The sequence below is a fragment of the Schistocerca nitens genome, chromosome 4, assembly GCF_023898315.1.
Source record: "Schistocerca nitens isolate TAMUIC-IGC-003100 chromosome 4, iqSchNite1.1, whole genome shotgun sequence".
Lineage (NCBI taxonomy): Eukaryota > Metazoa > Arthropoda > Insecta > Orthoptera > Acrididae > Schistocerca > Schistocerca nitens.
The window spans coordinates 27,888,326-29,041,758 of record NC_064617.1 but is presented as its reverse complement, the minus strand read 5'-3'; the positions used below and the strand labels follow the sequence as shown (position 1 = coordinate 29,041,758).

Here is a 1,153,433-nt window from a genome sequence, read left to right as displayed (position 1 = left end):
TTCTAGAGCACACTGGGTGGCACGGGATACATGCGGACGTGCATTGTCCTGTTGGAACAGCAAGTTCCCTTGCCGGTCTAGGAATGGTAGAACGATGGGTTCGATGACGGTTTAGATGTACCGTGCACTATTCAGTGTCCCCTCGACGATCACCAGTGGTGTACGGCCAGTGTAGGAGATCGCTCCCCACACCATGATGCCGGGTGTTGGCCCTGTGTGACTCGGTCGTATGCAGTCCTGATTGTGGCGCTCACCTGCACGGCGCCAAATACGCATACGACCATCATTGGCACCAAGGCAGAAGCGACTCTCATCGCTGAAGACGACACGTCTCCATTCGTCCCTCCATTCACGCCTGTCGCGACACCACTGGAGGCGGGCTGCACGATGTTGGGGCGTGAGCGGAAGACGGCCTAACGGTGTGCGGGACCGTAGCCCAGCTTCATGGAGACGGTTGCGAATGGTCCTCGCCGATACCCCAGGAGCAACAGTGTCCCTAATTTGCTGGGAAGTGGCGGTGCGGTCCCCTACGGCACTGCGTAGGATCCTACGGCCTTGGCGTGCATCCGTGCGTCGCTGCGGTCCGGTCCCAGGTCGACGGGCACGTGCACCTTCCGCCGACCACTGGCGACAACATCGATGTACTGTGGAGACCTCACGCCCCACGTGTTGAGCAATTCGGGGGTACGTCCACCCGGCCTCCCGCATGCCCACTATACGCCCTCGCTCAAAGTCCGTCAACTGCACATACGGTTCACGTCCACGCTGTCGCGGCATGCTACCAATGTTAAAGACTGCGATGGAGCTCCGTATGCCACGGCAAACTGGCTGACACTGACGGCGGCGGTGCACAAATGCTGCGCAGCTAGCGCCATTCGACGGCCAACACCGCGGTTGCTGGTGTGTCCGCTGTGCCGTGCGTGTGATCATTGCTTGTACAGCCCTCTCGCAGTGTCCGGAGCAAGTATGGTGGGTCTGACACACCGGTGTCAATGTGTTCTTTTTTCCATTTCCAGGAGTGTATTTTGTAGGGATGCAGAATACGCATGAACGAACAGTGAACGATGTTCGCTTTTGATTACGTGCATAACAAAGGGAAGTCGTCGGTTCCCAGTTTCATTCTCACACATTCACTTGCCATTCTTTCTCTACCAATGCTACCAGTACTACTGGTAATCCCACCATTTACTATGTCGTTCACGTATTATACCAAAATGACCGAATCCTAGTTTTGATAGTTTTGTGTTAGCTCACGGAGGCTGGCGTGAGGAGGGAAGAACTATACTGACGTGAGGTCTGGAACATGACAAAGAATGAGAATTCTGAAAGCGGACGTAAGTAGATTGATACTTAACTTTAATCCATTAATGATGAACGTCGCTCTTGATGGTACATGATTCACAATATTATCTGTTCAGAATACATTCTTGAATATAGTAATTATAGTACCTGAATATAGTGCCTTGCTAGGTCGTAGCAAATGACGTAGCTGAAGGCTATGCTAAACTGTCGTCTCTGCAAATGAGAGCGTATGTAGACAGTGAACCATCGCTAGCAAAGTCGGCTGTACAACTGGGGCGAGTGCTAGGGAGTCTCTCTAGACTAGACCTGCCGTGTGGCGGCGCTCGGTCTGCAATCAATGATAGTGGCGACACGCGGGTCCGACGTATACTAACGGACCGCGGCCGATTTAAAGGCTACCACCCAGCAAGTGTGGTGTCTGGCGGTGACACCACAGATAGAGCGCAACCGTAAGCATGAGACGAGCTGAAGGCGCACTGTTCGTACAGTTGAGTTTGACGAAGATGTGTTACATCGTACAGAGCAAGACACAGGGATGAGTACCAGACGACTCGGTCATGAACTTGGCGTGCGTTGGCGTCACATCTGCAAGGGAAGGTCGTTTATGAGAATGGTCTACATCCTTTCCTGCGACGAAAGGTACAACCTGTGGTTCTGGACGACTTCTCTGTGCGTCTGGAATTCGGGAACCCTCATACAACGTACGCTGCTGGTCATCAAGAGCGATTCGGTGTGTACATGCGAGCAGGAAACGTGAGTGACTAGCTCATTAGCCCTTACATGTCGAATGCTCACTCATACCTTGTGATTTTGCGACATGTATTGCTTGCGCTCCTGGAGGAGATACCGCTTCGAGTGAGGCAGAACCTTTGTTTCCAACCACGGCGCCACTCGTAATTTCACACATGTTGTCCGGAATTACATAACCAGGATATTTGCTAACAGATGGATCAGACGTGGTGGACCAACGCTTTGGCTTCCACGTTTGCCAGACTTGAAATCACTGTAATTTTTTGCTCTGGGGTACCACGAAAGACAGCGCGTATGCCACACCAGTTGAGGATGAACGGGACTTGATGTGTCTCATTATGGCAGCAGCAGAAGTGACTCAGAGTACTCCTGGTGTATTTCAGAGAACGCGCCAGCGTGAAAACGGTGGTCAGTCTGAACATTCGCTACGACATACGCATGTTGAGTAGTGGGAAGTCTATGTACAAGAGCATACTTATTTTTCTTTTACTTTGACTTTTATAGGCATGGGTGTTGTGTGATGTCCTTAGGTTGGTTAGGTTTAAGTAGTTCTAAGCTCTAGGGGACTGATGACCTCCGACGTTAAGTCCCATAGTGCTCAGAGCCATTTGAACCTTTATAGGACATGAAACAGGGAATCGTGATTGTTATCATTTCTAAAATAGTACTGAATGGTAAGTCAGCTATGTAGTACATACGTGTCTGTAGTACTTTAAGTGTTTCTTCTTCTCATTGTGACGATTAGTTAACCCAAACACTTTCTTTACGTACACATTCCTTGTGAATTTCTTTTCATTTTGAGTAAAGGCGTCCATATGTCAAATTTCAGTTACCGCATTGACCAGAAAATAAGCCGCTCTTTTTCTCCAAATTTTCAATGGTAAAATTTGTCGTTTTACATACCCTTGCTGTACAAAAAATTAAGCCCTTTTGCAATAACACAACTACGGTCTGTAGCCGAAACTGGCGACAAGGTATTTTATTACACAACAATTACTGGTATTTGATTGGCGTTAACATTGTGTGATTGCACCAGTATTTTTTAGTTAGCTTATAATTCAGTTTCAGTTGAATACTGTTCATAAAGTGTGATTTATGACGATATGTACGACCATTTAGAGCGAAAATCATCATCAAGCCAAAAAAAGCAAGCTCCAAACTTAAGAGCTGTGCGTTATGGGAAAACTACAAGCAACAGTGTGGACTGGACGAATCTAATGTACTAATGTGTATGAGGTAACCAAAATCTGCTTGCATAAAATGAAACATCTTAAAATTTATAATGTGGATGTTAGTTCACAACCTTTTTCTGAGTACTAAGTAATTGCTGGTCAGAATGAAATTGACCTACAACAAGCTGAAGAGCATAATCTGAACATCTCTCTGTAGGAAATGAAATCAGTGTCATTTTTAGGAAATCAGCCCATACGATTTAACGTCGAAATTGGGAAGCAGATGGTAGGGCACTGTCATACGTTTAAATTTTTAGGGTACAATATTACAAATACTTCAAATAATGAATACAAAATATGTTAGATTTCTTTAAATATTTCTGTGGAATTATACGCAGGAAGTTGGGAAAGGAAGTCAAGTCTAGTGAAGTTCTATACGGCTGTGGCAATATCTAATCTGCTCTGTGCGTGCGAAAAATCTCTGAGTAGGGAGATGAAAAGAGATCAGAAGCATATGAGATCAACTTCGTCAGATACATGGATGGGTACACTGTGATGGATGAAAGGAGAAATTTTGACATTCGAACTGAAAAAATGGTTCAAATGGCTCTGAGCATTATGGGACTTAACATCTGAGGTCACCTGTCCCCTAGAACTTAGAACTACTTAAACCTAACTAACCTAAGGACAGCACACACATCCCTGCCCGAGGCAGTATTCGAACCTGCGACCGTAGCAGTCGCGCGGTTCCGGACTGAAGCACCTAGAACCGCTCGGCCACCGCGGGCCGGCTATTCGAACTGAGCTCAATAGACAAATCATAACTGACAAAATGAAACAATATCACGTAAACACCTAAACCGTATACCAGGTTGGAAATCAGTAAAATAATAAAACAGTATAAACCAAGAGACAAATGATTATTAGGAAGGCCAATGAAGTGATGGCTTGACCAGTTTTGAAGGAGACTGAACGGCCCAAACGCTCAAGAACCCCTCATGTAGATGATGCTGATGGTAATGATGTTCTCTTCTAACAGTCGCCGGCCGTGGTTGTCTCGCGGTTCCAGGCGCTTCAGTCCGGAACCGCGCGACTGCTACGGTCGCAGGTTCGAATCCTGCCTCGGGCATGGGTGTGTGTGATGTCCTTAGGTTAGTTAGGTTTGAGTAGTTCTAAGTTCTAGGGGACTGATGTCCCATAGTGCTCAGAGCCATTATTTTTCTAACAGTTACGCCCGAGTACACGCGAGTAATGTAGACTAAAATGTGGTATGTGTAACGGGAGAAAGCGGGAAGGTGGAAGGAGGAAGGCCTTATGTACTGTTTCAGTCGCACTCTCGTCTCTGGCAATATAGCCGGGTTCCAGAGGGAAAGCGAAGTCATCAGTGCTTTTCAATGTAGCATTGTATTCATACGAGCGTGTGTAATCTGCTGTCGAACACCGAAGGAAAAAAAAAGAAGGAGAGAAGAGTGCTCGGAAAGGCTTTTCGTGCAGACGGACGACGTAGCTGCCTCAGGGGGACTTTGACAAACGCGAGTGCGCTCTCCGGCTCGCGCTATCGTGAAATAATGACCGCCGGATCCCGTGTCTCGCCGGAGCGGCCCGCGATGGCAGACTCATTACGGGGGACGGCGCGCCTGCCTAACGATTCCCGGGGCAGCCGGGCCGCCGTCGCCGGCGCCGTTCGCCACTGTGCGTCCACTGCGATGGCACGCGTGGCCAAGCCTGCCGAGGCTCGTCCAGCCTTTTTGTTCTGGCCGTACTGATCATTTTCCGCTGTACAGTCGTTGTTGCTGTGCCCCTTTTTGTACCACGTCTGTCTACACACTGATCACCCAAAATAGTATGACCAGTGTCCACAGCACCGTTGGCTGCCGCCTTGTGGCGTTGCGGGCACGTGACGCGGAGCAGACACGGACTGGAGATAACCCTAGCGAAGATATCAGCTGCAACTGGGGAAATCCATTGAGATAAGCAGCTATGACAAAGGGCAGGTTATTAATACGCAGAGCCGGTGGAATGCTCATGTGCTACTGTCATGAGTATCTATGGAGAGAGGCAGGAGGACAGTGAAACTTCCAACAGACAGTAATTTTATCCATTGTTTTTCAGTTTTTCGTCCGCGACTGTTTTATTTTCGTAAAATGAAGAACAAACCGCATTCAGTCACAAGTTGCGTTTATTTACTGCACTATGCATTTAGAGCGCTGGAGGCTCATCGTCAGGTGTTTTTTAGTGATTTACATCAGGTTAAACTGCAAACCACTAAAACACATTATGTAAATCACTAAAAAGCACCTGAAGATGAGCCTCGAGGACTCGAAATGCATAGTGCAGTAAATAAATGCAACTTGTAACTGAAGGCGGTTTGTTCTTCATTTTAAGACAATAATTGGTTGGACGCCCTCGGCTCGTCACAGAACGTCGCGTTCGGGGGCTTGCTGGTCTGTAAAGTAGCATAGATTGTGATCTGCAGCACATCTGCCGAAAGAGCATTATGCTGGTGCACGCATAAGTGTTTCACAGTACACCGTTCATGGTTCATTGTCGAACGTGGAACTCCTCAGCAGGCCAATGCTACGTTCAAAAATGGTTCAAATGGCTCTGAGCACTATGGGACTCAACTTCTGTGGTCATAAGTCCCCTAGAACTTAGAACTACTTAAACCTAACTAACCTAAGGACAGCACACAACACCCAGCCATCGCGAGGCAGAGAAAATCCCTGACCCCGCCGGGAATCGAACCCGGGAACCCGGGCGTGGGAAGCGAGAACGCTACCGCACGACCACGAGATGCGGGCTCCAATGCTACGTGTTCACATGTTGACCCAACGGCACCATCAGCTGTGATTGTAGTGGGCACGGGACCATCGGGATTCGACCGTCGATGAATGGAAGCGTGTCGGCTCTTCGGGTGAATCACGCTTTTGCTACACTAATTGGATGCTCGTCTCCACAAACGCCGTCATAGACGGGAGCGGCGGCTCGAAACGTGCAGCGCGGCAAGGATGCCGGCTGGTGGGAGCAGTATTATGCTATGCGAGACATTCCCCTGCTCTTGCATGGGAGTTGTGGTAGTAATGGAAGTCACGCTGACAGCGGCGAACCACCCGTATCGCTTCACGGTTGATGTCTCCGCCGACGGCGATGTCACGTCTCAGCAGTATAATTGTCCGTGTCTCGGAGCCAGAACCGTGCTACAGTGGTTTGAGGAGCAATGTAGTGAACTCACGTTGATGTCTCGGCGACCAGATTCGACTGATGTAAGCCCTCTGGAACACACCGGGGCCACTATTTGGTGCCATCACCACGCAGGCAAATCAGCAGCCCGTTACTTACGCGTATTATATGACTTGTATGTACACGTCTAACGCCATACACCTCCTCAAACGTACCGACAAACTGTCTGATGTCTGATACGCAGAATCAGCGGCAGACGGACAAAGAAGCTATTAAGCTGGTAGTCATAATGTTTTGGCTTATCTTTGTCCTATATTCTTTTTTTCATTGATCCTTTTGCAAGGCCGAAAAATGAGTCTGGAACGGATCATAGCAACATTAATTCATGAACTCAAAACGTCATCACTAAGCATTAACACTCGGAAATGCTCAGCACATAATATGAGATCACTTAACAGTAGTAATTAAGCTAGAAGAGAACTGCGAGTATTTTCATGTCTAGGGAGACATTGAAACACACGATGTGAGTTAAATAATAACAGTAATTTAGTTTAAACTCCTGCCTGCCAGCAGAATTAAATTCATGGTACACGTCTGCTAAACACGTATAGTCACAAAGGATTCTGCTGTAAAACATCGCCGGCCGCGGTGGCCGAGCGTTTCTAGGCGCTTCAGTACGGAACCGCGCGACTGCTACGGTCGCAGGTTCGAATCCTGCCTCGGGCATGGATGTGTGTGATGTACTTAGGTTAGTTAGGTTTAAGTAGTTCTAAGTTCTAGGGGACTGATGACCTCAGCTGTGTAGTCCCATAGTGCTCAGAGCCATTTGAACAATTTTTTTTTTGTAAACCATCACAAAATATGTTAGGCATCATTAAATACTTGTATGAAACTTTTTCGCTTTCCAAAATGCGTTATATCGGAGTTCAAACTCTTTCCAGATTAACACCATCTTCGTCGTCAGGTGACTATCTGCCAGGAGCCAAGCCTGCGTTCTTCAAGTTTGTCACTGGTTGGGTGACGTCGCTTGGAATTCCAACTTCTAAAATAGACACTGACGCTGCAGTCTGAGTAATCCTCGGAGGCGAGCACTTGAGACGGTTCGTCTTCGAACAAATGTAAACAAAAATAGCACTTCTTAAAGGCGTAGCTGATGGTGGTTGTGGTGTGCGTTTCCCTTGCACTCCCCAGTCGCGTCCCGGCGGGGTAGAGGGGTGGGGGAGAATACTGCACCTTGCCGGTTTCCTGTGTTAGCGCGTGCGAATTTCGCCCTGCAGGTCACTTACCATCACATTAGATGGTGGAATTACAAGTGATGGCACAGACCACGGTCACAGTTGAGCACCACTATAAAGGAAGCAGACTTTGCTGCCGGTGGCCAGTTATCTCCTGACGAAAAAGGTGGTGGCAACCTTGGAAAGCTCGAGTTTTTGTAACTTAGATTTGACACGATCTAAACACGGAGAAAATTTTGTACAAGTGTGTCGCCGCTAAGAACTTCATGTCATAATTAGCTACTAACAGTTACTTAGACTAATCCTCCCGTCACTCTTATTGTGGCTCCAAACGGCGTATCATCTCCTAATGCTGTCCACTGCTGGCACACGTGCTACAGTACCCACAATCCAAGCAAGCGGGGGACTGCCGGCCTCTCCGGAGGCACCTCTGGAAGCAGACTGTGGCTGCCAGCACTTCGACCTGTGACAGCTCAGCCTTAAAGTTCGGACAATCCGAGTTCCCAAAATCCCCAACCACCAGACAGGCTCCCTACTCTTAATTAACATTCAGTTTTCTTCCTGTATGTATGCAATCGGCTCGCTATACACTGAGACAAGTTCAGGTAGATTCATTTCATTTGTAGGCCGCCCACCAAGCAAAGTATTTACAACAACATAGTCGCCCTCTCAGCGCCAAGTTTTGTTCCAACGCGTTTCTCTGTTATTTCAAACCACGCCACTCGGGGGGCGGCGATCGCTGTCTCGGAAACCGAGAAGCGTCCCTCCCACTCCCGCTGGGGTATTTTGGCGCTGCGAGCTTCCCAGCGGTGAAACTTAACATCATAAACCGTCACCGGTCGTGCAGCGTACAGAAAGCTCCCCCCTGACCAACAAGATGCATGAAATCATACAGTCTACGTTGTAAGCTTACAAGTCGTCACCTATCCGAGAGTAATCAGTGCAGTTAATCCCCGTAAACCGGAACATTGCTCGTACTAGATTACGAGTGAGAACTAGATCTACAACTGAACTGTTACTCATAAGCTACTTCTCTGTGCTGCAGCCAGGTGGTACCCGGTTTACACTAGTGCTCAGTAACTATGCATAGTTTGTGCTAAATAAGTATTTCACAATTAATTGATTTAATCATTCGCGTTTCCAAAATTCAACAAACACTTAATCTACTTCTGTTTCCAAAGTACACTTGTTATAGCGACAACAACGATACGTCATCAGAAATACCTTTACACTTCAATGTAATTTCTAACTGACCACTAGATGTAAAGAGAGGTGGATTCACTACTATTCAGGGGGAAGCTACATTAGACGGCTGTTTGACACTGAGATTTTGAGATTTCTTTGGGTGGGAAGAATTAATTAGAATTTCATCAAATTTCGGCATCGTTTCATTCATATTTCGAACAGTTTTTATGATTTTTTAAAAATAATTTCAGTCAAAAATAACAAAGTTACGCTGTGATGTCCGCTGAATGTTGTGAGTATAGTACTCCAATTGCGTGCAGTGTAGCCATTCCGAATTTCATATGAAATCAAAGAAGTTTTGGTTTTCCATTAAAAACTTATTTTCTAAGAGTATAAACCTCAATTCAGGTGAAAATAATGAAAATTAAGAATTTTGCAGGCTTTGGAACAATTTACTTCGATCTTCACGGTTTTTTTCTCTAATTATGCAAGGAAAAATATCCTTAAAATCATGATATCATCTCACAAGTTGGTTCATAATATTCGTACTTTTATAAAGACTCATCCTAAAAGTTTTCATACTGATCGGTTCTACACTTTCTAAGTTAGACTACACGCAAATGTGAAAAAAGTCCTTTCGAGACAAAAGCGTTTGAAAAATAAATTCTCGGAAACTAGAAATTCAAGGACGTTAACAATAACGTAAAATGCTTACCGATTAATCTGCGATTCCACCACCATATAGTAATCCTTAATCCTTCTTCCTGATAGGCTTCGTTTTGCGCTTGCAGCAGTGCTTTCCGAGCTTTCTGGCCTCCCTTCGATTTCAATGAACTACGTCGATTCTGCCGGCTCATGCGCTGTTTATCCATTTGTTCGGCATAATTGAAGCCTTGCGTGCCTACTACAATTACTGCCTCGTTCATGACCATCAGAAAGGATGAATTTCCTTCATTGAATAAGCCCGCTGCTAAAGACGATGCCAGTTCGACGACTTTTAGTCCGGAGTGCAAGTCTTTACGAGCTAATCGCCAAACAGTGGAATTTAAACTTACGTTCGCATTTTGTGTGTGGCCACCTAAACATCTTTCCAGTAATTCATCCCTTGATAAAGCTTCATATATTGGAAGAATTTCCTTCTGTACGTCGAGGTGCAATGGAGTATTGTGCGGTTCATGTTCCATTCTAAGGGCTGTACGTTTCTGCCAGTCGCACCAGCTGACTTCTCCCTCTGGGCAATACTCGTGTCGAGGAGTTTCATCCGTAGAAATCGTATGATAGTATGACGCAATAATTGCTTTCTTCATGTCTTCCACACTATCTATATGTCTTCGAATCGCTACTCTATAATAAATGCTGAGCTTTTTCACTAATGGCTCTGTGAGTTTGCTTTTTCCACCAAGATTTTTAGTTTTTCGAATGTTTCGGAGTCGAGTCCTCATTCCATTCTACACGTGACCTACTCATTCGCTTTTTAAAACTTGATGATCATAACGTCCAAACGAATGCAAATTTCACTCTGAGATTTTGCCAGCGTATTCTTGAATAGTTAAGCTAACGAATTATGCAATAAAAAATCGTATTTTTTGAACGTCCTAATGTGGTCTCTCCCCTTAAAGAAGACAAGGAATACTTTGTTGTCAGTGGAGAGGGAGAGAGTTCATCCACTTTCAAGTTGCCCGACTTGCTGTTGGTTTTGTGTTTGTGAAGTCGAATGAACAACCACAGCTAAACCGAGACCAGGTAGAGCTCATGTCCTGACGCGCAGGGATTGTCGAGCATCGCGAAGGGTCGTTGTAACGAATTTCGGGAAATCAGCGGAAGGAAGCACTGGTGAGTCCGAAAGTGCTACTCCGAGCCCAGCCTGCACAATTACAAAAAAGAAAAACAGCCGTAGCGAATTAGCCACAATTAAACAGTAGCCAAGAGACATGTAGCATAGAATAAAAGTAAATTAGAAATGCCCGTAGTGGATAAATAGCAGTAGTACTAACATACTTGTAGTATTAATAAATTAAGCTGCAGTAACTGTAATACAAATGTAAATTTAGGACCCAGTAATGTAGTGAGTTGATATGTATTACTGTAATTATTCTGAATAAAGAATTTATAAAAAAATACTGTGCGTACTGAGTTAAAAAGAACGGACTGCAGTGGTCGGGCAGCTAGCTCCTCATCAGGCACGCATTTCTGTACAGTCAGTGCTAAGCGATGCGTGAGATGTGTGTGTAGAGAATCAACGCACCCTGCCACAAAGCAAAGCAGCATATCTGAGTCAATGGTTTCTGGACAACGTTCTCGATTTTTTTTAAATGCGTGGAGTCGGTTTCTTCGAAAGAACAGACATCATGCAGACCCTGCAGCTGTGGAACATCATTTGTAAATTGAAGGTCGATCACTGCTATCAGCTGCAGCGGAACATTAAGCGGAATCAGTGGCGACGAGCGAAAATGTCTACTGGACCACGGTCGATCCCGAGATTCCGTGCTTAATAGGCAGGTGCCATAGCCACTGGGGCGTCCAGATGGGGACTGTGGACAGGGGCTGCGGGTAGGTGGCGCTCGGTGAGAGTGTGGGTCGGCCGTGAGGCGTGCCGAGATAGTCCGTGCAGTTGCGACAATGCTGAGTCCCGTATGACGATGATGTTTGGTTTGTGGGGCGCTCAACTGCGCGGTCATCACCGCCCATACAAAGTTCCAATTTTTACACAGTCAAATTTTTACACAGTCCAATCTAGCGACTGTCACGAATGATGATGATGATGATGATGATGATGATGTTGAAATGATGAAGACAACAGAAACACCCAGTCCCCGGTCAGAGAAAAATCCTAGCCCGGTCCGGAATCGAACCATGGAGCAACGCTAGCCACTATACCACGAGCTGCGGACGAGGTTCAGAGGTTACCACACCTGCCTAGTAAGCAGGAAATCCCGGGTTCGATTCCCGGCCCGGCACACATTTTCGTCCATTGCTGCTGATTCCGCTTAATGTCCCGCAGCAGCTAACAGCCATGATCGCTCTTCAGTTTACATACAATTCTTGAACCTGACTGGCGTGTCCAGAGCTGCGAACCAAACCCAGTGAAATACTTTTGCAATGGGTCAGAATGCCGACTTTGTTCCATACCCCAGCGTGAGTCAGTCATACCTTCTCTGGTTTCCGCTTATGAGGAAGAATGGGCTGCCATTCTTCCACATTGACTGAGTCACGTCACAGGAAGTAGATTTCAAGCGGCCACAAGCGTGAATGGTGGACACTTCCCCTACTATTCCGTCCACTAATAGGTGCGCACGTCATCCATTGCGCTGGCCTTGTCAGCAGCCGAGTGTTGTGCCCCGGTGTGGCTAATCAGTTGCCCCACCAACTTGATCGACGTCCAGTTGAACCACATTACGCCGTTAATAACTGGGACCATGCGACCAACACCTCTGGTGAGCAACATCTGTCCACCCGCAATCCGCAGAAGCGAGGCCTTGCTTAGGGAATACCGCAAGCTGCAGGAGAACTTGGAATTACTCCTACAGAAAGACATACCAAGTAATGAACGAAATAGACTCAGTTCAAGAAACCCACCATCACGGCAAGCAGAACAGCTAGATGCCAGTAATACCGGGGTGAGAGACTTGTGGGACCAGAGCTGTCAACGTAACTCCTGAAGAGCGTGAGTGGTTTCGAAAGTATACTTGTGATACTGCTGACACACAACTCGACAGGAAACGGTGGGTCAAACTGGACAGAGGTCGCACCGGGCATCGACCATGCGCAGACTCCGGGGTGCTACAGAGTCTCCGGTTTGTGACTGTGGGGCTCCAAACCAGACAATCAAGCACATTAGAGATGAATGCCCTTTGCGTTACTACCAGGGGAGTTGGGGCGACCTCATGTAAGCTGATGTTATGGCACTTATGTGGAATAGGAACTCCGATATTTACATTTAGTTACTTTTATATGTAGTTTAGTATTTTCATATTCCTGTTATATATAAAATTACTACTTACATTTTACACAGCAGATATGTAATTCTTAGTTGTAATGTAATTAAGTGCTCCAATAAAATATTTGTTCTGGTGATGTGAAACAACTCTCTAACTTTCCGAAATTTCATAATACGAATAAAAAAATCTAATTTGCTTAATAGAACATTCGAATGTGAAAGAATGCCAAATACACATTTGGCTATTTCATTAAACTTGCTTATAAAACATAAATATTGGACAAGAGCGAGTAGATCTCACGCTGTGAGGTTTCCGTGTATACTTACTTATGTATCTGTGTAATAACATTAACAATAACGTCAGTAATAATATTGGACGCCACATCCACGACTTGCATGTCCCTAATATAAACATCATATTTCTAGCTTACTCGTGGAACTACATTTACAGACATCTTTTCTACCACTTTTTAAATAGAAATTCGTCAATTTCGCGACATGTCAGACATTCTATGGTACTGGGCCAATAATCAAAGATTTCCGTTCCTTCATGTTCAACTCCTTTCTGAGCCACTGGTTATTTTAAGAATGTCTAATAAAGGTCATTTCTCCATGTTCTGCTGTAAATATGGAGATCACCGTTTTTCTCATATTGATATGGATTATTTATAATCAATTTCATTAGCGAATATATGTATTGTGACACAGCAGTAGAAATGCCTTGCTCCTTGAAGATGTGTATACATGACGTCCGTGGGTGAACACCACAGAGTATTCTTACTGATTGCTTTTGTGCAGTCGGTACTTTCTTTCTAAGTGGTGAGTTACCCCAGAGAATTATTGCATAAGACATTATTGATTGGAAATAAGAAAAATACGTCAGGAGCTTAATTCGTTTGTTTCTAGGCTAGCGAGCATACGAAGAGGAAAAGTAGCTGAACTTAACCTTTTGAGAAGCGAAGTACTGTTCTTCTTTCAGTTCAAGTTGTCATCAATATGTACATCCAAAAATTAGACCATCCCACCCTTCACATCTCACCATGTGCCGTTTCAGTTGTTGGTATAACTCTGTTTCTAAAGAACTGAAAATAGTGTTTCTTTTCAAAATTTACCTTGAGTCCATTTCCTGAGAATCACGTTATAATTCTTTCGAAAATGTCATTCACAATCCCTTCTCTTGCTTTCTCTATAATGAAATTTGTTATAACACTCGCTGTTGTTGTTGCTGTTGTGGTCATGGAGACTGGTTTGATGCAGATCTTCGCGCTGCTCTATGCTCTATAAGCCTCTTCGAGTCCGAATAACTACCGCAACTAACGTCCTTAGGAACCTGCTTACTGTATTCATCGCTTGGTCTCCCTCTACAATTTTTGCCCCTCACACTTCCCTTCAGTACTAAACTCGTGATTGCTTTATGTCCCACAATGTGTCCTATCAAGGGATCCCTTCCTGTTGTCATGTCATGTCATGTCACAAACTCCTTTTCTCCACAATTCTGTTCATTACCTCGCCATTAGCTACATGATTGTCTACTTAATTTTCAACATTCTTCTATAGCACCACATTTCAAAAGCTTGTACTTTCTTCTTATGTAAACTGTTCATATGTTCATGTTTCAGTTTCATGCATGGCTACACTCCATACTTTTAGAAAAGACTTCCTAACACTTAAATTTATGTTCTATGTTAATAAATGTGTCTTATACAGAAGCGCTGTACTTGCCAACACCAGTCTACTATTCATATCCTCCCTGCTTTGACATTCATCAACTATTTTGCTGACCAAAGTAACAAAAATTCATCAACCACTTTAAGTGTCTCGTTTCCTAATCTTATTCCCACAGTATTAACTCGACTACATTCCTTTAGCTTTGTTTTGTTTTATTCATGCTTATCTTATACCCTCTTTCAAGAAACTGTCCATTCCGTTCAACTGCTCTTTCAAGTCCTTTGCAATTTCTGACAGAATTACTATGTCATCAGTTAGCTCCTACTGCATATTTTTCTTTTGTTTCCATTACTGCTTGTTCAATTTACAAACTGAACAACATCGGTGATAGCCTACAACCGCGTCTCACTCTATTCTCAACCACTGCTTCCCTTTCATGCCCCTCGTCTCTTATAACTGCCGTCTTGTTTCTGTACAAGTTATAAACAGCCTATGTTCCCTCTGTTGACCCCTTCAGAATTTGAAAAAGGGTGTTCCAGTCAACGTTGTCAAAAGATTTCTCTAAGTCTACAGAAGCTTTAAACGTAAGTTTGCTTTTTCTTAACCTATTTTCTAAGAGACGTGTTAGGGCTAGTATTGCCTCACGTGTTCCTAGATTTCTCTTGAATCCAAACTGATCTTCTTCGATGTGGGATTCTACCAGTTTTTCCATTCTTCCTTACAGAATTCTTGTTAATATTTTGCAACCATGACTTATTAAACTGATAATTCGGTAATACCACATATTTCAGCACCTGCTTTCTTTGAAATTCGAATTACTTCATCTTTCTTAAAGTCTGAGGGCATTTCGCCTGTCTTATTCGTCTTGAACACCAGATGGAAGAGTTTTGTCGTGGATGGCTCTCCAAAGGGTATCAGTAGTTCTGGCGGAATGTCGTCTCCTCCCGGGGCCCTGTTTCGACTTAAGTCTATCAGTGCTCTGTCAAATTCTTCTCGCAATATCACACCTCCCACTTCATCTGGTTCTTCCTGCTTAGCCATTTTGCAGTTCTTGCCAGTCTCATTCTTTAGACGTTTGCAGTCGCTTTCGACTGGTGCATGTTCATGTTTTGTCCTTTCATCAGTTAAATTCAGTATTTCCTGTGTTATCTGAGGATTTATGCTAGGCCTTGCATTTTTTACTTATTTGATCCTCTGCTGCCTTCGCTATTTCATCTTTCAAAACTACACATTCGTATTCTACTCCATTTATTTCCCTATTTTTGTCAACCGTTGCCTCATACTCCCTCTGAAACTCTCAACAACCTCTGGTTCTTTCAACCGATCCAGGTCCCATATCCCATATTTACTACCTTTTTGCAATTTCTTTAGTTGTAATCTACGGTTCATAATCAATAAATTGTGATCAGAGTTCACGTCTGCCCTGGAAATGTTTTACAATCTGAAATCTGGTTCCGAAATCTCTGTCTTATATTATGTAATCAGTCTGAAACCTTCCGCTGTCTCCTCGTCTTTTCCACATATGCGATCTTCTTTCTAAGTCTCAAACCAAGTGCTAACGATGATTAAATTATGCTCTGTGCAAAATTCTACTAAGCGGCTCCCTCTTTTATTCCTTTCCCCCAGTGTATATCCACCTAATATTTTTCCTTATCATCCTTTCCCTACTATCGAATTTCAGTCCCAGTGTCTATTAAATTTTTGTCTCCCTTAACTATCTGAATAATTTCTTTTCTCTCATTATACGTTTCTTCAATATCTTCACCATCTGCGGAGCTAGTTGGCATATAAACTTGTACTACTGTGTACGTGTGAGCTTCGTGTCCATCTTGGCCAAAATAATGCGGCTTATCTTCTTTCCTGTTTTTTAATTCATTATTAAACCTACTAGTGCATTACCCCTATTTGATTTTGTTTTTATGACCCTGTATTCACCTGCCCAGAAGTTCTATTCCTCCTGCCACTGAACTCCACTTACTCCCACTATATCTAACTTTAACCTACCCATTTTGCTTTTTAAATTTTCTAGCATACTTACCCGACTAGGTATGTGACCCGTGCGGTCTAACGCACGGCTTTCCGGGCGGGAAGGAGCGCCTGGTCCCCGGCACGAATCCGCCCGGCGGATTTGTGTCGAGGTCCGGTGAACCGGCCAGTCTGTGGATGGTTTTTAGGCGGTTTTCCATCTGCCTCGGCGAATGCGGGCTGGTTCCCATTATTCCGCCTCAGTTACACTATGTCGGCGATTGCTGCGCAAACAAGTTCTCCACGTACGCGTACACCACCATTACTCTACCACGCAAACATAGAGGCTACACTCGTCTGATGTGAGACGTTCCCTGGGAGGGGGGGTCCACCGGGGCTCGAACCGCACAATAACCCTGGGTTCGGTGTGGGGCGGCGGAGGGGTGAAGTGGGCTGCGGTAGTCGTCGGGGGTTGTGGACCACTGTGGCTGCGGCGGGGCGGAGTCTCTCCGTCGTTTCTAGGTCCCCGGTTAACATACAATACAATACAAGGTATGTGACATTACACGCTCCGATAAGTAGATCACCTGTTTTATTTCTCTGTTCGTTAACAGAAAGGGGGATTATTTTACCTCCGGGATATGTTACCCAAGTGGATGCCATCATCATTGAACCGTACAGAAGAGCTGCATGCCCCTGGGAAGAATTACCGCTGTAGCTTCCCGTAGCAGTCAGCTGTTCACCATACCAGCACAGCAAGGCCGCATTGGTTGACATCTGAAAAAAATACCAGTTCTGCAAGTCAAATATTAAGAGGAAGATGATTCACATATATAGCGAATAGGAATGGCCACAAAGTGACCCCTGTGGGACTCTATGGGGTGTCACAGCCAGACTTAAGGAATTTCCTCGAATCAAGCATAATACTTATTAAATGACAGCGTCTAGTTCATTTGAGTTAAATAATATTTTTTTCGGCACAACCATCCCAGTAATGCTGTGATGGATGACCTTTGTAACTATTACCGAGATAAAAGAAATACACAAAGATAAGAATTTTAAAAGACTATATAAAGTCGTGTATTAATGCAGAAAGATCTTTTGTTGTTTTGTTCTCTTACGCTCTTGTATTCTTACTATTCCTCTTATGCTATTGTTTCTTTTATCATTGCTTGTACGGGATTGTCGTTATGCTGTATTAACTCATGTAAGTGTCGTAAAAGTTGGTTCACATTGAAAAAAATATAGACTACGTTATTTAATGACCTTTCAGTGAAACGTATACTGAAAAGATCTACGTGGGTAAAAGTGAAATACGTAAATACGGAGATTTTTCGTTTGGATCGCGATCTCTTTAAGCGCTATTTCGTGCGTAATTAAAATGTAATTGTTAGATTCGGCAAAACGAGCAATCATGTATATTTTCCTAAGGGAAAGCATTATCTCTGTTCGCAGTTCAAATAAAGAACAGCCAAACAAAGCCCTTTTCAGGAATCTAGAAAAAAAGTGATAGTATTGGTAATTATTACTGTCTCTTATGCAAATCAATTATGGTAAGTGAAAGAGAAATAGTTCCATTGTTTGGCTACAGTTCTTCATACAACGTTGCTGTCAAAGATAGAATTTTCAATCAGTGGTTTACATAGCTTCAAATTTTAAGGACATTTGATTTAATAGCTAAATTGGAGGTTTATTTCCAATTAGAGGTGGTAATTTCTCCCAGTGGCTAAAATTTTCTACTTTTCCAACTCTGAGTTATTCAGCACAATGTTTTGTATTCTGTTTATTAAGTATAATTCCAACCAGCTGTGTGGTGAACAAATGGTGAACAGCTTTGCTGAATCATCTTGTATACATACGTGCACGATGCAGTCAGTTTATATAAAAATGAGACACGGAAGCTACGTAAGGTCTATCAGCGATTTGTCATAGCAGTCTCATCAATGCTGAGGGCCAGTTCTAAAGTACTGAGGTAGACGCTGTCGGCACGTAGCCTAATGCAGAGGAACTCGATATAGTCAGCACGAACCCTAGCGGTAGAGTTGTCTCTTTCCCTCTTGTAGCTGTAAGATATTTGTCAGACAGCATGTCTTGCATTTGGTGGGACTGCTTGTGTTGTCTGCCTGTCTGGCGATTCGAGCTATTTCTTACGATGGTCATCGGGTTAGGCGGTGTCCTTCTGTCCACTCTATACTTTTTGATAAACCATTCCGCCATACAATTGCCTTACAGTGAAAATTCGTTTCGCTTTTGTCTTTCCCCAAAGTCCACACACGCAGTCTGGGACGCAGGTCATAAACATCAGAGCTTACGCTTTTAGCGCCGGACTGCGTGCGCTTGGTGCCTGCTATTTCCTCCCTTGTCTTCGCCAACAACAAACAACTGTCAAGTCCTTTATCAGGAACACCGCTGACCATTAAGCCGGACCAAGGCTTCATTGCCTGGCAAGATTCTATTTCTTCTGGCTTTCAAATCCCTCTCTCCCACATTCCAATAATGAGACTTGGAAAGAGCAAACTGATAATCCTTACTGGTGTTATTTTATTGTATGCGCCAGTATAGGGTAGGTGTTTTACTATTTACTTTTTGTGATACTTGACGTGTCAATAAAAATCGACTTCTAGCAGGACGGGTATTTTTATATATATCGATCTCGTCTTGTCATTCTTATTTCTCTTCCCACGTTAGCTCCGCTACCGATTCACACGCCAAAGGTGATCAGATTCAAACAGTTATCCTTGCGTGCTTTTCAACAACACACTGACTTCGCTGGCTACCAAATTTCAATTTTCAGTCTTAATTTCTGTTCTTTATTCTAACTTTTTTCTAGATTCTATCAATCTTTTTCCATCTTATATGCAGCCCGAAAAGTGTCATAAAGACATCCAGAATACATAAATTCCATCAGTTAATCCAGATATTACTATCACGATCTTTCATTTATAATTCTTAATCTCAGAGTCACTCCTGAATTGCTGTTACCCTCCTTCAAGATAACCTGGACTCTGTCGAGTCTCGCTTTCTTCACTCTGTTTGTTTCTCCGTATCGCTATTTTGCTTTTCAGTTATTCAGTATATCCCCCTCTACAAAGTTGTCATCCTGCATATCTGATGCACCCTACGTGCATGTCAACCTATTTACAGTAATCAAACTGTATAGTTTCCACGCCGATACTTACTTCCATTAGCATGCCAGCTATTCCTTAACTCTTTAAAATAGGCCCAAACAGATTTGCTACAGTTCCTCATCGTTCTAGCCTTCTAATCTTCAGCATTATGCTGCAGCACCATATTTGAAAAGTTTCTATTCTCTTCCTATCACTGTCATTTAATGTGTACGTTCCGCTTCCATGCAGACCTTAACTAAAACAAAATACTAGCGGAAGAGGCTTCCTAACAATTAAATATTTTAATTCCGTATTACCAAATTACTCTTTTCTTCTTTTGCTGTTCCGGTCCCGGCCGGGAGAGCGGTGTGCTGACCACTTGCACCTCCATATCCGCATCCAGTGACGCCTATGTTCTCAGGATGACACAGCGGCCGGTCGGTACCTGTTCGGGAGGAGTTTAGTTTAGTTTAGTACTGTATCCTTCTCTCATCTTCAGCCTTCTCATCCTTCTTAATAATGTCCTCAATCTCATTTCCTTTGTATTGCCCTTCTATACATCCATTCGAAAGTTTTGCTTTCCATACATTGCTTAGTACTGGATCGTCATCTAAACTCTTCGGTTTCATACGTCTGCTTCTCTTTCCTCCAAATGTTGCTTTGATTTTCATTTACGTGGCATCTATCTTCTCCGTAGCCACGGATGCTTTAACAACTTTGAATTTCTTGCTGCTTTGTCAGTTTGCACTTTCTATCACTCTCATTTTTTCGAATTTCTAATTTTCTCTCCTTCGTTTGCTCAACCTCTTCTTTATTTTCTTCTCTAAAAAACGAAATTTAATATGAACTGGGTTATCCCACGGTTCATAGTGGACTTTGGTATTTAGCCCCTCACTTGTCTTTACTGTTTCATATGCTTTTTACGCTATAGATAATTTTTCGATATGGCGTAAGAAATTTATCGTACTGTACGACATTCCGAGTATCTAATTTCTTCTGTTGGCTGATTCAATTTTATAGACATGTATAGGAACTGAGTTACTAGCTTATAATCCGTGGAACTGTCTTTAACATAATAATGTTTCATATAATAACTAACTAACATCTATGCCGCAGTAGGGTATTCCTTGATCTAACATATTCAGACGGCAGAATGAAATTTTCCCAGCCTTCCCCACTGATCTCCTTTTCCATTTACATTACACTGTCAAACAGATGCCGGCTGCTCTTTGTAAAGACTTGTAGTGTGTTTAAGACCATCTATTCGTGACGGACATTATGCTTACAAGCAACTGTTGTTCTTGTTATAACATCATTCTTTTCATTTCTACGAAACTGTGCAAATAATCTGCTCGTCCTTCAGCCATCTATTTCGGTACAGCTTCTATTTTTTGATTTGATGCCGCTATTTTGCTTCTTAGACCATTGCGTCGTCCTGCTTATCATATAGAGCAGAAAAACTTATAGGCCAGAATTTTTGGAGTAATACTCTGCACCATTAGAAACAGGAAGATTCAACACCAAGCATTAGTTCAAATGGCTCTGAGCACTATGGGACTTAACTGCTGTGGTCATCAGTCCCCTAGAACTTAGAACTACTTAAACCTAACTAACCTAAGGACATCACACACATCCATGCCCGAGGCAGAATTCCAACCTGCGACCGTAGCTGTCGCGCGGTTCCAAACTGAAGCGCCCAGAACCGCTCGGCCACCCCGGCCGGCTGGTTTAAGACACAGACTGGTTATGTTGACATACTGTCGGCGCCACGGTATTATCAAACATTATACGTTTCCTCTGATCATGGAAAGTTCACAGAAGGTGGGATAGGGGTAATTAATTTGCAAAAATGTTGAGTGTGTAATGATGTCTACAGCTGCATTCGTACTCAGAAAATCACTGTGAAGTGCATTCCATTGTAAAAATTATGAGGGCTTCTGCACTTTTTCCATAGACTGCTCGGAAAACAGTATTGTGTCGATTCAACCAGTCGTTGCTTGCATTGAAATTCCTAGAGCAGAAACAAATTTAAGAACTTTTTTTGGTGGCATCCGTCCACTAACAGAGAGTCCTTTGGCACGTGCTCTATTAAATCACTCTAAAACAGCACTATTAAAGTCTTCAAATAGTTGCCACCATCCTTTCTTTGAATTTTTGTTGACGTTTTCTTTCTATTACCTTACGTACCTGCCGTGATTTGCTATTGTATTCTGTATTTGACATTAAACTCCCTCTCTAGCTGAAGCTGAGATTTTACTTTTTCACTCTCTCTAATAATAGAAACTTACTGTTCTAGTGAAAGAACACAAAGTTTTCTTTTATTTGGCTGTTCACTGCACAAGAAAAGTGATAGCTGGCGTTAGAAGTAGGAATGACAATGAAATTGTAGAGACTGTTCTGTCACATTGCCGACGAGAAACCTTACAGCGATACAAAATCGTAATTCCCTTTTCTACCATTGATTGTGACCATCTTAAAACCAGGACATTGTAAAAGAGTGGTCGTTGGACGGGAGAAGGGGTGGTCCCCTTGAACGGGATACAGATGCATTGGTCTCTTCTATTTTTATTTCCGTTTCTTAAAAATGTAGTCTCTTAGAGAGGAAGTCGGCGTACGGTGATAGCGTTCTCGACAGCTTTCACTGTACATTGATCACCCAGAACATTATGACCATCTACTTAATAGCCAGTGTGTCCATCTTTTGCAGGGATAACAGCGGCGCCGGCCGGTGTGGCCGAGCGTTTCTAGGCGCTTCAGTCTGGAACCGCGCTACCGCTACGGTCGCAGGTTCAAATCCTGTCTTGGGCATGGATGTGTGTGATGTCCTTAGGTTGGTTAGGTTTAAGTAGTTCTAAGTTCTAGGGGACTGATGACCTCAGATGTTAAGTCCCATAGTGCTCAGAGCCATTTGAACCATTTGATAACAGCGGCGACGCGTACTGGCATGGAAGCTACGAAGCCTTGCTAGGTCGCTGGACGGAGTTGGCACCACATCTGCACACACTTCACGTAATTCACATAAATTTCGGCGAGCGGGCGATGAGCCCTGACACCACGTTCAGTCACATCCCAGATGTGTTCGGTCGGGTTCAGATCTGGCGAGTTGGGTGGCCACGACATCAACTGAAACTCTCCACTGTGTTCCTCGAACAATTCCATCACATTAGTGGCCTTGTGACATGGCGCATTGTCTTGTTGGAAAATGCCACTGCCGTCGGGAACCATGACCGTCATGAAGAGGTCCACGTGGTGTGCAACCAGTGTACGGTCCTCCTTGGACGGCATGGTGCCTATCACGAGCTCCACTGGAAGAAGGTATACCCACGAGAATGTTCCGCAGAGAACAGTGGAGCCACCGCCAGCTTTTCTCGGTCCCACAGTAGAGCTGTCATGAAGCTGGTCTGGAAGACGACGGATTCGCGCCCTCGCATTGGCACAATGAAGAACGTATCGGAGTTCATCCGACAGTGCAACATTGTGCCACTGCGACAACGTCCAGTGCCGAATGTCACGTGCCCTTTTCAGTCCTAGTTACCGATGTCGAAGCGTTAACGTCGGTAAATGCACGGGTCGTTGGCTGCGGAGGACAATCATTAAAAGTGTTCGGCGCCCTGTATGTTTAGTCACGCTTGTACTCTTCCCAGAATTAGAGTCTGATGTTACTTCCGGCACAGTTCACCGCCTGTCCTCTTTTACTAGTCTGCCCAGTCTACGACATCCGACATGTGTAATGAGGTGTGGCCGCCCAACCCCACAACGTCTGGACGTGGTTTCACCTCGGTTTCGCCACGTGTCGAAGACACCTACCACAGCACTCTTCGAACTCTCGACAAGTCGTGCAATTTCCGAAATGCTCGTGCCGAGCCTCCAGGCCATCACGATCTGGACTCGATCAGAGTCAGATAGATCACTCGCCTTCCCCATTCTACACACGCACAGCACGCTCACTGGTGCTACACGCACCGTGCGTATGTCTGACTAGCAGTCTCTCCTCGCCAGGTGACGCTGCTATCGCTTGGATCGGTTTATATCGATAGTAGCTGGGCCGTCACTACGTTCTGGCTGATCAGTGTACATTCTGTACATATGATATTAATTTCTTCGTTTCGTGAACTGGCAGTTTTAAATTTCTTACATTTAACGCAAGCTTGCATTCTTTTCATCACTTTGAAACCATATGGAGACTAAACTGAATATTCGCGAAGCTTTCCTCGGATAGTATTTCTTCATAGATAACCGATTTCCTCGAAGACAGTTACGCACAGCGTGTCCGCTAGCGCGACGTGGACGTAAGCCGGACCCGTATCGAATCTGCACGGCAGACTATCGGCCGTGGCTGGCGAGCTCTTTCAGGCAGTGCTGGGCAGGTCAACACTGACCGCTCCAGAAAACACGATAAGCAAACAGTTACAACACGATGACACACACAGAACAGAGCTTACAGACTGCCGGCGCACTTGGCTTCCTGCGTGTTGCTATTAGGTAATTCAAGACGGTGGCCAGAGGGAGGGCGCCTCTCCAAAAAAAAAAAAAAAAAAAAAAAATCCTTGAATACACCCGAGAGAATATTGATACGTGTTATACGCTAGCAAAATAAAAGAAATTTCAACAGTGGATAACCTCATTAGATACAAAAAGTCTGAAGTAACAATTAATATTGTCTATTCTATCGCTTGAACCTTGTCCCGCAGGGTCAGCCATCGTTAATCGGGTTTGGCATGTTAGTGTTCAAGGGGTGGCAGGATGCCCTTCCTGCCGCCACCCCGTACCCCCTGCGACGGAATTAGTGCACCCCAACTGTCTGCGTCGAGTGTAATGTGTTCAGATGTCTGCGAACCGTGTAACTGAGGCGGAATATGCGGACCAGGCCGGCGTTTACATAGTGGGATGTGGAAAACCGCCTAAAAACCACATCCAGGTGGGCCGACACATCGGCCTTCGTCGTTAATCCGCCGGGCTGATTCGATCCGTGGCCGGCGCGCCTACCCGAGTCCAGGAAGCAGCGTGTTATCGCTCTCGGCTACCCTGGCAAGTTAACCGTTAATATTGTCTGCAAGGTCATAAATACACTGATCAGCCACAACATTAATGAAGTCCGGCCTAATTTTGATATGAACTCATCCAGGCGATAGGAATGTCACCTGGTGAGGAGTGACTGCTACAGACAGACAGACGGTGCATGTAGTACCAGTGAGCGTTCTGTCAGCTTGAAAAATGTGGAAGGCCTGTGGTGATCTATGGACGGCAGATTGTGATGGCCCAGAGGCTCGGTACGAGCATTTCGGGAACTGCTCCACCTGCCGGGTGCGTGTGGAGTGCTGTGGTGAACGCCTTCAAATATTCAACACGTGGCTGTGAAACAAAGGTGAAACGACGTGCAGATGTCGTGGCTTTGGGCGCCCACTGCTCCATACAGATGTCGGACGTCGTAGGCTGGACAGACTGGTAAAAGAGGACAGGCGGCGAACTGTGGCGAAACTAACATCAGACCTTAAGACTGGGCGGAGCACAAAAATCTGTTTGAACACACGATGCACCCATCACCCAATGCATGTGCCAATATTAACTCTACCACATCGACAACTTCGACTGAACCGGGCACGTGACCATCGTCACTGGACGTTGGCGCAGAGGCAGACCATTGCAGGGTCTAATGACTCCCAGTACCTTCTTCGCCATGCTGACGGGACGGCGCGAATCCGTCGTCTTCCAGTGGAACAGCTTCTTGACACCTGTACTACTGGGCGGAAATGTGGTGGCGGCGCCGGCCAGTGTGGCCGAGCGGTTCTAGGCGCTTCAGTCTGGAACCGCGCGACCTCTACGTCGCAGGTTGGAATCCTGCTTCGGGCATGGATGTGTGTGATGTCCTTAGGTTAGTTAGGTAGTTCTAAGTTCTAGGGGACTGATGACCTCAGATGTTAAGTCCCATAGTGATCAGAGCCATTTGAACCGTTTTTTTGTGGTGGCGGCGGCGGTCCCATTGTGCTTTGGGGAACATCCGCATGTACGTACATACATGGTTCCAGTGGAGCTCGTGCTAGGCACCATGACGGCCAAGGAGTATCGTACACAGGTTGCAGACCACGTACACCTGTTCATGTTTCCCGAGAGCAGTGGCCTTTTTCAACAAGACAATGCGCCAAGTGACACGGCCAGGAGTGTGATGGAGTGGTTCATGAACGACAGTGGCAAGTTCCAATTGGTGTGGTGGCATCCCAACTCGCCGGATCTAACGCGATCGTGCACGTCTGGAATGTGATTGAACGTGGCGTCAGACCTCACGGGCCCCTCCTCGGAATTTACGAGACTTAGGTCCCTTGTGTGTGCAGATGTGGTGCCAACTCTCTCCAGCGACTTACCAAGCCATCGTTGCTTCCCGGCCACGACGCGTCGCCGCTGCGATCCGCGCCAAAGGTGGACGTACCGGCTATTAGTTAGGTGATCGTAATGTTCTTTCTGGTCTGAACCCGAAGGTCCCAACACATTTCCCCGGTGTACAACGGAAGTTACAACTACATTTTTCGACGACTCTCCATCCAAGATAAAAGGCTGCGTCTTCCCTACTATACTGGGACTTCGCTTCGTAGCTGTTGTCTTTTCATTGTTCGATATAGAGTGGCACGTAAATGGCACTTTACATCTTAAAGTCGTCAAGTTTCTGGCATGAAATCCTTTGGTCAGGACGGGTGGTGGCTAGAAATGGAGGGAATGACCGCAGAGTGTGCGGAGAACGGCAAAACAATAGCCGCGATCGGGCACCATTGTGCGCCCCACAGCAGTAATTAGACCCGGCTAAATTGCTTGGATGCCGCGTCAGCGCGGTCGCTTCCTGCTGCTATTACAGGTTATAATGTCGTTGCAGGTGCCAGGCGCCATAGTCACAGCCAGAGCGGGCAACAGTGCGAGCTTCCGCGACGGCTGCGCATCGCCCGTGATAACTCGGACTGTGGCAGCGACCGGAGCACCTCCGCCGATAATTCACTTGTGTCGATGCAGCTGCCCGCCGTTAGGTGTTAGGAGGCGACGAGGTGATTGAGAACGTGCTGGAGATCTGCTCAGTACTCCCGTTACAGCCTGTTGAAGCATTACCAGTATCCGACTAATATCTACTTATTTATTTATTCGGTTTTTGGCCTTTGGTAGATTACAGTGTACGAATCTTCACTTCCATCACGTCGCCTAGATTAGGTCCCCCTACGTAGACGTACATGCGGTGGCCTCTTCGAGATAGTGACATGTTCCGACATTATTATACTAGATAGTGAAAGAAAACTTGTTCTACGACATATTTCGTTATCTTACCTATTTTTCTTCGTAGTCGCCGTTCAGATTTAAATATTTGTCACAGCAATTCACAGGAATTCTTGCGCCTTCTGCATACACGCGAGGAAAGCAGGTGACCTAGAACGCTCCGAACCACTCGAATATGTGTTCGCAATGTAAATCAGTCATCCGGAAAACTGTGGTATGGGTTATTCTCATGGAAAGCCGCGCGTCTTAACATGAGACATATTTGAATGATCACGTATTGAATGTCTGAGAGAGGAACTGTGGGAACGGAAATAAACAACGTATCAGTATTGGCCTAACAGAACCAAAAGCTCACGTTTCGAACCCGTCACTTAACGCTATATTTTTCTGTACCTAAAAACTCACGTAATCTGAACAACAATTTATTTTCTGCTGGCCTAATACTCTTGGAAGCGTAAGTAAAAATTTTCATGAAATTCTTAAGCGGAGATTGTACCATCGTAGGGGGAAAAATATAAAAAAAATTTCTTTTGCTCATAATCATTCCTTTGGTGTATTTTACTGGACAGTTATGTTTTCTAAGGGCATTTTAGCTACTAAAGGCTTTAAATATTCATTTATTTTAAGGGCAGCACATGTTACCACGCACCCCTTTTGCCTTCTATCAACTTCTTTAACTTCAAAAACCTAATTTGGTGATTTGTAAAAATATTTCGTCTTGGCTGTCCCGTTGCGCGCTACATTCACTTGTTCCTTGTCCTTCCAGAACGCAAATTAATCATTTAATAGTGTCATAAGGTCTAGAATTTCCAGAGCAGTATATTTAGGTAGGGATACATTGAATTGGGATGTTTATGATGCAGTTCTTTCATTTAATTATGACAAAGTGGGGAGAGTTAGGCTGTTTCTAAAGTTAGGCATACAAGCTGGGAAAAATATGGTGTTGGCATGTTGCGAATTCGGTGCTGTGCGTGTCAGGAAAGCAAATTATGAAGTGATTACGATAGCTAGGATGGCAAGAATGCACTTAAGGAATGAAGAAAATGCAGATGAGCCAGGAAATGGTGCAGGGATGTTATAAGGTCAGTAACAAACTATGTTCATGTTCAAAGCCGGATTCTTCAGAATTTATTTCTTTACTGATTGGGTGCATTTTTTCAGGAACTTACCATCATAGAAAAGTGAAACAGATGGAACTTATTGAAACTGGGCTGAACATCAACTATGAAGTTTTAAAAGAAGTTCAGATTAATACTGTAGAAAATATTAATTAATAAATCTTAAATATTTGGAAAAAATTTTACTATTTGCAAAAATATCTCTAAAAATAGATTGTGTAGGCGACTTATTTACAAAAATAGGTCAATGGAGAGAGACGCTTCCTCCACCAGCCACTAAAATTTTATAACATTATCATGAACCGTTCACGAGATAAATGTACCTAAAATTGACAACTTTAACATAGTAAATATATAAGGTACAATCTGCCCTTGAAGCAAAGTGAATCGCAACAAAACGAACATCAGGCTAAAGCTACTTTTTCACATTCAACAATACGTCTCCAGTCTAGCAGTCTAATATCAAACGCCATACCAATTACGTTTTCAAACGTGGCCTGTTTGGTATGAGCGATTTATATTCTGAGCACATATACGTGCAGTTCTGAGGGTTTGAGGTCACGCAGTTCCCATGGCAGTTGCCGCGAACTTGTTGAACCAGACGCTAACGTCCTCTTTCAGTCCTTTGTGATTTCCCCTCTGCTTTTCGCGCAAAAAATATCTGTCGTTTCGGGCAAAAGATATTAATCACTTGGGGACAAGTCGGGGCTTAATGCGAATGCTGGAAGACTTTCCACTTAAATTGCTGGAGCAAATGCTTCGCGAACACAGCAGAAAGCAGCTGTGTGCTATAATGGTGGAGAAGCACAACGCCGCCAGGACACCATTTCGATCCAATATCACTGTGGCCGTGACTTATTTGGAGCTCAGGATTTGATTGGCTTTCTTTTTTTCGGGGGGGTGGGGGGGGGGCGGGGGTATCGTAAACGACGTCACTCCTTTGACTGGCACCTTGTTTCAGGACTTTCATGCGAAATCCGGGCCTCGCTGCTAGCGCTAGTGTAGCTCAAAATGTCGCCGCGGTCTTTGTCGTACCGAGTGATGCTGCAATTTTTTGTTTCTTGTGTTCATCTATCAAATGCTGAGAAACACACCACGCACGTACTGTTACATAGCCCTAATCACCACTATCAGTTTGATGAAGAGCTGGTACAGTATTTATGGGAAAGTGCAAGCTCCGTCCGTCGGTTGTGTAACGTGTATCCTGTTGAATATTTTTCGAAAATATTTAAGTTCATCAGTCAGAATTGAATGTCAGACTGATCGTTCTTCATCATGAATATTCGCACGGCCGCCATCAACGATGATGCATAATTTTAAAACTAAAGCTTGATCAGCATATTTCCATAAATTTTTATTATCTGCCTCCAAATTTCCATAGGACGGACTTAATGCGCATTCAGAAACCATATCCCAGTACGAAACCAACACCTGCCGGGATCGTTAAATTTGTGGCGCATTTAATATATCACAAATAAACAGGAGACGCACCTCGCAGGGCGCGCTGTTAGTGTCGCGCAGGCGGCGACGATCGGTGAATCTTCGGCGCTCTTTGGTCGTTGTCCTCGGTCGTTATCCATGAAACTGTATCGTTCGTGACTTTGCGGCCGGATCGGAATAAAAAAGCATTCCTGAATATGTCTACGCGGCTGTGGACGAAATGTTAGGAACGGTCAGAGTCGTTGCAAGATTCATTAGCAACTAAGATAGCCGACTGCGAAGGACTTCATTGTTTGATCAGCCACGCTTACGCCACAGAGCGCACGCTTCGCGATGGAAGGAGCCACTGTGCGCGGACAGGGGGAACCCTTTCGCATTTGGCGACTGAAACCACCCCGGAGGTCTCGCAACTATTATTCCATACGGTGCTTTTTTTTGGTCTTAGTAGATTCCTCTATAACTGACTGAGTAACGTAGTTCGAAGATCAGAGGACGATGAAGACGGAACACCTTCAATAGGATCATTACTAGTACACAGGAACCTCATCCGGACTAGGTGGGACAGAATGTAATCCGGATTATCTTAAATCCGGATAATTCAGAAACGTTGTACAAAATTCAAAACTTCTAGTAAGTACTGCAATTTACAAACATTTAGTGTGGAACCAACAAAAAAGCTCAGTTTTTTAGCACTTGAGCTCAATAGTTACCTTAGTCTACTGACCTTTATTTACTGAAACACTGTGTAGTTTTGTTTTGCCTCAAACGTGTGTGACGTTTGAGACCAGCATGATCGCGTACACGTTTCACCAACATCAGACCGACTGCATTTGCTTCCGGCTGACGTTCTGGGTAAACCATTAGATTTACAAGCTGTGCCGTTGCCTCCACATGAAGCATTGTTTATTCCCGTGAAACGACACACGTCGATCATTGTCGTCCTATGCAGCACAACAGGCGCGACTATACGTTTCGTCTTCTGTCATCATGCCGTAACTAACAGCACTGTCATTCTGCAACCATGCGTCTGTATCACTGTCGTCTATATTCGTATAGCCAGAGATGTTTGCTAACATTTGAAGGAACTTAGAAGTGTTGGCGACTTCACAGACTTTAGCGGTGGAATTACAAATAACATGCCACACTGTCTTCCATACCTTTAGAATCGACAGCACCAACAGCAGATCGATGCGGCGGACTGGTTACAACCGTGCTACCTGTGGTGGCAGCCAAACAACTGTACACGTACCCTACCGCAACGACTGTATACTGCGCATTTCAGGGCTCCGAAAACGGAAAAGAAAACAAAGGATGAATCTGGAGAAACCGGAAATCCGAATTAATGAAAGCCAGATAAAAGGGTTTCTTGTGATCAAACCAGTGTTCAGAGCAACCAACGGGTTCAGGACGGTTTTATCTTACTTAATATGTAGTGCAACATGAATTCACTTAGATGCCGTTGTTAAACTTCGTTATGAGTAAGATGATAGACCAAATCTAAACAAAATCCATCAAGTTTCTTTACTACCATATTTTTATAAAAACTGGCGAAAGTGATACACTGAGCAATATTTCCACGCTTAAATAGAAGCAATTTACTTAGTTCATCACAGCCCGCAATCCAGATTGATTCCAGAGTGTTCTGTGTAGGAATACTGCATACTCGTTTCGCTACACAATCAGTCAAACCACTCGTATTAATGAGTCTTATTACAACAAGACAAATACTTAACTTTGATCTGAGAATTCTTGTAGTGCCGGCCGCGGTGGCGAGATGTTATCGGCGCTTCAGTCCGGAACCGCGCGACTGCTACGGTCGCAAGTTCGAATCCTGCATCGGGCATCGATGTCTGTGATGTCTTAGGTTAGTTAGGTTTAAGTAGTTCTACTTTCTAGGGGACTGATGACCTCAGATGTTAGGTGCCATAGTGCTCAGAGCCATTTCAACCATTTGAATTCTTGTAGTGTTTCATAGATGAGCATCTATAAGTGCAATTAAACAGATGTGTCGCAAGCAAAGGGTGACACAGAAAATAATCAGTCTACTTCAGAATAGATAAATACAAGTAATACTTCTGGTCCTAATGACCGCTACTATCAACTGAAATGCTGTGACTACTGATCTCCAACTGCGCTATGAAGAGGCTGCGATGCGTCGGCTAACGAAGCGGCTGACGCTGAAGCTGCTATCAAAGTGAGTCGCCACCAGTCGGGCGCGGCGCTTATGTCTTCTTCACCTACGGTCCGCCCCTGTCGCGTTGTCGTCCTGGAGGGAGGTCCGGTCAGGGTGCGACAGGCTGACCTCTTCTCACAGCCTTCTTTCCCCTGTCGTTCCCGACTGATGTTCCAGCGCTGATTTTACGCCGTAACATACAGCGCAGAATTCCTTGGGTTAAATTTTATTTATTTATTTATTTATTATTATATCCAGATTAGGACCATTATGGTCTCTGTTATGTCGTCTACATATTTTGCGTTACATCATTAGGACATATTCGAAGAAGTGTTAGATTTAATATGGGATAATACCATAGAAATAACATTAACATAAATAGAATATCGAACTAGCTATAGCAAAACAAAACCGTAATTGATATTAGTACATGAAAAGAAGAACAATAATGATTACAGCCAGGAAGAAATAAAAACTGGCAGGGGCAGCAAGTGCCGAGACGGACAGTGAAACGAAAAGAGAAATAACAGAAATAGGGAGAAAATTGAAGAATTCGCTTTGCTGATTGATAGACCGAAAACTAGCCAAATATACTAACTTTTCGTGGAAAAGTTATGTGCTGTGCGCAGAATGCAGGGCAGTTTGTACTAGAAACTACAGAGGAGGAGGTTGCGAATGTTTCTGTTCTGCGGATGGGCATAGTTAGGATGTTATACACCTTTAAACTTTCATTTCTAATGTAATTCCCTCAGAATCACCTGACTGAAGTCGACTACAATGGACTATCTTTGCTCTGCCTTTGGTAATAGTCATGTTATAAACATTTCTCAAGACACTACCCATTCCGTTCAACCCACCTTGCGCGTCCTTTGCCGTCTCTCGAAGAACTAAGATGCCATCGTGAAGCCGTAAAGTTTCTGTTCATTCCCTCTGCACTTCAATTCCCTTTCAAAAATTTCTCTTTGTTTTCCTTTACTGCTTGCTTAACGCATTGCTGGAATAAATGTGTTCGTAGATTTACCTGAAGTCCATTTCCAGTCAGCAATATCAAAATCGTTCTCTAAGTCTACAGATACGGTAGAATAGCTTTTGCCTTTTTAAAAACTATTTTTAATATGAATATGTGGAAGAAGAGAAAAGATCAAATATATTTAAGAAGTTGTTGTGTTGTTGTTGTGTACGAGCTTTTCAGAGTATTGCACATGAGAGGAAGTAGTGACTGGCCATAAGAAACATGTAGTAAGACTGTCATTGATCGCATTTTCCACCTCCCTCCCAAAACCTCTTCATTCTTCCTCTCCTTCTCCCCTCTCTACTCCCTAGATCTTCATCATCCTCTTGTCTTACCTGCTCCAATGAGGCTCCCTGTCCTTTTGCCATATCCTCTCTAGTCGATCTCTGCAGTATCGGTTGCTTTATACTTATTTCTCCAATTTTCCTCTCCCTCCGTCTTCACCCCAGTTCGAACCTCTACTTCTGGATTTTTTTGTTTGGCCATCATTTCACTGAAGGTCTTGGGAACCGCGGCCGTTCACTATTGTAAGAAAATGAGCGCCTACAGCCGTCCTTGTGATCTCATTTATTGTGCAGCTACCAGTTTCGGCGCTTCAATGTGCCATCTACAGGACTTTGTTGATACTGCTGGGGTTATCACGATCCATATATACGCTGAATCAGTGGACAACATAACTGGTTTACGCAGACTGTCTGTAACTGTGATGTCAGCACACCAACCACCAACTGCCAATAGTTGAGGGTTCACAGTTGATGGTTGGAGTGCTGACGTCACAGTTACAAAATGGTTCAAATGGCTCTGAGCACTATTGGACTTAACATCTGAGGTCATCAGTCCCCTAGAACTTAGAACTACTTAAACCTAACTAACCTAAGGACATCATACACATCCATGCTCGAGGCAGGATTCGAACCTACGACCGTAGCGGTCGCGCGGTTCCAGACTGAAGCGCCTAGAACCGCTCGGCCACTGCGGCTTGCCCTCCAGTATCAACTAAGGTCTGAATATGGCACACCGAAGCGACGAAACTGGTAGCTGCACAATAAATAAGATCATAAGGACCGCTGTAGGCGTTTCATTTTCTTACAACTCCTTCCGGAGTTCAATAATTGACTTGTTTCCCATACTCTTTCCGTCATCCTATCCAGTTTCATCCGTCGTACCTCTCCGGCAAACGTTTCTCTTGTCGTCATACCCCGGCATAGTTCTTCCCTGTATCTTCGCACGAATCTCTCAACACGTCTTTACTGCCTAGTATCCCCTCCCTTCACCCTCACCGCCACCATCGCGAAAAAGGGGACCAGTATTTCAGATTGATATTTGCACGGAGATCACTGCCCGCGAATGCAGACACAGGAGGTCGGAGGCTGATGTAGAAAATCGGCTTACGGTGCCACAGAGGCGGTCCGCCAGCAGAGCGGCGCGGTTGCTCGCAGAGCTGGCGGCAGCAGGGGCGACTGAGAGGCTGTGGTGGCCATCAGAGGGCAGACAGAGACAGAAAGGGCGGGGCGACGCGTCGCAGGCAGAGGTCGCCCGCCCCGGATAACGAGGCTGCGTCCGCCTTCCGGTCCGTCGCGGGATTAATCGGCCGGCGTCCGCTGTGGAATGTGGCCGACCTGCGAGCGGCTGGAAAGGGAATACCCGATGGGGAACAAAAGTGGATCTGTTCTGCTGCGTTGCCTGCAGTCGGACAGTGAGGATGGAAGGCAGCTATGACACAGTTAATTAAAGGCTACACAATTACCTGTTGTCCTGTAGGCTGCAAACTAAACTGTACAGTATTTTACAGGGCAAAGTGTGGCCGGCTTCGAGACAGGCAGAACAGCTGTAGCCTCTTCTGGTCTGTTAATAGATGACGGATGGCAGGGACACGTATTATGTTCGAGTATAATGACTTTTCTCGAGACTAGAAATCTACTCTGTGGGATTCAGCATGGGTTTCGAAAAAGACGATCGCGTGCAACCCAGCTCGCGCTATTCGTCTACGGGACTCAGAGAGCCATAGACACGGGTTCCCAGGTAGATGCCGTGTTTCTTGACTTCCGCAAGGCGTTCGATACAGTTCCTCACAGTCGTTTAATGTACAAAGCAACAGCATACGGACTATCAGACCAATTGTGTGATTGGATTGAAGAGTTCCTAGATAACAGAACGCAGCTTGTCATTCTCAATGGAGAGAAGTCTTCCGAAGTAAGAGTGATTTCGGGTGTGCCGCAGGGTAGTGTCGTAGGACCGTTGCTATTCACAATATACATAAATGACCTTGTGGATGACATCGGAAGTTGACTGAGGCTCTTTGCGGATGATGCTGTGGTATATCGAGAGGTTGTAACAATGGAAAATTGTACTGAAATGCAGGAGGATCTGCAGCGAATTGACGCATGGTGCAGGGAATGGCAATTGAATCTCAATGTAGACAGGTGTAATGTGCTGCGAATACATAGAAAGGAAGATCCCTTATCATTTAGCTACAATATAGCAGGTCAGCAAGTGGAAGCAGTTAATTCCATAAATTATCTGGAAGTACGCATTAGGAGTGATTTAAAATGGAATGATCATATAAAATTGATCGTCGGTAAGGCAGGTGCCAGAGTGAGATTCATTGGAAGAATCCTAAGGAAATGCAATCCGAAAACAAAGGAAGTAGGTTACAGTACGCTTGTTCGCCCACTGCTTGAATACTGCTCAGCTGTGTGGGATCCGTATCAAATAGGGTTGATAGAAGAGATAGAGGGGATCCAACCGAGAGCAGCGCGTTTCGTTACAGGATCATTTAGTAATCGCTAAAGCGTTGCGGAGATTTTGGTGTCACCGCCAGACACCACACTTGCTAGGTGGTAGCTTAAATCGGCCGCGGTCCATTAGTACATGTCGGACCCGCGTGTCGCCACTGTCAGGATCGCAGACCGAGCGCCACCACAAGGCAGGTCTCGAGAGACGTACTAGCACTCGCCCCAGTTGTACGACGACGTTGCTAGCGACAACACTGACGAAGCCTTTCTCTCATTTGCCGAGAGTTAGAATAGCCTTCAGCTAAGTCCATGGCTACGACCTAGCAAGGCGCCATTTGTAACATTGCATGTATCTCAAGATAGTCTCACTTGTACCATCAAGAATGCTGTATACAAATAAGGATTAAAAGTTAGGTATATTCCATAGCTACGTTCTTTTCTTTATTGCATTCATTACGAATCCTGTTCCAGACTTCGCGCCGGTCGGCGTGTGTGTACGTGTGCCCTTTCGGCTACCCGTCACTGTGGACTGTCTGCCTTGTCAGTACACTTGTTCGCCCACTGCTTGAATACTGCTTAGCAGTGTGGGATCCGTACCAGATAGGGTTGGTAGAAGAGATAGAGAAGATCCTACGGAGAGCAGCGCGCTTCGTTACAGGATCATTTAGTAATCGCGAAAGCGTTACGGAGATGATAGATAAACTCCAATGGAAGACTCTGCAGGAGAGACGCTGAGTAGCTCGGTACGGGATTTTGTTGAAGTTTCGAGAACATACCTTCACTGAGGAGTCAAGCAGTATATTGCTCCCTCCTACGTATATCTCGCGAAGAGACCGTGAGGATAAAATCAGAGAGATTAGAGCCCACACAGAGGCATACTGACAATCCTTCTTTCCACGAACAATACGAGACTGGAATAGAAGAGAGAACCGATAGTGGTACTCAACGTACCCTCCGCCACACACCGTCAGGTGGCTTGCGGAGTATGGATGTTGATCTAGACGTGACTTGTCATATATCATTGGAAAGCTGAGAAAACGATCTATTTAGTCGTGTACAACACACTCGATTATCTTTAATATTTTTCGGGTTATAAGCACACGTTTCCAGGTTTTATTATGATTATCCTCCTCTCCTCCAACCCCATCAAAAAAACACCCTCCAGAAATTGTCTAGTGCGGAAAGCAAGGAAGAAGAAAAGCGATACACATTTTGAGTGTGAGAAATATCTAGTGGCGTAGCAGATGGTTATATTTTTCCAGGTATACCGCACCATTAAAAACTTATAAAACACTTTTATCTTCACCTCTGATCACGTCAATGAGTAGTAAGAATAGATTTATAAAGAATTCCTATCAATAAATTACATCATTTTTGGAAAACTGTGTGAGTCAAGCTATAATGATTTTCGTAAAATTAAATAGCAAGTATGGGATCGAATGTGGGTAAAAATATTAGTAAGTCAGTGGTTTAAATAATAAAAGTAGCAGGACTAAATTATATGGACAGATATTTTACATACAAGTTGCGAGAAAGGTAGACAGCAGTCACAAGTTGAAAATGAGGTAGTGTTTGACAGGAAAGGCATTATTTGAGAAGATGTTTATTTAACATGGCGATATTATGGCCGTCATACCCTCTCTTCCAACTTTCTTTTTTTTCTTTTTATTTGTTATTTCATCTGGCTCGCCCCATACTCTCAGCGGATACAATATGCCGCTCCCCAGTCAGGTGAGAGTAATACCATTAAACCATAGTGTAAGAACTGGACATGGCGGTTGACGAAAATGAATGGTTACACAATAAAAAGACAGATTATTGGTTGCGTAAGCAAAAACAACAGAGTCTGATTTGTTGATCAGTTAAAATATTGACGTTGGAGAATGAAAAATGCTTGTTTCACATGCATACATACATACATACATACATGAGTGATCAGTCCATGTAGACTGCCAGGGGGAGGGGTGTTATCCGAACGCAGCATTCGGGACAGTGTCTCGGAGGGTGTTCGTGTGGGCAGATGTTTGGAGGAGGGATTTGGGAGAGTGAAGAGGACAGCGGTTTCTAGCCAAGATTTACGAAGTGGGTGGAGAGCAGTGAAGAGGGAGGGAATTTTTTTGGAAATTTGTGGTAAGTTCCTATGGGACAAAACTGCTGAAGTCGTCGGTCCCTAAGGCTTACACGCTACGTAATCTAACTAAAACTAATTTACGCTAGGGGTAACACACACACCCATGCCCGAGGGAGGTCTCGAGCCTCCGACGGTGTGAGCCGCGCGGTTCGTGGCAAGGCGCCACAGGCCGCGAGGCTGGGAGAGGAAGAGAGCCCAGACAAGGGGACCGGGGACAAGTGGCATTTCTTAGATTTGGTGGGACGGGTGTTCATCACGGCGGATTTCATGGTCGGGTAAGAAAAGGCATTTAAAGTTTTGTTGGAAAAGGACGTGGAGGGTGTGGAGGTGTAGTGTTGGCGTAATGTGGTGGTAGTGGTGTGTCAGAGTACCTGGATCAGTGAGCAGGGGGGGAAGCTAGTGTGTGGTTAGTGTCGTTTCATGGCTAACGTCGGGTACTTGCAGGTGTTCTAGATGGGAGAGTAGGATGTGGAATTTTGTAAGTTGGTAAAGAATGTAGGTGGGGGAGGGTAAGTGAATCCGAAAGGCTAGGCGGAGTGCATGGCATTCGAGGATTTGGGGGCGTCATCAAAGGAGGGAGTAGTGGACGCTCACGCTAAATTTACATAGCACAAGATGGGTCGTATTAGGGCTTTATATGTGTGGAGGATTGTGGAAGTGTGCAATCCCCATGTTCCGTTGGTTAGGAGTTTTAGTAATTCTAGTCTGTTGTAAGCTTCCATGTTAGTCGTCGATCAAGTGTTTAGCGTGTTAGTTAACTGAATAGCGCGGTCGTAAATAGCAATGTAGAAGTTTTGGGGGCGTGTAATTATTGCTTGGATTTTGGAAGGGTCAGTTTTTAAGAGCATCAGTAGACGAAGTGATTGAAATGGGGCTGGAGGATGGCTGGAACTGCTGAAGGGTAGGTTAGGGGGCGAGAGGAAGGCCGTGTCATCCGCATGCTGGAGGAGATGAATAGGAGGGGGCTTTGGCACAGCGGAGTGTAGCGAACATAGGGCACATCTATAGGTGGATGGGCGATACGGGATTTGGCATCGTTCGTGATGACATAAGATGCGTGGTTAGAGAGAAAGGAAACGATGAGGCGGACATAATTTATGGGAAGCACATAGGTACGGAGCTTCATTAGTAGGCTGGAATGCTATACACGGTCACACGCTTTTTCTAGATCAAGGGATTCAAAAATGGCAGATTTGCATTGTTAATTTGTTGGGATTGGAGGTGGTACAGGAGTCGATCATCGGAGGAGAAATTGGGACGGAAGCCACATAGATGGACAGTAATGGCTGGGTGTTTCTCTTACATCTGACGAAGCATATGGGTATACATGCTGTTAATCAAAGTCCCCTGCCCGGGTTTCCAAATTATTATTGTATATGATCTGAGAGATTTTGATACGGTCTTCAGTAATACATAAACTCATTCTGGAGTGTTGTTTGTGCACATAATTTATGACTGTTAAGCAATGCCGTTTGGAATGGCACATTTCGGGAATGTTGGGGACTACTAGGTGGTCGGCTGAAGAGGAGGCAGTATCTGGCGGGAAAAACAGTAAAACAAAGAGCCGCTGCAGCTCAGACAGCAGCGAAGCTGGGGAAGAATCCGTGCAGGACCCGGCAGTCTGGAGATTAAACATGTGTCCTGAAAACAAGTGGTCGCGACATCGAACCTCAGCTGTAGAACAGAAATTTTCTTTCTACCTTTTATTTTAACTGTAATGTCTAATCGACATTAATGGTTCGGGTTCCACGTTAAACTTAATGTCCCCTTTCTCCAGTTGGATAACGGGGGTAGGTTAGGGACACGCAACTCGCCGAAATGGCCTCGTGCACCAGGACATCGAGCCAGATAGACTTATTATTATATGTCTCTGGGGTCTTATGGCCCCTGCACCCACCATCTTCAACCGGTGTTGAGCTATTTATCCCACATGCTGTTCGTGCTCGTCTGTAGTTGCATGGTGAAACCGCAACCCACTTCGAACAGCTTGCTCTCGAATCTCTTTATCAGACATTCCCCGAAAGTTCGCCGGATCGTTCACTTGACCCGAACCCACTTATTTCTTCCTGTGGAATCATTAAAATGTGTGGTCTACTACAAGCCTGTCCAGATTTAATATCTTATTCTGGCAAGAACTAACGCTGCCTGTGGTTCGAACCCGTCTGCAGCCATCCATGATTTCCCTAAATCGATTCAGGCAAGTGTCGGGATGGTTCCTTTGAAAGGGCGCCGCCGATTTCCTTCCCATCCTCCCTTAATCAGAGCTTGTGCTCCCCCTCTAGCGACCTCGATGTCGACGGGACGTTTAACACTAATCTCTTTCTCCTCCACAACATAAAACTGTCCCTGAAAATATGTCGTGTGCCTTAAGAGAGGCAACCGAACTTACAAGATGCTTCCCAGGGGTGGAAGATGTAAGTTGGGTTGCCTGGACGTTGTCCACTGCGTAATTATCTGTAAACTAGACAACAGTTCAGTTAAGTAAAGATGACGAAGAGAAATGACGTGTCGTTTTGTTGAAAGAATTCCTGTGAGGTCGTTTGGAATTCCTTTCGGAAGACGACATAATTCCTAAATTACTACGATAACATGCAAAATATAATAGATTTTTCTTTATCACCATCTTCACTTATCTGTCACAGCAATATAGTCTTACTGTGTTCGGTCGCATTGACTGTAGTGAGTTTCGCAACGTCTTGTAAAAATAACGTCAACGACTGTCTGAATTCCAACTGAATGATTGGTTTCATATTTCAGGGTAAGAGCTGCTAAATTTATTTGTACCCCACATCTGCAAAACGCTGAACAGTGTATGTCGACGACATAAGGTGTACCAAAATGATTTACCCTCCTTCCATTTGCGGAATAAATAATTTTCAGCACCTCGCTATTCCAAGTGTATTGCAGTGAGGTGTATTAGTTTACGTTTAAATGCTGCCAATGCTCATTTGGATGTTTTGTAGAATGCTACAAGCAATGTGTAAATTAGTTTGAGAATGATAGTATCGGTATCCTGAATAGACTTGCGATGACTCGAGAAGTAGCGTCCAAGATATTTTTGGTAAACAACTACAAGCTACAAAAAAAAAAGACATGTAACAGGCGGAGGTTGGTGAGCAGATTGGACACACAACAGAATAGTTACTCAGGTCAGGATCCACAAGGGACTGTCAAGACTCGAAATATTTCTCAAACGTTCATAAACCCTTCTACAAACGTATAATAGAAAAGAAGCAGTAGCACGTATGTGGGATTTGGTTACTTACCTTTAGCTGTTGACTTTTAACATTTTACTTCACTATATAACTACAAGTTATGTTGAACATTTGCTTTGCTACAAATATCTTTTGATTGTAATTTGAGCAAAAGTGGAACGTTGGTTGGTTGGTTGTTTGGGGGAAGAGACCAAACAGCGAGGTCATCGGTCTCATCGGATTAGGGAAGGATGCGGAAGGAAGTCGGCCGTGCCCTTTCAAAGGAACCATCCCGGCATTTGCCTGGAGAGCTTTAGGGAAATCACGGAAAACCTAAATCAGGACGCGGGATTGAACCGTCGTCCTCCCAAATAAAAGTGGAACGTAATAAAGTACCACTTGCGCGTTAAACTATGTAGATCGAAGAGGACATGCCTGTATCTAAATAAATGAAGTACATTACACTTTTTAAGGACTTGGGTGTGTAGTAGTTTTAGAGTTCCTTGACGCGTGCGTTTTTCATTCACTTGTTTATATCACCCACAATATTAAACAAATGTCTTTCGAAATGGATGGGAAATTGCTGCTCATGATATTCTTTTGAAAGCTTGCGCTACAGTACTTCTACAGCAAGAGTATGGCCGACTGTATGGCTTTAGCACAATCGATAAGAAGTGCCAGTTGTACACGATATTAAATAGGACGCAAGATAAGTAAAGTGAATAGCAAGGACACTATCAATAAAACATTTGAACTGCAATAGAAGTTATATATGATCTCAGATAAATACAGAGATCGTTGAGAAGTTAAGAGAATGGCAAAGACACTACATATAAAATATGTAGAAATTAAATAGGATGCCAGATAAAGTTTAGAGATTGTTGCAGTACAAGAAAAACTCTTAGCACCTTATCTTTCACGGTTGACAACGCCACAATATCTGACATTTCCCAAACGACTTACTCGATATAATCGGCTTCTCTGTGAGAAAACGCTACTGTTACAGTTAATGAATAATGCAGGCAAGTTTTTCTTTCTAGCCACACCGAATGCGGTAAAAGCATTGCAGCGACGGTATCTGAGAGTGATATGGCGTTGCAGTAAGGGAGAACTTATTACGTGGAGGACAGTATATGTGAGAACACACACGGTGTATACTGCACAGTGTATCAGTGTGGTGTGACTTATTCTGCGACCACACGGTGGAACCCGCAGCAGGAGCCGTCTCCGGCATTTTCTATTGTTTACGTTGTTGTGAGACGTGATGTGGTTTTTGCAACGTTTGTAAATTTTACGAGTTCTACATACTTACGTGCTCTCTAATACATTAAAACTATCTGGAGGATATTGCCATTGCTTCAGTTACAGAGTTTTATGGTGAGTAAAATTCAGCATATTTTTGAAGTAAGTTACATAACGTGTGGACTATTAAGCTGTACACCTTCGGTCGTGCACCGTCTTGTACCTTGAAATGGAAGGACGTGACACCTGCAAATTACATGGGTTTCATTCATATCTTAAAATTTTACCTGCCTTGAAAAGAGAAATTTGTTTTGCTTGCCAACAGCTTTTGTTACAAAATTTTTTTAACGTGTAATTGGTTTTTGGTAATACTTCTTTTTAATTTGATTTCCCTTGCTAGTTATCGGTGTGTAGTAGATTAATAATGTACACATAGACTATTAAATACAGCATTATCAACTGAAGACATAAAGTCTGAAAATGAGTCAGTGATCACATTTTTGGCACTTTATCTTACAGCTCCGTCTTGATGACAGACTTTTACCTACCACTATGACCGGTTACTGCTACTGCTATCTTCAGATCTGTTACAAACAAAAATACCATGTAGCTAAGTTCAGTTTTGGTTTATAGATTTAGCGTCAGCAAACTTAACTCAGTTAGTTACATATTATTTTTGTTTGTAACAGATCGAAGATGGCAGTAGCCGAAACCGGTAATAGTGATAGGTAAAAGTGTGTGTGATCAAGACGGACCTGTAAAGTAAAATACAGCATTGACAAGATTTTCTCGATTTAAGTACCTTTAAATTCGAATAGAATAATTGTTGCAGGTACATGACTATATTGTTCTATGGAAAACATTACTTCTGCGGAGAAATTTTTGTGATTTCAGAAAAAAATGCACCACACATAAAGTGAACTCTATCATTTCAAATTGGAATAAGTAAATACGTTGGACTTGCTTTACAGATCTGGCTACAAGCGAATGTCTGCAAAATATTCCATTGTGCGCCGGCCGGGTTGGGCGAGCGGTTCTAGGCGGCTACAGTCTGGAACCACGCGACCGCTACGGTCGCAGGTTCGAATCCTGCCTCGGGCATGGATGTGTGTGACTTCCTTAGGTTGGTTAGGTTTATGTACTTGTAAGTTCAAGGGGACTGATGACCTCAGCAGTTAAGTCCAATAGTGCTCAGAGCCATTTGAACCATATTCCATTGTGCTACAGTCTGTCCTGCTCCGTTCTCTCTGGCTAATATGTCGCTACCCTCATCACTCTTAAACATTGGCGCGACTACTAGAAGTGATGTAAGACTCTGCGACCAGGTGATATTTATGGACATTTGGGAAATACGAGAGTTCAGTCATTATGACGGTTCTAGAGAGTGTTATCCATTCTGATAACGACAATACATGAAGTACATTCTTGACTATCTGGTGCACTGGTCGTTTCCTTGTTACCTTAATTAAATTGCAGTTACTGAAGAACTGATCAATTTAAAACACAAGCTGACGAGGTATGTAGAAGGCTAAAATGTTTGTTAAAATTTCTGAGACTGTCCTTTGCATTTAAAGGACAGTCTAAGGGTCAGACTAACATTGCCAGATAGAGATGTACATGAAGCTATAGGTACATACTGCTGTAATTCATTCCCTTATGACGAACATACAAATCTGCTAATTTAGTTCCAAACTTTTTTGGTAAAGGGTGATCCACTATTAGTAAGTACGCTATGAAACTCAGGAGGTACAGACACACTGACACAATGAAAGCGCAAATGCATATAATTGTAAATTAGACGTAAAAAATACTTGTGAAAACTTAATTACAAAGAGATTGTTAATTTGCACAATTTAGTTACATCAAACAAAATTCAGTCGACAGAAACATAATGGTGATGTAAACGTAGCTGCAGTGTGCCAGTGGAAGATGAACGAAAGCGCGGAACGTGCCCGTGCTCACGTGAAGCTTAAAAACTGACTCGTTGGTGTATTTATACAATTAATCTAGCAGTTGCAAAGTAATCCAAGTCTTCTGCGTCTGTTGATTTTTACATGTAACATTAAATAAATCCGTAAACCTTTTCACATTTTCTCGTTCCGCATCTTGGTATAATGCAAGAGACCAGCTCTTCTGACAATGACAGGTATTTTTCAAAACGTCTTAGAGAAGCGACGTCACGAAGTTCCGCAATTTGAGTAAGAAAGAAATATCTTCAATGGAGAAGCACGTCTCACTAAAGCCCTTTTACTGCCTACGCTCGTAGTTTACAAAGTGCCCTAGGATTCATGAATAATTACGGGAGTTTTCCACTGGCTTTTACGCGAAGTTTACGAGTTTACGAAGTGGAGTAGATAAATAAAAGCCACTCGAACAGTTGAGGGTTAGGAGCAATCGAGGAATTCCGCTTAACACCGATTCATAAGGCTAATTATGTAGCCGTTAGTGTGGTTCTCCAATGTACTCAATAAATATCGTAGCCAGTCATTAAATGTAACGTCCATTATCGCTACGCAGGATTCATCTTCATGTACGAATATCTCCAGTTTCCTTTAGTTCTCCGTTTGCACCGTATTTCATCCTAGAACCAGCTTTAACGAACGGAGAAAAGTTAAGCACTTATAGAGAGGGAGTACAGGTGAAGTAAAACACGAAAACTGCCCGGTTCGTGATACGGCTGGTAAAATTGTCGTTATTCAGGTAGGACCCCTTGATCACAAATTCTTAGTTTGTGTCTTGTGGAGAATCAAAGTCTGAGACCTACTGGGATGTGATGATGGGTCAGCGTTTGATATTTTGTTAAGGAATGCTAAAAGAGCATGGCAGAGCGCAGAAAATTACAAAAGCTCCTCAGAATTTGCAGATTCATCGCACCTAGAGAAGGTACATCGGCTATTTTGAGACTGACCGCACGCAAGCAGAGCAGTGATCTCTTCCTGGTCAGCTGTAGAGAAGGCTCAACGACCTCATCCGAAATTGCTCCAGCCCATACACGAATGCAGAAACAGTGCAGGCTACTTCTAAAAGCTTGCCTACGTTCCTGTTTCATCCGTTGGAATTTAATTGCTGTACGGCCTTACATAACCGCCTAGAGTGAACGTGCTTTTACCGATGAAAAACAACAAATCTTGTGACTGGATTTTGCGCCTCTATTAATGTCATCCTGCAGACAATATTTGTCGTTGGTAGTCTTCTACTATCGTACCCTGGAGGGTTGATGTTAATATCGTGTACGGCAACACTCCACAAGATAGCATGAAAACATTGAAGCCACTTGCTAAATGCTGGTGGGCGGTTCACTCTCAAAGGTAACAGGTCTAACTGGTCATCAATTTCTGCAACATAACAGCAGACTGCCATATAACAAAGCTGATACAGTGTTCAAAGTGCCTACAGTTTATACAGCAAATATATGATTACCACTCAGTAGATGAGAATGTTGTACCCAGACGGTTACGTACCTAGGAAGACATGTTGTTTTTTTGATCGGTTCTTCTGTCTAGTGAGTGACTGTAGAATCACATGAAGGAATGCACATGCGCAACAGAGACCTCCTTCACCGGTCTCTGCCATTTTGTACGCTTTTTGTTGTTTCTAGACATGACGTTGTTTATGTTTTGAGCAGCGTTGCGAGTTTTATACATTTGAGTTTTCTATGGTATATTAAATCTATGTGGAATATACTGGAAATTCTTCAGTTACAGAATTCTGTGGCAAGTAAAGTCCTGTATATTTAAAAAACTACTTGTATAGCGTGTGGACGGTGTAGCCATACTTCTTCAGTTGGGCATCGTCTTGTACCTTAAAAAAACAGGAAGAAAACTGTATTTTACCATGGTACATGTGATATTTTCAAATTATCTGAGTTTTGTTAATGTGTTAACAATTAGACCAGTCTTGAAAGTCAACATTTATGTTAGTTTCCAATAGCTTCTATTACAAAACGTAACTGGTTTTTGATATCACTTCACTTTCTTATTATTGGTGTGGAGTAGAGTAGTAATGGACAGATTGACAATGAAAGACAGTACTAATAAGATCTTGTCTACTACAACACTTCTGAATATGTTTGAATATTTTTTCCTAGACATACTACAATGTTATACCTTGGAACACGATTTTACATTTGCAGAAACCGTATTTTTCAGTAGCACTTTTTTTTAATTACAGAAAATGAGTACAGCGCATAAAAAGTGAATGCTACCATTTAAAAATGGAATAAGAAATTCTGATACAGAACTGGCTAGAGTCGGAAGTCTGTAAAGTGTCTGAAGGTCCAACACTCTCCCCTATTACTGGGCGCAAAGTAAAATGTGGCAAACAACTGAGGACAAATTGTGTGCGAATACGCGCTACAGTTTTAAAAAACCTCGACGCGGAAAATACGCAACCAACTTGCAACTTTCTAGAATCTTTTACTTCTCTCTCAACTGCTCCAAACGTCGAATGAGGCGGAGTATTTCAATTGGGAAAGCTTTCTACGTATAATCGCGTAACGGCTCTGCTACTGACAGCTCGATGGCCCCAAGCAAACAGTAAATCATCTCTTTCTTACTTGTGAACTCGTACAACTCTTACTACTGTCGACAGCGTCACCACACAGGACACAACACAGCTGCCTAATTATGACGAGGGCAAGGGGCTGTGGTAAGAAGCAGCGCATACACTTGTAGGCTGATAGGAGCAATCAGTGCAGAGACTAATGGCTAATGGGTTCAGTAACTAATTCCAATTACAAAAAGAACCGGAAGAAACTACGACGTCACCGTTCTCAGGGCCACAAGGAATGTACTTCCAGGCACTTTTTCTCCTTTAAAAGTAACAAGTATGCCGTCACGGCCAACATACTGTACTACGTTGTTTTTCTCCGTAACGCTTCATACTAAGAGGATGCTGATGGTGGTTTCGTGTTTAGAACACTAAATACGACAATCATGGCCGTCCTAAATGATATAAAAGGGCTGTAAAGCCGTATTCGTCTCAGTCATCTTCAGCTAAATAGACGTATCAACTCCGTACCCTTACCTTATCCTTCATGTGCTGTTAGAGACAATGAATGCCTACTTTGGTCTTTTTCTCCTTTACTGAAGGTGCCAGTGGGTCATATTTCTTTAAGAATATGATGTATATTATGATGGCTGTAGTTAGTACGTTGTCCGTAATTAACAATAATATAGCTAAGACCTCCGGCTGAGAATTGAGAGTCTTCTTCTTTTCCTTGCCCTTTGTCCCACAGTTTCGCAGGGTCGGCATGGATATGGTTGTATTTGGCAAGGTTAATGTAAGGGGTGCCCGGATGCCCTCCCTGTCGCCACCCCGGTGGATGAGATGATGATGAAGACAACACAACACGACGACGAGGATGAGGACAACACAACACGACGACGAGGATGAGGACAACACAACACGACGACGAGGATGAGGACAACACAACACGACGACGAGGATGAGGACAACACAACACGATGACGAGGATGAGGACAACACAACACGACGACGAGGATGAGGACAACACAACACGACGACGAGGATGAGGACAACACAACACGATGACGAGGATGAGGACAACACAACACGACGACGAGGATGAGGACAACACAACACCCAGTCCCTGAGCGGAGAAAAATCCCCGACCCAGCCCGGAATCGAACCCGGGCCCCTTTTCGCACCATTCCGGCGCGCTGACCACACAGCTATCGGGTCGGACGGTTTGTGTGTTTACAGTGTTCATGAGAAAGTGTTTTAACTTTTTCGCTTAACGCTTAACAGTATGACATTAGATTCCGAAGCATAAAACTACTTTTTTTTCAATTCTTCATCTACATCTACATTTATACTCCGCAGGCCACCCGACGGTGTTTACTTACATTGTAACCACCTCAGCGTTGGCCACGGATCGATGCAAAGCTGGGATCTGTCATTCGCTATCTGATTCATTTCCAAAGTCGACTCTGTCTTACTGAATACGAGATAAAGTGTATAAAGGCAAATACTGAGGCCGAGTCTCTTCTATACGTGTAAGATTACCTTTGGATATTTTATATGACCGTGACAAACCCCTTCACCTTACCTTTGACGCGCCGAGCCGTTAAAGCATGCACGTATTCGCCAACACTGGGTGTTTCCCTGAGTGGTATACTTTGGTCAAAAAACAAAAACAAAAAAAAGTTCAAATGTGTGTGAAATCTTATGGAACTTAAGTGCTAAGGTCATCAGTCCCTAACCTTACACACTACTTAACCTAAATTATCCTAAGGACAAAGACACACACCCATGCCCGAGGGAGGACTCGAACCTCCGCCGGGATTAGCCGCACAGGCCATGACTGCAGCGCCTTAAACCGCTCGGCTAATCCCGCGCGGCATACTTTGGTCAGATCAGGGGAAACCGTCACCATTAGTTCCGTACAGCCTACGAAAGGAGTAACCCCCCGCCCCAATCACCCGTTCCCTGCACAATTTTAAAAGTATTTTGAAAAATATGGACGATACTTTTATTCGTCTTGATGTCTCTCGGCACTTATCCCACTAAAATCATTCTCTGTACTGAAATGTACATCGAACTAATCATTGTTACGACTATACGCTGCTACCGGCTCGAAAAACATCCTTCGCGTGGTCATCATTCTCGGAGCAGCTTAAGACCACACTACCATACGTTCAAGCATCAACAAAGACTGGCAGTTGTTGTTTAAGGCGAGGCTGCCCACCAACTTCGCCGAAGGGGAGTAGTGTCCTAGCACTAGCGACCCCGCCTAGTCCATTTCGTATGTGCTGCGTTGGTCCCTTTGTATACCCGTTCTGTTTCTCCTTTCCTGAAGAACATCCTAGGTTTAGCTGCAATCACAAAATGTCACGAAAAAATGTTGTGTACGCGAGTAAAGAGGCCAATCACAGAAAGCTTACATATAAATGCTTCCAGAATGAGATTTTCACTCTGCAGAGGAGTGTGCGCTGACATGAAACTTCCTGGCAGATTAAAACTGTGTGCCGGACCGAGACTCGAACTCGGGACCTTTGCCTTTCGCGGGCAAATGCTCTACCTACTGAGCTACCCAAGCACGACTTACGCCCCGTCCTCACAGCTTTAGTTCTGCAAGGTTCGCAGGACAGCTTCTGTATTGTTTGGAAGGTATGAAACGAGGTACTGGTAGAAGTAAAGCTGTGAGGACGGGGCGTAAGTCGTGCTTGGGTAGCTCAGTAGGTAGAGCATTTGCCCGCGAAAGGCAAAGGTCCCGAGTTCGAGTCTCGGTCCGGCACACAGTTTTAATCTGCCAGGAAGTTTCATATAAATGGCATACAAATCGCAGTACAACACAAGACATCAGAGTGGAAATTCAAGTATTCGTAAACTACAATCCTGCTGATGGACGCTTAACTCTCATCTTGTATTTATATTATGTAAAATGATTGGTTTTTCACGAATATCATTCTTCCTTTCTATCAAGCCAGAAGTGAAAACATTTCAGTGGCTGTATTTTACTATCCTTTAGCACATCAGGTTGTCTGATGCCGTTATTGGAAACATATTTTTTTCCATTTGCTGTTAGAAACATTTAATGGTCATTTCTGTCTCTCTGTCCTGTATCACGTAATGGAGTTGTGATGTTTGTAAACAAATGAACAAACCCGTTTACATTGTACTGACACTAGATAAATTTTTAAAAAAAGGGCCAATTGAAAACAATATTGCCATGTTCAAGCTGGATTAAGTATTCTGAATAAATACCAAAATTAGCAAAATCACAGAGAGAGACAAAGTAAGAAGTAAAACGCTATCAGTCATGAATATTGTACGGTGTTAAAACAGGATTCGGTAGTAAGTAAAGTAAACTGTGTTTCAATGCAGGCCGCGACTGAAACGTGAAGCTGGCTTCCCCCTCAATGCGTCCTAGTTGGTAGAATAGCTGCCACCTCGTACTGATCCTAACGAACAGTTGTACGAGCGACAGCTGATGTCTTGGAGAAATATCGATACTTGACGCCATAACGAGTGAAACCGTCTGACATGTAATGCACCATATTGGCTATGCAATGAGAAACTGTACAAACCGACAGCGTGGAAGTCGAGCCTGCGGTGGGAGGAACGCACCCTGACGTTTGCGTCAGAAGCAACACCTTCCTATCAGAACATTTTTATTAAAAGCTTTTATATCTGGATCAAGTCGCTTTTGACACAGCCGAACGAGTCATTTTAAAGCCGCATAGAGGACGACAGCACGGATATATGACGATAGAAAGGAAATAGTTCATTTGGTTAAGGGAGACGATGGAGTGTAGTGAAATTAAGTCGCGTGATGTTGAAGGAATTGGGTTAGGAAATGAGACACTAAAAATGGTTGGTGAATTTTGCTATTTGGGTAGTAAAACAGCTGGTAACGGCAGAACAGAAAGTTGTAGCACGAAAACGGTGTCTGAAAAAGAGGGATTTGTTAACGTCTAATAAAATTTAAGCCCAGACAAAGAGGGATTAACATTAGCTGCCAGTGGGCATTGCTTTAAATCAGTGGGGAAGCTGAAAATTTGTGCAACACCAGGAATTGAACCCGGGTCTCCTGCTTACAATTTTATGTTTATTATTTTATTTTTTTTACTTTTTTTGCCGGGTGGTGTGGCCGAGCGGTTCTAGGCGCTACAGTCTGGAACCGCGCGACCGCTACGGTCGCAGGTTCGACTCCTGCTTGGGGCACGGATGTGTCTGATGTTCTTGGGTTAGTTAGGTTTAAGTAGTTCTAAGTTCTAGGGGACTGATGACCTCAGAAGTTAAGTCCCATAGTGCTCAGAGCCATTTGAACAATATTTTTGTTAAGTCCCATAGTGCTCAGGGCCATTTGAACCATTTTTTACATTTTTCAACAAAGTCGCTACCCCTCTGTTTTCTCCCTACACCTGTTCCACTTGAGGCGTTGGCCCCTATCACCCATACTGCCCCCAAAAACCTATCTGACCTAAAACGAAAAACAGAGCTTATGCCACCGCCACTTTCACCCTTATACGGTTGTGTGTCACCACTTCAGGCTCCGACCAAGAACAAAAATTAAATATGCCTCTGATTGAAAAAAGAAAAGTGAAAAGGAAAGGATGCAATACTTTTATTATATCCTATTTGTTTCATTTTTTATATACACTCCTGGAAATTGAAATAAGCGTGAATTCATTGTCCCAGGAAGGGGAAACTTTATTGACACATTCCTGGGGTCAGATACATCACATGATCACACTGACAGAACCACAGGCACATACACACAGGCAACAGAGCATGCACAATGTCGGCACTAGTACAGTGTATATCCACCTTTCGCAGCAATGCAGGCTGCTATTCTCCCATGGAGACGATCGTAGAGATGCTGGATGTAGTCCTGTGGAACGGCTTGCCATGCCATTTCCACCTGGCGCCTCAGTTGGACCAGCGTTCGTGCTGGACGTGCAGACCGCGTGAGACGACGCTTCATCCAGTCCCAAACATGCTCAATGGGGGACAGATCCGGAGATCTTGCTGGCCAGGGTAGTTGACTTACCTTCTAGAGCACGTTGGGTGGCACGGGATACATGCGGACGTGCATTGTCCTGTTGGAACAGCAAGTTCCCTTGCCGGTCTAGGAATGGTAGAACGATGGGTTCGATGACGGTTTGGATGTACCGTGCACTATTCAGTGTCCCCTCGACGATCACCAGTGGTGTACGGCCAGTGTAGGAGATCGCTCCCCACACCATGATGCCGGGTGTTGGCCCTGTGTGCCTCGGTCGTATGCAGTCCTGATTGTGGCGCTCACCTGCACGGCGCCAAACACGCATACGACCATCATTGGCACCAAGGCAGAAGCGACTCTCATCGCTGAAGACGACACGTCTCCATTCGTCCCTCCATTCACGCCTGTCGCGACACCACTGGAGGCGGGCTGCACGATGTTGGGGCGTGAGCGGAAGACGGCCTAACGGTGTGCGGGACCGTAGCCCAGCTTCATGGAGACGGTTGCGAATGGTCCTCGCCGATACCCCAGGAGCAACAGTGTCCCTAATTTGCTGGGAAGTGGCGGTGCGGTCCCCTACGGCACTGCGTAGGATCCTACGGTCTTGGCGTGCATCCGTGCGTCGCTGCGGTCCGGTCCCAGGTCGACGGGCACGTGCACTTTCCGCCGACCACTGGCGACAACATCGATGTACTGTGGAGACCTCACGCCCCACGTGTTGAGCAATTCGGCGGTACGTCCACCCGGCCTCCCGCATGCCCACTATACGCCCTCGCTCAAAGTCCGTCAACTGCACATACGGTTCACGTCCACGCTGTCGCGGCATGCTACCAGTGTTAAAGACTGCCACGGCAAACTGGCTGACACTGACGGCGGCGGTGCACAAATGCTGCGCAGCTAGCGCCATTCGACGGCCAACACCGCGGTTCCTGGTGTGTCCGCTGTGCCGTGCGTGTGATCATTGCTTGTACAGCCCTCTCGCAGTGTCCGGAGGAAGTATGGTGGGTCTGACACACCGGTGTCAATTTGTTCTTTTTTCCATTTCCAGGAGTGTATATATAATCTTCTTCCGAGTGTATCAACATCAGCCATACGGCGGGATGTCCAGGTCATCTTCGCGTTCAGCGAGGGTTAAACACCCTATAGTTACCACCAAGTGCTTTATCGTCAATCTCTTCTCACACCCGGTACACCCCAATGGTAATTCGTTAAAAGCGAACCATACGACACCTCGTGCCGTAAAACCGTGTAGTTGCTCGATAAACAGTGCGAAAAATCTAACAACCTGCAACTCCCTCACTAAGAAAGTATGATAGTGCCATACCCTTAATCGACAGCGTGGCGTTGTGACGAGTACCAAGGCAGTAATCGACGTCGGGACTGATCAGTTGGGTGGGCTCTACGGACTGAGGCGTCCGTCGCAGTGACAGTGCCAACATGTGCCGTGTGAGGAACCAGCGGTGGGCAGCCGTATCACTAAGGAAATGGAGCCTGTCGGTGTCGACAGCGGCCAATCTGGGGGAGAGAGGGTCATCGGCAAGATCTGTAGTGCATAAACGTTCTCGGGTGGGGAATTTTTCAGTCCTTATCACATACCACAGCGCCCTCACCGCGGTGGAAAGGAATGGCGAGTTACTCCACACCTGCTTCCAACCAACCGCCGTATGTCGGCTTACAGGCAGTGTCCGTTGAAAGTAACGGTAGAAGTCCTTGGTACCAGGAGCCCGCGTGGTCGGTGGGACATCCAACAGCTAACTCATGTCGACCAGATTGGTGTGAGTGTGACAAAGTGCTGACGCGATTTGTCCAACAGGAATCGGCGGCCGGAGAGACTGAGACGCCACCTCCTCAGTCAGCGTGCGAGGGATGGTCTCCTTGTCCAAAGTACGTAGACGAGGCATCGTTCGCAGGAAGACAGCGCGTGCCCTACCGTGCAAATTTATCATCCCAGTGGCGCCTGCACGTGTGGGCGACGTTAGTTGCTTGTAACGGGTCTTGAACACTCTACAGCTCTGACGAAATGACCTGAGGCCACTTGGAGCTTGTCAGCCACCGTAGCGGCCTTTCGGAGAACGTGTGTGTAGTGATTAAATTTTGGGAGCGAGGTAGGCACTGACAAAATGCAGGTATGGAGATGAACTTGAGTGAGGATGACATTAATTAGTCTGCAATACTTAGTTGCTGCTGTACCCTGCACGTTCCCGCGGAATCTCACTCCCAATCATTTCATTGCCGGCATCTTGGTAACGAGTCCTCTGCCCGTATCCACGTAGTGCGACTTCCGCAGGTTGATACGGCTTCTGGCCACCTCCACGTATCGCTGAAGCCAGGCGATCGCCGTACAGATATTTTCTGCCGACCTCGGCAAGAAGACTACACCGTCTGCGAAGGCACAGCATTTAAAATGGACACTGTGGAGGCGAATGCACTCCAGACGCTGCCCTAGACCATGAAGTGCAGGCTCGAGGGCGACGGCGAAGTGAGAGGCTGACGGAGGGCATCCTTGTCGCACTGAGCGCTCAGTAGTGAACGGTGGCGAGCGGTGGCCATTGACCAGCACTGTGGTGGAAGGGGCTGCGTGGCTGAGACGGAGAACCGCACCTGCGGACATTTGGGACAGTTCCATCTTTTCTAAAACAGCCTGCAAGAAATGGTACTCAACTGGGTGAAATGCCTGATTTAGGTCAACTACCACGAGGACGCCTTCTAAGAGACATGCCAACATGAGCGCCACCACATCTCTGTAAGAGTTTAACGCCATAAGTATATTACTGCCACCTCCCAGATATGTTCGGTCAGTAAAATGTAAATGCTGTGTGACCAGGGCCTCCCGTCGGGTAGACCGTTCGCCTGGTGCAAGTCTTTCGAGTTGACACCACTTCGGTCACTTGCGTGTCGATGGGGATGAAATGATGATGGTAAGGACAGCACAACACCCAGTCCCTGAGCGGAGAAAATCTCCGACCCAACCGGGAATCGAACTCTGGCCGTTAGGTATGACATTCCGTCATGCAGACCACTCAGCTACCAGGGGCGGACTTCGGTCAGTATAAACGGCATCTTTGACACTAGCGAAGAGGCGAGCACGAAATATGGGGCAAACAGCTTGTAATCTGAATTCACTAATGTCAACGCCGGAAATCTTGCGGTCTGCACCCCCCGTTTGGTTTTGGCACAGGGATAATCGTTCACTCCAAAATTATTGGCGGGGGGGGGGGGGCGGGGAGGGGGGACGCGAAAGTCTGGATCGAGGAGTTCGCAGCACACCTGCCGCCAAACTCCTTACCAGGCAGATGCGCTGACCAGTGCGCGATCCAGACGCAGTGGTCATCCCAACTCCAAGGATTACCCTAGCACGCCTCCCGTCAGACCACATTCTCTACTTATACCACACACTACTGATGTAGTGCTCCTTGCCCTTTATCCTCATTACTCAGAGCATTTGTGTTCGAGTTTCGTGTGCACCCGCATTTTCGTGATCATGGACCGTCCTCGCCTTATTTATAGAGTGGTCCATTGATAGTGACCGGGCCAAATATCTTACGAAATAAGCGTCAAACGAAAAAACTACAAAGAACGAAACTCGTCTTGCTTGAAGGGGGAAACCAGATGGCACTATGGTGGGCCCGCTAGATGGCGCTGCTATAGGTCAAACGGATATAAAATGCTTTTTTTAAAACAGGAACCCCCATTTTTTATTACATGTTCGTGTAGTACGTAAAGAAATATGACTGTTTTAGTTGGACCCCTTTTTTTCGCATTGTGATAGATGGCGCTGTAATAGTCACAAACGTATAAGTACGTGGTCTTACGTAACATTCCGCCAGTGCGGACGGTATTTGCTTCGTGATACATTATCCGCGTTAAAATGGACCGTTTACCAATTGCGAGAAAGGTCGATATCGTGTTGAAGTATGGATATTGTGATCAAAATGCCCAACGGTCGTGTGCTATGTATACTGCTTGGTATCCTGGACGGCATCACCCAAGTATTCGGACCGTTCGCCGGATAGTTACGTTATTTAAGGAAACAGGAAGTGTTCAGCCACATCTGAAACGTCAGTCACGACCTGCAACAAATGATGAGGCCCAGGTAGGTGTTTAGCTGCTCTCGCGGCTAATCCGCACATCAGTAATAGACAAATCGCGCGAGAATCGATAATCTCAAAGACGTCGGTGTTGAGAATGCTACATCAACATCGACTGCACCCGCTCCATATTTCTATCCACCAGGAATATGCATGGAGACGACTTTGAACGTCGTGTACAGTTCTGCCACTGGGCACAAGAGAAATTACGGGACGAAGCGTCATTCACCAACAGCGGTAACGTAAACCGGGCACTATTGGGCGACGGAAAACACACGATGGCTGCGACAAGTGGAACATCAGCGACTTTGGCGGATTAATGTATGGTGCGGAATTATAGGAGGATGGATAATTGGCCCCCTTTTTATCGATGGGAATCGAAATGGTGCAATGTATGCTGATTTCCTAAGTAATGTTCGACCGATGTTACTACAAGATGTTTCACTGCATCACAGAATGGCGATGTGATTCCAACATGATGGATGTCCGGCACATAGTTCGCTTGCGGATGAAGCGGCATTGAACAGCATATTTCATGACAGGTGGATTGATCGTCGAAGCACCATACCATGGCCCGCACGTTCACCTGTTCTGACGTACCCGGATTTCTTTCTGTGCGGAAAGTTGAAGGACATTTGCTATCGTGATCCACCGACAACGCCTGACAACATGCGTCAGCGCATTGTCAATGCATGTGCGAATATTACGGAAGGCGAACTACTCGCTGTTGAGAGGAATGTCGTTACACATATTGCCAAATGCACTGAGGTTGACGGACATCATTTTGAGCATTTATTCCATTAATGTGGTATTTACAGGTAATCACGCTGTAACAGCATGCGTTCTCAGAAATAATAAGTTGACAAAGGTACATGTATCACATTGGAACAACCGAAATAAAACGTTCAAACGTACCTACGTTCTGTATTTTAATTTAAAAAACCTACCTGTTACCAACTGTTCGTCTAAAATTGTGAGCCATGTGTTTGTGACTATTAAAGCGCCATCTATCATAAAGCGATAAAGTGGTCCAACTAAACATTCATTTTTCTTTACGTACTACACGAATATGTAACAAAAAATGGGGGTTCCTATTTTTTAAAAAAACTCAGTTGATATCCGCTTGACCAATGGCAGCGGCACTAGCGGGCCAACCATAGCGCCATCTGGTTTCCCCCTTCAAGCTAGACAAGTTTTATTCTTTTTAGTTTTTTCGTTTGATGCTCATTTCGTGAGATATTTGGCCCGGTCACGATCAATGGACCACCCTGTATATGTCGTGTCTGTTCTTCCGGACAAGTCTGGAAGAACAGACACAACATATCGCGTTCCGGAAGAACAATGACACAACTGCGAATATCAGCAAATCAAGGTTATTGCACCAGTCATCTCAGAAAAAGGTAGCGCATGCAGTGAAAGATCGTCAGAACTATAGTTATACATAGTGCCGCTAGAGGGTAGTTGCGTCTTTGTGGAAATATCAATTGTTGTGACGTGGGTTGGGAAGAACATTGTCGTAATTGTCAGTTCAGTGTTTCAGTTTGGTGAGTGTAGTAACGATGTTCTTCTGGAACGGCGATATGTAATTCAGGTGAGGATGTGTCCGAAATACATATAGTCAAGGTGAGGACCGTAAATAATCACATCAGGGTGGGTCCTCAATATGCTCGATACATTATGGGAATCGGCTAAATGCTGCGAGTAATGAGGATAAGAGCAAGGAGCACTACATCAGTGGTGTGTGGATAAAACAAGAATTTTATCCAGCAGGAGGCGAGCTATGGAAGATCATGACTACTGTGTCCAGATGGTGCTGTTGTCGGTGCATCTGGGTAGTAATCAGGAGACCCGTGTTCGAATCTACATCTACATCTACATTTATACTCCGCAAGCCACCCAACGGTGTGTGGCGGAGGGCACCTTACGTGCCACTGTCATTACCTCCCATTCCTGTTCCAGTCGCGTATGGTTCGCGGGAAGAACGACTGTCTGAAAGCCTCCGTGCGCGCTCTAATCTCTCAAATTTTACATTCGTGATCTCCTCGGGAGGTATAAGTAGGGGGAAGCAATATATTCGATACCTCATCCAGAAACGCGCCCTCTCGAAACCTGGACAGTAAGCTACACCGCGATGCAGAGCGCCTCTCTTGCAGAGTCTGCCACTTGAGTTTATTAAACATATCCGTAACGCTATCACGGTTACCAAATAACCCTGTGACGAAACGCGCCGCTCTTCTTTGGATCTTCTCTACCTCCTCCGTCAACCCGATCTGGTACGGATCCCACACTGATGAGCAATACTCAAGTATAGGTCGAACGAGTGTTTTGTAAGCCACCTCCTTTGTTGATGGACTACATTTTCTAAGCACTCTCCCAATGAATCTCAACCTGGTACCCGCCTTACCAACAATTAATTTTATATGATCATTCCACTTCAAATCGTTCCGCACGCATACTCCCAGATATTTTAGGGAAGTAACTGCTAACAGTGTTTGTTCCGCTATCATATAATCATACAATAAAGGATCCTTCTTTCTACGTATTCGCAATACGTTACATTTGTCTACGTTAAGGGTCAGCTGCCACTCCCTGCACCAAGTGCCTATCCGCTGCAGATCTTCCTGCATTTCACTACAATTTTCTAATGCTGCAACTTCTCTGTATACTACAGCATCATCCGCGAAAAGCCGCATGGAACTTCCGACACTATCTACTAGGTCATTTATATATATTGTGAAAAGCAATGGTCCCATAACACTCCCCTGTGGCACTCCAGAGGTTACTTTAGCGTCTGTAGATGTCTCTCCATTGATAACAACATGCTGTGTTCTGTTTGCTAAAAACTCTTCAATCCAGCCACACAGCTGGTCTGATATTCCGTAGGCTCTTACTTTGTTTATCAGGCGACAGTGCGGAACTGTATCGAATGCCTTCCGGAAGTCAAGAAAAATAGCATCTACCTGGGAGCCTGGTCTAACACAAATTTTCAACTTCACACTCTGATTTAAATCAATGCCAACTCGCAGCTGATGTCATTCATTCCTTTTCGGATCAAAATGGTGTCTCTTCTTTTGGACATGTCCAGAAAAACAGGCACCACGTGTATATAAATTAAAGTGTTGGGAAGACTCTTATGAAGGTATCAAACAACACCATTCTTGTGCGTCATTTGTGAACAAAAACAGAATGTTGATCTGACAAGAAAAATATAATGTTGAACTATGAATGTGACGCCACAGAGTTAAATCGGTTGAACAGTGCAACATCGCAGTTTCAGCAAAACACTTTTAATGGTGCGTGCATTGTACACCGCTACAGATTGCTCTATTATTCCGCCTATCGGCCAGAGAGAACAGATTATTTAGTATCACTGACGGACAATAGCTTAAGCAATAATAGAGGCAGTTTGCAACCTTACTAGAAACCAGGAACTTATGGTGTGACACCTACTACAAGGACACGATGAACAGGCAAATTAGGTACGGCATCCATAAAAAGGACTTCATTGTATCGGAAACAACATACCTTGCTATCAGGGCATTTGCTGCAACAAGACGGAGGGTGTCCGTTGCCTGTGACACCTCATCACCGAGCACGTGCGGGCACTGTGACTCGGTGTTACTGTCTCGAGTGTGTACCGTCATGTTAAAGACAGAGGTTGCTGTCGATTTTTGAGAATCGTAATTACTCTGAAATTCAGTACGTTACATCCCCTACTGGTGAGCAGTCGTACCATCCAGAGGCGCTTCGTTGCCAAGGTGTACAGACGCCAGTGAGGCAAAAGTGTACCTCAGCCCATCGCACGGCACAGGCCGCAGAGATCAGCACGTGAATAGGTGTACGATCGCTGGACTTGATGCACGGGAGAGATGGTCACCTGGACCAATCTGTCTTGGTAAACATCTTCAGTTCACATCAGTACCAGGGCACAAGTACAGAGTGGGCGAAATTAACGTTGTCTGTAAAATATATTATTCTCTTTAAGACAGTCAGCCCAACATACGTCATCTGGATCCAGGGCAGAAAATATTTCACGCATCTTCATATAGGCAGCCAGACTTACATCATCCGTATCTAGCGCAGATGATGAAGCTGGGTTGTGTATTTTAAGATGCATGAAGTAGCTGCAAGGTCCAGTTTTATTTCGAGCACCCGATACATGCAAAATCAGTCCGGGGAAGTCTCACACAGGCCAACAGGGCGCGTACAATGCGGCTGTTTGGAGATATTCTCGTGTTGAGGAAGACTACATCAAACAAATCAAGGCCACTTAAGGAAATCTTCCACCATGTCTCGCAACTGGGCGATGCAGGAACCTGAGGATGGATAACAGGCATCAGCTTGCTCGTGTACCCATTCGATATTATGGTCTGCTGACATATCTCTGGAACTAGCAGCGAAAACAGAATTAGCTGCTTAGGTCGCTTCGTTGTCAGCGCGATTTTCTCTGCAGAGCGAATGCGAGCACTACCGTATCTCGTAATCTCGTCATTCACACCAAGTTTCAGGTCTACAGCCAAATCAATGTCCGTCAATAATACTCAATATTCGTTTACCACTTTAATTTTGGTTACACATAATCATAGTCTGCTGTTGTGAAAATAGTTGTGGAATCTCAGGTTCAAATGGCTCTGAGCACTATGGGACTTAACATCTGAGGTCATCAGTCCCCTAGAACTTAGAACTACTTAAACCTAACTAACCTAAGGACATTACACACATCCATGCCCGAGGCAGGATTCGAACCTGCGACCGTAGCGGTCACGCGGTTCCAAACTGTAGCACTTAGAACCGCACGGCCACACCGGAATCTCAGGGATAGGGCATACTGTTTCTCGGTATAAACCATGGTAACTCCACAGCTAAAGCGAAATTCTAATTCTTTATGCGAGGCTGTTAGCACCACTGCGTTATAGCTTAGCACTTGAAAAGATTCTTACATTGAAATTATGTTATTGCCTTCTTCTTCCATTCACAGATTAGGCCTATCGACTTGTTCTGACCCCATTCCCAACCTTCAAGTAGCCACCCCATGTCCTTCTTTTATTTGGGTTTCTATTGTAAAGACATCTTTGGCACCTCCTTTTCTGTCATTCGTTTCAAGATGTTCCTACCAGTTTTGCTTCTGTTCTTCTGTTTTGTCATTTATCGCCCGAGTACTCAGTTCTTCTCTTACATTTTCATTAGGAATGCTGTCCAATTTATTGCAACCTTTGACTGCTCATAAAAATTTCATTTTAGCCGCCTGAACGTGACTAGAATCTTTTCCCTTTATAGTCCAGGTTTCATTGCTATACAGTAGAACAGCTACGGCACAAACTTATAAAATTTCATTTTTGTGATTCTTCGTGGTTTTTTTTTTTTTAAACACCCACAGTGATATCTCTGTAATTTAACATCAGCATCCTTTTCTTTCTTAAAACTGATATAGCACAACTGAAGTGTTGAATTTGTCCCAAAATATTATCTTCAGTTACAATTTTGTTTCGTGATGGGTATTTCCCATGGATTGCCGTTGCCTTAATATTACGTAGTGCGATCTTAAAATTACAGTGCTTTCCAATAAAGTTACAAAGATGAGAAGATTTTTGTAGACCATTAATATAGTGTCACCAGCTTTTAATAGTATATTAACGTATTTATTCTTGTTTGCATGAATCCCTGCTGGAGCTCTTTCTATCCATTTTCGGATGGCGTCATCTTCATAAATATTAAAAAGAGTAAGAAATATCTCCCCTGTATAATACGTAATACAGTTATAATTTTGACAACGGACCCAGCTGAAGTCGTAAAGATCCATCATTATGTTCTTCAGTTTATTTGTCGAAATTTCTCAACGTACCTAACCAGCGGTTTGCGCTTGTCCAAGCCTAGTTATCGATAATGTGTACATAGTTTCGTAGCATAAAGTTATGCAACACAACACAGACAGTAAAATGTGTGAATCCACTGTATTCTCCTTCTTTTGAAATGACGCAAGTTAGAACTCATGCGAGCATTTGTTCGCACTTCATTTCGCTGGGACTGTGCCGAGTGAAGGGGGCTACCTCGCCGCTCCCAACAGCAGCAATAGTGGCACGCCTTGTACGCGAGGCGGTTTGAGAAGGCAACTGCCACGCAGGTGCAGCAAGCGACCTGCACACAGCTGGAAAAAGCAGGCGAGACACACGCGCAGTCTAATGGGGCAGCGCATAAAACACTGGCGTGGCGTAACCGCGTCGGATGGCAATCCACATTGCTTCCATGTACCCGTCGCTCGACTAAAGATCGGTGCCCAAAGACAGGAAAGCTGCACAGGCCACATCAGTGTTCAAGAATGGCAACAGGAGCAGTCCGTTACATTTCAAACCCGTATCATTAATGTCTATAAGCAGTATGATTTTGGAACATAATATTGTGTTGGAAAATTATTAATTACTTAGAAGAGAACGTTCTATTGACAAACAGTCAACACGGATTTAGAAAACATCGTCATTGTGAAACACAACTCACATGAAGTGATGAGTGCTATCGACAAGGGATTTCAAATAGATTCCGTATTTTTAGATTTCGAGAAGGCTTTCAACACCGTAACTTACAAGTGGCGTGTAATCAAATTGCGTGGTTACGGAGTATCGTCTGAGTTATGCGACTGGATTCGTGATTTCCTATCACAGAGGTCACAGTTCGTAATAACTGACGTAAAGTCATCGAGTAAAACTGAATTGATTTCTGGCGTTCCACAAGGTAATGTTAGAGACCCACTGTTCTTCCTTGTGTGTATAAACGATTTAGGAGACAGCCGTCTTAGACTGTTTGCAGATAATGTTGTCGGTTATCGCCTAGTAAAATCATCAGAAGATCAAAACAAATTGCAAAATGATTTAGAAGAGATACGTCTATCGTGTGAATATTCACAATTGACCACAAATAATGAAAAGTGTGAAGTCATCCACATGAGTGCTAATATGAATCAATTAAACTTCGGTTACACGATAAGTCAGTCTAATCTAAAGACGGTAAATTCGACTAAATACCTACGAATTACAATTACAAACAACTGAAATAGAAAAGAACACGTAGAAAATATTGTGGGGAAGTCAAAAGGCAAACCAAACACTCCAGTTTATTGGCAGAACACGTAGAAAATATAACAGATGTACTAAAGAGACTGCCTACACCACGCTTGTCCGTTCTTTTTCAGGGAACAACTGCACGGTGCGGGATCCATACCAGATAGGATTAACAGAGTACATCGAGAAATTTCAGAGAAGGGCAGCATATTTCGTGTTATCGAGAGGTAGGGTACACAGTGTCACGGAGATGATACAGGATTTGGGGGTGGACATCATTGACACAACGGCGTTTCTCGTTGCGACGAGACCTCACGAAATTTCAATATCTAACTTTTTTCCCCGAAAGGGAAATATTTTGTTGACTCCTCCCTACATAGCGAGAAACGATCAAAACAATAATATCAGGGAAATCAAAGCTCACACGGAAAAATATAGATGTTCGTTTTATCCGCGATCTATTCGAAAGTGAAATAGTAGAGAATTATTGTAAAGGTGGTACTATGAACCCTCTGCCAGGCACTTACGTATGATATCCAGAGTATCCATGTATGTTCATGTGGCTGAACGTCGCGTGCTGCAGTTTAGCACTCTACACGTCTGTGCTACATAATGACAATTTACGACACTTTCTCGGTTTGTTTTGCGTTTGTCTCTGTACATCAGTGTCTTCTAGTACACTGGGCCTCGAGTGTTTCGCTGGAGGCAGTTCGTACTCACTTTGACTGGACTGTTCCTGTTGCTCTGGAGACGAACATCTCGTACTGCTTGACCAGCCACCTTCAGCGTCAGGCTCTTCATGTTCTTCAAAATCTGTGTATCGATCCAGCGTAACAACACGTGTTTCTGCGTCATCCCCGTTATGCTTCTGAGATATTATCTACATAATATGTCTGTGAACTCCCTATCCTCATCCCCGGTTTCATTTCCATATTCAGCACCTCGAAAATTTGTCCCTATTGTTTGGATCAAATTCGTGGTATTAATTATCTTCACGATATCATTGTACACAGTTTATACAATAACCCGCTTCAGTCTGGAACCGCGCGACTGTTACGGTCGCAGGTTCGAATCCTGCGTCGGGCATGGATGTGTGTGATGTCCTTAGGTTAGTTAGGTTGAAGTACTTCTAATTTCTAGGGGACTGATGACCTCAGATGTTAACTCACATAGTGCTCAGAGCCATTTGCCAGTAACCCTCGTGCGAACAGTCCAAGAGCCACATTGCTACTTCAGCTGTACCATTCGCGCAAATAGAGCACTTGTTAGTCCAGCAACAACATGCCACCATTTAATGGTGTTAGCAGACAAGTGCTGAGTTTTGCACGGAAATGACACAGGCCACTGTTGTTCATATGCTCAAGTGTTAGTATAAGCATGGTTTCGTGCGTTTCCAAGCGTTCGGGGTCAAAGGTCTCCCCCATCAGTGTGGGAAGCAATGCCTCATAGTCTTCTCTCATATGCCTTGTTTTTAGCAGATTTGAAAAAAACGTATTTGACCCCACTATACGCGGATGATGTCTGCATGTACACGTCAGCTACCAGCCTGCAGTTTTGTTGCTCATGGACGAATAATGTCGCTGATTTAATGTCCAAATGGCTTCTGAAGAACGGTCTCAATTTGTCACAACAAAATCTTCTGTAATTTTGTTTACAAGAAAACATCGAACATCCCCAGTGAATACTATAAGCCTGAGACCTTTTAGATTTAATGTATGAACATCAGCAAAGTTAATGGGGTTTCTTCTGAACAGCAGACTAAGCTGGAGGGAACGAAAAGAGACAAACGTTTGAATGTCTTATGTGCTGTAAGTAGTGCGCCGTGCGGAGCCCAAACAGTCTTACTACTCTACTCACCCTGTACTACGAATTAATGCGTTCTGTACGGGATTACGGAAGTTTTCTGTTTGAAGAAACCTCACAAAATGTATTAGAAAAACTACATCGTGTACTTCTGTTTCGAGCTATTAGGCAGTCCCCAGTAACAATGAAGTCGTCACCAACTAATGCCCTTCTAACAGAAGCCAAACAAATGTCACTTGACATCCGTCGAGAACCACTTGCTTAAAGTTTCTGCTTCAGCTATCCACAGTAATTAATCATCCGTCATAGCTAAAGCTAAGCGAGGCATACAATCGATGGCAAACATCGCAGCAGAGAAAGGCCTTTTCGTTCGCTTTAGTCCAGTGCAATATACCAAACAAAACCATGGACAGTCAGGAAAATCTCCCTAGGATATATGCTACATCAGTTAGTAGAATAAGGTTGGGACATGCAAGTTTCATCACACCTCTATAGGAATGGAGTGACAGACTCTCCCAGACGTAGTGAACATCCGGAAGACTGCGGAGATCTTGACCATATCATTTTGGGATGCTCCATACCAAAATAAAGTGCTGAAAAACCATACAAAAATGAAGATTTCCTCACCAAGCCGATTAAAATATTAGTGTGTGAGAACAACCGCAAAATTAATAGTTTAATAGTATGTTACCAACAAGAGACGGAGATAAAGCACTAACATACAAAACACTGTATTTGTAATTGTAATTTTGTAATTTTGTTTGTGTATAAAGCTGATGTATACTTAAAATTAACTGAACTAACAAACCTAAGTAATTGTAATGGCTGTTCTGTTTGCTACAAGAAGGCAACAGAAGTAATTACAAAGTATGCTCTGGTGCCTGCGCTTTTACCAGTCCCCGTGACAGTTCTGCAACTCGGACTTCGCTTAGTTTTTAGGTCTTTGAGCATGCGTTTTTTAATATCATCTATGGTTGTAAAATGACAGTCGCTTATGGTTTTATTTACGTTTGAGAACAAAGAAACTCACAGTATCTAGGGAATATGGCAGCAGGGGCATCACAGCAGTGTTATTTTTGACAAAAAATTCACGAAAAAGCTATGCATTTCGTGGGGCAAAAGCCATGAAGTGTTTCGCCACAAATCCGGGTATTTTTCTTCGAACTGATTCACGAAAGCGGCGTTGAAATTCCAAGTGGTATTCCTTACAGACCATTGACCCTGTGGCAACAATTCACGCTGCAGTATGCCGCTGAAATAAAAAAAAAAAAAACTACACCTTACATAAGAGTCACACTCGACCCCATTTGTTGATATTTTTCTCGCTTCGGTTGTCCAGTGTTTTTCCACTGGGACGGTTAGGCCGTAGATATGACGTCGTATTCGTATTTCCATATTTCTCCTGCTCTTATGACGCGTTTCAGTTGTTCTACATCGTTGTTCACTTCACATAGCGACTGTTTAGCAATTTGCATCAGACGGAGTTTTCAGTTTTCCTGTCACACGAAAGACATTTGAAAAAGCTTCATGGTATGAGCCAATTGATATTTTAGCATTTTAATCGACTTCTCTAGTCCGCAGCTCGTGGTCCTGCGGTAGCGTTCTCGCTTCCCACGCCCGGGTTCCCGGGTTCGATTCCCGGCGGGGTCAGGGATTTTCTCTACCTCGTGATGACTGGGTGTTGTGTGATGTCCTTAGGTTAGTTAGGTTTAAGTAGTTCTAAGTTCTAGGGGACTGATGACCATAGATGTAAAGTCCCATAGTGCTCAGAGCCAGCCAATCGACTTCTCTGATTGTGATTCGGCGATCGTTCATAATAATTTCTTTCCTTTTTTCCACAGGTATGTCGGTGATGACGTTCTGGGGCGTCCTGGGCATTGGAAGTCTGACTTTATGGCCTCCTAAACTCTTATACAACTGGTAAACGTGTACTTTGCTTTTAGTAGACTCATCAAAAACAACATTTAACATTTCTAAAATTTTCCTGCAATATTTTCCATGCATGCAGCAAAATTTATTACCAAATCTCATATGCTTTTTGATACAAAATAGATACTCGGCGCCACTACCAAATTATATGCAACAGCTGATAACAGGTAAAATATCCTGACATTTGACGGGTGGTTTTCACACATTTTTAGCAACAAAACAACGAAAAATAGCGTGTATCGGACTACTATAACACGCGCAACTACAAAAATGTCCGTTACTTTTTGAGCATCCCACGTATAAGCGTTACAAAACACATGCATGTTTTGCAGATGTTACGCCTGTAATATGTGTTCCTCAAAAATCAATATGATGTTATTCCTGACTGAAGATTTTCGGAAGAACGGAACTTATACCACAACCAAGATACGGAAATTGTAGATCTTCCTTTGATTCGAGGCAAACGGTTCCGTCGAACAGCTAATTCCCTCAGTTACTGTTTCCTCGCGTGCCCCGAGTGTTGGAATTTCGTCAGGAAGGTGACAGCGAAGGTCGAGTTCTGGAGCGTGAAATCAATAACTTCAGCTATGGCTCAGCTGGAATGTCTGGCGGAGCAGAAACTGTGCGTCCGGCGCAAAGCCGCCTCCATCTGGTAATGGCTGCCGGAAAATTTGATTCTCTTGTCTACAAGCATTAAAACCCCGAGATGTAAGAAATTGTGGCGCTGACCAGCTGTAAGGTGCCGACGTCCCCTATCGACTATGGTTAATTCTAACTTATCCAAGTTTCTCAACACTGACAATATGAACGACGCGTTTCAGTGATTAATACAGTGCCATTAACTAATATCACTCAAAAATTATGTCAAAATATGCCTATTATCAACAGCAGCCTCACCATCAAACGTACTTTACTCATTTTAAGTTTTGGTCTAACCACCTTTCCTTCGATTATACAGCCATTTCTTCTGTGTTTTACGTCCCAATGGAACACTTGAAGACGTGGAAGAAGTTATGAAACCCGTTATTAATTATCACTTTCTGTCAGATTCTTTGTGTTGATAAGGCATTGTTCCGTACTAATAACCCTTCAGCAACAAGGTCATGAGTCAACCTATGTTTTTATACTGAAGATCCGCATGTCGATTAGACTCCGTAGCACTATGAGAAATTTATAACAGAATGAGGATTTTCTCAAGGAGACACTTTAATAGGAGAATTTTTCTCAGCGGCTCTGATGATGTTTTCAGAAAAACCAAACAGGAGTACACCTTAATACAGTATATGAACCACTTATAATTTGCTGATGATATTGTACTGTTCGCAACGAGAGTGAATAAAAGTCAACAGCGCATTGTAGAACTCAATTGAGTGATTTTGGGAGTGGAACTTAAAAGCAATTATAGTTACACTAAAAAAATTTTAAATGAGTAAATGAAAAAAGAGAATACTACTAATTAAGTATGAAGTCATAAGCCCAGTTGATTAGAATATACAGTTTGGGCAGTTGGAGTTAACGACTGGATATACACTCCTGGAAATGGAAAAAAGAACACATTGACACCGGTGTGTCAGACCCACCATACTTGCTCCGGACACTGCGAGAGGGCTGTACAAGCAATGATCACACGCACGGCACAGCGGACACACCAGGAACCGCGGTGTTGGCCGTCGAATGGCGCTAGCTGCGCAGCATTTGTGCACCGCCGCCGTCAGTGTCAGCCAGTTTGCCGTGGCATACGGAGCTCCATCGCAGTCTTTAACACTGGTAGCATGCCGCGACAGCGTGGACGTGAACCGTATGTGCAGTTGACGGACTTTGAGCGAGGGCGTATAGTGGGCATGCGGGAGGCCGGGTGGACGTACCGCCGAATTGCTCAACACGTGGGACGTGAGGTCTCCACAGTACATCGATGTTGTCGCCGGTGGTCGGCGGAAGGTGCACGTGCCCGTCGACCTGGGACCGGACCGCAGCGACGCACGGATGCACGCCAAGACCGTAGGATCCTACGCAGTGCCGTAGGGGACCGCACCGCCACTTCCCAGCAAATTAGGGACACTGTTGCTCCTGGGGTATCGGCGAGGACCATTCGCAACCGTCTCCATGAAGCTGGGCTACGGTCCCGCACACCGTTAGGCCGTCTTCCGCTCACGCCCCAACATCGTGCAGCCCGCCTCCAGTGGTGTCGCGACAGGCGTGAATGGAGGGACGAATGGAGACGTGTCGTCTTCAGCGATGAGAGTCGCTTCTGCCTTGGTGCCAATGATGGTCGTATGCGTGTTTGGCGCCGTGCAGGTGAGCGCCACAATCAGGACTGCATACGACCGAGGCACACAGGGCCAACACCCGGCATCATGGTGTGGGGAGCGATCTCCTACACTGGCCATACACCACTGGTGATCGTCGAGGGGACACTGAATAGTGCACGGTACATCCAAACCGTCATCGAACCCATCGTTCTACCATTCCTAGACCGGCAAGGGAACTTGCTGTTCCAACAGGACAATGCACGTCCGCATGTATCCCGTGCCACCCAACGTGCTCTAGAAGGTGTAAGTCAACTACCCTGGCCAGCAAGATCTCCGGATCTGTCCCCCATTGAGCATATTTGGGACTGGATGAAGCGTCGTCTCACGCGGTCTGCACGTCCAGCACGAACGCTGGTCCAACTGAGGCGCCAGGTGGAAATGGCATGGCAAGCCGTTCCACAGAACTACATCCAGCATCTCTACGATCGTCTCCATGGGAGAATAGCAGCCTGCATTGCTGCGAAAGGTGGATATACACTGTACTAGTGCCGACATTGTGCATGCTCTGTTGCCTGTGTCTATGTGCCTGTGGTTCTGTCAGTGTGATCATGTGATGTATCTGACCCCATGAATGTGTCAATAAAGTTTCCCCTTCCTGGGACAATGAATTCACGGTGTTCTTATTTCAATTTCCAGGAGTGTAGGTATGTCGTGCTTGTGCTTAACTAGAGAAAGTTTTCGAAACCGAACTTCCAGAATGCCTGAAATGGAATGTTCATATTTTGACTTCCGGCAGCGATAAATCAACATTTGACACGAACACGTTTCGAAAATTTAGTGCTGATAAGCGAACAACGGATACACGTATGAGGGTTGCGAACAACAACGAGAGGCGGGAAAATAAGCGAGTCTTAGTGGAGAGAAGGAAGTAATACTGACTTGTAGTGGAAATGAATTGATGTAGGTTGGCAGATGAATGTGAGATGACCCAAGAAAGTTCTATGCTCTGTACACAGTATAACATTTTTCTGGTTCCTTTAGAGGATAATTTGCAATATGGGTGCATGTCGCTGGAGACGGTAACGCATGGACGAGTCTTCAATGGGTTCAAATGGCTCTGAGCACTATGGGACTTAACATCTGAGGCCATCAGTCCCCTAGACTTAGAACTACTTAAACCTAACTAACCTAAGGACGTCACAAACCTCCATGCCCGAGGCAGAATTTGAGCCTGCGACCGTAGCGATCGCGCGGTTCCGGACTGTAGCGCCTAGAACCGCTCGGTCACATGGCCGGCAAACGAGTCTTGAAGAGACCTTAATCGAGCGCTGGGTACGAGATAGCTGATGACAAAGGTACATAAAATCCGAACCAAGTAGCTTTCATAGTAGTTTGAAAACGTGATAATTTGTAAGTGTTATTTTCTGCTGTTGCATGGGTTTCGCCTATGAATTCGTGACACAACATTCGGACAGAGCCTAGTGTCACTGAGGTCACTGCAGTGGGTTAAGCGGACATTGTAAGTGCAGGTGGTGCACAGTGAACTTCCTCTCCAAAACTGCAACGAGGAACGACGTGACACCACAAGCCTTGTAACAGCTTTTCACGGATGTTTTCATGTTTCTACAGTAAGCAGTCCCAGTGGCAGCCGCTTCTTCGTGTTTTTCTTCCTTTATACGCAGTGCAAACGTCTGTACAAGAGATGCTTTATCCTGTAACGTCTCCTTAGAAAAATTATAAATGACTGTGCTGATAAACCCCTTACGTTATTTGATTTTGAAACACCTGAGCGCAACTTGAACGTACTCAGACATTTCTCTCTTTACTTATTCTGATCATCACTAAACTGACACACAATACTTTTTTTAGCGCAACGCAATCTGACTTTGAATAATCCCTACAAAGCAATGGCCGTGACTAACAATAACCTATACCTTTCATGAATCACTTACCTCACAAAAATCTTCGTTACTCGAACTACTGGAATACAGCGAGCGCCAATACTGCCAGCTAAATGAAAGATTCTAACTACTGAAGGCACTAACTACTGATTGGCCTAGTTAGCAAATGAAGGATTTTGATAGAGAATAAACAATGTATTTACCTTAATAGTGTTCAAGAGTCATAATATGCAGCATGCGGTCGTGCATTATCCTGCTGAAATGTAGGGTTTCGCAGGGATCGAATGAAGGGTAGAGCCACGGGTCGTAGCACATCTGAAATGTAACGTCCACTGACGGACACACGTCCAGATCGTCCGCTCTCAAAACTCTCCCATCTCTCTCCCCACATCCACCACTGCTGGCGGCTCACCTCCAACTGCTCAACGCTACGCGCTGTTCACATCCAACTGACCAACAGAACAATAGCGAATATTCCAACAATGCAAACCAGTCACAGACTGCACACAGCACACTCACTGATTTTCATACAGAGCGCTACGTGCCGTTACCAACATAAAAACCTAAACAGCCTAGTTACAATCTTGTAGTGGGTCGGGGTTTAGTGACTCGAGATACTGAGCGTCATTGCCAGAGGAGAGCAAAGGTATTTTGTCAGGGATGGCGGGAAGGAAGCGACGTTTTGTGGGCGTTGGAGTGGGCTCTTTCCTTGGCTCAGTGGGCGAGTTGTGAATGAAACATTGGTGGTTCCACTAACAGTCATTTATTGAGACACAAGACCCTTTAAACAAACAGACTAATGCATTGTGTTTTAGCTCGCTCAATTCCTCGCGGCTGAGGAGCGGCAAAGTAGCGTGCAGATTCGGGTGACCTCTGTTGCGGCGACGGTTCGTGTTGCAGCGGCATGCCGACGGCGTATTCTTCTCTCCAGTGACTCAGTGCGGCGGCGGCTCGGCCTTCCCCTTGTTCGACTGCTTCCGCTTCCGAATACGCTTATCGCGGCAAAGACTAAAATATTCACTAACCCATAATAAGTCTTTATGTATTTTTCTGGTTTGAGCAATCATAAATAACACATAATTATTATACACAATTATTAGACACAATTATTACACACTCTACATTCTGTACTAACAGCTTGTTTCATGTGTATCGAAGTACAAATAGTGTACTCCATTTCAGAAGCCATAAAAAAAAGCAACAGTAGACGATAGCTCCTTCAATGTTAAGCTATGTCAGACGGTAAAAATCAAGTAGAGAATTCGACTAACGGTTTTGATGTGGTTTACAATAAGTTCTGTTAGAGTTAGTGTGTTAACAGAGTTGGATAACGATAGTGAAAAAGGAGCGTGGAGGGAGAGGGAGTAGAGGTGTTGAAACCTTCCCGTCTCCTCTATCTCTCTCTTTTTTTTTTCACGCAACTTTCCATTCTACAATAACCTATGAAACCTTTCCTTAGGATTTCTATCACTTGCTTAGTAATAACAAATGATATCTTCCCTTTGAAATTTATTCTCTTTCTCAACCTTCGCATACGAATTTAATTGCTGCTTATTAAAAGTGATTTTCTGATTATTTAGACGAAACATAGAATGTGTCGTCGTCGTGGCCCTCAGTCATTATCTGCAATAACCCAAAACTGTTCCTTACCTTTTTTACTGTTACTGGGTTGCCATCTGACTGGTACATCGAACTGCGACATGAATATACTTACTCTGGTTTACTATATTAGCTGTTGGTGGGCTGTCATAATAAGTGGCTGTATTTATTACCAAAGCTGACGTTATTCTTTAACAGCAAAGCTGACGTTATTCTTTAGTTAATTTGACGGAAGTTACACTTTTTCATGACAACAATAAAATTTTTGCAAAGCTTTACGTTGATGGTTTTTGGGATGGATTATAATCAGTAATGCAACAGTGCTGGCAAAAATTAATTATATTCTGAAAACTTTTCTTCAAATATATACTGCTGGTAATGAAATGATTTTACAAACGTTCAAATGGGACTTACTTTTTACAATAATCTTACAACTAGCATTGCGCCAACATACCTTCAGTAGTATTGAGTTTCGCAAAGAAAATAATTCATTAATATTAGTTTCTCTTATGATAATAGTTAGCTGATGTTTCTGTACAGCCGTTTATAATCTCTTGTAAATCATAGCTGGGGGCTGGCAGGCACACAGCTCCTCTCAACCTCTCGCTTCAGACCTGCTACCAACTCGCTTCACATCTCGCTTACTACTGACTTCCTACGAACGCTAAGTGCGGTCTCTCCTGCCAACAATGCTTTCTGGTGTAGACAATCGCTGCTACAATTACAAAATGTATCAATGCGTGGTCTTTCCCGCTCTTTTCTTAAAATATATCCATACGCGGCGTCTCCTGCCTTTTTAAAATTATAGCAATGTGCGGTCTCTCTTCCCAACAATACTTTGGTGCAGACATTCCCTGCTACCACAATTATTTCCAACATGACAAATATTAATTATTCCTACTTAATCCTATTAACAAAATATAAACATCTTTCATAAATTGTGGTTTTACAATAGACAATAGAAATATACACGTCTTACAGTGTTAGACTGCGACACGGTTTTACCACTTACCCCATTTAGTTTACGTGAGCCATCAAACACTCACAGCCGGCCGAAGTGGCCGTGCGGTTAAAGGCGCTGCAGTCTGGAACCGCAAGACCGCTACGGTCGCAGGTTCGAATCCTGCCTCGGGCATGGATGTTTGTGATGTCCTTAGGTTAGTTAGGTTTAACTAGTTCTAAGTTCTAGGGGACTAATGACCTCAGTAGTTGAGTCCCATAGTGCTCAGAGCCATTTTTTGAAACACTCACATTGGATGGCTGGCCCTATATTTCAGTCTCGCCGTTCCACAATATCAGGACTGTATCTTCTGCATTAGGTTTTACTCTAATGAGAGGGTAATCTTTTCTCCAATGGATAAACTCCAAGAAATTGTAGTTTATATCGATACTCTGAAGTAAATTTCTTGGCAATTTGAAGTGCTACAGTGTGAGAAAATTAGCACAGCTCTCTTAAAAGTGATCTGAGCTTTAGAAAGAAGCTACTAGCCGCGACTGCAAAGTAGGTTAGCCGTTAAATTCGCGTTCAGGAAGAGCCAGCGTGCTCTCAATAACATCGCAAGGACCGTATGTGGCAAGGTGCGCAGGCGCGCGGCTGGCTGCAGGGCTGGCAGGCTGGTCGGACTGATTGACGGCGTCATGTAGCCGTCTCTCTGCTTCTACCGTAGAAAAAAAAAAAGGGTAAAACGCCGCTGCCTCGCGGCACGCTTTCGCTCTCGACTTCGTTACGTTCGGGTAACGGTGATGGAAGTTTAATTCCGCCACACAGATTACCGCGCCCCAGTTGTTTCTGGCACTGATTTTAAGAACACAAGTAAAATTGTTTTCAGATTTTGTTTCACGATTAATTTATCAAATAACTGGTGCATAAACCCTCCGCCAGTGGCACTTTCCTTGGAAATTATTCTGGTAATTTATGTCGGATTATATTGTCACGTTATAGCAGTACAGTAAAATATGTACAGTGATGTGCAAAAGTAAAGGACGAAAGTAACTTTCGCATAATGAGCCACTGCGAAGTAACGTAGCTTGATGACCCTTGAACCATACGTAGAAAGAATTGCCGCAGTATAAAACCGAAGGTAATTAAAAGAAGTATGCAATGAGGCCAAACGAAAAGCCACTTTTGTCCACAGGTGATAACTACAGTGAAGTGATTTGTGATAGTCTCCTGGGCACTATACACTGAAGCACCAAAGAAACTAGTAAAGGCATGCATATTCAAATGCAGGAATATGTAAACAGGCGGAATACGGCACTTGGTAGGCAACATGTATTTTTATAATGTCTAATGCAGTTGTTAGACCGGTTACTGTTGCTGCAATGCGAGGTTATCAAGATTGAAATGAGTTTCAACGTGGTGTTATAGTCGGCGCACGAGCAATGGGAGACAGCATCTCCGACGTATCGATGAAATGGGGATTTTCCCGTACAACCATTACACGAGAGTGCCGTGAACATCAGGAATCCGGTAAAACATTAAATCTGCGGCATCGCTGGAGGCCGGAAAAAGATCCTGCAGGAACGGGACCAACGACGACTGAAGAGAATAGTTCAACGTTACAGAAGTGCAGCTCTTCAGCAAATTGCTGCAGATTTCAATGCGGGGGCATCATCAAGTGTCAGCATGCGAACCATTCAACGAAACATCATCGATATGGGCTTTCGGGGACGAAGGTCCACTCGTGTACCGTTGGTGACTGTACGACACTAAGCTTTACGCCTCGCCTGGGCCCTTCAGCACAGATAAATAAATGGTTCAAATCGCTCTGAGCACTATGAGACTTAACTGCTGAGGTCATCAGTCCCCTAGAGCTGAGAACTACTTAAACCTAACCAACCTAAGGACATCACACACACCCATGCCCGAGGCAGGATTCGAACCTGCGACCGTAGCAGTCGCGCGGTTCCGGACTGAAGCGCCTAGAACCGCTCGGACACCGCAGCACAGATATTCGACTATTTATGAATGGAAACATGTTGCCGGGTCGGACGAGTCTCGTTTTAATATGTATCGAGCGGATGCGCGTATACGTGTATGGAGACAACCTCATGAATCCGTGGACCCCGCATCCCAGCAGGGGAATGTTATAGCACGTGGAGACTCTGTAATGTTGTAGGCCGTGTGCTGTTGAAGTGATATGGGACAAGTGATTCGTCTATATACGACTCTGACAGGTGACACGTACGTAAGCATCCTGTCTGATCACCTGCATCCATTCGTATCCATTGCGCATTCCGACGGACTTGGGCAATTCCAGCAGGGCAATGGGACACCCCACACGTCCGAAATTGCTACATAGTGTCTCCAGGAACACACTTCAGAGTTTAAACACTTCCGCTGGCCATCAAACTCCTCAGACATGAACATTATTGAGGATATCTGGGATGCCTTGCAACTTCCTGTTCAGAGGAGGTCGCCACTCCCTCGTACTTTTACGGATTTGTGGACAGCCATGCAGGATTCTTGATGTCAACTTCTTCCAGCACTACTTCAGACATTAATCGAGTCCAAGCCACGTCGTGTTGCGACAGTTCTGCGTGCTAGCAGGCGCCCTAGACGATATTGGGCAGGTATACCAGTTTCTTTGGTTCTTCAGTGTAAAAGGCAGCAGGTGGTTCTTAATAGGGTGTCAGGAACGCACGCTCTGCAATGTACTCCCATGCTAGCCACAAGTTTGATGAGGGATTCTCGTGGTACGGCGTTAACTTCTGGCACAGAGCGGCTCACAGCTGCTGGATGGTCATTGGTGCCCGTGGACCTGCCGCAGTACGCCTCCTCAACTTGTCCCACACGTGCTCCCTAGCATTTAAACGGGCAGGGCAGTACATTCGCCGAACATCCTCTCGTTCCGAGAGCTCCTCCAACTGTGCTGCTCCCTATAAATGAAGCGAGGGGCGAGCTCACCCATGAAAATGCGCAGTTCAGGAAGGAATACAGTGTCGTAGTAAAGTTGACCAGTGAGTGTGGCGAGTTCGAAGACATGGAGTTCAGTACGCCCATGCAACATGTGGCCTTCCCACATTGTGACAACTGGACCACCAGAACCATCTTGTTCTGCTATGTTCTTGGGTGCATTGCGTGTTACCACCTCCCGCCATATAAAGGTCGGACTGAATCTGCTGTCATCGGAGATCATCACGGGGCCCCACTTCTTGTTGGTCCAGCTAGCCCCTGTGCTTGTGACAGTAAACAGTACCGCGAATGTGCGGGTGTTAACGGAACACAGTCGTCGAGCAAACACACTCCCCCGTGCAGTCGGCGTGCGACTGTGGGACGTGAGGCCGCGCACCCTGCAGTCCGATTACATGTGGTTGCAATTTCACCCGATATACTGCGTGAGTCCCTTATTGCCTGTTGCACGATGTAGGCCTACCGTTCATTTGCTGCTGTAGTTGACCGTGACAGACCAGTTCGCCTCCTTCGGGCAGCAGGCTGTGGTTCGGAACGCTCCCCATGTACGTGAAACAATGCTGCAAGAATACCTTGTGCTACATTCGTCTGGCTTTGTCTTTCTGCGTTTTCGATTGTTCATCCCTGTGTGAGGTCGTACAAGTGTTGTTTCGGAGATATTTTTTAACGAAGAACACCGCGACAGGCCACTCTCTGATTTAGCCACGCCGTCTTTTCCTGTTTCTATGACCTGCCCTCTGTTGCGGGGGCAGCCACACTTGGCGCTACAGTCGTGCTGACCTCACGTCGCCTGACGTCCAACTTTCGGCCCACTTCTGAGAGACCCTGGCAACAGGCTCTCGCAGTTTAATTCATTGCCACAGGCAGTGAGTATGTTATGTTATATTACCTATCTCGTACTAAAGCTGTAGTATAATAGCATTGGAAAAAAACTGTACCACTTGTGTACTTTCTGTGTCCAGCTCCAAATAAGGGACCTGCTGGTAGGTGACAACATTACATGATGGTTTAATAAGCACGGTTCCAAAATAATGCCGCATTTCGCTTAACAAAGAGCCGAAAAACTGGCAACAGCTGATCCCGGGAATGCAAAGCTTGGCTTCCGGAGAAATGTAGGACCACGACCCGCGTGACGTTACTGACCCAACAATTTGTTGTAGAAGATAGACTGAAGAAAGGTAAACTTACGTCTATAACATTTGTAGATTTCGAGAATACGCTCTTTCATATCATGAAATACAGGGACGAAAACGTTATCACTAACTTCTACAGAAATCATACGGCAGGAGCCGAAGTACGTGTCGAGGAAGCAGTGGTTGAGAAGGAGTTTCAGCATATCCCCGATGTTATTCTTTCTATGTACTGAGCAAGCAGGAAACTGAGAGAAACTTCCGTAGTTGATTGAAATTCAAGAAGAAGTAAAACGTTCATGTTTGTTAATAACATTGTAATTCTGCAAGAGATAGCGAAGGACCTGGAAGAACAATTCAGCACGAAGGCTTGTGTTTTGCAAAGAGGGTACAAGATCAATACCAACAAATGCTAAACGAAGATAACAGAATGAAATCGAATTAAATCAGGTGATGCTGAAACGAATAAAATTAGGAAATGAGACACTGAAAGTACTTGACCGGTTTTGGCAGCAAAATAAGTAATGACAACAGAAGCGAAGTAGATATGAAATGCAGATTGACAATAACAAGAAAGGCCGCTACTGTCGCAGGTTCGAATCCTGCCTCGGGCATGGGTGTGTGTGCTGTCCTTAGGCTAGTTAGGTTTAAGTAGTTCTAAGTTCTAGGGGACTGATGACCTCTGATGTTAACTCCCATAGTGCTCAGAGCCATTTGAACAATTGTGAACAAGAAAAGCGTTTCTGAAAAAATAAACTTGTTAATATCAAATATAAATTTAAATTTCGATTAATTGACGTAATCAGTCCTATAGGAGTCGATATGTAATTGTAAATGCCGAAGTCCTCTTTTACGAACACTTCATTTGCCAAGGTCGCATGACTAGTTTTGGCAAATCTGAAATCCCGTTATCAAATCTGAACATGCGTGAGTAATAAGTTACAGGTGAATATTCGACTTCAATATCTAATATATGTTCTAACCCAGAAACAAGTAAAACAATTACATGTCACATTAGTACAAGCAGTAGCGTGTATAACGACCATTGCAGGTAGACGCTTTGTCGTAAATGATGATAATGTTACTGTAAGGTAAAATTAGTCATGATATAAAAATATTATAAGGTATATTCGAAACTGATGTCCCTCACACTGCAGGTAATACTATGTAACGTTGCATGCCAATTAGAGGAAAAAACCGTAAATCATATATTACAAGTCATTGATAGTAAGTAAATTTAGCCAGTATCATAATAGGTAACAGGTCCATGTTAATAGTCGGAGGAAGACAGTTCCAGTTCTGTTTTTACTTATAGAGAGAAGAAAGCTGTCAAGGTCATGAACTTTTCTCTTCCACATTTACTGTCCCAAATCTAGACACATAAACCCAATAAATCAGTACATCCTATTGCTGATAACAGCACTTCTACAAATGAAACAAGCTACTGACTAAGAAGTTAAAAGAAGCTTCACCTTTAAAATTCCAACGAATGATAAAATGGCTATGATTTTAGACAGTTTTTCACTGTATTAGCGATTCCAGACACGCTTCATTTGATAGAAAAAAATCTGTATACGAATGTTCCCGTTCCGTATTGTACAGAAATTATCAAAGAAACCATAATTTCATTCAAAAACCTCATTATAGGCGAAATAGCTGAGCTGGTAAACTGTTAGAAATATCATGAACTTACAATTACATTGAATTCAACAACAAAATATATTATCAGGCAGGTGGTTTCAAAATGGCTCTGAGCACTATGGGACTTAACTGCTGTGGTCATCAGGCCCCTAGAAATTAGAACTACTTAAACCTAACTAACCTAAGGACATCACACACATCCATGCCCGAAGCAGGATTCGAACCTGCGACTGCAGCGGTCGCGCGGTTCCAGACTGCGCCTAGAACCGCTCGGCCACTCCGGCTGGCTGCAGGAAGTTTAGCAATTGGCAATAGTTTGGCAGGTGTATCAGCGGAAATTTTCGCCATTAGCTTGGAAAATAAATTTTTCCTGGATCACGAAGACAGAAAACCCAAACCGACACATAGATGCCGTGCTAGCCCTTTAAATGATAACGAAACAAATATCAAAAACTAAGTGTCATCAGTAAATGAGATGTTTCTGTATCACATTTTTAAGAACAGCGCTCTTTGTTGTCATAAAATTATTTAAAAAGTCTTTATCGCAGTCTATGTTAGTTTCTGACCGGTTTCTGCCTTTTAATTACGGGCCTTCTTATTACGGACTTCCTTTCCGGTCGTTATTCTCAACTTGTCACGCGCTAGTATCGTCCGCTGTCCATTCGCATACTTGCTCGCAATGGGTCCTTTATTCCTGAAGAGGCTCGGAGCCTGTTGTGGATCCGCACTGAAGTTATCATGACAGTCAGAGCTATCACTGAAGAGCCAAAGAAACTGGTACACCTGCCTAATATCGTATAGGGCCCCAGCGAGCACGCATAAGGGCCGCAGCACAACGTGGCATGAACTCGACTAATGTCTGAAGGAGTGCTGGAGGGAACTGACAGAATGAACCGTGCAGGGCTGTCCATAAATCCGTAAGAATACGACACGGTGGAGATCTCTTCTGAACAGCACGCTGCAAGGCATCCCAGATATGCTCAATAATGTTCATGTCTGGGGCGTCTCGTGGCCAGCGGAAGTGTTTAATCACAGAAGAGTGGCCCTGGAGCCACTCTGTAGCAATTCTGGTTGTGTGAGGTGCGCATTCGTCCTGCTGGAATCGTCAGAGTCCGTCGGAAAGCAAAATGGACATGAATGGGTGCAGGTGATCAGACAGGATGCTTAGTAAGTGTGACCTGTCAGAGTCGTATCTAGACGTATCAGGGGTCCCATATCACTCCAGCTGCACACGCCCCACACCATCACAGAACCTCCACCAGCTCGAACAGTCCCCTGCTGACATGCAGGGTCCATGGCTTCATGAGGTTGTCTCCATACCCGTACACGTCCGTCTACTCAATACAATTTGAAACGAGACTCGTCCGACCAGGCAACATGTTTCCTTCCAGTCAACAAAAGTCCAATGTCTGTGATGACCGGCTCAGGTGCGGCGTGAAGTTTTGTGTAGTGCAGCCACGAAGGATACACGAGTGGGCCTTCCGCTCCAAAAGCCCATATGCATGATATTTCGTTGAATGGTTCGCAGGCTAACACTAGTAGATGACCTACCATTGAAATCTGCGGCATTTTGTGGAAGGTTTGCGTTTCTGTCATGTTGATCGAGTCTCTTCAGTCGTCGTTGGTCCCGTTCTCGCAGCATCTTTTTCCGTCCGCGGCGATGTCGGAGATTTGATGTTGTAGCGTATTCCTGATATTCACGGCACACTAGTAAAATGGCCGTACAGGAAGATCCTCACTTCACCAGTACCTAGGAGATGCTGTGTCCCGTCACTCGAGTGCCGACTATAGTACCACGCTCAAACTCGCCTACATCTTGATAACTCGCATTGTAGCAGCAGTAACCGACCCAACAAATGCGCCAGACACTTGTGTTATATGGGCGTTGCCGACCGCAGCTCCGTATTCTGCCTGTTTGTATGTGTGTTTGAATACGCATACCTTTCTTTGGCGTTTCAGTATATATATATTGTGTGTGTGTGTGTGCGTGATTGTGTGTGTGTGTGTGTGTGACAGAACAGACATCACACATCTAAATATGAAATTACTGTACCAAGCAGAGCCGAAATTATCGATAGAAATATTAAGTACCCACTGGGAAACGATACTTTTTTGACATTATGTAGTACAATGCAATAGGTGTACATTTCCTCTACACTCAGTATGTACATTTCAGGATCAAATGTGTTCTGTGGTTGTTCAAGAGGTTGTCATTCAATCTCTTGATGTACATAATTTGATTGATATTCATCCAGTTATGTCGAGTCGGCTAGTTCTCACAGTGAATAAGACATTCGAAAATACTAAGAACTGACAATGAACAGTAAATGTTTTGTTACATGTTTCTTGATTGAAAGTTGCTCTTAAGCGTTGTTTTCGGGGATTAGTTATCACAAAACTTTCCGTGCTAGAGCCTGCATCACAGGTTCAGCCTAGTGGTCTGCAGATCCTACGTACTGCCCTCCATGTATCACTATGGGATTTTAAACTCTGTTTCCGTGATTGTAGAAAGAAATAGCGACTAAATGAGGGCCGGAATTCTTGCAAGAACGCAACTTTTTTGTTTTGTTTAATCGCCAAGCATGTTTCACCACGATTATATCATCTTCAGTAGGTTGTTCCTTTTATTGTTCACGAAATATTTCAGAAAGACTCCCTCTAATTCATTATACAGCCTTGTATATTGTTATTTAATCGTGTGTCCGTCGAATCCCTCACGTGTTGCATTTTACAGACTTTGATAGTAATGACGGAAGTTAAAGTTCTTGGGTTGGTGGGGGGGGGGGGGGGGGAAGAAGTGGGCGGTGTTGTTGCTGTGCCGCGCTGTTAGAGGGCCAGTTTGTCGCGTTAAGCGACGCGGCTCGCCTACCGGGTGGTTCTGTTTTGCTTTGTCTGTGGCCCCGTCCGTGCCAGAGGGGTTGAATGGGGGTGGGGGGGAGGGGAGACTTCCGAGTGGGCGCGGACTCGCCGCGGCTGCTTTTATTGTTATGACTGCGGCTCCGGTTGCATGTACGAAGACATAAAGGAAAGAAAAAGAGCGAGGGAGAGGAGAAAAAAGAGAGAGGGAGGGAAATAATTTCGCGCCCGCCTGCCTTGCCTTTTACTCGGGCGCACAATGAAATGGTAACGGCGAGAGCGGGTCGTAACACTTAGCCGCCTGCTGCCGCCCGCGGCGTCGCTCGGTGGCCGCTTGGCGGCGCTGCGGTCGCTGAGCAGTTGCCTCGCCGTTGCGGACCGGTTCCTGCTCCACAGCGTCTAATTACTCCGTCAGCTGAAGCCCGCGCCCTCCGCCTCGCAAGTGCTCTTCCTTCCGACGTAAGAAGCTCTTAGGCAAGACGACTAGCAGATTTTCTCGCGGGAGAAATTTTCCAGATACAGATGAGAGCCGGCGAGGAGAGATGCGAAACGCAGCAGCTAACAGCGCCGCAATACCTGCAAGTTAGGTGTTATATTCACGCTCTCCTCGCCACATGGAACTCTTATTACGTCCTTTCATTGTCAGAGACATACGCAGGGTGGTGGTACCGATGTCTCGGTCTCCGACTGAGGATACTTTACTGTCCACGACTCATTGATTGCTTATGTTACTGTTTCAGTTTGTCTGTACTGTTTTTGTTAGAATATACGACCGCATTGCCTCTGCCTGTATATTTCAGGCTGCGAAAAAACCATATGTGGTGCATTTCTGCGCACACTAATTTCCAACCAGAGCACGCCACAGTTTATATCCGTGATTCACCTTTCCACTGTATAAAGGCTGCAATCGTTCTCTGTCCACACTGCACTCGATTACAACTGGAAGTATTGACTACGTAGGTAGCAAAGCTAGTTCTGTGTAACATACTACAGAAGCAAAGATGTGTGTTGTCGAAGTCCACAAAAATCAAATCACGTTGGCCGGGAAGCCCGATTCGGGGAAGTTCGGCCGAGGTGTGCAGGCCTTATTTCGAGTGACGCCACATCGGACGACTTGCGCTTTGGTGATGATGAGGACAGCATAGCATCCAGTCCACGGACGGAGAAAATCTCCAGTCAGCCGGGCAATCGAACCCGGGCCTGCAGCACAGTAGACAAACTTTTCTTTTTTTTGCTGATCTCATTTTGTTCGTCAATGTTCGTTGCATTTATCCGTGTCGGGCGTCCCATGACACCTGTTCGGGTTCATCGTTGATCCGTTCACTTATTTTTTTATTACACAGGGCAGCTAACCCTCTGACCGAATGTGATGTGCCACTGTGATGGCACCTTTCAGCTAAGCAGTCGGTCTCGGCGGCCACGAACACAAAAATACACTCGCCCACATTCTGAAAATTCTTCAATGGGAATAAACAGATGCATTTTACATTTAATAACCGTAAATAGTATCTGAAACAACTAATGATTGGTCATTACTTTATAAGTATCTTATGAATATTTTTGCAATCTAATAGCGGAGAGCCCTGTAGCCTGGAACACGTTTGGTGTCAAAGCAGTCGTGCAACAGAAGATTTTCTTTTTCCTATTCCATTCTGAATTGATAGCTTTCACTTTATGTGTGCTACAGTCCTTTTCTGAAATTGCACAAATTACTACAGTAAGGTGAGGTCTTTTCCAAGTGTGGAAAACTGGTCCAAGGTATAACACGGTAATTTTCCTAGAAACAAATATTCTTTTCTCATTTAAGTGTGTTACACCAAGAAAATCTCGTTAACACTTCTTTAAATCGTCTGTCTTTTACGTCATTACTCTACTACACACATATAAACAGTAACTATTTGCAAAACCTAACTGGGTTAGGAGCTGTTGACAGCTAACACTAATTATAAGTTTCAGGACAGAAAAAATTGTTGGGACATTAGAGAAACTCAGTTCATTTGCAGGTATCATGTGTTCCATTCTAGAAGACCTTGTTATATGTCAAAGCAGACAATGCTGCATGAGTGATGATGAAGTACGGCTTAACCGTCCACAAGTTACGTAACAAGTTTTAAATATGTACATAATTCAACTCACCACAAAACTCAGTGACTGAATAATTAACAGTATCCTTCAACTAGGTTTAATGTATTCTACAGCCTTTAAATATGTAGAACTCATAATATTGACAAGCGCTGCACGTACAACCACCTCATGTTTCATAACTACAAAAACAGTGGAAAATGACGAATATTGCATACTGAAGTTCCTAGTGCGCATTGATTCATGATTCTCAAATCAGTCCTGATACTGAAACATGGATCAGGAAATACCACGTGTTCCTAGGTATGCTATCGTCTTGGTACATTCTCCGCACCTACTGCAATGAAACTCACAACTACTGGCATCGTACTGTCAGTAAACACATGTATACACGTGAAGCACAGTTCTGTTCAGTAGTGTTAGTGAAGTTCTCAGAGAGTCAGTCGTAAATATCTCGATAATAATCTCCGAGTGTATATAAGCACCGTGAGCCAACAACATCTCGCATTGGCTAGCGAATACAGTAGACTTCTATAAAAATACTTTCGTGCGATTCTTCACAGTCAGACGACATTCCAGCGAAGGATTAGTCGAAACATTAGCACTTCCTGCACAGTGGGACGTGCTTTACGGCACGGCGCTGACCGAGCAGCTGGCGGCCGTGACCAGCTTCGGCGACAGTGCCCCGAAACAGGCCACCCGAATGTTCAAATACGGTGTTCAGTGTGATGATAGTACGCTCACACTTCGTGCGAAGTGGCTTATGTGGCAAGTTGGCGTACCTCCATAAATTACGATCGCTAGATTAATGTAACTCATCGATTCTTCTGGAAGAAGAATGCATACGCTCTGGATCCATGTTACCTGCAGAGCTGCATAGCAACATTGCGACCGCGTAACACTCCACAGCTACAAGATTGGAGGGAGCTAGACTTGGCCACTGTTTCTATGTTTCGATACAGTGTATCGATACGTGGAACTGGTTCAGTGTTTCGAAACGGCTGTGGTTCACTGTTTCGGAACAGTGGTGTTTCATTCCGACCCTGTCTCGGATAACCGGACCAGATTCGATCTCGAGCCAGACACAGAAACTGTATCGTTGTTTCAAAATAAGGCTGTTTCAGTCCACCTGTGCTTGGAACGGACTAATTGTATCGAAACAGTGATGTTTCATTCCGCTCTGTGTCGGATGAGATTCGTGCTCGGCACAGGTACTGGAACACAACATACCACTTCATGAAACACTTTCAAGAGTGTCGTAATCTTTTTGACAAGCAATAGCATGAAGCTTAAGATACCCGAAAATAAAGCTTCGTTTCTAGCTGACTGTCCTATTCCGAAATGGCGTAACATCTGCTTTATAAACACTAACCAAACAATAAAACAACGCATACTATTGACATTCAAAGTAATAAATATGTGAAAATCATTCAGTTAAATTACACTTTTCTTACAACATACGCTTCTCTGTTCATGTACAGTAATCATATTAAGAAATGCAAGTAAGCCTACAACATTTTGAATAAAAAAAAGGCGTAGAGTGACAGTTATTAGACATATACATAAATTTTATGTAGATATAATTGCAAGCAATCTGTTTGACATATCACTGATAGTCTAATGGTGAACTGGAAGGGCTGAGAAGCATGGTGAATTTATAGTAACGGTTCGAAACATCTTGAAGACAAAATGTTTTTCTGTTATATTTTGTTATTTATTCGAATTATTTGGCGTTATTTGTGAATCTGTAGTCACTGTGCCTGTTATCCAGAATGATTCCCTTTGTGTGCATGGAAATTAGCAGGATGGGTATAGTACCCATACTAACGGAATGTGGGAATCCCAGTAGCATATCGGTTGTTTCTGCAGTTTGCTCCCGTCTCCAGATCCGTTCGTGGTGGTTCTTCAGTCTTCAACTATGACTGTCCTCAGCCAATTGAAAAGTATGAAAGTCACACGACACGAAAGCAGCGCATTTGCTGCAGGAAATACGAAACTGCCAAGACGCCTAAGTGATAGTTTCATACTTTCTGCGATATGATTAGCGCTCTCGCACCTCATTTGTGTTTATATGAACATACTTATACAGTAGACATTCAAGATGATAAAATGTGTAGGTTTATAAGATTACAAAACACAAACTGTTTCACTGTTTCGAAACAGCGTATCGAAACATTACATTTTACTGTTTCATTAGTTTCGAAACAGTTACGTGTTCCAGTTTGCCCATCTCTAGAGGGAGCTGCAACACAATTACTTGAACTAGTCGTAAAAAATTACCTACCAGTACAACAATGCTAGGAATAATTACGAATTTTCTGAACGACTTGCAGTGGACAAACTATGTTGATAAGGCGGTGAGGGGGCGTAGAAATCAACGAAACAACTGCGCCACACACATGTCCTAAAGATATCGACGTGATTACTAATTTCATTTTATCTTTTCTCTTTTTCCACAGTACATCATTATTGTCCACACGCAAGACACATTGTTCACGAAACTGTTGAGGCATTATTGACCACTTCACGCCTGTTGACATCTGTGTAGGCGATCTTCGGTCGACGTTAGTCTAACTACACTGGTGTCGAAAATTAAAGCAATAAACCGCTGTTTCCCCGTCTTGTGTGTAATTCACGTATAATGATACAAATTGTCAGCAGATGTCCGTACAGCCTTGCGCAGAAGGTGGCATTCCACTGTACGGACAATCATGCCAACGATGACGTCTGGGCACATATCAAACAGGGTAGTGTGCGCCGGGTAGTCCCACATTTACAATCGCTATGTACACATCTACATCTACATGGATACTCTGCAAGTCACATTTAAGTGCCTCGCAGAGGGATCATCGAACCACCTTCACAATTCCGGCTGAGCTTAACTGTAACAGACGGGCCGACGGCGCAGAGTAGGCGTCTACCAGGCTCTCTGCGGTGGAGGGCCGTAAGAAGAATGGAAGCGAGGCAGTCACACACTGTTGTGGACCGACGGTTTGATGTCGATCGTTGTGCTGTTCCTCGGTAGAGGCAACAATTTTTAGAGACCGAATCTGTATCCCGAGGACCAGGGCAGGGGCGACCATGTGTAAGAGAGGAATGTTATTTGGCAGTAAGGGCACGAGAGTACGGCCTTAGTGCTGCACGGGAACTGGCAGGTGAGCTCGCAGCATCCACTGTACGTGTCGTATCGAGGCAAACGGTGTACACAGGGCTTCGGCAGAGTGCCCTTCATTTTCCGACACTTGCTGTATGTGCACCTCTGATGAATTTTCACAGAAGGCAACGTCTAGAGCGGAGTCATCAACATACAACCTGGACGTCGAACGGTGGGCCAATGTTCCTCCCAGAGATGAGTGCGGATTTGGTCTGGAGAGTGATTCTCGATTCACATCCCGAAGGAACATGGAACAAACTGGTGTCAGGTATCGAGAAGAGATCTTTGAACTTCATTTGCGTATATTGCGAGGTGCTGTGGACCCGGAATTCGTACTGATGCATGATAAATCGATCTCGCAGACAACGAATGGTTTATGTTATCTTGGAAACGGAAAATGTTGCACCCATGGCGGGCCCTTTTCGCTCTCGCGATTTGAATCCCATAGAGCATGTCTGGAATGCATTAGCGAGACTGGTTGCATCTCGTCACCATCCACCAGCAACTCCCCACGACTTGCGAACTGCTGTGCAGGTAGAATGTGTGTTATTGCGTCAACATAAGTTTGATGACATCATTCACAGCGTTGCCAGTCGTTGTTGGGCCTTTATTGCTGCCAGAGGTGGTCACACCGCATACTGAGCACATTAATAAGTGTCGGAAAGTGTATTCAAATCCGTTATTTTGGAAAAAAGGAAAGGACACTTTTGTCTACCGTTATGCATGTAGCAGTTATTTATGTTCTGTGTTCTTTACATTGTTTCTACTTTACTATCACCTGTTTATATTGTTTCGTAACCTTGAAAAAATTTCCGTTTGTTGCTTTAATTTTGGACACCACTGTATTTTCCCGATGTTTCGCCAACACGAGTGGCTAGCATTGTGAAAGCTTCAATTTCCATCGCTGGTGGCCACCAGTGCTGATGAAACGTCAGGAATATTGGTAAACAAACGTCGGTTCTAGGCGCTACAGTGTGGCACCGCGCGACCGCTACGGTCGCAGGTTCGATTCCTGCCTCGGGCATGGATGTGTGTGATGTCCTTAGGTTAGTTAGGTTTAATTAGTTCTAAGTTCTAGGGGACTGATGACCTCAGAAGTTAAGTCCCATAGTGCTCAGAGCCATTTGAACCAAACCAACGTCGGCCGCAGATCCTGAAAGATGTCAATAGGCGTTGCGTCAGATTCTTGTTTTTAGAGAAGAAAGTGTCATATGTTGTACATCGGCTTATATTATTTATTGTGATGATATTATAAACCACAATGGCGCTTGCCATTTCAACATAAAATTATGTTGAATACGTGATTTGATGATAGCCTGGCAAAATTGCACTTGCTTGTTATGTTGAGGCCCTACTGGATGAAGTGTTCCAAACATAGAACGTTGAAGTACAGTTCATATTTACAAGTTATGTACTTTTTCCGCTGTTATAAATTGACCAAGAACATAGGTGAAGAAGAAAACCATAGTATTTCATGGATACTTAACGTATTTTGTCCTACTCTCCACTTAGATCTGCGGATTATGTGTGTGAATTCCTATGGCTCCAAACTGCCTAGACTTACACACTACTTAATCTAGCTTATGCTAAGAACAACACAAACACCGATGCTCGAGAGAGGACTCGAACCTTCGGCGGGCGGCGCCGCGCAATCCGTGACATGGCGCGTCTAACCGCGCTACCATTCCGCGTCCACTTACGTCAGCTTCGCTATTTGAACGCACAGTTTGCGAACTTTCGATAACTTTTATGAACTGTTTCTAACAAGTTTTCGTATGACACACCTGTTAATGTCTTCGGTATTCTTCTCTTCTCCTTTTGCTTGCTTCATTGTTTAAAAAAAAACTGTAGCCGTTTATTGGCTCTCGAGCTACTCTGCTTTGCTGCAGATCACTATAATGGCCACCAGAACGGTCTCATTGTCCTGAATACCAGCTCTAACGACGAGTGACAGTCGTGTATCTGTTAGGCTATCCTCTCGTACGTACCAAATTCGAGTTCAAATATGACATAGTAAATGTTTTGATATTACGACCGGAAGTCAAATTCGCGCTGAAATTGCAAATTCTGTTTTACTATATGGAACGTTACCTCGTCATGTCCATAACGAAAACGTAACAGCTCATGCAGTGAGAGTGCAGTTCTCTTGTACTGTTTAATGCTGTTAGTCTGAACACCTTCAGATGTTCCTGCAGAACTCCTTAGTGCACTGGCTGCCAGATGACATACGTGGAAGACATTATTTTTCCTGCACTGTCCCAGCGAGAAAGAATGTAGAATTCTTAGCGTCTCTGTAGATCTCTGCAGACCACTGTTAAGTGCGTGGCAGAGGTACTTCTCATTGTATCACGAATCAGGGTTTCTTTTCTCTATGTTCCCGCGTAAAGTGTAGGAATAATGATTGCCTGAATGATGAGTCTAAATTTGTTTCCTCGAGCCCGGAGACGTGGGTACGTAGGGAGCTGAAGTATACTGTTAGAGTTTTCACTTAACATTTGCCGGGGATCGTAAGCAGTCTTCTGTGTAGCCTGATTGCACTCTCCCAATGTCTTTACCAATGAACGGAAATCAGCAGCTGCCTTAACTAGGATTCACCCTACTTGATCGTCCCATTTCATGTCCTCAGAAATTGCTGCACCTGGGTGTTTGTGTGAGTCGACTGTTTCCACAGGTATTGTTGTCATAAGCTACAACGTTTTTGGTTTATGAGGACCACAGTTTTACATTAATGAACATTTAAAGCAACGTGCCAGTAAATGAACCACTTTATAATCCTATCGACACTTAATACTTGTGCCGCTTTTTGAAATAATACTTTATAATATTTAACTGCTGCATATCAGAAAAAATTTAATGTTACTGTCAATATTTTCCTCAGGTCGTTAACATAAAACGCAAGTATCAAAGGTCCCAGCGCACTTCCTGTGACACTTTTGAAATAACTTCTAAATCTGTAAGTGACTCTCCACCCAAGATGAAAAGCTGTTACCTCGTTACCAAGAAATCTTGAATCCACTCACGAGTTTCCTTTGATACCCTATGTATTGATATTTTCTTTTAACCAACTACGGGTTTCCGCAGAAGTATCTGTGGGAGGGAGTAGACACTGATTTGTTAATATGCTGGTACCTTGCTTTCTCGCCCGTTAAGCGCGCCATAATACATTCAGTGCCTCAGATACACATTCCAAAACTTGCTGAAAGTTTTTTTTTACATTTTCTAAAGGACATCATATTCGCCCCCCCCCCCCTCCCCCCATGAACCATGGACCTTGCCGTTGATGGGAGGCTTGCATGCCTCAACGATACAGATAGCCATACCGTAGGTGCAACCACAACGGAGGGGTATCTGTTGAGAGGCCAGACAAACGTGTTGTTCCTGAAGAGGGGCAGCAGCCTTTTCAGTAGTTGCTGGGGCAACAGTCTGGATGATTGACTGATCTGGCCCTGTAACACTGACCAAAACAGCCTTGCTGTTGTGGTACTGCGAACGGCTGAAAGCAAGGGGAAACTACAGCCGTAATTTTTCACGAGGGCATGCAGCTTTACTGTATGATTAAAATGATGATGGCGTCCTCTTGGGTAAAATATTCCGGAGATAAAATAGTCCCCCATTCGGATCTCCGGGCGGGGACTACTCAAGAGGACGTCGTTATGAAGAGAAAGAAAACTGGCGTTCTACGGATCGGAGCGTGCAATGTCAGATCCCTTTATCGCGCAGGTAGGAGAGAAAATTTAAAAAGGGAAATGGATAGGTTAAAGTTAGATATAGTGGGAATTAGTGAAGTTCGGTGGCAGGAGGAACAAGACTTTTGGTCAGGTGAATACAGGGTTATAAATAAAAAATCAAATAGGGGTGATGCAGGAGTAGGTTTAATAATGAATAAAAATATAGGAGTCCGGGTAAGCTACTACAAACAGCATAGTGAACGTATTATAGTGGCCAAGATAGACACGAAGCCCATGCCTACTACAGTAGTACAAGTTTATATGCCAACTAGCTCTGCAGATGATCAAGAAATTGATGAAATGTATGACGAGATAAAAGAAATTATTCAGGTAGTGAAGGGAGACGAAAATTTAATAGTCATGGGTGACTGGAATTCGACTGTAGGAAAAGGAAGAGAAGGAAACGTAGTAGGTGAATATGGATTGGGGCTTAAGAAATGAAAGAGGAAGTCGTCTGGTAGAATTCTGCACCGAGCATAACTTAATCATAGCTAACACTTGGTTCAAGAATCATGAAAGAAGGTTGTATACGTGGAAGAAGATACTAGAAGGTATCAGATAGAATATATAATGGTAAGACAGAGATTTAGGAACCAGATTTTAAATTGTAAGACATTTCCAGGGGCAGATGTGGACTCTGACCACAATCTATTGGTTATGAACTGCAGATTAAAACTGAAGAAACTGCAAAAAGGTGGGAATTTAAGGAGGTCGGACCTGGATAAACTGAAAGAACCAGAGGTTGTACAGAGTGTCAGGGAGAGCATAAGGGAAGAATTGACAGAAATGGGGGAAAGAAATGCAGTAGGAGAAGAATGGGTAGCTTTGAGGAATGAAATAGTGAAGGCAGCAGAGGATCAAGTAGGTAAAAAGACGAGGGCTAGTAGAAATCCTTGGGTAACAGAAGAGATACTGAATTTAATTGATGAAAGGAGAAAATAAAAAAATGCAGTAAGTGAAGCAGGCAAAAAGGAATGCAAACGTCTCAAAAATGGGATCGACAGGAAGTGCAAAATGGCTAAGCAGGCATGGGTAGAGGACAAATGTAAGGATGTAGAGGCTTATCTCACGAGGGGTAAGATAGATACTGCCTACAGGAAAATTAAAGAAACCTTTGGAGAAAAGAGAACCACTTGCATGAATATCAAGAGCTCAGATGGAAACCCAGTTCTAAGCAAAGAAGGGAAAGCAGAAAGGTGGAAGGAGTATATAGAGGGTCTATACAGGGGCGATGTTCTTGAGGACAATATTATGGAAATGGAAGAGGAGGTAGATGAATATGAAATGGGAGATATGATAATGCGTGAAGAGTTTGACAGAGCACTGAAAGGCCTAAGTCGAAACAAGGCCCCGGGAGTAGACAATATTCCATTAACACTACTGACAGCCTTGGGAGAGCCAGGCCAAGCAAAACTCTAGCATCGGGTCAGTAAGATGTTTGAGACAGGCGAAATACCCTCAGACTTCAAGAAGAATATAGCAATTCCATTTCCAAAGAAAGCAGGTGTTGACGGATGTGAAAATTACCGAACTATCAATGTAATAAGTCACAGCTGCAAAATACTTACGCGAATTCTTTACAGACGAATGGAAAAACTGGTAGAAGCTGACCTCGGGGAAGATCAGTTTGGATTCCGTAGAAACGTTGGAACACGTGAGGCAATACTGACCCTACGAGTTATCTTAGAAGAAAGACTTATCTTAGAAGAAAGATTAAGAAAAGGCAAACCTACGTTTCTAGCATTTGTAGACTTAGAGAAAGCTTTTGACAATGTTGACTGGAATACTCTCTTTCAAATTCTAAAGGTGGCGGGGGTAAAATACAGGGAGCGAAAGGCTATTTACAATTTGTACAGAAAGCAGATGGCAGTTATAAGAGTCGAGGGGCATGAAAGGGAAGCATTGGTTGGGAAGGGAGTGAGAGAGGGTTGTAGCCTCTCCCCGATCCTATTCAATCTGTATATTGAGCAAGCAATAAAGGAAACAAAAGAAAAGTTCGGAGTAGGTATTAAAATCCATAGAGAAGAAATAAAAAGTTTGTGGTTTGCCGATGACATTGTAATTCTGTCAGAGACAGCAAAGGACTTGGAAGAGCAGTTGAACGGAATGGACAGTGTCTTGAAAGGAGAGTATAAGACGAACATCAACAAAAGCAAAACGAGGATAGTGGAATGTAGTCGAATTAAGTCGGGTGATGCTGAGGGATCAGATTAGGAAATGAGACGATTAAAGTAGTAAGGGAGTTTTGCTATTTGGGGAGCAAAATAACTGATGATGGTTGAAGTAGAGAGGATATCAGATGTAGACTGGCTATGGCAAGGAAAGCGTTTCTGAAGAAGAGAAATTTGTTAACATCGAGTATAGATTTAAGTGTCAGGAAGTCGTTTCTCAAATTATTTGTATGGAGTGTAGCCATGTATGGAAGTGAAACGTGGACGATAAATAGTTTAGACAAGAAGAGAATAGAAGCTTTCGAAATGTGGTGCTACAGAAGAATGCTGAAGATTAGATGGGTAGATCATATAACTAATGAGGAAGTATTGAATAGGATTGGGGAGAAGAGAAGTTTGTGGCACAACTTGACTAGAAGAAGGGATCGGTTTTGTAGGACATGTTCTGAAGCATCAAGGGATCACCAATTTGGTGCTGGAGGGCAGTGTGGAGGGTAGAAATCGTAGAGAGAGACCAAGAGCTGAATACACTAGCAGATTCAGAAGGATGTAGGTTGCAGTAGGTACTGGGAGATGAAGAAACTTGCACAGGATAGAGTAGCATGGAGAGCTGCATCAAACCAGTCTTAGGACTGAAGACCACAACAAGAACAACATCATATTCTGCGTCGACTGCAGGAATTATTTATTTGCCAATCGCAAGTTCGATCATTGGGTACCGCAAAATATTATTTTTGAGTTTATGTGAGACTTTAAAATACTCCGATATGTATACATGTAATCGTGAAAAATAAGCATCTTCACTGTAGATATACAGTAACATCGGACGACTGCGAAGCTTCGTATATTGTGAAATTATGTAAATTACATGAAATTTTACCAATGATTTGCAGCGATTTACTTGAAAAGTGGTAACATTGAGCGTAATTTACATTGTTTCACGACGTACAGAGCTTCACACTTGTCTGATGCTGCTGTGTTTCTACTCTGAAAAAGCCTGTTTTTGGCGATGTCATATATACATATAGGATGATTTTTAAATCTGGCATGTGCTGAAGCAAACAGTTTCCAGTGGAACTTGAAATTATCCCTAAGGCCGAAACTTGAACTGTGAAATAAATAATTCCTACAGTCAACGACGAATATGATGTCTTTTAAGGAATACCACATGACTGTGAACCCCGACCATGCGATGTTAATTTCTGACTTGAAGATGGCCTAAGAGGCCGGAAGCCGGTTCGGGCCAAATAAACATAATTTTCCGGAATATTGGGAAGTGTTTCCTGTTTAACATTATAATCGTGATCTGCCAAGCACCGACGGAAAATTCAGTCAATATTAAAACACTAAGTATGATCTGTAAAAAAACTACAGGTTTCCTCATTATCTAGGCTGTGAATGAGAACATTTCGATCTGGCGACTTAAAAAAGAGGGAACTTGATACGAAAATGTTTAAATTTTGACTTTTATAATTGTCATTGGACCATTGATGAATTGGAAATGTCCTCGTCTTTTTTTTCTTTTTTGTGGCTTTCGACTCAGTCGTTTCTGAACGTCAAACTAATACATTTGCCAAATTTCCACTGCTCTTGCAAGTTTGAATCATCGCCACTGAAACATCCCGTATAAACCCACAGAGAGGTCAGAATACGCGGTTTCCGTCAATTACGCATTTCCACAGTTCACTGCCATGAGACACATGCCTGAGTTCCAACACCATCACTCCAATCTCTACTCCTTTCTTTATGCACTACGTCTTTAGTCCCCGAGATATAACGTCGAATGAACAACTTCCTGGTCTTTGTCACAGCTCGATTGCGAGTAAAGTCCCGCACATATTAGTACGCGGCAATGGGGTCTGCTGGTTCAATCACTTACTGTTCATCGAAGAAGCTGAGCTCAGGGCCACTTCCGTATAGTAAACTGCAGTTTATTGCAAACCACAATCTGCTTACTATTCAACTAGCCTATCGCCCGCTGTTTCTCTCGCGCAGGCTACATGGTCGGCAGAGGTCTGTTGTTTTTATTTAACCGAATTTTTATGCTGTTCACAAACAGCAACGCCTTTTAAGCTTCCCACGCTAATTAAGACCATATAAGCATCGCCTTTTGCAAATGGACTTCTGACCAAAAAGCGATTCTGGTAGCAGGAGACCAAAGTTTTTGTTAATCATCCCTTTTGCGATCTTGTGGAGATGTTTCCATATCAGTTTTCATCCCCTAACAAATATTCCTTTATATCTAAACGAGAAGTGAAATACAGATTTACGCAAATGTAGGTATAATTTTTTTTAATACAACGAAATATTTTCTTACAAATTTTCATCCCCTATTGCAATCCCTTAGTGGTTGAATTTCCAGAAATGGTGAAATACGTTTTTTTTAATTTTTTTATTTTCTGATTGACAAACCAAATACCAGTTTTCGTAGTTGTAGCTTCAAAATTTCCTTAATAGCGACATACTTTCAAAAAGCTCTTCATCCCTCGTTCACTCCCTTAGGAGTGGAATTTCGGACAATCCTTTCTTAAACGATGCCTACAGTATAAGACCCACAGCCTTTCCAATTCAAAATTTCCACAATAGCGATATGTAAAAAGCGGTTTGGGCTGGGCAACGGTGAGTCAGTGAATCAGTCACCCCCTTAGGGGTTTAATTTCCAAACACAGTCAAACACGTATTTTTCATCTCCAGCCGAGAAGCCAAACACCAATTTTCAAAGAGATGATTTAAAAATACTTCCGCAATGAAATATTTTCTTAAAACGTTTCACCCCGTATTTGACACCCTTAAGGGCTGAATTTCCAAGAGCAATGACATGCGTATGTTTTATTTCTGACAGCGAAGTCAAATACAAATGTTTATACAGTTAGCTCAAAAATGCTTGAACAATGAAATACTATTTCCATAAATCTTTCAACTTTCATCTTCCATTTCACCTCCACAGTGGTTGAATTTACAGTAAAACACGTATTTCTTTAATTTCGGAGAAGACAAATTTAAATTTTTCATATCCTCCATTTTACGCCTATAGGGGTCGAGTTTACAAAAACACCGAAACACGTATTTTTTATTTGTAATCTAGACGTCAAATACTAATGTTCAGAGATGCAGCTTTAAAAATACTTTAGTAGTTCTTTAATAAACATATATTTTCAAGGAAATCTTTCACCCACTATTTCACCGGCGCAAGGTTAACTTTCTATAAATACTGAAACACGTATTTCTTTATTTCTGACCGAGAAACCACATACCAATTTTCGTAGGTCTAGCTTCAAAATTTCCACAATAGCGATATGTAAAAAGAGCCCCTCCACCTTGTATTTCATCCTCTTAGGAGTGGAATTTCAGACAATCCCTATTTAAAGCTCCACACCTTCTCCCAATTTGAAGTTTCTGTCCTCAGCGGCTTGGGCTGGGCCCATGATGAGTCAAACAGGACCTTACCAAGCTTTAACCCTCCAGGTAAGTCAAATCCACTTCGTAATGGATGATGTGCGTGGATTTTGATATGATTTTTTTAAAAAAATTCTCATGTTCGAATTGTAGACGTATGATCTCCTCCATTTTAACTGCTACAGTAGCCTAAGTGTTTTCTGTGTTAAACAACACTAATATTCATAGATTGACTAAACAACACGAAAACAACGACGTGGTGTGTAATACAACCAAAGAGTCAAATGCATGCCATGGCACGATTAAAATATGAGAAAACAATTCAAACTAAAATGAAGTTGAAGAATATTCCAATAAATATCCGTGTACGTCTTGTGCTATGTAATAGTGTTGTTGAAATAGCTGTCCTTACTTATACGTCATCACAGAACAGATTATAAAAATTTCCACAAAAATGATGGCCAAGTTGCTATCCATAACTAGGTCGTATATTTGTTTGTATACTTCGCTGTTAACTTGAAAATTGTGTGAAACTGGTAGTCATAATACAGGGTACGGCTAAAGCATTTGTACAAAAGGCTATTTGCCTATGTATTCGGCATTGTTGTTATTTTGAATGATTGTAACAAATAGCATATTCGGTCAAATTTCTTACAAAATACCTGTCATTTTTATGCAACTGGCGGTTAAAGATTGCTAAATTTCAAGATCTGATCACGTGATCGAAAACGGTCTGTTATTGTCTGACGCTATGCTGACGTCACAGGCTGGGATTATGACGAAGCTATACGTGTGTTACAGGAGTGTTAGCCGAAATAAGTAGTATTTTCCCGTACTTACCTTGCAAACAGATGTAAAATGCATTTACAACTTTTAATTAACAATAGAAGAGAATTTTGTGAAGGCTGATAGCAGAAACGCAACGAATGCTAATGCTTCTCTTCGTTATAGAGAAACAACCAGATTTTTTTGGTTCCGGAAATAAGAAACGTGAAATCTGCACTGTATGGCGACTGGGATGGAAGCACTGTGACTCAGCAGTAAGTCGCAGAATTGTCTGAAAACCGCCGGCCGCGGGCCGAGCGGTTCTTGGCGCTTCAGTCCGGAACTGCGCGACTGCTACGGTCGCAGGTTCGAATCATGCCTGCATGGATGTGTGTGATGTCCTTAGGTTAGTTAGGTTTAAGTAGTTCTAAGTTCTAGGGACTGATGACCTCAGATGTCAAGTTCCATAGTGCTCAGAGCCATTTTTTTTTTTTTTTTTGTCTGAAAACCGAGGGAATCCGGAACCAGTCTATTAGCTCGGTCCATGCTCTAAAGGATTTCCAGGGCAACTTGTGACAGCCTGCACAATAAAGCGCACTGGAGACTTTGTCATTCAGAAAATAATTCTGATTGTTAATTGCTGTGTTTCTTGCAGGAACTATTACTGTTTTAGAAATAGCTCTTTTCTCAGTTTTAGAAGTTTCAGAGAGCGTAATAACACTCGTGGGGAAACTGCAGCTCATCACCCTGTTTGCCTTTACAGCTTTACGCGCTACAGTTTTTCTGTTCCACCAGGTCCTGAAGTTAAACAACCGTAAAATTTATGTGTATAAAAATGCAGTTGAGGCACCAAAACGTTAAAGTACCACCTTTCATTTTGTGGTAATGCCTCGGTCCTACAAATATATTTGCTCAAAGGTGTCGTGTTCAATTTCTCTCTTTGTCTAAGCCATACAACTTTACATCAGACTCACTGGAGACGCCGGAAGTGGCAAATTGTCTTCAACGACATGTGCGGGAAGAATAATGTTGTCGAGAATTGTTAAATGGTTTCTCAGATTCTTCAGAATATGAATGACATCAGGTATGAAATACAGATTCTTATCTTCCACCTTGTGCTTCATCTCAAATTGATCGGACGTAACATGAAGCTAATAAATGAAAATACATATTAAAATATAACATGATACAGAATGGGAAGCTTTTACATGATTTTATTACGAATAAAGTAAACTTTAGAAGACAGTAGAGACAGTAGTATTAAACAAAGTGAACAAGCCAAAAGGAAAAAAAAAGTCGCTGCGATTGAGGAATTATTTTTCGTACATTGGATTAGAAATTCAGCAGCTCAGCACGCTACCTATTCCGCTACAAGCGACAACGTGTTCAGGATCTTTACAGAAGTGAACACACGCTGTGGCCACTGTCTCACTTGGAGCGAGTTTCAACCACATTTATCGCATTTTCTCATTTCTTGGAACACTAACAAACAACTTTTCGGCAAATTTTATAGATGAATTTGTTCAATGTGGTGCTACACTCAATTTGCAATGCCTTTCCCTAAACGTAAATACCAAAACAAGGTTACACTGTGAATCAGTTTTACGACACTAGGACGCCACAGGCACTATATGAATGAAATAGAATGTTTTAACCGTCTTCCAAATTACATTGTTTGGATTTCAATTCGCTATACACCGAAATTCATGTGAAAAAAACCTTTTATGGGCATAAAATGACATGATTACCCATTTCATCTTAAGACTGTTTCCAGAAAGCATTGAAATCTCCTATTATCAATATTTACTTAACAAATACCATACAGCTTATAAATTTGTGGTTTAAGTCATATGAATGAATAGATCACCAAGTTCTCGTTATGATGTCAATCATCTTCAACATACGCGCCGTTTGTTCGTGGAAGAACGTCTAATTGATATTCGATTCCACACCATGCGTTTAGCAATATTCCTCGTGTAACACCAGCGAAAGCATCTGTTATTTTTCTTCTTAATCTATCTATGGCAGGTACCTGTGTAGCACAAACCCTGTTCTTTATGTGGCCTCACGAAAAGAAATCTAAGGGCGGACATCTGGTGATCTTGTAGGCCAGGCAATCGGACAATCAAACTCAGTCCACCTGTTATGAAATGTTTCACTAACGGAGTTTCTGACATGTAATCCCCAGTGCGGTGGTGCGCCATCTTGCTGGAAAATTACATCAGGCTACAAGTCTCTCATCTGGGATTCTGCAGACTGTTCTAGCACATCCAGGTTGATGTCAGTTGTTACAGATTTATCCACAAAAAAAGGAAGCACCAAACCGCACTACACAATCATATTACGGGTACTCCTAACGTGGTGTAACGCAACTTGAGGACTGTCCGAACTCCACATCTTCACACTTTGCTTCTTAGCTTGAGATGTGGAAAGTAGCCTCATCTGAAAAATATATTCGTTGAAAATACTCATTGTTGGTGTCGATTCGAGTACCTACTGATGTCTCAGTCGCAAAAACTGCTCGACAAGTTCCATCGCCTTGTTGTATCGTGCGTTTTATCTGGACCTTGTATTCACGTAGGTGCCCTCTACTGTGGGGAATTTTTCGCGCTCTGGACTTAGCAATTCCCAAAAAAATGTTTCAAATGGCTCTGAGCACTATGGGACTTCTGAGGTCATCAGTCCCCTAGAACTTAGAACTACTTAAACCTAACTAACCTAAGGACATCACACAGATCCATGCCCGAGGCAGGATTCGAACCTGCGACCGTAGCGGTCTCACGGTTCCAGACAGTAGCGCCTAGAACCGCTTGGCCACCCAAGCCGGCAGCTATTTCCAGTACACGGGACACGCGTCTAGTAGATTTCCGATGACCCTTGTTACACTGCTCCGACACTTTGTTAACTGACCGAAGGCCGCTCTGTTCGTGGAAGATTCAATACACTGCCGATCTGTTCGAACTATGCAGCCGTGGTGCTTGTATCAGGTGCTTCTCTTCCCTATTCTCTTCGAAAACTTCGCTGCACAGTGATTGGAAATTTTGCCTCGTGATACTACAGAACACACTGCGCTTTCTTTCATCATTCCATTTTACAACACCAACGACTGCAGTGCTCTCTACAACAAACATGCGCAAACGAACTTGATGATTCATTATTTCATTTTTCACAAACCGCAAATTTTTAAGTTCTGTAGTTCTTGTAAAATAAATATTGGTATTGGTACAAAGACTTTAGGCCAACACTGTATTTCTACAAATTCTGAAACCCATCCTTGCTTCAAATTCTCTTTTCATTTCTGTTCTCAAGGAGGTTTCTGACGATGTTATTTGTGGTCTCTTCAAGTGTGTTTGTATTGCATGTTAGTAACGAATTTTAACATAGTTGAAGCCATTTTTTTTAATTTTTGGCCAACAGGCTTTTAAATTCTTGGCATACTTATTAGCTGGACTATTACTTCAATCTGTAGCAGTTTCTATGGTACACTGTGGTTAAGAATTTTTTGGTTGTGACCTATAAGGGAATTGTGTTGAGTTCTTCAATTTTAATCTTTGCAGTCGGTAGTGTATCTATTGACTATCTTTTACGATCTTCTTGTAATTTTACTTTGAGATCACGTGGATTTCAGAAACACAGCTATTAGCAAAAGAAGAAGGACAGGGTTCTGTGCGTCTGTTCTCGCTAAATTATACAGGCTGACAATTATTGAACTGTATAAAAAAACGTAAACTAGTTACAAACTACGGCGCGCGCACACTTTATTCAAGATGTAAACATCACAATAGGTATTCGGATTTATGACATGTTCGATATGCCTGCCATCATTGGCTATGATGTGGCGCAGACGAATACCGAAATTCTGCATGACCCGCTGAAGTGTCGGAACGTCGGTGCTGTCGGTGACCTCCTGAACGGCTGTATTCAGCTCAGCAATGGTTTTGGGGGTTATTGCTGTGCACCTTGCCTTTAATATAGCCCTAGAAAAAGGAGTCGCATATGTTCAGATCGGGAGAATACGGCGGCCAATCGAAGCCCATGCCCGTGGCCTCTGGGTACCCCAGAGCCAGAATGCGGTCCCCGAAGTGCTTCTCCAGAACATGAAACATCTCCTGCTTCGGTGGGGTCGAGCTCCGTCTTGCATGAACTGCATCTTGTCGAAATCAGGGTCGCTTTGTGTAAATGGGATGGAATCACCTTCCAAACCCTTCACGCACCGTTCGGTAGCCAACGTGCCATGAAGGATCATTCCGTGACTGGACACTCCACACCACACGGTCACCCACTGATGGTGAAGAGACTTCTCGATCGCTAAATGCGGACTCTCAGGCACCCAAATGCGACAATATTGCTTATGGCTTCGTCGCTAAACCAAACCATATTCACATCAAAGTCCTGTTCGTTGATTCTGTGGACAAATGTGTTGGCGAAACACAACCGCTGTTCCCTGGAATTGGGGCTTAATGGCTTAAGCGTTTGAATTTTGTGTGGAAAGAGATACAGGTCTTCAACGACATTTGTCTCAGTGTGTCCCGGTTGATTTTTACCTGTTGTGCAGCTTGTCAGAAACACAGCGCGTGTTTTCTCGATATTTTCAGGCGTTTTCACCATTTTCGGACGACCGACATTGCCAACGCTACCTGTCCTCTCAAACTTGCGAATCAAAGTCTTGGTTGCTAGCACACTTGACCGGTTGTCTTCAGAGTGAACTCGGTCGCAAGCTTCCTTGAGCTGCACTTGGGCTGTTATTGGTTCAAATGGCTCTGAGCACTATGGGACTTAACATCTATGGTCATCAGTCCCATAGAACTTAGAACTACTTAAACCTAACTAACCTAAGGACACCACACAACACCCAGTCATCACGAGGCGGAGAAAATCCGTGATCCCGCCGGGAATCGAACCCGGGAACCCGGGTGCGGGAAGCGATAACGCTACCGCACGACCACGGGGCTGTTATTGTTCGCACAGTATGTCTCCACAAGGACTATATGGCCAGGCACGCTGTACCATGGCATTTCACATGCAAATGGCCGACAACAAGAAGAAGCGTTCGCATGTGCATAGTAATTCCCATCACGCCCCGTGGCCAACCGTGCAGTTTGTACGTCCTAACGCAAATCGTTCATAAGGTATGACGATTTTATTTCGTATAGTTCAATGATTGTTACCCTGTATGACTTGTAACTGCTAGTCTGGCCCAAGCCTTTCGATGTGATACCATTTGGATAAGGCTTTACTTTCACTTATGCAACTTCATGTTTGGTTAATCCATCTCAGGATTGCCGGATCAGCAGCCAACGCTGACAGGCACTAGATCACGCAACTAGCCTTCAGTAGCAGTGAAATATAATGAGTACAACATTGTCGTTCTCAAGAAGTCGTGTTTGAATCTGAATCTGTGTGTCACATAATTACTGAAACAAAAAAGTATTCTGTGAATCTAGTAGACAAGCGTCTGCAAGTAGCCTTAGCTGGTCACTGTCCATACGTAGGCTAGCATGTTCTATATGTCATCTATTGGTGAGGAAGTACTGTGAATAATATCTAATCGAGTTCACAACTCTCTCTTAGCGTCAAATTTTTCTTCTAGCTCAAACCTTAAACGTTGTTCCAACTTAGAATACACTTGAAATACTGGTAAACGATTTCCAATTATTTTGAAGTATCGTCTGTTCGAAGTGTGAGTACTTGATCATATACACACGATGACTTGTGTCGTAAGCGAAAGGGTCAGTGATCTCCTGCAGAACGGAGTACGAGTCTTGGTACAAAGCTGGTACAGGGGAAGTGAATATCCGAAAAGGAACACCTTGAGTGCGGGTCACAAGTTCAATCTTTAACAAGGCTCATTTGAAAGGGTTGTCTCAACAATTATGAGAGGAAAAATATTAGCTGCTGTCGAATCGTCATGTGCATCAGGCCGGTGACAGAAAATGAGTGGGCAGGAGGTGCAGAAATCATTCCGTCATGGGATATATGTATTAAGTTTCACGAGATGGACATCCCCGACGTTCAAGATATGTTTAAAAAAAGCTATTAATTGACACCATTAACACTGTATGAAAAATGACGCGCCACAGTGATCACAAAGATTCGCAGCATCAAGATTGAAGGAGAACGCCTTGGGAGTTACAAACCTTGCGGCACGTTCAGTTACAAATCCACTCTTAAAGAATGCATATCGAATGATATTGGTGTAACGAGATGATGAAAAGCGATGTAATGTGATGGTACGCAACCGAATGTGAAATGATCTGCCGTGGAGCTTATCGTGAAACTGGCTATCCTCTATGGCGTAGCTGCGGATAGTGCGATAATATTTTATAGGCACGAAGCAAGCAAACATTCAGAGTTTGGATTTGTCCAATGATTGCAGATGGTATGAACTGAAATGTCACACACTTTCCAGGAGGGACAGTTTGTTCTAGAAGAGTATTGTTTTTATACTCAGACCAAAAGCCAAGCAAAACCAAGTTATATTGACCAGTTGTAGGCCAAAAGCAGCGCTCATACCATTGTTATAGTTCTCTCAAGACCATTTTCTCACTCTTGACTGCTCTGATCTAAATGTTCCCTACTGCCCTCGGAAGATCATTCACACTAGAAAGAACCCTAGGGGTCTGAGCACCTCCCAGCTTCTCTCAGGGCAACAAATAACTTTCCAGCCAATGTGCCATCCAGACTGACAGCTTGCATAATTCCGTACAAAGGCGTTGGTGTTAGTTATCTTGATACAATTCACTTGGTACCTCAAAATTTCAGTTTTCCTTTCATAGGCATTTCCTCTTGAAATCCCGACTGGTCGGTGTTGAAAACAAATTCCTTACTGAACGGTGCGGTAAGTTTGTTTATCTCATCTACAAATTGTCGGGCCTATTCCGCAGTTAGCTGTGCGTCAAGTTGACGTTTTGTTTGACATTTAGTTAACTTACGTCTTCCAGTTCCGTAACACTGTTTCAAACCATGCAACCATCCACTGCTTCCCTCGCAATCACTGTACTCTATGTCGTGCATAATTTTATGTGCATAACTTATTACATCACTGTCATGCACATCCTGTAAATTATATCGTGCATCCCTGAAAAGCACGCACCAGCTTTTGTAACAAGTTCCCGTCGTCCTCCCTTGAATATTCGTAGTGTTTCTTATGCACTACACGCTCATACTGCATGTGACTTATTCCAAATCTGTTCACATTTTTTTTACTGTGCACCGGATGATTCCATGCTTCCATGAACGTAATTATGTTTAGTATCCGGCCCTTGGACAGCGATTGTCCTTTACTACGTTTCACTGGAAGCGGGATTCGTTGCTCTCCGTCCAACAACGATGGTGAACTACGTGCTCGACACCTACTTCACTATCACTTTGACTTGTTAAGCACATATTGTTATCATTGTACTAATGATGTACATTGTTCGCACAGTCGAGCGTGTACGACACCACACATTCAAAATAGTTCAAATGGCTCTGAGCACTATGCGACTTAACATCTGAGGTCATCAGTCCCCTTAAACCTAACTAACCGAAGGACATCACACACATCCATGCCCGAGGCAGGATTCGAACTTGTGACTGTAGTGGTCGCGCGGTTCCAGATTGAAGTGCCTAGAACCGCTCGGCCACATCGGCCGGCACCACACATTCCACTGACTCATCTTGCAGAAACGCTAATATTTCGTCTGCCACTTCTTGCTCACTCTACGAAATTCCTTTTGTTTCTTTCTGATGAAATAGGAACGTCTGTAACTGTTGTTTAAGATATAATGCAATGTTTGCTTTGTTCATTGTTGCCATTGATTTACTTTGTATCAAACCCACTAGCACTGTAACAGTGTTGTGAGTTACTCGTCGACTAAGCAGGTCAACCACGCTTCGTAGCCTCATGCTGCGTTCGCCACTGAATACCTCCAGTTCTATCTCTCTGTTGCCATTAACAGACAATTTTGTGGCTGCATGGTGGACAGTAGGTGGAGCGTCGAATGTCGCAAACATAATTGGTGTGAGAGCGGAGGGTGAACAGCGGCAGACTTGTCGAAAAGATTCCAGGCGTTCTCAGAGGAAATGGCGCAGGAAGTGTCTCACAAATGCAGCAACGCGGTTGCATTTCTCCTTTACTGTCCTTGCACACTTACAACACGAGGCTTAACTTTGAAAGGTCTCTGTTGGATTCCTTTCATGTTAATTTCTCAAAACTGTTGTCATTTACGGCATGCATTCCACTTCTAAATTTACTGTGGTGTTTCTGATTCTATCTTGGAGGAGACTGAGCAGTGGAACGCGCTACTTTTACACATTATCAAGAACGATCTGTCACACTACTACTCTTTAAAACACAGTTTATATGTAATTCATGTCACACAGTCTCATACGAAACCTACATCCGCTTTCTTTTATATACTGTATATGATAAGATACTGTCATCCCCCTTCTGTGTGAAAGGATGAATGAGCAAATGTATTTCTAGTTGCATGCTTGATGGTAGCAGTCAAGCCTGTCTGCTAGAGAACAGTAGGACCAACGTCGGAGCAGGTAGCTACGCTTTCTAAAAGCAAAGAGGTTTCCATTCTTAGTATGGTCCTGTCCGTCCCTTGTCATGTTGGTATAGGAAGCTGCCTCTCTGGTCACTTCCGTTTTGCATCTGGAAGCACCCTTGGTAGGGGCCCAGGGCAGTCTGTCTGCGGCGAGCGTCCGAAGTGGTAAGATGTCCGGCTCTGCTAAGTCCGTAGGACAATGGATTTCTCAAGTTCAGCCTAACTGAAATTTTAATCACCTTTATTTCAGGTTTAGATCTAAAATATCTAATGTTATCTTCCGGTAGGTGCTTTGTCACTACTTTGTCAGTAAAGTGGAACCACGTGTTGATCAGTAACTCTAACTAAGATCATCAATCTTAAATGCGAATGTGCGTGAGATTATAACGTCTCGTCTTGACAATATTTTTCGATATAGCAACTTTTCTTTATGTTCAACCCACTTGGGGTGTACTTTGTGAGACCAGTACCACGTGCTGACCCATCAGGTTAATAGTAAGACGATAGTAACCAGTTCGAGGTTTTTCTTTGGTAATTTGTGTTTCGATGTAATTTATTTTAATTGTCAAAATTATTGTGGAGTTACACTCTTTGTGTAATCATCAAAGTAGCTCTCAGCTATTTTTTTCAGGAAGATTTCACAGGGTGTTAGTATGAGTTTAGTATACCAGTGTGTGGTAATTTCATGACGGACAGGATTGCGCTACGAATGTAACTTCTTTTGGTAAAAATTGAATCGGTTGGTTGTGGTTAATTTCCCCTTGCATATGTTTCAACGTTCTTCGTGTGTTACTTTACGAATGCAGTCTCCCAATCTTGGCTCCATATTTGATGTGTTCCGTAAGATTACAAACTCACATTTACACTATCCTAAAAAGGCACCAGTTTTGTTATGAATCAAATATAATATGCTGAAATTTTAACTGAACAATGATCAATGTTAAAATAAATGTCCAACTATAAACTGATGTATTTCTTTTTATTTAAATTCTCTTTATATATATATATATATATATATATATATATATATATATATATATATATATATATATATATATATCACCGGTTGTCGTAAGATGACTATTAATAGATTATAATTAATGTTAGTCTGGTTGGGAATTTGGTAAGCTAGACTGGATACCTGGTGAAACAGTTGCTCAGTAATGCAAGGTTAACTTCCCCAGATAGCTCGCAGTTTTTAACCCACTTTTATTGTCTTGAATATCAGCACCGCTTTCAGAACAAATTAATGCATCAAGATTACAACTTTTTATCCTGCAAGCTACACAAGAGGGCAGTGAACGTTGGCTGCAGCGAACAAGCGTTCAATTGTGGGTTCCGGACAATACCCGCTATAATAAGACAGAGACTTCTCTGTCCAGGCTGCTGTGTCAGCCATGTCTCGCGTCACAAGCCACGCCTGTCGTGTGTGTAGTACTGCTTGGGTCCTCACTCTTCTGACTGGTTTGATACGACCTTCTCACCTGTGCCAAATTCTTCGTCTCACGTGCCACTGTTATTTATTGGATATATTCCAGTCTCTCTCTGCCCAAATAGTTTGCAGTTGCTGTGTGTCCCTCCACCTATTCGCTGCAGACATAACACACGTCGTACCAGTCGAATTATCCTGTCTCCTCTTTTAATCGGTATCTTTGTACCATGTAAGCTATTTCCTGATGTCCTATACTCATGTCCCTTCTTTTACTCAGGGTATTCTTAGCATAACCGGTCCAAAACGCAATCAAAGAACCCACAGTTATGGCCAAAAGAAGTACTTTCGTCTGGTCACAACAAATGCTGAAAGACTTTTTCCCAAATATAATTTTTTTATTTTCTTGTAAGTAATTTAAAAGATGTAAGGTGTTGCCTACATTTGTAGTAAATAAAATTCCACTTATTTATCTCAGTACCTGTATTATCACAAAAGATACACAACTGAAATAAAATCTTGATGAGATGAGCAGCATACTTCTGTGGAGTCAGAGTACCTTCTTAATTTTATAAATACAATTAACTTATGTACAAAAAGAGATACGTTCTTTTTTTATAATGTATTTCGCACAAAAACTGAAATGCAATTAACGTTCTTATAAACTGTATAACCATTCTTTGTAATGATAAAACTTTGGAAAATATTCCACCACGAAGATTTAATTTTGAAGAACAAAAAACCTTTGTTATCTCAGAATTAAGGACGCTTTCATGCCACATCCATACATGTGTGATAAGGCTGGTTCCTCAGACACCGTATTTGTAAAACAACCTGCACACAGTGCACTGTCAGAGTATTTTAAACATATGTAACTAAAATATCTAAGTGTTCAATATTGTTCTAATTATTTATTTTACTTACTTATGTTTTATGTTTCAGATTGATTTTTACATTTCAAGTTCTTTTTTTAGTTTACTGTTTTATGTAGTTGTATTTTGTTAATTGAAAATAATAATTAACTCATTATGGTTACAGAATCATTACAGTAATCATAATACACTCCTGGAAATGGAAAAAAGAACACATTGACACCGGTGTGTCAGACCCACCATACTTGCTCCGGACACTGCGAGAGGGCTGTACAAGCAATGATCACACGCACGGCACAGCGGACACACCAGGACCCGCGGTGTTGGCCGTCGAATGGCGCTAGCTGCGCAGCATTTGTGCACCGCCGCCGTCAGTGTCAGCCAGTTTGCCGTGGCATACGGAGCTCCATCGCAGTCTTTAACACTGGTAGCATGCCGCGACAGCGTGGAAGTGAACCGTATGTGCAGTTGACGGACTTTGTGCGAGGGCGTATAAAGGGCATGCGGGAGGCCGGGTGGACGTACCGCCGAATTGCTCAACACGTGGGGCGTGAGGTCTCCACAGTACATCGATGTTGTCTCCAGTGGTCGGCGGAAGGTGCACGTGCCCGTCGACCTGGGACCGGACCGCAGCGACGCACGGATGCACGCCAAGACCGTAGGATCCTACGCAGTGCCGTAGGGGACCGCACCGCCACTTCCCAGCAAATTAGGGACACTGTTGCTCCTGGGGTATCGGCGAGGACCATTCGCAACCGTCTCCATGAAGCTGGGCTACGGTCCCGCACACCGTTAGGCCGTCTTCCGCTCACGCCCCAACATCGTGCAGCCCGCCTCCAGTGGTCTCGCGACAGGCGTGAATGGAGGGACGAATGGAGACGTGTCGTCTTCAGCGATGAGAGTCGCTTCTGCCTTGGTGCCAATGATGGTCGTATGCGTGTTTGGCGCCGTGCAGGTGAGCGCCACAATCAGGACTGCATACGACCGAGGCACACAGGGCCAACACCCGGCATCATGGTGTGGGGAGCGATCTCCTACACTGGCCGTACACCACTGGTGATCGTCGAGGGGACACTGAATAGTGCACGGTACATCCAAACCGTCATCGAACCCATCGTTCTACCATTCCTAGACCGGCAAGGGAACTTGCTGTTCCAACAGGACAATGCACGTCCGCATGTATCCCGTGCCACCCAACGTGCTCTAGAAGGTGTAAGTCAACTACCCTGGCCAGCAAGATCTCCGGATCTGTCCCCCATTGAGCATGTTTGGGACTGGATGAAGCGTCGTCTCACGCGGTCTGCACGTGCAGCACGAACGCTGGTGCAACTGAGGCGCCAGGTGGAAATGGCATGGCAAGCCGTTCCACAGGACTACATCCAGCATCTCTACGATCGTCTCCATGGGAGAATAGCAGCCTGCATTGCTGCGAAAGGTGGATGTACACTGTACTAGTGCCGACATTGTGCATGCTCTGTTGCCTGTGTCTATGTGCCTGTGGTTCTGTCAGTGTGATCATGCGATGTATCTGACCCCAGGAATGTGTCAATAAAGTTTCCCCTTCCTGGGACAATGAATTCACGGTGTTCTTATTTCAATTTCCAGGAGTGTATATAAAGGAATGCTTATAACATGACTTTCTTTTTCACACCAAGCACAATGAATGAACGAAATCTCTTCACATAACACATGCCATGAACAACAAAATTTAAAACAAATTCGGCAGGATTTCAAATCGTGGCAGGTGATTATCTAAATATCCTGTGTTGTACCACACGTATTTCTGTATATTGGAAAACACTGGGATAGAGATATGATTATGCCGCTTGATATTATTGTTTCTCAAGTCAAGACTGACATCATAATCACTCAACAGAATTATATCTTAGAATCTACTCACAAATTTGCTCCAATATCGAATGCTGTATACACGCAGTGGTTCTATCTTTCCTGTCGAACGTTTTGGGATCACCAGATGAACCTTGTCCTCACGTACAACCCTGAAAACGGTTCTTTTACACTGACCACTCCCTTTGCACACTTTTAGAAGAAATCAATGGAGAGTTTGGACCGAGTGTCCGAGAATATCACTTTGAATCCCAAAAAGGTCTTGTGACGGCACCGAAACATGGCAGACTAACGTCTGACCACATCAAAAGATATTTTACAGAAGTTTACTTTCCCAGTGCAGAAGAAAACTCTGTTCTATTGTTACGTTCTTGGGGTGGTCAGTGTGAAAGAACCGTTTTGAGCGTCGTATCTGAGGACAAGGGACTTCTTCATCTGGTGATCCCAAAAGGCTCCAAGGGACAGGTATGGCCTTTGGACGTATGTGGTTTTCGATATTTGAAGAACAATTACATAATCCAGTCTCTTCACCTACATTTTCCAATCTACTGAATACGAGTGGTTCAAATCAAGATATTTATAGTTTCACCCGCCTCAAATTGAAATCCTGCCGAATTTTATTTTATATTTTGTTGCCCGCCGCGTGTGAACAAATTTCGTTCATTCAGTGTGCTTGGTGTGAAAAAGAATGCCATGTTAAAAGCATTTCTGTATACTTTATCATTACTGTAATGATTCTGCGTCGTAATAAGGAGTTACTTCTTATTTTCTGTTGAAAAAATATGCCTACGTAAAACGGTAAACTAAAAAAAAAAATAGAAAAAGAAACAGTTCAAAACGTAAGATAATCTCTGAAACATAAATAAAAAATAAGTAAAATAAATAATTAGAATAGTATTGAGAGTTTAGGTATTTTAATTACATGTGTTGAAAAACTGACAGCGTACTGTGAACAGGTTATTTTCTAAAACTCGTATTTCAGGATCGAGATTTATTCCACATGCAAGGATGTGATGTGAATGCCTCTTCAATTGGTGTTATAGCAAATGTTTACACTTTCCAAAATTAGTTAATGGTGGTTGGATAATCTGACAAATTTCAAATTATTGCCAAAATTGATTACAGAGTTTTCAAGAACGTTAATTACATTTCAACTTTTATATCAAACACTTCTTTTATGTTTCATAGCTTCGCAGATATCCCCTCTAATTCTAATATGCCACATTACCTCTCGGTGTGTGTTTTATACCTTGAAAGTGAAACTGGGCAGAAACGAAAGAATACGAATTGCATTAGTTTGACCCCTCCACATATATGCCATGTTTCATTAAGCTCGTTTATTTCCACCTCGGAATGTTCCCTTGACAGAACGTTCGACAGTACCGCTCTTCAAATAATTACCTCTGACATAAGGACCGATAAGTTACGGAGAAAATTACAGGATCAATCGAGGTCTGAAGCTTTGAACTTTGTATCTGATAGCCACAGTGCCACACTGACGATTGCATATCCCGTACATAGCAACATTTTTCCTCGCAAGAGTTTTCGAGCAGTCATCAGGCGTCGATTAAATGCATCTCGCACTTCCCTACGTCGATTAAATGCATCTCGCACTTCCCTAAAGATTTTCGTTCGATTTCAGTTGTCTTAAATTACATAATGCCATATCATAACGCTATATCAGGTAATACGGTATCGTTAATTGCATTTTAATTACAATCATTTCCTTTTAAGCTACTTAGAGGAGGTTATTTATTCCATCTGCGACCATTTCCCTCGTACAAGGGGTAACAAGCTCTGTGTTAGGAACAAAACTATATGCCTGACATATCTTCGGTTACCTTATGTGTAATCACGTGAACTCGTATCTTATAGCCCTTAGCAGCTGACACGCGAACTGTAACTTGAGCCCAATCTTATAATATCACTGTTTTCCTATAGGAGCTCCTTTCACAGGGTAATTCGTCCGATGCGAAGCATTTCACACAATAAAACACTAACGTTAGGCGTTCAAACTGCCACACCCTTGAGATAACTCTTGCTTCTGTTATAGAGGTCACCCCATTAGCCAGTAGAAGCTTAAATATAGACAGAAAATATATAAAGCCACCAGTCATTCCATCAGATTGGTAGCTTATTGCAACTGAAGTGCCTATGTGCTTTCTGATACTTAATTGCAAACTTCATGTTTATATTGCACTCAGCTAATGCGGCGGTATTACAAAATGATAACTTCATGGCATTGAAGAGCAAGTAATTCGCAGTGACTGTCTGATAAAGGCAAGAAGAAACTGGTTACAAGCAGTCATTCTTTTACTGTTTACTTCAATACTGTATTGTTTTATGTCAAAATGATTCCAGTCGACTGGATTACTTCTAATACCGAAATATACATTTCATGATCACTTTCAAATATTTCTATGTCACAAGAGAACCAGCGTTACGATGAAGCGATACTGGAATGTCATTGTTACAGATTACTAAATTCAAACGAATGGGCAGAGAAAAATCTGTGTTATTCCTAGCCCACATCACAGAATTGTCCGTTAAAAGTAAGCATAGTAGTATAAGAACAGTTACTCCTTGGTAATTCAATGTCTGATATATCGCTTAAAAGTAACCATTCTCTTACACACCCTTTATTGGAAAGTGAATGTACCCCTCCCTTCTTTTTTGTTGCTACTCTCCACTTTACTATAGTGTTCTCAGCAGATTCGAGAGAAATAAGATTTACAATAAACTTTTAACTTATATTTTCTGGCACAATTGGCTCCAGATCTTCATGTCTAGGGGACTGAATCTTGAAAATGAAATTCTCACCTTTTAGGTTCTCATGGATCAATTGATCTACACAGTTTTGAAGGTTGTGGTTGCAGAATATTTGTTTTTACGATAGTTAATTGTCTCACTTTTTACTATATTACACTGTCACTAGATTTTCACATTAACAAAGCTAAAATTACATTGTTCATCCAAAACACAAAAAAACGTCCGACCACATCAGAGGTATGCCTAATTCTGCAATAACAACAGTATTCCAAATGGTTTACATTATTTTATAAATTAATCCAGATATATACATAACAAAGAGTACTAGCTTGCGTACTTAATAATAGAAATTTTAAGTGTGCCAAATATTTCGTAATTTCAAATTTTTCTACAAAAACAATTTTAACTGTACATTCAGAGCTAGTACATATCGGTTGCAACAACGAAAGTAAAGTAATTTCTTTACATAAATGTTAGCTTGAAATATAATATATTGTGTATAAAATTATATGAAACTTTTCAGAAAAACAACTGAGATAATATTGACCCGTCCAAAATTCGATTAATATTACTGATATCGACAACTACTGCCGAGCAAAAGTAATGCTAGAGGAGGATGCCCTTTTACAAGAGGAAAACGGTGGTTTCAATAAATGCGTTTTTTAAACCATCAGTCGATAAATGTCCGGCAGAATTCCGTTTGCGCAGCAGATAGCATCTCACAAATCATCAAAACTGGGTATAATATATAAATTTCATGCTAAGAATTGAACTGCAGGGTATATGTGTAATAATCAAAACTAAGTTCTAAATTTTGGACGCGTTTCCTAGCTCCCTGCGTGCAGAATATAACTCCATAATTCTCAGACAGTGTAGGCTGATGTTTATCCTAATGAAGCAGTCGCATGTTATGTAACTGGGAAGATGGAACTTAAGAAATGCTACTGCTGAAATTTTGCTTACACGTAAAAAGAAAATACGACTCTATTTACACAGTAGTAGAAGTACCTGGCACATTCAGCACAGGTATACATGGCTTTTTTAGATACCAGCTCTGAGATAATGAGCGAAAGCAGAAATTTCTCTATCGGACTGCGGAAGAAATATTTGCGCAAATATTAAATCTGGCTCTCGATTAACCCATAAGGCACGCGATCGCGTGCAGCACCTATTTATTTCTTTCAGATAAAGACGAATTCCAATTGTTATGGCTACTTGATATACCGATGAACTGTTGATATCACAAAGTGCATGCAACGTTCTGACAGATGCCTTTCACATGAACATAAATTTATTCCGCAAGACCGTCAGGCCGTTGACCTTCCACACTAACTTGCTACAGTCGTCGTTGGTACTGATGCCTAAACTTTAGAACAAACGCGATTATTTCTATTGCTTCTTCTGTGTACTAGACGTTCTCACATTCATAGTTTAGATCCAAGAATAATTTATTCTGTGGTTAGTACACCCTTTATTGTTGCAACAGAACGTATAGAGTACATGAAATGATTACGTTTACAGATCGCCAGCACAAGCGGTTCTGAGGTACGAGGTAGATCGCACAGGTGGCGAACACAGTCCTGGGATTCGTTACACCACACGTGCTCGAACTGTTGGCATAGTTCTGAAAGAGACAAGGCACACGAGTCACCTCTCGACCCATCATGTCCCACACGTGTTCAGTTGGAGATCGTTCTGCCACAGAAGTTGCCACACAACTTGCAGAGCACGTTGAGTTTCACGGGCAGTGTGTAGGCAAGCATTAATTTGTTGGGATCTGCTTTCGTTGCTGAAGACCACGCCGCGCCATTCTATCCGGTTGTAGGAATGTTCACATAACCAATGTTACCAGCATCGTTGGACAACTGACGGAGCACTTCCAACTTGTGTGACAATTCTACGAAAGAACCATACCGCCTCTCGGAAGCCACAGTTTAGCTCTTTCAGACTCGCTCAGCTCCTAACAAGAATCACGAGTGCGTCTCCGTGTCATTGTTCCTACTTCCTTCCCGCTTTTTGTACAACACTGCGCCTTCTTACTGCGACAATTCCCTGTTAAAGGGTAGGCACATATTGTGCTCTGGTAGTTATGGCTCTACGCTATCTGTTGGCGGACGACGCTGAAACCATTATCGATACATCTACTGTCTCTCTAAGGTGGCATATGCTGTCATCTGATTAAAGTCGACGTCGTTTTTCAAGTGTACTAATTCTTTTTCCCGATAGTATATATAAGAAACTGGCACACCTTCCTAAAATAGTGTAAGGCCCCCGCGAGAACGCAGAAGTGCCGCAACACGACGTTGCATGGACTCGAATAATGCATGAAGTAGTGGTGGAGGGAACTGACACCGTGAATCCTGCAGGACTGTCCACAAATCAGAGTAAGAGGGGGTTGAGATGTCTTCTGAACAGTACGTCACAAGGCATCCCAGATATGCTCAATAATGTTCATGTCTGGGTAGTTTGGTGGTCAGTTTAAGTGTTTAAGCTCAGAAGAGTGTTCCTGGAGCCACTCTGTTGCAATTCTGTGTGGCGTTGCGTTGCCCTGCTGGAAATGCCCAAATCTGTCGGAATGAACAATGGAAATGAATGGTTGCAGCTGACCAGACTGGATGCTTGAGTATATGTCCCTGTCAGAGTCGTATCTACACGTATCACAGGTCCCATTTCACTCCAACTACACACGCCTCACACCATTACAGAGCCTCCACCAGCTTGAAGTTCCCCTGCTGACGTGCAGGGTTCATGGATTCATGAGGTTGTCTCCACACACGTACCCGTCCATCAGCTCGATACATTTTAAAGCGAGATTCGTCCGACCGGGCAACATTTTTCCAGTCATCAACAGTCGAATGTCGGTGTTGACGGTCCCAGGCGAGGCGTAAAGTTTTGTGTCGTGCAGTCATCAAGGGTATACGAGTAGACCTTCGGCTCCAAAAGCCCATACCGATGATGTTTCGTTGAATAGTTCACATTCTGACGGCCCAGCACTGAAATCTGCAGCAATTTGCGGAAGTATTGCATTTCTCTCACGTTAAGCGATTCTCTTCAGTCGTAGTTTATATAAAATTATTTGAGGCGTTTAGTTCCGCAGGGCCCAACTGTGGAGAAAATCCTCATGGTCATGGAACGAGTCACCATCTGAAATTAACACAAAATGCCACGAGAAAACTCTTCAGTTTGGACTTGAAAGTCAGTGGATTATCGCTAAGACTTTTTAATGCTTGTGGCAGCTTACTGAAAATGGATGCCATAAAATATTGTACACCTTTTTGCACAAGAGTCAATGGAGTGCAATCCAAGTGCAAATTTGATAACAGCATAGTATTAGCCGACTGCTAGCTGCTACTTCGTACGAATAGGCTCGTGTTAGTAACAAAAGACGGCATTAAAGGAAATCTATGTCGACAGGCCAATGTCAGAATTCTCAGACTCATGAACCCAGGTCGACAGTCAGTAACAGGAACAGTTGCTACGTATTACGTACTGAGCAGACACATCTTTCACGAGTGACCGCACGGTTTTAATTTCGTCCTGAGAATTATCTACTCTATTTGCACAGCATATGCTCTCTGCCCTCGTAATAAATTTTTTCTGCGCCTTTCAGCAGTGTTTGTCGTGTGCTACTGCTGTTCGAATGTGGCTGTTTCTAACGTTTTTATACAATTCCCACTTCAATCTAGAAGATATGCTTATCACATTAGCCAGCCATCCAAGTTTCCTGTTACTGTTAGTACCCTTGTTTGAACTTCCTAATGGGAAGCAAATTTCGAAGAGTTCTATAAACAACTGTCCACTTTTGTTGTTTAATGAGGTTTAAAAATCCTCTATTGCCACTGGATTAACGTTTCTAAACAGTTTCTTATTACATTGAACTTGTGAGTGTGCGCAAAATTCTATTATTTTTAAAATTTATACATCATAGTCTGAAAGGCAACTCAACCTTTTACTATTGGAATGCCCCTCCAGGAATGAAAACGGGACATTGTCTATTGTTGTGCTACAGTTCGCCGCGCGAGATTAGCCGAGCGGTCTTAGGCACTGTAGTCATGGACTGTGCGGCTAATTCCGGCGAAGGTTCGAGTCGTCCCTCGGGCATGGGTGTGAGTGTTTGTCATTAGGATGATTTAGGTTACGTAGTGTCTAAGCTTAGGGACTAATGACCTTAGCAGTTAAGTCCCATAAGATTTCACACACATTTGAACATTTTTTTTTTCCTACAGTTCCTCTGCACACTGTTTGGGTAGAGTACAGTCTATATCAGATGATACGAATTTAGATCTTCCAACTAACTTTTTCTTGCACAGTCACTTATTAAGATAACATTAAAGTTACAACATACAACTAATTTGTGATACTTTCTGTAAAGTGAACCAAGAACACTCCACCTTGAACAGAAATGTCCTAAAATGAGAATTTCTTTAAATGCAGTTGCTCCTGCAGGTCATTCAAGGACCTATTCAGTACAGTGCCTTGATACGTCAACTGACTCAAAAGCAATACAGTTTTTCTCATACATGCCCACCAACCACCTACGCATAGAGCTCCTAGAAAATATAGCCAGCAAATTGTTATACCCTTGAGTGAAACCAAGTCTGAATTGCACTAGTAACAACAACACGGGCAATTGTTAAGGCGTTGTTAATAACAGAATTGATAAACTATAAAGAAGCAACAGTAATGTATTTAGGCGTGGCGAGAGGAGCCACAGACCCGGAAGTGGGCTGGCTAGCCGGCGCCAGACACAGGGCAGCCGTGTTGACAGCACGCTCAACGCTGTAAGCCATAGTGGCACAAGGAGGGCTCTGCAACGGGACCTTGAGAAGGACTGGAATTAAATATGCAAACAGCACTAATAGTTAGAGAGAGTGGGACAAGAGGGAGAAAGAGAGATGGCCTTCTGGTGGGGACAGCACTACGTCATGATAAGTAAAATACGGCGCTTCAGACACAGTGTTATGACCATATTAAGAGAAGCATCTCAGCCCCTCCCGCCAGCCGGTGAACAACCACTGCCGAATAGTGCACAATAACAGCCACTAAGGAGGCAAGTAGCCCTCGACATTACTTCATGGCAATAGCCGGCAAGGACGAAGGGAAAGTGATATAAAAATCGGCAGGAAGACGCTCCGAGAAAAAAGTGGACAGAGTTAGAGAGACAGGGAGTTAGTCGGAAGAGGCAGTTGATGTGCGAGGCCGTCAGTAGATAGTCTGCAGGCGTCGTTAAGCATGCAGCTGTGGTACTCTGATTTTAGTGTGGATCGCATTCTCAGAGTAGACGGAACGGCAGTGTCACTACGCCGTCTCTCTATCAGACTTGGCCGCTCATAGGACACGTCTCCACCAGAGCTGTAGGGTTCAGTCTGTACATTTGCTAGTAAACGTCAGACTGTTGAACGTCCTGGAGAGTTGTGTAATTATCTCCGAACATTTTGTTACCTTCACATCATTTATCATCACTTCTTAGTCAGGTAAAGGTCTCCCTCTTACCAAGGCCAAACAGCTAAGTTACCAACCGTGTCGCTCAATCTCAGGCAAAACCCACACTTGGGACGTGACAAAATGCGGATTCCCGTATAGGAAGCCTCTCAATCGTCACTGTGTTTGAGTGGTGCTCTGAAACTGCAGTAGTGCCAGAGTCAACAGCTATAAGGACTTCAATAACTTTTTCTCCAATACCTCATTCATTTTGATGAAATATACTGATTTCTTCATTACTTAGCTACCTGGCCCTTGTTAGAGGGAGTTCCTTTAAGTAGAGATACTTATCAGCTGACTTTAGTATAAAAAACCAACGGCAGCTACTACAGAAATTTTCCCATGAGTGATTCCATCACCTCCCATTACACTGTCCCCTACCTTTTGAGATGCAGTCCATGGCCAGTGAAACCCACTCTATCGATGGACTACGTTGGCATCACTGCAATGCGAGCCAGACCCTCAACCATCAGCCCCTTTTGAAGTCTCATGTTAACACGCCTAACAGCTGTATTAAGATGAGGTCGATCATGAGGCTGAAACAGCTGCACGACTTGCACGTTCGTGCCAACACTTTGAGTAGCTGTCTTTTCCAGGTCACCACCTGCGTCATTCCTCCCGTCTCTATCAAGGGTATTCACAACACCACCCACTACCACTAACTGATCCTCTTTTGTGCCCGCCCCGTTAGCTGAGTGGTCAGCCTGACAGATTGCCGCCCTACGGGCCCGGGTTCGATTCCCGGCTGTGTCGGGGATTTTCTCCGCTCAGGGACTGGGTGTTCTCTTTATCATCATTTCATCCCCATGCGGAGCGCAGGTCGCCTAGTGTGGCGTCGGATGTAATAAGACGTGCGCCAAGACGACCTGCCCCACACGGGGCTTCCCGGCCACTGAAGCCAAATGCTCATTTCCATTCCATCCTCTTTTGTAAGAATCCTACATAGGCCGCTTGTGTTAACAGTCACCTGAGCCAACCCTGAACTGGTATTCACACTGCTGGTGACCTAGTACTCAGTCCCCAACACTTCCGTAACTGTCGACCTACACTAACACTCCTGCCGGCCATGTGAAACACCAAACTGATTTAGACTCTTCAGCTGTTAAGATCAGCTGTGTGTTTGCTACACCTATAGCTGTCCACTAAACTGTGACAGTTGGTCAAGTCTATTGGTGATAAGCCAAGTGCAGCTGTCTTCTCCTAGCAGCCTTCTTACCAACCGCCAGTTCCCATTCCCCAGCCCTCTTCTCACTCCTTATGCTCTCTACATCCTCTTTGGCCTTTTCCTAATGAGACATGAGGAACACTGATCTCATTCTCCTGCTCCTCTGTTAACCTATTTTTGCTACGTATCATGCAGTTCCAGGAGAGAATCTCACTAGAACTGCCACTGGATTCCCCACAGCATCCCACCCATGAAATTACTTGGTAAAACCCTCAAACCTCAGCCTTCTACTTACAAATTTACGACAGAGGGCACACTTCTCCCCCAAGGTAAAAATCTTACTGTTATTGAAAAAACTAAGCGTGTACGTTACCTAAGTTGCGTTATTGCAGTAGAACGATGTTAAGAACTAACAACAATGAACTCAAGTTTTACTGTCTACAAAGAAAATAAGTACTACTGTAACCAGGGCGGGGTTAAGGGCCAAGCCACACAAGTCGCTACAACTCTATGATTTAACATACAGAACGTAAAAGAATTAGCAGCAACCGCTTTGGGCACCCAAGTGCAAATCTGTATGCAGTGTGTCTCACAATTAGCAGCAAAACCTGACACGGGTAAAAGTGTACGAGAGAAAAGGGGGTGGCAAATGACTAAAACACAACTAATCCACCGTCGATACTACTACCACAAATACTTAACACAACTGCTTGTCCAAAACAAAAAATTCTCGCGTCCACTGATACATTGAGCGAAACTAAACACAGTAAACGAACGGTTCCGAGAGTTTCTCTACAGTTATTTCACCATCTACAGTAAAAACACCGGCTGTAAACAAATAAATTTAATAACTGACTGCAATACACAATACCTTTATCGGTACCTGTCTTTCATGATTGCTCCAGCTGCAACTTCTCGCCACGAAATTCAGACACGCAGCTGAGATACTTTAAAGGACAACTTAAACACGCTCACTACAGTCTGTCGCAGGTTCGAATCCTGCCTCGGGTATGGATGTGTGTGATGTCTTTAGGTTACTTAGGTTTAAGCAGTTCTAGGTTTTAGGGGATTGATGACCTCAGAAGTTATGTCCCATAGTGCTCAGAGACACTTTGAACCACGCTCATGGATAATAGTCCCTTCGAGGCACTAATAGCACAAAGAAGGCTGAGATCAATAATAATCCACTAAAAAATTACGTTTAGAGGAAACGTTGTCGCAAACAACCGCCAGAAAAAGTATTTTAAACTTCAAACCATGCAAAAACTGGACAGCGCTTTGAGTAGCGGTCCTGAACCTGTGACGTCATCTCAAAGATTCCGAAAGTCTCTGTAAGATTTGCATGTAATATTCATGCTCTGTATAGCAAGTCACTGTGACCACTGTTGCCTCAAAGAAGGTGATGGACGAATTCGTGAATTTTATTTATTCCACACGCAGAGAGCTACAAAGGCAGTATCCAATAATAATACACAGTAGTACGTCTTCTAACATTGATGCAGGCCTGTATACGTCGTGAAATACTATCCACAAGTTCATCAAGGCACTGTTGGTCCAGATTGTCCCACTCCTCAACAGTGATTCGGCGTATATCCCTCAGACTGGTTGGTGGGACACGTCGTCCACGAACAGTCCTTTTCATTCTATCCCAGGCATGGTCGATAGGGTTTTCATGTGTGGAGAACATGCTGGCCATTCTAATATGGCGATGTCGTTATTCTGAAGGAAGTAATTAACAAGATGTGCACGATGGAGACGTAAATTGTCGTCCATGAAGACGAATGCCTCGCCAATGCGATGCCGATATGGTTGCACTATCGGCCCGATGATGGCATTCACGTATCGTACAGCCATTACGACGCCTTCCATGACCATCAGCGACGTACGTCGACCCCACACAATGCCACCCCAAAACAGCAGGGAATCTCCTGCTTGCTGCACACACTGGACCGTGTGTCTAAGACGTTCAGCCTGACCGTTTTGCCCCAGACACGTCTCCGACGATTGCCTGGTTAAAGGCATATGCTACTCTCATTGGTGAAGAGAACGTGATGCTAATCTTGAGCTGTCCATTCGGCATGTTGTTGGGCCCATCTGTGCCGCGCTGCATGGTGTCGTGGTTGCAAAGATGGACCTCGCCATGGACGTCGGGAGTGATGTACAGCCGTTACGGCGCCTTCCATGAACATCAGCGGAGCATCATGCAGCCTATTGCGCACAGTTTGAGTCTTAACACGAAGTCCTGTAGCTGCGCGAAAACCTTTATTCAACATGGTGGCGTTGCTGTCAGGTTTTGAAAATATCATTTCTGTGAAATATAACTAACTCCTTATTCACATGAAGTGTTGAGTGCTATTGACAATGGATTTCAGATCGATTCCATATTTCTGGATATCCAAAAGCTTTTAACACTGTACCAGACAAGCGGCTTGTAGTGAAATTGCGTGCTTATGGAATATCGTCTCAGTTATGTGACTGGATTTGTGAGTTCCTGTGAGAGAGGTCACAGTTCGTAGTGGCGAAAAGTCATAGAGTAAAACAGAAGTGATTTCTGGCGTTCCCCAAGATAGTGTTACGGGCCCTTTGCTGTTCCTTATCTATATAAACTATCTGGGAGACAATCTGAGCAGCCGTCTTAGGTTGTTTGCAGATGACGCTTTCGTTTATCGACTAATAAAGTCATAAGAAGATCAAAACAAATTGCGAAAATATTTAGAAAAGATATCTGAATGGTGCGAAAATTGGCAGTTGACCCTGAATAATGGAAAGTGTGAGGTCACCCATATGAGTGATAAATGGAATTCGTTAAACTTCGGTTACAGATAAATCAGTCTAAAAGCCGTAAATTCAACTAAATACCTATTTATTATAATTACGAACAAGTTAAATTGGAAGGAACATATAGGAAATGTTGTGGGGAAGGCTAACCAAAGACTGTGTTTTATTGGCAGGACACTTAGAAAATATAACAGATCTACTAAGGAGATTGCCTAAACTACGCTTGTCTGTCCTCTTTTCGAATAATCTACATCTACATACATACTCCGCTATCCACCATACGGTGCGTGGAGGAGGGTACCTCGTATCACAACTAGAATCTTCTCTCCCTGTTCCACTCCCAAACAGAACGAGGGAAAAATGACTGCCTACATGCCTCTATACGAGCCCTAATCTCTCTTATCTTATCTTTGTGGTCTTTCCGCGAAATGTACGTTGGGGGCACTAAAATTGTACTGCAGTCAGCCTCAAATGCTGGTTCTCTAAATTTCCTTAGTAGCAATTCACGAAAAGAACGCCTCCTTTCCTCCAGAGACTCCCACCCGAGTTCCTAAAGCATTTGCGTAACACTCGCGTGATGATCAAACTTACCAGTAACAAATCTAGCAGCCCGCCTCTGAATTGCTTCTAGGTCCTCCCTCAATCCGACCTGATAGGGATCCCAAACGGTCGAGCAGTACTCAAGAATAGGTCGTCTTAGTGTTTTATAAGCGGTCTCCTTTACAGATGAACCACATCTTCCCAAAATTCTACCAATGAACCGAAGACGACTATTCGCCTTCCCCACAACTGCCGTTACATGCTTGTCCCACTTCATATCGCTCTGCAATGTTACGCCCAAATATTTAATCGACGTGACTGTCAAGCGCTACACTACTAATGGAGTATTCAAATATTACGGCATTCTTTTTCCTATTCATCTGCATTAATGCGGCGCAGTGTGGGATCCTTACCAGATACGACTGACGGAGTACATCGAAAAAGTTCAAAGAAGGGCAGCACGTTTTGTATTATCGCACAATATGGGAGAGAGTGTCACAGAAATGATACAGCATTTGGGCTGGACGTCTTTAAAAGAAAGGAGTTTTTCGTTGCGACGGAGACTTCTCACGAAAATCCAATCACCAACTGTCTCCTCCGAATGCGAAAATATTTTGTTGACACCGACCTACGTAGGGAGAAAAGATCAACACGATAAAATAAGGGAAATCAGAGCTCGTACGGAAAGATACAGGTGTTCGTTGTTTTCCGCGCGCTATTCGAGATTGAAACAATAGAGAATTGTGAAGGCGGTTCGATGAAACCTCTGCCAGGCACTTAAATGTGGTTTGCAGAGTATCCGTGTAGATGTGGATGTAGAATGAATGGAACTGATAGGCTGTTGACCCCCCCCCCCCCCGTGTAATAGGCGCTGCTTATGCATGGTTGTTTACATCGTTGGGAGGGTTTTGTGACATTTTAGGACAGTCAAAGGGTCTGTGTCTGTGATACAACATCCACAGTCAACGTCTATCTTCAAGAGTTCTGGGATCCGGGGTGATGCAAAACATTTTTTTAATGTGTGTATGATACAAGATCGCAGTGAGAGGTCACCATTAGCAGTACGTCACGTTGCACTGTGATTGTGAACATGTCTACCTCTCTCTTCATGTAATTGGTAGCTCTTACCCGTGCACCACAAAAATTGTCGGGTTTGTTTCTGGCAGCAGCAGTTACATTCAGCCTGCGAATGGGTGATTTTCCAGACTGGAACCTCTTCTGCAATGTACCGGGTGATCAAAAAGTCAGTATAAATTTGAAAACTGAATAAATCACGGAATAATGTAGATAGAGAGGTACAAATTGACACGCATGCTTGAAATGACATTTATTAGAACCAAAAAAATACAAAAGTTCATATAATGTCCGATAGATGGCGTTTCATCTGATCAGAATAGCAATAATTAGCATAACAAGGTAAGACAAAGCAAAGATGATGTTCTTTACAGGAAATGCTCAATATTTTCACTATAATTCCTCAACAATAGCTGTAGTCGAGGAATTATGCTGTGAACAGCACTGTAAAGCAAGTCCGGAGTTATGGTGAGGCATTGGCGTCGGATGTTGCTTTCAGTATCCCTAGAGATGTCGGTCGATCACGATACACTTGCGACTTCAGGTAACCCCAAAGTCAATAATCGCACGGACTGAGGTCTGGGGACCTGGGAGGCCAAGCATGACGAATGTGGCGGCTGAGCACACGATCATCACCAAACGACGCGCGCAAGAGATCTTTCACGCGTCTAGCAGTATGGGATGGAGCGCCTGGTTCTAATAAAACCCCATGTCATTCCAATCATGTGTGTTAATTTTTACCTCTCTATCTACATTATTCCGTGGTTTATTAAGTTTTCAAATTTGTACTGACTTTTTGACCACCCGGTATTTCGTTTACGGTTTCGGTCTAGCCTAGTCTTACAGCTAAAGCCCATCATACAACAACATTTTCTAATTTAGTGTCGCCCATAATTTTGTGTTATTGTGTCAGGTACGAGAACTGCTCTGTGATGAAATTATGCCAAATGTAGCAGAGACAAAGCAAGTTCTACACCGCCGTTTTGTTTGGTGAAAGTCGCTCATGTACAGTGCGATGGGTACGGAACTTGAAAAGTACAAGAGCACACAAGAACAGTTTCTCCATCGTAAAGTAGACAAATTATTAAATAAAAATAAAAACAACAACTATTATGGGTCCCTTCTAGTCACACTAAAGGGAGACATAATACGTGTTAGATGCCGAATGTGCTACGACATCATATTGTAAGGTGTATATATCATGAGAAACGGCAGTTTGCTTGGAATTTATGTCACTACGAGCGTATTTGGATATCTGATACGCACTCTTTGGTTTCGAGAGGTTGTATTACTAGTAGAGAATGGGCGAATGAGTGAGGAGGCCTCAGAGAGAGAGGGTCTTGAGTCGACACTGAGTGCGGAGCTATGATGGCGGACGCGCCCAGTACAGAGCGAACTTTTATTTGTACTGCTCCTTGGTGTGACTGAGTATACAGAATGATTTTTGAGATGAGTTTATAGAGAGAGGCGGCTCGTTTGAGAAAAGGTAATATGGCGTGAGTTTAGGTGGTTGCAAGCACTAACCGCGAAGTATTGTAGGATAACGATTACAGTGTGTTTAACATGATCTATATTTTGGTATCCAGAGCTAATTATCAGTCACATCTTCAAAAGCTTAATTATTATTTCTCACTCTCCTCTTTCATTTGAAAAGTGAAGAGTTGATTTTACGTATCATAAATATTGTTTGTCGGAATTATTTTTCTTGGTGTTCACCGATGCTATGGAAAGATCACAGTTTCATGACATGTCATTAAAAGGATCCGAATATCATTTTTAATTCAAAATAACCTTCTATTCATTTACAAATACAGGGTGGAGAAAATAAAAGTGTTCCATAGGACGGATTTCCACGGTATAAAGAAACACTGCAGAGGAAAGGAGAAACAGTACTAATCTGAGTTTATTAAAAGTGAAAAGTGACATCCATTCATCTCATGGCACTTTGGGGCGTGGTCAACGAATTGCTGAAAGAGGGCCGAGGCTGGATTGGTGGAATTCCTGCAGTCTCGTCCGAAATGATCTGCTGCAGGGTTGTTGCGATACACGCTGGACTTGAGAGCTCTCCACACAAAGTAATCGCACACTGACAGATCAGGTGAGCCTGGTGGCCAGCTAGGGCCGCGATCAGACTGACGTCTGCCAACAACTCGGTCAAGCGTGAAAATTGTATAAATGTGCTCCAAGGTTCGGTCGGCTGTATGGGCAGTTGCTCCATCCTGTTGGAGTCACCGTGGGTCTCTTCGTCCTCCGTCAATGCTGCCACAAATGGTTTCAACGCGCTGGTAATGTAACACGCCGAAGTCAGCGTCTGATGAAAGAAGATGAGACCAATAATGAGGCGTGCAGACACTGCCGTGTTGAGGTTGCGATGGGAAGCGTGGTGGTTTCTTATACTTCACGTCAGGCACCAAACACTTATATATGTTGCCACCTGAACACTCTTTTTGTATATAACGAACACTGCTTATGGAATATTCGGCCGTTCTGCTAGTCTGTGCCCTGAATATGTGTGCCTTCTTCCTCCAACTTGGCACGGACTTCGCCTCCGTACAGACTGCAGATAAATCTGCAGAAAATTAACTTCTCTTTCTCATTCACTACACCACATAAATAAGAAATGAGACTCAATTCACCTTCTTACATTATCTTCAAATTACAGCTCAATACATGATAAACGAGGTCACCTACCAATTGGTATACTGCCTCTCTGTACTACGTACATAATATATCTGATATTCAACTTGATAATTAATAATTACAATATATTTATTATCTTCAGCGTTTGGCGTTTTTAGATTTCATGGAGCTGTTTCTTCTGCACCACCCACTCCACGGAACTCCTGTCTCCGCCAAATGAGGCAGGGTTGTCTGACTGCTACCCACTTCCGTAAGTCACTTGGTCGTTAGCTCTGGTATCAGCACCTACGACATAAAACACGTCCCAACAGTGGGATGCTCGCCACTTGTTGACTACTCTCAGTCAAAGACATCTTTTCTCTGATATATGTGTTTAAAGACGTGGTACATCTCATTCACGAAAAAGGGATGTATCACCACAACACTGAACACCAAACTCCAACCTTCTGATCATGCAGTTCTGTTTCGTGGAAGTTACGCGGATTACTGGCTGCCCAGAACGTGTGATTCTGTGAGTTTCCATAACCATTCAGGTGAAACCAGATTTCTTCAGACATAACTAACAGATCCATGCCCGAGCAATTCATTGTTACATCAGTGAACATCCACTCACAAAACTGGAGGCGCCTAGGAGTTTCTGCTGGTTTAATGTATCAACAACGAGCGCTCGCTAGTAATGCATGTGGAGGTCCGGGTAGAGTATTCGTCTGCAAGATGGACGTGATATGCCGGTCTCTTGCGACAGGCGGCTGGTTGATTTGGTAGGGCTCTGAAGCATTTTTTGGTGAACTGCAGCACATTTTCTGGTGTGCGGTCACATTTCAGAACATTTTTTGACTTGTTGACAACAGAACGTATCTGACGCCATTTCCGGACTAAGAATTGCTTTGCACTCTTCGCTGGCACTTTGACACCATTAAAATTCTCGGCAAATAACTGAGCACACAGTCTGCACGACTTTGTTGTCACGTAGCTTTCCACAACGAGCACTACCCACTGTGAGTACCCTCGTGCCGTTCGCACCGCTCCACCGACACTGACGCAGCCCACACTACGGCCGTGGATCACGCGGCGGACGAGCACGTGGGGTCCGCGTCACGGAATGTGGTTACATCCACACTTTCACGTCTAATGGTATCCGCCCGTCCGGGCCAGTTTTATTTGCCCCACCATGTACTTCAATTAAACTTACCCTCACAGCTCGAATGAAAATTGTAATATTATTTCACTGTGACCTTTGGCAACACTGTGTTAACAGCGAGTTGCGTTTTTGGAAAGATAGCAAAATTCTCATATGTCAAAGCAGTCTAAAGCAAATAATACAGAAATTATCCGTGCAGTGTCTCTGCTTCAGGGTCCTGCAATTCAGAATTTCATATTACAACATTATGCGCTGTAAAAGAATAAATTGTAGAGCCTAAACGTACAGTGTGAGATGAAACTAGGCACAGTATTCGTTCGCAAAATTTTCATATGATTGAGCGGCTGCATTTTCGAAACTAGTACAGTTCCAGTACGCAGTAGTTAGCCACTGTGTGTGATCGTTCGAGCCCGCATCTCGTGGTCGTGTGGTAGCGTTATCGCTTCCCACGCCCGGGTTCGATTCCCGGCGGGGTCAGGGATTTTCTCTGCCTCGTGATGGCTGGGTGTTGTGTGCTGTCCTTAGGTTAGTTAGGTTTAAGTAGTTCTAAGTTCTAGGGGACTTATGACCACAGAAGTTGAGTCCCATAGTGCTCAGAGCCATTTGAACCATTTTTTTTTTTTTTGATCGTTCGATGACGTAGCCATTCTGTCTGCTGCACAGATAATCAGAATCAGTTTGGAGTATTTAGTAACAAACACATTGAAAGTAATTTAAGCAGTTAGTGTTCGTGTTCAAAAGTAGATTAGTAAAGGCGAGCCGGCCGGTGTGGCCAAGCGGATCTAGGCGCTTCGGTCTGGAACCGCGCGACTGCTACGGTCGCAGGTTCGAATCCCGCATCGAGCATGGATGTGTATGATGTCCTTAGGTTAGTTAGGTTTAACTAGTTATAAGTTCTAGGGGATTGATGACCTCAGATGTAAAGTCCCATTAGTGCTCAGAGCCAGTAAAGGCGATTCTAGATCAGAATAGGCGAATACGGGCGACTATGTAATGCAAATTTATAAGTCTTACAGTTTTTAATTACAAGGTTTTTAGATGTCAAGTTTCAGAGTTTAGTTTCAACATTACAAGCTTTCTCATAATATTTAAACTCAATGTCAGAACAAAAAACTCGTAATCAGTATGTAGAGTCATTAGTCTCGATTGAGTAGCTAAACCGTCCAGCGGAAACTGTACAGGTGTAGTTCTCGGTTCAGATTCCCACAACAACAACATAGAAACGGTTGTATAAAAAGCTGTGATTAAACCGGGACTTGCGTTTCTCGATATGATATTGTAAGTGGCGTAGGTAAAGGGTCGCTATGTGTAGATGACTTGCGCTTACGTGGTGTTTATGAAATGAGTAGAGCCCTGAGCTATATCCAGGTGGCTAAAAGAGCCACACGCAAATGGAAATGCTATCTGACATTAAAATCAAAGTAAAAGATTGCGTCTGCATCAACTCTAGCCACACGACAAATAAGAGGTTCGACTGAGTTGGAGAATTAATTAATTTAGTCATAAGAAAAGTCTCATATAAGAACATTCATTGTAAAGTCAGTCATAAAGAATGGGATGTAATTTATTAATATGATTCAGGAACTGTTCACATGAAATAAATATTAAAATAAAGTAAAAAGTGTGTGAACACTGTGCGTAAGAGCAGCTTGCAGCATCGTTCCTGAAAACAAGTTCTATTCTAAAGAATTAGTTTTAAATAAAAATGGAACACTAATTATTGGACCTGCGTGCATGGAAACGCTATGGATGGGCTTGCAAGGAAACTACAAGGTAAATGGCGTAGGTAAAGGAGACTTAATATCGGTATACTGGATAAGACTTGAAACAAAATTTCTTAAGACATTGATATCAGACATCTACCTGGTAACTACTTACGATTGCTTGTCAAACGCTACACGATTCACCACAAAATCTCTTAATTTAGAATCGCGGTAGTAATTAGAGGGGACGGGAAGGGTTTAACACTCGCATTCAGACCCACGTTCGCTCAAAGAACAGCAAGGACGGCCCCAACATGCAACGAAGCGAGGAGGTTTGTTCCGCTGTGCTGAGAAATGATTAAATAAAAAAGTAAATCTGAACATCACGTTTGCATTTAAAATTGAACCTCGGTTTGGAGGAACAGCCCCGACGAGGGCCACACATACTTCCTTACGCGCTTAACGTGAAATCACAAACCCTAAATGCAATTGTATAATCCGGACAGGATATATGTAGTATTCCAAAATCAGAGCAATAAGTAAATTCGAGGACAGAGGCAGGGGGCCATAGGAAAGATAGGTTCACAGTTAACCCGTGTGCCCATGTGGTTCGCGGAGACACAATTTCTATATACCGTGGCCAAATTTTAGCAACATTAAACCACGCAGCCGCGAACAGTTAACATTTTACAGAGGACACATTTGAATAGACAAAGGTAGACAATTGGTAATGGCAGAGGGCCAACAAACTCTAATATTAACCCACGTGGATGGTTTCCAACGGACGTATAGTAATGAAACAAAGGAAATTCACAAAGAGGAAAATTATTAAGATTCGGAAAAGATTAGAAAGTATACACGCGCTGTCGCAGGCACACAAACATTCACGCTGAACCAAGGGCGCACTTCCTACGTGAGATCGCTTCAACATATGCAACGTCTTTGTGCTAAGTTCCTCTTACGCACCATAGTCTGCATTAAGAATCAAACTGAAAGTCTGCAAAAGCCTTGCATTCCTTCCTCCGACAAGGTGCAAGTTCAGTGAGACTGAATTACAAAAAGCTCCCTTCTCGCTTTGAGACAAAGCGCCACGCCGTTAAATCACCCTACTTCGAAGAGACCTCGGTTGCAGACCCTTGCAGATCTGGAAGCAGACTGCCTAAGTCACATTAAAACTTCTCCCATGCAACCCCGTGGCTAGGAAAACCCAGAGATGAGGCTTCAAATGGTTCAAATGGCTTTGATCACTATTGGACTTAACATCTAAGGTGATCAGTCCCCTAGAACTTAGAACTACTTAAAACTGACTGACCTAAGGACATCACACACATCCATGCCCGACGCACGATTCGAACCGGGGACCGTAGCGGTCGCGCGGTTCCAGACTGTAGCGCCTAGAACCGCTCGGCCACACCGGCCGACGATGACGCTTCCGCCACCACCCTAACACCGGTAACATTCCCATGAAGGGAACAAGCCTCTTAGCCTACCTGAAAACTGCAAGCGTTGGCCATTCTGTAAGACTACCACTGATTCTCTGCAGCAGACTGAACCACCGTACAGCAAAATGAAACACGCCCACATTCATTCACTCACGCATGTCAGAGAGTTTTGGAATAGGAGAACAAGGGATAAATATTTTGGGGAATCATAGTCGTTAGTTGGGTTGCATACAAATAACAACCACATGATGCTTGCAAATCGTAGAAAGAAATAAGCTACGGCCAGATAGAATCATAGCTGAGTTTTCTCTGTTACGTAATTTAGCAACACCCTAATTGATCTGTGAGATGCCATGTGCACTGCAATCAAACAAAATGATAACGAAATGGGACTACAGGACCCTTTGAGTATTCGTTGCAGTAATTCGCCCACTCACTCTCCGTTACTTCTATAGAACGAGACGTAAACAAGTGTAACCTCCCATACTTTTATTGAGACTACAGAAAAAATATCTAGAGGCCTCACAAGTGAGATATAGTGAGTGAGCGCTGTTAGATACGGGGCAGAACAAGTTTCCATTCTCCTCCACTGAGATATCTGCTAGATCTTCAACTCTTAAAACCGATTGTTTGAAGTCAATGCGATGTGCCTATGTCTTGCGTCGCAACTGACGTGTGTGTGCAGAATTCACGGCACGGAATCATGACGCAAACCCGCCTCTGTTCTCAAAGATCAAGGTCTGATAGTAAATACATCAGACGGCAAACGATCGTACGCGACTCCAATGCATCTCTACGAACGCTCTGGGTCCTTAAGCAGCCTTATCTCCCGGGCGTAACAGCACAGATACTATAAAACTGTGTAACTCTGAAAAAACATATTTACCTTTGAATTTTATGTTTCCCTGTATAGAAATCGTCGGGGATTCCTTGCCCTCCAACCAAACAGCCCCGTCCGTTCTCGTAAAATACTTACTCTTGCGTCATTATGCATTTAGAGATAGTCTGCCTTTCTACTGAACCACAAATGTAACAACGAACGCTATTAACTTTTAATGTATGACTAAAGTCAGTGAACTGAGATACATTTCCATTTTCTGTTAATTATATTCTGACACCTGACATTTTCAGTTGTAGTACTAACTGTTTCTTAGACTATAGACAACCACTTCATGGATTTAATTTTCTGAATTTACTCATGTTCTACATCGTTACTTCTTCGCATGTACACTGTGATGCATCAGGAAATACATTGAAATTTATAAAAAGATTAAAGAACGCTACAAATTAGTTGAGTCAGGTGAGGCTGTTATAACTGAATCCAAACAAACCTCTAAATACAAATAATTTTACTGGTGAATTCCATTATACAACCCTGATAATTTACAGGATAAGTGAGTAGGGTACGCGCTGACCTCCAGTGCGGTTATTTGTTACACGTAACTCAGTCTCGCCAAATAACTAAATCCCCCTGCAGGCAACGAAAGAGTTGACGGGTCAGGCAATGAGAAAGATCTGACCTAGAAGCTCTGCACTTGCACCTCTCCACCCACTCTCGGTTACCATTCCTTTGGCGAAAGGGTACGCACATTTGTAGTTGTTGACGCTGTTACTCAAATCACAGACATGTCTCAAATCAACTAATTTATTTATTCATTTATTTTCTTATTCTGCATTAAAGCCTACTCCTTAGTATCTCCTGCGTACAATTATGTTTCTACATTCAGTTTCGGTTAACTAAAAATGACACTGCTGGCAAAATTAAAGGAAAATATTACTATTACTGCTAATATGACTAGCGCTAGTAACACGACTGTTACTACGTCACCATACACATTACAACTACTAATACATTGACGTATGTCTACCTCCACATGCCGTCGTTAATTCATTTGGGCCTTAACCAATACCGACTCAAAGGAAGGCCTCGGCGCTTGTTGGTGACGTCACGCCAGCTAGGCACGGCGAACGCCAGGTCTGTTGCAGGCAGAAACGCCTGGCGTGATTATCACTATAAATCTCTTATTTTTGGACAAAATGTTTGGTGTTGTTTTGGATTCTGCACTTTTATTTAGATGAAAGATTTTCTTACTATCGTAAAGCTATAAATGAAGATCATAGTTCTGTATTACTGAATCCTGTCGAAACAAACGTAGATCAATATGAGAAGATGCTTTGCCCCATTGCAAGCTTCGGAAATTCTACGTTCAAGTAATTATATTTACTTGATCCATTTTGTTATCGAAACTTAGCCCAACCCCCTTACAATTAACTCGTTTCTTTTATTTATTTATTTATTTTCGTTTGACACCGTCACTGGAAATGTGAACTGATTCACATGTGTAAATGTCCAACTGTTGCCAGTCATTAGATTACAGTCGTTTTCAACGAAAGGATTTTTAAACAGGAAACAAAATAGCTTCATACATCGAAAATACTGCTGAGCTTAAACTTTTTTAAACATGCACATTAGAAAAGATAAATATTCCCCTCTTGCAACTGAAAGGAGAAACTTTATAAGTTAAAAAAATTTTATTTGATAAAACAAGTATCTCTCTTTTGCCTCTTCTTCTGTTCTCCACCCCGTCCCCCAACGTGTACAAGATATTTCATTAACATTCAGTGCTCCTCACCCCATAGTCAACCAAGATACCTAAAGAATAGCACCAATATGTTCACAGTTTCTTGTAAATGCAACCCAGTACAAACGTAACTTCCTGAGATTTACAAATAAGGTAAAGAAGCACGAATTCTGTTGCTGCTGGACCACGAAGTTCTTTTTGTATGCCAATCCTTAAAACAGGTGGAAATTTAAGTTCAGGAGTACACTATTTGTTAAGAAGTGTAATGAATTGCACAATTAATTGATTGCATAAATCTCTCAGAACAATGTGTGTTGGTCAACTACCGCCAATAGTTTCACATTTTCCTGTGCCAGAGAGGGAGACACCACCATTATGAGTATGCCTGCAACAGACCTGGCGTTCGCCGTGCCTAGCTGACGTGACGTCACGAACAAGCGCCGAGGCCTTCTTTTGATTCGGTGTTGCCTTAACCGGTTGGAATGTTTGGTCTCACAACCTACGATTCTTTAGTTAAGTGCGAATGAGTGAAACCTCCTCGGCGCCAGCACCTACTCTGCACGGGGAACAGTATTTCAGCGACTTTTGGTGACTATGATGGAGAGTGACCTGTTTTACTGAACAGCGATATTGTGAAGCCGAAAGACAGGCTCCTGTAAGCGCTATAGTACAAGTGCCTAGGGAAAGCCGAACTTTGCAAACTTAGCCCTCCCACTCTTTATATTGCTACGAGGCCTGTAGCATATCTGCACTAGTTACGGAACCACAGCAGCTCTGGGAGATTTGAGGCAATTCGTGAACAACAGCCGGATGTGCACTAATCAGCCAGACCGTTCTGACCACCGACCTACTATCGATATAAGCCCGTCCATACGATAGCAGCCTTTCCTGGCGACGGATTACTGCTAATCAGACACACGCACGGTGCGCGTCGTATCACTGAGCGTTCTGCGCTGAGTGCGACCGAGGACAGACTGTGATGTCCCATAGGATCGGCACAAGCATTTCGTAAACTGCGCTACTTGTCGGCTGTTCGAGTAGTCGTGTGGCGACACCAAGATGAAACCACGTCCAGACGTCGTCGAGTTGGACGGCCATCCATCAGTACAGATGTCGGACGTCGTAGGCAGGACAGTTTGGACAGGTGGCCAAGTGTGGCGGAACTAACATAAGTCCTTACTGCAGGGCACAGTACAGGTGCGTCTGAATAAACAGTGCACTGAACACTGGACGTTGGCGCAGTGCCAGAGCGCTGCACGGTCAGATGAATCTCGATACCTTTTCCATCATGCTGAAGAGAGGGCGCGAACCCGTCGTCTTCCAGGGGAACAGCTCCTTGACAGCTGCATTAAGGGACGGCGGCGGCTCCGTTATCCCTGTGGAACATTCACGTGCGCATCCTTGGGTCCAGTGGAGCTCGTCTAAGGCACAATGACGGTCAGCGAGTATCGTAGACAGCTTGCAGTCCACATACACCACTTCATGACGGCCACGGTTCCCGACGGCAGTGGCATTTTTCAACAAGATAATGCGCCGTGTCACAAGGCTTGGAGTCTGATGGGGTGGTTCGGGAACACAGCGGCGACGTCCAGTTGATGTGCTTGTCTCTCAGGTCGCCAGATCTGAACCCGAGCGAACAAATGTGGAATGTGATTGAACGTGGTGTCAGAGTTCATCGTCCAACTCCCCGGAATTTAATGGAAAAGTGTGGTGAGTGCAGATGTGGTGCCAACTCCCTCCAGCGAAATAGCAAGGCCTCATTGCTTCCATGCCACGATGCGTCGCCGCTGTTATCCGTAAGTTGGACACACTGGCTATTACGTATGTGTTCGTAATGTTCTGGCTGATCAGTATTTCTGGAAAAGTAATATCCGTGATTTTGCGAACGACAGTTGTGAGAGGAAATTCTTCTGGGAGGACCTAGCAGGGCGGTCGTGTAGAGCACGGGGAGTGACCAGTGCGAGCTTAGTTTTATTGATGTTTATGAGGCAAACAAATGCAGCAGAGAAAGTTCACAGAGTGCGTGAAGGTAGGAGGGGAGCACATATGGAGCGCCAGCAGGAGGCGTTGGCCGGTGTGGGCAGTCAGTGTGTGGGTGGCGAGTGCTGACCCCGGCAGTGTGTGGGAGGTTCAGAGCGTTAGCGACTTGAAGGAAGAACTCGGCATTGCTACCAGGGGAGCCGGAAAAGCGGAGATCTCTGCAGCGCAATGCACAGTGGCAGATGCAAGTCACTGCAGTTAATTTAATGTTGGGAGGCGAGAGCAATGTCGGTAAAACGCTGGACGGAACACGTTCTGCTACCGCGATTAGTTTTGAGGAAGGGCAGTAAGTCGATGCGGACGTTACTCGGATTCAGATAAACTTTGTCCATGAATGTAAATAAAGGTGGAGAGTCGGAAATAGTGCTGATTATTTCAAGGTTTTCAATTTTATTCAAGTGGTTCAAATGGCTCTGAGCACAGTGAGACTTAACATCTGAGGTCATCAGTCCCCTAGAACTTAGAACAACTTAAAGCTAACTAACCTAAGGACATCACACACGTCCATGCCCGAGGCAGGATTCGAACCTGCGACCGTAGCGGTCGCGCGATTCCGGACTGAAGCGCATAGAACCGCTCGGCCACATAGGGCGGCTCAATTTTATTTTACCGTGACGTTGTTAGCAGTTACACTTCTCCATTTTCGTGTGTTTTCAGGTATTTTTTGTTGAAGCTATGTTCCAGTGTGTGCCGTAGTCTTGTGCGGCACTTTTGAGCTAACGGAAGACGCCTGGCTTACCATCCTGTGTTGGTGACTGATTGTGTTAGCCGCTAACAGCCTTTCTGCAGGTCACCGGTGGTACCCTGAAGGACCGCACCACGAGAAAACCGCAGCATTGTTCGAGTGGCTCTCGTGAACACACGGATGGCAACAGCTGGGATCGGAAGCGTGCTTGAGATCCCGAGTTGCCCTGCGCCTCTTACCACTGACGCCATTTCGTAGACAACAGAGACACTCACTTGCATTGCAAGAGACACCCGGGACGCTGGCCGACGTCATGTCGTATTCAGCTGCGAATTCCGTTTGCATCTGTGGCGAGAAGACTAATGGCAAGGCGTTCGCAGACGACCTGGTGGAAGGTCACAGAGAAGCAGAGGTTCTGGAGACCCACACCTCGGCAACCCCTGCACCGCGCTGTACGGATCTGTTGGATGTGACAGCAGGTCTGGTTTCATAATTGTTGAAGGGGTGCTGAATGCTCGCCAGTGGCAAGAATGACAAAACCTTTCATCGTACCTTTCGCAACCAAGCTGCCAGGTGGCGTAGTCGAGCAAGACTCCCCACTGCAACTCACACCACAAACGCCGTGAGGAATGTACGGTTCCTTGAGTGAACGTCTCTGGGATCCGATGAGAAGACACCCTCCAGCCAGTAAGCTTCATGCACTGAAACAACATGTGTGTCAGGCGTTACGAAAAATCAGTCAAGACGAGTTTTGGACACTATTTCCTCCGTGCTACAACGAATGCAGCAATGTATTGAGCTCATAGGGCTCCTTATGCTGATGATGGACATCAGTGCCGAATACAATGAAACTTGCGTGATGGAAGTCTCCACAAATTATGACATAGGTCGGACTGGTGCGTTGTGAGCGAATACGTTTGGATCGACACTGATCATCACCAGTCAAGTGCCATGCTCCTTTGTTCGAGTGACCTACTGTAGCCTGACGTTAGCGGAGGTGCTCACTTCCTCCACACGTCCAGTTGAGCACACGAACACAGTACGATGGCCGTCCCTCTATCACTCTGTCAGAGCTGCAAATTACGCTGTAGGGATAACTGCAAGCTGCCACGAGTTTTCTTGAAATGATTTTCGGGTCTGAGCCCTTCGCCAGATGGTAACGTGACTCCTTTCCAAGTTTTACAGCCGGCCGGAGTAACCGAGCGGTTCTAGGCGCTTCAGTCTGGAACCGCGCGACCGCTACGGTCGCAGGTTCGAATCCTGCCTCGGGCATGGATATTTGTGATGTCCTTAGGTTAGTTAGGTTTAAGTAGTTCTAAATTCTAGGGGACTGATGACCTCAGATGTTGTCCCATAGTGCTCAGAGCCATTTTAACCATTTGAACCATACAAGTTTTACATTTGTATCTTCCTGAAAAGCACTGCTTTACATATTACAGAACAGAGGTTTGATTTTCTTTTGCAGTCTGTACTGACTGCCAAAGAAAATCGAACCTCTGCCGTATAATATGTAAAGGAGGGCTTTTCAGAAAGGCACAAATGCAAAACCTGCAAAGAGTCACGCTTCCATCTGACGATGGGATCAGGCCTGAAACGAGTAACGGTGTAATAAAACCATTCCAAGAAAACTTGTAGCTGTTTGCAGTATTCCCTACACTGTAATTTACGAAAACAGATGTTGTGTTCTCCAACCGAAATCGCTAAAATAACATCAGAGTTTTCTTACTATCAGTCATCATCACATCTGTGTGCCGATCGAGTACAGGAACTGCGTTGTGGTTTTCTCCGGGATATTTAATTTCGGAAAACAGTTTGTAGTATTCCGATCTCAAATTTTACATTTTCTGTTTGGGTGCTATTTTTATCAGGGAACATTAAGACACATGGCTTTCTCCCAATTTTACGTGGGACCTAAGCTTTCAAATACGTTTTAGACAGTTAGGAGTGTTATTCAATACTTAAAAGGACGAATAGCTGTACAGTGAAAAGTATTTGTTATTCGTAAATAAATTATAAACTTATTTTCTGTTTTTCACGGAATCGCCAACAACTTTAGTTTCATATCAACTTTAGTTTAGTTGTTCCATCTTCTTACGACTCTTATTACCACCCAAAGCAAAGAATTCTTTATCTTGGAGTTAGTTTTGTGCCTTTTTCTTTACATCCTCGTTGTGGTTCAACTTGATGTCATGCTGCCGGCTGGTGTGGCCGTGCGGTTCTAGGCGCTTCAGTCTGGAACCGCGCTGCTGCTACGGTCGCAGGTTCGAATCCTGCCTCGGGTATGGACGTGTGTGAGGTCCTTAGGTTAGTTAGGTTTAAGTAGTTCTAAGTTCTAGGGGACTGATGACCTTAGATGTTGAGTCCCATAGTGCTCAGAGCCATTTTTGATGTCATGCAAAGCTACTTTCATCAGACCGTACAGACAAATATTCGAAGAGACAATCTCAGGGCTCTGAGGAGGATGGCGTAGGAGCCCCCAACCTACTTTCCTAATACTTCCCAGCATCAGTTGTACGTATATGGTCGAGCATTTGTTCAAAATAAGAAACTCGCGTTTGCTCTGCAGTTCAACACGTGTGCTCTTCAGTGCCAGCTTGACTCCAATCTCTGTCATACATGAGTAATATGGGCTGTTGACAGTGCGTTGCTTCACCAAAAAATTACGGAACATCTGACAATGGGTACTCCAAAAAAGTAGTTAACAGATGGTTGTGTTTTGAATATCTCACGACTAGGCGATGCAGGCTTTGACATTTGGACTCTGGCTGAAATTGCAAGTTTCATCTTCATCTTGAACTCGATGCAAATGGTAAACCTCTGGTCTTTGTAATAAATGCCGGCCGCTGTGGCCGAGTGGTTCTAGGGGCTACAGTCCGGCGCCACGCGGCTGCTACGGTCGCAGGTTCGAATCCCGCCTCGGGCATGAATGTGTGTGACGTCCTTAAGTTAGTCAGATTTACGTAGTTCTAATTCTAGGTGACTGATGACCTCAGATGTAAGTCCCATAGTACTTAGAGCCATTTTTTTCTTGTAATGAATGGTTCAAATGGCTCTGAGCACTATGGGACTTAACTTCTGAGGTCATCAGTTCCCTAGAACTTAGAATTACTTAAACCTAACGACATCACACACATCCATACCCGAGGAAGGATTCGAACCTGCGACCGTAGCGGTCGCGCAGTTCCAGACTGTAGCGCCTAGAACCGCTCGGCCACCCCGGCCGGCTGTGATGAATAATATGCTTTTTGGTAACCTACATTCCATAAGTCTTACAGTTGTTTCTTTGGTTTTGAATGAAGGAATGCGATATAGCTACAGGTAATCGACATTTTTCAGTAATTTGTTCAACTGAAAGCCGTCGGTCCTCTTGGATAACTGAATCGACACGACCTTCCAACGCCGAGGATGATACTGTTGTCGGACCTCTGAAGCGTTGCTCTTGGGTTATGCTTCTGCTGCCACTTTTAAAATATGCCACTCGCGCGTAAAAACACGCACCGATTTGTTTGTTCATCCGAGAGAATATTTCCGATGGCTGCACATTTTTCGAAAATAAAAAAACTCTCAGAGCGCTGTTTCCCAAAAGTAACTTCTTCCAGCCAACAAGCATCGTAAACCGGACCGTAGACTTTATGTTTACGTGAATATTAATCTAACCATTCGCTACAGATCATACAACACAGACATTGCAAATCGTATCAGTACTTAAAAAAGTTTGGATTGCCTGTCTCTGTCGTTGCGTCATTATGTACGAGTGTCTAATTACTGAATGGAGCTCGTAGATTTGTGGCTTTTATCACGGGAGTGCAAGCAAGCGGGCGCCGACATTTCGCCGTTATTGGAAGTCCGCCGGATCTGGAATCGACGACACAATTATCGCGGTCGTGCCGCCGGTTCAGAGATTTTGCAGCACTAGAGGAAGACAATAGAGACTGCTGGTCTGTGATAGGCGAGTCAGAGAAAAATGCTCCGGAATGACAAGATTACCCCAGTGTGTTCGCAATACAGCGTCCATTGCCCTGTACGTCGGAGCGCGCGTATTCGGCTCTAGGTGGGTTTCATTACACGCCGAGCCCTTTACGTCCGCGATATTCTCGTCAGGATTATAGCGACGTCGCCCGGGGCTGCAGGAAGCAGTTTCATCAGCGAACAATAACAGCAGTTATATCGCTCGTATTCCGGCCACTACTAATTACAGGCAGCGAAGAGGACGTTAAATAACTACACTGTGTTGATGTTCGGCTAATACGTGTCCGTGGCTCAAACTGTGCAAAAACGCGCGCTGCTGGCAATTTGCTCTTCGTGTACACCTCTAAACCAGCTGCTGCTTTAACTGTATATTATGTGCAGTGCCCCTGAGCGGTTCATCTGAATATCACAGAGGAGGCCGGCAGTTAAAATCTCCTGTGTAAAAGGAAAAGAAAAACAAAAATGAAACGTAATTTGGTACTTTCAGGATTCAGTAAACGAATGATAGTTTCATAACATTCATTAATGCCATTCATATATTTTTGTGCACTTCCCTTACTAGTAAGGTAAATTAAACTTTTACAGTTAAAATTATTTTCGTTCGACAGACACGCAGTGCGGATACAAGGACGTTGAACAAGTCGTGGGAATAAATACATAGTCCGCATTTACAAGAGAAGAGTTATCGTTTTCTTCTGGATGTATCTTTCTCTGCAATTTGTACCCTCTACAGCTGCCTCTAGTTCGATGACAGCTATTCTGTGATGTCTTAACAGTTGTCCTACAACGCTGTCCCTTCTTCTTGTCAGTATTTCCATATACTACTTTCCTCGCCGATTCTCCGTAGAACCTCCGCTTACAGATTCTAAATGAAATGGTCCTCGAGGCTGTGAAATTAGTAGAAAACTTAAAATACGTTTTCATTTAAATGTTGATACCAAACTTGTAATAAGTAAGTGTATGTGTGACACTCAAGCTCATAAAATAATTGTTACCTATAGCGGTGATATTTCATCATTTACCCTTTCTAAAACTGAAATCTCATTGTTGTTGTTTTTGTTGTTGTTGCGGGCTTAGGTCAGAAGACTGGTTTGATCCAGCCCTCGGCGCTAGTCTGTCCTGTGCAAGCGTCTTCATCTCTCATGACTACTGTGACGCATATACACTGGCGCCTGCTCACTGTATTCAAGTCCGGTTCTCCTTCTACAGTGTTTATTCCACATTATTTCCACCCTCCCGTACAGAAGTAACAATTCTTTGATGACTCACGATATGTCATATCAACTTATCCTTTCTTTTAGTTATCCTCCCCCTCTACCCCTGTAATCTTCAACCTTATTCTGCAGCACACTTCAAAAATTCCTATTCTCTCTTTGTCTCAAATGTTTGTCGTCTGTATTTTATTTCAGTGCAACGCCAGACTTCAGTCAATTAGCTCAGAAAAGACTTGCAAACACTTAAGTGTTTTTCAAAAGTTATTTCCTAATAATTGCGAATTTACATTTTAAATCTTCTCCACTTCGACCATCGTCAGTTATTTTGCACCCCAAACACCAAAATTAATCTTCTACCTTTAGTGTCTCATTTGCTCACCTTCATCATCGCCTGATTAGCTTTGACTACATGCAATTAACCTCGATTTACTTTCGTTGATATTCGTCTTATAATATATTTACTAAATCCTATCCGGTCAGATCATTTTCTCTTTCAAGTCCTTTGTCGCCAGAGAGAGCATTGCAATATCATCGATAAACACTAAAATATTCATTCCTTCTCCATGAGTTTTAATTCCCTTTCCAAATTTCTCCTTCGTTTTCCAGCAGTGTTTGCTCACTCTACACATTGCGTAACATCTTGGATGGACTACAACCCTAATTCGATGCCTTCTCAGCCGCTGATCCTCTTCCATGGCCTTCGACTCTCATAACAGCAGTCTGGTACCTGTAGAACTTGTAGATAACCTTTCGCCACCTGTATTTTGAACCTGCTATCTTTAGAATTTCGGAGAGTGTATTTAAGTAAGTATTGTAAAACAATTTCTCTGAATCTACAAATACTATAATTGGAAGTTTGCCTATTTTTCAAGAGGCTCATCAGTCTTCTGACTGGTTTGATGCGGCCCGCAACGAACTCCACTTCTGTGCCAACCTCTTCACCTCAGACTAGGAGTCCGTACTATTTCTTGATGGATTTGTACCTCCGCGCTCCCCTACAGTTGTTACCAAATTACATCTACACCTACAGCTTCCCTTAACTAACATGTTAACACTGCGCACATCTCTGAACGTGCGCTTTTGGAATTTCAACAACGGTGATACAAAAAGCCGCTTTCTCTCTTGTAGGTACTATCACTGGAGTTTATTGAGCATATGCGTAACACTCTCGCACTCACTCAAAACAACAAGATCGTTCCTATGACGTTAGTTATATGGTTACATGAAGCAGACTCTTCAGGTCCTATAACAGCACAACTTTTCTGATCATCAAGCTGAAATGATAGCAAATTGGAATTAAGAACCTTTAAGTATTTTCAAGAATAGTACTGTAGTTCATTAAGAAAGATTAAGCAAGTTCAAGAAATGTTTGTCTACCACTGCAAGTGCAAAATGATACGCCCTTATGAAGCTGACTGTCTCCCCAGATTTCATGTGAGTCCGTAACACAGAGCATAAACATGAACTGATCCTATACTGAAAGGGTTTCCACATCACCAACGTTTAAGTTCGGCCGTTCTAAATAAAGCGCTTTTTTGAACTCTTTAATCACTTTAAGCAGCATGAGGAGTACTTTTAAAAAATTATGATTCACTGGTTCAGCGCAAACGAGAATTCTAGCACCAGTGCCCACAGAATCAGCAAGAAGTAAAATCGTTACTTTTTCCGGGTAAAGGAATGTCCAGCATTACACACATGAACTTGAAACACTGGAAATCGTACGTAACACCAAATGATAATTTAACTTCACGGAACTTGTGCTGCAAAAGTCGTTTGCAACCAGAAAACCGAGAGAGTAACGTGGGAACACGTGCCGTAGTAATATACTTGTAACTAGTACATAACGCATTTACTATATAAAACTTATAATACAGACCACTGAAGATCCTTCATAAATGAAAAAAGCGAAACCTTTACGGTAAAAAACCAAATTGCCTTTCATTTAGTTACAAAGATGGAACATCCCACAAAGAAGAAGTAAAATGTTTCCCACAGAGTGGACATTTCCCTTTTAGCCCTGTATCTCCTGACGCAACAATCAAAGTAATTTTGGCACTCAGTATCACTTCAAGATTGTGAAGGAGAATATCCTACTGGTTCTCGTAACAGTATCATTCAAGGAACTCGATTACGGTGGACAAAGTAATATCAGTGCCGTTCATCAGTCTGAAACGAAAGAGAGAATTTTCGTAGAAAAATAGTCAAGACGAAAGATAAACAAGAACGGACTCTTGGAAGTCGAAGACGAGTTAAGGATCAGTTCACCAATTTACTTCATCACAATGTCTTTAGTCAAGACTTCTTTAGCATATCTTCCATGTGCGATCTGAATAAAAACTCAAGGTTTTAGATGATTGTCTCCAAAATCTATATCAGAATGACTAACTATAGTTGTTCACTTCAGTTAATGTGACCTTCACACACCTCGCTGTCCAGGGATGTCCTTCTCTCCCTGTCTAAGTCTTTCAGGCCTGCTGCAGCGCCAGCCCCTCCTCTGTTCCTTTTTTCTCCCACGTCTTTCTTGGCTGGTGTCGTCCTTTCTTGCCTCGTGCCTCCACCTCGTAACCATGTGATGGGCGTGTCCACACCTCTTCAACATTTGATGTTTCACGGTTTCCTCCAGAGGATTTGAATTTAAATTTTGTGAACGACTGTGTTCCAGATAATGTCGTTCCTAGTCTAGTTTCCGATTTTACCAGCTTCGGCATAATGAATCTATTTTCGAGTGCTTTACACTGCAAGGTGCCAAACGCAAGAAAACGCCGATGAATTCACACGACGTGCTATGGGTCGTGACATTTTACATGTTACACTGTATGTGGTGGTCTGAAAGATACACCATAGGCATATCTTTCTTCTGCCTCAAGAACGGCGACTATCCTTAAACCTAAAGGACAGTACTTTTCGCGGTGGGACAGGAACTACACCAAACGCCTACCTGGGAAGCAAGGTTTTTGACTGAGCCCCACGGGATGGTAAGCAGCAGACGAATTAAAGTGCGGCTGTGGACTGAAACATGTAATTCTTTCCTGACTGTCGGTCGCTGTTCCAAAAGGTATTTTGTCGGGAATATGTGATAGGACATTACCTGCCATTTTCATGCGTGGGACGTGCTGTTCTGAGTGAAGCACCACACGGGTGCTGGACTCTCGTCTCTGTGTACACGACGGCAGGCTCGTTGTCCGCAGATTGATGTCCCCTCCATCGATCGCCATGTTCCAGACAATGAAAATATTGAAACCCTTCTGCCAGTGAATAAATGGTTCAAATGGCTCTGAGCACTATGGGACTTAACATCAGAGGTCATCAGTCCCCTAGAACTTAGAACTACTTAAACCTAACTAACCTAAGGACATCACACACATCCATGCCCGAGGCAGGATTCGATCCTGCGACCGTAGCGGTCGCGCGGTTCGAAAATGAAGCGCCTAGAACCGCTTGGCCACAGCGGCCGGCTGCAAGTGAATAACGATTATTTACCATTTCTGATGGAATCATATTTTCCGGGGACATATGGGTCTTAACTGTATCTTCCTATAAGGATTGAAGCAGAACCAATGAATTACGATTTGTGTCACAGCCGGGAACCCAAACTAGGTTTCCATTTTAGTAAGCAGATTTCCCAGTCGTTTCATCAGCGTAGCATTCTGGCTGCCACAGTTGCACAGGAAGCACTGGGCGTGCAGCTCTGATAGCCAAAGCGCTACGTTGGTGTAACTGCTAACACATCTGTGTGTGTGTGTGTGGTTTGAGGTTTTCGGGCGCTAAACACTAACACATCTGCCTACTTAGCAGGAGACCTGGTTTCGAGTCCCAGCCGTGGCACAAATCTTAATTCACTGCTTCGGATTCTCTCCTTATCGAATTTACCATGTCTGATTATAAACGTTATATCGAGAGTGGTACCCCCACCATAACCCCCTCCCTCCCCCCATGAACCATGGACCTTGCCTTTGGTGGGGATGCCTGCGGGCCACAGCGATACAGATAACCATGCCTTAGGTACAACCACAGCGGAGGGGTATCTCTTGAGAGGCCAGACAAACGTGTGGTTCCTGAAGAGGGGCAGCAGCCTTTTCAGTAGATGTTGGGGCAACAGCCTGGATCACTGACTGATCTGGCCTTGTAACGCTAACCAAAACGGTCTTGCTGTGCTGGTACTGCAAACGGCTGAAAGCAAGAGGAAACTACAGCCGTAATTTTTCCCGAAGGCACGTAGCTTTACTGTATCGTTAATTGATGATGGCGCCATCTTGCGTAAAATATTCCGGAGGTAAAATAGTCTCCCATTCGGATCATCGGATAAGCACGACTCAGGAGGACGTCGTTACCAGAAGAAAGAAAACTGGCGTTATATGGATCGGGGCGTGAAATGTCAGGTCCCTTAATCGGGCAGGTAGGTTAGAAAATTTAAAAAGGGAAATGGATAGGTTAAAGTTAGATATAGTGGAAATTACTGAAGTTCGGTGGCAGGAGGAACAAGACTTCCGGTCAGGTGAATACACAGTTATAAATATTAAATAAAAACTAGATAATGCAGGAGTAGGTTTAATAATGAATAAAAAATAGCTGCGTGAGTAACGTATTACGAAGAACATAGTCAACGCGTTATTGTAGCCAAGACATACACGAAGCCCACACCTGCCACAGTAGTACGAGATTATATGCCAACTAGCTCCTCAGACGATGAAGAGGTGGAAGAAATGTATGATGCGATAAAAGAAATCATTCAGATAGTGAAGTGAGACGAAAATTTAACAGTCATGGGTGACTTAATTCGATAGCAGAATGCTGGTTGGTTGGGTGGTTGATTTGGGGGAGGGGACCAACAGCGAGGTCATCGATCGCATCGGATTCTAGAACCGAACTCTGGTTCTCCGCCTAGTACGCATCCACGGTGACAATTAAGCTACCGAAGAGGACTGACTGTCTACCTCCTAAAGGCAACTGATACGCAATCGCGACACTGTTTCGCAGTCCTTTACACTATGAGCCAAACCATTATGTCCACATGCTTAACAGTTTGTTCATCCGTCTCTGGAACGAGACACATCAGGGATCCGACAGTTTGATAGTAGATTTGTGGAGGTTATTATTATATGTCTAAGACCAAGTTAGGTAACTCGCGTTTATAACGGGCCTCTAATTTGCGTATGCGGTGATGGCGTCCGATGTTCACCAAAAAAATGGTTCAAATGGCTCTGAGCACTATGGGACTTAACATCTATGGTCATCAGTCTGTTCACCAAGATACGTTGTTGTTGTTGTTGTGGTCTTCAGTCCTGAGACGTTTGATGCAGCTCTCCATGCTACTCTATCCTGTGCAAGCTTCTTCATCTCCCACTACCTACTGCAACCTACATCCTTCTGAATCTGTTTAGTGTATTCATCTCTTGGTCTCCCTCTACGATTTTTACCCTCCACGCTGCCCTCCAATGCTAAATTTGTGATCCCTTGATGCCTCAAAACATGTCCTACCAACCGATCCCTTCTTCTAGTCAAGTTGTGCCACAAACTTCTCTTCTCCCCAATCCTATTCAATACCTCCTCATTAGTTACGTGATCTACCCACCTTATCTTCAGCATTCTTCTGTAGCACCACATTTCGAAAGCTTCTATTCTCTTCTTGTCCGAACTGGTTATCGTCCATGTTTCACTTCCATACATGGCTACACTCCATACAAATACTTTCAGAAACGACTTCCTGACACTTAAATCTATACTCGATGTTAACAAATTTCTCTTCTTCAGAAACGATTTCCTTGCCATTGCCAGTCTACATTTTATATCCTCTCTACTTCGACCATCATCAGTTATTTTACTCCCTAAATAGCAAAACTCCTTTACTACTTTAAGTGTCTCATTTCCTAATCTAATCCCCTCAGCATCACCCGATTTAATTTGACTACATTCCATTATCCTCGTTTTGCTTTTGTTGATGTTCATCTTATATCCTTCTTTCAAGACACTGTCCATTCCGTTCAACTGCTCTTCCAAGTCCTTTGCTGTCTCTGACAGAATTGCAATGTCATCGGTGAACCTCAAAGTTTTTACTTCTTCTCCATGGATTTTAATACCTACTCCGAATTTTTCTGTTGTTTCCTTTACTGCTTGCTCAATATACAGATTGAATAACATCGGGGAGAGGCTACAACCCTGTCTCACTCCTTTCCCAACCACTGCTTCCCTTTCATGCCCCTCGACTCTTATAACTGCCATCTGGTTTCTGTACAAATTGTAAATAGCCTTTCGCTCCCTGTATTTTACCCCTGCCACCTTCAGAATTTGAAGGAGGGTATTCCAGTTAACGTTGTCAAAAGCTTTCTCTAAGTCTACAAATGCTAGAAACCAATATACGTTCCACAGGATTTTCTTCACACGAATTTGGTCGCCGAGACTTCAACATGAGTTCACTATAATGCTCCTCAGACCACTGCAGCCCGGTTCTGGCTCCGAGATAAGGACATTTATGTTGCTGAAAAATGGCATCGCCGTTGGTGAAGACATCGAACACAAAGTGATGCAAATTGCTCAAGCTGTCAGCGAGTCTTCGATTGCCACCACAGGTCCCATGCAAGCGCAGCAAAATGTCTCCCATAGCTTAATAGTGTTCGCACCAGCTATGAGCGTGTGGGTGCTATTCTGTCATTCTGCGCAACGGATTAATCTGAGATGTACCCTTTACCATGTGGCTCCTGCAGTATGCAATTTCCACACCCGCACTACTACAGAAGTCAGACGCTTCTAACGTTCTAAAGAGAAATGCCTCAAAAACTTTCAGCAATAAATACCTTCTGCATTCGTCCGCTGTAAGGAAATGACACAAAAATTCATAAAATTTCTTATGTAACTAGTGCGATACTTGGGTACTGGAATAGTGCTAGTTAGTGTAAGAAAAACATGAAACTAACAAAAATTATTTTTTTTCAAAAATTCTGAGAAATCATAATGGCACTTTTAGTTGTGAACTGAACAAGTTATTTCCGGGTTCTTTTCGGAATGTGAAGTTACCTCTTGAGGATAGGATTCGCTAATGAAATTTCTATACAAAGTTTAAGATTGTTATTGACTTGTCAGAATGGCTGAGAGCCCCACCTACTCAACTTGAATAATTATCCGTGAGAATGTTGCTAGGTACGGTTGAGGCTGTCGCGTGTGAAATGCATTGAAGTGTACTGTTGTGGAGGAAATATGGGGCTCGCAATAGCTGTAGCGCACAATACCGTAAGCTGCGATGACTGCTGTCTGCGGCGCTCGCTGCTGACAGATAAGATAACTCTCGTTCTATCTGGATTGACCTTTGCCAATCAAACTCTCCCTACGCCTTGATGAAGTCAAGGACTCCTATTCGCCCCTAGTCTAACTATTGGCGTGGTACACCGTTCAGATAAGCAGTCCACCGCGATGCCACTCAAAAATTCGCTCACAGGCGTTTAACTATAACACTATCCGTTCACACTGCCCAATAAGTGTGGCAGCCAACACAGTGAACAACGCTTAATCGCAAGGACTCAATATAGAGTCGCTCTCCGATTCACTCTCGACATAGGTGCTATCCCAGTGAAGTGCTGAGGAGAGACTTGTTCCTTGCTCTTTGAGTACACGTACGAGCGCACACGCTCTCGTTACGTGTTCTCGCTCCAAGAGCGACAATGGAACAGCCCCTCTCCACGCCAGATGTGAAGTGGTATATCTTTCGGTATCTTCCATTACACTTTCAGCTCAAAGCGCCAGGAATATCAGCATTGCTCTTCTAAAACGGGAGAATGACGTTTCGTTTAAGGCGACCAATCCGGAAATTTGTAGCATCGACGTTTGACGTTTGCTGTCTCCCTGTGGAAACCTCTGAAACTGCGTGCTATGTTTGTAAAGAATGCGTAGGCTGGGTGCTCCCACACAATGTAGCGGAATTTGCTTTTAAGGCAGAACACGGGGGCGTTCTGGCTTTCACTCGGGCAAAGGCTGCCTGCTCTACGGGTGGTCGCCTCAGCGTTTGGCATTGACTCGTCCTCTGAAGGGACCGGCCCCCCCGTCATGCGGTTTTCCTCACTCGAACTAAAAGCCCCTGCGACCGTCGTGTCTTGAGTGTGTGTGTGTACGCCAGCCTGGAGTATTTCAATCTCGGTGCGCACTTGCGATTTACTAGTTATTTGCATATCGTTTACACGAATTGATACAACATTGGCTTTATCTTATCGAGTTTGGGTTCGAATGAAGCGTCTTGATGTGCGGAATATGATTGTGAGGGCGGAATATGTAAGCAATGAAGGTCAGGAGACCACGACGTCTTACAAAGCCTGCGTCCGTGGCGCGCTGCTCGTTTCGAGGCGCCGTGCACCACGATGACAGCATTTCTGGAGAGGACCATCGACCTAGTGCAGCAAGAATGTGATTCACACGAAGAGCCGACATGTTTCGATTGATCGACGGTCGAATTCCGATGATCCCGTGCCTACTGCAATCGTAATTGACAATGTCGTTGGGTCAACATATGAATACGTACGGGTGGTCTGCTGCGGATCTCCACGTCCAACGATATACGATGAACGTTGTGCTCCGAAACGCTTGTTCGTGCTCGAACATTGCGCTCTTTCGGCAGAGATGCCAGAGATCACCAGCTGAGCTACTTTACAGAGCAGACAGACCTCCGTACCCCACGTTCTGTGAAGAACTTCGACCATTTAGCGGGTAGTGGTAGTTTCACTATCCTTCTACCAGCTTCGCCGCTTTCGAGATATTCGTTCACATGTTCCGCGGAATAATAATCTGCTCTTCGCTTGGACGATCCCCCGTGCTTGTCTACTCCGCTTACTTACTTTTGTTACTGTGACACGTATCCTTGAGTGCCACCAGGCGGCACCCAACGTAGTGATGCCCCGTGTTCCTAATATGAGTGTAACTGCCACCTTGTACGAGTATTCGTGTGGATCAAAGTAGATCACATGTAGCAACGATAAGTGCAGACAGTTTGTCTTAAAAGTCTATGACTGAACCTTTTGAAGGAAATAAAATGCCGCATTTGAGTGGCAACATGAATGTTAGTGTGCAGTGCATCTCTTCAGATATTAAGTATGTAAAAATGTATTTTATTTTTGATTAAAATGTAACTGCAGTCGAACTTTTAAAATCGGTTTACATTCAACTATTTCATGCACTGTTCAAAGGTAATATTTGGCGATAGTGGCGTGTCTGAGTAAACTACATCGGCTTTGTTCAAGAGGCGTCGGCACTGTTCACAGCACCTCATTTTACGAATCAAACGAACCTAAAGTCTGTCTAACGCAGTACCTAATTTACGCGTTTCTGCTACAGCTCATGCATTCTTTTGCACATGTCTTTTTCACAACAACGGAATGTTTGGGAAACTCATAAGCAGTGTAGAAACAATTTTCTGATCAGGCCACGAGCATCGGGATGACACTAGACTTCTGAAATACGACAGCAGAATTATCACGTTCCGATTGCAATAGTCTTGAAACCATCGTGCTCTCCTCCGGAAATCTGGAATATCCGATCTAATTGTCTCATGTGATTGCAGACTTGGAAAGTGCTGTATGGGCAAGATTCGAACAATGACAATTTTTTGCCCGACACTCTAAGACAGCAAGAGTTCGGCGAGCGTGTTAGATGGAGATCGGTTAGATGAAGACTCTATAATGGCTTTTTAAATTGAAAGTGGTAGCGTAACTAAGAGGAGTTCGTAGAGATGTGAAAGCGCATTCCGAGCTGCGAGGTTTGCAAACGAACACTCACCGCCCTTCTCGCTGTTCTATTCGAGAACCGACTTCGTTTCCCACTACTCACGTGATTTCACGTCATACTCGAGTACACCGGTACTGATGGCAGATAAAGGATGGAAGAAAGTGCACAACTTTGTTTTGATAAGGCCCAATTAAATACGGATATTTAGATGAAAGGTAAGAAAATGCATTACTAATGAAGCTCATATGATTGAACCAGTTAAAAAGGAAAGCAAATATGAGGAGAAAGTGCAAGGGTACCGTACGACATGGCTACTACTGGAGGGGAGAAACTGCTCGGTCAATCAAGTAAAAACAAACACGTAAGTAATTGGAGGAGACATAAAAAATGAAGAACTAAACCACGTAACTGAGCGAGTGCAACAGAGAGATACTGTTTAATGACGTCAAATGGCACCAGAGAGCAGCACAGTTCCGTAGGGACAGCACGGAAGCGCCGGTGCTCCTGATGCAATCATAGTTATGAGTTGCCATCGTAACTGCGGATGATCTGTTGCTGGAAACTAACGAGCAACAAGATCATTACCCTGTCAGCCAGAACATTATGACCACCGACCTGCTAGTTATGTAAACCGTGCAGGCGATAGCAGCGTCACCTGACGAGGAATGGATGCTAGTAAAGACACGCGTTGTGTATGTCTAGAGTTGGTGAACGTGCTGTCCATGTGTAGAGTGGGGAAGACTCGCGATCTACCTGGGCTTCACCGAGGCAGGTTGTGATGGCCCGGAGGCTCGACCCGAGCATTTGGGATACTGTGAGTGCTGACAGGTGTTCGAGAAGTGCTGTAGTGAGCGCCTTCAACACGTGGCGAGACCCAGGTAAACCACGTCCAGACGTCGTCGGGTAGGGCAGCGAGTCCTCATTACAGATTTCGGACATCGCAGGCTGGGCAGACTGCTAAAAACGGGACAGGCGGCGAACTGTAACGGAACTAACATCAGAATTTAATGCTGTGCAGAGTAAAAGTGTGACTGAACGCACAGTGCACCGAAAACTTCTAACGGTACGCATACGCAGCCGACGGCCCATGCATGTATTGTAAGTAGGCTTTTTAGGTTTTTATGTTGGTAACGCCATGTAGCGCTCTATATGAAAATCACTGACTGTGCTGTGTGCTATCTGTGGCTGGTTTGCATTGTTGGAGTATATGCTATTGTAGTGTTGGGCAGCTGGCTGTTAAGAGCGCGTAACGTTGCACAGTTGGAGGTGAGCCGCCAGCAGTGGTGGATGTGGGGAAGTGAGATGGCGGAGTTTTGAGAGCGGATGATCTGGACAGAGACAGTAAATGTGTAAGACTGGATGTCACGAACTATATATATATATATATATATATATTATGACTTTTCAACACTATTAAGGTAAATACATTGTTTGTTCTCTATCAAAATCTTTCATCTGCTAAGTATGCCTATCAGTAGTTAGCCCCTTTAGTAGTTTGAATCTTTTATTTAGCTGGCAGTAGTGGCGCTCGCTGTATTGCAGTAGTTTGAGTAACGAAGATTTTTGTGAGGTAAGTGATTCATGAAAGGTATAGGTTATTGTTAGTCAGGGCCATTCTTTTGTAGCGATTTTTGAAAATCAGATTGCGTTGCGCTAAAAAAAATATTGTGTGTCAGTTTACTGTTGATCAGAATAAGTAAAGAGCGAAGTGTCTGAGTACGTTCAGTTCTGCTCAGCTGTTTGAAAATCAAATAACGTAAGGGGTTTACCAGCACAGTAATTCAATAATTTTTCTAAGGGGACGTTTCATAATATCAATGTTAACGCCATGACATCAGCAACCGTGACTGAAATGGGCACGTGACCATCAGCTCTTAACGTTGGCGCAGTGGCAGAGCAACGTCTGGTCTGATGAATCGCGATACTTCCCTCACCATGCCGATGAGAGGGGGCGAATGCGTCGTCTTGCAGCTGTACTACGGGACGGAGACAAGCTGGCGACGGCTCCATCATGCTCTGGGGAACACCACGTTGGCATCCAACGGTCCAGTGCAGCTCGTGCAAGGCACCGTCGTGGCCGAGGTGTATCGTACATTGATTGCAGAGCCGGCCGGAGTAGCCGAGCGGTACTAGGCATTACAGTCTGGAACCGCGCGACCGCTACGGTCGCAGGTTCGAATCCCGCCTCGGGCATGGATGTGTGTGATGTCCTTAGGTTAGTTACGTTTAAGTAGTTCTAAGTTCTAGGGGACTGATGGCCACAGCAGCTAAGTCCCATAGTGCTCATAGCCATTTGATTGCAGACCACATATACTCCTTCATGACGATCATGTTTCCAGACGTAAGTGGCATTTTTCAAGATATGCGCCATGTCATAAGGGCAGGATTCGGGGAACACAGTGGCCAGCTCCAATTTATGTGCTGTTCTCCCAGCTCGCCAGATGAACCTGATCGAACACATCTGGGATGTGACTGAACGTGGCGTCAGAGCTCATCGCTGCTTTCCTCAGAATTTACGGGAATTTGGTGGCTTGTGTGTGCAGATGATGTGTCAGCCACTTAGCAAGGCCTCACTGCTGCCATATCACGATGCACGCTGCTGTTACCTGTGCCAATGGTGGACATACCAGTCATTATTTTCTGGCTGATCAGTCTAAATGTGTATAGATTACCCTTATGCTAATACATCTACATCTACATACATACTCCGCAATCCACCATACGGTGCGTGGTGGAGAACGCCTCCTTTCCTCCAGAGTCTCCCACCCGAGTTCCTGAAGCACTTCCGTAACACTCGCGTGATGATCAAACCTACCAGTAACAAATCTAGCAGCCCGCCTCTGAATTGCTTCTATGTCCTCCCTCAATCCGGCCTGATAGGGATCCCAAACGCTCGAGCAGTACTCAAGAATAGGTCGTATTAGTGTTTTATAAGCTGTGTCGTTTACAGATGAACCACATCTTTCCAAAATTCTACCAATGAACCGAAGACGACTATCCGCCTTCCCCACAACTGCCATTACGTGCTTGTCCCGCCTCATATCGCTCTGCAATATTACGCTCAAATATGTAATTGATGTGACTGTGTCCAGCGCTACACTACTAAAGGAGTATTCAGACATTACAAGATTCTTTTTTCTATTCATCTGCATTAATTTACATTTATCTATATTTAGAGTTAGCTGCCATTCTTTACGCCAATCATAAATCCTGTCCAAGTCATCTTGTATCCTCCTACAGTCACTCAACGACGACACCTTCCCGTACACTACAGCATCATCAGCAAACAGCCGCACATTGCTATCCACCCTTTCCAAAAGATCATTTATGTAGATAGAAAACAAGAGCGGACCTACCACACTTCCCTGATGACACCCTCACCTGCGATGAACACTCACCATCGAGGACAACGTACTGGGTCCTATTACTTAAGAAGTAATAATTTTCAACGGGCGCGAACGTCGGGCAGGTGATGTGGTAACGCTGCTGCAGTGCTGTCATTCGCCCTGCGGCGTCGGTGAAACCTCAGTATCTGGAATATAATTTGTTTACTGCGAAAAGTGTGCAGAGCTTTCCTGGTGCGGAAGCACAAGCGTCGCGTAGAAGTACCGATGGCACGTCAGAAAGTCGTGACACCGCTACCACAGCTGCGTGCTGGGCTGGCTGGTGGCGTAGGCGGTGTCCGCCGGGCTGGGGGCGTGGGCGGTGCCCGCACATATGTTCCGCAGTCACGTGGTGCATAGGCAGCGACGGTGGCTGTGCCGGCTCAGACGTACCGCGAACACCCGGAGGCGTGGGCGGCGAGGGAGGCGCTGCCCTCCCACACGTTCCGCGCCTTTCTCCTTAGCGTTGTCATAGGAGCACGTGCACCTGGGCGTGTGCGGGCAGCAGTCCACAGACGGCGGCCGTCGTGAAGGCACCCACATTGGCGACAGAGAGATAGATACAGGGAGGCGGTACTCCGGTGTCACGCACAAGAGCGTACAAGCGGAAGTTCGCAGTCATCCGCAAAGGTCCTTTACCACGTGAAAGCCCAGACTCACCCAAATGCACCGGGTGATCAAAAAGTCAGTATAAATTTAAAAATAAACCACGGAATAATATAGAAAGAGAGGTAAAAATTGACACACATGCTTGTAATGACATGGGGTTTTATTAGACAAAAAAAAAAAGTATTGCTAGACGCGTGAAAGATCTCTTGCGCCCGTCGTTTGGTGATGATCGTTTGCTCAGCCGCCACATCCGTCATGCTTGGCCTCCCAGGATCCCAGACCTCAGTCCGTGCGATTATTGGCTTTGGGGTTACATGAAGTCGCAAGTGTATCGTGATCTCTAGGGATGCTGAAAGACAACATCCGACGCCAATGCCTCACCATAACTCCGGACATGCTTTACAGTGCTGTTCACAGCATAATTCCTCGACTACAGCTATTGTTGAGGAATTATGGTGAAAATATTGAGCATTTCCTGTAAAGAACATCATCTTTGCTTTGTCTTACTTCGTTATGCTAATTATTGCTATTCTGATCAGATGCAGCGCCATCTGTCGGACATTTTTTGAACTTTTGTATTTTTTTGGTTCTAATAAAACCCCATGTCATTCCAAGCATGTGTGTCAATTTGTACCTCTCTATCTACATTATTCCGTGATTTATTCAGTTTTCAAATTTATACTGACTTTTTGATCACCCGGTACTTCAATAGCTGTAGCGGCCAGACAGCAAGGCTACGTCCCACCACTGCTGCCTGGCTGTGGTCTCCGAGGCGAAGTCTCGTTTCAGCTGCTGGCAACACATCACGATTGTGTAACTGGCGATATTGTCGTTCCGTCGGAACAGAGACAGGATGGCCAGACAGTGAGTCTGAGTGAGACTTGCGACATGGTCGTGTTTGAAGCTGTACACAATGCCATCACGGCCCGAGACGTGGTCGTTGCCATCATTATCTGGAGGTGTCCGCAGAACTTGTCCCCACTGTGTTGTTTCAGTTACTGCCCACTCCCCTTGCCTTCGCACTTTCCTTGCGTGACATGACGTTGTGGAGCATCTGAGCAAGAGGTTATATACTGACTAGCAAGAACGTTACGGCCCCGTGCTTAACAGCTTGTTTATCTATGTTTGGAACGAAATACATTACTGATTCTTCGTATAGAGGATCCAATAGCCGGCCGCGGTGGCCGAGCGGTTCTAGGCGCTTCAGTCCGGAACCGCGCGACTGCTACTGTCGCAGGTTCGACTCCTGCCTCGGGAAAGGATGTGTGACATGTTCTTAGGTTAATTAGGTTTAAGTTCAAAAATGGTTGAAATGGCTCTGAGCACTATGGGACTTAGCTGCTGTGGGCATCAGTCCCCTAGAACTTAGAACTACTAAAACCTAACTAACCTAAGGACATCGCACACATCCATGCCCGGGGCAGGATTCGAACCTGCGACCGTAGCGGTCGCGCGGTTCTAGACTGTAGCAACTAGAACCGCTCGGCTACCCCGGCCGGCCATGGTGTTAACTTTGGCACATGCATGAGTCATCGGTTGCGGAGGTCCATCGTTAGGAGTGTCAGGTATAGTGTACGTTCCGATATACTTGCACTCTTCCTACCATTAAAGTCTGATGTTAGTTCCACCACGGTTTGGCACTTGCCCTGTTTTATCAGTCTGCTCAGGATACAACGCCCGTCATCTGTAATGATTACTGGCCGCCCAACGTCATGACGTCTGGACGTGGTTCAACCATGGTTTCGCGACGTGTTGTAGACTCTTACCACAGTACTCGTCGAACATCCGACAAGTCGTGCAGTTTCCGCAATTCTCGAGCCGAACCTCCGGGCCATCAGAACCTGCCCTTTGTAAAACTCAGATAGATTTTGTGCCTTCCCCATTCTAAACACGGGCAGCACGCTCCTGATACTAGGAGGATTGCCCAGAAAGTAATGCACCGCATTTCTTTCTTCAACAGTTCTTCAATGATCATAATGAGAATTGCACACACGAAAGAATGGTGTTTTATCTACACACCCTATTTTTTCAGGTTGTCTCCATCCCGCTCTATGACCTTCCTCCAGCGCGAAACAAGGACGTATATATGCCCTGTCGCTGCCAGTCCTTGTCCTGGTGGCGGGGCCAATGCTTCACTGCATAAATCACCTCCCCATCGTCCTCAAAATTTCTTCCACGAATGGCATCATTTAACGTCGAATGGCAACATGAGCTCGCTGCAACATGTCAGGTGTGACAGCCGTGAAGCTGCGCCAAACCGCCTTCTCATGACCTCACCGTCCGTGGTCCCCAGCGACTAGCTGTACTTCTATCGACAGCAGATGCTCCATAGACTTTGCATAAGCGTTTGTGAATCTTTCCCAGAGTTTCTTTCTCTGCAGTGAGAAATTCAATGACAGCACGTTGCTTGTAACGTACATCACTTCAAAAATGGTTCAAATGGCTCTGAGCACTATGGGACTTAACTTCTGAGGTCATCAGTCCCCTAGAACTTAGAACTACTTAAACCTAACTAAGCTGAGGACATCACGCACATCCATGCCCGAGGCAGGATTCGAACCTGCGACCGTAGCGGTCGCGCGGTTCCAGACTGTAGCGCCTAGAGCCGCTCGGCCACTCCGGCGGGCCGTACATCACTTACAGACGCCATTTTGAAACTGTCCTTCACTTACGCTATCTGTCGGAATGGACGGAAACTTTTCGCGTTCGCCGGAGTGGCCGTGCGGTTCTAGGCGCTACAGTCCGGAACCGAGCGACCGCTACGGTCGCAGGTTCGAATCCTGCCTCGGGCATGGACGTGTGTGATGTCCTTGGATTAGTTAGGTTTAATTAGTTCTAAGTTCTAGGCGACTGATGACCTAAGAAGTTAAGTCGCATAGTGCTCAGAGCCATTTTTTTTTTCGCGTTCACTCAGCAGACTTAAAATGATACATACATAACTCTTCCCATACGTGGCGATGTTTTCGGCTGAGGAAAAATTGCGGTGCATAACTCTCTGGGCAACCCTCGTACATACACCGTGTTGGAGGGCCCTTTACGTGTCACTGTCATTACCTCCCTTTCCTGTTGCAGTCGCGTATGGTTCGCGGGAAAGAACGACTGCCGGAAAGCCTCAGTGCGAGCTCGAATCTCTCTAATTTTACATTCGTGATCTCCTCGGGAGGTAAAAGTAGGGGGAAGCCATGTATTCGATACCTCATCCAGAAACGCGCCCTCTCGAAACCTGGACAGTAAGCTACACCGCGATGCAGAGCGCCTCTCTTGCAGGGTCTGCCACTTGAGTTTGCTAAACATCTCCGTAACGCTATCACGCTTACCAAAACATCCCCGTGACGAAACGCGCCGCTCTTCTTGGGATCTTTTCTATCACCTCTGTGAACGACCTGGTTGGGATCCCACACTGATGAGCAATACTCAAGTGTAGGTCGAACGAGTGTTTTGTAAGCCACCTCCTGTGTCGATGGACTACATTTTCTAAGGACTCCCCCAATGAATCTTAACCTGGCACCCGCCTTACCAACTATTAATTTTATATGATCATTCCACTTCAAATCGTTCCGCACTCATACTCCCAGATATTTTACAGAAGTAACTGCTACCAGTGCTTGTTCCGCTATCCTATAATCATACAGTAAAGGACCCTCCTTTCTATGTATTCGCAATACATTACATTTGTCTATGTTAAGGGTCAGTTGCCAATCCCTGCACCAAGTGCCTGTCCGCTGCAGATCTTCCTGCATTTCGCTACAATTTTCTAATGCTGCAACTTCTCTGTATACTACAGCATCATCCGCGAAAAGCCGCATGGAACTTCCGACGCTATCTACTAGGTCATTTATATTTTGAAAAGCAATGGTCCCATAACACTCCCCTGTGGCATGCCAGAGGTTACTTTAACGTCTGTAGATGTCTCTCCAATGACAACAACATGCTGTGTTCTGTTTGCTAAAAACTCTTCAATCCAGCCACAAAGCTGCTCTGATATTCCGTAGGCTCTGACTTTGTTTTTCAGGCGACAGCGCGGAACTGTATCAAACGCCTTCCGGAAGTCAAGAAAAATATCTAATACATTCTGGGTCTCATGAACAAATAAAGCGAGTTGGGTCTCACACGGTCGCTGTTTCCGGAATCCATGTTGATTCCTATAGATTAGATTCTGCGTTTCCAGAAACGATTTGATACGCGAGCAAAAACATTTTCTAAAATTCTACAACAGATCGATGTCAGAGATATAGGTCTATAGTTTTGCGCATGTGCTCGACGACCCTCCTTGGAGACTGGGACTACCTGCGCTCTTTTCCAATCATTTGGAACCTTCCGTTCGGAATGTGACTGAACTGTTGGCTGACCATTTTCTGTGCCAAAGTGGGGAAAGACGACACCTTTTAAAGCATTTATGGCCGGGACGCAGACTGTGAAGAAGGTGAACAAACCTCAGTTTAATAGCAACAGTTTTGGCAAGGGGGCCGCAGGGGGTCGTGCTTCCGAGCAGAACGGCAGCCACCGCAGCGCTGACGCCGCGGGATCTTTTACGGGGAACGCAGACGCGTGATTTACTGCTGCGGTGGAGCGGCCAGGCGTGAGTATCTGCGCAGATAGGCGCCCCTTCCTTCCCCCTACATTGCCGGCCGCTTTTACGGCGCGCCGGCGGCGGCAGCGGCGCACCTGCAGGTGTGCCACCGGCTGGCCGCCGCGACGGTCCGCGGCCCGCATCGCCGGAGCGAATATCGATTGCCGCAGCCCCGGTCGACCCGACGCGTAAATTACGCACGGGCCACGTCCGTCCGGCGAGGCAGCGCGTCCGGCGCCGGACAAGTGGGCAGCCGTCGGTCGCCGCGGAGGGCGTGAGTCGCGCCTCGCCTCTCTCTCGGCCAGCACTGACCGAGTCCACAACAGGAGCGCTCAGTCGTTCGTCGCAGAATGAGTTTCCTGCAACGGTGTATTCCAAGTGGCCAGAATACTCAAATACGCTACGATCACTGACCGGCATCTCATTCAAGGAGCCTTCTACAATAAACACGTTGATTATCTCGCCAAGAAAGCAACAACAGTAGCCACCTCACCACTCCACTGAGAGACTGTACAACGTCGGTCGTAGAAAAACTAAAAAATGTCGCAAACAATGCTGGCACTCTCCTACGTTTGCCAAATGTACACTATTTCGTTCGACCTATACTTGAGTATTGTTCATCAGTATGGGATTCGTACCGGTCGGGTTGACAGAGGAGATAGAGAAGGTCCAAAGAAGAGCGGCGCGTTTCGTCACAGGGTTATTTGGTAAGCGTGATGGCGTTACGGAGATGTTTAGCAAACTCAAGTGGCAGACTCTGCAAGAGAGGCGCTCTGCATCGCGGTGTAGCTTGCTGTCCAGGTTTCGAGAGGGTGTGTTTCTGGATGAGGTATCGAATATATTGCTTCCCATTACTTATACCCCCCGAGGATATCACGAATGTAAAATTAGAGAGATTCGAGCTCGCACTGAGGCTTTCCGGCAGTCGTTCTTACCGCGAACCATTCGCGACTGGAACAGGAAAGGGAGGTAATGACAGTGGCACGTAAAGTGCCCTCCGCCACACACCGTTGGGTGGCTTGCGGAGTATAAATGTAGATGTAGATCTGAGAAAAAATATCCGGACGCCTACCTGTGGATCATAATATGGGTTGTGTCCTCCCTTTCGCCTTTATGACGGAATGAATTTTGTTGTGGACAGCTTCAGTGAAGTGTCTCGGTGTCTATGGAGTAATTGCAGTCCGTTATTCGACAAGAGGCGAAACCGGACAGGTTTGTGATGCTGCACGCTCTGGTCTGAAGTGAAGTGCACCTTTTGACTCATCCCAAATGTAGGGCACTGGGTTCAGGCCGGAACTCTGGGCATGCCAGTCCATTTCAGGAACGTTTTTGCCCATACACGTCACAGGTGCATTGTCTTGCTGACATAAACAATGTTCGTCTCCGAACTGTTCCTCTACTACTTGTATACGCAGTACACAATGCTGTGTGCATTCATATGCTTTCCCATAAACTGCAGTAAGGAGAGCGTATCCCACTAACGAAAACACATGCCGTAACCCACGTCGTCCCTACTTTACTGTTCGCTTTACGCATGATGGGTCGACAGGCATTAGCCCGACCCTAAACCTTGTGTTGCCACAGTGTACAGCGTGAATCATAACTAAACATCACTCGTTTCCAGTTAGTGCCCAATAGCGTCCCTCTTTACACCGCCTCACGTGTCTCTCAAGTGGCCACATAAATATGTGGCTCACCATGAGCTGCTCGATTACTGTAGCACATTCTTTTCAGATCCCTACGCACAATTATTGAGCTAGCTGACCTGCTGATAGCTATATTAAACACAAGAGTGATTCTTCCACCGATTTCATGCTGTTTTACGCTGTCACATCACCAGCAGTTCAGTTGGTCACTCCTAGAGGTGATGGGTTTGTTAGTCACGTGACTAGAATGATGAGCCCCAGTTCGAAATCCCCGAACTCTCCTGACCATCTGTTACAGCTTCTCTGCTAACAACTTTTGTACTTTCGGGTGTTCACCTCGTCACACCTAGTGGTCAATACCGCATTACACAACGTTCGTCAGATAGTGAAGATATGAGGAAATCATAAGCTGCCCGACGCTTCCCGCAGTGTACGCACTAGGAATTTCAAGAGCAAACTACTCCGTCCCGCACAGCGCCTGACTTGTTAAACTTTTCAGCGGAGTTTGTCGAGTATCTGCGTACCTCTCTTGCGAGAAAACGTCGAAATGCGCCGTTCTTCGTTCGATCCCTGCTGTTCACCAGGCAAGGGTCCCGAACAGGAGCAACGAACATGTATCAGTCGAACAAATGTTTCCTAAGGCAACACTCCCGTGAATGACTTGCATTTCCTTAAGATTCTTCCAGAGAATATCAGCCTGGAATTTGCTTTTCCCATAATTACACTGATTAGCCAAAACATTATGACCACCTGCTTAATAGCTTGTTCATCCATCTTTAGAAGGAAATATATCAATGATTCTGCGTATCAAGAATGCAGTGGTTTGTTAGTAGGTTTGTGGAGGTATGTGGCATTAGATTTCTACGCACAGGTCACGTAACTCGCGTAAATAACGGGCCGCTGATTTGGGCACGCTATGATGGCACCCGATAGCGTCCCAGATGGGTTCCATAGGATTTACATCAGGCAAATTCGGTCGCCGAGACATCAACGTCAGTTCACGATAATGCCCCTCAAACCACCGTAGCAGGGCTCTCATTCCGATGCCCGGGGAATTATTCTGCTGAAGTATGACATCGCCCGAGCGGAAGATCTCGAGCATGAAGGGGTGCAGGTGGTTCGACGCTGTCAACGTGTGTTCGATTACGACCACTGGTTCCATGCAAGCGCAAGGAGAATGTTTCCAACGTGATTGTTCCGAAGGGCCGACGCGTTTCCATTGAGCGACGGCCGAATCCCGACGGGCTCCTGCCCACTTCAGTCGTAATTGACGATGTCCTCCGGTCAACATGTGAACACGTAGGGGTGGTCTGCTGCGGAGCCAGCATTGTACTGATTCACAACAGACACCACAGGTCACTATCCGTTCTCGTTTACAGAACGGACAAGCCTCAGAACCCCACGTGCTGTCAAGAGTAAATGACGTCCAAACATTTAGTGCCTAGTAGTAGCTTCACAGTCCTTCTACCTCTTTCCGTAGATGCTCACTAGAGTAACACGTGAACATTCGCCGTTTTAGCGATACCCGTTCACAGGCTCTGTGTAATAATAATCTACCCATTGTCAAAGTTACCAACCTCAGTGGACCGCCCCACTTGCAACCCATATCTTCGCTAGGACGATCTCCTGTCTGCGTCTGCTCCTCTTACATACTTTTGTTAGCGCTTCACGTTCCCCCAACGCCACGATGCGCCATCCAACGGCGCTGTCGCCACTGGTCATAATGTTTTGGCTTATCAGTTTATTTTTATGAGGTCGTTCCTCTTGAGGTCTCTCTGCCTACCTGTTTTAAGGCAGTTTGTGTTTTTAGTGATTTGCTGTGAACGCTGTAACGGTAGCGAAGGGCACCTCCTCCGCAGTACGCTACACGTGTTTAGGTGGAGCTCCAGTTTCCAGACCCGGCACCCGTCGTGTTCCCTCACGTGTTAGCGGCCTTGTGTGCTGGTAGTCTTAGGCACACAACAGCGTCGTCTGCAGACGGCGTCATGCAGCTGACGACTGGCATGCCGTCGTAGACAGAGAGGCGGCCAGCACGCTCGCTTGGGGTACTCCTGTCGAGCTCTGCCTGGTAGGATGTTCTGAGTTCAATCACTGACGTGTTCCGTTTCTCTCTGTTCTAACGTGGGGCGTTACAGAACCCAATCGACCTGTAACTAACTCTGAATTTAGTGTTTGTCCGATGATGCTATCGGTTGTGTTTTCCAGTACGCCACATGCTTGTTCCAAGTAGTCTCATATGTAATGCTGGAAACGGTTTTCCACTATGAAATTGTTTTCTCTTATTATACTTATGTCCTTGTCTTTGAATTTGATCAAACATACACCATGTGATCAATAGTACTGAAAGGTCTCTTTTGGATTCCTGTCATGGTAATTTCTTAAATCTGTTGTCATTTACGGCATACATTCCACTTCTAAATCTACTGTGCTGTTTCTGACTCTATATGGGAGGAGACTGGGCAGTGGAACGTGTTACTTTTACACATAATCAAGAACGATCTGTCACACTACTACACTTTAAAACACAGTTTATATGTAATTCATGTCACACAGTCTCATAGGGAACCCACATCTGCTTTCTTTTATATACTGTATATCATAAGATACTGTCATCCCCCTTCCCTTCGGTGTGAAAGGATGAATGAGTAAATGTATTTCTAGTTGCATACTTGATGGTAGCAGACAAGCCTGTCTGCTAGAGAACAGTAGGACCAACGTTGGAACAGGAAGCTTCGCTTTCTAAGAGCAAAGAGGTTTCTATTCTTGGTATGGTCCTGTCCGTCCCTTGTCATGTTCGTATAGGAAGCTGCCTCTCTGGTCACTTCCGTTGGTATCTGTTAAGCACGCTCGGTAGGAGCCCAGGTCAGTCTGTCTGCGGCGAGGGTCTGAAGTGGTAAGATCTCCAGCTAAGCGTGTGTCTGCTAAGTTCGTACGACAATGGATTTCTTAAGTTCAGCCTAACTGAAAATTTAATCACCTTTATTTCAGGTTTAGATCTAAAAGATCTTATGGTATCTTTAAATTGCAACGCAGTATAATTCTAGTGTGAAGTTCAGAATATCCACCAGTAGTCGCTTCGCAATACTTTGTAAGTAAAGTGGAACCACATGTTGATGAACCGTAACTCTAACTAAGATCATCAATCTTAAATGCGAATGTGCGTGAGATTATAACGTCTCGTCTTGACAATATTTTTCCATAAAGCAAATTTTCTTTCCGTTCAACCCACGTGGGGTGTACTTTGTGAGACCAGTACCACGTGCTTATACAATTGTTTGGTCCATCAGATTAATAGTAAGACGATAGTAACCAGTTCGAGGTTTTTCTTTTGTAAATTACGTTTCGATGTAATTTATTTTAAGTATCAAAATTATTGTAGAGTTACACTCTTTGTGTAAACCAAGTTGAACACGTGAAGCATGTGGCGAAATCATCAAAGTAGCCCTCAGCTATTCTTTTCGGGAAGATTTCACAGAGAGTTAGTATGAATTTAGTATATCAGTGTGTGGTAATTACATGACGGACAGGATTGCGCTACGAACGTAACTTCTTTGGGTGAAAATTGAATCGGTTGGTTGTGCTTAATTTCCTCTTGCATATGTTTCAACGTTCTTCGTGTGTTGTTTTATGAATGCAGTGTTGTATGCAGTCTCCCAATCTTGGCTCCATATTTGATGTGTTCCGTAAGATTACAAACTCACATTTTCACAATCCTAAATAAGGCACCAGTTTAGTTATGAATCAAGTTTAATATGCTGAAATTTCAATGATCAATGTTAAAATAAATTTCCAAATATAAACTGATTTATTTCTTTTTATTTAAATTCTCTTTATATATATATCACCGGTTGTCGTATGACGATTAAAAAATTATAATTAATGTTGGTCTGGTTGGGAATTTGGTAAGCTAGACTGGATACCTGGTGAAACAGTTGCTCAGTAATGCAAGGTTAACTTCCCCAGATAGCTCACAGCTTTTAACCTGCTTTTATTGTCTATCAGCACCGCTTTCAGAACAACTTAATGCATCCGGACACACCGTTGTAATGAAGAACTGACCACTATATGTGTCGGGACGCGGACGTGCGACTACAGAAATAGGTGTGGAGTTCCGTGTGGCCAGCAGAGAGACAGTAACGACAGAATGTATCACTCCGGAGCGCCCCGTCACTTCGAACGTGGGCTAGCCATTGGACGTCAGCTGAATAACAAATCTATTGAGGATACTTCAAGCATTCTGAAAGAGCTCAAGTGGGCTGTTGGTGGTGTGACTGTAAACCGCAAGTAAAGGCAATACCTGTACTGATGAAGAGGGATGGTCAAATATTGCAGAGCGTAGCTGTAAAATGTCTCATGAAATCAGCGGAAGGAATCATGGCGAGCTCAACACCGCTACCGACAGTCCAGTTACCGCAATGAACGAGCGTAGGGATTTAAGAAGAATGGGCTTCCGTGTTCTTGCTGTTCCTCATATGCCACACACTCCTCTACTCAGCGCTAAAGAGCAGTTGACGTGGTGTAAAGAGCGAAGAAACTGGACTGTGGATGACAGCAGGCGAGTTATTTGGAGTGATGGCTGAAGAACGTTGTAGCGGTCGGAGTTTTTACAGTACGCACTGACGGAAAAAATCGCAGCACCAAAAAATAATTAATGTGGAGTAATGAAATTCCAGGAATACACTTGTCTAGGTAACATATGTAAGTGATTAACATTGCAACACTACAAGTTAATGTAAGGCGAAAGAAGCCGTTCCAGATGTGAGATGCTGGTGCAGAGATGACCGATGCAACCTCCAGAGTGTTGAATGCAGACGTGCACGCATTGTGCAGGACGCCAGTTTGTGGGATGGAGTTCCATGCCCGTTGCACTTGGTCGGTCAATAGAGGAACGATTAATGCAGTTTGTGGTTAGTGCTGGAGTGGTCGTCCGATGATGACCCATATGTGCTGGACTGGAGACAGATTTGGTGATCTAGCAGGTCAAGGCAACAGGCAAACAGACTATAGAGCTTCTTGAGTACAACAGTGCTTTGTAGGCGAGCATCAGCCTGCTGGAAAACATCCCTTGGAATGCTGTTCATGAATCTACATCTACATCTACATCCATACTCCGCAAGCCACCTGACGCTGTGTGGAGGACGGTACTTTGAGTACCTCTATCCGTTCTCTTTTCTATTCCAGTCTCGTATTGTTCGTGGAAAGAAAGATTGTCGGTATGCCTCTGTGTGGGCTCTAATCTCTCTGATTTAATCCTCACGGTCTCTTCGGGAGATGCACATAGGAGGGAGCAATATACTGCATGGCTCTTCGGTCAAGGTATGTTCTCGACAGTTCAAGAAAAGCCCGTGCCGAGCTACTGAGCGTCTATCCTGCAAAGTCTTTCATTGGAGTTTATGTATCATCTCCGTAACGCTCTCGCGATTACTAAATGATCCTATAACGAAGCGCGCTGCTCTCCGTTGGATCTTCTCTATCTCTCCTATCAACCCTATCTGGTACGGATCCCACACTGCTGAGCAGTATTCAAGTAGTGGGCGAACAAGTGTGCTGTAACCTACTTCCTTTGTTTTCGGATTGCATTTCCTTAGGATTCTTCCAATGAATCTCAGTCTGGCACCTGCTTTACCAACGATCAATTTTATATGATCATTCCATTTTAAATCACTCCTAATGCCTACTCCCAGATAATTTATGGAAGTAACTGCTTCCGCTTGCTGACCTGCTATATTGTAGCTAAATGATAAAGGATCTTTTTTTCTATGTATTCGCAGCACATTACGCTTGTCTACATTGAGATTCAATTGCCATTCCCTGCACCATGCGTCAATTGCTGCAGATCCTCCGGCATTTCAGTACAATTTTCCATTGTTACAACCTGTCGATACACCACTGCATCATCTGCAAAATGCCTCAGTGAACGTCCGATGTCATCCACAAGGTCATTTATGTATATTGTGAATAGCAACGTTCCTATGACACTCCCCTGCGGCACACCTGAAATCACTCTTACTTCGGAACACTTCTCTCCATTGAGAATGGCATGCTGCGTTCTGTTATCTAGGAACTCTTCAATCCAATCACACAATTGGTCTGATAGTCCATATGCCCTTACTTTGTACATTAAACGACTGTGGGGAACTGTATCGAACGCCTTGCGGAAGTCAAGAAACACGGCATCTACCTGGGAACCCGTGTCTGTGGCCCTCTGAGTCTCGTGGACAAATAGCGTGAGCTGGGTTTCACACGATCGTCTTTTTCGAAACCCATGCTGGTTCCTACAGAATAGATTTCCAGTCTCCAGAAAAGTCATTATACTCGAACATACTACGTGTTCCAAAATTCTACAACAAATCGACGTTAGAGATGTAGGTCTATAGTTCTGCACATCTGTTCGACGTGCCTTCTTGAAAACGGGGATGAACTGTGCCCTTTTCCAATCCTTTGGAACACTACGCTCTTCTAGAGACCTACGGTACACTGCTGGAAGAAGGGGGGCAAGTTCCTTCGCGTACTCTGTGTAAAAACGAAATGGTATCCCATCAGGTCCAGCGGCCTTTCCTCTTTTGAGCGATTTTAATTGTTTTTCTATTCCTCTGTCCTCTATTTCGAATGTATCGCAGTACAATAGATCGAATTATCAGATTGACGTTCAAATTTGCAGTCAGAGCGCATGGGATAATCTTGAGAGTGCTCCTGCAGTCATACGAAATCGCACCCAAGAGTTCAAAACTCCAGGTGGACGCCCAGTGTGTGTAACCTGGCAGACAGGTTGCTTGCAGGCCATCAACTGCCCTCCTTATAACCAACACAAGGTCACCACTGTCACTGAAGCAGAACCAGCTTTCGTAGGAAAACACAAAAGACCTTCACCCTTCCCTCCAGTGAGCTCACTTTTGACACCACTGAAGTCACAAATGACTGTGGTATGTGTTACGTCTGTCACAGATGGGCCCTGCCAGACAGACTACACTCACGACACCCCTGTGTACCACATAACATACTCAAGCACTTGCAGGCGCAACCAAGAGGAAAACAATTCTTCAAAATAAACAGAACTTGCTAGAGATTAATGCGAACCTTTTTCTGCAGAGGTCGCCTCACAGACACAGGGAAGTTGGAGTACTCCGCCGACCGCCGCCGGCTTTATAAGGCCAGCGCAGCAGCAGTACAGCCCACCCCCGCCCGCTGCCGCGCCTGTATTCTCACGTCCCACCTGGTCTCCATCTCTCCACCCTCCTTACCCTCTCCCAAGGTGGCTTCCGCCAGCTCCCCCTCCCTGATGATGTCCTCCTCCCCTCCATCTACCCCTCCTATCAACTTTGACCCTGCCCCACCCCCCACTTCCGGTGTCCTTTCCCTTAGGCACCCTCCCTCCCTTCTCTTCCCTTCCCTTCTCTTTCCTTTTCCCCTGTCCCCTCCCTCCACCCCTCTTCCCCCGGGCTTCCCCTCCCCCTTCCTCCCTCCCCCCTTTCTCCCCTGCCCGTGGCATCTCTGCTCTCCCCTCTCGCTCTCCCACTCCCCTTCCTCCTCCTCCTCTCTTGGCAGGTCCCCGGACTCGCACACGCATAGTGAACATTCGCGCGTCGGAGATCATCGCCATCAGTGTCTAGTGTGTGTGCTTCGTTTTGTGTTTCGTGCAGTTACAACTCCACTGTTCACATGTGCCGTCGCCGTTCTCCGTGTTTTGTGCGCTGTGTCTACAAGTGTTAGTGTTTTTATCGTCCAACGTGAACGGCTTCTTGTTTCTTGTTTTTTGTATCTCCATTTTTTGCCTGCCATTTTTTTTTGTATTGTCTGTCTCACCTCTCTGTCATGTTATTGTTCCACTTAAGGCTGAAGGGCAGCGTACTAGGCTGCTGACAGCCCGCCTGTATAGGTGATTAAAATTACAATAAAGGAAAAAAAAAAAAGCAGTACAGCTATTTCCTCGCCGAGCTAGGACCAGCTCCGACGGACTTCACCGACGCTCTTGATGAATAGTTGTCTACATGTTATTTGTTTTCTTTGTGTGTATATAGTGATTGTTCGAGAAGGGTAGTTCAGTTTCAATAAACGACATTATACTGAGTGTTCAACAATACTGAGTATTCTTCAGTATGGGTCCCTGGAATGCGCGCTATAGGGGGTCTAGGTCGAAAGTGTCCTCGAACTAACTGCGGTGCTAGCAGCTGCTCCAGTTGCTGCTGCAGACCCAGTACGATGCACCAGAACTTCATGCCTAGGACGACGGATGATCTTTCCTTTCGTCAGTCCCACGTGGCCATCCGGACTTCGGTGTTCTTGAGACCGTACTTTCCCGCGGCCACTGCCGCCAGCAGTCATGTACAATGGCCACATTCCTGCCAAGTCTTTCTCCAGTATTTCACAAGGAACATCCAGATTCTCGCAGCCCTATTACACGACCTCGTTCAAACTTAGTGACGTGTTGATAATGGCATCTGTGTCACTCTAAAGGCATTCTTGATTAACATCAACTCATTTCACTCCACTCTTATGCAGCTTGAGTGGGCCAATTGCAAATTACATGGAAGGATATTCATCATTTGGAGTTCAGCTCTTGTATTTTTCGTGTTTGCAGTTAAACATGTACCCAAACTCATTTGAGAACTAGTTCCCATAGACGACCAAATAAGTTTTCTCACAATAACTTTTCAGAATCTAGCTAAGCAGCTGTTAAAAAGTTATTGTGAGAAAAGTGATTTGGTAGTCTATGGCAACTACCTTCTCAAATACGTTCGGGAACATGTTAAGGAAGAAGATATACACTCAACCATAAATGCAACCGTTTGAACAGAATTTCATTAAAGAAGAGAATATTATGACAAGTTACCAGTACGAAATAACCGTGGAAACCGGATGCAATAAAACGGAAGCCTACTGATGATGGCACAGAGGTGTTGAAACATGTTTGGAAACTTTTGAAAAAACCGTGTCTTGCATAACTGGCGGAACTTACATACAACAATTATATGGAAGGAATAGGAATTCCAACCACGAAAATGTAAATACGTTGGTCATGAATATTTATTTTCAGAAACAAAATGCCTTTGGGCCACTGCTATTAAAATGCAATTTACAAGTTAGCTTTACTCAGGAAGCAGAAAATAATAATTGTCATTAATAAAAATGTTGAAATGGCTCTGAGCACTATGGGACTCAACATCTGAGGTCATCAGTCCCCTAGAACTTAGAACTACTTAAACATAACTAACCTAAGGACATCACACACATCCATGTCAGAGGCATGATTCTAACCTGCGACCGTAGCGGCGTTTTTGTTTGCACTCAGCGCGCACATACGAAGTGGACGAACTGAAGCCGTGGCGAAGAGCCGACAAGGCAATCGCCCCGAACCGACTGGTCATCGATCGCTCAAGCTTCAGTGTTGACACTAGCGTAGCTGCACGTGTGTCGTGGTACGTCGTGCCTGTATCTAGTCAGTGACATAACACTGCATTTTGAAGCCGTATTCTTCTCAAAATGACTAAGAAAAATAAGTACTACCGGTAGTCCAAAGAATACTTGACATATATCACCTTGGCAACGAATGAGCAAGTACCGTTGTTCGTCTTTCGTAAAAAGTCGTTTTAAAATGAAGCTGCGAGGCTATCTCTGCCTGTCATTACCTTGGAAAGTACTATTCTCCAGCTGAACCGTCAAAGCTCGATGACAAACGCTCCTGTTTCCAACATTCGTTTTCTTGCGTCGAATACGGCCAACTCAGAAAGACGTACGACTGTTACTCAGAGTAGATGTTCTTTTGGAATAAAGTTCATCTTTTTACTTTCCCAGCACTTTTTCAGTTTTTGTTCCTCGGTGAAAATTCTTCCTTATTTCCCTTCTTTTTCATGAGGACTCTTGAAATTTTTCTTGGTTTTCGTGTAAATTATTCTCTGTATTGAGTGTCTTCTTCAGTTATGTTCATCTCTTCTAACTCTATTTCACTACCTTTGATCGACTGATTTTCTGCCCTTTATTATGAAAATACTGGAATGTTCTTTTCGTTAACCTAAATCTATCTCCAAAGAAATTTCCCCGAGCTGCGCCTGGAGTTAAGCAATTGTTTGACACAGTTATTTCTTGCCATTTTAATTCGAAGTTCCCATATTCGTTTACCTCAGCCCACCTCCACCTGATGGACGTGTCTTGCCGCGGTCGGGTGGCTTGAGCGCCCTGAAGAATGCAGATAACCGTTCTGTAGGTGCAACCACGATGGAAAGATATGAAAAGAGACCAGACTAACTCATGGTTTGTGAAGAGGGAGCAGAAGCGACAACCTGCGTGTGTGACTGAACCTGCTTTTAACATCAGCCATCGTAGCCTCGCTGCCCTGCTGTTGCGAATGGCTGAATGCAATCGAAATATCCTGGACGTAAATTAGTACTCCATTTTGATCTCGGGGCGGGAACTACTCAGGAGTATGTCATGATCAGGAAAATCAAATGTGTCGTTTTACAGATCGGAGGGTGAATGTTATATCCTATAACCGATTAGGCAGGTTACAGAAATTAATAAGCGAAGCGGACAGGCTGAAGCTAGACATAGTGACAATCGTTGAAATGCAGTGGCAGGAAAGCAAAACTTCTGATCAGGTCTGTACAGGATTATCAGCACAGCAGGCCAGTGTGGCCGCGCGGTTCTAGGCGCTTCAGTCTGGAACCGCGTGACCGCTACAGTCGCAGGTTCGAATCCTGCCTCGGGCACGGATGTGTGTGATGTCCTTAGGTTAGTTAGTAGTTAGTTAGTTAGTTAGTAGTTCTAAGTTCTAGGGGACTGATGACCTCAGATGTTACGTCCCATAATGCTCAGAGCCATTTGAACCATTTTTTTTTATCAGCACAATATAAAGTAGCGATAATGAAAGAGTAATGAATAGGAAAATATGGTAGTGAATAAATTACTTCGAACAGCAAGGCAGATACGAAACAAACACTCACCACAACAGTACGAGATTATAAGCCAACTAATTCCGCAGATGATGATAAGAGTGAAGAAAATAATGAGATAAATGAAATTATTCCGGTAGTTGGGAAAGGGAGGGGAGACGAATATTTATTAATGATGGTTCACAGGAATTGACCTGTACAAAAAGCAAGAAAAGGGCAAACAGTAGAAAGACATGGGCTTACTAAAAGGTATAAAAAGGAAATTCATCCAGTTGAATTTTGTAAACAGCATAATTAACCATTGCTAACATTCTGTTTAAGAGTCATGAAAGAACGCTGTAGTATATGTGAAAGATATCTGGGGACACTGGAAGGGTTGGTTATATGATGATCAAACAGAAACTTTGAAACAAGATATTAAACTGTAAGCTATATCCATGAGGCAGATGTGGACTCTGACCATAATTTATTAGGCATTAAATGCTGATTAAAACTCACGAAATTTCGAAAAGGTAGGATTTTAAGGAGATGGGACCTAGATGAAAAATAAGGAAGCTGAGTTATTGAGAGTTTCAGAGGGAACATTAGGCAACGTTGGAACGAAACAGTGGGAAGTAACGCAATACAAGGCGAATGGGTAGCTTTGAGAGAAGAAACTGCCTATTGGCTTCTATCTCGGGTTCTTCGGCCGAAGGTTCATCTGATGATTTTACTGACGTTTCGCCAGCACGAGTAGCTGTCATTGTCAAAGTTTCACACTCCATTGCAGTTGGTGAACTGGAGCCGAGCTCGCGGCCGCAGACTATATGTACCTGGCGCACCAACATTCGAGGGCTTCTCTGCTGTCATTTCCAGTGCGGTTCTCCTCTTATTACCTGCGACGGTCGTTCGCTGCAGTACGGGAAGCCAGGATCCGTTTACTTTCAGGGGGGTTATGAAGTCAAATGGGCCGACTTGGAGCAGGAGAGACACCACAGGACATTTTAATTTCCACTGTCTATACTTTTACAAATAAATTCATAAAACTTTGAAATCATGATCAGGAAGGATTCAGGATTCATACTCATAGTAGTGGAAGCTCAAAATACATTTTTTTACATGTGAAATTTCATCATTTTTTCACTTACTACTGGCTGCATTGTTGCTATGGGTACACTTTTCTTCCTAAGTAAGAGAGATTCTTCGATGAATTTTGCACAGCATACAAACTACAGTTACATATGTATGAAACTCTAGAGTTTATTTAATTTATAAAAAAATGAATGAACTGTTACATTTTAAACTTCTTGAGTTTCTAATAGATTTGGAAAATTCTAGAGTTTCATAAACCTGTCAGTACTGCTTGTATGCTGTCCAAAATTCATCGAAGAATCTCTCTTACTTAGGAAGAAAAGCGTACCTACAGAAACAAATGCAGCCAGTAGTAAAGTGAAAAAATGACGAAATTTCACATGTAAAAAAAAGATATTTTGCTACGATTCTGAACTTCTACTGTTATGACTGTGAGTCCTCAATCCTTCCTGGTCATGCTGACAAAGTCTTAAGAATTTATTTGTAAAAGTATAGACAGTAGAAATTAAAATGTCCTGTGGTGCTTATCCTGCTCCAAATCGGACATTTTGACGTCCTATCCCCCTTAAGGCTTTCCTCTTTCTTGTTGAAGTTGTTCGCGTGTGTTTGTATTTCTACAGCTTCTCTGAACAAGTAGGTGTGATAGTGCTTCTCTACAGCGAGAACTTCTGTGTCGGCGAATTTTATTACGTGGTCGGTCTCACTTAGTGCGTGCTCTGTCTGCCACGGCCGATTTCTCTACCTGACATAGCCTGCAATGTCGCATATGTTCTTTGATCCTGGTGTTGATTGATTGTCCAGTCATTCCGACATAAACTTTTCTGCATGTGCATCGTATACGGTACGTTCCCGACATTGCAAGTGGGTCCCTTTTCTCCTTTGTCGATCTAAGACATTCTTTGATCTTCCTTGTCGGTTTGAAAATCGTCTTTACGCCGTGTTTGTCAACAAGTGGCCACGAAAGCCTCAACAATTTTGAGAGAAGAAATAGGAAGGCAGAAGATGACGTATGTAAAAAGACAATACCTGGTAGAAATCCTTGATAACCTAGACACTGAATTTGATTCACAACAGAATAAAACACAAAATTGCAGCAAATGACGAAGGCGAGAGAGATAATACACGTTAAAAAATGAGGCATAAAATGAAAAATAACTAAAGAGGAGGGGCAGAGGGGAAAGTGTAAGACTTTAGGAAGATGCATTACTATGGAAAAGTAGACGTTACGTACGAGGAAATTAAAGAGACCTTTGCAGGCAAGAGAAGCAGCTGCATGAATATGAACAGCTCTGAAGACAAGCGAGTTCTAAACAAAGAATGCAAAGCTGGAAGGTAGAAGCAGTATATAGAGTGTCTACGTATATAACGGAAGTAAACTTGAGAACAACATTATAGAAAAAGAAGAGAAATGGGAACTACGAAAGTGAAAAATTTGACAGAGCACTGAAAGGCGTAAGTAGAAACTAAGCGCCATGGAGTTGACGAAATTCCCACAGAATTATTGAGACGCTAGGGGGAGCCAGTGTGACAGATCTTTTGCACGTGTAATGCAAAGCATACGGAACTGGGAAAACACCCCTAGAAGTCATGGGGTCGCCCGTTGTGGCCGAGCGGTTCTAGACGCTTCAGTCATGAACCGCACTGCTGCTACTGTCGCAGGTTCGAATGTTGCCTTGGGCATGGTTGTTTGTGATGTCCTTACTTTAGTTAGGTTTAAGTAGTTCTAAGTCTAGGGGATTGATGACCTCAGATATTAAGTCCCATAGTGTTCAGAGCTATTTGAATCATTTTTAGAAATCATGGACTTTGAGATTTATCGGTAACAAGACGGCAAAAGTCTTGGAAGAACAGTTAAACAGAATGGATAATGTCTTGACAAGAGATTATAAGACAAACATCATAAAATAATTTGTACAGTGTAGTCGAATTAAATCTGTCGATACTGCGAGAATTAGATTACGAATGAAGAGTATCAGATAGGTTTTGCTATTTGAGCAGAAAAAAGAAACTAATATGGTAGAAGTAGAGAGGATATGAAACACCAACTGGCTATAGCAAGAAAAGCAATTTTGAAAGAAGTGTAATACAACATATAATATGAATTTAAGTATTACTTTTTGAAGGGATTTGTTTGGAGTATAGGCTTGTACGGAAGTGAAACTTGGACGGTAAAATGTTCAGACAAGAGGAGAATAGAAGCTTTGGGAAGGTAATTATGTAGAAGAATGCTGGAGATTAGATGGCTAGATTGAATAACTGATGGTGAGGAACGAAATCCTATGGAAGAAGAAAGGAATTTTTGTATGTTCAACCCTGTGGCTGGAGGTCAGGGGGACTACAGCCGTTCACTAATGTAAGAAAATGAACCGACATCACCGACATCCGTCCTTGTGATCTAGCTTATTGTGTAGCTACCAGTTTCGGTGCTTCAGTGCACCATCTTCAGACCTTAGTTGATGCTGAAGTGGTTATCACGATCCATATATACGCTTCATCAGTGGTCAATATAACCGGTTTACGCAGACTACCTCTAAGTGTGAAGTTGCCTCTCCAACCATCAACTGTTAACGCAGCTAATTGTTGGAGAGATGATATGACAGTTACAGCTAGTCTGCGTAAACCGGTTATTTTGGCCACTGATGCATCGTATGTATGGACCGTAACAACCACTTAACCATCAACTAAGGCCTGAAGATGGTGCATACAAGCAAGGAAACTGGTAGCTACACAGTAAATTATATCTTAAGGACGGCTGTAGGTCTTTAATTTTCTTCGAAAAGAAACTTTTTTTACAACTGACTAAAGAAAGGGATAAATTGAGAGGACACATCGAGGGAAGCAACAAATAGTGTATTTGGTTAATGGCTGGGAGCGTAGTGGTAGTCAAAAGTTATAGAAGCAGAGATAGTCACGAGTAGAGCAAGCGGATTGCAATAGACGTCGGTTGCAGTTGTTATTCAGAGATGAAGAGACTTGCACAAAATAGAGTGGAGAACTACCTCAAATCAATCTTGGATCTGAAGATAAGAAGAACAAATTCTTCGTTTATGATGAGAACAACGACATTTTCGAGTATGTTAAGACCTACAATTTTTCGAAGGATTCTCGTCACTTTTTCCTGTCCATTTTTTTCTCTTTCCTTAATTCTGGGAATACAATCCACTGTATAGACCACATTTGGTTTTGTAACTATCGTAGGTTCTAATTTTCGCATACATACTGATTAATTTTTTATTATAGTTATTCTTGGAGAGATGTTACGCCGTCTCTTTCTTTGTTTGCTTCTTTGGTGAGTCCATGCGTTTGAATGATTACTTCGACGTATATAAACGTCAGGACATCGTAAAATTTTCCAGAATCTGGTTTCGACAATTTGTCGACACCTTCGATAGTCGTCATGCTTTCTGCTCAAGATATGGATATTTGTAGGTACGTTTTCTCTGATAATCCACCGGGAAGGTCAGTTTGCGTGATAACTGACCCTATATTTTTGGAAATGAATGTAAAGTAATCCCGAAAGTTCAGTCATTGATTTTAATTCCTACGTGTTCCGCTCGTAATTTTATTTGTTGAGTTCCTCCAGGTTCTTTCGCATAGTGAACTTTTCACATTTAGTAATGATTTTTTTTTCAATACGCAGTGAAGGAGAACAGGGAGAAAATGGAAATGAGTGTACGGCATTGCCGGCCGGGACTCCCCCATTCGGTAAAGTCTGGCCGCCGAGGGCAGGTACTAATTGCATTCGACGCCACATTGGGGGACTTGCGCGTCGGAGATGGCGATGAAATTATGATGAGGACCACACAACACTCAATCCCTGAGCGGAGATAATCTCCTGCCCCAGCTGGGAATCGAACCCGGGCCCCTTGTGGTGGCATTCCGCCGCGCTGACCACTCAGCTAACGGGCGCGGACAGAACAGCGAAGAGTTCATCCTCTTGCGAAATTTCTGTTCCGATTTTAAAAGTTCAGTAATTTTTGCCTCGAAATTTAAATTTAAATGTTTTGTTCGTCAGGGAGATCTTTATGAAATTAAGTGTTTTCTGTCCACTGCAAATTCTAGTGTAGGGAAGAAGACTGATCTGTCGATATAATCGTAAGCTTTTTTAAAATAAGGTTGTGACGTCGTATTGCCGCGTCATCCTGTAATACCTTATTGAATTTTGATTGATTTGTTACACACTAAACACATTATTGATTGGAAATCGACATCATCTACATCTACATCTACATCCATACTCCGCAAGCCACCTGACGGTGTGTAGCGGAGGGTACCTTGAGTACCTGTATCGGTTCTCCCATCTATTTCAGTCTCGTATTGTTCGTGGAAAGAAGGATTGTCGGTATGCCTCTGTGTGGGCTCTAATCTCTCTGATTTTATCCTCATGGTCTCTTCGCGAGATATACGTAGGAGGGAGCAATATACTGCTTGACTCTTCGGGGAAGGTATGTTCTCGAAACTTCAACAAAAGCCCGTACCGACCTACAGAGCGTCTCTCCTGCAGAGTCTTCCACTGGAGTTTATCTATCATCTCCGTAACGCTTTAGCGATTACTATATGATCCTATAACGAAGCGCGCTGCTCTCCGTTGGATCTTCTCTATCTCTTCTACCAACCCTATCCGGTACGGATCCCACACTGCTAAGCAGTATTCAAGCAGTGGGCGAACAAGTGTACTGTAACCTACTTCCTTTGTTTTCGCTTTGCATTTCCTTAAGATTCTTCCAATGAATCTCAGTCTGGCATCTGCTTTACCGACGATCAACTTTATATGATCATTCCATTTTAAATCACTCCTAATGCGTACTCCCAGATAGTTTATGGAACTAACTGCGTCCAGTTGCTGATCTGCTGTATTGTAGCTAAATGATAAGGGATCTTTCTTTCTATGTATTCGCAGCACATTACATTGAGATTGAATTGCCATTCCCTGCACCATGCGTCAATTCGTTGCAGATCCTGCTGCATGTCAGTACAATTTTCCATTGTTACAACCTCTCGATATACCACAGCATCATCCGCAAAAAGCCTCAGTGAACGTCCGATGTTATCCACAAGGTGATTTATGTATACTGTGAATAGCAACGGTCGTGCGACACTCTCCTGCAGCACACCTGAAATCACTCTTACTCCGGAAGACTTCTTTTCATTGAGAATGACATGCTGCGTTCTGTTATCTAGGAACTCTTCAATCCAATCACACAATTGGTCTGATAGTCCATATGCCCTTACTTTGTACATTAAACGACTGTGGGGAGCCCTTACTTTGTACATTAAACGACTGTGGGGAACTGTATCGAACGCCTTGCGGAAGTCAAGAAACACGGCATCTACCTGGGAACCCGTGTTTGTGGCCCTCTGAGTCTCGTGGACAAATAGCGCGAGCTGGGTTTTACACGATCGTCTTTTTCGAAACCCATGCTGATTCCTACAGACTAGATTTCTAGTCTCCAGAAAAGTCATTATACTCGAACATAATATTGACGAATCTGTTGTATTACCGCTGTTAGAGAAACTGTCAGCATACGTTAGGATCTGACACGATTGCCGTGTTGAAATCTATTCCAAAAGAGGTGGTGCTTCTCGTCAGAGCGTGGCGGCGGGCTGGGGAGCAGCCCGGGGCGTGCGCACTCCGCAGCCACCGGCGTGGCGCCACGCGCCGGCCATCCAGTTTTATGCGTCGCCCGCTGCCGTTCGTTCCTCCTCCTCCACCACGTGCCGCCAGACGCCGTCCCCCGCTTGATTTCCTTGGGGTCGCCGCTTCGAGAGGTTTCTTCCGTGCCTTCTCTTTTTTTTCCCTCGAATACGGCGGAAACTGCTCAGCGGGGAGTATTGCTATCGGACAACATTACGATGTGGACTACGGCTTCAACGTGTGACGTACTTCTCCAGATAATTTTCGACCAACTTACGGGAATTCAGCCAGATAATATTTTCAGCCTGGCTGAATTCCCGTAAGTTGCTCGAAAATTGTATACGCCAGGAGGAACTCAAATCTGATCCTGATAATGTTCAGTAAATGGAAAAAGTCGGAGCAGTTTAGAACCAATACATGGAAAAGCACCGATAAATACGTAAGGTGTCCACCAAAGCACTTTGAGTCTCAGATACAAAAACACACCATTTCTTTCAAAAAGCTTTCTTCTTCCTGTTTGATTGTCTTACTCGTGCGTTCTGGAGAACATTAGTTTCTTGAAACGTCTCTGTGAACTCGTTTCATAAGACGCTTGTCGAATTCGGTACAACTTATTCACTTTACTACCTGGTTTTGGCTCAATTCATGAACTCTTCCAGATAGACTGAGCACTCAAATAAGGCCTGTTGAATATTATATGTGTCTTTTAATGTGGGGTTTCGGTTTTGTTTTGTGGGAAACGCTGAGTTGGTCATCGTCTGCTGGGAACAGACAATGTTGCTTCTCGTTCGAAGGAGGGCACAGGATGACCAACTTCGGTTTCCAGTACCTGAAGAGAGAGGTTTACCCATCTTAGTCGAAGGCTGTTTTTGTATATGACGTTGGTGACGGAGGGCCACCCCTCTGGTAGCTTCCGCTGCACGGGGAGCTAGGTAATCTCGAAAGAGAAAGCGGCATTCTTCGGTGAACGCTTGGTCAGTACGTATCGTAGCTCTTAAGGCGGGTTTCAGGTGATGGGAAGTAGGTTGAGTTAGGACTTCGTTATGTTTAGCTGTTGAAACACTTAATAACTTGACCTTAACTGAAGCGTGTGAAGCGAGTTACTTTTTCGAATGTGCCACAATTATATTGTTTAAATAGGCGATTTTTGGGTGTTTCAGTTAAAAGTGTGGACGTTACTTTGTTCATTTTGAACAACTATGAAGTAGAATTTCAAACGGTAAATCTGATTAGGAAAAGCTGGTTAGGATCACTTCAACAGTACTTGAGTGTAATACTGTGTCGAAGCGAGTATGATTTTTAATGATATTTAATCTTATATTTTGTGGAAGCTGCTTTTGTGTTTGTGTGTCTATTTTGTGCCACGTGTTTGGTAATCACTGACACTTTTGGTCCACCACGGCACTGCAATAGGCTTTAATTTAACAGTTTGCTTGTTTAATGAGCTATAATTTCTGCAGGAATATCTCTTCTTTCGTGCGCTTTCTACAAAGAAGCACAAGAGTTTGATTCGGAGTGCACCACGTGCTTTAGTTCGGCGGTTTGCAAGCAGCAGGCGCAGTTAGTATGTTGAATAATTATCGCACAACCTCGTGCATTGGTTGAACCTCTGTCCAGAATAGTGCATGCGTAGAATCGTAATGCGATTCTCACTGAGATATTTTTATCGTATGAATGCAAAGGAGACGACAGTATCATTGTCTCCCACCCCCGTTTTCTGTGTTTCTCCTTACTGTAGTTAAATTGTGCTCTGTTTCATTCTCACGTAATTCTTCCTTCTTACTGTAGTTAAATTGTGCTCTGTTTCATTCTCACGTAATTCTTCCTTAAATATTTCTAGTCAGGCACCAGTTATGTTGAGAGGCACCCACATACCTTGCTCATACTGTGGCATCAAGCAGTCAGGCCTGCAAGATGAGTGGTCTGCCAAGCGAGTGGATTCATTCTTATTTATCGAGTAACATGAACTCTAGTACTCACACTTAAGTTACAAGTTATCCTCCTATATGATTAATACGCAACGGAAACACGCATCTGACTATCAGTAATTTACAGAACTCTGACTGTACACTACGCACTGGCAATACCACATTTTCTTTTTGTCTTTTATTTAACGGCTTTTGTCAACACGTGGCCACCGCACTGAATATGAATGGCGCACACATTATAAATTCGGGACATTATGACAACATACAATTCGAAGGAAAAGTCCACCAATCTTTTTCTTTTCACTATCTCATTTATTCCGATAAATTCTCTAACCTAAACACACAAATTCTATAATCTACAACAATAACACATGAGAAATTCCGCCCAGTGGGCATGGCTTTACATTGGTGAATCTCTATATTATGGTCTCGTAATTATTTAACGCTACAGTGCACTTTCTGGATAGGATGGTGGATCTTTTATTATTTCTCACACTTCGACTCTCACAATCATCATCACGAAACTATCCTCCAGACCGACCAGTACAAAAGGAACACGCATAACCCACTACCTCTGAAACTACCTTGCTACTCTCCCATGCAAACCACACATACTTCAATTACATGACATACACCATACTACAACATGAAATACAACACAGGGAATAGTCACAACATTATCACTTTCAGCTTTCCCACTTCAATTAATATTTATCCCGGTTTCACACGACACTGCCCCACTATGTAATTCTACTTTCCTACTATGAACTCTGGAGATATATGCACGTCTTCCTGTGCAATGCAAGCCAAGTGGCGTTGCTGGATAGACGGCTGCCTCACTTTGCTTCTCTGTCAGAGTATTATAGTTTGAATCAAGCGTCACACGGAAACATATCTCGCAAAGTAATATTAAGAACATATTCATCACACACGCGAGTCCTCAACTGATACCATGGACGAGTACTTCTCTTTATCTTTTGTCTCATACACAGTTTGAGACTCACACAGTACTCACCATGTGGAAGTACTCGCCTCTAATTTCAAGTCCTGCACACGCCATTTCTTAAATATTTCAACTTATGGTACACACGCTATTTCTTAAATATTTCAACTTATTGTACACACGCTAGTAATTTAGCTTAACTTAAGCACACGGAAGTATTTCAACTTATTGTTACACGTGGTTTCAATGTGACCGTTGGTCACTTCCGAAGATTACTACAATCCCATTAATATTACCTGCCTGACATTTAATTCTCCCCACAAAAGTTCCTGAAATAGAGAAATTATTATTTCAAACTACTCTTAAATATTCCACATGCATACCATGTCTCCACTCTTTTGTCTTTACGGAGCACAACTAAGACAGGTCTTAACAGCACAAGATCCAGCGGCAGAGTGCTGAAACATGGCCGTTCTTCAGGTCCTCTCGCACCTCTGCCGAAGTGGGGGGAGCACCTTCTTACCGTATTGGTCAGCCACATTTCAGGCGCTCAAAGCTCTGGTAAATTTCATCTCTTTGGTCCCACCAAAGGTGGCCAAAGGATCGACTCAAAGATGATCATATATCCACATTCACTATCTGCGGTTAGCAGACGACCATACATTCATTCATTTCACAGATCTCACCAAACTGGATGTAGGGATTTATTTTGTGGGAGTGCACATGTGATCAATTAAATAAATAAATTGTCATTCTGTCCCACACTGGTATCCGGCTTCGCTGTATTAATTGAAATTGAGTTATTTTACAAAAAAAATGTGTTGTTCTGACAAAAATAATGAAGTGTGTTGTACCTATTTTCAATGTCGGGCGGTACTGTACCCTTTCAATGTGTAGTTAGGATATGCAACCAAATATTTAGATACAATAAAAAATGTACGTGAGAGATAAATTCTGTGGTGTTGATATTACCCACTTACTCCGATTCCCAATCCTGAATTAATCAAGTTGCTTAATGCACGATAAGGAGTGCTATTTATCTGACTACTTAAACAAATTTGCATACTTGTAATTAAATTATTAATGTAATTAAACTAGTAATATTCCAGCTCCGTTTTTTTTTCTAAATGGCTTGGGCTGGTGGCAACCCTGAATTTCTGAATTTTTATCATTATTTGTGTGAGAGAAGCAAATAGAAATTCGAGATAACGTATATGGCTCAATGAGAAACGTCGTAAAGATAGTAATACGTTACAGGCTCTTTCGTAACTGATACTTGAAAAAAATGTATGAATAACGTTAGTATTTTTACATATTTCACTTACACTGATAAGCCAAAATACTATGAACACCGCGACATTGCACGCAGCCTGGTGGCGTTGCGGCCAGATTACGCGGTAACAAAAATATGTAAGCTGAGCAGACACGGATGGGTTGTCACCCTAGCGAAAATATGGGCTTCAAGTGAGGCATTTCACTGAGATGAGCAACTTTCACAAAGGCCAGACTACTATTACTCAGAGCCTGTGAACGAGTATCCCGAAAACGGGGAAGCTGGTCGAATGTTCACAGGCTGCTGTTGTGTGCATCTACGAGAAAGGTAGAAGAACAGTGAAACTACTACTAGGCACTAAATGGTTGGACGTCTACGACTCTCCACAGAATGTGGGATTCAGCGATTTGTTTGCTCTGTACAGAAGAATCTCTGCTGAAAGAACACAATACTGGTGCATGCGCAGTTTACACTGTACTATGACATGAAACAGTGATTCAGTCATTCACCTTCGTGATAGCTAGAAACACAATTTTGCCGTACTGAGTTCATCAGAGTATTCTCTGACAGACTCTCGATATATTCTATCATGTGTGAGACTGGTTCTGATCTATCTTCCACCACAGTTGCGCAAGGACGCTCTGTTAGTGTTTTAGGAATATGATGTTGTACCTATGGCCTGCAAGGTAGGAAGATACCATCTGATGCATGCAGAGTTCAGAAGAGTGCGGCAGTACAGACAGTGACGTAATCAGACAATGATCTCAATGTTAGTTCCACTACGCTCTCTGTAAAGGAAACACTATCACTAACAGAAATTAAAGTACGGGTTCAGGCTTAACTATATGTTAGCAAAAACGAAAATCTTAGGTTTTCGATTTTAAGGTTTATTTTTCCTCTAAGTATTGCTTCATGACATACCAATATTAGCAAAATTAAGTACAGGATGGTAAAATATTGGTACTAGCTGTTCACAAGGGTGAAGCGAAATTCATAACTATTTTTTATTTATTTTATTTACTTAGCGTATGCCTGATACAGACATATCATAAAATTAAATTGAAAAAAAAAAAAACTGTTTCTGCTGTTTAGTTGATATGTCATTTCCAGGAGATCCTACGGATAGTCTGGCTGGCTGGAATCACTGTTGCTCAATTAGCACCACCCAGGAGGCACGTGTAGGGTATTTTAAGGTTAAATCTGCGGACGTGAGCAACTATTATAAGGTTTTTAATGGTAAGGTGGTTGATGACCATGTCGAGGGGTCGATAAAAATACAAAAAAATTAAATACAATTGGGGCCAGTGATATCAATTACGCTAAAATGCACAATGAAAATACCCAAAATAGAATGGGGTCTGTATATAGGGTGCATAAATATAACTGCAAAGATAATTGCACAATTAAAACAGTACAATAATGTCAGAGTATAAAGCACTCTGCCGCCACTGACCGCTCCTTTTTGTTAGACCAGATATCTCCCATTTCTGCTTCAATTAACGTGAATATGTTGAAAGGGTACAGTACCGCCCGACATTGAAAATAGGTACAACATTCTTCGTTATTCTTGTCAGAACAACATATTTTTTGTAATGATAACTCAATTTCACTTAATACACCGAAGCCGGATACCAGTGTAGGAAAGAATGACAATTTATTTATTTAATTGACACATGTGCACTCCCACAAAATATATCCCTACATCCAATTTGGAGAGATCTGCGATATGAATGAATGTATAGTCGTTTGCTAACCGCAGGCAGTGAATGTTCAATATATGATCATCTTTGAGACGGTCCTTTCGTCACCTTTGGTGGAACCAAAGAGATGAAATTTACCTGAGCTTTGATTGCCTGAAATGTGGCTGACCAATGGGTAGCATGGTCTTCCCCCACCTCGACCTAGGTGCGAGATGACCTGAAGAACGGCCATCTTTTCAGCACTCTGCCGCTGGATCTAGTGTTGGTAAGACCTGTCTTAGGTGTGCTTCGTAAAAACAAAAGAGTGGATAGAATGATATTGTAACAACTTTAACGGCTTCTGATACGAAATGTAACAGTTGTGTTACTAAATGTGACACTTCTGTCACTAAATGTAACTGGGTTTTCTCTTTTGATGCTGTCAATTGTCAGGATGAGCATTCTAAAGCATTCTGTCAGGGTGAAAATATTAAATAATTTAACTTTTCTCTCTTAACAACATGTGGGCAGGGTGGGTTCTTCCTTGGCTCGGGTATGAGGTCGAATGAAACATCATTTTTACATAAGATAACTTTTATTGAAGATTTGTACAACTGTATCTTACGGGATGTTCTGGTTCGGAGAGCGGCAGCTGTGTCGTTTGTGAAGTCTTCTGCTGCGGCAGCGGCGGCGGCGGCGGCGTCGTCGTCGTCTGATTACGCGTAGCGGTGTGTATCTCGTGTCGCTGTCTCGCCCCAGCTGACTGGAGAAGCGCAGCGTGAGGTGGCCCGTTTAATTATTGCGAGCGAAGTCGTGCATCGGATGATACCTTGGGTGTGGCGTCCCAGTGTTTCTCTTCTCTATGCGGCCGCGTGTGTTGTGCGTCGACCAGCGGAGCGGCGCGGCGGGGGAAGGCCAGTGTCCCGGACTCGAACCACGGACTCCCGCTTGCCAGTCTTCGGCTGTCAGGTCTTCATCCCAGCTCACAGGTGACTACTGATGTGAGGCCGTCTCCTTCCCGTCCTCACGAGTCACCCGGGTATGTAAAAACCAGACTTCAAATACCTTTTAACTTCTGTCTTCTGGCGCTACGGCGGCTGCTTGCTATTCCATTACAGCGGCGGACTTGGTTCGTCTGTGCATGACGCAGACTCTTCCTGCATGACGGTCTTCAGCACCGAAACTGACTGAAAACTACTGCTACTCTTCTTTTCTTCCTTCGTCTCTCGTCTTCGTCTTCGTCTCTGCCTCCGTCTCCGTCTTCATCTGACTTCATCCGCATCTGTCTGGCCCACTGCGTCTCGCGTATTTATTCACTTCAGTTTACTGGAGGTGAACGACTTCACGGTCATTGCCTCGTCTATCACGTTGAAAAGCTTCTCGAAGAATCTTCTTAACGTCGGTCGTTGGCTCTTGGAATGTAGGTGAGGGCCTTTGATCACATGTGACGACTGAGAAACACGTGAGCCGGTCATTGCCTCTTCTGTCACGCTGAAAAGCTTCTCGAAGAATCTTCTTAACGTCGGTCATTGGCTCTTGGGATGTAGGCGAGGGCCTTTGCTCACATACGACAACTGAGAAACACGTGAGCCGGTCGGGCGATGCCCTGACGGCTGAATCGACAGCGCCCGCTTATGTGGAAGTTGCTGACTTCATGGTCATTGTTTCTTCTGTTCTGCTGTTCGGCCCGCTGTTTGCGAGTATGTAACTCTCTAAACTAAACCAAGTTTTTCATTTATATTCTAATTTCTAGTTCACTTTGATTTCACTAATTTATTTACTTAAGTACCACTCAACATTCCTCCACCCTTCGGAGAAATTCGCCCTCGAATTTACCACTCAACATTCCTCCACTCTTCACACGGCAAAAGCACTAACATAAGCAATGAAAACTCTCGACTTAGAAGATTACACACGCTTCACATTAAGTATGTTGAGAATACTTTATCACTTTACTAAAGCACTGTACGCTCATAAATCACATAGTTCACACATAAATGGTTGTAATAAGTGTAACAAATCTTTATGACAATGAATGAACAAAAATAGATTATTCACTTAGAAAGTAACATAGCAACACCTGTTTTATGTACCCTATACTAATGCAAGAATATCTATTCTACAGTATTGTTTATTTTAACATGAGACTGTTTAATAAAGAATGAAGTACAATAAACAAAATTAATACACTAGTGCTGAAAAGTAACTACTGAAGTACACCAGTTAAGAGTGTGGTATCCAGGTAACAGGGATTTGATGAAGTGGTATATTATTATTGGGCTTCTTTTTTCGTCTTAGATAAAAGAAAACTGTACAAAGTAGAAACACCAACACAAAGGTTCCAGATATACCCGTTCCTAGCATTATAATTTTCGTTTTGCGTTCACCTTTTAATTTTAGGACATGTTGCATCATAACATTGGCATCAATTTTGCCTTGCTGTGAGTTTATGAACGTATCTAATGACTTCAGAAGGGAACTGTCAAGGGAGTCATTGAGGTAGGACAGGTTTTGTGTAGGAAATGCTTGCATGGCGTTTTCTGAAAAAGCAAACAACATGGTTATGGACCTACCAACCTAGTAAAAACAAAAACAAAGAAAAGAAGGAATACATTGTTAACTACAAGATCTACATGTTTCTACGTTCAACTTTTCTTTCTTAAAAAAGAAACCATTATCATTTATTAATTATTTACATTTGTATATTATCCACAGTCTACTAAGATTCAACTAGGATATTCGCACTCTTGGTCGAAGATTGTATGGTGCCATGTCTGTATGTTGTGCTTGCGTGGCCACTCTTTTTCCTTTACGGGAACTTCCTCCACCCTTCGGAAAAGCAGACACAATTGTTGAAGGAATTACATCTGGAGCGCCCTTCAAAGGTTTTAAACGACTTGCATGCACAATGGTAGTTCGGGTGGGCAGTTGCAATTTAACGTTGACTGGTGACGTGATCTCAATAATTTGGTAAGGACCTCTGTAGTTTGTTACAAATTTCTTCGTTTTTCCTTTAGCAATGTAAGGAGTCGAAACCATAACCCACTGACCGATTTTGTAATTTGGATATTTAGCTTGGGTATTACCTAATCTTTCCTGTCGTTCCAAAGCCTTTGTATTAGATTTTTGAACCTTTTTCCATACATCCTTCATCATTCGACTGAAATCTCTTACTGTTTCTCCGACTTTTCCGTTTTTCTGCCTGATTACATCAAAAGGGGATGGCATTTTTCTGCCATAGACCACTTCATAAGGTGACATGCCAGTTGCTTCATGCGTTTTGGCGTTGTATACCGACACGATTATTGGTAAATACGTATCCCAATTAGAATGTTGTTCGTTAATATAATAACTAAGCATCTTGCCAATTGTCCGATGAACTCTTTCTGTGCGCCCGTTGCACTGAGGGTGTAACGGAGTTGTGCGTAATTTACGTATTTTTAGTAAGTGGCATAGCTGTTTCATTAGTTCAGACATAAAATTAGATCCCTGATCTGTGATAATAGCTTCAGGTACGCCAAATTTAAGTATCCAGTTGTTAACTAAAGCTTGGGCAACTGTATTTGCTTGCTGATCTGGGAGACTCACCATAGCTAGATAGCGTGAAAAGTGATCTATAATTGTAAGGACATACTTATTACCAGCAGGTGTTTTATGAAATGGCCCGTAGAGATCCACTCCGCAGATTTGATATGGACATGAAGCCTCGGGGAGCCTCTGTAAGGGTATTTTTGAACGAGAAAGTTCTGCTCGTTGTGCGCACGCAATGCAATTACGAACGTACTGCGCAACATCCTGCTTTCTGGTTTGCCACCAAAATCGCTCTGCTACACGTCTTTCGGTTGTCCGCTGTCCACCGTGTCCTGAAAGGATATGATCGTGGGCCTCTGCCATTATTTCTTGTCTAAGGTGTTGGGGAACAACAATTCGCGGTCCAAGTTTTGTTTTACGGCATAATACACCATCTTCAAAGCAAAATTGTTTTTGAGTTGCGTATTTTTTGCATTCTGTATCCTCATCTTGTGCCTTTCTCCAGTCCTCAGTATCTCGGCCTGTTGCTTCCAAAAGTGCTATTTTCCGACTTAGACAATCTGCATTCGTGTGTTTTTTGCCTGGTTTATGGATAACTTCGAAATCCATTTCGGAAAGACATAGGGCCCAACGCGTGAGACGACTAGATGGATCCTTTAATCCAAGCAACCATTTTAAAGCTGCGTGGTCTGTAATAACCTTGAATTTCCTTCCATACAAGTAGCATTTAAAGTATTTGATACCATAAATAACACTTAACAATTCTTTCTCCGTTGTGGAATAATTTCTTTCTGCTGTTGTTAGTTGTCTCGAAGCGTAGGCTATGGGGTGTTCCGCGCCATTAATATTCTGACTCAAAACAACTCCTACTGAATGACCACTTGCGTCACAGGATAAAATAAATTCTTTATTATAATCTGGGTAGGCTAATACTGGACTGTGTGTTAACTTATCTTTAAGGGTTTCAAATGCTGATTCACAATCTTCAGACCAATGAAATTTTGCACCCTTTTTCAATAATTGGGTTAAGGGTCGGGCAATTTCAGCAAAATTTTGAACGTATTTCCGGTAGTACGATGCGAGACCAATGAAACTTTGTACTTCCATAACGCGTTGTGGTGTTGGGAAGTCCTTAACTGCCGAAATTAATCGAGGATCTGTTTTAATTCCTTTTTCACTAATGACATGCCCTAGGTATGTAACCTCTGTCAATGCAAAAGTACATTTTTCCATATTTAATGTTAATTTAGCTTTTCTAAGTCTCTGAAAAACATTACGCAGACGCACAGCATGTTCATTAATGTCTTTGGAGAATACAATAATATCGTCTAGATATACACAACATTGCTGAGTTTTGAGACCTCGCAATACTCCATCGAGTAGTCTTTGAAAAGTTGCTGGTGCATTTTTCAAACCGAAAGGCATTCTTTTAAATTGCCAGTGGCCTCCAGGGGTAGAAAATGCTGTTTTATGCCTATATTCAGGTGCAACTTCCAATTGATGATATCCGCTACGTAGATCGATTGTTGAAAAGTATTTACTGTTACCCAAACTGTCAATGATGTCTGTAATGTTTGGAAGAGGATAAACATCTGAGATAGTTTGTTTGTTAAGGTGTCTGTAGTCACAACAAAATCTATATCGTTTCGTACCGTCGGGAGACTTCTTTGGAATAATTACAATATTTGAATTATAAGGCGAATCAGAATATTCTATAATTCCATCTTTTAGATGCTGTTCTATAAATTCATCCAGTACTGGCTGTAAGTGATGCGCAACTCTATAAGGCTTCCTATAAACTGGGGGGCTATTTCCTGTTGGGATCCTATGCTGTGTGATATCTGTTGCTGGCAGTGGACCTTCTGCATTAAATAAATCTTGAAACTCAACTAAAACTGCTTCTATCGTGTCTCTATCATTTCCTTTCAAATGCTCAATCTTCTGGCGTAATGCGGTTTTATAGGCGTCTGGTTTCTGACCATCGTTAATATCTGACCAAATGAAATCTTCTTCTTCAAAAGTACTGACTGTAGCTACTAATATTCCCTTATGCAACTCTTTGTCCTCCACTCCGAAATTGTCAATATGTACCGGTACTTTTCTTTCTCCCTCAACGTCTTGAACCCGTACAACACTTCTACGTACAAAACAATGTGATACATCTAATTCCTCATTTTCCTCTAAAGGCTCTATTAGACACACTGTACCTGTAGGTACTTCGGGGTCAACTGTCATCCAGAAAAGTTTTCCTGAGCCAGATGGTATCTGATCCCGCGAATCAACCTTCAAGGACGTTGCACGCAGTATAGTCGATTTCGCCTTCCGGTTAGGGAAATCTTGCGGCAGCGGGCCCTTTGCAGCGGTGTCACCTAGCTGAAACACTATTCCGCTAAGTTCGACAGTTTGCTGTCTGAGGTCGATTTTAGCGTGATGTTTATTCAGGAAATCCAGTCCTAGGATCGCGTCGTACCCGTCAGTTACCTTTGTTACCACTTCTACATCTTCTTGAAATTGTACACCGTGAATATAGAAAATCAGTGATGTACATCCTAATGACTTCACTGTACCTCCTCCTACTCCACTCAATCTATACCTTGGAGGGTCATATTTCTTTTCTCCAATACATTCATTACTTACTATTGATACGTTTGCACCTGTATCCACTAGTATCCTTGCCTCCTTATCCTGTATGGTAGCAGATAACCAGCATTCCGCCTTCACATTCGCCTTAATGGCATGAAATTTTATTGGGAACGCCTGGCGGCGGCTCCGGCATTCCCGTTTGAGTTTAACTGATTTCTATTTCCAAAAACTTTCTTAGACCTGCATTCCTTGAATGTGTGACCTATTCTTTGACAATTAGTGCATTTAGGTTGTCTGCAATTTTTTGCTATATGGCCCTGTCGATCGCACCTAAAACATCGTACTCCTGCTGAAAATACATTTCGCTTCTCCTTGTATCTGGTGGCAATGTCTATTTCTTCAAAAGCCGTCGCCACAGATACAGCTTCTGCTAAATTTTTAGGAAACTCTGCCCTGACACGACGGGACGTTTCAGGAGGCAACCCACGTAAAAATGTATCCAGAGCTCTATTTTCTGCCTCTTGTAAAATAACTTTATTTGCTTCATCACTAGTTGTCAACTGATAGGTGTTAATATTAACTTTTCTAATCCTATCTACAAAGCTTTCTAACGACTCGTTTTGCCTCTGAGTGATAGTGTTTAACTGTTCCCTATAAAATCTACAACTGTTCTGTTTTTGAAAACGTTTAAGCAATCCTTTCTTCAATTCCTCAAATGTTGGAGCATTCCGTAATTCTTCATGGTATAATACGTGTGCTTTAGCCTCTCCTGTCAATCTTAACTTTGTCATTTGTAAGAGCTGTTCATCTGACCATGATCCTAACTTTGCAGCTGCTACTAAATCATCAAAAAATGCTGTTATGTCTTCGCCAGGTTTGCCTGAAAAAGGAGTTACTAAGGCTGCTGCTGAGGAATCTAGGGTGGGAGGGATTGAACTGGTTTGCCTAACCTCACTCAACTGTTTAAATAATATATTATTATCATTTTTAAGCTGTGCTATTTGATTAACTAAGCTCTGAATAGCTTCCTCAGTAGAAACCGCTTGTGGTGCTGACTCTGACTTTGTACGATTTCGTGTCATCATTTTACAAACTATTAGTTACACAATATTACCACACTGAATTCAAAAGATGTTTAAACATTTTCGACAAACTCTTAAATCATGAGAGAAAATACACTTCTAAATAAAGAAAATATTACGACTGCTATGCGCACCTCTATCCTTACACACATTAACAATACTAACTGTGGACCATTAGTGACTGTCACTCACACCTCATATTGAGCCAAGGGGTTTTTCTCTGACACCAAATGTAACAACTTAACGGCTTCTGATACGAAATGTAACAGTTGTGTTACTAAATGTGACACTTCTGTCACTAAATGTAACTGGGTTTTCTCTTTTGATGCTGTCAATTGTCAGGATGAGCATTCTAAAGCATTCTGTCAGGGTGAAAATATTAAATAATTTAACTTTTCTCTCTTAACAACATGTGGGCAGGGTGGGTTCTTCCTTGGCTCGGGTATGAGGTCGAATGAAACATCATTTTTACATAAGATAACTTTTATTGAAGATTTGTACAACTGTATCTTACGGGATGTTCTGGTTCGGAGAGCGGCAGCTGTGTCGTTTGTGAAGTCTTCTGCTGCGGCAGCGGCGGCGGCGGCGGCGTCGTCGTCGTCTGATTACGCGTAGCGGTGTGTATCTCGTGTCGCTGTCTCGCCCCAGCTGACTGGAGAAGCGCAGCGTGAGGTGGCCCGTTTAATTATTGCGAGCGAAGTCGTGCATCGGATGATACCTTGGGTGTGGCGTCCCAGTGTTTCTCTTCTCTATGCGGCCGCGTGTGTTGTGCGTCGACCAGCGGAGCGGCGCGGCGGGGGAAGGCCAGTGTCCCGGACTCGAACCACGGACTCCCGCTTGCCAGTCTTCGGCTGTCAGGTCTTCATCCCAGCTCACAGGTGACTACTGATGTGAGGCCGTCTCCTTCCCGTCCTCACGAGTCACCCGGGTATGTAAAAACCAGACTTCAAATACCTTTTAACTTCTGTCTTCTGGCGCTACGGCGGCTGCTTGCTATTCCATTACAGCGGCGGACTTGGTTCGTCTGTGCATGACGCAGACTCTTCCTGCATGACGGTCTTCAGCACCGAAACTGACTGAAAACTACTGCTACTCTTCTTTTCTTCCTTCGTCTCTCGTCTTCGTCTTCGTCTCTGCCTCCGTCTCCGTCTTCATCTGACTTCATCCGCATCTGTCTGGCCCACTGCGTCTCGCGTATTTATTCACTTCAGTTTACTGGAGGTGAACGACTTCACGGTCATTGCCTCGTCTATCACGTTGAAAAGCTTCTCGAAGAATCTTCTTAACGTCGGTCGTTGGCTCTTGGAATGTAGGTGAGGGCCTTTGATCACATGTGACGACTGAGAAACACGTGAGCCGGTCATTGCCTCTTCTGTCACGCTGAAAAGCTTCTCGAAGAATCTTCTTAACGTCGGTCATTGGCTCTTGGGATGTAGGCGAGGGCCTTTGCTCACATACGACAACTGAGAAACACGTGAGCCGGTCGGGCGATGCCCTGACGGCTGAATCGACAGCGCCCGCTTATGTGGAAGTTGCTGACTTCATGGTCATTGTTTCTTCTGTTCTGCTGTTCGGCCCGCTGTTTGCGAGTATGTAACTCTCTAAACTAAACCAAGTTTTTCATTTATATTCTAATTTCTAGTTCACTTTGATTTCACTAATTTATTTACTTAAGTACCACTCAACAATATGCATGTGGAATACTTAGGAGTAGTTTGGAGTAATAATTTCTCTATTTCAGGAACATTTGTAGGGAGAATTAAATGGCAGGCAGGTAATATTAACGGGATCGTAGTAATCTTCGGAAGTGACCAACGGCCACAATGAAACCACGTGTAGCAATCAGTTGAAATACTTCCGAGTGCTTAAGTTAAGCTGAATTACTAGCGTGTGTACTATAAGTTGGAAATATTTAAGAAATGGCGTGTGTATGACTTGAAATGATAGACGAGTACTTCCACGTGGTGAGTACTGTGTGAGTCTCAATCTGTGTACGAGACAAAGGATAAAGAGAAGTACTCGTCCATGGTATCAGTTGAGGACTCGCGTGTGTGATGAATATGTTCTTAATATTACTTAGCGTGTTATGTTCCGTGTGACGCTTGATTCAAACTATAATACTCTGAGAGTGAAGCAAGGTGAGTCAGCCGTCTATCCAGCAACGCCACTTGGCTTGCATTGCACAGGAAGACGTGCATATATCCTCCAGAGTTCATAATAGGAAAGAAAAGTTACGAAGTGGGGCTGTGTCGTGTGAAACTGGGATGAATACTAATTGAAGTGGGAAAGCTGAAAGTGATGTGATTATAACGTTGTGACAGTTCCTTGTGTTGTATTCCATGTTGCCGTGTGGTGTATTTCATGTAATTTAAGTATGTGTGGTTTGCATGGGAGAGTTGCAAGATAGGTTCAGAGGCAGTGGGTTATGCATGTTCCTTTTGTACCGCTCGGTCTGGAGGAAATTTTCGTGATGATGGGTGTGAGAATCGAAGTGTGAGATATAGCAAAAGATCCACCATCCTACACAGAAAGTGCATTGTAGTGTGAGATAATTACGAGACTATAAGATAGAGAATCACCAATGTAAAGCCATGCCCTCTGGGCGGAGTTTCTCATGTGTAATTGTTGTAATGGTGTGTTTAGGTTATAGAATTTATCGGAATAAAAAAGATAGTGAAAAGAAAAAGATTGGTGGCCTTTTCCTTCGAATAGTATGTTGTCATGATATCAGAATTTATAATGTGTGCGCCATTCATATTCAGTGCGATGGCCACGTGTTGATCAAAGCCGTTGGGTAAGAAAGAAAATGTGGTATTGCCAGTGCGTAGTGAACAGTCAGAGTTCTGTAAATTACTAATAGTCAGATGTGCGTTATCCGTTGTGTAATATTCAAACCGGAGAATAATTTGTGACTTAATTGTGAGTACTAGAGCTCATGTTACCTGATAAATAAGAATGAATCCACTCGCTTGGCAGACTACTCATCTTGCAGGCCTGACTGCCTGATGCTACAGTATGAGCAAGGCATGTGGGGGCCTCTCAGTGTTTAACTACAGCTCATGGTTGAACGTAGAAAGGAGAGATGAAGACGACCGCAGTTCTGGGTGTCAATTGCTGGCGTAGCGCGAGGGCGCGTGTTTACCTCTGATTGGCAGCAGCAGTGGCAGCTGTCGGCGTGAGCTGTGCACCTGAGAATCTATTCTAAAGTCTCTCGACTGTTAAAGAACAGTTGGGTACATTTCCTACATCTTCAGTGAAGCAGAGACTCCCAGTTATTCCCTAGCTAAGTTAATTGGAATGTTGCACGCTATTTGGCTGGAATAGCACATATATCGTTACCCTGAAATCACTCACAAACGTTAACCACCAGTGCTTGGTGCGATTCTCTGTACTAGGAGACTTTGCAGTTTAACTCCTTATGAGTTAAGATGAGTGAGTCTGCGAAAAAGTGTTCCCGTAATGACTCTCGCAGTTATCTCAGCGTGGCGCGAGTCGTCTTGCTCAAGAGAGGAGGCAAATTACTCTGCAATTTGCCTGCATCAAAGCTGGTGTCCACACATTTTCCTTCTGGACAATTAGAGCGTTTATACTTGTTATAGCTCCATCCACTAGACTTTTGCAGGCTATCACAGGCGTCGTTTGTTTCATAGGGCAGAGTTTGACTTTTACTACGTCAATACTGAGATAAACAACTTTTTCTTTCATGCAAGTTTGCTACAGTGAGTCACCAATGTTTTGAGTTGGGTTTCTCCGAACGTTTATTTTCCATCTCCGGCCATGTTCCTGTAGAAAAACTCTCCAAAGGGTCGTCGTTAAAAGCAGGGGCAAGGGGCAGCTTTTGCTGATGGCCTGGCGTCTCATTGTATGAGGGCAAGTCAGTTATTATCATCAATTCAATTATATTTTGGTAGTACTGTCGTTTTACGATGATGACGCATGCTTTGTTTATTTGTTGTTACATCTTTGCAACTTTCAAGCTGATAGGTTAGTTTCGTTATAGCTGCCATGCGGTTAATCATGGCTGCTCCGCTGTCTACATAAACCAAAGAAGAGCAACATTCAGCGATTCGATTTTTGTGGTTGGAAGGCGTATCAGGGGCCGAAAATCATCGAAGACTTTCGGTACAGTATGGGAACAGTGTTTCGCCACAATTGAATGTCAACGAATGGATTGAAAAATTCCGAAATGGTCGCACAAGTGTTACGTATGATGAACCTGCCGGACGACCATTTACTGCCACAAATGAAGGAACCATTGAGCGTTCACGTGAAATGTTTCTCTTAGAGAGAATATTAACTGTTGGAAAACTAGCACATCGTCTGCAAATTAGTCACCATTCTGTCTATGAAATCATCCACAACAGACTTGAGTCTTATAAATTTTGTGCAAGATGGGTCCCAAAACAACTCACACAGTTCCATGCGCTTAGACATCTGCAAAAAACATTTGGATAGCTATGGTAACGAAGAGGACAACTTCTTAGACAGGATCATTACTGGTGACGGAACATGGTTTTTTTTTTGGACGCACAAGGTCCAGTACTGAAACAATGCGGGGAAGGCACAACAATAAACAGTGTACATTGCAGCGAAACGCTTACTGCCAGGCTAAAGCCTGCAATTCGAAGCAAACGCCGAGGATTGCTGTCAAAAGGTGCTGTGTTGTTGCACGACAATGCCAGTCCGTAGACTCCTGCTCACACTGCTGAAACGCTCCAGAAACTCAAATTTGAAGTACTGGATCGCCGGCATCTGTGGCAGAGGGGTTCTATGCGCTTCAGTCCGGAACCGCGCTGCTGCGGTCGCAGGTTCGAATCCTGCCTTGGGCATGGCTGTGTGTGATGTCCTTAGGTTAGTTAGGCTTAAGTAGTTCTAATTCTATGGGGCTGATGACCTCAGATGTTAAGTCCCATAGTGCTTAGAGCCATTTACACCATTTCTAAGTAGTGGATCATCCTCCATATAGTCCCGATCTTTCCCCTTCTGGCTATCACTTGTTTGGTCCACTAAAACAAGCATTAAGGGGCCGTAGATTTGCCTCGGACGAAGCAGTGATAGAAGCGGTTTATTCGTGGTTCGCACCTCAACCGGGAACTTCCTTTTAGGAGGGCATCAGGAAGCTTGTACAACGATGGACCAAGTGCGGTGAAACGGAAGGAGACTACGTAGAAAAATGATCTTGTAAGTTTCCTATTTGATTACAATAAAATTTTATAACTACTTTGCGGATAATAATTGACTTACCCTCGTATCTGCTAGGTCCTGCTGTGAATGTTTCCAGCCTAACGCAGGATGGTTGTGCCATTGTAAAATTCTCATTTCCTCAGAACTGCGTCTCATAGCCCTGGTAGGGGAAATTACTTATGTGCAATTACTAGTGTGAGTGTTAGCTGATTACATTCACGAAACGCTGGCTTATTTATTAGATCTGCATGTCATTAAAATTCGTACATGTTCATGTGTCTGTGTCGTGTGACATATCTATTTAACCAGAATTGTCTCAGGAATTCAATGTAAGGTGTGTTATTTATTCGACACCTTACAGTATAAGTCTTCAGGCTTTCGTAGTCATTTGTTATCCACTTACAAGTAGTCTCCTAGATGTAGATACGACATTACTCACTGCTGACATGAGTTTTCACTACGTTTCTCTGAGATCAGGTTAACTACTGTTTATTTTCGATCCAGAATGTTGTCTTTTCTCTCTACTTTCATTTTGCTTCAGGGTGTTGATTTCTGATGCCTTTGCAACAGCTATTGTCCCAAAAGTTTTTTTTTCCAGAGCGTACTGCAGGCTTACAAGTATTTAGACACGTTGTAGCATCGTCACCCAATGCAGAAGGAGCCACCACTTAGCACTGCCTTCACTTTGCTTCTGAAACAGTGGAAACGACAGCCAAGAATCTGCCAGATCGGTTTCCATCCAGCGGGGGCACACTTTAAAGCACGCACGCCGCCAGCCACGCCATAGCGTCTCCTACAAACTGAGGGTGTTGCCACAAAAGGTTACACCACTGCCACTGACATACTAGTGTCCCGTCTCTGGAGCTCCAGTAGAAGGTGTACTTAATAAGTTCGATCATCCATGCAGGGCCCATTATATGGCTTGAGGATCTCATAACGGTCAGGGTTCGTCACCTACGGAATAGTCATTGTACTGAAGACTGTCCAAATTTCAAACCTTTGTATCGGTTTATATACTGTCAGGCAGGCCATTATCAGCACCAACCTACTGTATTATGAAGCGTCATTACAAAGCATCCAGACAATAGCAGCGTCGCCTAGAGAGGAATGACTGCTAGTCAGGCACGTGCGCCGTGTATGTAGTATCTGTGAGCATACTGTCCATGCCTAGAATGGGGAAGGCACTCGATCTGTCTGATTTTCACTGAGGGAAGATTGTGGTGACCCAGGCGCTCAGCACGAGAATTTCGGGAGCTGCACGGATTCGTATTCGAGGAATGCTGTAGTGAGTGTCTTCAACACGCTCCGAAACCAACGTGAAACAATGTCCAGGCATTGTGGCGTTGAACGGCCACTCCTCATTACAGATTTCGGATGTCGTAGGCTGGGCAGACTGGTAAAACAGGACAGGCAGCCACCTGTGGCCAAACTATCATCATACTAAAGCTGGGCAGTGTACAGGTTTGTCTGAATACACAGTGCACTGTATGCTCCTAACGATGGGCCTCTGCAGCCGTCGACCCGTGCATGTACCACTGTCAACACCGCGACATCGGCAGCTGCGACTGAAATACGTGACCATCGACACCGGACAAAGGCACAGTGCCAGAGCATTGTGTCATGTCATGAATCTCGATACCTTGTCCATCTACTGACAGGAAGGAACGAATACGTCGCCTTCCTGGGGAACAGCTCCTTGACACCTATACAGCGGGACGGAGGCAGCCTGGAGGCAGCGCCATTATCCTCTGGAGAACATTTGTGTGGCCATCCACTGGAGCTCGTGCACGACGCCACGACGGCCAAGGAGCGTTGTAGGCTGGTTGCAGACCACGTACATCCGGTCGTGTTTCCGGATGGCAGTGGCATTTTTGAACACGATAATGCGATGTCCCAAAGTCATGAGTGTGATGGAATGGTTAGAGGAACACAGCGCCGATCTCCAATTGATGTGCTGCTCCCCGAGCTAGGCCGATCTGAACCCGGTCGAATACATCTGGGATGTGATTGAATGTGGCGTCAGAGCTCATCCATCGCTCCCCCCCCCCCCTCCTCCACCCGGAATCTACTGGAATCACGTGACTTTTGTGTGCAGATGTGGTGTCATTTCCCTCCAGCGACCTGCCCGGGCCTCACTGCTTCCATGCCACAATGCGTCTCCGGTGTTACCCGTGCCAGAGGTGAAAATAACAGGCTGTTATGTAGGTGGTCATTATGTTCTGGTTAGTCAATGTATTTCAACATTCAAATTCACTGTTAGCAACGGAGCTGTCGCTACAGCAAACTAAGTTATGTACTACTTTTACTATTTGATATTGAACGTAGAATTAATTAATATCTCATTTCTTTCTCCGAGAACCGCGTCTGTTCCTCACTTTTGCATCGGTTGAAGAACCACAAAGCGTGCAAAGAAAGTGAAACCGAATCATTGATGACTTTCTTAAGGGAAGCACTGGTGATGATGGTCAACGTTTGTTTTCTCATAGAGATCGTCTTCAAATGACGTTTTAGTAATGCTGATAAGGAGAACGGGCAACCTCCTTCTCACTCGGCAACTGACTGCTTATTAACAGAGTAATTGACAAACAATCAAATTATTTCCTCCTTGGCGTGAGTTGCGTTGGGCAGAACGTTTTATTGTCTTCGATGTGCAATTGTTTCTTCAGACTGCTGACGTCGAGAAAGAGGGCCGTTTCCGCTTTATGGTCGTGGAAGCTGCAGCACTCCATTGGATTAGACGACAGCTGCAGTTGCAGTGAGTGCGAATGTCTGGGAATCGAGTCCACACAAGTGTCGAATACTGTATCACAAACGCCCCAAAAGAAATGCATTGGTTATAGGGCTGGCCAGTGAACAGGACTTCAAGATTTCAGTCACGGTTTTTCGACGTTGGTCACTCACAGTTGTCTTTACCCATGGCCCTATGCGCCAGGGTATACGTAAGGTTTTCATTTCGATGGCAGTTTCTGATTTGTTAATAATTTCCATGATTCTTTCCTTGGGTGGTCTTGGAAACTATTGCATGTTGTTTCACTGTGCCTTACTACATACGTTATGTAACTAGAAATTAGCTAAGTTACGGTTCTCACTTTCACGCACGGAGAGGCTCAATTGTCTTAAGTAAATCAGGTTCCTGTTCATTCAGGAGATTTGCACAACGCTGTTTTCTCTAGTTCCATGCGTCTGTGCTATTCGAACACCCAGTGATTCTGTGAATTGCGGTGTCTTGTCATACGGAGGTACTGACAGTATGAGTTGTGCTCTGGGTCGATGCTGTGCCATCGCTCGGCGGTGGGTAAAAGATCGTTGACGAAGCTGCGAACGCCCACATCTATACATTGGCCAGAGAGATTTTCGCAAGTAGTCTTCCAATGCACATGCAGTACCTTCGATTGGCTGTGTCGTGTGTCTACATAACTTCTTTACTTAAAGCTAGCAACACTGCTTGGATCACAACAACTGCCACAATGAGAGAACGAGGAATTACAACCAGTAATGATATGAAACTTCCTGGCAGATTAAAACTGTGTGCCGGACCAAGACTCGAACTTGGGACCTTTGCCTCTCGCGGGCAAGTGCTCTACCAACTGAGCTACCCAAGCACGACTCACGCCCCGTCCTCACAGCTTTACTTCTGCCAGTACCTCGTCTCCGACTTTCCAAACTTTACCTACCCAAGCACGAAATCAGCAGGTGGATGAAAAGGTTGCCAGTTTCGGCCGTTAGGAGGAAGAACACCGCACAGTCCCAGCACAATACTCCTCCGCTGCCTTCGGAGCTACTTGAGCACCTGTTTCCAACTGCAGGTGTTGCTCGACGTTGGCTTAGGTAGGAATCTGTATAAGGTCGTTCGTTCAGATCGCCAGAGATTGAGCTTTTATCTGGAACCACGTGGTGGGGTCTTTGTTCAACGGAAAATTTCGACAGCGAGGCTACATCGCCGCCAAACTCCCGTTGTCCTCTCTCAGTTTTTCGCAGTTTTCAGTTGAGGTACGTGGCCGCCTGCGGCTCGTCTCTGTACTCACCAGTTCGTCGACAAGTGGCCGTTTCCATGAGGTGAGCCATTCCGACATTACTCTCCCTCGAGGCGTACTGCAGCATTTTCCCTCGGTTAGGCCTTTTTTAAAGTCATTCAATCATAGGGAGACTTGCTGCAGAAGGCTAGTTTGCTGCATCTAGCTTTTCTTGTACAATGTGTGTGTGTGTGTGTGTGTGTGTGTGTGTGTTTGTATTGTTTCATTCACATTCAGGGTGCCCATTCCCAACAGCTAGGTGCTATCGTGAAAATACTGAACATGGTTCTGTAGTCCGTACACTTTGCTGAACTCTGTAACAAACTTGTGTTACGGAAGAGTCTTGTACCTAGGAACACATTCCATACTTTCGTCGTGTCATTAACGTTAATATATTTTCTTATTCCATATCGAAACGATAGCTTTCACTTTCTGTGTGCTGCAATCTTTTTCTGAAAATACAAAAATTACACTGGAGAAGTAAGTGTTTTCCAAATGTGAAAATCTGTTGCAAGGTAGAGCAGCTTATGGAACAAATATTCTGTTCAGTTTTGAAATACTTCAATGGAGGAAGTCTTGCCCGCACTGCATTCAATAGTCTATGTGTTACATTAATACTCTACTACACACTAGTAGTGCGTAAATAAAATCAAATTAAGATTAAGATCAGTTACAAGTTGAAAAGGTTATGGGACAGAACTTGTTGCCAGCTAAAACAAAATTCCATTTTTGAGACAGGAAAAATGTTAAGCCTTTAAAGAAACTCAGTTCATTTGCAAGTATGATGTATTCTATGGCAAAGGGACATTCTACTTCAAGGTACAAGACGGTGCACACGTATCGACGCTAGGTTAACTATCCTCACATTATGCAGTTAGTTTTGAAAATATGCGGAATTTTACTCACCATAACTGTCATTTTTCCCGAGCACATGCAGCTTTACTGTATGATTAAATGATGATGGCGTCCTCTTGGGTAAAATATTCCGGAGGTAAAATAGTCTCCCATTCGGATCTCCGGGCGGGGACTACTCAAGAGGACGTTGTTATCAGGAGAAAGAAAACTGGCGTTCTACGGATCGGAGCGTGGAATGTCAGATCCCTTAATCGGGCAGGTAGGTTAGAAAATTTAAAAAGGGAAATGGATAGGTTAAAGTTAGATATATTGGGAATTAGTGAAGTTCGGTGGCAGAAGGAACAAGACTTCTGGTCAGGTGAATACAGGGTTATAAATACAAAATCCAATAGGGGTAATGCAGGAGTGGGTTTAATAATGAATAAAAAAATAGGTGTACGTGTAAGCTACTACAAACAACATAGTGAACGCATTATTGTGGCCAAGATAGATACGAAGCCCACACCTGCTACAGTAGTAAAAGTTTATATGCCAACTAGCTCTGCAGATGACGATGAAATTGATGAAATGTATGATGAGATAAAAGAAATTTTTCAGGTAGTGAAGGGAGACAAAAATTTAATAGTCATGGGTGACTGGAATTCATCAGTAGTAAAAGGGAGAGAAGGAAACATAGTAGGTGAATATGGCTTGGGGCTAAGAAATGAAAGAGGAAGTCGCCTGGTAGAATTTTGCGCAGAGCATAACTTAATCATAGCTGATACTTGGTTTAAGAATCATAAAAGAAGATTGTATACATGGAAGAACCCTGGAGATACTAAAAGGTATCAAATAGATTATATAATGGTAAGACAGAGATTTAGGAACCAGGTTTTAAATTGTAAGACATTTCCACGGGCAGATGTGGACTCTGACCACAATCTATTGGTTATGAACTGTAGATTAAAACTGAAGAAATTGCAAAAAGGTGGGAATTTAAGGAGATGGGACCTGGATAAACTGAAAGAACCAGAGATTGTACAGAGTTTCAGGGAGAGCATAAGGGAACAATTGACAGGAATGGGGGAACGAAATACAGTAGAAGAAGAATGGGTAGCCTTGAGGGATGAAACAGTGAAGGCAGCAGAGGATCTAGTAGGTAAAAAGACGAGGGCTGGTACAAACCCTTGTGTAACAGAAGAAATATTGAATTTAATTGATGAAAGGAGAAAATATAAAAATGCAGTAAATGAAGCAGGCAAAAAGGATTACAAACGTCTCAAAAATGAGATCGACATGAAGTGCAAAATGACTAAGCAGGGATGACTAGAGAACAAATGTAAGGATGTAGAGGCTTATCTCACTAGGGGTAAGATAGATACCGCCTACAGGAAAATTAAAGAGACCTTTGGAGAAAGGAGAACCACTTGCATGAATATCAAGAGCTTTGATGGAAACCCAGTTCTAAGCAAAGAAGGGAAAGCAGAAAGGTGGAAGGAGTATATAGAGGGCCTATGCAAGGGCGATGTACTTGAGGACAATGTTTTGGAAATGGAAGAGGATGTAGATGAAAATGAAATGGGAGATATGATATTGCGTGAAGAGTTTGACAGAGTACTGAAAGACCTGAGTCGAAACAAGGCCCCGGGAGTAGACAACATTCCATTAGAACTACTGACAACGTTGGGAGAGCCAGTCCTGACAAAACTCTAGCATCTGGTGAGCAAGATGTATGAGACAGGCGAAATACCCTCAGACTTCAAGAAGAATATAATAATCCCAATCCCAAAGAAAGCAGGTGTTGACAGATGTGAAAATTACCGAACCATCAGTTTAATAAGTCACAGCTGCAAAATACTAACGCGAATTCTTTACAGACGAATGGAAAAACTGATAGAAGCCTTCCTCGAGGAAGATCAGTTTGGATTCCGTAGAAATGTTGGAACACGTGAGGCAATACTGACCCTACGACTTATCTTAGAAGAAAGATTAAGGAAAGCCAAACCTACGTTTCTAGCATTTGTAGACTTAGACAAAGCTTTTGACAATGTTGATTGGAATACTCTCTTTCAAATTCTGAAGGTGGCAGGGATAAAATACAGAGAGCGAAAGGCTATTTACAATTTGTACAGAAAACAGATGGCAGTTGTAAGACTCGTGGAGTATGAAAGGGAAGCAGTGGTTGGGAAGGGAGTGAGACAGGGTTGTAGCCTATCCCCGGTGTTATTCAATCTGTATATTGAGCAAGCAATAAAGGAAGCAAAAGAAAATTTCGGAGTAGGTATTAAAATCCATGGAGAAGAAATAAAAACTTTGAGGTTCGCCGATGACATTGTAATTCTGTCAGAGACAGCAAAGGACGTGGAAGAGCAGTTGAACGCAATGGACAGTGTCTTGAAAGGAGGGTATAAGATGAACATCAACAAAAGCAAAACGAGGATAATGGAATGTAGTCGAATTAAGTCGGGTGATGCTGAGGGAATTAGATTAGGAAATGACACACTTAAAGTAGTAAAGGATTTTTGCTATTTGGGGAGCAAAATAACTGATGATGGTCGAAGTAGAGAGGATATAAAATGCAGACTGGCAATGGCAAGGAAAGCGTTTCTTAAGAAGAGAAATTTGTTAACATCAAGTATTGATTTAAGTGCCAGGAAGTCGTTTCTCAAAGTATTTGTATGGCATGTAGCCATGTATGGAAGTGAAACGTGGACGATAAATAGCTTAGACAAGAAGAGAAGAGAAGCTTTCGAAATGTGGTGCTACAGAAGAATGCTGAAGATTAGATGGGTTGATCACATAACTAATGAGGAGGTATTGAATAGAATTGGGGAGAAGAGGATCTTGTGGCACAACTTGACTAGAAGAAGGGATCGGTTGGTAGGACATGTTCTGAGACATCGAGGGATCACCAATTTAGTATTGGAGGGCAGCGTGGAGGGTAAAAATCGTAGAGGGAGACCAAGAGATGAATACACTAAGCAGATTCAGAAGGATGTAGGCTGCAGTAAGTACTGGGAGATGAAGAAGCTTGCACAGGGTAGAGTAGCATGGAGAGCTGCATCAAACCAATCTCAGGACTGAAGACCACAACAACAACAACAACAACTGTCTACCAGCACAATTAACAATATCCTCAAAATAGTATATTGTATACAGAACTCGTAATACTCTTGACAACGTAATTAAATGACCATTTGTTCGAAGGATGGCCAAGGAAAAGATTTCGGACGCACCGCCACTAAGAATCAACATGACAAGGTCACAAGGTGTGGCATAAAGTCGTCAATGAAATCATCCCTTTTCTGTGGGGCAGTTATTTCTGCCCATTTCGCTGTCGAAAATTATAGTTCTTAGTTCAATGAGCACCGGACAATGTTTCGACAACCTTTGATACTGCTGACATCCCTGGACTTGTCGAACCCACTCTAAGGACACTGTGGAGCTGCGTCCTCACTGAACGTGGTGGCATCTCTTTGGACTGGAGCTCGAAAGCAATTTCTGCTCTCGTATACAAGTTAGAATCACTATGGACCATTCAAAATCCTTTGCACGAAATTTGAACATGATCCGAAGCAGCCAATGGGGCTTATGCCTTTTCAGTGCTCCTGCTTCACACCCTTTTATGGTATGATCAAGGAGGGGTGCAACATTGATGTATGCGTGAATACAATGGCAAAAGAATGTCTCTAAATCCCCCTGGTTCAGAAATACCATCGATTGCACCTGCCTCAGAGTTACCGAGAGTTTTAAAAGTGTGACTTTTACAGAGAAAAACTGCATAGTAGCCGTAGCGCCTACATGTAGGCAACTGCTTGATACACCTGCGATGCTGGTTGAAGCACCAGCGAGCGCAAGCGTCATGTTGCAAAACGCCATGCTTCTGCACCGTTAGAGAGGATTTTTGTATTTTCTTTTGACTCAAATTCCAACTTATTCATCATAATGGGAGACAATTACAGGGTTTTAAGAAATTGGCCCTTTGTGTTGTAGAATTTATTTACAAATGCCGCACAAGATGTCATGTCTCACAACAACAAAAACAGTAGAAAATTCCAGAAAGTACTTACTGTGTCCTCTTGTGCCTGTTCCTTCACGTCTTCCTAAAAGTGTCCATTACACTGAAAAAGCGAGCTGGAAGTATCATACTTTCCTAGGTATACTATTCTTGAGTTACTAGACTCTCCCGGATTTCAGTGTCAAATACCCTTATTACTGTGTTGTCTTGTGTCTTTAGGGAGGACTTACCTCATCCCTTGGAAGCCACAGTCACTACCTGTAAAATTATATGACATGATTCTCTTCTGAAAGTAGCAAAAGGAATCCGAATTGCCTCGTGTTAGTTCATCATCTCAGTTGCATGTGAAAAAATTTCAAATTCTCTTTAACTTAAGCCTTCTCTTGATCTTTATTAAATTTTGGTCAGAGTTTATACTTGTTGCCGGCCGGTGTGGCCGAGCGGTTCTAGGCGCTTCAGTCTGGAACCGCCCGACCGCTACGGTCGCAGGTTCGAATCCTGCCTCGGGCATGGATGTGTGTGAAGTCCTTAGGTTAGTTAGGTTTAAGTGGTTCTAAGTTCTAGAGGACTGATGACCTCAGCTGTTAAGTCGCACAGTGCTCAGAGACATTTGAACCATTTTCTATACTTGTTCCTGGGTATTCCTTACAATTCAGTCAATTCAGTAGCCTATCTGATCGTCACAACTTACTGACTATAAAACCGCCGTGATGTTAAACCGACAGCGTCACTCGTGATGTGCTACTGCTTGGTCTCGGACCGTTGTGGTGGAGGTCCGGCGTTAGCGAGGGAGGAATGCGTCCCCCGTCACCGGGTCCCGCCTCCACCCCCGCCCCCTCCCGCGGCTCGTTGGCCGACATTAGCTACGGCGGCGCCACGGGCCACCTCCGCGTCTCCGCCGGCTTACAGCCCGACGCCCTGGGGGCTGGGCGAGCCTGCGGCCCATCCTCGCGGGAGGCTCCATCTCACGCACCGGCGCGCCTCAGCACCAACCACGCGGCTGCTGGCCCGGCGCCTGTCTCCGTAAACTTTATTACTTTCCCTCCAGTCAACACTCACAAGGCAAGTAGCCTACAACAGCTCCAATGGCTTAAATAGAATAAAAATTATTTAAAAAGACGTAAATGTGTCTGTACTGCTGTAATATAAGAGGCGACAGTGTCGTTTACACATCAGAGTTGTAGCAACGTCTGCTGCAACATGTGTACTGTGGGAAATTTCGCCAAGAACGTCCCGACTGGAGAACAATTTGATTTAGAAAAAACAAGTGCCAAGACAAATCATCCACAACGAAACGGTCCTACCTGACTGAACCCACATAAGATTTGACTGTGTGTTTCGAATGTGAAATTGGAAATTGGTACAAAAAACAAAAACAGCATTTGAATAAGGGTGTGTCGAAACGGGAGTTGTAAATATGGTAAGAATCCTGACCAGAGTGTATGGATTCCGGTGATGCGATGATCTAAACACAAATAAGGTGAATTTTATAGCAATTATTTATTTTATACCAATTGCATGAATTTTGTGACAGTTTTAATTAGTATAATTTAAATGGCAAATAAAAACCACTGGCCATTACAATTGCTACACCACGAAGATGACGTGCTACAGACGCAAAATTTAACCGAAAGGAAGAAGATGCTCTGATACACAAATGATTAGCTTTTCAGAGCATTCACACAAGGTTGGCGTCGGTGGCGACACCTACAACGTGCTGACATGAGGAAAGATTCCAACCGATTTCTCATACACAAACAGCAGTTGACCGCCTTTGCCTGGTGAAATGTTGTTGTGATGCGTTGTGTAAGAAGGAGAAATGCGTACCATCACGTTTCCGACTTTGATAAAGGTCGGATTGTACGCTATCACGACTGCGGCTCATCGTATCGCGACATTGCTGCTCGCGTTGGTCGAGATCCAATGACTGTTAGCAGAATATGGAATCGGTGGGTTCAGGTGGGTAATACGGAACGCCGTGCTGGATCCCAACGGCCTCGTATCACTAGCAGTAGAGATGACAGTCATCTTATCCGCATGGCTGTAACGGATCGTGCAGCCACGTCTCGATCCCTGAGTCAGCAGATGGGGACGTTTGCAAGACAACAACCATCTGCACGAACAGTTCGACGACGTTTGCAGCAGCGTGGACTATCAGCTCGGAGACCATGGCTGCGGTTACCCTTGACGCTGCATCACAGATAGGAGCGTCTGCGATGGTGTACTCAACGACGAACCTGGGTGCACGAATGGCATAACGTCATTTTTCTGATGAATGCAGGTTCTGTTTTCAGCATCATGATGGTCGCATCCGTGTACGGCGACATCGCGTTGAACGCACATTGGAAGCGTGTATTCGTCATCGCCATACTGGCGTATCAGCCGGCGTGATGGTATGGGGTGCCATTGGTTACACGTCTCGGTCACCTCTAGTTCGCATTGACGGCACTTTGAACAGTGGACGTTACATTTCAGATATGTTACGACCCGTGGCTCTACCCTTCATTCGATCCCTGCGAAACCCTACATTTCAGCAGGATAATGCACGACCGCATGTTGCAGGTCCTGTACGGGCCTTTCTGGATACAGAAAATGTTGGACTCATGCCGTGGCCAGCACGTTCTCCAGATCTATCACCAATTGAAAACGTCTGGTCAATGGTGTCTGAGCAACTGGCTGTACCTGTACACGCCATCCAAGCTCTGTTAGACAGAATGCCCAGGCGTATCCAGGCCGTTATTACGGCCAGAGGTGATTGTCCTGGGTACTGATTTCTCAGGATCTATGCACCCAAATTACGTGAAAATGTAATCACATGTCAGTTCTAGTATAATATATTTGTCCAATGAATACCCGTTTATCACCTGCATTCTTCTTGGTGTAGCAATTTTAATGGCCAGAATTGTATATGACTGTTTGCGAGCAATTGTGTTTGGCCGCAGATAGAGTTTTGACTGGGGTAGTTGTCACGTGACTCGTGGAGCTCAGAGCAGGCAGGGCTTTTTTCCAGGTGTTTTGTCGGTGGGCGTCTCTCTTGCAAGGTCGCTTGGGTGGTGAAGTGCCGCTTGGGTATGTGAGCTGAGTACGGGATTTTGGAAGTCTGTTTTGACTTTAGAATAGAAATATATATTCCAGTGCTTCTGAAATATCAGTAGCCAGTTGTCTTTTGAGCACTACGTAACACCCTTTTTTGGATTTCGCATTTACGTAATTTGCTTGCAGACTGCTTTCCATGCACTGGCAGACACGTGAACAGTTCAGTTGGTACTTGGAATAATACCCTATTGATCAATCTTCGAATGTGAACTATCGTCATTAAATCAAGTGTTTTCAAAAATTTTAATGTGTTTTTGATAATTCATTGACAGAGATTCATTGTCCACTTGATAAAAGTGCAACATGCACATAAGGGCGTAAATGCTTCGGTGGACAACCGCCCCTTTAGTAGACGAGCCATATGCTAATTTCAGGTTGTTCACTTGCTCTGGTGCCTGTTGTTGCAGTTTGATAGGCTCGACATGTGTTTATCAGTGCACGCTGCTTCCCTGGTGAGTTGCACTGCGACCCACCGATTCCTTTTACCGATGACGCTCTAAATTTGTGAATGATGTGCGAGATATGTCCAGAAATTAATATTCCCCATTTAAAAAAAGAAAAAAAAACTAAAAACATAGGCGAAAACTTTGTTGACAAAAGTTGTTGCTAATTTTCGACATAATCACTGCTGTCGGCAGAGAATAGAAATGACACGTGCAAAGATTATACTCAGGACTTCTGCTAGGTGGAGGAACCGTCCGACGACAAGAGAGTTGATACGGAAGATACAGGGTATGCAGCACTAGAGTTTTGGAAGACTTGCGATGAAATGAAGGAGAATTTCTGAAATAATTGAGGAAGTGTTATCCAGTTCTTCAAGTTCGTGTACACAGCCTACCAGATTTGCGCAAAAATATTGTCAACATAATTCCAAACTTAACACGGGGAGATAAGCCGGAGAAGTATCGCACTGCTCATGTATCAGATTCCTAACTAGGATAATGTACAGAAGAGTGGAGAAGGAAGGTGAGGGGCTTTTAGATGAGGAGCAAATGTAAAGGCACCAAAGAGACAGGTCTGACACTGCACTTCATAGTCGTATCAAGAGTTCCTCACAGGAAATGTTAAACAAAAAAAAGGGTTCGACTATGTAAAATATTGCTACATTTTCTTCGAAAAAGCGGTGAACACTATAAAGAAAGGCGGATAATACAATTTGTACGAGAACCAGGAAGATACTGTTGTTGTTGTAGCCTTCAGTCCAAAGACTGCTTTGATGAAGCTCTCCATGCTATTCTATCCCGTGCAAGCTTCTTCGTCTCCGAGTAACTACTGCAACCTACAGCCTTCTGAATCTGTTCAGTGTATTCATGCCTTGTCTTCCCCGACGATTTTTCACCTCTGCGCTTCCCTCCAATTCTAAATTGATGATCCCTCGATGCCTCAGAACGTTTCCTACCAACCGATCCCTTCTTCTAATCAAGTCGTGCCACAAATTCCTCTTCTCCCCACTTATATTCAGTACGTCCTCATTAGTTACGTGAACAACCCATCTAATGTTCAACATTCTTCTGTAGGACCACATTTCGAAAGATTCTGTTCTCGTTCAAACTATTTATCGTCCAAGTTTTAGTTTCATACATGGCTACACTCCATACAAATACTTTCAGAAAATACTTCCAGACACTTAAGTCTATACTCGATGTTAACAAATTCTTCTTCTTCAGAAACGCTCTCCTTGCCATTGCCAGTCTACATTTTACATCCTCTCTATTTCGACTATCAGCAGTTATTTTGCTCCCCAAAGAGCAAAACTCATCCACTACTTTAAGTGTCTCATTTCGTAATCTAATTCCCTCAGCATCACCTGATTTAATTCGACTACATTCCATTCTCCTCGTTTTGTTTTGTTGGTGTTCATCTTATATCTTTGTTTCAAGACACTGTCCATTCCGTTCAGCTGCTCTTCCAGATCCTTTGCTCTATCCTACAGAATTACAATGTCAACGGCAAACCTCAAACTGTTTATTTCTTATCCATGGATTTAAATTCCTGCTCCGAATTTTTCTTTTGTTTCTATTACTGCTTGGTCAATATGCAGACTGAAAAACATCGAGGATAGGCTACGACCATGTCTCACTCCTTTCTCAGCCACTGCTTCCCTTTCGTGCACGGAGATACAATAAGAATGATAGAAAAGGGTGAAACGCAGGAATGTAGTCTTTCATCCCCACTGTTCAGTCTGCATATCGAACAAACAATGGGGGAAACAAAATGAAGGATCATGTGTGGGATTAAAATTCAGTGTGAAAGGATATCAGTGATCAGATTCGCTGATGATATTAGCCTCATGAGTGAATGTCAGGAAAAGTTACAGGACGTGTTAAATGGAATAAAGTCTAATGAGTACAAAAACTACATTAAGGATAAAATGAACAAACAAGGAAGCAATGAAGTGCAACGGAAATGACGATAGCGATAACCTTAGCATCAAAACTGGCGACCAAGAAGAAATGAAGTGAAGGAGCTGCGTAACCTTGGAACATGGTGGATGAAGGATGAAGGACGTAAAAAACAGACTAGCGTATACCAATAAAAAGGTTCCCCGCAGTATTGGTCAGGAAAACAACACACGAACGCCGTCGACAAGAAGAAGGGCAGGATAATAGAATATGTGTTGCACATCAAGGAACAGTCTCCTTGGTAGTGAGGGCAAAAATTGTAGTGGAAAAGAGAAATTCGAATACAACCAACAAATAATTCAGGGTGTAGGAATAGGTGCTGATATGAAATGAGGAGACTGGCACAGGAGGGAGAATTTTATCATGTCTCATGTCATATCGGAGACTCAGCTTTTATGTTCCTGTATTGTGCGAGGGGCTTTCCTGGTGCCTATATGCAATATAGCATGACTTTGCGCGGTTAGTTATGAAATTGGTGTGGCATTCATGTCTTTCTGACTCGCGAGCGGTGAATGGAGAATGATGAACCATGGCGAAGTAATTACCATGTGCGTGCAAACAAACTGGACCAAAGTGCAGTTATTCTTTTCTTGGCTGCCTAAGTACGAGCACCACTAGACATCCGTCAAGAATGAAGAGTGTGTCTGAGGCACCAAGCCTGTTGTAAGCCTTCGTTGTGGAACTGTGCGCCACGTTCCGTGCTGGTAGCGATCCGACGCAGGACCCAAGTCACGTGAGGCACACACTGGCGCCCGCCTCTCCCCACGCGACTTGAAAAGGCCTCGAAGGCTCGATGACCAATGGCGAACGTGCAGCAGGCAGTTACGGGTTTCTTATGCAGCAGGTCACGCCTTTTTACCAAACGGGTATCTTCAACCAGACGTGTTGGAGCAATGATTGCCTGAGCGCTCAGAGCTGAATGCCAAGTCTACCACTTGGGAAAGGAAAGAGTGTGTGACAGTTTCTTCAGCTCTCTCTCACTGTGAAAATGATGACCGGGATACGGCAGTATCTTGAGGTGCAAGAAAAAATGTGAGTAGCTGTGACGAATATCTGGACTGTGTGATAAAGCAGCTCCCCGCTGATCTCCTTCAGAGCAGTTGCTACGCCCCAAGCCGCGTCTAGACAGCGCATTCCTCGCCTCCGGTCTTGAATGGCGCTTCGCAATTTCCGCAGAGTATCAGAGCGAACGTTCATTGTTTCCTGCCTGGGCTGGAAGTCCGCGAGCAGAATGCCGCTCCTGTTCCAGGTCACCTTGCCACGTCGCTCTCTGCACCGACACGACCTCTTTGAACTTCGACTTGACGGGACATGCGCTCTGACGCCACTGAATGGACTCCTGCTCCGTCCAGTGAGCAACACACGTCTCATCATGGCCCTTGACCATTCTGTTGAGATACTTGTCACCGTTATCGTGTTAGAGATGCAGGCATGGCGCTACTCGTACTGAGGGACATATTTTATGTCGGGATGTGAGGTTTCTCGGTCCCCATCTGGCGCACACTTTCCTCAACAGCGGTTGCTTAGCGATAATTTCTTGCAAGAAGAATCACTGTATTGGAGAGGTATTCATGCAAGACATCTTTCTACTTTAGTTTTCATGCAGACACATGTCAGTACTTTTTGTGCTATCTCCAGGTGCACAGAACCTCCAAGAGCACTGGAAAGTAATAGCTCACGGTCAACATTTCGAGATCACCTAACAGCACAGTATCACCACCCAACCAACACAGACACATACTTCAAAAGCCTTAAAATTAATAACGGCCAGCACCAGAAATTAACAACAGAAGGAAACCATCACAGCCAAAAATCAATAGCCCATGTAAAGGAAGTACTGAACGAATACACATTACTGTGCAATAAAACCTCTTTTCCACAATGGATGACCTTTATGAATATCAACTACCCCAGAACTACATACGATAGACTTCTAAAATCAAATTCCTCTCTCCCTACATGGCCGAGCGGTTCTAGGCGCTACAGTCTGGAACAGCGCGACTGTTACGGTCTCAGGTTCGAATCCTGCCTCGGGCATGGCTGTGTGTGATGTCCTTAGGTTAGTTAGGTTTAAGTAGTTCTAAGTTCTAGGGGACTGATGACCTCAGAAATTAAGCCCCATAGGGCTCAGAGCCATTTGAACCATTTTTTTGTCTCCCCACACTGCACACAATCACAGTAGATGCCAATACGTCCCTGTCTCTCTCTTGATCTAGGAAACACACACACACACACACACACACACACACACACTAACTAAACGCCACAATCGTCAACATCTCTTCAAATACGCGCGCCACATCACGAACAAAGATGCCACTCAGCGACAACAAAACGTAATGGCGGCGAAAGCTCTGTGCTTGGCAGGGAATCGTGTCAGATGAATGTGTAACGTGAACAATTTAAGAAACATGCGTGTTATCTCGACACAAAGAATAGAAACACCGCAGCGCCAAACAAAATAATGCATAATAAATTTCGGTCGCAAAAGCATGATAAACAGAAAAATAAAATAATGTTCTGCTGTGTGCAGATGACAAGCTGTAGATTGCATAGTAGACTTGAACCTAGTACCATAAATATCCAGTAGTTTCATGTGAAGTATGTAAACAAATGCATACATCCACTTTATTTCCAAATGTACTATAAAACTAGAAATTTTTGAGATATCGTAAATAAACAGTATATAATGTCAAACTCAGTGATATATGTCTAGCTCTGTACTACAAGCAAAAGATGTAATAACATTTGACAGTAATCGCTCATTTTACAAATGTATGTATATTGTACCAAAGTATCTTCAAAGGTTAACATGTAACAATTTTGCAGAAGAAAAATAAACAAACGCAGTAAAGATAGCACAAAATGTGCTGAACACATCTCGGCGAAAACAAAACTACAAAGGTGTCTTGCATAAGGTGGAATTCCTCTCCAATTTCCTTATAAGGCACAGAACCAAGAAGAACTGCAACATTCACGACAGGTACCGCGGTATCCGCCGAAGCTGGCTGCAGAGGTCCCTCCCCATTCGTAGAGCGAAGGTTCTTCACCGCGCAACAGCTCCACGAGAGCGTCACTGGCGACGGACTACCTGCGACTCGTCATTTGTTTGCTCATGACAAGACACATCCGACGATGAATTTAGATGGGCACAGTGTTGTGTCTATTAAGAAATTCCAGCCCAACTGGTGGGAGAAACAGTAAAGAGCTACCGTTCTCAGTGACTGTGAACTGCTGAGACTACTCCAGGCGTCATACCCTTGTTATGCTCTCGCGCTGTATTTACGGCTAAATACGTTTCCTAAAAGAAATAGGGAAATTCAATTTCTGGATGATCCCCGTATTGTTCGAGGCTAAGAATCTAACTGAGTGGTGACCATCAGATTCACAGGGTCCTGAACGAGACATTGTTAGGCAAAAAGCTAAACATTCGCTTCAAACGAAGTTGAAAATGCCGCACTTACAGACATACCAGCTTCAACGTTAGCCACTTCATTAGCCGACGTTTCATAGCCTCTGTCATTAGCAAACACTACGTATGACGGACTTGTGTTTGTCTATTTTGAAGAAGACTGGTTATTTTGTGTGTCGCCCTTTCCTTACGGCACGTCTATCAAAGTTAAGTATTTGTACTTGTCTTGTTGTAACAACACTCATTAATACGAGTTGACTGTTTGTCTAGCGAACCGAGTATGCAGGATTCGTAGACATAACAGTGATCGTGGAAATTCTTCATCAAAGAGCAAACGTCGAGTTGCAGTGAAGTGATTGAAACCCAACGGAATGGTGTAGCAGGAGCACTTGCGGTCATACTACATCAATCTACATCTGCATCAACGTTTACATCCACACTCTAGAAACCACTGTGAAGTGCACCGCAGACGTTACGCTCCGTTGTATCAGTTATTCGGGCTTATTGTCCTTGCAGTCACGTATGTTTCGCAGGGAGAATGATTGCCGGAATGTCCCTGCGGGAGTGATATGAAGGGAGTTGTAGTATATCCCTACACTCATCACTTAATGCTTCTTCTTGAATGTTATTAAGAAGGCTTGCGCGGGATGGATTGTGTCTATCTTCAGGCGTCTTCCAGTTAATTTTTCTCTACTTTTTTTTCTGCCAAATAAACCTATGACCTCACGTGCTAGCCTTCTTTGCATATGATCAGTGTCCCTTGTTAGTCCTGTTTGGTACGTGTACCACACACTTAAGCAATATTCTAGGATGATCTGTAAGCAACCTACTTTGTCGACAAACAGCATTCTCCTAGAATTGCTATCGCTGTCTGCTTCACCTACCATTCAGCTCATGCGATCGTTCCACTTCATATCTCTACAAAGTGTTAAACACAGATATTTGCATGTGTTGACCGAGTCCATCTGTTACTCGCTGATACTTCGGTTATAGCATACTACTCTTTCCCATGACGTGAAAAGTATTATGTTTCTCTACGTTTAAAGCAACTTTCCAATGTAGCACCACGCTAAAATTTCGCTGAGATCAGACTGAAATGTCGTGAAGCATTTTTCAGAAGATACTACTTCGTTATAGATTACTGCAGCATCAGCGAGAGGTCTGATGTTACTATGTATTTGGATGTATTTCTACTAGAATAGTCCAATATTGAAAGACACGGTGATCACATTATCCAAATTCTTGACACGAGCTGTTTCATTTTGCTGTGTTTTAATTACTTCATTGTTCAAATGTGTGTGAATTCCTGAGAGACCAAACTCCTCAAAAAATGGTTCAAATGGCTCTGAGCACTATGGGACTTAACAGCTATGGTCATCAGTCCCCTAGAACTTAGAACTACTTAAACCTAACTAACCTAAGGACAACACACACACCCAGTCATCACGAGGCAGAGACAAACTCCTCAGATCATCGGTCACTAGACTTACACACTGCTTAAACTAACTTATGCTAAGGACAATACACACACCCATGTCCGAGGAAGAACTAGAACCTCCGGCGGAAGGGGCCGTGCAATCCGTGACATAGCGCCTCAAACCGGGCGGCCACTTCGCGCGGCTTACTTCATTAAAACACAACAACCGCATTTCATGGCGAATGAGGAACAACACAGCAGCATCTGTTTTGGGAAATATGTCACTGTACGTACTGCATGTTCGGATATACAGGGTGATTCAAAAAGTTTGCGAACAGAATGAAGCAACTGATAAAGGAGCCTAAATGCAACTTTAGAATCAGAACTTATTGTCTGGGGAGTAGTCCCAATCCAGTGAGAGCTTCATGCGATCACTTTGGAAAAGACATGAGCTGTTTCCTTCCCTCTTCTTTCCTCATCCCAACTTTTACCCCGTCTCCCATGAACCCATCGTCATCCTCCTCTTTTTTCTCCTTTACTTAGAACACGTCAATGTAACTAAAAAAGGAACATTCTTTTAACTGAGCGTAGTATATCTGCCTAAGATCAGTGGGGTGTCGGAGCTGTTTAATGAACTTGCAGCAAAGCTAATTGGAAATTCAAGTCTCAGAACTGACTGCGTCACAGACACGCTGTACAATTGCTGTAAACTTTGCCGTTATCACACAAGGTTTCTTCGTCTGGGTTACGAAATTAAACTACCAAAGAAACCTAATAAATAGTTATATGTTCGAAACGATATCCCTGCCCCTTTGGTTAGCTCTTTATTTGGCGCAAATGTGGATACACACCGTGAAACTTGTTTTCCTGATCTTTTTTGTAACTGTCTAATTGTGATGTCACCCATAGCTTCCTGTTGAGGACGGCATCGAAAGTTAACATTCATATAATGGAGTTTTCTGTCTGGCATATGCTTATACAATTCCTGGTCGTGCTACGCGAAGAAAAATAACACTAGGGTAATGCAAAAATGTCTAAGTATATCAGGTGATGCTGTGGAAATTGCGCTGGTGCATAAAATTAAAGCAATAAACCTCTGGTACCCCGTCCTGTGTCTAATTCACGATATAATCGTAAAAACTGTCAACAGACGTCTGTACGACCGTGTTCTGCACGGAAGATGACATTCCTCTAGACGAGCCATCACCCCAACGATGGCGTCGTGACACCTATCGAACGGTTTAGTGTTTGTGGGTAGACTTATGTCCACAATCGCTGTGTACACAGTCGTAGACGATGCACTATGGCACAGAGAAGACACCTACCAGACACTCTGCGGTGGAGGGGCCAAGGAAGAATGTAAACTCATGTGGCCCAGTGACTTAATGTGAGGCGTCCTGTTGTTTCTCAAATGTGGCGACAATTTGAGAGACCAAAACTGTTCGCAGAGAACCAGGACAGGCCCGACCACGTGCGACTTCAGAAACAGAGTACCGCCTTAGTACCCTTGAAGGCTTCTGTGTTCCAGTGCATAAACCAGCTGGAGGCACATGGTATTAACAAGACCACGCTGTCACCCTCCTCAATTGTGATTTCAAGATCTTCACCAGAACCTTGATGATGTACCTAATGTGAATATTGCGCCCCGATCTCATTAGGCGGGACAAGCCAGAGCGGTTGCCAACAACATAAGAAAGGTCTCCAGGGTGTCGAGTATTGTGCGGACGTTGTACGGAACGCCCAGAGATAAATAGCACCGCCAGAATCGCTCGCAGCGGCTGAGAACGGCGTAGGGAACACGAGACACCGCCCAGGCGTACAAATGGGACACGGTCAGCTTGCCGAGCTGCCGCAGAAAACATCTGACGAAGACGCCGAGTCGCGTTGTCGAAACATTGTGCTGGTAAGACGCAGACCACCGAAGGTACACCCCTTCCACGAGATGACCTCATCTATGTTATCTGCTACCCAATAGTGACATACGAATATTTATGCCAGACCGGGACTCGAAGCCTGAGTCCAAGTAAAGTTGCGAGTATTACGTGATGACTGTAGTGGACTGCGGTATAAGGATGTACACAGTGTGGCATTGGGAAGTTTCGGTCTTTCCGTTGGGTGTCGGAGCTGTTTATGTCGTCGTCACGACCCGCGCTCTCGAGGTGTTTACGTGCTTCAGCGGGATTCACGATTTTGCGAGACGATGTGAAGCACCCGTGTTCTGATCTTGTTGAGACCCAACTCTCTAATATGAGCAGCGTGTTCTACGTTACATTAGTAGCTGATGTTGCATGCGACGCGGTTTTTGAGAAGACGAAAGACGGGCTCAAGTACCGGCATTTGGGCGGCGACATTGGTCTGGCGACTGAGGATCATGTGGGACTCGACCTCAGGACGATCCACATATTCGAACTCCCTGCAGTATCAGTCGTCATCCGGTCGGCCGCATTTTCAAATACTCGCGCCACCAGTTACACCGCAGCGTTTGCTACAACCATCACCGCAGGATGCCTGGCACAAACGATTACGCCGCTGCCAATGAGATGCAAGCATCCCCTCTTCGGAGCTCCAGCGGTGGGTCTGTGCGGGATCGACATTCATGGACTGGCGCCAGTTTGTGCGTTTGCCTGTTGAATATCATGCAGACTTTCATAATGGCCAGTGCTCGACGTCTTCAGAATAGACATCACTTTGAAGACTGTCTAAACTACAACACATTTGTACGAGGTGTGGCTAGAAAAAAACCGGACTAGTACTGGTGAAACAATAAAACGAATGCAATAAGGCTGAAAGTCGCGTGGCCTGTCACGTGACTCTCGCTCCGCCTACTGCTCGAGTTTCATCTGCCTCCTGCACTCAGTCTGCAGGTGGCGTCTGTTTTAAGTAGTTGACGTTTTGTCTGTGCGTCGGAAAATGTTGAGTGTACAGAAAGAACAGCGTGTTAACATCAAATTTTGTTTCAAACTAGGAAAATCTGCAAGTGAAACGTTTGTAATGTTACAACAAGTGTACGGCGATGATTGTTTATCGCGAACACAAGCGTTTGAGTGGTTTAAACGATTTAAAGATGGCCGCGAAGACACCAGTGATGACACTCGCACTGGCAGACCATTGTCAGCAAAAACTGACATCAAAGGAATTGTGCACATTGATTGGGTACCGCCCGCATCTCGTGGTCGTGCGGTAGCGTTCTCGCTTCCCACGCCCGGGTTCCCGGGTTCGATTCCCGGCGGGGTCAGGGATTTTCTCTGCCTCGTGATGGCTGGGTGTTGTGTGCTGTCCTTAGGTTAGTTAGGTTTAAGTAGTTCTAAGTTCTAGGGGACTTATGACCACAGCAGTTGAGTCCCATAGTGCTCAGAGCCATTTGAACCATTTTTTTGATTGGGTACCAGAGGGACAAACAGTGAATCAGCATTACTACATTAGCGTCCTGGCTACCCTACGTGAGCGAGTACGGAGAAAACGGAACGATTTGTGGAGAAAAAAGTCATGGATCCTTCACCAACACAATGCCCCAGCTCACAGTGCGTTGTCAGTGAAGACGTTTTTGGCAAAACACAACATTCCCATCTTAGATCATCCACCCTACTCACCTGATTTGGCCCCCTGTGATTTTTTCTTTTCCCTAAAGTCAAGTCAGCTTTGAAAGGAACTAGATTTGAGACTGTTGAAGCAGTAAAAGAAAAAGCGACGGAAGTAATGTATGGACTTACCGAAAATGGCTGGTTCAAATGGTTCAAATGGCTCTGAGCACTATGGGACTTAACAGCTATGGTCATCAGTCCCCTAGAACTTAGAACTACTTAAACCTAACTAACCTAAGGACATCACACAACACCCAGCCATCACGAGGCAGAGAAAATCCCTGACCCCGCCGGGAATCGAACCCGGGAACCCGGGCGTGGGAAGCGAGAACGCTACCGCACGACCACGAGATGCGGGCTACCGAAAATGGTCTGCAGCATTGCTATGAACAGTGGAAAATTCGTATGGAGCGGTGTAGAGACCGAGGAGGAGAGTACATTGAAGGAGATAACATGAAATTGTAAATAATTGTAAATAAATGTTTTTTCCAGCATCAGTCCGGTTTTTTTCTAGCCGCACCTCGTATAGATATGTATTTCAGCATTCAAGTCTACTTTTAGCAACTCACGCAGCAAATTCATCACCGAAGTTATGCATTATTGTCACTATCTGGTATTAGATGTAGACTAAATTAATATCTGAATTTTGTGTTCATGAACGGCTACAGTTCCTCGTTTCTGTGTCTGCTAAATAACTACACAGCGTGCAAAGAAGACATAACACTCCCATTCGAAGTGCTGATGGACGAGGTGGCGTCTGCATTCAGGCACTATGGAACGAATGAGAGATATATCCCGGAGAAAAGGGCACAATTCGCCACATACCGTGTGCTGAGTGGAGGGCAGCAGGTACACTTTGCCCTCAGCAGGGATCTTCCACCCTCCCTCTACATTGGGAGATGCAGAGTGATCATCACACATGAAGACAGCTGAAGACCTACTCAGGTTGCGGAAAAGAGGGTCATGTTTGCTCAGAGTGTCTACAACGACAGATTACGCTGCTCCGACCTAACGTTCTGATGCATCCAACCTCCCTGACATTTTTACCTCCCACGTATATAGCGGCGCTCTGAATGAATCCCAGACTGATGCATGAACCTGACAACCCATGGGATCTTTCACAAATGGCAATGTCAAATCGGGATGAGGAGGGTTGGCCGACGCTTAACACTATTCCCCTTCCCGTTTCGCCAGTTCTAGAAGGAGGTGAGGAGAAGCCCCATGGCGGGATGGAGCTTCATAAGATGGCTCAGTCCATGGCTGCCTTTTAACCTGCACGTTACAGCTTGAGAGGTGGCTCAGATACAACGAACAGGCTCTATTAAGTGTGGTAGTTGGTTACAGCAAGGAAAGAGCACCCTGGCGCTGGAAAACGGTAGACCTATATTATGCGCTTCACCGAGAACTTATGACGCTCCCAACGTCCCTCGATCACCAGCTGGAGATTCTCACCCCTATTTACCATAGGCTGGAAGGCGTGGTGGTGAGAATGAGATTCAAGGACAGCACATTATTTCTGAACGATGTCTGATGAACCAGGCATGTCGAAGTTGATGATCCAGGCACAAATTGCACATGCATTCTTCGACCACTATCACTAACTATATCAGGAGGTGCCCGTGTGCCGTGATGGTGTGGCCTTTGCACCAATCCCCCGGACCCTCACTGGTCATGCCTGATGGTACAGTATGGTTATCACTTTTGGAGGGGATCACGAGCAATGACGTTGTGGATATCCTTATCAAGGGGGCACGCAACGTACCACTGGGTACTGATGGTTTTCTGTTGAAACTCTACTGGATCTTTAAGGATCTGATGGGCCCACAGCGGGAGGAGGTGTACCAAGAGCTTCTGTCACTAATGGTCCCGATACCACCGGGTTTCGTGGAGGGTCTCTACGTTCCAGTGCATAAAACAGCTGGAGGCACATGGTGTGAAAAGTACTAGCAGGTCATCCTCCTCAACTGTCATTTCAAGATCTTCACGAGAACCTTGGCGATGTGTCTTACGCGAATATTGCGCCAAGTTATTTCATATGAAGAAACGTCTTTGGATGGAGGGGGGTGGGGGAGGGATCGTAATATCCAGATGGAACTTGATGACTATCGAGATGTCATCATGCGTGTGTCGGCCTGTGAGGTTGAGCTGGTCTCAGTGGACATCGATTGCACGTTTGATAAAGTGAGCCATTCTTTCCTGACTGCTGTGATGAGTCGTGGGGCTTCCCTGTCGCCTTTACGAGTGTGATCCTGGACATTTTCCATGGAGTCTAGTTAAGGGTGATGATTAATGGTAGAGTGGAAGGATAAATGGCTCTGAGCACTATGGGGCTTAAGTGGAAGGATACATTCCCATCTTACGTTCAGTCCAACAGGACACCCCGCTCCCAGTGGTCTTCTACACAACAGGAAGAGAGCCCATCGGTGTGACCTGAACGACATCTTTTGGAGATCACTCTGAGAGAACACGATTTCCAAGGCTGCACTGCAGACATGATCTAGTCTTTTTCGCCCATTCTGAAGAGGAGATCCAGCTGGTACTAGGAACGATTGTGCGGTATGGGAACGCGCCAGGAGGCAACATAACCATGGTCAAGACACATACCACGGAAATCGGCAGAGGGTTCCGGGAGGGGAGTGTGGCGCCACTGTGGACAGTGGATACACCTCAGGGCCAAAATGGTCGTCCTCACTAACACCCACATGGCGTCGCCCTGTTGTACTCGCTCATATTGCGCCTGCACTCTCCCACATCAAAACCTTCTTCCTCGATCTCATCCATGTACACACGAATTTCCCCGTGCCAGCTCACCTACGGAACATGATGTGTACCGCCTGTTGATGACGAATCACCCTGAGAATGTGGTTGAAGGACGCTATCCAGAGGTAGCGTGGCCTACGGTAAGGTTAGTGATTAACTAAAAATGTTTCACCATAAAGATCCGCGCCACCTGGTACCCTGTGGTCAACGAAAAGTTCGCTACAAGACGTACACTGCACGACATTGCTTTAACTGACTCTCCGACGTGCATGCGGTGTCGTGGGACCACTAAGGACGACCATTGTATGGATGTGGACCTTCCACAGATGAGCGGTTTCTAATTCAGAAGATACTTGCCTTCTATCTCCGAGTGTTTCTCCACATGATCGAACCCAAAATGTTCCTTCACCCGTTTAAGACCTACTTACCCAACCAAAGGCACATGTGATGAACTGTATCAAAGGACTTTTTGCGTACTATCTTTCTCAGGGCGCCAACGAAGCTTTGTTTGACTTCTGGAGTTTCTTGCAGAAACGACAGGATCAACAGCCTGCTGACCCGATATCGTCTGACTTTTCGTCAGACTTTGCTAATTACTGAAAGAGTGTGTTCAAGGATTTCCTCCTCTCCCCCCCTCCCCGATAATCCCCACCCCCGCTGCTGGACATTACTGGCTAAGAGAAGTTGATTGTGGTGGTCGCAGATTTGATTCTCGCAATGGAGCATTGAATGAAACTTTACTTCAAGAAGACGTACCCACTTCTCTGCTGTGGAGAGTTGGGAGCGGACACCATTTATTTTCTGATGTTTTCGAATGGTCATCATTATTATGTTGTGCTCCAGGAAGGATTCCCTCAGTTTGGTTGTACTGCTTTACGCTGTTTACTATTAAAATATAACGCTGTCACACAGGTTTCATTTTGTATTGTAATTTTATTTTGATCACTATTGTTAGGAACATGTAAGTACATTAACATACTTAAAAAAATATGTTCATGCCCCAAGTGGAAAAATTACATCGACATTTTCTTGTTCAAAATGCTCATCACATTTTCCACTTCGTCATTATTACAGATTTTTTGTATTTCTGATTTAAAATACTAAATAAATGGAAATAAAAGATATTTGTGTCGCAAGAGTAAAGGTAACAGTGACGTTTCCGTGTAACAAGACGTCGTCAAGGCGACCAGCCGCGATAACCGTGAGTACCACTCCGACACAAAGTTTCATGTTCGCTATTGCGTAGTAGCTGTGCACCTGATGTAGCTGACGTCAAGGTATTCGGAGTCGACGAATTACTTACGAAGTAAATAACAAGCTTAAAAATATTAACATAACTACACTGAATATGATGGATCAATTTAATCAAATGCAATAGCTTTTGCTTGAGTCCCTTGGTGTGGAGCGTGTGGCACCCCAACTCCAGGGTTTTACCCGCCTGCCTCCCTGGTTGCTCCAGAGGCCCAGCATCCTTTTAGACTTGTCGGAGTACCGGAGGAGCTGCACTCCTGCGTTTGTTTTTACCTCCTTATTTTCCGATATTTTACACCAGCATCCCGACCATGTACCAGTATTTACGGATGGCTCTAAACAGGGGGACTCTGTTGGTTGTGCTGTTGTTTTCCCTGATCGAGTCGTCAAGTTACGGCTTCCTGCGGCGTTTACCATCTTTGATGCCGAATTGTTTGCCATCTTGCGGGCATTGGAGCAGATGAGATGTGTTCCCAGTCTTAAGTTTCTCATGTGTTCTGACTCCCTGAGTGCCCTTCAGACCATTCAACACTTGTAACCAGCGGATGCGGTCGTCCAGGACATCCATGATGCCCTACTCCAGCTGCAACGGCAGGGGAAGGAGGTTTCTTTCTGCTGGGTGCCGGGGCACGTGGGTATTAGGGGAAACGAACTGGCGGATGTGGCTGCCAAAGATGCGTGTTCACTCACTCACGTTGTTGCATGTGCCGTCCCCCTCCATGCTGTTACCTCCATCCTGCGTTTTCGTGTTATGCGTCAATGGGAAGAGGAGTGTCTGGCAGTCGGTGAAAATAAGCTGCGTCTGGTCAAGGCCACCACGCGGCCATGGCGTACGTCCTACCAGTCGTGTAGGCGGGATGAGGTTCTCCTCACTCGCCTGCGCATCGGGCACAGTCCCTTAACGCATGGTTTTTTACTCCGGCGGTAGGACCCCCCAATCTGCAGTGCTTGTGGCGTCCAGATTACTGTCCGCCACATTTTACTTGACTGTCTTTTATTCTCTGACCAGAGGGCGGTGGTTTCCTTGCCACCGGATTTGGCCTTTATTTTGCAAGACGACGCAACGACTGTGGTTAAGGTCTTACGGTTTTGTGTCCTGTCGAATTTTTTGCCTCGGATTTTAGGGAGAGGGTTTTAATGTGCTGCTGGGTGACTGGCTCACCCAGGTTTTAGGTAAGAGGTCCGCCAGTCACGATTACCTACTTGTTTCACTTCGATTTCTGTTCTCTTTTCCTTGTGTTTCGTTTCCTTTTTTAGTGCGTTTCTTCTCCTCTTGTTTTGCCTCTGTATGTGAGGATTTGGAACTGCGTCAGGTCTGTGTCTTTTAGCCGTTCTCCTTGTTCGCTGTCCGTCTTCGTCCCTTCACCGCATGTGTTCCTGTTCTATGCGTTTGGGCGCTGATGACCACGCTGTTTAGCGCCCGAAAACATCAAACCACACACACACACACACACACACACACACACACGTTTATAGCTTCTATTCGTGACGTTTGATTGTGACACAGAAACTGGACTTAACGTCGCCCACGTTTTGTCCACAGTTCCAGAGAGACAGACGCCCAGCCTGAGCTGCACCCTCGGGGTCTGAGGCGGGGCTGGTGCGATCGCCAGCGCGGCGCCATGTTTTTAATGAACGACTTCTGAACTCCGTTAATTAGAAATTGCTCCGCGGCGGCGGCGGTCGCTCTGCAAATTCTGCGGCTGCGCTGCTCGCCGCGCGAGAACTGAAACCGAGCGCTAAATTATTTCCAGCGGTCAAGCGATGTTTTAAAAACAGGATCAATTAAAAACGCGAATTGCCTTTTGGAAATAACGACGAAATATATGTGGCACAAACCACAAACACTTTACAAATGCTGCCGACTCGGTGGGGCAGTAGTTCCTGTGATGCATCCATTCATTTTCTGCAATGACGCGTTTTTTTGAGGACGCACACATTGAATGGGGGCACAGAGCGCAGCACATATACACGTCTAATATGCTCTTTGAAGTGAGTCGCCAATGGTGCATTGATGAGCCAAGTGGCTTTGTTTTCCGTCTTTGAAAAGAAACACATCACTGATTTTGCGTATCATGGATCAGACAAAAATGGTTCAAATGGAGCACTATGGGACTTAACATCTGAGGTCATCAGTCCCCTAGAACTTAGAGCTACTCAAACGTAACGAACCTAAGGACATCACACACATCCATGCCCGAGGCAGGATTCGAACCTGCGACCGTAGCAGTCGCGTGGTTCCAGAGTGAAGCGCCTAGAACCGCTCGGTCACTCCGGCCGGCATGAATCAGACAGTGTGTTGGTAGGTTTGAGGAAGAATCTGCATTAAGACGTCTATGCTCAGGTGATGTAAATCGCGTGAGTAGCGACTTGCTGATTTGCGTAGTCGGTGTTGTCGGACAATAGCGAGTCAGGTGGGTTGGATAGGATTTACAACAAGCGACTTTGGTCGCTGAGACATAAACGTGAGTTCATTACAATGCTCCTCAAACTGCTGTAAGACGTTTCTGGCTCCGAGACACCGACAATTATACTGCTGATAGATGACATCGCCTTCGGGGAAGACACGAAGCATTAACAGAAGCAGGTGAGCTCCGCCGTTCCCCTCGGTCACCGCGTTTGTGGAGAGGACCGTCGACCTAATACAGCAAAAATGTGTTTCACCTGGTGAGCCGACACGTTTCCATTGATCGACGGTCGAATCCCGGAGGACCCGTGCCAATTGCAATGGTAAATGACACTGTCGTTGGGTCAACGTGTGAACACAGTGGTCTGCTGCGTAGCCCCGTGTTCAACAATCTACAATGAACGGTGTGTTCCGAAACACTTGTGTGTGCGCCAGCAGTGTGCTCTTTCGGCACAGATGCCGCAGATCACCATCCATCTACTTTACAGAGCAGACATGCCTACTTACGTGGCTTTCCGTGGGTAGTCGCGTACTTCCAACTTTCCAACCATTTAGCGCATTGTAGCAGTTTCACTGTCCTTATACGCCTTTCCGTAGATGCTCACGACAGGAGTATCTGAACGTTTGACCAGCTTCGCCGTTTTCGAGATACTCGTTCATAGGCTCTTAGTAATAATAATCTGCCCTTTGTCAATGGAACTCCCCATTCGCAGCACTTACCTTCTCTAGGGTGTTCCCCGTCCGTGTCTGCTCGGCTTACATACTTTTCTTACTGTGTCACGTGCCCGGATCACCGCCAGGCGGCATCCAATGTCGCTCTGGGCGGTGGTCATAACATTTTGGCCTATCAGTGTATATTACCAGTAATGGTTGCAAAAAATGTAAATGTCATGATAAATCACAGTTTTTGCTGGTGTGATTGGCACTGGGTGTACGTTTGAAAGTGAATGTCAAGAGAAGTATTGTCGGTCAGTGTGTGTGTGTGTGTGTGTGTGTGTGTGTGTGTGTGTGTGTGTGTGTGTGTATGTGTGTGTGTGTCTGATACACACACACACACACACACACACACAGAGAGAGAGAGAGAGAGAGAGTTGTGTCGTGACACAGTGTGGAGGCTGGGGAACTGCATTATTGCATGCCACATTACGAATGAAGGGTTATTTGAGATGTTCCATGTGTAATTTGAGAATAAAGGAGGATTTGAGATGATTTTATAAAGAGGTGGCTCATTTCGAAAAAGGTTACCAGCATCAGCTTTATTTACTTCAAGCATTAGTTCAATAATTATTGTAATGTAAAGATTTTATCATGTTTAGTAATACCTACATGCTGGTATCCAGGCTGAATTATCATTAATGTGTTCACTATTCTAATTAATTTGCCCCATCAGATTTAACTTAAAGATATTTCGTTAGGAATCTAAGAGAGAAAATATGACGTAATCTAAATTTTGCGTTGAAACAAAATTTATCGTTTATCACACTGCTGAGAGAGGTAATACTGAGAAAGTATAATTGTTCAAGTTAGTTAGAGTTTCTTTCCTATTCATTTTTAAATACTTCATGAAGCTTACCCCTATTATTAAATGGAAAGATAGATTTAGCAAAATCTACATCATCATTACTGCGTTGAGATATTTCCTGAAATGAAACAGAAGTTTAATCTGCCAAATGCAGCCTCAAAGTTAAAAAGGCAGACTGCGGCGCACTGATTATTACAGCTCTTCATTCAGCTCACCATTTCTTGCATTACAGATAGAGCAGAGTCGAACTGCCGTTCCAATGTAAGAATCTATTGCAGGTCCTAAATGAACCTTTTCAGAGAGTACCATCAGCTGTGCCCGCCCGGTTGACCTGTGCGGTCTAACGCACGGCTTTCCGGGAGGGAAGGAGCGCCTGGTCCCCGCCACGAATCCGCCCGGCGGACTTGTGTCTAGGTCCGGTGAACCGGCCAGTCTGTGGATGGGTTTTAGGCGGTTTTCCATCTGCCTCGGCGAATGCGGGCTGGTTCCACTTATTCCACCTCAGTTACACTATGTCCTTAGGTTAGTTAGGTTTAAGTAGTTCTAACTTCTAGGGGACTGATGACCACAGATGTTAAGTCCCATAGTGCTCAGAACCATTTGAACCATTTAGTTACACTATCTCGGCGATTGCTGCGCAAACAAGTTTTCCACGTACGCGGACCATTACTCTTCCACGCAAACATATGGAGCAACACTCGTCTGGTGTGAGACGTTCCCTGGGGGTCCACCGGGGCCGAACCGCACAATAACCCTGGGTTCGGTGTGGGGCGGCGGAGGGGTGAAGTGGACTGCGGTAGTCGTCGTGGGGTTGTGGACCACTGCGGCTGCGGCGGGGACGGAGCCTCTCCGTCGTTCCTAGGTCCCCGGTTAACATACAATACGATACAACATCAGCTTTTATTAACAAAATTTGATTTAAATTCAATAGATATGTTCTTATGATAGGGCACATTTTCGTTCGGCAACTGTTGGCCTCTGTACTTCTGTTTCATGACAAAGCCGTTCTGAATGTTATTGATAACCATTTTTTATTTTCAGTTTATTTTGCAGTCAGATGCGTTTCATTAATTTGCATAAATAAGCTCGTCTTCAAAAGCAGGGTAGCTACGTCGTTTCTAGATCAGACACTTTACTCTGAATTTAAAAGTACCTGGTTTCACATTGCTAGAAGCTACCAATTGCTAAAACCAAAAGCGAATTAGTTTCAAGTTTTTACCCTCTGTAGCTTCTTCTAGTACCATGCGTGCTATCATCCTGTTTCTTCTTTTTTCAGTGTTTTCCATATACTCCTTTCTTCGCCCACTCTGCAAGGAACCTCATTCCTTATGTTTTCAGACCACCTAGTTCTCAACACTGTTCTATAGCACAACGTCTCAGTCATTTCTACTCTGTTCTTTTCCGGCTTTCCCACAGTCCATCTTTCACTATCATACAATGCTGTGTTCCAAACACACATTCTCAGAAATTTCTCCCTCAGATTAGGGAACAGACTTATGGGTTGCTTGTGTTAATCTGTTTTTCGCGCTCTCCTTGCTTCATTCGTCATGCTTCATATTGCTTTCAAGGTAGCATAATTTCTTCCTCCGTCTACTTCGTAGCCCCCAGTTATGGTTTTAAATCTATTGGTAAGCTCGTTTCTCCTCATTACTTTCGTATTTCTTCGGTTTACTCTCAATAGGTAATGTGTGTGCCGTAGACAATCCATTTCATTCAACCAGTTCTATAACTCTACTTCACTTTCTCTGAGGATTCCAATACCTTCAGAGAATCTTATCACTGACATCTTTTCACTTTGAATAGTAGCTCCTCTCTTGAACATTTTTTTTCTTTCCATTATCACTTCTTAGATGATATTTTATAGGTGGGACGAAAGACTAAACCCCTGTCATATACCCTTTCTAATGGGAGATCTTCATTCTTGGTCTTTTATTCTTTTTGTAACCCTTTGGTACGTGGACATATGGTTCGTCTTTCCCCATAGCTTACTCATATTTTTCTCAGAATTTCGTGTATCTGACACAATTATATAATTTCAATCGGTTTTTCTAGTTCGACGTCTCCTGTGAGAGTGTCTTAAATTTACTTAAGTGTTCCGTCGACTGTTAATGGGAACGTCAGAACAGCGTCTTTGATGCTATCGAAAGCCAAAATAATCGATGGAATTTAAAATGGGTGTAATTTCCAGTTAAATGGTAGGGAGGTCGTGATGACCGCAATTTTGCAGGCCTACATAAACGAATGTAGAACGAGAGAAAAAATAAAGCTTGCAGGTCTCGGAATGTGGCCTGATCACTTTTATCTCCCTCATGGTCCCTACGCAGGACATACGATTTTAACAGCAGACATGCATCGCCTTCCTTCCTAGAATACCAGTCTTCTGAAGCTGCCCATCTGGGTTCCGTGAGAACAACATTACCTCCCTGCCCACTTTGTGATTTAAGATTCTTCGTCATTTCTCTTACAATGTCACATGAACTGCGAAAACGTATTACGATTCTACCGACTCGTCTGTCGATTGATTCGACGTTCTCGTAGCACCTGCTTCATAAGGACTCAGAAGTGTTCGAAAAAGACCAAAAGTAGCGTCTAATCCGTAGCTTTTATAGTTGCCAGGTAGAGTAGTAGAGGTTGATATGTCATTTTAAGTCTGAATTTAGTTAAATAAGAGGCGTAACTCACTAGAATCTTCGTGAAGTAGTTAGAAATGAATAGAACACAGGCTATTTGTAGAAACTAATAGAGTAATAAACTATTTCCCAATGGTTTACGTTCTGTGAAATCATTGAAGTTTCTTCTCGAACCAGTCATCGCCATTAGGGATAAACATCGGCAACAGGGCTATAGAGAAAAGCAGTTCAGAGAAGGAAAGACTCCTTAAGATAATCAATTTATGGAAGGTGTATATTCCTCAGATGAAGAAACCTAAGAAACCTACACAAATTAAAATCTCAGAAGATGCCACAGCAAGGTCCTGTAGACTTTAGGGCAATAGTCACTATGAGAGAAATACAACAAGAAAATCCACGGGAAAGATCAGAAAGCAAGAAACGAGATTTGTAAAGATAAGGAGACCACTTAACAAATCTGAAAGGGTGCTTTCAATCGTCAGAATGAATATTGAAGAATAGGAGATAAACATAATCTCCCACTAGACTACACAGACACATCAGAAAGACAAGAATAGTTTCGAAATGATGATAAAAGTTGAATTTGGAAGTTTTCCGTAGAGTTCTAGGATGACAGAGAGTGATTAACCGGTTGACTCGTGGAGGTGAGGGTAATTACTTACAAAGTAAGTGGATAAATGGGTGACGTTATTCATAGTACGGAGCAGTGTTGTTTCAGTAATTATCAAGCATACCGTGAGTACTTACAGCGCGATAGTTTAAATTGAAAAAAACAAGACATCAGTGTAAAAGTGGAACTAAATTTACCTGCTAAAGCGAGCATGCTTGTGTCTGGCAGTTGATAGGAAGTGTGTAACTTACGAACTAAATAAACGCCTGATAAAAATGGTGAAGCACCCAGAACACTTGGTTGGATGTCAGTGTAACTGCTATCCATTAAAGCAAACCTTTTTCACTGAGAACTGAAGGAACTTTAACATTCGTAACTTAAAGAGACACGTTATGTTTTAAATGAGACCATCAGGTTTAGAAAAAAGCGTGTCTTTTCTGGTAACCATCCGTTACCCCTGTCCGATCGCCGCACGGAATATGTTTCGATCAAGAGTCAACAAAATACGGCGGACGGATGTTAGAGTTACATGCTCAACTACCCACGAGACGCGATGAGACGTCGGTAAATTTATAGATGGCAGCCAGAACGTACGAACATTACCGATCCTCGGTATCAATCGTGCTGCCGCTAGCGTAACGTGAAAACGTTTTAATGCCTCGTTCCAGGTAATCGTCGGTCTCTCTCTCTCTCTCTCGTTATGGTTTTCTGCTTCTTGCTTGTAAGTTACTCTCCATTCAGTTACACGAAAATGTCTGCAAAATTTTCGTTCTACAGTAAAGGGAAGTCTACCGGTTCATATTGTACAGCAATTTGATCCTTTCAGACTATGCTTATATATGAGTAATAGCTTCGTAATTAACAAATACAACCGCTCACTCGACGAAATTTCCTTAATTAAGACCGTAAAGTTGCACAGGTACACCAATACTCAAGAAAGGAAACACAAGTAATGCCGACTTGCAATTGGATTTTCGAACATAAAATGTGTTCCATCAGTAAGAATGACCTCGAGGAAAATGATCTCTTAACACACAGTCAGCATGGATTCAGAAAATATCGCTCTCCTTAAACACAACTAGCTCTTTACTCTGACGAAGTAATGAGTCTATCGACAAGGGACTCAAATTCATTCCATATTTCTATACTTCCAGAAGGCTTTTGATCCCGTTCGTAACAAGGGACTTTTAATCAAATCGGAGTATCGTCTCAGTTATTTGAATCGGATTCGTGATTTCCTGTCGATAATATCACAGTTCGCAGTAAGTGAAGAAAGTCGACGTGTATAACACAAGTGATATCTGGCGTTCCCCAAGAAGGGTTATAGCTCTCTGCTATTCCTAATGTACAATGATGAGTCAAAACATTATGACCACCTGCTTATCAGCTTGTTTGTCTGTCTTTGGAAAGAAATACATCACCGATTCTGTCTGAAAGTGGCCTCATTGTGTGTCCTCGTTTGGCCGGCAGGCCCAATGGTTCAGTATCCATATTTGTGGACCTTTTGTATGTGACAGACACCCGATGTTGGACTGCATGGAAATATGACGGGAGGCATACTGGTCGTCAGGTTTCCGCTCGATCTCGTCTGACCACGAGTATGGAGGATCACCTTAGTGCGCATAGAGCACGTCGCAGCATGTTAACACTTGTGACTGCCATCCGCGAGCAAGTAATGCGCTCCTTGCAACGTTGTGTTTCGTGCTGCACCATCGGTAGGAGAACAGCAGCCAGACTTGGGAATTACCGATGCACGTGTAGGCTGCCGGTAGCACCGAGACACAAACCGTGCACTCCTAAAGCACCGACTGCACACCGACCAGCACCGCGCCGCGAAACGGCATCAAGAAGGCGCTGACACACCCGCCAGTGGAAAGAGAGAGGGGGGGGGGGGGGGGGCACACCTGAGCTCGAGCGCCCCCTGTCAACGCTCACTTAACCAGCCGCCCGTTGCTGGTCCGGCCCAGTTCGGTCCCACACTTCGAAAGCATCAGTCCTGAGTAATACGAAGTCTGCATTCTGCGAGCAGTAATAGACTGTCAGTGTAACTGCGTTTAGGAGGCACAAGAAGCACAGTAAGTTAAGTATTGTTTCTTCCCTTAAGAGTAATAAACTTTTTTATGAATTTGAAAGTGCTTTGTACAGATCATTTTGGATTCCTTGACTGACGATACTTTGTTTTCAATGGTGACACTCGATTCTGGATTGCCGCAAGTGACTGTCGTTGGGTATGACGGTGATTTTAGAAGAGGTGCCCTTCTTCCTGTGTTTTGGAGGCGTGTTACCTTCTTCGGCATGGTGAGGGGAACCATTGAATATGATTTCATGTGATGGCTGGTAAGAAATGAGGCAACTCGGACGTTCCAAAGGATCGTCACGTGCAGCCAGCGTCCTTCCACGTCACCTCTCTCTCGCAGTACCGTGGTGCCACTTGTCAACAGGGGCAGCGGCGAAACTTGGCGGGTTGAGGGACTTTGCGATGAAGAGTCAGATTTACAAAGAACTTGGCAGTATGAAATCTTTTTAACAGCAACCCCTCGACACGTGGCATCTGTCTGTACTAGAGATTGGTAGTTCACGAACGAACCGGTGCAAAGGAACGGTTCACCAAGATGAACGAAAGGACCGAGGAACGAATTCCAAGGAACGATCGGTTCATAGTTCACTTCGGTCGCAGCGGTCTACTTATAGTTGTCGGGAACGAGCAACGATCGGTTTATAGTTCATTAGTTCACTTTAGTCGCGGCGGTCACTCCGACAGATCGTTCCAGCCTCGGTCGCGTGCTCGGTCTCCCTCGGCCGCACTCGTCGTTCTTCGCATGACCACCTGTCTCAGTTCCACTGCCGACTGCTCCTAGTTAGTTCAGTATCCAGTTGTTCGTTTCGTTCACTGCGCTCGCCTATTTTACATGTGTTCCAAACTGTTCTTGCACTTGGGTCTGGCTGTTCAGCGTCCACGACCGGTAATCAAAAAGTATTTTATAGTTACGCAAATTACATAAAAATTACGTTGTATGTAATAGGTACGTCTTTTCAGGTAACAAAAGGGAATATCAGCTCACTTCATTATATCGATGAACAGCAGAAGACATACTTATAACAGGGCAAGTTTTTTTTTTTTTGTTATTCATATAACTTTTGGTTTCATCAACTTGATTTAGCAACTAACTTTCAATAATTTCCTTAATTTTTAGTGTAAGAAAATTCATATAAAACGATTTTCGTGTATCTTTCATATAAAAAAAACAGTACATTTAGGAAGGCTCTAATTATTTTTAAGTTTCGTTGTTTCCAATTTGCATTACCTGCTAGTTTGGTTTCTTTGAAAAAAAAAAGTGGGTTGTGTGGGTCATTTTGGCTCAGTAGGAATAGCGGTGCCTCTCCATTTGAAAAGACAAAGATAGCCATAAAATCGTATTTACTTATTATCTCAAAAACATTTGTTCAGGAGGAGCTTTCAAACCAAAAACTTTATCACTGCGAACTTAATTATTATTATTATTGCTGCATTAACTTTAATAATGCAACATGAGAACCTAATTTTTACTAAGCGTGTGACGCAAGTATGATGAGAAAACCACATTTTATTTTATGCTTCCATAAAGTCTACTTCGCCTACGAACTCAGAAACAACGTGAAGTATACATAGGGTGTAAACGATTATTGTTTACAACGTAGCATAGCTATGTAGTGGAAGTCGAAACGAAGAATTTTATACAAGACACTTGTGGTCTATTAAGGGGAGCCGGAGGTGCCTATGCTGCCCATGTTAAAATCACTAAGTTTGAGGAACATTTATGAATAAACTACCAAATAGAAAAATTTGAATTTTTTTTACATATAGAGTGGTTTAGTATTGCAGTTATGACAGAGGGATTTTGGAGTATCTTTTCTAGTTTCCTTCCAATTATTTTTTTTATTAATGACCCAATTTTTTTTTTACAAATAATTGCTTTATAATTAAACTGAAATGAAACTACAGAACATATTGCCAAATGGCTGTGTTACAATGTATAAAAATTTCATCTCTCTAGCTTGAGTGGATTTTGAGAAAATGTTCCTTATATTCGAAAAATTCTAATTTATGGGAAATGGCTATCAAAGTTTCTCAATACATTCCTGCACTATAGGATGGATTATCAGGTCTTCTTCTTCATCCTCAAAAAGCTTCCTCTTCTGTCTTCTTTTCTGGCCTGTTGTTCCATCGTACTTCATATGCCTTTCTCTTCTTTCTGCTCCTCTTATCCTTTCTCTGTCAATATTTCTTAGTGCTCGTACCGTGTTCACCCCAGCTGTAAATCCTAATGCCTTCAGAACTTCACACTTCACACTGTTCCCTTGGTTGTAGGTTGCTATTGCATCATAAATGCCAAAATGCAGTGTTTTTGTGCTTACAAACACCCTTTTAGGAATTACTTTCCAAATCAAATTGTTTACGCTCTCATTAGGATTCTGCGTCTTTCCGTGTAGACATTTGTGTAACAATTTTGGCTGTGCTAAGTCATGAAAAATAGGTTTTATTGCATTTATCACAGCTGCTGGCAAACCATGTTTGTGATCATAGTCCTTTTTTGCATTGTATTTGCACCAGGAATCTTTTGGGCACAGGCTGTGTTGAGGGTATTCATTGGAAGAGGCAGTATGAAGGAACAATTCCCACACTGCTTTTCGCATGTCACTAACATTACTAGTATTTTGCCTTATAGCATACCCATAGTATCTCTGTAGACGTTCAATCACCTCATCAGTAAGCCTGCCTCTCCCTCCTATTGTCTTTCCATCACTGAGCTTACTTTAACCCAAAGTTTGTTTGAGCCTTTGAAGCCGTGCACCCATACGCTTTTGCACATGCCCAATGCATTCCAACTTTTCAACTACAAATTCATTTTCATATGGTTTCAGTTCCTCTATAGTTTTGAAACCTTTGGAGTCACCATCCCCAAGGTAGTATTTGTACCTAACGTTGTATCTGGGAACTGAACGTTCAAAAATTTGTTTCACTCCATCCACTTCCATTGCTCCACTTGATCCACTAAAATTTGCCTCACAGGTTCCACTGTGCTCTCCTTTGATTTTATTTTTGCACCTACAGTGTATTGATAATATTGCAACATCTATCACTTTTGCACTATCACCACAAGTAGCAGTTACAACCCCATTCAGGGATTTATTACCCCCCTTTTGCCAGGAACCATCTAATGCCACTACCAAATCCCTTGGACCACCGTTCATTTCTACAGATTCCTCCACTGCTTCCTTCATGGTTTTCAAAGCCACATCTTCAACAGAGGATCCCAGCAGTTCACAGTAGTACCCAAATTTGCTTGGAGGCGATGGAAAGTTCATAATACCACAAAACAATTTACCAGCAGCAGACCCTTTTCCAATGGATCGAAGACCATACACAAGTGGAACATTCACATGAAACACTCTAGATCGTCCATTTTCACCAAAGAGACTGGCATGTGAATTGTAGAAAGTCACATGATACTTGCAACATGCACAGATTATCTTCATCTCACAAGCTAAACCAAAGTGCTTTGTTATCTCTAGTCCCACTCCTACACTTGAACACATTTTGCACAGAACACTTTCTTTCAGCACAGAAGATAATAATCCAATATTCAGTACTTCGTTAATATCATCACTGTCACTAACATATTCATGAAATCTGTCACTTCCACCAGTCAGCTTCTTGCTAGAAGATGTCACAGGGCTATGGCCGGCCATGTGTTGCTTAGCAGAAGAACGCACTGTTTCAGTAATTGTAGTATCGCAACTTGGTATTAGTGTTAATTTTCTTTTCCCTACGTTCTTCCTCTTCTTATATACACGGTTACTAAAACGTGGCATCATAACAAGAGCAACACTTTACACAAGAAGTATAATACTACCAACAACAGGCGCAACACTGAACTAATTCTAAACGGTAAACAGCAAAGAGACGATGTTCCGCGCTCTTAGCGCTTCATTTGTCACAGAAAACAATGTAGCCAACCCTTGCACACTCGCTGTATGCGTAACATAAGGCGCTGTATGCGTAACAAGCCGAGAAAATCCCAAGCAGTTCGCCAGGAAGTCACGAGAGGGTGTTAGATGCATTCAGCGGCCGCCCATTTCCTCTGCAGGCGTGGGGGAAAATGGTAATAACTCCACGCGAGTAGAACAATAATTCAAAGTTTACATTAAAATGTTCCAATTAATTTTCGGTAGCAAAAATAAAATCGCAATTTTTTGGATTTGACCAGCTCCGGCTCCCCTTAAGTTGGGCAACAGCCACCAACAGGTTTACAAGACTACATGTGCTACAGCCCATGCGCGTCGCATAAGATTTTCATGTTCTCTTCTCCAGCTCTCTACACATCGTCATCGATTGTTTCACCATTGTTGCTTGCATTAGCTTGTTATTTCTTCACTGCATAATTATTACATGTTTGTCTGTTTGTTGTAGCTGCTCGTAACGGACAACAGATCGTCTGTAATCGGCGAGTAGACTGTACTCGGGGCCGGTTTTCCGTGTGCCACCTTATTTATTTCCCTGCGATCAGCCACACAACGCTACAGTTAGCTAAACGAGAGGTCCTGCAGAATCGCAGAAATTACTTCTCAAAGTGTGTAAGAATTCTGTAATGAATAGAAACTGTATACTCCAGGGGGGAAGCAAGTGCCCCCTCTTGGTGCCCTCCACCCTTCAGTCACCTACACTACTAGTTTTCAGTTTTTCATAAGAACCATATACCAAGCACAAATGAACGGTGAACGAGTAAAAATGAAAGATTCCCAAAAAAGAACGATCAGCAGTGAACTAGTTCCCAAGGATGAACGAGTTTGCCCATCTCTAGTCCGTGTGAGCTGTCTGAGCGACGTTGAGGTACTCCTGCGACCAACAAGACCCCCAGATATGCCTCTGATAAAAGGTGAGGTACAAGCTCGAACGTCGGTACCCGGGGTACCAGGGAGCAGTTGCAACAAGTGTCGGCCATATTGCCACAAGAGAGGATACAACGGCTTCATGGCGCCGTTCGCAGCTGAATTACTGCATGCATCGAGGACAGAGGTGGTGCTACGCCGTACATATAAATGGGTTAATAGTGTCGAGCGATTCTAAATTTCACTCGTTGTTGTAATCATTGCAATAACAACACATAGTGCCCCAACCCGTGAAGTTTCATTTCGTTTCCTCCTCCAGTTCTGGGCACTTCGAAATTCTTTGGCAAGCAGGGTAGAGCTGAGGACCGAAACAGAGTGTCAACCTGAAGTGTAGCAACAAAATTTCAGAGGCTCTTCAGTGATATTACGTGAAAATTTTGTTTGCAAGATCCCGTGGTGTTTCTAGTGGCTCGTTACAGAATACTAAAGGAACTACGATTTATTCTCTCTGTTGCCCAATTCCTTCTCTGCTTTTGTGAAAATATCTTCACAGCAGTGGAAAAGTGATATGCAGTCACGGAAGGATCCGGTTTCTTGTACTCACCTATGTACGGAAGCGAAACAGATGTGACGCGGCAGCCTCGCTGCTTAGAGCCCTTGTGTGGCTCTTACACTGCATTCTGCCAGTCCTACACGAGGTGCACGGCGACCACCTCTTCTCCAGTAAGCCTACTCACAGTACTGCTGTCACTGCTAAGGTGCGTCTAACACTGCCGGAGAAAGGCCGGCACAGAACAGGGCGCTACTGAATGTCAGTTGGGGTGGGGTGGGGGGTCGGCAACGAACAGCAAAGCGGGCGTAACTGTAATCAACACAGGTTGCTGTGAGTGAACGGAACCAGTTTGTTAACATCTGCCCTTTAGCAGGTATTCTCAATGCAACCCCGACGGAGAAACCTGTGGTAAAAATTAACGCAGTGCAATTAGTCTGTGACAAGCCGTTGGAAACCACGCGTCCCTTAGATCAAAGTAGTCACAAAATGTTCCTGAAGAGCCACAGAAATTTTTATGCGGAGCTCGTTTTGAACTCTTATATAACTCAATTGACTCGCGGGATTAGCCGAGCGGTCTAAGGCACTGCTGTCATGGACTGTGCGGCTGGTCCCGGCGGAAGTTCGAGTCCTCCCTCGGGCTTGGGTGTGTGTGTTTGTCCTTAGGATAATTTAGGTTAAGTAGTGTGTAAGCTTAGGGACTTATGACTTTAGCAGTTGAGTCCCATAAAATTTGACACAATTTGAACATTCGAACATATACCTCAATCACGCCACACGCCGCTGAAAGCCCTACCAATAGGAAAAGAAATCTCAAGATCTGGATCACGAATCTGACAGGAAATTTTGTGACAGGTCCCATCTTCAGCTGTGGTCGTGGCACACACGAGGCTATGTTTTGTCTGAAGAGAGAGAGCATTTGTGCAGTAACTGTGCACAACGTATGGTTTGCCAATACCAACTTTTTCTGGGGCTGATATAGCAATTTAGATCTTCGGTTTCTTTTCAAGAGAGACATTTAATATTCAGCTAATATCTTTTATTATCCGTGAAGGATACGTTACGTCACCGGCTATTAACGCGGTGGTGCGCGGTTCGATTCTCGATCATCAGAGTTTGCTGTCGTGAAACGGTCTGGAACGAGCACCACTGGGGCCAAGTTAGAAGCGGCCGCGAGAACACACGTACTACCGAAATGTCGTCAAGTAGCAGAGATAGCAACACGCAGGTACGATAGTTCAAATAAAAACTTTTCTGAAGAATTATTTCTTGCCAACTAGTACCCAAACAACACGAGATCTAAAGAAACTTTAAATTGTACTTGAATAACACAGTAGACGTTTTTCAGACTCGTAGGACCTCTATAGCTCGAGATACTAGAAATATTAACAGTCGGCAGCTAAAAGAGACTCACTGCAAAATGAGCGACGGTATATCTTTAATATGGACAACTATACTGTCTTATTCAACTGGGAGTACCCAAGAAAGCACCAGTAGAACTACTCCGTGTTGGAAAACACAAGCAACAAACTTTCGCCGGTTCTCGATTCCATTACATCATTCGCCCTTCAATTTTTAACCGTGTTTACGGAGCTTTCAGAACGTTCTGCCACATTTAACCGTGACCACGGCGTCGATATTTCCAGTGACGCGGCGTGCTGGTGTACGGACTAATTTATAGTATTTGATCTGCTGTCAACTGACGCGTGTAAAGTATTTTCCTGACAGTCGATATGAGAGCGCAAAGTGAATAATTAAAGAGTTTTATATAATATTTGCTGGTGTTTTGCGCCACCATATTACTCATTGACAATGTATGCCATTAATATTCAAATACGTCGAAAATGTAAAGGCATGCACCCCACCGCTTGCCGATACTTTTATTCTGCTTCCCCCTCTCCTCAGTTCTCTCTGTCGCTCTCTCTCTCTCTCTCTCTCTCTCTCTCTCTCACACACACACACACACACACACACACACACACACACACACACCACACTCATTCAAATCGTTAATGCGTTAACATTAATTAGACCGAGAATCAGTGGCGGAGGAAGATCGAGAAAGTGAGAAGATAAGCATCTCCCAAAACATCTCTAACATTAGCTTTTGGTCTCGCTTGGTGCGGGCGACGTGGCACTAAACTGCCCAAGTAACGTCGGCCATGGTAGCGAACTTTTAGGAACTTTACTTTCCTTTTCCTTTTCAACGTTTATACGACGAGGCCGGTGCTCTGCCGCATATACATGGCATCTTAAAAGTCAGGCCACTCGCGTGTCTATGGGCGAGTAAACAAAGTTGCTCCAGGGACGCCGCGTGCCATTATCATAAAATGTAAATTTGTCCACGGAGCAAGCGAGGATCTCCGCACCTGACGGAAGTTACGTCACGCTGTCTGATAGCCACAGACGTCCGCGCGCCTCATTAGGTGGACTCCGCACGGTAGTCGTTCAGGAAGGATGCGAACGTCCTTGCACCTAACCGGTCAGTAAATTTAGGTCGAATGCACCGTAGACGATCACATCGTTACAGACTAAGCAGTCGGTGTACCTAGATACGTTCAGCAGTATTACACTGGTGCGTAAAGCTTGAGGACGAAACTAACTTTTATATGGTACCGTGTGTGACTGCCGAAAACATAACTTCTTGAAACGGGGACTTTACATATAAAGAAACGCTGCAGTACACAACGGAACGTAACTGAAAGAAGCAAGCAATAAGACTAACAGGGTGATACTTTTATTCGAAGACAATAATTACACAGAAGGCACATCGATTTACGTCGCTTCCCAGGTTCAAAATGGTTCAAATGGCTCTGAGCACTATGGTACTTAACATCTGAGGTCATCAGTCCCCTAGAACTACTTAAACCTAAGGACATGACACACATCCATGTCCGAGGCGGGATTCGAACCTGCGACCGTAGCGGACGCGCTGTTCTACACTGAAGCGCCTAGAACCGCTCGGTCACACAGACCGGCGCTCCCCTGGTTCCCCGTGTTCATCACGGACGCCAATCCGTACTCGCCACCGTGCTCCTATGCTGCCCACAAGGTCGGTAAGGTTTTCTTGTGGCAGGACATTCCATTCCTAAACCAGTGCAATTGAGATTGGTCATTGTTACCGTGACACTATACTCCTTCCTTACGTGCGTCTTTCCACTTCTGACAATGCGTTACCGCACTGAACAGAGCAGATGGAGGAACTCTTAGAACGAGGAGATACTCGGCGAATTGGATGGCCCACCCCTCTCCCTCCCCCCCCCTCCCCCCCTGGCTTAAATCCCATCGAGAATGTGTGACATGCGTTGCCTGGCATACTGGACCATGGCTACACGCTCCAGCGACCACCCAGCATTTGTCCACGACGCTTGTGGATGAATAGAATGCCCGGTCACGAGAACTCCTTACTAGCTTCGTGGCCAGTGTGAATGCATGTTGCGGGACATGTATTGCGGTAATCACACACTCTGTTAAGAACCATGTCCCGCCTTTTGTAACGTCCAGAGAACCATCAGAAACATCGATGACTACGGTGCACTTATTGTCTTTGAACAATAGTCTCATTTCTCTTCCTCATATGGTACTTCTTGTGGTGTCACCGCCAGACACCACACTTGCTAGGTGGTAGCCTTTAAATCGGCCGCGGTCCGTTAGTATACGTCGGACCCGCGTGTCGCCACTGTCAGTGATTGCAGACCGAGCGCCGCCACACGGCAGGTCTAGAGAGATTTCCTAGCACTCGCCCCAGTTGTACAGCCGACTTTGCTAGCGATGGTTCACTGACAAATTACGCTCTCATTTGCCGAGGCGATAGTTAGCATAGCCTTCAGCTACGTCATTTGCTACGACCTAGCAAGGCGCCATTATCATTTGCTATTTATCTTGTGATGCATGTACCGTCGGACCGATGTTCACCAATTATGGATTAAAGTTAAGTATTCCAGAAGCTCTGTACTTTTTTTACTAGACTCAATTCCTTTAACTGTTCCAGACCTCACGCCAGCCTGCGTGAGCTTAAACGCGTGCCTTTCGGTTATCTCCTTGTGGCTTCGCTGTCCTGCCAAGTCGCAACACTTCTTTCAGTCACCTTCTAGACTGTAGCAGTTCCTTCCCTGTGTAGTTCAAGTCTCATGGAGCAATGTTACTTGACAGTGACACATCATGCGAAATTTACTTTTTTCCCAAAATTTGTTCACCAATGTACTCCGATCACCCAAAACATTATGAGCGCCCACCTGACAGTCGGTAGGTCCACCTTTGGTAACAATAACAGCTTCGCTGTCTCTCTGCTTTGTTTTTATTACTCGCGTAACAACCAATATATGAGATAAAATATGTTGCTACGAAAATAGCCCTGAAATACTTTTTAGGGATGCCGTGCTGTGACATTCTTTGGATCATTAATTTCCAACAAATCAAAATATATTCTTATTATTCTGGATCTGGTTTTCTATTAAAGGAACATTGTTTCGTTACTGTAACTCGCTATAAAGTTCAACATATCTTCCTTACTTTACAGTTATTGAAAAGGTTACTGAAAATTATTTCGTTGTCAATACTGATGTTACAGTACGCAATGTTTGTTCAACATCAAAATTTTGCAGTGGATTTTTTTTTTGTTAACAGTAAAACACCAATAAGTACCACGACTAACACGAGAACATGAGACTATTATCAGAGCAAAAGATGTTTTTACTATAATGTTTGCCAGACCAGAACTACGCACAGCAACATTTCTTTTATGTTATGAAGGTAAATTATCTTTTTGCACTGTTAATAATATATCATCCGCAGCCCGCGTCCACCTGTAACACATCATAAAATCTGCTGCTCGGCCCTGCAATTCCGAAAGCTGAAAGAAATAATTTTAGTTCACTATTACCAGTCCGCTTCTTTGCGGTATGATTGGTTTCATGTAATGGAGTTTGAATGCGCCGTGGCAGCGGCTCGTTCGTTTGTAGCGCAGCTCTGCACCACGAATGATATTTAGATAGCTGAAAACTTCTTAAAAGGATGGAATAAAATACCAGGCAAGCTTATTACAAATCATAATGCAAGTGTTCACTAAGTAACTCTATTCAAAACATTTAAACAGATTAAATTACTACACACCTTTATAAATCAGTACCTAATGGCGTACGTCTCTCAATCTTGACAAAAGAATGCTACACAAGCGTACAATATAATGTCACAGGCACTTCCTACTCACGTAACTCCAAGAAGACGACAGAGAAATTAATGTTCGGTCACTACTATTTATACTCATTCTGACATATTCTCATCTTTGTTTGATATTTAATAATTGTCGTCCGTGGTGGTTTCAGTACTCGCCGACGCAGATATTATCTTTAAAAAACTCGGTACATAACTCTATAAAAGTATAAAACATGACACATAATGGTTTCTCTCTATTACATAAAGTTCACACAGTCATCATCATCATTTAAGACTGATTATGCCTTTCAGCGTTCAGGTCATTGTCCACGCAATTACAATCAACCAGTTCAATTATTCTTTTCTCCTTTTTTACCGTATAGAATGTGTGTTTTGGCAGGAGACGTTACAGCACCCACCTACTAGTCAGTACGTCCACCTTTGGTAACAATAACAGCGCCGGCGCGTCGTGGTATGGAAGCAAAGAGACCATGGTACGGCATTGTAGCGAGTTGACACAACATTTGCACACACAAGACATCTAATTCCCTTAAATTCCGGGGAGGGGGCGATGAGCTCAGACGTCACGTTCAGTCACATTACAGATGTGTCCTATTGGGCTAAGATCTGGCGAGTTGGGGGCCCAGCACATCACCTGAAAGTCGCCACTGTGTCCCACGAACGACTCCATTACAGTCTTGGCCTTTTGGCATGGCGCATTATCTTGTTGAAAAATGCCTCTGCCATCAGGGAACATGATCGTCATGAAGGGGTGTAAGTGATCTGTAACCAGAACACGATAAACCTTCTCCGTTACTGTGCCTTGTACGAGCTCCACTCGACATGTAGATACCGACGTGAGTGTTCCCCAGAGCGTAACGGAGTCGCCGACAGCTTGTCTCCGTCCCGCAGTACAGGTATCAGACAGCTGTTCCCCTGGAAGACGACGGATTCGCACCCTCGCATCGGCATGATGAAGAAGGTATCGGGATTCATCAGACTGTGCAACGCTTTATGTCCACTGACGATGGTCCCGTGCCCATTTCAAAATGGTTCAAATGGCTCTAAGCACTATGGGACTTAACATCTGAGGGCATCATTCCCCTAGAACTTAGAACTACTTGAACCTAACTAACCTAATGACATCACACACATCCATGCCCGGGGCAGGATTCGAACTTGCGACCGTAGCAGCAGCGTGGTTGCAGACTGAAGCTCCTAGAACCGCTCGGTCACAGAGGCCGGCCCGTGCCCATTTCAGCCGTGGTTCTCGATGTCCTGGTGTTAACATTGACACATGCATGATTCGTTGGCTACGGAGACCCATCGTTATGGGTGTTCGATGCAGTGTGTGTTCAGACACACGTGTACTCTGCCCAGCATTAAAGTCTGATGTTAATTCCGCCATAGTTCACCGCCTGTCCTGTCCTCCAGTCAGCACAGCCTACGGCGTCTGACATCTGTAATAAAGTATGGCCGCCCAACGCCACGGAGTCTGGACGTGGTCTCATCCTGGTTGCGCCACGTCTCGAAGACGTCAACACAGCAGTCTTCCAACACCCGAAAGTCGTGCAGCTTGTGAAATGGTCGTGCCGAGCCTCTTGGCCATCACAATCTGCTTTCGGTCAAACTCAGACAAATCGCGTGCCTTCCCCGTTCTACACACTGATGCTACATGCACCGTGCGAGTGTCATTCCTCGCAGGGTGACGCTGCTATTGCGTGGACAGGTTGGCTGATCAGTGTGTATAGAGTTCCTTTGTGTTTATTCACTACTCATCATACCAAGCCAAGGAGACTTCGCAGTCAAGATCGTAATGCACGTCTGTGCTTTGGCGGTAGACCCGCATCGACAGCCTGTTCGAATCTTGGTGATCGAATGTTTTCATTGGCAGTATGGCGTCGGTAAGAGTCAAAAGGTGATGACGTAAAGTTCTTGATCACAACTCTTTTCACCAATTTCCTCGGTTAAATTGCGAACCTCTTCTCAGTGTCTCATTTACTGAGAGCCCGTGACACAGTTGATGATGAGTGACACAGTTGATGATGATTCGTCCGTAGGATAGGGACTTTATAAACTCGAGAGGAGTCGCCCATCTGCTGGCACGCTTTCTCTTCCCCTCATCCACGAAATCACAAACACTGCACTGCCCTGTACGTACTTGCTTCTGAAACCAGATACACACAGGAAGCCGTTTTGATAACTTTGGAGCTATGTAATGACGAGATGAAAAACTGACCGAGGAGAAAACTTTTTATTTACATAACCAAAATTTAGTCTTAGTTATTAAGTCATAACATTTTTATCAAATAGGACTGGTACCGTGACCAGGTCGTACGTACTCTTCCAGCGAATCGGAATTATGTGTTTGAATATAATGCTCTGCCGGTTTTTTCGTGTATTTCAAATTCTACTGCATGTCATCGACATTATGCGAAACAAACAACAGTAAACTGTCTTGGAAAAGAATACAGATCTAAGACTAGGGAGCTGTGGATCATGTAGCTCTCCTACGTAATTTGTTGTTCAAATGGTTCAAATGGCTCTGAGCACTATGGGACTCAACGTCTGAGGTCATCAGTCCCCTAGAACTTAGAAGTACTTAAACCTAACTAACCTAAGGACATCACACACATCCATGACCGAGGCAGGATTCGAACCTGCGACCGTAGCGGTCGCGCGGTTCCAGACTGTAGCGCCTAGAACCACTCGGCCACCCCGGCCGGCCGTAATTTGTTGTCTTTTTCTCTTTGTCAACATCTCGTTACTGATTGGCAGGGACTGGAGCATCCACACTAAGCCGCACTGGACGTTACATCAGCGCAACGGTTCGTCCAATCCACATTGCAAGTTGTCTAACGACTTCCATCGGCAACGAAAATTTAATTTTCAATATTTGATAAAATTATTGACCGAGATTAAAATTTAAAATGTTGTCACAATCTACTCATTAACATATGAAAGATTTAACGCAGTAAGTGAAGTGTTAAAAACTGTGTATATGTTTTGAGACAATGTTACTCAATGTGTATTAATCCAGTATCTTAACGATTTCTAATGATTATTTCAAACCCATCCTTTTTCTCGTTGAAACATACTCACAATAAACGAGAAGAAATTCGATTATCGCCCACTATAAACTCGTTGTTTATGCAGTAAACCTAGAGCAGCAGGCACGATGTTTTAGTTTGTTACTTCTTTACAGTCAACACTATTCGCAGCACAGTCTTCAGACAGTACCCTCGTGTACCACTACATGTACTCGAAAACTTATGTCACTGTAAAACAAATCGTTCAGGAGATATGACATCATAAATATTGAGATGCTTGAAAAATTACCGTGTCTTAAAAAATTCCTTAAGCTGTCCAGAAGGTGGTACTACTGGTATATGTTGTGTGCTGTCGGTTGTGCTCGTGGCATAAGATGCACAATATCAAATTCTGGTGCCTAACAGAATGGGTAAGCACCGAAAATGATCATCTAAATCAACTAAAAACAAGGATGAAATGATATGATCGTATGGCATTGTTGTTTGGGAGGCCGCCATGTTGCAAGTACTTTTTTTAGTTGACGCCACTTCAGCGACTTGCGGGTCAATCATTATGAAAATGATAATGAAGGACAAACAACACCCGTACAGCTGGGGAAAGGAAAACGTCTTAGTTAGTTAGTTACATGTTTCATGGATCGTTTTGCACGACGGATCGTAGTGAGCCGGCCGGAGTGGCCGAGCGGTTCTATGCGCTACAGCCTGGAGCCGCGCGACCCTACGGTCGCAGGTTCGAATCCTGCCTCGGGCATGGATGCCCTTAGGTTAGTTCGGCTTAAGTAGTTCTAAGTTCTAGGGGACTGATGACCTCAGAAGTTAAGTCCCATAGTGCTCAGAGCCATTTGAAACATTTTTGATCGTAGTGATTTGGGACGACTCATTTTACGTTCACATCGCAGATTAATTTGTACATACGGTAATATTCTGAACATTTCTAACATTTTTTATTTTATTTACCTTTTTACAAAAAGAGAAAATGGTATACAGATGAGAGTTAGTAATTCCTACTCACCATCATTTACACAATACACTAATAGAAGTTCATCTACGGAATACAGGGAGTTGTCAAGCAGAAAATTTCTCAGTTTATTACCAAATTTTAATTTGCTCTTTGTGAGACATTTTATATAATTTTGTAAGTAATCAAAACTTTTTGTTGCAGCATTCTGCACCCCATTTTGCGTTTAAAACAGCCATAATGTGGAGTAATAAATGTCATTTTTCCTTCTGGCATTGGAATTAGGTACTGCAGTAATTTACGATAAACTAACAAACTAACTACATGAGGGAATACACAAACGTGAAGCACTAGTCGAATGCCCGACTCCTGAAACAGATGCCTACATGGTTATGGTGGTGAGCACCACACATTATTCTTAAAGCTCGTTTTTGCTCAATGAAGCCTTTCTTTCTTAAAGATGGATTACCCCAGAACATTATTGAATGAAAATATGCAAAATATGTCAACTTAATGATTTGTCTCTCCTCAAGATTTGAAAATGATTATATGAATATTAATAGGAGTGGCTCTACTAAGCATGAAACAAATGGGTGTCACTCACACAGATACATTAATTGGAAAAGGGACTTTGTAGCTAGAAATGGAAAGAAACGGACACCGTAACAGTTAAACTGAAATGAAAGTTGGCCACTGACATCTTAAAAAGATTTATTAACAATTGGAAAATGGAATACAACTCAACGTATAACTATGACACTGGTGTGTGCTGGGGATGAAACGGAGACAACGTTAATGATTCGCGAACACGGCCAGAGACTGCCAAAGTTGTTAGTTAAAAGCAGTAAGTACACAGAAAGGTAAGAGCAAACGCTGTAGTATGGACAAAAATGCGCATTGAGAGCAACAGGCTGGATGCATGACTTAAAAGGTCGTGTACCCAGCCACTGAAGGAGGTGTGTGAACGGTGTTGGCGGGAGCGACGATTACCAGCGCGCACGCAGCGTGGCCGAGGCTAGCTGGCGGCAGCAGCGGCTGGAGAATGTCACTTTCGCAGTCCCTTTGTACTTAGTGCTCAAGTACAGAAACTGTTCCAGCGGCAGCGAGGCATGTCTCATCAGTCAACTCTCCTGTCTGAACCTGAAGCCTTTATAAAATCCTGAAAAGACGTGCTTACTTCTCAAAACCCTAAAACCAAATAATTACTGTACGGAAGCCTAACACAGAGTGAGTTCCCTAAGAGCTGTCTGAAACGTGCTGCCGGAACTGGAAGTCGCCACCCAGTAATCCCAGAGGGTCCGAGCTCCGGCAAATGAGAAATACGTACGGCGTCGAACGACCTCGTACTCTTTTCTGTCTCATTGTACTTCAACCAGTCGCTCAGAGGCAGGCAGATGGAGCCAGTAGACTTCCCTCACTCCACGACATGATTCGGAAATCGAAGGATGAGAAACTCTGCACGTAGATACAGCGCGAAAGCACGAGATCTCCCCAAAACAACATCGTGACCCAATCAGAAGGCTGTACTGTAAAAGTTGAACACGATAATGCAGTGCCTATATTCTCAAAAAGAACAAAGCAATGTTCCTTCGGATGTGCACACGTGGTTGTGACACGAGAACGGTTACATACGGAAGTTCGACCTTCAACAAAAAAATGGCTCTGAGCACTTTGGGACTTAACAGCTGAGGTCATCAGTCCCCTAGAAGTTTGAACTACTTAAACCTAACTAACCTAAGGACATCACACACATCCATGCCCGAGGCAGGATTCGAACCTGCGACCGTAGCGGTCGCGTGGTTCCAGACTGAAGCGCCTAGAACCACTCGGCCACACCGGCCGGCGTTCGACCTTCGCCGTTCGTCGAGCGCTTATAGCCAAAGCGGTTAAGGCGACCGCTCGCGTAAAGCAGAAAACCCTGGTTCGAGTCCCTGCCTGACACAAATATTCATTGGTCGTTCGTTATTCTCATTCACAACTGCGAATACATTTCAAGTGAAACTAAAAGTGGAAACCCAGTATTGCTCCGAAGCATCGCAATGAACATTCACACACCCTGACGGAAGCCATACATGCACAGAGGTTCCTTATCTGGGTGAAAGACTTTTTGCGAAGAATTCGACATTTACTTTGACAGAGGAATGCGTTTTCCGTAACGCTCCTGGGTGGTGACCCTTGGGAAAGAGAAGGCCAACCCCGCTACCTGCGACGGGCGCCTGCCGAGAGTACAACTGATGTATAGAGGCCAATTCCTGTTAATAGCACCCTTAACTGGTGCATCCAACTTTTAGAGTTTCAGTTCTTCTTAGCTGAGTGACACTTGGCCAAGGGACTTTGCAGAACATCCTCTGACGTATGTTAGTGGGCGGTTACAGAGAAATAGACCACGTTACAATATACATTCTGAGATTATGAACAATTCGTCATACAGATGTAGAAGAGATAGAGAAGGTTCAACCAAGAATGGTCCACTTCGTCACGTGACCGTTTAGTAACCACAAGAACGTTATGGAGGTACTCAGGAACCTTCGGTAGCAAACGCAACTGCAGAAGGCGTTGCGTGTCACAGAGTATTTTATGTGAAATACCGATAACGTATCTTTGACGATCAGCTGGGGAACGTACGAGGGCAGTTCAGTAAGTAATGCAACACATTTTTTTTCTCGGCCAATTTTGGTTGAAAAAAACCGGAAATTTCTTGTAGAATATTTTCAAACATTCCCGCTTCGTCTCGTATAGTTTCACTGACTTCCGACAGATGGCAGCCCTGTACGGAGCTGTTAAAATGGCGTCTGTAACGGATGTGCGTTGCAAACAACGGGCAGTGATCGAGTTTCTTTTGGCGGAAAACCAGGGCATCTCAGATATTCATAGGCGCTTGCAGAATGTCTACGGTGATCTGGCAGTGGACAAAAGCACGGTGAGTCGTTGGGCAAAGCGTGTGTCATCATCGCTGCAAGGTCAAGCAAGACTGTCTGATCTCCCGCGTGCGGGCCGGCCGTGCACAGCTGTGACTCCTGCAGTGGCGGAGCGTGCAAACACACTCGTTTGAGATGATCGACGGATCACCATCAAACAACTCAGTGCTCAGCTTGACATCTCTGTTGGTAGTGCTGTCACAATTGTTCACCAGTTGGGATTTTCGAAGGTTTGTTCCCGCTGGGTCCCTCGTTGTCTAACCGAACACCATAAAGAGCAAAGGAGAACCATCTGTGCGGAATTGCTTGCTCATCATGTGGCTGAGGGTGACAATTTATTGTCAAAGATTGTTACAGGCGATGAAACATGGGTTCATCACTTCGAACCTGAAACAAAACGGCAATCAATGGAGTGGCGCCACACCCACTCCCCTACCAAGAAAAAGTTTAAAGCCATACCCTCAGCCGGTAAAGTCATGGTTACAGTCTTCTGGGACGCTGAAGGGGTTATTCTGTTCGATGTCCTTCCCCATGGTCAAACGATGAACTCTGAAGTGTATTGTGCTACTCTTCAGAAATTGAAGAAACGACTTCAGCGTGTTCGTAGGCACAAAAGTCAGAACGAACTTCTCCTTCTTCATGACAACGCAAGACCTCACACAAGTCTTCGCACCCGAGAGGAGCTCACAAAACTTCAGTGGACTGTTCTTCCTCATGCACCCTACAGCCCCGATCTCGCACCGTCGGATTTCCATATGTTTGGCCCAATGAAGGACGCAATCAGTGGGACGCACTACGCGGATGATGAAGATGTTATTGATGCAGTACGACGTTGGCTCCGACATCGACCAGTGGAATGGTACCGTGCAGGCATACAGGTCCTCATTTCAAGGTGGCGTAAGGCCGTAGCATTGAATGGAGATTACGTTGAAAAATAGTGTTGTGTAGCTAAAAGATTGGGGAATAACCTGGTGTATTTCAATGCTGAATAAAACAACCCCTGTTTCAGAAAAAAATGTGTTGCATTACTTATTGAACTGCCCTCGTATTACGTTTTCATACACATGTCTTGTGAAACGTAAAAATAAAAGATTCTGAGCTCATATTGAGGTTTACCAACAACCATTTCCCCAGTCGGTGACGCAAAAGGAAAAGCAAATTTGATAAAACCAGTGAACATATCTTTACTGCGTCATCTCACACGTTTTCATTGCGAGCACATAGCTAAGTACAGCAACTGCCAAACTTAGAACAAACTGTACACCGTACAAAGCTATGTTGTAATATTACAGGCATGTGGTCTTAATTCCTTCGGGAAAGCAGCTGGTATAAGCTCAGGCAAGGAACTCTGCAGTAACGACAGACAGTTCGTTGCTCTGAAGAAATAATTCGTCACATAGCAGAACGAAAACACGTGACAACGTGTACAAAAGTAGAAGAACGCAGCCACATTTGTTTAGACCAATGGCTGCCAACCATTCGAAGACCATTGCCCTGAATGATATCATATGGAGACCAGTACATGCAACAGAGTGTAGTATCTAAGTGAAGTGTGGATGGGAAAAAATTGTTTGAAAATCACTATTTTTAAAAATACAGGAAAATTCATAAAAGTGCCTGGCAGAGGGTTCATCGAACCACCTTCACAATTCTGTATTATTCCAATCTTCTATAGCACTCTGAAAAAACGAACACCTATATCTTTCCGTGCGAGCTCTGATTTCCCTTATTTTATTATGGTGATCGTTTCTCCCTATGTAGGTCGGCGTCAACAAAATATTTTCGCATTCGGAGGAGAAAGGTGGCGATTGGAATTTCGTGAGAAGCTTCCGTCGCAACGAAAAACGCCTTTCTTTTAATCCTGTATCATTTCTGTGACACTCTCTTCCATATTTCGCGTTACACAAAACGTGCTGCCCTTCTTTGAACTTTTTCGATGTACTCCGTCAGTCCTACCTGGTAAGGATCCCATACCGCGCAGCAGTATTCTAAAAGGGGACGGACAAGCGTGGTGTAGGCAGACTCTTTTTCTAAGTGTCATGCCAATGAAAGTCAGTCTTTGGTTAGCCTTCCCTACAAGATTTGCTGTGTGTTCTTTCCAATTTAAGTTGTTCATACTAGTAATTCCTAGTTATTTGGCTGAATTTACGGCCTTAGATTTGACTGATTTATCGTGTAACCGAAGTTTAAGGAATTCCGTTTAGCACTCCTGTGGATGACCTCACACTTTTCATTATTTAGGGTCAATTGCCAATTGTGGCACCTACAACTTGTGATGAATGTTTGGTTTGATGATAATAGATTGTGGTCGCCAATCGTACTCCGAAATATTGCTACCTCTGTTTTACGCGGGCGCTAAAGACTACACTGTTGAGCGCCCATAACACCATATCCATCCATCCATCCATCTGTTTTACGGAAATATATTTTCTTTGTGTTGGCTACACGTAGACCAAGAAAATCTGCTTTGGCTTGAATTTCACAATATAAAAATATTCCTTCATTCACTGAAACCGATCTTAAAGCTAGGTATTACTTCTGGAGTCTCCATCTCAGGGAAGTAGTTACTTATTGAATTAATTACTGATGATAAGTGCTGATTTATTCCACGTTCGGTCGAGCATTTTTCACTGTCAGCGTCGAGCATCACAATCAGTTCATGCAACATGGAAATATCTTGAACATCAGACGTGCGATGCTAAAGTTCCAGTCTGCGAAGAGCTGGCAACGCGTATCTTGTGCTGTCAAAATATTCACCTCATTTCTCTGCAAGCCGAAGTTAGCCATATTTAGTTCTGCAAACAAATCCGCAAGATAGGCTGCTTTGGAAATAAATGGCGTCTAAGTCTTTCTCCTTTTCCATCCATGCCCTTTCCGGAAACAAAGCGTTCGCTGTGAAAGCTTGAACACTCTCTTGTGCATTAAGAACAATGCTACAGCCCGGCAATTGGCAAAATTTGAACGCCTGAACAGGAGAGTGCAACAAAATCATGACACTCGCTAGGTTGTAAATTTGAGTGACAGAACACTGGATGAAGCCACCCTGAAGGTTCTTGGCAGGGGCCTAAATTTCGCTGTCACTCCTAGGGATCTACCGGTAGCCAATTTCATCAGCTCTGTGGAACAAGTCGTCAACACACTACCCTCAAGCACGGCTGAAGAGATTCGGAGAGAGATGTGCAGAGCCCTTACCAGAGCCAGGCTGCCGAAGTCTAACATCTCAAGAGATGAGAGGATGACCATCAGGAGATTACGAGAAGATGACGACATGGTGGTATTACCAGCAGACAAAGGGAACTCCACAGTCATACTGCAGAAAGGTGACTATGACCTGAAGATCCGGCGGCTTCTGGAGGACCCGGCTTACAAACCACTAGAGCAGGATCCAACTGACAGGGTGGACAGAAAAACCAAGTCTCTGCTGAAGTAAACTGGCTGTCCTGAGAAAGTTATCAAACAACTGAAATCCAAGGCACCAGTACCAGCCAGACTCTATGGACTACATAAAATCCACAAAGAGGGTGTACCACTACGACCCATTGTGAGCAATATTGGGGCAGCCACCTACCCAGCTGCAACATATCTCAAGAAAATGTTGGCACCATATGTGGGGAAGTGTGCACACCACATCCGCAACTCTAAGGACTTTGTGGAACGTCTTAAAAACCTACGTTTCTCAGATGCAGACTTAATGGTCAGTTTTGACGTGGTGTCCCTGTTCACCAGAGTGCCCCTTAAGGACACGCTTGACTTAATCAGTGAGAAGTTTGATGGAGCTGTGCTGGATCTGTTTAAGCATATTCTAACATCGACCTACTTCCTATGTGGAGGTCAATTCTATGAACAGACTGAAGGGGTGACGATGGGTGGCCCCTTGTCACCAGTAGTGGCCAACCTGTTCATGGAGAAGTTCGAGGACGAGGCTCTTACAACTGCCACTTACCAGCCAACATGCTTCCTGAGATACGTCGATGACACATTTGTCATTTGGCCCCACGGTCGCGAAAAACTGGAAGACTTCCTGGACCACCTGAACTCAAGGCATCCGAATATTAAATTCACCACGGAGCTAGAAAAGGATGGTCAGCTTCCGTTTCTGGATGTCCTGGTGAAGAAGAAGGCGGATGGCACCTTCAGCCACAGTGTGTACCGAAAGCCAACACACACAGACTTATATCTACAGGCCGACAGCTGCCACCACCCAGCACAAAAGACTGGGGTGCTTAGAACACTCGTACACCGAGCCAAGACACTGTCTGACTCTGACAGCCTGGCAGGGGAACTTGAACATCTTCAAAAAGTGTTTGCTAACAACGGATTCTCATCCAGGGACATCCGCAGAGCTCTACATCCCGCCAGACGTCAGGATACACCGGAGAACGAGCAAGAAGAAGAAATCAAGAAGCTGGCATTTTTACCGTATGCCGGGCCTGTTTCTGCCAAGATCAGCAGAATACTAATGAACATAACATCAAGACTGACTTCTGCCCACCTAGCAAAATCAGGGATTTACTTGGAACAGTCAAAGATGACCTGGGATTAAGAAAGCCTGGCATTTACAATATTCCTTGTGAATGCGGTATGTCCTACATTGGCCAAACGACTAGAACGGTGGAAATCAGATGTAAGGAACACCAGCGACATACCAGGCTAAGGCAGGCCACAAAATCAGCAATAGCTGAACACTGCCTAGAGTTGGAACACTCCATGGATTATGAGAACACCAAGGTCATGGTCCAGACCCCCAGGTTCTGGGATAGTGTCATCACTGAATCTATAAACATGGCACAAAACCTGATTAACCGGGAAGCAGGATACCAGCTTAGCACTGCATGGAACCCGGCATTTGAACTGCTGAAGCAATACCGGAGAAAATATGTTTCCAACACCAACAACGAGCCACAGACATCCGCACACTGCGGGCACGAACCAAGAAGGGATCACCAGGAAGCCTCAGCCGCAGTCGGAGGCGGCCAGAGCGGGCGCGGACGGATTACGGAACGTCCACTTCGCTTCGCTTCTACTTTACGAGCTGTCCTTTGCTCGCGTAGGAGCAGGGTAAACAATGTTTTGTTGTTCCTGCTATGCCTGTGGTTTTGGTTGTGGTGCCTGCTTTATTGGTCCGGCCTATGTGGATGCAGTTGCATCCTGCCTGCTTAGGGTTGTTAGTCCCTCAGTAGGTCAGGCCAACGTGTGGTTGGCCTGTGGTGTATGTTTTGGCCCAGATCCTGTATGAGCCGGTTTTCTGAATTCTCGGCCTTGCCGTAGAACAGTCGTGCAGACTGTCAGAAGCGGTTCCGCAGTTGCAGGATGCCGGTCTGTTCATGTAGCAGAGTGGAGGTATATCTTCTTGGAAGGCGCAGGGCGAGCTTTAGGGCTTGTTCTGCACCCTCTGCAGCGTGCCTATATGCGTGTCGGCTGCCGTGCCCCACACCACGGCTGCGTACTCCAGTACTGGTCGGACCAGCGCTAGGTACAGGGTGATGCCGTGCTGGGGGGCCAGCGTCGACGTGGGGTTAAGCAGGGGGTGCAAGGTGTGAAGTCGCCCTATAGCCCTGCTCCTTACGTCCTGGACGTGTGGTCTCCGGGTAAGCCTCTGGTCGAGTGTGACCCCGAGGCATTTGCCGGTTTTACTCCACGTCACGGGGCTTCCCGTGATAGTAACCGGCGGCAAATCGGGAGGCAGCAGTCTTCTAGTGAAGACTACTGCCTGGCTCTTTGCGGCGTTCTGCTTGAGCCGCCACTTGGTTGACCAGGGTGTCGCAGCCAATCTGGAGGAGGCGTCGCATTTCCCTCGCGTTCATGCTCCGCACGAATAGCCCGGTGTCCTCAGCGTAAAGTGCTAACTTCACCGGCGCCAACTCGTGGGGCATCTGCGGTGGAAATGGAGTACAGCAGGGGGCCGAGGACGGAACCCTGTGGTACTCCTGGTCGTATCGGCCTGTGGGTCGAGGAGCCATCATCTAGTCGGACGCGGAAGGTCCGGTCGGCCAGGTAGGAGCAGATGAGGACTCCGTGTGATGTCGGTACCCCGTGCACAAAGAGTTTGTACACGAGGCCGTCGTGCCACACGGAGTGAAGGCTCTGGAGACGTCAAGGAACACCGCCCCAAGGTATTCCCTGGTCTCCAGGGCGCGCATGGCTTCTTCCACCAGCCGCAGAAGCTGGTGGGTGTTGGAATGACCGCTCCTGAATCCGAACTGTTCATCCGGGATGATGCCCTCGACCGTCACATGTCGGAGCAGCCTCTTGGCGTACAGACGCTCGAACACCTTGGAGAGGGACGGGAGAAGGCTGATTGGCCTGTAGTTTTCAGCCTGCCGGGCATCCTTATTCGCTTTGGGTATGGCTACCACCTCCGCGTGTTTCGACTCATAGGGGTAGATCTCAGAGCGGACGACCTGGTCGAAGATGCCTGTAAGGAGCTAGTAGGCCCCTTCCGGCAAGATCTTCAGCAGGTGATTGTTGACGCCGTCGGCGCCTACCGCCCTTTTGGTGTTGAGCGTCTGTATCTGTTCTGCCACTTCCTCCTCTGAGATGGGGTCGATCCTGTCCCCTTCTTCTCTCGCTGCTAGGAAGATGGGGAGCTCTTCCTCCACTGTCGGCCAACAATCCTGCTTTCCCATCTGGACTGCAGACGACCATCTGCCCAGCCTGCAGCGGTGGGACTCGCTGCCGCCGGCGCAGGAAGGACTTGACGACTCGCCAAGCACTGCCGTCCCGTGTGTTGAGGGTGGCGACTGGGTCGGCCCAGTCGCGGTTTCTATATTTTGGCTGAGGAAAATGGCCGTAACAAGCTTGTTATTGTGTGTTTCTATTTTCTGTATAGGGAGCTAATGTTCCTCAACCGCCGCCTTGATCCCCCTCCTCATCCTGTTTAGGAGGCGTTTGGTGGCAGGTTGTCGCGTGAGTTGCCATTCACGGAACACTCTGTTCTTCTCCCGTATAGTCTCTCGTACGTGCATCGGGAGGCTACGGGCGAAATCCTTTGGCTGGCGCGGGGGAGGAGGTGATGCTTCTTCAGCTGCAAGTAGCAGCTGTCGGTTGAAGTACCGTAGTACGTTGTCTACCCCCACTTCCGTGGGGTCTGGAGCATCCGAAAGAAGTTCCAGGACGTTCTCCTGAAACCTCTCGCTGTCCATTCGGTGGTAGTTCCTACGGCGGGCTGGGAGGGTGGCCCCATTTACGTCGATGTCGTAGACCACTGGTAGGTGGTCTGACGACAGTGCACACCGGGTAGTGGCGGTCGTGTGGTTCCCAATGCCCTTGATAAGGGCGATATCGAGAACATCTGACTGCCCTCGGTGTGGATAGATGGTGTGGTCCTGGGGTCCGAGCGCGATAGCGCCGTTGCGGAGGGCGGCACGGAGGAGTCGAAGACCGCTGACGTTGGTAAGACGGAAGTTCCACTCCGTGTGCTTAGCGTTAAAGTCGCCAGCCAGGAAAACCCGTCCCCCAATCGTCAGTAGCGTGTCAGCCTCCAAGAGATTACCTCGTGGCGGCCTGTAGGCGGCCACGAAGGTGATCTGTCGCACCATGGAGGAGACACTGACCCCTGTGGCTTCAAGGGTTGCCAGGGCTGGGAGATGGATCTGGTGGTGTCGTAAGGGAACGTCCAGAGCGGCAGGGGAGCGCCACTCGCGGGCGCGGACCGAAAAGGGAACACCAGGAGGCCACCACCGCAGATGGAGGCGGCCAGAGCGGGCGCGGACGGAATAGGGAACGTCCAGAGGGGCAGGGGAACGCCTCTCACGGGCGCGGACCGAGAAGGCAACACCAGGAGGCCACGACCGCAGTTGGAGGCGGCCAGAGCGGGCGCGGATGGAATAGGGAACACCTAGAGCGGCAGGATAGCGAGACTCGCGGGCGCGGACCGAATAGGGAACGGCAAACAGAACACCAGGCACCGGGCAGGCATAAATATGCGACCCGGTCCAGCAAGCAGCCAGTCTCAGGTCACACCTGATGAAGACGTCAAGTAATGACGTCGAAATATTGTGTTTTGAAGACGCTGAAATCCGGCAGAAAACCCGATTTCCACGAGATGTCATCAAATCGCCGGGAAAGTCTAAGAAATTAGGTTTTCTGACATTTTTATTTCGAAATAATCCTTCATGTGCTGTTACAGAAATTTGGCCTTTACACCACAATACTGGGGTATTTCATTTCGTAATTAAATCCGAGACAGTGCTATTAGACAAGCGACTCGCTCGGTTGCTTTAGTCATGTGTGTGGCGGATGTTGTTTACACATCTCCTCGACTGTCCTATGAGAGACTGCCCCGCGTCACAGTTGCCACATTCACGAGGAATACTGTAACGCATAGCTTCCGGAGCCCTTGATCGTCTTTTGCATCACCATTTGTTTAAGGGAGCAAATGCACTGGACGTTGTGTTTCCCAAGTAGTCTACGGATCTTGCCACATATTGGGCAATCATGAGGCAGGTAGGCGATTCTCGGCTTCTTTTTCTGAGTCTCAGACTCTTTCTTAGGTGTTCTTCATTCTGACTGCTACACCTGCTCAATTACACGACTTTTGTACCGATTTCTTCGGAACACTGTTCATAGGTATGGTAGCTCTTCGGCGAGAGTATTCCTGTCTGAAAGCTTTCGTGATTGGACAAGAGTATTTTTACCACTGAACGTCTTTGTGACGGATGGTGATGATGAACTTAGCGTGTTCTAGATGCTTTGCTTCGGAGTGTTTCATGCATAGGTTCGGCATGACAGGCGAATGCGGACTACACATCGCCACAACACCAGCTTGCTAATAATACTTTCCGTCGAACAGGAAACGGGCTTAAGCTAACATCGAAACGTGCCTAAAACGTTTAATAAAGCAGTCGTATAACTTGTCAGATATTAATTCCAAGGTTTTAGAGATTTTGAGTCTCTCATAAAGAGGGAAACTGCGTCGAAGTTTACCATACACTGTATCTGACGACGCAGCTGACATAGCTGATGTACAAAGGGAGCGGAGTTGCCTGTGGGGTGCTCATGCTTCCCCACCTATCCACTGAGTGGGGCCGGTTTAAGGCTCAAGTGACAGAAGCGTCCCCTTGAGGTGCCAAGCTTGCAGCGGTACCAGAGACGCTCAAGTGCAAAATTTGTACGGCGGTTGTATTACAATTAGTAGTGAAAACAGTCTGTTTTCAGATTCATTCTTGGTTTTATTTTTAAATGTATTACCAAAACCCCCAGGAAAGGTAAGTAATGTGTGAGGGAACGAAAGAAGGACACGGGGGCACCAAATGATATGTCGCTTGTGTGGAAAAATGTTCTCCATCCGGCCCTGTCGCTGAAAATGCGTTTCCGTATTTTTCCGGCTGGTCTGTAAGTGCGTCAGTATTAGTGTGGGCCTACGAGGAATGCCGCTTTTATGTACGTAAGTCCCAGGAGAAATTCTAAGTATTCAGTGATATGACAGGAAAGACCATACGAAGCAAAAATATCTCGTAAACATGGGCTTTGAAGTGTGGACCTTGATAGCTATGACCGCTGTTACCGCGGCTACTACACAATTCTTCCATTCAATCCTAATCGAAACCTTACTGTTTTTACGTCCCATATAATTCCATTTTACCCTCAGAGAGTCATTATGCCGAGGCTGGGAGCCACAAGTTTAGACCCAGAATAGAGAAAGCTTTTGAGCCCAGCGAGACATTATTGCCATAGACCTCTCCCTTCACGTTGTCATTTCCAAGCTAAAGTTATAAGCTATGACCTGTTATTTGTTTAAAGAAGTTTTTGAAAAAATGTGTATGAGTGGATATCAAACTGATACTTGACTCATCATCATCTACAAACATAATCCTCAAGCCACCGTACGGTGCATGGCAGAGGGTGTCTTGCATCAGAGCTAGTCATTCTCTTTCATGTTCCGCTCGCTACTGAAGCGTGGAAAATAGACTGTATGTATGCTTCCGTACGAGCCATAAATTTTCGTACCTTGTCTCTGCGGTCCTTCGCTAGGTGTACGTTTCTGGTGGTAGAATCGTTCCGCAGTCATCCGCAAATGCCAGGTCTCTCAGCTTAGTGTTTCGCGAAAAGAACGTCGTCTCCCCTTCAGGGATTTCCATTCGAGTTCACGAAGCATTTCCATAGTATTCACATCTTGAGCGGATGTGCGGTAACAAATCCAGATCCGCCCCTCTCAATTGCTTCGATGTCTCCCTTTGTTCCGACTTGATCACGATTCACGGATCTTTCGCACATGTGTTACGAATGCGATATGCTTTATAGGCGCCCTACACTTTTCTGCAGTACTCACAATAAATTGAAGTCCACCATTCGTCTTTCCTGCTACTATCCTTAGGTGCATATTCCATACTGCCTCTACATCTACATCTGCATTTACATACGTACTCCGCAAGTCACCTTACGGTGCTTGGCGGAGATTACCCTGCACCACTGCTAGTTATTTCCTTTCCCGTTCCACTCACTAATAGGGAAAAGCCTGTCTATATGCCTCCTTAGGAGCCCTAATTTCTCTAAGCTTATCTTCGTAGTCCTTACGCCAAATGTATGTTGGCGGCAGTAAAATCGTTCAACAATGAGTCTCAAATGTCGGTTCTCTAAATTTTCTCAATAGTGCTACTCGAAAATAATTTCTCCTGAACTCCAATAATTCCCACTTAAGTTCCCGAAGCATCTCCGTAATACTTGCGTGTTGTTTGAACCCACCGGTAGCAGCCCGCCCCTGCATTGCTTCGATATCTTCCTTTAATCCTACTTAGTACAGATACCACATACTCGAACAGTACTCAACAATGGATCACAGGAGTATCCTATATATGGTGTCTTTTAGAGATGAACCGCACTTTCGAAAATACTCCCAATCAACCGATTTGGACCATTCGCCTTCCCTAATATAATCCTTACATCCTCATTCTATTTCATTTTGCCTTGCAGCATTACTCGTAGATATTAAATGGACGTGACTGTGTCAAGCACTACAATACCAATACTCTACTCCAACATTATGGGTTCGTATTTCCTACTAATCTGCATCAACTTACATTTGTCTACTTCTGGAACTAATTGCCATTCATCACATACACAGAAATTTTGTCTAAGTCATCTTATATCCTCCTACAGTCGCCCAACGACACCTTTCCACACACCAGAGCATCATCAGCAAACAGCCGCAGGTGGCTGTTTACCCGCTCCGGCAGATGATTTATGTATATGGAAAATAACAGCGGTTCCGTCACAATTCCCTGGGACACTCCTGACGATACTTTCGTCTGTGATGAACACTCACCACCGAGGACGACATATTAGGTTGTGTGCAACATTATTCTATCGATGTGACTTTGTCAAACAGCACACCAGTAATACTGTATTCAAACATTAGACGATTGTTTTTCCTACTCATCTGCATTAATGTATATTTTTTCACGTTTAGAGCCAGCTCGCAATCATCACATAAAATGGCGATTCCGCTCAGATCAATTTACAGCTGTAAAATAGCAAAACGAACACTGTAAAGTGGTTTCCCTTGCTTTCTGAAGTTTGGCTATGATTTCGATGCCACACCAATCATCATACATGCGATCTACCCTGGTGATCAGAAACATTATGTTCACCTGCTTAATAGCTTGTTTGCCCTTCTTTGGAACTAAATACGTCATTGATTCTGCGTAACAGGGATCCGACGGTTGTTTGGTGGGTCTGTGGAGGTATGTAGCAGTAGATGTCTACGCACGGCTGATGTAATGCGCGTAAATAACGGGCAGCTGATTTGAGCACGTGGTGATGGCATCCTTTACCGATCAACATGGGCTCCATAGGATTTACGTGATGTGAATCTGGTCGCCGAGACGTCAACCTGAGTTTAGTATAATGCTCCTCAAAACGGTTCTGGTTCCGAGACACGGACAATTGTACTGCTGAAACATGTCACCGCCGTCGGGGAAGATATCAAGCATGAAGGGATGGTGGTGATCCACAGCTGTCAGCGTATCTTCGGTTACTACCGCAGGTCCCGTGCAGGCCCAGGTGAATGTCTCCCATAGCGTACTACTGCTCCCACCAGTCTGCGTCCGTGGCGCGCTGCACGTTTCGGGCCGTCGTTCACCTCGATGACGGCGTTTGCGGAGAAGACCCTGAATCTAGTGCAGCAAAAATGTGATTCACCCGAAGAGCTGACACGTCCCCATTGGTCGACGGCAGAATCTGGGTGGTCCCGTTCCCACTGCAACCGTAACTGACGATGTTGTTGGGTGAATATGTGAAAACGCAGGGGTGGTCTGCAGCGGAGCTGTTCAACAATCTACGATGAACGGTGTGCTCTGAAACACTTGTGCGTGTACCGGGACTGTGCTCTATAGACAGAGCTGCCACTAAGCAAACAACCCTCCGAACCTCACGTTCTGTGTAAAGTCGTGGACGTCCGACCATTTAGCGCCTATTAGTAGTTTCACTGTCCTACGTCTTTCTGTGGATGCTCACGACTGTAGCACGTGAACATTCGACCAGCTTCATGTTTTCGAGATACTCGTTCACAGGCTTTGCACGGTAATAATCTGCCATATGTCAGAGTTGGTTATCTCCATGGAGTTGCCTTTTGCAGCCCATATCTTCGCTAGAGTGATCCCTCGTCCATGGCTACTCCGCCTACATACCTTCGTTACCGCGTCACGTGACGGCAACCCCTACAGGTGGCATCCAAAGTCGCGGTGAGCGGTGGTCATAATGTTTTGGCGTGTCAGTGTAGAACAAAGACTGAGTCCAGAGTCTTTCGACCGCTTGCCGGAAAACGTCTTGCAACATTACTGATCCATAACGCTACTCACACATCAATGAAGTTAGTGCACCTGGTCGAAGAACGATATTATTTTTTGCCGTACACTTGAACGAGTTGGATATCAGTTAAGCCGCAGTACATGCTTTATGTGGGGATGTGCGAGATGATGGCAGCCGTGAAAAACGGACTACGCTGTTCACACTTTAAGAGAATATCTTTTGTACATGGCTGTGTATGGGGGGAATGTAAGGCATTTCGCTACTGTTCCGTCCTGCGCCATGGTTTCCCATTGTACCAGTGTTATAAGGGACTGTCAAAATAAACGGGACTGACGGAAAAAAGTAAGTAAACTGTTTATTATTTCACAGGTAATCTCTGTAACTGTTAACAGTTTTATCCCACTGTGAGACAAGACCGTCAATGTCTTCGTGGAAAACTGTTTGCTGTTCCTTACAGAACCGTGATTGTAATTAGACGAGTACATCTTCTTCCGAAGCAAACCGATGGCCACGAATATCTTTCGTCAGGGCACCAGAAATTTGGATATCGTCTGCGCGGAAGTCGAGACTGCAGGATGTGGAGGGGTATAAGGGCTTCCCAGTGAAACTTCTGCAGTGTACTCGAAACAACCTGGGCAGCATGCGTGCTTCGGACGAAGGAGTGGACTCCTGGGTTCAATCGTTTTTCTGTAGGCAACCGTGAACATTTTAGTAGTAGTAGCAGCAGCAGTAGTAGTAGCTTTACTCATACGTCGATCTCTTTTTACAGGGGCATACATATGTCAAACTATTTACAAGTTTAGACCAATTTAAAATAAGCTAATTCGCATACAGACTTCTAGTTAGAGACAATCGTTATATTTGCTCCTCGTATACAATACTTTTTTTACAAACAACCTATTAAACAATGCAATGCCACATTGTTCACTGATATTTCACTATCAGTCACTGCACACACTAAACACACAAACACAGACACATTGATGATCTCTGGGCCATTTTCTGTACCGCAACTTCAGATTTGCTATCCTGAAAAACTGAGTCAGCAACCCTCTATAATGAGTGAGATGTTGAGCTCAGAAAGAGGAAGAGGTGTTAGTATTGTGTTATGCATAGCTTGGGGGTAAGTTTTTCTAGAAAAGGAAAAAAGAAGAAAAAATATATAGTGTGAAGCTGGAATGTTGGATGTTTTATAATTATTATTATTATTATTTATTTGCATAACATTTTTTTAGCAAACCCCTACTCTGTTTTATCTAAGTAAGCCTTCAATGTATAAAATGTATTGCATAACAGGTACTTTTTTCTGCATTTTTAAATAAGTGAATTTTTGCAATTTTTTAAATCTCTTTTGGTAATTTATTGTACAGTTTATTCCTTGGTAGATAAGCTGTTTTGAGTTTTATGTTTATTTTTTCTTGGTAAATGTAAGTTGAATCGAACTCTTCTTCCATGGTCATGGACAAAGCTGTTTGTGCACTAATTACCAATGTTATTTTTGGTGTGTACCACGGACTGGGGATTTTAACTGCTACAGTGTTTCGAACAGATCTTTACAATGATTTCGACTACTGTTTTTGGTTATTATTCTTATGGCTCTTTTCTGGAGTTTGAAAATTGTGTTAATAATTGGTGCCTTTGTTCCCCAAAAAAGAATGTCATAGCTAATATTTGAGTGTACATATAAATAGTATGTAACTAAGAGACACTGCATGTCACACGCTGATGATAGGCTTCTAGGGGCATAACATGCTGATGACGTTCTGTTTGCAAGTACCTTTGTGTGTTCACACCACTTCAAATGAGAATCAATATGCATTCATAGAAATTTCGTATTTGTTACACAGACTATAGACGTGCCATCTACATTTAATTTAACATCGTCAGTTTCCCTCTTCAAACTGAAATTCATGGTATTAGTTTTCTTTATGTTCAATGTCACTTTGTTGCTTGTTGACCAATCGTAAACTTCCTTGAGAGTTTCATATGATTTCTCTGCTAGGAGTTCTGTTGTTTTCTTAGTGACTATAATATTTCTGTCATCAACAAAGAGAAGTTTTTCACCATGAGTAATACTACTGGGGAAGTCATTGGTGTATACCAGGAATATTATTGGTCCTAATATGCTACCTTGCGGTACACCTATATTAATGTATTTTGGTTCTGATAAGTGGTTTACTAAATGTGTAAATGTATTTGAAGTATGTGTTATGTCTGCTCTTTGTACGCTACTTGCTAGGTATGATCGAAACCAGTCATTAGCTACCCCTCTTATTCCTATTACATCTAATTCATTTAATAGAATTTTGTGGTCGACTATATCAAAGGCCTTAGACAGCTCCAAAAATATACCTGTGACACACTGATCTTTGTCAAGAGCATCAGGTACAATTTTAGTGAATTCTACTGTCGCTGACTCCGTATTTTTGCTACTTCGGAAACCAAACTGTGATTCGCGTAAAGGTTTGTATTTATGCAGGTATTCATTAATCTGTCTTTCGTAATTGCTTCTGTTAGTTTTGAGAATGGTGACAATTTATGCAGGTATTCATTAATCTGTCTTTCATAATTGCTTCTGTTAGTTTTGAGAATGGTGACAACAATGAAATGGGCCTGTAATTTTCTGTCTTGTCCATCACATTTCTTAAGCAAAGGTACAACTGTTCCCCGTTTTAACTGCTCTTGAAATGTCCCTGATGTGAAGGATTCATTTATTATATTAAGGGGCCTTGTATAATCTCTATGCATTGTTTGTGTAAACACATTGGTACTTCATCTAAGCCTACTGAATTTTTATTTTTTAGTTTTTGAACAGTTTTATTGACTAGAAGGCCTGTTGTTGGAAGTAACATCATTGTATTTAGTGTAACACTATTTACAGATGTTATATTTGTTTTGGGGAAATTTTGCTCTACCTTTTCTCTGCAGTACTTGAAAAATGCTCGTTTACATAGTTTGCTAAGAGTTGTGGATCATTTATTACCTTATCCCCCTCTCTTAGCAGTACGTTATTCTGCATTTGTTTGCCTCTCCCCGTTTTCTTTTTTATAGCATCCCAGACTGCTTTTATTCTCTGCATTATATTATATATTATATTGTCATTAAATTAATTTTTTGCAGCAGTCAGCACCTTCCTATAGATATTTTTGTATCTATGATAGAAATTTAAGGATTCTAGATCATTGCGACTATTTTTCATGGAACTGAAGCACTTAAGTATTTATGAGGACTTCTTAATACCTGCTGTTATCCATCTGTTTTAGTGAGATGTGGATACAGACATGCATACTTTTGGAAATGTCAAGTTCAATTTAAATAATGTGGAGAATTAAGTGAACTTCATATTCACATGGGTTTCCTTATACACTTCATCCCAGCTTTGTTTTGCTAGTTCTTTTGAAAAATCTTTTATTTTGATTTCTGATAGATGTCCTTTGTAGGCTTGTAGTTTAGAGAATGATTCGATGCCTGATTTTACTGTTGTTATTTGACAGAGATAGACTGATAGAGATCTTTTACAGCTACATCACATTTTCCCCTGTCCATATTTGTGGCCACATGGTCAATTACTGATGCAGCTATTGTAGTAACCCTCGTTGTTCTGTTGACCAATAGGGATATGCCAAAACATTGTAGGATATTTCTGATCGTGCTGCTGGATACATTTGTGATATTAGTGTTCATGTTAAAGTCCCCACACTGAATTATGTTGACCTTTGTACTGAAGACTTTATTTAGAACTACTGTTAATTTATTGAGAAAAGTGTCCACACTACAACTGGGAGGTCTATACACACACAAAATGATTAACTTCTTGGTGATATCAAGCCCTCTTAATTCAATAGCTGATATTCCAACGTGTTTGTCTACACTTACGGTACTGAAGTCATGTCATGATTTGAACTGTGTTCCTTCTCTGATATAAATGCACGATACTCCAACCCTTGAAGCAGTTCTGCAGTAAGAGTTTGTCCTTTCATACAGTGATAATACTACATGTTGGATTTCTGTGTCTCTACTCCAGTACTAAGTGCAGTTCAAAGATTGGAGCTCAACTTCTAATAGTTGAATTTTATTTTTTATTAATATCATGTTTTGATGGAGGATTCTTAAGGCTGTGAAATGCCCCATGTTACTCTTTCCAATGGTTTGTTCTTCTTTGTGACATCTGGTATGTGTAATATTTGGAGTGTTAAAATGTGGTATGTGTAATATTTGGAGTGTTAAAATCTGTTTTGTGAGTGATTGTTCCAGTATTTTTTAAACTTATGGAGAGACTCTTTAGGCAGGGAAACCTATTGTCTGGATTTATCCTAAAAAAGACTTATTTTTCCTACCCATGACATGTGTGACCCGACATCCACTCCCTATACTTTCATGAATCAGCTGTACCAATCTTCCCTTCCCAGTCCTGTTTAGGTGTAGGCCACGCCTAGTGAAACCCCATCAGTTGATAGTCCCAACAGGCACCAGAGAAACATGAGCAAAGTCGGCTACCCCACATTGATTCGCCTCAGGTGTGGTCGATCATGACACCGGAACAGCCCAACGAAGTGTATGTGGTGCCATGACTCAGGAAAGCTATCTTGTGCATGTCACCACCTACGTCACATGCCCCATCTCTGTCGCCGGCCGTGGTGACCGAGCGGTTCTAGGCGCTACAGTCTGGAACCGCGCGACCGATACGGTCGCAGTTTCGAATCCTGCCTCGGGCATGGATGTGTGTGATGTGATTAGGTTAGTTAGGTTTAAGTTGTTCTAAGTTCTAGTGGACTGATGTCTCAGAAGTTAAGTCCCATAGTGCTCAGAGCCATTTGAACCAAGCCATCCCTGTCCAAACTGTTTCCCATCCCACCCACTATCACTACATGGTATTCTTACATGAAGACCCTAAGTTCTCTATCACATGACTTAGCGCTGTATTTGGCTTGAAGATACTGGTGACTTGGTATACTGCCCCCAAACTTTTCTGTAACTGCGGGCCGACAACTCGCCACTGTGTACATTCCTAGGCTTTTTGGCCTCGGTTGAAGTGTGCTGTACATTTCCTGCTGCTCGTTCTACCTGCAGCTCTTCTCCACTTAACCTATTTTTGGTGTTTATGATAAAATTGTCAGGTCGCGTTCTGTTTCTTCCTATCCTCGTACCAGCTGCCAATTCCCAACCACCGTCCTCCCCCCTATCTCCATTGATCCTTATCAGTTCCTTTCTTGCTTCCTCCAACTGTTCCTGAACGGGACAGATTTTCCTATCCTGTTCCACAAACAAAATGAAGGCACTCATCGTCTTGCCTCACAGTGGTATAATGTATTAATAGTTATCTTGATTGATTTTGAAATAGTAAATAGCTTGCTTACTTTTTTCCATTTGTGTCCCCCTTATACTAACTGCAATGAAAATTACATCAGACAACGAACGAATTTTGATCTTCCTACATAATCAGTTACGACTCTTATGAAAGAAACGTCTCTTCAGTAACGCCGCAATGCTGAAAGGGAGCTTTTCTGGAACGGCAGCAGCTTCTCCATTCACTCCAGTTTTGGCGGCAGCGGAAGCGCCGAAATTCGTGTAACACTCTCGGAGGAACATGGTTGTTCGACGACAGTTCGCGGCAGTTTTTCACGGCGTAACAAAAACACTGCTAATGGTTTCCTATTACTTTTATTGCGCCGCGTAAAGTGTTTTTATGATCCATAAATATTTAACAAGCAGCGCGCTAAAAATTCAAATTTATGTGGAGCGGAGGCCGTTTTGGCGTGCGGCCCGGGGCGACCTCACCCGTCTCTCGGAAACATCCCTCTGTAAAGGGGTGGGGGTGGGCGGAGGTCGCGGTGGTGGGGGTGGGGGTGGACCACGGAGGAGTGAAGGGAGGGGCGGCGGTCGCGTCTGCTTACTCAGTACGGCGGTCGCTGGGTCAGCGGCACCGCGGGGACATTCAGTCTAACCTCTACTTCTCCAACCTGTGAGGAGAGTCGCAAGGAACGACACGCGGTTCGGATTCCACGTCGAGCCGTCCCCGGTTTGATAATTCGGGAAGATCAGGGACGCGCAATTCGCTAAGTGGCGTGCAACTGAAAGAATTGCTCCCGGCCATTGAGCCACACGAAATTAAAGCTCGAATCTTTGTATTTCTGCCTTAATAGTCTTTGCGCCCACCACGAACCACGAAGGTTCCCGAGGTGGTGTGGCTCGTATGCCTCAGCGATACGGAGTGCCGCATCGTAGGTGAAACCACAACAGAGACGCCAGACTAACCTGTAGACCCTGAAGAGACGCACAAGCCTTTTTCAGAAGTTGCAGGAGCATACATCTAGATGACAGGCCTTATAACATTAGCCAACAAAGCGACAGCTTAAGCCAGCACAATGCATACCCTTGGGAAGATAATTACAGTGGCAGTTTACTGTTGCTTTCACCCATTCGCAGTGCTAGCAGAGCTGTCTGCTGGCTTAAGCTGTCGCCAGCACACCGGTCGGCAAAGATGTAGCAAGAAGATCGATATTACGCGGTGGATCAGGCGCATCTGTCAGGAGAGAGACCAAAGACAGACTGGCAAGGATAAGCCGCCAACGCCCTCTTGACCACAAGTATTTAAACCGCTGACTGGAGGGCCTCAGTCACATTATCAGTCACTAGTCTCAGTCGCTCAGTCACTAGCTCAGTCACTGATGCACCAATAGTTCTCCACCTAGCGTCTGTCATTCATCGCATAGCAGGACTTGTACTTCACCAGCAGTGAGGCTAACACGGACTATTGCAGAAGAGCTTGTACCACAACACATGGACTATACTGAAGATAAGAAGCTTCCTGTGTATATATATATAAAGAACCCTGTTAATACATGCGTGCAGTCGTGTTGTACAAAGAGGATACCGGCTAAGAAACAACAACCTCTCCCTTCCTTCCTTGGTACAAGATTCTACAGTGGCAGTGAGGACGCAACATGCATCTCTACTTTACGGATTGATAATCATGGCAAACGTGTGGGTAAAATATTCTGGAGTTAAAACAGTCCCACATTCGGATCTCCAAGTGCATGACAGAGTATCTTATCGTTAGGAATATTCTGGAGTTAAAATAGTCCCACATTCGGATCTCCAAGTACATGACAGAGTATCTTATCGTTAGGAAAATGAAAATTGGTATTCTTTGGCGCGGGGCGGGCTATAGATCTCTTAATCGGCTAGGTATATTAGAGAATTTAAAAAGGAAAATAAAAAGTTTAAAGTTGATATTCTGCAAATTAGTGAAGTACTTTTGCAGGAGAAACAGAGCTTCTTGTCATGTGAGTACAGGCACATAAACGCAAAACCAAACAGGGATACTGCAGGAGTGGAGCTAACACGAATAAGAATATTGGAATACAGTTAAGCTACTACGAACAGCATAGTGAACACATTATTGCACCCAAGGCAGACACAAAGTCCATCCACACGAAAATTTATATGCTAACTAGCCCATCATATGAAGAAACGGAAAGAATGTATGATGGGGCAAAGAAATGATAGTTGAGGGAAACGAAAATTCTGATGGGTGGCTGGAATTCGGTAGTAGGAAAAGGAAGAGAAGGGAAAACAGTAGGACAACGTGAAGCTGGGGAAAGAAATTAAAGACGAAGCCGCCTGGCACAATTTTTCACACAGCATAATTTAATCATAACATTTCGTTTAAGAATCATACTTGGAAGAGACCGATAAGATGTTTCCAGAGGCAGATGTTGACACTGTCAAAAATTTACCGGATGTGCTGAAGAAATTGCTAAAAGATATGGTATTTAGGAGTTGGTACCTGTTTATAAAGAAGTAACTAGAGTGTGCTGAGAGTTTCAACAAAAGCAGTAAGAAATATTCGACTCAGACAAGGGAAAGAATGCAACTCAACAAATGGGCAGCTTTGAGAGATGAAGTAGTGAAGGTTCGAGTAGCAATGGATTAAATGTTCAGAAACACAAGGCCCAATGGAAATCCGTGAATAACAAAACAGATATTGGATTGCACTGACGAAAGGGAGAAGTACAGAAGAGTAGTAAATGAAACAGCTGAAAGGTAACATAAACTTCTAAATAATGAGATTGAGAGGAAGTGTACAGTGGCAGACGGGAAATGCAAGGACGTAGAGTCGGGCATGGTTATGGGAAACTTAGATGCCACATACAGGAAAATTAAAGGGCCTAGGATATATGGAGAATGTACACAAAGGATACAAATGTAACCACAGTATTATAGAAACAGAATACGAATTAAATTAAGATAAGGAGTATTTAATACAACACTGAAAAACTTAAGTCGAAATAAGGCGTCTGGAGTAGATGAGTTTGTCTTGGAATTATTGAGATCACGGGGAGAGTGATCCGTAGCAAAACTACTCCACTCTTTATGGAAGATCTATGAGACAGGCGAAATACCCACATACAGCTGTGGGCCACTATTTTAATAAGTCATGGCTGCAATACAAACGATTTAATTACACTACTGGGCCATTAAAATATGATACACCAAGAAGAAATGCAGATGATAAACGGATATTCATTTGACAAATATGTTATACTAGAATTGACATGTGATTACATTTTCACGCAATTTGGGTGCAGAGATCCTGAGAAATCAGTACCCAGAACAACCACCTCTGGCCGTAATAACTGCCTTGATACGCATGGGCATTGAGTCAAGCAGAGCTTGGATGACGTGTACAGGTACAGCTGCCCATGCAGCTTCGACACGATACCACAGTTCATCAAGTGTAGTGACTGGCGTATTGTGACGAGCCAGTTGCTCGGCCACCATTGACCAGACGTTTTAAATTGGTGAGAGATCTGGAGAATGTGCTGGCCAGGGCAGCAGTCGAACATTTTCTGTATCCAGAGAGGCCCGTACAGGACCTGCAACATGCGGTCGTGCATTATCCTGCTGAAATGTAGGGTCTTGCAGGGATCGAATAAAGGGTAGAGCCACGGGTCCTAGGACATCTGAAATGTAACGTTCACTGTTAATAGTGCCGTCAATGCGAACAAAAGGTGACCGAGACGTGTAACCAGTGCCACCCAATACCATCACGCCGGGTGATACGCCAGTATGGCGCTGACGAATACACGCTTCCAATGTGCGTTGACCGCGATGTCGCCAAACACGAATGCACCATCATGATGCTGTAAACAGACCCTGGATTCGTCCGAAAAAATGACGTTTTGCCATTCGTGCACCCAGGTTCGTCGTTGAGTACATCATCGCAGGCGCTCCTGTCTGTGATTCAGCGTCAAGGGTAACCGCAGCCATGGTCTCCGAGCTGATAGTCCATGCTGCTGCAAAGGTCGTCGAACTGTTCGTGCAGATGGTTGTTGTCTTGCAAACGTCTCCATCTGTTGACTCAGGGACTGAGACGTGGCTGCACGATCCGTTACAGCCATGTGGATAAGATGCCTGTCATCTCGACTGGTAGTGATACGAGGCCGTTGGATCCAGCACGGCGTTCCGTATTACCCTCCTGAACCAACCGATTCCATATTTTGCTAACAGTCATTGGATCTCGACCAACGCGAGCAGCAATGTCACGATACGATAAACCGCAATCGCGATAGGCTACAATCCGAACTTTATCAAAGTCGGAAACGTGATGGTACGCATTTCTCCTCCTTACACGAGGCATCACAACAACGTTTCACCAGGCAACGCCGGTCAACTGCTGTTTGTGTATGAGAAATCGGGTGGAACTTTCCTCATGTCAGCACCTTGTAGGTATCGCCACCGGCGCCAACCTTGTGTGAATGCTCTGAATAGCTAATCAACTGCATATCACAGCATCTTCTTCCTGACGGTTAAATTTCGCCTCTGTAGCACGTCATCTTTGTGGTGTAACATTTTTAATGGCCAGTAGTGTATTTACATGAAAGTGTGAAAACTGTTAGAAGCCAACAACGGGGAAGGCCAGGCTGCGTTGCACAGAAGTGTAGAAACACGGGCTGCAGTAATGATCGTACGACTTAGAAGATGGGTTGGAGAATGGGTAATCTATGTGTGTAGCATTTGTAGATTTAGAGAAGCCTTTTGATAATACAGTTTGTACGGAAATGAGACTGCAGTCATGAGTTGAAGTAATGGTCCAGAATGGAGTGAGAAAGGGTTTTACCGTCTCCCTGATGTTATTCAGCCAGAACAATGAGTAATCTGCGGAGAAAACCAAGGAGAACTTTCGAAATGGAATTAAAGTTCACGGAGAAGAAATAAAACTTTCGACGTTTGCCAATGAGACTATAATTCTGTCAGAGACGACTAAGGACTTAGAAGAGCAGTTGAACGGAATGAATAGCATCTTGAAAAAGCTTCTAAGATAAACAGCAGCATAAAAACAACGACAAGACAATGTAATCGAATTAAATGGGAAAATGGCGAGGGAATGAGATCAGGACATGAGACACTCACGGGAAGGGATTGTTGGGGTTCAGTTCCCCGTCCGGCAATCTAGATTTCGTTTTCCCGTGGTTTCTGAAAATCGCTTGTCAAATTCCTGGACCGTTCTGGGAGAAGCACGACGAGGCCGTGGCAGCAGCACAGTCGCGTTCGTGCCTTGACACTCGCCATCGTTCCCTGCAAGATAATTTCGAAATGATATGTCAGATGAATGATGAATGGAATAAATAAATAGTTAAAGTTACTGTACCCCTGGTTTCGAATTCCTTATTATCATAATTTGTGTACTCCAAAGTGCGTTACGTACTAGAAGATTTCATTGATATGTCGTCTGCTGCTGTGGTGTGTGCCAAGAAGTTACGAAATTACAACCCCTCCGCCACAACAACCTTTAATCGTTGCTTTACAACTACCGACCACTCCAGTGTATCGTATACAATTAAACTGATTCTGCCTGCAGCCTTGTATTCATGTGTATCATGTACAGTATTAACGCACACTAATTTCTTGAACGAAGCTGGCATAAGGCAGCTAAGAGTAGCTTTTACTGAGAGCAGACAGCAAGCGTGTTGTTGCATCCGAGCTAACATGTAATTGATATGTAGCAGGTTCTGCGGCGAGGCAAAAGTCGTATAGTCACCGGCCATAGGTCTCAGAGAAATATTTACGAAATGCACAAGGAAATAATGTTCCAGACCTTATCAAGTTATAAGGATGTTCGCGTTATAGTTACAGGTGTAGGCACTATGATATTCATGTGATAGAAATGGGCCAACATCGAATCAAAAGGAGTAGAGCGGTTCCACTATTGATTACGCTAGCTGAAACTGTTACAGCTGAATAATATGATCTCGGACAGTTCAGCTGACTTCCAGCTGATTGGTCGGTTGATTTGTGGGAAGGGACCAAACAGCGAGGTCGTCAAATGGTTCAAATGGCTCTGAGCACTATGGGACTTGACATCTCAGGTCATCAGTCTCCTAGAACTTGGAACTGCTTAAACCTAACTGACCTAAGAACATCACAGACATCCATGCCCGGGGCAGGATTCGAACCTGCCAGTGTAGAAGTGAAGCGCCTAGAACCGCTCGGCCACAGCGGCCGGCGCGAGGCCATCGGTCCTACCTCATTAGGGAAGCATGGGGAAGGAAGCCAGACATGCCAGTCATCCCGGCACTTGCATGAAGCGACTTAAGGAAATCACGGAAAACCTAAATCACGATAGCCGGAGGCAGGTTTTAACCCTTGTCCTCCCGAATGCGAGTCCTGTGTGCTAACCACTGCGCCACTTTGCTTTCAGCTGAGATAAGACTATAGCTGCATTCTGTACACAGCTGCACAGTTACGGGAAATTTTCTTCCATCGATGGGCGCCAGCAGAAGTGGCGACACGTTGGCGTATGCTGTCTCGGCACAGGCCGTGTTTCTCTCCTACGCGCTCCACGGTTTGATACTGTAAGCAGTGAATTTCTTATTATTCCATAAGGAAAAAGTAACGAAGAGCAACGCCCCGCATTTGTCTTTGGAATAGATGGTGAATGGTAGGCGCCTTCTCAGCTTTGCATGATTTTGTTTTAAGTAAATATTACCTACTGTACATACATAGACAATTATTGCACACTAAACTCATCGCAGAATTCGTAACAAGCGGTTTTCCTTTCTAATCTACAGACTTCCCACTAATACTCACCCTTAACTTGTATCCGACAGCGAGGTACGAACCCCTGTTTTCCATGTCCCTGATGTTAAGAGGCACCTCCTCGTCGTTCCATTAGGACCGAGGCCGATAGAATCTTTTTGCGTATTCGGATTAGTACCGGCATACGGCCGCTAGTATACGATAAGTGAACATTTCGTGGAATACCTTGTGAGATACGAGCTGCAGGTGGTCGTAATTGTGAAAGGCTACGACTTACTGTGGAAGTTAGGGAAAGCAGTGTGTGGCACAAATGTACCGCAAATGAAAACGCAGCACTTCCGGGATGAGAAGGCGTGAAGAGGGCGAGCCGCCCTTTGTGTGTGTGTGATCACGCGCGCGCGCACGCTCTTCAGGCTGTGATGGCGTGGCGCGCAAAGGATCTCGTAACGGCGATCTCAAGTAGCTGGTGGCGCCTTGCCTATCGCTGAACCACGTGGGAGTTGGGCCGTCAGGCGCTGCGAACGACGGCCGTCTCAAATCGTGACCGCCAGCCGCCTGGCCGTTCCATGCGCTCCTACAGGGTGTCCACATGAAGCTTCTGTGATTTCTACACTGAAGCTCCCAAAAAACTGGTATAGGCATGAGTATTCAAGTACAAAAAGGAATGGAAATTTGTGCCAAGTACCTATTGGACGAACTGCTGAGGTCATCGGTCCCTAGGCTTAGACACTACTTAATCTAACCTAAATTAAGTTTCTGTAAGGACAACACACACACCCATGCTCGAGGGAGGACTCGAACATCCGACGGGGGGGGGGGGGGGAGGGGGGAGCCGTGGGAACCGTGGCAAGGCGTCTCATATGGCGCGGCTATTCAAACACAGAGATACGTAACCAGCCAGAATACGGCCCTGTGGTAGACAGCGCCTATATAAGGCAGCAAATGTCTGAAGCAGTTGCTAGATCGGTTACTGCTGCTACAATTGCAGTTATCAACATTTGAACGTGGTGTTACAGTCTGCGCACGAGAGAAGCACAGTGAGCCGGAGGTAGCTATGAAACGATGATTTTCCCGTACGACCATTTCACGAGTGTACCATGAATATCAGAAATTCGGCAAAACATAAGATCTCCGTCATCGGTGTCGCCGGAAAAATATCCTGCAAGAACGGGGCCAACGACGACTGAAGAGAATCGTTCGACGTGACAGAAGTGCAACCCTTCCAGAAATGGCTGCAGATTTCAACGTAGGGAAAGTCAGCAGGTGTGAACGTGCGAACCGTTCAAGGACATATCATGGATATGGGCTTTTGCAGGCTAAAGTCCACTCGTGTACCCTTTATGTCTGCACGACACAAAGCTTTACGTCTTGCCTGGGCCCGTCAACACCGACATTGGGCTGTTGATGAGTGGAAACATGCTGCCTGATCGGCCGAGTCTTGTTTCAAATATTGTATCGAGCGGATAGACGTGTACGGCTAGGGAGACCTCATGAGTTTATGGACCCTGCGTGTCAGCAGGGGACTGTTCAAGCTGGTGGAGCCTCTGTAATGAGGTGGAGTGGGTGCGGTTGGAGTGATATAGGACCCCCGATACCTCCGCATACTCGAACGCCTCTGACAGGTGACACGTACTTAAGCATCCTGTCTGAACACCTGCATCCATTCATATCCATTGAGCATTCCTACAGATTAAGAAGGACAATACACCCCAGTCCAGAATTGCTACAGAGTGGCTCCAGGAATTCTCTTTTGAATTTCAACACTTCCACGGGCCACTGAACTCCCCAGACAAGAATATTATTGAGCATATCTGGGATTCTTTGCAACGTGCTGTTCAGGAGAGATCTCCACCCCCACGTACTCTTATGGATTTTTGTACAGCTCTGCAGGATTCATGGTGTCAGTTCCCTTCAGCAGTACTTCAGACATTAGTTGAGTCCATGCCACGTCGTGTTGCGTCACTTCTGCGTGCTCGCTGGGGACCTACACAATATTAGGTAGGTGTACCAGTTTGTTTGGCTCTTCAGTATATATGCAATTAAAAAAAGGAACTCTGACTCACGGGTGCTTGGGGCATCATGTAAAGCAATTCAAAAAGTTCTTTGTACATCGTTTCACTATGCTATTCTCTTCCTGTTCTTTCAGGTGTTACATAATTACCACAAGCGACTATGCATCCAACAGAGCCCAATGCCTGAAGTGGTATCCGAAAACAAAATCGGACATGACTGACCAAAAAATTTGCAACGTGAATTTCAGAGGAATCTACCAGACGTTAAGGCTTCATATGACAAGTTCCTAGCCACCGGAAGTGTAAACACACACCTTTATTCTGGCGGTAAACGTACATATGATGAAATGACGGGGAGGAGATTAGTTTCAACGTCCCGTCGCCAACGAGGTCATTAGACACGGAGAACAAGCTCGGATTAGGGAAGGACGGAGAAGGAAATCCGTCGTGCCCATTCAAAGGAACCATTCGGACATTTGGCTGAAGCGATTTAGGGAAATCACGGAAAACCTAAATTAGAATTGCCGGACGCAGGTATGAACCATCGTCCTCCCGAAAGTGAGTCTAGTTCTAATGAAATTACAGGGGATATCAGAGAGACCTTTCAAATAATCCCAATGAAACCAGCGGTTCATAAGGTGTTGCATAAACAATTTAGATGGCACGCACACAAAGTTCAAACTGCATGAGCTTTGAAAGAAAACGACTCACAGGCTGGCAACGAATTTTCTGTTACCGTGTGGGACCAGATCGAACAGAATCCCAATTATGTAGGTTATGTGGTTTTCTCTGACGAAGAATCTTCCACACATACGGGAAAGGTAATCGGCGCAACATTTGCATTTGGGGTTCAGAAAGGGTTCACATTTTTCGTGAAAGCATCCGAGATTGTGAAAATGTGAATGTGAGCAGTGTGTTCATGAAAGACAGCGTACGAGGATGATTTTTCCTCATGGAGTAGACAATAAAGGGAACCGTCGGTCTGGACATGACTGAGCAATTTCTGTCCCTCAGATTCTTCTGATCTTCGAGCATGATGGTGCACCATCGCGCTATAGTTCACATATTCGCGACTTCATGGACCTAGCATTTCCACAGTGATAGGACGCGATCCATCAAGCAAGTGGCCAACACAGTTTCCGGACATGGCTTCTCTCGATATCTTTCCGGCGGTTGTTCGCTTCAGTTGTCTATGACTTTGGCGATCTATGCAGAACGATTGTGGATGCAGTATCCTCCATGACGGTCAAAATATTTTACAGATTACAGAACGAGCCCACGTAGAGGTATATTAATTTCTTGTACAAAACATTTTAAGTTGTTTCAAATGATGCGGCAAGCATCTATGTATCGTGGTTTTCTTTGTTGTATTTTGAAGGCAGGGTATTTCCATTTATATACAGTATGTAGAAAGTTGTGTAGAACGGCAAACCAGACAGATAGAAGAAAGATTGTACTCCAAACGTTCCGGTTGTCTACGTCGACGTGAGTAGACGTGCTCACGCGGCTGCACTGGACCGGTGTAAGAGAAAATTACTGGCCGCAACTTTTTGAAGCAACCATTAAAGAAGAACGAAAATGACATATCATTTCAGCAATTACCGGATTTTCCTTTCTCCTTTTCCCTGAATCAATAGCTGTGGAGAAGTAACGTTGCGACATGGTCGTCAGTCCAGTTTATGATCTGCAGATGGTTTTTCGTTAACTGAATGAAAGAAAAATTACGAACAAAACATAACAATTGTGGCGCAAAAAATTAAAACAGTGGCTTTTACACGTAAACACCAAACTCGGACAAAGATAGTCGTTAAAATCAAACAATACAACTAGTCAAACATTCTGGATATCTTGGCAGTGATACGGGAGTTGGACAGAAATAGGGACACACCGCGAAGAATACATGCTTGAATATAAATAGAGATGCTGGCCAGGCCTGCAGGTGGCGCTGTTGTATTTCACCACTAACAGCACCTGTGGATTGTCCTAAGTGCGTTTCACGTGTCAGCCGTGGTCAGAAAAGTGCTCTGTGTAGTTGTGAGTGCTTTGCGTCGGACTTCGAACGTGGGCCGATAATTGGTGCTCGTATGGTGGGTGAATTCGCAACCAAGTTAGCTGAAGTGTTTGGTCTTTCAAGTGGTACCATATCGAAGATTTATAGCACCTAAAGGGGAAGCGGAAAACACATTATTGCTATGCCAGAAAGCGGGCTAAAGTATTCGTCGAGTGATCCTGAAGGAAAACAAGAGGGCGGCAGTTGCAAAAGTCACTGCAGAAGCGGAAGTCGCACTCTTCAACCCTGTCAGCACCAAAACACCACGAAAGGAGCACCGTAAGGAGGGAACTGCAAGGCAACCTGGGATCCCAAAACAACACATCACGCCGTTAACGGAAACCGTGGTGCTGAAGCCATTATACCTGGGCAATGGAGCAATAGAACAAAATGCAAATCCTTTGGTCGAATGAGTCTTGCTGCACACTGTTCCCAAAAGGCGAGGGTACGGTGATGACTGCGGTAGACATATCGTGGTGTTCTATGGGCCCCAGGGGTACTCTGCAAGGTCACGTTACTGTCAAGAATTATGTGATCATATTGACTGGTAAGATCTATCTCATGCAACAATGTTTGTTCCGCAAAAGTGATGCTATGTTCCAAGACGACAACGCCCCTGCTCACACGCTTCACGTCGCCGAGGATTGTGAGCACGAGGGGGAACTTTCACGTCTTCCCTGGCCACCACAGTTACCACGTCTCAACACTGTTGAGCATTTCTGATCTACCGTGGAGAGACGGGTGCGTCATTGCTATCCACCTCCATTATCTTGCAGGAAGAATGGTACAAGAATCTCGTAATAAGCATACGGCACCTGTGTTTACCCATTCCGAGGCGAGTGGTAGCTGTTTTGGATGCCAACGGTTTTCCTACACCGTATTAGGCACGGTAATGTGTTGTGGTTTTGGTGTTTCCATATTTTCGCTCATCCCCTATATATAATGTATGGTTAGGTAAAGAAATAGAAAACACAGGCTGCGACGTAGCTGCGATTCGAGAAAATGATCCAAAAAGTACAACATTTGTTTTTGTAAAGCCAGTAAATGATCCCAAATAACTGTTGTCAGATTACGAATAGGACTTCCACAGTAAGGGTTCCGTGCAGATTCAGTTATGTGTAGACAGTTCATCCATCCCGGGAATCAATGATCTCGATAATTTTTCCCTGTTATCGATATTGATACTGGCAACATGTCGGTTCCAGGGATTCCAATACTTTCGAGAATATTTTAATTTCAGGTTTGAAGTCCGATAACAAATAACATAAAATATATTTTTTTCATGTGATAGTTACAAATTAAAAATTTTCAGAATTTTTCTTTTGATTGTAGTGCGAAGCCTTGCTTCTTGCGAAATTTCATGATTCTAGGTCAACGGGAAATGAAGACCTTTCGCACGCGCTTGGGTTCCAGCTTCCTTCCAGATCTTCTCGGTCACAGTAGAACGTAAGCGTAACTTCGGCCGAGCGAAAGGGTGGTGGCTTATGTCTCCCCAGGGGCGAATGCGTTTTAAACTCTATGCCAAAAAATGCATTTACCTGGGTAGTGTGACACTTTGTAGCTTTTACTGCAGAGGAAGACCTCCGGATTTAGATGAGTCACTCCACCACATCAGTCAGTTTCTGAGAGCCGTGGGAATATCTGTAGCAAATATTCTCAAAAATTCCTTAGTTTGCGCTACTGCCTTAGTGTTAGTGGAATTGTGACATAAAGCTGTAATATATTTTCAGAAGCTGGTGTCAAACTGCTCGTAAACATTTGAAGAAAGTCCTCATTTCCGTCAAGAGCTGCTGATGAACTTTATTTTTGTCCACGGACCATCGCCATGTTCCTGTAAACCAGTTGCAATAACATATAAAGAGAATTAGAAACTTAAACTGTCACTATCCTGCTAACTAATGTGAGTGTTAACGAAAAACGTCATGTAAATATTTCATATGGTCACAGAAAAAACATTTGTAGCATCGTATTAGGCGATATAAAGTCAGTGACGTCACATAACAAAATCACGAATTCGTCACTGGAAATAAAAGTTCAAAACATAGAATAACGTAATGATAACAAAGCATATCATGAAAAACGTAGATACATCGCTTTTATAAAGGATTACCAATTGTCAGGTCGTAAACGGTGAGGAACTAAGCAAGAGACATGTTGTTTTTTGTGGTTGTGGTCTTCAGTCCGAAGACGTATGCCAGCGTCTTCCCCTGCCTAACTACTGCAACCTACTCGTGGTCTCCCTCTGCAATTTCTGTCCCCCACACACCCTCCCAGTACTAAACTGATGGTGTGTTGATGTCCCAGAAAGCGTCACGTTGTGGCATAAATTTCTTTTCTCCGGAATTCGATTCAGTACCTCCTTATTAGTTACTCGATCTACCCATCTAATTATCAGCATTCCTCTGTACCACCACATTTTAAAAGTTACTATTCTGTCCTTCTTTGGAATCATCCATGATTGACTTCCGTTCAGTGTTACACTCCAGACAAATGTCTTCAGAATAGACGTATCATAGATGCTAACAAATTATTTTTCTTCTGTAACCATCCTGCATGTTATATTCTGTCCAACTCGATTGCTCCAAAATACAAAAACTCATGTGCTGCGTTCAGCGTTTCGTTTCCTAAGCTAATTCCTTCAGCATTGTCTGGTTTAATTCGACTACATTCCATTTCCATTATTTTGCTTTTGTTGTGGTTTATCTTAAAACTTCTCACAACACTCATCATTTCGTTGAATTGCTTCTCCAAGCCCTTTGGTGACAGAATTACAATGTCATCGGCAAACTTAAAGTTTTTATTTTTTCTTCCTGAGCTTTAATATCTTCCTCAAGTTTTTCTTCGCTTTCCTTTTCTACTTTCTCAATGTGCAGCTTGAATAACATCGGGGATAGCTTACAACCCCGTCTCTCTTACTTCTGAATTAGTTCCATGCCGTTCGGCTCTTATAACTGCAGGCACGTTGCCGTTCAGGTTGTAAATAACCTTTCGCTCCCTGAATTGTGGCTCTAAGGAGATCAAAGATAACCCCCGTACGGCGGTTGATGGTAAATGCAATGGATGCAGAGCAGTTTCTGGGGATTCTTAAATCATCGTAGGCATTGATTCGGAGTAATCACTAAAATAACTTCAAAGCGATCAATCCTAGAGTCGGGAAGATTTGAAATATACAGCCTATTGAAATTAGTTACATTGGGTTTGCTAATTTAAAGCATATGTACTAGTTTAAGTAATTCTAAGCAATAATAGAACATACGTGCTTGACGATCTTTTTGAAACGATGTATGTGATTTGCAAGATTAGAGCTGAACATACGGGCTCTTTTGTGCAGGTCACAAGCGGGAGGTTTCAGCTGAAAATTTTTCCGCCTTTGAGTATAGTCTTAAATCAAGAAGAAACCTAGGATCAGAACGTTTCTTACGAGGAAATATGTGCCGGACTAGTTTTTCAGTAACGTCTATGCCAAGAACTTTTTTTATCGGTTTAAGGCCGGTAGCATATTAAAAGAATTTCGTTACGCCTCCAGTTTTGTAGTTTTAAGGGGAATTTTCGTTACAAAAGTTAGTTATTAATCGAATTAGCACAGGAAGATACTAGTTTTGAAGATGATGTGGGTTTCATGTATCAAATGCATTTCAGGACTGCGTTTCGCAGTATTAAATTGTCAGGAGCGAAAACCCTGTTCTGCCGGCCGTTGTGGCCGAGCGGTTCTAGGCGCTTCAGTCCGGAACCACGCTGCTGCTACGGTCGCAGGTTCGATTCATGCCTCGGGCATGAATGTGTGTGATGTCCTTAGGTTAGTCAGGTTTAAGTAGTTCTAAGTCTAGGGGAGTGATGACCTCACATGTTAAGTCCCATAGTGCTTCGAGCCATTTAGACCCTGTTCTACTTAAACTCGTGCTTATTTCGTTTCAAAATGCATTCACTTGTTTCTGTCACTTAAGCTTCTTACACCACTGGCAACTGTTCATCGTGCTTGACAGTCCACGGTGAACTGTATGTGCCCATTAATTGTCTGCATAAGCCAGTGCAAAGCGCAGTGGTGTTTATTGTGGTACACAAAATAAATTAAATTACATAGTATTTTAATTGCAGTTGGAGCTCTTGAAAAATAGCTGTGCGACCTTTTGACAGTTGCCATCACTCTGTCGTCAACCGTTCACTATTGGAAGCAGCCCGCGGTGGAGAAGAAAATGGCTCTTGCGCTTTGTTCTTATACCGCTTTGCTACCGGGAAAGTGCACTGCGAGCGGATGTTCGGGATACAGTGGGATTAAAAGCAATCGTCGGTTAATGGTTCACGCCTCGGAGCTGTGTTGCCCCAGTAAGCGCTTGCGAGGTGACGCATGCCTCTGCCTATAGGGAACAACAAAGCGGCAGCCGCTGCCAGCACTCTGTAACAAGTGAGCTTCGCTCAACAGCTGGAGCGCCGGGTCGCGGCCCGCGGTCTGTTTGCACAACGCCGACCGTGGCCGGCGGGCGACAGCGCGTTCTGCCGCCACAGCCGCACACCGTTTTGACCCAGCCTGAACAGAGAGGCGGGTGCTGGCCGCGTGTTTGGCGAAGCTCCGCTGGCACGCCACGGAGGCGAAGTGGCAAATAACTGTAGCCAGCCAGCTACAGGCAGGCATCTGAGCGGCAAAACCACAAATGCGGAAATCTCCGCCGGCAACTGAATCGTGCCGCCTACTACAGTATTCAAAAGGCCATCTCTTTAAATTTCTAAGTTTACTGATTCGTGTTTTTTTTTTTTTTAGTTTTTACACATAGTGGGTGCTCTATACTGTGGACGCTGTGACATGTAACTGCCACTGGCGCTCTTTTGCTGGCGTAAGTTCAAATTTTTACAATGAAATGAACACCCTTAGCTGCTTACAGGCGTTCACATACGTCAACGGGGACAGATGAAAATGTCTGCCCCGACCGGGACCCGAACCCGGGATCTCCTGCTTACATGGCAGACGCTCTATCCATCTAAACCACCGAGGATACAGAGGATAGTGCGACTGCAGGATTTATCTCTGGCACGCCTCCCGCGAAACCCACATTCTCAACGTATTGCCCCGCCCATTATACTCATTACTCGCGGCGCGTTGCCGATTCCCGTAAGAGTTCGGGCACTGTTTGTGCATTCGCTCAGAAGAAGAAGATGGTCAAGTGGCCGGTGAGCCTTAACTATATATATATACTAAGATGGTATCTGTTCTTTCGGACATGTCCGAAAGATCAGATACCATCTTAGTATATATATGTTCAAATTTTTAGCAAGAAGGCCCCTTATGGCTAGGGGAATGAAAATTTTTTTAAGTTTATGGATTCTTACTACGCATCCTGTAACATATAGCTGCCACTGGCGCTTATGCGCAGATGAAATTCTATGTTTTTACCAAAAAGGTTTATTATTATCAGGAAGTGTGATTTTTAATTTTGATTCTTGCTATCGGGTTCTGCAGTGAGGGATCTCAGTGTTTTGCTTGTGCGCCATATAGTTAACACTGGCAGTTTTTAACATTGCTATGTCTTCTTCTTCTTCTTCTTGCGTTACGGCCTCTGTAGGGCCACGGGTAGCCCCTTCGTAGACTGCATTTTCCTCTTCTTCTCCCAGAACCTCTTAATTCTTTCTTTTCTTCTCTCTCCCTGTTCTTCCGAGATCTTCAGTTTCCGTTTCTCCTGTCGGCTCCACTGGTGTCACTAATCTTTCCCTGTATTCTTCTCTGTCATTGATCTCCGGCATATTTGTCGGTGTATAGTTGTTCCTCCAATTTTCCTTTCCTTCGACACAATTTCAACCAGTCCTTCCGAAGTTTGTCCATCTGATTGCTGGAATTCCCCAAGGCGGGTGCATGGGTTTGCCCATGTATTTCTCTTACGTTTTCTTGCTGTGTCTGTGTAGTATACAAGTACTTTATGTTAATGTCTGCTTTTATAGTGTCCTACTTAAGTGTGTTTTATGATTTCGTAGAGGGAGGCCAAGAGATGAGTACACTAAACAGATACAGAAGGATGTAAGATGAACTTCACAAAAGAAAAACGAGGATAATGGAATGTAGTCGCATTAAGTCGGGTGATGCTGAGGGAATTAGATTAGGAGCCGGCCGAAGTGGTCGTGCGGTTAAAGGCGCTGCAGCATGGAACCGCAAGACCGCTACGGTCGCAGGTTCGAATCCTGCCTCGGGCATGGATGTTTGTGATGTCCTTAGGTTAGTTAGGTTTAACTAGTTCTAAGTTCTAGGGGACTAATAACCTCAGCAGTTGAGTCCCATAGTGCTCAGAGCCCTTTGAACCAATTAGATTAGGAAATGAGACACTTAAAGTAGTAAAGGAGTTTTGCTCTTAGGGGAGCAAAATAACTGATGATGGTCGAAGTAGAGAGGATATAAATTGTAGACTGGCAATGGCAAGGAAAGCATTTCTGAAGAACAGAAATGTGTTAACATCGAGTATAGATTGAAGTGTCAGGAAGTCGTTTCTGAAAGTATTTGTACGGAGTATGGAAGTGAAACATGGACGATAACTAGTTTGGACAAGAAGAGAATAGAAGCTTTCGAAATGTGGTGCTACAGAATAATGCTGAAGATTAGATGGGTAGATCATGTAACTAATGAGGAGGTATTGAATAGTATTGGGGAGAAGAGAAGTTTATGGCACAACTTGACTAAAGGAAGGGATCGGTTGGTAGGACATGTTCTGAGGCATCAAGGGATCACCAATTTGGTATTGGAGGGCAGCGTGGAGGGTAAAAATCGTAGAGGGAGACCAAGAGATGAATACACTAAACAGATACAGAAGGATGTAGGTTGCAGTAGGTACTTGGAGATGAAGAAGCTTGCACAGGATAGAGTAGCATGGAGAGCTGCATCAAACCAGTCTCAGGACTGAAGACCACAACAACAACAACAACATCACATGATTAAGATACCGCACATTCTCGGCATCCGGACACAATATTGACAGTAAGTCAGTAGTGACAGGTCTCGTGCTTTGGGTGGAGGAGGAGAGATCCGCGTATGTACAATGTTGTTATTAGCTATAATACCACTTGGGACACTCAAATATGGTATTCTTAGCTCCCCTACGTACTTTTATGCTTCCCCTTATAGCAATGTATTTATGTATACTTTACTTTTCAATTCGCCCTGATTATTCCAGCTATTAATATATGCATTTTTTTACCAATTGTTTAGAACACCAGTCATCTGTAATACCTGTCATGGTTTTTGCTCTGATAGGATTTAGCAGCTGTACACTTTCGTACCTCAAAGCCAGGAGACGCCACCTGCCGAGAGCTGCGTGCACCAGTCTTAGGGGCTTTAATTGTTTTCGTATGTGTGGTGTGTGCAACCAGAATATGCACCAACCTCCGACGTGTTTTTGGTGCAATGTTTCACTGTAGGACTAATTCCGTTTGGTTTGCATTGGATTGCGCCACACGTTGTAATAATGTAATCTACTGCTCCTTTCTTATTTCCAGTGTAGGCTCTGAATTTAGGAACAAAGCAGGTTACGTACATTTAAAACAAAAATACTTTCCGGTCGTCCTCTTTTTTCTGTTTTGTAGGACACCGCGCATGTTTTTAAAGCTTTGGCAAGGAATATTTCCCTGCTCGAATATGGGCGGTATCCCATGCAACCATCGCTCCCAAATATCAGTATGTTATTTAATGGTGATCTTCACTAAATGGAGTGCCAACCTACGAACTTGCACCTACGCCGTGGCATCGTAGCTATTGATACCACACATATTGTATTCAGGAACGAGTTTTTTCCCCACATATCGAGGAAGGAAAATTTTTTGTTTGCCTCTAGTGCATGCGTCGTGACCAAGGCATCTGGCTGGGAGGAGGGAATATGTTTTCGACTCCCAAGAACATTCATTTTTGATTTGTATTTCTTCCGTTTCGAAATTGTTAGAAATAGGAAAGTTAATAAAGTACGTAAATCAGTAAGGAGTGCTCAGAAGGTAGGCAAACAAATATCTCAAACGACATGGATTACTATAAAATTAGAAATGTAATCCTGGTCCTTTTAGAACGGCTCTTCCAGTCACTCTGTTACATGTCCTCTAAACGACATGGATTGCTAAGGACTGAAATCCTGGTCGCTTTACAGCGCTGTTTCACGTCCTCGATCTGTTTCGAACAACTAGATTGATGGTACGTTCATACAAAAATTCGAAGAAAATCATCTCGCCGCACCAAGGAAGTCTAATTAATCCAATCTTCGCGCAATTATATAGTTCCTCTCGATGGTTCAGTGCGTAAAAGACTTGGTTTACGTTTTGAAATATTTATTTTTCTGGAATTAATTTTGATGCCAACAACACATACAGTGACATTTCCCGAGTAATCGGTTCTGAAAATGGATCATTGAATCATTATTCCATCCGCGGCGTTGTGCAATTGACGCTGGGTTTCCAGAAGCTGATTACAATTTTGAAGCCTCGAAAAAAAACTTTTAACTTGGTGGTAAGAACAAACATCACACGGCAGGCTCACAGATGCGGTATTACTTCCACCGTGCAAATGGGTTCACCCTCGTAGTCCATAAACATACTGCTACACAAGGCGTTATTGGTTTGTCCACCGCAGGAATCTGCTATCAGACAAAACTTCTTATCAGCAACGTAAGGTTTTAAAGTATTCCCGAAATAAGTTTTGAAAATTTTGTTTGTCAATTCACCAGGTTTGGAGCAAATGATGTAAACATTTCTTAACGAGGCGATTACAGGATTCACCTCTCCTATACCGCGAGGACCAGATTAATCGTTAATTTCTTACGAGCAAAGGAAAGTTTTAGGTAACAATTATCCAGGCGCAGTACCGTTTCGTTTACGAATGCGTCATTATGCTACCAACTGCAAGAAAGGTTCACTTTTCTCCCTTATGCGATAAACTGTCCTCGAATGCTCGTCTTCTCAGCACTCTACTCGCAGCTGTTTTCGTGAAACGGAGATCAAAATTTTAATTCTTTACTGATGCAGCTCATTTGAGAAATTTGTTTCCCCACATCGTTTTCATTTCTTACTGATTTACTTACCTTATTATATCTCCCATTCCTATCAATTTCTAAATGGAAAAAGTGCAAACGGAAAAAAAACCTTCGTATAGCAATCGAACATGGGTTATCCGCTCCACACATGCATGTCTTAGCAGCTGCTCCAGCGTTCACCTTGTGGATAAACAAGTGGCATTCAGAAAAATTTTCTTCTTCGAGTTCTAGGAAAGTCCGCGTTCGCGGCCCCCATGTATGATATTTTCAATTGTTTGTCGGTCTTGTCAATTTTGAGTCGATTGCATATCGTGAAATTTAGGAGCGGTTTTCTCAGAAAGGGGCAGGGGGGAGGGCTGTTGAGCTGAAACATCCTAGTCTTTCATTTTAAGCTGTACACAAGCTACCTGCCAAATATGATCCTAATTCTCTGGCCGTGTATGGAGCCTTCCTGTGTGAGGGGAGAACTGTCGTCAGCGAATATCGTCGTCGATATCCTTCCATCCTCAGTTTTAACTGCCTCTCCTGAACTTTTATTTCCGTCGTTGTTTCGCCGTTTCACAGGGAGGAAGGAAAGAAGGAAGCACTTGCGAAAAGAAAAGTAAGGAACACGGCCCAAATGAGGCTCTAGAACCAACAGGAAAATACTCGAACGTAAGCTCGGAACACGCACACTTGCCTGAGCTGTTTAGCAAAATTAAATTCCAGAATGAGAATTTCACTCAGCAGCGGAGTGTGCGCTGATATGAAACTTTCTGGCAGATCAAAACTGTGTGCACACAGTTTTGATCTGCCAGGAAGTTTCAAAATTAAATTCACCGTTTTTATGCACCTACTTTTTAAAGAGCGAAACTCACGGATGAGGAGAAATGAAAGGAATAAAATTGTAAGTGATCATAAAATATCATTGTAGTATTTTCCGGCCAGCGAAGTTACTGTTAAACAAAAAGTCGTCGCTCGTCATCCAGTTTCCTAAAAACATCATGTTGCTGCAACTGGCCACTTAATTAATGTCCTACAAAGAAGAACCTTTTGGAAACTAAGATAAAGAATACCGTAGATTATAAAATGATTCTAAATCTAGTTTTTCGCTCATTATTTGTTCTGTTAAACAAGTTGTATCATTCAGAATTCAGTAAAATATGACAAGCTGATGGTTGGGTGTATCTGGCGAAACATAACTGGGCTGAAAGATTTCGTTGTTTGCATTGCCACGAAGAACGAAAAATTAAATGATATTGATTAGCTACGTCTCCACAACCTCCGAGAATGGCTCCAGTAGTGGAGACGAAAGGCTAGGCAGAAAAATATTCCCAGAAAAGCGTCGACCCAAGGATATGGGCACCGGTCACGAAAGACTGCATTTCAAGTCTCAGACAGCCTTCATCGACCATCTCCTGAGCGAAAATTTTAATCATTTCTTGTACTGTTTTCTTTCAGTACCCCAATGCCCAAACGGTGCTTCTACTTCACACCACCGGCCGTTGTGGCCAAGCGGTTCTAGGCGCTTCAGTCCGGAACCGCTCTGCTGCTACGGTCGCAAGTTCGAATCCTGCCTCGGGCATGGATGTGTGTGATGTCCTTAGGTTAGTTGGGTTTAAGTAGTTCTAAGTTCTAGGGGACTGATGACCTCCGATGTTAAGTCTAGAGGACTGATGACCTCAGATGTTAAGTCCTATAGTGCTTAGAGCCATTTGGACCATCTACTTCACGTCATTTGCTGTGTGATTCTTCATTCAAAACTAGTGTTTTTGAATTCTGTCTGCCTTACTGAGGATCGAAAGGGAGGTGCTGCTATTTTTTTTTCTGCTGTCTTCTAAAGACCAGTCCCAATTTCTTCTCTTGTGCGAAGCACCTCATCTGCCAAAAACACTTGTACCCTACGCCCTCAGCTATTTGTGGGGTGTGTTCCAGTCTCCGTCTTGCACTATAGCCTTTACACTCTACAGTCCCCTCTACTACCAGCACAGTAACACCCTGGCGTCTTAACACATGTCCTATCATCTTGTCAGGGTTATTATCTTGTCTGTATTTTCCTTGTGTGTCTCCTCTCCTTCACCCCACATAATTTTCAAAACCCTGTCATAGCAAGACGTCTCGAACACTTACATGATCTTCTCTTCTTGTTTTCCCGTAGACAATGATTCACTAAGACACACTTTTGTACTCCATAAGTAAATTCTTGGAAATTTCTTCCTCAGATTAAGGCCGATGTTTAATACTAGTGGACATCTCTTGGCCGGGAATGCCCTCTTCGCCTTTGATTGTTTTTACGTCCTCTTTGCTCGGTCCGTCAGATTTTACTTCCAAAATATCAGCATTCCTTAACTTCGTCTACTTCGTGATGCACACTTTTGCTGCTAAGTTTATCGGTACTCTCATTTCTGCTGCTCCTCTTTACTCCCGTCTTTCTATTGCTGGTCTACGTCACGTACGCATTAGAGTGTTCATTCCACTGAACACGTCCTGAGCTCCTCGTACCTCAGTACATTTTCACTAATAGTAGAAGCTGAACTTCAGGTTGTAAAATGAAAGTGATACGGCAATTTTGCAGTTTTCTGTGAATGATGGGTATGTGCAGTGGGATGTCACTTTCGCTGAGGCGCACTTGTATTCTTTATACTCTAAAGCACATACATTATTCGTTAATTAGTATTCCTTCGGGTAATGGTAGACGTATTTGAAGTACCGTATTTGTCAAATCGTCGTTACACAGGCTGCGACGTGGTCGCGTATGGAACAGTGACCCGAATATAGAATAAATTTCCTTTACTAATCGTCTACGGTATCAAATTTTTTGTCATTAGAATCCCGGTTTCGGCCTATAATGACCGTCTTCATATCTGTTTTATAAAAACATATTTTTGTAAAACAGATCTGAAGATGGTCATTGTAGACCCAAACGGGTAGTTTGATGACAAAAAACTTTGTGACCATCGACGTGTAGTAAAAGAATTCTAAATCGTCGTTATGTAAAATGCGTTATCTGCGTATTCATCGTCGTTTTCTCTCCGTATTTTGCAATCTACAGACTAGCAACGCACTGCTTACTACAATTTAGCCCCGACTGGCGCGCGCCACATTCCTGGCGCCAGGCAGTTGGCGAGTTTCCAACAGCGGTCTTGTCTTCCTGGTGATTGGGTTAGGCCGCTGCGTGTTGGGCAGGCCGTGTTAACAGCCAGCAGTAAGGAAGGAAACCCCTGCGCAGCCCTACTCTCTCCGCAGTAGATGGTTCGGCCATGTTTACGAACTTTGTACCTACCGATACATGTTGCTGGTGCAGAAATTTTGCCTACATTTCGTTCTACATGTAATGGCCAGTGTACTAAATAACAAAAGCAGCTGTTTGACTGGCTACTAAAACAGAATTAGTGAACATACCGAAATCTACCATTTTCAGAGGTAGAACATTTAGCAAGGGAACCACCTGTGCAGACAAGCTCAATAGACAAGCTGGCTGTAGAAGTAGTCTCCAAAACGATGAGCAGATACCATAATGCTTCTGTCTAAAATACTCGAATATTTAGTTGCAATAATATGCATAGCCATCAACAATTTTCTGGTTCACAGCGTTCTGGCACACTGGCTGTCATTTACTGTTTTAAACATCCCTTTACTTTGCACTGAAGACTGCACAGTTTCTTCTGTGTAACCAATTTCAAGAGAGTGCATAGTTCAACACATCAAATGGACATACTTGTCCGACAGTCGCAATTACCATCAAGCCACACGATGGTGAAACATGTTTGGGAGATAACTAGACTTCACAATAGGTAGAGTTGCAGCATACTCTCACTCGTGCGTGATATCCTGAGTCCCTGCTATGGAGGAAACTCACGAAGTCGTGTGTTTAATGGTAAATTCCAGCAAACCCCAAAGGTTTATACCATTGTCCGACATAATGAACGTCTCCTACGGCCTGTGTTTCAGTAGTTCGAGATGAGAGGGATACAGGCCGTGGTATGCCAAAAGATGTACCGTGTCCCTAGCGGGATCGGAGAACAGAGAGTAAAGGTGCCGGCCCTTATGAGTAGTGCCGGGAGACTCTGCCACGTACTTATCCTACAATTTTTTAAGTGGAGTTTATTGAAGATCATAACACTAGTTATGTGGTGGGCACTCTCAGTACTTCCGTCTTTTAGCCAGTGTGAAGCAGCAGTGCAGCTTACAGCGATGTCTACCGGGCACATTCCCAAGAACCAGCTGCAGGGTGTAGTAGTAGGAATGAGGTATTGAGGGATATGACAGGAACGATCATTCAAAGCAGAAACGTACAGTATACACAGACTCTAAAATGCATACCTTAACGGTTACTGTCAAACAAATTTCTTGTGTTAGAGGCTCTTTGCTTTCCGTATTTCGAGACGTGCTAGACGCCTACCAAAAGTCATTTTTCAGTAGGCGTGCGCTGTAAACCGGATTTCTTAAGAGCTATGAGCACCTTCTTCCCCCATGAACCATGGACCTTGCCGTTGGTGGGGAGGCTTCTGTGCCTCAGCGATACAGATGGCCGTACCGTAGGTGCAACCACAACGGAGGGGTATCTGTTGAGAGGCCAGACAAACATGTGGTTCCTGAAGAGGGGCAGCAGCCTTTTCAGTAGTTGCAGGGGCAACAGTCTGGATGATTGACTGATCTGGCCTTGTAACATTAACCAAAACGGCCTTGCTGTGCTGGTACTGCGAACGGCTGAAAGCAAGGGGAAACTACAGCCGTAATTTTTCCCGAGGACATGCAGCTTTACTGTATGATTAAATGATGATGGCGTCCTCTTGGGTAAAATATTCCGGAGGTAAAATAATCCCCCATTCGGATCTCCGGGCGGGGACTACTCAAGAGGACGTCGTTATCAGGAGAAAGAAAACTGGCATTCTACGGATCGGAGCGTGGAATGTCAGATCAATTAATCGGGCAGGTAGGTTAGAAAATTTAAAAAGGGAAATGGATAGGTTAAAGTTAGATACAGTGGGAATTAGTGAAGTTCGGTGGCAGGAAGAACAAGACTTTTGGTCAGGTGATTACAGATTTATAAATACAAAATCAAATAGGGGTAATGCAGGAGTAGGTTTAATAATGAATAAAAAAATAGGAGTGCGGGTTAGCTACTACAAACAGCATAGTGAACGCATTATTGTGGCCAAGATAGACACAAAGCCCATGCCTACTACAGTAGTACAAGTTTATATGCCAACTAGCTCTGCAGATGATGAAGAAATTGATGAAATGTATGACGAGGTAAAAGAAATTATTCACGTAGTGAAGGGAGACGAAAATTTAATAGTCATGGGTGACTGGAATTCGTCAGTAGGAAAAGGGAGAGAAGGAAACATAGTAGGTGAATATGGATTGGGGGGAAGAAATGAAAGAGGAAGCCGACTTGTAGAATTTTGCACAGAGCATAACTTAATCATAGCTAACACTTGGTTCAAGAATCATAAACGAAGGTTGTATACCTGGAAGAATCCTGGAGATACTAAAAGGTATCAGATAGATTATATAATGGTAAGACAGAGATTTAGGAACCAGGTTTTAAATTGTAAGACATTTCCAGGAGCAGATGTGGATTCTGACCACAATCTATTGGTTATGAACTGCAGATTGAAACTGAAGAAACTGCAAAAAGGTGGGAATTTAAGGAGATGGGACCTGGATAAACTGAAAGAACCAGAGGTTGTAGAGAGTTTCAGGGAGAGAATAAGGGAACAATTGACAGGAATGGGGGAAAGAAATACAGTAGAAGAAGAATGGGTAGCTCTGAGGGATGAAGTAGTGAAGGCAGCAGAGGATCAAGTAGGTAAAAAGACGAGGGCTAATAGAAATCCTTGGGTAACAGAAGAAATATTGAATTTAATTGATGAAAGGAGAAAATAAAAAATGCAGTAAATGAAGCAGGCAAAAAGGAATACAAACGTCTCAAAAATGAGATCGACAGGAAGTGCAAAATGGCTAAGCAGGGATGGCTAGAGGACAAATGTAAGGATGTGGAGGCTTGTCTCACTAGGGGTAAGATAGACACTGCCTACAGGAAAATTAAAGAGACCTTTGGAGAGAAGAGAACCACTTGTATGAATATCAAGAGCTCAGATGGCAACCCAGTTCTAAGCAAAGAAGGAAAGGCAGAAAGGTGGAAGGAGTATATAGAGGGTTTATACAAGGGCGATGTACTTGAGGACAATATTATGGAAATGGAAGAGGATGTAGGTGAAGATGAAATGGGAGATAAGATACTGCGTGAAGAGTTTGACAGAGCACTGAAAGACCTAAGTCGAAACAAGACCCCGGGAGTAGACAACATTCCATTACAACTACTGATGGCCTTGGGAGCGCCAGTCATGACAAAACTCTACCATCTGGTGAGCAAGATTTATGAGACAGGCGAAATACCCACAGACTTCAAGAAGAATATAATAATTCCAATCCCAAAGAAAGCAGGTGTTGACAGATGTGAAAATTACCGAACTATCAGTTTAATAAGTCACAGCTGCAAAATACTAACGCGAATTCTTTACAGACGAATGGAAAAACTGATAGAAGCCTTCCTCGAAGAAGATCAGTTTGGATTCCGTAGAAATGTTGGAACACGTGAGGCAATACTGACCCTACGACTTACCTTAGAAGAAAGATTAAGGAAAGGCAAACCTACGTTTCTAGCATTTGTAGACTTAGAGAAAGCTTTTGACAATGTTAACTGGAATACTCTCTTTCAAATTCTGAAGGTGGCAGGGGTAAAATACAGGGAGCGAAAGGCTATTTACGATTTGTACAGACACCAGATGGCAGTTATAAGAGTCGAGGGGCATGAAAGGGAAGCAGTGGTTGGGAAAGGAGTGAGACAGGGTTGTAGCCTTTTCCCGATGTTATTCAATCTGTATATTGAGCAAGCAGTAAAGGAAACAAAAGAAAAATTCGGAGTAGGTATTAAAATCCATGGAGAAGAAATAAAAACTTTGAGGTTCGCCGATGACATTGTAATTCTGTCAGAGACAGCAAAGGACTTGGAAGAGCAGTTGAACGGAATGGACAGTGTCTTGGAAGGAGGATATAAGATGAACATCAACAAAAGCAAAACGAGGATAATGGAATGTAGTCAAATTAAATCGGGTGATGCTGAGGGGATTAGATTAGGAAATGAGACACTTAAAGTAGTAAAGGAGTTTTGCTATTTAGGGAGCAAAATAACTGATGATGGTCGAAGTAGAGAGGATATAAAATGTAGACTGGCAATGGCAAGGAAAGCGTTTCTGAAGAAGAGAAATTTGTTAACATCGAGTATAGATTTAAGTGTCAGGAACTCGTTTCTGAAAGTATTTGTATGGAGTGTAGCCATGTATGGAAGTGAAACGTGGACGATAAATAGTTTAGACAAGAAGAGAATAGAAGCTTTCGAAATGTGGTGCTACAGAAGAATGCTGAAGATTAGATGGGTAGATCACGTAACTAATGAGGAGGTATTGAATAGGATTGGGGAGAAGAGAAGTTTGTGGCACAACTTGACTAGAGAAAGGGATCGGTTGGTAAGACATGTTTTGATGCATCAAGGGATCACAAATTTAGCATAGGAGGGCAGCGTGGAGGGTAAAAATCGTAGAGGGAGACCAAGAGATCAATACACTAAGCAGATTCAGAATGATGTAGGTTGCAGTAGGTACTGGGAGATGAAGAAGCTTGCACAGGATAGAGTAGCATGGAGAGCTGCATCAAACCAGTCTCAGGACTGAAGACCACAACAATAACAATAATGAGCACCTTTTCTGTTGTGGAACACATTTCGTGTACTGAACAAGCGTTCGTAGCTCTTAAAGTATACATTTTAGAGGCCGTCTGTGCTAGTCAAATGGTTTTTGTTTCGGTCCGTACCAGCTCCTGTGAAAACATAGAAAGCAAAGAGCTTGCAGTAGAAGAAATTTGTCACACATCATTAAAGATGAAGTGTGCGTTTTGGAGCTCATGTTTATTAGACTCGTTTGCTTTGAGTAATCGTTCCTGTCATATCCCTCAATACTGACTATTCCTCGTGGGGCATCTTGTGTAACGACTCGACTGAAGTGGGTGGAAACGACCCAGGTATTCTCACTAGCACTTCATACTGTCGAGGCACAACTGGTCTGCATTGAGCGACACGCAAGCGCTGACTCCAGAAGTAAATATAGCTGCGAATACGACACTTCGGTACGCTCTCGTCACTGAATTTTGTACCTCCTGTGCTTCTTAGTATGTTCAGTATTATGGATGCCTTATTCACTACTGCTGATATGTGGTCTCTGTAACTACGATGTTCTTGTACACGTTTTCTTAGGTAACTACAGGTCGCGGAAAACCACATAAAGCTATGAAATCGATTAGGCTGCCGTATCGGAATTCACAATGATCGCTGAGACGAGCTACGAGAATTTCACGCATAGCCTGTCCCGTACTGGGGAACGGAACGTTATTACGCCCGTGCGAGCTCGGCGCGCCGTAACGTTGAATGCTTACGTAATAGCGGTACGGAGAGGCGCACCGGACACTTGCCCAGGCGGCGCAACCGATGCGGAGGCCGTTAATAGCAATTAGCGCAGAGCCCGGCGGCGGCCAGCGACAAAGCCCCGGGGGCGGCGGCGCGTAATCGCCGTATTGCCCACCCCCGGCCGCCCCGCCGCCGCCCCCGCCGTGTAGGAGAACAGCGCCCCTAATAGAGGCGGCCGGTGGGGGCGGACTCGTGCCACAGACAGGCTAGGTACTGACCGCGTAACCTGCAACACCACAGGGACTCGAATACAGTCGAAGGGAAACCTGAAAAAAAGAAAAACACTGGAGATACAATAACCGAGCGACGTAGTCCATCTTTTTTAACTCCTTAAGGCGAATTTCTGTAAGATTCCCTTCAGAAGGCCAATCCGGTTACCTCCCTCATTCTTTCCTCATCCGAGAGAATGCTTCGTCTGTAATGACGTCGTCGTGGATGGGGAACTAAATCCTAGTCTCCGACTCCCTCCTTCGGGAACCACTAGATGCAAAACTGCAGCGCAGAAAGTGGAGTTTGTCAATGGATTGCTGTAGGCGCACAGAAGCTGGTGGCCGCGCGCTAGTTTCGTGTGCCCTCCGAATGTGGAACATTAGGCCAGGCGGCTTTCTGTTACAATCCGGGAGCCCCGTAGCGCTGTTCCTGCTCCCAAGCCGGCCTCTCTGCCCTTACAAGACAGTCTGCCAGGCCAGTTCTGTAATCTAGGGCTGTTTTTTGAGCGGCCAGACCCAGTCGTGGCACGAGGCATGACACATTCCAAATATTTACTATTAAAAACAATCACAAATTATTTATCAAGGTGACCGGTTTCGTCCACTGCTGTGGTCATCTTCAGACCATTGAGTATGAACCTCTTCCTCCAATAGAAATAGGTTCCTACTCAATGGTCTGAAGATGACCACAGCAGTGGTCGAAACTGGTCACCTTGATAAATAAATCGTAAAGACTGTTTTTAATAGTAAATATTTGTAACACATTGACCACTCCCACTCCTATAATGTATTCAAAAGTAATGACACATTCCAGTTGCCAAGAGCTGCTTCTTTGTTTCTTTTCCTTTCTTCCCAAGGAGCTGTACCAGACTCGGCACCTCTCATCGCCCTTCGCCCCCCCCCCCCCCCCCCCCCGATCCTCGAGAGGAGGCAAACTGAAAGAAGAGAGAACTCTTAGCAAGAGACTAAGCTAACTCCAATTACGAATTGTTGGTTAGCCCGGTGAGTGATATGAGTAGTAAGAAGTTTTAAAAAAGATATCGTGTTACAGCTATCTATAGTTACATTTTTCACAAATGCGTCAAACACACAAGAAGAAATGAACAAAAAATTATTACAGACTTTGACTTACAGGTTTGGTATCAAGACTCCAAATTTAGAATGCTGTTCAGAGTTTGCAATTTTTTTTTTTTTGCTGTTCCAACCGCATTATATTTTTAGGACATAATTAGTTTCGAAATGATCTACATCTACATACATACTTCTCAATCCACCATACGGTGCTTGGCGGAGGGTACCTCGTACCACAACTAGCATCCCTGTTCCACTCCCAAACAGAACGAGGGAAAAATGCCTATATGCCTCTGAACGAGCTCTAATCTCTCTTATCTTATCTTAGTGGTATTTCCGCGAAATATAAGTTGGCGGCAGTGAAATTGTACTGCAGTCAGCCTCAAATGCTGGTTCTCTAAGTTTCCTCACTAGCGATTCACGAAAAGAACGCCTCCTTTGCTCCAGAGACTCCCACTCGAGTTCCTGAAGCATTTCCATAATGCGTGACGATCAAACCTACCAGTAACAAATCTAGCAGTCCGCTTCTGAATTTCTTCTATGTCCTCCCTTAATCCGACCTGATAGGGATCCCTAAACCTCCAGCAGTACTCAAGAATAGGTCGTATTAGTGTTTTATAAGCGGTCTCCTTTACAGATGAACCACATCTTCCCAAAATGCTACCAATGAACCGAAGACGACTATTCGCCTTCCCCACAACTGCCATTACATGCTTGTATCGCTCTGCAATGTTACGCCCAAATATTTAATCGACGTGACTGTGTCAAGCGCTACACTACTAATGGAGTATTCAAACATTGTGATATTCTTTTTCCTATTCATCTGCATTAATTTACATTTATCTATATTTAGGGTTAGCTTACATTCTTTACACCAATCACAAATCCTGTCCAAGTCATCTTGTATCCTCCCACAGCCACTCAACGACGACACCTTACCGTATACCACAGCATCATCAGCAAACAGCCGCGCATTGCTATCCACCCTGTCCAAAAGATCATTTATGTAGATATAAAACAACAACGCAACTTCCACACTTCCCTGGGGCACTCCAGATGATATCCTCACCTCCGATGAACACTCACCATCGAGGACAACGTACTGGGTTCTATTACTTGATCATCTTTAGATCTTAACATAAAACAATATTTAAAAAAATAAGGAACTAAAAGTAACGGAAGTCATCCAACATTGGCAGAGAATCTGATGGATATGGACCACAGAGCAACAGACATGAATACAGACGTAAATATCCTTAAATGCAACAATAGCACTCCATAGAAACTCAGAATAGTAGAAAATTTTTATATACGCTGCATAATAAAAAAGGAATAAATGAAGAAGATTACTATGTACGAAAAGATGTAATATAAGAGGCGATCATGAAGTTTCCGTTCGAAGGCGGTACAGTCCAGAATCGGTAAGTCCAGAATCGGTATGCCAATCAGGAAAAATCGCCGTGACCACGGAGGCAATAATCTCACCGACACACCAGGTTGATGATACCTGTTTGGTAAACCACCGTGAAGTAGTCAGTAACTGCATGGTGCACATGCTCGTCCGATGGGAATCGTCGAACATTGAAGGGCCATATTTTAGGGACCGAAGGCGTGATAGTCGGGTGGCACGAGATGAGAGCTACAGGGAGGGTGCTCGAATGTTTCCGTTTTGAGTTGGCGCAAGTTTCTCATTACGACATCGACCGGGTCTCCCATCGAATGGCGACCAGCGCGGGATTTGGGGACACCACTCCGTAACGGTGGTCTGCTACAGACGTGCTTCCCCACACACTTCAGTGTCCACCTGTGTTCGTCCTTCGGCGGTCAAGACAAGAATATCAGCTCCTTGGTTATCTATATGCACACACTTCGTAATGACGTCGCCATGGTTCACGTTTCCTCGTTTACGGCACACACGAGGGAAAGACACGAATGCCACACTAATTCTTCGCCTAGATGTTGGTGTTTTCATATTCCCACTGGAGTCGCAGCATGTTCAATATACGCTTCTGCAGCGTCCTCAAACGGGAATTTTTTTATCGCTCCTTGCAGCAGAAAAAGAAATAATTTATGAATGCGCTGCACTCTCGAATGGAGCCCTGTTCTCAGTTCTAAAAGCACTGCCAGAACATTAACCCACATAACACACACACACACACACACACACACACACACACACACACACACACACACACATTTCTGATAACTGTTACTTAAATCTAACAAACGAAGGTTACAGAACAAAATAACAAGTGTTGACAGGCGAATATAATATGATGGCAGTACTCTAATTACAGGGGACGTAACATGTCATTTACAGTTAAATCTATTTTCTGCTGCCATTTCATCTTTAGATCTGTAGAACATAAATGATCAGCTTTAATGGAAACTAGTCATGTCATAAAAAGTCAGTCCTGGCAGTTTCTGGAGCTCTATGTGATCGCCGTAAGCTTAGTGACAACAGTGCATCCCAATTTAAGTTATACAATATAGCACTGAAGATGTTCACTCAGTGACAGAAAATCGATTTTGCAATAGTAAAAAATATACGACCAATGCTGTCTCTTTTTTTCATGCAGTGAAATACGCCCAACAATTTGGAAATTTGGGGTAAGATCCTTTGCGACCAAACTGCTGAGGTCATTGGTCCCCAAGAGTACGCTAAGGACAAAACACACACACACACACTCATGCCCCAGGGAGGCCTCGAACCTCCGACCGAAGAGCCACGTGTACCGTGTCATAGCGTCCCAGACCCCAGCAATTTGATCAAAGCTGTACAGCGTGACTGATGCTGATAATGCAGGGAAGCTGTTGACTCTGACCTAAGGCAACCACGCCCAGGCATTCGAGGAACTCACTCACAGCAGTCGCATGATTTCCCCTCGTAAGTCGGATGTTTCGCATTTACTTAATGCTTCAAGATTTTTTTTTTAAGTACGCTACTGGAAGGTTCTAAAACCTAGAACATGTTGGCATTTGCAGTTGCAAGGAGAATAGAAGGGAATGGCTTAATAGTTTAAGTATGTATAATTGGGGTAGCTCTTGCAGTTCTTCAGTGTGCAGAACATGTTCTGACTTTTTTGACGTGTGTATTGTGGTATAGGGCGTGAGTTCAGTTCAGAAACATCATAGGTTTTTGTGAAGGGCAACAGAAGCTAAGAGGAGCAGTTCCACCTCACCTTACCCCTCGTTCCGTGTGCCCTTGCGTATCGCTAACTCACCGAACTCACACGATGGGCTAAAAGGTTTATGGCCTTTAACAACAAAAATCCATTTGAATGCTTTTGAAAAGCTTGCAATTTTCACCAATTAAAAAAAAATTCATAAATTGATAAATGAACGAAGTGTTTTCCAAAACATAGCTGTATTTGAAGTAGGCCTAGTTTCTTATGTATTCTGATGTCTCCTCGTTTTGTTCTATGTCTTTACTTTGGTTGGAGTTCCTTTTTCTGCTGGACTGTACTTGTCTAATAGTAGCTTGATTTAACAGATCTTTCATGCTGGCTGTTTAATATATACCTAAAAACGATGGTGTCAAGTATTTTACCTGCGGATATTGTAAATAAGTGGGCATTATTTAACCATAAAGCCCAAGGAGAGGCAGTTGATGTCTGAAAGGAGAGGCAGTTGATGTCTGAAAGGAGAGAGCGGAGGGAGAACCAAATTATACGTCGCTTTTGTGGTACTGTGGTGTCACCGCCAGACACCACACTTGCTAGGTGGTAGCCTTTAAATCGGCCGCGGTCCGTTAGTATACGTCGGACCCGCGTGTCGCCACTGTCAGTGATTGCAGACCGAGCGCCGCCACACGGCAGGTCTAGTCTAGAGAGACTCCCTAGCACTCGTCCGACTTGTACAGCCGACTTTGCTAGCAATGGTTCACTGACAAATTACGCTCTCATTTGCCGAGACGATAGCATAGCCTTCAGCTACGTCATTTGCTACGACCTAGCAAGGCGCCATTATCATTTGTTATTTATCTTGGGATGCATGTACAGTCAGACCGATGTTCACCAATAATGGATTAAAGTTAAGTATTCCAGAAGCTACGTACTTTATTTGCTAGTATTCATTACTTGACCTGTTCCAGACCTCACGCCAGCCTGCGTGAGCTTAAACGCGTGCCTTTCGGCTTCCTCCAAACCCCGTGAATTGGCTCCTGCCAATTCACAACAGGTACAACGGCGTAGAAACGGTCCTGTTTGTTGCTTGTAATGTTATGTGACCATTTTCTCCAACCCATAACTGATATAAACAAGAGTTAAAAAGATCTGTCAATTTGAAATAATTAATCCACTCCAAAAATGAAATGTGTGTCGCTACCAGTGAGTGCCAGTACTCAATTAATGTAGTTTGCATTTTTATACTTAACTCTGTGGTTCACTTAATTCACTTAAATAAGACACCAGTCAGGAAAAGCATTAAGTTGAGCTACAAGTAAATCGGTGCAAAGTGGATTAGGTTTCCTGCACAGGGAGCCCACCCCTGGAGGATTCTCAGAAGCCATTACCTCGCAGATGCACGGGTCAATGCCACTGAGTCAGTGGGCTTCTATTTGTGGAGCCGCCGCTGGACGCAGACATTGGACCAACAATGCAGGTACGACCCCCCCCTAGTGTAGGGCCACCAGCAGAGGCTGTTTAGAACTTGGTTGGAATACACTGCCCCCTGCAGATAAGATAAAAAAAGTGGAGGTGGAACCCAAAAGTTAGGCCACCTCTGATGATATGAGGCGCCACCATACTCAACACTAGAAAAACAAAATGGTTGACGCAGTGAGAGATCAGCAAAGACTGACTAGCATAAATAATATAAAAGTTAGCGAGGTCCAACCTCACTGACTGTAGACAAAGACCGAAAGAGAACAGGACACAGTATTTAGCACCATGTGTTATGGGGTGTACTAAAGGTGATCAACCAAAAAAAAGTGTCAGGGAAGAGGACAAGTTTCTGCTAAGGCATTTTGTCAATGGTCGCCGCTTGTAGTATCTGTAGGTTAGTCAATAGAACTGACGCGACGAGTGAAAACGCGAAAATACGAGACTCCCTTTTAAGAAGCAGTTGGTACAAAATCAGTTCACAGCCAGGGCTATTTAACACCAGCGTCCTTCTCTGCCAGACTTCTGCTCCACACTTCATCAGCCGAGTAGCTGAGTGCGTCTCAGTGCAGATGACCCAAGGACTTTGAAAGATTTTCAGCTGAGTTGAACTTAGTAGCAGACGCGACCACTGGCTCATTTCGCATCTACTTAAGCTTCCACCTACAAATTAAGATGATGAGACATAGCTGCAGCAGTGAGATGAGACATAGGTACAGTCAAATCATTTTTACTGAGTTTCGTTAACTTTGAGCTTCATTCGGAACACTTTTTATGGACTATATGCTTTCAACTTCAGCCAGAGATACAAATGTATACCATTCTGTTCTGCTAGCTGACTTTTAATACCAACATCCCTGCAATCACGATATGCCTTCACGAATATAATTGTCGTGTAGTGCTACGTTTTTGTTAGAATCGGACCCCTTTCCGTTTATTCAGCACTGCCGAGGTATTAGTTCTGATTTGTCAATGTTTGTCAGGTGCTTCAATACGTACTTGAAGTCAATAAAGAGAATTAATTGTGATTCTTGTTTAATTTCGCAGCTTACGACTTCCTTACTCATCATTTTGAGGGAGAATAGTTAATTGGACCGAGTCAACACGGCCACTTTACGTATCCCTCGGCAAAACACTCCACGTGTACACTTGCAGTGTGAACAGCAGGAAAAGTAAAAAGTGATAAAACCAAATCAAATCAGGGATGCAGACTGGTCGTTGTGCAACCAGAGACCGAGTGCTGGTTGCCACTGGCGACTTGATCCGCAGCCGTCAGCATCCGCCACCTCCACTGAACTGGCCCCTTGCAGTTGCAGGCTAGGCTGTGCTGGACTAGACTGGACTCAACTCCAGTATGTGGGCAGCAGCCCTTTTCTGTACGGTCCAGTCGATTTGGCGGTCAGTGACCACACGCAGTGGTGTGGTTACTGCAACTGCGACTCCGTGCAATTCCATAAGGCATTCGGCTTGAGTCAGTGTGGCATCAGAGTTCCCGAGGTCGGCTCGTGCCGTGTTGCCATCTCTCCACTTGCCAGGCAATCGCAGGCAATTGACCACAGCTGCAGGCATGTTCACTCGACAACTGCGCACATGACACGGCGCACTGCAGTGGGCGCAGCGCCCCATGTCCAAAGCGGCCAACTGGCGCAACTTCCAGACACGCTATTCCCATTACTGATTTCGAAAAACGTGTGTACAGTGAATAGTGTTGGTCGTATCAGTGCGAATGGTGGGAGAAAATGAAAGCGTAAGTACATTCAGGTGCAGAGGGATGGCTGTAGTTCTTTCATGGGCTTCATATACAGCTGCTGTTCCTCTACCAAATTATGGGCCTCCTTCCTGCTCGGTTGGCGCCCCCCGCCTTCACCCCCCCCCCCCCCTAAAGATGCTGTCGGGCATTTCAGAAGGGTTCGGCTTGTCCCGCAGATTACGTTGGTACATGGGGTGGAAACATATTTCCTTGAGCTGCCTGGCTACCTTCGTTACTCTTGTCTTCCACATAACAGTACCATCCACACCATGTCCACATGATTCCCACCTGCAATGCATGCATTATAACATTTATGAACTCACTTCCCACTTGGATGCTTCCTGTTGATTCTTCAATAAAACATAATCACTCATCCAAAATTAATAATCACTCAATATTTCTAAAATAACAAATTGATTCCACAACCGAAGCACACTGAAGGAACGGCCTTACCGACGTCTCACCATCTCTCAGTACATCATCATCAGTTTCTGCTATATTAGCAGGTCCTTTGCCTCTCCATTTTCTGCGATCCATTGCTTCCTTCTTAAGGCTGCTGAATGTTGTACCGTCCATCATGTCATCCAGTATCTGGAGTCTCTTCCTTGCTCATTCCTTTTCCCTTCTACATAACCTTCTAAAACTGCTTTTATCAGTCCGTCATTCTTTCTTAATAAATGCCCAATCGAATTTCTTTTTCTTCTCTTTATTACATTTAGTAACTGTCTTTTCTCTCCCATTCTTCTCAGTACCTCTTCATATTTATTCTGTCCGTCCAACTTATTCTTTCCATCCTCCGCCATGTCCAGATCTTAAAAACCTCCAGTCTGTCTCTGTCTTTCTTCCTCATAGTCCATGTTTCAGCGCCATACAGAAGAACACTCCACACAAGACATTTTATGAGTCTCTTCCTGACCGCTGTAGAAAATTCTCCTTTACTTATAAAACGCCTCTTTTGCCATTGCTATCCTTGTTTGAATTTCTGTTGTGCACTTCCAGTCGGTGTCTATCCTCCTTCCAAGATACTTAAAATTTTGCACCTGTTCTAGTATTTCTCCATTCAGCATAATTTTTATTTCCTTATTTCCTCCTAGTGTCAATACTTTTGTTTTATTTTTGTTAATTTTCATCCCATATTTTTTTCCGTTAGTTTCAATGGTGTCCACCAAATCCTGTAATTATTTTTCCCCTGTGGCTACAAGGACCATGTCATCAGCAAACCTCAAACATCCCACTCTTCTTCCTCCAATTTCTACGCCTTTGTCATCTAATGAGCATTGGTCAATCATATTTACCAAGTAGAGGTTGAAAAGGCATTTCACAGTGTGGTTTGGGACAAGTTGGCGACTATAATGAGGGAAAAGAGAGTGGACTGGAAAACCAGAAGACTTGTAAACTCATTACATCTTAATCAAAAAGTTTCAATTAAAGTGAGAGGAGAAAGTACAAACTGGATCGAACTAGGAAAAGGAGTAAGACAAGGATGCTGTCTCTATCACCTACTCTTTTCAACCTCTACTCTCAGTACAGTAGACGAAAAATCGGCAGGTGGACCGATCGTTAATAGGTCTCAGTTGCGTACAGAATAGCAAATTCGGCTACCGAACCGAAAATGTCGTCACTACCGAGGCTGTCCTACGCAACCGAACGGTGCAGACGATACAGTGTAGGGTTAGAGGCGGGCCCAGCGCCGCCGCCCTGTTACGGAAGACGGAACCCGTTACTCTGCCGCGCGGCAGCGCCTCTATTGATGCAATCCCATTTTCTTTCAGGAGATTGCCGTGGATTAGGCTCTCTTAAAAACTGGGCCGCACCGCGAAGCTGCAGTGCTGCCAGCCTTATTGCCAATAAGAGGGCGGCACGGCACTGCGCCTAAGCAGCAAACAGCTCTAACGACACCGCAGGGGTGTGGCGCAGCGCGGAGCGGTTCGGCTCGCCTGCGTTTTAGTATTCAGAGATCCACTGCACGGGCCCGACCTGACTGAGAACTGCCGCTTTCAGTGGCGTAGCATGGCTATCCTACTCCTCTTGTGTCCCTCGATTTTCTTGTTTTTACTTTCCGCTCTCTCTCTTTTATGCTCGCACACACACACACACACACACACACACACACACAAGCGTAGGACCAAAGAGACGACATGAAACGTCTGTTTTCAAAGAATGTCACATATCCTGACATGTTCGTATCTTCATACTGATCAGCTACGATCACTTAACAAGTTATTCTTCTTTCTTTATTGTTTCCTACTTTTCTATGACCCCTCCATCGTGTATCCATGCGGTCGCTCCCTTTACTTCGTCAGCATTGTTCCCGATTTCGTATTCCTTGTGGCTTGAAAGCTTTCAATTCTTTCTTAAAAAACGACTTTTTATGTTATTTCCGTTTCTTACTGTAGTTTCGTGCTAGTTCTTTTCTTCTTTTTGTGTACAACACTATTGTCTCTTGTTTCCTAGAAACGCGATACTATTTTTTTCGTTAGTCCGTACTCAGTCACTCAGAGTTATCCATAAAAGGTCAGTCTTCGCTTTCCTAATACTTGTAACTCTGTTTTTGCAAATTTTCATAGATCTCCTCATTACTTCTCATTTTGTAATCATCTGTAGTTTGTCTTGCACATGTTATTTTTTTAATACTCCATCTTTCAAGCACCTGTGCTCTGTCCAGCGTTCGCATAAATAGAAACATTCTCGTCTTCTATACAATTTTAGTTTTCTTTTTCTAGATGGTATGCATTTCTTCCAAATATTTTTTGTCAAAGAATATGCTCTTCCCATTTATTAACTCTCATACCACTTACTAATTTTTCTAGTCCATTCTGTCACATGAATTCTTCAAATCATTTAATATACCTAAATTGAATTACTCGCCGGCCGTTGCAGCCGAGCGGTTCTAGGCGCTTCAGTCTGGAACGGCGCGACCGCTACGGTCGCAGGTTCGAATCCTGCCTCGGGCATGGATGTGTGTGATGTCCTTAGGGTAGTTAGGTTTAAGTAGTTCTAAGTTCTAGGGGACTGATGACCTCTGATGTTAAGTCCGATAGTGCTCAGAGCCATTTGAACCATTCGAAACTTACCACGTTGAAGATGTGCGGGAATTAACAAATACGATAGATTTTAGCAAGTAATGTCTGTGATCACTTTCCATTACACAACTGCAGGCAACTTGGTTACCTCACGCACCCGTAGCGGTTGTCCAACTTGGTTTCTTCTACGTGGGTCACGAGCTCTGACGTTTGTGCCATAAACAGCGCAAAAAAATGTGGCAAGTGGCTAGGATTAGATGCTAAGCGTAATAAGGATAGAAAATGCTAGGATTCGAATTAATTTTGTTTCATTTCATTATTCGCAAAATTAGTAAAACGATTTGTAGACACATTCTATCGTTAATATTCATAATGAGATTCTCGGTTATTAATAATTAGTTCCCGAGCACCCCAAAACTCACAAAAATGCTTCACACGGTCTTATAATCAACACGAGAACGGCTAAATATATTTTCCGAGACTACTATAACAATTACTCTCGTCTTTATGTGACCTGCAGTTCACACACTAGTTCGCGCATTGCCATCTCCAAAACCATCATAGAATGCTTCGAATTTACACACCATCGCACAAGTACGTCATCCGAGGTAATTTCTCAACAAACTGTTCCGTCGTTAAACGAGATCATATTTCATACACGGATTCGTCGGAAACCGATCGTGGAGCAATCGTGAGTTAGTTGTTTGTCACCTGCACTCTTCAGTAAGCACCGACAATAACTAAAATTTGTAACTAACAGCCGGCCGCGGTGGTCTAGCGGTTCTAGGCGCGCAGTCCTGAACCGCGCGACTGCTACGGTCGCAGGTTCGAATCCTACCTCGGGCATGGATGTGTGTGATGTCCTTAGGTTAGTTAGGTTTTAGTAGTTCTAAGTTCTAGGGGACTGATGACCACAGATGTTGAGTCCCATAGTGCTCAGAGCCATTTGAACCATTTTTTGTAACTAACATTTCCTGATGAACTGAATGATACTGAAATTGTTTTAACTAGTTGTCACTACAAGTAACGTCATCAGCATGGTTAAGGCCGTATATTAATATTTTAACAGTAAATGTAAATAACAAAAAATTCGGTGCTTGGTTCCCACAATTGTAGGTGAAAACCCACTGTCTCTGCTCCAGTGAGATATCGCTCTTATTCGCCCGGCCTTTCCCACGCTGTGTCACCGTGTGGCGCATCAGTTGATGCGATTCTATCTGGTCGCTAGTCTCCTATAACACAAAGTTTATAAAAAAAATGGCTCTGAGCACTATGGGACTTAACATCTGTGGTCATCAGTCCCCTAGAACTGAGAACTACCTAAACCTAACTAACCTAAGGACATCACACACATCCATGACCGAGGCAGGATTCGAACCTGCGACCGCAGCGGTCACGCGGTTCCAGACTGAAGCGCCTAGAACCGCTCGGCTACACAAAGTTTATATACTGTACTCTAAAACATAGTGACAAAAATGCAGGAAACGTGGGCAGGGATGTGGCATTAATGCCACAATCTTCTTAGTGAAATTATGGTAGTGATAAAAGTTCTCGTCACAGTTCCCATGCCTACATCAGAGGCGGACTGGCGTTTTTCAACAATAAGGAAAGGAATAAAACCTTTGTTAAGAAGTACTTTGCACTCGGAAAAGTTGAAGGCGCTTGCAATAATTTCTCTGGACAAAGGCATCCTCAGTCGTCATCCAGAGGTCGAGGAGAAAATTTTTCATCTTTCTGCACAGATAAAAAGAATTGATTTCGTTTTTAAATGACGAGATCAAGCTTGAACTCTAGCAGTTTATGCTAAATTAAGTAACAAATATTCTATGTTGCCATGTTACGATTTTGTCAAGTAGATGAATAAATTTTCTTTTTTGTGTCATTTAACACAATTTTAAATCAAGACTAATAGTTTTTTTCAAGCAGTACCCACACTACTATCCGTTAAGAGTCGCCACTGGAACATATGCTGCTTCTGTCGATAAATACTTTCCGGTCCGCTCACCAAATGCTCGAAGAAAACTACAGCTACTGTTATTGAGGCGCCAACACAGAAAGTTTCAGCGGCAGAATCTCGTTGCGCTTCGTGGTACACCAATGCTGTCGTTTTTTTCTTACTACATTACCACGCGCCGGCGAGCCACAGCACACTGCTGTTATCTACATACGTCTGCGCAGTCTTACCCACTATCAGTCCTGTTTCCGAACATAAACGCCCGAAATTTGTGTGACTTCGCAGAGGGATAGGGAAACGACTAATTCATACTGTGTCGTGTATTAACTGACATTTTCATCTGCCGTTTCCCAGATCTCAGTATTGTTAGTTATTTCACATGTCCGGTCCGTTGTCTCTACATATTTTATGAACTCCATCAGCCTGTCTGTTCGTCAGTAATGAAGATAAAACGTAATTGCTCGTACTGACTGATGACCCTTGGAGACTGATTAAACAGGCCATTTGACTTATCAGCTATAATAACTCCAGACAGCATGACTGACACCATTCAGTACCAGACCTCGGGATAAAATTCCTCCCACATTGAACAGACAGTAATGGCTGCAGGCTTCACATCTGGTCTGTTTAACCAGATGGCCGAAACGGTCACCTAGGGCCTGGTGACTGTGTCAACGTTTCAGTCATCTGGTAAAAGAGACCCGCTGTGAAGTCTGCAACCATTAATGTCTGTTCAATGTGGGAGGAATTTTATCCCGAGGTCTAATGAACATGTTGTAACTTCAGTTTTCAAACAACCAAATAGATCGGTAGAAGCTGCCCATAAACTTCAACCATGACACAACGATGACAATATTAAAAACGACTTAAATATGAACCAATAACAAAAAAGTGGATACTGTAGAATATTTTGAAATGTTGTGCAAGAAAATTACTCAACTTCATCATGTAATTAATGGAAAATTTTTCTAAGGATCTGACGGTGCGAGATGCCGGGGCTAGCAGTGCATTTACCACTAAATTCTTCTCGAATCTTCATATGGAAATGATGCTCTAAGGCCCCCCCCCCCCCTTTTCTAACTGCGACTTCTACTGTTGCACATGGATTACGAAGAAACGTGAACTGACTGTAATCGACCCTGCAAGTGGAGTAGAAAAGAGTTTGGCACCTGCAATAATTTAATTTGACAGAAATTAATTTGATAAAGGAAAGTTTCATTAACGTGGTGAGAAATGAAAGGGTTGCTCTACCGATCTACAGAATGAAAGTTCTGTCCAAAATAACAATTTTATTTATTATGACAAAACTCAAAATAATAAACAAAACACATGAAACATTTACAATACGTCAAATTGGATACTCAAATAAATATTGTGAAGGTGAAGTTGTCCATAAACTAGCTTGTGACATTTATGACCAAGTGGTATGTGGAGCCAATTTCTTGCAACTCATATCTTAAGAGGAATACCCAGCCAACCCAACATTAATTGCTGCTACAGTAGGGAGAACTCAGACAATGAACACCCAAGACAGAACAAAGTTAGAAAAGTCGAACAGGCGTGCTCTGCTGAGCTCTGATTATCACCTAGCAAAATTCCCTAATCTGCAGGTGCTGCGGACATACATTACCAAAATGTCTTCTTAACTGCAAGGACATGATCTGGCATACCGGAGGCGATGGCTGGTTGCTTCGATGATAATGTCGTGAGAATAGCCCGAAACAAATTACCCTGGTCTGGTTGTTCCAGACTAAGACTAGCAACACAAATGCGCCTCTGAGGGAGACGAAGAAGGCTCGCTACACAATCACTGACGGTACAGTGAGTGATTTTAACAAGCGAAGTCACACAGTAACTCCGATATAGTCAACTTTAGCCAAAACTGCTCAAGATGGACAACATAGGCCACTTATACGCAGAATGCTCAATTGCCAACTGTACTTGGAAAGTTACGTTGAAACTTTAGCAACTTCGTCAAACAGTTACAATTAAATGAAAGTATATTAGACAGCCAACGGAAGGCAGCCTGTCCAGAGCAGCAAGAGCTCAGTCTTGTAACCAACTCCGACCGAAAGGCGAGAGCCGACTCTCTCAAGAGCACAAACCGAACACAGAACATTCCCGCCCCCATGACTCTGGCTGTGGTTAAACGTTCCAATCAGCAACTCGAAAACTGTAGGAAAATTCAGCTCTATTGCCGACGCACTACTATTCCACCAATGGAGATACTTGGCTCCAATTTCTTCGCCGATTTTGCTACGTCATGGAGCTATCCTCTGAGCAAGCCAATCACAGTTATGATTTTGCAGAAAACACGGGAATGTGCCCGCCAAGACTGCCTGGGAACACAAGTCATTTCCACGCCTCACTGGTAGCCCAGCAGAAAGTGTTTTCACTAAGTTTCTGCGAAGTAACGAAATCTCTAGCCTAGCCGCTCCGTCAGGCCACTGTGGGCGTGTCGCCCCCACTCTTATGACAATGTCGGCGTCTGTAAAGCATCCACTCGACTCCCTCACACCCATTTGGCTTAACCCTCTGAAGATCACCAGAACCCGCCTGTCAGCAGACCGCCCGGGTGACGAGAGACGCTGCGTGGGAAGTCCGCGCGTGAAGGAATAGCAACTTTTCACCGCATGCAATTAGAGGGGAAAATCGAATTACTCAGAGTGAGAAAGAAATATGAGAGGGGGCTCATGCCACCTCTCAACGAAAGTAAACGATTGTCCATATTGTACCTTAACTACATGTACACAAACAGGGTGATTCCATGATGATGTTACAGACTTTCAGAGGTGACGGAGAATGATAAATGTATCAATTCGGAATAAGGTACGCTGGTTCGGAAACGACCGACCGAGTCGAAAGTTACAAGCGAATATCGTTCTAATACCTCTGACTGAGAAGTAGATGTAACGGTACTGTTGTTACTAAGACTTTAGGGTAGGCAATCCCAATCGTTAATCACCAACGGAAGTTATTCTAACATGATGGAGCTCCACCTAACTTTTCACGAGTGTTCATGAGCCCATTGATCAAACACTTCCTGAAAATGGATAGCCAGAAAAGGTGGCCAGCAGGTTCACCTGATCTCACTCCACGTAATTTCTTCTTGTGTGACCGTGTGAAAATTGATACGACGATGCCGTGCCTGCATTGACACTGGGTGGCGCCCGCCTTGTGAAACTTGTGCATGTAAACGGAATTCATTATTACGATATCGTAGACTCACGACTTTTGGTATTTATGACATCAAGTTACGTGCGCTGCTACTTGTCCATCAGCAGGGAAAATTGTCCGGATTACAAAAACAATTCTTTACGGCATGGTCATTGCTCGGATGTTCGGGTCTTTAGTTTGATTGCTGCGTGAGGCTAAGGCAAAACCTGAGTAGGTTTTCGCTTATATCTTTTTACTCCACCGTTTCCGGACCATGGTCACTTAGCTCAAGTTGATAGATTTCGCCCTTCCGCATCGTCCCTGAAAGTTTGTTACACCATCACGAAAGCACTCTCTATGCTCCACAGAGAAGCAGCAACAGCCTTAGTCGTGCATAGAAACAGGGTTTGTTGCTGAAATGCAACCGAGAAATTAGCTGAGTCATCCGTCATCTGACGAAATCAGCGTGTGGTTCAGTCACAGACATCGACATAATCTCCGGTAGCGTATGGAAGTTCCATGACTTCGTGACGTCTCCATGACACAATTCCGCCAACTAAAGTACTTGACAGCCTCATGAACTGTCTCCTGACGATGACGATGGAAGGGATCGTTAAAACTCGAGACACATCTGACACGACAGGATGTCAGTGAAGCATTTACTTAAGAACAAGAGAACCTGGTAGTGCTTCACAATTTCTAAATATGTATGGCAGTTAGGCGTATGTACTTAACTCCTTCCCCCCCCCCCCCCTATCGTTTCCCATGTCCTCCTCCGCCTCACATTGTCCATCTCCTCAATGTGTTACTGGAGTCACTCCAAACAAATACTGCTAGTGACGTCTTTTATACGACGACCAGGGTCCACGGAATCCGTTGTTTTGTTTCCCGTTACGGACAAAAAAGCGCAGTTTTAAGTGCCAATTTGATAGAGCAGTCTAAAAGTAGTCTAGTGCAATATTCGTTGTATCTACCAGTATTAAGAGGGACGTTTAAACATGAAGAACAATCAGCTCTCCAGCAGCGACTGAGCGCCGTCCTGGCCCTCCTTGGCCGCCATGATGTCCTGCACTAACTCCACAGCACCCATCGATGCCCACGTGAATGTTCGCCAAAGGCTAGTGGAGCCGCCGACAGCTTGAGTCCGTCCCGCAGTACAGGTGTCAAGGAGCTGTTGCCCTAGAGGGCGACGGATTCGCACCCTCCCATCAACACAGTGAAGAAGGTATCGGGATTCATCAGACAATGCACCCCTCTGCCACACCATCAACGTCCATTGCCGATTGTCACGTACGCATTCCAGTCGTATTTGCCGATGCCGTGGTGTTAACATTGGCACATGCATGGGTAATCGGCTGCAGAGGGCGACCGTTACGAGCGTTCGGTGCACTGTGTATTCAGTCATACTTGTACTCTGCTCAGTATTACAGTCGTGTGTTAGTTAGACCACAGTTCACCGCCTTGACTGTTTTACCAGTCTGTCCAGCCTACGACCTTCGACACCTGTAATGAGGGGTAGCCGCCCAACTCCAAGACTTCTCGACATTGTTCTACCTTGGTTTCGCCAAGTGTTGGAGGCACTCCTCGAATACGCGACAAGTCGTGCCGAGCCGCCGAGCCTCCTGGACATCACAATCCGCCCTCTGTCAGACTCTCATAGATGGCGCGCTTCTCCCATTCTAGACACGGACAGCACGCTCACTGATCCTACGTGCACCTTGCGTGTGTTTGACCGGCAGTCATTCTTCGGTAGATGACGCTGCTACTGCCTGGACTGGTTTATGTCCACAAGAGGTCGATGGTCGTCATGTTCTGGCTGATCAGTGTATACGAAATTGTGGACTCTTACCAGTGTAACAAATGGCAGTTGTTGGGCCTCTAATCACATGTGTCAACACGCTGCAAAGTACTGCGCCAGTAGTGTCACAGCTTCAAGGGTGACGATGTTGTGTTGGAAATTAAGGTCTACATAGAATTGACTAGGGCAAATAATTAACTCTATTGATTGTTAAGCAGTAGCAATTTAATATTAGATCTACGTGTATTCTGGAAATCAGTGACATACGACGAGAACAAAATGATGTTCCTTAAGTACAGAGATATTTCTCCGCCAGTTTTCAAGCCACTAAATAGAATGATCGTATGGTGTTATTAGCAGGGATGTTGGGATGCCTCGTGCCAGTCTTTCTGTTTGACGTTTCTAGGTAACTTGTACGTCGCTGATGATGAGATGGAATGATGAAGATAACACAAACATTCAGATCCTAAGAGGGGAAAATCCTCGACGCGCCCGGAAATCGAACCCGGGACCCTGGGATCAAGAGGCAGCTACGCTAACGACCGGGTCGCCAGATGGGAATTTTATGACATATTAACTAATTCAGTTAACAGGCTGCAAATTATCACCGAGGTGGCAGTTCTCCGTAAGATATTTTATTCGTGGGCAAGAGACTATTATCCCGTGAAACTACCCACGTGTTAGAAAGGTTGCAAGAGTTGTTGTTTCAAAATTTGCTACATACATCCACTCAGCTGTCACATAGAAAGTAGTGCCAGTCTGATCACGTAACTGTTTTCCTCCTTCCACTAGCTTTGAAACAAAAGGTAGAAGGAACAACCGTCCTCACCTTTAAGCTGGACTTAAAAAGCAGCAGCACGTGTGTCCACAGTCAGTGTTGTTAGCCAGCAGACCATATGGATTAACAGTTTAGACGTCAAGTTGGTAACAGTTCACCCGAGTGTCGAAGCATCACAAGATTAGGGAAGGCACGGCGAGCTGTAATTTCTGTTGTGGAGTTACTCGCTGAGACATGGTAGCTCGTTGGCTAATTTAGCGATGGCAGCACGAATTTACGATCGAGTCACGAGACCATCACCGCTAGCGCCCATCTCACAGAAAAGTTCTGCTTTTGTTGTAGACTATTTGACAATACCTTTCTCTCAGGCGTGTCATTATCTAAGGCTTGTATTTACCTGTGATTTCCATTACCCATTTATCTGTGCAGTAGTGGTTGGATATATTCTTGTATTGAAGTTCTTCGAAGTAGGCACCCTTTGGCAGCCATTGCACAGCAACCGAGCTGTTCAACTGACGTGCTTTCTTTTGTATCTGCCTTAAAAATAACTGCAAATAATATTTATTAGAGATTCTGTACAACTCCCTTCTGACTAGTGTTTCAAGCACTCACTCTGTCCTACAGCATCTGTTGTGACTTGGCAAGACAGCCAAGCCACTAGGAGATAGCCGAAAGGCACGCGTTTAAGCTCACGCAGGCTGGCTTGAGGTCGGGAACAGTTAAAGGAGATGAGTCTAGTAAAAACAGTACGTAGCTTCTGGAATACTTAACTTTAATCCATAATTGGTGAACATCGGTCTGACGGTACATGCATCACAAGATAAATAGCAAATGATAATGGCGGCTTGCTAGGTCGTAGCAAATGACGTAGCTGAAGGCTATGCTAACTATCGTCTCGGCAAATGAGAGCGTAATTTTTCAGTGAACCATCGCTAGCAAAGTCGGCTGTACAACTGGGGCGAGTGCTAGGAAGTCTCTCTAGACCTGCCGTGTGGCGGCGCTCGGTCTGCAATCACTGACAGTGGCGACACGCGGGTCCGACGTATACTAACGGACCGCGGCCGATTTAAAGGCTACCACCTAGCAAGTGTGGTGTCTGGCGGTGACACCACAGCATCAATCATGTCACTTGTGCCCGAGCTTAGTTTCAGTCTGCCAGTAGAATGACATCTGTTGGTTAGGTCATGGCGAGGGCTGCATAAGGATCGTGAATCATTGAAAATTGTATTATGTACTATTCTTATCATTTTATAAGCTTATTGTTTAGATTCTCTACATATCCTTTGGAGATAATTACGCAGCAACAGCCGGTTAGGCCGTATCCAACAGTAAAAAATAATATTTAACAGCTGACAATGGATTGTGAATTATTGTTATTGTCATGCCGAAGATTGCAGTTTCGTATCCTGTCACGGTCGCCAAATATAGCACTGACATCAATATCTTTGTGGCAGTTTTACAGCTCCACGCTGTGATACGGATTCCCGTTTTTAGCACCAGAGAGAGAACTGCAGCTATTCCACGAAAGCGCCGACTGCCGTTTTCTGGGAACATATGCCACGATGTGACACTCGTCTTTGACATGTCACGCAAACACTCGGCACGGAGGAGAATTGTTGGTTTAGGAAGAGGCAGAGGTCCCCTTTTGATCGCCGGCAGGTCGATGAAGACGAGCGACCCCGGCGGCAAATGAAGAGCCAGCACCTGGCTCCAGTTCTCGGCGGATAATGGCTGCCGGCGAGTTGAGGCGAGCTGAGCTGAGCTGAGGCGGGGCGGGGCGCGCGCTAATACCCGCAGCCTCCCGGGACAATCGCGCCTTTATTCCCGGCGGGGCGGACGACAGCTGCTTCCTACAAGAGGACTTCACTCCTCTGCTTGCCAAAGTCGATTGCGACTTAGAATCGCAACCCGGAAGATTCAGACTCTTGATTCACATCGCGTTCCGTCGCCTTTGACTGTTCTTCCCTTCCTGCTCCCTTGGAGAACAGCAGCAACTGCTTATACCATTCCATTTTTTTTCATTTACTGCAAAATTAAGGACCTCTCACTCGATGTCTTAAAACAAGTAGTACAGGTTACAGTTTTCGTTTGTCATATTTCTTGTACTGTTTTTGTTTTGTTCTCATCTGCAAAATTTGACACAGAATAATAATTTTTCAAAATAACAGAAATTTAAGGTTGAAATATCAACAAAAATTTGGTTGTTTTAAGAAGGATATACAAAGACGTAGGACAGAGCAAAATTTATTAGTGCCATCACCGATTGTGATTGGAATGGTTTCTTCGAGCTGTTGACCACCTGTCACAACAAAAAAGTTTGATTAGCGGTAGGCAAAATGTATTACTAATGCTAAGCATTAACATTAGGTGCTCATCTACGTGCAACATTGGGCGCTTTCTTGGCTGGATCACCAGTACCTTACACTCATTTACTGTTACATCTCATGTTCTTCCTCCTCCTGTTCCTCCTCATTGTCACGGTTTTCCCTGTCCTTCTGAGTATCACCATCCACCCTCTGGAGGTTGTTGTTACGGTGCATTTAGGTGTGTCTGTAGTGGTTTTTGCAGGTACTCTTCATGTACTGTTTTTGAAATATTGTTTTTCAATGCATTTAACTGTGACCATTGTTCTTGGTCTCTTATTGCTTTTTACATATGTATGTCTGTTTCTGTGTAGTCTAAGTGTATGCCTGTTGTTCTCGTATTGCCCGCAGAAGAAGAGAGTCTGTATGGGGAATCTCCTTCCCCGCTTTAATTGCGTGGAATAAGGTCCATGTCCAGTTAAGAAATGTACCGCAGCTGGGATCGATGTATTTCATTGTCAACCGTTCCTTACGTCATGGAATAAGCCGTGCAGTGTACTCCCTCATGACTTGCATCCCACTCACCTCGCCATATATCTAAATACCAACTCTTAAAGTAACTTGTTGTCTTTATCGGTACACCAGTTACTGCGTGCGCTTTATTTAGTCTCCCCACCTTTAACTAGTACCTTACAGCTCTGTTTTTGATAGTGGTACCTGTGCGGCATATTCCAAGCACCACACACAGTGCAACCATTGAGGTGGTGCCGAAGGCTCCAGAGAGCTTCTTCTCTACCCTCGTCTGACTGATGCTTTGTAGGTGATCGGGTTCAGTCGGTATGCCCACGTGCTACTTGCGAAGCTGAGTGCTGTTTCGAAGAGCGCGCAGTGGTACGTCCGTATGACTGGTAGAAGTAGTCTATACTCGGTCTTTCACCATTTGCACGTTGTATGTCGCGTGTTCGGTAAATATGTGCGCCCCGTTACTTTGGCGACTTCACATTCCCGCACAGGTGTCCTTAGCGTCCACTTCCACCGTCCACGTCGTTATTAGCTCAAATAATGTTCAAAGTATAAACTACTAATAACATTAGCCATCGTTGTTGCTCAAACATGGGCGTGCCATTAGAAAAATAGCGCGCTCTGAAGCACGTGTGCTTACTCGCGCCAGTACTGCATCGACAGAGATGGAGCTATCACTTCATCGAGTGCTGAAAGGAAGCAATAGTTGCTTTCATTACACTGTCGGTAGGGCACATTTCCGCAGAAGGCAAAAGTCCCAGGATGGTGTCCCGGTCCAGCACGCAGTTTTAATCTGCCACGAAGCTTCAGAGCAACGCAAACCCCACTCTAGAGTCAAATTTCATTCAAGGTATATAATTTTTATTCTGGTGATTACGAAATCGATCGAAATTTACCGACAACTTGGCCGTAGGACCCCAATTACCAGTACGACGTTGCACTCCTTCCGGCCCGGAATCGTGCACTGATACGGTTGGGAAGGGTGTCATAAAGCAGTTGTATCTTCTCCTGAGGGAAACTGGTCCACAATTGTTGCAACTAGTCCCTGAATGGGATTAAGTTACGTCGAGCACATCCCGAGCATATTGGGGTAAGATCTGCAGAACTCACAGCCACAGGTTTACCTCAACATCACGCAGACTCTTCATAGACACACGTTTCATGAGTGTCCTGTAGAAAAATGGCAACACCATACTGTCGCATGAGGCTGCACAGGAGGACGCAGGAGGTCCGCGGCTCACCGTTGACCCATCAGAGCTCCCTCAGTCACTGTCAGTGTGCACGATAGGTCCTCACACCGTCACACCAGAAATAACATCGATGTGCCTCTCCAGAACGTTAGTGCCCTGGGATCTCTCCTCTGATCGCCACCATGCTCACTGATGACGCCATTCCTCGGCAGCCAGTGCTTCACGGCCACAGCACTGCTCAGAACACAGCCGTTTTGTTATGGCGGTAACGGCAGCCTACGCAAGTGATGGAAATTCCATAGTCGGGCTGCTGCTGGCATCCGACCAATGGTGTGGGATTACACGGGACGTTGCATTACCTGTTTTCAGATGATAGGCTCAGATGTGATACGCCTACGACATGCATGGTACAGAATATGGCAATGCTCCCTTGTGTTGATCAGACGTTGTCTCCCGGAACTTAGACGCAACTGTACGTTCCCTTATGTTCCCATGAAGAGGAAAATCAGGGTACTGTCACATCAGAATACCCCACAACTAGCGATATTGCACGATTCGACTAGCCGACGAGATGGACACCCACGATGAGGTCATATTCAAACTCCGTCAGATGCTGATAACGCCGCCTTAAACGGGTACGTGGAATGTACGTGCCGTCCACAGTCACGACTCAACATATGAAGCTGTTCACGCCCTTATCTGCCACACCAGGCCTCGTAACAACACCAACCCAGAACAACACTAAGGCACTCCGGTGGTTATTCATCTGTCACACTGCTCAAATACGTAGTTGCCGATGGTGTGTACGTATATGAAGTTACATCGGCATCAGATCACGTCTCCTGGTGCGTCACTTTTTTTGTCAACTATTGCACTTGTGCAGTGCGACCATTGCCAGACGTTTCCCACCAAAAATTCCTCTTAGGTGTGGACTTTGTATTCCATTTACGTCACATTTACAGGAAGCTCACATCCAGTTCCCCTCCCTGCAGTCGACGCCACGAACGCGCGCCTGTGTGGTGGCACTCGACTTCTAGATACCTGGTTCGAATCATGGTGGTGGAAGAAATTTCACGGCCAGCATTTGACCGGGAAGGGGCGGGGGGAAGGGGAAGGTGTTAAGTTTCCGACCATCACCCCTCCTCCAGCGTTCTGGATTAAGTTCCAAACCTTTCCACAGTGTCTCATGGAGCGAAGGAATGCGACACTATAGTGACTGCCTGTCAGGTGGAGACGTTAAAACTGGCGGCGCCCTTGGTGCTACTCGAGCATTCTGTTTGCTGGCTCTGTATTGCTCTCTCTGCCTTCCATTGATTCACATCATCAGAAACACAGCACTGTACTGTACAAGCTCTCATCATTGTCAACCACACGACAAATCGTGTACTTTATAAGAAGCCGGAGGAAGGCAACAGCGAAACATCTCCATCAAAGAGGACGGATAAGTTGATTGTCATTTTCGTCTTCCCAGTGACGATACTTCCCAGCTTATAACTACCATCTACCTGAACGGTTTTAGTGTACACCTCACCGTACTTGATGAATCGTTTATGTTTAAGGGGCACTCAAATGAAAATGAGACAAATGGAAATAAAAATAAGTAGACTTTTTAATATTCAAAAAGTAATCGTCATGAGTATGAGCGTATTGACATGTTGGCAAGACTGCTTCGACTATGCTGCAGAAGTTTTGTTGAGAAGCCATTAAATGTGCTCCTCCACACAGTCCCGATCTGTCCCCGTGCGATTTCCTTATTAACATTAGGACCGTCAGTTCGCTTCGGACGAAGAATCATGGTTTCCTAGGCAACCTCAAATACTTTTTCGTGAAGGCATTGACCGTTTTCTGCACAGCAGGATATGTTATGGTGATTAGTTCAGAAGTAATAAACAGGTTACACATTTCTTTTTCCTGCTGTCTCGTTTTCATTTAGCTCTCCCTTACAAATCATGCTGCCTTTTCACAGTTTCTTCCCGTACACTGGACGTTAGTTTCGTTTCTGTTGAGTATATTCACCGACTAAAATGTACTGAATTAGCCTGATACCAATTACTTATCATTGTGCAAATAGCAGCAAATACATAACTATTCAAATATTAAAGTTAACGAAATTCAAACTTAATAAATATGGAACCAAATCTGTGACTGGTTTCTGCACTTTCTGGCAGAGAGAACTCAACGAGGCGTTGTTGACGGGTCGAGCTCAACAGATGTATACATTATGTCGGGAGTACACCTAGGATGTGTCACAGCGCCGCAACTTTTCAAAATATATACGATATGTATGCTGAAAAGTAATGCCTCCGAATTTTTTAGGTCAAGACTCTTAAAGCTTTATAAATTAAACAAACGTAATTAACAAAATAATTTTCAAATGTGTGTGAAATCTTATGGGACTTAACTGCTAAGGTCATCAGTCCCTAAGCTTAAACACTACTTAACCTAAATTATCCTAAGGACAAAAACACACACACACCCATGCCCGAGGGAGGACTCGAACCTCCGCAAGGATCAGCCGCACAGTCCATGACTACAGCCCCTTAGACTGCTCGGCTAATCCCGCGCGGCCGTAATTAACATACTACATCTTCATTCTTCATGTGTACGTATCTGCAGCCTCCTGCCGCTAGTGGGCTCCGAAATGTTTCGTATAACATGGCAGTGTGTAACGTAACTATACTGGTGTGTGAGAAACAGCGTGCTGTAACCGAGTTTCGAAATGGAAGAGTTCGTCCACACATGCAGCAAACCTCTTCTTCAGCATACCATTGCCAGCACACACACGAGTGCTGCAACAATGCGACACACTGGGTGTCATCCATCTCCATCCGTACCATCCAGATTTGGCCCCAATCGTTTTCCGTCTGTTTCCGAATCTTGAAGAACACCTTCGGGGACTTCAGTTTCAGTTTGGATGATGCAATATAAACAGAGCTGAGGCTGTGGCCCCTTCAAAAAAGACAAACATTCTACATTTACGGTATCAACAAACTGGTCCCTCGTTGGGAGCAATTTTGCAATAGTATTTTGGAACGAATACTGTCTTCCAACATTCTGAATTACCTCGAAGAAAAGGATTTATTGAGAAATAGTCAGCATAGAATCAGAAAATATCGTTCTTGTGAAACACAATCAGCTTTTTATTCTCACGAGGCAATGAGTACTATTGACGAGGATGTCAAACTGGTTCTATATTTTTAGATTCTTGACAGCGTTCCTCACAAGCGACTTCTAATCAGATTGCGTGGCTATGGAGTGTCACCTCAGTTGTGTGTCAGAGAGTAACTGACGGGAAGTAATCGAGTACAACAGAAATAAAATCTGGCGTTCCCCAAGAAAGTGTTGTAGGCCCTCTGCTGTTCCAGGTCTACATAAACAATGTAGGAGGCAATCTGAGCAGCCCACTTAGATTGTTTGAAGGTGATGGTGTCATTTACCGTCCAAAGTCATCATACGATCAAAACTAACTGTAAAATGATTCAGACACGATATTTGTATGGTGCAGAAATGGCAGTCGATTCAAATTAATCAAAACCGTGAAATCATCCAAATCAGTACTAAAAGAAGTCCGCCAGATTCGAGTTACACGATAAATCGTACAAATCTAAAGGCAGTGAATTCAACAAAACACTAGAAATGACAATTACGAATAACTTAATTTGGAACGATCACATAGGTAGTTTTGTGGGTAAAGCAAACCAAAGATTACGATTTACTGGACGAACACTAAGAATATGGAACAGTAATTCTAAAGAGGCTGCCTACGCTGCCTCGCCTCTGGAGTACTGCGCGGTGTAGGATCCGCATCAGATAGGATTGACGGAGGACAACGAAAATGTTCAGAGAAGGGCATCTCGTTTTGTACTATCGTGAAGTAGGAGAGCACCATGGATATGATAAGTGAATTGGGGTGGCCCTAAAAGAAAGGCGTTTTTTGTTGCGGCTGGATCTTGCTCCGATTGGGAAAATGTTGTGTTGGCGCCTACCTACGCAGGGAGAAATGATGAGTATGATAAAATAAGATAAATCAGAGCTCGCACGGAAAAATTTAAGTGCTCGATATTCCCGCGCGCCGTTCGAGAGTGGAACGGCAGAAAAATAGCTTGAAGGTGGTACGAGGAACCCTCTGCCAGGCACTTAATTGTGAATTGCAAAGTAATCATGTAGATGTAGATGCATTCGTCGCCAATGCCATTCTGCTGAGAAATATATCTGGAGATGTCAGGAATAAAGATGTACAATGTTAATAACGTTTGCTTTCTTGAAAAAGCCTTAAGAGTTCTGATATTAAAAATTCGGAGTCATCACTTTTCATCACCCTGCAGTGACAGTCAAACTTTTTCACATAGCGATCACTTTTGTATATCTGCTAGCAGTAACATTTTCTGATCCCCCACCGGTGATGATGATTGATGATACAGAGAAGTAATTTTACTCTATAAAATTTATGAAGCAGAATTACGACAACAGGAAGCATATAATAACAATTACTTACCAAATACTTTAGATAAAAATTTTATAAAGACCTGATGAAAATGTTTTTCAAACACTTGCTGCCTACCGCCCACCACGAAAGGTGCAAGGCCGTCTAGTGTGTGGTATGGACCCCGTTCAGTACCACTGATCTAGTGGACGATACCGGAAGCGCAGACGCTTCCTTACTGTCGCTCAGCAGTCAAGAACCCCTACGAAACTGGACTCGTACAAGAGACGGAGGAGATTGCAAGAGACGCGCGTCGTGTCGTCTCGATGCCGTTATGGAAGCGCGTCAGCTGGCCAGCAACCACCGTAGGGTACTCCGCAAGACGGGCATTGTGCGTCATGCAGACATTCCGAGAGCGTAGGCCTATGTTTCTACAGGAGCTGGGAACATTTCAATTTCTACCACATTGTTGGTGCTGCCGTTGTTTTTGTTATGGTTTGTGTGGTCTTCAATTCGAAGAGTGGTTTGATGCGGCTCTCCAACGTAGACTGTGCTGTGCATACCGCTTCAACTCTGCATAATTGCTGTGACCCACATGCATTGGGACCTGCTAACTGAATTCCAGCACAGGTCATCGTCTGCAATTTTTATCCCCCACACTTCCTTTTCACTACCAACTTCAGAATTCCTTAATGCTTCAGGCAGTGTCCTATCACTCGAGTGTGCCGTAGTTTTGTTTGAACTGCCTTATCGTCAAAGATTCACCACTGTACAAGGCGACATCTGAAATTCCTTGCTAAAATGCTTCTCAACATTCAAATTTAAGTTAGAAGTTAGCAAATTCATCTTTTTCAGGAATGCTTTTCTTGCTGTTGCCAGTCTGCGCTTCATATCCTCTCTAATTCGGCCATCGCCAGTTTTTTTGTTGTCCAAGTAGCAAAACTTATTGAGCAATATAACTGCGTAGGTTTCCGCCGCCAGAGTCAGTCGACATAAAAGTTTTCTGGTTGTGGTACTGCGTCCTGATGTACAAAATTACTCTTACTGGAGAAAAAATCACCGTATCGGCCACGGTCGCAGCGGTCTTCTTCTGGGTCTGCTCAGCAACGTTAGTGCCTCATTTCTCAATCTAATTGCCTCAGTACAGTCTAATTTAACTTGAGTACATTCTACTACCGCTGTTTTGCTTTTGTTAATCTTCATCATGTGACTTCTTTACAAAACCTATCCATTCCATTCAAGTGCACTTCCAAACGACTTACAATCTCTGACAGGATAACCATGTTCTAAGGTAACCTTAACGTTTTTATTTCTTCTCTCTGAACTTGAATTCCCTTTGCAAATTTGTCGTTGGTTTCGTTCACAGCTAGCTCATTGTAAAGACTGAAATACGTAGAGGATAGGCTACAACCCTTCCTCGGCCCCTTCTTAATCGTGGATTGCCTTTAATGCGCGTCCAGTATTGGAGGGTGTTTCATAATTCATTCTACATATGTCTAGAGGTCGAAGAGGGGGACTTAATACATCAAGTTTTACGTAGGAACCCACGACCGCAAACGTCATCCATTGAAGCCACAGACCATAGAAGTTAGAGACGCCGGCGGCTGTAAATTTACTGTATCTACATGCAGGCTGATTCTGTGATAATGTTACAAAATTTCTACGGTGATGCAGAAGGATAAACTTATCAACTTGAGGTAAGAGTTCTTGTATCGGAAACATACGAGTCGAAAGTTATAAGCAAAAGCTGTTCTGATTATCTGACAGTGGACTGCATGAACTGGTACTCTTGTAGGTAGGCAACTTTCAGAGGTGATAGTATGAACCCAAACAATGAAGAAGTATCCAGTAAACATCAGCTCTTAAATGCATACATGAGGAGCTATGAACACTTGTTCATCTTCGCTACTATGAAGCACATCTCCTCTATTGAACAGGTGCTCATGGTTGATAAGGTATGCATCTTCAAGCCTACGTTTACCACACATTTTTTTCTTGTTCTGGTCCATACTACTACCTCTGAAAGTTCTCTACCCTACAGTCTTAGCAACAACAGTACTAGTAAGTGTATTAGACTGTCAAAGGCATCATAGGAGTTTTCGGTTTTACTGTCGACCATTTCGTTTCCTGTAGAGGGACCCTTAGCTCAAATTTATGGATTTATCCTTCTCCATCGTTCTAAAAAGACTGTAGCATCATCACGGTATCACGGCGCATTTACAGGCGCTGGCGCCTACAACTTTGGCATTCTGTAACGTACTTGGATGACGTTTCCGTTCATGGGTTCCTATGTAAAACTTGATCTACGAAGTCTTATCTACAACATCTAGAAGTGTGTAATGTTAACTATGAAACACTATGTATAACTGCAGTCTGATTTCTCCCACATACATCTCGTATTGTGTTGGTGTAAGCTGTCCCCAGCAGAGATGAAGCGAAGATCGATTAGTGGGCCCCTGGATCAAGTCAGAGACCTGAGACACACCGATAAGCAACAGGCCGCCAATGCCCTCTCGACAGCAAGTGTTTATGCAGCCGCCGCCGACTGGAGGGCCTCACTGATTCACCCACCAGTTGGCGCCTGTCAGTTCACCGCAGAGCCGGCTCAGTTCACGTCACAGGCTATGACAGTACACAGCGACCAGATTAGTCCCTATAGCGGAGGTTAAAGTTTGTAATAGCGAGTTTTCCGATACTGTCTGCAAGAGGAGTATTGCTGATGAGCTACAGAAACGTATTAATCCATGTGTGCATTTTTGTTGTAGAAACAGGGTAGTGAGCACCCAAACAGCATGCTCTCTCTTGTTTCCTTACGGTACAAGACTCTTCAGTGGCGACGAGGATGAGATACTACGTGTATACTGGCCAAGAGGAGAAACTCAAATAACTTAAAACTCAAACGGAGGTTTATGGACTTTAGTACTTGCCAAGCACCTCCAGAAATTAAACATTGAAGTAGGAGTTGCAGTGATATCACAAGATCCAGCTTGCCTGCATTGAAGAGATATAGATCTATAAGTTTTAGAACAACGTGCTGCTATTTTAGTCGTCACAGAGCCGATCGTGACACGACTGTCTTTGCAGTATCATACGTGAGAATGCAACTACACAAAAGAGCTAAATAAAGTGGTGCCTGGTGCACCTGCCTAATATCGTGTAGGGCCCCCACGAGCACGCAGAAGTGCCGCAGCACGACGTACCATGGACTCGACTAATTTCTGAAGGAGTGCTGGAGGGAACTGACACCATGAAGCCTGCAGGGCTGTCCGTAAATCCGCAAGAGTACAAGGGGTGGAGATCTCTTCTCAAGAGCACATTGCAAGACATCCCAGAAACGCTAAATAACATTCGTGTCTGGGGAGTTTGGTGGCCAGCGGAAGTGTTCAAACTCAGCAGAGTGTTCTTACAGCCACTGTGTAGCAATTCTGAACGTGCGGTGTATCGCCTTGTCCTGCTGGAATTTCGCAAGTCCGCCAGAATGCACGATGGTCACGAATGGTTGCAGGTCATCAGACAGGATGCTTACGTATGTGTCATCTGTCAGAGTCGTATCTTGACGTATCAGGGGTTCCATGTTCGTCCAACACCACACGCCCCACACCATTACAAAGTCTCCATCAACTTGAACAGTCCCCTCCTGACAGGCAGGTTCCACGGATTCATGAGGTTGTCTCCATAACCGTACACGTCTAATCAAATGGCTCTAAGCACTATGGGACTTCTGAGGTCATCAATTCCCTAGAACTAAGAACTACTTAAACCTAACTAACCTAAGGACATCACACACATCCATTCCCGAGGCAGCATTCGAACATCCGACCGTAGCGGTCGCGCGGTTCCAGACTGTAGCGCCTAGAACCGCTCGGCCACCACGGCCGGCATACGTCTAATCGCTCGATGCAATTTGAAAGGAGATTCGTCCGATCAGGCAACACGTTCCAGTCAGCAACAGTCCAATCACGTAGTTGACGGGCCCAGGCGAGCTGTAAAGTTTTGAGTCGTGCAGTAATGAAGGGTTCGCGAGTGGGCCTTCGGCTCGGAAAGCCCATATCGATGATGCTTCGTTGAATGGTTCGCACGCTGACACGTGTTGATAGGCCAGCATTGAAATCTGCAGCTGTTTTCGGAAGGGTTGCACTCCTGTCACGTTGAACGATTCTCTACAGTCGTCGTTGCTTCCATTCATGCTGGATCTTTTTCCGGCCGTAGCAATATGGGCGATGTTTTACCGGATTCCTAATTTCACAGTACACTCGTGAATTGGTCGTACAGGAGAATCCCCAATTCATCGCTACCTCGGAGATGCTGTGTCCCATCGCTCGTGCGGCGACCATAACACCACGTTCAAACTCACTCAGATCTTGATTAACTGCCATTGCAGCAGTAGTAACCGATCTAACAACTGCACCAGGTACTTGTTGTGTAATGTAGGTGTTGCCGAGCGTAGTGCCGTCTTCTGCCTGTTTACATACAGCAGAGCGTCGATTATCCGAACGTGGGTCAACCGAACGACCGCTTAACCGAACTGTGTACTCGCTCGCCTCGCACCTGTTACTCTCCCACCCTACCGTCCATCATCCCCCTCACTCCCAAACCAAGTTTTCCCACAGTAGTCGCCGCACTGAGCCACTGCTGGAGGAACATTGCTTCTAATGGGGCCTTCACAAGGCGCTGCTGACCGGCCGAACCGCCAGTCGCTGTGTTTCAACAATCAGCACACTTCTGTCTGCTTGGCACTGGAAGCCGAAGTAGCGGCAGTATCAAAGCTGTTCACAGCAACAGCTGCGCCAGCTTAGAGTTGAGGCGTGCAGCTCCTCGCAGTTTGAAGGATTGCGCGCCCCCAAGAAGAGCTTCTCACGGTGCAAACAGTCACCTTCTGTTCTCTGTTAAGACCACTTGTGTGCTGCTGCGTGAAGATGTGTACTTGACGATACAGAATGCTTAAACGTAAACGTGTTGTCCTTTCTATGAGGGGGCAGTACAAGAGTATTAAAAGGTTAGAAGAAGGTGAATCTGCAACCAGTTTATACAATGAGTACAAGGTGGGGAAGTCGACAATTACGGATATAAAAAAACAAAAGACGAGCATAGCAAATTTTATAGCTATGCTTGCTTCTACTGATGGATCAACGAGCCGTAAAACTATGAAGCTCGCCACTAACACAGATGTAGATGATGCTGTTTACAAGTGGTTTACACAAAAGAGATCGGAAGGAGAACCTATCTCAGGTCCCACTCTGTGAGAAGGCAATGCAGTTCAACGAAAAACTTAGAGGGCCTTCGAACTTTATAGCGAGCACGGGCTGGTTAAAACGCTTCAAGTCATGACACGGCATTCGTGAGCTTACAATACATGGAGAAAAACTGTCGGCTGATTCTTCAGCATCTGATTCTTTCAAAGTCAAACTAAGGGACGTATTAAGGGAAGAAGATTATGCTCTCGAAAACGTTTACAATGCTGACGAAACTGGACTTAACTGGAAAGCTTCACCGAGAAAAACTCTTGTTTCACGTCATGAATTTGCAGCACCTGGTCCTAAAACAAGCAAGGACCGTATTACAGCTTTGGCTTGTGCTAATGCTACTGGAAGTCACCGACTGCCTATGTTCGTCATTGGTAAAGTAAAAGACCGCGTTGTTTCAAGCACATTAATATGTCAGTCCCGCCTGCTGTGTACACCTCACAAAGGAGTGCCTGGATGGATAGTACGATTTTTATGAAGTGGTTTCTGGACGTTTTCGTGCCCTCTATAAAAGCTCATCAGCTAAAGAATGGGAAGAGGGAGAAATACTACTTCTCCTTGACAAAGCACCAACTCATCCGTCATGTGATATTTTAAACGAAAAAGACGAGTTCATAAAGGTAATATTTCTACCACCTAACGTAACCTCCTTATTACAGGTCATGGATCAATGCGTTATTGAGACTTTCAAACGATATTACATTAAAGAATTGTTGCGTAAGTTATTGTTAGAAAGAGAAAGGATGGAGAAGAAAGTCTCTTAAGAAATCATAAGAATATTGACTTGAAAGACGCGTCCTACATGATCAGCGCAGCATGGAATAGTGTAAAGGAAGAGAATTTGAAGAAAGCCTGGAATAAAATTTTGGACACGGAAGAAAATTCACAAGGTGTGATTGAAAATGACGAACAGAATGATATGTCCGAAATTCTCGGTATGCTAAAAGAAATAGATTGCCACGAATGTGATGAAGAAGACGTTCATGAATGGATGAATATCGATGATGCAGATCCAGGACACCAAATCATGCAGGACAGCGAGATTGTGAACGTCGTCACTGCTCCAGAAAGTGAAGATGAAAGTATACCAACAGCTTCTGAGGCGTTCACTTGTTTGGATACTGCCTTGCGATGGTTTGAAGCACAAGATGAAAGTGACCAGTTTCAGATATCTGTAATGAAAGAAGTACGTGTCTTAGCTGCTCTTAAGCGTGTAGGCTTGCTTAGACAGATCAAAATAAAGGATCCTACTGAAGTTGCTTTTGTATGTTACTTTGTAATACTAAAAGAGATGCGTGTTTTTATGAATAAATTTACTGTACAGTACTTCGTTTTGGCAAATAAACACGTACAGTTCGATTATCGGAACAAACCAGTTTTCCGAACACCCATGTCCCCCAATTACTTTTATAATCGACGCTCTACTGTATCTCTGTATTTGAATACGCATGCCCGTACGAGTTACTTCGGTGTACAAGGCGGAGCCACCGCAGCAACGTAGCTGCCAGGTGTGGCGGAGCGCCCGCCGATGGCGGGAACAATTGCGTGGGATCGGCAGCCAGCCGCGAGATGAGATGCCGGCCTCCCTTCTCCTTTCCAGTTCCAAAGCGCGGCTGCGGCGCGACAGGTGCCGGGCCGTCTCCGCCTCGCAGGCTTTCTGTCCTCGCAGGCTTTCTGTCGTGCGGGCTCCAGCGCTCCGTCGTAACCGGGAATTAATTTTCCACGCATCGTCGGACGTGGGCGTCTCTCACACGGTGCGGCCGTGTATCAGAAAGCCATTTTCCGAGAAGCCGCCTGCTGAATGGAACCGCTGCTCGGGCGCGTCGGAAGGAGAGATCAGTGTGAAAGGCGTCGCTGCAGGCTCGCCCACAACAAACGGCTGCTGGCGTCTTGTCAGGGGGGGGTGGCAGGTGGTCGGCAGCCAGGGGCTGAGGATCAGGTAACGGCCAGACCGAGCGGCAGTCGTGATTCCAGCAATAAAACACCTGTTCCTCTAATTCCGTTCACACGCTGGATGAACTTCTGAAGGAATTATACGACGTTGAAGGTCTTCCGTCGTCTTCAAAATTGACTTAAATGTCTAAATAAAATTTCGAAACAAGTTTTACCTTGATTGCAGCCAGTTTCTGTACAAGTTTATGAACGATTAGTGCTGGTGCATTAATGAATAGACGTGTAATCGACATCACGCTGTAAACGGAACTGGAGCAAGGCAAATGCGTTTCCTATTTGTACGATCTAAAAGTGAGGAACGAGGGCAAAAGCTTCTGAATTATGATGAATAATGGAGAAATTTATGTAATGAGACCGATGTTATGACGTCGCTGCTCCGACCTGCGAACATCAGCAGATCGCAGCACGTCGATGTAGCTGGGAGCTGTCAAGTTTGACCAAAGACAGCAGACGAGCGCTTAACGAGGTAAGGCGGGTGCGTTTCTCATTGAAGGAGAACCGTTATGTCGTGAGGAAACCCACAACAGATGCAAATATATAAAACTACGTTTGTATGCGTCAAACAAAGAAAACCCTTCAATTCAATGAAAACAGAAACGCAGAATTTGGTAGAAATATAGTGTAACGTTCAAAACCGTCACTTACAGGACATACAATTCCATCTGGGCGCCTGCACCAAATCATGTATTGTACTTATTTAAGAAGATTAAAAAATAATACAGTGCCAGCATTTTTACGGCTTGTCGTCGAGAGACAGAGTTTCAATGCCGCCGCCGGCCGAAGTGACCGAGCGGTTCTAGGCGCTACAGCCTGGAACCGCACGCCCGCTACGGTCACAGGTTCGAATCCTGCCTCTGGCATGGATGTGGGTGATTAGGTTAGTTAGGTTTAAGTAGTTGTGAGTTCTAGGGGACTGATGACCTCAGAAGTTAACTCCCATAGTGCTCAGAGCCTTTTGAACCATTTTTTTCAATGCCGCCGGCGCTCACGGGTGTGTTAATTACAGCTGGATACCTCCATTTACTAGGCCACATACACTGACGACCCAAAACATGATAATCTACTTAGTAGCTTAATTGCCCGTCCTTGGAACGAAATAGATCACTCATTCAGCCTATCAGGAATCCCAGATACTGTTGGTAAGTTTGGGAGGTATGTGGCATTAGATGTCTACACACAGGTCATGTAATTCGCGTATTAAACAGGCCGCTGATTTGCGAACGTGGTGATGGTGTCCGATTGCGACTCAGGTGTTTTCAATAGGATTAACATCAAATTTGGTCATCGAAAAATTAACGCGTTCACAACAATGCTCCTCAAACGACAGTGGCACAGTTCTGGCTCCGAGACGTGCGCAGTTATACTACTGAAAGATGAAGTCGTCATCGGGGAGAACATCAAGCTGGAAGGGATGCTGGTGGTTCGCAGCTGCCACCGTGTTGCCGATTAGTACTAAACGTCCCACGAAAACGCAGGAGAATGTCTCCCAAAGCGTACCACTGCTCCCACCAGCCTGCAGCCGTGGCGCGCTCAACGCAATCGACCGAGTAAAGCAGAAACATGAAGAGCCAACACGAGCACCGACATTGCGCTCCTTCTCATGGATGCCACAGAGCACCATCCATCCTACTTTACAGAGCCGATATGCCTCGGACCACCACGTAGTGTGAAGAGCCGCGGACGTCCAACCATTTAGCGCCTAGTCGTAGCTTCGCTGTCCTGCTACCTCATTCTGTGGATCCTCACAACAGTAGGAGATGAACATTCGACCAGCGTCATTCACAGGCTATGCGTAATAATAGTCTGTCCTTTGAAAAAATCGCCTGTCTCAGTGGATTTCGCCGTTTGCAGCCAATATCGTCACAAGGGTGATACGCCGTCCGTGTCTGCTCCGCTTAGATACTTTTGATACCATGTCAGGTGTCCACAACGCCACCAGGTGGCGATCAATTTCGCAGTGGGCAGTGGTCATAATATTTTGTCTCATCAGTGTATAAGAGGCTGCATGTTGGAATTGCAGATCTGAATTCTCGTCCGACAGTACGAAAACTACCGTCAGGACAGCAGTAATAGGGAAACGTGGGTTCTCAAACAGTTTGTTAGCGCTGGTTGCAGACATTCAGGGGCAAGCATACATTATGGGGTAAATCTACTGTTTTGGTAATAGATTTACGACCCTCAGGGAGTTGATATATATGACTTCTGAGGGAAAATCCATCGTTCTGAGAAACCGCCTACCCATTCCCCTCTCACTCCACACACCCCTCTGGGAAATCCCCAACCCTTTCGGCTAACCATTGCCAATACAAGCACACTTTTGATATCAAATTGATTGACTAACAAATTAAATTGATCGATTAATTACTCCTCCCCTCCTGGGAAATCCCAGAGTCCTCCCTTACACTCCCCCACTCATCTGTCCCACATCTAGAAATAGGTAGGAAAGAGACATGCCTTGTGCTGAGCTGCTGCAAAGGAGTGACAAAGGGTACTTTATTGACAGGAGAAACTCAGTCCTCACTTCCATCCCTGACTCACCCTTACCCCTCTTTCCCCACTGATACGAGGGCACTTTCTGAATTTTGCCCGCTTTTGTAATGGGTTTCTGGTGTACTTTCTATGTCCATCCCCTTAAGCTATTATTCTTTTCCATGTCACCACATTTGATATCAAATTAATGAAATAATTAATTAGTTTAAGTGAAAGAATTGATGGGAAATAGCTTAATTAGACACTCCTCTCCCCGTACCAACTGTGCTGATTATAGTATTCTTTCGTTGAACACGAAGTTCTTCAAGGCACTAGTGACTTATTCGAGCAACCCCACTCTCACTGTATCAATTTGGTTGACTAATTAAATCGATATTTTTTAACTGGATAAGTTGTCCTTGGTATATTCGGTCCCTTCTAGAAACATTGATTGATAGGTGGGTAATCGATTGTGGTGTGTGGAATATCGCTTATTTAAATAGCTTACAGGATGCAGTGTGTGGAATATTTAAACAATTGCGGTGCTTTTTTTTATTCTGATCACTTAAAAAATATTGTCGTGAAGCACTCATAACATGTAATTACGCTGTTACAGATCACGCTAAATATATCTGGCGATTGCCAGGCTGCACCACGCGCTATTTTGCAAGCCGGCCAAGAGGATGCACTGCGCATCAGCCACTGGATGCCGAGCATGCTCAGGCCAGAGAAACTGCACTACATTGCAAGGAATGCTGGCAGTCTATTGTTAAGCGCACATCTACTGGTATTATCACGTTGACCATACAGAGACTCTCAATAAATTTTGAAATTACACTTTGCATACTCAGCACAAAGCGAGATCCGCTCTCGATGACATTTTTTTGTGACTAACCTACAGGCGGGTCACCCCACAGCCACAGTCCCATTTGTTCATGATGGGGAATTCACACCTCAAGTGACTACTACTTCTGGTTGCAGCTGCTTCACAATCTGCTTCCAAACACACTCCTTCCACACCAGATCAGTGGAAGCAGCAGCTCTCTGTGCTCACCCTGCTGTGCAGATACTGACTGAGTTAGTTCACAATAACACAGGTAGAGGATGCTAGAAGAAGCAGCCTCCCCACCACTCACAGAAAGAGAGAGAGGGGGGGGGGAGAGAGAGCACGAGAGAGAGAGAGAGAGAGAGAGAGAGGGAGGGAGAGAGTGAGAGAGAGCATGTGTTTTGACAGGTATTTCTCAGGTATCAATACCCAAGATTTGCCACCACCTGACAGGAAGCAGCTGCAGGAGTGAGGGGATGGGGAGGATGTCTGTGATTAGAGGGATTAGTGGTGGGAGCGTCTCTTGCAAATGGTGTTGTGAACCAAGTCAGTATCTGCATAGCAGAGGGAGCACATACAGCAGCTACTTGCACTGATCTGGTGCAGAAGGTCTGTATTTGGAAGCAGATTGTGCAGGTGATGCAACTGGAAGTGGCTTTTTGGGGTGGGAATTCCACAGCAAAGGACACCACCGTGACAAATGAAATTGTGGCCATGAGGTGACCTGGCTCCCAGACAGTAAAATAAATAAATAAATAAAAAAGCTTGCATCCACGGTCATGGGCAGTAGATTTCTTTGCATGCTGAGTATACATCATGTAATTTCAATATTGATCAACATGCTCTGTATGGTCAACGTAGTAATACCAGGAGATGTGTGATTAACGGTAGATAGCGAGCAACGCTGAAGGTGTGTTTGGTGATTTGGGCCCGGGCAGGCCGCAGCTTACAGTGGCCAGGGCATAGTGCAGCCTCGTTGCTGGGGCTCAGACGCTGGCACATGGTGCAGCTCTGCAATCGATGGACATACTTACTACGATCTGTGACAGTGTAATTACATTTGGTGAGTGCTTCACGAAGGTATTTCTTACATGATCAGAAAAAAGAAGCGCTGCATTTGTATAAGTATTCCACACACACTGTATCCCATAAGTTGTTTAAATAAACAATCTTCCACACACTGCAACCGACTTCCCACCAATCAGCCAATATTTCCAGAAGGGGACTGTATCCACCAAGAATAACAGTCCCACAAAAAAAGATATCGATTAAATTTAGTAATCAATCAAATTGATGGAGTGGGAGTGAGGCTATTCAAATAACTCAGGCCTGACCTGAAGCAGCTCGTGTCTACAGACGGAATACCAAAAGTGGCACAATAGGTTAATTGGAGGATGGGTACCTGAAATGAGCTATTTGCTACCAACTACTTTCGCTCAATTTAATTGATTAATGAATTAATTTGATAACGAAAGTGGTGACATGGAACAGAATAATAGGTTCAGGCGGAATGACAAAGAAAGTAAACCAGAAACCTGTTTCAAAAGCGCTCGAAATTAAAAAAGTGCACTTGAAACGTCCCCTTAGAAAAATTTTTGAATTACTTTGCTGGTAAACCTCTTACATTATTTGAATTTCAAACAGCTGACCAGAACTGAACGTACTCAGACATTTCGCTCTTTACCTATTCTGATCAACACTAAACTGACAGCCAATATTTTTAGCGCAACGCAATCCGACTTTCAATAATCCCTTCAAGAAAATGGCCCTGACTAACATTAACCGCACCGAGCGAGGTGGCGCAGTGGCTAGACACTGGACTCGCATTCGGGAGGACGACGGTTCAATCCCGCGTCCGGCCATCCTGATTTAGGTTTTCCGTGATTTCCCTAAATCGCTCCAGGCAAATGCCGGGATGGTTCCTTTCAAAGGGCACGGCCGACTTCCTTCCCTAATCCGATGAGACCGATGACCTCGCTGTCTGGTCTCCTTCCCCAACACAACCAACTAACATTAACCTATACGTTTCACAAATCACTTACCTCACAAAAATCTTCGTTACTCGAACTACTGCAATACAGCGAGCGCCACTACTGCCAGCTAAATAAAAGATTCAAGCTACTGAAGGCACTAACTACTGATAGGCATATTTAGCAAATGAAAGATTTTGATAGAGTACAAACAATGTATTTACCTTAATAGTGTTCAAAAGTCATAATATATATCGGAGTTCATGATATCCAATATTACAAATTTACTCTTTCTGATGGACACACGTCCAGATCGTCCGCTCTCAAAATTCCGCCATCTCTCTCCCCACATCCACCACTGCTGGCGGCTCACCTGCAACTGCGCAACCCTACGCGCTGTTAACAGCCAGCTGCCCAACACTACAATAGCATATACTCCAACAATGCAAACCAACCACAGCCTTCACACAGCACAGTCAGTGATTTTCGTATAGAGCGCTACGTGGCGTTACCAATATAAAAACCTAAACAGCCTACTCGCGCACTCATATGAGCATGGTGAGAGAGGGAGCGGGAGGAGGGGAGGGCGATAACGAGAGACGGGATTGGAGGGCAGAGGCTGAGGTTATCCTTCCAATTACCAACAGGTTAGAACCCAAAATAAAAGCAAATAAACCAGCCTTTGTCCTTCCTCTCCAGTAGCTCAGCAGAAACTACTGAGTCTTCGCATAGGTTTCTGGGTGATGGAGGATAGAGTTGAGGATGGGAGGTTTGGGGATTTCCCAGGAGGGGGAGAGGCTAATTAACTGATCAATTTAATTCTGAATCAGTTTGATATCAAAAGTGTTCTTGTATCGGTGAGGAGGAGGATGGAGATTTTGGGATTTCCCAGAGGAGAGGGGGAAGAGGAGGGAGAGGGGGAGGGGTGGGGTGTTCGTCAGAGGGATGGATTATCCCCAGAGGGTAATAAATCAACTACCATAACAATAGGCTTGCCCCTGAATGTTTGGTTGCTTCTAAATGTACACAGCCTGCATAAACAAAATGCACCTGCGCCCCTGTTGGCCTGCTACTTCTGCTGATACCTCTTGTCCTACACTGGGACCTTCACAAAATTTCTCCAGCATACCTTGCTGTATATTGTGGAGATGTGGCTTTACCACAAGCTAGAGCCCCGTTTCTCACCACTTTTTCCTTTTGGAGCACATTTCAAAAACGCTTGACGCATCTGTATATAATTTTTGTCCTAGATACAAAAACGCAAAGGCACAAAACACATTCAGTAGATTTTTTATTGTTATACTTATAATAACGTACCGTGGTTGACGATTTCCTGAAAATTGGGCTACTCCAAGAAAATATATGGCGAAAAATTCATTATCTTCTACATATTTTATGTGCTGAAGATTAAAACAGATTAAAAATCTCGGGACGTTCATGGCATCTATTCGCGACGCTTCAGTGTGTCAGGACACGTTGGTTGTGAAAGGGAAAGTTAGGGGATGGTTTCCAAAATAAATTTTGACTGCAGCGGAGTGTGTACTGATTTAATCTTCGTGGCGGAATAAAACTGTTTTATTCTGTTACGAAGACGGTTGACAGCTGTCTGAAGTGGCGACCTTTGATTGCAAAAAACACCGTCTAACCACCGAGCCATCTTGTTCAGTTGGATGGAAAAGTATCTGGTCATTTTAACAGCTACTTTATCATATTGCTTCGTATTGATATTATTGTATCATACTTTAGTGAGAATATACGCAGACTAAGTGTCTCACAGCAGCCACGCTGGACCAGTAGTGACAAATATGAGGGGCGTTGAATAAGCAATGCAACACAATTTTTTTCTCGGCTAATTTCGTTTGAAAAAAATTCGGAATTTCTTGTGGTACATCGTGGAATATCCAAAATTTCATGAAGTACTGATAGCCGGCGGCGCCAGACGTAGCCTTCAAAATGGCGTCTGTAACGGAGATGTGTTCCAAGCACAGAGGTGTCATTGAGTTGCCTTTGGCGGGAAATCAGAGTTTGGGGATAGTCATAGGCTCTTGCAGAATGTCCACGACGACCTGGCAGTGGACAAAAGCACGGAGAGTCGTTGGGCATGCCAGCCTGCCGCACACAGTTGTGACTCCTGCAACGCTGGGACGTGCGGACACTCTCACTCTAGGAGATCGACGGAACACAGTCACACATCTCCTGTTCAGCTGGACGTCTTCGTTGGTAGTGGTGACACACTCGTCCACCTGCTGGGGTACTCAAAAATTTGTGCCCTCTGGGTCCCACACCGCCTAACAGAGACCATAAAGAGCAACGACGGGCCATCTGTGGGGAACTGCTTGCGTGTTACGAGGCTGATCGTGACAGAACGGCAATCCATGGAGTGGCGCCATGCCACCTCTCCTCGGAAGAAATAGTTCAAAGCCGCACCCTCGGCTGGTAAAATCATGGCGACGGTCCTCTGAGACTAGGAAGGGGTCATTCTCTTCGGTGTCTCCTTCCTTGTGCAACGATCAACGCTGAAGTGTGTTTTGCTACCCCCAGGAAATTCGAGAAGCGACTTAATTTTTATTGTAATAAGTACGAGGGAAGTTCAATAAGTAATGGAACACTTTTTTCTGAAAGCAGGTTGGTTTTATATAGGATTCGAAAACACCATATTATTACCCACATCTTTGGCTACAAAACCCTATTTTTCGTCATATTCACCGTTCAGTGCGACGGCATTACGAGAGCTTACTGGGAGTCCTATACACCCCTATCGTACTATTCTAGTGGCCGACGTCAAGCCAACGTAATGCTGCATCAATAATCTCCGCATTACGCACGTTCTACTTCTAGGTGAGCGCATCCTTCATTGGGAGAAACAGATGGAAGTCGGAAAGGACCAGATTCAGACTGTAGAGTGGACCAGGAAGAAAATTCCAGCGAACTTTTCTGAGCTCCTCTCGGGTACACAGACTTGTGTGAAGCCATGCGTTGTCATGAAGAGGTTCGTTTACATTTTTGTGACGATGGACATTGGGCAGTTGTATCTGTGTGTCATGTTGTCCAGTTGAAAGAGTGATATTAGTCCTGGATCATTTCCAACTTGTCATATGGTTAGCGCCAGTTAGTCTTTGAAGTATGTTGTCGGATAAGTTATATTTTTGGCATAGATGGGGAACGAGTAGTCAGATCATAAGTAAAATTTATTTGTTCTGTTAGTGTTACTGAGGCCTTATACCACGCCGTTTTATTTTTACTTCTGTGTATCTTGAATGGTTCAAATGGCTCTGAGCGCTATGGGACTTAACAGCTTAGGTTATCTGTTCCTTAGAACTTAGAACTACTTAAACCTAACTAACCTAAGGACATCACACACATCAATGCCCGAGGCAGGATTCGAACTTGCGACTGTAGCGGTCGCGCGGTTCCACACTGAAGCGCCTAGAACCGCTCGGCCACACTGGCCGGCTGTGTATGTTGAGACTTACGTTTCATTCATCATTTTGATTTGCAGTTCCTATGTTGGCCGTGTTTGTAGTTAAAATTGTTGGATGTAAGGTCTGCCAATTATGCAAAACACCGTTTCTTCCAGGACCCAAACATGTTTCGGCACCACTGTGCCATCATCAGTGGGTTTTCGTTTTTATTTATTCTGTAATGTGAACATTTTTGTTAAACGGTTATAAAATTGTGTGGATGTTTAGTTGAAACAATAGATCGTTTCTTTTTGTAAATACCTTTACATTTGGTGTGCATGAATTTTCCGGGTCACTTGTGTGTTAATTACTACAGGTAGCTTTTCATCTGCAACCAAACCAATCACTTCACCTCGATGTGGAGAATGAATGTGCTTGCCACACGAAAACGTAAGTAAAATCAAATATAGGCGCGAAAACATCACGACAAATTAAAATACGTTCCAGAAGATAGGTTAAGTCCAAACAAAAAACTTTCTCATCAATATCGTTTGGTTGATGGCACATTGGTGTCGAAAAATGTTTGGGTACTGAGAGTAAACGGTGTTTTGCATAACTGGCTGACCTTACACACAACTTTCTTACGTTTTCTCCATGCAGTTTCCTCTTCAGTCCCATTCTTTATTTCGTTGTTCTGCATATCCTTAATTCTCTCCTAAGTTGTTGCACTGAGCTGGAGATAACCTATTTCTGTATAATAAACTCTGACATGCATAGCATGTAATGAATCCTTCCCACGTCTGCAGGGGCCATCAATCTTCTGCAGCAGTAGCACGAAGCACTATTCAGTGGTGCTCTGTTCATTGTCCTTTAAAGGATCATTAATTCACGTAGTGTACAGGGACGAGCGTGAACGTTTGTGTCTGATGTTCACGAATCAGAGACCCTTTTTGGTTACTTTTCTGTTTTACTCTTGCTTCGTTCTAGGTCGTAGGCTTCTTAGCTGTGTATTTTCTCTTCTTTTGGAATGTGCATCTTTTACACTCCTTGAACCCCTCAAGTAGTTTCATTCTCCTCTGTACTTCACTCTCTGTGTTGTAGTAGCCCTGATAATTTCCCAGTGGGTACTATAAAATTCTGTTGGTAAGTCAGCGGGCCCTGCTGATACGTTTGACCCCAATCTGGTGTCGAGATCGTATACCTGCTTATTACTAAAATAGAGAGAAGACGAATATTCTCTTCTGCAATTAGCTATGCAGCTACTCCAGTTAGTTCTTCCCCAATCGCAGTTTTGTGTGTTTATAACTGTGAATAGGGCCTTTCAATGTACTTATATGTTTCCTGCATGATCACCATTTGTTTTGTTAATGTACTTGCGCTATTCGATTCAAGTTTCCCTACATGAATTCTTTTTCTAGTCTTTCTGCAATTTTTAGGTGACAGAATGATGTCGTATCTTTTGTGACAATAGTTCCAGATTTTTCTTTCATCTTCAGTTCTAATTGTTGCTGTTTATTGCATTTCTGCTTTGATCTTTTCTATTTCTTGCAGGGATGTGTGCACTCTATTGTCATGACTTTTCAAGTACCTTAAAATGGCATAATAAAATTCCACTGTATTTTTAGTGCCCCAGAATTTTATTTTGTAGTAAATGCTGAGAGTGTTTTGTCAGTTGGCTACCGTAGTCCAGCAGTTCAACTCAGAATTAAGCCCTTTTCGAATTCGTAAATTTTTCCAACGCCCTCGTTCACTTTAGAATCTTTTAATAAGGCTACATTTATGTACCATATGTTCCTATATATATTTCTTGGCTATTCTCATAGATTTAATGTAGCAGTAGCAGCACAACGGTTATTTCACCACCGAATTGCTTGGGCCTGAGTTCGAACCCCTCGCAACTCCTCCCGCAGTCGGATGTGTCTGGCTGGATAGCGTTCCGTTTCTTATGAAAAACTGAGGCCCCGCAGGAAATGAATAAATGATCAAGATTAAGTGTTGTGAACAGTGTAATTGATCAAGATAAGGCCATTGTGCCATAGATGGTGAAAATCTTTTTCAGTATCCAGGAATACTGTCGCTGTCCACTCTCTCTTTGCCCTGACCAGATCGGATGTTCTTAGGCAGGGATTGATGGATGGTGGAAAGTATGCAGTTCGGTGTCTCTTCCACCAATTTAAGCCCTTTCATACGTTGGCAACAACTTCCCATAATTCCTCTCTTCCGCCTGACTTGTGGTGGGCAGGGCCAGTGTGGTGGACAGGTGCTCCTTCTCTTCCACAGTGCTCAAATGCTGCAGTACAGCAATGCGTTGGTGAGGTGTATGTTATATCGCCGACGGCCCGTCCTATCATTTACACATATCGATAATGGCAGTCGATACTAGGAGCAGAGTTTGATCCTAATAGCGTAGCTCTCTCTTGATCTTGCCCTCTTTAAAGAGAAGAGTTGCTTCACAGAAAAGAAACAACCCTGCTTCTATCATCAAACACGGTTAATTACGTTGAAACATTTTTTGAGTAAGAAATCGACCAAATCTGGTACAATAATGTTTTTATTAATTCCGAAACGGTGTTGCGTGAAGGATGAACATCATCTAATAACATGACACTATGCGTAATGAAAGAATCGCATATACTACTCTTTATAAGCCTAAAAACAATTTGTCTATGTTGATTTAAGTGTGTCCCATGATGTGAGACAACATAAACAATCGGAAAGACTGCATCACTTATTCAACCTACTACGAAAAATCCCTTTAGATAAGGTGGCAGAGACACATTGGACGAGGTTGCATTTGAAAAAAATGGCTCTGAGCACTATGGGACTTAACATCTGAGGTCATCAGTCCCCTACAACTCAGAGCTACTTAAAACTAACTAACCTAAGGACATCACACACATCCATGCCCGAGGATTCGAACCTGCGACCGTAGCAGTCGCGTGGTTCCGGACTGAAACGCCTAGAAACGCTCAGCAACACCGGCCAGAGGTTGCACTTGAAATTTAATCTCACCAAGACTACATCAAAGGTGTAAAATCACGCCATTAAACGCAATATTCGTGAACGTGGATTCCTGGATATCATCACAATATAGTGAAACTGATAGCAGACAGTACTGTTGTGATTGCTGTCATCACTCCGAAAACTGATTTCATGCAGCTCTCAATACTACTCTATCCGGTGCAAGGGTCTTCATCTCAGAATAACTACTGCAACCTACATCCTTCTGAAACTGCTTAATATATTCCTCTCTTTGTCTCCTAAAATTTTTACCCGCCACACAATAAACAGTAAACTGATGCTCCCTTCATGTCTCAAAATGTGTCCTATCAACTGACACCTTCTATTCGCACTGCACTGCAAATTTCTTTTCTCCCCAGTTCTGTTCACTATCTTCTCATTAGTTACGTGATCTACCCATCTAATCTTCAATATTCTTCTGTAGCACCACATTTGAAAAGCTTCTATTTTCTTCTTGTCCCAATTACTTATAATCCATCATTCACTCCCCCACATGCGTGCACTCCACACAAATGCTTTCAGAAAAGACTTCCTAACACTTAACTCTATATTCGTTGTTAACAAATTTCTCTTCTTTAGAAACGTTTTTCTTGCCATTGCCAGTTCACATTTTATATCGTCCCTGTTTCCGTCATTATCAGTTAATTTTCTGCCGAAATAACAAAACGCATGTACTACTTTAAGTGCCTGATTTCCTAATCTAATTCCCTCAGCATCACCTGATTTAATTTGACTACTTTCCATTCTCCTCGTTTTGATTTTGTTAATGTCAATTATCCTCCTTCAAAACCCTGTCCATCCCTTTCCATTGCACTTTCAAGTCCTCTGCTGTCTCTGACAGAATTACAATGTCATCGGTAAACCTCAATTTTTCTTATTACCTTCACTCTGAAATTTAATTCCAAATTGTTCTTTGGTTTCCTTTACTATTTTCTCCGTGCACAGACTGAATAAGATCGGCGATAGGTTACAGCCCTGTCTCATTCCCCCCTCAAACACTGCTACGAAACAGCGTCTACAACCGGGGCCTTGTTTCGACTTGAGTCATTCAGTACTCTGTCAAATTGTCGTCGCGATGTCATATCTCCTTTCTCACCTCCATCGGCGTCCTCTTCCATTTCTGTAACAGAGCCTTCAAGTACATTTCCGTTGTATGGACCCCTAATAAACTCCTCGCACCTTTCAGCTTTTCGTTCTTTGCTGAGGACTGGTTTTCCATCTGAGCTCCTGATATTCATACAGTTGCTTCTATTTGCTCCAAAGGCGTCTTCAGTTTTCCTGTAGGCGGTATCTACTGTATTTTTCCCATTGTTGTATTGTGTGTTGTACCGGAGACCTAGAAACAACGGGGAGTCTTCGTCCCGTCGTAGCATCTTTCGCACAGTCTTATATGATTCCAACTCTTTATATTTATAGCTTATGCATTTTGCAGTCGCTTCAATCTCATTTTCTTAAACGTTTGTATTACGTTTCACCTACTTCAATTGTATTCGAACAAAAATAACATAAACCAGTTACTTTTCATAATGAAATTTTTACCCGACGAGAAATATTGTATACTATGTTGTAGGCAACTGAGAGTACGAAATGTTTGGAAGCTATGTCAGTTTACAATCGTTATGGGCTCTCTGTTCAAAAATGATGCCGTTATGTGCAGTAGTTGATGATTTACTGGACATCTTACATAACGTATATGTAGTAATATTTGTTTACGTATTTGTGTTTACTGACTGCTATTAAATCGTCGTCTGCACTACATGTCACGGCAGTCACCATCTGTAAAGTGGGGATAGCTGCTACGTCTGACAAACTGAAGTTCGGTCCAAGTGTTCGACACAGTCGAGTATGGCTGGACCTGTTACCAAACAATCGACTGTGTCGTTCGGGATGAAACTCTATATTCTGTCTAATGTTCTCCTAACTTGGTGCCGGCCGGAGTGGCCGAGCGGTGCTAGGCGCTACAGTCTGGAACCGCGCGACCGCTACGGTCGTAGGTTCGAATCCTGCCTCGGGCATGGATGTGTGTGATGTCCTTAGGTTAGTTAGGTTTAAGTAGTTCTAAGTTATACGGGGTCTGATGACCTCAGCAGTTAAGTCCCGTAGTGCTCAGAGTCATTTGAACCTATCTCGGTGCGCTTCACTGTTGCATAGTATGTGACTGGCTTAATGCGGCGTTCCCTAGTGAAGGCCGAAAATAATTCGTCTAGTTTCGCTGAAATATATACACCACCTGTGATCTTCGCACAGTCTGTCCCGCGATTTCCTTATTTCTTTGAAAATTCTAACTGAAAGCAATTTGCTTCTTTTAATGTAGGAGTTCCCTCGGTTAATCTGTTCCGAGCCGCGTATACATTTTTACTATTGTTGGTTCACACTCAGAGATATGTTGTCCAGCAATCATTTAGTCGCCTGAAGGCTCAGGAACGATGCGTGTGGTCAGCAAAGCTCACCACTACAAGGGTATTCCGCAGTGCGCGGACAGGCGGCAAATCCAGTGAGGGAGAATGGCTCCAGCTGGACGAAAGGAGGCAGAGCGCGACCGTGGAACTGGTTTGTGCTCAGCTGTGAGGAGGCGGTCTCCAGCTGGACCCCACAGCGGCAGCGGCGACGCCTGAGGCCCGGCCTGACCTTGGACTTCCTAGCTGGCTGAGGGGGACGGTGAACGAGAGCGTTGTGCCCACCGCGACCTCGGAAACGGCACTGAACCACGCTGCTGCCTCCTTCCCTTGTTTTCCTCAGTCTTCTGTGACGTCATTCTCCTTTCGTATTATACAGGGTGTTACAAAAAGGTACGGCAAACTTTCAGGAAACATTCCTCGCACACAAATAAAGAAAACATGTTATGTGGACATGTGTCTGGAAACGCTTAATTTCCATGTTAGACCTCATTTTAGTTTCGTCAGTATGTACTGTACTTCCTCGATTCACCGCCAGTTGGCCCAATTGAAGGAAGGTAATGTCGACTTCGATGCTTGTGTTGACATGCGACTCATTGTTCTACACTGGCATCAAGCACATAAGTACGAAGCATCAACAGGTTAGTGTTCATCACGAACATGGTTTTGCAGTCAGTGCAATGTTTACAAACGCGGAGTTGGCAGGTGCCCATTTGATGTATGGATTAGCACGGGGCAATAGCCGTGGCGCGGTACGTTTGTATCGAGACAGATTTCCAGAACGAAGGTGTTCCGACAGGAAGACGTTCGAAGCACTTGATCGGCGTCTTAGGGAGCACGGAACATTCCAGCCTATGATTCGCGACTGGGGAAGACCTACAACGACGAGGACACCTGCAATGGACGAGGCAATTCTTCGTGCAGTCGACGATAACCCTAATGTCAGCGTCAGAGAAGTTGCTGCTGTACAAGGTAACGTTGACCACGTCACTGTATGAAGAGTGCTACGGGAGAACCAGTTGTTTCCGTACCATGTACAGCGTGTGCAGCCACTACCAGCAGCTGATTGGCCTCCACGGGTACACTTCTGCGAATGGTTCATCCAACAATGTGTCAATCCTCATTTCAGTGCAAATGTTCTCTTTACGGATGAGGCTTAATTCCAACGTGATCAAATTGTAAATTTTCACAATCAACATGTGTGGGCTGACGAGAATCAGCACGGAATTGTGCAATCACGTCATCAACGCAGATTTTCTGTGAACATTTGGGCAGGCATTGTTGGTGATGTCTTGATTGGGCCCCATGTTCTTCCACCTACGCTAAATGGAGCAAGTTATCATGATTTCATACGGGATACTCTACCTGTGCTGCTAGAACACGTGGCTTTACAAGTACGACACAACACGTGGTTCATGCACGATGGAGCTCCTGCCCATTTCAGTTGAAGTTTTCGTACACTTCTCAACAACAGATTCGGTGACCGATGGATTGGTAGAGGCGGACCAATTCCATGGCCTCCACGCTCTCCTGACCTCAACCCTCTTGACTCTCATTTGTGGGGGCATTTGAAAGCTCTTGTCTAGGCAACCCCGGTACCAAATGTAGAGACTCTTCGTGCTCGTATTGTGGACGACTGTGATACAATACGCCATTTTCCAGGGCTGCGTCAGCGCATCAGGGATTCCATGCGACGGAGGGTGGATGCATGGATCCTCCCTAACGGAAGACATTTTGAACATTTCCTGTAACAAAGTGTTTGAAGTGACGCTGGTACGTTCTGTTGCTGTGTGTTTCCATTCCATGATTAATGTGATTTGAAGAGAAGTAATAAAATGAGCTCTAACATGGAAAGTAAGCGTTTCTGGACACATGTCCACATAACATATTTTCTTTATTTGTGTGTGAGGAATGTTTCCTGAAAGTTTGGCCGTACCTTTTTGTAACACCCTGTATTTCCTTACTTCTACCGGTAATCTTTTGGACTCCATTATTTGTACAAGTTCTTTCCACTGTCCATTATCTTCATGCCAGTTTCCCCACTTTGTTACACTGTATGTGCTTAGCTCATTTCTCAGTTCTGATATAGTCTCGTCCCTTGACATTTCTTAGAAACATCATCTCCGTACGCTCGATACGAATTTCTTGCCGCTTGTGAAACATGCATTATTCTCTTCCGTCGAATAATGATGGTAGAACAACATTCTTATTAACCTTTAATCGCGTGCGACTGACAGCTTTGTTTTCCAGATACCTGTTGATTGTTCAGCAAATTTTGTTAAATTTATTCACTTTACCTTGTACGTCCGTATCTCACTACATTTCATATCTGAGGTATTTGATGTGTTTATTGTTAACCGAAAGATAGGTCGAATTGAGCATTTACTAATGAACGCTACGCTTTTGGTTTTTATGCGTTGAAATATTCAGGTTACATTCGTAACATACTTTATTCAAGTCATTCAGCAGGCGATTGTATGATTTTGAAATTAATATAAGGTCGTCGCTTCAGCATAATACTGAGCTGCATCCCAGAATTTACTTTAAAATTCTGTCTGCTAACAGTATCTTCGATTACGATATTACTTTAACTTTCTTCTACTAATAAGTAACATCAACCAACCATCCATTGACGCTGCACCAAGAGTGTGTAAGAGAACAGCAAGTGGAGCTCAGTCAATTGGCAGAGTCATCAACCACACTGAAATAAGACGCAGTGATACAGAATAGCCAACAAATATTTATAGAAAATGTGAAATGCGACCTTTGCATAATACGATAACGCTAAGCGGCCTAGTTATCGAATAATCCTTACAAGCCACAGAACATTCCACAGAAGGGTGAGTTTACGCGCTGTGGTCTGTGACTCAGTGGTGAGTGTAGTGACGCATTCACTTGTTGCACCTCTCGAAACGCTGTCTTTAAATGAAGAAGATAAAGTTCCACGGTGACTCGCCGTTCTCGTTCAAGAGTCAATACCCGGCAACTGACTCGTTAAGTGGAAAGCAACGCAAGGGCATCTTAGATCCCATACGAACATAACTGATAAATCACTGTGGGGTTCAAACCAAGCGAAAGCTTCTTCAAATATTTTTTAACAGTTGCTTAAGGATTTTTAACTATTTTGAAAATGTTGTAGTTTGATGAGTAACAATGAAGATTTCTTAGATGATGTACGAAGAATAATTACGAGAAGTGCCACCATAGCTATAGAACAAAACCGATAATTCTTTCGTTGCCACTTGTTGACAAACTGACAGTTGGCTTCTGTCTCAGATCCTTCGGCCGGCGTTTTCTCTTAAATCCTAAACCAATTTGGCCGTTTTCGAATTAACAAGTACATTTAAGAAATGTTTGAAACACGGATTGTATAAGCGACTGCAGCACACCGAAATATGCCAAAGATAATTTTTTATTTGTACCACCATCATACAGAACCATCTTTACTCCAGTCGTTGGAAATCAATTGCTTTGCCTGTTGACCGTGTAACTATATATATTAAGGGAATACACTGGGGTCCTGGTGAGTACAGTCAAGACGCTCCAAGGAAACAGGAATTGGCTCACAATTATATATCCCTACCATTGCATCTCCTCATCAAAAGTGGCAGCAGATTTTTATTTAGAAAATTCACGAAAGAGGGTACCCTGATCCTGAAGTTACAAGAAGAAGCCTTATATAAGCAGGAAGGGAAAATGTTATGGTGCCAGTGAATTTTAATGGGTAAGTGTCTTGTAGTAACATTCATTTTTCGATAAAGTGTTAAAATCCATTTAACCATGTTTTTTAAAGCTCATTGCTAACTTTCATATCGTAAATACTAACAAATTTGAATGAAATTTTTGCGGGAATTGGTCTTGATTTGTTTGCACACTCCTACACTGGAAACACTTTATTAATATTTAAGAACCTTCAACATCGCAGCGCGTCAGCAATCGTAGGTTCATATATTAAAAACTAAAAACCCGCCTCGATAGCGAAAAATGCACCTAGTGCTAAGTGTTAACCCCAGGTTTCGGCGTAGGTAACTACACCTTCTTCAGAACAACAATAAAACCCACAAGTGCCAAGAAGACCTTTGTCAATGATTAAAAGAACACCATAGCTATACATTTATAAACTAAAAAGAAAAGGAAAACGCAAACAGTACAAACATACAAAGTCAAAACCACTACTTAACTTAATGGTGTACGCTCCACCTCACACCGGCCTATGTTCGATGGGCCATGACCCGCCATAAACTGGCAGTCGTGGGTTTATTGTTGTTCTGAAGAAGGTGTAGTTATCTACGCCAAAACCTGGGTTAACACTTAACACTAGGTGCTTTTTTCGCAATCGAGGTGGGTTTTTAGTTTTTAATTTATTAATATTTCACATGAAATGAATACAGAGAACCGCTGCAATATGTCGTGTGGATGTGCCTATAAAATCTGGCATATGAACCCATGGCGTGAGTACCAAAAGTTGGTTTTCAAGAATACCGTTAAAATCATTACTAAAAATTCACAATTCGAAAACCATTGAAGTTATGGACTTAAAAACTAGGGTGTTGCTACATGTTTACATAATGGATACGATTTTTAAATTTGATTGCCATCGGCAAAGTAGAAGAAGAGTTAAATATTTTAGTGGTCTCTTCTCTTAGCCAATCGCCATATGTACTATATATTCGCATCTAAGACAACGCCAAACATGTTTATCGTCACTCCTCTAAAGGCAGCACACTGTTTTCAGTTCTGCTACGCTTCCGTGCTGCGCTACGTAACGACGCCTTACCGTTGGCCACCCCATTTGACTGCCAGCGCTCACAACACAGGTGGCGAGCGAGTGTTGGTGTTCTTGACCGCCTAGCTGCATCCTCAACAGGCCTGCAGTAGTCTAGGACGATGATTACATTCAACTACTTTTAAGAATTTACAAATTTCTCAGTGAATGACGTTTCCTTCGTCATGGTAGCGTCTGTGCGTAGGCCACACAAGAGAGACAAGATTTTAATTTACCATCATTTTGGAGTTTATTTAAAACCTTCGCTACCATTTCGTCAGTGTTCATTACTGACTCTTTTTTTTTCTTTTCCCATCAAAGTTTGAAATTAGTCAGTCAATCTAGTGGACGAGGTACTCTGCATCCTCTCGAAAATTTTTCACATATGACTAAACATTCGGATGAACTTTTGTTATTAATGTAATTATTCTTCGGTTCCATCCTTGTGAGACATTATTAGTACAATGGCTCCTTCTGCTGCATTTTCAAACCTCTCTTGTGTACGTTCCTTATCAAGCCACGGTCCAAAAAACTAGTCATAAAAGAAAAGTCCTGAAGATTTTGGTTTCCAGGACGTGCTCTCCTGAACATACAGCCAACCATCGTAAAACATTTCCAATGAAGATGTGCTAGAGCTGAACACAGCATAATTCCTCGTTTTCCTTATAGGCTGCAATAAGGTCGCCGCAATGAACTTGTTTCCGCAAACAATGATTAAAACGATATTTGCAAACTGTAGTCTCTGTTCCAGGAAACAAACTGTTAGCTGCTTGGACGAAAGCAATTTCGAAGTCCATCATCACAGATGCAGGGTTCCATCCAGGCACGCTAGTTATAATAGCTTTAAAAACGTTTATATGTTCCTCGCTTTTTATTTGGAAACAAAGCGTAAACAACTGGAATCGTGTTTGGCGCCCCCCCCCCCCCCCCCTCGCCCCGAGAACTAGTAAGGTCGGCGAGGAATATAAACAACTTTCCCTTTTCACTGGCAAACGCCAGTTTTGTCATTCGGTCCCCTGCTGTTATCAGCAAGTAAAACAATTTGTACCATCATTCATCAGTAAGTTATTTTCTTGGAAGAAATTTCCTCCAGAATCGGTGGGATCTTGTGTAGTTCCCATGTATTTTCGCCTAACGCAATGTATCGCTTGTTTCGAACTTCTGCGTGATGGTAATGATGTTACGAGTCGTAGCCTCGATTGAAGAGCTGGCCTAGTTCTTTAAATACAAACCGATGAAACTACAATGTCTGTTTCATATGCCTTCCTCTTTGCGCTGACAAAATGTTTGCACACTTCATCTCGAATACAAACGTACCTACCCTAAAATTTATTATTTCTTGTGGATAGTCGTTCTTTGATATTCGTTAAATTTACACACCTCCGTGAACTCACTTCATGTTTGTTTGTCTAGTCCACTACATACTGATGCATGTTGTAAATCAACAAAGACTGCCCTCTGCTGGTCTCGGTGAACTCAGCTATCTAAGCATTAAAACACGGAAGACTGCTTGCCAGAGGTCAACTGCAGTACTGAACTCTGGGAGAAAACCACGCACACTACGAACTGGTGCGGGGACAGGGAACTTTGGCAGCAAATGGGCTTCGGTCTCCTCCAGAATACGTCCGTCGCAGGTATCGGCGGACAGGTCGGTGTGTCCTACTTCTGGAACGCCCTGTCTGCTGCCTACACTGTCCTCGGTCCCGTGCAAATGAGAACACATTCCCCCTTCGTACAAGTGTCACTCCTCGCAAGTATCACAAACTCGCAGGCAATTACTGTTGCTGGAAGCAAGGGGAGAATCGCAGCGGCAACCACCACAGATACCCTCTCGGACGTTGGGAGTGCCAAGTATGTGTAATGTTTGGCCACGAGCTCGAATCCAGTCCACCGCCAGTTATGGAGGGTGATGCTTTGACAACGCCAGTCACTCGTCCTGGTGAAATGTCGGAAAAATCATCAACAAAACAGGTATACTGTTGCAGCACTCCTGAAACGCTCGATAATGAAAGTGACGAAGTCGTAAAGAACGTGGGGAAAGGTAATAAAGCAATGCATTGGCATTTTCAAAGACTGTGTACGTGTGCACGGAAAACATTTCTATACTTATGGGATGCAGATAGGAACGGAATTGTGTGAGTTGGGGTTTACTCTTCAGTCACAAACCAGATTCACGGAAAACCTTATGAAGAGGCAAGGACTGGAGCGTGACCGCAGCGCGCGCTGTAGCCGGAATTAAATGCGTGTTTCCGATTGCGTTCTTTTAATTAACTGCTGCTAATTGCGGTGATAATTCCAGAATTTCGCATTCAGTCCAAACGAGAGCTTTTAATTTTATCACGACTCGGTTCGCTCTCTGGACTGGCGAAATATTTTTCACTCTTCTGCAGATTAACATGAGTTTATCCCTTATCCCATATTTACTGTAGCTTTTTGTACGATTAAATGTGAAAAAAATGTTGCACAATTTTGGAGATATGTGGCAATGTATTTTAATACTTCTCAGCCGCAGGACCATGTGCCAAAATATCGCTGTCCTTGTTACATAAAATCATCCACTCATTACCTCGCCCTTTTTTCTGCCCCAGTTTCTGTGTATGAAAGGAAAGGATCTCTTTAGATGGACAGTTACAGCAGCGACGTATAAAAACAATGAGTATACATCATTTAAAGCCGGCCGGAGTGGCCGTGCGGTTCTAGGCGCTACAGTCTGGAGCCGAGCGACCGCTACGGTCGCTGGTTCGAATCCTGCCTCGGGCATGGATGTGTGTGATGTCCTTAGGTTAGCTGGGTTTAATTAGTTCTAAGTTGTAGGCGACTGATGACCTCAGAAGTTAAGTCGCATAGTGCTCAGAGCCATTTGAACCATTTGAACCATCATTTAAAATATCAGCCACGGCAACGAATTTCCCTGCCTACATTTGCACTAATGTCATGTTCGATGGAGATTGTGTCTCCCACATAAAGAACGTCTTGTGCACCTACAAAAAAGGTTTGGTAACAGCATCCTTTATCCCACAGCAGCAAATTGGAGTTTTACAATGTGAATTAGAGCTTATAAATCTCTAAAAAAATTTTTGGGACACGAAAAAATGTTCGATTTTCACGTCAGAACATCGCACGTTACTCCGCCAGTTATAGTTACACATGCAGTTCCTGGTACCCTAACATACAGATTCCTAGTTGTCACAGAATATTTTCTCGGAGGAATGACTAAGACCCTGAAGTCTTTCAGCCCTCTCGCCTGCTCTTTCCAGTGGCTTTCCGGCTGTCATTTGTCGAACAAATTTTTCCTGACATTCACAAAGTTTGATAATTCTATCAGCTGCACAATATGACGACTGACGTAGTGATCCCGGTGAGGTTGTTCGATCTATTGACTTTACGGGCTGTACTTACGTTAGAAGTGTCGAAACGAATGCATTGATAGTATATTCCACGACAGCCACATCTTCTGAAGTGCTATTGTTTTCAGCGCATAGTAAAGGGTACAGCGTTTACAAGTATGATGCACAATTTGTTTTATAGTAAAAAGAAAGTTAGCGTTCAGTGTGTGTTGCCGGTAGTGTTAGTAGAGATGGAACACAATTCTGTTTTTTTTTTTATCTTTCTTTTCAAGAAAATGAATGAAATGGGTCATGGTGTACTTCCATGAATTCTCCGTCTATCCACCCTGAAAGATTTTGAGAAGCCATTATAAGTTATCAACTTCTGCCGTAAACGCGTCTTTCTTATTTCAATAACTCTGAAACCACTGCACTTTTACCGAGGTACATGTAACTGCTTATCCAGTGCATGAAAATTATTTGTAAAGCAGCACGTTGTAAAATAAAAACGAAAACTATGTAGGTAATTTAGCTCGTTCAGGGGATGATTTTCGGCCCTGGAATCTTGCTGCGTGAGTAAGAAACAAATAAAAACATTAGAGAAACTTAATGGCAAATTAAAACTGTGTGCCGGAACGAGACTCGAACTCGGGACCTTTGTCTTTCGCGGGCAAGTCCTCTACGACTATATAAACACAAAGCTATACTTCGTCGATAATACACGGATGCCGACGCCCCATTTTCATGGCACGTCTTCTTGTAACGTAGGTACCGTTATCTGTTCAACTCCTTGTGGGAATGTATCAAATTTATCTCCTTCGATGAAGAATCTAACTACGGGGATGAGAATGGTAGATGCGGGGCAAGAAGTTCGAAAATTATTGACTGTATTTAGGGTTCTTCGCAATAGCAGAATGACGGCCGTTTAAATAGTTCCAAAAATCCATGAGTTCTATGACACCACCTCCAAATAAACCAACTGAGCCACCCAAGCGCGACTCACAACCGGTCCTCAGAGCTATAATTCCGCCAGTACCTCGTTTCATATCACCGCACACTCCTCTGCAGAGTGAAAATATTCTAAAATCATTACTGCTTCACATGACTTCAGACGTTTGTCACCAGATCGTCAGAGCACCGACAGCTGAGCAGTACAATATACTCCGCCTGACTAAAGCAAAACGCCGCTGGGCCATGCGATCACAGCCGCGAACATATTTATAATCCTTCAACAATTTCATTTCAGACGTTCATAAAAATTATCACCACAATTAGTTTATCGTGTTCAAATACTAACATAACGAACCTCATGTGACGGATTATTTAAAATTTTCGTCTACATTTGTTAACATTAGTTTCTTATATAAATCTGACCTCTCTATTACAAGACAGTGTATTTAATTTCACAATTAAAAGAAAATATTTCTTGATTATTTTTGCGAAATATGTATTATCACGCAAACACTGAAACGACATGTTATAGGATCAAAAATGGTTCAAATGGCTCTGAGCACTATGGGACTCAACTTCTGAGGTCATTAGTCCCCTAGAACTTAGAACTAGTTAAACCTAACTAACCTAAGGACATCACAAACATCCATGCCCGAGGCAGGATTTGAACCTGCGACCGTAGCGGTCTTGCGGTTCCAGACTGCAGCGCCTTTAACCGCACGGCCACTTCGGCCGGCTATAGGATCAAAATATACGAATGCATCGAGTTCTTTATCAAACATTATAAGCTATCTAAAATATATATCACGATACAGAAAGTAATTCACGATGGTCGCGCTGCGCTCACTCGATTTCAGGACAACTGGAAGTCATATCTCCCTCCTAAAACGCTGACCTAGCGTTTACATGTGGCCATTTTCCCTGGGTCATTTCATGCGAATGCTGGGTTGCGAAACAGCGGTCGATTCCTTTCGTCATCTTGTCCAAGTTGTACCTGTGCTCCGTCATTTAATGAACTACACGTAGACGGAATGTTAAGCTCCAAAATTTTTAAATCGACTTTACGGAGTACAGCTACCGAGATGTGGAGTTTCTGTGGATGTGTTACGTGTGTGTTATGTGCGAATGGTTCCTTTAACAACACCGCGACCTACCCTCGTCCTTTATCTTTGTCGTCTGGAGATCAAACGCTGACCTTCGTGCTTTCCTTTTTAATGCGGTGTTTCTCCTTTGCTACCGTATCGTCTCAATGATTGAAACAGAAAAACTAATCATCTGATTTAAGTCGTGGCGGTGACTGTTTCATTAAGTCTGGGCAGCTGCCTACTGAGCGATTTCGTTCGGTTGCCTACAAGTTCGAGATTTCCATTCCGTGAAGGGCAAACGATTCGCTTTGTCCGTGACGACTTTGTGGGTTTCTTTGCGCTTCGGGGCCGTGATCAGCTGGCGGGCTTTGATGTCTCTGTCCATTATCCGGCGACCTGCTGACTCACCCGTCTCGTCTGCCGTGGAAATCCAAGATAAGCTGTGTCGTGACGAGGGACGGGACGGTGTGCCCCAGAACAGCGTGTGACGCGAATTAACAAAGAAATTCAATTTCCGAGGGATTCTTACCCCTACTTTTATTAAAAACGAGGATACATCTCTCTAAACTTCTCGATGTAACGTTTTCCCCTCCTTCGTGTTTCTCTTTGTGGCTGAATCCATAACGGTTTACTAACGAAAGACAATTAGAGGTAACAATTACGTTCATTTTGTTGAAAAATATCGGGCGTCTCTCCTAAGAGTCGTCCGGTTCTTGTTCTATGGAGTTTCGGAATAAAGGCTGCGTTATTCGGGATTAGGTTTCCGTCAATAATGAGATAACTAGAAAGAGAATCCAACTTCGTACTGGGTAGGTGTGGAAGGAAGCTGACACATCTTTTTCAAAGAAACAGTTCCAACAGATTCGCTATATAGATGTTTGTTGTTGTGGTCTTCAGTCCTGAGACTGGTTTGATGCAGCTCTCCATGCTACTCTATCCTGTGCAAGCTTCTTCATCTCCCAGTACCTACTGCAACCTACATCCTTCTGAATCTGCTTAGTGTATTGATCTCTTGGTCTCCCTCTACGATTTTTACCCTCCACGCTGCCCTCCAATGCTAAATTTGTGATCCCTTGATGCCTCAAAACATGTCCTACCAACCGATCCCTTCTTCTAGTCAAGTTGTGCCACAAACTTCTCTTCTCCCCAATCCTATTCAATACCTCCTCATTAGTTACGTGATCTACCCACCTTATCTTCAGCATTCTTCTGTAGCACCACATTTCGAAAGCTTCTATTCTCTTCTTGTCCAAACTAGTTATCGTCCATGTCTCACTTCCATACATGGCTACACTCCATACAAATACTTTCAGAAACGACTTCCTGACACCTAAATCTATACTCGATGTTAACAAATTTCTCTTCTTGAGAAACGCTTTCCTTGCCATTGCCAGTCTACATTTTATATCCTCTCTACTTCGACCATCATCGGTTATTTTACTCCCTAAATAGCAAAACTCCTTTACTACTTTAAGTGTCTCATTTCCTAATCTAATTCCCTCAGCATCACCCGACTTAATTTGACTACATTCCATTATCCTCGTTTTGCTTTTGTTGATGTTCATCTTATATCCTCCTTTCAAGACACTGTCCATTCCGTTCAACTGCTCTTCCAAGTCCTTTGCTGTCTCTGACAGAATTACAATGTCATCGGCGAACCTCAAAGTTTTTACTTCTTCTCCATGGATTTTAATACCTACTCCGAATTATTCTTTTGTTTCTGTTACTGCTTGCTCAATATACAGATTGAATAACATCGGGGAGAGGCTACAACCCTGTCTCACTCCTTTCCCAACCACTGCTTCCCTTTCATGCCCCTCGACTCTTATAACTGCCATCTGGTTTCTGTACAAATTGTAAATAGCCTTTCGCTCCCTGTATTTTACCCCTGCCACCTTCAGAATTTGAAAGAGAGTATTCCAGTCAACATTGTCAAAAGCTTTCTCTAAGTCTACAAATGCTAGAAACGTAGGTTTGCCTTTTCTTAATCTTTCTTCCAAGATAAGTCGTAAGGCCAGTATTGCCTCACGTCTTCCAACATTTCTACGGAATCCAAACTGATCTTCCCCGAGGTCGGCTTCTACCAGTTTTTCCATTCGTCTGTAAAGAATTCGCGTTAGTATTTTGCAGCTGTGACTTATTAAACTGATAGTTCGGTAATTTTCACATCTGTCAACACCTGCTTTCTTTGGGATTGGAATTATTATATTCTTCTTGAAGTCTGAGGGTATTTCGCCTGTCTCATACATCTTACTCACCAGATGGTAGAGTTTTGTCATGACTGGCTCTCCCGAGGCCATCAGTAGTTCTAGTGGAATGTTGTCTACTCCCGGGGCCTTGTTTCGACTCAGGTCTTTCAGTGCTCTGTCAAACTCTTCACGCAGTATCTTATCTCCCATTTCGTCTTCATCTACATCCTCTTCCATTTCCATAATATTGTCCTCAAGTACATCTCCCTTGTATAAACCCTCTATATACTCCTTCCACCTTTCTGCCTTCCCTTCTTTGCTTAGAACTGGGTTTCCATCTGAGCTCTTGATACTCATACAAGTGGTTCTCTTCTCTCCAAAGGTCTCTTTAATTTTCCTGTAGGCAGTATCTATCTTACCCCTAGTGAGACAAGCCTCTACATCCTTACATTTGTCCTCTAGCCACCCCTGCTTAGCCATTTTGCACTTCCTGTCGATTTCATTTTTGAGACGTTTGTATTCATTTTTGCCTGCTTCATTTACTGCATTTTTATATTTTCTCCTTTCATCAATTAAATTCAATATTTCTTCTGTTACCCAAGGATTTCTATTAGCCCTCGTCTTTTTACCTACTTGATCGTCTGCTGCCTTCACCACTTCATCGCTCAGAGCTACCCATTCTTCTTCTACTGTATTTCTTTCCCTCATTCCTGTCAATTGTTCCCTTATGCTCTCCCTGAAACTCTCTACAACCTCTGGTTCTTTCAGTTTATCCAGGTCCCATCTCCTTAAATTCCCACCTTTTTGCAGTTTCTTCAGTTTCAATCTGCAGTTCATAACCAGTAGATTGTGGTCAGAATCCACATCTGCCCCTGGAAATGTCTTACAATTTAAAACCTGGTTCCTAAATCTCTGTCTTACCATTATATAACCTATCTGAAACCTGTCAGTATCTCCTGGCTTCTTCCATGTATACAGCCTCCTTTCATGATTCTTGAACCAAGTGTTAGCTATGATTAAGTTATGCTCTGTGCAAAATTCTACAAGGCGGCTTCCTCTTTCATTCCTTCCCCCCAATCCATATTCACCTACTATGTTTCCTTCTCTCCCTTTTCCTACTGACGAATTCCAGTCACCCATGACTATTAAATTTTCGTCTCCCTTCACTACCTGAATAATTTCTTTTATCTCGTCATACATTTCATCTATTTCTTCATCACCTGCAGAGCTAGTTGGCATATAAACTTGTAGTACTGTAGTAGGCATGGACTTTGTGTCTATCTTGGCCACAATAATGCGTTCACTATGCTGTTTGTAGTAGCTAACCCGCACTCCTATTTGTTTATTCATTATTAAACCTACTCCTGCATTACCCCTATTTGATTTTGTATTTATAACCCTGTAATCACCTGACCAAAAGTCTTGTTCCTCCTGCCACCGAACTTCGCTAATTCCCACTATATCTAACTTTAACCTATCCATTTCCCTTTTCAAATTTTCTAACCTACCTGCCCGATTAAGTGATCTGACATTCCACGCTCCGATCCGTAGAACGCCAGTTTTCTTTCTCCTGATAACGACGTCCTCTTGAGTTGTCCCCGCCCGGAGATCCGAATGGGGGACTATTTTACCTCCGGAATATTTTACCCAAGAGGACGCCATCATCATTTAATCATACAGTAGAGCTGCATGTCCTCGGGAAAAATTACGGCTGTAGTTTCCCCTTGCTTTCAGCCGTTCGCAGTACCAGCACAGCAAGGCCGTTTTGGTTAATGTTACAAGGCCAGATCAGTCAATCATCCCGACTGTTGCCCCTGCAACTACTGAAAAGGCTGCTGCCCCTCTTCAGGAACCACATGTTTGTCTGGCCTCTCAACAGATACTCCTCCGTTGTGGTTGCACCTACGGTACGGCCACCTGTATCGCTGAGGCACGCAAGCCTCCCCACCAACGGCAAGGTCCATGGTTCATGGGGGGGCTATATAGATATTTATAATTATTTATTTATTGCCGGACACACTAGTGAGAGAGTATTTCAGCCCTTTATTTTTCATATTGCAAGCATAAGGATGTTTTAACGTAATGAGCGTAAAAAATAAAATGATGTGGCATGATTTTTGTATAAACCGACCACTAAGAAAGGTAAAGCTGACTTTTTTACTGCTTATTTTGTAGCTCTTCTAAGCACGTTCAACATTTCGTAGCTGTCTCGGAAAGTCTTCAGTACTTGCGACTCCGTTGTCATATATACATTACGTAAGTAGCTAGACTAAAAAGTTTAATCTGGTCGGTGCTCACTGCTTGTTACGTATCTCGGCATAGCTCCTGCATAAGTTTTTACCGATTGCTCCTATTCTAATTCTAACACAAAAAAACATACATAAATACAGTAGAGCGTCGATTATCCGAAGTAATTGGGGGACATGGGTGTTCGGAAAACTGGTTTGTTCGGATAATCGAACTGTACATGTTTATTTGCCAAAAAGAAGTACTGTACAGTAAATTTATTCATAAAAACAGGCATCTCTTTTAGTATTACAAATGTAACATACAAAGGCAACTTCAGTAGGAATATATAGTATGTGGAACAGTTTATTAAACAAAAATATATACATATTACATACGCATTTTGCATGAACAATACACACAGTACACAAAATCAACGTTTTAAAAAATTCTTTATTTTGGTCTGTCTAAGCAAGCCTACACGCTTACGAGCAGCTAAGTCACGTACTTCTTTCATTACAGATATCTGAAACTGGTCACTTTCATCTTGGGCTTCAAACCATCCGAAGGCAGTATCTAAACAAGTGAACGCCTCAGAAGCTGTTGGTATACTTTCATCTTCACTTTCTGGTGCATGAGATGCTGGCGGCGTCGTCTTTATCAGTGACGAAGCTTACAATCTCGCTGTCCTGCATGATTTGGTGTCCTGGATCTGCATCATCGACATCCATCCATTGATGAACGTCTTCTTGAACGACATTCGTGGCAATCTATTTCTTTTATCATACCTTGAATTTCCGTGTTTTTGCCATGGGCAGTAATACATGACATGATAGAGTGTCGGTAAACCATCGGCGGTATTCGTTTTCTCTCCCGCCGGAAAAAGCAAAAATATAGTTCATCGCCAAGCGTTGCGACGAACGCATTAAAAACAGAAATTATCGTCAAATCAAAGAATTACCATTTATTTAATTTCTATAAATTCATGATGTAATTGATGTTGTATTGCTTCAATTCATACAAATTCAATGAAGGATTAGGTTGGATGAATCCCTTCTGTACCAAGTGACTGACTGACAGACGGACAACGCACAGCTTAAAACCACTGGAAATGTAGACAATAACCACTTTCTGTTAAACCGGCTATGAGAAAGGACGCTCTAAACTCTACAGTGAAAACGTACGGCTTTCTTTCCTTTCCCGAAGTAAAAACGGAAAGTTGTGTTTCAAATGTGTGTGTGAATGCATAAGCGACCAAACGGCTGAGATTGTCGGTCCCTAGACTTACACACTACTTAAACGAACCTATGCTAAGAATATCATACACACCTGTGCTCGAGGGAGGACTCAACCTCCGGCGGGAGGGTCCGCGCAACCCGTTACATGGCGCCTCGAACCGTTCGGCAACTTCCCGCGGCAAAGTTGTGTTTATGGCTAACTTTATAACCCTGGCTACTCATAGATTAAAAACCATGCGAAATACTGTTTTTAAAGCTACTCTCCTCATTGATACAGCATCTGGAAAAAACTCTCCCATACTGCACGTACTAATGATTCCAAACGATTTACCCATTTCATTTTGTTTTCTGTTCCCAGTCAAGGCTCCGTTTGCAAAAAGGTGGTAGGAGGAGATTGACAGAGAATGGGGAACGAGATGGATGTAGAGAAGGGCAAGGAGGATATGGACAGTGAGATAGGAAGGAGGAGGTGGTTGGAGAGAGTGTTGGATGAGAGATGTACAGAGAGTGGGGGCAAGGTTATGGACAGAGATAGGAGGTGAGAGGAGGAGGAGGACAAAAGGAGGAAGGAGGAGGAGAGGGAAAGAGAGAGCGTGGGGAGGGGAGGTAGAAAGCAGATTAGGACTATATCCAGTTTCCATGTATATTTAGCAATTGCGAAGAATAGGCCAGTTTGCTAGTTTAAATATGAACACAGTATAAGGTACATAATTGGAAATCGGTTGAAATAGGACGTTGGGCATCTCTGTTTCCGAAACTCGGTGTGCACTTGTGTCTTCTCATGAACGTACAGTAGTCGTAGTTCCCTTAGAAGCAAACACAGATCCTCAGAGGAAGCTTGCCTCGTTACGCGTTTCGTACACGGACAAACTAATTCTGCACACTGTGGATTTATGAGCTGTACACAGTCACACACTTCCGTGTTCCAATTTTATATCTGCAGCGTGTATTATCTACAGAAATAATATTACGTGTAGCTTGTCATTGTTGTCGACAGATCCGATTAATCGCGCCTGTCGATCGCAGTTGTCGTACTCCCTCTGAACGTCCTGCAACATCGACACTTTGGAACACACACATGGCAGACGTCCTTCCTACCAACATACTCCTCATCAAAGTCAAAGCAATATCACCAAAGCTCAAAGTACTGTTATCTCTAAAAGGGTTTTAAGCTAACCCCCTACCGTTCCCTTCAACTCTCCGAAGTCGCCACAACTGCAGATCTGACACGCGGTACATTTGCGCAATCGCGGCACGGAGCGGAGAAGCTCACTTTCATATGCGGATCGTTTCGTACGATGCTTGGGTAAAAAATGCAACTCCTATCTGCTGTGCTGTTGTACAGCAGAAGAGCAGCGTGGCCTAGTCACAGCCTTCGTCTTTTTCTTGGCTTATCTGCTAAACGTTCTCCGTTTCTGGAGAGATAAAGAATGGACGGTACACCATTCCCATAGGAATCCGGCAGCGGACGTCATCCACGAGACCGTCAGCTGTTCCAAATTGCTACAGAGTGTGGCTCCGTGAACCAGAGGTGAACCAATGGTTTTTTATTGCGCTTGGTATCAGGAATCATACTCACACTGCCGAAATAAAATTTTGTCATCTCATGAGGAAATCATGTCTTCGGCTGTGTTTAAAGACGTATGGGATGTGCAGGTATCTTACATAATGTTAAAAACCTGCCTAGTCGGCAAATATCGGGTGTCCAGGAAACCTGCTTTCACGGATCGCTAGACAACAGTCAAACAAATAGTATTAATGAGTTTTATTACAAAAAGTAAATGACAAAACTTTGAATATTACACAGATGTGTCGCGAGCAAAGGGTGACAGACAAAATAAGCAAGGCTCTTCATTATATAAATTCCTAAGTGCCGGCCGTTGTGGCCGAGCGGTTCTAGGCGCTTCAGTCTGGAACTGCTCGACCGCTACGGTCGCAGGTTCGAATCCTGCCTCGGGCATGGGTGTGTGTGATGTCCTCAGGTTAGTTAGGTTTAAGTAGTTCTAAGTTCTAGGGGACTGATGACCTCAGATGTTAAGTCCCATAGTGCTCAGAGCCATTTGAACAGTTCCTAAGTCGCTGCTATACAAGTGCCCAATCTTGATGCTGCTGTTCAACTGGGCCGCGACCAGTCGGGCGCTGCGCTTACGTCATCTTCGCATAGAGGCCGCTGGTGGCGCGTTGTTGTCCTGGAGAGGGGTCGGTCAGCGTGCGATTGGCTGACGTCTTTTGTCAGAGCCATCTCTGCTCCGTCTTTCCCTACTGGCGTGCCGCCGCTGGACTACGCGGTAACACATAACAAATCCAGGCACTCAATGTAAAATCTTTGGATGCTGCTAGGAATTTTACTATGACTTATCCCTCCATTAATTTCTGACAATTTTCAGTTTATATAAGTGGGAAAAAAAAGCAAAAACCAACCCTGCCTAGGTGCGAGTAGGTCTCGCGTCCTGCCAGCTGTTGAAACTTAATTACACACATAGGCAGTTCATCCGTCCCTGGAATCGGGAATCTCGACGATTTATGCGTGTTATCGACATTGTTAATGGCATGATATCTGTGGCGAGAATTCAAAGACGTCGGAGAATATTTTCATTTTAAGTCTGACGTCGGATAACGAATGATAAAAGAAATATTTTTTTTAATGCTGTTATTCTAAATTAACCATTTTCGCAGTTTTTTCGTTTCTTGTAAGGTGAAACCTTTCATCTTACAAATTTAATGATTCTTGGTCAACGGGAAGTACCCCACAGGTTTTAACAAGTGATAATGCGAGGGTCAAAATATGTGACATAAATTGCCGTATTTTTTGACTGCATTGACTTACAAGTACCAGCATTTTGTACCGTAGAATATAGTAGGTGACGTCAGTTTCAACCTGATACGTCATTCTGTTCTCGAGAAAAAGGTTTTCTAACAGTCTGGCAGACAGACACACAGACGGAGAACAAAGTGATCGTACAAGGGTCGGTATTTACCCTTTAGGTCCCTCAATGACAGCTGGACTGTATGGAAGCCGGAGAAGAAGGGAACGGAAGGGTTTGAGATGCAGTGCTATAGAAGGATGTTGAAGATTAGGTGGGATGATAAGACAACGAGGTAGGAGCCTCTCTGTGATTTCTCAGAAATGGGGAATATGTGGAAAACGTTGACATGAAGAAGGCACAGACTGATAGGGTATGCCTTAAAACATCAAGGAATAACTTCCATGGAACTAGACGAGGCTTCAGGAGCTGAAAATGGTAGAGGAAGGTAGAGATTGGGAAACATCCAGAAAATAGCTGAAGATATTGGTCGAGAGTCCTTCTCTGAGATGAAGAGGTCGTTGTTGGGAAGGAAGTCCTGGTGGACCGCATCAGACCAGTCAGGTGACTCGTGACTGAAAAATAACGGCTGCATAATTTATTTTATGAAGAGACATGGCAGTTGTATCGACACGAAGATGTTACCGCAGTTCACTGTATAGTTTCTAAGCATAACCCTATTGCAATTAATGTCCGTCTCCGTAGCGAAGTGGTAGCGTTACAACCTACACACAGGGCCCGGGTTCGATTCCCGGCAGGGAACTGGGTGTTGTGTGTCCTTCATCATTTTTATCATTGACTCGCAAGGCGCCGATGTGGCGTCACCTAAAATGGACTCTGAATACGGTGGCCAAACCCCCCCGAATGGGGCCTCGCAGCCAAAAATGCCATACGATCATTCCCGCTTTTTTTTTTTTTTTTTGCAAGGTAATGTGCCCTTAGTTCTCTACTTCTACATACACTGAACCCAAAGAAACAGTCGTGTCATGGACTCGATTGATGTCTGAAGTAGTGCAGGAGGGAACTGACACCATGAATCCTGCAGGGCTTTCTATAAATCCGTAAGAGTACAAGGGCGGGTGGTGGGGGGGAATATCTTCTGACCAGCACGTTGTAAGGCATCCCAGATATTCTCAATAATGCTCATGTCTGGAGAGTTTGGTGTCCAGCGGCAGTGTTTAAACTCAGAAGAGTGTTCCTGGAGCCACTGTAGCAGTTCGGGACATTTGGGGTGTCGCATTGTCGTGGTGGAATTTCCCAAGTCCATCGGAATGCACAATGGACATGAATGGCTGCAGGTGATCAGAAAGGATGCTTACGTCCGTGTCACCTGTAAGAGGCGTATCTGGATGTATTAGGGGACCCATATCACTACAGATGCACACACCCCACGCCATTACAGAGCCTCCATCAGCTTGAAAAGTCCCCTGCTGGCATGCAGCGTCCATGGGTTCAAGAGGTTGTCACCATACCCGTACTCGTCCATCCGCCCGACACAATTTAAAAGGAAACTCTTGCGACCAGGCAGCATGTTTCCACTCATCATCAGTCCAATGTCGGTGTTGGCGGGTCCACACGAGGCATAAAGCTTTGTGTCATGCAGTCATCAAGAGTACATGCGTGGGCCTTCGCTCCCAAATCCCTTATCGATGATGTTTCGTTGAATGGTTCGCTCGCTGACTCTTGTTGATGGCTCAGCACTGAAATCTGCAGCAATTAGCGGAAGGGTTGCACGTTTGTTACGTTGAACGATTCTCTTCAGTCATCGTTGGTCCCGTTCTTGAAGGATCTTTTTCCGGTCACAGCGACGTCGGAGATTTGAGGTCTCACCGGATTCCTGATATTGACGTTACAGTCGTGAAATGATGGTACGGGAGAATCCCATCATCGCTACCTAGGAGACGCTGTGGCCCATAGCTCGTGCGCCAACTATAACACCTAGTTCAAACTCATTTGACTTTTCATAACCTGCCATTGTAGCAGCAATAACCGATGTAACAACTCCACCAGACACTTGTTGTGTTATATAATCGTTGCCGACCGCAGTGCCGTATTCTGCCTGTTTCCATATCCCTGCATTTGATTACACAAGCCTATAACAGTTTATATATGAAGATGGCATCTGTTCTTTCGGACATGTCCGAAAGAACATATACCATCGGTGACCATGTTAGAATGAAATTACAGTGAAATGAATACCCTTAGCTGCAGATAGGCGTTGACATCAGTCGACGGCGACAGTTGAAAATGTGTGCACCGACCGGGACTCGAACCAGGGATCTCCTGCTTACATGGCAGACGCTCTATCCATCTGAGTCACCGAGGACACAGAGGATAGTGCGACTGCAGGGACTTACCTCTGTAACGTCTCCTGTGAGACCTACTTTCGGAACTTACATTGTCCCGCACTATAGTCATAGTGCCCCTGCCCATTATAGTCATTACGCGCGGCTTCACTGCCGATTCCCGTAAGAGTTCGGGCACTGCTTCTGCATCCGCACAGAAGAAGATGGTCAATGCCCGGTGAGCCTTAACTATATATATTACAAGTAGGCTGTTTAGGTTTTTTTTATTGGTAACGCCACCTCTGTATGAAAATCACTGGCTGTGCTGTGTGCAGTCTGTGGCTGCTTTGCATTGTTGTAATACTCGCCATTGTAGTGTTAGGCAGCTTGATGCGAACAGCGCGTAGCGTTGCGCAGTTGGAGGTCAGCCGCCAGCAGTGGTGGATGTGGGGAGAGAGATGGCGGAGTTTTGTAATTTGTCATGAACTGCTATATATATTATGACTATTAAGGTAAATACATTGTTTGTTCTCTATTAATATCTTTCATTTGCTAACTATCCCTATCAGTAGTTAGTGCCTTCAGTAGTTTGAATCTTTTATTTAGCTGGCAGTAGTGGCGCTCGCTGTATTGCAGTAGTTCCAGTAACGAAGATTTTTGTGAGGTAAGTGATTTGTGAAAGGTATTGGTTAATGTTACTCAGGGCCATTCTTTTGTAGGGATTTTTGAAAGTCAGATTGCGTTGCGCTAAAAATATTGTAGCGAAATATTGTGTGTCAGTTTAAGCACAGTCATGTATAATTGTTCTAAGGGGACGTTTCAATATATATGAAGATGGTATCCGTTCTTTCTCTTACTTTCACGACTAAAGAAAGGCAAAATCTCAATGTTAAAAATGAAGATTTCAACGCTGCATCGAAGGGTGCGCTGTTGTGATTCTTCCTGGAAGATTAAAAGTTGTTGTACCGGACTGGAACCGGACACACGCCTTTGGGGGAAATGCGACTACCGCCTAAAGGTCTCTTCACGGTAGCTTCAGTTCTGCTAGTACCTGTGACCTTCTCTGCAGACGGCCAGTCCACAGCCCGCAGTTGGTAAAGACCTGTGTTCGAGTGCCCGACCTTCACACAATTTCAATCCCTCACAAAATTTTACTCCGGTAGGACAGCCTGCGCAGAGGGGAAGTCAGACGTAAATTTAGAGAAAATAATAAGCGCTGGCTTGCAGGTAGCAAGTGACATCATGCCACAGAAAAGACAAAGAATATTTTGCTGGTTGTGACGAGCAGAAGTTTTCGAATCCTCACCTGGATAACGTGATTCTAGTTTTTCGTGTTTTGCTGAAATAGTCCATCCTATGTAAGTCTTATGTTTTCTGCCTGATACTGGAAACTGCTTAGTCGAGTCAATCGTTCGTCTTCCTCAACAGTTACTGTTTCGCCCGCATCCCTCCACTGAGGAACTGAATCGCTTCTTTCAGTCCATTTGTGCCATAAATTTCTTTTCTCCCCGAACAGGGTCAGTATTTCTTCGTTTCTTATTCGACCTAGTCATCTAACCACTAAGAACATTCTTCTGAAGAACCAAATTTCAGAGAATTCGATCGTCTATCTCCCACTCCTGTGTAACGCTAAGCCGGCTGAGAGTGGCCGAGCGGTTCTAGGCGCTACAGTCTGGAACCGCGCGACCGCTACGGTCGCAGGTTCAAATCCTGCTTCGGGCATGGATGTGTGTGATGTCCTTAGGTTAGTTAGGTTTAAGCAGTTCTAAGTTCTAGGGGACTGATGACAGAAGTTCAGTCCCATACTGCTCAGAGCCATTTGAACCATTTTTTGTAACGCTAAAATCCTGACATTCTGTATTAGATGTTAATTTTTTGTCTTTTATTAGCCGGTATTGACCCTTGAAGTCGTCTCTGACAGAGTTACAGGCCGTCGGGTAACCCCAAATTTTCCATTTTATCTCACTGATCACTAATTCCCTTTCCAAATTTGTCCTTGTTTTTCTTTGCCGCCTGCTCAGTGTACAGAATGGCTGACACGTGGGAAGACAACAACCCTGCATGAATCCCTTCTTAACTACAACCTGCTTTTCATGCCCTTTAATTCTCATAATCTCAGTGTGCTTTCTGCACAAGTTGGAGAAAACTTTTCACTCCTTGTATTTTCTCCCTGCTACCTTTATAATTTTGAATGAATATTTCATAGTCAACAGCGTGTAAAGCTTACTCTAAATGTACGGCTGCAGTTAAAGTATGGTTTATTTTTTAATCATGTTCTAAGCAATGTTTATAGCTTCAGTGTTGCATCGGTATGGGTATCAAAAAACGGGACAGCTGGCCTTCTGGTCTACCCGTTTCCCTGGGGAGTGTTCCATTCGAGATCACAATTTGGTACTGAATAAACGTATGTTCTTCACCTGCGAGTGTTAAACGGTACACCGTTACGAACAGATACACATGTCCCATCGCAAAAAACGATTATATATCGTACGCGTCAGTGTAAAGCTTCCACGTCCACCACATTTCGTGCACCCTACGAAAGTGTCCGCTGTCGTCGTTGATAAAAAGCCAGATCCTTACTGCCTCGTCTGGGAACAAGATATCTACTTTCATGGAAAATAATGTGCTTCTAACAAGTTTATTGTCTTCCACCATGGCGAAGTTTCTTATCTCCTCATATTCCATAAAGCCTACGACGCTTTTCGAAAGCCAAGCTTTGTCGGGCCCGTGTTACACCGGTGGACGTGCCTCGTTGTAACACACGAGCGAGATAAAGGATGTAAGTAACGGGCGGGCCGGTACCCCGTGTTGAAACCTGCCAGCCCGGTTCCTCCGTGGTATAGGAAGGACCCGGTGCGCTGCGTGTCGCCTTAATTCGTTTCAGGGAGTGACAACGCTGGTCTGCTGGAGTGGGTCGGAGTAGCGTGGGTGGGCCGGGAGGACTCAGGGCGGGGTGAAGACGTGGCGAGATGTGGCGACGGCGGATGAAGACGTCTGCGCTCGGCTGAGCGCAGCGCAGCCGACCGCCTGTGTATAGTCTCGGAGATCCCCTAAGGCACTCCGTCTGGAGATGTAATTAAAGCGGCCGCCTGTGTTGTTGTGGGGGGGAAGGAGGGGCCATCGCGTGAGCCGGGTCAGGGGCGGCGTGGCTGTCCTGCGGAGACCACACAGGCCGCTGGTACTAGGGTGAAGCCCGATGCTGGCGCAGACGAGCGCAAACAGTAAACACGCCGGCCGGCCTCTGCTGCGAGGGGAAGCAGAGTGTGAGTCAAGTGGGCCGCGAGTAGGCAGACAATGCCGGCAACAGCTGCCTCCGCACAAACGCGTCTCCAGATCCTCCCAGGTGAAGCACACAGTAGATTATTTCTTTTCAAATAAATTGTCAGAGAGCTCCAAAACACACTGGTGAGCCAGAATATTGTGACCACCGAACTACTATCGCTGTGCGGACATTTTCCACGCCGGACATTTGCCACGCCGGACTTTTGCCACGATTTTACCTGCTCTGAAGGGTTGGATCCCTTGTCTCCCCCTCCTCCTCCTCATCGCTGTCGCGCAGTAAAGGTACTTACTGAGCCTTTCCACTGGTTTATTTAACATAGGACCAGAATCTCTTTGGATTTTCTGCCACATTTCTAGAGAGACCTTTGTTGTGGAAACTATTAAATGCATCTCGCATTGAAATCTGCACCAAATTTCGAGCCGCAGTAAAACTTCGCCAATCTTGGAGATTTTGCGTTCGTCTAAAGTGTACGTGCCTTTTTCGGTGCTCCTGCAGCAGCTTTCTGTCGTGTTTTGTGTACCATGGGGGATCAGTTCCGTCTCTTATTAATTTATTTGGTATGAATCTCTCGAGTGCTGTTTATACTATTTCTTTGAACTTAAGCCACATATGGTCTTCATTTACATAATTCGGAAGGATTCGAGACTATCTCTTAGAAATACGTCACCCGAATTTTTAGCTGCTTTTATAAATAGATATATTTCGCGTTTAGTTTTGGTGAATTTCTTTGTTACGGAATTGAGCCTCGCTACGACTGTGTGCTCACTAATCCCTGTATCCGTCGTGATGCTGAGGATTATTTGTGGCTAAGAGCTCAAGTGTGTTTTAGTGACCATTTAGAATTTGAATTGCCTCGTGAACTAATTGTTAAAATAGTTTTAAAAAAAGCATTTAGAACAGTTACGGAAGTTGTTTTCTATCTACAATAGAGTCTGAAAATATATTTTTGTCAACATACGGAAGGTAGACTGAAGTCACTGCCGACTATAACTATATGAGTAGGGTACCTATTTGTGATGAGACTCAAGTTTTCTTTGAACTATTCAGCAACTGTTTTATCTGAGACCGGGGGTCGGTAAAAGTAGCCAGTTATTAATTTGGTTCAAATGGCTCTGAGCATTATGGGACTTAACATCTATGGTTATCAGTCCCCTAGAACTTAGAACTACTTAAGCCTAACTAACCTAAGGACATCACAGAACACCCAGTCACCACGAGGCAGAGAAAATCCCTGATCCGCCCCCCCCCCCCCCCGGGCATCGAACCCGGGCGTGGGAACCGAGAAGGCTACCGCGCGACCACGAGCTGCGGACAGTTATTAATTTATTCCGGTTGTCGAGTATAACCTCTGCCCATACTCACAGGAACTATCTGCTTCAATGTCGCTTGTGAGCTGAAGCACACATTACACTATTTTTCTTGAAGTCGTGCTTCTTTTTTCTGTTGTAGTGCATATCATTACAATTACGGCTTTTCCCTCCAAAACCTAGGATGCTTTCTCTGTGACCCTGTAAATACCAGAGCTAAACAATGTCGAACAACAACGTACGTTACAAGCATTGCATTCTGTAATACTTCATTTCCTTATTTCTGACATTTTAAAATTGTACGTCAACTTTAGATGACATGTCAATCATAGATGTTCTTATCTATATTTAGTGAACGTATTTTCAGTCATGTTTTGAACATTGTCCCGCTACACTTTACTAACTAATGTTTCGCCGCAAGGGATATCGGATTTTAGAGAGGAAATTAATATGGAGTATGTCCTTCTTCTTTTCAAACATTCACATACACATTTCTTCTTTCCTTATTGTCTTTTGGGTATGCAGTTGTAGTAATTAAAGTAGGCACAAATGCAGTGATCAAAAAGAAACGATTGGCGTACATTCGCATTCTCTTTACTTCTTTCCTTTTTTGTTGCTCCCATGCCGATGGACTGTTTCTATCGCAATCAGTAAACGTGAAAGGAAGCTACCCTACAGGCAGAGGAATCTATATTTATACTTGGCAGAACTAATTACATACTGACATAGTCGTCGGTATTGCTTTCGTTTCCCAAAAGTTATAAATATTTCGATTCGGAGAAGAAGCTCTGTATTTCGCCAAGATGTCGAAGTAGAAGGTCCCTTACGTACAGGTTGTATCGAGTAAGATGTGGAGACGGGGCTTTGAAAGCGGACAGAGTTAGTACGGGGAAGGGCGTCCCTTACCTGAGGGATCGCTACTCAAGCTACCTGGCGAAGGGGCAAGTGTGGCAAATGTCCGGCGTGGCAAATGTCCGGCATTCCTAGTATCGACGTAAACTCGATAAGTGAGTGTGCTGTCGGTGTGTGGAAATTGGAAGCTGCACGATTTACCTGAGCTTGACCGAGGGCTGATTATGATGGCCTGGAGGCTCGGCACGGGTATTTCGGAAACTTCACGACTTGGCGGGTGTTCGAGGAGTGCTGTGTTGAGTGTATTGAACACCTGGTCAGACCAACGTGAAACCACGTTCAGACGTCATAGGACTCATTACATATATCGGACGTCGTAGGCTGGGCAGACTGGTAAAACAGGACAGGCGGCGAACTGTGGCGGAGCTAACAGCAGACTTTAATGCTGGGCAGACTACAAATGTGTCTGACTACACAGAGAGAACCAAACACTCCTAGCGATGGACCCCTGTAGCCGATGACATCGGCAAATACGACTGAAATGGGCACGTGACAGTCGGCAGTGGCAGAGCGTTGCATGGCCTGATAAACCCTTCTTCATCATGTCGACGGAAGGTCGCGAATGCGTTGTCTTCCAGGGGAACAGCTCCTTGACACCTCTACTGCGGACGGAAACAAACAGGCGGGGACGCCAATATGTCCTGTGTAACATTCACGTAGGCATCCGTGCCAGCCGCGGTAGCCGAGCGGTTCTATGTGCGAAGTCCGGAACCGCGTGAATGCTACGGTCGCAGGATCGAATGCTGCCTCGGGCATGTAGTTTGTGATGTCCTTAGGTTATTTAGGTTATCTGATAACCTCAGATGTTAAGTCCCATAGTGCTCAGAGCCATTCGTAGGCATCCATGGGTATAGCGGAGCTCGTGCTAGGCATCATGACGGCCGAGAAGTATGGTACACTGGTTGCAGACCACGTTCACACCTTCATGACAGTCATGTATCTCGCAGTTGCGAATACCAATAACCAACAGCTGTATAAAGCAACGACAACAGTGGAAACCGGTGCCGAACCGGGACTCGAACCTCGATTTGCCGCCAGTCGCCTTAACGACTTCGGCCATCCGTGCACGACTCACTCCCATATGTCGTGGTTCCTGAGTAACAAGCTGTACTTGTACACATTTTATGTAATTTCCGTATAGGAGAGGACATTTTTAATTAAAAGTGTCTGCCTAGTATCGGCGGATAAATACGATACTGGAGTCAATGTTACTTCTCGAAAACACAGACTCTGCACGTCATAAGTACCGAAACCATACCGTAGATATTAGAGTCGAAGGGCGTCAAAAGGAAACAGGGCGTCAAGAGGAAACAGTGGTTGACAAAAGACCGAGACAGGCTGCAGCGGATCCCCCATGTCTTATAGTGTGTGTATTGAACAAGCACTTAACGAAACGAAGAAAAACTTTGGAGAATCAGTCTAAACTAAAAGAAACGAAAACCAAAACCAGAACAGCCTCCATGCCAACATAATATTTCCAATGGGAGTAGAAAAGGACAAAAAACTGCCATTTCTAGATGTGCTGGTTACAAGGCATGGCGAAAACGTGGCACACGGCGTGTATCGGAAACCGACACACGGACCGATACCTGCACAAACTATCAAACCACCACCCGAGCCAGAAAAGAGGCATGATTAATACGCTCGTAACGAGAGTAGGACAAATATGTGAGCCGTAGCACCTCAGACGGGAAATGCAACACCTGCAAAGTGTCCTGAGGAGCAATGGGTACTGCACAAATTATATTAGAAGTTTAACAGAGCTAAACACTCGGCGAAGTAAGAAATCATAAAAAGAAATGTCGGGTACGGCCTATCTGCCATACATTCCCAGAGTGACGGACAGAATCGGCCGTATATTGCTCAAACACGGCGTAAAGACGATTTTCACACGGACAGGGAAGATCAAAGAGTGTCTTAGGTCGACAAAGGAGAAAAGGGACCCACTTACAATGTCGGGAATATACAGCACACCGTGCACATGCGGAAAAGTTTATGTCGGAATGAGTGAACGATCAATCAACACCAGAATCAAAGAACATAAGCGACATTGCAGGTTGGGGCAGGTGGAGAAATCGGCCGTGGCAGAGCACGCACTGAGTGAGACCGACCACGTAACAAAATTCTCCGACACGGAAGTTCTGGCTGTAGAGAAGCACTATCACACGCGCTTGTTCAGAGAAGCTGTAGAAATACAAAAACACGCCAACAGTTTCATCAAGAAAGAGGAAAGCATTAAGGTAAACGGATCCTGGCTTACCGTACTGCAGCGAATGAACGTCTCAGGTAGCAAGAGGAGAACCGCACCGGAAATGACCGCGGAGAAGCCCTCGGGCATTGGCGCGCCAGGTACATATAGTCTGCGCCCGCGAGCTCGGCTACAATTCACGAATGCCTGACATTTGCCACGCCGGACATTTGCCACGCTTGCCCCTTCGCCAGGTAGCGATCCCTCAGGTAAGGGACGCCCTTCCCCATACTACTTCGATCCGCTTTCAAACCGCCGTCGCCACATCTCACTCGATACAACCAGTACGTACGGGACCTTCTTCTTCGACATCTTGGCCAAATACAGAGCTTCTTTTCCGAAATCGTTATATTTATAACTTTTGGGAAACGAAAGCAATACCGACGATTATGTCAGCATGTAATTACTTCTGCCAAGTATAAATATAGATTCCTCTGTCTGTACGGTAGCTTCCTTTGACGCTTACTGATTGCGATAGAAACAGTCCATCGGCATGGGAGCAACAAGAAAGGAACGATGTAACGAGAATGCGAATGTACGCTAATCATTTCTTTTTGATCACTGCATTTGTACCTACTTTAATTACTACAACTGCATACCCAAAAGACAATAGGGAAACAATAAATGGGTATGTGAATGTTTGAAAACAAGAACGACATAGTCCATATTAATTTACTCTCTAAATACATTAGTTAATAAAGTGTAGCGGGGCAATGTTCAAAACATAACTGAAAACACGTTCACTAAATAGAGATAAGAACATCTGTGATTGACATGGCATCTAAAGTCGACTTACAATTTTAAAATGTTAGAAATAAGGAAATGAAGTATTACAGAATGCTATGCTTGTAACGTACGTTGTTGTTCTACATTGTTTAGCTCTGGTATTTACAGGGTCACAGAGAAAGCATCTTAGGTTCTGGAGGAAAAAGCCGTAATTGTATCTGGTCTACAACAGAACAAGATGGACAACTTAAGGAAAAATAATGTAAGCTGACAATCGACTTTGAAGCAGATAGTTCCTGTGACTTAGTATGGGCAGAGGTTATATTCGACAACCGGAATAAATTAATAACTGTCCGCAGCTCGTGGTCGCGCGGTAGCGTTCTCGCTTCCCACGCCCGGGTTCCCGGGTTCGATGCCCGGAAGGGGGGGTCAGGGATTTTCTCTGCCTCGTGATGACTGGGTGTTCTGTGATGTCCTTAGGTTAGTTAGGTTTAAGTAGTTCTAAGTTCTAGGAGACTGATAACCATAGATGTTAAGTCCCATAGTCTTTTACCGACCCCCGGCCTCAGATGAAACTGTTGCTGAACTTGAGTCTCATCACCCAACTCATACAATTATATTTGGCAGTTACTTCAGTCTACTTTCCACATGTTGACAAAAATACATTTTCATACCCTACTGTAAATAGAAAACAACTTCCGTTATTGTTCTAAATGCTTTTTTTAAAAATTATTTTGAACAATTAGTTCACAAGGCCATTCAAATTCTAAATGGTTACGAAATCACACTTGACCTCTTAGCCACAAATAATCCTGAGCATCACGACGGATACAGGGATTAGTGAACACGCATTTGTAGCGAGGCTCACTTCCGTAACAAAGAAATTCACCAAAACTAAACGCGAAATATATCTACTTATAAAAGCAGCTAAAAATTCGGGTGACGTATTTCTAAGAGATAGTCTCGAATCCTTCCGAATTATGTAAATGAAGACCATATGTGGCTTAAGTTCAAAGAAATAGTATCAACAGCACTCGAGATATTCATACCAAATAAATTGATAAGAGATGGAACTGATCCCCCATGGTACACAAAACACGACAGAAAGCTGTTGCAGGAGCACCGGAAAAGGGACGTATAGTTTAGACGAACGCAAAATCTCCAAGATTGGTGAAGTTTTACTGAGGCTCGGAATTTGGTGCGGATTTCAATGCGAGATGCATTTAATAGCTTCCACAACGAAACTCGCTCTAGAAACGTGGCGGAAAATCCAAAGAGATACTGGTCCCATGTTAAACAAACCAGCGGAAAGGCTCAGTAAGTACCTGTACTGCGCGACAGCGACGGTAATGTTACTGTAGACAGTGCCACTACGGTGGAATTAGTAAATGCATTTCTGAAATTCCTCCACCAAAGAAGACGAAGTAAATATTCCAGAATTCGAAATGAGAACAGCTGCAAACATAATTTAGAAGTAGATATCCCTGGTGTTGCAAAGCAACTGAAATTACACTGACAGAGGAAATGATCAAATATCTTTTCAAAAAATCTCTAATGTATAAGAAAAGTGGGTCTAATACATTTCTTTCTGATGTTCTTTAGCAACAATTAATGTTCAGTAGTAAGTTCCTTGCTTTTACTGACCTATTTAAAGATAATCAACAATTTAGTAAGAAATTTTAATTTTAGAGGACTATATCTAAATGTACTTACGTAGATTTACATCTACTATAAATATTTGCAGCTAAACTTAAATTAAAAATATTTGAGGTGCCAAAATTGTCAACCTTAAGATCAGATCAGTTTTGGGATAATTTTAGGTGCAATTAAAAGGTTCAGTTCCCATTTTCTTTTACAAAACCGTATACTATCAGTTTAATAAACCATGATATTTCAGGTAATAGTTGCGATTCTGAAGCTTCAGAAAATTATTTTAGAAATTACAATTATTTAATACTATGGCCATAATATTGGAAGGTAGAAAAAAGTTATCTTAACGTGACAACAATAGGGATGCTTTGGTGAGGCTTGAAACACTTTTTAATTTTTACATTAAAGGCTGACTCGCATCACACTTTGCACAGGCTTTGGACCGTGAAAATGATAAATGACGATCTACCATTCTAGCCTGTGTAAAATCAGGCTAAACACGCTGAACTAATGTACACTCTATTTATAATTACAACTTAATATTAGCTCCTATAATGCTGCTTCAGTGTTTTAATAATTTTATCTCAGTAATCTGCGAGGACTCAGTGGTCCTCATAGTTTTTAATACATTATGTTTAAAGTATTTTAGTCCAGTTTCTGAATATGGGCAATGGCTTTCAAGCAAGGCTTAATGTTTCCAGTCTCTTCATAATTCATTACGATTCTCTCTATCTTGTCGTCCAGCTTCAAGTACTTCTTCTTCCTCTTCTTACCTTCAAGATTCATTTCCATTTCATGTACATGCAGTTTGTAAGCTCTGCATTCTTTTTCAAGCACTCCACCAAATAGTTGATTCTAGGGTTTGGGTTTCTAATAATACTGTTTATTTTATTGTGCCACCCTTCAACAGCATTCGTCGTTCGGTGCCTTTTTCCGTAACAGTCCCACATTTTTACTGCGATATCCTCATTCTCTAGCTTGTTATCCACAAAGTAGTCAAAAAATTGAGAGAACCTTCCGTTATCAGGAGCTTCTGCATGAATCTCAATCCATCCATTGCTTACGTCCTCCGGTTTTACAACTGCCAGCTCTGCACACATGCTGACGTGGTCTTAAATCCTGGTTCTAGCGGTACTCCTCAGTTAGACCGAGAACTCGAATTCTTCTCCATAAAGTCTTCTTCATATGGAAATACAATACATTTATTTCAGTTGTGCGAAAAACTTGACGAATGGCCAATATCGCAGCTGCCTCAAAGTCCACCTTTACTTGTTTAGGACACCACTCAGAGACTGCCTGTTTTATCAGATGAAACAGACGAACATATGGGTCTTTCTTCTTATTAGGGAGCAGTGCAAATACAATAGGAAGAATGTTTGTTTCTTTAATTGGGTCTCCTAAGTCTACGTGTATGGTGTAGATCTGTGAAAACTGCTTGCTGCATCTCTTAAATGTTCCATCCATAAAAAAATGGGAACATGTTTTTAAACTTTCTTTTCCTTTGCTTCCACTAAAAGTCATTATTCTCACCTCTAATCTATCGTCTTCCAGAAGAAAACTACTGCCATCTCCCATTTTTAATAGATCTTCATGAAGATCAGTTTCATAATAGTTCTTAGGCTCTTGTTGGTTCCCCTGCTCTTGACTCCATCGACGACGAATGGTTCTCTTCATAGATTCTGAATTAGGCATCGCTGTAACAAAGTCATAAACTTTATTATGTAGATTTCCCATTTCATCCGCGTATATCTCCGATAACTGTGTAGTTTCTTCTTCTCTTCGCCCTTTCCACTTGCTTTCTCACTCCCAGAGCCGGATCGCGAGGTGGTCCACAGAGATGTTCTAATACGTGCAACACTTCTCCGTTCCTCGACAGCAGCTTTCCCTTGCAATGATCCGCTTTTCGGCGTAAGCACATCCACGTAACAACACCTTCTTTAGATTCCCTCTGTTTAAGATACGCGTAACCATTGTAATGAGCAGGAGGCCTGCCCTTGTTCGTTATAATAACGTCCATACTGATGGTCACGTTAGGAACTTCGAAAGCAAACTGGGTGGGCGGGTGGGGAGGAGGAGGAGGAGGAGGGGAGACAAGAGACCCGACCCTTTGGAGCAGGTAAAACCGTGGCAAATGTCCGGCGTGGCAGATGTCCGGCGTGGCAACTGACCAGACACCACAATTCACCACCGGCAATGGAGGGTGAACCTTTGACAATGCCAGCCAGTCGTGCTCACGAAACGTCAGTAAAATCGTCAGACGAACGTCGGCTGAAGAACCCGAGACGGAAGCCAATAGGCAGTTTGTTTACCCATTAAATTGTAATTCTGTTAGAGACAACAAAAAATCGAAGAGCAGTTGGGGGTAAGGGATAGTGCCTTGAGAGAAAGGTTGTAAGGTAATTATCAACAAAAATAAAATAATGGTTATCGAATGTAGTTGGATTAAATTTGGTGAAAGCAAGGGATTTATAAAAGGAAACGCTAAAAGTAGTTTACAAGGTTCGCGTGTAGGGAACAAAATAACTGACGATCGTAGAAGAAAGACAATGTAAGATGTAGGGTGGCAACAACAACAAAATCCTGCCTAAATAAATGGGAAATGTTTTAAGATCTAACGTAAATGTGCTAGCGAGTCCTTACTGAAAGTACCTAAATTAAAACCTTATATGAGGGCGAAAAATTGGGTAAATAACAGTTCAGACGAGAACAGATAGAAGCGTTTGCAATGTTGATTGCAGAGGTGTGCTGAAGATAGGATGAGTAGGTCAAGTAGCCTCTGAACCGAACGGGGAAGGGAAGAGCTTCGCGGCACATCCTGCCTAAAGGGAAGGGTAGGTAGACCGGAGGCAACAAACTGGCAGTTGACGGAATTGTGGCTAGTACAAATTTTACAGGTTGATCAAGACTTCAATAGTGTAAGGAGGTTCAGATATAAGCAGGAGTGAATATATTTGCATAGGTGAGACTAGCGTAGAACTGCATCAACACGGGTTTAAGGACCGTGTCAGTAACAAGAGTGGAAGAAACTGTAGATTGATATCAGTATTTCATCAGTTTCATGAGTGACAGCAGAATCCAAATTGAGACAGTCAGAGTAACATCAACATGGCATCTATTGTCAAAGCAGCCGCATGCTACCTGAAACAACGACGATTTTCATCGCCCTTATTGCGTAACCTAGCTGAAGCATCGTCTCTAATGACGCTGACTTCGACTGACATTAAAGTGAAAGCCTACATCTTTTCTTTTCTACAACCTACCTGAGGGTTCCCACCGTTTATTTTGGAACATACTTCGCTTATGACGTGACGCCCGCTACGGGATAGCGGATTCGATCCTTATGGTGGTGGAAGAAGTATCCGCTAGCAAAGGAGATGTAGTGGAACAGGGTTTCACAGTTAAACACACCGAAAGACGTAATTCTAGCGCCTATCAAATGAACAAAATCCGTCCAGGGCGGGCGTAGAGAGCCTTTACGACCTACGTGGCTGAACCCTTCCCTAGTGGTTATCTCAGTGAGTAATACCGTACATCTATCATTTATTTATATTAAGCTGGGTAAGAAGCCTGTAGTGTCAGGGAGTCAAGAATATTGCAAATGCGTTAAATCACAAGATACTTAACTTTATTCTGGACAAGGAGAAAGAGTTTTCATAGAGATGATCTTAGATATAGGCTAATTGTTGGTTATGAGTTTAATATTTGAAAAGTAACGTCTTAAATAAATAGAAATTATGTTATGTGCTTTGATGACCAAACATTATGACCACCCGCTCAACAGTTTGTTTGTCCGTCTTTCAAACAAAATACATCACTTATTCTGCATATCAGACATCCGAAAATCTTTTTGGCAGGCCGCTAATATGCGTAGGCGGTGATCATGCCCGATAGGGACCCTGCTGTGTTTCATAGGAATTATATCATGCGAATGTGGTGGCCGAGACATCAACGTGAGGTCACTATAATGCTGCTCAAACAAATGTAGCACGGTTCAGGCTCAGAGAGACGGACAATTGTGCTGCTGAAAGACGACATAGTCGTCGGAGATGACACCGCATGAATAAATACATGTGGCTCGCAGCTGTCAGTGGGTCTTCGAATACTTCCGCACGTCCCGCGCAAGCGGAGGAGAATGTCTGCCGTGATAAAATAACTACGTTTATAGCATTTGTAGACTTAGAGAAAGCTTTTCACAATGTTGACTGGAATACTCTCTTTCAAATTCTGAAGGTGGCAGGGGTAAAATATAGGGAGCGAAAGACTACTTACAATTTGTACAGAAACCAAATGGTAGTTATAAGAGTCGAGGGGCACGAAATAGAAGCAGTGGTTGGGAAGGGAGAGAGAGACAGCGTTGTAGCCTCTACCCAATGTTATTCGATCTGTATATTGAGCAAGCAGTAAAGGAAACAAAAGAAAAATTGAGAGTCGGTATTAAAATCCATGGAGAAGAAATAAAAACTTTGAGTTTCGCCGATAACATTGTAATTCTGTCAGAGACAGCAAAGGACTTGGAAGAGTAGTTGAACGGAATGGACAGGGCATGAAAGGAGAATATAAGGTGAACATCAACAAAAGCAAAACGAGGATAATGGAATGTAGTCGAATTAAGTCGGGTGATGCTGAGGGAATTAGGAAATGAGACACTTAAAGTAGTAAAGGAGTTTTGCTATTTGGGGTCGAAGTAGAGAGGATATAAAATGCCGACTGGCAATGGCAAGGAAAGCGTTTCTGAAGAAGAGAAATTTGTTAACATCGAGTATTGATTTAAGTGTCAGGAAGTCGTTTCTGAAAGTATTTGTATGGAGTGTAGCCATGTATGGAAGTGAAACATAGACGGTAAATAGTTTGGACAGGAAGACAATAGAAGATTTCGATATGTGGTGCTACAGAAGAATGCTGTGGATTAAATGGGTTACTGAATAGAATTGGGGAGAAGAGGAGTTTGTGGCACAACTTGACCAGAAGAAGGGATCGGTTGGTAGGACATGTTCTGAGGCATCAACGGATCACCAATTTAGTATTGGAGGGCAGCGTGGAGGGTAAAAATCGTAGAGGGAGACCGAGAGATGAATACACTAAGCAGATTCAGAAGGATGTAGGCTGCAGTACGTACTGGGAGATGAAGCAGCTTGCACAGGATAGAGTAGTATGGAGAGCTGCATCAAACCAGTCTCAGGACTGAAGACCACAACAACAACCACGTAACACCACCTATCCAATATTACAGGACAGACAACTCTCCGAACCCCACGTTCTGTGGAGAGCCGTGGACGTCCAACCATTTAGCGCCTGGTGGTAGTCTCACTCTCCTTCCTAACTCTTTTCGTAGAATGCTCACGACACTAACACGTGACCATTCGATCAGCTTCGCCATTTTCGAGATATTCATAGACAGGTTCTGCGCAGTAATAATCTGATCTTTGTCAAAGTCGCCTTTTTCGATGGATTTCGCCAGTTTCAGCCCATATCTTCGTTAGGGTGATCCCCCGTCCGTGTCTGCTCCGCCTACAAACCTTGGCTACCGCGTCTCGTTCCCGGAGTGCCACCAGACGGGTTCCAACGTCGCTTACCAGCCTTGTCTACAACGTCGAATCAGTAGAAGGCAAAATCTAAATGGGTTAGTAAAAATTATGTTTGCATGTTATCGTGTTCTTCGTGCCCCGAAAATGTAGAAATTTACAGAGCAGCAGAAGACTGAAATGACTGGCTAGGTGTCAGGTACCAGCTGAGCCTTTACCGGATATTAGCCGTGATACGTAACGCTTCGGACTGAGGAGCGGTGTGACTGTCGGCAACGAACGCGGGCGACTACTTGTTCTGCAGGACACCTCGGATGGCAGGGGACAACGTCCGTACCGAGCGGCTACGCAACACCTTCGTGGGAAGCACCCCGCCAGCCGCTCACCTCGCTGGACACGGCCGTTCGTGATGCCACAACAGTGCAGACGTTGGACGTGGGCAGCGATAGCAGAGCGGCGGTCGCTGCCGCACACTGAGCCAGCCGCACAGCTTTTTTGTGCCGTCCTGTCTCTTAACGAGCGCCTATGTTACGACAGAGCTCTGGGTTTTTCTCTTTTTCTTTTTTCTTCGGACCATTTGCGGTCTGAGTTCATAGCTGAGGAGACTGCTGCACATTTTAGCGCCGTTTGGAGTCTATACAAAGCCGGCCGGGGTGGCCGAGCGGTTCTAGGCGCTACAGTCTGGAGCCGCACGACCGCTACGGTCACAGGTTCGAATCCTGCCTCGGGCAATGATGTGTGTGATGTCCTTAGATTAGTTAGGTTTAAGTAGAACTACTAAGTTCTAGGCAACTGATGACGTCAGACGTTAAGTTCAAAAGGTTCAAATGGCTATGAGCACTATGGGACTTAACTTCTGAGGTCATCAGTCCCCTAGAACTTAGAACTACTTAAACCTAACTAACCTAAGGACATCACACTCATCCATGCCCGAGGCAGGATTCGAATCTGCGACCGTAGTGGTCGCTCGGTTCCAGACTGTAGCGCCTAGAACCGCTCGACCACCCCGGCCGGCTCAGACGTTAAGTCCCATAGTGCTCAGAGCCATTTGAGACTACATAAAGAGTTTTGCGTTACCTATGACGGACTAGAGCAGCAGGCTCTAGAAACGATACCACAGCGTATGCCATATGTCCGAAAAGTGACATTTCGGTGGTGAATACAATGCTCTGCGAAGACTCCGGAATAACAGCGTTGACCAACATCTGCTCAAGCTCTGAGGCGGGGCCGCGACAAGCGATCGGTAAAAATATATGTTTTGGTAAATCAGCAGGCCTGTAGAAAAATCCCACTTGTATTTACATAATGAGAGTCCGCTTTTTTATAATTGTCGATATCGAGTCATGTTTTTGTTGTGAGTAGAAGAAAATACCTTCGTCCTGTCGTAACTGTGGTTTTTGATTACCTGGGAGAAGGCTCATCAAATTGGAAGACATGAAATATTAGTTCACTGTAGTACGTAACCGAATAAAAGAGGTACTTAAATTTGACAGACTTATTTACCACGGGATAACTGGATAATTTACAACTGTCATTGACTGTGACAGAATCACTTGTGCACTAATTAACAAACTGTTCTCTTGAGGTAAAATGTGTGGTGTCACCGCCAGACACCACACTTGCTAGGCGGTAGCCTTTAAATCGTCCGTGGTCCGTTAGTATACGTCGGACCCGCGTGTCGCCACTATCAGTGATTGCAGACCGAGCGCCGCCACACGGCAGGTCTAGTCTAGAGAGACTCCCTAGCACTCGCCACAGTTGTACAGCCGACTTTGCTAGCGATGGCTCACTGCCTACATACGCTCCCATTTGCAGAGACGACAGTTTAGCATAGCCTTCAGCTACGTCATTTGCTACGACCTAGCAAGGCGCCATATTCAGTTACTATAATTACTTCAAGAATGTATTCTGAACAGATAATATTGTGAATCATGTACCGTCAAGAGCGACTTTCGTCATTAATGGGTTAAAGTTAAGTATCAAACTAATTACGTCAGCTTTCTGAATTCTCATTCCTTGTCATGTTCTAGACCTCACGTCAGTGTAGTTCTTCCCTCCTCACGTCAGCATGAGTGCGCTTCTATACTGAGAGCGGCTGTCTTCTGTGGTGTCCCTCATTGGTTGTTGCGACTCAGAGTGAGCTCACGTAATGTCTGTGGTATCGAATAACGTTGCTGACGTTGGTGTGGCACTGGGATCTCTGCACGATACCACAGTTTTTAAAGTGGGTAGCAGGTAGTCTTCAGGCGTTGTGTTGAAATGCCGGTTATTGGCAGAGATTTGGGGCGTGGCTGCTATGAAGTAGCGCCCATACGGGCATCCAGTTCTGTAGCGCTCGCGAAGCTGAGCCCCAGGGAGTCGTACGAATCTCCACATGACATTCATGTTCTTCTGCTCATAGTGAAGGAGAGCTGTCGCGGAAAGGTAACACAAAATTCCCTCTTCCTGTATTTTTCTATTATACTGTTGCCCATTGTTTAATTTTAACGATTTTAACTGAGAAATGGCCTGATACCACTTATGATTACTAGACACGCAGATCTTTATATGCGACCACTTGGATTCTACAGTGCCTCTCATGGGACAAACATGGTGCTCATTATGTCTGGGAATGAAAGAATTTATGTTCGTTAATACACAAATAAAGACATACATCTGCAAGTTGTACATGTAATTATGGGCGATGAACGTATGTTTGCTTGTTTACAGCAGAACAACACCCATTTCTTACTGCGAGATTAGAAACTCTGCACTTCAAAAGTTTTGAGAAGAAATGTTGCCAACAGTGGCAGTGTGCATGTCCCTGTTACTCGTTACATCCTGCGATGTCAGTCATTACCTGTCGATAGCTCAAAGGAAACGCAAGTGTGTTTGTATACAATGGTACGTACAGGTAAAAACAGCACTTTTGAACAGAGGAACTTAGTAATATCCCACCACGAAAAGCGAAGAACAAGCCGAGAAATAACAACGTTACTGAATATGAAGAAAAGTACTGTAGGGAACATCGTCTGTCGATATAAATATGAAGATAGGATAGAAAATCAGCCACAGACAGGCCGTCCAAGGGTATTTGTGAGGACAGAAACATCCACGAATCACAGCTGCAGGAATTGCCAGTTATGCTGAGGAAGAGTTTGGGAAGAAGGCCAGTCCTAGCACAATCGGACGGGGTACTGTACAGAGAAAATTACCATGGGCGAACTGCAAGAACGAAGCCTTACATCAGTCCTGCCAATAGGAAGAAGAAGCTCTTATTTACAAGGGAACACATAAACAAGAACATGGAGTTGCAGAATCAATATTTCTTTCGGATGAATTAAAATTTAACATATCAGGACCGAATGGATGAATAATGGTGTGGCCGCAGCCCAACGAACAGCTGGTAGAAAAGAAATATGGAAGCTACAGTGAAACATGGCAGGGGTCGTGTTATGGTTTGGGGTTGTATGTCGGCCCGGGGAGTGGGTATGATGGTCTTCATTGACAAAACTATGGATAAAAATGTAAATCTGCAGAGTCTAAGGAACAATTTGGAGAAGAGCGCAGTAAATATGGGGACTGGAGAGTGTTTCAAATTTCATTAGGACAACGACACCAAACATACCGCCTACATTGTACGGTTAAGGCTCCTGTAAAACTGTGCGAAAGTTGTCAATGCCCCTCGACAAAGACCGCACAGGAACACCACAGAGAATTTATGGGATCCGTTAGAAAGAAATACTCGAAAAGTCCCCATACAGTCCAAACAAGACGTCAGGAGAACAATGGGAAAATCTAAGCATTTCGTACTCACAGAAGCTTGTATGCCAAAAGGGTTGACACAAGGGTTAAAACGGTGCGGTAGAAGTACAAAGCACTAATTCCTCATTATTTCCTAGTTTTGGTTTATTTCTGCACTTTGTCCCAAAACTTCTGCAAAGGCAAATCTATGTTATTTCAGATAAACATGAAAATTATTTGTATTTTGTGAGTCATTAAAAGAAGTAAAATGTTCCGTTTATTGCTCTGTGAGTATCAATCTGTCTGTTGGAATAACAAACATAATACGAGTAGTTTTTTATCTTTTATTTCTCAAAGTAAGTAAAAAAAACTTTTCTGTTTGTCCCAAAATCTACGAAAGGCATTGTAATTCAGTAGTTCGCTCACATTTAACAAAACTGCGAGAGGCCTGGCAATCGAGACGTTTGCGTCGAAATCCTCACGGCAGCCAAGTCTGCTACCACTGCTTGCTAGCCAATGAGTTTGTATTTTATGAGATGCAAAGGTGAGATTCTCAAACAAAGGCCCTCTACAGTGTGTCACGAAAAAAAAGAAGAAGAAATTGCTGGTAATGAAAGAAACGAATGGAAAATGCGTCACACGAACTCGATAAAATGCAAGGAACATGTGTTTTTTATATGCAAATAAACGCTGAATGACGTGGCTGAATTCCAGCACTTTGATCTGAGGGAAGGTCACGCTTCTGGAGGCAGGGCTTGGTGCCTGTCAGTGAGCGGTCCTCCTTGTGTGTTCCAAGCAGCTTCCTCTGACCGAAAACTCGTCACGGAAGCAGAGAACGGAATGTGCGAAACACTTCAATTTCGTACATCTTTGCCAGCATTATAAGTTTATAAGTTTGGTCATGAAAACTTTTTAAACTGTGACGAATAATTTGATGAAACCACGGCAACATCAAAATAAACTCACTGTCGGAATTTTCATTTTCGGTTTTTCAGTTTTCCTCAGTGTTCCTTGACAATTAATAACAATTATGTTTTTTTGAGTAGGTTGTGAATTGTTAATTAAGCTCAGACCCTCTCCGAAATCATTTTTAAGAGAATCATTTTCAAATTTTTAATTTTGAAGTAGTTAAAGACTTTTAACGATAAATTTAAACAGTGTGATACAAAGTTAATACTTATAAGTTATTGCCGTCACCAAGTTTACTGCCGGCCGTAGTGGCCGTGCGGTTCTAGGCGCTACAGTCTGGAGCCGAGCGACCGCTACGGTCGCAGGTTCGAATCCTGCCCCGGGCATGGATGTGTGTGATGTCCTCAGGTTAGTTAGGTTTAATTAGTTCTAAGTTCTAGGCGACTGATGACCTCAGAAGTTAAGTCGCATAGTGCTCAGAGCCATTTGAACCATTTGAACCTAGTTTACTCGGGAAATACGCAGCTAACAGCTGCTAAATTTAAACTTGCTCTCCTGAGCAAGTGGAATTTTGTACATACAGCACCCGCCCACGTGTCTTTAGTTTCAATTAATAACAAGTTTATTCCTTGCTAATGGAGTTTGCTTGATAAAGTGAGCTGTTCGAACCAGTTTTTACTGCCGCTGCTTTATGTGCAACTTGGCGGTTTTCTCTTACACGCGTGTTTTAGATGGAACTGATAAAAATCTGTATTTTCCGACATAATTGAAGGGGACAAAAATTTTTGTAGTATTCCTCGGATCTCGCAGCCGTCCCAGTATGGAAAACGCAAGCAGTGTGCGATGCTTCCCGTAGCGTATCTCCTCCCACCTGTCATCAACGCGTTCATTGATCACCTAACAAGGCACCACGCTGTCCCTAACTTCTGACACTGCGGACGCAATTTTAGCGACACCCGTCAGCACTGCAATTAATTCCAAATGTCTGGTAACTCGTAGCACGCTGTATACAAAGCAATCTGTTATCGTGGGGAAAAAAGTATTGCTTCTTGCACAGTGCAGTCCTGTTTGCCATTTTTCTAATTTAGCTCCTGCGAAATAATTCGCTGTTGACACCGCTGAATACTCAACGTACTCTCGTCGCAGTGCGCCCACAGGAGCCCGTTTTCAAAGGACGGCACGCGAGCAAAAGTGCCAGCGGCCGACGCAACGCCTACTCTTGTTTTGAGACCCCTGGTCCCTTATTTCCTCTCCCTTCATCTTCCTCATTCTTTTTCTTCCCGTACAGGTCGTTAGATCGCTTCCAAAAAAAGATGGACTGGTAATGATATTCGAGCTGCTATTATATACATTGACTGACGTGAAATTAATTTTCCGGTGCACTGAAAAATGGTTGTGGTTCTCATCGGAGGAACACTTGAAGAGCTCTCTGCTTTAAGGTTCCCTCAGGGCTCAAATGAATTGAGGACGTGTCTATACTTTTCTGTTTCCATCCGTAGCAGTTCTACCTGTTGTGAAAAGCAAGCGGTCAGGTGTTCTCTAGGAGATATCAAGTAGAAGAGCCATTAAATAGATAGGTGATGCACTCATCGGTATTGTAGTAGACGGTCCTGTTAAACTGTTTGAACTGATATCAAAGCAACAGTTCAACAGGACCGTCTACTACAACACCGATAAGTAAATCACCTATCTATTTAATGGCACATTGTGAGTGAACCCAGAGATGAAAAAATATTTAGAAAAATAATCAAAGATAAACATTTTTCAGGTACAATATTTTTTACTGATTCGGCCTAGAGAGGCCCACATGAAGCGAGTTACGATTCATTTCTGTTCTCCTTGCTGTCTTTGTTCTCTTCTGTCTTCTGTCCCCATGGCGCCCTTCTTTTTCTTTGTTTCCTCTCGGAAACACCAGAAACTTTTTAATGTTGCTCTTAAATTTTCCCTCTTTCCTATTTCTTGCTCCGTTATTTTCATTTCACTGATTTTTTTAAATTTATGCCAAGAAGTAAATTTTTTTGTTGTTGTTTCCTCATTTAACATTTTTAGGTGTCCACAGAATACATCGCTTGTCATCCTCATTGTATCTGATATTCGAGCTATTCTTTTGTAAATTTCTGCGTTACTACTTAATTTTCTTCCACCATTTTCGTATTCTGATCCCAAAGTTTTGCAGACTATTTCGGTTTCTCTCTTTTCCATTTCATCTAATTGTTTGGCTGTATGTAACGAAAGCCATTCAGGTGCGTAAAGAGAGTCTGGGGTAGTGACAGTGTTGTAGTATCGCAGCCGTGCGTATACAAATAAAGATTTCCTATTGTATACACTTTTACTGAGACAGCTACTGCTCCGAAACATTTGGCAGCATAGATATTTAAACTTTGTAGCGTTTGTGATACACCCATAGTTTCCATCTGCCTCCTTCCCATCTGTCATACACTGTTTTTCAAAAGGTATAAGAATTTTTTCAAAACATACAGTTTACGTAGGCCTGCTTTTGAAGCTGTCTCTTGTAGAAGATTTATCTGCATCGTAGGACGCTCTATAGATCAGATAATATGGCAAAATCGTCTGCAAAAGTCAATGTTAGTAAATTATCCACTTTTCTCCCAATTACTCCTTTTTTATGCTTCTGTTTATTGATGTGTAAAAATCACTATCCATACGTTTTATGGCTACATTTAATGGCACAAGAAGTTCATAGGTCATAGATAAATAGGGGCAAAGCGACATTAATTACATGTTTTTCTCCGTCAAGTAATGAACTGCTAGACGCTTTGTGCGACAGCTGTCATTGTCTTGGTGAGCGATGACGCCATGCTGTCCACTGTTTTTCCGATTTCATCGATGACTTGAGGCAAATAAAATTGTCGTTTACTATTCAGAAATAGCTATGTTTTGATCATCGGAAGTAATAGTTGTGATATGTCGAATGTAAGCAAAGAAACAAGCGATTCGTGTCTCGCAAGTGCTTCGCGAAGGAAAAACTTGTGTTTATGCTCGTTGGCATTGGAACAACGAAACAATGGCCTGCTACTTAGCCCCCGGCTCGTAAGAATATTCATCAAAGTTTAGTGCTTGTGTAACGTATACATGTTTTGTGCTTTCTAAGTGGAATACTTTGATCATTTCGTTACAACGCTTGACAGTATTCTGTTTTTGCGCTTCGATTCCATTGTTGGGAATGCACTGGTACCAAATCTTCCTCACAGCTAGGTATCCACGCAATATGAGATGTACTGCAGTCTTCTATATGCCTGAGGTTATCGTCATCTCACGATGGTTAGTGACTCGCCAAGCCTCTTCAATGACGTTCAGAGCAGTATGACAACAATAAAATCTTTGCAAACCAATGGTAAACAGTGTCTTCTGGGGGTGATTGATTACCAAAAGCAGACTGAAAATGCTTGCGGCACTATTGTAGTGAAAGGGATTTTCCGAAAATCATAAAACATGGAAATTAGCGTACGGCATTGTGGGCCGCGCGCTGCATGTATGTCTGCTGTACCCCACTTTGCAAACTCGTGAGGAGGAGTTAAGTGATCAGGACAATACAAACAGTCTCCGACCGGAGGAAATCATCGATCGAAAAGCTCCATTTCTGTAAACAAAATATTCGGCTAGTTTGTGAGCTCCAATTATTTTTAGAGTAACTAGTGAAAAATTTTGAAATTTTGAAAGCAGCAGGGACAAATTATAGGGAGGAGACGTTTATTTGCAACTTGTACGGAAACATGACTGTACCTACAAGAGTCGAAGGTCATGAAATGGATGTAGTTATTGAGAAGGCAGTGAGACAGTGTTTATATCCCCGATGCAGTTCTCTATGTACCTCGAGCAGCTAGTGAAGGAAACCGAGTAGAAATTGAGGAAGAGAATTAAAGTTTAAAACAGAAGAAATATAAACTTTCAGGTGTCCCGATGACATTGTAGATCTGTCAGAGCCAGCAAGGGACTTGGAAGAGCCGTTGAACCGAATGGATCGCGTTTCACAAAGAGGTTACAAGACAAACACAAACAAAGGAGAAACAACGGTAATTGAAAGTAGACCAGTAAATGAAGTGACGATGTTTGAGAAAGACACTAACGGTAGTCGATAGATTTGGGTGCTGGGCGGAAAAATTACTGATGATAGCCAAAGAAAACGAGACGAAGCAGAGCGCAAACAACAAGAAAAGTGTTATGTATGAGGCAGAACTATGGGCCTCATGGAGAAAGGGTGGCCTGGCTGAGTCACGCAATTTGGCTCTTAGTCTCATCACAAGGGGTGGCCGTTATTGCGTGCGTTGATCACGTAGGCCGACGTGAGGATCAATGAACTGTACTTGACGGGATGTATCTGGAACGTGTTAGGTGATTAGAAGTTAGTAGACAGGAATACAATTAAATACTTAGCTTTAATTCGGCATCAGCGATGAACGTCGAACTTTGTACAATAATATTTACAAGTGCAGTTATAGACTGAACTCCGAATACTTCTTTAAAATTCTGATTGCTTCACACTTACAGATCAATTGTCAATGCATAAACTGTATGTGGCGCCTGGCTGGGTCGTAGCTACTGACTTAGCTGAAGGCTAAGCTAACTAGCGTCTCTGCAAATCAGATCTCTGAAGCTATAACGAGTGAACCTTTCCTACTCAAGTTGGCTGTAGAGCGGGCCAGTGCGCTAGCTCGTCTCGTAAGACCGGCCGAGTGGCGGCGCTCGGTCTGCTAGCGTCGACAGAGGCGACTCGCAGGTCCGATGTGTACTGACGGACCGCTGCCGATTTGAAGCCTACAACCCAGCAAGTATGGTGCCTTGCGGTGACACCACAAAAAGTATTTCCGAAAAAGTGGAAGTTGTTAACATCTGACGTAAATTTAACTGTTAGGGAATCCTTCCTGAAAGTAGGAGTGTATCCCTGTATACAAGAGAAACATAGCCAATATTCAGCTCAGAAATAAAGAAATAGAAACTTTTGAAATGTGTTGCAATAGAATAATGGTGGTGATCGTGTAACTGATGACGAGGTTCTGAAACGAACTGGGGAGAAAAGAAATTTATGGCGCAAGTTAAATACAAGAAGACATCGGCAGATGGAACACGTCCTAAGGCATTAAAGGATATTCAGTTTGTTAATGGAGGGAAATCTGCGCGGGTAAAAATGTAGACGGGGAGTACAGAAAGCAGTTGAACTGGATGTAGGTTGCAGTAGCTACGCATAGATCGAGAGGCCTTCACAGGATGGACTAGAGTGGGGACCTTTCATGGGACTTCTGACCACAATAACAGTGAGAAACAGGAAAACAATACGAACGGCCGATCTCAACAGTGCAATCTGGTACGGTCTAATTAGCGTTGCCAGATTAGTAACCATTTCTTTGTGTGTGTGTGTGTGTGTGTGTGTGTGTGTGTGTGTCAGTGTGCGATTTGCAGGGGGGGATGGGGGGGATTTCCCCCCTCTGCATCAGACCATCCCCTCCTCTGGATTTAGTTTATGCATCCCAACCTGGGATGTTTATTTGCCACGCACTGGAGTAAAACTTTACATATAATTTAAATTTGTGGAGCCGAACACTGAAAGTTTTTAGTAAGTCTTACTATTAATATGTTTCCGTTTTCTAACATCAGAATAACTACAGCTTTTCACAAATGTGACTCTACTTTTTGAATTCCTCTCGTATATCTGTATGTAGATGATTTTGTAAATAAGCTTTACCTATAATGTACTTTTAAAGATATAACAAGGGATGGCTTTTCTGGTAGTGCATACGCGTGAATAGTGAGTTTCGGCATTAACATATATTTATAAATAGCTGTTTAAACATGCGTAACGCCACGGTCCAAGCTAGCAACATATATAATTCTACTAACCCCCTAAGACATCCCCCCCCCCCCCACTGGTAAAAGCACAAATCGCACCCTGGTGTGTGTGTGTGTGTGTGTATCAATCCATTAACGTAGAGGGACAAGACTTGGAGTGCGCTGTAATACAGCTTACCAAACCATACGTTCCTCTGAGAAGTGGTGCAACCCAGGCCGGTTCGGGAACATTTTCCAGTCATGACCTATATCATTGACGTCGGTTTGCAGTAGGGTTTTGGAGCATATACTGTATTCAAACATTATGAATCACCTCCAAGGGAACGATCTATTGATACGTAATTAGCATGGTTTCAGAAAACATCGTTCTTGTGCAACGCAGCTAACTCTTTATTCGCACGAAGTAATGGCCGCTATCGACAGGGGATCTCAAGTTGATTCCGTATTTCTAGATTTCCGGAAAGCTTTTGACACCGTTCCTCACAAGCGACTTCTAATCAAGCTGCGGGCCTATGGCATATCGTCTCAGTTGTGCGACTGGATTCGTAATTTTTTCCTGTCAGGAATGTCGCAGTTCTTAGTAAAAGACGGCAAATCATAGAGTAAAACTGAAGTGATATCAGGTGTTCCCCAGGGAAGCGTCCTGGGACCTCTGCTGTTCCTGATCTATATAAATGACCTGGGTGACAATCTGAGCAGTTCTCTTAGGTTGTTCGCAGATGATGCTGTAATTTACCGTCTAGTAAGGTCATCAGAAGACTAGTATCAGGTGCAAAGCGATTTAGAAAAGATTGCTGTATGGTGTGGCAGGTGGCAGTTGACGCTAAATAACGAAAAGTGTGAGGTGATCCACATGAGTTCCAAAAGAAATCCGTTGGAATTCGATTACTCGATAAATAGTACTGTAACCTCCCCTTCACTTATCGACCTTAATGACAGTGAAAAATTAAACCGCGTGTACCTAATGGAAATTTGGGAAAAGCAATCGTCACCGAAGTTAATCTGTCGGTACAGGGGGAGGAAAGGGTTTCATCTGAATGAAAGGGAAAATGCAAATGAAACTGGTGGAAATTAATTTTGAAAAGGGGTAAAGTTAATAAAGAAAGTAAATGTGCGGCCGTTACGTTAACAATTAACTAGCGGTATTTAGATATTTGAGATTTGGGGGAAATTACGGTCGCCAGTCCTATGGACAATTACTATAGTAACTGAAAAAGAAAGGTTATTACACATATAATTAGCACTAGAAGCGTATCAACTGAAGGTTGACACGTGTAGTGTGAAAAAAAATGGTTCTAATGGCTCTGAGCACTATGGGACTTAACATCTATGGTCATCAGTCCCCTAGAACTTAGAACTACTTAAACCTAACTAACCTAAGGACATCACACAACACCCAGCCATCACGAGGCAGAGAAAATCCCTGACCCCGCCGGGAATCGAACCCGGGAACCCGGGCGTGGGAAGCGAGAACGCTACCGCACGACCACGAGATGCGGGCAGTGTGAAAACTGAAAGTTTGTCAGAAGTAATAAATTTCGCTACACTCCGACTTAATTTAGCAAAAGAATTAATAAAACCGGAAAATTGAAAGTTAATTTAGTGACTGAAATTAATAGTGAGCTTTGTTTCTGAAGCACATCGAAATTCAGTAAAATACGGTTAGTCTCGGGCTACCTCAACAATCATTTCAAAAGCTACTTGAATCTACGCAATTTAGAAATAAAAGATCTAACTTTGAACTTGAATTAAATGATTCTGAACAATTAACAATAGTAAAATTTAGTACGTACCAAGCTGAGCTGCAGTCACAGGTAAGCTAAAATACGGTAACAAAACTCACACTCTTAATCTGTGCTTGTGTAATCTATGCTATGAATACCTTAACTGAACTTTGAAATTAAAGCAGCGAAATGGAATGATATTACTTCAACGCTGGCGTCTGAATTTCAACGGTACTCGGGTTCATTTCGTAAAAGGAAGGGACCCTGCTTGGTAATGCAATTGCGACAATGAGCAACAAAGGTTCATGCTAAGTTGCTGTAATTCTGTGATGCAACAATTTTAAAAGCTGAGGTCTGCCGTACAGTTCTAAAACTTTACGTGCTTCCAGTCTTCCTTGTTGGTTGATTGAATGTTTGCAGTCGTCGGTCAAGCAGGTGACGACAGTCACTCATTGTCGGCCGTCGCTGTTGCAGAAGCTGGATGTTGGCGCGCCTTCTTCTCGACACGGTCACCAGGCGAAACGAGCTCTTGATGTGCGCCAGCTAATGCTTCCCCTCCGCGACACCGTGTCAGAAACTATCACAGCAATTCGAGCGCAATTACATGCTGCCTACCCCGAAAGCGCGGCAACTCGCGGGAGCGTCACACAACACACCCGCTCCACTGCACTCCTACAGCCAGACTCTCTCTGCCCGCGCTCCACGCGACAGAGTTAATACTATCAAAGATCCTAAACTCTTTGGTTCTCCACACGACCTATCGATGTATTCGTTCGATAGCATAGTTTTCCCTAGGCCAGACCCAGCGTAAAAATACAAATAATATTTACAAAACAACCAATTATACATCGACATAAATGCATATATATACAAATAGTAAAACAATTACAATATATAAAGACACAGAAATGTTATATCTTCAGGTAACAAAATAAAGAAAAAAATTTGTAGTGGAATATATGGAAATAGGAGGATATGCATTTCCGGCGTTACAGTACAATTATCAAAGCTGTCAATTCAACTAAGTACCTGGGTGTTTACGAACAGCTTCAGTTGGAAAGGCCACATAGATAATATTGTGGGGAAGGCGAGCCAAAGGTTGCGTTTCATTGGCAGGACACTTAGAAGATACAACAAGTCCACTAAAGAGACAGCTTACACTACACTCGTTCGTCCTCTGTTAGAACATTGCTGTGCGGTGTGGGATCCTTACCAGGTGGGATTGACGGAGGACATCGAAAGGGTGCAAAAAAGGGCAGCTCGTTTTGTATTATCACGTAATAGGGGAGAGAGTGTGGCAGATATGATACGCGAGTTGGGATGGAAGTCATTAAAGGAAAGACGTTTTTCGTCGCGGCGAGATGTATTTACGAAATTTCAGTCACCAACTTTCTCTTCCGAATGCGAAAATATTTTGTTGAGCCCAACCTACATAGGTAGGAATGATCATCAAAATAAAAGAAGAGAAATCAGAGCTCGAACAGAAAGGTTTAGGTGTTCGTTTTTCCCGCACGCTGTTCGGGAGTGGAATGGTAGAGAGATAGTATGATTGTGGTTCGATGAACCCTCTGCCAAGCACTTAAATGTGAATGTCAGAGTAATCATGTAGATGTAGATGCGACTTGTCGTTCGGCGCCCCCTCCCCCCCAGCCATCACCATTTTACCTCGTACACGTATACCAGTGCGTTTTCTCTACTAATTGTGATACGCGTTCTACATAAACCTCGGATTTGGTCACCTTTGTCGGCCACCGCTGTCAACATGGCGCACCAAGCGGCCGCTGCTGATCCACGCCCCTTACAGAAGTGTCGCACCTGTGGCGCCTTACGCCCTGGGTGTGACGTCACGTTCGCCGGTTACTCGGATGTTCCACAGCGAAAGGTGACGTCCTACGGACGGCCGCGTTCAGAGGTCGCGTATTCCTGGCGTTGAGCGGCGCGCAAGACAAATTATGCCAATCCGTAGATAGCGACTTGTGTTGAGCAGTAGACTAGGATACATATCCTGTTTAACGAATGTTCTGATTCCAATCTTTTTGACTACGTTTTTTGCGAATTTTCCGGATCTTAAGTTCATGAAGGGAGCGTTCGGGATATATTTGTTGTTTGGAGACGTTTATTTGAAATTTCTTTCCTCTTTGTACATTTGTTCTACCATAGTTTGAAATTCATTTCTTTCATTTTTTCGATTTTTAAGAACGTTAAGTATCCTATGATATTCCAAGTGTTTCTTTCAACAGTAGCTCCACGCTTATAAATCTAGATTCTTAAATAATTAAAACCTCATTATAAAATTACTTCTAAGAAATTCGACTTTACAAAAATTGTTTCTTTTCAGAACGTCGATTTCGTTGTAATCGTTAACATAGGCTTACAGTAAAAATCATTGCCGACCCTTTGGTCAAAGGGTTGTGATATCTTTGTTTGATTTTGGTAGTAAGAGTCTGTTTGAAGCAGTATTGGTGAACGAATGTTGGAAGGAAGGATTGGGACATGCCTTTACATAAGACGAACCGAAATTTTTTCTTGTGTATTGAGTGTCATCAGTACAGCATGTAACATAAATGTCAACTTTGGTCAATTATCATTTTTGTGGGGAACTACAAATTCATCAGTCGATATTTTGAAAGTGATCTTTTATATCCAGTCTGTCGTACGTTTATAATGAGAAGTGGGTGTTACACCTGGAAAAATCTAATGTGGTGGCAGTAGGAGTGGCAGAGCGGTTCTCGGCGTTAGAGTCTGGAACCGCGAGACCAGTACGGTCGCAGGTTCGAATCCTGCCTCGGGCATGGATGTGTGTGACGTCCTTAGGTTACTTAGGTTTAAGTAGTTCTAAGTTCTAGGGGACTGATGACCTCAGATGGTAAGTCCCATAGTGCTCAGAGCCATTTGAACCATTTTTTCTACTGTGGTAACTTATTTTGAACAAATTAACATCTTCTCGGAAACGTAAAAAAGCCTGGGTCGTATCACGAAATATCTTCTAAAATTTACTGGACAACGAGCTGAGCCACGTATTTCATCGAATATTCCGGGCCAGTACTTTCACTGTCTTCTAAGATAACAACTAACTTTGAAACAAATTCTACGGTACCGTCATCCAACACATGCTTACTAACATTTACGTATTGGTTAATTACATGAAGAAATGTTACTGTGAAAATTAAATTTCATACTTTCGTATTATTTGAAGTGAGGGACGGAGCTGATTTGACGGACGCGGACTAACTGCCTGCATTGTTAAACTTGTGAAATCAGTCCAAAGGAGCGAGATGTGCGTCGCTTCGACCCGCGAGACAGGCTTAAACCCACTGTTCCACAGCCGGCAGGTGAAGGATCTGCAGTTCTTTAATTACTCTCGTCGCTAACAGTTCAGCTACCTCTACGCAGCTACCGGTAATAACTTCCGCAATAAAATAAAACAAGAGTAGCCTTACAATACAGTCGATACAGGAAAAGTCACAAAATACACGACAGTCATTTCCACAGAAATGAATTAAATTTATTTATTGGTTTCAATGAAAACCTTGGGAAGTAGGTCTTGTCGCTTATTGATATTGCAGTACATAAGTGGGCTTCAACCGCATGTGTTACCTCATTGTTCCGCGCTATCTTCCTGATCACACAGGTCCTCAACACGACCTACGATGTCTCGATCGTCTAGGGCGTTTATACTACTATGTTTTATAAGCAGGTAGGTACTATTCTTTCTGAACCAAAGTGTGTACAGTGGCATTTGTGTGTTGGATGCTGTCCTAGGCTTTTGGACCTGTTAACGTCTCGTGTAACCCTGCATTGCGCATCACAGGAAACAACTAGTTTAATGCGCATCACAGGAAACAACAAGTTTAATGCACATCTACATCTACATACATACTCCGCAAGCGGTTCTTCTAACGAGAGAAACACAACTCTCTATACGCTTCCGGTCGAGCTCTGATTTCCGCTTCCTTGGCATCGCGGTCCTTATGCGAAAGGTACACTGAAGAGGCAACGAAACTGGTAAACCAGCCTAATATCGTGTAGGATCCCCGCGAGCACGCAGAAGTGCCGCAACACGACGTGGCGTGGACTCGACTAATGTCTAAGCAGTGCTGGAGGGAATTGACACCATTAGTTCTGCAGAGCTGTCCATTAATCCGCAAAAGTACGACCGGGTGGAGATCTCTTCTGAAGAGCACGTTGCAAGGCACCCAAGATATGCTCAATACTGTTCATGTCTGGGAAGTGTGGTGGGCAGCGTACGTGTTTCAGTTCAGAAGAGTATTCCTGAAGCCACTCTGAAGCAGTTATAGGAATGTGCGGTGTCGCATTCTGCTGCTGCAAAAGCCCAAGTCCGTCGGAATGTACAATGGACATGGATGAATGCTGGTGATTAGACAGGATGCTTACGCACGTGTCATCTGTCGTAGGTAGACATACCAGGGTCCCATATGACTCCAGCTGCACACGCCCCACAGAATTACAGAGCCTCCACCAGCTTGAACAGTACCCTGCTGTCATGCAGGGTCCATAGATTCATGGGGCTACGTCCATACGCGTACACATCCATCCGCTCGGTACAGATTGAAACGAGACTCTTCGGACCTGGCAACATGTTTGCAGTGACACTCCAATGTCAGTGTTGATAGGCCCAGGCGAGGCATAAAGCTTTGTATCGCGCTCATATTACGATACTTGGTTGAATGGTTCGTACGCTGACACTTATTGATGGCCTAGCATTGATATCTGCAGAAATTTGCGGAAGGGTTGCACTTCTACCACGTTGAACGATTCTCTTTAATCGTCGTTGGTCTCGTTCTTGCAGGATCTTTCTCCGGACTCAGCCATGTCGGATGTCTGATGTTTTACCTGATCCCTGATATACACGGTACACTCGTAAAATGGTTGTACGTGAAAATCCACACTTCATCGCTACCTCAAAGATGCTGTGTCCTATCGCTCGCGCGCCGACTGTAACACCACGTTCAAACTCACTCAGATCTTGATAACCAGTCATTCTAGCAGCAGTACCGATTTAACAACTGCGGCAGACACTTTTTGTCTTATATAAGTCTTGCATCGCAGCGCCGTCTTCTGCCTGTTTGCATATATCTGTATTTGGATATGCATGCCTATACAAGTTTCTTTGGCTCTTCAGGCTATGGCGGTGCCAGTAGATTCTTCCTTTAGTACGTTGCAAATGCCTGTTATCTAAACTTTCTCGATAGCGTTTCGAGAAAAGCTAGTCATCTTCAGTCTGAAGATTTCCACTTGAATTGATCTAGTATTTCCGTAATACACGCGTATTTATCGAACCTTCCGGTAACAAATGTGTAAGTTCGCCTCTGAATTGTTTCTATGCTACCCTTCGATCCTTTTTGGTGGAATCACGAACACTCGAGCAATAGTCGAGGACCCGTCGCGTAGTGTCCCAGACGTGGTCTCCTTTATAGATGCTTCCCTAGATTTCTCACAACAAAATGTAGTCGGCCATTAGGCCTCCCTACTGCCTTCACAACCTGCGACATCCTCGTGAAGAAAACAGTGACCCGTATATGTAATAAGTTTCCTTTAATTAACGTCTTTGGTCACAAACTTTTTTGTTAACAGATTACCGGTTTCGGTCTTTAATGACGATCATCAGATCTGTTTAATGTGCATGTGATGTTATTTATATGTATTTGACGATGCTGGTGCTGATTCCGCATGTAACATTTGACGATGCCACTACGACTGCAGTACATTACGACTTTGTTTTTATGAAACAGATGTGATGATGGTCATTAAAGACCGAAACCGGTAATCTGTTAACAAATAGTTTGTGACCATAGACGTAAATTAAAGGAAACTTACTCCCCACTGCCGTCCTTACTTTCTCGTTCCTTTGCAATGTTCCGGCCAAATGTTTAACCTAAGTGTCCGAGTGAAGCAGCACACCAGTAACAATGTATTCACACATTACGTGATTACTTTCCCTACTCACCTGTCTTTCCTTATTCTTGCCCTCGTTCATAACAAGCTCCCATTGCTCGCCCGAAATAAGTAATCCTGCATGCTCCTATAGCCGCTTGAAGACGACACTTTCCCAGACACTACAGCTTCATCAGCAAACAGTCGCAGATAACTGCTCGCCCTGTGCGTCAGATCGTTTGTGAATAAGACAAGATGGCGGCCACTGAGTGACGCGCGTTTCTTCGGCTCGCGAGTTTTTCCGCTCATTGAAGGTGTTACAGAGAAGTGCGGCAGTCCAAAACCTGTGCATCCGACTAAACAAGTGTTACTTGCCGTGGTGTGTTGTTCTCCGTTGATTACCACAAGTGGTAAGTGATAAGTGAGTGAAAAATGGGAAGAGCACGAGTAAGCGTCAGCAGGCGAGGCTACAGGGGCGCAGGCAGCGCGGGCGCCCGGTCCCCGGCGGCAGGTGAGGCCTCGCTTGCCCACATCGGGGAGCTCGTCCGGTCCCAGGTGAGTGCGGCGCTGCACAGCAAAGACACGCTAGACGTAATCGTGCAATCCATCACGGACTCTGTCACGGCCGCGGTCATGGACAAACTACAAGAGTCTGTCGGGCGCAACAGCACCGAAATCCAGTCTCTTAAAAAGTCACTGGCCGCACAAGAGAAAAAAGCCGCCGACCTAGAAGCTAAACTGTCTGCGACCACCGATGAAATTGAGCAGTATCAGCGAAGGAACAGCTTGCGCTTGTTCGCGGTAGCTGAAAACGATCGTGAAAACACCGACGACCTGGCCATTAGCCTCGTGCGTGGAAAACTTGGCGTGCGGATCGACGTGGCCGATACTGACAGAAGCCACCGTGTTGGGCGCAGGATACCAGGTGTCATGAAACCCAGGCCCATCATAATTAAATTTGTGTCATACCGGAAAAGAGCTGAAGTGTTTGCTCAGAAAATAAAACTCGCCAAGAGTGGGGTTACCCTGAGGGAAGATCTGACGCGCGAAAGACTAAAAGTTTTGAACGCTGCTATTACACAGTTCGGCCTTCAAAATGTATGGACCCAGGATGGCAGGATCGTAGTCAAGACGGAAGGAGGGAGGAAAACGGTGACGAACATGTCCGAACTGAAAGACTGAGCGAAATCTCGCGAGACACAAAGTCTCATATTGTACTCTGTCTAATATAAGTTAATTTTTATTCTTTCTTTTCATTTTTTTACGTAAATATTGCTTCGTTATTTCTATAAGTACCATAAGTAATCTATTTAAAATCAGTCAATTGTTTCACATAAATATTGCTTCTTTATTTGTCTATCATAAGTGCTCATGTATATTCATATTGTCAGTCAAACGGGAATTAACATTCTCCATTAACAGCAATCTCCTTAAAACCGCCTCTCTATACCTGTTATTTTCATCCTCGTCACTACCACTACTACTACTATTATCTTTTTCGTAACCACTACTGCCACTTTCCATCTTTCTTTTAGCTCCCTTCTCCTATACCTCCAGCTTGTCTTTCACCTTAAGCCCACAGACGCTTGAGTCAGTCACGACCTTGGACACACCTGTAAATATGTCTTCCCCCGCGAAATCCAGCTTTTGTCCCTCTTCCGGCCAGCAGGTAAACGGAGCGCGCTCGGTCCTACAGGCGGCCACAATGGGACGGACCGGTTCCGCCGGCGGGCTCTTTGTGGCCCACGCGAACGCTCAGTCGCTAACGGCTCACTTCGACGAGTTCTGTGACCTGTTCTGCCAGTCGCTGTTCCATATTATCCTCGTCTCTGAAACTTGATTGAAACCAAACATTTCTTCCGACGCTATCCGAATCACTTGTTACTCTCTCCTAAGGGCAGATCGTGAAACACGACGCGGGGGTGGTGTGGGTGCCTATGTTCGCTCTGATCTGAGACCTACTATACTATGCACATCGGATGCAAAGGGCGAAGCAGAGTTCTTGTTTTTCCAAATAAATTCATCAAATCAGAAACTGCTAATTGGAGTAATCTATAAACCTCTAAACGTCGGTGCTATGTCCTCCTTTCAGTCTGCCCTGTTCTCGCTCGTGACACTGTATGAACACATAATCATTATGGGCGACACAAACATCGACTTACAGTTAAAATCTCCCTCTGCAGAGAAACTAAGGAGACTGTTCCACTCCAATGATATGAGTTTAACACCGCTGGACCCAACTCATCACACGCCACACAGCCATACACTCATAGATACAATAGCAACAAAGCAACCAGATAAAATAATTCGCGCCAATCAGTCATCCGCTCCGGGACTCTCTGCTCATGACGTGATATTCTTAAATTACTCAGTGCTTACTACCAAAGAAAAACCTCACCTGGTAACCTACAGAAACCTAAAAAATGTTAACCATGACGCTCTTCAAAAGGATTGCTCAGACATCCCTTGGCATGATATAAGCAATGAACCGACTCTAGACCCAAAAATTCGGGAATTATGTCGCAAAATTATTGCACTGTATGATAAACATGCTCCTCAACGCACTGTCAAGGTAAAGAGAGCTCCCGCTCCCTGGCTCACCACTGCATTACGCCAGTTAATGAATAAACGTGATGCTGCACATAGGGCCTTCAAGCGTAACCCAACTCCCGAGGCGTACGAAGCTTATAGGAAACTCCGAAATAGAACCAAGCAAAGCGTGAGGAATGCCAAAATCAGACATGCCCGCTCTGTCGTATGCGGCATATCAAAACCTGCTGCACTGTGGAAAAAGCTGCGCAGTTTCGGTATAGGGAAGCGAAGATCTGACGCAGTTTGTCAAGCGTCTGCAGAAGAATTAAATGATTTCTTCTCAACAGCTGTAAACTGCCACGCAGCGACAAGTTACCAGCCCCAAGATATCAATCTCTCGAGAGACAAGTTTTTCCTAAAACATGTCACTACCGGCACAGTACACAAGGCAATTATGAGAATCTCTTCCGAGGCAGAAGGAAATGATGGAGTGAGCATTGGCATGATTAAGAACGTCGTAGACACTATTACTCCAGTTATCACAGACATCTTCAACCTGTCTCTTGTCAGTAGTACATATCCTACTGAGTGGAAGCAAAGTTTAATTCAACCTATACGCAAGACTGACAACCCTAAGTTGCCAGGTGACTACAGGCCGATCAGCATACTACTTGCAATATCTAAAGCCCTAGAATACATCGTCCATGAACAGCTGACGGATTACCTCAAAACTCATAACATCCGCGACAGCCGGCCGAAGTGGCCGTGCGGTTAAAGGCGCTGCAGTCTGGAACCGCAAGACCGCTACGGTCGCAGGTTCGAATCCTGCCTCGGGCATGGATGTTTGTGATGTCCTTAGGTTAGTTAGGTTTAACTAGTTCTAAGTTCTAGGGGACTAATGACCTCAGCAGTTGAGTCCCATAGTGCTCAGAGCCATTTGAACCATCCGCGACAAATATCAGTCAGGCTTTCGAAAGCACCATAGTACAGCAACTACATTAATCAAAGTAACTGATGACATTAAACATGCTATGGACAGACGTGAAGCTACCATCCAAACGCTGCTTGACTTTAGCAAGGCTTTTGATGTAGTTGACTTTGAGATATTACTAATTAAAATGAAGGAGCTGAATTTCTCAAACAGCGCAATACACTGGTTCGACAGCTACCTCAAAAACAGAAGTCAACAAGTCATTTGTGGGTCGGAAAAGTCATCATGGAAAAACGTGCGCTCTGGAGTTCCCCAAGGCTCCGTCCTTGGTCCATTACTCTTCTCACTGTACATTAACGATATTTCTTCAGTTATTCACTCCTGCAACTACCATCTGTGGTGTCACCGCCAGACACCACACTTGCTAGGTGGTAGCTTAAATCGGCCGCGGTCCATTAGTACATGTCGGACCCGCGTGTCGCCACTGTCAGGATCGCAGATCGAGCGCCACCACACGGCAGGTCTCGAGAGACGTACTAGCACTCGCCCCAGTTGTACGGACGACATTGCTAGCGACTACACGTACGAAGCCTTTCTCTCATTTGCCGAGAGACAGTTAGAATAGCCTTCAGCTAAGTTAATGGCTACGACCTAGCAAGGCGCCATTTGTACCATTGCATGTATCTCAAGATAGTCTCACTTGTCTCATCAAGATTGCTGTATACCAAAGGACGATATAAAAGTTAAGTGTTCTAGTAGCTACGTTCTTTTCTTTATCACATTCATTACGAATCCTGTTCCAGACTTCGCGCCAGTCGGCGTGTGTGTACGCGTGCCCTTTCGGCTACCCGTCTCTGTGGACTGGCTGCCTTGTCAGTCCACTACACCATCTATATGCCGACGACATCCAACTGTACATAAGTGCAAGCCCCAAGAACATTGCTGACGCAGTAGCGAGTATGAACGCAAATCTTTGCTCTGTTTCTCGATGGGCACAGAACCTAGGTCTGAAACTAAACCCCAAGAAATTCCAGGTCATACTTATATCTCATCCAAAGTTAATCAGCCGGTACTTTCGCGAAACAGTCCCTCAAATACTCCTCAATGGTACGCAACTACCATACCAAAAAACAGTAAAAGACCTTGGAATAATCTTGGATGAACACCTAAACTGGGAAGAACAAAGAGTCACAGCTTGCCGGAAATCGCTCTCCTCCCTACATGCAATTCAAAAATTTAGAAAAACATTTCCAACCCATGTTAAACAAAAATTAGTCCAAACATTAGTCTTGCCTAATCTTTTCTACTGTGATGTAGTTCAACACGGCACAAATAGTGAAAATTCGAGATGCCTCGAGCTAGTGATGAATGCTTGCGTTAGATACGTGTGCAATATTCGGCTGTATGATCATATCAGTCCTTTATACTCTCAGCTAGGTAGGATACGCCCACATAAGGCACGCGATCTCCACACGATGTGCTTACTTCATCGACTTCTTAGCCACTGGTGCCCCCAATACTTATCTTCTCACATTAAACACTTACCATCATTCCACAACCGCAATACCAGATCGGATACGTCTAGCATCTTGGCTGTACCTTTACATAACACAAAATCTTTCTCCGTGTCATTCTCCATCTCAGCCATACGACTATGGAACGCGCTCCCCTGTGATCTGCGTCTTATCCAGAACCACTCAACATTCAAGAGGGAACTCAAGACTTACATATTAGGGACGGTATAGCCACCATTGTTGTGCCCCTCTCATCTCTTTCTTTCTCCTCTCCATCATAGCTTCGAATTTTTACCATTCTATTTCTCTTCCTCTAACCTACTACCTCTTCTATATCTCTTTCACCCCATTCTATCGTCTTATGTCTCTGCTTGATGAGAATAACTCACAAGCTGCAAGAATATATAACGAGAAAATTCCCAACTAGCAATAGGACTGACATTCATAAAAGAAAAAATATGTTTACTTTCATATACATAGTAATTACTATTATTATTATTATTATTCTTGATTGTTATAATTATTTTTTGATTGCTATAATTATCATTGTACTACTTTTATAATCTCTATTTTTTTTCTTAACATTAATACTGCATAACATGTTATATGTCCTTAATGTTCTGTAGAAACTGAAATTTGTTGAATCTGAGTATGCCTGGTTAGGTGTAAGAGAGGGCCTGAAGGCCCTAATCTTGCCAGGTAAAATAAATGCATAAATAAATAAATATACAGAGAACAGGAGCGCTGTCTCCACACTTCCATGGGGCACTCCTAGCGATACATTTTGCCCGCTAAGAATATTCCTCATCCAAATCACTATATTCTGTTACTCGAGAAGTCTTCGAGGCACTAATGTTTCTGAAAATCTAGTCCGTACGCTCGGACCTCCGTTAACAGTCCACAACGTGTGATAACGTAGATTTTCCCGGCGTATCAAATACTGATGATTTTCACGGGTTTGCAGCCGGGTTCCATCGTCCTGACGACAACACGATTTTTCGGCGGACCATCTGGCCGCCATCTTCAGGTCAGATTGCGTGCACAATCACGCCGGAACTGAAGAGACCTCAGATTCGGTGGCTCCTTTATACCGCGGGTACTGGCCGTTGCGCGCGCGCTAGCGACGGAAGAGCTGCCCTCTGTGAGACGGAGAATTGCAGCAGCGCCAGCGGTGAAAACTGTCAAAAGCTTCCTCATCTATACCTTGCTTACGAAGCGAATCACTTTTAGCGTCCACTGCGCCAAACGCGTGTCCAGAGGCACTGCTGCGACGCGCGTTAGGCCTTTGGCCCCAGTGTCTCTGTAGTTACTGCAACGAGGGCTGGAATTCAGTGACAGACAGCGTCACGAGACTGACTGATAAGAAGGAATTAGCCGTGCAGTACACCTCACGCCACTCCACCGACGACATTCCTTGCTGCCTCTGGGCTTCACGCCAGTCTTGTAATCGACCAGCTGCACCTCACCGTGAGCTAGCGGGACCTGCTACAGGCGCGGCGGCAGAGGTCGAGACCTGACTTTAAATACGCTCTCAGAGCGCGGATAACGAACAGGAAGGAGTCTCCGAGTCCCTCGGTGGTCGCGATATTGCCACTGGCTTACAGAAGTAAGGGATAAGTCGGAAGGAGCAATTTGTTATCAGCCTTTGAGAGAAAGTATCGAGAAAGATCCGCGGCCTTTTTCTGTGATGAAATCTGCGAAAACGGCGGCAAGCGCGCGCTAATCCTGTGGTCGGGCCGCGAAGTTTGTTGCACAAGTGTCGTTAGGCCCCTCTGGGAAGTTTCGGCGCCAGTCGCCCACCCTCAGCTTCCACGGGGCAAAGCTTTCCGTTCAACTTGTGTCTGTGACTACATTCCTCCACTTGCTCTCAGAAGCGAGCGCTTTTTTCTCGACATACTAATACGATAAGCTGCACTAAAATGCGAAAACCTTCCTTATGTATCCAATTAGACACTTTAGTAGAACGCCTGAAGTATCTTTTTGTAAACAAACCCTAAGATAATGTTTCGAGATTCGCCATACGATTTGTAACATTTCTTTTCACCGCCTGAATCACAATGGGTTCTTTACTTATTACGACTGGTTTTCATTCTCTTCAAAAACCATTGGAGATTTACAGCAGATAAAAATAAGGCAGAAAGCATTCAGACAATTTTAGGTAACTTATCTCACATAAATCACAATCAACACTAAAATATGCCTGTCGCAATTTCCTCACCAGCCCTTGTGCTGCCAGTCCGATGCGTTGAACTACAACGTTTAGTACTGCTAATATTTGTAACGATAATTCCTCAGTTGCTTTTTCAGTTACGTTTACCATGTAGATAAGAGTAGTTCTGGCTCGACTGTTATTTTGTTTCTAACCAAATGTGTTTGACCTATTCATACTAGTAACATCAGTCGTCTATAACACAAGAAAGAAATTATTTAACTATACATATTTTGATAGGAGGTTGTAGTGTTTCCTGGCAGTACACTGAAATTAGCTAACTTTTTACTAATGTATAGTTGTGCTTCCATTGCAATATTCTCAAAGTTGCAAATATTATTTTTTTAATTCGGACATTTGTGAAGTATCGTACGAAGGCGTGGTGAAAAACAATGCCTCCGAAATTTTTATATGAAAACAATTAACACTTTTTTAAAATTAAACAGACCTTTTCAACAATCTACACCTTTATTTGCAAGCCTCGGACAGCACTGTACCGTGTATAAGGGCCAGTAACTTAATAATAACATAGCTGCGAGATTATGAAACAGAGTAATAAACCGTATACAGTATAGGAAATGTATAATCAAAAAGTCCCGGCGGAGGTTCGAGTCCTCCCTCGGGCATGGGTGTGTGTGTTTGTCCTTAGCAAAATTTAGGTTAAGTAGTGTGTAAGCTTACGGACTGATGGTCTTAGCGGTCAAGTCCCATAAGATTTCACACACATTTGAACATTTTTTTATAATCAAAATTTCTGTCGTTACTTTATTTATCCATGAAACTAAGCTTCAGACTGAAGAACCAGAGCGATTAGCGGCAAAGGTGGGTTGCACATTTGTTTTGAGAAAACGGAAAAGATATGCCCACCTTCCCAGCTGACACACCCCATATTATACAGCACAACGCTCAAAAAATTAAGGTGGTAAATGATATTATTACTTGGAATGCCCATGAAGGAGCTCAATAGATGGTAGAACATCAAAACTACAACGAGTACAGAGAACTAAGTGGCCAAGTTACAAGAAACAATCTCTTTCAATAAATTCTTAACTTCGACATTATTCCTCTGTCGTTAAACCGGAGTCTACGAAGCAAGTGAAGCATTATATGAACTAAACACTCAAGCGACAACTGAAAAATTGTAGAAAGTCGATAGAAGGTTGCTCAGAAAGACTATCAATTAAAAAAAAAACATCAAGTTAATTGTCAGTGGAGACTCCTACCCAATTTGGTGGTTTACCGAGAAAGTGGTTCCAATGTTGATACAGTGCGAAAAGGGAGGGTTGCTTTTTATGGCCACTTTTCTCGTTACCGGATACTAGTCTCCAAAAACACCTTTTTTAGAACTTTTGGAACAGTAAGACAAAAAAATGGTTTAAAGAAGTGCGAAGGGACCAGATGTAAGTTTCCCTTGGGCTCCCCAAACTAAGTCACGTGAGATAAATGTCGGAGTGGTTCTTTTGAAATGCATATTGCAGATTTCCTTCCCCAATCCGAATTTGTGCTGTGTGCATAAAAACGTAGTTGTTGGGCGGTTTAACTCTAATCTTCCTTTTTCCCATCTGATTGATCATCCATGGCATTCTACACTGAAGGCAAGGACTTTAGGTCCATGTTTGGTAATAGGAGTAAAGGGAACTGAATAAGTTCAATAATATTGTCAAACTGTCAACATTCTGACCGTATTGCCTTTACCAGAAATATTGACGAGCTGTATTGATGTCAAATGAGGACGATTATTGAGTGTTAGTAATCACAGTATTCACCATTCGGTTGTTGACAGAGCTTCATGGACTAGCCACGCCGCGTTAGCGTGCAGTGTTTATGTATTCAGTTCGTCTTTCTTCCTTTTAGTAGATGCCCACAGTTCCCTTCTTTACGCCGGCCGGAGTGGCCTTGCGGTTCTAGTCGTTACAGTCTGGAACCGCACGACCGCTACGGTTGCAGGTTCGAATCCTGCCTCGGGCGTGGATGTGTGTGATGTCCTTAGGTTAGTTAGGTTTAATTAGTTCTAAGTTCTAGGCGACTGATGACCTCAGAAGTTAAGTCGCATAGTGCTCAGAGCCATTTGAGCCATTTTTGAACCCTTCTTTGCTTTCCAAAACAAACAAAGAAATACTGTTCCAGTTAATAGAGTGATACACACAAAAATGGTCAGTGTGAAATGAGTTTTCAAGGGAATACACGGACAAAAAAATTCCAACTATGAAGAATTAATGAACACACACACACACACAAAACACTTTTATAGGTCTATATAGGTGCAGACGTGGTGTTTGGGATTTTGGAATGGTCACTAGAGAATTCACTGAGGCACTGGTTTCTTTATTACTTTCAAAATATAGTATTAGGTTATTGAATTACACACCAGTGAGGAAAAATGGTTGTAATTAGAAAGATGTGTAACGAATAGTCAGGTGTCTGTGAAACGTGTGCTACTCTGATAAGCTTATAACAGAACATAAGAAATAATATTTTACGTCAATTACATGAATTATCCTTGCAGAGAAGATAAAATTGCTTAAAAGGCTTCCGTAACTGGAGATCGCGGGTTCGAATTCAGATTGGACCACGATAATTTTCAGCCTGTCTTTAATTTTACCTTAGCCTTTCAATAATGTGAGGACGCACCAGGAACACAGTTCTGATTCCACGTTAAACATTAGTTACTGGTCACCCGCGTTAGTAACTGCGGTGGGATGGACTTGCACCGCGCCATTATTATTGTTAGAGGCTTCCACAAACGTTCTCCTAATCCTGTTCGCTGACATTACAACACTACACTTGACGCAGTGGACTGACCAGCCTGTCGCCAGTAATTGAGTGTCACAGCCAGTCTCTAGTCGACAAACGCTGTCTCGCTAATTAAAGTCTTTTGCTAGTATATTTTGTGCCATATTAACATTAACAATCCGTCTTACGATATAATATTCATCCGAAAAGAGTATTAGAAATTTTTCAGGTCCGTCGTTCTCATTTTGGTCAGTAAATTAACATGCGAAACGTCCGTTCGCAATTTCTGCCACTATCGCACCCATTTCCTCTTTTTCGTTGTTTTCTGCTGTTTCTTGGCAACTATAGCGCTCCGTAAAAATGAGTGAAATCCTTGCGAGGCACAGCCGACCTCGGGAAAATCCGTAGGGGTTCCGAAAAAATGTAGGAACACGCGACGGAAATGACTCTACGATTTACCCGGCCGCGCTGGGCGAGCGGTTCTAGGCGCTACGGTCTGGAACCGCGCGACCGATACGGTCGCAGGTTCGAATCCTGCCTCTGGCATGGATGTGTGTGATGTCCTTAGGTTAGTTAGGTTTAATTAGTTCTAAGTTCTAGGGGACTGATGACCTCAGAAGTTAAGTCCCATAGTGCTCAGAGCCACTTGAACCATTTGACTCTACGATTTACCTGTGAAGGAAGGCTGAAGAAATACAAACTTACATTTACAGCAATTGTAAGTTTAGCGAAAGCTTCTGACGTCGATGGCAGAAGTATACTCTTTGAAACTTTGAAATTGGGAGGGATACATTACAGGAAGCGAAAAGCTGTATACCATTTACATAGTGTTATAAGTATCGAAAAACATGAAAGTGAGATAGTAGTTGCGAAGCGAAGGAGCAATTTGGAGAGGGAATTAAAGTTTAGGGAGAAGAAATAAAAACTTCGAGGTTTGTTGATGACACTGTAATAGTGTCACAAATGGGGAAAGGACCTGGAAGAGCATTTGGGTGGAATGTGTAGTATATTGGTACATATTATAAAATGAACACCAACAGAAGTAAAACAACAGTAACGGAATGCAATCGATCTAATTAATCTTGTGACGCTAATAGAATTTCATTACGAAGGGAGCACTAAAAGTATTCGATGAGTTTTGGTATTTGGACAGCAAAATAATTGATGATGACGGAATTAGAGAAGTTATAAAATGTGCTGTGTCAATAGCAAGAAAAGTGTTTGTGAAACAGTGAAATTTGCTTACATTGAAATTAAATTTAGATGTTGGGAAGTATGGAGTGTAGCCTTGTATGGAAGTGGAAACCTAGGCAATAAACAGTTAAGATGAGAAGTAGATAGAAGTCTTTGAAGTGTGACGCCACAGAAGAATACTGAAGAGCAGATGCTTAGACTGAATAATTAAGAGGCACTGAACCGAATTAGGGAAAAAAGGAATTCGTGGTAAAGGAAGGAATTGGTTGACAAGACAAATCCTGATGCACCAAGAAATATTCATTTTGGCAATTGTGGGAAATGTGGAGAATAAAAATTGTAGATGATTGCCAATGCATGGAGAAAGTAAGCAGGTTCCAAAGGATGTAGGTTGCCGTAGTTGTGCGGACATGAGGACACTTACACAGGATACACCATCGTGGAGAGTTCCATTAAACCGGTCTGCGGAATGGAAACAGCAACAAAAATGAAGTTCGTATTTGTGCTCTATGTCTAACAACCTTGTTGTGTCGGGACCGTAAATGTCTAATCTTCGTTTCTCCGAACTGGTTGATCATCTGTGCAGTGTGACGCTGAAGAGAAGCACTCAACGCCGAAGTTTGGTTAGAGGCGTAACCATTCACGCGTTGAAATTACACTGATAAGCCAAACCATTATGATCACAGTCCACTGCGACGCTGGATGCTGCCTGATGGCGTTACGGACACGTGACGCGGTAGCAATACTATGTAAGCGAAGGTATGGACTGAAGATGCGGGAATCCATTGAGATAAGCGACGTTGGTAAAGGGCAGATCATTGTTACGCAGACCCTGTGGACGAGTATCTCGAAAACGTCGAAGCTGGTCGAATTTTCACGTGCTGCTTTCGTGATCTTCTATAGAAAGATGTAGAAGGAAGGGAAACTACCACAAGGCGCCAAATGTTTGGACGTCCACGACTCTTCACAGAACGTGTTCTGTAGAGCAGGACAGATGGGGATCTGTGGCATCTATGCCGAAAGAGCACAATGCTGGTGCACGCACAAGTGTTTCGTAGTACATCGTTCGTCGTACAATGTTGAACATGAAGCTCCCAGCAGACCACCCTCACCTGTTCACACACACATCAAAAGAAGTTTTACTTCACCCTGGTTCCAAGAACGTCTGAAGATAGACGTTGACTGTGGATGTACCACAGACACAGTCCCTTCGGCTGTTTAGAGATATCACTAAACTCGCCCAAAGATGTAAAAAACCATGCATGAGCAGAGCCTGTTAGACGGAGGGGTCCGACAGCCAGTCATTCCACCAGGAAGGAGGTACACGGCTCGTGTTGTCTGTAGTTAACCGTGCCTAGACGGTCAATGCCGCGGTTCGATCTCATCCGCATTTGCTTTTGTGCCAGGAAGGGCTCTCAACAAGACAAGTTACCAGGCGTCTCGTAGTGAGCCAAAGCGATGTTGTTCGGACGTGAAGGAGATACAGAGAGACAGGAACTGTCGATGACATGCCTCGCTCAGGCCGCCCAACTGTTACTGCTGCGTTGTATGACCGCTACCTACGGATTATGGCTCGGAGGAACCCTGACAGCAACGCCACCATGTTGAATAATGCTGTTCGTGGAGCCACAGGACTCAAACTGCGCGCAAAAGGCTGCATGATGCACACCTTCACTCCCGTCGTTCATGGCGAGGTCCATCTTTGCAACCACGACACCATGCAGCGCGGTACATATGGGCCTTACAACATGCCGAATGGACCGTTCAGGATTGGCATCACGTTCTCTTCACCGATGAGTGACGCATATGTCTTCAACCAGACAATCGTCGGAGGCGTGTTTGGAGGCAACCCGGTCAGGGTGAGTGCACTGTCCAGCGAGTGCAGCAAGGTGGAGGTTCCCTGATGTTTTGGGGAGGGGGGGTGGGGGGGGGGGGCGTTATGTTAGGCCCACGTAGGGAGATGATGGTCATGGAAGGCGCCGCAACGTCTGTACGATGTGTGAATGCCATCCTCCGACCGATAGTGCAACCATATCGGCAGCATATTGGCGAGTCATTCGTCTTCGTGGACGACAGTTCGCGCCGCCATCGTGCACATCTTGTGAATGACTTCTTTCAGGATTGCGACATCGCTCGACTAGAAAGACCGCGTGTTCTTCAGACGTGAACCCTATCGAAAGTGCCGGGGATAGATTGAAAAGGGCGGTTAACGGACGACACGACCCAAAACCACTCTGAAGGATCTACGCCGAATCGCCGTTGAGGAGTGGGACAATATGGACCAACAGTGCCTCGATGAACTTGTGGATAGTATGCCACGACGAATACAGGCATGTATCAGCGCAAGAGGACGTGCTACTGGGTATTAGAAGTACCGGTGTGTAGACACTCTGAACCACCACCTCTCAAGCCCTGGCTGTATGTGGTTTTCATGAGAAATAAAATGGGCGGAAATGATTTTTATATCGATCCATTTTCCAATTTTCTGTACAGGTTCCGGAACTCTCGGAACCGATGTGATTCAAATCTTTATTTGACGTGTGTATGATGACAAAACGACATTGTCAGTTACGACCGTAGTGGACAAGAAACCATCGGGACTCCACCGTCGATCAATGGAAACGGGTCGGTTCTTCTGGTAAATCACATTTTTGATACGCTAGGTCAACAATCGCATCCACAAACGCCGTCATCGAGGTGAACGGCGCCTCGAAACCTGCAGCACGCCACGGACGCAGGACGGAGGGAGCAGTGTTATGCTCTGGGAGACATTCTCCTGCGCTCGCATGGGACCTGTGGTACTAACCCAAGACTCGGTGGCAGCTGCGAGCCACTTGCATCCCTCCACGTTTGCTGTCTTCCCTGACGGCGATGTCACCTCTCAGCAGTATAATTGTCCGAGTCTCGGAGCCAGAACCGTGCTACAGTGGTTTGAGGAACATTAAAATGAACTTGCGTTGATGTCTCGGCGACCAAATTCGCCTTCTGTAAATCGTATGGAACCATTTCGGACGCTATCGGGTGCCATAACGCAAATTAGCGGCCCGTTCTTTACGCCATTACCTGTAGATAGACATCTAATGCCACAAACCTCCACAAGGCTTCCAGCTAACTATCGGATTCCTGATACGCAGAATCTGTGCCGCATTTCATTGCAAAGACATACAAACAAGCTATTAAGCAGGTGGTGATCATGCTTTGTCTCACTAGTGTATGCCACTGCTGCTACGTGTACACCTTCCGTTTTTTTAAATAGTTCAGTATCAGTGACTACACAGAAGGCCACGTCCATCGCTTAACACCACTGCTAGCTGCTGGCAGGCTTAACGAGACTGACTTTCTGAGGTCGTACACGGGAGGGCTCGGTGCCAGCCCTCTTGCCGTGCTGGGCCGCAGGCTGGGTTCCCGCGCCCCCGGTAACCCCTGGAGGCCGTAAATCTGCGCCCTTCAGCGCCAGCAGGCGGTGCCAATTAGGCGGGCTCCTTATTGACCCGTTATTAGCCTCCGGCGCCATCCATCTCGCGACCCGTCCACTCCCATTATGTAAATGCCAGCCGGCCGGCCAGCAACAGGTTAACGCTCGCATCATGGAATCACTCTTCTATAGGGGCGGAGGAGACCGCGCGTCAACCACTCTGCAGGCAGGTACCACGGCTAGAGCGGCTAACACCGAACAAAAGTCATTTACAAATGTGGACATGCGCCCGTTGTACCACCCATCGCGATTGTTTATGTGTAAAACTCTGCTTTTGTGTGCAGTACATTTTTCGAACATTAAAGAATCTTAAGGACTACAAAAGCAGAAACTGCTAAGGATGCAGTAGAACAGACAACTAAGATCAGCAGACTGACAAGAATCATAACTGAGGCATTATTTGTTAAGATGCTGTACATTTCCCGAAACAATATGAGTTAGAGTGTGCAGTACTTACGCAGTCGCACATCTCAAGATAAACTATTACACTAAGGTTAATGTAATATAGGAGAGCACCCGTCGTTACTGGTTGTTCTGTGGCAAACCGTATGACTGGAAAACGAGAGTTCAACTGATCGAATCCCAGCCGGATTGTGGAGTTTTCAATTTAAGTTTCAACCTAGCTTTCACTTCTCAGCTAAGTGGAGATTCGCCAGAAACGACAGACCCAGTTAGGATTCTAGTTTAAGCTTTACGCCTCATCGCCCCAGTTGGATAACTGAGGAAGGCTACGTAAGTGCACCTCGCTGAAGTGTAGTCCAATTAAAAGACTTGCGCCAGGCCACTGAAAAATTATTTTCGAGGCATTTCATATAGTCTTCCACTGTCGTTTAGCAAACGAAAGTCGAAGTTATTGAGTATCGAAGCAGGACTTACTTCCACTTAGAAATCAACACATCGCTCTTAACGCAACGAAATCGTCAGATGTAAGCTAATTTCAGGACCACCTCAAGGAAGCGAGACAAGCCAGTTACTGTTTAAAATGTGTACAGATCATCTACTGGAAGACGTTTGGAGCGCTATCACGATATATTCCTAGACGACTCAGTTGTTTATAACAAGGTGGCAAGGCCAGAAGATTGAACCCAATCACAGGAAGACCTGCAGGGCACAGTAGACAGATGCAGGGACTGGCCTGGACCCTAAATGTGACACACTGCGCGTAAATGAGCGAAGAGACTCGCTGACGTACGATTGCATTGTTTGTAACACATAACAACAAATAGCAACTACTGTAAAACACCTACAAGTATCCATTCAGACCGACATGAAGAAGAATGATCACACAAAGCCAATTGTAGTTTGTGACTAATAAGGAGAATCTTAACGAAATACAATTCATAAAGATGTGGCCTACAAAACACTCGTTCGGCAGATCCTTGGCCATTACTCGTCAGTCTGGTTGGATAATAAGAGATTCAGACAGGTTCCAACCAAGAGCAACGCGTTTCATCCTGCGACCGTTTAGTCGGCGCGAGAACGTTGTTGAGATCGTCAACGAACTCCAGTGGGAGACACTACAAATCAGGTGTTCAGCGTCATTGACAAGATTTCCGTTCAAATTCGGCGGGAGTACGTCGCAGGAAGAGCGGGGCAACACTTCAGTCCTTCCTGCCTTGTACGTTTCATGAAATGACCACTGCGGGAAATTATGAGAAATCAGAGCTAATTCTCGCGTTCACAGTCCTTACCGTGCGTCATTAGCGTGTGAACTAAGAAGCGGTAAAGTTGTGATGCCAGACGTACCCTCATCTAAGCACCGTATCGTGATTTTCCATATATACACTGACGGAAAAAAATGCAATACCAGAAATAATGAATGTAGAGCAATGAAATTTCCGGAATACATTTGTCTCGGTAACATCTTTAAGTGATTAACATTGCAACATCTTAGGAATATGTAAGCACGAGATACGCCACTGCAAATGAGAAATGACGTTACATTAGTAAACGGTGTAATAGCCACAATGTTGAATGCAAGCATACAAACTAGCATGTTGTACAGATGTTGTTGTTGTGGTATTCAGTCCTGAGACTGGTTTGATGCAGCTCTCCCTGCTACTCTATCCTGTGCAAGCTTCTTCATCTCCCAGTACCTACTGCAACCTACATCCTTCTGAATCTGTTTAGTGTATTCATCTATTGGTCTTCCTCTACGATTTTTACCCTCCACGCTGTCCTCCAGTACTAAATTGATGATTCCTTGATGCCTCAGAATATGTCCTACCAACCGATCCCTTCTTCTGGTCAAGTTGTGCCACAAATTTCTCTTCTCTCCAATTCTATTCAATACCTCCTCGTTAGTTGTGTTATCTACCCATCTAATCTTCAGCATTCTTCTGTAGCACCACCTTTCGAAAGATTCTATTCTCTTCTTGTCTAAACTATTTATCGTCAACGTTTCACTTCCATACATGGCTACACTCCATACAAATAATTTCAGAAACGACTTCCTGACACTTAAACCTATACTCGATGTTAACAAATTTCTCTTCTTCAGAAACGCTTTCCTTGCCATTGCCTGTCTACATTTTATATCCTCTCTACTTCGACCATCATCAGTTATTTTGCTCCCCAAATAGCAAAAGTCATTTACTACTTTAAGTGTCTCATCTCTTAATCTAATTCGCTCAGAATCGCCCGATTTAATTCGACTACATTCCACTATCCTCGTTTTGCTTTTGTTGATGTTCATCTTATATCCTCATTTGAAAAGACTGTCCATTCTGTTGTACAGACTCTGGATATCAATTTGTGGGCTGGAGTTGCATGCCTGTTGTTCTTGGTCCGTCAATACACGGACGCTTAATGTTGGTTGTGAAAGACATCGGAGTCACCGTCCGACGATGTTCTGTCTGCACCTGCTCGATTGGAGACAGACCTTGTGACCGAGTAGACCAGGGCAACGTGTCGACACTCTGTAGAGCATTTTGGGATACAGCAAGTGTATGTGGTCGAGCGTTATCCTGTGGGGAAACACCCCCTGGAATACTGTTCATTAATGACAGTACAACGCGTCCGATCAACAAACTGACGTACAAATTTGTCGCCAGGGATAAACATCAGAGTGCTCCTGCTGTCATACAAAGTCATATCCCAGAACATTGCCTCAGGTGTGGGTTCAGTATGGTTTGGACGCAGACAGCTGGGTGCACTTCCTCAAATGGTCCCTTTCTAAAGAAAACATGGACATCAGTGGTACCGAGGCAGAACCAACTTGCATCAGAGAAGACAACAGACCTCCACCCTGCCGTCCAATGAGCTCTCACTTGACAACACGGAAGTCGCAAAGGACGGTAGTTTGTGTCGGTAGAATACACGTTAAAGGGCATCTGGCTCGGGGCTGTCGTCGAAGTAATCGATTTGTAATAGTTCGCTGTGCCACTGTGGTGCCAGTTGTTGATCCAATTGCTGCTGCAGATGCGCCGAAGCCATATGGCTGGCACAGTGTTCTTCCCTCTCGGTAGTGCCACGTGGCCCTCCAAAGTCCGGTCTTCTTGCCACCGTACATTCTCGACATCAGCGCTGCCAACAGTCGTGTACAGTGGGTACATTCCTGCCAAACTTCTCAGCAATATCGCAGAAGGAAATTCCCCCCACAATGAAGATCCATCTTCTCGTAGCCATGTTACACGACCTCGTCGAAACTCAGTGAAGTTTTGATGATGGCATCTTTGTCGCATTAAAGGCATTCTTGACTAACATCAGCTCACCATCTCCAATCTCAAAGGTAATTAACGCTCACGGCCGTTACAGCGTGTGTTTAAAGCAAACCTGGTTTGCATCTTCATAATGGAGCTACTAGCGACAATCATATGCGGCTGGCGCGGCATTTGATAAGACATCATCTTTCAGTGTAGAAACACGCCTATAGCTTTCGTTTATGTAGCACAACTCCTTCTTGGTGTTTCCATTTGTAGATGCTGATGTAGACAGGAGTGCCTATGCCGTAGGACGTTTTTCTCTCAATCGTCAACTAACTGTAAGTGCGGACTTGCATTGAAGTGATTAAAACACTGCGGAATATGACTGTACGCACACGTGTCGAGGGAAACATGTGTGGGTTCTGCATAATGGACTAACATCAAAATCCACAGTGACGCTCTTTCATAGATCTTTGCCTAGACCGATTCAATTCTGCGGTGCTTTAATCATTTTACTGAAACGTTTAAGCCATGTCTCCGCAATATCCTTTCTTTCAGGAGTGCTAGTTCTGCAAGGTTCGCAGGAGAGCTTCTGTAAAGTTTGGAAGGTAGGAGATGAGATACTGGCAGAAGTAAAGCTGTGAGGACGGGGCGTGAGTCGTGCTTGGGTAGCTCAGTTGGTAGAGCACTTGCCCGCGAAAGGCAAAGGTCCCGAGTTCGAGTCTCGGTCCGGCACACAGTTTTAATCTGCAAGGAGTTTCAACAAAACGCTAAATTTAACACCATTCTACTGGGAGGGTGAGTATTCAACCAGCATCAAATTTCTTCTGCTGCCAATTTTTCGTCATAGAGTAGGAAACACATGAAAAAGTGAATACAAAAAAAAAGAGATATAGCAATCTGAAGGTGAGTGAGACAAATGTCAGATATTGGCTTCACACTCTCTATTCGAAAATGTACGGATTTATAGGGTTTCTCGCCGTTTTGATTCAATACGGTAAAACAAAAATTTTTTTCGAATTATTCACTCAGGGGTTAGTCAAATGTTCCATTAGAAGCTACACATAATTGACTTCATGGGTCTGAGTCTAAGAAACGCTTTAATGGCAACCTAATCGTCCGCTGCAAACGAGGTGACTGTGTTACATGGCACAGAGATCAATATCAACAAATATGCACACAATGCCACAGCGTTTAGTGCTTTAGAAGTGCGAATAGTCTGGCCTAGTTTGTGTCCTGATAGTACTAGTGTACTATGTTTATGGCTGACGTTATCAGTACTGTGTAAGGTAACGTTTAACGGTGCTCAAGTTTTCGTGTTGTGTGCGATTCAACTGGGCACAAAGGTTGCAGATAAATAAATTTCCATCCGTGCATTTTTCTAAGCAGACTTGCTGAATAATTGTATCAAAGTAACTGCTGCGAAAAAGTGACGTGAAATAAAATGAGAACGATACAAAAGAAGTATCAAGGTTTCTTTTTAGTGATGAATATGCGCGGAAGACAGCGTTGGCGAATTGTTTGTGCACCCTGTTTCTTTTTGGTGAGCTCAGATTACCAGCAGTTACACACCGCAAGGAGGCACTTGACGGCGAAAGAGTTGGGTGCAGCACAGTGCGCATTACATATTCATCAGGAGGAGATAGTGTGGTTTCACAGTCTCCGGCTGTGGCAAACTGCTGCCGCCACATTACTATTACGTTAATTACACACAGGGACCGTTCTGGCGGCTACGTTGCTCCCCTATATAAACCACAGCACTGCACGTCAACCGACTAACGGCAACAGGGCAATCGCACGGCCAATAGGAGTGCGTGGCGACAAGTTGCCGTAGTTTAAAAATGGTGCGTTGTCGACCTACACAACATTAATAATTTTAGTTCCTACTGACATCAGCTATCCAGCGTTAAAATTTCGTGACACAATTTATATATATAATTTTGCTTACATTTTAATGAAAATATACTTTAGAGAGAAGCATATAAGCTACCACTTATAATTAAACAATATAAAACAATATCTGTGCCTAGCCACGAATTGTTAATCATATACTTTTTACAATTTTGAATACCATTATTTTGAAAATAATTCAAGGTAACATCAAGTACGCTGAAATCACAAAATCGTTTTTTTTTTCTTATATTAAGTTCCGCAAACTTTCTTAATACATCTTTTAAACTTATTTGGTCAGCAATTTCATGGTCAGTTGCCAGAATGCTCAAATAATTGAGACAATTGTCTGTAGTCGAACTGAAAAAGTCTTTAATTAATTTTAATTTAGAGTAACTCCTTCGCCACTTGGTACAGTTACTGGTGTCGTTAGCAGTTTTCTTAAAAGACTAGCAAGATTCCGGATAAAATTTATGTTTGTAATTAAACTCAGTCACATTGCTTATGCTTTCTTTTCTGCCCAAAACCTCACGTACTGCTGAAATTTCCACTGCTAAATCTACCCTATTTATGCGAACAGAACCACCATCAGTTGAAATACGATCCAAAAGCTTACAGCATTTTAGTAGCATTTCTTTGGGCATTGTGTTTAAATCATATATATTGTGTAAGAATTGAACATATTTACTATGGTTACTAACTTGTTCAAATCTACGGGTATCACCTAGTGCATTTACGAGATCCACTGTAAAATTTAAAAAAAATATGTATTTTATGTTGATCTTTCGGGTCTTTGATGGTTCGTGTGAGAAGTTCCCTTTTATTGTCGTATGCGAATGGTGCACGGCTGCTGCTCGACTTACCGCGAGCCACACAACACTTAAGTCACACAACAGCGACGATGGTGTCCCGCAGAGTGGACGGAAATCAGACGGTCTCGATCGCGCAGCAACAGGACGAGCAGTCAGAGACGTCACCATAATAACGAAAACTTAGGTAACCTACGCAAAGTAAGGCACTCGTATGACTGCAACTTAGATTTTATATTTGCCTGTAGTAATATTTTTCTATTGCTGAATATTTAACACCCCAATATTTTTCGCACACCTACAGCTGAAGTGGCGGCCCTACATTTTGGCGCCCCGGACAAATGTCCGTCTCGCTCGCCTCTACATTGGGCCCTCATCAGAGATTAACAATTTTCTGAGCGTAGCAATGATAGACCTATATGAAATGATTAATGTTGGCTTATTTTGATTGGTGATATTACGGGTGTTGTCAGAGCGGACGACAGATGCCAAATAGACAATAACGATGCTCTAGAATAGAGATACCGTCCATAATTTTTTCTCGTGGTAATTGGAATTACGTTAGTGATTTTGACCAGTACCGTGTAATCCGTTGTAAGGGGGCCCCTTGTAGTGAGCTTGAACGCTTCTTGACACACGAATAGATAAGAGAAGCGTCAGAGAAGGGATTCTGGCTATCCGAAGAAGCCAGCGTCGGAACAGCCTGACTTATCGCAGCAGGTCTGCACTGTTAGGTTGGCCGTTTGCGCACTCTCCCGTTCTATTGGAAACCCTCGCTTCTGCCCTACTGGGATCCAGTTCCTCCGCCGTCAAGACACGTCTCCGTGTCTGGTGCAGTCAGTCTCCATGCCACGCCATGCAGCTGTTCAGGCGCCATTCTGAGACAGGTTAAGGACTACAGGTACCATAAGGTCGATGTAAGATTGCCGGTTAGTCAGAGAAATATTTAACGATCCTGTTGCTCGCCGACCAAATGGCCTGGAATTACGATGCTAACTCGTAACTGCGAACGCATCTGGACGACGCTGCTAAGGCAATCTTACACTTTCTGCTGTCGTGTGCCACCATTAGATTCTACCTCTCTATCGCTTGCGCTCAATTACGTGTCTTATTTCTTTATTTTGCTCACGCCCTCTCGTAACGCATGTTTGTGATTTTCTCGACTTGTACAGCGTTTTCTGCAGCTCCAGTAATAAAGGCCTCGTATCCAGGAACTTTGACCAACAGTTGCACTGCCTTTTCATCTTATTCAATCGTGCGAGTTTCGTTCTTAGAGTATTTCTGAGTCTTTTAACAGGACATACATATGTAATTGTCTGTGAATCAAGCTTCCTGAAGTAGAGTTGCGCTGTCCCGATCCGTATTTAACCTCTTATCATGCCAGCTCAACTCCACTGCGCGTGTCGAGAAACGGTTCAATCATACCCTAGCAGAAAATGAATTCGATGTTCTAGGCAGGGTCAGGGTAGAGAGTGAGGTAGTGGATGCTAAGTTCAGAGAAATACGGCTGGGAACCCAGTTTTCCTTTTAGCAATATAACCACCCACCAAGAGGTAACTAGTGAGAGAGAAAAGAAAGGGAAGTTGCCGATTAGCCAGAAACAATAAGCCCTCACCTTGTGCATTAAGAAAAGTGAACCGTGTGGGCAGTTGGCGAGACGGATATACAGGGGTACCTGTACTTACTTGGGAATGGTTTATTAATAAGAGGCTGGACCCCATTTGCGCAAAACACAGCTGCAATTCTTCTTGGAATACTGGCATAAAGTGATTTTGTAGTTTCCATTGGAATGTTACGCCACTCTTCGATCAGAAAATCTTCTAGCTCGTGTAGTGACGAGGGAGGCGGAAATCTTCTCCGGAATCTGCGCTCCAATACCACCCAAAAGGTTTCGATAATATTAAAGTCCGAGTACTGAGATGGCCAGGGAAGAAGCTGTCATCTAGTTTCGTGCTTCTCATACCACAAATGTACTGTACTGGCTGTATGAATGAGTGCATTATCGTCCTGAAATATTGCTTCATTGTTGGGGAACAACATTTGAATGATGGGGTACAACTGATCACCTAAAATTTTCACATAATCGTTGGCTGTAAACGGCCTTTGAGAGTAATGATGGGACCAGCAGATATGGCTGTCCACACCATCACACTTCCACCTCCATGCTTAACCGTTGGAATCGATCAATCAGGATTGTAGGCTTCTTTCGGCGTTCTCCAGATGCAAACCCGGCCCGATGTTGGAAATGACGAACATGTTTACTCTTCGGACCATATGACGTGTTTCCACTGATCAGCGGTCCAGGACTTATGCTCCTGACAACACATATTACGCTTCTTTGCGTTGGTTGCCTCACTAATGGTTTCGGTATAGCAACTCGTCCACGAATATTCGCTTTGTGGAGATCTCGACGGACAGTGTCGATAGATACGGGGTTTCGAAGATGGCTATTGATCTCTGCAATCACTTTAGCCGCCGTAATTTTGTGTTGTTTTGACACAGTTCGTGTTACCGTACGACGATCTCTGTCGTTTAGTTCTGGTTTGCGCCCACTATTACGTTTACACGATGATGTCTTCCCAAGTTTTGTGTAGGTTGTCATGACTGTTGAGACAGTTACTCTTGAAACATTCAATAAGTTGGCTGTCTCGGTTACTGACGCTCCTACCAATCGGGACCCTACAAGCTCCTCTCTGGAACCCTGTCACGTCTCTCATTGCACGTCGACCTCGTCCTCTGAATGCAAATACGAAGTGTGCGCCACTCGTAAACAACCTGCACTGATGCCTACTCCGTACTGAACACGCACAGTCCAGCGCGACACGTGCCTTACCTGCGTTGTTGACCGTCAAACACCGCCATCCCATTACTACCGGTGTTCACGTTATTTTGCCTGTCCCCTGTACGTCTGCTACAGTGACAGAGCTGTGGCACTTCCACTTGCCGGTACGCAGCGCGGCGGCTGCGACGTATAGCTGCGTCCAGTGGTGCAGTATCGGAGCGAGCGCCGGCTGAGCTGATAGCGCGTGTCGCAGATGCGGGTCGTGTCGAAGGCGATACAGACTCGTCACATGCTGGTGGGGCCGCGCCGCCGCGCCCGCATGCATTATGGAGGCTGCCGTGCCCATTGTGGCGGCCGGCCGCGCCGCTATCAGATTTCATGGATCGTGCAGGCCGCGGCCGGCTCGATGCGAGCTGCGAACGCTCCGCGGTATTCCAAGGATGTGGCGAGAAACAATGAGATCTCCAGCATCTGATCTCCACTGACAAGGACATGTCGGCGTCAAGGAACAGAAAAAAAAACAGTAAGGGAAAAGGCGAGCAGCTACTCCAACACCACATAAAAGCCGCCCGTCTTATTCAGCGAAACGGATGCGTTCGTGACTAGCTATTAAGATCTACAACTGTACGATGGCCACGTACACTTTAGTGTACGTCGCTCACAACAATTCCCTGTCGTAAGGAAAGGACTGAAGTCGAAATTGTAGGTTTACTCTAACCACTCCATATTTGTTTTACTTCCGTTACACGTTTCAGAGATTTCAACCTACATCATCAGGTACATACACTGAAGCGCCAAAGAAAGTTGTATAGGCATGCGTATTCAAATACAGAGATATGTAGACAGGCAGAAAACGGCGCTGCGCCTCGTACGACAACAAGTGTCTGGCGCAGTCTTTAGATCGGTTACTGCTGCCACAATGGCAGGTGATCAACAATAAAGTGAGTTTGAATGTGGCGTTATAGTCAGCGCAGGAGCGATAGGACACAGAATTTCCGATGTAGCGAGTGTACCGTGAATATCAAAAATCCGTTAAAACATCAGATCTCCGTCTGGGAACGGAGAAAGATCCTGCAAGAACGGGTCCATCGACGACTGAAGAGAATCGTTCAACGTGACAGAAGGTCAACACTTCTGCCAACTGCTACAGATTTCAGTGTAGGGCCATCAATAAGTGAAGGGCTTCTTTCAATAGTGCTACAAGTCCATTACCTCCACTTTTCTGTCTATAATGCTTCTGAAATTAATGTGCCAAACAAGGAGAAAGAAAGGTTCATCTCTAGGAACAAGCCATATGCTTGAATATTTCTGGTATCTCGACTGCAGATTTTTCAGCGCTCATTTAACGTTAGAGCTCTGTATCTCAATATGAACAAAAATGGACTTGTACCAGTATTGAAATAAGCTCTTCAAATGTCAGTGTACTAACCATTCATAGAAACATGGGCTTTCGGAGCCGAAGTCTCTGTCGTGTACCCTTGATGACTGCGCGACACAAAGCTTTACGCCTCACCTGGGTCCATCAACACAGACACTGGACTGTTGACGACTGGAAATATGTTGACTGGTCGAACAAATCTCGTTTCAAGTTGTATCGAGCGGATAGACGTGTACGGGTATGGTGACAACCTCATGAATCCATGGACCCTGCATGTAAGCAGAGGGCTGTTCAAGCTGGTCGTCTCTGTAATGGTGTGGAGCGTGTGCAGTTGGAGTGATGTGGGACACCTGATACGTCTAGACACGACTCTGGCAGGTGACACTTACGTAAGAGTCCTCTTTGATGGATGACCTGCATCCATTCATGTCCATTGTGCATTCCGACAGACTTGGGCAATTCCAGCAGGACAGTGCGACACCCTACACGTCGAGAATTGCTACAAAGTGGCTCCAGGAACCCTTCTGCTGGCCACCAAACTCCCCAGAAATGAACATTATTGAGCATATCTGGGATGCCTTGCAACGTGCTGTTCAGAAGAAATCTCCACCTACTCGTATTTTTTCGGATTTATGGACAGCCCTCCAGGATTCATGGTGTCAGTTCCCTCCACCACTACTTCAGACTTTAGTCGAGTCAGTGCCTTGCCATGTCTTGTTGCGGTACTTCTGCGTGCCATGGGAGCCCTACACGATATTAGGCAGGTGTACCAGTTTCTTTGGGTCTTCAGTGTACATGTGAATTAATTATTAAAACACCTATGTGTTATGTGTACGACGTTGAGGTAACCAGTAGTACTGTTTCTAATAGTCAGAGGGTCCTTTCCCTCCCGCGTAAATCTTGTAAACACCTCTTCCAATCTGCAAAAATTTCACATTTTCACGTTCGTAGCAGAAGGTAACTGGTTAATGAAGTTCCATTTGGCACTAAGGTACCTAGTTCGAAACCTGTAGTCAATGGAATACGCTTTTATACCGGTATCTCAACAAGCTGAATGTTCCTGAGGAATAAGCTATACTACGAAAACAGATCTTTTAACGTATCTTTTCTATTAAAATCACCTAGGACACAACGTTAGTCTGTATGCACATGATTCTGTCAGTTAACGTGAAGTCTTTGGAAGATCGAAATTAATTTCAAAATGATTTACACTAAAAATCTCTATGGAGGAAAAAATGGCAACTGACTCTAAATAATGGAAAGTCTGAGTTCAGCCACATGAGTACCACAAGGAGGACGTTTAATTCCGGTTACACATATCTAAACTGTGTCAGATCAATCTAATACCTGTGATAGCAATTACGAACAACTTAAACTGTAAGGATCACATTAATAATGTTGTAGGCGAATCAAAGAGTGCATTATAATGGCAGAACACTTACAAGATGCAACAAATCCACAAAAGGAGCCTACTTACACTAAACTTGTCCCTCCTTCTCTGGAGTATTGCTGCATCGCATGGGATCCTTACCAGATCAGATTATCGGACAACATAAAAAAAAGTTCAAAGAAAGGTAGCTCGTTTTGTATTATCGGGAATGGGGGAGAAAGTGTCGCGGTTATGGTACGTGAGTTCGCGTGGCAAGGATTAAAACAGGACATTCCTCGTCGTCGCGACACATTTTCACAAAAGGTAAATCTCCAACGTTCTCCCCCAAATGCGGAAATGTGTTGATGACTCTTATTTACACATGGAGAGATGATTATTTGTTGGTTGGTTGTTTGATTTGGGAGAGGGAACCAGATAGCGAGGTCATCGGTCCTATAGGATTAGGAAAGAATGGGGAGGGAAATCGACCCTGCCCTTTCAAGGGAACCATCCCGGCATTTGCCTGAAGAGATTTACGGAAATCACGGAAGACCTAAATCAGGATGGTCGGACGCGAGTTTCAGCAGTCGTCCTCCCTAACGCGAGTCCAGCTCTGAGCTACGTGTGACTGGTATTGTTCATCGGAGGCCAATCAAACGGCTAAGCTCGGCCGCGTCATTCTTGCCTGCGAGATTTAATGGAAAGAGTCAGACGAACTGTGGCAGTAAGATTTAGCCCTTCGGAATCCGTTTTATTGCAAAGAAACGAAAACACGATTTATGAAACCTTAACTTCCCGCTTGTCTCAGCCAACCATTGACTTATAAATTAATAAATGTTTGTCAGTATTCAGTTACATCACACAGTTGAAAAGAAAAGGTCAAAGAAAGTGTCTTATGGCGTTGTTGTTGTAGTGACTTCGACGAGTAGTTCAACTGGTTAGTTGGAACGGATTTTCGCCCTACCACTCCTCGCAACGTGTAAGAGACGTGTCTTGAGTGTTCCTCCTGAGTGGAGCTGAGTGTAATGGATGTGTGCATAATGCGGTACTATGTTTGTGTTGTATGTGCGGATGAGAGAAGGGAGGCGGTGAAACCCGGTGTCGCCTCAGCCCACTCCTCTGGAACAGCACCAAAGGGGCCGCCGGACTTAAGAGTTCCAGTCAGGCGGACGCATCCCCACAAGTGTCACATGCCCTCACTACGGAGAGGGTTGCAATTGATTCCAGGACACTGATGCAACCTTCAGCGATCACGAGCTTTACACCATAATCTCTCTCACCATTGCCAGTCAAATACTGACTGTTAAAATTTCTTCCACCACCCCACAGTCGTCGACGCATTCCCGTTAAAAGGAAATTGGAATATCCGTGTTATTATCCAGCTAAAACGGTTAGCTGGTCACCGGTATCAGTTGCAGGTTGCCTGTCTAACAGCATCTAGGTGCAGCAAAAATTTTATTTGCAGCATTTCACAAATTTATTAATCGAATGTAAAAACTTAAAATGCTGCCACAATCTACTCATTAAGAAGTACAGTCTTAATCTAAAGTCTGTACAGAGTAAGTCAAGCTACACACTGTGACCGAGCGAGGTGGCGCAGTGGTTAGCACACTGGACTCGCATTCGGGAGGACGACGGTTCAATCCCGTCTCTGGCCATCCTGATTTAGGTTTTCCGTGATTTCCCTAAATCGTTTCAGGCAAATGGCGGGATGGTTCCTTTGAAAGGGCACGGCCGATTTACTTCCCAATCCTTCCCTAACCCGAGCTTGCGCTCCGTCTCTAATGACCTCGTTGTCGACGGGACGTTAAACACTAACCATCACCTACACACTGTGTGTACATGTCCTCAGGTTGGCCGGGGTGGCCGAGCGATTCTAGGCGCTGCAGTCTGGAAACGCGCGATCGCTACGGTCGCAGGTTCGAATCGTGCCTCGGGCATGGGTATGTGTGATGTCCTTAGATTAGTTAGGTTTAAGTAAGTCTAAGTTCTAGGGGACTGATGACCTCAGAAGTTATGTCCCATTGCGGGCAGAGCCATTTGAACCATTTGAACATGTCATGAGGAAGCCCAACTCACGGTGCGCAAATCACCCAGACTGTATGAGAGCACTTGGCGACTTCCACTTCCATAAAACTGTAAACATAACTTCAAAACATTTTTAATGTTTTCTCGGTTTCGGTTTTGTATTTTTTAGTAGTCTGTGGGTGAATAATCTGAAATCATAAAAACGAGGTAATTATTGTTTTGCGTCGTCAAAAATAAATGTTTCACATGCTTACCGTCAAATATTTAATACACAATACTCCCTTGTAATGTAATTAGACGTTTGAAGCTGTTTTATGCATACGAATTCGATTCTTTGAAGAATAGACAATTGGGGAGTGGGGGCTCTGGTACGGAGCTAATTAGCTGAGAAGACTGAATGTGTAAAGCGATATTGCAGTTCCTGTGTTGTTCCTGCGGCGACCACAGCCGTTACGAAACATGTCATATGAATCCACAATTGCTGAGAATGACTACTATCAGCTGTAGAACGGAGTGACGACAGTGGTCGTAGCCGCGTGGTTGACGACGTATGGCAGTCTGCGTCTGGCCGTGAGTCGTGCACGGATAGCCGAATGGTACGGCGGCAGGTCGCGATAAGCGGGAAACCCTTGTTCGAGTCCCGGTCCGGCACAAATTTTCACTGTCGTCATTGCATTCTACAGCTGATGGTAGTCATTATTCGCAATTGCGAATTCATCTGATTGTCTAAAGAATTTTGAGAAATCAAGCGGCTGATCGCGAACCGCCCTGAATAGAGGAGGTCTGGTATAAGGATGCAATCAGCCACAAGTGCTAATATCGCCTGTGTTAGAGGATAGCCCTTTCCCGTAAGAAAGTTAAAAGCACCATGAAGGATAACTAAAAGTCAGTCTGTCGCTAAGAATTCCAGAGTAGCGTGCGGCGATTTAAGTAGATTCTATGGCTGTGCATTTGTTCCTCATGATAGATTTGTTACGTAGAGTGAATACCGTGCAGTGACAGCGCATTTAATGGAAAATAAAATCCGTTATGCAGTCCTGCTCACAGCTTCACCACTGATTAAGCAGAAGCGTCTGCATGAGCTCGTGAAGCGGCCTTTGGGTGCTCCTTGCGGAACATTAGGGCAGGAGGGGGTGAGGAGTCGCCCACTCGCTCTTCAGTTTATAGAGAGACTGTTTCAGGACGGTGAGTGTTGTCGGCACGCAGACTGACTTCGTGTCTGAAGACGGCATAATTCGACAAAAGTCGGTCTTTCGAATTACTATCTCCTGCAGACAATGCGAGACACAGCCCAACAGAAGAAGCTCGAGCTGCCCACGTCTCAAGGGCAGCGTACTGAGGACGACGCTCCAAACCAGGCCGGACTCGACTAGGACCACTTTACGCTCCCACACCAAGTCACACAGATAGTTCCCAAGTGGGAACGTGGGTATAATCAGACAAGTTAGTTGTTGGTCAGTACCTCAACCATAGTGTCTAGATACTCGTCAACAGTCGCTGTCAGCAGAGGCAAACTGTACTTTGTACAAGTCATGGTAGTTGTTGTTCATTTCATTTAGGAATATGCCAGATTTCAAGACAGGACAGTTTTTAGTCTAAATTGCAACATCCCTTCTTCATACTCCAGTTAGGTATGGGAAAGTTCCTATCAATAAATAATTGTAAATTGTTGCTAACCTAAATTGTCATCTACAGATTCTAATAAAAAGAGCAGCATCCAAAAGATTCTCACCGATCCACTGCAGACTGTGTGGGTACGTTTCATGCAGTCAGCCAGGCCCATTATTGCTATTCCAGGATTGGCTGCTCACTCGGAGAGCGTGGGTGGGTTCGTGACGTCACGCCCATCGGTTGACATACACTGATCAGCCACAACACAATCACTGCCTACCTAATAGACGGTATGTTTACCTTGGGCACAGATGACAGCGGCGACGCGTCCGGGAATGGTAGGTCGCTGGAGGCAGTTGGCACCACATCTGCACACACAGGCCACCTAACTCCCGTGAATTCCAGGAGGGCCGATGTGCTGTGACGCCACGTTCAATCACATCCTAAATGTGTTCGATCGGTTCAGATCTGGCGAGTTGGGGGGCCTGCACATCAACTGGGACTCTCCACTGTGTTTACCGAACCAGGCCACGACACTCCTGTCCTTGTGCCATCGCGCACTATCTTGCTGAAAAACGGCACTGCCGTCGGGTAACGTGATCATTACGAAGGGCTGTACGTGGTCTGGAACCAGTGTACGGCACTCCTTGGCCGTCGCGGGGCTCTACGCGAGCTCCACCGGACCCTCGAATGCTCACGAGAATGTTCCCCAGAGCACAGTAGAGCCGCCGTCACCTTGTCTCCGTCCCATAGCACAGTTGTCAAGTAGCTGTTCCCCTGGAAGGTGACGGATTCTCGCTCTCACATCTACGTGACGAAGAAGGTCTCTGAATTGATCAGAGCATGTAACGCTCTCCCACTGCGCCAATGTTCAGTGTCAATGATCACGTGCCCATTTCAGTTGTAGTTGCCGATATCGTGGCGTTAAAATTGGCACATGCATGGGTCGTCGGCTGCGGAGGTCCATCCGGTTCACAATGTGTTGAGACAGATTTGTACTCTGCCCAGCATTAAAGTCTGATGTTTAGTTCCGTCACAGCTCGCCACCTGTTCTGTTTTACAGTCTGTCCAGCCTACGACGTGCGATATCTATAATGGGATGTGGCCGCCCAACCTCACTTCCTGTGGACGAGCTTTCACCTTGGTTTTGCCACGCATTGAAGACTCCTAGAACGCCTGACAAGTCGGGCAGTTTTAGAAATGGTCGTGCCGAGTCTGGGGGCCATCACATAGATCGCTAGCCTGCCCCATTCTACATCTATGTCTACGTCATACGCCACAAGCCACCTAATGGTATGTGGCGGACTGTACTTTCGGTACCACTATCTGATCCTTCCAACCCTGTTCCATTCGCGAATAGTGCGAGGGAAGAATGATTGCCGGTAGGCCTCTGTACCAGCTCTACTTTCTCGAATCTCTACACCGAGCGAGGTGGCGCAGTGGTTAGCACACTGGACTCGCATTCGGGAGGACGACGGTTCAATCCCGCGTCCGGCCATCCTGATTTAGGTTTTCCGTGATTTCCCTAGATCACTCCAGGCAAATGCCGGGATGGTTGCTTTCAAAGGGCACGGCCGACTTCCTTCCCCATCCTTCCCTAATCCGAGCTTGTGCTCCGTCTCTAATGACCTCGTTGTCGACGGGACGTTAAACACCAATATCCTCCTCCTCTCGAATCTCTACACACGGACGGCTCGCTCACAGACACAGCGTGCACCGTACGCGTATCTGCTCAGGTTTAAATCGATAGTAGGTCGGTGGTCATAGGGATCTGACTGATCAGTGTAAGACGGATTCATATAGCAAGTACGGCAGCGGGCACCATGACTGGAGCATCACCTGAACGTGCGCTGTGCGCTGGCCACACAGCCTGGCTAGACGACTTCACGAGTCGACGTTTCGTGACAGTGCAGGAAGCTGGATGCTCCTGTCGCTGTATTCCGCCCCGTACTATTCGTACGGTTCAAATGGTTCAAATGGCTCTCAGCACTATGGGACTTAACTTCTTTGGCCATCAGTCCCCTTGAACTTAGAACTACTTAAACCTAACTAACCTAAGGACATCACACACATCCGTGCCAGAGGCAGGATTCGAACCTGCGACCGTAGCGGTCGCGCGGTGCCAGACTGTAGCGCCCAGAACCGGACGGCCACTGCGGCCGGCTCATTCGTACGGACACCGTTACCTGTTATTGGCGACAATGAATACAGAAAGGCATGCATGAGCAACGTGTAGCATCTGCATATCTGACAACAGGGAGCACGGATGGATTGTCTGCAGGGGATCGCATGACGCAGCGTTCGCCACTTGCTGATAGTTCCGGCGCTTGCCACTCACCTCCCCGCGGCGCGGTGTCCCGCCCGACTCGGATAGGTGGCGCCCTGCAGACTGCCAGTGGCTCGCTATTGGGACGAGTCGCGGTTATGCATCGGAGGCGACGACCACCGGGTCCGTGGCTGGAGGTATTGGGACAGCGGCACGAAGACCGGCTAGACGTCTCCCGTCACTCGTCCCGGCAACTTGGTGTGGTGGGGTAGGGATGAATATCTCACTGTGCTCATCCGCCGGGGTGTGTTCTTAACGGGCCCCGTGACAGCCGCACGATACACAGATGACGAGCTGCGACCAGCAGCCCTGTTGTTCGTGAATGTCCACGCCCGTGCTCCATTTCGATAGGACAACCTCGTACGGCTGCCACCCGACCGGTCCTTGCGGCAGAGGATACTCTGCCATGGCTTTCGGCGTCGCCGATCCCTCCCGGATCGAAAATGTGTGGTGTGTCACGGTGCCTGCCGTCAGGACTCCAACTCCAGCCACTGGTCTGTGGGATCTGCGGGCTCAGGTACAAGCGCCACGAGACACTACCGCAGGACTCCATCCCAGATCTGTACAACTACAACGTTTGGACGCTTACATGTTGGTCAATAACAGTTTGTAATAATTTTGTACGTGTGGCACCATCTGCTGCCTGCCAACATCGCAATCCGGGTTATCCTCCTGGGTGCAGGTCTTTTTATCACAGTGAGTGTACTTTGCCGTAACTGATGCCCACTCCTATTTTGACCCGAGACAAAGCTGTACAGCTACTGCGCACTGCGGTATTTGTGGCGACCCAGTCGAACGCACTTTCAAATATGGGCCGCGAACTATGCAGCCACCGCGGTACGAGATCTCTGCCACGAACCATTACACCGCTGTCAATGAGATGGAAGTCCCGCCTGTCGCGAACTCTTAATAGTGAAATATGCAGCTAAATTGTATGAAACTGAAATATGGAAATGGAAATGATAAAAAGTGTGCAACTAAGTGGAAAACTGTCAGCACAGCGTAATGATGCTTCATCTTCCTGCAAGTACAGGTATATTTTCAAGAAATTCCCCCCTGCCACTTACAATCGTTCCATTTGTATGGGTTTAGTCACCAGCAAATAATTTTTTTGTATTTATTCAGTGATCTCCAGCAGTATAAACATGTACATTAATGTATAAACACCTGAGGATGGGCACAAGCCCGAAACCGGTCGTGTGAGAAATAAATAGCCTTTTATTGTGACTGGGAGCGGGAATTTTTCTATACCCTATAAGGGAACAGTCACGTAGTTCAACAGCATCCACTACGGATAAAACTCACTATAAATCTCTTGTATCTGTATGTATTCCCACATTCAGATCTAGTGTTAGCAACTGACGCTGCAAACACAGCAAAAAAGTTATGTACTATTATTATTATTTGATATTAGATGTAGAATAAATTAATATCTGAATTCTCTGTTCATGAACAGTATCTGTTTCTCTTTCCTGTATTCACTAAAGAATATAACACGCACAAGCAAGCCACATCATAGGAGCAACTGCTTTCGGTGGTTGGAGATTCCGTTCACAACATATTCATACGTTTCACAAGGCCATTTGGTGAATACAACATCAATAAACGTATTATCTAGGCTGTGCTTTCTTCATAGCATTGCCGAAGCAGAACGTATGCTGTCAATTTTAATACGACGCATACAGATATCTATGGGGTGAGAACATTTTATTGCCTAACTGAATCATGGGAGGCAATGAATCACACGCTTCTGGCGAGATTTGTAGCCGCTGGGAAGCACAGTGGCTGAAGACGAAAGACCGCCGTCCGTGCGGTATTAACGCGGTTTGTTCCGGCGTTGGGGTCTCTGGGTAGAGGGAGAGCGAGGCTCGGACGTGGTTAGCCACTTTGCGGCCGGCGGGGCGAGGGCCTCCGTGGCAGAACTGGCGGCCGGACCAGCCCTGGACTCGCTCCATCGAGCAGCACACCGCCCCACCCCCGCCTCCACACGGCTCGCTGTCTGCGCCACACGTGGAGCAGTGCAGGGGGGGGGGGGGGGGGGAGGAGGAGCGATCTGAGCTCCAGCAGCTGCCGAGGCCTGTGCGTGGTGAGTGGAGTTCCCATCACCACAGCACCGTGCCACTGCTTGCTGACACCCATAATGGTCCCATCCGATGGACTTGCTGGCGACAGGAGGCGCCCAACACACCTTTACTGAGGGAGGTGACCGATAAGCATATGTACACGAATCAGCGTAGTTTTAGAAAGCATCGCTTGTGGAAAGCTCAGCGTGCCCTTTTCTCTCATCACACATTGTGAACTATGGAAAAGGGCAACAGACAGAGTCCATATTTCTGGATTTCCGGAGAACATTTGACACGATGCTCCATAGCAGGCTGTTAAACAATTTACCAGCATTTGGAATAGGTTCACAGGTATTTGAATGGGTCAAAAACGTTCTTTTCGAGGAACACTACTCAGAAAATTTGGAGAAGCTCATTTGAAGCTGACTGCAGAACGATTCTGTTAACTCCATCAAACATTGCCCGTAAGGACCACGAAGATAAGAGAAACTAGGACTCATACAGAGGCATATAGACAGTCGTCTTCCCCTCGTTCTACTTCGCGAGTAAAACAGGAAAGGAACCCAGTATCTTACCCTCGACGGCGAATGTTCATCAGAGGCGAGGGTATCGTCAGGAGTGCCAAACCGAACTGTCTTGCTTGACACAGTTACATCAATTATATACCTGAGCATAACGCTGCAAAGCGATATGAAATGGAACTAGCATGTGAGAATTGAATTACGAAAGGCGAAGGGTCGACTTCGGTCTATTGGGAGAATTCTAGGAAAGTGTGGTTCACCTGTGGAGGAGCCTGTGTATAGGAAGTTATTGCAACTTATTCTTGAGTACTGCTGGAGTGTTTGGGATCCTTATCAGATCGGATTAAAGGAAGACGTCGAAGGGATTCAGAGGCAGGCTGCTAGATTTCTTTCTGGTTAGTTTGAACAACAAATGTTATGGAGATGCTTCGGGAACTGAAATAGGAATCCCCGGAGGGAAGGCGACGTTCTTTTCGAGGAACACTGTTGAGAAAATTTAGAGAAGGTGACTGCAGAACGATTCTGCTTAACTCTAGCATTCACTGCAAGTAAGGACCACGAAGATAAGTGAAACTAGGACTCATACAGAGGCATACAGACAGTCATTTTCCTCTCGTTCTACTTTGCGAGTGAAACAGGAAAGGAAACGACTACCAGTGGTACAGAGTACGTGTAGATGTAACTGTAGATGTAGAATCTACTACAGTTACAGAGTGATCCGCAGACGGCAAACCTTGCAGGGGAAGACAGGGATTTGAGTGTACCCAGAAAATAACTGAAGCGTGTGTCTATAACTCTCTAAGGCACAAGTCGCTAATTCACAAAAACAGGAGGAAAAGGCCTAGTTCCGAAAAATAAAGATAAAAGCAGTAGTTTAGCAAAAGGAAACTTTGCTTTTTTTCTTCTTAGGTTTTGTACGATCACAGTCATTTACATCACACGCTCAGCTGATTTCCGGTGTGCGCTTCCTCGCAAACGTAATAATTCTAGGTAGTGACTGAATTTGAATGTATATGTTGTACACTGACGAGGCAAAACATTATGATCACCTGATTAATAGCTATTTGTTCATCTTTGGAACGAAATATATCGCTTATTCTGCGTGTCAGGGTTCCGACAGTTTCCTGGTAGGTTTGTGAAGGTATGTGGCATTGAATGTCTACGTATAAGTCACGTAATTTGGGTAAATAACGGGCCGCTGATTTGCGTACGCGGTGGTGGCTTCCGACATCAGGCCATCAGGCGAATGTGGTCGCCGAGACATCAACGTGAGTTCACTTTAACACAGTAGCCCGGTTCTGACTCAGAGAAACGGACAGCTGTACTGCTGAAAGACGACATCGCTGTCGGGAAAGACATCAAGCATGAAGAGAGGCAGGTGGTTCGCAGCTGTCAGCGTGTCTTCGATTACTACCACAGGATCTAAGCAAGCGCAGTAGAATCTCTCCCACAGCGTAATACTGCTCGCACCAGCCTGCATCCGTGGCGCGCTGCGCGTCTAGAGCCACCGTTCACCTCGATGACGGCGTTTGTCGGAACCACCGTCGACGTAGGATAGCAAAAACGTGATTCACCCAAAGAGCCGACACGTTTGCTTTGATCGACGGTCGAATCCGGTTGATCCGTGCCCACTGCAACCGCAATGCACGATGTCGCTGCGTCAGCATGTGAACACGTAGGAGTGGTCTTCTGCGGAGCTCCATATTGAACAGCGTGCTTCGAAACACTTGTGCGTGCACTAACACTGAGCTCTTTCGGTAGAGATGCCACGCATCCGTCCTACATTACAGAGCAGACAAACCTCCGAACCTCACGTGCTGTGAAGAATCGTGGAGCTTTGCCGTTTGGCAGATACTCTTTCACAAGATCTGCCTAATAATAATCAGCTCTTTGTCACAGTAGCGTATCTCATTGTATACCCCCATTTACAGCCCATACCTAAGGTGATTCCCCGTTCGCGTCATCTCCGCTTACAAACTGCTACTTCCGCGTCACGTGCCCGCAATCCCACCACGTGGCGTCCAACGTCGCGATGGGCAGTGGTCATAATGTACACCTATTATTTAAGTACGTTTCTGTTTTCACTTATGCGAGGGGCTCATCTTACAAAAGGCCGTGCATTCGAGGAACTTCAGTGGTAAACTTGATACGGGGTATCAAGACTGTGTTTCTAACGGAACTGTATAATCTTTTGCTGCAAGGATAGCAGGTATTGATTAAACATATTCAGGAATATAGCTCTTTTGTACGTCTAACACGAAATCAGGAAGCAAAAATACACCGAAAGGGCACAAAAAGATTTCGCCTGAAGAAAATGTATTCGACGTTAGGCTGCGACCAACGAAACTGCGAAAGCTGCAGTTCTTGGACTTGCTGCCCGCCTCGCCTGTGGTACATTAGACAGTCACCACACATTGGTAACTGTGGGCAAAGGCTGTACTTAGCCGATGCTCTTTACTGTCCCACAAATAATGCTAGACGTGTATAAGAGTGTACATTATCTAGAGCGGATAAATGGAGACGTTTCTCAGTGTTTGGGCTACACTTTATACTTTCTTTCAGTTCTCAGGAGTGTGGAGAATTTGCCATGCGACTTTTGTCAAGAGCATACCCTACGTATTTTGTTTTGGTCAATGATGTTTTCGCGGTGCAGTGACCACATGTGGAGCTAAGTGTGTTGGCGCGAAAACACATTTACTAAAGATACTGCGTGAGCCTTATTTGTGATAGATTATTATAACGATGGTAACATTGACAATTCAGCACATATTTAACAACATTTTACGATGTAATAAGTGTCGTATTTGTGGTGTCACCGCCCGACACCACACTTGCTAGGTGGTAGCTTAAATCGGCCGCGGTCCATTAGTACATGCCGGATCCGCGTGTCGCCACTGTCAGGATCACAGACCGAGCGCCACCCCACGGCAGGTCTCGAGAGACGTACTAGCACTCGCCCCAGTTGTACGACGACGTTGCTAGCGACTACACTGACGAAGCCTTTCTCTCATTTGCCGAGAGACAGTTAGAATAGCCTTCAGCTAAGTTAATGGCTACGACCTAGCAAGGCGCCATTAACCATTTGTAACGTTGCATGTACCTCAAGATAGAGTCTCACTTGTAACATCCAGAATGCTATATACCAAAGGACAATATAAAAGTTAAGTGTTCTAGTAGCTACGTTCTTTTCTTTATCACATTCATTACGAATCCTGTTCCAGACTTAACGCCAGACGGCGTGAGTTGACGCGTGCCCTTTCGGCTACTTCACTGTGGACTGGCTGCCTTAACAGTCCACTACAGTATTCATCTTGTGGGACTCTCGCATTCAAAAGGCTGGATTTTGAGGACGACACGTACTCATGTCAGATAGTCTCATATTCCGACAGAATGTAACTTTTGCAGTGTTACTTGAAAATTGCCCTAAGGCCGAAATTGCAATCGTAATAACAAATATTTCATACATTCAACGGCGACTATGGTGTCTTTTAAGAATAGCGTCTTTTTCAAAGTGAGATTAAACTGAAGAACTTCGTGTGAACGTGTACGGGTTTGTTTGACAAATCCGCGCGTTTGACGAACAAGTTTGCTCATTTACGGGGGCCTTAACGGCTGGACTGCTCGACAGCACCAGTTGAAGCCGCTAGTCTTACAGGCTCAGTACTGACGCACAGGTCGCCTGCGTGCCGCACGGTTTGACTGCGCAGCCGGCGCTGTGCTCTGTTCACTCCGTAGAGAGCCGGGGTGCGGCGTCTGCCCGCTGGCCGCTGGCCGCTGGCCGCCCTCGTCGTGCCTTGCGATTCTCCACAGCGCAAAGTGTCTGGCACGCCGAGGAGCGCGGCAAAGTGGACGGGGCGGGATGCCTGCGCACGCGCAGCGCGCAGTCCGGCGCCAGCGAGTCGCCAATCCGTCTTCGAGCTGTCCAGACGTCCTCGCAGTGGACGGGACGTGTTTGTCATCGCGAAGCGTGCCGGGCGTGCTGCGCGTCGCGGTTGCCGCGCGTTCTGGAACGACCTGCCACACGTAAGGCGTCGACACGCGGACCGTGCTTTCCGCCGTCGACGCTGAGCGTGCCGAGGCTGTGTGATTTACGCAGCGCACTGTAAGCAGCAGAATGGTGTGGTATTCACGTCGGCAACAAGCCGAGGTGGTGTTTGTGTACGGCCACGCAGGTGGAAACAGCCGAGACGCAGAACCCGGTCCTCCAAGTGAGGCGTGCTGACAGTCCGCTGCTTCCCTGCACGTTTGTCTGTCTTAAAGGACCTACGATCGTAGAAACGCCCAAGAAAGGCTTGAATTGCTCTGTGATCTGGATCGTTCTGCGAGGATACTTGTTTTCGTATAGCCCTGCCGTCTCTCGACCGTTTCCGTCTGCTTGACCGTAAACAAACACCACCTCGGCTTCTTCCCAACATGGACACAGGGCCATTCTGCTGCTCACAGTACGGAACGTCAATCACACAGCCTGCAATGCACGACGAACGCACGGCACGAAGTCAAAGCGACTATCATTCTCAGCGGCATCTTCCGTGGTAACGATGCATTTCCGCAAAAATGTTCGGCCGGTCGGGGTGGCAGAGCGGTTCTAGGCGCTACGGTCTGGAACCGCGCGACCGCTACGGTCGCAGGTTCGAATCCTCCCTCGGGCATGGATATGTGTGACGTCCTTAGTTAGGTTTAAGTAGTTCTAAGTTCTAGGGGACTGATGGCCTCAGAAGTTAAGTCCCATAGTGCTCAGAGTCATTTGAGCCAAAAATGTTAATGGCACGTTTTTCCTTCACTTCCAGTCAGTTGTCGGTTTTATTAATGTTCACCCTATATATTTCACACAAAGTTCCATAATTTGAAAGACTTCTAATGTGTTACTTGTGTATAGTTTTTGAAGTAGTCTGACAGGTAAGTTTTCTGGCCACTGGGGAAACATTCCAGTCGTTGGCCTTTGTAACAAGAATTGCAGCAAATAGATTATTTATAAGAAATAATGTCGACCACTAATGTTGATACTTCAATTAAAAATGAGAAAGGCTCAGAATCTCTTAGAAAATAAAAGGTGAAAACTGTGGTGTCACCGCCAGACACCACACTTGCTAGGTGGCAGCTTTTAAATCGGCCGCGGTCCATTAGTATACGTCGGACCCGCGTGTCGCCACTGTCAGTAATTGCAGACCGAGCGCCACCACACGGCAGGTCTAGAGAGACGTCCTGTCACTCGCCCCGAGTTGTACAGCCGACTTCGCAAGGAATGGTTCACTGACAAATACGCTCTCATTTGCCGAGACGATAGTTAGCATAGCCTTCAGCTACATTTGCTACGACCTAGCAAGGCGCCGTATTCAATTGATATTGAGATTCTATTAATGTGTCATCAAGAGCGATGTTCTACAAATGTGGATTAAAGTTAAGTATTCCAGATGCTACGTACTTTTCTTTATAGCATTCTTTACGTATCCTGTTTCAGACCTCACGCCAGCCTGCGTGAGTTTAAGCGCATGCCTTTCGGCTTCCTCTCATTGTGTCTAGGCTGTCTAGACACAACAAAAACATTTGGAAGGAAGTGGATATGAAGCTACTGCCATTCTCTTCACGGCTCACGTCGTTGTCAACACTGCAGCGAGGTATACTTTGTCTAAAGACTGTACGTGCCGGCAGTAGTGGCCGAGCGGTTCTAGGCGCTACAGTCTGGAACCGCGCGACCGCTACGGTCGCAGGTTCCAACCATGCCTGGGGCATGGATGTGTGTGATGTCCTTAGGTTAGTTACGTTTAAGTACTTCTAAATTCTAGGGGACTGATGACCTCAGAAGTTAAGTCCCATAGTGCTCAGAGCCATTTGAGCCATTTGAAACTTACCAGGTTGAAGATGTGCAGGAATTAACAAATACGGTAGATTATAGCAAGAAATGTCTGGATCACTTTCCACTGCACAATTGCAGGCATTTGAGCCATTTGAATGTACCTAGAAATGTCATTGTTTTATGTTTACCTACGACTAATTGTATCAAGACGATAGACAGTCATTCTGATTTACCATATAACCTGTATACTTTCACTGTACGCAAGTTATTACATTGAAAACAACAAAAGCCTTTATTTACCTATGTGTAGTCTCCTGTCATTTTATCACAACAAAGCGTTAGCTAAAACGGCACGTTTTTGTGGGATCCTCAATTTGCTGATGCTTTGAAAGAGCTTATATTCTCACCGCGTACCCTGTGGTCGGGAAAACTCAAGTTGAACGCAATACAATGAGGCTCCTAAGTTCTGCTTGTGACCTAGAAACGATGTTGCATCTCAGCGGTCCTCTCAAGAAGGTAAATACCTGACGTGCCAGATTCTTTGTTTCACTCTTCGCCGTGAAGTGGAACGCGGAATTCCACGCTGAGGCGCCACCAGCGCCCCGATCACTTGAGTTTTCACGTCCCGTGTGAGGACGGCTTCAGCGGTCGGGATGCAGCGCGGCTGCCTTTTACGTCACGCCGCACACCGCAATTACCGCACCGACCGGCGCGATCGCCGGAATTTCAATGGCCGCGACTATTTCGTTTCGGACTGGTGAACACTCTACACTGTGCCCTGCGATTTTCCACACATCATCTGTTCCCACAGCACAGCCTCTTCTTCCCGCTCACAGTGGAACGATCATTCGACACGAACGTCTTTCGATACGGTTTCCACAAACGTCTTCATCTTGCACCGGAGAATGTTCTGATGTGTTCGGTATTGTATAGTCTTCTCTCTCTCCCTCCCTCCCTCTCTCTCGTCTCTCTTTCTTTCTTTCTTTCTCTCACCTGCTCTATGACCTTCTCTCACTCTCTCTTTCTCTCCCTCCCCCGCTTTCTTTCTGCCCTCTCTCACACTCTGATTCTCTCTCTCTCTGTCTCTGTGTGTCTCTGCCCCGTTATGCCTCGTAATACTCCGCCCGAAATTCTGAAGGTAGCATGGACAAAACACAGCTAGCGAAAGGCTGTCGGTATTTTATACAAAAACCAGATTGCAGGTACAATAGCCGAAGGATATTAAATGAAAACAGTAATTTAGAAGACAGTTAGGCAGGGTTGTGGCTGTGCCGGGGCTTGTTCATTTCTTCCACTCTCCTACAACTACTTTGCCCAAACAAGTTCAAGTTTTAATTTCAGTGCAGAAAATTGTCCACCTATCTCGATAGGTTTCTTGGCCCACATCTTCTTCACTCAGTGAGTATGGACATCAAGATCCTTTCCAAAAATGATCATGAGAAAGAAATCAGGTGAGTGTGGCTGTTTAACAGATAAATGCCGTCCTAAAAGATTCAAGTGCATTTACTTTTTTAAATGGAACACAAAATTGATCCATGACTTTTTACAAGAAACAATCATGTGTATGAATGTAAACCAAACATGTAAATAGTCCTCATGTGATAAAGGTGTTGGCAAGGACCAGTGCAAACGACAGCGCGTGGAATTTTGTGCCCTTCTCTACTACAAGATGTGGAGCAAATAGAGCAACTGAAATGTATAAATAATACCGATAAACAATGGGTAATTGGATGCAGTACCTTGGTGTCGAATGGTTCAAATGGCTCTAAGCACTACGGGACTTAACATCTGAGGTCATCAGTCCCCTAGAAGTTCCTAACTAACCTAAGGACATCACAGACATCCATGCCCAAGGCAGGATTCGAACCTGCGACCGTAGCAGCAGCGCGGTTCCGGACTGAAACACCCAGAACCGCTCGGCCACAGCGGCCGGCCCTTGGTATCACTGAAGGAAGCAAAGTACTTCTACGGACGCAACCATTGAGAAACCTCAGTTCGAATTCTGGGCTGCTGAAAAATTAGCTGAAACCCGACAGGCCGGAGCTATGTGCATGACCGACTCACGTCGCGAAGCGGCGAGCTGATGACGACTGCTACTCGTGGTCAGGTCCACTGTACGGAGGTGGGTTTCACTTTGGAGGCCGATCGAAGATCTTGCACGAAAAAACTGTCAGTGTTTGTTTTGGTGACCAGTCAAGTGAAACTGAATTAAATTACTTCGCAGCAAGGGCGGCAAAGTACCAGAAGTTTCGGGAACTAACAACACCTCAAATATCTTTCTACCCTGCAGCAACAGAGCGATTGCTCGGCTGCTCCAAAACTCGGACAATCGTGATTGATTACCAAATCTTTCACCAATTGTGCCCCTACAACAAATCCGCCTACACTCCCAGTACCATACCTTGTCAACCTATGCATCAATACCATTCCTTGCCACCAGTCCCCGATGGCGACTGCAAATGTGTGGTGATGAGACAGTCGAACTGCCTATCACAGCCCCCACCAGTACTTTACGCGAGAGGTTTTCCAGCGACCAGCACCAACGGAATGTGATAACTGGAATCCTACGTGTGACACCACACTGTTGGGACTCCCGTGGAGCGCGGAGACCGTTCCTCTGAAACGTCCTAAACAACAGCAGAGCCTCGGCGCCGAGCTAGCGCTTCCCTGCTCGAAACATGAGGATTTCACGAGAAAACTGCCCTCAGCCATTGTAAAAATAGCGAGCGTTTATAGGTCTGCGTCCTGAAATCCGACGTCGAAAGAGAAAGCCGTCAGCCATGACATCAGACTCCTCCGGAATGCCCAGCGACTGAATGCCCGCCCCCCCCCCCCCCCCGCCCCCCATTTCATCGTTCTCTGCTATTGTGAAATTAATAGACTTCTGACATACGTCTTACTAACAATCATTTACATTCTGGTACAAAGGATCCTATAACCTACTTTGCATGCCAGTGTATACGGTTGCGAAATAATATTAATGTGCATGTACGCAAATTCACATTATAGAAATGCAAGAGACGATGGTTTTAAGGGGCCTTAATAAATATATGAAGAGGATAGAGGGCCTGAAGTCTTGCATTACTCCACCGCTCAAACTAAATTTACATGCAATGTGTCTGCCTCAGTTCAGAGATGGGATAGTGTGCCAAAACACCAAGCGAAAAATCATACGTAACTCGAACGTTTCACTACCCTTTGAGGCGGCTGCCAACTGAGCGTTTCATTCCCTAATTAGAAGCATAAATCCACGCAAGAAACGCATGATTCTCATTAGGTGATAAATTGAACTCCAGTAAGAAAGGCTCTTGGTCTAAAGTGCTAATGGTAATCACCAAACCACAGTAGGATCATAGAGAGTAAGCACGAAAGAAAGCTGTAGTTACAACGCCGAATCTAAACAAAAACACAAAACAAAATCAAAACCATCCCCTGATATAAGATATTACACCATTTTGCTCCTACCTCTCATTCTGGCTGCTGCTATACAAAGCATTCGGACGGGAACATTCGTGGCATACAGTGGAGACTGTTGTACTGTGTCACGATTTCACACTTTCACCGACCTGTAATAGAAATTTAACTTATCTTTTTTTTCATTTTTAAATGATGCCTTTCACTTTTTTCCGCTTTAGTCCTTTTCCGAAATTACTCCGGAAAATTGAGGTTTCTCGAAATGTGAAAGAATGGTCCTGGGTACGAAATGGTCGTGTTCCACTGCAATCGAGGAAATCTTGTCAGTACTGTATTTAATCATATGTCTGTTAGATTATTACTCAACCACACAGCAATAATTAGTAAGTGAAATCAGATTGGGTAAAAGTATTAACAAAACCCATTTGCAAGTTATATACACTCTGAAATTTAATCTGTTGGAAACCGACACAAATTTCCATTTCCAACACAGACAGAACTGTTAACATTGACGATCTCAGCTGATTTGCGAAGACCATATGTTATGTCGTAAAAGGACTCATTTTGGCTCAAGGTGCAAGGTGATGCACAACCAACGAAGTGAGGCTTAACTGTACATACGGTGTATAACTAGTTTAAAAATGTACAGAATTTTACTTCAGTAAATTAAGGATTGAAAACATATCCCATATACCATTGATATAATATAAAGTACTTAAATACGTGGAATTAGAAACATTTACAAATTATATAGAAAGGCGAATCTCATGTCCAAAACAACAGAAACTCTAGAAAGTGGCAAAAATTCTTATGGCGATCTGTAGTGAGCACTCCTTTATGCGATTCTAGATCAGTCACTAGACTGAAGTTCCGACCAAATCCCCGTGTGTGTTCCTAGCTACACTATTCTCCAGGTACATCACCCTCCACTGGCTCACGATTGCACGAAATTTTCCCACGCATACTTTTATACAATTTCCAATGAAATAAACATTCCACTTCAGGTGTGCCCTCTACACATTATGTCACTCTTCCCGAAAGTCTCACACAATAAAGTTAAACTAAACAATAATTTTGAAATTATTTAATTTACGTCAACACATTATTGTAGTCAAAACCACAAAAAATCATAGATAAGCAATTGCTACAGCATGTTACCGTAAGGCCGTGCAAAAATTTAACAGGACATAGAGGATGCTTCACTGAACAATTTGATGTAGGGAACCTGAGGACGGAGAAGCCAGCTTAAGGAAATAACAGAAATGAAATCAGATTACTGTAAATGAAACAGTAGTTAACTGCAAATACTATCGTTGACACAATGAACGTACCATTTGTACTGTATTTTACGAAATGTGCTGAAACTGACAGCCATAAACCTCAATGCAAGCATGACATCGGCGAACAAGGTTATGACGCACCCTGACAAATATCCCTTGCATGTTTCGAATCACGTCACAGGCAGCTACAATTCTGCCAACTAATACCATCACCACGTCCGCTCCATGGAATAGGACCTTCTCTTCCAATCCTGCCACCAGGAAATATTGTACCTGTACTACTCCATTGTACGAGGTGCATTCAAGTACTAAGGCCTCCGATTTTTTTTCTCCGGACTGGAAAGAGATAGAAACATGCGCATTGTTTTAAAATGAGGCCGCGTTCATTGTCAATACGTCCCAGAGATGGCAGCACTGTACGGCAGATGGAATTTTACCGACAGCGGCGAGAATGAGAACTGTTTTAAATACTTAAAATGGCGACGTTTTCCTTACTTGAACAGCGTGCAATCATTCGTTTTCTGAATTTGCGTGGTGTGAAACCAATTGAAATTCATCGACAGTTGAAGGAGACATGTGGTGATGGAGTTATGGATGTGTCGAAACTGTGTTCGTGGGTGCAGCAGTTTAATAAAGGCAGAACATCGTGTGACAACAAACCGAAACAATCTCGGGCTCGCACAAGCCGGTCTGACGACATGATCGAGAAAGTGTAGAGAATTGTTTTGGGGGATCGCCGAATGACTGTTGAACAGATCGCCTCCAGAGTTGGCATTTCTGTGGGTTCTGTGCACACAATCCTGCATGACGACCTGAAAATGCGAAAAGTGTCATCCAGGTGGGTGCCACGAATGCTGACGGACGACCACATGGCTGCCTGTGTGGCATGTTGCCAAGCAATGTTGACACACAACGACAGCATGAATGGGACTTTCTTTTCGTCGGTTGTGACAATGGATGAGACGTGGATGCCATTTTTCAATCCATAAACAAAGCGCCAGTCAGCTCAATGGAAGCACACAGATTCACCGCCACCAAAAAAATTTCGGGTAACCGCCAGTGCTGAAAAAATGATGATGTTCTGGGACAGCGAGGGCGTAATCCTTACCCATTGCGTTCCAAAGGGCACTACGGTAACAGGTGCATCTTACGAAAATGTTTTGAAGAACAAATTCCTTCCTGCACTGTAACAAAAACGTCCGGGAAGGGCTGCGCGTGTGCTGTTTCACCGAGACAACGCACCCGCACATCGAGTTAACGTTACGCAACAGTTTCTTCGTGATAACAACTTTGATGTGATTCCTCATGCTCCCTACTCACCTGACCTGGCTCCTAGTGACTTTTGGCTTTTTCCAACAATGAAAGACACTCTCCGTGGCCGCACATTCACCAGCCGTGCTGCTATTGCCTCAGCGATTTTCCAGTGGTCAAAACTGTTACTTTTTTGCACGCTCTTACGGAAACACCTCATATAAATTCATGTTCTAATCATAGCTTAAGATGGCAATCCTTAACTCTGTTTCGCATTACAAGAGAATTTGTTATGTTTTTTTTAAATATTTCTGCCGCCCGTTGTGGATGAGCGTTACTAGGCGCTTCAGTCCGGAAACGCGCTACTGCTACGGTCGCAGGTTCGAATCCTGCCTCGGGCATGGATGTGTGTGATGTCGTTAGGTTTAAGTAGTGCTAAGTCTAGGGGACTGATGACCACAGATGTTAAGTCCCATAGGGCTCAGAGTCATTTGAACCATTTTTTAAATATTTCTGAAAGTATCATGGCTAATGGCATGAAATTCTTACAGTATATTTTTACAAGCAACGCAAGACTTTATGTGAAGTATTAAATAAACTGGATAAAGGTTAATAATACTGCTTCAGATTCATAGCGAGTGTGAATCGCACGCTCCCATGCCGAGGCTTCGACACTCGCTCCCGGCTGCAGGAGACGACATGCTCTAAGATCGCGTAAATACCTCATGGCTGAAAGTAATGATGACACAGAAAACGTTACGAAGCCTGTCCCGATATACATGAAGCAATTTGAGGAGGATACGGTAGTAGATATTTGGAATGGGAAGTGAAGTTCATGGGTAACGATCCAAACTTTCAGATTTGCAAGTGACACTGTAAATACGCCCGTGACGCCAAAGGAATTTGAAGACCACCAGAAAAAAATAGTGTCTCGAAAACAGGTTATAAAATGAATATCAACAAAAGTAAACCAGGGGCACTTTGGTACAGTCGAAGTATATCGAAGGATGCAAAGGGAACTACAGAGGGAATGAGACACTAAAATGTAGTGTATACAAGTAATCTTTATTATTAGGGTGGCAAACCCCTAACGATGGCCGAGGCAGAGAGGATATCAAATGCACACTGGCATTTGGCATTTCTGAAAAAGCGAAATTTATTAACATCGGGTATAAACTGAAAAGTTCGTCTTTCCATAAGCTATTCATCTGGAGTGTAATCTCTTACGGAAGTTTAACGTGGCCTGCAAATGGATCAGACGATAAAAGAAAAGAAGCTTGTGAAGAGTTCTGTTGCTGGAGAATGCTCGAGATTGGATGAGTAGATGGAATAATAGATGAGGAGATACTGTCTCTAACTGGAGTAAAAAGAAATTTGTGGCACAACTCGACCCATCTTTAAGCACCAAGGCACCGTCAGTGCGGCTAATGTAGGGAGAACTGGGCGTAAACACCCTAGAGCGGGACCAGCGCCTGACCGCAGTAAAGCCGTGGGCACACGGATCGTGCTATCGAACGTGAACGTTGAGCGTGAATAGTTCAAGGTGTTACCGAACGCTCAGAGACGATGCGTCATGTGAATGCGGCACTTGTGCCTCAACGTTATGCACGCGATCGCAACGTGCTCCAGCGGCAGTTGTAGGCTGTATCTGGTTCGCAGATCTGTTTATGAAATGGACGGGCGTAAAGTTCCCATGTTAGCTCTATTAAAACGTACTTTTCTCCCTTGTCCATATGCAAGGAAGGTTGTTCTGCATGTGTTGTTGTTGTTGTTGTGGTCTTCAGTCCTGAGAATGGTTTGATGCAGCTCTCCATGCTACTCTATCCTGTGCAAGCTTCTTCGTCTCCCAGTACCTACTGCAGCCTACACCCTTCTGAATCTGCTTAGTGTATTCATCTCTTGGTCTCCCTCTTCGATTTTTACCCTCCACGCTGCCCTCCAGTACTAAATTGGTGATCCCTTGATGCCTCAAAACATGTCCTACCAACCGATCCCTTCTTCTAGTCAAGTTGTGCCACAAGCTCCTCTTCTCCCCAGTTCTGTTCAATACCTCCTCATTAGTTATTTGATCTACCCATCTAACCTTCAGAATTCTTCTGTAGCACCACATTTCGAAAGCTTCTATTGTCTTCTTGTCTAAACTATTTATCGTCCACGTTTCACTTCCACACGTGGCTACACACCATACAAACACTTTCAGAAATGACTTCCTGTCATTTAAATCTATACTCGATGTTTACAAATTTTTCTTCTTCAGAAACGCTTTCCTTGCTATTGCCACTCTATATTTTATATCCTCTCTACTTCGACCATCATCAGTTATTTTGCTCCACAAATAGCAAAACTCCTTTACTACTTTAAGTGTCTCATTTCCTAATCTAATTCCCGCAGCATCACTCGACTTAATTCAACTACATACCGTTAACCTCGTTTTGCTTTTGTGCATGTTCATTTTATACCCTCCTTAAGACACTGTCCATTCCGTTCAACTGCTCTTCCAAGTCCTTTGCTGTCTCTGACAGAATTACAATGTCATCGGCGAACCTCAAAGTTTTTATTTCTTCTCCATGGATTTTAATACCTACTCCGAACTTTTCTTTTGTTTCCTTTATTGCTTGCTCAATATACAGATTGAATAACATCGGGGATAGGCTACAACCCTGTCTCACTCCCTTCCCAACCACTGAATCCCGTTCATACTCCTCGACTCTTATAACTGCCATCTCCTTTCTGTACAAATTGTAAATAGCCTTTCGCTCCCTGTATTTTACCCCTGCCACGTTCAGAATTTGAAAGAGAGTATTTCAATAAACATTGTCAAAAGCTTTCTCTAAGTCTACAAATGCTAGAAACGTAGGTTTGCCTTTCCTTAATCTTTCTTCTAAGATAAGTCGTAGGGTCAGTATTGCCTCACGTGTTCCAACATTTCTACGGAATCCTAAGTGATCTTCCCCGAGGTCGGCTTCTATCAGTTTTTCCATTCGTCTGTAAAGAATTCGCGTTAGTATTTTGCAGCTGTGACTTATTAAACTGATAGTTAGGTAATTTTCGCATCTGTAAGCACCTCCTTTCTTTGGGATTGGAATTATTATATTCTTCTTGAAGTCTGAGGGAATTTCGCCTCTCTCAGGTAGAGTTTTGTCAGGACTGGCTCTCCCAAGGCTGTCAGTAGTTCTAATGCAATGTTGTCTACTCCTGGGGCCTTGTTTCGTCTCAGGTCTTTCAGTGCTCTGTAAAACTCTTCACGCAGTATCGTATTTCGCATTTGATCTTCATCTAAGTTCTTCTCCATTTCCATAATATTATCCTCAAGTATATCGCCCTTGTATAGACCCTCTATATACTCCTTCCACCTTTCTGCTTTCCCTTCTTTGCTTGGAACTGGGTTTCCATCTGAGCTCTTGATATTCATACAAGTGGTTCTCTTTTCTCCAAAGGTCCCTTTAATTTTCCTGTAGGCAGTATCTACGAGGGCAGTGCAATAAGTAATGTAACACATTTTTTTTTTCTCGGCCAATTTTGGTTGAAAAATCCGGAAATTTCTTGTGGAATATTTTCAAACATTCCCGCTTCGTCTCGTATAGTTTCATTGACTTCCGACAGGTGGCAGCGCTGTACGGAGCTGTTAAAATGGCGTCTGTAACGGATGTGCGTTGCAAACAACGGGCAGTGATCGAGTTTCTTTTGGCGGAAAACCAGGGCATCTCAGATATTCATAGGCGCTTGCAGAATGTCTACGGTGATCTGGCAGTGGACAAAAGCACGGTGAGTCGTTGGGCAAAGCGTGTGTCATCATCGCCGCAAGGTCAAGCAAGACTGTCTGATCTCCCGCGTGCGGGCCGGCCGTGCGCAGCTGTGACTCCTGCAATGGCGGAGCATGCGAACACACTCGTTCGAGATGATCGACGGATCACCATCAAACAACTCAGTGCTCAACTTGACATCTCTGTTGGTAGTGCTGTCACAATTGTTCACCAGTTGTGATATTCAAAGGTTTGTTCCCGCTGGGTCCCTCGTTGTCTAACCGAACACCATAAAGAGCAAAGGAGTACCATCTGTGCGGAATTGCTTGCTCGTCATGTGGCTGAGGGTGACAATTTCTTGTCAAAGATTGTTACAGGCGATGAAACATGGGTTCGTCACTTCGAACCTGAAACAAAACGGCAATCAATGGAGTGGCGCCACACCCACTCCCCTACCAAGAAAAAGTTTAAAGCCATACCCTCAGCCGGTAAAGTCATGGTTACAGTCTTCTGGGACGCTGAAGGGGTTATTCTGTTCGATGTCCTTCCCCATGGTCAAACGATCTCTGAAGTGTATTGTGCTACTCTTCAGAAATCGAAGAAACGACTTCAGCGTGTTCGTAGGCACAAAAATCTGAACGAACTTCTCCTTCTTCATGACAACGCAAGACCTCACACAAGTCTTCGCACCCGAGAGGAGCTCACAAAACTTCAGTGGACTGTTCTTCCTCATGCACCCTACAGCCCCGATCTCGCACCGTCGGATTTCCATATGTTTGGCCCAATGAAGGACGCAATCCGTGGGACGCACTACGCGGATGATGAAGAAGTTATTGATGCAGTACGACGTTGGCTCCGACATCGACCAGTGGAATGGTACCGTGCAGGCATACAGGCCCTCATTTGAAGGTGGCGTAAGGCCGCAGCATTGAATGGAGATTACGTTGAAAAATAGTGTTGTGTAGCTAAAAGATTGGGGAATAACCTGGTGTATTTCAGTGCTGAATAAAACAACCCCTGTTTCAGAAAAAAAATGTGTTGCATTACTTATTGAACTGCCCTCGTATCTTACCCCTAGTGAGATAAGCCTCTACGTCCTTACATTTGTCCTCTAGCCATCCCTGCTTAGCCATTTTGCACTTCCTGTCGATCTCATTTTTGAGACGTTTGTATTCGTTTTTGGCTGCTTCATTTACTGCGTTTTTATATTTTCTCCTTCCACCAATTAAATTCAATATTTCTTCTGTTACTCAAAGGTTTCTACTAGCCCTCGTCTTTTTACCTATTTGATCATCTGCTGCCTTCACTATTTAATCCCTCAAAGCTACCCATTCTTCTTCTACTGTATTTGTTTCCCCCATTCCTGTCAATCATTCCCTAATGCTCTCCGTGAAACCCTGTACAACCTCTGGTTCTTTCAATTTACCCAGGTCCCATTTCCTTAAATTCCCACCTTTCTGCATGTAGTGTACATAAATAAAAACTTCAACATCCCTCAAAATATTATAAGGCGAAAAGTAAAGTGCCATGTCCAGTCAGTGATGAAATTGGTTTATAAATGTTCCATTACAAATAGTCCATTAAAAACCTACACTAGTTCTCCACATAAGGTAAAAGTTATTTCATCATTCTCACTTTTTAGTATAACCCTTAAGTCTATCTTACTCGATCACTATTCCTATTCAGTAGCAGAGTCTCTGCATCTGAATTACAAAACTTAAGAAAGAAGGGCAAAATGTCTTACTGCAAGTGGGGCAACGTGTCCTGCTGATTAAACCAATCGATTAAACTCAAGCCTGTTATCCTGCTACGCTGCTCAGTGCGCTACCGCGCTCATGCGTGCTAAGAGTCAGTATCTAGTTTGGTACACAGTCCTGAAATCTTTAAAAGAAAAATGCGTTTATAATGGATTCTCAATATGTTGTTGATTTCAAATGGCATAAAAAATGGTTCAAATGGCTGAGCACTGTGGTTATCAGTCCCCTAGAACTTAGAACTACTTAAATCTAACTAACCTAAGGACATCACACACATCCCTGCCCGAGGCAGGATTCGAACCTGCGACCCTAGCGGTTACGCGGTTCCAGACTGAAGCGCCTAGAACCGCACGGCCACACCGGCCGGCGTCAAATGGCATACTCAAGTTACAATAATTCTTTTAACACGAATATGACGTTTCTTGTCATTTTATTTCAACCAGGGTTTTCGAGAGCACCCTAATTTCATGATGCTCAGAAACGTCATATACAGGGTGGTCCATTTATAGTGACCGGGCCAAATATCTCACGAAATAAGCATCAAACGAAAAAACTACAAAGAACGAAACTCGCCTAGCTTGAAGGCGCTACGGTTGGCCCGCTAGATGGCGCTCCGTAGGTCAAGCGGGTATTAACTGCGTTTTTTTTTTTTTTAAATAGGAACTTCCATTATTATTACATATTCGTTTAGTACGTAAAGAAATATGAAGGTTTTAGTTGGCCCACTTTTTTCGCTTTGTGATAGATGGCGCTGTAATAGTCACAAACGTATAAGTACGTGGTATCACGTAACATTCCGCCAGTGCGGACGGTATTTGCTTCGTGATACATTACCGTGTTAAAATTGACCGTTTACAATTGCAGAAAAGGTCTATATCGTGTTGATGTATGGATATTGTGATAAAAATGCCCAACGGTCGTGTGCTGTGTATGCTGCTCTGTATCCTGGACATCATCCAAGTTGCCGGACCGTTCGCCGGATAGTTACATTATTTAAGGAAACGGGAAGTGTTCAGCCACATGTGGAAAGTCAGCCACGACCTGCAACAAATGATGATGCCCAAGTAGGTGTCAGTAGCAGAATCGGGAATCTCAAAAACGTCGGTTTTGAGAATGCTATATCAACATCGATTGCACCCATACCAATCTCCATGCACCAGAAATTGCATGGCGACGACTTTGAATGTCGTGTACAGTTCCGCCACTGGGCACAAGAGAAATTACGGGACGATCATAGAGTTTTTGCACGCGTTCTATTTATCGACGAAGCGTCATTCACCAACAGCGGTAACGTAAACCGTCATTAAATGAAACAACAAGTTTACTGTTACCAGTCACCGTTTTATTTATTTCCACGACTCGTTTCGAAGGTTTGAACCTCCATCATCGGTGCCACATGCGGCAGTATACATGTTTCGTGTTACGACAGCAAAAGGAACCTGTGACCACTGGAGGCAGTGCCACAAGTTCCTCCAAAAATCGTAACACAACACACACACAAATGTAATACTAACTAATGTAAATCCACCCGATGATGGAGGTTAAACCTTCGAAACGCGTCGTGGAAATAAATAAAACGGTGACTGGTAACAGTAAACTTGTTATTTCATTTAACCTAAAAATGTTCGCATTTAAAGTAAACCGGCTTAATATGCATTATTGCGCAAAGGCAAATCCACGATGGCAGCGAAAAGCGGAACATCACCGACCTTGGCGGCTTAATGTATGGTGCGGAATTACGGGAGGAAGGATAATTGGCCCCCATTTTATCGATGGCAATCTAAATGGCGCAATGTCTGCATATTTCCTACGTAACGTTCTACCGATGTTACTACAAAATGTTTCACGGCAAGACAGAATGGCGATGTGCTTCCAGCATGATTTATGTCCGGCACATAGCTCGCGTGCGGTTGAATTGGTATTGAATAGCATATTTCATGACAATTGGATTGGTCGTCGAAGCACTATACCACGGCCCGGATGTTCACCGGATCTGACGTCCCCGGATTACTTTCTGTGGGAAAAGTTGAAGGATATTTGCTATCGTGATCCACCGACAACGCCTGACAACATGCATCAGCGCATTGTCAATGCGTGTGAGAACATTACGGAAGGTGAACAATTCGCTGTTGAGAAGAATGTCGTTACACGTATTGCCAAATGCATTGAGGTTGACGGACATCATTTTGAGCATTTATTGCGTTAATGTGGTATTACAGATAATCACGCTGTAACAGCATGCGTTCTCAGAAATGATAAGTTCACAAAGGTACGTGTAACACATTGGAAGAACCGAAATAAAATGTTCAAACGTACCTACGTTCTGTATTTTAATTTAAAAAACCGACCTGTTACCAACTGTTCGTCTAAAATTGTGAGCCATATGTTTGTGATCACAAAGCGAAAAAAGTGGTCCAACTAAAACATTCATATTTCTTTACGTACTACTCGAATACGTAATGAAAATGGGGGTTCCTATTTAAAAAAGCGTAGTTGATATCCGTTTGACCTATGGGAGCGCCATCTAGCGGGCCAACCATAGCGCCATCTGGTTTCTCCCTTCAAGCTAGACAAGTTTTGTTCTTTGTAGTTTTTTCGTTTGACGCTTATTTCGTGAGATATTTGGCCCGGTCATGATCAATGGACCACCCTGTGTACATACTGGCTTCAATTAGAAGCCAATATGGCGCCCCACAATTCAGCACCTAAGAGTGATAGCGTGCATGTGACGTAAGTGGCGTTCTTCCATCTCATTGGTCAACGTTCAAACGCACATTCAGAATACCTGACGTGCTAGATATTGCTCTGCACGTCCGCAAAGATCCCACAACGTGTCGTTCCACGCTATGACGTCAGAAACTCGGCACATTCAACACAGCACGGACTTTGGCATCGAAGCAGTTCGTACTGAAGACCACACCAACATCGTAACCACACTTTTCGGCTGTCTGAAAGTTTCATGGATCTACATTTGCATTCATATTTACGACTCAACTATATTGTGGGGTCCAAGATTCCCAGAAATATTTCCGGTAACATCCAGCATAACATTATATAGCGTTATTTTACTTAAGCAGCACGACGCAATCATGTCGGAGGAGTTTGACTTAAGAGTAAATCTGTTCCACAGAATTGTCGGAAACAATGAGGTAGCAAATAGCGATACACGACGCAATGTTTCAGTTTCACTTGCGTACCTAGTTTCTGTAAGTTGCACTCCAGCACAGGAAAACAGCACAAATAATGCCATTTACACTGAAGGGCCGAAGAAAGTGGTATACCTGTCTAATGCCGTGTAGGGCCCCCGCGAGCACGCGGAAGTGTCGCAACAAGACGTGGCATGGACTCGACAAATATCTGATGAAGTGGTGCTGGAGCGAACTGACACCGTGAATCTTGCAGGGCTGACCATATATCCGTAAGAGTTCGAGGCGAAACAGATCCCTCCTGAACAGCACGTTGCAAGGCTTCCCAGATTTGGTGACCAGCGGAAGTGTTTGAATTCAGAAGAGTGTTCCTGGAACCACTCTGTAGCATTCTCCTGCTGGAATTGTCCAAGTCCATCGGAATGCATAATGGACATGAATGGACGCAGATGATCAGACAGGATACTTACGTACGTATCACATTTCAGAGTCGTATCCAGACATATCAGAGGTTCCATATCACTCCAACTGCACACGCCCCACCGGCCGGTGTGGCCAAGCGGTTGTAGGCGCTTCAGTCCGGAACCGCACGACTGCTACGGTCGCAGGTTCGATTCCTGCCTCGGGAGTGGATGTGTATGATGTCCTTAGGTTAGTTAGGTTTAAGTAGTTCTCAGTTCTAGGGGACTGATGACCTCAGATGTTAAGTCCCATAGTGCTCAGAGCCATTTTTTTGCACACGCCCGACACCATTACAGAGCCTCCACCAGCTTGAACAGTCAAATGGTTCAAATCGCTCTGAGCACTATGGGACTTAATATCTATGGTCATCAGTCCCCTAGAACTTAGAACTACTTAAACCTAACCAACCTAAGGACAGCACACAACACCCAGTCATCACGAGGCAGAGAAAATCCCTGACCCCCGGGAATCGAACCCGGGAAACCGGGCGCGGGAAGCGAGAACGCTACCGCACGACCACGAGCTGCGGACAGCTTTAACAGTCCCCTGCTGACATGCAGGGTCCACAGATTCATGAGGTTGTCTCCATAGGCGTACACGTCTATCCAATTGATACAATTTGAAACGAAAGTCGTCCGACCAGGCTACATGTTTCCAGACATCAACAGTCCAATGTCGGTGTTGACGGGTCCAGGCGAAACGTAAAGCTTTGTGTCGTGCAGTCATCAAGTGTGCACGAGTGGGCCTTCTGTTCCGAAAGCTCATATCCACGATGTTTCATAGAATAGTTTACACATTGACACATGTTGATGGCTCGGCATTAAAATCTGCAGCAATTTGCGGAAGGGTTTTACTTCTGTGACGTTGAACGATTGTCTTCAGTCGTCGTTGGTCCCGTTCTTGCAGGATCATTTTCCGGCTGGAGCCATGTCGAAGATTTGAGTTGTTTTACCTGATTCCTGATATTCACGGTACTCTCGTGAAATGGTCGTACGGGATAATCCCCACTTCATCTCTACCTTGTCCGCCCCCGGTAGCTGAGTGGTCAGCGCGACAGACTGTCAATCCAAAGGGCCGGGTTCGATTCCCGGCTGAGTCGGAGATTTTCTCCGCTCAGGGACTGGGTGTTGTGTTGTCCTAATCATCATCATTTCATCCCCATCGACGCGCAAGTCGCCGAAATGGCGTCAAATCGAAAGACTTGCACCAGGCGAACGGTCTACCCGACGGGAGGCCCTCGTCACACGACATTTCATTTCATTTCATCTCTACCTTACAGATGCTGTGTCCCATCGCCCGTGCGCCGACTATAACACCACGTTTAAACTCAACTAAATCTTGACAATCTGCCATTCTGGCAGGAGTAACCGATCTAACAATTGTGCCAGACACTTGTTGTCTTATGTAGGCGTTGTCGACCGCAGAACCGTATTCTGCCTGTTTACAGATCTCTGTAGCTGAACACACATGCCTATACCTGTTTCTGTTGTGCTTCAGTGTAGGTACGTGAAGTTTGATACTGCTTCGGTATCCACGTCTACCGATAACTTTTTTCTGCTGCTGTTTTAGCGTTAATGACTGTTATCCGAGTTCGTGATAAGTTTTTGTGGGAAGTGTAAGTTATAAACCGTATTTAATTTTATTTCTTATGGTCAATGTTTGCACTTCGAACCACATTTGCACATAATATTATATTCTTGAAGTCCAGATTTTCCAGGCTGATTAAACTGTTAGTTAAAACCCTACTTTCCAGGTATTCCAGTTAAGTTTTTCTTCTGGTATCTTTTTGTAAGTGACTCCGCAGAAATTATTTCTGTAACAACTACCGTAGAACTTATTGTTCACAAATCGAATGGAAAGAAATAATGACGTACTTTGTGCGCGTTGCGCTAAATAACAAAAGCCGGCCGGGGTGGCTGAGCGGTTCTAGGCGCTACAGTCTGGAACCGCGCGACCGCTAAGGTCGCAGGTTCGAATCCTGCCTTGGACATGGATATGTGTGATATCCTTAGGTTAGTTAGGTTTAAGTAATTCTAAGTTCTACGGGACTGATGACTTAAGACGTTAAGTCCCATAGTGCTCAGAGCCATTTGAATTTAAGTAAGAAAATACCTACTTTCTGCACATCTCAAAGATAAGCCACAAAAGATTCCGGAGGATGCACATTCTAACTATTTATAATTACAATTCGGCACCTGAAAGTTCTGGTACAACACCCTTTACTAATTTTAATCACTTTTTGGTTAGGACTTTGTTGTAACAAAAAATATATGTTTGGTAATTGCAATTTTAATACTGCAAGACAGAAGTGGTTATGGTTTAAGCATATTTGATATCACCGGTTGAAAATTGTAGGCCTTACGTTCCTTCACGTTACAACTTTTTGAGTTTCTTTTTAATAACAGATTTTTCATAGAAACTAATTATTTTATTTCGTTCAGCTAATGAATACCTACATTTTTGAATAACACAGTTGTATCTGGAATATTGTTTCAATTAAATGTCTGCTACTTCGAAATTTGCACATTACTTATTGCATATTTAGGAGAGAGTGTGAAACAAAAGTACAGCGTGAAATAGTTAAATATAACTCTGTCATTGCTACTAATGATCTTTCGGTTTTAAATGAAAATGAGTGAGCGACGTTACTTTAGAAATACTATGTTTGGGTGTTCTGTAAAATCATTACTGAAAGGAATGGTCACGTTAATTACTGATAAGATAAAATAGAGGTTCATTGTGCATTAGCCCAAACGTATCTCATAGTTCATCTGTAAACATGTGCCTAGAGCTACTAATCGATGCTTGCATCATTACAACTTGCAGTCGGTATTTAGCGTATTGCTGACGCGCTACAGTATGTAGATGAAGCTGCAAATGTGCAAGTGGTTTTTTAAGCTGCAGCATGCTTCATTGTGGCCGCTGCGGAATTTGATTCTGCTCGTTCCATTAAGAGTCCGGTGTTTTCCGCAACGTCATGCAGCAAGATATTGCTCGTAAACTCCGGTCGTGCTCGAGTGGCCATGCAGAACAGCGCTTGGTCTCACGATGGTGAGTAGTGCAGCGTTTTTCGACCGTCACTCCGCACCCAGCGCCGTTCTTTGGTCTGCTGAGGTGAGGTGCTGCAGCCGCTCGTGGGGAACAAGTCTGCCCCTCGCCCTCTCGCCCTTGCCCCCCCCCCCCCCCCCCACGGCCCTAGGACACTTGCAGACACGCCTCGTGGCAGCGAAACCGGCAATTATTAGCAGTCGCTGCCGCCCCTATTACGAGGCCTGCCTAACCGCCGTGTCCGCTTAGCGTGCTCGCGCTCGTACCTGCACAATAGTTCACCGAGATTTATTTTTATTCCCCCCGGCAGCCTCCTTATTAGAAGCCCTACTCATTGAAAGATAATACTTCTCTTATTTATTAGTTCACCTTAACGCCACGGCATTCCAGAGGTCTGCTCACACAACAATATTTATGGGCCTGCCGAAGGCGCACGCAACAGCAAATTCTCCCACCCCCCCCTCCCCCCCTTCCTCAACCATCAATTGCATTTAATCATTGTGTGTCGGACCGGAAAAATAGTGTTACCAGGCACTTGGGAGCGTTATTTATTCTTGAAGTTCATCAACAGTTTTTCGATTTCTGTATATTTTATGAAAAATAGTGATCAGTAAATGAACAGGGGTCTCAGTAGTTTAAAAATATATATGGCCACTGAATGTTTCCTGTCAGCTCTCGAAGTAAACCGGAGAATAAAAGTTACAGAATAGCAATTTTTGGTACCTGCGAAAAGGGGGCGGTTGAATTTAAGAATTTTATAAATGAAACCACCACACAGTATATACCCACTGATAAGTGTGCAATTACTATGCTTGCAGCGATGCCGTTAGTCTTACAAATACACAAAAAAAGTGGACTATTCCTCACTGACAGCATAGAATACTCCATCACTAACAGAAGTGCAAAAGAGGCACAATGTTTAGCTTAAATGTCGTGAAATTATGACCGAGGGAAACCTTAATAATCATTTAAAAGTTGACTGTCACCTAACTGTAGTAGCTGAATGGCGAATGTACACATTGGTGGCTTTAAACAACTGCCGTGTTGCATGCTGTGCACATGCATTTACATCAGTAGTAATAATCTTGTGGGGTGCATGTTAATCTTGACTGTAGTTCCCTCGGCACAGAAGGCAGCTGCAGTCATTGTGAATAACTAGAATTTGTCACTGACTTTTCACTTTGCGTTCACTACATCTACATCTACATGATGACTCTGCAATTCACAGTTACATGCCTGACAGAGGGTTCATCGAACCACCTTCAAGCTCTTTCTGTACCGTTCCACCCTCGATGAGCGCGCGAGAAAAATATATCCGTGCGATCTCTGACCTTATTTTATTATGATGATCATTTTTCTCTCTGTAGGTGAGCGCCGATGAAGTACTTTCACATTCACAGCTGGACGTTGGTGACTGAAGCATCCTGCTGCAACGACAAACGCCTTTGTGTAATGAGCACCACCCCATTCGTGTATAATGTCCGTGGGACGCTCTCCCGTATTTCGCGACAGTACAAAACAAGCAGATTTTCTGTGAACTTTATCGATGTCCTCCGTCAATTCTCCCTGATGCGGATCACACTCCACACAGGGCAAACAAGAGAAGTGTAAGGACAGTACAAAACAAGCAGATATTCTGTGAACTTTATCGATGTCCTCCGTCAATTCTCCCTGATGCGGATCACACTCCACACAGGGCAAACAAGAGAAGTGTAAGGACAGTACAAAACAAGCAGATATTCTGTGAACTTTATCGATGTCCTCCGTCAATTCTCCCTGATGCGGATCACACTCCACACAGGGCAAACAAGAGAAGTCTAAGGACAGTACAAAACAAGCAGATATTCTGTGAACTTTATCGATGTCCTCCGTCAATTCTCCCTGATGCGGATCACACTCCACACAGGGCAAACAAGAGAAGTGTAAGGACAGTACAAAACAAGCAGATATTCTGTGAACTTTATCGATGTCCTCCGTCAATTCTCCTTGATGCGGATCACACTCCACACAGGGCAAACAAGAGAAGTCTAAGGACAGTACAAAACAAGCAGATATTCTGTGAACTTTATCGATGTCCTCCGTCAATTCTCCCTGATGCGGATCACACTCTACAAAGGGCAAACAAGAGAAGTGTAAGGACAGTACAAAACAAGCAGATATTCTGTGAACTTTATCGATGTCCTCCGTCAATTCTCCCTGATGCGGATCACACTCCACACAGGGCAAACAAGAGAAGTGTAAGGACTCTCTTTAGTAGACCTGTTGCATTTTCTGAGTGTTCTGCCAACAAATCGCAGACTTTTGTTCTCTTTCCACGCAACAGTATCTATGTAATCGTTGCAAATTAAGTTATTCGTGATTGTATTCTCTAAGTATATAGTTGAATCTACAGCTTGGAGATTTGTGTCATTTATCCTGTAGCCGAAATTTAGCGGACTCCTTTTAGTACTCATGACTTGACACTTTTCATTACATAGAGTCAATAACAACTTTTAGCACCCTACAGAAATCTTATCTAAATCACTTTTCAAATGATTTTGAGCATCTGATGACTTAACAAGACGGTAAATGACAGCATCATGTGCAAGCAGTCTAATAGGCTGCTCAGATTGTCTCCTAAGTTGTTTATATATAAAGGATAGATGAGGAACAGCAGAGGTCATACAGCACTTCCTTGGGGAACGTCAGATATTACTTCTATCTTACTCGATGACTTTACATCGGTTACTACAAACTGTGCCCTTTCTAACAGGAAATCACGACTCCAGTCGCACAATTGATACGGTAACGTCTAGGCACGCAGTCCGGTTAGACGTCATCTTGTGAATGTTGCAGTTCCATCATTCATATAATCAATCCAATCCCTCCACGACTCACAAAAAGACCAGTTTCAGATATTTACTACACAGATTAAACAAAACTCCTATGAACAAACATGACTATACAGAAGAACTAAACACAATAAAACAAATTGCACAGGAGAGTGATTATGATGCAAAGACAATAGATAAAATAAACAAAAAAATACAAAAAGAGGCAACACATGGTCAAGAAACACACTCACACACAGCTCACAACGAATCAGCACACAGTAAGCAACAAATGGCAGATAATGACTTACAACAACGAAGTCACACAAAGGTGTGAGCTGTACTGGTAAGACAAGGACTCAGTACAGCATACAGAACCAACAACACACTACAGAACAGACCTGGAAGAAATGCCACCAACATTGACAAAAATGGCCAGTCCGGTGTATATCAACAAATTTGGAACTGCTGCCAGTCTGCATCTGTTGGAATAACATGTAGGAATTTTAGAATCAAGTACACAGAACATCTCACAGCACTGAAAAGTAATAGCTCACACACAACAATTGCAGATCACCTAATAGCACAAAATCACCACTCAGCCAATACAGAAATTGATTTAATGATTCTAAATACTAGTAACATCCAATACCAAACATTAACAATAGAAAAAAGCAATCACATCCAAAAAATCAGAAGCTCAAGGAAAGAAACTACTAAATGAATACACATCACTGTGCAATAAAACCCTCTTTGCCACAATAGAAGAACAATATAAATGAGTTCTGCTCCAAAACTTCATATGACTACCCTCTAAATTTAAATTCTCCGCTCCCCATCTCCACACCATTCTGTCTGCCTGCCTATCAACAAGCGTACTAAATGTACGGAAAATTAGAAAGCCAGACGCGCCTCCCCCATAAACATATCTGGCCCACCTCTCTCCCTCTCTTTCTCTCTCTGTCTTGGACACACCCACACACCCACTCACCCACCCACCCACCCACAGAGAGAGAGAGAGAGAGGGAGAGAGAGAGATAGAGAGAGAGAGAGAAGCTGTACATCACAAACGTCAAAAACTTTCAACGAATGTCGATTTCTGCTGTAGCTATGAGAATAGTGCGCATTTTTTCCGGCGCAGTCAGGAATATTTCGAAAGAATGTGCCACCACTAGCAACAGTACTCTGAACAGTCTGATCCGAGATAATGTCGCATTTTTTTCACAAACACAGATGACACGCATAAGCGCTAGATATCAAGTATACATTGCTTACTTTACTTCAGATAGGGGTTCGAGTTGCTGTTAATACTTGTAGGCTGACAAAACACTTTTGTTTGTGTCATATTAAAAGAAGTTACCATTTCAGTCAATCACATTCTTCCATGAAAGGAAAATCGTACTTCTGCAAAGAAGGCACCAAGAGATCAACTAGTTGAGTTATGACAGCAATATCAACATCTTGTTGGAAAAAGAACAAAAATATAAAGCAGTTAGCAGCAGAGCAAGTTAAGCTTATTTGCGAGTTGATATAGCTTAATATCACCTGTTTGGTATGACATAAACTATGAATAATAAATTGACCTATGTATCGTTGTAATTGACACTGTGCAGATGAAACTGGAAATGGGTCTACTTAACCATTTTTTTCTTGTTACTTGGTAGAAATTAGATGTTACATATTCTGAATATCAGTGCACATGATATATTAGTTAGCTTAAAATGGTTAATGATTGTTTATAGACGGACTTGTGGTGCGCTGCAATCAGTTTCATTTGTTACACGAAAGTGAAGGTTATGACAACCATGAACTCACAGAAACAGAGATTTTTATACTATTTGTCACTTAACCCTAATAAGAAAGTAAAAAATTAATTTGCGGCACGTACTAATAAAAAATTGTAAAGTTGTTACAGGATACTTGTTTCGTTATCAGAATTTACATCAAAAAACTACGAAATAGACGATACGCAGAACACTAATGCGAGTGCTGTATGTTGCAGGACCGGGAAGACGATGACATCGACGGCAGCGGCCGCGGTGGTCCACCACTGCCGCCTCCGCCGCCTCCCAACCCACACGGTAAGCTGCTGCCTTAGTCACTCACACTGACTTAGTGCACACCAACAAGTAGCTCGTACTGGAAAATGAAGCCAGCATACCAGCTGTGTACACTCGGTTGACTTACAAACGTGCACTTATGTTTATGAAGGAGAAGCGTCTGCTCTTCCAGCTTTCTGTAATGTAGTGCGCTTGTCTTTTATTCGCAAGCTTTTTCATACAAATGATAACATTTGAGCTGAATTCCTGAAAACAGGTTGCAAGACGAATTTCAGTAAAAGTGAAAACATGGGTAGTTCACAGTAGCCGAATAAGTCAAGCGCTAAGGAATATCATTACATTCAGGAATGAAACACTAAAAATAATAGATTAGCTTTGATATTTGGGTATAAAGATAATTGTCGACGGTCGAAGTAGACATGACATGATACGCAGACCGGCAAGAAAAGTGTTTCTGGAAACGAGAAATATTTCAACATCACATATAAATTCAACTGTTAGAATCTTTTTTCTGAAACTATTGGTGTGGTTTGTAGCCTTATATGGAAGTGAAACGTTGAGAATAAACAGTACGCGTAAGAAGAAATTTTTAAGCTTTTGAAGCTGGTGCTGCAGAAGAAGGGTAAAAAATTTGATGGATAGGTTGGGTAACTAATGCAGAGGTACTGAATGGGACTGGGGAGAGAAGTAATTTGTGGCACAATTTCACTAAAAAAGAATCGGCTTCAACGAACAGTCAACTGATTGAAGCAGGAAAGTCTGGGTTTCGGTTGGGGGTGTAGTTGTGACGCGAGATTGTAGTAATCAGGTTAGCAAGAGAATGAAAGGGTGTAGCAGTAACGCGGAGATCAGAAAGGCTGCACAGGTAGACTGGAGTAGGGGGCTGCGCAAACAAGCTGAAACTGTCCTTCACGTATATCATATTTCCCGAAGGCTTGCATCTCAACTGTACTGCTTAATGATGGAGTCACCCTTTTGGATAGAATATTTCAGTCGTAAAATAGCCATCGGTTCCGATCTCCAGATGGGGACCACTCACGAGCTTTTTGTCATGAGAAACAAAACAGGTCATACAGCGCAATGTTAGCTCCATCAACTGGATAGCTAGTTTAGAGAACTTAGGAACTGAGACGGGTGGGTTGAAGTTAAATGTAGTGCGAATTAGTAAAGCTCAGTGTTTTTGAATAACAAGAGTTTTGCTCACATCAGGATATGGTTATGAACACAAAATCAAGTAGAGATAATGAGGAGATCTGACTGTGAACAAGAAAGAAGTAACAGACAAGATAAATATAAAGCCAATACCAACTACAGCACTGCATGTTTAAATGCCAGCTACCTCCGCATATGGTGAAGTCATTAGGAGAACATATCATCAGATGAAATAAATTATATAGTTAAGGAGGACGAAAATGTAATTGTAATGCGGAACTGCAATTTGATTATGGGAGAAGGATGTCAAGGGAAAGTAGTAGGAGAAGATGGACTGAGAAAAGAGTGAAAGAGGAGACCGTCTGAGAAAGCCAGCTACCCTGTGGCGTCCATCTATCCCGTCAATGCCTGATTACCAAACTTCAAGTGTTAGTAAAGAATCTAAAGGTATTCTTTAGACCTACGAATCCCACCCGTAGCTCTGTCTGTCGTGACCGTGCGGGCGTTAACCCCAAACCTCGATTCAGTTTATGTGAGCCAGTGAGCACATATTACAACCCTAGAAACCCTTTCTACAACTACTGCAATACGTTTCTCGTATTGTTACAAAATTTTCTTAGCAGCGGAAACGACCTGAAGATTTGCTTCGAAAGCCCTCTGCCTTTGCACCATTGTAGTAACGTCCCCGTGCCGACATTTTGCATCAGCTTTCTGCTTGATTTCGTGCGTTCTCCGCAATTTTCACTACTGCACGAAACTCTTAATCTCGGAGTGGCACTTACGACCAAATCCTCTGCTACTTGCCGTATATATTCAGTGTTTCCCTTACGGTACAGTTTTTCTTCACTCCTTCTGGCGCCACGATGTTATCCCATCATGTATTACCAAGTGTGTCTTCACCATGTCCTCTCCTCTAGCCACTGTCTTCACATGTTCCTCTCATCGACGATTCTGCTCTGCTGTATCCTCCTCGATAGCACAACCATAATGTTATAGAAGTGTACAATGGAACTCACATAACTGTTAATACTGAGGATAAGTTGAGGGCTTGTAAGCGCTTCAGTGTATATCGTGAATACTACTTAGGCATAAAAGAAAATTATATTAAAATTAAATCGTGTAAAAATTTGGAGTACTGAATTGAGTGACTTGTTAGTGTATTGTTGCGCAAGAATGGTAAATTATACATAGTTAAAGATATCGATATACGCTTTTCGAAACATGCCAGTCTTTAAAATAACTGACGATCGCCAGAGGAAAGATACTACCAATCTGAGACTGGCAGTATCTAGAAAAGCACATATGTAAAAGCGAAATTTAATTTACGCACTACACATTATAATGTTACGGAGATTTTCTGAAGCTACTGGTCTGGACTGGAGGCTTGTACGGGAGTGAAACAGGGACAATGAATAGTTAAGGCATGAATAGAATAGAAGCTTTTGAAATGTGGAGCTACAGAAGAATGATAAACATTAAAAATTTTTACGGCCCAAGTTGTCTGAAAGAAGAGACTGGCGAACAAGGCGCATCTCGATTGATCAAGGAATTTTCAGTTCGGTAGTGGATGGAAATGCAGGGGCTATAAAACATAGAGAGAGATCAAATCTCGACTATACTAACCAGGTTCAAATGCATGTAAGTTGCAAAGATGAAGAGGCCAGCCCAGGATACACTATAGCGCGGATAACTGCATCAAACTAGTATTCGAGCTGAAGATCATAGCACTTGTAATTATGTTGTTAGTATTAACAACAGACAGCTCGGAATTATTAACCAGTAGGTCGATGAAGAGAGATGCCCCAGGAAAACTTGTCAGGATCAGTAAGGAGCCACGGTTGCTCTACAGGTATCTGCCGTTACAGTGATGACGGTGCTGATTAATAAAGCTTTTGTGTAACACTCTATTGTGTCACTATGTATTCTATTTAAACAAAGCAGTGTTTCTCTTTGTAGTCGGAGGAGTGAAGGGGCTGATTTAGAGCGGTGGATCGGTGATATGTAAGCGCTCCCCAGTGGGAGCATTTGCAGCAAACAACTAGCAGAGCAGACGCACTGGTATGACTGCTCCTTCGAAGACTAGTGGCATTACTGACATCCAGGATGCTTCCACAGCGTTGCAGCAAGGAGTCTACATAACAGAAGGGGCATCTGCACCCAAACCTGGTGCGCACAGCCACGCCACCCAGCATGCAAGTCGGATCGAATCGGCGACTGCTGTGGAGCAGGTTAGCACCATGAGGCCGTGGAGACATCGTCGTTTAGCCACTATCCGCTGGGGTAGGCATCTCCGTTCGCCATCCTATGCGACCGACTGCCTAGCAGAAATCAGAAGTGACCTAGATAATACCACCTTAAACTTATCAGAGGGTCGTCTTACGTTATCTGAAAACTCGCTGTCTCCATACACTTGGAGACACGACTCGTAAGTCTCTCCCACTACACATTTAACCATGAACTCATCGCTAGAGTCTTGCCATGTACAGGTGGACTCTACCAGCATAGTAAGGGGAACGGCTACATGAACCCACATGTATAATTGAGGACTTGCAGTACTGCTGCTACGCCGCGCGGGATTAGCCGAGCTGTCTGAGGCGCTGCAGTCACGGACTGTGCGGCTGGTCCCTGCGGAGGTCCGAGTCCTCCCTCGGGAACGGGTGTGTGTGTTTGTCCTTAGGATAATTTAGGTTAAGTAGTGTGTAAGCTTAGGGACTGATGACCTTGGCAGTTAGGTCCCATAAGATTTCACACAAATTTCAACATTGCTTCTACGTTAGTAAAATGCTGAGCATCACGATTATTAAATTTAATAGTCATGGGTGACTGGGATTCGATAGTAGGAAAAGGAAGAGAAGGAAACGTAGTAGGTGAATATGGATTGGGGGTAAGAAATGAAAGAGGAAGCCGCCTCGTAGAATTTTGCACACAGCACAACTTAATCATAGCTAAAACTTGGTTCAAGAGTCATGAAAGAAGGTCCTATACATGGAAGAGGCCTGGAGATACTAGAAGGTTTCAGATGCATTATATAATCGTAAGACAGAGATTTAGGAACAAGGTTTTAAATTGCAAGACATTTCCAGGGGCAGATGTGGACTCTGACCACAATCTATTGGTTATGAACTGCAGAATAAAACTGAAGCAACTGCAAAAAGGTGGGAATTTAAGGAGATGGGATCTGGATAAAATGACAGAACCAGAGGTTGTAGAGTTTCGGGGAGAGCATTACGGAACGATTGACAGGAATGGGGGAAAGAAATACAGTAGAAAAAGAATGGGTAGCTTTGAGGGATGAAGTAGAGAAGGCAGAAGAGGATCAAGTAGGTAAAAAGGTGAGGGCTAGTAGAAATCCTTGGATAACAGAAGAGATATTGAATTTAATTGATGAAAGGAGAAAATATAAAAATGGAGAAAATGAAGCAGGCAAAAAGGAATACAACGTCTCAAAAATGAGATCGACAGGAACTGCAAAATGGCTAAGCAGGGATGGCTAGAGGACAAATGTAAGGATGTAGAGGCATATCTCACTAGGGGAAGATAGATACTGCCTACAGAAAAGTTAAAGAGACTTTTCGAGATACGAGAATCACTTGTATGAATATCAAGAGCTCAGATGGAAACCCAGTTCTAAGCAAAGAAGAGAAAGCAGAAAGGTGGAAGGAGTACATAGAGGGTCTGTACTACAACAACTACAGCTATTAGCAGTAGTATATTTTTAGGTTGGGTAGTACCTCCAAGTATATGGTTCAAGAGCAAGCAGTTAGACATTACTTTCCTCTGGGCAGCAGATCGGTTTTACAAACGACGACACGCGGACTCAAAACCTATTGTCTATACTGACATGCGTGGTCCACTTAGTGTAGCAACTATAGCCATGCAGTGAACATCAGGTGAAAGGGTACAGTACCGCCCAACATTGAAAATAGGTACGAAATTCTTGTCAGAACAACACATTTTTTGTGTAAAAGTAACTCAATTTCAATTAATACAGCGAAGCCGGATACCAGTGTGGGAAAGAATGACAATTTATTTATTTAATTGATCACATGTGCACTCCCTCAAAATAAATCCCTACATCCAGTTTGGTGAGATCTGTGAACTGAATGAATGTATGGTCGTCTGCTAACCACAGATAGTGAATGGGAATATATGATCATCTTTGAGTCGATCCTTTCGCCACCTTTGGTGGGACCAAAGAGATGGAAGTTACCAGAGCTTTGAGCGTCTGAAATGTGGCTGACCAATAAGGTAGCAAGGTGCTTCTCCCACTTCGACAGAGGTGCGAGAGAACCGGAATACGGCCATGTTTCGGCATTCTGCCGCTGGACCTTCTGCTGTAAAGACCTGTTTTTTTTGTTGTGCTCCATAATGAAAGAGTGGAGGCATGGTATGGATGTGGAATATTTAAGAGTAGTTAGAATTAATCATTTCTCTTTCCCAGGAACTTTTGTGGGGAGAATTAAACGTGAGGCAGGTAATTTTAAGGGGATTGTAGTAAACCAACGGTCACAATGAGACCACGTGTAGTTATAAGTTGAGATACTTCCGTGTGCTTAAGTTAAGCTGAACTACTAGCGAGTGTACAATAAGCTGAAATATTTAAGAAATAGCGTGTGCATCATAAGTTGAAGTATTTAAGAAATATCATTCCGTGTGACGCTAAATTTAAACTCTGAGAGAGAATCAAGGTGAGTCGGCCGTTTTTCCAGCAACGCCACTTGGGTTGCATTGCACAGGAAGACGTGAGTTTATCTCCAGAGTTCACAGTAGGAAAGTAGACTTACAAAGTGGGGCAGTGTCGTGTGAAACTGGGATAAATATTGATTGAAGTGGGAAAGCGGAAAGTGATGATGTTGTAACAGTTCTTTGTGTAATATCTCATATTGTTGTGTTGTGTATGTCTTGTAATTTGGGTATGTGTGTTTTGCATGGGAGTAGCAAGGTAGTTTCGAAAGATTTGTGTGTTATGCTTGTTCCTTCTGTATCGCTCGATCTGGAGGAAAGTTTCGTGAGGATGATTGTGAGAGTCGAAGTGTGAGGTATAATAAAAGATCCACCATCCAACCCAGAATGTGCACTGTTGCGGTAAACAGATTACGAGACCATAGTATAGAGATTCACTAATGCAAAGCCATGCCCACTGGGCGGAATTTCTCATGTGATATTGTTGTAGGTTGTAGAATTTGTGTGATTAGGAATAAATCAGATAGTGAATAGAAAGAGATTGGTGGCCTTTTTCATTAAATTGTATGTTGTCGTAATGTCCCGAATTTATATAAAAGCCGTTAAATCAAAGACAAAAAGTAAATGTGGTATTGCCAGTGCGTAGTGTACAGTCAGAGTTCTATAAATCACTGATAGTCAGATGCGTGTTTCCGTTGCGTATTATTCATACAGGAGGATAATTTGTAACTAAATAGTAAGATACGAGAATTCATGTTGCTCGATAAATTAAGGAAGAATCCACTCGCTTGGCAAACCACTCATCTTGCAGGCCTGACTGCTTGATGCCACAGTATGAGAAAGGCAAGTGGGTGCCTCTCACAGGTAGTAAATTAATGTGACGTGTTTCTGGGAAGACTGTCCGATGCAGAAAAAAATGGAATCAACATACACACTGATGTGTGTACATATTAAGGTACCATATATACGGGGTGTTACGAAAAGGTACGGCCAAACTTTCAGGAAACATTCCTTACACACAAAGAAAGAAAATATGTTACGTGGACATGTGTCCGGAAACGCTTACTTTCCATGTTAGAGCTCATTTTATTACTTCTTTTCAAATCACATTAATCATGGAATGGAAACACACAGCAACAGAACGTACCGGCGTGACTTCAAACACTTTGTTACAGGAAATGTTCAAAATGTCCTCCGTTAGCGAGGATACATGCATCAACCCTCCGTCGCATGGAATCCCTGATGCGCTGATGCAGCCCTGGAGAATGGCGTATTGTATCACAGCCGACCACAATACGAGCACGAAGAGTCTCTACATTGGGTACCGGGGTCGCGTAGACAAGAGCTTTCAAATGCCCCCATAAATGAAAGTCAAGAGGGTTGAGGTCAGGAGAGCGTGGAGGCCATAGAATTGGTCCGCCTCTACCAATCCATCGGTCACCGAATCTGTTGTTGAGAAGCGTACGAACACTTCGACTGAAATGTGCAGGAGGTCCATCGTGCATGAACTACATGTTGTGTCGTAGTTGTAAAGGCACATGTTCTAGCAGCACAGGTAGAGTATCCCGTATGAAATCATGATAACGTGCTCCATTGAGCGTAGGTGGAAGAACATGGGGTCCAATCAAGACATCACCAACAATGCCTGCCCAAACGTTCACAGAAAATCTGCGTTGATGACGTGATTGCACAATTCCGTGCGGATTCTCGTCAGCCAACACATGTTGATTGTGAAAATTTACAATTTGATCACGTTGGAATGAAGCCACATCCGTAAAGAGAACATTTGCACTGAAATGAGGATTGACACATTGTTGGATGAACCATTCGCAGAAGTGTACCCGTGGAAGCCAATCAGCTGCTGATAGTGCCTGCACACGCTGTACATGGTACGGAAACAACTGGTTCTCCCGTAGCACTCTCCATACAGTGACGTGGTCAACATTACCTTGAACAGCAGCAACTTCTCTGATGCTGACATTAGGGTTATCGTCAACTGCACGAAGAATTGCCTCGTCCATTGCAGGTGTCCTCGTCGTTCTAGGTCTTCCCCAGCCGCGAGTCATAGGCTGGAATGTTCCGTGATCCCTAAGACGCCGATCAGTTTCTTCGAACGTCTTCCTGTCGGGACACCTTCGTTCTGGAAATCTTTCTCCATACAAACGTACCGCGCCACGGCTATTGCCCCGTGCTAATCCATACATCAAATGGGCATCTGCCAACTCCGCATTTGTAAACATTGCACTGACTGCAAAACCACGTTCGTGATGAACACTAACCTGTTGATGGTACGTACCGATGTGCTTGATGCTAGTACCGTAGAGCAATGAGTCGAATGTCAACACAAGCACCGAAGTCAACATTACCTTCCTTCAGTTGGGCCAACTGGCGGTGAATCGAGGAAGTACAGTACATACTGACGAAACTTAAATGAGCTCTAACATGGAAATTAAGCGTTTCCAGACACATGTCCACATCACCTCTTTTCTTTATTTGTGTGTGAGGAATGTTTCCTGAAAGTTTGGCCGTACCTTTTTGTAACACCCTGTATAAATATCTACAGTTATACCTATTACACCATATGTAGTAACCAAAACCAACTGCGGGAACGCCTTGGGCTGCAGATCGGAGCCACCAGCCGGGAAAGCCGCCGGCGGTGGAGCGCGCACCACCGGGTAAACACAGGAAGAGTCGGGCGACAGACCAACGACAACTGACAACAACCAACCACGACCTACTATGACCGACACAACAAGGAAGAGATAAACAACAGAGGCTTGTGGAAACCACAACACCAAACACCAACAGTAAATCCACTCGGAACCAGAGCCAGGCAAATGTCAACAACGAGAAACGACCAGAACGCAGTACCGCCGAGATAGAAACGAAATCCAGAGCGAGTACTAGACTGACTGGACTAGGTTTTTTTTTTCTTTATTGTGATTTCATTCCCCTGCCCCATATGGGCAGGGGAGGGCTGTCAGCGGCACAATCCGCCGCTCTTCATCCGAGTGACACTACAACTAAAAAAAGAATAAAATGATACATACATAAGGAGATAAAAAAGGGGAACATAAAACAGAGTAAGGGGAGAAAATGGAGGTAAAATATACACTGACATGGAGACGTTCATGGGGGAGAGTTAAAAAAGTCACCAGAAAGTTAAAAACACAGTTGGCGATTCTTAAAACACAGAGAAGACACTGAATGCGCAGGCACAGGTTAAAAGTCGGCCACAGTAGTAAAAACACTCCGGAACCCACTTTTAACCCACTTGGAGCACACCCGACGAAGAATAAAACTGCCAGGTGGGACCTGCCGAGGGAAAAGGTCAGAGAGGATGGAAAAGGAGGGGAGAGCATGGGGCAGCTGAGGAAGCGGCGGGATGAAGAGAGGAGGGGCAACCATGGGTTCACGAAGAGGCAGGAGACACGTGGGGCGGGAGAGGAAAAGGGAAGACAGGGCAGGAGGGAGCGCAGAGACACTGAAAGAAGGCACAAGAGATGGAGGGGAAGTAGGAGGGGAAAGCCGCTCAGGAGGAGGGAGGGGGAGGAGAGGGAGCCCTAAGGAGGAGGCAGGAAGAGTGGGTTAGAGTTGGTAGGAAGGGTAGATGTCAGGACGAAGCTCATCATCCGGGAGGGACAGACAGTGGAAGTTGTGTTGGGAAAGGAGATGGAGGGTGTGGAGATGGAGAGAGGGAGAGACACAACGGTAAAGGCGCGGCAAATGGTTGGGAGTGGAGAGGAAGGGAGATACCTGGGGGTGAGGGGTATCAAGGCAGCGGACAATATATAAAGTGTGCGGATGTGTTCAAGGAAAAGGAGAAGGTGGGGGAAGGGGATGAGGTCGTAGAGGATGCACATGGAAGGCGGATGCGGAAGGCGAGGCGGAGTGCATGGCGTTCGAGGATTTGGAGGGCTGTATAGAACCGGGGAGGAGCGGAAATCCAAGCGATGCTGGCATAACAAAGGATGGGGTGGATCATGGATTTGTGAAGGATGGTGGAAGGATGCAGACCACACGTCCGGCCGTCGAGGAGTTTCAGGAGGCAGAGGCGGTTGTGAGCTTTGTTTTGGATGGTAAGGAGATGGGGAGTCCAGGTGAGGTGGCGGTCGAGTATGAGGGTAGGAGTGAGGTGGATAGGACGGCCGTAAATGGTGAGGTAGAAATCAGGGAGGCGGAAGGAGCGGGTGGTGCGGCCTATGATGATCGCCTGGGTTTTGGAGGGATTAACACGGAGGAACCACTGGTTGCACCAAGCGGTGAATTGGTCAAGGTGGGTTTGGAGAGTACGTTGGGACCGTTGAAGGGTAGGATAAAGGGCTAGGAAGGCGGTGTCATCAGCGAACTGGAGAAGATGAACAGGAGGGGGAGGTTTGGGCATATCAGCAGTGTACAGGAGATAGAGGAGAGGGGAAAGGACAGAACCTTGGGGCACGCCGGCAGAGGGGTAGAAAGTACGGGAGTTGGAATTGTGGATAGTCACATAGGAGGGACGATGGGAGAGGAAGGAAGCAACGAGACGGACGAAGTTGATGGGGAGAGCATAGGTCTGGAGTTTGAAGAGGAGCCCGGGATGCCAGACACAGTCATAGGCGTTCTGGAGATCAAGGGAAACAAAGATAGCAGAGCGACGGGAGTTAAGTTGGAGGGAGAGAAGATTGGTAAGGTTAAGGAGCTGGTCGTCGGCAGAGAAGGAAGGCCGGAAGCCACAATGGGTAATAGGAAGGAGGCGGTGCTGGTTAAGGTGGCGGTGAATACGGCGAGAGAGGATGGCCTCAAAGACCTTACTGAACACGGAGGTGAGGCAGATGGGACGATAGGAAGAGGTAGCAGAGGGGGGTTTGTTAGGCTTAGGGAACAGCAAGACACGGGAAGTCTTCCACAGGTCAGGGTAAAATCCATCGGAGAGGAGGACATTGTACAGGGTAGCAAGGACAGACAGGAAGGATGGAGGGGATTCCTTGAAGTGACGGTAGGTGACGCCATCATGACCAGGGGCGGTGTTGCGTTTGGAGCGGAGGACGAGTGTGATGTCTTGCGTGGTGATGGGAGTGTTGATGTCTGAGTGGGGTAACCGATCCAAGTACTGGAAGCTAGGAGCGAGCGGGGGGACAGAACAGAGGTGTCAGTGCGGTCAAGGACGGTGGGGAAGAGGGAGTAATCAAAATGGGGATCGTCAGGAATGGAGAAGACCTCGGATAGGTGGGAAGCAAAATTGTTAGCGTTACTGAGGTTGTCAGGAAAGGGTCGATCGTCATGGAGGATGGGGTAATGCGGGGTGGGATGGCTACCAGTAAGGCGGTGGAAGGCTGACCAGTACTTGGAGGAGTTGACAGGGAGGGTGGAGTTGAGGCGTGTGCATGTCTGACGCCAGTCCCGGCGTTTCTTTGTCGAGTACGCGCTGAGCTCAGCTATTTCAAGCCTTCTGAGGTGACATTGCGCATGCGCTGCTCAGCGTGCGCGTTCATAACTGCTCCGGGCGCTGCGCCTCACGCCCTCCACGGTGAAAGCCTGGCGTATCGGTGTCAGGTCGATTTTCATCTTTATGCAGATAACTACGTCGACTACGAAGTTTCTCTGTAACAGGATTCCAAGCAGAGTTCAGCTGATAACCGCTATCTCGATTGATGAGAGTCTCGTTGTCAGATAATCTTATTTCCACAGATTCATTGATAATCGAGCTCCAAAAGTTTGATGTATGGGCCAAAATTTTTGTGTCGTTGTAATTCATGGAATGGTCTGTGGAAATACAATGTTCGGCGATTGCGGACTTGGTGGGTTGGAGAAGGCGAGTATGCCGTTGGTGTTCCACAATGCGTTCCTGCACAGTTCGTGTTGTTTGCCCTATATATGATTTGCCGAATTCATATGGAATTTTTAAACACCTGGTTTATCCGTTAAAGACGACCTGGGCCTGCGTAAACCAGGTGTTTACAAAATTCCATGTGAATGCGGCAAATCATATATAGGGCAAACAACACGAACTGTGCAGGAACGCATTGTGGAACACCAACGGCATACTCGCCTTCTCCAACCCACCAAGTCCGCAATCGCCGAACATTGTATTTCCACAGACCATTCCATGAATTACAACGACACAAAAATTTTGGCCTATACATCAAACTTTTGGAGCTCGATTATCAATGAATCTGTGGAAATAAGATTGTCTGACAACGAGACTCTCATCAATCGAGATAGCGGTTATCAGCTGAACTCTGCTTGGAATCCTGTTACAGAGAAACTTCGTAGTCGACGTAGTTATCTGCATAAAGATGGAAATCGACCTGACACCGATACGCCAGGCTTTCACAGTGGAGGGCGCGAGGCGCAGCGCACGGAGCAGTTATGAACGCGCGCGCTGAGCAGCGCATGCGCAATGTCACCTCAGAAGGCTTTAAATAGCGGAGCTCAGCGCGTACTCGCTAGTACTACTACAGTGGCATTCACCTGAAGATGGCCAGAACACTCTTCGCCGAAATATCGTGGCAGGAAGTTACTTATATCCGGCAGTTCTCACGTGTTTTTATGGAATTATCTATGTGGTCTTTCCAACTGAAGTTGTTCGTAATTTGAACACCCAGGTACTAAGTTGAATTGACAGCCTTGAGAATTGTACTGTTTATCGAGTAATCGAATTCCAACGGATTTCTTTTGGAACTCATGTGGATCACCTCACACTCATCGTTGTTTAGCGTCAACTGCCACCTGCCACACCATACAGCAGTCTTTTCTAAATCGCTTTGCAACTGATACTGGTCTTCGGATGACCTTATTAGACGGTAAATTACATCATCATCTGCGAACAACCTTAGAGAACTGCTCAGATTGTCACCCAGGTCATTTATATAGATCAGGAACAGCAGAGGTCCCAGGACGCTTCCCTGGGGAACACCTGATATCACTTCAGTTTTACTCGATGATTTGCCGTCTATTACTACGAACTGCGACCTTACTGACAGGAAATCACGAATCCAGTCGCACAACTGAGACGATACCCCATAGGCCCGCAGCTTCATTAGAAGTCGCTTGTGAGGAACGGTGTCAAAAGCTGATACTGCTATCCTTAGCGAAGGTGAATAAGGCAGAATGTGTTGACTGGAATGAACAGTCAAATTCGTACACAATATGGATTGACAATAAACCGTAGAAAGGTGAAAGTAATCAGAAGTAGCAGAAATGAGAACAGCGAGAAACTTAATATCGTAATTGTTGATCACGTCTGCAGCGGAAGGAATTTGCAAGGATGCTAAAACGGAATGGCTACATGAAAGATGTGAAGAACTTGAAAAAGAAATGAGTACTGGATGGACTGACTCAGTATATACAAAACTCATCAAAGGAAAGTGCGGCAACAGTAAGAGTGCAATGGGAAATCCACTGCTGAATGCAATGGAGGGAGTTGGAATTCTGCTACCTAGGCAGCAAAATAACGCATGAAGGTCGGAGCAAGAAAACAAAAAAGCAGTCTAGCACCGGCCAAAAGGGAATTACAGACCAATAGATGTCTACTGGTATCAAACATTCATTTGAGGAAGAAACTTTCGAGTAGGTCGTTTGGAGCATAGCATTGTGTGGCAGTCGGACACTGACTGTCCGGAAACTGGAATACAAGAGAATAGAAGCATTTGAGATGTGAGATGTAGTATGTGAAATTAGGTGGACTGATAAGGTAAGGAATGAGGCGGTTCTCTTCAGAATCGTCGAGGAAAGGCATGTGTGGAAGAAGGGACAGGATGATAGGAGATTTGTTAAGACATCAGGGAAAACGTCTATGGTACTAGAGGGAGTACTAAAGGGTGAAAACTGTAGAGGAGGACAGAGATTGGAATACATCCAGCGAATAGTTGAGGACGTAGGTTTCAGCTGCTACTTTGAGACGAAATTGTTGGTACGGAAGAGAAGGCGGGCCGCATCAAACCAGTCAGAAGAATAACGACAAACACTCACACACACAAAAGAAAAACAAATCTATCTGAACCTGACTGGATTTGTTGACGCATACTCAAAAAAGAGAACCCAGAGCCCCTACAAATATAACGCACATTAGCGTTTTAGTCCTACCTTTCACATTAATGATAGAATTTTAGAAAAATGTGTCGAGTGCATTGATCTGAGACCCGTCAGGGATCGATGACATATAAAAAGGACGTTATGCTTCCTCGACAACTTTTCACTACACTTTCAAAACATTTTGTCTATTTAGTGCAGGACGTGTCACAACAAACATTAATCTTTATCAGTGTATTACTCTATTCTGTTGAAAATTGTTCACTCTACATCATCAACATCGTCAGCCATTTCACATATGCTTTTGGATACAAACTTCCTCTAAACTTTTGCCCTGCTGTCTTGAGTTGTATGCAAGTATTCTACTTTCATAAATCTACCTGCTATTAAGTCATCGTCTCGATAGTTCCTTATCTCTTTCAAAGCATCAAATAACTTTCTCGCTCTATCTACCATTCACTCTCCTAACAACTATTTTATTTTCACTACGATGGTAGCTGCGTCTTCCGACCCTGGCTATACCCAGATCCATTTGGTTGTTTCCGTGCCTCTCTTGCTAATTCTGAGAAATAACCTTTCCAGCCTCACACTGAGCGGCATGGAGTAGTTATTTGGCACCGGACTTGTATTTAGGAGGACTGTAGTCAAATACCCATCTGGCCAGTTTCAATTTGGCTTCCACTGATTTCTCGAATTGTCTTAAGGCGAATGTCGGGATGGCTCCTTTAAAAGGACACTGTCGATTTCCTCTCTCACCCTTCCATGATCCGAGTCCTGTGCTTTGTCTCTAACGACCTCGTTGTCGACAGGAGCTAAAATGCTATTTTCCTTACCCCCTTTCGATGTTCGCAGAGTAGTTCTCAGTTCTTCTGAAGAAATCCACGTTTAGTACCTTTGGTGACTCACAGTGTTTCATAGTTTTCCATTCCAAACACATCATGGGCATAGTTTTAAAACCCCACTTCGTTTACCAAAAAGACCTAATACCATTTTTACTATTCTCTTTACTTCTTTTCCTGTCTGCCGAGTAGTTCTCTTCAACTTCCCCAAGTGTTAAAATACGTGCACTTATTCGAGGACATTATTGTTAGTTTGTATCAATATCTCTTTGACGTGTGGGTTTTCCATAATTTAGTCTTCTTGTGATAGATTTTAAATCCAGCTTTCAAACCGTCCACTACATTGTCCCATGCATTGCTCAGCTTTTTCTGTGTGATAGGCGAACAACACAATGTAAGATATGTTCTACTGACACATTCCTGGCATTCCTGTTAAAGATCCTGAAAACTTCCTCTGTGACTGTGGCCAATAATTTTTGGGTTATGGAGTCGCCTTATCTGATACCTGTTTCAATACTGAATTTATCTATAATATGGGTACTTTCAGTGTCGCCTTTGTTGTTAGACTTTGAAGTGGCTTTTACTGATATCAATTGCAACTACTAGTCGACTGTTACCACTCACAATTTATCTTATTTTCACTTCTATGAACTAAATAGTTGCTGGTAACAATAAACTTGTACTTTCAGTTGACTATTGTGATGAGTTTTAGTGAGAGCTATAGCACTGATGTGTAGATTAGTTAAACTAATACACTGCTGAACAAAACTGAAGGAAGATAGGTAGAGTAACATAATAAATTAACTACCCAGTGGAAATGAACTAAACTGCAGTAGTATGTCGCCAGAGGTCTCCCAGTCGTGCACACGAATCTAGGCGTTACATTATTGAGGTCAGGGTGATTATGGCGCCAAGTGGGGATGGTCCCAGAACACGAGGCAGTTGAAAAAACTGGAGATGATAGTTTGTGTCAATCATTAATCATTTAGGGTGCACAATGGTGGTCTTCTTTATAATGAAATGATCCACAGACAACATCTGGATGATTTCACATGGGGATGAGTCATCGGGAAAGTGGAAAAGAACGAAATAACAGAAATGTAGCCCAATGAATTGGTATTGCCCACAGCATTGCTACACATGCTTGGAGATCATTCTGAACCACCGGCACTGCTCCACAAAAGACAGGAGGTGGCCGAACACAGTCAACCAGGGTAGCATTTAATCCCCACATTTCGCAACAGGCAATAAAGACATCAAGCCAAAAACCACATTTAGCTGCACTTAGCTTACAGTACCGAGTAAATTTGACTTGTCACCTGAAGCAGGAGGAGAAAACCCTCATCCAGCTGTAGATCACAGTGAGATGAAGCAAGCTTCTAGCAGAGGAACTCAATGTGGGTCGGTAACAGAAGAGTGTAGGACTAAAAGAGTGTTGCTACTAGGTAATAGCCATGGGAGGGGTGTTGCTACATTTGGGAGAAGGGGATATACTAGATGTGGTCTACACCTGAATAGGAGAGGGAAAAATTGGTTGGCTCAGCCACTGTCTCACTATTTAGGGTTAGTCTTTAAAGTTGATTTTACTCCCAAGACATCATTTTTGTGAAATGACAGTAAGTTATCAACATGAGCCTACTCTGATAGGAACATGTGCATTGTTCGTGAAATCTTCTCGGGTGATCAGCCGAGTAAAGGCGTCGTCTTCTCGCAACGTTTCGAAGGGTTTCGTACCCATCATCTTCAAGCGAAGTGTCGAGATGCTGTGTTGCGCGGTCCTATAAAGGCTCCTGGACCAGTGACTGATTCCGGGCGCCGACCAATCAGGTACCTGCGGAATCGGCCGCCGCGCCAGTGGTGGGGGGTTCGCGGCGCGGACCGGGCGTCGAGTCCCTGCCGGTTCCTAAAACGTCTGTGGCCGCTACCGTCTTCGTGCCGGAGCGTTCTCTTCTAATTTTAGTTATTGCGGGATTCCACGCTGTACTAAGTTGGAAACCAGTGTCTCGATTGATCAGGTTGCTGTTCAACCGAATTTCTACAGCCTCTTTGAAAACTGAATCCCAAAATCCTTTAGCGTCACACAGCTTCTTCGTACCCTCAAAGAGGAAGGTGTGTCCTTCGTTAAGGCTATGTTCCGCTACCGCCGATTTTTCTGTCTGACCAAGGCGTACATTTCTAATGTGTTCCGAGCGCCTCTGCGTGATGCAGCGCTGCGTTTGTCCGATGTATTTCGTACCACATTCACATTCAATACTGTATACGCCCGGAGTCTGCAGTCCTAGGTGGTCTTTGACTGAGCCAGGTATGTCCTTAATTTTACTTGGGGCATGAAAAATTGTCTTAATGTTGTGTTTCTCCAGAATGCGGGCAATCTTGGCTGTTGGCGGTCCCGCGTATGGTAGAAATGCCAGGCATCTGGTCTCATCTTCTTCTTCTGGTGTGTCTACCTTCCTGCTCTTGTGTAGGGCGCGCGAGATTTGCGTCTCATTATAACCGTTCCTGCGGAAGGTCTTCCTTAGGTGTTGTAACTCTGCAGGTAGGCTGTCATCATCACAGATAGACTTGGCCCTGTGCACAAGTGTGTTAAGCACTGAGTTGCGTTGTGCTGGGTGGTGGCAACTCTGTGCATGAAGGTATAAATCCGTATGTGTCTTCTTCCTATACACAGCGTGACCCAAGGTGCCATCAGGGTGCCTCTTGATTAGAATGTCAAGGAAGGGCAAGCTTCCGTTTTCTTCCACCTCCATGGTGAATTGTATGTTGCTGTGTATGCTGTTGAGATGTCGCAGGAAGTCTTGCAGGTTCTCTCTGCCATGTGGCCACACGACAAAAGTGTCATCCACATATCTGTAAAAGGCTTTAGGTTTCAATGGGGCGGTGTCCAGGGCTATGTCTTCAAAGTGCTCCATGTAAAGATTAGCGATGCATGGAGCTAAGGGGGACCCCATGGCTACACCATCCACTTGTTCATAAAATTTGCCTCCACACTTGAAGTAGGTGTTTGTTAACACATGCCGGAACAGCTTTATTGTGTCCTCACTAAAGCGTGTTTCGAGCAGCGCTAGGGAGTCTTCCAGCGGTACTCGTGTGAAGAGTGAGGTGACGTCAAAGCTGACAAGAAGATCTTCTTTATCCAGGCGAAAGCCTTGTAGTACCTTCACAAACTCCGCCGAGTTCTTGACATGGTGCTCACAGTGACCCACGATCGGTTTGAGCAGTTGTGCTAGGTACTTGGCTAAACCATATGTCGGTGAGTTGATGGTGCTCACTATGGGTCGCAATGGAACTCCGTCTTTGTGGATCTTAGGGAGCCCATATAGCCGTGGTGGTGCCGGTGCTCTGGGGTACAGCTTCCTGATGACGTCCTTTTCCAGTCCAGAGTCATTGAGCAAGGCGATGGTCTTACGAGTCACGGAAGCTGTCGTGTCCTTGTCCAGTTGCTTGTAGGCAGTATCTTGTAGCAGTGAGTTTATCTTCTGCCAATAATCTTCTTTCCTCAGTATCACCGTGGCATTGCCTTTGTCAGCAGCTAGAACGACAGTGTCCTCATCCTCACGTAGGGCCTTAAGAGCCTTCCATTCAGCAGACGTTATGTTGTTCTTGGTCATTTTTGCCTTCTCCAGGACCCTACGGAGGCAACGGAGGAAGTTAGGAGAGAGACGTGCAGGGTCCTGGAGAAGGCAAAAATGCCCAAGAACAACATAACGTCTGCTGAATGGAAGGGTCTTAAGGCCCTACGTGAGGATGAGGACACTGTCGTTCTAGCTGCTGACAAAGGCAATGCCACGGTGATACTGAGGAAAGAAGATTATTGGCAGAAGATAAACTCACTGCTACAAGATACTGCCTACAAGCAACTGGACAAGGACACGACAGCTTCCGTGACTCGTAAGACCATCGCCATGCTCAATGACTCTGGACTGGAAAAGGACGTCATCAGGAAGCTGTACCCCAGAGCACCGGCACCACCACGGCTATATGGGCTCCCTAAGATCCACAAAGACGGAGTTCCATTGCGACCCATAGTGAGCACCATCAACTCACCGACATATGGTTTAGCCAAGTACCTAGCACAACTGCTCAAACCGATCGTGGGTCACTGTGAGCACCATGTCAAGAACTCGGCGGAGTTTGTGAAGGTACTACAAGGCTTTCGCCTGGATAAAGAAGATCTTCTTGTCAGCTTTGACGTCACCTCACTCTTCACACGAGTACCGCTGGAAGACTCCCTAGCGCTGCTCGAAACACGCTTTAGTGAGGACACAATAAAGCTGTTCCGGCATGTGTTAACAAACACCTACTTCAAGTGTGGAGGCAAATTTTATGAACAAGTGGATGGTGTAGCCATGGGGTCCCCCTTAGCTCCAGGCATCGCTAATCTTTACATGGAGCACTTTGAAGACATAGCCCTGGACACCGCCCCATTGAAACCTAAAGCTTTTTACAGATATGTGGATGACACTTTTGTCGTGTGGCCACATGGCAGAGAGAACCTGCAAGACTTCCTGCGACATCTCAACAGCATACACAGCAACATACAATTCACCATGGAGGTGGAAGAAAACGGAAGCTTGCCCTTCCTTGACATTCTAATCAAGAGGCACCCTGATGGCACCTTGGGTCACGCTGTGTATAGGAAGAAGACACATACGGATTTATACCTTCATGCACAGAGTTGCCACCACCCAGCACAACGCAACTCAGTGCTTAACACACTTGTGCACAGGGCCAAGTCTATCTGTGATGATGACAGCCTACCTGCAGAGTTACAACACCTAAGGAAGACCTTCCGCAGGAACGGTTATAATGAGACGCAAATCTCGCGCGCCCTACACAAGAGCAGGAAGGTAGACACACCAGAAGAAGAAGATGAGACCAGATGCCTGGCATTTCTACCATACGCGGGACCGCCAACAGCCAAGATTGCCCGCATTCTGGAGAAACACAACATTAAGACAATTTTTCATGCCCCAAGTAAAATTAAGGACATACCTGGCTCAGTCAAAGACCACCTAGGACTGCAGACTCCGGGCGTATACAGTATTGAATGTGAATGTGGTACGAAATACATCGGACAAACGCAGCGCTGCATCACGCAGAGGCGCTCGGAACACATTAGAAATGTACGCCTTGGTCAGACAGAAAAATCGGCGGTAGCGGAACATAGCCTTAACGAAGGACACACCTTCCTCTTTGAGGGTACGAAGAAGCTGTGTGACGCTAAAGGATTTTGGGATTCAGTTTTCAAAGAGGCTGTAGAAATTCGGTTGAACAGCAACCTGATCAATCGAGACACTGGTTTCCAACTTAGTACAGCGTGGAATCCCGCAATAACTAAAATTAGAAGAGAACGCTCCGGCACGAAGACGGTAGCGGCCACAGACGTTTTAGGAACTGGCAGGGACTCGACGCCCGGTCCGCGCCGCGAACCCCCCACCACTGGCGCGGCGGCCGATTCCGCAGGTACCTGATTGGTCGGCGCCCGGAATCAGTCACTGGTCCAGGAGCCTTTATAGGACCGCGCAACACAGCATCTCGACACTTCGCTTGAAGATGATGGGTACGAAACCCTTCGAAACGTTGCGAGAAGACGACGCCTTTACTCGGCTGATCACCCGAGAAGATTTCACGAATGGAATACGCCGAGAAAGTCTCAAATCACATGTGCATTGTTAATGCATGCAGGATTTTTATGGTGCCTTTACTTCGAATAGTATTTTCTTGTGTTGAGAACAAGAAGGCAGTTTGGTCATTTAACAGTAGGTCTTTCAGTGGACGGCTGGGGCTTAGAAGCCATACCAGGGACAGAATGTTGGTCCCAAGAATTTCTCGCATCACTGCGGAGACAATGCCTTTGACGGAAGAGGTGGAAATACTGGCTACCTGGACCTGCGTGTTAGCCACCTCTAACCACGGCAGTGGCAGTGGCACGAGAGAGACTTAAGACGCGAGGCCAAGGCGTTTTGACAGTATCGTAAACGCCCTTTCTGAACAGGGATGGTGGACATGAAAATTCGTGAGATTCCAGGTTCATTGTGGACCACACACTATCAAGGGAGCTGTCAGGTGGTGTCGTCCCTTTGCCAGCTGAGTTGTTGGGAAGCCTCAGTCTTCAAGAGAATTTTAGAATGGAGCACAACATTTATGGTGGCTCTAAAACGGTCTACGTTGGGACACAAAAGTACTTCTCTTCGTTTAGCTGATGTCCCTGGTCAGACATACTCTAACGCTCAGCCTGACCAGATAATGATCTCTGTGATAAATATGATGTTCATTTTAGGGCTAAGCAGAGACTCAGAACATGCTGCCTAAACTGGTCACAGGAAAAAGAAGTTGGAAGCACTGTCTTCTCCTGCCTCTATGGGAATTTATGAGTCAGGGATTGGCTGCTTCCAAAGAAAAGATAAGAATGTTGTCAACTTTGATTAGGATTGGGTGATGGGTAGAGCAGACAAGATAGAGGGGAACACGGAGCTCATGGAGTCTAATGATTGGCATGAAACCCTAGTAGGGGCGGTTATGTGAGCGTTTTGATGAAGTTTACCAAAGTTTGATGGAAAGTGGGGAGAGGAGAAACTTCTGATTGAGACTCCGGTCTGGAGAGGATTCTGGGCTTGACTCTTGTTATGAGTGGGCTGCAGCTGGGACAGTTGTCCTGAGCGTGACTTGCATTGGTCTTCACTGGAGAGCCTGTGGTGGGGATGTAGCCTCATTCATATTGGACAACTCGCTGTGCAAAGGCTACCTTACTAGTGTCAGGTCAGTGGCCTTGACGACTTATCTCCTTGCGCGCACTGCCGTGTAAATGAGTCAAATTGGTCCATGGTGTGACTGGTGAACAGATGTGTCACACGCTGAAATCTACAGAGATTTCAGGGATCCAGTAGAAAGTAATTGCGATCCATTTAACAGATCGTCAGCCATGACTTTGTATACTTCGTGCCCATGATAACGAATTACAGGCGCTACACACGGCTGCTATGCAGTTGTTTGAACCACCACCATCACCTGAGACAGCACTACACACCGAAAAAGGGGTACAGTATTGCGGCTCTGGCTTGTTGGGGTAAATAGAATCACAGTCTCGCCACTTGTTCTCAGCTGCACCGACGTAGTATTCTGTGTAGAATAAATCCATCAAAGTTTATTCAGCGTTAGATAATTTCAGATTGTGTTATCCATGTTTTCAGCCAGAGTTTCATCAAGCAAACTTTACTCATTGCGAAGTAACTGTCACCCTGTGGAGTAGTAAATATTTGTTGATCTGTTTGTGTTGCAAATAGATTATGACTTATGTGTCATCACACTTAAATTGTATTTTTTGTCCTATTTTATGATCAATAAACCTGTGCCGTAATTTTTATAAGTGATGAATCCCATGTTGATAAATTAATCACCCATCAAATGGTTCAAATGACTCTGAGCACTGTGGGACTTAACAATCTGAGGTCATCAGTCCCCTAGAACTTAGAACTACTTAAACCTAACTAACCTAAGGACATCACACACATCCATGCCCGAGGCAGGATTCGAACCTGCGACCGTAGCAGTCGCGCAGTTCCGGACTGAAGCGCCTAGAACCGCTCGGCCAAAGCGGCCGGTTAATCACCCATCAACAAATGACCACAATAATGATAGGGTCTCCATTTCACTAAATTATTTCAGCGGTCAAGATTATTTAGATTTGATAAAAGTGATAAGCTTAAATAAAGACTAACGACAACAACCACAGCCAAAGCGCAAAATCAGTTTGGCAGATGCATGGTCAAGGTAAGTAAGTGGGAGGCTTGCTAGCTAAAGTGACTGCTGTCAGGACGTAAACTCTTAGTCACCTGTAGCCTTTGAAATCATACCGCAAGGCCAGTGTAGTCTTTCGTGGTTACTGGTGTTAAAGAGGCACTTTTTTGGATTAGAATCAGGATTTACGCATCCTGTTCCGAAAGAAGCCAGAATAACAGAAGAGCACCAAAAATGCTTAAGAATGCACAGAAAAGTAAGGTTAGCTTATTTCATCAAAATACAGGTATTAAGAGGGCTAAGTGTCTTGTCTGTTTGGGAAAGAGATACATCCTGTGCCTATGTGATCACCACATGACTACAAGGTTACATATGTTTCATATAAAAAATTACATATTTATAGCTTATTTTTGGAGAACTAATATGTTAAACGTAACAATGAGACAAGCAGATTTTGCAATGCTCAGCACATAGAACTGTGTACTTGTGAATTAAAAATGAAAAGTAGTTCACTTTTAATTGTAACTGTATATAGCTCCCCACTGGGAAACTGTGAACTGCTTATGAGAAATCTGGGTTCCTTACTGTGCTATCTGTCGGACAACAGCAAGAAGTTAATAGTCTGCGGCGAAATCAGTGTAGTTTTCCTAAAGGAATTTAGTAGGTAAAATTATCTGGAAACCTTATTTAAATTCTATAATTTGATCTCAGTAATTAACTTTCTACCACATGTGGATGAAGACAATAGGAACCTAACAGGTAATGTTTTCCTGCTGAGGCACAAAGGAAAAGTAATAACTGTTTACGGCGTAACATGCACTCTCTGATCACGATAAACTTTTAGTTAGGGCAAATAAAACAATGGCTTGCAATGTGGATACTCCTCGGTGGATCAGTTAGAATCATTAATGACTTCAGGGCAAATGTTTTTAAGATGGCTAAAAAATGGTTCAAATGGCTCTGAGCACTATGGGACTCAACTGCTGAGGTCATTAGTCCCCTAGAACTTAGAACTAGTTAAACCTAACTAACCTAAGGACATCACAAACATCCATGCCCGAGGCAGGATTCGAACCTGCGACCGTAGCGGTCTCGCGGTTCCAGACTGCAGCGCCTTTAACCGCACGACCACTTCGGCCGGCACATGTTTTTAAGAATAGAATGAAATTTTCACTCTCCAGTGGAGTGAGTGCTGATATGAAACTTTTCATTTATAAGAAGAGTTTGCAAGATATGACCTGCACTGAAATTTATTTTGAACCAAAAGCTAAAGTAAAATTTAATCTACCTCATGATAATTCATAGCATTATTTGAGAATAGTTTTATACAGGAGCTAGTTAGATGGGGCAGTAAACAACGATGTAAAAAACCGGTGGGTCACTTGAGGGATTAAGGTACCTCATAAAAGGAAGAGGGATATGTAACTGTTGGAAAAAACAAATACACATTCTCCATGGTTGGAAATTACAAAAACTACTCAAAATTACTAAGAAAGGTTATTAAAAATCAAGGGACATTTACATAATGTCAGAAATCGTTAATTCTGACAACAGACTTGTGGCTATATGGGATGTAGTGAAACGAGAGAGAGGACAGCCAGCCACATAACAGGAGAACATCACTACTGAACTGCATGGAAAAGCTATACATGGTGAATCACAGGTAGCAACTCTATTCAAAAATCATTTCCGTGATATAGTAGAAAGTGTAAGGACAAATAGTTCAAAAGAAAAATCACAGCAGCATGCTGAAAAAGTAACTCTCACGAAATTCAAGGCCATGAATAATGTAGCACTAACTTATCCTTCTGAAATTAGGAAACTTACACAGTCTCTGAAAAATAAAAGCTCATCTGGTTTTGATGGTGCTTAAAATAGAGTACTAAAGATTAGTTCCCTTATAATAACCCAAGTCGTATGTAATGCATCACTGACTCAAGTAAGTTTCCCGGAGAGACTCAAATATGCCTTTTAAGAAAGGTGATAAGAGAGAGATTTCAGTAAGTACAAACCCACTTCAGTGCCGTCATAATTTTCAAAAAGTTTTGAGATGATGTATCCTGGAGTAGTATCTCACCTTAGCAACAATAAAATCCTCTTCAAACCACAATTTGGGTTTCAGAATAGTTGCTCTAACAAGTATGACATTTACTTGCTCACTCACCAAATTTTACAAGTGCTAAATAATAAAATAGCGCCGGTTGATATTTTGTGCGACCTATCTAAGTCATTTGACTGTGTGAATCGTAGTATTATCGTGGATAAATTGATGTCTTATGGGGCTGGTGATACAGCAAATGAAAGGATAGTGTCATATCTAACAGAAACACTGCAGAAAGTTGTACTTAGTAATTCAACACCTGTAATCCAGGGACGTAGTTCTAACTGGGGAGAATTCACATATGGGGTTCCCCTAGGCCCAACTTCTTCTTTTTGCAGATGACGCTATTATTGTAATTAGTATAAGCACACATACAGAAACAGCAGAAATTGTAACCAGTGTTCTTAAAACAATCAATCACTGGTTTTCTGCGAATGGTGGCACTCTCAGTTTTAAAGGGACACAAAATGCTCAGTTCTGCACATCTGTGGCTGCTACAACAATGATCAGTGTAAGACACGGTGAGGAAATAATAAATAGGTATGGAAACTTCAGAATTCTTAACTATAACAATGGCGTGTGACTAGGGCCTCCCGTCGGGTAGACCGCTCGCCTGGAGCAAGTCTTTCGATTTGACGCCACTTTGGCGACTTGCGCGTCGATAGGGATGAAATCATGATGATTAGGACAACACAACAACCAGCTCCTGAGCGGAGAAAATCTCCGACCCAACCGGGAATCAAACCCGGGCCCTTAGGATTGAGAGTCTGTCGCGCTGACTACTTTTTAATTTTTTTTTATAAAGAATGGACAATGAATGAAAATGCATTAAAAATCAAAATTATTATCCACCAGCAGACAGGTGTTCTCATGATAGAGCTTGATAATACATAATGGAAACTTTAGTGCCAGGCCAGCAGCATTCGAACCCATTCACGCGCAATATGTGGAGATGTTGAGGAATCTGCAGTTTTGAACAAACAACAAATTGTAGTACAGCTGTATTGTCACGAAGGGATCAAATTCCGCGTTAAGGGCGGTCTGAGTTACATTCCAAGTTCAGAACCAATTTTATCGACATGCAGAAGCTCAAATAAAAGATGGAAAAGGGTCCTGTGACCCTACATAGCGTTTGTTTCGTCACTAGAAATAAATAACTAGTATAAGAAAGGTTACTGGCGATAGAGTTCCCACATTTAGCCACTCCTGACTTTATTGTGGTTCAACCTTACGTCTACTTGGTAGAGAAGGAATATCAGGTTTAATGTGAATTTCAGACCACTATGCCATTATACTTTCTTCACTTGGCGTAGCCACAAGATATTAGAATCTGTCCCTCCCTATTAAAAATCCTCGGCAGAAGTTGGAATCGAACCCAGACCACCATCATTTTTTTTACCACAATGCCATTATACCTTCTTCACTTGGCGTAAGCAGAAGAGAATAGGATCTGTCTCGCCCTATCAAAAATCATCGACAGAAGTTGGAATCGAACCCAGACCATGAGTATATGAATCTATCAGCAATCCAGCTTTTTTTATTTTCTTTATATAGGTGCAGACGCTCTATCTATCTTTTTTTAGCAGCGCGTTAGCGCGCTTTTTTTTTTCGACCGGCTCCTTGCGCCCGATCCACCGGTCGGTTGGGGATAAACGTCGTTTAACCAGTCGCGTACTGAGTTACGCCAGTTTTTTTTTTTTTTTTTTTTTTTTTTTTTTTTTTTTTTTTGTCAGGGCGTGGTACACGCCGCACTAGCAGTCGAATCTCTTCACGGCACTGCCAGTGCGTTGAGGCCCAAACCCCTCCCACCCCTTTTTTAATGTCCCCTGTTGGGTCATAGCACTAAGTGCGCAGAAATCTTAACACAAAACTCCCATTCTCCGATGTAAGAAAGACAAAGAATCCTCTTCTCTGAGTAGAAACTGAACACTGATAAAACTTAACAATTCTTCTTGAATCACCAAAAAACTTTGGAAGTCGAACACGAGTAATTCTGAACAAGATGTTTTGAAAAAACTCTTCGTATAACATAGAAGTTCCGGAAGCAAGGTAATAGTAAATAATAATAAGAACACAAGTGACTTTTAATTTTCTTCTGTTCGTTCTCGTTCAAGGTGTTTTAGTGGTTCCACGTATTTAACCGACACCCATTCTTTCAAAAATGATCTTCAGCATGTTGCCGTAGTGCTTCTTGAGGTTGGGATACGTGCTGATTTTTGCATATTCGCACTTCATATAAACGCGGAATTCTATCTCGTTGTCCGACCCAAGTTTGTTGATGACAGAACTAACGTAATTTCCCAGTAAACAGCTAATGGCGTTGGTTTTTAATGTCGGAAAGTATGTCAGGTCTCGTATCAGGAGGAGCGATGGCGTTATATATTCCGTCGGGGATCTGGTGAGAAAGGCGATTTGTTGCCTGATCCAATTCCAGTTATTCACAGTGCCGCCACAGGTGAATCTGTGGATGAGTGTATCCATCAGATTGCATTTTCCACAAAGGTGTGTTTGGTTTAAACCGATCCCATATAGTCTCTCGTTGGTGCTGATGACATTGTTAACTGTTTTGTACCATGCGGAAATAGCGTCTGTAGATAGCCCGGCGTAGTTGATGTTCCGCCATACAGCTTTCCAGTGACAATTAGGGAATTTCGTTTCATTTAACTTCCTTTCAAGTATGATGTCGCGCGCTGTGATACATGTGTTGCTTCTGATTTCTTCACTAAGATAGCTTAGTTCGAGGAAAAAGTTCCTCATATACTACTGACGGGCATTAATCCTTCGCACATCAATCGGTGCTTGCAGGCTATGGGCGGTCACAGCCTCAAAGAGCTTTGCGGTTATACATTGTGGAAGTTCTTTGAGTATATGGAAAGTCCGTCTGAGGAACAGAGCAGACGCTTTATTCCGAATATCCACCAAAACTAGGCCCCCGAATCTGACATCCAGTATAACGGTAGTCGCACCAACCCTGAACATGTCTCCTCGCCATAAATAATTGGTAACAGTGGACATGATCCCTTTCGCTACTAGTTTAGGGATTGGAAATACCTGCGCAGTGAAATACGCTTTAGACAAAACGCAGGAGTTGATGAATTCGACTTTTTGCACCAGGTCCATAGTTCGATGGATGTTCTCCATTACAGCACCATGAATTTTCCTCCTAGTTTCCGTCCAGTTAAGAGCAGCCCTCCTCATCGGACATGCCATGAAGGTTATTCCCAAAGTTTTATGTTTGTTGTCTTGTTTTGCCCATGCCAGTCGGAGGTGATCTATACCCCGTAGATTCAATATTTTACTTTTGTTCTCATTTGTTGTCGCTCCCGACGCTAGACAATACTTTCGGATTTCTCTTTCCAGTGTAACTGTATCCTCCTTATTCCTCATTACAATACCGAGCGACGTGGCGCAGTGGTTAGCATACTGGACTCGCATTCGGGAGGACGACGGTTCAATCCCGCGTCCGGCCATCCTGATTTAGGTTTTCCGTGATTTCCCTAAATCGCTTCAGGCAAATGCCGGGATGGTTCCTTAGAAAGGGCACGGCCGATTTCCTTGCCCATCCTTCCCTAATCCGAGCTTGTGCTCCGTCTCTAATGACCTCGTTGTCGACGGGACGTTAAACAGTAATCTCCTCCTCCTCCTCCTTATTACAACACCCACGTCATCAGCATAAGCTCGTATGATAGTTTTCTCACCACTCAATGTTATGCCTGTTAATCGTGCGTGGACAGTGCGGAGAAAGGGCTCTAAAGATACGGAAAATAAAAACATAAGGGACTGCCCTGTGGAACCCCTTGCCTTATCTGTATGGGTTTAGATGTTTGGCCATTGATTGCTATTTTCGCAAAATGGTTCAAAATGGTTCAAATGGCTCTGAGCACTATGGGACTTAACATCTGTGGTCATCAGTCCCCTAGAACTTAGAACTACTTAAACCTAACTAACCTAAGGACATCACACACATCCATGCCCGAGGCAGGATTCGAACCTGCGACCGTAGCAGTCGCGCGGTTCCGGACTGAGCGCCTAGAACCGCTAGACCACCGCGGCCGGCTTTCGCATTTATACCTGTTACAATATTTCTTAGCATGTTGACAATCTGAGGGTGGAAAGCCATTCTTGACAGCGTCGCAAAGAGGTATCTACGACTAATGCGGTCAAAAGCTTTGTTGAAATCTATAAAGATTAAAGCACATTTTATAGTTGTCACTAAGGCAATTGCAATGACGTCTCTGTATGCAGATAGACTTTCGAATATCGTTCTGGTCGGAGAACAAGACTGATAAGGACTCAATATTTTGTTGGGAAAGGCAGAGAGTCTTTTGTTGATAATACGCGAAAGTACTTTATAATCAAAATTTAGTAGCGAAAGAGGCCGAAAATTGTTTAAGTTGGTTTTGCCTTTACTCTTAGTAATCAGTACTATTTTACTTTCCTTAAACTCTGCAGGGACGGTTTTTCCGTTCAGGACCTCATTCGCCATGGAAGTGATCTTGTCCCCAATTATAGACCAGTAGCGGGCATAAAACTCCACAGGGAGGCCATCAAGTCCCGGATATTTTTTGAGAGGTGAATTACGCACTGCCTCAAGCACTTCATCTTTAGTAATAGTTGACAGGATGTCAGCGTTGTCTGTTCCCGACAATTGTGGGCCTAATATAGTGAGAAAGTCCTTGAGAGCTTCATCTTCCACTGTGGTAGGGGCATATAAGGTTTCATAGTACCTGTGGACTTCGTCCAGTATTTCTTTCTGGCATGTGAGCCTTGTACCAGTATGCGTCTGGACTTCATCAATAAAAGTTTGACGTCTGTTTCTAGCATGCCGCACCAAGTGATACAGAGAAGCTGTTTCATCTGCTACGACTGATGTGGCTTTCGATTTAATTTTTAGTGCCTCTATCTGTTTCCGTTTAATGCTTAATAACTTGGCTTTTATTTTTGTAATAGCATTCAGACGAAACTTTATAATAAAACTCCATTGTATTCCTCAACTCCCTGTGCCTCGCTGCACTAAACTGCATCACAACTTTCCGCAGCCTTGGTTTAGCCCTCCTACTCCACCAGTCAATGACTGATGGGTGCTTGTATGCTGTGCGGAGGCACATAGTCCACGTTACTCTTATTTCCTGTTCCAGTTCTTCGTCAGTTAAAACAGAGATATTCAAATTCCATTGGCCTCTGAATCGACGGGTTGGCTGTACACTTAAATTAAAGCAAGTTAAAAGTGTACTGTGATCGCTAAAATACACGGGAATAGTTTCAACGTTTAATAAAAAATTTTGCAAATTTGGTGACACGTAAATTCTATCTAGTCTGCTGCGGTTATATACGTGAACCCGACTGACGTCGGGTGCTGAAGTTCCCACACATCCTTAAGTTGTAGATCACTTACTAACTTTTTTAACTGTGGCGAGTAGTTGAAATTGGGTTGTTGATCTTTCTGGTTTAAAACACAGTTAAAATCTCCACCTAGTATAAGAGAAAACGGATTTTTCCTCAATAAATAAATCAGGTCATCTTGAAAAACCTTCGCACGATCCAATTTATGGGAATTTCCTGATGGGGCGTAAAGGTTAAGCACGGTCACATCGAATATTTTTATGCCTATGGCTCTTCCTGATTCTAGTCGTTCGATTTCATTCACCGGAATGCCGTCCCTTATAAGAATGGCTGTACCGATATTAGCTTCCGTAGAAACATTAACAAAAAAGCCTGGGATCCGAAATTCTGTTATCGCAACTTCTTGTAGCAACGCGATATCTGTCCCAGACTGGTACAAGAACTCTTTTAGTGCTGCCAATTTCAAGGGTGACTGTAGTTTATTAATGTTAATAGTAGTAATGTTATAAGATTGCATCACAGACATACCAGAAGAAGCTATTTTGGATGAGGATCGGTATGATTATAGTAGCAACGTGCTTCTCTACAAGTCACGATCTTTACAAGCTGTGTGGCCATTACATGTACTAACGTCCTAGAAAATTTCTTTACTGATTTTAAACAAACTGCTTGAGAAGAAAATTATTCTGAAATCCTGACAACGCATTGCTATAAGTCACTGTGGTCTTTCTCTTTCTAAAAAAATGGTTCAAATGGCTCTGAGCACTATGGAACTTAACATCTTAGGTCATCAGTCCCCTAGAACGTAGAACTACTTAAACCTAACTAACCTAAGGACATCACACACATCCATGCCCGAGGCAGGATTCGAACCTGCGACCGTAGCAGCGCCTAGACCCGCACGGCCACCTCGTCAGTGTTGGCCCTGATGACTACATATTTAATATTCGTTTTCTTGATGTCTTTCTTCTCTGGTGTGGCTTTCGCTTGATGGCGCGTGACAGCAAAACCTGGTTTCGGTCGCTACCTCCGACGGTGGCCGTCTGGCGCAACCGTGGTGGCTTGCGAGTCGTCAATATTTGGCTCCGGCGTGTTGTCTGTTGTGTTGTCTTGCTGGCGAGGCGGTGATGCTTGTTTATTTCCTCCTTCGGCGCGGTGTTGCGGTTCGGAGTCAGCAGGTTGTTTACTTGGTACTTCCTCGCACTGTATGGGCTGTGCAGTTGATGCGGTTATTGCAGCTGTGCCCTCAAGATCAGGATCACATTTCCGTGAAAGGTTACTACCAGCTGCGTCACTATCTGTTCGCGGCGGTAGAATTCCTTGTGAGGGAGTGGGAGTCACATCGACCTGCATTCCTTTTTCCACTTCCAACAGATCTTCAGGACTGGGCTTCGGCTTCCTGGCAACAGGTGTTTCACAGGAAGAGTCCTCATCAACATTTTTTTCAGTGTCCTCTAGAGGACGCTTTTTAGTGGGAATCTCGCTGTCACGGGACGGAATTTCAGCAGTTAATGCAGATTTTAAAGACGGAAATTCATTAACATTAAGTGCAACATTTTCAGAGGCAGTAACAGGATCCACGACAGCCGCCGGCTCTGTTGTATTACTGGCTGGCAACAAATCCTTGAGTGTTAATTTCCGGCGTTGCGTAAGGTTTTTTTTTTTTTTTAGCACAAAAACACGGCGAGGGCAGTCCTGACGGAGGTGACCAGAGTTGTTACTTACATGACATGTAGGGGCTTGCCCTGAGTAAATAACATGCGCCTTGTGCCCGTCAAAAAAGATGTGGGAGGGAATGTTTGCCTTCACTTCCATCTCCACGGAGCGAATGCCGTTAAAGCACTGCAGCTTGAAATGCGAAGCCCACCTTTCGTTGACTATTTGCCTGACTTTGAAAGGACACCTTTAATTTTCGAGTTGTCTACTTCTCTGGGAATATTCAAAACCCTAACATTTCTAATTACAGACTCGGAATTCCGGAGTTTCGCAGTACTTTTAGTACCATCACTGTGTATAAATTCCGTTTCATAACCAAATTTTTCCAGAAAGCGGTCTACACTCACGGAATCGTTAAACTTTACAAAAATGCAGTATTCATCAGAGTCTAGCTGCTTGGTATGAACAGATTCAGAATGAAAGCCAATTACCTCGGTAATCCAGTCGTGTATTTCAAGTGCAGAGGACTGTACTCGACGGGTGTACTTGTCGAAGGTGAAAATCACGGTTTTTTTTCTCACGGAGTTTGCCATGGTGTTCTGCAGCGAAGAAATTTCAGACAACGCCGAAATCCCAAGGGCAGTACGTAGAAAGACGACACGAACGAAGACCAGTAGCTCAATTTATAACGCTTAATTCACGTGCAAACCGCCAATAAACAATCACGAAACACGAAAACACTGGCGTAAACACTGAACGTTCACGGAGCAAACTTGAGGAGCGTGCGACCGCGGCGACAGCTAAAGCCAGACTGGAAAATCACGTTTTGGAAACTGATAAAACACCATAGTTCAGCCACAATTGTACTTCTAATCATTGCAACTCTTGAGAATAGGCAAAGCAGTAGCTCTTCTTTACGAAAAGAAAGCTTCGTTGCTCAAGAACAAGCTGTAAGAATAATATGTGGTGCTCAACCACGATCATCTTGTACACATCTGCTTAAGGTGTTGGGCAGTCTGACCACCGTTTTGTAGTATATTTATTACTTCATGAAATTTGTTGTAAATGATATAGTTCAAACGGAACAATGATGTACGTAAATAGAATATCAGAAGCAAAAATGAGATTTATTACTGCACATTAAGGTTGTCTTTAGCACCAAAACTGGTACAAAATGCGGCGATAAAAATTTTTGATCGCTTACCGAGGGATATAAAATGTCTGACAGACAGCAAAGTAAAATTTAAAAACAAACGGGAAAAGCCTCTACTCGAGGACTCTTTCTATTCTGCACAAGAATTACTATTATTTTTATGTTTGGAAGACGGTGGGCAAGAATTCCTAACTCAGGCTGCATATTAAAAAAATAAAATAACAAAACTGCAAACATAAAATAAAAAACTTATAAATTTTCAGTACATAAAAACATTCACAAATTAATTTGAAATGGAATGTAAAATGACTCGTTCCACATCATTACTTTTTTCGTGAAGAATTATCTATTGAACATTAAACTAACTAAACAACTAACTGCTAGGCACGCTACTTCACGCTTTGCCGTGCCGCGGTGACTGCATGGAGATCGTCTTTTTCCCCGACGACCTGTACGTTGTGTTCCGGTAACACCCACAGGTCGGCGGTACAGTCTGCGATTGTGTCGAAATCACCGGGCTGGACCAACGAGGAACTGGATAGCGAGCTATTCTCGGACGATCCCGGACGTAGCCTTATAGGGTAAGAAGTGGGAACAGGTGATAGAGCCAGGAACATTGTCGAACATGATCGTTTCGGTGGCCCAGGTGTTGTGGTGTAGTGAGGCATAACGCTGGATGGGCGCAGTGACCTGCATTATATTTGAACGCGGTTCGATCATTTGTCAACGTTACCGTGACGCTATGCAACTTCTGCAAGTCCGTCTTTTCAGTGGTGCAGTCGTCCCTCACTTCATTTTTATGGATGATGATATTCGACCGCATCGAACTGCGCATATGTTGGAGCTCTCGGAACGAGAGGATATTCGGCGAATGGAATGTCTTGTCCGTTCAACCGACTTAGTTAATATTGAATTCCCGAGCTTTTGGTCAGTGTGGTAGCGCATTGGAGAGCATGGATTACTGTCCGTCGGTATTCACACACGCTGTTAAGAAACATGTCCAGCCTTTTGTAATGTTCTGGTGACCATCATAAATCGCGGTGACTTTAGTATAATTACGTATACTCTTTGAATGAAAGCGTCATTTCGTCTCATTGCGTATTTTTTCACTTATCTTCTATACTTCGCTCTAGCACTTCTCCCTGTGTATGCTCAAAATTTCATGGAGCTAAGTTTGTTGGCAGTGACACACCATGGAAAAGTTACTTTCGTCCTTGAGTTTTGCCCACCACTGTACATAAAATGATGGACAGTAAGGACACCAATTAAAAAATATAGGAGACGCATTCATAAATTAACCTCCGATTGGTTACAAGGAAGAAGAACATAAAGATTTATATATTTTTTATATAAAATCTGTAATAGAGTGTTAACATTACTGCTCCTCATAGTAACCACCAAAAATCCAACATTCCTCGTATCGTGACACCAGGTTCTTTGACCCTTCATCAAAGAACGGTTCACCTGGTGCTTTAGCCAGATGTTGACGGCATCATTGAGATTATGGTGGGTCGTGAAGTGCTAAGTACCCAGCAATACTTCCCTCTTGGGGAAGAAACAAAACTCGTTTGTTTAAAAGTCCGGACTACAGGTACGATGTCGAAACATGTACCAGGGAAAAAGTCTGCATTTTTCCTTCTATCACAGTATGGAGTCGCACACTATCCTCAAGGAGAATCATTCCTTCCACAATCATTCTACGGCGTTCCTTTTGGACTGGTCATTGGAGTTTCACCAGAGTCTCACAATAAACCTGTCATGTCACAGTAATCTTAGGCGCCACTCTCATGAAAGCTGTTGCCAAAATCCTTTGCGATATTAAAATGAAATGCATTATCATCATTTTACGGTATGACAGCATCCTTTATTTTTTTGAGAATTTTGAGGTAAAGCATTCATTGTGTGGACTGTTTCTCAGCTTGATGGCTCACGCTCTGCACCGATGTCTCGCTCCCGGTCAAGGTTCTATTCATAAATTCCTCCCTCTCTTCATGGCACCGCTGAAGGAATGTCAACGCCGAACTCATTCTTTCAATTTTATGGACATCGGTCACACACTTTGCTACCCACAGCGCACTCTCTAACAATGTTAAAGAAAGTGAGTTCGGCCTTGACATTCCTTCAGTGGTGCTATGAAGAGAGGGAGGAATTTATCAACAGAATGGTGGCTGGGAACGAGACATGGGTGTAGAGCATGGCCCTGTAGCTACGAAATAGCCCAAACAATGAATGCACACACTTTTTCTCAATAAGCCAAAATAAATCTGAGACATATATTCATTAAGTTCGGAAATTGTGAACCGACGACTCCCACGCACAATTCTGTCAACGTATCTCATCAGTCACATCTTAGTGTGTTCCTCAACCACTTTCATCATGCACATCTGTGCGGCCAGCCTTGAATTTGCTGAACCACTGCCTCACTGCAACATCGTTCATAACTCCCCCCCTCCCCCCCCCCCCCACACACATACACACAAACGCACTGGACAAAATCGACGATGAATTTCGGCTGCGTAGAGTCCTCGTGCTTCCAGGGAGTGGAAGAAGGAACGTACTGCTCGTGGTACTCATGTGCTGCGAATACATAGAAAGATAGATCCCTTATCATTTAGCTACAAAATAGCAGGTCAGCAACTGGAAGCAGTTAATTCCATAAATTATCTGGGAGTACGCATTAGGAGTGATTTAAAATGGAATGATCATATAAAGTTGATCGTCGGTAAAGCAGATGCCAGACTGAAATTCATTGGAAGAATCCTAAGGAAATGCAATCCGAAAACAAAGGAAGTAGGTTACAGTAAGCTTGTTCGCCCACTGCTTGAATACTGCTCAGCGGTGTGGGATCCGTACCAGATAGGGTTGATAGACGAGATAGAGAAGATCCAACGGATAGCAGCGCGCTTCGTTACAGGATCATTTAGTAATCGCGAAAGCGTTACGGAGATGATAGATAAACTCCAGTGGAAGACTCTGCAGGAGAGACGCTCAGTAGCTCGGTACGGGCTTTTGTTAAAGTTTCGAGAACATACCTTCACCGACGAGTCCAGCAGTATATTGCTCCCTCCTACATATATCTCGCGAAGAGACCATGAGGATAAAATCAGAGAGCTTAGAGCCCACACAGAAGCATACAGACAATCCTTCTTTCCACGAACAATACGAGACTGGAATAGAATGGAGAACCGATAGAGGTACTCAGGGTACCCTCCGCCACACACCGTCAGGTGGCTTGCGGAGTACGGATGTAGATGTAGATGTAGATGTAGATGTGGTGGGTGACACAGTAACACCGTATATTTGAGTCGCATACTACCTACATACTGACTACTGAAACAGACAGCTGACAGAGGTAACGTGATGTGCAGTGTCTTCTTTCCCAACTATGCAACTACCAAGAAGCTACAAGAATTTCTAATTTGTGAATTACGTTTTTAATTTACTGACTACGTTTTTAATTTATGAATGGTCTTCGTATATATATGTACATTAATGCCTGGCCATTAAGATTTCAACACCAAGATGGGTAGAAAGTACCGAAATTTTATTTTTTGTGGGTGGTCAGGGATAGTATCAGATACCTTGGTTAGTTTGTAGGCGCTTTAGTGGCCAGCAGCTTATTTGGCGTTGGACTGAGCACTAATGACGCCAAACCTGGCAGCAGAGATGTAGAAGTATGAGGCAGTCAGTTAGCACTTGACAGTGGTTGACGAGAACATGGCGGAAAGCTCGGGATAATTTACCACTGACATGGTTGGAAACCCAAGGAAATGTTACTAGTTTCGAGTAAAGTACATTACTAAAAAATGTTAGTTATGGACCGTGTTATCGTGAAAAATAATGCGTCATAAAAGGTGACGCTTTTACGAATATCTGAGCTGGTGAATGAGGTATACTTTAAGTGTTATCGAGGACTGACAACAGGATTTGATGCTTTATTCCCATCTTATCGCAGCTATCATTACACCAAGATTATAATCTGTGTACCACAGAGGCATTTTCTTTATGCTAGTTGTTCCCAGGGATTTCACAAACTTATTTTCTATCCCTTTTCTGCACCAGTACAATCAGTCCAAGCTTTCCATGGTGGCTATCATTTGAAGGCATTAATGTATGGGTGCTGCAACTGCTGAGAAATTTAAAAAAAGGTTCAATGACGTGGTGAATAACACACACACACACACACACACACACACACACTTTGGCCTCTTATGTTAACAAACAGAACAGATCTCTAGTAAATAGGAACACACACACACACACACACACACACACACACACACAGTTCTTGGCACATGTGTAAGCAACCAGTCTGATTCTCCTCTGTATAATGGGCAGCCAAAGTTGATATTTTGACGTCCCGAATCTTCCAACTGCCGATATGGCGATAGTATGATGTGGAGTTTCTAGAGGTGTCGGTAGCAGCCCTAGATAAATGCTGGTGTATTGCCTGTACCAGGTTCCACTGCGCAGATCCTCGGTCTCTCACGCCTTGTTCCATTCCGTTTTGGCCATATCTGTAACTCCAACACTGAGATTGTTTGCTGGAATGCATTTTTCTGCCAGAACATCGTTGCGTCCTTAGCTAATTGGTGAGCTTTCCCATTCCCCACAATCCCAACATGGCTCTTGATCCACAAAAATGATACCTCCATACCGATTCCGCGCAGCTTTCATACGGCTTCAGCTATTCGACAAGTCAGATCCGTTAGGTAGCTACTCCCTTTGTCGTTACCAACTGATGTCAGACTCTGAACCGTGGATCGCGGGTCCTTGAGTGTTAACGATATGGTCGTGCCTTACCTTAGCGCCCATTGAATCGCTAGGAGTTCAGCCATGTGAAATGACACCTCTTTCGGTAGGCGAAATAGTTCACTCTTGCTATTTTTAACGCGTATCTGGAGACAACCGACGAAATACTTGTGTTTTGACCCATCGCTATACATACAAATAAGACGTGCCTATTGGTTGAGAAAGCTTTCTAAATTGCTGTTATCGATTACTGGGTTCTCAATGTAGTCCAGAGTTCTGAGTTTGTTTAGTACGTGGTTGTTATGTTTGTGCTCTTGCTTGAGGTGGAGTAGGTGTCGCGTTCGTCGAAGGAGATTCCGGTACTTGCTTAGCTTTGAAAATGCATCCACAAGTGCTGATGTTGCTTTACGGGTTCAGTAACAGTTGGCGTAGCATCTCACTGTAAGGTCTCAATTTTTGTTTGTCATCTCAACCCCAAAGCGTTGTTGTTGTTTCAGAATAAATTTTATGCTGTGTGAGATGTTTTCTACTTAATGAGAAGGGGGTCTCCATTGGTTTCCAATGTTGCGGCTAACAGCGTGCTTGTCGGGCTAAATCCGAGAGCTGCTATGCACAGTCTTAAATCTTTGCGTTAATACCTCTCGAGTGTTTGCAGCAGGTGCCTGCAGGCTGTGCCATACAATACGCAGGCGCAGTCGAGGTGAGGTCGCAGCAGAGTTCGATACCTATGTAAAGTTATTACGTTATCCATACCCCATGTCTTTTCCACCTTGGCACAAAGTAAGTCCCGATCGGTTTCACACTTAGCTCTGAGGTAGGCTGTGTGCTTGGACCACCGGAGCTGCATTCAGTTTGAATTTGCTTCTTGAGTAAACGTTGTCCTTCGACTTAGTAAGTATAATGTTAAATCCGTTCTTCTGTAACCAGTATCCGAAGTGATGTATTGTTTCGTTAAAGTTAACTGTAACGACCTCCAAAGAATCACCAGTAATATACACGCACAGAACCTTTGGTTAACGAAGTATGTTAATTCTGTCTGACAGAATATATTGATGCTCAGTGCTTGAAATGCTAAACAACAAGGGCGAGAAACTGACCCTTGTGGCAGCTCCGTACAGGTCGTCCTCGGTCCTACAGTGTCCTGATCCGAAAATATTACTAACCCTCTTTTCCTGAAACAGTTACAGAAGGCTGTAAACGAAACTGTGGTAGCTGCAAGTGTCTGAGTTTTTGAGCCAGGATAGATAACAGGACTTTGTTATAAACAAGACTTAAATCCGTATAGAATGCCATTAAATATTTATTCATGGATGTCCATTATTAGGTGCGCTAACATGTGTGTCGTCCCCTGTTCAAGTCGAAAATTTATTTCAAAACTGTATGTAAGTTCTCTTTACTATTTAAACTGACTGAAATTCCAAAATTGTATGCACACAAGATAACAATAATGTGAGTCTATCGTGTTATGTCTTTCCCTTTCTTTAAAATCTGTGTCAGCGATCGTAATTAAACCTCTGCATACTTTGGTTGAAATGCGTAATAACGTCTGTATGCTCCGTGAGGACAAGAACTTAATGATGGGATAGCAGATACTATCCAGTCTGTGGGCTCTACTTTTGGATGATACGACCGGCATTTATAGCTCAGTTAATATGAAAGTTTGCATAGGTTGACGGTCATCGTTTTCGGATTGGTTGGTGTCAATCACACTCTTTGTCATTGACGGAGTTAGTCAGTATGTCTTCCATCACTAGGCAGGTCGTCAGTGTGTTCAGTATGGGACTGTCAAATTTGCTCCTGGATTACCGCTGTTGGACTGTGATAATCTGACTCATTACTGCCCAGTTGCAAGTTCTGTAGTTTAAGTTTTCTTTTCCCTTGTGCGTGACATGCTTTAAGCGGAATGAAGCGTTCCTCAATTCTCGCCTTCTGGTGAGGTTGTAGCGCTCATTTAGTTTATGAAACCTCCGCTTGGCATTTCTCATCCCAGCATTGGACTGCCTTTCTTTCGTTAATGCCGCTGAATCCTTTGTAATCGTCTTCGGAGATAATGTGTGAGAAGAAAGCTCCTATTTTTGTATCGTACTACACTCCTGGAAATTGAAATAAGAACACCGTGAATTCATTGTCCCAGGAAGGGGAAACTTTATTGACACATTCCTGGGGTCAGATACATCACATGATCACACTGACAGAACCACAGGCACATAGACACAGGCAACAGAGCATGCACAATGTCGGCACTAGTACAGTGTATATCCACATTTCGCAGCAATGCAGGCTGCTATTCTCCCATGGAGACGATCGTAGAGATGCTGGATGTAGTCCTGTGTAACGGCTTGCCATGCCATTTCCACCTGGCGCCTCAGTTGGACCAGCGTTCGTGCCGGACGTGCAGACCGCGTGAGACGACGCTTCATCCAGTCCCAAACATGCTCAATGGGGGACAGATCCGGAGATCTTGCTGGCCAGGGTAGTTGACTTACACCTTCTAGAGCACGTTGGGTGGCACGGGATACATGCGGACGTGCATTGTCCTGTTGGAACAGCAAGTTCCCTTGCCGGTCTAGGAATGGTAGAACGATGGGTTCGATGACGGTTTGGATGTACCGTGCACTATTCAGTGTCCCCTCGACGATCACCAGTGGTGTACGGCCAGTGTAGGAGATCGCTCCCCACACCACGATGCCGGGTGTTGGCCCTGTGTGCCTCGGTCGTATGCAGTCCTGATTGTGGCGCTCATCTGCACGGCGCCAAACACGCATACGACCATCATTGGCACCAAGGCAGAAGCGACTCTCATCGCTGAAGACGACACGTCTCCATTCGTCCCTCCATTCACGCCTGTCGCGACACCACTGGAGGCGGGCTGCACGATGTTGCGGCGTGAGCTGAAGACGGCCTAACGGTGTGCGGGACCGTAGCCCAGCTTCATGGAGACGGTTGCGAATGGTCCTCGCCGATACCCCTGGAGTAACAGTGTCCCTAATTTGCTGGGAAGTGGCGGTGCGGTCCCCTACGGCACTGCGTAGGATCCTACGGTCTTGGCGTGCATCCGTGCGTCGCTGCGGTCCGGTCCCAGGTCGACGGGCACGTGCACCTTCCGCCGACCACTGGCGACAACATCGATGTACTGTGGAGACCTCACGCCCCACGTGTTGAGCAATTCGGCGGTACGTCCACCCGGCCTCCCGCATGCCCACTATACGCCCTCGCTCAAAGTCCGTCAACTGCACATACGGTTCACGTCCACGTTGTTGCGGCATGCTACCAGTGTTAAAGACTGCGATGGAGCTCCGTATGCCACGGCAAACTGGCTGTCACTGACGGCGGCGGTGCACAAATGCTGCGCAGCTAGCGCCATTCGACGGCCAACACCGCGGTCTGGTGTGTCCGCTGTGCCGTGCGTGTGATCATTGCTTGTACAGCCCTCTCGCAGTGTCCGGAGCAAGTATGGTGGGTCTGACACACCGGTGTCAATGTGTTCTTTTTTCATTTCCAGGAGTGTATATTCCCCAGTTGCCTTTCTATATATATCAACCATATGGACTGTCATTGACAGTAATTACCACCATTGTCATACCGAATATGTATCAGAAAGTGAGCCAAACCACCCAGTGCCTTTCAGAGCCTCCTATATGTCAGAAGATGTCAACTGAGGGAACGCTAGAACTACATCTACCGCCGACTGGAATTCGCCTGCTCTTAGTATTCTAGTGATGGACCCGTCATTCAGAATCACCAAGTTAGTATCGTGCACTGCACCAAACACAAGTGCACCCACCTAGCCCATTCTGAAGCTTAACCATGCTGTGCCATAGTCACTGAAATTTCCCATGATAACGGTCGTGTAGGTGACCTTACCCAACAAATGATGGAAGACGTGACACCTTTTCATGGAGCTCAGCATATTAGTAGAACTAATGTTTCAATGTTTTTTTTTCATGTCGTAATAGCACAGTATTTACGATATCCATAGACAGCTGGTTAAGTTCCGCCACTTTTTTTTTTTATTAGAACAGCAGCTCCTCCAAATCCGCCATCTCTGTCTTCATGGGGCATGTTATATCTTGGCACATAGAACTCCTCATTCCATGACCAGGTTTCTTCAAAGTCCACAAAATGAATTTTCTGATTCTTCAAGAAATAACAGAAATTTTCTCTGTAAGGAAAGGCCACCTGATGTTTCAAAACAGAAAAAGTAACTTTCCAGACGATGGCTACTTTGTATAAGATTAACGGACTGTGAATCAAACGCTCTGTCAACACGTTTTTCTCAACTCTTTTGAGACTGTATCTGAATGAACCATGGACATACAAATTCCGTATAAATTGTCAATAAGGTCTGCACTAACAAAGACAAATCCGGTTATCATGCAATCTGTACTGTCTGGGATGTAGGGATATGTGGAGGGCTCTGGGGGTTCAGAACGACTCACAGTGTCTGCTGATTCTAATTTGTGAGTTTTTGGATGCTTTCTGCATCTAATGCTGGCTGCTGTTTAGCTGGGTGGACTATGGGACCACCCCAGTGCGTGGTGACTGTGGTACAGGGCAGGGGCTGGAGTAGGAACAGGCGCACTGGACGGGTAGGGGCTTTCCTGTCTGCGGTGACTGCAGTATGGGGCAGATACTGGAAGAGGGGCAGGCATGTGGGGGGTGGGGGTCCTCCCAATAAGTGGTAACTTCAGCACAGGTCAGGTGCTGGAGTAGAAGCAGGCGCAGTTTCCAGTCCTGGGTAACTGTGGTAGAGGGCAGGAGATGGAGTAGGAACAAGTGCAGTGGTGGGAGGGTTGCGACTTTCTATAGTCAGGAGGCTGTGTTAATCCCAAACTGCTCCTCTACCTCTCCTTCTTGCACTTCTAGAGGTTCCTCTGGGATTGGCACACTGGATTTGCATAGGAGGGGAGCAGGGTTTAAAATCCTTGCTGTGGTTGGCTGTTTGAATAGGACACTCTAGATTTACTTCTCCATTGTTCAGTCCGGACAACAAAACTGGTTATAATGACCTAATGTTTCTTTGGCTATGAATCTAAACTGACTGACAGATTAGAACAATGTGGGGTCAGTGATATTCAAAATGGATGAGTCAGTTATAGATTAGGTGTCTCACAATGTACAAAGCTAAGCCTGGAGAGAAAAAAAAAAGAGAGAGAGAGAGAGAGAGAGAGAGAGAGAGAGAGAGAGAGTATTTCCTGTATTTTACGAGGCTTAAAGTCACAAAATACAAAACTGAACTCAGTCTCTATGGCGTCATGGTTCCGTGGTGAAGGTAAATAATATACAAGCTGGTCTAATTTATCTAATTATTATTTTCTGTACATCAACTGCCTACGTTGCATAACAGTTTTTGACAGTAAAGTGTAAAAAATTGAGTTTTTTGCTGTAATGTTTAATCAGTCTGATTGGTTGCCTTGGTTGTTGGCCTATTAGACCATTGTTAAGTAACAATTCCGTCGATAAAGACAGCAGTGCACAAGATTTAAAACTGAAAAGTATACTGTTACCAGCTGTGCATAATATTTGGACATCATGCAAGGTAGGAACTCCCATATCGAAAGCTCGTAATTCATGCTATGTTCCAAACATGATAGTATAAATTAGTGGCTTCTAATTACTATTTGGTTATACATCTGCATTGAGAAAAATATTACCTTTTGATGTTGGGGGAGTTGTTTCAGTACAAATACTACAGGGTCTCTAAATTCTGATACAAAGATCATGTCGTCAGAAGATTATTGTTGTTTGTCTTCTTACATTATGAAAAGGGGGTGAGGGAGACCACTGTTTGAAGACACAACAGCATTGGCCTTGAGTTTACACAATGAGTGATAATAAACCAGTTGAAAGTGAATATCTTCTGTATTAACCCTACCAATACGAAAGCATTGTTCATTAATGTGTCCTACCAAGGGAGGTGGGGGTGGGAGACGGGGTGGGGGATAGGGGAAACTTCATGCCAACAACAAAAAAATCAAAACAAGTGAATGTGTGATGTCTGTCCTTTCGGACACGTCCAAAAGAACAGATACCACACCTTCAGATAACTGATTCGTCTAGATGGGCAATGGATCCACCTTTTTCAATGTGGATGCACAAGTGCGTTCGATCTGCTGTCGGAGTCCCAGAGTAGCTACTATGTGAGAAATGGACAAGGACAGCGGACAGGTAGCGCTGCGTGGGAATGTGGGTCGGCCGCCAGGCGTGCCCAGACAGTCCGCACAGCTGCGCTAACACTGTGTCCCGGATGGTGCAGTGGTTAACGCACATGCTGAATAAATAGGAGATCCCGGTTTTGAATCTTTATCCGCTACATGTTTTCACTCGTCACTGCTGATTCTATATAATGTCCCAATGCAGCTGACGCTAGAAACATAAATATTTTTTCATAATTTTAAAATGGAAAATACATGACTAGATTACAATATTTTCAAACTGTGTATGTGACTTACTTACCCTGCCCCTCACCCCTGATATTGCGAGGGTTAAGGAAATAAGGTTGAGAGATTGTAGTACAGAGAAAATGTGGAATTTGAGTGAAGGGGAGAAGATATAAAATGTACATCAATACAAAGCGTAAATGACCGCAAAATTATAGTACAAGTTTGTACTCTGTGAAGACGAATATGTATCATTTGAGATGGGTTAAGTGTATATGTAGCAGTAAAGGAAACAAAAGAAAAATTCGGAGTAGGTATTAAAGTCCATGGAGAAGAAATAAAAACTTTAAGGTTCGCCGATGACATTGTAATTCTGTCAGAGACAGCAAAGGACTTGGAAGAGGAGTTGAACGGAATGGACAGTGTCTTGAAAGGAGGATATAAGATGAACATCAACAAAAGCAAAACGAGGATAATGGAATGTAGTCGAGTTAACTCGGGTGATGCTGAGGGAATTAGATTAGGAAATGAGACACTTAAAGTAATAAAGGAGTTTTGCTATTTGGGGAGCAAAATAACTGATGATGGTCGAAGTAGAGAGGATATAAAATGTAGACTGGCAATGACAAGGAAAGCGTTTCTGAAGAAGAGGAAATTGTTAACATCGAGTATAGATTTAAGTGTGAGGAAGTCGTTTCTGAAAGTATTTGTATGGAGTGTAGTCGTGTATGGAAGTGAAACATGGACGATAAATAGTTTGGACAAGAATAGAGTAGAAGCTTTCGAAATGTGGTGCTACAGAAGAATGCTGAAGTTAAGGGGGGTAGATCACGTAACTAATGAGGAGGTATTGAATAGGATTGGGGATAAGAAAAGTTTGTGGCACAACTTGACTAGAAGAAGGGATCGGTTGGTAGAACATGTTCTGTTGCATCAAGGGATCACCAATTTAGTACTGGAGGGCAGCGTGGAGGGTAAAAATCGTAGAGGGAGACCAAGAGATGAATACACTAAGCAGATTCAGAAGGATGTAGGCTGCCGTACCTACTGGGAGATGAAGGAGGTTGCACAAGATAGAGTAGCAGGGAGAGCTGCATCAAACCAGTCTCAGGACTGAAGACCACAACAACAACAACAAGTCTATGTGTATGTGTGTGTGTGTGTGTGAGAGAGAGAGTGAGTGAGTGAGTGAGTCATCGGTTGATTAGGTCAGGTAAAGCTTGAGAGAAGGCATGTGATCAACTGCAACTGTAGAAGTAGATGGAGTTTGGAGGCGAGAATGAAAACTTTATTACCATCCCTCGAACTAATCACTACTAATTTTCGAGGGGCATGTATCACTTGTGCTTAGAATTTTTCTTAATACGTCTGGTATTTCCTGGCATAGAAGAAAAGATACTGGTAAATCAAGGTGTTCGCCTTTAGTACATCGTTTCTTAGGTTTTCTATTTAAGTGAGAGATTTCTCTGAATGTTTCTAAGGGCTTCTTTTAGACCTGTTTGCAGAATTTTTATAGACACTCCTTAAATTTTCCGAGATTCCGAAAGCCGTTTAAACAAGTTTACAGGTTTCCTGGAACAGGAAACCGTTGAAGGAAATTCATAAGGAATCATATTACTTGTTTCGATATCTTTTAATGCACCAAGTTTCAGGCATCACGTTGTAAACACATACATTAGAAATCAGGCATTTAGGTCTGTCATTAGTATTTATGGAAATAAAAGCAAACCCATGTTACAGAAACGTTTCGTTATATTTCGTCTTTTTTGCTGAGAAGGCGCAATGTTGAAGTTTTATCTATCTGCACACACGTCTTATACATCGACGGTCCCGGTACTGCACAATCTGTGGCTACAACGCTCTCTCCTGTCTTTTCTTCGAGAAATTTAACCTCGTATCTGTTACTAAGAATCTACTGTTGACTACGTTGGGATCGAAACAATTCGAGCCGACACTTCGTCACCATTTACTCGATAGTTTCTCACTCTGCCCTCCGAATCGTGGTAGGTACACAGGATTGCGTTATCATCGTGCGGCTTACTTCTTAGCAGATTCATGCCGTGACTGGCTGAGCAGCTTGCTAGTTCACCGAACAATGCGTATCACCAGCTGTTACTAACAGTTTCTGCACTATCTCAAAACAGCTAGTCGGTAGGCCCAATTCTTGGAGCCTGATGGGGGGGGGGGGGGGGGTCCCAACACCCCACCACTTAAACGTTAGCACAGTTATGGAAATAGTTTTTTCTTCCTTATCTTTGAGTGACCCCAAAAAGCATTCATTTCTGGAAGACCTGCCATCGATCCGTTTCCTGTTTTGAGTTAATCAACGGAGAGAAGTAAGTGAGTTGTAGTGGGGATGGTTGTAGAAGCCTGGGGATCTCATAAGCGAGATTTTACAGCAGGTATGACGTCTAGGAGAAAATTTATCGGACTGGCAGAAAAACACACTGCGCTTACTTTGAATGGTAAAAGGGATTGGACAAAAATAAGGAACATGTATGCAAATTGTAGCCAATCCTGCAGGTTGTGCCGTTGTATTCGACTACGAACGGCACCCGTGCAATGTCCGTATCGACGTTGCAAGTGTCGGTCGCGGTCGGATCAGTTTTGTGTCTAATAGTGAGTGCATTCGAACGTGGTCCAATTGTTTGTGCTCCTGTGGTGGGTGCTTCCGTAGTGTGTGCCCAATGTTTTGACTCGAAGCACTCTCTCTCTTTTTTTCACTTACTTTGCCCGTAATACTTGCTTATCGTATGTCGGTTACCGATTTACGTGTTTACAATTTTACACCCTCTTCTGGCCTGGATGCTAGAGTAGCCCTTGGGTCTGAGGTCGGGTGGATGTTAACCTATTCTACGAAACCTCTTCAGGCGTCTAATCCTCTGGTTGAGATACAGGGAAAGAGGTGCTTACAACCCGATAGTAATGGAGACGTGTTCTCTGCTGCTAAAAGGAGATTCTCTTTGCTATGTAAGATTCCATTGTGGATTTCTGCATCTCTTGTAAGTCACGCACGTCACATAATAGAAAAAAGGATTGCCCTAAAAGGCCTACTATCACCACACTGTAGTCCATAGCATATTGTGCCTTAAATATAATGGGACTTCATCATTTCATATACACTGAACAGCCAAAGAATCTGGTATCGCATAGGGCCCCCGCAAGCACGCAGAACTGCCGCAACACGACGTGGCATGGACTCGAATAATGTCTGAAGTAGTGCTGGAGGGAACTGTCACCATTAGTTCTGCAGGGCTGTCCATAAATAAGTAAGAGTACGAGGGAGTGGAGATCTCTTCTGAAGATCACTTGCAAGGCATCAGAGATATGCTAAATAATGTTCGTGTCTGGGGGGTCTGTTGGTTAGCGGAAGTGTTTAAACTCAGATGAGTGTACCTGGAGCCACTCTGTAGCAGTTCTGGACGTGTGGGGTGTCGCATTGTCCTGGTGGAATTGCCCAAGTCTGTCGGAACGCAAAATGGACATGAATGGATGCAGGTGATTAGATAGGCTGCTTACAAACATGTCACGGTTCAGATTCCTATCTAGACGTCCCATATCACTGCAACTGCACACGTCACACTCCTTGAACAGTACCTTGCTGATAAGCAGGGTCCATAGGTTCATGAGGTTGTCTTCATACCCTTATACGTCCATGTTGTTGTTGTTGTGGTCTTCAGTCCTGAGACTGGTTTGATGCAGCTCTCCATGCAACTCTATCCTGTGCAAGTTTCTTCATCTCCCAGTACATACGGCAGCCTACATCCTTCTGAATCTGCTTAGTGTATTGATCTCTTGGTCTCCCTCTACGATTTTTACCCCCCACACCGCTCTCCAGTGCTAAATTTGTGATCCCTTGATGCCTCAAATCATGTCAAACGATCCCTTCTTCTAGTCAAGTTGTGCCACATACTTCTCCCCAATCCTATTCAATACCTCCTCATTAGTTACGTGATCTACCCACCTTATCTTCAGCATTCTTCTCTAGCACCACACTTCAAAAGCTTCTATTCTCTTCTTGTCCAAACTGGTTATCGTCCATGTTTCACTTCCATACATGGCTACACTCCATACAAATACTTTCGGAAACGACTTCCTGACACTTAAATCTATACTCCATGTCAACAAATTTCTCTTCTTCAGAAACGATTTCCTTGCCATTACCAGTCTACATTTTATATCCTCTCTACTTCGACCATCATCAGTTATTTTGCTCCCTAAATAGCAAAACTCCTTTACTACTTTAAGTGTCTCATTTCCTAATCTAATCCCCTCAGCATCAGCCGATTTAATTTGACTACATTCCATTATCCTCGTTTTGCTTTTGTTGATGTTCATCTTATATCCTCCTTTCAAGACACTGTCCATTCCGTTCAACTGCTCTTCCAAGTCCTTTGCTGTCTCTGACAGAATTACAATGTCATCGGCGAACCTCAAAGTTTTTACTTCTTCTCCATGAATTTTAATACCTACTCCGAATTTTTCTTTTGTTTCCTTTACTGCTTGCTCAATATACAGATTGAATAACATCGGGGAGATGCTACAACCCTGTCTCACTCCTTTCCCAACCACTGCTTCCCTTTCATGCCCCTCGACTCTTATAACTGCCATCTGGTTTCTGTACAAATTGTAAATAGCCTTTCGCTCCCTGTATTTTACCCCTGCCACCTTCAGAATTTGAAAGAGAGTATTCCAGTTAACGTTGTCAAAAGCTTTCTCTAAGTCTACAAATGCTAGAAACGTAGGTTTGCCTTTTCTTAATCTTTCTTCTAAGATAAGTCGTAAGGTTGGTATTGCCTCACGTGTTCCAACATTTCTACGGAATCCAAACTGATCTTCCCCGAGGTCCGCTTCTACCAGTTTTTCCATTCGTCTGTAAAGAATTCGCGTTAGTATTTTGCAGCTGTGACTTATTAAACTGATAGTTCGGTAATTTTCACATCTGGCAACACCTGTTTTCTTTGGGATTGGAATTATTATATTCTTCTTGAAGTCTGTTGGTATTTCGCCTGTCTCATACATCTTGCTCACCAGATGGTGGAGTTTTGTCATGACTGGCTCTCCCAAGGCCATCAGTAGTTCTAATGGAATGTTGTCTAATCCTGGGGCCTTGTTTCGACTCAGGTCTTTCAGTGCTCTGTCAAACTCTTCACGCAGTATCTTATCTCCCATTTCATCTTCATCTACATCCTCTCCCATTTCCATAATATTGTCCTCAAGTACATCGCCCTTGTATAAACACTCTATATACTCATTCCATCTTTCTGCCTTTCCTTCTTTGCTTAGAACTGGGTTGCCATCTGAGCTCTTGATATTCATACAAGTGGTTCTCTTCTCTCCAAAGGTCTCTTTAATTTTCCTGTAGGCAGTATCTACCTTACCCCTAGTGAGACAAGCCTCTACATCCTTACATTTGTCCTCTAGCCATCCCTGCTCAGCCATTTTGCACTCTCTGTCGATCTCATTTTTGAGACGTTTGTATTCCTTTTTGCCTGCTTCATTTACTGCATTTTTTATTTTCTCCTTTCATCAATTAAATTCAATATTTCTTCTGTTACCCAAGGATTTCTATTAGCCCTCGTCTTTTTACCTACTTGATCCTCTGCTGCCTTCACTACTTCATACCTCAGAGCTACCCATTCTTCTTCTACTGTATTTCTTTCCCCCATTCCTGTCAATTGTTCCCTTATGCTCTCCCTGAAACTCTCTACAACCTCTGGTTGTTTCAGTTTATCTAGGTCCCATCTCCTTAAATTCCCAACTTTTTGCAGTTTCTTCAGTTTCAATCTGCATTTCATAACCAATAGATTGTGGTCAGAATCCACATCTGCCCCTGGATTGTCTTACAATTTAAAACCTGGTTCCTAAATCTCTGTCTTACCATTATATAATCTATCTGATACCTTTTAGTATCTCCAGGATTCTTCCAGGTATACAACCTTCTTTTATGATTCTTGAACCAAGTGTTAGCTATGATTAAGTTATGCTCTGTGCAAAATTCTACAAGGCGGCTTTCTCTTTCATTTCTTCCCCCCAATCCATATTCACCTACTATACGTCCATCCACTCGATAAAATTTGAAACGAGACTTTTCCGAGCACGCAACATGTTTCCAGTCATTAACACTCAAGTGTCGGTGTTGACGGGCCCTGGGGGGGAATGTAGCTTTGTGTCGTGCAGTCATCAAGAGTACACGACTGGCCTTCGGCTCTGGAAGCCCATATCGATGTTTCGTTGAATGGTTCGCACCCTGACACTTTTTGATGGCCGGCATTGAAATCTGCAGCTATTTCCGGTAGGGTTGCATTTATGTCTCGCAGAAGGATTGGTTCCGTTCTTGCAGGATCTTTTTTCGACGGCAGCTATGTCGGAGATTTGATCTTTCACCCGATTCCTTGTATTCACGGTACACTCGTGAAATGCTCGTACGGAAAAATCCCCACCATCGCTACCTCGGAGATGCTGTCTCCCATCGCTCGTGCGCCGACTATAACACCACGTTCAAATTCGCTTAAATCTTGATAACCTGCCATTGGAGCAGCAGTATCCGATCTAACAACTGTGCCAGACGCTTGTTGTCTTATATACGAAATGTTGACCGCAGCGCCGTATTCTGCCTGTTTACATATCTCTGTATCTGAATACGGATGCCTATATCAGTGTCTTTGGCGCTTCAGTAAATTAAAAAAAAAAAATGGTTCAAATGGCTCTGAGCACTATGGGACTCAACTGCTGTGGTCATCAGTCCCCTAGAACTTAGAACTACTTAAACCTAACTAACCTAAGGACATCACACACATCCATGCCCGAGGCAGGATTCGAACCTGCGACCGTAGCAGTCGCACGGTTCCGGACTGCGCGCCTAGAACCGCGAGACCACCGCGGCCGGCTCAGTAAATTTCATTTTTTTGTATTGGATTGCATACGCTTAAGCCAGTTAATCAAATTATTATAAGTAGTAGCTATTAATATTGGAGCAAGTCTTATCCAGTCGCCTTACTTCCAATGACTTTTTAATTTTTATCTCACGAATCATTTGCCGTGTCAATTTCGTTGGAGGCAGAGATGGAGTTCCTGCTGTTACCTTTCTCACGTGGTGTCAGTGACAGCTATACAGATCGACAGTCACATTCGTGGCTTCGCCAACTCTTAACCAGTCCGTCTGTCACCTTCCAATCCAACATAGACCTCAGCCTAAGCTATAGGTCTGTGGCCACAAGCAGGTTGTTTTGCTTTCACATTCGTTGGCTTCGCTAAATCGTAACCAAACTGCCACATATCAGCCTAACATAGACCTCGTCTGATTGTGAGCATAACAGCTTGAAATTAGTAAATTCAAAATAAACTGTCTTATAAAATGACTTATCGCAGTTTTTCCAACTGTTCAACAGATATTGAAACTAACTCCAGGTAACACGTGTGCTACGTTGTACAATTTGTTAGTGTGCTTGTGTGCTACCAGAAAAAAGCCGCCTATTCGTGCAAGAGACTCTCGCTCCTCAGAGATTAAACTATTTTCGCGGAAGTGTGTCTCCGGGAAAACTTCCGAACTCCGCTTTTCTGGGCGTCTCTCGTTCTACGGGCTGTGCCCGCATGGCCCCTTCAGCTACACAACAGGAAAATACTTTATGTTTGGTGAACATTAATTAAGAAAAATTTGGATTCAAGTTCTTGCGCCTAGTTAGGCACCCTTCACAATTCAAAATTGTTGCTGCTGAGTCGTAATTAAATGTTCTATTTTATGGAGGTATACAGTCCCGATCCGAAACCGATGATTTTTCTTTTCTCTACACAAAAGAAAACAGCCTGCAACAGCATACTTCCGTGATCCAGGCAGGGGATCCGCACCAATCTGTGAGTCAGGCGGCTTGCTATGACGTAATCACATATGCCGTTACCATTGTTCCGTACAATTTTCCTGGGTTTTGTTTCCACACTTATTTATTGCGTATTCGCTACACAATCGCATTAATGCAATTTCATCTTTCAGTTTCAATATATATGTTGTTGATGGAAATTTAAGCCGACCGGAGTGGCCGAGCGGTTCTAGGAGCTACAGTCTGGAACCGCACGACCGCTACGGTCGCAGGTTAGAATCCTGCCTCGTGCATGGATGTGTGTGATGTCCTTAGGTTGGTTAAGTTTAAGTAGTTCTAAGTTCTAGGGGAATGATGACCTCAGAAGTTAAGTCCCATAGGCTCTGAGCCGTTTGAACCATTTGTAAATTTAATGAAGTACACATTCTGCGTGAATGAGGCTTTTGAGAAGAGAAACTAAGAGGTGTCTCGTATGAGAAGGTGTAAAGGAATTAGACAGAAATTAGGTCTTAAAATCATGCATGAACGGATCAAGGATTATGGAAATAAATGGTGAAATTATTTCACAAAAAGAATCGAAATGGAACGCCTAAAACAATAATTAGCTATCGAACGATAGGGAGAAGAACGATAAGCAGAGATCAAACAGAAACTAACGTCAGACAACAGGAGCACTGAAGAAGAGGTCGTACCTGGTAAGTGCCTAACACAGAGTATGGAAAGAGGAAAGAGAAGGAGAAATTATTAAATTAGTTACTATAAACTATAAAACTGAAAGGAAAAACTGTTGAATCAAGTGGAAAGTTTACTGAACTAGGCCAAGCACCATGATTCCACGTCTATTTGCATTGTGCAAATCTCAGTGTATCATTATTGTATGATGTTAGTACTACTGACTCACAGGCCTAGTGTCTTTTTCAGTGTTTAATGCATTAGATTTATGTTGTTCTTTGTGCTCTGTGGCGCTTTTCAGTTAGGAAACTTTTCTGCCTGTTCGCATAATATGACCATACATGCTAGGTGGTTACAATTTAAGTGCAGCTATTCATGGAAGTCCAGCGTTGGCGGTAATCTTCGTATTGAAGGGAAATTTAGTGGATATGGTGATGAGCTAATGCGAAAACGGATTTACGCTGTTAACAAAAATCCTATTTTGGCTCTGGGTGTAAATCTAGCGCTGTGCCCGTTTGTATCATGGTATGACATCCACGCTGTCGTTTGACAAGCCATAGCGTGGGCGAACAGTATGGTTGCCTAAAAGTGAGACGGTGCGCTGTTAGTGCAACTGTTGTATATGAACGTCAGCAATTAAGTGCTTCATTCAGACAGTATCGCCGACTCAGAGTCTGAGGAGACATCTGACTCATTAAATGGTGTAAAGAACATGGTAATGAAATTCGAAAACACGGGTGAACTTGGTGTACCACGTGGAAGAGGATCCGCCCTGTGCCGGTAAAAGCTACTGAGGAGGTTGCTGTTGCGCGGCTGACCCTGTCTAGGTGGCCCGGGTAGTGCTAGAGCACGTGCAGTGTCGCGACAATTAGCAGTCCCATTGTCAGTAGTACGGGAAGCTTTGCAGTCTATTGTACACTGTCATCTGTGCTTCACCCAGTGTGCAGCAACTGATACCTCACGATACGCAGCAACGTTCTGAATTTTCTCTTAGGTTTCTGGCACGAGTAGAGATTGACGACTTGTGGCCGGGCTTTATTCTGTGGATTGGCAAGTCACATTTTACACTACAGGGTGCAGTGAATACACAGGACACCTGTTGTGGACGAAGAGCCATTGTTTTCCCCGTTGTGACTGTGTGGTTTGGATTCTCATTCCGGTCTTCTTTGCAGAGAATACGCCCAGCGGACCCGCCAGGTGTACTGTGGCGTCTGCACGTTATCAAGGCCTCACTGTACACCACGTGATTCCTGCTGTGGAAGAGCGCAGTTGTGTGGTGACCACTGTTTTCATGCAACACAGGGCAACACCTCACGTCACACGCCCAGTGAGAGATCTCCTTAATGCAACCTTCCAAGAATGTCTTACCTCCACAAGTTTTCCAGATGCACAGCCTGCAAGATCACTTGATCTGAATCCATGCCACTTTTGGCTCTGAGAACACTTAACAGAACGTGTTTACCAGGGTCGCGTTCGCTCCCTACCTGACATACAGGAACACGTTGATCAGGTTCCAGCAGAACTCCTGCGAGTAACTGTTGATCATACCGTTTTACGGATGCAGCATCTTGTAGATGTCTCCTGTGCTCACATTGAACAAATTGTGTTACCGACGTCTTATAACAAAATCAATATTACCTAATTCTCAGCTATTTGGCATGTTCTGCCCACGTCCCGTTAGAAATCCATTACGTATGGAAACATTTCTGTTCGTCTTCCTTGCATTCGCAACCTCAGATTTGCACCTGGTGGCCAAAAATTGGAACTAACTTTTTCTAGCTTAAATCGATTCCGCATTAATGCTTTAGCATATCTACCAAGTTTGGTTGCCATACCATAATTGCAGCCCACACTGGATCACTGCATTTTAATTATAACCACCTAGTATAAAAATGTGATTCGGACAGGGAGCGTCTCTATATCAATGTACACAGTGCATGTAACCCACCAAATACTTTTCATTATTCTTGTACTCTGCGTAGACGTATTAAGTGACACTGCACCAAACAACCTTCTCTGTGTTTCAGGCTTCCCGTTATCGGGACCAAAGGGCGAGAAGGGGGACCCTGGCTCTCCGGTAAGTAAAATGATTTTTATAGGTTTTGTACAGCTGTTCAACAGCAACAGTAGTATAGCTACTTTGCCTCTACACACGATTTTAAAATGTAAACTCCAAAACGAGTTACTTTAGAAAACTCGTGGAGAAATACTTGAATGATAAGAACGCACATAAGGAAAATTAATGCAGTGACGATAGAGAACGTGTGAACACGCACCTGCTCCTTTTCTCCCGCGCTAACCGGTGGTCTCTACTGCTGGTCGTTATGGCAGTCAGCTGGCAACGCATCGCCCGCTGGCCAATAGAGGTAGTTCATAGTCAACGAAACGTCATCAATATGGGCTTTCGGACCCACTCTTGAACTCTTGATTGCACGCAAGCATCAGCATCGACATTGAACTGTTGATGACTGGAAACATGTTGCCTGGTCGGAGGAGTCTCGTTTTAAATTGTATCGAGCGAATGGACGTTTACGGGTATGGGGGCAAGCTCATGAATCCACGGACCCTGCATATCAGCAGGGGAATGTTCAAGCCGTTGAAGGCTCTGTAATGGTGTGGGGAGTGTCCAGTTGACATATGGGACCCTTGATACGTCTAGATACGACCCTGACAGTGACACACTTTCAAGCACCCTGACTGATCACCTACATCCATTCACGTACACTGTACATTCCGACAGGCAATTCCAGCAGGACAACGCGATACCCCACGCGTCCAGAATTGCTACAGAGTGCCTCCAGAAACACACTCTTCTGAGTTGAAACACCTCCGCTGGCCACCAGTCTCCCGAGACATTAACATTATTGAGCATATCTGGGATGCCTTGCAACGTGCTGTTCAGACGAGATCTCCACCCCCTCGTACTCTTACGGATTTGATGGACAGATTTGCAAGTTTCATGATGTCAGTTCTCTCCAGCACTACTTCAGACATTAATCGAGTTCATGTCACGTCGTGTTGCGGCAGTTCTGCGTGCTCGCGGGGGCGCTACACGATATTGAGAATGTGTGACAGTCTCTTTGGCTCTTCAATAGCGATCTAGGGAGTAAGAAATCAAACGATACGTTATTACTCTGTAATGAGCCGCCGGAAACCGGGTGTGCATTGCAGCAAAATACTCGAAAAATAGCCCTTGACAAATTTTGCAATTTTTTCGCTGGAGTTCTGATTCAGCCTGTGTACATGCATAAAGGCTTTTTCGTTAGAATGACAAAGCATCGTATATATATTACATGTACCCTATGCTGAGGCGAGGGTATAGGTCAGATTTTATTTTAAAGCATGCTTTGGCGATTAGAAGGGTACGTTTTTTATAACCCGTGTTTGTAATTCGGTTTTAAAGTTTTCAGCTCTCTTTTTCCTGACAATCTTGCCGTAATCAGAAAAAAAAGAAAAAATACTAGATTCGACAGAAAAAAAAACATAATCACTTTCAATCGTAAAATTTTTGCGTTACCACTTGTGCTCGATCATCTGCAGCCCTCGTCACCAGCATATCACATTCTAGGGGTAGGTTGCCGGCCCCGGCCTCTTCTCTGTGCTGTGCAAGCCGCAGAGTTGGGGCGTGGGGGTTAGTGGGTCCTTGATCGACATTTTCTGGGTGCAGAAGTCACTGTGTCCACTGTACAGGACGCTGTACACATCTCTTCTGCCCGCAACAGTATAGCGGTGGTTCTGTGGGGCGGCGGGTAGGGAAAATATGTTGCTGGTATATAAATATTTGTAGAATGTAGAAACACTTCCCGGCCGATGCTCCATATGTGGGGCGGCGGGTAGGGAAAATATGTTGCTGTTATATAAATATTTGTAGAATGTAGAAACACTTCCTGGCCGATTAACCATATGTGGGGCGGCGGGTAGGGAAAATATGTTGCTGTTATATAAATATTTGTAGAATGTTGAAACACTTCCCGGCCGATTATCCATATGTGGGGCGGCAGGTGGAATAATGTTGTTTATATAAATGTTTGTAGAATGTAGAAACACTGCATTTCCTATTATTTTTGCTGTTGTTTGCCGTTCTCAACACTGGCTCTCTAACTACAATATTGGCTACCAGAAAGTGATTAACAAAACGTGAAGCCTGTAGTTAGAATTCCTAGTGCCCACTTCATCTGAGAATACACTTATAGTTACAGCTTATAGCTCTGAGGAATTAGGAGATTGTCTGGGATTTATAATCAAAAACGGTCGTAAAAAAAAAACGTTCTGTATTCAGAAAGTCACAGATGAAAACAAAAGAATCCACACAATCTAACTAACAGAGCAGTTCAGAGTCTAATGCGCTGATGCCACTATAACTGTCCAAGTAAAATATTTAAATGAATGCTCGCCATAATTTGATGATTAGGTTCATCAAACGCCACGCTAAATAATGGTAGAATGTTTGTCCCGCGGCGGCACGTGAAAATACGACAATACGCAAACTGAAAATCGATAATTAAAGTCATCCCAGAATTAACACTTCACTCGAAAATGATTTCATGGTTACGCGTATTCCGAGTAACTTAATACGGCATCCGAGGCTGTTTGTAGCAATGATACCGAAGCGACGCGACTCCCGACACAGATGGCGTGCTATTCAGCGTCTGGAGAGAACCGGGGCCTTTCTTCCTCGCGCAGCGTTCTTATATATAAAGCCGCGGTGCGGACGGCTAAGGGAACGCCTGATCAAATCGGCTCTCCCGACTAGCCGCTGGGCTAGTAATGCACCACATTAAGTTATTGAATAAATCATAGCTTCTTTTGCTGATGGCCGATGAAGCTCTCAATTTAAATGTGTATTCAACACACAGGTAAGTAATCATAATAAAAGTTTGACGTGGCTAAGTTAAATATTTTGGGCGAGAGAATTAATTTAATTACACTGCACGCAGTAGACGAGCTCTGAACTTGCCCTTTGGAGATACGCTATCGCTATAGTTTTATAGGTATTCAAATGAAACTTCTCACATCCTTATGGTGATAGCGGATCTCCATTCTACTTAAATATAAACATTCTAGCCTTATTTATTAGCCTACGTAATCTATCTTGCTTCCTTAAGTTTTAAGACGAAAACCAGAAAATCATGAATTTCCACTAAAATCTTAATTTGTGAAATCCAAAGTACTGTTTTTATTAAATAATTATGAAAAATGAATCTAATTATAAAATTTTAATTCTCTAGCTCTTTTCTGTTGCGCCAATGATTTTTACAGAAAAACGTCCAAATTTCGAAAATGGCTAAAGTTATCGAACTGATATTCAACACACATTAATTTAGGATTACTCCTGACATGCTAGAAATGTTTTAGGTTATTTGCTTGATTTTTAAAGCATTGCGCAATATTTATGAAGTCAGAGCTAGTTACAGCAGACTGGCTGGCACACAATGGAAAGACATGTGAATTTACTACAGCGTGAGTAGGCTGCTTCCCTACAGTTCGTGTGCTCAATCTGAAATAATGGCATGCTGTCGCAATTAAAAGTGCACTACTGGCCATTAAAATTGCTACACCACGAAGATGACGTGCTACAGACGCGAAATTTAACCGACACGAAGAAGAAGTTGTGATATGCAAATGATTAGCTTTTCAGAGCATTCACACAAGGTTGGCGCTGGTGGCGACACCTACAACGTACTGACATGAGGAAAGTTCCCAACCGATTTCTCATAGACAAACAGCAATTGACCGGCGTTGCCTGGTGAAACGTTGTTTTGATGCCTCGAGTAAAGAGGAGAAATGCGTACCATCACGCTTCCGACTTTGATAAAGGTAGGATTGTAGCCTATCGCGATGGCGGTTTATCGTATCGCGACATTGCTGCTCGCGCTGGTCGAGATCAAATGACTGTTAGCAGAATATGGAAATATGGAATGAGTGGGTTCAGGAGGGTAATACGGAACGCCGTGCTGGATCCCAACGGCCTCGTATCACTAGCAGTCGAGATGACAGGCATCTTATCCGCATGGCTGTAACGATCCCTGAGTCAACAGATGGGGACGTTTGCAAGACAACAACCATCTGCATGAACAGTTCGACGACGTTTGCAGCACCATGGACTATCAGCACGGAGACCATGGCTGCGGTTACCCTTGACGCTGCATCACAGACAGGAGCGCCTGCGATGGTGTACTCCTCGATGAACCTGGGTGCACGAATGGCAAAACGTCATTTTTTCGGATGAATCCAGGTTCTGTTTACAGCGTCATGATCGTTGCATCCGTGTTTATTGACATCGCGGTGAACGCACGTTGGAAGCGTGTATTCGTCGTCGCCATACTGGCGTATCATCCAGCGTGATGGTATGTGCTGCCATTGGTTACACGTCTCGGTCACCTCTTGTTCGCATTGACGGTACTTTGAACAGTGGACGTTACATTTCAGATGTGTTACAACCCGTGGCTCTACCCTTCATTCGATCCCTGCGAAACGCTACATTTCAGCAGGATAATGGACGTCCGCATGTTGCAGGTCCTGTACGGGCCTTTCTGGATACAGAAAATGTTCGACTGCTGCCCTGGCCAGCACATTCTACACATCTCTCACCAATTGAAAACGTCTGGTCAATGATGGCCGAGCAACTGGCAAGTCATAATACACCAGTCACTACTCTTGATGAACTGTGGTATCGTGTTGAAGCTGCATGGGCAGCTGTACCTGTGCACGCCATCCAAGCTCTGTTTGACTCAATGCCCAGGCGTATCACGGCCGTTATCACGACCAGAGGTGGTTGTTCTGGGTACTGATTTCTCAGGATCTATACACCCAAATTGCGAGGAATTGTAATCACATGTCAGTTCTAGTATAATATATTTGTCCAATGAATACCCGTTTATCATCTGCATATCTTCTTGGTGTAGCAATTATAATGGCCAGCAGTGTAACTCCGAGATAGAAGTAAACGCTCGTTATTTTAGCACGGCAGTCAGCTATTATAGTAAACCATTACATTGTTGTTTCAAAGTATATAGCCTATCTACCTCTAAATGTGTGTTCGAGTATGATTTACAAATTTGAAGTAAGTCAGACGAGAATTTTTAGTGACATTCGCCAACGAATTTTGTTAACTAAATTATCGTGCAAAAATCTGAAGTAAATCGGTCAAGAACTCTTCTAAATTTTTATTAACGACGTTTTTCCTATACATATAAAACCTATGACCACCTGAATGTTTATCACAGTATCGTGTAAAAACTTGACGTAAATCAGACAAGAATGATTCGATATTTTTGGAAACAACGTTTTGTTTTTATACGGTAGTAAAATGGTGGAAGATGTTCGAAATTCTGAGAAAAATAGGCGTAAGCTCTAGGGAGAGACGGGTAATACACAATATGTACAAGAGACAAGACCGAATATTAAGATTGGCGACCAAGAACGAAGTGTTCGGATTAAAAAGGGTGTAAGACAGGGATGTAATGTTTTGCTCCTACTGTTCAATTTGTACATCGGAGAAGCAATGATGGAAATAAAAGAAAGGTTCAGGAGTGGAAATAAAATTCAGGGTGAAAGCATATCTGTCAGTGATACGATTCGCTGATGGCATTACTATCCTGAATGAAAGTGAAGAAGAATTACGTGATCTTTCGAGTGGAATGAACAATCTAATGAGTACAGAATATGGATTAAGAGTAAATTGAAGAAAGACGAAAGTAATGAGAAGTATCAGAAATGAGAACAGTGAGAAACATGACATCAGGATTTATTGATACGATGTAGATGAAGTCAAGCAATTCTGCTACCTAGGCAGTAAAATAACGAATGACGGGCGGAGTAATGAGGACATCAAGAGCAGACTAGCAATGGCAAAAAGGGCGTTCCTGGCTAAGAGAAGTCTACTAGTATCAATCATAGGCCTTAATTTGAGGAAGAAATTTCTAAGAATGTACGTCTGGAGTATAACTTTGTATGGTACTGAAACACGGACTGGGGAAAACGGTAACAGAAGAGAATCGAAGCATTTGAGATGTGGTGGTGCAGACGAATGTTGAAAATTAGGTGGACTGGTAAGGTAAGGAATGAGGAGATTCTGCGAAGAATCGGAGACGAAACTAATATGTGGAAGACACTGGTTAGGAGACGGGGGAAGGATGATAGGACGTCTGTTAATACATGAGGGAATGACTTCCGTGGTACTAGAGGGAGCTGTAGAGGGCAAAAACTGTAGAGGAGGACAGAGATTGGAATACGTCAAGCAAATAATTGAGGGCGTAGGTTGCAAGTGCTACTCTGAGGTGAAGAGGTTAGCACAGGAGAGACTTCCGTAGCGGGCCGCGTTAAACCACTCAGAAGACCCCCCCCCCCATCCCAAAAAAAAAAGCTAGTATACATTAGTTAGGTGTGCTCGTTTCTTAGTATTTATTTCGTTCTAAAGCAGTCCATGTAGATTTAAACGTACCTTTGTCCGCAGAACTGGATACGAAAAGGTATTTCGGGAATACTAATTAGAAGGGACATAACGATAGAACAGAATGTTAAGGCAATAGGCAATAGTGACCGTGGAACTAGAGGGAGTCGTATAGGCCAACAATTGTGGAAGGAGACAGAGATTGGCGTATATTCAATAAATATTTGCTTATTACCAAATAGAAAATATTAGCTTATTCCCAAGAATAAGCAAGTTTCACTCGGTTGATATATGAAACGTCTCCCTAGAAAAATTAATGAATTACTGTGCTGGTAAGCCCATTACGTTATTTGATTTTCAAACAGCTGAGCAGAGCTGAATGTACTCAGGCATTTCACTCTTTACTTACTCTGATCAACACTAAACTGACACACAGTATTTTTAGCGCAACGCAGTCTGACTTTCAATAATCCCTACAAAAGAATGGCCCTAACAATAACCTATACCTTTCATGAATCACTTACCTCACAAAAATCTTCGTTACTCGAACTACTGCAATACAGCGAGTGTCAATACTGCCAGCTAAATAAAAGATTCTAGCTACTGAAGGCACTAACTACTGATAGGCAAAGTTAGCAAATGAAAGATTTTGATAGAGAACAAACAATGTATTTATCTTATTAGTGTTCAAAAGTCATAATATATATCAGTTCAAGACATTCAGTCTTACAAATGTACTGTCTCTGGTGGACATCCGCTCTCAAAACTCTGCCATCTCACTCCCCACATCGACCACTGCTGGCGGCTCACCTCCAACTGCGCAACTCTACGCGCTGTTCACATCCAACTGCCCAACACTACAATAGCGAATATTACAACAATGCCAACCAGCCACAGACTGCATACAGCACAGCCAGTGATTTTCATACAGAGCGCTACGTGGCGTTACTAATATAAAAACCTAAACAGCCTACTTACAAATACTCGACAGAAATCAAATCTGCATTTGGATCGGACTTCATTAACTCTTGTGGAGTAAGGTGTGCAGTATACTGCTGCATCCATTTTCAATAAGCTACCACTCGAATTCAAAAATCTTAGCCATAATCCACGTGCTTTCAAATCGAAACTGATGAGTTTCCTCATGGGTCATTCCTTCTGTTCTATTGAGGAGTTTCTTAAAAAATTAAGCTGGTTTCTTGTTGTATTATTGATTGCGTTTAAACAAACTTACAGCTTGACTTTTTTCGGTTCATAAACATTTTAAATTTATCTGTTATTACTTTTATGTTGTAATTTCATGTACCGACACGTTCCATGTCCTTGGAGATTTGCTCCTCAAAGTGGTCCTACGGAACTTGACGTATAAATAAAATAAGTAAAAATACCTCAAGACGTTCGGTGTAACTGATACTCTGAGGTGAAGAAGTTGTTACCCGACCAGACCGGCTACACGACTCATGACAAGCAAAAAAGTGTGTTTCTCGTGCAGAAATTCCGTCCTTTTGTTTTATGCGTATTGTCCAATGCTTTTTGAAACTATACTCTGCATGAAACTAAAGGAAATTGTAAAATTAGTGACGGTGGATGACTGTTGTGTATGTACTGTTCGTGTAGTTTCATTTGGGCCACTAGAGGAGGAGCTGTAATGTTCCGTTTGTCTTGTTCCAGGGTCCTCCTGGAGACAGTGTAGAGGGTCCGCCAGGCCTCCCGGGTCCTCAGGGACCACCTGGACCGCCTGGGGAGCCTCTGGCCATCCATCCAGACGACCCGAAGTACCAGGTGAGTGTTCCCGACGTATACCTCACACATGCTACAAGCGCATAGTGCAAGACAACAAGACGGAGAAACAGTAAGGCGGAATCGACAGGGAATATTCATGGGCTCAGTCTTAGAGACTCTCCACATGTGAAACCAGTTTGTCAGTGACGGTTCATTAGTGGATGGCGATTTCTCACAGTGTCCAGTGGTCCAACGATATGTACATGGAAGAAAATGAAACGCCTACCGCCCCCCTTATGACATTATTTACTGTGTAGCTAGCAGTTTTGGCGCTTCAGTGCCCCATCTTCAGCCCTTGATTGATGCTGAAGGGGTTATCACGAACCATATATACACTGCATTAATGGACAACGTAACTGGTTTACGTAGACTGTCTGTAACCTCAATTAGTTAGCAGTTGATGGTTGGTGGGTTAACATCAGGGCTACAGAGAGTACGTATAAACCAGATATGTTTCCTACTGATGCAGCGTATATATGGTTCGTGATAACCCGTTCAGCATTACCTAAGGCTTGAAGACGGCCCACTGAAGCGCCAAAACTGGTAGCTACACAACAAATAAGTTTGTGAGAAGGGCTGCAGGAATTTCATTTTCTTACAACAGTGAATGGCTGTGGTCCACGAGACCTCCAGCAAAAAGGATGGACGTACAAAACATATAAGTACTTGTGTTTAATTTCAAAGAATATTTCACTTCTGATGTAGTTTAAAATGGGTATTTCCAGCATTGTCAACCCACCATCATAATCATGCTCGTCATCAACTCATCATCACCTGAGTTTGTAGGTCTGTGGTAGTCGAGGCGCTTCTCGCTTATTTGTTACTCTCAGACATTTCCGTACTTTCATGGAGCGTCTACTGGTATTCGTTCTACCGATTAAAACATTTTCCTTCAGCAACGAATGTTAAACTCACCACCGTAACCGAGCTTGTCTGATCATCGGTTTTGCTCTGTTTTGCTGTTGAACATCATACCTAAAGCACTAAGGTGGATACATTGTCTTTCACTTGAAACATATAATTATCATTTTATAAAGTTCCATGTGTGGTTGATCAAGTATTGATGTTTTGTACTGAATATATAGACTATAACAACCTAATGTAAACAACTTGGGGGGATTGTGTAGGGTGTCTCGAAGAATAAATGGGAGGTAGGAACTCGTGTTGAAGCAAAGCGTTGACGCTATGAAGACAAGCACTTGCAGGTAGGCCTCCTCCCAAGTAATGTACCTGAATTTGTCTGCTGACGTCACCGAAGCGCAACTCATGGCCCTGGCCCTGACAGCCTTCAGGAAGTCCTAGGAACGCAGCCACACCTGCCACGTTTAGCATCGCTGACGGACTGCAGGCGTACCGACTCACGCTTGCTGCCGACAGGCTTCATCCCCACAGTTTCAGCTCTCCTTAGTGTGCTGCGCAATAGAATTTGGGGATCACTTCTCGAATCCCCGTAACTGTCTCCCATTGCGACGCCTAGGTTTTAAATTTGACTCCAAGGTACCTACAACCGTCTTCTGCAACGGTGTGAAAGCGTGGCGCTCTGCGACCTCACTTAGGGGCTCTGCACTTAAATAAGCTATAATGCTACAACAGTGTTGTTTACGAAATATTAGTCATGCAGAGTGCACTGGTCGTAATACTTTGATGCAGAACATATATGCCCAGCATCTGACATACAGCCAACCTGCAAATTTTCTATACCAGTCACTTTGGTGACAGACTAACATGTGAAAACTGTTTCCTTCTACACCAAAAGAAAAAACATACATTCTTTGTGATACATACACAATATTGCTTTCTGGAGGTCTAAACTGAAAACAGTTCACAACGAACTACATTTCACAAATCAAACTGTTGTGACTATGCAAGACAGTCAAGTCGCAATGAGAGGAAGCCGAAAGGTACGCGCTTAAACTCACGCAGGCTGGCGTGAGGTCTGAAACAGGATACGTAATGAATGCTATAAAGAAAAGTACGAAAATTTTGTAATACTTAACTTTTAATCCGTAATCGATGTACATCGCTCTTGTACAGATATAATCTCCATTTTTATATACTGGAAATGGCGCGTTGCTAGGTCGTAGCCAATGTAGCTGAAGGCTATGCTAACTATCGTCTCGGCAAATGAGAGGGTAATTGTCAGTAATCCATCTCTGGCAAAGTCGGCTGTACAACTGGGGCGAGTGCCAGGACGTCTCTCTAGACCTGCCGTGTGGTGGCGCTCGGTCTGCTGTCACTGACAGTGGCGACACGCGGGTCCGACGTATACTAACGGACCGCGGCCGATTTAAAGGCTACCACCTAGCAAGTGTGGTGTCTGGCGGTGACACCACACAAACTGTGCTCGCATCAGTCCTGTAAAATGATCGTCAATGGAAAATATCTCCTTCACGGAATCAGACAAATGCATAGCAGCGTTGTTTGACTTGTGAAATTACAGGCCTTGCAGCACTAACCAAATAAAGAGGACAACAGTCGAGGCAATGGATGCATAGGGTTTGGAGTACCTCACAAACATTTTTCAGTAACTTAGAATCACTGCAGTTATGAACCTGAAGACTCTGTTTATGTCCAAGATTGGGCAGAGAAATGGAGTACTTCGCATACATTTTGGTTTGTCTAGAGGAGGATACCGAAACAGGTTTCCCATCGGTTTGATAGATATAATTCATCAAACATGCGCTGGAAGTTCTGGCTGACTGTGGTATGGAGACATTTGCCATTAATGACTGAAGGTAGATGGCACTCTTAAGTCACACACAGAAAAGAGCAATGTATACGAATCGATCGCAGGTTATGCCACACATCTGATAAAATATGGTAAAATACGTGATAAATGATCTGCAGCTACATCTCCCTCCCTGTAGAATGTGTCGTCAGTCTATCATTAACTCATACCTCGCTAAACGCCTGTCAACCGATCACTCCATCTGCTTTCTACCATTCTTTAACGCAGATCCACGTCAATGTAGAGGCAGATGGTTTTCCTTTCCAGGAAAGCGTCGAAGACAGCAACCTGCTTCCATGTATCACTATTACCTCAATAGACAGGCAGTTGAATTTTGTTGAAAAACTATGTAGATACTGTTCTGTGTAGTATTTGGTAGCTAACAACGCATGGCTGTGGTTGGTGGAGAGTGCAGAGCAGTCTGTTGGAAATACTGTCTTTTAGGGCTTGAAACACCTATACAGTCTTCCACAGGGTCAAACACGCGATCCATTCTGTAATTATATACTGTAGTCCTCCAGTTGGTTCAAATGGCTCTGAGCACTAAGGGCTTAACATCTGAGGTCATCAGTCCCCTAGAACTTAGAACTACTTAAACCTAACTAACCTAAGGACATCACATACATGCATGCCTAAGGCAGGTTTGAACCTGCGACAATAGCGGTCGCGCGGTTCCTGACTCAAGCACCTAGAACCGATCGTCCACAGTGGCCGGCTCCAGTTGGTAATATAACGTTCTTTAGCTAAGGACACTTTATAAAAACCTAGAAGTTGATTGCTGATAACTTTTGGGTCAAACCTGGACTTGTGATCCGACATATATAAATTTGTTACTCTTCCACTTGATGATCATGCACTTAAAACATTCTGTTCCCGCCGTCTTATAGCTGTCGACGGAAAATGGTTATTTCGCTGGTTCCCGGTGTCACCATGACAACTTTCTCTCGTATTCCTCTTGCAGTGAGATACTCGTCCACATGTACAAGAATTTTTCCACACCAAGCTGAAGACATTCAGGTACTCTCTCATTTACGCTCAGTTTACCCGCAGTTTGGCGTATTTTCCCTTAATTTATACTTGTTTTCCGTCAATTTTCGTAATTTTATCGATTGTATGTCACTTCTGCCCAAGCGCAGGTGACATCACTATTATAAAAGGAGTCCACTTTGAAACCTTATCCCTGTCGTGGCGTATTATGGATCTGCATCCAAACATCGCACCGGATATAACACGTTTTAGTCCACACTCGAACACTAACTTAGATCCAGTCTTTCTCATGGGAGCCATCCATGTACACACACAAACACAGACAGACAGAAAACAGAGAAAATGCATTGTAGCAGTAGAATATGAGGTTGGAAGTGACTGGATGCATTTCAGTAGAGTGCTATGCTGTACAATCTGACCAGAAAAATAGTGCATTTGCGCAGGAGTTGAGAACTGTACTACATCTACAAGCAATTTTAGAATGTGCCAGGAAGTTGCGGGATCGAATACTGCCACATAATCCAGTCCTATAATGCAAGGAAAAACTGCCTGGACACAAAGGGTATTGATATACTCAATTAATTAGTCAATCAGTCTGATAGAATGAGGAAATATTTCCGAAGGCCGTACAGCTGTGAATTTACCAGGTATCTACTACTTTGTTCAGGACAAAGAAGTGGTTAGTGTGGTACACGACAGACGCTCACTGGGCAGTAAGCTGCCACATTGGAGAGAGAGAGAGAGGGGGGGGGAGGGGGGGCGAAGCGTATGTTTCATGCTGATTTTTGCTGGATAAGGATAGGAGCGAACTGGCTGGAGGAGAAGTGGGGGATTGTTTCTTCCAGCATCCTCTATCTGTGTTATTGTGAGCTAACTCAGTCAGTATCTGCACAGCGGGGCGAGCACATAGAACAGCTGCTTCTACTGACCTGGTCTGGAAGGTGTGTATTTGGGAGCAGATCGTGCAGGTGCTGCAGCCAGAAATAGTCACATGAGGTGCCAATGGAAACACTGTGAACAAAGGATACTGTGCTTGTGGGGGTGGCATGGCTGCCGGACTATCAGAGAAAATGATCTCAGTATCCTCAGACACTGTGGTCTGCCGATTTGGACAGGTTTGTCGAAATTATCCCAAGCAGTGGCATGCAAGAGGACATCAGCAGTTGAGACTTAAAGAGAGAGAGAGAGAGAGAGAGAGAGAGAGAGGAATTTCTCAGGTATCAGTATCAAATGGTAGTCACCACCTAAAGCTTTGTTTGGGGATTAGCATGACTTCTGGTTGTCACGCCACTCGAGTCGGTTGGCATTGGGGCAGCCGACAGCATATACAGAGCCCAAGCAGTTGTAGTGAGGTCTCTTGGGCACTGGTGAGCAGTGCAGCCATGTAAAGCAGCTGGGGCACTAGCGCAGTCAGTGCGAAAATTTTTAATGGTGTGATTCCGTGCAGTGTGTTATGTTGATGTCAGTTTCATTTCAGTATTCCTCGAGCAATCAGAGAAAAAAGCGACCGATTTAATTACGTCTTTTCACTGTATTTTACAGGACCTGCATCTTCCAATACAGCAGAGATTGATCAGCAATAGAGATCCTACCCCTGTGAGTTGAATTTTATAGATAAACAGTTCATCCTTTGCTATGTATTTGAATTTCCTGCCATTAGATCCTTCTTCTCCAGTACAGACTGAGTCCTTTCCTCACCAGTTTACAGATGCGGAGGGTAGGTGGAGGGTGGGGGGTTCCCAGGAGGGAAAGGTGTTCATTAATTTATCGATGTAATTAACTAGTCAATTAATATATTAAAGGTGTGCTTGTATCAGCAAGTTGGAGGGGGGAAGGTTGGAAGTTTCCAGTGTGGTGGGGGACATGCAGGGGGAGGGGGAGGAGGAGGGATAGGGTTGTGGGGTTTCTCAGAAGGACAGATTATTTCCAGGGGGTCATAAAGCAATCACCTGAGATTCATAAATCAATTAACAGAACAATAGTTTAAGGGGAGTAGGGGGCCTACAACAATAAAGTTTGCCCCTGAATCTATGTTTACCCCTGATGTACTCAATCCACGCTGACAAAGTGCCTCACAACATAGCTTGTCTTTCTACTGTCAAGTGTAGTGTCTGCACTGAAGGGATGAATTATGTGTGTAGTGTCTGTTCTTTCAGTCATGTTCGAATCCTAGTCCGGAACAATTTTTCAACTTTCCACATTGATATGAATCAGTGCCCATTCACAGGTACATGTCGTAATTCCCTCGTATCTTGCCACTACAATTGTTTATTAGATGTGGTAGGTGTCGGCTCTTTTCCATAATTATCTGAAATTTCTCCTTTTCAGTGTCGTCTTATAGATTTTTGTAGTCAACACTTGCTAGACATGCACCTCAGTCGTTCTTGAAACATTCTGATGAAATTGCATTTCCATCAAACGTTTCAAAACTGTTTCCTATCTATCATTTTACTCCACAACGTAGTGATGACCTGTCTTTCGCCACTCTGGACATTATCAGGCTTCTATCGGCATTATCGTACTACGTATCTCAGATATGAAACACATGTGTCAAAACGAATAAATACTGTTAAGATCGTTTATATGCACTGCATTTGATTTTAAGACAATTACCATGTCGTATATTTTTGCACTGAATGATGGCACGTGGAAGAAATTCACAAATGAGTAGAACTGATTCCTTTTTACATATGGATTTAACTTAATAATGGCAAAAGAAATGACTCAATGATAAAGTGGTTATTTCAAAATGAAACAGCATACTCAGGAAAATCAGTTCCCTGGAAAAATACTAGCAAGATCCTACAGGTGCGTTAGCCTAGCAACCATCACATACACACAAATAATGGTATCTCAGTTGTAATACCTGTATGAAGTGCGGAGGGCAAATAAATCATCCATAGTCTACGTTATTTAAAGTGTGGTAATATCAGTTTCTAAACGACGTACAAAAACTGTTAGTTATACCTTGAATTATGTCACACGAAGCGGTAAATCCGTTGCACCTAATACACAGTGCCGTCAGTTCTAACCCAGTAGCGGCCGGTTTACTTTACCGTGCTATTCCGTCAATAATCATCTCAATCTTCCGTCCTTCCACCAGAAACACACACATGTGCCATTAGATATTGTTTGCCAACCAAAACCTTGTTGAAGAACAAATACTTTGATAGATCATTAAAAAAAAGACACACATAAATACAATACAGTCACGTTCACAGCAGCAAAATATGAATAAAAAATGTGATTATTAAATACTGGTCATTCAACTCTTGCGTTAATTCTCTTCGATATTCTGACCTTTAGACGGTTTTCGCAGTTGCCTTCGATGGGAGAGTAAGTAACTAAGTAAGAGAATCACGAACATATAAATGACCCATCACTGTTGCACATAATATTGCATTGGTTCTATCTTACATCATTCTGCTATAAAGCAAATGATGAGTCCACTGGATCTGCATTCATTTTAGCTAACCTTACTGGAGGTTTATCAGGTTATTTACTACTGGTTTGACCAATTAAAATGTTGGATTTCTACTTGTAGATGCGAAAGTTCTTTTCAAATGGATCTGGCATCAGAAACCAAGTAGATACGGTCACTCACATAGTTCACAGCTGTTACTATTACCAATTCTAAAAGGTTTACGGATAAACACAAAATCCTGCTGATGTTCGATTGTATTTTACATCAAAAAGAACATTATAATATTTTGTTGAAGTTTTCCACTACATTCAATTGCAGAATGTTTCCATCGTAGGTTAATCAAAATTTTGCATATATGATAAACTAATGCTCAGCAAACTTATACTTACATGGTACTCTTTGTTATTGTTGTACACTTCATTCATTAATCAAATTGCTTTTTACAGTACTATATCTCTTTTATGGGACCCCTACATGTCTTCTACCAGTGCATTTATCACAGAGGGAGTTCATTGGGAGTCTTTCTCTACCCAAACAGTCACGTAAGTTATACAAACCTACATATTTCCTTCCATCCTCATTTCTACTCGTAAAATGGTCCAATCTACTTAGAAACTTGATTCCTTGGATCTGTATTCTATTCTCGTGTTGTCTTCTTGTCACACATGCTTCATTTCCATACGAAAGGGTTGTTACTGCTATGGCTGATAAAACTTCAGCTGGGTTTCTTTTCTGGCTCTGTTCTGCGTACTTGTTACAATTTTTTCAGCTAGGCAAGAGAAGTTATTCAATTTTTGGTGCACGTCATGTTTGTATTCAAATGTGATGACAATTTGTAGATATTCAAAATGTTTTACTTGCTCCAAGAGTTTATTGTTCAAGACCACGTTTGATCTTACTGGTTGTATATCCGTAAATGTCATCAGTTTCATTTTATCTACAAACGCTTTTAGATTGTATTCTGAGTCTGTCCGATGCAGCTTATAAACTCACTTTTGGAGGTCATCTTCATTCTCGGTACTACATCTTAGGTCATCCGCATTGAGAACTGCATTTTTTCTGATGCCACTATATAAAATACATTTTATTGAAGAGTGCCGGAGAAATACACCATCCTTGTCTGACCTCTTTGCTTGTGTTCGCTGGCTGTGAGATTCTATTGTCCATGCCTACAACAATTCATATTTTTGTGTATAGTTTCTTGATTCTATGTATGGAATGAAATGTTTGAACTCCTTCAGTCATTCCATTCAATAGAATTTCTTTGTTTACAATATCAAAAGTTTTTTCCAAAATCTATACATGCACAGCAACGTTTTTATGAATTTACTGATTCCCAACTGATTTCCAACATCCAAAAAAGTCAAGGTTTGTCCCTGCAGCACCAATGCGGCGTAACTATCACGCCTATCTGGAACACGTTCTGTTATAACATTTTCAGTGTCACAATAGCTATATAAAGCTCTCTAGATAATTCGTAGAGTACCGTTACCTTCTGTCTTTTAGCTAGACTTTCTTCCTCTCTTGTGATCACGTTTCACTGTGCCTTTTAATTATATTTCTCACTATGGCAGGAGTGAGTGCGTTATTACCATACTTGTGCCGTTCATTCGCCGCTCTTTTCGACGGTAGGTACGCCTTATCGCTAATTCTGGTGTTTCTATGAGCCTTCTCATTCATTTCAATGCAGTCTTGTTTAAATTCTCAAAACATTTAAGAAAATATGTCTGTTTGAAGTTTCGTATTTTATTTTCTTTCTAGCACGGGAAATACCGATCGATCTTCCGACTGCCTTGCTTCTGTTACGTTTCCATGCTCGTCGTCATATATGTGGTGTCTAGGAAGCCTGATTACTCGATTCGATACACAAACATTCAAACTCAAGACGTATTAATGAGTTTTATTACAAAATGAAATAACAATACTTAACTTTGACAGTTACACAGATGTTTCGCAACCTAAGGGCGACACGCAAATTAAGCAATCTTCTTCAGTATAGACAATAGAGAGTTCAAGCGAAGTAACTAGAGTTACGTTGCTATTGAGCTGGGCGTCGGCAGTTGCTCGCGGCGCTTATACCCTCTTCACACAATGCCCGCTGCTGTCGTGTTGTCGTCCTGGGGGGAGGTCCGGTCAGCGTGCGATTGGCTGACTTCTTCTCAACAGCCTTTTCTTCTCCGTCGTTCCCGGCTGGCGTACCAGCTCTTGACTTTACGCCGTAACAGATTCTGTTGATCTTTTCCTATCTTGCGTATGTTTTTTAATCTCAATGGAACTAGTCAGTATCCTCTGATCTCGTCTTTGTCTGCTGCTAGAGTGTCTCGCCTTCTCCCTCCAGCGACACAATACAGCACCTATTCTTGTTACAGCTTCTTCATGTTATGCATTAAATATCAGCACTTTATGGCAGCACCAGTTTCAAGTTTCTTTTGCGCTTACTGCATTCGTGTAGACACTAGTGGTAGCTTGACAAGATCATGAACCGCCAGCCTGTAATAAGCTCAGGGTGGAGCACTTCCCCGTGAGCTGCTCTACAGTGCCTCTACATCCAGTAGAGACCATCGTGGGAAGCGTGTTTGGTACTAATATACCTCCTGATAAAAAAAGAGATGCACCTACAAGACATGCTCACATGCCAGTGTAACTTCGTGCTGACACGCACCATCCGGAGGTGTGTAAATGATCACAGCTGCAGTTCTCTGTGACAGGTCGAGTGGCCACCACAATGCGATAGTGACGTTCGCGTTCAGTGTTGTTACCAGGCCTGGTGGGGCGTCATGGATGATGACATCGATGTGTCGGGGGTTTCTCCCACCCCCACCCCCACCCCCTTCCCTGCCCAACGATGGCCAATTATGAAAAGGCGAGAAATTCAAAATTTTTGTTGGATGTTCAAGAAATAGCGCAACTGGGCTAGTGTGCTTCCACTGGAACAAGGATTGTTATCCTAAGTTTAAAGTGGCAGGAAATCCAAACCGACGCATTGTAATGCTGGCTGACTTGGACTACTGGGACAGGCTCTATGGCCGGCCGGTGTGGCCGAGCGGTTCTAGGCGCTTCAGTCTGGAACCGCGCGACCACTACGGTCGCCGGTACGAATCCTGCCTCGGGCATGGATGTGTGTGATGTCCTTATGTTAGTTAGGTTGAAGTAGTTCTAAGTTCTGTGTCGTCAGAATCCAAAACTTGGAGCACTGTAACAGGCTCCGTGACGTCGAAATCCACGATGGCTGACCAGGAATACAAGATAGCGATCGAAGATGACATGGAGGGGGAGGGGGGGGGCATACTGGTGCAGCTCTACAGTCCAGTTCAGACGCGTAGAATTGTGGCACACTGGCCCAGACGTGTGATACTGAGACAGGTTCTAAGAAGTCAGAATTCAAGTAACGGAAGACTGCCACTACGATGACTGGGACAAGGTCCAGGCCTATTTGCCAACCTACCTGACACGTTCTACCCAGAAACTGTTCTCTCAGAGGAGCATCATCGCAGCTTCTCCTAATTCTCAGATTGGATCTCTCCACTTGCGTCTTTATTTAAACAAAAGTTGAGCAAAAGGATGCCGTGAGTCGTAGCGCTGTCGCGCTATGCACCTTTAGGGACTTGGACACCACATCATACAGTGAGAAATGCACGCCAACATTTTCACCCTATATGATCCATGAACCGTGCCAGAAACAGCGCGCTCGAAATTGCTGCCCTCCTGCACGCTCTCTGAGTATGAACAATACCGTACGCTGCCATAAATACACAATAGTGTTATACGATTAATCCTGCTTGGCGAGGTTCTGTCTGTAGCGTAGTCAGTTCCCCACTAACAATAACGGCAGTATACGATACAGTCTATACGCGCTGCATAAAGACTTGCAGAATACAATGACATCAGACGTTTCCACTGTATTCCACGTCGGACGTTGAAATAACGATAGCAAGCCGGGATAACTTCTACGGAAGTCATAAAGCGTATGAGACTTTCAGTCATGTCTTGGAAAATCAGTCAGTTCAATCCACCCGCGTTTTACGGTGCATAAATAATATCAAACCTCTTCATAGGATTTCTAAATGACGTTACGTGACTTACATACAGCAAATCATTTAATTTTGACGTCAATTGTATGATGAAATCAACGCATTACGTGTCGAAAACCACGAAATTTACACTTAAAGAAGATGTAGTCTTACGGATTTGTGCTCGTGTTGTAAAATATCGGAACTGTATTTAACATGTTTAAATCAGCGATATACTACAGAATGATGAATTTTGCACATAAATCTGAAAATTTCCGCGTCAGATTTACCTCTCCGCAATCGTTGGAAATAAACACCGAAAAATCAAATTTAATTATCTACCCAGAAAATGACGCGTGACAGCAACCACGTAATAGAATTTCACATCTAGGAGGCCCATCTCATTATTCTGTGTCTCACGGACAAACGAAGTGACTTGAGTTGTGCACACGATCAGTGTCTATGGACTGATGTTATTCTGTCCCCAGATAGAGCAAAAGACGTGTTCCAACCGATTTGTTGAAGCTGTATAATGTTCAGTTATGTGCTTCAGTTCGATGACAGTTCTTCAAAAATGGGAATATCTTCTTGCTAGCGTGCTAATTTAACGCTTCTTGGTTTGGAATATTGAGACAGGCTCTATGATGTCATACTCGAAGATGGCGATGCAAGAGGGCTCTTCTGGAATACTGGCTCTGCGACATTGGAATCCAGGAGATGGGATACTGCGACAGGGTCTATGACATCAGAATACGACATGGCTACCGAACATGGCGACCGCGGCATAGTGCCGAAATTCTCTGACGTCAGACTCCATGACTTGGAATACTGACACTGGCTCTATGACGTCACAATCCAGTTCCGATCTGTCAGGTTATTTGTAACAATGTAAAATCCCGGAATACTCGCCCCTCAGAGGTGTAAGGTTCCTGCATACTGCTTCTTGTAACTGTTAAGTTTTGATCACTCGCCCAGTGCCTGCTCGCTTCTCCCACCGCAAGTTCACTCGTGCTATGCTCCTGCAGCCCTCTACACGCCCTCCGATATTAGAGGTTAAACGGTTTACCCCTCCACAACTGCTACCTTGAGTTGAAATTGTGAGAAAATCCACTTACCCCAACTTTAAAATGATGGGAAGTCTGCTGGCTGTCAAACTGTAGAGCACTCACTTTAAAACTGAATAGCCCACTGGTGTAGTCCATTTGGATCATGCACGTCGACGGCCGCAAAACCAAGCATCGTAACCAAAACTGCGTCATCACATGTGTGTGACAGCTTGAGTGAACTAATGTGTGTGCATAGCTGAGGGTATAATGTTGCGCAAGGTGTGCCAGTAAATGAGCAACCTAACGTCAGCACAGACACCAGGGAGGAGGAGGAACAGCGTTTTTGTGGTAAGCGTAGCGTGGGCAACGTGACCAGCAGCGTCCAAGTTTCTGTAAGGAGCCGAGGTCAGGAGGACAGCGCGTGATGGCGTGGGAGGCGCGTCATGCGAGCCGATACAGGGTGAGTCACCTAACATTACCGCTGGATATATTTCGTAAACCACATCAAATACTGACGAATCGATTCCACAGACCGAAAGTGAGGAGAGGGGCTAGTGTAATTGGTTAATACAAACCATAAAAAAATGCACGGAAGTATGTTTTTTTAACACAAACCTACCTTTTTTTAAATGGAACCCCGTTAGTTTTGTTAGCACATCTGAACCTATAAACAAATACGTAATCAGTGGCGTTTGTTGCATTGTAAAATGTTAATTACATCCGGAGATAATGTAACCCATAGTTGACGCTTGAGTACCACTCCTCCACTGTTCCATCGTGTGTATCGGAGAGCACTGCAACATACATCGCGTTTCTACAGAATGATCTGCCAACGTTGTTCGAAAATGTCCCACTGGAAACGCGTCGACGTATGTGGTATCAGCATGATGGTGCACCTGCACATTCCGCAATTAACACTAGGCTGACCCTTGACAGGATGTTAGACGGGCGTTTCATAGTACGTGGAGGACGCATATATTGGCCAGCCCGTTCTCCTGATCTTACACCTCTGGACTTCTTTCTGTGGGGTACGTTAAAGGATAATGTGTTCCGTGATGTGCCTACAACCCCAGAGGATATGAAACAACGTATTGTGGCAGCCTGCGGCGACATTACACCAGATGTACTGCGGCGTGTACGACATTCATTACGCCAGAGATTGCATTTGTGTGCAGCAAATGATGGCCACCACATTGAACATCTATTGGCCTGACATGTCGGGACACACTCTATTCCACTCCGTAATTGAAAACGGAAACCACGTGTGTACGTGTACCTCACCCTTCATGGTAATGTACATGTGCGTCAGTGAAAAAGACCAATAAAAAGGTGTTAGCATGTGGACGCAATGTGCTGTCCCAGTCTCTTCTGTACCTAAGGTCCATCACCGTTCCGTTTGGATCCCTACGTAATTCGGTGCTCTCCGATACACACGATCGAACAGCGGAGTAGTGGTACTCAAGCGTCAACTTTAGGTTACAATATCTCCGGATGTAATTAACATTTTACAATACAACAAACGGCACTGATTACGTATTTGTTTATATGTTGAGATGTGCTAACAAAACTAACGGGGTTCCATTTAAAAAAATGTAGGTTTGTGTTAAAAAACATACTTCCGTGCATTTTTGTATGGTTTGTATTAACCAATTACACTAGCCCCTCTCCTCACGTTCGGTCTGTGGAATCGATTCGTCAGTATTTGATGTGGTTTACGAAATATATCCAGCGGTAACGTTAGGTGACTCACCCTGTATAACGGCGCCGTTGGTGCTGCTGGAAGGATCCGATTCCGATCTCCCTCTGACTGAGACGCTGGACCTGCGCTACTCTTCCCACGGGACGAAACTTTGTTCCTCGTGGCTCTTAGATGCACAGGGTTCATTCAGAATTGCACTGCATAGTCAATGTGCCCTGTAGGATTCGGCATTAATTTCCGGCCCTACTTCGTTTTTCGGTCTCGGTTATTATTTAGAGTCCCTCGTCATTTTCTCACCGACTTGCCTTACTTGACAATGTTCCAGCTTGTATTCTCAGACACCAGGCGTATGAGATGGACGAGCCACTTCACAACTGGAGATAGCGTCAGCTCCCGTCCTGATCGGTTAGCAGGACGCTATAGGCCGCTAGTTACGCCCTCTCCTCTAGTGCACGAGACAGAGGCATGCTCAGATATTTCCGCACCATCCGAAGAATAAAGCACGTACCGTAGTCACATTCCAAATCCGTGTCTATCATTCCGCGAGAGCTGTAGGCGATCTCTTTCACAGAAACGGTCGTGTGCAGGACAGAAGAGTTTGACATCTTAACACTGTACTGTAGTAATGTTGAGAACAAGAACAGAACAGAACACCAGATCACCACAATATCTCACACAAGCACAATAATTTCAAGTAAATAACGTGAGTAACGTATGCGTAGAACAGGCAGAATCTCAACAAAACTATAATTTTTTGCCTTATACATAGGAATTCCAACATATGCAGCAGATTTCTTGTGGCACTGTATTCTCAGTGTGACGATGGTGACTTAACGCCATCCAACACCCATTAGATCCATATCTTGAAGTAGAATCAATAGAGCAGTACTGCATTGGTCTGCAGGACACACCGAGCTTCAGACCCAAAACTTACTGGAACATCTCTCGTATATAGTTGTTTGACAAACCCTTTCAGAGTGGGGCATTCCCTGCAAGTAGACCTTGATCACATCACGACACACCAGCGGCGCTGAGGTGCTGATCGCACAGATACCGTGCTATCAGCAACCCCAGGTCACAGCAGTGCAGGCAGCTGTCTCAGGCAACCATGCTAGAAAGTGCAACTGTGTGGATTGGAAAGTATCGATATTTGATCCATCGTCTGTCGTGGGACTTGTATTTGTCATTTACCGTTTCTTACGATTCGGGAAATGTTTGTTTGTGTAGAGGCTAAAAATCATACCCGAATGCCATCCCTTTCTTTAATCAGGCACTTTGTAAATTCGGTAAACTGGCCATAGGGTCATAAATAGTATCGAACGTTGTGTATATGAGTCCATGTAGCCGACTTGCAAGTTGACCACTATGTCAAACGAATTGCTGTTAAATACTGTTACTGCCGGCCGCGGTGGTCTAGCGGTTCTAGGCGCGCAGTCCGGAACCGCGCGACTGCTACGGTCGCAGGTTCGAATCCTGCCTCGGGCATGGATGTGTGTGATGTCCTTTGGTTAGGTTTAAGTAGTTCTAAGTTCTAGGGGACTGATGACCACAGATGTTAAGTCCCATAGTGCTCAGAGCCATTTGAACCATTTTAAATACTGTTACTCCATCAATTTTAAAACTCCACAAACTGCTTCCCAGCTTCTAGGTACGCATTGTGATCTTATAAACCAGCAGGCTAGTCACTGAACGTTAGTCGGGAGACAAGGAGGTCATTAGTGCAGGTTCCGTACATAAGGGCAGGTATGCACTCAAGGCAAACCTATATTGACCTCCTATGATTGACAGGTACTTAACCTATTGTTCTCCTGAAAGGATACTTTCTCTTGATTGACAGCTACTTAACCTACTGTTCTGAAAAGGATCCTTCCTTTTGATTGACAGGTTCTTAATCTATTGTTTCCACAACCTCTCCCCCTTCCACCCCCCCTCCCCCATCGCTGCTAGAGGTAAACCACAGGTCTGAGTTACTGGAACAGCCCCTCTCTTATCAATTTCACTGACTATTTAATTACATTGATCACTTAATTGATGAAATTAGGTCGGAACTCATCAAATACAGTGGAATGTCAAGTCTTAAATGGCTACACAGGATAATTGAAATGGCCTGCGAGTCGGGACAGGTTCCATCAGACTGGACAAAAGCAGTAATCACACCAATCTTTAAACATGGAAACAGAAAAGATTGTAACAACTACAGAGGTATCTCTTTAATCAGCGTTGTTGGTAAAATCTTCTCAGGTATTGTTGAAAAGAAAGTGCGAGTATTAGTTGAGGACCAATTGGATGAAAATCAGTGTGGGTTTAGGCCTCTTAGAGGTTGTCAGGACCAGCCTTTAGCTTACGGCAAATAATGGAGAAATGTTATGAGTGGAACAGGGAATTGTATCTATGCTTTATAGATCTGGAAAAGGCATATGACTGGGTTCCTAGGAGGAAGTTATTGTCTGTTCTACGAGATTATGGAATAGGAGGCAAACTTTTGCAAGCAATTAAAGGTCTTTACATGGATAGTCAGGCAGCAGTTAGAGTTGATGGTAAATTGAGTTCATGGTTCAGAGTAGTTTCAGGGGTAAGACAAGGCTGCAACCTGTCTCCACTGTTGTTCATATTATTTATGGATCATGAAAACAATAGACTGGCCGGGTAAGATTAAGATATGTGAACACAAAACAAGCAGTCTTGCATATGCGGATGACTTAGTTGTGATGGCAGATTCGATTGAAAGTTTGCAAAGTAATATTTCAGAGCTAGATCAGAAATGTAAGGAATATGGTATGAAGATTAGCATCTCCAAAACGAAAGTAATGTCAGTGGGAAAGAAATATAAACGGATTGAGTGCCAAATAGGAGGAACAAAGTTAGAACAGGTGGACGGTTTCAAGTACTTAGGATGCATATTCTCACAGGATGGTAACATAGTGAAAGAACTGGAAGCGAGGTGTAGCAAAGCTAATGCAGTGAGCGCTCAGCTACGATCTACTCTCTTCTGCAAGAAGGAAGTCAGTACCAAGACGAAGTTATCTGTGCACCGTTCAATCTTTCGACCAACTTTGTTGTTGTTGTTGTGGTCTTCAGTCCTGAGACTACTACAGTAGTACAAGTTTATATGCCAACTAGCTCTGCAGATGATGAAGAAATTGAAGAAATGTATGACGGTATAAAAGAAATTATTCAGGTGGTGAAGGGAGACGAAAATTTAATAGTCATGGCTGACTGGAATTCGTCAGTAGGAAAAGGGAGAGAAGGAAACATAGTAGGTGAATATGGATTGGGGGGAAGAAATGAAAGAGGAAGCCGCCTTGTAGAATTTTGCACAGAGCATAACTTAATCATAGCTAACACTTGGTTCAAGAATCATAAAAGAAGGTTGTATACCTGGAAGAATCCTGGAGATACTAAAAGGTATCAGATAGATTATATAATGGTAAGACAGAGATTTAGGAACCAGGTTTGAAATTGTAAGACATTTCCAGGGGCAGATGTGGATTCTGACCACAATCTATTGGTTATGAACTGCAGATTGAAACTGAAGAAACTGCAAAAAGGTGGGAATTTAAGGAGATGGGACCTGGATAAACTGAAAGAACCAGAGGTTGTACAGAGTTTCAGGGAGAGCATAAGGAAACAATTGACAGATGTGAAAATTACCGAACTATCAGTTTAATAAGTCACAGCTGCAAAATACTAACGCGAATTCTTTACAGACGAATGGAAAAATTGGTAGAAGCGGACCTCGGCACCTCGGGGAAGATCAGTTTGGATTCCGTAGAAATGTTGGAACACGTGAGGCAATACTAACCATACGACTTATCTTAGAAGAAAGATTAAGAAAAGGCAAACCTACGTTTCTAGCATTTGTAGACTTAGAGAAAGCTTTTGACAATGTTAACTGGAATACTAACTTTCAAATTCTGAAGGTGGCAGGGGTAAAATACAGGGAGCGAAAGGCTATTTACAATTTGTACAGAAACCAGATGGCAGTTATGAGAGTCGAGGGACATGAAAGGGAAGCAGTGGTTGGAAAGGAGTGAGACAGGGTTGTAGCCTCTCCCCGATGTTATTCAGTCTGTATATTGAGCAAGCAGTAAAGGAAACAAAAGAAAAATTCGGAGTAGGTATTAAAATTCATGGAGAAGAAGTAAAAACTTTGAGGTTTGCCGATGACATTATAATTCTGTCAGAGACAGCAAAGGACTTGGAAGAGCAGTTGAACGGAATGGACAGTGTCTTGAAAGAAGGATATAAGATGAACACCAACAAAAGCAAAACGAGGATAATGGAATGTAGTCAAATTAAATCGGGTGATGCTGAGGGAATTAGATTAGGAAATGAGACACTTAAAGTAGTAAAGGAGTTTTGCTATTTAGGGAGTAAAATAACTGATGATGGTCGAAGTAGAGAGAATATAAAATGTAGACTGGCAATGGCAAGGAAATCGTTTCTGAAGAAGAGAAATTTGTTAACATCGGGTATAGATTTAAGTGTCAGGAAGTCGTTTCTGAAAGTATTTGTATGGAGTGTAGCCATGTATGGAAGTGAAACATGGACGACAACCAGTTTGGACAAGAAGAGAATAGAAGCTTTCGAAATGTGGTGCTACAGAAGAATGCTGAAGATGAGGTGGGTAGATCACGTAAATAATGAGGAGGTATTGAATAGGATTGGGGAGAAGAGAAGTTTGTGGCACAACTTGACTAGAAGAAGGGATCGGTTGGTAGGACATGTTTTGAGGGATCAAGGTATTACAAATTTAGCATTGGAGGGCAGCGTGGAGGGTAAAAATCGTAGAGGGAGACCAAGAGATGAATACACTAAGCAGATTCAGAAGGATGTAGGTTGCAGTAGGTACTGGGAGATGAAGAAGCTTGCACAGGATAGAGTAGCATGGAGAGCTGCATCAAACCAGTCTCAGGACTGAAGACCACAACAACAACAACTCACTATCGATAGAACAACAATGAAAAAGTGAGAGCATACTTAGGTGTGTCAATGAGGGGACGATTTGTTACAGCTGTATTGCCCGTCCTGTTTGTACACTATGGTAGGTCCAATTGAACACTTGCATTGCTATATGGTGCAGCTGCTTACGAAATGAATCTGGCACCACTTACGTTTGGATATACTACTCACTGCATTGATATCGCAATTCACCGCGTCCACTCTAGCCGTCCATTACGACTAGACATACGCAACCTTTTTTGTTTTTATGTGAATAGGTATTTGACTTATTCCCACCAACATGTCGGAACATAAGCCATGGTACCTTCATATTCAAGCAGCAGTATAACGTTTAGGACTATCAATTATAGGTATATAAAAAACTCATGATATGTCCACACTTTCACCAGCTGGATGTCCTTTCTCGCACAGCAAAAAAGCCTCGCTACATATCGTCAAATACGGAAAGACCCTTACTCAATTACACTGCTATCCCACTGAGGACAGGTGATTGAATATTAGACTGTGAAACCGATTTCCAACCCAGCAGTATATCACCACCTACCGTGTCGATGTAGTAAACATACAATTCGTATCTTAAGACATACAAAATCACACCTCTTACATAATTCGTACATAAACCCCGAAGGCAGACAGCATAAGCACATGCACCGTAGGCACAGGATATTTGCTGCGAGGTCGGGTGGTCATCCACTGCCAATGGGTAAGCAGAGTGCCCTCAGTGGATGGAAGTCACTCTCAGAACTGTTCTGCTAAGATGGGCTCGTTTCCCTCATGGCAAAAATGTGTTGCTGTTTCTCGTCGGGACCTGATTGATTGCTTGCTTTTCTACACCCACCTCCAGACTATTACTGGGATTACAAGAACATATGAAATTTCGCATGGTTTGCTAGAATATCATACAATTTTCGTAGTTCTTATCGATATCAAGCACATAGCAACGTCGCTTGCATAGTAGTATTGCTTGGGTGACATGATTCCGAAGATATAGACTGGAAATTATGTCCCTAGAAACCCAAAACTTTAGGTAGGTGGAGCGTGCTGTAAACCATAGAGTAACTAGAAACTTATCCCTTCTGCAAAGCCATTTACGTGAAAACTCGAAAAAAGAAAACAGGGCAATCTGATATTTCCACTTCCGAATACCGATGTAGGTGATGTAACTGATTACGAATAATCCCTATAATTTACAAAGGCAAATAAGGTGTTTCTCATAAGTAGAGAACTGGTAAACGTGTCTTCCACCACCTAGATGTACGCAGCACTGTCCATTTCCTCTCAACTAAACAAAGAAGTCAAATGCGAAGAAGCAGTCAATGGAACATTTTACATGGGAGGGAATAATGGCTTAGTGCCAATACACGTCCACATTCAATCTTGTCAAATTTCCACTTGATCACGAAAGCTGTCCAACACATAACAAGTTCGCTATTCGGCCCTCTAGAGGACTACACAGTTCAGCAAACTACACTCCCGCATTGCAATAGCCCTCTCCATTAGGGTGGACCATGCCATTCGCAGGAAACGTAAATCATTCCCACCACTGGCCATGCATAGACAAAATCATCCTACAAAATCGGTTACATATATATATTATCACCATACTTACAATTAAATGTTAGGATTGTGGTTTTAGTGGAATGACATTCGAAGATGAGCGAAGTATCGTAAATGCACCCTGCTGAAAGCAATGGCTCTGGAAATAGAAATATCTGTACCATTCTTATGTACCATTCTTATATATTTCAAACTCATGACATACATCTTTCTTCCCGGTTTCTCTGCGATAACCTATATTATCGAACCGTAAAATTAAAAGAACTACTTCCTTAAAACATTGGCTCTGTGTGATAAGAGCACAATATAACTTTCCAGAGATATATAGCGTCCACTGTTGACAACCAATCACAGTTCAGGAATTAAACAGTGCCTGCATCATCCCTATACAAAATGATCGTTAGTAACGGGGAATACCTCTTACAAGGAAACAGTTAAATGCATAGCAGCAGCGTACAACATGTGAAAGTTACAAGTCATTCCACCACTAACTCTGTAAACAGCACATCTGTCAGCAAATGTATACATGGGGACTACAGTGCCACACAAGCACCTATCGCTAACTTAGTTATGAAGCTGAAGTCTTGATTTTATACCGAAGAAGCGACCGGGGGATGGAGTACATCGCATAAATCATAGTTCGTTTAGGGGAATGTGTCACGTTTCATCACACATGAGATGGAAGACCTCTGATGATCGACAGGTTTACCGTTAATGATCGCAAGTAAACAGTGCTTTAAATCACATCCAAAACAGATAGCTGTATACGAGTCGAATGCAGGCTAGTCATGCGACTGATGCATCCTGACAGAACAGTGGAAATATTGACCTGCAGCAACTTCTCCCTCTCTTGAATGCATTATAAGTCTACCATTAAATCGTACCTCCTTACAGCTCCATCTCATCGATCACCCAGCCCACACTCTGTTATCCTTTAACGCAGATGCATCTAAGTGTAGAGGCAGATCGTTGTCTTCCAGAAAAGTGTCAAATACAGTAGTCAACTCGCGTGTATCGCTGATACCTCAGTAGACATACAGTATAATGCTGCCTCAACGGGAAAAAAATTGACTGCTTATCTGATACCCTTCACTTCCATGTCGATGTTTTCTCAGATTATACTTCCTGCCGCACAATAGTTCCCATGTACAAATTGTTCTGCGCAAACCAGGAGATACGGAAGTATTTCCTCAATTTCCCTGCATTTTGGTGTATATTTGGTCAGTTTATACCTATTCCCTTGTCATTTTTCGCAATTCTATCAATTTTATGCCAGTTCTCTGCATGCAATCAAGACATAAACTCTCGTTCTGTGTTCTTAAATTGCTTGTAAATGTAGTACAGCTGCCAACACCTAGCCCAAATGCACTGATCGGGAGGTGTAGTATAGCATTCTAGAGAGGGATAAATTGCAGTAGGTCAATTTTTCCAGTGTTCTGTCGGATGCATCAGTCGCGTGACGTAGCGTGCATTCTACTCGTATACAGTCACGTGTTCTGTGTGTGGTTTAAAGCACTGTCTACTTGCGGTCGTTAACAGTGAACCTGTCGGCCTTCAGAGGACATCCATCTCATGTGCGATGAAATGTGACACATTCCTCTAAACGAACTGTGATTTATGCAATGTACTCCATCCCCCCTTTCACTTGTTGGGTGTAAAATCGATACTTCAGCGTTATAACTTAGTTAGCGATAGGTACAATCCCTGTGTACACATTTGCCTTACAGGTGAGCTGTTTAAAGAGATGGTGATGGAACGACTTGCAATTTCCACATGTTGAACACTGCAGCTATGCGTTTATTTACTGTTACTATCCATCATTTTATATAGGGGTGATGCAGGCATAGTGTAGTTTCCGAACTGTGATCGAATGTGAGCAGTGGGCACTATACATCTCTGGAAAGCTATATTGTATTCATATCACACCGAGCCAATGTTTTAAGGAAGTGCCGGTCGGAGTGGCCGTGCGGTTCTAGGCGCTGTAGTCTGGAGCCGAGCGACCGCTACGGTCGCAGGTTCGAATCCTGCCTCGGGCATGGATGTGGGTGATGTCCTTAGGTTAGTTAGGTTTAATTAGTTCTAAGTTGTAGACGACTGATGACCACAGAAGTTAAGTCGCATAGTGCTCAGAGCCATTTTTAAGGAAGTAGTTTTTTTTCATTTTACGTTTCGATAACATAGTTTATCGTAGAGAAACCGGGAAGAAAGATGTATGTCATAGCATTAAATATATTTCTTACATTGGAATATTAACAGCGCTACATTCCATACGACTGAAGCTATAGTCCATTTCAAATGTTGGATTTTGTAGCCTTAGGAGTGCATGTATGTTCTCTCTTACCAATATCTTCCATGTACTGAACATAGACTCTGGAATAATACTTTAAAATTGATAGCTTGGTTGATTTACGTAAAAATGTTTGGAGCTCCATCGGTCTGTAGCTCCATCACACATAAGAATCAGCCGTTTCTTGTTCTCCTTAATCGTCTGCTATTACTCCACAACACTTTCAGCTCTATTACTATACATCGGTAAGGGGGGCTAACCGCCTCGACGTAGGCGCATCTCGAGAAATCTTGTTCTCTTGGATGGGGAAGGACTCGGGAAACTCCATTCATTCACGAGACGTGGAATGTAGCGGTCTACTTCTGGTCGGTTGCAGATTAAATCAGTAACGGTGCTGCAGGGCGGGTTGGTCAATGACAGTGCGAGGGGGTCTTTCAGTCTCTAATTTTATCCTAAGTCTCCGAGAATGCTCTGTGACTCCCATCAGCATAGAGACAGATCGTAAATTAAGCACTATGCTCAAGGCGTTAGAAATATGTAGAGCACTGTCTACATTCGCAATGATACTCGCAAAATGGAGAACGGTTGGTTTAGCTGTGATACTGAATTTGGGGAAACATGCGATCACATCATTGGTTGGTGTTGAAATTACTGTAAAATTGCTAAAATTGTTCCCACTATCAACTGTAATACTTATTATTTCAGTACATCGACGGTGTCATTTTCATCCCATCCATTCACTGGCACGTGGTTGGTTACTATATATTGAGTGACTGACAAGGCTTGTTTGAGTTGGAGAAAGATTTTCGTGGAGGGGTGACACCTTCTGGGGATGGCTAGCACTCAAACAGTGATCGTGTACATGACTGCAGTATGAGGGATCAGTCGAAATGGAATGCAGAGCCATCAGCTACTCCGTCACTCTGACTGATAAGTTTAAATGTAGAGCTCTTCAATCACCTTTGGACTGTAGTTTGGAAACCCCATACAACACCACAAAACTCTTCCAATTTCGTTATGTTGTGATTCACTTTTATTTAAAATCATCCAGTGTGTGTGGTGTATTATGGTAACAGCAGTAACAACATGGTTTGTACCACGCGACATCTAGTTTTCTGCGAGATATAGTGGATAAGAACGTGCTAATGTCAGTTAAGAATGTGACACATACCTCGAAAAAGTGGCAGAAAAACAAAATGTTTGGCAGTGTATAAGACATGTTAGAGCAGAAAAAAACAAAGTTTCAAACAACGAGATAGTGTCACAGGGCACGTCTCTTGTGATTTACAGTATACAGTATACTGTCATCCTCCTACAGCACCGGTGATGAAATTTTAAACTTCTCTGTACAATTTAGCAATACCTGTATATTTAATAGGATGGTGCTATGTGCTCGATGCCTGCATGCACATGGTATTTGTTTTCGATATATGGGAAGAGAGAGTTGAGGTAAAAATCTTATCGAGTTCTCTATCGGATGAAGTCAGTGGAGCTGTTATACACTCCTGGAAATGGAAAAAAGAACACATTGACACCGGTGTGTCAGACCCACCATACTTGCTCCGGACACTGCGAGAGGGCTGTACAAGCAATGATCACACGCACGGCACAGCGGACACACCAGGAACCGCGGTGTTGGCCGTCGAATGGCGCTAGCTGCGCAGCATTTGTGCACCGCCGCCGTCAGTGTCAGCCAGTTTGCCGTGGCATACGGAGCTGCATCGCAGTCTTTAACACTGGTAGCATGCCGCGACAGCGTGGACGTGAACCGTATGTGCAGTTGACGGACTTTGAGCGAGGGCGTGTAGTGGGCATGCGGGAGGCCGGGTGGACGTACCGCCGAATTGCTCAACACGTGGGGCGTGAGGTCTCCACAGTACATCGATGTTGTCGCCAGTGGTCGGCGGAAGGTGCACGTGCCCGTCGACCTGGGACCGGACCGCAGCGACGCACGGATGCACGCCAAGACCGTAGGATCCTACGCAGTGCCGTAGGGGACCGCACCGCCACTTCCCAGCAAATTAGGGACACTGTTGCTCCTGGGGTATCGGCGAGGACCATTCGCAACCGTCTCCATGAAGCTGGGCTACGGTCCCGCACACCGTTAGGCCGTCTTCCGCTCACGCCCCAACATCGTGCAGCCCGCCTCCAGTGGTGTCGCGACAGGCGTGAATGGAGGGACGAATGGAGACGTGTCGTCTTCAGCAGTGAGAGTCGCTTCTGCCTTGGTGCCAATGATGGTCGTATGCGTGTTTGGCGCCGTGCAGGTGAGCGCCACAATCAGGACTGCATACGACCGAGGCACACAGGGCCAACACCCGGCATCATGGTGTGGGGAGCGATCTCCTACACTGGCCGTACACCACTGGTGATCGTCGAGGAGACACTCAATAGTGCACGGTACATCCAAACCGTCATCGAACCCATCGTTCTACCATTCCTAGACCGGCAAGGGAACTTGCTGTTCCAACAGGACAATGCACGTCCGCATGTATCCCGTGCCACCCAACGTGCTCTAGAAGGTGTAAGTCAACTACCCTGGCCAGCAAGATCTCCGGATCTGTCCCCCATTGAGCATGTTTGGGACTGGATGAAGCGTCGTCTCACGCGGTCTGCACGTCCAGCACGAACGCTGGTCCAACTGAGGCGCCAGGTGGAAATGGCATGGCAAGCCGTTCCACAGGACTACATCCAGCATCTCTACGATCGTCTCCATGGGAGAATAGCAGCCTGCATTGCTGCGAAAGGTGGATATACACTGTACTAGTGCCGACATTGTGCATGCTCTGTTCCTGTGTCTATGTGCCTGTGGTTCTGTCAGTGTGATCATGTGATGTATCTGACCCCAGGAATGTGTCAATAAAGTTTCCCCTTCCTGGGACAATGAATTCACGGTGTTCTTATTTCAATTTCCAGGAGTGTAGTTCGTAATTTTTCTCTGTTACATGGTACTGAATATCGAAGTTAGCATGTTGGGAAGATAGGTGTGAATGGATGCGGATCTTTAGTACTTGTATGTAGTATGGGGAAGCACCACCGCGCAGTAGCAAAAATCCTTGTCCTTCTCCCAGTTCCCATTTCCATCGAATGGTCAAAACACAGTCCTGTGCAAGTAACGCAACTTAGTCTGTTTCTACATGGGTTGCCGAAGGTGGTATATATATTTTCCTCCTACTCATACTCAGTTCCAACTTAAACTAAAACGATCACATACGTAGAGCTAGAGCAATGGCAGCACTTGCAAGATGCATGGGGGCTACCTAAAATTAGATTGGAAATTTACTGTAGCAGATACATTCGAGAAAGGTGACTCAAGATATCAGAGTGCCAGAAATATATTTCAGTAGTGGCTGTAATCAATAAAGGACTTCCCCACAGGATCCAACGAAGGTGTGTGCTTGAATGGAAGGACTTGGTTGCAAATCCCAGACAGCACTTTTGGCGAATAGTGTAGCACTAGAGATATGAAAACCTAGTGTACATTTCCTACGACCTCAATCAGCACACAATCTACTACTGTTTGGGACCCTTTTCAGTCAAGCATCGCCCACAGCCCAGTTGATATATCACCGAGCGTCTGACATTGCATCGAGACGGAGTGCGTCACAGATTCTGGAGAAACATCTATCGGCGGTCATGTGAGGGAGTTGCAAATACCAGTTTCATACCATGTTTCTTAGCCTATCACTTTCTAAATTGAGTAATTTTGTTATGAAGTTGCACCATCGATGACGTGTAAGCACACTGTTGGTGTGATACTATATACGCCAGCGATCACCGTTTATATTCAGTGTTACAGTATTTGTCTGGACAAGAAACCATCTCATTCAGAGGTAATGTCATGCCTCGATATATAAAGTAGGTATAGATTTAACATGGACACTTGTATGCACCTGTACAAGCAAGACCGCTTGTGATGGTAATATGTTTGTGTTTTTTAACATGTCGCTGTTTGTAAGACGATTATGCCTCTTTTTCTAGGACACAGTGGTACAGCTCGCAAGAAAACTCATTAGACATGTCCACGAATCGTTGATTTTCGGTCAGTACTTTTAATATCGCTGGCTATCACTTAGTAGTGATAGGCTCATCTTGAGCATCGGGCTTATAAAGTATGTGCCTGTTTTCAGAGGTAAGGAAGGTGTGGATTTGACATGGAATTCTATAATGGCGAGGAGAAGCGTATGTCAACTCATCAGAATGTAGACATTTCTATTTCCAGTGTCACAGCCGTCAGCAGGGTGTATTTCCAATACTTCGCTCATTGTCGAATGTCATTCAACTAAAACCGCAGTCCTAATATTTAATTGTAAGTATAGCGATTTTTTATATATATATATATATATATATATATATATATATATATATATATATATATATATATATATATATATATATATATAGGGTGTCCCAGCTGTCTTGTCCACCCAAAATATCTCTGGAACAATAACAGCTATTGGGAAACGACTTTCACCGTTATCAATGTAGGGCTGGGGCCCATGAATGTACATATTTGGAAACATTCTAAAACGACAGCATATGTGTTTTTTAACACAAACTTATGTTTTTTTTAAATGGACCTCCTATATTTTTTCTTCAGCAATCCATAGCATGACAAAGCACATACACAATGGCGTTGATTGCATCGCAATATTCCCATTACATCCCGAGATATTGAGACTCGAAGTTGACGCTTGAAACACCCGACATGCGCTGCTAGCGCACGTCCTGAGGCTCAGGCGTGAACCCCATGCTGCCCGTAATCGCGATGTGATTGACATGTGTAATCACACCTCCATACTTATCAAGAGGTCCGAAACGAATAATACGGTCTGCTGCCATTAACTCTCATAAGCACATAATGGTTTCCCTCTTGCACGTTTTACGTATCTACGTACACAATATGAACCAGTACCGATCGGTGTACACCCGTCAGGTTGTCTTATTTATCCTGCACACCCAAAATAAGGTTTATCTAATGCGTTATATGACCCATTGTGCCTGTCGCGCAGGGCCTGGCTCTACCTAGTCAAGTGTCCAACGTAGTTCCCACTACTGCCACAGTTACCACTTCGCCTTGTTTATGATTTGTGACCCATGCAAACTCCTGTACTCCACCACCCTCCGAGCATCCCATTTGTTGTTGCTTTGGCGTGCAGTACACCGCTTGCCAGTGTAGTTGTGCATCAGAGTAATCTAGTGAGGGCACGGAGGTAGTACACATTGTGAATAAACGTTGTGTTGTGGAATTTATACTGTACAGTATAATGTACACACATGAAGATATGGTAGTAATGCTGCTGATCTATGGAGAATGTACGTTGACGGGAAATACGTTATGAGATTGCTTGTTTGTTGATAGTACTGTTAGCGAACATTATGATTATTAAGTTAATATGTCTGTTTTCTACCCTACTCTACATACCTGTACTGTACCCTGTTGTAGGTGGACGAAATGCTGTTCAGGCAGAACGACTGTACAGAAGACGATTCCCTGACAAGCCATCGCCTTCGCGCCGGATATTTGGTCGTCTCACATCTCGTCTACGTGAAACGGGAAGCTTAAATCCAAGACCTCTACATCGTTCTAGAACACGCACAGATGAACGTGCTGAAGTTGCTGTGCTCGCTACCATAGCTGTGAATACTAAAATCAGCACACGTCAAATTGAACGTGAAGTTGGTGTGTCGAAATCAAGTGCACAGCGTATTCTTAAACGTCATAAATTTCATCCTTACCATGTTCATTTACACCAGGATCTTCATGGAAATGACTTCCGCAATAGGGTAACATTTTGTCGGTGGGCTCAGCAAAAACTTCTAACTAATCCAAATTGATTTGCAGATGTTCTCTTTATCGACGAGGCATCATTCTCTAACAAAGGAATTGTCAATATGAGGAATATGCATTATTGGTCCGCAGACAATCCAAAATGGCTCCGTCAGGTAGAGCATCAACGTCCGTGGAAAGTTAATGTTTGGTGTGGGATTATTGGAGCTACCATTATCGGGCCTTTCTTTATAAATTGCATCCAAAATGGCAGACAATACTCCAGATTTCTCTTGAACACCGTACCTCTGAACCGGAGAATGGTCATGTGGTATCAGCATGACGAATGCCCTGCACATAACGCCTTACGAGCACGACGACTTCTTAACCGTAAGTTCCCTGGTAGGTGGATTGGACGAGGTGGCCCAGTTAGGTGGCCTGCCCGATCTCCGGACCTTACACCGCTGGATTATTTTCTTTGGGGAGCAGTGAAGGATGCTGTTTACCAACATGAACCAACAACACCAGAGGACATGAAGCAACGCATTATTGATGCTTGTACAGCCATCGAAGAGGAAACAGTAGCACGAAGTAGGGCATCCTTCATCCGCAGAGTGACCCTATGTATGCAAGCCATTGGGCATCAGTTTGAGCATGAGATGTGAACGCTATGTTTGGTATGTAGTGCTAGTATCACAATGGAAGTTTCTACAAAGGGCCATTTTACCCAGTGATGTTAAGAAACATTTGTTTGCAACAATTTGTCATTTAACGCATTAGATAAACATAACATTGATAATTATGTGATAATAAAACTAATTGGTTAAACATGTTTACATTCATCTTATATGTCCTACCTGAACTTCTCAAATCAAAACTTTTTACCTAAACAACGGTAAAACTTTTAGTCCACTTGCTCGTTTCACTAAAACCATCAACATGAATTTTACTATTACGAGTGAATGATTAACTGTCACTTGCGCTAGATCTACAGTAAAGTAAAGTTTTAACGCTGAACGGCATTACCTTTTTAGTAACGGATTAACGATAAGCGAAGTTAACTTTGTGACTAACGTTGCGCTACACAGATATGTTACAGAACCGCATCACCCCTAGCCTATGGGATAAATACCTGCTGGAATGTACGACGTTAATGCAGGATGGCAGCAGACCGTATTATTTGTTTCGGACCTCTTGATAAGTATGGAAGTGTGATTACACATGTCAATCACATCGCGATTACGGGCAGCATGGGGTTCACGCCTGAGCCTCAGGACGTGCGCTAGCAGCGCATGTCGGGTGTTTCAAGCGTCAACTTCGCATCTTAATATCTCGGGATTTAATGGGAATATTGCGATGAAATCAACGCCATTGTGTATGTGCTTTGTCATGCTATGGATTGCTGAAGAAAAAATATAGGAGGTCCATTTAAAAAAAACATAAGTTTGTGTTAAAAACACATATGCTTTCGTTTTAGAATGTTTCCAAATATGTACATTCATGGGCCTCAGCCCTACATTGATGCCGGTGAAAGTCGTTTTCCAATAGCTGTTATTGTTCCAGAGATACTTTGGGTGGACAAGATAGCTGGGACACCCTATATATTACCTTGATAGTGACCGGGCCAAATATCTCACGAAATAAGCATCAAACGAAAAAATTACAAAGAACGAAACTCGTCTAGCTCGAAGGGTGAAACCAGATGGCGGTATGGTTGGCCCGCTAGATAGCGCTGCCATAGGTCAAACGGACATCAACTGCGTTTTTTTAAAAGGAACCACTGTTTTTTATTACATATTCGTGTAGTCCGTAAAGAAATGTGAATGTTTTAGTTGGAACACTTTTTTCGCTTTGTGATAGATGGCACTGTAAAAACGTATAAGTACTTCGTATCACGTAACATTCCTCCAGTGCGGGCGGTATTTGCTTCGTGAAACATTACCCGTGTTAAAATGGACCAATTTACCAATTGCAGAAAAGGTCGATATCGTGTTGATGTATGGCTATTGTGATCAAAATGCCAAACGGGCGTGTGCTATGTATGCTGCTCGGTGTCCTGGACGACATCATCCAAGTGTCCGGACCATTCGCCGCATAGTTATTTAAGGAAACAGGAAGTGTTCAGCCACCTGTAAAACGTCAACCACGACCTGCAACAAGTGATAAGGCTCAAGTAGATGGTTTAGCTGCTGCCGCGGCTAATCTGCACATCAGCAGCAGACAAATTGCGCGAGAAGTGGGAATCCCATAAACGTCGGTGTTGAGAATGCTACATCAATATCGATTGCACCCGTTCCCTATTTCTATGCACCAGGAATTGCATGGCAACGACTTTGAACGTCGTGTACAGTTCTGCCACTGGGCACAAGAGAAATTACGGGACGATGACGGATTTTTTGCACACTTTCTATTTAGCGACGAAGCGTCATTCACCAACAGCGGTAACGTAAACCGGCATAATATGCACTATTGGGCAACGGAAAATCAACGATGGCTGCGACAAGTGAAACATCAGAGACCTTGGCGGGCTAATGTATGGTGCGGCATTATGGGAGGAAGGATAATTGCCCCTCATATTATAGATGGCAATCTAACTGGTGCAGTGTATACTGAATTCCTACGTAATGTTCTATCGATGTTACTACTAGATGTTTCACTGCATGGCAGAATGGCGATGAACTTCCAACATGATGGATGTCCAGCACATAGTTCGCGTGGGTTCGAAGTGGTATGGAATAGCTTATTTCATGACAGGTGGATTGGTCGTCGAAGCACCATACCATACCCTCACGTTCACCGGATCTGACGTCCCCGGATTTCTTCCTGTGGGGAAAGTTGAAGGATATTTGCTATCGTGATCCACCGACAATGCCTGACAACATGCGTCAGCATATTGTCAATGCATGTGCGAATTTTACGGAATGCGAACTACTCACTGTTGAGGGGAATGTCGTTACAAGTATTGCCAAATGCATTTAGGTTAACGGACATCATTTTGAGCATTTATTGCATTAATGTGGTATTTACAGGTAATCACCCTGTAACAGCATCCGTTCTCAGAAATGATAAGTTAACAAACGTGCATGTATGACATTGGAACAACCGAAATGAAATCTTCAAACGTACCTACGTTCTGTATTTTAATTTAAAAATCCTACACGTAACCATCTGTTCATCTAAAATTGTGAGCCGTATGTTTGTGACTATTACAGTGCCATCTATCCCAAAGCGAAAAAAATGGTCCAACTAAAACATTCATATTTCTTTACGTACTACAGGAATATGTAATAAAAAATGGGGGTTCCTATTTAAAAAAACGCAGTTGATATCCGTTTGACCTATGGGAGCGCCATCTAACGGGCCAACCATAGCGCCATCTGGTTTCTCCCTTCAAGCTAGACAAGTTTTGTTCTTTGTAGTTTTTTCGTATGACGCATATTTCGTGAGATATTTGGCCCATTAACGATCAATGTACCACCCTGTATATGTGACCGATTTCGTCTGATGATTTTGTCTATGTGTTGCCTGTGGTCGGATGATTCACATTTGCCACTAATGGCATGGACTATCCGAATGGAGAGGGCTTTTGCAATGCGGGAATGTAGTGGACTTAACCATGTAGTCCTCTAGACGGCCGAATAGCGAAGCTGGACTTATATGTTGGACAACTTCCGATCAAGTGGAAATTTGACAAGATTGAATATGGACGTTTGGTTGCGCTGTGCCATTATTCCCTCGCATGTAAATTGTTCTGTTGACTGCTTCTTCGCATTTGACTTCTTTATTTAGTTGAGAGGAAATCGATTGTGCTGCATGCATCCAGCTGGTGGAAGACATGTTTGCCAGTTCTCTAGATATGAGAAACACCATATTTGACTTTGTAAATTATAGCGATGATTCGGAATCAGTTACATCACCTACATCGGTATTCACGAGTGGAAGTATCAAATTGCTCTGTTTTATTTTTTCGAGTTTTCACATATAGGTCTTTGCAGACGGTATAAGTTTCTACTTACTCTATGGTTTACAGCCCGCTCCACCTAAATAAAGTTTGGGGTTTCTAGAGAAATTGTTTCCAGCCTATATCTTCGGAATTACGTCGCGCAAGCGATACTGCTGTGCAAGAAATATTGCTATGTGCTTGATATAGAGAAGTACTGCAAAAATTGTATGATGTTCTAGCAAACCATGCGAAATTACATATGTTCTTGTAATCCCAGTAATAGTCTGGAGATGGGTGTGGAAAAGCAATCAAGCAAAGCAGGTCCCGACAAGAAACAGTAACACACTATTGCCATGAGGTAAACGAGCCCATCTTTGCAGAACAGTTCTGAGAGGGACTTCCATTCACTGAGGGCACTCTGGTCATCCGATGGGAGTGGATGACCACCCGACCTCACAGCAAATATCCTGTACCTACGGTGCATGTGCTTATGCCGTCTGTCTTCGGAGTTTATGTACGAATTATGTAAGAGGTGTGATTTTGTACGGCGCAAAATACGAATTGTATGTTTACTACATCGACACGGTAGGTGGTGATATACTGCTGGGTTGGAAATCGGTTTCACAGTCTAATATTCAAGCTCCTGTCCTCAGTGGGATAGCAGTGTAATTGAGTAAGAGTGTTTCCGTATTTGACGATATGCTGTGAGGCTTTTTCGCAGTGTGAAATATGACATACCGCTGGTGCAAGTGTGGACGTATCATAATTTTTTATACACCTATAATTGATAGTAATAAATGTTATGCTGCTTCTTAAACGTCAAGGTACTGTGGCATATGTTCTGACATGTTGGTGGGAAGTAATCAAATTACTATTCATATAAAAACAAAAAAGGTTGCATATGTCTAGTCATAATGGAAGGATAGATTGGACATGGTGAATTGTGATTTCAGTGCAGTGAGAAGTATATTCAAACATAAGTGGTGCCAGATTCATTTCGTAAACAGCTGCACCATATAGCAATGCAAGTGTTCAACTGGACCTACCATAGTGTATAAACAGGACGGGCAATACAGCTGTAACAATATGTCCCCTCTTTGACACCCCTAAGTATGCTCTCACTTTTTCATTGTTGTTGTATCGATAGTGATGTTTATTGCAGTACACGAACTCACGTCGGTGATGTCTTTCCAAGCATTACGTCCGCAGGTGCGCTATACTACCAGACGCCTGTCCTTCATAACACTTGTTTTAGAGAATTTTGGCAGGATCCAGCACCTTCCAGAAGCACTAATTCGAAGACTTTGTCAGATGATTTCCTAGGGCTGAGGAGAATCGTGACATAGCCGGTGTTACTGTAGGCATACCATAATTTTTCCAGGCGCTGCACAGCTATAAAAGATACCTTCACTGTTTGTTTGAAATGTGTATACATTGCTGTGTAAAGCTACTGTGGCTTATGTTGTAGTATGACCAGAGAAGATGACTGTGTGCACTATCGTGAGGGACATGTAGATCCAGAACATTGATAACCATGAGGGTATGAGAGAGATTTTAATGTCGAAAATTATGTGTGCTATAAATACTGAGATACGTTCCAGAACCACTGCTGTCAAGTGGAGACAATATCTGTACATTAATTGGTGTCAAAGTGCAGCAGCAATCGTAATATTTAATTCTAGTTACACTGGTAAATATGATCCTGGCTCCCAATATTCTTGTGTGTCTTGTATGTGTTTGATGAACTGTAGGCAACTTTCGCGGAGTTTAACTGTCAGTGCAATGTAGCGATTTGGTCAAATAATTTTGCTGCTGAAAGTCTCATCTGCAGAAAACAATGGTGGGCGGTGCTCCTACACTGGCACCAGCAGGAGTTTGATGCATAAATTCAGTTCAAATGGTTCAAATGGCTCTGAGAACTATGGGACTCAACTGCTGTGGTCATCAGTCCCCTAGAACTTAGAACTACTTAAACCTAACTAACCTAAGGACATCACACACAGCCATGCCCGAGGCAGGATTCGAACCTGCGACCGTAGCAGTCGCACGGTTCCGGACTGCGCGCCTAGAACCGCGAGACCACCGCGGCCGGCCCATAAATTCAGTGACAAATGGGCTGTCCCATAAAGATTTCTAGGAACAATGTACCTTGTGCCATTCTGGTAAACATTTGAACATGTCTCTTGGTGCTGGACGAACACCGCAGTTTTGTGTCATTGCGCCAGCAACTGTGCCTAGGTGCACACACTTCGACAGAAATTTCTCATGTGTCAAGTATGGAATTGTTGCTGCTGCCTCATCCTTGTGGTACCTGAACTGCCACCAACATGTTGCTTGGCAGCTGGTGACCCTGTCGTCATTTCGTGGGGACCGCCAGTGCATCCCGACACCTGGAGATGTGTGCGGAGTCGGCGGCATCGGCGTCGGGCGCCGAGTGGCGGGATGTGTTTTTTACTGGCGATCCTTTTTTTAAAACTATATTCCATCGATTTGTCCGACCAATAGGATGCCGTGAATTAAAAAAAAAATACCCCATACATGTTAAGAATATCGATTTAATTGATTTGCATAAATTTTTTATATCAGTGTGGTTTTAGTGGTACAATAGTTGAGGGAAGACTATACATGAGTAGATGACATGGAGGAGAACAGCAGGTTAAGTGCAGAACACTACGTTAACTTGCATAATTTTTATGTAAAACACAGTACAATAGTTTTAGGGGGGTGGGTGACAAAGAAGAATGCGCCAGAAATTGCATTCAAAACCATTTGTAGTTCTATAAGTCTACCAAAAAATGGTGGGAGAACATAACTGATTACTTAATTTTGTATAAGGCTGTGCAATAGTTTAAGGAAATGGGGGTGACATGGAAAACCACTTAACAGATCAATAGGTATAGTGCCAACAAAGACCCAAACATTAGGTTAAGACACCCAGAGTACAGTGCCAAAAATTAGGTTATGCAACATGTTTGCCCAGTGTAACTGCTTTTTACAAGATCTACATGTTTCCAAACAGCAGAGAATGATGAGCAAGATAAATCCAACCCCCCACAAACTGAATTTTTTATAACGAAACAGTATACCCTTATGTTTCATGTTATGAGTTCTTTCCTCTCCACCAATTTCAATATATTCCATACACTGCCTTGCATCCTCTAAATTGTTGAAATAAACATCAATAGTTAGAGATATACTTCATCTTGCAACTGTCAGTTCGTTTGTTGTCGTTAATAATTCGTAAAATCACAAGTAACTTACTTGAATGGGGGTAAAATGGGAGCGTCAGCGGGATGCCGAACTGGTACAATGGAGCAGGACGTGCAGAACTGTATCCAGTCTTAGCTTTGCCGAAGCATTCTGTTTCTAGTCCACACTCCTCTATTCACTCACTATGTTCTCTAATTCGCAGTTAAAAAGTAGGGATGATAAACCATCATCTCTTACTCCGGATTTTATTTCGAAACGTTTTGACAGTTTCCCAATAATACTACTTTTGATGTTGTGTTTGTTAAAGTTTCTTTAATCATTTCTGTTCTTTATTGTCGAGTCCGAATTCCTTTAAAATGTTGATTAGTGCAATTTCGTAAATTGAGTCGTATGCCCTTTTAAATTCTACCAAACTTATTACGTATTTAACGTTTACGACTCCCCTCATTTCAGTTTTGTTCTTTAGATTTGGTGTTTGCTCTGTGCAATACCTGCACATTTCTAAATCCTGCTTGATACTCTCCTAGTTGTGGTTCGAGTATTACTTCAGCTCCCATTGAAAGTGCCATGGAATATATCTTACAATTGTTACGATCAGTTTTCGTTCCTTTTTTATAAAGGTAATGTGGTAATGCCAATGTCTGTTCTGATAGTATGCTGTTTTTTGTCCAAATTTCATTAATGATTTCTGTTAGACTTGGAATTATGTTATCACTTGAGTGTTTCAAAAATTAGGCAACGATGTTACCTTGTCCTGATGCTTTATCTTTGTTTTATGATTTCTCTGAATTCCTCTATTGTTGGTGGCTTTGAGTCTGGTTGTATTTGGATTAAATTATCACATTCAAATTCTTATTTTTGTAGATTGCAGTTATATGGTTCTCTGGAGTAGTCCGCAAGTATTCTGCAATTCTCACTGTTATTGTATGCAATCTTTTGCGTTTTTGGATCTACAAATTGTGTACTTGGTGGCTGCATTTCTTTAAATTAATTTTGAATGCTTTGTGAAAGTTACTTGTGCGGTTCTGCTTAAATATGACTCAGTTGACTTTAGTTGATGTTTCATATGTTGTACTCTGATCCTTTTGATATCTTTTGATGCATGTTTCCTTGTTTCCATAAAATTTTTCCCGTTCTTATCATTTTTATTTGCGTTCCAGATATTGCAAGCTCTTTGTCTCTTTACATCTAACTCATCACAATCATCATTCTACCAAGCATGTTTCCATTTCATTTTGGGAGTATTATCTTCTGTAGTCTCGATAAAGTCATTTTGTAGTTACTTCCAAAATTTTGGAATTCACTTTTCCAACTGCATTTTGTAATAATTTTCTCTATATGCGGTACCTGATGTATGTCAACGTTCTGCGCTGGTATTGGTTCTTCTTTCTAAATGAAGCTCTAACCTTGAATTTAATTTATCTAATCCGGCTCTCTTGGCGGATTTTACATAGTGTACCTCCATGGAGGAGCATCTGCTTATAGCTACGTGATCTAGTTGTTTTTCATCACAGATCGGATTTGGTGACACCCACGTAGTTTGTTGTCTAGGAAGTTTTTTGATGAATGTAGATATCATTAATATGTTATGCTGCCTGCACAGGATTAAGGGTTTTTCTGTGGATGCATTGATTCTTTTATGTGCAGGGAATTTTCCTAATGTTGATCTGTACTGACGTTCTTTGCCAATTTGTGCATTACAGTCTTCAGACAGTAAAAACATTTTGTTACACTGAATTTGATGTAGAGTGCTTGACAGATTTTGCCAAAAATTTCCTGTTTGCCCTTTCTGTATCTGTCTTACTCATTTGTTTCTCTGTGTGTATGTAAAATCAAATTTTGTTTGATGATTTAAATGTTAGTGTGGAAAATCGTTCAGTAATTGACATAAATTCTATTACTGAATATAACTTGTTTTTGTTTAGCAAAACGTGTTCCAAATTGGAGTACGTTTCCCTCAAATATTGTGAATTCCTCTGAATCGAAATTATGTTCATCAGCAAATTTTGTTTCTTGCAGTTCTGTTATCATTATTTTTTTTTCTCTTTAGAGAGTATAACACCACAGTCCACTACTGCTATACCATAACCTTAAAGTTGGAAGCAGGTCGTGAAGTAAAACTATCTTGTTAAAGCAATTATGGTATAAAGCAACAGAGCAGTATTACCCTCTGAGAGGTTTTTGTTTCAAAATGTTTAACTTTAAAGCTGCTCTTCATTGATAGCAGTCCAAAATGTTTGTTGCACATAAACGCACTAACCTATTCAGAACCTATCTTTAATCATCACTGCTGTGTTTTAAAACAAGGCAGTCCAAAACTAAGTTATTTCAAAAAACCTAGTATGAAAACATCTAGATCCATTTGAATAAGAATTCATGTATATTTTATAATAACGTTTCACTGACTTCAATAGGAATAGTCAGTTCATAACATATTGACCAATAGACCTAAATTACTTCACTGATTGCCTCAGCACTAGCAGTCCATGTTACACATTCTGCCCATTATTGGTTTGGCAGTCTTTGTATGTAAACATTTATGCATAAAAACACAATTTAGATTAAGAACACTAAAAGACACATTTTTAAATTAATACACTGCCCCATCCTCTAGGTTTGGCAGTTGGTGACCACTTATCAGCTTCTTGCCCCACAATTTCAAGTCCTTTGGCTACTGCTCACACAGCATATTTGGTAGCCCTCAACTTCAGGACCACAGCATTTTTATTCTTTTGTCTCGTTTTGCTGCCCAACAACATAATTTTGAGCAGTTTATTGTAGTCTCTCCAAGTTTTTTCCATCATTATGTCATATTTTTTGTACAATTTGCATTAACGGTATAAAACATAAAACCTGTAACTTTGAAACAGCAATTAGACACTGGTAATATTAAATTTTTCTTTACACCATGACAAAATCAGGTAATATACACGTCATTAATCGAGTAAATTTTAAATGACATTTTTGGTATAGTGACAATGTTCAGGAGTTATTTGAGAGTCCCAGATTTGTGGTTTTTCTGCCCACTTTCTCACTCAGTAATATTTCTTTATCACATATATCAAGATCAGGACAATAATTTTATATACTAGTGCTAGTGATTTCTGCCACCTTTTTGTGGCACAAGACATATATCTATCTTACACACATTAGTCAGGTTAATCTCCTCAGTTTTTAACACACAGGTTTTCAACATCATATTTATCCCTATTTTCAAAAAACACATTCACATTCAGTCATATTATAGTGTTCATTTACCTTGTTTTCAAATATTCATACCTTTCCTCATCCATATTTCTCTTTCCAATTACTTTTCCATTACATTTTTCCTTTATAATACCCACTATACTTTCATTATTCTTGGTCATTTTTTAGTGTACCCAATTTAATTATTCATTTACTTGTCCACAAACAATACACAGTATCTTACATTATTTCTACACTATTCAGTTTACTTTGATAGAGAAGAAGGAAAGAAGATAGTAGAAGTTCTGAATGATGGAGAGGAAGGTTGGCAACACGAAAAGAAACGGAAGTGGTGCTGCCAACGGCTGAGGTACCTAGTGCTCGTCAGACACTTGACAATGCAAAGAGTGCATGTCCCCTGAGGCTACAACCACCCTCATCTGAGGACATTTACATTTAAGTAAACAAACGTACTGCAAACATAAGCCCTTTCTGATTTTTAACTATATTAGACATTAATTATTGTCTTGGGGAATTCTTTTCACTTTTGTAAAGTTACCATAAGCATCATTATTCATAAAGTTTTCATGTTTGTTACATTAAATGGCCCTCTCTTCATAATTAGACTGGCAACAATAAGTATTCAATTGAAAATAAACAGTTCCTAAGCAAAGTAAATAATAAAATAAACAACAACCTGCCCCAGGTCTCAAGATCAATAATTCACTTTCAGGTAACACTCAGATACAATAATTATAAAGTCATGCCTTATATTAACAATATATATATACATACATCCTGCCCCCTGTCTCTTTATTAACCAGGCAGCCTTTTATGGTTCATTAAACAGTTACTTAAATCTGGTAGCCTTTTAGGCCTCTTATTTTCTACATCTTTCACTAAGCTATTCAGATCTTGCCAACGTTTTGTTTCATCAGGTGGCTTTTTAGACTTTGTAATTTCCAAGTCTTTAGCAAGGTACATCATCTCATGTTCTGCTCTTATTTTATCAGGTGGTTCTTTCTGTTCCTGTAATACACATCCTTTCAAAACATCTGTTAAGGCTTGCCCCAGCATAGTATCATCTGGAGGTTCCTGAAAATGATGCCCCTGTGTTACATTACTAAATAATTCCTTCGGTTTTGGCCCAACTTTCTGTATCTTGCTTTCGAAAAATGTCACTAATTTTCTCATACCCTTTTTCAGTAAAAGTGTATTCACTTTCGTTTACACCTGAAAATTCATCTTCACTAGAGTTGTCACTACTTCCTTCCTCACCATCAGATTCACTTAAATACGCGACTTTTGAACAATAGGGAAGGTTAGTATATTCATTCTTATCTGTATTCATATACCCTTTATCATATGAACTACCACTGATTTCATTTTCGTCATCAGATTCGAGCAGGAAAGCAACTTTTAGACAGTGGAGCAGATCATCACTATATGTTTCAGCCACTTCGTTTTTCGACACATTTTCTACACACTGCACATCGTTTGGACACTCAGGTGTATCACTTTGAACGATTTCAGCTTTAACTTCATACTTAGTATAATCGTCATATACTTCGATAACCTTCATTTCATTTTCGTCCATGCTATCATTCTCAGACAATCGTGCGAAATTCCTATTAGACCCTTCTGCATCAGAACCACAAAACACCTTTCCATCAGCAATAATTTCATCTGCATTGCTTATAATGTCACGCTTACCAACGTCCTTTTTTACATCACTTCAACCTATTATTAATTGTGCACACGTCTTTTGCGTGGCATGTTTAACCTTCCTTTCCCCTTTATTCACCATAACCTCCCCTACATCTACGACTTTTACCTCATACACATCATTAAAAGTACAAATATTCCCCTTTTCACTCGCCTTTTCTGGCTCCCTTTCATTCTTTAATAATGTCTTTTCGCACGATTCCGATATTGAGTTATCCTTATCATATGACATATTAACTTTATTTTCAGTTTTACATTCGTCTATTATTGAAACCGGCCAACGGAAGTGTCCGATCCCGCCTCTTCTGTTTCTCTCTACGGCAGCCATCTTGTTTTGACCTCGGCCATTTGTGTGTGTTGCCAAGTGCAATCTACGTTGCTCCGGCAAGCGCTGTGCCGAGCAGAAACGGTCACGTGACTTCACACTAGGCTCGCCACTATGTATCATTCCGCGCACGTCTTCCATAGGCGCGTCCTTAACCTTCCTGCCTCGAATTTTACATTTTTCCTTCTCAAATTTATTTATTTGACATCTTTTCTTTGGGCCCAAAACCGGTTTCCGCGTGAATCCGGCCTGTAACACATGCGGTTTTCAGTTTTCCATATCGTCTCTTGTTTGGAAATTCCGCGCCATGTATCCTCTGCCGCGCGTCGCATAATTTCCCATACCTCTTGCGCGAGCTCTTTGAATCGTGTTTACACGAAATCTATCGTTTTCAGGTCGTTCGCAAGTAATTGTTGTTATTGTGGGGACGGGACTCGCGATTTCTTCGCCAGTGGTCTTCATCCTCTACCCTTTCCAAAAACGCAGAAAAACTTCTATGGGTACTCCCAACATATCGTTTAGAATCCCGAGGCAGTTTCTGCCAAAGAACCCAAACGATCTCGGCTTGAGTCCTCCTAGTCTTCAGATGTATCAACTTTCTGTACCATGATTCTCAAAACTCTTTCATGGTTTGCCTGCCTCTGATATCATACAACCTGGCCATTAGAAACTCACGCCACAACTGGTCTTGTTTTTGTTCTGACCTGTACTCGTCAATAAATTTTTGTTTAAAGCTTTCAAAAGACATCTGGTTTGTATCCAGATTCAACCCCCACCTTTTTGCTTCTCCCGTTAATGCACTGATCACAACATTGATTTTTTTCTGGTCAGCCAAATATTCAGGAAAATTTCTTTCGCAATTCTTTACAAAATCAAGAGGGTGCCATCCATTATGTCTCTTTGCGGGGTCGAATTTTTCCTCGCCCTCTAATATTTTACTGAAAGGCATTTTTTCAGTAAAATGTGTAGGTCCTGATTGTATTTTTCTTTCCAAGTCATACATTTTGCCTTGGATTTGTGAAGTGTTATGGTCACACTTCTTTTCGCAAGTAACAATCTGTTTGGTTAGTTCTCTGCTTGCTTCTCTTACAGATTGTTTAATATGTGCAAATTCCGCGTTACATTCTGTTTGTATTTCGGATTTAATACCGAATACCTTTTCGTCCACTTTATTGATGACTAAGGGTTCTATTTGAGTTTGACTTCTAATTACTTCAGTGTCAAATCTTTTGTTAATGTCATCAATTTGTCCTTGTACATTGGCAATATTGCCATTGATGACAGTAATTTCGCTTTTAATACTTTTGATTTCATTACTCACTGTTCCTACCCTTGAGTTGACTTCTTCAATTTGTTTACTAAGTCCGGTACCTTGCATTTCAATTTGTTTACTTTGTGCTGCATTTTGTTGCACCAGTGCTGCGATTTGTGCATTAATATTGTCATTTTGCACAGCATTTTGTTGTCCCTGTGCTGCAATTTGTGTATTAATATTGTCATTGAGTGCTGCAATTTGTGTTGAAAATTGCGCAGACAACATCCTGAACAAATCTGTCACATCTGGTGTCTTTTCACTTTTGGTTTCTACCGCATTTTCGTGTTCGAGTCCTACTTCCCTTTCAGTTTCTGGTGATTCGAACATATCCCGCGATTCATTAACATAGCCACTGTCTTCCACAACATCACTCATATTGTCTTGCTTAGTACGAACGAATTTCATAGCTTCTATCTGTTTATTGACGTCGCCGTGGTATTGTACGTAATTTAACTCGCGCATAGTGCCATCTGTTGGTGTGCTGCCTGAGCTGTTCTCGATTGCATTCTGTTCTCGCGTATCTAGATTCATTTCTAGTTTCCTGTCCATTTTAGTTGCTATTAAGTATTGACACCTTTAATTTTAATTTTAAGTTGAACTTTCACTACCCGTTCTGCCAAATAATGTACAGGTTCGTGCCATTGGACGTTTTATGTTCACTCTATCTTTCTAAAATGCTAACTACTTATAATTTTTTCCGTCTGTAGGTGCAAACTGAACAACGTATAACACTACAGTCCACTACTGCTATACCATAACCTTAAAGTTGGAAGCAGGTCGTGAAATAAAACTATCTTGTTAAAGCAATTATGGTATAAAGCAAAAGAGCAGTATTACCCTCTGAGAGGAACTTTGTTATGTTGACCGTGTTGTACCTAATGGAGGTGGCTTATCGGAAAATGAAAGTCAGAATTACGTAAATATTCGAACAGTAACAAACAATATTTTTGCCTATCTACATTGTTTAAAGAAAAGGGAAAACGGTCGCCAGCCTAATTAGGCAAGAGAAAGATTAACGTTCTCGTTTAAGAAAGTAGGTATGCGTAACTTTAACGGACAAACACAACCTGGAGTTGGCCACACGCGAGTGCAATGAAATCTGACACCTGCATATGTTGACGTTAAGGTTGGAACAAACAGCTAGAGCAGCACAAACTATTTGCATAAATATAACAAATAACGAAACACACTATTACTTTCAGTGATTATTCATACTGAATGGACTTTATAACGTTATTATTACTATTCAATGCAGAATCATTAATTGGGCATAGGTTAAGTCTCTCTCAGTTAAATACTTTACTATTTAAAATGAAAGTTAATTGGAATCCACTAACAGGTGACTTCTCACTATCTTTTGAATAAAGAAATTATGGTTTTCATAAATAATGGTAAAGGATAACCTGTGGATTTTATTACACTATTAGTATGCACTTTCAATACCCAAGAGAGACAAACACTTAGCAATCATGAACATATAATTTTCTACTATTGCAGTTTTCCACTTTTACTACAGTGAAACACAATGTTGACAAAATTGCAAGAAACTGACTCACCTTTTAAAATTTACTACAGGTAGCACTATGATCATTAACTAAGCCAAACTTTATAAGCCTCAATTTCAAGATCTTTAATTTATAAAAGGAACAGCAAATTTTACTTTCAAGTAAATGATTAAATAGGTGACTTTGAAACTTCACAAAACTTCATTTACTGCTTCCAACAATTTCACTAAATCCACAGTAAATCTGAATATGCCCTTCTCATCAAAGATCAAATAACATTATGTAATTAACTGTCTAACTTTGAGGCTTTCATTTTTTCCACAAAATAGGACACTCGGTAATCATAGTTCAAGTGGAGAGGAACCTGAGAGGTGTTGTGATAGGGAAAAAATCAAGGTAGGTACATAAATTCAGTTATACGTTACCTTATATTTGGGTCAGGGATTTTCTCTGCCTCGTGATGACTGGGTGTTGTGTGATGTCCTTAGGTTAGTTAGGTTTAAGTAGTTCTAAGTTCTAGGGGACTGATGACCATAGATGTTAAGTCCCATAGTGCTCAGAGCCATTTGAACCATTTACCTTATATTTGTGCACACTAAATCACCCAATAAGCTGATCCTTCACTGTACATCATTATAGTACTCCTTTATCGTGATTGCGCAATGTGGTGACAAATGCATGTTGGTAGGCGGATTTGCAGACACAATTGCTGGGCTTCTTGGTGGCGATGATGAATACCAATTCCAGAATCGTTCCAGCTATTTATCCATCCATCCTTGGCGTTGGAAAGTAGCAGAAAAAGCCTCTCTCGGAACCAGCACAATAAGCAACATTTACATGGCAGGGCACAGTTTGGTAGTTCGTCCCCGACTGACTCTTGTTCCACCTTTTCTACCTAGGCCAACCACAATTTGCGCGCGCTACACAGTTCCGTTCCCGAGGGGAACCACACTATCTTCTCTATACTAAAGAACTAAGAACCCTAAGTGAAGGTCAGCAGTTTACATAACAGCAAACAATCATTTTATAGAAAACAGAACATTTGCACATATGGGTATTTCTACAAAAACTTATTTAAACAGAATTATTCAATCTCAGAGATAACCATAGACATTAAGTCAAACTTCGCACATTCTAAACGACATCAAAGTTTATAACAGAGAAAAGAATAAACACTCTCATGGTATGTATTCAGTCCAACAACATTTACAGAAACTCAACGATGTAACATTAAATGAAACAAAAGCGACATAAATCAGTAGAGCATTAGAGCTATGGTGTTACAAGAGTTTTTAAAGATTTTCAGTTTTCCTGTTTTTAAGAGCGAATTTACGTTAAAATTGGCGGTCATTTACGTTTCTGTGTTTGATTTTATAGTTGTGTTGTTTAAAGCAGGATTCAGAACGCCCCGACTCATCCTTTCAACGGTGTAGTAGGCCCCAGAATCCGAATGGGAGGTTGGTGTTCCCTGGAGTAGTACCCTCACAAAATGCGTCTGCATTGTTAATTGCCTGTTGAGTAAGAGGAAGGAGACCCCTAAAGTTACTACTCAGTATTATTAGCTCTCAGGAATATGTTTCAGGCGCATATCTGGTGAAAAGCCGCTGACCACTGGGCTGCTTGTTGCAAATCAGACCCACGTTACATCTTTTCTCTTGTATTGCTTCTTTCTCTAGTTCCGCCTATCGGAGATACGTTCTTTCCGCCTTCACTACCGCTTTTCACCTTAATCCTAGCACTGAGCCCTTACCGGGTGCTATCATCTGAGCCACGTGGGATCTGGTTCTTTTTCTCCTCCCCCTCCTACTTCCTGATCACTAGCACGACGATGCACCGAGCTTGGGACCGCATAGCGGGAAGATGCAACTGAATATATAACTCTTAGACTTTTCACGTCGTGACAGCACATATACCGAGGCGATTTCTGGTATCGAAATATGTAAAGATTTGTTTCTACAGCGTTACAATACCCACACGTTAGACTACTACTGATCTTCCAGCATAAAGTGTACTTTTCGTTGACTAATTTAAGCTGTCCTTACAGTGTAGACTATGATGAAACATGTTAGTACCTGTATGGTAACGTCATTTAAATACCATTACTCCAGTACGAGGGATACTGTGCTACATTCCAGGTGAGTAAAAAACGTGTTTGTAGACATTAAACTGTATTGTGGGGGAGCAGGGCAGCTGTACACATCTACATCTACATCTACGTGATTACTCTGCTTTCACAATAAAGTGCCTGGCAGAGGGTTCAATGAACCACCCTCAATCTGTCTCCCTACCGTTCCTCTTTCGAACGGTGGGTGGGAAAACTTTTCTGTGCGACTCCTGATTTCTTTTATTTCATCGTGATGATGCCAACAGACTATTTTCGCAATTCGAAGGAGAAAACTGGCGATTGAAATTTCATGAGAAGATCCCGTCACAAAGAAAAACGCCTTTGTTTTAATGATTGACGCTCCAACTCACGTATCATGTCTGTGGCACTATCTTCCCTATTTCGCGATAATACAAAACGAGCTGCCCTTATTTGCACTTTTTCGATGCCATCTGTCAGCCTCATCTGTTGAGGATTCCCACATCGCGCAGCAATACTCCAAAATAGGACGGAAAAGCGTGGTGTAGGCAGTCTCTTTAGTAGACGTGTTGGGTCTTCCAAGTTTGGGTTGTTTTGGGGAAGGAGACCAGACAGCGAGGTCATCGGTCTCATCGGGTTAGGGAAGGACGGGGAAGGAAGTCGGCCGTGCCCTTTGAAAGGAACCATCCCGGCATTTGCCTGGAGCGATTTAGGGAAATCACGGAAAACCTAAATCAGGATGGCCGGACGCGGGATTGAACCGTCGTCCTCCCGAATGCGAGTCCAGTGTCTAACCACTGCGCCACCTCGCTCGGTGGATCTTCCAAGTGTTCTGCCAATGAATCGCAGTCTTTGGTTTGCTCTACCCACAACATTATGTATGTGATCATTCCAATTTAGGTTATTTGTAATAGTATTCCCTAAGTATATAGTTGAATTTATAGCCTTCAGATTTGTGTGACCTATCGCGTAATCGAAATTTAGTGGATTTCTTTCAGTACTAATGTGAATAACTTCACACTTTTCCTTATTCGTGGTCAATTTTCACTTTTCGCACCATACAGATATCGTATTTAAATCATTTTGCAACTCGTTTTGGCCATCTGAAGGCTTTACAAGGCGGTAAATGACAGAATCATCTGCAAGCAATCTAAAATGGCAACTCAGATTTTCTCCTCTGCCGTTAATGTACATCAGTATCATTAATGCGCCTATAACATTTCCTTGGGGAACGCCGGATCTTTCTGCTGTTCTACTCGATGACTTTCCGTCTGTTACTACGAATTGTGACCTTCCTGACAGGAAATCACGAATCCAGTCGCACAGCGGAGGCGGTATTCCATAGGCATGCAGTTTGGTTAGAAGACGCTTGTGAAGAACGGTGTCTAAAGCCTTCTGGAAATCTAAAAATATCGAATCACTTTTGACATCCCTCGTTGATAGCATCCATTACTTCATGATTATAAAGAGCTAGTTGTGTTTCACAAGAACAATATTTTACGAATCCGTGCTGAATATGTGTCAATAAATCGTTTTTTTCGAAGTACTTCATAATACAGTATACATTCCAAAACCCTACTGCAAATCGACATTAGTGATATGGGCCTGTAATTCAGCGTGTAGTGGACTGACAAGGCAGCCAGTCCACAGTGAAGTAGCCGAAAGGGCACGCGTCAACTCACGCCGTCTGGCGTTAAGTCTCGAACAGGATTCGTAGTGAATGTGATAAAGAAAAGAACGTAGCTACTAGAACACTTAACTTTTATATCGTCCTTTGGTATACAGCATTCTTGATGATACAAGTGAGACTATCTTGAGATACATGCAATGGTACAAATGGCGCCTTGCTAGGTCGTAGCCATTAACTTAGCTGAAGGCTATTCTGTCTCTCGGCAAATGAGAGAAAGGCTTCGTCAGTGTAGTCGCTAGCAACGTCGTCGTACAACTGGGGCGAGTGCTAGTCAGTCTCTCTAGACCTGCCGTGTGGTGGCGCTCGGTCTACGATCACACAGTGGCGACAAGCGGGTCCGACATGTACTAATGGACCGCGGCCGATTTAAGCTACCACCTAGCAAGTGTGGTGTCTGGCGGTGACACCACACAGCGGATTACTCCTACTTCCCTTTTTGGGTATTGGTGTGACTTGATCAATTTTCCAGTCCTTAGGTACGAATCTTTCTGTGAGCGAGCGGATGTATATAATTGCTAAATTTGGAGCTATTGTATGAGCATAATCTAAGAGGAACCTGACCGGTGCACAATCTGGACCGGAGACCTTGGCTTTATTAAGTGACTGAAGCTCTTTTGTTACACCGAGAATATCTACTTCTATGTTTCTCATCTCGGCAGTGGTTCTTGGTTGGAATTCAGGATTATTTATTTCGTCTTCTTTGCTGAAGAAGTTTCGGAAAACCGTGTTATTAAACTCTGCTTTAGTGCCACTGCCTTCAGTGACTTCGCCGTTGTTACCGCGTCTTGCCACTGGTGTGCTTTATGTATGACCAGACTCTCTTTGGGTATTCTGTCAGATTTCGAAACAGAATTTCGTTGTGGACTTTATTAAAAGCATCTTGCTTGAAGTACGCGCTGTATTTCGAACTTCTGCAAACCTTTGCGTCTTGGGATTTTGTGTTCTTTTAAATTGGGCCTGCTTTTTTCGCTGCTTCTGCAACAGCGATCTGACTCTTTTCGTGTACCATGGGGAATCAGTACCATCACTTATTGATTTATGTTGTATACATCAATTGCTGTCGATACTATCTCTTTGAAATCATTCTACTCTTACATGATCACAACGGAAGGAGTCAACTGTCTCTTAAAAAGGCGTTAATAGCATTTTTATCAGCTTTCTTAAATAGATATACTTTGATGGTTGTAGGTGTTACGGTATTCAGCCTAGTAGCAACTGCCTTGTTGTCGCTAAGTCCTGTATTCGTCACGATACTCACTACTTGTCCAGGATTATTTGTTGCTAAGAGGTCAAGTATGCTTTCGCAACCATTTACGCTTCGAGTGGGCTCATGAACTACACTCCTGGAAATTGAAATAAGAACACCGTGAATTCATTGTCCCAGGAAGGGGAAACTTTATTGATACATTCCTGGGGTCAGATACATCACATGATCACACTGACAGTACCACAGGCACATAGACACAGGCAACAGAGCATGCACAATGTCGGCACTAGTACAGTGTATATCCACCTTTCGCAGCAATGCAGGCTGCTATTCTCCCATGGAGACGATCGTAGAGATGCTGGATGTAGTCCTGTGGAACGGCTTGCCATGCCATTTCCACCTGGCGCCTCAGTTGGACCAGCGTTCGTGCTGGACGTGCAGACCGCGTGAGACGACGCTTCATCCAGTCCCAAACATGCTCAATGGGGGACAGATCCGGAGATCTTGCTGGCCAGGGTAGTTGACTTACACCTTCTAGAGCACGTTGGGTGGCACGGGATACATGCGGACGTGCATTGTCCTGTTGGAACAGCAGGTTCCCTTGCCGGTCTAGGAATGGTAGAACGATGGGTTCGATGACGGTTTGGATGTACCGTGCACTATTCAGTGTCCCCTCGACGATCACCAGTGGTGTACGGCCAGTGTAGGAGATCGCTCCCCACACGATGATGCCGGGTGTTGGCCCTGTGTGCCTCGGTCGTATGCAGTCATTGTGGCGCTCACCTGCACGGCGCCAAACACGCATACGACCATCATTGGCACCAAGGCAGAAGCGACTCTCATCGCTGAAGACGACACGTCTCCATTCGTCCCTCCATTCACGCCTGTCGCGACACCACTGGAGGCGGGCTGCACGATGTTGGGGCGTGAGCGGAAGACGGCCTAACGGTGTGCGGGACCGTAGCCCAGCTTCATGCAGACGGTTGCGAATGGTCCTCGCCGATACCCCAGGAGCAACAGTGTCCCTAATTTGCTGGGAAGTGGCGGTGCGGTCCCCTACGGCACTGCGTAGGATCCTACGGTCTTGGCGTGCATCCGTGTGTCGCTGCGGTCCGGTCCCAGGTCGACGGGCACGTGCACCTTCCGCCGACCACTGGCGACAACATCGATGTACTGTGGAGACCTCACGCCCCACGTGTTGAGCAATTCGGCGGTACGTCCACCCGGCCTCCCGCATGCCCACTATACGCCCTCGCTCAAAGTCCGTCAAGTGCACATACGGTTCACGTCCACGCTGTCGCGGCATGCTACCAGTGTTAAAGACTGCGATGGAGCTCCGTATGCCACGGCAAACTGGCTGACACTGACGGCGGCGGTGCACAAATGCTGCGCAGCTAGCGCCATTCGACGGCCAACACCGCGGTTCCTGGTGTGTCCGCTGTGCCGTGCGTGTGATCATTGCTTGTACAGCCCTCTCGCAGTGTCCGGAGCAAGTATGGTGGGTCTGACACACCGGTGTCAATGTGTTCTTTTTTCCATTTCCAGGAGTGTATTTGTTCAAAATAATTTTCCGAGAACAATTTCTGATGAAGTTGGATACCTGCCGCCGGCTTTAAACGTATAATTTTTCCAGCATATCGAGGGTAGATTGAAGTATGAGTGTGGTACCTATGTGATATTAGACTCAAGTTTTCTTTGAACTATTCAGCAACTATGTCTTCTGAGTCGGGAGAGTCGGTAAAACCATCCAATTAATGGTTTAGTCCGCTTGTCAGGTATAACCTCTACCCATACTATTTCGCAGAAACCATCTACTACAATTTCACTACAAGGCAAACACTTTCTGACAGCAACAAATACTCCACTACCAACTGTATTTAATCTATCGTTTGTAAACACTGTTAGATCGTTTAGCCATCTTTCTGTACCTATAAGTCAGCGCTTTCTATTAGGGCTTGGAGCCCTGGTTCTTTCCCAATATAGCTACGACAATTTACAGCTACAATACCGATCGTTTCTACAACCACCTTACCCTGTTTTACCTGTACCCTTTTAGACGGACGCCCTTTCCACGGTTCCATGAGACCCTCTAGCCTAAAAAACCGCCCAGTCCCTTCCAGACAGTCCCCGCTACGCTACCCGTGTATCCGCCTCCTGTGTGTATTGGACTCCTGACCTATTAAGCGGAACACGGGAACCCACCACCCGATGGCGCAAGTCAAGGAATCTGCAGCCCACACGGTCACAGAACTTCCTGAGCCTCTGATTCAGACCCTCCACTCAGCTCTGGACCTAAGGACCATTGTCGATTCTATCGACGATGCTGCAGATCGTGAGCTCCGCCTTAATCTCGGAAGCAAGACTGGCAGCCTTTACCATTTCCGCTAGCCTCCCAAAACCAGTGAGGATCTCCTCCGATACAAAGCGACACAAGTCATTGGTATCGACATCAGTCGCCACCTGAAGTTGGGTGCACCTTGTACTCTTCATGACATCGGGAAGCACCCTTTCCACATCCAGAATGACTCCCCCCGGTATGCTCACAGAGTGCACACTGGCTTCTTTCCCCTCCTTGGCAGCCATGTTCCTAAGGTGCCCCATTACGTCCCTAACAGTCGAGCTCCCAACTACCAGCAAACCCACCCACTGTGAATGCCTAGACGTGGGCCGAGAAGCTTCCTTTGTAACAGGGTGGGCGAATGCATCCATGTAAAATACATCGCCAGACACAGATAACGGCCGAATCCACTTCGTCAGACGAACTGGGGAGGCCCTACGATCACCCACTCGTAAAGTTTTTCGCTGATTGCCAGACTTTGGAATGATACCCCACTAGCCGGCCTTTGTGACCGAGTGGTTCTAGGCGCATCAGTCCGGAACCGATCTGCTGCTACGGTCGCAGGTTCGAATCCTGCCTCGGGCATGGATGTGTGTGATGTCTGTAGGTTAGTTAGGTTTAAGTAGTTCTAAGTCTAGGGGACTGATGACCTCAGATGTTAAGTCCCACAGTGCTCTGAGCTATTTGAACCATTTTTTTGATCTCCCGCTCGACCACGGGTGAGGGGTCAATCTCAGTGCAGGCAGTACACGGGACGGCCACAGTAGTGGACCAATGGGGGGACCCGTGGGACGTGCTTGATGCCCCTCGCATCCCCGCGTCCGCCCCTACAGTGATGCCTCTTTGCCGCAGCCTCAAGCTGTGTAACAGAAGCCAACGCTGAAGCTGTGAGCGAAGGGTCGCCAACTCAGCTTGCATCTGTACACAGCAAACAAAGTTGCTATTCATTACTGCAGTCGCTCCTGTTTGAAGCCCGTAAAAATGTATAACAAATGAACCGTGTGCTTGGCATATTAGCAGCAGGAATTCGAAGTGCTCTCTCACTTACACGAGGGTCGATAATAACAGCGGTACTGTATGCTACGCTGTTATTAAAATGAAAGTTCGTGCCTAGTAAGCACCCAACACACAGGAAATTACAAAAATAATCTAGTAACTACACCGGTATCTTTGAATAAGTCGCTCCTGTTGGAAACTCGTAAAAATGTATAACAAACGAACGGTGTACTCGCCTTATTAGCAGCAGGAACACGAGGTGCTCTGTCTCTGACGGTCTACCCTGTGGCAGAAGGATTGTACTACTGGTTTAGACATGGTCATGCAGGTCACTACATGTAAAATAATGATATAGGGGAGTGCTGTATTGGTATGGAGGAGTGTAGGCTAGAAATAGAATGTTTGATCAAAGTGAAATCTGAAAACAATTCTACAAGTCCTCTTCCAGTGTATCATAGAACTTGCCACAGACAAGTTCTGCATCCCGCTGATGCTGCATCCAGTGTGTTGATTTCAGATTTGTAGTTACTATTCCTATTTTACAAGCCTCGGGAACTATGAATATTCCCGTAACACTATATATGGTACCTCTATCAGTTTCTAGTATCTTTCAGTTTCAATTACGTTTTAAAAATAAAGACGCAAGTGGAGATCCAGATTCAGAGAGTAAGGAGAAGCAGTGACGATACATATCTGAGTGAATTGCGTGTGGGGATAACGTGTCAAGTAGGTCAGCAGACAGGCTGCGACTGTCACAACTATCTTCTGTCTAGACGTCGTGGTGGCATTATTCCAGAACCTGGACTCTGATGACGACGTGGAACCTGTACCAGTATCTCAAATCTCGGCCAGTATTCCAGAATTCTGCTCTGTGGTAAGTGGCCTGACAAGTGGAAGGGGGGTTGTGACATCACAGAGCTGCGTCGGTACAGCGGCCCCCCAAACCATCACCCCCCCCCCCCCACCCCCCAGCCGACATGTTCGATCTCCGTTTTGCAGTCCAGTTCAGCCATAATGGATTGTGACATCACAGAGCTTACCTAAGTATTCCAAGTCGGGTACCATGACAGTGCGTTGTCTTGGATTTCTCGCTGTAAATTTATACTTAACACAACAGTCCTCCTTCCATAGAAAACACACTATCGCAACTGTGCCATTTTACGCATAGAGCAAATGGCCTTTGTTTGACGGGAAGTAGAGTGGACTGGGGTAAACCCATGAATCATCGATGACGTCATTCATAACGTCATCAGTCACACACTTTGTTTGTGAACTGTCGCTACTATAGTACTGGCGTGAACAGGTGAGGAATCCTTATGAAGAACGCGGACATGGTTAGTACTCAAGCAAGACAGTTTTATCAGTACCTTACAGAGTCGAAAGATGTCTCATTGTGGGTCATTCAGATATGACAGTGGTTTGTTGTCGGACTCCATGGGAACATGCAGGAAGGCATACTCACCGTCAATGCCCCAGTAGACCACGCGTGAACACCAGAAGGGATAATCGACGTGTGTACACGAAACACACCGAAACCACGTATCAGCAGCGCCTGCTATCAGCGAACAAGTATCGGACTTCCTGCAATATTCTGTGGAATCTCGAACCATCGGTCGGATATTTGCAGAAGCTGGACTACTGAATTACCATCCCATGCGTAACCCGCCGTTAATACCGCAACACGAACAGCTGCGTTGCGAACGGAGCTGTGGCTGCAAAGTGTGGGCTGACAGTGGATGGCGTCGCATGGTGTTCGGCGATGAGTCGCGGCTCTGCACCGCCCCGGGCGACCGTCCTCTGTGTGAACGGCGGCTACCTGCGGAGAGCTCCTGCTCTTGTATTGTTTCGGAGAGCCACAACGGTGACGCTCATAGCGGTACGGTGATGGGAGCCATCGGGTACCGAGCGAGGTGTCGCAGTGGTTAACACATTGGTCTCACATTCTGGAAGACGAACGTTCGAACCCGAGTCCGACCATCCTCAATTAAGTTTGCCGTGGTTTCCTTAAACCGCTCGCGACGCCACACCCACTTCTGTTCCGATATTGCTCAGTTTTCGCCTATTAATGAGCGTGGTCGGCGATCGGACTCGTCATTATAGTGGGCGGACACTCGCGTACAGTAAGTCCTCAGTGTCGGTTGCATTGCAGAGCTCAGCTCTGACCATATAGTCTTTAATTATGAATAACTGGAACCGATACAGTAACTCGACAAGCAAACAAGGGGGAGGAGAGCACACAATATAACACATAACTACTCTGAAATAGCGACATACACTGCATATGGACAATACGGGTCCTACACAAGTGTTACTTTCGTTACTGCAACAAAAGACACTTTCATCGGTACGGAATAAATCTATTTTAAACCTGAGGCACTTTTTATGTAAAGTAAAACTGAAATGTTGAGTGAAAATATCCTGCTAAGCACTGAAAAAACGTACCTACTGTGGTCGTGTTATCTGTAAATCTTAGAACTAATAAACATCTTTCTTTAACGCTATCTTTACACAGAAAAATCACTGATTGAAAATGAATGTTTACACTGATGTTTCCTGATAATTTTCAACGTGAACAATTGTTGGACTGATAGTACTTCAATGCAACATAACAAAAACCGTTTCCTGCACTTTTGTTTAAACATAAATTTAGTTTGTCAGACACCATGAATCAGTAAAATTGTATTTTCTGAATACTACAGTAATAATTTTTTTTGTAGTAATAAAAATGTGCACATTACCTTTCGTTGTCTTCTTCTGCGACTGTTTTTATTATGCTTGTATACATAGTAAAACAGCTGATACTTTGTACAGAATCTGGTGCTTTCCGTAATACGACAATAATAATATTATATCCAGCTTATAATCTGAAAATGTTGCTGATTAAACATCACAGTATGTGAAAAGACGCATTGAACATCTACTGATGTAACACTGTGATAAAGCTATTAGCTTTTAAGCACTTAAGTTGTATTATTTCTGCAAGAAGACGACGAAAGGTGACTTCTACAATTATGTCCGTCACTATACTAAACTTCACCGTAGGAATAAATACTTCAGTCCTTTTGTGGTACTGAGCAACGTATTACAGCCTCTGACGAGATTTTTGCTACCGCTGGATGGTGTAGCAGCTTTTACACAGTGGCTTCAGTGCCGTGATTTCCATCGTAATATTTAGCCAGTACGTCGGATGCTTGCAACATAATGTCTGCCTCCTTCATAGCAAACAACGACTTCCCACTGGCCCCCGAATAACATTGCCAGTTCTGCTTCATTGACAAATAGCTTCTTAATACTGTACAATTATATGTAGCAATAATTTCCTGTCCATCCGAGGCCGTTTAACAATGGCTGTTCTCCTTTCGATCACCGCACAATACAATAACATACTTTGTTTATTCCAGTCTCTGATCACAAATGAATTCTTTAGACGATGACCGGTTTCAGTCTGTAATGACCATCTTCAGATCTTTTTTACACCATGTCCTAAAATGATACGGCCATAATGGCATCGTCAAAACATATTAATATAATCAGCATAGCATCGTCACATAGATTTAAAATATGGTGTAGAATAGGCCACATCGTCCCCTTAGTGATTATTGCCAACTAGCTACTGAGGTACAGTAGCATCCAGAAACCTGTTTACCTACACCCTCCCTAGATGTTGCTACTGTGGACTTGCTTATATGTAGTCATCATTTACGCATTGATCTGTCTCTTTTCAGCTGTCATATAGACATTTTATCTTTCATAAGTAATTTATAGGTTGCCACAGGCAGTGTATTACGCTATATTAATTGTTGACCGTAAATTCACCATACAATAATAAGGTTCGGACCTATACTCTTCATATATTTCCTTTTAATAATTTTACATGGCTAACTGCATTCATCTTTTAATGTATCACAATTGGTTTCTATGATAGTCATCAATTTTTACAAGTCTGCTACATGCATTTTATCTAATTTGCTTTTATCAGATTATCTTTTTGCGTAAATGATGACTACATATAAGTCAGCCCACAGTAGCAACATCTAGGGAGGATGTAGGTAAACAGGTTTCTGGATGATACTGTACCTCAGTAGCTAGTTGTCAGTAATCACTAAGGGGACGATGTGGCCTATTGTACACCATATTTTAAATCTATGTGACGATGCTATGCTGATTATATTTATGCGTTTTGACGATGCCATTATGGCCGTATCACTTTAGGACATGGTGTAAAAAAGATCTGAAGATGGTCATTACCGACTGAAACCGGTTATCGTCTAAAGAATTCATTTGTGATGAGAGACTGGAATAAGAAAAGCATTTTACAGTATTGGATCACTGTTTGTACAAACGATTATGTCGCAGTTGGTGGCACAATACAGATCTTAGGCATCGCACCACACGCCACTTCACAACCCTTCTGGAACTTTTTGTCGCAACGTTTATCCCGCCTTACCCTTTCGCGGGTAAGATTTTAACTTAAGCTTAAAGCCGTGACTCGTTACAGGTTCAAATGGTTCAAATGGCTCTGAGCACTATGGGACTTAACATCTTAGGTCATCAGTCCCCTAGACTTAGAACTACTTAAACCTAACTTATCTAAGGGCATCACACACATCCATGCCCCAGGCAGGATTCGAACCTGCGACAGTAGCGGTCACGCGGTTCCAGACTGAAGCGCCTAGAAGCGCACGGCCACAACGGCCGGCGACTCGTTACAACTTTAGTTACAAAGGTTCATAATACTTTTGAAACTAAGGTTTACTTAACAGTACATAGAGATTAATGCAAAGAAACAAAATTCACGGCTATACACTTAAAACACAGTTACCGATTATTGGCTGCGTACTTCGCAGCATATTAGCGGCGAGCTGCCTGACTTTATCCTGCTGCTGTTAGATACCATATGCGCCCTCATCTCACTGCTTGCTTTATACAGGTCTTTACAACTGCCCTGCTGCTAATCTTATTTTTTAGGTTATGACAGAGAAGAACGAAATAACTTCTAGAAAATGAAATGGAACAATTCCTACTCTCTGTGACGTATACTTGTGTCGTAGCATGCTTCAGGCAAATGCCGGGCTGGTTCCTTTGAGAGGGCACGGCCGATTTCCTTCCCCATCCTTTCCTAATCCGATGCGACCCATGACCTCGCTGTTTAGTTCCCTTCTCCAGATCAGCCAGCCATGCAGCCATCGGGTGTGACTTTACGCCACGACTGTTGCGCGTCCCAGAGAGCTGTGTCCACCGAATGGAGGTTAGGTGAGGCGCAACGTCGTGCTGGTAAATGTGCTCATAGACCGAACTCTTTGTGGATTGGACTCGATTTTGTGATCACTGAAATCGCAAAACATATTGTCTCAACTTGTGAAGATTCATTTAGTTTCTGCATCTTATTCTGGGTGCTGCACTTCTCGTTTTGTCTCGTAGTGTCTGTTCATGCATTGTTGCTAGAAGTTCTTTCTTTGCGCCGATGCAAGTTATTCTTTAATGGCTGATCACATATTTACCAGGCCGGTATCTGCGACGATAATATAACGTTGGGTTTAAAGCCTGGACGTCGAATTAATCGCTCCAGTAAGTACTCATAGCTCTTTGTGTTCCATTTTATTAAATTGCGCAAGTAGAGGTTTTTACGTAGACAGTTAAAATTCACTTCTATAGCCCAAATGTGTTAACGCCTGATGCTACACCTACTGTGTGGTCAGATATTTGAAAATCCATTCCGTGTCCTCGGACCATTGTTAACGCTATAAAGAGTGTAAATTATCGAACGCTGTCTGGAAATCTAGTAATACAGGATGTACCTCTTCTGCTGCATCTGTTGTGCGAAGGATAACGGGTGTGAAACGTTGAACTGTTTAACTAGATAGGCGGTTTCTAAATCCATGCTGAATTAATCATGGTTATTATCGTTATAGGAAACTAATTGTATTCGAACTTAGAATAAGCTAAGGATTACTGGAGTGAATCGACGATAAGGATATTGGTCTGTAATTTTTCACGTCCGTTACCGTGCGTTTCTTATACGAGTATGTCGAAGTAACTTGCGTTTTTATCCCCAGTCTCCTGGGTCTGGCCGCTGTGCGGGAGATTCACGGAAATGCGAACTAAGGAAGGCGCAAATGCCGCAGAATGCTCTCTACGAAAACGAATTGGAATTCCATCAAGGACTGGGGTCTGATTCGATTTAAGTCATCCATTTGAGAGTTTGTGCGGCAGTCCAAGGAAAGTAACTCTGAACAATTCCCCTGAGTGAATGATTTCTAAATGCGAAGTTTAATACGTCGACTTTTCTTTTGCTTTCTATTCCATGAAAAGACTGATTGACGAGTTACTGAATAGCCGCTTTCACAAAAGTAAAGTTTTTACTTAAGACTTCACTATTCTCGGAAAGAACTTTAGGTAACGTAAGCAGTTACACGCAGAAACATATATATATATTTCTACTGACTTTTCCGTTTTCAACATTTCTGCTCTATTTTCTGATACAAGACTTCAATAATCTTTATTTCCAAACGATTTTCTAAATTTTATTATTGAAATGCGATAGATCCTTCCCGTTCTTAATCGGTGTACTTCATACATACTTATCTAGAGTGTGACAAATGGAAAGTCTTAAGTATGTAACAACCAAGTACACGTCGACTGCGTTCGAATTAAGGGACTGTTCTATACATCATCATGGTCGTGGCATAATGGTTTCTCTATCTCAACCTGGACATGGAAAGATGAATGTAGCAACTCTTTTGATTTTTTTCCAGCATTTATTTTTATATCTGCAGTCCGTTTCAGTATATTATCTATCCATATTCTCAGCCATTTCAGTATTTAGCTGCCAACCTGTCGTTTCTACATGTATAGTACGGCTCATTTATCATATGTGTAGTTATATTGTTAGACCATTTGTATTAATCCGAGTGGGGAGTTCAAGGAGTGTAATCGTTTCCTTTCTTATATGGTCCAGTGATAATTGTTTTTTGTTTTTTGTATACCAGGTATTTCGGGAGCAATAGTAAATATTTTAGCGGATGGTACTTCAGACTAATTCGAATAAAACATTTTATATTGCTGCGAGCTGTGCTGTGTGCAGGCTTGCATCCTGAGGGTCCCCAGTTCAAACCCGATCCCAAAGATTTATTTGTTATTTGGTATTTACCGTTTTCGGAAGGTTCTTGAAGTATCTTACGTACATAATAGTCGATATTTTCTAATCCACATACTTTTCGTACACTGACACTCCAAGTGGCGAAGCCGCCGAGACTGCCCTTTCCCGTACTAAACAGTGAAGTTAATCCAAGAAATCTGATTACAGATTGATGTTGCTGATGAGATGACGAATTGGTTAGTACTGATCACGTACCTATTAACTACGTAATGGAGAAGTGATTAATAACATCGCTAGAGATAGAAAGTTTTCTGAAACTTGGATGCGTCCTTTCAAACGATTCCAGAGAGCACGCAGGTACACAGTCACTCGAATTGTCCACTCGTCCGAAGAACTGGTACCCAAAAAGGACCCGTAACCCAAATTACAAACGGTCTAGCTGTAACGCTGGTCTGAGGCCACAGGTGCTAGTAACGCCTTCACCCTTGCTTACTGTGTTGCATCGGGCCCCTCTCCTCACCTCCCGGGGAAGCATGCTGCGGGCTGTTGTCCGACGCAACAAAAGCATAGAGACCCAGTCTCTATTTGTATGCTGCAAGGAGGCATTTGAATATGTTACACGCGTCGCTTCGAGACCCTTGGACGTCGCAACGTGGAGATTGCGCCACCTTAGAAAACGGATGTCTCTCCGTTATCAGGAGAAAGAAAACTGGCATTCTACGGATCGGAGCGTGGAATGTCAGATCCCTTAATCGGGCAGGTAGGTTAGAAAATTTAAAAAGGGAAATGGATAGGTTACAGTTAGATATAGTGGGAATTAGTGAAGTTCGGTGGCAGGAGGAACAAGACTTTTGGTCAGGTGATTACAGGGTTATAAATACAAAATCAAATAGGGGTAATGCAGGAGTAGGTTTAATAATGAATAAAAAAATAGGAGTGCGGGTTAGCTACTACAAACAGCATAGTGAACGCATTATTGTGGCCAAGATAGACACAAAGCCCATGCCTACTACAGTAGTACAAGTTTATATGCAAACTAGCTCTGCAGATGATGAAGAAATTGATGAAATGTATGACGAGATAAAAGAAATTATTCAGGTAATGAAGGGAGACGAAAATTTAATAGTCATGGGTGACTGGAATTCGTCAGTAGGAAAAGGGAGAGAAGGAAACATAGTAGGTGAATATGGATTGGGGGGAAGAAATGAAAGGGGAAGCCGCCTTGTAGAATTTTGCACAGAGCATAACTTAATCATAGCTAACACTTGGTTCAAGAATCATAAAAGAAGGTTGTATACCCGGAAGAATCCTGGAAATACTAAAAGGTATTAGATAGATTATATAATGGTAAGACAGAGATTTAGGAACCAGGTTTTCAATTTTGGACATTTCCAGGGGCAGATGTTGATTCTGACCACAATCTATTGGTTATGAACTGCAGGTTGAAACTGAAGAAACTGCAAAAGGGTGGTAATTTAAGGAGATGGGACCTGGATAAACTGAAAGAACCAGATGTTGTAGAGAGTTTCAGGGAGAGCATAAGGGAACAAGTGACAGGAATGGGGGAAAGAAATACAGTAGAAGAAGAATGGGTAGCTCTGAGGGATGAAGTAGTGAAGGCAGCAGAGGATCAAGTAGGTAAAAAGACGAGGGCTAATAGAAATCCTTGGGTAGCAGAAGAAATATTGAATTTAATTGATGAAAGGAGAAAATATAAAAATGCAGTAAATGAAGCAGGCAAACAGGAATACAAACGTATCAAAAATGAGATCGACAGGAAGTGCAAAATGGCTAAGCAGGGATGGCTAGAGGACAAATGTAAGGATGTAGGGGCTTATCTCACTAGGGGTAAGATAGATACTGCCTACAGGAAAATTAAAGAGACCTTAGGAGAGAAGAGAACCACTTGTATGAATATCAAGAGCTCAGATGGCAACCCAGTTCTAAGCAAAGAAGGGAAGGCAGAAAGGTGGAAGGAGTATATAGAGGGTTTATACAAGGGCGATGTACTTGAGGATAATATTATGGAAATGGAAGAGGATGTAGATGAAGATGAAATGGGGGATACTGCGTGAAGAGTTTGACAGAGCACTGAAAGACCTGAGTCGAAACAAGGCTCCCGGAGTAGACAACATTCCATTGGAACTACTGACGGCCTTGGGAGAGCCAGTCATGACAAAACTCTACCATCTGGTGAGCAAGATGTATGAGACAGGCGAAATACCCACAGACTTCAAGAAGAATATAATAATTCCAATCCCAAAGAAAACAGGTGTTGACAGATGTGAAAATTACCGAACTATCAGTTTAATAAGTCACAACTGCAAAATACTAACGCGAATTCTTTACAGACGAATGGAAAAACTGGTAGAAGCGGACCTCGGGGAAGATCAGTTTGGATTCCGTATAAATGTTGGAACACGTGAGGCAATACTAACCTTACGACTTATCTTAGAAGAAAGATTAAGAAAAGGCAAACCTACGTTTCTAGCATTTGTAGACTTAGAGAAAGCTTTTGACAACGTTAACTGGAATACTCTCTTTCAAATTCTGAAGGTGGCAGGGGTAAAATACAGGGAGCGAAAGGCTATTTACAATTTGTACAGAAACCAGGTGGCAGTTATAAGAGTCGAGGGGTATGAAAGGGAAGCAGTGGTTGGGAAAGGAGTGAGACAGGGTTGTAGCCTCTCCCCGATGTTATTCAATCTGTATATTGAGCAAGCAGTAAAGGAAACAAAAGAAAAATTCGGAGTAGGTATTGAAATTCATGGAGAAGAAGTAAAAACTTTGAGGTTTGCCGATGACATTGTAATTCTGTCAGAGACAGCAAAGGACTTGGAAGAGCAGTTGAACGGAATGGACAGTGTCTTGAAAGGAGGATATAAGATGAACATCAACAAAAGCAAAACGAGGATAATGGAATGTAGTGAAATTAAATCGGGTGATGCTGAGGGAATTAGATTAGGAAATGAGACACTTAAAGTAGTAATGGAGTTTTGCTATTTAGGGAGTAAAATAACTGATGATGGTCGAAGTAGAGAGGATATAAAATGTAGACTGGCAATGGCAAGGAAATCGTTTCTGAAGAAGAGAAATTTGTTAACATCGAGTATAGATTTAAGTGTCAGGAAGTCGTTTCTGAAAGTATTTGTATGGAGTGTAGCCATGTATGGAAGCGAAACATGGACGATAACCAGTTTGGACAAGAAGAGAATAGAAGCTTTCGAAATGTGGTGCTACAGAAGAATGCTGAAGTTAAGGTGGGTAGATCACGTAACTAAAGAGGAGGTATTGAATAGGTTTGGGGAGAAGAGAAGTTTGTGGCACAACCTGACTAGAAGAAGGGATCGGTTGGTAGGACATGTTTTGATGCATCAAGGGATCACAAATTTAGCATTGGAGGTCAGCGTGGAGGGTAAAAATCGTAGAGGGAGACCAAGAGATGAATACACTAAGCAGATTCAGAAGGATGTAGGTTGCAGTAGGTACTGGGAGATGAAGAAGCTTGCACAGGATAGAGTAGCATGGAGAGCTGCATCAAACCAGTCTCAGGACTGAAGTCCACAACAACAACAACAATACGAGATGCGGTTGGGAGTTTGCATGAGCTGCATTAGCTGCTAGGGTGCAGTCAGACCGAATGCTTCGTTCGCATTCAACAGTACGAGATGGTCAGCAGTAAAGCAGTAAGCGAAAAGGTGTCACATCTGTTACTGCTAATGTATTTCGACTCCTGTGGCTTGTATTTTTCATTTTTTACATTTACATCTACGTGGATACTCTTAAAATCACGCTTTAGTGCCAGGCAGAGGGTTCGTCGATCCACCTTCGCAATAATTCTCTACCATTCCACTCTCCAACAGGGCACGGGAAAAACGAGCACCTATATCTATCCGTGCAAATTCTGGCTTCGCATATTTTATTACACTGAAAAGCCAAAGAAACTGATACACCTGCCTAATATCGTGTAGGGCCGCCGCGAGCACGCAGAACTGCCGCAGCTCGAATGGCTCAAATGGCTCTGAGCACGATGGGACTGAACTTCTGAGGTCATCAGACCCCCAGAACTTAGAACTACTTAAACCTAACTAACCTAAGGACATCACACACATCCATGCCCGAGGCAGGATTCGAACCTGCGACCGAAGCGGTCACGCTGGCTCCAGACTGTAGCGCCTAGAACCGCTCGGCCACTCCGGCCGGCTACGCAGCACGACGTGGCGTTGACTCGACAAATGTCTGAAGTAGTGCTAGAGCGAATTGACACCATGAGTCTTGCAGGGCCATCCATAAGTCCGTAACAGTGCGAGGGGGTTGAGATCTCTTCTGAACAGCACGTTGCAAGGCATCCCAGATACGCTCAGTAACGTTCATGTCGACGGAATGCACGATGGACATGAATGGATAGAGATGAGCAGACAGAATGCTAACGCATGTGCCACTTGTCAGAGGCGTGTAGACGTATCAGGGGTCCCATTACACAGCATCCACCAGCTTGAACAGTCCCCTGCTGACACACAGGTTCCATGGATTCATGCGGTTGCCTCCATACCTGTAAACGTCTATCCTCTCGATGCAATTTGAAACGAGACTCGTCCGACCGGGCAACATGTTTCCAGTCATCAACAGTCCAATGTCCATGTTGACGGTCCCAGGCGAGGTGTAAAGCTTTTTATCGTGCAGTCATCAAGGTACACGAGTGGGCGTTCAAAAGCCCATACTGACGATGTTTCGCTAAACAGTTGGCACGCTCACGCTTGTTGATGGCCCGGCATTGAAATCTGCAGCAATATGTGGGAGGGTTGAACTTGTGTCACGTTAAACGATTCTCTTAGGTCGTCGTTGGTCTCGTTCTTGCTGGATATTTTTCCGGCTGCAGTGATGTCGGAGATTTCATGTTTTATCGGATTCCTGATATTCGCGGTACATTCGTGAAGTGGTCGTACGGGAAAATCCCCACTTCATCGCTACCTCGGAATACTGTGTCCCATCGCTCGTGCGCCGACTATAACACCACGTTCAAACTCACTTAAATCTTGATAACCTGCCATTGTAGCAGCAGTGACAGATCTAGCAACTGCACCAGATGCTTGCTGTCTTATATAGTCGTTGACGACTGCAGCGCCGTATTCCGATTGTTTACTTACTTTTTTATTTGAATACGCATGTCTTTACCAGTTTGTTAGCACTACAATGAATGATGATCGTTTCTATCTATGTAGGTCGGTGTCAACAAAATATTTTCGCATTTGAAGGAGGAAGCTGGTGATTAAAATTTCGTGGGCAGATTAATATGTCCACACCAAATCCTGTATCATGTCGGTGGCACTCGATCGACTATACTAAACGTGTTGCCCTTCTTTGGACTTTCTCTATTTACTCCGTTAATTCCCTCTCCCTCTAAACGCGATTTCATTCTGTTTGTTGAACTTCTTAATGTGCCTGTTATGTATAATAGCTTGCGTATTGCGTGATGGTAATTATGAGTAAGCAAGTGCAATTGCGTGTCATGTTTACCTCAGTTTATAATCCTTTTGGTTAAGACGGGTGAAAGTATGAAAATGAAACTTACGTGAGGTACTAAGGGCTACGGTCCCTTGGCGGTGTAAATAATTTACGCCTCCAAGTCAGTTCAGTTAACGGAGACGGTCGTATACGACACATTTTGATCAAAGTCATCAAAACCTGTATAAGAACAACATATATACATGTCGAGCCTGGTGTGGTGGAGGTGAAGCGCATGGCTGGAAACCGAAAGGTTGCGTCATTGAATTCCGTGGGCCTTGAACGTCTTCTGATAGAAAGAGAGCGTCAGGCCTGCGTTCATTCGCCACAATCTCAGTCACTACTGACGTGACTACAGCCACAATCAGTGTAGCAGTATCAGAAAACTTCCAGTCATTATAGTATGTATAAATATCACCATTTTGTATAACTCTCCATCAAGGACGTCAGTTCTAGCTGCAGATAGTACATTTTTTGAAACGAAATTCTAAATCTTTCGAAATTTTTCGAAATATTTCCGCTCTCTCCTGAAAATTTATCCTAGTTTTTGAAAATAAAAGCAGTTTTATTAAAGGTAGGACACTCCTAAATTTTCTTCGTATTAGTGCTTTATCGGAGTCGTTTACAGAAAGTAATTTTCTAGAACACCTTTGTTCTCTGGGAGTTTTGACTTTTCCACGGTTTCTTCCCCTTTCTTAAAGTCTTTTGCTGTTCTTTCCGACTACTCTACCATTTCCACCGCCCCCAAAATTGCTTTCTGTAGGAGTTTAATTACCTGAGTTTGCTTGTTTTCTTCCTCTTAGAATATACAACTTTGAATACAACCCCTTTTTCACATTAATGTGTCGCCTTTCCTGATATTTTCAATCGGTTTCAAATCTCAGGGCTATTCATGATAGTGGGTAACTCCACACGGAACAACTGACGTCGTGTCAGAAGAGCTCACTAAACACTTTACCAGGGTATCCGCAGTTTACCTGAAAGAACTGACAGTGCGATGCGTTTTCCTTGGTCACCACTGTACGTCTTTACTTTCCACTAACGATCACGGAGTCCCAAGGGCAATAATATCGTGGTTGGGTAGTTGTTTGGGGCTAGGAAACAGTCTGCTGCATTCTCTAGAAGCAGCAGCGATATTTGTACTAAGAAACCCGTAGACAAATACCACACCGGCATATTCATCATTTGTAAATACGTGGAACATGCGTAAACGATAGAGTCGAATTGTCTAATCAGTCACAATTTCAGTTGTAAACTCTACCACAACTTCAACTTCAAAAGAAAAACACAATTCATTGCGGCTGGAGAATCAAATGCTAAATGAAAGCTAATCTATGTAGTCATCTGTGTGTATGTAATCAACAAGACGTGGACACATATTACGTGGAGTCGATCTGTACAATTTGTGTGCTTGTATACGGTATCTGTCCATATATGCTTTTTTCTTTTCTTTTTTTTTGTATAACCCGTTACTTGTTCGTCTAAACATGTATTCAATAAAGATTTAATTCTTAAAGAAGATAAAATTGAAGGTCATCGCTAAACGATAGTTGTTGGTATATGGTTTTGAATTGATTTATTTAAAAGTAATAGATTAAATGAGCCAGTGGTGTAATTGCTGGATAAGTCTTAGGATGAGTTGTGAGTGTCTCGAGTACCTCGTAATTTTCTTACTCAGCAATAAGTGACTTGAATTTAACAAGCAGAGGAAGCTTGTATCGTCAAAGGATAGTGCATATTCAAAATAATGGTTCTTCTGGCTGTTGGGCAGGCTGAAAGTGAAGTGGACGACTTACTCACACAATCGATCTGTTGCTAGGCTGCGCACTTTGTAAGATGGATCATTACTTAATAAGAATATAAATGAATGGGTCTGCATAAATTTGCACAAGAGAAAACGCTGCAGGATGCATCCCATGAAAGAGAGATTTCCATGTGCGCGCTAAATCACTAGCACTAAGAGTGAACTGGACTGAGGATTTATTCTACACAGACAATTAGTAAAAATATAATAGTTGCCGGTGCTTGTTTCAGATAACCCAGTTAGTGCAAAAATTAAACAGACACCTTGCCTCACGGGATTGTAATTCATCATCGTAAACTAAGAATAATTTTACGCTAAGGGAAGGACACTCGCCCTACGCATCCGCATAAACACTACGCAGAAGAAAGATAAGAAACTAGAATAAATAGAGCATGGATCGCGAGCATATAGAATCCGCAAGGGTTTGCTGCTCCTGCCTAACGCATCAATGATAAACACCGAAAATTCATGCCGTAGGATGGGTGCAAATGAGGTTACGAAACGGTGTTCCGGTCGGAGATACAAGTTCAATTACGCACAAAACTGCAGAGATACCTAACACGGGCCAGAGATGAACTACGAGGCCGAACCAGTTATCATACATAGGAAACAAACAGGAGGCTGCAAAATTAAAATAAACTGCAATTCTAAGATAATCGAAAAATCAATCACATTGTAGACATATCCGGTGGTGCAATCGCCCAAATCACTCACCAAGAGAAAATGAATCACGAGAAATTGTCAGATGTACAGAAGTACATATATGAATTAATAATGACCTGAATTGAAGTATCTGAAGCCTACTGATAAAGAGAGAAACTTGAGAACGACGAGCTGAAGGCTCATGCATTTTCTTTATTTTTTTCCGAGCATGCGGGCCAAGGCATATAAAAGCAGGCGAAGGAAAAAAAAAAGAAAATTGTGATAATCGTTTTCTGCGGTGAAAGAGTTACCCACATAAGGAAATTATGCAGAATAATTGCAAGAAGATTCGGAGAACTGGAGGTATCTAAACCATATTCAGAGGTGGGGCAAATAAAAGTGACCCGGACGAGTGGATGCGACTGGACATGAATGTATGCATACAAGCACACCCTGCGGCGTGCACACCACGTGTACGCCCGCTGTCATCTATGCCGGTTCAGAGCGAAGTGCGGGCTGTCAGTGTGAGTGGGGCGGAGCAGAGCGGACGATGGCACTCACAGTGGACCAGCCCGTGTTCTGTGTGGAAATTTGCGTGGAAACGGCGTGCTCAGGGGTTTACTGAGAAGTTTAATGGTATCAAACAGCCGGCAAATAGTGCCGTGCAACGCTGACTCCGAAAATGACGTCAGATAGGATCTGTTTTGATTAAGTGAAATAACATTCCGAAACGTGACCGCATACCAGGACATGTGGCTGTGTTCACCAGAAAATGCTCCAGAGTCCTTCCAAATCAGCCCGATGCGTGTCGCAAAAGGCCACTTAAGTCACCTGATCTGTAAGTGTACGATTACTTTTTGTGGGGAGCCTTCAATTCTAAGGAGTATCGCCACAACCCTCGTAGTCTTCATGACCGCAGCAGAACATTTCGGATGAGATTGCAACAATTCCAGCAGTCCAGCTTCGATACGCCTCCAGCAAGGGCCCCAAAGTACCAAGAGATTAACGGTGGTCACTTTCAACATCTGCTATAGTCAGGTTAGTAACGTATTTCCTTTCCTCTGCTGTGTTCTTTGCACCCTGGAACTCTGTGCTCTGGACCACTTTTCTTTGCCCTGCCCTGTACTAGTACGTGGGACAGAACAAAGGCACACGTACTAACGTATAGTAATAACAGAACAGAGATGAAGATATCGAGACGGAAGAATGAAGAATATAAGAAATGCAAGCACATGCACATTCATACTGAGAAATGAGAATCGAACATAGCTCGCGCACCATGTTCCCACATTCCTAAGTTTCGGTTTCTGAAGAGATTGCTAATTACAGCGGAGAAATGTTTTCTTCTGTCCTTTCTTTAGCTTCATTTACTATGTATAAATGTCTCTGAGGTTCTAAATTTTTTCTTTTGTTGTAGAGTATGAAATTTAACTATTTTGTGCTTTATTTATCATGATTTTTTTTTTAAATTACGTCAGCTAAATATCAACATATATTTTGTCTTCTTTGTAATGCTTCTAATAAACGCACTGTGTGAAAGTAAATGTAATAAGCATGTAGAACTGTTGTATCAAATGTGATGCGAGAGCGATATCGATTCTAGTTGCAGTCGAACAGCGACAGTTGTATGTGGTGGCGTGTATGCGCGATGTTGCGTAACCGTGCTATACAGAAACACAAAATCTGATAGCTACGTTCTTGTTTTTCGCCCGGGCTACAAACTAAGTTTCGACGTGGACGTATTGAAACAAAATGTTAGCCGCTTTTAGCAACCACGATCGCGAATTCACTGCACTGCCGAAAACCGTACAACACGCAACAAACCGTTTAAAGTTGTCCACGGCGGCAGTTAACGTTGCCACGCGCGCAGCAGTATGTTGCACATGAGATAAGTATTTTAAAGTAAATTAGTTCGTGCAACTCCATTAGATCTGACACCGTTCAGTTCTAACACTGAAAATCACTATCCAGTCGCGCATACAACGTTGTTTATAGTACTCACCGAAGGTGCGGATGGATTGTAATTTCGCGGCCTGAGAGTCAAAGTGAATTCTTTACTGTTGTGAAACTGTGAATGGGACGTTTATAACGGAATCGCGTGTGTAACAGACGTTTTTGTTGTGCACCTACGAAGCTGGATTAATAAAGTAACGATTACGTCCGACCAGTAGGTGATAAGAGAAATGCAACGAAGGACAATATTAGCGACAGAAGAATTATACTATAAACAACAGAGGGTATTCGCTGCGGTTTCAAAATTGATTGAGCAACTTTAATTATGCCACCAGCACCAGCGAGCTGCTGCTGAATTCAGAACGCACCATCTACAAAAGGATAAGCTTCAACGTCACACTCCCTCCCCCTGCAAGGACTCGAGGCATTTTGTATGGTTTCATTTTCTTAACATTTGATTTGTTAAATAAATGTAGTTTCTGTAAAGTGCATTCGCAGTCAGCATTGACATTATTGATTCCACCATAAACAATAGTGATTACTATTTGATACTTCCATCTTTCTCCGAATTTTATAGTAACTTTTATTGCCAGGATTTTAACGTATCGTCTGAGAGGTTGTGCTTTTACTTATGCGGAGAGTGTTTCATCAAGTCAATTTACACATTTTATTGTGATATGTGGAAACTCGAGTAAGTTGCGTTGTCCGCCATTTAGATTCCGAGAGTCGACCAATCACAGCTAGGCTGCTCGTCTGCTTCTGCTGCAAGGCACACTATAGGTGGGAATTTCGAATGTAATAGCTCTTACCTACGTCAGTTGTCCTCACATTCAATAGAACATCATATTACGGCATCCGTACTGAACCAAATTACAGTCTATTAGTCACGACTTACGCAATTGTTTACGGGATTTATTTCCGTATTTTCTGTTCTTTCTGAGTTAATTACCAAACTCTGACATGGTTACTGTAGGTAACGTAGGAAGTAAAACGGGTTCTTTTGAGGTTAAATAACTAAAATTCACGGTCAAAATTAAGTAAAATAGAACTCTGTTAACCATTTTCTCCTTGTATGCCTCAGTTCGTCACATGACTAACACAGCAGATTATGGCTATTATCGCTAAATTTAGTGATACCACTGATTTATTTTCTTCGCAGACTGAAAAAAGTAACTAGCTATAACAATCGACTGATTGCAAACAAAATCCGAAGACGCACAAACAAACTGTACCACATGGTCATTAAGCTCCGAAGCTGTAAAAGAAATGGATTAATACCTTAGCTAGGCTGAAACGTACGCCGTCTCAGTTACTTCACTCAACTACTGTGGGCGAGATCCCAGGACCAACGTCACTAAAATCCCAGGAGCGAGTGAAGAGCAGCCTGGCAAAATCAGAGTCCACAGACGTAGCGGAAGAGGCCAGAGAAAACCCTTTCTACACCTTACCAACTTAGGCACAATATCTTTTCGATCAGAAGAATCCAAACCTCTTTGCCTTATTCTAAGCCTATAAATGAGTTGGCTAAACTGTCGCAGCAACACACGGGAATTTTATCCGCAACCAAACACTGTGAAAACACAATACACGGACACCTTCATTGACTCTGTTATTCAAAAAGGAATACAACATTAAGACATCGTAACCAGTGGTGGGGGAGGTAGGGGAAACACAGATACTTAACGGATCTTCATATATACGTGTAAAACGGACGTAAAACAGACTTGTTACAAACAGACATGGTTCCAGAAAATATCTGAAGTTGTGGCCAATAAAGAGACACTCACCTGCTGACTACCATTTCAGACTTCATTATTTTCTCGTATCACGTACAGAGCGAAATTACTTCCGTTATCTTCCGTGCGAAGCCGCGCGCGAGTCGTTGTAGGCCGTCGCCAAGAGTTTTGTTCGGACGGCTCGCTTTAATATGACCGAGAATATTCCCTACTTCCGTAAAATAGTTTACTGGCTGCTAATACATATCCTTCCTCATTGCATCCAACCCTTAAAACGCCAATACACGCTACGAAAAAGTAATTGTAGTTATTTTGAAGCCAATATTTTCACTGGATTCGAGCAAAATATTTGTTCGAAAGGTTTTGTAAAATCCATGTTTTATCTAAATTTGCTGTAACTCTGTTATTATCAGCACGCAATACGTGCTCGGTACACAAAAACCATCTTCTTACTACAGCAGTGTCCTTGTCTTGTGTTACAAATTACGTCCATCATTACAGTTTCTGAATCAAAAACCAAGTGGGCGGAGAAGGCAGTGCATTGAAGTGACTGGCCAGGATAATCAATTTTATCACGGACATTACCCTGTATTTCTCCAACCATCGGATACTATCCTCTGTCATACTAAAGTAATACAATTCTACGTTCCAACTTTTTGTAAACCTCGTTAATTACCATAGATTTCTATGCTCTTCTCGGAGAATCAGAACAGGTGCTGTGACTGTTCTGATGTTACTGCACCGTTTATATACACAGTCGATACAGAAGCACCACAACGTTTTGTCATTTTATGAACTTCATCACCCTTACTACACAACAGCCAGTAAATCTTTGTATGAATAAAAGGAGTTAAATTTCGAATGTTCGTTGTTAAGTACTGCAGAATTGACAATCTTATTTACCTGACGGTTACTGTCTAGTAAACTAGTCGCCACCACTTGTGATAAATTTATCAGACGTCTACTGTAAGGGAAAAACATTGGCAGTGTGTCCTCTATAACTGATATCAATAGACAAACATTTAAATCGAGTCAGCTTCTTACATAAACGGCTCTTACCTAAACTGGAGGATCTTCTAGCTCCGTGTCTTCATATTCACTGTCGCTTGTTTCAGCCAGGTGTATCATCACAGATTCCAATGTGGTGCCTCTTAAACCCTGGTTCAAGAAACCGGTTAATTGTTATGTTTCTGCGTATTTTACGCACTTCTCGCAGTTCTCCTGAGTAACATTATCAAGAGAGCTTCGCGTTTTAGCTTCTCGACATCAGCAAGTTTGAAACCAGTATTTCTTTTCTCTACTTCTCGCTTTACTTGGGCCCATATCAATCCAATGGGATTATACTGGCAGTGATACGGTTGTGTCCCATTACGTTTGCTAGTTGATCTAATTCGTAAGTCTTTTTGGCAACTACGATTTCTTCCTTAGACTGCCTTGCGCCAGTTTGAACGTGGCAGCTTTTCTATCTGAAAGGAGTGGTAGTTGGCGTTAATTGACCCTTCTTCGAGCGCAGACACTAGTCGAGTAAACCACTACGTAAAAACTTCTCCATTCATTTCTGAATGGTTATCGGATTGGCAAGAACTTTTCCCACCACGAAAAACAAGTTTGGCCTCTGGTATGAAGCGTCTGGTTAATGAACCAACATGGGCGATGATTAATCGGCTACCTCTACCAGTAGGCACCTTTAAACCGCCGTTTCCTTTGGAGTAGTGCCATATATACTTATTGGTGTGGTTCTGTGAAACCCAAGTATCATCCAAGTACACTACAGGCCTGGTGTCTTCAGCAAGCAAGAAGTGCATTATAAGCAAAAACTTCGCTCTTGCTGCTGCACTGTCTCTGCGTTCCATTAAGAATTTCCGTCCGTTATTACACTTCTTGAATCGGAAACCAAGGGAGGGGAGAAGACGAAGAACGGAGGTCTCTGAGCCCGAGTAATTAATTTTTTCACAGAGGTCTCCCTGTGTTTTTTTAGCCGTTGGACACACTCCTCTGTCGTAATATCCAAGTAAAGGTCTACACACGAGCTCTTTGTTAAAATCGTCAAAGTCGGTTGATTTCCGTTCTCGTTCGTATCCCTTTCTTAGAGAATCGAAACACTCATTCATGTCTGAAGATTCTGCCAATGACATAGATTTGTTAATACGGCCTACAGTTGACTTCGAGACACCACATGCTTTAGGAGTAAGTTTATGAATCTGCGCAAAATTTAAGTTATTCCTCGCTTTTTCCATTGTCGGCCAGGTCAGTATGAACCTTGAGTGCATTCGATATGATAATTTTCGATTGTTTACGAATGTCTTTCCGCCCTTTACGCACGCCGACCGGAGTACTGCAAGTAGGCCGTTGCTCCTGCATTGTTGTTCACCACCGAACACACGTCAAAGCACCTTTCTAAAGACAATAAGACACTGAGATCAGACGTGAACACTCGGTATAGCACGGTAAAACTGAGCTTTCAGCTGCTCTGAGCCGGCCGCTGGTGGCCGAGCGGTTCTGGCGCTACAGTCTGGAACCGCGCGACCGCTACGGTCGCAGGTTCGAATCCTGCCTCGGGCATGGATGTGTGTGTTGTCCTTAGGTTAGTTAGGTTTAAGTAGTTCTGAGTTCTAGGGGACTTATGACCTCAGCAGTTGAGTCCCATAGTACTCGGAGCCATTTGAATCAGCTGCTCTGACCTACCACACCGCTAACGGTACCTACATGGCAACAAAACCGAGAGACGGGCGAATCACAGCCCACAGCCCCTGCTGGCGGCAGGGGCAGCGGCGGTGACTTTGAGGACTCTACATTTGTGCCGGCCACTGCAGCAGGTTTCTTTTGGCCAGGGATGCCTTCTGCCTGTGCTGCTATGCCTTTTTAAGTCCCCCTCGCTTCATCAGTCATGTGCTACTTTGCTTTCAAGGTAGCAGAATCCCTTTAATCCGTCTAGTTTGCCGTCTCCAGATTTAGTGTTAGTTTTATCAGTAATCTCATTTCTGCTGCTCCTTATCACTTTCATCTTTCCTTGGTTCACTGTCAGTCCATTCACTGTGCTGATTAGACCGCTTATTTCATTCCTGTGATTCTTCCTAACTTTCACTAAGGATAGCAGTGCGATCAGCTAATCGTATCATTGCTACATTGTGGCAGTTATAAGATTCGTTGATGGCACTGCACTCAGGCTAAATTTTAATCCCACTATTTTATTCGCGTCATGCTCCTTCATCATGTGGAATGAACAGCAGTGATGAAAAACTAAATTCTTGTCTTGCATGCTTTTTAATCCGAAGGTTTCGTTCTTAATCACCTTTTCTTATTCCTCCCTCATGTTTCTTGTACATATTATACTTTATGGCTTCCCCTATCACTTACTCCTTCTTTCCTGAGAATTTCCAAGGTCCTGCACTACTTTATATTTTCGAACATTTATCCGTATCGACAAATCATATGAACGGATGTTGATTTTCTCTATAGTTTTGCTTCCCTGATCAGGCCGGTGTGTGGGGTGCCATTGCCTTTCCTGAAGTGAAACTGATGATAGCCTTAGGATTGTCTAAGACAGGCGCCCATAGAACTTAATCACGAGAAAGTAGGTAATGCCAGTTCGAGTCCCAGTCTGGCACAAATTTTAATAAGTCACAAAATATTCTTGTACTATTATTCAAGCTTCTGAGTCATGTAGTTACTGTTGTTGAGTGGTAGTTAAGATAGGTAAATAAATTAGTGTAATCAATGTGAAATGAAGTAGAAATTAGAAAATAAATGAAAGACTTAGTTAAGTTTAGAAGAATTACACACTGACAAACAGTGGACATAGCAGCAGTGGCAACGTCCGGCGCTTGCAAGTCAGCAAGTTCAGGAGAAGCCCTCGCCCTCCCCACATAAGCGGAAGCTGTCGATTCAGCCGTCAGGGCATCGCCCGACCGGCTCACGTGTTTCTCAGTTGTCACATGTGAGCAAAGGCCCTCGCCTACATTCCAAGAGCCAATGCCCGATGTTAAGAAGATTCTTCGAGAAGCTTTTCAACGTGACAGAAGACGCAATGACCGTGAAGTCGTTCAACTCCAGTGAACTGAAGTGAATAAATACGTGAGATGCAGTGGGCCTGACAGGAGTAGTTTTCAGTTCAGTTTCGGTGCTGAAGACCGTCATGCAGGAAGAGACTACATCGTATACAGAAGCACCAAGTCCGCCGCTGAAATGGAATAGCAAGTAGCAGCCTCGCCGCCAGAAGTTAGAAGGTATTTGAAGACTGATTTTTACGTACCCGGGTGACTCGTGGAAGGAGACGGCCTCACTTCAGCAGTCACCTACGAGCTGGGATGAAGATCTGACAGCCGAAGACTGGCAAGCTGGAGTCCATTGTTCGAGTCCGCTGGTCGACGCACAACACTGTCACATGCGGCCGCATAGAGAGAGAAACACAGGGACGCCACATCCAAGGTATTACCTTTCGATTCACGACTTCTTTCTCAATAATTAAACGGGGCACATCGCGATGCGCGTCTCCAGTCAACTGGGCGAAACGGCGACACGAGATACACACCGCCAGGCGTAATCAGACGCTGCCGCTGCCGCAGCAGAAGGCTTCGCAGGCGACACAGCTGCCGCTCCCACAGCCAGAACAATCCAGTAAGGAAACCTTTGTACAAATCATTCAAGAAAAGTTATCTTATGTAAAAATGCTGTTTCATTCTACCTCATACCCGAGCCAAGGAAGAACCCACCCTGCCCACATGTTGTTAAGAGAGAAAAAGTAATTTATTTAGTGTTTTTCACACTGACATAATGCTTTAGGATCAAATGCCCTTTGTAGTAATGCTCATCCTGACAATTGAGTATGTGTCCCTCGCACGTAATGGGTTTGTCCTCCGCGCCACGATTCACGACTGAGTACCCACAATGGGATGGAAATTTCGTAGCGCGGTGGGGATCACTACACCAAGGCGGCACTTCGTAACCAGGGGAAGGTCCAACAAGTTGTCGCTGCAGCGGCAGATTGGGTGTTATTATTCGGCGGAGCGCCCGTAATAGTGCCTGAGTCGCCGTAACGTGACGTGTGGCGACGGCGTACGTTTTAACACACAATGGCACGCCTGGCGCTCGTGATCAAATCGCTTGACATTAGGAGCCGCGTCACGCCTCGTTACCTGTGCTGATATTCGGGCTGCGCTGAATTTTTATTCCTCTTTGTACGGCGGGCAGAGTTGATGACTGCGGCGGCTACACGCACACGTGCCTCCAGCCCGGAGACGTCCAGATAACTCAGCGGGGACATCAGATACAGGCCACTGCCAGCAACAAGAAAGGCCACCTTTCCCTTTCATTTTCATACAATGATCAGTCTTACATTACCTCGTTATTGTTTTATTATTTTCTTTGTCAATCTAGTGTAAGTATACCAGTACATGTTCGAGTATAATGACTTTTCTGGAGGCTAGAAATCTACTCTGTAGGAATCAGCATGGGTTTCGAAAAAGACGGTCGTGTGAAACCCAGTTCGTGCTATTCGCCCACGAGACTCAGAGGGCCATAGACACGGGTTCACAGGTAGATGCCGTGGTTCTTGACTTCCGCAAAGCGTTCGATACAGTTCCCCACAGTCGTTTAATGAACAAACTAAGAGCATATGGACTATCAGACCAATTGTGTGATTGGATTGAAGCGTTCCTAGATAAAAGAACGCAGCATGTCATTCTCAATGGAGAGAAGTCTTCCGAAGTAAGAGTGATTTCAGGTGTGCCGCAGGGGAGTGTCGTAGGACCGTTGCTATTCACAATATACATAAATGACCTTGTGCATAACATCGGAAGTTCACTGAGGCTTTTTGCGGATGATGCTGTGGTTTATCGAGAGGTTGTAGCAATGGAAAATTGTACTGAAATGCAGTAGCATCTGCAGCGAATTGACGCATGGTGCAGGGAATGGCAAACGAATCTCAATGTAGACAAGTGTAATGTACTGCGAATACAATATAGCAGGTCAGCAACTGGAAGCAGTTAATGCCATAAATTACCTGGGAGTACGCATTAGGAGTGATTTAAAATGGAATGATCATATAAAGTTGATCGTCGGTAAAGCAGATGCCAGACTGAGATTCATTGGAAGAATCCTAAGGAAATGCAATCCGAAAACAAAGGAAGTAGGTTACAGTACGCTTGTTCGCCCACTGCTTGAATACTCCTCAGCAGTGTGGGATCCGTACCAGAAAGGGTTGCCGGCCGCGGTGGTCTAGCGGTTCTAGGCGCTCAGTCCGGAACCGCGCGACTGCTACGGTCGCAGGTTCCAATCCTGCCTCGGGCATGGATGTGTGTGATGTCCTTAGTTAGGTTTAAGTAGTTCTAAGTTCTAGGGGACTGATGACCACGGATGTTAAGTCCCATAGTGCTCAGAGCCATTTTTTGAACCAGATAGGGTTGATAGAAGATCCAACGGAGAGCAGCGGGCTTCGTTACAAGATCATTTAGCGAAAGTGTTACGGAGATGATAGATAAACTCCAGTGGAAGACTCTGCAGGAGAGACGCTCAGTAACTCGGTACGGGCTTTTGTTGAAGTTTCGAGAATATACCTTCACCGAAGAGTCAAGCAGTAAATTGCACCCTCCTACGTGTATCTCGCGAAGAGACCATGAGGATAAAATCAGAGAGATTAGAGCCCACACAGAAGCATACCGACAATCCTTCTTTCCACGAACAATACGAGACTGGAATAGAAGGGAGAACCGATAGAGATACTCAAGGCACCCTCCGCCACACACCGTCAGGTGGCTTGCGGAGTATGGATGTAGATGTACATGATGTAACCATTGCTACATACCGACTATTTTCCTTACATAATTCTCTTGTACATTGATTGCATACTCTTCAAAGTCTTGTGGCATGTTCTGTCAACCAATTCCGGTTCTGTAAGGGCTGTTTTTCTAAACTTCTCTCGCTATCTGCCATGCCATTACATCATTTCTCACTCTATCCATACAGTAACCCGCAGTTCAGACTCTCCAAAAGATCGAACTATCTTGTACAGAGTGGGCCAATTAAAAATGGCTCGGACTAATGGAAACCATTTGTGGCAGAATTCACGGTGGAGGAAAATACAGTTATTTCCAACAGGATGGGGCATCTGCCCATAATGCCGGCCAAACCTTGGACGACATTTACACAACCTTCACACCCGACAGAGCTGTAAGCAGAGGTCCGTTTTGTCGCGGACCCAGCTGGCCACCCGGCCACCTGACCCATCAGTATGAGATTACTTTGTGTGGGGAACCCTCAGGTCTGAGGTGTAGTCTTCGAGAACTTGAGTGGAACATTTCGGATGAGACTGCAGCAATCCCAGCAGGCCAGCTTCGACCCACCCTCAGCAACTTGCAGACCAGGGCCCAATTTCAACACCTAGTATAGTCCGCATTCCTTTCCTCTGCTTTGTTTCTTTGCATCCTGGAACTCTGTTCTCCGGGCCACTTTTATTTGCCCCATCCTGTATAAAATTGCCTCATGCTTACCCGGACAACAAAAAAGGAAAAATACTAGTTTTTACGCGTCTAAATGTTTATGACGTCATATCAACTGAATTGTGTCTTATACAGTTATGTAGTTCTGCAAGTACATTCAGTGGCATTTGTGTATATTGTCTGCAAAATATGTTGAGAATAGGTAATCAAGAGGTAATAAACGAAAACGCCACACCTGATGCTCAAGTATGAACAGTCAAAAGGTAGTGAGAGATGAAATTTTTTCCCTCACAATTTTCTGCAAGATGTCACCGACGTAAGATTTTGAAAGAATTGAAATTATGCGTGAAAAATTGCACAGCGAGCTACACACCATCATGGCATGTACACTGTTTCTAACTTAAATACTTGCGTTACTCCCTTAAAACTTTAACGAAAGTTTGTATCTCGTATGAGTAGATTGTGAGGCAACGGCCTTGACGTTGCCGGCACGGTAACTCAGCGTGTTCGGTCAGAGGGCCGATCGTCCTCTGTAACAAAAAAAACTGAGTAAAGGAATCAACGATCAACTTGAACGGACGCCATGTGACGTCCGCACAGACCAAACGCAACGAACTATACTGAACAAAATGATGAAAAAAAAAAGGAAAGACGCAGTGGATACACCTGTTCCCGTGAGATCACCGAAGTTAAGCGCTGTCGGGCGTGGTCGGCACTTGGATGGCTGACCATCCAGGCCGCCTTGCGCTGTTGTCATTTTTCAGGGTGCACTCAGCCTCCTGATGCCAATTGAGGAGCTACTCGACCGAATAGTAGCGCCTTCTGTTAAGAATACCATCATAACGACCGGGAGAGCGGTGTGCTGACCCCACGCCCCTCCTAACCGCATCCTCCAATGAGGATGACACGGCGGTCGGATGGTTCCGGTAGGCCATTCGTGACCTGAGGACGGAGTATTTTTTTTTTTTAAATGAGTAGATTGTGATCAGCATTTTAAATTTTTAAATTCGGTCACTAATTATATGAAGCACAGAAAATAAAATTTTTGCCGCTGCTGGGAGCAACTGAGTAGGCAACCTGCAACTGGAGGTGGTGGAGATTGGTGTTCAACGTCCCGTCGACAACGAGGTCATTAGAGACGGAGTAAAAGCTCGGATTAGGGAAGGATGGGGAAGGAAATCGACCATGTCCTTTCAAAGGAACCATCCCGGCACTTGCCTGAAGCGATTTAGGGAAATCACCGAAAACCTAGATCAGGATGGCAGTAGACGGGTTTGAGCCGTCATCCTTCCGAATGCGAGTCCAGTGTGCCAACCACTGCGCCACCTCGCTCGACACTGACAGGAATCGGTGCTCCAGCCGCCCTGCAGTACACGATACACTCATGACCCAGAACATTCTCACCACCGACCCACTATCACAATACACCCGTCCATATGATAGCAGCGTCACCTTGGGAGGAGAAGCTCCTAGTCAGACATACGCACGGTGCGTGCAGTGTCAGTGGGTGTGGTGTCCGTTTGTAGAATGGGAAAGGCGCACGATCTATCTGAGACTGACTAAGGGCAGAAGATGGTGGCGCTGAGGCTCGGCAAGAAAATTTCAGAAACCGCACGACTGTCGGGTGTTCGAGGATTGCTGTGGTGAGTGTCTTCAACACGTGGCGAAACCAAGGTGACATTGTGGAGTTGGGTGGCCACCTCTCGTTACAGATGTCGTAACTCACGGGCTGCGCAGACTAGTAAGACAGACAGTCGCCGAACTAACATCAGACATTAATGCTGGGCAGAGCACATATGTGTCTGAACACACTCCTAACTACGGGCCACCGCAGCCGACAACGCATGCATGTGCCAGTGTTAACCGTACGATATCGGCTACTAGGTCTTCAATGGGCACATGGCCATTGGCACCGGACTTTGGTGCAGTGGCAGAGCGTTGCATGGTCTGATGAATCGCAACACCTTCTTCATCATGCCGATGGGAGGGCGCGAAGCCGTCGTCTTCCAGGGCAACAGTTCCTTGACACCTGTACTGCGGGACGCAGACAAGATGGTGGCGGATCCATTTTGCTCTGGGGAATATTTACGTGGACATCTATGTGTCCAGTGCAGCTCGTGCAAGGCAACATGATGGCCAAGGAGTATCGTACAGACCACATACACCCCTTCATGACTATCATGTTTGCTGACGGCAGTGGCATTCTTCAGAAAAATAATGCGGCATGTCACAAGTCCAGGAGTGTGCTGGAGTGGTTCGAGGAACACGTTGGCGACTTCCAGTTGATATCCAACTCGCAAGATCTGACCCCCTATCGAACACATGTGGCTGAACGTCGTGTCGAGCTAATCGCCCCTTCCCCGGAATTTATGGGAATTAGGTGGTTTGTGTGCGCAGATGTGGTGCCAACCACCTCCAGCGGCCCAGCATGGCGACACTGCTCCCATGCCTCGACTTGTCGCCGCAGGTATTCGTGCCACATGTAGACATACCGTCTATTAGATAGATGATGAAATGATTTGGCTGTTCAGTGTTCATACATCCCCAGTTTTTAGCAACCTAAGCAGTGCACATCGCGTTTCCGTATAGCGTACTACAGCGTGCACGATGGGTGGTTTCGAAAGATTCTCCCTCAGTTCTTGCCCTTCGTTAGACGTTCGACCACCTACAACATTACACATAACTGCAGCCAAAATCTCAAATAAGTTCTTTAATAACTCAAACGATTTCTGTTCGCAATTCATGTTTACGAGCCGTGAAATAAAGTAAGACGGAACTATATACTTGAGACATATATGGACACTACATCGATAAACTAATGAACACGTTAGTGATCACTCTTTTCCTCCACGAGAGCCACAGCGCTGTGGACAATGAAGCTCATATTGGTGACAAGTTCCTCGACTTCAGGAAGGCATTTGACACGGTCCCGCACTACCGCATAGTGAAAACAAAAATACGAGCTTAGCGAGTATCGCACCAGGTTTGCGACTGGATTCAAGACATGAACTCAACACGTCCTATTTAACGGAACAAAATCGACGGATACAAAGGTAATTTCTGGAGCACCATGAGGAAGTGTGATTCGACCGCTGTGTTTTACCGTGTGTATAAATGATCTAGTAGATGGCGTCGGATGCTCCTTAAGGCTGTCTATAAGAAAGCACCAACTTCTAAAGACAGTATCGATTTGCCGATTGACTCCAGAGAATCTATGAAAATTGCGTATATGTAGCAAAAGAAGTCCACATCTACACAACTGATGACATTTTACTGTAAATAGTATCTGGCGGAAAATATCTGGGAGTAACTATCCAGAGCGGCCTCAAGTATAATGACCACATAACATAAACGGTAGGAAAAGCATTGCCAAAATGAGATTAATAGGGAGAATCCTAAGGAAATGTATCTCACTCCACGAAAGATGCGTCTTACAAGGCCTTTGTTCGACCGATTGTTCATCAGTCCGGACCATTACCACGTAGTGCAGATACAAGGGATAGAGAAGATCCAACGAAGAACGGCGCATTCTGTCATGGGATCGTGTAATAGGTGCGAGAGCGTTATAGGCTTGAGCAACAAACTACAGTGGTAGACGCTGAAGGAGAGCGGAGAGAGGTTTACGACGAGAGAATACTTCCTGCGAAGAGTCCGACAGCACATTACTTCCTCGCAAGTATGTCTCGCGAAATGACTACAACGAGAGAATTTGAAAACCTACTGCTAATCAGTAGGTTTACCAAAAACGATTCTTCCCACTCGCCATTCTCGACTGGAACAGGGAAGGGGGGATCAGATAGTGGTACCAGAAGTACTCTTCGCCACATGCCGTCAGGAAGATTGCGGAGCATTCATGTTAGATGAAACTACATAAAATTATAACGTGGTAACCTAGTTACTTTCTTGCACGATGGGTATGTGGGGGAGTCATGCAACATTTGAAACTGAAACTATTTTTGTTTCGTTGCTAAATAATTCCTGACGGCAATTATATCACGGACATTACCCCGTATTTCTCTAGCCATCGGATACTATCCTGTGTAGCCTGCCGGAATGGTCGAGCGGTTCTAGGCGCTACAGTCTGGCACCGCGCGACCGCTACGGTCGCATGTTCGAATCCTGCCTCGGGCATAGATGTGTGTGATGTCCTTAGGTTAGTTAGCTTTAAGTAGTTCTAAGTTCTAGGGGATTTATGATCTCAGATGTTAAGTCCCTTAGTGCTCAGACCCAGTTATTCCATTTTCTGAATGCGTCACAGAAAATCGGAGTTCACATGACGCATCTTCTGAGGAAGTTGGCGTATGTATCGTAGTAATTGTTGATGCGTAGTAGCCTGTGGTGTTCGTCGGAGATGTACGTCCAAAAGTCTCCTTCGCCCCTTTCTCTACTGGACAGTAGGTAAAATACCGCGTGTCCCAGTTGACGGCGTTGTTCTTCGAGACGGGGTGTAGTCCTTCTTCCGGGTATAAAAGGAACGTTGGCGTTATCAAATACGGCGGTTTTCACTGCATAGTTGCTAACTTTTTTCTGATTGACAACCATATGTTGTTTGCAGTTTCACAGACAAATTGAAGTTCATCTGTGCCAATCAGGTTGCGAGTGGTGCACAAAGGGGAATTCGCCAGATGAATGGAATGTAGTCTGTAGTTCGTTGGAAATTTCCTATTCACAAAATAATACGACAATGACCGCAATTTTGTTGGTAAATACGGGTGGTGTATGTTCCTCCAGATATCATGTCAAGAGCGATCGACGTATTTTTGTTCTATGATGTTCTTGGTCGGAAAGTTCATTAAGTTTCTGGAGATTTTCTTGACTTTTGATGACATCGTTCTCGGGTGTTCTACGAAGAAATGTTTTAGGTGGTAAAGGACATTTGGGATGTGGTGAACGTCAGTTGGGGCGTCCTGGCTACAGTTTATATGTTTTACATACGTACAGAGCTTGTGCTTTATTGTACACGTCTGTAAGATTCAATCCACCGTTGTCAGTCGGTAGAGTCAACGTCTGGTATTTGACTTTGAAGATGTGGCCGCGGCTGACGAAAAGCAGCTAAACTCGTGTTCACCACTTCCCTCGGCATTGGCAGGGCTTGCGCCACGTAATTTATTTGAGAGTATAAATAGATGTTCACGAGTGCCACTCTTCGTATTTCATCAAGAGTACTGAGATTGACAAACTGCCTATTGGCTTCTGTCTCGGGTTCTTCCGCCGACGTTCATCTAATGGTTTTACTGACGTTTCGCCAGCACGAGTGGCTGGCATTGTCAAAGCTTCACCCTCCACTGCCGGTGGTGAACTGGAACCGAGCTCGCGGCCGCAGACTATATGTACCTGGCGCGCCAACGTCCGAGGGCTTCTCCGCGGTCATTTCCGGTGCGGTTCTCCTCTTGCTACCTGCGACGGTCGTTCGCTGCAGTACGGGAAGCCAGGATCCGTTGACCTTAAGGCTTTCCTCTTTCTTGTTGAAGCTATTCGCGTGTTTTTGTATTTCTACAGCTTCTCTGAACAGGCAGGTATGATAGTGCTTCTCTACAGCCAGAACTTCCGTGTCGGCGAATTTTATTACATGGTCGGTCCCACTCAGTGCGTGCTCTGCCACGGCCGATTTCTCCACCTGCCCCAGCCTGCAATGTCGCTTATGTTCTTTGATCCTGGTGTTGATTGATCGTCCACTCATCCCGACATAAAGTTTTCCGCATGTGCATGGTATACGGTATATTCTCGACATTGCAAGTGGGTCCCTTTTCTCCTTTGCCGATCTAAGACACTCTTTGATCTTCCCTGTCGGTTTGAAAATCGTCTTGACGCCGTGTTTGCGCAATACACGGCCGATTCTGTCCGTCTCTCTGGGAATGTATGGCAGAAAGGCCGTAGCCAACATTTCTTTTTCTGATTCCTTATTTCGTCGAGTGTTTGGCTCTGTTACACTTCTAATGTAATTTGTGGACTACCCATTGCTCCTCAGAACACTTTCCAGGTGTTTCATTTCGCGTCTGAGGTGCTGCGGCTCACATATTCGTCCTGCTCGCGTTACGAGCGTATTAATCGTGCCCCTTTTCTGGCTCAGGTGGTGGTTTGATAGATTGTGCAGGCATCGGTCCGTGTGTGTCGGTTTTCTATACACGCTGTGTCCCATGTTTTTGCCATCCCTTGTCACCAGCACATCCAGAAATGGCAGTTTTTTGTCCTTTTCTACTTCCATGGTAAATTTTATGATTGTATGGAGGGTGTTCAAATGTCTTAGGAAGTCAGCGAGCTGTTCTCCACCATGGCTCCATACAACGAAAATATCATCGAAGTATCTATACCACACCTTAGGTTGCCAAGTCGCCAAGACCAGTGCCTGTGCTTCTAAATGTTCCATGAAGAAGTTGGCCGCCACTGGACTGAGAGGACAACCCATGGCGACGCCTTCCGGCTGTTCGTAGAAATAGCCATCCCACGTGTAATAGCTCGTGGTGAGACATGCATGGAAGAGCTTTGTGATGTCTTGCAGGAAAATGGGACCGATGTGCTCCAGAGCGTCACTGAGTGGCACTTCCGTAAACAAAGAAACAACATCAAAGCTGACCAGGATGTCGTTTGGTGCAAGTTTCAGTTTCTTCAGCTTCTCAATGAAATGTCCTGGGTTCTTTATGTACGTGTCGGTCATCCATAGTTGTGGCTAAGCAGAGAAGCCAAGTGTTTTGCCACTTTATACGTCGGTGAGCCAGGAGCACTAACAATCGGTCTTAGTGGAACGTTATTCGTATGCATCTTGGGCAATCCATACAGCCGAGGTGGTAGGGTTTCTGTGTTGCGCAGAGAAGACGCCTTGATTAATCGATTCGTATTCCGTGTGATACGCTGGGTCGGATCTGCGTTTAGTTTTCGGTACGTCGTCAGATCTAATAGGTGTCGTATCTTTTGCTGATAATCTTCGGTCTTTATTACGATGGTCGCATTCCCCTTATCGGCAGGCAGTACCAATGTACTCTTGTCGGCGTTGAGATTCTTAATAGGTCGTACCCCTTCTTTCTTCAGGTTGCAATCTGGTGGTTTTGCTCGGCGCAGTATCCTGGCTCTTCCAGTGCGTATTTTCTCTGCCCTTTCACAAGGAAGGGTCTGAATGGCCTTTCTGCCATACATTCCCAGAGTGACGGACAGAATCGGTCGTATATTGCGCAAACATGGCGTAAAGACGGATTTCAAACCGACAAGGAAAATCGAAGAGTGTCTTAGAGCGGCAAAGGAGAAAAGGGACCCACTTGCAGTGTTGGGAATATACCGTATACCACGCACATGCGGAAAACTTTATGTCGGAATGACTGGACGATCGGCCGGCCGATGTGGCCGAGCGGTTCTAGGCGCTAAAGTCTGGAACAGCGCGACCGCTACGGTCGCAGGTAAGAATTCTGCCTCGACATGGATGTGTGTGGTGTCCTTAGGTTAGTTAGGTTTAAGTAGTTTTAAGTTCTAGGGTACTGATGACCTCAGCAGTTAAGTCCCATAGTGCTCAGAGCCATTTGAACCATTTTTGACTGGACGATCAATCAACACCAGAATAAAAGGGCATAAGCGACACTGCAGGCTGGAGCAGGCGAAGAAATCGGCCGTGGCAGAGCACGCACTGAGTGAGTGGATTTTAATTCCTACTCCGAATTTTTCTTTTGTTTCCTTTACTGCTTGCTCAATAGACAGATTGAATAACATCGGGGAGAGGCTACAACCCTGTCTCACTCCGTTCCCAACAACATTGTCAAAAGCTTTCTCTAAGTCTACAAATGCTAGAAACGTAGGTTTGCCTTCAAATGGTTCAAATGGCTCTGAGCAGTATGGGACTTAACATCTATGGTCATCAGTCCCCTAGAACTTAGAACTACTTAAACCTAACTAACCTAAGGACATCACACAACTCCCAGTCATCACGAGGCAGAGAAAATCCCTAACCCCGCCGGGAATCGAACCCGGGAACCCGGGCGCGGGAAGCGAGAACGCTACCGCACGACCAGGTTTGCCTTCCCTTAATCTTTCTTCTAAGATAAGTCGTAAGGTCAGTTTTGCCTCACGTGTTCCAACATTTCTACGGAATCCGAAATGATGTTCCCCGAGGTCGGCTTCTACCAGTTTTTCCATTCGTCTGTAAAGAATTCGCGTTAGTATTTTGCAGCTGTGACGTGGTGCCTCGCCAACTCCAGTGCCGCGCCCAGCTGCGCTTGGGTGACGATTCTTTGAAGCCCGATCGAGGTGGTCCCAGAGATCGGCTTTGAGAGTGGGGAGTTTGGCGGCCAGGGAAGTACGATAAACTCATCCTGGTGCTCTCTGAACCAGGCACGTACACTGCAAGCTCTGTGATACATTACAATGTCCTACTGGAAGATTCCATCTTGCCGAGGAGAAGCAAGCTTCATCTAGGACTGAATGTGCTTCTCAAGAATGGACGGATACATGTGTTCATGAGCATAGCGAGTGACAAGTCACAGGGAATGACATGAAAACAATCAGCAGACCATAAGGCTCCCTCCTCCGTCACTGAACCTTTGTTTCCAGACGTTTCAGGCCGTACGTGTCAATGGCCATCTGGTCGATGGAGCATAAAACGTGATTGATCTGAGAAGGTCACCTGTCGACACGCAGTGGACGTGCAGTCGCGGCATTGCGGTGCAAATTCCAGCCTTCATCACCGATGAACTGCAGTCAGCATGGGTGCGCGAAACAGGCGCCTGCTACGGAGACCCATAAGCAGCAAAGTTCGCCGAACGGTCGTTGAGGACTCACTGTTGGCAGCTTTTTGGTTTATCTGGGCGGTCGTTTGCTCAACGGCTGCACGTTCTTTGTCCCGCAGCTGTCGCTCGCCCATCATCTAGGGACCGTGGTAACCCACAGTTGCCTCCGTACCGATTTCTTTTCCGCTGTTTTCCCATACAAAGAATACATTATACATGGCGGCAGACGTGTATTTATATAACCTGGTCTCTCTACAGATATCCCTCCCATGCGGTTGCACCTACAGTACAGTTATCTGTATCGCTGAGGCACTCAAGCAACCCGGCACAGTCTTTGCTTGTTGGCAATGCAAGTTTAGTCATAACCGATCTGCTGTAATATGACCGCCTACGATTAACGCTCTGGAGCTAAGTGTTCTATTCGCCTTCCCACATACTGATTTCATGAATTTGTTTCATTTCATCCCACTTTGTTGAAATACCTGTAACTGTTTGAACGCTTAGACGTGCTCTGTGAGTTTACTATATATTCTTGCAGTGGTACGACCAGGCTACACTGCTCTGCTATAGGATAATCTCTTTCATTTCTCCACATTTAAAAAGAGTTGTGACCATTGCACCAAATGAGAATACTCAGTCGTTTTACATTTAATTAAGATAACTTAGGTACGCCTGTTCACTGCCGACAAGAGCACTATCAGCGAAAAAATGTGAGAATGATGCTCAGCCTATCTGATAAACAGTATATGAATACTGGAGATAGTAGAAATGTTACTACACTTTCTTGGGGCACTCTTGGAGTTACACACTTCTACACAAACACGATCAAGCCTAGGCTCATCCATATATTTTACACACAAACACACACTCGCCGAGGAGTTTTATTTTTGTGTGGCACCATTGCTCCAGTTTCGAACAAAGCTTTTACAAGGTTTCCCCTGCTTTCCCACTGGCAGTTTGGTTGCTTGGAACTGAGGATCAATAGAGTGGGCAAAACAGAACTGTGCTAGAGAATATTTAATGTATCTTAAGTTAGGCAACCCAACTTACGTCATATGACCCTGGTGCAGGTAATGTAAGGTGCGTTGCATATCTAAAGCAGCATTAAATATTTTCCGGTTGAGTTTATCTTACCTTCCCCGTGGCCAGATTTCAAGCAGCTCTTCCACAGGAGTAGATTATTACCTTCCAGTTACCGAAAAGTCACGTAACCCACAAATAGTTTGCATCATATCCCATCCCTCGTTCATACCCCTCAATAGTTGTAATGGGCCGAGCACCATAAAAAAATTTGACGTTGGCGGGCTTGCTACACCGTCAGAAATGCCAAATTTTGAAGCATACACTGCCCAACTAAGTTACTCTACATCCTGAACAAAGACCATCGCAACAAGGCCGAAACGTCGGATATTTTAATATTTTAGCATCTCAAGTATTTTATGAGAGGATGTGGCAGTAAACAACGAAGGATGTTAACGATGTGTCTGGTGGCCGAAATATCGCATATATTTTTATTACTGAATGGGGAGTTTATCGCTGGAACTGCTAGCAATTTGGCATCCTTTTCTCTCTTTTTCTTCCGCTAAGGCCTGTGTAGGATTATCGGTATCACCTTCATGGACTGCATTTCCTTCTTCTTCTCCTCTCACAACCTCTTCATCATTTCTTTTATTTTCTGTAGCTCTTCTTCTGATAAAAAAATGGTTCAAATGGCTCTGAGCACTATGGGACTTAACTTCTAAGGTCATCAGTCCCCTAGAACTTAGAACTACTTAAACCTAACTAACCTAAGGACGTCACACACATCCATGCCTGAGGCAGGATTCGAACCTGCGACCGTAGCGGCCGCGCGGTTCCAGACTGTAGCGCCTTTAACCGCTTGGCCACTCCGGCCGGCCTTCTTCTGATATTTCAGTATCTTCTTCTCTCGTCTAATCCACTTTCTTGTATTCTATCCTGTCGTTGGTCTCCGGCATATTGGTCGGTGTATACTCGGTTTCCCAATTTTCCTTTCCTTCCACCTTGATTCTCAATTCCGACAGCTCACTGTACTTCCTGTTGTTTTGTTTCTCATCCTCTTTTTGTCACTGGTTTATATTCATCACATGTCACATTGATCACATGTCCCTAAATCGTCACTGTTTTCGGTTTCTTTCTCTGCCTCGTGATGACTGGGTGCTGTGTGATGTCCTTAGGTTAGTTAGGTTTAAGTAGTTCTAAGTTCTAGGGGACTGATGACCGTAGATGTTAAGTCCCATAGTGCTCAGAGCCATTTGAACCATTTGTTTTCGGTTTCATTTCTCTTCGTTCTCATGCCCCGTTACAACACTTCCCTACTTCTCCGAATCCATCTCTCACCACCTCTGTTGGAACGTAGTATTTTCCTCTGTATTTTTTCTCTTTTTCTATCTGTTGTGCACCGTATCTTCCTAGTGACGTCGTCCCAATTGCTTATAACAACACCTTTCTTACCGTTACTTTTATTGTCTGATCCTTGTGTCTGTACATGTCTTGCCAGACAAAAGGCTGATATTATCTTCTTCATCTTCCCTGTTAGTCACTCATTGCTTCTGTTTCTTCATGCTATATAGAGTGTAATGGGTATAAATGTAGATATTTTTGATGGTGATTGAGGGCGGTGTACTGAATAACATTTACGTCATTTGCAGACCAATAACAACATGTATTACAAGTAGTATGATTTTTATTTGTTTAGTAACTCCAAGTATGTGTGACAAGAGCAAGCCATTAATGCTTATTTTCCCCTGGTGAGCAAGGTAAGTGTTGAAGTGTGGAGCCGGCCGGAGTGGCCGTGCGGTTCTAGGCGCTACATTCTGGAGGCGAGCGACCGCTCCGGTGGCAGGTTCGAATCCTGCCTCGGGCATGGATGTGTGTGATGTCCTTAGGTTAGTTACGTTTAATTAGTTCTAAGTTCTAGGCGACTGATGACCTCAGAAGTTAAGTCGCATAGTGCTCAGAGCCATTTGAACCATTTTTGAAGTGTGGACACATAGACGCAAAACGTTTAATCTATGCTGACGGTCTTAGTTCATTCAGTCCTGCAGAAGACATCAACTCGTAAGGTTTGTGACGTGTTTGTAGGAAGCATGTTCGACGCACAGAAAAAACAGCCAACACACTGCTATGTGTAAATATTAATGTAACACATAAAAATATGTGCAATTTTCCCATTACACCGTGAATATTCTCCCAGGTATCAAAATTCGTTCCCCTTTTGCGTAGTAACCTTTGGTATTTTACAATCCCCAGTACTATGAAGTCTTTTGCTTCCTGTTGGCGATCCCCAGCCCCAGCCATTTGGATGTCTTGGTCAGGTTGTCATTTTGTTCCTTTGCATCATCGTTTGTCGTAGTTATAATCGCTATATCATCCACCAAGGCTAAGCAGTCAGTTTGGGCACTATCACACTTTTTTATTCCCACGCTCGTCAGTAGTTTGGTATCCCCATTGGTGACAATCCATCTGTCTCAATGACACCGGTTGTGTTCTCACGTTCTTTCGATGGTACTCTCCTGAAACTCACTTCTGCCTTTTTTGCCTGTCAGAATTTCTGCTACCACTCCTCATGTAGTGCTGTCTAGTGCATTAAACTTTCCAGTAGTCTGTATGTCAATGGAACAAAATCAGAAGTTCACGAACATCACTGCCGTCTTTTCTCTTGTATGTTCTGTCAGTTGTTTCGGTTGATCTATGCTTCCTATTTCTTTTCCGAACCTCGCTTGAGGGTCTGGAACTGCACTTTGTGTCTCCTCTTCTGCTTTCTTCGGTAGGAAGTTTGACCGCACCTTGTAGCCTATCTCAAGAAGCAATATTCCTCTCTACTTTTTGCATCCCTCTCCTCCACCATTTTACATATCAGCACTATGACAGCAATGTTTTATCTTCTGGATAAATACTTCGTTCCCCAAATCAGTCCGATGAACTTTGCCTTGTTGTCTATCGGCTTGTCGCCTTCACGCTTCATCGAATCGCCTGCTACCCCGTCTAGTAACATTCGATACTGTAGATGTTAGGCAGATATGGCTGAATACATATGGTAATTCTACCAAAATTAATTACTGCGATACTAAAATGGTGGGCTCTCTGAGGCGTCGCTGGAGACCATATGGGAACATGTATTTAACTACCAGGTGCAGAAGACAGTTAACGAACTTAATGGCATTATTAATCCTATACAGCAGCTGTACACATGCTCACACACAACAGTATTCATTGGTTTTCGAGATTGGATTAATAAGAATACCGAAAAGTTACGGTTGTCGTTTCAGTGTTTCAAGTGTTAGTTTCACCCCACTTGAGTACAATGCACAGAATATTCACACGACCATATGAGACCTTATTGGGATGTTACTCAACTCGCACGTCACATTGTCCTGAGTGTCGATCACCCTGCATGTGAATACATTTTGTTGTTTTATGTTAGGTTCGCACTGTTAACACCAAGTCTCGTCAGCTGTGATTTTTTTTTTCCAGAAACTAACTGTTCGTGTTTTACGTTTCAATAAGATCGTGCCATGTCCGCGCCCCGTTATTTTTGTTTGGGGTAAAGATGTGCGTGAAAACTTTGCACACACTTTTTTCTGCTTCGAAACATTTTGGAGAACGTTTTCAACACTTGATTTACAGATATAGCTGTATCGCAATTTGTGAGGCAACAACGTTGAAATAACACGGCCGCACATCCACTGTTTAACGCTGCCTGCGCACAGCTGACAAGCGTAAAGAGTATTTTTTGTATACAGCTGTCGAGTTTATCATTTCATTGTCGTTTTATTCTGATAACGCAAAGTCTTGTCACCCATGATGATTTTTCCAGAAAAGAACTTGTCGTGTTTTGCACTTCAATAAATCGTGGCAGGCGTCCACACTCTGTAGTCTAGGTGTGTATGGCAAACTCTGCACGATGTTACCTCGTTTTCAAACCTTTCGGCAGAATGCCTTGAATACTTAATTTATAAATGTTGGCCGCGCGGGTTAGCCGTGCGGTCTGAGGCGCCTTGCACGGATCGCGCGGCTACTCCCGTCGGAGGTTCGAGTCCTCCCTCGGGCATGGGTGTGTGTGTTGTCCTTAGCGTAAGACTAGGGACCGATGACCGCAGCAGTTTGGTCCCATAGTACCTTACCACAAATTTACAAAAAGTTTTATAAATGCTTCTCCACTGGATTATGTGACACAACAAGTTTGCCTCTGTGGTGCGCGAAACAACTTCGATACACTATTTCAGCACGTCGACTACTTAACACTGCCAGCCCTAGATGAATGCATATCTGTTATTTACATTTGTTAGTTTAAGCTATCATTGTAGTTATTGCACTGCTCTCGGTTGTATGCCAGTAATAAAATCAGTCTCTGATCTGTTTGGAATAGATCGAATTGTTAAGTGTTTAGTTAAGATCTGACTTAGAATCATGACATTTTAGTGGGTACTAATTAATTAACAGAAATCGGTGGAAACAACATGTGAAAATATTTTTATCCTACTGGAGGTAGGTAGGCACAGTTTATGATCACTCACACTGCCATCGAAGCAGGGACCGGTGGAATAAGAAAGTGGTTGCTGTGCTCCACGACGGCAGAGTTCACACAGTGAACATGTAGCCAGAAGCGAAGTCCACAGAATATCAGAAGTTGTCGTAAGTGTGCACAAAGAGTCCAGGAAGGGATGCGAACAGGAAAACACATACACTGGCAACGTGAATCACTCTACTATCAATGCCACATATGGAAGGCTACGTAGAGTAATGAAGAGTGCCGGAAAGAGGGCGAAGCAACTGTGCTCACGGACGCTGTCACGTCACAGGACGGGTCCCCATGGCGTGCTGGGAGCGAGCTCAAGCCTGACCTTCCCCCACTTCGATACTCGGGCTGGACAGGCAGTACAAATCACTGTCGGATACAAAACGTTGCCTAGAGGCAGAGGTGTGAATATTTCATACTTTGAAATTCTCCATGTTCTTAAAACATTACCTTCGTAAACCCCTGTGGCCAGTTTCGCTACTGGTGTGGAGGCCGAGATGCCACTGTTGTTGCGGTAGGCCGAGTTTGTGAGGTCGTGGAACGGCCCCTGGTGCAGTACACCGCTAAGACAATTACACAGCTGTGCCCCAGGCAAAGGCAACACGATAGGAGAACGAAGGTTCTAGAACACTCCAACAAATTAGTAACGAATTCACACAAATGAGTTAAAAGGTTTACTTATCTTTGTGGCTAGGTGAACAATGAAGTCTGCAACGCTGCTTTTAATATAATACAAAAAAGGACCTCAGTGGCTAAGTGCAATTAATCGTAGGTAAACTTCACAGAATCTAGCAAATGAAATTCACAACAGCTGTCTGTTCACTTCTAAAAGTTCATTAAAAGAGTTTCCCTGTCTAAGTCAACGCTGGACGATGATCTATAAGTGGGCGAGAGCTGCTCTTCTATCTCCCGAGTATCTTTCTGTCCGTTTTCGTCCGGTCATTAATGGACTGTACTTGGCCGGCAATTAGCCGAGGCATAGTCGATATCTTCACCTTCAGCGCCACCCATGTCGCTGGTGGATCTCGCGCGAGGGGCAGTCTAATGGTAGTGGCAGCGGCTCGCATTGTGATCGCTCTAAGGTTTTGGTTATAGCTTCATACCAGTGCCTACCAATTTTAATTGTATATTACAGCACTGAGGATGGTCACTAAGTGACCGAAAATCGATTTTGCTGACAATAAAAGAACAAAATACGGACAATGCTGATTTTCCTTCCAATTCTGTCCACTATTTTGGTCGCGGTGCACACAACACACCATGGAGTCACCAATCAAGAAATCATACTTCCTTTAATTACAACAGATCTACACACGACCTCGTATTAATTACCAAATTTCCAATTAAATATTTAATTGCAAAGGCGGCAGCTTTTCTTCTACTTGTAAAGTGTACATGTGAAACCAGTTGATGGTGTTACAAATTCGTATTACTTCATGCATCTCATATGCATCCTGCGAGTCGGTTCCTCGTTCTAAGACCGCTTGCGCGTTGTGTTGCAGCTCTGGAGAGGGCCACCGGGACCGCCTGGGGTGTGCTCGTGTGAAGACCGTCCGCAGCCTAAAGCCGAGGTGAGTACACACACACACACACACACACACACACACACACACACACACACATACAAACACACTACTTGCCTGGCTACGAGCTGCTGTTCTAGTGCCGCCTCAAGCGCGCCCGTCTACGTTCTTAAAGATGCCAAACAAACATCGATCTATCGGAAATATCGATAATTTGGACCATTGAATTTCCTTCATGGATATAATAATTTTGAAACGGTGGACGTCTTTGCCTCGTTTCATAAAACGTACACTGCGCATGTTATCTGAGAAAGACACTTGACCTACGACTCGCTTTCTGCACGCTGCGCCTGTAGCATGTTTCGCGGGCGCTGTGCTGTGTCTTCGCGCCTTCTTTAGAGAGACGCGAAGGAATGTGTGGGAGGACTCAGATTTTCCACTGCACGTCTGAGCTCGGAGAGAGCCGGTCAACTTCGGAGTCGCAGCCGCAGATTACAATAATGTGATCGTAACACGCTTCTTATTTTTATCTGACTTGGTTTCATGCTTTTAGTGACCCTAAAGTAAAATAACGTAGTGTTCTATTCCGATCTCGTGGAGGGTACAGACTTTTTTCCTTCACGAATGACTCTAACGTCTGCATGGGTGGTGAAATCAAAGACGTCGTCGAAATTTAACATGACTATCTAGCTCATACTAAATCTTTCAAAGTAGAGACCTTATGCTAGGTAAATACAAGCCATACTTTATAGTATACACATTTAACTTCTGTATTTCTAGAGGTTCATGTAACTCCTGTCCACGTGGCTTGGTCGCTCCGTTATACATCATGTAGACCACTGTATTACCATGAGAGCACCTTCAGTACACAAATAATCTGAGAATTTCTTATTTTTACTCATTTTAATAAAAATGATTAAAATATCTCGTGTTTCAAACAACTTTTCTAAGAAGTGGAAGTGCCGTACTTCCTTAGTCGCTACACAGTCAAAAGTTACGTCTGTTTGCTCCAAATTAGTGTTAATAGTTTTCATTTTCTCATGTTCGACTTTCTCCACCGCTGAACGTGTTTTCTTTGGGGCGAAAATTGTCCTTCTAGCTCAATAAGGTAAGGCAGTGATGCCGGATCCAGTCGCCAGCCTCGATCATTTTCTGTCTCTCACTGCGCAGTCCTGTGCTGCAGCCTCTCATAAATTTAGTCACGAAAGGTTAATAATGACACACCGCACGAACACGTGCTTATACCTGTAAGGGTAAGCTTAATGTACGCAGAAGTTGGGTGCTGCGCAAGGATGACTAAGGAAGAGTTTTACTTTCATCGTGATTCCATGCGGGTAAGTTCCGTAAATCTTACCAAGAGAGAACATACTTCGTATGGCAACAGTGAGCAAATTCATGATTCCTGCTTAGCGCGATAGTTATTTATGCTAAAATTAAAGTAACTGCCAACTTATCGTGATCAGTTCACTGCATGAACTCTGAGGAAAAAAAAGTGAAAAAAGTGCCACGAAGGAGTTATCCGAATGGGACGGAAGTCGGTAGATGTGATGCACATGTACGGTCAAACAAATGATTACAATTTGAGAAGGTTGTCGGCCCGTATAGCAGACGACAGTCAGATTGCTAACCCACTGCTGCCCGTCTCCAGACGCCAACGTGGCTGCCTCCCTTCATACAGCCCGACAACCGGGAGCGGCGCTTCTTCTCGTACCACGACCCCTTTGGTTGTCATCGGCAGCCCCATCACAGCACAGTGGTACGTCAGCGGTATCCTACGCCCCAATTTGTTACCCTCCATGGCAAGCCAACATGGACTTACATATCAGCAAGATAATGCCAGCCCGCACATGGCGAGGGTTTCTATTGCTTGTCTTCGAGCTTACCAAACCCTATCTTGGCCAGCACGGTCCGATCTAACGCACCAATTAGAGAGAATTTCGCACGATATCCCTTACGACGACATCCAACAACTCTGTCGGTCATTGCCAAGCCGAATGAATGCTTGTATGAGGGCCATAGGTGGACTAACGCGTTACTGACTTGCTCAATTTGTGAAGCTCTTCGTCTTAAATAAATAATCAAATTTTTGTGAAATGTAATGCTGTTTTGTCTGTACATGTACATAAAATCTACGAATTTCCATTGCGTTCGGACAATTCCTTCGTTGTACAACGTTTGTTTTTGTCTTAGATTGTTTTCCAGGGCTATTATATGATGTGTTTATAGAAATGCTAACTTTGCTTTTTTTAATTTATTGTATTTTTAGTAGCTGTTTGATAGCCACAGTGTTTAGTTTTACATCTCATGACTCACAATGACGAATAGAAGCACTCATGCTGTATCGCTCCAGAAGGCTCAGTCATTCCGGACTATTAACGAAGGCACAATTTGAATTCAAGTTTTGATTTTAACTTGTGGAGATTCACGTTATAAACAAGCACTCTCATGAGATTTCTGTTAATAGTCACACAGAGACGTTACACTGTGGCTGTCCCACTGATATCGTAGTAGTCCCCCAATATTCCGTGCTACGATCCTAGTACCTTCCTTACACCCTGACGCAAAAAGAAAGTGTTACACCATGAAGCACCACTCAGCCACTGCTTCTTCTAACAGATGAATTACGTTCAAAATGCGTGTAATATTACACTACTGGGTACTAAAATTGCTACACCACGAAGATGACGTGCTACAGACGCGAAATTTAACCGACAGGAAGAAGGTGCTCTGATATGCAAATGATTATCTTTTCAGAGCATTCACACAAGGTTGGCGCCAGTGGCGACACCTACAACGTGCTGAAATGAGGAAAGTTTCCTACGAATTTCCCATACACAAACTGCAGTTCACCGGCGTTGCCTGGTGATGCGCTGTTGTGATGCCTCGTGTAAGGAGGAGAAATGCATATCATCACGTTTCCGACTTTGATAAAGGTCGGATTGTAGCCTATCGCGATTGCGGTTTATCGTATCACGACACTGCTGCTAGCGTTGGTCGAGATCCAATGACTGTTAGCAGAATATGGAATCGATGGGTTCAGGAGGGTAATACGGAACGCGGTGCTGGATCCTAACGGCCTCGTATCACTAGCAGTCGAGAAAACAGGCATCTTATCAGCATGGCTGTAACGGATCGTGCAGCCACGTCTCGATCCCTAAGTCAACAGATGGGGACGTTTGCAAGACAACAACCATCTGCACGAACAGTTCGACGACGTTTGCAGCAGCATGGACTATCAGCTCGGAGACCATGGCTGCGGTTACCCTTGACGCTGCATCACAGACAGGAGCGCCTACGATGGTGTACTCAGCGACGGTGTGCACGAATGCCAAAACGTCATTGTTTCGGATGAATCCAGGTTCTGTGTACAGCATCATGATGTGTAATCGTCATCGCCATACTGGCGTATCAACCGGCGTGATGGTATGGGGTGCCACTGGTTACACGTCTCGGTCACCTCTTGTTCGCATTGACGGCACTTTTAAGAGTGGACGATACATTTCAGATGTGTTGCGACCCGTTGCTCTACCATTCATTCGATCCCTGCGAAACCTACATTTCACCAGTATAACGCACGACCGCATGTTGCAGGTCCTGTACGGACCTTTCTGGACACGGAAAATGTTCGACTGCTGCCCTGGCCAGTACATTCTCCAGATCCCTCACCAATTGAAAACGTGTGGTCGATGGTGGCCGAGCAACTGGCTCGTCACAATACGCAAGTCACTACTCTAGTCTGATTGTGAATTTGATTGCGTCAGTACGCAGTTTGACAAACAAGTACAAATGGCAGCATCAGGCACGAACAAGCGATAGACGTGATGTAAATATCTCATTCCGCTAATCCGTTACACCGTCAACAGAACAGCTGCAGTGACGGCTAAGTTTTAGCGAAAAGTAATGAGAAGGAGGTAGGTAACCACGAGACGGTTTGCATTAGCCGCCACGGGCTGGAGGCCGGCTCTGTGGAAACATGTGGGACAGTATAAACAGAAAGGCAAGCGGGTTGCTCGATCAAAGCAGCAGAACACAGCACAGCGCATCAGCAGCCGCCGCAAAAGGAGAGGGATGTCACTACACATCGGCTGGTCCTTGTAAGAACGACGTCACTAGCCGCGAGTTTTGAGGAAACAAATGCGCTGGAGAGAGATATAAAGAGGAACGGAAAATTCGTCACTGAATCTTCATCCAGTAGCCTGCTGGGCATAGTCGCCGAATTAGGCAGCAGCACCACAACGCCGGGTCTGCGCCGGGCTGCGGGATGATGGAGCGTCCCCAGTAGCAGCCGTGGGTTCGAGACCCGGCTGCGGCCGCCGCCATCAGCGCCCGAGCGCGCCGTCGTCGCGCACTACCGCCAGCACTCTACATCTACATCTACATCTACATGGATACTCTGCAAATTACATTTAAGGCATCATCGAACCACCTTCACCATTCTCTATTATTGCAATCTAGGACAGCGCGCGGAAAGAACGAACACCAATATCTTTCTGTGCGAGCTCTGATTTCCCTTAGTTTATCATTGTGGTCGTTTCCCCCTATTTACATCGGCGTCAAAAGTTGACGAGGAGAAATTTGTTGATTGGAATTTCGTGAAAAGATTCCTCTGCAACGAAAAACTCCTTTGTCTTAATGCTGTCCATCCCAAATACTGTATCATTTCAGTGAGACTCTGTCACCTATTTCGCGATAATACAAAACGTGCTGCCCTTCTTTGAACTTTTCCGATGTGCTCAGTCAACCCTATCTGGTAAGGATCCCACATCGCGCAGCAGTATTCTTAAACAGGATGGACAAGCATGGTGTAGGCAGTCTCCTTAGTATATCTGTTACATTTTCTAAGTTTCCTGCCAATAATACGCAGTCTTTGGTTAGCCTTCCCCACAACATTTTCTATGTGTTCCTTCCAATTTAAGTTGTTCGTAATTGTAATTCTTAGGTATTTAGTTGAATTTACGGTCTTTAGATTTGACTGATTTATCGTGTAATCGAAGTTTAACGGTTTCCTTTTAGCACTCATGACCACACACTTTTCGTTATTTACAGTTAACTGCTGATATTCGCACCATACGGATATCTTCTCTAAATCGTTTTGGAATTTGTTTTGATCTTGTGATGACGGCTGCTCAAATTATCTCCCATATCGTTTGAATAGCTAAGGAATAGGATAGGGCCTATAAGACTTCCTTGAGGAACGCCTGAAATCAATTCTGTTTTACTCGATGACTTTCCGTCAATTACTATGAAGTGTGACCTCTCTTACAATATATCACGATCCCAAACACATCATTGAGACGATATTCCACAAGTACGCAATTACACTACAAGCCGCTTGTGTGGTACAGTGTCAAAAGCCTTCCGGAAATCCAGAAATACGGAATCAATTTGAAATCCCTTATGAATAGCACTCAACACTTGGTGGCAGTAAAGAGCTCGTTGTGTTTCACAAGAACGATGTTTTCTAAATCCGTGTTGACTGTGTGTCAATAGACCGTTTTCTTCGAGTAATTCATAATGCTCGAACACAATATATGTTCGAAAATCCTGCTGCATGTCGACATTAGTGATATGGGCCTCTAATTTAGTGGATTACTCCAACTATTTCGCTTGTCCGTCTCAGGTAGCTGAGTGGTGAGCGCGACGGAATGTCATATCTGAAGGCCTGGCTTCGAACCCCGGCTGGGTCGGAGATTTTCTCCACTCAAGGACTGGGTGTTGTGTTGTCCGTATCATCATCATTTCATCCCCATCGACACGCTAGTCGCCGAAGCGGCGTCAACTCGAAAGAGTTGCAACAGGAGAACGGTCTACCCGACGGGAGGCCCTAGCCATACGGCATTTATTTACTATTCCTCACGAATAGTGTTGTGACCCTTGCAACTTTCCAGTCTGTGGATTCGGATCTTTCGTCGAGTGGACGGTTGTATATGATTGAGTATGGAGCTACTGCATCAGAATACTTGGAAAGAAACCTAACTGGTACACAGTCTGGACCAGAAGACTTGTTTTTAATAAGTGATTTAGGTTACTTCACTACTCCGAGAATATCTACTTCTAAGTTACTAATGCTGGCACCCGTTTCTGGTTCGAGTTCTGGAAAATTTATTTCGTCTTCTTTGCTGAAGGAATTTCGGAAGGCTGTGTTTAGTAACTCTGCTTTGGCAGCACTGTGTTAGGTAGTACATGTCCATCTGTCGCGCAGAGAAGGCATTGGTTGTGTCTTGCCGCTGGCATACAAGACATACGACCAGAATCTGTTTGGAGTTTCTGCAGGTTTCGAGGCAAAGTTTCGTTGAGGAAAGTGTTGACTTGTGAGTTACGAGGCGGACTCGCTACCACAGCGACAGCCGATGTCCGACTCCTGCCCAGGAGCAGCGGGTCGAATCCCGAGCAGAGCTGGCTCTGCACCCCACCGCGGTGAACGTGCGCGTGCTGTTGGGGCGGCTGCCATCGCCGACAGGGGCAGTGCTTCACTGACGTCACGGCCGTGGCCTAGTAGACCGCCGGCCTTCCACAGGCCCTCGGTGTTAGCACTGCCTGGCGCAGACACTGGGTTCCGGGCGGATGCAGCCCGGACAGCACCGGCGGCCTGGATTGTCGAGGAGAGGCGTGTTTGTCGCACTGAGCCACGAGGCAGGATGTGCCGGAGCTAATGGAGACGTCGTTGCTGTCGGTACTGTTGTACTGGGCTACTTCGACCCCACATCTCACCACCTCAGCTGTGTTTATAAATGGTGTGAATATGCATTTAGACCTGGCCGTCACTGAAGTAGGTCATCGTCGAACGAGAGAAAGAAGCCTTTCCGACAAATCACTGCAGGGAGCTCTCCTATTATTGCCTTATGAATTGCATTCACGAGTTAGAGCAGCAACCGTGGTAGGGGTAAACTGTTCATCCTGTACCAGCACCGTTATCTACTATAGAAGATGTAAGAAGAATGGTTAATGCTCCTGAATTTCGTCATCATTTTATATGTCGTGATGTCAGTAGTATGCAGTGATTCCAGTAGAACACTCTCTTTATTTACAGTCACAGAAGTTTTATTACAGACTATGGATATCAGCATTACACCAAATCAGAGATATAAGTGTATTTGCCTACATCGATTCCCAACATCTTTATGAAACTTTGCGGAGACAGCTATCTCATAATGGATATAAAATGTTCGGGAATGATGTCCGTTATCACCATCAGCATGAGACAGAACCCCCACAGGCAGGAATACACTACTTCACATGGAAGCTAACAACCAGTTTTTTGGGTTCCCTTGCTGTGAATGAAGCATGTGTCATTTCAATTCACGGGCATTGCTGACAGTAGGCTGGTATGGAAGAACACGTCGTTCTGTCTCTTGCTAGACAATCTCTGTTGGTGAGAAATATTGGTACCTGGTAGTCGATGCACACATTCCTCAAGTCGTGTCGTGTGAGCAGCAGAACTGGACCCAGCATTACCCACCTGCAGCAAGGCATCTGGTGGCTGGTCATGAAGGGGCCTGTTCGCTACTCTTGCCACAACCTGACGAGCCTTCAGCCTCCGTTCAGAAACGACCAAATGAGTCCTGTCGTCACAGCCACTAGCACGCCACGACTGCAATAGTTGGAGAGGCAGGTGTCTCGAGAACCGCTCCTTGCCCTCACCTTCCAGCAGACACAAACAGAAGCGAGGCTCTTCGCTGAACTCCGCAGCATGCCTCCACTCTAGTTCTACGCCGTGATGCCTCTGTTGTCTTTAACGCAGTTAATCTGTTGTCGACGGTTTTTGACTCATGCCGAATTTCAGTTGTTCAGCTATATTCCTCAGAGACAGTCGAACGACCCTACAGTCTTCACGTGGCGCCGTCCTTTGGAGAGAACTCCACTCCATCTGCCAAACTGCGGTCCTCCGTTCACCTCGGCGCCACCATGCTCTGCAGTAATGCCACTCCAGCCATCTGTCTGCTGCGATCTGTCAGTGCGATGACTCAACTTTTCTGTAAAGCTGGAAGATGATAACCGGCACGTACACATCCTCTTGCTTCTTGCGATCCTCAACTCTAATGGCACACTCAACAGCTGTCATATACTCACAGATTTCTTCATGCTTGGGAGCGGCTCTCCTGTCTTCCGAAATTCTGAATTAAAAAAAAGGCTTGGTTGCAAATTTTTCTTTTACTAACAATTATTTTCGCCATCGCGGTGCATCTTCAGACTATCTTAAAACTTTCCTTTTACAAGATATTAGATGTATAGAACAGCTCTCCTGAAAACAGTGGAAAAAGAATGAAATTGTTGTCAACATTTCCCACAAGTAAGAAAATACTGAAATATCAATTCAAGATTTGCACGATACAACATACTCCACTTCTGTGAGTGTAGCTCTGCAGGATACTGGATGATAGTTACTCCGTGGTCTAGGGATCAGTCTGCTTTCGGCTGCGGTGGGGCGAGGACGTCCGCTGCGCCCCGCCGTGCGCGACCGTGAGCGCTTGCTTGTGTTTACCTTCTCGCGGCGCGAGTTGTATTTGTTCCAAGTTCATTGCGATTATGGCACACACATGGCGCCACGATACGATCAAAATTACTTTCCAACCAGATCACGCGCGTCCTCGAGGCTATGAAATAGAACAGTTCATTCGCGACGATCTACGTTTAGATCCGGCGACTGTCGTCGGAATACATTTTTCTATAACGGCGAGCGTGGTTTATGTTAAAATGTCCAGTGCAGAGGTCTGCGCGACAGTGGTGTCTAAATACTCGAACTCTCTCAGATTCAAACATTCTGACGGGCATATCGGTGCAGTGACGGTGGATCATGCAGGCATGGGCCTAAGGACTGTAAGGGTTTTTGAGCTCCCCTTCGAGGTCCCAGAGGAAGTTGTCAAGGACGCCTTCCGACCATATGGCAATGTTATCAGCCACGTTGCAGGAAAGTGGCAAACTTTCTCGACGTAAAAGGTCTACAATGGTGTGCGCCAAATTAAACTTGAGCTCAAGAAACATGTGCCGTCCTATTTGAACATCGGGTGCTGTCGTGCAATCATCATGTACGACGGTCAACCGCGTACCTGTTCCGGATGTGGGCAGGAAGGCCATGTTCGTTCGAGCTGCTTACAGCGTCGAATTACGCAGATACCAGTGGGAGACTCCGTTTCCCTGACGGGGACGACAATCCTGCCCCTCACGTACGCTCAGGCGACGATGCGCACCATAGTTGAGGACGAAACGGGCGATCAGACACATCCATCGACGTCGGAAGTGCCAAGGGAGGAAGAGGAAGGACCCCCGATGCCAACCCATATGTCACCCCCTCCACAGCAACAACAGCAGCAACAGTCCCACCGACTCCAGACTCAACGTAACATTCAGAACGCGATGGACGTGGACGCGAACATTGTCCCGACCGCGGCTTTCCTAGCGGAAGGTGATACGACGCTGGATTGCCTCCCACATTCGGATACGGATGTCCACCTTCGAAAGCAACGTTCGCCTCGACGACGGAAGCGACGTCGGTGGACGCCTTCTGACGATTGCCTCCCACACACGGCCGGTCAAGAAGGTGACATCTCATCAGATGACATGGATGCTGCGCCTGCTGAGGATCTAAGTGGTGTAGACGGTTCACTTGCCTATACTACGAGTGCCCAGTTACTTTTTGCACCACAGATGCAGCAGGTCACGTCGATGGATAGCGCTCCGTCTACCTCTACCAAAGACGACGTACGTGAGAGAGATTTAGGTGCCGATCAGCTACACAGCAGCGTGTTGCAGCCACTGTGGTCGGACGATGTTGAGGAACTTCCTGAAGAGGGCACGGGTGAGAGGGGAGGGGGTGGCATTGGGGATGCCACTCCTAGCGTGAAAGACTCATAATTTGTAACGGTTTTGGTGCGTCCGGCATCTCTTGCAGTTAGCTTTGATTGCCATGGCGTATACCTTGGGTGAAGAGGCTAGGCAGCACACCTTTCGCCTTGCCACAATCAATATCAACGCGATAAGGGCACCACACAAACTGACAATGCTACAACGCATGCTTGATGCGGCGGACGTCGACGTGGCCCTCTTACAGGAAGTATGTGTCGCTAGTTTCCCTGACTTCTACGGATATACCGCCCACATCTCCCACGCCTCTTCTACCGATTGTGGTGTGGCTGTTCTGCTACGGGACGGTTTGGCGGCTACGGACGTACTGTACTTACCGAGTGCAAGAGCCATGGCAGTAACTTTCAACGGTGTACGACTCATCAATATATATGCGCCTTCAGGATCAGGGAGACGGAGACATCGGGCCCGCTTTTTTTCGGAAGATATTACGCGTCTATTTATGGGCCGCATAGACGATATGGTGATCGGAGGAGATTTTAACTGTACATTATCTCCGTCTGATCAGCAGCCACATCACGTCCCGTGTGCGGAATTGGAAATGCTAGTGCGTGACCTCCACCTGATTGACACGTGGCGCCACATCCATGGCCCAGCTCCTGGTTACACCCATTATACAAGTCATTCATCAAGCCGGTTAGACAGGATTTACGTCACAAGCACCCTTTCGACGGCGACGAGAGGAGCAGAGCTCTGGCCCACTGCATTCACCGACCACACAGCCTATATTTGCACCATTGCCCTCCAACCTGCACGTGTGTGGCGCAGTAGGCCCCTCTGGAAACTGAACGTCGCCCATCTGGACGAGCCGGCATGTAAAGGTGCTGTCGAAGAGTCGTGGAACGCGTCCTTACGGCGTCGTGGTCGTTACCGATCGACCCTCAGTTGGTGGATTGAATGTGCGAAGCCTGCTCTTAGACGCACCTTCATGGCTTACGGCCGGGAAGCAGCGGCATGGAGGAGGAGCACGGAAAACTTTTATGACACCGTCCTACGGGAATGTCTTGCTATGGAGCCCTCACTTGACCGGCAGATCATAGTCAATCGCGCGAAAGCGCAGCTCGTCTCCTTAGCACGCCATCATTTACAAGGCGCTGTTATACGGTCGCGTGCTCCAGACATGATACAATCAGAAAGGTCATCTATGCACCACGTGCTCCTAGAACGCAGGAGGCGCCGTAGGGCACTGGTAACCGACATGATAACGGACGACGGACGATACGTGGCAGAACAAGCAGATATAGCAGAAGCGTTCTATGGGCATTACGCTCAACTTTATTCAGCAGTGCTCCCTGATATGGCGACGGTAGATACCGTTTCAGCACATGTCCACGGTACAGTTCCACCAGACATGGTACCGACTTTACAGGGAGAAGTGACAAAAGAGGAAGTGCTCGACGCCATTAGTAAAGGTGCTCCCCATAAATCACCAGGAATCGATGGATTACCATTAGAGTTCTATCGAGCCTTTAAACAACTGTTGGTACCGTCTTGGGTTGAAATTTGTCAGGAATTGATGTCCCCGGGTATAGCGTTGCCTGCAGCGTTCTTGGAAGGACTGATTGTCCCCGTCCACAAGCCAAAGCGACGGAATTATGTCAGCGATTATCGCCCCTTAACGTTATTGAACAGCGACTTCAAGAACTTTTCGAGGCTGCTGTCAGAACGTCTTCGCGGCACACTATGGCACGTCCTGTCCAGCGATCAGAGGTCCTTGGGGGGACCCAACAACATCAGAACTGCGTTATGTCGTTACAGAGATCTCACCTCCCATGCACGGGTGAGACGTTTGCCGGCAGCCCTGGCGTCTATGGACTTTAGCCAGGCTTTTGACCGTGTGGGCCACACTTTCCTCACGGCCGTTCTACGGCACATGGAATATCCCGACCCCTTTATCACAGTGTTGACACGCCTTCTGCATGGGGCTACTTCTCGAGTTCTTGTTAATGGAAGACTGACGGCACCCATGCCGATCCGCCGATCAGTACGACAGGGATGTCCATTATCGACATTGTTATTTGCATTGGCCTTAGAACCTTTGTTGTGTGGTCTCCGAGACAGGCTCACTGGGATACAGTTCGGCGGCTCCATCTATCGCTGCACCGCATATGCGGATGATTTGATGATCGTCATACGAGGAGCTGACGATATGGCCGCGGCGTGGGACTTGATTGCAACCTACGGTACAGCTTCTGGTAACCAAATCAACGTTGAAAAGTCTGTCGCCTTGAGCATCGGGATTGGGCTACCGCAGGAACACTTTGCCCTCTTACGCTTCAGTGATACTGTCCGCTGCTTAGGCTTAGATTTCATGAAAGACATGCGACGCGCGACGACGCTCAATTATCGACGCCTTCTTCACCAAATTAGGGCCGGAACTGCAAATCAGCGCTTGCGATCCCTCAGCATCGTTCAGCGGGCGTATTATGCCAATGGATACCTTGCGCCCCTCATACCGCATGTCGCCCAAACGCTACCCATTCCGAAACCCTTGGCTCGTAGCATTATGGCAGCACTGGGATACTTCGTCACCGCTGGTGTGTTACTGAAGATCAGATACGTATATCTTACCCTCCCCAAGGAAAAAGGTGGTCTCGGCCTAGTTAACGTCCATGATAGGGCCATTGCCCTCTATGTTAGCTCACATTTATGTCTGCTGCGCCGTTGTCCTACGAGCCTCACGAGTCTGCTTCTGACGGCGGTACGACCTGCTTCACTAAGAGCGCCGGTGCCACTACAGGACATCCCAGCGCCCCTCTTTTATACAGGAAGTTTCTATTTAGAACAAAGTTATTGCAGTGTAGCGCTCTCGACACCACAAATGGCCACGACTCGACGCCTATATCACGACATGCTGCAACGCCGCCCCCTAAATGTGGTCGAACTAAAATATCCTGACGTACGGTGGCGCGTGGTGTGGAAGACTGTACACGATGCCATGCTTGATTCCGATGTTGTTTCCCAATGGTACGTAGTCGTTAATGGGAAGCTGGTGACGCAAGAACGTCTCTACAATATCCACATGGCAGCATCTCCCAATTGTGTGGGTTGTAATACAGTAGATTCTGACGAGCACCGCCTCAGCTGTGAAGAGGCGGAACCGGTTTGGCACCTAGTACGGCCGATGCTGGATAATCTCTTGCGAGTTAGGCCGGAGCACATATCTGCACGCACGTTATTGTTTCCGGATGAGACATTTTACCCAAGACTCGAACCAACTCCGTCACCTGGATACGTGGACACGCGGTCCATTACCTCTGTCGTGACGGACACAAGAATTTCCTTGACTTCTGGCTCTATTTGCAAGAAAGACATCATGCTATTGCCGGGCATACCAGATATCGACAATGCTTCGCAAACTACCTATGGAGTGCCTTTCACAGCCCGCCGTGCAGCTGGAATGTTCCAGGCAGTGGCAGATGAGATCAGAACGAACTGCAAACGAGCATATATTGAACAATCTTTATCGATGGGCGCAGTCACTGGGAAGCCTAACTACGACGTGGTAGCTTTCTTTTCATGTTATTTATGTTTAATATCTTCGATGGTGTCTTCATTCTGTTTTAGTTTTCCAGGCTTGATTAACTATGACTGTTCGCACATTGATATCTATATAAATAAAAAAAAGATAAAAAAAGTGGGCAGGCGACCTGCTTTCGAATCCAAATAAATACACAAGAATAAACTAAGAACAAAATGTACAACAAATAAAATATAGTAAAGTATTATACCCTTTCCGTTCTCCTTTTATTATTTTTTTTATAAAAGGTTCAGAGGCATATTTAATTTTTGTTTCGTTGGCGGAACCTGAAGTGGTAGCGAACGGCCGTCCTAGTTAGCTTTAGGATGAAAGTGGCGGTGGCACTAGCTTTGTTTTTGTTTTTGGGCTAGATAGGTTTTTGGGGGTAGTATGGGTGATAGGTGCCAACGCCTGAAGTGGAAGAGGTAATTTTCTTTATTCATTTATGTATAAATTTAAAAAAAAATTAAAAAAGGGGAAAAAAAGAAACAATAAAAAAAACAAGGGGTAGCGCCTTTGATTCATAATCAAAACGTCTTCGGTCCCGGGTTCGATCCCCACCACTGCCTAAATTGATAAATAATCAGCATTGGCGGCCAAAGACTTCCGGCATAAAGAAGTCAGCCTCATTCTGCCAACGGCCTTGTCAAAGAGGGCGGAGGAGCGGATAGAGGTTCAGGGCACTGTCTTGTCCTAGGGGTGGGAAATTGCCCCTAAAGGCGGAAGAATCAGCAATGATCAACGACATGAGGATGCAGAAGGCAATGGAAACCACTGCATTAAATATACGTAACGTGTATCCACAGGCCATGTGGCCTGTAATTGAAGAAGTGTCATGATGATCTCTCCATTGGCAAAAGATTCCGGAATAGTCCCCCATTCGGATCTCCGGGAGGGGACTGCCAAGGGGCAGGTTACCATGAGAAAAAGGTTGAATAATCAACGAAAGGATAACGTTCTACGAGTCGGGGCGTGGAATGTCAGAAGCTTGAACGTGGTAGGGAAACTAGAAAATCTGAAAAGGGAAATGCAAAGGCTCAATCTAGATATAGTAGGGGTCAGTGAAGTGAAGTGGAAGGAAGACAAGGATTTCTGGTCAGATGAGTATCAGGTAATATCAACAGCAGCAGAAAATGGTATAACAGGTGTAGGATTCGTTACGAATAGGAAGGTAGGGCAGAGGATGTGTTACTGTGAACAGTTCAGTGACCGGGTTGTTCTAATCAGAATCGACAGCAGACCAACACCGACAACGATAGTTCAGGTATACATGCCGACGTCGCAAGCTGAAGATGAAAAGATAGAGAAAGTGTATGAGGATATTGAAAGGGTAATGCAGTATATAAAGGGGGGCGAAAATCTAATAGTCATGGGCGACTGGAATGCAATTGTAGGGGAAGGAGTAGAAGAAAAGGTTACAGGGGAATATGGGCTTGGGACAAGGAATGAAGGAGGAGAAAGACTAATTGAGTTCTGTAACAAGTTTCAGCTAGTAATAGCGAATACCCTGTTCAAGAATCACAAAAGGAGGAGGTATACTTGGAAAAGGCCGGGATTTACAGGAAGATTTCAGTTAGATTACATCATGGTCAGACAGAGATTCCGAAATCAGATACTAGACTGTAAGGCGTACCCAGGAGCAGATATAGACTCAGATCACAGTAGTGATGAAGAGTAGGCTGAAGTTCAAGACATTACTCAGGAAGAATCAATACGCAAAGAAGTGGGATACGGAAGTACTAAGTAATGACGAGATACGTTTGAAGTTCTCTCACGCTATAGATACAGCAATAAGGAATAGCGCAGTAGGCAGTACAGTTGAAGAGGAATGGACATCTCTAAAAAGGGCCATCACAGAAGTTGGGAAGGAAAACATAGGTACAAAGAAGGTAGCTGCGAAGAAACCACGGGTAACAGAAGAAATACTTCAGTTGATTGATGAAAGGAGGAAGTACAAACATGTTCCGGAAAAATCAGGAATACAGAAATACAAGTCGTTAGTAATGAAATAAATAGGAAGTGCAGGCAAGCTAAGACGAAATGGCTGCAGGAAGAATGTGAAGACATCGAAAAAGATATGATTGTCGGAAGGACAGACTCAGCATACAGGAAAGTCAAAACAACCTTTGGTGACATTAAAGGCAACGGTGGTAACATTAAGAGTGAAACGGGAATTCCACTGTTAAATGCAGAGGAGAGAGCAGATAGGTGGAAAGAATACATTGAAAGCCTCTAAGTAAAGGGACGAGAGACGCAATTCTGACGTTACAGCTAATAATGGAAGCAAGGCTAAAGAAAAATCAAGGCACTTTCATAGGATTTGTCGACCTGGAATAAGCGTTCGACAATATAAAGTGGTGCATGCTGTTCGAGATTCTGAAAAAAGTAGGGGTAAGCTATAGGGAGAGACGGGTCATATACAATATGTACAACAATCAAGAGAGAATAATGAGAGTGGACGATCAAGAACGAAGTGCTCGTATTAAGAAGGGTGTAAGATAAGGCTGTAGCCTTTCGCCCCTACTCTTTAATCTGTACATCGAGGAAGCATTGATGGAAATAAAAGAAAGGTTCAGGAGTGGAATTAAAATACAAGGTGAAAGGATATCAATGATATGATTCGCTGATGACATTGCTATCCTGAGTGAAAGTGAAGAAGAATTAAATGATCTGCTGAACGGAATGAACAGTCTAATGAGCACACAGTATGGTTTGAGAGTAAATCGGAGAAAGACGAAGGTAATGAGAAGTAGTAGAAATGAGAACAGCGAGAAACTTAACATCAGGATTGATGGTCACGAAGTCAAAGAAGTTAAGGAATTCTGCTACCTAGGCAGTAAAATAACCAATGACGGACGGAGCAAGGAGGACATCAAAAGCAGACTCGCTATGGCAAAAAAAGGATTTATGGCCAAGAGAAGTCTACTAATATCAAATACCGGCCTTAATTTGAGGAATAAATTTCTGAGGATGTACGGCTGGAGTACAGCATTGTATGGTAGTGAAACATGGACTGTGGGAAAACCGGAACAGAAGAGAATCGAAGCATTTGAGATGTGGTGCTATAGACAAATGTTGAAAATTAGGTGGACTGATAAGGTAAGGAATGAGGAGGTTCTATGCAGAATCGGAGAGGAAAGGAATATGTGGAAAACACTGATAAGGAGAAGGGACAGGATGATAGGACATCTGCTGACATGAGAGGATGACTTCCATGGTACTAGAGGGAACTGTATAGGGCAAAAACTGTAGAGGAAGACAGAGATTGGAATACGTCAAGCAAATAATTGAGGACGTAGGTTGCAAGTGCTACTCTGAGATGAAGAGGTTAGCACAGGAAAGGAATTCGTGGCGGGCCGCATCAAACCAGTCAGTAGACTGATGAAAAAAAAAAAAAAACTTACACTGTTATTCACGCTGCTTGTCACATAAACCTAACAAAACGACATTCATTAAGTATTTCTGGCATCACATTAACTGACAGCAATGGAACTGACAAACATTAAAAAGAGTGTAAGATTTGTAGTGATATCTGCAGCATCTGACACGAGAGAAGCCTATGGCACAGCTAATATGGCAAGTCTATCACAAACAGTTTCGTCTACTTAATACAAGTTCTGCTAGAGAAGTATCTGACCATTGGCCAGGGGCAAAAAAAACCTAACCTCAAGCAGTGAACACCTAATCACAGTCAAAGTAAGTAGCAGGGCAGAGCAGATACAAGCACAGTTTGCTTTGCTGACAAATTTCCTCCCCTCTCCCAGCTTGTTACGGGCTTGTAATGGTACATGTGTCAATTTCATAAATTAATTATGTAAATTAATCAATTTAACTATGAAAATTAACATTTTTCCTCTCCTCTCCCCTCCCCTTCCCGCTCCAACATTGCCTTATTAGTTGGAATTACGAATTTTGGTGGGAAATTAAAAAAATTGTGGCAATTTCAAAAATGATAGGAATCTCTTTGTGCTAATGCTGAGCTGACATTTTACCACCTCTGTCTGTGCCTGACATTTTGTGGTAGTACACTGCACCAGGTGTATGAAAACTGCTATAACAAGCTGTTACTTTTCGACATGGGATCACTACTGTTGTCAGAAAACGTTACTTCGCTTCTGCAGTATACGTTACTGTGACGTATTTCAGCTCATACCGTTATTGTGTGATAAAGTTTCAGAGATTGTTTCCAGATTGTAGTAAGAAAACTTTAATACTGGTAACAATAATTTTTTAAATAAAGTAAAAGGAAATATAAAATTAAACCGAATAAAATTTTCATTGTTTTACATGCAATGGCAACACAGAACAGCACACAAAGGGAAAGTGGAAAACCAATTTACCACCACTTTTAATACCTCACAAAGGCACCATCGTGATGTATGTACCACTATAGTTCTTGGTGCTAAAATCACAAAAATAAAATTGTCAAAACATAGTCAGTTGATCACGTTTCTAATAGGACAGCAAATAATTGCCTTCGCTGAGTTGGTACAAAATATGGACAAGCGGAAGGCTTAGAGCCAGCCTTACCTCACCTTATACCACCTGTCGTGCCTTCGTCCCCTCATTGTAGGTAGGGATACAGGTCTGTTCTATTCTTTAGCTGCAGGTACACAAAGAGATCCAGCTGGTGGCAGTGATATGCTGTCTCCGGTTGGCGGAAGTCAGTCGCAGATGGACAAAAGAGTCCAGAACAAGACGCTTCCTGCAAGCTGTTAAACGAATTTATTGGCAAGATTTAGTTCGCCTTGAACAACTGCGAAAATCCAGACGACTCTCCAGAACGCTGTTTCTAACGTCCAATGCCTCCCGCCAACGTCATTCACCATCTGAGGCCAATACTGCCATAGCTGAGAGGAACATCTTTGGTCAACCATAGTCAAATATGTCTTCTCTGGCCGAGCACGCGGCTGGAACGCCCAGCACTATCAACGCACACAAGAGACACAAATAGACAATTGGCTGCGAGTCCAGTGGGCCCCAGAACACAGCAAGATAAATGGAGGCTGTCCCAAACAAAGATGACCGCTCGTTATTTTCCTAAATGTGCAGGAGCGGCTGCCTATGAGACGCGTCCCACACCGAAAGCAGTCGCCTCCGCAAGTGCTCGCCGTTCCGAGGGAGAAAATATTTCAGTGTAACAGGTGTATTTAACGTCAATACACCTCTTATAAGAGAGTATCTGTTAAAAAGAAAACACAATCGCGATGATAACAAAAGGCTTGTTTCCATGAAAATAGGCACGGTCTATTTTCTTTTAGTTTTGTGAGCAAAATCGGTATAGTTTTTTACTTCAACTGCAGGATATGGTTTACATTTTCCTCTCTCTCTCTCTCTTTCTCTCTTCCTCTGCCTCCCTCCCCCCCCCCCCTTCCTGTTATTTTGTTACACCTAACGACATGACAGAAAAATAACAGCACTGACACTGGTTACAACTGAGCAAACTGCAGAGGTCAGGGTTCCATATCGCAACATCTGACTGATGTATTAACTGTACATTACGGCAGGTCCTGTTTTACCAGTGCAATGTTATATCGCGCTGGCTTTTAAGAAAAAAAAGAAAAACACACACACAACACATGAGAGCGTGCCTAGTAAATAGAACCTTATAAGATGTCAGAAATACCGTCTAGGTGCTGACATATTTGCCCCATTACTCTTCTCTACCAAACTGTGTGCAAAGTTTCTGTCACAAATACTTGGAGAAGACAACACATAGCCAACCATCATTCACAAAAGCATCAGATTCTTGTGTTGTAATTTTATAAGCGATTTGGTCACCACAGAACAGCACATTTTCTGCAGTCCATTCACATGTTAGGAAAAATACGATCATTTCTAAATTCCACAATTAGCAATAATTCATGTGGTGGCTATATTACAATTAGAGGTTACTAAGTATGAAATAACATAGGATTTGCGGTAATACCTACTTTTGAACCAGAATCGTGATGACAATAATAAAAACAGTCATGATTATATAAGAATAGATACAGTAAATATCTATTAGTGTTATGATCAAAATCGATATAGCTTAAAAGCATTCCTCATGTTCAAATTACAAGTTGTCATGCATAAAGGCATTACACTCGTGTCGGGTGTATGAAATGCCAATTTACATCAGCAACAGTACAGTTATTTATTACATTCGAGAGCATGCTTCTTCATTATTTGTATCATACGGAGTAAGAAAAAAAAGGACTACGAACTATCTACACGCGAACTTTAACCAGCCATACCTCTCCCTGTAACAGCATCTACTTAACATCATCCTGTAACATTTTACTGGATCTCTCTTCAGATATATCAAAGAACAAATACTGTCAACTTGCTCAGATCAACCATAATTGCTCCATTCCTCCCTTTCATGGACGTAAGTGTGTGCGTAAAGTTTTGTCACCCGTGCAGGAAACTACTCTCAACAGATGATTCTTGTGTTACAGCGACAGGTAAAAAACATCCAGGTCTGTCTCGAAGAAGCTAAGAACACTACCTCCTCGTATACTTTCCAACTCTGATACATCCACACAACCCAGTCACGACATCTAAAAGCTGTAGATTTCGGCTATTTCTTTTTACTCTAGTAATAACTTATTCATTAGCTGACAGTGTGTCGACTGTACTTAGCTTCCTCGTCCGAAAGAGTTTCTCTTCTCCCTACCTACATCGTGGGTCTCCCTGGAAGCGTAATTTATAGGTGACCAATTAGCTGGACAGCATGGTATGTAGCAGGTATAAGTACCCCCCCTGCTTATGCTCAGTTGCAAGTTAAATCGGCGGCCTTCTTACACGGAGGGTTGGTTGCGGAAAGGGTGGGGATCTTTCAATCTCCGACTTTATCCTACGAATGCGAGAACATTCTGTAACTCCCATCCATATATGGGAAGATGGCCTGTCGTAAATTTCGCACTATGGCGATATGTTAGAAGTATGTAGATAACGAAACTGCATCGGCATCGAATGCTGTCTGGTATAGTTTGGTGTATATGACCGAATGGATGTACTGCAGAGTCATCTATCTATCTACAAGTATAGTCCAGTGTGTGGTAGTCGCAGAGTGGTGGAGGGGCGGTTTAGCGTTGATACAGACATTGGGTAGCATACTGCTATGACACTGGCTGGCGTTGAAACTACAGAGAAAGTGGTAAAACTGATAAAATTCATCATGCTATCAACTTCGGTGGTTATTCCAGTACGTCGTTCCATACTCTGTGTGTGTTGGGGCTTATGGGCGCTCAACATCGAGGTCATCAGCGCCATCGTTCCATATTCATGGTGTCATTTTCATCCCATCTGTCTGATTACCGTATAATGATTGACTGACCTTGGCTGAACACTGGACATCTGCTACTTGTCACTGTGGATTATGAGATTATATGTAAAGGTCATCACGTTCAGACATGCCTCATTATTGCAGACTTGTCCTGTTTCCACATGCTGCCACGCCTGCCACGCTTTTTTTCCCAGTAAGGAAACAGCATTTTATTTCCGCTACCTGACCTGTGTCGTGAACAAAACCTTCCAGGAATGGTCAAGGCCTGAACAGTGACCATGTACAGGTCTAATCTGATGATGTAGTGCTTTTGGCCTCTTTGAGTCAAAACACCCGGATATCTATACATGTCACTGAAACAAAAGAATTATCTACTGCGAGTGATAGCCTGCTGGATACGTCTTCTTGGCTGCACAGGTGAAAACACTTTATACTAACACCTGGGTCCATGAATGCGAGTTATGGACCAATTATGGTTGATGTCAACATGTTGACAATATTTGTAAAATGTTGTAGGGTGATGTTAGGAGATGCTACCACAAGAAGAGGTATGGCTGGTTAATATTTGGAGGAGGATAGTTCTTTGTTTCTTTTTACCTTCTCCAGATGCTACAAAATATCGAAGAGAAATGCTCTCAAATGTGATGAATGACTATATTGATGCCGATCTGTATCGGTATTTCATACATAAAAGATGAATGTAATGCCTTTGTGTATGAGATTTTGTAATTTGAACCTGCAGAATGCTCTCACTGCTCTCAAATGTATTGATTTTACTCATCACTAATGCAAATCGCCTGTATCTCTCGTCATGGAATCGTGAGTCCATATACTATTATCATCACGATTGTGTGTTTAAAACTACGCATTACTTCAAGTCCTGTGTCATTTTATAATTCATGATCTTTAATTATAAAGTAGCCACCACTTGAATTGAAACTCATTGTGGAATCTAGAAATGATGATGTTGTTCCCAACACGTGAGTAGTTTGGATGAAACAGGCGGTTCTGTGATGACCATATTGCTTATGAAACTACAACAAAAAACTGCTGCTATTGCCAATGATGGTCGGCTGAGTGTTGTCTTCTTCGTCAAGTACGGATGACACAAACTTTACTCACAGGTCAGTAGAGGCAAGTTATGGAGCAAATATGTCAGATGTCAGCACCCAGACAGTATTTATTTTCGATGTACTGGTGGCATCTTATAGGGTTCTCTACTAGATGGGAGGTTCTGTTAGAAGGCATGCATGCTCCCACACATCTTCTTTATGTTTTGTAAGTACCTGTGTGATATCTACCTCTACATACATACTCCGCACCATACGATGCGTGGCGGAGGGTACCTCGTACCACAACTAGCATCTTCTCTCCCTGTTCCACTCCCAAACAGAACGAGGGAAAAATGATGACAGCCTATATGCCTCTGTACGATCCCTAATCTCTCTTATCTTATCTTTGTGGCCTTTCCGCGAAATATAAGTTGGCGGCAGTAAAACTGTACTGCAGTCAGCCTCAAATGCTGGTTCTCTAAGTTTCCTCAGTAGCGATTCACGAAAAGAACGCCTCCTTTCCTCCAGAGACTCCCACCCGAGTTCCTGAAGCATTTCCGTAACACTCGCGTGATGATCAAACCTACCAGTAACAAATCTAGCAGCCCGCCTCTGAATTGCTTCTATGTCCTCCCTCAATCCGATCTGATAGGGATCCCAAACGCTGGAGCAGTACACAAGAATTGATCGTATTAGTGTTTTATAAGCCGTCTCCTTTACAGATGAACCACTTCTTCCCAAAATTCTACCAATGAACCGAAGACGACTGTCCACCTTCCCCACAACTGCCATTACATGCTTGTCCCACCTCATATCGCTCTGCAATGTTAGGCCCAAATATTTAATCGACGTGACTGTCTCAAGCGCTACACTACTAATGGAGTATTCAAACATTACGGGATTCTTTTTCCTATTCACCTGCATTAACTTACATTTATCTATATTTACAGTTAGCTGCCATTCTTTACACCAATTACAAATCCTGTCCAAGTCATCTTGTATCCTCCTACAGTCACTCAACGGCAACACCTTCCCGTACACCACAGCATCATCAGCAAACAGCCGCACATTGCTATCCAGATCATTTATGTAGATAGAAAACAACAGCGGACCTACCACACTTCCTGGGGCACTCCAGATGATACCCTCACCTGCGATGAACACTCACATTCGAGGACAACGTACTGGGTTCTATTACTTAGGAAGTCTTCGAGCCACTCACATGCTTGGGAACCAATGCCATATGCTCGTATCTTAGTTAGGAGTCTGCAGTGGGGCACCGAGTCAAACGCTTTCCGGAAGTCAAGGATTATGGCATCCGTCTGATACCCTTCATCCATGGTTCGCAAGATACCATGTGAAAAAAGGGTGAGTTGGGTTTCTCAGGGCGATGCTTTCTAAATCCGTGCTGATGCATGGACAGCAACTTCTCTGTCTCAAGGAAATTCATTATATTCGAACTGAGAATACTGCAACAAACCGATGTTAAGGATATTGGTCTGTAATTTTGATTACCCATCCTTCTACCCTTCTTATATACAGGTGTCACCTGCGCTTTTTGCCAGTCGCTCGGACTTTACGTTGGGCAAGAATTCGCGATAAATGCAAGCTAAGTAAGGAGCCAATGCAGTACAGTACTCTGTGTAAAAGCGAATTGGAATCCCATCAGGACCTGGCGATTTATTTAGTTTCAACCCATTCAGCTGCTTCACAACCCCAGGGATGTCTATCACTATGTCCTCCATACGGGAATCTGTACAAGACTCGAACGGTGGTATGTTTGTACGATCCTCCTGCGTGAAAGATTTCTCAAATGTTAAATTTCAAATTTCAGCTTTCGTTTTGCCCGTTGCCAGGCCAGACTGATCAGTGAGTGACTGGATGGAAGCCTTCGACCCAAGCACTGGACTGGCAAAACAGGACCTGCCATAGTGTACAATAGAATGAAGTCCTCTCGAGCGATAACTTGGTGTTGCCAGACGTAAAATGATTGTGTTTTTTCCAGATAGAATGAAAAGCTGTATTCTGTAATGGTATTTCGCGTGCCTGGAATAGTTGTAATACACATGTGCATAAATCTTTATTTACAAATACTAATTTGAATGCCAGGAACACTCTCCAATCATGTAATTTTGCCCATAGTACTGAAACAAATCACTTAACATGGATGTTTCTGAAAGTTTCGGTATAACAAGGAAAGTCTGCAGTGATCAGTAGTTTTCACAGCAAAACAATGGTAGCTTATTCGAGTTTATGCAGGGTGAGCATGTATAGGAGACAAGTTAATCCATTTGTCAGATGTATCGCTGTAGAGCTCCGACCTCTGCAATTTGCTCATCTGTAATTGACCTCAGCGCTGTAGTTAGTTCATGTGATTGGATGTAAGAAACTAATGTGGGACAAGTGGGGAGAGAGAGGGAGAGAGAGAGAGAGAGGGGGGGGGGAGAGAGAGCGAGAGAGATAAGTGAGCTGAACGTAAAAACTATACCAATTTTGCTTATAAAACTAAAAGTAAATGGACCACGCCTATTTTCATGGAAACAACGCTTTTATTATCGGCACGATTCTGTTTTTTTAGTGTATGCTTCCTTATAAGAGGTGTATTGATGTTAGATACAACTGTTACTGCTGTGGCCTTCTCCACCAGACACCACGGCGCCTAGTGTATCAGCAACCAAACTGACAGCCTGCAGCAGCGGGTTGCCCGCTTCGCGAACCCACCGAAGCACTTCACAACCGACAGGCAATATTGATGAACGGCCACAACAACAACAACACAGCAAAGACACCAGCGGCCACCAGGGTCTGTAATTTTGATTACCCATCCTTCTACCCTTCTTATATACAGGTGTCACCTGCGCTTTTTGCCAGTCGCTCGGACTTTACGTTGGGCAAGAATTCGCGATAAATGCAAGCTAAGTAAGGAGGCAATGCAGTACAGTACTCTGTGTAAAAGCGAATTGGAATCCCATCAGGACCTGGCGATTTATTTAGTTTCAACCCATTCAGCTGCTTCACAACCCCAGGGATGTCTATCACTATGTCCTCCCTACGGGACATAATCATAAGGAAGAGGTCGCTGCAGATCCAGGAACTATTTTCACACGTCAAACCACGTGATGGAAAATAGTTCCGAGGTACTCATCCGCCGATGCGCTGTAAAGGCCGGCGTTCGACCGCACATAGATTGTTCATCGACCGCCAGCAGACGTGGATGGCTGCCCCCCTGCAGCCCGGCTTCGATCTTCTCGCTGATCTCTGGATTAGGCTCGGTATATCACAGAAGTCTCTGGCGGAGACTAGTAGGAATTTATTTCAGTTGTTTTCTATATTATTCTTGTATGTAGTTGTGATTCGAAGACGGATCACTGTTTTGTGTTGGTGTTATACTTGGAGAATTTGTTTTGGTTAATTGAACAGTCCAATAAATTGTTTTCGGACTTTGATCGTTAATTTCTTCTGCTTACGGAGATATATCAGTTACAATGATATGTTTTGCCTCTCAGAAAGGCGAGCACATCCGGAGGCCACACTGCTAGCGTCGTAGAACGAGTCTCACAGGCAGCCGCAGCTGCACTTTTAGACAAACACACCGTTGTGTTTGTTCGGTATAGTGGCTATTTATCTCGCTTTGTCCTGTGGCCTGCTGAAGTCGTAGCCTGTTGTGTATGTGTCGCTTTTGCCTGCATCGACAGCCTGAGACGATGCCCTGGCTACGGCAGGTTGTGCTCTCGGCTACGGCAGTGGATGGTGGACGGCGGTGGCAGGCGTTAGTGGACGTTAGAAAAAGCGTTCAGGGGCGTTCTCTGGGATTACCTTGTTGTTCCAGGGAGCGCCAGTCTTTCCAGGAAGCGTCCTGTTCTTGAGTCGTTTGTCCATCTGTGACTGATTTCCACGGGCCAGAGACAGACATCACTGCTACGAGATTGATCTGTTGGTGTGCCATTAGCGACAGGATAAAACAGACCTTTATTGCTACCTGTGGTGAGCAGAGGGAGGGATGGGCATTGGCAGGAGGGGAGGCAAGACTGGCTCTAAGCTGGTTAGTCCGTGACCGCACATCGAGGAAGACACACGTGCAGCTGCTGCCCCTCTCTCCTTGAGCGGTCGTTTGGGGTCGGTTTTTGTGGTAGTTGCGTAATTACAGTAACTTTACTCAATTCTCATTACGCGTGTTGCATTACTGCCCATTGTTCATGAGTGCTGGTTGTTATTTTTTCATGACAATTTCAGTGTGTAGTTAGAGCACTGAAGATTTTTCATCAGTTGTGGCAGCGTGTGTTGGATTCCTACACTTCAGTGATGGTTTGCTGCCGTATCCCTTCTTAGTACGTGTCGGTATACAAGTTACTCAGCAGCTATACCAAGGTGACCTCTCGGGCGTAGTGGAGTAGGACGAAGAGAAATAAAGAGAGCATCGTTTATTTAAGTTTCAAACACCAGGATGTTTGTCGTGTAGGGCATGCAGCAATGCAGCGTTAGTAGTCTATAGCGAAGCCTGATGTCAAACAGTGATACAGACGCATAGCTGGTAAGAAGGGATGATGGTGGTGGGCGTGTGAAGCCGTCTCATGCACTGTGGACTGACCAACCATTTCAGAAACACAAACAGCTCCAACGCAGACAGACAGCAGCACCTGGCCGAGACAGACACAGCAACAGGAAAGTAACCGATTTTGTGACTTTTGCGAGTTCCTAACCAGGAGCGAATTGTATAATTTCATCTGTGTGCTTTCATACCTTAGTTTATTGAGTTTCCGCGTGTTAATGTAATATCTAATAGCCACAGTCCTCGCATTTTCGTTTACTTCGTAAAGTAGACCGATTTTGTGACATATTACAAGATGCTAATCACAGGTGATGTATTTAGTTTCATCCGAGTGCTTCGGTAGTTAGGTTTTTGAATCTCTTCGTATTAACGTAATTTATTAGACACAATTCCTGCGTTTTAGTCAGCGTCTACAATACAGTTCCGCAGCACATGCCGTTAGCCCGTTTATTTGGTTAGTTCAATTTTCCACAGTCTTTAGTCTGGTTATGGACTGTGATGTGTGCTGATACGAGCCGAGTTGGTGACACTTCGCTCTCCAGGCTGTGTTGGTTTCGGTTATACAACTTGAAGCTGCAATAGATGGGCACCACTGTTGTGGACCGGCTGTGGGGATCCGACGGACTTCCAGCACGTCAGAGTCCTCTGATCGGTCATCACCGGTGGCCAGCCCAGTTACAGCTCGCACCGAGGCTGACCCCTCACCTGTGGTCGAGTGGGAAGTCGCCCTGGGGCGCAGCAAGCGGCTAAAGACTTCTCAGGGGACCGCACGTAAGGCCTCCGTTGTTAGCGTAACAAACAGGTTCTAGGTGCTGTCAGTGGCTAACTCTGTCGCTCAGCCAGATGCCACCGCCTATCCTGTTTCAGAGGAAAGCTCTGTCTGCAAAATCTAGGCAAACACAGGGGATGGGATTATTGATAGTTGGCAGCTTCAACGTTAGGCGCGTTATGGGACCCTTTACGGACATGGCTGCCAAGAAGGGGAAGAAAGCCAATGTGCGCTCTGTGTATACCAGGTGGAGTCATTCCAGATGTGGAACGGGTCCTTCTGGATGCCATGAAGGGCACAGGCTGCAGTCAGCTGCAGATGGTGGCACACCTCGGTACAAATGCGTGTCACTTTGGGTCAGAAGAGATCTTCTCTAGTTTCGAGTGACTAACGGAAGTGTTAAAGGCTGCCAGTCTTTCTTCTGAGATGAAAGCAGAGCTCACATGTGCAGCATAGTCGAGTGGACAGATTGCGGACCTCTGCTACAGAGCCAAATAAATGGTTCAAATGGCTCTGAGCACTATGCGACTTAACTTCTTAGGTCATCAGTCGCCTAGAACTTAGAACTAATTAAATCTAACTAACCTAAGGACATCACACACATGCATGCCCGAGGCAGGATTCGAACCTGCGACCGTAGCGCCTGGAACCGTACGGCCACTCAGGCAGAGCCAAGTGGAGGATTGCACCATAGGGTGGTTCGGTTTCGGGTACTGCTCAATAGGTCAGGAGTCCACTACACGCAGGAGGCGGCTACAGAAGCAGCATGGGTTCAAAATGGCTCTGAGCACTATAGGACTTAACATCTATGGTCATCAGTCCCCCAGAACTTAGAACTACTTAAACCTAACTAACCTAAGGACGTCACACAACACTCAGTCATCACGAGGCAGAGAAAAACCCTGACCCCGCCGGGAATCGAACCCGGGAACCCGGGCGTGGGAAGCGAGAACGCTACCGCACGACCACGAGAAGCAGCATGGGCTGTTGGCGTGGACTGGACGATTTCTTGAGATTAGAGTTTCTCGGGAAAAGACAAAGGGCTGAAATGCGTCTTCAGTATCACTGTTTTTTGCTGAAAAGTATTCCCCCTGTGCTCGTCCGTTATCACCTCCTTCCATGTAGGAGGCTATAGAGACAGACCTCAGCTGTATGCATGCACGTGTTACACTTATTAAACTCCTGTCTGTCCAACACGAACGTCTCGTCATTCGAACACATTTCACGCCAAAAATAGAGATAGTATCTTCCACTCCAACTTTTTCCCCGCCAATTCACAAGTACAGCAGAGAGAATTTTTCGATCTGAAGGTTAAGTTACTATTTATTATGAAAACATCTGCTACTAGTTTGGCGTGGTATTGCTAATTTTTTTATCAAGCAGGATAACACCAATAGTATGAATCGTCAACGTTTTAACTGAATTGGTTCTCCTGTGTAGCACTATGCATATACGTCGGTTGAAACTTAAATAGCGGACACAGTATGCAATGGAAACTACTATTGTCGTTGACAGCACACGTTGTTGACATAAATACCTTACCTCCGAGCAAATGGACTTTCGTCCGTCCCACGTCACCGGCGTGCTCACATCCGAGGGAATCACAGTCACTTGTGAGCGAGCGGTCTACCGTAACGGTGTCACTGTTGTTGTTGTGGTCTTCAGTCCTGAGACTGGTTTGATGCAGCTCTCCATGCTACTCTATCCTGTGCAAGCTTCTTCATCTCCCACTACCTACTGCAACCTACATCCTTCTGAATCTGCTTAGTGTATTCATCTCTTGGTCTCCCCCTACGATGTTTACCCTCCACGCTGCCCTCCAATACTAAATTGGTGATCCCTTGATGCCTCAGAACATGTCCTACCAACCGATCCCTTCTTCTGGTCAAGTTGTGCCACAAACTCCTCTTCTCCCCAATCCTATTCAGTACCTGCTCATTAGTTATGTGATCTACCCATCTAATCTTCAGCATTCTTCTGTAGCACCACATTTCGAAAGCTTCTATTCTCTTCTTGTCCAAACTATTTACCGTCCATGTTTCACTTCCATACGTGGCTATACTCCATACAAATACTTTCAGAAATGACTTCCTGACACTTAAATCTATACTCGACGTTAACAAATTTCTCTTCTTCAGAAACGCTTTCCTTGCCATTGCCAGTCTACATTTTATATCCTCTCTACTTCGACCATCATCAGTTATTTTGCTCCCCAAATAGCAAAACTCCTTTACTACTTTAGGTGTCTCATTTCCTAATCTAATACCCTCAACATCGCCCGACTTAATTCGACTACATTCCATTATCCTCGTTTTGCTTTTGTTGATGTTCATCTTATATCCTCCCTTCAAGACACTGTCCATTCCGTTCAACTGCTCTTCCAAGTCCTTTGCTGTCTCTGACAGCATTACAATGTCATCGGCGAACCTCAAATTTTTTATTTCTTCTCCATGGATTTTAATACCTACACCGTATTTTTCTTTTGTTTCCTTTACTGCTTGCTCAATATACAGATTGAATAACATCGGGGAGAGGCTACAACCCTGTCTTACTCCCTTCCCAACCACTACTTCCCTTTCATGTCCCTCGACTCTTATAACTGCCATCTGGTTTCTGTACAAATTGTAGATAGCCTTTCGCTCCCTGTATTTTACCCCTGCCACCTTTAGGATTTGAAATAGAGTATTCCAGTCAACATTGTCAATAGCTTTCTCTAAGTCTACAAATGCTAGAAACGTAGGTTTGCCTTTTCTTAATCTTTCTTCTAAGATAAGTCGTAAGGTCAGTATTGCCTCACGTGTTCCAGTATTTCTACGGAATCCAAACTGATCTTCCCCGAGGTCGGCTTCTACTAGTTTTTCCATTCGTCTGTAAAGAATTCGTGTTAGTATTTTGCAGCTGTGGCTTATTAAACTGATTGTTCGGTAATTCTCGCATCTGTCAACACCTGCTTTCTTTGGGATTGGAATTATTATATTCTTCTTGAAGTCTGAGGGTATTTCGCCTGTTTCATACATCTTGTTCACCAGATGGTAGACTTTTGCCAGAACTGGCTCTCCCAAGGCCGTCAGTAGTTCCAATGGAATGTTGTCTACTCCGGGGGCCTTGTTTCGACTCAGGTCTTTCAGTGCTCTGTCAAAATCTTCACGCAGTATCGTATCTCCCATTTCATCTTCATCTACATCCTCTTCCATTTCCATAATATTGTCCTCAAGTACATCGACCTTGTATAGACCCTCTATATACTCCTTCCACCTTTGTGCCTTCTTTGCTTAGAACTGGGTTGCCATCTGAGCTCTTGATATTGATACAAGTGGTTCTCTTCTCTCCAAAGGTCTCTTTAATTTTCCTGTAGGCATTATCTATCTTACCCCTAGTGAGACAAGCCTCTACATCCTTACATTTGTCCTCTAGCCATCCCTGCTTAGCCATTTTGCACTTCCTGTCGATCTCATTTTTGAGACGTTTGTATTCCTTTTTGCCTGCTTCATTTACTGCATTTTTATATTTTCTCCTTTCATCAATTAAATTCAATATTTCTTCTGTTACCCAAGGATTTCTACTAGCCCTCGTCTTTTTACCTACTTGATCCTCTGCTGCCTGCACTACTTCATCCCTCAAAGCTACCCATTCTTCTTCTACTGTATTTCTTTCCCCCATTCCTGTCAATTGTTCTCTTATGCTCTCCCTGAAACTCTCTACAACCTCTCGTTCTTTCAGTTTATCCAGGTCCCATCTCCTTAAATTCCCACCTTTTTGCAGTTTCTTCAGTTTTAATCCACAGGTCATAACCAATAGATTGTGGTCAGAGTCCACATCTGCCCCTGGAAATGTCTTACAATTTAAAACCTGGTTCCTAAATCTCTGTCTTACCATTATATAATCTATCTGATACCTTTTAGATCTCCAGGGTACTTCCATGTATACAACCTTCTATCATGATTCTTAAACCAAGTGTTAGCTATGATTAAGTTGTGCTCTGTGCAAAATTCTACCAGGCGGCTTCCTCTTTCAGTTCTTCCCCCCAATCCATATTCACCTACAATGTTTCCTTCTCTCCCTTTTCCTACACTCGAATTCCAGTCACCCATGACTATTTAATTTTCGTCTCCCTTCACTATCTGAATAATTTCTTTTATTTGATCATACATTTCTTCAATTTCTTCGTCATCTGCAGAGCTAGTTGTCATATAAACTTGTACTACTGTAGTAGGTGTGGGCTTCGTATCTATCTTGGCCGCAATAATGCGTTCACTAAGCTGTTTGTAGTAGCTTACCCGCGTTCCTATTTTCCTATTATTATTAAACCTACTCCTGCATTACCCCTATTTGACTTTGTGTTTATAACCATGTGGTCACCTGACCAGAAGTCTTGTTCCTCCTGCCACCGAACTTCACTATATCTAACTTTAACCTATCCATTTCCCTTTTCAAATTTTCTAACCTACCTGCCCGATTAAGGGATCTGACATTCCACGCTCCGATCCGTAGAACTCCAGTTTTCTTTCTCCTGATAACGACATCCTCTTGAGTAGTCCCCGCCCGGAGATCCGAATGGGGGACTATTTTACCTCCGGAATATTTTACCCAAGAGGACCCCATCATCATTTAATCATACAGTAAAGCTGCATGCCCTCGGGAAAAATTACGGCCGTAGTTTCCCCTTGCTTTCAGCCGTTCGCAGTACCAGCACAGCAAGGCCGTTTTGGTTAGTGTTACAAGGCCAGATCAGTCAATCATCCAGACTGTTGCCCTTGCAACTACTGAAAAGGCTGCTGCCCCTCTTCAGGAACCACACGTTTGTCTGGCCTCTCAACAGATACCCCTCCGTTGTGGTTGCACCTACGGTACGGCTATCTGTATCGCTGAGGCACGCAAGCCTCCCCACCAACGGCAAGGTCCATGGTTCATGGGGGGTGTCACTATGTTTCCGAAACAGTAGCAACGGAGTTGTATCAAGATTGAATGTACCAAAGGTCGTACAGCACGACAGTGTCATCAAGGCCTTCAAGAGGCTTGCGGGAAATCGGCATTGCGTACAGAACAGTGGTGCATTGGGTGAAAGCCTTCAACGAAGGTCGGGGAACTGTGGCAGACAAACATCGGGCAGGTCGTCCTAGCGTCTCCGAAGAAGTGCATGCTGTTACCGCGTTAGTGGACAGTGATCGAATCCATACGATTCGTGAGCTTGCCCACGAAACAGGATTAGCGCAAACGAGTGTGCTTCGCATCCTGAAGGAACGGCTGGGCATGCTAAACTGTATCATGATGGTTTCCACATGACTTGACTGAAATGCAGCGTTACGACGCTGGTCAGAGGCACCTGGAGCGCTATGAGCGCGAAGGACAGGCTTTCTTACGTCTTATCGTAACACTGGATGAGAAATGGGACACATCGTACGAACCAGAACTGAAACGCCTATCCAACGAATGGCGTCATTATGGGTCGCCGCGAAAGTCGAAAGTGCGTCAGAGCCCCAGTTTGGTGAAAGCTATGGGGACTCTCGTGTACGACTGTGATGGTGTTATCCTAACGCATTACGTTCCTCCACGGCAGACCGTCAGTGCACAGTATTAACGTTTGTTTTTGGAGCATCACCTGCGACCAGCTTTGCGAAAGAAGCGGCGGCACTTTCTGCGCAACCCATCCATCATTTTGCACGACAATGCGCGGGTGCATACAGCGCAAGCTGTGGCTGCCCTGTTCGGTCGGTGGGACTGGGAAGTACTGTACCGTCCACCATACTCCCCACATTTAAGTTCTTGTGACTTTGATTTGATTCCGAAGATGAAGGAACCACTTAGTGGCATTCGCTTCGGAACTGAGATTCGACAGGCAGTAGATCGCTCCATACGCACCGTCAACAGAACAGGCTCTGCTGACGATATACTACGCCTTACATATCGCTGGCGACGGGTTCTACACAACGCTGGTGACTTCTTTGAAGGACAGTAACAGGTTCAAACTTGAAACACTTTTGTGTCATTTGTCAATAAATAGTTGCCACTATTTAAGTTCTAACCCGCGTAGATGTATAATTAAGACCGATATTTATGATGAACTATGTAATTAGACCCAATCTTTACTTCAGTTCCCCTAACCAAAATGAATAAAGTACACTAACCTAACCTTCCTCTCCAGGAGCTCGGCAGAGACTGGCCGTCATGCTGTGCAGCGAGTGCACTAGGGGTTTTCACACGGAAGAACCGGTGTTCGAGTCCCACAAAGGGCACCCGCCGTAGTGAATATCCCACAAATTCCCCGATGGAAAATGGTGGTGGGAAGTGGATACAGCCTTTGGACAAAGAAATTCCCGGCGTTTTTGGAATTCCCAACAGTTTTCGAATTTCCCACCAAAATTCGAAATTTCCTCCAAATCTCGCAATTCCCGCCAATAGGGCAGGTGGGGGAATGCGTATGGCTAATTTGCATAATTAAATTGATTAATTCGCATGCTTCAATTGTGATTTTTATATATATACTACTACTATAACCCTTTAACGGGCGGGCAGGAAGAGGTAATTTGGTAACAATGCAAACTGTGTTTCTATCGTCTCTGTCCTGCTACTGAATCGGTTCCCATGGGGCTCCACATACTTCTTCCAGCAGTGCCGCCATCATTGGAAGCGTGCCTCAGAAGCTTGTTTCGGACTGGAGGTCAGCGAGGCTGTCGTTACTGCCAGAGAGTCCTCTCTTGTCCGGAACTGCGTTCCTTTGGATAGTCTCTTGAGTTTGGGGATCAGCCAGAAGTCGCAGGGGACCAAATCAGGAAAGTAAGGAGCCTGTTGCACAGGAATCTGCTTTTCCGCCAACAAAAAGTCTGAATCAAGTGCGAGTAGTGTGCCGGAGCATTATCGTGATGGAAGTGCCAATTACCTGTTGACTGCAAGTCTGGTCTCTTTAGACACACCACATCACGTAGGCGACAGAGGACATCCTCCTCGTACTCTTTGGTGGTTGTTTGACTTTGTGGTGAGTACTCGTGGTTTACCATATTAAGGGAAAAAGAAAACAGTCAGCATCACTTTGATGTCACTGCGCAACTTGCGGGCTTTCTTCAGTCTTGGTGACAAGGAATGCTTCCTCTATGAAGATGGGATTGGGTTTTTGGGTCGTACCCGTGCAGCCAGGACTCGTCGCCAGCGGTTGCGGTGAAGTCGAGGTCACTGTTTGCGGAATCCAGCATGCCTTGTGAGATTTCAGCTCCAACATCATCAACTTCAGTACAAATGTCGCTGTCACTCTCTACACGCCCAAATCTTCGGTCACAATGGAATTCACCGAAAAGGTGCTGATGCCCAAATTTTTCGCAATTTCTCTGATAGTCACATAACGATCCCGCATCCCCACAGCGTTCACTTGGGCAATGAGAGGTTATTTCAGCATGTCGGTGGCAGACTCGTGCGTGGTTCACTCTGGACCGATGTGCAGCCATCTTTAAACTCGTTATACCACTCCTCAATCTATCGGATGCCCATAGCATCGTCACCCAAAACCGTCTGAATCTCCCTAATGGTTTCCACATGGCACTCGCCCAGCTCCTGGCAAGTTTTGATTGAACAGTGTTGCTCCAGTCTGTCCGCCATTTCCATTGACATGAAAAACCGACGCGAGCACTACACACCGCCTCACTCAACTGCATACGCAAGCCGAAGGTTCGAGGCTGGCTTACGGAAGCGCGCTAGATTCAAATCCATCAGGCGACTGAAAAAAAAAAAAATAAAAAAAAATAGTCGAATACTTTTCTAACAGATTTCGTAAATCTGCCAAAACGTAAATCCATGCTCTTGATCATTAGGGTGGAAGTTTCTCTTCTGAAAAATTTTGACAGACGTATTATAAACATGCAGCGTACGCATTTACTTGCACCGCCTATAATTTTGGTCCCAGGCGTCCTGACTTGTTCAATTTTGTACTTCTTCATTTCGCATTTAATCTGTCCACTAAATATATAACGTTCTTCGAATATTGCTTATCTTAATTTATCCTTCAGGCTTTCACAAGAAATCCACTCGCTAAGAAGCTCTGTTGCACGTCTGTGTAGGCCACACCGACTTGTTACAAATCTAGCAGTGCGTGTCTGTATTTGCTGACTACTGCAATCCCTGTTTAATAAAAACTGCGATCGTTGAGCAATACTGTTGAAATAGATGTTTAATCACATCTTTCCCAGCACTTTTTCAGCAAATATAGATGTTACGTTCGCATTCCCTGACAGTATTTTCACATTTTTGCCTATTTCGCTCCACTTGCTAATATTATTGCGACGTATTTAAACAGTATAACAGACGTTAGAAATTCAACATTACTCTTGTTATTCTCCTTCTGTCAGGTACATCCTCTTGGATATGTGAGTTTCTTTACACCTGTTCGCAATTAATGTCACTTCAGGACATCGGAATGAAATACTGCCTTCCCACATTTCTTTATAATCTGTCGGCGATCATATCCTTCCGCAGGCAATAACATCGGAGAAAATTCTGTGTTCCTAATCGCATCTTACGTTTTAAGGAAGACGTATATTAATGCCTGAAAAAAAAACGCGGAGTACTAATAAGGCTTGATGTAACTTTGTACATGTACATGTACATACCATTTGCGTGTATGTTAACTATTACAGGGACAATTCTCTTAAAAACTAGAGCGGCCACTTCAGTGAATTGGTGTCATTCATGCATGATGTTGTTACCAAGTTTGGTAGGCCATGAAGAGCGGCCGATTTTGAGTCGTCACTCATAAGGTCACGGAGATGTTGCGTACTTATGTGAGCACGTGACTTATTTTGAAAGGGGCGGCACTATGGGTCCATTTGGCTGACTGGTCGACACGTGCGAAATCTAGATTCGTGGTGTACTCGCATCTGACGGTGCACAGATGTTGGACTGCATGGAAGCGTGAATTCAGATTTTTGTGTTAGCAGAAGAGCCAACACCCTGTTACGAGTGGAGGCCGAAATGCACGCGTTTTACCTCGCGCAGGCTGGCGTGAGGAGGGAAGGACTATACTGACGTGAGGTCTGGAACACGACAAGGAATGAGAATTTAGAAAGCGGACATAATTAGTTTGATACTTAATTGTAATCCATTAATGATAAACGTCGCTCTTGACGGTACATGATTCACAATACTATCTCTTCAGAATACATTCTTGAAGATAGTATTTATAGTAACTGAATTTGGCGCCTTGCTATGTCGTAGCTGAAGACCATGCTAAACTGTCGTCTCTGCAAATGAGAGCGTATGTAGACAGTGAACCATCGCTAGCAAAGTCGGCTGTACAACTGGGTGAGTGCTAGGGAGTCTCTCTAGACTAGACCTGTCGTGTGGCGGCGCTCGGTCTGCAATCACTGACAGTGGCGACACGCGGGTCCGACGTATACTAACGGACCGCGGCCGATTTAAAGGCTACCACTTAGCAAGTGTGGTGTCTTGCGGTGACACCACACGGATCACGACTGGTTGTGTTAGAAGGAACCCAGACGGTGCAGTGGCGGATCATGGCCTTCCTGCTTCCTCACGCTACGCCTCATGCGACTGTATCGTTGTATCACTTTCCAACAGGTCAGAACGTGTAAACTAGGGCCACGTGACTGTGATATTGAGGATGTCCCGTGGCCAGAAAAATACCCAGATCCGCCGCCGGTAGAACGTGCGGCGCCATTTCCACGATATGGAAGATCAGCTACTACGGTGGTGTGCCAGATTACCTCAGGAGAGGATGGAACAGATTCACGACACCCTTCCCAACCGAGTCAGTGCAAGCTGGCAGTCCAGAGGGGCTGCAACGTCGCCGTCATAAGTGAGTCCATACCACCAAGCTCTTTGCAGATTTGTCTCCATTTTGTAACCACTAAGATAACATCAAATACCCCGTAAAGTTTCTTTTCATTTCCTCATCCCCTTGCGGTTGCTTAAATTTTTAAGTCAATCAGCCTATATAAAATTGGAATTTGTCAGCGTTCCTTGCAGCTTGCTGTACACAATCGTATACACTATGACGTGTACAGGTATTCCGTATCACGGTTGATGACGCATCTGCCTTTTTCAGGGAGAGCCACGAGAGGCTTCAGTGCGTTAGCTGTTAGCTACAGGCGGCAGCAGCCTTGGCGTATAATTTATGACTAGGGCGTTTACTGACCAAGGATCCCTGTTTTGCTTCTCCATCACTCTTAAAAATTTGCTCTCCCATGATAGACACAACTTCGATATTCTGCATAGCTTCTTTCCATGAACAAACAGCACTATCTCATCAGTAATTATAATAATTACGTTCTATGCATAATTAATCAAAATATTAATCACGAAATGCAAATCAGGAATATTTTAAATTTAACATTTATTTATTCAGATTTGAAATTCATTTATGTGTCTCGACGAAACTCGTTTACAGGGACATTATTTTGTGAGTATTAATGGCAACTTTTTCATAGCTTCGAACGTAGACCAGCCGGGTGTCCGTCACGTAAATACTTTAAAGAGAACTCACCGCAGTGGGTGTACGTCAAAAAGGAGTGATCTAGAAACTTATTTGTAGAGATATGTAAGTAGTAAGCACCAGTCTATGGGACATTTGATGTAAAAGAAATCTCTTCCATATACGAGGGTGGCTTCATAAGCCTGGTACAAAAGCAAGAAAAAATGCGTAAGCAACTAACCTTAGTTCTCGACATAGTCTCCTTTAAGTGATACACACTTGGTCCATCAAACCTCAAGCTTTTCATCCAATCGGAAAAATAGGCTCGGTCACAGTCTGCAAAATACTCGTTGAGTCAACTATCACTTCTTCATTTGATGTAAATTTCTTCCCCTAAATGAAACGTTTCAGGTTAGAAAACGAAAAGAAGTTTCTTGGGGCTACGTGTGGGGAATAAGGTGGACGAGGAACCAGTTCAGAGCCGAGTTCATGCGTTTTGTCACTGTTTTCGCTGATGTGTCTGGTGTCGCATTATCTTGGAGAAAGAGCAGTCTTTTGCGTGTCATCCGTGGTATTTTTTCAGCCAATACAGGCTTCAGACAATCAAAAAATGAAGCATAATGGAGTCCAGGTATGGTTTTGCTATTTTCCAACTGCTATGTGAGCATTATTCCTTGGGAATCCCAAAAAAGCACTAGTCATGACCTTACTAGCGGACAAAATGGTCTTAGCCTCTTTCGGTGCATTTGCACCAGCGTTTCTCTTTTGTTTTGACTAACATTTTGATTTTGGTTTGTAGTGATGGATCCAGATTTCATCAACAGTCAAAAATCGGCGCAAGAAGTCTTGCGGATTGCGATTAATCATCGCCAGGTATTGTGTGGAAATGTTGCACAAGACGAGCAGTTGGTGCTCTATGAACAGTCGCGCCACCCGTCTCGTACAGGGCTGCTTCATTGCCAATTCTGTATGGAAAGTATTGTATATACACTCAGTTGTGATGCCTACAGTCAATTTTTATTCGGCGGTCTTAAATTGCCACGTTATGGATTTTGTCATTGGTTTACTTTGTAGTGACCTCAATTCAACGGCCAGAATTCCCTTCGTCTTCGGTGTTCGTCTGAGCACGTTTAAATTCATTAATACAAAAGTAAATGGTCTTCAATGATGGTGCAGAGGCCGCGTGAACTTCATCCAATTCTGTTTTGATTTTTGTTGCAGTCCAGCCCTTATAATGAAGAATGTTTAATAAAAGGAAGAAACTCATTTTCTCCATTTTCAATTTCATTCCATACACTGACCAGTTAAGACGGCTGTCAACTATGAACTGTACATCGGTGAAATTCTTTGTACGTTCCTTGGAATAATAAAGCTTGCGAACCATGAAGACGCATCAAAGATATTCCATTGTTTCATGAAAATTTATCACATCAAACCGTCCTCGTACATGATATTCGACATTTACTACGAGGGTAAATCAGAAAGTATTTGATCCTATTTTTTATCTGAAATTACAAATATACGTATTATTCTACGTACCTTACACTATTTTTGCGTAGTCGCCTGATCAGTTCAGACATTTGCCCCATCGCAGCATTAAATTTGAGATGTCCCTATGATAGAATGCGTCCGGCTGACTGTGTAATTACCGTCGAACGGCTGTCTTAGCTTTATAGTTGCACGTGAATCGCTGTTCTGCCAGGAACTTCTTCAGCGACGAGGAAAATGTGTAAATCACCAGGGGCGAGGTCAAAACTACAGCAGACGTTGGGCATCCCGACTCTCCCAGTGAAAAGTCCAGAGCGTCGCGGCGGTCCTGTTCGCCACATGTGACCTCGTACTGCCGACGTGGATAACAACGGTCTCCACATCAAGTATCCTTTGACGCTTCTTCGTGATGGCAGCCCGCAGACTTGACATTGTGGAACAATAACTGTCGCCATTAATGGTTGCATCTAGTGGCATGATTTCGAGCAGAAGCGGTCCACAGTGATCCCAAAAGAGCGTTAACGTCTCCTTCTCAACTGATGGCGCTGAGATGTTTCCACACCTCGCTCTACTGCTTCGACGCCAGCGTGAAGTGCAGTACCCACGTTTCGTCGTCTATCACAATGTGGTCCAGGAAAGTCATCCTTCCCGACATACCGTTGCAGATGACTCAATGACGCAATCACTTGCTTGTCGTTCATCATGTCATCCAACCCATCGATACGAAGCCTTACGGCACGATAAGGATCCATGAACGATGTCGTAATCACTGCCATACAAGACGCCAAACTCGCCGGAAAGGCCCTTGAGGTGCACACGCCGATCTACTTTCACTATTCCATCCACGAAGGAAATTTTGCCGTCAGTCAGCGACGAACGCAACCTCCCCGACCGTTCTCAAGCAAGCCTTCACGGCTTTTTGCAAACTCACAACCCCACCAAGTCACGCTTCTCAAAGCGAGACTTTCCCAAAAAGATGGCTGCATTTCCCTGTGGATTTCGATGGGCGTTTGTCCCTCGCTTCTTAGGAAGCAAACCACTGCTTATTTCTCGTACGCCGTGGACGTATGAAGCACAACAGCCAAGTGACAGCTGCTCCTTGCCACGGAGCTACCGGGCAAAATAAGACCGACGCGGTCCAAGAAAGATCCACCACTGGAAACAGATATGTTGGTCTCGCTTTTACTGCCGCAATTTGGCTAAAGAAATGAGGTTTTTTTATTCACCCTGCATTACTCGATTCTAGTGGTGGTAGATGGAGCTTAGAATGTTGATAACGTGTCATATGGACTGTCCAAAATGTATCGTCAATGAAAGAAACCACTGCTGATACAGCTACCACATTCGTATCTTCCGCAGTATTCAAGTGGGAACTGAGGTGGCTGCTGGAACGTGGCCTTCCACACACTTCAACGAAGCGTATCAGCAAACCATGAGGCAGAGGGGACATGTGACATCACACTATTCGAACAAGGGTGCAGCAAACATGTTTCACTGCGTACTTCTACGGCAGTTGACAGATAGACTCACATAAAAACACTGAGCATGTGGAAGACGACGGATATCTCAACTACATCGTATTGTGATACACTGAGCACGCTCACAGCTAAATAAAATTGTGGGCAAGCCTCATGAATGTGTGGATTCACGTGATAACAAGCATTGGGTCGTTAACGAGTCAGAAAAATCTCTAAATAGTACTATAAGAGCCACTTACCAACAAGAATCGGACGTAACTATCGAATGTATCAAATACTATTCTTCGTAAATTTATACATGTATAAAATAACGGTTACTTTAGCCTTAAGTGCCTTTACTAACCTTTAAATCATACTGTAGGTGGCTGTATTGTTTCCAGTTTTTTCTTGCCAACCATAACCGGATACTCAAGATCCAAAAAACTGCTTGGTATACATGACACTGAATCGTATTGGAAAGTGTAAGCGGAAATTATTTAGGTTTCATAATGTTAATATCTGAACATATCGATTTTTATAAGGCAGCAAAATATAAATTTGTTTCAGCAAAATATAAATTTGTTTTCATGTGTTCTATATCCTTCATGTAGTGAGTCATTTTGAAATGGAAAAGAAAATCTGTTAGTTGGGGTGGAACTTGCAGAGAATATAAATTAAAACGACATGTTATCATTACTAAGAGCAGCGACTGTTAATAGTTTCACAAGGCATCAGGAATTGAAGAGGCAACGCGCGACTGTTTGATAACTTACCAGTCACATGTCTGTCAGTTGTCTGGTTTATCATCCATTAATGTGCTCAGCAGGTTTTCATCAAAGGTTGGTGCCATTCCTGAACATGGAGAACTGTTTCAGACTATGAAACATAAAAACCATTTTCCTTCTGTTGATGTTCGACGATATTGTATAGAGACACTGTAAAGTGTGTCTTGTGCTAACTCAGCTGCCTTCGCTCCTCTTAATTCAATAGAGACACTATCCTATTTAAGGGATTGATGTCCCATTAATAACGACGTCCTCGGAGAGGGACTACAAGTCCTGGCTCAGCAAATCAGGCGCGAAGTTTTCAAGGGCGTCTTAAGGAATGGAGGGGCAGTTGGACAAAAGAAATGTGGACGTCCGGCTTTCACCTTATAGAGATGCAAGGGTTCGATATTGTTATAATAACGGGGAACCATTTTAGTTTTTATTTAGTTCTACAGAAGATCGCTTGAGATTAGATGGATAGAACGAATACCACACGAAGAAGTGAAAAATCGAATTTGGGAGACAAGAAACATTAGCGTAAAAACTGACTACGAGAAGGGATCGGCAGGAAAGACACATGCTGGATCATCAGTGTCTCATAAGTTTGGCAGTGTAGAGGCTCATCAGCTGTGGACTACGGTAAGCAGGTTCACGTCTGTACCAGGTGCAGTTGGTGCACAAAGATGAAGAGGCTTGTACGGGATAGGCTAGACTTAAGAGCTGTATCAGACCAGTCTTCGGACTCACCACCACAGGAAGCGAACTAAAATTCGTACGTCATAACGGATGTCGTCATTGACATACGACAAGGCCGCGCGGGGTAGTCGTCTGGTATTGGGCGCCGTGTCACGGTTTGCGCGGCTGCCCTCGTAAGTGATTCGAGTCCTCCCTGGGGCATGGATGTGTGTGTTGTCCTTAGCATAAGTTAGTTTAAGTTAGATTAAGTATTGTGTAAGCTTACTGACCGATGACCTCAGCAGTTTGGTCCCATAGACATTACCACAAATTTCCAAATTTACATACGACAAGAAAGGTCCACTGCGTTTGTGTGATAGAATGAAAGAGCTATTTATTCTCATATTAAAAACAAATGAGTAAGTAAATAAAATTCTCTTGAGTCTATCAAGGCATATTTCATTATTTTTCCGGAACATCTTTTGTTGTTTCCTTAGTGCTGAAACAATATGTTTATCATTAATCAAATCGAAGTTAACTGTTTTCTACATGAAGTTACGAAAGCTTTCACATAATTAAAACACTAGTAATGGATAATTGCGTTTATTATAATTATAATACACGATTGCTCATACATTAAGGATAACTGCAGAATGTGGTACCACACAACGTTGCACTACTCAAAACTGGCGCTAATAGCATAGGCACATAGGGAACACACACGACACAGATTTGTTAAGTCCACCGTATTGGTGATAAGTTGAGAAAACCGTCCCGAAACACATGTGCTGCAAAACACCACTGTTTCCTCTGCATGTACCCCGACATCAATATGGGATATGATCACCATGCACACGTACACAGGCCGCACAATGGGTTGGTATACTCTGGATCAGGGGGTCGAGCAGCTGCTGAGGTACAGCCTCTCATTCTTGCACCAGTGCCTGTCGGAGCTACTGAAGTGTCGTAGGGGTTTGCAGACGTGCAGCGATACGTCGACCGAGAGCATCACAGACGTGCTCGATGGGGTTTAGGTCTGGAGAACGGGCAGCCCACTCCATTCGCCTGATATCTTCTGTTTCAATGTACTCCTCCACGATGGCAGCTCGATGGGGCCGTGCGTTATCATCCATCAGGAGGAAGGTGGGACCCACTGAACCCCTGAAAAGGCGGAGATACTAGTGCAAAATGACGTCCCGATACACCTGCCCTGATACAGTTCCTCTGTCAAAGACATGCAGGGGTGTACGTGTACCAATCATAATCCTACCCCACACTATCAAACCACGACCTCCATATAGGTCCCTTTCAAGAACATTAAGGGGCTGGTTTCTGGTTCCTCGTTCACGCCAGATGAAATCCCGTCGAGAATCATTATTCAGACTATAGCTGGACTCGTCCGTGAACATAACCTGGGACCACTGTTCCATTACCATGTAATGTGTTCTTGACATCAGGCTTTACGGGCTCTCCTGTGACCAGGGGTCATTGGAATGCACCTTGCAGGTCTCCGGGAGAATAAACCATGACTGTTCAGTCGACTGTAGACTGTGTGTCTGGAGACAACTGTTCCAGTGGCTGCGCGGTAAGGACCCGAGCAAGGCTACCTGCTGTACTCCGTGGCCGTCTGCGGGCACTGACGGTGAGATATCGGTCTTCTTGTGGTGTTGTACGCTGTGGACGTCCCGTACTGTAGCGCCTGGACACGTTTCCTGTCTGCTGGAATCATTGCCATAATCTTGAGATCACACTTTGTGCCACACGGAGGGCCCGTGCTACGACCTACTGTGTTTGACCTGCCTCCAGTCGCCCTAGTATTCTTCCCCTCATAACGTCATCAATATGTGTTCTTTGAGCCATTTTCAACCCACAGTCACCATTAGCACGTCTGTAAACGTCTGCACACTTACTCGCTGCACCTTACTCTGACATGCACCAACACACCTCTGTGTCTGTGGACTGCTGCCAGCGCCAGGTCAAATGCACCGCATGGTCATACCCCGAGGTGATTTAAACACGAAAACCGCCCACCAGAGCGTTGTTTCACCATGTAACAGCGTTATCCTTAATTTATGAGCATGAGTGTAGTTGTTTCAATTACATTATTAAACTTGGTACATCCATTTTCCTGTACGTGAAACGTTTGAGTGTTGAAGTCATTTGGGTACCAGGTAAGACGTGGAGGCGGAGACATAGGATGAGAAGGAGAAGAAAAGGAAAATTGTGAAGAACTCAAAGAGGGATAGAGAGAACAAAGAGAAGGAGTTGAAAGGCAAGGGGAAAATAACGAGAAGAAAGACAAGTGGAAAGAGGAGAATATGAGATAGGGCAGGAGGAGGAGGAGGAGAAAAATGAGGGAAGAAAGAGGGTAAGAATGTAAGTGAGGATTAAAATGAATCAGTTAAGCCGGTCGCGGTGGTCTAGCGGTTCTAGGCGCTCAGTCCGGAACCTCGCGACTGCTACGGTCGCAGGTTCGAATCCTGCCTCGGGCATGGATGTGTGTGATGTCCTTAGGTTAGTTAGGTTTAAGTAGTTCTAAGTTCTAGGGGACTGATGACCACAGATGTTAAGTCCCATAGTGCTCAGAGCCATTTGAACCATTTGAATCTGTTAAAAACGTCAGTCACATACAATGAAAATTTGTAGATGCGGTTACCATCTCTTATCGTTAACAACTTCTCATTTAGTACTTGAACTATCATCGAGATCATTCCACTGACATAGGTTCTCACGACACATCGTTTGTGTTTCTCTAATACATCTCATACACATCTAATAAGCACGCCGCAAGCCACCAACATCGGCTATGGCGGATGGTACCTTGTACCGTTGCCTGTTATTCCATTTCCTGTTCCATGTGGAAATAAAACGAGGGAAAGCGACTGTCTAGATGGCTCCGTACGAGCCATGTTTTCTCTTGTTTTGTGTTCGTGATCCTTACGCGAGGTGCACGTTACTGGCTGTAGAATCCTTCTGTAGCCACCCGCAAATGCATGTTGTCTAAAGTGTTTCTCGAAAAGAACGTCTTCCTCCCTCCAGGGATTCCTATTTGAGTTCGCTGAGCAATCCCACAATAGTCAAGTATCGATCGTACCAACCGGTAACAGCTCGCCTCCGAATTATTTCGAAGTCTTCCTTTAATTCGACCTGGTGGGGATAACAAAGAGTTGAGCGGTACTCAGGAGTAAGTCGCACAAGTGCTCTTTCCTCGGCTTCCTTTACAGATTAGATACAATGTCCTAAAATTCTCCTAAACAAACGACCTGCGGCGGTCGTTTTATTTCGTATGAAACATTACAAACACATAGTTAAAGTGTCAAGTAGCACACCGCTAACACGAATTTAATGTGTCAGGCAGCACACCACTAATTCGAACATTACAGGATTGTTTCCTGCTCATTTGTGTTAGCTTATATTTGTCTATGTTTAGAGCATTTGTACTTAATGTGTCAATATGTACTTAATTTCTTTCTGTGCGAGAATGTTTATCAATTTTCGGAACTCCTAACCTGTTTATTTCTACAGTATATTACTGTGTCCTAGAACGGCAGGAACTACTCCACTTCTGTTTGAATATTGCCGGCCGGGGTGGCCGAGCGGTTCTAGGCGCTACAGTCCGGACCTGCGCGACTGCTACGGTCTCAGGTTCGAATCCTGCCTCGGGCATGGATGTGTGTGATGTCCTTAGGTTAGTTAGGTTTAAGTAGTTCTAAGTTCTAGGGCACTGATAACCTCAGAAGTTAAGACCCATAGTGCTCAGAGACATTTCAACCATTTTTGAATATTTGTGTTAACCGAGTATTCACCACACAATACTTATGCTCTTCTTGACTGCAATGCTTCAACTAAGATGCTTCATAGACAGCATATTTCTTTCGCTTGTATGGGATGTTCACCGATATTGATGTACTAGTAGTTGTCTGCATTGTGTAGGTACATTCCCCATTATGGCAATGGTAAATATCTACTTTCAAACCATAATGCAATATTATTGTTTATTTTCGGAAGTCCAGCTGAAAAATCAGAAAGCGTAGTTGTTTTCGGTAAGGAGAACAGTTGGTGACCAGCCGTACGCCAGACATGTTTATTGATCGACACGTACGCTGCCCGTGTGGTTTGACACTTGTCGCTATACAAAGAAGGCTTGCACATTTTTCGACATATGCGTCTGCGTATTTTACTGCTGTAATGGAGCATATGAAGTTAAGTGGACGGGGAGAGTGGCTTATCAATTGTATCAATACGTAATACATTCTATTAGATTTCTAGTCGACACAAAAAATTGTTCAAATGTGTGTGAAATCTTATGGGACCTAACTGCTAAGGTCATCAGTCCCTCAGCTTAAACACTACTTAACCTAAATTATCCTAAGGACAATCACACACACACACACACCCATGCCCGAGGGAGGACTCGAACCTCCGCCGGGTCTAGTCGCCACATTTGAACCAGAAGTGTATTTGACTCTTACTGGGGTTCAGGTTCAAGCAAGACTTGTCTGAAATCTCTACACTTTGACACTCAAAATCCCGCCAATGTTATTGACTTTTGCGGTTTCGGGTGTTGTAATTTTTAGGCAATTAAATCCGAGTTAGCGATGTGCATTGACCACATAGCAGACTGTGCGTGACAGTCGACGCAGACTGAGAGCGGAGAGGACGCCGGCTGTCTGCACGTGACCTCAAAGCCACGCAGTCGGCGTCACGTGGCCTGCGCTGTTCCGCCCGTCCAGGGCTACACGTAATGCCGGCCAGAAACAACTGCCATTAGCGCTATATCCGTTCTTCCTCAGTTAACATCTAGAAACGGAGACAAAACAGCGACCTCCCATACAGGAGATCCTAGAACCACTTACGTATGGTTGCACCACATCGGCGACGACCAGCAAAACGAGGAGGCATGTATTGCAAGAGATACAGAATGGAGTCCCACGATGTACTACACGAGTAGGATTACATTAAATGAAGAAATTAACCACAGTCTAGGGAAAAACTCAGAAACTGCACATCCGCGCGGGGTAGCAGCGCGTTCTAAGGCGCCTTGCCACAGTTCGCGCGCCTCCCCCCGTCGGAGTTTCGAGTCCTCCCTCGGGCATGGGGTGCGTTTGTCTTTGGTGTAAGGTAGTTTAAGTTAGATTGAGTGGTGTGTAAGCCTATGGACCGATGACCACAGCCGTTTGATCCCATAGGAACGTACCACCACCACCATGTCAGCAATTGCACTGAAAAATGGACTTACTACGAGATATCATAAGCAGTCTAAAAAACGACGGAACAGCAGCCCAAGACTAGCACGGGTACCCTGTACCCCCATACTCGAAGGCGAGTAGAATTTACAAATGAAGACGGCAGTTTGCAATTTTTCGTCACAGGGAAAACTGTAAATAATCCCAGGGACTAAAATGTCGCCGTTGAATGGTGGAAAGTAACAGAAAATTCCGCATGTTGTATTTCCAAAGTACATCATAAGAAGAACCCAAAAATCAGCAACCAGACACTAGTCCAGTCAGATCAGCATCTTTCAAACACGTAGAGGTAGACAGATACTGGCCATTAAAATTGCTACACCACGAAGATGACGTGCTAGAGACGCGAAATTTAACCGACGGGAAGAAGATGCTGTGACATGCAAATCATTAGTTTCTCAGAGCATTCACACGAGGTTGGCGCCGGTGGCGACACCTACAACGTGCTGACATGAGGAATGTTTCCAACCGATTTCTCATACACAAACAGCAGTTGACCGGCGTTGCCTGGCGAAACGTTGTTGTGATGCCTCGTGTACGGAGGAGAAATGCGTACCATCACGTTGCCGATTATGATAAAGGTCGGATTTTAGCCTATCGCGATTGCGGTTTATCGTATCGCGACATTGCTGCTCGCGTTGCTCGACATCCAATGACTGTTAGCAGAATATGGAATCGGTGGCTTCATAAGGGTAATTCGGAACGCCGTGCTGGATCCCAACGGCCTCGTATCACTAGCAGTCAAGATAGGCATCTTATCCGCATGGCTGTAACGGATAGTGCAGCCACCTCTCGGTCCCTGAGTCAACAGATGGGGACATTTCCAAGACAACAACCATATGCACGAACAGTTCGATGACGTTTGCAGTAGCATAGGCTATCAGCTCGGAGACCATGTCTGCGGTTACCCTTGACGCTGCATCACAGACAGGGGCGCCTGCGATGGTGTACTCAACGAAGGACCTGGGTGCCCGATGGGAAAACGTCATTTTTTCGGATCAATCAAGGCTCTGTTTACAGCATAATGATGGTCGCATCCGTGTTTGGCGACATCGCGGTGAACGCACATTGGAAGCGTGTATTCGTCATCGCCATACTGGCGTATCACCCGGCGAGATGGTATGGGGTGCCATTGGTTACACGTCTCGGTCACCTCTTGTTCGCATTGGCAGCACTTTGAACAGTGGATGTTACATTTCAGATTCGTTACGACCCGTCGCTCTACCCTTCATTCGACCACTGCGAAACCCTCCATTTCAGCAGGATAATGTACGACCGCATCTTGCTGGTCCTGTACTGCCATTTCTGGATACAGAAAATGTTCGATTGCTCCCCTGGCCAGCACATTCTCCAGATCTCTCACCAATTGACAACGTCTGGTCAATGGTGGCCGAGCAACTGGCTCGTCACAATACGCCAGTCACTACTCTTGATGAACTATGGTATCGTGTTGAAGCTGCAACGGCAGCTGTACCTGTACACGCCATCCAAGCTCTGTTTGACTCAATGCCCAGGCGTATGAAGGCCGTTATTACGGCCAGAGGTGGTTGTTCTGCGTACTGATTTCACAGGATCTATGCACCCAAATTGTGTGAAAATGTAATCACATGTCAGTTCTAGTATAATATATTTGTCCAATGAATATCCGTTTATCGTCAGCATTTCTTCTTGGTGTAGCAATTTTAATGGCCAGTAGTGTAAAATAGAGAGACAGATAGATAGATAGATAGATAGATAGATAGAGAGAGAGAGAGAGAGAGAGAAAAGTCATATGCATATCGCGTCTGATTCCCAGTGGCATCTTGACTCTGCTTACTGACTGACCTGACTAACGAGTGATATCAGTGCATCAGGCTCTGCCTGGGATTGCCTTACGGACACTGCTTACGTCCAGTCTGTCAGACTTACGAATCGTTGCTGCCCCTGAACTAAGGTCGGATCACCCCCGCACTCTGTATGTGGTTCTGCTGTGTACTTCAGCGATCGTGCAATAGATACCGGTTGAAACAGAAAATCACCTTTGAGTCCAAATATAGAGCGGAAGGCCTTTTCGTGGGACCACAAAACCTGCGAAACTGACCCTGACTCATCCAGTGATATTGCGCCCTTTGCTGTCGACGACTACAGCGGCTTTTGCCTCCACTCTTCCTGTTCGTTTCACAGCACTTCACTGACTGAGTTTGCTGTAGCGCTGACCCCTTTTCCGCCACAAAAGAAACGAAGTGTTGGGCCTGGTTGTTTCTTATCTCTCTGTAATGCAGAATGTTCTGCACACACCTGTAGTTTGCGTTGCTTCGTACGTTTACTTCTAGGCATAGCAGTTTTCTGAATCGTAGCTTTACAACACTTGAAAACGGTACTTTCGCGTACTCGTCAATACGGTTCCAGAACGTTTAAGTTCTACCACCGTAAAGACGGAAGATCCGCGATTCGGAATGTCAGAACTGTGCAGTAAGTAGCGGCAGGAACACCACCACTAAATCACGCTGCACTAACACTCCAAACCATCGACTCTCGGAGAGAGATTTTAACCGCGTTCAACCTAATGGTAAAGTATCGAACTATTTTTCTCCGAATCATACAGTTTGGGGGAAAAGGAGTGAGAATAATTACTTTTGGAAACCTTTTATCAGACAAAGCCTCTTATAGTAATAAAATATTTCGCTTAATTAAACGGCCGCCAGCCCAAATCGGGCACAGTGTCTACACAAAAGACTGAATAAATAACTACTTTCACTTACTACGGTCACGGCAGTAAGTACTATTAATCCCACTCTCTGTTACTTATGGAATTTATCACTATACTTCAGTAATTATTTAAAGAAGACACACATATGTTTCAAGAAGGATACAAAAAATATTAACGATTTTCAGAATTTGCTACCAAAACAATACTGTTGCCAGTCATTTACTATTATTCAAGCTTCAATGAACATCACGATACTCGGAATAAATTCATTTACGTAAGGACCCTACTGAGGTAAATGACATAGGAAAATCACGGTTAAACACAGAGGTACATTTAACACTTATATTCCACTGATTGAAGATGGATGGTTCACACTGTGATACACTTCTAAATAAAGTACTTTGCCTGTTGCTGATGACGAAGGTGGCGTGAGGCAGTGCTGCGTAGTAACATTGCGCAGGTACGGCTCTTGATGTACATAGCTCTGTCTTCCTCTAGGTGGCGACGATAAAAATGCAAGTTTCTGAGCTATTAATTTATTGCCGTACTGCGCCAATCATGTAGAACACGTCCGAGGCCAAAACCCAGTCTTGCAGTTAAATTCGCGGACTGTAGTGCTTGACCAACATAATTCGTGTTCACTATTTGCAGGGCAGCTACCGACTGTATGAGCCACTTGCGCGCCCCATCTCACTCGCGCGCTCCTCCACCTTTTCCATTCCACCACACAACGGAGTTCCGTTCTACCTGTGATCCCTACACCTTTTCAATTTACACTTCTACTTACAAAAACCCTAACTATGAATCATCTACAATCGCATGACAGCATATACATACAAAATTGACATAATTAATTACAGTTGTACTTGAAATATTACATAATTATTTGCAAAATATGTTTTAATATATTTATTCCACCTACGTCAAAGAGGTAATTTTAAACAGATAAAGTACACTTAACAAAAGCTTATTCTCGTTATAGTATTTGCTTAATTTTTCAAAATTATTATGGAATAAAAATTTTAAAATACACAGATTGATGTCAGTATTATATTTACAATAGCATTACACACTCACTTTGAAATCCCTGTACAGAACGTGTTGCGACAGATATTTCTACTATAACCATTGAGATTGACGTAACGAATTAGACGGATGTTATGACGTATGACGATCACTACCTCTGCTCAAAAAATTCAAATGGCTCCGAGCTCTATGGGACTTAACATCTGATGTCAGCAGTCCCCTAGACTTACAACCACTTAAATCGAACTAACCTAAGGACGTCACACACATCCATGCCCGAGGCAGGATTCGAACCTGCAACCGTAGCAGCAGCGCGATTCCGGACTGAAGCGCCTAGAACCGCTCCGTCACTAAGGCCGGCCTAACTCTGCTGCGAACACAGAAATGTTCTGAGGGAAGGTGGATGCCCTCTCTGCTCGAAGATAAGTACAAAAGCATGTGCAACCCACTGAATGGTAACCACGTATTCCAATCGGTTAGTTAATACGTCAACCGTATTTAGGTACTACCTTCGCAGTGTTGTCGTGAATATGTTCTCAACATGTAACGTCTCACGCGTAGGGGACTATGGATGGTTTACGAAGCTGGTAGCAGAGGAACAGGAATTTTTAAATACTGGTTCGTCTTGTGAACTGTGCAATGAGGAAGAATTACATTTAAGTAACTTTTACTGCTCAACAACCCGTATTTTATTTCCATACAGAAGCGATAATTGGTCCGTAGATGCTCATTTAGGTCAGCCAAATTGTGAACTGTAGTTAGCTGCGGAGTTGGAATTTTCCGCAACGAAAATTCATTCACCCGATCAGGTGCTGAATGGGTGAGAGCGGTATTGTATATAGTTCCACTGGGATAAGCGAGTTGATTAGACGTGGTGTTCCGTGTGTAGTAGCCGTTGCAACTCTCGAGGCCCAGTACATTGGTGCTGCGTTTGACTTGACGTCCGAGCCGATGCGACGCATGTTCGATTTCCAGCAGCTCAGAAGACGGGATTTGATGCTCCGGAGAACGTAAGCGAGCATGTATCGTGTGCGTGTCTGCTGTCTCTTGGGAGATTATGCTAACCTCCAGTATCAGGAGAGACATGACATGGGGAAGCTCCATTTATAGCACGAATGTCGCTATACCTATTGGTCGAGTGCGTCAGAGGGCGCCAATGCCAGAGATAAGGTTAAGCCATATTTGTAGCTGCCCGACGCATGTCGTCAGAAACAAAGCCGGTTTAGTGTCTCCGCATAGTTCCGTGGATTGCCGCTTTCTTCATGTTTCCACTCCGCGAGCTTCCGTCGTAACATCCAGTATTACTGGCAACAGTCCGTTTCACGATCCTAGACCATATTCCTAGCTCAGACATAAGGGTGGTATTTCTATGAGGATGAGCTCCTTCATGCCAGCCTGTTTGAGTTTCGAAAACATTGGTATGCGAAATCCAGCTTGCGCTTTTCTGTCATGGTGTACTGAACGACGCCGATGAAGGTATTCAGCAAAGTGGATGCATTATTCCACTACTCCCAGAATGCATTTTATTCAGCTCAATATCAAAGTAGCGCACCAAAGAACGATCGTGAACGGTATCAAGTTAAATTTGTGTCATGATTATGGATCTCTTGGTATGGAGGAGACACCATGTTAATTTTTGTCGGAAAGCTGTCGAAAGATTTGTGATCAAATTCCGATGTGACATCCTGTACATTAACCCTTTCACTGTTCACACCTACACAACTGGCCATTAAAATTGCTACACCTAGAAGATGACGTGCTACAGATGCGAAATTTAACCGACAGGAAGAAGATGCTGCGATATACAAATGATTAGCTTTTCAGAGCATTCACACAAGGTTGGCGCTGGTGGCTACACCTACAACGTGGTGCACGAACAGTTCGACGACATTTGCAGCAGCATGGACTATCAGCTCGGAGACCATGGGTGCCGTTACCCTTGACGCAGCATCACAGACAGGAGCGCCTGCGATGGCGTACTCAACGACGAACCTTGGTGCACGAAAGTCACAACGTCATTTTTTCGGATGAATCCATGTTCTGTTTACAGCATCATGACGGTCGCATCCGTGTTTGGCGACGTCGCGGTGAACGCACACTGGAAGCGTCTATTCGTCACCGCCATACTGGCATATTACCCGGTGTGATGTTATGGGGGGCCATTGGTTACACTTCTCGGTCACCTCTTGTTCGCACTGACGGCACTTTGAACAGTTGACGTTACATTTCAGATGTGTTACGACCCGTGGCTCTACCCTTCATTCTATCCCTGCGAAGCCCTACATTTTAGAAGGATAATGCACGACCGCTTGTTGCAGGTCCTGTACGGGCCTTTCTGGATACAGAAAATGTTCGACTGCTGCCCTGGCTAGCGCATTCTCCAGGTCTCTCACCATTTGAAAACGTCTGGTCAATGGTGGCCGAGCAACTGGCTCGTCACAAAACGCTAGTCACTAGTCTTGATGAACTGTGGTATCGTGTTGAAGCTGCATGGGCAGCTGTACCTGTACACGCCATCCATGCTCTGTTTGACTCAAAGCCCAGCCGTATCAAGGCCGTTATTACGGGCAGATGTGGTTGTCCTGGGTACTGATTTCTCAGGATTAATGCACCCAAATTGCGTGAAAATGTAATCACATGTCAGTTCTAGTATAATATATGTGTCGAATGAATACCCGTTTATCATCTGCATTTCTTCTTGGTGTAGCATTTTTAATGGCCAGTAGTGTATTAATACGATAGCCGCTTCAATGCTGCAGGGGTATATACAGGGTGAATCACCTCATACTTGCGCAATAAATATTGCGTAAATGGAAAGTGCTGCTGATATGTTTTCTCCGAATGGATTGGCTGGCAGGGGTTCATATTGTTAGCCAATCAACAGATTGGAATAATACCCAGAAGGTGTATCTTTTGTATAAGCATACAAAGTGGAACAATGCCTTTTGACATTAACAAATTAAAATAGGGTAAATTTGAATGTCAGTGGTGTTTCTTGCAGGATTCTACTGTGACTGGTTTACGAGGTCTCCTCTTTTGAAAAGTTTCTACAGTGACACTTGTGCAATATCTTGCTAGAACACACTAAGGAACAACACAAGTGCATACTTGATTCTGACCAGTAACGAGACAACTGACCATGACAGGTGGTGTTCAATGCGACCACCGACAGCGGCAATACAGGCTTCCATTCTGGTGTGGAACGACTGCTGCACGCGTGCCAGTGTTTCAGACGAGGTGTCCGAACAGGCTGCAATTATGTGTCGTTTCATATCGTCAGGTGTAGTTGGTCTGTCCTTAACGTCTTCCAGTTATCCCCACCGAGAAAGGTCTACATTCGTCAAATCCGGGGAACGGGCCACACAAGGTACAGGTTCTTTGTGTCCACTCCAGAGATTTGGAAGAACGTTGTGGAGACATACTTCGTCCACTATGGGCTGGAAAACCATCATGTTTGCTTGTACCCCAGGTTCCTCCTAGTCCGCAGAGCAAAGCCTTCTAGCATCCATGGAAGATTGTGTGTTGGGAGGCTGCGATACTTGTGCGTGCTCAGTGTTCTGTCTATGAAACACAGGACTGTGAGCTTATAGTTCACTATTCCACACCACACGCTTACCCTCCACGGACGCAAACGTTCCAATGGGGAATGTCAGCAGACCAGTAGCGCCTGTTTCGGCGGTTTACCTCGCCGTTATTGGTAAACGTGTCTTGATCACTAAACAAGATGCACGATACAACTGGAGTATCCTGTGTTAATGCTCATGTACAGAAGTTAACACGAATGCCATTATTGTCTCCATGCCGTTCTTGGTGGAGAGGGATATGATGCGTATTAACTGCAACAGCAGCAATAACATTGATTTGCCCCTCTCCTGTCGTTTCCTTCTGTAACCGTGTCTACGTGTTACACTACCATTTCCAAGAAAATGGTTGAAGAGGCTGCACTGGTAAACCCCATCGTCCACTCGCTACCTAATCCATGTGTAACCTTCTCAAAATACTGCATCTCGTAAACGCCTGCCACTAGTATCGTGTAACAAACACCACTGACATTCTGATGGACCCTACTTTTAAGCTGTTACTGTCAATATGCACTGTCTCAGTTTTTAAAAACAATATATGTTTCAACAAAAAATACGCTTTTTAAATATTATTCAAGCTGTTTATTGGCTAACAATGCGAGTCGCTGATTACTCACCCATTTTGCAGACACCGCAAGTTAATAACACTTTCCATTTGCAGAATATCTGCGGTTGAAGTTTTAGGTGATTTATACTGAGTAGTACATGCTTTGAAAAATATTTACAGCTGTTTCCCGCTGCAGTCCTATAGGTACGTATAACGTCTAGTACCCGGCCAGCAAGTCGGAAAAGATTTGTGCACAAGCCTGCGGTCTGTTTATTAAAATACTGGGATTTACCGGAAGACTTGCTGACTACTCCTTAGAGATCGTTCGTATCGTTACTTTACCTACTTTGCCTCCTGCGTTTTCCGTGCTATCGAATAAAATGACGTTGCCGTCCGTTTGCAGAAGATGAACTGTTGAATCTTCCAAACCAATGCGACGTCGAGGACTTCATCATGCAGCTGCTTATGATTGGACACACAGTGATGCCTACGAGCCTGTAGGTGAATCCGTCACCACAAATATTCAAAATATTAGTGAACCAGTAAACGCTCAACAAGTGAATGCAGATCCGGATTTTGATGTTAGCATCGATTCTTCCCCCGATTCCGAAGAAGAGCCTGAGCACGTGCCTGACAAATCTGCAAAGAGACCTAAAACAGGTGATCTTAGACGGAAGGACTCTGACTTGGACCTCATACTGTATAACGTAGGTAACACTCATTCCGGTTGCAGAATCGCCAGTTTAGCTAATCCGCCTACCGTATATGAGCGAGTGCTTCCAAGTGTGTTTTTAGACAGCAAATAGTACACTACGTAGCTAAACAACGCGATTTACCTTTGCAACGACGCCAGTGAAAAATAAAGATTGCCACGCTGGAGAAACACAAACAGTGGTGAAATTGACTGTTTCCTTGCCGTAAATTTTCTGAAGGCTCAAATGAAAGTAAAATAAATAGTTATTCGCCCAACAGTCCGTTACTGTCTACTCCAATGTTTGCGGAAACCATGCAATGAGAAAAGTACGAACTGTTATTAAGAATGTTACACTTTATTGGTAACAGAGCAGATCCTGGACATGACAAAATATGGAAAATAACACGAATTGTGACTCATGTAAGAGAAGCATTACCAGAGGCTTTCCATCCTTTTAAAAATTTGTACGCTGACAAAAGTTTAATTAGAAAAGTGATGCCTTATTAGAACAATACATTCCATCCAAACGTCACAGATCTCGCGTAAACTTTTTTGTGCTGTTTGATTGTGAAACTAGATACATTCTTGACTTTATTTTTGATGTGGGTGCAGCAACAGACGCAAAAAGAGAAACTGATTTTGGTGGAAATGTTGCAATACTAGCTCTTATTTTACTAGAACGCTACGCTGCTAAGTGTCATACAAGTACGTTATCGACTGGTTCAAATGGCTCAAATGGCTCTGAGCACTATGGGACGTAACATCTGAGGTCATAAGTCCCCTAGAACTTAGAACTACTTAAACCTAACTAACCTAAGAACATCACACACATCCATGCCCGAGGCAGGATTCGAACCTGCGACCGTAGGGGTTATCGACTGATACGCCAGAACAGCGTTCTTTTGTTATCTCCATACAGAGCCATAGTACTCGTGAACTGCAAGATACTCCTGCTTAAAAAATAAAAGAAAAAAAGAGCTTAAAACAGCTGTGATAGAGTTTACGTCAACAGATAAATGTGTTTGTCTCAAGTGGCAGTACAAACGGCAAATGAAGACGCTTTCAATAGTTCATAAAAACCAAACTATAGGGGCTGACAAACTTGACAGAAGCACAAATGATCGAAAAAAGAAAGCCAGTTTGTATCGTACGCTACATAGAAAATATGAGGGCCGTCGACAAGAGCCATATGATGCTAATGTGTACGAAAAACTACAGAATGTTATAAAAAACGTACTTTTTCACTTGGTGGATCTGTCATCCTAAACGCGCATGCAGTACACAAAACTTGAACAGGAAGAAATATTTCAGTGTCTGATTTCCGGCAGACACTCATCAAGGAGAACCTACAGGTTCACCACCACCGCAAACAGACGGCCGTCTTAGGTAGTGATGGGGTGATGGTGATAATCCCTTACGCTTAACCGAACGCACCGTTATCTCGCGAATGTGAGGAACATCAGAGAAGAAGGCCGCCTGGAGAAGGTGTATTGCATGTGGGAAACATCACGAACGAAGTGATACTAGATACATTTGCATAAAATGTAATGCAACTTTTTGTTTTAATTTTTGTTTAGGAAGATACTACAGTTTGCAATTTTAGTAATGTAATAATTTATACATTTTTTCTCCTAATAAAGTGCCCTTTTCAAAAGAAAAAAAATATTTATGTGTAAAAATTAAAATGGGAACCTATTTTGCGTCTAATTTTTTCTCAATATTAACGATAGTCTGCTACACTCGTATTTATACGCACCACTTGAAAATAAGTCGCACGTGACAGCCAACCACTAAATGCGTAGTGAAAGGAGTAATGCGATGGCAGTAGATATTAATTTTATTCACAGACTTGCTGCAGATGATGTACTTACCTCTAATTAGGTACTATAAGGCGAAAGTACCTGTTGGGAGTAGGACACGCGCTCTGAGCGTTCTGTACAAAACTATTGTGTATTTAGACAGTACATGCTTCCAGGGAATCGAGAATCTCAAAGACTTTTCCCTGTTATCGGCACTGTTACTGGCTAGATAGCGATCCCCGAACCTGCAAGTCTTTCGAGGATATTTTAATTTTAAGTTTGAGGTAGGATAACAACTGACAAAAGAAGTAACTTTTTTTCTTGTGTTGTAAGTACAAAGCAACGACTTTGAGATTTTTTCCTTCGCCGTGAAGCGTTGATTTTGCAAGATTTCGTGTTTTTACTTCAACGATAGTAGCCTATAAGTTTTGATCAGTGTCTTGGTAAGTATCAATATGTATCAGTGTATGTGACATAAATGGCCGTATATTTTAAATGGATGCACATAAGAGCTTAAGTTTGTTACACTGCTAAGGGACCGTGAATCTTAGTCTGTGGCATAAATTTAAACTTGAGGTCTACCTATTCCTGAGGTAAACGGTTTCTAACAATTAGACAGACGGACACACGAACAACAAAGTGATCTCGTAAGGGTTTCGTTCTTACCGCCGGAGGCACAGAAACCTAAAAAGCTGCACGAACACTCAGAAGTACCTTGAAAGGATCTGAAAGTGCTGCAAAGAATGGAAACTTACTTTAAATGTTCTGAAAACTGTGCAATTCGCAAAACGAAAAGGCGTAGTATTCTACGTCATAACTCGTACCGGTAAACTGAAATCCTGGTGTGGCCATCTGTAGCGATGTGAAATGAAACAAAAATGTAAGATCATTCGTAGATAAGGCTGAAACATGGGATTTAGGGAAGGCAGGATCTGGTGTGGACAGCACCTTACTCAGTTACCGTTGGTTGCTGTTTTTTTTTTTTTTTTTTTTTTTTTTTTGGAACCAATAAGGAGCGATTATCAGATTTGACTATTAAGACACAATGTCTAATAAAAAACTGTTAAACAAGTTACAGTCACGGCAGAAGGCCTTATTGACCAGAAATTCAAATTATATGTCGGCTGAAGGCCTGGATAGCAAATTGTTAAGAACAGTTAAACTTCTCCAAGAGATACTAAAATATTTTTTTTAATAATACAGTATTCGAAATTTCACTATTAAGAGACAGTATCCAATTAAAAATTCTCTAGACAAATTGCATTCACGGCTGAAGGCCTTATTGACCACAAATCCAATTATTTGCCAGCTGAAGGCCCCAATAGTTATAACTCAAAAACAATTTAACAGCTGAAGGCCCAGATAACAATTCTTAAGAACAGTTAAACATCTCCGAAGGACACTGAAATATTTTTTTTAAAAAAGAAAAAACATCCACTTATCAAAATTTCGGTATGAAGAGACAATATCTAATTACAAAATTTCTTTCGACAAATTGCATTCACGGCAGGCCATAAAAATTTAATGGCTGAAGGCCTGGATAACAGTTCTTAAGAACAGTTAAACTTCCCCAAGAGACACTGAAATATTAAAAAAAAAAAAAAAAGAAACTATCATCACAATGTGATCAAACCAAGAGAGTAGTGGGCCTTAGACAGTGCTCCAAGGATCGGCGGTGCCGGCCGAAGTGGCCGTGCGGTTAAAGGCGCTGCAGTCTGGAACCGCAAGACCGCTACGGTCGCAGGTTCGAATCCTGCCTCGGGCATGGATGTTTGTGATGTCCTTAGGTTAGTTAGGTTTAACTAGTTCTAAGTTCTAGGGGACTAATGACCTCAGCAGTTGAGTCCCATAGTGCTCAGAGCCAAGGATCGGCCTAGGAAAAGTCGCTCAACTTCGTAACCGACGTGACATTTAGCCAAGAGTTGTATTCCCTTAACCGGATGGCAACTCGAACCTGTGACAGTTTAAGTGCATACCAACACTCTTGCAAAATCTATGTAACGGCTGGTAACCAACACAATGATGGAATAAGCCAGGCAAGGCGGAACCGGCGGACAGCACTGCGTCATCAGATTCTGGTGTTTAGTACATTCAGAAGCAGAAGGAACCACTACAATAAAATATCCGAACCACGATCAAGGAGGCTGTCGAACTATACGCCTTACCGGACAGCAGCGGCAAGGCAAGGAAAGGTACACTGACACGAAAATACGTTAACCTCCAGGCCAGGTAACTGGGGCCTTGGCGGCCACTAGGCAGAAAAATACCACTGGTTGATCTTGTGGATAAACACAAGGAATTCAATGATTAATAATAAGAAGTGGAGGATGGCTAATTAATTTCGCTAACTCCAAACACTCCACTCGTTGATCCTCATCTCAGCGGTCCTGCGAGCAGCAACGCATGAACAAGTGGTGTGATCTCGAAATAGTGGAGGTTTCACTACTGGGTTGATGTTCACTTATCTCAGACGTCCCTGGTCCGGTGGACAACGAGGTTGTGGCCCTCGCAACTGCAGCCCCTCGATCCGGCAGTGCCCGAGTGCCGCCAGCCGTCCCGGCGTGTGCTTGCGCTACCAGACCTCCCTCCACCTCCATCCCAACCGAACTACCGACACAGCCGACCCGGAAAACTCTTGACGTCCTTCCAAAGACAATAGTACAGTACTCGATATGGATAAACGCTGCTGCTACCACTCGCGGACAGGCAAATCTAGCAACCATAGCGGCATCAGTAAACACGGGAAGAAAACGAGACACCACTATCTCAATTACACGATGCCAACCCACCAACGGCACCAACACGGGCCAGACACAGCTCAAGAGCAGGCAGCTAACTTCGATTCATTGGTATGATAACAGGAAAATTTAATGTTTGCAAAAGAAGTTACCCATTTTAGAAGCCTGCAATATTGTACAAGAGCGCGGAACCGATATTAACTAGGACTAATAAGTGTAGAACGCAAAGAACGGCAGCAAGATTGCTCACTGATTTTTCTGACAAAAAGAAAAATTATTAAAGAAACGGTACCCTAGGAGAAAGAATCAAGCTATATCGCGAAAGTTTGCTTACAAAGTTTCAAGAAGCAAGGATCGCGATGATATAATGTGATGTGTCGGCAGCTGGGCCAACACCTTGTAGATAGAGGTGGCTTAAAAGGCACGCTAGACTAACGCAGACGGGCGTGAAGTACTGGAACAGGATACGTAATTAATGCTATGAAGAAAAGTACGTAGCTGGTATAATACTTATCTTTAATCAATCATTGTGGTACATCGCACAAAGGAGACTTTAATTACAATCACTGTAAGGCTAATGGCGCCTTGCTAGTTCGTAGCCATTAACTTAGCTGAAGGCTATTCTGTCTCTCGGCTAATGAGAGAGAAAGGCTTCGTACGTCTAGTCGCTAGCTCTGTCGTCCGTACAACTGGGCTGAGTTCGAGTCAGTCTCTCGAGACCTGCCTTGTAGTGGCGCTAGGTTTGCGATCACACAGTGGCGACACGCGGGTCCGACATGTACTACAGGACCGCGGCCGATTTAAGCTACCACCTAGCACGTGTGGTGTCTGGCTGTGACACCACATAATGAGTGTAACTATGCAGCGACCAAAATGGTATTTCAGAAGTCATTCATCTCGCTCTACGGTCTACGCAAGTGGACCGGGGGAAAGCCATAATGTATTGACGAGCAACGACACCACGACCACTGCACAGCACAAAGCAGAATGGTGCCTGGTGGAGTTGCGAGCAGGTGACGTGGGGAGGCAAGTGTGTGGGCGGAGCGCAGACGACTAGGGAATCATTCCAGCGACGGTACGTGCCGCAAGTGAGGAAGTCCACTGACTCTGACGAAGGACTGACTGGTATAGCTCGGCGCCTGGGATCGAGCATCTCTGAAATGGCGAAATTGGTAATCGGCTCCTATGATACTGTCGCGTGCGTCTAGGGAAAGAGGTCGAAAACGATGAAACCACGAGTTGCCGGGGATCTGTGGCAGATCTGACGGGAAAGTACACGGCATGTGCAGGCACAAGTGTTGCGGAGCACACAGTTTAGCACCCATTGCTGGACACGTGACTCAGCAGCAGAGCACGCCTACATCTCCTCACGTTGACTCAACGACATCGAGAATTACGATTGCAGTGGGCACGCCAACGTCGGAACTGGGCCGTGGATCAAAGTAAACGTGTCACACCACGACTGGATTGGGCATGGCATTATCTAGACTGGACTATGCATAGATGTAAACGTATGCCCTGGTCGGGTGTTGTTACATCAGATCGATGACCATGTCTGGATACGCTTTCATACAGCGAACGGCTGGTCGAAACGTCCCTGCAGCACGGACGCAGGTGGCTAGAGGGAGTATCAGGCTATACGGACACTCACTTGGGGTTTCATTGGATCTGTGGTAGTAGTAGATTGCACTATCACAGGTGTGGATTACTTTATAGCGCACCCCCCGTCTCTCTTCTCGCTCGATTTCTCCTCTGACGGGGATGGCATCGCTTTCAGTTTATCCAGGTACCATCTCCTTAAATTCCTACCTTTTCGCAGTTTCTTCAGTTTTAATCTACAGTTCAGAACCAATAAATTGTGGTCAGAGTCCACATCTGCCCCTGGAAATGTCTTACAAATTAAAACATGGTTTCTAAATGTCTGTCTTACCATTATATAATGTGAAACCTTCCAGAGTCTCCAATACTCTTTCACGCCGTGCGGTTAAAGGCGCTGCAGTCTGGAACCGCAAGACCGCTACGGTCGCAGGTTCGAATCCTGCCTCGGGCATGGATGTTTGTGATGTCCTTAGGTTAGTTAGGTTTAACTAATTCTAAGTTCTAGGGGACTAATGACCTCAGCAGTTGAGTCCCATAGTGCTCAGAGCCATTTGAACCATTTGAACTCTTTCACGTATACAGACTTCTTTCATGATTCTTAAACCAAGTGTTAGCTATGATTAAGTTGTACTCTGTACAAAATTCTATCAAGCGGCTTCCTCTTTCATCCCCCCCCCCCCCCCTCTCCGGGTCCATATACACCTATTCACCTACTACTTTTCCTTCTCTTCCTGTTTCTGTTATCGAATTCAGTCCAACATAACTATTAAATTTTCGTCTTCTTCTTCTTACGTATCACCCTCTTTGGCGTACGCTGGATCAATCATTTCTTTACGCGTTGCTCTTTTCTTATGGCCCAGTATTTCTTCATTCTTTCTGATCTTTTCCTCTCTTCTTCCGAGATGCAGGGTTTGGACTTTTGTGTAGATTTGCCTTGGAACCTTATGTTTTCATCTTTAGTAATGAATGTAGCTGTTCGATCAATAAGTGAATTTCCTGAAATCTCTACTAGGTCTTTCTCAGTTTCTTTAAAGCAGTTGGGTTTCGTTTTGTGGTTACGGAAAAATTCAAAGATTTGTTTAGTTGATCTGTTGGAATTCATTCTGAGAAGGTGACTATGAAAATTTATCCTCCTTTTTCGCATAGTATCTGAAATGCAATTTTGTCATATGACGACATGGTTGGAGACCGTGGCTGTTATTTGAAGACAAATGTTGATAGTGTTGGGACAGCTGTTGGACGAATGTTATGAAAACAAACACTCCAAACCGACATTTCACTACGATTAATCTGTGAAAAACACACCACATGTCATAAACAAAGCGTGTAAACCGTCTGAAGATGAATCTCAACGATTCGAAACCGGTAACGGTACCCTTTGAATAAGGGAACTGAAAGTAAATTTGTGTCTGGCTGCTGTCCCAGCACCATCAACATTAGTATCTGAAAGTTTTACAGTTTTCTTGTAGAGAGTTTAATTTTTCATGTATATAATCGTATTGTCTTGAAATTTTGGACCTATGATTTTTCTTAAAATTTTTCTTTCCGTTAGCTCAAGTTTCTCCATTTGGGCTTTGAAATTAATTTTTAGTGTTTCTGCTGCATACAGTGCTTCTGGCTTAATCACTGTCTTGTAATGTGTAATTATGGACCCCCTTGAAAGCGATTTTTTGTTAGCTGGAAGGCCAATTCGACTTTATTTTTTCTAGATTCCATTGCTTTGCTTTCCCCAGCATTCCAACTAATCCATTCTCCGAGATATTTGAATTCTGTTGCTATTTCAATCGTTTGTTCTTGGACTTTGAGGTGTTTACATGAATGCCTGATGTTTGTCAATATCTTAGTTTGTTTCAAAGGAGATGTGAAGACCTATCTTAGCTGCTTGTTTCTTAATTCAAGGATTTGCTCCCGAGCTTCTTCCATTGTTTCAGCAAACAGGGCCAAATCATCTGCAAACGCAATGCAATTTACATTAAGGTTCTTCTTTTTGCAACCCAGTCTTATACCACTCTTAATATTCGTGTTCCATTCTCTGACTACTTTCTCAAGCGTTCAATTGAACAGCAACGGTGAGAGCCCATCCCCCTGTCGCACTCCCGTTTTTATTTCAAATGGTTCCGATAATTCGCCCCTAAATTTAACTTTCGAAAATGTATTTGTAAGGGTCGCTTTTATAATATTAGTTGTTTTCTTATCCGAACACATTTCTTCCGGGACTGATAATAGAGATTGTCTATCAATCGAATCATATGCTTTTCTAAAATCAATGAAGGAGATTACGTATGTCTTTGCCCTTGATTTTTGGTATGCCGTGATGTTTTTGAGGTTTAGTATTTGTTCCGAACATAATCTACCCTGAAACTTCCTGGCAGATTAAATCTGTGTGCCGGACCGAGACTCGAACTCGGGACCTTTGCCTTTCGCGGGCAAGTGCTCTACCATCTGAGCTACCCAAGCACGACTCACGCCCGTCCTCACAGCCTTACTTCCGCCAGTACCTCGTCTCCTACCTTCCAAACTTGAGCTGTGAGGACTGGGCGTAACTCGTGCTTGGGTAGCTCAGATGGTTTAGAGCTGGCCCGCGAGAGGTAAAGGTCCCGAGATCGAGTCTTAGTCCGGCACACAGTTTTAATCTACCAAGAAGTTTCATATCAGCGCACACTCCGCTGCAGAGTGAAAATCTCATTCATGATCTACCCTTTCTAAAACCTCCCTGGTATTAACCGATTTGTGGGTCCAATTGTGGCTCTGCCCTGTTCAAAAGGACTTTAGAAAGAATCTTGTATGTTATATTCCTCTGTAATTGTTGGGGTCTGATTTCAAACCTTTCTTGTGGATAGGGTGGATGAGAGCTGTTCTCCATTGTGTGGGGATCTCTTCTTCTTTCCCGATTTTATCGAAAACACGCTGAAGGGATGTATTTGCATTTTTGTCAGCCTTTTCAGTAGTTCGGCCTTTATTTGGTTTTCTCCGGACGCTTTGTTGCTTTTAAGTTCTGAAATGACCTTCTGTAGTTCTTCAGTCGTCGGTGGTTCTGAATCCGGCTTCTCACTGTTATTTGGGATGGATTCAAATTTTTCAAGGATGGGTACACAATTCAAGAGTTTCTCAAAGTAGCCTGCTAGTATTTTCAGTTTTCCGTGTTATTGTGAGCGATGGTCCCATTCACATCTCGAAATTGGAGGGTGGGTGCTTTGTATATAACCTTTGTTTGAAAGTTCTGTAAAAGCTTCTTGTGTTGCTTTTAGCAAATTCTTCATCAATTTGAAGAAGAGTTTTGTTTTCATGTGTCTTCTTAATCCTTTTTATATCTTTATCTACTAGTCTTCTAACTGTAATGAAATTCAATCTGCTTTCTTCTGTTTTCTGTGATTGCCAGTTTTGCCATGGCTTTTTTCTTGTTTCATTGAGGGCATCACATTACAGCGATCACCAGGCATGTTTTTTACTTTTCATGTTAGGTGCTATCCGTTCGGCTGTAGTAATGAGGTTTTCTTTGGTATTCTCCCAGCCTTATGTCTGTATGGTTTCTGTTGCTTTTGTGAATTCATCTGATTTTAATACATTTTCCGTGCTGTACTTCCGACCCTTAATTTGTTTCATGCTGCGTTTCCTGTTTGGGATGACTTTGAACTTAATTTTAGGAAGGTAGTGGTCTGAATCCAAATTTGCACCCCTGAGTACTCCAACATTCATGATTTCTTTGCGAGAAATCTTCTTGATTGTCACATTATCAAGTTGAAATTCCCCAAAGCTAGGATTTGGTGATATCCACAACTTTTGCCTTCGTGGTAGTTTCTTGAAACCTGGGGATTTAAGAATTAAATTGTGTGGTTGGCAAAGTTCTATTAGCCTCACTCCATTTCTGTTTGTTCTCTTGTGTGCAGGATAGTCTCCAACTATTTTCTTATATCTTTTTTCATTACCAGTCTGTGCATTGCAGTCTCCAAGAAGAATGATGATGTTTTTATTTAGACTTTTCTGAATTATGTCATCTAGATGATTCCAAAAGGCCTCCACTTTTTCTTTGTTTTTTTCTGTTATCCTCATTTATAGGGGCATGTGCATTGATAATTGTGTAGATTTTGTTTGTGGTTGTGAATGTAAGACTTGAGATCCTTTCTGACTGGGAATCAAACTGAACTATTGAGATCAAGATTTGTTTGTTGATTATAAAGGCTGTTACAAGATGTGGTACATTTTACACTCGGTACCACATTCCCTTTGTATCTCCTAAAACATTTGGAATCGAAGGTATCTGTGTCCATGCATCGTGTTTCTTCAACGGCTTTAATGAGTATGTTGCGGTTCTTTAACGTATCTGTTAGATGCTTTAGTTTTCCGGTTTTTAACAAAGAGTTTGTACTGAAAGTTGCTAGGTACATTGATTGCCTATGTTGAAATTTGGATGAGATTCCAAGACACTCCGACTTGTCTTTGTGCAGTGTTGCAGACTCCCCAGAATCCGAATGTCTGCTGAAATACTGGCGAACGGTGGATCGTCCACCCGGGGTAAAATAGTTTACGTCACACACTCCCATGATTGATGAAAGTTATTTTGGGTGTGGCCCAAATGCCACTATTCGATAAGTATCTGCATAATTTCTTTTATCGCTCATACATTTCTTCAATTTCTTCATCATCTGCGGAACTAGTTAGCATATAAACTTGTACTACTGTGGTAGGCATGGCCTTCGCGTCTGTCTTGCCTACAATAATGCGTTCACTATGCTCTTCGTAGTAACTTATCCACGTTCCTATTTTTTATACATTACCCATATTTGATTTTGTATTTATAACTCTGTATCACCTAACCAGCACTCTTGCTCCTCCTACCACTGAACCTCACTAATTCCCACTGTATCTAACATTAATCTATCTGTTTCCCTTTTTAAATTTTCCAACCTACCTACCCGATTAAGGGATCTGACGTTCCACTCTCCGATCCGTAGAACGCCATTTTTGTTTCTCCCGATAAAGACGACCTCCTGAGTTGTCCCCGCACGGAGATACAAATGGAGGACTATTTTACCTCCAGAATATTTTATCCAAGAGGACGCCCTCATCATTTAACCATACAGTAAACCTACATGCCCTCGGGAAAAATTACAGCTGTAGTTTCCACTTGCTTTCAGCTCTTCGTAGTACCACCACCGCAAGGCCGTTTTGGTTGATGTTACAAGGCCATATCAGTGAATCATCCAGACTATTGGGCCTGTACCTACGGTACAGCTATCTGTATCGCTGAGGCACGCAAGCCTCCCCACCAACGGAAAGGTATATATTTCGTAGGTCTGTGAAGGAATTACGAAGTGATGAACTAAAAATACGTTTTATGTTAGGTCTTTCTGATGTTTTACCCTACGTTGAACTTCACCACACGGAAATTTATGTTTCTTTCAACAATAAAATGATTTAGTGACATAGTAAATACTCGATACTATACTGAAAATTAATAACTTGTAAATTTCTCAGAGATCAAAACATAGCTATCTTATAGAGAGTAAATAAAAAATAGCAAAACTTTGACTCAAACATTTAAGAAATCGAAAACTCGTTGTACAGAGATGCGAAAATTATCTTTTACTTTATAACTGGTTTGTAAATTTTTTTATAAATTAAGCACTCTTTGAGCTGTGCATTTCCATAAACTAACGGCACACACTGACCATCTTATCACCCTCATCCGTGTGCTCTATGTTGTCTTCTGTTGCCAAGATGCGCTCGTTGCAGTGCTGCCTTGCCACTTCTCGACCTCGTAACTGCGACTCGCTATCTAGATTGCTGATTCTGCTAATCGGTCGTGGCGTCTTAATGTGAATACGTACCAAAACTATTGTTGCCGCTCTTAGGCAACAAATAAACTTGTATAAGGCACCTTTCCTAAAAAGTACAAATAAAGTAGGAACAGAATGTGTGTAAACACGCATGAGGGACAAATGTAATCAGTTTTCACTATGTGCCGAAATCTGTAGTATTCAAACACATTTGATCTCGACGTATGATATACGATGTGGGTTATAAGTCAGTTGTTACTACCAGTCCTTACGCTTAGTTTTGCCTAGCATAGCGGTAGCTAGTTCTGAACTTGAGTTGTGCGTGGTACCCATTAATCATTTGACACTAGCAATTTGAGATGGTGAATATTCTTAATATCTGAGAAACAAGCAATAGAAAGTTAACTAAAACTCAGTGTTCATTTGTTTTGGAAACTTGGTGGAATACGTGAATGTAAATACAGTGAAATAGGCATTCTTTTTGTGAAACGTTTTCCGAACTTCTAACTTACATGTCGACAATATATTAGCAAATTAAATGTAAGATATGAAGAGACTGGCTGAGTAGGAGAACTTCCTTGTTCAGATAGCCCGAAGTCTGACGTCGCTCAGTGTTTGTGCAGTCACAGAGTAAATCTCAAGGTAAATCACCTAAGTAGTATGCAATATAAAGAGCAAGCCCACGAAGGATTGAGGAAATGTGAGACCTTATGGGCCTATTTTACCACAGGGGTAAATGTTGATGACTAGCACAGGCGTACGTTAAGTCTGCGAGTCGCAGGCAACCCGACAAGCAACCGATCCGAGGCTTTGGAGCGACGAACCGACTTTTCAGGTGAATGGCAGGGTGAACGGATGCAACTATGTCTACTGGGATTCTACGAATCCCCATGCGTCGAGGGAGAGAAACTCTCCAGGGCTGACTGTATGAGCTGCGATTTTCAACGTTTTATTTTTTTATCTATTTATTTATTTACCGTACTGACAATTTTGTACATCACCTAAGTACGCTTCAAGAAATGTCGTTACAACTTAAGAACTGTCCACTTTTTGAACATGTGCCGCCGGTTGAAGAAAAGGTGACACTGCATTAGGATCTAGCACTCCTGCATTATGGAGCTACTTTGAGGGACTTTCTAAATGGATACTTTGATGAACGGAATGGCAGATGGGTTACTACTTAATATCCTCAGCAATATCCATAAACTACTCTCACGGATTTTTCGGCCTGGGGTACCTTTAAATATGAGGTTCATTCCATCAAGGTCCTTGAAGCTGACCGTTCGAAGGAACGACTCCACTCAAAATTTGAAAATACACAGTCCCGGAAGATTTGCAAAACGAAAATTGTAAATCAGTGTTGAAAAAATGCAATGTTTGCTTAGAACAGCACGATAACCACTTTGAGCATCTTTTGTAGGTTCCATGAACTCTACATATATTTTGTGCTGATACTGAATTTGTACTTTGTTTTGTACTGTTGCACAAAAGAATTTTTGACAAATGACATGTGGCCCACCCTGTATAATTAGATGGGGCGATCAGGAAATCCATGATTATTCATGTCGGAAGATTCGCAGTAACCGTGCTGCGCCCGATGACGTCTTCAAGATAGGACTTCCTTTCTATGACAGACCTTGTTAAACGCTGTATCCTCTCACATCAGAACCAAACCTAACCCTCCTATCCGACTTACTCTCTCACTACGAGCTCTACCACTCGTTTAGGATCCCTATCGATCACATCGGTTCTTTGTGCAGACTCGTCACCTGGATTGACTCACACATCATCAGAAAAAACACACACATTAGAAACCTCCAATACACTGATAAATGCCTAGTCTGGCACGAAACATGCAACTCGTCCAAATACTGGAAACGTTCCACTGATTCCCACGAAAAACCTTGCAGCTGACTATCCTCTCTTACACAATAATCATCCCATACCTGAGAAATTGAGTAAAGCTAGTCATTTTACATCCTATCTCCACAGTTCCTGATGATCCTTATTTCGACTACTTCCATACGGTCCATGAACGTACGGTACCACTGCCCCACCCCTTGTCCCCTGCGTCCAGAACCTGGAGAACATAACACATAGAGAACTGAGCATATCAGTCACAGCCCACAACATTAAACACAACCTAACACAAGAAATGCAATACTGCTCTCAGTCCCGACTGCATTACGTAGAGACCTCTTAAAGGATGCACACCTTCCTCTCTAGTAACCCTAGCAACTCTTCAAAACTGTTCTCTGCACGGGGAAGTGTGGAAAACCTCAATAATCGTATTTTTCCCCTAAAATCCAGTAAGTATTTTTGTGAAAACGTAGCCTAACATCACATCAGTTTCGGTCAGAAATTATTTTCCGATGACCATCACCTATACCTAACCCACCTCCTATCCCATCATTTTAATAATCGTAAATTAGCTTCTTTTGTTTCGCTTGACCTAGAGAAAGCTAATGAGCCTGCATGGAACAAAGGTCTCCTCTTCAAACTCCAGATGTATGCACTACCAATTAGGTACGCCGATATGACTCGCTTCTATCTATTTTCTGTCGCTATCATCAGTACCAGTCTTCAGATCGTCTTTTTTGCTGCAAATGTGCCCCGAAGCTCCGTCCTCCCCACTCCTATATAGGGTGATGTTTCGCACCGTGTACTAACTCTAGGGAATGATACGGAACAAGAAAGGGCTAATGAACTTACGTCCAGAAATGTACGGCCTCCATATTCAGCCATCCATTATTAAAGAGACTGCGGTCCAACACGCGCTGTGCCAAGCAGCCACAGTCACAGTATGTGTTAAAAATGGTTTGTATGTGCCTCAACGCATGAGTTTACGCGCCGTAGCATGCTCTGTCTCACATGTTCACATCGGCCAAGCTGCATCCGAACAGTGTCACAGGCAGCATGAATACGCTGCTCCAGTGTGTCCATATCTGGGATGGGCTGTGCAAACACGATACTTTTGAGATGGCCCCGTAACCAGAATTCGCACGAGTTGAGATCCTCTGAACGAACAGGTCATGCAACTGGGTCCCCTCGTCCGATCCACCGACCAGGAAAGGATTGAGTTGCTCCGGGACGTTAATGGCGAAGCGGGCTGGAGCACCATCATATAGCACCCACATAACCCTTCTTCCAGCAGGTGAAGAAAAGTCGCCCGCAAGAAACGCTCATAGTTCCGGCCTGTTAGGCAACGTGGAAGGAAGACTGGTCCCAAAATACGGTCGCCAATTATCCCGGCCCACATATTTCGGCTGCACCGGTGCCGATGATTCGCTGTAGGAAAAACATGGGAGTTCTGCATACTATTCCACAGATGACTGTTATGAAAGTTGAAGATACCACTCCGGATGGAGATCCTTGGGCTCATACCAGACTCACTTCTTGCCGCCCCCCTCCCCCTCTCTCTCCGTCTATCTCTTCTCTCTCTTTCTGTGAATAGGACGGGTCACACAAATCGCGGAATCGTGGTTGCCTGGTGAAGAAACGAGTGTCAAAACTGGTCCTGATGCGGAAAGTCTGCGGCTAGTAAGACTTACACACGCTGTAAGTGATAACGGTAGTGACAGCTGTCATGGAGAATGTCCCACCTTAGTCTGCCTTACCATGTACTGGCGGCCAAGTGCCTGGTTCTGGCTTGGCGGTCGACTCCCACAGTGTTAATCACGTTTTCCTCCAGTTCTGGTGTCCAAATATTCCGGGTACGTCCTTCGTGGTTTCCTGCTTGCTGAAACGACCCTGTCTCATACAAATGGCGAAACACTGTTCCAAACATTGAATGCTGTGGTTGTTGTCGCCGGGGATAGGTTTACTGATAAAACCTTACTGCCCGCCGCCCGTTGCCATTTGGCTTTCTGTAAGTAAACACCATGTCAGCAAGCTCTCGATTCGAATGCGGAACCATTGTTTACAACGTTCTATCACATCCACTATAAGGTGTCAGCAAGAGAAGTGAATCAGGCACAACATTACCAATTACTATGGCACGAGGGAGCGCTAGGGCATGACGTATGAGGTACAGTACAACCCTCTTGGAGGAAACCATGCATACTGTTACTTTGGCTGCATGGTACAGCGCCTTAGACCGCAGTCTCTGTAACAAAGTATGGTTGAATAAATGGTCTCTACCTTGGAATCCTTGCATTTCCGGACGTAAGTTCATTATACCTTTTTTGTTCCGTGTCCTCTCATCGATCAGTCCCTACAGTTTGTACAAGGCAGAAAAAAACACCCTGTATATCCCTTTCATTGCTGACATGCCTAAACCTCCATCTGTTGTCCATCTTCTTCAATGTGGTGCTGACCACCTTTCTAGTGCGCTGCCCTACCATCCAGAAACACCAAACCTTCCCGCAACCCTACCCCGCACCCAACCCCATATTCATCTCAACTAGTTTGCATCGTGGTATAACCAGCAACCCCTCAAGATTGATTCCTCCAAAACTCTGGGAATAATTCTAGAAGGAAACATCCGTTTTTTCCGCCTCAGTGAATTTTCAAAAAAATCGTTCAAATGGCTCTAAGCACTATGGCACTTAACATCTGAGGTCATCAGTCTCCTAGACTTGTTGTTGTTGTTGTGGTCTTCAGTCCTGAGACTGGTTTGATGCAGCTCTCCATGCTACTCTATCCTGTGCAAGCTTCTTCATCTCCCAGTACCTACTGCAATCTACATCCTTCTGAATCTGCTTAGTGTATTCATCTCTTGGTCTCCCTCTACGATTTTTACCCTCCACGCTGCCCTACAATGCTAAATTTGTGATCCCTTGATGCCTCAAAACATGTCCTACCAACCGATCCCTTCTTCTAGTCAAGTTGTGCCACAAACTTCTCTTCTCCCCAATCCTATCCAACACCTCCTCATTAGTTATGTGATCTACCCATATAATCTCCTAGACTTAGAACTACTTAAACCTAATTAACCTAAGAACATCACACACATCCATGCCCGAGGCAGGATTCGAACCTGCGTCCGTAGCAGCAGTGCGGTTCCGAACTGAAGCGCCTAGAACAGCTCGGCCACAGCGGCAGTCTCAGTGAGTTTTATCATATATTTGTATTGTCGTCCTCTCCCATCCGCAAACACATTAAAGTACGTCGGAACAGTCCCTGATTGCAAACTAAGATGGAAACCCTACCTGCTAACTACCCAGCAAGAGACTAAAGCTTCTAACCTCTACCATATTCACACTACAAAGCCTTGATCTGGGCCATCTTCTCATACGCAAATTTTCTTGGAAAGTCTGCTCCACCGGGAGTCTATCAATCCTTGCAAACACTGAAGGCCCACTCTTCGCCTAGGATTCCATATACACTTATCGGCCCTCCAGGTATTACTAAGGAGCTCGTCTCTTTTTCCCTACCTACACCATCACCTTGGCATATCCTGAACTACACGTAAAATACCTTCAGACAACCCTATTACCTCACCTGTGCCACCTCCACACACCTGGCGTGCTGCTGCACCCCACTGTTAATCCATACTTGCAGGTTCTCCGTATAATACACCAGCGCAATTTCAACAGACTAACTCCTTCATTGCGATACCACCCTATCAGATCTACGTTGCTCCTCCCTAGGCCTTTCCGATTTAATGACTTAATGACTCCCCTCCCTTCTCATGGTCCGTTTTCTTTCTTCACATGACCATTTTGTGGCCTCCAGCTTGCCTGCCTCTATTCCGAGTCTCACGTTTCCCCACTAACCGTGCTCCCATATTAGGCCTATCCCCATACCCCAGCTCACCTGGACCCAGCAGCTACATAAACACTTTAACTGATCGAAAGAACATACCCACTGCCCCTTTTCCCGTTACTCCTTCAAACGAAGTTGTAGTGAAGTGTAATACACTGCGCTGTTTATTTTAAATTTGTCAGAACTCATTGCTTTTAAATGTCATATAATGTTGTTTTAAAGTCTCATCGAACGTTTTCGTGCGTGTTACTTACACGTTATATGTATAAAGCATCCTTTTATGTACAACTATTTAACATCTGCACGTAGTTCATCCTTTTAAAATTTTTATCCCACCTGTGTATCTCTTAAATTCTATCGGATGAACAGCAGAATATTACTCTTTTGCCAGCCCATTCACGCCCCTCTGAAACGAGGGGCTGAAATTACAATAGAGAAAAAAAGTTTCTAAACAGAAAAAAGTATCACGCAGTAATTAAACACTCCTACCGGTATTCAGCAAGAGGCACCGCTACACAGCCATTTCCATCCAGTACTCATAGCTCGTACAGTAGCGCCCCTTCCCTCAAAATTCGTTGGCAGAAACTCAGCAGTTTTAATCACACGACATTAAACTTCTTAACACAGTTTTTTGCCAGTTGGTAGCTCTTGGGTCCTGTAAATACACATTTTCATACATTCGATGTTCGGTCCATCCACATACGGAAGACCGAAACTATCGTTCGTCCTTTTGTCAGTGACTTTACTCCGCTGATCGCTTCCTTCCTTCCATATCTTTCATGATCATCATCTTCTTTTTCTCCTTCTTCTTCTTCTTCTTCTCTTTCTTCGTCTTCTTTTTCCCCATCAAGCATCAGACAAGTTAATCTGTTGCGAAATATTGATCTTTCCACTTTCTCTTCGATTTGCCAACGTCTCTTCTTCGGAGAGGGCATTTGTTTTAGAAAGTATTAGTCGCCATACAAAGAACATTATTTTCAGTGTTCGTAATTATTTCAGTTGAGCTATGAATACGTATATTCTTCCGAATGGTCTCATTTCTCAGCCTGTCTGCTCTTGTTAAACCCTTCGATTTGACATTAATACACCATCTTGATGTAGCATTCAAGAATAAGTATCATTTCCGTACGGAAGTTCACATAGGCCTATGTGGGGGTCTTTTATAAAATTTTGTGTTATGCTATGTACATTGACAGTAGAAACAGACATGGTTTATGCAACAAAAATCCGAAAAGGTGTACAAGGTACAATATAAACTTGATCTCCATATTGCTGCCCGTATTTTTGTCACTTTGTTCCAAAATAGTGACTGATGTCTTTTCTTTTCTTACATAAAAACGTACAAAAGACTTGAGCAAACACGATAGTATGTACGTAATTACTAGACTTACAATTAATTATTCCCAGCGAAACTTCCGTGGCACGCTGTTTTTGAATATTACTGTTACCTGAGTGTACCGATACTGCTTTTAACGATGACAGAACATTTGCTTTATGTTCATAGTTGCTGAGCCACTTATGCTAAGTCTTGTGGCAGTTAAGGCGCAATGAAAGCATAACCCAGGTGAACAACGTATACGCGGTATAAGGACTGTGGTGGCAATATTACATTCTGCGAAAACAGAAATATTCACAAGGACATTGTGAATCAGTTAGTTATGGAATGTGCTAAGTGTAAAAGTAGTCCGACGTCTATGACATCTAATTTGCGACCAACCAAGTTACATGAGAATAATATACTTCATGTGTTTGGACTCAGATTAATAATAAAGATATACAGGCAGAAAAGATTTTTCGTGCAGTGTAAGTTGTAGTTCAGACTCCCACACGATTTTCTATTTATATTAAAACCGTTGGTTCAGCTATCACTGCCGTGTATGACTTATCAATAAAAGAAACATCTCACCAAGCAACAAGTAAACCCACCAAGGATAATTCCTTACAAATAACGTCTTATTTTGATGGCTGATGGCAGAAACAAGGGTACACATCTCTCAATGCCATCGTGTCTCACATGTTTTGACGCTGGAAAAGATTTTTGTGTAGTATTATTTGTCTCAGTGATTCAGGAGCAAGACATATCTGTAAAAAGAATTATAATGGAAGAAGTGGCGATATGGAGGTGGATGGAATACGAAAAATTTGTCAGCATTCTGTCATTGCTAGAGGTGTCATGTACACGAAATATCTCGGTGATGGCTACACGAAGACCTCTGCAGCAATTTGTGAGAAGAAGCCATTTACCTTTGACATTCGGATACAAAGGCATATGGATAAGGCGTAGGCTGAGAACCCTTCAAATGGAAAATGCAAGAAATAAATTAGAAGAGAGAAAAAATTTGAAGCAAAGAACAACACACAAATTATGAAATAGACAAACTGCATAGTTATTGTAGGTTAGCCATATGAAGGAACTGTAATGATATAGGAAGTGCGAGGAGAGCTGCATGGGCATTTTTGTTTCCATAAGGTATCGATGAAGTTCCATAACACAACCTTTGCTTAAGTGGTGCTGACAGTTCGTCCAAATATAAACAGGCATAACGTTCTGGCGAAAATTATAAGCATAAACACTTTTTACCACTAGCAGCTATCACCACAATAAAACCTTTGTGTTGGCAGAAGAGCCAACACCGTGTTACTAGTGGAGGCCGAAATGCACGCTTTTTAGCTCACGCAGGCTGGCGTGAGGAGTAAAGAACTATTCTGACGTGAGGTCTGGAACATGACAAGGAATTAGAATTCAGAAAGCGGACGTAATTAGTTTGATACTTACTTTAATCCATTAATGATGAACGTCGCTCTTGACGGTACATGATTCATAATTTTATCTGTTCAGAATACATTCGTAGTAACTGAATATGGCGCCTTGCTAGGTCGTAGCAAATGACGTAGCTGAAGGCTATGCTAAACTGTCGTCTCTGCAAATGAGTGCGTATGTAGCCAGTGAACCATCGCTAGCACAGTCGGCTGTACAACTGGGGCGAGTGCTAGGAAGTCCCTCTAGACTAGACGTGCCCTGTGGCGGCGCTCGGTCTGCAATCACTGATAGTGGCGACACGCGGGTCCGACGTATACTAACGGACCGCGGCCGATTTAAAGGCTGCCACCTAGCAAGTGTGGAGTCTGGCGGTGACACCACAACCTGTACTAAGAGACTTTTGCTAATAATGATCTACTCAAGAAGTTCTTGCATGTTAAAACTCAAAATCTCAATGAAACTCTGTAATTTGGAATTATCTACCAAAAACGGTGTTTGGACACTACGAAACTTTAAAATTTGGCGTATTAGATGCTGTTTTATATTCTAGTGATGGCATATCAGGAAAAATTGAAGCACTGGAGAGACTAGGAGTCAATGTAGGTGCGAACAAGAGACTAACGTTACAAAATATCGAATTTTCAAGAGTTCGTGAGGTAGACAAATCTGCATTAAACTGTACAAAAGAAGTGAGGAAACAGAGAAGAGCAAGAACGAAAGAGGAGAAGATTCGTACGGAACAGACAATGCTGAATACGGTGTAGGAAAATATTAACTGTAGAAGCTATTATAAAAATTTGTAAGTAATATACAAATCCTTGTCCTGTAGGTACAATTATTTCCAGAACTATGTCTCACAGAAACTTGTAATTTTCTGCAGTCGTTCCAAGAAAACAAATGAATAAGCAGATGCACATTTGGCTTTGTAAGTTCATTTCTTTCAGGCTCAAAAAGAACATTTTTTTTAAAAATTGTAACCCAATTTTTTAAGGAAATGTCTACAGAACTCTAAAAATTCCATGTGCCTCAATCTGCACTGGATTAGAGCAGTGATTACCGGAAATCCCGTTTCCAAGTTTCAAGATTCTGTCTTCAATAGTTTTTTCAGCACATGAATGCCTTGAAAATTTGCATGTCCCCCCTCGAATATTACAGTGGAATTCGCGCTCGCTGAGATCAAATGCAAAGAATTTGGATGCTTTTCTCAGAACACGAGACATACCAATCTGCGTTCTTATAGACACTCGGCTACATCCGACTCAGCATATTTCATGTCCGGGCTATGAGCTCCTGCGAAAAGATAGCGATGGTGTCTGTGGGGGTGCTGCTGTCCTGATCAAACATGGAATCGACTGCATATTCCTGTAGTGGATCTCAGTGCGGAGATTGTCGATGAGAAACGGCGGAAAGTTCCACGGGACTGGAAGAAGGCCCAGGCCATAGCAATCTATAAAAAGGGTAGAAAATCGGATGCACACAATTGCCGGCCAATTTCACTGACATCGATTTGTTGTAGAATCATGGAAAATATTTTGGGTTCAGACATAATGACCTTTCTCGACTCTGAGAGGCTCATCTACAGAAACCAGCACGGTTTTAGGAAACAGCGGTCATACGAGACACAGATGGCCGTCTTTGTGCATGATATACAACAGGCTCTAGATACTGGTTCCCAGGTTGATGCCATATTTCTCGACTTTCGAATGGCGTTCGACCAAGTTTCGCATTGTCGCTTGCTGCAAAAAGTGAGCGCTTACGGTCTATCCGATGACATATGCGGTTGGATAGAAAGTTTTCTAACAGAAACCCTGAACGGAGTAACTTCAACAGAAACAAGCGTAACTTCAGGTGTGTCCCAGGGCAACGTAATAGATCCTCTGCTTTTTACGATTTACATACGATTTACATAAACGATCTCCCCCCCATGAACCATGGACCTTGCCGTTGGTGGGGAGGCTTGCGTGCCTCAGCGATACAGATGGCCGTACCGTAGGTGCAACCACAATGGAGGGATATCTGTTGAGGGGCCAGACAAACGTGTGGTTCCTGAAGAGGGGCAGTAGCCTTTTCAGTAGTTGCAGGGGCAACAGTCTGGATGATTGACTGATCTGGCCTTGTAACATTAACCAAAACGGCCTTGCTGTGCTGGTACTGCGAACGGCTGAAAGCAAGGGGAAACTACGGCCGTAATTTTTCCCGAGGACATGCAGCTTTACTGTATGATTAAATGATGATGGTGTCCTCTTGGGTAAAATATTCCGGAGGTAAAATAGTCCCCCATTCGGATCTCCGGGCGGGGACTACTCAAGAGGACGTCGTTATCAGGAGAAAGAAAACTGGCGTTCTACGGATCGGAGCGTGGAATGTCAGATCCCTTAATCGGGCAGGTAGGTTAGAAAATTTAAAAAGGGAAATGGATAGGTTAAAGTTAGATATAGTGGGAATTAGTGAAGTTCGGTGGCAGGAGGAACAAGACTTTTGGTCAGGTGATTACAGGGTTATAAATACAAAATCAAATAGGGGTAATGCAGGAATAGGTTTAATAATGAATAAAAAAATAGGAGTACGGGTTAGCTACTACAAACAGGATAGTGAACGCATTATTGTGGCCAAGATAGACACAAAACCCATGCCTACAAGAGTAGTACAAGTTTATATGCCAACTAGCAGATGATGAAGAAATTGATGAAATGTATGACGAGATAAAAGAAATTATTCAGGTAGTGACGGGAGACGAAAATTTAATAGTCACGGGTGACCGAAATTCGTCAGTAGGAAAAGGGAGAGAAGGAAACATAGTTTGGAGAAAAGAGAACCACTTGTTTGAACATCAAGAGCTCAGATGGCAACCCAGTTCTAAGCAAAGAAGGGAAGGCAGAAAGGTGGAAGAAGTATATAGAGGGTTTATACAAGGGCGGTGTACTTGAGGACAATATTATGGAAACGGAAGAGGATGTAGATGAAGATGAGAGATACGATACTGCGTGAAGAATTTGACAGAGCACTGAAAAGGCCCCGGGAGTAGACAACATTCCATTAGAACTACTGATGGCCTTGGGAGAGCCAGTCATGACAAAACTCTACCATCTGGTGAGCAAGATGTATGAGACAGGCGAAATACCCACAGACGTCAAGAAGAATATAATAATTCCAATCCCAAAGAAAGCAGGTGTTGACAGATGTGAAAATTACCGAACTATCAGTTTAATAAGTCACAGCTGCAAAATACTAACGCGAATTCTTTACAGACGAATGGAAAAACTAGTAGAAGCGGACCTCGGGGAAGATCAGTTTGGATTCCGTAGAAATGTTGGAACACGTGAGGCAATACTAACCTTACGACTTATCTTAGAAGAAAGATTAAGAAAAGGCAAACCTACGTTTCTAGCATTTGTAGACTTAGAGAAAGCTTTTGACAACGTTAACTGGAATACTATCTTTCAAATTCTGAAGGTGGCAGAGGTAAAATACAGGGAGCGAAAGGCTATTTACAATTTGTACAGAAACAAGATGGCAGTTATAAGAGTCGAGGGGCATGAAAGGGAAGCAGTGGTTGGGAAAGGAGTGAGACAGGGTTGTAGCCTCTCCCCGATGTTATTCAATCTGTATATTGAGCAAGCAGTAAAGGAAACAAAAGAAAAATTCGGAGTAGGTATTAAAATTCATGGAGAAGAAGTAAAAACTTTGAGGTTCGCCGACGACATTGTAATTCTGTCAGAGACAGCAAAGGACTTGGAAGAGCAGTCGAACGGAATGGACAGTGTCTTGAAAGGAGGATATACGATGAACATCAACAAAAGCAAAACGAGGATAATGGAATGTAGTCAAATTAAATAGGGTGATGCTGACGGGATTAGATTAGGAAATGAGACACTTAAAGTAGTAAAGGAGTTTTGCTATTTAGGGAATAAAATAACTGATGATGGTCGAAGTAGAGAGGATATAAAATGTAGACTGGCAATGGCAAGGAAATCGTTTCTGAAGAAGAGAAATTTGTTAACGTCGAGTATAGATTTAAGTTTCAGGAAGTCGTTTCTGAAAGTATTTGTATGGAGTGTAGCCATGTATGGAAGTGAAACATGGACGATAACCAGTTTGGACAAGAAGAGAATAGAAGCTTTCGAAATGTGGTGCTACAGAAGAATGCTGAAGATAAGGTGGGTAAATCACGTAACTAATGAGGAGGTATTGAATAGGATTGGGGAGAAGAGAAGTTTGTGGCACAACTTGACTAGAAGAAGGGATCGGTTGGTAGGACATATTTTGAGTCATCAAGGGATTACAAATTTAGCATTGGAGGGCAGCGTGGAGGGTAAAAATTGTAGAGGGAGACCAAGAGATCAATGCACTATGCAGATTCAGAAGGATGGAGGTTGCAGTAGGTACTGGGAGATGAAGAAGCCTGCACAGGATAGAGTAGCATGGAGAGCTGCATCAAACCAGTCTCAGGACTGATGACCGCAACAACAACAACAACAACATAAACGATCTAGGTAATGGCATTGACAGCGGCCTTAGACTGTTTGCCGATGATGCTGTGGTCTACAGGAAAGTAGTATCACACGGAAGTTGTGAACAAAGCAATGAGGATTTGTAGAAAAAAATGCGTAGTGTAAGGTTAGTTAGGTTTAAGTGGTTCTAAGTGCTAAGGGACTGATGACCTCAGAAGTTAAGTCCCATAGTGCTCAGAGCCATTTGAACCTACTGCGTATAACAAGGCGAAAATCCCCATTAACGTACGAGTAGAAAATAAATGCCCAGTCTTTGGAAGCGGTAACATTGGTCAAGTATCTGGGTGTGACTATTCGAAATGATCTCAAATGGAATGATCAGATTACACAAGTACCAGGTAAGGTGAACTCTAGATTTCGGTTTATTGGTAGAATCCTGAAGCGATGCAGTCCTTCAACAAAGAAAATAGCTTACAATAGATTAGTTCGTCCAGTCTTTGAGTATTGTCCGTCTGTTTCGGACACTTACCAGTTGGGTCTGATTCAAGAAATTGAGAAGGTCCTATGAAGAGCGGCAAGATTCGTAACTGGTACATTTAGCCATCGAGAGAGCTTTACAAATCTCATAGAAAGTTTGAAGTGGAACACACTTGCAGACAGACGACGCGATAAACAGAAGGGGCTGCTCACTAAATTCCGAAATCTAATCTCTTCCGAGGATGTAGAGCATGTATTATTACCACCAACTTTCATATCGCGTAATGATCATCATTCAAAGATAAGGGAAATTAGAGCTCATACTGAGGCGTTCAGACAGTCGTTTTTCCCTCGTGCGATCCGCGAGTGGAACAGAGGGGGGGGGGGGGCGATATGACTTTGGCGCGGATTGTGCCCTCCGCCACACACCGCTTGCTGGCTAGATGTATATGCTGGCTAGATGTATAGATGTATATGTAGAGATTAAAGGCTTCTGGACGTAATAGGCTATAAAGCTCTTATCAGTATACCGAGCACCAGACAGGAATAAAACTTGTGAACAACTGCGTGAATTTATCGGTGGTGTTGAGCACCCAATGAGAACCACAGGTGATCTCAGTGTGCATAATTCGCCTTGGGATGTGGCACGTACCGACAGAACAGGAAGGCTGCAAGCGAAGTTAATACACTAAGACGATCTTACAGTACTGAACGGTGGGACAGCTACTCGGCTGACCAGGCCAGGATAATGTCTTAGTGCAGTAGGCACTTCTCTCTCATCGCCTACCATTGCGAAAGCCGCCACGTTGGAGGTACTGCAGGAACACTGCGGTTCGTACCACCTACCTATTTTGGTAATAGTGACATACTGCACTCGTGCCGATAAAAAACACTCTCCCCTTTGCAAATGGAACACTAGAAATGCTGACTATAAAGCATATAAAGCATACAAAGCGGAGGAAATGACCAACTACGCTGAACGCAAAAGCACCTGCGAAGACTGAGATGGTTTACTTCAAATTATGGAACACGGAACCGATACAGATCCCACGCTGTAGCGCGTTCCGTCCGGGCAGCAAGCTTGTTGGGATGAAGAGTGTACCACTGCTATCGCAGAAAGGTGGGAAGCTCTGAAAGCTCACAGGTGACACCCAATATTTGTACATTATGTGCAATTCAATCGCGTACAGGCGAAAGTGAAGCGCCTGTTGAAATGATAGAAAGAGTCACCAGGAAGAACCTTTGTAGCAGTCGTCTCTACAAAACCACTACAATGACCTTAATTGGGAATAATGTAAACCGTATCCCCAAAATACCCAGTTCGTCTGGCGTATTCGCCACATGTTCTGCCGCAGTTTTACATTCAGTTGTGCCGTACTCAGTCTAAAACGATATGGATGACCCACCTTATCCCCTCAGTTAACCATTGTTGAAAAGGATTTCCATAGGGCACTAGCACGGAATACGAATACCGCTCCCGGACCGGACAATATAGCCTAGACTATGATTCGTCTGCATCCAGAGGTAGGAAAACGACTATTGCCATTATATCATGCATCATAATGATATTTCGGATCTCTAAAGTGGTTGTATTGCCCCTGTTTATGTAAGTGGGAAGCGCGGGAAGAAGACATGTTATATAGGCCAATAAAATGTTGTTAAGCTCTTACAAAACTTTAGAGCGCATGAGTAAACAGGCATGTGATGGGTAGAACATCAGAATCTTTTTCCGAACGGACAGTAAGGTTGTAGAAAAGGTCGAGGCACCTATGATGTCATGATCGCTTTGGTTACTCACATCCAGATTCCACTCAGTGACAAATACGTGCTGGCAGTTTATACGGATCTTACCGAAGCCTATGACTGGGTCAGCTACCAGGATTAGCGCAGCAGTTGAAGATCCGTGACTTGTTTAGTATGTTTATCCGCAATCTATATCATTTACTGAGCAACAGAGCATTAATTATACGACAAGATGAGGAATACTCTGGCCGCCAGTATACGAGCAATGGTTTGACACAGCGTTCGATCTTAACGCCGCTATTGTTTACTCTATACACTGCGTATCCACATTCGCTTCTGCCAGGCAGTGTCAGAGTAATACAGTTCGCAGACGACATCTAGTTGTACATTACGTGCATGGACGAGATGGTGCGTCAACTTCAAATGGAAAAATTTCAGGGCTGGTTGCATCAGAATTCCTTGGGAATATCGCAACCCAAATCCGCAGCTTCCATTTTCACGCGAACATAGACGGCAAGCAGCAAGAACGATATTACTTGGTCCTTTCTATGTACGTGCCGAACAAGCCTTCAAATATCTTGGCCTGTATATTGATCTTAAGCTTACTTGCCCATGCATGTAAAGTACGTTATAAAATGAAAAGGCAGTCAATATTATACATTCAGTTACGCTTCTTCTTCTTGCGTATCTGGCTAGGCCGGGAGGCACAGAGGCGTTCTATTCTTTGTAAAATGTATGTGGCAGATCGAACGAGAAATAAATTCAGTTACGGAAGGTTGGTGGGGAGTCGACCCAAGAGTGTGTGCGTCTTTATACCGCACGTTAATCTGGCCATATGCAGACTTCAGTTGCCTTTGCTATGGTTCGGCTACTGTTTCTGCCCTGCAAGTGCTTGATAGATGACAGTAGAAAGCGTTCAGGTGCAGCTACGAATGCTCTTCTCGTCGAAGCTAAGGAGCCTCCACTCGTATTCAGAAGACAACAGACTGGATCTGAATATCTACTCAAACGAGCACAGTTTGGGCTAGATCCTCTCTTTACGAAAATTCAGATGTTGGCAGAGGAATGTTGGCAGTAGGTATTGGTTTATAGAGAAGCTTCCGCCACTAGCATACATCTCTTATGTTTCACCACTGTGTTACCGAATCGCAACAGTGTCGCACCATCCGTGACTGACGACAGATTACAAGTATTAGATAGCATATTTAGACATACACCGCACAAATGACGTAATATGAGCCTTGAGTTTTCAAGTGATTGGGAATATGCGACCTGTGTCTGGAGATGGTGCTGGAAGCGCATGTTATGACGAACAGAGACTACGCGGTGCACAGTTACAGTTTCCTCCGGAAACCTCGTTATTTACAGCGGAGCTCACCGCAATTCCATAGGATCTTAAATTTGCTGGTGGCTTGGATATAGACTCGCGATCAGGAGCACTGCTCATAAAGAATCCCGGAACCGTGCGACTGCTGCGGTCGCAGGTTCGAATCCTGCCTCCGGCATGGATGTGTGTGATGTCCTTAGGTTAGTTTGGTTTAAGTAGTTCTAAGTTCTAGGGGACTGATGACCACAGCAGTTGAGTCCCATAGTGGTCAGAGCCATTTGAACCATAAAGAATCACTTCATCAGTAATACAAATACCACATAACAGACCGTGCAGTGTGCAACGGTGCACCGTGGTATCAGGGCCAATAAAAATGTCGACGCTCTCGCTAATAATGCCAACAACCACGGGATTAAGGCATACGAACATTTTCCATACACAGACCAACTGGGAGACGTGAGGCAGGGGATCGGAATGTTGTGTTACAATAAGTGACGCCTATCGCACCGACATTCGGAGTAGGTATTAAAATCCATTGAGAAGAAATAAAAGCTTTGAGGTTCCCCGATGACATTGTAATTCTGTCAGAGACAGTAAAGGACTTGGAAGAGCAGTTGAACGGAATGGACAGTGTCTTGAAAGGAGGATACAAGATAAACATCAGCAAAAGCAAAACGACGATAATGGAATGTAGTCGAATTAAGTCGGTGATGCTGAGGGAATTAGATTAGGAAATGAGACGCTTAAAGGAGTTTTGCTATTTGGGGAGCAAAATAACTGATGATGGTCGAAGTAGAGAGGATATAAAATGTAGACTGGCAATGGCAAGGAAAGCGTTTCTGAAGAAGAGAAATTTGCAAACATCGAGTACTGATTTAAGTGTCAGGAAGTCGTTTCTGTAGCCATGTATGGGAGTGAAACATGGACGATAAATAGTTTAGACAAGAAGAGAATAGAAGCTTTCGAAATGTGGTGCTACAAAACAATGCTGAAGATTGGATGGGTAGATCACATAACTAATGAGGAGGTGTTGAATAGGATTGGGGAGAAGAGAAGTTCGTGGCACGTCTAGAAGAAGGGATCGGTTGGTAGGACATGTTCTGAGGCATCAAGGGATCACCAATTTAGTATTGGAGGGCAGGGTGGAGGGTAAAAATCGTAAAGGGAGACCAAGAGATGAATACACCAAGCACATTCAGAAAGATGTAGGTTGTAGTAGGTACTGGGAGATGAAGAAGCTTGCACACGATAGAGTAGCATGGAGAGCTGCATCAAACCAGTCTCAGGACTAAAGACCACAACAATAACAACATCGCACCGACAAAGACGAAGGCATTATGCAGTTGTATTACAACACATACCTGCACGAACGTGGTACTCCCTCAGTATGTACGACAGAAAGTTTCTAGTCGCCATTCCCCACCTTTGCTTTCACTGTGGACGGTTCCGGAGCCGCCAACAGGCTGATTCGCCACTATGTGACTGCGCCGCGGAGGATATCGACCACATCATACTTTCTGCCGCCCACTGCGGTACCACGCGACGGCCTAACTGCGGCAGTGATTGCTGTTTAGTAGACGACAACTTGCTCCAGTGTGAAACCACTCATCCCAATGCCCGCTCTATCAGTGTCTAGACATATATATTACTTGGTGGCTGAGCGCATCTTGATTTAACTGTTCTGTATAAACCAATGTAAATACTATCTTTGAGTCTTCGTTATACGTCTCCGATAAATACGACTGGATGCACTTTTATATATATCATGAATTGGAGACTTGCTAATTGGATTTTGTCCGAAGGCCACAATAAAATAAAAAAGTTTGGAGAACATACAGATGCTATCTACCTGGGGCGTAAAACGTACGTGAAAAGGTTAATTCGTGCAGAAATTCCTCGTCCCCACTTGTTGTCTTGTGGCAGTTAATTCGCACAGCGCAGGTAAGCAATGTAGAGCACTTTATTGAAAAGTACTTAAACCAAGATACTCCTCCAGTGGAGAAAAGTTAATCGTATTAATACCTTGTGAAAATCCGGGAATAGCAGTGAATTTGCGGGAGTCCGAACTGAAGGTGAAAGCTGTACTGGTGAAATGTAATGAGGAACTTAATATTCACAAGAAAGTAGAACAAAATAGTAATGTAGTGAAGGTCGACAGCCGGTATTAAGTTCCTGGTCGTCTCCGATGCAGAGGCTAGGTGCTAGTGATGGTGAAGGCAAACACTGTGGGCCGACTCGATCTGCGGTGGTTGGTGCAACATGGCGCCCTACGTAGCGACGGATACGATCGGACGCTGTTGAGGGAGTGCGGGTGCAGTCAACGCCTGGCCCAGACCTCGACGGACGGTGCCTCGGAGCGGCCTTGTGCCGCCCTGCCCTAAGTACCCTGGCCGCGTAAAGATACTGGAGGAAATATTTGCGATCATGTGGCCCGCGGAAGCAAACTGATCCACGAAATGGCCACCTGTGGCGGTGCTCGCTCTGCCGCCTGCAGACCTAGGCAACGAGCGTGCTTGAATCTCTATAGTCTGCTGATGAAACCGCCTTTGTTACACCATTGCTGTGCGAAGGGTTCCAAATCTGTGGGGCATACACTGAAAGTACATCTATTGGAATGTGTGCATCCAAATACACGTATTACATACAACCACTTAATGTCAGCGCTTAATATCAAAACAATCTTGCAAGTGAATATCTGTATATGTGTGAGAAATCTAATTTTCCTGTCTGTATTTTGTAATACGATGATCAAGACAAGCAGGTAATACAGTCATACAGTTATGTCCAGTACACATGTCTTAAGACATAGAAAATATTTATTAGTGTGCCCGAATGGGTGTGTTCCTCCATAATACGAGCTTTATTTGCATAATATTTTTTTTAACCTGAAACGACATTTTATCTTCTCCAAGTCCTTGAACGAAGGTGAAATTTGTGTTTGTTTACTACGGAAAGTAAGATCCGATCGGTCGCAAAATGGAAACCACTGTGGAAATAAAAAATGTTTTATTTGCAACAGTTAGCTACACATTCCCGCTACTTCTTTATATAGTCGCCACTCCGATTTAAGCATTTGTCGTAACGTTGTATCGACTTATCAATACCCTCGTCAGCCTGTGCTTCCTGCCAATTCTCTACGCAGGTTTACAACTCGTTGTCTGCGCGAGAACGTTGTCTTCACAGCCAGCGGTTAATGTGGACAGAGATGAAACTCAGGGAGAGCCAGTTATCGGTTCTACTGTGGGTGATCAAACACTTGCCATGGAAAACGCAGCAGGAGCATTCTCATTGAGCCTACAGACTGCGGTCGAGAATTCTCATGCGGAAGTTAGCGCATGACAGCTATGTTATGTGGGTTGCATGACATCAGGCGAAATCTCACACCAGGGCCTCATACTTGGCGGGAGACACTATTGCTCTAAGCGTCTTTATGTGCTCACTGTGTACTCAGAACTGGAAAGAGCAATGTGACGCCATCGACGGGCATATTAGAGGCACTGCTCAACCCATCTGTGCGAAACTTCATCGGATTTTCACTGAGGTTTCAATTTCGCACGCCATCGCACTCTACTTCTCCGAATAGCCCTTGTATAATTATTACATGACTAGACGAATGTATACAGTGGAAGATGACGAATGTTAAGAGTTTGGTCGAGTGAGAAATGGAGCAGGTGGAAGACCTGCGCTTCACGTTCGCGTCAAAATGCATCGTCTTATCTGCCTACATCAGCGCCAAATACAGTGGAGGAAGGTTTGATTCCAGAACTTCAGACTTAGAGCAAACGTCCAGATTAACTGTACTTCAGGTCAATGTTAAGTTTCGTCCTCACGATATTCCTTGTATTACTATAATATCTGTTAAGCGGAAAGGATCCTTTCACGCTGTAGGAAATTCCGTAATCCTATCCGATGTTATTCCCCACTGAAAGTAAGACGACACCCGGCGCAGGTGGCACGGAACGGCAATTGAAGTGAGTTACCGGGACCCTGGAAATAAGATTTCGCTGCACACTCGAACAAGAGAACAACGGAGTAATTACGCCGAGTGCAGAGGGCTCGGAGGGCCGGTGCGCAGCCCGCGCCGGTCGCGTTATTAAGGTGGCATTCTTTAGCGTTTCCGCTTTAATTTCCTGCCGCGCGCGCGCAAAGGCGCGTGCTGAAGGCGCCCTCCTTACTCGCTTAGTGGGCCGTCCTGCCCCGCTCGGCCGCACCTGCCACCGCTTAATTAAAAAGTCCTGCTGCCGGGCGCCACACACCTGCGGCCGCCTTTTCGAGCCCGGCTAACGCGCCTGCTCTCAGCTACGAATAGCTACCGATAGGGGGACGTACTCCGAGCGTGGTCTCGATTGCGTCTCAGGACACCTTCTACGTGGAGGACAAAATAAAACTGGCTCGGTAAGTGCGCCATCCATCTCGAGATAGGCAAGCCACAAGCCGCTCCAGTAGCGGACAATGTAAGGTGGGTTGCCTGTCTTAGGTTGCATGATGTACACCGACGAGCCAGAACATTACGACCACCTGCTAATAAATGCCGTGTGGTTAGGGCCTCCCGTCTGGCAGACCGTTCGCCTGGTGCAAGTCTTTCGAGTTGTCGCCGCTTCGGCGACTTGCGTGTCGCTGGGGATGAAATGATGATGATAACGACAACACCCAGTCCCTGGGCAAAGAAAACCTCCGACCCAGCCGGAGATCTAACCCGGGCCGCTAGGTATGACTTTCCGTCGCGCTCACAACTCAGCTACCTGGGACGCACAAGAGAACCAGCAGGAGTAATCCACTAACTTACAGGCCCATATCATTAAGGTCGACATGCAACAGGATTTTGGAACGTACATTGTGTTCGAGCATTATCAGTTACTCGAAGAAAACGGTCTATTGACACGGATTTAGAAAACATCGTTCTTGTGAAACATAACTACCTCTTTACTCGCACCAAGTGTTGAGTGCAATTCATAAAGGCTTTCAAATTGATTCCGTATTTCTGGATTTCCGGAAGGCTTTTGAGACTGTATCACACAGGCGGCTTGTAGTGAAATTGCGTGTTTATGGAATATCGTCTCAGTGGTGTGACTGGATTCGTGGTATCTTGTCAGAGAGGTAACACTTCGTAGTAATTGACGGAAAGTCATCAAGTAAAACAGAAGTGATTTCAGGCGTTCCTCAAGGAAGTGGTATAGGCCCTTTCCTATTCCTTATCTATTCAAACGATTTGGGAGATAATTTGAGTAGCCGTCCTAGGTTTATCGACTACTAAAGTCGTCATAAGATCCAAAAAAAATGCAGAATGATTTAGGAAAGATATCTGTATGGTGCAAAAATCGTCAGTTGACTGTAAATAACGAAAAGTGGGAGGTCATCGACATGAGTGCTAAAAGGATCCGTTAAACTTCGACTACACGATAAATCAGTCATATCTAAAAACCGTAAATTCAACTAAATACCTAATAATTGCAATTACGAACAACTTAAATTGGAAGGAACACATAAAAAATGTTGTGGGGAAGGCTAACCAAAGACTACGTTTCATTGGCAGGACACTTAGAAAATGTAACAGATCTACTGAGGAGGCTGCCTACACTACGTTTGTCGGTCCTGTACTAGAATACTGCTGCGAGATGTGGGATCCTTACCAGGTAGGATTGACGGAGTACATTGAAAAATTTCAAAGAAGGGCAGCACGTTTTGTATTATCGCGAAATAGGTGAGAGAGTGTCCCTGAAATGATACAGGATTTGGGATGGACAGCATTAAAGCAAAGTCGTTTTTCGTAGCAGAGGAATCTTCTCTCGAACTTCCAATCACCAAATTCTCCTGGTCAAATTTTGACGACGATGTAAATAGGGAGAAACGATCACCATGATAAACTAAGGGAAATCAGAGCTCGCACAGAAAGATGTAGAGACCACCTGCTAATAGCGTGTTGATCAACTATGCAAAAACAATCCACCTGCGACTCTACTTGGAATGGATTCTATAAGTCCTTGACAGGATTCCAGAAGTGTGTGGCGCCAGAATGTCTGCGCACAGGTCGAGCAATTCCCGCAAATTACGCGATGGTGGTCTACGAGCACGCAGATCGTGCTCGATGTCTGTTCCAATACCTACAGATCAGGCAAATTTGCTGTCCAAGACGTCAGTGTGAGTTCGCTATGATGCTTCTCAAACCACTGCAGCACGATTTTGATCCTGGTCATTTAGCCTGCTGGGTGATGTCATCGCCGTAAAAGGAGACTTCCAACAGGCCCGCAATAATGTTCACGTGTAATGATGCCTTCGATTACCACCACAGATCCCGTGGGAGCCCAACCCGATGTACCCCAGCCCTCACCGGGTATGTGGCGTGGCGCGTGTTTTGTGCAGCCTGGATGACGGCGGGTAAGGACCCTACTAATGACCTGGTGTGACAAGAAATGCCAGTCATTCGAGAGGCGACACGTTTCTATTGATCCACGGCGAAAACTCAGTGATGCTGTGCCCACTACACATATAAGGACAATATACAGGAAAACGTAGGGGCCGTGTGATGTGGAGCTCGATGTTCAACAATGGTCTTTGAACGGTGTGCTCCGAAACACTTGTGCCTGCACAAATGTCGTACTCTGTCGGCTGACGTGCCACAGATCGTTTCCTGTCCTGGATTCCACAGTGGGGATCCTCCGACCTCTTACGTTTTGTGATGACACGTCGTCGTCCAATACCAAACGCTTTCCGTGGATGCTGCCTACAGTAGTATGTAGACTGCTGACCAGCCTCGCCGTTTCAGATATTCTCGTTTCCAGCCGCAGCGCCACTACAATGTGTCCTTCGTCGAAACCGCTTACATCGGCGGATTTCCGCATTTGCGGCCCGTATCTTCGCTATAAAGACTGCCCATTAATCTGTTTTCCTCTTACATTCTTTCGTTACTGCGTCATGTGCCCGCAACACCACCAGGAGGCATTCATACTCGCGGTGAGCTGTTATGATAATGTTACGGCTGGTCTACTTTACTTTGACCACCCTGTACTAAATATTTACACACGCTCATCTGGCTTTCAAACTTGGACCTCGCTACGGTCGTTAAAGGGCAGGAATCTCTCTCAAGTGCAGTCAGTTCCCGCTGAGCTGGGATCTGCCTGGTAAGTTGCTGTCATGACCTGGACCTAGGCTTTGGCCCTCAGTTCCTACTGTCAGGCACGATTAACCGCAGACCTGTGCTTAATTCATCGATCTTGTGATGACTTTGATGTTGCCCTCCACTCATCCCTCACCTGTGCCAGCCTCTGCATCTGAGAGGAGCACTTCCACCCAACGTCCTTCATTATTTCTTTCATATATTTCAACCTCAGATCTTCCCCCACAGTTTTCACCTTGTACAAGTCTTTCAAGTACCATGCAAATTATACCTTAATGTCGTGACATGTGAGATATCATCTTGTCCCTTCTTCTTGTCAACGTTTTCCCCAAGTTGTTCCGCTGTTCATTTCTGCAGGGAATTTAATTTCGTATGTAGTCGGGCGCCGCCTGTCTGTAGCACCACATCTTCGATTCCGGTTTCTCCGCAATCCATGATTCATTTGCGTACAACGCTGTGTTCTAAAGATAAAGTCTCAAAAATTTCTTCCTCAAACTAAGGCCGATGGTTGATACCAATAAACTCCTTTTGGCCATAAATGCCCTCTATGCGTATGCTAGCTTGTTTCCTACCTTCTCCTTGCTTCATCTGTCGCGATTTATTTTGCTTACACAGTAACGGAATTCCTTCTCTCCTCTACTTCGTGGTCCCCATTTCCGATGTTAAGTTCACAACTAACCTCATATCTGCAACTCCTCGTTAAATTCGTCGTTCTTTGGTTTACTCTCATTCCATACCGTACGTGCATGGGGCTGTCCGCTCCCTTCACTAGCTCATGTAGTGCTTCTTCACTTCCACTATGGATATGTGGCAGATAGCTTTGGTGTCGGTAGAAAGCAACAGAGTTCGCTACACGCTGTCCAGGAGAGGTTGCTACATGTGGGCTACACACTCTGAGAGAAAAACGATTAACAACGATGAACAAGGAAACACAAAGTTCTTCTCAAAGTAACCATTACACATTCGCCTTAATACATTTGGGGGATTAGACGAAACCCCAAATTGCATGCCTGCAATGGAAAGTGAACTCTTTTCCAGCCAAAGAAAAGTCGCATGCTGTAACCGCTTCGCTCGGTTGGTAATGCGAAGATCAAGAGTGAGCGAACAGGGAAGGTGCTGACTTTAGAGGATCCAGCCATGTACCAGGCCGCGCCACAGAGTGTCCAGAAAGGAGACGCCGAACAGTGACACTGCATCAGAAGTTCTGACAGCAATGTTGTGAGATGGCAGTAAGTAGCTGTTGTACACTCCTGGAAATTGAAATAAGAACACCGTGAATTCATTGTCCCAGGAAGGGGAAACTTTATTGACACATTCCTGGGGTCAGATAAATCACATGATCACACCGACAGAACCACAGGCACATAGACACAGGCAACAGAGCATGCACAATGTCGGCACTAGTACAGTGTACATCCACCTTTCGCAGCAATGCAGGCTGCTATTCTCCCATGGAGACGATCGTAGAGATGCTGGATGTAGTCCTGTGGAACGGCTTGCCATGCCATTTCCACCTGGCGCCTCAGTTGGACCAGCGTTCGTGCTGGACGTGCAGACCGCGTGAGACGACGCTTCATCCAGTCCCAAACATGCTCAACGGGGGACAGATCCGGAGATCTTGCTGGCCAGGGTAGTTGACTTACACCTTCTAGAGCACGTTGGGTGGCACGGGATACATGCGGACGTGCATTGTCCTGTTGGAACAGCAAGTTCCCTTGCCGGTCTAGGAATGGTAGAACGATGGGTTCGATGACGGTTTGGATGTACTGTGCACTATTCAGTGTCCCCTCGACGATCACCAGTGGTGTACGGCCAGTATAGGAGATCGCTCCCCACACCATGATGCCGGGTGTTGGCCCTGTGTGCCTCGGTCGTATGCAGTCCTGATTGTGGCGCTCACCTGCACGGCGCCAAACACGCATACGACCATCATTGGCACCGAGGCAGAAGCGACTCTCATCGCTGAAGAGGACCCGTCTCCATTCGTCCCTCCATTCACGCCTGTCGCGACACCACTGGAGGCGGGCTGCACGATGTTGGGGCGTGAGCGAAAGGCGGCCTAACGGTGTGCGGGACCGTAGCCCAGCTTCATGGAGACGGTTGCGAATGGTCCTCGCCGATACCCCAGGAGCAACAGTGTCCCTAATTTGCTGGGAAGTGGCGGTGCGGTCCCCTACGGCACTGCGTAGGATCCTACGGTCTTGGCGTGCATCCGTGCGTCGCTGCGGTCCGGTCCCAGGTCGACGGGCACGTGCACCTTCCGCCGACCACTGGCGACAACATCGATGTACTGTGGAGACCTCACGCCCCACGTGTTGAGCAATTCGGCGGTACGTCCACCCGGCCTCCCGCATGCCCACTATACGCCCTCGCTCAACGTCCGTCAGCTGCACATACGGTTCACGTCCACGCTGTCGCGGCATGCTACCAGTGTTAAAGACGGCGATGGAGCTCCGTATGCCACGGCAAACTGGCTGTCACTGACGGCGGCGGTGCACAAATGCTGCGCAGCTAGCGCCATTCGACGGCCAACACCGCGGTTCCTGGTGTGTCCGCTGTGCCGTGCGTGTGATCATTGCTTGTACAGCCATCTCGCAGTGTCCGGAGCAAGTATGGTGGGTCTGACACACCGGTGTCAATGTCTTCTTTTTTCCATTTCCAGGAGTGTATTTAGCAAGGGTGCTGAAATCTTCTCGAGAAGTGGTCTTCATTCCTGTTCACCAGTTACAAGAAGACGTCTGTCTGGGGTCTTCTACTGTTTGTTTTCCTTCTGTCGGAAGTTCCGCCAGTTCAAAATGTTGTCAAAAAATTTCGCTGTGTCAGGTGATAACTACCAGCAGCGCCAGGACCCAAACATAATCTTTTCCTCAATAACTGTATCAGGGGCTGTCTACATCTACACATACACATGTAGGTGAAAATCACTGTAAAGTGCATCGCAGGAGGTATACACCATCGTCGTCGTGTCATATGTCGATGTGTGTTCTAGTTCCGATCACGTACGCTGCACCGCGCTCACCCTGTGGTAAGCCCCAAGTTGACTTCACAGACCGTACGGAAGCGATGCTCAGGGGTCCGCTGTCTTCTAGAAGCGCTGTAAGCAGGTTTTCGTGGGTTGAGCGCGTCTTCCTTCAAGCATCTGCCAGTTGAGGATTTCCGGTACTGCGGTGACGGAACCCCGTGAGCCAGTTAAAACTGTAATTGTTCATGGTTCTCTTCTTTGTATATGTTCAGTGTCTCCTGTCAGACGCATCTGATATGGATCACACTGTGATCTACGATGGCTTTACACGTGTTTTTATTGTAAGCAGTCAGTTTTATCAGCTGTTATCATTTTCCCGGTCCCCAACAACTGAACTGAAAGCTACCTCCTGCTTTAAGTACGATTGATGTTCTGTGATCATTCCATTTAGACTCCTCAACGTCTTCACCCAGGTACGAATTAACGAATTCTTATTGCGATTTATCGACAATGTAGTCATTCCTTTCGTATTCACGTGTTTTCATTGTTAGAGATGGGGCTGATTCATTCATTCCCCTCGTCTGTGGATTCTCAGAGCCACGAAGTCTTACAACAATAATGTTACAAGTAAAGAACGTTTCGATATGACGAGTTTCGTAGTTTTCCCCCGCACCCCGTAATCGTGTCATAGGCCTTCTCAATCTCTGGCAGCCGGCCGGGGTGGCCGAGTGGTTCTAGGCGCTACAGTCTGAAACCGCGCGACCGCTACGGTCGCAGGTTCGAATCCTGCCTCGGGTATGGATGTGTGTGATGTCCTTAGGTAAGTTAGGTTTAAGTAGTTCTAAGTTCTAGGGGACTGATTACCTCAGAAGTTAAGTCCCATAGTGCTCAGAGCCATTTGAACCAATCTCTGGCACCAGAATGACGCTAACAACTAAGCGCCCTGTCGATGTTTACAGACAGATATCCGATGTCTACAGAAATATGACGAATGAAGCTTTAGTTCGAATGTGGTGCATCATGCTCAGTGGTGAACAAGAGTATATCCACGAATAAGAACGTTTTGACGGGTTTTATGTTGTGACTGACGAACTCCAATCAAGAATCGAGGAAACAATTTAACAGGGCAGATGTTTCACTATTGATGTGTTTTGTTGAAACTGAACAGTTTTTTTTTAACCAAGATGCTGGCGGTGATTTGGGAAATAGAAATTTGTATGCCTCATCAATTCCGCGGCTTTTGACACATGGGCACAAAAAAAAACAACAAATGGTAGCTGCACTGACGTTTCTGACCCGATGCTACTGCTGACGGAACCAGGGTTTCGCACCGAAGTGCAAAGACAAAACGCCTATCAATGCTATGCATCTTTCAAGAATCCCAACAAAACTAAAAACAAAAAGAAGTCGATCACATTTTGAGCACCAAAAATGTTTTGGCTGCAATGTCTTTAAGTTATTTCTCTGACCGTTTGACTTACTAAAAGCGCGCGGGCTCTGATTTATCTCATTTTATTACGGTGATGATGTCTCTTTAGCAGATGGCCACCAACAAAATGTCGGAGAAAGTTGGTGATTGAAGTTTCATAAGAAGATTGTGACGCAGTTAAAAACGCCTTTGTTATAATGATTAGCATCGGAATTCGCACTCATATCCGTGGCCCTCTCTTCCCTGTTTCACGATAATACAACGAACTGAAAGAAAACGGTGACTGGTCCCAGAACTTAGTGCAACTGAGTATGCAGAGGACAACAGTAAATTTGCCGAGAGCAACGACAAACGTTTAAATCTGAGCGGTGTCCACATAGAAAGTAGCTAAGACACAAAAAAAAAAAAAAATCTATAAAATACCTTCTTTCTCACTTCCTTGAATAGAAATGCTTGGGAAAACAGTTCAAAAGAAAAAAAGCTTTTCCATGCTGCAGATTAAGTTAGTTTTTTATTTAAGGTGTGCAACTTCTTCAGTGAGTTTCTCGAAATATTACGCGAATATTTCGTTTGGACATGTAAGTTACCGTTTGCACATGTGGTGCATAGCGTTAAAAGAGTGCACTAAAAATTTTATGTTAAAACAGAAAAGTATGTACAGATCGGCGTCTTAATTCATCATTTGTGATTCAAATAGCTTTCTCTCATGTGGTTAACTGGTTGAAAGTTCTGTTTTACTTGTGGTCACTGCATTGGAAATACAACGTTGTAGCTGTTATTTTCTGTTCAAAAATGGTTCAAATGGCTCTGAGCACTATGGGACTCAACATCTGAGTTCATCAGTCCCCTAGAACTTAGAACTACTTCAACCTAGCTAACCTAAGGACATCACACACATCCGTGCCCGAGGCAGGATTCGAACCTGCGACCGTAGAGGTCGCGCGGTTCCAGACTGAAGTGCGTAGAACCGCTCAGACTGTTGTTTTCTCTCTGTAGAGTGTCATTCATTTCTGTTAAGTGTTGCCAACTTTCTCATATTCTGCTTTCAACTTTTTTCCTTCGGCTACATATGTACTGATGTATGTTCTGCGTGTGTGTGTGTGTCTCCCTTGTCTATTTTCTGTTGTATTACTCATTTATTTTGAAACTTTTTAAATATTTTCACTGTTTACTATCATTTCTTTTTTTTTCATTTTTCATTTATATACTTGGGAGAGAAATGGGATTTGTGAACATCTATTGGGAATACTGTCTGTTAAATAATCAATCAGTATAAGCAGTGAGTGGTTAATCATATTCACTAGATCGTTCAGTAGTAATTTTTTTTGTCTTTGTTTTGTATACGTGATAATTCGCTTGTGAACACATAAGGGGTCTTTCATTATTTATTTTAAGTTTTTCATGTTGACTGACTTTTCCTTGTCACATAATTCCGTGCTCTCATATGTTCTTTGTACCGGGTGTCAAATGTTCTGCCGGTTTCCTACATATCTTCCATCAGGTGTGCTGCGTTGTAGTTGGCATATTCATGCCTCCTGGTAGATGTCTTTTCCTTTTGTTATTTTTGGAATGTACTTTTGGATTCAACTCTCTATTTTGAATACTATGTTTATGCCTTTTCTTTTGAAACTGTTAGTTATTTTACTCGTAAGATTGTGCTTGTAGGTCATTAGGTACCATCTTGAATCATCTTTCTTGTTCTCATGTATTCTTTGTGTCGTTGTTCTATTGTTTTGTGTGCTCGTTTGTGTGATGTTTCGTTGTGCTGTTGTTTTTGTCTGTCTATGTGTCTAGTACACTCAAGAGCCAAAGAGACTGATACACCTGCCCAACATCGTGTAGTCCCCCGCGAGCACGCAGAAGTGTCGCAACACGACGTGGTATGGAATGTGTTTAAACTCAGGAGACTGGAGCCACTCTATAACAATTCTTCACTTGGGGGGTGTCGCATTGTCCAGCTGGAATTACCCATGTCCGTCGGAATGCACAATGGACATTAACGGGTGCAGGTGATCAAATAGGAAGCTTACGTACGTGTCACCTGTCAGACTCGTATCTACACATACCAGGGGCCCCACATCACACAAACTGCACACATCCCACACCATTACAGAACCTTCATCAGCTTGAACAATCCTTTGCTGACATGCATCGAGCAAGGATTCATGAGGTTGTCTCCATACCCGTAAACGTGCATCAGCTCTATACAACTTGAAACGAGACTTGTCCGACCAGGCAACATGTTTCCAGAGATCAACAGTCCAATGTCTGTGATGACGGGCCCAGGGTAGGCGTAAGGCTTTGTCTCGTGCTGGCATCAAGGTACATAAGGCCATCGGCTCCGAAAATCCAAATCGATGATGTTTTCATTTATTTATTTATTTATTTATTTATTGTTCCGTGGGACCACATTTAGGTCACGGAACGAGTCAATACATGAAATTATAACACGATTGTAGAAACAGATAAAATGAAATATAAGAAACATATTCAGGCGACAAGTCGTTAGTTTAAATAAAGAAAATCAAGAATGTAACACTGGAATTTGCTTAATTTTTTAGCTCTTCCAGGAGCTCCTCGACAGAACAGAAGGAGTGAGCCATGAGGAAACTCTTCAGTTTAGACTTAAAAGTGTTTGGGCTACTGCTAAGATTTTTGAGTTCTTGTGGTAGCTTATTGAAAATGGATGCAGCAGAATACTGCACTCCTTTCTGCACAAGAGTCAAGGAAGTGCATTCCACATGCAGATTTGATTTCTGCCTAGTATTAACTGAGTGAAAGCTGCTAACTCTTGGGAATAAGCTAATATTGCTAACAACAAACGACAATAAAGAAAATACATACTGTGAGGGCAATGTCAAAATTCCCAGACTATTGAATAGGGGTCGACAAGAGGTTTTCGAACTTACACCATACATAGCTCGAACAGCCCGTTTTTGAGCCAAAAATACCCTTTTTGAATCAGAAGAATTACCCCAAAAAATAATACCATATGACATAAGCGTATTAAAATATGCGAAGTATACTACTTTTCGTGTTGAAATGTCACTTATTTCAGATACTGTTCTAATGGTAAATAAAGCGGCATTTAGTTTCTGAACAAGATCCTGAACATGGAATTTCCACAACAGCTTACTATCTATCCGTACGCCTAGGAACTTGAACTGTTCCGTCTCGCTTATAACATGCCCATTCTGTCTGATTAAAATGTCAGTTCTTGTTGAATTGTCAGTTAGAAACTGTAAAAACTGAGTCTTACTGTGATTTAGCATCAAATTATTTTCCACAAGCCACACAAGATCCTTCACTACCAAGGTGGTGTCATCAGCAAACAGAAATATTTTTGAATCACCTGTAATACTAGAAGGCATATCATTTATATAAACAAGAAACAGCAGTGGCCCCAGCACCGACCCCTGGGGAACGCCCCATTTAACAGTGCCCCATTGGGACTGAACATCATTACCACTCTCAATATTGCGGAGGATTACCTTCTGCTTTCTGTAGGAGGCGAACCAATTGTAAGCTACTCCCCTTACTCCATAATGTTCCAACTTCTGCAGTAATATTTTGTGGTCAACACAGTCAAAAGCCTTCGTTAAAGAAAACACCTAACGTTCGCAACCTTTTATTTAATCCGTCCAAAACCTCACAGAGAAAAGAGACTCTAGCATTTTCAGTTGTTAAGCCATTTCTAAAACCAAACTGTACATTTGACAGCAAATTATGTGAATTTAAATGCTGCAGTAACCTTGTATATACAACCCTCTCGATAACTTTAGCAAACACCGATGGCATAGAAATAGGTCTATAATTGTCAACATTATCCCTGTCTCCCTTTTTATAAAGTGGCTTCACTACCGAGTACTTTAATCGGTCAGGAAACCGACCACTCCTAAAGGAAAAGTTACAGATATGGCTAAGTACTGAGCTAACATACGTGGAACAATACTTCAGTATTCTGCTAGATACCCCGTCATATCCATGAGAGTTCTTGGTCTTTAGTGATTTAATTATTAACTCAATCTCCCTCTTGTCAGTATCATGGAGGAGCATTTCAGGTAACAGTCTCGGAACACTTTTTTCTAAGAGCGCTATATGATTCCCTGTTGGGACTAGGTTTCTATTTAGTTCACCTTCTATATTCAGAAAGTGACTATTAAGTACTGTACATATATGCGACTTATCAGTAACACGGACATCCCCACTACGCACTGATTCTATATTCTCGACCTGTCTCTGCAGACCAGCCACTTCCTTTACGACTGACCATATGGTTTTAATTTTATCCTGAGACTTAGCTATTCTATCTGCATACCACATACTTTTTGCCTTCCTAATAACTTTTTTAAGCACCTTACAATACTGTTTGTAATGGGCTGCTGCATTTAGATTTTGACTGTTTCTAACGTTTTGCCACTCTTGTTCCTTGATAAGGTTTACAAAAGTCTGTACAGCAACTGGATCAGCTTTCCTAAAAAGTTGGTAACTATATTTAACATGTGTTGCAGCACAAAAATCTTTTAGACTTAAAATTTGTGCATCATGATCTGAAAGGCCATTCACCTTTTTGCTAACAGAATGCCCTTCTAATAATGACGAATGAACAAAAATATTGTCTATGGTTGTTCTACTGTTCCCTTGCACTCTCGTTGGAAAGAATACGGTTTGCATAAGATTATATGAATTAAGGAGGTCTACCAGCATCCTTTTCCTTGCACAATCACTTATACAATTAATATTGAAGTCACCACATATAACTAACTTTTTGTATTTCCTATAAAGTGAACCAAGAACCTCCTCTAGCTTTAGCAAAAATGTTGTGGAATCGGAGTCTGGGGATCTATAAATAACAACAGTTAGAAGTTTAGCTCCACTAAATTTAACCACACCTGCACAACATTCAAACACCTTTTCAGTGCAGTACTTTGAAACATCAATTGACTCAAATGGGATACCGTTTTTCACACACATGGCTACTCCCCCACACCGCAAAGAGCTCCTAGAAAAGCTGCCAGCCAACCTGTATCCTGGTAAAGGAAGCCTCTGAATTATCTCCTTATTTAAGAAGTGTTCAGATATACCAATAATTTCAGAGTCAACATCTATAAGCAGTTCACTAACTTTATCTCTAATGGTTCGCACGCTGACACTTTTTGATGGCCTAGAATTGAAATCTGCACTTCTGTCACGTTGAACGATTCTCTCCGTGATATTCACGGTACGCAAGTGAAATAGTCGTGCGGGAAAATCCCCAGTTCATCGCTACCTCGGAGATGCTGTGTCCCATTGCTTGTGCGCCGACTGTAACACCACGTTCAAACTCACTTAAATCTTGACAACCTGCCATTATAGCAGCAGTAACCGATCTAACAGTTGCGTCAGACACTTGTCTTATATATGCCTTGCCGTCCGCACCACCACATTCTGCCTATTTACATATCTTTGTACATGAGTACGCATGCCTATACCAGTATCTTTGGTGCTTGAGTGTATATTAACTTTATTTGTTGTTTAATTTTGTGACTATATTGCTATTGTAGCCATTATTTGTTGCTATTTGCGTAATGATATATACTTCTTTGTGGTAGTTTACCGTGCTAAGTGATACTGTGTTGAGATTACGAAGCATGTACCTCAGGGCTGGTTTCTACTGTGAGTGTGGGTGATTTAAAGTCTGATGTACGGTTGGATCAGTTGTTGACTTACAGCAAATTTCAAAGCATTAATGAATTTTTCTTCTTAATGGTTATACCGAAGTAGTTTATTTGGTTGTTCTTTTTGTATTGCGAATGTAAGCATTTTGTTTACTGTGTTTATATCTTTACTTTTAGAACGACCTCTTACAACCATCATTTCGCAGAAACATCTGATTTAACGGTTTAGAATGACCACCCTCGATTCATCATAGATAGTTATCCCTCAACGTACCTGTGGATCTTGCATTTGCGATTGGAGGTAGTCCTTTTCTTTATGCGTCTTGTTCTCACTTGCTCTACCTTTCCACTAAGTTTCTTCGTTTGCCCCTATTGCTACATAATGGATCTCTTGTGCCGTGTGTTACAGGATGCCATAGCCGGCCCTCAGGGACCAAAGGGCGACAAAGGTGACGCTGGAGCCGCAGGAGCACAGGGACCGCCGGGACTCAAAGGTGAGGAGCGAGTAGCGCGTAGCTAGCAGGCACTGCAGTCGCATACCTAGGACGTTGCCGACGTGTTATTTACTGTCTGCTGAAGGCATTCATTTATTTACTATATTGAGGCACATCATTCCAGAGTCGGCTTACTGCTGCTGATATCGACTTAGAGATGGTTGCTGGTACCGGCAGTGGTGACAGTTTTGTGGCAGTTACCAGATACAGGTCTTGATGGGACACACAGTCTAGCACGTTATGTCATTTTCTTTGTCGGCCGCAGTTGACAGAATGCTTAGCAAAGTGGTTACAACTAGCATGGTAGAAATATAATTTGATTACCAATCAAAAATAAGGAAAGAGTATTAGAATACAGAGACTCAGAAGTCCAGAAGTAATAATGAAGGGAAAGCTATGTCCAAATACCTTATTAGACTGGAACCGAGTTACGTTATCGAAAACTGCTGATATTTCGGCAGCAGCACTCCCCGACATTTTCAAGCCAAAACTGCAACAAGTAAGTGCTGTGCAAGCGAATTTTGAACCTAGGTTTTCGCAGAGACTTAGTAAAGATAACACACACACACACACACACACACACTCATACACACACACACACACTGTACACACTAGTGCCGTACAGTGTGTGTGTTAGTGTGTGTATGTGTGTGTGTGTGTGTGTGTGTCTGCGTCTGTGTGTGTGTGTGTGTGTGTGTGTGTGTGTTTGTGTTCGTTCGTTGTCTTTACCGAGTTTCTGTGAAATCCTAGGTTTAAAATTCGCTTGCACAGCGCTTACTTGCTGCAGTTAGCCCTGAAAATGGCAGAGTATGCTCCTGTCGAAATAACAGCGGTTCTCAATAACGTCACCCGGCTGGGTTCCAGTAAGTTATTTTAACATTGTGCACCCCTCACAAGGGGTAACTTACATGAACGCAGCACAGTGTGTGTATGAAGGCTCTTCCCTTTTTAGCTGAAAGAGAAATGTACACAAACACTTGCACTTTCAATTGTTGATTACTGCAATGTTACCCTGCGACGTCGTTTACAGGACAACTAAGGGCGGTTTGTACCCGTGATGAATAAATGCGGAAGTGGTGAATTTTCACTCTTTTATGATATTTAAATGTCCAGTGCACTCCTTAATCGGTTATGTACAGAAAAGAATAGCAATTTCCGAACTCACACCGTATCCATTACCAACTTATCAACGTACAGAGTCTCCTATCTTTCACATCAGCCTTAACAACCTTGTGCGATCATTACAGCAGAAAGATTCGTTAACACCAGAGAAAAGTTCTTTCCGTCCCACTCCGTCTCTACCCACCATCTCCGTATCATTCTCACTAACAAAACCTGAACTGTAATTATCTCCATTACTATACCAAATAAAAGAACAGTATATCCAGCTTCGAAAATCGGTTAATGGTATATCTGTAGTTGCAGGGGCAACAGTCTGGATAACTGACTGATCTGGCCTTGTAACACTAACCAAAACGGCCTTGCTGTGCTGGTACTGCGAACGGAAGAAAAAAAGGAGAACCTACAGCCGTAATTTTTACCGAGGGAATGCAGCTTTACTGTATGGTTAAATGATGATGGCGTCCTCTTGGGTAAAATATTCCGGATGTAAAATAGTCCCCCATTCGGATCTCCGGGCGGGGACTACTCAAAAGGATGTTGTTACCAGGAGAAAGAAAACTGTCATTCTACGGATCGGAGCGTGGAATGTCAGATCCCTTAATCGGGCAGGTAGATTAGAAAATTTAAAAAGGGAAATGGATAGGTTCAAGTGACATATAGTGGGACTTAGTGAAGTTCGGTGCCAGGAGGAACAAGACTTCTGGTCGGGTGAATACAGGGTTATAAATACAAATAAAAATAGGGGTAATGCAGGAGTAGGTTTAATAATGAATAGCAAAATAGGTATGAAGGTAAGCTACTACAAACAGCATAGTGAATGCATTATTATGGCGAAGATAGATACGAAGCCCACGCCTACCACAGTAGTACAAGATTATATGACAACTAGCTCCGCAGATGACGAAGAGATTGATGAAATGTATGATGAGATAAAACAAATTATTCAGATAGTGAAGGAAGACGAAAATTTGCTAGTCATGGGTGACAGGAATTCGATAGTAGGAAAAGGGAGAGAAGGAAACGTCGTAGGTGAATATGGTAGTATACATGGAAGAGGCCTGGAGATACTGGAAGGTTTCAGATAAATTATATAATGGTAAGACAGAGGTTTAGGAACCAAGTTTTACATTGTAAACATTTCCAGGGGCAGATGTGGACTCTGACCACAATCTATTGGTTATGAACTGTAGATTAAAACTGAAGAAACTGCAAAAAGGTTAGAATTTAAGGAGATGGGACCTGGATAAACTGAAAAAAACCAGGTGTTATAGAGAGCTTCAGGGAGAGCATTAGGGGACGATTGACAAGAATAGGGGAAAGAAATACAGTAGAAGAAGAATGGGTAGCTTTGAGAGACGAAATAGTGAAAGTAGCTCAAGATCAAATAGGTAAAAAGACGAGGGCTAATAGAAATCCTTGGGTAACAGAAGAGATATTGAATTTAATTGATGAAAGGAGAAAATATAAAAATATAGTAAATGAAGCAGGGAAAAACGAATACAAACGTCTCAAAAATGATATCGACAGGAAGTGCAAAATGGCGAATCAGGGATGGCTAGAGGACAAATGTAAGGATGTAGAGGCTTATCTTACTAGGGGTAAGATAGATACTGTTGTTGTTGTGGTCTTCAGTCCTGAGACTGGTTTGATGCAGCTCTCCATGCTACTCTATCCTGTGCAAGCTTCTTCATCTCCCAGTACTTACTGCAACCTACATCCTTCTGAATCTGCTTAGTGTATTCATCTCTTGGTCTCCCTCTACGATGTTTACCCTCCACGCTGCCCTCCAATGCTAAATTTGTGATTCCCTGATGCCTCAAAACATGTCATACAAACCGATCTCTTCTTCCAGTCAAGTTGTGCCACAAACTTCTCTTCTCCTCAATCCTATTCAATACCTCCTCATTAGTTACGTGATCTACCCACCTTAACTTCAGCATTCTTCTGTAGCACCACATTTCGAAAGCTTCTATTCTCTTCTTGTCCAAACTAGTTATCGTCCATGTTTCACTTCCATACGTGGCTACACTCCATACAAATACTTTCAGAAACGACTTCCTGACACTTAAACCTATACTCGATGTTAACAAATTTCTCTTCTTCAGAAACGATTTCCTTGCCATTGCCAGTCTACATTTTATATCCTCTCTACTTCGACCATCATCAGTTATTTTACTCCCTAAATAGCAAAACTTTACTACTTTAAGTGTCTCATTTCCTAATCTAATTCCCTCAGCATCACCCGATTTAATTTGATTACATTCCATTATCCTCGTTTTACTTTTGTTGATGTTCATCTTATATCCTCCTTTTAAGACACTGTCCATTCCGTTCAACAGCTCTTCCAAGTCCTTTGCTGTCTCTGACAGAATTACAATGTCATCAGCGAACCTGAAAGTTTTTACTTCTTCTCCATGAATTTTAATACCTAGTCCGAACTTTTCTTTTGTTTGCTTTACTGCTTGCTCAATATACAGATTGAATAACATCGGGGAGAGGCTACAATCCTGTCTCACTCCTTTCCCAACCACTGCTTCCCTTTCATGCCCCTCGACTCTTATAACTGCCATCTGGTTTCTGTACAAATTGTAAATAGCCTTTCGCTCCCTGTATTTTACCCCTGCCACATTTAGAATTTGAAAGAGAGTATTCCAGTCAACATTGTCAAAAGCTTTCTGTGAGTCTACAAATGCTATAAACGTAGGTTTTCCTTTTCTTAATCTTTCTTCTAAGATAAGTCGTAAGGTTAGTATTGCCTCACGTGTTCCAACATTTCTACGGAATCCAAACTGATCTTCCCCGAGGTCCGCTTCTACCAGTTTTTCCATTCGTCTGTAAAGAATTCGCGTTAGTATTTTGCAGCTGTGACTTATTAAACTGATAGTTCGGTAATTTTCACATCTGTCAACACCTGCTTTCTTTGGGATTGGAATTATTATATTCTTCTTGAAGTCTGTGGGTATTTCGCCTGTCTCATACATCTTGCTCACCAGATGGTAGAGTTTTGTCATGACTGGCTCTCCCAAGGCCATCAGTAGTTCTAATGGAATGTTGTGTACTCCCGGGGCCTTGTTTCGACTCAGGTCTTTCAGTGCTCTGTCAAACTCTTCACGCAGTATCTTATCTCCCATTTCGTCTTCATCTACATCCTCTTCCATTTCCATAATATTGTCCTCAAGTACATTGCCCTTGAATAGACCCTCTATATACTCCTTCTACCTTTCTGCCTTCCCTTCTTTGCTTAGAACTGGGTTGCCATCTGAGCTCTTGATATTCATACAAGTGGTTCTCTTCTCTCCAAAGGTCTCTTTAATTTTCCTGTAGGCAGTATCTATCTTACCCCTAGTGAGACAAGCCTCTACATCCTTACATTTGTCCTCTAGCCATCCCTGCTTAGCCATTTTGCACTTCCTGTCGATATCATTTTTGAGACGTTTGTATTCCTTTTTGCCTGCTTCATTTACTGCATTTTTATATTTTCTCCTTTCATCGACTAAATTCAATATTTCTTCTGTTACCCAAGGATTTCTATTAGCCCTCGTCTTTTTACCTACTTGATCGTCTGCTGCCTTCACTACTCCATCCCTCAGAGCTACCCATTCTTCTTCTACTGTATTTCTTTCCCCCATTCCTGTCAATTGTTCCCTTATGCTCTCCCTGAAACTCTCTACAATCTCTGGTACTTTCAGTTTATCCAGGTCCCATCTCCTTAAATTCCCACCTTTTTGCAGTTTCTTCAGTTTCAACCTGCAGTTCATAACCAATAGATTGTGGTCAGAATCCACATCTGCCCCTAAATCTCTGTCTTACCATTATATAATCTATCTGATACCTTTTTGTTCCTCCTGCCACCGAACTTCACTAATTCCCACTAGATCTAACTTTAACCTATCCATTTCCCTTTTTAAATTTTCTCTCCTACCTGCCCGATTAAGGGATCTGACATTCCACGCTCCGATCCGTAGAACGCCAGTTTTCTTTCTCCTGATAACGACGTCCTCCTGAGTAGTCCCCGCCCGGATATCCGAATGGGGGACTATTTTACTTCCGGAATATTTTACCCAAGAGGACGCCATCATCATTTAATCATACAGTAAAGCTGCATGTCCTCGGGAAAAAATACGGCTGTAGTTTCCCCTTGCTTTCAGCCGTTCGCAGTACCACAACAGCAAGGCCGTTTTGGTTATTGTTACAGGGCCAGATCAGTCAATCGTCCAGACTGTTGCCCCTGCAACTACTGAAAAGGCTGCTGCCCCTCTTCAGGAACCACATGTTTGTCCGGCCTCTCAACAGATACCGCTCCGTTGTGGTTGCACCTACGGTACGGCCATCTGTATCGCTGAGGCACGCAAGCCTCCCCACCAACGGCAAGGTCCATGGTTCATGGGGGGAGATACTGCCTACAGGAAAATTAGAGAGACCTTTGGAGAAAAGAGAACCACTTGGATGAATAACTTGCATGAATATCAAGAGCTAAGATGGAAACCCAGTTCTAAGCAAAGAACGGAAAACAGAAAGGTGGAAGGAATATATAGGGGGTCTATACAAGGGCGATGTTCTTAAGGACACTATGATAGAACTGGAATAGATTGTAGATGAAGTTGAGGAGTTTGACAGAGCACTGAAAGACCGAAGTCGAAACAAGGCCCCGGAGACAGTTCCATTAGAACTACTGACAGCCTTGGGAGAGCCAGTCCTGACAAAACTCTACCATCTGGTGAGAAAGATGTATGAGACAAGCGAAATACCCTCAGGCTGCAAGAAGAACATAATAATTCCAGTCCCAAAGAAAGCAGGTGTTGGAAGATGTGAAAATTACCGAACTATCAGTTTAATTAGTCACGGCTGCAAAATACTAACATGAATTCCTTACAGACGAATAGGAAAACTGGTAGAAGCCGACCTCGGATAAAATCACTTTGGGTTCCGTAGAAATGTTGGAACACGTGAGGCAATACTGACTGTACGACTTATCTTAGGGAAAAGATTAAGGAAAGGCAAACCTACGTTTCTAGCATTTGTAGACTTAGCGAAAGCTTTCGACAATGTTGACTGGAATGCTCTCTTTCAAATTCTGAAGGTGGCAGGGGTAAAATACAGGGAGCGAAAGGTTATTTACAATTTGTACAGAAACCAGATGGCAGTTATAAGAGTCGAGGGACATGAAAGGGAAGCAGTGGTTAGGAAGGGAGTGAGACAGGGTTGTAGCCTATCACCGATGTTATTCAATCTGTATATTGAGCAAGAAATAAAGGAAACAAAAGTTCGGAGTAGGTATTAAAATCCATGGAGAAGAAATAAAAACTTTGAGGTTCGCCGATGACATTGTAATTCTGCCAGAGACAGCAAAGGACTTGGAAGAGCAGTTGAACGGAATGGACAGTGACTTGAAAGGAGGATATAAGATGAACATCTACAAAAGCAAAACGAGGATAATGGAATGTAGTCGAATTAAATCGGGTGATGCTGGGGGAATTAGATTAGGTAATGAGGAGCAAATGTGTATTGCTATTTGGGGAGCAAAATAACTGATGATGGTCGATGTAGAGAGGATATAAAATGTAGACTGGCAATGGCAAGGAAAGCATTTCTGAAGAAGAGAAATTTGTTAACATCGAGTATAGATTTAAGTGTCAGCAAGTCGTTTCTGAAATTATTTGTATGGAGTGTAGCCATGTATGGAAGTGAAACATGGACGGTAAATAGTTTGGACAAGAAGAGAATAGAAGCTTTCGAAATGTGGTGCTACAGAAGAATGCTGAAGATTAGATGGGAAGATTACATAACTAATGAGGAGGTATTGAATAGAATTGGAGAGAAGAGAAATTTGTGGCACAACTTGACTAGAAGAAGGAATCGGTTGATAGGGCATATTCTGAGGCATCAAGGGATCACCAATTTAGTATTTGTGGGCAGTGTGGAGGGGAAAAATCGTAGAGGGAGTCCAAGAGATGAATACACTAAACAGATTCAGAAGGATGTAGGTAGCAGTAGGTACTGGGAGATGAAGAAGCTTGCACAGGATAGAGTAGCATGGAGATCTGCATCAAACCAGTCTCTGGACTGAAGACCACAACAACAACAACAACAACTAACGCTCTTTCCCTCCTACCCCATCACCACAAACCCAGGAAACTGTCTACCCTACGGTGCGTCATTACAGTCTACGATGCCAGTGATTTGTGTTATCGGTAACAGTACAATATTTTTGTTAGTAGCTAGTTTCGTATTGGAAAAACATATAAATATATGCTGGCTATAGATTGAAAGTAATAACATCTGCAGAAGAAAATAAAAACAGTAGCTGAGCAGCATTTTGACACTCCTACAAGGAAAACCACAAACTATTCTCAATTGGCGGTAGAGTCAAGAAGAACGGAAAGAAATGAGGAAGACTGAATGTTTAAACAGAGGACTGATGCAAAATTGCCAAAGCTAGAAGTGACGTACTAAAATAGATTCAAAGACACCGTGAAAATAGCATCGGAATTAATACGAAAATGATACATATACATGCTGGTAAGCTATCGCTACAATAGAACTTCAGACTTTAAAGGTGGCGGTGCAGGTTTATTAAGCGCCATGTACTTAGCATGCGAACCAAAACCAAAATATCACAGAAAATGCCACAAGAATATGAAGAGGAAATCAGCATCGATCGAAAACCATTGTGGAGCTAAGCCAAACAGCGAATATGGACGAAACTCCTCTGACATTTGATGTGCCGAGATGCTAAAACTGTAACTTTAAAAACAAGTGGAAATGAAAAAATACAGTAAGCTGACGGTATTAAATTTAATCCAATTATCATTTTGAAAAGCAATGAATGCCAAAACTTTCCAAAATACCGCCAGGTGGCGTTGCTAACGTACGGAGACGAGACTGGTATGAAATTATGGATTAACAGAGTGTGGGAGAGAAGAAAATGTGCTTCATTGAAGCTAAATCAAGTTGGTAGTCATTTGAAAAGTTCTGTGAAAAAGAAAATGAGACAGGGAAATACAGATTGCTGTTATTCCGGGTGGACTCACTTCACAATTGCAACCTCTTGATGTCTCGATAAATAAACCATTTAAAGTGTATATGAGAGAGGAATGGAACAAATGGATGGTAGATGAAACCCATCAACGCTTTAAAACGACTTACAATGAAACAATTGTGTCAGTGGATAAAACACTTGTAGACTGAGAGAAGGCATTATTGTTAAATCTTTCAAGATGTGCGGCAAAAGTACCGCTCTCGATAGCACTGAATAGCATCTTATATATGAAGGGGACAACGATGACAACGACGAAGAAGAAGAAGAAGAAGAATCAGATGAAGATTTTCAGGGATTTTAAAAGAAAGATTGGTTTTATACATTTTCTTTTATCCTGGCTTTGAATTCTAGTAATAAAAGTGGTAAAAACGTGACTTTAAAAAATTATTTAAAACTTAAGGTGCGTCTCATAGTTCGTAGGGTCTTCTAGTCCGTAAGCTACGGTACTAATTCTAACGTAAGATACAACAAACAAGTTTGTCTGTGTTGACTACTGTGATACATGTGAGGTATTGATTTTCTTTCCGATTGTAGCCCTGAAATGTTGGCAAACTGAAATGGTCTCGGAATTTGTGCGGCTCCGTTGCGAATACTATAGGTTACTGGAGTTAACGATGCAGCACATCAAGCATTAGGAGCCATTAACAGCTATATTACGGCTGGCGAGCTGGCTATAATGGGAGACTGCCCAGAAAGGTCACGCGCTGCCATCGGTGTTAATTGCACGCTGCTTCCCAGACACCGCTGAACGTGGATCGCCACCCACTCAGCTCGTTACGGAACAACATTGACGTAATACCCAGCTTTGCCAGCTTTCATCGTCAGCCGTATAGAACAAGTCCTGTCAGTTTAGATCGAAGCTACAGTAAGAACCGAAGCTTTGTTTTACGTACTATAACGATAGGCTCAGAAAGGATTTAAGCGACTGAAATATATATTGACGCCGGTCGCATGGAGCCTCTATTCTGGAAATGAAAATATAGATCCCGACCATATGTGGTCCGGCAGTTGCGAATAGCCATAGACTGAATCTGCGTCCGTGTTTCTGAAGTGTCAGTAATGGGATATATTGTACGGTACTTACGATCCGTCATTGCCAATCTTTCCGGAATCATTCAAACCATCGAAACAAGTTTTGGAAATATGTGCCCGACTTCACCGAAAGGGTGAAGGGCATTGCGGAACTGTAGTCCGTAGTGTTTTTAGATTGTGTACTTACTGTGCTCCAGCTGCTTATTTTTATTTCAGTGGAAAAATTACTTTCACAGCAGTGAAGATTTTACAAAATTTGACACTTTCTATTTGACAAAGTTGTAATATTGTATGCCATTAACTTTTTTATTGTGAGTTCCGAAATTTTTTTGTATTAATATATTAGTGAAAATAAAGATTAAGAAGAGAAGATAATTTACATCGTTCCTATTTTAATACTCAAACATATATCTCAGTTGTCCAGTTAATTTCAGCTGGAAGTTCGCTCCTAATATAGTAACTAGGTTTTGCTAGTAAATAAAGGAAATCTTTAATCTGCATGTAGTTCCTTCTTGTGTAGCAGACACGTCACTGCGTGTAATTTACTTCTACTGCCAGTACTTTTTGAAGTTCAAAGATGAAAAGGTTTTCAGAAATTACTGCAACCAGTCGCCTTTTATGTAGATGTATTTTATTTAACCATGACCGGTTTCGAGCTGCCTAGCAACTCATCATCAGATGGTATATACATTTAGTGCTTTTTTGTACCCATTGTGTGGGTGGTTGAGTATCTGTGGAGATAAATCTTTCTGCAGGTATATATATCTCTTTTAGGACGTATTTTTGAAACCATTATGTCTTGTTTTTCACAATTTCACAAGTTAAAACTTTCACTAGATGTATATTACTTTTATGAGGCACTGTTGGAAACATATATCTTGTTTTTCGTAAACATCGCTGAACACACTTAGCCACAGATACGCCTGTATTCGTATCTGTGGCTAAGTGTGTTCAGCGATGTTTACGAAAAACAAGATATATGTTTCCAACAGTGCCTCATAAAAGTAATATACATCTAGTGAAAGTTTTAACTTGTGAAATTGTGAAAAACAAGACATAATGGTTTCAAAAATACGTCCTAAAAGAGATATATATACCTGCAGAAAGATTTATCTCCACAGATACTCAACCACCCACACAATGGGTACAAAAAAGCACTAAATGTATATACCATCTGATGATGAGTTGCTAGGCAGCTCGAAACCGGTCATGGTTAAATAAAATACATCTACATAAAAGGCGACTGGTTGCAGTAATTTCTGAAAACCTTTTCACACCACAGTCGCAGTGCTCCACATCCACAATGGATAAAAGTTCAAAGATGAACTCAAAAGAATTTTCTCCTCCTTCGTGGCTTAAGCAGACGGCCAGCGATTCCGCAATCTCTGAAATTGTGTACACCACACTAATTATTTCTGCTCTTGCGTGATGAATTAGGTCGAATCCAACAACCTTTCTGAACAACAGAATAATGACACCCGACAATGAAAGTTAATGTCATTCGAAATAAGTTCTTTCTGCATTGCTGCATTGATACACGCATCCGGAAGTCTGAAATCGTAATACTGTACATTTGTCCTGTCGAAGTCGATTGGATAACCTCAATTGCTTAGACAATCGGGACTTAAGGAAAACGGGAAGGACCAGGTATACAAATCAACTGGTTATTATTTCATGCAAATAAAAATTTACAGATATGTTAAAATTTAACTGAAAATCAAAAACATAAATACACTATTGGCCATCAAAATTGCTACACCAAGAAGAATGCAGATGATAAACGGGTACTCATTGGACAGATATATTATACTAGAACTGACATGTGATTACATTTTCACGCAATTTGGGTGCATAGATCCTGAGAAATCACTACCCAGAACAACCACCTCTGACTAATAACGGCCTTGATACGCCTGGGCATTGAGTCAAACGGATGGCGTGTACAGGTACAGCTGCACATGCGGCTTCAACACTATACCACAGTTCATTAAGAGTAGTGACTGGCGTATTGTGACGAGCCAGTTGCTCGGCCACCATTGACCAGACGTTTTCAATCGGTGAGAGATCTGGAGAATGTGCTGGCCTGGGCTGCAGTCAACATTTTCTGTATCCAGAAAGGCCCGCACAGGACCTGCAACATGCGGTCGTGCTTTATCCTACTGAAATGTAGGGTTCCACAGGGTTCAAATGAAGGGTAAAGCGACGGGTCGTAACACATCTGAAATGTAACGACCACGATTAAAAGTGCCGTCAATGCGAACAAGAGGTGACCGAGACGTGTGACCAATGGCACCCCATACCATCACGCCGGGTGATACGCCGGTATGTCGATGACGAATACACACTTCCAATGTCCGGTCACCGCGATGTCGCCAAACACGGATGCGACCATCATGATGCTGTAAACAGAACCTGGATTCATCCGAAAAAATGACGTTTTGCCATTCGTGTACCCAGGTTCGTCGTTGAGTACACTATCACAGGCGCTCCTGTCTGTGATGCGGCGTCAAGGGTAACCGCAGTCATGATCTCCGAGCTGATAGTCCATGCTGCTGGAAACGTCGTCGAACTGATTGTGCAGCTGGTTGTTGTCTTGCAAACGTCCACATCTGTTGACTCAGGGATCGAGACGTGGCTGCACGATACGTTACAGCCATGCGGGTAAGATGCCTTTCCTCTCGAGTGCTAGTGATACGAGGCCGTTGGGATCAAGCACGGCGTTCCGTATTACCCTCCTGAACACACCGATTCCATATTCTGCTAACGGTCATTGGATCTCAACGCGAGCAGCGGTGTAGCGATACGATAAACCGCAATCGCGATAGGCTACAATGCGACCTTTATGAAAGTCGGAAACGTGATGGTACGCATTTATCCTCATTATACGAGGCGTCACAACAACGTTTCTCCAGGCAACGCCGGTCAACTGCTGTTTGTGTATGAGAAATCAGTTGGAAACTTTCGTCATGTCAGCACGTTGTACGTGTCGCCACCGGTGCCAACGTTGTGCGAATGTTCTGAAAAGCTAATCATTTGCATATCACAGCATCGTCTTCCTGTCGGTTGAATTTCACGTCTGTAGCACGTCACCTTCGTGGTGCAGCAATTTTAATGGCCAGTAGTGTACTACAATTTACGGCCAGATTTTGAGAAGTACAACATGCATTTAATAATAATAATAACAAGAAAAGGAACCAGCTACATATAAATTCAGCCGAGATTTGCAATTTAAATGTTAAGGCCACAGTTTGAAGAAATATGACTACGAGGCCACTCCTTTCAGACCACTGTAGTCAAGCCTGCCCGGCTAACGCGCTGTTTCCCAGGCAGGTAGGCGTGCCGGCTTCCGGCGGGTTAGTGTCGAGGTCTGGTGTGCCGTCCAGCCTGTGGATGTTTTCTGAGGCGATTTTCCATCTGCCTAGGCGAATGCGGGCTGCTTCCCCTTATTCCGCCTCAGTTATACTTTGTCGGCGATTGCTGCGCAAACACCGTTTTACGTACGCATACAGCACAATTATTCTACCGCGCACACATCTGGGGTTACAACTGTCAGGTCTGAGACGTTCTCGGAGGGTTCCACTGGGGGCCGAACCGCACAGTAACCCTGGGTTCGGTGTGGGGCGGCAGTGGGGTGTTGTGGGGCTGTGAACCACTAAGAGCTTCTGCGGGACGGAGGCTCTCCGCGGGTTTCCAGGTCCCCGGTTTAATACATACATATATACATTCGTACTTACTGCAGTCAAACCAAGCCACTCTTAATACTCATATAAGGTGTCGGCGCTGCATGGACTTAAGAGGTGCCTTCAGATGGTAATTTATAAACAAACAGTCGGGTGGCGGATCCGGCAGATCTGTCCAGGCTGAAGCAGACGAACCAGGCTACCAGCAACGTGAAGCCGCAGTCCATGCGAGCCGATGAATTGCGGTGTCACTAATCAACGGTCGGATGGCCATAAAGTTGCCCCTTTGCACAGCCGGAGGCCCGCAGCAGCTGGCGGGCGCGAGGGGGCAGAGCCCACCAATCAACCGGCACTCCTCACACACCACCAACTGCATTCCCACCCAGAGGTACACCACACCGCCAGTGCGAGGCATGTCATCGACAGTTTTTGTCTCTCTGTATCTCCCCTATGTCCGAACAACGTCGCTTTGGTTCACTCCGAGACTGCTGGACACTTCCCTTGTTGAGAGTCCTTCCTGGCACAAAGTAACGCTGCGGACGCAATCGAACCGTGGTATTGACGGTACAGGCATGGTTGAACTACAGATAACACGAGCCGTTTGCCTCCTTTCTCGTGGACTGACTGGAACTGATCGGCTATCGGACCCCTTCCGTCTAATAGGCGCTGCTCATGCGTGGTTGTTTACATTTTTGGGCGGGTTTAGTGACATCTCTGAACAGTCTGTGATACAGTATACAAAGCCAAGGTTCGGGGAGTGATGTGTGTATCTTGTTGATATAGTAGTAGCCTATATTTTCAGCAGTGTAATATTACTACTGACTACTGAAAGTCACTTCCTTCACTCATTTTACAACGAACAAAAGATTAACAAAAGTTTTCCCTGAGACTTTTAGGTCTCATCTTTATCTGCGATAATGAAGGAAGCAGAAGACAGGAATTAAAATTCTTGCCACGGCCTGCTGTATGATGACCGTCGTGCTGCAGTGGTGTAATGACTACCATTTCTGCCTAGTTAGCCAGAAGACCTGGGTTAGAGTCCCGGCGGTGTCACAAATTTTAATTCCTTTCTTCTGCTTCCATCATTAACAAAAGTTATTGTTAACAGTCGAAAAGCAGAGGTTGCATCTTGCAGCGTGCGCCCTGAGGTAACAGCGGTCAGGTCACGACCCAGCACGCCAGGATGTGGCGGCACATGTTCGCTCCGCATAAAAAATGAAAATAAGAATTGAATGTACTGAGACTTACAGCATATTAAAATAGAAGATATATTAAGTTCACGCCACACTGAACTGCAGAACGATCAAAACGTTTCCGTCTAAGAGCGCACCGCTGGGTCTCAGCTGCGGGTATACAAGCACTATGTAGGCAAGCGAGTGGTATGGCGCTCGCGTCTTCAAGACGTGCGTGTTGTAAATGCGGGGGTGTCAATCATGGCGGTGTTGTTACCAAATGCATCAAAACACGACCAGCTAATTGTTATTATTTTCTTGGCTGCCGAGAGTCAAAGACCGCTAAACAACCATCGCCGAATGAAGACTGTCTGTCTATGGGGCAGCACGTCCGTCAAAAACCATTTGCGACAAGGGGTGGTGCTGATTCATGGTGAGGCAAGTCCGCATATCGCAAATGTCGTAACGACGAATTTACGCAGACTAAAGTGGGAGACATTCAAGCAACCGCCCTATAGTTCCGATTTCTCGCCCTGCAATTATCTCTCGCGTTCCGACCCTTAAAAAAGACCCTGAAGGTGTGACAGTTCCTGTCGGACGACTTTGTGCTACGGGCAGCTACAGATTTCTTCACGCAGCAGGACGCGGTGTGTTACCAAACGGTTATCATCAACATGGTGTGTTGGTGGAATGATTGCCTCAGGGCTCAGGGCGGATTCGCTTAATTGGCATATCGGTTTTGCACTAAACAGCCTTCGAACTTTTTGATCGCTCCTTGTGATACAATTTGTCTGTACTTTTGACTGCACAAGCGTGATTGATACGAGCCCCATTACAGTACGCGCTACGCTGTTGCAGGCGAGCCTGGAAGAGATGGATCGCCTGGAAGTCCTGGACCGCCTGGAAGCCCCGGTTCTCCTGGAACAGTGGACCCAGAGGCACTCAAGGTAAGCGCTTGCTGCTGCTGCTGTTATCTCCACCAATCACTCTGCGGCTACAACTGTCGCTCCCAAATCTACACATGTTTTCTCAAAATGCATGACAAACTGTTTTTTTGCCACAGACTGTCAGTTCCCACAGAAAAAATTTGATAAAACAATTAGTTTTACCTAGTTTTCTGGTTTCTAAATCTTCGTCACTTGAACTGACTGAAAGTCATGATGAACCGTTTACAGAATATTTATACATACCACCAAAAACCGTCTCTAAAGTTATTTATTGTCTGGTGAACCTCTAAGCTTAAAATGGTATAAACCACATGCGCATTATTCCACACCATATCATTTTAAGCTTTAAAGTCTGCCAGATGATGACAAAATAGTCGAACTATAGCAACAAAATAGAGTCCCTTAGTGGCTTTTTGGTGTTGTATGTGATAATGACTTTTAGCAGACCATAGGAGCTCAACCTAACGAAAATAATGTAGATTATTTTTCCCAGTCTTTTACTGGGCAACGTGCTCGTACTTCATACAAACACAAATAAAAGCTTGAAGGATGAATCGTATTTTAGAGTTCTAAAAATACTTTGAAGCGTTCTTGCGCTGACGGTTTAAACTGAAACACATGGTAATACAATAAAAGTGGCAGATTAATTCAGTTAACTTTCCGTTTGTAGTCTTAGGAGATGATTAATCTTGGTGTACAATGTGTGCTTCTTAATACATTTACAATGCTTTCACTTGCCAATATTTCAGCCACTCAGTGGAAGCTATAGGTAGGATAGAACGTTAAGTAATGTTTCCTTTTCAGTTATAATCGTATAAATGATTTTCAAGAGATATGTAAGTAATATTTTTCTTGCTTAACATATGAACAAAATGTAGTACAGAGGTATTTCGTTAAGAAATGAAACACACATGAATGTACTCATCCCTGGCTTCCATTAAGTTTCGCGTTTCGTAACTTTTCGCTTACGGCCGAACAACTTTTTTTTTTTTTTTTTTTTTTTTTTTTTAATTTCATATAGGACTAGTGTCACTGTAAATAGTCTGTGAACTGTCGCACATAGTAGACGGGTTCCTGGTATCATCGTGTCTACGACTCGTAGTGGCATGTGTGTACGCTCTGTTACATTTCTCGAAGACTTACCTTTAGAACAGCTGCTTAATAAAATTATACCTTTCGTGTAATAATTTAGCATTCATTTAAAAATTTACGAGATTTAATTATGTGATTCAAGTTGTCGTATGGTATTTCAGTATGAAATGAGACATGAAATGCTTGAAATAAAACATACGAGTGTAACGCACATGTTTGGAATAGGTGAGCTAGAAAACATACTAACTGTTCTTCCATTGGGATGTCTGCTTATTAAGATATGTACATGGAAACTCTAGTGGATTAGAAGCTATATTAAGAAAAAACTGCTTCTGTGTTATACTTTTTCTTGAAGAATTTGTGATGTAATAGCTTTTAAAACTGATTTTTTCTTCCTCGTAATGTCTGAGGTAGAGCCGAAACTACTTGGTCTCTGAACAACATTGGTGTTCAAAGTTAAAGCAAAAAAAGGAAATTTTTCAAGGTTGCGTTTGTTTTTCCCCAAAACAGTATAAAAAGGTGATAGCAAAGTAGAAGCAATGTAAAGAATACAGAACGTGAACAACATGCATAATAGTAGACGAAAATATTCTTCGTTTTTCCAAACTTAACTGATTATCTTAACACACATTCCAACAGCAGGTTAATGTGCTCAATGTGAGATGTGACCATCAATGGCAACAATATAGGCCTGACAACGACGGAACGTGCTGTGGATACAGTCATCAATATCGAGGCAATAAGACCCATTGTTCCTGCGGAGTTGCACGCAAGTCTTGGAGAGTGGTTGGTGAATGCTGATGTGATGCAACCCGTGTCCCTAATGCTTACCAGACATGCTCTATGTGATTCAAATCGGGAGAGCGAGCAGTCCACGCCATGCGAGCAGTATCTTCCGTCTCCCAGAAAACGTCAACCATTCGTCCTCCACCAGGTCGAGTATTATCGTCCATCAGTACGAAGTCTGGGCACACAGAACCTACCAAGAACCGTACGTGCTGTACCTCGTCACGATACCTGACAGCAGTTAAGCCTATCCCATTCACCCGTACAATTTCATGAAGAAATGTTCGAGTGAGTAACATAATCACTACCCACACCATTAGCGATGCTCCTCAATATCGGTTCTCGAAATCGTGTTCCATATTCCCTTCAGATTCGAATGCATCAAGAAGCACTGTCTAGAACAAATCGGGACTCAACTCTGGAAAGAACATTAGCCCACTCTTTGACTGTCCAGGTTGTAAGACGTCGTGGTCTCCTGACCTTCATTGCTTACATATTCCGCCCTCTCAATCATATTCCGCACACGAAGACGCTTCATTCGAACCCGAACACGATAAGATAAAGTAAATGTTGTATGAATTCATGTAAACGATATGAAAATAACTTATAATTCGCCAATGCGCACCGAGATTGAAATACTCGAGGCTGGCGTACACACATACATTCCAGACACGGCGGTCACAGAAGCTTTTAGTTCGGGAGAGGCAAACACCTCACGCCAGGGTGCCGGTCACTTCAGAGGTTTTCACAGGGAGCTATCTATGTCGGCCTGTGGCCGCCCGTGAAGCGGACAGCGTTCGCCCGAGGGAAAGGAGGAATGACCCCGTGTGTGGCTTAAAAGCAAATTCCGCTACATTGTGTGGGAGCGGCCAGCCTACGCATTATTTACACATAGCACGCAGTTTCAGAGATTTTCACTGGGAGACAGCAAACGCCAAACGCCAATGCTACGGTTTTCCGGATTGGTCGCCTTAAACGAAACGTCATTCTCCCGTTTTAGAAGAGCAATGCTGATTGGCAGACGATATTTCTGACGCCTTGAGCTGAAGGAGTAATGGAAGAGACCGAAAGATATACCCCTCCACGTCTGGCGTGGAGAGGCGCCATTCCGCTGTCGCTCTTGGAGCGAGGAACAAACCTCTCCTCAGTACTTCACTGGGAGACCACCTCTGTCGAGAGCGAATCCTAGCGCGACTCTATATTGAGTCCTTGCGATTAAGCGTTGTTCACTGTGTTGGCCGACACACTTATTGTGTGGTGTGAAAGGACAGAGTTGTAGTTAAACACCTGCGAGCGAATTTTTGAGTGGCATCGCGGTGGACTGGTTATCTGACCGGTGTACCACGCCAATAGTTAGGAATGCTTGACTTCATCAAGGTGTAGGGAGAGTTTGATTGGCGAAGGTCAATCCAGATAGAACGAGATTTAGCTTATTTGTCAGCTGCGAGCAGCGCAGACAGCAGTCATCGCGGCTTACAGTATTGTGCGCTACAGCTATTGCGAGCCCCATATTTCCTCCACAACAGTACACTTCACTGCATTTCACACGCGACAGCCTCGACCGTACCTAGCAACATTCTAAAGGATTATTATTCAAGTTGAGTAGGTGCAGCTCTCAGCCATTCTGCCAAGTCAATAACAATATTAAACTTTGTATAGAAATTTCATTTGCGAATCCTACCCTTGAGAGGTAACTTCACATTCCGAAAAGAACCAGGATATAACTTGTTCAATTCATAATTAAAAGTGCCAGTGTGATTTCTCAGAATTTTTGCAAAATAAATAATAATTTTTATTAGTTTCATGTTTTTCATACACTAACTAGCACTACTCTAGTACCCAAGTATCCCACTAGTTAGGTAAGAAATTTTGTGAATTTTGTGTCATTTTCTTACAGCGGAAGACTCCAGAAGATATTTATTGCTCAAAGTTTTTCAGGCATTTCTCTTTAGAACGTTAGGAGCGTCTGTCTCATTTCTGTAGTAGTGTGTGTGTGTGTGTGGGGGGGGGGGGTTGGAAATTGCATCTTGCAGGAGCCACAGGGTGGAGGGTACATCTCAGATTAATCTGTTGCGCAGAATGATCAACCCCACGCTCACAGAAGGTGGCATGTTGACGACTCCACTCTACACGTTCCCTTTTGCGAACACACACACACAGCAGGTCTCCGAGAGTGAAGGCCACTATGTTGAAGCCTTCCGTGCACCGCCTGCCTCGATATAACGCGGCCAGTGGATGGTGCGAGGACAGATGCCGGTTGCTGCGCTGCACTGAGTGGTAATGTCACCCACTTACAGCCAAATAACGGTCCTCTCTCTCTGATGTCACACGTGGTCCGCCCTGCTCCGGTCTTCTGATACAGTTTCGGTCTCTGAAAACTGTCTCCACATCCGACGTGTTTCTCCGTTTTTACAGAACGACTAGGTTCAGCCATTGGGCCACATGAGTTAGCGACTTTCCTGCTTCCATCCTTCCTATTAAATTCCACCGCAGAGAGTGTGGTAGGCGTCGTCTCTAGGCCATACTGCACTCTCTGTGACTGCGTCCACACAGAAATTGTGGAGGTGGGACTACCCGGCAAACACTATTCCATTTGATGGGTATCTCCTGATGTCATAGTTGGCGTGGTTGTCCGTTGACTAGAATGTCATTTTCCGAGCAGAACAGGATAGTACGGACATCTGTTGGAAGGTTTGTATGATTATATCGTGAATTAAGCACAGGGCAGAGAAATAGCGGCTTATTTCTTTAATTTTGAACACCAGTGCATTATGATTTTCTCAACTGCATTTCACAATAAAAAAAGTTACTGTCTCACAAGCAATGGGAACACGTGAAGAAACGCAGACGTCTAGTTTCGACGATAATATGGGAATATGTGCAAGATCAGTTCAATAAACATCACATAATCTTCATTACTTCTTGTTTCAAGTACGCAGTAATTTACTTGTACGTTTAGTACTTCAAACCAGGCTTCGTTACGTCATTTGATGAACTGCGCCTTCGGAATGATTACCATGTTGTTCTTTGTTACAGGATGAAGTGTGTTAATTGAAATGAAAAATGTATATGAATTACTGCATCATTGCGTGTTAAACATATTATCTGCATCACCATTTTCTGGATTAAATTACAATTTCTATTCACACAGTTGTAAATGTTTGCTGACAATTTACTTATATGTTGCAGCAAATTATTTCAAACATTTATAGCTTCTCACGCTACTTTTGGTATGCTAATAGTCCTTAACTATGTTGTGTTGAATTTTTCATGCTTTCAAGGGGGAATGGAACAGCAGGTCATACGTTGAGGTAATGTATTTCACCTCAGCTACTTCGGCTTTTGATGTAGTTTTTTTTTTTTTTTTTTTTTTTTTTCATTGTGGCCAACTAGGGACGATGCGAAAATCTGCATCCCTTCTCGTCCCTTATTTTCCTTTTGTTCCAAAGTTCTTGCATTCTTTCTTCTTTGCGTCTCTTTTTTATTTCTACAGAGCAATTCACACCTGTTCCCTTAGTGCTTGTACCTTGCAATACTTCTAATTTTAATACATTCCTTCTAAAACCTTTCATTCCTTTTGCCATTTCTTTTATAAACTGCAATATTGTATCTGTTTGAACTTCTGAGGTCCATTTCGCTATGAATTTCTATACCAGATGCACGTGATGTGTACTTTCATTAGCCCATTGCCGTTCACTCTCGTCATATATCAAAAACTTGTCTTACTTTCAATATCGTTTGTCTTTTTTGTGTTCTGATGTGTTGTATTATGACTCTTATTTCAAAGCCTTCTGTGGTTCCTATTGGACTTAAACTTTTCTTTGTAACTATACTGTGTACTCTACTTTGTCTATTTTATTGTTGAATGTTAGGCACTCGCTTGCGTAGAACATTTCTCGTTTCACTGCTGTGTTGAATCTTTTATTATTGCTGTTATAAATTTTATTGCTGTAATAGTAGTACCAGTAATTGTTGTGGTAAGGAGAAATGAAGTTTTCCAGCCATCTAAAAGTGCTTACACGTCCTGTAAATACATCAATTTCACCTCCACTTTTGTTTTATGTTTGTTACTTCCTGATTCATTGTTCTTACGATACAAAATGGATTACGAGTGTATTCTATGGCCTTGTTTTCATATTATTACGTTTAATTCTTCCTTGTTCTTTACCTTTTCAGTGACTGGAGAAGAACACACTAAAGGTGCCATCGATGGATCTTAATGTAGCTTGACATTTATAAACATTTTGATATAAATGTTAATCTACATTCAGATCCGATGATGGCACCTTTAGTGTGTTGAAACTGGTTATCCAGTAAATACCTCGTAGAATTTACGCGATCTTGGCTTTTGAATTATTTCTACAACTGAGTGATCGCCCCACTACGCACTATGTGTTCACTGAAAAGAAGAAATGTGTTTGAAAGGCTGTCTCTCTTTTCCTTCTATACGTGTCCATCGTTTTGCATACTGCTTTTTCTCTTGATGCTCGGAATTTATCACTGTTGCTTTTTTAAAAGACATTTTAGATTACAGTTTTGTCTCTTCACTTAACTGATACTGTTCTTAAAATATCGAACATTCGATGTTTCGCAGTACGCAGTCTGAGAAGCTTTGCTGTATACAAAGAACAAAGAAAAGCTGTTTGGTTAGGATTTTCGGAAGTGATAAGTAGGTGTAGGCGTGAATGAGTACGGTACAAAACTGTTTGCAATTTATTTCGTACAAAAAGAGACTCTTGTCAGGCTTTCGGCACACGACACTGAGAATGAACGATTTGGAGTGATACGTCTGAGTTCAGTCAAATTCTCAAAGAAATAAATAAAGCGAATCCTGGCCATTTGCAGGCATAAAATAAACTTTTATTTCTATTTAAGATCTCATGTATGCTGAAGAACTTATTAAACAAGAACACTTTGTTCTGCACTTATGACAATATATTTTATTTCCATGTGTATACGTCAAGGACTCTGTACTTCACTCTTAGTTGTTCCAAAGCTAATTCGTCTCAGGGGAACGCAGAAAAATTCAAATTTGTAGTATTATGTTTGCGAAATGTTCGTATCACTCCTAATCCCAAATGGAGCGTGGAAGCGAAATATCGTCAGGGCATAAATATACTGTGTGGCTAAGTTGCAGTCAGAACATAATGAAAAAGATCACAGTTGGTACAGAAATTATTTTCAAAATATTTGCAATGATGAATCATCGTCAGACGTTGCAAGTTATAGTCAATAAATTAGGTGGGATTGCCGATGTCTTCGTACTGTGCTGTATCAAGTGTTCCCGTGATGGCGGTATAAACTTTGGGAGTTGATGGATGTGATGGTTTTCTACTGGTGAAATACGATCTGGAGGCTGTAAGGTCGCGGGATCGAATACTGGTAAGATGTCGGAATCTCTCAGTGCACGACAATACACGATACCACTATTTCCCAAAAAACCGAGTGCGAAAATACGATTTTTCAGGGGGTCGTATCTCGGATTGTATCGATCACATGGATAAGGGGTCAACTGATCTGCATAGTCCTTGCCCTGGTGACCATACTTATATCTATCGGACGAACGGGCATTACTATAGCTATTCTGCAGCATAGTGCCAAAATTTAAATATTACATACTTCCTCCAGCTGAGGAATATTAAACAACTCGGTGTGTTCTTTTGCACTGGCTGTGTTATAGGGTGGACCTCAGGCGGCTTATAAAAGCACCATTTGTTCAAGTACAAGTTGCAGTGATAGGCAATTCTATGATTTCTACTCATGGCATAGCGTCGAAATTCTTATCATATATTCTACATATGATATTCTCGAGGACCATCGACACTTTTCTCCATATCATTATGTTTTTTCCGAGATCCAGAGGTTCAAAGTTACCGTACTTCTGCACTTAAAACATGCACGTAATACCCGCTATGAGGTCTCAGAGTGGTTTTAAGTGACGGGTCCAAGGGTTCTAGAGACATGGCAAGGGTCCTGAGGCCGCCACCCTGTTTGTTTTCAGTCAGTAGAACTTTACAAAGCGTTGTCTGCATAACGCACACTTCACAGCTATGCAAATATTCCCACAGTGGTAGTGCAGTGACCACGGTGGATCCCATAACTCTAGTGAAACATGTTTGGGGATTAAATAAAAGAAAATCTGTGTTCATGGAAGGTGGGCATTTTTTACTTTCATTATACACTACTGGCTATTAAAATTGCTACACCACGAAGATGACGTGCTAGAGACGCGAAATTTAACCGACAGGAAGAAGATGCTGTGATGTGCAAATGATTAGCTTTTCAGAGCATTCACACAAGGCTGGCGCCGGTGGCGAAACCTACAACGTGCTGAAATTAGGAAAATTTCCAACTGATTTCTCATACACAAACAGCATTTGACCGGCGTTGCGTCGTGAAACGTTGTTGTGAAACATCGTGTAAGGAGGAGAAATGCGTACCATCACGTTTCCGACTTTGATAAAGGTCGGATTGTAGCCTATCGCGATTGCGGTTTATCGTATGGCGACATTGCTGCTCGCGTTGGTCGAGATCCATTGACTGTTATTAGAATATGGAATCGGTGGGTTCAGGAGGTTAACACGGAACGCCGTGCTGGATTCCAACGGCCTCGTATCACTAGCAGTCGAGATGACAGGCATCTTATCCGCACGGCTGTAACGGATCGTGCAGTCACGTCTCGATCCCCGAGTCAACAGATGGGGACGTTTGGAAGACAACAACCATCTGCACGAACAGTTCGACGACGTTTGCAGCAGCAAGCACTATCAGCTCGGAGACCATGGCCGCGGTTACCGTTGAAGCTGCATCACAGACAGTAGCACCTGCGATGGTGTACTCAAAGACGAGCCTGGGTGCAGGAATGGCAAAACGTCATTCTTCTGATGAATCCAGGTTCTGTTTACAGCGTCATGATGGTCGCATCCGTGTTTGGTGACATCGGGGTAAACGCACATTGGAAGCGTGTATTCGTCATCGTCATACTGGCGTATCAGCCGGCATGATGGTATAGGGTGCCATTGGTTACACGTGTCGGTCACCTCTTGTTCGCATTGATGGCACTTTGAACAGTGGACGTTACATATCAGATGTGTTACGACCCGTGGCTCTACCCTTCATTCGATCCCTGCGAAACCCTACATTTCAGCATGATAATGCACGACCGCATGTTGCACGTCATGTAGGGTCCTTTCTGGATACAGAATATGTTCGACTGCTGCCCTGGCCAGCACATTCTCCAGATCTCTTACGAATTGAAAACGTCTGGTCAATGGTGGCCGAGCAACTGCGTCGTCACAATACGCCAGTCACTACTCTTGATGAACTGTGGTATCGCGTTGAAGCTGCTTGGGCGGCTCTACCTGTACACGCCATCCAAGCTCTGTTTGACTCAATGCCCAGGGGTACTGATTTCTCAGGATCTATTCATCCAAATTGCGTGAAAATGTAATCACATGTCAGTTCTAGTATAATATATTTGCCCAATAAATACCCGTTTATCATCTGCATTTCCTCTTGGTGTTGCAATTTTAATGTCCAGTAGTGTATTTTCAACAAGCACCGGTAGATAGCTTAAAATTTCATTACGATAACCTCTAGTTTTCCTTTCTATGAAGAAGATGAGGACGGTGGGACATAATTGGTTAATAAAAGGTGGGTCTCGCTGTCCAGACGTGACAATTGGTACGGCGCTCCAGCCTAGGCTGCGGCCACGCACCAGTTGGGCACGACTCCAGGTAAGTGCTGCGGGCGGCGCTGAAAGCGTTTGCCGGCGCGTAACGACGTGCTTCTGTCCAGGCGCTGGCGACGGCCGGCCCCCCGGGAGCCGTGGGGGAGAAGGGCGAGCCGGGGCTGCCTGGAGCGGCTGGAGGCCAGGGCGAGCCCGGCCCCGCAGGTCCCAAGGGCGACCCGGGCCCTGCAGGCGCGCCCGGCGCCGCCGGACACCAGGTAGGCGCCGCCGCGCTCGTCTCGCGAGCTGACCTTGTGTAGGTAAACGTACCAGAAAATACTGAGGATGCTTCATTTTGTACACGTTTAGGGAACTGCTTTGAGGCAAGCAACTGTATTTCGAATTTATGGAATAATTTCAATTGCGTCATTCACGTTTTCCTGATATTTATCCGCACAAAGCGTTTCGGTGGCATATTGTCAACATCAGGTACACTACAGTTAATGTATATTATATTAATCTACTGTATGATGAGTGTTCTTTCCTGGCAGTGCCAGTGAGGTTATGTATGGCATTTTAACTCAGCGTGGACTCATTAATAGATTGCAGTTTTCTCAGTACGACTGAAGGACGTGAGTGAGACGTGCCACCATTTTAATGACTATTACTATTATTGTTATTCTAAAAAGGCTGATAGATCACGAAAATAATCATTAGATGTTGAGGGAATACCATAATTTTCATTACATGTTTCGGGTGTGGCTCAATCAAATGACTTGCTAAATTAATAACACATTACATTACAAATGTGAACACATTCAGAAGCGTATTTTTAGAGCACAAACCAAATTTCATAATTTTTTAGAGAAATACGTACCACACTGCAATACGAGTACAAACCTATGACAGACAAGTCTTTGAACATGCAAGACATGAAATTATTGTGTTCACGTAAGGACAGAAATACCGATATGACATACAGACAGTTAGCAGACGAATAAATATTGCGGCTCTCGGCTCCACGTAAATAAAATGGCGTGCGCTATGCTGCACCACGAATGAGTAAAGGTGGGTATTTTGGAAATTCCTGTAAGTTTAAAGCAGCCATGTCCTCAAGGTAGTAGTTAAAGGACCGATTGGCACATGGGACGGCAGGCACGGGCGATGATAAAATGTAAATGTCGGGGGACTAGGGCCTCCCGTCGGGTAGACCGTTCGCCGGGCTCAAGTCTTTCGATCCGACACCCACTTCGGCGACTTGCGCGTCGATGCGGATGAAATGATGATGATTAGGACAACACAACACCCAGTCCCTAAGTGGAGAAAATCTCCCACCCAGCCGGGAATCGAACACGGGCCCTTAGGATTGACATTCTGTCGCGCTGACCACTCAGCTGCCGGGGGCGGACACGGGCGATCTCGATATTTTTCAAACCGTTGTGCCTCTATGAATACGTTCCTGTATGTGTTCACATTTGCAATATAATGTGTTATCAATTTAGCAGCTCATTTGACACCGTGCCACAAGCAAAACGTGTTCTGAAAGTAAAGGACTTTCATTAACGTTTAGTGCCTACTTTTACAAAGTATGAGCTTTTGTAAAATCATAACAAAAAGTTGTAATGTGTGCCTTAAGTGAGCTGTATGTCGAAATCATATCGCGAGTGTATTTACTTACAGTTTTTGGTGGAATGTATGTCTCTCACACAGAGCACAAAAATAAAGACATCATATTTCGGTATCACGTTCACATTTAGCGTTCTAAATCGCTCCATACACCCTTAACTGCTTAGATAAACGAATTTCAGTTGACAATATAGTAGAAACAATGAAGATCGAATCTTTTTTATACAAGCATATTTATGATATAGTACAAAGTAAATTCTACCATTAGTCGGTAATTTTTAGCTACACAGAAACGTGAAGCCTTTCTTTTTATTCACTTTCACTACAGACAAAAAAAACTACAAGTCACACACTAACGCAACATGAACACATGAACAGATTAACACACACAACCTATCATATCAAAACAATGTGTACTGCAGAAAAAACCGTCTATGTTAGAGAGACTGCAAGAGAATTACGAAGTAGATAAGATGAAAACATAAGTGCTTACCACACTAGTAATCCTCTTAAATGGATAACAGCTGCCAACGTAAAGGGCACTAGCAACACCTTCCATGACATCGCAGATGATCTTTAGGTATTACATGAGAATGGGTAAAGGACACCATATGCACTTCTATCAAGAAGTAGAAATTATTATTCATGGCACAATACATTGGAACAGGTTGCTAAACGATAAGTTATAACGGACCAACCTAAATTTCTTCAAACATTTCTCCAAAGTGGAATGCCTGTTTCAATAATAATAAAAAGAGATGTCTTGACATTACTGTATAAAGTAAAATTATCAAATAATCATATCAATGAGTTCGTACTGTGACATAAAAGTGCGTTTATTCAAAAGATTGTCTTCATAGTCTCTACTACCTTTACGGCTGCATTAAGTTCATCTTAGCACGTAAGAGTCTCTGGACTGCTGTAAACATCTAGATGTAAAAGTGTTAACGGAGTAGAGTGTATTCATTTCTGTGCTCTGAGTTGCACTCAGATAAATTTCCAGCAAAAATATAAGTAAATACGCTAGCAAAATGATACAAACATACGACTCAGTTAAGGTACACACTAAAGTAAATGTATCTTTCTGTGGAGGGTTAACCTTACTGACACCCCCACAAATAATACTCATTATTCTTTGCATTAATGCAATGTACAAAGTACAAGTAACGTGTGTGCCTGATGGCAGTACGCTGTCGATAAGTCTTGAGTCAATAGCTGTTACTAAAAGTTACTGATGCAGTTAAAACTATTTCATATCTGTGCAAAATTAGCCTCATCGAATGTTTAGTCTACATGTGTTTTGGTAGAATCGGCAGTCCTTTATTTTGTAGGAAAGTTGATTGAAGAATGTTACCAGAATTATTCATGACTGTAAGGAATACAGAGGGTAGATACATATCAGTTTACTGAGCACCTCTGAAGGCTCTTAACTCACGTTATAGGTGTTCAACATTGGCACCGTGAGCGGCGCGGCAAATATGTGTGTGAAATTCACTGAAGCCACAGACACGATGGGGCTGGGAACGAGCGAGAGCGGCCCAGCCCATTTCCAAAACCTGTTCGCTGTGTTGCCTATCTGCGGGCGCGGTTGCTTCTATGTGACGTAGCGGGCCGGGGGATGTCTCCACGTTCTGACACTCCTGCACCGTAGTGCAAGTACGCCAAAGCGTGTTACTAGGAATCAAAAGTTGGAGACACTGTCTGTCCAGTGACGTATGTTCTTTTTCTACACGCCTTGTACGTTTGGGTGCGGGTATTTTTCGAAACCCCATAGGTAGCCTAGTTACAAATAACAGCGTATTAAATTTTGATTTAAGAATAAAGTGCAGCAAAGTTTTAGAAGGGTTAAGTATTGCTTTTGGTGTGAAACATACGAGTAAAACAAGTGTTTGCGAGTGGTATAAGCGTTGTGCTGAGCGGCCTGGATGCCTCATCACATCGACAACCAATAAAATCGCGGATTACGTGAAAGAAATGATTGTGAACGATCACCATCAGAGAAATCGCTGATGGTGCTGTCAGATCAGGTAACTGTTGTCATGAGGTTTTTGGGCAGTTAGGGCATGGAACCTAGGGCAGTAAAATATGTTCCGAAATGTGATACGATGGAAGATCAGTCGTCACTGTGCAAACATTTTGGGTCGCCACGACCGAAGAAAGCTCAGAAAATGCGGCCAATGTGAAGGTTATGCTGTCTGCGTTCTATGATTTTAACGGCACTGATCACCGTGAGTTCTCGCCAAATGGCGAAACGATCGATAAGAAGCACTACCTACAAGTTCAACGGAGTTAACATGAAGCAGTCCGTTCGTCTGTGGCGATGTATGTTACAACATTTGCACTACGAGAATGGAGCTGCTCACACTCCGTCGCTAGTTCGTGAATTTTGACCAAAACTCAGAACGTAATGATTATCCCGCCCTCCGTATTCGTCAGACACAGCACCACGTGACTCTTTTCAGTCCTAAAAAAATAAAGAAAACCTTGAATGGCTGTCGTTTTGCAAGTGTAGAATAGATAAAGACGCGTCGCTGAGAGAGCAAGAAGCTATACTAAAGATCAGTTTGCAGAATTGTTTCGTGGATTGGAAAATCTCTGGCATAAGTGTGTGATAAGTAATGGCGACTCTCTTGAAGAGCGGAACATTAATATAGACGAATAAAAAGTATTATTTCGAAGAAAAGAAATCGAAAAAAATTTCTCGTTATGTTTTCAATAGACTTTATGTGCGATTTGTAAGCCCCACAGTAATACGACACTTTGTGGGGTTGTGGGATGTACTTTGTTAAGCACACTTTAGGCAAACTGTTTACCTAATGAGAGATTTGTTATACTTCCAGTTTGTGGTACTAATTTACTTTAATTGCACTCCTGGGAATTGAAATAAGAACACCGTGAATTCATTGTCCGAGGAAGGGGAAACTTTATTGACACATTCCTGGGGTCAGATACATCACATGATCACACTGACAGAACCACAGGCACATAGACACAGGCAACAGAGCATGCACAATGTCGGCACTGGTACAGTGTATATCCACCTTTCGCAGCAATGCAGGCTGCTATTCTCCCATGGAGACGATCGTAGAGATGCTGGATGTAGTCCTGTGGAACGGCTTGCCATGCCATTTCCACCTGGCGCCTCAGTTGGACCAACGTTCGTGCTGGACGTGCAGACCGCGTGAGACGACGCTTCATCCAGTCCCAAACATGCTCAATGGGGGACAGATCCGGAGATCTTGCTGGCCAGGGTAGTTGACGTACACCTTCTAGAGCACGTTGGGTGGCACGGGATACATGCGGACGTGCATTGTCCTGTTGGAACAGCACGTTCCCTTGCCGGTCTAGGAATGGTAGAACGATGGGTTCGATGACGGTTTGGATGTACCGTGCACTATTCAGTATCCCCTCGACGATCACCAGTGGTGTACGGCCAGTGTAGGAGATCGCTCCCCACACCATGATGCCGGGTGTTGGCCCTGTGTGCCTCGGTCGTATGCAGTCCTGATTGTGGCGCTCACCTGCACGGCGCCAAACACGCATACGACCATCATTGGCACCAAGGCAGAAGCGACTCTCATCGCTGAAGACGACACGTCTCCATTCGTCCCTCCATTCACGCCTGTCGCGACACCACTGGAGGCGGGCTGCACGATGTTGGGGCGTGAGCGGAAGACGGCCTAACGGTGTGCGGGACCGTAGCCCAGCTTCATGGAGACGGTTGCGAATGGTCCTCGCCGATACCCCAGGAGCAACAGTGTCCCTAATTTGCTGGGAAGTGGCGGTGCGGTCCCCTACGGCACTGCGTAGGATCCTACGGTCTTGGCGTGCATCCGTGCGTCGCTGCGTCCGGTCCCAGGTCGACGGGCACGTGCACCTTCCGCCGACCACTGGCGACATCGATGTACTGTGGAGACCTCACGCCCCACGTGTTGAGCAATTCGGCGGTACGTCCACCCGGCCTCCCACATGCCCACTATTCGCCCTCGCTCAAAGTTCGTCAACTGCACATACGGTTCACGTCCACGCTGTCGCGGCATGCTACCAGTGTTAAAGACTGCGATGGAGCTCCGTATGCCACGGCAAACTGGCTGACACTGACGGCGGCGGTGCACAAATGCTGCGCAGCTAGCGCCATTCGACGGCCAACACCGCGGTTCCTGGTGTGTCCGCTGTGCCGTGCGTGTGATCATTGCTTGTACAGCCCTCTCGCAGTGTCCGGAGCAAGTATGGTGGGTCTGACACACCGGTGTCAATGTGTTCTTTTTTCCATTTCCAGGAGTGTATATCTATTAGTTACACACAGTTCCCTTAAGTGCAACAGATACACACTCTGCCAGCTCCCTGGAGAGTTTCGGCAAGTGGTCACGCGCACTTCCGTGACACCCGTGTGGTTTGTCCGGCAGGGTCCTCCGGGTCTGCCGGGAGTCCCTGGACCGAAGGGCAGCCAAGGGCCTCCGGGACTAGATGGCGCGCCCGGCGTGCCCGGAACCGACGGCAGGGACGGCGACAAGGGCCTCAAAGGTAAGTTGCTTATCCCTCCTTAACACAGTGCACTCGTAATCTGTCTAGGACGTGTGCCGGCTGAAGGCAAGGGAAATGACTGAAACCGATGCATCCTTTCTGTAACACTACTGTCCGTGTCCCTTCAGGTAGAACATGGAAAGTACTGTTTCATGTGGTTCGTGTAAAGGGAAGTACAGGCGCTTAGTGTAGAGCGAAATTTACGTTGACAGTGAGGCCTGTTTCAGTATGTGAATTATGTCTAGTCAAATTTCGCACCACCCGCATAAGAGTGACAGTGGTAGTGCCACTATGAGGATACAAATCAAGCTTGCTTTAAATAAACTCTGTTTATTTATTTAATCGTATGGTGATTTTATACAATATACATATACAGATATAAGGCAAATGATTTTACATATGATATAAGACAAGATTAAACCTTAAAGTCCGTGTTTTTCAACCAGTTAATTAAGCTGGGTGTGAGAGTGAACAAGTCATCGGGAATTCCAGGGTATGAAGGAAGCGGGCAGCGTTGGACTACATGTTCAATTGTCTGCTCTTCTTGATTACATTCACACATTGGTGAACTGATCCAACCCCATTTGTACCTGAAGTAGCTACAACAACCATGTCCAGTCATTAACCTGTTGAGGCGGCACCAAAGTTTCCTCGGTAGGTGAAAACCCTCTGGCTTCTTTGTGGGATGAAGGTGATGGGCTCATTTAGATCAAAAACATCCGCGATGAGTTATCCTGCAGTAACACTTGCTGGTCTTCTTGATCGCAATCGTTGCTGTGGCGGATGACAGAATTCTTGTTGCAGTGGTAGAGAAGGTGATGCCGAGATTTTCTTGGCCTCCCTCGGTAGAGCTTGTTTCCGCCTTAAGTGAGGTGGAGGGATGTGACTCAGTACAGGTAACCAGTGGCATCATGGGGTTGATTTGATGGAACTAGTAATGCAGCGCATTGTGTCGTTAAGTTTTGTGTCTGTCTTCTTAACACGTACACTTTCCAACCAGACAGGTGCACAGTACTCGGCAGCAGAGTACACAAGACTGATGCCAGTTAAACGCAGACAGTCAGCAGAGGTTCCCCAGGTGGTACCACTGAGCTTATGTAGTATGTTGTTCGTTGCAGCAACTTTATGAGAAAGCCTGCTGATGTGCTCTTTGTAGCTCAGGGTTCTATCTAGAGTGATTCCGAGATATTTTGGGAAAGGATTGTACCTCAACGTTTGTCCATTGAGCAGAGCTCTTGGTTTGTAGTTCACAGCATGATTCGCTGGATGGAAACAAGAGACTTCAGTTTTTGATGTGCTTTGGGTCAATCTCCAGGTCTTAAAGAAAGTTGACATCTTCTCCAGGTCCTCCGTAAGAATTCATTCACCATCTTCGAAATTACTGCTCTGTGCTGCCAGTGCGATGTCATCAGCATAGATGAATTAAGTTGATATTGTGGTTGGTAAATTATTAATGTATAAATTGAACAGGTCCCTGTGGTAGTCCATTATTTAGTTTCCGTTTGTGGCTTTTAGAGCTGCCTAGAAACACTTCAAATTGCCCTCCACTAAGCATGCTGGATATTAGATCCACAATTTCTCGACTTGGTACAACTTGCAGCAGCTTGTAGATCGCTCCCTGTCGCCAGACAGTGTCCTGCGCGGCTGTAACGTCGATGAAGACAGCTGTTGATTTCAGATGGCCTTGAAAACCTGCTTCAGTATGGCTAGTTAGGGCAAGAACGTGGTCGGTGCAGCTGCGTCCTTGTCTGAAGCCAGCTTGTTCAGGAGGGGTAGCAGCCTCGACGAACGGTGCTATTCTGGTTAGGAGGACTCGATCCAAAAGTTTGAATGTACAACTGAGCAGTGCTATAGGGCGGTAGCTTTCAGGGATGTCTTCAGGCTTGCCAGGTTTGAGAGTGGCTATAACTTTCGACAGTTTGAATTGTCTGGGAAGTTTGTCCTCATTGAGTATGTAAGTGAAGAGCGAAGTGAGCCAGCGTATGCAGTGTGGGCCCATGTTCTTAATAAATTAATTGTAGATGTTGTCGGGGCCAGCAGCCTTACCGACGTTCAGTTGCTTGACAGCACTTTCTACTTCCGCTATGGAGAACGGCCTGGAAAGCAGCTCGTTTCTTGGGGCACTGCGCTTGAGGTTATAAAGTTTACATTTTACTGCTCTGGTATGATTCTTGTCTCTCTTTGCCCTTGTGAGGTCTGCGATCCGGTTGGCAATGAGGTCGGGACTCAATTTAGGATACGGCTTATTGAGGTGTTGCTTGCCATAAACTATGTAACACTCGTGGATGATAGTTACCTTTGAGATGGACATGGTGGGTTGACATGCCTTTAGAGCGCCAAAGACGACATTATCAGCTCCTCACTGATTTTGAACAATGTCGTGCAATAGAGCTATGATAATCTGGATGTTCGTTTTGCGATTCTGCAAAACGAGTTGGCGGGACTGTAGCCCCTGTACATGTTTTGTGGTCGGGAGAACGTGCGGCCACAAAAACACCGTGCTCCAGGCGGCCACGTAGCACTACCAAGATGGAAGACCATCATGTTCGTCATATGGCTCTGGCGCGTGGTACTGCATTACTGCATCTGTAGCAACAATTTGAGCACCACTTGGCACTGCAGTGACACAACGAACTCTTAGAAATCGGTTACTTGAAGAACTTCTCCGAACCAAATCTCTGTGGTTTAGGGTCCTCATTTCATGCAGATCTCACTCATGATGTTCTCCTGCCTTATCATCATTTCATTCATTTTTCAAACCTTCTGTTTCTTTGCACTGGTTTTCTCAGTGTGTCCATAATTTCTTTCAGTGCAGTTGATATCTACAAGCCTTAGATATGTATGAGATGTTTTAGTATTTTTACAGGTGAAAACAGAAATATTTTTAATATACGTTAATAAAAACAGAGTAGATGCTTCATTTGGTTTACTAACATAATATATCTCACGTTTTACCTAATATCATGAGTTCAATCGTATTGTTGTAAACTGAACTACCTATTTTCAGTCTGCTTCTGGGAAAATATGCTGTTAAATCCATAATGTTCCTTATTCCTAAGGATTTTCTAGATTTTGGATAAATCGAGCACTATGCGTTCATGTGAAGAGTGCCACTAAATTGAAAAGAAGGGTTATATTCATGTTGTAATTTTGAAGTTTTATGTCTGATTGCACTACATTGTTTTGCACTACATTGCGTTTGCTGTGACGAAATCACCTGTTTTATTTCTGCAGTCTCAAGATGCCCATCATGGTAGATGAACCTGGCTTATGTCCTTCTACTCAAGTATTCGTCCTCTATTTGTCTATTCTTTCTGTAGCAGGTGTCCACAAGTCGTGGTCTACTCATCAGCGTTGCTACCAAGATTGCAGGCTACCAGTTTCGAATTATGGCCAAGCCGGTGATTTCCTTCACTCGTGGACTACGTATTTGTGTTGCCCTAATCATTCCATCTCCTCTTCATCAACAGGCAACACGCCAGCGTGGTGATAAATAGGAAGAGTTGCCTCGGCTGGCTGAACAGTACCAGATGGAACATCCCAGCCAATAATGCTTTATGACCATTTTATTTCTTTCTTTGCTAGGTGCAAAGTTCGTAACTTCTTCCAATAAACTTTTGCACTTAATCCCCTAAAATGTATGTTTTAATTATGTGTATTCATACATTAATGAACTCAATATATTTTCAAAATCAGATGCAAATTTTCCACATACTCGATGTTCTGCACAATCTACCTAACTCATGCATGTAGGTATTACAAAACAACTCTCTCATAATATGCAGAAGTACGTAGGGTGTTCAATAAGTAATGCAACATGTGTTTTTTCGGCGAATTTTGAATTGAAAAAAAAAAAATGCGGAATTTGTTGTCGGACAGCGTGGTACATTCCTGCGTCAGTCACTGAGGTTTCCTGAAGCTCCGACTGCTGGTGGCGCCATAGGTAGCCTACAGAATGGCGTCCGTAATGCATTCCAAGCACACAGCTTATGTTGATTTTCTCGTGGTAGAAAACAAAACTATCGAAGATCTTCAGGAAGCTTTCACAATGTCTACGGGTACTTGGCAGTGAACAAATGCACGGCGAGTCTTTCATCCTAGCTGACTAACGGAAGACCACAAAGAGCAACAACGGACCAGATGTGCGGAATTTCTTGTACTTTATAATGCTGATGGTGACAATTGTTTATCGATCGTCGTCACAGCTGATGAACCGTGGGTTCGTCACTTCGAACTAGAAACAAAACGACAACATATGTGGTGGGGCCACACTGCCTTTTCACCGGTGAAAATGTTCCAAGCCAATCCTAAGTCAGTAAAGTCAAGGTTACGCTCTTCTGGGACTGAAAGGGTTATTTTGTTTGATTTCCATTCTCATGGTGCGACGATTAACTCTGAAGTGTACTGTGCCAAACCAGGAAATTGAAGAAACGACTTTAGCCTGTTGGTCGCCACAAGTATGGAAACGACCTTCTTTTCCACGACCACGCAAGACCTCACGCAAGTCTTCTCAACAGCTGTACAGGCCAAGTCTCACACCTTCTAATTTCGAACTATTTGGTCCAATGAATCTACTGAAACGTCATGTGATATATAGTGTGAAGTGTTATTACCAAACATGAATGTTGGTTTTTTTGTAGCTTATTGGTTTGTGATTAGAATAATATGAGTGAATCTAAATTGGCAATGACAATAAACAAGACTCAAGATGAAAGAGAGGGGGAAAGATGAGATGGACAGAGGGGTGGGAGAAAAATGGGAAGGAGGAGATGGACAGAGAGGGGGCAGGTGGAGGTGGAGAGAGAGAGGGGACTGTCAGAGACAGGGGAAGTAGGAGACTATGGGTAAAGAAAAGGGTAGGGTGAGATGGACGTGGTCAGGGGAGAGAAGGAGATTAGGATGTTTATCCAATTCCCATACATATTACAAGCCTTTGCTTTCTCTTTTATTTATTTTCTGTGTAAGCAGACTGAGCCAAAGTAAGGCGCAGCCAAGTACAGCTAGTAGACACACAAAATTTCTCAGGTCACGGGACACAATTCCAGGGTACCGTTCACTTTTAGTGTATTTTATTCGTGGTGATTATCATTTTAGTCCTCTGGCATGTGTCACAGCATTTCAACCGTTTGGTAATCTTTTTCAACACATTATCAAATACCGGTCAACTTGAGATTTCCTCAGATCATTTTTGGGGTGCACACTGAAAAATGTATAATTTCATTTTCAAGTTGGGGACTATATCACACATTCTAATTTTCCCTGCTAAGATCCATACTTCTACACACCATGCTTTTAAGAAAGTATAAAATTATATCTACCCTAAAAATTGATTTAAACTAATTTCAGAAACATCTCTGCTTACTGGTGCTGATGCTTGTGCATATGTATTAAATCTTATTCTTCTCATTTACATCTTTTGAGTACCATAATTCGTCTCGAAGCTTCGGTTTACATTATTTTCTGTACATAATTCCATTAAATTTTGCCATAACCTAGACAACACATTGGCCTCATAATTATCAATACGTCTTATTTAATAAAAGTCATAATTAAGCTACTACATGAGCAAAGTTCAATGAGACTGCAATGAGACAATCTAGAAAACAGACGGCAGAAATATTTTGCAAATATTAGAAGTTGTTGTACATATTATGACTACATTGTGTATCCACAAATAATTTCCAAGTTTCTTAAAACCAAGTACTACTGCAAAGCTTCTTTTTCCAAAATTTTGTATCACTTGTTCAAGGCCCTATCCATAACCGCAATTATTTTATATATTTTTTTCTTTGGAATTATTTATTCGTTGTAGGATCTCTACTCCCATATTGTAACAGCTGATTTTAGCACTCACAAGGAAAGCTTAAGATAATTCAGGACAGTACAACATGCTATTCTCTGCCAACATGTGTTTGGACCTAAAGGCTTACAGGCAATCATCCGTCTATATAAAAGCACAGTTTATTCGTACAAAAATATTCAAGTTAGGGTTACTGAAAGGCTTCCCATTTACACACTTTCCGCAAAACCACACAATCTTTAAACTAGTCTGCACTTTTTCCGTTTCTCAGGTGCTGGACCACTGTTAATATGTTTTTAATTTTTCAGGATCCTTACCAGTTCCACGAGTAGTTAAGATATATGGTAAATTTATTTTTTCCTTCTTGAGAAACACCATGTTCTCGGTTTTAATGTCATCGTTCCTGCTTCAACAGCTTCAAAAATTTAATTCAGTATTTTACAGTGATCACACCAAGTCAGCATAGTAGTTACAACATCATCTAAGGTCCAAGAACGAGAACGATATGTAAGGCATGTGTGACTACAGAAAGACATGTACTTAAACTGAATGGCATAGCTTCATAATGATAACACTTGAACGCAAAAAAAAAAAAAAAAAAAAAAAAAAAAAAAAAAAAAAAACTGTGCATTTAGAAGATATCAGGACCTGTGGCATTGCTTAGTGTATCACTGTCAAGTGGAGGTCATGGTGCGTATTATTAAATTTCTATAGCTTTACTCCCAGACACTGGACGAAGGATGTCTCTTCTTACTATACACCTCTCCTTGTTGTGACAAGCCAGCCCCATAATGATGCGCTCTGCAGCTATGCCACGGTGAGTACTGTGTGTCGAATCTTGGAAAGACGCTATCCACTGGTGTGTTTGATTGTCCTGTATGCCTTGTCATCTTCTGTAGCCACAGAGATATTACTCCTCATTAAAACCCCTGATTATATTGCAACATAAGTTTCCACAATCTTTCTGGAGATAACAAGGACCACTGTGTACACTCTGACTGTAGACGAAACTGTCTGTGTGATCAATTTTGGCTCTAGTGCACCATTACGAACACCTGTGCTAACCTCTTCTGATGACTTCAGGAGGGTCGGACTAGGTGATAGTTGAGCAGCAACACTTCTACCATCTTGTTGATAGCAAGGAGGATCCGAACATGTTACAGAGAAGTACAAGGTACTAAATGGTACCCAGAAAACAGACCTTGATTTCACAGATATACAAAAGCGTCTTCATAATCGATATCATTCACATTCTGTCACCAGAACTACTTTCCTAGTTTTAAATGCTTATCCCTTAATTACCTTTTGATATTGAATCCATGTCTGCTCTGAATGGGCCATATGCAGCTGGTATGTAGCTTTATGAGGACTTTATAAAAGTAATTCAGTTGTAAAAGGTGTGATGTGTCAGGTTGATGTTTTTTTGGTAATCTAAGGCTAGTTTGTCGCTGTGCGTCGTCTCTTTACATCCGTCTAGCGTATGTTTTCATTTCTGCACATGCTGTAAATTCAGAATCCATAATAATATTATTTTTTATCGTTGACAATATTTTTTTGTTTTTATTGACATTTGCTCCACCACCTGTGTTTTTATATACCTCCTGCTACCCCTTTGTATTCTGTTGAGTTCTTGCCTCACCTGTTCTTCCTACTCACTCTTCATTTTTTACCATATTGCCCACTTATTTTTAACTCTGCTATACCACCCCGTTGTATAACCAGCACCAATTTGTTCCCCATCTGCCCATGTATTATTAATATCTTCTATAAAATCGCATTTTAAACGACTCCAGTTTCTTCTTCTTCCTTTTCCATCTCATTAATATTATATCACCATCACCATACAGTTCTGTGCTCCAGACGTAAACGATCTGGAAACTTTTCCCCGTTTAAAGTCTATGTTTGATTGTGACAGAGCTGTTTCGCTGAGTGACGGCTTCATTTCCTTACATCGACGTACTTCTGATATTTTCTTTGTCTAGGCCAATCTTTTATAATGCTGCTTCCTAGGCGGACAAAGTGATTCCGTTGCTCTGCTACAGGGTCACCCCCAGTGCTACCTAGTGGGTTCTCCTGCTGCAGCTCTGCCCAGTTGAGTGAGTGTGCTCTCTGTCGCAGGTGATCCGGGGATTCCAGGGAGAGAAGGGCCACCCGGTCCTCCAGGCCCGACGCCGGAGCTGCCCATCCTCAACGAGGTTGCTCCAGGTAAGTGTGTTCACTTCGTTTATCGCCCCTGCAAACCTGTTTCTGTGCACTTACCCAGTCCAAAATCATTGTTGCTCTCAGGCATAGACGGATCGGGTACAACCGTTTGAACGGCTGCGCTACTTAATGGATATCAAAATCAGTGCGGCATTAAAAAAAAAAAAAAAATGGTTCAAATGGCTCTGAGCACTATGGGACTCAACTGCTGAGGTCATAAGTCCCCTAGAACTTAGAACTACTTAAACCTAACTAACCTAAGGACAACACACACATCCATGCCCGAGGCAGGATTCGAACCTGCGACCGTAGCGGTCGCGCGGTTCCAGACTGTAGCGGCAGAACCGCTCGGCCACCAAAGGCCGGCGGCATTTTCCACTTACGCTATTATGTATTTACGCTTTTTCTTTGTTTCACAATAAATTTCGGTTTTTCGAACCGAAATTAACCGGTGTTCGGACGTGTAGAGAAGCACACTACACGACCGCTAAGGACCAGGAACAGTATGGTCTGAAAGGAAATTCGAGCCATCCTATGATGTGGTCACGAGCATGTTCATCATTAACACTTTAGTGAATAAGGGTCCCTGTAAGATACCCCAGTTCTGCTGCACCCTCGGTGCCACTTGCATTACCATACGCATAAAAATGGCATTGTATTCACACTAAGAGATAACAATCGTTTGAGAGTATAAATTTAACTGTTGTTAATGTTTTGACAGTTAGCTGGTGCACCTAATGCGTCAACGTGCTGTGACCGAAGAACAGAAGTGAGGGTGCTGTAAGACTTTCAGATGTCTTTCTCCACCACCCCCTTCCCTCCCCCCCTTCCTGCCACCCTTTCTCTCTCTCTCTCTCTCTCTGTGTGTGTGTGTGTGTGTGTGTGTGTGTGTGTTGGTGGGGGCGGGGAGAGAGTATGTTCGTGTGCGTATAGCGAAGAAAGAGAACTAGTAAAAATAAAATTATTTAAATAAGTATCAAAATAGAAAATTCGACTATTCTAAAATTTACATTGGTATCCAGACTATGTACCTAATCCTACATGTCCGTGTGGAAACTGCAAATAGAATTGCTAATTTGTTTTTGATTAGTCGTAATCAGAGTACTAATAAAATTGTGGGATACAGTTTGGTATTTCAGTTTTGTAGGTTGATAAATGTACCTCATTCACATTTAAAATGACTAAAATTTTTCATTTCTTTCAGAATTTACTTATCTTTCTCTGCATTATGAAGGATTTATCGAAAATGTTTAGGGACATCAGTGTGCTGTGTATGACATGCATAGCGACTGCACGTCTATTATTTTCGTTAGCTGTAACGTGTTCTTTCAGTAGAATGCCGCAATTATTGCCGGTTTGTACAATGCATATCATGTTATAATCGTCTCTTACTGTAATTCTCCCGGCAGTTGTGGCCGACCGGTTCTAGGCGCTTCAGTCCGGAACCGCGCGACTGCTACTGTCGCAGGTTCGAATCCTGCCTCGGGCATGGATCTGTGTGATGTCCTTAGGATACTTAGGTTTAAGTAGTTCTACCTCAGATGTTAAGTCCCATAGTACTCAGAGCCATTTGAACCATTTTTTGTAATTCTCTTACTGTAATTCCTTTCACAATCTTCTGAAGCGTCTGTCACTGGCGTCTTCTGGTGGTGTCCTAACGATTTCTTCTTACTTTTTAAAATATCGTGTAATATTAGTCTTTTTCCGGCCACCCCTTGGTAATACTTATCCGTAATTGACACTTTCGTTCCAGCGTGTCTTCGCCATCTTCCTCCGTATCCACATCTCACTAACATTATTTCACCTTCTTGCACATAATTGCTCTTTGTATTACTAAGGAAGGAATAGCAATAACAATGACGTTCCTTTCATATGCTGAAACGTACATCTCGATGTTATACTGCATTACTGCTTCCATTTTCATACAGTGACGTGCAGTAGTCGCAAGAGGTTGCTAAGGCATAAGCGATTCAGATTTCGAAGAACCAGAAGAAGTAATTCAAAGTGTCTTTGGATATCAGAAGGAAAAGTGTGGCGTAGACCGTCAAGGCCTCTTTCCAATCATACGACGCACAATAGGGGCTACGGAAATATATTTTTTTATGTTACTGATACGTGTATCTTCAAATTCTTCGCTGTGCATCACAAGGTTAGTGTAACGAAGGAAAACCCTTCCACAACGACCTCAGGGCAAGACTTGCACACTAACAGCTGCGTAGTGCGCAGCTGCCTGAGTACTCGAACATTGGCCACTAAGCCTCTGAGACTTCCGGCAAAAACATGAGCTCATTTCCCGATGCACATAATCCCAACTGAGACAAAAAAAGGCACAAAAACGTCTGTTGTGTGTTAGTAAAGAGGAAAAAAAGTGAAGGTGCACTGCAGTGTCAAAAGTGTGGTTTTCTCCACATTTAAGAGCTCTACCCAAAAATCATACTATGTCACATGTAAAACAATCATACTAGCTGACATATATTAAGTCTGATTTCGCAGTAACCAGCAGCAGAGATCGTAGTGACACATTAATTTTTTTGTTGTTGTAAAATTTCCCGAATCAGATAATGTGTCAATCTTTGAACGCGGTAACAACATTAATTTTCCATGATAGTATAAAGCCCTCTTTACCTATAACCATTTATATTAATTACTAATTTAGTCATTATACATCATTCATCTGAAAAAATAGGAGCACCTGTCTATGACAAAAGCTAGAACAACTACGTTGTATCATAATTTTTTTCAGTACTGCAGAGCTTCAAATAGTTCAAATGGCTCTGAGTACTATGGGACTTAACATCTGAGGTCATCAGTCCCCTAGAACTTAGTAAACCTAACTAACCTAAGGACATGAGACACATCCATGCTCGAGGCAGGATTCGAACATGCCACCGTAGCGGTCGCGCTGGTCCAGACTGAAGCGCCTAGAACAGCTCGACCACACCAGCCGGCTACACAGCCATTTATCAAATTTTAAAATGGACAATATTAATAAGCACAGCTGGCCTCAGAACTAGTTTTAGAATACACACTCTGCAGCACAAATAAAAGGTCACGTTTTTAAGCCCTCTAAAGTGACTCCCGTTGAGATGTTTCAAAATTGTCTCAAAGGAAGCCACCGTCTTGTGTAATGAATCAGAAGCGTTGCACCCTGCGACGTCTCCCTTGGGCTCGGACACGCCTTAGACAGCGGATGTCGACACATGCGAGAAAAAGGCCAGAGCTCAGAAGTTCATATGAAATGTAAGGTGGGTTAATGGCGCTTCATTGGCTCAAGCCTTCAGCTTCAGTGTTGCCCAACATCGCGTTGGACGACTTAGACGATGGGAAGGTGGTCGAACCCGCCTATTGTCGACATGTAACTCCGTCTTTTGACACCTCTGCAATGGAAATCAGTACCTCGATGTCCAGCACTGAAATCTTACGGGTGGCAGAAAGAAACATTTCAGACGTACTCCCGCTCAGAACTGACACGAAAAGGCTTCGAGAGATGGCATAACGGGCATCACTGAAACCACTCATTCCTTTAGAGCGTCGATTTCCACCTGTCTCAAGTTCTAAACTGACAGTTCGCAATGTCATGAGCAGTTAGAATATGTTTACGGCAACGCTCGACACCGCAGACATCGCCCCATCCCTTCCTTAAGCACACTGCGGTGCCACAAAAAAATTAACCACGATATGACCCCTTTATGCGTCGTGCGATGGCAAGTTTTACTGTGCAATACAGGAAGGAACCACTCAGTGCCGTTCAAAACCATTCAACGAAATCCGAAAGTAATTCAAGGCAGCAAAAAGAGTGGTTATTCACTTTCAGGCCTCTTCTTCGTGCCCTCCTGTGGTGTGGTCACAGGCATATTCATCATTGGCACTTAAGCAATACTCGTATGCCGAATGGTCCCTCTACAGAATCCCAGTTCAGCCGCACTCTCGGTGCCACTTGCAGGCCTTGTACCTGCACAGAGCCTCTGACACCCAGTCAACTGCGTGGTGCTTCGCATCTGCTCTCTCGCGTGCATGCAGAATCTAAGGGTTGTCGAAATGGTTGCCTGCCCTGAGGCACTACAACAGCAAGAGAGCCCCTCTCAACTGAATGTGTGTTAGTGTCTCTGTACCGATGTATTTTCGAAGCGGTCAAAAAATGTGCCATAGTGTCACTGAGGGTGCTGCCGAATTGAGAAGCTCTTATAGGGTCCCTCTGTTATTTTATTCAAGTACCGGTCATTGTTTCACCACAGTACGATCAAGCGACAGAAGGGCATAAACACTCTTTGCTGTTTCGGTTTGGGTTCCAATTTCGTCACAATAGTGTGTTTTTGAAGAGGATTCGCCTTGAGCAAAACATAATTTCGTACTTTTTTTTACTTCTTATTTTCCTTTTTATTCCCTGGACATGTTTCGCTGAAGTTACGGCATCATCAGTGGATTTTTATGTTATCTTCTTGTTACCGATTTCGTGGATTTTATGTAATTGGATGTAGTTGCTTCGTCTCACAGTTTGTCATGTTTTCCGGTTTCTCATTTTCTTCACTGTGGAGGTCTGCACCAAGTAACGTTTTCTTATCACTGTTTACAAACAAGGTTGTTGAACAGTTACACGAGAAGCTACTTATTGCAGGCCTTTGCCTGCCATTTGGTGACATTAGATCCCACTGTGACGTCGTTAACCTACGTTACGCCTCACTTGAACTTCTGAGCTCTGGTCTTTACTTCTGCAAGCGTCGACACCTTGCTGTATGAAGCGTCGTCGACTGATTGGTGACGCCACAGGACGGCACGCGTTTGCACCATTACAGACGAAGGATGTACATAACTTCGAGCCAAATTTCAAACTCCTGCGCCGCAATTAGAAACAGTTACAGGGTTTCAAAAAAAAAAAAGAGACCCCTTAATTGTGTTGCGTAATGTAGAAGAAAATTGTAATTCGACTGTGAGTGTAATTTCCAATATAAACGAAACCATACAGTGGTCTGCAATATCAGTGCTTCAGTGAAGCTAAAATGTTTGTGCTGTAAACATAAGTGTAGAAAACGAGTTACAAGCTACTGGGTGAAAGGCAGCTCCACAGATCAAATTGTAGCCGACAAAGTGCAGAATTAGTGAAAAGTATCTGTATTATGGCAACTGAAGGTGGGAGAGAATCTGACATGCCCCTTGAAATAACTAAAGCTATATTAAAAATGGTTGCTTAATGTAATTCATCAAATGACAGAAACCAATACTTCCAAATAGGCAGGAGAAATAGTTTGTGCAGTGGAGACGGTAATGAGCTCGGCAGGTCACGCTGCACATAACAACAATTTGCCTGTAAGAGTAAATTGTGCGTTAGATGAACTCTGTATACTTCTAAAGACATGTATGTAATTGCTATATAAGCAGTAGTCAAAAGCCGGCCGGAGTGGCCGTGCGGTTCTAGGCGCTACAGTCTGTAGACGAGCGTTCGCTACGGTCGCAGGTTCGAATCCTGCCTCGGGCATGGATGTGTGTGATGTCCTTAGGTTAGTTAGGTTTAATTAGTTCTAAGTTCTAGGCGACTGATGACCTCAGAAGTTAAGTCGTATAGTGCTCAGAGGCATCTGAACCAGTAGTCAAAAGAAAACGAGGCGGAAAGAAATAAGTGAAGTGTTTATTGTAAATAGTCTTCACGGGTTTGCTGCCGGATGACATTGTGGAAATTCCACTATATTTCCCTGAAGCAGCTATCATACATCTTCGGCTGGTTCAACCTTTCTGGTAGCTAGGCACGATTGATCTGGTCGTACCTACCCACCAGCAAAGTTGAACCAGCTGAAGATGTCGGACAGTTGCTCCGACTAAATATTATGGAAATTGCACAACGTCATCCGGCGGCAAACCCGTCAAGACTATTTACAACAGATCAGCCGGGAAAGCTTGAAGAGTCAAAACTGTTAGTTATTCCAAAAGTTGCCGTCACAACAGTTATACATTTCTTCCAGTGTGAGACAAGACGGTCAGTGCCTTGGTGGAAAACTGTTTGCGTTGGCCTTCGGAACCACGATTATACCCTGGCGTGCATCTCGTCATCCGAAGCAAATCGACGGCCACGAATATCTTCCTTCAGGCCTCCAAAAATATTTTGCCGAGCTTTCTACAGAAATTTCTCTGGGAAAGCCTTTCACATCCTCCACATATTTACGGTCTCTAGTTATGCAATTTCCATATTAATTCATTAAATTCCGGGCATGCAGCCGCGCAAATAAAATTTTCTCTACTGATATTTCGGCCGCGTATCGTCCGGTCATCTTTAGAGCGAGTTACAAGACTGACGAGAAGGTGCCAAGCGCGGCCTTCTATGCTCCACCACGGCGGTACTGCGCATGCGGGTCACAGATGCTGGTCGACGGCAGAGACATACGCTTACACATGCGCCGCTGTGGCGAAGGCGTACGGACATTCGATTTGCTTATCGATGTTTGATCGGCGGCGGTGACACGATGACGACTTCTCTGCAATTTAACTACTCCAAGAGCCGGATTCCATGCTTTGTCCAAATTAAAACCATTATCTCTGTTTATTAAATTGTTGGCTAATCGAATTTCTATAGCTTCCTTGAATACAGATTCCCAAAAAGAAGAGGTGGATGTTAAAATCTTCACATCATTGTAATTCATGGAATGACCCGTATCAATACAATGTTCGGCCACAGCTGACTTGTCTGGTTGTAATAAGCGTGTGTATCTTCGGTGCTCCACACACCTCTCATGAACGGTGCGTGTTGTTTGACCTATGCATGACTGCTCACAATTTCCGCAAGGAATCTGGTAGACACCCGCCTTACGAAGCAGTAAATCGTTCTTCACACAGCCGAGTAAAGCCGCAATCTTCGTGGGGGGCCGGAAGATCACCTTAACACAGTGTTTCTCAAGAATACGGCCTATCTTTGAAGAAAGAGCACCCACATAGGGCAGAAACGCCCTAGATCTGAAGAAAGTACTATCTTCTTCCCCATCACATACCTGCTTTTTAGGTTTTGCATCGAATGCTCTACGAATTTGTTGCGGAGAATATCCATTCGATTTAAAAATGCTCTTGAGGTATGTTAGCTCTCCTTGTGAATTGTCTTCATCGGATATACAGTGCGCCCGTGCACTAAGGTCTTAAGGACACCCATGGTCTGAGAAGGGTGATGGCAGCTACTGGCATGAAGATATAGATTTGTGTGCGTTGGTTTCCGATATACGGCATGCCCTAATGTGCCATCACTTTTACGGCGAACGACAAGATCCAGAAAGGGGAGGCAGCCGTCTTTTTCTATTTCCATAGTAAATTTAATGCTAGCATGGATGGAATTCAAATGCTCAAGAAATCGATGTAATTCATCCATACCATGGGGCCATACCACGAATGTGTCGTCCACGTACCTCCAGAAGACCGTAGGTTTAAAACATGCTGAGTCCAGTGCCTTGTCCCCGAAGTCTTCCATGAATAAATTAGCTACCAGAGGGGCAGGAAACTATCACTCCTGCCGTTATGTAGACAGGAGAGACACCACCAGCAGTCGACCAATGGTGTAAACGTCCAGATGACCCCTACCTCGGGTTGAAACCGGTTGGCGGTATAATAAAAATAAATGCTATTAGGACTGTTTTTGAATAGTTGATAAATCATACTAATCTCTGCTTCAACCCCACAACCATGTTTTCCAAAAACCTTCTTCATTATGTCGATTGGAGGGCGCGAATGCGTCGTCTTTCAGAGGAACAGCTCCTTGACAATTGTACCGCGGGACGGAGACAAGTTGGCGGCAGCTCAATTATGCTCTGGGGAACGTCTTTCCCTACAGCAGTGGCAAATTTCGACGAGATATTGCTCCATGTCACAAGGCCATAAGTGTGATGATGTGGTTCGAGGAACACAGTGGAGATTCCCAGTTGGTGTGCTGACCGCACAGTTTGCCACATCTGAACCCGATCGAACATCTAGGATGTGATTGAACGTGACTTCAGAACTCATCGACCCTCCCCCCGCCCCCCCCCCCCCCCCGCCCCCCACCTTCCCTGCCCGGCTTTTGTGGGAATTAGGTGCAGATGTGCCAACTCCCTCTAGCGACCTACCAGGGCCTCATTGCTCCCATGCCACGACGCGTTGCCGCTGTTATTCGTGGCAAAGGTGGACATACAGTCTATTAGGTACGTGGTCATATTGATCTGGCTGATCATTACATCTTGGACATGTTTTTTGTTCACTGATACTACGTCTACCTATCTAGCGTTCCCAAATCAAGTGTAGGTACGAGCGACTTTCCTGATCGCAGGATTAACGAAGATTTAAACCGTTATGAGGAAACGCAGCAGTGTAAATCAGAATCTAAGTTCCCCCGTCACATCAGGCGTAATTGATATTGTTCCACTCTGATAGCTATAAAAAATCTCGCTTTACACGCTTTATTACTCACGGTCTATGACTGATGAACTGTATGGGATAGTCTTGGTTATCTAAATAATGTACTAGCTTCGTACGTCAGTACGCTGTAAATTGCACAACGCCACCGAATGATAGCGAAATCTGTACACCAAAGGCAGTACAGCGGATTTGTATCTTGTTATTACAACTCAGAGAAATCTCAAGTCTTCATTTTTCAAACAGGATGACAAAGATAACGAAGAGGACATTTGTGATCCGTTCCCAATCAGTCAGAACGGTGCAGACACCGGTAACGTTCTCTACATCATATTACCTCTTGTGCAGATTTTTACACGAAGAAAAAAAAACTCTTATATTTCCATTCTCGCAAGGAGAGGAGCCGTAGCGGCAGAGTTGTCTGCTAGGAGTCTGTTTCTGCTGCGCATTGGTCTGATTCAGTTAGTGATACACATCCATGTGGAACTGCCAAATTCGTCGGAGTACCTGTTATGGTAAATACTGTTTTACCTGTTTTTGTTGCGTGTCGTTCACATTCTGAAGAGAGCTGTCCTTTTGGAAAATCATGGAAGGCGAGATCTGGTGAATATCGTATCGGAGAACTGTGTAGTAATGAATTTGGCTCAAAATTGTCACCTTCTCGGCGTTGTTTGGCAGCGATCGCCGTTCTCCAGGCTGTTTTTCCAGTTCATGCATACAGTAGCCGTGGTTGACTGTGGTACACTTGCGACGAAGTTTATACTGGACTGTACGTTCCATTAAAAGACATACAGGACAATATAATTTTCACGTTTACTTGAACCAGGATTCCGGAGTGGCCGAGCGGTTCTAGGCGCTACAGTCTGTATCCGCGCGATCGCTACCGTCGCAGGTTCGAATCCTGCCTCGGGCATGGATGTGTGTGATGTCCTTAGGTTAGTTATGTTTAAGTAGTTCTAAGTTCTAGGGGACTGATGACCTCAGCAGTTAAGTCCCGTAGTGCTCAGAGCCATTTGAACCATTTTGAACAAGGGTTGTTTGCTTGATTGTGGTCATGAAACAGTCTTCCAATGGAAAGACTATTACTTAGTTTCTGGAGCATATCCGTAATTCCAGGAATCGTAGATATAAAATTTTTTTGATACAAACTGTATCTTGGCACATTATTCCGTCAGATCAATAACGCTTCGTTCGTCGAATATGTTTAAATAATGTTTACGAAACATTGTCAGCAGTACGCGTACAACAAAATTTAACAAATATCATTAGCATTTAAAATTCCTTGAAGGATAAAATCAGGTTTTGCTGAATGCAAGATATGAATTGTACCAGTGCGTCACTGGAATTTCTGTCAAATAAAAGGCAGACTAGAACCTCACGTTGTCTTTGGCAATGAAGGAGTATTTCAGCACGAGACGTAGCTGGCACACACACACACACACACACACACACACACAGTGACAGTAGTGATGGCGCACCAAGCAGTCGAACAGCAAATAGTGCTGCATATAATTTGGTGATAAAAGAGAAAATGCATGCACTATCCGGTCTCGCGGGCAATAGGAATATGAAACGACTTGTCCCTTATAGCGAAATATGCTGTGCTCTACACCGTTTTCGGAGTTAGATCAGTTTCGACGACTTCTGGATACAAAATGTAAACTAGAAAGTCCACGCTGAAGGACTCTTTGAGAAGCTCACAGAACGAGCAAAGAAACGAACTAACGCACTCACATATACACATGCAGACATGCGAACACCAGGTAATTGAAGCGCAAATAGTATGGCATGAGAAATTCCATTGAAAAGACGGGGAGCAGATGTAGCTGAACACGAAGTCACAAGATGAGTAGGAGAGGAGAGCGACTGCTTCGTTGCACCAACTACGCTGTGTAGTGCTGAGTCAGGGAACTGATTCCTTATTTCGTTTTCAGAGAAATGATTCACAAATCCCTTTTTTATCCTATTCACGATGCGCCCATACATCATTCACGTATTATTATATCTTACATATTGCTGTAGAAGTCAGTTAAGTGTAATGTACCTGCTTTTGTATGGTGGGTTGATTTGCGAGAGGGAACCAGACAGCCAGGTCATCGGTTCCATCGGATTAGGGAAGGATGGGGAAGGGATTAGGCCGTGCCCTTTTCAAAGGAAGCATCCCGGTATTTACCTAAAGCGATTTACGGAAATCACGGAAAACCTAAATCAGGATGGCCGGAGGTTTGAATCGTCGTCCTACCCTGCTTTTGTATGATTTTCGTTAAACATTATAAGTAAAGAATGAAGGCAAAAACCAGGTTTTACGTATTTTAGCTCTCGTAAAATATTTAGTGTTTCCAAAGAGTTCTGTCACCAAGAAGTTTCGCTGTTGAAGATTTTCACTGTTGGTTCGTTCTGTCTCGCCATATTTGACCCCCTAAGCCTCCTAGCTCTTCCTGCTTACTCTCAAACTCCATGTCCCTTCAAGACTAGAAATTTCTTGCTGTTGAAGATTCGCATATCGCGAAGTTATAGTTCGTTAACAGGATCAGAATTCCTGGCGAAGAGCCAAATTCACTTCGATATTATTTATTTATATTCCTTACAACCGAGAAAACTTCACCTTCCAATCTGCCGTCACATTTGAATAAACTTCCCAGCTCGCATATACTGCTTCGACCGTGGATCCCAAATGTATAAAGTGTCCATAAAACTGCAGGAGGAACTTTGCGCGCGTACAGATCGCAACGTTCACCCACAACTGCTGCTAGAAACGAACTTGCAGATTGTTTCAAATTTTGTATTTTTGTGGATCCACGGCCTCTAGATGTTTAATAAACGTACGACTGGTTCGCTGCACAAACTTCACTGTGTACTGGTGAGCCTGGGAACTGAATCTTTATTCCTTTTTCGGAGGAATGATGCCTACATCCCTTTTCTACACTATTCTCGATGCGTCTGTACTCCAGACACGTATTATTATGTCTGTCTGTCACGTGATTTTTGTTTAATTGTTCGATTAGCTAATTTCGACTGCTTGTCATTGTGAAGCACCTGCAAAACGATCATGAGAAAGCACTACATTGTCTACATACAGCGCCATGTACAAATAACTCTTTGCACACCCCATATTACTCGTTTTCACACCTGGCTAGATTCTATTGCTTACAAACCCCCGTCCACTTACACTTGCACGGCGGTAGCTGAGCCGGCGGTCATTTTGAACACAACCTGTGATGGTCAGGTGTCTCGTTACTGGTCAGAATCCACATAGCTCGTGCACACACTTGTGCTGTTCTTTAGTGTGTGCTACCACTGTTATTATACAAGCGTCAATGAGCGAACTTTTCAAAATACGATGTCTAGTAAATGATTCTCATTAGAATCCTTCAGCAAACACCACTGACCTTCCAGTTTACCATATTTTTAATTTGTTAGTGACAATAGTCATTGTCCCATTTAAAAAGTGTATGTTTGCACAAAAAATACAATTTCTAAGTATTATTACAGTCTGTTGATTGGCTAACGATACGAGACCCTGACTAACAATCCATTTTGTGAAAATCGCACATCAATAGCATTTTCAAATGGTTCAAATGGCTCTGAGCACTATGGGACTCAACTGCTGAGGTTATTAGTCCCCTAGAACTTGGAACTAGTTAAACCTAACTAACCTAAGGACATCACAAACATCCATGCCCGAGGCAGGATTCGAACCTGCGACCGTAGCGGTCTTGCGGTTCCAGACTGCAGCGCCTTTAACCGCACGGCCACTTCGGCCGGCTATAGCATTTTCAATTTCCACAATATTTACAGTGCAAATTTTAAGTGATTCACACCGTATATGAACATGTGTTACGAACAGGATTATCGAGAGAGGATACGGGTGAAAGAGGGTGATAACGAAATGAGAGAGTGATATGGTGGCATACTTCATGCGTTTTAACGTTATTCTGTACGTGGAATGGTGGTAGCATGGCATGGAAAAATGGAAATGAGCGTTTGGCGTCATTGGTGCAGGCCTTACTACATTCGAGGCCACACTGGGCGACCTGCGCACCAGATGGGGATGAAATGATGTTGAAGACAACACAACACCCAGTCCCTGAGCGGAGAAGATCCCCGACTCAGCCGGGAATCGAACCCGGGTCCGTAGGACGGCAATTCGCCACGCTGACCACTCAGCTGTCGGAGCGGACAGAGCATGGCATTAGTGACCGGGAGATCCCGTCTACATTTGTTCGGCTGTCTCATGCAGGTCTTTCTATTTGACGCTACATCGTGGAAACGAAATGAAATGAAGAGGAGAGAACACGAACACCCAGTTCCAGAGTGATGATAATCTGCGATGCGGCCAGAAATCGAACCCTCCACCCCGCGACGCTAACCTTTAGAACACGAGCTGTTGCCAACGGCGCTTCTTATGCATTTACTCAGTCAAGATTCACTGTGACATCTCACTAATATGGCTTTCTGCCATATTATTATTGCCATGAAATTTCTTCAATAATAAGCAGTAGTCCTGTATCTGAAACTGTGATTATAAATGTATATTGGCTACTAGTATCAGCTGTTGTGAAGAATATCACTGATTAAAATGAAATATAGCTTAACGGTTGGAGGTAATGTCAGGTTAAAATTACATGTTAAGAGTGCCATGCGCCATACTTTCAGCAGTGAATGATATAACGCCATTGGCACACAAAGATTTCCAATAAAGTGAAACCGTACGATTAATTTCGTTGGACATCCTCGTATATCGCGACGTGCTTACTGAAGGACAGAACGATGCCAGAGCAGAAAACATGTTTTTGAGTGTACGAGATGACATGTTAGATGTGGCTCGAGATGTGCAGCACGGTGGAGCAGTAAATGGTGTGGGCTTCAGTACTGCTCCCAGACAGTGGGGAGGACTTGAAGCATTCGCTGCACAGCGTGGTATGCCCGCATTCGCGTTTACGTTGTTGTTGTTGTACATAGGCAGATCCGAGCGTGACCATTGTTACCCTTGTTGTTGGAGCTGTAGAGAGTAGACCATGTATGTATGTATGTATTGGACCAGAGACCTAGAAACGACCTAGAAGCTTCGACCCACCACAGCCGTCAGTGGTTCACAACCCCACAACAGGCCACAGCAGTCCACCCACCCACCGCCGCGCCATTCTGAACCCAGGGTTATTGTGGGGTTCGGCTCCCGGGGGATCCCCTAGGAGCTTCTCATACTAGACGTGTATAACCCCAAATGTTTGTGTGGTAGAATAATTATGGTGGACGCGTACGTGGAAACGGTGTTTGCGCAGCAGTCGCTGATAGTGTAACTGAGGCGGGATAAGGGGAACCAGCCTGCATTCGCCGAGGTAGATGGAAAACCGCCTAAAAAACCATCAACAGGCTGGCCGGCACACCGGACCTCGGGACTGATCCGCCGCTCGGGAAGCAGCGCGTTAGACCGCGCGGCTAGCCGGGCAGGCTTAGAGAGTAGACCATATTCTAATACAGATCTGGATTGAACAGGTTCTTGCGTTGGTGTGCCGTAAGAGTGTCGATATCTCTGCAGGGCCGCTTACTCTAGCAGATGGGTTGACTGTGATAAGTGTGTGACATGAAAAACATCAAAAGCATTGGTATGGAACGCGTTGCTAATTTTGTGTTCGCCTTCTACGCCGATGTCGGAAAGGCATCCAGGTCACGACATGCAGACCTTCTCCATTCGCAGCAGCAACGATAGGTACCTTTCTGCCACTGCATCAGTAACGGCTTACAGTTGTGTACAGGAAACTTTTGCAATACGACGCAACAATATGTTACTGTGTTCTGAGGCTACTGTATACTTGCACTGTAGCCGCTGTGCAGTCTGTGGGCGCAGTCGTTCACTGGCAGCATTGGTTTGAAGTGATTCCTATGGCATAGTGGTTACGAAGTGAGACTCGGGCAGTTTTGCGATACAACTTCGCACGTGGTTTAAGCATAGACCAGTGCTTTGAAGAAATTACTCTTGCGCTCAGTGATACGTGTCCACATCGTACAACTATTTTTAGGGGGTACAGACAATACCGAAGAGGAAATTTTGCTCTGGAAGACGCTGAGAGGACGAGAAAGCTACGATCATCAGTTACGCAGGAAAACATTGATGCTGTGAGGAAAATTCTAGCCAAAGACAGGCGAGTGAGCTATAAGCAAATAAGGGATGCCTTAGGGCTAAAAGCACCAGCAATTAGTTCGATTCTGTATGGTCCTTTGAAATTAAAGAAACTTTGTTGTCTCTGGGTGCTGCATAGACTGACGGAAGACCAGATGATGAGACGCGTGACTTTTTTCAGGGAGATGTTAAAGAAGTTTTCTAAAGGACAATCTGAGTACGTCAACAACATAGTGACAGGTGACGAAACTTGGCTGTACGTTATGACGTGTCGAGCAAGGCTCAAAAGAAATTTTGTGTCTTTGAGGGTGACGACACACCCGTAGCTGTCAGAAAATCCCGATCGGTAAAGAAGAAAAGATAGCTGTTGTGTTTTTTTTTTTTTTTCTTTATCGAGTGGAATCCTGGAGTTTGTGATTTTAGACACACAGAAGACAGTCACAGCTATATGGTAGACCGAGCAGTGTCTTCCCGAAGTCATCCAAACTTTGAGGAACCTGCGACCGAACTCAAGAACGGACACTTGTTTCCTCCACGACGACAATGCTCCAACTCACCGGGCCAAATATTTGCAGGGTAGAGGACTGAAACTTCTTGAGAACCCTCGTTACGGTCCAGTCCTTTCTCCCTGTGACTCTGCACTGTTCCCGCGCGTGAAAAGGAAGCTGAAGGAAGTGATGAGTATCTCCTGAGTGCCTGGGACAACGAGTGTGCCTCACTCCCTACAGAAACTTGGGAGAACTGGTTTAGGGATTGGTTTCAGAGCATGGACAGGTGTATTCAATATGGCGGAAATTACTTGGAAACAATTCAATAAATAAAGCTTATTGCAAAATGTTCTTAGTATCCTTTGCTGTGCTGGTACTGCGAACGGCTGAAAGCAAGGGGAAATTACAGCCGTAATTTTCCCCGAGGGCATGCAGCTTTACTGTATGGTTAAATGATGATTGCGTCCTCTTGGGTAAAATATTCCGGAGGTAAAATAGTCCCCCATTCGGATCTCCGGGCGGGGACTACTCAAGAGGACGTTGTTGTCAGGAGAAAGAAAACTGGCGTTCTACGGATCGGAGCGTGGAATGTCAGATCCCTTAATCGAGCAGGTAGGCTAGAAAATTTAAAAACGGAAAGGATAGGTTAAAGTTAGATATAGTGGCAATTACTGAGGAACAAGACTTTTGGTCAGGTGAATACCGTGTTATAAATACAAAATCAAATAGGGGTAATGCAGGAGTAGGTTTAATAATGAATAAAAAAAATAGGAGTGCGCGTAAGCTATTACAAACAGCATAGTGAACGCATTATTGTGGCCAAGATAGACACGAAGCCCACACCTACTACAGTAGTACAAGTTTATATGCCAACTAGCTCTGCAGATGATGAAGAAATTGATGAAATGTATGATGAGATAAATTATTCAGATAGTGAAGGGAGACGAAAATTTAATAGTCATGGGTGACTGGAATTCGAGTGCAGGAACAGGGAGAGAAGGAAACATAGTAGGTGAATATGGATTGGGGGTACGAAATGAAAGAGGAAGCCATCTGGTAGAATTTTGCACAGAGCATAACTTAATCATAGCTAACACTTGGTTCAAGAATCATAAAAGAAGGTTGTATAGATGGAAGAATCCCGGATATACTAAAAGGTATCAGATTATATAATGGTAAGAGAGAGATTTAGGAACCCGGTTTTAAATTGTAAGACATTTCCAGGGGCAGATGTGGACTCTGACCACCATCTTGTAAGGTGTCAGGCAAATCCAACACCTTCCATGAAAACCCTGACATGATAAGCAAATCCAGTAGTATGTCACATAGCTCCGAATAAATCGTGACATTAAATTAACCAAAGTAATACGAGTAACGAGTGAGCAAATGGAATACCACAGACTAAAACAAGAATGCCTAAATGCATGTCATACCTTCCCACCGTGAGACAGACGCAGTTCCGAGGGGAAAAACGAGAACAGAAGCTGAGAGCAGAACCGTGTTAAGCTAGAAGGCCCTACGATAAGAGACGGACACCCACGTCGCCAGCTAACCGCTAGGACCATCCCCCAGCCCATGTTAAAAGCTAGAGCCCTTCGAAGAACAGTATAGATCTTACGATAACACTAAAAGGGCCACCCAAGCCGCAAGTTTTAGCGTGAGACTTTTTCACGTCTCTGTTACGTCAAGACCACCCCCCATCCCATGTTAAAAGATAGAGCCCTCCAAAAGAACAGTATGGATGTTACGATAACACTAAAGGACCGTACCAGCTGCAAGTTTTAGCGTGAGACTTTTTCGCGTCTCTGTTACGTTGCAAACTTTAAAAACATTGCCCCACCACGAAAAGTATAACGTTTCTCATGGGATAGACAGAATCTTTGTAGGCGGAGCTTAAGGTTAACGTTGAGACCCTGATTGGTCAGATGAAAACACAGCCAGATAGTTTTTTTATAAACCAACTTCGGTAAATTGTAGTAAGGAGAAGTTAGGACAGAGTTGCTTCCGAGACGGCGAGGTGAGTGGAGCTGTGCTGGCCGCCGCCCCCTGACGAACACCGACAGGGTAATGAATGCACGCGATGCTGCATTTTTGAGCGCATAAGGCTTCACTCAGAACTGCAGAAGTCTCATCTGTTACATCCCCTTTTTTGCGTAATACTAGTGTCGATCATCAATTAAAGCTCATGGTGTTCACATTTGCCACTTGAAGTAAAAATCTGAAACGCGATGATTTTTCTGTTATATAGTTATTGAGAAGCCACATCAGCCACCGTAATTTACGACAAGTTAGATAAGTAATTAAAGATAATTGAGGGTCACTGTAGACCATTTTGATAGTTTTCTCTTTTGTGAAACTTAATTTAAACCTAGATTATAGATGTGATATGGCATAGGTCATCCTTCGATCCATTGTAGAACTTGAAAACCCATTCAGGGAATATTCGTTCACATTTTTGTTGAACGCAGTTGGTTTTTACCATCCTGTATTAAAACATTTCATTTTATCAATAGTGCAATTTATAAACAATGTTTTGTGACTAGAATAAAACTTCCAGTGGTAAACTTAACTGCTTTTTCGACGTTATTTTACCAGCTAACTAAAAATAGGAAAGCCTTGAACCCCTTCCACTAAATTTAGTTAGTATTAAGATTCTTCTACAGGGAGTGCAGTGGAGCTGACGCTGAAATCATTAAGTATTTGGTTATATCATCGCTAGTCTCACTGAACTCTTGTGAATTCTACATGTCATGTGTGGTCTGGCGTCTCCTTACCATCAACAGGTCCCAGGTTCAAACAAGTCAATTCCCTAAAAAACACGCTCAGAGCGTCGTTCCGCGAAAGTGGTAGGGAGACACGATATAGAACAAACAGACACCACGCAGAATGTTTAGAATCTATTGTTTATGAACTGCAGATTAAAATTGAAGAAACTGCAAAAAGGTGGAAATTAAAGGGGATGGTACCAGTGTAACCTGATTAAACCAGAGGTTGTGCAGAGTTTCACGGAGAGCATAGGGGAACAATTGACAGCAGTGGGTAGCTCTGAGGGATGAAGTAGTGAAGGCAGCAGAGGATCAAGTAGGTAAAAAGACGAGGGCTAGTAGAAATCCTTGGGTAACAGAAGAAATATTGAATTTAATTGATGAAATGAGGAAACATATAAACACAGTAAATGAAGCAGGCAAAAAGGAATACAAACGTCTCAAAAATGAGATCGACAGGAAGTGCAAAATGGCTAAGCAGGGATGGCTAGAGGACAAATGAAAGGATGTAGAGGCTTATCTCACTAGGGATAAGATAGATACAACCTACAGGAAAATTAAAGAGACCTTCGGAGAAAAGAAAACCACTTATATGAATATCAAGAGCTCAGATGGAAACCCAGTTCTAAGCAAAGAAGGGAAAGCAGAAAGGTGGAAGGAGTATATAGAGGGTCTATACAAGGGCTATCTACTTGAGGACAATATTATAGAAATGGAAGAGAATGTAGATGAAGATGAAATGGGAGATACGATACTGCGTGAACAGTTTGACAGAGCACTGAATGACCTGAGCCGAAACAAGGCCCCGGGAGTAGACAACATTCCATTAGGACTACTGACGGCCTTGGGAGACCCAGTCCTGACAAAACTCTACCATCTGGCGAGCAAGGCGAAGTACTCTCAGACTTCAAGAAGAATATAATAATTCCAATCCCAAAGAAAGCAGGTGTTGACAGATGTGAAGATTACCGAACTATCAGTTTAATAAGTTCAAATGGTTCAAATGGCACTGAGCACTATGGGACTTAACATCTGTGGTCATCAGTCCCCTAGAACTTACAACTACTTAAACCTAACTAACCTAAGGACATCACACACATCCATGCCCGAGGCGGGATTCGAACCTGCGACCGTAGCAGTCGCGCGGTTCCGGACTGAGCGCCTAGAACCGCTAGACCACCACGGCCGGCGTTTAATAAAGTCACAGCTGCAAAATACTAACGCGAATTCTTTACAGACGAATGGAAAAACTGGTAGAAGCCGACCTCGGGGAAGATCAGTTTGGATTCCGTAGAAATACTAGAACACGTGAGGCAATACTGACCCTACGACTTATCTTAGAAGAAAGATTAAGGAAAGGCAAACCTACATTTCTAGCATTTGTAGACTTAGAGAAAACTTTTGACAATGTTGACTAGAATACTCTCTTTCAAATTCTAAAGGTGGCAGGGGTAAAATACAGGAAGCGAAAGGCTATTTACAATTTGTACAGAAATCAGATGGCAGTTATAAGAGTCGAGGGGCAAGAAAAGGAAGCAGTGGTTGGGAGGGAGTGAGACAGGTTTGTAGCCTCTCCCCAATGTTATTCAATCTGTATATTGAGCAAGCAGTAAAGGAAACAAAAGAAAAATTCGGAGTAGGTATTAAAATCCATGGAGAAGAAATAAAAACTTTGATGTTCGCCAGTGACTTTGTAATTCTGTCAGAGACAGCAAAGGACTTGGAAGAGCAGTTGAACGGAATGGATAGTGTCTTGAAAGGAGGATATAAGATGAACATCAACAAAAGCAAAACGAGGATCATGGAATGTAGTCGAATTAAGTCGGGTGATGCTGAGGGAATTAGATTAGGAAATGAGACACTTAAAGTAGTAAAGGAGTTTTGCTATTTGGGGAGCAAAATAACTGATGATGGTCGAAGTAGAGAGGATATAAAATGTAGACTGGCAATGGCAAGGAAAGCGTTTCTGAAGAAGAGAAATTTGTTAACATCGAGTATAGATTTGTCAGGAAGTCGTTTCTGAAAGTATTTGGATGGAGTGTAGCCATGTGTGGAAGTGAAACATGGACAATGAATAGTTTGGACAGGAAGATAATAGAAGCTTTCGAAATGTGGTGCTACAGAAGAATGCTGAAGATTAGATGGGTAGATCACATAACCAATGAGGAGGTATTGAATAGAATTGGGGAGAAGAGGAGTTTGTGGCACAACTTGACGAGAAGAAGGGACCGGTTGGTAGGACATGTTCTGAGGCATCAAGGGATCACAAATTTAGCATTGGAGGGCAGCGTGGAGGGTAAAAATCGTAGAGGGAGACCAAGAGATGAATACACTAAGCAGATTCAGAAGGATGTAGGTTGCAGTAGGTTCTGGGAGATGAAAAAACTTACGCAGGATAGTGTAGCATGGAGAGCTGCATCAAACCAGTCTCAGGACTGAAGACCACAACAACAACAACATCCTTTGAACTTCATGATAGTCGCATCGTAACACCAGAATATCGTAGATGAGAAGAGTGAAGATGCAGAGAAGACATGGAAACTGAAAGAGAATTTAAGATTGCGAATTTTTTGTCTTCACCATTTAAGATACATGTACCTTGGTGCCGGTGCATACTCCTGTTACATCGGAGAGGGATCATACGTAAACCTCCCTGCGACTGTCGGAAGCAAAAGGATGGTTATCTAAACCACTTGCTGTTCTCCTGCAGTTTTTTCGAACCACAGCAGCACCGCTTACAGTCATATCTTGTGAAATTAAAGGTGCCTCTCCAACTAGTGCTTCATTCTTATTGTGTACGAAGAAAGTCAAATATAAAAATCTTTCTTTTATTTTATACGAGAGAGTAACGTGTGTATATCAAATTTTGTTATTATCTGTTTTCAGTTTCATTGTGTCTTGAAGATACTCATATGTGGAAGTCACTCTTTCACTTTGCACGAGACAGTAACGTGTGTTTATGACATTTCGTGACTATCTGTGATTGCTTGAAAACTAATTTCCGAGCCTATGCTTGCCAATAATTGGAGAATTCTTGTTATATTCTAATTTTTTCTACAATAGACATGTCAAAATTCCTTCGCTGTAAGTGTTCTACTTATGTTAACATTGAACGAAAATCTTAAATAATTTACGTTGGATATCCTCCACGTATCATTTTCTACGGGGCGGCCAAACTAAAATGTATTTCACTCAGCTTAAGATAGTCAACCGAACTTATATTAGGCGCAACAAGACCGTATTATGTAAGCTGTGCTGCCTACCTAAAGCTGCGTGAAATATTTTGCAAGTCAGTTTTATTTTGCGCATCCTGTATCTGTAGCAAGCTGTTGGCAGTGTGGTTCCATAAACCAAGCCAAAGACAAAGGTCATTGCCGTATATTTTGTTGTAAGAATGTCGACGACACTTACTCGTACACAACTAAGAGTGTTGGCGGTGTTCCAGCTCCAGGACAGAAGGGCGATCGTGGAGAGCCTGGACCAAAGGGCGCGCCTGGAGAACCCGGTCCCAAAGGCGACAGGGGCGATCCAGGGCGACCTGGAGTTCCGGGGGAGGACGGCGGTCCAGGACCGCAGGTAAGTTCAGGGCAAACTCATGCTGCAAACAAACAAACAGTTAAAATATTGCGGCTTCTTGACATAGAAATCTTTATCGGCAACATGATCAAGACGTGACTGAGCTTTCAGAAATGGGAAACTACTTAATGGAAGTAGCTATTGCGTCAACAGGACGCGACCCATTCTCAGAGTTGTAGAACTTCTGCACTTGGGCCACCATTTTGTGTTACTTAGAGTGATGGACCAAAAAATTATAACTCCCTGTTTACTAACTTGTTGGTCCACCTTTGGAATACTATACAGGAGCGATTCTGCGTGGCATGGATTGATTCCGCTAATCCTTGGCAGGTTAGGTTCTTCCGCTGACGATCCCCGTGTTCTACAACGTGTCCTGAACGGTGTGTTCCGAAACACTTGTGCTGCACCAGCATTGTACCCTGTCGTCCGATTTGCCACTGAACACCGTCTACATTGCTTTACAGAGCGGACAAGCCCTCGACCTTCACGTTCTGTGACGGCCGCCACGTTTACACCTCATGGTGGTTTCGCCGTCCTCCCATCGGCGTCCCCAACGACAGCACACGAGCAGCCGACGTCCTTCACCATTTCCGAGACGCTCCTTGATAGGCACTGGGCCGTAACAACCTACCCTTTGCGGAAGTTAACTGTGTCAGTGGATCCCCCATAACGTCGCTGTACTGATTCTCCGCTCATCCCTGATTCCCTCACACTTACTTTCCTTGCCGCGTCACGTCCAGTCTCCTTGTGCGCTTCGTCGCGGCGCTTAGGCTCATCATTGTGTCCATACATTTGTCTTCCTAAGACAAATAAGGACAATTAAACCATTATTTTCATCTATCCAGGCTTCTGTCACTGTCGCAATTTTTTTGCAAACAAATATGGCCCTAGGAACTGCTTGTATACACCTTTTGTCAGTTCACCACACACGGAAGGCTTCAACAGCGTCCGAAAGTCTATGACTATGGTTTTGTAGCTCATGACACCCTGGGGCTCTGCATTTAAACCGTTATACACGTGGTGAACGTAGTATCTGAAATTTCTCCGATATCTTTGGAACTCAATTACTGAATTGTGACAGTCGATAGTCACGTCGTTTCCAGTCGCACTAAAGTTTCATCGCATTTCTTTCCGTGCTTTTTTCTTGGCGGCAGTTCTGTTGATCTAGTCCAGTGTTATGTATGGACACGTGAAACGAGGTGTTTCGAGGGGAAGGGACTAAACTCACTACCTGGATATTCGTACTTAATTTTTCCACAATTTTCCAATACTGCTGTGATCACTTGCAGCACGCCTCTTCCGACTCCTCACCTTGCTATAGCATGGAAGCTAATGCCACACATCGCTGATAATAACTAGATGACAATAGGACTTTAATGATTCACACCTTGGTTGCAGACCTAACCATTGAAAGACATGTGCAATCGATCCACTCTCTTCTGTAGTTTTTGTTGTGTTATTAACGTACACCAAATGAAAGTTAATTCGAATGTTACCCTGAAGTAAACTAATTGTACTTCGTATGAAAATTTCATTGCAACTTGCAACAGCTGTATATAAAAATATTTATTACTAGTCATATTAAAATATTTCGCACTATCATTTTAGGTATTTGTAGCCTACAAGTCACAGAAAGGGAAAGAAATGGTAATGCCAATAAAGAAAACGCTTTTAAAACTTGAACTATAGGCAAAGTTGAACCGCAGATGAAAGAAAGCTACAGTGTCCCTTTAGCACGGATAACACCGACGACGCCTAGATCGCTGGAGGGAGTTTGCACCACATCTGCACACGCAAGCCACCTAATTCCCGTAAATGCGGACAGGGGGCGCGATGATCACTGACGCCACGATCAGCCACATCAAAGATGTGTTCGACTGGGTTCAGATCTGGCGAGTTGCAGGGTCGGCACATCAAGTGGAACTCGCCGCTGTGTTCCTCGAACCACTCCATCACATTCCATGGCCTTGTGACCTGGTGCATTATACTGCTGAAGAATGCCACTGCCCTCAGGAAACATGATAGTGATGAAGGGGTGTACATGGTCTGCAGCCATTGTACGACACTCCTTGGCCGTCAAGGTGCCTCGCACGAGCTGCTCTGGACCACTGGATACCAACGTGAATGATCCGCAGAGCGTAATGGACGCGCCACCAAGTTTTCTCTGTCCTGCAGAAAAGGTGTTTCCCTGGAAGACGACCGATCCGAGCCGTACCACGGCATGACGAAAGTATCGGGATTCGTCAGACCATGCAAAGTTCTGCCACTGCGCCAACGTCTAGTGCCGATGGTCACGAGCCCATTTCAGTAGTAGTAGTCGATGTCGTGCTGCTAACACCAGACTTCGGCGTCCGACATCTATACTGAGGGGTGACCGCGCGACCCCACAGTGTCTGAACGTCGTTTCACCTTGGTTTCGCTACGTGTTGAAGAGTAGCATGTCACTCCTCGAACACCCGACAGTTCTCGCTGTTTCCGAAATGCTCGTCCCGAGCCTCCGGGCCATCGCAATCTGCCCTCGATCAAACTCAGATACTGTAGATCGTGCGTCTTCCCCCATTCACGGTTACAACATGAGCGGTGCGTGTGTCTGGCTGTAGCAGTCATTCCTCGCCTGGTGTCGCTGCTATCGCCTGGAAGGGCTTATAACGTTGGTAAGTCGGTGCTTATTATGTTCTGGTTGATCGGTGTATCATGATATGACCGCTGACATGTTGATGTTGTAAGCCAGATGAAGATTTTATGTTTCAAAAGTGGCTGAAATTCTGATTTAGCGTCTACATTTCTTTTGTATCGATCAGTTTTCTAAAAACATTAAATATCGTTATCTTCTGGCTAAAAAATTCTTGCAATATAAGCTTCGAGTTTTGAGGAGTCCAGACTTTTTGATATGTCCTGCATTACAAAAGCAGTAAGAATATCTTATACTTCAGTAATGAGTTAACTGTTCAGAGATACCCTTCCGTTAACGTTTTATTTCGAAGATAACGCTATTATGTCCGACATATAGAAGTGACTGTTTCGCTCATACATGCAATCCCTCATACGTGCAATTATATACCATTTACATAGGAATGGCTGCCTCTCAACACTGTCGATTTGTTCAGTTAAATGATTAATTTACACATCGTAAATTATCTGTGTCGTAAAGACAAAAACTGCTTCGCTTTTGACAGCTCAGTCCAACTGTATTATGTCACTGACAAAACCCTGATGTCAGAAACGCGACTTTGTGACGATCTCAAAAATAAACGTGTGAAAATGATCATTCGTCTTCGTCAGAAACATGAAAGTGAACTTATCCGTGTTTCCTTTGTTCGCTTTCAAATGCTGCGCCTCCACACGAGGAAACGGAATCGATGCATATTGTACGAGATACTGGCACTTATGGAGATAAAATATTACTTGCCACTACACGGGGAAAGAAAGTAAAGATGTAACTTTGTTATCATTTGCGAATTAAGACGAAAATAAACACGTTTACAGTGAAACTCTCCACTATTGATATGCGAAATAGAAAGGGTAAGGATTACAAATAGTAAGATACAGACACAAGGAAGTTACACACTAGCAAATAAGTAGATAGCTTCGACGCACACAACACGCTCAAATTTTAAGAAAGAACTCTCAAATGCTCAAATTACATAACTTTTACTAGTCTATAATTGAAGTCACTGCAACAAATAAGGCTTTGTAAGCAATTGAGCGAAGTAGAACTGTAGAGAATAATGAATAAATCGCACAGTTACAGCAGAGAAAACAACATTAACTACCAGATATAGTGCCATAATATTCTGCGAAAAAGATAAGCCAAACTTTCGAAAGCGACTCTTATATTTAATAACCGTATACTGGTAGAGGCGCCCACATTTCCCTTGAGGGAATCTCGTTACGCGCGTTACCTGTTTTTGCTCGGTTTCTTATCAACACAAAGTTTCTTAGTTGATTCTCATTCTCCTGCGCCGGCGCACGGCCACCTTTTAAGGGTTGCCATACTCTTCAGGGATACAACGAAAATTAAAAGGAAAGATAGGAAAAACAGGTCACTGCAAGCATTCTGTATAACTTACGTTGATCGTAGTGAAGTTTTGCTGGAAAAGCTGGAAAACAGAGACGACGAGCTCCCTTCAGTGCCGAATAAACATTCCGCTTTATTTAAAACTGTGCATGCGTTCACGGCAAACAATAGACCAGTTTCTTGTTAATTGTGGTAGGAATAAATGGAAAGAAATTTTGCTGACGCCAAGATCGCTTTATATTGCTTATTTCACTGTGACAGGTTTCGACAGAAGCTTGCTGTGCTCATCTGATTTCCGGAAATTTAAAGTGCAGACACATTGCACTCATAATACTCGTACAGCGTATGCGCATCGGTTTGTCAACAATTACGTGATGAAAATATAAAATCCACGTAGCGCCAAATGTATTCGGTGCAGTGAAGTAGCATAGGTGTAAACTGTAACGTCGTGAGCTGACAACATCAAGGTAGGCTCCGGAACATATTTCTTATCATTAAACCGCCAGATTACTGCCATCACATAAATTCACTGATGAGACGAAACACAACGACCACCTGCTTAATATCTTATTTGTCAGTCTCTTGAACGAATTACATTACTGATTTTACACATCGTGGACAGGATAATTTGTTGGTAGGTTTGTGGAGGTACGTGGCATTATGTCTACTCACAGGTCATGTAATTCGCGCAAACAAAGGGCCGCTGATGTGCGTACGCGGTGATGGCCCCCGATAGCGACCCAGATGGGTTCAATGGGCTTTACATCCGTCCAGTTTGGTAGCCATCAACGCGGGTTCACTATAATACACTTTAAATCACTGTAGCACCGTTCTGGTTCCAAGACACGGACAATTATATAGCTGAATGACGGCACCGCCGTCGGGGAAGACAACAACCATGAAGGGATGCAGGTGGTTCGCAGCTGCTAGCGTGTATTCGATTACTACCACAGGCCCCATGCAGGCGTAGAAGAATCTCTTCCAAAGCATAATACTGCTCACACCAAGTCGCGTCCTTGGCGCGCGGCCTGTGTGGAGACGACCGTCCACCTAGTGTAGCAAAAATATGGTTCACCCGAAGATCCGACAGGCTTCCATTGATTGACGGTCGAATTCCGATAGTCCATTGCCCACTGCAGTCATAGTTGACGATGTTGTTGCGTCTACATGTAAAGACGTAGGAGTAGTCTGCTGTGGAGCTCCATGTTCAATAATGTACGACGAACGGTGTGCTCCGAAACGCTTGTGCGTGCACCAGCATTGTGCTCTTTCGACAGAGATGTCACAGATCACCATCTATCCTACTTTACAGAGAAAACAAGCCCCCGAACCCCACGTTTTGTGAAGAGTCGTCGACGTCCAACCGTTTAGCGGCTAGTGATAGTTTCGCCGTCCTTCTACCTCTTTTCGTAGATGCTTACGACAGTAGCACGTGAACATTCGACCAACTTCGCCGTTTTCGAGATACTTGTTCACAGCCTCTGCGTAATAATAATCTGCCCTTCGTTATACCCGCTTATGTCCATCTTTTGTTAATGTGTCACGTGACCGAAACTCCACCAGACGGCATCCAGCGTCGCGGTGATCAGTGGTCATAATGTTTTCGGTTATCGGTGTATGTGATAGACTAGGCATAAGTATTTATATTACAAAAAGAGTCAGTCACCTTGACTGTGATGTTACCCGCGTGGCGTACACGTTGATATACTTCTAGGTTAGTAATCCGTTGCTTAAGTGTTTTATACCACTTTATATGACGACTAAGCAGTTAGCGTTCGTGGAGTCGTAGCGCCTGCCGCCACCGCCTACGATCATGGTGATAGGTCTGAAAACCGAAACCGTAACCTCACAGAAATAAGAAGTTTCTTGCTGTTGTGACTGATCATGTGCATTTTGAAGTAATTAAAAGAACCGCTGTTCTCCAAGAGAAATGTTCTCAAAAATGACTAAGGAAATGTAAAGCATATCGATTGCACAGTCGAAGTAAAAACGATAAGTGAAGCTACTTTGCTTAATGTCTTTTGTTGATAACAGAGACGTACAGCAATACGTTATCTTCCGATAAATCGTCTGTGAAGCCTACAACAATCTTCAAGATCAGTCGGTGGCTAAGTTAAAACCAACTTATATTGTGTAGTATAGTGCGCATGTGTCATAGACATTTATCACAACACAGCCAGTTAGTGCGTCACAAATTGTATGGAACAAACAACACTACTCTACAAGACCGCTGCATTGAACTCAGCCTAACGGAAGTGCAATGGCTGAACACTGTACTTTCACTGGCCGTTCAATTGACTGCGTGAAGCCTCATTCTTCTGGGATTCAGCGGTCGAGGAAACTGTGGAAATAAAAGTAGCAGACGACCTACTTAAACAATACGAGAATTTCCAGCTTCATAATTAATGGAAACCAATCATTTCACGTCTGTGAGCTCACAGGGATAACCCACATGCCACAGCTAGTAGCGCTCATCAAGTGCGGTTCTTCGTAAATGTGTGGGTCGGTGTTGTTGGTGACTGTATAATTGGGCCGCATCTGCTATCTAGGCCATTAAATGGCAGGCGCCATTACAATTTCCTCGCCAGAGAATTGCCAGAATTGCTGGAAGACGTCCCGCTCCCTACAAGACAACGCATGAGGTTCCAACATGACGGGGCGCCGGCACATTTCGGTCGTCATGTGTGTCGATTCCCGGACCGACGGTTCCCAAAACCGTGGATTGGTAGAGGTGGTCCTGTACCATGGCCTGCTCGATCCCCCAGATATTTCGCCTCTGGAATTTTTTTGTGTGGGAAGAGATGCACAACCTTATTTACACAACTCCTGTTGCATCAAAAGAGGATCTGATTGTCCGGATAGTAGCAGCAGTAGGAACAATTCAAAATATTCCTGGGGTTTTGCCCATGTCAGACAGAACATGATCCGACGGTGTAACCTTTGTTTACGTGTCAATGGAGGCATTTTTGAAAATCTACTGTAATTGAAATTGGGTTCTGTTAATGTGTTGTCTCTTGGTCATAAAAAATGGAAAAGTGTTTGCTGGTTTAATTAATTTGCCGCCAGATAAATCTTCCTCTACCGGTTTAAGTACTCCTCATAGGAAAAAATGACATTAGGGAAAAATATTTGTTGTCCTCTACAACCTCCCAGAGTTTATCGGTTTAAATAGTTTTCACCCTGCATAAAATCACTGGACTAGAACTCGGGATGCCACTGAAATCCAAATCAAATCATCCACCTTTATGCTTGCTTTATGTGCTGTGTGTACTGTAAGACCTTCGGTACACACACCATCAGATTATTTGACTTGTCGCTCTAACGAAGTAGGCGAGTGTCAGCAATATGTCTCGTGTTCTTATCGTGGCGTTAGGTCAGACGATAGAAATGCCACTTGCATGCTTAGAGTAGCAGATTGACGGTGACCAATTTTAAACAGAACTTGATTAATTTTCACACACATTTATTAAAATAATAAAAAGCAAAAATTACGTAACTTGATTCTGGATGCTATTTACAATTGACAATCTGAAGTTCCTTTGGTCTTGGTACGTTAATGTTATTCTCACATATCTCTGATAGTTGACAAAGTGTCTATACATTTCTCCTCATGTCTATGTACAGGAATATGATAATCTTATTAGGTGCAGACTGATACAGACTAATGCAGACTGGTACAGACTAATGCAGACTGGTACAGACCAACGCAGACTGACTAATCGGAGGTCTGTACACTCGTTATAATACCTCGTGCGTTCATGTATCACTGCGCGAGTGTGATCCGCGAGGAGAAAAGGTTCTACATTAGCAGCAATCTAATTGGCTGCGTTACATGTTAATATGCGGATCGGCGGAAGCAGAATTTAGTCCGTCTCTAAGGCAGCGCCATCTCGTAGTGCGGAGACGGACGAGCGCTATGCCTGCGCTGTTGTGCATAGCGGGGCGCGCTCTAGTGGGAAAGTTGTTTACGCGCTGACTACGCGGCACTATGTACACAACACTTTAATGTTCTGATATCAGTCATTTCGACAGTTGTTATTGTACCTCTGTCAGTTGCCTTTGCCATCTGTGTCTTACTTTGATTTGGTTCTCAAATGACCTCGATTAACTCCAGCCTTCATTCCTTTTTGTTGTTGCGGGGCCCACGAGGTCCACAGGGCGACCGTGGCGAGCGCGGCCTGCCCGGAGCTACCGGAGCGCCGGGCCCGAAGGGAGAGCGCGGTCCGCCAGGACCACGCGTGGAGGTGGGCGCCGGCACGCCGCTGGTGCTGCAGAAGGGCGACAAGGGCGACCCGGGGCGGCGAGGGCGGCGGGGGCCGCGGGGGCCCGTGGGGCCGCCAGGCAAGCCGGGGCCGCGGGGAGACCTGGGGGCGGCCGGCCTCACGGTGAGTGGGGAGGACTGTGGGAGGGTCTGTGTGGGGAGGACAGCATCACGGTAGGGGGTCAGGGGCACATGCAGGAACTCTCCAGCGAAGACACAACCGTGTGGCAGGGTGGGTCAGCTGCCCTCATAGTAAGTACCGACGGATGAGGCCACTAGGGAATAGGGAACACACGGGAATGTGACACCAGCCAGATTCGTGGTATGTGCTAGGTGCAGATGGCCTGAAATGAAGACGAGAATATTTGGCAACATGAGGACACTCAGCATTTCTTTAAGAACTGGAGGATGGGATTCTCTAGGAAAGTGAAAAACCTGTGATGACAAAAATATTCAGCCTGTTACTAGTAAGTTTTAGGGGCTCAGAGTGTTTAGAGGACACGTAGCAAACTTGGTTATATGAGGTGCTGGAATGCTCTAGGAGCTTTCTGGGCCCCCATTGTTATGTGAGGTCAGTTGTGGAGAATGCCTTTCGTGGGGAGGCTTATGGGGAAGACTAGGTTCTCTGGTGATGTTGGACCAATTGGCCGCATGGTAAGTACAAAGGTGGCTTACAGTAAGTCAGGTAGCACATGGCGCTGATGCATTGGACGAAGAGCAATGCACATCATAGGAATCTTGACCACGTGGTGACATGGGCCAGATGCTGTCATAGGAAGTACCAGAACATCTAGGGATACTAGTGCCACGTGGTAATGCTGTGGCAGCAGGTTTCATAGTAAGTATGCGGGACATGGGCCATCCAGGAAGCTGGGATTGTTTGGTGATTTATTATTTATTTATTGCCAAATTATAGACCTGTTACCTGATGTTTAAAACAGGTCGTACATATTATAATTTTCGTTTTTCTTTTCTTTTGTTTTATCTACAATATTTACAAAGAATGATACTTTTCAAAGTAACAATAATTTAAGGCTAAAATATAAATAAAATTTTGTTGTTTTGTTAAGAAGAATATAGAAAGTAGACAGGATAGACGGGAGATTTGTTAGTACCATCACCGAATGTGAGTGACGGTGAATACCTCGGAATGGTTTCTTCGAGCTGTTGACTGCCAGTCTCACACACACACACACACACAAATGGTTATTAGTACAGAAATAATGTTGCTTATCCTATTTATTACTTATCCTGTGTATTAACTGCTTTAGGTGCCCATCCATGTACAGCATTTCGTGTTTTCTTGGCTAGATTGCCAGCACGTTTGCTTATTTACTGTCACATCTCAGCTTCCTCCTCCTGTTCCTCCTCATTCAGTCCTGCGTAAATTGAGGAACACTGAGTAAACCGAGGAACCTATAAGGCTGTTCATATTTCTTATCACGATAGGTAAAAACAGAAGCATGTACTATACAGATATTGTAACCGAATCTATCTTTGTCGGAGTTCAAAAGTACTTCAGTTGCTGTCACACTCATTTAACCCATATTTTATTCCAGATTATTGATTTTGAAGAAGACAAACTTCCAACGAGAGGAGCAGTGAAAAGTAAATGAAATAAATTGTTACTTTACAAAAGTAAACTTTAATTGATCAGAATACCTTTTATATTGTTCTTGTCTATAGGTACACCTCCAATTGAAACTGTATGGTTCCAGATTTTTCAAGCCCCACATATCTATGATACATATACGCAGACTGGGGGAATACGAAGTGGACTGAGGCATCAATGAGGATCTGGATTGAGGAGGGATGTGTGCTAGGGTAGTTTGCCTCGGGAGCAGACGACCAGGGTTCGAATCCTGGGCTTGATACAAATTTTCATGCATTGCTTCAGTCTGCATATATACAACACATCTAATTGCTGTCATAAACTGATGATGAAATGTGATGTAGTTCTATTTTGCTCGAAGGATTCTTAGAACTTTCAGTTATTTAATTACCCTTGATGGTACAGTGTAAGCAGGTTTTTAAAAACATAGTTAACTGATAAATACTGCAACAGATTGTTTAGAAGTATATCAAAGCGATGACAAAGTTCGTAGAGAAATGTTCAGCCTATTGTAATATAAAAGATTCTTCCACAGAACTGAAAATTCGAAAGTCAACAAAACACATTGTGGGCATTAATGCGCTGTTGTTACAGGGTCTGCCTGGTCTCCCTGGAGAACCTGGGCCACCTGGGAAACCTGGACTCAAAGGAGAGAAAGGAGACTGCTGTGACGCCACAAAGGTACGTCTACGTGTGACTGTTCTGTACTTACATTGTCTCTACACAAGGGCCTTATACACAAGGATCTCATGGTATGTTCTTGCAAAGACGATACATGTATAATAACATTCAGATATGAAGGGTATTTCGGTTTTGGCGTGATGCAAAGATGGCAGTCGGAAGTAACCATTACTCTGCAGTGGAAGACCATAAACATCATATATAAAAGGGAATATCCTGACTGACTCATTCATTCACGGACTCCTCAACGCCTAGCTCAAACCGTTAAGGATAGAAAATTGAATACTGCAGAGGGATTTTTGGAATTTACCACCCTAAGGGGGTTAAACAGGGGATGAAAGGCTTTTTAAAAATCTGTCGTAATTAAGACAGTTTTGAAGATAGATCTACGAAAATTAACATTTAGCCTCTCTCTCACAAATTAAAAAAATATGTAAATGTATTTTTGGAAATTCAACCTTTAAGGGGGTAAAATAGTGGGTGAAAGTTGTTTTGGAAATGATTCATTATTAAAGAACTACGAAAGCGTTTTAAACCTCCATGTATAAAAATTGGTAGTTGACCTCTCAGTTAGAGATAAAAAAAGTACATGTTTTTGTAACTTCAGTCCCCTAAGATAGTGAAATTGGGGATGAAATGTTTTACGAAATTATTTCATTATAAAAACATTTTAAAGCTAAATCTACGAGCATTTGTAATTAGCTTCTCAATTAGAAATTAAAGAATACGTTTGTCACTGTTTTTGAAAATTCAACCCTTTAGGAGGTGAAATAAGACGTGAAAATTATTGAGACAATATTTCGTTACATTAAAAATCTTAAAACCTAAATCTAAAAAAACCGATATTTCACGTCTCGGTTTATAAAGAGATATATTTATGAGATGATAATCCTATGAAAATATCACCATAACAACGCAAAAGGCGCGATTAACAAAAATCTTGGACTCAACCTACCAGAACTTCATTTTGATCAGAAACACATTCGGGAAATACCATGCTTCTGTGGTCTTAATTGGAGTGAAAATTTAAAAGGTGTGGCAGTTTGCGAACAACAAAAATTTTGAATAAAGGCAAAAAAAAAAGAAAAGAAAAATACAGATTACGCAAGCGAAGAAGCAGGTACTAACCTCCCTTGAACTATGGTTTGTGATACGAACGTATGGTGTTACTCAAATTGAAATGTTAAAGTTGAACGTTTGTGGGACTTTCTCAGTTTCAAAACAGGAAATAAAACCATTCGCACACACACATTGAATCAAACGTTGAACTAGTTCTTCCGATTTGTCTGTGCAGTCGAGGATATGGCTCTCGTGCCAACTTTTTATAAGGTTTGTGTAAATTTCTAGACTGTTCTAACACCTCATGGAGCTGGGTGCTACACGTATGTCTATCAGCTCAACTCGAAGGTGATGGGGAGATACATCACGAGCCACAAGCGAGAACGGCTTACAAATAAAACAAAATCAATGTGAGAGGGATTAAAATCTTTTTGGGAACTCATGACGGAATTTTTTAATTACTGAAGCGAAGGTAGTCATGTCTGGCCGAGAAATGACTGCCTTCAGTTATCGGAAGTGTTCTGTATCATGTACTTCAAACTGATTTTTCCATAGGATTAACGTTTGTCCTGTAGCACCACTCTTGTCTGTCATATCTGTTAGCGAATCATTCTCCCCTTGCCGTAAAAGATGAAATCAAATAATTGGTGATGTCCGCCATAAATGATTTTTACTACTCTATATTCACTTAATGCAGCTTTTTGTTTTTTCCTAAAGGCATCGACTTTGTGCCTGGTATTGTAACGATGTTTCAGTGAATGCTTTTCTGACGCATAATAGGGCGATGGTGTGTTAAAGCACTTTGCCTGATGTTCTAATAGCAATTCCCATTCAGCATTGAGTGATGTGACTTGTCCACTTCATCTTTTTTTTGATCAGGTGCTGAGTCGCAGTGGTGTTCCTAGTTCAGAATTTAGCACAGCTAGTATTGTTGGCAAACTGCGACCAGGCCAACTTGCTCGTCCTAGCGGCGTCCGGCTGCGGCCTCGCTTTTCTGCCCTCCCCTCCGCCCCGTCCCCCCGCCAGCCCCACCCCACCCTCGCTAGCACACGCCGTGGCGCTCGTACCGCTGGGCAGGAGCGCTGATTGGCCCGGCCTGGTCTTAGTGACGCCAACGTACCCACATTTCTTATGACATACAGAATTCAGTCTACATCTTTCTTCAATTTTGTGCTGAAATGACTTCTTAAAATGGTGTTAATATTTCCTTTTTTTTTTTTTTTTTTTTTACAAAGGATAATGAGAAAACTCTAAACGTTTTCAAATATACCCGGCCGTTGTGGCCGAGCGGTTCTAGGCGCTTCAGTCTGGAACCGAGCGACCCCTACGGTTGCAGGTTCGAGTCCTGCCTCGGGCAGGTTAGTTAGGTTTAAGTAGTTCTAAGTTCTAGGGGACTGATGATCTCAGATGTCAAAGTCCCATAGTGCTCAGAGCTATTTCAACCATTTTTTTTTCAAACATAACTTTGAACATGGGCTGTATATACGATTTTTCTGCTCGAAACACGAGGTCTGCATATCAGTGATTATCGCCCCTTGACCCTGCTAAATAGCGACACGGAAGTCTTTATTCGTGTTATGACGGAGCGACTTATGAGGCCTACCTGTCACCTCATGAGCTCTGATCAGCTATCGCTAGTCGCGCCGTACAACATTCACATAGTTCTCTGCCGCTACAGGGATCTGATAGCCCTTGCTAGAGCTCAACATTTTCCCAACGCTTTGACGTCTTTAGACTTGATCCAGACATTTGATCGGGTCAATCATTCTTTATTACAGCTATCCTCCGGCGTGTGGGATACCCAGAAACTATTGTCTAGGCGAGCATACGTCTCCTGCATGGAGCGAAATCCAGTGTGCTGTATAGTTATAGTCTCATCCAACCGATCCTGATCAGGTGCTTGGTGAGACAGCAGTACTCCTGTCGGAGCTGCTGTACACTTTCCAAGATGCTACTCATCTTACGGCCTTCACTCTAGAATCGTTGTTTTGGGGCGTACAACAATGACTGACAGGAAATCGCTGCACCGAATACGTGGACGTTTTGGTCCTCTGGCTTCGAAGTGCCAACGTAGGCAGCGTTCCTGTGGGTGGCGGCCTTCGGCGAAGTTTCACACAGCTCCCGTAATGTACACTACTGCCCATTAAAATTGCTACACCACAAAGATGACGTGCTACAGACGCGAAATTTAACCGACAGGAAGAAGATGCTGTGATATGCAAATGATTAGCTTTTCAGAGCATTCACACAAGGTTGGCCCCGGTGGCGACACATACAACGTGTTGACATGAAAGTTTCCAACCCATTTCTCATACACAAACAGCATTTGACCGGCGTTGCCTGCTGAAACGTTATTATGATGCCTCGTGTAAGGAGGAGAAATGCGTACCATCACGTTTCCGACTTTAATAAAGGTCGGATTATAGCCTATCGCGATTGCGGTTTATCGTATCGCGGCATTGCTGCTCCCGTTGGTCGAGATGCAATGACTGTTAGCAGAATATGGAATTGGTGGGTTCAGGGAGTAATACGGAGCGCCGTGCTGGATCCCAGCGGCCTCGTATCACTAGCAGTCGAGATGACAGGCATCTTATCTGCATGGCTGTAACGGATCGTGGTTCAAATGGTTCAAATGGCTCTGAGCACTATGGGACTTAACATCTATGGTCATCAGTCCCCTAGAACTTAGAACTACTTAAACCTAACTAACCTAAGGACAGCACACAACACCCAGTCTTCACGAGGCAGAGAAAATCACTGACCCCGCCGGGAATCGATGTAGGTCCTGTACGGGCCTTTCTGGATACAGAAAAAGTTCGACAGCTGCCCCGGCCAGCGCATTCTCCAGATCTCTCACCAATTGAAAACGTCTGGTCAATGGTGGCCGAGCAACTGGCTAGTTCCAATACGTCAGTCACTACTCTTCACGAACTGTGGTATCGTGTTGAAGCTGCATGGGCAGCTGTACCTGCACACGCCATCCAAGCTCTGTTTGACTCAATGCCCAGGCGTATCAAGGCCGTTGTTACGGCCAGAGGTGGTTGCTCTGGATACTGATTTCTCAGGATCTATTCACCCAATATGCGTGAAAATGTAATCACATGACAGTTCTAGTATAATATATTTGTCCAATGAATAGCCGTTTATCATCTGCATTTCTTCTTGGTGTAGCAATTTTAATGGCCAGTAGTATCGGTAAATCACAGGCAATGTCTGTCTGTACTGCCCTGTCTGAGGGGAATGTTGATGCACTCAACTTGATCCATACTTTATGTTGCCTTGGGATGGCTGACCTGCGGCGCTCTGCGACCCTCAACTGCGGATGACTGCCGCAATGTAAATGCTATGTCAGCATTCACATAGCATCGTAGATCCCTCACATAGCGCAAACCATTCCAGTCCTGCACGCCCTGGCTCGCCACATGTTAGCTATGATGGGGTCATTTGTTAGTGAGAACCTCACTGTCCCCCAGGCTTCAGGGGGTGTGGGTCTATACCATATTCTGGATCGAGCACGGGCGCTTTTTATCAGGTCACCGTCGATGATGTGGCGATGTTGCTGATGTGCTTTACCAGCTTATTTTTTTTTTAGTAATATGCCCCAGCCTCTTTGGCCCTGCCCGCAGCTCGTGGTCTACTCGCTAGCGTTGCTGCCTCAGGATTACGGGGTCCCGGGTTCGATTCAAGACCGGGTCGGGCATTTTCTCCGATGTGTTGTCCTCGTCATCTCATCATCATTCAGGAAGTGGCGATACCGGAAATGGAAAGATTTGGATGTTGTACGAGCGCTTGTGACCACGATGTTGAGCGCTCCACAAACCAACATCATCATCATTTTTGGCCCCTCAAGTGATTTAGATGGACAACCCAGCGCTCTTATCAGATTGAACTCTTTTTTTCCTGGAGCATAGCTATCTCTCTGCCGCTTTGCCGCCTGTATACTCTTTGTCGACGGAGGCGGTCTGCAATGAGATGCCAGTATTTCTCGCCCAAAATGTGACGGAAGTACCTGCACTGCAGGGGCGCAATACATGGCGGGCGATAAGTGTTACTTTTCTGGAACCGCGCGTCCGCTACGGTCGCAGGTTCGAATCCTGCCTCGGGCATGGATGTATGTGATGTCCTTAGGTTAGTTAGGTTTAAGTAGTTCTAAGTTCTAGGGGACTGATGACCTCAGATGTTAAGTCCCATAGTGCTCCGAGCCATTTGAACTATTTTTATTCCTTTTCTTCGCACTACTGCACGCTCCATGTGGTACGTCACTGTCAACAGAAAACTTCCCAATCCTTCTTGTCTCCACCAAGTTCACCTTGCAAATGTCCACCCCCGGTAGGTGAATGGTCAGAGCGACAGAATGTCAATCCTCAGGGTCCGGGTTCGATTCTCGGCTGAATCGGAGGTTTTCTCCGCTCAGGGACTGGGTGTTTTGCTGTCCTAATCATTATCATCATTTCATCCCCATCGACGCGCAAGTCGCCGAAGTAGCGTCAAATCGAAAGACTTGCACCCGGCGAACGGTCTACCCGACGGGAGGCCCTAGTCACACGCCATTTTTTTTATCTTGCAAATTCTCCACTATGCGTCGCATGCAACCTGCCGGACACGGGAAATGGTCGTACGGGAAAATCCCCACTGCATCGCTACCTCGGAAATGTTGTGTACCATCGGTCCTGCGCCGACTATAACATCACGTTCGAACTCTTTTGAATCCTGGCAAACTGCCATTGTAGCAGCTGTAACCGATCGTTCAACTGCGCCAGACACTTGTCCTTACATAGGCGTTGCCGACCGCAGCACCATATTCTACCTGTTTACATATCACTGTATGCAATACGCATGCCTATACCAGTTTCTTTGGCGCTTCAGTGTACTATATTCGGAAAACATCTTGCAGACAGCATCCACATATACCACTGATATGTACGTGAAAACTCATATCACTGCATTACATACAGTTCCGGAGATACATCAAAAACATTAATGTGCGTGAAAAACTAGCTTTTCTTAAAACGGAGCACAAATTATCCTGACTAGACTCTTACAGTGGATGATGCGAATGTAATAAAACCGACACAAACAGGGTTATACGCTTTCGTTCATACTGAACAAATTAACTCATATATAAAGTAACCAGACTGTTGAAGCCGTGTGGAATCTGAAGCTCTATGAAACGAAGGTACTGGTGTTATCTAACAGAATAGTAAAGATACAGTGTTCATATATATGAGGCAGTGTCGTGAGTATTTGACTCATCATCGGCCAGCACGTATCGCTATCCGGCCGCTGTGACCGAGCGGTTCTAGGCTTTTCAGTCTGGAACCGCGAGACCGTTACGATCGCAGGTTTGAATCCTGCCTCCGGCATGGATGTGTGTTATGTCCTTAGGTTAGTCAGGTTTAAGTAGTTCTAAGTTCTAGGGGACTGATGACCTCAGTTGTTAAGTCCCATAGTGCTCAGAGTCATTTGAACATACAGCTAAAGATAGAAATTTGAAATTTGATGAGGGTGTTGATCTTATGCTGTAGATATCGTTTAAGAAAGGATTTTTCGGGATTACACCTGTAAGAGGCTTAAGTAGTGGGTAAGAGGTTTTTTGAAAATATGTCACTATTAAGTTTTTTTGAAGCTAAACCTACGAAAACTGGTATTTGCTTTTCTCAGTCAGAAATAAAGAAATACGTATTGGAGCATTTAACTACTGTGGCGGTGAAATTGTGGGTGAAAGCTTTTTAGGAAATAATTAATTATTAAAGAATTACAAGTATTTTCGAAGCTACATCTATGAAATTTGGTATTTGTCTTATCGGTTACAAATAAAAAAATCATCGTGTTTCAGTGTTTCTGGAAGTTCAACTATAAAGGGGATGAAATATGGGATGAAAGGTTAAATCTATGAAAATTTGTAACTTCTCTGTCACAAATAAAGAAATACATATTTCAATGTTTTTAGAAAGTCAACCCATAAGGGGGTAAAAGAGTGGAATAAAATTAAAAAAAAAGATCTGCATGTATTAAAAAAATTAAAGCTGCATCTGTGAAAACTGTGTTTCGCTTCTCGGTTAGTTATGAAAAATACGTGTTACGGGGTGAAAGTTTCTGTGGAAATACCACCACAAGAACGCAAAAGGCAGGATTAACATAAATGATGGACTCCAGCTACCAGAATCGCTTTTTGGTGAGAAGTACATTCGGGAAAGACCATACTTCTATGGCCTTAAATAGCTTTAAAAGTAAAGAAGATGTTCCAGTTTGTAACAACGTCGAAATTCGATTGAAGAAAGCAAAAAAACAAAACAAAAAAATATTTGCAGACCATAGAGTCCACGAGAGTGAGGCAGCTAGTTTTCTACCAGAATAGAAGTAAAGTCGTATGGCATAGTTGGCTGGGATATCACACGAGACTTGGGAAGAATCTTCCCGTGCTGCCATACGAGAGCTGTACCATCTCTGTATTTGTAGACTGTACGTGAGTGTACTGGATGCGTGGGTAGTGTGGTGTTCTTTTTGTGTTGTTCGATGGTGATGATGATGATGATGAGAGAAGAGAACCTACTTTTCTCGAACCGCCGCCGAGATGAACTGTTTTGAAATGCATCAGAGCATCTTTGTGTACAGATTGAGTAGGAAGGCGGCCCATGATTTTGTTGAGGGAATAAGATCGTACGTGAAAGCCCATCATATACAGCCATCCCTTTGCACCTGAATGTGCTAACCTTTTCATTTTCTTCCAGTATTCCCACTAATATCTTACATGACCACCACTATTCACTGTAAACACATCTTCGAAAACAATAATGAGAATAGGGCGACTGGTAGTTGTGTCAGCTGGCAATTTCGGGTGTGTGGCGTTGTATGCATTGCAGTGCGCCACGCCGGGTGTACAGTGGTCAGATGAACATGCCTGTAGCTGTGTTCACTCGTTTTTGATCGGTTGGCACGACGAGAGATGGCAACACGGCACAGGCCCACCTCAGCGCCTCGGGTTCTGTACTGACTCGCTACCGAACGTCTTAAGGAATTGCACAGAGGCTCTGTTTCGGTAACTGTACCGCTCGGTGCGTTCAAATACCGAACCGACCGGCAAAGCAACTGAAAGATACAGAATAGGGCTGCAGCTGGTCGGTACCACACTGTGGACTATTTAGTGGTGAGTTGCTATGCAGTCGCGCTGTCTGCTAAGTCTTGTCGAGCTACACAGGAACAATGACGCGAGAGACCAATCGTCAGTTCGCGTCGATAACGAGTTTCATTTGTGCTGAGGCCTGAGGCTGACGTGGCTCCAGGCGGAGGCGCCTCTTTGTAGCGGAGAAGGTGGCGCCGTGACGCCAGGCGTCGTCTGCGTTGCGGGGCGGCGCGGAGGGCGTCCTTGTCCGCGTCGCCTGCAGGTGCGGCCGCCGGGTTTTATGGCGCCTGCAGCCGTGCAGATTAGCGCTCGCTCGCTCGCCGCCCTGACGCCTCCGGCACCGGCGTAATTCCTGCCCGGAAGCACCTGAGCAGGGCGTATCGAGCCGCGGCTGCTGATCGCTCCTAATAACCAGCAGACCAGCCGTACGCTTGCCTTTACCTCCCGCTGGACTCTTGCGAAACCGCCGCGACTTCTAATGGACCTTAACTGCCGCCCTAAACACTGTCTTTTACGAACTGTTCGATGTCTTTTACTTCTGCAGATTGTTGCGCTACATAAACGCCGTTCATCCCGTTTTTTTCTTCAATTTAAGCATTGTTGATTACCTTGCTACTCCAAAAACTATCTATGACCTGTCACTCCGTGTATTCATATTGGTTGAAATATATGAATCACAATTAGGGATCATTACAACTCGCAGCTGCTACTTGTATTGTATACTCCGATTATGGTCTTTGCATAAGTGCCCACTGTCCATCGAAAGAGTAGTGTTTAGAGGTGGAAATTTAGCTCAGGTGGAAGAAACCGACCTAACTATGAAGTTGCACGAAATTCGTATAAGCAGCTGCAAGCGACACAAAAGAAACTCGTTTCCGACGTTAATATCCACCGACAAAGCACTCTTTTTCGGCACCTCAACCTCTGTTGCGCTTCTCCACACCCATATCACTACTACTTCTGATTCTCTCCATCCCTGTTTACCAAGTCCACGAATCACATCATAGCGTAAAACACTCGAAACGAAATAAGTGACAATTTTTTACTTATTCTGAAGTGCAAGTTTGTCGATAATGTTTTCGTTTATTGTAAACTAGCAATTGCTGCTACCAGTTGCGATTCATTGTTACTTATTTACTTCGCGACAAGTTTCGAGAAATTTCGCCCCTTATCAAGAGAGCTTTTCGTATACTCAGGACAATAATGGGAAAATATAAACGGGAGGTAAGCTACGTTATTCGATCTGTATATTCAGCAAACAGTAAAGCCAACCAAGGAGAAATAAGGAAATATAAGTTAAGGTCATGGAGAACAATATAAAATTTTTAAACTTTGCTGATGACTTGATACGCTGTCAGGGACGTCGAAGGACGTGGAACATAAGTGGAATGGAATTGATACCGGCTTGAAAAGAGTCTATAAGACTGATATCAACAAAAGTAAAGCAAAGGTTACGCAGTCTAGTCGAATCAAATCAGGCGACGCTGTTAGAAAAGAGTCTGAAAGTAGTCGATCAATTTTGCTTTTTGGGGAGCAAACTAAATAATGATGGCAGACGTATGGAGAACGTAAGATGCAGATTAGCAATAGCATCAAAATCGTTTATGGAAAGGAGGAATTTGTTAACATCTAATATAAAGTTAAATGTTAGGAAGTCTTTTCTTATGGTATTTGTCTATAATGTAGTCTTGTATGGAAGTCAAACGTGTATGATAAGCAGTTCAGACAAGGTAAGAGAGAAGCTTTTGAAATGTGGTGTTACAGAGTAATGATGAAGATGAGATTGGTAGATAGAGGAACTAATGAAGAGTTGCTGAATGTAAGTGGCGAAAGAAAATTTATGCTTGAACCTCACTAAACGAAGCGGTCGCTTGATACGACACATCCTGGGGCAACAAGAAATTGTTATTTTGGCACTGCAAGGCTGTATGAGGGGTAAAAATTGAAACCTGCAGAGGGAGCTTAATGCTTCATTACATTAAGCTGGTTCTAATAGATAAAGACTGCAGTATCTGTGCAGACGTCGAGAGTTCTGGATACGTTAGACAAGTGAGAAGAAGTGCACCAAACCAGTCTTTGTACCGAAGATCACCATACGTAATATTCACATGCGTGGTGTACGTGATATGGCAGTTGCTGCATCACACTTAAAAGTGTCATACGCTTGATAATGGAAACGTGTTGCGCGCAAAATAAATAAAAAATATCTTAGCTGTCAGGAGAAAATTATATTGTGCAGCAGACGAAAGCATTGCTTTTATAATCGAAAACCTTCAAACACCATCTCATGACGTAGAAAAAAAGCTTGTTAACGGATTTCTTTCATATGTGAGGGTTCATTTGGTCACTAAGATCGTTCTTTTAGGCTCCTGTGGTCTTCACTGTACTGTCCAAAGGCAGTATTTGCTCACCTTTCTCCGTCGTTATTTCACTATTCTGATTTGGTTCTCAAATTCTACTTGTATTTTTTATCGACAGGAGTATGTTTTACTTGTATTTACCTGTAGCTTGTGGTATTCTACCAACATCTGAAACACCTAATTCAGTGTATGGTTATAGAGCTTCCTTTGGTTATTTACGTAATTTTTCCTCATCCCGGTTAAATTCTCTTCAAACGAGTGAAATAGCCATGGAGAAAGAGAACAGCAATGTCTGACTCTTCACCTAGTTTTAACCTTTTTCTTAACATCGCTACTTTCTGTTTTTGTATTCTAACTTTCCTTTAAATTAAAAATTAGTATTCTGTTTTTCCAGTTGCATCTTTGCTCACTGCTCGAAACCAAATCTTTATGTCGACTGGGTCAAATGTCTTCGTCTGGCTTGATGAATATAGCATAATATATTATTCTATTTACATCGATTCGTATTTCTAAAATAACACGTAGTAAACTGAGCTGACAAATACCATGCGATACCTATTAGTATTCTGTTGGACCTGCTTTTGCAGCAGCAGTTCGAAGTGGCATGTTCTCAACACATCATTGGAAGCTCCCTACAGAAATACTGAGCCATGCTGCCTCTGTAGCCCTCCGTAATTACGAAAGTGTCTCCGGTGTAGCATTTGTTGCACGTATTGACCTCCCGATTATGTTCCATAAATTTTCGATGGGATTCACATGGGCTGATCTGGGTGGCCGTAACATCCGTTCGAATTGTGCAGAATGTTCTTCAAACCAATTGCGAACAATTGTGGCCCGTCAGGATGACTCATTGTCATCCATAAAAATTCTGTCACTGTTTCGGAACAAGTGGTCTCATGTAGCGGAAAACAATTTCCATTCAATGATCGGCTCTGTTGGACCATAAGACCAAATTCACGCCGTGTGATGACAGACCGCATCATTATGAAGCCACCAGCAGTTGAACAGTGCCTTGTTGACAACTTGAGTAGGGTCTGCATCGCAGTCGAATGGTGGCAATCGCTCTTAACATCAGAAATCGGGACTCATCTGACAAGGTTTAGGGTTCATCCGACGTGGTCACGAGCCCAGGAGAGGCGGTGTTGCGGTAGCCCATTAACGCGAGATTTCGTCGCACAGCCCTAACAGATACGTTCGTCGTACGACCCACATTGATCTCTGCGGCTATTTTACGTAGTTTGCTTGTCTGTTAACACTGACAACTCTACGCAAACGCCGCTGCTCTCGGTCGGTAAGTGTAAGTCATCGGCAACTGCGCTGCCCGTGGTGAGAGGCATTGCCCAACGCCTGAAATTTCGTGTTCTCGGTACACTCTTGACACTGTGGATCTCGGAATTCTCAATTTCCTAACGATTTACGAAACTGAATGCCCCATGCCTGTAGCTCCAACTACCATTCCGCGTTGGAAGTCTGCTAATTCCAGCCGTCGCGGGCACAATCACGTCGGAAACCTTTGCACGTGAATCACCTGAGTACAAATTACGGCTCCCCCAATGCCCTGGTGTGCAGAATACCACCACCATCTGTATGGGCGTACATCACTTTTACGTGACGTTTTTCACCTCAGAGTAAGGCTTCATTCGCCCATTTAGGCGAATCCGAAATGATGCTATCCTAATTGCTGGTTTATTTTACATTCCAATCTTTCCCTTGCAAAATTAGATAAAATTTCTGAATGGCCTAATAACAACGGCTGCGATTCTGTACTTAGTCGCTGGAGTTTCCTTTCTTCGTTATGGCAGTTATTTTATTTTTAGGGAAATATACTGGTCAAATTCCAATTTCATAGCAGTCACATTTCATTTTGAATAGTTTTATACAGGTGAGTAACGAAAACGAATTGATTTAGTGAGAAACGAAATGGATGAAGAGTAAACGCTGACAACATCACTCAAAAAAGGAAAAAGGCAATAAAATGGGTGCCTGATTCAGCATAACGAATCCTCAGCATCATCGACTGAAAATCCCTGTAAGCATTATCAAGGGGTACACTCAGAACGTTGGTACTTAGTAGTGAGGTCGGTGAAACTGGATGCGAGAACCACAAGCACCTCGTAACACACGGCAAGAAACGGAGAAGAATCGGTTCATCAACACGGAACTACCTTTATTTGATGTTGCTTTTTTTTTTACGTTTCCCTGACTCCTTTACGTAATTTCAGGAGAATTTCAGGACGGTTGCTTCAGTACTGCCGATGACAAGTAAATGTACTGCCCTCCATAATATGAAGTGGCACACTGTACGTGTTGACACTGACAAAGACGACCATCGATTGTCGAAATGAGGAAGCCTCTGACCAACCGCTACGTCACTACAGTCAATTCACGTTCCTCATCCTTCCTTCTTCGTGAACGTCACAGCGGCTGAACGTAACGCGTATGCTTCAGGCAATAGACATTAGGGCCGTTGATAAAATATCGATCGACCGATATGTCGATACCTTTCTCCAAAAAGTGTCGATATACGGCTGTGATATTCGTTTCACCTTTTTTCACTGTGTGAAGGAGTCTTACTACTTTCAGAGCTCCCATCACGTCCGGTCTCTCTCTTTGACCGTGTGAAGCAAGTATAGGTGACACAAAGAAGTAGTCCGATTGCTCTGGGTGGGGCGGGGGGGGGGGGGGGGAGGTCAATTGATTAACAAGATATCTGATGTAAAGAGTTGCGTTAGTAAAGCATTTTTATTTCTTCACATCGGCATTCTTCAAAAACAGTTCCTGAAACTGATGAACAAAGATGTAAATGACAAGACTGGTCTTTGCGTTGGGCGGAGACGTCTGAGACAAAATGCTGAAGTAATTTGCGCTCGGGACTACCAACAGAAACTTAAACGTTTGACATCACCACGCAGTTTTGACACTGAAATGGAAAAACAGGGAAGTCGACATGAAGTTCCACACAAATCCGATATGTGACGAAACCGAACGACGGATCCATCGGACACCTTTTGTTGTCCCACTTACATGCAGTTACCATTGTTAGCAAAGTGGTCATCACCAAGCGTCAACGTGCATCGTTTTCCATTCAATTCTTGGTCCAAGGGGGATGAGCAGGCTACTATACTGTTGATGTACATTTCTAAAATGGCGGTATATTTACCATGCGCATATTTGGCTGGTACGTTGAAATTTTCTCCGTCGATATATCGATGTATCGATAACTTTTTCAATATATCAGTGGCCGCTAATGATAGTTTTTAAATATCGACATTCTGAATTCCTGTTAATTTGAAAAATATCAACAGTCCTAGTAAACAATAGTCAACGTCCTAGAGGCCGCTGCAGGACGGAACCGACAAACACTAAAAAGTAGTATGTTGCTTCATAACATTTCAAAAATTACCGTCGAACACTGTAAAGTGTGCCACGAATCTGCGCCATGCTGTGGAACACATCACTGAATCGAGCAGTCAACTCTTCCCAAATTGCAATAGGAATTTTCTGCAACACACTCGTCACCTACGCCATCCCTTCCAACCATCGACCAAAAAAACGGGTGGGAGAGGATTCACCAACGCTCTGACCATTGAACACGTGCTGACCTTCTACGAGGTGTGATTGGAAAGTTTTAAGAATGGGTCCGCTACTGCTTACTGGTTTGGCGAGCAGGTACACAGACGGTGGGGAGTGAGTCATTGCCTTGTCCTTGACCGCCCTCTGACAGGCAACTGAGTTCCCCTTTATTCAGTTTTTTGTGGCAGCTGGTTGAGAGGGGGTCTGTTGGGGATTGTTGTTCGGATTCTGTCTCCATGAAAATGGACGTAAAAACAGAGCAACGAGTTTGTGTCAAATTTTGTTTTAAAACCGGGAAATCAGCCTCTGAGCATTAAGAACTATTAAAAACAGCTTCTGGAGATAATTGTATGAGCAAGTCAAATGTTTTTGTAAGGTTCAACATATTTAAAAATGTCCGTGAATCATTTGAAGATAAACCACGGTCCGGCCGTCCTTCCATCTCAGAAACGAATGAAAATGTTGTGGAAGTTCGCGACTTAGTGCGCTCTGGTCGTAGACTTACATTTAGGGAGATGGCTGATGAACTTAATTTAAGTTTCTATGCAGTTCAGTCAATTTTAACTCAGGATCTGAACATGCTTCGTATGTCCTCAAAATTCATTCCAAAAGTGTCGTCAAGTGACCAGAGACAATACCGACTTGAAGTGTGCCTAGAACTGATTAATCTGACTAAAAATGACCCAGATTTGTTAAATTTGGTAATTACAGGTGAAGAATCGTGCGTACGTGTACATGATCCTGAAACCAAAGTGTAGTCTTCACAGTCGAAGACTCCAGGTTAACGACGACCGAAAAAAGCCCAGCAAAGTCGGTCGAAGGTGAAGACGTTGGTGATCTTTTTCGATCCTACCGGTATTGTGCATCATGAATTTAACCCTGAAGGGTAGACCATTAGCCAGGAACACTACAAAAGTGTCCTTGAACGTTTGTGCGAAAAGGTGCAGAAGAAAAGGCCTGCGTTGTGGAAACACAGGAGTTGGGTGCTACACCGTGACAATGCTCCAGCTCATCGTGCCTTCTCCATCGTTGAATTTTTGACCAAATTCGAAATTCCTGTGCTTCCACAACCGCCATATTCCCCTGATTTGGTCCCTACGAACTTTTACCAGTTTCCTAAACTGAAATTTTCACTGAATTGGAAGCAATTTGACTCGATTGAAGACATCCAGGCAAATACGGAGAGCGTCCTTAACACACTTCAGGAAAAAAAGTTTCCATGAATGTTGCCAAAAGTGGAAACACCTTTGGAACCGGTGTGTTCAGTCAGAAGGGAACTATTTTGAAGGAGATGCATCACAGGAGCACAGTACCACCATTGTACAATTACAAGCCCAATCTTAAAACTTTCGAATCACACCTCGTATGCAACGTTCCCTCAAGTGGATAGCTCACGCATAGAAACTGGAATGCTGTGGAGGTCAGTCTTTCTGGGAACAGGCGCTACTGCATACGGTAAGTGGTATCGAATGCGTCAGTTTCATAAAGCCTAGTTTAGGGAGAGACATTTTACTGCGATTTTCGTTTCTTGAAATCGGCGTTGTGAAACTAGTTTGGTAAATGGCTGGCTGCACGACGGACGTCAGCGTACACTTCAGTTTAGACACTCTATGAAGACCGAAGCACCATTTTAGTGCCTGAAGTGAAAGTAGTGGGAGTTACATTGGTGGTGGTGGAGTTCTGGCAAATCAGTTCAAAAGAAAAAGGGTAGCTGAAAACGAGCATCAATACGTGGCTGGTACCCAGCGACGAAACTCTTTGGATTAGTCCAGAGGCTACTTCAGCCACATAAGAATGATGTCACAACAATTCACGTAAACCTTAAAAGAGTTGAAGATGGTACAAGGAACGAAGGTCCACCAATACGTGAAACGTTATTGTCAGAACCAAGGCTAGAGAACACAAAGGTTTTTTTTTTTTTTTTTTTTTCGAAAGTGGGGAGTTTTATTTCTTGTTCTTAAAGTATCCATTTTATGTTCCAAATTCCATCACTGTCAAACTTGTTCGTAATGTCACCTGTTTCGCATGGCTCTTCTCTTCGACTTGCGCCCAGAGAGCGTTTCGCTTCGTGCATGTTACATTTTGTACTTCTACCATTGGTGCCACATTGTATTCTTCCACTATTTTCCGCATTGGCGCAGCTGTTCTTCTGGTAAAATCAGTCTCTTCATAGTGTGAGTACATACTAAAGTTCCCAAACGCATAAAGGGATCCTCATTAAATTTAGGCGACTTATCAGTTCCCACAGAATGCATTTTCATCAGGAACTCACACATTATCAGCCCTCTGACATTCGTGACGCGAACAATTTTCTCTAATATAGCAGTATGTCCCACTTCGTTCTTGTAACATCACTAACGTCCCATAAGCGTCTATGCATAGTGTAACTGTCCAAAAACAACAACAGTTTTCTCCGTTGGCCATCACATGCTACATTTATTGCAACGACACCTTACGTAGAAACACACACAGTTTATAGTTCCGTGTCGTAAAACAGGGCCACCCACGGCGTGCCAGATTTCACGGGTGCGGCGTGTGCTGTCTACGGGCCGGCAAAGGCCCGGCCTGTTGCTAGGCTTCGCTAGGTCCTTCTCGGAAGTACGCGAAACAACGAACATTTCATTTAGTAGTGTAGTGCAGCACTTTTCGATCGGCACAAATCTCTTCAGTTCGGCAGAATCGTGGTGACAGCGCTGTTTACCCGTAGCTATTTAGTCGTGTTATGTAGGAATTTTATAGTTCCAGTGGTACAGCAAGAAAGGAAGAATGAATACATTTGTTTTGTGCGTGCAGTACACGTGAGGCGCCTAGTTGTTTCCACTGCACTGTGTGGAATACGAAGGTTCTGTAAAAAAAAAAAAATAAAAAATAAAAAAAAAGTTCAAATATGTGTGAAACCTTATGGGGCTTAATTGCTAAAGTCAAAAGTCATCAGTCCCTAAGCTTATACACTACGAAACCTAAATTATCCTAAGGACAAACACACACACCCATGCCCGAGGGAGGACTCGAACCTCCGCCGGGACCCGCCGCACAGTCCGTGACTGCAGCGCCCAGACCGCTCGGCTAATCCCGCGCAGCCAAGGTTCTGTTATAGTTTACTAACCTGCCGTCTTAATGTTAATGTCCCCAGCGCAGAAAACAGCACGCGGGTCGTAGGTTCTGTATCTTCAGGCTGAAACTGACTTTTAGCGAGGTTCTGTTCTGAAATAATGTATCACTTTCTTGGGATGCCACTCGCGTATTTTAATATAGCCACACGAGAAGACTACATGATCTTAATACAGCACCTTCTGATACAGCAAAGTACATGATCAAACACAATGTTTACGAAAATGTATCTTTACACTATTTGTGGCACGTGTCTGTGCCTCATGACTACCGGAGTGAACCTTTTAATACGAAATACTGGCAAACGCATACTACGACTGACTACATGTCGGTTCTTCTCGACTGCCTAATCCAGAGTGATGAACAGAAACTTAAATAAAAACTGGAAACACATCCTACGACAGACAACACGTCTGTTCTTCTCGGCTGCCTAATCCAGAGTGACGAGCAGGAACTTAACTAAAAATTGGAAACACATCGTACGACAGACATGTCGGTTCTTCTCGACTGCCTAATCCAGAGTGACGAACAGGAACTTAAATAAAAATTGGAAACACATCCTACGATAGACAACATGTCTGTTCTTCTCGGCTGCCTAATCCAGAGTGACGAACAGGAACTTAACTAAAAATTGGAAACACATCCTACGACAGACAACGTGTCTGTTCTTCTCGAATGCCTAATCCAGAGTGACGAACAGCCCGAAACACTTCGGCACGCCATACCAGAAAAGGCGTGACCCGAACGCTTCCGAAGTGCTTCGTCTGCAGTTTCGTGTCTTTTTTTTAATTGTTTTTAATAATTCTAAAATGACTGACTGATAGTCAGCTGTTGAGAGATATTTATATTAAAAAGTGAAGTCATTCTAATGAGTAGTTTAACTAATAATAATAACTATACACTAACGTTTTGGCGCCCTTGCTCCGAACACAACAGCCAATCACAGAGCAGTAGCATTATGCAGGCGGTCTTTCTCACGGGAAAGGTACCGAACCTAACATCTGTCACAGGTACCTCACTTCACATTTCGTCATCTATATACTTCTTGCATCTCCACTGCTCTGGGAACAGCTTCTTTGAGCCTAATACGATGGCAGACTAAGCCAGAAATATTACAGTGGCTGCACAAAAAGAGAAAGTCTAGCGATCGATCGTCGTAGTCCTTTAAAATGAATATGAATGTCAGAAGAGAGGGATGTGAACTCTCTGTCTACAAAAAGGTGCTGCATTCACTGATCATCCGCAGTATTACGACCACCTAGCTAATAGCCGGTATGTCGGCTATGACACAGATTACGGTGGCGTCCCGTCGAGGCCACGTTCAGTCGCACCCCAGATACGTTTTATCGAGTTCAAATCCGGCGAGATGGGCGGCCAGCACATCAATTGAAACTCTCCTGTGTGTTCGTCTAATCACATCATCACACTCCTCGCCCTGTGACATGGCGCATTATTGTGTTGAAAAATGCCTTTGCCTTCGGGAAACATGATCGTCATGAGGGGGTCACGTGGTCTGCAATAAATGTGTAATACTCCTTGACCGACATGGTGCGTTGCACGATCTCCACTATGCCTTTGCCCTCGGGAAACATGATCGTCATGAGGGGGTCACGTGGTCTGCAATAAATGTGTAATACTCCTTGACCGACATGGTGCGTTGCACGATCTCCACTATGCCTTTGCCTTCGGGAAACATGATCGTCATGAGGGGGTCACGTGGTCTGCAATAAATGTGTAATACTCCTTGACCGACATGGTGCGTTGCACGATCTCCACTGCACTCATGGACGCCCAAGTGAATGTTACCCACAGCACGATGAAGCCGCCGCCAACTTGTCTCCATCCCACAGAACAGCTTTCAAGGAGCTGCTCCCCGGTAAAACGACGGATTCGCTCCCTCCCGTCGGCATCGGGATTCATCAGACCGTGCAACGCTTTGCCACTGCTCCAACGACCGGTGCCTATGGTCACGTGCCCATTTCAGTAGTAGTTGCCGAAGTCGTGGGCTTAAGATTGGCACATGCATGGGTCGTCGGCTGCGGAGGCCCATCGCTAGGAGTGTTCGGTGCACTGTGTGTTCAGACACACTTGCACTCTCCCCAGCATTGAAGTCTAATGTTAGTTGCGGCACAGTTCGCCGCCTGTCCTGTTTTACCATTGTGCTCACTCCACGATGTCCGACATCTGTAATGAGGGATGGCCGCCCAAGACCACGACATTTGGACGTAGTTTCACCTTGGTTTCTCCACGTGTTGAAGACACTCACGACAGCACTCTTCCAACACTTGACAAGTCGTGTAGTTTCCTAAATGCTCGTGTCGAGCCTCCGGGCCATCAGGATCTGCCCTCGGTCAAACTCAGATAGATAGCGCGCCTTTCCCATCCTACACACGGACAGCACGCTCATTGATACTGCATGTCCGCCCCGGTAGCTGAGTGATCAGTGCGACAGATTGTCATGCCAGTGGGCCCGGTTTCGATACCTGGCGAGGTCGGAGATTTTCTCCGCTCAAGGACTGGGTGTTGTGTTGTCTTCATCATCACCATCTCATCCACATCGACGCGCAAGTCGCCGAAGTGGCGTCAGCTCAAAAGACTTACACGAGGCGACCGGTCTACCCGACAGGAGGTCCTAGCCACACAACATTTCCATTTTTTGATACTGCATTCACTGTGCCTGTGACTAGCAGCCATTCCTCACAATGGGGCGCTGCTATAGCTTGGTTTATATCGATAGTAGATCGGTGGTCGTAATGCTCTGGCCGATCAGTGTATTTGCTATGAAACGATATTACAATACTGTGCAGAAAGAATTTAAAGATTTAGTTGACAATGAAAGAACAAGTGCCCTTTGTGCTTTATTTGCAGCCCTGGAGCACGTGAAGGAATTGGTGCTACAAACAGTAAAATTTGTGAAGTCGCACGCGTTATTCCACTGTTAGTTGCAACACTTTTCAGTGGAACTGAATAAAGAGCGTGGAGACTTCATATTGTACTGTAAAGTACGTAGGTTAACTCAGAGGGAATGCCTGGAATGATTTCTCAATTTAAAACTGGCTACTGTTGAATTTATGAAGGAAAAAGGAGAGCTTCCGAAATGGAGTGCAGGCTTCACATTTTAATTGGACTTGACTGCACACTACCCGCAGTAAGACATTTCTAGGTAACTTCGTTCTGGTTTGGTGGGGATGCATTTGAAAAGGAAAACGCATAGTAGAAGGACACATTTTGACAAAGGCTAGTTTCAGGAATTCACTGGCCTTGAAAGAATAGCAAGAGCAGTTTCCTAAATGTTTTGAAGACACCTTTTGTCAAGCTATTTTTAAGATCGTTTGCCGTTTCAGTTGAAAGTGCGCCTGAGGACGTGCAGATGTAGCTGACTGACTTGTAAGGTAAAGTTAACGTTTTAATGACAAATCCTTACATGTTGAAACAGGCCAGGACGTCTACATTGCTTTCCTCAAGTAGTTTCCAAGTTTCCATAATGAGGTTGTAAAACTGTTACAATACTTCGAGCTAAATTTTTGTGTGAAATACTTTTTCTATTATGAAACTAAGTAAATCACGATTACATGGCAACTGGAGTGCGAAACTCTGAGAAATTTTCTGCCTCTCTCCGTATGCCGGAAGTTTGCACCAGATAATACCGAATTTTGGTTTGCTTGTGACCTATGTTGTTGAGAAATGTGAAATAGAAACCCGTGTCGTACTTACTGTGACTTCAATGCGATTTATGTGTGGCGCATTCGCAGTTTTCCCCTCTTCCCCCTCCTCATTCTCAGGCAGCATGACATGGTGGTGGGGTAAATGTAAAGAGAGGCGGAGCGCATTGACACTCGTGCCCGGGCACGACCTGTGAGCCAAAATCTTGGCCGTTCCTGTCGTAAAAGATGGAATGCTGCGAAACAGAGCAATTTCGCGAATGGTTTTTGCTACTGAGGACCACACATGTGCAGGGGCTGGGTGTATGGTTCCGAAACTTAATTTTGCAACGTAGTTTCACCATGTAAACTAGATTAAGGCAGGTATCTGTAACAAGCCCCGTTACTGTTGGTGAAAGAAAATGTCGTACAAGATTATCAAGAACCATTCTGGCCCAGATTTTCAAGGAAATCGTCTTAACCAAAGAGGTATCAGCAAACTGGATTCTTGTAATCTGATATTTGGTCTTTGGTACTGTTAAAATAAGTACCATGCACAGACTTGTAAATAAAACGTTTCCATCGCTCTCTCTTTCTCTCTCTCTCTGTATATGTGTGTGGAAGGGGGAGGGGGGGGGGGAAGGCCAGTGTAGCTCATGGAATTAGTCCTGCTACTCTTTTGCAACAGTTTCGTGACCTTTGTGTGTAGCTCATGCTTCAGTACCCGCGCCGATTGATGCTGATTACCAAACCTCTCACGGCATCTTCAGATCAACAAAAACAGTGAATGGATGTCTCTTGCTCGCAAACAGATTTTCGCAGATACGACAAAAATCTCTTCCACTGCACTTATCCTTGCTTTTCGTGTTAGTGAACTAAAAAATTCGAAGGCCGTACTTGACGTAGAACCTCACATTATAGCAGCAACAACAACAAGAAAAACTGGTAAGCTTTGAAGCAGATCAACAGTGAACTACAAGGTGGCTACCGTGGGTTGCTCGCGATGGTTAGCGCGCTTCACTCATAAACATAGCTCGTGGTAAGTAAACGTAATAAAGTTCCGTATTCTGATCATTGACGAGTCAGTCTGACACGATCGACCGCCGTGTCATCCTCCGCCAGTGGCATTATCTGATGCAGTATGGAGGGGCATGTTTTCAGCACTCCGCGTTCCTCGTCGTTGTCGGCTTTCTTTATGTTGGAACCGCAAGTAATCGTTCGAGTAGCTCCCGAATTAGCCTCACGAAGCTGTATAGACTTTCCACGGGTACTCCCACCAGGGAACCTCTCTGGCACTACCGATGATCGTACTCGGGTTCCCTGCATGGCGAGCAGTCACGTTGACTACTTCGCAACGGAGGCCGACACAGGTCATAGTAACGCAGTGAAAAAGATAAATTCTTTAATAAAAAAACTAAACTCAGTCTGAACATGCCTTGAAAGGCCGACGGTACCGACCGGCCGCCTTGTCATCCTCAGCCCACAGGCGTCACTGAATGCGGATATGGAGGGGCATGTGGCCAGCACACCGCTCTCCCGGCCGTATGTCAGTTTCCGAAACCGGAGCCGCTACTTCTCAATCAAGTAGCTCCTCAGTTTGCCTCACAAGGGCTGAGTGCAAAACGCTTGCCAACTGCGCTCAGCAGACCGGATGGTGAGCCATCCAAGTGCTAGCCAACAGCGCTTATTTTCGGTGATACGACGGGAACCGGTGTTACCACTGCGGCAAGGCTGTTGGCAATTACTTAAAAGAAGAAGAAGAAGAAGGAATGCAGTTATTCAGATTCCGTGCTAGCGAGACTGGAATACATCATATAATCCGCGAACTTGTCCATAATACGATCTTCTGTTAGTTTACTTTACTCTCCTTTGCATCAGCCAGCAATATCTCTTTTAGTAGTGACGTACACAAGCTCCTGAGTGGTAGAGCGGTAGGAGCCCATCTGCGAACAACGGTACGTCATTGCCATAATATTATGTGAAGTCACAGTAATAATGGGCCGCACGTGTCTCTGACCAAATGGTTCTGTTTTCCGACAGATCGGCGCTATACAGATTGTACCGAAAAACTTTGAGTGGATATAAACTTTGTCGAGAGGGACAAATTGACGATGGGAACCCATGTTAACAATGTTACCCCTACAGTGTTGCTGAGCCCCCCTTTCGGAGCAACCGTCAGTTTATGCGCTGGCGGTCCACAAGCTTATCTCCACACACTGAGCTCGATACCGTTCGTTGGTTGGGTCACACAGTGTGGAGCGCTTCCAGACGCGCCTCGACAGCACTGTGGAGCGTTCCAACTCACGTTTGCTGCAGGTTGGGGGTGGGGGGGGGGGGGGCAGAGGCAGGCTGTGTCTTGGACGCCCTGTAGCAGATGCTGTACAGCCTTTGCTGACAAGACTACCTCTCCTACATTTGTTCCTGAAGTAGGCCTTTATAATTATTAGAAGCTCGTCAGTACTATTTTATTATCGCTGAGTATCATCCTGGTACAGTTACGACTGGAGAAAAACAAATTAACTGGCAATAACAATAGCACTTCTTCAACTAGGTGCTGTGCAGCGGACTATGTAATGTACGGTGCAGTTTCAACCATACATAACGACTTAAGTCACAGCAAGAACACTATTCTCAAAATCCTAGTATTCTACCTACTCAACATTAAAGCATACTAATATCTTTACAAATATTTGTGCAATCTAACCACGCTCACAGCGTAATAATCACAATGCGAAGTTTCACAGACCTCTCATGTCGAGGTGCACAATCACACATTCACAGTTTGTGAGAAGATTAATTGTTAAAACCACGATACTGAACTCACGGCCACGCTGTCCGACATGTGCCTGCCATGAACCGTCCCTTACAAGGTACAATCACTATAATCCGTTCATCATAAAAATAAACCTGAGTTCCTATTTGCATAGTTTTCCACACTATACGACAGACGGAAAAAAAATTTTCTGCCCAGCGCGCAGCAAGGTGGCTAGTTGATATGCGCTCATGCTTCGTATTTGCCTAACACCTCGGCCTTTTTTATATTTTTTTATATCTCTATCCCTGTTAATACCAAATACTCTTTATAGGTGTTTTATTATTCATATGTAAAAAATAGATCACGGATCTTTAGGTTAAAACCTATTTTTTTCCTAAGCTCCAATTTGCATATAAGTTGGTACTTATGCGTTTCATAACCAACCAAACTGAATACCGTTAGTTCTATAGGACCTAAAATTGCGTATTTCGACCTTGACACCTAATTTTGTCTATTTCGGCATCAAAATCCTAAAAAGTACCTATTTCGTTAGTCTTACATAGAGTTCTTGTGTTTTCAAAGATTAGAAAAAGGAAGTAAACTTAGGGCTTTACGTCTCGTCTAAGGCGAAGGTCGTTAGAGACTGTTTACAATTCCTTTGCTTGCCTTACTACCAACAACACCCGGCACGGTTGAATGGTCATCCATCCAAGTACGCGCCGAGCGCGACAGTGCTTAACTTCGGTGAGCGAATGGGAACCGGTCAAAGATTTGAGTTACACATATGAATCGAACGTGGGAGTAATAAATGTTATATTTGAAAATATTTATTTCGTATTATTCTGGCCAGCTGTGTTTTTTCGTAAAGAAACGGTTTCATAGGCCTTAAGCTGAGCACGGATTAAAAAATCTCAATGTTAATCGTAGACGCCCTCTATAGCTAAATTACTGCCCTCCGCGCATTTTCTCGCTGCTGTCTACAGGCAGTCCTATCAAGCTACTCTGTTTCGTGAAAGGTGTTATACGTGAATTTTCCGGTTCGAAAAATAATTTGCCAGTAGTGAGATGTTTTCATCTGAAGAACCAGTAGATTCCATTCGCTTGTTCAGAAGGGGCGGCCATCTGTCAGGTGCCATATGTCCAGCAACGAGTACGGTACTTCTCCTACCGCTCCCATGCTCAGCAGTAAAAAAAAAAAAAAAGTTCTGTAGTGATTTGTGTCATGCACTTGTGGCAGCAAACATCCCCTTTCGGAAACTAGAAAACCCTATTTTCGGAGGTTTCCTTGAGAAGTACTGCCATCAGTCTATTCCTGCAGAGTCAACTTTACGTAGGAATTATGTGGATTCAGCTTACAATGCTGCACTGCACAGAATCCGAGAAGAAGTTGGAGAATCTTGTATATGGATTTCCGTGGATGAAACTACTGACAGTCTTGGCCGTTGCATTGCAAACCTGATTATTGGCAAGCTAGATCCAGATGCTCCATCAAGGGCTCATTTGATTTACTCAAAACAGCTTGCAAAAACTAACCAACAAACAATAGCACTGTTTGTGAACAATGGGCTTAAGGTGCTATACTCAAACGGAGTGGATGAGAATAAGGTGCTTCTGGCCGTCACTGATGCTGCTGCATATATGATAGCAGCGTTTCAACTATTAGAGGTATTCTACCCACTGATGCTGCACGTAACTTGTGTAGTGCATGGGATCAACCGCATAGCAAAGCAAGTAAGGCTACAATTTCCTAAAGTAAATAAAGTAATATCTATGGTGAAGAAAATTTTTGTTAAGGCACCATCAAGAATACAGGCATTCAAAGAACAACTTCCAGATGTCCCATTGCCGCCGGAGCCTGTTGTCACCCGCTGAGGCACGTGGCTGATAGCAGCAGAATATTATAGTACGCATCTCTCAACTGTCCAGAAGGTGGTTGAAAATATACCGGAGGATGCTGCATCCGTAACTGCAGCAATGGAGTTACTCAAAAATTCTTCTTTAAAACGGGACTTATCTTTCATTAGGGCCCACTACACATTTATGGCAAGAATAATTTCACAATTAGAAGGCTCAGGGAGACCTATCTACGACAATATTTCTTTGATTGAAGAAGTCAAAATGAAAATTAATGAAGCGCCAGGTGAAGTAGGGGCAAAAGTACGGGCAAAAATGCAAACTGTTTTGCAGAAGAACACTGGCCTGTAGGAGTTGTGTGCAGCTGCCGACATACTTAGTGGAAAATCCAGCACTCCTGACTGCAGCAATCCTGTCCAACATGTGCCGAAAATGAAGTTCGCCCCTGTCACATCTGTTGATGTAGAACGTTCATTTTCAGCGTGTAAATTGATTCTGACTGAAAAGCGCCACAGTTTTTCACCAGAAAACCCAGAAAAGATTTTGGCTATTTACTGTGAAGCCAACTATGGTCAGAATATGTGCAACTACGAATGTATTAATTAAACCATTGCCACATCATTTTTACGGAGATCTTTATCTTGCAGGAACTCAAAAATATATGGAGTTATGTTCAACATTAATGTTGTAGATTGCTGTGCTCTGTAACTGTGTAAGTATTTATTCTCCTTGTTTTAATGACTAATAAGATGTTCATACTGTCAATACTGTGTATTTTAATTTATTTTTATTTTCTCTGCATCATTTTTATTGGAGCCTATTTTAGGTTTTATGTAGTCTAAATGAACTACTGAAGAAATCTATTTTAGGTGCCTAAAACACACTTTTTTACGACCTAAATATCCGTGGTCTACTTATTACTAAGTTACGTTAAATGAAACTTTAAGATATTTAGAATGTATTAACACCCGTCAAAGGTGTTCTTAATCACGCTTCAGCTACGTAATTTTTATTCCAAAAATCGTGTACAGTCACAGCATCTGCACCGTTGTCTTGTTAATGTGCAGTATGAAAATGGCTGAGGCTTCTTTCTGTTCCGTAATGAAACACGCGCGTGGAACACGTAAAAAGTGCCGAGAAATAGGCTGTCGTTAATGTGTTTCATAAATTTACGAAGATAATCGGCTTTGAAGTTTTCCCATCGTTTGTATACTCCAGTTGATTATCAGAACTTGATTGAACGTGTAACGCAGTCGGTAGCGTAATGGAATATAAACTACATAAAGGTTTTCCGTGTGCTGGCTCAAATCTCGTCAGTGTCTTTTTTCTTCTCGTTCAATTTGAAATACCTACATCTCGTAATTATTAACCACACGCGAATTTCTTCTTCTCATTTCAAAAACCAATTCTTAGTTATCGATGTTTTATGAAAGACTTCATAAAAGTTTCCAGAATGAGTTTTTCACTCTGCAGCGCAGTGTGCGCTGATATGAAACTTCCTGACATTAAAACTGTGTGCCGAATCGAGACTCGAACTCGGGACCTTTGCCTTTCGCGGGAAAGTGCTCCACCGACTTTTTTTTTTTCTCTATCCATCTTTAGTTTTCTTTTGCAGACGCTCTATCCATCTTTTTTTTTATTACGGGGCTTGAACGCTAACCATTTTTTTACCACTTTTTTGTTGCTTTAAATTTATTTTTTTAATTGTTCTATCAACCTTTTTTTTGGTGCCTAAAACCAGCGCCATTTTTTTCCAATGTCAGGCTTACCACCTTTGTTGACATACATTTTGTTGTACTACCGCATAAATAGTGTCTACAATGTCCATATGTTGACAAATAGTGGCTAATTACAAAATTAATTAATTAAGGAAATGAATAAAACTGAAAATGCCCAAATGAAAGACATGAAGACATTGTGGATAGTACAAATACAAAAGAAACATGCTCCTGTAGCAATGAAATGAAATTCCTGTCGGGGGCGACACCTGCTCACGACCCGACGTTCGATAGAGCAAGAGAGCCATCTATCGACTCGTTCTCCAGACGTTGGTGTAAGACTGGGTCGTCTTCTCGAAATTAACTAAGGGTCCGTAAGTGTGAGCGATCTCTATCTCGGCTTCTTCGTCTATCTCATCTCTCACCCGTCACACCCCATCCGGCCGGCGGGTCGGTAAATGTAAGTCGCAAGTAATTAGCGAAGTCTTGCCCATATTTCTTATGTTGTTGCAGCTTCGTGTGTCCATCCAGGAGAAAATGACAAAAATCAATTTTGTCCTTTTCCGATTCGTTAAACACGTAGACCACCACCATTCTCCGTAGCCATCTCACTGCATTGGTTTTTTGGACCGGAAAATAAGATTCTTGGGGGAAAAAAAGTGTGTCTGATGAAATTGTGTGAGGGGCGGAGCGTAACAGGAACGCCAATATCTGTTGTGCCAAGTGCCACACTGGAGCCGTCCCACTACATGCTAAACGATGTTCATCAGTGCCCACTGTTGCGCAGCCTAAACATAGTGGAGTTTCTGCCAAATGAATCGCGTGCCGCCGTTGATTCGTTGCGAACTTCCTATTTACCACACATACCATGTTGAGCGTACCGACGTTGGGAGGTAAACGTTCCGTATAGCGCGCCATATCTGTCGCCAGTTCCTGTCTGGGTACTTCTTTTCCAGGGTATTCCTGGGGCACCGGCGCAGTAAGAGTTGGTATACATCTCGTGTCGTCGGTAGTCGTGTTGTTGGGAAGGAATCTCTGACATAGCTAAGCTCCAAAAAAAAAAAAAGACTTGAAATGTGACAGCTTCGGTGAAATATGGCCCACATTGACTGGGGGCAGCATTGAAGTGGGAGCTCGTACATCGGCCAACGCACCCGAGATACTGCGGAATTGACCGCGCCACTGTCGGAAAATCGTACAGACGAATAACGCCCGTGCATTTTCATATACGTTCACTAGACCAAGTCCGCCCTCTCCAGGTGGTAGCGTAAGCGTTGTGTATTGGATCTTAAACAGGTGACCCACACTCACGTAGGTTCCGAAAGTTGCTTGTATCCGTGATGCCGTTGTGCGCGTTAAAGGCGGGACATGCGCTACGTGAGTGAGTCTCGGTGCTAGGTATACGTTAACATAGGTCACCCTCTGAATCATATCCAACGCTCTAAATTTCTGTAACAGCACCATTGTCCGCATCAGCTTCAATATGCGTCGGTAGTTATCCGCTTCTGTCCGCTGCACATCCGTGTGGAACGTAACACCTAGACATTTTATGGTCTTAAGTAACATGAGCGGCCCTTCCTCCCCCGGTTGTAATCCTCGACCGACATTCATGCAGCGTGATTTCTGTAGATTAAGCACGCTTCCTGCCGCCATCCCGTATCGCTGTATCCATGCCAACGCCGTACGTACTTCGTCGCCTGTCCTTGCCATCAGCATCACATCGTCAGCATAAGCGCGGCAATGAAAGGTCAGTGGTGGCAACGGCACTCCCTCCAACCGTCTTCGGAGACCATATAGACAGGGTTCCAAAGCCATTGCATACAAAAATATCGAAAGGTGGCAACCTTGAGGAACTGACCTTGAAATAACAATGTAGTCAGTGCCCCGCCCATTCACCGAGACCTTTGATCGCACGCCGTGTAACAGTCGCATGATCACTAGAATGAAGGCCTGTGGGATTCCCAATCTGACCATCACTGCGTGTAAAAAGGTATGATCCACTTTGTCGAACGCATGATCGAAGTCAATAGCGACGATTGCCCCACGCACTCGGCATGCCGCTGCAAATGCGATGATATCTCGGTAGTCACCGAGCGCCGTATGTACGTTACTCTTACCGCCGAGGCAAGTTTGATCTATGAGGAGTCTATCAGAAATTGAAGACCGCAGGTGAGCCCCAAGGATGCGCGCGAAAATCTTATAGTCGCAGTTCAAGAGAGTGAGTGGTCTATAATCTCCTGGATTTCTGCCACCGCGTGGTTTGGGTATTGGGATGATGATACCCTCCGTGAATTCGGCAGGTATCTCAGTCTGCGGTAACAGGAGTTCGTTGCACATCTGAATCCAGGTCCGTCCCATGAGGTACGCAAATGCGCGGTAAAATTCAATTGGGAAGCCGTCCTGCCCTGGGGACTTAATCGGAGCCCCTCTGGCAATTGAATCTGTCAGCTCGTCCTCTGTTATCGCTGTGATGAAAGTCTCTGCATCCAGTGGTGGTCCTCTATCTGGCATTTCCGAGATGACATCATGTAGTGTCTCGTGGTTCACTTGAACAGGTCCATATAACTGGCGGAAATAGTCAGTAAATACATGCGCAATATCACGCTGGTTCACAACTTGCTGGCCAGTTTCAGAGATTAGTTCCCTGATCAATGTCCTGCGTCGTTGGCGTTCACGTACTACGTGGTGCATGGAGGGGGTTTCGGCAGCAACTGTGTCCGCCAATGTCGCCCGGACCATTATACCTTCCATTCTTAGTCTCGTCATCTGTAATAACTTGGCTTTTATCCTGCGCATGGCCGTGTGCCTTTCCGGCGATGGTTGTTGGGTCATCAGTTGTCTTGTGACAGCCAGAGCGAGAGCACCAGCAGCAGCGAGTACTGTTTGTATAAAGCGTTTATTTTGCATTTTGTTTACGACCTTCCACTAAGGAAGGGATTCTATTTGTGTTTATCTGCTCTGCATAGAAACTAACAGTTCTTGATTGTTAGGAGAGAAATTTATTTTGTACTTATTTGCTGCGCTTAGCTTTTAAATAGTTTTTCTGGGAAAACCTAGCGTAGTTTTCGCGTCTCGTATTTCAGTGAGTGTTTCTTGATTATCAGAGTAGCTCATCAGAAGATTATCTTGGGAATTTGTCACCGTATAGAGTAGGGTAAACATAGTCATGTGTAGGGACTGTGGTTGTTGTGAGCGGACGCAAGGAGAATTGGCCACTCTTCGGGGGCAGGTGGAGGCTTTGTCTGTTAGGCTCATCGAGCTCGAGGCGCAGGCGTCGGCTCGTAGTGGCGTTGGGGCAACTGTGGTGAGACCTATGCCTACTTCGGTGGCCTCGGAATCACATGGAACCCCTGATGTCGCTGCGTCTTCCGGCAGTGAGCATCTTACCGGTCAGCCATCACTCCAGGGTGAATGGCGGACAGTGGTGGGCTCGCGCGTGCCTGGCCGAAAGGCGAAGGTGGGATCTGGCCGCGTGGCGGCTGCCTTACCCCTTTCCAACAGGTACGGGGTGCTTCCTAGTGGTGATGACATCGTTTCCGAGCCACCACAGGATGCCTCGCCTGTTGGGCCAGTGGCCGATTCTCCGGCAAGGTCCCGACAGTCACAGAGGGCGGGCCTATTAGTTATAGGGAGCTCCAACGTTAGGCGGGTTATGGAGCCCCTCAGGAAAATAGCGGGTAGGTCGCGGAAGAATGCCAGTGTGCACTCGGTGTGCTTGCCGGGGGGTCTCGTCCGTAATGTGGAGGAGGCCCTTCCGGCAGCTATTGAACGCACTGGGTGTGACCGGCTGCAGATAGTAGCACATGTCGGAACGAATGACGCCTGCCGCTTGGGTTCTGAGGCCATCCTTGGTTCCTTCCGGCGGCTGGCTGATTTGGTGAAGACAACCAGCATCGCACGCGGAGTGCAAGCTGAGCTTAATATCTGCAGCATAGTGCCCAGAGTCGATCGCGGTCCTCTGGTTTGGAGCCGTGTGGAGGGTCTAAACCAGGGGCTCAGACGACTCTGCGACTATAATGGTTGCAAATTCATCGACCTCCGTTATTGGGTGGAGAACTGTAGGGCCCCCGTAGACAGGTCAGGCGTGCACTACACACCGGAAGCAGCTACTAGGGTAGCAGAGTACGTGTGGCGTGCACACGGGGGTTTTTTAGGTTAGAGGGACCCCCCCTTGGGCGAAACGATAAAATACCTGACGGCTTACGAGAGAGAACATCAGCATCGTTGATAAAGAACGTCCGTCCTCAGAGACCAAAAACAGGAAAAGTTAACGTAATATTGGTAAACTGCAGGAGTATCCAGGGCAAGGTTCCTGAATTAGTATCGCTTATTGAAGGAAATAGTGCGCATATAGTATTAGGAACGGAAAGTTGGTTAAAACCGGAAGTGAACAGTAACGAAATCCTAGATACAGAATGGAATATATACCGCAAGGATAGGATAAACGCCAATGGTGGAGGAGTATTTATAGCAGTAAAGAATTCAATAATATCCAGTGAAGTTATTAGCGAATGCGAATGTGAAATAATCTGGGTTAAGTTAAGTATCAAAGGTGGGTCAGATATGATAGTCGGATGCTTCTATAGACCACCTGCATCAGCAACCGTAGTAGTTGAGCGCCTCAGAGAGAACCTGCAGAACGTCGTGAAGAAGTTTCGTGATCATGCTATTGTAATAGGGGGAGACTTCAATCTACCAGGTATAGAATGGGATAGTCACACAATCAGAACTGGAGCCAGGGACAGAGACTCTTGTGACATTATCCTGACTGCCTTGTCCGAGAATTACTTCGAGCAGATAGTTAGAGAACCAACTCGTGAAGCTAACGTTTTAGACCTCATAGCAACAAATAGACCGGAACTTTTCGACTCCGTGAATGTAGAAGAGGGTATCAGTGATCATAAGTCAGTGGTTGCATCAATGACTACAAGTGTAATAAGAAATGCCAAGAAAGGAAGGAAAATATATTTGCTTAACAAGAGTGATAGGGCACAAATCGCAGAATATCTGAGTGACCACCATCAAACGTTCATTTCTGAGGAAGAGGATGTGGAACAGAAATGGAAAAGATTCAGAAACATCGTCCAGTACGCCTTAGATAAGTTCGTACCGACTAAGGTCCAAAGCGAAGGGAAAGATCCACCGTGGTATAACAATCATGTACGAAAGGTACTAAAAGAAAGCTTCATCATAGGTTTAAGAGTAGTCGAATCATAGCTGATAAGGAAAAGCTGAACGAAGCGAAAAAGAGCGTAAAGAGAGCAATGAGAGAAGCATTCAACGAATTCGAACATAAAACATTGGCAAACAATCCAAACAAGAACCCTAAAAAGTTTTGGTCATATGTAAAATCGGTAAGCGGATCTAAATCCCCTATTCAGTCACTCGTTGACCACGATGGCACCGAAACAGAGGACGACCGAAGAAAGGCAGAAATACTGAATTCAGTGTTCCGAAACTGTTTCACTGCGGAAAATCGTAACACGGTCCCTGACTTCAGCCGTCGCACGGACGCCAAAATGGAAAATATTGAAATAAACGATATCGGAATTGAAAAACAACTGCTATCACTTAGTAGCGGAAAAGCATCCGGACCAGACGAGATACCCGTAAGATTCTACAGTGATTATGCTAAAGGACTTGCCCCCTTTCTATCAGCAATTTATCGTAGATCTCTGGAAGAACGTAAAGTACCTAGCGACTGGAAGAAAGCGCAGGTCGTTCCCATTTTCAAGAAGGGTCATAAATCAGATGCGAATAATTATAGGCCTATTTCGCTTACGTCAATCTGTTGTAGAATAATGGAACATGTTTTATGTTCTCGTATTATGACGTTCTTAGATAATACAAATCTCCTTCATCATAACCAACATGGATTCCGCAAACAGAGATCATGTGAAACTCAGCTCGCCCTATTTGTCCAAGAAATTCACAGTGCCGTAGACACTGGCGAGCAGATTGATGCCGTATTCCTGGACTTCAGGAAGGCATTTGATACGGTTCCGCACTTACGTTTAGTGAAAAAAATACGAGCTTACGGAATATCGGACCAGGTTTGTGATTGGATTCAGGATTTCCTAGAAGAAAGAACACAACATGTCATTCTTAACGGTTCAAAATCTGCAGATGTAGAGGTAATTTCGGGAGTACCGCAAGGAAGCGTGATAGGACCTTTATTGTTTACAATATACATAAATGACTTAGTTGACAACATCGGTAGCTCCGTGAGGCTATTTGCAGATGACACGGTTGTCTACAAGAAAGTAGCAACATCAGAAGACTCGTACGTACTCCAGGAAGACCTGCAGAGGATTAATGAATGGTGCGACAGCTGGCAGCTTTCCCTAAACGTAGATAAATGTAATATAATGCGCATACATAGGGGCAGAAATCCATTCCAGTACGATTATGCCATAGGTGGTAAATCATTGGAAGCGGTAACGACCGTAAAATACTTAGGAGTTACTATCCGGAGCGATCTGAAGTGGAATGATCACATAAAACAAATAGTGGGAAAAGCAGGCGCCAGGTTGAAGTTCATAGGAAGAATTCTAAGAAAATGTGACTCATCGACGAAAGAAGTAGCTTACAAAACGCTTGTTCGTCCGATTCTTGAGTATTGCTCATCAGTATGGGACCCTTACCAGGTTGGATTAATAGAAGAGATAGACATGATCCAGCGAAAAGCAGCGCGATTCGTCATGGGGACATTTAGTCAGCGCGAGAGCGTTACGGAGATGCTGAACAAGCTCTAGTGGCGGACACTTCAAGAAAGGCGTTACGCAATACGGAGAGGTTTATTATCGAAATTACGAGAGAGCACATTCCGGGAAGAGATGGGCAACATATTACTACCGCCCACATATATCTCGCGTAATGATCACAACGAAAAGATCCGAGAAATTAGAGCAAATACGGAGACTTACAAGCAGTCGTTCTTCCCACGCACAATTCGTGAATGGAACAGGGAAGGGGGGATCAGATAGTGGTACAATAAGTACCCTCCGCCACACACCGTAAGGTGGCTCGCGGAGTATAGATGTAGATGTAGATGTAGATCAGCTCCCTCAGGGATGTAAAAGAAAAATCAGTCGTCGTACGGTTCCACTGCGATTTGTTCTGCCCGTATCGTATCAACGTTCTCCGTAACGTGGGTTTTGCGCATTTGATCCACCACTGGAGAACCGAGGTGTATGCTCGTTGGCGGCGAACGCAGATATCCCAGACCGCCTCTATCCACCGGCGACACGCAGTGTCACGTAAAAGTGCACAATTCATTTTCCAGTGACCCTTACTCCGCCATATCTTCTGACGCGTTAGTGAAATCGTACAGACGTACGCCATATGATCCGTAAAAGCCGCTGGCCAGATTTCGGCATCCAGTATCGCCGTCCGTAGAGCTCGTGTCACATACACCCTATCAAGTCTACTCGCCGAATGTCCCGTTACAAACGTATAATCCGGTCTGTCGCCATGCTGCAGCTCCCAGGTATCCAGAAGCGCCATCTCGGTAATCAACGCACGCAGTTCCATAAATGTCACATAATGAGGTACTTGGTCCTTTTTGTCGACGACACAATTAAAGTCGCCGCCTTCTATATAGTTATCATAGTGTCCAGCGAACAACGGTGCTATCTCTTCGGTGTAAAAGGTCGCCCTTTCTCTTCGTTTTGTGCAGCCAGATGGCGCGTATAAATTGATGAAACGAACGCCGTCGACAGTGATCGCTATGCCACGTGCCGAAGGGAGAGACATGACGTCCTCCACTCCTATTCCTTCCCTGGTGAGAATCGCCACACCGCATCCACTTTCATCGTGCACTGAATAATGTGCCTCGTAGCCGTAGAACTCTGGCAGCGACGTGAAACGCACTTCTTGTAGGAGTACAATATTCACGTCCGCAGCGCGTAACATATCTTTCAGCATTTGAATTTTAAGCGGTGTCCGAATGCCATTAATGTTTATCGTTGCAATGCGGTACGCCTGGCATGTGTTCATCAGTTGTAGGGCGGTGTCATTAAACGTCTATCTGCACCCCCGGCGCTCCTCACCACACCAAGTTGTTCAACATTTCCCGACCCCTCCCGGCCTCTGGCCGGGACTATCCTCAATCGTCGCGTTCGTATTTTCATTCTGTTCCTGTTGGTCCATTTCTTGTGCCCAGTCCCCCAGCATATTTCCGGAACTGGTCGAAGGATGGTAGGCAACGTTGTCACCGCTCTTATGTTGTACAGTTCAAAAATGGTTCAAATGGCTCTGAGCACTATGGGACTCAACTGCTGAGGTCATTAGTCACCTAGAACTTAGAACTAGTTAAACCTAACTAACCTAAGGACATCACAAACATCCATGCCCGAGGCAGGATTCGAACCTGCGACCGTAGCGGTCTTGCGGTTCCAGACTGCAGCGCCTTTAACCGCACGGCTGTTGTACAGTTGTCATCTCCACTTCTACCTTGCGGTCACCAGAAGGAGAGTTCAAGTTATCGTCGCTGTGTAATTCCTGCACCGTCATCTCGGTATCTGTTGAATCCACTGGTCTCAGGTCGATACTGTCGTTGTCGTCCACTGTCCCCTCGGGACTATGGCTATCGTCAGCAGAAGTCAGTCGACGCTTCTTTCTTCTCTTCGGCGAACGCTGTTTCCGTTGCCTTGCTTCCGCTTCGGCTGTTTGGGTTGCGTATCCTCCGTCTTGGGCCTGGCCTATCACGCTCTCGGTGGAAGCACTGGCAGACACCACGGATGAGCCTGGAGCGGCCGTCAGCTGCGTCTCTTGTGTGGTGTCCTGTGTCTGTTGTGGTGGAACCGGTGGTCGGAGTTCCAGTTCGTTGGTGTCCATGTTCTCTATAGGGGGCAGCTGCTGGTGCCCATCGGAAATCTCCCTCACGTCGCCTCTCAGGGCTTCCACAAAGGTCAACGGTAAGACAGTCATCTGTTGTGGCGCCGGAACGTCATCCCGTGGGGTTTGCACTAAACGTCGCTGGAGGCATTCCGAGCGGACGTGACCTTCTTTCCCGCACCCCGAGCAAGTGCGAGGTTGCCCATCAAAGATTATAATCGCTCGACAACCTCCTGTGTACAAATAAGAGGGGACGTGCTTTCGCAGTTCTATCCGTATTTGTCTCACCCCATTTAAAACGGGGTACGTGGTAAAACTTGTCCATTTTTCGGCCACATGGGATAGAACTGTACCGTATGGTCGAAAGGCGTCGATAACAAGTTCAGACGGGACCCCGAACGGAAGTTCGAAGACTCGTACAGTGCGGATCCCCATTCCCGCGAGATCGACTGTAACCACACCAACATTCCCGTCGGCATGACAGAAACGATACCCGTTCGGTGATCGTTGTAGAAGTCTTTCGCAAGCAGCCTCGTCAACAAGCTTGACATAGACGACACTTGAAACGATCGATAAATTGATTCCCACGATTTCCTGTGGATCGATTTTTACCACTTCTTTTAAGAAACGTTCAATCTCGTGTGCCTTTGGTCGTGTATAGTCGTTCGCAAAACTGAACTTCAAAGTCGTTTTTCTGTACGAGTGTGCCATCTCGTTCTAGGCTCACAACACCGCACACGCGAAGCTGCCCCGGCGTAAACAAACAGGCGCGCGCACCAGAGCGCGGCCGGCAGGCAACACGGTCCGCACTGTGTCACTGCCGAAGGCAGACTCCACCGCAGTGTGCACTGATATGAAACTTCCTGACAGATTAAAACTGTGTGCCGGATCGAGACTCGAACTCGGGACCTTTGGCTTTCGCGGGCAAGTGCTCTACCAACTGAGCTACCCAAGCACGACTCACGACCCGTCCTCACAGCTTCAATTCTGCCAGTACCTCGTCTCCTACCTTCCAAACTTCACAGAAGTTCTTCTGCGAACCTTGCAGAACTAGCACTCTTGGATGAAAGAAAGAATCGGCGGAACTGAAGCTGTGAGGACGGGTCGTGACTCGTGCTTGGGTAGCTCAGTTGGTAGCCGGCACGGTAGTTCAGCGTTTTCGGTCAGAGAACTGGTTGGCCTCTGTAATAAAAAAAAAAAAAAAACTGAGTGGAAGGATCAACAAACGAACTTAAACGAATGTCATGTGACGTCCGCAACGACCAGACCCAAAGATAAACAACGATCAAAATTGGAAAAAAAGAAAATGTGGTAGAGCACTTGCCCGCGAAAGGCAAAGGTCCCGAGTTCGAGTCTCGGTCCGGCAAACAGTTTTAATCTGTCAGGAAGTTTCATAAAAGTTGTTTTAATTAAGAAAACACAACAATTTAATTTTAAGGCAAAAATGAGGAACCAAATCCACTTTATTTGGACTGTGTCTATCGTTTTATACGTCAGAGGTATAAAAGTATCTTAGAAACATGAAAAACAATCATTTCACAGCATGGAGGACATCATACAAATGCAGCATTTTTACATTTGCTACTGTACCGCTACAATATGAACCCAAAAGAACTTATCTGGAGCCAGGCTGTGGGATTTGGTCCGAGAAGTAATAAGACTGTTAACGCTGTCAGACGTACTGGAACTAACGCACGCAGCTTTTTCACACGTAAGTGCCGAACGCTGGCGGGATATACGAACGGCTCGTCATAAAATGCTGCGCCTGGTTGGCTTCGTGGGCTCTGTTGTTGATTTGCTGGTTATCCACGTACCTGGTGACACTTCCAGAACTGAAACGTATTTCTCAGATTCGTATTAGGAAGGAGGTAAGAGATTACCAGACGGCTGATTGTAAGTAATACCTCCAGTGGCTTCAGTATTTAACTGTACGGTAAAATCCTTCAATATTCTCTTACGTTACACAGACCGTATGCAGAAAAATTACCCTGTGGTTAAGTCAGGAATTTTAATGGCTCTTTTTTTTAATTACAAAAGTACGTTAGCTAAAATAGAAAACGTGTTTCGGTTTTCGTGTAGTCGTCTAAGGAGCGTATTGGGGGAGATTTCCAGTGCATTATTTCATTCCGCTTAAAAATTAAATGACATTCGAAGCCGTACTGCTCCTCTGCTCGTCTCTTTTTACGTGTAAACTGCAGCTGGCCACGTCACTGCAGGCTAGCTGTACCAGCTGACCGGCCACTGCTGTCCAAGTTAAATGCACCGGTAAAGGGGTTGTCCCGTATTATCGCTAAGTCGATGTGCGCGTAACGCACAGCACAAAACGTAGCCTTATCATCGTACTTGACAGTACTCGAGACAGCTTGGCTTCAGTCCCACGTGAAACGGAAATCCAGTGAGGTTCCAGCCGACGCGGAAGAATACATAGTGCAATGTTTACATCATGATGAACGGATTATAGACACTGTACTTAGCTGACACAAATCTGTCCTTGACCAGTTGGCAGAAAAAGGCTACAGGCCACAAAAGCACACTCCAAACTCTCCTCTATCTTGTGGCAACCGAAGCCCTCGTCTGAGTGTCTTACTTGAAAATCCGTTCAAAGTGGTTCAAATGGCTCTGAGCACTATGGGACTTAATATCTGAGATCATCAGTCCCCTAGGCTTAGAACTACTTAAAACCAACTTACCTATGGTCATCACACTCATCCATGTCGAGGCAGGATTCGAACCTGCGACTCTAGCAGCAGCACGGTTCCGGACTGAAGCGCCTAGAACCGTTCGGCCACAGCGGCCGGCGAAAATCTGTTCCCCTGTATGGAAGTATACATAATGGACGTACGAGTACAGGTTGGAGACAACATCGATGACGACATGTGGAAGTTTGGGTCTGGCCGTGAATCCTGCTCGGATTGCCAAACGGTAAGGCGACCTCTCCAGATATGCCGAAAATCCGAGTTCGATTCCCGGTTCGACACTAATTTTCATTGTCATCATTCAATTATACAGCTAATGGTTGTCCATAATTGCAAGTCCAAATACTCGTACATTTAATAAAAACCGTTCTGTTTCGGTTTCACATCCACGCTTCCTGTCCGCATGAATTTTTTTTACCAGTGGCGTATCGACATCCTTGATCGCATATGCTTCCTATACCATCTTCGGGAGTTCCTTTGAAACTAAATGTCCTGTTTGGCCTGAATAAAAAATTCCACACATGGAGCCTATTCTTGAATCGTTGTCATTACGCTTCACTCTCGACAATCTGGAACACACACGAAAAATGTTTGTCAGTTTGTCTGTCACATAAGCGAAACGTGTATGAATATGTTAATTATTTTGGATGCCATAATTCATTGAAAGTGTAGCGAAACATTTGAGAACCCATGTACTTCGATGTGTGTATCTGAAAATTACTATTTGTGGCAAATTGATATGGCAGCTTATCTATCTGTAGATTTCAAAGTCATAATAATGATAATTGTTGTAACGGCGATCGGAACGGTAACGGGGTTGAAGTGACGGGAACGCGGCGGGACCCGCGGAGCGGCCCGCGAACAACAAAACAGGAGAGGACGGACACGACCAACGGAGGACATTGCGACACAACAAGAGCAGACAACAAAGTAAATAACCCTACAAGACAACCACGTCCACTCGTACAGAAACACGAAAGTCAATAGGCTGTCTGAGGCGATATGTCCTGAGAAGCACGCGAGGTTAGACTGGCGGCTGAGTTGTTTTTTTTTTTTTTTCACACACCTGATACAGGTAGGCCAGCAGCGGCATAAAACGCCGCTCTTCGGCCACAGATAAAACTAAAGATACAAATGAAGACAATCGTAGAACAGTCAGGGTGGATAAACAGACATAGACATACAAAATTAAAAGACACGGAGCCGTTCACGGACGCAGAGTCCAAGATAAGAGTGTTCAGACACGTGGACACGCACAGAGATGATAGATGGCATACGCGAACGTTGGAGCACAAACGAATAAACACTGGAACACTTGAGCACGAACACGACGCCACACACAAACACTAGGCGATGATCCACTTAACGTGTGCGAGTCCGGGGACCTGCCAAGAGGGGAAGAAGGGGGTGGGGGAGGAAGAGGGGAGAGCAAAGATGCTAATGGCAGAGGAGATGGTAGAAGTAATAGAGGTATGGGAGTGGGGGAAGCCTGGGGAAGGGGTGGGGAGGGAGGGAAGGGGGAGAGGTGCCCATAGGAACAATCACAGGAAGAGGGAGGGGGTGTCAAAGTTGGTAGGAGGGGTAGATGAGGAGGGCATCATCAGGAAGGGGGAGCTGGCGGAAACCACCTGGGGAGAGGGTATGGAGAGTGGACAGATGGGGTGCAGGTGGGACGTGGAAATACAGGCGTGGCAGCGGATGGGGGCGGGAGAGGATGGGAGAGACCAGTGGGTGAGGAGGATCGAGTTTATGGGAGGTGTAGAGGATCCGTAACTGTTCGAGGAAAAGCAGGAGGTGGGGGAACTGAATAAGGTCGTACAGGATCAGTGTGGGGGAGGGGAGACGGATGAGATAGGCAAGGCGAAGAGCATGGCGTTCTAGGATCTGAAGGGATTTGTAAAAGGTAGGGGGAGCGGAGATCCAGGCAGGGTGGGCGTACCAAAGGTTAGGGCGAATGAGAGATTTATAGGTATGGAGGATGGTGGAGGGGTCCAGATCCCATGTACGGCCAGAAAGGAGCTTGAGGTGACGGAGTCGGGAGCGTGCCTTGGCTTGGATTGTCCAGAGGTGGGGGGTCCAGGAGAGGCGACGGTCGAGCGGGTGAGCAACAGGCAGGCGCGTAAGTACTCGATCGGGGACGCCGCTATTGGCCGCTGCAACCACGTGTTCCACTGTGGCGCCCTCACACTAAAAGCGGGCCAGGAGGCGCGCGCCGCCACAGCTTACGGCGCGATGCTGCAGAGACCTCTAGGGGTCTTCGACGTCCGTGACGTTAGGCGCGGATTCAGATTCCGCTGTATTTATTTCAGACAGCAAAACGTACAGCTGTCAGTCGCAGTTAATGTTTATTGCACATCCAGATTTCAGTCACTGTATGGCCATCTCCAGAGCAGTAAATGTAAATTAATGATTTATTTTAGTGGCTCTGCGTAGAAGATGCGCCCACAATGACAGAAATCTCGATATTGAACAAACGTTATTTGCAACTGATGGCTGTACATTTAGTACTGGACCCACTTGTATACTGTGTTCCTGTGTACTCTTGAGGTAATTGTGTGTGTGTGTTGGTGTTTCAGCTGAAGGGCGAGAAGGGCGAGCCCGGCGTGGGTCCCCCCGGCCCCCCCGGCTCCCCTGGCCCCCCGGGACCCTCCGGTGCCACGTCCACGTCCACGTCGCAGGGCCGCGTCGGATACATACCCGTCCCAGGACCGCCTGGCTTACCTGGGCCGCCGGTGAGTACAGCACAGTAGAGGACCACTGTACCTCGATCACAATAACAAAGTAACCGCCAGGACGGCTGTCACAGCAATAATGAGCGAGAGCACGCTCTGAGTCATACCTGTCAATCACTCTGCTGTCTCAGATGCCGGTCTCCACAGAGCATAGCGGCCTTCCCGACGGAGGAGGCCCGGCCGCCATGTGCTCGCCTGCCTCGCCCCCCTGGCCGGCTGGGCACAGCCCCCCCCCCCCCCCGCGCTCCTGTTTCCTTCATACTATCTTATCTCACCTGATTTTCTGCTCTCTAGTTATTAGTTATTAACGTATTCATGGAGATGAACAAATAAACTAAATAATATAGGTGGCGAGATTAAAAAACTTAAAAAACTAATCAAATTGCATGGCATTACTTTCACTGAAAAACTTACTTTTTTAACACATACTATAATTGCTTGCTAATTTTATTACTTCCGCACGGCAATAAGTTTCCAAAATTACCTGTAGATTATTGTTATGTTTAATATATTCACAAAGGAAATAACGGAAAAAGCAAATAGGTTGTCCACAATTCTTTTTCATTGTGTCTCTGCACCATTCTCTTCCTAGAAATCATAACGGAAAAGCTGTTTTTCTTTAATCCGAGCATAATTCAGCATTAATGACTTATTACACTAGTCACTTTTAAATGCAGTCTCTTTTGTTTCAGTTTCATATTCCGCATTTCTTTTCTAGATACATTTAGTTTTTGTTGGGTCTTTTCTAGTTTTTCTTTAGTTATCGTTAAATCAGTTTTTGGTACTTTTTCGCCACTGACGATGGAATAGGCGAAGTAACACGTTTGAGAACTCTTCTTACCTTTGAAGCTGATGTTGATGGCTGTAGATGTGGTGGATGTGAACTAAATATCGATGGAACTGCATCTTTTTTCAAATATCTTCGAAAAGGAGAAGAATTCTCTAAGTCTTCCTCTCTGAAATGACAGCTGCAGATACGGCTGTCAGTTGAAGGTTTCCAGTTGTCTCTTCTGATCGCTCGAATCCATTTCTCCTTCAGTTCTGGATCGTTAGGAAAGCGGTGAAAGAGATTCTTCTCCTCTCGATATATTTTTTTTTCTTACGGTTATTACAACCTTACGCCACACACATACCCATTCGAAAGCAGGAAAATTTTCGCGCACAACAGCAAAATCTCACTCAATAACAACTTGTGGGGCGGCGAGTAAGTTAGTATTGGGGAAATATGCTTGCTGTATAAATGTTTGTTTGTCGAATCAGCTTCTGGCTGTTAGAATATTGTTAAAGCTGTCTTTCGCCGTTCTCAACACTGACTCTCTATTTACGTGTTAGCCCCCAGAAAGCGATTTAACAAAACGTGAAGCTTGTAAAAGAGTTCCTAGTGCCCACTTCACCTGAGAAATCTATTATAGCTGCAGCTTGTAGCTCTGAGGAATCAGGAGATTGTCCGGAATTCATAATCAAACACGATTTTCCAAAATAGTTGAGTATATTCTGAAATTCACATATCAAAAACACCAATATCCCTACAACCTAACTAACAGAGCAGTTCAGAGTCTCATGCGCTGATGCAACTATAAATGTCCGAATTAAATGTTAAAAAGAATGCTCGCCATAATTTGATGAGAGTATTTCATCAAACGCCACGCTAAATAATTTGGTAGAATGTCTGTCCCGCGACGGCACGTGAAAATACGACAATACGCACACTGAAGCTAGAAAATGAAAATCACTTGAAATGATTTCATGGTTACGCGCATCTCCAGTAACTTAATACGGCATCCGAGGCTGTTAGTAGCAGTGATACCGGCGCGACGCGACTCCCGACACAGATGGCGTGTCATTCAGCGTCTGGAGAGAACTGGGGCCTTGCTTCCTCGCGCAGCGCTCTTATATATAAATCCGCGGTGCGGACGGCTAAGGGAACGCCTGATCAAATCGGCTGTCCCAACTAGCCACTGGGCTAGTAACGCACCACTTCAAGTTACATAATAAATTATAGCTTCTCTTGCTGATGGCCGATGAAGCTCTTAATTTAACTGTGCATTCAGCACGCAGGTAAGTATTGATAATAAAATTTTGACGTGGCTAACTTAAATATTTTGGGCGAGAGAATTAATTTAATTGCACTGCACGCAGCAGATGAGCTCTGAACTGTCCCTTTTGAGATCCGCTATTGCTAGAATTTTATAGGTATTCAAAAGAAACTTCACACATCTTCATAGTCATAGTGGACCTCCAACCTATTTAAATCTAAACATCCTAACCTTATTCATTAGCCTACTTAATCTATCTTGCTTCCTTCAGTTTTGAGACGAAAACCAGAAAATCGTGAATCTCCACTAAAATCTTAATTTGTGAAATCCAAAGTACTGTTTTTATTAAATCATTATGAAAGATGAATCTAAATATAAATTTTGAAGTCTCTAGCTCTTTTCTGTTGCGCCAATGATTTTTACAGAAAAACGTCCAAATCTCGGAAATGGCTTAAGTTATCGAACTGATATTTAACACACATTAATTTATCATTATTCCTGACATGCTATAAAAGTTTTAGGTCATTTGCTTGATTTTTAAAGTATTGCGCAACATTTATGACGTCAGAGCTAGTTACAGGACTGGCTGGCACACAATGGAAAGACTGATATGCATTTACTACAGCGTGAGTAGGCTGCTTCCCTACAAACTCGTCTCCGACTCTACACCGAACCAACACTGGACTGAACAACGAAAAGCTCTAGATAGCATACCTGTTCGCATAAAGGAAGGAATTAACGGAACCCAGGCGGGAACGGCAGCGCAGGACCCCAGCCCGGTATGTGCCCAGGGAGGCGGGGTTACCTGGCACATCGCGCGCCGGCCGAAGGCCGCTCTATATCCTTTTATGCTCTGTGTCGGTCACCTGTCAGCTGCCGACGACAGTTTCGGTCTGTAATACAACAGCTGATTTGTTATCGTACACCGCAGACAAAACAGAACTGGCACCTTAAGACATTCAACCCAATTTCAATGTTCCACAATCCGTGTAGACTTTGTGATTGGTTTGTCTGTAATAATGTGCATGAAACATTTTCTGGGCCAGTATATTTGCCCACTCTCTGCACTTTGTTCCTCAGTGCAGTATTTTTCTTTTACAGAATGTGTGAAGCTAACTGTGAAATTGCTTAGATAAGTCGTAAGAACCCAGTACTCTCAGTGGGGTAGTTTGAGATGTCGCTGAAGGCTTTGGCTCAGAGAGTGAGCAATGCGAGCAACTGGTCGAGTCACTGTCAGTAGACTCCTGGCACAGTTCAGGTCGGCCACTACCGCATCGTCCGACGCCAGGATGTGTAGCTGCCTCGCGTGTACAAGGGTCTTACCACGTCAACACATCGTACAAGAGTCTTACCACGTCAACACACCGTACAAGAGTCTTACCACGTCAACACATCGTACAAGAGTCTTACCACGTCAACACATCGTACAAGAGTCTTACCACGTCAACACATCGTACAAGAGTCTTACCACGTCAACACATCAGCCATACGCTCCCGCAGTTCGCCTCAAACTACCCTCACATTTCCGTCAATACGATAGGCATATCAGCGTTTGGATTTTAATCACAGAGTGCGATAAAGCATTGCTGACTGCGGTTAACCGCAATCGTTTTAGCTCTTATACAGAATACGATGGACATTCTGGAAAGAAAAGCAATTATAGTATACGTAAATTACATTACGGCACGTGGCATACCTACCTATTTGATTACATATTGTGAATGTTGCACTCAGGTGCAATTTCTATGGTTAATCAATTCCGTTAATATAATGTTGGAGAGTATCATAAATCCGCCGTCATATAAAATAGTTTCCCAGTGGCTAACAACGAATCCATCGCTGAATCTCTCTGGGGATGACCGATCACTAAGCCACAGCCGCGCTAGGTATGGTTCAGGCCACTCCAAGTACCATCCAAGGACGTCAGCAGTGCTGTTAATTGACCGAGAATTCTCTGCACATTTGCAGATAGTGCCTGCGAGTCCCTCTGCAGTCATTACATAGGAACTTTTTTGTTTTTGTATAAAAACAGTCCATAGAACAGAACCTTCTGAGGATGTTATCTGTTCGTTAATAACATGGATTTTGTGTTACTGATCATAAATCTGGGGACCTCTATATACCTTCAGTGAGCAGATTACGAAAAAGATGCCTAAGTGCACTTTCCTGTGTAGTTATTATTACTAAGATTTGAGTTGCAAGTTATTTCGCAACTCTCCCATTCGTCCCTTTCCGTAATACACAATCTGTATGGATTATATTGATAACAATCTAAACCATACTACACTTTGAGCTACACATGAAATATAATCGTAGTTGCGAATGCGAACAAGCATCCGCTGTATGAGGAAATGACGACAATGAAAATTTGTGCCTGACTGCGACTCGAACGTGTATTTCCCGCTCAAAGCGAGCGATCGCCTGAACCGCTTTGGGTGTCCGTGCACGACGCACGGCCAGAACCAAACTCCCGTATGTCGTCGTTCCAGAGTCACAACCTGTACTCCCTACACATATTATGTACGTAATTCTCATACAAAATGGCTCAAATGGCTCTGAGTACTATGGGACTCAACTGCTGTGGTCATTAGTCCCCTAGAACTTAGAACTACTTAAACCTAACTAACCTAAGGACATCACACACATCCATGCCAGAGGCAGGATTCGAACCTGCGACCGTAGCGGTCGCACGGTTCCGGACTGCGCGCCTAGAACCGCGAGACAGTTCTCATACAGGAGAGGATATTTTAATTGAGAGTCGGTGCCTGGTATCGCTGTATAAATGCGATATTTCAGTGCCTGTATTCATGAGAAGAACAGTGCAATGTTCCTTGCGGCACGCATGCATGTCCGTAGGAACAGGCACTACGACGACTACAGCCGTCATGAAACACATACAGCGTAAATTTTCACTGTCGTCATTCCCTCATTCCCTCTTCGTATTCGCAACTGCAAATGTACCTCGTGTAATTCGTAACGGTTGTAGTACTCCATTGTTCTTCTCACCAACACAGGTCTGCAATATCGTATCTTGACCTATTTTTGGGTCGTCTAGCATCGCAGGTTTGGCCAGCACAAATCCACGAGCACACAGTTATTGGAAATTTCCCAGTCATTCCTCGCATATAACAGCTGCCAAAAGCCAGGAACTAGAACACTCACCGCTGGTAGAAATTCCCTCTAAAGAGCTCTTTGCACCTGGCATCCATGGTGCACTGTAGGCGCAAATGTGCCACGTTCCACTTGGGTTAAAGGAACTACGATGTTAAAGAGTTGAGTAAAAGACGTACGTCAATTGTAAAGGGTTGAGTAAAAGATATACGTCAATTGTAAACTGTGGAAAACTGTAGACCTTCAAGTAGATTAGTCTAATCATAATTTATTTTGTAGAAACAATTTTTCAAGAATTCATATGGACCTATTAGTCTCGCACTCGTGTCTGAAGCAAGACGTTTTGCTTGCTACTGTCCAAGAGAAAGCTACAGAAGGAGCAAAATGTTGTGGAAAGCACTTTCGTTATTTGCGCTGTTAGCAAAATATTGGTAATATGACGTGAACAGTATAAATAACTTGCTACTATTGATTAGTTTTACTCGTAAGTATTGATGGTCGAAAAGATTTGCCTCCCACAGAACTGACAGGGACGGCGCCTTTGTTAACCAGCTGGCATGCACCGTCGCTTTTCCAGGGTCCTCCGGGTGTGTCCGTGATGGGCCAGAAGGGCGAGCCCGGAGAGCCGGGGGCGCCCAGCTTCCGCTTCCTGCAGTACGACGACCCGAACGCCGGGAGGACAGGTACGTCAGCTGTGCGAACATGCCGTGAGTTAACTTCTTTTACTTCACGTCTTCGATGATAGTCTGTACAAGCTGTCTTCGAAATTTGTAATGACTCAGCTGTTTCTAATTTCTAGCGTCATAGTTACGTGTGACAAGGGGACCTCCCCATCGCACCCCCTCAGATTTAGTTATAAGTTTGCACAGTGGATAGACCTTGAGAAAATGAACACAGATCAATCGAGAAAACAGGAAGACGTTGTGTGGAACTATGAAAAAAAAGCAAAATGTACAAACTGAGTAGTCCATGCGCAAGATAAGCAACATTAAGGATATGGTGAGCTCAGGAGCACCGTGGCTAGCGTGAGCAACTCCGGAATGAGAGGTCCTTGGTTCAAGTATTTCCTCGAGTGAAAAGATTATTTTCGCAAAGTTTAGATCCGTCCGTTCGTTCATTACGTCTCTGTTCACTGTAATAAGTTTAGTGTCTGTGTTTTGCGACCACACCGCAAAACCGTGCGATTAGTAGACGAAAGGACGTGCCTCTCCAATGGGCACCGAAAACATTTGATCGCAAAGTCATAGGTCAACCGGTTCCTCCACAGGAAAACACGTCTGATATATACTATACGACGCTGGTGACGGCATCTGCGTCACATGACAGTGATATGTTGTCGACCCACCTAACATTTACACTTGGCGAATGGGTAAAAAGATTCTTCTACCTTGCCCGATTTAGGCTTCCTTGTGGATGTGATAATCACTCCCAAAAAAGTGCTGTAAACGTAAGAGTTTGTCACATTGTGGGGCGCCGGGTTGATTTTTTCCGTTATTTAAATGTGTTGAATCTAAAACCAGTTCACGGCCGATTCGCCATTTGTGGGGCGGCTGGTAGGAATAATGTTGTTATGTAATATGTTTGAATGTAGAAACACTGCATTTCCCGACCGATTAACCATATGTGCGGCGGCGGGTGGAATTATTGTTGTTAAATGTCCCTATTATTTATGCTGTCTTTTGCCGTTCTCAACACTGGCTCTCTAACTACAATATTGGCGACCAGAAAGTGATTAGCAAAACGTGAAGCCTGTAGTTAGAATTCCTAGTGCCCACTTCATCTGAGAAACACACTTATAGCTGCAGCTTATAGCTCTGATAAATTAGGAGATTGTCTGGGATTCATAATCAAAAACGATTTTCTAAAAATTCTCTGTATTCTGAAAGTCACAGATGAAAAGAAAAAGAAAAATCCACACAATCTAACAGAGCCGTTCAGAGTGTAATGCGCTGATGCAACTATAACTGTCCAAATTAAATGTTTAAATGAATACTCGCCATAATTTGATGTTTAAGTTCATCAAATGCCACGCTAAATAATGGTAGAATGTCTGTCCCGCGGCGGCACGTGAAAATACGACATACGCAAACTGAAGATAGATAATTAAAATCATCCCAGAATTAACACTTCACTCGAAAATGATTTCATGGTTACGCGTATCCCGAGTAACTTAATACGGCATCGGAGGCTGTTTATAGCAATGATACCGACGCGACGCGACTCCCGACACAGATGGTGCGCTAGTCAGCGTCTGGAGAGAATTGGGGCCTTTCTTCCTCGCGCAGCGATCTTATATATAAAGCCGCGGTGCGGACGGCTAAGGGAACGCCTGATCCAATCGGCTCTCCCGACTAGCCGCTGGGCTAGTAATGCACCACATTAAGTTATTGAATAAATCACAGATTCTTTTGCTGATGGCCATTGAAGCTCTCAATTTAAATGTGCATTCAACACACAGGTAAGTAATCATAATAAAAGTTTGATGTGGCTAAGTTAAATATTTTGGGCGAGAGAATTAATTTAATTACACTGCACGCAGTAGATGAGCTCTGAACTTGCCCTTTGGAGATACGCTATCGCTATAGTTTTATAGTTATTCAAATGAAACTTCTCACATCTTTATGGTTATAGCGGATCTCCATTCTACTTAAATATAAACATCCTAGCCTTATTTATTAGCCTCCTTAATCTATCTTGCTTCCTTAATTTTTAAGACAAAAACCAGAAAATTATGAATTTCAACTAAAATCTTAATTTGTGAGATCCAAACTATTGTTTCTATTAAATTATTATGGAAAAGGAATCTAAATATAAATTTTTAAGTCTGTAGCTCTTTTCTGTTGCGCCAATGATTTTTACAGAAAAACGGCCAAATTTCGAAAATGGTTAAAGTTATCGAACTGATATTCAACACATATTAATTTAGTATTACTCCTGACATGCTAGAACCGTTTCAGGTTATTTGCTTGATTTTTAAAGTATTGCGAAACATTTATGACGTCAGAGCTAGTTACAACGGACTAGGCTGGCACACAATGGAAAGACTGCTGTGAATTTACTACGGCGTGAGTAGGCTGCTTCCCTACAACATAAACTGCAACAAATGAATGCAACAGTTTCACAGCCGCACAGTTTTCCCTGTGCTCTGTTAAAAGATATGTTTTTAACGTTTTCAAATTTTTCCGTCTGTAGACCGTCAAATCCCGCATATGTCCAAGCAAATATGAACATGTCCTGGAATTTTGGAGAGCGAAGTTGATTATGTTTGAGTGCCTGAACTTGGATAATTGTCTGAAAATAAAAAATTAAAAGTTTTCCCTCAAGGGAAGACTTGAACCAAGGATCTCTCGTTCCGCAGCTGCTCACGCTAACCACGGGACCACGGCGCTCCTGGGCTCACAGTATCCTTGATGTGGCCTATCTTGCGCATGGACTACTCAGTTTGTATATTTTTCTTTTCTTTTTTCATAGTTCCACACAACTTGTTCCTGTTTTCTCGATTGAGATGTGTTCAGCTTTTCAAGGCCTATCCACTGTGCCCACTTATAACTAAATCTGAGGGGGAGGTTGCCTTGTGAGGAAAGACGTTTATAAAATTGATGATTGCCTCTCTCGCTGCCCACACCCTTTTCTTCTTGAATAAAGTCTGTCTAATAATTTATAAGCTACTTTTGCAACCATTTCGTGGCTGTCCGTTACAGCGAAAAAGTTGCATCACTAGAGAAACTTCGAATTTATGAACAACAATAACGATACTCAATAAACATTCAAGTTTTCACAACTAAAAAGTCAAGAACGGTGAGGTGTTTCCAGAAACCGCATAGCAGCATGAAAGTGCTTTATTTGCAACTACCATTTTCACGCTATTATAGACGCAACTTCAGTTTTATAATGGTTATATTTCCATTATAAACCTGGAGATGCGTCTACAATAACGAGAAAACGGCAACTGCGAATAAAACACCTTCATACAGCTATGCGGCTTTTGGAAACACCTCCTCATTCTTGACTTTTTAGTTGTTGTAATTTTTGTGATATTTAAATTGTTTGTGGGAGCTGAGTGTTGTTATTGTTATTCATAATGTCCCTGAGCTGTGGTTGCCCTCCACAGAAAGTTGTTTGCACTTTGAGTTGAATGAAAATCGTAGACCTGTAGCAATATAGCAATAGCAATTGAAACAAAAGTTTGCTGTCCAATGACAGAAGAGAAACTTCCACTCTGTACAGAGTACCATTATTCCATATTTCGCAAATGGCGTAGCACCACGTTCAGTGTCGATACCTCTTGTTGCTCCTCAGTTTTAAGCCTTTCTTTTCTGACCATCAATTACACCTCGGTCAATTCTTCAGCAACATTTCTATCCTCACATGTATGCCTCTATTTATGCGTACCTATTTTGCAGCGGAACAATTTGTAAATAGAAAATCTGCCATGTCTCACAGTAGTTTGAAAACAGGGCAATAGGAATAAAATTCCTGTATTACATAGCGTACTGGAATATAAAGTGATCTAGCCATCCAATAGTCGTCCAGTGGCCTGGAATTACATTAACGTATTAGGATGTTAAGAGTGACACGCTGCGTTGTGTTTGTTAGGAACTGCTCAGCCCAATCCCACATTTGGTCTGGTATTCCGTACACTACTATTTTATTAATTACGCAGCACTGCGAAACTCTTTCGAATGCTTTCTGGAAGTTAAAATACATAATGCTTCCTGCTGGGTCTCGCGGACAGACAGAGGAAGCTGTGTACCGCACGACTGTTGTTTGCGGAACCCGTCTTCATTCCTACGGAGGAGATTTTTCGTTCTCCCACGTTAGCGATATAAACCCATAGTTTTGTTCGTCTGTTCGACTACCCTTCTTGTAAACGGTAAACGTTATTACAGCCGCTAAGAAAGATTGCCACCTCCAACGATCTACGGTAGACTGGCGCTAGAAAAGACGCGCGTTCTTTCGCGTACTCTATGTAGAATCGTGTTGATATCCCATTAAGTCCAATGGCCTTTCCGCCTTTGATTGATTTGATCTGATATCTTATCTTGTCGTTACTTATACACATAAGTGTAATTTTGAGGTTAATGCGACGATTACCATCTTCCTCGGACAATTCTGGAGATACTATGTCAACAAAGCTTTCTGCGATAGTTGCATCACCTCTTAATCACAACTGTTCTTATACAAATATGACCCAAGCGAAATCAGTAAGTGTTAACATTTTGCACCGCTACTAATGTAGTAAAATATTCGGTGATTTGTCTCAATTATTTGTAGTTAATGAAAGCCAATGTATTATCGTACAGCGTGATGTAGAAGTCCGTAACTGAAAAACTACTCTACACAGATGTTTATGGTAAAAAAAAGGAAATTTGTTTTGTTACACGCTGCTCACTTGTGGATTCTCATAAGGACGACGACGGCGTTTGGAAGAGATTAGGGCACTTGAAGAGTTAGCATACCTGGAGGAACTCAGGCATTCTCTTGAGGATACGGGTACGTGACTTTCTTTAATCCTGAAAAAGTTTGTTTTCAGTTGTAACGAAATCATAGTAGTGTTAGTAACTTTGCAACATTTTTAATGTCATTACATTTTTAACGCACTATAAGCAAAATATTTTCATTTCAGAATTGTCTTGCAGTTTATAAAGTAAAAAAAAGGATCTCATTTTAATTGAATCAATTGTGGGTTCTTGGTGAATCACTGCAAATGAACCAACAAAGACTATTTTTCGCCTTATTTCACAATTTCATTATTAATGTTACTGTACATCCTAGGTTTCTCGTGTTATAAGCCAGTTTTAAGAACATTACTGATTCCTAAAGATTATAATGCACAGATAAACATGATGACAAGGCAAAGATAATCATCTCAACTTCTTAAGGTATCGATCCATAGCTTAATGTAAAATTACGTCAATGATCAAGTAATTTGTTAAAATGGTCTTTGCCTTAATTTTACATTAAGCTATCGTTCGATACGTCAAGAAGTTGAGATGATTATCTTTGCCTTGTCATCATGTTTATCTGTGCATTGTAGTCTTTGGGGATCAGTAATGTTCTTGAAAATGGCCTTATAACCCGAAACCTAGGTTGTGCAGTAACAATAGAAATAAAATTGTGAAACAAGGAAAAAAACAGTGTTTCTTTAGTTAAGCGGATCTCTTTCTATGAGTGTATGTATGCATTGAGGTGACAGTCCCAGACCAGTATTTCTGAAAGAGACATATCCCACAACGTGGAAGGTTTCTTTTTTTTTACGCTGGAAGCAACTGAGTGCATGAACAGCGGATGATATAGACGTAGAAGAAGCGTAAGAGCAGGAAGAAGTTTTTGGAAGATGACAACGGTCGATATTGTAAAATTATAGCTTAGTTTCTATATGTAGGCTTTTTGTAGACTCCTTCGTTAATCGAGGACGATAACGACCGAGGTCGATCAAAATCTGATACTGAGAGTGTAGCTTCCTGAATCGAATACTTCTGTTTTTGATCAGTATTGAGATAATTTTGTATCTGTACGTCCTACCTGGGAAACCAGTGGCCTACTAAAAACCTGGTCTTAACGTATTGCGTTCCGAATTGTTTGATGAGACGTGTTTCAGTTCTTGTTAAAAGGTATTTACGAATTCATGTTTATTTTATTATAATAAAAAAATAGTTTGTACGTGATACTCTAATACTGTGTAATTTTTTTCAAAAACAAAATCATTGCACATTAGAACCGCACCGCTTTATCTCCGTCTCACAGTATCTTTACCTTTCATACTAATGTCGTTATAAAAGGTGCAGCAGTATTCTGACTGTTGGCACTTGACATGTGGTTCACGTTTCAGCAAACGTGCAGCAACGAAGAGAGGTGTTAGTTTCTCGCTGGAAGACTTTTATGAAGAAAAAAGTGCACAGTCACGAATTCAGAAAAAATGCGTTACTGAGAAAACTACTGCAGGTGTGTTAACAACTCTACACACCATTTTTCCTTTCCTTTTTCTATTTATGTTATGAAAAATGTTAACCCCATTTCTTTCAGTTGAAATTTCGGCTCTGTTTGCGAGTGGAACAGGAAAGTTGTACAGTGTATCCTCCGCCACGTACTACGCGGTGGCCTGCGGAGTACGTATATACATGCAGATGTAGAGTAACTAATTTGGAAAGAAACCTTTGAACACAATGAAATATATTACTCTATCCTTTCGCTTGATGAGAAGTGCATTAGTCGATAAGTTCGTTTCGTTGTCCATAGTTAGCTATAGCTTCGCGTTCCTGTCGGTGATTGCAGCGGGTAACACATAATCTCACTTTCGCAGGTCCGGCGGCCCAGGAGTACAATGGCAGCGGCCACACCCACCGGCGGGCGTTCGAAGAGCGCTTCAGGAGCGAGAACGCCGGCTACGAGGAGGAGGAGGACCGGAACGTGAAGATCGTCCCGGGCGCCGTCACCTTCGACACCACAGACGCCATGACGAGGGTCAGTAGCCGCTCACTGACGCAAATTCTAGATCATATCTTAATAATACGCACTCTCCCAACGACATGCCGACACTCTAAACATAAGATCACAGAACAAACTTTTATTTACGTTACACTTCGAAGTTACGTTTCGTGTGTTTCGCCAGTGTTTTGCGTGACGTATTATGAGAGAACTGCTTGTTCATATTCTCTAGTGTGTGCGTGTGTTTGTGCGTGTGTGTGTGTGTGTGTGTGTGTCTGTGTGTGTGTGCATGACAGAGTGGCCTGGGTCTGCCAAAAGGCCCCCAGACAAGTAATTGACTTATTTCGTTGGTGTGTTATCGTGTAAAAAGACCTATGGACCTATGGTAAGCCTCTAGGCATATTATTAATGCCAAACGGAACTGCAGTAGCGACCAACAACAGACAATGGTTTCTCTCCCAGATCTCGTTTGTCTGAATAGTCTCCCTACAGGACTGAAAATGAAGCAGGACGCGTAGCCCTTTTACGAATAAACAATAGGAATCGAAAATTATCATATATACATTTGCTACATACTACTCTTAAAGTAGTATAGGAGTTTTGCTATTTGGGGAGCAAAATAACTGATGATGGTCGAAGTAGAGATATAAAATATAGACTGGCAATAGCAAGGAAAGCGTTCCTGAAGAAGAGAAATTTGTTAAAATCGAATATAGATTTAAGTGTCATGAAGTCGTTTCTGAAAGTATTTGTATGGAATGTAGCCATGTATGGGAGTGAAACATGGACGATAAATAGTTTGGACAAGAAGAGAATATAAGCTTTTGAAATGTGGTGCTACATAACAATGCTGAAGATTAGATGGGTAGATCACATAACTAATGAGAAGGTATTGAATAGAATTGGCGAGAAGAGAAATTTGTGGCACAACTTGACTAGAAGAAGGGATCGGTTCGGTTGGTAGGACATGTTCTTAGGCATCAGGGGATCACCAATTTAGTATTGGAGGGCAGGGTGGAGGGTAAAAGTCATAGAGGGAGACCAAGAGATGAAAACACTAAGCAGATTCAGAAGGATGTAGGTTGCAGTAGGTACTGGGAGATGAAGAAGCTTGCACAGGATAGAGTAGCATGGAGAGCTGCATCAAACCAGACTCGGGACTGAAGACCACAGCAACAACAACATACTACCGTTGATGAATCTTGGGTAAGTTTGGACGCCCATGTGTGAATGAAACCTTACTGATGGGCCTGGACGAATGTATATAAATGATGACTGCTCAGTGTGCCTGCTTGTGACTTCAGAGCTCAACAGAGCATTGAGTCTCCGTTCAAATAATTACTCCAGAAGAGTTGGGTGGAATGATAAGACAACACAACCCACTTCTGGCGCCCAAATCATTATGATGATCAAAAGGGGGAGCCACGGTAATATACTTCTGTATGTTTCTACTTTTTATATGCACCCACAAGAAATTACACTCAGGTGACAGAGATAGCGATACCCATGTACACAGATGGGGGTAATTTCGCGTATAGGAGGTATAAGAGGGCAGTGCATTGGCGGAGCTGTCATTTGTACTCAGCTGATTCGTGTGGGAGGATTTCCGTCGTCATTGTGGCCGTACGGAGGGAATTAGAAGACTGAACACGGAATGTTCGTTGGAGCTAGACGCATGGGACATTCCATTTCGCAAATCGTTAGGGAAATCAATATTCCGAAATTCACAGTGTTAAGATTGTGCCGAGAACACCAAATTTGAGGCATTACTTTTCACCACGAACAATGAAATGTCCAACGACTTTCACGTAACGACCTAGGGGAGTGGCGTTTGCGTAAAGTTGTCAGTGATAACAGTCAAGAAACACTGCGAGAAATAAACTCAAAAATCAATGTGGGTCGTACGACGAATGTATCCGTTAGGACAGTGCGGCGAAATCTGACGCTAACGGGCTACGATAGCAGACGACCAACGCGAGCGCCTTTACTAACAGCACGACATAGCCTTCAACGCATTTACTGAGCTCGCGACCCTTATCGGTTGGACAATACGCGACTAAAAAAATTTGCTTTGGTCAGGTGAGTCCCGATTGCAGTTGGTAATAGCAGATGACAGTGTTCGAGTGTGGCGAAGACCCCCCGAAGCCGTGGACCGCACTTGTCAACAAGGCACTGTGCAACTTGGTGGTGGCTCCATAATAGTGTAGCCAGTAATGGAGTGGGTCCCCTGTCCAACTGAACGTATTATTGGCTGGATATGGTTACGTTGGGCTGCTTGGAGATCATTTGCAGCCATTCACAGATGGAACGAACGACAGTGCCCAAGTCACTGTACCACAACACGACTGGTTTGAAGAACATTCAGGACAGTTCGAGCGAATGATTTGGCCACACAGTCCCCCGACAAGAATCCTGTGAAACAATTATGGGACATAATCGAGAGCTCAACTCGTGCACAAAATGCTGCACTAGCAACATTTTCGCAATTATGGATAGCTATAGATTCAGTATGGATTAATATTTATGTAGGGTGCTCCCAGCGACTTGTTGAGTCCAAGTCACATCGAGTTGCTACACTACGCCGGAAAAAAGGCGGTCTGGCACGATATTTGGAGGTATTCCATGACTTTTGTCACCTCATTGTACATTAGAGACAGCAGGAATCTTCGAAAAATGGTTCAAATGGCCCTGAGCACTATGGGACTTAACACCTGGGGTCATCAGTCCCCTAGAACTTAGAACTACTTAAACCTAACCTAAGGACATCACTCACATCTGTGCCCGAGGCAGGATTCGAACCTGCGACCGTAGCGGTCGCGCGGTTCCAGACTGAAGTGCCTAGAACCGCTCGGCCACACCGGCCGGTGCAGGTATGTTTGAGCAAAACCGCTAATGACAGGGTGTCACTTGTCAGCAACCTTGGTGTCAGTCGCTAGCATCACAATTTAGAGCAGGACTGACAGGACAACAGCATAAGCACGTTGTATCACGATGAGATCGTGGTGGCTGGATACGTTAAACATATAACTGCACTGCAAGATGATCATGTCATGGCGGCTAAGTGCGTTAGGCAAATCAGTGCTTTACATCGTGACCAGAACGTGGCAGGCAGACGCATTAGTCGTATCAGTGCATTCGATCACGGTCACGTTATGGTGACTGGATACATTTGACATATCATACCATGAAATCATTATCAGGTCTTGGCAGCCAGACACATATAGGCACATCGGGCTATGATCACGTCTTGCGAGCCATGCTATCAGTGTACTCGACAATAATGTCATGGTAGCTGGATGCATTAGACGTAGCGCATCAAATCACTATCTGTTCGCTGTGGCCCTACACATTAGACATATCAGTGGTCTGGTTGTGTTGGCTGGATGCATTTGACATATCAGCATGTTGGATCATGAACAGTTTGTGGTAACTGGATGCATCAGACATATCAGCATAATGGATCACGATCAAGTCATGGTGGCCAGATGCATTAAGCGTATCATCACATTAAACTACGATCAGGTCCTGATGGTCATATGCATTTGATATGTCAATGTACTGGATCACCATCAGGTGAGTGTGATTGGACGTGTTAGACGAATCAGTACAGTGGATCATGATCAAGGCATGGTGGCTGGATGCATCAGACATATCAGCACACTGGGTCACGATCACATAGGTGGGAGGTACATTAGGCATATTAGTGCAAGGCCCTACATGTTAGATGTGTTAGTGTAGCGGATCAAGATAAAGTCATGGTGGAGGAAGACATTACATACATCAGTGCACTGCATCATATCCAAGTCGTGGCGGTCCTACATGTTAGCCATATCAATGTCCTGGATCAAGATCTGGTCGTGTTGGTTGGACACATTAGACATATCATTGCCCTGGATCATAATGAGGTTGTCAGATAGTCAGTGCACTGGTTCACAATTTGCTCAATGTGGCCCAATGTATTAGACATATCTGCTTACTGGATCGTGATTCGGTCATGGTTGCTGGACATATTATATGTATCAGTTCATTGGATCACAATCAGGTCTTTATGACTGGATTAACTAGAAATTTCAGTCAACTGAATCACGATCAGCTGATGGCAACTATACGCATTAGACACATTAGTTCATATGACCACTATGTGGACGTGAGTATACTCCCTATATCGTCCTTACGTTGCCCGTCATATGTTACTTTTCTTGAGAGACAAGAGTATTTTTATGGGTCCAGTAATTCTTCCTCACTTTCACAGAGTGTAGCAATGTCATTAGCAAGTCTTATCATATAGAGCTATTCACCCGTTGTTTTAATCCTTATCCTCAACTCCGTCTTTATTTCCGTCACTCGGCGTAGTCGTTGAGATCATAATGCGGGTCATATGTAATATGAATGGGTTCTGATCACTGCCTGAATGTTTAGATTCCTGCCATGTCTCCGCATCACATGAAGTATTTGAAGCCTGAACGTCGTCCGAAATATTCCAGAACCCAAAGGTGCCTTGATAAAATGAAAATACCCACCACTTCCAGTGGCTCGAAGTTCGATGACTGCAGAAAATATTTCAAATTCCGACGATAGTCGACAATTTTCAAAGTCCAGTAGAAATATTTTTGTAAGTCGCACAACCTAGCAGTTAGCAGAACTTCTTCGTCCAGCGAAAAAGTCTAATACTAGCCGGAAATCTGCAGAACATCACCAAGTGCCAAATGTGGCCGTTTCATCTCTCACCTCCACCCCGTCGCTCGCTATCATGGCCGTTTTCAACGTTGGCGAACGAAAGACTGCCTGCAAAAGGGCCCGTGTTGGACTATTTACAGTGGAAGGGAGCGTTCATCGTAGCCATTGAAATTACAAGTTACTTCGCTAATTAGAAATTGCTCAAGTTGCAAAAGCGTTTATACATGTCCGGTTTCACATCTTTAAGGCGTGCATATAGTGTGATGTTCACAAATTCTCTGTGAATAATATCTCTGCTATACGATCTGTACAGTACCGAAAACATGCTACGTAATTTGAAAGTTACACAAAGACAGGTGGTTTTTGCAGTGTGATATGCTGAGGACCAGTAAATCACCAGATTTCATGTGGTGGTTGTTTTTGGAAGGGGGTTCTACTGCCGCGCGGGACTAGCAGAGCGGTCTCAGGCGCTGCAGTCATGGACTGTGCGGCTGGTCCGGACGGGGGTTCGAGTCCTCCCTCGGGCATGGGTGTGTGTGTTTGTCCTTAGGATAATTCAGGTTAAGTAGTGTGTAAGATTAGGGAGTGTGACCTTAGCAGTTAAGTCCCATAGGATTTCACACACATTTGAACAACATTTTTTTGGGAGTTTTGCTTTTTGGTGCTGTTTTGGACGATAGCAGTCGCGGCTTAGTGACGGTTCCTCGGGTCAGATTGAGTGCGCCTTACGACGCAACATGTCAGTCGGCACATCTTTAGCTCTGCTTCGTCAGGTAGCACTGGTTTTCTTATTTGTAAATCAACATTAACAATATTTGTACTAAAATTATGTTCACAATGTGGGAAAATTCTAATAAAAAAATACAATTTTCCCCCTTTTGGTGCAGCAGCTTCCCAGTCGCTAGGTTTGCAGGAAGCTGTTGTGTGCGAGAGATCTGCAAACCATCTAAGGATCGGGTTGTTTCGTGATCCCAAGCGTCTGCATTCCTTCATCACGCTCAGGACCAAACTCAATATACTCAAAAATCATCGCGAAACGGAATAGATAAGTGATTCCTTGTGAAACCGAAACTGTGACTATATTTTGAACTTCGCTTATTTTGCACCATCGTTACGTACAGTTAATACAACAAAAGATAACCGATTAATTTGTATTGCTTTATGGCTCTGCAGCTCCTAAAGCAAATTGCATTACAAGGTTCTGCGTGGGTTCTGTTTCGTGTCGCCGAGGCCTTCAATCCGGTATGCTTACATAGCTATGTGGCTTAGTGCACTTTCTGTTGTGACTGGCCGGCCGCGGTGGTCTAGCGGTTCTAGGCGCTCAGTCCGGAACCGCGCGACTGCTACGGTCGCAGGTTCGAATCCTGCCTCGGGCATGGATGTGTGTAATGTCCTTAGGTTAGTTAGGCTTAAGTAGTTCTAAGTTCTAGGGGACTGATGACCACAGATGTTGAGTCCCATACTGCCCAGAGCCATTTGAACCATTTGTTGTGAGTGTGATTTCAAATTATCCGTTAGACGGCCGCATGCTTTCACAGTGGACCCAAAAGGGACCACGCACCGCTTGTTTTTGGTCAGCCACCTCCTACCCTTCTTCGCCAGCAAACACCCCTACCGGGAAACCTGTTTGGAGTGACACGTGACGAGTTGTGTCGACTGCAGGTGGAGCAGACTGCTGCCGACCGAGCCTGCGCCCGGCGACCACGCCCCCTTCTGTCAGATCGTGGTGTTTGCTAGAGTAGGCAATGTCGCTGGGTGCCCAAACGGGCCGCACATGCCCTTACACCGTACTGCTGCGCACTAACTGAATGCCCGGCGTTGTTAGGTTGATTGTACTTCACAGTGTTCTGTTGTACAGTACCCACTGTATAAATTCAGAGTAGTTGTATTACCTATAAGAACAGTAGGCAGATTGAAGAATGGAAACTTTAAATTCACTGCAATATAAATTTAATTCAACACATTTATTTTCCTCTGTAGAATGACGGTATGTGTATTTTGGCTGACCTAGTCTCAAACAAGACACAATAAGTCCGTGGCAGAAACTTCGCAATATGAAGTACATAATAGACATAATAATTATTTTCATATACTCTGCATTGTCATCGGCACTTGCTCCCATATAATGCTACGTAATGATTGCAGCAGTTTCACCTCAATTTGGAACATAATGACTTACTAATTAGAAAAGTATTTTTGGTGTGAGACACTTAACACACCTGTAAGAGGGGGTGTTTGGGATTCCATGGCACACATGTGATTTCCTACTTGGCAACAGTGGATCCAATGGAGAAGGGTGAAGGGGGTCATGACCGACCGCCACCCGTAATAGAAAACATTTTTGTACAAGTGTTTTCATTTTTACTTACGTCAATTTCCAATTTTCTCAGATAATTTTGGGTGGGTAAAGTAGCACGAAAACTATGAATATCGAAAATGGTGAGGAACTGTAGTAAAGCGCAATTCACCTTTGACACCTTGACTGACAAACAATTATGCTAATGGAGGATTCTGAGTATTTTCTAGAATTTCATTCGCTCTCTCTCTGTCTGTCCTTTATCTGTGTACAGTTAAAATATATTATTTACGTGAAATCAGCCTAGTAGAATCTCTGGTGGAGCCCCTCGTCTTAACATTCAGCGGCTGGCTTGCTAGGAAAGATCTTTACATTTGTCATTATTATTAAGCGCTGCATTCAGTTGGGAAAATCGATCGTTTCAACAATTCGTTCAGTTTACGACAGCTCTAAAATTTCAGATGTGGACGAAGCCTTTTTGGACGATTTATAAAAACTCAGAGATTGCAGGCTCTCTTCGTCACAGCTGAAACTTCCCAATTAATTACAGGGCCCAGACAATCATCAATGATTCAGAGAACTCATTCGTCATTCACTCTAGAATAAAATGGTCACAAACCTTATTTCTGAGGAAAATTGTATATTGAATCCATTTCCGTACATGTACCGTTTTCTGTGGATTTCAAGTCTCATATATTTTGGTTTTACAGGTTTTTCTTTCTCTTTATCTATCACGCTAGCGACACAAACGTTCCTAGCTCGTTTTAGCGCGAAGACGAGTAAATAAATCTCTTTTAGCAATCCGACAATCTTCCAAACGATACTTTCGAAGCTGTGTCCCTTCTCCCTCTATAATGACCATGGAGCATACATCTCTGTATCTCTGTTATTCCAAAGAATAAACGTACTAGCAAAATACCTTGGCGTCGACGAGCTGTCGGCGCATATATTACTAGAAAATCCGATCAGATACTTTTCAAACGTAAATAAATGTGGATGATTTGATTGACCATTATTAATTATTGCGTGGTAGAGGGTAAATTTCCGTGGTGAGATTACAATGCCAGTCGCAGCGAGCGAAGTTTGTGAGCTCAATTTTGATTCATCGAACACACTTCGCGAGCTATCTATTAGCGTGGATAACCCGGAAGTGATGATTGTCAGTCCTCCGACTGAAAGAGAATATTATGTTTGAGTCAGACGAAGAAAAGGAATGTTGAAGACAGAAGAAATGAAGAGACAGGTACCGCGGCTGTATTGCTTTTACGTGCATCTAGGTGTTATGTTTGCTGTGCACAACCAAGGAAGATGATCTTTCATGAACTGATGTCAGGGTCTACCCATTCGGGAACTTTCTTAAGCAGGGAAACCTTGGAAAACCTCTGAAGCCTAGACCCCCAGCCTACGGTACATAGAAGATAGGAAAGCCTATAGAAGAACAAAAAATATATAATTTTGAAATTCATATCTAAAGGAAAGACAGGGATCAATTTGTATTACGATTTGGAGAAGAGTGGTTTGTGCCTCTAGCAAAAAAAAAAAAAAACGTTTTACAATAAATAACGTGAATTCTCGTTTTACAATCTTGCTCCTAGTACAATATCTTGCGGTGCTAAACTCCCCCGGGTCTTGCATGTCCCCGACGTCCACATTTGTAGTCGGTCTTCTACGCGGCCCCCTTTTTAGTTGATCTTCTACGCGGCCCACAATGGGAAGAGTAGAAGAGACAGGGATACTCGAATATCACATGCAACATTCATTCCAAAAGAATTAGCAATGACCACAAGGGAAACTCTTCCTGTAAGAGAACTGATTAGGTTGCACCGTCCAAGATTCTCCTTTTTGAAAGCAAAATCCTTATGGCTTCATGGATCCTTTTTGTTACGACATACTTCAATGAATTCAACCATTAACTAATGATGTTGCCAAAAGCATCATCCAATTTACTCTCGTTTGAATACTCCTTTTGACTTTGCCTCCCCACTTGTGCTTATAAGTCCAAAAGTTCTAACACATTTTCTATCACTGATTTGTTCTTCGTAATTTAAAGGATTCATGTAACTTACTATAGATTTTGTATTCAAATCATCGAATAATGGAAAGTGTAGTTCATTTGATACAAAGACATAATTCATATTTCCTTGATAAGTCATATAATTTAGCTATACTCAATACTTTTTATTCTAAATACATATATTTCTTCGCTTGAGTGCTGAAATGTAAAAGTTATTAGCATTGAGGAATGCGGATTCACTTCTTTCATTTACTCTCTGATTCATACGGCGTTCATCCATGCTCATATATGGAAATGGATTTTTCACACAAAATTCCCAAACGAACACGAACCATTAAATAACTTCTAATTCTATGAATATTACTTTCTTTACTCATTCATTAATAAATTAAAAACTCTTAACTTCTAATTATAACACCTATTTTTTTTTTTAAGTTCAACATGACTCAGTTTATCCTCGCGTTTGGTGCGAGTCTCTTACAAAGCATATCTGTATCGTCTATATCGATTTTAACTCTCGCGCCGACGTCAACTGTTTTGCGCGGGAAATTATCTTTGCGGCGTTAACCGTCACTCACTATTCACTACCACAACACATCCCTTCACACGTTTACACATCTAAGCGTTCACATGAGATTATATATGAATATTCACTCGGAACCTCTTTTGATTATTCAGCGTCATTTGCGGGAAACATTTCATTCTTCTTGAAGGTCAGTTAGATCCTTAATCATTCTTGATGACCTTAGCAATGCTAAAGTTCTATGTTCACCCAAACCACCGGTGAAGCCTATCTCCACTATCTTCTTTACAGCACTTGATAATAATAGTTAGTCACTATTTCTATACTCTATGTCACTGCTTAACTATTTCAATTTAAAGGTTTCTATCACTACACACACAGTTTATTGTTATGTTTTTTACTAGCGTTCATCTCTGTCACTCGGAACACCATTCCTCCCTATCTTCTAATCTTCATTATATTTTTTTAAGTCGTTATGAGAAAATAACCCTTTTATTTTGTTCGATCCCGGGTATGCTTTTGGCACGACCAACAATGGGGAGTAGAATGGGCTTGTAGATGGTTCGATCAAACCCCATTATAACATGCGATCTATTTCTTTTTGAACTTGCGCCTTTAACCTCCAGGGAACAGGATAGAAAGTTCTACAATCCGTTTCGTGCGGCTTAACGTAGAGATGGCATATGTATCCCTTAATAACTCCTGGCCTTTCATCAAACACGTTTTCATACGCTAATAATAATTCTTTGAGCTGCTTCTTCTGTTTTTCAATAATGCAGTCTGATTCATTCAACTTCTCATACACTAATTGACCGAAATCTCCTTTGACTTGGAACTCATTATTCACGTGCTGTTTAGAATTTTGTGCAGTCCTGATTACTTGCACACTGATCCCACTATTATATTTTCTGGTAAGGCTTTCTTTTTTCAACAAGTCCAACTCAATTTCTTGTTTATTTACATTTAACCAAATTTTTCCTGTTTTAAAATCTATTCTGCATCCGTATTGACGTAGGCTGCCGACTCCGATAATGCAGTCTACCACCAAATTTTTCACAACAAGGAATGTGCTTAATATTGCTACATTTCCTACTTCTACACTAAGTAGTGACTGCACTTTTACATTAGCCGATCTAGCCCCAACGGCGCCTATTATTCTGCAATTTTGAACTGGAAAAATTGGTACTCGTCTTATATTTCTGATCTTGTTGAATAGAGCCTCCGAAATAACATTTGTGGTTGCAGCTGTGTCTAAAACCGCCACTATAGGTACAGTCTCCAAAATGACTTGCACTTCGGCTACTGCCACCTGTTCCTTATCCTCATCTTGGGGTTCTAAGTCCTCGGTCAGTTCATCTGCCAGTAATCGTCCATCATTATACGTTAGCATGGGTACACATATCCTGTTGCCCCTCAACCAATTGTTGACCGCTCCTCCGAGGCACGAGTGGGTCCTTACAAGTTTGTTGGATTTTGATTCGCCTGGTGGTTGACATCGTCCGTCACTTCGGTAATTACCGGTTGATTCGTAGATGTCCGTCCCCACTGATGTTGGTTATTAGAGTTTATTCCCCCCGGTTGGTTCCACTTTCTATTACTGTTCTTGTTCCAGGCTTGCGGTCTGAAATTCCTTTCGTTCCCCCATACGGGATTGTATCGTTTCCCATTCCTGTTGTTCCTTGGATAGCCCCTCGCAAAACTATTGCCGGTATTATTGTTGAGATTTTGAGGAGTTTCTCCACTATTTATCGATCTCTGTGCGTTCCCTTGCCTACCATTTGGCGGAGGTTCTATCTCCCTATATTGGAATCTGTTGTTACGGGCTTTCTGGTTGTTCTCTCCTATAATGTCTCTATGATCTAACGTCGTGAGGAACGACTCCAGGTCTTTATCGTTCCCGTAAATTAATTGATTCCGGATGCTAGTTGGTAGTCTTGCCTTAAGTACGTTTATTATGTCTGGCAAAGGCATAGGTCTGTCCCAATATCTAGTTTTATTTATATATTTTTCAAAATACTTCCTAAGGCTTCCTTTCGAAAAAGAGAAAGGCTCTGGGTAGAGCACCTCCTGCCTTAGGCGTTCCAGTACCCCTTCTGACCAGAATTTTGCTAAAAACGCTTTCTCAAAATCGTCATAGGTCGAGCAAACAGAAGTCATGTCCGAGGCCCAGATCGCCCCCGAACCTTGTATATACCCAGTAACGAAACTGATCTTCTGCCACTCTGACCAATTTCTGGGTAGCACTCCTCTAAAACTTCGGATAAAAACAATCGGATGGACCCCCCTTTTGTCAGTGTTAAAAATCTGAAATTGCCGATGCTTTATCATTTTTTCTTCGGCATGGCAAAGACTTTCGTAACCTCCGTCGGATAAAACTTCACGCGAACAACTAGCTCGTGGCAATTTAATATTTGAGTTACTCACACAAGTCGGTATCGTATGTGAATGTGCAGTAACTGGCTCTATAGTCGCCGCCAACTTCTGCTGCTGGCCTGTATTCATTTGTTCTGAGCCTTGTTGTGAAACGCGTATCGACTCTGCTATCGTTTGTTTCCAATGCTCGAGGTCAGCACCTAACTGCTGTCGCACTTCCTCAAGTCCTTTCGCAAACAAATTCTCTTCCTGTTTGCCACATAGACTCTGGAATGCTGCTTTAACATTTTGCTCAACGTTTTCACACATTAGCCTTTTGTTTTCTAATGAAATTTCGGATAATTTACCCGTTAATACATTAATTTGGTGGTCTATAACGTCTTGACGTTCTGTAAGGTGTTCCACACTTTCCTTTAGGTTCGGCTGCGTACGTGCCAATTCAGGAAGTTGCGCAATTGCACATGACATGGCATCTTGCTTTTGTACTAATTGCGGAACCATTTCCACCTGTTCGCGTACGGTATCTATCTTAATAGCCACATACTCCTTCATTTCTACACGTAGGCGGTGAGTAGATTCCTCACATTGAGCTTTCACCAATTCTATTTGTGCAGTTAATTTTCGTTCCGTCTCTTCGGCCTGATCTTTAAGTTCCTTTGTCTTCGCCTCTATCCGCTGCTCTAATTCGGAAAAACTGTCGTGTAACTGCTGCTTAATCTCAGCTTTCAGATTTTCCTGCCCTTCCGTAACTGAGGCTAACTTCGTATTCAAATCATTTTGCCCCTCAGTAACTGAGGCTAACTTCGCATTCAAATCATTTTGCCCTTCATTAACTGAGGCGAACTTCGCGTTAATGTCGGTTTTAAAATTTTCCTGCCCCTCAGTAACTGAGGCTAACTTCGCATTAATGTCAATTTTCAGATTTTCTTGCCCTTCAGTAACTGAGGCTAGTTTCGCGTTAATGTCGATTTTCATATTATTCATGCTCTCGGTTATCATCTGCGTCTGTCTCATGATAATTACTAATGGATCTAATCCATGTTGCATACTTGCTGTTACATCTCCAGCCGTGTCTACCGGGCGTTCTATTGCGCTATCTGTAGCGATCGGTTCTACAACACTTCTTACTACATCATTATTATCAGTGCTCACAGCTGAAGGCTGTTGCGTGTTGCTCTGCTCTGCTTGACTCATCTTAAACATTGCCCTAGTTAAAACCATATAAATGTTCTACCGTCAATATGTATATATCTCCCTTCACACAAGAATACTTCTGTGGCTACTAATTCTTATCGTACTTATACCGGTAAATGCAATTAGGGCAAGTCAATCAACTACATCTGGCATGAACAAAATTAGTAAATGTTCAAATCTACGTCTACTTCCTCAATACTAGCAAGCTTTAATAAAAAATTATAGATCTGGCCCCTTTTCTGCGCCCAGCGTGCTGTTTATATGTGTAGATCCACTTAATTTGACGGCGAGTATTTCTTCTCTATTCCAAGTCAAGTTGTCTCGTCGTAGTTCACATGAAACAGAGAACAAAATTATTTTGACAACGTCCAAAAACGTGTCCTGTCACGGATTGGCCATTATAATGAATTCTACTCTGTTTTTGTAAATGATGAAAGTCTATGTGAATGCAGCTTGCCGCTAACTTGGTGTAATGTTTTGTCTGTACAGAGGTGTATCTGTCGCCTTTGTTACTCCTTCACTCTCACACATAAATCGGTACAATAAAGTCAGGGCTTCGTGGTTTATATGTAGGCTGATCCGTGAAAAGACAGACAAACAATTATGCTAATGGAGGATTCTGAGTATTTTCTAGAATTTCATTCGCTCTCTCTCTGTCTGTCCTTTATCTGTGTACAGTTAAAATATATTATTTACGTGAAATCAGCCTAGTAGAATCTCTGGTGGAGCCCCTCGTCTTAACATTCAGCGGCTGGCTTGCTAGGAAAGATCTTTACATTTGTCATTATTATTAAGCGCTGCATTCAGTTGGGAAAATCGATCGTTTCAACAATTCGTTCAGTTTACGACAGCTCTAAAATTTCAGATGTGGACGAAGCCTTTTTGGACGATTTATAAAAACTCAGAGATTACAGGCTCTCTTCGCCACAGCTGAAACTTCCCAATTAATTACAGGGCCCAGACAATCATCAATGATTCAGAGAACTCATTCGTCATTCACTGTAGAATAAAATGGTCACAAACCTTATTTCTGAGGAAAATTGTATATTGAATCCATTTCCGTACATGTTCCGTTTTCTGTGGATTTCAAGTCTCATATATTTTGGTTTTACAGGTTTTTCTTTCTCATTATCTATCACGCTAGCGGCACAAACGTTCCTAGCTCGTTTTAGCGCGAAGACGAGTAAATAAATCTCTTTTAGCAATCCGACAATCTTCCAAACGATACTTCCGAAGCTGTGTCCCTTCTCCCTCTATAATGACCATGGAGCATACATCTCTGTATCTCTGTTATTCCAAAGAATAAACGTACTAGCAAAATACCTTGGCGTCGACGAGCTGTCGGCGCATATATTACTAGAAAATCCGATCAGATACTTTTCAAACGTAAATAAATGTGGATGATTTGATTGACCATTATTAATTATTGCGTGGTAGAGGGTAAATTTCCGTGGTGAGATTACACCAGGACAGAAAGGACAGCACAATACACCGAGTGAAAGAAAAGAAACAACAACACTGACTTCCGGAATGCAGGCTTAAGCGACTGTGAGAAATAACAATGCTCATATTCAGAGGATCGCGTACCCGTAGCATGGAGGCCTGTGTTGAAACTCGGAGCGGGTCAAGTGAAATACCGATTGTCGTCAGTGCACAGTCCTTGTGCACTGTTTGAATTTAAATTTTATCACAAATGTGACAGTTCGTTGCAGTTATAATTCTTAAATCAAGTGAATGACACATATGTAGGCACTCTTCAAATTTTCGGACAAATGCATTTCAAATGGTGCGTTTCTCGAAATTTCAATTTGTTGGGATGTTATACTAATGCGATGTACCTGTCTCAACAGATTATTATTATGGCATTACAACAGTTTTTATTGGTTTGTGCTACTGAGAAACACGCGAAGGAGCTTATGCGTTGTCAATGTTCCTTTCTTTCTGTAATTAGTTTTTCATTTTTTCACACTATTGTTCTTTTCTTTGTTCATCCTACATGCCGCTTATCTTTTTCTCTTCACACTTTTGCTGCGAACTTTTGTCTTTTTCCTTTTACTTCTTCCGTCATTTCCATTTGGTTCGGGACTGCTCTAACTCATTTGATCCACGTCATTAGTATCTCTGGGTTTCTATCAAGAAGTTAAAAATTCCTTTATTCCAGTTTTCTCATGCAGCCGTTTTACATGTTTATACAATTATTCTCTTCCACAGTGTGTTGTTCTGTTCATTCTGTTTTTTCGTAAAGTTCTTTATTATTTCTTAACCTCCATTTCCTATTGTCAGATTGTGGTCCCAGTATCTTCTGGACTCTTTTCCTTCTTTTCTTTTCTGTTGCACCGATTTGTTTGGCTGCCTTTAACGAAAGCCATTCTGCAGCGTAAAGGCATTGTGGTCTCATGACAGTCTAGTAGTACCAGAGTTTTGCAATTACGGATAAGGAATTTTTGTTGAACAAGTTTTTTGTTAATTGAAAATCCGCTACCATTTATCTTGCCACTGAAATGTTCGCTTATTGCCGAGCGCTTTCAGTTACATTATTTCGCGTAGATTTTATGAGTATTATTGTTATTATAATCATAGCTGTAATTTACAGTAACTATAGTATTATTTTTTCAGGATAAATTTCAGTCATCAGTTGCAAATAAATTTTATTATCTTTTGCCGGTTTCGAGAAATTAATCTATGTATCTATCTATCTTCAGAAGCCTACAAATCTAGGGATATACAGGATGAGTCACCTAACATTACCGCTGGATATATTTCGTAAACCACATCAAATACTGACGAATCGATTCCACAGACCGAACCTGAGGAGAGGGGCTAGTGTAATTGGTTAATACAAACCATACAAAAATGCACGGAAGTGTGTTTTTTAACACAAACCTACGTTTTTTTAAATGGAACCACGTTAGTTTTGTTAGCACATCTGAACATTTAAACAAATACGTAATCAGTGCCGTTTGTTGTATTGTAAAATGTTAATTAGTTAATTACATCCGGAGATATTGTAACCTAAAGTTGACGCTTGAGTATCACTACTCCGCTGTTCGATCGTGTGTATCGGAGAGCGCCGAATTACGTAGGGATCCAAAGGGAACGGTGCTGGACCTTAGGTACAGAAGAGACTGGAACAGAACATTACGTCCACATACTAACACCTTTTTATTGGTCTTTTTCACTGACGCACATGTACATTACCATGAGGGGTGAGGTACACGTACACACGTGGTTTCCGTTTTCAATTACGGAGTGGAATAGAGTGTGTCCCGACATCTCAGGCCAATAGATATTCAATGTGGTGGCCATCATTTGCTGCACGCAATTGCAATCTCTGGCGTAATGAATGTCGTACACGCCGCAGTACATCTGGTGTAATGTAGCCGCAGGCTGGCACAATACGTTGTTTCATATCCTCTGGGGTTGTAGGCACATCACGGTACACATTCTCCTTTAACGTACCCCACAGAAAGAAGTCCAGAGGTGTAAGATCAGGAGAACGGGCTGGCCAATTTATGCGTCCTCCAAGTCCTATGAAACGCTCCTGTTTGTTACAACACGCAACTGTACGTCGGAGGTTTCAAGCGTCAACTTTAGGTTACACTATCTCCGGATGTAATTACCATTTTACAATGCAACAAACGGCACTGATTACGTATTTGTTTATATGTTCAGATGTGCTAACAAAACTAACGTGGTTCCATTTAAAAAAACGTAGGTTTGTGTTAAAAAACATACTTCCGTGCATTTTTGTATGGTTTGTATTAAACAATTACACTAGCCCCTCTCCTCACGTTCGTTCTGTGGAATCGGTTCGTCAGTATTTGATGTGGTTTACGAAATATATCCAGCGGTAACGTTAGGTGACTCACCCTGTATATCTTTAGACCTGGGCTATATATTTATATGAAGTATAAAAAGTATACTACAGAAGCTGATATTAGTGTAGCAGATGGTCAGTATCTTCTTCTTAGAAGGATAATGGCATGGTATGCACAGAAATTTACATATTGGAAATTTACATACTGTATGTGATTATTTTAAACATAGTGTGACAGTTTACAATAACTGAATCACATCTATGTATGTGTTATGCTAGCAGAGAGGAACATGTATAAAAGCATATATAAAAAATATAACTAAGGCACATAAGGAAATTATATATATTACGCCTAAAAACATAACGCATAATTGTAATACAGGGAAGAGAAGGGCCAATTTCAACATTTTATAAGAGATGATATGCAATCAAAATAGAGTCTATTTTTTAATGCAAGTTGATTATTCAAGAAGTGTTTTGAATTTGGGTGATAATGTTTGTATATTTCAAATTCTTCTAAAAGGTTCATTTTGCAAGCCTTGTCAATGACATAAAATTTCTATGTTAAGGAAGGACGGGGAGGAAGTGCTTGTTTCTCTGTTTTGAGGTGTTCTGCAAACGTTGACTTACATGAATTCTCGGCATCTTTGTTGAGCAAGTGCTCACGAAAGCGGGTCTTAAATGCCCTCTTGTCTGTCCCATATAAAACTCGGATATATATAACACTGTATTTTATATATTCCAGATTTTAAAAATTTGTCAGTTGGAGGTTTCTCATAATGTATAAAGAGCAAGTTAGTGGCATTGATGATGTCACATTTTTTTAATAAAGTGGGTATACGATATCAATGTTACCTAGAAATGGAATTGTAGTGTATAATAGTAAGGCCATTCTTTTTAAGTGTAGAGGAATTTATATTCTTCATTCTTTTATTATTGTAAAGTTTTTGTACAAGGTTTGCTTCATTGCCGTTTTTGACCGCTATGTGCTTTAAGTTATTAAGTTCTGTATGAATAGCAGAAGGGGTTAGCGGCATCTCAGTGGTATGTTCGATCATAGCGTGAAAGAACGCCAGTTTGTGCTTAAAGAGGTGCAAGAAGAGGCATGAATCACCATATCAGTTGTGGTAGGTTTCTGTGATATACTTTTCGTACTTCACATAAATGTATAGCCAAAGTCTAAAGATTTATAACAACCCTAATTTTTTAAGCTTCTGAACATGAAAAATCAATTTGTCGAAAGTTGTAGAGCACAACAAAATTTATTTGCAACTGATGACTGAAATGTTTCCTGAAAGGGTTGTAATTATTATTGTATACGTCTGCGAGAGTGACAGCAGAGTATATTTCAGAACTGAGGGGTGGGAAGGGGCAGACTTTGACGAGCTATGACTCCCGAGACCCCCCCCCCCCCCCCCCCTCGGCCACCCAACGAGCTGAACTTAGAAGCCGCCTTTGTTACAGGGAGCAAAATCCGGTCGTTTTGAGACTTTCCTACAGTGGAGAGGAGGTGCTAGCGACGTATAATTCTAAAAATAATCGGAACCGACGAATTTTAGCCTCGAGTGCATAGTTTACGGGATCGGTAGACTGATTGGGGAGACTGTTGATAATATTTTCCCCTAAGGATCGAGGTGGATGGACAGTGGAGATATTTTTAGTTAAAAATAACTGAAAAGAAACATAGCTACGGAGAGGGATATTATGTCTGCTGAAGCTTCGAAGCAGTTGCCGAAGATGAGCGACATTACTTCGCTTAGAAACCTGAAGGCAGACACATATACACGCATTACTGGAGCCGGATGGATAGATTCACTAGGCCTGATTAATATTGTCCTGAGGGCATTTAATGTTATTTTACGCGTAGAGAATTCGTCTACCATCCCAGAAATATTTAGACGGCTTTTTCCATGCCTTTTTGTCTGGAAAATCATGCTTGTTTCTCTTCGCATGTACACTACACGCACTGTTTGTATCTAAACTCAACAGCTAAAACGTTATTAGCACTGGCCACCGCGAAGTTGGATGCCGCCTGGTGGCGTTGCGGCCACGTGACGCTGTAACAGAAGTACTGGATGGTTTTAATTAAACTTTAGCTATCTAACACGTTATAACACGGAAATTAATTACCGTACGAGTGCCAAACGTGGTAGCATTACCGTCCAGAGCGTGGGGTGCATCATTTCCATGCGTCACAGCGCCACCGTCCAGTTCCAATAATGGCCTCCAGGTGCTGTGTTCAGTCATCGTGATTCATAGTCTCACACACCTGACCAGTCGCAGTGCACTTGTTGAGATGTCAACACGAGCTTTGACAAAAGGTGTAGAGCATTATTGGTGAACCTCTGTTATCGAAACAACAGTTGCACTTCGAGAATATCTCCGGCAGAAAGGATTAATTGTTGGAGGGTCCTTTTTCTCCACCTGCTGTGCGGAAAATGATGAAGAAGTTAGAATCATCGCTCCGGGATCACGACGACGACAGGTTGCACCACAGGTGGTTGATGAAATTGCTGTTGCTATGGCAGACAACGCTGCGCGCAATTCCCTATCGTTAGGCAGTGCGCGCGCTGTGTCACGACAGTTAAACACCCAGTGGTCCACTGTACAGAAGGTACTTAGGACCGTCTCAAATGGTACCCGTACAAGACGCTTGCAGCACAGGACGCACAACGACGTGTTGATTTCGCTCTCCATTTTCTCACAACGATTGAAGTTGACTGGACAATCCTATGGACAGATGAAGCTCATGTTTTTCTGACGGGTAACGTGAACACACAGAATTGCTGAGTGTGGGGATCTTTATTTTCAGTCTCTCTGCATGAATTTCTTTGTATGGTGAACACGTCACGGCTACGTTCATCATTGGCCCATTCTTTTTTGAACAATTTGGCGCTCAAGGACGAAAAGACGTGCAGTGTGGCTGGCCAGCGTTACTGCGATATGCTTTACCAGATTATCATACCCTTCCTGCAGGAGAGAGACGTATTGAACTCGAAACGTTTTCATGCAGGTTGGCTCCCTAAGCACATCGCTAGTTAAGTTGACCCGCTTCTCCGAAACACAATTGAAAACGATCGAAATATCAGCTGATCACTTCCAAATGCTTGACCAGCACGATCAGCTGATCTCACTCCCTGTGATTTCTGGTTGTGGTGCTACCTGAAGGGCAGGGTTTATTAGGGCATCAATCACACATGTGCTGATCTGAAGCGCAGCATATCAAATTAGCTAGCCAATGTGCCTACGAACATTCTTAGTTCTGCTGTGCATAACGCAGTCCTGCGCTTTCAGATTGTTCTGGACGCTGATGAGCGCAGTACTGAGCCCCTTTTGTAGCAGTAATAGTACAGATATGTAATGGTATGATATACCGTAGCTGAACATTAAAAGTGCTTCTACTGAACTGATTCTGCATTATTTCTCTTCTTCATGTCCTTGAAATTAATGTCACCAGATATGGTCCTCGAACCGTAATTAGTTTCCATGTTATAACATGTGAAATACAGAAGGTTTAATTATAACTACACGGTATGCAAGCGGAACGGACACGGACGAGGTATCACTCCGGTGCAGACGTAGGCTGGAATGGGGAACCCATTGAGGTTAACGACTTTGACAGCGGGAAGATTATTATCAGGCAGACCCTGTGAACGAATGTCTCGAAAATGGCGTAGCTGCTCGAATGTTCACGTGCTACTGCCGTGAGCGTTTACGGAAAGAACTAGAATGACAGTGAAACTACAACTCGGCGCTAAATGGTTGGACGTCCACGACTCTTCACAGATTGCGGAGTTGGAGGCTAGTCTGCTCTGTAACGTAGGATAGAAGGCGATCTGTGGCACCCGTGTCAAAGTGCACAACGCTGGTGCACCCACTAGTTTTTCGTAGCACACGGTTCACTGCACTTTGTTGAACACGGAGCAGACCACCCCTACGTGTTCACAAGTTGACTCAACACCGTCAGTTGCGACAGCAGTGGGTACAGGACCATTGGCATTCGACCATCTATCAGTGGAAACGTGTCGCCTCTTCGGAGGAATCACGTCTGTTACACCAGGCTGCTGGTCATCTTCACAAACTCCGTCACCGAGGTGAACGTGGATCGAAACGTGCAGCGCGCCACGGACCCAGGCTGGTGGGAGCAGTATTATGCTGTGGAAGACATTGTCCTTCGATTGCATGGGACTGTGGTAATAATCGAATACACGCTGACAGATGTGAACGGAACCGCGCGACTGCTACGGTCGCAGGTTCGAATCCTGCCTCGGGCATGGATGTGTGTGATGTCCTTAGGTTAGTTAGGTTTAAGTACTTCTAAGTTCTAGGGGACTGATGACCACAGATGTTAAGTCCCATAGTGCTCAGAGCCATTTTTGAACAGATGTGCACCGCCTACATCCTTCATGCCTGATGCCATCTTTCAGTAGTATTTCTGTCTGTCTCTCGGAGCCAGAACCGTGATACGTCCACATCTACATCTACATCTACATGATTACTCTGCAATTCACATTTAAGTGCTTGGCAGAGGGTTTATAGAACCTCAATCATACTATCTCTCTACCATTCCACTCCCGAACAGCGCGCGGGAAAAACGAACACCTAAACCTTTCTGTTCGAGCTCTGATTTCTCTTATTTTATTTTGATGATCATTCCTACCTATGTAGGTTGGGCTCAACAAAATATTTTCGCATTCGGAAGAGAAAGTTGGTGACTGAAATTTCGTAAATAGATCACGCCGCGATGAAAAACGTCTTTGCTTTAATGACTTCCATCCCAACTCTGCCACACTCTCTCCCCTATTACGTGATAATACAAAACGAGCTGCCATTTTTTGCACCCTTTCGGTGTCCTCCGTCAATCCCACCTGGTAAGGATCCCACACCGCGCAGCAATATTCTAACAGAGGACGAACGAGTGTAGTGTAAGCTGTCTCTTTAGTGGACTTGTTGCATCTTCTAAGTGTCCTGCCAATGAAACGCAACCTTTGGCTCGCCTTCCCCACAATATTATCTATTTGGTCTTTGCAACTGAAGTTGTTCGTAATTTTTACACCCAGATACTTAGTTGAGTTGGCAGCCTTGAGAATTGTACTATTTATTGAGTAATCGAATTCCAACGGATTTCTTTTGGAACTCATGTGGATCACCTTACACTTTTCGTTATTTAGCGTTAACTGCCACCTGCCACACCATACAGCAATCTTTTCTAAATCGCATTGCAACTGATACCTGTCTTCGGATGACCTTACTAGACGGTAAATTACAGCATCATCTGCTAATAACCTAAGACAACTGCTCAGATTGTCACCCAGGTCATTTATATAGATCAGGAACAGCAGAGGTCCCAGGACGCTTCCCTGGGGAACACCTGATATCATTTCAGTTTTACTCGATCATTTGCCGTCTATTACTACGAACTGCGACATTCCTGACAGGAAATGACGAATCCAGTCGCACAACTGAGACGATACCCCATAGGCCCGCAGCTTCATTAGAAGTCGCTTGTAAGGAATGGTGTCAAAAGCTTTCCGGAAATCTAGAAATACGGAATCAACTTGAGATCCCCTGTCGATAGCGGCCATTATATCGTGCGAATAAAGAGCTAGCTGCGTTGCACAAGAACCATTTTTTCTGAAACCGTATTGATTACGTATCAATAGATCGTTCCCTTCGGGGTGATTCATAATGTTTGAATACAGTATATGCTCCAAAACCCTACTGCAAACCGACGTCAATGATATAGGTCTGTAGTTCTATGGATACAGTTGTTTGATGGCTCGGCGACCAAATACTGTGACGTAAATCCTGTGGAATGGAAATGGAAATGTCGTGTGACGAGGGCCTCCCGTCGGGTAGACCGTACGCCTGGTGCAAGTCTTTCGATTTGACGCCACTTCGGCGACTTGCGCGTCGATGGGGATGAAATGACGATGATTGGGACAACACAACACCCAGTCCCTGAGCGGAGAAAATCTCCGACCCAGCCGGGAATCGAACCCGGGCCCTTTGGATTGACATTCCGTCACGCTGACCACTCAGCTACCAGAGGCGGACAAATCCTGTGGAACCCACGTGGGCCGCTATCGGGCACCACCACCGCATACGCAAGTCAGTGGCCAGTTATCTACTTTAATCACATGACCTGTGCGTAGACATGTAATGCCAAATACCTCCACATACCTACCAGCAACCCTGTCGGATCCCTGGTACACAATGATGTATCTTCGGTATAAAGACGGACAAAGAAGCTATTAAGCAGGTGGTGATAATATTTTGGCTCATCAGCGCAGATTCTGAGTGGTCGGTAGAAGTTGCATGTGGCGACCTGTGGGACCCGAGCCTGCACTCGGCTCATAGCACTTTCCGCCAGCCTCTTAGTGCGTATGCGCCATTGCCGGCCCTGCCGTTTGATCCCCCGCGGAAGCCGTGCGCTGGCGCGTTTTCCATTTCCCTCTGGCGAGGGAAAGTCCTCGTTCAGTGTTAATCCGGCTGTTTGGAAACGGCCGACCGCTCTGCGTATCCGATTAGCGAAATATCGCCCGCGTTAGGCCAGTCTCTGCTGCCTCGCTGTCAGCACCGGCCGCTGCCGTGTCTCGCCGCTCCGTTCCCACCGCCACAATTTCCGCTGGTTTCGAATAACCGTATTAATGCTTTCGTCGACATAATTTGGGCCCAGGGAAAATCAATGCTCTTGCAGCAAAGAGCAACGAAGCTGTACGAAATAGGTTCTGCTGTGCATTTGATAATACGCAGCTGCAGGAACGGCCAATTCGCTTTACCAATGCGCACATCACGTCGGCATGTTGTATTTACTACTGTGCTGTGTTGTTTTGTTAGTAAAGACAGGGGGTGCTTTTCGAACCTCAGTGCTTCTTATCTAAGAGATACAGCGTTTGTAGCTAATTTTCTAAGCTCAGTACTCAATGAAGAATGCTTAATGCTTGCATTCACCCATTAAGCCAACTGCTGGCTACAAGGCAGTACGAGGAGCGATCTTTAATCCTGGGACATGTGATCAGCATGTGGCCGGGCCCTACAGCTGCTGTTGGCGGTAGCTGAACCCTGAGACTCCTCCTTTAATCAACCAGCTCCTCAGCTGGCGTTACGAGGCTAAGTGGCCCCACTACACACTTCCCTATCTCACAAGGACCGGAGGGTGACGGGAAATCGAACGGCGTCCTGCCGCGCACAAGGCAATGCAATCGTCCTCAGACAGTCAAATAATAATGCTCGACCCAAACCTTCAAAAATCGTAGATACCTCTGAAGACATCGAGCCCGAACAAACGGAAAATTGTAGCTGCTGGTAACGAATATTTCAAATGGAGAACAATATTTTTTTCCCCAAAGGAAATTCACCGTACGTTTTGAGAACTTAGTTTATTTTATTTTGACAACCATTTTCGGTATGTCAGTACGCCATTTCAGACACTATATGCACTTCATGTATAGGCATTGAGATGTATCGATATTGTCATACTGGAGCCACAGTGTCTGGATACCGTGAACTCGTTATTCGAGTGCTTCACCTACATCTACGTCTACATACATACTCCGCAATCCACCATACGGTGGGTCGCGGAGGGTACCTCGTATCACAACTAGAATCTTCTCTCCCTGTTCCACTCCCAAACAGAACGAGGGAAAAATGAGTGCCTACATGCCTATGTACGAGCCCTAATCTCTGTTATCTTATATTTGTGGTCTTTCCGCGAAATGTAACTTGGCGGCAGTAAAATTGTACTGCAGTCAGCCTAAAATGCTGGTTCTCTAAATTTCCACAGTAGCGATTCACGAAAAGAACGCCTCCTTTTCTCTAGAGAGACCCACCCGAGTTCCTGAAGCATTTCCGTAACACTCGCGTGATGATCAAACCTACCAGTAAAAAATCTAGCAGCCCGCCTCTGAATTGCTTCTATGTCCTCCCTCAATCCGACCTGATAGGGATCTCAAAAGCTCGAGCAGTACTCAAGAATAGGTCGCACCAGCGTTCTATACGCGGTCTCCTTCACAGATGAACCACATCTTCCCAAAATTCTACGAATGAACCGAAGACGACTATCCGCCTTCCCCACAACTGTCATTACATGCTTCTCCCACTTCATATCGCTCTGCAATTTACGCCCAAATATTAATTCGACGTGACTGCGTCAAGCGCTTTACTACTAATGGAGTATTCAAACATTACGGGATTCTTTTTCCTATTCACCTGCATTAATTTACATTTATCTATATTTAGAGTTAGCTGCCATTCTTTACACCAATCACAAATCCTGTCCAAGTCATCTTGTATTCTCCTACAGTCACTCAACGACGACACCTTCCCGTACTCCGCAGCATCATCAGCAAACAGATGCACATTGCTATCCACCCTATCCAAAAGATCATTTATGTAGATAGACTTGACAACAAGACGCCGTCAGTACGACGATATGCACAAACTGAGTAGCGCTGCTTTGGTAATAATCAAATCGAGTAGGCTGTGCAGTGCCTCCGGATTGACACTAAGTGTCTCACCCCATGATCACAGCTCTTCGTTTATGAGAACATTCCACAGTCAGTTATAGAGTAAAAACGGTACATTCAAAGGAAACACACATAGTGGGTAATGATACAGTCTATATCGCTGCACCCTTTAATGTTTTTCAAGGCTATGGAAGGAAGAATTTTTAGGATTTAATGTCCTGTCGATTACGAATTCGAACAGGAAGAAAGCTTGCTGTGGTATTAACCACTGAATTTTTCTGCATCTACATCTTCATGCATACTCCGCAAATCATATGACTCATCGAACCACCGTCACAAAATTATCTATTATTCCAATCACGAATTGCTCGAGGAAAAAACGAACACCTTCATCTTTCCGTGCGAGCTCTGATTTCCCTTATTTTATTATGATTGTTACTCCCTATTTAGGTCGGCGTCAACAAAATATTTCGTATTCGAAGGAGAAAGGTGGTGATTGTGATTTCGTGAGAGGATTCCGCCTCAACGAAAAACGCCGTTGTTTTACTGAAGTCCACCCCAAATCCTTAAATATGTCTCCCCTATTTCGCGATAGTTCAAAACGTGCTGCTCTTCTTTGAACTTTCTGGATGTACACAGTTAATCCCATCTGGTAAAGATCCCACTCTGCGAAGCCGTGCTCCAGAAGAGGACGGACAAGCGTAGTGTAGGCTGGCTCTTTAGTAGACCTTTTACATTTTCTAAGTGTTCTGCCAATAAAGCGCAGTCTTTGGTTAGCCTTCCCCACAACAATTTAAGTTGTCTGTAATTGTATTTAGTATATATTTAGCTGAATTCATCGCCCAAGATTTGACTGATTTATCGTGTAACCGAAGTTTCGCGGATTTCTTAGGCAATGATCTGGATGACTTCATACTTTTCATTATCTTGTGTCAATCGGCAATTTTCGCACCATACAGATATCTTTTGTAGCGCATTATGCAATTTTTGATCTTCTCATGGCTTTACTAGACGGTAAATGACAGTATCATCTGCAAAACGTTGTAAGACGGCTGCTCAGATTGTCTCCCAAATCATTTATATATATAACGAAAAGCAGAGGGGCTATAACAGTAGCTTTGTTTTAACGATAACTTTCCGTCAATTACTGCGAACTGTGGTCTGTCTGACGGGAAATCACGAATACAGCCACATAACTGAGACGATGTTTCATAAGCACGCAATTTCACTACAAGCTGTTTGTGTACTACAGTGTCAGAAGCCGCCTGGGAAACTAGAAATGCGGAATCAGTTTGAAATCCCTTGTCAATACCACTCAACACTTCATGTGTAAAGGGCTAGTTGTGTTTCATAAGACCGATAATTCCTCAATCCGTGTTGACTGTGTGCCAATAGACTGTTCTCTTCGGGGTAATTCATAATGTTCGAATACAATATCTGCTCCAAATTCTACTGCATATCGACGATAATGATACGAGCTCGTAATTTAGACATACTTCTCCTACCTTCCATGAATATCCTTTTGACTTGTACAACTTTCCAATCTTTGGGTACGGATCTTTCGTTGCGCGACCGGTTGTATATGATTGTTAAGTAATGGAGCTATTGCGTGAGCATACTCTGAAAGGAACCTAATTGGTGTACAGTCTTGACCGGAAGACTTGCTTTTATTAAGTGATTTATGTTGCATCACCACTCCGAGGATATCTACTTCTGATTCTGTTTCTGAATATTTACTTCGTCTTCTCCTGTGAAGGAATTTTGGAAGGCTGTGTTTACTAACTCTGCTTTGGGAGCACCAGTGTCGATGGCACTTCCATTCCTATCGTGCAGACGTGCAGAGAAGGCATTGATTGTGTCTTGCCGCTAGCTTACTTCACATAAGGACACAATCTCTTTGGATTTTCTGCCAAGTTTCGAGACAAAGTTTCATTTGTGGAAACTATTATAAGTATCTCGCATTCAAGTCAGCGCTAAATTTCAAGCTTCTGTAAAAGATCGCCAATCTTGGGGATTTTGAGATCGTTTGAATTTGACATGCTTATTTCGTTGTTTCTGCAACAGTTTTCCAACCCCTTTTGTGTATCATGGAGGAGCAGCTACGTCATTTGTAATTTATTTGGTGTAAATCTCTCAACTGCTGTCCACGCTATTTCTTTGAATAGCGCACTTACGCAGTTAATTTGGAAGGAGTGAAAGTTGTCTCTCAGGAAGGTGTCAATTGATTTTTTTCTGCTTTTTAGTAGGCATATTTCTTCTTTATTTTTGCAGGATTTTTTGGTTACAATATTCAGTCTCGCTACGACAATCCTGGATTCACTAATCCCTGTCTCCATTTTGATGCTCGTTATTAGATCTGGATCATTTTTTGCTACGAGGTCAAGTGTGTTTTCAGAACCGTCTACTATTCGCGTGGGCTCATGAACTAACTGCTTGAAATAATTTTCCGAAATTTCATTTAGCCCAATTTAGGATTATGTTTTATGCGTACCTCCGGGTTTAAACATGTATTTCCGCCAAAATATCGAGGGTAAATTAAAGTCACCATCAACTATAATTATTTGAGTCGGGTACGTGTTTCAAATTAAATCCAAATTATCTTCAAAACTTTCAGCAATTGTATCATCTGAGTTGGGAGGTCGCAAAATTATTATGATATTACGATGGCCAAGAATAACCTCTGTCCATACGAACTTATAGGAACTAACTACTTCAATTTCGCTGGAAGATGAACTACTGCTAACAGCAACATACACTCCACAGCCATCTGTGTTTAATCCTTCCTTTCGGAACACCGTTAGGTTCTTCGCAAAAATTTCTACTTATCTTATCTCCGCCCTTAGCTAGCTTTCAGAGCTTATAACAGTTTGATCATCAGTGCTTTCTCTTAGTGCTTTGATGTCTGGTACTTTCTCAACACAGCTAGGACAATTTACAACTGTTATACCGATGGTTCCTGTATCTACGTTATTCTTCTGTTCGACCAGTTCCCTTTGAGACTGAAGCCCTTTTTGTATTTTCCCGAGACCTTATAACCCCAAAAATCGCCCAGTCCAAGCCACACAGCAACTGCTACCCGTGTAGCTACGTCCTGCGTGTAGTGGACTCCTGACCTTTTCAGCGGGGCCCGAAACCCAACTACTCTATTGCGCAAGTCGAGGAATCTGCAGCCTACACGGTCACAAAACCGTCTGAGCCTCTAATTCAGACCCTCCAAAGCTCAGTCGGTCCTGACGACTATGCTGCAAATGGTGAGCCCAGCTTTCATCTCGCAAGCAACACTGGCAGCCTTCACTACTTCTCTTAGCCGCTTGAAACCTGAGAGAATCTCTTCCGATCCAAAGTGACACACATCATTGATACCAACGTGAGCCACCACCTGCAACTGGCTGCAGCCGGTGCTCTTCATGATATCTGGAAGGACCTGCTCCACGTCTGGGACGACTCCACCCGGTATGCACACAGAGTGCACATTGTCTTTCTCCACTTTTTGGCAGCCATGTCCCCAAGGGGCCCCATAACGCACCTAGTATTGGAGCTCCCAACTATCAATAATTCCACCCTCTGTGATTGCCCGCATCTTGCAGACTGCCACAGGACAAGCGACTATATCTGGCTGAGGGACAGTGTCAGCCACAGATAGCACCTGGAAGCTGTTTGTCAGACCAAAGGTGGACGCTTTACGTGGGGTCCCCTAGGAAGCCTTCGCCACCTGCCACATCCTGAGGCGACCTCATAGTCGACCACAGGTGAGTGGTCAACCTCAGTGCGAGCAGTAACTGGGCTGGCCACCGGTGGGGACCGATCAGAGTACTCGGACGTCCTGAACGCCCGTTGGATCCTCACAGCTGACCACAACAGTGATGCTAATCCACTGCAGTTTCAAGTTGGGTAACCGAAGCCATCACAGCCTGGAGCTGAGAACAAAGCTTCACCAAGTCGGCTCGCACCGACACAAAACCGTCACAGTCCCTATCCAATGGAAATATTCATGATACAGACAAACATCGACACGCACTATGGAACTCTTTTGTGGATATTGAGGAAAACGCTATATCTGTGTCCAATAAACGTGTAACACGCAGAGATTCAGAAACTGAACTACCAAAGCACACTGGAGAGACTAAATAATTCGCTCCTGATCAGAAATTTCTAATAAGGCACAAAATCTGTTCACTTTCCGACGCAATCGAAAACGTGAGATCTGTGCCTATTAAATATTAAAGTAACACGCAGAAACTGATGAAACTAAACTACAAAATCGCACAGGTGAAACTATACAATTCGCTCCTGGTTAGGAGCTGGTAAAATATCACAAAATCGGTTACTTCCTTGTTGCTGCCTGTGTCTCGACCGGCTGGTGCTGCCTGACTGAAAGGTAGCATCCCAGCATTTGCCACACAAATTTAGTAAAACACAGTGAATCCTCTGCATTAATTTACAAGAAGAATTTTTATCTGTGTGTCTGTACCCCATAAGGTAGTTTCCTGGGAATAATATTTCAGCACCTACAGTTTTTCATTTTATGTTTATTTATTTAATCGCTCCCGATTCTGGGTTTGCACCTCGTTCTCAAACGCTTATTTTAGTTTAAATTAACCGTTCCCTCCGCCGCCCTTTATACTGGAATCATCTCCCACTCCCATATATTATGTGATCAAAAGTATCCGGACACCCCCAAAAACATACGTTTTTCATATTATGTGCATTGTGCTACAACATACTGCCAGGTACCTCATATCAGCGACTTCAGTAGTCATTAGACGTCGCGAGATAGCAGAATGGGGCGCTCCGCGGAACTCAAGGAATTCGAACGTGGTCAGGTGATTGGGCGTCACTTGTGCCATACGTATGTACGCGAGATTTCCACACTCCTAAACATCCCTAGATTCACTGTTTCCATGTGATAGTGAAGTGGAAACGTGGAGGGACACGTACAGCACAAAAGCGAACAGGCCGAGCCCGTCTGTTAACTGAGAGAGACCACCGACAGCTGAAGAGGGTCCTAATGTGTAATAGGGACACATCTATCCAGACTATCACACACGAATTCCAAACTGTATCAGGATCCACTGCAAGTATTATGACAGTTACGCGGGAGGTGAGAAAACTTGGATTTCATGGTCGAGCTGCGGCTCATAAGCCACACAACACGTCGGTAAATGCCAAACGACACCTCGCTTGGTGTAAAGAGCGTGAACATTGGACGATTCAACAGTGGAAAAACGTTGTGTGGAGTGGCGAATCACGGCACACAAAGTGGCGATCCGATGGCAAGGTGTAGGTATGGCGAATGCCCCGTGAAATTCATCTGCCAGCGTGTGTAGTGCCAACAGTAAAATTCGGAGACGATGGTATTATACTGTGGTCGTGTTTTTCATGGAAAGGGCTTGTTGTTTTCTGTGGCACTATCACAGCACTGGCCAACATTGATGTTTTAAGCACCTTCTTGCATCCCTCTGTCAAAGAGCAATTCGGCGATGGTGACTGCATCTTTCAACACGATCGAGCACCTGTTGATAATGCACGGCCTGTGGCTGAGTGGCTACACGACAATAATATCCCTGTAATGAAATGATCTGCACAGAGTGCTGACCTGAATCCTATAGGACATCTTTGGGATGTTTTGGAATGCCGACTTCGAGACAGGCCTCACCGACCGACGTCGATACCTCTCCTCAGTGCAGCACTCCGTGAAGAACAGGCCGGCACTCCCCAAGATATCTTGCACCAACTTATTCAGTGTACGCCTGTGAGAGTGGAAGCTGTCATCAAGGCTAAGGGTGGGCTAATGCCATACTGAATTCCAGCATTACCGATGGAGGGCGCCACGAATTTGTAAGTCATTTTCAGCCAGATCTCCGGATACTTTTGATCACGTAGTGTAGTTAGACTGAGATTGCAAACGGAGGCGGTATACGCTACGGTGAGCAGAGAAGAGGTGCTCTGGGCAGGCATAAAATTGTAACTTTCACAACAAAAGAAGTAATTGTTTGTCTGTTTACGGGTACTTGTCCATGAATTGTTTGTCTGTTTGCGGGTACTTGTTCATATATTGTCTGTGTGTTCGCGGGTACTTGTCCATATTTGTGGTACACTCTGAAGCTGCCGCTCCACAGTACTGTAATACGCCACTAGAGCAGCCACTTTAAAGTGACAACAGTCGATTATCACTTCATCAAAAATGAGATTCACGTGCTGTCATTTCTCTGTTGCTATTTGCAAAACTCTTCTAAGATCTGTTCCTGAATGTTATTCATCACCCTAGGGGTATTAGCACGTGATATTAATACAGGATGGGGCAAATAAAAGTGGCGCGGACGAGTGGATACGATTGGACGTGAATGTTTGTGTATAAGCACACACCGTAACGAGCACGCCGCTTGTGAGCCCGCCACGTGAGCGACATTGGTTCAGACCGTAGTACGGGCTGCGTCAGTGTGAGTGGAGCAGTGCAAAGGAGACGTTGTCACTCACTGTGAAGTAGCTGGTGTTCGATGTGAAAGTTACGCAACGACAATGTCACGGAAACGGTGCGGTCAGTTTTTTGCTAAGAACTATAATTTTGTTGAAGTGCCAGCAAAGAGGCTCATGCAACGCTTAGTCGGAAAATGGCGTCACTCAAGATGTTTTGAACGTGTCAAAAAACAAACCAGGGCCCAAAAGTGCCAAGAGACGGACGGTGCTCAGTTTCAACATCTGCTATGGTAATGATAGTACTAATTTCTTTCCTTTGAGGTGTTCCTTTGTACCCAGTAACTCCGTTCTCCAGGCCACTCTTATTAGCCCTACGCTGTAGAGCACGTAGAGGGGATTTTACAAAGAGCGCAGCGTTTCGAGATGCAGTCGTTTAGTAAGAGTAAGGCGTTACAGAGATCCAGAGGCATTGTGAATCGCGGAAACGTTGGCTGTTGAAATTTTGAAAGCGCACATTCTAAGAACATTCGAGGTACGTATTACTTCCTCCATCATAGACCTCAGGAAATTACCGTGATGGGTAACTGAAACTAACGGATGTTAAACGGAGGTGTATCGACAGTCGTTTATCCAAAGCTGCCGTCACGAGTGGAGGAGGACGGGCGCTGTTGGATAACGCCCTGATCCGCGAGGAGTTCGCTCAGCTACCGTCTGCTACAGAGAGGGAACAATAAATGTAGAACCGTTTGGCGAAAGTTGCCAAGGGCGTCCGACACTAATTGACGTAATGATACCCCATCTCGCGCGTCTCGCATATGCACTCGGAGATGACGGGCGTGCACGTAGGCCGCGAATTGCAGTGGGTGCAGAGTATAACCATTCCCTAGGACCCGTGCTGCTGGGGCGAAAGGGTTATACAGACCCTGCCGGCTACACTAATCGGCATGTCCGCCACACTTCGCGCACGTTCGGCTCCTTGCTGCTGTCCCTCTGTAGTGTGGCGTGCTGTGGCGCACGCGCCACGACCTGTCTTTCACGCTGGCCTCGCGAGCTGCGTTGTGACGTAGCTAACTGCCAGGTTTTGACTGACAGCCGCGTGGAAAGGCCCACGCGCCTCTTACGTTGCCACTCGGCGACCGCTCGTCCGTGTGAAAGCGTGCTGGTGACAGGTATCTGCGTGGATGCTGCGTGATGGACAACCGCTGCTTCACGCTCGGCTTCAGCCCACGCTTACGCAGTGCTGTAGGCCAAGTAAAGTGCACCGAATGCTGCAGTACACTTCAAGGCGACGCAGACACGTGGGACTGTACGTTTCTCAACAAAGCCAGCAAGTGTCTGTACACAGCTGTCGCAAGCTTCTGCCAGTCGTTCAGTTCCTGAACAACAGGAATCCACTCTTCGGTAACAGAGCCATTCAGCTTGCCGAGAAGATGGAAATCGCGTGGTGGTGCGAGATCTGGAATGTATGTCGCACGCTTCCATACCTTCCATCGAAAACACTGAAGCATAGCTTGTATTCAGTACGACGTATAGGATGTTGCACTGTTATGCAGGATTCGAATGCCTTTCCTTAATTTTCCACGCCCTCCTGTTCTCTACGCAATTGTGCAGAGATGTTGGCGTTGCTTCGTACAAATCGCTGTGTCGTTTACCATAAACTCTGTGAACACAGCTCATTCACAGTCGTAAAAAGCGATGGCCATGACCGTCCCTGCTAATGGCGTAACATTTCCTTATCGGAGCCGAGAAGGTGTATCTGCATTCCACAGGCGCTCTCCTTATTGAAGGCGGTAAATGATGGACGGTTTCCTCATGACTCGTAATAACCCCGTTTAGGAAATCATTGCCTTCCAGTGCGTAGCGCTCTCTGAAGTCCAGAGACGCCATAAATCTTTAGCCTTTGTGTGGACGTGACAGATGTCGTAGAAAGCCATCGTGCGCGCTGTTATCAAGTGCGACATGGAGTGGGCACCGCCTGTGGAGATGCACATCTGCTGAGCGATGTCCGCGATAGCGAGTCTGCGACTGCTGCGAAACAGATCCTCCGTTGTCGCCTGTGGTCGGTGTCGATGTCTATCGCGAATAGCATCGCCCACGACTGTGCGTCTGCGGTCCAGCTGATGGCACCGTTTCGTTACGGCTGGACGTGACACTGCATTGGGTCCACATACCGCCAGAATTTTGTGGCGGGTCTGTGTACAATTCAGACGTTTCGCTCACAATCTTACTGTCCTGCTGTTGTGTACATAGTTCCGCGTACTCAGCGCGTACACAACTTTCCCACTAGAGCGCGCCCCGCTAAGCACAACAGCGCAGGCGCAGCGCTCGTCCGTCTCCGCACTACGAGATGGCGCTGCCTTAGAGACGGACCAAATTCTGCTTCCGCCGATCCGCGTATTAATATGTAACGCAGACAATGAGATTGCTGCGAACGTAGAACCTTTTCTCCTCGCGGATCACACTCGCGCAGTGATACCTGAACGCGCGAGGTATTATTACGAGTGTACAGACCTCCGATTAGTCAGTCTGCATTTGTCTGTACCAGTCTACATTAGTCTCTACTAGTCTATAGTCAAGTTTCAGTCTGCACCTAAGAAGATTATCATATTCCTGTACATAGCCATGAAGATAAATGAATAGACACTTTGTCAAGTATCAGAGACATGTGAGAATAAGATTAACGTACCAAGACCAAAGGAACTTCAGATTGTCAATTGTAAATAGCATCCACAACCAAGTTAAGTTATTTTTATGCTTTTTATTTTAATAAATGTGTCTGAAAATGAATCAAGTTCTGTTTAAAGTTGGTCACCGTCAATCTGCTACTCTAAGCGTGCAAGTGGCATTTCTGTCGTCTGACCTAACGACAGAAGATAAACACGCCACGATAAGACCACGAGACATATTGCTGACACTCTCCTACTTCGTTAGAGCGACAAGTCAAATAATCTGATGGTGTGTGTACCGAAGGTCTTACAGTACGCACACCACACCTGCGAACTTCAAGTGTCGAGTACATTTCCAGTTACCGCACACACTGTCCTGCACCTGATATCAGCACTGCGGCACAACTGTGTCTGCAGGAGAGCCTGAATATTTATTCTCTTCTGACAATGTGCTTCTCGTGTTGTTCTGTTGTGTTACCGTGGGACAATATGCGTAGGTTACTTTACGATGTCCCTACCTAGAAACAAGGATGTGATCAAAAGGATGCAAACACTCGAGAAACGCCTGCTTGAACATGAATGCAAATGCTGGCCAAGCCTGCAAGTGGCGCTGTTCTTGACCACGAACATCACGTGCGCAGGGTCCTCACTGCGTCACAAGTGTCTCTCGCGGTCACAACAGTTTCCTGTGTGACTGTGCGTCCGTTATGTCGGACCTAACAGGCAAACTGTTGGTACTCAAATGGTGGTTGCTTCCATTAGTAAGGGAACAGAAGTGTTTAGTGTCTGAAAAGGCGCCGTATTGAAGATTTCTACTGCATACAGGGGCCGGCCGTTGTGGCCGAGTGGTTCAAGGCGCTTCAGTCTGGAACCGCGCGACCGCTACGGTCGCAGGTTCGAATCCTGCCTCGGGCATGGGTGTGTGTGATGTCCTTAGGTTACTTAGGTTTAAGTAGTTCTAAGTTCTAGGGGACTGATGACCTCAGATGTTAAGTCCCATAGTGCTCAGAGCCATTTGATTCTGCATACAAGGAAAGGTGCAAACATCATCTACCAAGTCACAACGGCTGCGGAACTGTATGTTGAGTGTTTGTGAAGGACGGTCATTGAAGGAGATTGTGATGTAACTTACGAGGAAACCAGCTGCAGAAGTCACTGCAGACCTCAATGTGGCACTCGCGAATCCCGTCACCACCAAAACACTTGCTTAGTGAGCTGGAAACGTGGCGCAAACTGCAATTCATAAACCACTCATCAGTGATGCAAGTGACGTCACAGGAGCACGCCAAAGCCATAAACCCTAGATCAGGGATCAATGGAAGAATCTCATTTAGTCGAATGCGTCTTGTTTCACACTGTTTCCAGTTTCTTGCCGACTTTTCCACGCATGAGTGAAACACAGCGGTGATCGGGGGTGATTTGGGCAGCCGTTTCGTGCTATTCCACGGCTCCCGTTGGTACTCAAAAGATAGCATTACTTCTAATGACTGTATGACCATTTTGGCTCGTCAGGTCTTTGTAGCGAAAATGGTAGACTATTCCCCTGAAAAAGATACAGCACCTGTATTTATCCATTCTGAAACGACTAGCAGCTGATTTGGATGCCAATGGTTTTCGCAGACGCTATTAGGTTCGGTAACGTATCATGTTTTCCGTATTTTCATATTTTTGTTCAAAAAAATGGTTCAAATGGCTCTGAGCACTATGGGACTCAACATCTTAGGTCATAAGTCCCCTAGAACTTAGAACTACTTATACCTAACTAACCTAAGGACATCACACACACCCATGCCCGAGGCAGGATTCGAACCTGCGACCGTAGCAGTCCCGCGGTTCCGGACTGCAGCGCCAGAACCGCTAGACCACCGCGGCCGGCATATTTTTGTCCACTCCCTGTAAGTGGCTACGAGTTCAGGCCTTATATGAAAGCTTCTTATGTTCCTGTAATGCCACAAGTTTTTCAGTTTAATGTACAAGTGTTGCCCAGAATGTAATACACCGCATTCTTTCTCTCCAAGAATTCTTTATTTAACATAATGAGATCTACACATACAGAAGAATGGTATTATATCTTCACACCCTATTTTTCCACGTAATCTCCATCCCAATCTACGGCATTCCTCCACTGTGTGAATCACCTTCTCAAAATGTCTTCCACGAAGGGTATTACTTAATGGCCCAAACAAGTCGAAGTCCGAGGGGCTAGGTCAGGGCAGTGGTCTGGATGGGGTAACACTCTTCGTCCCTGTTTTACGAAGTGTTCAGCAGTACTCACACTTGTGTAGCGCAGCACGTCTCCTGGGTTGCCGTGGCGCAGAAGTCGCCGGAAGCGCTTCTCGAGTTTTGTTAATGTGTTGCCATATGCTTCTGAATTAATGGTACCGCCTGTTGGCATCACACCAGTGAGAATCACCCTTTCACAGTCCCAGAACACGGTGATCATAATGACGCTATTCCATCGACTGCCGTTTTGTTTCAGGTTAAAAGTGCTGAACCGAGCTTTCATCACCTGTGACAATCAGGTTCAAGAAGGTCTCCCCATTCGCTTCAAAACGTTGGAACCAATCAAGATAAATGCTTTTTCTGCGCGATTTGTGATCGACCGTTAGACACATTGGGACCCGTCTTGCACACACTTTTGAATATCCAGGAGTGCGGATAATCGCATCCACATTGCATTTATTGACGGATGCAGCACCAACTGCAGTGTCGTAATGCGTCCGTCCTCTCGAGTGACGTCATCAGCTCACTGCAACATGACAGGCGTGACAGCCGTGGATGGCCTTCCCGGCCGCTGCAAATCGTCGAGCTCCGCCGAACCGCCTTCAGATGACCTCACCCTCCTTGTCCAACGACTGACTGTCGACAGCAGATGCTCCATGGACTTTGCACAAGCGTTTGTGAATATTGCCCACAATTTCTTTCTCTGCAGTGAGCGTTTGTGAATATTCCCAAAATTTCTTCCTCTGCAGTGACAAATTCGGTGACGGCATGTCGCTTGTTACGTACATCACCATTATGAAACTGTCCTGCAGCTACGCTGTCTGTCAGTACTGACGGAAACTTGGCGCGCTCACACAGAAGATTTCAGATAACACATACGTTATGTTTCTCATTCGTAGCTTAGTTTTCGGCAGAGAAAAAAAATGCAGTGCATTACTTTCTGGGAAACCCTCGTAAACTGTTGCAAACTATTCTAGTGCAATATATTCCGTACCCTACACCAATGGGAGATATAATACTGCGTGAAGAGTTTGACAGAGCAGTGAAACACCTGAGTCGAAACAAGGGCCCTGGAGTAGACAACATTCAATTAGAATTACTGACAGCCTTGGGAGAGCCAGTCCTGACAAAACTCTACCACCTGGTGAGCAAGATGTATGAGACACGCGAAATACCCTCAGACTTCAAAAAGAATATAATAATTCCAATCCCAAAGAAAGCAGATGTTGACAGATGTGAAAATTACGGAACTATCAGTTTAATAAGTCACAGCTGCAAAATACTAACGCGAATTCTTTACACACGAATGGAAAAACCGATAGAGGCCGACCTCGGGGAAGATCAGTTTGGATTCCGTAGAAATGTTGGAACACGTGAGGCAATAATGACCCTAGGATTTATCTTAGAAGAAAGATTAAGGAAAGGCAAACCTACGTTTCTAGCATATGTAGACTTAGAGAAAGCTTTTGATGATGTTGATTGGAATACTCTCTTTCAAATTCTGAAGGTGGCAGGGGTAAAATACAGGGAGCGAAAGGTTATTTACAATTTTTACAGAAAGCAGATGGCAGTTATGAGAGTCGAGGGACATGAAAGGGAAGCAGTGGTTGGAAAGGGAGTGAGACAGGGTTGTAGCCTCTCCCCGATGCTATTCAATCTGTATATTGAGCAAGCAGTAAAGGAAACAAAAGAAAAGTTCTGAGAAGGTATTAAAACGAATGGAGAAGAAATAAAAAGTTTGAGGTTCGCCGATGACATTGTAATTCTGTCAGAGACAGCAAAGGACTTGGAAGAGCAGTTGAACGGAATGGACAGTGTCTTGAAAGGAGGGTATAAGATGAACATCAACAAAAGCAAAACGAGGATAATGGAATGTAATCGAATTAAGTCGGGCGATGCTGAGGGAATTAGATTAGGAAATGAGACACTTGAAGCGGTAAAGGAGTTTTGCTATTTGGGGAGCAAAATAACTGATGATGGTCGAAGTAGAGAGGATATAAAATGTAGACTGGCAATGGCAAGGAAAGCGTTTCTGAAGAAGTGAATTTTTTAACATCGAGTATAGATTTAAGTGTCAGGAAGTCATTTCTGAAAGTATTTGTATGGAGTGTAGCCATGTATGGAAGTGAAACGTGTACGATAAATAGTTTAGACAAGAAGAGAGGAGAAGCTTTCGAAATGTGGTGCTACAGAAAATGCTGAAGATAAGGTGGGTAGATCACATAACTGATGAGGAGGTATTGAATAGAATTGGGGAGAAGAGGAGTTTGTGGCACAACCTGACTAGAAGAAAGGATCGGTTGGTAGGACATGTTCTGAGACATCGAGGGATCATGGAGGGCAGCGTGGAGGGTAAAAATCGTAGAGGGAGACCACGAGATGAATATACTAAGCAGAATCACAACGATGTAGGCTGCAGTAGGTACTGGGTGATGAAGAAGCTTGCACAGGATAAGCATGGAGAGCTGCATCAAACCAGTCTCAGGACTGAAGACCTCAACAACAACAACGCCAATGGGCGACCAACATGTTGCCAGGTATCTGCTGGCGCCGTATCCGCCGTGCGTTGGCCCGTTTACAGGAACTGCGGTGCTGGAGCAGCCCGTCATTCGCCCACAAGACGTTACCTCCGCGTCGGTGCCGGAAAGGGGGCAAGCTGTCAGTGGGGCGCCGTTGCCACGATAAGGGCGCACAGTACAGTGTTGAGAGCGCGATGGAGCAGCGGGTCGGGAAGCGCGCGGCGATACGGGCCGGCCAGCTTTTTCGCGGTGATCGGCCGGCTGAGTGGCTGCCGGGTGGCGGCGCGCGCGCACAGTGGACGCGGGAGAGCGGCGCTGGCGCTGTTAACAGCCAATCCCGCCCCGCTACGAGCTTCCGGCCGATGCGGGCGCCGCGCCGTTCCCAAGAGCTGCGACACGGCCCGCGGCGCAAAGTGGCCCGGCAGTAGCGGCATGGGTGGGGGAGTGGGGACGGGGGTGGCGGGCGCCGCGAACGTCGCTGCGTCCGTGGCAGGCAGGCGTCGCCGTCACCAGCGTCACTCGTTACGCACAGGGTACATCAAAGAGAATCATCCCATTTGCTACATCTACGTTTCTGAAACTAATAAACATACACAATGACTTTTGTGTTTTGAGGAGCGGGAAACTCAAAAAGTTTTTTTTTTCTTTTTCCTACCTTTTCGTAGGTGATCCATATGCCCCCTTGAGATGCACAGCATATGCAAACACGGTATTCAGATTGTTCCTGTGGTGTCACCGCCAGACACCACACTTGCTAGGTGGTAGCCTTTAAATCGGCCGCGGTCCGTTAGTATACGTCGGACCCGCGTGTCGCCACTGTCAGTGATTGCAGACCGAGCGCCGCCACACGGCAGGTCTAGTCTAGAGAGACTCCCTAGCACTCGCCCCAGTTGTACTGCCGACTTTGCTAGCGATGGTTCACTGACAACATACGCTCTCATTTGCAGAGACGACAGTTTAGCATAGCCTTCAGCTACGTCATTTGCTACGACCTAGCAAGGCGCCATATTCAGTTAGTATGTCTTCTGAACAGATAATATTGTGATTCATGTACCGTCAAGAGCGACGTTCATCATTAATGGATTAAAGTTAAGTATCAAACTAATTACTTCCGCTTTCTGAATTCTAATTCCTTGTCATGTTCCAGACCTCACGTCAGTATAGTCCTTCCCTCCTCAAGCCAGCCTGCGTGAGCTAAAACGCGTGCATTTCGGCCTCCACTAGTAACACGGTGTTGGCTCTTCTGCCAACACAACACTTCCCACACTGCTGCGAGCATGTCTTGAGTGACTACTTCCACAGCTGCTGTTATGCGATGTCTCAGTTCATTCCCTGTTGTTGGTAACTGAGGCACATAAACACAGTCTTTTATCAACCCCCCACAGACATACAGTCTGGTCCGGTGACCTTGGAGGCCAGTAGTGTAATGCTGAATCATTTGGTCCAGTCAGACCGATCCATCGTTCAGTAACCCCTTCATTTAAAAATTCCCGCACATCCAGATGCCAGTGTGGCGGTTCCACATCCTCCTGGTAAGTGAATAACGACATTGGTGCCATTTTGAGCTGTCCATATGCACGGCCAACACATTTCTGCAGACTCCTTGTGAAACTATGGCGGATGCGTGCGACGTCTGTGTCAGACACTCGGGGACGACCTGGCGATTTGCCTTTATACAAACAACGCGTTTCTCTAAATTTTTGGTGCCTTCGTCTAATGCTCTGTGCTGTAGAAGGATCCACACCATACGTAGTGCGAGAGTCACGCTGCACAGTTATTACTGACCCGCAATGCGCAAAACGTAGGACACAAAACGTTTTCTGTCGTCCAGATACCATTTTTACTAGAACTTTAGTGGGCCCACACTGCTCCTACGTAGTAGGAACCATGTAAAACTTGTGAGTTTGCTCTTTCGAACAATACGTTGTTCACGCACAATCTCAAATTACGTAATAGTTATGATTTCTTTTAAACCGTATGATCCTTTTTGATAAATCCTCTGGTCTCTACATTTATCACAGATGCACGACCCCCACAATACTCCTAACTAAATTGTATCATCTGATGATAATCGCCAGGCGATTCGAAATCGGTCGTGGATGAATAAAAATTGAAGAAAAAACTGCAATTGGTTGCAGTAATTCCTGAAACCTTCAACAAAACAGTGGCAGTGTTTCAAATCCAGAATGCATAAAAGTTTTACATCCTGTATTGTCAGAAAAAATTCGAAAGCAATATCTGTCTTTGTAAAAAGTGATAAAAATAAATCATATTCCAAAATATCCAGTGCAACATGGAAAAATTGTCGTCAAAAACTGATTTCTGATAACAGTCATGTTTTAGAAAGGGACTTTCAACTATTGTCAACGTTGTTACACTACAACACGTAATACACAGGCGGAAAAAAATCGCAGTATCAAAAAGTAATTCATGTAGATAATGAAACTTCTGGAATGCATTTGTCTTGGAAATATATGTAAGTGATTAACATTTCAAGATCACAGGTTAATTTCAGCCCGAGATAAGCCATTGCAAATGTGAAACGCTGGTAATAACTGATGTACCCAACCGAATTACGAATGCAAGCGTGCGGGCGTGTACGCATTGTGCTGTTCAGGTACCGGATATCAGTTCGTGGGACGGACTTCCATGCCTGTTACACTTGGTCGGTTAATAGAGGGACGATTAACGCTGTTTTTGGGTGGCGAACGAGTTACAGTCCGATGATGTCCCATGTGTGCCCTATTGGAGCCAGGTCTGTTGATAGATCAGGCCAAGGCGACATGACGTCATCCCGTAGAGTACGAAGCCTACAGCCGTCCGAGTGGCCGAGCGGTTCTAGGCGCTTCAGTCCGGAACCGCGCGACTACTACGGTCGGAGGTTCGAATCCTGCCTCTGGCATGGATGTGTGTGATGTCCTTAGGTTAGTTAGGTTTAAGTAGTTCATAGATCTAGGCAGGATGCGATTTTTGCTTTTACCAGTGGGGGGGGGGGGGGGGATGTCTTAGGGCGTTAGTAGAATTATACGAGGGCTATCCACAAAGTACATTACGTTTAGGAATTAAAAATAAATAAAGTATTGGAAATCTTTTTTATTATATACAGATGAAAGCCACACTTAAATACCACTTTTCTACATAGTTGCCATTTAAATTAAGGCACTTATCGTAGCGATGGACGAGCTTGGAAATTCCTTCGTCGTAAAATTCGGCCGCCTGCGCCTTCAACCACGTGGTTACCTCTTCTTGAAGCTGTGCGTCATCATCAAAACGCTGCATAGCCAACCACTTTTTCATTGCTGGGAATAAGTGAAGGTCGCTCGGTGCCAGGTCGGGACTGTACGGCGGATGAGGAAACAACCACTTAAAAAAAATGGCTCTGAGCACTATGGGACTTAACTGCTGTGGTCAACAGTCCCCTAGAACTTAGAACTACGTAAACCTAACTAACCTAAGGACATCACACACATCCATGCCCGAGGCAGGATTCGAACCTGCGACCGTAGCGGTCACGCGGTTCCGGACTGAAGCGCCTAGAACCGCACGGTCACATCAGCCGGCCCCACTTAAAAGATTCGAGAACTTCACGAGTGGCATTTGCCGTGTGGGCCCGGGCGTTGTCGTGAATCAGCAAGATCTTTGAGCCCAACTTTCCCCTGCGCTTGTTTTGTATTGCTCTTCTGAGGTTGTGCAGAGTTTGGCAATACCTTTGAGAGTTTATTGTAGTGCCTCTTTCCAGGAAATCAACAAAAATCACACCTTTTCTGTCCCAAAAGACATCGCTACGATAAGTGCCTTAATTTAAATGGCAACTATGTAGAAAAGTAGTATTTAAGTGCGGCTCTCATCTGTATATAATAAAAAAAAATTCCAGTACTTTATTTATTCTTAATTCCAAAACGTAATGTACTTTGTGGAGAGCCCTCGTATATGTTACTAGCTTGGACCGTGGCGTTACGCATGGTTAAACAGCTATTTATAAACAGATGTTAATGCCGAAACTCACTATTGACGCGTATGCACTATCAGAAAAGCCATCCCTTGTTATATCTTTAAAAGTACATTATAGGTAAAGCTTATTTACAAAATCATCTACATACGGGTACAGTTATACGAGGGGAATTCAAAAAGTAGAGGCACATTTGTGAAAAGTTGTGCCTATTCTGATGATAGAAAACTGAAACGTATTAATAGTAAGACTTATTAAAAACTTTCAGTGTTCGGCTCCACAAATTTAAATTATGTGTAAAGTTTTACTCCAGTGCGTGGGAAATAAACATCCCCGGTTGGAATGCATAAACTAAAACCAGAGGAGGGGATGGTTTGATGCAGATGGGGGGAAATCCATCCCCTCCTGCAAATCGCACACTGGTTCTATGGGACTGATGACCTCAGATGTTAAGTCCCATAGTGCTCAGACCCATTTGAACCATTTGAACGTAGCTTACGAGAACAAGGGGCCGCTGAGCGTACCTCACCAAGGTAGGCCTGGACTTGCTCGATTGCGCAGCTCGGCGTACAAAATTCGTTTCTAACCCGTTAACTCGCAGCTGGGCATGTACGTTCCAACGAGAATTGAATCCCACGGGAATCTGCTATTATGAGGTCTTACTGATTAACAGTACTACAACAAAATTAAATCCAAGATCAATACTCGATCTAAATGGTATAGAGGCTTATTTATAATATTTAGTCCCTTCATACAAGAAGTGCTGGCTTATGAAAATGATAATTATTTTGTCATGATTTTAATTTTATTGAGCCGCAGTACAGCCGAAACAAATTATAAGTAGGCATCCAGAATGCGATTTTCACTCTGCAGCGGAGTGTGCGCTGATATGAAACCCTGGCGGATTAAAACTGTGTGGCGGACCGAGACTCGAACTCGGGACCTTTGCCTCACGCGGGCAAGTGCTCTACCAACTGAGCTACCCAAGCACGACTCACGCCTCGTCCTCACAGCTTTACTTCTGCCAGTACGTCGTCTCCTAACTTCCAGACTTTACAGAAGCTCTTCTGCGAACCCTGCAGAACTAGCACTCCTGAAAGAAAGGACATTGCGGAGACATGGCTTAGCGACAGCCTGAAGGATGTTTCCAGAATGCAATTTTCACTCTGAAGCGGAGTGTGCGCTGATATGAAACTTCCTGGCAGATTAAAACTGTGTGCCGCACCGAGACTCGAACTCGGAACCTTTGCCTTTCACGGGCAAGTGCTCTACCAAGTCTTTATTGATTTTGAAAAGGCATATGACAATATGAACAGAGAAATGCTATGGAATATAATGGCTGAAAAAGGTTATCTATGTCGTTTCATTAATGGTATTAAGAGGCTGTACGCAAACACCAAAATTTGTATAGATAAGGGACATACTATCACAAAGCCATTGAACGTAAGACAAATACGCTGCAAAATATTGTACATGGTTGCACGTTCAGAGACCGTCAATAGTTGCAATTGAAAGAAATTCAGCCCTCGGTCACCATTATCAACAAATTAACCTGGTTTCGACACTGCTAGGAGTGTCTTCCTCAGAATTGAAATCAATGAATGGTCTATATTCTATAACATGGTCACAGAATTATGACTGAAAACGTTTGAGAGATTATAAGCACGGAATCGTCGTGAAAGGCTGGCAGTACTTATATGACATTTATAAAATAATAAATATGCCGAAAGGACATTAGTTACTAAGATATTAAAGATAAAGAAAACTGTGATGGCGAGCCACTCGAGTCCGTTTCGCAACCTGCACCACGCAAGTAATGAGCATCCCTTAGTGGCTCGCCATCACAGTTTTCTTTACCTTTAATATCTTTGTGACTAATGCCCTTTTGGCATATTTATTATTTTATAAATTACATATAAGTACTGCCAGTCTTTCACGACGATTCCGTACTTATACTCTATCATACGTTTTCAGTCATAATTCTGTGACCTTGTTATAGAATATAGACCATTCTTTGATTTCAGTTGTGAGGAAGACACTCCTAGCAGTATCGAAACCAGGTTAATTTGTTAAAAATAGTGACCGAGGGCTGAATTTCTTTCAATTGTAACAAAGATGCTGTATTTTGCGTTACCGTTGATGAAGTGGCCAGTAAATGCAAAATGTTGAATAAAAAAGGAGCACTTTTAGACCGTGTCACTAGACTTAATGCAATTTTGTATGCGGATGACCTAACTCTGTAGAGAACGAAGATGACCTACAAATTACAGCTGTTAGCCTGAGGCTGCAACCGTAAATTGTGTGTGGATAAAACTAAGGTTACAGCGTTTCGCGGCATACAACCAATGCTAAAAGATTAGAGTGAGCTAAGCATTTTGAATAACTAAGATAAGACATCATATATGAAATTACCCATGACTAGCATAAAAAATTAAAAATTAACTTCGATATGTGGAGCGAACATATAAAATTTACAGGTTAAGGCCAGGAACGTTACCCAGAACGAAAGCAATACTAATCTTAATTTGGAAATTAAGCATGGGTGCCAAGAAGACATCATGAGAGTAGATTTAGGCTCGAGAAATGATTTTTCCAAGGAGAGTGTTGTATCCTGCCTAGCTGTCAGACATGGGGTGTCTAGGAAACCTGCTTCTCTGATCGCTAGACAACAATTCAAGAAAATAGTATTAAGGGGCTCCGGAACGCCCTATACTTGCAATGTTAAAATAACGCTTATAAATTACATCTTTCCTCACAAAGTATTTGAGGTAGGAATTTGAACTTTTTACAGGTTATTTATTGGAATATGGGCTACAACTTAACACAGGGATTTTACAAAATTTTAGTTCAGTTATTAAAGATGATTTTTTTTCAATTGTAATGAAAATTCACAAAATTTTTTGCAATTTTTTATTTATATATTCAAAAATATACAGTTTTTTGGAAAAAGGCTGTGTTAAATTATGCAGAAGGTACTGTGTAACATTTACTGAAAGTTTGAAACAAATATATTTGGAAGATCCTTAGAAAACATGTAATTAGTATGAGAAAATAAAAGTTTTGGGAATCGAACGACAAAGATTGGATTAACTTTTTAGTGCATTCCAGGTCCATAGGATGGATTATCTTCATCCTCTGCAAACTCCTCCTCCAGCTTCCTCTTGTTCCTCCTCCTGTTTGCTCTTGCTTGTATTTCTAGACTCTTTACAGCCCTGTCTGCAGCCCGAAGGCGTTCCTTGTCTAAGGCAAGCATCGCTCGTGCCATGTTAGAACCTATCTTCATTCCCATATTTCTAAATACCTTGCACCTTACAATGTTGCCATCATTGAAAGTCGCAACAGCATCATACACACCAAAGTGAAGTGTTTCTATTCCAACAAATACAGTCTTGGGGATTCTCGACCATATAACACTATTTACACTTTCATTGGGGTTTTGAGTTTTGCCGTGAATACACTTTTTCAACAGTTCAGGTGCTGCTAAGTCTCTGAAAATAGGTTTTATCACCTCCATTATTGCATGAGGCGGACTATGCTTATGAGTGTACACTTCACCAGTTAGCAATCCTTTGTTATATTTACACCAACTGTCTTCTTCTTTGGGACACAAGCTATGTTGGGGGTTTTCATCGGTTGAAGAAGTATGAAAAAAAGAGCCCAAACAGCCTTCTTCATTTCGTCGACACTTTGTGTATTTTGCCTAATAGCCATTCCATAATAGTTCTGTATTTTGTCAATTACACTGTCAGTTAACCTTCCCTTCCCATCCAGCCCTTTACCATCACTGAGTTTTTGTTTTTTGTACGAAGCTTTCAGTCGCCGAAGTCTTGTTCCCATTCGCTTCTGTAGGTGTCCAATACACTCAAATTTCTGCACTACAACATCATCACCATAGGGCTTCAGTCCTTGAACATGTTTGAAACTTTTAGAATCACCGTCACCAAGGTAATTAACATATCGCACTTTATCACACGCCTCAGAACGCTGGAATATACTGGCAACACCAGCCACTTCCATTCCTCCACTACTGCCACTATAGTTAGCTTTGCAATTATTTTCATGTGTACCTTTATATTTTTGTGGACATCTACAATACTTTGATATTACTGCTACATATAAAACTTTCCCTGTATACATACTGGTGGCAGATACTACACCATGAAGAGATGTGTGTCCCCGTTTATGCCAGGTACCATCGAACGCTGCAGTCAAATCTCTGTTACCATTATTTTCCATTACTGCCTCTTCCACAGCGTTCTTCATAGATTCTATACAGAAATCTTCTACTTTAGACCCTATTAATTTATTATCGGTCGTAAACTTGGTTGGGGGATTTGGAAGATTCATGATGCCACAGAAAATTGCATCTGCAGTAGCACCCTTACCAACTGAACGCAAGGAATAAACAAATCTAATGTTGTGTTCGTAGATTTTGCTACCATTTTCTTCAGTTGCAGTTACTGCAACACTGTTCCAAAAGGTGATCATGTATGAACACTTATCACATTTCAGTTGTATTTCACTAGCAAGTCCTACGTGCTTTATTATGGAGAGTTCCAGATCAACTTCACTACAATGAATACATCTTACACAGTTTGAAAAAATTCCTTTGAGAACCGACATATCAAATATTTCATTCACATCCGATTCGCCCATAAAACATTCATAGTTTTCACTCATTGAACCAAGCTTCTTCTGTGAAGTATTTTCTTTCCCACTTTGACTGCTATGGGCAGGTGTACTTGAGAGGTTAGGTTCACTCACTTGGTTATCGTCTTTATTGTTTACAGTAATAACACATACCTTTGGCTTTCCAACATTTCTCCTTTTCTTAAAAGCCTTCAGAGGATTTCTAATAATACTTTTACTCATTATTATACTTCAACAAAACAGAGACTCAAGAAACAGAATTAATTACGAATATTTTCGAGATAACGACAGAGTAAATAAACATGAAACAATCGACAATCACACCAGCGATATATATTGAACCATCACAGGTTAGCCACAACACATACTTTATCTCAGATCACTAAAATGTACCTGATGAACACGGACGTTAATAATAACACCATTTGACAGCAGTTTAACAGCGCCACAGTGGGTCACGCCCATGTAGAACACATTTAAAAAAAAAATTAAAAATAATTGTAGTCTCCGGAATTGAATAAATTATATATCTATTAAAAGGTAATAGTCTGCAGATTCAGAAAACGCAAAAAAGTAAAAATTGAACTTTTCATGATTTTGAGCCTTTCCGTAGCCCCTTAAAGAGTTTTATTACGAAATGAATCACTGACAAAACTTAACTTTGATACGTACATAGATGTGTCGCAAGCAAGGGTGGCATGCAATATAATCAATGTCCTTGAGTATGGCGTTTCCAATACAAGTGAAGTCATACAGTGGATGCTTCTATCCAGGTCGCTGGTCTTGACGCTTCTGTAAAACTTCCCGCGACCAATCGGGAGCGGCGTTGATGTTCTCTTCGCTTAGAGTCCGCTGCTGTCGCGTTGTCGTCCTGGAGAGTGGTCAGCCAGCGTGCTATCGGCTAACCTCTTGTCACAGCCCTCTCTGCTCTAACGATCCCGCCCGGCGCGCCGGCGCTCGACTTTAAGCCGAAACAAAGACTGTGAGGATGTGCACGAGAAGATTGTAAAAGGTACCAGGATAGAAGGAAAGCTTTAGGAATATACAGCCTGAGCTGAAAAATAAAGGAAAATAGGAGGAAGTGGATGGAACGTGTAAACCTTATGGATGGGGAAAGACTCCCGGTAAAGGTCCTCAGTTACAAACGTAGTGGAAGAAGGCACGTAAAAAGGCCATACAATAGATGAGTTTTCGTAACATGCAGTTCCCCTGCTACATGAAGTGAAGAGGAAGGAGGACAAATTTTTAGTCACTGATAAAATTTCTAAGTGATGCAATGACGGCGAATCTGCTTTAAATGTGCAGTAATGCAAAACACTACAATTCGCAAAACGATAATTCTAGTATTCTGTAGGTACCTACATTACCTATTAGCCCCAAATCGAATCTTTCAAATCATGCAGATGTCTAGATGTATGGATGCTTAGAGGTAGGAAATGGAGCGATCATTGGTAGGTTACTAAGAAAATCCAACCAGTCGACAAGAGAGATTTATTACAAAACGCTCGTCTGACACATCATACAATATTCCTCCGTTGTGTGGGAGACATATCATCTAGGACTAACGAAATGTACTGAATGTTGACAAACGTGGACGGCGCCAATGATTACGTATGTTTTGATTCATGAGAGACTGTCACAGAGATGCTGAAGAAACTGAACTTATAGACCCTTTAAGATACACTACTGGCCATTAAAATTACTACACCAAGAAGAAATGCAGATGATAAAAGTGTATTCATTGGACAGATATATTATACTAAAACGGGCATGTGATTACATTTTCTCGCAATTTGTGTGCATAGATCCTAAGAATTCAGTACCCAGAACAACCACCTCTGGTCGTAATAACGGCCATGATACGCCTGGGGATTGAGTCAAACAGATCTTGGATGGCGTGTACAGGTACAGCTGCCCATGCAGCTTCAACACGATACCACAGTTCATCAAGAGTAGTGACTAGCGTTTTGTGACGAGCCAGTTGCTCGGCCACCATTGACCAGACGTTTTCAGTTGGTGAAATGTCTGGAGAATGTGCTGACCAAGACAGCAGTCGAACATTTTCTGTATCCAGAAAGACCCGTACAGGACCGCAAAATGCGGTCGTGTATTATCCTGCTGAAATGTTGGGTTTCGCAAGGATCGAAGGAGGTCTACAGCCACATCTGAAATGTAACGTCCACTGCTCAAAGTGCCGTCAATGTGAACAAGAGGTGACCGAGACGTGTTACCAATGGCACCCCGTACCATGACGCCGGGCGATACGCCAGTATGGCGATGACGAATACACGCTTCCAATGAGCGTTCACCGCGATGTCGCCAAACACGGATGCGACCATCATGGTGCTGTAAACAGAACCTGAATTCATCCGAAAAACTGACGATTTGCCATTCGTGCACCCAGGTTCGTCGTTGAGTAGACCATCGCAGGCGCTCCTGCCTGTGATGCAGCGTCAAGGGTAACCGCAGCCATGGTCTCCGAGCTGATAGTCCATGCTACTGCAAACGTCGTCGAACTGTTCGTGCAGATGGTTGTTATCTTGCATACGTCCCGATCTGTTGACTCAGGGATCGAGACGTGGCTGCACGATCCGTTACAGAAATGCGGATAAGATGCCTGTCATCTCGACTGCTAGTGACACGAGGCCGTTGGCTTCTAGCCGTTCCGTATTACCCTCCTGAACCCACCGATTCCATTTGAATATCACAGCATCTTCTTCCTGTCGGTTAAATTTCGCGTCTGTAGCACGTCATCTTCGTGGAGTAGCAATTTTAATGGCCAGTGGTGTAGATCCAAACTGCCCCGCGAAAGTGTACTTACGATGTTTTAAGAATTAGCTTTAAATGAGGAATCTAAGAATATACTACATCCCTTGCATATGGCACCTATAGGGATCGCGAAGGCCAGTCAAGACTAATTACAGAGCGCCCACAGAGGCGTCTAAACCTGTCACTCTTCCGGCGCTCCGTAGCATCTGGGATATCTCCATTTTAAAACTGACATCTCCGCAATCATGGTACAACTTCGCGATTATTATTGCTTTGTGCTGGTACGCGTTTGTTAGACTCAGCTTTAGCTAATCTTGCCAAGGTATTAGGTTTCATTTGTCACCCATTGCAGCTGTTCTTTATCGCTCGCTTTCAATGTAGTAAACTGGATTAACTGTGATTGCTGCCCAATTTCTTAGCTAAAGACTACCCTATTCATTATTTTGGAGGGGAATGATTAATTGCGCCACGTCAACATGGCCAGTTTTCTCTAGACCAGGGGGTCCAAACTTTTATCTTAGCTGGGCCACTTTGGAAGACGAGTAGTTTTTGGCCGCACATAATATACTTAACAATAACTAATGAGAGAAAAAAAAAGGAGAGAGAGAGAAGGGGGTGGAATGAGATGGACTAATGGCATCACGTGCGGGTACTTTCTAAATGATAATATTCAGTTTAACATAACTTTATATAAACGAATATTATGGATTTTAATGATCGTGTGATTGATGCTCACGGCTTGGATCGCATTGATAGTTTCTTTGAGCAGCATGCGACACGCGGACCGAGTTTTGGACATCAATACTCTAGGCAAAGAACAGCAAGCGTACCGTTGCAATTCGGTAGTCGCGGGCACAGATAGTAGAAGTAAGTAGAGGGGCGTTCGCCGAGACGAATGGTCGGAGGGCGTGCGCCCAATGCCCCCACCCCTAGGGCACCTACAGCGCACTGCTGTTCCTCTGTCGCAATCCTGTTGGATTTGCTTTTGATTTGTTAGTTTTCACGTTAACTGTAGCTTGTTCATTTTACAACTGCCGAAGGCAGAACCTGGAACTAGACGTTGCTTACTTATAGGCGGGAGCAAAGCCGTCCGACAATACTCGGCAGTGCACGACTGATACACGCACCTCGGCATTGTACAGTCATAGTTTCTGTTATATTATTGTTACAGTCATAGTGCATTACTACATCTGTGTAAGCGTCTGCTGAAATGGATAGTTATCGCGTAAAAACACCTTATCGAAGAATACGCCCAGATGGAAAAGTGTTGATAAGTAACGTTGCTCAATTCTGTCGAGAAGAAAAACTGAAAGGCTTACTTCGCTTTAAAGAAAGGATATTTCTGGTTGACAGGGAGGACGTTGTAGCATGGCCTACACACGTTCTTCGAACAATGAGAGAAAACGACAGACGTGCGAAGAAACCTAAAACTATGAGTTGAGCTACAACTGTAGTTATTAGATCATAAAACAACAGTTTTATTTTAGTTTCGTACATTTTTCTCTAGAAGAACGTATTGATAAAATTGCGTGGCTCATTCGCTTCACTTATTAGACTGTAACGCCAGCTTCATGTTATTTGTTTTTTCTTTTTTTCATTTCCCCGCTTTCCTGTAAAATATATTAAAAGCGAAAATACCGGTGTCTCCTACACGCACAGGTGCATTTTCCACTGTGAAACATTTTTTATTTTCCTGTTGTTAATTTCGGTTATATTTCTGTGGACTTGTGTTATCAGAATGATTGATCTATTTGGTGCACTTACAGCAAGTACAGTTGAGGAACCGTGTTACATTTTGAGTGAGCGCAGTTATATCCCTCGTGCGTCATCCGGAACAACCAACACAGAAAATGTCAACAGTTCGCAGCGGGATTAGCTAAAACGGCAATTGTAATGTGAACAAGTTGTACACATAAATGAGCGAACAAATTGAATAACGCAGGTATCGTTGTGAACAAAATGATATAGGTAACGTTGTGCAAAAAAAAAAAAAAAAAAAAAAAATACAGGCGACATGTTTCCCTGAAATCAGGCAGCATGGACTGAAAAAACATACAGCCATCGTGATGAGTTGATAATTCCGTGTGTCTTTCTATTTAACTAAGTTTTTATTTCATTTTCCAGCATCGTTTTGTATCTATGACACATGAAGAAAAGAAACTCGAGGCACCTCCGCACTTCGTATAGTAGTCCATAGCGAGGGGCAACTGCGACCCTCATTGCGAATAATCTCTAATATATCTCAAGTATTTTGTCGATAACGGAAAGAGATATAACTTCCCTCCACGACTAAAAACAATTTCGATACTTTAGCTACATTTCGCATACAGAAGCCTATGACCTAAGACACACCAGACGTAAACTGGTTAGCGACTACATTTTTAACCCCAAACTTTTGAAAATGTACGCGGTTTTGTACTTTACTGTATCACAATAACTATGGGCTATAATGGAGAGAATCATTACCAAGGTGCAATTTGTGGCTATAAGATGACGAGAAATAATATTTTCTTACAGAGAACTTCACTCAAAATCGAATGAAAACGACTGCAAAGTGGAGATCTAACGCGAATCCCAAAATAATGATTTTTATTTTTTTGTACTAATATCGAAAGATTTACTGAGAAACTAACTAAAGAGCCGTAGGCCTATGTAGGTTTGTTTCATCTGCATAGAACAAGTTTTCTAGGCAAATCAGAGTAACCTGAAATTTCACTCCTCGTGCATCGTACTTGGAGCGAGCACCATCTGAGTTGTGGCTGTTGCCCACACGGGGTAGGGGGAGGGGAGGGGAGGGGAAGTTTGACACACCTGTCGCCGCACGAAAGCCCCTCTGTTTACTTCTATGCTCCGTGGTAGCGAATGAATATAGAGGGGCTAGCTGCCAGAAGAAGCCACTTTCGGCCGCCATGTCATCCCGCACGCTGGTGCAGTTAGGTCTGATATCAGAAGCAGAGCCGTGTGCGCAGTGTCCCTTTCTCATTGAAATCCAGGATTTTGAACAACCCTTACAGCAAGAGCTCTGCATCGCTAGCTGTCATAGCCAGCGAGCAACAAGATCATTAGTTGTTTCTCCGACTAACCGCTTAATAATCTTGAAGCTTCCTGGCAGACTAAAACTGTGTGCAGGACGAGATTGGCCGTCGGGATCTTTTCCTTTCGCGGGCAAGTGCTCTACCATCTGAGCTACCCAAGCAGGACTCACGACCCACCCTAACAGCTTCAATTCTGGCAGTACCTCGTCTCCTACCTTCCAAATTTCACAGGAACTCTCTCTTCGAGTCTCGGTCCTGCACACAGTTTTAGTCTTCCAGGAAGTTTCATATCAGCGCACACTCCGCTGCAGGGTGAAAATTTCATGCAGTTAATATTCTTGTTGCTCACTGCCCATGACAGTAAGATGATTCGGAATTACAATCGCGACTCGTAGTTGCGTTAACTTCCGGAGCTCCGGCCGACCCCTCCATGCCGCTGCTAACGCAGTCTGCGACATTCTTCTGCTATGTGCCAATGTCGTTCAATCGCCCTCAGTTAAAGTGGTTAGCATTTGAATTTCGCACATGTCCCCTGATTCCAATCTGGCAGTAGCCGCCGACCGAGAACAGTAGCAACAGGAAAGAAAACCGATTTTGTGACATTTTGCCGCTTTCTAACCACGAGCGCTTAAACTGTGTGCTTTGATAGTTTAGCTTTTGAATTTTCCTTGGCAATAAAATATTTACTAGACACAGTCTTCGCGTTTTCTTTTCTGTCGGGAAGTAACCAGTTTTGTGACATTTTACAAGTTGAAACTTAACTGGTACTATTAAAACGTGCAAGTCGAGGATAGATTAAAATAGTTACTTCACTTTCGAGAGAGCTCTTTACCTTTAAGATCTATCTGTAGGCCCACTCACTGCTTTCTTCTGATAATCATTTAAAAAGGAAGCACAATGGAAAAATGTCTTTTATATCTAACCTGTTATCCAAAGAGACAGAGCAGGACTTCTGATTAAATAATCAGGTTGTCAACTGATTCTTCCACAAGTACTTTAGAGGAAAGGGCTGGTGTAGTTCCCTACTTTACCTGAAGATTCAATGAAGTACACCAGGCCCCCAAATCGAACAATAACGTTGATTAGTCAGGAAACCAAACAGAACAGGAATAAGGAATCATGCGCTCGTGCACACACTCACACCACAACGGACCAACACATCGAAATATAAACCGCATTATTTCTACCAAAACTACCACAATACACAATGACTACTCATCTGAGAGTATCTTGATGAGAGTTGTGAGATAGAACGTGACACAGTACATACAAAGAAAAGTCCCGGTTATAGCTTCGAAAAAATGTACAGAAACATAGTAAAGGGTACAAACGATACACGAATGCTGAAGGCGTGAGCAGTTGTTAGACAAATAATAAAAGGACGAACTAAATGCGATCAAGTTCCACAAACAGAGGAAGTGCTCTGAAGTACTCAATACTTGAATTACAAAGAGACTTGGTTAAGCAAATACATATTCCACACCATAGCATGTAATCACTTTACTGTTGCTCATACGTGGTTGAGAAACCCAAACTCCCACAGTGCAAAGCATAGATTAACAACAGAAAAATTCAATAGAAATTGGGAATGCATTTCATACAATACTCACGCACTGAAAGTGCACACATTTACTGTAGGATAACAAAGAATGAGCTTAGACTCTGCCATCGATCCTAAGGCAGTGTGCTTGTACAAAACCACCGACCTAAAAAGAAAAACTAAAATGCAAATGAATTTATAAACTGAGAACGCATCTGCTACACTACCCGCCTGGGAAGCCAAAGTCATTTTTGTTCTGTCTTACATATCGAGCCTCGCGCACTTATTCACAAGGTATTCTCACCGAAAATCTCATGACTTCCAAAGGAACAGAAGTAAAAGTGTGACTGAGTTTCACGCACTACATAATCCAAACACTTGCATCCTTGGCTGCCCACATATCAGTCCGTACTCACCACGCTCCAACAGAACAGTTCCTCCAGCCCCCAGACTGCAGCTTCCGCTATCCCCCTGGTGGGAATCCACTAAAGATACAGACGTGTTACCTGTCAACCTAAATCTTTTATATGCCATTGTAGCAGCTCTGATGACCTAGATAGATCTCTCTCCATCTCCCATTAAAGCTGGAGGAGCAGACGAAACTACATTAGAAGACAGCCACTGGATGCTCACACGAAAACTCACATTAAATGATGTAAAAGTGAGTTCTCTCAAAATTACCAACCAAGAGCGAATTACTTAGCCTCACCTGCGTGCTTTGGTACCTTAGTTCTTGAATGTCTTTGTGTCAATGTAATTCGTGAGATACAGTTCCTGCATTTTAGTTAACGTCTACAGTAGAGTTCCATGGAAAATGCCGATAGTCATTTGTTTGTCTGTGTGGTTTAGTTCTCCACTGTCCTTTGTATGAATAGGGAGCGCAATTGTTGTGTGCGGATGCAAGCTGAGTGGATGAGATATCACTCTCAGCTACAGGCTGTGCCGGCTTCTGCTACACAGTTGGAGGCTGCAGTGGATGGGCATTATTGTTATGGACTGGTTGCGGGGATCTAACGAACGTCCAGCATGTCCCACGTGTCCGCCAGTCGGTCTTCACAGGTGGCCAGCACAGTGACTCTCGGTACTGCCTATTGTCCCTCACTCGCAGTCAAGTAGGAGGTCACCTCAAGACGTGTAAGGCTGCGAAAGGATCCAGCGAGGGGCTGAACTTTAGGGTTCCCCAATTAGTGTGACAAACGGGTTCCATCTGCTATCCGTGACTGACAATGTCCATCAGCCTGACGCTGTCTCTTTTGCTGCTTCAGAGGAAACCTCTCAGCCTGCGGTTTTTAGGTAGTCACTGAGGGTGGGATTATTGGTTGTTGGGGATCCAATGTTAGGCTTGTTATGACGTCCCGTAGTGGCATGACTGTCAAGGAGGGGAAGGAAGCTAGTGCGCACTCTGTAGTTCGCATCATATCTAAACACGCAAGTCACCTAATTCCTGTAAGTTCCGGGAAGGAGACCAATGAGCCCTGACGCCACGTTCATTCACATCCCAGATGTGTTCCATCGGATTCAGATCTGACGAGATACGTAGCCAGCATATCAATTAGAAGATGCCACTGTGTTCCTTGAACCCCACCAGCACACCCCTGGAGTTGTGACATGGCACATTATTTTGTCGAACTCTGCTACTGCTGTTAGGAAACGTAATCGTCATGAAGGTGTGTAATGGTCTGTAATCAGTGTACGATACTCCTCGGCCATCTCAGTGCCTTGTAAGAGCTCCACTGGACCTATGGATGCTTTGGATGCTTACACATAAAAGATCCTCAGGACACAATGGAACCGCAACCAGCATGTGTCCATCCCAAAGCGTAGGTGTCAAGGAGCTGTTCGGCTGGAAGACGATGGATTCGCGCCCCCTACACCTGCCCCCCGCCCGTCAGTATGTTGAGAAAGGTATCAGGGATTCATCAGGCCATGCAACGCTCTGCCACTTCGTCAATGTCCAGTGCTGATGAGCACGTGGCCATTTCTGTCGTAGTTGCCGATGTCGTGTTGTTAACATTGACACGTGCGTGGGTAATCAGCTGTGGAGGTGCACTGCGTGTTCAGACAAACTTGTACTCTGTCCACTATTAAAGTCAGATGTTAGTTCCACCACAGTTCGTCGCCTGACCTGGTTTACCAGTCTGCCCCACTACAACGTCCGACTTCTGTAATGAGGGCTGGCGGCCCAACCCCACGACGCTCTGGGCATGGTTTCACCTTGGTTTCGCCATATGTTGAAGACACTCACCACAGCACTCTTCGAACACCCGAAAAGGCGGGCAGTTTCCGAAATGACCGTGCCGAGCCTTCGGGCCATCACAATGTGCCGTCGGTCAAAGACAGATCGCGCGGTTTCACCGTGCTACACACAGTCGAAATTTTGGCGCCACGTAACCAAAAGAAGGCATCGGTTGGTAGGAAACATTCTGTGACATCGAGGGATCAACAGTTTACTACTTCAGACTTCTTCTTTGGCACGCCAGTGTAGAAGTGTGCACAGAAACAGCTAAGTGAAAATCCGCGCAGTACGCACTTTTATTCACAAATAAAAGCCGACTTCGGAATTTTCCTTTGTGTGAGACCATGGATACAAGAGTAGTATACTGAAATGAAGTTCTAGATTCGCATATTTTACTGTTTGCGCCACTACTGCGTAATATTTCATTGATTGTATCAATGAGCGTTTCTATTGTGATATATCGTGAAATTTAGTGCATTCTCGTGTGCCGCGTTAAACTCTCACTTTTATCTTCAGTTGTAGGCTTAAATTTAATTGTCTCTTTAAAAGTTTTGAGGCCTGTTGTCGTTCGAAAGAAACGTCCTTAATTTCATTGTTAAATTATGTGAGGAATAGGTTATTTTTGAGAATTTTCGGACGCTTACAAAACTATATTTGCGTAGATTACCCCAGTACGAGAGTTTTAGATACGTAACGGATTTCGTAGCAAATCAGCGTTTGTGTTTCACAATTACGCTCAAAGAATATATTACTCTTGAATTTCGTTGTATATAAACGCAAATAAACTTCCGCTAATGAGAATTTTCGGAGGTAACCATTGTCCTTTGCAGAATCTACGAGTAATTCGGCGTTTTGTGATTTAATTATTGTAGCAGATATTCTAACTAACGTGTTGTGTTACATCCAGTATCCCTTAAACGAGATTGGTCCCATATATTATCTAAATTTATTGTAAAATAACTGTTTTCAAATTTGCTAACAACTTGATTAACCTCAAAAAGTTTTAGGAAACTAGAAATTTTTGCCACAGTCTTTTTGTATTGCCTTAATAGAAAACTCGTTTTGTATATTTGCTTCAATTCTTATAATGAATTGTGAGCTCAACAGATTAAAAGATAATCGGCAGGTTTAATTTAAAGTTATTTGTTCAGTCGTAATAAATTGTGAATTCTGTTCTCGAACACAGGATAAGTTGAAACAACTGAGCTCAGTTGGTAGAGCGCTTGCCCGCGAAAGGCAAAGTTCCCGAGTTCGAGTCTCGGTCCGGCACACAGAGGCTTACAAAGGATAGACTATCATATAGAGCTGCATCAAACCTGTCTTCGGACTGAAGACAGCAACAACATGAAGTTTATTACCTTTTTACTTGTTGATAATATAATCAGTTTTATTTTCCATAGTCACTTGGAAATTGAGAAAAAAAAAGAAAATGTGTGGTGAATTATAACGGTTTTGTAACATACATGAAATGATTTTTGGTGAGTGTGTGTGTGTGTGTGTGCGTGCGTGCGTGTACTACTATAATCAATTACAGATATAACTGTAATATGCGAATGAGAGGAAATGTGAGCTTTGTATTGGGCTCTGTTGATGAAGTGCGCAATAATATGCACTTTAATGACAGCGACCGCAATTTATCAGTTGATGTTTGGCATCTGTTTGCGGTATAGAATCATTTTTAAATAATGTTCTGATACAATCTCATGTTTTCACTATGGATGGTAATACGTTGATGTATTCGCAAAATTAATATTGGCCAGTTTGACTTTAAAAAAAGAAACTAATTTTATAGCCAAATTTATCTACATGGCTGAGTGGTAAATTTCGTAAATTTCAGTGGCAACAAATACTTAGTACATAAAAGGGAATATAAAAGGAATGTTGTTAATTACGAACCCATCAACGTCTGCATACATTACTTTAGATCTGCTAAAAAATATACATTTTTAAATTTTAAATAGATAGCAGCTAATACATAATTTGCGCACTCTGTCACAAAAGTCTCAGCGTTTGTGTCTCACACGATTTCATGGCTGGATTCCATTCTTCCAGAACGACAATGGTTGCCGGTGCTGGCATTCGGAGATCTTGTATTCGAAGGTAATGACTCCGTACGTTTTGAACAATTTTCCAGTTGCTTTCCTCTGGGTTTTATCGTCGAAGCTTAAACATCGTAGCGTTGTAATCATCAGACATGTTCCTCGTGAACACGCACCAAGTAATGAATTATGAAGTGTAATTACACGTACACGGTCCTATTCCGTACTATTCACTAAATCGAATTTGCCTTTACATTTACGTAAGACAGACGAGAATTTATCCTCAGACACAAAACTTAAACCTGTGCGTACTCTCGCGTGTGAGGGAAAACTTTCTCACCGTTCTCGTACTCTTGATATCAATGCCAGTCAGACAGTTTCGACTGCAAGCATACGTCGATGAGTGCGCTCGCGCACACACACAAACACACACACACACACACACACACACACACACACACACACACACACACACAAGCAGAGAGTACTTCCCAATGTACCAGTTGTTAGGACTTCCTTCAGTACCATTCATGCATGGAGGGCCGTAACAGTGATTCCTGAAACGCATGTGTGTGTGCTGTAATTAGCCTTTTTATTCTAGAATCAGAAACATACAAATTTACAGTAGCCATACACATCAATAAATATGTACATATATATACGCAAATTGTATTTATATTACATGATTACATGTGCCCAGTACTTTGCAACCTCCAAGGCGCTTGGAGTAGCTTGCAGGAGATCAATCTTCGTGCAGGATGTAGGGCACAAAAGGCACTGGAGCATGTGGCTTGTGGTTTGTTCTTGTCCAGAATCACAGGATGTATCTTCTGTTATGAAGCCCCATCCCTTCAGGTTGTCTCTGGATCGTCCAACTCCTGATCGTAATCTGTTTAAAGATTTCCACACCAGCCAGCTCTCGTTGTGTCCAGGTGGTAGTTCTTCAGCTTCTGGCGTCTGCAAGTGAGGCGTCGGCTTCTTCCATAACTCCAGCCTCGCCTTCTCTGGTGAAATGGTGAGCTTCTCGGATGTTCTCAATAAGCTCTTTCGCGATCTCAGCCGTTGCTGTGGTGGATTATGTCCGTGCAGTGGATGGGCACTGTCCTGTTCCACTTTCAGTCTCTCCTTGTTGGCAGTCACTGTTTTGCGTATCCATGGTGGCGCTATTCCAGCCAGGCAGTTGAGCTTATCAGTTGGGGTAGGTCTTAGCAACCTGTGATCAACCTGCAGGTTTCGTTGAGAGCAATGTCTACTTGTCTGGCATGAGATGACCTGTACCAGATTGGACAAGCATATTCAGCAGTAGAAAAGCACAGTGCCATTGCAGAACAGCGAATAGTTTGTGGATGTGATCCCCACTGTGTCCCAACTAGTTTGCGAATTAGGTTGTTTCGAGCGGAGATTTTCATTTTGGTGATCTTCCAGTGAGTTTTGAATGTCAGAGTTCTATCGAGAGTGACTCCCAGGTATTTAGGTGCGTGATGATGCTGCAGTTGGATGCGTGACCATGCAATATGTAGCTCACGATTAGCTTCCCTGTTCCTTAAATGAAAGGCACACACTTGTGTCTTCGAAGGGTTTGGTCTGAGTTGGTTCCGATTGTAGTAGCTTCTAAGTGCTGTTGTCAGGTTTCTTTTCACTCTTTCAAAGCATGAGCTCTGCGTAGCAAGGGCTAGGTCGTCTGCACATAAGAATCTCCTTGTGCCTGGGGTCAATGGCTGGTCGTTGGTATAGATGTTGAAGAGAAGTGGAGCCAAGACGCTTCCCTGAGGTAGGGCATTTTTCTGCGCTCTCCAGCGACTGCGTTGGTCTTGAAATTCAACAAAATACCTGCGGTTTTGGAGGAGGGTGCTGAGTAGTCTAACGAGGTGGGCATTGTTGATCGTATTGTGTAGTTTTGCATGGAGTAACCGATGATGGACAGTATCATACGCTGCTGTGAGATCCACGAAGACCACGCCCGTTACTTGACGGGTTTCAAAACCATCCTCTATAAACTGAGTGAGAGTCAAATGTTGCCCTGTGCAGCTTCTGTTTGGTCGAAATCCTGTGTGTTCGGGTATGAGAAGTGGGTCTATTACTGGTAGGATTCTATTCAGAATCATACGTTCGAACAGTTTATAAAGGTGACTCAAAACTGCTCTTCACGACCCATACAGGAACATCATGCAGTTGATTCTAGTATACTCCTAGATTCAGTACGTAAAATATGGTTCTTGAAATATTTACAGTCGTCTTCACGGGATCTTCAGGCGTCTGCCACTTCAATTGCTTTCAGTATTTCCATTACGCGAATCCATGGGTCAAACAAACGTGCGATCATTGCTGCTGCCCTTGTTTGTATCCGTGCAGTATCCCTTGTTAGTCATGTACGGTACGTTAAGCACCATTCGTCATCGAACAAGAATTTTATAAGCCTTCTTTGTAGACCAACTCCGTTTTTCCAATTTCATACCCACGAACAGCTCTGTCACCTGCTTTACCGACGTTTGAATCTGTGTGATTGTTCCATTTCAGATTCCAGAAAGTGTTACACCTGGGTGCTTGTGTGACTTGAACGATGTTTGTTGTGATTATTTCTGTTTTAGTCTTATGAATACTTTAAGCGTGTTGCTTATCTTTGCAACACTTTGGAATGTTATCAAGATACGGCAGAATATTTTTCGGATAAGACTTCATTATACATAACCGCATTATTTACGAAAGGTCTGACGTGCCTGTTGATAGTGTCTGCAAAATAATTAACATACAGCATGAACAGAAAGAGTCTCAATACACACCCACGCGGCACACCTGAAGTTAGTCCCAGGTTTTCGGGAAACTGTGTTGGTGGATTCAGCTGAACACCGCACTGGTTATTTAGTGTCACTTACTGACTCTTCCTCTACCTATTAACACAGTTCACATGGCATTTTCGACAGTTTCGCAATTCCGTGGCACACAAATAGACTCCAGCATCCGCTCGATAGGTCAAGAACTCGCGCATCTATACATTATTGATGGTTCAAAAATGGTTCAAATGGCTCTGAGCACTATGGGACTTACCTGCTGTGGTCGTCAGTACCCTAGAACAGAACTACTTAAACCTAACTAACCTAAGGACATCACACACATCCATGCCCGAGGCAGTATTCGAACCTGCGACCGTAGCGGTCGCGCGGTTCCGGGCTATAGCGCTTAGAACCGCTCGGCCACTCCGGCCGGCGTCTGGATGGTTGATTCTCCACTTACACGCAAGCTCTCATAATAAATATTAGCTATCCATACATGGAAATTCCATGGTCTTAAAGACACATATGCAGTTTATAACAACAAATGCACAACCAACAAGATATTATATAATAAAATATAAGAAACGACTACATAGGTTCTCCATAGCCAAATGGTTATGAGCAGGGGTTCGTCACAAGCTACTCTAATAAAACAGTTGCTAAAGTAACTGCCATGTTGTTACTAGAGTGTCACTTTCCTATTTCTACTCTTAGTATTTGGCTGGAAGTACCGGAACAACAAATTTCTAGAACGATCCACTCTCGAATGATAACAACCTCGCTTCACAACCTGCCTATTGATTTAACTATAATTTGTTTCATTCCTCTTTACAGCTCGTGCCCTACAGAATTTATCTGTCGCTTGTCTAACATAATCTGCAGGTATTTACGCAATGAAAAGACAAATTGAGGTATGCAGTTATTCTAACTCTGGTGCAAAAGTAAGAATATTGATATGATAGCAGACTGTGAGGTTCAAAGTAAGTTCTTCTGTGTTCGTTCTAATCATTGAGTGACACTTCTACTGTCCAATAACATTACGCTCTTACTCATTATGTCCAAGATTAAACATCCCTCGTCAGTAATAAGTTGATTCAGTTATAAAGTACAGGTTGACAAATATTGAACACCCGCCTGTCACGAAAGTCAGACGTTTTTTTTGTTTTTTTTTTTTTTTTGGAGTAGCAGCAGATTTCTGAAAAATATTTGCAATCGATTCCGGACTACGTTTGTGCTATAACACTGGACTTCGGCAATTTCTCATGGAAAATTTCGCAAATGAAAGAAGATGCAGTCTTTAACCACACAAACCATTTCATTGACAGAATGAGCCATACGGTCTGCTTTACGCGAATAACCCAGAACGTGCACATAGAACCCACAGCACTTTCATGTAACGAGCTGTAAAACCTGCAAGAGGTGGCCAAAGCATGGAAACACCACAATCAAAACGCATTGCTACAAGTCGTAGAAACAACCCTTGACCTTCCAAAATATCTTCCAGTCGTCTCGAATCGTATAAATAATGAACCTGTATGGTTTTCAGGGCAATCTCATACCAGTCTTTTTGCAAACTAGTGGTACGTTTAGATAACAGGGATGGGGTGGGGGGCAGAGATCACATAGCCTTCTCTCCAAAGCAGAACACAAAGGTTCAAAGATATTGACTGCGGTGGCCTGGGGAGCTGCGATAAATCTAACTAAACCAGTCAACGACTGTGTGAGCCTTGTGAGGAATGGCCTTGTCGTCTTGGAACGCAGCATCACCACGGGATCGGCCGGACCATCCGAAATGGTCACATAAACCTTGGAAGTAATGCGATCTTGGAGAGTAACCGTGGCGCCGGTGGTATACCACGATGTAGTTGCCCAAACCCTCCCATGTTGAAGTCTTGGGACGTAAACTCTGGCAGAATTTGTAAACAATATGAAGGGAGACACATCCGACTAAATGGCTTCCTTGCATTGCTCCATAGAGCGGGTTTTACGGTTTCGGCACCACACTTTCCTATTATGGGCATTTGCATCAGTGATGAGTGGTTTTGGGATTCCAGCTGTTTCTACAATTCCCTGCTCATGGAGCTCCCGTAGTTTTGGCGCTGACAGAGTTCGCCAATGCGAGGTTCAGTTTTGCAGGGACTTTTGCAGTGACTTCCTCTAAACTTTCGTCACAAACCACTTCAAGGGCCGTCCTTCACGATCACTCAGCATACAGTTTCGTTCTCGTTGTGACTTAGTGGTTGATGTTATCTGCTCTCCCTGTATGCCGCAAAATTTTTCGATACGGTGCCTTATGAAACACCAAAGACTTCGGAAGCAATCACCATACCAGCACCAATCAGGACACGGCACAGGTGGTCACATACGACAGGGCAACCAGCAGACTTGGCTAGCCTGTATTTCTCACGTTGTTTCTATATTTCATCCGACCGCTGTACCAACGTATGTCACGTGATCAAAATGAGTGGTGAGTCGTAAAATAACGTGTTGCTCACGTAGCGATTCCACTGTTGTCTTGGGCATAGTGTGTTAGTAGGTTTATGTCATCATACAGTGTTTATATTTTTGTCTCCTCTAAATAGATGCCGGCCGGTGTGGCCGTGGGGCTCTAGGCGCTTCAGTCTGGAACCGCGTGACCGCTACGGTGTGTGATGTCCTTAGGTTAGTTAGGTTTAAGTAGTGCTATGTTCTATGGGACTGATGAGCACTGGTGTTAAGTCCCATAGTGCTCAGAGCCATTTGAACCATTTTGAATCTAAATAGAGTTTTAACTCTGCTGCTTCCTTTTATCTCGTATGCAGTTCTGTTGTATATTGGGGCAACTGAGTGCCCACTCGAGGAATGTTCTTGTCCCAGAAAAGTGTTATGATACAGAACTGTGGCGTCAGCTCGCGAATTTCGTGTAGGCTGCTTCGCTGTCTTGGAAATCTGACCCTGACGTCCCTGTACATACATCCCAATGCAGGATTTGTTACTGACGATACTGATCCATTCAGAGGAAACTTCGACACTTATTCAGCGAACACTGGACGGTTAAACGATATAGACGTGGGTGACACTTCGTTGAGCATTGTACTGAAAGGTCTGAACTCTGTAGTAGGTTTTATTTTACACAGGTTTCTAGAAGAACTGCAGGTTTCTAGCAGAACCGAAAAAAATTAGGGATAAATCCCAAATATTCGGATACGAGTTGAAGGGTTTTCTTGTGACACTCCCCATCAATTCTGTAGAAGATTACCTCGCAGTACCTGACAACGTTTTTCTGTAATGTGTTATTTATTGCGATAGTCGCTGTTATTTCGGGATTTATTTATTAGCTACTTCCTTATTTATAAATTTTCTAATCAGCGTTATGTACTATATACCGACCCGTTCTGTCACGAAGTTACTTAGGTTTGTACGGTCCCACGAAACCTGATAAATGAATAAATAAATAGATGAAATAGATATACCTTAAAAATATTGTTTAAAGACTACTTTCTGCCTCTTATATTTGGTACTCCGCGCCTATTTTCATACCTTTTTGAACTGAGTCCCCAGTGGCAAAATAATTTATTGACGTATCCTTTCCGTCTCTTCAAGTCCAAATCTGTCACAAAATCTGTCAGTTTCCCATACAGATCGCGTTTTCATATAGTTTTAACGGTAGGTAAGTTTAGATCACCCGTCATCCTCAGGTTCAGCCCTTCGTCATACACTGCGGTTCCTATACACAGTACTGCCATATTGTGTACAGTGTTGGTTACCAACCGTGCACAGGCAGGTTGACGACTCCAGCGAGCGACCAAATGGTGTAAATTGCCCTGAAGATGACCCCATCGCGTGTTGAAACCGGTTGGCGCAAAATAAATAATGCGCTGTGACTGTCATTTTGAATAACTGATTATGTTGTTGTTGTGGTCTTCAGTCCTGAGACTGGTTTGATGCAGCTCTCCATGCTACTCTATCCTGTGCAAGCTGATTATAAGTAAAGTAATTGCTGCTATCTCCACACAACTATATTGTTTTAAAAAAAGTATTACTAGTGTCCTACTTGACGTAGCCAAGTTGTTTAAATATATGGGCGTAAATTCCAGAGCGATATGAGACGGAACGAGCACGTGACGTGTAAACTGTGATAGGTAAGGCAAACGGTCGATTTATGTTCATTGAGAGAATTTCAGGAAAGAGAAGTTCATTCGTGAAAGAGGTCACATATGGAACTCTGGCGCGACCTATTCTTGAGTACTGCTCGAGTGTTTGGGACCCGTATAAGGTCGGATTGAAGGAAGATGTAGAAGCAATTGAGAGACGGGCTGCTAGATTTGTTACCGGTAGGTTCGAACAACACGTAAGTGTCACGGTGATGATTCGGGAACTCAAATGGAAATCCCTGGAGGGAAGGCGACGTTATTTTCGAGATACACAGTTACCTGATAACCGGCATTTGAAGCTGACTGGCGAACGATTCTACCGCCGCCGACATACATTGCGCGTAAAGCAACCACGAAGATAAGATACAAGAAATTAGGTCTCACGCGAAGGCACGTAGGCAGTCGTTTTCCCCTCGCTCTATTTGCGAGTGCAACAGGAGGGGAAATGACAAGTAGTGGTACAGGGTACCCTCCACCACGCACCGTACGGTGGCTTGCGGAGTATCTGTGTAGATGCGGATGTATACTTAGACGTTCCTTTCATACTTTTCCACGCATTACCGGGATTTCCACACACAGGTTATGCCACCACATGCCACGTAATAAAATCCAGAATAATGTGCAAACGTTTGCTAGGTGTTGCAAGACGCTACATACCAGTAGACAATATGGTTTCGTCAAGTCATTAGTTCTCGCTACCGTCACGTGTACCGCCTCGTTCATCATGCCTGAGACAACTGCATCTCCCTCGCTGTCTTTTCTCGTCATCTCTCCGCCGCTGTTCCAGAATCTCATTTCATGCTCAGCAGGGTTGTGAGACGGGGAAGCAGTGTAAAAGTCCAGTATCAGATGCGCCTTGTCACGGCGCAGCTGTAATCAGTGTCGTGTCACAGACGCCATGTCGTCATGGACTCGATGTGAATGTTCGCCTCCCGAGACCCATCTGCTGCGTTGCAATGGAAGGAGCTTGGAGTTTGCTGCTCCAAGTAAACACATGACAGATTAAAAGAACTGACACGTTTATTCTGTGCAAGGTATTTTAATAGTATCTGTCATAGATGAAGTGTTTCGAGTATATGATTCTGCTTCTTCTTAGCGTCAAACCCTTTTAGTATTCAACATTTGGTAAAATGATTTCTTTAAGAGTTTTTTTTTTTTTTTTCGAATGCCCTCCGTGTAGCCGCAGTTGTCAGTTTCCGAAGGCAGGGAAGTCGTACGCGCGACCTGTCACTGGACTGTACGAACTTTGGTCTGCTTGCGATCGTGTTTTAACTGTCCATGTATTGCACTTTCTGATGTGGGTATTGGCAACCAGTGCACAATTTTTCTAAAAAAGCGCGCGAACCGTCTAGCAATCGCTCACAGACCGACCAATGCATCAGTTGTGTTCGGGAGTCGTTAATCCGCCACGAGGATTGGGTCCGGTTGTGACTTGCAGTCTCGCAAAAAAGGTGCATGCGCTATACGCCACAAGAGCGGATTATGGGGTCTGTGATTTATGAAGAATATTTCGTTCGCTGTCGCCCGCTCTCGGTATTCTCGCTTCGCCAGAGTTGCAACGGTGTCCGAGGTCCACTCTGATTTTCTCTGCCTCCTTGATTCCTCCACCTTCCATCTCTCAACCAAAAAATTAAAAAAAAAGAAGAAAAAACTTTCTTCTTCCCACTTGGCTTTCGCTCTGGATCATTTTAATGAAAGCCTTCCATGCTTGACTAATTTTTAACAGTTTCCTTTCACATCAGATCTTTGATTCATCTTCTCTTTTCGATGAAATTACCTCCTTATCATCTTTTTTCCCTTTAATATCAGATGAAAAAGATGGTATCTGATCCACCCCATGTGTGAGTAAAACATCATTACAAATTATTGTGTTAGCGAAGAGCAAATGTTATCCAACTGTCAAACGGAACCATACGAACGTAAGAAATACGTTACTGTGAATGCTTTTCCCCGTTTTTGTGTCTATCTGTGAAGTCTATGTCTTGGTCATTTCGTACTCGCTTCATGTTTGGACTAGCGGCCGTGCCGGAGCAACACCACGTGGACTACAGGCCTGCGCGGACACTTGTGACGTCACACACTGATGGCCGGGTCTGTATCAGAACGCTGCTGTTGAGCACTCTGCAGCTACACGAACTTTACGAGTTTTAGAGCTGAAACTGCACAGTGATTCCCGTGCTTTCCCCTTCTACATGGTCTTGTAATGGACGTATGGAAATTTATATCATTGCACAAAGTAACTGAACAAAACTGCCCTATATTATTTGAACATGTAAAATCGTTTTGACGATTTGCCTTAAATACGCGTTTCTAGGCTTGAAGGAAAACTGTAATTTTAAGTTCTGTCTTTTGCCTCAGGAGCTACGTTTTCTTGCAGTAAAAAATCGGCAATGTGTAACAACAAGCAGACGTTTTCGGTTATAAATAAAACTGCTGGAGCTCCTACAGATGGTTCAAATGGCTCTGAGCACTATGGGACTCAACTTCGGAGGTCATCAGTCCCCTAGAACTTAGAACTACTTAAACCTAGCTAACCTAAGGGCACCACACACATCCATGCCCGAGGCAGGATTTGAACCTGCGACCGTAGCAGCAGCGCAGTTCCCGACTGAAGCGAACTGAAAAAAGCTTTTATCATCAGATTCTTCAATAAACTTATCTAAAACACCTTGCATTATCTCTAATAAATGCTCTTTATCTTCATACTCTGGAGATGCACTGTTTTCAACAGGTTTCAGTATACTTTTTAAATTTAATGAAAGTAATTTTTTTTCATAGGAAACTGGTATCTGTTCTGGGAGTTATTCACTGATACTCCTCTATAAAAAAAATGAAACTTCCAACTGTTCATTAATAACTACAGTGTAACATAAATTAGGTACAGATCCTGTTCTCTGTATGTTAACAAAAATTACAGTCTGCCTTGCTGATGACGGTCCAGAACGAAGAAAAGTTGACTTTATGCCCCACTGGCAACTGAGATATATTTGAAATGTTGTTCTCACTTTCGTGTTGATCTGCAGACTTCACACTCTCACTTATCGCTTTCTGAAGTTGTGCTGTTTCGAGATGCATCCGATTTTCATCAGGCGATTCCCGGAAAGCCAGTTGCGATATTTAGTAAGAAGGACAACCAGGAAATATCGATGTAACACATGCATCTTTTATCCTCGGTCGTTCGAGATTTACAGTTAAAAACAGTCCTGTCTTCTCGTCAAAGCAGTTTGCTGTCCATACGATACCTTCCGGTTGGAAATGTTTGTGACAGATCTGTAACAGCACAACACAAATTAATATAGCTATTCTGTGTGACAATAGTTGCATTAAAGAGAGACATTTCACAGCCAGATTCGTATTAAGGTCGCAGCAATGGTCCAAAATTAAGAAACAAATGATACTTGGACATCATACTTAACTGATTTTAAAAACAATTGTCAAATATTCTGCAATGGAAACAAATAACACGTAACAAATTTTTCGTCATTTAATTACCCTTGAATATGCATAGCCACAAATTCCTGACTGGGAATAGCTGCAATCCAGCGATTTCTCAACTTCACACATTTGGGAAACCGAAACATGTGCACTTTCATGCCTTTTTTGGGTTTATAATTTCCATGGTAAAAGGGAGCACAGCACTTGTATGCCATACTTTGGAGGACTCTAGGCGAATTCTGTATGAAATATATATCAATTTCACGTGGCACACACTTTCAACGCAACATACAACGCTGTGCGTAGGCCTTGCATCTAGAAGTCGTATTTGTATGTGAAATTTCTGGGTTTTTCTCGAAACTGTAATCGCTATGAACAAAAGTGAAATAATTTTTAAATCCGTAAGTGAATACGATTATGTTTAATAACAGCGTTTCGATCAGGACCAACTAGTCACATGAGCGGTCTGTTACGTACTGTGGAGTCGTGTCTGAACTGATGTATTCAACGCGCAACATAGCACGTTGCTCGCTGAAGAGCGAGTTCAGCTACCGTTTTCTGATTCAAGTCTTGAAAGTGGAGCTACAAATTAAATTAATTTTTAACTGTTAATTAGTAAAATGTTAAATAAAGTATTTTGCACTATAAATCGCATTCTGTGATCAGGCATTTCTTGAGTTTTTATGACACTTCTTCGTATTTAACCTTGCCCGTCACATCTTCCTTGTGTGATCTCATTCCACGAGAGGAAAATAAAACAAATGCCTTCTTCTCGATACGCAGGTTGAATTAAATAATTATTCTTTTTGAGTTCGTACCGATTTCCACAGAGTTCAGTAACATAACAGTCGTCTTTAATTGATGAGCATGAACCTTTATAAACTGTAATGCCCTCCGTTAACTTTGTGTCCAGGAAGTAATGAAACGGCGATTTTCTGAGCTCGTCTCTGCGTACGACTAAAATCTTGTCACTGACGTTTCGTCACGTCGTTTCCTGGGTCACAGAAGGCATTGGAATAGTGCCGCTGGGGAAACGGATTTGGTGGAAAAATTCAGCATGCTGTGACTAAGGTATTTGTGTATAGGAAACATTTAAATTCAGTTCTTTAAATAAATGGAATTAATGTGAATTAAATGCCGGAAGTGACATGAGCGATATCTTTTCAGAAACTGAAAAGGAACAAATACACTTTGCATGGTTTGGCTTTAGTATTAGACTGGGTTTCGAACTTGAACATCTACACCGCTGGTAAGTTTGCTTCATTTGTGACATTACGGGTACGATAAGAAACCAGGCAGCCTCGGGTAGTCGTTTAGTTCCTTATAAGACAAACATGTGGTTCCTGAAGAGGGGCAGCAGCCTTTTCAGTAGTTGCAGGGGCAACAGTCTGGATGATTGACTGATCTGGCCTTGTAACATTAACCAAAACGGCCTTGCTGTGCTGGTACTGCGAACGGCTGAAAGCAAGGGGAAACTACAGCCGTAATTTTTCCCGAGGACATGCAGCTCTACTGTATGATTAAATGATGATGGCGTCCTCTTGGGTAAAATATTCCGGAGGTAAAATAGTCCCCCATTCGGATCTCCGGGCGGGGACTACTCAAGAGGACGTCGTTATCAGGAGAAAGAAAACTGGCGTTCTACGGATCGGAGCGTGGAATGTCAGATCACTTAATCGGGCAGGTAGGTTAGAAAATTTGAAAAGGGAAATGGATAGGTTAAAGTTAGATATAGTGGGAATTAGTGAAGTTCGGTGGCAGGAGGAACACGACTTTTGGTCAGGTGATTACAGGGTTATAAATACAAAATCAAATAGGGGTAATGCAGGAGTAGGTTTAATAATGAATAAAAAAATAGGAGTGCGGGTTAGCTACTACAAACAGCATAGTGAACGCATTATTGTGGCCAAGATAGACACAAAGCCCATGCCTACTACAGTAGTACAAGTTTATATGCCAACTAGCTCTGCAGATGATGAAGAAATAGATGAAATGTATGACGAGATAAAAGAAATTATTCAGGTAGTGAAGGGAGACGAAAAAATTTAATAGTCATGGGTGACTGGAATTCGGTAGTAGGAAAAGGGAGAGAAGGAAACATAGTAGGTGAATATGGATTGGGGGGAAGGAATGAAAGAGGAAGCCGCCTGGTAGAATTTTGCACAGAGCATAGCTTAATCATAGCTAACACTTGGTTCAAGAATCATGAAAGGAGGCTGTATACATGGAAGAAGCCTGGAGATACTGACAGGTTTCAGATAGATTATATAATGGTAAGACAGAGATTTAGGAACCAGGTTTTAAATTGTAAGACATTTCCTGGGGCAGATGTGGATTCTGACCACAATCTATTGGTTATGAATTGCCGATTGAACCTGAAGAAACTGCAAAAAGGTGGGAATTTAAGGAGATGGGACCTGGATAAACTGAAAGAACCAGAGGTTGTAGAGAGTTTCAGGGAGAGCATAAGGGAACAATTGACAGGAATGGGGGAAAGAAATACAGTAGAAGAAGAATGGGTAGCTCTGAGGGATGAAGTGGTGAAGGCAGCAACCGATCAAGTAGGTAAGAAGACGGGGGCTAATAGAAATCCTTGGGTAACAGAAGAAATATTGAATTTAATTGATGAAAGGAGAAAATATAAAAATGCAGTAAATGAAGCAGGCAAAAAGGAATACAAACGTCTCAAAAATGAAATCGACAGGAAGTGCAAAATGGCTAAGCAGGGATGGCTAGAGGACAAATGTAAGGATGTAGAGGCTTGTCTCACTAGGGGTAAGATAGATACTGCCTACAGGAAAATTAAAGAGACCTTTGGAGAGAAGAGAACCACTTGTATGAATATCAAGAGCTCAGATGGCAACCCAGTTCTAAGCAAAGAAGGGAAGGCAGAAAGGTGGAAGGAGTATATAGAGGGTTTATACAAGGGCGATGTACTTGAGGACAATATTATGGAAATGGAAGAGTATGTAGATGAAGACGAAATGGGAGATAAGTTACTGCGTGAAGAGTTTGACAGAGCACTGAAAGACCTGAGTCGAAACAAGGCCCCGGGAGTAGACAACATTCCATTAGAACTACTGATAGCCTCGGGCGAGCCAGTCATGACAAAACTCTACCATCTGGTGAACACGATGTATGAGACAAGCGAAATACCCTCAGACTTCAAGAAGAATATAATAATTGCAATCCCAAAGAAAGCAGTTGTTGACAGATGTGAAAATTACCGAACTATCAGTTTAATAAGTCACAGCTGCAAAATACTAACGCGAATTCTTTACAGACGAATGGAAAAACAAGTAGAAGCCGACCTAGGGGAAGATCAGTTTGGATTCCGTAGAAATGTTGGAACACGTGAGGCAATACTGACCTTACGACTTATCTTGGAAGAAAGATTAAGAAAAGGCAAACCTACGTTTCTAGCATTTGTAGACTTAGAGAAAGCTTTTGACAACGTTGACTGGAATACTCTCTTTCAAATTCTGAAGGCGGCAGGGGTAAAATACAGAGAGTGAAAGGCTATTTACAATTTGTACAGAAACCAGATGGCAGTTATAAGAGTCGAGGGGCATGAAAGGGAAGCAGTGGTTGGGAAAGGAGTGAGACAGGGTTGTAGCCTCTCCCCGATGTTATTCAATCTGTATATTGAGCAAGCAGTAAAGGAAACAAAAGAAAAATTCGGAGTAGGTATTGAAATTCATGGAGAAGAAGTAAAAACTTTGAGGTTCGCCGATGACATTGTAATTCTGTCAGAGACAGCAAAGGACTTGGAAGAGCAGTTGAACGGAATGGACAGTGTCTTGAAAGGAGGATATAAGATGAACATCAACAAAAGCAAAACAAGGATAATGGAATGTGGTCGAATTAAGTCGGGTGATGCTGAGGGAATTAGATTAGGAAATGAGACACTTAAAGTAGTAAAGGAGTTTTGCTATTTAGGGAGTAAAATAACCGATGATGGTCGAAGTAGAGAGGATATAAAATGTAGACTGGCAATGGCAAGGAAAGCGTTTCTGAAGAAGAGAAATTTGTTAACATCGAGTATAGATTTAGGTGTCAGGAAGTCGTTTCTGAAAGTATTTGTATGGAGTGTAGCCATGTATGGAAGTGAGACATGGACGATAACTAGTTTGGACAAGAAGAGAATAGAAGCTTTCGAAATGTGGTGCTACAGAAGAATGCTGATGATAAGGTGGGTAGATCACGTAACTAATGAGGAGGTATTGAATAGGATTGGGGAGAAGAGAAGTTTGTGGCACAACTTGACTAGAAGAAGGGATCGGTTGGTAGGACATGTTTTGAGGCATCAAGGGATCACAAATTTAGCATTGGAGGGCAGCGTGGAGGGTAAAAATCGTAGAGGGAGACCAAGAGATGAATACACTAAGCAGATTCAGAAGGATGTAGGTTGCAGTAGGTACTGGGAGATGAAGAAGCTTGCACAGTATAGAGTAGCATGGAGAGCTGCATCAAACCAGTCTCAGGACTGAAGACCACAACAACAACAAGTGGCTTAATTTATTATATTCCTGTTTACAGGCTGATGGAAAACAGAAACGTCTTCTCACCTTGTAACTATGGACCTCTCGACTTCCACGGTGCCAGTTACCATTTTCAGCGTTTTCTTGTGCAGTCATAGGGCTTATAAGTAATTTTTTTCAGTCAAATGTAATTTAGTAATGCTGACACTTTTATTGATGTCTTTCTGACAGTAGCAAATAATTTAAACTGAACACTTCCTTAGTAGACTGCCTATAGAAGCTAACAAGTGTTTCAAAACAAGTTTTATTAAACCCACCTACATCCTACATCTTCGAAAGCTTTCAAAGTTATCAGCTCTCTTAAAACGGGTATTGAATTAGTGACGATAAAATCATTCATGAAACAAATAAAAGTTGTTCAGGTGAACATTTTAATATACTGGTGCTTATGTATTTCCTGATAATATGATATTGGCAACCACTTTACAAAAAGTGAGAAAACATGTTATTAGTAATTACTGTAACATCTCATTATTTCCGGTATTTAAAAAACCGTCCGTAAATTCATTGATAATAGAATTTACAAGGAAGTAATACATCAAAACCTCATGATAATCAGTTCGTATTTTAAGCACACCTGTCAAATAAATGAGAACAGATTTTCCTAAGAACTAGTTTGTTTCTTATCTACAGGTAAAACATAGGTTTCTTATATTAAAAAAGTAAGCAAAAAATAATAATAAAACAACATAAAGTGTAAAAAGTAATAATAAAACAAAAGAATCTAGTCAAGCTTTATTTGTTTCTGCTTCTGATTTTGTGTATTGTGTATTTTTGGTTTTTTTGTAATGTTTGGCATGTTCTGTTCTATCTCTTTGATTCCAAATTGATTCGATGCTAACCAGTATGTGTACTTGTGCTTTGTTGTGCTGTGTGTGTACAGGTACTTTCCTTAAAGCAATTTTATAGGTTTTAAGGGCTTTTATTATTATACTTCATTTTCTGTAATGTCAGATGTGGTATACCTTGATAATCACTGCACATACACTCGTTTTTAGCATGCAGAGGTATTAATGAGGTGCAGGTCACCTAAATAAAATAACTTCTCAAAAGAAAATACTGGTGTTTGGCTATTTTCCTTGGTAAACAAGTATCAGATAAAAATGCTATAGATACCTCTGCAAATGGTAGTCAATAAATCAAGAGTTAGTGCCAGCGCAAATAAAATGTGACTTGACTGAAACTTCTGACTGTGTAAAACACGGTAAAAAAGGAAAACATAAACAATGTTGAACAGTAGAGGTGTGATGTTGACGCATTTTATCGTATTCTGGTTTGATAAAATGGCATGGGAATTGCAACACACTATTCGAATCAGCAACACATCATGTACCACAGGTTTCTGTTTTCTTGTTTTTGCTGTCTCTGGTAGATTTAAATGTTCCACAAAATTTATATGCGACATGCTGGCGTTTTACAGGTTTTTACTTTTTGTATAAATGACTAATTATTTCTGATCAAGAATTCCTCTATGGTATAGTAGCTGCTAAGGAGAAACATCTTTAATCTATATTTGGAAATGTTTCTGTGTTTTGTCATATATTTTATTTGCTTCCATACATCTTCAAAGAGTTTTATAATGGTATATGTCACCTCTTTTTGTGGCAAAGTATGATTAATTGTAGGGAAATGCAGTTTAAATTCTAAATGATACTGAAAGTCCTATAAGAGGCGTATAACCATTAAGGTTGCGTGGTTTCTTAAAAACAGTTTCCTCTTAACTTGTTTATTAAGTGTCATAATGTGTTTTGGGTTTAACACATCGTCTGATGACATATTATAAACAAACGAATGTAACAAATGTTTTGTGGTAAGTTTTATAGAAACACAAATTTCTTGTAAGAGTCAGTGCTATACCAACAATATTCAAGAACAAAATGGTTTTCTAGACGCAAATACGTACCAATTTAGATACACATAAATGAAACTTTGATGCATATGTAATATACTGTCATTACTAACATGTGAAATAACAGGTAGCACCATTAGCACTGGTAGACCCAAACCGTTGAAGTACCATAGCACCAATGAGCAGTACCACCATATGTGCTCGGGGCGATCTTCAGAGCTTCGTAATCGATTTGAATATCTCAGTTTAGCAAAAGATTTCTTTACATGCAATAATTCAAGGTTTTTATTTCTAATATTACTCACTTACATTAAAGAATCCATCTGTTGAGTAGAAATTGTTGTCATTAAGAAGTTCTTGTAATTTGTGTGTAAATATTGCTTAGCTATCTGTCTGATTTTAATGCTATTTGCTAAGTGAACAAAGATTTTCTGTGCCAAAGTTAGAGAGAGTAGTGAATATCAGCCTCTATCCTAGTTTTGAAGCTGTTATCGCATTTGAGTTGGGATGGGTTACTAATAACAAATTTAATAAATGAATATATATGTTGCAAAGCTATTACTAATATCCCTAGATCCTAAATAAGTATCTGCAAGATGATCTTGGCTGGTCACCAGATATTATTCTTATTACAAACTTTCGTTCAATGAATACTTTTAATTAATTAGTGATTAATTGCCCCAAAATATGATGACATACAAAAGCAATGAAATGAAAATAGGCATAGCAAGCTAATTTTCTTTCATGTTTATTGACAAAATTTGCGATAACACTAATAGCAATATAGCACAGTAACCGCCATCTGGCGTGGGAAGTCAGAGGTGCACAGTTCTTAATAAAATATTACGTTGAAAAAAGAAGTCAAATACGTAAATAGTGGTAATTGTGCAATATATTTCACGATTTAACAGGCCAAAATGTCATGAAACACATTATGCTGTATAAAAACGCGAAAAAAATTTTATACAGCATAATGTGTTTCATGACATTTTGACCTCTTAAATCGTGACATATATTGTACAACTACCACTATTTTTACATTCGACTTCTTGGTTTCGACGTATTTTACGTAAATTAAGAACTTTTCACCTCTGACCTTCCACTCCAGATAGCGATTACTGTGCTATAACAAATTCTGTTATATTTGATGTCATGTTATTTGTATATTTTTCTTTTTTGCTAGTCCTCTAAGCTGACACCTTATAATTTTATCTGTTGATATTTATTCTTGCGTGTTTTTCAAGTTGTTTGAAAATAACATGTCAGTATATGTTGGCAAGATGTGCATTTACCCCTTCCATTTTGCTATGCGTTTTTAATGCACAATTTTACATTTGAAATATTTTATTAACGATTTGCAAGTGCCCATTTGGTATTTTGTGGTAATCTCTTCCCAAACAAAGCAATTTTAAGTCTTCACGTGACACGTCATATAGGAGGCGTTGCAAGCCCCTGTCACACTGAGATCTGCTGTATAGGTGAATGTAAAGAGCGGCTTCAGTTATTGTGATCGTTTCATGGCTTCTGTTACTGCCAATAACTAGACACCAGTGCCTACTAGCTTTAATTTGTACGCTAAAGGTATGTTCTTACCAGCAGTTGGTTTATACTCAGGTGTATTTGTGGTCCTTTGTTTCTGATTCAGTGATCGCTATGTGAAAAATTTTAATTTCGAGCACTGAAGATGATCACTATGTGATCGAAAATCGATCTTGCTGTTAATAATCAAAATTGTGGGCAACGCTGACCTTCATTCTAATTTTATTTATCATATGGTCGTTGTGCACACAGTACTCTATTGAGTCGCCAATCTATATTTGTTAACATTGTGTTTTATCAAAACTTTGAGAGAGCCCATTTACAGAGAACCAAATAGTACTTTTGTGAAAGACATAATTTACAACTTTTCAGCTGTTTCTTCTTTGTTGGAGATTATTACTGTACTTTTCTTATCTTCATAAATAATCTAGGTTCACATCTTTGTGACTATGGAGTGGCAAGTCATTAATACACTGTGTGATCTAAAGTATCCGGACTTCCCCAGAAATATACGTTTTTCATATTAGGTGCATTGTGCTGCTACCTACTGTAAATACTCCACATCAGCGACTTCGGTAGTCATTAGACATCGTGAGAGAGCAGAATGGGGAGCTCCGCGGAACTCACGGACTTCGAACGTGGTCAGGTGATTGGGTGTCACTTGTGTCATACGTCTGTACGCGAGATTTCCACACTCGTAAACCTTCCTATGTCCACTGTTTCCGATGTGATAGTGAAGTGGAAACGTGAAGGGACACGTACAGCACAAAAGCATGCAGGCCTATCTCGTCTATTGACTGACAGAGACCGCCAAGAGTTGCAGATAGTCGTAATGTGTAATAGGCAGACATCTATCCATCCCCCACACAGGAATTCAGACTCCATCAGGATCCACTGCAAGTACTATGACAGTTAGGCGGGAGGTGAGAAAACTTTGATTTTATGGTCGAGCAGCTGCTCATAAGCGACACATCATCACGGTAAATGCAAACGACGCTTCGCTTGGTGTAAGAAGCATAAACATTGGACGTTTGAATAGTGGAAAACGTTGCGTTGAGTGACGAATCACGGTACACAACGTGGCGATCCGATGGCAGTGTGTGGGTATGGCGAATGCACGGTGAATGTAATCTGCCAGCGTGTGTAGTGCCAACAGTAAAATTCGGAAACGTTGGTGTTTTGGTGTGATCGTGTTTTTCATGGAGGGGGCTTGCACTCCTTGTTGTTTTGCGTGGTACTATCACTGCACAGGCCTACACTGATGTTTCAAGCACCTTCTTGCTTCCCATTGTTGAAGAGCAATTCGGGGGTGGCGATTGCATCTTTTAACACTATCGAGCACCAGTTCATAATGCACGGCCTATGGCGGAGTGGTTACACGACGATAAAATCCCTTTAATGACTAGCCTGCACAGACTCCTGACCTGCATCCTATAGAACATCTTTGGGATGTTTTGGAACTCCGACTTCGTGCCAGGCGTCACCGACCGACATCGATTCCTCCCCTCAGTGCAGCAATCCGTGAAGAGTGGCCGCCATTCCACAAGAAACCTTCCAGCACCTGATTAAATGTAAGCCTACTAGAGTGGAAGCTGTCATCAAGGCTAAGGGTGAGCCAACACCATACTGAATTCCAGCATTACCGATGGAGGGCTCCACGAACGTGTAAGTCACTTTTAGCCTTGTGTCCGGACACTTTTGATCACATAATGTACATATTAGGACCCAAGATAAAAGCTTATGGGGCCTGATTCTTGGTATTTCCCTACTTTCAGGAATGTGCTGATTTTTGCGCATTATATGAGTTGTCTATTTCAACCTTCTGTACTCTTCCAGTTAAATTTGAATTGAACCATTTGTCCACTGTCCCACTCATACCACAAGACCTAAGCTTTTCGATATCGGTTCCACGACTTACCCAGCCAAAACACTTTGATAGGTCACAAAAAATTCCCGACTAGTGATGTTCGATTATTCAGAGGATTTCATATTTGATCAGTGAAAGTGTATGTAGCATTTTCTGTTGAAAAGCCTTTCTGAAAACCGAATTAGCTTTTTGTTAGTACTATATTTTTACAAGTATGTGAAGCTATTCCTAAAAACGTTACTTTTTCAAGAGTTTTGGACAAATATATCAGAAGTGAGATTGGGCAGTAGCTGTTGGCATCAGACCTGTCCTCCGTTTTCTAAAATTGTGTAACTATAGGATATTTTAATCTGTCAGGAAAAATGACGTGCTTCAGTGAACTGTTACACGTGTGGCTGGGAGTCCTGCTTATCCATAGGGAACTAGCCTTTAGTACTTTGCCAGAGATGCCAATAATTCCATGCAAGCTTTTAATTTTCACTTAGTTTATTATTTTCCTAACTTCAGAAGGTGGATAGAATTTCAATTTCATCAAATTCGATAGGTATTGCCTCTTGCATATGTAGCTTTGCCTTTTCTGATGAACATCTGAATTCCATTTTCTCCACAACATTTAAAAAATGATTATTAAACTATTTTCAACCTCTGATTTCTGTTAATAAAGTTTTCATACGGTCTTTCTGTGCTCTTCATTGGCTTGTTTCTCTTTCAATAATATCCCAGTTTGATTTAATTTTATCATCAGAGTAGCTAATCTCAGACGTAATACACATACTTATGGACCTTTAATAACTTTCATTAATATAGCACACTATTATAACATTTGTCTGTTTTTGGGTCATTACTCTTTCTTAACATTAGAAGCAATTTTGGAAATTGTTTTTTAAATTTTAAATGTGACACTTGTCTTGTCCACGAAACTGTGTGGCCCTCACCAAACGTGTATCGACAGCATTACGCACACCATTACGCCACCTGGCGTGACGGAGCCTTTCTGCCAGCACACACGGTGATGCTGGCTGTTGCTTGTACGGTACTCCCAACAATTAGGGTGCAACTAATTGTGCTACGTGTTATTCTACGTGTTAGCAGAGTCTAGAGCAGATTTCTGCCTTCTGTTTCTCAAATAAGCACTATATGTGGCGTGTGCTGAAGTATGTAATCGACAAAAAGCTTAAATTTTCTAAAACTAAATTGCGAGAGATGAAGTCAGATGCCTTCACTCGGCCACTGAAGATCCTGACGGTATTTTATCATTTAAAGTGTTTATTATGTGCTCAGTAATTGTATATATATTAATATTTACAAGGTAATGTTCTATAGTTTAAGAAAGAAATGAAGAACCTTCTTTCGTGCAGCACCTTCTACACCATACCACTGTTCTTCGCAGAAACTCTTCAAATTAATGCTTAAACTTTATTTTGTAGTTAGTATTAGTCAATACAACAATATGACAAAACATTTAGTTTTTCCATTTTATCGAATGAAAAAACAGGTTTACTCTTACTAGTCATGTATTTCGAAAGTTTAAACCTCCACCATCTTGTGGATTAATGTGCCTTGTCTGTGTTATAAAATGACCCTGGGGTAACACGTGGCACTGTTTCCAGTGGTCACAGAATGATTTATCTGTCGTGCTACATCGCGTGTACCAACACACTTTTCGGAGACCATTGTCGGAGATAACGCGAAAGTTGTAAAACAACAAATTCAAACCACATTAATCCTCCTGATGATGGAAGCCTCAGTCCCCGAAACGTGTCATAGAAATAAATGAGAAACAGTACTAAACTTGATTGAATTAATTTTCCCCGAGACATTTAAGTCTCATCTTTAACTACGATAATTATGGAAACTGAAGAAATATACTAAAATTTGTACGACTGCCGGGACTCTAACCCGGGTCCTTTTGCATATTTGACAGAAATGCTGGCCATTACACTACCACAGCACTAGGCGTACAGTTCTGCTTATGCGGTTCCCACCCTAACTCAGAGTTCGCTTCATATCTTCAGCTTACTTTCCCCGTAAATCGTCACTATTTCCAGGACTCTCCGGCACTGGAATGGCATCCCAGGACTGGACGCTATATTTCTATATACAGGGTGAGTCGTGTAAGACGTGACACCACCCATTATTCAGGGGGCGATTGCAGGTATCGACAAGCGGTGTTCGGCGAATCATAGCGGACATACGTTGGTACATGCACAATAATCAGAACGTTTATATTGACCGAGGTAATGATGAAAGTACATGATTTTTTAAATGGGACGCTATACTTCTTTTTAGCATCATTCGAACGCTCTGGAAAAGACGCGTATAGTGATGTAACGCATGCTGCTATTGTGATTCAAACTTCGCTTAAAAGACGCTGGGAAATATTGTGCGACTGAAGGTCGAGGCGGTCGGAAGCGGCTGCAGACTGTAAACACGCCTCGCGCGACCCGAAGGCCGAGTTGCCGTGCTCTATGCAGCATGCACGGCCTACGCTACGTAGGTAAATCCTCATCCGCCCTCTTTTAAGCAAAGTTTGAATCACAATAGCAACATGCGTTACATCACTATACGCGTCTTTTCCAGAGCGTTCGAATGATGGTAAAAAAAAGTATACTGTTGCATTTAAAAAACATGTACTTGCCTCATTATCTCGGTCAGTATAAACGTTGTGACTATTGTGCATGTACCAACGTATGTGCCCCATAGTCTCCTATGATTCGCCGAAAACCACATGCCGATACGTGCAATCGCCCCCGAATGAAGGGGGTGTTACGTCTTACGCGATTCACCCTGTATATCCATTAGATCACCCAAGGTCCAGGACTTCGCCATTACGCCATTACGACAAACGTTGGATTGCGATTGCAATGCCGGAGAGCCCTGGTAATAGTGACGATTCAGGGGGGAAACAAACTGAAGATATGAACTGAAGTTTGTGTTGGGGACGGCACTACACTTGGATAGTTCTTGCGGCGATGCTAACCGTGGTAATGTGGTGGAGTAGTGGTCAGTATTTCTGCATCGGTAAACGAGGGGATGCGGGTTCGAGTCTCGACTGTGATACAAATTTTAATTCATTTCCTTATTTTGCATCATTATCGTACTAAGCTTGTTGTTTCATTCGATAATTCTGGGTAAAGGCTAACAATAAATGTTCACATGTAGTGTTTCTCCACTGTTATCACTTTCCTTATTGGAGAGCTTCCTTTCCGCAGCATTCGTGGAACGTGGGCGAAGAGTTGTAATACAGTGTAGGGACGTTGCGGTAGAGCAGAGCAGCTCTGTACTCTGCGTGTACACGCAGTGGGCGGACTGCAGCGTGCAGAGAGGCAGACGGGCTGTGTGTTTACATCGTGGCAGGGCCAAAGAAGGGCAGAGTGTGGTGACCGCACGCCATCGTGTTGCAGATGACGGCGGCCAGCCCCGTGGGCACGCTGGCGTACGTGATGGACGAGCAGGCGCTGCTGGTGCGCGTCGCCGCCGGCTGGCAGTACGTCGCGGTCGGTACCCAGCTGGCGCCAGTCTGCTGGCGCGCCGCCGCACTCCACGGCTGCCCATCTGCTGCCGCGCGCTCTACCAATTGTCTCCCATCTTTCCTACATCCCGCAACCACTTACCCTTTACACACTTCACTCTGCCTCATATTTGTTTACAAAACTATGCACAAAATAACGTATTTGTGTGTGTTTGTATGTGTGTGTGCGTATACGCTCCAGCACAGCTATGGAACTACTAGAGCAGTTTAAGCCAAGTTCAAACCCTCCCCCCCCCCCCCCCCCCCAACACACACACAGTAGCTTGCCTACTACCTCCAGTGCTATATGTTTTACTGTCACATATACAGGGTGAAAAGTATTTAAACCGACAAACTCTGGGAGGTTGTAGGGGACATCAAAACACTTTCCCTAATGTCATTTTTTCGTAAGAGGATTATTTAAACCGGTGGAGGCCAGTTGTTAGAGGTCGTATTACATCCTTCAGTTGTAGGCAACTGCTGTCCACCAGTGTAGCAGTGCACTGTCTCTGTTTACTAATGGAGCGATACATCTGAAGTGAGTACACTGATATGATCGGTGCGTACTACGTAGCGCACCACAACGGACGAGCTGCACAGCGGATTTATCAACAAGAATATCCTAATCGCCGTATCCTGCATCATACGACCTTTGCTGCTGTGTACCAACGTCTGCGTGAGACCGGGTCGTTTAGCAGAATATCTGGACAGGGACACCGTCGCACGGTAAGAACGCTGCAATTTGAGGAACCTGTCATGCAGCATGTGGAGCGGGATCATTCAATCAGTCCAGTTCTTCGTTAATGTGTGGGTCGTTGTTATTGGGGACTGTTTCATTAGGCCGTATCTGCTACCTAGGCCATTAAATGGCAGGCGCTATTACAATTTTCTCGCCGGACCATTGCCAGAATTGCTGGAAGACGTCCCGCTCCCTACAAGACAACGCATGTAGTTCCAACATCACGGGGCGCCGGCACATTTCAGTCGTCGTGTGCGTCGATTCCTGGATCGACGGTTCCCAGAAACGTGGATTGGCAGAGGTGGTCCTCTACCATGGCCTGCTCGATCCCCAGATATGTCCCCTCTGAACTTTTGTGTGCGGGGCTAGATGCGCAATCCTGTTTAGGCAACTCCTGTTGCATTTGAAGAGAATCTGGTTGCCCGGATAGTACTAGCAGCAGCAGTAACAATTCAGGACTCGGGTTTAGCCGGCCGCAGTGGTCTAGCGGTTCTGGCGCTGCAGTCCGGAACCGCGGGACTGCTACGGTCGCAGGTTCGAATCCTGCCTCGGGCATGGGTGTGTGTGATGTCCTTAGGTTAGTTAGGTTTAAGTAGTTCTAAGTTCTAGGGGACTTATGACCTAAGATGTTGAGTCCCATAGTGCTCAGAGCCATTTGAACCATTTGAACTCCTGGGGTTTTTGCCCGTGTCAGACAGAACATAATCCGACGGTGTAACCTTTGTTTACGTGTCAATGGAGGCATTTTTGAAAATCTAATGTAACTTAAATTGGGTTGTGTTAATGTGTTGTCTCTTGGTCATAAAAAAAATGGAAAAGTGTTTGTTGGTTTAATTAATTTGCGACCAGAGAAATCTTCCTGTTTAAGTACTCCTCATAGGAAAAAACGAGATTAGGGAAAAATATTTGTTTTGATGTCCCCTACAACCTCGCAGAGTTCGTCGGTTTAAATAGCCTACTTTTCACTCTGCATAGAGTGCGTAAAAGAAGCTTCTTATACGGAAGTTGAAACTTTTGAGAGAAGAAAACAAGAAAGACTTTCTGTTTGTAACAGTGAAGTTACACGAACGGTGTGTCCTTATCAAAGGCTGACCATGATTATTGTTTCATATGTGCTGCTCACTTCGTAAGGATTTCTTCTGGTGGCGTGAGATGAAGCACTTGGTGTACTAGTCACTGACAGATACTCCAGAACAGATTCCTGCACGTTTGCCAGAAGCTGAGGCCATTATTCGTGAAACATCTGTTTGACTCCTGTTTAGGAATCATAGACAATTCTTCGCTCGACGGAAGACCCGTGCCTACAGGCTCGAAAGTGGCAGAAGTCACACCAATACTCGAGAAATGAAATCTGAGTGAGTTGCTGAATTATAGACCATTATCACCGTATGCCGTAGGATTTTGGAACATACACTGTGTTCGAACATTGTGAATTAGTTCGAAAGTAACAATCTATTGATACGTAGCACGGATTCAGAAAATACCGCTCTTGTGAAACACAACGAAGTAATGAGTGCTATCGCCAGGTAATCTCAAACTCATTACATTTCTCTAGATTTTCAGAAGTCTCTCGTCACAAGTCACTTCTAAACAAATTGCGTGCAACTAGATTCGTGCTTTCCTGCAGAAAAGTTACACTTCATAGTAACTGACGGAAAAGCAAAACAAAAGTTATATCTCACATAAATTAACAATTATCCCTAAATAATGAAGACAGTAAGGCCATCCGCATGATTGCTAAGAGGAGTCTCTTAAATTCCGTTTGCATGATAAATCGTACGAATCTAAAGACTATCAATTCAGCAACTACGAGCGACTTACATTGGAACTATCACATAGACAACGTTGTGGAGAATGGAAAACAAAGACTACATTTCATTACCAGAACGCTTACAAGATGAAACAAATCCGCTAAAGACGCTGCCTACACTACGTTTGTCCGTTTTCAGCGAATGTATTGCTGTGCGGAATGGGTTTCGTACCAGCTAGGACTAACGCAGTACGTCGAATAACTTGAAAGAAGTGAAGCTCGGTTTGTATTATCGCGGAATATGGGAGAGAGTGTGAGGAATAGGATACGCGAGTTGGGGCGGCAATGACTAAAAACTTGTTGCGGCGAGATAATTTCACAATATTTCAATCTCCAACTCTTTCCCAGAATGCGAAAATATTTTGTTAACGCCAACGACCTAGCGAGGAATGATCATAGTAATAAACTAGGAGAACTCAGAGCTCGCTCGGAAAGATATGAGTGCTAGTTTTCCCCGCGTGATGTTCGAAAGTGGTACAGAAACAAATCACGCGAAAGTGATTCCATGAAGGACCGTGTTAGACAATCATTGCCACGCAGATTCCACTTGACCATTAACGGAAAATGACCAAACTGTTAACAACACCTTAAAAGTATCGTTCATCACACGGAAGTTTGAACACCGAATGTAAAAGTCACTGTCAAGATCTTCCTTGGCCGCTAGCGGAGAGCCATTCTCATCACGCTGTAAAGTGTTCCTTTTTATGTCTTCTAAACAATAAGTTGTGTATAAGTGGTTTTTTCACATCTTACACATGTGGCAAACACATGAATTTTCAATGAATGAAAAGTGCATTCCCTTAATAAATGTTAATTGCTGTTTCTTAAGTAATGAAATAGGACAGTGTTTTCAAAATAATATTTCACGACTTAGTACTACAATGTCTTTTCTCTTTGAATGTTTGAACGGTGTGAGAAGAAGATTCACTACAAATTACCCAGTGGGCTTTTTCGGAATTTTCATGGCCAGCAATCGATAAATTGGGTACCATACTCACCAGCGTGGGGTCCAGTTTCGAAAAGAGCATTTAATTGCTTGGAAGCAATCAGGGAACAGGAAAATTTAATTAGTGATATGAAGGAAAATTACCACAGGAATTTTCATAGACGAACGATGAGTCGCAAATGGACAAATGAAGAACTAAACTGAGCAGCGTATAAGGTAGTTTTCGATTTAAGAGAAAATTGAAATAGCTCATTAACAGATTATACTAGCTATTTAAATCAAATATTAAAGAAGTTCATCTCTTCTAGGACTTTTCTACGCATAAAAAGTTGTACTGGTGTAGAAATTGCGGAATTATTTCTTTCGTATTGAAAAAAATGAAATGAATATCAAATTACAGCACAAATTGACACTTCACCGCTTTCTCTTGATCTGTATACTCTTAATAATAATGAAACGATTTATCTGCAAGTAAATAATGAAATACATTTGAGAAACATCTGACACGCCTTTGAATGATGCTCGAAATCATGCGCACATGTACAAAAAATGAGATGCCAGCTGAGAGTATAAAATTCAATGTTTCACCTAGAACCACAAAATTTTAAAGGGTGCATAGGGTAATTGTTCCATGATCTCGAGCTCATTCAAAGGCGTGTGAAATGTTTCGATGATCCATTTTATTTATTACTTTCAAACAATTCATTTCATAGTTCTTTGACTTTTTTTTCAAAATTTAATTTTTAAATTTATGAATGTAGCAGAGGAAAAATACAAGGAGCGAAAAGTTGTCTACATTTTGAACAGAAAAGCCTGCAGTTATAAGAATCGAAGAATGTGAAATGGCAGTAGTAGTAGAGAAACGATTGAGACTGGGCTATAGCTTCTCTCTAATGTTGTTCAGTCTGCACATTGTGCAAGCAGCATGGAAACCACGGAGAAATTTGGAAGGAGAATTGTAGTACACGGATACGATATATTAATTTGAAGGTCTGCCGATGGCATTGTCATTCTGTCAGAGCCGGAAAAGGACTTACAAGAACAGTTGAACGGAGCTTATAGTGGGTTGAAAAAGAGAGTATAAGATGAACACCAACAAAGGTTAAACAATCCTAATGAAATATAGTCGGTTTAAATCAGATGATTCACATAGAGTTAAATTAGAAAGTGAGACAGTAAAATCAATCGATAACTTTTGCTACTAGGGCAGCAAAATAGCTAAAAGTGGCCAAAGTATGTGAGGCGTAAAATGCATACTGGCGGCTGCAAGTCAAACGTTCCTGAAAAAGAGAAATTTCTTAATAATGAATATAAATTTTAAAGTCAGGGTATCTTTACTGAAGGTACTTGTGTGGAGTGTAGCCTTGATTGGAACAGAAACGTGGACGATAGGCAGCTCAGACAAGACGAGAACATACATTTTTGGTAGTTGTGCTACAGAAGAATGAGGAGGAGGTACTAATTTGAACTGGAGAAAAAAGAGTTGTGGAATTTGTGGCACAGCTTATCTAAGAGAAGTGATCAGCACACCTTCTGGGACGTCAATGAATCGCCGATTTGGTTATGGAGCGAAATGTAGAGGGTAGGAATTGTAGAGGGAGCCCAAGGCGTGCAGGGCAGTATCGAACTCACAACAAACTCATCGTATATAGCATTTTAAGTACAAAAATAAGACAAAATATTCTCAAGTAATAACGCACGTGTTAAAACCATAAGCTCTATAATACTCTGTCACAAGGTAACTGTTCCTGAATGGAGGAATAATGTTGAAATATAATAATGGGACATTACTCCTCCATTAGAAACGTTTTCGTACGATCTATTGCGTTGATAACGTTTAGTGATGTTTCCTCGTGTACAATTAGCAACCGTCTGTCGCTCATTTTTATTTTGTAATTCTTCTGAGCCATGTAGCGAGCTATGCTGGAGGAAATCTTGGGTCGAAGGGTGAAGTGGGCACTAGTGTAGTCGACCGCGGGTACCGTGCGTCAGTGGAGCAGGTTTGTTTCCAGAACAGACTCGAAGTGCAGGCCGCAATCATTTACAGTGCGGCACACGTGTTTCCAGTGCAATACAGACACAAAGATAAATGAGTGTAAGAAATAAAACGAAACATAATGACTCTTTAACGAGCCGCCGAAGACACAGGTATCTTATACCAAAATAGAAAATTTCTCCAGAGAGGAAAGTCGGGGAATACTTCGCATATAGGCAAAAATATTTATTTTGACACATTCATCTAAGTTTGGAATGTACAAAAAATTTCATTGCCACATCCGAACAATTTTTAGAACGTTAGTTCCCCGAAAAGCGGTCATCCCAGACATAGGCTTGGGGTGTTTTCTCCAGCACTTGCAGCACAGCACGATTGCAAGCACAAGAACCAACACACCTGTACCACAGTTCACTGTTTCATCCGCTCCTTCACGGATGCGACACAACTCATCAATTCCTCTACTGCGTGTCGGCAGTGGTTTCCATGTGCCACAAAACTGATTATTGTAATCACCGTCACAGTCGTCACCTCAAATTCGGCAGACATCCGATATCTCCGGTCATTCTGCTATTTCTTCCTTTCTCCCGATCTTCTTTATCTTCTTTTGCGGTCACTCGGTACTGCTTCCCCGTTCTTGTTCTTCAGCTCAGAATGTTGTTTCTCTTCATTTCTTACTTTCTTATTACTCTCACCGTTTCCCAGCTTCTTTTTCCCCGGGGGTTTGCAACTGTTCTTTTTCAGCGCACCGTTACCACAGACTGATATTAAGGGATCAGAAACAGAATGAACAGAATGTAAAGCTTGTGGTAAGTGCGTTGCAGGGTAGGTTGTACTGAGAAGTAATTGTTAAGAAAAAACGTTGCACCGTTGTCGAGTTAATTAGCATCGAAGTTACCCAATCAGATCATTACACGAGCATATTGAAACCGCCTGCCAGATACAATTAGTGTCAGTTTTTTCTCGTAGCGTAGATGATAGTGCACGAGACTGCCCAGGATTTGCCTCGGGTACGTTCCTTACTATTGTTCCATCTCCAATTTTCGTATCGCTCTATTGTTCGGTCTTAGGAAACCCAAGGAAAAACACTCTGGCGAACACCACTTCCGCGCGGGCCTCTGGAATTGGCGCGCGCAACGGCCCGAGCGGCCAACTTGTATGCTAATTAACTCGGAAATGGTTCAATGTACCGAATTTTTTCTTAACTGTTACTTCTCATCAGAAGCTGCCCTGCAACACCGTTTCAGACTCTTCCCGACTACACTGTACATATAACAGGAAAAGGGAGGGCAACGCGACAGAACAGTAGTGATGACGAGTTGGGGAGAGACAGGGCCGTGACCGAGAAACAGAAAGAAAAATCACTGCAACTAGGACAAGGTGGAATATGCTTAACTCTTTCAGAGAAGTTTTAAGGAAACAGTTACGAGGATGACAAAAGTAGGCTACTTCATCTTTGTATTCATCAACATAACACCTAATTTATTGCAGTAAAAAATTCGATAAAATCTAGCGAGGTTGTCATGGATTTCGAATGTGAATTAATCTGGTTGAAACTGAGTATCAAAGAACGGTCATAAATGGTGATCGGATGCTTTTATAGACTACCTGGGTCAGGACCTGTAGTTGTAGAGCGAACTTGCAGAATATCATTAGTAATTTTTCCTGATCATACCGTCGTAATAGGGGATGACTTCAACTTGCCAGATACAGACTGGGAGTGTTATGCCACCGAAACTGGTGCCAGAGACAGCGATCCGTATGGTATTGTTCTGGATGTCTTGTTCGAAAATTGCCTTGAGCAGGACGTTAGAGAACCAACTCGTGACGGTAACGTCTTAGACATCCTGGTAACAAACAGCCCTGAACTTATCGAATCGGTCGACGTAGAGGAAGGTATCAGTGATTGTAAGGCTGTGACAGTATCTATGACGACCGGTCTTACAGGGAATGTTAAGAAAGATAGGAAGATATATTTGCTAAGCAAGGGTAATGGGATACAAATTTCAGAATATCTCACCAGTCAGCATCAAGTATTCGGTGATGTGGACGAAGATGTGGAGAATAAATGCAAAAAATGCAAAGATATCGTTCAATATGCCCTAGACAAATGTTCCGAGTAAGGTTTTAAGGAATAGGAAATATCCACCATGGTTTAATAGCCGTGTTTCAAAAGTGCTACGTAAATAAAGAGCACTTCATCTCAGATTCAGGAGAAGTAAAAACATAGCTGACAAACAAAAGCTGAACGAAGCGAAAATGAGAGTAAGGAGAGCAGTGAGACAAGCGTTCAATAATTTTGAAAGTAAGACGTTGTCAACCGACCTGAATAAAGACCCGAAGAGATTTTGGTCGTATATAAAATCAGTAAGTGGGTCAAAACCATCTATTCATTCGCTCAGCGACCACACCGGCAAAGAAACAGAGAGAAGGCCGAAATACTGAATTCGGTCTTCAGAAGTTGTACGTCGAAATGGTAGATACTGAGATAAATGGTGGCGGAGTTGAAAAGCAACTACAATCGCTTAGTAGTGGAAAGTAGTCAGGACCAGATGAGATGCCTATAAAATTCTATAAAGATAATGCGAAAGAACTTACTGCCCTTATAGCAGTAATTTATCGTAGATCGCTTGAGCAACAGAAGCTACCTAACGACAGGAAAAATGCGCAGGTCATTCTCGTTTCTAAGAAAGGCCGTAAGACAGATCCATATAATTATAGACTTCTATCGTTGAAGTCAATCTGTTGCAGAATTATGGAAAATGTTTTATGCGCAAGAATTATGAAATTCTTGGAAAATAAAACATCTCCACTATAAAAATCAACATGGATTCCGCAAACAGAGATCCTGCGACACACAGCTCGCTCTGTTCCTGCATGAGACCCAAATGACCCATAGCACAGTGGAGAACTGCTCTGATGATGATGCCGTGTTCCTTGATTTCAGTTAGGCATTTGACACAGTCCCGCATTGCCGTTTAATGAGAAAATAATACGAGCTTATGAAGTATCGGAGCAGACTTGCGATTGGATTCAAGACTTTCTTGGAGACAGAACGCAACACGTCGGTCTTAACGGAAAAAAATCGACAGATGTAAAGGTAATATCTGGAATACCACAGGGAAGTGTGAAAGGACCCTTGTTGTCTACAATATATACAAACGATCTAGTAGAATGCGTAGGATGCTCTTTAAGGGTAGTTGCATACCAAAGTAGCAACGCTAGAACTTAGTAAGAATTTACAGAACGACCTACAGAGAATCGATGAATGGTGCAGGCTCTGGCAGTTGAGACTAAACGTAGATAAATGTAACGTATTGCGCATACATAGGAAAAGAAATCCATTACTGTACAACTACACTATTGGTGATAAACAAATGGAGACGGCATCTGCCGCAAAATATCTAGGCGTCTAAGCAGATACCAGACTCAGATTCATCCGAAGAACCTTAAGGAAATATAATTCATCCACGAAAGAAGTGGCTTATAAGGCGCCTGTTCGCGCGATGCTTGGTTATTGTTCATCTAGGACTGATAGAGACGATCCAACGAAGAGCGACGCGTTTCGTCAGGCGATCGCTTAGCTGGCGAGAGAGAGTTACGAAGATGCTAAACAAACTCCACTGGCAGACGTTACAAGAGAGACGTTGTGCATCGCGGGGAGATTACTATTGGAATTTCGGGACAGCACTTTTCAGGAGGCGCCGGACAATATAATACTTGCCCCCACGTACATCTCGCGTATTGATAATGAGAAAATTCGAGAAATTACAGCCAATACAGAAGCTTACCGTCAATCATTCTTCCCACGCGCTATTCGCGAGTGGAACAGGATTAGAGGGATCAGATAGTGGTACCGAAAGTGCCCTCCGCCACACACCATTCGGTGGCTTGCGGAGCATGATGTACACTACTCGCCATGAAAATTGCTACACCAAGAAGAAATGCAGATGATAAACGGGTATTCATTGGACAAATATATTGTGCTAGAACTGACATGTGATTATATTTTCACGCAATTTGGGTGCATAGATCGTGAGAAATCAGTACCCAGAACAACCACCTCTGGCCATAATAACGGCCTTCATACGCCTGGGCATTGAGTCAGAGCTTGGATGGCGTGTACAGGTACAGCTGCCCATGCAGCTCCAACACGATACCACAGTTCATCAAGAGTAGTGACTGGCGTATTGTGACGATCCAGTTGCTCGGCCACCATTGACTAGATGTTTTCAATTGGTGAGAGATCTCGAGAATGTGCTGGCCAGGGCAGCAGTCGAACATTTTCTGTATCCAGAAAGGCCCGTACAGGAGCTGGAACATGCAATCGTGCATAATCCTGCTGAAATGTAGGGTTTCGCAGCGATCGAATGGAGGGTAGAGCCACGGGTCGTAACACATCTGAAATGTAACGTCCACTGTTCAAAGTGCCGTCAATGCGAACAAGACGTGACCCAGACGTATAACCAGTGGCACCCAATACTATCACGTTGGGTGATACGCCAATATGTCGTTGATGAATACAGGCTTCCAATGTGCGTTCACCGCTATGTCGCCAAACATGGATGAGACCATCATGATGCTGTAAACAGAACCTGGATTCATCCACAAAAATGACGTTTTGCCATTCGTGCACCCAGATTCGTCGTTGAGTACACCATCGCAGACGCTCCTGTCTGTGATGCAGCGTCAAGGGTAACCGCAGTCATGGTCTCCGAGCTGATAGTCTATGCTGCTGCAAACGTAGTCGAACTGTTCGTGTAGATGGTTGTTGTCTTGCAAACGTCCCCATCTGTTGACTCAGGGATCGAGACGTGGCTGCACGATCCGTTACAGCAATGCGGATAAGCTCCCTGTCATCTCGACTGCTAGTGATAAGAGGCCGTCGGGATCCAGCACGGCGTTCCGTATTACCCTCCTGAACCCATCGACTCCATATTCTGCTAATAGTCTTTGGATCTCGACCACTGCGAACAGCAATGTCGCGATACGATAAACCGCAATCGCGATAGGCTACAATCCGACCTTTATCAAAGTCGGAAACGTGATGGTACGCGTTTCTCCTCCTTACACGAGGCATCACAACAACGTTTCACCAGGGAACGCCGGTCAACTGCTGTCTGCGTATGAGAAATCGTCTGGAAACTTTCCTAATGTCAGCACGTTGTAGGTGTCGGCACCGGTGCCAACCTTGTGTGAATGCTCTGAAAAGCTAATCATTTGCATATCACAGCATCTTCTTCCTGTCGGTTAAATTTCGCGTCTGTAGCATGTCATCTTCGTGTTGTAGCAATTTTAATGGCCAGTAGTGTATATGTAGATGTAATTCTGCGTACAGGGTTACCTTCTTCGAGAGCGAGCAGCAGCAGGTAGTCGGTAGGTTTTTGTTGTAAGAATGGTAGCAGCGAGCGTTATCTTGTGTTGCGATTTTGGTGAGGTAAGTGGTACGGTACTTGCTGTCTGTCACAAGTACTGCGTCACACACGTGCTGAGGTGTCAGCGAAGTAGGCGTTCCGTGCGGCAGTCACATACGCTGAATATCAAACAAAAGAGTGCTGTAGGTGTAACGCACACGAGTGTTTACAGTCGGTTCCACCGGACAAGAACTTTCACTACCAGTGCCCTGTTGCGTTGGATTGCAGGAGCAGAGATTATTCTGAGCGAACGACTGAACGAATTTGCGCTTGACATCTTGTATAAATATGTTTTGAAGCATGACGAGAGCATGGAGACGAGCACAAGTCGCGACGCTGTTTCGTGCCCTGCTGAGGCGCTCATCCAAAGCTGCACTCGCGTTGCTAAGAGGAACATAGCAGGACAAAAATTGACTGGAATCTCTGCACTCCCTCCCGACTAAATTTTCACCGCCGGGCAGCAGTTTGAAGCGTGCCATCTCGTCGTACATTGGAGTTGTGAAGCAGCGCTACACTGCAGCTCCTTAATTACACTAAAAACTCATTTTTGCTGAATCTCAATACGTACCGGATTATTTTTTCGAGATTATCTCCATTGAGGATTGGACTTACATCATAGAGAGGCACTTCCGGAGCGCAGACGTTCTGTTACTTCTGTTCTGGCGCGCGTGGGAGTCGATGTCCCAGCGGTGCAGCACGTCAGAAACTGCGCGTGCCAGTAACGTGACAGCCGCACCACTAGTGACCTAGTTCCTCGTCGGCGAATCTTGGTCTCAGAGGAATACCACCGTAGACGGAAAAAAAAGTCCTCCAGCACTTTCAGCAAATGAGGACCGTTACCTGATGACGGATCATCCATTTCGAAAAGTGCATACGTGTGTGTGTGTGTGTGTGTGTGTGTGTGTGTGTGTGTGTGTGTGTGTGTACACGTGCGTGTCTTCTGCATGTTTGTGTCTGTGTGTTAGTGTTTGTAAGTGTATCGACGACGAACAAGGTTTACTCTTTCTGCGAGGTAGGACTGTGGCTAAGCACTCAAAATTATTGCCGGCAGAGGGAAAGAAAATTTTGACCGAGGTGCGAAGCTACGCCAACGACCTCGTCTCATAATTACTGTCCTCAGTGGAGAGCGTATCTGCTTAATGTGGCCGTCGCGCAAACGACGTCGAATGCTCTCGAAAGTACCAACGCTGAGAGAGAGAGAGAGAGAATATGAGGAAGACAAATGGCGAAAGAGGCGGCCTGGAGGCGAGACAGGGAGAGGGGACAAGTGCATTGCGTACGTACGCATAATTATACAAGATCGCACGCGGCTTTTCAAAAAATGTATCGCTCCGTCTACGGCGCCTCCTTGGGGACCGGGCCGGCCATTAAATTAACGACTGAATTTTTGCCTTTTGAGGGCCATAATTCACCATTACAGTTTACCCGTGGAGCTCCACTGTAGGGCGACTCGGGCGAGCAGGCGCTCAGCCGGGTGCCAGCGGCCGCTAATGAATTTCGCCCGCTTTCGGCGGCGAGGGAAATTAATACTCTCGTAATTGCGACTAATAACTGAGCTGGTGGGAGACGGCGGAAAAATTCCGGCGGCGCCGTTTCTCGCAGCCTAACCCGCTGCAGCGCGTCCCGCCACTGTACACTCTGTTGCAGACGCTCTCGTGTTACCAGCTGTGAGATTTCTCACATACTACTGTCACTTCCGCTCTTTCCAGCGGCTTACGTACTTCTGTATGATAATTACACATATTATTCAAACTCCCGTCTCCTTCACACTACAGAAAGTTTCTCAACAACTACGGCCACAAACAGCTGTGATGTGCGTGGCAGAATATACTTGCCTCTGTACAGGATATTAGGGTTTCTTCGCGGTCAAAATTGACTGCCCAGATGCTTCTGTGCGATTTTTCTTTAGTCTAATCTTGTTTTCGCGGCAGTTAAGAGAGTGGTACGTACGGAGTTTCTAGGCTGTCTCCGTTTATAACAAAGTACTTCATTTACATATCTACGTTTACACGCTCTCACCTTCCAAATGGTCACCTTGTGCTGCAATACAGAGTTCTCAGCTGAAACTTGTCCTCGAAATCTCCTTTGCGAAGCGTTTGGATTAGATTAGATTAGATTACTTTTTCGTTCCATAGATCCATGCTGAGGAGATCCTCGTGGATATGGAACATGTCAATTTTTTTTAAAAGCTGAAATAACAGTACTAATAGTATGAATATATACAATATATAATTTGTTTCTATTAAAAAATTCGTGAATGTAGTAGAAGGAGTTGGCACTAATAAGTCTTTCAGGCTCCTTTTAAACTGATCTTTATTTGTAACTAATTTTTTTATGTTTGCTGGCAAATGATTGAAGATGAGTGTTCCTGAATAGTGGACCCCTTTTTGAACTAAAGTAAGTGCTTTTAAGTCCTTGTGCAGATCATTTTTGTTCCTGGTATTGTATGTATGAACTGAGCTGTTTGTTGGAAAAAGAGATATATTATTTAGGTAAAATTTCATTAAGGAGTAAATATACTGAGAGGCAGTAGTTAGTATACCCAGTTCTTTGAAGAGGTTTCCACAGGACGTCCGTGAATTTACTCCACAAATAATATTACACGCTTTTGGACTCTGAAAACTTTTGTTTGACTTGAAGATTTACCCCAAAATATTATACCAAACGCCCTCCGGAAGCCGAGCTGGACTTCCACAGTGGTAGCAAAACGGCGACCTTTGTGCTGTATCTTCGCTTCGCGAATGTGGCGAAGTCCGCAAGGGCCAAATCTGGCGAGTAGTGTGGGAACGGAAGTGCGATAATCTTGTTTCTGATGAGAACCTCGCCTGTGAAGAGCGCGCGGTGACAGGGCGTGTAGTAGTCGTAGAGTAGCCACCCTTTCGTGAGGCGTAACTCCGGCCTCGGACGTCTTAAACCCTGCCGGTAGAACTCTCTACTCACAGTCTGGCCTCTGGATATGAATTCGTGACGCGAAACGCTCCCAGTGTCGAGAAAGATCATGAGCATATTCTTGGCCGCGCAGCAGACATGCCTCGCCTCTTTCGGTAGTGAAGAAGATGGGCTCCTTCTCTGTACAGTCTGTTGCTTTCGCTCAGGGCCTCGTCACCCTAGTCGTGGCGACGTACTTGGTGGCAATACGCCGCATCTTGAGATTCCGCTTATGTATTGCGTGCACTGTTCCGTACGACACTCCCACGTGGGCGGCAGTGTTACGGATCGTTCACCGACGGTCCTCGTGAACAAGATGCTGACTGCTTTCGACATTTGCTCGTATCTCGCTTGTGCAAGGTCGACCTTATGTCTCGTTATCTTCCGAAGACGTTCTTCAGCTCCAGAAGCGGGCGTGCCGCTCAGAACACCTCGTACTACACGTTGCGACATCGATGTGTACTTGCCGAATGGTGACATGCACCTCTGTAGCGGGTTTCCCCAGTTTAATACAGAATATCATGTTCGCTCCTTGTTATAACTTGCTGCCGATTCTGAGATCACAGGAGTGTTAACAAACGTTGTCAGAATAGCACCGGCTGCAACTGGATGCCTCGTGTCAGGTGACCATCTCGTCAAGGTCGGTGCGCCCTGTGCCTTTGCTGGCAGACTTGTACTGTGATCTGCTGGAGGGTTATAGAGCTAATCTCGAAACTTTCTGCTATCCCCTTACATATTTCTAGGTTATTCACTTAATGATAAGTTAGTATAACAGGTTAATAAATCCAGATACCTAGGTTGCAAAATTACCAGTAACATAACGTGTAATCAAGAAAGGAAAAGAGGAGTGTCTTTTACAAAAGCAGGAGTATTTTCTCTGGTCTGTCAGATTAAAAATTAACTGAAAGATTTGCGATGTGCTTTCTATGGAGTGTTGGCCCGTATGGTTCAGAAGCATTGAGAGAGGATAAATCCTAAGGAACTTCTGATATGTGAATCTAGAGAAAACGGATGTTGTGTAGTGCACAGATAAAGTTACGAGTGAGGCTGTGTCAACGAGAAAAGACAAGTACTGGAAACTGTTAAAGCGCACAAGAAGCGGGCTGTAACACTGGATGAGAGGAGACTGCATAATAATGTATACACTAGAGGGACTGTAAAGAGCTGAATTTACCAGCTAACTGGCAACATCACGATAAAAGAATCACACGCAGATACAACGAGATTGTCGGAAAACCGGGAGATTGCACAGGGTCCGGCAGAATGAAGCGTCGCTGTTCTACCTGCGCGAAATAAGTATGCGCATGATGCAATGAGGTAGGACTGCCATTTGTAACTGCAGCATACTGGAGTTCATCGTATCGAGCATTCGCTGTCGAAGCGTACTTCAAAAGTAAGGTCTTCCAACCACAATTCACTGACTCTCTCGTTACCATTTCGAGCTGAAAGTATGTGACAGTTCCGCTTTTACAAATAACGGTTGTACGGTGGGTGCGATAATTTAGGACTACTGCATTTTGTGCAAAAGAGAAGTCCAGGGCGATGAAGAACACAGTAGACGGCGGAGCGAGCGCAAGAGCCCGTCGCCATTCCCCCGTCTGACGTGTCCTGTCGCCAACAGTTTCAGATCTTTCCCTGTGGCACATAATCAGTGATAACTTGCACTTTCACCACTACAAATTGCAGGTCGAACAGAAATCAAACGAACAAGATAAAATTGCCCGACAAACGGTCGCCTTGCATTTTCTGGAAATTTTAGTAGCCGACTCTAGGTGCGAAACAAGGCGCTGATGTTGGATGAGGCACATTTCCACATAGTCGATTGCGTAAACAAACAGAATTACTGGTACTGCGCGCCATGTAACTAAGGTAATCCTCGTTGGCTGCATGGGAAACACCTGCACTGTGAGAATGTGTCTGTCTCCGGCAGTGTGGCTAACTTTGGGATCACCGATCCATGCATATACCGTTTACTTGGTTTCCAATGTAATATATTTCTTAATGGCTGGAGTAAAGGCGCCACAGCTGCTGCAAGAACTATTAAAAATCTCTGAATTACAGGTGACATCGCGCTCTTAGTCAGCAACGAAGATGAACTTGCGTAGTTGTTGAGTCAAGTACCGGTTAGACATGAATCTCGGCAAGTCCAAACCTATGATAAATGATCGGGAGCACATGTCTAACTCAAACGTCTATAAAAAGAACGGGAAATAGTGCATTCTTTGCACTACCTTTAGTCAGCCATCTGCAACACGTGAAGTGTGAAGATGAGATCGAAGTCGAATCACGGTAGGGCGGGAGGCCGAGAAGAAGATCAACGACATCTGGGGGAACAGAGCGACAACGAACAGTACAGGGATCCGTCTTGTTGAAGCATGGTGTTTCCTGCCATGTTTTACGGTTGCGAAACGTGGACCCTGAAAGCCAGAATTTGACACCATATTTGAGCTTTGGTGCTGGCACAGGATGGTTCATCTGCACCTAAATTGGATCGAAAGAAGAAGTAATAAGTGCATCATAGAGAAATTCATCGTCACCAGCTACGTTTCTTCTCTTGGCAAGCAAATAATTCTTCAGTTCCTTGGCCACATCGTGAGAAGAGATGGAGAAAATGTAGAAAATATAATCACGGGTGGGAAGATCCAGCGCAAGGGAGCGAGGGGGAGAGAGGCTGGCAGGTGGAGGGGTTAACACACGAAGACCGCTCTTCTTCCCTGCTCAGCAGGCCTTGAGAGAAGCTGGTAACCGTCGGGAATGGAGACGCTTGGTTCGTGCCGTCACGAAGGTTAGCAGTGTGTACGACCACTTTTGAAAAACATGGTAAACACGGGGGACGTGCGAGTCATTCATACTGCTAAACTCATATGAAATAACTGTTAATTGATCTTACCTTTTTCGATATTTCTCTTTGTTTATGTCAGAGGACGGAATGGTCATGTAGCGCATAACGCGAGGATGCACTTCACAATTACGACCTTCCAAGCCAAACTGACTCTCGCAGACTCGCTGTGGTTTTCGGTTACGTTATTATGGCGACGACTTCGTTCATTTACGATTGTCTAACACTATGCCTGGACGTGTGCGTATCATCAATCTTTTGTCTCCTCTTTTTCGGCTCGCCATGAGTTCCTCTCCTCTGCCAATCCTTTCTTCTCGGAGTAGCACTTGCACGTCATCATTTACTTTCGGGTAGATTCTAATCCTCAGCTGCACTTTTTGTGGCCAACAGCTCCCTCTAGTACCATAGTCATTGTTAATTGATGTAGGGACACATGTCCCAGGGTCCTGCCCCTGTTTTTTGTCAATGCTTTCGCCATGTTGCACCCCTTGTCGTTTCAGCGGAGAACCTCCTCATTACTTATGTTACTAGTGCATCTAATTTTAAACATACTTCTGAAGCAGCATCGACTGTCTTGTTCTCCCGTTTTGCCGGAGTTCGTCACTCACATGCGTACAAAGCTGCCCTCGAAACACTCATTCTCTGAAATTTCTTCCACAGATTAAAGACGATTTCTGATACTACTGTGCTGATTAAACCATTTCATTCAACACCTGCTGTAATTCTTCTTCAGTTTCACCGATGATAGCTGTTGTGTCTCGGAATCCTGCCTACTCGGTTCGCTAGACAATCAATCAAATGACTCGTATTAATGAATTGTATTACATACAATAAGAAAACTACAGTACCTATCCTTGAAAGAAGTGTCGCAGGCAAAGGGCGACATAGGAAACAATGTCTTCTTCAGTATAGACAAAAAGAAGTCTGTGCTACATAGAGATTCCTAACGAAGTCGCTAACGTTGATGCTGCTATCGAAGTCGATCATCTTGAAGGCGCTATTGAAGTGGACCGCCACCAATCGGGCACGGCGCTTATGTCCTCTTCACACAGGGGCCGGTGCTGTCGCGTTGTCGTCCTGGAAGGGAGTCGGTCCGCGTGCGACTGGCTAACTACTTCTCACAGCCTTCTATTCATTGGCTTTCCCTACTGCCGTGCAGACGGTTGACCTTACGCCTTGACAATAGCAATGTCGTCAATGAATTTTTGATATCTTTTCAACTTGTGTTTTAATCCCACTACTAAACCGACTTTTTTCATTTGTGTCAAACTGTAATTTGCATACATCATAAGCTATGAATCTTTCTTCATGTTCGCTACTGTGAAACAGACTCTCCTGTTCAGTAGGAAATCATAGATCTGAAGGTTGCATTTTAGAGCACGTAGGCAGACGTCAGTTTTGAATCGCCCTGTATATTTAACAGTGAGGAATGGGAGACTGCAGTCCTGTGTTATGTTCTTTCCTTTCCGAGCAATTCGTTCTTGGTCTTCCGCTCTTGTTTTTCGCTCCTCGTTGTCATACACATTGTACTAGACTTGGCCACTCTTTCTATGTTTCGATACAGTGTATCGATACGTGGAACTGTTTCAGTGTTTCGGAACGGCTGTGGTTCACTGTTTCGAAACAGTGGTGTTTCATTCCGCCCCTGTCTCGGGTAACCGGACCAGATTCGATCTCGAGCCAGACACAGAAACTGTATCGTTGTTTCAAAATAAGGCTGTTTCAGTCCACCTGTGCTTGGAACGGACTAATTGTATCGAAACAGCGATGTTTCATTCCGCTCTGTGTCGGACGAGATTCGGGCTCGGCACAGGTACTGAAACGCAACATACCACCACATGAAACACTTTCAGGAGTGTCGAAATCTTTTTGACAAGCAATAGCATGAAGATTAAGATATCCGAAAATAAAGCTTCGTTTCTAGCTGACTGTCCTATTCCGAAATGGCATAACATCTGCTTAATAAACAGTAACCAAACAATAAAAGAACGCATACTATTCATATTCAAAATAATAAATATGTGAAAATAATTTAGTTAAATTACACTTTTGTAATAACATACGCTTCTTTGTTCATGTGCAGTAATCATATTAAGAAACACAAGTAAGCCTACAACATTTTGAATAAAAAAGGTGTAGAGTGACAGTTATTAGACATATACATAAATTTGATGTAGGTATAATTGCAAGCAATCTGTTTGACATATCACTGATAGTGTAATGGTGAACGGGAAGGGCTGGGAAGCATGGTGAATTTATAGTAACGGTTCGAAACACTTTGAAAGACAAAATTTTTTTCTGTTATATTTAGTTATTTATTCGAATTATTTGGCGTTATTTGTGAGTCTATAGTCACTGTGCCTATTATCCACAATGATTCCCTTTGTGTGCATGGAAATTAGCAGGATGGGTATATTACCCATACTAACGGAATGTGGGAATCGCAGTAGCATATCCGCTGTTTCTGCAGTTTGCTCCCACCTCCCGTTCGTGGTGGTTCTTCTGTCTTCAGCTATGGCTGTCCTCAACCAATTGAAAAGTATGAAAGTCACACGACACGAAAGCAGCACATTTGCTGCAGGAAATACGAAACTGCCAAGACACCTAAGTGATAGTTTCATACTTTCTGCGATATGATTAGCGATCTCGCACCTCATTTGTGTTTATATGGACATATTTATAGACATTCAAGATGATAAAATGTGTAGGGATATTAGATTACAAAACACAAACTGTTTCACTGTTTCGAAACAGCGTATCTAAACATTACATTGTACTGTTTCATTTGTTTCGAAACAGCTACGTGTTTCAGTTTGCCCACCTCTACATTGTACATCACGCACTCATGAAAACGTATCATGGCAGTATGGGAGCACCGGAACCTCACACTTTGGAATGTAGATGGATAGGCGTTCAGCCACTCAGGAAGACCTGCTCCTGGAGAAGATCCCACCATGAGACAACGGAGGGCGAGTCGTAGCCGCAGCAAAGTGGTACAGCGCGGCGGAGGCCGTTCTGAGGGTATAGCGTTCACGTTGCCATCTCGCGAGATTTAGCGCGGCGGCGAGTCGTAAACAAGGCTTTGCGCGCCACCTGGCAGAGCCGCGTCGCGTCGCCGCTGGACGGGGCTGGAGGCGCAGTCGCAGGCCGCCCGCCGTAAACTGTGATTGCCGCCGAGCGGCCCTCGCTTCGGCCCGGTCCAGCTGCCGGCGCCGGCGAACCGCCGAGTAGGCGGCAACCTCTTGCCGGCCCGAATAAAGCGCTCAGCGAGCGAATAAACGCCGCCGGGCCCTCGCAGACGGACGCGGCCCCGTTCCAGGCCGCTTTACGACCGCCGCGTTATGGAGTGCCGCCGCCCCGGCCACTGTGCTACGCCGCGGCAAGTGGGGCGCCGCTGCTCTGCCGCGGGGGCGGCGGGCGCTTCCAGAACGCCCCGGATCCCGCGATAACTCTTTACGAGTGTTACGCGGGGCCGGCATGTGAGTATAACACAAGCTGTATCACTGCGACCCAGTTGGTAGGACTGCCGCTTTACGTTTATTGCTCTTTCCTTTCGACACGACAAATCGCTGCCGCCGATAAACTAGCCCGACGCCGTGTTCGCAGACCATCTTCATAAATAAGCTAACGTTACAAAAAATTTGTAACCGCAGTGCGAGCACACAGATGAATCGATAAGTCATTGCAGATGGAGCAGCGCCGCGCGGGATTAGCCGAGCGGTCTTAGCAACACCATCTAGACTACAGGTCTGCGCGCACACTTGTGACGTCACAAACTGATGGTCGGGTCTGTATCGGAACGCTCCTGTTAAGCACTCTGCAGCTATACGAACTTCCCGAGTTTTGGAGCTGAAACTTCGTAGAGATTCTCGTGCTTTCCTCTTCTACATGTCTTTGTAATGAAAGTATGGAAATTTATATTCGTGCGTAAAGTAACTGAACAAAACTGCCCTATGTTATTTCAAGATGTAAAATTATTTTGACAATTTGCCTTAAATACGCGTTTCTAGGCTTGAATACAAACTGTGATTTTAAATTCTGTCTTTTACCTCAGGAGTTACGCTTTCTTGCAGTAAAAAATCGGCAATATGCAACAACAAGCAGACGTTTTCGGTTTTAAATAAAGCAGCTGGAGCTCCTGTAGAATTTAAGAATTTGTTTCCCTCGTTATTTTCGTAAATTTTCCTCTCCACTTCAAAATTTGCTTATCTCACACGAAACTCATATCATTCGACGAAATGGAGCACCTCCTGACATAATGTTTAATAAATCAAAAAACCCGAAAAAATATTTTATTTCCCTGTTTCTCTAGAACTTTAGAACCTTAAACATAAAAAGATTGTTTCTCCTATATCCTTGATTGAAATTCGTGTCACAGAGTGCTGTTAATTTAATCATAATGCACTTACCTCGAAATTTTGCTTTCTATACTGCTTCATCTGTCGAACACTGAATCCATTAAAGCAATTTTCTAAGGTAGTTTACTTAAACTGAAATTATTTCCGAACAGCTTTACATGTAAAACTGAAGAAAATCATTCTGCAGCTCTTCCAAATAAAATTACTGGAAACTCCATAATCTGGTAGGAATGATAAGGAATACTAAGCATTTTCGAGTCACACTAATTAATATAACTATTCTGTGTAAGAATAGTTGCAAATATGAGAGACATTTCACAGCCAGCTTCGTATTAACCTCGCAGCAATGATCTAGAATTAAGAAACAAATGATACTGGTACATGATACATAACTGTTTTTAAAAACAATTGGCAAATGTGGTGCAATGGTAACAAATAACACGCTACAGATTTTTTGTCATTTAATTACCCTTGAATGATGCGTAGACACAAATTCCTGTCTGGGAATAGCTGCAATACAGCGATTTCTCAACTGTACACATTTGGGAAATCGAAACATGTGCACTTTCATGCCTTTTTAGGATTTATAATTTCCCTGGCAAAAGGGAACGCAGCACTTGTATCCCATACTTCGAAGAACTGTAGGCGAAAACTGTATGAAATATATATCACTTTCACGTGTCACACACTTTCTGCACAACATACACGCCAATAGGATTGCCGACTGAAGATAGGATGGCCAACAGTTCGTGACGTCACGTGCCAATATGGCCGCTGTGCATAGGCCTCGTATCTAGAAGGCTTTGGTCTAGGGCGCTGCAGTCACGGACTGTGCGGCTGGTCCCGGCGGAGGTTCGAGTCCTCCCTCGGGCATGGGTGTGTGTGTTTGTCTTTAGGATAATTTAGGTTAAGTAGTGTGTAAGCTTAGGTACTGATGACCTTAGCAGTCAAGTCCCATAAGATTTCGCAGACTTTTGAACAGATGGAGCAGAGAACGGTCGCCCGCGCACTACATATCCGCGAGCAGTACCGATCAGTGACACATTTACACTGAAGCGCCAAAGAAACTGGTGTAGGCATGCGCATTCAAATACAGAGATATGGAAACAGAATACGCCACAGCGATCGGTTACGCCTGTGTAAAACAAGTGTCTGGTTCAGTTTTTAGATCGTCTACTGCTGCTACAATAGCTGGTTTCAAGATTCAACTGAATTTGAACGTGGTTTGTAGTCGGCGCACGGGCAATAGGAAACACCATCTGCGAGGTAGCAATAAGTGGGGATTTTCCCGGACGACCATTTCACAAGTGTACCGTGAATATCAGGAATCCGGTAAAACATCGAATCTCCCACATCGCTACGGCCGGAAAAGGAACGGGACAAACATCGACTGAAGAGAATCGTCAACGTGACAGAAGTGCAACCCTTCCGCAAATAACTGCAGATTTCAGAATTAGAGTTTCACTCTGCAGCGGAGTGTGCGCTGATATGAAACTTCCGGGCAGATTAAAACGGTGTGCCGGACCGAGACTCGAACTCGGGATCTTTGCCTTTCGCGGGCAAGTGCTCTACCAGCTGAGCTACCCAAGCACGACTCACGTCCCGTCCTCACAGCTTTCCATTCTGGAAACATCCCCCAGGCTGTGGCTAAGTCATGTCTCCACAATATCCTTTCTGTGCTGTTTGAGGCTTTCCCGGCGCTGCATCTGCTTGATAGGTTCCCGGGATTTACGCCGGATGATATTGTAGAAACCGCACAATATTTCAGCGAGACAACTGCCCGCCATCTTCAGGTGCTACTGTCGCGTCGCGTCGCGTCGCTCCCCAATTTATATGCTGGCTTTCTAGACCAGCACAGGCACCAGCGGGGCATAACGTCATCGAAGACCACTCGTAGACGGCGTAGAATACCAGAGCCCTCTGCTGGAAAAACGGGTCGCGGTCTGCGGAAGCGCGCCGCAGCGCGGGAAATGCGGCCGGGAGCGACGGACCCCGTTCGTGCGCGCGAGCTGTTGGCGCGCGATTGAAGCATCTGCGCTAAGGCTTCCCTCCTGCGTTGGCTCGGTGCAGTTGCTAATCTGTGGCTGACGATTCCTTAGTGCCACCAAGGCTGGCTCCCAGGCTTTCAAACACGTGCTTGCCTTGATTTACTTTTTATTTAACGACCAGTATTTTGAGCAGACGAACGTGTTGCTATGGGTAGCCCTCTGTGTCCCATAGTAGCAAATCTTTTTATGGAAGATTTCGAGGACAAAGCACATCAGACGGCGGTTCTGAAACCCAAATTTTTTTGGAGATATGTAGATGATACGTTTGTGGTATGGCCGCATGGGACAGCAACGCTTCCTCCTTTCCTGGAACATCTGAACTCCCTCCATCCAAGCATCTGTTTTACCATGGAGGTAGAAAAAGATGGTGAGCACCCGTTTCTGGATGTTTTGGTTCGTACAAAAGGAGACGGCTCCTTGGGTCACAGTGTGTTCCGGAAGCCTACGCACACAGACTTGTATTTACAAGCTACGAGCTGTCATAATCCCTCACAGCGCAGCGGTGTATTACGGACGCTAGTGCATAGGGCTAGAGCCATCTCAGATCAGGACAGCTTATCGGCAGAGCTTAGCCATCTCCGCTCTGTATTTGCCCAGAACAGGTACTCCGAGGAGCAGATCCGGAACGCATTTCGACCAGCACGCTCCAAACCTCAAGAACAGCCTGAAGAAGCAGAGAACACCACGGGGTTCGTTATTCTACCGTATGTCGGTGGCGTGTCTTTTAAGATGGACAGAATTTTCAAGAAATACTGGATTAAATGCGTTTTCCGATTCCCAGCACGAGTGCAGTCAATGCTGGGCTGTGTTAAAGACAACCTCGGCCTGAGGAGACCAGGAATATACAAAATCCCGTGCCACTGTGGGAAATCTTATATTGGCCAGACGTGTCGTACGGTCAAAGACAGATGCGACCAACATAAACCTCACACGAGGTTGGGTCAGCCAGAGAAATCTGCGGTTGCTGAACACTGCCTTGACACGGGACACGGCATGAATTATGAAGAAACCAAGATCCTCTCGCATGCTTCCACATACTGGGACTCCATCATCAAAGACACGCTCGAAGTACGTACAAACAGTGACCTAATAAACAGAGACACGGGGTTTCACCTGAGCAAAGCCTGGTAGCCAGCCTTGGCGGCACCGAGGAATCGTCAGCCACAGATTAGCAACCGCACCGAGTCAACGCAGATGGGAAGCCTTAGCGCAGATGCTTCAATCGCGCGCCAACACCTCGCGCGGGCGAACGGGGTCCGTCGGTCCCGGCCGCATTTCCCGCGCTGCGGCGCGCTTCCGCAGACCGCGACCCGTTTTTCCAGCAGAGGGCTCTGGTATTCTACGCCGTCTACGATTGGTCTTCGATGACGTTATGCCCCGCTGGCGCCTGCGCTGTTCTAGAAAGCCAGCATATAAATTGGCGAGCTTCTCAGCGACGCGACAGTAGCACCTGAAGATGGCGAGCAGTTGTCTCGCTGAAATATTGTGCCGTTTCTACAATATTATCCGGCGCAATTCCCGGGAACCTATCAAGCAATATCCTTTCGTTCAGGAGTGCTAGTTCTGCAAGGTTCGCAGGAGAGCTTCTGTAAAGTTTGGAAGGTAGGAGACGAGGTACTGGCAGAAGTAAAGCTGTGAGGACGGGGCGTGAGTCGTGCTTGAGTAGCTCAGTTGGTGGAACACTTACCCGCGAAAGGCAAAGGTCCCGAGTTCGAGTCTCGGTCCGGCACACCGTTTTAATCTGCCAGGAAGTTTCAACTGCAGATTTCAATGCTGGCCCATCATCAAGTGTCAGCGTGAGAACCACTGAACGAAACATCCTTGCTGACAGCACGACACTAAGCGTTACGCCTCGCCTAGGCTCGTCAACATCGACACTGGACGAATCTCGTTTCAAATTGTATCGAGCGGATGGACGTGTATGGGTGTGGAGACAACTTCATGAATCCATTGGCCCTGTAAATCAGCAGGGAACTGTTCAAGCTGGCGGAGGCTCTGTATTGGTGTGAAGCGTGTGCACTTGGAGTGATATGGGTCTTCTGATACGTCTAGATTCGAGTCTGACAAGTGGCACGTACGTAAACATCCTGTCGGATTACCTGCATCCATTCATGTCCATTGTATATTCAGACAGATTTGGGCAATTGCAGCTGGACAGTGTGACACCCTACACGTACAGAATTGCAATAGAGTGCCTCCGGGAACACTCTTCTGAGTTTAAACACTTCCGCTGGCCACCGAACTCCCCAGACATGAACATTATTTAGCATATCTGAGATTCTTTATGGATTTACCCAGAGACCAGCAGGATTCACGGTGTCAGTTGCCTCCAGCACGACAACAGACATTAAAAAATGGCTCTGAGCACTATGGGACTCAACTGCTGAGGTCATTAGTCCCCTAGAACTTAGAACTAGTTAAACCTAACTAACCTAAGGACATCACAAACATCCATGCCCGAGGCAGGATTCGAACCTGCGACCGTAGCGGTCTTGCGGTTCCAGACTGCAGCGCCTTTAACCGCACGGCCACTTCGGCCGGCGACAACAGACATTAGTCGAGTCCATTCCACCTCGTGTTGCGGCACTTCTGCGTGCTCGCGGGAGCCATATCCGATATTAGGCAGGTTACCAGTTTCTTTGGGTCCTCAGTGTATGTTTTAGCGGCCATACTACGTAAACACGGGAAATGTAATTGCATAACAGAGTGGCGAACAGGGGCAATGGTATTTGGCTGTGCCCATAGCTTTGTCGGTGTTCCACGGCAGACTTGACCGCAAACCACTCCATCAACATTGTGTTTGGAAAAACAGCCTGACTGAGAGGGACCGGAGACCAAATTCACGGCTTGTGAATCAAAATCACTTCCAAACACGATAGCAGCAGCTGCAGGCAGTGAATGAAGCTCTGTCCCTCCTGTTAGTGGCCATTTCGACGGGAACTGCGTAAAATGAACATTTGGGGTTGGTCACCTCCAAGTGGACATTAATCACACAGTCACATGAAGACCGCGACAGCAAAATTAATCGGGCTGGAACAATATGTGGACTGGTTTTCCGAACACTCCTTCGTCTAATGTGTCCGCAGCTCGTGGTGTTGCGGTAGCGTTCTCGCTTTCCGCGCACGGGGTCCCGGGTTCGATTCCCGGCGGGGTCAGAGATTTTTTCCTGCGTGGAGATGACAGAGTGTTGTTGTGTCGTCTTCATCATCATCATTCATCCCCATTACGTTCGGAGGAAGGCAACGGCACACCACCTCCACTACGACCTTGCCTAGTACAGCGGTGTGGCTCTCCCGAATCGTCCCCTATGCTCTGTGAAGGACTACGGAACCTGATCATCATCATTTAATTATATCTCGAATGGTCTGACCTGAATCCCATACACAGTCTGTCGGACACGTTGAAACAGCGGGTAATACGCCGACATCAGCAGCCCCACAATTTTGTGGAATTGCGCTATCAACTCCGGAGACCTGTGGACTGAGATCCTAGCCGAATTCAAGCCGTTAGCAAGTCCATGGGCGGAATTACATTGTATTAAATGATGCTTATAATGCGTTCTCTATGAGTGTCTTTCGTCAGTGAATCTAGCAAATCTCAATTTTTGTGTCGGTACAGATAAACTGACTAGTCAGATTCATATGGCAACCTATCAGATTTTGCAGTGCGAGACATGAAGCAAAGAGGTTCCTTGAGGTTATGGAACGTACCCATGGGTATGTGGAGCCATGCTAGCTCTAGCGCTCTGGCCAGGTGAACTACGTTTCTTATTTGTGAATCCATGATGCGAGCTGCTCGGTGGAGGTGGTCCCACCAGGTTCTCCTTTGGGCTTAAATCGGGGTGGCTTAGTCGCCAAGATACTACGGAAACTCATCCTGGTGATCTTCAAACCACACACCAACACTGCAAGCTGTGTGGCAAGTTTCATTGTCCTGCTGGTAGATACCTCTGCGTGGGGGGGAAACAAACTGCATGTACAGGGTGGACATCGTTCCCAGGGATGGATGCATACTTTTGTTGCTCCATTGTGCCTTCCAGATGACGAGATCACCCACGGAACGCCACTAAAACATTCCTCATTGCTTAACGTACCCTCCTAATTGCAGGGTGATTGGTTTCAGACGTTTCACGCCTTACACGCCAACGGCTTTGTGTCTGATGCCGAATAAAACGTGATACGTCTGGGAAAGCCACGTGTTTGCAGTCATCGGACGTCCAGACTGGGTCTCAAATTCAAGCCTACAGTGCCCATGAACAGCCTGCTGTGGAGGCCCGTATGCAGCAACATTCGCTGAACGGTTGTTGTCGTGGCACTGTTGGTAGTCCTTCGGTTTATCGAGGTGGCCAGTTGCTCAACAGCATACATCTCCGTTGCCATCATTCGTTCATGTCATATACGGCCCATGGTGCCCCTCAGTTGCCTCGGCGCTGGGCTTCGATATCATCATTTTGCCACACGATGGTGGGACGCGAGTAGTTTACGAACTTTGTCTTTCGGAAATGTTTCCATCCTTGGCGCGAAAGCCAATGATCATTTCCTGTTAGACATCAGATAATTCACTCCGTTTCCTTATAACGACAATGACTGCATTGTTTTCCATGTCCCCCACACACAGTATACAGGGTGAGTCACCTACCTTTACCGCTGGATATATTTCGTAAACCACATCAAATACTGACGAATCGATTCCACAGACCGAACGTGAGGAGAGGGGCTAGTGTAATTGGTTAATACAAACCATAAAAAAATGCACGGAAGTATGTTTTTTAACACAAACCTACGTTTTTTTTAAATGGAACCCCGTTAGTTTTGTTAGCACATCTGAACATATAAACAAATACGTAATCAGTGCCGTTTGTTGCATTGTAAAATGTTAATTACATCCGGAGATATTGTAACCTAAAGTTGACGCTTGAGTACCACTCCTCCGCTGTTCGATCGTGTGTATCGGAGAGCACCGAATTACGTAGGGATCCAAAGGGAACGGTGATGGACCTTAGGTACAGAAGAGACTGGAACAGCACATTACGTCCACATGCTAACACCTTTTTATTGGTCATTTTCACTGACGCACATGTACATTACCATGAGGGGTGAGGTACACGTTCGACGGGCGTTTGATAAATTGGGCAGCCCGTTTCCTGATCTTACACCTCTGGACTGCTTTCTGTGGGGTACGTTAAAGCAGAATGTGTACCGTGATGTGCCTACAACCCCAGAGGATATGAAACAACGTATTGTGGCAGCCTGCGGCGACATTACACAAGATGTGCTACGGCGTGTACGACATTCATTACGCCAGAGATTGCAATTGTGTGCAGCAAATGATGGCCACCATATTGAACATCTATTGGCCTGACATGTCGTGACACACTCTATTCCACTCCGTAATTGAAAACGGAAACCACGTGTGTACGTGTACCCCACCCCTCATGGTAATGTACATGTGCGTCAGTGAAAAAGACCAATAAAAAGGTGTTAGCATGTGGACGTAATGTGCTGTTCCAGTCTCTTCTGTACCTAAGGTCCATCACCGTTCCCTTTGGATCCCTACGTAACTCGGTGCTCTCCGATACACACGATCGAACAGCGGAGGAGTGGTACTCAAGCGTCAACTTTAGGTTACAATATCTCCGGATGTAATTACCATTTTACAATGCAACAAACGGCACTGAATACGTATTTGTTTATATGTTCAGATGTGCTAACAAAACTAACGGGGTTCCATTTAAAAAAACGTACGTTTGTGTTAAAAAACATACTTCCGTGAATTTTTTTATGGTTTGTATTAACCAATTACACTAGCTCCTCTCCTCACGTTCGGTCTGTGGAATCGATTCGTCAGTATTTGATGTGGTTCACGAAATATATCCAGCGGTAGTGTTAGGTGACTCACCGTGTATATACCATCCACTACTAGTGCTGCCTCATGCTGTCTATGTGGGTTTGATGCAAGTCAACATGGAACATAGGCGCTGGTCACATTAATGTGACTCGATCACGGGTAATGGAAAGTACAGGAATAGTGCGCAGTTTACACAGTTTTGGAATGAAACACGTTAATGTATTGTTATTTTAGTAAACGACTTACTCGGAAGTAACAATATGAAAAACTAATTCACAAAGTTTCGTTTCCCATCGTGTGACATAAAGGGTTATTCGTAAGTACCATAGCGGTTTGAGAAGATGTTTCTGCAGAAACTACGAGACGCACAGAAAACAGATACACATCTGTGGACAGAGCCTTTCTCCAGTTTTTTAACTCACACTACAGGTGCTCAATATGGCGCCATTGAGGCGCGGTAAACGTCAGTATGTGCGTGCAGTTGGTCGACACGCTTTGTCCCGGAAGTGCGCGTCGGCGGTTCGCTTTGGAAATCTTTTCATTTGGTTGCCCACCTGCAGGCGCGCAATCCGATGCGAAACTGCGGAGTCAGCAGCAGGGGGTCAACAGTGAGACCTGGAGCAGGACAGCCTACAGTGCCAGCTGTAATTACGAGAATTCAGGAAACCGTTATAGTGCTCCCTTCAATAACGTCAGCATGCAGCACATTCTCTCTGTTCGTTTGATAACTTTCGGATACACGTTCATACTAATGGTAGAGATGAGGCTAAAATAATTTTTTTAAACACATCCGTAATACGTAACCTGAGATGAACTGTATGAAAGATTTCTGTAGGTTCTCTACGTTTACTGTACTGAGTGAGCTTAAACGTAAAGAAATGATTCAATGAAGCTAAACTGGGAAAATCACAAGGGTGCCACTGCACGCGATTCCTCGCCCTACACGCTAATTACTCGTACGAGTTGGGCAATCTTGCGACTGAGAAGTTGCTCGTATATTGAATATTCAACAGTGAACATAGTCTTAGAACATTTCGTGGTTAAACAATTCTCCCAGAAATGTCCTTCGGATGTTTTCTCTGGTACATGCAACATTATTCCTAACAAAGCACCCAACTCCACAGTTCTTTGTCTTCAGTCACTTTTCTACAGGTGCATCACCCGTACGTGTAGGCACTGATTCAATGTGTTAGTAAACAGGTTATCGTAAACATCGTCATCATCACAAATTCTGGAAACATCCGATACCTCCAATGACTTTGGCGTTTCTTCCTTCCTTCTGGTTCCCTATTTCTCGTTTCTTAGCTGCTCAAGTAAAGCACCCACATTTAGTCTTCCCGTTCTGTTTTCAGGTCAGTCTGTTGCTTCTCAAGCCTCAGTTCATGCTTCATTTTCTCTTCTTACATCTTCTTCTTGACAGGCGCCCACACCTGTTCTTTTTTAGCGCATATTTTCTTCAGTCTGCCGTTGCATAATAACGCGGTCGTATGTGTGAATGTGTTACATTTGGAAAGCAGGTCCATGCAATGGTACGAAGAATTGCAGATTTTAATAACATGTTCAGATAAAAGTAAATGCCTCCCATTTACACCTTTTACATCTGATATCGCCCCTGTATTTTTGTTCCTGTTTGTTACTGGAATCAGAAGAGTGCAGTGGTAGTCGGAAGTCGTCTGCTTATCGTAACCTTCGAATATTGCATAAGTACTAATAGCCGCTGCGTACTGGTACACAACTGCGCCTTAACTCACTTCATCAGTCGGGATGAATGGGATGAGTACATAGAAACCGAGGGAGAAGAAAGGATGATCCGATTCAAAGGACGTAAAGCACGGTTGGAGTGTTCACTCTTACTGTTCAACCTCTCCACCGATCGATCGATGAAGAAAATAAACGTACAGCAGTGGGACTAAAATTCAGGGGAAAGTTAGATGAGCGATAGGTTTCGTTGTTGACTCAGCTATCCTCTAAGAGAGTGAGGAAGAAATACATCACCTGTTGAATAGATTGGACAGACTAACGTGCACAGGACGTCTATTGACGGTAGACCAAAGACAGGTGAAAGTAATCAGAAGTATCAAAAACGATATTGAAACTTCCTGGAGAATTGGAACTGAGTGCTGGACCGAGACTCGAACTCAGGACATTTGCCTGGCAGAAGTGAAACTGTGAGGACGGCTTGCGAGATGTGCTCGAGTAACTCAGTTGGCAGAGCGCTTTCCCACCTAAGGCAAAGTTTCCGAGTTCGAGTCTGGCCGGCACACAATTTTAATCCACCACGAAATTTTATATCATCACAAACTCGGTTCCAGAGTGAAAATTTCATTCTATAAACGATATTAGTCGTAAACTTAACATCAAACTTAGGGACCAAATGTATAATGGACTCAGAGAAAACCGGAAAAGAAGACAAACCAAGTGCTCGATATGGTTGCTGAAAATGAAGTGGGCTGCTCAGATCAGAAGTGATTCAATCGTTTGGAGAACCGCCAGGGGAAGGAGCGTACGGAAAAGAAGAAGGGATACAATGACCCGATCTGTATTAAGCCATCAGGGAATAAATTCCATGTTACGGGAAGGACCTGAGAAGTGAAAAAGAGTAAGACATATACCGAGAATGTAACTAAGTAAGCTCGTTGCTACTCAGAGATGTGGGTGTTCGCACAGGAGAGGAAATCATGATGGGCTGCATTAAATCAGGTAGAAGACTCAGGATGGAAAAGCCAATAAAAATCTGAGGTTTGTGAGGCTAGGCAGTGCTGTACCAGTTCAACCAGATTCTTGGTGGAACTAATAGTCGTATCCGCTACTCAATGAATGAGGTTCCGCATCGGCAGACTGTACTCCAGTGGCGAATAAAATGAAAACAACTTTTTATATGGGCCAGAACTCTAATTTATATGAAAAAAATACCAATGATTCCCGTAATGGTTGCTAGAAATTAGGCTCAGTAATTTTACTCAAAGATATATCTTCCAGATTTTATGGCACAGATCTCATTCTCGACAGTACGTTTTCTCCTCCTTAACAGTTTTTCTGCTACTTTTATGGAACAGAATTCATAAAATAAAATAATCTAGTAACAATATTTTACACCATAAACTAATTCAAATTACTTTTTTAAATATATTTTCGGAAGGGGTGTGCGCCACAGTTATATACACTCCTGGAAATTGAAATAAGAACACCGTGAATTCATTGTCCCAGGAAGGGGAAACTTTATTGACACATTCCTGGGGTCAGATACATCACATGATCACACTGACAGAACCACAGGCACATAGACACAGGCAACAGAGCATGCACAATGTCGGCACTAGTACAGTGTATATCCACCTTTCGCAGCAATGCAGGCTGCTATTCTCCCATGGAGACGATCGTAGAGATGCTGGATGTAGTCCTGTGGAACGGCTTGCCACGCCATTTCCACCTGGCGCCTCAGTTGGACCAGCGTTCGTGCTGGACGTGCAGACCGCGTGAGACGACGCTTCATCCAGTCCCAAACATGCTCAATGGGGGACAGATCCGGAGATCTTGCTGGCCAGGGTAGTTGACTTACACCTTCTAGAGCACGTTGGGTGGCACGGGATACATGCGGACGTGCATTGTCCTGTTGGAACAGCAAGTTCCCTTGCCGGTCTAGGAATGGTAGAACGATGGGTTCGATGACGGTTTGGATGTACCGTGCACTATTCAGTGTCCCCTCGACGATCACCAGTGGTGTACGGCCAGTGTAGGAGATAGCTCCCCACACCATGATGCCGGGTGTTGGCCCTGTGTGCCTCGGTCGTATGCAGTCCTGATTGTGGCGCTCACCTGCACGGCGCCAAACACGCATACGACCATCATTGGCACCAAGGCAGAAGCGACTCTCATCGCTGAAGACGACACGTCTCCATTCGTCCCTCCATTCACGCCTGTCGCGACACCACTGGAGGCAGGCTGCACGATGTTGGGGCGTGAGCAGAAGACGGCCTAACGGTGTGCGGGACCGTAGCCCAGCTTCATGGAGACGGTTGCGAATGGTCCTCGCCGATACCCCAGGAGCAACAGTGTCCCTAATTTGCTAGGAAGTGGCGGTGCGGTCCCCTACGGCACTGCGTAGGATCCTACGGTCTTGGCGTGCATCCGTGCGTCGCTGCGGTCCGGTCCCAGGTCGACGGGCACGTGCACCTTCCGCCGACCACTGGCGACAACATCGATGTACTGTGGAGACCTCACGCCCCACGTGTTGAGCAATTCGGCGGTACGTCCACCCGGCCTCCCGCATGCCCACTATACGCCCTCGCTCAAAGTCCGTCAACTGCACATACGGTTCACGTCCACGCTGTCGCGGCATGCTACCAGTGTTAAAGACTGCGATGGAGCTCCGTATGCCACGGCAAACTGGCTGACACTGACGGCGGCGGTGCACAAATGCTGCGCAGCTAGCGCCATTCGACGGCCAACACCGCGGTTCCTAGTGTGTCCGCTGTGCCGTGCGTGTGATCATTGCTTGTACAGCCCTCTCGCAGTGTCCGGAGCAAGTATGGTGGGTCTGACACACCGGTGTCAATGTGTTCTTTTTTCCATTTCCAGGAGTGTACTTTAAAAACGTCATATTACCGCCTTGAGCTGCTGGTAAAATCCTTTATTCCTATGACCAGTTTCAGTCGTTTGATCAACGTCAGGTTCATCAAAGTATTTACAGCGTCAATGGAAGATCGTTATCGTCAGATGATAAAACCGTGAAAAATACATTTGCCGCTTTTTTCTAACAGAAATGCGATTGCTGTTAGGACCATTAAGCTAGCAGTTATTTCTTCCCCTCCAGTGGATTCATAATTCTTTCAACTGTGTTAATACAACTTACCTCGTCAGTCTATAAAAACTGTGCTATGGACTGTACACATTCAAGTTAACGCTTTATCTTTCACATCGTTAATGCCGATGATAGTTGTAACGTGAATGTGTACACTCCACAGCACAGTTTTTATGATACGATGGCAGTGGAGTATTCATAGTTTTATCAAATGACAATTTTATGTTTCGCCTAACATACCAGCACCTCAAGGCGCTCAACAACATTTTTCAGAAACGTTTTCCAAACTTGTTCTTCTTTACAACGACACAAAAAAAATATACTATGCGGGAAGACCTGCGTTGACCTTACTCATTCTTCTCTTCACACACTTCATTTAAAGAATGTAGTAGCGCACTTTTTATGAGCAGTTATTTTACTGAAACACTGTTAGTCACACGTACCTGAAACTTTGTTGTTTAAACGTGCGCAGACAATAACTGTTCACAGTTCATCTTTTTCACTTACGGTTTTGTACGCCTTGCTTTTAATCTTTCGTCGTCTCTTTGCACATTCTACCTCGTCACACGTTTCAAAACGTGCCGCTGTTTTGAACAGGAATACGATTTCTGTTTGCACCATCGTAGCTAGGAGTTACTTCTTCCCCATCAGTAGATCCATAATTCTTTTAATTGTGTTATTGCTGTTGTTGATGTTGTGGCCTACTGTGGTGTCACCGCCAGACACCACACTTGCTAGGTGGTAGCCTTTAAATCGGCCGCGGTCCATTAGTATACGCCGGACCCGCGTGTCGCCACTGTCAGTGATTGCAGACCGAGCGCCGCCACACGGCAGGTCTGGAGAGACTTACTAGCACTCGCCCCAGTTGTACAGCCGACTTTGCAAGGAAAGGTTCACTGACAAATACGCTCTCATTTGCCGAGACGATAGTTAGCATAGCCTTCAGCTACATTTGCTACGACCTAGCAAGGCGCCGTATTCAATTGATACTGAGATTCTATTAATGTATCATCAAGAGCGATGTTCTACAAACGTGGATTAAAGTTAAGTATTCCAGAAGCTACGTACTTTTCTTTATAGCATTCATTACGTATCCTGTTTCAGACCTCACGCCAGCCTGCGTGAGTTTAAGCGCGTGCCTTTCGGCTTCCTCTCATTGTGTCTAGGCTGTCTTGTCTAGACACAACACCTACAGTCCAAAGAGTGGTTTGATGCAGCTTTCAACGCTAGTCTATACTGTGCAAATCTCTTCATCTCCGAATAACTGCTGCAACCTACATTGTTGTAAATCTGTTTACTGTATTCATCTCTCGATTTCCATCTACGATTTTTACAGCCAGCACTCTCCTCTAATACTAAATTGTTGGTACCTTTATGTCTCACAATGTGCCCTGTCAGCCGATTCCTTCTTTTAGTCAAACTGTATAACATATTTCTTTTCTCTCTGTCCAATATGTTATTATCAGTTACGCGATCTACCCATCCAATCTTCAGCATTCTTCTGCAACAACACATTTCAAAAGCCTCTAATATCTTCTTGCTTGAATTGTTTATAGTCCACGTCAGTATTCATACAAGGTTACGCTCTGGAAAACACATTCAGAAACGACTTCCTAACGCTTAACGTATTCGATATTAATAAATTTCTCTTCTTCGGAAGCACTATTCGTTCCATAGCCAGTCCACATTTTATATCCTCTCTACTTGGGCCATCAGAAACTGTTTTACCGCTGAAATAGAAAAACTCATCCACTACATTCAGTATCTCGTTTCGTAATGTAATTTCCTCCTCATCTCCTGATTCAATTCAACTATATTCGATTAGACTTGTTTTGCTTCAGTTGACGGTCACCTCATGTCCTCCTTTCGAGACGCTGAGCATTTCATTCAACTGTCCATTCGCGTCGTTTTCTGTCTGTGACAGAATTACAATGCCATCGGCAGACTTTAAACTTTTTATTTCTTCTACCTGAACTTTAATTCATGCGTCAGACTTCTGTTTGATTTCTTGTACTACTTGCTGAGTGTACCGATTGAATAACATCGACGATAGGCTAGAATCCTCTCTCACTCCCTTCTCAACCACTGGTTAACTTCCGTGGCTCTCGAGTCTTATAACTGTCGTCTTGTTTTCTGTACAAGTTATAAATAACCTTCCGATCCCTGTCTTTTACCCATGCTAACTTAAGAGAGTTTTCTAGTCAACTTATTTTTCCCTAAGTCAACAAATGCTACAAACGTAGATTTGCCTGTTCTTAACCTGTCTTGTAAAACAAATTCATCGTCAGTATTGCCTCGAGTGCTCCTAGATTTCTTCGGAATCCAAATCGATTCTTCTCGAGATCGACTTCTACCAATTTTTCCATTCTTCTGCAAATAATTCGTGTTAATATTTGTTCTATAATATTCAAATCTCTCAGCACCTGATTTCCTTGGGGTTGGAGTTATTACATTATTCTTGAAGTCTGAGGATATTTCACCTGTTTCATAAATCTTGCAAACCAGGTGGAACAGCTTCGTCATGACATAGTGTCCCAAGGATGTCTACAGCTTTTAGGGGATGTCGATTACTTCAGGGACTTTGTTTCGACTTAGGTCTTTCAGTGGTCCGACAATTTACTCCTGTCTCAACTTCGTCCTCTTCCCTTTCCATAACGTATGATCTCCCTTCTATAGCCCCCATATCCAGTCCTTCAATCTTTCAGCTTTCCGATCCTTGCTTAGTACTGGTTTTTCATCTGAGCTCTTAATATCGCACAGCTGCTTTCTTTCGTCCAAACGTTTCTTTAATTTTCCTGTATGCGGTATCTATCTGTGCCCTACTTATATACATTCTTAATTTTATCAGAACCGAAAACGCAGTCTGCTGTTGATGAAACTGCTGCGTATCGTTCTCCTAAACGAACCACATCAATCGTTGATGCTGTTTTTTTACGACGCTTACATTGTGACGAAAATCCTTTAGTTGAGAACAGATTTTCGACATGTTTACTGATACTATAGATCCATACGTGAATTTCAGATTTGTCACTTGATTTTTGAAGAAAGCAGAGACTTCAAGGCGATTTTACACCTGCCTGTATACAGTATTTGTCATGACAACATTGCAGCGTTGGACCTTTAACACCAGAAAGTGAAGTGGAGTGTAGGAAAATGGATATCAGGGACAAACTTCCACAGTCTGAGGGTTGATTCTGGAATTAACCATTCATTCTGCAACAGGAAATTTGATATTGTGAGCCGCCCTAGCAGGTTAAGACGGAGACTCATGGTCGGACCGTAGTGTTTGCCGGAAAATGCCCCGACATGCTGATCAATTACCCTCTTTGAAAGCTAGGATTTTTCCAAGAACTGCTTTCCACACTTCGCAATACTGAGACCTCTTCCATGAATGTGATGCCCGACAGCTTCCTTGATGCTGACTTAGGTTCCAGTACGATGATTCCTCCTTACCCTCCTTTCTTTTATTTCTTTAATTAGCAGCTGTAATATCGTCGTAATATTGTACTGCCTCGACGGTAAGTCGCACACATCATTCCAAGGCCGAGGACAACCATCGCAAATCTCTAGGATTTTGACACATTGTCCAAACGCTCTGTAAAGTGTAAATTCAGTCATGTCCATGTGTCCACTCGGCCTTTCAAAGTTTTCTAGCTGTCTGTTGTTATGTAGACTATGGAAATATGGAATAAATGGCTTTCAGAGATGTACTAAATGTGATTGCTACCTAACAGATCACCCACTTGGTAATGCTCTGTCCCGGACCGTACGGAGTCCTCTCCGACTACATTGTTCCATCGCCTAGTAATGACTTAATTAAAGGCAGGAGGGACAGCTGGAAAGCTACAGACTACTCGTAATGGAATCATATTTTCATAAAGTAAGAAACACAAACACGAGGTAGCCCAGTCAAAAGCTAACTCTCGCAGGTAATACCCGCGCGGAGAGAAACTGACTTGTGTAGGACAAGTTGGGGTTACAGGTAGTTCCGTTAAGTACTTACAGTAGCAGAACAAAGTCAAGTCCTTAGAAAGAAAATACGAAACGTAATTCCAACTGAAACACAATAAGGAAAGAAGGCAGCGACTGGTAACGGATACTATCACATAAAACGGGTGGTGGACTGTAAAGGTTACCGCGTCGCGACACGTGGACGTGCAACGCCGATACCTCGTGGCAGCACAGTCCCAACCGCAGCAGCTGCGACGCGCTTCCTAACGCAAACCGTGGCGAACAGATCGCGGCTCGCTGAACACGAGGTTCCTCCCAAACTGACGGGAGGCAACACTTGCAACAAAACGGCGGTAACTGCAGCGCATTGGTCCATCGATCGTGACCGGGTCAAATACCTCACGAAATAAGAGTGAAACGAAAAAACGACAAAGAACGAAACTTGTCTAGCTTGAAGGGGGAAACCAGATGGCGCTATGGTTGGCCCGCTAGATGGCGCTGCCATAGGTCAAACGGATATCAACTGCGTTTTCTTAAATAGGAACTCCCATTTTTTATTACGTGTTCGTGTAGTATGTAAAGATATATGAATGTTTTATTTGGACCACTTTTTTCGCTTTGTGATAGGTAGCGGTGTAATAGTCTCAAACATATGGCTCAATATTATAGACGAACAGTTGGTAACAGGTAGGTTTTTTAAATTAAAATACAGAACGTAGGTACGTTTGAACATCGATTGTTCAAATGTGATATCTGTACCTTTGTGAACTTATAATTTCTGAGAACGCATGCTTTTACAGCATTATTACCTGTAAATACCACATTAATGCAATAAATGCTCAAAATGATGTTCGTCAACCTCAATGCATTTGGCAACATGTGTAACGACATTCCTCTCAACAGCGAGTAGTTCGCCTTCCGTAATGTTCGCACATGCATTGAGAATGCGCTGATCCATGTCGTCAGGCGTTGTCGGTGGATCACGATAGCAAATATCCTTCAACTTTCCCAAAGAACGAAATCCGGGGACGTCAGATGCGGTGAACGCGCGGGCCATGGTATGGTGATTCGACCACCAATCCACCTGTCATGATATATGCTATTCAATACCGCTTCAACCGCACGCGAGCTATGTGCCGTACAGCAATCATGTTGGAAGTACATCGACATTTTGTCATGCAGTGAAACATTTTGTAGTAACATCGGTAGAACATTACGTAGGAAATCAGCATACATTGCCCATTTAGATTGCCATCGATAAAATGGGGGCCAATTATCCTTCCTCCCATAATGCCGCACCATACATTAACCCGCCAAGGTCGCTGATGTTCCACTTCTCGCAGCCATCGTCGATATTCCGTTTCCCAATAGTGCATATTACGCCGGTTTACCTTACCGCTGTTGGTGAATGACGCTTCGTCGCTAAATGGAACGCGTGCAAAAAATCTGTCATTGTCACGTAATTTCTCTTGTGCACAGTGGCAGAACTGTGCAGGACGTTCAGAGTCGTCGTCATGCAATTCCTGGTGCATAGAAATATGGTACGGGTCAATCGATGTTGATGTAGCATTCTAAACACCGACCTTTTTAGAGATTCCCGATTCTCGCGCAGTTTGTCTGCTACTCATGTGCAGATTAGCCGCGACAGCAGCTAAAACACTTACTTGAGCATCATCATTTGTTGCAGGTCGTGATTGACGTTTCACATGTAGCTGAACACTTCCTGTTTCCTTAAATAACGTAACTATCCGGCGAACGGTCCGGACACTTGGATGATGTCGTCCAGGATGCCGAGCAGCATACATAGCACACGCCCGTTCGGCATTTTCATCACAATAGCCATACATCAACTTCATATCGACCTTTTCCGCAGTTGTTAAATGGTCCGTTTTAACACGGGTAATGTATCACGAAGCAAATACCGTCCGCACTGGCAGAATGTTACGTGATACCACGCACTTATAAGTTTGTGACTATTACGGCGCCATATATCTCAAAGCGAAAAAAGTGAACAAGTAAAATATTCATATTTCTTTACGTACTACACGAATATGTATTAAAAAATGTGGGTTCCTATTCAAAAAAATGCAGTTGATATCCGTTTGACCTATGGCAGCCCCATCTAGCGGGCCAACCATTGCGCCATCTGGCTTCACCTTTCAAGCTAGACGAGTTTCGTTCTTTGTAGTTTTTTCGTTTGACATTTATTTCGTGAGATATTTGGCCCGGTCACGATCAATGGACCACCCTGTATAGACTCGTTCAGAAACTGCAGCAGAAGGGGCTGGAGAGAGGTTCTCTGTGCTTTCCTCAGAATAAACTAAACCGCGTCGCGACGAGCTCATTTTGCTAGGGTGCTATCCCCTCTGTTAATTCCACCTCGAAAGCCTCCCAGAACGGCGAACCTCATTCAGCAATAGGACGAATCGCTGTTTTGTAAGCTGCCTCCTTCGTGGGTGAAGTTAATTTGCTTACGGTCTCAGTCTGTCATCTGTCTTTCTTACCCCACGCCGTCTTGTACTTCAGATGCAAACCGCACCAAACACACACGCATCAAGACACGCAGACGGAAACAAAAAGTTGTAAAACGTAAACGTCTGAAAAGTCACTCATATTAAAATATTCTAATAATTTCTTGCTGGAAGCCAAAGTGACGTCCCTTTCTGCGAGGAGTAGAGGAGATGTCCTCCACAATAGGGCACTTTACTCCTTCTATAAAATATATCCTTGCTTTCCTTGGTGCTCACTAGATGTTCAGATTATATAACAGGGGCACAAGCTACAATCTAGTTCCACTTCATTCTCAACTACGGCCTTCAGTTATGTACTCGAACTCTTAGAGCTGCGGTCTGCTTGCTATGGAAGATGTACAGAAGCCGTAGACTTAATTGTTTAATAGCACTGTATGATTTGACAAGGATGATTCAGTTCGGAAACATGTAACATCAAATATACGAATACATTTCAATTTCCTTATGTACTTCTTCTATCACATTATGGTAAAAGAAATGTTCACTTTGAAAACAGTTGACACTGCCTACAGGTTCTTATCACCTTATGTACGTAGTGTGACTGAGTCTGGGTGTAGATACAATTCTGTAACTACTGTGAAGCGGTGAAATCGACGTTTTAAAACACTGACGGCTTCAGTTAGTACGCCTGGCTTTCGCGGTCCCTGTACGACCAATGGTGCATTCGGCTTAAAGCTGCACTTTACCTCTAGTTTCATCCATCTCTTTCTAATATGCACTGGTGAACCAAAACATTATGACCGCCTGCTTATTAAATTGTTCGTCCGTTTTTGGAAAGACGTACATAATTGATTCTGTGTATCAAGGATCCGACAGTTCCTTGGTAGGTTTGTGGAGGTACTGGGCGTTAGATGTCTACGCAAAGGCCTCGTAATTTGCTTAAATAAAGCGCCGCTGATTTGCATAGGCGGTGATGGCGCCAGATTGCGATCCAGATGGGTCCCGTAGCATTTACATCAAGCAAATTGTGTCCCCGAGACATCAACGTGAGTTCACTACAAACGCCTGTAGCACGATTCTGACTCCGAGACACCGACAATTATACTGATGAAAGATGACGTCGCCATCGGGGATGACTTCACACAAGAAGGGATGTAGGAGGTACACAGCTGCCAGTGTGTCTTCCATTACTACCACAGGTCCAATGCAAACGCAGAAGAATGTCTCCCATAGCGTAATACTGCTCCCAGCACCCTGCATCCGTGACACGCTTCACGTTTCAAGCCGCCGTTCACCCTATGACGGCGTTTGTGGAGACCATCAGCGACCTAGTGAAGCAATCATGTGATTCACCAAAAGAGCCAAGTTTCAATTGTTCGACGGTGGAATCCTGAGGGTCCCGTGCCCACTGAAACGTTATTGACGATTTCGTTTTGTCAACATGTGTACATGTCTGCTGCGGAGGTTCGTATACAACAACGTACTATTAACGCTATTTCCGAAACAGTAGTGCATGCCCCAGCGTTGTACTCTTTCGGCAGAGATGTCACAGATCGCCACCTATCCTACTTCACAGAGCAGACAAGCCTCTGCACCACACGTCCTCTGAAGAATCTTGGACGTCCAACCATTTAGCTTGTAGTGGTAGTTTAGGTGCCCTATCTCCTTCCATAGATGCACACGACAGTAGCACGTGAACATTCGACCAGCTTCGCCGTTTTCTAGATACTCGTTCAGAAGCTTTTCGTATTAATAATCTGTCCTTTGACAAAAACTGTTATCTCGACTTCCCTACCTGGAACCCATATCTTCGTTAGGGTGATCCCCATCCATCTCTGCTGCGCTTAGGAACTTTTCATAGCGCGTCCCGTGCCCGAAACGCTACCAGGCGGCATCCGCCGTCGCTGTTGGTAGTGGTCATAATATTTTGGTTTATCAGTGTATGTCGAAGCTTTGATATGGGGACGAACGACTTCTGGATGACGCAAAATGACTTACCCCGAAAGGCACAGGAATCACTGAATGGAAATTTCTGTCTATTGTACCAGTTCAATTCATATACTACTCGAAAAATGAGTGAAACACATTTCAGGGCCAGTCGTGTTGATATCGTTAAAATGAACAAAGCTCCAACGTCCGATCGTATCCCTACCGGATTCTGTTCCTAGTTTGCTGTTGTACTAGACCCTTTCTTAATAATCATAATATACGGTAAGTTCCTTCAATAACATACCGCACCCAGTGCTTGCATGAAAACGTATGTCACACCAGTTCACAATTCCCATAAAAACAATTTTTGGAGAATGTATGAACATATTTTGAGCTCAATTGTAACCATAAGGTATCTCGAACGAGAGTCATTCCCTCTATAGCAATCATCACGGATGAGGGAAACCTGAATCATTCGAAGCTCTGCCTTACTGTTCTTACATGACATCCTGTAAGTCGTGGATCAAGGAAATCGTTTTTCATGCAGTATTTTTTTAGTCAATAAAATTCTTCTGGGTTTCAGACCGCATTGTCAACCATTAAATTCCGAGGTTTCGGCGACTATTGCAACACGCCTTCCTCAGGGTGCACTGCTAACTGTTGAAAAAAGCACTAGTTTGGTTACTTATACGCTATGGAGCAGTACTGTCATTGGATATGAGGGTGAGGAGGAAGGCTATTAGGTGTTCTTCTATTGGTCTTTGCATTACGTGATATCATCGGCAGAAATAGGCATTTTCCATTGGAGTTTCCTTTATTGCTTGACATTGGAAAAAACCGGCGAATGGGAACCTGGGCGGTGACTGCAGCGTAGCGTTGTATACTAACTGCCTAGTATCGTCTAGGCAGTGTACCCTCCGCCGCTGTGGCCTAAAGCTTTGCGTGAGATGTCCTTCCACAAAGCTGTGACTGCTGGAAGCCATACGCTGCAAGTCGGTACCCGTCTTCTCTTCAAATGGTTCAAATGGCTCTAAGCACTACGGGACTTAACATCTGAGGTCATCAGTCCCCTAGAACTTAGAACTACTTAAACCCACATCCATGCCCGAGGCAGGATTCGAACCGTAGCAGCAGCGCGGTTCCAGACTGAAGCGCCTAGAACCGCTCGGTCACATCGGCCGGCCCAGTCTTCTCTATTCACGTTCTCAGGTCGCTTGGTTATTTCCATAGCCTAATATTCCGCCTGAAAATAAACGGCTGTTTCATCAGTGCACGGGCCTATGGAAATTCGATCTTCATCCTGCACTGTTCCTGGTGTTCCGCCACTGCTGATTTGTTGTATTGTTTGAGGCGGAAATATCTCTCGTGTTCAGGTAACCTTGTGCTTATTGGACGCCCAGTCTCACCTACATACACCAATCCACATTCACACTCGATTTCATAAACTCCAGCGGCATGAAACTTGTCAATTGTATCATTCGTCTAGGCCAGAACGTCTTTTATTTTGTTGTTGCTACGAAAACTCGGCTTAATACCTGCCCGGCAGATAATGTCGCCCAGACATTCAGTAACCCCTGGTACGTATGATAGCAGAACGGTGTTCTGTGCTTCGTTCTGTATCTCCCTATTGCCCTCCTCCTTTGGCGCCATAGTTTTATGTATCATACTCATGCCGTAGCCTTCAGCTCCAAAAATGGGCCTGAGGTTCTGTAGTTCACCTTTGAGATTGGGTTCGTCGCTGATCCTGTAGGCTCTCTTAGTGAAAGTTTGCAGGGGCGATTTCTTTTGCATAGGATAGTGGTGGGAGCATGCATGCAGGTTCCTGTCCGTGTTGGTGGCTTCCTATGAACTCTGTGCCCAAGCTTCCCGTCAGGCCTACAGTAAACTTCCACGTCGAGAAAAAGCAATACCCAGTTCTTTTCTGTCTCCACGGTAAAGTGAATTTTGCTGTGCTGCTGACTGAGATGTTGGTGGAAGTTCTGAAGCTCTTCTCCTCCGTGTGGCCAGATGACAAAGGTGTCGTCACATGTCTGGGCGTTCTGGTGCAGACTGGAGTGCTGTTTCTTCGAACGCTTGCATAAAAATGTCTGCTGCGACAGGCGATAGAGGGGAATCCATAGCTACACCATCCGTCTGCTCATAGAAATCTACTTTCAACCTGTAAGAGATGGTCGTCAAACAATGGCGTACTAGTTCGCATACACCAGGTGCCATGCGTTCCTCTAAGATGTTCATGGTGTCCGTCACGGGTACAGTCGTAAATAAAGACTTCACGTCAAAATTGACCATCAGATCAGTACCCGAGACTTACAAAAATGCTACAAAGTCGACGGAGTCCTTGACGTATGAATCTTTGATGGTAGTTTGTAGATCGGTGAGTTAATACTACTCACTATCCATACGCCCCGATGAAGGCGTCTTGCAGTAGTCCCTGAAACGTCGAAATTTTATAGTTGAGAATGAGGCCCGAAACCGAGAAGAATTTTATTGACTGTGACAACGGCCTGTGGAAACCTACGTCTACAGTAATTTTTTTTTATTACCGTAAAGCATTTGACTCAGAGCCACACGTACGCTTATTATAAACATGAGTGGCAGGGGAAATTTGTGAGTTGATAGGAGATATCTGGACGCAGCACGTTATTTTAGATGTAGAGTCATCGAAAGATGTGGAAGTAGCTCAGAAGGAGGTCTTGAGATTCTTGTTTCTCATACTGCGAGAATAGTAATAGTAACATTGGACTTTTTTGGAATGCTAAGGCTATGTATGATGAAGTGCTATGTCAAAAAAAAAAAAAATCTGCAAAACTGCACAAATATTAAGGCTTGGTATTGAAAGGGCACACTTCGGTCTTGATAATGAAGATTTCAGAGGGGTTCAAATCATGAATCTTGCTTTAAATGTTCAGTAATAAAAAATTTTGCATTGCCAAAAAATGAAAAGAAGACCTAATATACTGTGACTACAGTATCAATGAGTCACAGCCAGTATTGGTCAAGCCACACAAATGTCTGGGTTTAAGTATTCTTAGCGGTATAAAATGGAACCATCACATCGGCTTGGTCGTGGCAGATTCAGGTTGATGGTATACAAGGGAAATGCAATAATTCTGTAAAGGAATTTGGTTACAAAACATTAGCGTAACCATCGTAGAACATTACTGACGTGTGCGCGACTTGTACCAGTGAGGATTTGACAGGAGATACGACGAATGACCAGAGGTTTGTTTGAACAATGGAAGAATGTCATAAAGATACTGAAAGAACCGAACTGGAAGACGCATCATGATAATCGCCGACTTTCCCGAGAGAAGCCTAATTATTGTTTGAAGATCCAACTTTTAAGTAATTCATCTAGGAATATATTACAACTCTTTTGCTCATCGCTGCTGTAGGGACGGCTAGGACAAGATCAGACCAATCACAAATCGCACAGAAGCATTTAAGTAATCATTCTTCCCGTGCTCCCATCGTGAACACACCCAGAAAGGCCATAATGACAGATAAGTGAGAAATAGCCTCACCCATGTACTTCACAGTGGTTTGAGGAGTGTGGACATATATCTAGGTGTAGAGCGTGGGCAAAATAAAACTGCCCAGAAATATATATCACGCACTTCAAGATAGGCAGCCCATTTTGCACCATTTGCCCTGGGCATGGACGATGTAACTTGGGTTGCCTACCTTATGGTGCATGAAATATTTTCCTGCCCGCTTTTACTTTTACCACTGTGTCGATCTTGATCGGGTCTGGTGTTGTGGTGAATCGCGAATTGCAAGTTGTTTTAGTCTCAGAACTGTGTCGGCCGCGCACTCACCGCGCCCCCTGTGCCCACAGCTGGGGTCGCTGATGGCGGTGTCGACGCAGCCGCCGCCCACCACGACGACGACGGAGCGTCCGTCGACGCGCACCCTGCCCATCGAGGCCTTCAACGTCGTCAACGAGCCGAGTGTAAGTACACTCCGACCACACTCCTGCTACACTGCCTCTGCTGTGTCGTGCCCAACTTGCTCGTACTAACCAGCATTAATCCTTTCTGTCCCCTCACGCTGCCACAGTGGTTTCCCGGAATGGTGAGTAAAAATTCTCGCCGTACATCTTCTTTTATGTTAATTTAGCCTGTACTATGATTTACGTCACTACAGAGAACTCGATAACGTGTTTAGTATCGTATTCGGAGGATAGAGAACATAGTAGAGTATACTAAATATATTTTGTGACTGAAATGCCAGCACACCACCCGAAACAGTCTGGACCGCCCAGGTGTGTGAGTCCACAGCTCCTGGTCGCGCGGTAGCGTTCTCGCTTTCCGCGCCCGGGTTCCCGGGTTCGATTCCCGGCGGGTCAAGGATTTCCTCTGCCTCGTGATGACTGGCTGTTGTGTAATGTCCTTAGGTTAGTTAGGTTTAAGTAGTTCTAAGTTCTAGGGGACTGATGACCATAGATGTTAAGTCCCATAGTGCTCGTGGCCATTTGAACCATTTTGAACCGCCCAGGTGTACCCACACTAGTAAACGCGTAAAGCCCTCACATGGTCCCAGTGATTTTGATTTTCACCATCTCTGCATACAAAAGGAAACGTCCCGACTGACTCACTCATTCACTGACTCATCATCGCCCAGGCCGAACAGCTAAAGATAGAAACATGAAATTTGGATAGGAAGTTAATTTTATATTGTAGGTGTCTTTTAAGAAGTCTTTTAAGGAGTGATGTTTCGCAATTCCACCATTAAGGGGGTGAAATAGGGGATGAAATATCTTTTGAAAATATTTCGCAATTAAGACAATTTTTAAGCGTGAGCTACGAAAATTGGTATTTGTTATCTCGGTCAAAAATAAAGAAATACGTGTTTCAGCATGTTTGGAAATTTAACCCCTATGGGGGTGAAATAGTGCGTGAGACTTTTTTGAAAATAAATCGTTATTAAAGATTTATTAAAATTTTTTGAAGCTAAATCTCTGATAATTATACTAAACTGTTTGTGTGTGTGTGTGAAATCCTATGGCACTCAACTGCTAAGGTCATCAGTCCCTAAGCTTACACACTACTTAACCTAAATTATCCCAAGGACAAACACACACACCCGTGCCCGAGGGAGGACTCGAACCTCCGCCGGAACCAGCCGCACAATCCATGACTGCAGCGCCTGTGACCGCTCGGCTAATCCCGCTATACTTCTCAGTTACAAATAAAAAATTCGTTTCAGTGTGTTTGGATATTAAGCTCCTAATGATGTGAAATAGGAGACGAAATGTTTTATGAAGTATTATATTACGAGCCCCTTTTCAAAGCTAAATCTACGAAAATTTGCATTTGGTCTCTCGGTTAGAATACGAAATACTGTTTTTCGGAATTCATCCCCTATGAGGGTAAAATAGGGAATGAAATACTTTCTGGAAATCTTTTGTCATGTAAGCGTTTTTGACGCTACGGCTGTGAAAAGTTGTATTTGGCTTCTTTGGTAAAAACAAATAATATTGCACATGTCACTGTTTATTGAAATTCAGTTCTAGTGGGGTAACATATGAGGTGAAATGTTTTATGAAAATGTTTCACTGTGAAAACGTTTTTAGAGCTAAATCTACGAAAACTGATATTTGACTTCTTAATTAGATATAAAGAAATATGTGTTAGGTGATGAATGTTCCTACGGAAGTATCACCACAAAATCGCAAAAGGTGTGAATCACAAAAACCTTGGATTACAGCTACCAGAGTTGCTTTTTGGTGAGAAGTACATTCGGAAAGGCAACGTCTCTGTTGCCTTATAAAGTTTTGGAATTTTTGAACAACGTATAAACGTTATGAAAGAAAAAAAAGTGCAGAGCATAGAGACTAAGCAAGCAAAACAGTAGTGCTAAGCTAGTATGTAATACATCTCGAACTACGGTTCGTCATACAAATAGATAGTGATATGCAGGCTACATGTGTTAAACCCGAAAATTGGGATGACTTTTTCAATTTCATAACAGAAAAAAAAATTTTACACACATACGTTGAAACAGACGCTGAACTGAATTCAAGTAACTTCTCTTGTCTTGCGCATGTGCATAGGTAGCGGGTCGAGCGTGTAAGTGAGCGACCATTTGTAGCTGCAGTTTATGGCGGGTCATGCCCACCGAACATAGGCCGTTGTGAGGTGGAGCGTACACCATTAAGTTAAGTAGTGGTTTTGACTTTGTACACATGTACTGTTTGTGTTTTTCTTCTTTTCGCTTATAAATGTATAGCCGGCGGTGTGGTCGTGCGGTTAAAAGGCGCTTCAGTCTGGAACCGCGTGACCGCTACGGTCGCAGGTTCGAATCCTGCCTCGGGCATGGATGTGTGTGATGTCCTTAGGTTAGTTAGGTTTAATTAGTTCTAAGTTCTAGGCGACTGATGACCTCAGAAGTTAAGTCGCATAGTGCTCAGAGCCATTTGAACCATTTTCTTGTTTATAAATGTATAGCTATGGTGTTCTTTTAATCATTGACAAAGGCTTCTTAGGCACTTGTGGGTTTTATTGTTCTGAAGAAGGTGTAGTTATCTACGCCGAAACCTAGGTTAACACTAAGTGCTTTTTTCGCAATCGAGGCGGGTTTCTAGTTTTTTAATATCTCTAGGGATGCTGAAAGACAACATCCGACGCCAATGCCTCACCATAGCTCCGGACATGCCTTACAGTGCTGTTCACGACATTATTCCTCGACTACAGCTGTTATTGAGGAATGATGGTGGACATATTGAGCATTCCCTGTAAAGAACATCATCTTTGCTTTGCCTTACTTTGTTATGCTAATTATTGGTATTCTGATCAGATGAAGCGCCATCTGTAGGACATTTTTTGAACTTTTGTATTTTTTCGGTTCTAATAAAACCCCATGTCATTCCAAGCATGTGTGTCAATTTGTACCTCTCTATCTACATTATTCCGTGATTTATTCAGTTTTCAAATTTATACTGACTTTTTGATCACCCGGTATATAGGAGTTTTCTAATATTTTCCAAAACCAAACGTTGATTGGAAATATTCTGCATGATGACGGGCTCTATAACCTGTAGGTTGACAGAAACAGTTCCGTGCGTGGGCGTCCGCCTGTATACCCTCGCCGCTGTTCAACCCATGGCGGGTCTTGCAGCTGTCCTAGAGCAAGGAAGCGTGTCTCAGCCCGAATCATTGGAGCACTCTGTCAGTTCGGAGACAGGTGTCCGTGCCAGAACTGATGCACGGCGTTGTAGGAGACCCAGAAAACCTCACGCGATGGTGGGGATGTTTTGCACTTTTCCAGAGAATGGAAATTTAAGTTTTCCTCTGTTTCAATAATTACCAGTGCAGTCTTGTTATTTTGAACCACTGAAATTATCAGACTAATACTGAATTTGCGTGAGGATTTTACAGAGCTGATGTATCATGTTCATCGGTACGAGACTGCGTAACATACGTAACTTTTGACTCGATGAACTTGTAGTTTTCTTAAGATAAATGTATGGTTATGGTTTTCCAGAATTTTAGTGCTCTTGTGCAGTATGTTGTGGGCTTTCTTTGGAAATTTTAATATCCTTTTTATGTTCATGCTACTTGCAGATCATTTTTTTAATCAAATATTTTGCAAGCCATGACGGAAATTTGATTTTACACCTCAGAGACCACTGAACTAGCGTCAGGTCAACAGAAAACGGATCTAGACATCGAAAAAAAATATGAAAATCGTATTTGTTCTTTCGGATATGTCCCCGAAAGAACAGATACCATCGGTGACCGTGCTGTCTCTGGAATGAAATGATAATTAAATCAAGACCTTAAGCTTTCGATAGGTGTTTATATACATAAATGGGAACAGCTGAAAATGTGTACCCTGACCGGGACTCTAACCCGCGATCTCCTGATTAAATGGCAGACGCTCTATCCATCTGAGCCACCGAGGTCACAGAAGATAGAACAACTGCAGGGACTTATCCCTTACACGCTCCCCGTGAGACCCACATTCCTAACTTAATGTCCACACAATACATTCATAGTGCACCTGTCCATTACACTCATTACTCGCGGCATACAATCTGCCGTAACAGTTCGGACAATGCGTGTGCGTCCACACAGAAGAAGAAGGTCAATGGTCGGTTAGCCTTAACTGTATGAAGATGTTATCTGTTCTTTCTGACATGTCTGTGCCCTCGGTGGCTCAGATGGATAGAGCGTCTGTCATGTAAGCAGAAGATCCCGGGTTCGAGTTCCGGTCGAGGCACACATTTTCAACTGTCCCCGTTGATGTATATCAACGCCTGTCGACAGCTTAAGGTCATAATTCAATTATCATTGAAAAAATGACTGATAAGAGATACCAAACTAAGTAGTTCAGTCTTGTGCTCTGGTTACCACATGCCACTTGGCTACGAGTGTTTCCCAGAATGTAATACACCGCAGTGTTTTTCTTCAACAATTCTTTATTGAACGTAAAGAGAATTAAACACACACAGGAACGGTGTGCACGAAACAACGACATGTGTGCCCTGTCGCTACCAGTCCTGACCTGGTGGCGGGGTCAGTGCTTCACTGTGTGAATCACCTCCTCATCGTCCTCAAAATGTCTTCCACGAATGGCACCCTTTAATGGCCCAAACAAGTGGAAGTTCGAAGGGGCTAGGTCAGGGCTGTAGGGTGGATGGGATGACACTGTCCAACCCTGTTTTTCGATGTGTTCAGCAACGTCACACTTCTGTGGGACCGAGCTTTATCGTGTTGCAGTAAAACATCTCCTGGGTTGCTGTGACGCCGACGTCGCCGGAAGCTCGTCTTGAGTTTCTTAATGTGTTGACATATGCTTCTGAATTAATGATACCGCCTTTTGGCATCCCATCAATGAGAATCACATCTTCACAGTCCCAGAACACGGTGATCATGACGTTACCGGTGGTAGCAGTTGCATTGAATTTATTCTTCTGTGAGGAATGCGAAGTTTGGGGCTCAAAATGGTGAACCCAGGTTTCATCACATGTCACAATCCAGGACAAGAAGGCCTCCCCCCTCAGCTTCATAACGTTGCAACAAATCGAGCAAAATGTTTTTTCTGGTCGATTTGTGATCGACCGGTAGACACCGCGGGTCCGATCTTGCAAACTCTTTTGAATGTCCAAGAGTGCGGATAATTGCATCCACACTTTCTTCGCTTACTGATGCGGCACAAACTGCCGACTCGTAATGCGCGTCTCCTCGCGAATGACATCAGCTCGCTGCAACATGTCAGATGTGACAGCCGTGGGTGGTCTCCCCGACCGCTGCAAATCGTGCAGCTCCGCCGAACCGACTTCTGATGCTCTCACCCTCCGTGCCCAGCGACTAACTGTACTTTTGTCGACAGAAAATGCTGCATACACTGTACACAAGCGTTCGTGAATATCCCCCACAGTTTTCTTCTGTACAGTGCGAAATTCAATGACGGCACGTTGCTTGTAACGTACATCACCTACAGACGACAGTTTGAAACTGTCCTGCAGCTACGCTATCTGTCGGAGGTGACGGGAACTTGGCGCGTCCAGTAAGGAGACTTCAAATAAAACATTCGTAACGTTTCGCAGTCGTAGCATTGTTTTCGGCTGGGGAAAAGATGCGGTGCATTACTCTCTGGGTAACCCTCGTACATTAGTAATCAGCTAAACAATCGTCCAATCCTCTTTGCAGGTTGCCCTTATAACGGCTGCCGGGCCCACAGATCTTTGGTTATTAGTTTTTCTTTATTTATAATACTTATCGAATTTAAAACTTTACAATCTGTCATAATCTTACGTTACAGGTTTGAAACAACAAACCCAGTATTAAAGTTAGGAACAATGTTCTGAGGCAGCGTAACACTTGACGAAGAGAGAACTTTACACATAATTTCAAAACTTTTTCTCGCTGTCTCCACCCCTTCTCCGCACAAATTAATGAACGCCCTTGCTACATTCTCTCTGGTTATTTAGTAAAACTTCAACATCAGGCACGACATTTTAATTTAGTACTTTGTTACCACTAACTCTATTCGTAACACATTTTGCAGACAGTATCCACATACAGCACCGAATGTACTTGAAAAATTATATCATTGTGCGGCACACAGATCAGGAGATATGTCATAAACATTGATATGCGTGGAAAACCAGCTTTTCTTAAAACGGAGCACAAATTACCCAGACCATATTCGTCCATTGGACGACCCGAAACTAATAAATCCAAGACAAATGGGGTTTTCCGCCTTCAGTCATAAAGGTATTACATCCCTATCGTCTAATATTCAACACAGTAACACATTTTTAAAGAAATAAGACCTTTGAAGCTGTTTTGATCACAAGATTCCGATGCTTTTAAAGAATCGACGATACTGATGTTATGTAGCAGAATACGAAAGAAACAGTTTTCATCCGACTGCAAATATTTAGGCGACGGCGTCATAATTTTATGCAACTTAATAACATAGCGATAATGTCGAAGCTAGAAGTCCTCTAGTTTCTAGTGTTGCTAGCTCTGGATCACAAGGTCCCGGTTTCGATTCCCGGCCGGGTTGGGGATTTTTCTCTGTCTGGTGACTGGGTTTTTGTGTTGCCCTTATCATTCCATCATGATTCATGAAAAGTGACTGGATTTGTCTCTGAACAGATTGGGAATGTGTACGGGCGCTGATGACCGCGCAGTTGAGCGCCCCACAATACAAACTTCATCATCGAAGCTAGGATGTTGTTATTTGGCTCGTGAGGTGCAGTTAAACACCCGTTTCCCGACAGTACACTCGTGGAACTGCTGAGCACCGCCTAGAGCAATACGGGGAAGATCTCCGGCATATTGTTGATTTGTGATCACAGGCAGTTTTTCACTTTAAGGGGAATTGGATATGACCTGTAGGACAGGGCCTTTTGTGGTACAGCCACGTTCCTCTGATATAGGGCCCTTCATCTATTTCCTATGGGGACAGCTAAAGAGTTCGATGCACATAAGTACAAACGCCGCAGAACATATGTTGTTTACAGAAAATAATTACTCACTTCAAATGGTTCAAATGGCTCTGAGCACTATACGACTTAACTCCTGAGGTCATCAGTCGCCTAGAACTTAGAAATAATTAAACCTAACTAACCTAAGGACATCACACACATCCATGGCGGAGGCAGGATTCGAACCTGCGACCGTAGCGGTCGCTCGGCTCCAGACTGTAGAGCCTAGAACCGCACGGCCACTCAGGCCGGCTTGCTCACTTCGTGACGTGAGTACGAGTCTTGTGATTCCATACAGAATGCGATGGTCGTTTTCGACAAAGTTTGAGTCGTAGGTACTGATTTTTTTAACTGCTCTTGAAGGAGATATTTATGTAATGATGGATTTATTCCGTTACCTAGCTTTAGAAGCCAATGTATGGGAATAAAATTTTGTAATTACAATCAGTGTCCGTAAGTGTAGAATTTGCGAGCAATAAAAGTAAGAAGACTAGTTTTGGCAGCTGCAGGAATTTGCCGCTATGGCGGCGATCGGAGCTTTCACCAGCTGGGTGGATGGTACACGCCTGCACCTTCAAAAAATGGGATTGGTGGCAACCTGTAGGGAGCGCCGACGGCTGGTTCTCGCGTGCTGGGCGGTACAACTGGCGGCTTCCTTTTGCCACAGGTGTTGCCTGCCCTGGCTCCGACACAACCTGCAGAACGCAGGGGTTTTCGGTATCCCTGCACCTCCCACCACCACTTATGTTCAAAACTGAATGTTTATAACTGTCGCCGACGTCTTGAACTAATTATTACCTCTCAAAATAACAACAGCCGAAAACTGCTTACAGCTCCAGCTCATTCCTTGGGAGGACCAGCAGTTGCCATCTCGCTTGCAACCACGACTTCGCAATAAGTATTTGGAAATTGGAAATTTGTGGTAAGGTCTTACGTGACCAAACTGCTGAGGTCATCGGTCCCTATGCTTACGCACTACTTAATCTAAATTAAACCAACTTCCGCTGAGGACAACATAGGGAGCCGCGCGGACCGTGACTAGACGCCCAGACCGCGCGGCTTACCCCGCGCTGCTACCACGCGCGGCTACCCCGCGCGGCTCCAGTAGGTACTCACCGCGATGCTGTAGTGGACATTAACTCGTCATTACTCTGGACAGAGTTTAGAAATGTCGCTCGAATTGTTCCGCCGCTTCGGCCCTCTGCCGTTCGCGAGTATTTCGCGGTACAACGACACAGCAACAGCACTAGACGTGCGCTGAGATTAATACGAGTTTGCGGCCCCTCCAGGCCCGAACCGCACACATACTTTTTTTTTAAAGAAACCCTAAACCTGGTTCTCATGGTTCAGGAATCTCTCTCAGGTATTTTCGCAGTTACGATTGTTCGTATCTGGTTCATTCCTGATTCTGTGTGCCGTTTTGTGATAGTGCCGGTGCAGACTGCCCTCAGTCAGACAGTACCTTGTTACACTGATCAGCCAGAACATTGCGACCACCTAACTACTAGTCGGTATGTCCACCTCTGGCACAGGCGAGGTGTCGTGGCGTGGAAGCAATGAGGCCTTGGTTGGTCGCTGGAGGGTGTTAGCACCGTATCTGCTAACACAAGTCACCTAATTCCGATAAATTACGGGGAGGGGGCGATGAACTCCGATACCAATCACACTCAATGGGGTCCAGATCTGGCGAGATGGGGGGCCATCAGGTAAACTGGATCTCGACACTGTTTTCCTCGAAGTACTCCATCACACTCCTGGCCTTGTGACATGGGGCAATATCTTGTTGAAAAATGCCGCTACTGTTGGGTAACGTGACCGTCATAAAGGGGTGAATGCGGTCTGCAGCTGGTGCACGGTACTCCTTGGCCGTCATTGTACCTTAAACGAGTCCGCTGGGCTCACGGATGCCCACGTGAATGTTCCCCAAAGTATGATGGAGCCGTCACCAACTTGTCTCCCTCCTGCAGTACACGTGTCAAGGCGATGTTCCCCTGGAAGACTACGGATTCGCCATCTCCCGTCGAATTCATCAGACTATACAACACTCTGCCAGTGCGCCAATGTCCAGTGACGATGGTCACGTGCCCATTTCAGTCGTAGTTGCTGCTGTCGTGTTGTTAACATTGATACATGCATAGGTCATAGGCTGCAGGAGCTCGTCGTTAGAGCCGTTCGGTGCACTGTGTTCAGAAGCACTTGTACTCTGCCCAGCATTAAAGTCCGGTGTTAGTCCCGCCAAAGTTAGCTGTTTGTTTGTTTTTACCAGTTTGCCCAGCCTACGACGTTCGACGTCTGTAATGTGTTCAAATGGCTCTGAGCACTATGGGACTTAACGTCTGAGGTCATCAGTCCCCTGTGGCCGAGCGGTTATAGGCGCTTCAGTCCGTAACCGCGCTGCTGCTACGGTTGCAGGTTGGAATCCTGCCTCGGACATGGATGTGTGTGATGTCCTTAGGTTAGTTAGGTTTAAGTAGTTCTGAGTTCTACGGGACTGATGACCTCAGATGTTAAATCCCATAGCGCTTAGAGCCATTTGAACCCATATAGCTCTGGTTCGCCCTGTGTATGCGGTTGAGATGATTACATTGGGAAGAAATGGTGCAGAACAACAAGAGGTAGAAGAGAGAAAATACTATGCCCTAAAAGAGATGCATGAGAAGCAAGGGAAGGAAGTATACACCCACTAATATGCCAGAGATCAAGATAGGATACACAATCACTAGTGGAGCACACAGGAGAAACGGATACCGAAGATCTCGGAAGCAGAGCGGGAGAGAAGAAGAGAAAGCGTCAAAAGGTACTCGGAACAGAAAAGGACAGTGCAATCCGTGGAGGGTCTACTCGAGGTCCTACACACCACTACTGTATATACTTTGCTTGTACACTGCAGTAGTAGCGAAGACCAAACAAATAAATAATAATTTTACATCTCTGTGATGCTGTTAATTTTTCGACAACCTATTGCTTTCGTGACTAGACAGTGAAAGGTACTATCGAAAATACGTGTTTTCATTTAGAATTAACGTCACAAGTGTACCGAGAACATCTGATACATATTTTCATTCTACTTGTGAAACTACAAAAACTGATGGGATAAACCATTTAATTAGTGGCTGAAGGTGTCCAAATTATTCTGTCGCAAGTTGTGGCGTATATTAATGTAAATTACACGGCTATACTTCACAGTGTCGTTAATTATTCGAACCTCTTGATAATCAGCATTATGATAACTATTAACTGTGCAAGAGTCGACCACATGTAGCTTGAATTGGAAGAAATAGCGATAGAGACTTTCATACCTAGTGGATTGATAAGAGACGGAACGGGCCCCCATGATAAACAAAACAACTGCTGTTGCACAAGCAACGAAAAAGAGCATGGTGGCTTATAAGGATGCTCGAAGCTGAGTGTGAGCTTCTATTTTAGTGCGGTATGCTTTTAGTAGCTACTACATAGAAATTCTGTCTCACACTTTGACACACAATCTGAGCAGATTCTGGTCGAGTGTAAAGTACCATGGAGGCGTGGCACAATCAACCACTTCGTCCTCTTAATGGCAATGGTAATGTTACCGAAAACACCACCACTAAAGGGGAGTTTCTAAAATGGTTTTATGAACTTCTTTCACCTCACCAAAGAAGATGCCGCAAATATCCCAGAATTGGAATAAAGAAGAACCACCAGCACGAGGAATCTGAGAGTAGATACCTTGGTGTACTGATGAAGTTTAAGTCATTGTGAATGCGTGTTGTCTGTTTTTTTGGACATGTCAGATGCGGGAATCTAAAATTAGCGAGCATGGAGCAAACGGACAGTGACTGCAGGTAGTGGGAGTGGAAGTCGGCAGAGGAGTCCGCCGAGGCGGTCCGCGCGTTCACGATTAACATCGCGTCTGAGTGGCGCAGTGCTTAGCCCAGCTGCCTAGTGATCAATCGGCTTTCGACCGTGGTCACGTGCGAAGCAGCTCCGGAGATGTTTACTTCTGCATCGCGATATTTCTGCTGTATCGCCTCTATCAGTATTGTATCCCGTGGCGCGCTCTTACGGCCGAACAACACTTAAAGTTAGAATCCAAGCCAAACATGCAAGAAGACGAGCTTATGAAATTGAAAACCTCGTTCGCAAAGATCTACGCCTGGACTCCAAATGATAGATTTTTACTTTTCTGTCATCGGCAGTATTGGAGGAATCGTGTGCTGACGTAGCTGGACTAAAAACATTCTGACGGGCATACTGGGGAGGGGACTGTATACCACGCTGGTTTCAATCTTTGAACAATTCGGCTGTTTGTGCTCCCTCTCTTCCAACCCTATGGCAACGTTGTGGGCCACATAGCAGAAAAATGGCAGATGTACCGCGTCTTAAATGGTATCCGACAGATCAGACTCGAACTGTCCAAAAATGTACCGTTCTATGTTCTGATGGAGCCATCATCATGCATGATGGACAAGCAAGGACATGTGCTGCCTGTGGACAAGAGGGTCATGTTATGGTCGGTTGTCTCTGCCGCTGCTTGCTCCAGATTCCGATTGGTGACACAGCTGTCAAAGCGAAAGTTACTTCTTTACCAGACACCTATGTCCGACCATTCGCAACTCGAATACATCACTTCAGGAAGCGCCTGATCCTGCTGGTACTCCCCTCAGGAACTACGGTGCGGTCGTGACCTCACTGGCACCATCCCCCGAGATGGCGACGAGACAAACAACCTTCCAGAGCTTAATGAATGGCCCACCCACCCCATGGATATCGAGTGTGGTGCCTACCTCACATTTCCTTCTGATGGGCATGACTTTGGACGCCTTTGCCACATTCTAACGTGAAAAGCATCTCCGAATGCGTGGTCGCCCTGAAAACGGAAGAACGTCCTCCGATGAGACACGCGTTTAAATGGCATCACTGTTAGTGGATCGAGTACTGGACAGTGATCTCTCTTTGAGCGCCCTGATGACAGAATTAGCCACTCTCGATGCCTCATCTGGCAAGCGTCCTTTCCTCTGGCTGTGATCCTGTCTAACGAGGAAGGATCACGTAGAAGTAGGTTCTGCAGATCGCGACCTGTAACCCTCACTGGGTGAGACAGTCACCTGCCCCTGTTTCAGTCTCATGGGCTGATGATGTCGACAATGGAACAGACCCGGATGCTGGCTCAGCCATCAAGGACTGCCCTATAGGTAGCGCCCAACCCAACTTCCCCCCACTGACTGCAGCCACAGTGCTTGCAAGATATGTTTCATGCCAGCTGGACATCTCCACAGGACCCTCCGTACCAATAGGGGGAACTCATCCACAACACTACGGCATTTGTGACGATGAATCTGGCTACCATTCGGACTCCATATAAGCTATCAATGTTCAGATATATCATTTATGCTGCTGAGGCAGACACTGCCCTTCTCCAAGTAGTGAGCATCAGTGATTTCTATACTCCCACCAGCTACATGAGCCACATACCTCATGCCTCTGAAATGGTAGCCCAGTGGCCATTCATCTCTGTGTGAGGCTCCTCGCTGGAATTGTGTACCTTGATAGCGGTATGGCCATCATGCTCTTTGGCGTCCACATCCTAAATGTAAATGCACCATCGAGTTACAGTCAACATCGATGAAATAACGCAGTTTTTAGATGTCCCCTGGATGATCTGGTCCTCAGTTGGGACTTCAAGTCACAAGGGCCTATTGATCAACACCCATAACTTTCCCAAGGTGCGGCTGTCATCACTGACCGAGTTCACCTTAATGACTTTCTCCATCCATGAGGTCTACATATGCAATGTCGCCCTCGCTCACCGACAGGTGTGACACAGTCGTGGCCTGTGGAAATTAAATGTTGGCCACGTGACTGTCTGCTGCTGCAGATGGATTTTTGAGGATGAATGGGCCCTCTGTCGTCGACCTCACCCCACCTAGACCCCCCCCCCCCCCATCCTGGTATCTAACCTGGATGAAACCAGCTCTATGAAGGACTTTGATGGGTATGACAAACACGTCAAGTTTTAGAATGCGAGCACCATGGAAGTTTGTTATGTGATACTATATAACTGCAGTTCGATAGCACTCTCTCCCTTCCATCAGCGATAGTGCATCGTGCTAAAGCGCGGATCACTTCACTCATACGACGACACTTGGAAGCTACGTGTGTCAGATCCTGCACCCATGACCATATGGCTCACGAAACGCTTTTGATGTACCATCTCCTCAAAGACGCCGGCGTCATCGTCCAGTTCATATACATAACCTCACTGATATGTAAGGACGACGATGTGGTACGTAATGCGCCATTAGTAAATCTTTCTGTTCCCATTTCGCGCGAATGTACGCCGCTGTTCCTCATCACGTGATCTTAACAGAGGAGGTAGTGGCACTCACTGTAAACATCCTACCGGAGGACGTGGCTCACGAATTTCAGGACATGGGTGGCCACATATGGGGAGGCATCGGGCAGTTTTCGTAAAGTTTCCAAAGCGCAGGTTCTGCTTATTGGTGAGAGTCTACCTGAGAGATGTAACGCTCCTCTAAGTGTGATCGCCACCTTTCGCTGCTTGGACATTGTTTTTATGAATGATCTCTGTCGTTCTGCGGCAACAAACAGCAGATGTCTCCTCCAAACGATCAGGGTTCGCTTTGTTGGTCACTGGCTTACACCCCTCGAAATTGTACCATGCCACTCGCATCCCTCATGCAGCGCAAGTAATCCTTGTTCCGATTACCCTCGCCCGTCGTATCTTTATGGTGATGGGATCCTTTGTCTGTATCAGGATGTTACTGGAAGTTCAATGTGTCTCCCTCGCCCTCCCACGGAGGCATGGTTGGCTTGGCTTAGTCCTCATGCCGGACAGAGTTATTACAGTTTCGTTAGCTCACAACTGAAAGTCTTGCGCCGTTGTCCGACGAGCCCCACTAGTCTGCTTTTACATGAATGTGCACTGATCTCCATGTCAGCCCCAGTCATGTTATCACACATGCCACCCACGATTATCACTTCCGGCATTTCTTTGCAGTACTAAGTTGCGTCCTGCAAACCTTACCACTTCCGCAGATACTCCGGACAAAGGCTGTACATGACGCATTACAAGTGCACCGGCCCCCAATCCCAGCGAACACAAATTTCAAAAAAATGGTTCAAACGGCTCTGAGCACTATGGGACTCAACTGCTGAGGTTATTAGTCCCCTAGAACTTAGAACTAGTTAAACCTAACTAACCTAAGGACATCACAAACATCCATGCCCGAGGCAGGATTCGAACCTGCGACCGTAGCGGTCTTGCGGTTCCAGACTGCAGCGCCTTTAACCGCACGGCCACTTCGGCCGGCGAACACAAATTTCCCCAGATTAAATGGCGTCGTGTATGGAAAGCGGTGGATGCGTGCTTTCTCGACTCCAGAGTCCAATCCGCCTCGTGTATCACCATCAGTGGCAAACAGAGCAACCAGTTTCGTTTGCACTGCATCCTTCTCGCTGACCCACCCATATGTGTTCACTGTGGTGTGGTCGGCACAGACGCCCACTGATTCTCATGTGGTCCGTCGTCTGACATCTCGAGACTCGCGCAGATATCCTTATCCGACAGACAACCGACCAGGTCACTTATTCCTGGACGAGATTCATTATCCTGTGGTCCGCTACCTTTTTGGCGCTGATCAGAACTGGGTTACTGGACTAGTTTCACGACCCCTCGTTCCAGCTGAAACGTCCAAGCCATCAAATAAATGCTGATGCTTATTTTGCCGACATGATGCCCTGAACGAACTTGAAACTGAATCTCCATTACAATTTCGAGAAGACATTTGAATGCCCCACCATCTGAAGGCGCGAGGGACTCTCGGAATCTTGGTACATAATAAAATAAATAAAAAATAAATCAATGTAAAAAATAAAATAAAAGAAGTGACATGAAAGCCCCTTTCCAACTACTTTTATTTTCATCGCCGTCCTGTATGTTCTCTCCCCCTCCTTTGTTCCTTTCCTACCCCTTCCCCCTTTTAGTAGCAGCTGAGATGTTTAGGGATAGGCGTAGATAGGCACTAACACGTGAAGAGATGCAGTTCTTCTTTTCTTATGACACAAGTGGTGGTTGCAAGTAGATCTCTGTTTTGTAGTTCCCTTTCCTGTCCAATGGCGAAAAAAAAAGAGTGGTCAGGAGAACCCGGATTCTCATATTGGTCGGGCACACAGTTTCGGTCGTTTGGCTGATTTCGCATAAAGTCCCGGTGCAGCTGATATCACCAGTTCCTTCCATTTCCTTTCGTTCCCCCCCCCCTCGCCCCCCCCCCCCCCCGCCACTAACCAAACTCAATTTACATAATACAATCATTTAATAAAAGGAAGTCTTCCGGGCCAGATTTTATACCTACTAGTTTGCTTTCAGAATATTCAGATGAAAAAGTTCCTATTTCATCACTCATATACAATCACTCGCTCGGTGAAAAATCAGTTCCTCAGTACCTCAAGACTGGAAATATTCGCGGGTCAAACCTATAGGCGATATAGGATATGTAATTACCACCGCAGGATTACAAAATGAAATCCTTAACATTGGTCTACAGGAGGATTTTCGAATGTATACTGTGTTAAACATTATGAAATACCTCGAAGGAAACGACTTATTGACTCATGGTCAGCGGGGATTACGAAAAATAGGGTCCTTATGAAACACAAATGGTTCTTTATTCACACGAAGTATCGATCGCTACCGACAGGGTTCTCACATTAATTTGATATTTCTAGATTTCCAGCAGGTTCTTGACATTATTCCTCACAAGTAGCGTCCAATTAGATCCGCTGGCTATGGAATACTGTGTCAGGTGCGAGTCTCGATTTGTTATTTTCTGCCAGAGAGTCCAGAACTCATAGCAGATGACGGGAAGTCATAAATCGATGTCCACGGTTCCTAACAGGAGCGTAATAGGCGCTCTGCTGTTCAGAATCTATATGAAAGATGTAGGAGAGAATCTGTCATCGGAAAATCAAAACTAATTGCAGAGTTATTTAGACAAAATATCTGCATGGTGAGAAATGTAGCTGTTGCCCTTAAAGAACAGTAGTTGTTGTCCTTAAAGAATAAGAGGTGTGCAGGCTTTCACATGAGTACTATGTTACACGATATGGGGCACAGATTTAAAGATTGTCGATTTAACTAAATAGCTAGGGATTGCAATTAATAAGAACTGAAACTGGAACCATGAGGTAGAAGAGGTTGTGCAATAAGCGAGCCAAAGAATGCGTTTTATTGGGAGAACACTTAGACGATGCAACATATCCACTAAAGAGACTGCCTACACTATGCATGTCCGTCCTCTTACTGCGCGACATAAGGATTGATGGAGAATAATGGAACAATTCAAAAGAAGGGCAGCTCGTTTTGGATGAAGGCCAAGAAAGGGGATTGCTTAGTGAATTGGTTTGCCAGTAATTAGAAGAAAGGCATTTTTATTTGTGGCGCGATTTTTTCACGAAATTTCAACGCCAACACTTTCCTCTGGACACCAAAATATTTTATTGACTCCCTCTTACATATAAGAAAAATCCGAGCTCACACGACATTTATAGGTGTCTATTTCTCCCACCTGCCGTTCGAGAGTGGAACTCCCGAGAAATAGTCTGAAAGTCGTTCTGTGAACGCTATGTCAAACACTTGAGTGTGTACTGAAGAGTAATCATGTAGATGTGGATATAGCCTGTGTTTTTAACAGTACATATAATAGCCAACTTTAAATGATGGATGTAAGAGACTCTCTCCCATTGTTTTTCCAATGTTTTCCTTTTGTAGCATGGTGTAACAATGTTTATGGACCGTAGTTATTCGATTAAAACATCTAAGTAAAGTGATATTTTGCTCAACAATCTGCGAATGTTTCGAGCGTTCGGACGATGCGGATGCAAATTTCGAGGACTGATCTACGCGTTGCTCGGTTATCATTCAGCACGTTTGCACTGAGCAGCGGAGTTAAAACAGGCGGTTGTTTCGGGTTTATTCACACAGACATTTCGGAGTCCGTGTTGACGTGAGTTGGACGAAGTGGTGAATGGCAGCGCGATCAAAAACTGCGCAGTAATTGCAGCGGGCAAGCGATCTTTTATAGCGACGCTGGAGCAGTGGTATAGTCCGATGAATGTGAAACTGCACGCAGCAGATATGTTGGGCGAGACGCATACAAAACGACAATTAGCTATGATTTTAGCATATTTATGAACCGTTAATTTTAATTAGCGCTTTCTAGGCCGCCGATGCACAGATAATGGCACAAATAACAAAGAAATTGACTATTCAGTTCCATTTCCATTGTCAGTCGCGGCTGCGAAACAGACAGAGCCCATTTTGCTCGTCGCTTTTTTTATTATTTCCTTCTTTTCCCAGTACTTTTTTTACTTTTTTGGGTGTGGGAGGGGGATACCACTGATGCGCATTTCGGCCGCGTCTCTGCACGCCAGACGCCAGCCAACAATGGACCGCACATTAACTCGGCTTATGGAAGGTCTTCACGCCGTCACCGTCGCTAACACGCCAGTTCAGCAAAACATGTTGCCCTCGAAATTTTTTTTGAAAAACTGGATTAGTGTTAATTACGTATCATTAATTTGAATAAAATTTCTCTGTTTCTGTCGTATATTTTCGGCATCGTGGACAACACTTAAAACTGTTCTGGAAGATAATTTTACAGGTCCTAAACGTGTTTACATACGCACAGATTGTTCACCTAATTCTCGCGCGCTCCTTGTCTTCCCCCGTGTGTGTGTGTGTTCTTCCCCCGTGTGTGTGTGTGTGTGTGTTACGTGGTTAAGCAGAGAAGCTTTCTGATGACGCAGAAGTTACGAGGAGTGGCTAAAGTCGCAGCTATCTCTTTCGTTCCAACAGGATTAAAATGATGGAAATCTACTTTTCGTAAAAGAATATGTCAGCTTTGGGGAAAGATGAGGATGGGAGGAGGAAAGGACAAGAAAGGTGACTGTATACAGGACAAGAATTTTATCCTCGAATGAGAGATTCTTGTCTTAATATTTCAAAATTTTTGCAGTATGTTCATCGTTTGGAGAAACCCATTGCCGCAGTCTACAACTTTCAGTCTGTGAGAGTAAATAAGGCAGTGTTCCACTCGATTACGATATTATTAAATTTAACAAAATGTCAGCTTTGGGGAGGGGAAAGGACAAGAAAGGTGACTGCATACAGGACAAGAATTTTATCCTCGAATGAGAGAGATTAAAATTGGTAAGGAACTTGAAAACATACAATTACTTCATTCCTGCTACTGGCAAATCATGTGTTGGAAGAGAAAAACAAAATGTTTTCTATTTGAAGAAAACAAAAATATGAGGTATACCCAAAAAGTACCATTGTTTCTTCCCCATACGACACAAAAGGCGAGCGACAGCGCAGAACAGATAAAGAGCAGCTGGTGTAAAAAACGCAATGGAAACAAGCTGCGTTGTTTCAGCAGTTCCAGAGTTCTGGGAAAGAGATTTTCCCTGGCACGGACGGCACAGTAGAATCAAAACGATTTTCTTTCACCGTAAACAATAATTCTCAATAGTAAGCTCTTCAGACAACTGGAAATCATTTAAAATTTCGCTCTTACTGAAGTGAGTGGGAGCCGCAGTTTCAGTCACAATGGCTTTGCTGACGAATTGAGCAAATACGTTCATCATCTCGTGCTGAAAATCTACGTCATGGTCATTCCTTTCTAGACAACATCTGTTGACGGTTTACGAGTCGTTGGAGATGGAGAACAGCGCCGTTTTCACACGATCTTACGAACGAAACTGGTTACAGTGGGATAAACTAAAAGCGGTTGTACTACTGAAGTATGGATGATGTATCAGTATATCTATTCAACAGTCACGATAGAATCTGGCAATATAATGGCTTTAATCTACAAACGATACACCTATTACTGTAAACATGAACAGATTCTTTAAGACCCTTTTTGCGCCTGGAGAATCATTTTCAGTGCTGCACCTTGTTTAAACATCCTTTTCTTATCTACTTCCCTGCGAAACGTTGTTCTGAATGCGCTGCCAGTAATTATATGTCTCGTAGCATACACCCACACGTATAAAAATGTACTTATCGGTTTGTAACTTCTTTAGATTAAAAGTTTAATACAAGCACCGTCTGATGCAACTTGCGGGAGGGAGCTCGGACATCATGCCGTCAGGTGATGCTACATGAAACGAATAAAATTTCCCTGATTACGGCAGAGTGCAGTCGAAACGCGCCGCTATGCACGGGAATGTAGTGCCAACGACGTATTCCACGACATTCCATTCTTACTACCTCAAGGTGTACTATCAAAAATGCGGAGGAAACAGAACGCCTGGCATAGCTTGCAATTACAGCTGTTATGTACACGTTTATCTTGCGGGTCTTGTGAAATTGTGGAAGAAAAAAACAAGCGAGAATCATGATCAAGTAATTTCAAAACAAACAAGTTCATACCAGAAACAGCACAGTCTATATGAGATGGTTGTCTTCCTCTGCGAGTTGAGCTAATATAAGCCTCTCACGTTTCCAAGCGGGTCAGTTAGTCGAAATGGAACGATGTTCCGGTCACTATTGTCATCTTATGACGAAGTGGACAGAAGACACGTAGACCCATTTCGACGAACTCACGCGCCTCGAAGCTCTCGAGAGTTACTTCAGTGCGGCTCACGGTTAGTGCCGTACCAGCTGTCGCTAGGCTGGGAGCTATACTTAGTACTTCGAACTTAACTTTCTAGCCGGCCGCGGTGGTCTAGCGGTTCTAGGCGCTCAGTCCGGAACCGCGCGACCGCTACGGTCGCAGGTTCGAATCCTGCCTCGGGCATGGATGTGTGTGATGTCCTTAGGTTAGTTAGATTTAAGTAGTTCTAAGTTCTAGGGGACTAACGACCACAGATGTTAAGTCCCATAGTGCTCAGAGCCATTTGAACCTTAACTTTCCAAGTCTCCGCGCAATGGAGGTATAATACGCCCAGTTATAATGGCGCCACATACTTTAACCTGACGTTCACCACCTTAGTAACCCCAAACATTAGCTTTTGATGGAAGTTTTTTGATAAAAACTTGCCAGATCGCATGATTAACCGGCGTGCTAGTCGTTTTGATTATTGTCCAAATCGAAGAGGTATCGCATTTCATTCGAAAGTGGACTCGATCGAGCGACATTTTCTTTCACAGTATATACATGAATTGTAGTTGCCCTGCCTATTTTTGCTGTAGTAGTTTGATTTCTGTTATTTAACTTTAGATTTCGTATCAACGCAATTCTAAGAGCGCTCTGGTTGAACGCTGCGAGGAGGAACTGTTACAAACCATCCAGACATAGTGAAATATGTTCTCAGCATTTTCGGGAAGAGAACACAGACAGAACACCACTTCCCTCATTCCGTATTAAGAAGAACGTTGGATTACGAAATCAGCCTTTTCACATCACATACTTCGCTTCCAGATTGTACGCACGTGTAACAACAAGGAATTTATTTTAAAGAGGGCAAAAGCGTCATATTACCGTTTCAAATATACCTTTACGATCTTAAAAGCGTCTGAAAAATGCCTTCCTGAGACATTGTTACTCACGAATTCACTGTAGCATTTACTATTTAAAACAACTGTTGCGCGGACGCGACAGAAGTTAAGAACAAGAAGCAACTGTAAACAGTAGTCCATTAATGTTTAGAGCCTACGAACATGGGCTCAAAGCAAAGCAGAGCGTTAAGTGTGTAGCTCCACATCCCCTTGCTGTACCTCCATGGCCCGTACGAACTTGGATGCGCCTAGTCAGAGTTATCGATCCATGTGGACGCTACACAAAGGGGTCTATGAGTACGGGACATCCCCTGGTAATTTGTTAAATATTCCAGCTAACCAGCCCTGGATATCCTTCGCACTTCTCTGACTTCTTATTGAATGTGAGAGGAAATCAGAACTATCACGACTGCTAAAAAATTTCCACTTCCGCGGAATCTACTGCTGTTTAAAGGAATAAACAATCTCTCATCTCGACGTAAATATTTTTCACACAGCAACGATTTTTCCTTCTTACGCTAAACACAAAGTCAAGACTCTCATTGAATCAGTATATCTTATTCTTATACATATATCGCGCCGTTATTCCCCGACTGCGGTTCAAATTTAATGACAGTAAACCTAACCTGACCCGTGCAGGCAATAGAAGATACCTCTCTTGACAAAAGAGTACAGGACATCTCTCTTGACAAGATAGTGCAAGACAACCGAAGAGCCGCGGTTATCGAAATTCTTCGCGCTGGGCGTTTTCCCACTGAAACAGTTTGATTTTCGGGTACCCGAGAAACTGATTACGATATTGTGGCCAAGCACAATGCGTCGGAGAAGTCTGGGGCAGGTTCCGCTAACCCGGCGAGGAAACCTGATTCGAGGAAACGCGTGTCACGAGCCGCGGCACTCATCGAAAAGGCTCAGTCGTTGATTTCGGAGGACCCGGGGAACCGCTGAGGAAACTGGCGTCAGTATTGAATGTCAGAGAGCGAACAATGCTTCGGACGACAGATTAGGACCTCATACGAGCCATTTAGTCCAATTATGGCTCTCGGATGTCGTTGACATGCTCGGGTCAAAGGAATTCTGGCCCACGAATAGCCCGTATATCAAAGCGCTCGACTAGTATCTCAAATAGTTCAAATGGCTCTAAGCACTATGAGACTTAACAGCTGAGGTCATCAGTGCCCTAGACTTAGAACTACTTAAACCTAACTAACCTAAGGACATCACACACATCCATGCCCGAGGCAGGATTCAAACCTGCGACCGCAGCAGCAGCGTGGTTCCAGACTGAGACGCCTAGAACCGCTCTGCCACAGGACTACTGTGTACTATGTTTGGAGCGCAGTCGAAAAAGTTACCAGTAAGACGAGGCACCGTAATGTCTCATATCTACGCACCGCTATCGAAGCTGTGTTGGCGGCTATGGACAGCGTTGTTTTAAAGAGTGCGTGCGATCGCTTCAGGACAAGATTGGAAGCGGTCATTGTGGCTGAAGGGGGGGGGGGGGGGGTTACATCGAGTAACGTTACTCTTGAAAGGAACCACTAGTTATTTGTAAAAGGATTTTAAAAAAAAAGTTTCATTTGTCCGGATTTATGCTCCGCACCCTGTATAAGCGAGCCGTCATACGTTGTTCGTACCTTTATCCTCAATATGGTTCGATCTGGCCGCCAAAGGCTGACTGTAACGAATCTCTTCAACATTTAAGAACAAACAATCGGCGACTACTCATGTATTAATTTAAATGGAAATTTCATTGAACAGCTGGTCGTCCTTGACTTCGCAGAAGTGGGTCTCTCTACTGGACACCTGCTGGCCGCCTTTAAAGGAACTATAATGTTCATATCACCCAGAAGTACGGTTTGGAGAAGTGCATGTGAATGAAATCATTTTGGGTTTCAGATTTGGTTCAGTTTTTTCTGTTTTCCTACTGAACTTTTGCTGGTTAGGCGTTATGGTTCTGTACACAGAGATTAAAAAAAAGTTCTTCGTTCAAAAATCGGTAAATGTACCAGGCATTAGGTTCTTTTTGTACTGTGCAGAAAAATATATGCGAAAAGCTCCTATGGTTAATAAAATGTGAGATGGGGGGACAACTATTGTGCCGTACATTTCTGTTTGACACATTCTTCGTGTGTTTCTGTTGCACATTTTGAAAATTGCACATTTTGGCACGTGCACAACGTGAGTGCTGTTAAATGATCGGAAACCTGGTTGAATGCACAATATCCTACTCTTTACGGCAGTAAACACGCTCCAAGTTTACATAACGTGGCCGTGTTTCACATAAGTAACCAAAGCGTTAGTTTCAGTGGTGATAAAGTAGTAAATATGTTGTTGCAAACGCTGTGTAGAACACACGGACGCGGTTAAATATGACTTCCCTAAAATGATGAAATTTAGTGAAAGTTTTTTTTAAAAAAGTTAAATTATATACGGTCCTAAACTGTGTGCAATACCCGAGCACAATATTGTATTCGTTTTGTTTGTAAAAAATTGTGTATTGATATTGAACAACAAGTTAAATTCTGTACCGTAACTAGGCCTGCTATTATGGCTTATAAAGATAGATTATTAAGAAATCCGAAACCGGTAATGGTTTGATTTAAATGAATTTCTTGGAACCATATTTTTGACTGATTGTTGTTTCAAACTACGAACTTTAAATTTACACTACAGTCGCGGTTCTCACAGTGCCTGCTTTCGACGAGATAGCGTCTAGGTGAAGTGTCGAAGATTGACGTAATACTCGCACCAACTGAGGACGTATTAGTAGTTATCAATGGATAACGCGAGGACGGCTCACGTCGCTTCAAATAGCTGCTCCCACTGTCAGCGAAGACAGCGGAGAACGCCTACTGCAGCGCAAGCGGCAAGCCACTACGCGCCTCCATACCGAACCCTCATCATCAGTGGCGCTGTCCGCTTTACACGGTAGTGCGTACAGTCTTGCTAATACACCAGTGTCGGGAAATTAAGGACGAAAGTAACTTACGGCTGATGTGTCAATGCCAAATAATATAGCTCCATGAAACTTGGACCACACGTAGAAATTACTGCTACACTACTGTACAGAAGCCATGTTAAAGAAATACGCAAGACAATAATTACGCTCTAATCACAAGATTTATGATGGTCCCGTGGACACCGGAGAAGATGGGACGTGGTTGCAGACACTACAACCGCTGTGGCTTCCGAACCCTCTAAAATCGCCGTCGAAAGAGAAAAAATGGAAATGATCGTATTGCGTTGTTGGCCGGGAGGCCCCATTCGGGGGAGTTCGGACGCCGTATTGCAAGTCCTTTATAGTTGACGCCACTTCTGCGACTTGCGAGTGAACGATGATGAAGGACACACAACACACAGTCCCCTGCCTGGAATCGAGCCCGGGCCCCCTGCGTGGTAGGCGGCAACGCTACCGCTACGATACGGAGGCGGACGTCGAAAGAGAAATGTACCACCTCCAGTCAGTGCGCTAATAGCTTGTTCTAAATCTGTTTATTTTGTGGGCTGAGTTCTTCTGTAACAAATAATCATACTAATTATCCGTTGTTTTGCTTTAATTCTAAATATTAAGTACCGTCATAACAGAAATTCATAGTTTTTACAAAATATTTTCATGTTGTTGTTGTTGTGGTCTTCAGTCCTGGACTGGTTTGATGCAGCTCTCCATGCTACTCTATCCTGTGCAAGCATCTTCATCTCCCAGTACCTACTGCAACCTACATCATTCTGAATCTGCTTAGTGTATTGATCTCTTGGTCTCCCTCTACGATTTTTACCCTCCACGCTGCCCTACAATGCTAAATTTGTGATCCCTTGATGCCTCAAAACATGTCCTACCAACCGATCCCTTCTTCTAATCAAGTTGTGCCACAAACTTCTCTTCTCCCCAACTCTATTCAATACCTCGTCATTAGTTACGTGATCTACCCACCTTATCTTCAGCATTCTTCTGTAGAACCACATTTCGAAAGCTTCTATTCTCTTCTTGTCCAGACTAGTTATCGTCCATGTTTCACTTCCATACATGGCTCCACTCCATACAAATACTTTCAGAAACGACTTCCTGACACTTAAATCTATACTCGATGTTAACAAATTTCTCTTCTTCAGAAACGATTTCCTTGCCATTGCCAGTCTACATTTTATATCCTCTCTACTTCGACCATCATCAGTTATTTTACTCCCTAAATAGAAAAACTCCTTTACTACTTTAAGTGTCTCATTTCCTAATCTAATTCCCTCAGCATCACCCGATTTAATTTGACAACATTCCATTATCCTCGTTTTGCTTTTGTTGATGTTCATCTTATACCCTCCTTTCAAGACACTGTCCATTCCGTTCAACTGCTCTTCCAAGTCCTTTGCTGTCTCTGACAGAATTACAATGTCATCGGCGAACCTCAAAGTTTTTACTTCTTCTCCATGAATTTTAATACCTACTCCGAATTTTTCTTTTGTTTCCTTTACTGCTTGCTCAATATACAGATTGAATAACATCGGGGAGAGGCTACAACCCCCACTTCTTTCCCAACCACTGCTTCCCTTTCATGCCCCTCGACTCTTATAACTGCCATCTGGTTTCTGTGCAAATTGTAAATAGCCTTTCGCTCCCTCTATTTTACCCCTGCCACCTTCAGAATTTGAAAGAGAGTATTCCAGTTAACGTTGTCAAAACTTTCTGTAAGTCTACAAATGCTAGAAACGTAGGTTTGCCTTTTCTTAATCTTTCTTCTAAGATAAGTCGTAAGGTTAGTATTGCCTCACGTGTTCCAACATTTCTACGGAATCCAAACTGATCTTCCCCGAGGTCCGCTTCTACCAGTTTTTCCTTTCGTCTGTAAAGAATTCGCGTTAGTATTTTGCAGCTGTGACTTATTAAACTGATAGTTCGGTAATTTTCACATCTGTCAACACCTGCTTTCTTTGGTATTAGAATTATTATATTCTTCTTGAAGTCTGTGGGTATTTCGCCTGTCTCAGACATCTTGCTCACCAGATGGTAGAGTTTTGTCATGACATGTAACGAAGTAAGAATTGAATATTACCTCATCTTTTTTCCAGAACAACTTAAATATGCAAATACTTGAAAGCTGTTCGTAATCTCATGAAGACACCTTGTACTTAAAAAAGAAAACTCAATCCAACAAGTTTTAGTACACAGTGACATTTTCTACAAATAAGCAAGAACCGATAATGCACAGTAAATATATTACATATGTCTGTTATAGAGCTAAATTTTTCGATACGTTCACATCGTCGTTGTCTGTAGACACGATTTTGCAATCTTCACACACGCTAGAAATGCGCATTCTGCAAGCTGGCTTGTCACGCGATGCACATTTATGTGAACTTTTCCCTTCCCTGCAAGATTTTCGCACGTAGTAGAGGCTATGACTTCCACCTACGTCTGATGATTCATTGTGAATGCCTAGCGCTCTGACCCTGCCTTCTGAATAGTCGTCGGCAAGTTTCTCCGCGAGCTTGAGAAGGAAAGCTGGTTTTGTTACTCCTTTGTAAATATCCAACCACTGATGCCTCATAGGTCAGGTAGACTCTCAGTCAGTCTAGTCAGTTGATGAGTCTAGTAGTTACAGCCCTACCTGACTGATGTACGTGTAATTTGCCTCACTCCATTGACAACTGTAATTAAGAGCATTTATTTAATATATACAGAAAATTAGCCTCGACAGCCTGTACCCTGCACCCAATAACACGAAAACAAGCAGCCTTCCACTCGATGGTGCACCGCCTACTATCTGTGCCGCAAATCAAGCCAGATTTTGAAAATGAATTGAAAATAACTAAACAAATAGCATAGAGTAATCGTTACAGTACTATACATAGCAAAAGGAAGAGACTGAGGATAACAGCTCTCCGTTATCCACCTCAGACAGCGAAAAACCTCACTGATAGCAAGTGGGCCCCCAAGCTATATCTGGGTAGGGCTTCACAGGTACTTGCCAGTAAATTAAAATCCAAGAAATATACCCCAACGTTTTACACTAGGAATACTGTTGCCCACCTACTGCTAAGATAAGATTCTACATTCAGTACAGAGTGGAATTTACAGAATTTCTTGCAATTTGTGTGGCAAATTATATGTAGGTCAATGAGGTAGGGCTGTAACTTCTAGACTGATTGAGAGTGAAAGGAGCTGCAGACTGACAAAGGTTAGAGCTCTGCTGAACATGCTCTGAATGAATGTCATTCAAATGATGTGAATGTGATGTTCTTCACAAACGAAGTAAAGGAAGAAAACTAACGTTACTTGAAATTCTTTCGACTAATGAACACCAATCAAAGAATGGTGATCTGGTCCTTAATGGTCAACCACAGTTCCACTACTCACCCTTATTAAAGTAGCAGCCAGTCGTTGTTCGTCTCACCGTTACCCACCTTCCATAGACGTCTTCCTTCCGCTCCCTTCATTCGGTCTGTTCATGACATTCACCAGTTTGTCCATATGACGCAGTAGCCTCTCCCATTACTCACTTGTACAATGTTTCCGTTTTATAGTCCGCCCCGATAGGTGAGTGGTTGCCGGCACGGTCAGAGAGCTGTTTGTCATCTGTAATAAAAAACTGAGTGGAAGGATCAACAAACGAACCTTAACGGTTGTCATGTGACGTTCGAAACGATCAACGACAACGATCAGCAACGAACAAAATGAAGAAAAGAAAAAAGTGTGGTCAGCGTGACGGATTGCCGTCCTACCGGCCCGGGTTCGATTCCCGGCTGGGTCGGGGATTTTCTCCTCTCAGGGACTAGATGTTGGGTTGCCTTCATCCCCATCCGGCACGCAGGTCGCCCAATGTGACGTCGAATGTAATAAGACCTGCACCAAGGCGGCCGGACCTGCCCCGCAAGGGCCCACTCGGCCAACGACGCCAAAAGCTCATTTCATTTTTTCTGTTTTATGCACTCACATAGTTTCAATACTTGAATATACTCTAATATAAGCCTGTTTTTTTCTTTCTCTGTTTAGGTACTACATCACGCTTGTATTTTGATTCGACATCGTCATAAAATGACACATATCTTTGTACAGCTATAATTCTCGCTGAAGTTGTCTTTACTATCTGTTCATCATTAAGTTATGTGACGATTGCCTAAGAAGCCGAAAGCTGGTTCGTAACCAACTAATAAATGTTATTGTGGAACATCAATAGGTTGTATTCATTAATATGTCTACGTTCCTCCAAGAATCGACGGAATATTCCATACATTTCTTCCATTATTTAGATATGCATCTAAAAGTTGCTTCACTACATTGTCGCCAGGTTACGGATACATAATCGACAACCGCCCAATACTTCTGTCTATAGCTGTCCAGTTCTGAGGCCTTCAAGTGTGTGCACCAATATCTGTAATTGGACTGAAACAACTGCTCATCAACACAAATATGTGGACGTGGAATGTACACGATTGACACTTTGCTGTTTTTCTCTCCCATACGTTTGACGTCAGAGCAAACTTGTCATTGTTTGGTCACTCCGATCGTATCGACCTCTGATCAACTTCGAGGAACCTCATCATTTTCCTGAAGCAGCTATGCGACATCACAGATTCGCAAAAACTGTATTCCCCACTTCTTTGACCAAAGAACATCCACTTCCATTCCTTTCGATTCAGTGGTACGCCGGACGCATAGAGTAGGGAGAAATGTATCAAGCTCTGTGCTTCAATGCATTTTTTAATGTAATTGAGAATATATTCATCAATAAGCGAACGTCAAAAACTGGACGAAAAGTCGCTCATCACCCAAGTTTTCACGCATGGAGAAGGATAATAGTTCTCCCGCAGAGCATTATTCTGTGGAAACATACCACGTGTTCCACTACTGGCAGGAACTACTTTCCATTCCGTCCTATCAGGATCTCTGTACCTGAATTTCGCGGCAGTTTCTGCATCATAATCAGAATCAGTTGAAATACCGTCTGCATATTCTCCCTCTGGTTCAAGTTCTCCATTGTGAGACCACAACGACGAAGCATGCTACACTACATCACGGTGATTCTTTATTCTGCTCATATAAATTTTTATTTTTCAAAGACACCTCACTTACAGTATCACGTCTGTGGTGCAGCAGCAGACACAATAAAGGCAACCAACAGTGTATAACAATCAACAGCACTTAGTTTGTTCACTGGGAAAAAAGTGTTGTATCGAACGGTTTTAATTATTTATTACATTTTCTCGAAAATTATAGGACTGACAACGTGAACTTCTATTTCATAATGAACTAAACTAATAAATATTTAAAAATATGAACCCTCGTCCACCTTCTAAAACAATTAGAAACATGGGGGTGTTTAAATCTTTTTCTGTGGGACGAAAATGCCCGGTCGGCGTTTGAAGTTTCGATAGGAGTGTGATTACAATAGACGGCAATACCTGCGTGCTCCGATGCCGGCCACAATTCTGCTGAGGACTTCCTGTGGCGGGGTTCTCCAGTCCTCCTCCAGTGTCGCTGACAGCTGCTGGATGGTTGTAGGTGCATGTGGACGGACTCCAGTACGTCTCCCCAACTATTCCCACACGTTCTCTATGGGGCTTAAATCGCGGGAACGGGCAACCGGTCTAGTCGTCGAATATTCTTTCGTTTCTCATTCCCAAATCACCTTCGCCAACGTTGTACGATTCGGCTGCGCACTGCCATCCATAAAAATGGAATCGGGGGCAAATGCACTCCTGAGAAGCCGCACATGGGGAAGGAGCAACAGTAAAATTAGCCGTTGAGTGTACCGTGTTTCAAGATTTGGCGCCCAGTACGCCTAAGCAACATTATGGCTCCCCACACCATAACACCTCCTTCACCGAGCCAATCATGTCTGACAATTTTCCAGAGTGTATTACGCGCTCAAGCCTCTGGCCCTATGAGGGTACGTCCAGCAATGTCGAACGTGACCGTTTGCGGTACGGACCTTCAGACACCTGAAGAATATACTCACCGTCAACGATTCCCGGCGGGGTCAGGAATTTTCACCTGCCGCGAGATGACTGGGTGTTTGTGTTGTCCTCATCATTTCATCATCATCCAGGAAAGTGGCGAAATTGGACTGAGAAAAGGTTGGGAAATTGTACAGGCGCTGATAACCGCGCAGTTGAGCGCCCCACAAACCAGACGTCATCATAATCATCATCACCGTCAGCACTGTTGTGAAACTGTACTCCTTCCACTGTTTCTAATGGCGCATTTGCTACTGACTTCATTTTAATGGATGATAACGTGCGACCGCATTGAACAGCGCAGGTCTTCCATCAGAGCTCTTGCAATAAGAGGATTTTCGATGTTCCGCGAATGTACCTCTCTGCCCGTCCCCCCCTGACTTAAATCTCGTCGAATACTTACGGAATGCGAAAGTCTTTCGTCCTTAAGTTTTAAGCGTCACTCTACTACTTTACACATGCACGAAAAACTCGTAGAGTACTCCAGTAAACGATGTACGTCACTGATCTACGGCGCGGAGTGACAGACGTCCAGTTCAAACATTGCGGCGCGAAGTAAACAACCACCAGCTGCAGCCCCGAAACGTATTTGAAATTTAATTGCCTTGGGGAAATCGTTGTTAATTTGCCATTTATCACAAAACTGTGTCAACTGTCAGGAAATGAACTTATCATCCTGCTAGGTCACAGCTGACAGGTAATTGTAATCTTTAGAGGTCGGTAATACAGAAAACAAGTGCCCTACCACAGCAATTTAATGCCACAGCCGCTCAAAGCGAAATTCGATTATGCATGTGTCAGAGACGTAGAATATGTCTCTTGTATGAGACGGCTGGCACTTTACGACATTTTGTGTCAGTTCTGAGAATGGCCGTATTGACTAGTAGTGCGGGAGGTTACGTCCCAGTGTAACAAAGTGGTTCAAATGGCTCTGATCACTATCGGACTTAACAGCAGAGGTCATCAGTCCCCTAGAACTTAGAACTACTTAAACCAAACTAACCTAAGAACATCACATACATCCATGCCCGAGGCAGGATTAGGACCTACGACCATAGCAGTCACGCGGTTCCGGACTGAAGCGCCTACAACCACTCGGCCACCGCGGCCGGCCCAGTTTAACATTCCGCTGGTTTCCTTGCTGGCGAAAAAATCATTTGTGATGGTTCGAAGTAACGATGCGTCCACGAAAACCTTATTAAATAAGCCATCTTTAACAGTAACTGCACTGAAGAGCCAAAGAAGCTGGTGCACCTACCTAATATCGTGTAGCACTCCCGCGAGCACGCAGAACTGCCGCAACACGACGTTGCATGGACTCGACTAATATCTGAAGTAGTGCTGGAGAAAATTGACACCATGAATCCCGTAGGGCTCTCCATAAATCTATAAGACTAAGAGGGGGTGGAGATCGCTTCTGAGCAGGGCAAGGCAATCAAATGGTTCAAATGGCTCTGAGCACTATGGGACTTAACATCTTAGGTCATCAGTCCCCTAGAACTTAAAACTACTTCAACCTAACTAACCTACGGACATCACACACATCCATACCCGAGGCAGGATTCGAACCTGCGACCGTAGCAGTCGCGTGGTTCCGGACTGACGCGCCTAGAACCGCTTGGCCACTGCGGCCAACGCAAGGCAATCCAGATATGCTCAACAATGATCACGTCTCGGGAGTTTGGTGGACAACGGACCAGTTTAAACTCAGAAGTGTTCCTGGAACTACTCTGTAGCAATTCTGGGCGTATGTAATGTTGCATTGTTCTGCTGGGACTGCCCAAGTCCGTCGGAATGCACAATGCTTACGTATCTATCACACTCGTATCTAGACGTATTAGAGGTCCCATATTACTCCAACTGCACACGCCCCACACAATTACAGACCCTCCAACAGTTTTAACAGTCCTCTGCTGACATGCAGGGTCCATGAGGTTGTCCCCAAAACCGTACATGTCCATCCGCTCGATACAATTCGAAACGAGACTCGTCCGACCAGGGAACATGTTTCCAGTCATCAACAGTCCAATGTCGGTATTGACGGGCCCAGCCAAGGCGTAAAGTTTTGTGCTTTGCAGTCATCAAGGCTAAACGAGTGGGCCTTCGGCTCTGAAAGCCCATATCGACGCTGTTTTGTTGAATGGGTCGCACGCTGACAGTTGTTGATGGCTCAGAATTGAAATCTGCAGCAATTTGCGGAAGGGTTGCACTTCTGTCACGTTGAACAATTTTCAGTCGTCGGTTGTCCCGTTCTTGCAGGATATTTTTCTGGGGCAGTGATGTCAAGATTTGATGTTTTACCGGATTCCTTATATTCACGGCACACTCATGAAATGGTCGTACGGGAAAATCCCCACTTCATCGCTACCTCGGAGATACCGTGTCCCATCGCTCGTGCGCTGTCTATAACACGATGTTCTAACTCATTTAAATCGTGATAACCTTCCATTGTAGCAGCAGTAACCGATCTAGAAACTGCGCCAGACACTTGCAGTCTTATATAGACGTTGCCGACCGCAGCGCCATATTCAGGTTGTATCTGAATACGCATGTGTATACCAGTTTCTGTGGCGCGTCAGTGGAGAATCAGACCGTATGTGGCCTTTATTGTAGTGAAAACAAGTGTTTATTAAAAACTCATGAAAAATAATAAGGAGAAAGGAAACTAAGCCTGGTCTATTTTGGACTTTCCGTTAGGTCCTGTGTAAGGCACACTAACTCCAAGAATTTCGTATAATTTCAAACAGTATCGTTACAACAACCTGCTTTCAGTTTGAGTTAATTATAACGATAGTCAGTGACTACTTTCTGTATTACAGTTCGTTGTTAAACTTGCTCCTGCTCACTGAGCAATCCAATGATTGGGGAGGTAAATACACTGCTATGCAAAACTTCAGGGGGAAAGTAACTTTCGCATGAGATGTCACTCCCAAATAACGTAGGTCGATGAAACTTGGATCATATATAGAAAGAGCTGCCACAGTATAGTGCAAAAGATAACTGAAAGAAATGCGCAGTGAGACGAACAGAAATTATACTTCTGTTCAAAGATGGTAACTATATTGAAGTCGCCGCTGTTCCTTATGGCCCGTTTGACAGTAGAGAAGGTGGGGCATGGTCCTTAATAGGGCGTGTGATCACCACGGACGGCAGTGCATGCTCAGCAGTGCGCTCCCACGCCGCCCATAAGCATGGTGTGGAGTTCTTCCTCCACCAGCGTCGTTCACCACTGCTGGATGGCCGCTGGTGCATGCAGACGTGTCTGCAGTATGAATCTCCAACTTATCCCACACGTTTTCGACCATGTTTCAGCTGGGGGAACCGGCAAGCCAGTTCATTCGTTCAAGAGCTCAAGTACCAGGGAATACAGTGTCACAAAATCGTTTACATGGATTTGGGAGTCAGATCGCCCATGCGACATTATATCTCCCTACAACGTAACACCTGCGCCACCTAAACGATCGAGTTCGGTAGTGTTCCTGGGTGCATTACGTGTTCGCGTCTCGCCATATGAGGGACCAACTGTTATGCTGTGGGGAGGCATAATGTTGCATAGGCACACTGGCCTCCAAGTCTTTGAACATTGGTGGACGTTACTTTGACACTGTACACAACTGCGTCTTTTCAGGGTGGAATTCGGCTATTACTTCATTTTTATTAATGATAATGAGCGGCCACATCAAACAGCGCAGATCGCGAAGCTCTTGGATATTCGACGAACAGAATGGCCTCTCTGTTCCCCTGGCTTAAATGTCATCGAGCACTTGTGGGAATCGTTTGTGAGATGTAAGTATTTGAACAATACCACTACCATTCCAAAGTACCGTTATCCAAGATGGCGCCAATGACGTCATCCAAGATGGCGTCTATGACGTCATTAAAGATGGCGGATTTTGGCGGGCAGTTTGAATTTTGGTGGGAAAGTGCCATGATTCCCTCGCCCAGAAAAGTGGCGGCAAGTTCAAATTCCAGTATGATAATAGCGGGAAAAAAGGACTTTATTATTTAACCAATTTGTAGCACATGTGTCCTCCACTAGCTCCGGAGTCCAACTGGCTTAGTTCATATCATTGCCACCAAAGAGCGTCACCGTGACGTCAGATCATGACGCAAGTACAGTTATTCGCAATGATACTCGCCGACTAGAGAACGGATGGTTTAGCTATGATACTAAAATTGAGAAAACATGCTGTCACATGATTGGCCAGTGTTGAAGTTAGTGTAGAACTGTTCGCGCTATCAAGTTTCATGTTTATTATTAGAGTACATGGATGGTGTCTTTTCCATACCATCCGTGAATTGGTTAGCAGATAATGATTGACTTATATGGTTTGTTTGAGTCTGGGAAAAAGTTTTTGTGGATAGACGGCAAATTCCGGGGGTTGCTAGCAGCGAAACACTGATCGCTTACATGAGTGCAATATGAGGGATGAGTCAAAATGGAACGCGGAGCCATCATCTATTCCGTCACTGTGACGTATGAGTTGTAGAGGTCGTCAATCACTTTCGGACTCTCCACAACGCTGCCAAACTCTTCTAGTTTCCTTATGTTGTAAGTGTGTTTTATTTAAAAATGATCCAGTGTTATGCTATCAACGGTAAGAATATTATTTACACTCTGCGATGTCTGGTTTTCTGTGAGAGGTCGTGGATCAGAGCGTCCAAAATCAGTTTAGAAACTGACACAGATCGCGAAGTCGTGGCAGAAAATGAAATGTTTGGCAATGTGCAAAAGCTTCTTAGAAAACAGTCTTTGAATCAGGACCAGAGGGAGCGTCTCATACAATAATTCGCTTAGAGTATATGTCATGAAACTTAAAGTGGTCTCTGCGGTGTATGTATATTATGATCGTGTCCACATAGGCAGCTGCAGTTTGAGGTGTCGGACTTGGTGAATCGTTAGGAATGTGTGGATGGCTGCACGCTACGCTATTCTGGGGAAGTATTGTGAAATCTCTTTCTTCTCACTTGAGGCCCACTATAGCTATACGTCATTACGCCCGCGTTGACGCCTAGGACTCGAAAGAACAACTTTGGAGACATACATGCCCATCGCTGATTTTCGATCAGTATTATGTGTATGGTAAGCAATCAGTTATTGACGAAGTAATATACTTAGCGGGTGCTTGATATTTTCGCATTTGAGCATCAGGTTTATAAAGTATGTGTGCTTGTGGGAAGGAGATGAGTATGCCCTGTTGTAGGGGAGGTAAGGATTTGACTTGCAGTACTGTGATAGCAATGGGGAGGGGGGGGGGGAGTATGTACAGTTGTAAGGACGGTGCAGCTATTTCCAGAGCCACTGCCGACAAGAGGGTGTATTTCCGATACTTCGCTAATTCTCGAATGCTGTTCAATTGAGAGCGCGATCGTAACGTTTAATTGTAAGTATAATGATAAACGCACATACGACCGGTTTTCCGGCATGATTCCGTGTTTGCAAAGTCCATGGTGGTAATAACTGACGTATCCTGTTAACAGCAGCATCCGTGTGAATGCTGAGGCCTGTTGGATTGTAGGACTGTATATGAGTTAACTTTGCCCTTGTCTAGACGGGCAGATAGCGAAGTAATACTTAGTATGGGTTGGGCGGCTTTCGTGATCAAGTGGAACTTTGAGAAGATGGTCTGATTGTGATGGAGTGTTATTCGGTCCCATGTAAATTGTTCGGTTGACTGTTTGTGCACATTTTGGGTCTTTATTTAGTCGAGAGAAGATCGCATGTGGTGTGTGCGTTTGCCTGTTCTCTAGACGTGGGAAAGACCTTAGTTGGCTTGTAAATTATATGGATGATTTGGAGTATATTAGATCGGTATTCGCGGGTGGAAATAGCATTTTTCACGAGTTTGTTTCTAGTTAGACTGTGGTCTAGAGGACGCTCCATGTAGCTAAAGCATCGTGTTTGTAGAGAAATGATTTTGAGTCTGTATGTCGGGAATTCTGTTGCTTTAGCTATCGGGAGGCGACTACTGCGTACTTGACATTGCGAAGTATAGTGAAGTGATGACAAAAATACGTGTGTTCTTGTAATCCCCGAGTCTGGAGATGTGCATGGAAAAGCAAGCAGGCAAGAAACCAGAGACAGTAATGCGTTTGTGTCACGGGGAAACGATCGCGAATTTGTAAAACAGTTCCGAGAGTGAATTCGGATCGCTATGTAAAAGGGGTGATTTTGTATGGTGGGGGATGTGAACTGTATGTTTACTAGATCGACACAGTACTCGGAAATGTTGATGGGATGGTGATCGGCTTGACACTCAAATATTCTTGCGAGTGTGGTATGTGTATATATTGTATTGTAAAGTTCATGTGGCTTTCAGTGTGTAAACTGTGTATTTATTGCATTGTAAAGATAGTATGGTTTATGTTGTGGGATGACTAGAGAGTATGTGTGCTCTATCGTGATGGACGTACAGACTGAGCAGATGAAAAGGGCACGAGATAGAGTGGATAATTATATGCGCTATAGATACTGAAGCGCAGTTGTGCATTGATTGGTGTCAGAGTGTAGCAGCAATCGTAATATATAATTGCAGTTAGACTGGTAAATATGTTCCTGGTTTCCAATATTCTTGTGAGTGTGGTACGTATTTGACAATGTCGAGAGAATTTTGCGGGTTTAAGTGTCAATGCTATTTAGCAATCTGTGTAAATTAACCGCTGGAAGTCCAAGAAAGAGTCGGTGGATGGTGCTTCAATACCGGCGGCATCAGTAATTCGGCGAGTAAATTGGATTAGAGCAAATGATTATGTTGGATTGATTAACATGCTTTGTGCTGGGATGTGGGAGCCTCTACATAGCTGTGCGAACATTTGCGTATGTTGAGAGCAGCACTGGTATAACGTGATGGGGTTAGCCCGTGACGAAGACTGCATTCGACGTTATTCTGCGTTATTTTCATAACGAGCTTCTGTTAATGCATGATTTCCATGTCTAAAACCTGAGAGAAGACGAAAACTAGTACTAAAGCGCAAGTTAAGTATTTCTGGGGGGCTATGGAATATACTTGAGTTAGACTAGGTTATTATTTTCGATAGCAATGTGAATTGAGTATAAGATTGATAACATTGCTAGACGTATTTGGGGTGGTACGTAGCTACGCGCGGCGAAGCGTCAGTCTAACGTCACTTACGGTCTGTTAGCATCGCTAAGGGAAAAGCAGGTTCTGATATCGTGGAATGGAATTCTGCAGTTCGAGTGAGGGTAGCGAGGAACGCTCCACGAGCGTGGTCTTGCTTGGACTGCACACTATATAAATAAGCCCCCAGCCCTCAACGGCGCCTACGTACAACTTTCGCCTGCGTTCGGCTGCAGCTCGCGGTTGCGCTCCTGCCAGATCACGTCAGCGTGTGTGTCTAGGTGAACACGTATTTGGATACGAATTTCTCACAAATGCAGTATGAATGAGATGTCGCCGCTTGCGAGACCCAGGCAGCGTTCTGTTCGTGGTTTGACAGCTGACAGCTGCGCTACCTCGTTAGGACTGTGGACAGGGTTGGTTGAGGGTGCTTGCAGGCGTTGATTGAATTATTTTGCGAGCAGGTGTGTAGGCTGTGCTATGAGTTATTACGACAGTTTATGAGTATTGAGCGTGTCTGGACATAAGTGTGCTGAACTATTTAGGTGTAGTATGAATGTCTGTAATTAAATTGTTAGCATAAATTAGGAGTTGTTTGCGTGTCTGTAGAGTGTGTATTATGGGTGCGAGCATAAGATGGAGAGTGTTTTGCCGAAGTGTGATAAATATATTAGATCTGTAAATAAAATGTTCGAAAGTAAATAGAGTGGACTCCTTCCTTACTCTTCCCAGCAACGTAGTGCAGCCTGAGTAATTTTAGTATAATTCTCGCCCCTACAGACCACCATCTGGGATTAGGCCTTAGGAGGGATAGCAGTGTGATTTGATGGCAGTGATGTGCACTATGTGAATTGGGCAGTAAATCTCGTTGTGGGGACACGGCCTGCAGAATAAAGACTTGTGTTTTCTGGGCATTTCGCCCCACCATCTTGGATCACGTCATGTGCTGCTGTGCACATTAGAACACGTTAGTACACGTTAGCCCGCCAACATTGGTCGGTAATGGGGTGTGGTACTGGGTTGAGGATCGTGGTGGAGAGTTTAACTATTTGATTCCAAGTCCAGGTGGGTGTGGCATTGGAGAGAAAATTGATTACAAGTCCTAGGTTCTATGAAGTTGAATCACGTGACTAATGCAGCAGCCAATAGGATTGCAGCATTTTAGGGGATGGGATGGGGGTGCTAAGTAATGAATGAAAACCGCGCTGATAGTGGTAAAATGTCGAACTTCCCATTTAATAATAAATATTGAAATTTTAAATTCATTTATTGAATATGATTAAAACTGAAATGGAATTAAGTACTTAGGTAATTGATAGATTAGATGGGCGATGTGGGTGTTACTTTAGTTACCATATTTACAGAACGCTATGTATGGTGCGTGTATGGATGTGGCGGCCGAGGGTGTTTGATGTAAGTGGTCGGGACCCGCAGGCCGGTTCCACGGCGTGAGAGAGTGCAGATGATCTAGTGTCATCAGCTGACGTCACGGTAGCAATGTCTGGTGGCCACGATATGAACTAAGCCAGTTCGTCTCTGCAGCTCACGGTGAACACACTGTATACAGACATCTAGCATACCGGTACTTGTGTCATCAGACGACGTCGCAGTGGCGTCCTCTGGTGGCACCGATATGAACTCAGCCAGTTGGGCTCTGGAGCTTGTGTAGGATGCACAGGGTGCAGCCATCTTGCGTCATGATCTGACATCACGGTGACGCTCTCTTGTGACGATGATATTAACTAAGCCAGTTGGGCTCTGTAGCTAGTGGTGGACACATGTGCTTCAAATTACTTAAATAATAAAGTCCTTTTTGCCGCCATTATCTACTGGAATTTGAATTTACCGCCACTTTTCTGGGCGAGGGTGGCATGGCACTTTCCTGGCCAAAATTCAAACTTCCCACCAAAATCTACCATCTTGAATGACGTCATAGCCGCCATCTTGGATGACGTCATCGCCACCATCTTGGATAACGGCACTTTGGAATAGTAGCGGTGTTGTTCCAATACAGACGTATTGTAGGAGTTCCACATGCATGAACAACCTCTCATCGATTGTCAAATTGGCTGGCAGAGGAATGAAAAACCGTACCCGAATAACTCCCCAGTGGGGAGCGTGTAACCAGGTTGCAGAGCATCCATTGCCGCCATTGGTGCCCACACAACACACTGAGTAACATTTTGTGTAGTACACTGTGGCAGTTCTTTCTATGTAAGGTCCAAGTTTCTTCGAGCTATTTTGCTTGGGAATGACACATCATGCAAAAGTCGCTTCCGTCCTTACGTTTTGCGCACTGTAATCTCCCTATGCCTTCCTTCTTCCATCTATTGTCCACATTAAACAATGCCCAGTCCAAGTAATTAATAAAGAAAATGTTTCATGAAAATTAGTGAGGCGTGAATATTACAATAATCCTTCGAGTTTACTTAGCTTGTCATATTGAGATGGCTCCAGTTCCTCTTGTCTAGGGGTCTGATTCTTGAAGATGAAAATCTAACGTCTGGTCCTCACAGTTGGTTTGAACTAAGTAAACTGGTAGATTGTTGTTGCAGAATTTTTTACATAAATTTATTTTCTATTGATTTTCTCACATTTTAGAATCGCATATAACATTTAGATTTTTTGCATTAACAAAGACCAAATGACATTGTTCGCACTTACTATACAAAACTACGTTCGATCACATCAGAGGCAAGCTTATGACCCTGCGGAAATAACAATATTCCCAAGGGTTTACAATTTTTCTTAACAAACGAATTCCTACTAGCTTTCGTTTCGTTATTAATTTCGATTATTATTTCATAAATGAATCCAGAAATAAATATAGTAAACGACACAGGATTGCGTAAATTAATAAAATAAGTTTTAAGTGCGCAAGTAATTCGTAATATCAAATGTTTCAAAAAAAAGATTTTTGTACATTCAGAACTTGTATTTCATAAATTTTAGCTTGAAATATAACATACTGTGTACAAAATTATATGAAAGTTTTAGGAAAAGCAACTAAGGCAATATTGACCTGTTCAACACTCGGAAAAAAATTTACTGGTATCGATAAGTACAGGTGAGGAAACGTAATGCTAGAGAGATGGGTACCCGTGGTCTAAACGCCGGCACGGTAGCTCAGCGTGTTCGGTCAGAGGGTTAGCAGCCCTCTGTAATAAAAAAACTGAGTTAATCGATCAACAACGGACCTAAACGGCTGTCTTACGACGTCCGCCCCGAGCAGATGCAACGAACAAAAGCGAACAAAATGAGATTAAAAAAAAAAAACCGGGGTAGCGTCTTGATTCATAATCAAAACGTCTTCGGTAACGGGTTCGATCCCCGCCACTGCCTAAATTTTGATAAATAATCAGCATTGGCGGCCGAAGACTTCCGGCATAAGAAGTCAGCCTCATTCTGCCAACGGCCTTGTCAAAGAGGGCGGAGGAGCGGATAGAGGTTCAGGGCACTCTCTTGTCCTAGGGGTGGGAAATTGCCCCTAAAGGCGGAAGAATCAGCAATGATCAACGACATGAAGATGCAGAAGGCAACGGAAACCACTGCATTAAAGACACGTAACGTGTATCCACAGGACATGTGGCCTGTAATTGAAGAAGTGTCATGATGATCTCTCCATTGGCAAAAGATTCCGGAATAGTCTCCCTTTCGGATCTCCGGGAGGGGACTGCCAAGGGGGAGGTTACCACGAGAAAAAGATTGAATAATCAACGAAAGGATAACGTTCTACGAGTCGGGGCGTGGAATGTCAGAAGCTTGAACGTGGTAGGGAAACTAGAAAATCTGAAAAGGGAAATGCAAAGGCTCAATCTAGATATAGTAGGGGTCAGTGAAGTGAAGTGGAAGGAAGACAAGGATTTCTGGTCAGATGAGTATCGGGTAATATCAGCAGCAGCAGAAAATGGTGTAACAGGTGTAGGATTCGTTATGAATAGGAAGGTAGGGCAGAGGGTGTGTTTCTGTGAACAGTTCAGTGACCTGGTTGTTCTAATCAGAATCGACAGCAGAGCAACACCGACAACGATAGTTCAGGTATACATGCCGACGTCGCAAGCTGAAGATGAACAGATAGAGAAAGTGTATGAGGATATTGAAAGGGTAATGCAGTATGTAAAGGTGGACGAAAATCTAATAGTCATGTGCGACTGGAATGCAGTTGTAGGGGAAGGAGTAGAAGAAAAGGTTACAGGAGAATATGGGCTTGGGACAAGGAATGAAAGAGGAGAAAGACTGATTGAGTTCTGTAACAAGTTTCAGCTAGTAATAGCGAATACTCTGTTCAAGAATCACAAAAGGAAGAGGTACACTTGGAAAAGGCCGGGAGATACGGGAAGATTTCAATTAGATTACATCATGGTCAGACAGAGATTCCGAAATCAGATACTGGATTGTAAGGCGTACCCAGGAGCAGATATAGACTCAGATCACAATATAGTAGTGATGAAGAGTAGGCTGAAGTTCAAGACATTAGTCAGGAAGAATCAATGCGCAAAGAAGTGGGATACGGAAGTACTAAGGTATGACGAGATACGTTTGAAGTTCTCTAACGCTATAGATACAGCAATAAGGAATAGCGCAGTAGGCAGTACAGTTGAAGAGGAATGGACATCTCTAAAAAGGGCCATCACAGAAGTTGGGAAGGAAAACATAGGTACAAAGAAGGTAGCTGCGAAGAAACCATGGGTAACAGAAGAAATACTTCAGTTGATTGATGAAAAGAGGAAGTACAAACACGTTCCGGGAAAATCAGGAATACAGAAATACAAGTCGTGGAGGAATGAAATAAATAGGAAGTGCAGGGAAGCTAAGACGAAATGGCTGCAGGAAAAATGTGAACACATCGGAAAAGATATGATTGTCGGAAGGACAGGCTCAGCATACAGGAAAGTCAAAACAACCTTTGGTGACATTAAAAGCAACGGTGGTAACATTAAGAGTGCAACAGGAATTCCACTATTAAATGCAGAGGAGAGAGCAGATAGGTGGAAAGAATACATTGAAAGCCTCTATGAGGGTGAAGATTTGTCTGATGTGATAGAAGAAGAAACAGGAGTCGATTTAGAAGAGATAGGGGATCTAGTATTAGAATCGGAATTTAAAAGAGCTTTGGAGGACTTACGGTCAAATAAGGCAGAAGGGATAGATAACATTCCATCAGAATTTCTAAAATCATTGGGGGAAGTGGCAACAAAACGACTATTCACGTTGGTGTGTAGATGTATATGAGTCTGGCGATATACCATCTGACTTTCGGAAAAGCATCATCCACACAATTCCGAAGACGGCAAGAACTGACAAGTGCGAGAATTATCGCACAATCAGCTTAACAGCTCATGCATCGAAGCTGCTTACAAGAATAATATACAGAAGAATGTAAAAGAAAATTGAGAATGCGCTAGGTGACGATCAGTTTGGCTTTAGGAAAAGTAAAGGGACGAGAGAGGCAATTCTGACGTTACGGCCAATAATGGAAGCAAGGCTAAAGAAAAATCAAGACACTTTCATAGGATTTGTCGACCTGGAAAAAGCGTTCGACAATATAAAATGGTTCAAGCTGTTCGAGATTCTGAAAAAAGTAGGGGTAAGCTATAGGGAGAGACGGGTCATATACAATATGTACAACAACCAAGAGGGAATAATAAGAGTGGACGATCAAGAACGAAGTGCTCGTATTGAGAAGGGTGTAAGACAAGGCTGTAGCCTTTCGCCCCTACTCTTCAATCTGTACATCGAGGAAGCAATGATGTAAATGAAAGAAAGGTTCAGGAGTGGAATTAAAATACAAGGTGAAAGGATATCAATGATACGATTCGCTGATGACATAGCTATCCTGAGTGAAAGTGAAGAAGAATTAAAGGATCTTCTGAACGGAATGAACAGTCTAATGAGTACACAGTATGGTTTGAGAGTAAATCGGAGAAAGACGAAGGTAATGAGAAGTAGTAGAAATGAGAACAGCGAGAAACTTAACATCAGGATTGATGGTCACGAAGTCAATGAAGTTAAGGAATTCTGCTACCTAGGCAGTAAAATAACCAATGACGGACGCAGCAAGGAGGACATGAAAAGCAGACTCGCTATGGAAAAAAAGGCATTTCTGGCCAAGAGAAGTCTACTAATATCAAATACCGGCCTTAATTTGAGGAAGAAATTTCTGAGGATGTACGTCTGGAGTACAGCATTGTATGGTAGTGAAACATGGACTGTGGGAAAACCGGAACAGAAGAGAATCGAAGCATTTGAGATGTGGTGCTATAGACGAATGTTGAAAATTAGGTGGACTGATAAGGTAAGGAATGAGGAGGTTCTACGCAGAATCGGAGAGGAAAGGAATATGTGGAAAACACTGATAAGGAGAAGGGACAGGATGATAGGACGTCTGCTGACATGAGGGAATGACTTCCATGGTACTAGAGGGAGCTGTATGGGGCAAAAACTGTAGAGGAAGACAGAGATTGGAATACGTCAAGCAAATAATTGAGGACGTAGGTTGTAAGTGCTGAGATGAAGAGGTTAGCACAGGAAAGGAATTCGTGGCGGGCCTCATCAAACCAGTCGGTAGACCGATGACGAAAAAAAAAAAAAAAAGCTAGAGAAGGATGTCCTGTTACAACACGAATGTATAATTTTGACTGCCATTCAGAAATAATCCTATTCTTGCTCAGTAAACAAGCGGACTGTCTGATGTGCGCAACGGGTAATGGTAATGCATTCCACGACGCGAACACTCTGAGGGCAGTGCCAATGTGCCAATGTTCATTGCACTTCACAACGAGGGTGGAAAGATGCAAATGAAAGAGACTAGGGCTGCTAAAAGATTTCAGTTCAAGCGTTTATTTTTGCAGACACAAATACATTCAGGAAAGAAGCTTTGATACATGGGGAGGGGGAGAGAGGCATAGAAACAACACATCAGGCCCTAGACAACCGAGACAACACGTTGATGAGCGTGTGCAATTCGCGAATTAATTCTCATCTGAAAATGGGGGAGTATCTTGCTTTAAAGATGACCTGGGTGAAACCGAGACTAATCGTAGGACCAGCTGTTGGAAAGCACGTGTTACCTAAGGTGAACAAAGCTGCGCGTGCGTTGCACATCGGTCCAGAAATGATAAGAATTGTTGGGTACACCTTCATACGAAATGGTAAGGAGAGCTGGACTACACATGTGGTGTAGCAGCTGTCGTTTGGAAGCTGCACCGAAGCAGAAATGATTACCGAACACGTAAATATAATCAACGGAAGTTTCACGTAGCTTGTAGGTATCTCCAAGCGCTGCAAAAAACTTTACAGAAGAACGAAGAGCAATAGAGTCCAGCTGTTAGAAGAAGCAGAAGGGTATTGTGCAGTGTGAGGCTTCCGCCAATAATGCATGAGCGAACTATTGAAGGTGACTGACTGAAGACTATCCAAGGGCGGCTGAGTCGGGATGTGTAGCCGTCTCCTGTATACTGCGGCGGCACAGTGCGCTCGTAGCGGGTGTCGCTTGAGACGTGGCTCAGCACGCACTCACCACTGGATCCGCCGGGACTCTGCGCGACTGCTCTCGCGGCTGGCGGAAACACGCGTTTCCGTTGCCAACTTTGAGACGCCTGTGAGGGTTGTGTCCAAGTATGATGCCAAAAGAATTGATAATTTAATAACCGAAAATAGTGAGAAATAACAGCATGTTGATATCTGATGGTACGTAAGGTTCTCGGCAGTTCATTTGATGTACCATATCACTTACTAGATGCTATAAACTTTATGGGATTTTGGACATGGAGTTTTCTACATTCTGGGAACAAGCTAAGCATTACTAGTAAATATTCTTACATCGACCAGTTTAGGAAAGTAGGAAAAGGTGGGATTACTATGAAGCAACAAAAGTTGCTAGGAAGTAATCTGTTTAGATGTAGTAACCGAGCCGTTCCATTAAAAGAACTGATCACAGCGGAATCTTGCGGACGTCAGAGGCAGAGAAAACATCTCATCTTCAAGACGTTGCTCTGCAACCTGTTGGAAGGTAGCTCACGACTGTAGTTGTGGCAGCGCTGAACGTCAGTCACAGTCAGTGATTTCGCCAGGGTGAAGCAAAGCACACAACACCTGCTCCCTCCAGACTTACGCGAAAAGTGTGGCAGCGTTATCTGCTAACACGACGATCACAGACTGCCTGCTTATGAGACGCACTGATGCATGTGCAAGAGGACGCCAGCCAGGGCCTGTTCAATGTGAAACTCAGAATGAACGCTGAGATTATCATTACTATAATGGACATATTACTGTGGAAAATTGTAGTTGTGATGAAAAACTGTTAATTGTAAATTATCAAGTAATTTTCTCCTTATTCGTCTTTGTATAACTTTCTACAAGTGTGCGACCATGGTATGCTTTCCTTAAGTTCTTTAGTTTTGAATGATCTCAAACAAACATGTTTTGCACAGAGAAATTAATTTCAAGTAGCCATACTAAACGGTCTAGTTACCCACAAGAGGTCTTAACCCAAACAATTACGTTGCTGCACTACTGCTGGCTGAATGAGAGATTTGCGTTATGCGTTTGCTTGGAGCAGAGTGGGTTGCGTACTGCAGATTATCAACCTTATGAGGACTCTTACGCAAGTGAACACATAAAAAAAGAAAGGCTGAGGAAACACAGCTAGTACCGCTCAGCGCTCACACTGGAAAACTGACGTCCCAAGAATCCTAAAAATGTTGACAATACCACAGGGGTCTCGTAAGTCGAATAACCCTTAATCACATGTGCAGTGCGTACTGTCCATGCGCGAACAAGAAAACTACATTTGCTGCTCATGCCCACTTCAGAATCCTCCAACGTCGCAAAACAGATCGTTACACTCACCTAAACCGAAAGACAAGGGTAGATGCTGAAGTTTTTCCCTATAGAAAATGGACTATCTCGGCATTTAAGTTAGAATTGCACAGGACGTTGGCCAGATGTCAAGACAATGAGTCGAAGCATCCCGAAAAAGGAACAGCTTTGGAGGAACGATACAGTACGTTGTTACATTGCACAAACATCTTGTTGTTGTTGTGGTCTTCAGTTCTGAGACTGGTTTGATGCAGCTCTCCATGCTACTCTATCCTGTGCAAGCTTCTTCATCTCCCAGTACCTACTGCAACCTACATCCTTCTGAATCTGCGTAGTGTATTGATCTCTTGGTCTCCCTCTACGATTTTTTACCCTCCACGCTGCCTACAATGCTAAATTTGTGATCCCTTGATGCCTTAAACATGTCCTACCAACCGATCCCTTCTTCTAGTCAAGTTGTGCCACAAACTTCTCTCTTCCCAATCCTATTCAATACCTCGTCATTAGTTATGTGATCTACTCACCTTATCTTCAGCGTTTTTCTGTAGCACCACATTTCGAAAGCTTCTATTCTCTTCTTGTCCAAACTGGTTATCGTCCATGTTTCACTTCCATACATGGCTCCACTCCATACAAATACTTTCAGAAACGACTTCCTGACACTTAAATCTATACTCGATGTTAACAAATTTCTCTTCTTCAGAAACGATTTCCTTGCCATTGCCAGTCTACATTTTATATCCTCTCTACTTCGACCATCATCAGTTATTTTGCTCCCCAAATAGCAAAACTCCTTTACTACTTTAAGTGTCTCATATCCTAATCTAATCCCCTCAGCATCACCCGATTTAATTTGACTACATTCCATTATCCTCGTTTTGCTTTTATTGATGTTCATCTTATATCCTCCTTTCAAGACACTGTCCATTCCGTTCAACTGCTCTTCCAAGTCCTTTGCTGTCTCTGACAGAATTACAATGTCATCGGCGAACCTCAAAGTTTTTACTTCTTCTCCATGAATTTTAATACCTACTCCGAATTTTTCTTTTGTTTCCTTTACTGCTTGCTCAATATACAGATTGAATAACATCGGGGAGAGGCTACAACCCTGTCTCACTCCTTTCCCAACCCCTGCTTCCCTTCCGTGCCCCTCGACTCTTATAACTGCCATCTGGTTTCTGTACAAATTGTAAATAGCCTTTCGCTCCCTGTATTTTACCCCTGCCACCTTCAGAATTTGAAAGAGAGTATTTCAGTTAATGTTGTCAAAAGCTTTCTCTAAGTCTACAAATGCTAGAAACGTAGGTTTGCCTTTTCTTAATCTTTCTTGTAAAATAAGTCGTAAGGTTAGTATTGCCTCACGTGTTCGAACATTTCTACGGAACTCAAACTGATCTTCCCCGAGGTCCGCTTCTACCAGTTTTTCCATTCGTCTGTAAAGAATTCGCATTAGTATTTTGCAGCTGTGACTTATTAAACTGATAGTTCGGTAATTTTCACATCTGTCAACACCTGCTTTCTTTGGGATTGGAATTATTATATTCTTCTTGAAGTCTGTTGGTATTTCACCTGTCTCATACATCTTACTCACCAGATGGTAGAGTTTTGTCATTACTGGCTCTCCCAAGGCCATCAGTAGTTCTAATGGAATGTTGTCTACTCCCGGGGCCTTGTTTCGACTCAGGTCTTTCAGTGCTCTGTCAAACTCTTCACGCAGTATCTTATCTCCTATTTCATCTTCATCTACATCCTCTTCCATTTCCATAATATTGTCCTCAAGTACATCGCCTTTGTATAAACCCTCTGTATACTCCTTCCACCTTTCTGCCTTCCCTTCTTTGCTTAGAACTGGGTTGCCATCTGAGCTCTTGATACAAGTGGTTCTCTTCTCTCCAAAGGTCTCTTTAATTTTCCTGTAGGCAGTATCTATCTTACCCCTAGTGAGACAAGCCTCGACATCCTTACATTTATCCTCTAGCCATCCCTGCTTAGCCATTTTGCACTTCCTGTCGATCTCATTTTTGAGACGTTTGTATTCCTTTTCGCCTGCTTCATTTACTGCATTTTTATATTTTCTCCTTTCATCATCTTAAAAAAAAACTGTATTTCGTGAGGATCCGGTCATAATTCTCGCTGATGATGACAACACTACACCTCTAGATCACATAAAAAACTGGTGTTATCCTTACGCAGTATATTGTGGTGCTATGCCGTTTTGATGGGCAGACTTAATCTTTACATGTAATTTATAAAGAGAGGTAATTGAGGCGGGTGCATCTATCTCCGTTGCCCTACGCAACTAGCTACTCATGACTTGCCACAAAGAAAGCTACACACATCTGCATAAGAAATAGTAACTACGAGAAGACAGGTTAATAAACAAGAAAGAGAAACAAAGTAAGCTTAATGATAATTGCTAATAGTACTTAATTAAACTTCGACTGAAGGAATAGCTTTCACCTGCACTCCATTTCTGCTCGTTACAGTATTAAACTCATTGATAATGATCTGTGACAGGCATCCTTATTTCAGTCATTTGTACCACCATCTTGTTTCACTGGTCCGATGGTCTTTCCTCGTCACTTCCCTGATGGAGACTCTCCTTGTACTGCTGCGGTCTCTGATTACTCCATTAGTATTCCGTTCTTGGGGCCAGCTGCCGTATTTGATCTCCCCAATGTTCCCAATTGTGCAGTGCTCCTTCTGTGATTTTCCATACTGATTCCTGTTGGAAGTAGATCTCCATTTCATTTCTTATTGTACGAAATCATCTAAATCGTTTACCACCAGCTTAAACGCCTCCAGGTAACTCTTCTCAGTGCAAAGCAACGCTTTCGTACTGACTAATGAAAAGTTGGATCATTTCTCCAGGAGTGTATGGTATAGATACTCGACATACTGATTCCTCTTCCAGATTTCGTCTAGGTACTGAGAATAAGATTGGAACCGTGTTGCTGCCAGTGATGGGTCTTTTATTATACTTATTATACTTCGTGGCCGACCAACACATTTTCAAAAATTTCTTATCCGAGTCATGCGAATGTGATACATTTACCTTTAGCTTTAACCTCTTCACTGAAATTATTAATCATGATCTGTAATTATCTGTTTATTGGCCAAGAATTCAACAGACTGCCTCTAAATTGGCCTAACGAGATTTCCACGTGGAAGTCTCTGCCTACGCATAAATGAAACAGTTATTTTCATCAAAGTCCTTTCTGTTGACGAACACGGTACTTTATGACCGAAACGATTCTCTCGTGATCACCCCATTCTGGTCGCTGACTGCACACCACTAGATTCTGAATTCGCCCATCTATGCCGTTCATTAGCAATCTATATCCTACTCTCTGCTAGAAACATTAATCGCCCATGGCTCGTGGCATCACTATTTCTATTCATATATTCTCCAAACTTAGTTTTAGTGACACAGACTTCTCAGTTTTGGATAATCATACTGGTTCTCTACCTTTAGAATCATTTCGTTCCTCCAGAACCTATATTCTTGCAGAAAATGTGGTTCAGGCCTCTTGTAGAATCTGTATTATCTATATAAGCAAGCATTTGCCTCCTTCACTTTCTCACCTGTCTCAGCCTGGACCAGACTGCTCACATTGCTTACGACTGTCTATGAAACCTCAGCCACCTTTTCCTCAATGGACTTGCTTCTCTCATCATGTTCCCCGTGCAGCGCTGGCATCTCTTCTCTAACAGTTTTCAGTCTGCTTCTGCTTACCTCTCATCATCTGCGGCCTTTGCCTCTCTCACCTGCGCTTTCCTTGTATCTGCTGCACCCTTTCTCCTGCCTTCGTCTGTTATTCTCCCTCTCTCTTCTGCCCTATTTCTGTCTTCTTCTGCCTTTCTTCTGTCTACTTGCGCTGTATCTACCATTTGGTTTACCCCTAGACCATGCCTCCCACGTTTCCAAAGTTTGTACTGGCATGTGGCACAGTCGATTCTCTCTCGCGAATTCAGCCCTAGCTTCGGTGTCCCTTGGTTTCAGGCAAGGAAGTTGTTGGTGGCGCTCTCCTACTGAAAATTCCGATGCGTACTGTTCTGTTTCCATAGAATCCTCTACCCCCAAAACCTTTCTCTCTTGTCTCGATTGTGACCGACTGGGCCTCTCTATGTATACAACAGTTGAAATTAAAAGAACTAGCCCACAAAATTCAGCACAAACTAATGACCCTAGACACGGAAAGTAACGTCACCCGCAATACAATGAATCGTCACATGTAATACACAAAGTAAAATCTTCACTCACACATTAATTTTCTATAGAAAACCGAAAATACAATAATTTGTTGGAAAACACAACATTCACATGCACGACGTAAGCATATTTTGTGGCTGCAGCCTAGTTCTCACTCAGAATGAGCATAAAATACTCTCTACAACTCCAGATGAAGGGCAGGGGTGTAAATTTGGTTCTATATCTGTGATAGAGCGTGAGAGCTGAAGCTGCTTCTTGCACGGCGTGTGATATAATACTGTCGTATCATCTAATCTGATCACTTTATTCGAAGGACAACAGGAACTTAACAACGCACAACTTGATAGTGTACTAGGTTGTCTTAATACTCGCTAACCAGTAAAGCTATAGGACAAGTTAATGGTCTTGTAGTGGAAGTCAAGTCTGATTTTAACATAACTTTTTATTTATTCTAAATGTGAACAAATATAGATCAAAAGTTATTTGCCTTGAACAGAATTTCTCTTCTGTTTTGAATAAAACAAAGATTGATCAAACGTAATCTGTGTGAGGAACCGTATAGGGGCTGCAGCACCAAGATTATCTTATCTGTGCAGCCTAGTCATGCAATATTAAATAACCCGAGATCAGGCTGTAAACTAAGTCAGCACCTCAGGTTGCACATCCAGGGAGCGAACTGCTCAGAGAAGGGGACTGTGGACTGAGAAAACCAACCTCTGCTCCAGATCAGCAGAGTGCAGCGAAACAGCTCCAGCTGGTCGTCAGCTGTCGCCTCCCTCGATGACCAACCACTTCCCTCGAAGCTCTGTCCTCGAATCCTTGAAAAGTTCCTTCTTCCTGCACGACTTATTTCTAAAATGTTCCGAGTGTGTGTGTGCACTATTGTCAATGTGAAAGTTGAGAAATGACAGAAAATTTTCGAAACATCGGGATAAAGACGAAGAAATTGGCCCTCTTTGCGTATTCACATTTTTGGCACTGAACTGATGGGCGATGCAGACACTATGTCCAGCACCCAGAGTGCCGTAGCTCGCTTGCCAACCCGACTTATGCCATAGTTAGCCTGCCCGCACGAAGGCGTGTTGGACACAGTGAGTCCAAGCAAAAGAACACCCAATCCAACCTGAAAACGCCAGCAGGATCACGCCTTTCTCTTCCGACACACCGTCCAAGTGTCCACAAATGTAATGGCGGAAAACTGTCCGTGATATGAATACATATCACACAGCGATTCGTAACAATAGTATCACATCACCAAAGGTTCTCACAAAAGAAAGACTGTAAACTCCCGATTCGCCATGTGCGGTATGGTCATAATATTGTATTAAGTTTGATGTTCTACTGGATGTTCTACTGGATATAATTTTAGAATCAAAGTCACACAGTTGCGTGGGAGAGACTGCAACTTTAGGTATGTGTACGTATTCGCGTTGAAAATACACACAGAAAGTTCCTAGATGGCATACCGTAGGTGACTGAAAGTAGGTGCTAATCTTTACCAGTGGATGAACCCCATAAATAATGTGTCTTAGCAACTTATATTAATGAAAATTCTCCCTGTAATGGGCGACTCTACTAATCTGCCAATGATACCGTTCTGCGCAACGGAATGTCCCTGTGCACGAGTTCCACTACTCGTGGATCTGTCTCCCGACAGCACCTACCTTAACAGCTGAAATACATTTATGCATGTTTCAATGTAGATCGTAGGAGCAGATCCGGAACGCATTTCGACCAGCACGCTCCAAACCTCAAGAACAGCCTGAAGAAGCAGAGAACACCACGGGGTTGGTTATTCTACCGTATGTCGGTGGCATGTCTTTTAAGATGGGCAGAATTTTCAAGAAATACTGGATTAAATGCGTTTTCCGGTCCCCAGCACGAGTGCAGTCAATGCTGGGCTGTGTTAAAAACAACCTCGGCCTGAGGAGACCAGGAATATACAAAATCCCGTGCCACTGTGGGAAATCTTATATTGGCCAGACGTGTCGTACGGTCAAAGACAGATGCGACCAACATAAATGTCACACGAGGTTGGGTCAGCCAGAGAAATCTGCGGTTGCTGAACACTGCCTTGACACGGGACACGGCATGAATTATGAAGAAACCGAGATCCTCTCGCATGCTTCCACATACTGGGACTCCATCATCAAAGACACGGTCGAAGTACGTATAAACAGTGACCTAATAAACAGAGACACGGGGTTTCACCTGAGCAAAGCCTGGTAGCCAGCCTTGGCGGCACTAAGGAATCGTCAGCCACAGATTAGCAACCGCACCGAGTCAACGCAGATGGGAAGCCTTAGCGCAGATGCTTCAATCGCGCGCCAACACATCGCGCGCGCGAACGGGGTCCGTCGCTCCCGGCCGCATTTCCCGCGCTGCGGCGCGCTTCCGCAGACCGCGACCCGTTTTTCCAGCAGAGGGCTCTGGTATTCTACGCCGTCTACGATTGGTCTTCGATGACGTTATGCCCCGCTGGCGCCTGCGCTGTTCTAGAAAGCCAGCATATAAATTGGCGAGCTTCTCAGCGACGCGACAGTAGCACCTGAAGATGGCGAGCAGTTGTCTCGCTGAAATATTGTGCGGTTTCTACAATATTATCCGGCGCAATTCCCGGGAACCTATCAAGCAATATCCTTTCGTTCAGGAGTGCTAGTTCTGCAAGGTTCGCAGGAGAGCTTCTGTAAAGTTTGGAATGTAGGAGACGAGGTACTGGCAGAAGTAATGCTGTGAGGACAGGGCGTGAGTCGTGCTTGAGTAGCTCAGTTGGTAGAGCACTTTCCCGCGAAAGGCAAAGGTCCCGAGTTCGAGTCTCGGCCCGGCACACAGTTTTAATCTGCCAGGAAGTTTCAAAGAGAAGCCTCCTTCCGTGCGTGGCTTCGTCAGAATCTCGTGACGTGTGGTCTTTCTATTTAAATCGGCAAGATATTTGATTTCTTCGCTACCATTTTGGGAAGGGGAAGGTTCGGCGCGATATAATATGCCTCACACAAAGTATAGGTATCCAATATTTGTACTTCCTGCAAAATGGTAGTCGAGCATTGTTCACGTTTCAGAACGGCACCCTCAATTTTACCAGTGAAAGATTTACAATTCAAAGCCACCATCTTCAGTACGCAACGATCACCGACAACCACCAAATACGGGTCCCGATTCACAAAACGTGCACAAGGAAGGACAGCATTCTCGAAGCCGCGTAGAAATTCATTTGCATTTACGCGCGCACCTGAAGTACGACAACAACTATCAATAATTACTTTTAACATGGGGACTGCCTTACTTCGACGGAGGAGGACCCACACATCATCGGCATACCCCTAACTGTGAGGTTTCTCCCTCACAGTTTTAGACCTGTCACCGATCAGGAACTTGTCACAACTACGATTCAAGATATAAGACAATCAAATACATAGATGGGGGACGCCCTGAGGCACTCCCCTACAGAGAACAACCGGCGGCGTTAGCCGTCCATTGATCTGCAGTGACGGTGCAAAGTTCTTGCACAAGTTAGAAAGAACGACACGAGCAGAAGCTGTGAGGCCGACAGTCTGGAACTGGCGGTCGAGATACGCATGAGTAACGCAATCAGATGCCTTATAAAAAGAAGGAAAAAGCACGGTGAATAGATGTAACAACCGCAACCGAAACCACGTCCCTATATTCTGCCTGCGGAATCAAAATTGTAAGGCCAAGGAGGCAACGTTGGTGTATACCAATCACACATCCAATCAATATGGACAATTAGCTGTTCACAGCCCCTGCAACAGTTTTGTATTCAGAACTGAGTAGCGTGTGAAACGGTAATCAGCCACTGTTAAACGGCCACAATTAATTCGGAATGAGAGCAATTTTCCCCACCTTCAAGCTCGTAGGCACAGCAGTGTGGCGCATAATATAGTCTAAAATCGAAGTAAAAGTAGAACGGAAGAGATGCCAAAAGTGTAAATAAAAGACTTTCGGAAATCCGTCCTGTTTAAAATCTAAGTTAAAGTAGAACGCAAAGAGATATCAAAAATGTAAATAAAATCATTTCAGAAATCCGACCTGAACAGGGGATTTGTGAGAGGGGCAATCAGCAATAAAATCAGACACATCATTCTGCTGAAAATCCGCAAAAAACTCAACAATCTGATCGGGCGTAGTCATCTCACAGACAGTAGCAAACCTAGCATCGGAAGGGGGACCTAAGGGATCATGTGCTGCTTATAACTGTGCGTAATACTGATGCAAAGCTTCAGGTTCAAATGGCTCTGAGCACTATGGGACTTAACATCTATGGTCATCAGTCCCCTAGAACTTAGAACGACTTAAACCTAACTAACCTATGGACATCACACAACACCCAGCCATCACGAGGCAGAGAAAATCCCTGACCCCGCCGGGAATCGAACCCGGGAACAAAGCTTCAGGTACATCACCCCAAGTAGCCAGTTGATGGCCATCATGTGCGGTGAGGGAGGTAATACGACAGCGACAACGATGAGTGTAGTGCTGAAGCATGTGATACGAGGATGTCTGCTTCTTCTTAAAGACAGGCCGTGGCTTCTACTTCACCGAGGACCCTTCCACCTGCTGCTTCTTACTCAGCAGCAAATTGGCGTTGACCCACCAAACTTCAGCGATCCTCATAGATGCATCACGTGGTCGTGCACGTAATTCACGAAGAACGCTACAGTAAGAGTCATACGTGTTCCGAAAGTCTCTCGCCCTTGCAGCACAATAGCTTATCAGCGTTTTTCGAAATCGCGGATTCGCCTACTCAGACCACCATGCGAATAAGGAAATGTAACGCTGTACCGAGTGGGCGCAAAACTCCCACCCATGCCAGTCACGGCATCAACGCAATCAGCAAGGTGGGAAACTCTGGGCATCCGTTGAGCACGGCAGTATTTCATGGGTTGTCGGGCAAGGTTAATAACCCCTCTAACAGCATGGTAATCAGCGAAAGGTTAAGGAATAACGTCGGCTGCAAGAATCAGATGACACAAAATATCAAAGCAGTAAAACCTGTGAAATTTGCTAGACGTTGCATATTCCACCAACGGTGGAAATTTATGTTCTGATACATCTCGAACCCTTAGTACGAACCGCTTGATGGAGATCATGGCTAAAATTGAAATGTGGGGACTATCAACGGGATGCAACAGGCAACTGAAATGACGAACAAGCAAATCGTGTAGAGCATTCTTGTGGAAAACATAAGGAGCTCCTCTCTGTAAAATTTCGACCGTGCCACCGTTTGACACGTGTCAGATGGTGAGTGAAGCACAGTCGGGATAAGGACAAAGAGATGAGAACCGGTCCCGCGGCTAGAATCGAGAACTGATGGAAATACCTTTCCGAAAAAAACAGAGCACTACTTGTCGAATCTTTAGGTGCTGTATTAAGAAAGATCTGAAACCGGGGAGAGAAATGATATTAAACAATAGTTCCTGCAATGACGCAATGTCAGCACTACAAATACTTCAAATTGCACTGAGCACTATGGGAAAACATCTGACGTCATCAGTCCCCTATAACTTAGAACTAACCTAAGGACATCACACACATCCATGCCTGAGGCAGGATTCGAACCTGCGTCAGTAGAAGTCGCGCTGTTCCGGACTGAAGTGCCTAGAGCCGCTCGGTCACCGCGGCCGGCTGTCTGCACTACAATCGTAAATAAACTGACTGCGAACAGCGAGACATAACTGAGATTCAATACGATTGACATTCAAAGTATCAAAGGTGGATGCCTGAGTCATCTACGAAAGACGGACAAAAGCAAAATTCGTCTATGCCAGATTCCGACCATCAGTCCACTGCTGAGTGCATAGACTACTCCGAGGGAAGGCGACTAGTCACACGCCCGGCAGATCCCTTACGACGCGAGACAGCGCCGTACGGTTGGCCACGCTGTGTACGCCGATCGCGAGGCAAAATCGCCTGAGGAGTAGGGAGATGAAGCATTAGGTCTGAATCTGCCCGTGCCGGACCAGGAAAAGTAACCCACTTCGCAGATAAACTGCCTGGGATGACAGACAGGGACTGAACAACAGGCGCAGCAACCGGCAGGACTGAAACAACTTGGGGTTACTCTTACAGTGGAAGACTCAACGGCGGAGCTCCGAACGTTGCGCAACCGGAGCGGCGTCGCTGGCGGTCGACACGGGACGGGGAGGCTCCAGTGATCGTCAGGCTGCGACATCTGGCCATTGGCTTACGAACCCCCAAATCCGCTTCCCCCACAGCCTGCAGAGCAGGACGGTAGACTGCTACCTCCGAGACAGACACTCGACGCAGCAGGGGCAACACTTGCAGCAGCTGAGCTTAGGCACTGGGAGCAGACGGTGCAAACTCCGTCATAGATTTTAACAGGGGAAATCGGCCAGCAGATAAACTCAAAGCGGGCAATGGATAGTTCTACAATCGGCATCAGAGCACGAGGCGGAGAGAAATTTGCTACCGTCAATTCATGTCACTTTTGCATAGAATTCTTGAGAACAAAAGCCCGCTTCGGGGAACTGAGACGTTGGTGACCATTCTCATTACATAAGAAGCTTGCTCCCTGACTATTATAAGTAACATGGATCTGATAACCTCAAATCTCGAGATGTGGTGGGATGTTCTGTTTAATGTACATGTCTATGTACATGTTTACGTAACATGTATCACTATGCCATTGAAGGCAATGTTTACTTGACCAGCTTTCCCAGCGAATCACGTTTCTAAGATGCTGATCATCAAATTTAGGTGGCAAGCTGGAAATCGGCACATTGGTATACTCGACATCAGCATCGGCAAGGAGTACAACACCAGCTCACCCATCTCTACGACGGAAAGAGGCCTGATTGTCGTTTTCAAGCCGGCCGGAGTGGCCGAGCGGTTATAGGCGCTATAGTCTGGAACTGCGAGACCGCTGCGGTAGCAGGTTCGACTCCTGCCTCTGGAATGGATGTGTGTGATGTTCAAATGGCTCTAAGCACTATGGAACTTAACATCTGAGGTCATCACTCCCCTATAACTTAGAACTACTTAAACATAACTAACCTAAGGACATCACACACATTCATGCCCGAGGCAGGATTCGAACCTGCGACCGTAGCAGTCGCGCGGTTCCGGACTGCAGCGCCTAGAACCGCGTAGCCACCGCGGTCGGCTGTGTGATGTCCTTAGGTTAGTTAGGTTTAAGTAGTTCTAAGTTCTAGGGGACAGATGACCTCTGAAGCTGAGTCCCGTAGTGCTCAGAGCCATTTGAACCATTTGTCGTTTCTAAGAGAGAGTTCACGAATTTGCAAATAAAACATAAAGCTCAGTGTCAAAATACGTTGTACTCATCTGAAGTAACATCAAACGTTTCCACTAACCAATCACGAATTTGGAGGGAACTTGGCTACGCATTACGAGTAAACTCGTCAAAAGCAAAACTAACAGTACTTTTACATAGGATCAAAGTGGACAACATGACATCAACAAAGCGGTCTGAATCGCTGCCAGAAATACAATTAAGACAGTAGATGATACAATGACGAATAACTACTCACAAATGTCACACCACGTCACGTAAACAACGAACTGGTACCACTCGAATCGCTGTGGCAGAGTAAACATGTCCGGCCCATTCGGCGCCCCAAGCAGAACTGACTGCTAGGCTGCCAGCCCCAGTATGGAGGTAGATAGCGCATATCAAAATACGCTTAAAATTTCTCACACCGCCAGTGGACAGTAGACCCTAGCATCTCGCATCAGTTTCAACTCGATGCCTATACTCGTTCGTGAGAGAAAGCGGTATTAACAGACCGACAGAGAGACAGTTGGGCAACAAGTGGGAAGAAAATGTTTCTTTCATGAGATATAGTTACAAATTGCCCCCATGAACCATGGACCTTGCCGTTGGTGGGGAGGCATGCGTGCCTCAACGATACAGATGGCCGTACCGTAGGTGCAACCACAACGGAGGGGCATCTGTTGAGAGGCCAGACGTGGCTCCTGAAGAGGGGCAGCAGCCTTTTCAGTAGTTGCAGAAGCAAAAGTTTGGATGATTGACTGATCTGGGCTTCTAACATTAACCAAAACGGCCTTGCTGTGCTGGTACTGCGAACGGCTGAAAGCAAGGGGAAACTACGGCCGTAATTTTTCCCGAGGACATGTAGCTTTACTGTATGATTAAATGATGATGGCGTCCTCTTGGGTAAAATATTCCGGAGGTAAAATAGTCCCCCATTCGGATCTCCGGGCGGGGACTACTCAAGAGGACGTCGTTATCAGGAGAAAGGAAACTGGCGTTCTACGGATCGGAGCGTGGAATGTCAGATCCCTTAATCGGGCAGATAGGTTAGAAAATTTAAAAAGGGAAATGGATAGGTTAAAGTGGGGAATTAGTGAAGTTCGATGGCAGGAGGAACAAGACTTTTGGTCAGGTGATTACAGGGTTATAAATACAAAATCAAATAGGGGTAATGCAGGAGTAGGTTTAATAATGAATAAAAAATAGGAGTGCGAGTTAGCTACTACAAACAGCATAGTGAACGCATTATTGTGGCCAAGATAGACACAAAGCCCATGCCTACTACAGTAGTACAAGTTTATATGCCAACTAGCTCTGCAGATGATGAAGAAATTGATGAAATGTATGACGAGATAAAAGAAATTATTGAGATAGTGAAGGGAGACGAAAATTTAATAGTCATGAGTGACTGGAATTCGTCAGTAGGAAAAGGGAGAGAAGGAAACTGAGTAGGGGAATATGGATTGGGGGGAAGAAATGAAAGAGGAAGCCGCCTTGTAGAATTTTGCACAGAGCATAACTTAATCATAGCTAACACTTGGTTCAAGAATCATAAAAGAAGGTTGTATACCTGGAAGAATCCTGGAGATACTAAAACGTATCAGATTATATAATGGTAAGACAGAGCTTTAGGAACCAGGTTTTAAATTGCAAGACATTTCCAGGGGCAGATGTGGATTCTGACCACAATCTATTGGTTATGAACTGCAGACTGAAACTGAAGAAACTGCAAAAAGGTGGGAATTTATGGAGATGGGACCTGGAAAATCTGAAAGAACCTGAGGTGGTAGAGAGTTTCAGAGAGAGCATAAGGGAACAATTGACAGGAATGGGGGAAAGAAATACAGTAGAAGAAGAATGGGTAGCACTGAGGGATGAAGTAGTGAAGGCAGCAGACGATCAAGTTGGTAAAAAGACGAGGGCTAATAAAATCCTTGGGTAACAGAAGAAATATTGAATTTAATTGATGAAAGGAGAAAATATAAAAATGCAGTTAATGAAGCAGGCAAAAGGGAATACAAACGTCTCAAAAATGAGATCGACAGGAAGTGCAAAATGGCTAAGCAGGGATGGCTAGAGGACAAATGTAATGATGTAGAGGCATGTCTCACTAGGGGTAAGATAGATACTGCCTACAGGAAAATTAAAGAGACCTTTGGAGAGAATAGAACCACTTGTATGAATATCAAGAGCTCAGATGGCAACCCAGTTCTAAGCAATGAAGGGAAGGCAGAAAGGTGGAAGGAGTATATAGAGGATTTATACAAGGGCGATGTACTTGAGGACAATATTATGGAAATGGAAGAGGATGTAGATGAAGACGAAATGGGAGATAAGATACTGCGTGTAGAGTTTGACAGAGCACTGAAAGACCTGAGTCAAAACAAGGCCCCGGGAGTAGATAACATTCCATTAGAACTACTGATGGCCTTGGGAGAGCCAGTCCTGACAAAGCTCTACCATCTGGTGAGCAAGATGTATGAGACAGGTGAAATACCCTCAGACTTCAAGAAGAATATAATAATTCCAATCCCAAAGAAAGCAGGTGTTGACAGATGTGAAAATTACCGAACTATCAGTTTAATAAGTCACAGCTGCAAAATACTAACGCGAATTCTTTACAGACGAATGGAAAAACTGGTAGAAGCGGACCTCGGGGAAGATCAGTTTGGATTCCGTAGAAATGTTGGAACACGTGAGGCAATACTAACTTTACGACTTATCTTAGAAGAAAGATTAAGAAAAGGCAAACCTACGTTTCTAGCATTTGTAGACTTAGAGAAAGCTTTTGACAATGTTAACTGGAATACTCTCTTTCAAATTCTGAAGGTGGCAGGGGTAAAATACAAGGAGCGAAAGGCTATTTACAATTTGTACAGAAACCAGATGGCTGTTATAAGAGTCGAGGGGCATGAAAGTGAAGCAGTGGTTGGGAAAGGTGTGAGACAGGGTTGTAGCCTCTCCCCGATGTTATTCAATCTGTATATTGAGCAAACAGTAAAGGAAACAAAACAAAAATTCGGAGTAGGTATTAAAATCCATGGGGAAGAAGGAAAATCTTTGAGGTTCGCCGATGACATTGTAATTCTGTCAGAGACAGCAAAGGACTTGGAAGAGCAGTTGAACGGAATGGACAGTGTCTTGAAAGGAGGATATAAGATGAACATCAACAAAAGCAAAACGAGGATAATGGAGTGTTGTCAAATTAAATCGGGTGATGCTGAGGGAATTAGATTAGGAAATGAGACACTTAAAGTAGTAAAGGAGTTTTGCTATTTAGGGAGTAAAATAAATGATGGTCGAAGTAGAGAGGATATAAAATGTAGACTGGCAATGGCAAGGAAATCGTTTCTAAAGAAGAGAAATTTGTTAACATCGAGTATAGATTTAAGTGTCAGGAAGTCGTTTCTGAAAGTATTTGTATGGAGTGTAGCCATGTATGGAAGTGAAACATGGACGATAACTAGTTTGGACAAGAAGAGAATAGAAGCTTTCGAAATGTGGTGCTACAGAAGAATGCTGAAGATGAGGTGGGTAGATCACGTAACTAATGAGGAGGTATTGAATAGAATTGGGGAGAAGAGAAGTTTGTGGCACAACTTGACTAGAAGAAGGGATCGGTTGGTAGGACATGTTTTGAGGTATCAAGGGATCACAAATTTAGCATTGGAGGGCAGCGTGGAGGGTAAAAATCGTAGAGGGAGACCAAGAGATGAATACAGTAAGCAGATTCAGAAGGATATTGGCTGCAGTAGGTACTGGGAGATGAAGAAGCTTGCACAGGATAGAGTAGCATGGAGCGCTGCATCAAACCAGTCTCAGGACTGAAGACCACAGCAGCAGCAACAGCAGTTACAAATTAACAAACCTTCAGATTTTTTTCCTTTATTTGTACCGTGAAACTTTGCTTCTTGTCAATGCGACCAACAGTTTTTGATGAGTGAGTTTGCGAGGACCGAAACATCGATATAAAGGTCCGGATCTTGTTTGCATTGACTTAGGAGTTTAAATATTTCGCACCGCTAATGAAACGTATACCATAGCATGTGACATAAATTTCAACTTGATTCGTCTACCTGTTCCTCAGAAAAGTGGTATTAAGAATCACACAAGTAGATCGATAACAACCCGGCAAGCATCCCCTTCTAACGGACTGAAGTACAAAATACTAAAAATCAACAGAAGGAATCACTCATGAGTTCCACAGTGCTATAAGCAGTGCAGCTAGCACAATGAGTGTGCATAGGCAGTTAAAAAAACTGGCGTGCAGTGCTAGAGTAGGGCCTCATAAACGGTACATTCCTGCAGTGAATGCTATGCGTCTCTTGAAATGGCGGAAAGAGCGATCGACCGGGCGGTATGTGAGTGCAGTGGTAGTCACGCTGTATCCTTTGGCAGTCCGACGGTTAGCAGTAAAAGCACAGCGGATCGGTCGGGAGAGTTTCGAGACTTCGAACGTCAACTATGCACTGGATGTCCCCTGTGTAACAAATGTACCGCAGACATTTCAGCAATACTAAGGCTGCCCAAATCGACTGTGTCGACAGTGAAATTGGGAGGCGGTGATTTTATGGTCTGCGGGTGATGTTCGTAGTTAGAATGCTGTCCCCACAGTGTGCTTAAGAAAATGCTAAATGAGGAAGGACAGCGTTATACAATGTGTAGAGAAGAGGAACATTTCGGAGACGATGGTTCTATCAGAATAACAATTTACCCTGTCATAAAGCAGCGTCTGTGAGGCAGTGGTTTGAATACAGTAACATTCCTGAAACAGTCTGCCCATGTAATAATGGCCGTATACTTTTGATAAGATAATGTAGATGGAGCAACGATGTATCTATGTATTCCTACTGCCAATACTTTACTCAATCATAAATCTTGCAGTAATAGACGTTCATTGTAACACAAATACCCTTCATGCTCCTAAGATAACACAAAGTACCTGACATGTCAAATGTTGGATTTACACCTCGGACAATGCTTACGAACACGCCGTTAGTTGTTGTATCGACCATTATGTAACTGAAGCCTTCCGTCAGAGAGAGAGAATTACTAAGTCATCTTTCTGACTGACGAATTGCTTCTGTTAGTCTCTTGACCATTCCACAATTTACGTACACTAAAAATTTGGCGTGACAAGTGTCCTCTATGATTTGTAGAATACTTCGACACAGCTCTGCTTTTGTTACAGTTTTACTGGCTACAACTGTAAAACTACGTCCTTTAGTGCAGCTTTATAACTTATACACAACAGTAAAGATCTAGTTGCTGGTGTCTTTAGTCCACAGACATGTTACATACAGCTTTCCACGGTAGTCTCGCCCATCAATCTCTGCATAACTGTAGCAGCCCACATACACTTTAATCTGCTTATTGTAGTGAAACCTTCATTCTTATAGTCCTGACGACATTAATTATCTATTCGTGTCTTGGTTTGTGTCCTAATAACAGATTCTTTTTTTAATCAGTTTCTGCCATAAAATTCTTTTATTTTCAGTTTTTTTCAGGAGGATGTCTTTAGATCTGCACTCCCATTTTCAACGGTATTCTGTAGCATAAATTTTAGGAAGATGCCGTTGCCTTCCTATTGCACTGTTTATCCTCAATATTTCATTTTTGTAGAAATAGTTTCAGGAAAACTTCCTACAATATAAATTTATGTTCAGTGTGTATATATGCCTCTTTTCCAGCAAACTTTTTTTCTTCTTGTTGCAACTCTGCATTTTGTATCTTCTTTATTTCTGCTATCATAAGTTATTCAAATCCCCAAATAGCGAAATTAGGTGCTGCGTTTAATGTTCCATTTCCTACTCATGTCCTTTTATTCGACCTAATTTTTTTATTATGAGAGTACTGAAGGGCGATCTGTTTTAATTGTTAAAAACCATTCAAAGGCCAAGATCGCACAAAATATATTTTATTGGAGACAACCGGTTTTTCTCGGTCTTAGCTGTCACGTTCAGGCCACAAACGATTTTTTGTAGTATGACATATTTATTTTACGCTGAACATCATGCACACGATGTCAACTGGATAGAACTCAGCACATTATAAACGTTTTTCATCGCCAAACTATTTAAAAACAAACAGCATCTTGTCCAAAAGGCACTGTCCATTTACATATGGCTCACATATGCTTGTTACGTGAAAGCTTTTGGACCAGGTGCTGTGTATGTTTAAACATTTTAGCGATGGCAAAAGTTTACAATGTGCTGAGTTTTGTCCACTTGACATCTTGTGCATCAGGTTCAGCGTAAAATGAACTTGTTTCATTACAAAACAATATTTAACACCTGAAGACGGCAGGTAAGACTTTGAAACTGGTTGTCTTTTGTACGATATTGGCTTTGAGTGGTTTTTAACAATCATTTTATTCAAATTCATTCTATTACTTTTGTTTTATTTTTGTCGATGTTCATATCATATGCTGTCTTCAAGATACAGTCCATTCCACTCAACTGGTACTCCAGATGCTTTCCCTACTCTGACAGAACTACAATGTCATCAACAAACCTTAAAGTTTTTATTTCTTCTCCCTGAACGTCAATAACGTTCCGAAAATTATCTTTGGTTTCTTTTACTGCTTACTCAACGTATAAACTGAGTATAGGATACAACTTTTTTTCGCTCCCATCAGAAGCACTGCTCAATTTTCAAGTCTTTCCACACTCATAATTTTAGCATGGTGTCAGTTGAAATTACAACTAACCTTTGATTAAGTAATCAATTCAATATTCAATGGCTCATTTGCACGATAAATGGTAATGAGTGGAGCGAGTCAGTTTACATTCACATCACAAATTTATTTGTAAATGTGACTATGCTGATGATTCAAAATTTTATTTTTTAATATGATAATGTTAGTATTTGCAACCCATCACCTTTTACATGTTTCTATAATAGAAATTCCTCTACAGAATGGAATGTTGTGATGGAGAAACTTTTCAGTTTGACTAATTTTGCTTTGCTGAGTATCAAACATTTTATATCACCGTATAAGTGATCAAAATTTTTGGTTGCAACTTTGTGCACCCTGTTTCGCGCTAACGTCAAATCCCATTGTGGAGTAATGAATGTCAGTTCTCTTGTTGTATTGTATTTATGTACATCATTGTTCCTTTTGAACAGCAGTGGATTATTTACAACATACTACATTTGGGGGGGGGGGGGGATAAATGCGCTGCGAAGCAGTAATCGAAATACTTAACTCCTTAAACATGTCTAGAAAGTGATGTGTGTGAGCACCATATATTATTGTCATAGCACGTGTTTGAACAATGAAGACTTTCATTCTTTAAGCTGAGTTACCCCACATAACTGAATGAATATGTGCAAAGTATGTCAACTTACTGTGTGTCTCCTGCCAAGATATTCAACGATCCTAAGTGCAAATGTGGCAGAACTATATAGTTTTTCCATTTCAAATTCTCATCAATAAGGGCACCTAAGTATTTTGTATTCATTATTTTCTCATAATGTGCTACATTTATCATTTGTGTAGTGCGTCTAGATGTGGATAACTGAATATTTTATGATTTTTAAAATTGAAAGTGAGATCATTCACAATAAATCAGTTAGCAGCACTTTTAAGAACATTGCTTACCATATCTTCCGTTGCTGTATACGCTTGTATGTTAGATTGAAGATTGTTTACATGTATGGGGAACAATGGGAGAACTAAAATTGAGCCGTGGGGAATATCATAACTGATTTCTCCCCAGTCGAAAGAATCTCCGCTGATTATGTTGCTTTAGCTACTTAATAGAGCTTCTGTATTCTTTTGTTCGATATGACATTATATATATCATCAACCGCATAAAACGCAGTCTATTGAGGAGAGGCAAGAAGTTATTGACATCTCTAACATATTTTGTAGAGCGCTTCAACAATGACAAATTCCAATATGTTTGGAAAAATGGCTTGAGATAAGTGATGAATTACGTATTTCAGACAAGGGACGGCTTCATATACAGGAACATACCTTTAGTGCTCTGTTGGAAGTGTAATCAGAATGAAATGAGCTTTTATTTTTGAGAGAATATGTAATGTTCTTAATTTCAAAAGAAGAAGTTGGTAACACATTATATAACAGAATTTTATGACACTTGCATTTTCACCATACTGCTAAGATTTTCCTTTTTGTCTGTTTGTCGATAATTTTCCACTGTATTTCTAAAATTATAATTGAACGTATTTGCTATCTGGGACTTTCCATTTAATTCGGTAGTGAAGTTACCCTGTTCTGTGGCCAGTTGTCCTGTCTTTCGTTTCAGTACATTCTATGTAGTCTTTACGTCTGTGATCGGAATTGCTGATATCTGATATATATTCGGATGAGTCTTAAAAAAATCTTAGTATTTTTTTTTGTACTGTACAATACTTAAGGATGTTTGCTTATTCTTGCTAATAGGTAAAGGTCTCTTTTCCTTTGACGAGATACTACTGATACTTCACACCCTCTAGTGAGCCAAGACTTTTTACATGGCAGTTTAATGTCCTTCCCGATTAGCTTACGCAGAAAGGTATTATCAAAATATGGTATGAATTTATCATGGAATAGATTAAATTTTATGTGAGCATTTAGTTCATTGCAAATTTCATCCCACTTCATCTCTCGTAAACTTTTCTTAGAAATACCTGTTCCAGGATGACTAACTATTGCAAATGATTTTGACGTAGTAGTATCAGTACTGTAAGACTATCTTATTTACCTAACTAAGTGTGCATCATAATCAGAAACAACGTTTGTTACTCCGTATACAGTTGTTATACAATTATTTTCTAGCTTTCAGCCTCATAATAACAAAAAAATTTGAATCACAATCATATTGTCTTTATCCACCTTTGTTGGAAAGTTTATTACTGAGATACTTAGTTCAAATTTAGGATGCAAATAAGGTTTCCAGATTTTTTCTGTGAAAATCCTTTAGAAAATCTACTTTGAAATCACCACAAACTATTAACTGCTTTCTGACAGATAGCTTGCTACGGAATCCAAATTACTAGCAAACACTTCAAAATCTTCCAGTGGGAAAATAGAGTTACAATCGCAACTGAACTAATTTTCAACACTAACCTACAAGCACACAAATCTCTTGTAGTGATCATCACAAAATCAATTTGGCTCTGAGCACTATGGGACTTAACATCACTGGTCATCAGTCCCCTAGAACTTAGAACTACTTAAACCTAACTAACCTAAGGACATCACACACATCCATGCCCGAGGCAGGATTCGAACCTGCGACCGTAGCGGCCACGCGGTTCCAGACTGAAGCGCCTAGAACCGCACGGCCACAGCGGCCGGCTATTTGTCTCCACGTTTTGAAATTGTGTTCGGTCTTAATAAATACAACGATACCTCCTTTTCCCATGTTAGTTATACATTAGTAAGATGCTAGAGTGTAAACATATATATTTAATGTCTCTATCACCTGTGGTTTTGTGGAGGTGAAATATGCACAGAATATCTACCTTTTCAGATAACAAAAAGCTTTTTTATTTAATTGATCAGTCCTGTAATATTCTGATGAAATTAGTAAACCTTACTTTCGTGTGGACTCTTAAGCATTTCTGGGGTTCATCCGTTATTTTAACTTATTGCACAGCAGGTTTCGCCAATGAAGACTCTCATGTAAAAATAAATAAAAAAACCGTTTTGTCACCAATAACCGTGGTGATCTGGCTTTGTGTGTCGCTGTATTTTGTCGGGATACAGAACAGTGTATCACAATCAACTTTAACCACAGGAATAAAGATACGCTTGTGACAGAACCTAACACAGTAACTTGAAGCTCACTGTTATCTGAATCAGTAAATGTATTTCTATGGTGCGAGTAATGTTTGTTTAGCAGTTGACACAGTATGGAAAGAATAGATAAGAATAATGGACCTAAGATGGAACCTTGTGGGACACCAAAACGGAGCCCTCCTGTGCCCGCAGCTCCGGCTGGCGGCGCTGAACGAGCCGCTGTCGGGCGACATGCACGGCATCCGGGGCGCGGACAACGCGTGCTACCGGCAGGCGCGCAGGGCCGGCTTCCGGGGAACCTTCCGGGCGCTGCTGGCGTCGCGCGTCCAGAACGCAGACTCCATAGTGCGGCCCGCAGACCGCTCGCTGCCCGTCGTCAACACCAAGGTACCGCGCTCTGCTCTCTCTGTTACAGCAAGTCTAACGTGGCGTGCAAATCTAATAATATTCATCAGGTGCCATTGCTGTTGGAAGCTGTGTTTCCATAGTGGCTATAAACAAATTGTCGAGTTCATGCAACTGGCAGTTAACATTTGACAAGCATCTGATTAAGCCATTGTTACTGTTGTTACAGAGCATGGAAAATAATTTATTTTTATCTTCGAATTGTTATTCATCATTGTAACACAAGGGATGGACTGATAAACATACCAAAAATCAGATAAGTGCTGTGAACAAGAATGGAAAGCCTTTTACGTTTAATTTAACTAGCTTAATTGCGCCTGTAGAAGAGTGCTGACGATGGAAAGCTCTCATGTCACATAACTAAGGGCATCAGAACGGAGGTTAGTGAAAATAATAAAAACAATCGTAATATGTGATCGCTTTACTAAAGTGTAGTAGGTATCTCCCCTGGGGGTAGCTTGCGGTCATGGGGCCGTTACTGTTCACAGTATAGGTAGACGTGATCCAGTAACAACTGAAGCTCGGTGTGGATGTTAGCAAACGATGCTGTTGTTTACAAAAAGGTAGTATGCCACAAAACTACAGCGAAGTCTGGGAAGACTTGCAGAGTACCGACGGCAGGCAATTGACAGCGAACGTAGAGAACGCAAGATATTGCGTATGAACAATGTACGAGATCAATTGCCGTTCGATTCTACTTTACCCCTTAAATCACTGGAAACAGTAGCAACCGTAAAGGATCTGGGAATAATACTTCAGAGAGCCATAAATTGGAATGGCCACATGAAACGTATTGTACGAAGAGCAGACGCCAGGTACAGATTCATTGGTAAAATAACGAAGTAATATAATTCATGCACGAAAAATAGTGGCTCACTGTTACTTTAGCCGATTCTTGCTTGCATTAATAAAGGAGACAGACAAGAACCAAAGAAGAGTGGCATGTTCGTCACGTGATTGTAAGCGCGAGTCCGTTACAGAGATGCTCCACAAACTCTTCTGGCAGAAGTTAAAAGAGAGGCGTTGTGCATCAGGGAAATTTTCGCTATTGAGTTTGTGGGAACATGTGCTCTAAGAACTGTGGAGCAACATACTACCTGTTCACACACATGTTTCGCGAAATGGCTGTTGCGACAGAATTTGAGAAATAACCCTGCGCCGTCCATAGCTGACAAATAGTGTCTGTTCACTGTGACTTTTACGACTTACGAAAAGGTAAGTGGTTTATTAAGAAGCTGAGCTTCACACTACTACAGTGTTAAAAAAAATATGATTTTTGAACGTCGTACTTCCATCAAAATCAACCGAGAAACGTTACATAAATAACAAATCAAGCGAAATGAAAATTATCATTGTTCTTTTCTCACAAGGAACGTGAATCTACTGATGAAATAATAAGTTCGTAGATCGTACCTTGAGGCATATACCAGTCGTTCGCATGACTACATGCCTCTCCCTTCTCCTTTTCGTTTCATTCCCAGCCTAATTCCCTCTCCCACTTCATACTGCTTCTTCATCGTTTTGTGTACTTTTCTACCATAGTAGTAATTTTCACCATTCCTACCCCACTGAGTAGTCGTGAATTTATTATAGCACTTTATGTTTACACGTTTTCATCAACTATTATATTAAGTAAACATGGATTATGTACCGTGAGCCTTTGACAGAAGTGGTAAAACACTGTTTGCAATACAGATGAACTATTTCTCGTCGTGCATCAGTGTGCGACTTTTATATCGATCTAGGACTGAGAATTTACGCTATGATAAATTTCGCAGCGTGAAAATCGGAAAAATGGATTTTCCCCCTTTCCCCGAGTGGACAGTTGGACCGTTCGAGCAGGGGACGCTTGAATGAGCGTGGCGAAGTCGAAAGAAATTTGTCGCTGCGTAGAAAGCGACTAATTTGACATCTGCCGGACTTCAACGGAACTACGTGCATCGAACACTTCGAGCGAGCATAAACAGCAGATGCAGGCCTCTGTAACATTTCTAAACGGGTGAAAGGTTGTTCCTCGAGTACGTGAGGAGCGTGGCCTGTCCTCAGTACGAAAACACTTATAGTATGTAACCAAATTGATTGCACTGTGTGATGTTAGGGCAACCGGTTAACACGAAGGACGCGTATTCTTGCCTTATTTTATGTATTCTCTATTAGGGGCTAAACATTGCGATAACTGTACAGTAGCAAACGCCAAAATCGAGATTTGTCTCCGCTAGGCATTTTAAGTTGTGTGGCGGAGAGAACTTTATGTACTGTCTTCGCTTCCACTTTGTATAATGTCTTCGCTTCCCCTCCCACTTTCCTGTACCAAGCTTCTCAACCACCCTCCCCCCTTGTTCCAGTCGCGAAATGTTTTTCTTTCACGGTCCTTTGTGAGATAGACGAGAAAAAATGTGTTAATTTCGACGGCGCACCACGTCGTGTTACAGAACACCTCTCTTGCAGCGTTTGCCATTTGACTTGGGCTAGTATCCTTGACACGTTTCTCGTTCTTACTAAATGAATCCGTGATGAAATGTGCTGCTCTTCTTTGAGTCTTCTCTGTTTACCGTAAATAGTACCCAGTAGTGGACACAGGCTCAGACAGGATACTGAGGGATCGGTCAAACTAGATTTTTCCCTTTCGCGGAGGAATCCTGAGTACTCTTCCAGTGACTCTAAGTCCAGCTTCTATCTTTATTACGATGCTTATTATCTGGCCCTCCCACTGCTTATTGGACACATCCCGGATATTTAATGGATTATTACAAACTACACCAGTCACTTTAGAAATTTTTAAGGTGCTATATCGTTAGACAGCCTTGGATGCTTTGCAGGCTCAATAAATAAAAGGCAATCACAGATTTTTTTGGATCAGTCCGTGATGATGAAAACATGGATGTAGATGGTACATGCTAAACGTATGAAAGGTGCTTTCAGTAGAAAACAGTAACTATAATATGAGAAAATACACCTACGACATTATTCGAGCGAAAAATTACTGGTGCAGGAAGAGCTTTGCTTTAATTACGCATAGCCCTCGACTTGATCCGCGTGAACTCAAATTCACGAAGAAATAGCACCCATTAAAGAGCAGTGCTCACGTTTGAGAGCTGATGCGCATCCCGCCAACATATAAACTCAGCGTCCCGGGAAAGACTTTTGCACAAAGGACAAATGAACAACTGAAGGAAAAGCTCGTCTAAAGGGACAGTTGGATGGCATTCTTGACTAAGAAGCCCCGACCGGTTGGTTCGGCCACCCAATTCGAAATGGTTTTGCTCCGCATAATGACGCTTGGAATTTCACCCAGGACCCTGGCACAGCGTCAGGTAATTGTACTACTGGCCATTAAAATTGCTACAACAAGAAGAAATGCAGATGATAAACGGGTATTCATTAGACAGATACTGTATATTATACTAGAACTGACATGTGACTACATTACCACACAATTTGGGTGCATAGATCCTGAGAAATCAGTACCCAGAACAACCAGCTCTGGCTGTAATAACGGCCTTGATACGCCTTGGCATTGAGTCAGAGCTCGGATGGCGTGTACAGGTACAGCTGCCCATGCAGTTTCAACACGATACCACAGTTCATGACGAGTAGTGACTGGCGTATTGTGATGAGCCAGTTGCTCGGCCACCAGTGATCAGACGTTTTCAATTGGTGAGAGATCTGCAGAATGTGCTGACCAGGGCAGCAGTCGAACATTTTCTGCATCCAGAAAGGCCTGTACAGGACTTGCACCATGCGGTCGTGCATTATCCTGCTGAAATTTATGGTTTGGCAGGGATCGAATGTAGGGTAGAGCCACGGGTCGTAACACATCTGAAATGCAACGTCCACTGTTCAAAGTGCCGTCAATGCGAACAAGTGGTGACCAAGACGTGTAACCATTGGCGACCCTTACCATCACGCCGGGTGATACGCCAGTATGGCGATGACTAATACACGTATCCTATGTGCGTTCACCGCGATGTCGCCAGACACGGATGCGACCATCATGATGCTGTAAACAGAACCTGGATCCATCCGAAAAAATTACGTTTTCCCATTCGTGCACAGAGGTTCGTCGCTGAGTACACCATCGCAGGCGCTCCTGTCTGTGATGCAGCGTCAAGGGTAACCGCAGCCATGGTCTCCGAGCTGATAGTCCGTGCTGCCGCAAACGTCGTCGAACTGTTCGTGCAGATGGTTGTCGTCTTGCAAACATCCCCATCTGTTGACTCAGAGATCTAGACGTGGCTGCACGATCCGTTATACCCGTGCGGATAAGATGCCTGTCATCTCGACAGCTAGTGATACGAAGCCGTTTGGATCCAGCACGGCGTTCCATATTACCCTCCTGAATCCACCGATTCCATATTCTGCTAACAGTCATTGTATCTCGACCAACGCGAGCAGCAATGTCGCGATACGATAAACCGCAATCGCGATAGGCTACAATCCGACCCTTATCAAAGTCGTGTTGGTACGCATTTCTCCTCCTTACACGAGGTATCACAACAACGTTTCACCAGGCAACGCCGGTCAACTGCCGTTTGTGTATGAGAAATCGGTTGGAAACTTTCCTCATGTCAGCACGTTGTAGGTGTTGCCACCGGCGCCAACCTTGTGTGAATGCTCTGAAAAGCTAATCATTTGCATATCACAGCATCTTCTTGCTGTCGGTTACATTTCGCGTCTGTAGCACGTCATCTTCGTGGTGTAGCAATTTTAATAGCCAGTAGTGTACAAACTTTAGGCCATCACCTCTAAATACGGGGGTAGGATTCGAAGCGGATACCTCCGAGTGCCACCTCACCACAATGCGTTAGCGACCTCGGCAAAGGATGACAAGTGTGTCCCCACAGCTAATTGTAGTTTATGTTTTTCACTCGAGAAGTTATCATTTACTCTACTCCAAGAAAATGCTATAAAGAGCTTAATGAAGCGGTCATAAATCTTCCCCAGACGAGCGATCTGTGCTGTCCATCTCATTGTACTGACAATATGCTTCTCTGTTTCCAGGGCGAAATCTTGTTCACTTCGTGGAGAGATATGTTCAACGGCGACGAAGCACCCTTCCCGCGAGCAGCGAGAATTTTCAGCTTCAACGGCAAGAACATCATGACCGACTACGGGTGGTAAGTCCATTTGTTGAAGTCTAGTCAGTAACACGGTTCTGTCTCTGTGCTTTATGAAAGCGACAGACGTTAAATGCCTATGGGCAACTAGATGAGCTGATTCTTTCTTTGCTTATACAGCAGCATCTACCTTCAGTGTATAGGACGGGCGTTCCATAAGTAACGCAACAAATGTTTCTTCTTGACTAATTTCGTTTGATAAATGCAGAATTTGTTGTGGGAAGCCCCTACAGTTTCACGAATTTCCTATATGAGGCGGTGCTATACATAGAATTCAAAATGGCGTCTTGACGGAGGTGCGTCCCAAGCCGAGAGCTGTCTTTAAGTTTCTTTTCCTTGAAAACAAGAGCATTTCAGACATTCATAGTCGCTTGCCGAGTGACTATGGAGACCTGACGGTGAACAAAAGCACGGTGAGTCGTTGGGCGAGGGTGTCACCATCGCAACAAATTCGCGTAAACCGATCCGCATGCCGGCCGACCGCACACATCTGTGACACCTGCGATGTTGGAACGTCAGGACACACTCACTGGAGGTTATTGACTATCGCCATCAAACACATCGCTGCACAGCGGGACGTCTCTGTCGCTATGCACTCTCGTCCATTACATGGGATACTCAAAAGTGCCCGCTGTGTTCGTCGCAGAAGAACATAAAAAGCAACGGAGGACCATCTGTGCGGAATTGCTTGCGCGTTAAGAGGCTGATGGTGGCAGTTTTGTGTCGAACGTGGGTCCATCACTTCGGACCGTAAACAAACCAGCGAACCCTGGAGTGGCGCCACACCACCTCTCGTCTGAAGAAAAAGTTCGAAATCGAACCCTCAGACGGTAAAGGCGTGGCGATCGTCTTCTGGGACTCAGGAGGGGTTATTCTGTTTGATGACCTCTCTCATGGTGCAACGATCAACTCTGAGTACCGGGTGGTCAAAAAGTCAGTATACATTTGAAAACATAATAAACCACGGAATAATGTAGATAAAGAGGTAAAAATTGACAGACATGCTTGGAATGTCATGGGGTTTTATTAAAACAAAAAAAAAGTTCACAAAATGTCCGACAGATGGTGCTGGACAGCAAAACGTCAGTGACTGCGCATGACAATCGTGTATAAAAGGAGCTGTAATGAGAGAGAGAATCAGATGCACCAGCAGTCGCAGCATGTTCACGTTGCCTAAAAAGGCGCTTTCAGAGAAGCTGTATTATCAGAATGGGGAATGTGCTAGGTCAGCGTCACGATCCTATCGCCATAGGAAGGGGATTCGAACGGGTGAAGGTCCGTTGACAAATCCAGCTGTGGCGAGAATGATTTCGAAGTTCGAAGCCACGGGTTATTTAGACGATAGACCCCGTAGTGGCCGACCGAGCACAAAGCGTAATGCTGCTGAGACAGTTCAGGAAGAAATGGAGACTGTAGCGGGATCGTCTATGCACGGGGAAGTCATTGTTCGTGCAGTTGCATGTCGCACCGGCATTCCATACACTATTGTTTGGTTGGCACTGAGGCGTACCCTCCGATGCTATCCGTACAAAATCCATCGGCATCATGAACTGCTATCTGGCGATTTACTGAAGCGGAGGGCATTTGCGGTGTGGGCGTTTCAAAAGATGGCGGAAGATGACGATTGGTTGAGTAACGTGTTGTGGACAGACGAAGCTCATTTCACGCTCCGAGGGTCTGTCAACGCCCACAACTGCAGAATTTGGGCTACCGAAAGTCCTAGAACTGTCGTGGAAACTCCATTGTACGAGGAGAAAATCTACCACATCTACCGTTATTGGGCCTTTTTTCTTCGAGGAAATGCTTGATTCTGGTTTTGTAACTGTTACCGTGACGATATATTACAGAATCGCATCATCCCCAGATTGGCTGATAAACACCTGCTGGAACGTACGATGTTTATGCAGGATGGCGTTCCACCCTATATTGCTAGAGCGTGAAAGATTTCTTGCGTGCGTCGTTTGGTGATGATCGTGTGCTCAGCCGCCACTTTCGTCATGCTTGGCCTCCCAGGTCCCCAGTCTTCAGTCCGTGCGATTGTTGGCTTTGGGGTTACCTGCAGTCGCAAGTGAATCGTGATCGTCCGACATCTCTAGGGATGCTGAAAGACAACATCCGACGCCAATGCCTCACCATAACTCCGGACATGCTTTACAGTGCTGTTCACAACATTATTCCTCGACTGCAGCTATTGTTGAGGAATGATACTGGACATATTGAGCATTTCCTGTAAAGAACATCATCTTTGCTTTGTCTTACTCTGTTATGCTAATTATTGCTATTCTGATCAGATGAAGCGCCATCTGTCGGACTTTTTTGATCTTTCGTGTTTTTTTGGTTCTAATAAAATCCCATGTCATTCCAAGCACGTGTGTCGATTTCTACCTCTCTATCTACATTATTCATTGATTTATTCAGTTTTCAAATTTATACTGACTTTTTGATCACCCGGTATATTGTGTTACGCTCAAAATATTGAAGAAACGACTTCTGCGTGTTCGTCAGCACAAAAAGCAAACGAAATTCTCCACGAGAACTCAAGGTCTCTTACAAGTCTGCGCACCAGAAAGGAGACAGCGAAACTTGACTGGACTGTTCCTCCTCAACCTCTCTACAGCCTGGATCTCGCGACCTTCCGACTTCCACCTGTTTGGCGCAATCAAGTATGCACTCAGCTGGAAGCAGTAACTGGATGACAGGGAGGTTGTGTCGCCGGTGTAGAAAGACGGAGGCTCTGACGTTGACCAGTAGAATGGCAGCATGCGGGATGACAGGCCCTCACCGTAAGGCCGTCGAATTGAAAGGAGATTATGTTAAAAAATCCGGTTTTGTAGCTACAACGGGAATAACCTGCTGCATTGTAATCCTGAATAAAACCAAACTGCTCTGAGGAAAAATTGTGTTACGTTACCTACTGAGCGCCCCTCGTATTATTCCTACGTCTCATTTATATTGTTCTCAATTCATTTACTGTTTTTGTCTTGTTTGGCGAATAGTTGGATACTGTATTTAGTAATGGCCCACTTATAGTTTACTTCATTACCCAACCCTAGTTGTCTGCGGATGTCTTATGTAGTGCCATCTGAGAAGATAAGCACGGTCCATACCGGAGGAAATTTCTCTCTCCGATGATAGTAAATGAGAAAAAAATGTTGCAGAAAGAGCGATGTCAAGACCTTGGCCCCGCTGTGCAGACCACGTCTGTATTTGTATAGCAATGGGCAGCCGATGCCTCGGCGAGAATGAGGCAGCCGCCAATTAGAATACGACCACGGCGGCCATACAATAATTTATTTAAAATATTCAGTAATAAACGAAGTGCAAAAGGCTAGGCAGGGATGGCTGGAGGACAAATGTAAGGATGTAGAGGCTTATCTCACCAGGGTTAAGATAGATACTGCCTACAGAAAAATTAAAGAGACCTTTGGAGAAAAGATAACCACATGCACGAATATAAAGAGCTCAGATGGAAACCCAGTTCTAAGCAAAGAAGGGAAAGCATGAAGGTGGAAGGAGTATATAGAGGGCGATGTACTTGAGGACAACATAGTGGAAATCGAAGAGGACGTAGATGAAGATGCAAAGGGAGATATGATACTGCGTGAAGAGTTTGACAGAGCACTGAAAGATCTGAGTCGAAACAAGACTCCGGGAGTAAATAACATTCCAATAGAACTACTGACAGCCTTGGGAGAGCCAGTCCTGACAAAACTCTACCACCTGGTGAGCAAGATGTATGAGACAGGCGAAATACCCTCGGACTTCAAGAAGAATACAATAATTCGAATCCCAAAGATAGCAGATGTTGACAGATGTGAAAATTACGGAACTATCAGTTTAATAAGTCACAGCTGCAAAATGCTAGCCGGCCGGTGTGGCCGTGCGGTTAAAGGCGCTTCAGTCTGGAACCGCGTGACCGCTACGGTCGCAGGTTCGAATCCTGCCTCGGGCATGGATGTGTGTGATGTCCTTAGGTTAGTTAGGTTTAATTACTTCTAAGTTCTAGGCGACTGAGAAGTTAAGTCGCATAGTGCTCAGAGCCATTTTGCAAAATTCTAACGCGAATTCTTTACAGACGAATGGAAAAACTGGTAGAAGCCGACCTCCGGGAAGATCAGTTTGGATTCCGTAGAAATATTCGAACACGTGAGGCAATACTGACCCTACGACTTATCATAGAAAGAAGATTAAGGAAATGCAAAACTACGTTCCTAGCATTTGTAGACTTAGAGAAAGCTTTTAACAGTGTTGACTAAAGTTGGGAGGGGTAAAATAGGGGGAACGAAAGGCTATTTACAATTTGTACAGAAACCAGATGGCAGTTACAAGAGTCGAGGGGCACGAAAGGGGAGCAGTGGTTGGGAAGGGAGTGAGAGAGGGTTGTAGCCTCTCCCTGATGTTACTCAATCTGTATATTGAGCAAGCAGTGAAGGAAACAAAAGAAAATTTCGGAGTAGGTATTAAAATCCATGGAGAAGAAATAAAAACTTTGAGGTTCGCCGATGACATTGTAATTCTGTCAGAGACAGCAAAGGACTTGGAAGAGCAGTTGAACGGAATGGATGGTGTCTTGAAGGGAGGATATAAGATGAACATCAACAAGAGCAAAACGAGGATAATGGAATGTAGTCGAATTAAGTCGGGTGATGTTGAGTGTATTAGATTAGGAAATGAGACACTTAAAGTAGTAAAGGAGTTTTGCTATTCGGGGAGCAAATTAACTGATGATGGTCAAAGTAGAGAGGATATAAAATGTAGACTGGCAATGACAAGGAAAGCGTTTCTGAAGAAGAGAAATTTGTTAACATCGAGTATAGATTTAAGTGTCGGGAAGTCATTTCTGAAAGTATTTGTATGGAGTGTAGCCATGTATGGAAGTGAAACATGGACGGTTAATAGTTTGGACAGGAAGAGAATAGAAGCTTTCGAAATGTGGTGCTACAGAAGAATGCTGAATATTAGATGGGTAGATCACATAACTAATGAGAAGGTATTAAATAAAATTGGGGAGAAGAGGAGTTTGTGGCACACCTTGACTAGAAGAAGGGATCGGTTGGTAGGACATGTTCTGAGGCATCAAGGGATCACCAATTTGGTACTGGAGGGCAGCGTGGAGAGTAAAACTCGTAGAGGGAGACCAAGAGATGAATACAGTAAGCAGATTCAGAAGGATATAGGCTGCAGTAGGTACTGGGAGATGAAGAAGCTTGCACAGGATATAGTATCATGGAGAGCTGCATCAAACCAGTCTCAGGTCTGAAGACCACAACTCAAATGAGTCCTCTGTTTGAATTGGTCTCGTAAAGTTCGAACTCATTTTAATGGACATAATTGTGACTTGTGCGACAGCTGAAATTATGAAACAGCAGAGGTGCACTACTGTATAAATTCGAGGAAATAAGTAATGAGCTACGAGAGCACGCTTCCTGGACCGGTCCAAATATCCATCTGTCCTTGGCTGCTTCTGTAAGCGTGCTCGGATAGCCGAAGCGGTTAACGTGACAGCTGTCGACAAATGGGAAATCCGGATTCGAGGCCCACTTCGGCAAAAATTCACATTTGTGCTGAGATATTATACAGCGAAAGCGGAACCATAATCACATTTTGCGAGTTAATTCTTAATTTAGGTAGTAGTTAGTGGCTTAATGCTTACAGCCTCTGCCATTAACAGCAATGAGCGCTAAATTATTGTTAACTGGAAGGAGTATGACTCATACTGACATGAACTCAGTGAAACATATTGAAATCGAGATGCGGCAGTCTAGCAATGAAGTGACGCATTTCACAAGGTTGAATGCATTAAAAAATAGCGTCCTGCCACACTTCGTGTTTCTAATACGTTTTGTGTGCAGAACACCTGTCTTCTGAATACCACTCTGCAGTCTATATAAAAATACTGAGTAACCGAGACACTTTTGTAATAATTATTTCCGAACCTTCTGCTATTTCACTGCGGTCAGAGTAAATATTTAAAAAAAGAATCGTATGAATATGTAATGAACTGCTACGTCGTAAAGAAAAATTAATTAACTGGACCTTTGACTTTGACACAGATAAGACAGGTACTGGGTTGAAACTCTTTTTTTTTTTCTAGATGCAGAGGTTTTAAAATTTTGACCTGTAAAACATAAAAATCCGTGAAAAAATTGCCTATAGGTGAATATGTTTCCTTGGTAGCTGCTATAAGGAGAGACCGGGTTAGGTACAGGATGAGTTGGCGATCGGAGGTTTCTTTTTGTTCGGTTGTCAGAGAACGCCAGGCAGAGTCAAAGAAAACCGCTACAACTAACAATGAAAACTCCGTCTCTCGTGGCAGGCGAAGTACGCACAGTCGCCGTAAAATTTTCTGGAAACACTATCCGAATGAGAAGGTTGAACAACAGTGGCAGTAAGATATATCTTCTTACTAACAAACTGGTTGCTTAGGCAACGTCTTTAACACAAGAGCTGACAGCGGAATGTTGAACGTAGTTCGGGCCATGATGGAAGTAGTTCCGCACAGTACTTTTAATTCGCGAAGAAATCACTACTCACTCGGCTGCTAAACAGAATAATCGTTTTATGAAGGTCCGAGTATCCAACATAGAAAAAAAGTTCATAGACGATACTTACCTTCTTTTTCGCAAAAAAAAATATTCTTCATAATTGCGATTACAAGTTGTGTCTCCTCTGCACTTCAAATTACGTCTATATACATAGTACGTATCGCACACCCGAAAACCGATGTCCAAAAGCCATTCCTTATTTCCACAATTTACAAAATTTCACAACAAAGAGCGTTGTCGTTTCAATTACGATGGTGCACCATCACAGCCGGAATATTACAGTAATATACTACTGGCCATTAAAATTGCTACACCACGAAGATGACGTGCTACAGACGCGAAATTTAACCGACAGGAAGAAGATGCTGTGATATGCAAACGATTAGCTTTTCAGAGCATTCACACAAGGTTGTCGCAGGTGGCGACATCTACAACGTGCTGACATGAGGAAAGTTTCCAACTGATTTCTCATAGACAAAGAGCAGTTGACCGGCGTTGCCTGGTGAAACGTTGTTGTGATGCCTCGTGTAAGGAGGAGAAATGTGTACCATCAAGTTTCCGACTTTGATAAAGATCGGATTGTAGCCTATCGCGATTGCGGTTTATCGTATCGCGACACTGCTGCTCGCGTTGGTCGAGATACAATGACTGTTAGCAGAATATGGAATCGGTGGGTTCAGGGGGGTAATAAGGAACGCTGTGCTGGATCCCAACGGCCTCGTATTACTAGCAGTCGAGATGACAAGCATGTTATCCGCACGGCTGTAACGGATCGTGCAGCCACGTCTCGATCCCTGAGTCAACATATGGGGACGTTTGCAAGACAACAACCATCTGCACGAACAGTTCGACGACGTTTACAGCAGCATGGACTATCAGCTCGGAGTCCATGGCTGCGGTTATCCTTGACGCTACATCACAGACAGGAGCCCCTGCGGTGGTGTACTCCCCGACGAACGTGGGTGCACGAATGGCAAAACGTCACTTTTTCGGATGAATCTATGTTCTGTTTACAGCATCATGATGGTCGCATCCGTGTTTGGCGACATCGGGGTGAACGCACATAGGATGCGTGTATTAGTCATCGCCATACTGGCGTATCACCCGGCGAGATGGTATGAGGTGCCATTGGTTACACGTCTCGGTCACCTCTTGTTCGCATTGACAGCACTTTGAACAGTGTACGTTACGTGTCGTGTTACGACCCGTGGCTCTACCCTTCATTCGATCCCTGCCAAACCCTACATTTCAGCAGGATAACGCACGACCGCATGTTGCAAAGTCCTGTACAGGCCTTTCTGGATACAGAAAATCTTCGACTGCTGCCCTGGCCAGCATATTCTCCAGATCTCTCACCAACTGAAAACGTCTGGTCAATGGTGGCCGAGAAACTGGCTCGTCACAATACGCCAGTCACTACTCGAGATGAGCTGTGGTATCGTGTTGAAGCTGCATGGCCAGCTGTACCTGTACAAGCCATCCAAGTTCTGTTTGACTCCATGCCCAGGCGTATCAAGAAGTTATTACGTCCAGAGGTGGTTTTTCAGGGTACTGATTTCTCAGGATCTATGCACGCAAATTGCGTGAAAATGTAATCAGACGTCAGTTCCAATATAACATGTTTGTCCAATGAATACCCGTTTATCATCTGCATTTCTTCTTGGTGTAGCAATTTTAATGGGCAGTAGTGTATTAGCTACGAGCTCCGCTACGCTATTTACGTTTTTATTTCATTCACAAAAAGTTAGCCTGGTGATGACTGGGTTTTGTGTGATGTCCTTAGGTTAGTTAGGTTTAAGTAGTTCTACGTTCTAGGGGACTGATGACCATAGATGTTAAGTCCCATAGTGCTCAGAGCCATTTGAGCACCAAAAAGTTAAGAAAATATGAGTGTGTTGCATACGCACATTCAATAAAAACAAGCGTCCTTTTCTCTTCACATAACAGATATGACGGAAATAACATAGGAATGTTATCCGGCCGGAGTGGCCGTGCGGTTCTAGGCGCTAGAGTCTGGAATCGAGGGACCGCTACGGTCGCAGGTCCGAATCCTGCCTCGGGCACGGATGTGTGTGATGTCTTTAGGTTAGTTAGGTTTAATTAATTCTAAGTTCTAGGCGACTGATGATCTCAGAACTTAAGTCACATAGTGGTCAGAGCCATTTGAACCACATAAGAATATTACTAGACACCAAAGAACTGTCCGTTGACATTGAGAGGGACATTACAAAGGGTAGTTTCATTATGTCCCGGTATGTTCCATAGAAACTCCATCCGCATCAAACTGCGTGACAATACTTGCGATTAGCGTACCTGCTGTGACAGGCTGTGAGAGCTTGGTTCAAATGGCTCTCAGCACGATGGGACTTAACATCTGAGGTCATCAGTCCCCTAGAACTTAGAACTACTTAAACCTAACTAACCTAAAGACATCACACAACACCCAGTCTTCATGAGGGTGTGAGAGCGGTAGGAACCGAGGAAGCGAGCCGACGCAGGGACGGCTGTTGCAGGTCGAAGAAGTTGGTGTGGCACGGCTCGACGCCGGAGGGGGAGCGCAAGATGGACGCCTACTGCGACGCGTGGCAGTCGACGAGCGGTGAGGGCCTGGCGTCGCCTTTGGCGTCGGGGCGCCTCCTGGCGCAGGAGAGGTTCGCGTGCGGCGCGCGGCTCGCCGTGCTGTGCATAGAGGCCAGCAGCCAGCTGCCGGCCCGGAGGCGGCGACGCGGCGCCGGAGGCGGCGGCGGCGGCGGCGGCGACGAGGACGAAGACGACGGTGACAGCCCGGGAGGGTACGGGCCGCTGGACGACGAGCACCAGTGAGAGCAGGCTCCGAGTCTGCCGGAAAACAACCGCGACAGTACAGAAGAGACAAGAGAGTGTGCTGGGAGTTTTGGACAACTGTGGATCAAACGCAACCCCCCGTAATCGTCTGATTCTTGTGTACTTGCGTAGGCTTCCACCCATGAACATCAGATAGTATGCGTTCATCACGGAAAATGTAAATTTTAATGTCTTTCATACAATCTTGCATAAAACGTCCTTTGCACTTACAAACTATTACGGATCGTTTCTGTGACTGGCTCACATGATACCACTCTACAAACAGAAATAAAAGTATGAAATCTTCATTTTCTTTCTTACATGTAATTCCTTCGTTCGATCAAACTAGTTGCGGTTTCAATTATTTTCACAAGTACCCTGACTGAGGTAAAAATTAGTATGAACTTACTAACAACTTACACAAAAAACTGAAAACCGCTTAACAAGGTTGTTTTTCAGTTGTCCCTTTCCGACTTCCCCTTTTTGACAGATAGTTCCCCTCTTCCGTCTAATTTGTTGTGGTTTCTCCCTCATAAGTGCCCTGACCGAGGAAAAAAGGTGAACACGACACCTATTAACAACTTACATAAACCATTGAAAGACTCCTTAACAAGGAAGTTCTTCACTCTCCCATTTCCAGTAAATATGATTACTGCAGTTTTGATTTTATAATCTAGGCAGTTGATATACATTGTTATCTACCTATCTGTGTATCCCACAAGCTGCCATGCACTGTGATTGCGGCAAAATGGTGTGCAATACTGCCTCACATCACAGAGTGAGAAATAATTGTGTCCATACATCTTAATGACCCTTGTAATACCTAGTGATAATTAATGGCACATAATATGGACAACAGTACTTCAAGTATCATGTGTATACTCAATACATTTTTTATCTATGTTGATGTATGTGTGATACCTTTCTAATTCACTTGTCATAAGGTGTATTTCATGACAATGTATGTGATCACTAGTCATCCAAGACCTTATCAGTTAAGTTCGCATGAAACTGTTAGATTGAGGAACTGTTAACCTATAGAAACACTACAGGTATGACTCTATCTGCTACCATAAATATCTTACCCCTTTTCTCAAGGAGCTGTAAGTCTGCACAGATAGAAGAATTTTATTTGATTCATCTTTCTATTACTACGATTCTACTGTATATTAATGAATATCTCTTTATCTAATGAATTCAGTTTTTGATAGACATTCCTTGCAACAATATTTGCAGAGTTTTAATATATACTACTCTATGTCAATGAGGTGAAAACAAGAATTTCTCTCTATATGTTTACCTATATCTGTCCATTAAGTTTGATCTACATACAATTTGAATTTTTAGAACTAGTACTTCTTATAATTTCTTCTATCACTCTCATATGGTTATGAATGCTGCAGTGATATATAATGCACTTTACCAGGTGACAAAATGTTACGTGATGTTTAGAACATAAATTTGTTGAACTATTCTTTCTAACCATGGGAACGCATCCTAAATGTTTTGGAATACAGTAAATGTTACTTGGGATAATTTTTGTAGGCTTCCCATTATAACAAAAATAATATGTAGGTTCGATTTATCCTTAGAATAGAAATAACATGTACAGTAAATTTATTTCAACATAACTTTCCTTAAAAATTCTTTTTTACTTCAATATTAACTGTTTATACTTATATAGCGTTCGAATCAAACAATGTCAAAATAATATTTTCATTCTGCATTTGATTACTATTTCAGGGATGATAATGAAATGATTTAATTTTCGAAACACACTTAAATGTACTGACAGAGACAACACATTTGTCAACTCTGAGACATGTAGTGCATTTATCAACAACAAGAATTACCGTCCTTAATTTTATAAGCTTATAATGAATGCTCATCTACATGTTACTTAATTGGACAATACCAGGTTCTGAGATTCCTGGGGTATATTTAAACCTCCTGATTGTTAACACAGACTCTAGTAAAGCTACCTTAAACTTGAGAAGAGTTTATAATACTTAATAATTCAAAAGGAAAATGGTGTAATTTTAACGTGTGGCACTGAATATAGATTGTACATTAGTTGGGAGTGTATATAACAAACGTGTTACATTTACAGAGAATAATAAAAGTGACTTTATTTTTCAACGCGTTAGTGTGCTACACGAGGCAATATTGGCACAAATATTCCCAAAGACGGGCAAGTTCATAAGATATGTGTGTACAGAATGTTGTTTAGTTCTTTCACCAGACACCTATTTTGAAGTCGCTATAAGAGATGTAGAACTGTAGGAATGGAAGAGTTGAGTGATTTTTAAGGTAGAAGATCGACTGTGTTGTGCGTGGTAGCTAGCTTATACGTGGCGATGCTATACTGATCCCTCTTCAGAATCCGGCCGCTTAAATTTTTGCACAAACTTGAAAGCGTTCCTTACTTCTAAACGTACCACAACTGCAGATATACTACCTACCGTCTGCATAACATGAATATTTGTAAAGTGAGAATGAACAAATGTCTGACCATCGTTTCACTGATACTGTTAAATTCCTCTCCTTCTCTTACACTATTCGCGTCAACAAGTAATGTTTGAATTCAGTGATCACTTTCTACTTACAGAATAGACGTAAAATATCCCTTGACAAGGCGAACAATTCCACTGCCATGTATTATTTGATATTTGCCGTAATATATGATGTACTTACTGTCGAATTGTTAAACATTTTTTTCTGTAATTAATTTTACATATCCACGACTATTTAACATATCTTCTTCGTACTTCAAAGACTTGCAAAAGATTTTATTATTGTTTCAAAAAAGTGGAAATGTGATGCGTATCTGTTCAATGAACAGTCTTACTTCACATTTTCATGCAACTGAAATCGTTATACGTTCTGGCGTGTGCAGTCATTCGGCTGCCTACCTTACTTTCTCATTTTCGCGGAAGGGGCGTTAAACCCACGGATAAAACCTAGGAAACTTAAAATGTCTCAAACTTCATGTAAGAATGGAAGTTTTTAAACGTTGTCTAACTGTTAAACAACATCCTTCCTTCTGTAACCTATACATTTTTGTCTAGTTAAGAATAACATTGTTGATGTTTAGAAGCTGTGTAGATCAATTATGATTTCAGTTACACTGGTGTGTGAAATAAATCTATGTCGAGTGTTTACGTCTGTTATTGTTTCTACAAGTAATCCCGAACTTCCATCATAAGTCATTCCATTTTCCAAAGTGTGTGATACTCATTGTTCAGTAGTATTGTTACTTATGGAGTGGTGGATTTTCTTCGAAATACGGTGTTTGCAGATGTTTGCTGAGAAATAAGGTAAGTTTTCTAGACTGTGAGTATGCCATCTATACAGACTGTATCATAGTTAACACAGAAACTAAATACACGACACAGCAGGATAAGCACCCTGTTACCACAGGTCCGCGATCTAGCGGCTTGTGAGGTAACTGCTAACGTGTGGTCATGGTACGCCGCTGAATCCATTATGAAATAGTGCCTCACTTAGCACAAACCATTTAAAACGTAAAATTTTCTATTAAGTTCCACCTGACGGCTCAAATTACACCTATGGCACACATTAACAAGGGATGAAATACACCTTCAGCAGGTAAGGTGTTACAATTTCCTGCACCCTATTGCCCGCTGGAGGAGGTTTTTCACATGTCGTCCTCTCACTTGGATACAACACTAACTTAACTGTTATATCTGCCGTGAGTTACATATACTTAACGGCCCCGAAACACCTCGTAACGCTAAACAAGACTGTAAAATTCACTGCACCATATTTTGAACGATATTCAACTCACGAATGTGGTTCAAGGTGAACAGGTCGAAATGGGCCTGTAGCTTGGCCTCCAGCACCACCCGATCGCAATACTCTGGAGTTTTTTTCTCGCTGGGATCGTATCGAATGTGAAGTGTTTAACGTACCCATCGAAATAGTAAAAACAAAAAAAAAACTGGATTTATTACGGTTATTTTCGTTCCAGTCAACATTGGAGAGCGGGAATAATAATTCTTCGAACGCCTGTACTTCAATCTCCAAGATGTTTCCGGTGTCGATGTCTAAGAGACCACAGAGAACACACAGTTTCCACTCTAAAAGTGAGATATATATAGAATGGTTTTAAGAGTGCCCGCCAGTTATGATTATTTAGTCATTTCTCTTCTCCAAATGCCCATGATTATTCACTCCGCCATCTCTTGTCTGCTTTCACTTGCCTGCCAGTCAATATTAACAGTAACCTAAGACATTTTTGGAGATAATGCATTTATGTACAATGAAGTGCTGTCTGAAAGAAAGAGCACAAATTACACAGTAAAATTTTGATAAGTTGTCAAACTGGTGCAAGGATTGAAAAATTCCTATTAATGTTGAGAAACTTAAAACTGTGCACTTCACATAATCTAAAAAGTAGTATCCTATGAGGCTACAGTATCACTGAGTTAAAATTAGAATCAGTCGATTTTTGATAACACCTAGGTGTAACAGTTTGTGGTGACAAGAAGTGGTATGCTTACAAAGAATCAGCTGCTAGTAGACTAAGGATTATTGGTACAATATTGCGAAAAATCGATGTCCCTGAAGCGGCATAATTTACGAAACGCTGGTGGGGCTCATTCCAGAATATTGCTCAAGTGTGTGGGAACTAAACAGGATTAACAGAAAACACTGAGTGTGTGTATACAAAGAAGGCTACTCGTATGGAGGAAGTTAGGCTCGACCCTAGCTAATGCCATGTACTTGAAAATAGATACCAAAAATTCTGTAGGAGTGTATTTTCAAAATCTGGAGCGTCAGTATTAAAATGGTAACATAAGAATATACTGGAAAACCCAAATTCTCGTTCACATATGCGCGGTGAAAACAAGCTAAGCCTAGTTAAATGGCGCTCAGAGGCATTTCTGCCGTCAGCCTTCCCACATTCCGTACACAATGCGATGAGGAACATGCCAATACTCGGTACAACGGAAAATACCCACTGCTATATACCGGGTGGCTCAAATGGCTCTGAGCACTATGGGACTTAACATCTATGGTCATCAGTCCCCTAGAACTTAGAACTAATTAAACCTAACTAACCTAAGGACAGCACACAACACCCAGCCATCACGAGGCAGAGAAAATCCCTGACCCCGCCGGGAATCGAACCCGGGAACCCGGGCGTGGGAAGCGAGAACGCTACCGCACGACCACGAGATGCGGGCTATATACCGGGTGGTTATAATTAAATTTTCCCTATTTAACACGTTGTAAGACAGAAACTAATTACCGTACAAGTACCATAATTCGTAACATTTATGTCCAGAGTATGAGGTGCATGGTTTCCATGCGACACAGCGCCACCGTCCAGTTCCAATAATGGCCTCCAGTTGCTGTGATCACTCACCGTCATTCGTAGTCTCACACACCTGACCAGTCGCAGTGCACTTGTTGACGTGTCAGCGAGAGGAGCAGGGCATTATTGGTAAAGCTCTAGTATCAAAACTACAGAAATGCTGCAGCTGCAATTCGAAAATTTTGCCGGCTGAAAGGATTACAGAAGGGTCTTCTTTCTCCAGCGCCTGTGTGTAGCATGATAAAGAAATTCGGATCACCTGGAGAACTGGGCGTCGCTCCGGGAAGAAGCCTATGACAGGTTGCACAACAGGTGCAATCGCTGTTGCTATGGCAGACAAACCTGTGTGCAGTTCCCTTTCGTCACGCAGTGATCGTGCTGCTTCACGACAGTTGAACATCCCGTGGTCCACTATGCAGAAGATGCTTTGAACCATTCTCAAATGGTGTCAATACAAGACACATATTGTACAGCAGCTTGCACCACAGGACGCACAACGACGTGTTGACTTCGCTCTCCACTTTCTCGCAAGGATTGAAGTTACCAAACGCCGGCCCTAGACCATCCTATGGACAAACGAAGCTCATTTTTCTCTGATGAGTGAGGTGGTGATGATGTTAGGTTTGTGGGACGCTCAACTGCGGGGTCACCAGCGCCTGTACAAAGTACCAATTTTTACACAGCCCAATTTTTGTACACAGTCCAGTCTAACCACCGTCACGAATGATGATGATGATGATGATGAAATGATGAGGAGAACACAGACACCCAGTCCCCAGGCAGAGAAAAATTCCCATCCTGGCCGGGAATCGAACCTGGGAGCCCATGACCCAGAGGCAGCACGAGCTGCGGACACGGGTGAGGGGAACACAAAGAACTGCTGAGTGTGGGGATCTTCAACTCCCGTCACTATGTATGAAGTTAGTCTGCATGGTGAAGGTGTCACCGTATGGTGTGGCCCCGGTTGGCGCTGAAGGACCAAAGATGTGCAGTGATGACTTGCCAGTGATACTGTAATGCTTCGCTTGCATGTCATACCCGCCCTATAGGAAAGAGACGAATTCACATCGCTCGTGAAGTTCATCTGCTTCTCCGAAATACATATGGAAACGATCGAATTATCAGCCGATCGTTTCCAAATGCTTGGCCGGCACGATCACATGATCTCACTCTCTGTAATGTCTAGTTGTGGGGCTACCTGAAGGATTGGGTTTGCCAGCGAAACATTCACACATGTGCTGATCTGAAGCGCAGCAGCCGGCCGCGGTGGCCGAGCGGTTCTAGGCGCTCAGTCCGGAACCGAGCGACTGCTACGGTCGCAGGTTCGAGTCCTGCCTCGGGCATGGATGTGTGTGATGTCCTTAGGTTAGTTAGGTTTAAGTAGTTCTAAGTTCTAGGGGACTGATGACCACAGCTGTTAAGTCCCATAGTGCTCAGAGCCATTTGAACCATTTTTGAAGCGCAGCATATCAAGAGAGGTAGCCAGCATATCTACGGACATGCTTCGTTGCAATCCTGCGCTTTCAGACTTTTATGGGCACTGATGGGCACGATATTGAAGCACTTTTGTTGCACAAATGGTACCAGTAATTGATGGTATGATGTACCGTAGCAGCACATTAAAAGTGTTTCAGTTGAATTTATTCTGCATTATTTCTCTTCCCCACGTCCTTGACATTAAGGATACCAAGACTGGACCTCGTAGAGTGATTAGTTTCCGTATCAGGAAGTTTTGATTATAACCACCCGGTTCTTCATAGAGTGCTTCTTGACAACCGGAGTAAAATAGTAAAAGGATCCTTTTACCGACCTCCCAATTCAGGTGATACAGTTGCTGAAAGGTGCAAAGAAAACTTGAGTTTGATTTCAAACACATACGCTAATAGTTGGTGGTGACTTTAATTTACCCTCGATATGTTGGCGAAAATACATGTTTAGTTCCGGAGGTATGCATAAAATATCATCCGAAATCGTGCTAAACGCATTCTCTGAAAATTATTTCGAGCAGTTAGTTCATGAGCCCACGCGAATAGTAAACAGTTGTGAAAACATACCTGACTTCCAAGCAACAAATAATCCTGAGTTAATGACAAGCATCAAAACCGACACAAGGATTAGTGAACACAGGGTTTTCGTAATGAGACTGAATATTGTAATCCCTAAATCCTCCAAAAATAAGCGAAAAGTATACCTATTCAAACAAGCAGACTTGACGCCTTCCTGAGAGACAATCTGCACTCATTCCAAATTAATAATATAAGTGTAGACCAGATGTGGCTTTGAATTCAAAGAAATAGTATCGACATCAATTAAAAGATTTTTACCAAATAAATTAACAAACGACGGAGCTGATCCTCCTTGCTACACAAAACGGGTCAGAACACTGTTGCAGAAACAACGAAACAAACATGCCAAATTTAAACAGACGCAAAATCCCCGAGATTGGCTATCCTTTACAGAAGCTCGAAATTTAGCTCGGACTTCACTGCGAGATGCTTATAACAGTTTCCACAACGAAACTTTGTGTCGAAACCTGGCAGAAAATCCAAAGAGATTCTGGTCGAACGTCAAGTATTTTAGCGGCAAGAAACAATCAATGCCTTCTCTGCGCGATAGAAATGGAGATACTATCGAAGACAGTGCTGCCAAAGCAGAGTTACTAAACACAGCCTTCCGAAATGCCTTCACAAAAGAAGACGGAGTAAATATTACAGAATTCGAATCGAGAACAGCTGCCAACATGAGTAACGTAGAGGTAAATATCCTCGGAGTAGTGAACCAACTTAAATCACTTAATAAAAGCAAGTCTTCTGGTCCAGAATGTATACCGTTTAGGTTCCTTTCGGAGTATGCTGAAGCATCAGCTCCATTCTTAACAGTCGTTTACAACCGTTCGCTCGACGAAAGATCCGTATCCAAAGACTGGAAAGTTGCACAGGTCTTACCAATATTCAAGAAAGGTAGTAGGAGTAATCCACTAGATTGCAGGCCCGTATCGTTAACGTCGATATGCAACACGATTTTGGAACATACATTGTGTTCAAACATTATGAATTACCTCGAAGAAAACTGTCTATTGACACACATTCATCATGGGTTTAGAAAACATCGTTCCTGTGAAACACAACTTGTTCTTTATTCACATGAAGTGCCGAGTGCTATTGACAAGGGATTTCAGATCGATTCCGTATTTCTGGATTTCCGGATGGCTTTTGGCACTGTACCACACAAGGGGATTGTAGTGAAATTGCGTGCTTGTGGAATAACGTCTCAGTTATGTGACTGGATTTGTGATTTTCAGCCGGCCGGAGTGGCCGTGCAGTTCTAGGCGCTTTTCACTTTGGAACCGCGTGACCGTTACGGTCGCAGGTTTGAATCCTGCCTCTGGCATGGATGTGTGTGATGTCCTTACGTTAGTTAGGTTTAAGTAGTTCCAAGTTCTAGGGGACTGATGAATTCAGATGTTAAGTCCCATAGTGCTCCGAGCCATTTGAATCATTTTTTTTTTAATTTTTTTTTTTTTGTGATTTCCTGTGAGTTCGTAGTAAATGACGGAAACTCATCGAGTGAAACAGAAGTGATTACTGGCGTTCACCATGGTAGTGTTATAGGCCCTGTGCTGTTCCTTATCTATATAAACGGTTTTAGAGACAATCTGAGCACACGTCTTAGGTTGTTTGCAGATTCCGCTGTCGTTTATCGACTAATAAAGTCATCAGAAGATCAAAATAAATTGCAAAACAATTTAGAAAACATATGTAAATGGTGCGAAAATCGGAAGTTGACCCTAAATAACGAAAAGTGTGAGGTCATCCAAATGAGTGCTAAAAGGCATTCGTTAAACTTCGGTCACACGATAAATCAGTCTAATATGAAAGCAGTAAATTCAACTAAATACCTAGGTATTACAGTTACGAACAACTTAAATTGGAAGGAACACATAGAAAATGTTGTGGGGAATTCTAACCAAAGATTGCGTTTTGGTGGCAGGACACTTAGAAAATGTAACAGATCTACTAAGGAGACTGCCAGCACCACGCTTGTCCGGCCTCTTTTAGAATACTGCTGCGCGGTTTGGGGTCCTTACACAGATAGGAGGCCGAGCGGTTGTAGGCGCTACAGTCTGGAACCGAGCGACCGCAACGGTCGCAGGTTCGAATCCTGCCTCTGGCATGGATGTGTGTGATGTCCTTAGGTTAGTTAGGTTTAATTACTTCTAAGTTCTAGGGGACTGATGACCTCAGAAGTCAAGTCCCATAGTGCTCAGAGCCATTTGAACCATTTGAACCACATAGGACTGACGGAGTACATCGAAAAAGTTCAAAGAAGGCAGCACGTTTTGTAATATCGCGAAATATGAGAGAGAGGATCGCAGAAATGGTACAGGATCTGGGCTAGAAATCATTAAAAGAAAGGCGTTTATCGTTGCGACGGAATCGTGTCACGAAATTAGAATCACCAACTTTCTCTTCTGAATGCGAAAGTATTTTGTTGAGACCGACATACATGGGAAGAAACGATCACCAAGATAAAATAAGGGAAATAAGACCTAGTACGGAAAGATATAGGTTCTTTCCGCGCGCTGTACGAGATTGGGATAATAGAGAATTGTGAAGGTGGTACGATGAACCATCTGCCAGGCACTTAAATGTGATCTACCGAGTAGCCATGTAGATGTAGACGTAGAGTGAGGTTTCAGCTGTAGGTATCCCCTGTTAGAACGAATTCACATGGATCCCACATACATACGCTCAAAAACAATATTCCATTTTGAGTTGTAGAAGAGTATTGTGAGCTATCTGCAACACGGAAAGACTGTAATCGAAAACTTCCTTCCAAGGAATCGAAACCTATTTTCGATTGATTTTACACATTATGGGAATTGTACATTCAAAACGTTTGCATCATTACGAGACTGTCAACCACGTTACGTTAAACCGTTTTGAGTTTTAGTGATCTTATCCCTTTATAAATCCAAATCCTGTTGTTCCCTGTTATTCAGATTTTCGGACCAAGTCGGAATGCTCTCTGTGAGAACGAAAGATGTACCAGGTGTACCGGTATGAAATGAGCGTTAAGATACAAATGTGTCATTAGGGAACGTTTGTTGTGAACGAGCCTTAATTTTTTTTTGTTTGGTTGGTATGACATCTGTCAAAGATATTTAGTACACATCAAGTCATGGAACAAACGTCATATGTGTTCATCGTGTTAACAATGTCGAGTTTTGTACCAGAATGTGATGATTTGCGGAATGCATTAATTTTTCGTTTTCATTTGAAAGAAAGTGCTGCAGAGTCGCATCGAATGCTTTTCGAGGCATATGGTGATCATGCTCTATCAGAAGCAACATGCAAAAAATGGTTTCAAAGGTTCAGAAATAATGATTTTGATGTAAGAAATGAATAACATGGAAGACCAGAAAAAAAGTTCGAAGACGCCGAATTGCAAGCAATATTGGATGAAGATGATACTTTGAGTCAGAAGCAAATTGCAGCAATGCTAAATGTCGCACAACAAAGAATTTCTGACCGTTTGAAAGCTATGAGAAAGATCCTAAAGTGTGGAAAATGGGTGCCACATGAATTGAATGAAAGACAAATGGGAAACCAAAAAACCATTTGTCAAATTTTGCTTCAAAGACATGAAAGAAAATCAGTTTTGCATCGAATTGTTACTGGCGATGAAAAATGGATTTATTTTAAGAATCCTAAACTGGAAAAATCATTGGTTAATCCGGGACAGCCATCAACATCGACTGCAAACCCAGATCTATTCGGCAAGAAGACAATGCTCTGTGTTTGGTGGGATCAGAAAGGTGTGGTGTATCATGAGCTTCTAAAACCCGTTGAAACTGTGAATACTAATCGCTACAGACAACAGATGATCAATTTGAACTATGCATTGATCGAAAACAGACCAGAATGGGCCAGAAGACATGGCAAAGTAATTTTTTTACACGACAATGCACCTGCACACAAAACAAAACTGGTTCAGTATACAATCAAAACACTTGGCTGTGAGCTGCTACCCCACCCGTCGTTTTCACCAGACTTGGTCCCTCCCGACTACCATTTGTCTTCATCAATTGGCTGAGGAACACTTCCTGCGAAGAAGTCGAAAATTGGGTGTCTGATTGGTTTGCTTCAAAAGACGAACATTTCTATTGGCGTGGTGTCCACAAATTGCCAGAAAGGTGGTCAAAATGTATAGGAAGCAATGGTCAGTACTTTGAATATTTTTTTTTTTTACTTTTCAATTCAAAATTAGTGTTTCGTTTTCACAAAAAACGCTCATTTCATGTCGGTACACCTAGTAAAACTGGCCAAACATACCAAAGCGACTAACGCGGCTATGGTTTCCTGGGAATTAGGTACCTTGTTTCCGATGTAACGTTACCAGTTTACTGTAACCCTTTCACCCTCACAATGAAGATGCAACGCAGATATTGCATCGCGGTTGAATACCACACGCTCCATGCCAACTTCTCCCTATGCGACTAATGCTAACGGTCGCCATAGGGAACTTCTCCTGGGAGTCAAGTAGCTTGTTTCCCATGAACCACTGCCAGTTTACTGTAACCCTCCCACCCTCGCATTGTGGATGCCACACAGATATTGCTTCGCATTTGAATACTACAGGATCCACGCAGACTTCTCCCCGAGCGACTAAAGCGACTACTGTGACGATATGGATATTTTCCTAGGACTAAAGTAGCTTGATTCCGATGCACCACCGCAAGTTTACTGTAATCGTCACACCTTGACATTTGGGATGCAACACTGAAATTGGCTCGCGGTTGTATACTACAGGCTCCCTGCCGACTTCTCTCCAAGTGACTAAATCAACTACAGTCACTATATAGAACATCCACTAGGTGTCAAATACCTTATTTCAGTTGCACCACTGCAGGTTTACTGCAATCCTTGCACCATCAGCTTGGCGATGTAACACAGAAATTGCTTCGTGATCGAATGGAATAGGCTCCACGCCATCTTCCCTCCAGGCGTCTAATATGGCAACGGTGTCCATCTGGAACTTCTCTTGGGAGTCGAGTAGCTTATTTCCGATGCACCACTGCCAGTTTACTGGACCCCTCGCACCTTCAAATTGACGATCCACCATCAAATTGCGTTGCCATTGAATACTACAGACTCCATGCTGACTAACGCAGCTATTGTCACCGTATGGAACTTCTCCCGGGAGACTTGTAGCCTGTTTCCAATGCATCACTGCCGGTCTTCTGCAACGCTCACACATTCACATTGATGGTCCACCATTAAATTGCGTTGCCATTGATTACTACAGACTCCATGATGACTTGTCTGCAAGTGTCTAAAGTGTGTACGGTCATCATATGGAACTTCTCCTGGGACACAAGTAGCTTGTGTCCGATGTACTACTTCCTGTCCACTGTAACAGTCGGACCCTCACATCGACGATGCAACACAGAAGTGGCGTCGCGATTGAATACAAAAATCACCGTAATGACTTATCTCTAAGTGACTAACGTGGCTACTTTCACCGCATGGAACTTCTACTGGTAGTCACGTAGCTTGTTTCTGATGCAACACTACATGTTTACCATAACCATCACTTTATCCCACTGTCGAAACCACACTTAAAATGGGTGGCGATTGAATGTTACACGGTCTGTCCCAACTTCTCTTCAAGCGTCTAATACCGTTACTGTCACCGAATGGAATATCTCTTCAGATCCAAGTATCTTATTTCCGATACGATACTTGCCAGTTTACTGTAACCCTCGCACATTCACATCAAATTTTGTTGCCATTGAATACTACAGACTTCATGCTGACTTATCTGCAAACGACTAATGTGGCAACGGTCACCGCATGGAACTTCTCCTGAGAGACAAGTAGCTTGTTTCCGATGCACCACAGCCTGTCCACTATAATACTTGCGCCCTCACATTGGCGATGCAAGACTGAAATTGCGTCGCCATTGAAAACTACAGAGTCCATACTTACTTCTATGAAAGAGACTAACGCGGCTACTGTCAAAGTATGGAGCTTCTACTTGTAGTCGAGTACCTTGTTACCGAAGTGCCCCTGACAGTTTATTGTAACCCTCGCACCTTCACATTCACCATCCAACACACAAATTGCGTCTCCATTCAATACTACAGACTCCATGCTGACTTCTCTGCAAGCGACTAACGCGGCTACGGTCACTGCATGGAACTTCTACTTGTAGTCGAGTACTTTGTTACCGAAGTGCCCCTGACAGTTTATTGTAACTCTCGCACCTTCACATTGACGATGCAACACAGAAATTGCGTCTCTATTAAACGCTAGATTCTCCATGCTGACTGATGTCCAAGCGTAAATTGCGGGTATGGTCAAAGTATGGAGTTTCTCCTGAGAGTCAAATAGCTTGTTTGCAATGCACCACTGCTCGTTTCCTGTAATCATCGCACCCTCACATGGATGATGGATCACAAATAGCTTCATGATTGAATATTACAGGCTCCAAGCGGATTTCTCTAAGAAGCTATTAACGTCGCAATAGTCACAATATGGAATTTCTCCTGGGAGACAAGTAGCTTGTTTCCGTTGCACCAATGCCTGTTTTCTGTAATCCTCGCACCCTCACATCCATGACGCAACACCGAAATTGCGTTGCGATTTAATACATCAATCTCCGGCACTGACCTATCTCCAAGTGACTAAGGCTGCTACGGTCAGTGTATGGAACTTCGACTGGTAGTCAAGTAGCTTGTTTCCGATGCACCCCTGCCAGTTTACTATCAATCTCGACCCTCAAATTGACGATGAAACATAGAAGTTGCGTAGCGACTGAATGGTAGAGGCTCCGTGACGACTTTTTTCCATGCGTGTAAAGAGTTTACTGTCACTGTATGGAAATTCTCCTGGGAGTGAAGTCCCTTCTTTTCCGATGCACCACTGCCAGATTACTGTATCACGCGCAGCTTCACATTGACGATTCAACACACATATTGCGTTGTCACTGAATAATGCAGACTCCATACCTACCTCTCTACAATCGACTAACGTGTCTACATTCCCGAACGGAACTTCTCTTGGGAGTTTATTTAGTTATTTTATTTATTTATTAATTCATTAACAGTACAGAGTAACTCACTGCATTGAAATGTAAGGTGGGTCGGATGCTTCTGAATCTAATAGCAAAGACTTCTCATTTTTACAGTTTAATTGGTATACAGTTGTTAATGATTTTTTAAAAATAATATGAAGAACATAATATATAAAGATTTCTCTGAGGTTACAGCGAACTGAATTCTAAACAGTTGTTAAAATGGTTCCATATAATTTGTTACAACCTAGTTGATGAGAATATAATGTAATTTACATAATGCAAATTTCAATGAAAAATGAAAAAAAGACATGTAACAAAATGAGTGTGATTAAGGATAATTTGTAATATATAAAGGGAAGTGATCTGCTGTATTAGGATGTGTAATGCAGTCTAAGTAGCATGTTGGTTAGTAATGGCCTATTTCTATCTATTTCAGATGACAACGTCTCGCTACAACCTCGAGCTATTCTCATCTCAAATGGTTTGCATATTGAGCACTTCATACATGTCATACATGAATTTTAGCTTCACGTGAGAAGTACACTTATGTTTGTAGCTTGTAATACCCTCACATTGACGATGAAACACAGAAGTTGCGTGGCGACTGAATGTTACAGTCGCCATGCAGTCTTTTTTCCAACGGTCTTAAGATTTTACAGTCACTATCTGGAACTTCCGCTGGTAGACAAGTAACTTGTTTCCGAAGCACGAATGCAGGTTTACTGTAATCGTCGCAGCTTCACAACGACGATACTGCATGCATATTCCGTCGTCTTTGAATATTACATGCTCAAGACTGACCTCTCTGCAAGCGACAAACGCGTCTACAGTCACCGAATAGAACTACACTTTTGAGTCAAGTAGCTTTTTTCCGATGCACCCTTGCCAGTTTACTATAAACCTCGTAAAGTCACACTGACGACGAAACACAGACGTTGCGTCGCGACTGAATGCTACAGGCTCCAAGCGCCCAAAGAGTTTACTGTCACGGTATGGAACTTCCCCTGGGAATCAAGTAACTTGTTTCAAATGTACCACTGCTAGTTTTAGTGTAACCCTCGCAGAGTCACATGAAGATCCGACACAGACACTGCATCGCGTTTGTGTTCCACAGTCTCCATGATTAATTCTCTGTAATTGAAAAATATGACTATGGTCACCGGAAGGAATGTACCCTGGGAGTCAAGTAGATTGTTTCCGATGCACCTCTACCTGTTTACTGTAGCACTCGCAGCTTCACTCTGACGATCCGAGACATACTTTGCTTCTTCATTGAATGTTACAGACTCCAGACTGACTTCTCTGCAAGAGACTAACACGTTTACTGTCACCGAATGGAACTTCTCTTTGGAGTCAAGTACACTGATTCCTACGCACCCCTGCCAGTTTACTATAAACATCGGACTTTCACATTGACGATGAAGCACAGAGGCTGCGTCGCCACTGAATGCTACAGGCTCCATGTAATTTTTTCTTTTCCAGCGTCTAAAGAGTTTTCTGTCACCGTATGGAACTTCTTCTGGGAGTCACGTAGCTAGCTTCCGATGCACCCCTGCCAGTTTACTACAAACCTAGTACCCTCACATTGACGATGAAACACAGAAGTTACGTCGTGAAAGAATACTATAAGCTCCATGCCGAATTATTTCCAAGCATGTAGAGAGTTTACCCTCACCATATGGCGCTACTCCTGGGCGTCATGTAGCTTGTTTCCGATGCACCACAGCCAGTTTACTACATCCCACGCCGCTTCTCATTGGCGATCCAACACATATATTCCGTCGTCATTGAATATTGCAGACTCCAGGCTGACTTCTCTTCAAGCGCCTAACGCGGCTACGGTGTGTGTATGCAACCTTTCCGGGGACTCAAGTAGCTTGTTTCCAATGCACTCCTGCTACCACCGTAAGGTCACACTGATGATGAAACACAGAAGTTTCGTCGCGACTGAATGCTACACGCTACATTCTTACACTTTTCTACAAGCGTCTAAAAGGTTTAGTGTCACTGTATGAAACCTCTGATGGAAGTCACGTAGCATGTTTCCGATGCACCACTGCCAGTTTACTTTAACACGTCAAGCTTCACAATGGCGATCCAACACACATATTGCGTCGTCATTGAATATCACAGAACCCAGGCTGACTTCTCTGCACGCGTCTACCTCGGAAACAATAACTGTATGGAACTTACCTGGGAGTCAAGTAGCTTGTTTCCGATGCACCCACGACATTTTACTTCAAACCTCGTACCCTGACATGGACGATCAAACACAGAAGTTGCGTCACTGCTGAATGCTACGGGCTCCATTTCGCCTTTTTTAAAGGCAGTCAAGTAGCTTGTTTCCGATGAACCAAAACCAGTTTACTGTAAACCTCACAGCTTCACATTCGCTATTAAACACACATACTGCGTCACCATTGAATATTACAGACTCCAAACGGACTTCTCTGCAAGCGAGTAACGTCGCTATGGTTAACGTATTGAACTTCTCCTGGGAGTCAACCGACTTGTTTATGGGACACCACTGGCAGTTTAATGTATCTTGAATACCATCACATTGATGATCGGACACAGATATTCTGTCGCGTTTCAATACTACATGCTCCATGAACAAATTCTATAATTGAATAACGGGTCTATGGTCAACGAATGTAATTTTTCCTAGGAGTCAGGTGGCTTGTTTCCTATGCTCCCCTCCAAGTTTACTGTAAGCCTCGTACTCCATCATTGACGATTAAACATTGAAGTTGCATCGCAACTGAATGCTACAGGATCCACGATGACTTTTTTCCAAGGGTTTCAAGAGTTTACTGACACTGCACAGAATATCTCCTGGGAGTCAAGTAGCTTGTTTCCGATGCACCACAGCATGTTGACTGTAGCCCTCGAAACTTCAAATTGTCGATCCAAAATACATATTGCGTCATCATTCAATATTGCAGACTCCAGGGTCACTTCTCTACAAATGACCAACGCAGCTCCGGTGACCGTACGGAACTTCTCCTGGAAGTCAAATATATTGTTTGCGGTGCGTCTCTGACACTTACTATAAACATCGTACCATCACATTGACGATGAAACACAAACGCTGCGTCGCCACTAAATGCTGCAGGCTCCGTGTCGAACTTTTTTCCAGCGTCTTAAGAGATTACTGTCACCGTATGGAACTTCTCCTGTTAGTCTATTAGCTTGTTTGAGATGCACCACTGCCGGTTTACTGTATCCCTCGCAACTTCTCATTGACGATCCAACACATACATTCCTTCGTTATTGAATATTAATGACTTCCGGCTGACTTGTCTCCAAGAGAATAATGGGTCCACGGTCATCGAAAAGAACTTCTCCTGGGAGTCAAGTAGCTTGTATACAATGCACCACTGCCGGATTATGATTAACCTCGTACCAACATATTGACGACGAAACACAGAATTAGCGTAGCAACTGAATGATACAGACTCCGTGTAGACATCCTTCCAAGCGTCCAAAGAGTTTACTGTCACCGTATGGAACTTCTCTTGGGAGTAAAGTACCTTGTTTCCGATGCACCACTGCCAGTTTACTGTAAACCTCATAGCTTGTCATTGACGGTCCAGCACATATATTCCGTCGTCATTGAACATTACAGGCTCCAAGCTGACTTTCCTGAAATCGACTAACGAATCTACGGTCACCGAATGGAACATCTCCTGTGAGTCAAGTAGCTTGTCTCCGATGCACTCCTGATTGTTTACTATAAGCCTCGTGCTCTTACACTGACCATGAAACACAGGAGTTGCGTCGCGACTCAATGCTGCAGGATCCATGGCGACTTCTTTCCAAGGGTCTAAAGAGTTAACTGTCACCGTATGGAACTTCTCCTTGGAGTCAAGTAGCTTGTTTCCGATGCACAACTCCCAGTTTACTACGTACAATCACATCGGCAGTGAAACACAGAATTAGTGTCGCGAATGAATGCTACAGACTCCATGCGAACTTATTTTCCAAACGTCTAAAGAGTTTTCTGTCACCGTATGGAACGTCTCCTGTGAGTCAAGTAGCTTGCTATCGATGCACCACTGAAAGTTTACGGTATACCTGCAGCTTCAAATGGGCAATCCAACACACCTATTGCGTCCACATTGAATATTACAGACTGCAGTCTCACATCTCCTTGAAGTCAAGTAGCTTTTTTCCGATGAGCCCCTTATAGTTTACTAGAAACCTCATAAACTCACATTTACGATGAAACACATATAGCGCGGCGACTGAATGCTATAGGCTCCATGCCTACTTTCTTGCAAGGAACTAAAAAGTTAACTCTCACCGTATTGAACTTCTCCTTCGAGTCAAGTAACAAGCTTGTGATGCACCACTGCCAGTTTGCGGTACCCCCGCAGCTTCCCAATGACGATCCAACACATATATTCCGTCGTCACTGAATATTAAAGATTCCAGGATGAATTCTCTGCAAGCGTCTAACGCATCTACGGTCAGAGAATGGAGCTTCTCCGGCGATGTCAAGTACGTTCTAACCCATGCACCCCTACCACTTTACTATTAAATTTGTACCCTCACACTGACGATGAAACACAGAAATTGCGTTAGTCGCTTGGAGAGAAGTTGGCTGAAGATTGATGTATTCAATCGCGACACAATTTGTGTGTTCCATCCTCATTATGAGGGTGCGAAGGCTACAAATAACTATCAGTTTTGCGTCGGAAACAAGTAACTTCATTAACAGAACGCCCATCCAGTGACCGCGGCTGTTTTAGTCGCTCGGATTGAAGTCGGCTAGAGAGTCACGTATTGAATGGCAGTGCAATTACTATATTCCATTGTCAAGACGAGGGTGCTAGGGCTACAATTAACTGTCAGTTTTGCGTACCAAACCAGAAACCTGACTCCCAGGAGGACGTCCATCCGGTAGCCATGGCTGCGTTAGAGTTTTGGAAAGAAGTCGGCTGGAGATTGATGTTTTGAATCACGACCTAATTTGTGTGTTCCATCGTCATTACGAGGGTGCGAGTGTTACAATTAATTGTGAATTATGCGTCGGAAACTAGAAACCTGACTACCAGGAGAACGTCCACCCGGTGACCGTGCCTGCTTTACTCACTTTGAGAGTAGTCGGATGGATGCCGTTGTTTTGAAACGAAACATAATTTGTGTTCGATCGTTATTACGATGGTGGGAGGGTTACAATTAACTGTCAGTTTTGCGTCGGAAATAAGAAACTTGGCTCTCCATCAGGTGACGGTGGCAGCGCTAGGCCCATGGAGAGAAGTCGGTGCCCGTGGCTGCTTCAATCGCTTCTATAAAAGTCGGCTAGAGGCTGATGTATTGAATCGCGTCAATACAAGGGTGCGAGGGTTACAGTTATGTGTCAGTTTTGCGATGGAAACAAGAAACGTAACTCTCAGGACCACGACCATCCGGTAACAGTGGCTGCGATAGTACCTTGCTGATACGACAGCTGGAGACAGATGTATTGAATCGCGACGCAATTTGTGTGTTCCATCAGCATTACAAAGGTGCGAGGGTTAAAATTAAATGTCAGGTTTGCATAGGATAAAGTTAACTTGACTCCCAGGAGCACGTCCAACCGGTGACCGAGACTGCGTTAGTCGCTTGGAGAGAACTCAGCTGGAGTCTTATTTATTGAATCGCGACGCAGTTTGTGTTTCTTCGTCATTACAACGGTGGGAGGGAGATAATCAACTTTCAGTTTTGCGTCGGCAACACGAAACTTAACTCCCAGGAGTACATCCATCCGCTGACGATGGCTGCGTTCGTCTCTTGGAAAGAAGTCGGCTAGAGACTGTTTTATTAATTCTCGACGCAATTTCTGTTTTAAATCGTCAATACTTTGGTGCGAGGGCAACAATTACATCTGAGTTTTTTTTTTTTTGGAAACAAGAAACATCACTCTCAGGAGCACGTCCATCCGGTGACCGCCGCTGCGTTAGTCGTTTGTAGACAAGTCAGTTAGACATTGATGTATTGATTTGCTTCGCAATTTGTGTCTTCCATCCTCATTACGGGGGATACGAGGTTTACAATTAACTGTCAGGTTTGCGTCGGAAACTAGAAACTAGATCCCAGCAGCACGTCCATCCGGTGAAAGTTGCTGCGTTAGTCGCTTGGAGAGTAGTCGGCTGGAAACTGATGTACTCAATCACGACGGAATTTGTGTTTCCCGTCGTTATTACGAGGGTGCCAGGGTTACTATTAAGTGTCAGTTTTGCGCCGGAAATAAGATAATTGGCTCCCTGGAGAACGTCAATTCATTGAATCTTCGTAATAAGTCAGCTGGATACTGATGTATTGATCGCGACGCAATTTGTGTGTTTCATCCTAATTACGTCGCTGCGTGGGTTACTAACAACTCAGTTTTGCTTCGAAGTCAAGTAACTTGACTCCCAGGAGAATTTCCATCCGTCGTCCACGGCTGCATTAGATCCTTTGAGTGAAGTCGGCTGGAGACTGACGTATTCAATCGCGGCGCAATCTCTGCGTTTAATCGTCAATACCAATTTGTGTTTTCCCTCGTCATTAGGAGGATGGGAGGGTTACAATTAACAGCCAGTTCCGCGTCCGACACGAGAGACTTGAATCACAGAAATTCGTCCATCAGGTGACCGTGGTTGCGTAAGTCGCTTGGAGAGATGGCTAAATGGTTCAAATGGCTCTGAGCACCATGGGACTTAACATCTTAGGCCATCAGTCCCCTAGAACGTAGAACTAATTAAACCTAAGTAACCTAAGGACATCACACACATCCATGCCCGAGGCAGGATTCGAACCTGCGACCGTAGCAGTCCCGCGGTTCCGAACTGCAGTGCCTAGAACGCTTGGAGAGAAGTCGGCTGGAGAATGAAGTATTGAATCGCGATGAAATTTGTGTGTACCGACGTCATTAGGAGGGTGGTAGGGTAACGATTAACGGTCAGTTGGGTACAAGAAACTTGACTCGCAGTATAACGTCCATCAGGTGACGGATGCTGCGTTAGATACTCGAAGAAAACTCCGCTGGAGGTTGATGCATTGAATCGCGTGGCAATTTGTGAATTCCATCGTAACTAAGAGGGTGGGACGGTTAGAATTAACTGTCAACTTTGCGTTGTAAACAAGAAACTTGACTCCCAGGAGATTGTGCATCCGGTGACCGTGGCAGCGTTAGAATCATGGAGAATAGTCGGCTCTAGACTGATTTATTGAATCGTGACGCAGTTTTTGTGTTCCATCGTCATTAGGCTTGTGGGAGGGTTTCAGTTAACAGTTATGCGTCGGAAACAAGAGACTTGAATCACAGAAGTTCGTTCATCCGGTGACTGTGTCTGCGTTAGTCTCTTGGAGAGAAGCCTGCTATAGTGCGATGTATTTAACGGCGACGCAATTTATGCGTCCCGTCCTAATTACGAGGTGGGAAGTGTTACTATTATCCGTCAGTATTGTGGTGTCACCGCTAGACACCACACTTGCTAGGTGGTAACTTAAATCGGCCGCGGTCCTGTAGTACATGTCGGACCCGCGTGTCGCCACTGTGTAATCGCAAACCTAGCGCCACCACATGGCAGGTCACAAGACACGGAATAGACCTCGCCCCAGTTGTACGGACTACATAGCTTGCGACCAGACGTACGAAGCTTTCCTCTCATTTGCCGAGAGACAGATAGAATAGCCTTCAGCTTAGTCCATAGCTACTACCTAGCAAGGCGCCATTTGTATCAGTGCTTATAGCTAACGAATATTCGAGAGAGATGTATTCCAAGGATTCATTAAAGTTAAGTATCTGAGAAGCTCCATTCTTTTCTTTATAGTTTTCAACCAGTATCCTGTTTCAGACTTCAAGCCCGTCTGCGTTAGTTTAGCGTGCACCTAGCTACCTCATTGTGTCTATGCTGTATGAGCTAGACACAACATTATTTGGCGACGAGTAAAAGAGTTTGTATTAATTCGTTTGTGTCATGGCTTCGCCACAATCTCCAGATGTACTGACCGACTTTTTTCGCGTGCAGAATCAGCAGACGCAGGCGTTATTGGAAGCCCTTGGACAGCTCGTCCAGGGTCAACGTGCGCTGCAAACCGATGCGGCAGCCGCCGCTTCTTCGCTACCGCTGCCTCCAAACGCTGTTGCACCTCAGTTTCGTAGTTTTGACGCAGCTAAAGAGTCGTGGACTGAATGGTCCCGACAATTTGCCTTCCATCTAGCAGCCTACAGAATTCAAGGTAATGAGCGGCAGCCGTTTTTGCTTTCGTGTGTAGGTGTGTCTACCTACCGTGTGATAGTGAAATTGTTTCCCCGACGCGACGTCGCAACTCTGTCCTACGACGAAATTTTGTCTGCTTTAGATGCCTATTTCAAAGAAACAGTAAATGTAGTTGCAAAACGGTATACATTCTTTCGTACAAAACGTACGGCCGGTCAGACTAATAGGGAGTGGGTAGCAACTTTGCAAGGACTTACTAGGGAGTGTGCCTTTGAATGTGACTGTCGCCTCCCTTATTCAGACACTATGGTGCGTGATGCAATAGCACAGAACGTTTCTGATGTTCGCATACGGGAACAGATTTTGAAACTCGTTAATCCCTCCCTTCAACAAGTGATAGACATATTGGATAGGCAAGACACACTTGACTTTGCTCAGGACTCATTTGAAACTTCGCCAGCAGTGTGTCACATTCACCGGCCCGCCGGGCCCGCTGCACGGGACGCTAAGCGGCCCTCGCGCCCGTCGCAGCCTACCTTGCAAACACGTGCGCCGCGTAAGCAAGCAAATGCAGTGAAATCATGCCCGCGGTGTGCCACTAGACATTCGCGTGAAAATTGCCCGTCACGCCAAGCTATTTGCTTTTACTGTCACAAGAAGGGACATGTTCAAAGTGTTTGCCAGAAAAAGTTAAGATCGGACAATCACACAAATTCCAGGCCTTTTGCTTCGCGCCGGAATCGACACCAGGACAATCAGGCTCGTGGACCTTCACCCATGGACATTCATGTAGTTCATTCCAACCCGTCCAGTGACACTTTAGCTAACAGTGACTGTGTTCGTCCCACCACAAATGTGCGTCGACGTCGCCGAAACTCACGTAAAGTCGCAAGTGCTTCTGTACCTGTATCAGTTCACATTGCACGTGACAGTCGCTCTTGTCGTCAACAGGACAATAAACTTTTTGTGGACTTAGACTTTGAAGGCAAAGTGATACCATTCCAGCTCGATACCGGAGCTGCAGTTTCATTGCTCAATCACGACACGTACAAACAACTGGGCAAACCGCCATTGCGTGCCGCAAATGTTAAGTTAACTGGTTACTCAGGACAGCAGATCCCTGTGTTAGGACAGTGCAGCCTTCTTGCCACATACAAGGGACAAACGAAACTTGTCTCATTTTACGTTCTTCGTTCTTCTAGTGCAGTGAACTTGTTTGGTTTAGATTTGTTTCAATTGTTTAATTTGTCTATAGTAAATCAGGTCCTATCAGTGAATCAGACTGAGCCTTCCGCCAGTGTTTCTACTCTTTGTGAAGAATTTGCAGACATTTTTGCACCGGGCCTTGGTTGCGCTAAGAACTATGCTGCACATTTGGAATTGAAAGACAACGCGCAACCGAAATTTTTCAGAGCGCGCAATGTTCCCCACGCATTGCGTGATGAGGTCGCAAGAACATTGAACGATTTAGAATCTCACGGTGTAATTGAACGTGTGCAGGCTTCTCTCTGGGCCTCACCCTTAGTAATTTTGCCTAACCTTCCGGAAAACTGAGACTTTGTGTGGACTTCAAGGCCACAGTGAATCCACAACTTGTGACTGCTACTTTTCCTTTGCCCCGCCCGGAAGATCTTTTTGACAAACTGTGCCCGGGAAAGTATTTTTCAAAATTGGACCTCGCAGATGCGTACTTGCAACTACCTGTGGACGAAGAATCCCAGCGCGTATTAGTGGTCAACACGCATCTTGGCTTGTATCGCTTCAAAAACTGCCATTCGGGTGTGCATCCGCCCCTGCTTTGTTTCAGCAATATTTACAAACTGTTTGTGCGTCGGTCCATACTGCTGCGAACTATCTGGACGATATTGTGATCTCAGGACAGACAGAAGCCGAACATTTGCAAAATCTCCGAACATTATTTCAGGTATTGCGTCAGAATGGTCTTCGCTTGAGGAAGGACAAATGTGTGTTTTTTGCTCGGGACTTACCCTACCTGGGGCATGTCATAAATGCCCAAGGTATACATCCGAGTCCAGAGCACCTCCGTGCCATACAGGATTTACCTGCGCCGCAGAACTTGAAACAGCTACAGAGTGTGTTGGGTAAAATAAACTATTATAATAAATTTTTGCGCAATGCTTCTTCCATTTCAGCTCCGCTTCATCGCTTACGCCGTAAAGGTGTTCCGTTCGTCTGGACGACGGAATGCGAACGCGCCTTTCGCCAGTTGAAATCGGCGTTACTTTCAAATACTTGCCTTACGCCATTCGATCCCCAGAAACCCCTTTTGTTGATGGTAGATGCTTCGGATTTCGGGATCGGTGCTGTGCTTGCGCACAAGAATGGCTCGCATGATCGCCCTATTGCCTTTGCGTCCAAATTGCTCTCATCTGCGCAAAGAAATTATTCACAGATAGAGAAAGAAGCTTTAGCTCTCGTGTTTGGTGTTACCAAGTTCCATGACTTCTTGTATGGTCGTCCCTTTACCATCATCACCGACCACAAACCTTTGACATCGCTTTTTCATCCGAACAAGCCTGTACCTCCGCGTACAGCGCAGAAATTCATTCGCTGGTCACTTTTTCTCTCGCAGTACCGCTACGATATCTTGTATCGGTCCACTGCTAAACACGGCAACGCTGATGCGTTGTCCCGTTTGCCTGTTGCTGAGGATAAAGCATTCGATTCTTCCGAACTTGCTTGCATGTTCATTGATTCGGAAACCGATGACGTGGTCGAATCGTTTCCGATTGATTTTCGTCGTGTAGCTACAGCCACAGCTGCTGACCCTGTCCTTGCTACTGTTTTGCGTTTTGTTGCTACGCAATGGCCCTTGTCAAAGTCGCGGATCGAGGATCCTTTGGTTCGCCGTTTTTTTTGCTCACAAGGAGAGACTTTTTGTACGACGTGGTGTTTTGTTGTTGCGTTCCGATAATGATCAATCCCGAGTCGTAGTCCCACGTTCGTTACAGTCCTCTGTCTTAAAGCTTCTTCACCAAGGACATTGGGGTATAGTGCGTACGAAACAACTTGCTCGTCAGCACTGTACTTGGTTCGGCATCGATGCTGCGATTACGAATATGTGCTCCTCTTGCGTGGCGTGTGCCGAACACCAATCCGCACCGCCGCGGAAATTCTTTGCATGGCCGAAAGCCACTTCCCCTTGGCAACGCTTGCATATCGATTTTGCTGGTCCATTCTGGAATGCTCGATGGTTGGTTGTGGTCGATGCTTTCAGTAATTTTCCTTTTGTTGTCCGAATGTCTTCCACGACGTCTTCTGCCACAATCCAAGCCTTGTCTGCTATCTTTTGCATTGAGGGTCTTCCGCAGACTATTGTTTCCGACAATGGTCCACAATTCATGTCCGCAGAATTTCAGTCATTCTGCACGGCCAATGGTATTCAACATCTGCAATCCGCGCCGTTTTCGTCTCAGTCCAACGGTGCCGCTGAACGATTGGTCCGGACTTTCAAGTCACAGATGTTGAAATTGAAAGAGTCGCATTCTCGGGAGGACGCTTTGTTGCTCTTTTTGTCTTCGTATCGCTCTCAGCCCCGCGATGGCCGCTCGCCGGCTGAATTGCTCCATGGTCGATCTCATCGCACCCTGATGTCTTTGCTGCATCCGCCGCATCAGGTTCCTGTGCAGCGGCAGACTCCTGCTTTTGCTCCTGGCGACGTTGTCTATTATCGCAACTATCGCGGTTCACGGCGTTGGCTCGCAGGGCGCATTCTTCGCTGCCTCGGCCGCGCGATGTATTTGGTTTTGGGGGCCTCTGGTGAGGTGCGTCGGCATCTCAATCAGCTGCGCCTCTGTCGTCGCCTGGGTTCTGCCGCTCCCCGTCTGCTTTCAGCGACGGTGCCGTCAGGTCAGCGCCCTGGGGACCCATCTACTGGCTCGCCTCATCCCCAGGTGTTACCGACGCTGCCTTCCATTTTGCCTCATGGCGTCGCGCCGCCGCCGCCGCAGCCGCCGCCGGCGCCGCCCGCAGCGGACGCTTCGCTGCAGCCGCCTGGCGCCTCCCTGGGTCACGCGCCGCCGCTCGCTTCCCGTGCCCAGCCGTCCTCCGCCATGGACATCTTGCCCGCTCCGGACCAGATGTCGTCTTTGCCCGTCGGGTGCTCCGACCACATGGAGGTCGACCCTTCGGCCCCTCTTGTATCATTACGTGCGCATACACCGCATGTTGACGTGCACCCTGGACTAGGTTTGCAGGCGTTTCCTAGCTCCCCTCGGACCGAATGGCCGGGTGCGGGTGGCACAGCCTCGCCTGTTGTTAGGCTCCCCACCTCATCGCATACGTCAACATGGGGTCCTCCCCACGGCGGGCGGAAGCCTTATCTCACGACCGTTCGCCGATTTGCGGGGGAGGAATGTGGTGTCACCGCTAGACACCACACTTGCTAGGTGGTAACTTAAATCGGCCGCGGTCCTGTAGTACATGTCGGACCCGCGTGTCGCCACTGTGTAATCGCAAACCTAGCGCCACCACATGGCAGGTCACAAGACACGGAATAGACCTCGCCCCAGTTGTACGGACTACATAGCTTGCGACCAGACGTACGAAGCTTTCCTCTCATTTGTCGAGAGACAGATAGAATAGCCTTCAGCTTAGTCCATAGCTACTACCTAGCAAGGCGCCATTTGTATCAGTGCTTATAGCTAACGAATATTCGAGAGAGATGTATTCCAAGGAGGATTCATTAAAGTTAAGTATCTGAGAAGCTCCATTCTTTTCTTTATAGTTTTCAACCAGTATCCTGTTTCAGACTTCAAGCCCGTCTGCGTTAGTTTAGCGTGCACCTAGCTACCTCATTGTGTCTATGCTGTATGAGCTAGACACAACAAGTATAGCGTCGGATACTGGAAAGTTGACTACAAAGAGAACTTCCGTCCGGTTACCAAGGCAGCGTTAGCCACCTGGAGGAAAGGGGACTGGTGACCGATGTATGGAATCGCAACGCAATTTTAGTGTTTCATCGTCATTAAAGGGTGGGATCGTTAACACGAGTGTGGGAGAGTTACAATTACATGTCAGTTTGGCGTCTGAAACAAAAACCTTGACTCCTAGGAGAACGTCCATTAGGTGACCGTGGAAGCGTTAGTCCCTTGTAGAGAATTCGGCAGGAGGCTGATGTATAGAATCGCGATGCAATCTGTGTGTTCCATCTTCAAAACGAGGGTGAGAGGATTTCAATTAACTGACAGTTTTGTGTAGGATACAGGAAACTTGACTCTCAGGAGAACGTCCATCCGGTGACCGTGGCAGCGTTAGAATTATGGAGGATATCCGGCTGGAGACTGATGTATTGAATCTCGACGCAATTTGTGTTTCCTCGTCATTAGGAGGGTGGGAGAGATACAATTAACTGTCAGTTTTGCATCGGAAACAAGAAACGTGAATCCCATGAGTTCGTCCATCCGGTGACCGTGGCAACGTTAGTGCCTTTGACAGAAGTCGGCTGGAGGCTGATGTATTAAATCACGACGCAATTTGTGTGTTCCATCTCATTATGAGGGTGGGAGGGTTACAATTAACTGTCAGTTTTGCGTCGGAAACATGAAACATGAGTCCCAGGAGGTCATCCATCCGGTGACCGTAGCTTTGTTAGTCGCCTTGAGAGAAGTGTGCAGGAAGTTGATGTACTGAATGGCGACGCAATTTGTGCGATCCATCGTCAATATGAGGGTTACAATTAAATGTCAGTTTTGCGTCGGAAACAAAAACCTTGACTACCAGGTGAACTTCCATTAGATGAACGTGGAGGCGTTAGTCTCTTGGAGACAATTCGGCAAGAGGCTGATGTATTGAATCGCGATGAAATTTGTATGTTCCATCCTGATTACGAGGGTGGGAGGGTTACAATTAACTGTCAGTTTTATGTCAGATACAAGATACTTGCAGAGTTTGACACTTGGAGTGAAGTCGGCTGGAGAGTGATATACTGAATCGCGACGCAATGTGTGTGTTCCAATCTCATTACGAGGGTGGGAGGGTTACAATTACCTGTCAATATTGCGTCGTATACTAGAAACTTGACTCCCAAGAGGACGTTAATCCGGTGACCGTACCAGCGTCATACCCTAGGAGAAAAATCAGTTGGAGACCAATGTATTGAATCGCGACGCAATTTGTGTGTTTCATCGTCATTTGGAGGATGGAAAGGTCACATTTAACTGTCAGTTTTGCGTCGTAAACAAGAAACTTGGATCCCATGGCAGCGTTAATCCCTTGGACAGAAGTCAGCTGGAGGCTGATGTATTAAATCGCGACGCAATTTATGTGTTCCATCCGCATTACGAGGATCGGACGGTTACAATTGTCAGTCATTTTTCCGTCGGATACCAGAAACGTGACTCCAAAGAGTACGTCCGTCCGGTGACCGAGGTAGCGTTAGCCCCTTGGAGAATAGACGGCAAGAGACCGATATATTGAATCACGACGCAATTTGTGTACTTCACCGTCATTAAGAGGGTGCTAGGGTTACAATTAAATGTCAGTTTTGCGTCGGAAACAAGAACCTTGACTACTTGGAGAACGTCCGTCAGGTGACCGTGGAAGCGTTAGTCCCTCGGAGACAATTCGGCGGGAGGCTGATTCAATCGCGATGCATTTTGTGGGTTCCATCCTCGTTGCGTGTGTGGGATGGATACAATTAACTGACAGTTTAGTGTCGGATACAAGAAACTTGACTCCCAGGAGAAAGTCCATCCGGTGACTGTGGCAGCGTTAGACCCTTGGAGAAAAATCGGCTGAGACTGGTGTATTTATCGCGACGCAATTTATGTGTTCCATCCTCGCGAGGGTTACAAATATCTGTCAGTTTTGCGTCGGAATAAAAAATTTGATTCCCAGGAGAACGTTTCCGGTGATGTCCTTAGGTTACTTAGCTTAAAATAGTTCTAAGTTCTAGGGGACTGATGACATCAGATGTTAAGTCCCATAGTGCTCAGAGAAGTTTGAACCATTTTTTGAAAACGTCCATACTTTGACCGTTGCTGCGTTAGTTGCTTGGAGAAAAGTCGGCTGGAGACTGGTGTATAGAATCACAATTGAATTTATGTGTTCCATCCTCATTACGAGGGTAGGAGGGTTACAATTAAATGCCAGTTTTGCGTTGGAATGAAGATACTTGACTCCGCGAGGAACGTCCATCCGGTGACCAAGGCAGCGTTAAACGCTAGGAGAGAAATGAGCTGGAAAGCGATGTATTGAACCGCGACGCAATTTGTGTATTCCATCCTCATTACAAGGAGGGGAGGGTTACAATTATCTGTTATCTTTCCGTTGGATGCATGAAACGTAACTCCCAAGAGAACGTCCATCCGGTGACCGAGGCTGCCTTAAACCCTTGGAGAAAACTCGTCTGGGGACTGATGTATTGACGCGATGCAGTTTGTGTGTTCCATTGTCATTGGGAGGATGGGAGGGCTACAATTAGCTGTCAGTTTTGCCTCGGATACAATAAACTTGAATCCCAGGTGTTGGTCAATCCGGCGACCGTGGCTGCGTTAGTTGATTGGAGAGAACTCGCCTGGAGACTGAGGAGGCAATTTGTGTGTTGCATCGTCAATACGAGGGTGGGACGGTTAGAATTAACTGTCAGTTTTGCGACGAAAACAAGAAACCTGACTCTCAGGAGGACGTCAATCCGTGATAGTGGCAGCGTTTGACACTTGGAGGAAAACCGACTGGAGAGTGATATATTGAATAGCGACACAATGTGTGTGTTACATTCTCATTACGAGGGTGAGAGGGTATCAATGAACTGTCAGTTTAATGTCTGATACAAGATACTTGACTCCCAGGAGAGCTTCCATCCGGTGACCGTGGCAGCGTTAGACCCTTGGACAAAAGTCGACTGGAATCTGGTTTATCAAATCGCAATGTGTCGGAAACTAGAAACTTGACCCCAAAGAGATCGTGCGTCATGTGACCGAGGTAAGGTTAGCCCCTTAGAGAAAAGTCGGCTGGAGATCGATGTATTGAATCGCGACGCAATTTCTGTTATTCATCGTCATTAAGAGGGTGGGAGGGTTGCAATTAACTGTCAGTTTTGCGTCGGAAACTAGAAACTTGAATCCCAGGACTTCGTCCATCCGGTGACCGTGGCTTCATTAGTCGCTTTTACAGAAGTGGGTTGGGAGCTGATGTATTGAATCGCGACGCAACTTGTGCGATCCATCGTCAATACGAGCGTTACAATTAAGTGTAAGTTTTGCGTCGGAAACAAGAACCTTGACTGTCACGAGAACGTCCATTAGGTGACCATGGAAGCGTAAGTCCCTTGGAGACAATCCGGCTGGAGGCTGATGTATCGCGATAGAATTTGTGTGTTCCATCCTCATTACGAGGGTGGGAGGGTTACAGTTAACTGACAGTTTTGTGTCGGATACAAGATACTTAACTCCAAGGAGTTCGTACATCCGTCGACCATGGCTCCTTTAGACCCTTTGAGAAAAGTCGGCTGGAGACTGATGTACTGAATCGCGGCGCTATTTGTGTGTTTTATCGTCAATACGAGCGTGCAAGTGTTACAATTAAGTGACAGTTTTGCGTCAGAAATAAGATCACTCCCTGGAGAACGTCCAACCAGTGACCGCAGCTTCGTTAGATACTGGGTGAGAAGTCAGCTGGAGACTGATGTATTCATCGCGACGCAATTTGTGGGTTCCATCTCCATTACGACGCTTAGACGGTTACAAATAATTGTGTTTTGTATCGTAATCAAGAACCTTTACTCCCAGGAGAACGTCCATCAGTCGGCCATGGTTGCGTTAGACCCTTTGAGATAAGTCGGCTGGAGACTGATGCATTGAATCGCGGCGCAATTTGTGTGTTTCTTCGTCAATACGAGAGTTCGAGGGTTACAATTAAGTGTCACTTTTGCATCAGAAATAAGATACTTCACTCCCTGGAGAACCTCCAACCAGTGACCGCGGCTCCGTTACACCTTTGCTGAGATGTTGGCTAGAGCCTTATGAATTGATCGCGATGCAATTTGTGTCTTCCATCCTCTTTAGTACGCTGCGATGATTACTAATAGCCCTTAGTTTTCGTCGGAATCATGAGAGTTCACTCCCAGGACAACGTCCATCCGGTTTGCATGGATGCGTTAGACTGTTGGAGAGAAGTCGGCTGGAGACTGATGTATTGAATCGCGATGTAATTTGTGTGTTGAATCCTCGTTACGACGTTGCGAGGGGTGAAAATAACAGTTTTGCGTCGGAATCAAGAAAATTGACTCCCAGAAGAATTTCCATCCGGTGACCATATCTATGTTAGACTTTTGGAGTGAAGTCGTCTGGAGTCTGATGTATTGATCGCGATGCAATTTGTGTGTTCCACTCTCATTATAACATTGCGAGGGTTAAAAGAACTGTCAGTTTTGCGTGCATCCGGTGATGGTAGCTGCATTAGTTGCTTGTAGTGAAGTCGACTGGAGACCGATGTATTGAATCGCGACGCAATTTGTGTTTTATCATCAATACGGGAGTGCGACGTTTACAATAAAGTGTCAGTTTGGAATCAGAAATAAGTTACTTGACTCCCTGGAGAACGTCCAGACATTGACCGCGAATGCGTTAGACTCTTTGCGAGAGGTCTGCTGGAGACTGATTTATTGATCACAACGCAATTTGTGTGTTCCATCGTCATTACGCCGCAGCGTTTGTTTTCCCAGTGGAATTTCCATCCGGTGACCATGGCTGCATTAGACCCTTGGGAAGAAGTCGGGTGGAGAATAATGTATTGAATCGCGGCGCAATTTGTGTGTTTCATTGACATTACGAGAGTGCGAGGATTACAATTAAATGTCAGTTTTGCGTCGAAAGTAAGATACTTTAGTGCTTGGAGAATATCCAAAAATTGGTCGCGGCTGCGCTAGACTCTTGGTGATAAGTCGGCTGGAGACTGATGTATTGATCGAGACGTAATTTGTGTGTTCCAACCTCATTACGACGCGTCGAGTGCTACAAATAACAGTCAGTTTTGCGTCGGAACAACGACACTTGACTCTCAGGAGAACGTCCATACGGTGACCGTGGCTGTATTAGACCCTTGGAGAGACGTCGGGTGGAGAGTCATTTGTTCAATCGCGACGCAATATGTGTGTTTTATCGTCAATACGAGAGTGCGACGGTTAGAATTAGGTGTCAGTTTTGCGTCGGAAGTAAGATACTTGACCCCTGGAGAACGTCCAAGTGTTGAACGCGTCATCGCTAGAACATTGGTGAGAAGTCGTCTGGAGACGGATGTCTTGATCGCGAAGCAATTATTGCGTTTCTTCCTCATTACGACGCATCGAGTGTTACAAATAACAGTCAGTTTGCCGTTGGAATAAAGAAACTTGATTACCAGGAAAACGTCCATTCATGACCGTGGCTGCGTTAGTTTTTTCGGAGAGAAATCGGCTGCAGATTGATGTAATTTGTGTGTTCCATGCTAATTACGTGGGTTGTTGTTGTTGTTGTGGTTTTCAGTCCTGAGACTGGTTTGATGCAGCTCTCCATGCTATTCTAACCTGTGCAAGCTTCTTCATCTCCCAGTACCTACTGCAGCCTACATCCTTCTGAATCTGCTTAGTGTATTCATCTCTTCGTCTCCGTCTACGATTTTTACCCCCCACGCTGCCCTCCAATACTAAATTGGTGATCCCTTGATGTCTCAGAACATGTCCTACCAACCGATCCCTTCTTCTAGTCAAGTTGTGCCACAAACTCCTCTTCTCCCCAATTTTATTTAATACCTCCTCATTAGTTATGTGATCTACCCACCTAATCTTGAGCATTCTTCTGTAGCACCACATTTCAAAAGCTTCTATTCTCTTTTTGTCTGAACTGTTTATCGTCCACGTTTCACTTCCATACATGGCTACACTCCATACAAATACTTTCAGAAACGACTTCCTGACACTTAAATCTATACTCGATGTTAACAAATTTCTCTTCTTCAGAAACGCTTTCCTTGCCAGTCTACATTTTATATCCTCTCTACTTCGACCATCATCAGTTATTTTGCTCCCCAAATAGCAAAATTCCTTTACTACTTGAAGTGTCTCATTTCCTAATCTAATTCACTCAGCATCACCCGACTTAATTCGACTACATTCCATTATCCTCGTTTTGCTTTTGTTGTTGTTCGTTTTATACACTTCTTTCAAGACACTGTCCATTCCGTTTAACTGCTCTTCCAAGTCCTTTACTGTCTATGACAGAATTACAATGCCATCGGCGAACCTCAAAGTTTTTATTTCTTCTCCATGGATTTTAATACCTAATCCGAACTTTTCTTTTGTTTCCTTCACTGCTTGCTCAATATACAGATTGAATAACATCGAGGACAGACTACAACCTAGTCTCACTCCTTTCCCAACCACTGCTTCCCTTTCATACCACTCGACTCTAGTAACTGCCATCTGCTTTCTGTACAAATTGTAAATAGCATTTCGCTCCCTCTATTTTACCCCTACCACCTTCAGAATTTGAGAGTATTCCAATCAACATTGTCAAAAGGTTATTACGTGGGTACGAGGTTTACAATTAAATGCCAGTTATACGTCGGAATCAAGAGACATGTCTCCCAGGAGAACGTCCTTCCGGTGACCATGTCTGTATTAGGCCCTTGGAGAGAAGTCGGCTGGAGACTGATATATTGAATCGCACGCAAATTGTGTGTTTCATCGTCAGTAGGTGAGTGCGTGGTTTACAATTAAGTGTCAGTTTTGCGTCGGAAATGAGATACTTAACCCCCTGGAGAATGTCCACCCGTTGACCGCGGCTGCGTTTTACGCTTGGTGAGGAGCCGGCTGGAGCCTGATTTATTGATCGCGACGCATATTGTGTGTTTCATCGTTAATACGAGAGTGCGAGGGCTACAATTGTCAGTTTTCTTCGGAAGTAAGATACTTGACCCCCTGGAGAACGTCCAACCATTGACCACGGATGCTTTAGACCCTTAGTGATTAGTCGGCTGGAGACTGATGTATTGATCGCGACGCAACTTATGTGTTCTATCTCCAAATTTTCGCATTGTCTTAACTCATAGTCGAACTGTCTCCCGCACCTGGGTTGTTTTGTTCTTCACGTCACTGCTTTTTTCGACCAATAGAAGCGTTCCTCCTATTTTCTGGAAACTCTCTCTACCAATCGCAATGTCACTACTTTTAAACTATGTCAGAAGTTTGTCTCTTTCCTCCTTCCCAACGCTTTTCCTCCAATCGGAGATTTTGTGCCTGTTTGAGGCGTCCAAATATGTACCTTCACTCTCTCAAGTGTGTATCACTCGCTGGACACGTGATCGAAAATGTGTCCTTGGTCTTGTTTCGTATCGATTTGGAATTCCGAAATGTAGTTGTCTAAAAGCGTCCTTTCCAGTCCTCCCTCAGATGGGCCATTATACTCGCTCTCCTCGTCTGAGTCATCTGGTCGGTCGTTGACATTCCACCTAGGACAGCCCTTTAAGTGGTTTCCATGGTACCCCCTGTAGTGCGGCCTTACCTCTGCCCTCGTCCCTCTGAATTTCAAACTAAAACGCCTCTGGCTGGTTGTTTCACCTTCTGCTCAAACATGCAATATAGTAACGGTGTGTTACTTACTGTCGATTGAGTATAATCCCTTTTTGCGTTACATACTGCTAGGCAAATCTGTCATTACTGCCAATTTAAGGTAGATGTCATATTCACTTTCCCATTGTAATGTATACAGCTGTCATGTCAGGTGAAAATCTGACCTTCATTTATTCAGCCACTTTACATATCCTTCTCCTTCTGTGTTGAATTTTGTGTTGGGTCAATCAGTGGTTGAGTAATTGATTGAAGTCAGTGCAAAATAGGTTGCATCTGCTCACTATAGCAATTGTCATATTTACTGAAAAACTTCCTATTTTAATATTTTGTGTAATTTAAACAGTGGTTCGATTTAGTCTGATTATTTTATATTATACTTGATTTCATGTCTACAGATTAGACTTCTTAAGTGATTTTCTTTTTTTTTTTCTTTTATAATTTTTCATTGACTTTAATTTTCTGACTTTTATACAATTTTATTTAAATAGTCGAACTAATATTTTCTTTCAAAATAGTAGACTACATTTTAATTTTAATTCAAATAATTTGAAAATATGTAAATATAAGTTTGTATCATCTCAAAAATTTTCTCTTTTGGAGACTGATATGGTTTTTTATTTTTGTTCATTTTATTTATGTTAAGTGATGATGGATATTATAATAAATGTTACTGTTCTCTAGCTTTCATATTAATCCTAATTGAAGACCTATTGATTCCTTACAATTAAGCTTTATGATCTATAACTCAACCACATCCATGACTTTACAGGCATACTTGTACACATTTACATTGTAATATTCCCCAAAAGTCTTAATTCTATGCATTATGACTTTACAAAAATTTTCAAATTTGACTTTTACAAACATATTAAATTTTTAATGCTACTAATCACTTTACAAAATTTAAATTGGCATCATGGAATAGCTAAACCCCTTCATACTTATCTTTCCTATATTTTTAATGAACACATTACACTAGAATCTTAACCCTCCAAAAATGTTAATATTACGTTTTCTTAACTTAAACATGTTGAAAAAAATATGAAATATAAGAAAATATTATTGACAGTCAAGATCAAATAAAAATAGCATCGTTAATAAAGATCTATTGCTAACACCTAAAATCTTCAGATTCACCTATTTTTAAACACAATGAAAACTCCCCCATTTTTCGGATGGTAGTCTGTCACAGACAGTTCTTTCTCCTACATCTTTAACATGGTTTATTAAAAATTGTCTTTTTGTTTTTCTTCGAGTGTCTCGACGTGTCTCCGTCGAACATGGATGAGCGTCGGTCGTGTGCCTCGTGGTGTCTCTGTTGAGCATGGAACGACGCTTGGTGTGCGTCTCGCCGCGTTTTCCGGTTCATCATTGGTCACTTTGTCTCTAGGTTTCCATACTAGTTATTATCTCCCATTTTTCGGTATGACATTTGAAGGTGTTGCAATTTGCCGTAAAGAATATCGGACGTTTATATCGATAGAACAGTTAAATTGGATTCTTGTTGGTAGTTAAGTGCAATAATGGTCTTGTATGGGAAGGGATTTGTAAAGGTTTCCTGATCTCTTCTGGTCCAGGTTCTTTCTTCTTCCAAACCTTCTGCGTTGCATCTTCGGTTCTTGGTGCATTTTGCTGTCTTCTCACTTGTATCTTCGCTCTTCTCTGGACCGGGAATTAGGACTGAAGACCTGTTTAACCTCGATTTCTTTTAATCCGTTCTTATGACGTCTTCTTTGCAATTGTTGAGTATTCTTCATTGTAATCGGTTGTTCATCTAGATAAGTTGCACAGCCTTCCATCGTTTTCTTGTTCCATCCCCAAAGTGTTTCTCAATTGTCGAATTTCGTATGGTCTGATAACAGTCCGCTATTCTGCCCATTGAGTTGCAGAAATGCGTTTCTTCTTCTTCCTGTGGTGAATCTAAGCCTCCGCTTGTCTTCACCGTAATATGTCCGCCTCCGTTCCGGTTCGGTGGACATCCATTTTCTCTTCATATGCTGCTTTGAATAGTTCGCGATAAAAGTGCCATGTATCGAACACTTTCGCAAAACCATTGTTATAACGCTTGTGTGGCTTTCATATGAATAAAGTTCATGAAATGGTTCATGTTGATTGTATCCATGATGCGTTGTAGCTCTCCAAACTTTTCCACAGAGGAGTTATCCTCGAGGAACGTCGCTTCCACCAAGGCCTCTTCTTTCGTCACCTCGTACGTGACGTACCAGGCACTCACACTGAGTGTTCCTCCCTCTCACGCCTAATCGCTCTCCTCAGTCGTGTCGTCAATCTGGCCGCAATGATGCCGCACACTGTCTGCTGACTGGGCAGTGTGTACTTCCATCTTCCCACGGCTCGTTTCTGAGCGTCGTATGGAGCCAATGTTTTTGGTAATCGACAGTGTTTGGGCGCCATCGGGCTCTAGCATCTCGTTGCTGTATTTTATTGATTCACTTCTATTTCGTTTTTCCACAGTTGTTCAGGGTTGGTATTTTATGAAGCTCTTTCGTTTGAACTCCCGCCCGTAGTGTACCCACTATCGATTGCGAGTTCTGTCTTTGGCGTACTTAGAAACCGTAGGTTGGTAACTCGACCGACTCACGTGTTTACTGCAGCAGACTCTTTGGCCTGTAGTATTTATAGGCGAGCGCGGTCACGCTGGAGGAGGTTGTCGCGCAGTGGCCTTCGTGTCTGCTCTGGTGACGTCGACATCCCGCCTTCCGCGTACGGGTGTTGTTATCGAACCCGCACTTCTACCCGTGGAGGAACGCCGGCGTGGTTGGGCCCCTCTGTCCGCTGTTCACTGTTTGTCTGTGGGAAGGGGATGGCAGTCTAATCATCGCCTGCGTCGACGAAGGCCCCATCGTGGGGCGGTGGAGCCGTCGTTCGGCGAGGGTTTGAGTCCGGGAGCAGTTCGGCTGCGTCGGTGTCTGCCGGGACGACTGGCGACGGCTCAGAATTGTGCACAGCAGTCCCAGACAAACGACGAAGTGAGCCGGGGGAAAGGAGAAAAGAAGTGTGAATGTTTCAAGTTGATCGTCCTTTGGGATTGAGTTCATCCAGTCACCTTTCCCGCCTCGTGTCCACCGCTGTGGAAATCCACTGTTGTGTTCACTGGTGCAATTCTGACAGTGAAGATTCCTCCACATATCGTTGCTAACCGGTGTAGTGGTGTGTTTTGGTAGTTATTTGTGTACGTTTGTACTTCTATGTTTTGGTAGTTCATCCTCCCGCCCTGTGGTGCAGAATTTCGGGTGGGGAGTTAGTTCCTTGTCTCCCATGATCTAGTGCTGTATTATTAAGGTTAATTCTAGTTCAGTCTAGTGTTCTGTTAATCCCTGGGTATATGTGTCCGCCATACTATTTGCGCTGTATTTATTCTAAGTGAGTTGCACTGACAGTAGTTGGGGGTTCGAGTCCTGTCATGGAGCTGATAAGGGGTCACATTGGTTTTGGCTTGTTAGATGGAGGGTGTTGCCTTAGAGGTTTGTTAACATTGGTATGTCAGCGTTGTCTAGCGCTACCGGGACCTAAAGAAGAACATTGTGCTGGTCAGGGAATGTTGATACACGTTCTTGTTTTCATTTCGATACCTGTATTTGTGAAGGCAACCGCATGAAGTAAGATCTGTTCTGAAGCTATGCTGGATCTTGCGCTCTTGGGATTTTTGGTTTTGTTTTGATCTCGACTATTTGGGTGTCAGGAATATGGAGCTGTGTTGTTAATGTTTGGCTTGAACGGCGGATACGCGGCTAGTTTAGTACGTGTGTAGTGGCATGGCGTCCTCGAGAAGGCGTGCCCGCTAGATTGCTATTACGTCTCCTCAAAGTGTAATTTCCACCTTACTAAAACCCTCTTGTTAAAAGGGAGGAAGGAAAAAAAACTTTAGATATACCTTCTATTTGCATTAACTATCTTACCTGTAGCGTAAGTAAATATCTGCTCAGTGATTAAGCTAATGGGAGCACCTATCCTAAAAGCAACTATCTCACTTCTGTTATAATGGCCCTCGTGCCTATTTTGGTCCGAAAGATTGTATAAACAGGCTTACATGCTCCGTATCGAACTTCTGATGTTGTTTTTTGAGTGATTGCGGATTATTAAAATCGATTATAGTGCAAAAGTTTGTATTTTACCAACCGTGCTTATAAGTTATTAATGTGATCGGCTGAAATGTAATACGAAAGTCTTAGGACCACAGGTTGTCCAGGTAGAAATTTTGAAGCCATTCTGTTTTGTGAATTCGTGTATTTGTTTTATATTGCAATGAGAATTAAATGTGATAAACCCACCTTTGTGATTAATAATTAAAGATTTAAGAGTGCGTTCACTTAGCGCTTAGTTATGTGTTGTGTTATTATTATTATTATTATTATGTTTAAAAATTGTAATAGGCGTTTTACTTACTTAAAATAAAGTCTTTCCAATTTGAAAGTGGTGGCCCTCCCATTTTGGGCAATTGTAAGCATCGAAGCAGGATTTACGTAGTTGGTGTTATGTATTGTATGTTATGAATAAATTATTTATGTGTTAAATCACGTCTGATATGTCTATTCCTTGGCCCCGTCCACACCTTGGTCGAAGTCTTTTAATATTAAATGATCAGACCGCCGTTACACTGACTTCGTATCTAATACAATGCTTCTCTCTTGAATTACGTTAAAACTTTACAAACATTAAATTTCTTTCATGACTTTACAAAAAGTATTATTACTCTATCCAAAAACAGTTTTTCTTATCCCTATACCTTTTTCCATTATTTCCCCATTTTCTGTCCTTAATATACAGGTCATGGTTTCCTCATCTTCATCACGATGTTTAGTAAGAATGAAATTGATGGTGATTTTACTGCTTTTTCAGTTTCCTAACTACAAGAATATTATGTTACTTTGAAAACTTAGCACCATGACTCCGACTCCAGCGTCCTTTTCAGTGCAATCTCTTCTTTTTGTCCTTGGCTGTAACAGAACTTCAAAATACACTTTATATCTGTCTTATTGATATTTTCCCTTTCAAAAATTTTCTCTATAGTTCAACTGCGTTGTTTTTTAAAGCTTAAAATTTGTCTTTCTCATTTGTACTTATCCCTTTCTCCTTTCTTCTCCATAGTAAACTTTTATATTCCTTTCTTCCCTCATCATACTCTTACTTATTGAAATCTTTTCTGCGTTAGTTTTCCTTCCTACTGTTTACCTCCTTCCATGTAATAACATGTTTTTTGCTTGACTGAATGCTTCAATTCTCTTTCCTAATTATTACCTCCTAACGACTTTTTGTATTTATTTCCCTCATATCTCTCGTTTAGTATGAGATTGTGGTACTGTCCACAAATAATACATGCTTCACATATTCCCCCAAAATATCTCCTATATTATTTGTTCACCGTCCTCGATGGAACAATTAAAAATGCCTATCTCCTTCCCACCTAATTATCTATTTCCTTCCTACTTCTTCCTTTCGTCTACAAAAATCAGTATCCCCCTCCTTCTACGTCTTTAAGAGAGAATCTGCAACTATTTCGTCAAACTGTCCACATGCTGATCTCTACTTTTCTCCTAATTTTCAACTCATTCCCAGACCACATTTCATTTGTAGAAGAGTTACTTTAGATCTATTTTCCTGTCATTTCTTCATCACTCTCCATTTACCTTCCTAACAACATTTATTTTATTTATTTAACTAAGACAAGTACAAGCAAAAAGTTTTATCTGTGTCCATTTTGCTATCTTCCATAATATTTGATTTCTGGACATTTAATACAACTAAATTCTCGTGTGGAGCCACTCGTTTTTCTTTTGTTTAACCTTTATATACTCTTAAATGACTCATATGGTGCAAACCTAATGATTTCCCTATTTTTGGATTAACCAATTCGACTGCATTATCATGTACTACTTTACTTACTTCCATGGGGCCTTTGTAAATAGAAAAGAATTTGTTTTCAAGGCTGTTACCTTCCTACTGCTTGGTGCTAATTTCACAAAATGTCGATGTTTTACTTTAGGTGCCGGCAGCGGTGGTCTAACGGTTCTAGGCGCTCAGTCCGGAACCGCGCGACTGCTACGGTCGCAGGTTCGAATCCTGCCTCGGGCATGGATGTGTGTGATGTCCTTAGGTTAGTTAGGTTTAAGTAGTTCTAAGTTCTAGGGGACTGATGACCACAGATGTTAAGTCCCATAGTGCTCAGAGCCATTTGAACCATTTTTTTTTTTTTACTTTAGGTACTGGAGGGACTTCGCTTCTAACTTGGGTATTACTATTGGTCTTCATACTGTTCATCTCTTGAATTCTGTCTTTTACCAGGGTTTGGTGGCCTCAACTCGACCTCCTCTACCGTTTCATTTCACGTGTTTTGTCCCGCTGAAGCTTGATTTTTCCAGCCTTTCTGCGTTCTGGCCATTCCATTACCACCTGAATAAACTGGAGTTTGCTGCTGAAAACCTCTAAACCTTCCACCCTCGTTTGCACGTGGACTGTAACTCCGATCATAGTTACCACCGTAGTTTCTAGGACCAAATCCACCATTGTAATTCCGCGATCAACCAAAATCATAATTGTTATTTGCAATCCTTGCGGTTTCAAAACCATAATTATTATTGTTATCCCATGGGCGACAACCACCCCTTCCAAAACCATTAACCTTTTTCTACGTTATTATTGCCATTGGAATTATTATTATTATTAAAACCTGACAGGTTGCTGTTATGCCCCCTATTATTGTTTTCTCTGATTGTACGTTGTTTCTTTGCGTAATCTTCACTGAATATGAGTCCAAGTTATCTTAACATTCCTTTAACTGCTTGTATATTATCTCCTACCCTACCAACCAGTGACTGCTTATAACGTAACGGTAGCTTCATTGTGCACATCCGTATCAGTTCCCCATCTTTGTATGGATTATCCAAACACTGATTCTTTATGGTCATTTCCTCTAAATTTCTAACAGGTTTCTTTTCTCCTGAATTTTCGAACAACTGTTTCTGTAATAAGTACACTTTATTCGATTTTGTGTTTCTGTGGACCAGTATCGCTCCAATAATGCGGATTTAAATTGCCCATACGATTGACAGTTTACAGCTACTCTTTGCATGGATTCCGCTATTGCGCTGTCCATATGCCCACAAATGAAGTCAAGTTTATGGCTAAGTGGCCAATGCTCTGGTAAACTGATCTGAAATTGATTTATAAATGTACGTCGATGTAAGCCGTTCCCACTTTCTTTGTAATTTTGGAATTTTCTGACTGATAAAATGTGATAATTGTCAAATTTTTCTCTTTCACGATACATTTGTGTTTTCATAACATTACTCGTTCCCTTCGACTGTGTCATGTTCTCTTGTACTTGTTCTACCACATTTGGGTCTTGATATGACGTATTTATGTCCCATCTAGCATCTTATGTATGCAGTGGTGTGCAGTTATCTACACCTTACCGTTCCTCGTGTATCAGACCGAAAGATTCGTTCACATTTCCCGTTAATGGTTCAGTGTTTTGCCTTTGCATTATATTCATATTGACTTGGGTCTATAACCTGTTGTACTGTAACTTGGAAATTGCGCAATTGGTACGTGTGTCGCCGCAACTTGCTCTGTTCTCGCGTCACTCGCGTACATTCGGATGGTTGGCTGCCGCTCTGTTGGAATGCGCGCGTTTACCGTTTCTCGCTCCCTTGTCTGCTGTGACCGCACATCAACTGCTTCGCCCACCTGTGTTAACTGTTCTTTTGCTATTTGTTTGTCTTTCGCTTCCGTAGTTGTGGACGCAACCTCTTGTGGATATACGACTGGACTTTCATGACGTTTTTGTGTTTCCGCTACTGCCACGGAAGATTGCACAACTTACTAGTTTATTTCTGGATTTCTGTCCATCACTATGTCGGATGATATTACCATTTCCTCACCACTGCTTTCTATACGATTCTCGATACACTGTATCAATTCTGTACGAAGGTCTTCATACTGTTTATGATTTTTCGGGACTATGTTTTCAGTGCGTGTGTCGAATCTCTTTAATGCGGCTCGCGTGACACGTCATCTGAAATTGAGCTCTTCCAGGATTTGTTGCGCCCTACCAGACGTCTTACGTGCTAACTTATCCATTCTTTGGTTAACGTTAGACACTGCATCCTTCACCTGCTCAATGTCAGAACGCATCTTTTTGTGGTCAGCCATTAACGATTGTATGAGCCGGCGTGAGTCTCTCGCACCTCTCCGGATTTCAATAAACTGTTCATTAACCTCTGTTCCTAGTTTTTGCTGATCTTCGCTAGCTTTTTCGAACCCCGCGTAAGTTTCGAAGTGCAGAATACTTAAGGCACCATTGGCTGTCGATAACCCTGCATCTGTTGCTGTTTTCAAATTTTCTGTTTCATTTTTAAGTCTTCTAACCTTGCATTTGTTGTTTCACTCGTTTGTTTTACGACCATAGTGAGTTGCTTCAATAATGCAAACACACTATCTGACTCTTCGCCGTCGTCACCTGTCACTGTTTGATGTAATTTTGCCGTTCGCGTCTTTCACGTGGCGTTTCACCGACTTCTGTGCACAGTGCGGACGCACTTACACACATTCCTTCTGTTGGAAACTGTGCCGTTTGGTTCAGAATTACGATATTTGGTTGAACATACCGAAGTTGCTGGTCCTCTGACTCTATTTATGACCCACTAGATCCGTAATTTGTTTGTTTTCTTGCATTCTCATACTGTGATACCAATCGCGAAGCTGCCACAATTCAATCTGCACTATCACTACGTTCCCTTCCATGACACGCACTCGATACTTTTTGTTCTAAGACTATCTCTATGTGGCCAAGATCTTCAGTATATCTGCGACATTCTCCGTTCATCCGCCATCTCTGATCGTCTCGTTAACCTTTATCTTTCTCGAATTGCGCGAGCTTGCACTCTCGTCAGCATCAAGTTAAATGATCTTAAGAGTTTCCAAAATATCATAGAGAGTTTCTTAGATAATGTACACATCATTAGCAACACCGTTCACTGTATGTGTATTTTGAAACCCAACCCAACAACGCCGTAAATAACTTCGCCAATGGCAGGTCATGCACAAGATACTTCTACACAATAACAAATGTTTTTCTACTTGCTAATACAACTTTCCTACACTTTGGATCACACATTTCCTGCATTCTGCCCACTATACATTTACATAAATTGGGTAACCTCGTCACAAAACAACAAAATTTTTTTTCCAAGATTCAAAATTTTTTCTTACTAATTTCATCAACTGCCATCCTGGCAGGGTCGCCATTTGTAATGTGCAATATTTTTTGTTTACTTATTCTAGGACTGAAGACAACTGTGTAAGTTGAAATGACATGTTTAATGTCGCAATATTAGTACAATAATACATGCTTTCACCCAGTTTTCAATGTAACAAAAAAAAAAAAAAAACTGTTGTCAGGATAATGCATCTCATCAAAATCGAAAACTGAATTAACCTAAACACAACAATAATAAATATTAATTCTTACAAGTTTAAATTCTCCTAAACATGACAATATTAAAGTTTAACTAGAAGTTTCTTTACAGTATTGTTCCTACACTTAAGTTGTGATGTGGGTCAGCACTACGAAAATCGTCCGATTATGGTTCAAAGTCCGGTACTACTTTCAAGATGAAAATGAAGTGTAGAGTGGATGGTTAGTTATGTGACAAATTGAGCAAAAGATTAACTAAGGTTGCTCGAGTTTGCAGTGGATGGAAGCTGGTGAACAAAATCGTTTACGCCTCTGCACGCGGTATTTACCTTAAGCTGAGATGAGCTGTCATCTGATAGGTCACTCTCTTCCACTGAAATTCCTAACCTAATTACACCTTTACTGAATTTTCCAGCAGAAACTTTCCCAATGTTTCTCGTTAGGTGGCAGAAAATGTACTCATCCCTAGTTTTAGAATGTGACTATATACACGCGCATTGTTGGAGCAGCATGCACATTATAATGCCCTGTCAGTTCAAGCGAGAACAGATGACTCATTGGCTGGTTCGTTTCCCCACAGTTAGAGCTAAACGATGCTACAGCTTATTTCTAGCTGGATATCAGCCGCTGTGAACGCAGTGTTTACACAAATTACTCCTCTGAGTCATACGAAGCATTATGCACTCTGTTCTGCACTATGCACCACTTCAGAGAAGAGTCCACCAACTTTCCATCTTGTCTTACTGATAGCCGAACTGTCTCCCCCACCTGGGTTCTTTCGTTCTTCATGACACGGCTTTTTTCGACCAATAGGAGCGTTCCTCATATTTTCTGGAAACTTCATTACCCGTCGCAAGGCCCTACCATGAAATTGCGTCGAAAGTTTGGCTCTTTTCTCCTTCCTAGCGCTTCTCCGCCAATCGGACGTTTTGCGCCCGTTCGTATCCAATTGGAATTACGAAATGCAGTTTTTTAAATGCTTTCTTTCCTGTCCTCTCTCAGATGGGCCGTTGTACTCACTCTCCCCATCTGAGTCACCTGGTCGGTCGTTGTCTTTCCACCTGGGACAACCCTTTAAGAAGTTTCCGTGGTACCCTCTGTACAGTCACCATTTGGAAATTCTCCTACGAGTCAAGTTGTTTGTTTCCGATGCACCGCTGCCAGTTTACTGTAACCCTCGCACACTCGCCTTGACGATGCCACACAGAAATTGCGTCGCCATTGAGTACTACAGGCTATATGCAGACTTCTCTACAAGCGACTATCGCGGCCACAGTCAAAGTTTGGGACTTCTCCTCGGAGTGAAGTAGCTTGTTTCCGATGCACGACAGCTAATTTATTGTAACCCTCGTCTCCTGACATTGACGATACATCGCCAAAATTGCGTCGCGATTGAGTACTACAGGCTCAATGAGGACTTCTCTCCAAGCTACTAACGTGGCTACAATCACCGTATGGAACATCTGGTAGGAGTCAGGTAGCTTCTTTCTGAGCACCATTGGTAGTTTACTGTAACCCTCGCACCATCAAACTGACAATGCGACACACAAATTGCTACTCAATTGAAGAACACCGGCTCCAAACTGGCTTCTCTTGAATAGACAAACACGGCTACTGTCAGCGTATGCAACTTATTCTCGGAGTCAAATGGCTTCTTTCCGATGCAGCACTGCTGGTTTACTGTTACCTCCACACCCTCACATTGAGGATGAAACACAGAAATTCCGTTTCGATTTTATACTACAGGCTGAATGCAGACTTCTCGCCAAGCGACTAACACGGTCACGGTCACCGAAACGAACATCTCCTAGGAGTCAAGTAGATGGTTTCCGGTGCCCCACTGCCATTTTGCTGTAACCCTCACACATTCACCTTGACGATGCATCACAGAATTTGCGTCGTGATTGGATACTATAGGCTCCATGTCGACTTCTCTCGAGGCGACTAATGCGGCTGCTACCACCGTATGGAACTTCTCCTGGGAGTCATGTAACTTGTTTCCGACGTACCACTGCCAGTTTACTGTAGAACTCACACCCTCACACTGGATATAACACACAGAAATTGCGACACAGAAATACTACAAGCTCCATGCTGGTTTCCCTCCAAGCGACAAACGTGGCTATGGTCACCGAATGGAACTTCTCCTGGGTGTCATGTAGGTGTTCTCTAATGCACCATTGGCAGTTTACTATTACCCGCGAATCCTCACATTTATGATGCAACAAAGAAATTGCATCGCAATTGAATATTGCAACCTGACGTAGACCTCTCACAAAGCGACTAACGTGGTTACGGTCGCTGCAGAAATCGTCTCCTAGGAGTCATATAGCTTGTTTCCGATACACCACTGCTACTTTGCTGTAACCATCGCACCTTCAAACTAACGATTCAACACAGAAATTGCATCGCCATTGAATACCACAGGCTCCATGCCGACGTCTCTCCAACTGACAAATAGGGTTGGTTACTGTAACCGTATGGGGCATCTCCAGAAAGTCAAATAGCTTGTTTGCGATGCACCACTGGCACTTGACTGTAACCCTCGCAACCTCACACTGACTATACAACTCAGACATTGCGTCGCGACTGAATGTTGCGGGCTCCATGCGGACTTCTCTCCAAGAGACAAACGTGGCTATGGTCACCGTATGAAACTTCTCCTCGGAGTCAAGTAGCATTTTTCCGATGCACCACTGCCACTTTAGTGTAATCATCGCACACTCACATTGACAATGCAATACAGAAATAGAGTTGCGATTGAATACTATAGGCTTTGTACCGACTTCTCTTCAAACGACTACTGCGGCTGTGGTCAGCTCATGTAACTTGTCTTCATAGTCGAAAGGTTGTTTCGAATGCACCAATTCCAGTTTTTTGTAACACTCGCACCCTCACATTCACGATGCAACACACAAATTGCGTCGCAGGCTCTATGCGGACTTTTCTCCAAGCGACTTATGCTGGTAGGGTCATCCTATGGAACTTTTACTGAGAGTCAAGTCGCTTGTTTCCGATGCACCACTACTAGTTTACTGTAACCCTCGTACCCTCACATTGACGATGCATCTCCGAAACAGCGTTCGATGGAATACCTTAGACTCCATACCGACTTCTCTCCAAGCGACTAACGCGGCAACGGTCAAGGTAACTAACTTTGCCTCGGAGTCAAGTAGCCTGTTTCGGTACACCACTGCTAGTTCAAATGGTTCAAACGGCTCTGAGCACTATGGGACTCAACTGCTGAGGTCATTAGTCCCCTAGAACTTAGAACTAGTTAAACCTAACTAACCTAAGGACACCACAAACATCCATGCCCGAGGCAGGATTCGAACCTGCGACCGTAGCGGTCTTGCGGTTCCAGACTGCAGCGCCTTTAACCGCACGGCCACTTCGGCCGGCTACTGCTAGTTCACCGTAAACCTCGCATCGTCACATTGACAATGTGACACACAAATTGTTATGCGATTGAATTTCACAGGCTCCAAACCGACTTCTCTCCAAAAGACATTTCGCGTATACGGTAGCTCCATGCAACTTCTCCTCGGAGTCAAATAGCTTGTTTCAGATGCACCACTTCTGGTTCTTTGTAACCATCGAACCTTTACATTGATCATGCAATACAGAAATTGCTCGCGATTGTATAAAAAAATGGTTCAAATGGCTCTGAGCACTATGGGACTCAACTGCTGTGGTCATAAGTCCCCTAGAACTTAGAACTACTTAAACCTAACTAACCTAACGACATCATACACATCCATGCCCGAGGCAGGATTCGAACCTGCGACCGTAGCGGTCGTCCGGTTCCAGACTGTAGCGCCTTTAACCGCTCGGCCACTCCGGCCGGCCGCGATTGTATACTGTAGGCTCTATGTCACTTCTTCCAGGCGACTGCGGTCACCGAATTTAGCTTCTCCTGAGAGTCAAGTAGGTGTTTTCCGATTAACCACTGCCAGTTTACTGGAACGCTCGCTTTCTCACATTTAGGATGTAACACAGAAGTTGCGTCGCGATTGTCTACTACAGGTTGAATGCAGACTTCTCACCAAGCGACAAAAGGAGTTACCGTAACCGAATTTAGTATCTCCAGGAGGTCAAATTGCTTGTTTCCGATGCACCACTGGGTGTTTACTGTAACAATCGGAACCTCACAAAGACTATGCAACACAGACATTGCGTCTCGACTGAATACTGCAGGCTCCATGCGGATTTCTCTCCAGGCAACTAACGCAGCTACAGTCACCATATGCATCTTCTCCTCATAGTCAAGTAGCTTGTTTCCCGTGCACCACTGTCAGTTTACTGTAACCCTCGCACCTTCACATTGACGATGCAACCCTCAATAGATCCAAGTTAGTATTCGAATGTGGATCCACTGCGCATTATATCCGGTTCGATGTTGAGATGCGGATCCACAATATGCCACGCACAGGACAGGGTTTGAAGCTGGATCCGCCACGCGCAATTTGCAAAGCGGTGTTGGAGTGCAGATCCACAATATACGACATCTGATGTAGCGTTCGAGTGAGGATCTGACATATACTATGTATCTGGACCTATGTTCGGAAGCGGATCCACCACACGTCACATCTGCGATAGGGTTCGCGGGTGGACCAACCGTGCGTTACATCTGGACATGTATTCTGTGTTCGAAGTTCGGTCCATCAGCTTTGGGGGGGGGGGGGGGGGGCGAGGACTTGGTGCTGGGGGCGGTCTGTGAGGCATACATATACACAGAAATACAGAAATCGGATCAAACGCTCACCGAGTGTGGAGGTGACTGGATACAGTCGAGTACGCCTCCCGATCAGTGCATTTCGGGTAGGTGCTGGCATCTGTGCTACATTTACAAGCAATTTTAGAACTCAGAACGAGAGGTTGTGTCATGATCGCATCAATAGATCTGACATAAAATCGATAAAACTGCGAAAAATGACGTGGGGATAGGTATAAATTGTTCGAATGTACACCGAAATGGGGGGAAATTGAGGAAGTACTTGCGTATCTTCTGGTCCGCGCCGAACTGTTTGTACATAGGAATAAGTATGTAGAAACAAGAGGAATACGAGAAAACGTCGATATCGAAACGAAGGAAATCAGGGAGGCAGTAATTTTTTCCGTCGAGGCAGCATTATATTGTACGTCTATGGCTGACTGATGCATTCTAAAGATGGAGAAGTTGCTGCCGGTCAATTTTTCCACAGATCTGTCCGGATACATTAGTCGCGTTACATAGCCTGCGTTCTACTCGTATACAGCTACGTGTTCTGTATGTGATTTAAAGCACTGTCTACTTGCGATCGTTAACGGTAAACCTGTCAGTCGTCAGAGGACTTCCATCTCATGTGTGATGAAGCTGGACACATTCCTCTAAACGAACATCCTCCCTGTCGCATCTTGGGTGTAAAATCCTGACTTCAGCGTCATAACAGAGTTAGCGATAGGTGCTTGTGAGGCGCTGCCATCCCCGTGTACACGTTTGCCTGGCAGATGTCCTGTTTACAGAGGTAGTGATGGCATGACTCGTAATTTTCACATGTCGGACGCTGCTGCTATGCGTTTATCTGTTTCCTTGTAGGATGTATCGCCTGCTACTAATGATCATTTTATATAGACCTGATGCAGGCATCGTATAATTTCTGCACCGTGATCGGATGTGAACAGTGGATGCTACACATCTCTTGAAGGTTATATTGTGCATGTATCACGCATAGCCAGTGTATTAAGGAAGTAGTTTTCTCGTTTTACGTATAGATACCGTAGTTTATCGCAGAGAAACCGGGAAGAAGGATGTATGTCATGCGCTTGAATTATATTTCTTACATTGGAATATCGACAGATCTACATTCCATACGACTGATAGGTTGGAATCGCAGGCGATCTAACATTAAAGCCCGTTTTAATTGCAGAACGTTGTAGTCTTCGGAGTGTGTGTGTTTATGTTCTCTCTTGCCAATACCTTCCAGGTACCGATCCTAGACACCAGAACAATAACTCAGAGTTGATAGTTTGGTTGATTAACGTAAAAATCAGTCGAACTCCATCCATCTGGAGCTCCATCGCGCATAAAATTCATTCGTTTCTTGTTCTTCTTAACCGTCTGATATACATCACGACACTTTGAAATCTCTTACTATACATCGGTAAGGAGTGCTAAGCTCCTCGACATGGGCGCATTGCGAGAAATCTTGTGCACATGGATGGGCAAGGACTCGGGAAACTCCATTCATTCACGAGACGTGGAATGTAGCGACCTATTTCTGGTCGGATGCTGATTAAATCGGTAGCGGTGCTGCAGGGTGGGCTGGTCAATGACAGTGCGAGAGGGTCTTTCACCATCTAATTTTACCCTAAAACAGCGAGAATGCTCTGTGACTCTCATCAGCATAAATTATGCACTATGCTCGGTGTGTTAGAAATATGTAGAGTGTTGTCTCATATACTTTGATGATGTCTGTGCTCGAGAATTCATTCCCGCTCACGCTGCGGTGAGTTACGCATAGCTGATTGTCGCTGTTGCTACTCGAAATGTCGGGACGCGGAAGGGGACGTAAAGCTGCTGCCTTGGCGGAGTTGCTGCTCACGCTAGCAGGAACATCCGGCAAGAAGAAGAGGAAGACAGCAGCGCAGTGCTTTCGCTGCCAAAAGCTCGGCCACGTCGCCAAGCACTGCAGCGGCGCGGTTGCGTGCTTGAAGTGTGCGCAAGCACACGACACACGCGACTGCAAAAAGCAGAAGGGCGCCACCTGCACCTGCGCCAACTGCGGCGGCGCACACGCGGCCAACGCCCGTTCCTGCGCCTGCAGAAGAAACTGGCGCGGACCGGAGAAGAAGACGCAGAAGCAAGTGACCACCACACACGAAGAGGTGGTCACTTGTACAGAAGACGTCGTCACCAGGCGCCTTAACGACGCCGTACAAGAAGCCATGTCCGCCTTCAAATCCGCCATGGCGGAAGAGTGGGCGTCCATGCTGGCGGAACTGGGCGAGGCTCGGCGACAGATTGCTGTGCTGACGCAGGAGCTTCGCTCAGCCAAAGCAGTTTCCGCCACAACAGAAGGCACCGCCACCCAGACGACTCATCCACGTGAGAAGGAGTTCGCGACGGTGGCCACGCAAGCCTATGAGCCTGCCGAAGGGGAGGCGACACAGCACAAGAAGGACACCGAAGCAGCAGCGCAAGAAGAAGAGTGGGAAGAAGTCCCATTCCTCCCGCTTCCAGACATGTACAGCGCAAGCGCTGTAACGAAGAAGATCGCTGGCTCGCTTCGCGATGGTACGTACCCCCACCACGACAACCCTTATCCTTTCGTTCCACCTAACCATCCTAAACCTCCACTCCCACATCACCCACTTGGGTATCCAAAAGGCCTTATTGGTCTTTCTAGGGAGGAATTCAATCCGATTGATTCCTACCCTATCTTCACAGAGTGGCAAATGCGCTGTATCATCATCTCTCTGGTCAACGGAGAATATGATAAAGCAGGATACATTACGCACAGTATCCCAACCGAGGGAGAGCCCTCAGCAACAAGCAAGAAGAAGAAGAAAAATCGTCATATCGACGAGCCCAAGAAATAGGTCATCGGCACTCCTTGCCAGTCCAGATATAACCACACGTACAGAAAGAAGACTCTACAAGATTCCCAGGGGAGTAAAGGCCAACAGGCCACAAAACTTCCACTCGAACCTCCTCACAGTGAAGAAGTCATAATAGGAGCAGCAGCAGTGCTCGAGAATTAATATTGAATGGACATACTGTGGAGTCATTTATCTACATTCTCAATGATACTCGGAAAGTGGAGAAGGGGTGCTTTAGCTATGATACTTAAACTGGCAAACATGCTATCACATCAATGGTTGGTGTTGAAATTAGTGTAAAATTGCTAATATTGTTCGCACTATCAACTGTGATGTTTATAGTATATCAATGTTGTCTTTTCCAACCCACCCGTCCACTTGTACGCTATTGTTTACCACGTAATGATAGACTGACTTCGCTTGTTTGAGTTGGAAAGACGGTCTTGGCGACTGGGCTATACCTTCTGGGGTGGATAACACCGAAACATTGATGGCGAACATGACTGCAATATGAGGAATCAGTCGAAACGGAACGTAAAGTCATCAGCTATTCCGTCATTGTGAGAGACGAGTCTAAATGTGCAGCTCGTGAATCACTTTTGGACTGTAGTTTGGAGACTCTATACAATGCCAGCACACTCTTCCCGTTTCCTTATGTTGTATCTGTCTTTTGTTTAAAATCAGCCGATGTGTGTCGTGTTATGGCATCCGCTTTAAGAACATGATTTACACTGTGCAATGTTTGGTTTCCTGCGAAAGGCCGTGGATCAGAACTTCTTAATGTCAGTTTAGAACCTGGCGCAGGCCTCAAAGTAGTGGCTGAAAAACGAAAAAGAAGTGAACATCGTACATCGATCTTTACAGCATTGATTAAATGTAGAGCCTAACAGGATCTGCCAATTAAATAAACCACAAATGTCATAATATTTGTCTAAACTTTTTAAGCACTTTCCCACACAAATGTTACACTTTCACTTCACTGCAATAACTTCACAACACTATTAGCTGAGAATCCCTTCTTTAACTGACTGCACAAAGCAGGGATTGCAGCCAGATTCTATGGAAATATCACCAGGCATTGGCTGCCACCGAGCTGTTCAGGCTGCTAAAGACCTCGGTCATTTTCTTCGGCTCTTTGTCGTTCTACGATCCCGGTACTGCTGCTTTTCGATTGCAGCTTTTCAACAGGTCGCTCATACTGCCGGACTATTTAATAGTTCAGGTGAGAGGGTCATCTCTGTTCCTCAACAGTGCGTCCATCGATTTTCTTTGGTGTCAGCATTGTATCCTTGACATTTCATGTTCATCAACACGCCGTTGCATGTGGTAACGCCATCTGTTCCAGATTTCATTTACAATTATACGGTGAATGATTTCCAACTTTAATTTAATAAGAGATATTAACATTAATAATACATCTTAGAACTTGTGCGTGTTTACTATATTCCATTTGCTTATTGTTGAATACACACTATCGTCTGATACGTTCTACGAATTTGTTGTGAGCTCTCTTCACTGTTGACTTGGTTTATAGTTCATAGATACAGTGAGTATATTTATTGTGTTTTTGCTTGCAAGTCACTTTTACTTTGTGTCGTAATACTCTTTCATGTTATATTAAAATCCTTTCCTATCTGCAGTTGTTTCTAAACTACTTCGGTGAACCATTCCAATGTTTCGATCATTTTCGTGTTTACGCGATGTTCGTTCTCCCATTTGGTACCTTACTGATGGTTATTTTGCGATAATAGTCATAAAATTATTTTAATGTATCTCGTGTTCAGATGCACTCTAATTGACAATGAATTCTACGATGTAATCTGTTGCAGGTCAGCTTCTCGACGATGATGATCTTCTTTTCCCTTTCCATATACATGTTCCTTCTTATCAATTCATGTGCTTTTTTTTCTCATACCCACTACACACACACACACACACACACACACACACACACACACACACACACACTGTAGGGCGGCGGGTGGAATAATAGAATAAATGTTTTGTATTTATGCTGTTTGCCGTTCTCAACACTGGCTCTCTAACTACAATATTGACAACCAGAAAGTGATTAGCCAAACGTGAAGCCTGTAATTAGAATTCGTAGTGCCGACTTCATCTGAGAAATACATTTATAGCTACAGCTTATAGCTCTGAGGAATTAGGAGAATGTCTGGGATTCATAATCAAAAACCATTGTGTCTAAAATGTTCACTGTATTCTGAAAGTCACAGACCAAAAAGAATCCACACAATCCAAATACCAGAGCAGTTCAGAGTCTAATGCGCTGATGCAACTATAACTGTTCAAATTAAATGTTTAAGTGAATGCTCGCCATAATTTGATGATAATGTTCATCAAACGCCACGCTAAATAACGGTAGAATGTCTGTCCTGCGGCGGCACGTGAAAATACGACATACGCAAACTAAAGATAGATCATTAACGTCATCCCAAAATTAGCACTCCACTCGAAAACGATTTCATGGTTACGCGTATCCCGAGTAACTTATTACTGCATCCAAGGCTGTTTATATCAACGAAACCGACGCGATGCGACTCCAGGCACATGTGGTGCGCTAATCAGCGTCTGGAGAGAACTGGGGCCTTTTTTTTTTCTCGCACAGCGTTCTCACATATAAAGCCGCGGTGCGGACGGCTAAGGGAACGCCTAATCAAATCTGCTCTCCCGACTAGCCGCTGGGCTAGTAATGCACCACTTTAAGTTATCGAATAAATCATTGCTTCCTTTGCTGATGGCCGATGAAGCTTTCAATTGAATTGTGCAATCAACACACAAGTAAGTAATCATAATAAAAGTCTGACATGGCTAAGTCAAATATTTTGGGCGAGAGAATTAATTTAATTACACTACATGCAGTAGACGAGCTTTGAACTTGGTCTTTGGAGATGCGCTACAGCTATAGTTTTATAGTTATTCTGTTGAAACTTCTCACATTTTTATGATTATAGCGGATCTCCCTTCTACTTAAATTTAAACATCTTAGCTTTATTTATTCGCCTACTTAATCTATCTTGCTTCCTTAATTTCTAAGACAAAAACCAGAAAATCATGAATTTCAACTACAATTTTAATTTGTGAGATCCAGAATACTGTTTCTACTAAATTATTTTGCAAAAGGAATCTAAATATAAATTTTTAAGTTTCTAGCTCTTTTCTGTTGCGCCAATGATTTTTTTCAGAAAAACATCCAAATTTCGAAAATGGTTAAAGTTATTGAACTGATATCAACACATATTGATTTTGTATTACTCCTGACATGCTAGAAACGTTTTGGGTTATTTACTTCGTTTTAAAGTATTGCGCAATATTTATGACGTCAGAGCTAGTTACAGTGGACTGTCTGGCAGACAATGGAAAGACTGATGTGAATTTTATAAGGCGTGAGTAGGCTGCTTCCCTACAACACACACACACATGAAATTATTTTTCATCTTAATACTATTATTAACAGTATATCCTTCATTACATATAAAATGTAAGAAAAATATTTACAAATCTTAAATGAATTCTTCATTCCCCTGAATAACACCTCTGGAAACCGTTAGCATTCCCTCTCTCTTTAACAGAAAATCTGTTATCCAATTATTTTTCCAATTCAGATACATCTTTTTGCTTCTTACGATTTTCTTCATTCCATCTCCTCTCAACACACATTATATATATATATATATATATATATATATATATATATATATATACATATACACACACACACACACACACACACACACACACACACACATATATATATATATATATATATATATATATATATATATATATATATATACATATATATATATACTACTATGTACATATACTGTTTTCATAACAATATACTCTTCTTAACTGTATATTACCAACACACAATAGCATTTGTGATATGCCTTTGTATTATTCATAATGCTTCATTCCATTAATGGTGTCTCAGTATCAAATTTCTTCTTTCTTTTTCTTTCTTGCAGTTTATTTACATATCATTCTCCTCCTCCTCTTACTGAAATTATTTCTTAATTTCTGTATGCTGAAACAATACCTTTATGATATGTGAATCACAATCAGCTAATATTTAACTTCCTTCATGTGGTATTTGAATTATTTTGTAAGGCTCAGTATACAAAAAACAGCCAATTTTGTTAAGTTTCTTCTTGCTAGATGGTTTTGGATGATTTCTCAATAGTATTTTCTCACCAACTTTATATGTGATTACTTTCTTTACACTTTTGCAAACTTTGCTTTCCGTAGTTTAGCCTAATGTTGTAGGTTCTCGTAAACTTTTTGCAGAATATCCCCTTGTGTACGATCATCTTCTTGAATTCTAGGCCAATTCCCTTATCAGTTTTGAAATTGGTTTCTCCCACGCATTATCTGATTCGGTGAATACCCAGTAGAACCATGTGGTAGGTCATTGTAGATCTTCTAGAATTCTGGCAACCAATCAATCCCTTGGTATTGTCACTGTGATGTATGTGCCTTTAGAAAGCGGTTTAATTCCCGAAATAGTCTCCCTGCCGGATTCCCACAAGGATAAAGCCGGTATATGTTATGTTCCATCATAGTTATTTTCCACAATCCACTAGTAAAATATGCTGCATTGTCCGTCAGAATCATTTTCGGTGTCCCATAATCAGTAATGTAACTGTTGATAAATCTCCTTAACACTGGTCGAACGTGTAGACTCCGCAATGGATTTAATTTGACATATTTTGAAAAAATGTCACAACAAGCAGTATATATCTTCCTCGTGCAGTAGGACACGGACCAAACACAGCTTTTGACACAGCTCTGAAACTCGTTCTTCATAATAATTTACTGATACGTCTTACTTTAAAATTTAAAGATAGGTCATCATCCTCTTCATCAGGAATTACGTTGTCTTTTCTCCTTATGTATTGCACCGAAACGTCATATTCTTGTAACAACAGGGCGCATCGGGTTAACCGTGAATGAAACATTCGACCCAAGATATATGATAAATCCTTAGGATCACAGAACATCGTATTCCTCTTGCTATAAACAAAATACCTGAACTTCTTGAGTGCCCAGATAACAGCTAAAACCTCTAATTCAGCGGTACAATATGGTCTCTCGCATTTAGACAATGTTCTGCTTGCGAACCCTATAATTTTCATGTTCAGATCACGCGGATCATCTATTTGAACCAATGTGACACCTAAACCTGTTTCTGAAGCATCCATTGCAATACAAATGTCTTGTTCTAGATTCTGATGGTGCAGAAGTTGTGCATTAATACATGAATGCCGGATTTTATCAAATGCTTGGCTGCATTCCTGGGTCCATTACCAAGTAATATTCTTTCGCAATAGTTGTAGTAAACAGTCTTGGCTAATTATTTGGTCAGGTAGAAATCGACGGAAGAATGAAGCAACCCCAAAAAAGACTTTAATTCCTTTTCACTCCGAGGGTACGAGCACGTTTTGATGACATCCATCTTCTTGGGCATAATTCCGTTCGGCGTGTTATGTGTCCGAGAAACTTTATTTGATTCTGGTCGAATTCTGACTTCGTCAGATTCACTGTCAATCCGTAGTCTGAGAATTTCATTAGTACTCTCTCTAACAAATCGAGATGCTCCTCCCACGTCGTAGTCGCGGTCAAAAGGTCGTCTACATACAAAGTAACTTTGTCAAGGAGATCTCGTCCTTGTACGATATGTAATGCGGAAGTAAACACTCCTCCTCCGCTGATGTTTAAGCCGAATAGTATAACCGTGAATTGATAGCTTCTCCCAAGAAAGATAAATGCAGTGTACTTCCCTGATTCAGGCGATATCCTCGTCTGCCAATAGGTGCTCCTCATGTCCAGGGATGTCAAAAAGCGGGCACCATTAAACTTCTGAATAAGTTCTTCTAAATTCTCGGGTCTCGCTTGTACTGGAATAATAATTTTGTTAATTTCCCTAGCGTCAAGAACTAGTCTTACATCACCATTCGATTTTATGACAGCCAAGATAGGGCTTGAATATTGAGAATTAGAGGATTCCATTATTCCTCACTCTAACATCTTAGTGATTTCTTTTTTCACTGCCTCTCTCGTAGGCCACGAAATAGAGTATGAAGTGCGACAAAAGGGTTCACGGGTATAGATCTGGATATTAAACTCGATCTCTTTGATGATTCCTGGACGTTTACTAAATACTGTTACATAATTAGTTAACAAACATAGTAAGTCTTCCCTCTGATGTGACGTCAGATATTCGGATTCAGAGACTTTGTCTCGTATTGTGTCTTGATCTATCTCTTCTCCAGAAGATTCGGTAAAATAAATTTCATTTGTTGAACCGCACTTAACACCAATATAGCTAACTATTAGCTTTATACAACATTGCTCTGGTGCTACTTGGCACATCATCGTAGGATTATTCACAGCCTCGCTTCCGGAGTTCAAAGTACACGTCCCTTCTTTCAAATTAATTACTGCTCCGGCTCTACACAAAAAATCAAGACCCCAAACACAGGATACGGCCATTTTCGAAACACTCAGGAAGGTACTATCTTCAGTAGACCCTCACACTCTAATGTCGACTCGTGACTGTTTTGAGATTCTCTGTGATTCCGCACCAAATGCGCCATATACAGAGCACCCTGTCACAGGAAACGCTAATACTCTCCCTTCTTTCCTGATTTGTTTATAACAATCTTGCGTTATTACGCTAATGTTTGCGCCTGTGTCGATCAAGTTCTCAATATTGATACCATTTACTACTGCTTGCACGACACCTTGTAAAATTCATCCACATTTATCGGAAATATTCGGCACTTCTTCACTCAACTCTTCCCTTGTCCAAATCATTATTTTATCTCAATACATCTACTGAAAAATGACGCCTGCTCTCCTTTCCATCCCCCGTCATCCTAGGAAGGCTGTTGGAGACGGTTTTTAGTTTAACCTTTCGTTGGATGTCTTCGTCGTTGGTTCACGGACTTCCACTATACGAATATTGTGTTCAGAGTTCGGTATTGGTTTGTCACTCAGTGGTATTGGTCCTTGCAGCTGTAATGCTGGGGCTCTACCTTGGGGATAATCTACCCACGGTTGTATCCTATCAGGGTCTTCTTCCGGATATCTATCATATCTGCGTTTACGATTGGGCTTTCCCGTGTTGACATAATTTAGGTGATTAGTATTATTCCCTTAGGTTTTCTCAGTATAATAAGCATCGTGTTTATATTGATCTCTTTCGTTGTTAGTTTTACGATAGTCATAGTACGTCGTTTCCTTTCCTTCTGTTAGTGTAGGTTTAATATTTCTATCTTTGTTGTCGTCATTAGAAGCACCACCACGATTATTAATATCCGCATCATTACGCTGTGTGATAGACCATTGATTGTTGTTCCAAATTATGGCATCTTACATAATCAGATCAATAGTATCAACTTAAGGCAAAAACGGTTCCACATCACAATCAGGTACATTTATAAGTTTTTCGCGAATATGAATTGGCAATCTTTCCTTTAGAATGCGTATTACTTCCCGATGAGAAATGGGCTAGCTCCAGTCTCCCGTTTCGTTAATGAATTTTTCGAAATACTGTCGCAGTGAACTTCGCTTACTGTTATAATATTCGGGGTGGTACAGTTCCTTACGCAACTGTTCCTGTTTGCTCTCAGACCAGTATTTTGATAGAGAAAGCTGCTCAAATTCTGCCCAAGTATTACAACTCCCACTTGCTTCTACATCCCACAGTGCTGCTTTACCTGTAATTTTGGATACGATGAACTGAAGCTTGCCTTGTTCTGACCAACTATGTGGAAAAATATGCTTGAGGTTATTATGAAAATTTTGGAATGGATGTTGTACTTCTCTAAAGAAAATGCCGGAAATGGCCTCCTTTTAAATATGCTAGTTTCATCTTTCAGAGACTGTAGATACCCTCTCAGTAGAAACGGATCATGTTCATTCTCCGAACGATCATAAGATTTATCAGGTAACGTGGTACCGTAGTTACATTTACTCTCACTACAGTGTCTACGCCGGCCGCGGTGGCCGAGCGGCTCGAGGCGCTACAGTCCGTAACCGCGCTGCTGCTACGGTCGCAGGTTCGAATCCTGCCTCGGGCATGGATGTGTGTGATGTCCTTAGGTTACTCAGGTTTAAGTAGTTCTAAGTCTAGGAGACTGATGACCTCAGATGTTAAGTCCCATAGTGCTTAGAGCCATTTGAACCATTTGGAAATCGTCAGTCAAAACATTTTGCAATGACCTCCGACCTAAATCAGACATTTTAAAATTCGTGTCGCTTTGCCCCTTCGGCAGTTCTTCAATTATCGTTTCTTTAATTGCCTGAAATTCATCAGTAAACAATTTGACAAGTTCGTCGTGTTCCGGCAGTTTCCTTTAGATATTTTCGGATCGTTTCACTTCGAGAGCGTTATTAAATTTCTCCTCAACCTTCTTCTTCTTAACCTTAAACCATTCGTTAATTTTGAAGTTTGTTCCTTTAAATACTTCTCAGTACCCTTACACGTATCCTTTTCGAAATCTGTCAGTTTTGCGGACAGATCCTCGATCTGCACACCGGTTTTCAGACAACTACTTTCGCAACCACTGAGTCTGTTTGATAAATCGGTATACCCTTGTGAAATAATATCACGTTTACTGTCTGCTTCATTTATTTATCGTTTAAGTTCAGAATGTAAAATGTTAATATCCTTATATACTTTTGTTTCATTTTTTCGAACTTAGCATTTAATTGTTCTTCCCAGTTAAGTTGTAATTTCTCATTTAGGGGACCAAATTCCGTTTTCAATGAACCCATGTCTGTGTTCAGTGAATGTATGTCTCTTTTCAATGCCACCAACAAATCCAATATCTTGGTGTCTATCTTGGTGTCTCTGTCCGTTATCGCGCTATTGGACATCTCTACCTCACTTGGGCCACGGGCTGTGGCACCTATCTCCCTATCTGTTTCAGTAACGTGTACGTCACTTTCACCCAAACCTGGTGTTTGTGATTCTATCTCTCTCACATGTGACATTTCATGGCTCACCTCCCTCAGCCTATGCTATGTCTGTGCCACATTTAATTCCTGAAACGCCCCTCCCTGAGGCTCAGGTTCTTTTTCCTTATCACTACTCCCTGCGTCCATATTTTTCGTACTCTTATTAAAATCTCTTTTTCCTCGAATATTAAATCGCCCTACACACTACTGCTACTGACGTCGTTACGACACACACAAAAGGAAACAATAACAAGTTTTAATTCGCTGCTCTACTCATACCTGCGAGTCTCGCATTTCAATAGCGAGCACTTATTCAGTCGGTCCGTGCGAAGTTACACGTTGCGGCCAGATGTCTCCTGCGGTGCAACGTACTCAGGCCGACTTGTTGGGCGCCAAATGTGGCCTCCCCTTGTCTCTTTGCTCCGATTCTTTCACTGATCTTTCCTCTTCTTTCTTCCTTCTTCGTACCGCTGCTATATCTCAGGGTTTTCAATGGAAGAATGTAGTGAGAAGGGGGAACATTTGTGTGGCTGTTCACGATATTGTAGTGCCGTGAGGGAACGTCATTAGTGCCTCTGGTTTGAGAAGACTGAGGACTGAAGTACGAACATTTCTCAAAAGAAAAACAGGTATTTGCTCTCTTTTCTTTTAAAACTATAAATAGTAGCGCAGGAAGTCTTATCTATCGTTCTACTAAACTGAATGAGCGCGACAGCATTTATAAAGTTCAACCTCGAAAGAAGTTTATTAATACCAATTAGCTGAAATAAAAAAAAAAAACTCATCCAATCCAGAAGTCACTCACAGCTAGAGTAATTAATTCCTGATGTGTGTGTAGTGGTTATTGATACTTAAAATATCGTTTCAGTAATTCTATCACTGTCCGTTTATAAGTTGTTAAGCACCGTATCAACAAGCTGACTATGCAATGATTAATATTTGTCGTATCCCGGCAGGAAATCGCTTCTCGCTTGTTTTAAGCATCAAGTCGATTACTGTGCCGCTCATATAAGTCTTTGATAGTTATTATCAAGCTAATGTACGTAAATTGCGGTTGATGTTACTGAATCCTAAACGCGACGATAACGCCCGATATCCAACCGCCTATTTTAAATTCCGCGCCGATATTTGAGAATTCGCGCTCTATTTGTTCCCTAGAATAATCTTTAAATCAACTCCAGGTTGTAAATTATCAATTCTATGCCCATTCATGGAAGTTACAGAAGATCTGCACTCGACGATTACGTGAACGCGCACTCGAGCAACACGGAAGTTTTTTTTTTTCCTTACAAAGAGAAAACTTATCATGCATAATGCAACAAGGTGATTTACTATGTCAAAACATATTTATATCTATCTCATTAAAACTCATTACCTATTAAATGTTGTACATAATTAAATTCTTTACCCTACAAATAATCAATAAAATTTAGAAAGGAATTACATGTATAAAAAAAATCTCAAGTTCATATGGTGTCATAAGCCACTACTTGTTTCGACTCCCCTACTCTCATGTGACGCAAAGTAGATCCAACTATATTGGACGTACTCATGTAATGCTACAGAGTCTGCATGTCTGCACTGAAATTATTTCAGTAAATTAGGAGTTGTTTGTGTGTCTGCAAAGTGTTATTTAGGAGTAGTTTACAGGTCTGTTGGCTGTGTGTCGTGATCCCAAGCATATGTTTTGTATCTGTGTGATAAATATACTCCAACCCTAAATAAATTGTTCCAAAATAATTAAAGTACAATCGTTCCCTACTCTATAAAGCATCACAGTGCAGGCTGAGTCATTGTCGCACCATTTTCCCCCTCCGGACCACCATCATGGATTACATCACAGGAGGGAAGACAGCACCCTCTGGTGGCAGAATTGTATACTAGGTAAGTTGGAGTCTAGATCTCATGGTGGAGACATTGTCTGCAAAATAAAAACTTACGTCCAGCACACGCAGAGTCGTTTTCCCACCATTTCCCCGCACCATATTGGATTACATCACGAAACGTACGACAGCACACTATGGTGGTGGTAGTGTGTACTAGGTCAAGACCTCGTGGTGAACACACTGTTTGCCGCCATCTTGGATAACAGTACTTGCGTTATCACCTGACGTCATGGCTGCCTTCTTGGATTATGTCACAGAATGGATGACAGTGCCCTCTGGTGGTGGTACTGTGTGCTAGGTCAGTTAGAGTGCAGACCTCCTGGAGAACACACTGGATGGTGGTGCTGTCTCTAATTATTTAAATTAAGTTGACAATTAGCAAGCATGTTTGGAGAGTCTTTTAGATGGATTATTATTTTGACCATTTACGAGTTGTTTGGCTCTCTGGAAATAAATGTGTGGCATTATTTACGAGTTGTTTGAAGTCTGTAGGCTGTGCAATGCGTTATTTTGACAGTTTAAAATTAGCAGGAACGTGTGTAGAGCATTACACATGAGTTATTTAGGAGTAGTTTGGAGGTCTGTATGCTATGTGACATGTCAGAGCATTTGTTCCATATCACTGTGATAAATAAACCCCACCCCTAACTAAATTGTTCCAAATTAAATAAAGTACAATCCTTCCTCTCCACCAGCCCAGTGCAGTGTGAGTCCTTTTCCCACCAATCCCTTGGAAGAGGTGGCTATCAGGTGACTTAGGTTAGTGGAGGTGAGCTTTGTTTCCCACATTTTTCTTAGCTTAGTAGCCTTTCTTTCCCGAAAAAAATCAAATTTGACGCAAGTTCCTAGGAAGAGGTGGTTTTCGGGTGACTTACGTTAGTGGAGGTAGGCCAGGTTATCTTTTTCCTGCGGTTTTCTTAGGTTAGTGGAGATGTGATGCATTATAATGTTGGAATTTGAACTTCCAGCCATTTCTCTGTGGTAGGGAAGGGGAGGGGGGTTAGGTTAGTGGAGGTAGCTCATTTTCCCTATCTTCCCATGATTTTCTTAGGATAGTAAACAGTGGTGTGATGCATTATCCTGTTGGAATTTGAACATCCCGCCATTTTCTGGGGGAGGGGGTTAGGTTAGTGGGGGTAGCTCAATTGATCTATCTTCCAGCCAAAATCCGCCATCTATGATTACGTCATTGTGGCCATCTTGGATACATCTTGCAACAATGCAGAGTGGCTCAGAACCCCTATTGCCACAATACTGACGGCGTGCCTGAGGCCGGCGCGGCGGTTATCATGTGGTTATACTGGAGGCGGCGGGAGTTGGCCGGCGCTGTGTATTCTCCGGCCACCCCATGAGCTGTGGATGTGCCCGCTTTCTTGGAGGGATACTTTATTACGGTCTTGCGAAGTGATGGTCTAATATCTTGGTGAAAACGCCCAGCATCAGCACACCCATTTAAGTACTCTAATTAATAAGAGTGGTTAGTAACTGTGATTGTGATCGATCTTGGGACAGTAACACGTTGCTGTACTCATGATGTTATGTGTGTTCGATTTCATTTGATGCCTCTTACTGAGCGTGTGCTCTGCTTCCACGTAATATTGATGTATTTGCAGAATGTTAGTTCATTAGCTATTATTTGCAAGTGTTTAATTTGCTTACGACATTTGTTTATCCATGTCAATATGTCCTCTGCGGGCGATCTGATTTTTTATTTTTAAAGGCTACCGTGTTGAGCTTCGCAGGCCCACTTAAGGTGGCCAACATGTGTGTCATTAAGTTCTAGTGAGTGTCGGTTCTCGTGAGCGAATTCATTTCCCACTACTAGCGTTTGTTTATCACCTGCTGTTTCACATAAGGAAAGAATTGCAAGTAAAATTAGTTGTTGTTTAGCCTTGATTTTATAATGGTAATTTACTGGTCAGTCTTGAATGTTTAAGTTAAGAAAGTTTTTTGGCCTCCTGTTGTCGGGTGTGTTTCAGTGAGCTAAGGTGTGGGTAACCGAATTGCAGAGCTTCCGTTTAGATTACAATTTTGGATTACGGGCTATGGGATCCGCCTGAGCTCGTGTGTTCCTCTTCGGTAGCGTTTGCTGGGTTCATGGGATCCGCCTGAGCTCGTGTGTTCCTCTTCGGTAGCGTTTGCTGGGTTCACATTCCGGTGGCCTACTCGATGTGGGGCTGCAAACGGAGCCACGTCTTGGTTCGAAGTTAAGTATTACTTCCCTCAGTCGGCTCTACCGTTCATGGTTAAACTTCGGCCTTACAAGCTTGGGCCTTACTTCTGTTGTTACTCGTTTATGATTGTACAAAGTCTAACTTTCTATGCCCCAAAAGCCCATCTTGCAAGCCAATGGGCATTTGAATAATTTTGTGGTTCAGTAATTTGGAAGATTGCTCAAGTTACATTTTAATAAATATGTTCCATGTATTCGTGTTAAAATTGAGGCTGTGTGTCCACTGTTATTTTATATGTAATGTAAAAATATTGGAATTGAAGGGGTCTTAAATAACATGTCTTAACTAGAGTTATTTTTAAAGTAATGGTCAGATTCAGCCTTAGTGGCTTCTGTTAATTTTTATATGAGATCGTTACTAATGATTCATTAGTTTATTAATGATTTTATGCAATGAGAGAGTGGCGTTTCTCAATGTTTATGGGAGATTTTGGCTAATGATTTATCAACTTGCTTATGATTTTATGTGAAGAGTGTTTCGTAAATACTGTTTTATGTCAATTTTTTAAGTGAGATTGTATTTTGTAGTTAATAAACACGTTGGAATTGAAATGTTCACTTTATTCGGTTAAACATAGCAGGCGTTAAGTAACAACGTTCCAACATTCGACATCTGATGAGTATTCTGCTTCTTGATGCACAAGACACAGATGCTTTTCAAGACTGAACAGTGAATTTACTTTCAAAAAAATTTTTTTAGAACTTACTTTATTTACTGGCGAATCATCAAGGACATTGACACATTTTCACACTAGGAGAGCGTGGATGTAGTTGCCAGGAAGTAACTGATGAGAAATTACTTTTAACAAATGCGAATTTATTCCTAAAAGCCTTTTCAAAACAGATTTAAAATTATAAGCAGAAAAGCCTCTTCAAAAAAGATTTAAAATTATAAGCAAAAAGAACCTTCGAAATATCAAGCTACAGTTTTATTTAGAGGCAAAAAACAATATTAACAGTAGGAGCCTTCGGGCTGAGAAGCTTGCCTGCTCCCTTTCAACATGGCCGTAGTCATGACCGCTCACAACAACCTCTGAAAGAGTACACTGGTGCAAATCTGCAACTCACCAGATTACGTTAAACAAAAAATTTTTAACAACTCACACAAACATGTAAACTATGCACCCCGTAAGAGGAATGGAAATGTTACAACCCTCAAATTATTTGCCATCGAAAGCGCATTTTTAAGGACTCTTGCGGTGGAAGGGTGTCCAGCTTATAACCTTAAATAACTATTTAAATAAAACCCATAAAATGCAGACTTACATAAAATGTACAACATGCTCTACATTACACATATACCACCTCGCAAAATCATAAGCCACGCCCGGGTTCCCGGGTTCGATTCCCGGCGGGATCAGGGATTTTCTCTGCCTCGTGATGACTAGGTGTTGTGTGCTGTCCTTAGGTTAGTTAGGTTTAAGTAGTTCTAAGTTCTAGGGAACTGATTACCATAGATGTTAAGTCCCGTAGTGCTCAGAGCCATTTGTACCATTTGAACCAAAATGATAAGCAAGATAGAAGCATATTTCAAGAATTCGGCCTTTAAGCAAAAACTTCGTCAACACGGAATCCGACAACCATGACAGAGGCAGCTATTAACGTATGGCAGATTGACGGGGGGGGGGGGGGGGGGTTACTAAACAACCCGAACCGCAGATTGCTTTGAACCTCCCCAATTCGACAAGGGAAATACGGACCACACAATTCACAGTAACCACGTTCCCATGGATGGGAAAACGGAGGAGAATGGTGGGACGACCCCACAACAAAGCGGCCGGTGACCTAACCAAGAAAACAAGTAGAATTTAACAAGTAAACGAAACAACATATCTCCAATCACTTAACTTCTAATAAACTGCCATTTCTGGCGAAGACCTGACGCAGCACCCCCAATGCTCTCCCGAACCGTCCGCTGCGAGCCGCTTCAACGGACGCAGGATGTCGCGCCGATTACCCGTCTTACGGCATCGCAGCTCGCACCGGCCAGCCCGATGTCGTGGTTTCGCTCCTATTGCTCTCATGTCGACCGCGAAGCCTCTACCCCTTTCTATATGGCGCTGCCTATTGGACTCACGTGGGGACCTCACATCTCGTGTCTCAGAGCGCGACCAACCAACTGATCAATCCAACCGCCAATGACCGTTGCCCGAGCAACTCGAGCAGACTGGTGGCCTAACGCGCAGACAGACGCAGGAACTCAGCCTCGACCGGGCGACCACTAGCTGAGTTCTGTTACTGGTGGAGCAAGACTCTCATTCTCTGGCTTTAAGGTTTGATCCAAACGACAGACATACTAGCACTCCAACGACAGACAGACACCAACTGCTGCACAAATGCAAACGAGAGACAGGCCAGCAACTGGTGACGCGAGACTGACCTAGCCTCACTCCGACTGACCCCCAGATGACCTGATAGCGCCCCTTAAATTCACGTGAACAGGCAACCTTTCTGCTTTCCCACCAGAGGGAAACACCCAAGCTGCGATTACCACAGCGACGCCACCGCCAGAAACGGAGGGCGACTACTTCACACAACGCGCTGCTGCGCGCTCTTCGATCAGCAGTTTTTTACCACGGCTCAATGACTTTTCATTTAATCAGCGAAAACTTTCCTAGGCTACAGCAGCGGATTCCGATTCGCAGATTTTATTGCGCTACATCCCCACTGGTTGTTTGTATTCGGCCAGACACATTCGTAGCTCTATGGTTCGCTGATATACTGCCTATCGGCATGCCCTTACTTTTCACCAAGTGATCATTTTGATTCACGCCGATAATGGCCTGTCAACTGTTGTCGTTCTCCAGGATCTCCAGCATGACATGTTTCATTTTCTACACCAAGGTCACTGGGGCGTCGTTCGCACTAGCAGTTGGTGTATAGTCATTGCGGTTTTGCCACAGCCTGGATGTGGCAACTGAACAGTTGTCTTGCGGCTCCCCCCGTCGGAGGTTCGAGTCCTCCCTCGTGCATGGGTGTGTGTGTTGCCCATAACGTAAGTTAGTTGAAGTTAGGATAAGAAGTGTATAGGCTTAGGGACCGATGACTATTTTGGTCCCACAAGACCTCGCCACAATTAAAAAAAAAATTCTCTTCCCATTGCCCGGCCTGTCCTTTGCATGGTCCAAAAAGCAGGCAACATTTGCATTTGGATTTCCCAGGTCCTCACTGCACATCGTCGTTGTAAGCTTTCAGCAAATTTCCCCTTTTGATGCCTACGCACTCTACTATAGCTCTTTCCACAACTCATGCCCTGTCGTCGACATTTTGCCTCAGAGATCTGTCTGAAGTGATAGTGAGTGACAATGGGCCTCAACTTGTTGTCGCCGAGTTTGACCAGTTTTGCACCGCCTCCGACATCAGCCACATCAAAAGTGCACTGCAACATACGCAATCCAATGGTGAAGCTGAGCTCTTTGTATGGTTTAAACACACGGGATCAAGCTCCGTCGGTATCCTCGTTTTTGTACCGCTCCTGGCCAAGCCACTTGACGGACCATCGCCGGTGGAATTGTTAAACGGACGGCGTCACCATACCTTGCTTCGGTTGCTGTACCCGCCACGGTGGGCAGCGACCACTCTGCCCTTACAGGCAAAGTATCAAACTATGGATTTGGTCTTTCTACACATTGTATGGCGGATGGAGACGCTTGGGAGTGGGGCAGCATTTTATGTTCACGTCACACAATGGGACCGAGAGGGTGCCTGCGACACCATCAGAATTAGATTCGTTTTTGTTAGTTGCATGATCGTGCCATAGACTCAGTGCTTTCAGATTCCGTGCCTACCTGGACGCAGCTCCCCCCGCCGCATCCGTTTCCATGGGCCCCGTGCCGTCGGCGCCAGTCCTGGAGTTGATGGAAGTCGGCGCCCTTTCACATTCATCGCCCCCTCGACATCCTAGGTCGTCTGGGGTGGGCCTCTCTTAACGGCGGCTATCTTACATGCCGCCTCGAATCATTCTGAAGTGATCGAGATGCTTCCGCCTTCGTTTCCTGCTGAGCGCGCTCTGCCTGGATTTTTGCTGGTGCTGCTGGGCAGGCTCAGAGCGTATGTCGTGGCGCGGCTGGCGACTTTGCAGTGGTCTCAGTTTCAGCTTCCATCTCCTCACTGCCACATGAATTCAGCTCTGTCCCCACCGTCGTTCTCTCATCTACACTGCACGAGAATGGTGAGGAGATGCAGGAGAAAGGGACGTGGTATCACTTACCGATACCACCCCATAGGCCTCATAGCAACAGATTTGCACGTTTCCTTCTGACACTGACAGCAGTCGCGCCGTATCTGGCAGACCCAATGGTGCACACCCGCGGAGCCACGCTGCCAGCAGCTCGGTACCACCAGCGCCCTCTGTTGGCGCAGCAGAGGACGGCCGCCACCTGGAGCATCATTAGAACACCATAACACGTGCTCAGTATAGCGAACCTCATCCTAGTTGCTATTCTATCAGCGCGACTCCAATTTTTGCTGCGTTATTTGTAATGGGTCTTCGTATGCTTGGAGGAATAGAAGTTAAGTAAACGTTCTCTTTACTGCATCAACATGTGCGCTAATATTTCTGCTCTTGTCCAGCCTTCCTACGAACCCAGGTCGATAGCCACCCCTTCACCTACCACCACCCTGACGATGTCACCCATGCCGCCTCCTTTCTCCAGCAGACCTCGTTTGAGGCCGTGGAGGCCCACGTCCCTACTGTCGCCGTCCACCCCCACCGTCCTACCTTACCCCCACAGGCCGTCCTCCTCCTCCGTGAATCCCGTCGTCTCTACCGTGCCTTCCTCCGCACGCGTGACCCGGACACACTACGACGCCACCGGCAACTCCAGCGACAAATTCGTAATCTGCTCGCGGCTAAGAAACGCCGGGACTGGCGACAGACATGCACCCGTTTAACTGCTACCCTACCAATCAACTCGTCCAAGTTCTGGTCGGCCTTCCGTCGCCTTACCGGAACTAAACCCTCCCCCTATTATCCTCTTCTCCATAATGATCACCCTTTCCCTGACACCCTTAGTAAGGCCAATCACTTTGCCTCCTACCTCTCCGATGTATTTTCCATCCCCGATGATCCCCAGTTCGATTACTCCCTCTTCCCGGATGTCCGCGATCGAACTGACACCTCCGTCCCTCCCCTCGCTCCTGGTTTCCAGTACTTGGACAACATTCCACACACGGAACTCAATGCCCCTATCACCACACAAGATCTCATTGATACACTCCGCACAAAACGCAACACCGCTCCTGGTCACGATCGTGTCACCTACCGTCACCTTCGTGAAGCTCCTGTCTCTTTCCTCTCCACCCTGGCCAGGCTCTACAATGTAGTCCTGTCCACCGGTTACTACCCCGACCTGTGGAAAACGTCCCGTATCCTCATGTTCCTTAAACCTGGCAAACCGCCGTCCGCCGTCTCCTCCTACCGTCCCATCAGCCTTACCTCGGTCTTCAGCAAGGTCCTGGAATCTATCCTCACCCGATGCATCCACCAGCATCTCCGCCAGCACCGCCTCCTTCCCATTACCCAGTGTGGCTTTCGGCCGTCCTTCTCTTCCGACGACCTTCTCCTTCACCTCAATCATCTCCTTTCCGAACAGCTTAATTCCCGTCGCTCCGCAATCTTCCTCTCCCTGGACCTCGAACGTGCTTATGACGGCGTATGGCATTCCGGTCTCCTCTTCAAGCTCCAAACCTTCGCCCTTCCCATTAACTACGTCCGTCTGATCGGCTCCTTTCCCTCCCGCCGTCCTTCCTACGTCACCATCCATAACACAGATTCCTACACCTTCTTCCCCTCTGCCGGTGTGCCCCAAGGCTCCGTCCTCTCCCCCCTTCTGTACCTTTTGTACACGGCGGACATGCCGCCGCCGTCAGCCCCCGTCCACCTTCTCCAGTTTGCCGATGACACCGCCTTCCTTGCCCTTGCCCCCACCCTACAGCGCTCCCTTCTCCAATCCCATCTTGACCGGTTCACCGCTTGGTGCAACAAGTGGTTGCTCAAGGTCAACCCTCCAAAACCCAGGCGATCATTGTAGGCAAAACCACCCCTTCCTTCCGCCTCCTTGATTTCTATCTCACCATCTATGGCCGTCCTATCGCCCTCACTCCCACCCTTAAGTACCTTGGCGTCACCCTCGACCGTCGCCTCTCCTGGACTCCCCACCTCTGGACAATCCAAGCCAAGGCACACTCCCGACTCAGTCTCCTCAAGCTCCTCTCCGACTGTACGTGGGGTCTGGACCCCTCCACCATCCTCCACACCTATAAATCCCTCATCTGCCCTATCCTTTGTTATGCCCATCTGGCTTGGATCTCCGCCCCCCCTACCTTTTATAAATCCCTCCAAATCCTTGAACGTCAGGCTCTCCGCCTCGCCTATCGCATCCGTCTCCCCTCCCCCACGCGGATCCTGTACGATCTCATCCCCTTCCCCCACCTCCTCCTTTTCCTTGAAAGGATGCAGATCCTGTACACCTCCCGCAAACTCGATCCTCCTCACCCGCTCGTCTCCCCGATCCTCTCCCACCCCCGCCCGCTGCCGCGTCTGTCTTCGCACGTCCCACCCGGTCTCCATCTCTCCACCCTCCTTACCCTCTCCCAAGGTGGCTTCCGCCAGCTCCCCCTCCCTGATGATGCCCTCCTCCCCTCCATCTACCCCTCCTACCAACTTTGATCCTCCCGCCCTCCTCCTGTGCTTGCTCCTCTGGGCACCCTCCCTCCCTTCTCTCCCTTCTCCCTCCCTCCTCCATTTCTCCCCCCTCCTCCCCTGGGCTTCCCCTCCCCTGTCCCTCTCCTCCTGCCCCCATCTCCTCAGCCATTGGCATCCTTGTTCTCCCCTCTCCCCCACCTTACCCCTGTTCAACTCTTGGCAGGTCCCCGGACTCGCACACGCTAAGTGGACATTCGCGCGCCGGAGATCACCGCCATCAGTGTTTCGTGTGTGCCTTCATGTTTAGTGTTCAGTGTTCACCGTCACACTCCATCGTTCACCAGTGCCATCGTCTTCTTCAGTGTTTGTGCGTCGTATCAACAGTTTGCAGTGTGGATTATCTTCGAGTGTGAACGGCTCCGTGTTTGTCTTTCTGGGTCTACTGTTTTATTCCCACCGTTCTGTAACTTATTTATGTGTCTTCTCAGTGTTTCTTCTCTTTGTGTATCCTGTGGCTGAAGAGCGGCGTAGAATGCTGCTGACAGCCTGCCTGTTGTACAGGTTTAAAATAACAAGAAAGAAAAAAAAACCTTCCTACGAGGACAGTTGCCACATGGAGTGTAACCTCCCCCTCCCTAATTGGCCTACTTGATTACGATATAACTGACCGTGATCACATGTGCCTAATGAAATTTTACAGTTTGTAAGGCTATCGTTACCATAGGAAAATGACTCCGGCTAGTTGTAGGAAAGTGTACAACATACTATTCGAAAGGAAGAATCTATTCTACACTTAAGCTAAATTCAGATGATAATTTTGAAATGGGTGGAATATTGTACAATCGCTCACGAACCGCATGGGGGGGGGGGGGGGCTGGAGGGGGGTGTTATCGTACCAAAAATCACTGATAACACAAAGAAAACATTGATTAGCCAAAAAAAGGATAATTAAACGGTCACTAGCCCGTTACGGCAATGACTCTCCACAATCTTGACAAAGATAATGGCAAAGAAATTAAAGCAACTTTTATAAAGTCGTAAAGACTGGAAAAAATTGAAACTTATGAATTCTCAACACCAGAAACAAAAACAGAAGCAAGTCTACTCTAAAAAATATGAGAAGATTGACACGCTTTTCCACAGCACAACAATTCACCGGAAAATAAATGAATTAGAAACCACTGAGTTTGAAATTACTTATTCTGAAATACAAAATTTTGAAAGTAGCGTTAAATGAAATTACTGGTTAAATGAATGACTGGCTTGACTCAAACTGTGTTATGTCTACGTACTTTCAGTAGCGTCATTGTAACGTAATGGAAAATTTAGAAAGAGGCAAAAAAATTGCATTTGATTAATGAAAGATTGAACTGAATTGACTTTAAGCAAGTCATAGCCACTCTCAAACCTGGCAAGCCTGAAGACAGCCCTGAAAGCTACCGTCCTATAGCACTGCTCAGTTGTACATTCAAACTTTTGGAACGAGTCCTCCTAACCAGAATAGCACCGTTCGTCGAGGCTGGTACCCATCCTAAAGAAGCTGGCTTCAGACAAGGACGCAGCTGCACCGATCAAGTTCTTGCCCTAATTAGCCACATTGAAACAGGTTTTCAAGGCAATCTGAAATCAACGGCTGTCTTCATCGACCATACAACCGCGTAGGACACTGTCTCTGCGACAGGGACCGATCTACAAGCTGCTGCAAGTTGTGCCAAGTCGAGAAATTGTGGATCTAATATCCAGCATGCTGAGTGAAAGGCAATTGGAAGTGTTTCTAGGCAGCTCTAAAAGCCACAAACGGAAACTAAATAATAGACTACCACAGAGATCTGCTCAATTTATACATTAATAATTTACCAACCACAATATCAACTTCATTCATCTATGCTGATGACATCGCACTGGCAGCTCAGAACAGTAATTTCGAAGAAGACGAACGAATTCTTACGGAGGATCTGGAGAATATGTCAACTTTCTTTAAGACCTGAAGATTGTTCCCAAGCACATCAAAAACTGAAGTCTCTTGTTTCCATCTAGCGAATCGTGCTGCGAACTACAAACCAAGAGCTCTGCTCAATGGACAAACGTTGAGGTACAATCCTTTCCCAAAATATCTCGGAATCACTCTAGATAGAACCCTGAGCTACGAAGAGTACATCACCAAGCTTTTTCACAAAGTTGCTGTAAGGAACAACATACTACATAAGCTCAGTGGTACCACCTGGGGAACCTCTGCTGACTGTCTGCGTTTAACTGGCATCAGTCTTGTGTACTCTGCTGCCGAGTACTGTGCACCTGTCTGGTTGGAAAGTGTACATGTGAAGAAGATAGACAAAACCTAACGACACAATGCGCTGCATTACTGGTTCCATCAAATCAACCCATGCCGTTGGTATCCTGTTGTGAGTCACATCCCTCCACCTCAGTTAAGGCGGAAACAAGCTCTACTGAGGGAGGCTAAGAAAATCTCTGCATCATCCTCTCTACCACTGCACCAGGAATTCTGTCATCCGCCACAGCAACGATTGCGATCAAGAAGAACAGCAAGTGTTGCATCAGGACAACTCATCGCGGATGGTTTTGATCTAAATGAAAGCTGGAAGCATGAATGGTCAATAAAAACATTGGGAACAAGAGCCCATCACCTTGATCCCACAACGAAGCCAAAAGATCTTGACCTATCGAGGAACCTCTGGTGCCGCCTCAACAGGCTAAGGACTGGACATGGTTGTTGTAGCTACTTCAGGTACAAATTGGGCTGGATCAGTTCACCAATTTGTGAATGTAATCAAGAAGAGCAGACAACTCAACATTTAGTCCAACGCTGTCCACTTCATTCATACCCTGGAATTCCCGAAGACTTGTTCACTCTCACACCAGCTTAATTAATTGGTTGAAAAACACGGATTTTAAGGTTTAATCTTGTCTTATATCATATGTATATTGTATAAAATCACTTGCCTTGTATCCACTGTATATTGTATAAAATCACCATGCGATTAAATAAATAAAACTTTAAGCAAATGAGCAATTTGGACAACATTGTTGTGGAGGAACAGCGATTGCTATAAATTAACTCAGTATTAAGACAACAGTCTTAACCGCGATTTTTTTTATTTAGTGTCGACCGGTTTCAACCCATCGCAGGGGCCATCTTCAAAGCGAGCATATGGTCGACTGCTGGTGGCGTCACGTCTACCGAGGTGTGGCAGTCTCTTGCAATTCTCCTGCCAGTCTCCTGCCAGTCGCCTGCCAGTCTCCTGCCAGTCTCCTGCCAGTCTCCTGCCAGTCTCCTGCCACACCTCGGTAGACGTGACGCCACCAGCAGTCGACCATATGCTCGCTTTGAAGATGGCCCCTGCGATGGGCACTAAATAAAAAAATCGCGATTGAGACTGTTTTCTTAATACTGAGTCAAATGAGCAATTGGTTTTATTTTTAAAATAAGAATAAAATACCTACCAAGCCATCAGAAGTCACTCGCTAAGCTAAATATAGGATAAATGGTATTGTGCACTCTTAATTTGTGCTGTATGTTTAGTTATTAATTTCGCCAGTGAAATTTTACTTAACTAAAATTTTTGTGGGGATCATGGGGGCTATGTAAGTAGAACTCCGTCTTCAGACCACAAGTGGCCTACGGGGACCTTCCGACCGCCGTGTCATCCTCACTGAGGATGTGGGTAGGAGGGGCGTGTGGTCAGCACACCGCTCTCGCAGTCGTTATGATGGTTTTCTTTGAATGGAGCCGCTACTATTCGGTCGAGCAGCTCTTCAATTGGCATCACAAGGCTGAGTGCACCCCGAAAAATGGCAACAGCGCATGGCGGCCCGGATGGTCACCCTTCCAAGTACCGGCCAAGCCCGACAGCACTTAACTTCGGTGATCTGACGGGACCCGGTGTATCCACTGCGGCAAGGCCGTTGCCATGTAAGTAGGCTGTTTAGGTTTGTATGTTGGTAACGTCTGTATGAAAATCACTGGCTGTGCTGTGAGCAATCTGTGGCTGGTTAGCATTGTTGGAATATTCGCTATTGTAGTGTTGGGCAGTTGGATGTGAACAGCGCATAGCGTTGCACAGTTGGAGGTGAGCCGCCAGCAGTGGTGGATGTGGGAAGAGAGATGGCAGAGTTTTGAGAGCGGACGTTCTGGAGGTGTGTCCGTCAGAAAAACGAAATTTGTAAGACTGGATGTCATGAACTGATGTATATATATTATGACTTTGGAACACTATTACGGTAAATACATTGTTTGTTCTCCATCAAAATCTTTCATTTGCTAACTATGCCTATCAGTAGTTAGTGCCTTCAGTAGTTAGAATCCTTTATTCAGCTGGCGGTATTGGCGCTCGCTGTATTGCAGTAGTTCGAGTAACGAAGATTTTTGTGAGGTAAGCGATTCACGAAAGGTATAGGTTATTGTTAGTCACGGCCATTCTTTTGTAGGGGTTATTGAAAGTCAGATGGCGTTGCGCTAAAGATATTGCGTGTCAGTTTAGTGATGATCAGAATAAGAGAGAAATGTCTGAGTACGTTCAGTTTCGCTCAGCTGTTTGAAAATAAAACAACTTAGAAGTTTACCAGCACAGTCATTCATAATTTTTCTAAGAGAATGTTACACTATGCAGAAAATTTAGACTGAAACGGGATTTTTAAATATGCTAACTGGCAGTAAATAGTTAATCTCTGTTCATATTCTAAGGACACTCGGTCATTGCATGGAAAGGAAAGGGACCCTGCTTGGTAATAGTGTCTGAGAACAATCACAACACAGCTGCCCTCGAGTTTTAACTGTAGCATGTTATTGTGCAACTTATTCATAATTTGTGAGATAAAATCAACTAGACAAAGCCTCTACATTACAATGTTTGTCAGTTAACAGTCTCAAGATATTGTAGCTGTGCGGACGACAAAGAATTTAGTCAACGACAGTGCTGAGCGGCCGTTGCTGATGCTGCTGCTGTTCGGTGAGAACAACACCCAGTCGGCTCCAGAGCCACGGATAATTATGAAACAGGCAATAACTGAAATTGCAGCTTCCTCCGTCTGTCCACTCCTACCGTGCACTCAACACTCGCGGGTTAACAAATCATGTTAGTCTACACTGGCGCGAGCATAACAGAGACTCTCCACACCAAAAGATAAACAACGGCACAGCTATTACCATTTCGTCGTTGCTTTCGAGGCTTTACAGGAAAGTTCCCTTAGCTATTACCCAGCAATTTACAATATCTTCATTATAATTACAATCAGTTATACACAGTCAAAATTAAATACACTAGTACATCGATTACTTGTTAAATACAGTTACTGTAATACAGCTTAGAGCTTCAGAATCAAAAGTACAATACACGTTATCAACAAATGCTCAAAGGCGAAAATTTTGGATGGTGCAGAAAGTATTTTATCTGCATTTTCTGTGTTAACACGCTCTGTAGACAACCCTTCTTGGCATTGTGTATGAAGTCGTACACAACAAAAACAATATACTGAGAATTATTTCGGTTTATTCACAGAGCGAATATTGTCGAAAATGGAGAATAAATACGTTTCTGAATACGGATTCGACTTTACAACCCTCGGATTACTATTCTGTACTAACCACATCAAAAAAAGTTTTGCGTCACCTCGTTTCCGAGAATTTTAGAAACTTGAACAGAAAATTGGAATAGAGATCAACACAATTATCATTTCCGCCCTTTTTATTGCTCATGAAAACCACACATTGCATGTTATACTACTATACAGCGAGACCTTCAGAGATCGTGGTCCAGATTGAAGTACACACCGGTGTCTCTAATACGCAGTAGCACGTCCTCTTCCACTGATGCATGCCTCTATTCGTCGTGGCATACTATCCACAAGTTCATCAAGGCACTGTTGGTCCAGATTGTCCCACCCCTCAAAGGCGATTCGGCGTAGATCCTTCAGAGTGGTTGGTGGGTCACATCGCCCATAAACAGCCCTTTTCAGTCGATCCCATGCATGTTCGATAGGGTTCACGTCTGGAGAACATGCTGGCCACTCTAGTCGAGTGATGTCGTTATCCCGAAGGAAATCATTCACAAGATGTGCACTATGGCGGCGCAAATAGTCGTCGATGAAGACGAATGCCTCGCCAATATGCTTCCGCTGTGGTTGCACTATCGGTCGGAGGATGGCATTCACCTATGGTACCGCCGTCACGGCGCCTTCCATGACCACCAGAGGTGTACGTCGGCCCCACATAATGCCACTTCAAAACAGCAGGGAACTTCACCTTGCTGTGTCTAAGGCTGGTTGAAGGCATATGCGACACTCATCGGTGAAGAGAACGTGATGCTAATTCTGAGCGGTCCATTCGGAATGTTGTTGGGCCCATCCGTACCGCGGTGCATGGTGTCGTGATTGCAAAGATGCACCACGCCAAGGACGTCAGGAGTGAAGTTACGCTTCATTCAGCTTATTGCGCACTGTTTGAGTCGTAACACGACGTCCCGTGACTGCACGAAAAGCATTATTCAACATGGTGGCGTTGCTGTGAGGGTTCTTCCGAGCCTTAATCCGTAGGTAGCGGTCATCCACTGCAGTAGTAGCTCTTGGGCGCCATGAGCGAGGCATGGCCTCGACAGTTCCTGTGTCTCTGTATCTCCTCCATGTCCGAACAACATCGCTTTGGTTCACTCCAAGAAGCCTAGACACTTGTTGAGAGCCCTTCCTGGCACAAAGAAACAATGCGGACGCGATAGAACCGCGGTATTGACCGTATAGGCATGGTTGAACTACAGACAACACGAGCTGTGTATGTGGTGTCACCGCCAGACACCACACTTGCTAGGTGGTAGCTTAAATCGGCCGCGGTCCATTAGTACATGTCGGAACCGCGTGTCGCCACTGGCAGTGATCGCAAACCGAGCGCCACCACACGGCTGGTCTCGAGAGACGGACTAGCACTCGCCCCAGTTGTACGGACGACATTGCTAGCGACTACACGTACGAAGCCTTTCTCTCAATTGCCTTCAGCTAAGTCCATGGCTACGACCTAGCAAGGCGCATTAACCATATCTGGAGAAAGTCTCACTTGTATTATCAAGAGAAATGTACCACAATGAATTAAAGTTAAGTATACGAGAAGCTCCGTTCTTTTCTTTATAGCTTTCATCACGTATCCTGTTTCAGACTTAACGCCAGTCGGCGTGTGTGTACGCGTGCCTTTCGGTTACCCGTCACTGTGGACTGGCTGCCTTGTCAGTCCACTACAGTGTACCTCCTTCCTGGTGGAATGACTGGAACTGATCAGCTGTCGGACCCCCTCCATGTAATAGGCGCTGCTCTGGATGGTTGTTTACATCTTTGGGCGGGTTTAGTGACAGCTCTGAACAGTCAAAGAGGCTGTGTCAGTGATGAAACATCCACAGTCAACGTCTATCTTCGGGAGTTCTGGTATCCAATTTGATGCAAAACGTTTTTTGATGCGTGTATTTCCTCTGCGTCAACCGAGCCTGGAAATCATGCTAATGTTCCTCACTGACCCGAGCCAAAATTCCTGTTTTAATTTATTTTATTTTATTTTTATTACTTTTGAGTGCATGGCCATTTAAAGTCCCACATCTGTCACTTTCACTTCTGGTCAGGCCACCAATATACCATAAATTTGGACGAAATAGCTGGTGACAAGTAGGCACGGTCTTGTTGGATGGAGATGTGGTTCGCCTTGGTCACGGGTGAGTCACTCTCTCTCTCTCTCTCTCTCTCTCTCTCTCTCTGCCTCACCCAGGCACACAGACAGACACACACTTACGCGGACGCATGTACGGGCGCACGTCCAGGCATATAACTAACTGCAGAGCGAGGATGGGATAGGGGTTGGTTGGGTCGGGGGCCTGTATGAGAGGATATTGTAGTTGTTCGAAGAGGAAGGAGAATACGGGGACAGTAGGCGGACGCCGGTGAATGCGAAACGCCGTAACGCCGTTTCTCGTTCGTTATCGCGGGCCGCCGCCACACAATAGCCTGGTCGGTGATAGGGGCGCCCTTTCAGAGGAGCACAAAACAACACGACCGCCCGCAGTGACCCGCCTACTATAACGGGCGGCGTGAGGATATTAGAGGAACTTCCACAATAAACTGCTCCACCCTACACAAACGATGCTCTTTCTTTCCCCTAACAACTAGAAAACTTTCCTGGGCGAAAAGAATTTTATTTTGTTTAGAGCACATGCAACACAAGACAAGCTTTCGAGTCGCTTGACACTGTTCCCCTTGTTTTGGTGTCTAGTCCTGAACTTTTCACCTTGTATATTGCCTGTATACTGAAAATTTGAAAATTTCTCCTTGATTTGAAAGCGCAACACTCGGTGTTCATTTACTCTAACATAAAGGTTGTCCATGATACAAAAATGTATAAGGTTCCTATTATACAACGCAGCCTCACTGTTCTCGGCTATCACCCTGAGGCACACACACTGAAACAGTGGAACGGACGTCATGATTGATAAGCGAAATAATGTAATATTACCCGCTGGTTAAATTTCCTGTTACTGAAATCATATCTTCCTAAGGTTTAGCTTATATCGGATACAGGTTAATTAACAAAATGACATCGCTATTCATAATGTAAAGGTTCAGTCGGTATTTCTTACGCGGACGCCGTGCAGTATCGCAGACACGGAAGGGAAAGTGTCACACAGTACAAATAGCCTGAGATAGTAAACACGTCGAGGATACGAACAGTGCGTCTCTCGGATCTTGGAGGGCGAGAAGGAAGTTTCCGCCCCGGGACTCTGCCGTACATATCGAAACCAATATAGGTCCACAGCGACGAAATATCCGCGAAGACCGATAAATAAGTTAGAGAAAGCGGATGCCAGGGCTGCATCGGAGCAGGGCAGAACTTCAAAATGGGTATTTAAGGGCATCCACGAGCAGCAAGAAGCAGAGTCGCCGCAGAAGTTCAAGAGGACACAACCAGACGAGGCCCGGCAGCATCGAGAAGGTAGCAGCCGCTACTGATGATGATGCTCTGGTGGACGCAACTACAACTCTCAGTTAAGTAGAAGTTTTGCATTGGAATAGTTTTGAACAGGGACAGTTTGTCTCTGTCTCAAGTAGCCTCTATAGTTAGTTTCAGCAGTAGAAGGTACAAGCCACTGGCTGGTGCTTGTCTCCTGTGAGATAGGACAACGGTCCATTATTTAAACGAAGAGTGAATTCAAACGTGGTAGTTCTCGTGAGTAGTCGTTTCCGACATAGAGTGAGAAGTGGAGATTCTGACTGAATCTACAGAAGTGTAAAGCGTAAGGGGTAGGGTCTGACACCTCACATGTCCTTTGTGATATTAGTTCAATAAACTGCGTTAAAGGAGAAATCTCAATGTTTTGACAGTTCAGCGCTGCCAATTCCCCCCCTTGTACCCGCTACCTATTGAAAGTACTGTCTAATGTATCTACACCTCCTGCACGCCCTTAGACAGTCCAGGAGATTATACTCCCTCTCACCTCCGTACTAAAGGCTTGTTAAAGAGAACCACAAACCCGATTGCGCCACGCAGGCTCGACCAACTCTACATTGGTATCCGGGACCTGTGGCGGGACGTGACATTTGTGCACACATATACACGCTCCAGGAGCACGCAGCCAGCAGGGCAATCGTTGTTGTAATACGGAAATGAAGGGATACGTCTGACGGCCAAACCGGCATGATCATTGGCCTTAGGGCAAAGGTTGGAAGCATTTCCGAAACCGCCGTGAGCATCTACGGGAAGAGCTACAAGGACAGTGAAACTACCACTAGGCGCTGGATGGTTGAACGTCGACGACTCTTCACAGAACGTGGGGAGACTTGTCTGCTCTGTAAAGAAGGATAGACGGTGACCTGTGGCATCTCTGCCAAAAGAGAATGCTGGTGGATGCGTAAATGTTTCAGAGCATACCAGTTATCGTCCATTGCTGACCATGGAGCTCCGCAGCAGACCACTGCCAAGTGTTCACATGTTGACCCAAGGACATCGTCAATTACGAGTGCAGTGGGCACGGGACCATGCGAATCGACCGCTGATTAGGGTAAACCATATTTTTGATACACTAGGTCAATGGTCATCTCCGCAAACGCCATCATCGAGGTGGACGGCGGCTCGAAGCGTGCAGCGCTAAGGACACAAGCTGGTGAGAGCAGTGTTATGCTATGGGAGACACTCTTCTGCTGTCTCATGAGATGTGGCGTAGTAGTCGAAGATACGCTGACAGCTGCGAACCACCTGCATCCCTCCACGTTTGCTGTCCTCCCCGACGGCGACGTCACCTTTCAGCAGTACAACTGTCCGTGTCTCGGAGCTAGAACCGTGCTGCAGTGGTTTAAGGAGCATTACAATGAACTCACGTTGATGTTTCGGCGATCGAATTTGCCTGATATAAATCCTATGAAACGCATCTGGTTCATTATCGGGCGTCATCATCACATACGTAAATCATCGACCCTTTATTTAAGAGAATTACATGACCTAAGCGTAAATATCTAATGCCACATATCTCCAAAAACCTACCAAGAAACTGTTGAATCCCTGATGCGCACAGTTCAAATGGCTCTGAGCACTATGGGACTTAACATCTAAGGCCATCACTCCCCTAGAACGTAGAACTACTTAAACCTAACTAACCTAAGGATATCACACATTCGAACCTGCGACCGTAGCGGTCGCGCGGTTACAGACTAAAGCGCCTAGAACCGCTCGGCCACAAGGGCCGGCAATACGCACAGTATGTGTTTCGTTCCAAAGATAGAAAAACAACTTATCAAGCAGGTTGTCATAACGTTTCGATTCATGAGTATATACACGCATCATTTATTTGTATGTATATGTGCTAGAAATTTGCTGACTATTGAAAATACATTATCACCAAACTTCAAGAAAAGTGAACGGATTCGTATTCGACTTACTCTTGTTGCTGCCGAAGCACACCCGCAATGGTGAGCCAAAACATTAGGACCAATCACAAGCTGCGACATCGTCGCGAAAAAACAGTGACCTGTATATGTGATAATTTTCCTTTAATTTATCTCTATGGTCACAAACATCTTGTTCACAGATTACCGGTTTCGGTCTGTAATGACCATCATCTGATCTGTTTCATAAAAACTAATTCCTAATGTACGGAAGCCATAGTGGCATCGTCAAGTGTTAAATGCGGAATCAGCACCAGCGTTGTCAAATATATATATATATTCCGGTTCCACGGCGAAAGAATACATCAGTGCAGAGAGCGGGCAGCATTGACGCACTGATCGACGGATCGAGATGGGAGTAGTGAGAGACCGTTTCAGAGTACACGAAACGTAGCTCCAAGAAGGAGACGCATTACGACGTCGACGGCAATACGAGGTACCTCATATTCCTGAGTACCGCTTCCAGGTAGTCGTGTCGACCTGACGGGACGCCTGGCTGAGTTCAAGGGCTGCCAGTATTCCAGGCATACGAAGGGCGTGAGAAAGAGCGATTATGTCCCGATAGCGACAGAGGGCAGTGGAAATGTTATTGGCATCTCAGAAAGAAGTTTGTTTGAGGGAAACCACGTACCGAGCAGTCCTTTTAAGCCAGCAGCCAACAGCCGATGTGTCGCTGTCGAGCAAAACAAGAGGCGGTAATCGCATATCGGTGAGGCGTCAAGAGTCTTGTGGATGGGAATGAGGAAACCATCGAGGAATAGGCACGAAAGGTGATATAAGTTCCTGGCAAATTTCCGCCCACACTGGTGACAGAAGGGGACGAAATGTCCGGTAAAACTCCAGTGGGAGGCCGTCAGGGCCAGGTGACCTGTTCGTAGAACCCACCCGGTTAACATGATCTAATTTGTGGCGTTAGCATGCAGATCCATCGCTGCGTCCACAGGAACCGAGCCAAGGGAGAGTCTGGTAACCGCCGTAATGTGACGTTGTTCAGAGTACAGCCTAATATAATGTGCATGCACGGCAGACCCTACATCCCGTTGAGTATCAAAACGCCGCCCATCACCGGTCGTAAGAACACTAATCACAGACGGTGGCGTCGTCCCGTTATGACATGATACACAGATGGACGCTCCTGCTTTTTCCTCCAAGGCGGCGGTGAGGGAGGGACTTGAGCTGTGCCTTGCCACGATTCACTACCGCCTGGCGCTCTGGCAAATACATTCCCAGAGAATGGTCAAATAGAATTCCTCAGTCACTCGCCGGCACGCCGCAACCTCGCTTCCGTAACCAGTCAAGGCCTTGCGGAGATCACCCACCGAGACTGATAAGCATCGTAGTGTGCTCGATGAGCTGCCGGCAGTCGGGTCAAGTAAGGTGGATCGTGTTCAGTTTTTATGGTTCACAGCCGCGTCATACCATCTGGCGGCAGAGATGGATGGAGCAGCTATATGCGTCATGGTCAGAGAAGTGAACGTGCCAGACTTCAGCAGCAACTCACTGACAATATTGCGGGAGATGTAAACACGATTGAGGTGACTGGAAAAAGGCGTGATAGTCTCTGTGAAGAAGGTGGAACCCTCACGGCTGCGATCCGAACCAGATGGCGCGTGGATACTGACGTGAGAGCCCTATCTCTGGCATCAGGGAGATAGGCAACAGCATCCGCGAGGATAATAGGATCGCCACACCACTACCAGTAGATTAGGCATGCGAAACATGTACTGTAAAACCGCGAGGAGCACATGCAGTACCTCCTAAAGAAGAGCAATGTCAACGTCCGCTGCATGGAGCATATCATGGAGCAAGGCCAGTTTGTGGCGTACTCGAATGGTATTGACACTGACGTGATGAGTCTGGAAAGCTGCAGTCAGCATGAGGATGGGCGATTCAGGTACGGGGACCACAGGGAAATCCCTGTTAGGCCTCTGTTGAACAGCACGTCTCTGCACGCCAGGATGTCAGAGGACAGCACACCACCAGCAACAGGTTCGTCATCCTTTGCACACAGCCGATGGGCGCATATATCAGAAGGGATACCGCGTCGTCTCTTCCGTTTCCTCGGTGACCGTTGCTTCCAATATGCTGTTCTGTGACGTATGACGGGCGGCTATCGTCCGACATGTGGGCAGATGGCAGAAATGCGGAGGTCGGTACAGCACCGTGATCGACAACCGTGAGGTCGTAACAAACAGTATTGGCCTGCTGACGATCATAGTTAATTTGTACTGCCTCCGGCAGGGCTGTAGGGGAGACGTCCGAAACGTTCATCGCTTCGTCGAGGGGAGTCGACACCGGGACCGACTGATTCTGACGGGGCGCAGAAGGCAGCACCGTCGGAGACGCCTGAGACAGAGGTACCACAGTGGGCACCGCAGGAAGAGGGACGCCTCCGATAGGCGTCTGAACCAGTTTACGTCGCAGACATTCAGAACGGACATTTCAAATGGTTCAAATGGCTCTGAGCTCTATAGGACTCAACTTCTGAGGTCATCAGTCCCCTATAACTTAGAACTGCTTAAACCTAACTAACCTGAGGACACCACACACGTCCATGCCCGAGGCTGGATTCGAACCTGCGACCGTAGCTGTCACGCGGTTCCAGACTGTAGCTCCTAGAACCGCTCGGCCACCCGGCCGGCACGGACATTTCCTTCCCGACCACAACTCGAACGGGTGCGCAGCTGGCACTCGTAGGTGACGACAGCCCTGCAGTCGCCAATAACCAGGTAGGAAGGCGTGTGGTTCCGTAGTTAAATTTTTATCTGACGAACAGAACTGAGGACACGGTATGTTTCGAAAGTCTTCCACGTTTCAGTAACGTGACTGACGACACTGTCGTAAGGTTTAAACGCGGTCACCATAGCGTCCGACGGTGCCTTAAACGGGAGTTCGAAAGCTCACAACGTTTGGAGGCCAAAACCTGCGTGGTCGACCCCGACAGTCCCTTTATGTCCGTCAGAGTACCAGAACTTGAGGGAGTTACCATGGCGCCGCACAACTTCGGCGCACAGCTCGTCATTCGCCAGCTTCATGTACACAGTAGTATTAAGGACCGAAAAATGAATGCTGAGAATATCTTGTGGCGGGAGACGCATTTCATCCCGTATAAAACGTTCTCCTTCATACGCCATCGGTCGTTCGTGATCCAAAAGACAAGTTAATTCAATTGTAGTTTGCCGGTAAGAAAACGCTCTGATGGTCGATGAAGTCGGACTTCGGAACAAGCCACCACGCGGAAGTAAACAAACTCGCGCTCGCTCGCAACAGCACGACAGGTGAGACGCAAACAATGCGCGCGCCTCATCACTGCCGAAAGCAGGCTACCAGCTGGACACGGTGTGTGTCATAGCTGGTCCGGCAGTCTCGGCACGCACCCGGCCGACCCATATACCCACCCAGCGCCACCTGTCCACAATCCCCATCCATGTACTCCATGCTTGCTACTTTGAGATTCCCTCAGGAGGTCCGACGTAATTGTGCTTCCCTACTCAATGTGATGGATTCATTGCCCATCGAGGCGAATCAGTTACATGAAGTGTCGTGTCTGTTCTTCCCGCATGCCCAAAAGAACAGACACCACGCGGAATCAACAGAAGTGATACATTTCATGTAATCTGAAGTAGGAGGGGAGAGAAAGGAAAGGATGTCGCAGAAGGTCCTGATGCAGCTGATATCGAGTCCCTTCCCTTTCCTTTCCTTTTTTGCCCTCCCCCTTCTTCTCAAACCTTTACGAAACTTTTTTTCACTGACGACCCACAGAAAATGATGAAAGGAAGACGATTGTCGCTTACTATATTTTCACTGTTCATCCAGTAAAACTGGCACGTGAAACATGACTTTTTTAGTCGACATAAAAGTATCGATAAGTGATACCACGTCCCTCTCTCCCATATCTCCTCACCATTGTCGTGCAGTGTAGATTAGAGAACGACATGTACGACTCATAGTACAAGGTGCCGGCTGTGTTTTTATGTGTGGAAGTATAGAGTGATCTCTTAGCAAAATAGTGATCATCTGCGTTTCTAGCCCAAAATAGGCAAAAATGCGACTTGAATATATTTAACTGCTAATTCCTATTGTTGTACAATATAAGTGCAATGGTCACACTGTGGTTAAGTGAGGCAGGAGGAATTCCTCTGAAAAGAAGTAAAACAATCTCTTTACTCGGAAACAAGCTGCACGGTCTGGGAGACAAACCCAGTGTTTGGCTCTGTCATATATATATATAAACGTCTGAATATGACCTGGAATACTCAAAGCAAAGCACTCGTTTTAAATCTTTGGCTCTATTACAGTTACCTTTTACATGAAGCAAGTTTAACTGTCCAACAAATAATGCTCTTAAATGCTACTGTCCCTTCAGAAATGCAGTCTTCACAATTACTTAGTAGACGAAGTGATCAGCATTGGTGGTGGTGGTGGTGGGGGGGGGGGGGGAGGCGTGCCTCTATTGCAACAGGTGAAACGATTTTATAAGAGTGATCGAACATGGTGCAACCAGATAAGACTTGCTGAGCGAAAAGAACGACATAGAGAGCTCTTATTGTTTATTCATAGAAATTCGCAGCGCTGATTAAATTGAAAGAGCAGAATGAGGAAAAAATGATGTTAATTACAGCCATCGAAACAAGAGAACGAACACATTGTTCAGCCTAAAACAGAGCATTGTAAAGAATTTAGTTTACGACATATGTGGCAAAGACTTCAGCAATTCGGAAATAATTTTATAGGAAGAAGCTGATGTGCTGGCCAGCTCCGATTACGACCACGAACTACCTAACGGTACTCCAGCAAAGCAGCTGCGTTGCGCCTCACCACCGCTGCTTTGTGGTTCAGCTGCACAGAGGGTCCCCTCGGCCGACAGCATCTCCAACAAGTCCAGCCTGTAATTCGTACCACCTTCAGCTGCCACGTTCGGTAGAGGACGCACATTTTGGCGCACCTTATGATGCACCCTTTGCATTTCTTTCTCTTATGTTTTCCTCTTTTTCAAAGACAAAGAGAAAATGTGAAGCGGTAGCCCAGCGCAGAGCCTTCGCCTACCGTCATGTCTTTTTGGTTTTCAAATGTTAAAAAAAAAAGATTTTCTCCTGTTCCTCGGTAAGAGAAAGGACTCACTCTCTGTTAATGAACGAAGATAGACGAATGTTATTTTACAGCGTAATGGGCGGTAGCTATTTTGGTTGTGAGAATAAGTGAAAAGTCTGTGTTTTTGATGTGCCTCGAAAGAAGAAAATAGTATTATTTTACCAGTGAAAAGCTGTATGAGTCATTCCTAGTAGTACTGCAATATATAGAAAAACCAAGAAACCCACCCGTGTACTTCGGAGTTACCCGAAGATCCGATTACAACAATATGAAGGACACAGTCAAGATTTTGTAGCTGGATACGGTGATCGGACGTAGTATTATTAAATTGTAAGTATAAATCTACAACAAGAGAAAGACTATTTCGTTTATGTGGAACTAATATGAAAAGATTTTTAACCCATTTACAGGCATAGCTCAGCTTATTGTTCATGTCCGACACACCGGAAAATTTCATAAAAGACAGTAATCAAAATTCCAATTTCAGACCAACTCTTTATTATTCTCTTATCTGCCATTAATTGATTTCATTGTTTCCATGTATATCTAAATTATATTACATTATAACCTTTCGAACAATCTCATTTGTAGCTTCCGGACTAGAAATGAGACGGCCCAATCGGTTAGTGTCAAAAGCATGCCCTTCCGAAAGATCTGGAAACGTCCACCGAAAACTTCCAGCAACCAATGCAAACACATGTCAACGAATCTGGAGGGGAAGATAGTTCCACCAACGTGTCCCAACTGACGTACGCTAAGCCATAGAGGGCTTGTGTCCTCTGCAACCGTCTCTCACCTTGTTCTTCGACTTCTCTGCCCCCCCCCCCCCCCTCCCTGCCCCACACGTCTTCTATTGTCCTATGCAGCCCTCCGTCTCTAAGCTTGCATTGCAGGGAGCACAAAATTCGCCTTAGAACACAGCCAAACTAAGAGAATGGGCTTCATTTAAGACAGGGAGTGTTCATGAAATTGAGGCAACTGATCATAAAGGGAAAGTCAGGATTAAAATAAAACACAGTCCCACAGGTTACTTCTCAAAGTATTTGGTCTGAGTAGAATATGATAACGATGGCGTATGAAAATGATAAAATACCGTATCTGGTTGATAGACTATAGAGGAAGAAGCACTCAAATGAACGGTCGTCTCAATACTTCAGGCGTTATGACGTCAGATACTGAGATGCGAGAGCAAACTGTGACATCATGCATGACATTTCAGTTTATTACTTCTTTGTCACAGTCCGCCTGCTCAGCTGGGCTGTAACGTGCCTGCCTCCCGTTCAGCGGGTCCGGGTTAGATTCCCGGCCGGGTTGGATATTTCCTCCGTTCGTGGACTGGGTGTTGTGTTGTCCTCACCATCATTTTTTTCATCGTCCCCACCGGCGCGCAAGTCGTCCCTCAGATAAGACTTGCTCTTGGCGGCCGAACTTCCCCGTATGGGAATTTCCAATTTTCTTTGCCACAACTCACATTTCAGCATACGGTATACACAAGTGACGCTGAATGTATCTATATAAATATATCATTTCATAATTCTGGACATCAAGTACTGAATTTCGTAAAAAACTGCCACATCTTGCATGAAATTTTAACTTGTTACTTCTTTACTGCTATCTCCATTCACATTTAACGGACAGTATCTACGTATACCACTAGATGTACCTGCAAAATTAGGTCACTGTACAGTACATAGTTCAGGAGATGTGATGTCATAAAAAATACAGTAAGATAAGAACCACGAACCTCCGAGTGGTGTGAGCGGAGGGAGAAGGAATGACGAAGTGATGGACTGACAGCAAGGGCAATGAGGAAGTTGGAACAGTAAGGAGGAGAAGGATGGACAGAGATAGGGGAGGAGAAAATGGGCAGGGAGAGAGAAGGAGATGGACAGAGAAAGAAAAGAGGAGAAGATGGATGGAGATAGGATGAGGAAGAGACAGATGGGACAGGCAGGAGATGAACAGAAAAAGGGGTGGAGGAAATGGACAGAGAAAGGAGAGGAAATGGGCAGACAGAGGGGAGAGGAGTAGATACACACGGCAAGGGAAGGGGTGGAAACGATCGAGGAGAGAGGGAGGTGGAGATAGGTACGGGGGAAGTGGGCTGCATGAGATGGAATGACAGATGGGAACGAGGGGATAGAATTAGTGGGTGGAGGAGGAGGAGGCAGACAGAGGGAAGCAGCAGATGGAGAGAGGTGGGATGGGCAAGTTGACAGGCAGAAGGTGGAGGAGATGGGAAGAGAGAAAGGGGTGGGAAAGGTGGACAGAGAGTGGCGTAAGAAGGAGAGGGGTAGGAAGGAGATGAAGGTGGGCTAAAAGGGTACTGAAATAAATATCAGGATAATGCTGCGTTTCTCGGCCAGTTGGTAGATGGATTTGTCCTGATGAACCCATGATCGGGAATGTATTGTTTGGAACACATTCGAGGCTCCTGCTTCACAGTACCCGTTTGGATGATATTCGGGGCTCCTGGTTCACAGTACGCACTCACCAGGGAATGAGCTCTAACTCCTGTACTCTACAGGACGCAATGGGATTGTCAGTGTCTGGAGTGCTCGCTGTGGTGTCACCGCCAGACACCACACTTGCTAGGTGGTAGCTTAAATCGGCCGCGGTCCATTAGTACATGTCGGACCCGCGTGTCGCCACTGTCAGGATCCGAGCGCCACCACACGGCAGGTCTCGAGAGACGTACTGGCACTCGCCCCAGTTGTACGGACGACATTGCTAGCGACTACACGTACGAAGCCTTTCTCTCATTTGCCGAGAGACAGTTAGAATAGCCTTCAGCTAAGTTAATGGCTACGACCTAGCAAGGCGCCATTAACCATTTGTAACGTTGCATGTACCTCAAGATAGAGTCTCACTTGTATCATCAAGAATGCTGTATACCAAAGGACGATATAAAAGTTAAGTGTTCTAGTAGCTACGTTCTTTTCTTTATCACATTCATTACGAATCCTGTTCCAGACTTAACGCCAGACGGCGTGAGTTGACGCGTGCCCTTTCGGCTACTTCACTGTGGACTGGCTGCCTTAACAGTCCACTACACTCGCGGTCTGGTTGTCTTCTACGGGACGAAGGACGTCTTGTTCAAAGACGAGAGCGCGCCGCTTCAACCGTCCCAGTGGCGGACGTACCAGTCGCTCGCAGCCGTTGTTATAGTTGGACGAAAGTGGTATGTGACGTCACGGACTGACGATGGTGCCCGCTTCTCAGTTTATGGGCATATCGTAAAGTGGGAAATTTTAATGTGATCCAGTCTATGGAAACCTACAACAGAAACTGTGAAAGAGCCTGCAAAACACGCCAGATCATCCATTAGACACACTAAGTTTCTGTCGAAATAAAAGAAGTGAGACTGTAATGGAAGCACATAGACGCGCTTAGTTCAATCTCATGGAGCGACGCAAGAAAAAGAAAAAGAAAAGAAAAGAAAAGAAACAAATACCTTGCTACTTACGAATTTCCATGTTGGATTACCTTCCAAAAAGTATCCGCATCTTATGCTGCAACGAAGCTACGGCATACTGGTAACAGACTCTACTGCGGGTTTCACCAGCTGAAATTTTTGAATTAAAGTGGAGACAAGGATCATACCTAACCTGGTCGTTGGTCTGTCAGACAGGTACTTCGAGTTATTAGCTGTTAAGTATGGTTTTGTTTACGAAAACCAAATCGAATGATCCTGCAGTTATGTTTTCCGTGTTAATGAGAACCAGATATTGAAATGAGAAGACAGTGATGAAACGCGTGCTACGCGGGACTGTTTCGGTACAGAAATAATTTGAAGCTAGTTCGATGAACCCTCTGCCAAACACTTAACTGTGAATTACAGAACCGTTATGGAGATGTAGATGAAGAAGCACTTGTGGTCAAGCTTCAGTCATTTTGTGCCATGTAACCAACACTCTTTCAATCAAAGATGTGATAAATAAAATCGCTAACACATGTAACGACGGCCGAACAAACACTTGCGAACCTTGGACCATCCAGGGCACTGACAATGAGTTCACTTTGCGTTCATACGTGGCGGGAAATGCTGTAGTTTCTAGTTGGCATGAAACCATGACAGTTTATACATGCTGAGGAAAATTTACTTGGTTAATTAACATGTAATACCGGTCAGGGAAGTAGATAAATACATGTTATTTACATGAGCACTTTGAAAGCATTTGGGGGCGTGTACACAACAAACACTGTTTCGCAGTATGCAAACCATATGGCTCTGGTTTCCAGGTCGAAGACCTGTGCAATTTTTGGAACTTGAGTCATGTCATTGTGTCGGATGGAAAATGTTTACTGCAGTTCGACATGAAACTTTTGCGCAGTCTTTCCATCAATAAATTACAATTTAATAAAAACCTAGATCTTGCAAAATTATTGTTAAATGTATGCATATGCCACAAAAATAGAAATTATTCCAGACAAAATTTAATATCAGCTTTTCCACCAGATTATAGCCACACATCACATTATTGGGATTAATCACATAACGGATTAGAAGAAATATCTAAAAACTCCCTAGCGAATGGAATAATCCACCATCCTAGCGCGACGGTAATGTAAATTGCACAAGCGCTACGACATCTCAGTCTTAGTGAGGGTGTATAATTGTACGCTACACAAGTTCACAAAGGAATTTTCAATTGTTCGATTCCATATAAATGCACACAGTGATAGTAACTGAGGAAATTCTAGCTGAAATCTTGCATGGTTTTCGGCCTATTTTCTTCCTACCCCCTTTTTTTTGCAGCTGCTAATTGTTCATCTTTATTGGAAAAGTTTCACGAATATGATATACCACTTGTGCCTTTCACATTTATATATTTCCTAAATCTCTGTGAGTATGGTTCCTAAACCATCCTGGAGTGCGATTGAAACTTCTGTCTTCTTTGATAAATTTATCCGTGACATTTCCTTCGGAACTGGAGGCTACACAACTTGGAATATCAGAAACCTGATTCTATCCATATGACATGTTTATACTGGTGAAATGGAATTCTATTGGCTTACGTTCAGCATTCTGTTGTACAGTATGCTCTATTAGCGTTTATATTTCGAGCAAAGAATTTGCTCCCACTAAACTTTAAACTGGCTAATACAGACAACTGATCTGAAAACGTTCACTATTGGCACCAATACTCGCAGCATGTGTTGAATATGGTGATGATGAGGTGACAAGAGACAGACGCTTCTGTAGACAGTTTACCAAAAAAAGTGAATCTGTCAGATGGGGAGGGAGGGGACGAAATGAAACATTAAGGGCTGAGAGTGGATGCGATATTACTACAGATATTAGAAAATTGAGAAATTGGCATCATCAGTCCACCCACCAGTATGAAGTTGCACCCTATCTGGTTTGGATTCATGGGGAGGGTGTCACAAGGCCCTTGCTGCCTCGTCTCTTCTGAAACTTAGGATTGATATCCTCGAAACTGGCCCATGGACAGAGTTGACGTCGGAGATAGTTCCATGCACGATCTATCAGATACAGATCTTGGGTTCTTACTGGACATGGTAGTATCTCTACATTACGCAGACTGGTCATAGGGACACGTTGTAACCTCCCCACAGAATTTAATGATGAAAAATAAGAAAATGGAGCAAAGTGTAACCTCTCCGCAGAAATGTTAAATGATTAACAAGAAAATGGACCCTCTCCACACGAAATTTTGTTAAATGAAAGTGGACCATAAACCCACACAATAATATTATTTAAATAATGAACCATGAACGAAATGTAACCTCCTAACAGAAATAATATCTGGTAAATTTTATAAGGACAGCAGCGCTGACCTTCGGCCCCGTATTCTGAATAACAAAAGCAAAATTCTTACCTCAATAAAAACTGCAACTATATCTGCTCTTATTTATCGACACAGCTTCGTGCAATGCTGGCGTATATATATATATATATATATATATATATATATATATATATATATATATATATATATATATATATATTCTTGGAAGGAATGCATAGGAAAAATTCTTTAAATTGAAATGAATGCTTTTTCTTCAAAAGAGAGGAAAAATTGTTTAAATTGAAATGATTACTTTTCTTTAAAAGAGTTACTTTATAAAAAAAATTATTATTGGGGCATTTTTTCTGAACAAATTAAATTACAATTAACATACATTATTAAATATGCGCAATGCTGCTTCTTTACCTTCTACAACAATACTCATCCTCCAGAGTCCTGACCAGAGTCGCGACCAGAGCACACAGCCGACGCATGCCGACTCCCTACTATCGTAACCGACTGACTACTACTGTCGACTCGCGCAGACTAGCGCAGACTGACTTCTACTGTCGACTCGCGCAGACTAGCGCAGACTCGCGACAAGCAACTAACAATTAACTACTCTCTGGTCAGAGATTCTGTCATGCCTCGCCCATCGCCGGCGAAGCATACACCTTACATAACCCTCCACTGGGGGGGGCAAAAATTTGGCAGCGATGGTGAGTCAATTGGACTTGCCATGAGCAACAAATTTTTCCTAATTAATTAACTTTACAATCACAGAATATTTACAGATATATAAGTGCAGAACATGAAATAAAATATAGTGCACACGCACTGAGTACAGACATATCAAGCAATGGCAAAATGTATACACAATGAGTACAAAACATATTAACAAATGGCAAAAGTGCACACGCACTGCAGTAGTGAACATATCAGGAAAACACAAATGTATAGGCAACGAGTACAAATCATATTGAGAAATGACAAAAGTGCACATGCACTGTAGTTCAGAACATATCAGCAAATCACAAAATGTATATTCAATGAATACAAATCATGTTAACAAAATGACGAAAGTGCACACGCACTGTAATACAGAACATATCTGGGAGTCACAAAATGTATACGTAATGAGTACAAATGGCATAAAGTGCACACGCATTGTAAAACTCTCTAATATTTTTTTACAACAAATAAACATATTAAGGAGTGAAATAAAGTGCACATGCACTATAGAAGTCTTTAGTATTTTTAGGACAACTGATCTTGTTAACAAATGAAAGGAAGTGCACACGCACAGTATATGTCTTTTTCATTTTACAAGAATTAGGAAAGCAATGGGACGGATTGCGTCATGGTTGTAGCACTTTAGGTTGCACGCAGCTGCACTGAAAGTCCATATCTTTCTACAGAAGCACAACACCAAGTGAGACAATCTGAAGCTTTTTTCCTTGAAGTGTCAATCAGTGTAGCCAAGACACTGAAATGTCGTAATAATATTCCATGCTATCATTTTGGTAGTACACTAGGTACACCAAACAGTGAGACCATAATAACATCTCCATCGCTCAAGGTGGTGGACCGCATGTCGTGTCAACACCATGTTCTTGTAAAGTAGACCAACGTAGAATTAGTGCAAAAAAACAAATATAGTGCTCCATGATCATGAGGATAGACAGGACAAATGGATATTGCAGTAATTTATGGTAGTTAGGGCAGAAGGTGAAGGACATTAAGTCACATAGTAGTCTTCATTGAGAATTACACTAGTCTAACAACTGATTTGAGTAATTGGTGGCACTCATCGCCCAGTTACTGAACATTTCTGTACCATGTACGTAGTATTACAGAATAATGTTCATAAATCGTTTGTTTACAGAGAACATTGGTACTCATTGCCCAGCTACAAACCATTAGAAGTCATCATTGAAAGCAGGAGCTAATAAGTGGCATAGTATTGCAGAATAACGTACATAAATCGTTTGTTTACAGATAACATTGGCACTCATTGCCCAGATACAAACCATTAGAAGTCATCATTGAAAACAGGAGCTAATAAGTGGCATAATATTACAGAATAATGTACATAACTCGTTTGTTTACAGAGAACATTTGCACTCATTGCCCAGCTACAAACCATCAAAAGTCATCATTCAAAACAGGAGCTAATAAATAACATAGTATTACAGAATAATGTACATAAATCGTTTGTTTACAGAGAACATTGGCACTCATTGCCCAGCTACAAGCCATCAGAAGTCATCATTCAAAACAGAAGCTAATGAATGGCATAGTATTAACATAATTCAGTTAATTATAGTAGTCATTGGCACTCATTGGCCATCTTATTACAATAATTAGTGGCATTCATTGCCCAGTTACAAAGCATTTTTTTTTTGTATTCTTCAGAAGTCATTATTCAAAATGAGTTAATTATTGGCATATCATTTATACATAATTAGTCTAATTATAGTAACCATTGGCATCATATGTCATCTTATTACAATAAACAGTGGCATTCATTGGCCAGTTACAAAGCATTTTTTTTCTATTATTCAGAAGTCATTATTGAGGTGACATATTATTCAGAGCTGATCAGTATTATTCAGAACTCTCTTAAACTAGTAGCATTATTTGGGACTTGTAATTACTTTGTTTGCTTTTGAGTTATTGCTACAAATGAAGATGTGTAACGTCATTCGTCATGAGTCAGCTGTAGCAAGGTTATGAAACAAGTAGAGTATATGTGATCACATTCATAAATGATAGACACAACTGGGTAAAAAAATGCAAGTTCTAGAACAGGTTTAATAAGTAACAGGTTTAGTAAGTATCATGAAAAGCTTCTCCTGGAAAAAATACAAAATGGATTATTGAGCTGAAAGAAGAAACGCATATTATGCTGAAAAGTAATGAACTTCAAATTAACAGGTAGTGAAATGTGTATAAAAAATATATGTTCTCTAGCTGTCCTTTCCAAAACCTTCAGTCGTCATACCATGCTATATAATACATACTGTCAAAATGAACTGCAACAAATACTTAAATAACTACATAGCATCTCTTAACTAACAGCAAATATATAAACTTCATCATTATTTTCATCTGCAAAGAAAAAAAAACTTCATTATCCATATTAACATAACTCCATTATTATCATCACCTGTAAAGAAAAACTTCATTATTCATAGTAGCATATTCTTCATCATTATTCATCACCATTCATTATCATCTGCAAAAAAGTCACTTCATTATTCATTATACAACTATTCCTTATTTCTATCATATTTCATCACTAAAACTAAGATGTGTAGTTCTGTCTGAAAGCCTGCATCAATCGCCTCGTATTCTGAAAGAAAAAATTAGTTAAGACTGCTTTTCTACGATGTGTATAGTATATTCTTGTTAATGCTTGTTAATTCTGATCCATTTACTCTTCATCAAGAGGTATTGCATCCTCTTTCGTTCATTCCGAAGGTGAAATTCCCATTTCTGTTTAATTTATTTCTTTTACACGTTATTTCTGTCTGAAAATGATGAACAAAGATTAATGTCTTGCATTTAATTCATATACCCATTAGATAAAAACTGGTTTATAGTAACATAATTGAGCATACAGCATAGCATGACAGAAAACGTAATATGTCAAAAACATAGACAGTGTTCAGAAGCAAAAATGTACACAGTGTATCACAATGTAGGAGCAAAAAAAAAAAAAAAAGTAAAGTAGTCACGATGTTTAGCTATCATAAGGCAAAATGTTAAAGTCAACTGGTGTTTGTTATATCTTAAATATTTCATAGTGCATACAAACAAAACAGGAAAACAATCATACATACATAAAAAAATGGAAAATATGCACGGTCTGGTGTGTAACGACAAGAAAAGCGACCTGCTAACCTTACCTTGCCGGGCACTTGCCAAGAAAAAAATGCGATAATCATCAGTAAGTAGTCACATAAATATAATTGCATAAGTGGT

General features: G+C 43.9%; 2 protein-coding genes and 1 pseudogene across 2 annotated transcripts; 2 read left to right on the top strand and 1 right to left on the bottom strand.

The window, feature by feature from the left end:
• The first annotated feature begins 422,727 nt into the window (after nucleotides 1-422,727).
• Nucleotides 422,728-832,633, top strand: LOC126251399 (collagen alpha-1(III) chain-like). The gene is made up of 15 exons (XM_049951802.1): nucleotides 422,728-422,903; nucleotides 431,538-431,703; nucleotides 437,445-437,720; nucleotides 462,478-462,556; nucleotides 516,858-516,907; nucleotides 524,894-525,004; nucleotides 720,500-720,584; nucleotides 735,488-735,576; nucleotides 745,252-745,401; nucleotides 751,156-751,273; nucleotides 759,192-759,278; nucleotides 780,453-780,583; nucleotides 788,759-788,986; nucleotides 791,069-791,155; nucleotides 832,460-832,633. Exons 1-15 carry the CDS (start codon nucleotides 422,728-422,730, stop codon nucleotides 832,631-832,633), a joined length of 2,007 nt encoding a protein of 668 aa, XP_049807759.1.
• On the top strand, nucleotides 788,917-1,058,895 carry LOC126252896 (collagen alpha-1(XV) chain-like). The gene is made up of 10 exons (XM_049953866.1): nucleotides 788,917-788,986; nucleotides 791,069-791,155; nucleotides 832,460-832,615; nucleotides 838,340-838,445; nucleotides 845,066-845,226; nucleotides 928,135-928,227; nucleotides 974,154-974,267; nucleotides 1,041,039-1,041,233; nucleotides 1,046,253-1,046,368; nucleotides 1,055,427-1,058,895. Exons 4-10 carry the CDS (start codon nucleotides 838,361-838,363, stop codon nucleotides 1,055,734-1,055,736), a joined length of 1,074 nt encoding a protein of 357 aa, XP_049809823.1. The 5' UTR covers nucleotides 788,917-788,986; nucleotides 791,069-791,155; nucleotides 832,460-832,615; nucleotides 838,340-838,360; the 3' UTR covers nucleotides 1,055,737-1,058,895.
• A 72,598-nt stretch (nucleotides 1,058,896-1,131,493) lies between these two features.
• On the bottom strand, nucleotides 1,131,494-1,131,611 carry LOC126253727 (5S ribosomal RNA; annotated as a pseudogene).
• Nucleotides 1,131,612-1,153,433: the final 21,822 nt, after the last annotated feature.

Bases quoted from the DNA above. Each gene is read 5' to 3' on its own strand.
- LOC126251399 (XM_049951802.1), top strand. From the start codon at position 422,728: ATGCGGGTCGTGTCGAAGGCGATACAGACTCGTCACATGCTGGTGGGG. The intron at 437,721-462,477 runs GTTTGTCATCGC...TGTATGTTGCAG, and splicing joins CCTCGCAGTGGACGGGACGT to GACCGGGAAGACGATGACAT. The intron at 788,987-791,068 runs GTGAGTGGGGAG...CTGTTGTTACAG, and splicing joins TGGGGGCGGCCGGCCTCACG to GGTCTGCCTGGTCTCCCTGG.
- LOC126252896 (XM_049953866.1), top strand. From the start codon at position 838,361: ATGGGCCAGAAGGGCGAGCCCGGAGAGCCGGGGGCGCCCAGCTTCCGC. The intron at 845,227-928,134 runs GTCAGTAGCCGC...ATCGTGTTGCAG, and splicing joins CCACAGACGCCATGACGAGG to ATGACGGCGGCCAGCCCCGT. The intron at 928,228-974,153 runs GTCGGTACCCAG...CTGTGCCCACAG, and splicing joins CCGGCTGGCAGTACGTCGCG to CTGGGGTCGCTGATGGCGGT.